General features: G+C 40.6%; 13 protein-coding genes, 6 long non-coding RNA genes, 2 other non-coding genes and 4 pseudogenes across 77 annotated transcripts; 15 read left to right on the forward strand and 10 right to left on the reverse strand.

The window, feature by feature from the left end:
* Positions 1-135,803: 135,803 nt before the first annotated feature.
* On the forward strand, positions 135,804-135,900 carry LOC116274296 (annotated as a pseudogene).
* Positions 135,901-154,920: 19,020 nt separating this feature from the next.
* On the forward strand, positions 154,921-175,751 carry EXOC1L (exocyst complex component 1 like). The gene is made up of 3 exons (XM_003898879.5): positions 154,921-158,036; positions 169,249-169,379; positions 175,033-175,751. The coding sequence occupies exons 1-3, from the start codon at positions 157,916-157,918 to the stop codon at positions 175,297-175,299; spliced, it is 519 nt and encodes a 172-aa protein (XP_003898928.1). The 5' UTR covers positions 154,921-157,915; the 3' UTR covers positions 175,300-175,751.
* An 18,971-nt stretch (positions 175,752-194,722) lies between these two features.
* On the forward strand, positions 194,723-247,083 carry EXOC1 (exocyst complex component 1). Of its 13 annotated transcripts, none has more exons than XM_009207061.2 (21): positions 194,723-195,055; positions 199,087-199,220; positions 201,181-201,311; positions 204,997-205,156; positions 207,649-207,669; positions 209,507-209,694; positions 211,856-212,083; positions 212,294-212,426; positions 213,059-213,168; positions 213,973-214,026; positions 219,169-219,318; positions 225,462-225,567; positions 230,605-230,649; positions 231,928-232,091; positions 233,024-233,131; positions 234,675-234,751; positions 235,642-235,870; positions 238,797-238,980; positions 241,768-241,967; positions 244,425-244,619; positions 246,402-247,083. In XM_009207061.2, exons 2-21 carry the CDS (start codon positions 199,097-199,099, stop codon positions 246,552-246,554), a joined length of 2,760 nt encoding a protein of 919 aa, XP_009205325.1. In that variant the 5' UTR covers positions 194,723-195,055; positions 199,087-199,096; the 3' UTR covers positions 246,555-247,083. The 13 variants fall into 13 exon arrangements, 12 of the variants coding, with proteins under 12 accessions (XP_009205325.1, XP_021794299.1, XP_009205327.1 ...); XM_009207060.2 differs by having other exon boundaries at positions 194,754-194,895; XR_002522112.1 differs by lacking the exon at positions 241,768-241,967.
* Positions 227,236-227,338, forward strand: LOC116274254. Its single transcript, XR_004182890.1, has one exon. It is a non-coding gene; the product is annotated as a U6 spliceosomal RNA (small nuclear RNA).
* Positions 247,084-269,710: 22,627 nt separating the features above from the next.
* CEP135 (centrosomal protein 135) lies at positions 269,711-378,886 on the forward strand. 3 transcript variants are annotated; one of them, XM_031664465.1, is made up of 26 exons: positions 269,711-269,788; positions 297,955-298,113; positions 298,892-299,082; positions 300,321-300,488; positions 303,338-303,479; positions 306,444-306,528; positions 310,472-310,600; positions 312,004-312,219; positions 315,447-315,512; positions 317,665-317,803; positions 321,214-321,437; positions 325,136-325,288; positions 326,260-326,412; positions 330,268-330,345; positions 336,907-337,058; positions 344,280-344,395; positions 344,468-344,622; positions 353,664-353,719; positions 354,738-354,906; positions 356,356-356,466; positions 356,751-356,936; positions 362,565-362,774; positions 364,253-364,455; positions 365,609-365,713; positions 369,337-369,450; positions 376,314-378,206. In XM_031664465.1, the coding sequence occupies exons 2-25, from the start codon at positions 298,001-298,003 to the stop codon at positions 369,437-369,439; spliced, it is 3,423 nt and encodes a 1,140-aa protein (XP_031520325.1). In that variant the 5' UTR covers positions 269,711-269,788; positions 297,955-298,000; the 3' UTR covers positions 369,440-369,450; positions 376,314-378,206. The 3 variants fall into 3 exon arrangements, with proteins under 3 accessions (XP_031520325.1, XP_031520324.1, XP_031520326.1); XM_031664464.1 differs by lacking the exon at positions 269,711-269,788 and adding an exon at positions 294,673-294,875 and having other exon boundaries at positions 376,314-378,886; XM_031664466.1 differs by lacking the exons at positions 269,711-269,788; positions 297,955-298,113; positions 298,892-299,082 and having other exon boundaries at positions 300,381-300,488; positions 303,321-303,479; positions 376,314-378,886.
* A 15,384-nt stretch (positions 378,887-394,270) lies between these two features.
* On the forward strand, positions 394,271-672,516 carry CRACD (capping protein inhibiting regulator of actin dynamics). 7 transcript variants are annotated; one of them, XM_021938599.2, is made up of 12 exons: positions 497,576-498,494; positions 517,149-517,314; positions 524,012-524,158; positions 616,058-616,229; positions 641,425-641,560; positions 650,885-651,049; positions 654,038-654,106; positions 656,587-656,769; positions 657,437-660,086; positions 666,421-666,611; positions 667,160-667,322; positions 670,706-672,516. In XM_021938599.2, the coding sequence occupies exons 5-12, from the start codon at positions 641,441-641,443 to the stop codon at positions 670,864-670,866; spliced, it is 3,702 nt and encodes a 1,233-aa protein (XP_021794291.2). In that variant the 5' UTR covers positions 497,576-498,494; positions 517,149-517,314; positions 524,012-524,158; positions 616,058-616,229; positions 641,425-641,440; the 3' UTR covers positions 670,867-672,516. The 7 variants fall into 7 exon arrangements, with proteins under 7 accessions (XP_009205319.2, XP_017814294.2, XP_021794291.2 ...); XM_009207055.4 differs by lacking the exons at positions 497,576-498,494; positions 517,149-517,314 and adding an exon at positions 394,271-394,450; XM_017958805.3 differs by lacking the exons at positions 497,576-498,494; positions 517,149-517,314; positions 641,425-641,560 and adding an exon at positions 394,272-394,450.
* LOC101015347 lies at positions 429,427-429,922 on the forward strand (annotated as a pseudogene). Its single transcript, XR_647051.3, has one exon. The product of XR_647051.3 is annotated as a 40S ribosomal protein S20 pseudogene (transcript).
* LOC103884451 lies at positions 574,434-575,516 on the reverse strand. Its single transcript, XR_004182763.1, has 3 exons — positions 575,430-575,516; positions 574,606-574,722; positions 574,434-574,517 (listed from the first exon to the last, which is right to left on the reverse strand). It is a non-coding gene; the product is annotated as an uncharacterized LOC103884451 (long non-coding RNA).
* On the reverse strand, positions 631,666-631,770 carry LOC116274301. Its single transcript, XR_004182931.1, has one exon. It is a non-coding gene; the product is annotated as a U6 spliceosomal RNA (small nuclear RNA).
* Positions 649,272-652,179, reverse strand: LOC116274171. Its single transcript, XR_004182762.1, has 3 exons — positions 652,136-652,179; positions 651,628-651,746; positions 649,272-649,336 (listed from the first exon to the last, which is right to left on the reverse strand). It is a non-coding gene; the product is annotated as an uncharacterized LOC116274171 (long non-coding RNA).
* Positions 672,517-672,651: 135 nt separating the features above from the next.
* AASDH (aminoadipate-semialdehyde dehydrogenase) lies at positions 672,652-720,183 on the reverse strand. 12 transcript variants are annotated; one of them, XM_009207045.4, is made up of 16 exons: positions 718,301-720,181; positions 717,570-717,734; positions 715,324-715,595; positions 713,691-713,811; positions 709,330-709,646; positions 701,945-702,137; positions 692,429-692,670; positions 691,965-692,071; positions 691,297-691,469; positions 690,662-690,854; positions 688,602-688,717; positions 686,519-687,314; positions 681,802-681,965; positions 680,228-680,350; positions 679,496-679,627; positions 672,652-675,537 (listed from the first exon to the last, which is right to left on the reverse strand). In XM_009207045.4, exons 3-16 carry the CDS (start codon positions 715,551-715,553, stop codon positions 675,148-675,150), a joined length of 3,297 nt encoding a protein of 1,098 aa, XP_009205309.2. In that variant the 5' UTR covers positions 715,554-715,595; positions 717,570-717,734; positions 718,301-720,181; the 3' UTR covers positions 672,652-675,147. The 12 variants fall into 12 exon arrangements, with proteins under 12 accessions (XP_009205309.2, XP_009205311.2, XP_009205312.2 ...); XM_009207047.4 differs by lacking the exon at positions 717,570-717,734 and having other exon boundaries at positions 718,340-720,181; XM_009207048.4 differs by lacking the exon at positions 717,570-717,734 and having other exon boundaries at positions 686,717-687,314.
* On the forward strand, positions 693,363-694,163 carry LOC108585989 (annotated as a pseudogene).
* A 4,193-nt stretch (positions 720,184-724,376) lies between the features above and the next one.
* Positions 724,377-767,152, reverse strand: PPAT (phosphoribosyl pyrophosphate amidotransferase). 2 transcript variants are annotated; one of them, XM_003898861.4, is made up of 11 exons: positions 766,871-767,152; positions 738,973-739,039; positions 737,812-738,018; positions 734,649-734,761; positions 734,405-734,550; positions 733,461-733,533; positions 732,678-732,829; positions 732,133-732,260; positions 730,216-730,437; positions 727,644-727,764; positions 724,377-726,550 (listed from the first exon to the last, which is right to left on the reverse strand). In XM_003898861.4, the coding sequence occupies exons 1-11, from the start codon at positions 766,996-766,998 to the stop codon at positions 726,354-726,356; spliced, it is 1,554 nt and encodes a 517-aa protein (XP_003898910.1). In that variant the 5' UTR covers positions 766,999-767,152; the 3' UTR covers positions 724,377-726,353. The 2 variants fall into 2 exon arrangements, with proteins under 2 accessions (XP_003898910.1, XP_021794289.1); XM_021938597.2 differs by lacking the exon at positions 730,216-730,437.
* On the forward strand, positions 741,766-763,978 carry LOC103884449. 2 transcript variants are annotated; one of them, XM_009207043.4, is made up of 5 exons: positions 741,766-742,149; positions 747,629-747,715; positions 751,136-751,570; positions 760,737-760,802; positions 763,224-763,978. In XM_009207043.4, the coding sequence occupies exons 1-5, from the start codon at positions 741,768-741,770 to the stop codon at positions 763,370-763,372; spliced, it is 1,119 nt and encodes a 372-aa protein (XP_009205307.3). In that variant the 5' UTR covers positions 741,766-741,767; the 3' UTR covers positions 763,373-763,978. The 2 variants fall into 2 exon arrangements, with proteins under 2 accessions (XP_009205307.3, XP_009205308.3); XM_009207044.4 differs by having other exon boundaries at positions 751,193-751,570.
* Positions 767,153-767,508: 356 nt separating the features above from the next.
* Positions 767,509-793,648, forward strand: PAICS (phosphoribosylaminoimidazole carboxylase and phosphoribosylaminoimidazolesuccinocarboxamide synthase). 2 transcript variants are annotated; one of them, XR_647044.1, is made up of 10 exons: positions 767,509-767,875; positions 773,575-773,772; positions 778,571-778,749; positions 780,284-780,463; positions 780,561-780,674; positions 782,464-782,547; positions 783,846-784,026; positions 785,604-785,762; positions 791,674-791,901; positions 793,475-793,648. XR_647044.1 is itself a non-coding variant. In XM_009207033.3 (9 exons), exons 1-9 carry the CDS (start codon positions 767,860-767,862, stop codon positions 791,835-791,837), a joined length of 1,275 nt encoding a protein of 424 aa, XP_009205297.1. In that variant the 5' UTR covers positions 767,509-767,859; the 3' UTR covers positions 791,838-793,648. The 2 variants fall into 2 exon arrangements, 1 of the variants encoding a protein (XP_009205297.1); XM_009207033.3 differs by having other exon boundaries at positions 791,674-793,648.
* On the reverse strand, positions 780,255-869,377 carry LOC116274173. Of its 2 annotated transcripts, none has more exons than XR_004182766.1 (6): positions 869,292-869,377; positions 851,604-851,661; positions 850,504-850,573; positions 841,632-841,710; positions 810,853-810,922; positions 780,255-780,715 (listed from the first exon to the last, which is right to left on the reverse strand). It is a non-coding gene; the product is annotated as an uncharacterized LOC116274173 (long non-coding RNA). The 2 variants fall into 2 exon arrangements; XR_004182765.1 differs by lacking the exon at positions 780,255-780,715 and adding an exon at positions 801,730-801,829.
* SRP72 (signal recognition particle 72) lies at positions 799,162-836,558 on the forward strand. Its single transcript, XM_003898860.5, has 19 exons — positions 799,162-800,012; positions 801,938-802,058; positions 804,008-804,131; positions 806,407-806,550; positions 806,633-806,744; positions 809,851-809,882; positions 811,520-811,644; positions 811,732-811,789; positions 815,335-815,466; positions 816,923-817,051; positions 818,839-818,911; positions 820,462-820,526; positions 821,898-821,993; positions 822,836-822,939; positions 823,071-823,148; positions 823,934-824,071; positions 827,973-828,010; positions 833,424-833,583; positions 834,620-836,558. The coding sequence occupies exons 1-19, from the start codon at positions 799,904-799,906 to the stop codon at positions 834,795-834,797; spliced, it is 2,016 nt and encodes a 671-aa protein (XP_003898909.1). The 5' UTR covers positions 799,162-799,903; the 3' UTR covers positions 834,798-836,558.
* On the forward strand, positions 838,071-858,516 carry ARL9 (ADP ribosylation factor like GTPase 9). Of its 5 annotated transcripts, none has more exons than XR_647050.4 (5): positions 838,604-839,034; positions 844,250-844,412; positions 851,563-851,738; positions 858,044-858,295; positions 858,501-858,516. XR_647050.4 is itself a non-coding variant. In XM_009207039.3 (5 exons), exons 3-5 carry the CDS (start codon positions 844,397-844,399, stop codon positions 858,221-858,223), a joined length of 372 nt encoding a protein of 123 aa, XP_009205303.1. In that variant the 5' UTR covers positions 839,116-839,574; positions 841,648-841,763; positions 844,250-844,396; the 3' UTR covers positions 858,224-858,331. The 5 variants fall into 5 exon arrangements, 4 of the variants coding, with proteins under 4 accessions (XP_009205300.1, XP_009205299.2, XP_009205303.1 ...); XM_009207039.3 differs by lacking the exons at positions 838,604-839,034; positions 858,501-858,516 and adding exons at positions 839,116-839,574; positions 841,648-841,763 and having other exon boundaries at positions 858,044-858,331; XM_009207036.4 differs by lacking the exons at positions 838,604-839,034; positions 858,501-858,516 and adding an exon at positions 838,071-838,573 and having other exon boundaries at positions 858,044-858,331.
* Positions 838,329-839,361, reverse strand: LOC116274174. Its single transcript, XR_004182767.1, has 3 exons — positions 839,258-839,361; positions 839,007-839,166; positions 838,329-838,411 (listed from the first exon to the last, which is right to left on the reverse strand). It is a non-coding gene; the product is annotated as an uncharacterized LOC116274174 (long non-coding RNA).
* On the forward strand, positions 865,213-948,357 carry THEGL (theg spermatid protein like). 3 transcript variants are annotated; one of them, XM_003898858.2, is made up of 9 exons: positions 865,213-865,805; positions 893,108-893,141; positions 897,784-897,849; positions 907,317-907,445; positions 926,830-926,967; positions 932,800-932,914; positions 941,296-941,427; positions 945,728-945,903; positions 948,010-948,357. In XM_003898858.2, exons 1-9 carry the CDS (start codon positions 865,313-865,315, stop codon positions 948,122-948,124), a joined length of 1,398 nt encoding a protein of 465 aa, XP_003898907.1. In that variant the 5' UTR covers positions 865,213-865,312; the 3' UTR covers positions 948,125-948,357. The 3 variants fall into 3 exon arrangements, with proteins under 3 accessions (XP_003898907.1, XP_009205305.1, XP_009205306.1); XM_009207041.1 differs by having other exon boundaries at positions 897,796-897,849; XM_009207042.1 differs by lacking the exon at positions 907,317-907,445.
* Positions 882,600-889,994, reverse strand: LOC116274172. Of its 2 annotated transcripts, XR_004182764.1 has the most exons (3): positions 889,927-889,994; positions 888,055-888,235; positions 882,600-883,023 (listed from the first exon to the last, which is right to left on the reverse strand). XR_004182764.1 is itself a non-coding variant. In XM_031664470.1 (2 exons), the coding sequence occupies exon 1, from the start codon at positions 888,944-888,946 to the stop codon at positions 888,338-888,340; it is 609 nt and encodes a 202-aa protein (XP_031520330.1). In that variant the 5' UTR covers positions 888,947-888,994; the 3' UTR covers positions 882,600-883,023; positions 888,055-888,337. The 2 variants fall into 2 exon arrangements, 1 of the variants encoding a protein (XP_031520330.1); XM_031664470.1 differs by lacking the exon at positions 889,927-889,994 and having other exon boundaries at positions 888,055-888,994.
* Positions 948,358-996,477: 48,120 nt separating the features above from the next.
* On the reverse strand, positions 996,478-1,030,389 carry HOPX (HOP homeobox). 11 transcript variants are annotated; one of them, XM_009207032.4, is made up of 4 exons: positions 1,029,949-1,030,058; positions 1,020,892-1,021,009; positions 1,003,862-1,004,017; positions 996,480-997,279 (listed from the first exon to the last, which is right to left on the reverse strand). In XM_009207032.4, the coding sequence occupies exons 3-4, from the start codon at positions 1,004,003-1,004,005 to the stop codon at positions 997,202-997,204; spliced, it is 222 nt and encodes a 73-aa protein (XP_009205296.1). In that variant the 5' UTR covers positions 1,004,006-1,004,017; positions 1,020,892-1,021,009; positions 1,029,949-1,030,058; the 3' UTR covers positions 996,480-997,201. The 11 variants fall into 11 exon arrangements, with proteins under 11 accessions (XP_003898901.1, XP_009205293.1, XP_003898905.1 ...); XM_003898854.5 differs by having other exon boundaries at positions 1,003,862-1,004,020; XM_003898852.3 differs by lacking the exon at positions 1,020,892-1,021,009 and having other exon boundaries at positions 996,478-997,279; positions 1,029,949-1,030,389.
* On the forward strand, positions 1,030,047-1,039,409 carry LOC103884444. 3 transcript variants are annotated; one of them, XR_001902622.3, is made up of 6 exons: positions 1,030,047-1,030,126; positions 1,032,029-1,032,102; positions 1,033,230-1,033,353; positions 1,033,437-1,034,458; positions 1,035,933-1,036,050; positions 1,036,817-1,039,409. It is a non-coding gene; the product is annotated as an uncharacterized LOC103884444 (long non-coding RNA). The 3 variants fall into 3 exon arrangements; XR_002522109.2 differs by having other exon boundaries at positions 1,033,230-1,034,458; XR_002522110.2 differs by having other exon boundaries at positions 1,033,230-1,033,551.
* A 9,191-nt stretch (positions 1,039,410-1,048,600) lies between these two features.
* On the reverse strand, positions 1,048,601-1,051,870 carry LOC103884443. 2 transcript variants are annotated; one of them, XR_647039.4, is made up of 3 exons: positions 1,051,246-1,051,870; positions 1,050,976-1,051,151; positions 1,048,601-1,049,478 (listed from the first exon to the last, which is right to left on the reverse strand). It is a non-coding gene; the product is annotated as an uncharacterized LOC103884443 (long non-coding RNA). The 2 variants fall into 2 exon arrangements; XR_004182768.1 differs by having other exon boundaries at positions 1,050,976-1,051,870.
* Positions 1,051,871-1,056,075: 4,205 nt separating this feature from the next.
* LOC108585985 lies at positions 1,056,076-1,058,011 on the forward strand (annotated as a pseudogene).
* Positions 1,058,012-1,153,433: the final 95,422 nt, after the last annotated feature.

Below are 1,153,433 nucleotides of genomic sequence, written 5' to 3' on the forward strand. Positions count from 1 at the left end.
CAGGTACTCTAAAGGACTTGGGAGTTGTGATCTCAGTCTTGGCCATTGTAGCTTTATCTCTATTAGAAGATACCCCAAGCCCCGTAATGATGTGGCTCTTGCAGACTTGTAGAGGTACTGCCTTGGTGGACTTGGATAATACCCAGAAGAATTCTCTGGATTATCAGGGAGAGACTCTTGTTCTCTTCCCTTACTTTTTCCCAAACAAATGGAGTCTCTGTCTGTGTGCTGAGCTTCCTGAAACTCGGGGAGGAGTGACACAATCACAGTTGTGGCCACCACCACTGGAACTGTGCTGGGTCTGACCTGAAGCGAACACAGCACTGGGTTTTGCTCAAGTCCCACAGTAACCACTGTCTGGCTACTGCCTGTATTTTCTCAAGGTCCTAGGGCTTTACAATCAGCAGGCAGCAAAGTCAGTCAGGCTTGTGTCCTTCCCTTCAGAGAGGCAAGTTCCTTCCCCGCCCCAGGGCCTGGGCAGATCTAGAGATGCCATTGGGGAGCCAGGACCTAGAGTCAGAAACTTTAGGAATCTACCTGGAGCTCTATTCTACTATGACTGAATTGGTACCCAAGCCAGAAGTCAGAGTTCTTCCCACTCTTCTCTCGCTTTTCCACTAGCAGTAAAGTCTCTCCCTACGGCCACTACCACCACAGGCCCACAGCCAGTACTGCAGGACTACTGCCGATGTTCACTCATGGCTCAAGGGCTCTTCAGGTAGCGTATGGTGAATGCTTCCACACCTGGGACTCTCCTTTCAGGGAAATTGGCCTCCCTGTGGCCCACGATAGGTCCATAAATGTCCAAGAGCCAAGGCTTAGAATCAGGGACCCCAAAGGCCCACTTGGTGCTTTATACCATTGTGGTTGAGCTGGCACCCAAGCTGCAAGGCAAAATCCTCTTTACTCTTCCGTCTTCTTTTGTCAAGCAGAAGGAGTCCCTCCCCATACCCACCATAGCTGGAAATGTTCTGAGTCACACCTGAAGCCAGCATATCTTTGAGTTTCACCCAAGACCCATGGCAAACACTGCCTGGGTACTACTACTAATTATTCGGGGCCCAAGGGCTCTTTAGTCAGCAGGTGATGAATACTACCATGACTGGGTTCCTCCCTTCAAGGCAACTGGTTCCCTTCTGGCCCAGAATGTGTCTAGAATTGTTGTCTGGGAGCTAGGGCCCGGAATGGGGACCTTAGGACTCTGCCTGGTGCCCTATCCTACTGTGGCCGAGCTGGTATCCAAGTTGCAAGACACAGTTTTTTTTAACTCTTCCCTCTCCCCTCCTCAAGTGAAAGGAAGGCATCTCTCCCAGAGCTGTGATCTGTGCTGCCTATGGTTGGGGGAGGGGTGGTACAAGCACTCCCTTGGCCATCCAAGCTGGTGCCTCATTGGGTCACATGCCCCTCAAGTCCACTGGTTTAGAGCCCATCACAGCACCAGGACTTGCCCTGGAACTGCAGTCCTTGTGGCCTAGACTGCCTTTAAAGTTTATTTAGGACACCAGAGCCCTTTAGCCCACAGTGGTAAGGCTTGCTGGAACTCAGGTTCCAACCAGTGGGATGGGTGACTCCCCTCTGGCTAGGGCTGGTCTAAATGCTCCCTCCATGGGCACTGGCTGAGTTCTGCCCAGTGCTGCTTTCTGTTGTAATAAGGCAGCACTGAGTTCCAATGAAAAGTCCCACAATCACTGTACTTTCCCTCCCCTAAGCACCTATCTCCTCCTTCACTGATATGAAGTTCAACCAAGTACTGTGATAGCTCACCTGGTTTCTGGTTCATATAAAAGTGCTTTTTTTGTATGAATAGTTGTTCAGTTTGGTGTTCCTGCAGGGAGGATGATCAGTGAAGGCTTCCATTTGGCCTCCTTGCTCCTATCTCTAGAATGGTCAAATGGAAGCCTTCACTGATCATCCTCCCTTGAGCAAGAGAAAATTCTCCAGCAGGTTGCCATTACACTTCATTTGTACCATCAACTCTAATAGGTCTCCAGCCTATCACCTACACTGCAGATTTTGGATTCTCCAGCCTCAGTAATTGCATGAGCCAATGCCAATCAATCAATATAAAAATAAATAAACTGAAGTGTTGATCTCCATTCTGGCTGTTCAGACCTAGTCCTAGTTCGGTATCTTAAAAGCAGTCACCCATATATACTCATTTTAAATAATGCATTGATTCAAATATGGCTAAAACTTGCAACGAACACCACTCTGATGAGAACAAAGAGAAGGCCATCTGTGAGATTGCTGCTACAGGCTCCAGGAGATAGCCAAAAAAACTGAGTGCTCAAAGTGTGAAAGTGTGAAAAGTGAATTGTCTGCCCCCGAACACACATCCTCACGGGGGAAGCTGAAAGTCCAGATCACAGGAGAAGGATTTGACCTTACCTGGAGGTGAGATGACTTTAGAGAGCTAAGTGAAATGCAAGGATAGAAGAAGCAGCAGGAAGAGCCCTGTGGGAACTCTCAATCCCCAGGGAAGCCATCTCTGACTTTGTCTTGCACAAGTGCTTGGGGAGAGCTGCCAGTGGAATTGGGCAAAGACCACAGGGAATAGGAAACTTCCAGCTGAACTTTGTAGTAATTTCAATGAAACACAAAGTTTCCTGGATAGGATCTGGGGGAGGGGGTGAACCAGGAGTGCAGACACCATCAGAAGCCATGGCAGGCAGGGAGGTGTGAAATCTGAAAGCCCTGCTTGCTTTCTCAGCAGGGAGGCTTGTAGCCTGGGGCAAGTTCTCAGCCATGCTCACCAGCTGCCTGGAAATAAACTCAGTGATGTTAGGGAGCACAGTGGGAGAGAGACTGGCCTTTAGGAGCTGGGTGAGGCCTGTCACGGGTTGCTTTCCCTCACTTCCTTGGTGACTTGTATGAAGTAGCAGAAGCAGCTATAATCCCCCTGGGAACATAACTCCATCAGTCTGAGAACCACAACCCCATCCCCCATAGCAGCTGCAGCAAGCCCTGTACAAGGAGAGTCTGAGCTCAGACATGCCTAATGCTGCTCCCACCTGATGGTCCTTCCTCTACCCAGCCTGGTAACTGAAGACAAAGGACATAATCTCTTGGGAGCTCTATGGTCCTGCCCACCACCTAATGAACCCAAATACGTATCCAGGCAACCTTAGGGCAAGCTTGTCTCCTCCCTATACTACTACAGCTGATGCTCTCTTGAAAGTCCCACCTCCTGACCAGAGGCCAACTAACCCAAAACCAGCACACTAAATGAAACTATAATCAAGGACCCTCACAGAATCCACTTCACTCCCCTGCTACCTTGACCACAGCAGGTACTGGTATCCGTAGCTGAGATACCTAAAGATGGATCACATCACAAGACTCTTTTGTAGACAACCCCCGGTACCATTCCAGAGCCCAGAAGCTCCACTGGGTGGCTAGACCGAGAAGCAAAATGACAATCACTGCAGTTCAGCTCTCAGGAATCCCCATCCCTAGGGAAGCAGGGAGAGCATTGCATCAAGGGAGCACCCTGTGGGACAAAAGAATCTGATCAGCAGCCCTTGAGCCACAGATCTTCCCTCTGACATAGTCTACCCAAAGGAACCAGAAAAACAATTCTGGTAATATGACAAAACAAGGTTCTTTATCACCCCCAAATGATCAAACTAGCTCACCAGCAATGGATCCAAACCAAGACAAAAATCTCTGAATTGCCAGAAAAAATTCAGAATGTTGATTATAAGCTAATCAAGGAGGCACCAGAGAAAGGTGAAGTCCAACTTAAAAAAAAAAAAAAGGGGCCAGGCGCAATGGCTCACGCCTATAATCCCAGCACTTTTGGAGGCCGAGGCAGACCAATCATGAGGTTAGGAGATGGAGACCATCCTGGCTAGCATGGTGAAACCCCGTCTCTACTAAAAATACAAAAAAATTAGCTGGGCATAGTGGCGGGCGCCTGTCGTCCCAGCTACTCAAGAGGCTGAGGCAGGAGAACAGTGTGAACCCAGGAAGTGGAGCTTGCAGTGAGCCGAGATCATGCACTCCAGCCTGGGCAACAGAGCAAAACTCTGTCTCAAAAAAAAAAAAAAAAAAAAGAAAAGAAAAGAAAAAAGAAATGATAGAGAATGTGAATGGGAAAATCTCCAGATAAATAGATATCATAAATAAAAAACAATCACAACTTCTGGAAATGAAGGACACACTTAGAGAAATGCAAAATGCACTGGAAAGTCTCAGCAATAAAACTGAACAATAGAAGAATGAACTTCAAAGCTTGAATACAAGGCTTTTGAGTTAACCTAATCCAACAAAGACAAAGAAAAAAGAGTTTTTAAAAAATTAACAAAGCTTCCAAGAAGTTTGGGATTATGTTAAATGTCCAAACCTAAGACTAATAGGAGTTCCCAAGGAAGAAGAGAAATCTAAAAGTTTGGAAAGGTTATTTGAGAGAATAATCAAGGAAAACTTCCCTGGCCTTGCTAGAGATCTAGACATCCAAATACAAGAAGCTTAAAGAACACCTGGGAAATTCACTGTAAAAAGTTCATTAGCCAGGCACGGTGGCTCATGCCTGTAATCCCAGTACTTTGGGAGGCTGAGGCGGGTGGATCACTTGAGATCAGGAGTTTGAGACCAGCCTGACCAAAATGGCGAAAACCCATCTCTACTAGAAATATAAAAAATAGCTGGGTGTGGTGGCATGTGCCTGTAATCCCAGCTACTCAGGAGATTGAGGCAGGAGAATCACTTGAACCTGGAGGCTGGAGGTTGCAGGGAGCTGAGATCTTACCATTGCTCTCCAGCCTCAGCAACAGAGCAAGACTCCATCTCGGGAAAAAAAAAAAAAAAAATCATTGCCGAGGCACATAGTCATCAGGTTATCTAAGGTCAAGATGAAGGAAAGAATCTTAAGAACTGTAAGGCAAAAGCATCAGGTAACCTATAAAGGAAAACCTATTAGATTAACAGCAGATTTCTCAGCAGAAACCCTACAAGCCTGAAGAGATTGGGGTCCTATCTTTAGCCTCCTTAAATAAAACAATTATCAGCCAAGAATTTTGTATCTAAACTAAAACTCAGCTTCATAAATGAACCAAAGATACACTTTTTTCCAGACAAACAAATGCTGAGAGAATTTGCCACTACCAAGCCAGCACTACAATAACTGCTAAAAGGAGCTCTAAATCTTGACATAAATCCTCAAAATACACACAATAGAACCTCCTTAAGGCATAAATCTCACAGGATCTATAAAACAATAACACAATGAAAAACAAGGTATTCAGGCAACAACTAACACAATGAGTAGAATAGTACCTCACATCTCAATATTAACATTGAATGTAAATGGCCTAAATGCACCACTTAAAAGATACAGAATGGCAGAATGGATAAGAATTCACCAATCAAAGGTCCACTCTCTTCTAGAGACTCAACTGACACATAAGAACTCACAGAAAGTTAAGGTAAAGGGGTGAAAAAGATATTCTATGCAAATGCACACCAAAAGCAAGCAGGAGTAGCTATTCTTATATCAGACAAAATAAACTATAAAGCAACAGCAGTTTAAAAAGACAAAGATGGACATTATATAATGATAAAAGGACTTGTCCAACAGGAAAATATCACAATCCTAAATATGCATGCACCTAACACTGGAGCTCCCAAATTTATAAAACAAATAATTGCTACTAGACCTAAGAAATGAGATAGCAACACAATAATAGTGGGGGGGACTTCAATATTCCACTGACAGCACTAGACAGGACATCAAGACAGTCAACAGAGAAGCAATGGGCTTAAACTATACCCTAGAAAAATGGACTTAACAGGTATTTACAGAACTTTCTAGCCAACAACTGCAGAATATACATTCTATTTATCATACATGGAACATTCTCCAAGACAGACCATATGATAGGCCACAAAACAAGTCTCAATAAATTTAAGAAAATCAAAATTATATCAAATACTCTCTCAGACCACAGTGGAATAAAATTGGAAATCAGCTCTGAAAGGATCCCTGAAAACCATGCAAACACATGGAAATTAAATAATCTGCTCCTGAATGATCATTGGGTCAAAAGGAAATCAAGATGGAAATTTTAAAATTCTTTGAACTGAACAATAGTAGTGACATAGTATCAAAACCTCTGGAATACAGCAAAGACAGTGCTAAGAGGAAAGTTCATAGCATTAAATGACTACATCAAAAAGCCTGAAAGAGCACAAATAGACAATCTAAGGTCTAAGGTCACATCTCAAGAAGCTAGAGAAACAAGAACAAACCAAACTCAAACCCAGCAGAAGAAAATAAATAGTGAAGATCAGAGCAGAACTAAATGAAATTGAAACAAATGAACAAAAATACAAAAGACAAATAAAACAAAAAGCTGGTTTGTTGAAAAGATAAATAAAACTGATGGACCATTAGTGAGATTAACTAAAAATAGAAGAGAGAAGATCCAAATAAACCCAATTAGAAGTGAAAAGGGAGATATTACATCCAATGCCTCAGAAATACAAAAGATCACTCAAAGCTACTATGAACACCTTTATCCAATTAACTAGAAAACCTAGAGGAGATAGATACATTCCTGGAAATATACAACCCTCCTAGATTAAGCCAGGAAGAAACAGAAACTGTGAAGAGACCAATAACAAGCAGCAAGATTAAAATAGTAATAATAATTTTAAAAATGCTGCCAACAACAAAAAAGTTCTGGACCAGATGGAGGATAACTGAATTCTATCATTCAAAGAAGAATTGATAGCAATCCTATTGACACTATTCCAAAAAATAGAGAAAGAGGGACTCCTCCCTAAGTCATTCTATGAAACCAGTATCACCCTAGTATCAAAACCAGGGAAGGACATAATAAAAAAAGAAAACTACAGACCAATATCCCTGATGAACATTGATGCAAAAATCCTCAATAAAATACTAGCTAATCAAATCCAACCCTACATCAAAAAGATAATCCACCATGATCAAATGGGATTCATTCCAGGGATGCAGGGATGGTTTAACATATGCAAGTCAATAAATGTGATACATCACATAAGCAGAATTAGAAACAAAAATTATATGATCATCTCAATAGATGCAGAAAAAGCATTTGACAATTTCCAGCATCCCTTTATGATTAAAACCTTCAGCAAAATTGGCAAAGAAGGAGCATATGTTAAGATAATAAAAGTCATTTATGACAAACCCACATCCAATATTACACTGAACAAGAAAAAATTGAAAGCATTCCCCCTGAGAACTGGAAAAAGACAAGGATGCCCACTTTCACCACTTCTATCCAACATAGTACTGGAAATTCTAGCCAGAGCAATCAGACAAGAGAAAGAAATAAAGGGCATCTAAATCAGTAAAAAGGACGTCAAACTGTCGCTGTTTGTTGATGATATGACTGTATACCTAGAAAACCCTAAAGACTCATCCAAAAAGCTCCTAGAACTGAGAAATGAATTCAGCAAAGTTTCAGAATACAAATTAATGTACACAAATCAGTAGCTCTCCTATACACAAACAGTGACCAAGCTGAGAATCAAATCAAGAACCAATCACTTTTACAACAGTTGCAAAAAAATAAAATCCTTAGGAATATACCTGATCAATGAGGTGAAAGGCCTCTACAAGGAAAACTACAAAACATTACTGAAAGAAATCATAGACAACATAAACAAATGGAAATACATCCCATGCTCATGGATGGGTAGGCTCAATATTGTGAAAATGACCCTACTGCCAAAAGCAAACTAAAATTCAATTTGTAGATTGAATTTTAGTCATCAAAACTGCATGGTACTGGTGTAAAAATAGGCACATAGACCAATGGAACAGAATAGAGAACCCAGAAATAAAGCCAAATACTTATCACCAACTGATCTTCAACAAAGCATACAAAAACATAAATTGGGGAAAGAACACCCTATGAAATAAATGGTGCTGGGGTAATTGGCAAGCCATGTGTAGAAGAATAAAACTGGATCCTCATCTCTCACCTTATATAAAAATCATCTCAAGATGAATCAAAGACTTAAATCTAAGACCAGAAACCATAAAAATTCTAGAAGATAACATCAGAAAAACCCTTCTAGACATTGGCTTAGGCAAAGACTTTATGACCAAGAATCCAAAAGCAAATGCATCAAAAACAAAGAGCTGGTTTGCTGAAAATATAAAATTGATAGACCATTAGTGAGATTAACTAAGAAAAGAAGAGAGAAGATCCAAATAAACTCAATTAGAAATGAAGAGGAAGATATTACAACTGATACCACAGAAATACAAAAGATCATTCAAAGCTACTATGAACACCTTTATACACATAAACTAGAAAACCTAGAGGAGATTGATACATTCCTGGAAATATAAAACCCTCCTAGATTAAGCCAGGAAGAAACAGAAACTGTGAAGAGACCAATAACAAGCAGCAAGATTGAAATAGTAATAATAATTACAAAATGCCAACAACAAAAAAGTTCTAGACCAGATGAAGGATAACTGAATTCTATCAGACATTCAAAGAAGAATGGGACTTCATTAAACTAAAAGCTTCTGTATAGCAAAGAAATAATCAGCAGAGTAAACAGACAACCCACAGAGTGGGAGAAAATCTTCACAATCTATACCTCCAACAAAGAACTAATATCCAGAATCTACAAGGACACCAAACAAATCAACAAGAATAAAATAAATAATCTCATTAAAAAGTTGGGCTAAGGACATGAACAGACAATCTCAAAAAAAGAAATTTAAATGGCCAAGAAACATTCGAAAAAATGATCAACATCACTAATGATCAGGGAAATGCCAGTCAAAACCACAATGCAATACCACCTTACTCCTGCAAGAATGGCCATGATAAAAAAATAAAAAATAATAGATATTGGCATGGATGTGGTGAAAAGGGAACACTTTTACACTGCTGGTGGGAATGTAAACTAGTATAACTGCTATGAAAAACAGTGTGGAGATTCCTTAAAGAGCTAAAAATAGAAATACCATTTGATCTAGCAATCCCATTACTGGGTATCTACCCAGAGGAAAATAAGTCATTATATAAAAAAGATATTGCACACACATGTTTATAGCAGCATAATTTGCAATTGCAAAAGTATAGAACCAGTCCAAATGCCTATTAATCAACAAGTGGATAAAGAAATTGTGGTGTATATACACACACACACACACACACACACACACACACACACACACACCATGGAATACTACTCAGCCATAAAAAGGAATGAAATAATGGCCTTCACAGCAACCTGGATGGGTTTGGAGACCATTATTCTCAGTGAAATAACTCAGGAATGGAAAACCAAATACTGTATGTTCTCACTCATAAGTGGGAGCTAAGCTATGAGTACACAAAGGCATAAGAATGATACAGTGAACCTGGGGGAAAGCATGGGAGGAAGGTGAGGGATAAAAGACTACACGCTGGGTACAGTGTACACTGCTGGGGTGATGGATGCACCAAACTTCAGAAATCACCATTAAATAACTTATTTTTGTAACTAAACACCACCTGTTCCCCAAAAACCTATTGAAATAAAATAAATAAAATGAAGCATGAAAAAATAATTAACAATTAATAATAAACAAACAGATTCATACATGTATCCCAGTGGTTCTGTCTCTCTGGAGAACCCTGACCAATACAAGGGGCATGATGTATGCAGCCTACTCTCAAATGTTTCTAAGAAAATTTTACATTAAAAATATGTGGCACAATGTTAAAAATGGTGACTCTGGGTAAAGGTATATGAAGTTCTCTATACTATTACTGTAACTCTTCTATGTGTTTTAAGTTATTTCAAAATAAAAAGTTGAACATTTAAAGTGGTAGGCCATTTATGTTTCAGCTAACAAAATTCTAGTCAGGGGAAGACCCTGACTAGCATTTTTCATAATAGGCCAGGATTTTTCTTGTTTTGGGTTCTGCTGAAATGAGAACCTAAATCAAGCTTAGGTTTAGGCAAGTTATTGGGAGTAGGAGGGTGTATCTCAGGAAGCAGAAATGAGAGAATGGAAGAGTCAAACAGGGAAGAAGCATTATCAGTTGAGCTCTCACTGTAGGTACCTGTGACTCAGTCCTGCTGGAGACCTGTGGTAGCCAGTGTCCAGGATGGCCCCAATGAACCCTGCCTCCATGTAGTCATACTTTTGTGTAATGCCTGTTCACACTGTACTAGGGTTGGTGTGTCTGACCAATGGCACACAGCAGAAGTGATGGTAGGTCACTTACAAGATTAGGTCATAAAAAAGACCATGGCTTTTATTTTGGGCACTGGCTGTCCCTCTGGGGGAAGCCATGTGGTGAGGAGCCTTATGAAGAGGTCCATGTGGCCAGGTGAAGCCTCCTGTCAACAGTCACGACTGAGCTTGGAAGTGGATCCTCCAGACCTAGTCAGGCCTCCAATGACTGTAGCCTTGGTTGACTCAAGGCTCATTGATTGTAGCCAATGAGAGCCACTGAGAGTCTCTGAGCCAAAGCCACCCTGCTAAGCTTCTCTCAGATTCCTGATGAACATGAATTGTGAAATAAAAAACGTTTGTTATTTTAAACCACTGTTTGAAGTAAGTTGTTACACAGAAATAGCTAACTAACACAGGACCCTCTGAGGAACTGTGTTGAATACATCTCAGAACTGCTCCTCCAAAGATGGGGAGGCTGAGGCATTTATCCACAAAATCCCATTCCCACCTTTGCTGAGGGTTAGGAACCCTCAGTGTGAACACTGGAGGTGAGATGGCATCAACATGCTGAAATTTCAACACTGTTGAAATTGAAACTGACCCAATTTTCCCATAGACCTGATGTTTATGGTTTCTTTGAACAGACATAGAAATTGATCCTCTCAGTCTTAAAACTTGAGAAAATTAACATTTGTCTTTCCTGAGTTCCTTTCTCAGGAAGCCAACCATCAGAACTTCCAGATAGTATCAAGGAGCAGAAACTCACTAGATTACTGCATTTGGACAGTGAGAGGTCAGACCCCCTCACCTGCCATGGCTGCCTAACTGACCATCCGCTTCCTGTTGACCAACTCTTCTTGCTTACCCTCCCTAATTCCTGTTTTCCCACACATGGTTACATTTCTTCCCTGCTATATAAACCCCTTATCTTAGTAGGTCAGGGAGATGGATTTGAGACTGATTTCCCATCTCTTCGACTGCAGTACCTGATTAAAGTCTTTTTTATTCTTTTTAGTTATACTTTAAGTTCTGGGATACATGCGCAGAATGTGCAGGTTTGTTACATAGGTATACATGTGCCATGGTGGTTTGCTGCACCCATCAACCCATCATCTACATTAGGTATTTCTCCTAATGCTATCCTTTCTCTAGCCCCATACCCCCGAACAGGCCCTGGTGTGTGATGTCCCCCTCCCTGTGTCCATGTGTTCTCATTGTTTAACTCCCACTTGTGAGTGAGAACATGCGGTGTTTGGTTTTCTGTTCCTGTGTTAGTTTGCTGAGAATGATGGTTTCCAGTTTCATCCGTGTCCCTGCAAAGGACATGAACACATCCTTTTTCATAGGCTGCATAGTATTCCATGGTGTATATGTGCCACATTTTCTTTATCCAGTCTATCATTGACGGGCATTTGGGTTGGTTCCAAGTCTTTGTTATTGTGAATATAGTGCAGCAGTAAACATACGTGTGCATGTGTCTTTACAGTGGAATAATTTATAATCCTTTGGGTATATACCCAGTAATGGGATTGCTGGGTCAAATGGTATTTCTGGTTCTAGATCCTTGAAGAATTGCCACACTGTCTTCCACAATGGTTGAACTAATTTACACTCCCACCAACAGTGTAAAAGCTTTCCTATTTCTCCACATCCTCTCCAGCATCTGTTGTTTCCTGACTTTTTAATGATCACCATTCTAATTGGTGTGAGATGATATCTCACTGTGGTTTTGATTTGCATTTCTCTAATGACCGATGATGATGAGATTTTTTTCATATGTTTGTTGGTTGCATAAATGCCTTCTTTTGAGAAGTGTCTGTTCATATCCTTCACCCACTTTTTGATGGGGTTGTTTATTTTTTTCCTGTAAAATTTTTTAAGTTCCTTGTAGATTCTGGATATTGGCCCTTTGTCAGATAGATAGATTGCAAAAATTTTCTTCCATTTTGTAGGTTGCCTGTTCACTCTGATGATAGTTTCTTTTGCTGTGCAGAAGCTCTTTAGTTTAATTAGATCCCATTTGTCAATTTTGGCTTTTGTTGCCATTGCTTTTGTGGTTTTAGTCATGAAGTCTTTGCTCATGCCTATGTCGTGAATGGTATTGCCTAGGTTTTCTTCTAGGGTTTTTATGGTTTTGGGTCTTACGTTTAAGTCCTTAATCCATCTTGAGTTAATTTTTGTATAAAGTGTAAGAAAGGGGTCCAGTTTCAGTCTTCTGCATGTGAAAGCCTTCTTCTTTAGCAGTATTCATCCCAGTGATTGGCTCTCTGTGTGACGAGCAGACTGAACCCCTGGTGTTCCGTAAGGAAATCAAAGGTGGGCAATGATTTCAGGAACATATGTGGAGAGGGGGCACAAAGGAGCATCTAATGATAGTATCATCTTTAACGTTATCAAAATGAGATACAGGTTTTAAACACTGTGAAGCTCTCTTGAGGATCTTTTCCCTCTTTATTTACTGTTAGTTTCTCAGTCTTCAAAGTTTATCTCATGGAAATATTAATCCAAGCAGAACTGGAACTGTTTTAAAAACTCCAAAAATGCGTAATTCACAGATTACCATTGTTAAAATTGTGTGCCATTTTGTATGCTACAAAAATACACACACGTTTTTATTGAAATCACATTAATCATAGTTTATAGCTTGCTTTTGTCACTAACAAATATATGGAAAACAATGTCCAATGTCAAGTGATGCCATTTTAATAACTAAATCCTGAACACATCATCCAATGAAAAACAACAATCTAATTTATCAGGCTTCATTGTGTTTTCCAGTGTGAGGAAGTTACCAGATGGAGCTTTGAGCAAATGAAGGGTATGATGTCATTTACTTAAGTGACACAGAATAAATCCTGTGCCCTGACCTCTGTAGAGGCACTTCTAAGAGTGTATTGAAATAACTTCACAATTACATTTTTCAATCTAAGTTTTCTTGTTAAAAATAAAAATGAGGCCAGGCACGGTGGCTCACACCTGTAATCCTAGCACTTTGGGAGGCCGAGGCAGGTGGACTGCCTGAGCTCAGGAGTTCAAGACCAGCCTGGGCAACACAGTGAAATTCCATCTCAACTAAAATACAAAAAATTAGCCAGCGTGGCAGCATGTACCTGTAATCCTAGCTACTTGGGAGGCTGAGGCAGGAGAACTGCTAGAGCCTGGGAGGCAGAGGTTGGAGCCTGGGAGGCAGAGGTTGCAGTGAGTGGAAATCATGCCACTGCACTCCAGCCTGGGTGACTGAGCAAGAATCCGTCTCTAAATAAATAAATAAATAAGAGCTGAGCCAATGGTTCTACTTCCCTTTGTCAGGTGGGGTGCCAAGAGCTTGGCCTGGTACTCATTCCACATTTGCTGCTTGACCAGGCGCTTACTAACGGCCTCCCGTGTGGGTAGGCACACACCAGCTCTAAAGCCCTTCTCCTGAATCCAGTGCTGGCTTCTGCTAGAAACAAGTTCTTGGGAATAAAAATGAATTTCGTTCCTTCACTAATATAGAAGAGAGAATAAACATTTTGATATTTATTTTGAGAGATTTTTAGTTGCTTAATGCATAAAGGTAATGCAGGTCAAACATAGTTTTGAAAGAGTTCATATGTCTCCACCTACCCAAGGGCCTAATGAATCAACATGGATGTGATGTATATAAGAGGAGTGGCTTACTGGTCTACCCAATCTAGGAACCAGGATGGCAACTGTGAAGTCATTTGGGTCCATTATGTCCTAACATCCCTCCTAACAAATAAGACATTCTGCATAAGGACTGTAAAAGGATTAGTCTAGAAAATATGAGCCCTAATGGGGACAAATGATACACAGGTAAACTATAAGATAGGTAGTTATTTAACAATTGGCAGGTAATCTGGAATATGGGTGTGATGTTAACTGTTAATTCTCCCTTGGTAGGCCATGGTGTTCTCTGTCTCTGTTCTAGTCCTTGTCTAGATCTTTCTCTTCTTCTATTGGGCCAGGTTTTATTCCTCTGACCTCTATTCTACATTTCTATGTGTAGATGGATCTGTATGAGCCAGGGACACATTTATGAACAAGAAATTGATCACTCTCTCATATTAGAATTCATTCTCTCTTCAACTCAAAATATCTGTCTCCCCCAAGGTTCAGCAAGGTTTTTTTTTTTTGTTTTTTTTTTTGGTTTTTCAATTTGTGTTTTTTTAAATTGCTATTTTCCAATGCCAATGTATCAGACGTTAGGATCCTGGTTCTTTAAAATACCTTCTATACCAGTGTGGGAGTAAATTAGAATCCTCTAAGATTTTAGAAGAGGAAGAGAACATATTCTTGGTTGGCTGGGATGCAGTCTCTATTGCTGTTTCTCTGTTCTAGTAACAATGCTTCCATTGTAACTGCCGGCTCTGGAGAACAGAGATTGGCCCCATAGTGGACTCTGTAGGCTAACTCTGCACAGGTCCTGTAGGCACAGGGAGGGCTCCGGCTATGTAAGTTTCAAAACTTCTTTGAATACTCAACTTTATATTGCTTGAAAACTTTTGTGAATCTCAAAAAGTGAGAAAAATTAGGAAAATCTGAAAAGTTTCAGTTAACACGGGATAAATTCTGAATATACATGACATGGAAAATGGCAGATGAAAACTGGTATTCACTCTTGAAAACAAAAAACAAAAAACAAAAAAACACCAATAGACCAAAATATTTCCAAGGTAGGCCGGGCGTGGTGGCTAACACCTATAATCCCAGCACTTTCAGAGGCCGAGGCAGGTGGATCACCTGAGGTCAGGAGTTTGAGACCAGCCTAGCCAATGTGGTGAGACTCTGTTTCTACTAAAAATACAAAAATTAGCTGGGCATGAAGGTGTGCACCTGTAGTCCTAGCTACTCAGGAAGCTGAGCCAGGAGAACCCAGGAGGCAGAGGCTGCAGTGAGCCAAGATCATGCCACTGCGCTCCAGCCTGGGTGACAGACCAAGACCCTGTCTCAAACAAACAAACAAACAAACAGACAAAATCCAAGGCAATTTAAACGTTTTAAATTCCATTTTAAAATGTTTCAATATTTCTGAACCCAAGTTTTTTGATTTCCATAAACCTCTTTGGATTTCTGCGTTGTAGGATGCTGCTAGGAACATTGTGCCCTTTCTGTGAGCTGCTGTGTGCTGAGCAAATGAACACAGCATGTGACTTTTCGAAGAATGATTCAAAGACCACTCTGGGAAAAAGATGTGCTTTTACCAGACACAAATGAAGATCACATGACTTGTCCAGTGTTTCCTCCAAGCCCTCAAATTGTAAGACCCAAGTCACTAAATATCAAAGGTAACTTTTTTATTGATTAAGCAAGAGACCAGAAAAATAAAATCAGCAGCAGATTTTTAATTAATCCTACTGTGGCAATGAGCCTACACATGATTCTTTAGGAGTCAAATAAAATAAGAACGTAAACTATGTACTCTAAAATCCATGTAAAGTTCAGGATCAGATATTCAGAAGGATTGAGCCATACTACCAATTAAAACATCTCTTAAAAATCCAAGGCAGATAATCCATTTTTGTTTTGAGTCTTAAAAGATTTATCATAATGGCAAAAATATATGATTATTACTTTTGGGGATAGCCAGACTTGAGCTAGGACTTGCAGGACAGAAAAGCTCTTGCTCAGGAGGGTAGATGATCTAAATTAATTTCCTTTTTTTTTTGAGACGGAGTGCTGCTCTGTCGTCCAGACTGGAGTGCAGTTGTGTGATCTTGGCTCACTGCAGCCTTCACCTCAGGGTTCAAGTGATTCTCCTGCCACAGCCTCCCAACTAACTGGGACTACAGGTGCCTGCCATCACATCTGGCCAACTTGTATTTTTAGTAGAGACAGCATTTTGCCATGTTGGTCAGGCTGGTCTCGAACTCCTGACCTCAGGTGATCCACCCGCCTCAGTCCCTCAAAGTGCTGGGATTACAGGCAGGAGTCATCGTGCCTGGCCTAATTTCCATTTTCTTAGTAACCAATATGCATGAGTCTTATTTTCTACCTCATACATGATTCTCAGTTCTTAACTCACGAGAAAAATCTTTATACATTTTTCTTAAGTTATAGAGCCCAGAACTAGACAGTTTATTGGTAAACATCTGTTCAGCATTGAGCTTTCATTTCTATACAGGAAGGCAAACACCTAAATTAAGCAGAAACCTACAAACCAGTTTGAGGAGATAGCACCCAGAAGCTAGGCGCCCCCATTATCTTTGAATCAAATGTTTGTGAAGGGAAAAATAGAATGCTTCAAAGTACGCCTGTATGTGATTGCATAACAAACAGTTTGGCTAGTCTAAATAAAACTGTTTTGGTCTTTTTCAACAACTTAAAACTTACTTAAGAATATTTTTCTATAATGGTTGAACTAGTTTACAGTCCCACCAACAGTGTAAAAGTGTTCCTATTTCTCCACATCCTCTCCAGCACCTGTTGTTTCCTGACTTTTTAATGATTGCCATTCTAACTGGTGTGAGATGGTATCTCATTGTGGTTTTGATTTGCATTTCTCTGATGGCCAGCGATGATGAGCATTTTTTCATGTGTCTGTTGGCTGTATGAATGTCTTCTTTTGAGAACTGTCTGTTCATATCCTTTGCCCACTTTTTGATGGGGTTGTTTGTTTTTTTCTTGTAAATTTGTTTGAGTTCTTTGTAGGTTCTGGATATTAGCCCTTTGTCAGATGAGTAGATTGCAAAAATTTTCTCCCATTCTGTAGGTTGCCTGTTCACTCTGATGGTAGTTTCTTTTGCTGTGCAGAAGCTCTTTAGTTTAATGAGATCCCATTTGTCAATTTTGGCTTTTGTTGCCGTTGCTTTTGGTGTTTTAGACATGAAGTCCTTGCCCATGCCTATGTCCTGAATGGTATTACCTAGGTTTTCTTCTAGGGTTTTTATGGTATTAGGTCTAACATTTAAGTCTCTAATCCATCTTGAATTAATTTTCGTATAAGGAGTAAGTTCAACCATTATGGAAAACAGTATGGCGATTCCTCAAGGATCTAGAACTAGAAGTACCATATGACCCAGCCATCCCATTACTGGGTATATACCCAAAGGATTATAAATCATGCTGCTATAAAGACACATGCACACGTATGTTTATTGCGGCACTATTCACAATAGCAAAGACTTGGAATCAACCCAAATGTCCATCAGTGACAGACTGGATGAAGAAAATGTGGCACATATACACCATGGAATACTATGCAGCCATAAAAAAGGATGAGTTCGTGTCCTTTGTAGGGACATGGATGCAGCTGGAAACCATCATTCTCAGCATACTATCTCAAGAACAGAAAACCAAACACCGCATGCTCTCACTCATAGGTGGGAACTGAACAATGAGATCACTTGAACTCAGGAAGGGGAACATCATACACCGGGGCCTATGATGAGGAGGGGGGAGGGGGGAGGGATTGCATTGGGAGTTATACCTGAGGCAAATGACGAGTTGATGGGTGCTGACGAGTTGATGGGTGCAGCACGCCAACATGATACAGGTATGCATATGTAACAAACCTGCACGTTATGCACATGTACCCTAGAACTTAAAGTATAATAATAAATAAATAAATAAACAGTAACATACAAAGCTGTAATTAAGATGAAGTAATGAAAGCCAAAACATTACAATTTTAAAACTTGAAAAAAAAAAGAGTATTTTTCTGAGCAAATGTAGGTTCTGCCGAGAACAAAATTTTATAATAATCATCCCCTTTGAACATAAAATATCCCAGTTTTCTAATAATTTTATTTTTGAGACAGTATCTTACTCTTGCCCAGGCTGGATTGCAGTGGTGTGACCTCAGCTCACTGCAGCCTCGACCTCCCTGGCTCAAGGGATCCTCCTACCTCAGCCTCCCGAGTAGCTGGTACTACAGGTGCACACCACCACATCCATCTGATTTTTATATTTTTTGTAGAGACGGGTTTTCACCATGTTGCCCAGGCTGGTCTCAAACTCTTGGCCTCATGTGATCCACCTACCTTGGCCTCCCAAAATGCTGGGATTACAGTCATGAGCCACTGCAACCAGCTAGAAATTTATAGATATATATCTGAGTTTGTTGTTTTATACTACCTGTGCCTATGTTGGACCTTGTTCTTACTTAAGTTTTTGCATATATTCCAGCTTGTTTTCATTTTCATACCTTTTGTCTCTATGAGAAAATGCTGATATTATTGTAAGAGTAGAAATTTTGGAATCAGATCCTGGTACTGAAACTTACTATGTAAGGGACACTAGACTCAATCCTTTATTTCAGGGTGCCCAGTTGGTTTTTTATTTTTTATTTTAATTTGTAAAATGAGGATTAAATCACTTATAGGTTCATTGTAAGGATCAAATGAGTGAACATACATAAAATCCGTAGTGTAGTTTCCCCATATTAACTACTCGATAAATGAGAGGCTCCTCCTTTTGTATGAGGTAGCTTCTTAGACATCCTCAGTCTAAAAATTAATAGTTGTCTAGGCTGTGAGAGCACATGCAAATATCCATTTTAAAATAATTATTTTTAAGGCAGGGCATGGTGTTTCACACCTGTAATCCCAGGACTTTGGGAGGCTGAGGCAGGTGAATCACTTGAGGTCAGGAGTTCGAAATCAGCCTGGCCAACATGGCAAAACGCTGTCTCTACTAAAAATACAAAAATTAGCCAGGCATGGTGGCAGGTGCCTGTGGTCTTCAGTCTGTAGAGGCTGAGGCAGGAGAATTGCTTGAGTCTGGGAAGCAGAGGTTTCAGTGAGCCAAGATCACGCCATTGCACTCCAGCCTGGGTGACAGGGCAAGACTCCCTGTCAAATAAATAAATAAATAAATAATAAAATAATTATTTTAATTACATATATGCAAACTAAGAATTAAATATAACATAGATTAGACTTCTAATAGCAGGCTCTGAGAAGACTGTAATGTAATTTTAAGCCTCATTTCTCCAGAGCTCATCAAGAATGGAGTCTAAAGGCCAGATCATATGAAACCAAATGAGTTTTGTTTCAGATTCTCTGCCTGAGCCCCATCCATAGCCTAGCAACACATGTAAAGCCCATAATCCATCTTTTTACTTCCTTGGTGACCACTTGAAGTTCTGGGAAAAGGAATTTCTTCAGTTGAGGTTTATAGTGAATAGTAACCCATAAAAGTGACTGAAAAGTAGTCTATAAATATATATGCCTGAAAAAAGTGATTAGCAATCAGGAAATATTTATTTATAATGTGTGAGACTATGGAAAAGACGAATGAGATGTGTTCTTTGCCTTCAAGAAACCTCAGTCTGCTTTAGAAGATTTGCTTTTTGCCTTGATCTACTTGCTTTCCAAAAAATGCAAGGACTTTTTAAAAAATGAGCTAAATTTATGTGAGGAAGAAATTGTTATGTTTTCCATACTTAATATGTACCAGGCACTGCACACATACTATCTCACTTAATGCTTTTGGCAATTCTGTGAAGTGGATATAATTATTCTCATTTTTAGGTGAGAAAACTGAGGGTCATGCAGGTTAGGTGACTTGGATAAGGTCCATAGGAGTGGCATTTCCAAGAAGGCAGTGCAGACCAATGTCTCTGGATCCAGTGTCCACACTATTTTCACTACCACTGATGGTAGCAGGGAGAATGGAAGGGAAGAAATAATTGTGAAATACACTTTGAAGAAACAATTTATAAATTTTTATAATTTCTTGGATATGGATGTATTAATATCAATACTTTATTAACAAAACCATATGAAGCCTTGGTTGAATTTTAATGAAATCTTTCATAAATGAAACAAGGTGGGAGCATCAGGAAATGAAATCCAATTAAGTGTGTTGAAGGAATCAGATTAGTTTTATCCTCCTATTTTAAAAGACTTAGCTTAATAATTTAAATAAGTATATTACTGTGCTTTTACGCAATGTATTTTTACTGTTGGCATTTTAAATTTAGAAGGCAACATTGTGAAAAGGAAAAAGCATTAGGTTAGAAGATCTGGGTTTGAGTTTTAGCCCCCAAGTTACTATGGTGTGTTTGATCGTGGGAAGCTCACATAATCTACTTTTAATCTTGTAGGAATATTATTATCTATCCTATCTGATCCAGCCATCTACCCCTCCACTTATTCAATTATTTATTCAATATACATTCACTGAGCATCTACTAAGTGCCAGTCACTTTCACTTGAGATATCTTACAGTTAAACTAGATTCAGACGCTGCCCTGGAGGAGACCAGTATAGAAAGAGAGACAGACATGAATACAAAACAAGGCAGTGTAAAACATCGTAGGTGACATAAAGAAAGCCTGTCCTGATCACAGGACAGAAAGAAGTGGCCACTTCTTCTTGGTGGGAGGCAGAATGGAAGGACATCTCACTTACACCATGGGAGAGAAGTACGACAGGCATCATGAAAAAGGTGACTCTTGAGCTTAGTCTTGGTAAAGTATAAGTAATTTTTTCCCAGTGAATCTGGGGTGTGATGTGGGGAAGGGTGTTATACCCAGAGGAAAACACATACATAAATACTCACAGGTATGATATGTTGTGGTAGTCAACAACATCAATTTGATTTGGCTAAAATGTAGGGTGGGAGGAAGATGCAACTAGAGATGAGGCTGGAGAGGATGATTTGCCATGCCGAGGAAGTTTAATTTTATTCTATGGGCATTGGGAAGTAATTAAAAATTTATAGTTAAATGATCATATTTGCATTTGAAAAAGACTGCTGGTTGTGGAAAATCAATGTGAGAATCAGGAGAGGCAACATATGAAGACCCATTGTAAACTGCAGATCACTATATAAATCATTATATAAATGGTTGCTTTTATTCTTAGTTTGATATGTTATCATTTGCTTTATTATAGTCCATGTGTGAGTGACAAAACATGAATTCTATATTTTTAACTGTATATGTTTATTTAAACCTATGAAACAATATACTTTTCTTCACTTAGAAATGAATTGAAATAATAAATGAAAGAAACTCACAAAAATTCCATCTTGTTCCAAAATTCTTGTATCAAAAAAAAATGTTGCTAGTGAAGATCCCCAAAAAGAATAAATAGAAATATTGGTAATCTTTGAAATTAACAAGGTGACAAGGATTTGGATAAATTGGAACATTGTGCACTGTTGGTAGTAATGTAAAATGATGCAGCTGCTATGGAAAACACTATAGTGGTTCCTTTAAAAATTACAAATAGAATTACCGTATGATCTAGCAGTTTTACTTTGGTGCATGTGTCCAAAGAATTGAAAGCAAGAACTCAAATGGGTACTTGTACACCCATGTTCAGAGTAGCATTATTCACAACAACCAGAAGCTGGAAGCAACCCAAGTGTGCGTGGCTGGATGAATAGATACACAAAAAGGTGTATACATATAATGAAATATTACTCAGCCTTAAAAGAGAAGGAACTTCTGACACATGCCACAACATGGATGACCCTGGAGGACATTATGCTCAGTGAAATAGGCAAGTCATAAAAAGACAAATATTGGATGATTCCACTTTTATGAAGTACCTAGATTAATTAACATTCATAGAAACAGAAAGCAGAAGAGTGGTTGCCAGGAGCTGGTGGGGAGGGAGAAATGGGGAGCTATTGTTAAATTGGTATAGAGTTTCAGTTTCCCAAGATGCAAATACTTCTAGAGATCGATTGCACAACAATATAAATATATTTTAAACTACTGAACTTAAAAATTGTTAAGATGGTAAACTTTCTGTTATATGTATTTTACCACAGCTTGAAAATATGTAGATGATCTTTAATAGATTAAAATATTCACTCAAGGGATGTATGAACAATGATCATCAAATAAGGCAGTTTTTGATTTTTTTTGTTAATTTTTTTAGAGACAGGGTCCTCCACATTAAAGTGCAATGGTGTGATCATAGTTCACTGTAACCTCAAACTCCTGGGGTGAAGCAATCTTCCTGCTTCAGCCTCTGGAGTAATCAGGATTACAGGTGTGCCAACACACCTGGCTAATTATTTTTTGGTAGAGATGGGGGTCTTGCTGTGTTGCCCAGGCTGGTCTCAAACTCTTGGCCTCAGAGATCCTCCTGCCTTAACTTCCCAAAGTGCCAGGATTACAGATGTAACCCACTGCACCTTGCCAAGAGTTAGTTTTTAAATCATTGACAGTGTGAAGGGTTTCTTTTCTTTTCTTTTGGTGGGGAGATAGTGGCTTACAGTAAAAAAAAAAAAAAAAAAAAAAAAATTATACACTATATCTCCATTAGAAACTAAATGAAACTAAACTAGTTATACTTTTGAGACATTAGGATGAAATCAAAAACTAATACCAATCATACTTCCAAACTCATTTTATGAGGCCAAAATTATCTTCATATCAAAGCCAGAGAAGGACACTATAAGAAAATTACAGGCCAATATCCCTAATAAACATAGATGCAAAAGTCCTCAACAAAATATTAGCAAGCCCAATTCAACAGCACATCAAAGGATAATTCATCAAAAGGATAATTCATCAGGATCAAGTAGGATTAACCCTCGGATGCAAGGAAGGTTCAACATAGGCTCAACATTAAATATATGTAATGCGTAATGTACCGAATTAAGAGAATGAAGGACAGGAATCACATAATCATCTCAAAAGATGCAGGAAAGGCATTTGACAAAATTCAACATCTCACCATGATAAATACTCTCAATACATTACGTACAGAAGGAATGTATCTTAACACAATAAAGTCTATATATGACAAGCCAATAACTAGCATTAGTGAAAAGTTAAAAATCAGAAAGGAAGAAGTTATTTCTGTTTGTGTTGACATGATCTTATATAAAGAAAATCCTAGGGTCCATTCCAAGATGGCCGAATAGGAACAGCTCTGGTCTGCAGCTCCCAGCGTGATTGACGCAGAAGACGGGTAATTTCTGCATTTCCAACTGAGCCTCCGCTGGTGATACCCCAGCAAACAGGGTCTGGAGTAGACCTCCAGCAAACTCCAACAGACCTGCAGCGGAGGGACCTGTTAGAAGGAAAACTAACAAACAGAAAGGAATAGCATCAACATCAACAAAAATGACATCCACACCAAAACCCCATCTGTAGGTCACCAATATCAAAGACCAAAGGTAGATAAAACCACAAAGATGGGGAGAAACCAGAGCAGAAAAACTGAAAATTCTAAAAACCAGAGTCCCTCTTCTCCTCTAAAGGATTGCAGCTCCTCGCCAGCAACAGAACAAAGCTGGACGGAGAATGAATTTGAGGCATTGACAGGGGTCGGCTTCAAAAGGTCAGTGATAACAAACTTCTCTGAGCTAAAGGAGGTTGTTCGAACCCATTGCAAGGAAGCTAAAAACCTTGAAAAAAAGACTAGATGAATGGCTAACTAGAATAAACAGTGTAAAGAAGACCTTAAATGACTGATACAGCTGAAAACCATGGCACGAGAACTACGTGACGTATGCCCAAGCTTCAGTAGCTGATTTGATCAAGTGTAAGAAAGGGTATCAGTGATTGAAGATCAAATTAATGTAATAAAGCAAGAAGAGAAATTTAGAGAAAAAAGAGTAAAAAGAAATGAACAAAGCCTCCAAGAAATACGGGACTATGTGAAAAGACCAAATCTACATTTGATTGGTGTACCTGAAAATGACAGGGAGAATACAATCAAGTTGGAAAACACTCTTCAGGATATTATCCAAGAGAACTTCCCCAACCTAGCAAGGCAGGCCAACATTCAAATTCAGGAAATACAGAGAACACCACAAAGATAGTCCTCGAGAAGAGCAACTCCAAGATACATAATTGTCAGATTCACCAAAATTGAACTGAAGGAAAAAATGTTAAGGGCAGCCAGAGAGAAAGGTCGGGTTACCCACAAAGGGAAGCCCATCAGACTAACAGCGGATCTCTTGGCAGAAACACTACAAGCCAGAAGAAAGTGAAGGCCAATGTTCAACATTCTTAAAAAGAATTTTCAACCAGAATTTCATATCCAGTCAAACTAAGCTTCATAAGCAAAGAAGAAATGAAATCCTTTACAGACAAGCAAATGCTGAGAGATTTTGTCACCACCAGGCCTGCCTTACAAGAGTTCCTGAAGGAAGCACTAAACATGGAAAGGAACAACCAGTACCAGTCACTGCAAAAACATGCCAAATTGTGAAGACCATCAATGCTGTGAAGAAACTGCATCAACTAACAGGCAAAATAACATCTAACAGCTAACATTGTAATGACAGGATCAAATTCACACATAACAATATTAACCTTAAATGTAAATGGGCTAAATGCCCCAGTTGAAAGACACAGACTGGCAAATTGGTAGAGTCAAGACCCATCAGTGTGCTGTATTCAGAGATCCATCTCATGTGCAGAGACACACATAGGCTCAAAATAAAGGGACGGAGGAAGATCTACCAAGCAAATGGAAAAAAAAAAAAAAAAGCAGTGGTTGCAATCCTAGTCTCTGACAAAACAGACTTTAAACCAACAAAGATCAAAAGAGGCAAAGAAGGCCATTATATAATGGTAAAGTGATGAATTCAACAAGAAGAGCTAACTGTCCTAAATATATATGCACCCAATATAGGAGCACCCAGATTCACAAAGCACAGGGAAAATGCTTCAGAACAATGATCTGGGAAAGATTTTTTGAATAAGACCTCAAAAGCACAGGCATCAATAGGAAAAATAAACAAATGGGATTATATCAAACTAAAAAACTCTGCACAGCAAAGGAAATATCAACAGTGAAAACACAACCTAGAGAATGGGAGAAAACATTCAAAAATTACTATCTGACAGGGGATTAGTATCCAGAATATACAAGGAATGGAACCATCTCAACAGTAAAACAAAAATCTGTTTTTAAAATGGGCAGATGATTTGCACAGACATTCCCCAAAAGAAGACATGCAAACAGCTAACAAATATATGAAAAAATGCTCAATATCATTAATCATCAGGGAAATGCAAATCAAAACCACAGTGAGGTATAATCTCACTCAATTTACGATGGCTATTATCAAAAAGACAAAAAATGATGCTGATGAGGATGCAGAAAAAAGGGAACTTTTATACACCATTGGTGGGAATGTAAACTAGTACAGCTACTATGGAGAACAGTATGGAGGTTTCTCAAAAAACTACAAGCAGACCAACCATATGATCCTGCAAGCCATGACTGGGAATTTATCCAAAGGAAAGGAAATCATTATATTGAAGAGAAATCTGTACCCCCATATTTATTGCAGCACTATTCTCAACAGCCAAGATATGGAATCAATATCACTATCCAGCAACAGATGAATGGATTTTTAAAAGTAGTATATATACTATTTAGCCATAAAACAGAATGAAATCCTGTTATTTGTGGCAACATGGATGGAACTGGAGGACACTATGTTAAGTTAAATAAGCAAAGAACAGAAAGTTAAACCCTGCAGGTTCTTACTTAGATGTGGAAACAAAAACATTAATCTCATAGAAGTAAAAAGTAGGACAGGATACTAGAGGCTCAAAAGGGTAGGGGAAAGGAGGGGATAATTGGGAGAGATATGTTAGAGGATCCAAAATTATAGAGGATCCAAAATTATATAGGAGAAATAGTGTTCTATGCCACTATAGGATGACTGCAGTTAACAATAATATGTTATATAGTTTTGAATAGCTAGAAGGAGGATACTAAATCTTTCCAACACAAATAAATGATAAATGTTTGAGATGATAGATGTGCTAATTACCCTAATTGGATACATTATCCTGAAACATCACTATGTACTCCATGAATACATATGATTATTATTTGTCAATTAAATAGAAATGAAACAATTTTAAAATGTCTACAATTTTTAAAAACTGCTAAAATGTTCATATTGCTCAAATTAATACACAGATTCAATCCAATTTCTATCAAAATTCCAATGACATTTTTACAGAAATAGAAAAAAAATCCTAAAATTCATATGAAACTACGAAAGACTGAACAGCCAAAGCAGTCTTGAGCAAAAAGAACAGAGGGAAGTATCACACTACCTGATTTGAAAATCTACTATGGTGGCTCAAGCCTGTAATCCCAGCACTTTGGGAGGCCGAGACGGGCAGATCACGAGGTCAGGAGATCGAGACCATCCTGGCTAACACGATGAAACCCCGTCTCTACTAAAAAATACAAAAAACTAGCCAGGTGAGGTGGTGGGCGCCTGTAGTCCCAGCTACTCGGGAGGCTGAGGCAGGAGAATGGCGGGAATCCAGGAGGCGGAGCTTGCAGTGAGCTGAGATCCAGCCACTGCACTCCAGTCTGGGCAACAGAGCGAGACTCCGTCTCAAAAAAAAAAAAAAAAAAAGAAAATCTACTACAAAATTACAATAACCAAAAAAGCATGGCACTGGCATAAAAACAGTCACATGCACCAATGGAATAGAATAAAGAGCCCAGAAATAAATCCACACATTTAAGGTCCATTGATTCTCAACAAGGATGTCATGAACACACGACGGGAAAAGAACACTCTTCAATAAATGGTGCTTGGAAAACTGGATATTCATATGCAGAATAATGGAATTAGATCATCACCTCACACCACATAAAACACTCAATGCAAAATGACTTAAAGATTTAAATGTAGGACTTGAAACTTCAAACCTCCTAGAAGAAAACATAGAGGGAAAGCTGCATAACATTGGTCTAGGCAAACACTTTTTGCATATGACTCCAAAAGCATGGCAACAAAAGCAAAAATAGACAAATGAGATTATATCAATCTAAAAAGCTTCCACACCACAAAGGAAACAATTAACAGAGTAAAAAGAGACAACCTATTGAATGGGAGAATATGTTTGCAAACCATATGTCTGATATGAGGTTAATATCTAAACATATATAAGGAACTCAAACAACTCAATAGTGAGAAAACAAATAGCCCAACTAAAAAATGGGCAAAGGACCTGAATCGACATTTCTCAAAAGAAGACAAACATATTGTACAACATGACGGCTATAGTTAACAAAATACTGTGTTCTTGAAAAATGCTAAGAGAGTGGATATAAAATGTTCTCACCACAGAAATAGGAATGCTTTTACACTGTTTGTGAGAGTGTAAGTTAGTTCAACCATTGTGGAAGACAGCGTGGCAATTCCTCAAGGATCTAGAACCAGAAATACCATTTGACCCAGCAATCCCATCCCTTGGTATATACCCAAAGGATTATAAATCATTCTACTATAAAGATGCATGCACACATGTTTATTGCAGCACTATTCACAATAGCAAAGACTTGGAACCAACCCAAATGGCCATCAATGATAGACTGGATAAAGAAAATGTGGCACATATACGCATGGAATACTATGCAGCCATAAAAAGAGTGAGTTCATGCCCTTTGCAGAGACATGGATGAAGCTGGAAGCCATCATTCTCAGCAGACTAACACAGGAACAGAAAACCAAACACTGCATGTTCTCACTAATAAATGGAAGTAGAACAATGAGGACACATGGACACATAGAAGGGAACATCACACACCGGGACCTGCCAGGGGTTGGGGGACAAGGGGAGGGAAAGCATTACAACAAATCCCTAATGTATGCAGGGCTTAAAACCTAGATGATGGGTTGATAGGTACAGCAAACCCATGGCACATGTATACCTATGTAACAAACCTGCACATTCTGCACATATATCCCAGAACTTGAAGTAAAATAAAAATAAAAAAGATTTACTTGTAAGAATGTCCTATGAATTTTTTTATTATGGAAAAATGTTATCACTACAAAAATGACAACCATGCGAGGTAATGCATATGTTATTTAGATATATTTAGTCATTCCACAATGTATATATACTTCAAAACATTATGTTGTACACAATACACACATACAATTTTATCTGTCAATTTAAAAATAAAAAGTAAATATTTACTTTGGGGTATGATAAAGCAAATATCTTCAGTTACATGCTGTTACTGAAATTTAAGAACTATTATTTTTCAAGAACAATTTTTAAATTAAAATTCTTTCTACTCAAAGAAGAGGACAAACAAATAGTTAATAGGTATATTTTTTAAATGTTCAACATCACTAATCATGAGAGAATGCAAATTAAAACCACAATGGGGTACCATCTCATACCTGTTAGAATGGCTATTATCAAAAACATGAAAAATAGCACATGTTGGCAAGGATGTGGAGAAAAGGGAACCCTTGCACACTTTTGGTGGGGATGGAAGTTAGTACAGCCTTTATGGCAAATAGTATGGAGGCGCCTCAAAAAATTAAAATAGAACTACTATGTGATTCAGCCATCCCATTTCTGCATATATATCCAAAGGAGATGAAATCGGTAAGTCAAAGAGATATGTGCACTCCCATGTTCACTGCAGCAATATTCACAATAGCTAAGACATGTAAACAACCCAAGTATCTATCAGCAGATGAATGGATAAAGAAAATGTAGTGTATATACAAAGTGGAATACTATTCAATCTTAAATAAAAAGGAAATCTCATTTAAGCCAACATGGATGAACCTGGAGAACATTAAGTGGAATTACCCAGACACAAAAAGATTTAAAAATTGTATGATCTTATTTATATGTGGAATCTAAAAAATTCAGACTCATAGAAACAGAGAGTAAAATGGTAGTTACCAGAGGCTAAGAGGTAGGGAGATTGGGGAAATGTTGGTCAAAGACACAAAGTTTCAGTCACACAGGAGTAAGTTCAAGAGATCTACTACATACCATGGTACTACAGTTAATAACAACATATTGTATACTTGAACATTGTGAAGAGATAGATTTTAAGTTTCTTACCACAAACAAAAAAAATGGTAAATATGTGAGGTGATGCATATGTTAAATAGCTTGATTTAGCCATTTTACAATGTATACATACATCAAAATATCATGCTGTGTGACACAAATAATACAATTTTTAGTCGTCAATTTAAAAAAAATAATAAATAATAAGCAGTTTTCTATATTAAGTATAGAAACTTTAAAAAGACAAAAATAAAATAATTTTATCTATTACTTTTAATTTAATGGCAGCTAAAAATAAGCAGAAATGCTACAAATCTAATAAATTCAAGAACAGAAATTTATGAGGAAGATATGCGAATGAAATCACTCATAGGATTATATGTTACAAGGCAAATCAAACTGTTGTATAGGTCAAGCTAATCTTTTTTTTCAGTATAATGAAGTAGGATTTGCCCATTAACTAAGTTATGTAGATCTACCTTGCTTTTTTGCCTATGTTCAACAAGATACTTAGAAGGGAATTATTTTATTTTTTATTTATTTATTTTTTTTTTGAGATGGAGTCTCGCTCTGTCACCCAGGCTGGAGCACAGTGGCAGGATCTCAGCTCACTGCAAGCTCCGCCTCCCGGGTTTACACCATTCTCCTGCCTCAGCCTCCCAAGTAGCTGGGACTACAGGCGCCCGCCACCTCGCCTGGCTAGTTTTTTGTATTTTTTAGTAGAGACGGGGTTTCACCGTGTTAGCCAGGATGGTCTCGATCTCCTGACCTCGTGATCTGCCCGTCTCGGCCTCCCAAAGTGCTGGGATTACAGGCTTGAGCCACCGCGCCCGGCCTCAAATGCTTTCTTTGCCTTGCTTCGGTGTGCACCTTATACAAGCTTTCCCCTTGGGCTCCAAACCACCCGCCGTCTGGCACTGCCTGATTCTTGAATCAAACTCCTAAAATTTTAAGTGCTTAGGTTTATCTTTTTTCTTTTTTTGAAATGGAATTTCGCTCTTTTCTCCCAGGCTGGAGTGCAATGGCGCGACCTTGGCTCACTGAAACCTTCGCCTCCTGGGTTTAAGCCATTCTCCTGCCTCAGCCTCCCAAGCAGCTGGGACTATAGGCGCCCGCCACCTCTCCCGGCTAGTTTTTTGTGTTTTTTAGTAGAGACGGGGTTTCACCGTGTTAGCCAGGATGGTCTCGATCTCCTGACCTCGTGATCTGCCCGTCTCGGCCTCCCAAAGTGCTGGGATTACAGGCTTGAGCCACCGCGCCCGGCCTAGAAGGGAATTATTTCCAACCCATTAGCATGGTGGTTTTTCACACCTGAGTGTAAGAATCACCTGGGGAATCTGTGAAAATTGCAGATCCCATGGCTCCATGTCCTTCTGCCAGATTCTATTTCAGTAGGTCTGGGGTGAAACCAAGGAATCTGCATTTTAGCACACATACAAGGGTATTTTAGTGCTTCAGTTTCACAGACCATATTTTGAGATAAACTATATTGTAGATGGTCAAATAAAAAAATAAAAACAATCTATCCCACATGTATCCTGAATTTATTTTTTTATTTATTTTATTTTATTTTATTTTTTTGAGACACAGTCTTGCTCTGTCACCCAGGCTGGAGTGCAGTGGCATGAAATCAGCTCACTGCAACCTCCGCCTCTTGGGTTCAAGCAATTCTCCTGCCTCAACCTCCCCAGTAGCTGGAATTACAGGCACATGCCACCAACCCCGCCTAATTTTTGTATTTTTAGTAGAGACAGGTTTCACCATGTTGGCCAGGCTGGTCTCAAACTCCTGACTTTGTGATCCACCCGCCTCAGTCTCCCAAAGTGCTGGGATTACAGGCATGAGCCACCGTGTCTGGCCATGTATCCTGAATTTTGAGATACAGTTGATAAATGATCAATTCTAATTGGAAGATTCCTTCAGCATCAAAAGATAAACTCATGTTATGTCATATTTATCCTTTGAACAAGATCTCCATGGATTTGACCATGATCCTCAAGTTAGACTTGAGGTCCAAGATGGCTGTGACTGTGACATGTACCTACAGCCTCCCAGTAAGGAAGAGTGTCACCCATCGCCTCTTCTGTTGGAAACTTCTCTGCTCTCCTGAAACCCATAGTGGATCATTTTAGGGAATTTAAATTAGTGTGAGTATGCCCATTGGTGTGCTTTGACATGTAACCACAGGAGATAGGGAAAAGTCAGGGTTGAATGAATCCTGGAATTTCAGAACTAGAAGATGATGCTTGAGGGTCTAATCCTCTAAATGTACAGATGAGTAAGCAGGCAGTCAAATAAATAAATAAAAATATAAGCAACTTACTAAAAACCACATTTGTGGAGTTTCCCTGTACTCTACGTCAGATGATAGCCCATTCCTCCATAATGATGGATTGCTTCATCCATCCTTCCATACACCAGGAAAAAACAAACTAATTAGATGCATCTTTTCTATCTACTGAATGGCAAAAGGGATTCTTGGAGGGGGGCCCCAGGCAATTTGGGCTCTTGCAATCTTCCTTATAATTATGTCATTTAAAATTTTTAATCTGTCCTCTATTGAGATATCTTCACTGGTAATGAATAATGACAGATGCAAACTTACTAACTAGAATTTCATATGTTATGGAAATACTGACTCTCAGAGATGAAGAAAACTCATTGGTGTTTTTGCTGATAAAGTACATAATTTGCTTTTAGTTGCTCCTAGATTTTTATGTTGTATATACCAGCACAAAAAGAAATAACTGACATAAGTAGTACCTGATTTAATAAATAACTAGCAATCATGGTAATAGTTTGATAACAGTATGACAGATAAGAAGAAAAGAAGCAGCTATTCTATATAGTCTGTGAGGACCAGAAAGTGAAATCTATGCCCTTCACTGTAGCTGAATGCATAGATCCCAATAAAAATGGCATAGGTATCAATAAAACGAGAAATGAATTGATTCTTAAATTCAAGGCCAAGTGCTTCTTGTAAGCCACCTCAAACCATTTTGTGAAACAGATTAAGGCATAGGTAAATGCATGCACACACAGCACATTCATATACACACATAAAACTATTTTTCTCTTTCACTTCACTCTCATTCATTCAATTTATTCAACAAATTTTTACTGCATGCCTACCAAGTCCCAGGCACTCATGTGAGTCACAGCAGCAAACAAGACATACCAAGCCTTCTGAAGCTCATAACCTAGAGGGAGGAAGACAGACCATAAGCAAAAAAGCAAACAGATATACAAAGTAATTTCAGAAAGTAATAAGAACTCGTGGTGGACCAAGACATGAGAGACACACTGGGTAAGAGGTCATTTTGATGGGAAGACCCCAAGGAAGAAGTGACTCTGAGATGGGAACAATGAGAAGGAGCCTGAGAGTGTAAAGCACTGTGTGAAGAGGGAGGAACATTCTGAGTAGGGCAAACAGCAAGGACAAGGTCTGTCAGGAGGCAGGAATGAGCTCAGCCCTAAGCATCGTGAGCAGGTGAAATGAGCAAGAAGGGGATGGTATGAGCTGAGGTTGGCCAGGTAGGCAGACGGCAAGTCATGCTGGACTTTAGGGGTTATTCCAGTGTTGCATAGCAATAAGGGTCAGAACTCTGATTTTCTGATTTATAGCTCAGGTCCTTATTCTCCCCTTTGCCACTTTCTTTGGTGGGAAACATGGAATGGAATATTTAGCTGCCCATTCAAACAAAACAGAGGCCTGCCAAGCTCTGGGAGGCATGGAAGAGGTGACTATGTCCCCACTCGCATTTCGCCTTCTTGGCTGTGGCTCCACCTGGTGTTCCCTTGCTTTGATTCCCATTACTCCTATCCTGCCCAAGTCCCTGAAGTAAGGTGGTCCATACATGGACAAAGAAATACTGCTGTCCTTGTTTCTCCTTGGCATGTCTGAGATAAGCAAATGTTTTTAAAGGAGAAATGTAGTAAATATAAAGGGAGAAGTAGATTTCCAAAATACAGGTTCCTGAACATAAGATTCGTTCATCCCTATGTTACCCAGCCTCCATAAATTGGTGCAGATCCTCAAATATCCTGACCAGCTTTTTTCCCACCCAAGTCCACCTGTTATTTGACATTAGATCTTGGGGACCCATCCTGTTTCCTAACTGTGGGAGGTGATCTTCCTGTCCAGTCTGTCATTCTGAGACAAGTTTGCAAAATAATCAAATTAAACTTTAATTCAAACTTGCTTTCCTTATGAATGAAAAAAAAAATTACTCTCCCAAGAAGCTCTTTCTTCATTCACTATCCAAACCTTAATGAATGAATTTTCATTCATTAAGATCCAGTTCACATTCTATCTGATCACTCTGGGTTATATTACTGTCCTTCTCTAGCTACCTACCTACCATGTATATAAGACAACAGAGCATTTATTTACATAGGGATTTATTCGCAAATTGTGGCAGCAAAGCCATAAACTTCTCAAGGGTAGAGACAATATCACAATCTTTTATTATTACTGTCTGTTATAACTTGAAATGTAAATTTTTTTTTTCTTTTTCTTTTCTTTTTTAAACAGAATCTCACTCTGTCGCCCAGGCTGGAGTGCAGTGGTGCCATCTCAGCTCACTGCAAGCTCCGCCTCCTGGGTTCATGCCACTCCCCTGCCTCAGCTTCCTGAGTAGCTAGGACTACAGGCGCCTGTCACCACACCCGGCTAATATATATTTTTTTTTTTTAGTAGCGATGAGGTTTCACTGAGTTAGCCAGGGTGGTCTCGATCTCCTGACCTCATGATCCGCCTGCCTCGGCCTCCCAAAGTGCTGGGATTACAGGCGTAAGCCACCACACCCAGCCCTGAAATGTAAATTATATTTGTTGGATTGTTATTCTTCAGTTACTTAAAAAAAAAAAAAGCGACCTACATTTATATCTTAAATAAATTAAACAAAAAGATATCTTTCTTAATTAGACAGTCTAGCATAACTTTGGGTACAAGATTATGTAACTAACATCCTTATTAAATTTAATTAGGAGGTAGGGGGTTGCAGTAATACACTAACATTTTTTCTTTGTGCCAGCCAATGTTCTTAGTGTTTTGCATAAATATTTTTATTTAATTAAGTGGAACAAAATCTGAGTCACATGTAAACATTATTGTACATTTAGGATGTTTAAATAAGATGAATTATTTTTATCAACTTGAAAATGTCAGTTAATCTAATTCAGCTACCCAAGAAATCATTCCTCAGAATCCCAAATTTCTGTCTTGACCCACCTCATCATGATGAAAATATCAAACTTAGAATATTCAATACACTATAACATTGCTAAGCATATTCTCTGATAATTTATAATAATCATGTTCTTAAGATATGATTGCAAAAACTATTTGAATTGTCCTAAAACTATTTTCATTTTATGCATTCGAATTATGCCATTAAGTCAATAAATTCCTCTAAAACAATTACTTTATCTCACTTTCCTTGGTATCTTCTCTTAGTACTCAAGAGTAGCTTCGTTTATATTAGATTTACATGACTGTCCAAATACGTAACTGTGGATACCAGAAATATTTTTCAGATTAGGGCAAATAGTTACTGGAATAAAATTATTATTTTTCTACTTACTAAAATAGTCACTGGAAATTTTTTTCTAAAAATACCCAATATAAAATGTGGTAGAATTATTTAATGTTGGAACCACAGTTTATAACTCAAATATCGTTGGCATTAGTGAGAGCCTGTGTCACTACATAAAGGAAAAAAACATAGCCATTATTATAAATGAAATATTAAAAATATTTCAGAAAGATATAAATTTAAAAGAGGTCGCTTATATTTAGTGATATATTTAGTGATACAACTTGAAATGTAAATGTATATTTGTTCGATTCAATGTTATTCTTCAGTTTTTAAAAAAAAAAATCATGGACTACATTTATATCTTAAATAAATTAAACCAAAAGTTATATTTTCTTAGACAGTCTAGCACATAGCATCACTCAATAAATGTAACCTTTCATATCACATGAAAGGTTACATGACTCTCAACATTTCCAATGGTGAGATTTAATGAGTGACAGGGATAATTTACTTATATGTTAGTCTTTCACAACAGTCTCAATCAACACTTATTTTAAATATTTACTCATGCAGATATTCTTTCCTAAAACATTTTTGTCTAATATGTGCCAAGGACTGAATAATTGCATGTTTTCTATAATACATACATGATGTGCATATGCATCAGTACCTAATCTATTATACGCTAAAATTTAAATATTATCTCATGCTTTCAGCAGGGAGTGATTATTTCATTATGTGTATATCATGCTTCTATTCACACCTCTAACCTTAAGTAATAAATAGAGGCGAATTTGCCAAGAAACTACGAATCTTAAACTTTCGAGTCCCTCACTTGCACAGGCCCCTTGCAAGGTCTAAGAGGAAAGAGTTCCAGCAACAGAGTCACAAGGACATATATTTTTTGTCAAATTTGAAAAAGTAAGATATTTTAACTACAGTTGTTTAAGAGCTTTCCCTTTCCACTACCGCTTTTCCTCTATCACATTTTTCATTTTGTTGGGTGGCCTTGGTGTGACCAGAGGTTTTTTTTTTTTTTTTAAATATTTTGCTGCTTTTATTTATTTATTTATTTTATTATACTTTAAGTTCTAGGGTACATGTGCACAATGTGCAGGTTTGTTATATATGTATACTTGTGCCATGTTGGTGTGCTGCACCCATCAACTCGTCAGAACCATTCAACTCATCATTTACATCAGGTATAACTCCCAATGCCATCCCTCCCCCCTCCCCCCTCCCCAAAATAGGCCCCAGTGTGTGATGTTCCCTTTCCCGAGTCCAAGTGATCTCATTGTTCAGTTCCCACCTATGAGTGAGAACATGCGGTGTTTGGTTTTCTGTTCTTGAGATAGTATGCTGAGAATGATGGTTTCCAGCTGCATCCATGTCCCTACAAAGGACACGAACTCATCCTTTTTTATGGCTGCATAGTATTCCATGGTGTATATGTGCCACATTTTCTTCATCCAGTCTGTCACTGATGGACATTTGGGTTGATTCCAAGTCTTTGCTATTGTGAATAGTGCCACAATGAACATACGTGTGCATGTGTCTTTATGGCAACATGATTTATAATCCTTTGGGTATATACCCAGTAACGGGATGGCTGGGTCATATGGTATTTCTGGTTCTAGATCCTTGAAGAATCGCCATACTGTTTTCCACAATGGTTGTACCAGTTTACAATCCCACCAACAGTGTAAAAGTGTTCCTATTTCTCCACATCCTCTCCAGCATCTGTTGTTTCCTGACTTTTTAATGATTGCCATTCTAACTGGTGTGAGATGGTATCTCATTGTGGTTTTGATTTGCATTTCTCTGATGGTCAGTGATGACGAGCATTTTTTGATGTATCTGTCGGCTGTACGCATGTCTTCTTTTGAGAAACGTCTGTTCATATCCTTTGCCCACGTTTTGATGGGGTTGTTTGTTTTTTTCTCTTAAATTTGTTTGAATTCTTGGTAGGTTGTGGATATTAGCCCTTTGTCAGATGAGTAGATTGCTAAATTTTTTTCACCATTCTGTAGGTTGCCTGTTCACTCTAATGGTAGTTTCTTTTGCTGTGCAGAAGCTCTTTAGTTTAATCAGATCCCATTTGTCAATTTTGGCTTTTGTTGCCATTGCTTTTGGTGTTTTAGACATGAAGTCCTTGCCCATGCCTATGTCCTGAATGGTATTACCTAGGTTTTATTCTAGGGTTTTTACGGTTTTAGGTCTAACAGGTAAGTCTCTAATCCATCTTGAATTAATTTTCATATAAGGAGTAAGGAAAGGATCCAGTTTCAGCTTTCTACTTATGGCTAGCCAATTTTCCCAGCACCATTTATTAAATAGGGAATCCTTTCCCCATTTCTTGTTTTTGTCAGAGATCAGATGACTGTAGATGTGTGGTATTATTTCTGAGGATTCTGTTCTGTTCCATTGGTCTATATCTTTGTTTTGGTACCAGTACTATGCTGTTTTGGTTACTGTAGCCTTGTAGTATAGTTTGAAGTCAAGTAGCATGATGCCTTCAGCTTCGTTCTTTTGACTTAGGATTATCTTGGCAATGCAGGCTCTTTCTTGGTTCCATATGAACTTTAAAGCAGTTTTTTCCAATTCTGTGAAGAAACTCATTGGTCGCTTGATGGAGATGGCATTGAATCTATAAATTACCTAGGGCAGTATGGCCATTTTCACGATATTGATTCTTCCTATCTGTGAGCATGGTATGTTCTTCCATTTGTTTGTGTCCTGTTTTATTTCACTGAGCAGTGGTTTGTAGTTCTCCTTGAAGAGGTCCTTTAAATCTCTTGTAAGTTGGATTCCAAGGTATTTTATTCTCTTTGAAGCTATTGTGAATGGAAGTTCATTCATGATTTGGCTCTCTGTTTGTCTGTTACTGGTGTATAAGAATGCTTGTGATTTTTGCACATTAATTTTGTATCCTGAGACTTTGCTGAAGTTGCTTATCAGCTTAAGGAGATTTGGGGCTGAGATGATGGGGTTTTCTAAATATACAATCATGTCATCTGCAGACAGGGACAATTTGACTTCTTGTTTTCCTAACTGAATACCCTTGATTTCTTTCTCTTGCCTGATTGCCCTAGCCAGAATTTCCAACACTATGTCGAATAGGAGTGGTGAGAGAGGGCATCCCTGTCTTGTGCCAGTTTTCAAAGGGAATTTTTCCAGTTTTTGCCCATTCAGTATGATATTGGCTGTGGGTTTGTCATAAATAGCTCTTATGATTTTGAGATACATTCCTTCAATACCGAATTTATTGTGAGTTTTTGGCATGAAGGGCTGTTGAATTTTGTCAAAGGCCTTTTCTGCATCTATTGAGATAATCATGTGGTTTTTGTCTTTGGTTCTGTTTATATGCTGGATTACATTTATTGATTTGCATATGTTGAACCAGCCTTGCATCCCAGGGATGAAGCCCGCTTGATCATGGTGGATAAGCTTTTTGATGTGCTGCTGGATTCGGTTTGCCAGTATTTTATTGAGGATTTTTGCATCGATGTTCATCAGGGATATTGGTCTAAAATTCTCTTTTTTTGTTGTGTTTCTGCCAGGTTTTGGTACCAGAATGATGTTGGCCTCATAAAATGAGTTAGGGAGGATTCCCTCTTTTTCTATTGATTGGAATAGTTTCAGAAGGAATGGTACCAGCTCCTCCTTGTACCTCTGGTAGAAATCGGCTGTGAATCCATCTGATCCTGGACTTTTTTTGGTTGGTAGGCTATTAATTATTGCCTCAATTTCAGAGCCTGCTATTGGTCTATTCAGGGATTCAACTTCTTCCTGGTTTAGTCTTGGGAGAGTGTAAATGTCCAGAAAATTATCCATTTCTTCTAGATTTTCTACTTTATTTGCGTACAAGTGTTTATAGTATTCTCTGAGAGTAGTTTGTATTTCTGTGGGGTCGGTGGTGATATCCCCTTTATCATTTTTTATTGTGTCTATTTGATTCTTCTCTCTTTTCTTCTTTGTTAGTCTTGCTAGCGGTCTATCAATTTTGCTGATCTTTTCCAAAAAAACCAGCTCCTGGATTCATTGATTTTTTGGAGGGTTTTTTGTGTCTCTATCTCCTTCAGTTCTGCTCTGATCTTAGTTATTTCTTGCCTTCTGCTAGCTTTTGAATGTGTTTGCTCTTGCTTCTCTAGGTCTTTTAATTGTGATGTTAGAATGTCAATTTTAGATCTTTCCAGCTTTCTCTTGTGGGCATTTAGTGCTATAAATTTCCCTCTACACCCTGCTTTAAATGTGTCCCAGAGATTCTGGTATGTTGTATGTTTGTTCTCATTGGTTTCAAAGAACATCTTTATTTCATTATGTACCCAGTAGTCATTCAGGAGCAGGTTGTTCAGTTTCCATGTAGTTGAGCAGTTTTGATTGAGTTTCTTAGTCCTGAGTTCTAGTTTGATTGCACTGTGGTCTGAGAGACTGTTTGTTATAATTTCTGTTCTTGTACATTTGCTGAGGAGTGCTTTACTTTCAACTATGTGGTCAATTTTGGAATAAGTGCGATGTGGTGCTGAGAAGAATGTATATTCTGTTGATTTGGGGTGTAGAGTTCTGTAGATGTCTATTAGGTCCGCTTGGTGCAGAGTTGAGTTCAATTCCTGGATATCCTTATAAACTTTCTGTCTCGTTGATCTGTCTAATGTTGACAGTGGGGTGTTGAAGTCTCCCATTATTATTGTATGGGAGTCTAAGTCTCTTTGTAAGTCTCTAAGGACTTGCTTTATGAATCTGGGTGCTCCTGTATTGGGTGCATATATATTTAGGATAGTTAGCGCTTCCTTTTGAATTGGTCCCTTTACCATTATGTAATGGCCTTCTTTGTCTCTTTTGATCTTTGATGGTTTAAAGTCTGTTTTATCAGAGACTAGGATTGCAATCCCTGCTTTTTTTTGTTTTCCATTTGCTTGGTAGATCTTCCTCCATCCCTTTATTTTGAGCCTATGTGTGTCTCTGCATGTGAGATGGGTCTCCTGAGTACAGCAAACTGATAGGTCTTGATTCTTTATCCCATTTGCCAGTCTGTGTCTTTTAATTGGACCATTTAGTCCATTTACATTTAAGGTAATATTGTTATGTGTGAACTTGATCCTGTCATTGTGATATTAGCTGGTTATTTTGCTCGTTAGTTGATGCAGTTTCTTCCTAGCATCGATGGTCTTTACACTTTGGCATGTTTTTGCAATGGCTGGTACCAGTTTTTCCTTTTCATGTTTAGTGCTTCCTTCATGATCTCTTGTACAGCAGGCCTGGTGGTGACAAAATCTCTAAGCGTTTGCTTGTCTGTAAAGGATTTTATTTCTCCTTCACTGATGAAACTTAGTTTGGCTGCATATGAAATTCTGGGTTTAAAATTCTTTCCTTTAAGAATGTTGAATATTGGCCCCCACTCTCTTCTAGCTTGTAGAGTTTCTGCCAAGAGATCTGCTGTTAGTCTGATGGGCTTCCCTTTGTGGGTAACCTGACCTTTCTCTCTGGCTGCCCTTAGCACTTTTTCCTTCATTTCAACTTTGGTGAATCTGACAATTATGTGTTTTGGAGTTGCTCTTCTCAAAGAGTATCTTTGTGGCATTCTTTGTATTTCCTGAACTTGAATGTTGGCCTGCCTTACTAGGTTGGGGATGTTCTCCTGGATGATATCCTGAAGAGTGTCTTCCAACTTGGTTCCATTTTCCCCCTCACTTTCAGACACCCCAATCAGGCATAGATTTGTCTTTTCACATAATCCCATGTTTCTTGGAGGCTTTGTTCATTTCTTTTTCCTTTCTTTTCTCTCAACTTCTCTTCTTGCTTCTTTTCATTCATTTGATCTTCAATCATTGATACTCTTTCTTCCAGTTGATCGAGTCGGTTACTGAAGCTTGTGCATTTGTCACATATTTCTCGTGTAATGGTTTTTATCTCTGTCAGTTCGTTTATGGCCTTCTCTGCATTGATTATTCTAGTTATCCATTCTTCCATTCTTTTTTCAAGGTTTTTAGTTTCTTTGCACTGGGTATGTAATTCCTCATTTAGCTCTAAGAAGTTTGATTGACTGAAGCCTTCTCCTCTCAACTCGTCAAAGTCATTCTCCATCCAGCTTTGATCTGTTGCTGCTGATGAGCTGCATTCCTTTGGAGGGTGAGATGCACTCTGATTTTTTGAATTTCCAGCTTTTCCGCCCTGCTTTTTCCCCATCTTTGTGGTTTTATCTGCCTTTGGTCTTTGATGCTGGTAATGTACTGATGGGGTTTTGGTGTGGGTGTCCTTTCTGTTTGTTAGTTTTCCTTCTAACAGTCAGGATCCTCAGCTGTAGGTCTGTTGGAGATTGCTTGAGGTCCACTTCAGACCCTGTTTGCCTGAGTGTCAACAGCAGAGGCTGCAGAAGATAGAATATTGCTGAACAGCGAGTGTTGCTGTCTGATTATTGCTCTGGAAGCTTCATCTCAGGGGTGTACCCCGCCGTGTGAGGTGTGAGGTGTCGGTCTCCACCTAGTGGGGGATGTCTCCCAGTTAGGCTACTCAGGGGTCAGGGACCCACTTGAGCAGGCAGTCTGTCCATTCTCAACCAGAGGTATTTTGAAGACCCAGCTTAGGAGAAGTTGAACTGGAGACACTTAGCCTGAATTTAGTGGGATCTATTGATTCAGTCATCAGTCAATTCTCTGTAGAGTTAGGTTACTACTGGCCTCCCAGGATAAAATTTCCTCAATGGATAGTCCAAGTGCCCACTCTGGGACTCATCTGGTATCATAATTCAAAGATTAAGAGCATGGGCTATATTGTGTAATGAATGTGGAGACAAACAGAGCTTTGAAATAAACAGAGCCAGATGCTAGTCTACGAAGAATTCTTTCAATTATCAGATAGGTAAAATCGTAAGTTGAAGATTTGATCTCATTTTCTACTATTCAAAATGGAATTTCTATTTTGTCAGAGACATGCTTGATATTGCAATGTATTAAAATGTAAACACATCGTATTTTTTTTAAGTAGGAATCCTAAAATAAAAATGTTCAGAATTCCTATGAATGGAGAGTACAAATTTACAGTGACACTACAAACAGTGTTTCTGTAAGCAAACTTGGATATCCATGATCTCAACATATCCGCTCATAGCTTGGCATATCTGACACATCTTGCGGTGTGACAATTGCATAGAAAATGGGTTCCAAAATTCTTTTTCTTAAAAAATCGTCTCTAAATTATATAAGGTTCATGTTCCACAAAACCTGAATCTGTCCCTAGATTATCCTGACCCAGTGAATCATAAAATCATAACATCTTAGAGATGGTATAGACTTTAAATACTATGTAGTCTGGTGGGATTTTTTTTCATATATTTTCTTTTAAGTTTCAAGATTTTTTTTTTTTTTTCAAATAAAGGCCTATGTTAGTTTCTATTACACTTCCCAGGAAGTGCAATAGAAAGTCTTAGTAGTTGATGTTATTTAAAAAAGTAGAAAATAATAAACTCTGGAGTTATATGTGTAAGATGTGTACTTGTTTCTATTTAATAAGAGAAGAACATATGCAGAGAACAGGTACACCAAATAGTTCTAGAAAAAAAAAAGAATTATACCAAAATAAAGAAAGGATTATCTAGAATGGGTAATCAAGAATCATAAGAAAAGGAATCCAACAATATGTGCCCTAATGATAAATTATCCAAATGTCCTAAAGACAAAAATTAAATATGTGTCTTCAAGCTCTCATAGCTAGGAGTTGAAACTTCTATACTACCAAACTAACTATAATAAAACTCTTGGCCAGGCACGGTGGCTCACGCCTGTAATCTTAGCACTTTGAGAGGCTGAGGTGGGTAGATCACTTGATCTTAGGAGTTCAAGACCAGCCTGGGCAACATGGCAAAACGCCATCTCTACAAAAAAATACAAAAATTAGCCAGGCATGGTGGTGTGTACCTGTAGTCCCATCTACTGGTGGGGCTGGGGCAGGGAGGATTGCTTGAGCCCAGGAGGTGGAGGTCGCAGTGAGCCAAGATTATGCCAGGGCACTCCAGCCTAGGTGACAGAGACCCTGTCTCATAAAAAAAAAAAAAAAAAAATTCTAATACAATATACACAGTTTTATATAATTTTACTCTTATTTAATTTTTTAAAAGATAATGTAGCCACATGGTTCAAATTTCAATTATAAAATATTAAAAGGTATAGATAATTTTAAATTTTATGTTTTTTTTTAAATCCCTCTTTTTCACTTGTCCCCCATTTGCTCAGTTATGAGTGTCTCAGAAGCCCTCCCAATCCAGGTAACCACTGATCAGTGTGTTATGTCTTCTTACAGAGTTTGTTCGTGCATAATAAAGAAAATAATGAATTATTAGTCCCTCTTTCTAAACAAATTTTATTATCTTCCCAGGTTTTAAAAATTGAAACATAATATACCTTAAAATTCACTCTTTTAAAGTGTACAATTAAGTGGTTTTTATTATATTCATAAAGATGTACAGCCATGACCACCATCCAATTAAAGAACATTTTCATCACTCCAAAAATAAATGCCCCTTAGCTATCACCCTCCTGCCCCCAGTTCCCCCATCTCACTATCCCTAAGCAATCATTAATCTACTCCTGTCTCTATAGATTTGTCTATTCTGGACATTTCATATAAATTGAATCATACAGTAGGTGGCCTTTGTGACTGACTTCTTTCACTTAGCACAATGTTTTCAAGATTCATCCATGTTGTAGCATGTATCAGTGCTTCATTCCTTTCTATGATTGAATATCCCCATTGTACAGACACATACCACATTTCATCTACTCATTAATTGATAGATATTTGTTGTTTCCAAGTTTTTGGCTATTATGAATAATACTGCTACGAACACGCATGTACACATTTTTGTGTGAATAGGTATTTTCAATTGTCTTGGGATGCATCTAGGAGTGGGATTGCTGGGTCATATGGTAAATCTACATGTAATTATTTTGCAAAACTGCCAGACTCTTTTCCAAAGTGGGTACATCATTCTACCTTCCCACCAGCAACGTATGTGTGTTTCAATTTCTCCACTTCCTCACCAACAGTTGTTATTGTCCATCTTTCTAAATTATTTCCCTTTTTAATAAAGAAAAGAAGGAAGCATACCATGCACACTGCTGTGAAACCTACTCTTTCACATAATATCTTAGGGAGATTTTCCTATCTGGAAAACAGAAAGGACCTGTTTCTGGGAAGCAGCCTCAGCTGGTACAGAGGAAGGGGATGTGAGGGGAACCCTGAATGCATGTGTGTGCATGCACACACACATTAATACAATATAGTATATATAATATATACGCGTGTATAATATATATACTATATAACACCATATAGTATATATACACTGTATATACATACTATTTCATTTGTTCCACAGTTTCTGTATCACAAACGTTTACACAGAGGCCCCTGAAAGGCTCCAAGAACACCATCAAAAACTACTTGTCTGCTGTAATCCCAGCACTTTGGGAGGCCAAGGCAGGCACATCACTTGAGGTCAAGAGTTCGGGACCAGCCTGGCCAAAATGATGAAACCCCATCTTTACTAAAAATATAAAAGTTAGCCGGGCATGGTGGCAGGGGCCTGTAGTCCCAGCTACTCAGGAGGCTGAGGCAGGAGAATCGCTTGAACCCGGGAGGTGAAAGTTGCAGTGAACAGAGGTCATGCAACTGCACTCTCCGGCCTGGGTGACAGAGCAAGACTCCGTCTCAAAAAACAAAAAAAAAAACAAAACAGCTACTTATCTGGTTCATTCCTCACTTGACTTGCAAGGAAACCAAGCCCAGAGAGGCCATGTGACCTTTCTAGGTAGACTGGTTTGCCGAAGCTGTTGTAATAAAGTATCGTAAACTGGATGGCTTAAACAACAGACATTTATCATCTCAGAGTTCTGGAGGTTAGATGTCCAAAATCCAGGTGTCAACAGGGTTGTGAGAGAAAATCTCTCTTCTGAATGCTGTGAGAGAAAAATCTGTTGCAGGCCTCTCCCCTGGCTTCTGGGAGTTGGCAAGCAATCTTTGGAGTTCCTTGGCTTCCAGAAGCATCACTCTGATCCCTGCCGTCAGGTTCACATGGCTCTCTCCCTGTGTGGGTCTCTGTGTCCAAATTTCCCCCTTTTATTAAGACACCCATCGTATTGGACTAGGATGCACCCGAATGCCCTCATCTTAACTTGATTCCCTCTATAAAGACCCAGTTTTTAAATATAGTCATGTTCTGAGGTACTGGGGGCTGGGACTGCAATGTATGAATTTTGGAGAAACACAATGTAACCCGTAACACCGAAATTACCGCCACTAGCAATGCTTTCTGGATTTCCCCAATGTCTTTGAATTTCATAAATGTCTTTTATACCAAGGATCTAAGCTTATAAAACATTTTCATTAGTAACACCTCTAATTAAAGACAAATCCCTTAATTCAACAAGAAAACAACTGAGATTTGATGTCAATTCAAAAAGTTAGTTATCAATCGATCGCAACCCATTTTGTGGGCATTAATGGAGGATAACTCTTCATGCACACTGTGGGCTGAGGGTCAGGAAATTCGGGGTCGAGCCCTGACTCTGCCATTCATTCACTATGGGATCATTTACCATCTGGATTGCCACTGCCTCTTCTTGTGGAGGAGTTGATAAGATTTCTAAATTCCAGATGATCCTCTGATTCCTATTCTATTTGGTGATGCTCTGTTTTGTGCTATTCTCTTCTATGCCCACACACAAATATGGGCAACAGAGAGACAGATGATATATATAAGCAAGCATACTTATAACACTTATTCACAGCCTCCCAGATTCTTAGCAATAGAAGGCTTTCACTGACTGTCCTCATTTGACAAAGAAATGGAAGCCTAGGGGGCTTAAGTGATTAGTCCTAAGACACACATCATTCCTTGCTTGAATACCTTCAAATACAGCAGTGGTCCTTAAATTAGATCCACAGACCCAAGGTCTTCATGGATGAATTTTAGGGGTCTGTATACCTCCTGAGAGTTAGTACACAGAAATCGGTATGAAGGTACATGAATACATTTTAATTTTTTTCTGTTGGAATGAGTCCCTAGCTTTCATCAAACTCTCGAAGGGATCTATTTTTGTTCTGATAAATCCTCAGCTCTCAGCACAATGCCTGGTATATAAGGCATACCTAAGAAACATCAGTTGACTTATGTGTGTCAAGTTCTCAACCACAGAAAAGTTAATAACTACTGAAGCAGAGTAAAAGAAAATACAGTCATTCTCTGGAAAATAATCCTCACTAGTTCCTATCACCAGAATGCTCTCCCTATACAGAGTCTTTCATCATCCTGCTGTTCCAAGTCCTGGATTACACCATGCTGCACTTGTCTATTAAACCAATAGAGAAAGATGTTTAAAATTACTATTTCATCTCCTTCAGGAAATCATCCATCTTTTAAACTTCACTTTACTATCCTATTTAATTAGTAAGGGTTTAAAGGTAGTTAATAAATTATAATTAATTTAGGAAATGACTGTTTTGTCCTTATTAAAGTAATTCAATTTTTAAATGCTTGTAATTTTCATTAGTTCAATCAAGTAAGACATCCCCATTCCAATTAAACCTAAGCTAACTTACTTTACTGTTAGTCCAGGGAAAATCTCTGATACATTGAGCACATGTGATAGAATGATTATTAAAACTGTGACTTTGATAACTTAATTATTTCTGTAAAGAAAAAAAAAAATGTAACTTTGAAAAAGGCAGAGAAATGCCTTGGGTCCAAGACAGGTGGTATCATAAGCAGAGAGCAGCGGCCCCATAGAGTAGGTGCTCAATATATGTGTGATGAAGCAATGAATTAAAAAGAAGTAGCTGGCCAGGCACGGTGGCTCACGCCTGTAATCCCAGCACTTTGGGAGGCTGAGGCAGGCAGAGCACCTGAGGTCAGGAGTTTGAGAGTAGCTTGGCCAACATGGCAAAACCCCATTGCTACTAAAAATACAAAAAATTAGCCAGGCATGGTGGTGCATGCCTGTAATCCCAGCTACTCAGGAGGCTGAGGCACGAGAATCACTTGAACCCAGGAGACAAAGGTTGCAGTGAGCCAAGATTGTGCCACTGCACTCCAGCCTGGGCGACAGAGCGAGACTGTGTCTCAAGAGAAAAAAAAAAAGAAGTAGCTGATGCTTCTAAGAGAACAGAAAACTCTCTTTGAGCAGGAAACTGTCCACCTTAAGAACAGCTGATAGGACATCCATCAGTGGAGGCTGATACGATGGTGAGATCCTTGACTAAAAGATCATGCGTTTTTGTGACCCATTAAGGAATGGTGCCATGCTGACAATTGTCAATATGGATATCAAATACAACTATCTGTCTGTAGTTATTAAACATTTCCTTCTGTCAATTTGTTACTAAGGACATGCCAATATGGAAGAAGCCCACAGGTCCAGGGACAGGGCCTCAAGACAGAAGAAGTGAGCCTTCTTACTACAAGAAGCAAGCCAGGCCATTTGTGCCATAGATATGTCAAATAATGAGTTATGTAAAAAAAAAATCAAATCTTATTTGGAAATAATGTATCTTGTTAAGAAGTATTTACAGATAATGATTAACTTTGCCAATGGAGATTAAAAGCTCTCTTCCTTACAGGATGGGGTCTTACTCATGTTTATGCCCCCAATCCCAGCAAAGAGTAGCTGCTTAATACATGATTGTGGATATAAATTAAGTTTAATCAAGAATATTATTAAGTATAATCAAGGAAGATCCTACAAAGTTTTGCCATTTGTCTTGTCTAGTTTGTTCAACTACCTTATATTACAGGGAAGCAGTGACTTCTGCATCCTACAAACTTCTTGGAAGAGTAATTATCAGTTAGACATCTAGGAACCATCCAAGACCTAAAGAAATGAACACAGGCATTTTGAGTGCCCACTTGGTGAGCATCAAGATAAAAAGAATCTTTCTATCTCATTACTCTGTACTCCTTAGAGCAACAGTCCTCAATATTTTAGATAGTGAAGAACCTAAGATCCAGATGTTCAATGAGACGTCAAATTTATTCCATTTATCTTACCTGGAGCTGAGGTTTCTTTGTGTTAAGTGTTGTTTTTATAGAAGCTGAGAATGATGTCTTGGGAGAAACTGTGGATGCTTTCAGAAGAGTACATATTTTGTTGTTACAGATTTTATTTTAAAATTATTCATATTATGATCCATTTATTAGATAAAATACTAGGCACCTCTTAAAATGGGGTTGTAGAAGGATATTTAATGAAAAGGGAAATACATATTTTAAGCTTTCTCCTGATTTTTATGATACATTGAAATTATTTTATGTAATTAATAAAAATAAATATGTGACAGATACAGGCCCACTATTCTATTGGTAGATTCCAACTCAGAAATCAGTTTCAATATTTGTATAACATCGTTTCACAGAAATGTTCTTACTTTCTAAACTTCTCCCAGGTATATCAACAGTTCCTCTTGGTGCACATGTGATGGAAATTTCCAGTGTGGAAATTTTTCAGGGTGAAAGAATCTGTCATTACCCAGGAATGCACAGATATTTTCTCATAATTCACCTGAGTAATTACCAGACAATGGCCCTGAAGAAAGACTGAATAACTGAGTACCAAAGAAATCTGGAGTTCTTTAATGCATCATCTTCTACGTTGACATGTAAAGATTATTTAATTTAAAATTCCAAAGAGGAGTTGAAATTACTACTGATTAGTTATACTATTGAATCATCTAATATGTCAATGGGTAATCTATGGTCAGGTTCAACTAGCTCCTATTCTAGAGATGATCATAAATATGGGGGCATTATAGAAGATATATAATCTTTGGTTGGAGCTCTCTACCAGAATTTTAACTGTAAAAGTTAATGCTTCTCTTACGTATTTACAGATGTGATAAATACAAGGAAATTGGAGTTTAAATTATCAGAGATAATGGTTTTTCCAGCCCTGAAAGAAAATGGGGGATTCAAGATACATTGAAAAAGTGTGTATTTATTCATACAAAACACTCATTGAGACTATTACGCACTAGGCCTTAGATAAAATGAGCAAGGTAGAGACAGTCCCTCACTGTGAAGTGTATGTATTTATCCACTCACAGGTACCTCTTGAGCATCTTCTATGTGCCAACAATGTAGTTTTGGGGTGGAGAGGGTCATAGCCCATAGTCTTGAAAAGGAACAATATATTCTATTTGTGCTCTACCTGAAGATATTGAGGAAACACACTGCTTAAAAAGTTGGGGGAGACCATTACATGATATCATTTAAGCAAACGTGCAGTGGTATAGGCAGAATAATTTGAGGTAGGATTGTGAAATAGATGACATTTGATTGCAGTGCTCCGCTTCTGTTTTTATAAGTATATTTCCTTTCTCTGAGTGCATCTAAAGTTCCCCAGCCCCTTCTTGAGGTCTTCCCCTAATATTCATCATCCATGTCCTCACAGTGAATTCAAGGCCAAATAACTAATCTGATAAACTAATCTCTACTAAATTGCCATGGAAAGTAATTTAGGGTTAGTCTCTTAAATAAAAGATAAGAATTTTAACTTCAGCCTTGTAGCGATACCTGGAATACAACCATCACACCTCATATACTAATTATGCTGTTAATTTATGTGCAAACATCAGTGCAAGGTACTATGTGTTAAGCACTAAGGCGATGTGTAAAGGAATAAGACGCTAGCTCTATCTATCAGCGGTCTCATGAGTTAGTAAGGGGGAGAGATTAATATAGAGACAACTTTGATCAAAGCAGTTAATAGCATGGGCGGAATAGCTACAGTGCCCAGAGAGGGCTGAGCGTTCACCTGTGCCAGCTGTTGTGCACACCTGAGATTCTGACGCTTGATGTTAATGGGTGTTTGTAGCTAAACCTGTTGTCACATTTCGCTAATGAAACCAAGCCCTAGGCAGGGAAGCGGAGAAATGAGGGGTGACCCCAGTATAACAGAGAAGCAGGGCAATTAGTGAGCTCCCCAAGGGAAAGATAACCTCTAGAAAGAGAAGGCAGGGCTCTGAGGTCCAACCATTCCCATCCACATGAAGAATCTCTCTTCTTTCATTAGCTTGGAGGGTCCAGGTCCAATTTTTCCAAAGAGTCAGCTTTTCTTAAATTCATACATAGCTTTTCAGAGATAGAAGGGGGGCTGATGAAAGGTTACTGTCCCAGCCCACCAGGTCCAAAGATTTTTAAAGGAGTTTTGTCTTTGTGGTTTAACCCAGCAATGATGAATACTGGTAATTCCAGGTCAAGTTGGGGGAAAGAGAGTGCTTTGGCAGGGCAACAAGGATACAACTGTGGGCAGCCAGTGCCTTAATTACCTCTCAAGTTACACTCAGCTTTGGAGGCTTATGCCAGGAAGATAGGTCATGAAACTTATCAACAGGTCCCGAGTGCATCCTCAGGTCTCCTGGATCCTTCCCCCTTTGTGTTTTCATTCCTGTGACATTAGATCAGATTTTTCATTCTCTCTAGATTACAACAACAATATTCCTTGTTTCCAATAAATCTGATGGCAATGCACCCTCTTTTTTTTTTTTTTTTTTTTGAGATGGAGTCTCGCTCTGTAGCCCAGGCTGGAGTGCAGTGGCACAATCTCAGCTCACTGCAACCTCTGCCTTCCGGGTTCAAGCAATTCTCCTGCCTCAGCCTCCTGAGTAGCTGGGATTACAGGTGTGCACCACCACACCCAGCTAATTTTTGTGTTTTTAGTAGAAACGGGGTTTCACCATGTTGGCCAGGCTGGTTTCGATCTCCTGACCTCATGATCCACCCGCCTCGGCCTCCCAAGGCAATGCATCCTTTCTTAGCAGTCACCAGAATAATCCTTAAGCACAAATACACTATGTTAATTATATAGATAAGGGTAGTTTTCTTCTAATGTCTTTTGGAGGCTGAGCCTAAAGTATTGAAAGCTTCCACCTGCCTCATTTCGTCTAAGTTAATTTTTTCAGCCCTCTATGTTACACACACTCTCCTCTTCAACCCAGAAACACAATTTAGGGTTATCCACTGAAGCATGTTGTTACACTATCTGTGCTATTTACTTCTCTGGATGCTTTATCCAGAGAAGTTACCCCAAAGCTGGCTTTACACCTATTATTCTCGGAAACCTCTAATCATTGACTCTAACTTAACCTTTCACATCTGGAGTCAACGCTTCTAGTATTAATATTAATTTGATTGTGAACCTGCTTGTTTTGATTTCTTTATTCCAAATGTGTTATTTTGTTGTTTCATGTCACATTCTAACTTCCTAAGGAGCTTTCAAAGCCTTGAAATTGGAAACCATGTCCTCCAGTTGTGTTTTGTTTGTTTTTGTACTCTATGCATCCCATCTCCCCAGTCTCCAAGACCGTTTATTTTGAGCTATGTATTTCTATCAATTAGCAGATCACGAAATCAGTTTAGTGAGTCTCCTACTAATATCTCTAAATGAAATAGAATTGAACCTAAGAGAATTGAAAACATGAGAGTGACAGATGCATGGTAAGGGCAAGTATCTTTCTGAAACTCTGACACAGGAGTGTGCATCAGGCTATGATATAAAATATATTTCATAACTATGAGTTGTGGTCAAAAAAGCTTGAGAAACACAGGTAAGGATGAAACATCTGCCTGAAGCAAGAGAGTTACCTTGTGCAAATTTATCTGGGTCCCCCTAGCATTTGCTCCCAGATTCCTGGGTTTAGTTTGGCTTTTGGTGTCACCCAGTTGGCTCCAAGCATTACCCAGGTGACCTCTCAGGTTGGATCCTGCTTGCCCCTTGGATTGCAGGCTGACCTTAGCATGCTACTGTTCACACTGACCCTATACACCTTGGTCTCGAAACTTTCTGCCCCATATTATTTTTTTATGTTTTAAGACAGAGTCTCGCTCTGTCACCCAGGCTGGAGTGAAGGGGCGCAATCACGACTCACTGCAACCTCCGCCTCCCGGGTTCAAGCGATTCTCCTGCCTCAGCCTCCCGAGTAGCTGGGACTACAGGTGTGCGCCACCATGCCCAGCTAATTTTTGCATTTTTAGTGGGGACAGGGTTTCGCCATGTTGGCCAGGCTGGTCTCTAACTCCTGACCTCAGGTGATCAGCCCGCCTCAGCTTCCTAAAATGCCGGGATTACAGGCATTAGCCACTGCACCCGGCCTCTGCCCCACGTTATACCGCATGCAACCTTGCTCCAAGCAAAAGCCCAGACATGATGAGAATACTCCTGATATACATAAATGCAGACACCTGGCTCTTTTTGGAGAGAGAGAGTCCAATATTCTCTTTCTGTATTAAAGTATTGGGTGCCTGGTACCTGATTTTATTATATAATGGGAAAAACAGACTCCAGGAAATTAACATTTCTTGGAGCTTCCTGAGAGTAAAACTCTAATTCATGGAGGAGTACTTAAACCCATGATCTTAAATTAGCAACTTAGGTGAATTTTGAAAATACGGCAGTAAAAATTCGGCATTCTTGAAGAAATAAGTCCTATGAGAAAATATTCTAATTACTAGTTACATCTGAGATGATATAATCTTTTTAACTTTCCTAGTGCAAATGATCTGCTTTAAAAATGGCCTAGAAGGGACTTCCCTCTACAATAATTTTGCTTAAAATATAGAAATTAGGTATTGATTTGGAGGAAATCTGTAGCTTTTCTTGTTGCTATGGTAACAATCTACATTTCCATGTATTTGTACAGTCATAATGGTCCATGCATAGTTTGCCCTGGAGCCGTAGATAACTATGTTGGTGCCATCAAGCGCTTTCACAACATCTGAAAAATGATAATCATGTCCTTATCTTATTTGCTGCCATTTAGCCAATGTAGAGGAAACAACATATAAATGAGGTTTCTTTTGCAGAAGCAGCTATAACTTAATGAAAAACCTGCCAGTGGTTCATTTTATTAGACATTAATATAATGTACGAAGTACACACAAGCTAGAATAGAAGTTCCTTGAAAAAAATTGAGGGATATCCAGTCTCCCCAGCATAATTATATGAATGGCTTTACAGTCTTGGCATTGAAGACTTGAGAACTTGAAAAAGACTCAGAGAAGAGCTAGCAAGATATCGATGGAGTGGGAAGGAAGGTCTTTGATGAAAAATACGAGCACCATCAAGATTACACTGTTGCCTGATTTCTAGAGACAGACAATAATAAGGAGTGGGTGATTTCATGATAATATGGGTAGGTCAGGACTGAATGATTAACACTAAAACTCTGGTGAAGGTTTGAAGCTGGTCTCTGAATGTTTCCTGGTCCATAAGCCACAGCTTTGCCGTGGGTCGGGTCTGTATTCCAGGAGAGCAGGCACTGTCTATCATGTGGGACATGACTAGTGTTCAATAAATATTTGTAACACTTGGCTTCATCTTATATTCCTATATTTATTTTTCTCTCATTTGCATTTTCTCATTTATATTATATTTTCTTCTATAGATTTCCTTTATGGAACAGGGAGGGTTATAAATTAAATGTTGTTGAAGAGCAAAAGGAAGAAAATAAAATGGGAGGGCCATAAAGAACTCACAAACAAAGGTGCAATGTGTGGGGTTTGAAGGATGGAGAAATCACCTATCGATGGAGGAGCCAGGAGAGGTTTCATGGAAGCGGTGATTTTTGACATGATTATAATCAGTAGGTAGTAGTGTGACTGGCAGAGAGGATTCTGAAAGGTGAAGACAGCCAGGTCTTCCAATTCATTAAAACAAATTTTTACTCAAATATTTTATTGATTCTAAAAAAGAAATTGAAAGTACAAAATATAGCAATATAACCTGTAGTATCGGCATAAGGAACAGTGAACCAGAAAGTCTATCTTTTCTTTGGGCCAAGAAGAAAACAATGGGAGATTCCTATTGAGAGAGGAAAACAAATTTATCAGAATTTAGAATCATTCTCCAGGCTCTTTTATTATTTTTAAAACATTTTTTGAATGTTTGTCAGTACAGAGTAGGCGTATATATTTATGGAGAACATGAGATATTTTGACACAGGCATGCAATGCATAATAATCACATCAGGGTAATGGGGTATCCATTAGCTCAAGCATTTGTCCCTTGTGTTACAAACAGTCCAACAATGCTCCTTTAATTATTTTTAAATGTACAATTAAATTATTTTTAACTATACTCACCCTTTTGTGCTAGCAAATACTAGATCTTATTCGTTCTTTGTAACTATTTTTTGTACATATTAACTGTCCCCACTTCCCCCTACCCCCATCTTTCCAAGCTTCTGGTAACCACGCTTCTATTCTCTATCTTTGTAAGTTCAATTGTTTGGATTTTTAGACCCCACAAATAAGTAAGAGCATGTGAACTTTGTACTTCTGTGTCTGACTTATTTCATTTAACATAATGACCTCCAGCTCCATCCATGTTGTTGCAAATGACTGGATCTCATTCTTTTTTTATGGCTGAATAGTATTCCATTGTGTATGTGTACCACATTTTCTTTATCCATTCATCTGTTGGTGGAAATTTAGGTTGCTTCCACATCTTAGCTATTGTGAATAGTGCTGCAGTAAACATGGGGGTGCAGATATCTCTTCAATATACAGATTTCCTTTCTTTGGGGTCCTAGCAGCGGGATTGCTGGACTATATGGTAGCTCTATTTTTAGTTTTCTGAGGAAGCTCCAAACTGTTCTCCATAGTGGTTGTACTAATTTACTTTTCCAGCAACAGTGTACAAGGATTCCCATTTCTCCACATCCTCACCAGCATTTGTTATTGTCCAGGCTATCATTTTCGTTCTTTAAAAGTGGCTGTAATTTCTCTTGTTCATTTGATGATCAAAGTCAAAATGCATTACTTCCTAATCTATCAATCCCTACTCTTGGTCAAACAGCACCCACTGATCATTCCCTTCCATCTCACATGCACCTCCACCGGCCTGCTGTAGCCTCACCTGAGAGTAATGAACATCACCAGGGCATCCTCCAAGACTTCAGGAGACTAAGGCTGCATTATGGGTTGGTCTCCTGGGCTTCCTAGCACAATCTGGCCCTCCAAGATTCTCCTTCATCTTAGGGAGATCTAGCACATGATCACCCCCACTATGACCCTGCTGGACTCAAGAGGGTGAAGCTTCAAGGACACCCAGATCCTTTTACATCTGAACCAAATGGACTGAAGCTTTGAAAGAAGCTGGAGTTTCTTCACGACCTATCCAGCCTCCTTGGTGAATACTGGTGTCCGGAAGACCTTTCATTAGCTCTAATGGCTGCCATCCAGTAACAACATCCTTCTCAATAGAGAGGCACCACTCAATTCTTACCCATAAGGGTACAGTCTAACCCCACAGCCCATCAAGACAGGGACACTACACAAGCCTAAATCTTCTGTTTGCACTGAGAGGGCTGGAGGCAGTTATCACCACTCCCATCTCTGTGGCTGAATGCTTGACGGATGCTATATTTCCCAGGATCTTCTCTGGTCTCCCACAAGCACTAGAGCCCTGGCTAAAATAGTTTCAGCTCACTGGAGCCCTAATTCCCACAACCAGAACATGATAGCCCTATTTCTCAAGGCTGTATCTTGCTTCCAGGATGCCTTCCAGATATACCATCTACACACCCTTCTGAATCCAAAAAGTTCTTGCTTCCCAGCCTTGCTCTACCCACTGAGTGAGAGAATTTGAATACTGATGCCAGATTGGGTTGGACTAAAGCAATGTTTTCCAAATTTCTCTAGTCATACAAACTCATCAGGAGCACTCATTAAAAATACAGAATCCTAAGCTCTCTCCTAAAGATCCTGCTGTTAGAGACATGGGGCAGGGCCTGGCCATGTGTTTTTAGCAAATGTCCAAGATGATTGCTAGGACTTTTTGATATTTAGAGAAACACTAGATTAAAGTTTGCTATACCTTCTTAGACCTGGTGATTTGGGTTTCTAGCCCTAGAAGGGCTCAACCCTTTGTCCCAACTAATTTCCCGTCACTCCAACCTCAACCACTTCAATCCTGCCTGTCTTTCTTCCGTTTCCCAGCATGGCTTATAGCCAACATCACCCTCACCATGACACTCCTTTTACACGGAAAGACTTTCCTAAGATTCTGTTACTAACCTTGCAGAGAACTAGCCTCACCTTCCTGCCCCTTGGATCTGTCCCCTTGGACAGTATGGCTGGCCCATATCAGAATGGAGTTTTCCACATTCCATGGACATGGTGATTTTAATCTCTGGGCTTTCCTGAGAGGGCACCAGCTTTTTATATTCATTAGTTTCTTTTGACCTTTGCTGGTAACTTCCTTCAAGCCTATGTATGGTAATTCTAACACTTCAAAACAATATAGAAATACAGTCTCTACCATAATGTTATGCATATACCTATATCCTCTAATAATTTTTCCCAGGGGTGTCGTGTTTACAAGATTTGTCTCTTCCATTTAACCACAGACCTAGTAGTTATTAAAACCACTTATTTAGCACCTTTATTTATGCAAACCATTTTATAAACATATATAATATAGTAAATATTTTAAATTATCATTGTATTTCTTTTCTCCTTGAGAATAGAGTCCAACCCCTCAACTTGTTTCTTATCCTTCCTTATTTCCCACAGAACTAAAATGCGAAGACACAAAGTAGGCAATCAATAACTGATTACAACTTTAGTTAATAAAATAAATGAGGCATGTAAGGTATACAACTGAGTGAGAGTGGGAACACATAATCAACCTCAAAGACTAGAATGCTTGAAAATCACTTATTAGATGGATGTAATATATCAGGCATGAAATGTCAAAAAGAGAAGAAAGGTCTGCATTTTTGGACCCCTAGGTCATTCTAGACATTAAAGGGGGCCACACCACCCTGGCAATGAAATGGGACAAAATGAAAGTTTGGCCATCAATACCGCCTCTGGGAAATCTCAGGCAAAAGGAAGAAAATGAGAAATAAAAATGAAATCCTAAGTGCACCAAGCAACAGAACAGACCTCCTCTTTGCCAAGAGATCCCAGAGAAACCTCAAAAACTGAGTTCCCAGCCATGACGGGATGGGAGGCTGGAGAAACCTCATTATAATCCCTCTGTCACTTTTTCCTAAGGATTAAACAGAAACCAGCCCTTTGGAAAGACTCACTCCACCCCTAGTATCAACCACCTGATGCTACCTCTCCCTTCTGTGGTTTCTACAAAATAACCGGCCAGCATTCCTTCCTCGTAGGAGACCATGGAGGATGCGCAGGAAGGGTTTTCATGTCCTCTGCTTCAACTTTTGACCTCAGAGGGCTGAAAACTCCTCCATGGCATCATGCCAACTCCACTATTTTTTGAACATGGTACCCATGAAGGGGCATGAAGTTTATTGGGGAATGTGCATATTTCTCCTTTCATAAATATTCATGACTTCTCCTATAGTTTATTGAATATGTATGTTTGGCCACCCCTTTCAGCAGAAATTCATGTTCCCTTTGCTCCTCCCTCAAAGAGTCTGTTTCTAGCTTCTCAGAATGGCCACCCTGTAAGATGCAACCTTATATGAGAAATAAAGCTCTCCTTTCCAAAAAGAAATAGAGCTACATATTAATCTTAATCTACTTGACAAGTGGAAAATAAAATAGAACAAATAAAAACACAACTCAACTCAACTTAACTCTTCTGCCTGAAAATGCTGAATGTTCAGGTTGACAGAAATCTAAAAAAATGGTGTTTTCCATGTTTATGTTGTTATAGATCCTATAGAGATGTGATTAGCTGAGTTAGGGTTTGTAAAGCTAAGAAATACAGGGAGAAGTTCATTCTGTTTCCAGGAAATTCTGATCCTAGAGACTCTTCTTAGAAATCATGATAACCTTCTATGAAAATGCTTCACTTTGAATCAGTTACATTCAGGAAAATAGATAATTCTAACAGAAAAAGGGTAGGATGGCTGTGAATTCATGAGGGAATGGTCACTGACTAAGCATCTGATACCTCCCAAGCTCCGTGCTCAGTCCTTTGTGCATACTCTCTCTGCTGAGGTCCAACAGCACCTGGTATATCAGAAAACTGAAGCTCTGGGAAGTGATATACTTTGTCCCAGGTCACTGAGTGACAGAGTCAGAACTCTGACCTAGGTCAGTCTGACTCCAGAGACAAAGTTATTTTCCCAACATCCAGTTACCAACCCAACTCAATCAAAGGCTATTGAGCACTTGTGCCAGACACTGTTCTAGCACTGGGATGGCAGTGATCACAGACAAAATCCCTGCCTTTGAGAAGTCTACATTCTAGGGGTTCCCAGATTATCATTTGGGATATTTAAAATATTTAAGATATCTTTGAGATATCTGGGGAGACACACCAAGAAAGGAATGATGAAGCTATTGGAATCCTAAATCAACAAGAAACCACATCCAGAGATTTTTTTTTACACTTATTTTTCTAAGGTTCACTAAAACCAAGGCAATTTTTTTCTTTATTTCAAAATGAATGAAAGGCAGAGAAGGCATGCAGGCATGGAATGACATTAGAAATGGCCTGATAAATGTCTCATAAATGTTAACTTTGTCATTCATCTGCTACTACTACTATTACTACTACTACTCCACAATACCAACATTGCATTAAATACCCGTAGATACCAGGGTGCACTTTGATATTTGTTTCTTGTGTTATATTTAATAAAAGAAGTTATGTTCTCTATTCCACACAGACACTCCGTGTAGCTGCAATTGCAGTTCTTATTCTGGTCTTCCCTTGACCTTAAAACTTCTAAAGGCTTTGGAGAAGAGTTTAGAGTGGCCCAAACTATAAAGAACATTGAATTTAGCAAGAAATTCCCCAGACTCTCCAAAGTTCTTTTATATAATTGCCAATGCAGAATCATTTTTAAATCTTGAACAGACACCTCCTTTTGCCTTCACATTTTTTTCCTAAGTATAGAATAAAAATCAATTAGGAATAATTGTCTTCAGCTTTGGTGTGGTACTGATCTAAAGCTTCAAAGAAGCATCAACCCTGAAACAGCTTTGGGAAAACCTACTTTGACCCTGTAGTGCCAGGAGATCTTGCATTGGAATGAGAAAATGAGCAATTTTGAGTGCCCCCTTATATTGTCCACATTTTGACCAAGGTGAGCGTTGCTGAAAACACTATCAACCTGGAGGTGCCTTTATTCATATGCAGTTATGTTTGTTGCTTTTAAAAATCTAGACACATTCTTGCCATGCAAAGGAATAATTCAGACATTTAAATGCTGAGACTCTTGCCCTCAGTTCTAAAGTATAAATAAAGGGAACTTCTCTGCTCTGCTCTCCCCACCTACCTCTGCCAGTCAGATTCTTCCAACACCCCATCCTCTCTTCAGAAATACATATGAGTGCACACAGAGCAGAGACCAGATTTATGACTATAAATGGAAGTTGCTGACCTGGATTTGGGTTTTGTGAGGATAAAAGAGAGAGATTACATTAGGCACAAGGAATAGAAGGCAGTGAAAAAGGGAGAGAGAAGCGGAGAGCTTTCATATATTAAAAAGGAGCAGAAGAGAATGATGGAAACTGGATCAACAGGAGGGAGAGAAGAAGCTAACACTGAAAGGGAATATTACTGAGGAAACTGTGACCAGAAAATTGTTATGGATTATTGTCAACCTTCCTTTTTTCCCAAAGCATTTGGCGTTACTGCCTTATACACCTACTCCAAGAACTCACATTCTGGCATTTAAAATTTTCTTTAAAACAAAACCCTTTCATATACCTAATTACTTCTTTCCACTGATTTGTTAAAATTTGACCTTTTTGTTTGAAATAGTTTCTGACAAGAACTTGGAAAAATAGCACAGAGAATTACCATGTACCCTTCACTTCCCCTAACAGTATTATTACATATCCCCAGAGCACATTGTCAAAACCAGGAAATTGATGTTGTTCAGTATTATTACCTCAGATACAGACCTTATTCATATTCCAGTGTTACTTACACTTTTTCTTCTTTCTTTTCTTGGTCTATAGTTTTATGAAGTTTTATCACACATACAGATTCGAACAACCAACACCACAGGACACAGAACTGTTCCAACACTACAAAGAAACCCCCAGTATTCTTCCTTGAGAGTCACACTCTTCTCCCAGTGCTAGCCCCAGGCAACCTCTGATCTGTTTTCCATGTTATAATTTTGTCACTTGGGGATTGTTATAGGATTGTTATATAATCAATCATGTGGTATAGTACACAACCCTTTGAGACTGGCTTCTTCTTCTTCTTCTTTTTTTTTTTTTTTTTTAAGAAAGACAGGGTCTTGCTACATTGTCCCAGCTGGATTCAAACTCCTGGGCTTAAGCAATCCTCCTGAGTAGCTGGGACTACAGGCATGTGCCACTGCACCCAGCTGTGACTGTCTTTTTAAGCTTGCCTTTAAGATCCACCCTTCACATTGATTTTTAAAGTTCCAATTAAGCAAAATTTAAACTAAGACCAACACCTTGTTATCTAAACATTTAATTGTTTTCCATGTGCACTATTCAAGAAAAAAAGTGTTCAGAATTTTTTTTTTGAAATTAAAAATAAAGAGAGAATGGTGACATGCAATTTGGAATGAATTGCAGAGTTAATAATTTTACTTTTTTGGAGGTGATTAAGAAGAAACAACTTTGGCAAGTTGAAGCATCATATTCTGACCTCCCTACAAACTATGACATTAGGACCATAAGCTTTTTAGTCCATGGCTCAAATGGCTATTGCTATTTTAGGAGAGCAGACTAAAGTTTTGGAGATAAAATTTGCATTAAGAATCAGTTTCACAGAACCCAGAACTTGATCAAATGCTGATTACCACAATAATTCTCTATCTGTAACTGGCACTACCTATGAAAAGCAGCAGATTTTCATAACCATTTCCATCACCAATAAAGTGACGCATTTGCAAAGTTTCTGTTAAGATATGTTTATTCTCTCAGAATTTTAAAACCTTGGATTTTAAGAATTTAGTGTAAAACCCACATGAAGTTAATGTTAACCAAACAGTCAATTCTTCATAACAGAAGAAGCATTTGTGGCTGTATAAGTTTGAAGAATAAAAAGTAATTCAGATAAATGGACTTTCTAAAGGACTCTTTTTGGCATAAAAACAGTTTCAGAAAGATGGTATAAAGTTATGTCCAGAAACTATAGAGTTGGTATTTAAATAAATGTTAATAGGAAAGTTCTGCTAAGCCACTGCAGGAACATGTATCCTAACGGGTGTGCCCAGCTGGCAGCTTTCCAGTTGCACAGCCTCATATGATTCACTCTGTTGGCGCCTTTGGCCTGGACTACCTGCTCCAAATGCACACAAATACAGAGCAGCTTACTCGGTCTGCCCCGGAACACCTCACCTCACCTTTCAGACTTCCTATGACAGCTGTGGTAATGCCGCCTTAGGTGGACTCCTGCCTGGAACGAAACAGGTTTTATGGCGGTGCAATGCCCCAGGTGGCATGCTTGCTGATCTTCAAGCTGTGCTAGCAGAGACCAGCAGTCTCTATCCAGACAGACAGACCACTTCCCAGATCCACTTTAAAAATCACAGCCTTTCTGCTTTTGTTCAAAAGTCAAAAAACTGACAGATGTTGGTAGGGCTGTGGAGAAAAGGGAACGCTTACACTCAACGTGAATATATTGGTGGAATGTAAATTAGTTTAGCCACTGTGGAAAGCAGTTTAGAGATTTCTCAAAGAACTAAGAGTTTAATGACCATTCAACCCAGTAATCCCATTACCAAGTATATACCTAAAGGAAAATAAATCATTCTACCAAAGAGATATGCACCTGTATATTCATTTCAGCGCTATTCACAATAGTGAGGCCAGGCACAGTGGTTCACACCTGTAATTCCAGTGTTTTTAGAGGTCAAGGCAGAAAGATCCCTTGAGGCCACGAGTCCAAGGACACTATATATATGGGAAATATAGTGAAACCCTGTCTTTACAAGAAATAACTTAAATAAAATTAACTGGGCATGGTCACATGTGCAGGTAGTCCCAGGTACTTAGGAAGCTGAGATGGAAGTATTGCTTGCGCCCAGGAGCTTGAGGTTGCAGCAAAGTATGGTCGCACCACTGAACTCCAGGCTGGGTAACTGAGCAAGATCCAGTCAATCACTCTTTTTAGATCATACTCTTTTTGAAAAATAAAGCAACAACAAATATAGAGACAATAGCAAAGACATGGAATCAACCTAAGTGCCCATCATTGGTGGATTTAATAAAGGAAATGTGGCACATGTATACCATGGAACATCATGCAGCCATAAAAAAGAATGAAATTTTGTAATTTGCAGCAACATAGACACAACTGGAGGCCATTATCCTAAATGAACTTATGCAGAAATGGAAAACCAAATACCATGTGTTCTCACATATAAGTGGGAGCTAAACATTGGGTATATATGAACATAAAGATAGGAACAATAGATACTGGGGACAACAAGAGTGGGGAGGGAGGAAGGCGGGCAATGGTTGAAAAACTACCTATTGGATACTCTGCTCACCACCTAGGTAACACGTTCAATCATACTCCAAACCTCAGCATCATGCCATACACCTTTGCAACAAACCTGCACATATACCCTCTGAATCTAAAATAAAAGCTGGAAAAAAATCACAGCCTTTCTGAACATGTGCAGGTGGCAAAGAGATCCTATGCACAGTGCAGCTGAACAGCTCTTTTCTGAAGCATCAGGCCCGGTGATTTGGAGGCAGGGCAACATTTGGGGGTTGGGGAGTGGCTAACCCTGCAGCAGGAATGGGGATTTTGTTAGGTCAAGGGGAGTGGTGGACATACCCAGTTGTCAGGGATAGCAACCATTCAAGAAGGTGGGCAGGCAACTGGCCCCAAAGAGGTACAAAAAAACACATCAGGCGGTTGTCCCAGCAGTGCATGGGCCAACAGGGAACTGAAAGTAACAAGATGGTGAGATCCAGCCAGTGGTCAGCGTCAGGAAGATTTGGAAGCAGATTACCAAGGTATGCGTAAGGTTCAGGGGAACGCAGCAGCATCCCTGTTACCGGCACTGGGGTACACACTTTGAGTTGGAGCACAGGAATAAGGTAAGAAAGGGAAAGGAAAAGGGACTGAAATTGATAGGCCGCCTACTAACCTACGTGCTTTAAGCATGTGATCTTATTTAATTCCCACAGCAACCATGCAAAGTAGGAATTAGCCTTATTATATAGGAGAGAAAAGTGAAGTTCAAAAAGAATATGAATTTTGTCAAAATAACACACTTAACAAGGGAAGCAGTGAGAATTTGAACTTAGGACAAGTTGACTCCAAAGATACCATTGCTGTATTCACATTGTCATTTGTCATCATTGTTATTTTTTAGTGCCAAATCTTTGAGAACACAGCCCCCAATGCATATTTCCCATTGTGTCATTTATTTTTTCCCCTTTAAATTACATTGTGTCATAAATTAGAGACTTTAAAAATTGGTCTAAATTCACTTCCAGTGCCTATGGGAGGGAAATAAGGACCAGACCTCTCTGCGAATGATGTGTGGAGGCAGTCAAGAGGAAATCAGTGTGTTGGATGAACAAGCTTCTGCAGGGTCCCCTGAGGGGGAAGGTGAACCAAAAGCAGCAACCAAAACTTGGAGAATAGGGCCAGAGTGTGTTTGGTGAGGCCAGGTTGGATGCAGAAAACTAGACTCCTCCCATGAGCTTTTCACAGCATTTCACAGACACACAGTTGGGGGGTCGATGGCTCCAATGGAGCCAGTGTCAGCCCTAAGGAACTTCCAGGAGGATATGTAAACATATAGATTTTTTCGTGCAAATATTTATTGCATTTCTCTTGATTTTTAAAATTGTATACTTTATGTCCAAGAAAATAAAAAATAATTTAAACAGCAATCTCCAGTTTTCCTCCTAAATGTCATCTTTCAAATACAAATGTTGTATGTTTTTATACAGTATAAATATTTTTGAATAAAGGGTGGTCAGCCATGTATCTTTTCCACCTTCAATAATAGGTGGAAGGTCTAGGAAATGTAATTTTTAAAATTAAAGACTGAAGTTTATTTGGTATTTCAGAGCACCACCTGGTGGATTAATTAACAATAACAGTCCAAAACAAAAATGAATCTTAAAACTGGCTCTGAAATAACAAGTATTGAGACCCTTATGAGGCTCACCCCTTCTATTCTTTTCCCTCTCCTTTAGTTCTCTTTTTCCCCCTTCTCTCTCTCTTTCTCTCACTCTTGTCATTTCCTACCTAGTCATTTCCTCCCTCCTATTTTGTTTATACCTTAGAGCTTGTCCATATCATCTACTGGTATTGATGAGTCCTCGGAGGGGGTAAGGAACTTACTTATTTATGCCTGCTTTAATAAAATCTACAGGGTCTCTAAATTTCAAGTAGAAAGGCAAATATAAAGTTGTGAAATTCAGTTGTCTTTCAGAGACTGAATCTTTCTACCTAGGAATCGGCCTGTATTTCCCCAAGGTGGAGTTTTTATTTGTTTGTTTGTATATCTGTCGTACACACAAACATTCATTCCAATAGAATCCCTCTTTCCTATTTTATTTGTAAATAATGCCTAAAGTTGACTAATTTTCGTGTTTTGGCCTGTTGTTCTGAGTAAGCTGCCCAATAGCTTTTGAAAGAGAGGCAAGTTGGTTTACTGCAACCTTCTTAAAGGTATCTGATCTCACATGACCCACAGGTAATATGAATGAATGGAACGGGAAAGATATAAGACACTAGGGAGTGGGGAGATTGAGGACCTGGAGACCTCAAGGCTTGTCAGTGGGGGTACACATTATTTTGATCCAGCTGTTTCTTTTAGTTTTTTAAAGAGAAGCCAAAGAGCTTGATTTTTATTTTTATGAAGATCCTTAAGTGTTTAAATGTTAGCAAATTTTCAAAACATACCTGCAGGCCAGAAATGGCCCATGGGCCAATCTCTGATTTAAAGTGGTGGGAAACAGCAAAAAAGTAATATACCATGATCAAGTGGGTTTCATCCCAGGGATGCAGGGATGGTTTGACATATGCAAGTCAATAAATGTGATACATCACATACACAGAATTAAAAACAAAAATCATATTATCATCTCAATAGATACGGAAAAAAACCCATAAAATCCAGCATCCCTTTATGAGAAAAACCCTCAACAAACTAGGCATAGAAGGGACTTAACTCAGAATAATAAAAGCTATATATGACAAACCCACAGCCAACATCATACCAAATGGGAAAAGTTGAAAGCATTCCACACTGAGAACTGGAACAAGACAAGATGCCCGTTTTCACCACTTCTATTTAACATAATACTAGAAGTCCTAGCCAGAGCAATCAGGCAAGAGAAAGAAATAAAGAATATCCAAATTGGAAAAGAGGAAGTCCAAATTGGAAAAGAGGAAATCCAGTTGTCACTGTTTGCCAATGATATACCTAAAAAACCCTAAAGACTGCTCAAAAACACTCTCAGATTTGAGCAACGAATTTGGTAAAGTCTCAGGTTACAAAATTAGTGTACACAAATCAGTAGCACTGCTATACATTAACAATGACCAAGCTGAGAATCAAATCAAACAAAACAAAACAAAAACAATAAACTCAATCCCTTTTACAACAGCTACAAGAAAAGTAAAATACCTAGGAATATACTTAGTCAAGGAGATAAACAATCTCTACAAGGGGAACTACAAAACACTGCTGAAAGAAATCACAGATGACACAAACACATGGAAAAATATCCCATGCTCATGGATTGGAGGACTCAATATTGTGAAAATCACCATACTGCCCAAAGCAATCTACAGATTTGATGCAATTCCCATCAAATTACCAACATTATTTTTTCACAGAATTAGAAAAGAAAATCCTAAAGTTGATATGGAACCAAAAAAGAGCCCACATAGCCAAAGAAATCCTAAATAAAAAGAACAAATCTGGAGGCATCACATTACCAGACTTCAAATTATACTCCAAGGCTATAGTTACCAAAACAACATAATAGTGGTATAAAAATAGGTACATAGGCCAGAATAGAATAGAGAACACAGAAATAAAGCCAAATACTTACAGCCAACTGATCTTCGACAAAGCAAACAAAAACATAAATTGGGGAAAGAACTCCCTATTCAACAAATGGTGCTGGGGTAATTGGCAAGCCACGTGTAGAAGAATGAAACTGGATCCCCATTTTTCACCTTAAATAAAAATCAACTCAAGATGGATGAAAGACTTAATCTAAACCTGAAACCATAAAAATTCTAGAAGATAACATTGGAAAAAGTCTTTGGGGCATTGGTCTAGGCAAACAACTCATGGCTAAAACCGCAAAAGCAAATGCAACAAAAACAAAAATAAATAAATGGGACCTAATTAAACTAAAAAGGTTCTGCACAGTAAATGAAATAATTATTAAAGTAAACAGATAACCCACAGAATGGGAGAAAATATTGCAAGCTATGCATCTGACAAAGGACTTGTATCCATAACCTACAAGGAACTCAAAGAAATTAGCAAGAAAAAAATAATCTATCAAAAAGTGGCAAATGAAATGAGTAGACATTTCTCAAAAGAAGATATACAAATGGCCAACAAACATATGAAAATGCACTTAACATCACTAATCATCGGGGAAATGCAAATTAAAACCACAATGAGATACCACCTTAATTCTGTAAGAATGGCCATTATTGACCCGGGAGCAAGATGGCCGAACAGGAACAGCTCCAGTCTCCAGCTCCCAGCGCGAGCAACACAGAAGACAGGTGATTTCTGCATTATCAACTGAGGAACGCAGCTCATCGCCAGCAACGGATCAAAGCTGGACGGAGAATGACTTTGACGAGATGAGAGAAGAAGGCTTCAGTCCATCAAACTTCTCAGAGCTAAAGGAGGAATTACGTACCCAGCGCAAAGAAACTAAAAAGCTTGAAAAAAGAGTGGAAGAATTGATAACCAGAATAACTAATGCAGAGAAGGCCATAAACAAACGGACAGAGATGAAAACCATGACATGAGAAATAAGTGACCAATGCACAAGCTTCAGTAACCGACTAAATCAACTGGAAGAAAGAGTATCAGCAATTGAGGATCAAATGAATGAAATGAAGCGAGAAGAGAAATCTAAAGAAAAAAGAAGAAAAAGAAATGAACAAAGCCTGCAAGAAGTATGGGATTATGTAAAAAGACCAAATCTACATCTGATTGGGGTGCCTGAAAGTGAGGGGGAAAATGGAACCAAGTTGGAAAACACTCTTCAGGATATCATCCAGGAGAACTTCCCCAACCTAGTAGGGCAGGCCAACATTCAAATTCAGGAAATACAGAGAATGCCACAAAGATACTCCTCGAGAAGAGCAACTCCAAGACACATAATTGCCAGATTCACCAAAGTAGAAATGAAGGAAAAAATCTTCAGGGCAGCCAGAGAGAAAGGTCAGGTTACCCACAAAGGGAAGCCCATCAGACTAACAGTAGATCTCTCTGCAGAAACTCTACAAGCCAGAAGAGAGTGGGGGCCAATATTCAACATTCTTAAAGAAAAGAATTTTAAACCCAGAATTTCATATCCAGCCAAACTAAGTTTCATAAGTGAAGGAGAAATAAAATCCTTTACAGATAAGCAAATGCTTAGAGATTTTGTCACCACCAGGCCTGCCTTACAAGAGACCCTGAAGGAAGCACTAAACATGGAAAGGAACAACCGGTACCAGCCATTGCAAAAACATGCCAAAATGTAAAGACCATCGAGGCTAGGAAGAAACTGCATCAACTAACGAGCAAAATAACCAGTTAATATCACAATGGCAGGATCAAGTTCACATATAACAATATTAACCTTAAATGTAAATGGACTAAATGCTCCAATTAAAAGACACAGACTGGCAAACTGGATAAAGAGTCAAGACCCATCAGTCTGCTGTATTCAGGAGACCCATCTCACATGCAGAGACACACATAGGCTCAAAATAAAGGGATGGAGGAAGATTTACCAAGCAAATGGAGAACAAAAAAAAGCAGGGGTTGCAATCCTAGTCTCTGATAAAACAGACTTTAAACCATCAAAGATCAAAAGAGACAAAGAAGGCCATTACATAATGGTAAAGGGATCAATTCACAGGAAGAGCTAACTATCCTAAATATATATGCACCCAATACAGGAGCACCCAGATTCATAAAGCAAGTCCCTAGAGACTTACAAAGAGACTTAGACTCCCATACAATAATAATGGGAGACTTCAACACCCCACTGTCAACATTAGACAGATCAACGAGACAGAAAGTTTACAAGGATATCCAGGAATTGAACTCATCTCTGCAGCAAGCAGACCTAATAGACATCTACAGAACTCTCCACCCCAAATCAACAGAATATACATTCTTCTCAGCACCACATCACACTTATTCCAAAATTGACCACATAATTGGAAGTAAAGCACGCCTCAGCAAATGTACAAGAACAGAAATTATAACAAACAGTCTCTCAGACCACAGTGCAATCAAACTAGAACTCAGGACTAAGAAACTCAATCAAAACCGCTCAACTACATGGAAACTGAATAACCTGCTCCTGAATGACTACTGGGTACACAACGAAATGAAGGCAGAAATAAAGATGTTCTTTGAAACCAATGAGAACAAAGATACAACATACCAGAATCTCTGGGACACATTTAAAGCAGTCTGTAGAGGGAAATTTATAGCACTAAATGCCCACAAGAGAAAGCTGGAAAGATCTAAAACTGACACTCTAACATCACAATTAAAAGAACTAGAGAAGCAAGAGCAAACACATTCAAAAGCTAGCAGAAGGCAAGAAATAACTAAGATCAGAGCAGAACTGAAGGAGATAGAGACACAAAAAACCCTCCAAAAAATCAGTGAATCCAGGGGTTGGTTTTTTGAAAAGATCAACAAAATTGAGAGACTGCTAGCAAGACTAATAAAGAAGAAAAGAGAGAAGAATCAAATAGACGCAATAAAAAATGATAAAGGGGATATCACCATCGACCCCACAGAAATACAAACTACCATCAGAGAATACTATAAACACCTCTATGCAAATAAACTAGAAAATCTAGAAGAAATGGATAATTTCCTGGACACTTACACTCTTCCAAGACTAAACCAGGAAGAAGCTGAATCCCTGAATAGACCAATAGCAGACTCTGAAATTGAGGCAATAATTAATAGCCTACTAACCAAAAAACGTCCAGGATCAGATGGATTCACAGCCGATTTCTACCAGAGGTACAAGGAGGAGCTGGTACCATTCCTTCTGAAACTATTCCAATCAATAGAAAAAGAGGGAATCCTCCCTAATTCATTTTATGAGGCCAACATCATCCTGATACCAAAGCCTGGCAGAGACACAACAAAAAAAGAGAATTTTAGACCAATATCCCTGATGAACATCGATGCAAAAATCCTCAATAAAATACTGGCAAACCAGATCCAGCAGCATATCAAAAAGCTTATCCACCATGATCAAGTTGGCTTCATCCCTGGGATGGCAAGGCTGGTTCAACATACACAAATCAATAAATGTAATCCAGCATATAAACAGAACCAAAGACAAAAACCACATAATTATCTCAATAGATACAGAAAAGGCCTTTGACAAAATTCAACAGCCCTTCATGCTAAAAACTCTCAACAAATTCGGTATTGATGGAACATATCTCAAAATCATAAGAGCTATTTATGACAAACCCACAGTCAATATCATACTGAATGGGCAAAAACTGGAAAAATTCCCTTTGAAAACTGGCACAAGACAGGGATGCCCTCTCTCACCACTCCTATTTGACATAGTGTTGGAAGTTCTGGCTAGGGCAATCAGGCAAGAGAAAGAAATAAAGGGTATTCAGTTAGGAAAACAAGAAGTCAAATTGTCCCTGTTTGCAGATGACATGATTGTATATTTAGAAAACCCCATCATCTCAGCCCCAAATCTCCTTAAGCTGATAAGCAACTTCAGCAAAGTCTCAGGATACAAAATTAATGTGCAAAAATCACAAGCATTCTTATACACCAGTAACAGACAAACAGAGAGCCAAATCATGAATGAACTTCCATTCACAATTGCTTCAAAGAGAATGAAATATCTAGGAATCCAACTTACAAGGGATGTAAAGGACCTCTTCAAGGAGAACTACAAACCACTGCTCAGTGAAATAAAAGAGGACACAAACAAATGGAAGAACATACCATGCTCATGGATAGGAAGAATCAATATCGTGAAAATGGCCATACTGTCCAAGGTAATTTATAGATTCAATGCCATCCCCATCAAGTTACCAATGAGTTTCTTCACAGAATTGGAAAAAACTGCTTTAAAGTTCATATGGAACCAAAAAAGAGCCCGCATCTCCAAGACAATCCTAAGTCAAAAGAACAAAGCTGGAGGCATCACGCTACCTGACTTCAAACTATACTACACGGCTACAGTAACCAAAACAGCATGGTACTGGTACCAAAACAGAGATATAGACCAATGGAACAGAACAGAATCCTCAGAAATAATACCACACATCTACAGCCATCTGATCTTTGATAAACCTGAGAAAAACCAGAAATGGGGAAAGGATTCCCTATTTAATAAATAGTGCTGGGATAATTGGCTAGCCATAAGTAGAAAGCTGAAACTGGATCCTTTCCTTACTCCTTATATGAAAATTAATTCAAGATGGATTAGAGACTTAAATGTTAGACCTAATACCATAAAAACTCTAGAAGAAAACCTAGGTAATACCATTCAGGACATAGGCATGGGCAAGGACTTCATGTCTAAAACACCAAAAGCAACGGCAACAAAAGCCAAAATTGACAAATGGGATCTGATTAAACTAAAGAGCTTCTGCACAGCAAAAGAAACTACCATCAGAGTGAACAGGCAACCTACAGAATGGGAGAAAATTTTTGCAATCTACTCATCAGACAAAGGGCTAATATCCAGAACCTACAAAGAACTCAAACAAATTTACAAGAAAAAAACAAACAACCCCATCAAAAAGTGGGCAAAGGATAGCATAGACATTTCTCAAAAGAGGACATTCATACAGCCAACAGACACATGAAAAAATGCTCATCATCACTGGCCATCAGAGAAATGCAAATCAAAACCACAATGAGATACCATCTCATACCAGTTAGAATGGCAATCATTAAAGAGTCAGGAAACAACAGGTGCTGGAGAGGATGTGGAGAAATAGGAACACTTTTACACTGTTGGTGGGATTGTAAACTAGTTCAACCATTATGGAAAACAGTATGGCAATTCCTCAAGGATCTAGAACTAGAAGTACCATATGACCCAGCCATCCCATTACTGGGTATATACCCAAAGGATTATAAATCATGCTGCTATAAAGACACATGCACACGTATGTTTATTGTGGCACTATTCACAATAGCAAAGACTTGGAATCAACCCAAATGTCCATCAGTGACAGACTGGATGAAGAAAATGTGGCACATATACACCGTGGAATACTATGCAGCCATAAAAAAGGATGAGTTTGTGTCCTTTGTAGGGACATGGATGCAGCTGGAAACCATCATTCTCAGCAAACTATTGCAAGAACAGAAAGCCAAACACCGCATGCTCTCACTCATAGATGGGAACTGAACAATGAGATCACTTGGACTCGGGAAGGGGAACATCACACACCGGGGCCTATCACGGGGAGGAGGGAGGGAGGAGGGATGGCATTGGGAGTTATACCTGATGTAAATGACGAGTTGATGGGTGCTGACAAGTTGATGGGTGCAGCACACCAACTTGGCACAAGTATACATATGTAACAAACCTGCACGTTATGCACATGTACCCTAGAACTTAAAGTATAAAAAAAAAAAAGTATGGCCATTATTAAAAAGTCAAAAAACAATAGACGTTGGCACGGATGTGGTGAAAAGGGAACACTTATACATAGCTGGTAGAAATGTAAATTACTACAATCTCTATGGAAAACAATGTGGAGATTCCTTAAAGAACTAAAAGTAAAGCTACCATTCAATCCAGCAATCCCACTAGTGAATATTTGCCCAAAGGACAAGAAGTCATTATATGAAAAAAGACACAGGCATACGTATATTTATTACAGCACAATTCACAATTGCAAAGATATGAAACCAACCTAAGTGTCCATTGACCAATGAGTGGATAAAGAAAATGTGGTATATATACACCTGCGGAATACTCCTCAGCCATAAAAAGGAAAAAAAAAAAAGTCTTTTGCAGCAACTAGTAATTGTGCGTGTAATCCCAGTTGGTAAGGGGCCATTTTTCTAAGTGAAGTAACTCAATAATAGAAAACTAAATACTGTATATTGTTGCTTATAAGTGGGAGATAAGCTGTGAGTATGCAAAGGCATACGCAGTGATGTAATGAACTTTGGATACTCAGTAGGAGTAGGGTGGGAGTGGAGTGAGGGATAAAAAAACTACACATGGGTACAATGTACACTACTTGGGTGGCAAGTGCACTAAAATCTCAGAATTCACTACTATATAATTCATCCATGTAGCCAAAAACCACTTGTACCCCAAAAGTTATTGAAACAAAACATATTTTTAAAATAATAAAGTGCTGAGAATATAGACTTAACTCACTGGATGATACAATATGAGTAAAGAATAAGTCTGAGGATAAAATTCACTCTGTTCTCTGAACAAACGACTTTTATTATTCCCAAGGATCTATATCACCTCTCACACTCTGAATCCACATTATCTACCCCCATTCTTGACATAATTACATCACAGGATCATATAAAATTGAGATATCCTGGCAGTGACCTTTTATCCATGGAAATGACATTTGTCTTGAAATAATCTGAGGTTCCGATTTTGGCTCCAATGAGAAGCTGCTGAGCAAAGCTAAGAAAAACAGTTATAGAGTTTATAGGCTTCAGATTAGTACTGTACTTCCTAACAGATTAATCCATATTTAAGTTTAAAATGTATAAGTTAAATATTTGGATACTAATTTTGACCATTTATAAAACCTACTCATTTATACACCCTAGTGGGGCAACCAGAAGCACTTTACTGCTAACTGATTTAGGAAAGATGTTGATTTAGGAAAGATATTTCAAAGAGAAATAAATTAATTTCCTTGCAGTTTTCTGGGAAACAGCACATGGGGTTTTGTTTGTTTCTACTTTTCGTTTGGCATGAAAAAAAACTCATAGAGTGTGATGTTTTAGTAACAAATTTCATGGCAAAAATGATTTGAAGGGGAAGAAGGAATTAGGAATATTTTGTTATTATAAAGTACTTGCACTACCCTTGAAATGGTATAGTGTTGAGAGAGTGGGCTTGGATTAGTTGTAAATGTACATTACAAACGCTAGGGCAACTACTAAAAATAAGTTTAAAAATATATAATTGACATGATAAGAAAGGAGAGAAAATGGAATCATGTAACACACTCAATTAAAAACCACAAAAGGCAGGAAAAGTTTGGAGAACAAAAATAGAAACTAAGATCAAGGGCAACAAATAGGAAACTATAACAAATATGGTAGATATTAATGTAACTCTATCAATAACCAACCTAAATGTCAATGGTCTAAATATAGCAATTAAAAGACAAAGATTGTCAGAATGGATCAAAGATCAAGACCCAACTATACATTATCTACAAGATACCCCCTTTAAATATAAAGACAGATATAGATTAAAAGTAAATAGGTAGGTGCTGGGATAATTGGCAGCCACAGGTAGAAGAATAGAACTATATCCTCATCTCTCACTTTATACAAAAATCAACTCAAGATGGATCAAAGGCTTAAATCTAAGATCTGAAACCATAAAAATTCTAAAAGACAACGTCAGAAAAACTCTTCTAGACATTGGCCTAGGCAAAGAGTTCATGACTAAGAACCCAAAAGCAAATGCCACATAAACAGAGATGAATGTGTGAGACTTAATTAAACCAAAAACCTTCTGCCCAGCAAAAGAAATAATCAGCAAACAGACAACCCACAGAGTGGGAGAAAATCTTTGCAAACTCTACATCCGACAAAGGACTAATATCCAGAATCTACAAAGAACTCAAACAAATCAGCAAGAAAAAAACAAATAATCCCATCAAAAAGCGGGCTAAGGACGTGAATAAACAATTCTCAAAAGAAGATATACAAATGGCCAACAAACATGAAAAAATGCTCAACATCACTAATGATCAGGGAAATGCCAATTAAAATCACAGTGTGATACCACCTTACTCCTGCAAGAATGGGCATAAGAAAAAAATTTTTTAAAAAAATAGATGTTAGCGTGGATGTGGTAAAAAGGGAACACTTTTACACTACTATTCTACTAAAAGTAGAACTACCCTTTGACCCAGCAATCTCACTACTGGGTATATACCCAGAGGAAAAGAAGTCATTATATGAAAAAGACACTTGTACATAAAAAGACACTTGTATAAAAAGACACTTGTTTATAGCAGCACAATTCACAATTGCAAAAATATGGAACTAGCCTAAATGTCCATCAACCAATAAGTGGATTTTAAAAATCTGACATATATCCCACACACCATGGAAAACTACTCAGCCAAAAAAGAACAAAATAATGGCATTTTCAGCAACCTGGATGGAGTTGGAGACCATTATTCTAAGTGAAGTAACTCAGGAATAGAAAACCAAACATTGTATGTCCTCTCTTATAAAGGTAGCTAAGCTATGAGGATGCAAAGGCATAAGAATGACATAATGGACTTTGGGGCCTTGGATGGGGAAGGGTGGGTGGGGGGGCAAGGGATAAAAAACTACACATTGGGTGCAGTGTATACTGTTTGGGTGATGGGTGCACCAAAATCTCTGAAATCACACCTAAAGAACTTATCTATGTAACCAAACACCACCTGTTCCCACCAAATTATTGAAATAATAATAACAAAAAAAGAGTTTCCCGTTAGCTCCTTAAAGCATTTATCTTTGTGTCTTATCTACTGGTACAGTATTCGGCACAGACTCAGCATTTGGTGAATGCTTATTGAATGAGTGGATGAATGAGTAGAAAAGCTACTTGTCTAATTCTGAGAGTTATCTGGTTCAGACCATAACATTTTGACACAAATTGCAATTCCTTCATTTTTCTCTTCACTTTGCCCATCCACCCTGTAAGGAATATGGCTGTGCTTTGGTCAAGCATAGGCCGAGGTAAACATCCAGAGTGACTCAGCAAGTTTAGAGCGCAGATGCATAACTCCACTTGTTATCACAGCCATGTAGCCATAACATGGGAAGGCTCATCATTTCGCTCTAAGCCAGTATTGTCTGTAAAAGGTATAATTGCTCTGCTGACACTGTACAGGCATTTGTGCCCAGAGAAAGACAGCCAAAGCTGTCCATTTTGCACACAGAGGGGAGCCAGGGCACAGCACAGCTTGGCTCATGCCCACAGAGAGAGAAAGAGTTAAGCTGCTGACCCTGAAGGCAGGGGAGAGCCGGCCACACAGCTATGTGTGGGAGCCAGCTGCCGAGAGGAGCCACAAGGCTGGAGCAGACAGTGGAGACAAGGCTCAGTGTGAGAGAACTGGTGCGAGTAAGCTGCTGCTGAGAGAGCTGCTGAATAAAACTACATTTCACCTGCTTATGGCCGCCTGAGTGTTCTTTCAGCTACATGCCCATCTTCCTACTCCCCTCGAACTTCAGCATGGGCTGGAACCTGAACCCAAGCAGGGCATTTGGCATAGTGATGAACCTGACACACCGCATCCCACGAGGCACAAAACTTTGCAACGTCTCTACCCTTTCTCACTCCAGGAAGCATTTACCTGGAATTTAGTCTAGAGCCACAAACTCTAGAGCCCACCAAAACAAAACACAACAAAAAGTAAATGGGTAAAGAAAGACATACCATGCTAAGGCTAATCAAAAGAAAACAGGAGTAGCTATGTTAACTTCAGACAAAGCAGGCTTCACAGCAAGGGAAATTATCAGGAATAGAAGGGGACATGATGATAAATCGGTCAATAATCAAAGAAGACATAACAATCCTTAATGTGTATATGCCTAAAAACAGTGTCAAAATGTGAAGCGAAAATGGATAGAACCTCAAGGAAAAATACTTGAATCCGCTTATAGCTGGAGACTTTAACACCCTTCTCTTAGAAATGAACAGATCCAGCAGGCAGAAGAGTCAGGTTAAACTCAACTGTACCATTAATCAACTGGGTACAATTGACATGTGCTTCACATTTTGAAATGTATTCACTAATTGGGTAATACATTTTTGTGGTGTGTCTCTCCTTTTAGATGTCTAACTTCTTACTGGCAAAAGTATTCTGCATTTCCCGTTCTTTCCTTTCTCTGGGCCTTTATTCCTCATATAAAAGTCTAGGCTGTAAAAGGGAGGCACGAGCGGAAATGAACTCTCAGAATACTGCTCTAACAAAACCAAACATAAAGGAAACAAAAAATAAATTGAGCTGCTTTTAAGCTCTATGGCTCTCAGCTGCTTGACTATTGTAGCACTGGACCCCTATTAACTCCAATAGGGATGGAATCAGGTTCAAGAGGCCAAAGAAAAGACCTGCAGCCAGTGAAGGAAACATAGGGCTTATTTGGGGGAACTTACAGGGTGGCCCAGTAGTGGTGGGCTGGACGAAAAGAACCACAACCGCTTATGAAACGCAAGCAATTTATATAGCATTTTCACTTAGCACTCTCCCCTTAGCATCCTCTTCATGGCAACTCTCATTCCTTAAGTGATTGCTGTCAGGTGTATCTGCCATACGGCATATGTTTAAGTTATGCCGTCAGGTGCGTCTACCATACAGTGATGATTATCCTTCTTGATTTTCAAAATGTTTCCATTACTTGTCTTATAGTCTAGTTAATTCATGCACTTATTCTTAGATAGTGTAATCTATGGCCAGTCTGATATCAGCTGTGGTAAATACATGACTCATATGTAAGTTAAACACATGACTCATATGTAAGTTAAACACATGACTCATATGTAAATTAAATACATGAAGATGTATTGACCACGTCCAATGCATTTGTGTCATGAAATTAACAGCATTCTGACAAGTGATTGCACTCCCTGATTCAGTGATGCTCCAGGAATAGACCAAGCAGTAGGAAAGAAGACCCAGAAACAGATGCAAACTCATAGGGTTTATAAAACAGTTTTAGTATTTTTAACCTGTGCTATTCATTCAATCATTTATTTATTCAACAACTATTTATTGAATATGTCAGGCACTGTTCTGGGTATCCTGAATAAGATAAAGATCAAAAAATATTTTTATTTTGTTTAATCCATGGCAGCTCAATGAGAAGTGTACTGTGAAGTCCATTTTATTGATGGACAGGCAGAGGAAAATTTACTTGACCAAATAAATATAACCAACAAGTGGTAATCATGGGGTTCAGATTCTAGTGTATATGTCTTCAAAGCCTATGGGCCTTCACCACACCCTGTTGCCCTCCACCATAGAAAACATTTAGAAATGATTAGCCTGACTTTCAAATAAAAAATTTCAAATGACTCTGTCAATGTCTTTCTTTTAAAACCATAAGAACTGTCCACAGTAAATGCATACCTTAGAAAGCTGCATGTTTCTTGATATTGTTCTTGTACTCTCTGTGCAAGAATACAGTAAAAATCCTAGAAGACAATGTAAAAATAATGAATCTCTCTCTTTCTCTCTCTCTGTCCACACATACACACACACACAAAGACTACAAACATACATAAAGACTACACACACACACATACATATATGAAGCAACCTTGCAAAATCATTCACCCTATTATTCCCTGGCCAAGTCACATGATTTCAAAAAACCCCATATACCTCCCTTGAAATAAAAATTTGCTAGAAAAATTGTTCATCATTTATTTTGTGAAATAATTTTAATGGTAGTAATATTTTACATTAATATTACAACATTAATAAATATTACTTAATAAATTAATTTCTTTTTACTTAAAAATAAACTAAATGCATGATAGTTTCAGGTAGCTTCAATTATTAAAAAATAGATCTTTAAAAATAAATAGGGCCAGGCATGGTGGCTCACGCTTCTAATCCCAGCACTTTGGGAGGCCGAGGCGGGCAGATCACAAGGTCAGGAGATCAAGACCATTCTGGCTAACATGGTGAAACCCCGTCTCTACTAAAAATACAAAAAATTAGGCAGGCGTGGTGGCGGGCGCCTGTAGTCCCAGCTAATCGGGAGGCTGAAGCAGGAGAATGGTGTGAACCAGGGAGACGGAGCTTGCAGTGAGCTAAGACCGTGCCACAGAACTCCAGCCTGGGCAACAGACAGAGACTCCGTCTCAAAAAAAATAGATAAATAAATTTAAAAATAGGTTATTTCTTAATTTCTAAATTGAATACTTTTCTTATAAAGTGGTGACATTAATGGCCCTTCAAACAAGCTATTCTATTTCCTATAGTGTATTTTTCAACAAGTGATACTACATGAAAAGATACTGGAGTACAAACGTATAAAATGATTTTTTAAAAGACAGTAGTCAGTTTTACCATATCCCCTAACACCAATATAAAACCAAATTTGTACAGTAAAGGTAAATACAATATAAAATAAATGCACTATATTGCATTAACTGCACACTAAGATGTCCATACGTCAGTTAAAGACCAAAATCCAGCAAAAGACCAAAATCCAGCAAAAGACCAAAGCATAATATGTGGAAAAAAAGAAAAGATACAACAATGGGTTAAAAAGGCAATTTTCTCCTCTATTCAAACAGAAACCAGGATTTTTTTTCCTTGCGTTTTCCTTGTTTCAACCCTGGTTATTGACATTAGCATTTACATTTTGCAACTGAACATTAATTTCCAAAAACATCCTTAGACTTCCGGGGCTTAGCTGTGTATCAGGCGGGATAGGCTAGGTTACTCTGCAGTATCGAACAACCTGAAAAGTCTCAGCAGCTTAAAACAACACTTATTTCTCCCCAGGTGCACATCTGTCATGGGTCAGCAATGAGCTTTGCTTGCTCATGGAAGTCACCAGGAAACTCAAGCCAGAGGCTCCATCCTGACAAACCCAGAGGCAGAACATAACTAACCACACTCTGGCTCTTCAAGCTTCTGCCCAGAAATGACACACATCACTTCCACTCACATGGGGTTTTGTATTTTTTGTTTTGTTCTTAAATTTTTATTTATTTATTTTAATAGACAAACATGTTTTGAAATATGTATGCATTTTGAAATGTGTACGCATTTAGAATTGTGAAATGGCCCTGCTTACGTACCATTGGCCAAAACAAGTCACATGACCATGCCTGCGATCAACAAGAGGGCGGATGAACAGCTCTTCCCCGGGAGAGGTACTGAAGGTTTATAAGTGATAGAGTCTTCCACAAGCTTTAAGATTACCTTACAGCTGGGACTACAGTTTACCAAATAGGCTCATCCACATCATCTCACTGGATCTTGATAACATCCATGTGATGCCAAGGGCAGGAAGGGTGCGGGTCGGTAGCAACAGCAGGTGCTGCAGAATATTTAAGCAGAACTAACTAATCAGTGTTACCTGCTTCTGCTATTCCTGGTCTTCCACATCAGCCGATTGGTCTGGGAGCAAAGAATAGGACAAAGCCAGACTAACAGTAGAAGGAAAATCACAACTGCTTTTAAATTGCCCTCGCGTCTGCCAATTTCATCCACCCCGGGTCCTGCCTTTGAAGTGCTCCCCATTCCTCCTGCTCTCTCACATCCACAGGAATGGAGAGGGAGGCGCCAGAGGGGAGATGACTGATAGGACAGGGCCACAGTGAGACATATTGAGACCCACCAGGGGTCATCTGCTCTGAGGTCATAGAGTTATGCTGCAGTGCAGCTGCATCCCTGGATAGTGATAGAAATACTATCACATGTCCTATCACAATGATAAGGACACAGGGCACCTGCTCCAGGTCCACCCTTGTTGAATAAATAATACCACTGTGTAACAGGTAATTGTGAGCATGTTCTTCTTCTTCTTCTTTTTTTTTTTTTTTTTTGAAGAGGAGTCTCACTCTGAAGCCCAGGCTGAAGCGCAGTGGTGCAATCTCGGCTTACTGAAACCTCCGCCTCCCAGGTTCAAGCGATTCTCTTGCCTGAACCTTCTGAGTAGCAGGTATTACAGGCGTGTGCCACCATGCCCAACTAATATTTTTTTGTATTTTTAGTAGAGGTGGGATTTCATCATGTTGGCCAGGCTGGTCTCGAACTCCTGACCTCAAGTGATCTGTCCACCTCGGCCTCCCAAAGTGCTGGGATTACAGGCGTGAGCCACTGTACCCAGCCAGAGCGTGTGCTCCTTAGTTGATAAAACTTAGCCAGGTTCAAGGGTGCTGGGCCTTTTGATCTCCAACAGGGTCCCAAGGTTACCATAGCTCACCTATTGTTTCCAACCCAGCTGTCAACCCAGCTCTCTGCTTCTACCACAGTGGTGGGTAAATTCCTCTCGCCATAGTCATCATAGTCATAGCACCCTTCCCTCCTAGAAGAGTCGAAATGCAGACAGTAGTAGTTTGTCAGCTGAGTCTCTCTGTTCCTTCCTGGATGACTGCTGCCATCCTGAAGCTCCAGGTGCTGTGCTGCACTCCCTAAGGGTGTGGTAAGAGGAGTCCACAGCACTAGAGTGGGTCCCAGAGCCTCTTGCTCAGACCCTCCACCTATCTGCTCTAGGCAGTGGAGCACAGTGGGTAAGCACACAGGTGCAGCCTCAGACAGACCTCAGCTCAAACTGGACTCCATCACTTGCCAAGTGCCTGTCTTTCAACAACTCTTTACTCTTACATTGACTCCTTTTTAAAGTGGAAATGATAATAATAGTAGTTACCGCCCAGGCTTATTGTAAGGTTTAGATGAGTTCTGGTGGTAAAGCATTTACCCGCCACTGTGGCAGAAACAGACAGCTGGGTTGACAGTTGGGTTGGGAACAATAGGTGAGCCATCTTAACTTTGGGCCTCTGTTGGAGACCAAAGGGCCCAATACCCTCGAAAGCCCTTTTATCATCTCTGCTTCCTTCCCGGGGGGAGTGAAAGCTAGCGTCTCACGATGCCTGACCTGCAGAAATCACCCAATTATGCTGACTGTCACTGTTAGTTGTCATGACAATTATAATGTGCTTCTCAGCTGCATAGAAGACCATACACCGCCCCTCCTGCCTTGGGCCTGGGTCTCCAGGACCCTACTGTAAAGCCCCCGTTTATTCCACCAGGAAACTGGCTCTTGCACTCTCCCGCTAACCCAGCAGAGCAAGGAAGCCACATGCCTTCCCTCCAAAGCCCCAGAACTCTCTTGTTTTGTTCTCTCAGAAGCAAAAAGTACAATGACTTGAATTCTCCCCACCAGTCCCTTCCATTCCCGATCTTGGGGCTGAAGTATCTCCTAAACCAAACCCCTGCCTGACACCTGCACTTTCTATTTGTCTTCCATCTTTGCAAACCTTGCTCCTCCAGGGTCACCAAACACCCCACAAGATGCCTGCCATGGACTACACAAATTAACACTCATTGATCACAGACTAGGTTGTAATGTGGATAAAGAAAAACAAAATTAGCTTTAAAATGCTTAGAAAATGACATCCATTAAATTTAGACTCTCACAAAATCCAAGGCATCTCAACTCCAAATTCTAAAGTCCCATTACATTGGTTTCTTCCTCACGCTGTTCTGCCTACTGCCCATGATTCCTATTGAGCAAACGTAGAGCAAATTAATTTGTTTTTCATCTTTTGGCAGGTTTCACGGTATTTAGAGGAAAATAAAAGTGTTTTATTGATTCGACAGTGAATCTGAAAGGCTTTCAGATCTATCCTCAAGTCAATGAGTGCTCTAAGGGTATAGATCATCAAAAATAAAACAAAATCAAGGGCTGAAAAAAATGAAGAAAGAAAAGGAATAGCTGTCATATCACTGGAGTCCTCTAGAAAGCAAACTTTAATGCTAAAACTGTCAATAAATTGATTGCATAGCATAAAGTTGTGCAAACAGCCTTGGGTGGGACGAAGGAAGGCCCCACACACCTAGAGCATGGTGGGTGAAGAGGTAACCGTTGTGTGATGTTAGAGAATGATGTGGTTCATTAAGTTATTAGCCTAATCTGCCTCTCTCTCTCTCTCTCTCTCTGTCTCTCTCTCTCTCATGTCCTTTGACATGTAACTTTGCAGTGCCTCCCATGAAAGACAGAGTATATTTCCCACCCCTGGACTTTGAGTATGCCATGAAATTTTCTTTGGTCAATGAGACATTAGCAGATGTGACACAAGAATTGTGCTCAAATACATAGGTATACCTCTTGTGCTCTGCCATTGCCTATTGGTGTCTGGTCCCAAGAGGTGAATGAGGGACAAATGGCAGAATGTCCCCATGTGACCCTGCCACATGGAGCTAAGCTGCCCAGTCCACAGAGCCTGCATCAGCCAGTCCCCACCCAACCTGCAGGCATGTGAGCAAGCCAGCTTCAATCGGCAGAACTGCCCTAGCTGCCTGGCAGCCCCATGAGAAAAAGAGCTGTTTTACACCAGAGTTTTCAGTGCATTTTGTTACCCAGTATTATTGTGCCAATATCTAACTAGTACCAATGGTGACACTTTAGATTTTTGACCTGCACAGGATTATGGTGCCACTTACTGAAATTAAGATGTTCCAGCAGAGAAACAGTTTGGGGACAAAACAAGAATTCTCTTTTGGCTGTGTTGACTATGAGGGGCTAATCTAACAAACAGTTGGGGGAAATATTCTCTTGTTGACTTGGAATTGCCAGCAAGGCTTATACTGAAAAGAAAAGGTCCTCAGGACTCCATATTCTAAAGATAGTCACCAATGAACCACGAGCATTGTGACCAGAGGTGATCCGCACAGGGCTCACTAAGAGAAGCCAGAACTCATCCACCACCTTCCAACTCCCTTCCTCCTATCTGAAGTCGTAAGAGAATGACTAGAGGGACTGGGAGGTTGGCCTTTTGGACAGAGCAGTGATGGTGGAGAGATGCTCATTCTGGGGAGGAGATGCTTTTCCTAGTTTAAGGCAAGTAAGTGATGGGAGGCTCCAAGAGAAGGTCACGATGGAGCAGCATCACTTTGAGCTGCCTTTGCAAGAAGGATACCAATCTTTTGTTCCCTGGCTGAGTGCTTGCTGCAGGCCCATTAGGAGATACTGGTGGAGCAGAGTATGGTGAATGATATCTGAGGACAGTTTGACATCTGCCCCTGAAGTCTTCAGTCTTCTAAAGACTGGTGCCCACTTGTGGTCTAGACTTTTCTTAAGCCAGGTGGTCTTCTGGTATAGCCTGTATCCAAAAGACATAAAGGGGCTCTGGCATCAAGTGCTGAGGGAAAAAATGGGCATCCCCCAACCCTTCCAAGTTCTCTGAGTGCTCAGAGGGTGTGGAGGAGGATCACAGAGGTTCTTTCAGCTCCTTGTGGAGAAGCAGGTAAGTGAACAGAAGGGTGCGAGCCATGGGTTGCCTACTCAGTGAGATACCCAACTCTCTGAGGGGTGTCAGTGACAGGGCAAAGATCTGTGCCACCAAAGGAAAGACTACATCAGGAGAAGAGGCCAAGGAAGGCTGCTCCCTTAATGAAACCTTTCACTCCTCTATGCCTCATCTCTGCCTCCTCCCAAGGGAGAGAGAGCTAGTGTCTCAAACCAGAACACAACCCCTCTGGACTCATAGCAGCCAGGACCACAGCTTCAGATTTCACTGGAAGGAAGAGAGAAGCCAAGAGGTAAGAAGCTATATTTAAGAATTGAAGATTTGGATTGGACTAGATTGTTTTAATAACTGAAAATGATTATGGAATTGGGCCAGGATAATGTTAAGGGAGCCACTAACCAGCAAAAGAGTAGGAGTCAAGCCAGCACAACGAAAATCAGGTAAATAAATTAAATAAAACCATTTTGTGTTTGTCTTGGTGACGTGAGACTGAACAAACTCCAGTTACACCTACTAGACATTCGTGTAGAAACACATTAATTTGGGTATATAAATCTAGAGCCCAGAAGGAAGATCAGGATTGGAAAGATAGACTTGGAAATGATGGTTATAGAGATGGACGCTGCTGATGGTTAAAACCATAGGACTAGGTAAGAACTGTAGAGACAGTGACAAGTCCTAGGACACTCCACATTGACACATCAAGCAAGAGTGGAGTCAGCAAATCACAGTGTTAAGCAGGCCTTGAGAGAAGCACTTGAGAGAAGTGAAATACAGGATGATGTGTCCCAGAAGCAAGAGAAGAAACTGTTTTCTGAGGAAGAGAATAGGTAACTGTGATGGTATGTGGAAATGGGGCCTTTGGAAGGTGATTTGGTCATCAGGGTGGAGCCGTCGTGATGGGACTAGTGCCCTTATCAAACGACACATGAGAGCTTGCCTCCTCTCTCTGGTCTCCACCTTGTGAGGACACAGTGAGAAGTCACCATCTGTAAGCTAGGAAGCAGGCCCTAGCCAGAAACCAATCAGCTGGTGCCTTGCTCTCAGACTTCCACTCTCCAGAACTGTGAGAAATAAGTTTTTGTTGTTTAAGCCATTCAGTCTATGGTACTATAGCAACCCAAACAGACTAAGACAACTGAAGCAAAGACATCGAGATGTCTAGAAATAAGAGAAGAATCTAGAAACTACCATGGTTTTTTGGTCACTCAGCAGTGACTTGACAGAGGCCACCTTACCAGAGCGGTGGGAGCAGAGGTACCGGTGGACCGAGCTGAGGAGAGACCAAGAGAGGAGGGTGTGGAGACCACCGATGACCCTTTCAGGAAGCTCTGTTGTCAAGAGGAGCAGAGCAATGGAGTGGTAGCTAATGGGTTGGGGAGTATGGAAGGTTTTGTTTGCGTCTGTTGAAAAAAATGAAATCTCTTGGGCATGTCTGCATGCCAAAGGGAAGGATCTAGGAGAGAGGGAGAGGCTGACCATGGGACAGAGTCGCCACAGCAGCAGGCCACACCCTGTTCTGAGCATTTCCCAGAAACTTACTCCTGTAACCTTCACAACAACTCTGTGAAGGAGACAGCATTAACTCCACACTTTACAGATGGGACAACTGAGGCACGGAGAAGTTACATAATTTTCCTAAACTCATCCACTTGCATTGGCTGCCAAGGCAAACTACTACGGGAGCTGTGTCCCCAGGAAGTGACAGAGGATGGGACCAGGGCATGTGAGGAGAGGCTGGCATTTGATGGGCTCAGGGACACCTCCTCCACAGACAGGAATGAGATGGAGACTATGGTTACAGATGGAGGGAAGTTATGTAATGGAGCCATGATGGAATGAAGAGGGGCTCCTGCTTTCTTATTTGTTTTTACTAAGCACTGTATAAGGCAAGACCATCAAGTGAAACCAAGGGGAGAAAATTTAGGAGAGAAGAAAAGAAGTGAAATCATCACTTCAGGGAATGAGAATACTAACATATTAAGGAAATAAAGTACGATGATGGTGCATGGCCATACACCATGCAGACAGACTAGCTAACACACTTGAGAGGTATTTCCTCCATATTATCAGCTGTTCAGATTCCCAGTTTATACACGTTTGAGAGAGAGGAGGGAGAGAGGAGGAGGATAAGGATATTTGTAGAAGTATGGTTATAGTGAAAAACCAAGGGATCTAAGTTGGATATGGAGAGAACCAACCACAGGAGTAGAAAGCATGACAGTAAAGAGACAGAGAGGGAGAGGTGGGTCCATGGGTGAGAGGTCCCAGTGGAGCTGAGGCACTGTTGGAATGGGAGAACCAGAGCACACAAGCTAGAGGCATAGAAGAGCCTGGCTGGGAGATGAATACTTCAGTAGAGATTTGGGGAATAGTCCAGTTATTATAAAGATCAACATTAGACCATGGGAGTGGTGGGTGAGGTGGAGAGAAGCAATCCAGGATCAGAGAGAGTTGGGTGCTGGGTGCAAATCACCAAGAATGAAGACAGAGAGTAACGACAGGAAGACAGTGAGGCAGTCTGTGGTCAGCAGCGAATGAGGAGGAACCAGGAGGTTGTAGTAACTGGAACAGGGAAAGGAGAAGGAGTGGGAAAGTCAGAGGCCATGAGATTCAAAGGAGCTGGATGTCTAAAGGAAGAAAGAGGAGATAAGGTTGGGAAGCAGCAGTAGGGTGATAGGAGGACACTTACCCCACCCCCAGGGCTGCAGTACTTGTAGTGTGAAAAATAACAACAACAATAATAATCAACTGCATCCATGGGAGAGGGCTGTGGAGGAGATGGTGTCTGTAGGAAGCGCCCCAGTTTCAATTAGGTCCAGGTGGTAAGGGTGTTCGGCACAGCAGTTGAGGAGACTTGAGGATGCAGGACAGTTTGCTGTGACTGATCCTAAGTTCCAAAGGGCATGTGGAAGAAGGTAGAGGTTGGGGAGGAACAGAAACCGGGTCAGATAAGCAGAAGCACATAACGGTAACAGAGGGTATGAACAATATGGAAACCCTTTCAGTGGACTGTGAGGCATGATGGGATTCATTCTCATAAGCCCCTGGTGTCCAGTCCAAGCTGAACAGTATGGTGCCACTGGGCAACGGTCCTCCCCTGCTGACCTCAGAGTGTGGTGCCCTAAGTAGGAACCCTGGGTGTGAGGGCCTCTTTTAGTTGTCTATAGTTCCAAGGGGCTGGCAATGCAGGCACAACAGCAGGGAGGAAGAATTAGAAAATTAATTAGTCACAGTTCTGTTTCTACTGTACAGCAAAAGACTAATCATTTACCAGCTTAAGTAGGACAGTGGTTAAAGGCAGTAGTTATTAGAAAGTATTGAATTGGTCTGGTTCTTGCTATGAATTCCAAGTATGATTTGAAAATGAACTTATGCCCTCAACTACACTCAAACGCTAGTCACTTGAATTAATTCAGAATTAAAACACACAAATGATTTACTTGGATAGAATAAGCAGAAGCAAGCTTCTTAAGGGTTCTTTCTTGCTGCAAACATTGATTAGAGTCCTCAGAACAGTAAGTATTCAGACTTGATTCTACTGAGAATTGCAATATGACATTGGTGGGCATTCAGTTGTTACTTATGACAGACCTTGTAATAAATTGCCCTGTTTATAAATTGAATATTTCATAATCCAAATGTCCGTGAATGGATGACTAGTTGATAAAATTATAATATATCCAGATAACATACCATACAATATACTTGTTTAAAATGAGGTATACAAAATGAGATATCATCTCACACTAGTCAGAATGGCTATTATTAAAAGTCAAAAATAATAGATGCTGGTGTGGTTGCAGAGGAAAGGGAATGCTTATACACTGCTGGTGAGAGGGTAAACTAGTTCAACCATTGTGGAAAGCAATGTAGTGATTCCTCAGAGAACTAAAAATAGCAGCATCATTTGACCCAGCAATCCCACTACTGGGTATATACCCAAAGGCATATAAATCATTCTACCATAAAGATACATGCACTCATATGTTCACTGCAGCACTATTCACAACAGCAAAGCCCTAAATGCCCATCAACGGTAGACTGGATAAAGAAAATGTGGCAAATATACACCATGGAATACTATACAGTCATAAAAAAGAATGAGATTATGTCCTCTGCAGAAACATGGATGGAGCTGAAGGTCACTATCCTTAGCAAACCAACACAGGAACAGAAAACCAAATACTGTATGTCATCACTTATAAGTAGGCGCTAAATAGTGAGAACTTATGGACACAGAAAGGGGAACATTGGGACCTTCTTGAGGGAGGAGGTTGGGAAGAGAGAGAGAGAGGATCAGAAAGAAAAAGAAACTGTCAGGTACTATGCTAGTGCCCAGGTGATAAAATAATCTGTACACCAAATCTCTGAGTCGTGAATTTAACTATATATCAAACCTGCACATGTACCCCTGAACCTAAAAGTTAAACTATTTAAAAAAATTTTTTAAATAAAAATGAGGTATATCTATATATACCAATGATGTATTACTAAGTGAAGAGAGGGACAGTATGGGAATACACACTGGGGGAGGGGGAGGGGAGAGAGAGAGAAAGAGAGAGAGATTAGATAGATAGATAGATAGATAGATAGATAGATAGATAGATAGATAGATAAAAGAGATCTTTTACTTTCAGGGATTACTTCTCCATGGCAAAAATATTGAATGTTCTATTTTTAAGTTTCTTCAGTCTTATATTTTTAACAGTGTCCAGTTGTAGCACAGAGGAATAGGAAACGAATAAATAAGGCTTGTATTTATCATGGCCAGCAGAGAATCTCAAAGCTTAACCAAAAGGTTGTATTGTTCCTTGGATGAATCCTGTTTGTTAACTTGTCTGAAAACTCAGTATTGCATGGATTTTTGTGCTTCCCTTGTGCCTAACGTTTCCTGTTTCTCAGTTAAAACTACATTTGTAGCAGAGTGTTCTGTGTCCAAACCAGACTGTGGTTTGCAGCACTGGTGACCAAGTAATCCCTGTAGAAATCAATCAGTGTGAGTTGATCATCAAGATGGCTCATGTCTGACTGAAGAAGGAGATGCATTTCTTCTCTGGGGTGAGCGGGGATGCTCAGAAGAGGGACGACAGGAGATGAATGGGATGGGATGGAGTTTGTGCCCTTCACAGTCCAAGGCTCTGGTTCTGAATCATAATGGAGAGAAGGTTTAACCATATAACTGAAGGGCATGGAGAAGAAGTCTACTGTATCCCACAACAGACCAAAAGACCACAGTGTAGAACTGACACTGTTCCTGGAGGCATTCTCCCAGCAGCCAAAGGAACTTAGAAGGAGAAAAGAGCAGAAATTTTGAGTGGACAAGTTTCTAAATACAAGCAAACACTACCTTAGGGATGCCTGAAATAAGAAGGGAGATTCTAGGGAGGGAATGGGGAGACAACAGCTACGATAGTTTGGTCATCAATGTCAATACAGCTGCGTCTGTAGTCAAGGCATGAGGGAGGCTATGTGGGGTTCACTATCAAACAAGGTTATCAGGAATTAGTTAGCCTGTCCAAGAGTGTGGGTCCATATTCCCTTTCTTGCTGGGAGATTCCATTACGTATTACTCATTTCCATATTTCTGGCCCTTTAAAAAACTGTCATTTACTATATGTATAGGACTACATTCCAATTTAGGTCAGAACTTCTTTAGCCAATCCTGAAGGCTGTCAAAATACTTGGTTTCTCTTTTTAAATTCAAATTACTCCATGCTAATATCAGAAAAACTCATGGGATCTTCCATTTATCTTTGAGTTTTGATCTAATCTTATGCGACAAATTTCCACTTGACAGTGCGATTTTTAAAAACTGTCCTCTTTGGGCATTTAATCAAACCCTGATCACATAATGGTTCATTTTTCAAAGAACAGACCCATGAACTGAGAATCCTTGAGAATGTATTTGATTTTAAGTGAAATGGCTGGCTATTCTGAAATAAGAACAGTAGGGTTTTTAAAAAACAGAGGTTTAATGACATTTGTCACACGTCTGCATTCAAGTACTAGGCTGTAACTTTTAGCAACACTAAGTCTTTAAGAATGTGCCATAAGCTCTACTGGAAAGAACATAAATAATGGAAGCCGGAGCCTGGAAAATGGCAAGCTGGCTCAGCCTCCTGTAGCATCATTCATTAGCTCCAACTCCAAAAGCTAGAAGTCATAAAAAATGCATGCAGGATTTCTTTTTAAGCATTAACACACCACTACTTTAAATGTTGTTTCTGACTGAGAAATTCCTCTCTGCAGGTACTTTTTACCCCTGTAACCTCAGCAAGCTGCCAGGGCCTCAGGAGACTAAACAAATTGCCAACTTAAAAATTCATTATAATATCTGCTCCCTTTCCAAACATAAAATGTACTCTGCAATATTTGCTCTTCTGAATCCTGAGACCTTAATCTTCAAGTCTTCCTGTGCTTGTATGACACCATCTCTTGTCCATTGTTTTTAAAAAGACATCCTATCTGAAAGTCCTAAAATGAGAAGTGAAAATGCCACTGGTCAGCATAATAATTTCCCTGAAATAAACAATATCAATAGTGATGACAAAAGTTATATCAATACATTAGATTCCTGGGAAGGAAGTGTGAAATGCTAAACTACATAGTTTGCAGTTACCAACCAATGGTAGCAAATGGATGATAAAATCCAGGGGCATGAACTCACTGTTAGTAGTCCATGAACAGAAGAAATTCAATTTCATACAGCTACGAAGATAACATAAAATTATCAAGTATATAACATAAAAGTGTGATGGTCAGGCACCATTTTGAAAACATAAAGACTAGCCATCTGGGCAAAGGCTCAGACTTAGTACAGATAAAGCAGGTGGCTGCTTACCTTATCACATCTGAAAGACTTCTAAAAAGGGCCCATCAACTCAAGATGGCTATAGCTCAAATAGGCATATTCCAAGACCTCTGCACACTGCAGAATGGGCACATAGAAAAAGAAGGAAATGAGCAACCAGAATGAAGGAAACTAACTCAGCCGAAGAGCAAAGAGGGATTCCTGAGAAAGTGATAAAAGAGTGAAAAATAGAGGTTATTGGCATTATTTTATTTTAAAATAATCCCTTAGGGTATAGATCATGATTAAGAACCAGATTTTCTTTCTCAGAAAACTTGGGGCTGAATTCCTAAGTGAATTCACTTCAAAGTACTTGTATAAGATTTAGTCTGTGGCAAATATAGTAGAAATGAGTTAAATGAATTAAGGAATTGAAAGGACTAATAAAAAATCATAGATTATTTATGGATAATGTTTCTGTTCTAAACAAATACAGTACTTTTTTGAATGTGGTAAGAGAACAAAGGCGAAGAGAACAATTTGGTTTGACAGAGTTACAAGAAAAGCCCCCAAAACTCTGAGAGTTTAGCCAATAATCATAACCCATTATGAATTAAATCAGAAATAAGCGAGGTCACTTCAAAGGGACGGAATGGCTAATTTAAGAGTATGATCTGACTACAACTTAACCTTGATGATATTCATATATGTCATGAGAAAATGTGTCACTCAGAAGAGCAATCGGTCTCAAAACACAGGACATGGGGACTTAGAAAGAGTTAGCAATCAGTACCCAGCTCTGGCGAGCCACTGAAGCTGGAAATACAGTTGCTTCACTCTCGAAGCGCTCTTAGCTACGGGGCTTAGATTTCTACCAGGTAGCCCCTTGGCCTGGATAAAAGATCCCTTAAAACCACTTACATAACTTTACTTCAATTCTGTCTTCACTTAGCAACCCTCCAACTGTTAATTCAGCCTCTCAGTCATCCTGATACTGGAATGGTTCATTAGATGATAAAAATGATTATTTTAGTAAAGAAGGAGATATTCTCCATAGAAATTAATAAATCAACAATCAGATTTATACACCATTTGCTCATAAGTTAATATGAAACTGTCTTCTCCTCTTGTCTCAGGAAGCATTCTGTGAGACACTGGCACAGAAACTTCCAGAATTGCAAATTTAATATCAGACCCAGATGATGGGAATTCCACCACCCCATGAGTCAGCTTGGCAGCCAGTTAGCTAACCCCCTTAAGTGGCTCTATCCCCTCATGTTATAAGAAAAGAAACATGTGGTAGAGCACAGTGGCTCGTATCTGTCATCCCAGCACTTTGGGAGGTGGAGGTGGGCAGATCGCTTGAGGTCAGGAGTTCAAGACCAGCCTGGCCAACATGGTGATACCCTGTCTGTACTAAAAATACAAAAAATTTAGGTGGGCATGGTGGTGCTCACCTGCAGTCATAGCTACTCCGGGAGCTGAGGTATAAGAATTGCTTGAACCTGGGAGGCAGGGGTTGCAGTGAGCTGAGATTGCGCCATTGCACTCCAGCCTGGGTGACAGAGCAATACTCTGCCTCAGAAAAAAAAGAAAAAAAAAGGAAAGAAAGATGTAAGAATACATGATTCATTTCATATCCTGTGAATTTAGTACTAGATGATTACATGAGTCAAAAGTCAACTATATACATCAATAACTAGTATTAAATTCATTAGGTTGTGCAAGGAGAGATACTGTATCTTTTTTTGTTGTGGGCCATCACACAGTGTCTGACATTTTAGGAATGCATGAAGTATTTTTCTAATAAAAATATTTTAAGAAAGGAAAGGAGATGAAGAAGAAATAATCCAGTTTCTTTCCAGAAGATTAAACTACTGATGAGACATGATGACTTTTCATATGACTTACATCAAGTGGTTTCCTTCCTCTTGAGGAGCTATTCATAAAACTTTTGGAGGATAGAGAGAACTATGAAAATAAATCAATCATGTAACTGGACTGTTCCTTATGGTACAAGGGTGTGAAGATGTAAGTTGTTCCTGCATTAATATAAATATAAATTAAGGTTATCTTAAAATCATTTCCTGTTTATATTTACTATGCTGCCTGAAGAAAAGAGACACCTGAAAGTCCACTGTGTTTATCTATTACATGACTCAGGCATACACAGTCTACAGAGCTAAGTTTCAACAAAAAAAATGTAATGTTGAAGAAAGACTAATAACCCATAAAAAGGTGATAAGCAGCTACACTGATGTTGTCCTTATGCTCTCCGAGGGAAGAGATGAGATAAGCCATAGTAGATCAATCAGGGCATTCAAACCCTTGTCATGGAGACTCAGCAAGCCTTTTGCACACACTATAGACACTGCTACGTCATCCTGAATTATGCAGTGTGGAAGTATTATGAGTTGCCTAACATCTAAGCTAGTCCTATGCTGTTATGAGGTCAGAGATTAGGGTCCAAAAAAGGGACTTATTAAAATTTAGTGAGGACATCATGCTAAGTGAAATAAGCCCATCACAAAAGGACAAACCCTATATGATTCCTCCTATATGATGTACTTAGAGTAGTCAAATTCATAGAGAAAGAAAGCAGAATAGAGGTTACCAGGGGTTTGGGGAAGGGAAAATGGGGGGTTAATGGGTACAGATGTCATTTGGAATGACAAGTTCTGGAGATGGATGGTGTTGATGGCTGCACAATATGAATGTACTTAATACCACTGAACTGTACACTTAAAATGGTTAAAACGGTCAATTTTATGTTGTGTATATTTTACCACAATAAAAAAACAAAATCTAGGCCAGGTGCGGTGGCTCACGCCTGTAATCCCAGCACTTTGGGGGGCTGAGGTGGGTGGATCACAAGGTCAGGAGTTCAAGACCAGCCTGGCCAACATGGTGAAACCCCGTCTCTATGAAAATACAAAAAAAAATTAGCCAGGCATGGTGGCAGGCACCTGTAATCCCAGCTACTCGGGAGGCTGAGGCAGAGAATTGCTTGAACCCAGGAGGCGCAGATTACAGTGAGCCAAAATCACACCACTGCACTCCAGCCTGGCAATAGAGCGAGACTCCATCTCAAAATAAATAAATAAGTAAGTAAATATCTAGTGAGTAAAAAAATATTGTGAAGGCACAATTTGAATGGGGTGAAATCAGCCTCCCAGATGCAGCAACCTCTTCTTCCCACTCAGATGCCTGGCATATTAAAATGCTCTGAGAATTAGTCTTCCATTATGACCCCTAAGCATAGTTAGAATGTCCCTCTCCTACCGGAAATAAATGATTCTAAGAACTCAAGCATCTGCTGCTAATAGCCATTGCCTTCATTTACTGAGGGCAAGCTTTGCGCTAGCACGGATCCTTTACATAAGCCATTTCTATGGAATGAGATTCCACACCCTTGTGTTCTTGCCCTGGCTTGACTCTTCAGCCTCACTTTTCTCCAGCTCTATGTCCAATTGCTGCATTTCCCTAGAATGTCCCACATTCTTTTGTCCCTCCAGCTCTACACACACACACACACACACACACACACAGAGAGCTTTTCCTGCATATGTGGTTCCTTCCTCCTCACATTTAGCCAACTCTGGTGCAACCGGCCAAGTTCAGTTCAAGACTTCAGCTTCCTTTGGTCAACATCCCTGATCAGTGCCGGAACCAGTGTTCCTCAGACCTGGCTCCGTGTTAGAATCACCTGGGGCAGCACTGGCTACACTTCCAGAAATTGATTTAACTGGTCTGTGACCAGGGCATTGTTCGTTTGTTTAAAAAAACAACAACAACAAAAAACGTCTCTATGGGATCTTATTCAACAGTGGAGGCAGAGAACCACTGGCCTAAACTGGGTTATTTTCCCCCTCACCACCTGATACCTCTCATGCTTCTCCCTATCTTAGCCCGCATCTTATTTTATTAAAATCACTTGTTAGTTTAGGCCTCCCCTTTGAACTCAAGTTTACCATCATATTCATAGGGCCTAGAACAGCGCCCAGCACAGTGTAAGGGCTCAACTACTGTGAACAAATGTGAACCAGAAAGAGTCAGCCCTTCAAGATGGATCCCAAATGGCTCACTGGGCCTGAATTTAACACAGAGCCAAGCAGCCACTTGTTGACTAAAGGTCACACACATACTTTGAGTACCCTGAAAACCCACACCTCTGCTCAACTTTGGAACTTTCAGAGCTCACCTGAACCAACCAAACATGGCTCAGCTGTATCAGCCAATCAGAACTAAGAGCATTTTAACCCTTAATTTGCATGAATGGATCTGATTGGGAACCTGAGCAGGAACTTTTGCTATAAAATCCAAACCCTCCCTTTGTTCTCTGGAACACACCTTTGTTTTGCACCGGGTTGTGTTACACTAGGCTGTGTCACCCCAGTTTGCACGGGAATAAAGTCTCTTCCCTCCAAATTCATTTTCAAATAACTCCTGTTTACATTACCTTGAGTTGCTTTCTTGAATTAATTTTGCACCCACTAAATGAGGATCAGAGAGGCTAAATCATTTACCCAAAGTCACACAGCAATTGAGCAGCAGAGTAAGGACTAGAATTTAGCTCTCTCTGACTACAAAACTCTGTTTACTACACCACACTGCTTTCTGGCTTCTTGAATAAGTTACTCATAATGAAATGAGTTATTCCTACTGAACAAGCTCAAAATAGAGACGAAACCAGAAGTGTACTGTGAATAACTGGATGACACACATCCAAAGATCACTCAATATCCTAAGTACTCAGGGACAAGCTTTTGTAAAATCTGGACCTCAGATGAACAATCAGCAACATACTCTAAACAGACTTAATCACCACTCTCAGAGGGACATTTATTTCTCAGTGCTTAGAACTCTTTTTTCTAGTACTCTAAATCCATTAAAACCTAAAATGGTTTTGATGTATCAAGTTTCTGAGCAAACAACAACAAACAAAACAAAACCAGGAAGAGAAAATTGTGAATTGTAACGGCCACTGTAACTTTCTTAGGCAACCACACCAGTATTGCTGATAGCCACTCACTCAGTTTTAGATAGGACCTGTAATGCATGTGTTCAAAATACAAAACTAGGACTTCAAGTTTCCCGTGGTCACTCAGTCTCTGCCACAGTATTTGTTTTCCCACAAAGGCAGACACTGCTGAAGCTGCCCCACTGCCTGGCTACAACGGAGCACACACCATGGTTCTAGATGCACCAGCATGAAGCTGCTTTCCAAAATACAGGCAGTTGTTGACATCTGAGGTTTGCTAATGTCCTAAGATGAACTTCCACCGCTGAGGTCTCCCTGACTGCTCAGGAGAGGAGCTTGGCTGCCAAGTGCCAGATGACATAGAAGTGCCAACTGCTTACTTCTCAGTACCCAACCCCAGCTTTCATTATGGAAAAATTTTAAGCATATACAATTGTAAGTAAATGCTTCTACCCACTATGGAACCAGATAGTAAGCACAGAGTGTACGAGTCTTTGATTAAGACAGTGAGTCAGGGCCAGGTGGCTCAGGCCTGTAATACCAGCACTTTGGGAGGCCAAAGTGGGCAAATCCCTTGAGCCCAGGGGTTCAAGACCAGCCTAGGTAACATGGTGAAACCCCATCTCTACAAAAAATACAAAAATTAGTCTATTGTAGTGGCATGTGCCTGTAGTCCCAGCTACTTGGGAGGCTGAGGTGGGAGGATGGCTTGAGTGTGGGAGATACAGCCTGCAGTGAACCATGACTATGCCACTGCACTTCAGCCTGGGTGTTAGAGTGAGACCTTGTCTCAGTTTAAATAATAATAATAATAATAATACGGTGAATCAGGCTACAATCCTAGGTTTGCACAGTGTCCTAGTGGCATATTTGTCCGACGGGCCACTTGGCACTTGGCACAAGTGAATAAAGACACGTTTTTTAAATTTTATTTTATTTATTTATTTTATTTTATTTTATTATCCTGGAAGTCTCACAACCATTTCTCCAAGCTTGCCAGTGTCATCTTTTGGAACTTTATGGGGTGGTCTATAGTTTTCATTGCATCGCTTGCTGGGAGTAACTTAACAGACAGGAAACCATAGTAGTTATGAGTAGAAGCTTTGGTCAGGTACTCTGGATGTACTCTGGGTGAGTCCCAGTTCCACCACTTATTAATCTTGTGAACCTTGTACAATTTGTTTTAACATCTCTTAGCTTCCTTTCCTTCATCTATGAAAGATAAAAAGAAAAGTAGCTAATAGGGTTACTGAGAGAATTAAATGAGATAATACAAGTAAAATACTTAGAACAACTCAGTTTGGTTTTTTTAAAATAAGAGTTCCATAAATGGCAGTGGTGGATACTATGAGTTACAGCTGTGTTCATTTCTACAATCTTTTCCTACTTGGTCTTGGTTTTATTAAAGGCCTCCACCCTAGCAGCCATTCCCTGGGGTCCCATGGTGTCTCATGACCATAGCCACTTCACTTACATTTCTCGCTGTAATATTCAAGAGCCTACAGATGACTGAGTGAGTTGTATAATCAAAGTAGCTCTGATGTCAGGGGATGGTGAAGTCACTCTGGCCTGAATATATGGAAGGCTTGATGCAGGAGATGAAACTTTTAAAGTTAATTTAATTTAATTGTATTTTACCCCAATCCCTAGTATTTGTTTGATTCATTAAAAATATACATAATACAATGGGGAAAATAAACAGTTTAGAGTGAGAGAGAGGGGAGAATACAGATAGGGAAATAGAAAGCTAGCTACAGTATTTCACTGAATTGTGTCCCAGGCAATCTTGGGCTTGATGTGCACAAATCAGGATATAAATGTCCTCTTACCAAAGCTAAGAAGGAAAATATAATCAGTTGCAAAACTCATATATGTCAATATATATCTCATACGCCAGGCTCTGTTGTAAACATTTCATCTGTATTAGCTCACTTAATGGTCACTGTTAACACTCTATCAATTGGTGGTGTTGTTGCTGTCTTTATGGATGGGAAACTGAGGCTCAGAAGGTGAAATAAGTGGCCCCGTGTTCACTGTGGCTGCACTGAAATTTGAACCCTGGTAGCCTGGATTCAAGGCCCATGCTTTTAAAGACTGGACTGTTGTGGGAAGTCAGGGACCCCGAACAGAGGGACCAGCTGAAGCCACAGCAGAAGAACATCACTTGTGAAGATTTCATGGACATTTATTAGTTCCCCAAATTAATACTTTTATAGTTTCTTACACCTGTCTTTACTGCAGTCTCTGAACATAAATTGTGAAGATTTCATGGACACTTATCACTTCCCCAATCAATACTCTTGTGATTTCCTATGCCTGTCTTTACTTTAATCTCTTAAACCTGTCATCTTTGTAAGCTGAGGATGAATGCCACCTCAGGACCCTGTGATGATTGCGTTAACTGCACAAATTGTTTGTAGAGAATGTGTGTTTGAATAATATGAAATCTGGGCACCTTAAGCAGAGGGTAACAGTGATTTTCAGGGAACAAGGGAGATAACCTTAAAGTCTGGCTGCCTGTGGGCAGGGCGGAACAGAGTCATATTTCTCTTCTTTCAAAAGTAAACAGGCAAAATATGGTTGAGTTCTTTTTCTTAGCAAGGAACATCCCTGAGAAAGAGAATGCATTCCTAAGGGGAGGCCTCTGAAATGGCCGCTTTGGGAACGTCTGTCTTTTATGGTTGTAGATAAGGGATGAAATAAGCCCCAGTCTCCGGTAGCACTCCCAGGCCTATTAGGATGAGGAAATTCCTGCCTAATAAATTTTGGTCAGACCAGTTGTCTGCTCTCAAACCCTGTCCCCTGATGAGATGTTATCAATGACAATGCATGCCTGAAACTTCATTAGCAATTTTAATTTCACCCCGGTCCTGTGATCTCGCCCTGCCTCCATTTGCCTTGCTATATTTTATTACCTTGTGAAGCATGTGATCTCTGAGACCCATACCCTATTTGTACACTCCCTCCTCTTTTGAAAATCACTCATAAAAACTTGCTGGTTTTGTGGCTTGTGGGGCATCACGGAACCTGACAACATGTGATGTCTCTCCCGGACACCCAGCTTTAAATTTTCTCTCTTTTGTACCCTTTCCCTTTATTTCTCAGACCAGCCGACACTTAGGAAATATAAAAAAGGACCCACACTGAATATTGGGGGTGGGTTTTCCCTGATACTGGACAATACTGTTCTGACAGACAGTGTGGCACAGATAATAGCAAACCAGCAGCATAGAGAAAGCATTTGTTGTCACTGAGATCTGAGTCCCCATAAAGACAAAACAGGTTAACAAAGTGTACCAGTTTCCAGATTTGAAGATTTCCCAGATCAATTAAATATTTTTTAAATGGTGGGCATTGAAGAATATTATGTACAATTGACAACCTCTTTTTTGTTTGTACGTGCCAAGTAACAGCATTAAAATAACTACCAGGGTTGGGAAAACTGGCTAGCCATATGCAGAAAACTGAACAGAAAACTAAACACCACATGTTCTCACTCAGAAGTGGGAGTTAAACAATGAGAACACATGGATACAGGGAGGGGAACATCACACACATGGGGCCTGTCAGGAGGTGGGGGGCTAGGGGAGGGAGAGCATTAGGACAAATGCCTAATGTAGATGACAGGTTGATGGGTGCAGCAAACCACCATGGCACGTGTATACCTATGTAACAAACCTGCACGTTCTGCATATGTATTCCAGAACTTAACGTATAAAAAAAAGAAGAAAGAAAGAGAGAAAGAGAGAGAGAGAGAAAAAGGAAGGAAGGCAGGAAGGCAAGAAAGAAAGAAAGAAAGAAAGAAAGAAAGAAAGAAAGAAAGAAAGAAAGAAAGAAAGAAAGAAAGAAAGAAAGAAAGAAAGAAAGAGAGAGAGAGAAAGAGAGAGAGAGAGAGAGAGAAAGAAAGAGAGAGAGAGAGAGAAAGAAAGAAAGAAAGAAAAGAAAAGCTACCAGGAGCATCAACACAGCTCCTCACAAAATAAATGACCTTGGCTGGGCTTGGTGGCTCACGCCTGTAATCCCAGCATTTTGGGAGGCCGAGATGGGTGGATCACCTGAGGTCAGGAGTTAGAGACCAGCCTGGCCAACATGGTGAAACCCGGTCTCTACTGAAAATACAAAAAAATCAGCTGGGCCTGGTGATGGGTGCCTGTAATCCCACCTACTTAGGAGGCTGAGGCAGGAGAATCACTTGAACACAGGAGGTGGAGGTTGCAGTGAGTCAAGATCATGCCATTGTACTCCAGCCTGGGTAACAGAGGGAGACTCTGTCTCATAAAACATAAATAAATAAATTTAAGCACTGAAATATATATACACACACACACACATACACACACACACACAAAGAGCATAATCTAAAAACTAAAGGACCTTGCTTTAAAAATGTGAATAAATTCAGTTTTGTGAAAAATATACACATACACTGTCCATATCGTTCTCATTTTACCTGTTTGGTGAAGACCAGTCAGGGAAACTCAGTGGCGCATTTGAGAATCACTGACAGTCTCCCCCTGGATTACCTCTGTGACCTCAGAACACCAAGGGCCTATGGCAGAACTGAGGGCTCCATCCTTCTGGTTGGTCTCAAAATTAGATTCTTAAGAACCAGATGACGTGATCAGATCAGAAAACACAGAAGTTCTGCGAAGAGCAGCCTGAGAGGGAGCCCTTGGTTCCGTGATTTTCACACAAGGTGTGTGACATGAAATGCAAAAAGAAAATATTAGATTAACACCAGGAACATTATTAGATTTTCCTGACGCTAACAGACTGGCAGCATTTTTTCCTATTTTGTTTGGTAAACAATTTGAGTTGCTTATAAATTTATTCTAAAACTCACTGGACACTTTCAGAGGCTGAAGCAAGCAGCCCAGGGTTTAGGGAGTTGTGTTTACAATACCTACTGTCCCTCTACTTCCATTAGAATGCAATTACCCTGCTTGGGGAAAAATAAAGGTCACTGGGTTAATGGAGCTCACCTTTCTTTTCTGTCCATAAATAATAAATCAAATATAATATTTAAAAAGAAAACCACATCCTATATATCACTGTATTTCTGATTTTTTTTCATAGGACATTTGAGTATATGACGCTTACTCTGGCCATAATAGTCGCAGTCCAGCAAGTTCTTATAGCACTGGTTCAGTAAAGAAGAACATAGGATGCATCTATTAAGTTGATATTCATAGATACTAAAATATTCCAGAAATTTCTCATGACATTTTCAAATCAGATTACTGTATATTCTGCTCTGAATTTGAGGAGCATGTCACAGAATGATTTACATACAGAAAATCTCATGAGCTTTATCTGGTAAGTATTGACAAAGGTATCCACTTGAAACATTCAAATCAAATATAGATTCAAGCACATTCCTGGGCTTTCACAATGGCCTATTGAGAGTAGAGAGTAGACAGTACTTATGACCACACTAATACTAATAAATATCTCTAGGCAAGATTCTGCTGCTACTAGGTTCCCTAATGAAAAACACAAAGACTTTCCTGCCAGTTAAATAGCTGAATAGGGCTCTCAGCCCAAAGGAGTCTAATCAATGCTTTCACTTCAGTTTCCCAAGGGATCAACTAAGCAATCACTCCAGTACCTGGCACATCAAGATTTATAAGGCAGAGGAGGAATGCATGGCCTAAATAGCTTCAGAAAGCCATTTGTCATGAGTAATAAAAAAACACCTTAGAGTAGGTGCTGTTAGATCACCATTACCCTCAAACTAAGGCTGCATGTCTCACGAAATTTATCTGATAAATTTTTTGAATAAAAAGGGAATTATAGTACACTCCTAAGCCTGCTATAAAAATTGTTAAACACTTGTAATTACTCCCCAAAAATAATAAAAGTGAAAAACTCTGCTTTCCACTTGACACAGGTTTGTGCAACAAAAACCATTGTGATTGTCAAACAACAGAGTCACACACAGCTCCTGCCTCATTAAGTGTTCCAGCAGCATCATAGCATGGCCCTGGGAAGAGGTATTTTAACTTCAAATTATAAACCCACCAATGAACCAGTCAACCATTTTCCTAAACAACACAGCACTTATAGTCACTTGACAATTTTTTTAATTTGACAAACATTTTTGCCATCAACAGCGTCATTATTCTTTATTATAATTAACAACAACAACTAATAGTAATATTACCATTTGTTCAGTTTTGTTCTGCCAGGTACTAATCAAACAGATTTACATGGATTATACTGAAAACATCTTATGGTCTGTGGCAATCTGTTTTCAAACTAAGATTACTGATCTACCAGCACAAAGCATCAAGATCTAACACCATTTTTGCCATAGACTAAATTTTTGTTAGTATTCATTCTCAATGTAACTATTTTGGGCTTTGACATTTATCAAGGTTTCCCAAAAAGGTTTTCTCAAAATATTAGATGTTTTTAGGAATATTATCAGATATTTACCTCTTTTCTTATTACCAGATGTTTTACATCTGTTTCTCATAAAATTGAAGTAAGTAGATTGGCATTAGTTGAAAGGCAGATTTCCTGAAAAATAAAAACAAATGCCTCTCTTCTAGAATTATTTCATCTCTCATTATTCTTACAATAAACTCTGGGAAACTGGAATTATAAGTATGCATTATTTTAAGCAAATAATTTTTAAAAAATAAATCTTGAGCTTACAGAATTGAGAAATATGAACTGTTTGGACTTTACTTTCAAATAATTCATCAGCCTTGGCAGAACTAGTTCGGGTAAACTATTGTACTAAAACAGAACATCAGGTTGAATGATTCTTTACTATGCAATGCCTCATGTGTTAAAACAGAAGCATGATCTGTAAGAATACATAATGCTATGTCCTACCTACATTCAGCACTCTGTTACTGAAGAAAGGGGGTGCTTTGTTCTGAAGATGACAGGTCTGAGGGAGAAGCTGACAGAGATCCATGATGCTCAGTGAGGGGGGATAGTGTTAGTGTGACCGTACACAAAATTATAACACTTTTTATGATTATAAGATTGTTGGGAGGCTGAGGCAGGAGGATTACTTTAGGCCAGGAGTTCGAGACCAGCCCAGGTGGCACACTGAAACCCCATCTCTATAAAACAATTTTTTGAAATAGCGAGCTTGGTGGCTCGCTCCTGTAATCCCAGCACTTTGGGAGGTAGAGGTGGGCTGATCACCTGAGGTCAGGAGTTCAAGACCAGCTTGGCCAACATGGTAAAACCCTGTCTCTACTAAAAATACAAAAAGTAGTGGTATGGTGGCACGTGCCTGTAATCCCAGCTACTTGGGAGGCTGAGGCTGAAGAATTCTTTGAACCCCTGAGGCAGAGGTTGCAGTGAGCCGAGATTGCACCGCTGCACTCCAGCCTGGGTGACACAGCAAGACTCTGTCTCACAAATTGAACAAACAAACAAACAAACAAAATCCAAGCATGGTAGCATGTGCCTGTAGTCAGCTACTTGGGAGGCTAAGGTGGAAGATTGCTTGATTCCAGGAGTGGAAGGCTGCAGTAAGCTATGATTGCACCACTGCACTCCAGCCTGGGAAACACAGCAAGACCCTGTCTCTAAAAAAATAATAATAATAAGTAAATAAATAAATAAAATTGAAAAAGACACAGCAATAAAGACTCACGGTAAGGGTATCTTAGAGAAAGGAGCGTGCTGTGACTTCAAAGTTAAAGTTGAGAAACACCAGTCTAGATGATCTCCAAGTTCCTTTCCTTTAGTTGAAAAACCAATAGCTTGATTTGCTCTCACACAATTGAAGCACCACAATGGAGTGAACAAGCAGTAAAATCAGTATTCTGCTCTTATTTCTGCCACTCATCAGCTGTGTAAACAGGAGTGATTTGGTTAACTGCTCTGGTTCTCCATTTTGAAGGAGTAAAGTCAAAAGGTGTGTTTAGCTAACTGCTGTGGCTCCATCTCATACTAACAATTGCTGATCCTGGGCAGGACCTTGGAGTCCACAGAGGATCAGAAAGTCCTAAGGGGGCCTCCTGAGTGCCTCCAGCACTATAATGTCTGCCCTGTCACAGGCTGGCCGGCTCTCTCGAGTAGCTGGGATTACAGACACATGCCACCACACCCGGCTAATTTTTGTATTTTTAGTGGAGATGGGATTTCATCATGTTGGCCAGGCTGGTCTCGAACTTCTGACCTCAGGTGATCCGCCCACCTCAGCCTCCCAAAGTGCTGGGATTACAGGCATGAGCCACTGCACCCAGCTAGGTTTGATTTTTTTTTTTAATTGCTAGAAATATGTGATTTGTTTTCTCCTTTTCCCTTCACATTGAATTTGTTACCAATAAAATATCTGTAATCCATTTCCTATTTGGTATCTCGATGGCTAGTGGCTTGGTTCAGGGTCCACTGATGAGTTTCCCAACTGCTCTCCAATTCCATTTTGTCTTCCCTTTGCTAATAGCACCCCCACATCACCACAGTCATTTATTTAGAAGTTAACTGATCCATTTCCTCCCTGCTCAAAAACCTTCAGTGAGCTCTACTGCCTGTAGTGTTAAGTCCAGACTCTTTAGCATTGTTTCTAATAGTGTGTCTCACCTTAATTGGCACTTTCAAAATCAACCCCAGCAAATGCTCCCATCTCTCAAGACCTTGTTACTTAGAGGTGTTTGGATTTGAGGATCACCAAATCCTATCTGACCGTGACTCAATATAGAAATGAAAGGTTTTATTATTTATATACAAACTGCTTTATTAGCCTAAATCTTGTCCTTTTTATGTAAAATCTTTTACAAGAATAGAATTTTTGTAAAGAATCAAAAAGAGCTCCTTGAATCAATAACTATTTGGGTATAATTATTTTATCTGTGAATGCCACCCTACCTCCAAGGCTACATGGTTTACAACTCATTCATTTAGCTGGTCAATCTTTCATATAATAATAATTTGTGACTCTTATTGTATGTCCTATATGTTGACAAACTACATATTAGGTTATATGTTGGCTCTACACTACTAAGTAAAAATGTGCTTTTATTCTAAGTATTTCAATTACTGAGACATTTGATACTTAAGGACAATACTATAGCACATTATGTTAATTATTTAATGCAATATCATACAGATTACATAATTTAATGATGATGAAAGACTGAGAAATTGAGATAATATTTATCCCTATGAAGTCACCTCTTCAAACTCACTTAAAATGTCAGAGTTGGAATTTTTGTTTGTGCTTGTATTGCTTGAGATGACCTTTAAACGTCCAGCAAGAATCCAGTAGCACTCAAGTGGTATGTGTCCTTGTTTTAGAACCAGACTTTCAGCTTCATACCTGGAGAGAAAGAATATCAAAAACATTTAGCATGCGAAATGGCTAAGATGAAGTCATTGGTGACAAACAAAACACAAAACCCTTTCATCTTCATCTGTAAAGAAACTTACATTTTGTTAAGAAGCAAGTTTCATCCTCTTCTGGTACAGACCTTGAAGGCAGGGATTTCAGCTACCTTATCCACTACTGCAGCACCGTACCTAGAATGGTGCTTGGCCCAGAAAGCAGGGACTCCATGTACATAAATTGAGTGCATTTATGAATAGGCAAAAGGAGGTGTTGCAAAACCACAGAATAGAAGGTCTCCACACACATTTCTTAGATGAGTCCTGCAATTTCACAAAATACAGGCACGTTTTTTTATTGCTACTGCTGAATTCATGATGTAAGGCAAGATTTTTTATTTTCTAGAGGATAAATTTGGTGTTGGTTTGCACACCTTTTATCAAGACTTTTTTTAAGTACTATATTCAGCAACAGTTTGTATATCTGCCAGTTCTCCTGTTTGTAGGTATTTAGCCAGAGGATGGTCATTTTCCCACCCTTGGTTTATAAGAATAACCTATCCCTGGCAGTAATGCATGCCCAACTACAATGGGCATTAAAAGTCACCTTGGCCATTTGAAAAAAAAAAAACACAGGATTCCTTTGCACCTTGGATATTCTGATTAGGTAGCTCTGGGGTGGAGCCCAGGAATCTGTATTCTTAAAAGGCTCTCCAGATTATTTTGATGAGGACCATACTGCGAGAAATGCTGTGTTTGAGGCTAAGAATGAACGTTATTGATATCATTTTATTTTTCTTGTATGAGTATTATTTTTGTGTGAAGACTGGAACAAATCATGTTGAAATATTGAAATACTGGGAACTCTGCATAATTTCAGATTTTCAGTTAGTAATAGCACTAGCCAGAATCCTTTCTTCCTAGAATAGCAATTATAATTTCTTTATTCCAAATTAAGCAAAGAGAAATGTTAGTGAGAAAAAAAGATGACAATATTATATAGTAAAGATACTACCATTCCTGTGTTTTCAGTGAGAAGGCCTAAAATCTAGCACTTGACCTGCTACAAATTAACTAAATGATTCTGAGAAGGTCAGGCATGGTGGCTCACACCTGTAATCCCAGCACTTTGGGAGGCTGAGGCAGGAGAATCGCTTTAGCTCAGGAGTTAGAGACCAGTCTGGGCACATAGTTGAGACCCTGTCTCTATAAAAAATATACAAATTAGCCGGGTGGGGTGGCAAATACCTGTAGTCCCAGTCACTCAGGAGGCTGAGGTGGGAAGACCACTTGAGCCTGGAAGGTCGAGGCTGCAAGGGTCCAAGATCACGCCACTGCCCTCCAGCCCGGGTGACAGAATGAGACTCTGTCTCAAAAAGAAAGAAAATAATCTTGAGAAAAATCACTTATCCTCCACTTCCAATTCTTCACTTATAAAATGGAAAAAAACCTGTATCTATATACTTCTCAAAAATATTTTAGGAGAAAACAGAACATATAACAATGACTTGAATTCTTTACACATAAAGTATTGGGATTTTGCCCTATTTCACTATGTTTGACGGTATGAAGGAAACTTAGAAGCAGGAAAACTCCCACCAAAATAAATACGAAAGCAAACAAGTTAGCCTGCCACACTTCCGTTAATGCTGACTGAAGGCACTAGACCCCTGAGCTAGAGACAAAGGACATTCTTAGCTGCAGCAGAACAGTAATGAGATTTACCAGCGTGTTTGCAACAGTTTCTCAAGTCCCAAATCCCGTAGGGCAATATGGAAGACCCAGTAAAGCTCGCAAATACAGTGGGGTGAGTCACAGGAGAGGAACCCGAGCTTAGGGAATGTGTTGTTGTTAAGCAAGCCTATTCTTTGTCTGGAAAAAGCCCAGGTGCAGTGTAAAAACTGCAATGCACCATCATCTCAGAATTACCAGGTACATAAGCAATCCTGAGAAGTGACCCAGGGACAACAGTCAAAGCCCTGGGATGTTGGCAAACGCAGCAAGTTGTGTAGGAGCCAAAGAGGCCTATGGTGGACTGTATCTCAGCATACAGGGCATAACAATGAAAATGAATACAATTGTTTTAAAAGGCTATACGGTTACTTAAAGAACTATGATTCTAGTTCCAAAGGAAAAAAATGCAAGGAGGAAATTTTACCTTGCTATTTTCACTGCCTTTGGAAAGAGGATCAAAAGATTAAAATGTGGAGACTACTGACTTTCCACTGTGTATGTTAACAGATTCCAATTTTTTAAAAACCACTACTTGAAGTCCATAGACTTGGAAAAATTATTAAAAATTGCTGAAGTAACTGCCACATCATGTAAATATCCTCAAAATAGTGATTGTTTTTTACGAACTAAGAAGAAAAGAATAGTCCTTTGGACCACTGTGCAATCATGAGAAGGAGGCCAATAAGATGTGATAGAAAAGGAAGGAGAAGAGGGCATGTAGAAAGGAAAGGTTACAGAGGGAAGAACTGATACGTGGATGATATTTTTTCCAACAGAAAAACCCTGGTTTTGAAGACTCAGTTGGGTTTAAAGCACCACAGAAAAAGTAGGAGGATTCCACATCCTGTTTCCTCTCCCTTGTATTGCAAAAGTATGGATGAGGGCCAGTCATTCTCAGCCAGGCTTTGAAGTGTGCCATTTGGCTGCCAGATACCCATTACACTAATTGGATCACCAGCCTCATCTAGATCTCATTGGCACAAGGATTCCAGGGCTGTCCATTTCTTCTGCAGCATTAAATTGACATACAATAAACCATAAAATATTCACATGGACCTGTACTCTCCTTTTGTATTATATGGTAACCCAAGAATGATTTTTCAACAGGCTACTTGAATGATTTGAAGAAATGTCAATACTAAATATGTTTGTCGGGCTCAAAACTCTTAATTTTACACTTTCAGAGGATTTGAAATATTTGCGAACGGAGTCACTGTCTGCCTTGAGAATTTTTTCTCATTAAGCCTATAGACACAACTGCTCCAACCTAACAAATACAGAAATCAGAATATGTTTAAGAATAGAAAAAGAAAGATTTAATATATTCACATTCAGAAAGAAAAATGTCTACATCAACATACATATGGCTATATATAGTCATGTGCTACATAATGACATGTCAATCAACGATGGACCACATACATATGCAATGGTGGTCCCATAAGATTATAATGGAGGTAAAAAAATTCCCATTGTTTAGTATTTACTATACTATACATTTTATTGCTATTTTAGAGTGCATTCCTTCTGCTTATATAAAAAAAAGTTAACTATAAAACGCCTCAGGCAGGTTCTTCAGGAGGTATTTCAGAAAAGGCATTGTTATTATAGAAAATGGTAGCTCCATACCTATTGTTCCTGAAGACCCTTCAGTGGGACAAGATGCAGAGGTGGAAGACAGTGATATTGATGATTCTGACCCCATGTACGCCTAAGCTAATGTGCATGTTTTTGTCTTCATTTTTAACAAAAAAGTTCAAAAAGTTTTAAAAAGATTAAATAGAAACAAAAAGCTTATACAAAGGAACAGAAAGAAAGAAAATAAGTTTGTACAGTTGTACAAGTATTTGTATTTTAAGTGTTATTACAAAAGAGTTTAAAAGTTTAAAAATTTAAAAGTGTATAAAGTAAAAACGTTACAGCAAGCTAAGGGTAATTTATTATTGAAGAAAGAGTCTGGCACAGTGGCTCATGCCTATCATCCCAGCTACTCAGCAGGCTGAGGTGGGAGGATTGCCAGAAGTTCTAGGGCAGCCTGGGCAACACAGCAAGACCTTGTCTCAAAAAAAGGAAGGAAGGAAATAAGGAAGGAAGGAAGGAAGGAAGGAAGGAAGGAAGGAAGGAAGGAAGGAAGGAAGGAAGCAAGGAAGGAAGGAAAGAAGGAAGGAAAAAAAAACTAGCTGAGTGTGGTGGGACATGCCTGAAGTCCTAGCTACTCAAGAGGCTGAGGTGGGAAGATGCCTTGGGTCCAGGAGTTTGAGGCTGAAGAAAGCTACTGCCACTGTGCTTCAGCCTGGGTAACACCACAATATCCCGTCTCTAAAAAATATAAAGAAGGAAAACAATTTAAATAAATATAATGTAGCCTAAGTTCACAGTGTTTATAAAGTCTAAAGCAGTGTACAGTAATGTCCTAGGCCTTCACATTCACTCACTACTCATTCAGTGACTCACCCAGAGCAACTTCCAGTTCTGTAAGCTCCATTCATAGTAAGTGCCCTATACAGGTGTGCCATTTCTAATCTTTTAAACTGTATTTTTACTGTAACTTGTCTATGTTTCCATATGTTTAGATACACAAATAATAACATTGTGTTATGATTGCCTACAGTATTCAGTACAGTAACATGCTATTCAGGTTTATAGCCCAGAAGCAATAAGCTATATCATATAGCCTAGGGATGTGGTAGGCTATATCATCTAGGTTTGTGTAAGTCCACCCCATGATGTTTGCACAATGACAAAATCACCTAATGACACATTTCTTAAAACATATCCCCATCGTTAAGCAACATGTGACTATATGTAAATTTTATACTGAAATCTAAGAAAAACCTGTGAACACTAACTACTTATAGATATATTGATTTATTTTTTGTTTTTATGCTCCATTTAAACCAGTAGATTTGAATGAATATTAATGTTAATTTTTATTGAAAGAACTAATGCTTAATAAAAGTAACTCTCCACTAAAACTTTTGGATATCCACAATTTTTTAAATGAGACTTCATGTTAATGCTACACTATTAAACTTTTTCCAAAGGAGTCACGTACTCAACAGATTTTTTGTTAGACATTTCTGAATTTCAGACAACAGAATTCACTTCAATTGGTTTAAGAACAAAAGGATTTACTGCAGGTAGCAGGTCGCTTACAGAATCTTTGGGAAGGTTTGTAAAATGGTTTCTAGTTCAAACTTCCAGCAACAACTCTGGTGAAGATGCTGGGCTGACCTCAGAATCACAATGTCTTCACCACAGTTAGGAAGGGGGTGGCGGGGGTAGGCACCATATCTGACCAAAGAATGGCGTGATTTTTGCCAATACCTGCACCAGAAAAAACTGATGTCCCATGTCCTTCCTTTTTCCCCACATATATTGATTTCAAATCAAAACATCATGAAGAGCTATCTAATTGTCAGAATCTAAATCATTATACTTTAAAAAGAAAAGATAGGCTCAGAAAGGTAGCTTTTAGTTTGTTTTCTCTTTTGTTTTGTTTGTATTCTACACTGAGATGATGGTGTTTACACTATGAAAAACTATAAAATCATTAGAATCTGTTTAAAATATTTGAGACGACCCAAAATTACACATGTTAACTGTATTTTATTTATCATAAAATACAAGGTCTTCACCTAACCCATTTTGCATATTTTTTCACATTCTAGATAAGTAAGTGGATTATTATAGCAGTCTAATAACTTTTTTATGTTTTGGTACTTTGCTTATATTAAGTTTGGTCATTATCCTTCCTTCCTTCCTTCCTTCCTTCCTTCCTTCCTTCCTTCCTCTTTCTCTCTTTCTTTCCTTCTTTCCTTCTTCTTTCTTTCCCTCTTTTAATTTTTTTATAGGGCCTCACTCCATCACTCAGGCTGGAGTGCAGTAATGCAATCTTGCTCACTGCAGCCTCAACCTCCCAGGCTCAAGTGATCCACCCCAGCATCCCAAGTAGCTAGAACTACATGGATGCACCACCACACCTGAATAATTTTTGTATTTTTTGTAGAGATAGAGTTTCACCATCTTACCCAGGCTGGTCTTGAACCCCTGCACAAAAGCAATCCTCCTGCCTCAGCATCCCAAATTGCTGGGATTAGAGGCATGAGCCAGTAGGCTCAGCCCATCATTCTAGTTTCAATTCTACTTTCCTTCAGGCTGGTTTGAAAACTCACCATTATATTATAGAGTTCAAATAACAAACTCCAAATTATTACATACTTTTTGGTCAATATTTATTTGTAATGTGTCTTTTGTCTCTGAAGTTTTGTTAAACTCTATTCAATACCTGCCACTGCCTTTTTTAGGGAACTGCCAAGACCTAAATGGAACATTTTTGTGTTACTTACTTTTGATAGATTGCAGTCTGGCAAAGTTGGAGCTGCACTGTACTTGGCAAACTGAAAAATGACCTATTCTTCCTTAGCCATAGTTGAATCTTCAAAAAAAAAAAAAAAAATAAGGAAAATAAATAAATAATAGCTTATAGAAAGGTTAAAGGAAAATTATTATAATGCTTTGCTATTATCACAAATTCCTTCAATGTTTCTGAAACCAAAACAAGAATAGTTTATATGTGTTCTCCAAGGTCTAGTCATTTTTTATGTGATGGATGCCAGGAAGTAAAATCTTCTATATACAGATTCATGAGAATTTGATATGAGCCTAATAAAGCAAAACTTCTCCTATGGAAGGGAAGGAGACATCGGATACAGTAAGGAGCACTCATGAACTTCTGTGATGCTAGGCCAACTACCTCCATGAAGAAATTGGTAAGGAATCTTTCAGAACCTAGCTTGCTCAGCAAAACAGGATAAACCAAGGACCAGAAAAATAAAATCTGATGGTGGTCAGGAGTGCTTCATTGGAAGACATTAGAGGTGAGATTTAAACATGCCTTTTTTCCTCTTCCAAAGTATTCGGTTTTGAAATGTATTACCATTGCATCTGCCTGCTATTTTTAAGAAAGAACAGTCTTACAAGAAATGCTTAAAGGAGTTCTTTAAGCAGAAATGAAGGATGACAACTACTTTCATGAATACATATGAAAGTATAACACTCACTGGTAGAGGTTAGTACATAGTCAAATCCAGAATACTGTAATGGTGGTATGTAAATCATACACATCTCTAGTATGAAGGTTAAAAGTAAATATGATTAAATAATAACTAAAGCAACTGGGCACGGTGGCTCACACCTATAATCCTAGCACTTTGGTAGGCCAAGGCAGGCAGATTGCCTGAGCTCAGAAGTTTGAGACCAGCCTGGCCAACATGGTGAAACCCCATCTCTACTAAAAAAGACAAAAACTAGCAGGGCATGGTGGCTGATGCCTGTAGTCCTGGCTACTTGGGAGACTGAGGCATAGGAATCACTTGAACATGAGAGGCAGAGGTTGCAGTGAGCCAAGATCACACCACTGCACTCCAGCCTGGGTGACAGAGCAAGACTCTGTCTCGAAAAAATATAAAAAATAAAAAAAATAAAGCTATAATAAGTTGTTAAGAAATATACAGTTTAAAAAGATATAAATTGTGACATCAAAAACACAAAATTGCAGGGGGGAGGGTAAAAAAGTCTAGATTTTTTTGTATGTGACAGAAGTTAGGTTGTTACCAGCTTAAAATAGTAGACTATAACTTTAAAAGTTTTTATGGAAGCCTCATGGAAACCCCAAAACAAAAATCTACAGTACATATTCAAATGATAAAGAAAAAGGAGCCAAAGTTTAGCATTAAAGAAAAATCATCAAATCACAAAGATGGACAACAAGAAAGAAAGAAGAAAGAAAGAAAGAAAGACAGACAGACAGACAGAAAGAAAGAAAGAAACAAACTACAAAACAACGAGAACACACATAACAAAATAGCAGTAGTAAGTCCTTACCAGTAAATAATGCTCTTGAATATAAATGGATTAAATTCTCCAATCAAAAGACAGAGTGCATGACTAGATTTAAAAAAAAAAAAAAAGAACCAACTCTATGCTCCCTACAAAAGACCCACTTAAGCTTTAAGGACACACATAGGTGAAGGTGAAAGGATAGAGGAGGATATTCCATGCAAACAGTAACCCAAAGACAGCAGTGGTAGCTATACTTATATCTGATAAAATAGACTTCAAGTCAAACACTGTTGCAAGAGACAATGAAGGTCATTATTTAATGATAAAGGAGTCAATTCATCAAGAGGACACAACCATTGTAAATACATATGTATTCGACATTGGAGCACCTAAATACATAAATCAAATATTAATGGACCTGAAGAGAGAAATAGATAGCAATACAATAACAGTTACAGACTTCAATACTGTACTTTCAACAATTGATAGATCAACCAGACAGCAAATTAAAATGGAAATACTGGACTTGAATGAACAGTTTTGACCAAATGGATCTAATAGACATACACAGAGTATTCCATCCAACAGCAGCAAAATACACATTTTTCTATAGTGCACATGGAACATTACACAGGATAGACTATAAGTTAGGCTACAAAACAAGTCTCAACGAATTATTGAAATTGTATCTAGGATCATTTCAGACCATAAGGATATCAAACTAAAACTGTGTAACAGGAGGAATCTTAGAAAAGTTACAAACACGTGGAAATTAAGCAACATACTCCTGAAAAACAAATGGGTCAAAGAAGGAATCAAAAGGAAAATGTAAAAATAGCTTGAGACAAATGACAATGGAAACACAATATACCAAGACCCATGGGATGCATCAAAGCCAGTTCTAAAAGGAAAGTTTATACTAGTAAATGCCAAACACCGCATGTTCTCACTCATAGGTGGGAACTGAACAATGAGATCACTTGGACTTGGGAAGGGGAACATCATACACTGGGGCCTATCACGGGGAGGGGGAAGGGAGGAGGGATTGTATTGGGAGTTATACCTGATGTAAATGATGAGTTGCTGGGTCCTGACGAGTTGATGGGTGCAGCACACCAACATGGCACAAGTATACATACGTAACAAACCTGCACGTTATGCACATGTACCCTAGAACTTAAAGTATAATAATAATAATAAAAAATAAAAAAAGAAGAAATCTCTTCAATAAATAGTTTAATATTATGTCTCAAGGAATAAGAAAAAGAGAAATAAACTAAACATAAAGTTAGCATGAGGAAAGAAAGAATACCAATCAGAACAGAAATAAACCAAATAGAGAACAGAAAAACTGTAGAAAGAACTGATAAAACTAAGAGTTGGTTTCTTGAAAAAATAAAATTGGCAAAACCTTGGCTAGTCTATCGAAGGAAATATTCAAATAAATCAAATCAAAAATTAAAGTGAAGAAATAACAACAGATACCTCCATGGGAAAAATGATTATAACGGACTATTATGAACATTTTTATGCCAACAAATTAGACAATCTAGAGGAAATGGAAAAAATCCTAGAAAAATATAACCTACCAAGATTGAAATAGAAAGCCCAAACAGACCAATAACAAATAATTAGATTGACGGAGTAATTTTAAAACCTCCCCCAAAAGAAAAGCCCAGAACCAGATGGCTTCACAGATGAATTCTTCCAAAAATTCAAAGAGTTAATACCAATACTTCTTAAGTTCTTTTGAAGAACAATGATAGAGGAAATACTTCCAAATACATTTTATGAGACCAGCATCACCCCGATGCCTAAGCCAGACAAATACATCATCATAAGAAAAGAAAACTACAGGCCAATTTCTCTGATTAACAATGATGTAAAAATCCTCAATAAAACATTAGTAAACCAAAACTAACAAACATCAAAAAGATTATACATCATAATCAAGTAGTATTTATCCCCGACATGCAAGACTGGTTTAACATATGCAAACCAATAAATGTGAGACATCACATTTACAGAATAAAAGATAACAACCACATGGTCATCTCAAATGACTCAGAAAAAGCACTCAACAAAGTCCAACATCCTTTCTTGATAAAAACTCTCAAAAGTTTATGTATAAAAGGAAAGTTTTTCAATGTAATAATGGCCGTTTTTTAAAAACCCACAGCTAACATTAAAATCAATGGGGGAGAACGAAAAGCTTTTTCACTAAGATCCAGTACAAGGCAAGGATAGCCACTCTCGCCACTTCTATTCAACATAGTGCTGAAAATACTAGCAAGAGCAATCAGACAAATAAAAGAAAAAAGAAAATGAAATGAAAGGCATCCGAATCAGAAAGGAAGAAGTCAAATTTTCTCCATCTGCAAATGACGTGATTGTATATATTTAAGAAGCCCACCAAAAAATTGTTACAACTAATAAACGAATTCAGTAAAGTTGCAGGACACAAAATCAACATGCAAAAATCAGTAGCATTTTTATACACAAATAACAACATAAATGAAAAAGAAATCAAGAAAGTTATCCAATTTATGATAGCATTAAAAAATTAAAACACTTAGGAATAAATTTAACCAAGAGGTGAAAGATCTGTACACTGAAAACTATAAAACATTGATGAAAGAAACTGAAGAAAACACAAATAAACGGAAAGATATCTTGTGCTTATGGACGGGAAGAATGACTGTTGTTTAAATGTCCATATTACCCAAAGCAATATACAGATTTAATGCAGTCCCTATCGAAATCCCAATGACATTCTTCACAGAAATTTTTTTTAAATCCTAAAATTTTTACTGAACTATAAAAGACCCCAAATAGCTGAAACAAGTTTGAGAAAGAAAAACAAAGTTGAAGGCATGACACTTCTGCTTCATAATTGTATTACAAAGTTATAGTAATCAAAACAGTATGGTACTGGCATAAAAACAGACACATAGACCAGCAGAATACAATAGACAGCCCAGAAAAAAATCCAAACATATTTATGGTCAACTAAATTTTGACAAGCACCCTAGGAGGACACAATAATAAAAGATTAGTCTTGTCAACGAATAGTGCTTGGAAATTTGCATTTCCACGTGCAAAATAATGAAATTGGACTCTAATACTATACACAAAAATCAACTCAAAATGGATAAAAGACCTGTATATAAGACCTTGCAATTATTTTTTGGATATCACACCAGAAGCTCAGGCCACAAAAGCAAAAATAAATTAATGCAATTAGTTCAAACTAAAAAGCTTCTGCACAGCAAAGGAAACAATCCACAAAATGAAACAGGTGCTTATAGATTAGGAAAAAGTATTTGTAAACCATATATCTAGGGGTTACTATCCAAAATTTAAAGAACTCATACAACTCAATAGTGAAGAAACACACAACCTGATTTTTTAAATGGGCAAAAGTTCTCAATAGCCATTTCTCCAAAGAAGACATAAAAATGGCCAACAGGTATATGAAAATGTGCTCAACATTATTAATCATCAGGGAAATACAAATCAAAACCACGATGAGATACCAACTCACACATGGCTATTATCAACAAGTCAAAAGATAGCAAATGTTGGTGAGTGTGTGGAGAAAAGGAAACTCTTGTACATTGTTGGTGGGGATGTGGACTGGTACAGCCATTGTGGAAAACAGTATGGAAGCACCTAAAGAAATTTAAAATAGAACTACTATATATATGACCCAGCAATCCCTCTTCTGGGTCTATACCCAAAGAAAGTGAAATCGCCACCCTCTAAAGATATCTGCACTCCCATGTTCATTGTAGCATTATTCACGGTAGCCAAGATATGGAAACAATCTAAGTATCCACTGATGAATGAATAAAGGAATTATGATATGACATGATATGATATGATATGATATGTTCATTGTAGCATTATCCACAATAGCCAAGATATGGAAACAACTTAAATGTCCCTTGACAGATGAATGAATAAAGAAACTGTGGGGTGTGTGTGTGTGTGTGTGTGTGTGTGTGTGTATAATGGAATATTATTCAGCTCTAAAAAAATAATGAAATCTTGCCATTTGCAACAACATGGATGAGGCTGGAGGACATTATGCTAAGTAAAATAAGCCAGACACAGAAAGAAAAATATTGCATGATCTCACTTATATGTAGAATCCTAAAAATATCAAAAATACAGAGACATAGAATAAAACAGTGGTTACCAGGGGTATGGAGGTCCAGGGGAGGAAATGTGGAGACGTAGGTCAGAGGACACAAAGTAGGAGGTGTGTAGGATGAACATATCTAGAGCTCTAATGTACTGCATGAAGACTATAGTTAATAAAATTGTACTATGTATGGGTTTCATGCTAAACGAGTAGGTTTTAGCTGCTCTTGCTACTAAAACAAAAAAAAAGGTAACTATGAGAGATGAGGAATATGTTAATTTGCTTCACTATAGTAACTTCTTTTTTTTTTTTTTTTTTTTTTAAGGCAGGGTTTCACTTTGTTATCCAGGCTGGAGTGCAATGGCGTGACCAGAGCACACTGTAGCCTTGAACTTCTGAGTTCAAGTGATCCTCCCACCTCAGCCTCCTGAGTAGCTGAGACTAGGGGTGTGTGCCATCACACCCAGCTACTTTTGGCTTTTTTTTACAGATGGGGTCTCACTATGTTACCTAGGCTAGTCTTTAATTCCTGGCCTCAAGCGATCTTCCTGCCTCGGCCTCCCGAAGTGCTGGTATTACAGGCGTGAGCTGCCAAGCCTGGCCTATAGTAACCTTTTTACTGTATATGGACCTTATAACATCGTGTGGCATACCTTAAATATACACAATAAATTTTATTTTAAAAAATAGACAAAAGATTAACTCAGAGTGGATCGATGATCTCAACAGAAGAGTTAAAACCATTAAAGAGGAAAACAAGTCTTTATGACCTTGAATTTCATAACAGATTCCTAGCTATGACACCAAGAGCACAAACATTAAAAGAAAAAATAAACTGCACTTCATGAAACTGCTTTTTGCATCAAAGGACTTCCTCAAGAAGGTGAAAAGACAATAAAATGGGAGAAAACATTTGCAAATCATATATCTGATCATATCCAGAATATGTAAGGAACACTTACAATTCAATAACAATAAGGCAAACAACCCAATTTAAAACTGGGCAAAGAACTTGAATAGATATTTCTCCAAAGATATACGAATGGCCAATAGGTATTAGAACAATTGCTCAACATCATTAGTCATTTAGGAAATGCAAATCAAAATCACAGTGAGATACCACTTCACACCTACTACAATGGCCATAATAAAAAGAAAAGAAAAATAACAAGTGTTAGCAAGAATGTAGGGAAATTGGTATCTGTGGGCATTGCTGGTGGGAATGTAATATGGTGTAGCTGCTGTGGAAAACAGTTTAGCAGTAACTCAAAAAAGTAATTGATTATATGACTCATCAATTCCACTCCTAAGTAAATACCCAAAATAACTGAAAACACGTACTCAAACAGACATTTGTACATCAATGTTCGCTGCAGCATTATTCACCATAGCCAAAAGGTGGAAACGATCCAATATCCATTGACAGATAAATGGATAAACAAAATGTACTATGCACATACTGTGGAATATTATGCAGCCATTAAAAAGAATGAAGTTATAACACATACTACAACATGGATGAACCCTGAAAACATCATGCTAAGTTAAATAAGCCAGCCACAAAAGAAAAACTATTGTAAGATTCCCCTTATATATCTAGAATAGGCAAATTCATAGAGACAGAAAGTCGATTAGGATCTATCAGGGGCTGGGGGAAGTGGGTAATGGAGAGTTATTACTTAATGGTCACAGAATTACTGCATGGGGTGACAGAAAAGATTTGGAAACAGATAGTGTTGATCACTGCACAATGGTGTTGTATGTGTAATTAATCCCACTGAATTGTACACTTAAAATGGTTGGAATGGCATATTTACATTATACATATTTTACCACAATAAAAAAAATCTTAAGATATGCTCATAACAGGTAGAAGCTATTAGTTAAGGTTTTAAGTACCCTAAAATTTCAAGTGTTTTTAAACCTAGTAGCCATTGCAGAAAATTGTTGCCTAGCAGGTCAGAAAATGAGGGCAGCACTACAAAGGAATTTGGGGGACAATGAAACAGTTCTGTACATAACCATTATGGTGAATACATGACTGTGTATTTCTCAAGACCTGTAGAACTACAGTTGAACAAAGAAAGAAATTATAGATAATGACAGCTAGGTTTGTATCTGTGGGAGAAATAAATTACAAACAAGCTAAAGGAAAATTCTAGAACAATCCCTGTGCTAATGGACTAGAGTTAGAGATATCATTATGAACTAATGTTTATTTAATATGTATACAGATGGATATACAGAAATAAATATAGACACAAGGATTGGTATACACACAATCATTTGCTAGCTCTATAAGCTGAGAGGGGCTATAAGCAATGACCACCTAGAGGCAATGGGGAATCCTAGGGGCCAGATTTTGGGTTCTAAACGCCATTCTCTGATAAAAGGAACCATGTTTCTTAAAGAAACGGGTGATTCTTAGGCTGGGACACGGGAAATAGAAGCAGTTCATCTTGGAGCAACAGAGGGTGACTTAGTGCTGCAAAGAAACATGCAAAAAGATGAGAGAGCTCCTAATAATTTGAGCAATACAATAAACAAGAACTGTAATTGATTGTAACCCAAAGAGTAAAATAACTATCCATAAATCAATAAATATTCGTGAGTCCATATACAACAGAAAGAAGGAAAGAGGAGGAGGGAGGAAGAGAGGAAGGGAAGGAGAGAGGAAGAAAAGAAGATAGGGAGGGAAGAGGGAGGAAAGAAAGAAGGAAGGGAAGGAAAGAAGGAAGGAAGGGAGGGAGGGAGGAAGGGATTTTCCCTGACAGAATAATTCCAATTAATACATGGTGAAGAAATGTGGAAAACAGAATGTCACCGTTAGGGTGCCACAGTTATAACTGCAGCAGGCAAGACCCACTGACAAATGCTAAAATTAGTGAGCAACACTTTAAAGAGAATCAGGGCATTCATGTTGCTTCAAAATATCTGCCATCAAATATTTATTAATAACTGTGGTAGTTTAACATGTCTACAAATCCTTAAACACTCTCCCTCCAGGAAGTGAAGCTTAATACCCCTGGATTGGACTTAATAACTCCAGGGTCTGGACTTCATAACTCACTTCCAAAGGACAAAGTATGGAAAGCGGAAATGGTAACTTTACAGTGCACAGACCTGGCAGATAGTACCTTAACCAAGTGATCAAGCCCAGCATCACCAGTAATAACACATAGTGACATTCAGCACCCAAAGTCAATAACCTCAGTCTAATCATGAACAAACATCAGACAAAACCAAACTGAAAGACGCTCTACAAAACATCTAACCACTGCTCTTCTAAAGTGTCAAGGTCATGAATGACAAAGAAAAACTGATGAACTGTCACAGACTGAAGGAGATTAAAGAGGCGTGACAACTAAAGGCAGTGCAGTATCCTAACCTGAATCCTGGAACAGGAGAAAGACATGTGTGGAAATACTGGGGAAATCTAAATAGTCTATAACTTAGTCAATAGTATTTTGTTGAGCTAATCTTAATTTCTTAATTTTGATTATTGTACCATGGCTATGTGAGATATTAACATTATGGGAAGCCAGGTAAAAGGTATATGGGGACTGTCTGTACTATCTTTGCAAGTCTTCTGTAAGCCTAAAATTATCAAAATAAAGAGTTTAAAATTTGTTTAGCCTCAGCTGAATATAAGGGTTATACTCAGCAACTTGAAGTAGAAGGGTTTCAAACCCTGGTGACTGAAGTTGAAAATTAAAACAACTCAGCAGTAACCACTTACTCCTTATTACTATTCACCAGGATAATTTGTGTCCAAGTTTCCCAAACTAAAATCTACCAGGAAATTGGCTAGGGGAGCATTCTCGGTTGTTGCTCTGCAGGCTGGCCCTATTTCAATCCACCCGGCTGCAGGCCCTGCAGTGGACTAGGGAGATCCAGCTTCCAGTTCAACCCCTTTCTCCTGCTATCCCTGCATCATGGATGTAGTTTAGCCCTGGTGGGTAATTTGGCTATTTGGGACGGCTGAGCTGAAACATGGAAATTGGTGATAATTGGTACTTTGTGGAAAGGTGAGAAAAGCATAAAGAATGTACAGGTGATCCCTAAACAACACAAGTTTGAATTGTGTGGGTACACTTATACATGGATTTTCTTCTGCCTCGGCCACTCCTGAGACAACAAGACCAACCCCTCCTCTTCCCCTCCTCCTCAGCCTACTCAACGTGATGACAACAAGGATGAAGACCTTTATGATGATCCACTTCCACTCAATGAATGGTAAACACATTTTCTCTTCCTTACGATTTTCTCAATAGCATTTTCTTTTCTCTAGCTTACTCTGTGCTAAGAATACACTGTAACATACGTATAAGAATACACATTACATACAACATATATGTACATATAAGAATACATATAACACACAAAATATGTGCTAATCAACTATGTTATTGGTAAGGCTTATGGTCGACAGTAGGCTATTAGTAGTTTTGGGGGAGTCAAAAGTTGTATGTGGATTTTCAACTGCACAGGGAGTTGACACCCCTAACCCGTACATTGTTAAAGGGTCAACTGCAGTAACGTTCAGCTCTGTCCTTTCTTCTTTTTTTAATTGATTTTTTTTTTTTTTTTTTTTGAGATAGAGTCTCACTGTGTCCGCCAGGCTGGAGTACAATGGCGCAATCTCGGCTCACTGCAATCTCCGCCGGGTTCACGCCATTCTCCTGCCTCAGCCTCCCAAGTAGCTGGGACTACAGGCACCCGCCACCACGCCCAGTTAATTTTTTATATTTTTAGTAGACACAGGGTTTCACCGTGTTAGCCAGGATGATCTCGATCTCCTGACATCTTCTTACTGAAAATGCATGCAGCATTGAGGTAAGCATCTACCTTAAGGGCAGTGCAGAGGAAACCCTCTGGCTGACAGAAATTTTATTCCCTGAACTGACAACTACTCTTACCTGATTAAATACAAACTTTCCATCCCTGCTATCACCTCTGGAGCTCCTTGAAGAAGTAAAAGGCGATTGGGGATAAGTGGGATTTTGAATTTTGAGTATTTCCAAATGTCTAATGAGATCATTTATTTACCTGTGATAAAGCCACCCAGAATAATATGTAAATTGTATTTGCTTCAGCTGGAATCACATCCACTCAGCATGGAAATATGGGTTATTTTTATTGTATTTTTATTTATAAAGAATAACTGATCAAAAGTGCTGATAGGAAGATATGTCTTAAATTTTCAAAAGTGGGAGATAAATGGACTATTAATGAATGACTTTTGTTCAGGAGGCAAAAACCTTTGAAAACATAGGGTTCATGGGGCAGCAATGATTAGGAACTAGTGCACTACTGTGTAAGATAGATACCCTGCCCTTGGCTCTTGACTCTGAAAGTCCCCACTCCTACCCCATCATCAGCATCCTCACCCCCAGCACTTTTTCCTACCCTGGAAAGCCTTTTCTGGTTATTTTTTCCTGTAAATTAGAAGTGTTTGGTAATTTAATGTCATCTTAATTGATTTATGCATATACAAGAAAGCTATAAAACATGCACGATTCATAAAGACTCGAGTAAATATAGTGTCTATTTTTACATCTTCAGGTTTACAATTTGTTATTTAAAATAGATGCTCTAAAAAAGATGAACTGAATTTAAATCATGTTTATTTATACTCCTTTTTCCAAGTTGCAAATTCACTGTTAAGTTGAAGTCTGCCTATGCCCACACATGAATTTCAGGTCATAGTAACAAGAATTTATATGGCTGTGATATTTACTAGTGTTAGATCCCTCCGGGCTAAAAGGATGTCAGTGAATTCAAGGTAATGTCATAAGCACAGAAAACACTGACTTTTAGAAATGTCTGGTGCCAAAAGATGATGAAAATACTTGTAATAGAGTACTTTATTCTTAGGATATTCTGAAATGCTTTATATCTTAAAATGTTTAAAAATCAATACTGCTTTTTACTTTATAGCTGGTTTACAAAACATAGTACACATCCTTTAGAAGCTAAAAAATAACTGTAAATTCAATTTACCCAAGCATACAAAAATTTTCACAGAAGCAGAAAAGATTCACCTAATCTTTTAGGGACAGAAATCTATATCTATGTAATGGATCACTGAAGTCTGCTAGTGAAGTGTACTAGTTCCTAATCTTGCTGCCCCTTGAACCGTATGTTTTCAAAGGCGTTTGCCTCCTGAACAAAAGTCATTCATTAATAGTCCATTTATCTCTCTCTTTTTAAAATTAAAGACATATCTTCTTATCAATCAGTACTTTTGATCAGTTATTAAATACATTAATTTATATTGAAAATTAATTATCTATCTCAAACATATTCCACAAAAAATACACATATTAGGAACTCAAGGATCAATATTCCTTTAACCAATGTACAAAATACATGAAAGGGAAGAACTGCTTCATTAGACCAAAGAAAATAGAAATATCCCAACCACCTTTATTTAATACCATTTTGTTTTCTAAAACACTAAAACTAAAGGAAGGATTAAGAGAGTTCACACGTGAGAAAAATAATTTGGCATGACTTTTTTATAGTGTGATATGGTTTGTCTCTGTTTCCTGACCCTCATCTCAAATTGTAATCCCCACATGTCAAGGGAGAGAGGCGACTGGATAATGGGGGCAGTTCCCCCATGCTGTTCTCATGAGAGGAGTGTGTTCTCACGAGATCTGATGGTTGTATAAGTGTCTGGCATTTCCCCTGCTTGCACTTCTCTCACCTGCTGCCTTGTGAAGAAGTGCCTGGTTCCCCTACACCTTCTGCCATGATTGTAAGTTCCTGAGACCTCCCTAGCCATGCAGAACTGTAAGCCAATTAAATCTCTTTCCTTTATAAATTACCTGGTCTCAGGTATTTCTTTATAGCAGTGTGAATATGCACTAATACAGAGTGCTAGCCTGTATTTGCTTAAAATAATAAAAGAAAAGCATAATTGGATAGTATTGGAATAATCATATATCAGAAAAACATCTTTTTTTTTTTTTTACCTCTCTGAGATTTTCTTGGCTTCTTACATTAGGTTGAATGAACAACAATGTCTTCAGCTTTTCAAAATCTTTGCTCTATAAAACAACGTGTATTTATATTGAATGCATCCCATTTGTCCCCATGGACACAATTTCTTCTAAAAACTTGGAAAGGATTTATCGCCTGTGTAACATGAGGTATTATGTTTAATTTTGCACATACATTTTGTTGACATGACTTTAAGAAACAGATTTACTTAAAATAATTGAAGCACCAAGCATGGAATTCACTGGTCATGTTATAGACAGACAAGTTTAATTATAACTAAGACAATAGGCCCATCATAATCAATTGAGAGTTGTTTGCATAATGAAATGCTATTTTTTGAGTTATGATTATGATTTACCCCATGAATACAGCTTAATCTCAGATCAACTAAGTCAAACAGGGTTCACATTCACCAAACAGATTTCATGTACCTATAAAAAAAGGGTCAATAGTAGTCATTTTCTTTTTATCTAGGGAATTCAGTTTGAAAACAGTGTTACCAACTAAGGGCTATGCCATAAGGTGAAACACAACTCAGTTCAGTTGTGTTTATTTATCCCAGTTATGCATTATCTTTAACTGTTTATTCCAGGTCTTCAGTATCAACATAAAACATTATTTCCATGCTATATCTTGCTATCACCTTGCTCTTCACATCACATATGTGATGATAAAAAATCTGAATACAGGCCAGGCATGGTGGTTCACGCCTGTAATCCCAGCACTTTGGGAGGCCAAGGTGGATGGATTACCTGAGGTCAGGAGTTCAAGACCAGCCTGGCCAACATGGTGAAACCCTGTCTCTACAAAAATACAAAACTTAGCCGGGCATGATGGTGGGTACCTGTAATCCCAGCTACTCAGGAGGCTGAAGCAGGAGAATCACTTGAACCCGGGAGATGGAGGTCGCAGTGAGTTGAGATTACACCAATGCACCCCAGTCTGGACAACAGATAGAGAATCCATCTCAAAAAAATAAAAATAAATTTTAAAAATCTGAATATAGATCTAAGATACTCCTAGACCTATTCTGATAACTGTTTGTTCTTACTGAGCATTTAGTATGTCAGACACTATTCCAAGCACTTTATATGTATTAATTAACTCATGAAAGCAGTTTCCATTTTTTGGTTTCCTGTATAAGAAAAACTCTCCTGGTTATTTAATATGCCTATGAATGACAGGCAATATTCTGACTTAATCCTTCTGGTTTTTTGTAGCTATTTGTAAAAAGGGAATGAAGGACAGCAGTACCATATAGCCTATCAAAGAAATATAGCAAAGATGACACAATACATAATCCTATACAGCTTGACTACACAGGGAATTATTAATATGTAATAAAGGGTGAAGCAAATTAACACTCCCATCATAGCTGGAATTGTTCTAATATCATTCACATGAGCTCATGAAAAATGAACTTTTACCCAGTCTAACCCTAATGAGTCCAATCTACTCAAATGTATGCCAGCAAGCAGCAGAAAATTATTATTGATGTAATAAATAACAATGTAACTATGCCAAATAAAAATAACAGAGGAAAGTAAATTGTTTAATTTGATGTCAATATATTCCCCAAATACATCTATCAAGGAATTTAACCCTATTAAGCATAATCAACTGTAATTTTCAGAATTAAGTTTTAATCTGTGATGGAATGCACATATGTAAGCTTGAATTATTTTAACATTAAATATGTTAAATTTCAAACTAGTCTACAAAAACACGTAACTATGAAAATAGTTAATACATTCATGTGCATAGAAAAAATGGAGGAAAATATAACAAAATGTTAAAATTAATTATCTGTCATTTAGGAAATGGAATTTTTTAGCCATTTTTATTTTCTTCTTGATAACCTTTCTATAATATCCAAGTTTCCTACACTAAACCTGTATTACTTTTATTTTAAAATTTTTAACATAGCTACAATATTTTCTGATTATAAAAATAATACATTTACATTTCAAAAGTGAAAATTTGTTGAAATTCTACCAACCATAATCACTGTTATATTTTGATGCATTCTAGATCTTTCTGATTCTCTGTGCCTTTGTGTGTGTCTATAGAGTGGGAGAGATGGAGACAGGGAGATGTTTACACATGTATATGTATGTTAGTATGAATATTTATTCACGCACACACATATATACATCTGTACAAATATAGAAACATAATTTTATAGAAATAAAGTTATACAATTCTGTTTTGTAGCCTGATTTTTTTCCTCAATGGTATATTTTTTCCCAAGTGTATATCATTATTTCTAATAGCTGCATCTCATTCCATTACATGATACATCAAAATATATTTAACCCAATCACTGCTCAGCATCCAGTTAAAATATCAGTTCATCTAGAAAGCCTTCGCTGCCTCTCCAAGTTAAGGTTCAACACCCATCTTATGTGCTCCAACCACAGTCTATACCACCAGCACCACACTCAATTAATGTTTAGTCGACTTTCTTCTTTCCTAAACTGTAAGGTATATGAGGACAGGGATCATCTATCTCTAGTTAACTTTTATAGCCCAGTACCTACTACAGTGCCCAGTAGGGGTAGGTACTCTATAAATCATTGCTGAAATATAAATTGTTTCCTTCTTAAAAACTATAAACAGTAAGATGAACATCCTTGAACATACAAATCTGTGAACCTATCCAATTGTCCTCATGAGGTAAATTTCTAAAATTGGAATTGCAGGAAAAAATGGTATGGGCTTTTTGAACTTTAATACATATTTTTAAATTGCCCTCCAAATCCCTGTAGGAATTTACATTCTCACCATCAGCCAATGAGTGTTTCCATTTTACCATGTCCTTAAAATACTGAGCCTTGTTATCCCTTTTAAAAACCTTTCCAAATGTGATATCTTGTTACTATTCAGCATTTTATCACTACAAAAGCATTTTTATATATTAGAGATTTTGCTTAAAACTAGATTGGGATGTAAATAAAAAATACTAACCAAGTTATATTTGGAAAAATTGTTCATGCTAAATAATGGTCCATTCACCAAATATTCTTCATATTCAAGTAAAAAAGTGCCGACCCTTCTGTGTGACTCTTTTCAATGTACCTAAAGGAAAGATGATATAAATTTAAAATATAAACACATAGAAAAATATATATATAAGTACCTACTTGATGGAGAAAATCTGCACAAAAACAAGCTAACATTGAGATAAATCTACTGTGGGACAACTCTGTGGTATGGATTCAAAAAACAAGGTGAAATTGTCAGTTTACTGCCGAGGAGGTGATGTGTTGCTCTGACAAAGGAAGTTGGAAGATGCTCTGTTGTGCTACTCTAGAACTGCATTCCAACGATCTATTGTCTCCATGCACAGGGATGCCAAACAATCCCCAAACTCACCGGGTCCGAAGCAAAACTCATGTTCTTCCTCTTTTCCCCAAGAACACTTAGTACATTGCAGATCCAAGGCTATCAAATTATGTCTAAGAGTTGTGCTGCCCATTATGGAATAGCAGTTAATATAAAGTGAGATGTGCTGTAAATGTAAAAACTACCCATTGCATTTTGAAGACTTAATATGAAAAAAGAATGTAAAATATCTCATCAATAATTTTTACGCAGATAACTTGTTGAAATGACCATTGTTACTGGTGGAAGGTATCTGAGTTACCAGTGCCAAATCCATACATGTCTGCAGCTATCTCAATTCTTGCCTCCTCAGAAGAAGGTATGCGACTGAGGGGCATAAGGCAGAAAAAGAGACCGAGGCAAGTTTCAGAGCAGGAATGGAAGTTTATTTAAAAGCCTTTAGAACAGGAAAGAAAGGAAAGAAAAGAATACTTGGAAGAGACCCAAGTGGGCGCTAAGGTCAAGGGCCCCGTTTAACCACGATCATAGGACTTTATAGGCTCACCTCTTTCCCATGATTCATTCTTCCCTTAGGGTGGGCTGCCAGCATGCTCAGTGCCCTCCTTACCCTTGGGAAGAGGGTATGTGCAATGTCTTTAAGAAGTTGTATACATGCCCATCTGAGCCTTTCTTCCCTTTTCCAGTAGAGTGTCCCTGAAAAGTCATAATTTGCCATTTTGTCTCTTAAGGAGCATGCCCGGGAAGTTCCTTCTCCCTGGCATCTGCATTCAATTAACACTTTAATATTAACAGCTGTGGATCATCAGAAGATTGTCTCTCCTTGGCACCCTGGTGCCCGGTTGCCAAATTATCATTTTTAGAGAGGCAGTGTGATAATTGTTGAACCATCACCTGACATCCCTAGTGGGTTGGGGAGAAGAGCCCTCTCTTGCCCCACTCATGCCTATCTAACTACTTGTAACAACTGTGTTTTTGAGATATTAGGTTGAAAACATATCATTCAAAATAACTTTACCTGTTTCTCTTTTCCCTTTTTTAAATTATATATGTGGCTCATGTTTATGATCTGCATTATATTTGTATTGGACAGCAATGGTCTAGACCAGTGAGATCAAGGGCTAGACTATGAAGCTAATCATCAGGTTGGATGTTATGCCCTAATAATCCTGCAGAAAGGAACAAGAAAGTGAGAATAAAAAGGAGAAAGGGAAATCCCGTGAATTGTGCGTGGCGTGGACTTTGGCAGTCGGTGAAGGGATCTTCCAGGCATGAGAGACAGAGTAGAAGCTGAGGAGAACTATAAACCTGAAGATAAGACACCTATGTTGTACATGCCAGATTATCTAAATCTATGACTCTCACTGTGTTATCTCTCTGATGTTGTTGCCAGAGACTTTAGCAGTGCCTCAACACATTCTAATGATGTCTGAGTTGGACTACTAGGTAGCAAACTTGAGCTAGAGTTAAGGTTAAAATGAGAAGGTGTGGAAGCTAAACAACTCCATTTTGGATGCTAATCCACCACGTTGACTTATTAGCCCCAGTTCTGGGAATGCCTCTAAGATTTCTATTTTATCTACCATTCCTTGTGCACGTAGATCCCCTTAGATCAAAACAACCTTGACCATAAATCCTGCCCTTAGGTAGACTCACATAGCATTCCTGCCTTTCCCTGAGGGGTCAACTGTAATTGTTCTACACATTCTTTCCCTAAGGTCTGGGGGGTAATGGGGTTAAGAGTGGGTAATCCACTATCTTGTCTTATGCCGCCTGAGGCACAGACATGGCTTCTGTTCATAAGTCCCTATTAAATGTTTCTTTCTAAGAAACTGGATTTATCAACCTCTTTCTTTGGCCTCCCTGCTTCCTTGGATTCTGGGGGTCATTTTGCATAGACCTACCCACCACAGAATGATCGTACGTCTCCCATTGCCAGAAGTGACCCATAAGAGAGCCAAGAGGATGATGAATTTGAAGGACAGAAATCAGCTGCCCCACCTACCAGGAAAGTCCTTTTCCACTGCCAACCTTGACGTTCTGGGTTTGGGTGGGGGTTTCTGTTTGTATGTTTTTATTTTGGTTGTGCAGTTCAAGGATGGCGTCATTCCCTAAAGACCTCCTTTAAAGGACCTGCAAAACCTCAGTCTACTCCAATCTTAAAGTTTACCTGAACCCAGTTGCCACTGGTTCTGAAGTTGCCACAGGCTTTGGAATCTGTGTCCAGTTATCACCTAGTTCCTCTTTGTATCGATCCCCTTTCCCAGTGAGCAGATAGCAGCCTAGCCCCAGTTACTTCAACTTCCCTCCTGGTCTTATTCTATGGAAATCTCTGAATGTTGAACTACTTGGTAACAAAGGCTAATGATCTCTAAGGTCTTTTTCAATCTATTGTTACCATAACGAAAAGCATATCAGTGGTTGCCTGGGGCCAGTATGGGAGTTATTACAATAACTTTTGGGAGTAATGGGTACCTTCATTATTTTGATTGTGTGATGGTTTATGGGTGTATATATATATATATATAAAAATATATCAAAATGTACACTTTACATATGTCAACTACACTTTCATAAAGCTGTTAAAAAACAGCATTAACATATTTAATTCTCATATTCAATTTCATCAAACAAGAAATCAACGAGGAAATGCTTATGTAAAACCCACTCTAGCTATCTGAGTTCCTGGTAGGAATAGGGACTCTCTTGGCCAAACAGCATCTCAAAGGGAAGTTATTCTATCATCTGCTTTACACACATAAAACAATATTTTAGCAGCATACCTTCCATAATGTATCTCAAGGTGCTCATCAGAAAAGTCATCTGATATACATTTGAAACCATTGAATTGGTTAGTTGTCTTTCCATATAAAGAAATATCTCTAGTGAATAAAGAATAAAACTCTGAAAACCTTCACCACCCAGTATAATAGAGTCGCTGTCTTAGGTCAGGTTTCATAGAAGCAGAGCCTGAGAGGAGAATTCTTGTGCAAGTGATTTGAGGCTCTTGAGTGAAAACTCTCAGAAAGTGCCACAAGCAGGACAGGAAATGAAAGCAGCCAGGCAAAGATGCAGGGCCAGCTGCAGTCCAGCCCCAGCCTGATCCCACAGGGAGCAGTGGAAAATGAATGACACCACAAAGGTGTTCCCTGTAAGGCAGCAAGGTTGGCTCTATGTAACCCCTGGTCAGTTATCCTTTAGCTATTGACCACACATGAAAGTCTTGAGGTGTAACCTCCTGGGCATCTCCCAGCAGGCAGCTTCCATCAGCAAGGACAATGCTTGAGACAGGGTGCAGCTGTGAGCTGTTGGCAACCTACGCTCATAGCACCTGGAGAATGGGGATATTACTTGTCCTCACTAAACTCGTGTTGAAATTTGATCCCCAGTGTGACAGTGTTGGGAGGTGAGGCCTAGCAGGAGGTGTTTGGATCATGAAGGTGGATCCCTAAGAATGGCTTGCTGCCCTTCTCATGGTGGTGAGGAAGTGCTCACTCTGCCAAGGCTGCATTAGTTCTTACAAGAATTGGTTAGTTCTTGACAGAGTGGGTTGATATAAAGCCAGGACATCCCTTGTGTTTTGTCTCTGTTGCATTTGTCCACTGCCCCTTTGACCTTTGTGCACAGGGTCAATCCACAGATGTGCACCAGCACCCCGGCGACCCATTGCAGCCTTCTCCTCGCTGTGAGGGGAAAGAACTGTGAGCAAAATAAACCTCTTTCTTTATAAATTACCCAGTCTCAGGTATTCTGTTATAGCAACATAAAATGGACTAAGACATCATATAATCTTAGAAAAGTTACTTAACTCTGTATTTCAGTTTCCTCATCTGTAAAATGAGGCGTATGAGAGGAGCTGCTTCACGTGCTTGCCAAAATGAAATAAAATAACAAAGCCCTCGGAATAGTACTTTATATTAAACTGTGTATGCAATTTACTTAAAGTCATGCATAGCACATAATGATCAATAACTTATAAATGTTGTTGTTGTTGCTGTTATCCTGTCCTCAGAGATGCCTGCACCAGGTGTCTCGTTGCTCAAGTGCTATCCAGGTGCTTTATACGTCTGTACACCCAGGAGTGAAATTTTTTGTCTCAATATTGACCTTAAGGGTAATCTAAAGATTCCACATCTAGGTGACTGCCTAAATAAATATATGCACGTATCCATTTAATCTGACATTTCTCCAAGCTCAAAATCAAACAAGTGTAGAGCCAGGCCAGGTGGCTCATGCCTGTGATTCCAGCAACATGAGAGAATTGCTTGAGCCCAGCAGTTAGAGGCTGCAGTGAGCTATGATTGCAACACTGCACTTGGCCCTCTTAAAAAAAAAAAAAAAAAAATTAAACAGAGGTAGCCTTTTGTGTGTTTCTCTTTTAAAGAGTGGGATGGGTGTTATTTCATCATTGGCTGCTTTTTACTTACGTGGAGACCCTCAATAGGCAGATTCTTCTAGTCTGTGGTAGGAAAAACAAAGAAAAATAAAACCCCTCTCTTTCCTAAGCCTCCAGACCCCAATCATGAAACCAGAGTTTCCCTCAGGCAACAATGTCCCCACAAAGTTGCATCCAAGTGTAATTTTGCACAAAGTTATACTTGAAGCAACACTTCAAATCAAAGTCCCAGCAGCCAGTTCTCTGATTCTTGCACCTTCCAGAGGCAAATATGAAAAACTTCAGACTCTTCCTCCAGTTCTGTCTTTCAGTTTGGGGAAACAAACTGGCATCTCTGACCCACACCTGACTAGAGAAGGTGGGATGGGTCAGTGGCGAGTGGGCACGGCTCTCGGGAGAGGGAAGGCAGCGATTCCAGGAGTAGGGGGCGCCTCGCTGCGACGGCAGGTTCAGCTTCGGTTCACTAATCGCAACCAGCCCCGCGGGAGACGGGGAGAGCCCTGGCGGCTGCAGGCCGGCACCTGGGCGGATGTTACCTTTTCCTGCACAGGGTCAGTCCACAGACGTGCACCAGCACCCCGGCGACCCGTTGCAGCGTTCCCCTCGCCCCGGGCGGGCGCGGCCTCCGGGAGCCCTCATGGCTTGGGGCCAGGACCATGGCCATCCATGTGCTTCGGCCTCGCAGTTCCCGGGGATGCTGTGGGCCCTCTCCATCCTGGGAGGCTGGGTCCGGGGAGGACACACCCCTGGCCCCGCCTGTCGGAACGACCTTTCGGATTTTTCTCTTCCACATCGGTTCATGCAGTGGAGCCCCCCACCTCACACCCCGCAGAAATCTGGGGATGAGGAAGAGGGACGGCCGCTAGCGGTGGCGCTGCAGCTGGAACCGACCATGCGTATGTGGAGGTGGGGGGATTTGAACTTTTATTTTCTATGAAATTAATAAGCATATAACATCTTCATTCATTCTTAAAAGAATGCATGGCTTTAAAATAAACGTAGCGGGACAAGAGAGACCCTCGGGGTAGCTTTGCCTTGGGTGCAAGTTTGAGAAGCGTTGTTAGGTACACAGGTGCTTCTTTCTAAATTCGAGTTCTTGACGCTGGGCCCCGCGGCGCGCTCTGGGTCCGGGTCCAGGACATGCCCTCCGGCTGCGATCCACGTTGACCCCCATCAAGCCGAGGTGCGAAGGAGGATAACAGACCTTCGCCCAGGTCCAACTCCTTTAGCGAGACAGCGTGTAACCTGCATCTGGGCCCTCCTGTAGAAAACAGAGAGGCCTGGGGCATAAAAAACCATTTGCAGAACGTTAGACAACTGGACGGTGAAAGCAGAGGTCTCTCCTTGCGCTCTAGGATAAACCGCACTGATGGCTTAAGGGGCCCTAGAACTGTTCCTTCTGCTAGGCTGATTCATAAGTCATTGCTGTGTTGGTGGGTCAACAGAATAGGCCCGGTTGCTTTAAATCTACCGGGAAGTGAAGCTAAATATACTTTAGTCATCTATAAGTACTTACAGTGCCATTAGCAACAGCCATGTAATGAACTGTTCATTAAGAAATTTAATGTTTTCTATAATTTTCATGCTTTTGTTCCATTAGAAAGGCCTCAGAATGGAATTATGCCAGAAATACAAGAAAATATACATGGTTTTATTAGACTTACCTAACGTATGTGGCTTATAAGGAAACTAATCTAAAACAGTAAATCTGTGAAAGTCATTGTTGCCTTTATAATTCAGCTTATTTTTTTTTTTTTTAAAAAAAGTCATAAACACCATCAAGATTTTTTTTTTTAAACTGGGGAATGATAGAAGGATGGTTGTAAGGATGCCCAAATCTCAAGATTTAAGCTGATTCTGAATCTGATATAAACAATGAACCTGAATTTAAGAACTATCTAGTCTTAAACTAGATTTTTCTTTTTTTCTTTCTTTTTCTTGAGATGGAATCTTGCTTTGTCTCCCACGCTGGAGTACAGTGGCATGATCTCAGCTCACTGCAAGCTCCACCTCCCGAGTTCAGGCCATTCTCCTGCCTCAGCCTCCAGAGTAGCTGGGATTACAGGTGTGCGCCACCACGCCTGGCTAATTTTTGTATTTTTAGTACAGACGGGGTTTCACCATGTTGGTTAGACTGGTCTTGAATTCCTGACCTGGTGCTCTGCCCACCTCGGCCTCCCAAAGTGCTGGGATTACAGGTGTGAGCCACCATGCCCGGCCAAACATACACTGATTTTTCTTATGCAAAATCTGCTCAGTAAAAATACATGAAATTTAAAAACTGTTGGAACCCCCCAAAACACTTTAAGCCTTTACAAAGATGTGGCTGATCTTAGTCACATATGGTTACAACTTCTGTTCTCAGATTATAGATTAACTCGTTTTCTTGTTTTTCTTGTTCTGTACAATGACTAATAAGAATTAAACAGCATCAGGGACAAAAACCTCCTGCCTTCTTAATTCATGACCCTTGTTATAGATTAACTTCCCTCTTGTTGTCCTGCTTTGCTTAGACCAGATGAGAGAAAACTCAGGACTGTTAGACCTTCTGTTTTAAAAAAAAGTGTTAAATGTACCCTTTCCAAAAAGGAACATTGCCTATAACCAGTCAAATTGCTGTAACTATTTGCCAACCTTGTATCAATAATGTTGCAATCCTTCTAAAAACGCCTCTGTCTCTGCCAATATAAATGAAACCTTAACTTCCCTACTTGTGAATGCTTACTCCATTCTTTTGGAGTTGGTGTTTCCAGGTGGTCCATTCTCACTTTGCACTTGAATAAACTATTTTTAAATTAGATTCTGACCTTTTTGATTATTTTAGATTGACAGCTCTGATCAATTGGATCACTCCCCTAGATTCTATAATAGACTTCCCCCACAACCAGAAGCTGTTCCCTGTCTCAGTGAATGGCACCAACTTGTCCATTTGTCCAAGACAGAGACCCAGGAATCATTTTTTTATTCCTCCCCCATTCTAGTGGCTCTCAAATTCATTCTCTCTGTGGCTACCCAAGGGATCTTTATAAAGTACAAATTTGTACACGTGTCATTCCTTTGCTAAAACCCCTTAAATGATTCCCTATTGACCAGAGAATAGTCCCAACTCCTCCCCCCCATTCGATTTTAAGGCTCCTTGCAGTTCACCTCCACCTCCCACCATCCGTCCTTCCCAATGGCACCTGCGGTCAAATTGCTATAATTTCTGAAAGGTACAGGAATGTCCCTTTGATCACTGCGTCTGAAACACCCTTCAGTCCTTTCTTCCCTGACAAGCTCTTACTGATCCATCAGGTCTCTGATTAGATTATTTCCTGCAAGTAGCTTCTCAGATTCCCTGCCAGGTTCTTACAACCCCACCAGCCCTTATCACACAGTAGTGTAATTACTTTTTCCTCCATTTCACCACTAAACTAAGCTGCTGACCTGTGCCCAAAAGGAAGCTGCATTTGGAAAGAGATCAAGCTTTCAACTCAGAGAGACCTGGGATCTAAATCCAGGTCTTGCATTTACAAGTTATGTGCACTTCAACAAGTTTCTTAACCTGACTGGCTGCATCTCAGTTTCCTATCTGTAAAGAAAGAGGATCATAATGAAAATTAATGAGACAATGTGTGTCAAGCATTTTGCAGGTAGCCAGGCACTTAGTAAATGCTCAGTAAATAGTAGTTACAAATGGTAACCCTCTGCCCTAAAGCTCCTCCCAGACTGGACTCCTCCCAAGAGAGTGGACAGCTCTTATCACACCAACTAGAGACAGATGAAGAAGAAAACTATAATTTTTCCTAACCCCAAAAAGTTTTATATTAGCTGTATATATTCACAGAGGTTATTTGACTGGTCTGCTTCATGCCTGTTTATCTGTTTGAACATGCTTCATGCCACCAATGTAATCAAAGAATAGCATGAAAGTATTTTGAACAACACATAGCATTTTGAAATGATGTGTTCCTTTCTTATTATTTGTTGAAAAAAATGTGATTTTAAAACATTAAAATATTTGAAACTATCTTAGGGCTAAGGGACCATAAATAACTGAAAACAGCAAACTCTCACTTGTAGACAAGATCCTTGACATTTTCCTTTAGCATCTTTTTACCAGAAAAGATAAGTTGTAAAACAAATCGTTAGGAATTTTACCACACTTTCTGCCACCATCTACTATAATAGTGATATAACTAAGCAAGTGAACAGCTAGTATAGTAAGACAGGCCCCAGGAATCAGGAAAATCTGTATCTTGTATAACATAGCCTTAGATAATTAAGATTAGGGTTTTGTTTGTTTGGTCGGTTGTTGTTGTTTACAATTTATCATACACATCTTTTTTACAGTTTATCATACACATCTTAGACTAACAGATTATTAGAACTAGAAAATATATAGCATTCTGGAGAAAAGGAGAAGATTGAACACATACACGCTTACTTTCACTACCTCCAAATTCCACAAAAAATGATAGTAAAAAAAGATGGTTGTAAAACACGTAAGATAAGTATGGGAGAGGAAACATCACAACAAACTGAAAGCTGGAAAACAGTGGATGAGAGGCAACTTACTCAGACAGCTGATTTAGACCTCAATCCTAAACCTGCAGGAGAAAGCTAAAAAGCAACCCAGTTTCACTACAGAATCCAGAAAGTCTCTGGAATAAGCAGCACCAGGTACCTCTGAAAGTAGGGACAAAACTAAGGCCATTGAAGGACTGGGTCGGTTAGTTTAAGAAGCAATGAGAATTTCTGATCACTCATTTTCACTCAGTGTAGCAAACCAAATGCCTCCCTAACACCCCATCCAAACACTGGAGGTTTACTCACTTCAGATAGAAAAAAGAGTTCCAGGACTACGAGTTGTTAGGCACAGTTGAGGGACTATTATGCTGAACCCAGTCATATTAACAGAACATTGACATGCCGAATGTTGAGAAGACAATACTTCCCTTCCAGTCTCTTCTTCAGCTCCAGAATGAAGAGAGCCAGCAGTGTATATTTTAAGCAGGAAATGTAAAAATACTTCTCTAGGAAACATGAGTAGTCTTAATTAATATATATTAAGGATACCCACAAAATGACCCTGGCAAATCACCCTCCAGGAATCCCATAGTCAACAAGCTTAGAGCTCTTAAATATGAGCAAGTGGCCAAAGATCACCAGATATCTGAGGGAAAGCTATGGCATGAAAGAAACTAAAACAAAGAAATAAACGGGAAAAGCAAATTAAAGAAATAGAGACTACTGTAGGAAGAATAAATCCTTAAACGACTATAATTAATGTATTCAGACAAATAGGAAAAGTTATTTTATTCATAAGACAATAATAAGATGTTCTCCTTAAAAAAGAAATATTCTGGAAATTAAAAGTTCTTGGAAATCGTATGTATAATAGTAGAAATAAAAACTCAGTAGAAGAGTTGGAAGATAAAGTTAAGAAAATCTTCCGAAAGTAGAAAGCAAAAATACATAGAGCTCTGCTTTGGCAGCATATATATTAAATTCGAGTGATACAGAGAAGATTAGCATAGCCCATTGCAAGGATGACACACAAATTCATAAAGTATGCCTTTAAAAAAAAAAAACACAGTGTTGGAAAATAACAAGTGTTGGAAAAATTGTGGGGAAGCTGGAACCCTTGTGCACTGTGGGTAGGGATGTAAAAGAGTGCAACCACTATAGAAAACAGTATGGCAGTTCCTCAGTAAATTAAACATAATTACTATATGATCTGGCAATTCCACTTTTGGGTATATTCTCAAAAGAATTGAAAGCAGAGACTCAAATAGATATTTGTACACCCATGTTCATAGTAGCTTTATTCACAATAGTCAAAAGGTAGAAGTAACCCAAATTTCCACTCATAGATGGATAAACAAAATGTGACATATACATAAAATGGAATTTATTCAGCCTTAAAAAGGAAATCCTCACACAGGCTACAACATGGATAAACCTCAAAGATATTATACCACGTGAAATAAGCCAGTCACAAAAAGACTAATGTATGATTCCACTTATATGAGGTACCTGGAGTAGTTAAATACATAGAGACAGAAAGTATAACAGTGGCTACCAGGGGCTGGGAGCAGGGTTTAGTGAGGAGTCATTGTTTAGTAGTTACAGAGTTTCAGTTTGGGCTGATGAAAACATTGAGATGGATAGTGGTGATGGTTGCATGACAATGTGAATGTGCTTAATTCCACAGAGTTATACACTTAAAATGGTAAATCTTATGTATATTTTACCACAATAAAAAATACTGGCACTAACTTAAGTGATATAGAGGCAAACATTAAAAGAAATAACTCAGAGTTGGAAGTGGTTTCTTCCAAGGATGGGAAAATGTCAGAGGAAGGGCTACTGTTTTTCAAAGAAGCTTTGTAAAACTATTTATCTCTTTAAATTATGTACATGTAAAACTGTGGTAACAATTTTCCAAATAACACTAATAATGAACTTGAAGACTGAGCGTAATGAACAAATAACACTGATAATGAACTTGAAGGCTGAGCGTGATGGCTCATGCCTATAATCCCAGCACTTTGGGAGGCCAAGGTGGGTGGATTGCTTGAGCCCAGGAGTTTGAGACCAGCCTGGGCAATGTAGCAAAATCCTGTCTCTACAAAAAACATAAAAATTAGCCGGGTGTGGTGGCATGCACCTATAGTCCCAACTACTAGGGAGGCTGAAGTGAGAGGATCACCTGAGCGTGAAGAGGTTGAGCCTGCAGTGAGCAGTGGTGGTGCCACTGCACTCCACACTGAGCAACACAGAGAGACCCTGTCTCAAAAATAAATAAATAAAATAAACTTGAGATATTTTTAATTCCTTCAATTTCATGGAGAGAGGAGGACCTTTGGCCAAAGTAATCTAAAACAGCAAGTGGCAGAATAAAGATTTGAACCAATATGTTCTAAATCAAAGTTCAGCATCTTACCATCACAATACATTGTAGTCTATGATAGCATCTTCCTTAGTACCCTAAAATAAACTTTTTTGGGTGTCCTGCCTTAAACCTTCTTAAATTACATTTCTTAATGTTTTATAAAATGCCTAATAATACTGCAGATTTTTCCATTTTTACCTAGCATTATTAATTAATGCCTAATGACATATTTTCTAATCCAAATACGCTTTTGAAATAATATACTTTTCCTGACTTTTTTCTCTATCTTTGTACTTAAAATTGAATAGGATTTTGGGGTCCTATGTTTAGTGTTGCTCCTTAAATAGTTGGAGAGACTTTGCTATTGCTGAATAAGATACTGTTCTTTATTTCTTTTCTTCTCTTCTTTTTTTTTTTTTTTTGAGACAGACTCTCGCTCTGTTGCCCAGGCTGGAATGCAATGGCATGGTCTCGGCTCACTGCGACCTCTGCCTCCCAGGTTCAAGCGATTCTCCTGCCTCAGCCTCCTGAGTAGCTGAGATTACAGGTGTGTACCATCACGCCTGGCTAATTTTTGTGTTTTTAGCAGAGATGAGGTTTCACCATGTTGGTCAGGCTGGTCTCAAACTCCTGACCTTGTGATCCACCTGCCTCGGCCTCCCAATGTCCTTTATTTCTTTTTTCTTTTCTTTTTCTTTCTCTTTTTTTTTTTTTTTTGGAGACAGAGTCTCCCTTTGTCACCCAGGCTGGAGTGCAGCGGCACCATCTTGGTTCACTGCAACATCCGCCTCCTGGGTTCAAGCAATTCTCCTGCCTCCCGAGTAGCTGGAATTACAGGCGTGCACCACCATGCCCAGCTAATTTTTGTATTTTTAGTGGAGACGGGGTTTCACCATGTTGGCCAGGCTGGTCTCAAACTCCTGACCTCAAATGATCTGCCTACCCTGGCCTCCCAAAGTGCTAGAATTGCAAGCATGAGCCACCACACCTGGCCAGGCCTTTATTTCTTGGGTGGGATATTTTATACTAAGTCCAAAGAGTTACCCATGGTCACCTTTAAGGCAACAAAAAGCATTGCCAGTTCAATTAAACTCAAGTCACTAGTCTAATATTAATTTTAATGTTAATTTTTTCCATTAGAAATATGATATCATTATAAAGAGCATTTAGACTAAGGAATGATATATAATTGACCATGCTTCAGACTTTACAATGAAGCCCTTATGTGCACATCGCTTCCAACAGTACTCCATTAGTTATCAGTTGAACATATACTAATGGACATCTATGAAATATTTTTTAAAGAACTGTGAGGACCTGTCATAAGCATATCCTCCAACACCGATGAAGTGCCTTTTCCCAGAATAATGTGCTTGATAAGTTATCAATGTGAAAACTCTAAATAAGATCTATTATGCTTTTAAGATATCATTCCTTATCAAAATAGTGTCGATTACTGTGTATGGTTTCTCGTCTTATGTGACTGTTTCAGCAAGGTTGTGTGCTTCTTGAGAGCAAGGTAGTACAGGACTACACACATAATAAGTGATCTTTAAGCAGTTGTAATAAGTAAAGAATCAGAGCAAGGAATCATGGAAAGTTACAGCTGAAATGGGGTTTAGGGATCCATGGCCTACCTACCTCTTTTCACAGTAAAGGAAATACTAATTGATATTTGAATATATATTTATGTGGGCTATTTCATATGCATTTACTCACAGCAGCCCCTCTAAATAAGTACTGTTATTACCCCCTATTAAAGATATTAAAAAGAAGATCAGAGAGGTCAAGTAACGTACTCAAGGTCGCATAGCTGGTCAGTGTTTACACTTGGACTGTAGCCAAGGTGATTGCAGTCCAGAGCCTGTGCTTTGCTAAAGTTTAGAGATAGATGTTAGCTCATTTACATGTGATCATATGGCTGGCTGCTAACAGAGGCAGGCCTAGAATTCAGATTGGTTGGTTGCCCAGAGCAAAAGCTTATCTTGGGAACCACTGATGCATATTTTAAGTTAAAAATAAGTTTCTGTCTAAGGATGCTCTTGGCTATAATTTCTCATTTTTATATAGCAAAATTTGAAAAGACTACATGTAAATTACTCCTGCAAAATTGTCTCTCTGAAACACATATCTCAGAGCTGAAAAAAGTTAGCATTGATTCGCTTCCATTTCTTAAAAAAGGAAACCGGCTCAGAGAGATGAAGAGACAAATCCGAGACCATCCCACAGCTAAGGGAAGGTGGGCAACTGGGACCAGGTCCCTTGCTTCCTGGGGCAGAGCTCCACATTCTGGTTCCACGTGTCAACAGAGTCTTCTATTCCCCGTGCTCTATAAATCCATATTCCAGATATATCCTTCTGGAACTTTCCATTTCCCTAATTACTTTCATCACATTTCCAATCTCTGATTTACTCCTTATCTATTACTGTCTATAATACCAGACTCGATTTATGCACATCCTCAGATTAGCTCTTGCCATCTGCCCCCTGCCATTTGCTCAGTAGAAAGCCCTGGCCACTGCCACCATTGCCTCTCTGCCCAACACTGCAGGATATCTGTTCATTCCATGGGGGGAGGCCAGAGGCTGCGTGGCCTCCCTTGGGCCCCACATGGGAGCAGCTGTAACTGCTCCAGCATCAAATTCAGCTTACTGACTCTCTGAGGCCCCGTGCTGTGCAGCATGGGATGTGGATTTCCCATCAGCTATCCCAAGCAGTCAAATCACATGACAAAAATGGGGCAAACTTTGACCAATGAGAGACATAACACATGAAGGAACCAACAGACAAGTTTATTTCATTTCATTTCTTTCCCATGACTTTTCCATGGACACCTTCAAGGCATAATGGTTTCATGTAGCCTATCGGGAGACATCCTTGTAATCAAAATATCAGCTGCATTTTCTTTTGAAGCTTTTTCCAGTGCAGTAATGTTCTACAACTCTCTCTGTATGGCCCCTCACTCTTGCTACCCTGGGGTTGCACTCCCCAGTAAAACACTGGCAAGAACACTTTACCCTATGCCTATCACAAAAGCTTCATAGCAATGAGCGAGTTTTGGAGGAATAAAACTCAAATTAAAAATATCTTTGGCTGGCCACAGTGGCTCATGACTATAATCCCAGCACTTTGGGAAGCCAAGGCAGGCGGATCACTTGAGGTCAGGAGTTCAAGACCAGCCTGGCCAATATGGTGAAACTCCGTCTCAACTAAAAATACAAAAATTAACTGGATGTGGTGGTGGGCACCTATAATCCCAGTTACTTGGGTGGCTTAGGCAACAAAATCGCTTGAACCCAGGAGGAGGAGGTTACAGTGAGCCAAGATCACACCACTGCACTCCAGCCTGGGTAACAGAGCAAGACTCTCTCTCTTAAAAAAAAAAAAAAAAATTCTTTCACAAACTCATTTGGCAATTGTGGTGGGTGAGCATTCTTTTCTGAGATCTCCTGAGTCCTGGCAAGGACGAGAAGGGACACACAGAGGTTGGCAAGGAAGAGGTCAAGGGAACTGTAATACTCATCATGGATCTTCATTTCTTTCCTCCACTTTCAAACACTTCAGCTCTCAGCAGATTATTTTTGAACCTAGGAGAGGAGGTCCTCAAGTGAGGAGAGGTCATGGATGTGTATATTCTTCTAGGATATCTAGAATATCTAGGCAATTAACTTAGAGTGTGGAATCTTTGGGTTGCTGTTAAATTCAATGCTGAGGGCCAGGTGCTCCCTCCCCTTTGAAAGTGAGGTGTTGCTACCCACTCTGATTCTGGAGGAGGGAAGAAGTTTCACTGATGGGAAGGAAGAAAGCCTTTGGAAAGGAGCTGGCAGCCCTGGAAGTTGAGCCAGCAGCACATGGCTCTGACTGGGCAGGACTCAGGCAACCAGGCATCTGGTATGGGCACCTCTGCTCAGGTTATAACTGCTACTACCTACTGAGCATTTTCTACGGTAAGCACTACTTTAAATGCTTTGCAAAAGTTAACTTATGTAGTCCTTGCCATAAACTGTAAGATAGGTCATATTATTATCTATACTTTATAACTAGGGAAGCTAAGACAAGGTAGCACAGGAAGGTTCAGTAACTTGCCCAAGCTCACTCAGCTTGAAAGGGGCAAAGCCAGGATTCAAATCCAGTCAAACTGACTCCAGAGTCTACTCTCTTAGCTATTGTGACACTGTAATACTGTCAGGGAAGCTGCAAAAACCCCCAGCCCATGGAGAGGACAGAGCAAAACCTTCTTCTGTGGTCCTTCCTAAGCTATTGTCTCTCGGCTTCAAACACATCCTATACTCGGCTTTGTGATGCTGTTGCTAGGGCTCTGCCAACCACATTTCAGCTTTGTCAACTGGCTTGTCTTTAGCCTTGCCAGTGGGGGCTCCATGGGAGACTTGCAAGGCTGGAAGAGGAAGAAGGGGCCTGTCTCCTTCCTGTGGGCTTCTTGTTCCTCTCTGTCTTCCTGCTCCAGTAAGCAATATTTCAGTAATTCTTCTCCACCCTGCAGGAGCCCTGCCTTCCTGCAGCAGCAGCTAAATCCAGTTTACAGTTTTTCCAGCATTTATAGAACCACCTTCATCACATTCTCTTCAGAAACGTCCAGCACTAACTGGCTGGAGGTCCCTCCTTAGAGGTTAGGGTCCCAGTCGCCAGGCCCCCTCCTCTGAACTCAGAAACGCCAGTTCAGCTGAACAGACCTCCTCCTCAGAGACCTGAGTTTCAACTCCATGGGGCCCTTATTCTAAATTTGTAAGTTTTCATCATTTCAACCTCTTTTCTTTGTTTCCTCCGTGCTAGGAGTGGTAGAGTCACTTTCTGCTGTTGCCACCTCCATGATACAGAGTTCTTCTTTTGTCTTTTACCTAGTCAACAATTATTCATATGAAATTTTCTAAGTCAAAATAACTGTTGTGTTTTCTCCTTCTTGACTAGACCCTAACAAATATACCATCCTATGGTTAATCCTGGCACTTGAATTTGCATCAGAGTTTAATAATTTATCAATAGCTCGTGACATATTGCCAAAGTTGGGGGAAGGTATATGTGGAATAAACCCAGCCAGTAAAAATTCTGGGAAAACAAACAGATTCAGATCAATTTACAATGTGACATCCTCAAGAAAATAATGCTAAATTCCTCACACCTGCCAATATTTCATCTTATGCAACAATGATATTCTGTCTTCACCTTTTATTAAATCAATACTGGAGACAGATTCAAGTATCTGTTGTCAATAAAGGTCACGATAGTCTTATGGAAATGGAGAGGATTTCAAAAACGTATATATAACAGAGAGCAAGATCTTGCCCTGTGACAGACTTCTCAATGACATCTTTATCTTCCTACCACATAGGAATCACTCAGCTAGGCTAGCTATTTTTGTAACAATGGGTAGTGGGAAATACTCTGGAGTGGTAGCAAAGTACTTGGGTTCTAATCCCAGCTATGCCATTTCATATTAACTTGGTGCTTGGCCCTTGGGAAAAGCACTAACTTCTCTGAACCTCAGTTTCTTTATTTCACATGGAGTTAATAATACTACTTACTCAGCCTCCTTTATAGGCTTACTCAATTCGCTAAATATTTATTCATCATCCATAGGCAAGATGTGTGGTAGGTATCCGAGGATTTAGATAGAAAAGTAAAATACGGGTCAGGCATGGTGGCTCATGCCAATAATAATCCTAGCACTTTGGAAGGCTGAGGAGGGCAAATCACTCTCAAGTGATCAAGCCAGGAGTTCGAGACTAGCCTAGACATGGCAAAACCCCTTCTCTACTAAAAATACAAAAAATTAGCCGAGCATGGTAGTGCGTGCCTGTAATCCCAGCTACTCAGGAGGCTGAGGCACAAGAATCGCTTGAACCCCAGAGGCAGAGGTTGCAGTGAGCCAAGAGGGTGCCACTGCATTCCAGCCTGGGCAACAGAGCAAGACTGTCTGAAACAAAAGAAAAAAAAAGAAAGAAAGAAAAGTAAAATACAGCCCCTGCCCTAAAGAAGTTTACAATTCAGTATTTCTTCATGCGTTCAACAGTTATGAAACACTATCTGTCAGGCACTGTGCTAGGAGCTGAGAATACAGTGATGTCTAAAGTATGATTCCTTTATTCAAAGAGATTACAGTCTGTACAGCGATAAGACAGCAGTGCAGATAACTAGGACAGGAGGCAGAGTGTACAATAGGGAGACGAAACTAATATGTTAAAGAAACAGAGGACGTGCACCGAGTTGAGAGGGTCAGGAGAGGCTTTGTAGATCTGGTGTCATTTGAACTGACTATGGACAAAAACTTAATGAAGGAAAGACAAAGGGAGTAATTTTTTAAAAAAACGAGCTTCCTGAAAGCTTAGAGGCCTGGCATGGTGGCTCATATGTGTAATCCTAGTGCTTTGCGAGGCTGAGGTGGGAGGATCACTTGAGGCCAGGAGTTCAAGATGAGCCTGGGCAATATTGCAAGACCCTTTCTCTATAATTTTTTTTTTAATTAGCCAGGCATGGTGGCATGCATCTTTGTAGTCCTAGCTATTCAGAAGGCTGAGGCAGGAGGATCACTTGAGCCCAGGAGTTTGAGGTTATGGTGGGCCAAGATTGTGCCACTGTATTCCAGCTTGGGCAACAGAGCAAGACTCTATCTAAAAAAAAAAAAAAAAAATCCTGAAGTGGAGTGGAGTTACTGGAAATTAGAAAGAGGAAATGAATATAAGTGATACTAGATGAACAGTGCTCAAAAATCCATATGGGGCAATTATAATAACAAATGAGTTACTGTTGAGGATATAGTAATGGGTAAGGCAGATGTGGTCGGTTTTCAACAAGCTTTTGATTAGTTGAGGCTACAAAAAAGTTTTAGTTTCCTTAGTATGGTCTGTTTTAAAATATAGTGTATTGATAGAAAATTTGAAGTTCCATAAGGCCAACAGATCGGGAGTCTATTGCCAGTGAAAAGATGGCTTCATTTTACTCACAAATCCCAGGAGGAAGGGGCACACCGTGTCACACAATGGAGTCAGGGGACACACAGGGAAGCACCAGGGTTGGTCAGGAGGTAGAGGGAGGGGGAAATTGTGAGCAACAGCTTTTATTATGGTTTCCACAGTTAGGAACAGATGACACAGGGTTACCAGGTTTAGGATTGGCTAGTTTGAATAATTTCAGGGGGCTCTGGAGCATAGAGACTGGCCTAATTGTCTAGCACTTGGCTCTGGGGTGATTGGGGCAGATGGCCAGGAGTATGAGATAAAGAAGGTAGAGGGGTATGGGATCTGGATTGGTTGGTTTGCAGCTGAAAGTTATACTCACAGGTGAGGTTTTTACTATCTCTAGAAATTAACTAACTCTGGGAGGGGACATCCCTTCAGGGTCAGCAAGGCCCCAGATATCAAAGCATCAGATTACAGAAAATAGATAGTTAACACAGCCTCCTTAAAATAGGGGAGCATATTCAACTTTGTATCCCTAGCATCCACCATAATACTTTGCACATGAGGAAAGTACACAGTGTTTGTTGGATGATCAGATTAATAACTCCCCTCCTTGACTCTTTAACTCTGTTAGAGCTTGACAACTCTGACACATCCTTCAGTTCTCAGCCAGGTGGTCACTTTTTTAGGGAGACCCTTTCTAATTCCTCAGACAAAGCAAGTTATCACTGTGGTGGACACGTCGATGCACCCCCTTCAGTGAAGGAGGGCTGACAGATAGCTTTCAGTAGGTTACGCATGAAAGCTAAGGAAGCAATCCTTTTAAAAATTAAAGGTACTTTTAAAACAGAAAATGAAAGGTGAATAAGTGGTTATTTCCTTTGTGGCAAGGCTACTTTATATCATAATTAGTATTCTTTCAACTTCAAGAGACAGAAATCCAACCTAAACTTACTTAAGAAAAAGAAAAAGAATGTATTGGTTTATATGACTGGAGAGCTATCTTCAGGCATGGCTGGATCCAAGGAGTCAAATGATGACATCAGAATTCTCTCTATCCTCATTTATCTCACATCTATTTCTCTCTCTGTGCATGACCTCATCTTTTTCTTTTTTTAACTGAAAATAGCCTCCCTCTCTGTCACTGGGGACAATAGTATCAAGCAGCTTCTGTTTACCTTATACTTACAGCTCCCAATCCAGTAAGAAGATAAAGATCATCATTTTTTTCACAGAACCTGTATAAAATTTCAGAGGACATTTATATCAGTCAGGATCCATTCTGGACACAGAAACCACACTGGTTATCTGAACAGGAAAAATTTAACAAAACAAGTTTTAACCAGAGCAGTAGAAGGTGGTTCAGTAAAAGTTAACATTCCCTGCAACTTTTTAAAATAAATGACCAAAACAGCACACACACACAACGATGCTATTGAGTCCAGAAATAGCAGGTACAAAAGAGCAGCTACTAATTGTAGGCTCAGGATGAATTAACAATAAAGGAACCGAGGACTAAAGGAGCCCTCTCCTGTTGAAGGATGAGGCTGAGACCTCTTTGAAAATGATGTGGCTAATGCAGGAACAAGAAGCCTGCTGGTGGTAAGTCAATTTGCCATAGGGCACAGACCACAGCCAGCCTAGAGAAGCAGCTTGCAATTGAAAGAGGGTGTGGATAGGCTGCAACTGGTCTGTTGAAGCAGCCCACTGCTGCCTGAGGGTGTGGCTGAGCTTAGCTACTGAAAAGTAGCTGCAGATGGGGAGCACATTGCCTAAGGATACAACCAGAGCTCCCTGGTGCCGCCCCTGGGCTCCCACCCTAATTAATAAGAACAATAATGATAAGTTATGTATTTAATATGCAGCATATTGTATACATATATATAATAATAATGTAGGACCAGGACCTGGAAGGGAAGATTCTTCTGCTGCTATTGCTTTGCAGGGACACTCCATTGTTCTCGATTGGTGCAGTTTAACATTCCACTAGCAAGCATACGAGAAATGTTTACAGGGCTCAGTTCCAAGATCCCAAAGCAAGGAAAAGAAGGATGGGTTTGAAGCTGGGAGACGGTAAGTTAGGCACAATCCTGCTTGGGTCATATGCACAGCCCTGAACCAAACACTGTGACTAGGGGAAGGAGGACTCTGAGTAACAAAATCCAGGCCAGATTCATGAGTAAGCAAGGGGCAGGAGGAACAGCTCCACCTCTACACGTGGAATGGCTTCTTCATTGAAAAGATGGATTCTTGGCCGGGCATGGCGGCTCATGCCTGTAATCCCAGCACTCTGGGGGGCCAAGGCGGGCAGATCATGAAGTCAGGAGATCGAGACCATCCTGGCTAACACGGTGAAGCCCCATCTCTACTAAAAATACAAAAAATTAGCCAGGTGTGGTGGTGGGCACCTGTAGCCCCTGTTACTCGGGAGGCTGAGGCAGGAGAATGGCGTGAACCTAGGAGACGGAGCTTGCAGTGAGCCAATATCACGCCACTGCACTCCAGCTTGGGAAACAGAGCGAGACTCCATCTCAATAAAAAAAAAGAAGAAAGAAAAGATGGATTCTTCTACCAGAAAAAAGAAAGAACACTAGGCAGAGGAAAACAATAGATGTCCTTTGCATATTATATGTTGATCTTAAAATGTCTGGTTCTATTTGAGGTTGTTGGTATAAGAAAGGTAAAATTAAAGCCTTTCTTTAAGACCAATGAAACTGTGTTCATTCTTTCATTTAAAAGATGGTTATTAAGCATCTGTTATGAGAGAAGTGCATCCATATCACTTCTGAACTCCTGGCACCTTTGTGCATGTAGGCAAAATTGAAAGGTCTGGCTGGGCACAGTAACTCATGCCTATAATCCTAGCACTTTGGGGGGCCAAGGCAGGAGGATCACTTGAGCCTAAGAGTTAAAGACCAGCCTGGGCAACAAATTAAAAACCCATCTCTACACAAAAACACAACAATTAGCCAGGCATGGTAGCATGTGACCATATTCCCAGCTACTCTGAAGGCTGAGGTGGGAGGATCACCTGATTCCAGGAAGGTCAAGCCTGCAGTGAGCCACAATCAGGCAACAGAGTGAAACCCTGTGAAAGAGAGAAAGAGAGAAAGGGGAGGGGAGAGAGAGAAAAATAAAAAGAAAGAAAAGGAAGGAAAGACGGAAGGAAGGAAGGAAGGAAGGAAAGAAAAGAAAAGAAAAAGAGGGAGAGAGAGGGAGGGAGGGAGGAAGGAAGGAAAGAAGGAAGGAAGGAAAGAAGGAAGGAAGGAAGGAAGGAAGGAAGGGAGGGAAGGAGGGAGGGAGTGAGGAAGGATCTAAATTGTACCTTTGGCCAGGCGTGATGGCTCACGCCTGTAATCCCAGCACTTTGGGAGACCGAGGAGGGCAGATCACGAGGTCAGGAGTTCAAGACCAGCCTGGCCAATATGGTGAAACCCTGTCTCTACTAAAAATACAAAAATTAGCCGGGCATGGTGACATGCACCAGTAGTCCCAGTTACTTGGGAGGTTGAGGCAGAAGAATCACTTGAACCCAGGAGGCAGAGGTTGCAGTGAGCCAAGATCACACCATTGCACTCCAGCCTGGGCAACAAAGCAAGACTCTATGTCAAAAAGGAAAAAAAAAAAAAGAAAAGAAAATTGTACCTTTATTTAATGATTAAAATGTCCAGAGAAATATGTGTACAGTTTTTTTGGCAACCTTTTTTCTTTTCTTCAATGTTTAAGTTCAAGGGTACATGTGCAGGTTGTACAGGTTTGTTACATAGGTAAACATGTGTCATGGTGGTCTGCTGCACAGATCATCCCATCACCTAGGTAATAAGCCAAGCACCTATTAGCTATTCTTCCTGATGCACCGCCCAATCCCCAACCTCCGAAAGGCCCCAGTGTGTGTTGTTTCCCTCCATGTGTCCATGTGTTCTCATCATTCTGCTCCCACTTATAAATGAGAACATGCGGTGTTTGATTTTCTGTTCCTGTGTTAGTTTGCTGAAGATAATGGCTTCCAGCTACATCCATGTCCCTGCAAAGAACATGATCTTTTTCCTTTTTATGGATGCATAGTATTCCATGGTGTATATGTACCATATTTTCTTTATCCAGTCTATCATTGATGGGCATTTAGGTTGATTCCATGTCTTTACTACTGTGAATAGTGCTGCAGTGAACATACACATGCATGTATCTTTATAATAGAATGATTTATATCCTTCTGGGTATATACCCAGTAATGGAATTGCTGGGTCTAATGGTATTTCTCCTTCTAGGTCTTTGAGGAATCACCACACTGTCTTCCACAATGGTTGAACTAATTTACACTCCAACAAACAGTGTAAAAGCATTCCTTTTTCTCCACAACCTCACCACCATCTGTTGTTTTTTAACTTTTTACTAATAGCCATTCTGACTGGTGTGAGGTGGTATCTAATTGTGGTTTTGATTTGCATTTCTCTAATGATCAGTGATATTGAACTTTTTCACATCTGTTGGCAGCATGTATGCCTTCTTTTGAGAAGTGTCTGCTCATGTCCTTTGCCCACTCTTTAATGGGGTTGTTTGTTTTTTTCTTGTAAATTTGTTTAAATTCCTTGTAGATTCTGCATATTTGACCTTATCAGATGAATAGATTACAAAAATTTTCTCCCATTCTGTAGGTTGTCTCTGATGACAGTTTCTTTTACTGTGCAGGAGCTCTTAAGTTTAATTAGATCCAGTCTGTCAGTTTTTGCTTATGTTGCAATTGCTCTTGGTGTTTTCATCATGAAATCTTTGCCCAATGTGTACAATTTTTTTGAGATGGAGTCTTGCTCTGTTTTAGGCTGGAATGCAGTGGCTCCACCTCTGCTCACTGCAAGCTCCACCTCCCGGGTTCATGCCATTCTTCTGCCTCAGCCTCCCCAGTAGCTGGGACTACAGATGCCTGCCACCACGCCCCGCTAATTTTTTATTTTTATTTTTCGTATTTTTAGTAGAGACGGGTTTCACCATGTTAGCCAGGATGGTCTCAATCTCCTGACCTCATGATCTACCCACCTCAGCCTCCCAAAGTCCTGGGATTACAGGTGTGAATCACTGCGCCCTGCCAATGTGTACAATTTTTTTAAGCAAAGTTTTTAACTACTACTTATGGTCAAATTGGAACAAACCAATAGATATAGTAGTTAAGAGCACAAACTATAGCACAACACTGCCTGCATTCAAATCAGCTCTACTAAAATGTGACATTGGACAAGATATAACTGGTAATTTTTGTCTAAGTTTCCTCATATGTAAAGTTTGAACAATAATACCTGTTTCATTGGACTGTTTAAAAGATTAAATAAAATAACATCTGTAAAGCTCTTAGAACAGTGTCTGGCAAGTAGTTAGCACTATATGACTGTAAGGATCATTATGAATTGGTTGTTATAGCTATTATTATATGAATTGGTTATTATTAGTTGGATATCAAGTAATATAATTTTCACTCCATTTGCTAATTTGAAATCCCCTTATCTCCAAAATTAGGAAAAAACTTATTTTAAAAACATCTAACTGCTATATATGTGCTGGCACCCACAAAACAGGACTTTTTTTATATATCCTATAGGAATAATTTTATTCTTTTCATTACCTTATGATATTGAAGTAGCCTCTTCATAAACATAAATCATATTTCACATAACCAAAAAACAAAAAACTTGTTACTGGTATTATCCTGTAGAATACCGAGGAAAATACAAGTCTTTTCTTTATAAGCTTTATTTAAATATTCATAGACTTGTATGAAAAGACCATCTTCCTGAAAATCTATTTGTGTATATATTTTGTCAGAAGAATGTGGTGTTTTTTTTCGTGAAGTACTTTTAGGATTTCTTTTATTTTTCTCACTTAAAAGGAAACTGCCTCTGTAAAACCAATGTTTTAAAATCACACCAGAACATTCTGAGCAAGAGATGTACTCCAGCTCTGGCTGAGTCAGAGAAACCCCTAATGAGGACTCTGGCACTGACTATGAACCTCTGAGGCCTTCCTACTGTGACACATTCTGCAATATTAGTGATAAACTGATGTCTGAGGTATCAGGCATCTCAGCAAGTCCTCACCAGTGAATGTTACAATGTCAGGGAAGAGTGGTCACAAAAAGAAGCAACTATATTTCTTTTCCTTTCAGAAATAGGATTGATTCTTTATTAACTCTTACAATAAAGTTGTGGGATTACAAACATCCATAACCAATGGAAACAAGAGAAAACACCTCACAAAGTATATCCACTTGAAACCCACCCTTGATCATCATAGTGTGCACAAACAGGCACACACATATACACACACTCACATGCATATACACACACTCACAAAACGTTCCTAAACTACAGTCACCAAAGAAGTATGGGATTAAGTAAAACTCAGATGATACAATAATAGAATTTTTGTATGTAATAGAATATTAAATATTTGGATAACAACACTATCCTGATTCCTACAAATAAATTTAAGCAATACAATATAGAACTGGTATTTTCCAATCTGGTATATAATCACACATAAAAAGATATCAAGTTCAAGACTCTATTAATGAAGAAATTTTAGTTACAGCAATTTTTATTACTAAATATTGATTTAATAATAGTTAGCTTTAATTCCTGAGCTTGTGATTTCAATGTTACTTAAGACATTATTACCAAGGGTGGAAGCAACAAATGTGGATCAGAGATGTATTATTTTCCTTGTCAGGCTTTAAGGAGGGCTACCATGTTGCCATAGAAAGCTCTGTTTCCTCAAGACAACCCACAGAGTAGGAGAAAATCTTCACAATCTATACATCTGACAAAGGACTAATATCCAGAATCTACAAGGAACTCAAACAAATCAGCAAGAAAAAAAACAAACAATCCCATCAAAAAGTGGGCTAAGGACATAATTGGACAATTCTGAAAAGAAGATATACAAATGACCAACAAATGTATGAAAAAATGCTCAACATCACTAATGATCAGAGAAATGCAAATCAAAACTGCAATGTGATATCACCTTACTCCTGCAAGAATGACCGTAAGCAAAAAATCAAAAAATAATAGATATTGGTGTGGATGTGGTGAAAGGGTAACACACTGTTGGTGTGAGTGTAAACTAGTACAACCACTATGGACAACAGTGTGAGATTTCTTAAAGAATTAAAAGTAGAACCGCCATTTCATCCAGCAATCTCACTCCTGGATTTCTACCCAGAGGGAAAGAAGTCATTATACGAAGAAGACTCTTGGCCATGCATGTTTACAGCAGCACAATTTGCAATTGCAAAAATATGGAACCAGCCTAAATGTTCATCAATCAATGAGTGGATAAAGAAATAATGGTATATATATATACCATGGAAGACTACTCAGCCATATAAAGGAATGAAATAATGTCATTCGCAGCAACCTAGATGGAATTGAAGACTGTTATTCTAAGTGAAGTGAATATTCTGAGTGAACTAAGGAATGAGAAACCAAACATCGTATGTTCTCCCTCATAAGTTGAAGCTAAGCTGTGATGATGCAAAGGCATAAAAATGAGACAATGGACTTCAGGGACTCAGGGAAATGGTGGGAGGGGAGTGAGGGATAAAAGACTACACATTGGGCACAGTACAGTGTATACTGCTCAGGTGATGGGTGCATCAAAATTTCAAACATCATCACCAAAGAACTTATTCATGTAACCAAACACCACCTGTTCCTCAAAAACCTACTGAAACAAAATAATAGTAATAATAATTTAAAAAGAAAACTCTGTTTTCTCATAGATAAAATGAGGATGATGATATTTACCTCTTAGCTTTGTTGGAACATTAAATGGAACAATGTATATTTCAGAGGCCAACACACACAGCCTGTCATCGATTAGTGCTGGTAAATAGTATTTCTCCTCCTGTCCTAGAGGTCACTCAAGGACTTAGTGATGTGAGGCCATACATAACCACCTAAGCCAAAAAGGCTTTAGAATGTGGGTCTAAAAGAAGACACGGAAGTTGGGGCCCAGCCCTTATTTGTATAGTATTTTCTATTACGTACTTATGCACCCGAAGAGCAGCGCTGGGAAGAACTTTGGTTTAGCAAACTCCCAACAAGGCCAACTCTGTAGTTCCAGAAGAGCAATTAACTACCTTAGCTATGAACTCTGTACGAACGTATCATTCGAGTACTTTGTGAATGTGCAAAGGGGATTCCTATTATCATTTGCTCACATGATGATCCTATTACTTATGTACAGGTATGGGACTTCCAGATTTCTTAAGCAAATAAATAATTCTACGGTTGCAAAAAATGTGAAAATTTTAAAGACTAGTTTGGGAAATGATTAATGCAAGATTCCAAAACTGAAAATTAAAAGAAAAATTATTCTTTATCTCTGAAAACAAAATTAAGGATAAAATAGGTCTGGACTAATTTTAGACTTAAAAATGATAGTTGACTCCTTTAATTGTGGATATTTTAGAACCCAGGCTTCAGTTTCTCAACTAACTCGAAGTTTAATCTATAGATCTTATATGCAAGGAGGTTTTTTCTTCTAAGTAACTAACCTTCCTCTATACTATCAGGGCTACATCCACATAAACTGAGGCCTCCCCAGCCATGCTTCATCACTTAATCAGATGGCGAACTAGCTGAGCCTCACTAGTGCAACAATAGGTATTAAAAGGTCCTTTCTTATAGGAAATACACTTGGGGGACATTGGGGTTCTTAAAATGAGTCTTTCCAGAAACATACCATTTTGCCACCATTTCCTCTTTATCACCACTGACAATTCTATGAATTTCAGAAAATAAATTTATAGACTAGAATAATCTTTAACTGTGAGGAAAAAATATTTTAATAGCTCTATTAAATATCTTACTGAACATTTTTTGGATATATTTGTCACTTTGCAATAACCTCTTGTTTTGAGGTTAGTTTTCAAAGATCTGATATTGTATTCCTCCTAATTAACAAAGAAATCAACGTCTCTAAAAATTTTCCTTATTTTCACTTTTGGTGAATTGTCTTTCGTACTCCTTTTAAAGTTGAATCCTTTGAATTATTTAACTTAGGTAATGTTTTGATAGATTGTAGAATTATTTAGAACCTTAAGAAAGACATTTATTAGCATTTTAACATGACTCTTTTACTTTTCCCTTTGACTCTTATGGTTTGGGTCTGTGCCTCCACCAAATCTCATGTAAAGTTGTAATCCCCATGTGTTGAAAGTGGGGCCTGGTGGGAGGTGATTGGATCATGGGGGTGGTTTCTAATGATTTAGCACTCTCTCCCTAGTGCTGTATCATGATAGAGTTCTCAAGATACCGGATTGTTTAAAAGTGTGTAGCACCTCCCACTTGTTGCGCTCTCTCTCTCTCTCTTTCTCTTACCATGTAAGATGTGCCTTGCTTCCCCTTTGGCTTTCACCGTGATTGTAAGTTTTGTGAGGCCTCCCCAGCCACACAGAACTGTGAGTCAATTAAACCTCTCTTCTTTGTAAATTACCCTGTCTCAGATAGTTCTTTATAGCACTGTGAAAATGTACTAATACAACTGTCAAACAAATCGATATAAGAATATTCAAACCAATGGCATATAGTTTCTGAACACACCTACTTGATGGCACACATTTCATTTTGGAACAACAAAGTCACTAGGTCAGTTCCTGAACTTCTGATTTCAATGTTACTTAAGACAATACTGGAATACATACACATTCTTTTCTTAAGAACTTAAAGAGAAAGTTGCAGTAGTTTCTCGAGAAGTGCATCTGAGACTCACAACTAAAGACCATTTTCCCTCCATCTGTAAGGATATAGCACTACAAAATCGGCTATGCAAAGAATTTCTAAAAATTCATTACAAGATTTTTTGATTTACTTATTTGTTCTTTAGTAAACATTTACAAATAAATTAATAAATGAACACAAGAATGCCCATTATATGTAAGACACTACAGCCCACCTATCTTGGATATGTAGTAAGAGAAAAAGCATGGTTTCTGCCCTCATAAAACTTGTAGTCTAGCAGGTAACAAAACATGATACAAAGAATCATGAAAATAATTATCTAATTACAATTTCAATAACAATATTGTTGATGAGTTGCTGAGTCATATGATTTTTTTTCTCCATATGAAGATGAAAACATATAAGACATACCTTTTTTGTTTGTTTCTCTGTCACCCACACTGGAGTGCAATGGTCCGATCTCAGCTCACTGCGACCTCCACCTCCCAAGTTCAAGCGATTCTCCTGCCTCAGCCTCCCAAGTAGCTGGGACTGCAGGCACATGCCACCACACCCGGCTAATTTTTTATATTTTTAGTAGAGACGAGGTTTCACTGTGTTAGCCAGGATGGCCTCGATCTCCTGACCTCATGATCTGCCCACCTCAGCCTCCCAAAGTGCTGGGATTACAGGCATTAGCCACTGTGCCAGGCTGGAAATACTTTTTTAAGTGTAAAATCTGAAAAATAATTTCTCCTCAAAAACCTATCTCCCATGACGGGAGGCCATTTACTCATTCCCTAGGTGGAAGTAGAAAGCAGTTGTGTCATATTGACTTCACTTTCCATCTTTCACATTCAACTTTGTGCTACTGCTTACTGATTTTATTATCAGATGTATCTCATATTCATCCTCCTTTCTCCATTTCCATATCCAAACATAGTACTAGTTGATATGGTTTAGATTTGTGTTCTGACCCAAATCACATGTTGAATTGTAATCCCTAATGAAGGAGGAGGGACCTGGTGGGAAGTGATTGGATCATGGGGGCGGATTTCACCCTTGCTGTTCTCACGATAGTGAGTTCTCATGAGATCTGGTTGTATAAAAGTGTGTTGTACTTCCTCCTTCTCTCTCTTCCTCCTGCTCCGGTCATGTAAGACTGTGGATCCTTCCTCTTCGCTTTCTGCTATGATTGTAAGTTTCCTGAGGCCTCTCCAACCAAGCTTCCTGTACAGCCTGTGTAACTGTGAATTGATTAAACCTCTTTTCTTTATAAATTACCCAGTCTCAGGTATTCCTTTACAGCAAGGTGAGAATGGACGGATACACTAGTCCTTTGATCATCTTGCTCAAATTGTTTTCATAGAGTCCCAGAATCACAGACAAAATAGGAGGATATTAAAGGTTGGAAAAGATCCTATAGAACATTCTTCAGATGAGGAAATTGAGGCTCAGAAAGGCAAATATCTCACCCAGTACTTCACAATTCAGCCTAGCTACAGGCATGTCATTTTTTTCTTTAGAGCAGCCATGGTAGACACTGTTGGTTATCTGCTCATAGCCATTCCCATCCCTTTCTTCTTTGTTAGAAAATCCCACCTCCCATAATAGCAGTCAAAAAAGACAAATACCATTATGCATCACTTAATGATGGGTTTATCTTCTGAGAAATGCACCATTAGGCAATTTTATCACTGTGCCCACATAATAAAGAGTACTACACAAACCTAGACAGCACAGTCTACTACACACCTAGGTGGGCTATATGGTATAGCCTATGGCTTATAGGCTGCTACAAACCTGTGCAGCATGTACCATAGTGAATAGTGTGGGCAGTTGTAACACATGCTTAGTATTTGTGTAGCTAAACATATCTAAACATAGAAAAGGTATTGAGTTGACATCGTGGGGTCTATGACGTCACTGGATCATAGGAATTTTTCGGCTTCATTTGAGATGATGGGATCACCATCCTGTATGCAGTCTATTGTTGACTCAAATCTTGTTATGCAGCATAGGACTATACTAGCTTTCCTAGGGATGCCATGCGATCCATTTATGGCCACTGAGATGTAAAGGAAAGTGTGCGTGATGGTTTTTGAAAAAGATTTTGCTTCCTCATGAAAAGAAACAAAAAAGAGCCACCTCTCCTACTTTCTGTCTTTGGATCTGAACCATGCAGCCTCAGGACAAAAAAGCCAACATCTGAGGAAGGTAGATCGGAAGAATGGGAAGCATTTGGGATCCTTATCTATGAGCCCTGAGCTAACTCTTGGGACTACCTACCTGCAGACCTTCTATTACATGAGATTATTTATATCTTTATGTCATATATTCTGTTACTTGCAGCTGAGTGCACCCTGGATGTACTACTGCTTTATTTCTTCGTTTTCTATCTACTGCATTGAGCTCCATAGAGCAAGGAATTGGCCTATTTTTTCATTGCCATATCACCAGTTCTTAGAACAGAGCCTGGTACATAGTCGATTCTTAATAAGTTTCTGTTGAATGAATAAATGAATGAAAGAATGCATGTCAATAACCTTAATTGGCCCTCTACTTCTATAGAATAAAGTCCAAAGGCTTAGCTGGTATTTAAGGCCCTTCATGATCTGGCCCCAATCTATCTTTGCAGGCTAATCTTTTACCTTCACATACCATACAACTCAGGAAAGCTGGGCTACTTCCTGTCCTCCCAAATATCCTGTCTTAGTCCTTCTGTGCCGCTTTTACAAAATACCACAGACTGGGTCATTTATAAGAAACAGAAATGTATTTCTTACAGTTCTCCAGGCTGGCAAGTTCAAGATCAATGCACTGGCAAGTTCAGCTGTCCGGTGAGGGCTGCCTCCTCCAGATGGGAAGAATGTTGTGTAGCAGAAGGCAGAAGCGCAAGCCAGCCAAACCCATGTGAAGACTCTTTTATAAGGGCCTTAGTCCCATTCAGGATGGAGTAGCCCTCATGGCCTACTCACTTTTTTTAAGGGCCCCACCTCTCAATACTGTCACATTGACAACACCTGAGTTTTAGAGGGGACCCATTCAAGCCATAGCACAGCCCTCATGCTTTTTTGATGCAGGACTTTGACTCCCTGGACTGACATATGCTCCTCCTCCTCCACCTCTCCACTTTTCTCTCATTCTTCAAGCTCCAGATCTTCTCCCATAGCCCTTTCTCCAATACCTGCCAGGTATAAATGTCTTTTCTATTCTGTGTTTCCTTCTTCTTTGTGCCTTTATCACTCTTACACATTTATGATAACTGTTTGGTGTACTCATTTCTATTAGATTAGAAGTTCCTTGAGGCTAAGAAATTCACCCTTCTAAGAAAAATACAATGTTTTACCCTAGTAGGTGGCTAACACATTTTTGTGAGTGGAGGCATAAATAGTATTAAAGTGAACACATGAAAAATTTCCATTTTAAAAATAATTTAGACCCAGGAATTGGTGCAGACTGTCATGGAAGCAAAGATCAGGAGGGGAAGGAAGGGAGGGAAAGAGACTTGTTGGAAGTGTTAGGAGCAAGCACAAATGTCTTTTCTCTTGCCGATGACAGCAAAGTTCTTAATGGAAGATGATCCCAATCAATAGAGCCAGACAGTTGATTTATATAATGGCATCAAGCTGAAATCGTGGTCTTCGCATAGTGTTGTGAAAGGGGAAAAGGCTACCAAGACTGGAACAGCCAGGGGACTCCACAAGTAGATCTGTGAGTATCAGTCGGTGGTCATAAATATGTTTCCCCACCAGCAAGCCACGGAAGAGTTCAGAGAGCAGCCTGCTGGAGGCTGGTCGCGGAAGACTGACGGTGGGGCTAGTGAGGCTGCTGTATTTTGGCTGCCGCCGCCGCTGCTGCCACTGGGCAGATACCGCAGTGAGGGGTCTGACCGCGCTGAGTGCTCTCGGGAATCTGGGCTCTGGCTAGGAATGAGAAGTTAAGAGAGGGAGGGCTGGAAGGTGGGCAGGGCTCACCAAGGAGCTGCAAACCCAAACGAGAAATCTAGGGAGCAAAAGGAGAGGAAAGAGTGAGCTTGAGCCAAGACATCAGGCCAAGTGGAACTGGAGGAAATGTCATCATTGGTAAAGGAGGACTTGGAGAAGAAACTGTTTAAGCCACTCTCGCAGAATCTGTACGAGTTTATTGAAATAGAGTTCTCCGTCCAGGACAGGTATTACCTCTGTGTGTCAGGTAATCTGTTCCTTCTGTTATCATTTCAAAAAGCAAGTCACCCAAAGATGCTTGGATGATAGAGGGAATTTTTTTTTTTGTATTTATTTTCCTATACAGCACTTGCACCTTCTTCTGATGAGAACTTAACTATGCCAGGTTTAAGAATTTGGGTTCTACAGAATTTTTTTAAAGTGTTAAAAATGAAAGAACAAAACATTGTATTAGAACATTTTGGTTAATCGTGGAGAAATGAAACTGATATGTACTTCTCCTGATTTGATTATTTTGTCTCCAATCGTTTGTTTAATTCATTTGCATGGCATGGAATTTTATCGTGTAAGAGCTCATTTTTAAAAATGCAACAGAGAGCTGTCCGTATACTTTTAAATACGTTGGAGAATAGAGTTATACAGCACCATTTGCAACCAGTCTGGACAACCGGCATTATCCCTTTTCATTCTAGGAAAAAAACAAAGCCTTAGATTTTCTTCTGAGGGTTTTAGACTTCCTGGTGGTTTATTTGAAGAGAGAAATTATATTTTAAAACTTCTTTATCTTATAAGAAGTGTGCTCACAAAAACAGTACCTTAATGGTGAAACTAGTTTATGAAAATGGAACTTTAAGGATTAGAGCATGTTCTCCAAACTATTTAACTAAAATAAAGATTTTACCCTCATGTTTCTAAAATTCATGAAAATTGTCCAAAGCTAGAAAAAGGATTTTACACTTAATTATGATTTGCCTAAACTGTGATTTCTGTGCTGAATTTAGACAGGAATGCTCATGCCACTATTGAACAGAATATACAGCACTCCCTTTTCTTGGTCCATGCCTTTTAATACTTTTCAGGGGCTTAGGAGAAAAGAGCTTAGAAGCTTCGTGTTCATTGTGGACTTGCCTATCTAAGGCACACACCCATTTTCAGAAAACAACTTCTTATAATTCCCTTTCTGATAATTGACTTAGAAGGCCTTTTCAAAGTTGCCAGGAGGGAGTGCTGTAAGGGAAATAGAATGTCTTTAAAGAAAGTGCCAAGAATTTTTTTAAATTCTGTCATTTCTAATAAATATAGTAATATTTACCCAATAATGGCATTAGAAATATTTATCTGACACTTTAGCATATTTTGCTATATAACTACAAAGTATAGAGGGTATTCTAGTGACATAAAAAAATTGATTGACCCAGGAAAAAGAAATTAAATATTTTTAAAAGTCAATTTAAAACAATTTAAGAAACTATACTGTATCCTAGCCATCACATCACTGTATCTTAAAATATTTTTACTGAATATATTAGAGAAAATGCTTATTCCAACATTAAAATGTAATAATTGTGTACTTGTTGTAACTTCCACTTTATAAAGTTGATTTCTCACTGGTAACATTAGTATACACATATTTTTAAAGAAAAACATGAAAAATTAAATAATCACAATAATTTATATATCTAACTTACCAAATACATCTTAGTTTCTCCCTCCAAATTATGTAATTAACTAGACTTGTTCTATCTGACATGAAAAAAAAGTCTCCTAGATTTAAATGTTTGGAAATAATTCAATAATTCTGTCATGTAAGAAGCAAGGAAAAAACAAGATCTTCTCAGAGATGAAGAAAAGAAGACCATATTGTGCTATTCTAGATACAAGTTAACTTTATAAGCCCTATCAGTTCACTAACTTCACGACTCTCTTCTACATCACATCCATCAATTTGAGAGTACTTTCTCTAAATGTAACACTTTTTTATGGCAATTAAAAATACATTTTGCTGGAACAGTAATTTAAAATAAGTCAGTGTGTTGCTTGAATAGTCTTGGCTTTGACCATGCTGGACTCAGACAATTTCCATTGGTAATGAATCAAACAGATCACATCACAATTGTTGAGACGCGGAACTCCGTACTTTGAATGATGCCACCTTCATGGAGTAGAGTCATATTATGATTTCCTCTTCATTCCCTACAATCTAGCACTTCTAAATTTGTGAGACTCACGAGTCCAGTGTAGTCAAATTCCATCATGTATTTTTTCAATTAATGAAAATATGTTTAAATATGGTTAAGCTTTCTATTTATCTGACCAGAGTCTCTTTTGCAAGGGTCTCGCAGTCAAAGGATTGTGACTTACCATTAAATCTTGATGTTTACCTGGTTGATGTTAAAACTAGATGTCAAAAACTCAAATTTCCCTTTCTGGTTTGCTAGGATGTACATGGGGGATTTCCTGGGACCTCAGCCCACTCCCACCTTAGGGTTTGCATAGTCATTTCTCCCTGGGACTAGCTTCCCCTACCTAGAACATTATCACTGGAAGTTAAAAGCAGCATCTTCTTATAAAGGAGGAAGGAGCTCTGTTATGTGCTGGCACTAGAAAGGGATAAGTCACATGTGCAATGAAGAGAGTGCACGTGAATTAAAGAAACGCTGAAGGACTTGACACAGCGTATTAAAGCATTAGCCAAACCTGGATGGAAAGTGGAACAGACCTTCACACACTTGGAATCAGGCAAACTTGGTGTGAAACCTGGTGCTGCTTTGCCACCCACCAGCTGTGAAATTTAGGGCAAGATAATTAGGCTCTCTGGCCTCAGTGGTGACATCTCTGAAACGGAAATAAAAACACTTATATCTGCCCACAGTGCTCCCCTGTTAAATTCTTACTAGGATAAAACCAAATGTGATACATTATATTCTAAATAAATAAAATTAAATTAAGGTTATAATTTTCAGATATACAGAAAAAATAATTTGCCATTAAAAATATGCTGAAATATATGTTTATATATGTATATATTATAAATACATATTTGTAGTAAAAACAAAATAGTAAACATGTGTGTATATTTAATATAAAATGAAAAATTAATATATTTTATATTATATTAATTTAAAATTGTATGTATATTCAGATGTTGATTATTTTTCAGTATTCTCATACCTCTAGAAAAATATCTTCCATTCATAGATATTAATCTGAAAATAAATGGCATTTTCTAGAATTATAAAAATAATATGCATAAATTCTCTATACATATTGTTTTTTAAGCCGTACCAGAACTTCTCTGTGAACCAAAAAATTTAATAATTTTGTCAAATCATTTACAATAAGAATGTTAATAAGATTGTTAAATAAGAACAAGTTAACGAGAAAAGGAGGTTGCTAAAAACAATTTTAAAGACTTCATTTGGTATCACTGCTGCTATATTTGCAAATTCCCAACATCTTAACAACAGAGCACAATCTAAAGAATTTCTTTCTTTAAGTTGTCATTTCAGGAGATAATAGTATTGTCTGGAAGAGGTTAGTTTAATTTTTCAACTGTGAATTGAGAACAAATTATCCTGATACATAGTGTTTTGAAGAATTAAACATGGACTAAGGCTTTAAAAAGTTTTCATATAATTAACGATGTTATTAGCAGTAGTAGAATAACAATTACACAGGCCAAAATATATCCAAACAGCTATACATATGTTCTGATTATAGAGCCAAACATAGTTTATGTGTATATTCTTTTTTATTTTTCAAGTTGCGGGTTTACTCAAGGCTGTTTTTTTGTTTTGTTTTGTCTTGTTTTGTTTTGTTTTTTGAGACAGAGTCTTGCTCTGTCGCCCAGGCTGGAGTGCAGTGGCGCGATCTCGGCTCACTGCTGTCTCCACCTCCTGGGTTCAAGCGATTCTCCTGTCAAGGTTGTTTTGCTACACAATAATTTAATATCTTCCCTTTCATGACCTATAATACCTCCTTTAATAAATATGAATAGATTTGGTTCTGTGACAAGACAGAAATCTTGTGCTCAAAAGGAGATCACACTTGAAGAAATTCTAATTTGACGGTGTTTATTATCCTCTATGTTAAAAAATTATGAAGAGAAGAAAGGTAGGATTGATTTCCAAGAGATACATTTTATTAAAAAATAAAATACATATATCATAAAATTCACAAAACTTACTAATTGTTACTCATTGTAACAATTAGTTACAATCAGAATTGTCAAATGGGGAACAGGCCTTGAATAAAAAGGTAGGTTTTATACTTTAAAATTCTTGCTCTTTGTCTTCTAAAGGTAGAAAAAAAACACTTTATTATTCTTGTTCGAGACTCTCTCTATATATATTTTGTTCAGGTCTCTCTCTTTCTCTCTCTCTCTCACACACACACATACACACACACACAAACACAAAATGCATTTGTGGAATATCACTAAATGTCTCTGTGGAGGAATTTATTTTAATTTAATTTAATTTATTTTGTTTTTTTGAGACAGGGTCTCACTTTGACACCCAGGCTGGAGTGCAGTGACCTGATCTTGGCTCACTGCAGCCTCAACCTCCAGGGCTTAGGTGATTCTCCCACCTCAGCCTGCTGAGTAGCTGGGACTATAGTCATGTGCTACTATGCCTGGCTAATTTATTAGTCTTTTGTGTAGAGACGGGGTCTCACTATATTGCCCAGGCTGGTCTCGAACTCCTGGCCTCAAGCCATCGTGCTTCAGCCTCCCAAAGTGCTGGGATTACAAGCATGAGCCATTGCACCCAGCCCTGTGGAGGAATTTAAATAAAATATTCTGACTCTCCAAATCAGGGTAATTGTGGGTGAAGGTTACAGTATGGAAATGATGAAGCTCCCATTTGAGTCCTCTTGTTACCTTGCATTTATTGTGAGTTAGTGTTTGGTTCTAAAAGGGCCAGTGGCTTGGATTTTAGAGTGGGGATATTATCATTATCTCTAAAATGAACAACCCACATCACCATTATCAGTTAGTAACTTATGAGACAGATTCTCCCAGTGGCTAATCTATTACCTTGGAGATCTAAACATGGAAAGATCTAAATGTGGCTAATCTATTACCTGGGAGATCTAAACTCCAAGCCATTTGCCTCATTTGTAGAGTGAATAGGAACTTGATTTCAGAGCTTTGAAGGGGAGAAATATTTAAAATATTTCATTATTAGTATGGCATTATTGATGATGCAATAAAAGGGATAGCCTATCATATAAAGGCATGCCTGCTGAGTGCCAGGCACACTTCCATTTAGTCCATTTAGTACCATTTATATTAATCTTCACAACCACCTTATGGGATAGACAAAATTCCTGTTTTACAGATGAGGAAACCATAGGTCACAAGAAGTTAAATACATAGTCCAAGGCCCACAGGTCATAAATCTAAATCTAAAACCCAAGTTTTTTTCCACTTTACCACATTGCTTCTAACCAGTAAGAGTAGATGCTTTTCTTAACACATTTGCCAGGCACTATGGTAAGTCCTTCACATATTTTATCCTATTTGCCACATCTATGCATGATAAAATTGAAGTACACAGTAGCTATATAACTTGCCCAAGATAATCAGCTCATAAGTGACTAATGGAGGCTTTAAATGCAGGTCCACTTGTGCCAAATTACTATGCAATATTACTTTTCGTGGGGGCACTGAGTAATGCTAGATTGGAGCTCATAAAGCCAAACCTTGCATATGCCTCGTTGGATGTCCCTTTTCTCTTGGTGCTTCTATTCCCACAAAATCACTTTCCTTCTCTTTCATTCTATCTCCCATTCTGTAAAAATATCAGCAACTCATGTCCTTACTTGCTTATAGCCCATCTTTTTCATTTTAAAGACACTCAGTGCAGCACAAAATTTGATTTTAAAAAATATTTCTAAAGAAAAATGTTACATGAAAACTACTCTTTTGGCCAGGCATGGTGGCTCACACTTCTAATCCCAGCACTTTGGGAGGCCAAGGTGGGCATCTGGATCACCTGAAGTCAGGAGTTTGAGACCAGCCTGGCCAACATGGTGAAACTCTGTCTCTACTAAAAATACAAAAATTAGCTGGGTGTGGTGGTGGGTGCCTGTAATCCCAGCTACTCAGGAGCCTGAGGCAGGAGAATCGCTTGAACCCAGGAGGTGGAGGTTGCCATGAGTCGAGATCGTGCTGTTTCACTCCAGCCTGGGCGACAAGTGTGAAACTCCATCTCAAAAAACAAAAAAGAAAGAAAGAAAGAAAATTACTCTTTTGATGAAAGCAATGATAGCCTTCTCAGTGAACCCAGACAGCACCATATGTAACATTTCACTATTGCTGCTTTTCTGCAATATCTCATAGTAATTTCTCTCCATCATTTAACTTAAATGATGAAAACAATTGTATAACAATACAACATAAAAGAAGAGTTGTTTCTTTAAAGCATTCTGTGCAACTTACTTGTGAGCTACTGTTTTCTTCTATTCTGCCAAATTATATTGGATCAATCGGGCAATGTTCCTTCCATTTAGCCTCATGAATAACAGTGACTATTTTATCATGGTAACAGAGGCATTTATTAATGACAAAGTTTATTTTAAAATTTAAAGTGAAAATAAAGTGATTGGCATGAAGTTAAAATTATAATTCTGAAAATGCTGATTAAAATTAAAACTAGAGCAGATTAACTCTGAAGTTCCCTTACTCTGTAGATAGTATTCACTAAATCATAATTCAATAACGGAAACTCTGATGTAACTGAAAACAACTCTCTAACATTTTGATTATATAAACACATTTCTGTTTTAAGACAATGTGATAGGTTTCCACTTTGCCACTGCATTAATGTGGATACGGCCATTTAATTTTAGCTGGCAGCAAAGCTCAAGTGTGGAAATTAGGGATTGGGTTGACTCCAGGCTGAGTAGACTTCTTTGGCTTGTGGCTAAAGACAATTCTTGGAGCCTCCTTAGCTACAAAGGAAGCTGTTTTGTCAAAAGGTTAACTTTTAAAGAATGCTTTTTTATTTTCTTAGTTTGGTGTTAATGGGACACTGACCATTAATATAAGAAAATGTGATGACTTGTAGGACTCACCTTCTTCACGTCTCTTCTCTCCATTCCCCACCTCCAACCTATCCTTTATGGAAGATCCCAAAAGAAATTTCTGAAATTTAAAAGCTCAGTCTGTCCATTCACTTTAAATCCTTCAGTGACAACTTCTCTCTCTTACACAGATAAATGCATGGCTTTCAGAATAACCTTTGATCTTCTCAGCCTGATATTCTAGACTCCTCAGGGACTAGTCTTGCCTAACTTGTTCCCTTCCACCTGTCCACCCTCAAACCTCATGCCAGCAGTACCAGATGCTTTTAATGACTTAAAAATGTCAGGTATTTCATGCCTTTGTGTGAATGCTTTTCTAGAACTACCTTTACCGCATCTTCATTCTGCTAACTTCTACTGCCCTTTACAACTCAGGTTACCTCTCTCAGGAAGCTCTCCCGGACCCCCACTTGGATGAAGACATCCTTCCTCCACATTCCTTAATTACTTTGTCTATTTCTTCTTTGCAGAACCGTGAGCACGGGTTTTCTTTCTGAAGACCCCACTCCCTACAATCTCAGCGACAGCAGGAATGATGCCTTATGAGAATTAATGTTTTCAATTCCTAACACAGTGCTTGGTATAAAAAGGGCACTCAAATATTTATCAATTTAATGAGATGAATGAGTGGCCTACAGATGACCATAACATGCTTATCATAACACGTAGATGAGGCAGTGGAATTTGCTCAGTGAAAATACATTTTCCATACCTCCCCAACCCCATTCTCTCCCACCCGCTAAGCAGCATGTGAGACAGCGAGCTGGAGCAAGAACATAGTCCTTTTGTTATGAGGTACAGCTTCTTTCTGGGCATACAACTGCCTCCTGGTGGAGGAGAATGTCTCCAAGATCTTGTCCTTAGTAAGCATGATAGATTCAAGTGTGCCTCCACTTCACCACCTCTGCCTAATAGCTTTACTTTTAATCCTTTCATCTTCCCAAGGCTAGCATCTGCATCAGTGGAGATAGAACCTTTTTAGTGCTGGAGAAGGATAGATGGACAGAAGCCCACCAACTTTGGCACACTGTCAGGGGGATCACAGACTCTAAACTAGCTCATTGACCCCAAGCTAAGATATTCTGCTTGAGATCCTCTCCAGAAGGTGTGCCTTAGTCACTTCCTCTGCCTCCAAAATGTACAATCCCTCCTTTTCCAAACTCCTGGAATATGTGATCTCAATCATAGCCTTTAGTCTTCATTCCTATTGTCTTTGTAAATCCTACCTAACCTTGAGGCTGGCACACAATGTGCACTCAAATAGTGTTGGTGCATGAAGGAGTCCTCTGCAGAAGGAGTCTTCTGCCCTCAGCATTCTAGAGAAACTGCCCTCATGGAGGAAATTCATGATCTTCTTCCAAGTCAGATTCAGTGCTAGGGCTGAACTCTGCCTTACCTAGTAAAGGGACTTCATGGGATAGTCTCCAAACCTTTAAACTTCACGATTCTCTTGATTCCCATAGCATTACACACCTGGGCCTGTCTCTCAGACGTCTTTCTTGGCATCTATTCTTCTTCTCACTTTCTCTCACCTCTTTCCTCTGCTCTTTTCTCTACAAATTTGGTTTGGGAGCCAGGCATGGTGATTCTCACCTATAATCCCAACACTTTGAGAGGCTGAGGCAGGAGCATAGCTTGAGGCCAGGAGTTTGAGACCACTATCACTATCACTATACAGTGAGACCCATCTCTACAAAAAAAGATAAAAAATTAGCCAGGCATAGTGGTGCATTCCTGTAGTCCCAGCTACTCAGGAGACTGAGGTGGAAGTATGCTTGAGCCCAGGAGGTTGAGGCTGCGGTGAGCCATTATCATGCCACTATACTCCAGCTTGGGTAACAGAGTGAGACCCTCTCTCAAAATGAAAAACAAACAAACAACAACAACAACAAAAAACTGCCCTTGGAAACTTTTCCACACACAAAAAAACCCAAGTCTGTATCTCCATTCGTAAACTACAAAACTTCCATCTCATTCTCTTTTGAGATAATTTGTGGCTACTTCATCTGTGTGTCAAAAACAAAACTCATTTTTCCACCCAACCAACTCACCCTCTCTACTTTCCTATTTGGGTTTGTGTCTAGTGTTTGGTTTTCATCCAGTGTTATTTCCATCCAGTGTTATTTAAAATCTTACTTGGATTTTCCACTTCTATATCCATGACCCACATCCCATGCCCAGGTTACTACAACAGCCTCTTAAACAAAACAAAACATTTTTAACAGTTACTGTAAACCAGGCACTATCTTAAGTTCTTTATATATTTTGTCTACTTTAATCTTTACACCCTATGAATTTGTATCATTCTGATGTCTGTTTTACAACATAAGAAAACTGAGGTTTAAACTCTTTAGAGATTAAATCATTTACTCAGACCATGCTGTTCAGAGGTGGTGTCGTGATTTAACTCCAGAATGTCTAGTGCCAGAACTCACTAAGCTGCACTGCATTTTCCAGGGTCCTCCAGTTCCTCTTTCATTTCTTCTCCCAGATATTCTGTACATCACTGCTGCCAGAAAAAATTCTTCTTTAATAGGGCACCATTTTATTAGCCTTTTGCTACAGAAGGAGGGAGACTTAACAAACAGGTATTGCTACATGAGTTTTCACTGACCACCCAACACAGTGCCTTCTTCTGAGATTTGTCAGACTGCTCCCACTCCTTCTCCTGAGGACTGAGCTCCATCATCAACTCTCAGCTCAACTGGCTGCCTTGATTTCAGTATCACTAGCACCTTCAGGCAATGGATGCTCCCTTTGCTAGACCCAATTCTAGAGCCCTTACTATAATAGGTCAGCCTCACATCACTCCATCCAGAAAAGAGAATTCAGACACAGGTCCAAAGTGGTTTCTGTTGCATTTCAAATCCAGAGTCTTTCAAAACATTTTCACAACCTTCTGTACCTAGTGAATCCTATTGCCCACAAATCTGAACATCAACCAACCCATGCAGTGCACTTTCTTTAATTCTACCTGGTGACGTTAACTTCTGTTGCTGATGCATTTCCACATGCTGTCCTTCACCTAGAAATGTCTGCAGTATGACCCTTGTCTTTTCAAAATTTAAGCCTTATCTCAAATTCTATTTCATTTGTAATTCCTGCCTTAACTACTCCAATCCTTTCCCTTCTCAGAACTCATTGAACATTTGGTCTGCTCCACATAACTTATCTTTCACTACGATTATACTGTGATGTATTGTTTCATGTCTACAGAGCTGGGAGCTGGGAGAGCATGTCAAAGTGATGCTTTCCAGAACCAAGAGAGAGTCTTCCCCGCCCCCCAAGAAAAAATTCCAGAGTCACTCTTAGAAGACAGAACCAGCTTCCAACTCTCTAAGTGACATTACTCATCTTGAAGGGAAATCCTAGGCATTCAATCCCCACCTGCCACCTCTTTATAATATGCTATTGTATGTGACATGTGTGTTAGCCTTGTCTCACCAATGAAACCATAAATTTTTAGAGGGCAGGGACCATGTCTTTTACTTGTATCCCCTGTGGCATCTATTACAGTTCTATCACGTGAGTAGCAAATACTCAGTAAACACTCCTTTATTATAATAACTCATTGATAATTTTCAACTTAAGATCTCTATGCTCAAATATTGATTCTTCTGATGTGTATATATAAGACCAAATAATTTTAAAACCAAAAAAAGCATTTCCCTCATTTTGTTCCCACAAAATAAGCAAAAATATTCCCATATCTTTCAAAGTATAGTACTAAAACCTTTTGTGCAAGTGGCACATTTTGAATACTAGAATTTGAGAGCCACACTTGAGAGGATTACAATCTCAAGCAATACCAAGCAGGTTAACAGTAGCTGTGATGCAAGCATTTCTACATTGTAAGTCTCAGAGCGAATTTAAAGGCAAGTGTCCATAGTTACTGTAGTATTTGCTTGGTCACTCACTCTTCAACACTGTATTGCTGTAAAGCAGTACTGTTTACTTCCATGACCTCACTTTCTTACATTGTCATAAATTAAAATTCCAACCTGTTCTGATAAACACTTGGCACTGAATGTATGCTAAGGCTAAGCCTCTTATTTCCTGCCCCAAGGTGAACACTATTCTCTACCACAATGCTCAGAGCTCAAAGCACACAGCTCATTGTTCTATTTAACAGACATTACTGTGGCAGTATGTAACCACAACTGTAGCAAAAATAAAGTTAATACGTTGAGCAAATTTGGGTGCATACTGTGAGGATTCAGATACATCAGGGCTCACAATTGAGGTGCAGCTGTAATACAGGTTCAAGGTCATTTTATTAAAAGGGGATACATAAATACCAAAAAGTATAACTTGAATAATTTATTAGCTTCTAAGAATTTATGTAAACTAAGTATTTTTCTGTCCTACAGTGACCAAAAAGGAAGAAGTAAAAATAATCATGGTGAAACACTACAGGATAGGTTTAGATGAAAAATATGAAGTAACAAAAAAGTGGTCTTTGAATGATCTGAAGATGATTGATGGAAAAGAAGCAGATACTGTAAGTGTTACATTTTATAAGGAGATGTGGAGTCAATATGCTGGAGATCTCTATGTTCAATATCCTGCTTCATATATTCGTGGCATGTACTAAGTGTTACGATGACATTATATTGTTCATAAGTGGAATGGTTTAATCTACTGGGATGATGTACCGGTTTTTTGGTTCTGTTTTTATGAGTTTCAAGTGGAATTTTGTCTATTAAATTTAAAAGCACCTTTCCCAAGGGCCTCTTAACAGGTTAAACACAATCTACCAGTCAATCCTGAAAATTTAAATGCCATTTTTCCAGATATATGATGCTTCTACCATCACTTTCTCCCCACCACAATTTCCTCTATAAATTTAGTGGATTTCTTCCCTCATCCTCACATTTTACCGTCAGCAAGCCCACTTCATCCTCTAGAAGGATGGAAATCCTATAATCTTAGAGTTGAAAGGCGAGAAAGACTAGATACTCCAATCTCTCCACTTGAGTTCTGGCAAGTGATTTTCACAGTGTGTTTTTGAACTCTGATGTTGACGGGGAACCCTTCCCCTTTGAACCTTCTACATCCACAGTGCTTACGTACTGACTCCTGAGGCTTCAAATGTCCAATTACCTTTAACTGCTACCCAGATTTCCCGTTGAGTAAAGTCCTATTGACTCTCCGCCCTCCACTCATTATGGCGTGGGTGGAAATGTATTATAACCGTAATCCTACAAACTGCAATTGTCGGGTTACTCTGTATTCCCTCTAGATGGAAAGCTCCTTAAAAATTAGGACCATGGTTTTCATCCTTTATCGTAGCCTGATAGATGATAGGCACTCACTAAGTCTTTGTGGTATTATTGTTGAATGAATTAGAACTTTAAGCTCATTTATTTTTAATCTTAATAAATGCCATATTCTTCACTTGGCCTGTTATTCCAACCTTTAAAATCTTCTAATATCGTTATTTTTTAGTATTACTATAGTATGATTCAGATTTAATGAACACAACATTTAGGACTTCATCCAAGTCAATAATAAAATTGATGAGGCAGGCAGGGCCAAGTATGTACCTCTAAATCATTGATGGTTACCGTTACTGCTGCTAGTAGTACTGTTACTTGCTACTACCAATATTCAGTAAACTTTTATGAGGTGCCAGGAGCCAAGCTAAGCTCCTTTCATGTATATTTTTACATAATCATCATAAAACCTCATGATTTAGATTCCATTATTCCATTTTACAGATGAAGAAAATGAGACTTAAAGAGATTGACTTGCCCAAGGTGACACAGCTATTAAGTGGTAGAGCTAGACTTTACCCAGAAATCTATTAATTTGCCTTCTTCAGATTGATTGCTGAAAGTCTATACAAATTTATATATTCATTTATTCCTTCATTAATTTATTGAGAATTTATTGTATACCAGGCATTGCTAGGCTCTGAGGATACAGTAGAGAATTAGCCAAAAGCACTTATTTCTGCCCTAATTATTCATCTAACCTGAATATCTAAAATTTGTCGTTTACTAAAATCAACATATACTATCTACTGTTACCTTGACTTACCACCTTACAAACCTTTTTTTAAAAATTGGTGTGTTTGACATGACTTCTTGGCAAAAGAATGCTGGATTTCATTGCTGTGTTTCCTAAATATTCGTGTAACACTTTTCTGACAATATGTTCTACCTAAGTGTTTGATGCTTAGGAAATGGTTAAATATATCATTACGTATTTATATGATAGAATGTTATACAACCGTTATAAAATAGGCTTCCAAAAGAATATCTCAGAACACAATTGTTCAGCCACTTAACAAGTTTTCTAAAAATCAGCTAAATATAAAACTTTTCTAAAATATTATCTCAATTTTGCATATTTAGTCATGTTATTGAAATATGAATCTTAATATTTTTACAAAAAATATATGTCAGTATATGTATATGTGTATATATGTATATGTAAAATAAACCAGTACTTTAATAAGTTATCTCAGTGATAAGATTACACATTTTTTAACTATGATTTTATTTTTTATATTTTTCTGTACTTGTCAAATTTCTATAATACTGCATTTAATTTGATCAGAAGTGCATGTCAAGTTCACTAAGCTGTAGTTTCAGGAACTATCCCCACAAATTAACTATCCCTACCAATCTTTGGCCCATTTTCCTGGTCTTTTTTCTCCAGCTCTCAAATATTACCGATGTTATCATTGGTTTTTACAAGTTTGTTCAATGCCCAAGATTGTATTCACCAGGACTGTCAATTTAGACTCATTTCAGATCAACTAACTGTGGTCTATTTTTTCCTCACTTTTGATGGCCTTTAATTCCATCCCAACATTGTTGATTCTTCCCTTTCCAATTTGAAGATCATTATCTTTCATAGTAAACAAGATACAAAAGATAAGCTGAGTATTTCTGGTTTTCTCATCACTTTAGGACTTAAAATATTAAATTGCCAGAAGAAAAACCATAATATCCAAAGAATAGTTCTTTGCCAGATTTATTTTCTATGGATGAAGTAAAAATATTCTGACTGTTCTAGGAATTTCTATTTCTCTTTTTTGGAATCAAATCCTTGGGGGTCAGCATTTATTACATTTTTTACACTTACATGATTGCATTTAATTTATAATAAATTTACATTATTTACATTATTACATTATTTACATTATTACATTATTTACATTATTACATTTACATATCAGTAGCAATGATACAGTTTTATAGAGAGCAATTTTGAGCCAAAAAGTTGTCAACTTTAAAATGGAATGGAATTGAAATTGAAGTCAATTTATAAAGCAGAAATCAAAATGACTGGGGATTTGGAGACTGACTGGTGCAGCAGTAGACAGGATGATGTAGCAAAAACTGAGCTTGTGCTGATTGAGAGCTTGGGTTTTGTCCTGGCTCTGCCAATAACTAAATGTGTGACCTGGACTTCATATCTCTGGAAACCACTGTGTAATCCCAGCTAAAAACAGGAGATCAATAAATGATTCCTGAGATCCCTTTTAGTTCTAGCATTCTATCAAAAGAGAGAGAGACAGAGACAGGCAGATTTGTATCCTATGTGCATGCATACTCAGGCTCCAATTATTAGGCTAAAGGAAAATATTACTCTTCTGCAAGTATCTCAAAGGCATGAGGGGTATTTTCTATCTGATGAGGAGCAAATGTTTGCAAGAGAAAACTCCCTAAGGAGCTTGATTGGTATCTGGTGATGCAATGGATGTGATTTCTCTTTATGGAGATTCTTGGCAGAATTGTCTTTCAAGCTGTAGTTATGAGCACCAGAAAAAAAAAATTTTTTTGAATGTGACTATAAAAGTGCTGCACTTAAAATCACACCACCTTTATACATGGTTTTTTAAGCATGATTATGATTTTTTAATTTTTATTTTATTTATTTCTTTTTATTTCAATAGGTTTTTGAGAAGCAGGTGGTATCTGGTTACATGAATAAGTTCTTTAGTGGTGATTTCTGAGATTTTGATGCACCCATCACCCAAGCAGTGTAACTATACCCAGTGTGTAGTCTTTTATCCCTCACCGCTCCTCCCACCCTTTTTCCCTGAGTCCCCAAAGTCCATTGTGTCATTCTTATGCTTTTGCATACTCATAACTTAGCTCTCACTTATGAGTGAGAATATACGATGTTTGGTTTTCCATTCCTGAGTTACTTCTCTTAGAATAATGGTCTCCAATTCCATCCAGGTTGCTGTAAATTACATTATTTCTTTCCTTTTATGGCTGAGTAGTATTCCACGGTATGTCTATATATATATATAATATTAATTATATATATATATATATAATTATTTCTTTATCCACTGGTTGATTGATGGGCATTTGGGCTGGTTCCATATTTTTGCAATTGCAAATTGTGCTGCTATAAACATTCATGTGTAAGTATCTTTTTCATATAACGACTTCTTTCCATCTGGGTAGAAACCCAGGAGTGGGACTGCTAGATCAAATGGTAGTTCTACTTTTAGTTCTTTAAGGAATCGCCCCCTTCTTTTCCATAGTGGTTGTACTAGTTTACATTCCCACCAGCAGTGTAAAAGTGTTCCCTTTTCACCACATCCATGCCAACATCTATTATTTTTTGATTTTTTGATTATGGTCATTCTAGCAGGAGTAAGGTGGTATCACATTGTGGTTTTTATTTGCATTCCTCTGATCATTAGTGATATTGAACATTTTTTCATGTTTATTGGCCATTTGTCTATCTTGTTTTGAGAATTGCCTATTTATATCCTTTGCCCACTTTTTGATAGAATTGTTTGTTTTTTTCTTGATGATTTGTTTGAGTTCGTTGTAGATTCTGGATATTAGTCCTTCGTGGGATGTATACATTGCAAAGATTTTCTCCCACTCTGTGGGTTGTCTGTTTGTTCTGCTGATTATTTCTTTTGCTATGCAGAAGTAAAAGCATGATTATGTTTTGTTTTTAACTTTTTTAAATGGTAATATCACAATCTTTAGGAACTATCATTTATTAAGCTCCGCACTTGTTTATATGATCATTCTCATGTAAATTTCACAACAGCACTATCTAAAATAAGGAGAAAAATGAGAGTCAGATCAAACAAGCATTTTGCCCATGGAACAGTCAAAATAGTTGTCTAACTTTAAAATTCATGCTCTATTTACTACCTCCTGCAAGAATTTTCCTATTTAAAAATCAAATTGCAAATATGTAAGTTGCTTGTATATGATGTTACATACTACATGACAGTGAATTATTAATACTCTGGTTTGGTTTAGTCCTTCTCTGCCTATTTGTTATTTGGGGCAATGTTTGCCTCCACTTCTCCTTTCTTAGGACTACTTCAGGTCAGTTCAACACATACTTGTTGAGAAATTAGTAGTCATCATGCATAAGTACTAAGAACATGATGATAAATAATGCAAAATCTCTGTCTTAAAGGAGAGTTAGGAATTAGGCAGATAATGAATGTGAAAGCATTTTGTAAACTTTATAAATGCAAGGCATCGTTGTTACTGCTATTAACAGTAGCAGTTATTATTTTAACATGTAGGACCTAGATCAGGTTTGGTTTCCACTTTTTCTTGAAATATTTCTGCTACAGATATAGCAAGAACCCAGAGGCAGTCTTTAGTAAATTTGTCAGTTTCAGTCGAATGATTCAATGGTCCTTACTATTACCTTCAAAAGTAATTCCTTGCTGTAAAACTTCAAAGACAGAAAATTGGTGATCTATAGCATGCCAATAGCTAGCTATTGTGTATTTCTTCCTTCTACCTTTGAAATAGCACAAGGAACCAACCTCCTACTAAAAAGGGAGAGAAACCTTTTCTATTTTCCAGAAGTCTGTGAGTTTATTCTCTGCTTTATTTATTCCCTACTCATCCTCTCCAATTCATTACATTGAGAAGACTTAATAACCACACAGTCTGAGGCACATTTTATTTGTATACTTGAAAAAACATAGATGCTTCAAAAATAACCTTTCTTATTGTTGATTTTTAGAAGCAATTACTTTGAAGTAAGTAGCTTTGGAAAGCCCATTTGTAGATTTTAGAAATATGTTTGATACTGATACTTCACAATCAATAAACATATCCAAGAGAATGTGAGAGAATCCAGGAAACCTAGCTACTTTCTTGGCTACAAACTAAATCATGTCTCTCATTCTCTTCCAGGACAATCCATTTTTTGATCTGCACTTCAAGAAAGTGTACAGTTTGGAAGCATATAGCTGTGCTTCTAAATATGCCTTTGCTCGAACGGTAAATAAGCTGAATCATGCATATCTTAAGAAGGACTTACAGATTGTGAACTTTGATTCTACATACATTAACGATGATTCCATTTGGTCTTCCAACAATAAGGATTGTTTGGTCCTTATGAGAATATGCTTTTATGCTTTCAATCTTGTGTGCTTGTCCCTATGTCCCTTGCCACTCTGAAGCTGTGTACCATGTTCCTTCATCAGTGACCTATGAAAATGGTTTCCCAAGTAAATACTGATTGTCATAATTTAGTTTTTCCCTTCATCAGTGATTACTATAATTTAAATAAAAATAAAGTAATGCTTGTGAATTGCAGTGAAATATATTTTAATGTAATCATTCAACATTCAAGGCTTCTTGCCAATGTGATCCTTGGTAACTTTGGAAGGAGCTGTGCGGTTTTGACTAAATTAGTATTCTCCTAAAGAGTGTGAAGAAAAACCCTAAAAGACCTAAGTATGTGGAAAAAGACCTTGTGTTCATGGATAAGAAGACTTAATATCATCAAGATGTCAATACTACTAAAAGTGATCTGCAGATTCAATGCAATTCCTATCAAATTTCCAATAGCCTTTGTTGCAGAAATGGAAAAGTTGATCCTCCAAATTCATATGGAATTTCATGAGGTCCCAAATAGATAAATAAAAAGTACAAGAAAAAAAAGTACAAAGTTGGAGAACTCACACTTCTTGATTTCAAAACTTATTATTAAAGCTATAGTAATCAAAACAGTATGGTACCTATATAAGGATAAACCTATAAACCAATGAAATAGAATTGAGAGTTCAGAAATAAACTCATACATTTATGGTCGAATGATTTTTGACAAGGGTGCCAAGTCCATTCAAAAGAGAAAGAATAATCTTTTCAACAAATTGTCCTGGGATGACTGTATGTCTACATATAAAAGAATTAAGCTGGACCCCTACTTCACACCATATACAAAAATTAACTAAAAATATAAAACAAGAACAAAACATAGAGGTAAATCTATAGGACCTTGCATTTGGCAATGGGATTTTGTGACATCAAAAGCATGAGCCAAAAAAAAAAAAAGATAAATTGGACTTTATTAAAATGAAAATCTTTTTGCATCAAAGGACGTTATCAAAAAAGTGAAAAACCTATAAAATGGGAGAAAATATTTACAAATCATGTATTTTATAAAGGTTTAATATCCAAACTATATAAATACATTCTACAACTCAATAACAAAAAGACAAGCAATGCAATTTAAAAATGGGCAAGAGCTTGAATAGACATTTCTACAAAGAAGATAGACAAATGGCCAATAAGCACAGGAAAAGATGTTTAATATCATTAGTCAAGAGAAAAATGCAAATCAGAACTGCAAAGAGATACCATATCACTGACAATACCACTTAGATACCACTAAGGATGACTGTTGTTTTAAAAATGGCAGGGGTGGGAGGGAATAAGTGTTGACAAGAGTGTGGAGAATTGGAACCATCATACATTTCTGATGGGAATGTAAAATGGTGCAGCCACTATGGAAAACAGTTTGGCAGTTTCTCAAAAAGCTAACAGAGAATTAATATATGACCCAGCAATTCCACTCCTAGGTATACATACACACAAAAAAATGGAAACAGGGACTTGAATAGATATCTGTACACCAGTGTACACTGTGGCATTATTTACAACAGCCAAAAGCTGGAAACGACTCAAGTGTCCATCGAAAGATGAATGAATAGACAAAAAGTGGTCCAACCAAACAATGGAATATTATTCTGCCTCAAAAAGAAACGAACTTCTGATACTTACTACAGTACGGATGAACCTTGAACATGTTATTCTAGGTGAAATAAGCCAGACACAACAGGATATATATTGTATGACTCTCCTTATGTGAAATATCTAGAATACACAAATTCAGAGACAGAAGTAGATTAAAGATTTACAGGAACTGGGAGAACAGAAGAATGGAGAGTTATTGCTTATCAGTTACAGAGTTATTGTTTATCAGTTTCTGTTTGGGGTGATGAAACAGTTTTGAAAATGGTGATGGTTATACAACCTTGTGAATGTAATTAATCCCACTGAATTGTGCATTTAAAATGGTAAAATAGCAAATTTAATGTTATATATAACCACGAGTTTAAAAAAAAAATGTAATAAGCCAAAAACCATTGAACTGTATACCTTACATGGGTAAATTTGTATGATATGTGAATTATATCGGTATCTACATAATTATATAACCTAGATCTATAATCTATAATTATATCTAAGCCTATTAAAAAGGGAAAAAGTGGTCTTTAAAAAGAAGAAAATCTTGTCATTTGTGACAATATGGATAACCCTGGGAGACGTTATATGAAGTGAAATAAGCCAGGTCCAGAAAGATAAATACCATATAATCTCATTTACATGTGGAATCCAAAAAATCAGATTTCATAGGTGAGTAGAGTAGTGGTTACCAGCAGCTAGAGGGTTGGGAGGGTTAGAGGGATTAGGGAGATACTGTTCAAAGGATATGAAATGTCAGTTAGACAGGTGAAACAAGTTCAAGAGATCTATTGTATTATATATTACGGTAACTACTGTTAATAATTACATATTGTTTACTTGAAATTTGCTTAAGAGAATAGATTTAGCTTGATTTACCCATTGTTCAATATATACATATTTCAAAATATCATGTTGTACACCATAAATATATACAATTTTGGCCAGTGCTTTGGAAAGCCGCAGTGGGAAGATTGCTTGAGACCCAGGAAATTCAAGACTAGCCTGGGCAATGTGGCAAGACACTGACTCTAGAAAAAAATTAAAAATTAGACAGGCACAGTGACATGCTCCTGTAATCCCCATTACTCAGGAGGCTGAGGCAGGAGCCCAGGAAGTCAAGGGTGCAGTGAGCTATGATCGCACCACTGCACTCCAGCCTGGGCAACAGAGTGAGACTCTGTCTCTAAAATAAATAAATAAATAAATAAACAAACATAGGAGTAATTGCTGCAGACATGACCAACAAATTAATGCTTAAATTAGTGGGTAAAAGTTTAGGTAGAGATGGGATATTTTAATAGCCTCAAAGTGTCCCCCCTAACATATTTGTTGACTAAAAATGAAAAAAAAATAGTAAGTTTGCAATGTAGACACCTGCTAGGCATCATCTTAACCAGGGATCAAGGATAGCATTCCAGTATGGGGACATATCTATATTGCATGCCACTGGATATGAGGCACTAAGAAAGGCACATCACCTCTGATATTCCTCTCAAATCCATAACCCTAGTTTAGCCATGAGACAATATCAGGCATACCCAAATTCAAGGACATTCTACAAGGTACCACTCTTCGAAAGTGTCAAGGTCAGGAAAGACAAAGAAGAACTGAGTGTATTTGTTTGCTAGGGCTGCCATAACCAACTATCACAAATCGAGTGACTTAAACAACAGAAATTTCTTGTCTCACAGTTCTGGAGTCCAGAAGCCCAAAATTAAGGGGCTGCAGGGCTCGTTCCTTGTGAGAACTGTGAGGGGAGGATCTGCTCCTGGCCTCTCTCCCTCGGGCTTGTAGATGGCCATCATCTCCTTGTCTTCACATCATCTTCATTCATGTCTTTGTACAAATTTCCCCTTTTTATGAGGATACCAGTCATATTGGATTAGTATTGGATTACCACTCTATTGATATCGTTTTAACTTGATTACCTGTATAAAGATAGTATCTCCGATTAAGGTCACATTCTGAGGCACTGGAGGGTAGGACTTCCACATATGAATTGGATGTAAGTAAACACAATTCAATCCATAACCCTGATGAACAGATTGGAGGGAAGTTTAAGGAGACATGAAAATGATGTACAATGTAGATTGCTAGAATGGATCCTGGAGCTGAAAAAAAATATTGGTGAAGAAGCTGGCGAAATCTGATAAGGTCTATAATTTAGTTAGTGGTATTATGCTGAGGTTAATTTCTTAGTTTTGATCATTGTACCATGGTTATGTGAGATGTGTTAGCTGTGGGGGAAGCTGGGTGATGAGTGTGTAGGAGTTCTCTGTACTATCTTTGCAATTGTTCTGTAAGGCGCTTTTTTTTTTTTCAAAATAAAAAAGTAAAGATCTATTCAAGTTTATTTCCTATGAAGGAGCTAAAATATAAAGGCCATCATTTTACAGACAGCATCAAAATGTGGAAAAATTAGTTAGTTTAATCTTATTCCCTGAAAACAAGCCATCTAGTATCTAGTTGTGTTGAGAATTGTCCATATTGTTGAGAGTTAACAAAGAGGGCAAGAGGTAAAAACAACTTTTGATCAAAGCAGAGAGTGAAAATGATGATGTGCTTAAAAAAACTCATATATCCTATGCCAAGTCTTGCATTGCCCTCTCCAATGAATAAAAACCCATCTATATAGTTCATGTGTTTGATTCTTGGGGGAAAAGTTCAGACTGTGGTTAACAAAAGTGACCACTTCCTATATTAGAGTGATGTCTTTCTAAAGCGAATAAAGATAGTATCTCATTCACCTTTGCATTATATACAGGAGGCACTCAAGAAATACGTATTTAATTTTTGACATATAATTTTTATAAAGGAAATATGACTTTTGAGGTATTTGTTGAAAACCTAATCACATTAGCACTACTTCCTCTTATGTTTCTTTTCTCTCCCCTTTGCATTCTCTGTCTTCTTTTCTCCCCTCACTCTTTCTGTTTAATTCCTCTGTAAGCCAAAATATCTTTATTTATCTACACTCTATCCTTATATATTTTTTCTTTTACTCCTTTTTTGCTGTAACCATTGCAAGCAGTTTGAAACCCCTAGAGCCTAGGCACCAAGAGTGACAGAGTCACCCATACTGGCATTCAGGTTGTACACCACACCTAAAGGAGAATCAGTCCTATCATAGATGTAAATTAACTCAGATGACAAAGTACAAGTGAGCTCTACAATTTTAGGCCACCCAGCTGAGTTCTGGAGCAGTGGAAAAGAGCTGCCTCCTTCATAAACCCTCATCAGCACACACAGAGAATACCCATAAACGTCCTCACTGGTGCACACTCCAGCAATTGTCTGCACTCTCTTTCTCTCTCTCTCTCTTTTTTTTTTTTTTTTTTTTTTTTAAGAAACAGAGCCTTGCTAATGCCCAGGCTGGAGTCCAGTGGTGCAATCATAGCTCACTGCAGCCTCAAACTCCTGAGCTCAAGTGATTCTCTCACCGGTAGCTGGCACTATAGGCACATTCCACCACACCTGGCAAATTTTTTTTTTATTAATTTTTTTTTAGATACTGGGTCTCACTACGTTGCCCAGGCTGATCCTGAATTCCTGGCCTCAAGCAATTATCCTGCCTTGGCCTGCTAAAGTGCTAAGGTTACAGGCATGAGCTATTGCACCTGGCCTGCATCCTCTCTCGGCCACATTCTGAGCATCTCTTTGTATTAGCTTGTAACTGAACCCAGGTTCAGCTGCTTGCCACTTGAAAGCCTAACACAAGAAGTGAGGTTTGGTGGGAGAAAAAGCAGATTTTCACTGGAAAGCCTGCAAACCGAGAAGATGGTGAACTAGCATTCTAAGGTACCGTCTGAAGTTTTAAAACTTACTATAGGATTTTTAAAGGGAAACTTGGTATGGGAGATATGGGAGTGGTGCAGGCTGCAGGGTCTGTATGTCTTGTTCCAATGGCTGTCTTGGGTAATTGCCCATCTGGAGGTCTGGTTGGTGTTATCTTGAGTTCAACCAGATGATGGTGGACTAATTGTTCACAACTCCCCCTAAGCAGGAGGATTCTGTAGGGGCTTCATGCCTGGGTTGTTTCAAAATTAGCCCCTGAAATTTTAAACAAGCATATAGTTAGAGAAGCATGCATGGTGCAAGGGAGAGAAACAGAGTTTCAAAGTACATTTCAAGGTCATATTTTAAGACCCAAGAAAAAAGTGTTAAAATGCATTCCAAAGCTGAGATGCTTGGTTACAATCTGGTTATTTTCCCAATAATGCTATGTGACAAACAGTCATAAACTGAGAGGCTTAAAAACAAGCAGTTAGCTCTTGTTCATGCATCTGTAGGTTAACTGCAATATGGTTGATCCAGGCTGGATTAGGCTGGACTGGACTGGACTGGGCTGGGCTCCAAGCTTCAGGTTAGGTTCAGGTTTGCTCGGCATCTCCTTTCCTCCTGCTACTGACAACTACCCGAAATTTTTTTTTTTTTTTTTTTGAGATGGAGTCTGCCACCCTGTCACCCAGGGTGGAGTGCAGTGGCGTGATCTCGGCTCACTGCAACTTCCGCCTCCCAGGTTCAAGTGATTCTTGTGTCTCAGCCTCCCAAGAAGCTGAGATTACAGGCGTGTGCCACCATGCCTGGCTATTTTTTTGTATTTTTAATAGAGACGGGGTTTCGCTGTTGGCCAGGCTGGTCTCAAACTCCTGATCTCAGATGATCCGCCCACCTCGGCCTCCCAAAGTCCTGGGATTACAAGTGAGAGCCACCATGCCCGGCCAATTTTTGCATTATTTTTGTAGAGAAAGGGCTTCACTATGTTGGCCAGGCTGGACTCAAACTCCTGACCTCACATGATCTGCCCCCCTCGGCCTCCCAAAGTGCTGGGATTACAGGTGTGAGCCACCATGCCCAGTGCAAAGCCTTTTTTTCTTATGGTCAAAGACAGAAACACAAAAGTCAAGTTCAAGTATACAAGCACAGTTCAAGCTTTTACTTACATTATGTCTGCTAGTAATCCATTGTTCAAAGCAAGTCACTAGGCCAAGTCCAAAGTTAAAGAACAGGGAACTAGGTCATATCAAGGATTTGAATGAATAGTAGGAACAAAGGGGGATAATAAGGACTAATAATTCAATCTACAGACCCCTCATGTTGCTTCTCTTGCTCACATGCTACTCTCAGAAGCCTGAGCCCTACCTGCTGTTGTCTCCTCACCTAGGTGGGGATTGGGAGGAAGGCTGGTTACACAGAAGGCATTCTGCCTGCCTAGGTTCTGGAAATCCCTTGCATAATTCAAGCTATTCAAGAACATACTGCTTACATTATTATTATTATTTTTACTTTTAAAAAGCATAACATATGCTTCACTAAATTCACACCAAGGTATTTCATGGGCAAGGAAGTGGTAGCCCTACAGAGTGAATATAGCCAAGGTCATCAGTTTTCCGTCCAAGATTCTTGAAGGCACATTGAAAACTGGTTCATCTTTGGGCTCTTTATGGCACATAATATACTGTCTGCCCCAATACATGTCTTATGTCTTCATTGCTTGAAATAAGTGAGATTTGGAAAATCTGAATTTTTTTTTTTTTTTGTAACAAGGAGACCTAAATTTTAAAGGTGTTTCGTTGATTGATATTTGCCATAGTTCCCATTTGCAACATATACATTTTTTTTTTTTTTTTTTTTTGAGACGGAGTCTCGCTCTGTCGCCCAAGCTGGAGTGCAGTGGCCGGATCTCAGCTCACTGCAAGCTCCGCCTCCCGGGTTTACGCCATTCTCCTGCCTCAGCCTCCCGTGTAGCTGGGACTACAGGCGCCGGCCACCGCGCCCGGCTAGTTTTTTTTGTATTTTTTAGTAGAGACGGGGTTTCACCGCGTTAGCCAGGATGGTCTCGATCTCCTGACCTCGTGATCCGCCCGTCTCGGCCTCCCAAAGTGCTGGGATTACAGGCTTGAGCCACCGCGCCCGGCCGCAACATATACATTTTTTATCCTTACTCAAGCAGCAAATGGGTCTATGATTCTGCAAATCCATTGACTATGTTTTTTTAATTACAAAAAAGTTCCCCTTGAAGTCTGGTTGTGGGAGAAGCTTGAAAACTTTCAGTTCTTGCCTAAAGTGAAGTCAAGCCCTGATAAAAGAGAACTGATGGATCTGTGACCATTTGCTTAGATAACCTCTAAGAATAGCTTATTCATGATGTGAGAACAGTCATTTGCCCCTTCGTGGGGAAGTTTCAGTCAAGAAATTATGAATTAACATAATTATTTCCCAGAGATTGTAGAAGTGCTTAAAGAGACAAATATTTGTTTATCTTACACAGTATTTTAAAATCATCTAATTCTCTACTAAAAAATTCTATTAAAAGAAAATAACACTAAATAGAACAGTGGTTAGCAGGGGTTGAGGGGAGGGGAAAGGGGACTTACTGCTTAATGGCTATAGAGTTTCAGTTTTCAAGATGAAAAGTGTTCTGGAAATGGTTGGTTGTAAAGGTTAGACATTATGAATGTACTTAACACCATTGAACTGTACACTTAAAATGATTAAAATGGTAAACTTTATGTTATGTGTTTTAACACAATGAAAATTTTAAAAAGAAAATATCACTGAAAATATTAAGAAAATAAACAATTTCCTGTGCTTTCAAAAAATTTTCCCACCCTTAGGGAGAGCATTAGGTCAAATGTGACCTAATGTATGAGGGGCTTAAAACCTAGATGACAGGTTGATAAGTGCAGCAAACTACCATACTACATGTATACCTATGTAACAGCCCTGCATGTTCTGCACATGTATCCCAGAATTTAAAGTAAAAAATAATAACAATAAAAATCCCACCCTTACACACACACAAAAAAAAAATAGAAAAAAAATACCCTCTCCTAAAAGTTACCACTGGGACTAATAATTCAATCTACAGACGCTTCATGTTGCTTCTCTTGCTTACACGCTATTCTCAGAAGCCTGAGCCCTGCCTGCTATTGTCTCCTCACCTAATAGGGATTGAAGGATGACTGGTCACACAGAAGGCATTCTGCCTGCCTAGGCTCTGGAAATCCCTCTCAGATGGGATAGTTTCAGTGCATAGTTTAAGTGCTACTTATCAGAAAGTTACTAACTACTGTTTAAACACTTACTACTTAATACATGTGAAAATATATCTTATTATTGAATTTAATCCATACAAATGCTGAGCAATTTAATAACTCTTTGGGATAAAGGAGGGGTATAAGTTTAAAGCAGAGTATTCAACATTAAATCTGATTTTTAATAAAAATGAATATGGTCAAGCCTGTGTAGTCAATTACGTTTATCTTGGTTTGCTTACACTTTTAGAGTGCAGGTCTAGGCTTGCTAGTGGCAAAGCTCCTGAAGTGCCCAAGTACAGAAAAGAGAAAATCCTGTGTCCAGTGCTTGACCTAAGTGTATTAACAAAGTCACACTGAAAATCATTAACTTCCACTTAAAGCCAAAATATGCATATGATATCTATGGTGACCAATTCCTAGAAGAGATGCAGAATGAATTAGGTAAGAGATGATCTCTGCACTTCTGAGAGAATCTCCTGGAATGTGTGTAAGGAGTTCAGCACTGTGCATTTGTAATGACTGCTCTTTATTGTAATATCACTCTACAATATGTATATTAAATAAGGCAGCTGCGTAAGAAAAGCATTGAGACACATTGTGATTCTGCAAGCCAATCTTTGCCTTCCTTATATTTATTTGTATGTCACATTATATTACTTTATCATAATGATGTCAAATGTGCATCCACTATATAACTAATATTTATTTATAATATTTACTTAATTAGTATTGATACAGATAATTACCATCCTCATTTAGTGACTCCCTGACTTCCTCCCATAAAGCTACGAAGAAATGGAAAGTACCTTCGTAAATGGGGATATTTACATCTATTTCTAACAAAACCTAAAACAAATACCAATTGCTTTATGTATTTAACAGTAGAGACATTTCTTCTTTGCTGCAATTGTTAAAGATATTTAGAAAATAAAGAATCTGGTGAAAGGCCGAGGTGGGCAGATCATTTGAGCTCAGGAGTTCGAGACCAGCCTGGGCAGCAAGGCAAAACCCCATCTCTACTAAACCCTGTCTCTACTAAAAATACAAAAGATCAGCTGGGCATAGTGGCATGTGCCTGTAGTCCTAGCTACGTAGGAGGCTGAGGCAGGAGAATCACTTGAACCTGGGAGACAAAGGTTGCAGTGAGCTAAAGCCGTTGCACTCCAGCCTGGGTGACAGAGTGAGACTCTGTCCAAAAAAAAAGAGTGAAAAAGAAAATAAAGAAATAAAGAATCTGGAGAGTGCAGCACTGTAATTCTCATTGTCCACCCCCCACCCCCACAAAGAGTTACTTGGTGTTCTTTGTGTTGATACTAATAGTCTTACATCTCTGAAGAAAATTTCTTTCTTTCTTAAACAGGAACATGCATTATTAATTAAATTATAAGAAAACAATGCTAAGAAATAGAGAAGAGAAAAATCAAAGTAAATGTCATAATAAATGTCAAATGTTTAAAATGTCAAATTTCAAAATGAAATTATATAAATCTACATTATTTTAAACATTTGAACATTTTAAACATTTGAAGATCCCTTAGCTTTATATCCAAATTAAAATTAATCAGACTGATATCAAAGGACAGTTTGGATGACAGTAAAAGAGGCATCCAAATATGAAATATGAAAGTCCACTTCCATAAAATCTATGAGTTTTCTCACTAAACAATGTCCTCAAAGCCAGTGGAGCTACCACCAATGGATGTGTCATCAGAGAGAGCCCTAGAGGGAGTGGGGCGCCTTTGCCCTTCCTCCTTCAGGGGTTCAAGCTGAGGAAAAGGATTGTCTCCTTCCCCCTTCAAAAGGTGCAAAATGGATTCAGGTCTTGAGAAGAACATGAAGTCTTTACAGTCTTCAAGCCTCTGCTTTACCGGTGCACAGTAACAATAGTGAGTTCTCTGAGGGAACAATTAACTTCTATAAATCATCAATATTTACTACTCTTCACCATTTAGAAGAGGCTTTTCCCTTGGAGCTTACTAACAATGGAAAAGTTATTTCATGCTATGTAAATATGAGATTCCCTCATATGTGATATATGGTAATATATGCATCCTTCTTTCTATGTAAAGGAAGCGGGACCTCCGAACCTCCTTGGGCAGAGAACTGGGTGACTATTATATGTTTTACAAGAAGGTAAATCTGCCCAATTTAGTCTACTAAACCAATCTGCATGTAATAACAGCCACCATTTATTGAATGCTTACACTTGTGCCACGCAATGTGACAAGTGCTTTACAAGAAACATCTTAGCAAATCTTCCCAAGATGGGATTACTGTTTTTTATTTACAGATGAGAAAATTGAGGCTATGAAGAGTTAAGTAACTTGCCCTGTGGTCATTGACTCAGTAAAGGGTAAAGACCAGATTTGAACCCCTGGTCCGTGTGATTCTGAAACAGGAAAAGTTCCCTCATCCCCCTCGCAGGGCATGCGATGGGGGTGTCACTCAATTCCTCAGTGCCCCACTGCTCAAACCTCTAGGGGGAGCATGCAGAAGGGCAGGTTGTGGGGCTCTGACCCCACAGCAGCATATAGGGGTGAATGTTTACAGCTCCTAAAGGCCCACTTGGCGTTGTTACAGGGTGCTCTTTTAGTTTATGTACGGCTTGTGTTAGCTAGCTCAATTAGACCTCCTGCCTTATTGCAAGGAGAGGGCTTTCTGTATCCTGAGGTTTCTTGCCTTGGTGTACCAGAAGAATCGGACCCCACGTGGGCTTGGAGAATGAGTGCAAGGTTTTATTGAGTGGAAGTAGCTCTCAGCAGACGGGGACGCCAGAAGGGAGATGGAGTGGCAAGGTGGTTTTTCCCTGGAGTCCAGCTGCTTAGCAGCCCAGATCTCCCCTGACCACCTGGGGCCAAAATCTGCATCATTCCACTGGTGGATGGCCTGCTGGTTGATAGCCTGCCTGCATCTGTTGGTGTGCTCTTCCCCTGGCATACTTCTATGCGCATCCAGTTGCTTGTGTATTCCTCTCAACACCCGCCAATGTGTTCCTCTCAATGTCCAGCTGCTTGTGTCTCTGCCTGGTCTCAGGGTTTTTATAGGCACAAGGCAGGGGTGTGGTGGGCCAGGGTGGTCTTGGAAAATGGAACATTTGGACCGGAAGGCAGGAGTGCCTATCCTCACCTAGGTCCGTGGGCACAGGCCCAGGGGTGGAGCACTAGCCAGGAACCACACCTTTCCCTTCCCAGCACTTCCCTGCCCCACTCCCATGTCAATTCCAGTAATGATATACTTTTCATTATTTCAGGTTGCTTCTTAAGTCTGCTTTATGCAGTGGGCTGTGGTGACATAAAGATATTCATTGAGAGACTACCATGGTATACCATGTGTCCTAGGACTAGACAATTTGTTCCTCAGTTTTCTGATTTTAAAATGAGGATATAAAGATTCCTTCCTCACAGGGTAGTTGTGATTATTAAATTAATTAATACATGAAAAATGCTTAGAATAGTACATAGCACATAATAAGTGCTATATAATTGTTAGATATTATTCTGAGTTCCAGGAATCAGAGATATATCAGTGAACAAAACAGATAAAAATCTTTGCTTTTATAAAACTTCATTCTAGAGAAACAGCAAATGAACAAACAAATAGCATATACAGTATGTCAAAATGTAGCAAGAACCATGAAGAACAAAAGCAAAAAAGGAAGATAAAAAATGCTGGGAGGAGGGTGGTTGGGGAACTGTTTTACACAGGGTTATCTTGGAAGGCCTCAGTGAGGTAATATTTGAGCAAAGACTTGGAAGCGAAATGGTAGTAAGCCACGCAGATATTTAATGGCAAATCATTCCAGGTCGAGGGAACAGCAAGTGCAAAAGTCCTGAGGCAGTTTGCCTGGACTTTTGAAGAACCAACAATGGGTACAGCAGGGGGGCGTGGGTCAAAGGAACTAGAGTAGACCAATCAAAAGGGGGTAGTAGAAAATCAAGTCCCGGTGGCTGGGGAAAGAGGACTTGTAGTTCTCACAGGTAACTGTAAGGATTTTTGCTTTTACTCTGAAGCTATTAGAGGGTTCTGAGCAAAGAGTAACCATGATTTGACTCATGCTTTTAAAAAGATCATGCTGACAGTTGTGTTCAGAATAATCTGTAGACAGATAAGCATGTGGTACTTTATAGGCTCATGCCTATAATCCCAGCATTTTGGGAGGCCGAGGTGGGAGGATTGCTTAAGCCTGGGAGTTCAAGACCAGCTTGGGCAACATGGGGAGACCTTGTCTACACACACACACACACAAACACACACACACGAATTTTTTAATTAGCTAGGTGTGGTAGTGTGCACCTTTAGTCCCAACTATTCTGGAGGAGAATTGCTTGAGCCAGCCTGGGCAACAGAGCAAAAGACAAAGAGAAAGAGAGTGTCCCTAAAAAGAGAAAGAGAGTGGGAGAGAGAGAGAGAGAGGGAGAGAGAGAGAGCACAAACAGTATAGGAGGCTTTGCAATAATTCAGGAGCGACATGATGTTGGCAATAATCCAGGAAAGAGAAGCAGTGAAGATAGTGAGAAGTGGTCTAGATATATTTTGAAGTCAGAATCTACAAGATTTTTTGAATGATTGGATATAAAGTATGAGACAAAAATAGTAGTCGAAGCCAGGCATGGTGGTGCACACCTACAGCCTCAAGTGCTTGGGTGGCTGAGGTGAGAGAACCCCTTGAGCCCAAGAATTTGAGGCCAGCCTGGGCAAGGCAGCAAGACACCATCTCTTAAAAAAAGCAGAGGTGTCAAAGACTGGTCTGAGTATCTGTAAAGATGGAGATGACATTAACTGAAACAGAGAAAACTGGGGCATGAGCAGTATTTGAACATCTCCCATTTAGCATTTTAAATCCTCCTAGCCTCACTCCTTATTCTAGGTGTTGCTGCAGTGATGAATGCTGTGCAGGCATTAACTGCCCTCTGTCAAAGGCCATGTAACAGCACCTTGCCTCTCTCACCCCCATCCATGACATAGGATACTGCATCTCATGCCATAGTATGGAATACCTGCAGAAGTCAACCCTACATGTATATATGCAACTAGAAGAAGTATGTGGTGAAAACTTTGACCAATGACAGACAGGAGCCAATGGATAAACGTTTTCCTCTTTCTTCACTCCGGTGCAGAGTTCTGAGACACATTTCATAAGGCACACATTTCAGTAGGCACTACAGGATTTATCAACTAATTGCCCTTGGTGGGAGTCAATTCAATAATGTACCCTTGACTTGGCTTTTCCTTCTTTTCTGTTTTATTTCCTCTGAATTCCAATCTAGTCAATGAATTCATATTCTCAAGCAAACTACCAGCACATTAGCCTGTGTCTTAGGCTCTGCTTTCAGGTGAATCCAGGCACCAAAACTGACTGTAATAAGCAAATCTTCAGTGTGGAATTTTGGAATCTGACCCTACAAAACTGATCACAAGACAATAAGGAACCCTGCTGGTGGTAAGTGGTGAGTGGTAAACTGTAAGTGATGGCAACCTCTGGCATGCAATAGAGTCACAATTACTCAGACACTCAACAGTAGTAGAATGGAATGAGATATAAGCAGAAGATGAGGCATTCGATTATATGGTGGATATGGTACTTGACCATTATGGAAGCAACTATAACTATGAAGCAAGCTGACTTCTGTGAACCGCTTTGGAGATCTTAACAAAAGAAAATGACAGGCTCAGTCCACCCAACTATCTAATCAGGAAACACTATGAAAGCCTTGAAGGCAATGTAGCCACTGAGCAGATTGTACTGAAAATCATCTCCAGGATCTAATCATAAGGGTTATGCTTATACTCCATTCCAACCATAGCTGCAAATGCACAGCCTGTAAACATCATTCATGCTAAATCAGGTCCCTAATAGAAAAATAATAGACCTTTGAGATCTGGAATGGGGGCATTTGTGTGGGCCTTTAATCTTAAATTCCCAGATTTTCTTTTTCCCACTATACCAAGTCTTCTTAGAAAAAACAAAACAAAACAAAACAAAACAACAACAACAACAACAAAAAACCAGCCTGCCTTCTGCCTTCTCTGGAAATGCTGCAATATGGCCTCATTTTCCACAATACCCCTTTTACCACCCCCTTGCCACATACACACATTGTCTCAAGCCTATAACTGGTGTCAGATTTCAACACAACCTATGTGGGGAATTGCAATCTCTGATCAGGGAGAGCTAGAAAAGGGTTTCCAAACCTTGGTACTAGAGACATTTGGGCCAAATAACTCTTTGTGGTGGAAGGATGTCTTATGTATTACAGATTGTTTTGAAGTATCTCTGGCATCTACCCACTAGATGATAGTAGAACTCTCTCAGTAATGACAACCAAAAATGTCTCCACACATTGCCAAACACCCCCTGGGGGTAAAAAATCATCCCCATTTGAAATTTGCTGAATTAGATGAACTCAAAAGGAACTTCAAAATGGGCTAGCATATATTAGTAGGAACAAGGGGGACATGAGTGAGAATTAATATTTAGAGTGTTAGAGCACAAGAATCAGATTGTAAGGCTGGACAAGGGACATTTTAGATGTGGTGCCATGCACCTATGATTATGGATTTAGTGTTTTAGTCCTAGTAGACAACTTTGGGGTCTCCTTAAATATTGGGCATAATGATGGCCTCTGCTAAATGAGGTTGAGATGCTAGAACAATCTTGAATGAGTATTGAGAAGGAATTCAGAAGACTCAAAGAATCAGGAATGTTAGAATGAATTTATTATGTGTGAGTGAAGAATCACCACTAGACAGTTTCCCAGGAGTAAAAATATTAGAATAAACTTAACTGTGAAACTAAAATACCCACCACTTGGATATATTGCCCAGAAAGGTTGAGATGCAAAGTTGTCCTAATGTTCAGGCCATTTGTTGCAGCAGATCTGATGGCGCTAGAAGGACCTGTTATGAATAAGTGTACTTTATGAAATTCCTGGAAAGCTCCAGCAAGAGCACTGCAGCACAGTTCCCTAGAGGTCTACAGGACCATGCCTTCCAAGGCAGAGAACTATTCTCCATTGGGAAAACTAGGGCTGGATATTAACAGTCAAACCAAATCATAAGTACAGAAACAGTCTACTGAAGTATGGAAATCATATAGATTCTAGTCTAAGTAGGTCCAGAAGACACAAGTAAATTACATGAATGTGTGACTCAGAATCCCCTGGCACGTACTTTTATAGCATTGACATCTCTTCCTCAATTCACTCCTATGGCCTCTCGGGAGTTCTTTATGAAAACCTCACACAGAATTAAACATTTGAGCCTGGTTCACAGACGGGTTGGCACATTATCTTGGTGGGTAGGTAAAAGTGAACTGCTATACTTTAGACCTACTCAGGAATGACTCTAAGAATGGTAGCCTGTGGCTAGGTGCAGTGGCTTAAGCCTGTAATCCCAGCACTTCGGGAGGCCAAGGTGGGTGGATCACGAGGTCAGGAGATTGAGACCATCCTGGCTAACATGGTGAAACCCTGACTCTACTAAAAATACAAAAAATTAGCCGGGCGTGATGGTGGGTGCCTGTAGTCCCAGCTACGCAGGAGGCTGAGGCAGGAGAATGGTGTGAACCCAGGAGGCGAAGCTTGCAGTGAGCTGAGATGGCGCCACTGCACTCCAGCCTGGGCGACAGAGCAAGACGCCATCTCAAAAAAAAGAAAAAAGAAAAAGAGGAATGGTAGCCTGTAGGAATAATTTTCCAGTTGGCAAAGCTTAGAGCAGCACACTTTGTTGTTCACTTTATATAGAAAGATAAGTGGCCTGAAGCAAAAATATTTACAGACTTCTAGATTTTCCTTTCTTGCCTACAGTGATTCTGCCAACATCTATAATCACCAGAGCTACTTCATTCTTCATCAACATTACCTCAACCAAGGAATCCACTTTATAGTCCCCCAAAAGTAACAATGTACACATTGAATATACCATAGAATCCACGGATATTCATGTATCTTGCCATATCCCTCATCACTCAGACTCAGCTAGCTTTATGAAATGGTGGAATGGCCTGTTACAGGCTCAGCTAGTATGTCTTCTTGGGATTGGGGTGTTGTCCTACAGGAGGTGGTAAATGCACTGAATTGACTAATAAAGTGTGCCCCTAACAGCTAAAGACATGGCTCCAGAAACGCAGGAATGGGAGAAGGATTAGTCCTTATTATCATTCCCAGTGACCCACTTACAGAATTTGTGTTTCTTGCCTCTCAAATTTAGGATTTGGGCTGGGCAAGGTGGCTCACGTCTGTAATCCCAGCACTTTGAGAGGCCAAGGAAGTGGGCGAATCACCTGATGTCGGGAGTTCGAGACCAACCTGGCCAACATGATGAAACCACGTCTCTACTAAAAAAATACAAAAGTTAGCCGGGTGTGGTGGCACACGCCTGTAATTCTAGCTACTTGGGAGACTGAGGCACGAGAATTGCTTAAACCCAGGAGGTAGGAGGTTGCAGTGAGCTGAGATCATGTAAGTGCACTTCAGCCTGGGTGACAGAGCGAGACTCTGACTCAAAAAAAAAAAAAAAAAAAAAAAATTAGAATTTGCTGGATTGCAATAATTGGTTCTTCAGGAGTTGAGTGGGGAATGCTGCCACCAGGATAAACACTATGGAATTCATTGCACTTAAAACTTTTACTTGATTACTTTGTGCTTCTTATGGAAGTGGACAAGCTGACAAAGAAAGGAATTACTATGCTTGTGGGAGTAATCAACTGTGATTAGCAAAAGGATCTGGGATTGTTGCTCCACGATAGCACTAGGGAGGAATTTGGAATCCAAAGAATTCGCTGGGGCTTATTTGGTGTTTCTGTACCCAGGGATAATTTGAACAGGCAATTACAGCAATCATGGCTTAACCAGAGAAAGGAAAATAAAGGCTGAAGTGGGGGTCATCTCACCGGAAAAACAACCTAGACCAGCTGATGTGCTGGCCAATGGTGAGGGAAAATTAGAATGGGTAGTGGAAGAGGGAGTTAATATAAGTATGGTCCTGACATCGGTGCAGCAGTAAAAACTGAAGCTTATTCTGTTAACTCTCTTATATTAAGGCTTTGCTGAGATTGTGGCTGGCCATCACCTTGAAGAGACCTCTGTGAAGGACTGAACATAACAGAGGGCACAAGCAGATCAGAGTGCTGCAAGGTATGGACACCTTCTACGTCCTTCTGTGCAACTTAGGCCACGACTTCAAATCCCTTCAGCCTATTATTCTAACCACTGCTGCAGCAACCTGCTCGGAGCAGGTTTGATGAGCTTTGAACAAATGCGAAATAACAGCACCTCTCCTCTCACTTCCTGCCCCAGCGTGTCTCTGATGTGGGAGTCAGCTTGGCATTCACAGCTGTGCGATTTGGAAGTGTGGAGTAGTTAATGCCCAAGGGCATTAACCTTCGATCAAAGAGGACAGGAGCCGACATAAAAATGCTTCCTCCATTCTTTCCTTTAATGAACAGTTCCGAGACTCATTTCATAAAGCTTCTTAGAAGGTCCTAAGGGACTGAGAAAACATTCAAATATGGTGATGACCAATTCAGTAACACATTCTTATACTGCATCTCCCTCTTCTTTGTTTTGTCTTCTTCCTCTTCCCTCATTTTGCTCCCTGGGATCAAATTTCCAAATAAACTATTGCACATAAGTGTCACTTTGCGGGGAATCCAAGAGGAGAGAGGATAATTTAATTTTTGGACACACAAGTTTGAGGTGTCTATAAGACATCCAAGTGGAAATGTCAGGCGATGGGCAGTATATACACAAATCTTGAGGTTCAAGAAAGAGATCTAGGCTTCTGAAAGGCTATAAACACACAGGTAAATAAAAGAAAGATAATAGGACTAAAAAACACATGCAATTGTCATAGAAAGAGTGTCCACAGTAAGCATTCTGGTGCCAAGCAGGAAAGGGTCTTTGTAAAGATATAACCAGATCCTGCTCATAGAAGGGAAGTCATGTGATGAAAGTGAAAAGTATTCTAACTACTGTTTGCTCCTTTACATTTCTAGCACATTTATCTGATCTGTGCCTTTCTTTGGTCACTTATTTTGTGTCCTATTTTATATATATCTGTATTTACACCTTGTCTAGTCCTACCACACTGTGAACTCCTTTAGGGTAAGATTCATGCCTGAATCACCTCTGTAGCTGGAATCAAAGTGCCTAGCATTAAAAAAAGGTGCCAGGATTATGGAATAAATAAAACACCTACCTCGCAAAAAGCAACATTGGCATCATTTATTGATGTTTGGCATGGCCAAACTTAAACATGCATAAGCATCATCTTGCTAAGATGCAGATTCAGTAGATCTGAAGTGAGCCAGAGAGACTGCATTTCCTAAAAAGCCCCCAGACGATGCCCAAGCAGCTGATCCACGGACCACACTTTGAGTATCAAGGTCATGAGGACAATGGTTCTTGACGTTAGCTGCATATGAGAATCATCTGGGAAGATATTAAAAGTACTGACGTCTGGGTCCCACCCGCAGAGATTCTGATTTAACTCATTTAAGCTCTCCAAAGTTTAAGTAGCTAGAGTTAATAGAGCTTTACATATGAAAAAAGAAAACATTTAATCAAATTTCTTCTTAAATGAATTGCTGCAAACATCTGAATAAATAACTATTTTGGAGAAAGTAAATACCACACAGCATCTAATCGCCAACTCGCAAATCAGCTTCTGTGCCACAAAGGCCCCGCCCCTTCCCTTCCCTGACACGCCCCTCCAGTGAGGCCTAGCTCCGCCCGGTAACGCCCGTCGGTTGGCGCTCCGTCCCCCGTGTCTATTGGCCACGCCCTTTTTCCCTTATAGCTTCGTCTTCCTTTTCTACGGGGTCAACTTCCGGCGCGGAGTTTATCACGTGCCCGGATATAGGAAGTGTTGGGGGAACGGTCACTTCCCGTTCAACGCTTTATTGAGGGGCGCATCCAACTGACCCCCATCCGGTCTCCGTTTTGGAAGACCCGCCTCGGCACAGCCGGGCCCAGTCCTTGCGGTAAGCCTTCGGCCGCGGCTGCCCGGTATTCCCGGCGGGGGCGGACAGAAGAGCTGACAGACAGGCACCAGGGTCTAAGGCGGCTCCTCAATCCGGCTGCTGTCTCCGCGCCTGGGGTCGGGCACCGCTCCCTCTGACCTTCCTTTCCCCGTTTGTCCTGGTAAGACCCAAAGGCTGGTCAGAGCATTCTCCAACCCCTCGTCCTCGGGTCTAAGAGAATGCGGAGCTGGGAGGGCAGTCCTCACGCGCCCCGTTACGGTTCCGCCCATCAGAACCAGATTTTATTTGTGCAAAATGATCGTAAGCTCTTTGGCGTGGACCAGGAGAGGAGAGCGTGACAGTGCCTTCCTTATTCTCCAAGTTCACATCCCGGCCCCCCACCCCCTGCCAAATCTCTTAAGTGTTTTTCTCTATTTCCGTGCGCAGTTTTATCTTCTGGATGACAATGCTTCATGCATTAATATGTCTCAGCAGCATACAGGGCCCATCGCACACGGGCACTCACACTGACCAGCTATTTGCCACACAGTGTAGTGGTCCAACTGAGCTTAAGGAAATTCAACCAGTACAGAGTAAGCAGTGGCTGGCTGCCTTTGGTCAGACATGGGTTCTCAGACCTGGAAAATAATTTAAGAAGACCTCTAGGGATTTATTTACTGACTTTCAGAAAAGTACCGTAAAGACTGAAGAGTTAATCACTCGACTCTCAGGATGTAAATGCCATGGAAGCACGCGGCTTCAGGTCTTCATAAACATATCTGTCATGTTGACTGCTATAACCTAGAATAACGTCTGGCAGCTAATAAGCATCAGTATTTGCTGAATGAGTGAAGAGTCACATAGTGCTTTTCATTATGCCTGACTCCTTTATGATGTATGCCCAATCCTGTCTTGTTTGCCAACAACACTCAGTTGTTGCTTGTAGCCAGAGAGGGAGTATGTGGTAAACGTTGGTCCCTATTATTCATTTGACCAGTTTTTACTATTCAGTTCTAATTACCTTAAGAGATATTTAAGTATCCACTAAACACAAAACTATGATGAATATCCCTCCCTTCTTTCTCTTTAAGAGAATTCTTGAGATACAGAAGCTTATGATTTAATGAGCCCATTAGACGGCAGATGCTTGATTTGTTTAGCTAATGCGGTGAGAGCTGTAGAAATTTAGAGGAGAGATCACTTTGGATTAAGATCTTCATTGAATCAACTTCATGTAAATCATGAAGTGTAATTAGGGTTTGGATAGGGCGGAGATGATCTTCCTTACATGGAAAGTACCAAAGTAAAGATTTGACGTCAAAAATGAACAAGAGTGCTTGGAGTGCAATGTTTTGAGACCATTAGGAAAACGTTGAGTAAGAGTGTGATGTGATACAAACTGTCTTTTAAAATTATCTTGTTGTTCAGGGTTGTGGGACCTTGCGAAGAGATAACCAGATTTTGTAGAGTTAAGTAAAGTTGATGTGAACCTGGGTTAGTATATTTGCAGTGGGAAAAGAAAGGAATAAATTACATGTGGATGGGGGGAAATCGCAGAATGTGGTAGCAGATTTCATGTTGACAAGGGAATAGGGAAGCAAATATGGTGGATTTTGAACCTGGATATTTGCTTATAGATATGAAAATTAGAAAAGGGGAATCTTGGAGGAGCTATACTGTCATGTTAGTTAATTTAGGCATTTATTAAATGCCTAGTTTGCCAAATTCTAGAAATACAAAGATGATTAAGACATGGTCCTACTTTTAATAGGAGATAAAATACAGCTAGCTAGAAAATACAGTTCATAAATGCCATATTATCAGAGTAGAAGGGAAATATTAGAGAGGTAGAAATTACTCTTTGCGCGGGGTGGCGGCAAGGAGGGGGCTGCTTTACAGAAGAGATGACATTTTTGCACAATCTTGAGGGATGAATTATAATTTCCTAGGGAGAAGAGAATTCTAGGAAAAGAAAATTGCTTAAACAAAAGCCCAGAGATGGAAAAGTAAACTGGCCAGTGCCAATGTGGCTTGGGTTTAGGAAGAAATATAACGTAGTGTCTGGGCCCTACAACATATTAAGGGATTAGCAGCATGGACACTCTATAATAGGCAAAAAGGAGGATAGGTTGCGTGAAGGTGTGGAGAAATGGAGAAGCGAGCAATTGGGGAAAATTGCATTTCATGGCTTTTATATTCTCTGCAAGGTAGGTTGTTAAGTCATTTGCAGAGAGGGAGGAGGCTAACCTCTAGAGCTGGGAACTGAAGGAGAGTAATAAGGATTTGCAACAATAGTCATGGGGAATGGGAAAAGGAATCATCAAATGAGGGATTAATTGCTGAGCAGCATTGAAAGTCTATCTTTCACTGGATGTAGATATTTGTAATGCATACAATGAGCATGGATATGAAAGCGGCATCTGGTAGTCCAAGAGAAGTGAAGAAAAGAATATAGTTTATGGAGATTGATAAAAACAACATCAACTGGTCTACAAACAGGGTGAAATAATTGTAGGGGATAGTTTAGGTATAGGGAAATGAGCACTGTCTCCAGGCTAGGTTGGAAAAGAAGTAAACTTGGAGAGGCCAGATTAAGAGAACAGAAAGGAGGGCAGTGTCAGAAGACTAGAGGCTGAGATGAAGTGGAAGTGGGAAGATGTGAATTTTATAAGAAAAGCAATTTTTGGAATTGGAGCAGAGAGAGGAGTTTTACAGATTGAGTAAAATATTGGAAAGACCTGGTTTACAAAGTAGTCATTGTGCTATAAAAATGCACTGTAAATCATTTATTTAAAAATCATAATTTCTTCATTTTCCAATAGAAAGAAATAGTGTTTTAGAAGTTAGTGTCCTAGGCAAGCTCACATGTATGAAATACTACACATTTGCATTGAAAAAATAGTAATATATATCCACACAAATATGTATATGAAAAATAAAATAGAGATTAAAAATTATTTTAACTTGATGTTTGAAAAGATGCTGAGTTAGGTAAGAAAAAGGAGATAAGTGGAAACCTATTTTTATAACAATTTTATTGAGATTACATATGATAAAATTCACCCTTTTCAGTTATATAATGTAGCGATTTTTGGCATATTCACAAGGTTGTACAACCATCATTACTATCTAGTTGAAAAGCATTGTCATCACCCCAAAAAAGAAACTCCATACCCATTAGCAGTCAATCCTCCTTTCTACCTTCCTCTCTAGCTCCTGAAAACCACTTATATTTATGTATCTATGGATTTTCCTATTCTGGATATTTCATATAAATGGAATCATACAATATGTGGTCTTTTGTTTGCTTAGCATAATCTTATCAAGATTCATCAATACTATAGCATGTTTCATTACTTCATTTCCTTTTCTTTTTTTTTTTTTGTAACCGAATAATCCATTGTGTGGCTCTTCCACATTTTACTTATATATCATTTGATGGACATTTCTGTTATTTCCATTTTTTGGCCATTGCAGATAGTGCTACCATGAACATTCATGTACAAATTTTTGTGTGGACTTATGTTTTCAGTTCTCCTGGGAGTGGAATTGTTGGATTGTAGGGTAGCCCATGTTTAACTTTATGAGGAGCCACTAAGCTGTTTTCCAAAGTGGCTGCACCATTTTACAATCCCTCCAGCAACGTACAAGAGTTCTGTTTCCTCTCATCTTCAGCAACACTTGTTATTTTCTATCATTTTTATTTTAACCACCCTTGTGGGTATAAAGTGGTTGACACCTCATTGTGGTTTTGATTTGCATTTCCTAGTGGCCAGTGATGTTAAGCATGTTTTCATGTGTTTATTGTCCATTTGTATATCTTTGGAAAAATGTCTATTCAGGTATTTTATTCAATTTTTAATTGGGTTATTTGTCTTTTTATTGTTGAGTTGTAAGGGTTCTTTACGTAGAAAACTGTATTTAAAGATTGAGCAGGGAGTTGAAGATTTTTTTCTTAAATCTTGTGTGTGTGGGGGGGTGTGTGTGTATACTTGGTGAGCATTTCCAAACATTTTAGAGTTTGATAACACTGGTTCTCTAATTTTATTTCCAAACTTCCAGCTTTATATTTTTGTGATATAGGTGTATTCATATAGTAAATAGTTTTTCCTAGGCTTGTTAACCAAAAATCATTTTCAAATCATAAATTCAGAAGTATAAGGTGGAATGATGTTGAGAGTGAGCTTAATATCTATACTCCAAATTTTTCAGCTGAGAAAAGATGACAGCGATCAAGCATGCGTTACAAAGAGACATTTTTACACCAAATGATGAACGTCTGCTGAGCATTGTGAATGTCTGCAAAGCAGGAAAAAAGAAAAAGAACTGTTTTTTATGTGCCACAGGTGGGTATTTAGTAAGAAAGAGTACTTGTTTTGTATCCTTTTGTTATTTAGGATATATTTCCTTTTGTTTTGAATATCCCAGTTGTCTCTATAATTGAACAAACTGTTGGGTCAACAAATTCCCACTTGGCTTTGACAGGCTGTTAATTGTTGCCAATCTGGTGGCAGTGAAATAGTATCTCATTGTGGTTTTAAATTGTATTTCCCTATAATGATGAGATTGAGCATCTTTTCATGAATTTCTTGGTCATTTCATTCTCTTGTCTATGAAATTTACCTGTTTAAGCCTTTTACTCACTTTTCTATTGTGTTGCTTGTCCTTTTACTGATTTGTACAAGTTCTTTCTATAATCTTTCTACAGTCTTTTGTTGGTTGTATGCATCCCAGGTAGTGGCTTGTCTTTTCACTTTTTATGATGCCTTTTAATGAAATTTATAATTTAAACTAAATGAAATTAATTAATCCTTTATGGCTTTCCCTTTTGGTGTCTTAAAGATCCTTCCCAGATATCTTTTGTACAGTCATAAAAATATTTTCCTAAATTCTAAAAGTTTTATAATTTTGCCTTTTACATTTTAGTCTTAGTTCACCTGTGCCGACATCTGTCGTGGTGTGTGTGAGCATTTCTGGTTGTCATCTTATATCTTATTTTTATTTTGTTTTTGTTCTTTATTCCACCTAAATTTTAGAAACAACTTGTCAAGTTTCAGACTTTGTTGGGATTTTGATTGGAATTGTTTTGAACCTATAGTTCAATTTGGAGAGAACTTACATTTTTATTGTATTGAATCTTTTGTGTCGATGAACATGGTACAGTTCTCTGTTTAGGTGTTTTATAACTTTTATGAGTTTCATCATTTTCTCTAAAGGTTTGGCATGTATATTGTTGGATTTATTCCTGGGTATTGATTTATTCTTAGATTTTATTTGATAGTCATGAAAGCTCTTTTTAACATTAATACATTTTAAAATCATATATTGTTAGAATTCTACAATGAATTGTTGGTGTTTTATATGGATATCTATCAATCTTGCCAAACTTTCTTATTAATTTCAATTATTTATAGACTCTTTGAAGGTAGTGATATTTTTCTTCCTTCCTTTATAGTTTTTATATCTTTTATTTATTTTTGTTGGTTTAGTTTCCTAGTTAGGACTATCCATCCAGGCTCCATCTCAAAGAGAATGACTTCATTTTTAAGCATGATATTTGGTAGAGGGTTTTTATAGCTGTCCTTTACAGTGTTAAGTAAGTTCCCTTCTATTCCTGATTTCTTCCAATTTTTTAAAAAAATCATGAATGGGTGTTGAATTTTATCAACTGCTTTTTATATCATTGATAGTATCATAAAATTTTCTCCCTTGTTAGTATAGTGTATAATTGTACTTGGTTTTTCAAATGATAAATTGACTTTTTAGAATGACCTCACTCAATCATAATGTATCTGTATTAGGCCATTCTTGCATTGCTATAAAGAAATTATTAGGCCAGGAGTAGTGGCTCATTCCTGTAATTCCAGCATTTAGGGAAGCTGAGGTGGGCAGATGGCTGGAGCCCAGGAGTTTAAGACCAGCCTGGGCAATATAGTAAGACCTTTATATGTCAATATATTGTTGCTCTTTGAAATGCTATTTTGCTCTTTCAAGCCTCGCAGACTTTACATATGTCAATCATTCTTTAGATTTTTACCTCATACTTTTCTTTAAAACTGGTCTGAATTAATGTGTTATTAATATATCATTCCTTTATTTCTCAAGGAGTCTACTCTGATCCTCTAGTCTGACTGAGATGCTTCTATTAGGATTCTGTGCTTTCCTCAGTCAAAGTCCTTGTTGCAAAGTATTACACCTCTTTTAGTATCAGCTACTAGGCACCTGAAAGCTGTACTTGCAAGGAGCAAATGAAGAATGAGTGAAAGGAGTAATATTTCTAATAAAAGTGTGTGTTTTACTCAACAGTAACAACTGAACGCCCTGTGCAGGTTAAGGTGGTCAAAGTCAAGAAATCCGATAAGGGAGATTTCTACAAAAGGCAGATTGCATGGGCCCTTCGAGACCTTGCTGTGGTAGATGCCAAAGATGCTATCAAAGTAGGTTTTTCTCAGTTCTTTGACCTGTGTTCAGAAAGCATCTTTCATTTTATAACATGGTATTATGTATTCTAAGATGATCTAAAAACAAATTAATGTATATGTTTGTTTTCTTATTTTTTTGCTTTTTTAAAGCTATAATTATGTTTGTGCACAAGCTACATAAACTAGAGCAAAATAACTTTGACTGTATACATTTCTGTGTTTAGATTAAGTATAATTTGTATAAAATCTATACATAGTATGGATTGTAAAGTGGTGTGTCGTGAGTCTTTTTGCTTGTTTGTTTTTTTAGTCAAAATCATGTAAGCAAAGTAATCCTTCCTTAGTCTTCATGAGTAAACATAGAATCACCAGCTGGGGCAGCCAGACTGGCCTTTCGAGGCCACCATGGCTTTGATGTTTGTGGATCAACAAAAAAACAGAAGTGATAGTGGGTTACATACCTTATTTTAAGGAATGTAAATAATAAGATCTATAAAGATGTAAATCTTACACTTTATACATAAACCACACTCAAACTCCAAGAAAGTTGAATAATGTGATAATCACATTAAAGGACCACCTATATTCCTGACAGTTCAAGGCTTTTCACAGCAATACCCTTTTTTCAAAGCAATCAAGTAGGCCTCCTTTGATTAAATTAGGTGCTTCCTCCCCCCTCACCCTCTCTCACTCTGCCCTTCATCTTTCTCTGCAGCCCTAACACACCTACAGAGCACCAGGGAATACTTCGTACCACAACTGCTTGTACTGTTGGTGGGACTAATATAATAGCAAAGCTTAACACTAGTGAAACTACAGGCGCTCTTTAGCTCTACAAATCTCATACATTTACTAAAAAGGCATAAAGTAAAAACAACAAAAACAAAAAAATTGCCTGTGTAAAGCAATCTGGTAAAATAAAATTCTGATTTTACCCTTACTTTGGTACAGACCTCCAAGGATCAAAACTCTGGACAAAATGACAGGTAGTTGAGTTGGGTGCAGAAAAATGAAGTAAGAACAATTTGAGGAGAGCCCTCTATATCTGTATAATTCAGATTTCTTCCAAATGTAAATCATGCCTTTTCTTTAAGTATTCTAGGCTTACTGGCCCTTTGCTTTATCCCTAAGGAGCACTCAATGCTTAGAAAAATGTGAAATGTATAAACAGGATTTGACAGAAATTTATAAAGATGGAGATTGGAAAGAAAATTATAATGGGATGTTTAAAAAACAATTTAGTCCAGGCGTGGTGGCTCGTGCCTGTAATCCTAACACTTTGGGAGGCTGAGGCTGGTGGATTGCCTGAGCTCAGGAGTTCAGGACCAGCCTGGGTAACACGGTGAAACCCTGTCTCTACTAAAATACAAAAAATTAGCCGGGCGTGGCAGCATGCGCCTGTAGTCCCAGCTACTTGGGAGGCTGAGGCAGGAGAATTGCTTGGACCTGGGAGGCAGAGGTTGCAGTGAGCCGAGATCATGCCGCTGCACTCCAGTCTGGGCAACAGAGCGAGACTCCGTCTCCACAAAAAAAAAAAAAAAAAAAAAAAAGCACACTTTAATAAGTAATTTTTATTACCATGGGGAGGGATCAAGAGTGGAAACTTTTCTGGTTGGTTTCTGTTTAAGACAAAACACCTTAAGGGCTTTTAAAAACTGCACCTTTATTAAGAACCATTTTTCCCTTCAGTAGTTTTGCACTTCATAACCCTGTTGACTTGCATAATTCAGTAACATTGCTGAATGCTTGTTTGAATGCATTCTCACAGCGGACGCCTCTTGCCAACTTGCTTAATGGATTTTTTTTTTTTTCATTTTATGTACGCACCTTGGTGTGTGTACACTATATATGGATATAAAACATAAAATTTTTATACATAACTTAACATTAGCCATTTTTTATCACACATTGATTTGTGTGAGTGTTGCCACTAGCGCACTCAGCTTCTTTTATGGTATTATGGGAAATATTCCCAAGGAAGAGATTATTTCCCATCAAGTTTCATATTAGTTGCCAATATTCCTATTGTATTTTTTTTAAGTAGTAATACAATTACCTTTTCATTGTAAATGCAGGTTTTAAATTTTTGACGCTTTAATTCAGTTTATTAAACTATACATTGAACTAATTAGTAGTTCCATGCTGCTGTAATATGATTGTTGTACCAAAGGTCAAATCCTGATTCCTAAGATATTCCAATTCTTCACAGTAAAAATCTGATTTAACTTCCCTTATTTTAATATATTTATATTTCCCCCAAATAACACTTTAAATGAATCAAATATATTATTCTTTTATCCTGTGGAACATTAAGAATATTTTAGCCTATTTTTTAATTCCTTGGATGTGAAGTATACATCCATAAGTTTGTTTGTTTGCTTGTTTGTTTTGAGACAGGGTCTCACTCTGCCACCCAGGCTGGAGTGCAGTGGCACAGTCTTGGCTCACTGCAGCTTCCACCTTCCAGGCTCAAGCCATCCTCCCACCTCAGCCTCCCAAGTAGCTGGGACTACAGGTACATGCCACTACACCTGGCTAATTTTTGTGTTTTTTGTAGAGAAGGGCTTTGCCGTGTTGCCCAGGCTGGTCTCAAATTCCTGGGTTCAAGCAATCTACCCACCTCGGCCTCCCAAAGTGCTAGGATTACAGGTGTGAGCCACCAAGCCCAACTTGGTTTTTTATATAATAGTCAAGTAGTTCTGTTCATTCAAGGGAGAAATATTAGCCTGGCGTGGATTATTGCTGTAATGTGGCTTAAGAGACTTGTAGAAAGTATAGTGTAATTCTCTCAGATTGGTTGAGCTTCTTTGTCACATGAAAGAACTTTCAGCCAGGAACTGGGCTCATGCCTGTAATGCCAGCACTTTGGGAGGCCGAAGCAGGAGGATCAACTGGGTAACATGGGGAGATCTTGTCTCTGCACAAAAATTTTAAAAATTAGGCATGCTGGTATGTGTCTATGGGCCCAGCTACTCAAGAGGCTGAGGTGGGAGGTTTGCCTGAGCCCAGGAGGTCAAGGCTGCAGTGAACCATGACTGCACCACTGCATTGTAGCCTTGGCAACAAAGTGAGACCCTGTCTCAAAAAAATAAACTTTAAGACCAGCAGCACTTTTAGCTTTTGAGATATCTTTGATCATTCCTTATTTTCTAAATAGTAAATAATTAGGAGCAATCTCTGCTTTTCACCTCACTTGTTCTTAGAAAGTACACCAGGATATACACTGCATTTTTCTCAAGTTTTATGCTTAGAAAATATAGTCCTTATTAGGGAGTTAATGTCCAATTACGGTTTTGAATAGTAGTACATTATTAAAGAAAATTTGTAACTAAAACTCAGTAGGCAATTTAAAAAGAAAAATTAGATCCATGTCAAAGCTAAAGACCATTGTAGTCTTACTGATGAGGAAGCTAAACCACAAAGCCATTAATACATCCTATACTTCTACTCATAGACCTAAAGGGCATAGGAAGAAAATGACCGCAACAGTATGTTGTTTTTTCATCCAGCTTCTATGGGGTGGTAAACTTTTTGCTATAAATTGAATTCTCCAAACCCTTTTCTTCCAGTTGCTTAGCTGATTTTTAATACCCTTTGTTTTCCAAAAACAGCAGAAATTCCTTTTTTTAATGTAGATTTTACATTAACAATGTAAAAGGATGTGATCAAAAATAATATCTTTTGTGTATTTTTATTTTAGGAAAATCCTGAATTTGATTTACACTTCGAAAAAATATATAAATGGGTTGCCAGCAGCACTGCTGAAAAGAATGCATTTATTTCATGCATTTGGAAATTGAATCAGCGATATCTCCGGAAGAAAATTGATTTTGTCAATGTTAGCTCACAGCTTTTGGAAGGTAAAGTTAAATAAAAATGTATATGTAAAAATCAATTATATCTTTAAGTGAATATATAATTTGACATCATTCAAGTTAATTAAAATACTGAATTATCTTATTGTAAAAGAACTTTAAAATAATTTCTCTTATTGCAGAAATTATGCTTTATTGTAGAATATTAATACATTATGATAAATAAATAAAAACCACTTATTCTTCAGCGATAACTACCATTAGCACTTTGTTAGATATTCGTCTAGTCTTTTTCCTGTGCATAAACACCTTTTTAAGATAAAGAAATTTACATTACATTTTTTAACGTACTTTTCCATGTATGCATCATGAACATTTTTCATGTTACTGAATACTTACCCCAACATTATTTTCAGTGGCACCACAGTATTTCATTATATGGATATACCATGTTATTTAACTAATCATTTATTTTTAATTTTCCAATCGTTGCTTCTTTTAAACAGCTCTGGGACAAATATCCTTGTAGCAGTATTTTTGTACAGAGGGTAGATGTAGTGGTTAAGAACATAGCTCTGGAGTCAGACTTCTTGGGTTCAAATCCTGGCTTTGCCATTAACTAGCTATATGACTTTGCATTGATATTTACTCTGTATGTTTCGGTTTCCCTTATCTCAGAACTAGAGATAATAATAGTATCTACCTCATAGGCTTGTTATGAGGATTAAATTACTTAATATATGAACATAGTAAGAACAGTGCCAGGTACATAGTAAGTGCTCAGTAAATATTAGCTGTTATTATGTTACCAGTATAAAATCCTTAGACATGAAGTTTATTAGAATATTTTTGATCAGTATATTTTCAGGAATGTTACTGTGCATCGTTTTGTGTTATAAGACAAAAACTCTGCCGTTAATTAGTGAAAATATACAATGAGATTTTCTCTACTTTTAAAATTTCTTTCCTAAAGATATAAACATTGTCAGATAGCACTTAGCAGTTAGTGAGCCTGCTGCTGATTTTAGGCTTGATGCTTGGCACTGGCAGAGACAAGTCACATCTGTCAGGCACCAGTAGTGCTGGTCTTATGTAGGAATCCCCAGGGTTGCCATCTCACCTGCACTAGTCCCCAACATCTTGATAATTGAGTGTGTTGAGGGAATGACCTTCAAGAAATTTATGGTAACTTTTCATGCCTTGAATTGTGGTTTAATTTGCTTTGAATGGCTTTTATTTTTTTTTACCATTTCAGGGTTGAACATTCTGATGAGTCAGTGATTCAGTGATTCACAAGCTTGCTGTTCTGTCTTCAAATATTATGCATTTCCAGATGTTATTTATTGTGTAAGATGATTTGAAACCAGTATATTTTAGGACAATCATATAGAAAAATAGATAACCTACCTGGATCTGTCTCATTAAGAAATATTACCAAAATCAGTGAGAAGAGTAGTACTGTTTTTGAAAATGAAATGTCTAACATAAAAAAAAAAAAGATATTTAATTTTTTAGGCCATAAAACAAGAGTATAGACATGTTCGTGTTTGCAAACATTAACCGTAATTGAGATTGATTTTAAGAATACTGAGAAGATCCTTAAGGATCTCATTTTGAAAATCACTTGCTATACATCAATAACTCTTGCTTTGGTTTAGTGGAGTTCAGGGAGTAGTTTTATTAATGTCTACAAACTTGTTTTATGAGCCTTGAAATCACAGCCTTTAATTCCCATTAAAAAAAAATGTCTCTAAGTTTTCGGTAATGTTAGAAAAGAAATAAAAAATTATTACCACCCCCATTTAAGAGCTCAGTAGTTAAGTAAGACTGTTTTGATTATAAATGCTAGCAGTGGCAACTTGGTAGTTTTTATTGTTGACAATTGAATATGGAAGTTAAATAATGGGGCTCCTCAGCAGAATAAGATTTGTAAAAGAGGACTTTTCAGCAGTTGAAGTAGAGTGAAGCTTTTATTTGGCTGCCTTTTTCATTCTTTTACTTGCAACCAGCTTTAAAAAAAAAAAAGTCTTTGACTTGAATCCTTAAATGCCGGCTTGAACTGTTATTTTGTGTGATTTTTTACTTGCCTCAATCTTGTCCTTTCTTACCGTGTTTTGTGACTAATCCTTTGTGAGGGAGTGTCTGGGTGAAGCTTTCAGGCCTTGAGTAATATAACTAGACTAAATGCATGAGTCACAACTGACCTAAATATAATCCCCAGGAAATGATTAGTTTCCCAGGTTTCTCCTCTAAGGATTAGTTAGTACTATTTCTTACAAGACTAAGAGAGAATAGAAAGATAAATATATTTGTAGTCACTATCAGAAAGTGAGTAAGAAGAATGAACACTGCAAATTTAGCTTCTTATGAATCTTTCCACTTTGTAGTTGATTTGGCTGTCTTTTGAACTTTAATTTAACATGAAGTTCAAATGATATATGGGTAGTATTTTAAAATTTAAGCCTGTTTACTTTTCTACCCAGCTAATATTCTTTGCTTACTTTCCTCTGCTTTTTTCATACCTTTTTACTCTCCAGAACTGCCTAAAGTTACAGAAGGTGCGTAACACCTTTTCTTTTTCTATTCCATATGTTTTTATTAGTTGCCATTGTTGTATACCGTTGGTTGTATATTTTATGAAATTGTGTACTGGGACAAATTTATTTTAAAAATCTACATAGTAATAAAATTAATGATAGTGTTTATTATTGGTTTTTAAAGGACATATCATTAGAAAATACTTCTGAAGCAGTTAATTATAATCATGTACAGTATTTGTTTAAGTCTACTTGTTTAAGGACCTGTACAGAATGATTTGGGCAGTCCCTGCCCCCTAGTGGCTAATAAGCGGTCACACATGACAGTGGAACTTTTTCCGCAGTGAACTAAATGGACTCATTGAAAGTACAAGGAGTTCGGTAATATCTCTCTAAGAAACTTATATACTGAAATCTGTAATTGCCTGTACCAAAAGTTTTAGTCTTCTTTTTTTTATGGGATGTTATCTAAATCTGCCTAATTTATTACCATTCTTAAGAGTAAATCTTGTGTTACTTCAAATTAGCTGGTTTTTGTTCTGGGACAAATTAACGTATTTCAGGTCATGCTGAATGTAAATATTCATTTTCCTATAAAATAATGAATACTAAAAGCATCCAGAGTTTGTAATTTAAATCATGCCCCATTAAGTCTGTGAAATTGCCAACTTTATTTAGAGTGGTAAAATAACATCTTAGGAGTTAAAAATTATTTCTTTCATTTTACCTCTCCTAACCTCAAGCTTTATATACAGGGTTCACATGCTAGTGTATTTCCTCCAAAAAAAAAATGAACTGAAACATCTAGAAAGCATTTCAAATTTGACCTCTTGGTCTTTTGTTATAAAGCTTGAAGCCTGTTTAACTTTTTATAATTTCAAACAGCCATGTTGTTGTTGCTCTTACATTAGAGTTATTGAGAAAGCTTCTGTAACTTATCTTTAGAAATGTTATCAATGCCTGTGAAATTTTTTTAAACAAAGAAATGGAAAATTCAGTTAATATTCTAGTGACCGCCGGGCGCGGTGGCTCAAGCCTGTAATCCCAGCACTTTGGGAGGCCGAGACGGGCGGATCACGAGGTCAGGAGATCGAGACCATCCTGGCTAACGCGGTGAAACCCCGTCTCTACTAAAAAATACAAAAAAACCTAGCCGGGCGCGGTGGCCGGCGCCTGTAGTCCCAGCTACACGGGAGGCTGAGGCAGGAGAATGGCGTAAACCCGGGAGGCGGAGCTTGCAGTGAGCTGAGATCCGGCCACTGCACTCCAGCCTGGGCGACAGAGCGAGACTCCGTCTCAAAAAAAAAAAAAAAAAATATTCTAGTGACCAAAATAAATTATGGATTATAGATGCATTTTTCATTTTAATTAAAAATTATTTGGCAAAAATATACATACCGAAGATGAAAGTAACAAAAGTAACAAAAGAAAAATTTCACCTGGAAATAAAAGGAAAGAAAATTGTTTTTGTGTGTACTGAATTCATAGTCATTGTTTTGTTAGAGCAACAGCCACATCAGGTACGAAAAAATGTTTAGGTTTGTTTCCACTGGTTTTTGTGTTTTGTTTTTACATTTTAGCTTAATTGTATTTTGGGAAATTGTGGTGAAAGCCTGTTTTAACACTTGTAAGTTAGTGCATTACACTGCATGCTTTTTATTTATTTTTTAAGACTTTATTTCATTAACATATGAAATTTATAAAAAGTTTGATTTTTTCATATGGTTTGAATCATTCTTTCCTCTTTTTCAGCTGCTAAATGTGACCTGTGTTTATAACTATACCTAGCTATATGTATTATGTTATAGTCTTTTCTACTTTTTTGACTATTTTACTTTGAATTTTTACGCTCTTTAAGAATCTGTTCCAAGTGGAGAAAATCAGAGTGTGACAGGAGGTGATGAAGAAGCAGTAGATGAATACCAAGAGTTAAATGCAAGAGAAGAACAGGATATTGAAATAATGATGGAAGGCTGTGAATATGCAATCTCGAATGCAGAAGCCTTTGCAGAAAAATTGTCCAGAGAGCTGCAGGTGCTAGATGGGGTAAGACTTTCTTGAAATCTATGAATAAGTGATGTATAGTGGATTGAGAAGGCTAATGATGTTCATACTGTGCTACCTCAGCATTTAAGCCTTTATAGTGTGTTATTGCCATCTTTATCTATAAGCACGTTACCAGCTACCATCAGTCTTTTCAAAAGATGAACTATTCCTATTAAGCCAATGAAGACAGTTGGCTGAGATGCTGGATTTGGAGAGGTTCTTGATATGAGGTGATGAAGTAAAACGTAAGCCAGAGAACATCTTGGGAGTTGATTCACTCAGCCTCTGAAACATGTCGGAATAGTTCAGTGCCAAAGAATAGCATTTGTGTGTGTGTGTGTGTGGTTTGAAAAAAATAGGGATGAAGTATGAAAAGAGAAACGTGGCTAAAATATGTGAATCATTTACCAAAGAAGAGTGGAGTGAGTGTGGTGAAAACAGGAGAGCCAGAGAAAGAGATCTGTGACTTCTCTGCTAAAATGTTTTAGAATAGAGCTTTTTGTTTTGTATGCAGTTTTTGAGTGTAATTCAAATGCACAGCACCTGCTGGGTGCAGTGATTCACAGCTGTAATCTCAACACTTTGGGAGTCTGAGGTGAGCAGATCACCTGAGGTCAGGAATTCGAGACGAGCCTGGCCAACATGGCAAAACCCCATCTCTACTTTAAAAAAAGAAAAAAATTAGCCAGACATGGTGGCATGCTGCTGTGGTCCCAGCTACTCGGGAGGCTGAGGCACAAGAATCGCTTGAACCTGGAAGACAGAGGTTGCCGTGAACTGAGATCGTGCCACTGCACTCCAGCCTGGGTGACAGAGTGACACTGTCTCAAAACAAAACAAAACAGAACAAAACAAAAAAATCAAATGCACAGCATCTCTTATGCTAGAATACTCTAAAATCATTTGGGTTTGTTCTGGTTTTAAGAAAAGGTAAGCATTTAAGAAATCCCTCAGAGGATAAGGAACATTTTAAAGACTTAAATTTTAGTGTTATATACATGAAAGGTACAGAAGTTATGGGGTCTGACTCAGGCCCAGAGAGATTATATAAATAGTCCAAGCTTACAAGTTTACAGAGCTCACTGAAAGCAAAGCCTAGAAATGATTTTAAGATGTTAAGGAAGAAATTATCCTGGGCAGATTCAAACGCCAGCTCTGTTACTTAAGAGATGTCAGTGTGTCAGTGGCTTCTGAGCCCTGCTGACTCTTAAAGTTGTATTGCACTTATATTTTATTTACTGTGAATAGTGTATAAATAACGTGTGAAACCACAGCATCAGCTGTACAATGATATTCTTTAAATTTCTGGTCCAGGTTTTTCATCATACCATGTTACTTGCCTTTTTAATATGGCTTAGTGATTTATATTTTTTGTTCTAATTAATATTGTATATATGTTCCAAGTCAGCATATTGCTTTGCAGTTTAATTTTGAATTTGGCAGTTTCCTTATTTCAGGGAATTCAGAATCAATAGTTAGAATCATTTAGAAAATAGTGATAAGGGGATGATGGTTTGTTACTGCTTTGCCTGGGGAAGAAGAAAAACAGAGTTGCAAATGAAAGAGAAAAGAAAAAAGATGATAGAAGGAGCTATCTATCAGCCATATGCTCTTCTACGTCCTGTTACTAGTTCCCTTCATACTACAGTTATAAATTAGTTTCATGTATCCTTCGGAGTCTGGTATACCACCGCTGCTTTCTCAACTAAGATATCACATAGGTGATTATGCTTTTATTTAGTGTTTCACATAGATGTTAAGAAAATTTCTAGCTGGTAGAATTGGAGGAAATGTTAGAGATAACATGGCCTAATGCCTCCTAAATGTATAGAAATGAGAATGTGCCATTACTGATGATACATTCTGGCACTGTACTTGTGCATTCTGGAACCTTACTTGTGCAGTCTGTGGAAATATAAAATCCTAAGGCATGTGTATCAATTTAACATTGATAAAGAGGCAAGTGTACCTGCATGAAATACTGTGTAAAACATGGAAGAACATAAAGTGATAAACTAAAGTAGATGTGTAGGTATATATCAATTTTTGTTACTCTACTTTAAAGGAAATTTAGCAACATTTCACCTTTATTCTTTTACACACTTAAGTAACATGAAATGTTGTGTTTTTTGTTTGCTTGTTTTGGTCTTTAACTTTGTAGGCTAACATCCAGTCAATCATGGCATCTGAAAAACAAGTCAACATCTTGATGAAATTGCTAGATGAGGCTCTAAAGGAAGTAGATCAGATTGAATTGAAACTGAGCAGTTATGAGGAAATGCTCCAAAGTGTAAAAGAACAAATGGATCAGATCTCTGAAAGCAACCACCTAATTCATCTTAGTAACACTAATAATGTAAAACTCCTATCTGAGATAGAGTTCCTTGTGGTAAGTATGATCATAAATTACCAACAACAACAACAACAACAACAAAAAACTAGTGATGATACATAAAACCCATTTGTAAACATTTTCTAATTTCCTTATGAGAACAGGATTTAAATTAATTCCAAAGACCTAATGATAGGATTGAGTAGCATCTTGCCTGTAAATTTCCCAGAATTACACATGCAAATGGTATGTTTGCATATATTCTAGAACCACATGGACTTGGCCAAAGGTCATATAAAGGCCCTTCAGGAAGGAGATCTTGCTTCTTCCAGAGGCATTGAGGCCTGCACCAATGCTGCTGATGCCCTTCTGCAGTGCATGAATGTAGCTCTTCGACCAGGTATGTTCATTAGAAATGACAAAAATGTGACCAAGAATCTGAGACTAAGCCTGTAACTTGTTATAAAGATTTTGACAAGAAATACATGAGACAAGTGGTTTAGGGTTACATTATTAGCTATTCAAGTTTCACTGATTTCCCACTTATTTCTATTGATACTATGAACTTTTTTACTTCAGTTCCTCCTTCTAGTTGACCTCAATGACTACAGTCAACACCAGGATCTTTATTTAGTACTATCCACAGAACCCAGCAGAAAGTAAGTGCTTTGCTTAGACCAGAGAGCGTAAGGTTTTTCTAGGCAGTAATTTCAAAACTTGAGTGTCCGTCAGAATCCCTAGATGTCTTGTTAAAAACATAGATTGCCTGGCCCCAGCCCCAGATTCAGCAGATCTGGGCTGAGGCTTTAGAATCCACATTTCTAACAGTTCCCAGGCGATGGTGAGGCAAGACCACACTTTGAGAACCACTGTGCAGTCCCATTTTTCTCCTGCTTAACTTTTATCAGGTAAATGAATACACTCAAACAACTTAGGGGTTATTCAAAACTTTAGGTATGTTTAATGTTCCATTAAACATCAAGGAAATCTTTTTACCCATTAAACTGGTCACAAAATGTCATTCTGTATCAGGCCATGACATGCTTCTGGCAGTCAAACAGCAACAGCAGCGATTCAGTGATTTGCGAGAGCTTTTTGCCCGGAGACTGGCGAGTCACCTCAACAATGTTTTTGTTCAACAGGTAATTTTATTTTATTATTAAGACGAGCATGTTCCTATAGCTTATTTATGTATTATCTTAACCTTACATTTCCACAAAAAGGTTAATATGTTTAATTGGGGTTGCAGTCAATTCCTTCGCATATTTGATTTTAATATTTTGAAATAGGTGCCTCTTTGCTCATAGATGTATTTTGGGCCTCAGCTGCCTCTTTCAGTAGACAGTCTAGTTCCCTTCAGCTGATGCTCTCTGATTCTAGAAATCAAATAACTGTGCATATTAATTGCATATACTACTTAGATATTTTTACTTATAAAAGTAAGTCCAAACTTGTTAGATGTTTACTATTGGACCTGTTTTATTTTTCAATATTTTGAGGTGAGACTTAGGACTTGATTCAGTGTCTTAAATGTTTTGTAAGTTCTATGTACTTAGAACATAGTATGCTTGTTAAGAAAATGAGTATAGCTCAACCATAAATTTCAGTTGATCTAATCTTCATATAAATGCTTTGCCTATATTTTTATATGGAGAAGGATGTTACAATTAAGAGTGTGGTAATAATATTGTTATTAATAATATTAAGAGTACCTTTGGGGGATTTGAATAAAAGCCATTTTAATATCTAATGTAATAAATTAGGTTTCTTATTTTTTCATCTCTTTTAAAAGTCCCTTTTATTTTATTAGAGTTACTGAATGAAAAAAAATTGGGGGGATATCTTGTTCATCAAGAAATACTGCCTGAAAACAGTGGATTTTTACTTTATTTTCACTTTGCAATATTCTAAAACAATTGTATTTACTATATTTTATTTCCAATTAGTTTACTCAGGCCCTCCTTCAACTCTATAACAGGTCCTACTTTCTTTCGGTTCCTGTGAGTACATCAAATTTGGCTCAAGCTTCTCTGATTCTGTTTTGTTTTTTTTTTTTTCTATAGAGTTTGCTAAACTTAACAGCAGCAGAATCTTTACAGATTATAACTTACTGATTTAAGCTACTTGTTAACCACATTTGTAGCCGGTTTTTAATGTCCCATAGTAGAGATTATTTGGGCCAAAAAGGCATTTAATCTCATTCTGCTTGCTTTTCTTTCTGTCATTTTTTCAACTCACTTCATTTATTTAGTAATAAATAGTAGTATTACTCTTCATTTAGTAATAATAGTAATATTACTCCTTCATTTATTTAGTATTGCCAGGTGGTTGAGGTACATACCAGACATTGACTTGGGATAAATGAGAGACCAGTCCTGTCCTCAGGTAGTTCACAGTCTAGGAAGGGAGACAAACAAATAATATACTCAAGAGGGATAAATGTTACGGTGGTGAGACTGTGGGAGCATAAAGGAAGACCACCTAACTAAAAGCACAGTAAGGGGAAATCAGAGAAATTCCCTTAACATTCCACTTGACCTGAAAAGTGTCAAGAAAAAAGTAAGCTTAGATGTCACATAGGAACTACTAATTCGTGTTTTTCTTAGGTAATTACTACAATAACATCTATTCCTATACAGTTCCTTAGTTTGTAAAAATGACGCTGTTGACAATTATGTTATCCACATTTGTAGAGAGTATTGAAAATATCAGCCAATAAACAATAGTCTTTTCTGTACCCTTAACTGTTTGTTGTAACCTGCAGTTATTTATGATTTTGCTTCTTGCCTTGTAAACTAATGGCTTCGTTTAAAATGAATGCTTCCCGTTTCTGAAAAGCTAATATGTGTTATTACATGTGAATGATGCATGTTAAATACCAGAATGCTGTGACAACCTAGGATGTGCCAAAAAAGGTGGAAGAAGATATCCCACGCATAAGAAAGAGATTTTCTTAGTGTTGCATTCAGTGCATCAGGTCACCTAGCAAAATTGTTGAGAAACATGGGTATGTCTATTCCTGGTAGGGGCACAAGCTGGGAAAGTTGATTAAAATAATATGGTACACCTCTTTGGCAATCACAAAATTTTCATTGTATGCTTATTATGTACTCACTGTCTACCATATGTGAGAATAAGAAATAGTTCGTACCCTCAAGATGCTTGTAAGAAGGAGTTAAAACTAATGTACTTACTCTTTGTAAGGAGTTAAGACTAATATACATTAGCAATGTGTGTAATATATTGCTAATTGTAGAACTGTGGACTGTAAGTGCTAAAAAGGTTTAATCAAAAGTGAGTTTATTGAGAATTTAAGGAGTCAGATATGGAAGGAATCGCAGATAAGGTAGGACTTGAACTGAGTCCATGCAATACAGTTTATAGCAAATGTATAGTTACAATATTTACAAATATTATACTGAAGAATCCAGTGAAAAAATCTGTTCACAATATAACAGTAATTTCAAAGCACTGATTCTCAGTCTTTTTAAAATTTACAAATTAGTAAAACTAAAAGAAATAAAATTTGGAGACTGACCAAATCACCAATTTTTTTATTTTACCAAATAAAGACCTTGAAAAAGAAATACTATTATCCACTTTCATTATCTTTTTGTTTTAAAATGACATTTTGGCACTAAAAGAATAAGAATTTCCTTTCAGATTTTAAAAATTAATACGTTTACCTTTATGAAGGACTCACTTCTTTCATTGTACTTTTTCTTATTGCTATAGGCCAGGAAAAACATCTTGCATTTGGGAATCACTGATTCAGAGCATGCTATCTGTGATGCAGCTTTCCTATTAATACTTCTGTGTTATCTATACTTTAGTGAAACTTGAAGTGTATTTTAATATAATACTCACTGTAATATAGTATGAGAGTAATGTTACATAAAGATTAGTTAGCTTCTTTTAGATCTTTCAGATCTTACACACTCAATTTCCATTGAAATTATAGGCTCTTGCCCATAATTTTTACATTTACTGGGAATTTGTGTATCTAGAAAGATCAGGTATGAAAATTTGGCCAGTTACACTAATTAGGATTATGATATTGAAAACAGACAGTCAAATTAAGGTTAATGAAATTCAGGAAATATTTGCATAAAGAATATGTCATTTAAAAAATGGTTTTGGTTGTTTCTTGAAAGATTTATTTTGATAACTACTCTCTTTGCCTTTTGTTTCCCCCTTTGGTTCTACAGAGACCTCATGATTTTATCTACTTTTGCCTTTAGCAACATGATGAGACTCATTATGCACATAAATTAGAGAAAATGAAAATGAACTGAAATGCACTGAACTAAAAGTACAACCAGGAAAAAAACCGAAGTTGTGGAACTTTTTACCATATGCTTAAGTTTAGAAATTTTTCTTTCAACATACATATACAGAAACAAGCTATAATAAAATAAAACTTGTATTGTAGACCACCAATATTCAATTTCTTTTACAAAATTGTTTCCTTAAGCGTCACATTTTTGTAAACATGGATTGATGATCTCTGGTTAAAAGCTTAGAAAGACTTGTGATTAAGATTCATTTTTGTGAGGTTTGTTCAAACTTTGCTCAGATTTTTAAGAAAACAAGAATAAGTATGTCATAACGGAAAGAAAGAATTCCAAATCTTGAAAATTTATTCAAACTTTGACCCCAATGTATCATTTCTTTTAAAAAGTCACTATAGCAAAGTGCTTAAGAGTGCAGACACTAGAGCCAAACTTCCTGGGTTCCAAATCCTGACTCTCCTACCTCCTCGCTGGGTTACCTTGAACAAGTTAATTGACATTTGTGCCTGAGTAAACAGCAGTAGAAGAACATAGACAAGAATTTTGAGTCTTGAATCATTGAGAAAAAATAATGAGGAAGATTGTTTTGGATAATGATACATTGTTACTAATAAAAACTATTTGCTAAACATTTGTATGATACAAGTCTGTCAAATATTCTTCCCTTTAATCAGCGTGACCAATTAAGGCACACAGTTTAGACCAGGCGCAGGGGCTCACACCTGGAATTCCAGCACTTCGGGAGGCTGAGGTGGGCGGATAACTTGAGCTCAAGAGTTTGAGGGCAACCTGGGCAACATAGTGAGACCCCATCTCTATTAATGAAAATAAAAATAAATTTTTAAAAAATAAAACAATTTGGAGACATTTGTAGACCTAAAACTATAATATCTATATCGCCTAGTATCTAATACATGTGATGCTGTAGAATCCTGATTATCCTTCTGACATGTTGGTTAAAAAACATTTCTGTAATAGAATGTTTATATTGACCTTTGGCAACATAGAAATAGATAATAGTCCAATGGTAATACCTGTGTATTTTACTTAATATTATTAATTTTGTTCATCTTTATTGTTAGCCTTTGCAGAAAAGATGTGGTGGCCCAGGCATTCTAAATATATAGAATTGTTCCATTCTTCAACACTTTAGCTCTTAGTCCTCCTTGATTCTTTTGAAAGATGTGATTGTTTTATATTCAGGTAGCCACCCATAAAAAAACATCCACACAGGTTCACGCTTTGTTATCCAGAATTCTTGGGGTTAGGTGGGTTTTTAGAATTTTTCAGATTTTAGAAAAGCAATACAGTATGTATACTGTATATTATATAATCACTCTAAGCACATGTTTTTGCAACAAAAAATATGAATAGTCACTCTAAACACTATAAATAGGCCCATGTCAGTTCAGGTCACGTTTTACCATGAAAATTGTTCTGGTGCCAAGCTTAGTCTGAGTTTTCAGAGCTTTTTGGATGTCAGAATTACAGAAAGGGATTATGGACCTATTAATACACCTCGTGTATAACATCTGTGGTAGCTGTGAACTTCTGTTGCCCCGTGTTTTAGTTCTTGTTATTTTGAACTGGTCAGTCTCGTTTTGTGATATTTTTCTGCCATCTCTAGTTCAGTTTCCCAAGTTAACCTAAGTAGATATCAGTAAGATGAATCTGAGAAGTATATTGGTGGTTTTCTACCATTTTATATGTAATTTCTGTATAATGGGTCCTTCCTTTTTTCTTTTTAATTTCCATTTTAAATTGGGGATGTATTCTCACATGAAGAAAATTTTCTAACAGACTGATTTGAAAATGTTTATGAAGAAGGAACATGGATAATGATGTGGGTTTTTGTACTTGGCATGTCTTACACTTCCGTCTTTCTTTCTCAGTTACCAGGGAACTGCTCATTCCTCTAGGCCAGAAATGATTCTTTCTGAATACTCTGTATTTAAAAGAAATTTTTAAAAAATTCATAACCACTAGGTTATTTTGTGTATATAGTAAAGTATATAAATTAGGTGAAAGAAATTCCTTTCAACTTAAAAGAATTTAAATTCTTTAAATTCAGGATGCTTATTAAGCTAATGTATACCAATGAGTATAATACACATTCATAATTTGCTTTAGGTAACCTTACCAGGAAATGAGTTAACTAGTTCCAAAACTCCAGCAGCCTGTGTAATTTTAATAAAATTTTCACAAAATGCTGACAAATAACTTCTGACCATTTAGGCAAATTAGGTTGAGTGAAAATTACATCAAATAAATCTGTCTTGTTTTGCCTTTTGCTTGTTGTAGGGAAATTGTATTTTCAATTTGAATCTGCTCCAAGACAGAAGTAAGACTCAGATGACCAAGGTTCCAATTCCAAGCTCTAAGACTTTATAGTCTACGTTTTTTTTATCTGTTGTTTTAAATATTATAAACTCTAATGGGAATACCATAAGTATAGACTGTTTTGAATGATTTTTCTATTTGTGTTTCTTAATTCAAGCTATATCAAGAAGGTCATTTGCTTGATAAATTGTGAAATATGGTATGAGAGAGAGAAGCTTCATTAAAACGTTCCATCTTCATTCCTTTAGAAGACGGAATGAGTAGTTGATTTATCAGAGTGCCATTCTTGTGTGTTTATGATTATCTTGTGGTAATGTTCATTTGATAGACACAGGATATAAAAGTTGTCTAAGTATTTGGTTTTTATTTTTCTGTATTCTTAATTATTTTTATTTTTCTATGTCTTATTGGTTTGGCTTGGCCACATTTTGGTCATTGTTTAGACTTTTTATTGTAACAATATGTCTTTGTACTGTCGATTATATTTATTTACTTATTTACTCACTTTAGGGTCATGATCAGAGTTCGACTCTTGCTCAACACTCTGTTGAACTGACTTTACCCAACCATCATCCATTTCATAGAGATTTGCTCCGATATGCCAAGCTGATGGAGTGGCTAAAGAGTACAGATTATGGAAAATATGAAGGACTAACAAAGGTATGGATTTGCCGTCATTTACTCACTGAGAATAGAGCATTATCTTTTAGAATCAAGAGGTCATGTGTTCAGTTCCCCAAATTTAAAATACTGCAGTACGTTCTTAGCAGAGCAGAAAATTAGTCAGTGCTGTCTACGAGTGATAACATTCATTTTAGTTACTTGGATAAAGGAGAGCTAAATTTTAAACTTCAGTATGGAAAAATATTAAGCCATACTGTAGCCTGAAGCATCAGTCGATTTAGTTAAATGTTATGCTTATTTCCTGAGTTTCTTTATGTACAGTATAGAAACAAGGAAGTATGAGGATTATAAGTGAGATATTTGCCCTCTGTGGATTTATAATCTGTTCTGTTAAGGAAATACAAAGTGTCTCTTTATTAAGCAAGCATTCCACTATTCCAGGCACCTGGGGCCTACCTAATAAGCATCTACCCTAATGAGCTTTAAATCTGACTGGGAAGAATCATGCATAAAACAATCAGCAAAAAATTAAACACTAAACTGGAAATGAATTTTCAGTGTGTGGCAGTATAGACAAGGAAAATCCCTGTCTTGAGGCCGTGGGGGAAACTTCATGGACGATATTGAACTTCAGTTGAGTTTAAATAATGAGTGCAATTAAATAAACCAGAAATAAGAGGAAGGGCATTCCAGGGATGGGGAGAGAGATGTGCAGACAAAGGTGGGAAAAATATACACTTGTCCTAGGACAATGAGGTTAAGTGTGACCGAAGCAGAAATTTCCTATTCTAGGGCAGTGAGAAATTACGTTGAAAAAGATGACCTATAGGGACCTCCAGCATTCCTCAAGCATGGGAAAAGATTAGATGAAGGAAATTTAATTAAGAACCTAAAGTAATAATTCAGATGAAATGAAGTGTTGAGCCAGGAAGATAGTGTTGGAAATAGAGAATATAAACCAAAAGAGAGACTCCAATAACAGAAGGAACAGACTGATGCCAAACTTGCTGGGCTTGGAGTTTAGAACAATACTACTGACTAAAATTCTGCACTTGGGGAAGAGCAAAGTCATTTATTCATATATTTGATCGGTAAATGAATTGAGCACGTATTACGTGCTAACACTTGTAAGCACTGAGAGATACAGCATTGAAGGAAACAGGCAAATACTTGCCTTCTCAGAGTACGTATTCTAGAGGAGACAGACAGACAAAAATGTTAATTATATAGTATGTTAAAAGGTACTGCTGAGTGCTCTAGAGAAAATAAAGCAGGGAATGCCAGGACTGGGAGAAGGGTATGGGATAAGGATTTCCAGAGGAGAGCTTTCCAGGCACAGTGCAAGTGCCCTAAGGCAGAGCATTCCTGGTGTGCTTGCAGAGCAGGGAGGCCAGTGTGGTAGGAGCACCGTGAGCCAGGAACAGACCCTGGTGGGGGCAGGGTGGATCTGGAAGGGGTTGTGGACCATGTAAGGATTTGTCTTCTACTGTGCGTGATATTGCACGGTAGGCAGGGGAGATGGTGGACTTTAAGCCATGGAATGACACGGCCTGACTTAGATTTAATAGCCATTGTAGCAGGAAGCCATAGGGACTGAGTCTTGCTCTGCCGCCCAGGCTGGAGTGCAGCGACCGCATCTCAGCTCACTGCAAGCTCCGCCTCCCGGGTTTAGGCCATTCTCCTGTCTCAGCCTCCCGAGTAGCTGGGACTACAGGCCCCGCCACCACGCCCGGGTAGTTTATTTTGTATTTTTTAGTAGAGACGGGGTTTCACTGTGTTAGCCAGGATGGTCTCGATCTGCTGACCTCGTGATCCGCCCGTCTCGGCCTCCCAAAGTGCTGGGATTACAGGCTTGAGCCACCGCGCCCGGCCCTTTTCTGGCATTTATGCTGTTGATCTTTAGTTTAGAAATTGGACATCATGTCCCTTTTTAAAAAAAAACAGAGTTAAAGAATTCCCACCTATCTAGTCAACTACATAAATAGCTAATAGTATTCTAGATAGTCCTGGCTGAAGATCCATTTTATTAAAATTCTGAAATACTCTGAGAAACATCTAAAATCTTTTATCTGTAAATTTTTGTGAATTTGAAGTTTAAAAATATTCTTATTTTTAATGCATAAACATATATCTAATGCATAAACTGTGTTAATAATTAATCATAATTATATGGACCATGTGGCCTTAAAAGATGTTCTAGAATTGGAAGGAATGATATGTTTTGTCTCTGTGGAATGAGAATATTGGAATTGCTAGTGTAAAAGCAACTTCTATGTGGTATCTTAGATTCATGCTTCAGAAGAAAGCAGAAGGGTTAGGTAGAGATTTATGAGAAGTGTGATAGTAAGAAGGAGGCAAATTATATATTCCTATCCATGCATTTGTGTTGACATATTTGACAGTAGGACGTTTTTATGTATCAGTTTTCATGTATTTTCTCTTGAAGTGCCTTTGCGCATTTAAAGTAAAGTCTGGCTCTTGCACTTCTAAACAGAGATCATAAGAAAAGGGATATAAACCTTAGTAAAATAAATAATATCTTTAAATTTTAATTTTTAAAATGCTTTTCAAAAAAAAAGAGTCTCCTGAGGTGCTTATATACTTATTATCTGGCTGGCTATTTTAAGTGAGATTATTTTAGTTCCTCAGAATTAGTATATTAAGCATTATACATCTCCACTGTTGTGTTATATTTTGTTTTGTCTTGTTTTCATTCAACAGAATTCTGATTTGGAGCTATCTTAAGGAAAAAATTTACATTACTGGAATTCTTTGCCTTTTGAAGTTTTAGGAGGATTAATATTCTGAATAATTAAACATAAATTATATTTCCTTAAGAGTTTTGTGCCAACAAGTGCTTTGTCCCCTAGTGAATATTCAAATAAGTAATCAATAAGCTTTTTGCCTAATTGTGTTCCCAGTGAGTATTATTGCCCTATCTTTATATATAATGCAGTATTCATGAATGTAATTTAAAGTGAAGAAACAAGATTATAGCCAACCTAGTAATGATTTGTGGAATCATTCTCTGCTCAGAGTTTATTTTTGATTGACAGTATTAGTGAGCTTTTTAAATGAAATTGACTTTTTCTCAGGAATGTTGTATCATCCTGTGATTTGAGCTTTTGACAGATTATGTATTTTTACCTCATCATCTAATTTGGTTGCTGAAGAGTTGTCAAAAACAGGAGTTTTACTTAAAAAGGAAGAAGGAAGGAAGGAATGAAAGAAAAAAGAAGGAAACAGACAAATCAGTGTTTCTTTAGTAAGAAATCATAATTAAATTCAGAAAGCTATTTGCACTTGGTTAGGTTTACACAGCTCACTTTTTGGCAGGAACAGAAAAAACTTGTACAAAATTCTTTGGGAATAAGAATCGTTAGCCACTGCCTCTAGCTGTACTGAGGCTGAATCTAAGCAAAGCCCCATTTTTTGGTATACAGAAAATAGATGTAGCTTGGACTGCCCAGATTTCTTCCTCCCGGGACTGCTACCCCTGTCTGCAACTCTGGGTCATACATGTAGGGCAGTTAGTAGAGATGGTCCATCCATGCTTGGGTAGGAAAGGAGTTTTCCTCTGCTAATAGCCTCCTGAGATTGGCAGTCGTACTTGAAGATGACTCACATGTCTTCTCTCCCCTTCAGTTTTACATTTGTAGAATTTGTCTTATTATTGCAAACCCCAGTCTGAGACAGATCTCAGTCAATTTAGGAAGTTTATTTTGCCAAAGTTAAGGACGCGCGCCCGTGACACAGCCTCAGGAAGTCCTGACGACATGTGCCCAAGGTGGTCCGAGCACAGCTTGGTTTTATACATTTTAGGGAGACATGAGACATCGATCAGTATATGTAAGATGAACATTGGTTTGGTCTGGAAAGGCCAAACAACTCAAAGCAAAAGTGGGACGACAAAGTGCGGAGGGGGCTTCTAGGTCATGGGTAGATAAGCAACAAATGGTTACATTCCTTTGAGTTTCTGATTAGCCTCTCCAAAGGAGCCAATCAGATATGCATTTATCTCAGTGAGCAGAAGAATGACTTTGAATAGAAAGGGAGGCAGGTTTGCCCAAGCAGTTCCCAGCTTGACTTTTCCCTTTAGCTTAGTGATTTTGGGGCCCCAAGATTTATTTTCCTTTCACATTGTATAAAGAAAAAGTAAACCATGGAGGTCTCTGAAAGACCCTACAGTGGGCCCAGGTTCCACTGCTTACTACTCAAAAGCCAAACACTAGAGGCAAGGGTTGCTGGGAGGAAAGGCAGATTTAATCAGACAGCTAGAGAAGCTGAGGCGAGTGAAAAGAAAAAAAAATCAGAGCCGGTAGAGAAGATGGCGAGCTAGCGTTCCAAAGTACCATCTTAAAATTTAAAACTTACTTTAGGATTTTGTTTTGTTTGTTGTGTTGTGTTTTGTTTTTGTTTTCGCTTTTGTTTTTTTAGACAGGGTCTCCCTCTGTCACCCAGGCTGGAATGCAGTGATGTCATCACAGCTCACTGCAGTCTCAACTTCCTAGGCTCAAGCAGTCCTCCTACCTCAGCCTCCTGAGTTGCTGGGACTACAGGCATGTGCCACCACTCCCGGCTAATTTTGTACTTTCTGTAGATACAGGGTTTCGCCATGTTGCCCAGGCTAACATCGTAGAGTTTTCGGGAGACACTGATATAGTAAAACCTTCCTGTGGTCTTTCCTGTCAGTGAGTTCTGTTGCGTGCCAGGAAAAAAGGTATCTAAGTCATTTGAGTCCCACTGAAAAAGTAATACATCCCAATGAAATAAGAATTCTAATTTATATTTGCTTTTAAAGTTATACAAAGATCATGGGAAAGAATTGCCCAATTGACTAAATGTTCTTACAGAGATTATATGAAAAATGTGTATGGCCTACAAATTGAAAAAGGACAGGATCTATATTATGTTTGGTCCAAATGCTATTTTATAAGGATACATCTATGAAATATTTTAAGACAATGAATGGTAAACTGTGAATCAATATACAAATATTTACACAACATGTACCTTTTGGAAGGTATACCTGATCTTTAAAGCAGGTAAACATGTTCTAAAAATGGACATATTAATTTGAAATAATATAGGAAGTTGAAGCTTAGATTTTATGATAAACTTAAAAGAATAGCTAGGTACAACTTTTCTGCTATGGCTTTATTTAAATTTAGTCAAATTCTATGTGTGGCATTTAACTTCATACTTGGAAAAATATACAGTCTCCCATTGTTGAGGAACTCTTCTTGAGAGTATATTTTTATGTGATAATAAGTAGAAATGATGAAGAAATGATTTTTGTATGTCAAAGGATAGATGTTTTTATTTAAGTGAGAATTAAATCTGTTCTAAGAAAATTGATTACTTAATTTTGAAAACTGTAAGATATACTAATTAAATTCTTATGGAAAATACCTATTTTGGAGTAATACCCCAAGCTGACAGAGGATCAGTGAAACTAAATATTCTTAAGTGCCATTGACACCATTTATTATTGGTCTGTTTTTAAAACAGCATGGCAATACGGAAGAAGAGCAATCAAGATTCCCATACTTTTTGACCCTGTAATTCCATCCTTAAGAAATTATTTCAAAGAAATAGTTCATTAGAGGTGAAAAGCTTATCATAACATTGTCTATCATAGCAAAACAAGGAAACCACTTCATTGTCCTGTGTTAGGGCAGTCACTGATGTGACAAGATTTTTGCCTTGAAGCTTGGTAGGGATAATGTCAGTTGACACATCCTTTTGCTGTTTTAAAGATATTTTTAAGTTTTAGTTTTATTTAATTGAAGTTTTAGTTTTACTTAATGGTGCTACGCCAACAAAACTGAATACTGTGCTGTCATTAAAATGTGAGACTGGAGAAACATGATTGTTCTTATTTAGATATTCTGTATAGTATGATTGTAGTGATATTTAAAATATGCAAAATGTAATATAGAAAAATGAAAATATAAATATAGTTATGTTTGACTTCATATTTTTGTAAATTGTTAATGTTATAATGCCTATTCAATTGTTTTTTAAGACAGAAAATAACCTATTTTTATATCCTGTGAAATACGTCAAAGTTTTGGACCATGAAATTTAAAACAAGCATGAAGGACTTGGGGAATTGAAAAACTGAAATTGTTATATGTGTTTTATTAATAAGAAGTACATATTACTTTTATTTTAAGAATTACATGGATTATTTATCCCGACTATATGAAAGAGAAATCAAAGATTTCTTTGAAGTTGCAAAGATCAAGATGACTGGCACAACTAAAGAAAGCAAGAAGTTTGGTAAGCTTAGGCATGTCAGTTCGTTATCTTCCTATTAAAAATGGTTTTATTTATAACAAATAATTCTAGGACTTCTTAAGTGAGGTGGAGGTAGATCCAGTAGAATTTATGAACAAAGAGATCTAAAACACTGGCTTGATTTATAGCTGTTTCATAGAACAAAAATGTATATCTGTAAATTTTCTTTACTAATTGAAATTCTGCAGTGTGTGACTCTGACAGCATTTGTGTATTCATGCTATAATCAAATATATATATTCATAGGAACATGGGTTGGTGAGAAAATGAAGTGCAGTCAAGTAGAGAAAGTACTAGACCGAGAGATAGATGTTGGGAGTTCAATTTAACTGATTCCCTAAAAGACTTTTTATAACAGTTGGGGGCAAGTCACTAATCTCTTAAGTCATTGCTCTCCACATAGAAATGAAACTGGTTCCTGGCTTCTTACTTCTCACTGGCTATTTTGAATCAAAAAGAAAGTTTAAATATTTTCTCCCCTGCCAAAGAGCTATAAAACTGTCACCAAACATTATCATGTTATTTTACCTTATTTTTCTAAAGAGATGCTTTGAAGCATGTTAATTTTTGTTGTTTCTAAGTATTTTAAATGGACAGAAACATTATTTGAAAGAATAGCCAGTGACAGTATCAAGTTATGAGGAAGGTGATTTGCCGAGGCCACATTCTGCTCTTGCATGTATCCATCTCTGGAGTTCCTTTTGGATGGAGTTTTGTGCCTATTCAAGTCAAAACCTGGCCTTAAATGGCCACATTGTGTACTCCTCAGTGTGTCTGCATAGCTCCCCTTTAGAATAATGAGTTTAGCATTTGCCTGTTGAAAGGAGCCTATGCCCTAAGCAACTTCAGTAATCAAGAAACAGGATTGAAAACTGATAGTACATGTTTCCATTCTTTACTGTAGGACAGAGAAGACTGTCATTAGTGGGTAATTATTCTGTAACTCACTGTTTTTAAAAAATGCAACACTAATATATTGATTATTACTAGTCCAGACATTTCAAATGGTTTGAATTTGTCTGTAAATATGCTACACTTTACAGATACTGATAAGAATCTTGGGACAGTAGGCTTTCGGAAACAGAAATGCTAACTCATCCTAAAGGTTAATTGTTCTTAAACAGCAGTGTGTTTATATCCTTGTTAATGTTTCACTGTGGATATGTTATGCTTTTTTTTTTTGAGTAAACAGCATATTATTAATGCAGTTACATGTTTAATGTTTTCATTAAGTATATTTGTCACCACTTGTTAGTGAACCATTTTATTTTGAGAGAACTCCTTCAGTATATGAAAACTGGAGTAAAAAAGAAATATTTCTAAAATTATCTCCTGAGTAGGTCATTAATCCCAGTATCGTAATAGTTTATCAAGTCTAAGATTCACATTAAGATAAATGAAATAATAAAAATATAACTTAAATCAAGTATAATAGTATCTTACTGTTATCATTGCATTAACCTGAAACCTAAATTGTTTCCTCCTTGAGAAATTCTTGTTAAAAACATTTTTAACTAACATAATACAGGTTAAAAGGTACTTTTGTAGTTTTATAAGTGTTAAAATCACATATCTTCTATTAAATGTGTCTATTAAATAGCAAGGAATAGGAGAGTTATTTGTGACAATTGAGGGCATAGAAAATAGCACTTACTTTAGCAGCACATGTACTAAAATTGGAACAATACAGAGAAGATGAGCATTGCCCCTGCGCAAGGATGACACACTAATTTGTGAAACGTTCTATAAAACAAATGAAAATCACAGTATCAGTTATTTTGATAACAGCTACAGGAGAAGAAAAACTAAATAAACAATTCGGAGAATAAAAATAGTTTGGTTCATGTTTGAAAATCCAACTTTTAGCCAGTATTTTAAAAATTAATTTCAAGTTAAATGCAAATGACTTGAGAAGTTCTAAATAAGGTATAGTGTACATTTTTTTCAAAGATGTCTTTTCAGTGATTCAAGTTGTGTTTAAATGAATTTTTAATACTATAGACTGTCCTGGCTTATAATTGTTCGACTTAGGATTTTTTTATTTTACAGTGGTTTGAAAGCACTCTGCAGTCAGTACAAACCATACTTCAAGTACCCATACAGCCATTCTGTTTTTTACTTTCAGTATGGTATTCAGTAAATTACATGAAATATTCAGTGCTTTATTATAAAATAGACATTGTGTTAGATGATTTTGCCCAACTCTAGGATAATGTGTTTTCACTCTGTTTAAGGTAGGCTAGGCCTCTGGTGTTCAGTAAGTTGGGTGTGTTAAATGCATTTTCTCTTTACAATATTTTCAACTTGTAATGGGTTTATCAAAATGTAACTCCAGCCTGGTGCAGTTTATAGGCTCGCACCTATAAACCCGGCACTTGGGGAGGCTGAACCCGGAGGATGACTTGAGCCCGGGAGTTCGAGACAAGCCTTGGTAACATGGCAAAACCCCATATATAGAAAAAAATAAAAAATTAGCCAGGCATGGTGGCGTGCACCTGTGGTCCCAGCTACTCAGGAGGCTGAGGGGCATGGATCGCTTGAGCCTTGAGAGGTCAAGGCTGCAGTGAGCCATGATTGTGCCACTGTACTCCAGCTTGGACAACAGAGCAAGACCCTGTCTCAAAAAAAAAAAAAAAAAAAAAAAAGAAGTGTAACCCCATTGTAAGTCGAGGAACATCTGTAATTATAATTAAAATAGAAATCTCACATTTTGGAAAGATGACTTTTCAGTGAATCAAAATTAAGTAATTATAAATGAAATTTAAATTAAGTTTGCTTTTTGCTTGCTTGTTTGCTCTGAAAATTCTGGGTCACAAATGCTAGTAAGAATACATGCTGGTAAGAATAGTCAGAATGAATGTGTCTTACAAAAAGAAACTGTATAGTCAATATAGTGATAGAGAATCAGGGAAATAGAGAATCCTTTCTTTTTCAGCCACTCTTGAGTCAAGTCTTTAACATCTACTTAACTGAAATAATTCAAAAATACATTAAAGTACCAGGGAAGTAGCTTTTCTTTGTGATAAGGCCTTTGTGTAAGTTTTTTTGATTAATAGATTTATTTTGATATTTTCAAAGGCATGGAATTTTTTCCCACAGGATTGATATTTCAGTGTATTTTTTTTTCTTTGTATGCTACAAATTTAATGAAATGACAGGGAAAGGAAATTTAGTAATTTTTTTTAGTCACCATTTTTACTTTCTGCAGTTGAGATGTATGTATATCACTTCTCATTTGTATGAAATTTTAGTCCCTTAATGCATACATTTACATAATTATTGCCCTCCTTCCAATTTAAGATTCCGAATCTTTAAAATAGCCAAAATTATTCTATTATTGTTTCTCCACTAAACTAAGAAATCTTGTTGATTCCAAAGAGTCTTGAATACAATGCTAAATTCAGGGATGGCTGGAAGATTAACTCAATAAATATTTATAAATTACCTATTATCTAAAACTCACTGTTATAAGTACTGGGAATACAGCAGTAAACAAAGACCCTACCTTTATGAAGTTTACATTCTAGTGGGGATTATTTAAAGATATTTAACATTTTACCTGAGTATTATCACTTGCTGATAACTGATATGTTTTATGAACCCCAAATTATAATTAATAGACACTATTAGTAAGTCTGTATTCCTTATTGACTACTAAAGAAAAAAAACTAGCCAGGCATGGTGGTCCACATCTATAATCTCAGCTATATGGGAGGCTGAGGTAGGAGGATCACCTGAGCCCAGGAGTTCAGGTCTAGCCTTGGCAGCCTAATGAGATCCTGTCTCAAAAAATAAAAAAAAGAGATAAACCATAAAAAAATTTAGATTTTGCTCTGGCACTGCTGAACATAGTATAGTGACACCTTAAGGCACCAGAAAGTACTGTTCAGATTGACTAGCTAGTAGCTCCAGCATGATCCCTGTTTGCCGCTTTAATGTCCAGCCTTGTTTTTTCATATTCCCTTGAGCTTCAGGTAGCCAGGGCTAGAAAGATATACCTGTCGTTGATGAAGATATACCAGTCACTGATAGAAAGATATACCGGTCACTGATAGAAAGATATACCTGTCACTGATAAAGATATACCAGTCACTGATGTGACAAGATTTTTGCCTTGAAGCTTGGTAGGGATAATGTCAGTTGACACATCTTTTTGCTGTTTTAAAGATATTTTAAGTTTTAGTTTTATTCTTTAATACTCTGTTTCATCCTATGATCTTTCTTCACTTTTCACATCAACTTCTAATTTGAGTGTAGACTGTTTCACAAAATTAGCTCTAATATTGATCTAATAGGTATTATAGAGAGAGAAGTTTTGGATAAAAGAAATGCCTAATGACCCTAAAAAGAGTTCAGATTCTTATATTACATCTATTCCCTAAACTTTATCCTTTTATTCATACATCTGATTGTTAGTATTATGATATATACCTTTCATTCTGGGCACTCACAAAGCCAGTGACTAAGTAATTCAGCTTGATAATTAGTTTTAACTTTTCAATGGTTTTAAAGCCCCACTCATATAATTTTTTGTTAGATATAGTATAAAATTATTTTAGTACAGTGGAGAATCCTTTCAGGAGCTTTCAGGGAACACAAGATTGTTGACATCTAAATCTACAGCTGCATTCTAATAAACTGCAACTTTATTTACTTGAATTATATTTTCTCAGGAAACCAAAACTTGCGAATTTAGTCTTTTAAATTTAAGTGTACCAGCTTCATAAACTTAAAAAAATAGAACGTTTTAAAGTGTAGGTGTGTTACGCATAGATACTTCTACCTGAATATTTGAGTAAAAACAATACATTAAAAGTAAAGTTTTTTTCTCTCATATAATTTCTCAAACAGTAGGTGACCAACTAAACATGTGTTTGCACTTCTTGTTACTTGATGCTCATGGTTCTTTGCATGTGTCTTTTAAACTAGAGCTTTTACTTCCTCTTGTGCATGGTTTGTGCAAATTGCAGTTTATTAACTTGTCTTTGTCTTTGATGCTTGCAACCTAATCCATCACAGCTACACTGCCTCGAAAAGAAAGTGCTGTCAAACAGGAAACAGAGAGTGAGTATGCCTAGTGTATTAGTAGGTATTCTCAATGCATGTTTGTTTAATGTCTAGAAATTAGTTGTCTGGGAAAAAGGTAACACCAAAAATTTTGATTGCTCTGAATTGCCAGGTATTAGTGAAAGAAAGCCCACATGATAGTAGTGATATCCAAGAAATTTATGATATAGTTGAAATTACTTGACGAGTAGTAGAACCTTGTGTCAGAAATTTATGAAAAGACTTAACCATTCTACTTCTGTTTTCAGGCTGTTTAGAAACTATAAAAATTCTTATATAGATATGGTCAGATTTTACATAATGAAGCCAGAGTTTATCTTTAATTATTCCTATTATGTCTTCCTTTGTCTTTTCTGACCATTAGCAAATAGTACAAGTTAAGTGAAAGATATTCAGGAAAGATGTTTTTAAAATATATTAGTTATTGTTTATGTTTAATTCTGAATAAAAATTTCACATTTTCTTCTAAAAATCAAATCCTTTCATTCCTTGGTATATGTGAGTTATTGCCAGCTGTATGTTCTCAGTTTTCCTCATGGCTATGACGGATACCAAAATTTTACCTAAACACAGATGTCCTATATTAATATGGTTAGTGATATATGTATTACATGTCAGTTGTATTTTAAATATAACAAGTTTTCAGAGTGTTTTTTCTGTTCATTTTATTTCATTTTTAAAGGACTATAATCAGTTCACTTACTGGAAAAGCAGTTTCAGAGTTTGGAATATACTCAGTTGCATCATATGCAGTTGACTTTTTTTGGTAGGGCAAAATGATCAAGTATGGGCAGTTTCATGTGGTTCAACCTAATATATTGATATATTGTGGAGGTAACATTGAGATGCAGCAATTTTCTTCTGAAGTATAACAAGGTCATACTGGCTAATATGCTAACATGGTCCTCAGTGACCTTCATCCTTATTCCTGTCTTTTTGAATGGAAAAGAAACCCTCATCTACTTTAGTCTAGTGATTTCACCAGGCAACTTTATGAAATGGGCAGGTTATAGACAATATGCTCTTTAAGGTCCCTTTCAGTCCTGTTCTATGGATCTGTGTAGTTTCACTTCTCTTTTCAATATGCTCAGGATTAGGACACAAATGTTAATGGAAGATAAGGAAACTATACCACCTATTCCGTATAGAAGCTTTGTGCACTAATACGAGCCCTGGAAGACCAAGCCAGTAGAAGATAGAAGATCTATCCCTGCTTTATACTTTGGATCATTTATTTGTGAAGGTCACAACTTTCAAAGTTTTATTATTTCTTAGGTCTTCATGGAAGTTCGGGAAAATTGACTGGATCTACTTCTAGTCTAAATAAGCTCAGTGTTCAGAGTTCAGGGAATCGCAGATCTCAGTCATCTTCCCTGCTGGATATGGGAAACATGTCTGCCTCTGATCTCGATGTTGCCGACAGGACCAAATTTGATAAGGTAAACTAAAATAACAACTACTTCTTAAACATTAACATTAGTTTTCTTTTCTAACAGCAGTTTGTGGTTGCTGTAAGTGTGTTCAAAGATTTGGGTTCTTCTGGCTGTCTTAAGCATTAACCATGTCTTACTTTCCAACTGAATCGAATCTGGAAAAAAAAAAAAAACTAGTCAAAGGACAAGTAAAATGTGAATTATCAATGAAATGACATAAAAGTTTTATTAAAATTTGTTATAAATCATAAAATGCTTGTACCTCAAATCTAAGTTGTTTGAGCACCTGGAAAGTAAGAGGAAATAAAAGCTTTTGTGATGCTAACCTTTCTCTGTACTACATTAAATAAGTTTTTTTGTTTGTTTGTTTTTGAGATGGAGTCTTGCTCTGTCACCCAGGCTGGAGTGCAGTGGCACAATCTCAGCTCACTGCATCCTCCACCTTCTGGGTTCAAGCAATTCTCCTGCCTCAGCCTCCCGAGTAGCTGGGATTACAGGTGCCTGCCACCACACCTGGCTAATTTTTGTATTTTTAGTGGAGAAGGGGTTTCATCATGTTGGCCAGGCTGGTTTCAAACTCCTGAGCTCAAGTGATCTGCCCGATTTGGCCTCCCAAAGTTCTGGGATTACAGGCGTGAGCCGTCATGCCTGGCCATAAATAAGTTTTAAAAGTTGATCTTTGTGCTCCTCTTTCCAGATGTGAAGTGAATAATTGTGAGTTTTATTTTAGGTATGTTGTGTGGCCTTGTTATACCTGCTAATACCATTGTCCTGTTGATCTTGGAAGAGTTTGTTTTTGGGATTCCATTGAGGTTATAAATTCCTAGAGATTAGTGAGATTATGGATCCATGGTCTGTGCAGAAAAGAAAATTAAATGTGGTGCGTTATTTTATTTGGTGTAGTTCTTTCATTATGGGATCACTTTGGTTTTCTTCAGATCTTTGAACAGGTACTAAGTGAACTGGAGCCTCTATGTCTGGCAGAACAGGACTTCATAAGTAAATTTTTCAAACTACAGCAACATCAAAGTATACCTGGAACTATGGTATGGCTCATAGTGTATTTTGGCTAGTATTTATGATCTGTAACATAATTAACTTAATTAATATGTGGTCACAATTTTATTATTGGAAGAGAAAAGGAAAGAATTTATGATGTAAGGATTTTTTTTATGATGTAAGAATTTAGGATGTAAGGAATTTTTGTAATACCACAAGGTAATAAAAACAGTGACAGATGAAGTTTGGTTATCTAATTTAACATTTCAGAATATCATAAGCCTAAATAGTCTCTAAATTAGTGGGGGGATGAATTTCTGAGTTTACTTTGCAAAGAACGTTATTTAAGAGGCTATTTTAACCTTTCAGTAGTCATCAAGACAAATATAATTTTTAAAAAATGATGTTTGAGTATATACACTATGGTACAACAAATAATAATAATGATAAATAGGCCGGGCACGGTGGCTCATGCCTGTAATCCCAGCACTTTGGGAGGCCGAGGTGGGTGGATCATGAGGTCAGGAGATCAAGACCCTCCTGGCTAACAGAGTGAAACCCCGTATCTACTAAAAATACAAAAAAAAAAAAAAAAAAAAAAAAATTTGCCGGGCATGGTGGCGGGCTCCTGTAGTCCCAGCTACTTGGGAGGCTGAGGCAGGAGAATGGCGTGAACCCGGGAGGCGGAGCTTTTAGTGAGCGGAGACTGCGCCACTGCACTCCAGCCTGGGCAACAGAGCGAGACTCCGTCTCAAAGAAAATGATAATAATAATGATGATAAATAAAAGAAAATGAGGCCTCAGATCTGTCTTCCTTGTGGCTTTGTTACTAACTAGCCATGAGACCTTAAGCCAGTTATTCGATCCCCAGCTTTCCCCTTCTGTAAAGTGGGTATCATAGTGCCTATTCAGCATGCCTTTCTGGTAGCATACATGTAAGAGAGTAAGATGAGAGAGTTTCTTGAATATTATGAAGAACTTAAAAATAGTGCAAATAAAGTGTTTTTTAAATTATCATCTCAAAATTGTATGCCTCAGACAACCAACTTATAAAAGCAGTCATAAAATAAACGAGAAATTATTATAAATGGTTTAGAGCGTTCATTGCTATGGTAGTAATGGTGGCAAATTTATTTGTTGGCTTCTGTGAGAATTTTTTCTAGCATTTTTTTAATGCTGAAGTTTTATTAGAATAATTGATGAGATTTCCTTAATTTTTTAAATTCTCTTTTGAAAGTTGTGTTTGGACATTTTCTATTTTTGTGGTTGTCGTTGTCGAGCTGCCCCCTTCCCACACCTTGCATTCAGCTTCCTGCACCTCCCCACTTCTCCTCAGGTGCACACACAAATACAACTTCTCACCCCACAAAAGTTCTTGGATAAAACCTAAGAACAGAGTATCTCATGAACATTCTTAAATAGCATACTAAATTATATAGCTAGCTTTAGCATAATGCTACCTTTAAAAGTCACTATTTTTCATAATGTATTCTTTCCTAGGAATTTTAAGACTGAGCAGGCTTTCGCTATATAAATACTAGTTAAATTGTTGGTCTTCTATTATGTAAAGTGCCTGAATAATTTTTGCAGGCTGAAGCAGAGGACCTGGATGGAGGAACATTATCACGGCAACATAATTGTGGCACACCACTGCCTGTTTCATCTGAGTATGTCTTTGTTACTATCATTTATTTTGGAAAAAATAAACTTTAAAACGTGGAACGCTGCTCATGGCGGGGTCTAGATGTTTCTCAGTAGCCTGACGGTACTCAGAGCACCAGCGTGTGTGTGCATTGTCTTATCAGACATTTTACTGATTTAAAATTCATCCTATTTTACGGCTCTTCAGCTCTTCCTTGCTCCAGGACTCACAGAAGATGAAGTCAATCTGTTGTTTGCTGGTATGGGGAAGCCTTTGAATTGTAGTGTATTTCTTAGAAATCACAAAGCACATTTCATGACCCAGCTTTACAAATTAAAGCTAATTCAAATGATAAAGCTCAACGTTAGTAAAATATTTTTGTATCAAAAACTGCTATAATCATATTTAGACATTTTTATTTGTTTTTTGTTGTTGTTGTTGTTATTGTTGTTGCTGTTTTCTGAGACCGAGTCTCCCTCTGTTGCCCAGGCTGGAATGCAATGGCACCATCTCAGCTCACTGCAACTTCCACCTCCCGGGTTCGAGTGATTCTCCTGACTCAGCCTCCCAAGTAGCTGGGATTACAGACATGCACCACCACGTCTGGCTAATTTTTGTAATTTTGGTAGAGACAGGGTTTCACCATGTTGGCCAGGCTAGTTTCGAACTCCTGACCTCAGGTGACCTGCGCACCTTGGCCTCCCAAAGTGCTGGGATTACAGGCATGAGCCACCGTGCCCGGCTATCTAGACATTTTTAATTGAAATTTAATTATGGTATTTTTGTCCTTTTGTGGATTACCCAGTGGATTAAAGTTTTTTTGTCCTTTTGTGGATTACCCAGTGGATTAAAGTTAAAGGTGAATTCACTTGAAGCTTGTTATAACTTTATATATCTTGTCTGTTTTCTGAACAGGAAAGATATGATCCGCCAAATGATGATTAAAATATTTCGCTGCATTGAGCCAGAGCTGAACAACCTAATTGCATTAGGAGACAAAATTGACAGCTTTAACTCTCTTTATATGCTAGTCAAAATGAGTCATCATGTGTGGACTGCACAAAATGTGGACCCTGCTTCTTTCCTAAGTACTACATTGGGAAATGTTTTGGTGACTGTCAAAAGGAACTTTGACAAATGCATTGTGAGTTTGCTTTTTTAAAAAAATACCTTAGCATCCTAGTCATTGCAAAATATAGGTAAATGTATTTAAATCGAGGGATTTCCAGCTTTCTGTTGGGGAATCTGTTGTTCATGTCCCTCAAAGCAGGGCATGGCAACAATCTGCATGAACAGAGTTAGTTGGGTGGCACTATGCCAGCTAGTTTCCCTTCCACACTGTGAATCTTGGCAAGTTCTGGAGGACGTGGCACAGCGGCAGCAGCTGCTTAAGAGATCCACTCGAGGCCAGACGTAGTGGCTCACATCTGTAATGCCAGCACTTTGGGAGGCTGAGGTGGGCAGATCACCTGAGGTCAGGAGTTCGAGACCAGCCTGGTCAACATGGCGAAACCCCGTCTCTACTAAAAATACAAAAATTAGCCAGGCACGGTAGCACACACCTATAATCCCAGCTACTCGGGAGGCTGAGGCAGGAGAATTGCTTGAACCTATGAGGCAGAAGTTGCAGTGAGCCAAGATTGCAACAGTGCTCTCCAGCCTGGGTGACAAGAGTGAAGACTGTCTCAAAAAAAAGAAAAATTCACTGAATAACTGACATCTCAGTTTATTAGTCAGTGACCATTGATTTAATGAAACAATTGAAACTATCACTTGGGTTTATTGTTATTGTTCTTTTAATACTTTCTCATAAGAAAACTAATTTGATTATTTTAATTGTTTAATTTATTTTAATTAATAGTTTAGTAGCTTTAATAATTGTATTTTATTTTAAGAATAAATTGTTATAACTGAGCAATTATCATTTTCTTCCTGATAGAAAAAAATTTAACAACTTTCTTACTATCTGTTACCTTTTTTTTTTTTTTTTTTTTTTTTTGAGATGGAGTCTCATTCTTATTGCCCAGGCTGGAGTGCAACAGTACAATCTCGGCTCACCTCAACCTCCGCCTCCTGGGTTCAAGCGATTCTCCAGCCTCAGCCTCCTGAGTAGCTGGGATTACAGGCATGAGCCACCATGCCCGGCTAGTTTTATATTTTTAGTAGAGATGGGGTTTCTCCATGTTGGTCAGGCTGGTCTCAAACTCCCAACCTCAGGTGATCCGCCCACCTTGGCCTCCCAAAGTGCTGGGATTACAGGCATGAGACACCGCACCCAGCTGTCTGTCTGTTGCATTTTTTACACTTGTATGTATGAATTGGGCTGGGCCAGGTTAAAAAATGCTTCATGAACACTTCTCAAGGTGTGGCACTAGAGAAAGTAATCGAGACAAAGATATAAATTCACATATTCTCATAAGTTGCATATATATATAAAGGACATAGGTTTGCCACTAAAGGGTGGTTTCTTCTACCTGTCATCCTTCTCTATATCTTATTTTAATTCTTATTTTAATAATATCTTATTTTTGATAAGATCTTATCTCTCATTTATGAATGCTGGTCAATAAGATCAATAGACCAGCATTTATAAATGAGTGCTTACTGTGTACCAGGCACAAGTCTGAGCACTTTGCACATACTATGTCATCTAATCTTAAACCCAGCCCCTCAATAGGGTAGATTGTTTGAAAGGTGAAGTTACTTTCCCCAGGTCCACAGTTTAAAAATACGGGTCTTGTATTCAAACCCAGACAGTCTGGTTCTAGTACCTGCGATCTTACCACTACCTTTTCTACTGCATCCATTTTTCACCTCACAGTTGCCAATACTGATGAAGTGGAACATGAGTACAGATAATATGAAATAATTGACTGTGCTCATAGGGTTTTTTTATACTGATGTCAGAAGCCTAGAGATAATTATTTTGCTAATCCATATGTCATATGGTTTTCGAGTTATACTCCCCAAATCTCAATACAATGAAATTTGAGGTAGAAACTGAAATAATACAAAAGTATTTGGCAGTGTAATCATTCCTACTGAGTAGATTTAGATCCCTTCAGAACCGTAGAACCATAATTGAATCCGTGGATCGTTTTGAACCTGGGATTCTGTCTGCATGAAACATGTCTTTCACATTTTGTCATATCATGGACAAGCAGTTTGTGGAACTAAGAATAAGTGACTAATAAATATATGGAAAACTAAATAATGCAAATCCATATGGAAATGCCTATCCTCCTTCTTTGTTTCTATACTCTGAAAATAGAGAATTTGTCTATCCAGACAGAAATTTTAGACTGATGAAAATTGGAAATGACTGTGGTTCTCAAACTTGACCACGCCACCAACCAGAAGTTACCTGGAGGGATCCTATAGGTGCTCTGGAATCTGCTCTCCTGTAACCTAAAATCAGTAATTGCCTTGTACTCATCTTTCATAAATGGTAGAAATGTGTGTTGACTGTTTTTACTTTGTACAGAGACTTGAAGTTCACAGCCTTGATTGTATCTTGTTTTGTTTCATTTTATTTTATTTTTTGAGACAGAGTCTTGCTCTATCGCCCAGGCTGGAGTGTAGTGGCGCAATCCTGGCTCACTTTAACCTCTGCCTCCCAGGTTCAAGAAATTCTCATTCCTCAGCCTCCCAAGTAGCTGGGATTACAGGCATGCGCCACCCCGCCCAGCTAATTTTTTTGTGTGTTTTTTGTAGAGACGAGGTTTCACTGTATTGGCCAGGCTGGTCTCTTGGCCTCAAGCGATCCACCCACCTTGGCCACCCAAAGTGCCGGGATTACAGGCATGAGCCACCGTCCCCAGCTTATAGTTGATTTTAAATAATCTGTATTACTTTGATTTTCTTAAACTTACTGTAAAATGGTTTTATTATCTATAGAATTAGTTTTTCTTAATTAGTAAGCATCCAAAGTGTTCTAGCTACCATGTGATATCCTGCCTCTATGATATCTGTGTATATATCTATATCTCCATCTATATATTTTGTTATGATTACATGTAGTTTTAAAGTTGCTTGGTTATTTATCTCCCTTGCTCTCTGCCTAACTATAGAGTAACCAAATAAGGCAAATGGAAGAAGTAAAGATCTCAAAGAAGAGTAAAGTCGGAATTCTTCCATTTGTTGCTGAATTTGAAGAATTTGCTGGACTTGCAGAATCAATCTTTAAAAATGCTGAGCGTCGTGGAGACCTAGATAAAGCATACACCAAACTTATCAGAGGAGTGTTTGTTAATGGTAAGCTTTTATTATGTTCTAAAGAATTGTTGTAGCTATTGTTTTTATTTCTGGTAACTAAGAAGTCGGAAACAGATAGGTTCATTATTTTGTGTATCTTATAGTCTTTTTTAGGTTTTCTAACATTAAAGATTTCTTGAATTTGAAAAATAAAACCTATTCATAATCATTAGGAACCACTTACATTTTAGGGTTCATATGGCCTTATGACTATGCAAAATTGAAAATCTTTTTTTTTTTTTTTTTTTAAGATGGGCCTCACTCTGTCACCCAGGCTGGAGTGCAGTGGCATTATATTGGCTCACTGCAACCTCCACCTCCCAGGCTCAAATGATCCTCCCACCTCACCCTCCCAAGTAGCTGGGACCACAGGTGCACCCCACCACACCCTGCTAATTTTTTGTAGAAAATCATTTTTTAAACACAAAAACATGACCTTCCAGATTACATTTGCATTTCAACAAGTGGTCTTCTAGAGATGATGGGCTGTGATGTGTGTGTGACCTTAAGCAAATCAATTCATTTATTTAGGCCTCAGTTTTTCATATCTATTATACAAGGAAATTAGTACTAAAATACAGGAGAAATTAGTGCTGAAATACTATAACTCGCTTTCTTCCTGTGTCAGATCCCACAATTAAGTTACAGAAAAGTCTGGGCATGTCATTTCATGTGAAATAAATGATCTGATTGCATATATTCAGGAATTGTAGAAGCTAAAGAATTGACAGGAAATGGAATCATTTCACCAATTATTGCCCAGGCTGGAGTACAGTGGCATAATCTCGGCTCACTGCAACCTTCACCTCCCGAGTTTGAGCAATTCTCCTGCCTCAGCCTCCTAAGTAGCTGGAATTATAGGCAGGTGTCATCACACCCAGCTAATTTTTGTATCTTTAGTAGAGACGGGGTTTCACCATGTTGGCCAGACTTGTCTCAAACTCTTGACCTCAAGTGATCTGCCTGCCTTGGCCTCCCAAAGTGCTGGGATTACAGGCATGAACCACTGTGCCCGCCCTTGATTTTTCCTTTTAAAATTCAAAGTAGCTTTGCTTTATCTGATTCTAAAGTAATGTGGCTAGGCACACTGGCCCACACCTGTAATCGCCGTACTTTGGAAGGACCAGTTTGGGGATTGCTTGAGCCCAGGAGTTGAAGACCAGCCTGGGCATCATAGTGAGGCCTTGTCTCTATAAAAAAAATCAAAAAAATTAGCCAGGTGTGGTGGTGTGTCCCTGAGTTTCAGCTACACAGGAGGCTGAGGCAGGAGAATCATTTGAGCTCAGGAGGTCAAGGCTGCAGTGAGCCTTGTTCATGCCACTGCACTCTAGCCTGGATGACAACGCCAGACCATGTGTTAAAAATAAATAATAAATGAATTAATTCATTCATTATTCTTTGTAAATGAATTAATTCATTTATAAAGAAACTAAAATGTATAAAACTTAAGAACAGACAGATATTCCTTTAATTGGATAAAAAATCTATCTCAGGCCTAAAGCTTACATGACACTTAACTGCAACAGTAGAGACATTCCCTCTGAAATCAATTTAAAGCAGAAATATTGTTAGATCCTTTATTATTTAGCATTGTTATTGAAGTGCTAGCCAGTACAAGACCTGAAACGTAACTATTTATCCCCAAAAATCAGCAAATAGAATTTTCAAATCAGGAAGAAAGATCATTTTTAATCTTATTGTACAGAGATAATGTTAAATTTTTATTCTTCCAAACTTTTCAATTCCCTGTCCCTCTCTTCTATATATGTGCATATTGTGTGTGTTTTCTTTAATATAAAAATGTTATCTCATCTGACACACTATTTTTGAAGCTGCTGGACTCTATGTAATCTTAGTACCTTTCCTTGTTAGTTAATATAGATAAACAAAATCATTTTTAACGATTACATAGTCATCCATATGTCATTATCCATTTACCAAATCTTCTATTAATAAACATTTAGGGTTTTTTTAGTTTATATATCTTTGTATACTTGTCAAATAATTTCTTTAGGGTAAATTACTAGAAATGGAATTACTGGGTCAAAGGGTTTATGTATCTCAAGTCTTTTCCCAAATTGTGATACAGAAAGCTTATGTCAGTTTAGTGCTATGAGCAGTTGCATTACAACTGTACAAATGCTGGATATTACTAGGTATTACCAATCTTTTTATTCTTTGTCAACCTCATAGGCTATAAATTATCTCACTATTTTATTTTGCATTTCATTGATTTTGTGTATGGTGTGTTTACATGAATTTTCAAATTTTATGTCCAATTTATTCATCTTTCCCCTTAATAGTCTTCTGAATTTTGGGCCATTCTCAGCAAGGTCACCCCATCACAAAATTATTATTTTTCAATTAGCTATATTTTCTTTAGTACTTATGATTATATTAATTTATTTGTTTGCTTTTTACATTTTAAATAATTTAGCAATTCAGAATTTGGCTGCAAGATGTAAAATAGGGACCTAAATTTCATATATTAAAATGGTCCAGCTGGTTGTCCTAACACATTTTGAATAATTCATCATTTCTCCATTGATTTGAAACGCTACTTTTATTATATACTGAATTTCCATGTACACATGGGACTGTTTTAGGATAACTTTTTATGATGATTAGGTAGATCTGAAAACTCCCATTACAATATATTTTATTAAGTCCAGAAATGTGCTTAATTCTTAAACTTACAAATGAAAAAATAATTAATCATATAAATGTTTGTGGCTAAATATGGTCATACTCAGAGATGTTATTTTATTTTTTCTGTTTTGGTTTTAGTGGAGAAAGTAGCAAATGAAAGCCAGAAGACCCCCAGGGATGTGGTTATGATGGAAAACTTTCACCATATTTTTGCAACTCTTTCTCGATTGAAAATCTCATGTCTAGAAGCAGAAAAAAAAGACGCCAAACAAAAATACACAGATCACCTTCAGTCTTATGTAATTTACTCTTTAGGACAGCCTCTTGAAAAACTAAATGTAAATATATTTTCATTCAGTATTTTTCCTACTTTTGAACCTATACACATAAGTTTGCATATGAATAACCTGCAGACATTTATCTTAAATTTTCTCATGTGTTGGTGCAAAGGGGAGTCAGTTATTGAAGCTGCCAGTGAGCCAGACACTGCTAGATGCTATATATTTTATTTCTTCTTTCTGTACATTATTTTTATACATTATTTATCTATTATATTTTAATGATAATTTTGCTAATATTATTCTATTATGCATTATTTCTTTTAATTCTTATAAACAATGATGTGTAAGCTAAGATAATATTATCCCCATTTCACAAATGAAGAAACTGAAAGTAAAAAAAACTTGCCCAACATTATAATAGCTTATAAATTACAAGCTGGGGGATGAACCTAGATTAGGCTTTGCCATTATTCTTTCCCATTTCTTACTTTATAAATGACCAAGTTAGCAATGTCTAGGTGGAAATTTCAGAAATATTATCAAGATAAAAGAAAAACCAAAAATTGCTTTCTACATTGCCTTTTACTTTTCTTTCCCTTCTTTTTCTTTCCTTACTTGAGTCATTTCCCAGAGCAAGTCTGTTAATTAAAGTTAAGAAATGATGATTTTAGGGAACTTTACGACATAGTGAAAGCTTAAATGAACCTTTTTAACTAACTTTGTCTACAATATAATTAGTTATCTTTTATAAGTTCTTAACTTGAAGTTAGAGTAAAATAGCACAGTGACTCACACCTGTAATCCCAGCACTTTGGGAGGCCAAGGCAGGTAGATCACGAGGTCAGAAGATCGAGACCATCCTGGCTAACACAGTGAAACCCCGTCTCTACTAAAAATATTTTTTAAAAAGTAACGGGGCGTGGTGGCGTGCGCCTGTAGTCCCAGCTACTCAGGAGGCTGAGGCAGGAAAATCACTTGAACCTGGGAGGCAGTGATTACAGTAAGCCGAGATCACGCCGCTGCACTCCAGCCTGGGCTACAGAGCAAGACTCAGTCTCAAAAAAAAAGAATATGTGTCTACTGTCAGCAATTCAGAGAAATACTTGAAAGGCATTTAATCAAATGCAGAACTAATTCCTTATAAAACTTAAGAACAGACAAATATTCCTTTAATTGGATAAAAGAGCTGTCTCAGGCCTAAAGCTTACATGATACTTAACTGCAACATTAGAGACATTCCCTCTGAAATCAATGTAAAGCAGAAATATTGTTAGATCATTTATTATTTAGCATTGTTGTTGAAGTGCTAGCCAGTTCAACAAGACCTGAAACATAAACAGGAGATATGGAGAAGAGAGACAAGATTATCACTGCCTGTATATGATATGTTGAAATTACTGGTGTTGATTAAGTGACAGGATTCAAGGCAAATATACTGAAAAACAATGTATTTCCTGTCTACCAATTAAGAGCTTATGTAACAACAAAAGTTTTAAAGCACTAAGAATAACTTGTCAAAGAATGATAATTTAATGAATAAATAATCACTAAGAAAATTTTAGAAAAAAGTAATGAGAGGAAATGGGGTTTGTCAGTATTAATTCTTTGTATCGTGCTCAAATACAGGCATGCCAGTCAATAAAAGTATATATATATAAAAAAGAAGACCTGGGAATAATATTTATAACAATATAACAGAGTCAGTATATTTAATATAAAAGATTTATTAAAATCAATAAGAAAAGCACTAAGACCTCAATTTATAAATGGGGCAAGGGGCCTGAATCACTACTAAATATATGAAAGCAGGTTAGCCTTATTTATAGGCAAAGAATTATAAAATAAAATGACAAACTTTTTTCACTCTGACAACCATTGTTTTAAATTGTCATAATGCTTATGGTAGTGTAGTGAAGTAGCAACCTCATACACTGTTGACAGAAATATAAATTGATTGAGCTTTCCTGGCAAGGAGTTTGTATATATACTGAAGAATCTTTCAAATACTTAAAGTTACGCTCTTCAATAGAGTAATTATAGTTCTGGAAATTTAATCAGTAAGGTGGGTAAATACTTATATACAAAAAAAATTTATGACAAATATAGTAAATTTTCTAAAGTCCCACTAGATCTGGCAAATCCAAAAAAAGACGGGGGAGTGGGATGTTAAATATCTAGTACTAGAGGAATGAATAATAATTGTGGTTTAGTCATAGTATGAAATATTATGCAGCCATTAAAATTTTTATTCAGCAAAAAACAATATTAAATGTAAAATATATGAAATATAATCTCATGTATGTATTCACACATCAAAAGATTAGAAGGAACTCTACAGTGTTACCAATGCTCGTCTCAGAAGTATGTGAATAAGGTGATTGTTATTTTATTGTTTATACTTTCACACACTGATTTTTGCATGGTGATTATACACTACTTTGTAAACAGATTTTTTAAAATGTAAGTAATAATAAAAGCAGGTCTTAGCCATTGTTTCTTTTCATTTCCTTGAAGCATTTCTTCGAAGGTGTTGAAGCTCGTGTGGCACAGGGCATAAGGGAGGAGGAAGTAAGTTACCAACTTGCATTTAACAAACAAGAACTTCGTAAAGTCATTAAGGAGTACCCTGGAAAGGAAGTAAAAAAAGGTCTAGATAACCTCTACAAGAAGGTTGATAAACATTTATGTGAAGAAGAGAACTTACTTCAGGTATGCTGAGTTCTTTTGACCGTCTGGCTTGAGGATCCTTATATATATTGCTTTTCTTTAAATATTTTTCTAGAAATGCTATAGATCTAGAGCAGGACGTGAGGTCCATTAAAGTACAGACCAGATTAATGAATTGTGAGGAAGAAAGGAATACTACTTATATAAGAATATATGGCTATTTCTGCTTATTTCGTATTTCTACTTTATTATGGTGAAGCATTAAGTTTGTTTTTCTTTGGTTGGTTGGTTGGTTGGTTGGTTGAGTGCTTGGAATTAGAAATGGGTTCATAATCTGGCTCCAGATTAAGCTGTGTGACTTTGGGAAGTTACTTAACCTCTGTGAGCCTTAGTTCCCTTATTTCGAAAAGTGGAAATGATACCTCTCTTGTATAGTAGCCACTGTATTGGGCAACATAGCAAGACCTTGTCTCTACTAAAAATTAAAAAAATTAGCTGGGCATGGTGTCCTGTGCCTGTAGTCCCAACTACTTGGGAAGCTGAGGCAGGAGGATCACTTGAACCCAGGAGATTGAGGCTCCAGTGAACTATGATCATATCACTGCACTCCAGCCTAGGCAACAGAGTGAGGCCATGTCTCAAAAAAAAAAAAAAAAAAAAAAACAAGAAAGAAAGAAAATGAGCTTAGAGGCTTAGAGAGTTGGAGTAATAGGACCAAGCTCCCATAACTAATGGGTAGTAGAGCTAAATTTAAAGACCAAATTAGGCCATTATTCTTTGTAAACCATATTGAAAGGCCCAGATATGAGTGAGAGTAATTCTGATTTCACTATCATGGAAGACTTCCTAAGGGATATTGCATTGTTTGTTTTAACCTCTGAAAGTCAGATGTATTTTAACAGGCAAAATGGGGATACAGGGAGTAGCATTCTAGAAAGAAATAATATGAGCTAAACGACGAAAAATAAAAAGCATAATACTGCTTAGGGAATAGTGATTGGTCTCAAGTTGACAGGAATTTAGGATTTATGAGATTTAGGGTTTACATGAAAAATCCTTGGAAGAATACATTCCCTCAGCTGTCAAATAGGGAAGATGATCATAATACCCACCCTCACCAGGTCATCGTGAGACTTAGTACTCTAATATATTCATAAAGTGCTTTGTACTGTGCTGATAAAGAGTGAGCTTCAATTAATGTAATCTATTTAAGCCATTATGTCAATATGTGTATCACATTGTGTCTTGATAGTTGTCTACATATTAGTCTCCACTGTTACACTGTAAATCACATGATTGCAGATAATGGGTCTGACTCATTTTGCTGTCCTCCAAGGCATCAAGCAATGTTTTGCATCAACAATTTTAGATAAAGAAAATTTTAAAGTTTATAGGAAATGAAATTAAAGCATTATATTTTATATAATCACTAGTCTTAGTTCTATACATAATTGTGCATATCCATATCTGTGTTGCATATTGGAGTGTATGAGATAATAGCTAAAATGTCATGAGTGCTTGCTTGTGTCAAACACAGTTCTAAGCACTTTATGTACATTTCTTATTTAATTCTCACAGCATTATGAGGAAGGTCTTATTATTATCTTGGTTTATAGATGAGGAACTTGAGGCGTAGAGCAGTGATGTCATATACTGAAGGTCACAAATCTTGTTGGTAAAAGTAACTAGGATTCTGGTTCCAGAATGCATGTTCTTAGCTACTATACTACCCAGATTCTTAGAATATGCCTTGGCATTATTTCTGCATACTAGATTACATATTATTTCCATTCATAGCCTAATGAATTTTTTTTTTAATAATAGGTTGTGTGGCACTCCATGCAAGATGAATTTATACGCCAGTATAAGCACTTTGAAGGTTTGATAGCTCGCTGTTATCCTGGATCTGGTGTTACAATGGAATTCACTATTCAGGACATTCTGGATTATTGTTCCAGCATTGCACAGTCCCACTAAACCTTGGGAAAGAAGAAAAGATAAATGAATGAAGCATTTGAGTATACCAGACACTATACCAAAATACCAAGCAACTGTTTTGAGAACCCAGACTTAAAATTTTATGTATTATTAAATGTTAGATAAATGGGTAGTACCATACTACAAATGTTTAAATGTAAAATTACCAACCTATATAGCAGTTTTATTTGCCCTATAGGTTGCATACTGACTTAAGCATTTATGTCATCATAAAATGCCTTTAGCATTTCTCAATGACTGGATGGGAAATTTTCCTTTATTGCCTAGCTGCTTGTGTTTCAGTGGTTGTCCTGTGAGCAGCGCATTTGGAGTTCTTCAGCTTTCACTGCTTCTCTGTTGCTTGCTAATCATGTAACTACTAAAATACTGTACAAAATTGTTTTTTTCACACTAACAAATGTGTATATGGAGAAGAGGGCTCATGTGATCATTTGTAAAGTTAGATTTTTGAGGATTATGTGACTCTGTAGTAATAAATGTGAAATAAATTTTCATAATTGACATTTGATAATATTTTTAGGTCTATTATATGCTATCTTCTGTATTAAAGCAAGTTCTTACAAAATCCACATACAAAAATTAATTGCAAGTTTATATACCACAAAACACTTAAAAGTTTAATAATAAGTAAAGTAAGCTGGGTGCAGTGGCTCATGCCTGTAATTCCAGCACTCTAGGAGGCCAAGGAGGGAGGACTGATTGAAGCCAGGAATTTGAGACTAGCCTGGGCAACACAGTGAGACCCTGACTCCATAGAAAAACAATTTTTTGTGGTGGCACATGTGTATAATCTAAGCCACTTGAGAAGCTGAGGCAGGAGGATTGCTGCAGCCCAAGAGTTTGAGTGAGTTGTGATTGTGCCACTGTACTCCATCCTGGGCAACGTAGCAAGAGACTGTCACTTAAAAAAATAAGAAGAAGAAAAATAATAATATTGAACCTGTTTAGTATTTGGGACTATAACAAAAGATGTGCTATGTCCTGAATTGTGTCCCCACTAAAATTTTATATTGATGCCCTAACCCCCCATGTGGCTATATTGGAGATAGGGTCTTTAAGGAGACCATTAAGTTCAAATGAGGTCAGAAGGGTAGAAACCTTGATCCAATAGACTCAAAGACCTTGTAAGAAGAGGAAGAGACACCAGACCTCACTCTCCCTCTGCCATGGGAGGGCACAATGAGAAGGCAACTGTCTGCAAACCAGGAAGAGAGCCCTCACCAGAACCTGACCATGCTGGCACTGTGATCTCAGACTTCTAGCCTCCAAAACAGAAAATAAATTGTTTGGCAGCCCAAGCTAATACAAGATGTATAAGACCTTTACAGAGAAATTGTAACTACTGAAAGATATTAAAGAAGACCAAAATAAGTGAAGTATTTAATGTTTCCAGATGAGGACACACACACTGAAGTAGAAATGGCAGTTCTTTTTGTGTTTTTTTTTGTTTTTGCTTTATACTGAGTCTCAGCTCTGTCGCCCAGGCTGGCTTGCAGTGGCTGTGATCTCAGCTCACTGCAGCCCGGCCTCCGGTTTACCATTCTCCTGCCCAGCCTCCCGAGTAGCTGGGACTAAGGGTCACTCACCACCGGGCATTTTAGAGACGGGGTTTCACCGCAGTTAGCCAGGGATGGTCTCTGATTCTGACTCCTGATCCGCCTGCCTCTGCCTCCCAAAGTGCCAGCCCTCCGCCCGTCCTTCTGTTTTTTTTAATTGGAGAACTGCAGCTCAGTCATCCAGGCTGGAGTGCAGTGGTGTGATGATAGCGTACGGCAGCCTCTATCTTCTGGGCTCAAGTGATTCTCCCACCTCAGCCTCCCAAGTAGTTTTTCGAGACTGTTGACACAACTGTTCACCCTATTAATTTTTGTAGAAAATGGCGCCCTACCATGTTGCTCAGGCTGGGATCCTTCCTGGGTTCAAGTGATCCTTCCACTTCAGCCTCCCAAGTAGCTGAGACTACAGACACCACATCTCGGGCTTTAATTTTATTTTTAGTGCAGAATGGGGCCCACCTGTGTTGCTCAGGCTGATCTCAAACTCCTGCGTTAAAGTGATCCTTCTGCCTCAGCCTCCCAAAGCTCTAGTATTACAGGTGTGAGACACTGTGCCAGCTGGCAGTTATTTTCAAGTTTAAAGATTCAGCACAGTTCCGGTCAAAATCACAACTGTCTTGGTTTGGTTTTGTTTCTGTAGGACTTGACAAGCTAATTCTAACATTTATATGAAAGATCAAAAGACCAATATCCAATACTCCCCTTGGAAGGTGGAAGGAGTTTCCTTATCAAGAATTATAATTAAAGCAGCATTTTATTGGTACGAAGATAAATAAATAGACCAGTGGAACAAAACTGAGAGCCCAGAAACAGAACCATAAAAATATGGACTCTCTATTACCCATGTGGCGTGGCAAGTCAGTGAGGAAATGATAGACTTGGAATAAATGGTACTGAGACATTTGGTAGTCCATAAGAGAAAAGGTGAAAATGGAACACCTTTCTCACACCACACACAAAATGAACTCCACGTGGACTGCATGTCTTGTGTGTCTGTGTGAAGAGACCACTAAACAGGCTTTGTGTGAGCAACAAGGTTGTTTATTTCACCTGGGTGCAGGTGGGCTGAGTCTGAAAAGAAAGGGTCAGCAAAGGGTAGTGGGATTATCATTAGTTCTTATAGGTTTGGGGATAGGCAGTGGAGTTAAGAGCAGTATTTTGGGGGCAGGGGGTGGATCTCACAAAGTACATTCTCAAGGGTGGGGAGAATTACAAAGAACCTTCTTAAGGGTAGGGGAGATTATAAAGTATCTTCTGAAGGGTGGGGGAGATTACAAAGTACATTGATCAGTTAGGGTGGGGGAGAAACAAATCACAATGGTGGAATGTCATCAGTTAAGGCTATTTTCACTTCTTCTGTGGATCTTCAGTTGCTTCAGGCCATCTGGATGTATATGTGCAGGTCACAAGGGGATATGATGGCTTAGCTTGGGCTCAGAGGCCTGACACTGAATACCTAAATGTGAAAGGCAAAAACTGTAGAACTTTTCAAAGACAGTGTAAGAAAATATCTTTTTTGCCTCAGGACAGAGAAGGATTTTGTTTAAAAAGACACAAAATCGCAAATTGGAAAAAAATTAATAGATTTGACTATATTAAAAATAAGAACTTACACTATTTTGATGAAAGTGAAATAACAATCCACAAATTGAGAGAATAGAACTGCAACACATCACAAAACAATCAGCATCCAAAGCCTATTTTTAAGCTCCCAAAAATCAGTTTAAAAAAAAAACCGTAGAACAAAAAAAACCCAAAAAACTTACAAAGGCATTTCACAGAAGAAGGAAGCAGAATGGCTAACAAGCGTATGAAGTGTTCACCTTTATTTGTTATCAAGGAAATGTGAATTCAGAAGGATGTGAAGCCATCAAAACACAAATGCTTCTACAATCACTTAAACCATTTGACATTATCTAGTAAAGATGTGTGTCACCTATGACTCAGTAATTCCAGTTTTAGGTGTGTGCCCCAAAGGACAGATCTTGAAATCCCTTATGTCCCTGCCAGATATGTCCCTTACTTTCCTGCTTTACACATTAGAATAACCTATGTGCTTACAAATACAGGTGCCTGGGCCCCACCTCCAGACATTACATTTCAATTGTTCCAGAGTGGGGCCCAAGCATCCATGGTTTTTAAAAGCTTCCCATTAATTCTGTTACTCTAAGGATTGAGAACCACTGCCACAAAGAAACTCATGTATTATGAATTAATAATACATAGGTTGGTCCAAAAGTCATTGCTATTAAAAGTAATGGCAAAAACTGTGATAACTTTTGCACCAAACTAATACAAAGTCTAATGAAAGTTCCCATCAGTACTTTTGTTTGTAATAACAAAAAACTGCAAACAACCCATATGTCTATAATAGTAGAGTGGATAGATTGAGGTATATAGTCATTCAATAGAATACCAATACAGTAACAAAAATGAGAGTACATTTTTGCTATACAAAGAATGTAGATTAATGACAGGAAAATAATGTCAGACGAAAAAAGTAAATCACAAAAGAATACATGCAGTATGATCCTATTAATATAAAAGTTCAAAAACCTTTAAGATTAAATAATATGTGGCTTGGGATTACAAATGTAAAACCAAAGAAAAGAGAATGATAAAATTCTGGAGTGATTGGAGGAGCAGGAAAGGAAGGGGATGGTGTCTGGCAGGGACATACAGGATTTTAAAGGGATATTAGAATATTCTTAAACTGGACAGTGCATATACAGATTTTATTGTATCCTGATACTTTATATCCTACATATACTTTATTTTATTTTATTTTATTTTTTTTGAGACAGGGTCTTGCTCTGTCACCCAAGCTGGAGTACAGGGGCACGATCACAGCTTGCTGCAGCCTCAACCTCCTGGGCCCAAACAATGCTCCCACCTCAGCCTCCCAAGTAGCTGTGACTACAGATGCATGCCACCATGCCCTGCTAATTTTTTTTTTTTTTTTTATAAAGAAGGGGTTTTGCTATGTTGCCCAAGTTGGTCTCAGACTCCTGGCCTCAAGCTATCTGCCCACTTCAGCCTCCCAAAGTGCTGGGATTACAGGCGTGAGCCATCATGCCCAGTCATAAATCTTATTTTATATCAATTCAATACTTGATTTAAATATTTAAAATCAAATTCATATGTGTGGATATGCGTATATCTTTACTGATAGATAATAAAACCTAGACATTTATAGATAAGATCTGGGGCCAAAGGAGATTTTAGTGTCTTGATCAAGGTCCAAGCCAGGCATTAACAGAGCTGATATTCCACACAACGCCATACTCCCTCTCAAAGTGCCAAACACTTCCTTTTCTCTGCTGATATCAGGGATGGCACAGATATAAATATATATCACCTCTAAGGACAAAACACTGGTATCCTCGTTAGCAGGCAATAGTTAATTTTAATGAGGTGATATGGCTCTTACTTAAAAGCTGGTGAATAACTCCCATCAGTTATAGTTTTATAAACCTTAAAGATCTATATTATTATTTGCTAGAAGTGATAACGAGAGGAGCATAGAACTTTTAAACAAACTATTGAAAATCATAACTTAGAGAATACTTGTAGATGAGAAAGCACTAAGTAAAAATAGCTGTGCCAGGAAAGTTAAATGTGTAATATCAATGGTGTCAAAGAAAGATTATTAATTCTCATGGCTATCTGCTTTGGGATCCTCTACTTCAATGTTTCTCATTGTATTTATTAAACAACTGGGGATCTTGTTGAAATGCATATTCTGATTCAATAGGTTTTGTGTGGCCCAAGATTCTACATTTCTCACAAGCTCCCAAGTAGCATCAATGCTGCTGTTCCATAGCCCCTGCAGTTTGAGTTGCAAAGCTTTAAAGTGTAAAGTTACATCATTTGTGCCTCTGAACAGGTAAGGATTATTAGTTTTTTCTCCCTTGAGAGACAGTTGATAAGCTTGTGTTTTAAAAAGGGGTTCCCGGTTGTTACATTTGGTGGTACTGTGTTATAATGCTCACTTATCTAAATACCTGAGTGAATACACTCCTAAGCACATTAAGGAGTTATTCCTATTATCAAGAGAGGATGGGGAGAACTAAAAGTAGAACTACCATTTGATCCAGCAATCCCACTACTGGTATCTGCACAGAGGAAAACAAGTCATTATTCAAAAAAGATACTTGCATACGCATGTGCATAGCAGTACAATTCACAACTGCAAAATTGTGGAAGCAACCTAAATCAATGACTGGATAAAGAAACTGTGATATATGTATATATGAAGGAATATTAGTCAACCATAAGAAGGAATGAATTAACAGCATCTGCAGTGACCTAGATAAGATTGGAGACTATTATTCTAAGTGAAGTAACTCAGGAATGGAAAACAAAACATTGTATGTTCTCACTGACATGTGGGAGCTAAGCTATGAGGATGCAAAGGCATAAGACTTTGGGGACTTGGGGGGAAGAGTGGAAGGGGGTTGAGGGATAAAAGACTACAAATACAGTGCAGTGTATACTGCTCGGGTGATGGGTGCACCAAAATCTCACAAATCACCACTAAAGAACTTACTCATGTAATCAGACACCACCTCTACCCCAATAACTTATGGAAAATTTTTTAAAAAGAGAAAGAGGGTGGGGGAAGAAAGTCAAAAGGCAGTGGGATAGATGGAACAGGGAAGAGGAATATATTAATACAGATGGAGAAAGTGTTATAGGATCAATAGGCTCATATGCCTGCTGCAGTAACAGACCAATTACACAGAGATAGCAGAGATGCCACACACAGTGTCTGGGCACAGCGGCTCATGCCTATAATTTCCACATTTTGGGAGGGCAAGGTGGGAGGATTCCTTGAGCCCAGGAATTTGAGACCAGTTTGGACACCATGGTGAGGCTCCATCTCTACAAATTTTTTTTTAAATAAGCTGTGCATGGTGGTAGGCACCTATAGTCCCAGCTACTAGGGAGGCTGAGACAGGAGGATCACTTGAGCCCAGGAGTTTGAGGCTGCAGTGAACTGTGATTGCACCACTGCATTCCAGCCTGGGTGACAGAGCAAGAAAGACCCTGTCTCTATTTTTTTTTAATTAATTAATTATTGCAGGTGCCGAGCAAGAAGATGTGAGGAGACCCTCAAATCCATCTCTCAGAGAAGTTCCAGACTGGAATTTTTAAGGGGATCATGGAGAGCGAGGGGTTGGAAAATTGGGGTCAGACAAGGGGACTGGATCCATCAGGACGTGAAAACTACATTCTTTGGTGAGTCAACTCCTCATGGGGGGCCTTCAGACCAGCTGAGTCAGTAGTGTGATCCGTGTGCAGGACCTGAAGGACTATTTCCAAGGGAAAACTAACATTTCACAATGTGTAAGTTGTTATCTATAGAGCAATTAAGGAAAACGGTAATCTAGGGTCTACGTGATTCTAGGACACTAGGCACCAAACAACCATGAAGAAGCAGGCCAGAGAGCAAGCTGACCTCATGGTTAATGCTGAATATGCTGCAAGCTTGGTTTATTTTCCTTTCTCCCCTCTCTCCTTCCCCGGTTAATTTTATAAAGTTTACAGGGCAGTTTCAAAAGTGAGTTCTAGGAGGCAATGGAGAACACAATAAGCAAGACAAAGCAACGGCAGCCTGTGAGCATATTGCTTGCCCACTGGTCTTGTGAGAATGGCGTCTCCACGTTCAGCATCTCAGTCAAAACCTCACTTGCATATCTGGATCTCACATACAAGATGATGGGTCTTTCTACAAGTTACATATTTTGTTTAATTGGCTAGAAGAGAGGGTAGTGAAGAAGTTAAATTGAAGAATCTGTTCTGATCTGAATTTTATACTTGTCTCCATTGAATTTTAAACAGCTTTTCCTGTCATCCTTTAATTTAAATTATGTTGCCCCGTAATTCCCACATAAGAGCCTATTCTTTTCCTTCGTAGCACTTACCAGAATTTGAAATATATTTATTTGTCTCTTTATTTCTTCAGTATCTTGCCTCCCACACTTAGACTACAAGGTTTATAATTTGGATCAAGACTCTTCTGTTCACTAGTATCTATCTAGCACATGTAAGTACTTAATAAATGTTACACTTTGGGGACTTGGGGGATTTTGTTTTGAAGGAAGTTCTCGCTGTGTTTCCCAGGCTGGAGTGCAGTAGCACAATCATGGCTCACTGCAGCCTCAACTTCCTGGTCTCAAGCGATCCTCCCACCTCAGCCTCCTGAGTAGCTAGGACTACAGATGCACCACCACCACACGTGGCAATTTTTAACAATTTTTTGTAGAGACGAGGTCTCACCATGTTGCCCAGGCTAGTCTTGAACTCCTGGTCACAAGAGATCCTTCCACCTCAGCCTCCCAAAGTGCTGGGATGACAGGCAAAAGCCACAGAACCCAGCATACTCACAGGCATAAGCTACAGCACCTAGCCTAAATATTAAGCTTAAAAAGACAAAAAGTGAGCTGGGTGCCGTGGCTCATGCCTGTAAGCCCAACACTTTGGGAGGCTGAGGCAGGTGGATCACTTTGAGCTCAGGAGTTTAAGACCAACCCGGGCAACATGGCAAAACCCCGTATCTACAAAAAATACAAAAATTATGGCTCACGCCTGTAGTCACAACTACTCAGGAGGCTGAGGTGATAGGATCACTTGAGCTTGGGAGGTGGAGGTTGCAGTGAGCTGAGATGGCACCACTGCACTCCAGCCTGGGCGACAGAGCAGGACCCTGTCTCAGGAAAAAAAAAAAAAAAAGACAAAAAGTGAACAGGTCATTGTTAATTCACGGAAAGATGAAACGGTAAGTCCTATTTCTTTATACTGCCTTCAGTGTCTAAAGCACAGCCATACTCTCCGATGTCAGTTCCAGTTGTGTGGAGGCTCTGCTCACTTTGTTCCCTGCTTGAGCCCAGTACCTTGCTTCAAGAGCTCAGTAACTAGATGTTGAAGACATACTCACGCTAGGGTCTGAGTGAATGAGTTGTTACCAGGAAGTTGGCCCACAAAGTAAAGAAAATTGTGCTCTGCCTCTAATTCTTACTTCATACAGCATTTAATACAGGATCCTGCACACACTGTAGTATCAATTCAAGCTATGCCTGTGGACTGAATTAAGTTCATGAAGGGAACTAAGAGAACGTTATCTCCAATAGAATTTAGACATGCTCTTTTTGGGAAGAGGATTTTCTAGATCTACTTCTGTAAGGCCCTCTGCTAGACACTGTGGGCTGTGGGGACTGCCTGCTCTTCCTTGCTAATAGAACGCTGCTTTTTTTTCACTCTTGCTCTGTCACCCAGGCTGGAGTGCAGTGGCGCTATCTCGGCTCACTGCAAACTCCGCCTTCTGGAGAACTCTGCTTTTTATAAGGTAGGAACATGCCCAGACTAAGGTGAAGAATCAAAATTAGCACAAAGCATTGGATTCCAATCTGCTGCATATTAAAAACCACTGGGGAAATGTTAAAAAATACTGATATCTGCAACCCACTTCAGCCAAATAAGAATCTCTGGTTGAGAGCAGTGGCTCGCCCTGTAATCCCAACACTTTAGGAGGCTAAGACAGGAAGATATTTGAGCCCAAGAGTTCAAGACCAGCCTAGGCAATATACTGGAAACTTGTCTCTACAAAAAATAAAAAAGAATTAGCCGGGTGTGGTGGTGCACACCTATAATCCCAGCTACTCAAGAGGCTGAGGTGGAGGATCGCTTGAGCCCAGGACGTGGAGGCTGCAGTGAGCTGTGATCACGCCACTGCACTCCAGCCTGGGTGACAGAGTGAGACCCTGTCTCAATCCATACAAACATACATACAAACATACATACTACCTCAGGATTTTCCTAAGCATAGTAATCATACTTTAAAGTCTTGTTATTCAAAAATTACACTTTAGAATCTCCACATACAACTCAAAGTATGAGACCTATAACTGCATAGTGATTTGGTTTTTTGGGTTTTTTTTCCCTAGAGGCATTCTATGAAATGCAAAAGAATATTCAACAGTAGCCTCGCCGTAGCCATTTGCAATTAAAATGAGAAGGTGAAATGTGGTATCAGACACTATTGTAGATTAGAACAGTATTTTGTTTCATTAATGGTTTTATAAGCCTGATTTTACTACTCATGAGTAGTAATGAGTTGTTTCTGTGTTGAATGGACCAGCACATTATTTTAAAGTGATGTGCCATTCGTGCTTTAGGGCTAATAGAGAACAGAAGCTATGTCCTTGTTTGGGAAGAAAAGATGAACTAAAACCTTACTGGATGAACGTACAAATCCTCTGGTGAGCATTTTGAAATGCGAGGTATTAGTTTGGTTTCTTGTGCCAATGAGGGGAAGGGTAGGAGGTTTTATACTGAGGGATCAAAGAAAAATGTAGACCGCTGAATGATATGTGTGCATTCACAGCAAATATGTAAAAATAGTGTGTATATAAATAGTAGAGTATGGGCGCTGTCATTTAAAATTTTAGAACACCGGGCTAAAATTTCTTTAAGCATTATCTAGATGTTGCTTTCAAGCATTAGGGGGTTCTATATAAGTTTCATTGAGTAATGGATTATATATGATAAGTAAATTCTTGCCCAAACTTTTACACTCATTTATTGGGTGACATTAGGCAAGTTATTTAACATCTTTTGGTCTTGAGAAGCACAATCACGATACCTTTGTGTCTTGTACATGACACATTGTTATAGGTGCAGAAAAGTTTGAGGGTCATTTGGGAGAAATTTTATGTTGTTTCATTCGAATTTAACATACCTGGCATTTGCTATATTTTAAGAGAGACATTTAGCCCTTGGATAGTTTGTGTGGGCCAACAGTTCTTTTTAGTTTATCCCCCAGGCTTTGCCAAGTAGCAACCAAACCAATATCTATTGCTCTTCAACATCTTCAAGGTCAGCATTGACCAGTCAATATTATAGCACGTAGGCCAGGAGAACTTACTAAAAGGATTTTAAAGTGCTGGAAGAATACATTTAATCCAAAGTACCACATGCTTTCCTAAGAGAGCTTGGAAGCCTTAAATTTAATATGAATAAAACTAATCTTAAAATAGTATTAAAATTTACTTATAATAACTTTCCTTGAAATTTATAAACCAAATTTTCTTTAAATTAATGATAGCTATAAATGTACTACATCTACCCTGTGCTCATAAAAATTCATGTCCATATTTATTTATTCAGGAGGAGTAATCTGCTGTAAGATTGATCAAACCATGAAATGTATCACAGTGAACAGGACTCCAAGTAGAAGAGAGGAGGAGGCTCTGACTTTTATTGATGAAGCCTGAACGATGTGCCTTTCCCTAGGGCACCATTCTAAGCATTCTGATTTTTCTGCTTCTTCTCAGAATTCCTTGTCTTTTAAATAATTTCTTGCTGTCTAGTCTTTGGACATATACACATAGTTTATTTTTCTGTCTGAAAAATTATATTGATTTTCAACAGAGAGTAAAAATTCTATCAATTTATTCTATAAATAAATCAAACTGTCTCTCATTCTATATCACAGTAGAATCATGCTGGATCCTGGTGGGAATATCCACCACCGTTCCACTCGCAACAAGGATTGGGCATATGACTAAACTAACTGGACCAGGCGGACACTCTGCTTCTCTGCCAGGAATCGGGATCTTGAGCAGTGTGACACTGGGTGGAATGAAAGTAGTTGGAGTTAAATCCTTCCTGTGGTCATACTAAAAGAGACTGCCCATAAGTTTATTCTATAAAGACCCCCAAGAGTTCTCCTGGTTTCTATCCCACCTCAAGGTCAGGTGGTTCTGTTTTCCTTTATTCTGTGAATTACCCAAAGTTCTTCCATGCTAGGGTGCACGAGTGGTAGGAAGCACTTAAGTTAGCTGAAGCCAATTTCTGTAGCTTGCAACCAAAGATCTCCAGTTGATACAAGCATAAAGCATGTATGTACACAAAATAAATAAACTATGTAAGACAATACAGTAAATCACAGATGCCAAACAAACGGCACAGATAGCAGGTGTTGCAATAGCTCAAAGGAGCTAGATATATCTATGGTCTGATAAAGTCAAGGAAGATTTTATAAAGGAAAAGGGTTACGTGTCTTTGAGTTACTGTTGCCCATCCACTGGGCAGCATCTATGAAAGATCAATAGCAGTATAGCATCGAGTTAAGAAGGGCTCAGGCTCTAAGTCAGAGAGAACTTGGGCTTAAATCCTGGCTCTGTCTGGTTATATATTCAGGTAAGTTAACCGTTAACCTCTTTGTGCCTCTGTCTCTTTATTTGTAAAACTTAAGGATGAATACTCATATGATAGGTTCACTGTAAGCATTAAATCAGATGATGCTTGTAAATGCTTAGCACGTACTAATATGTACTCAATTTTAAAAAGAAATGAGCCAGGCACTGTGGCTCATGCCTGTAATCCCAGCACTTTGGGAAGCCAAGGCAGGAGGATTACTTGAGCCCAGGAGTTTGAGACCAGCCTAGGCAACATAGTGAGACCCCTGTCTCTACAAAAAAATTTAAAAATTAGCTGGGCATTGTGGTGCATGCCTGTAGCCCCAGCTACTTGGGAGACTGAGGTGGGAGGATCACTTGAGCCCAAGAGGCTGAAGCTGCAGTAAGCCATGTCTGTGCCACTGCACTCCAGCCGGGGCAACACAGCAAGACCCTGTCTCAAAAATAAATAAGTAAATAATTTAAATTTTAAAAATGAAAATAAATGAATCAATGGTGTGTTTCTTGGCAATGATCGGGAACTCAAGCTCAAATATCCAGGGTGAATGGATGAAACTGTACAACATCCTTGGTCCAAGAAAAGGATAACACTAGAAAGGAATCCATTTCTCCTGCTGCCTCCTATTCAACCTCCAACCCACCCCTACACCGTCACACACACAAACATTTTCTGAGGATAGAGGGAATCTCATCAAGGTCTTTGTGAAGCTTTAATTATTCACAAAGTCTTTAACAGTGTGCCAAAGTTATTTCATTAGCCTTGTAATAACCCGTTTGGTAAGCCTTCTTAGCACTTTTACACACAGAGGGTACAATGTCTTCACCCAGGCCACAGTATCACCTGACAATTAAGAAATGGATTTTTATTAGTTTGCTGCCTTTCTGAAATCATAAAGCCTCTGTTCCTTTTATATTTGGCCAAACATGACTAAGAAGGCAACTATTTTAACAACTTTTTTTGTTTTTGTTTTTTGGAGACAGAGTTTTGCTCGTATTGCCCAGGCTGGACTGCAATGGCGTGACCTTGGCTCACTGCAACCGCTGCCTCCTGGGTTCAAGCAATTCTCCTGCTTCAGCCTCCGGAGTAGCTGGGATTACAGTCGCCCGCCACCAAGCCCAGCTAATTTTTTTATTTTTAGTAGAGACAGGGTTTCACCATGTTGGTCATCTGGTCTCGAACTCCTGACCTCAAGTGATCGGCCCCCGCCTCAGCCTCCCAAAGTACTGGGATTACAGGCATGAGCCACCGCGCCCAGCCAATTTCTTTTCATAAGGAAGCCTTTCAGGATTTTTCAAACAAGATCTACTTTAGCTTTCCTAGAGAGAAAAAAATATCCTCTAAAGTTTAAGATTCTGAGAGAAGTGTAGGCCCATAAGTATAATCCATTTAAAGGTGATATTCTAGAAGTATGCACAATAAGTTGGAGGAATGGATTCTAGCTGGGAGATTTTAGGGAGCCTTGATACTTTTTTTTCTGCTACTCCATATAATCCATTCTTCTCATAGGAGTCAAAATGGCATTTTAAAATATTAACAGATCATACCAATTTCCTTGTTTATACCCTTTTGTTCCAGTTATTATAGCTGTGTAACAAATTACCCCAAACTGCAATGGGGGGAAACAGCCATTTTGTTTTGCTCGTGGATTCTGTGGACGAGGATTCAGGCCCAGCAGAGATGGCTTGGTCTTTGCTCCATGATGTCTGAAAGCTCAGTTGATGCAACTCAGGTTGGGACTGAAATCATCTGAACACTCCTCTTGCAGGACTGGCTGTTGGCTGGAAGCTTCAGGCCCCTCCAGATGGTTTCTCTATGAAGACTTTGTGCTTTCTTACAGCATGGTGGCTAGGTTCCAAGGGAAGGTGTTAGAGGAGAGAGAAACACACACACACACTCACACACACACATACACACACAGAGATTATGACCTACCTGCAAAAGTCACATCGCCTCACTTCTGCCATATTTGATTGGTCAGAGAAGTGATATGCCACTTGCCTACCCTCGAATTCAGGGAACACAGACTCTACCTCTCAATGAAGAGTGTCAGTCACTTTGTAAAAAGAGCATGTGGATGGGATATACAGTGCAGCAGCTAGCTTTGGAAAATTCCACCTACCACACCTTTCAATAGTTTCCTAGAACAACGAGGCCTGGCTCAGAGTAGGTGTGCAGCACATATTTGCTCAGGGAGAAACTGAGTCAACAAGAAGGGATGGTGTTTATTCTGAGCCTTAAAAGACAAGCTACTGAGTTGTTTTTTTCTTTTTTTTTTGAGAGGGTCTCCCTCTGTTGCCAAAGCTGAGTATAGTGGCATGATCTTGGCTTACTGCAGCTTCAACCTCCTGGGCTTAAGTGATCCTCCTGCCTCAGTCTCCTGAGCAGCTGGGACTACAGATGCACACCACCATGCCTGGCTTTTTTTTCCTTTTTTTTTTTTTCTAGAGATGGGCTGGTCTCAAACTTCTGGGCTCAAGTGATTGTCTCATTTCAGCTTCCCAAAGTATTGGGATTACAGGCATGAGCCACTGTACCCAGCTGAGATTTTTTAAAAACAACTTTGCTGAGCTATATAATTCACATATCATACAACTTAAATACCAAATGTAACCTTTACAATCAATGGCTTTTAATGTATTTGCAGAGTTGTGCAACCATCACTACTAATTCTAGAACATATTTTATCACCCCAGAAAGAAACCCCATACCCACTAGCAGTCACCCTCCATTTCCCTCCAACCCCTAGCAACCACAAACCTACTTTCTTTGTAAATAGATTCACCTATTTTAGATATTTTGTATGAACAACTGGAATCATACAATAGGTAGTCTTTTCTGATTGACTTCTTTCACTTAACATTATATTTTCAAGGTTCATCCATGTTGTGGCATGTATCAAGAGCTTCACTCCATTTTATTGCCAAGTAATATTTCGTTTGATGGACATATACTTTATTCATCCCACCAGTTGATAGAAATTTGGATTGGTTTTGCCTTTTAGCTATTGTGAATTATGCTGCTGTAAACATTTGAGTACATTTTTGTGTGGAAGCACTCTTTTATTTCTCCTGAGTATATATCTGGGAGAAGAATTGGTGGGTCATATGGTAAGTCTATGTTTAACTTTTTGTGAAACTGTCAAACTGTTTTCCAAAGTGGCTATACTATTTTACATTCCCAGCAGCCATGTGTGAGAGTTTTGATTTCTCCACATCCTTGCCAATACTTGTTATTACCTGTCTTTTGGATTATAGCCATTTTAGTAGGTGTGAAGTAGCTTTTCATTATGATTTATCCATATGGATGATTTATCCATTTCTGATGAATAATGATGATGAGTATCTTTTGATGTGCTTTTTGGCCATTTGTATATCTTCTTTAGAGAAATGTGTATTTAAATCGTTTGCCCATTTTAAAATTGGATTATTTCTTTATTATCAAGTTGTCAGCATTCTTCTTCAGCATATCCTGAATTTAAGTCCCTCTTCAGATATATAATTTGCAGAAAATTTTTCCTATTCTGCAGAAAAGGTTTTCACTTTTTTGATGTTACTGTTTGTAGCATAAAATATTTTAGTTTTGACGGAGCCCAATTCATCTATTTTTTCTTTTGTCAGCTTATGTTCTTGGCATTGTATCTAAGAAAACACTGTCTAACAAGCAAGTGTTTTTATAGTTAAGGAAAATTTGGGTGTGAGGGAGAAATAACAAGGGAGAAAGAGCCATGTAAGTTAAGGCATGGGAGAATGAAAGCACCTGGCAAGACGTTTTCAAAATTCAACATATTTGGAGGCAGAGGGGTAGAGAGGAGAGAGTCTACAGTGCCCAGAGCATGAAGGATTTGTATACAGCAGAGTGGTAGAGATTTGAGAGTCATTACCATAGCGACAGTAGCAGAATTCACAGAAGTCTATTGGATTGCTCAGCGTATTATACTCAGAAGAGAAGAGCTCTGAAGCTGGAACTCTGGGGAGTGCCAAAATTTAGAGAGGATAAGGAGCTCACAATGGAGGTTGACCAAGAGTGACCAAAGATGTAAGAGGTAGTCGGGAGAGATTGTGTTACAGGGACCAAGAGAAGAGCATGTTCCAGAAAGAAAGGTGTGATCCACAGTGTCTAATAGTGGTTAAATAAGACAAGGATGGAAAGAATCCACTAAAATTGGCATTTGGTTGGTCATGGCTGACCTTGGTCAAGGCATATCAGTGCTTCAGTAGCAGAGAGAAAGCCTGATTGTGGTAGAATTAAGTGCAAAGGTGCATAGGAAGCTTTAGGTATTAAGGAACCACTCTTCCCAGAAGCTCGATCATGAAGAAAAGAACAGTTTTGCCAGCACTTTGGGAGGCTGAGGTGGGTGGCTCATGAGGTCAGGAGATGGAGACCATCCTGGCCAACATGGTGAACCCCGTGGCTACTAAAAATACAAAAATTAGCTGGGCGTGGTGGCACATGCCTGTAATCCCAGCTACTCAGGAGGCTGAGGCAAGAGAATCGCTTGAACCGGGGAGTCAGAGGTTGCAGTGAGCCGAGATCACACCACTTCTCTCCAGCCTGGTGACATAGTAAGACTCTGTCTCAAAAAAAAAAAAAAAAGAAACAAAAAACAAAGAAAAGAACAGTAGTAACCCAGATTGGTACCCAGGGTCAAAGCCAGGATTTTATTTAAATGACCTTAAGCACGTGTATCTGTCAGAGTTCAGTGAAGAAAATCAAAAGCATTCTAGGTATTTGAAGAATTTATGCTGGGCAAGGTGGCTCACACCTGTAATCCCAGCACTTTGGGAGGCTGAGGCAGGCAGATTGCTTAAGCACAGGAGTTTGAGACCAGCCTGGGCAACATGGCAAAACTCCATCTCTACTAAAAGTACAAAAAAAAAAAAAAAAAAATGACGGGCGTGGTGGTGCCCGTCTGTAATACCAGCTACTCAGGAGGCTGAGATGGGAGGATTGCTTGAGCCCAGGAGGTCAGGGTTGCAGTGAGCTGTGATCATGCTGCTCCACTCCAGCCTGGCTGACAGAGAAAGACTCTGTCTCAATAATAATAATAAAAATAATAATAATAATAATAAATTCATGAAATTATGTGCTTACAAAATCAGTGGAAGTGCTGGAGGGCCAGAAGTCAAAGGGCCTTCACTGAACTTTTGGCTTCAAGATGACATCACTACTGCTGCAATCCATGGCTTCCACCACTGCTACCACTGTAGCTGCCACACCATAGCCTCCCTGCTCCACCTCCGAGATAGCGAAGGGGAAAAGGACGACAGTTGGTTTAGATTTTTTGAGCTGGTTTAGATGACCGTGGATGTGGAAGCAGGAAGTGAAGATTTGCTCCTTCCCATATGTAGCAACCCAAACATATACTGGTTAGAAACAGAGCCTTGTTTCCAAATGGATAGTCATTTGTGATTATCCCAGAGCACCGTGTACCAAGCACTGCAGTCAGAATGTATTGTCTGGTTTAATTTTCACAACAAGCACACTAAGGGAGGTCAGCTGCCCATGTAAGCAGTTTTCCAAGTCACATGGCTAACAAGCAATGCAGCCACAATTCCAACCCTGGCTTGTCTGACTTGAGCTGTGCTTCCCTGGCCCGGTCACCAAGCAAAGTCATTTGCTACCTGCCCGCTTGGGACACAGCAGAGAAGAAGGGCTTTTATCTTCAACCAACCCTCCAAGAAATTGGTTTAGAACACTCCAAAACGACCTTGGAAAGAGCCCTGCTCACCAATCCTGGAAACTAGACATAAACTGGGTCCTGTTTCTTATGTCTATGCCAACAATCGGTTCACTGGATTGGCCTGTCTCATCACCATTTTAATCAGCTTGTCAATCAGTTATGTCTTCTTTAATTTAAAAAAGAATCATATTACTACTCTTTAAGACACTGACAAATCCAATTGATCAATCACCACTGCATTCCATGTTACTCTATCACATTAGAGAGCAGAGCTGTATTGGCTATGCTTTATGACACATCAAAAATAAAATAAGACATGAAAGCTTTGAACATTCCTGCTATGGTATCAGTCACATGAAAACAGGAAAGTCATGATAAAATGCCTTGTCATCATCTATCTTCATTCTATTACTCAGTGTAAGGTCACTTATATATGAAGCACTTTTATAGGAAGCAATTAAAAGAAACCTGTAAATAAAGCCTCATAGACCAGGCACAGTGGCTCACACCTGTAATCCCAGCACTTTAGGAGGCTGAGGTGGGAGGATTGCTTGAGCCCAGGAGTTCAAGATCAGCCTGGGCAGCACATAAGACCTCATTTCCACCAAAAAAAAAAATTGTTTAATTAGCCGGGCTTGGCGGCAGGCGCCTGTGGTCCCAGCTACTCAAGAAGCTGAGGTGGGAGGAACACTTGAGCTGGAGAAATCAAGGCTGCAATGAGCTGTGATTGTGCCACTGCATGCCAGCCTGGGTGACAGAGCAAGACCCTATCCCCAAAAATAAATAAATAAATAAAATTAAAAATAAACCCTCACAATTTAATCTCTGTTCTATTTAAACAATTTTAATCAGATATAATCCTATCAAGAAAGCTAAAAAAATAACTAGGCATCCCAGCAAGCTTATATAATAGCATTTTTCTAAAAAGATACTTAATTTACTCTGTATTACTTGATAATTGTGTCCAGTAACTATTCAATAATTTATTCATTCATCAAACATTTATTGATGGCTTATGGAACTACCTCTTTAGGTTACTTACTTCAAAAACTCATAGTGTAATGGAGGAGACGGATGAGTGAAAAAATTCAACCAAAATATTTAGTCTTCATCTTTAAGGAAAAGAGTAAAATAGGGGCCAGAACAGGGAAAATGTTCAAAGTTAAGTGAGGGGCCAAGCATGGTGGCTCACACCTGTAATCCTAGCACTTTGGGAGGCTGAGGCAAGCTGATTACTTGAGGTCAGGAGTTTAAGACCAGACTGGCCAACATGGCAAAACCCCATCTCTACTAACAATGCAAAAATTAGTGAGGTGTGGTGGTGCATGCCTGTAATCCCAGCTACTCGGGAGGCTGAGGCATGAGAATCGCTTGAGCCTAGGAGGCAGAGGCTGCAGCTAGCCGAGATCCCACCACTGCACTTCAGCCTGGGCAACAGAGCGAGACTCTATCTCAAAAAATAAAAAACACAAAGTTAAGCAAGGACTTTTACTTTGCAATCGCGACACTTGTATATTGTTTGAATTCTCTCCTAGCATATATGAGTTGATAATTTTGAAATATGGTAAAATGTAAATATTAATGAGGTTGATATCTTAGAAATTATTAATATGATTTTTCTCTTTTGCTTTTGCTGGAACATATTTTTCTTAGTGGGCCCAAGACACTAACCAGCCTCAGAAGGAGATTAACTAATTTGTTATGCAATAACAACATTTGTCACTTACTGTGTCCCTGTCACTCTTTTAAGCAATTTACATGCAATGCAAAGAGACAGAATTAATATTCAATTTCTGACCTTCAAAATAAAATTGTGCAACCAAACAGTAGCCTTAAAAACCAGGCTACTATAATTTTTTTTTTTTTTTTTTAGACAGCGTCTCACTCTGTCACCCAGGCTGGAGTGAAATGACAGAATAATGGCTCACTGAAGCTTCAACCTCCTGGGCTCAATGGATCCTCAGCCTCCTGACTAGTGGGAACTACAGGTATGTGCCACCATGCCCAGCTAATTTTTTTTTTTTTTTTTTTTTTTGAGGAGGGGTAGATATGAGGTCTCACTAAGTTGCCTAGGTTTGTCTTGAAATTCTGGGCTCAAGTGATCCTTCCACCTTGACCTTCCAAAGTGCTGGAATTACAGGGGTGAGCCACCGCACCTGGCCTCAAGCTATTGTATTAGGAGAGGACTTTTCAAATTATTTTATTAACCTTCATCCCCTATCTATTAGAAACCAAGTGTATTAATCAAGGTTCTCCAGAGGAATGGAACCAATAGGATACACACACACACACACACACACACACACCTCTCATATGTATACTTACATTAATATATTTCCCACATATATTGTACACACTATAGATACATATAAGAATTGGCTCATGTAATTATGGAGGCCCAGAAGTCCCACCATCTGCCATCTGCAAGCTAGAAAACCAGGAAAGCTGGTGGTGTGATTCAGTCTGAGTCTGAAGGCCCCAGAACTGGGCACTTCAATGTGAAGGGCAGAAGAAGATGAATGTCCCAGCTCAAGGAGAGAGAGGATTTGCCCTTCCTCAACCTTTTCATTCTATTCAGGCCCTCAATGGATTGGGTGATGACACCCATATTAGTGAGGGTAGATCTTCTCTACCTATTCAGATGTTACTCTCTTCCAGAAACACCCTCACAGACACACCCGGAAATAATGTTTCACCAGCTATCCGGGCATTCTCAGCCCAGTCAAGTCAATACATAAAATTAACCATTGCACTGAGCCTGGAGACTTAGCTCAGAGCATTCTCTCATACTGCAGAGAAGACACCCTCCTGTTATAGGGAGAACAGCAGGGCCATGGGTTTAACTCCTCTAAGTAGAAGGGTGACGGGTTACAGAAGAAGAGAAGGAAGGAAGTCTTTCCTCTTCTGTCCCAGAATTGGGGGAAGGAAAAGGAGAGACAGACAGAGCCAGGGACAGAGACAAAGAAGCAACGCAGTCAGATGTGTGTGCTGACTGTGCAAGAGGTGACTGGGGGAAACACCAAGGACAAAAGGGCATCGTTCTCCCCAGCTCCCCATCTGAGACACTGAGAAGAGACTTTACTGCAGGCTACCTCATCTCAACTCTAGTGGGGCCAGCATGGCCAAGCAGGGGGAGGTTATGAGGTTTAACTTTAGAGTCTTCTAAAGTTTCCACAGGGGGCCCTGTGACCCAGAAGTCTATGAGAATCTGGCTGGGATCCATAGTGCAGGTGAGGCGGGTGAAGGACTACCAGGTGGGCCAGGACTAAACGGGAGTCACAGTCAGAAGTCAGAGGTGTCCTGCAGGGAGGCCCCAGGGGAAGCCGAGGGAGTCAGAGAGGATCATCAGAGAGAGTTGATAAGGAATTGCTCCAGCCCCAGACATCAGCTGCATTGCCAGCCATGCTGAGAGCTACCAAGGGGATAACAGTCGACAAGGTGGAGGACACTGTTCCCAAGACCTCCGGGTCAGGCAACCCCATTCCTCCCCACATACAAAATACCTAGTCATCATCTTGGGACTGAAAAGGTGAGAAATCTGACAGCTGAACTTTTCTTTTCCTACACAGACTAACTTCACTTAAGGGATTTCTAAGTGAGTAGATCAGATTAAGTTTAAACAAGTAAGGATTTAAAAGTTAATTGTTTTTACTCCTCACCAGCAGGTGGGATTCAAGGAAGAAGGCTGGACTCATTAACAAAGGGACTATACAATGTCTCTATACTCCTGAGATGCGATGTGAGTTGAATTCACAATCCTGCTAAATACATTTAAAAATCAATGACAATACAGATTGTTAAATGCTATGAAAAGAAGCACAGGGTGCTATGGGACCTCTAGGCTGCAAAAGTAATTGCTGTATTGGATCGGACCCATGAAGTACCCAGCCTGGGATCTGGTCTTCCAGTGAAACCTCTGCACATTTGCCGAGGGTTGGAGCAAGGGAGCATGGTTGATCCCATTTTGTCAAGTGGAAAATTAAGAGCATTCCTTGAAGTATGACCAGATTCTCTGAAAATCCCATTCTCTATTTGGCATCCATTGATTTATCCAACTCTTCTTGAATATTTTAATACATCTGTACTACCTCTTGGATGCTTCAGGCATCTGTAGAGAATATTTCTGAAAGTTCTGTTTGTTAGCATCCAATTTTGGAGTATTAGAAAGAGAGGTGAAACAGGCCCTGTCTGTGTATCAGAATATTCCTCTTCCGATGCATTTTTCCCTTAAGAAGAAAAATAAATATACTCTATTTATGTGCAAGGTTTAGATAGCATGTTACTGGAAAGGGGTCCCAATCCAGACCCAAGAAAGGGTTCTTGGATCTCATGCAAGAAAGAATTTGAGGCAAATCCATAGAGAAAAGCAAAAGCAAGTTTACTAAGAAAGTAAAGGAATAAAGAATGGCTACTCCATAGGCAGAGCAGCACCATGGACTGCTCAGCTGCTTGTACTTATTGTTAGTTCCTTCTTGATCATATGGTAAACAAGGGGTGGATTATTCATCAGTTTTCCAGGAAAAGGGTAGGCAATTCCTGGAACCAAGGGTTCCTCCCCTTTTCAGACCATATGGGATGACTTCCTAATATTGCCATGGCGTTTGTAAACTGTCATGATGCTGGTGAGAATGTCTTTTAGCATGCTAATGTATTCTAATTAGCGTATGATGAGCAGTAAAGATCATCAGAGGTCATTCTCATTGCTATCTTGGTTTTGGTGGGATTCAGTGGGCTTCTTTACTGCAAACTATTGTGTCAGCAGGGTCTTTGTGACCTGTATCTTGTGCCAACCTCCCATCTCACCCTGGGACGTAGAATACCCAGCCTCCTGTGAATGCAGCCCAGTAGGTCTCAGCCTTATTTTACTCAATCCCTGTTCAAGATGGGGTTGCTCTGCTTCGAACGCCTTTGACAAGTATTGTTTCACTCAGAATGGCTCAAAACATAAATTTTATATCCTCACATCCAATTCTTCCCCTTGCTCCTGGATAATAACTCAGGCAAAATCCATGACTTTTCTGGTCTCTCTGTTGTAAAGCAAGTCCTTTATCAGTAATTAAAATATCTAGTTCCATTTTATAACCAAATCTTTAAACACAGCTTATAATCAATATTTTCATCCTTCTCCAGCTCGGGACTGCTGCCAGCAGAGAAGAAAAGGGAGGTGGTCACGGTCACGTTCTTCACTCTCATCATGTCCACTTCCATTCTTCCCCTCCCTGAACTACTGATGGAGGGAAAGAGAGAAGGAGAGCTCTCACTTGACCAGTATTGCTATGATCCAGCCTCTGCCCTCTGGCCCTACCAGGTGTTTAAACCTGACTCTGTCTTTTTTGCTGTGGGTTCTCTGGGGATCCCCCTCCCTTGAGAGAGAGAGTGAGAGAGAGAGAGAGAGAGAGAAAGAGAGAGAGAGTGAGATGAAAGAGAGAGACAGGAAACAAGTGGGCAAGTCACTCTGGACCTAGGAAATAGACCAGTATCAAGCCCAAGTCAACAAGTGAGTATTTTCATGTTTCCGCACAGTTAGGACTTTCTGAGCAAGTTTTTCTGGAGTCCAGATTAAAGAACAAGGCTTAGAAGTTAAATTATGACTATGACTGAATAGGTAATGAGATAACTCTAGAGAGATTTGTCTCCCCAGAGGTCTGTGTTTACACTTCAGAGGAGCAGGGTGCGAGGGGGTAAAACCTGCAACCAAGAAAATATCCCAAGAGTTGTAAACCAGGAGAAACTTCTCTTATCTTCCCACAAGACACTTACTTGCATTCCAAAAGGTAAGAAGCCCAGACCTTTCCCTTTTCTTCCCCAGGAAAATTGGTGTACACTAGAAAGCAAAGGTTTCTCTCCCTTTCTCAGAAGGGGAAAAGAGAAAGCTGACCCTCTCAAATATAAGCTCTCAGATTCATAATTTTGAGGGGGCGCTTTCTCTCCTGCAGTATAGAACCTAGTACATATAAGATGACATCTGGCTTTCATCATATCACTCTAGGGGGTTGGGGCAAGGGAATGGATAGTTTTTGACATGAATTATAATAACTTTGATCCAGAAACTTTATATTTGCATTCAGGATAACATAAATAAATACAGGTCTTAAAAACGTATCAGCCATTGAAAGAGGACTGTGCATGGTTCTGTCAGAGGTTTGTGAACCAGAGCAACTCCATCTTAAATAGGAACTGGGTAAAATGAGGCTGAAACCTACTGGCCTGCATTCCCAGATGGTTCAGGCATGTAAGTCACAGGATGAGACAGGAGGTCAGCAGAAGATACAGGTCATTAAGACCTTGCTGATAAAACAGGTTGCAGTAAAGAAGCCAGCCAAAAACCACCAAAACCAAAATGACCACAAGAGTGACCTCTGGTCGTCGTCCTCACTGCTACACTCCCACCAGTGTCATGACAGTTTACAAATGCCACAGCAACATCAGGAAGTTATCTTACATGATTTAAAAAGGGGAGGCATGAATAATCCACCCCTTGTTTAGCATATAATCAAGAAATAACCAGAAAAATGGGCAACCAGCAGCCCTTGGGCCTGCCTGTCTATGGAGTAGCCATTCTTTTATTCCTCTACTTTCTTAATAAACTTGACTTCGCTTTACTCTATGGACTCACCCTGAATTCTTTCTTGCATGAGACCCAAGAACCCTCTCTTGGGGTTTTGATCGGGACCCCTTTCCAGTAACAGTTCTTCACTGGAACACATGTGATTCTTATGCTAAAAAGGTTAATGTAATACTGAAACTGCCCTTACAATGACTATGACAGCAAGAGAAATTTAGCATGGCTGACTCTATCTTGCTTCCAGACTTATGGGCTAGCTGTACTCACTCACTCCTGGGCATAGGTGAGGCTAACCATGTGATGAATTTAGTTTACAGCTTAACTATGAAACAAGGATGATAATAGTCCCCTCTAAAACTGATTCCCTCCTTGTTGGGGGGCTGAAACTGCCTTTATAAGACTAATGAAAGGCCACAAGATTAGAATTTTGGGAAGGGCCTACATTCTGCTAAAGTATAGACATAGTTTCTATAATCCCTTACTGCTCAGGAGTCATGTGGCCAGAGGTCAGAAGGTTTGTCACTTCCCCATTTGCTCCTATAGATAACATCACTATTATAGAGCCTAAGATTGGTCTTTTGAGATATTTCTCAGACTTTTGCATTCTGCAAACCAAATGACCCCACTCAGACCCATGAATTATTACTCAGCTGGTCTTGTGGTCCCCAATCAGAGGCAGAATCAGCACATGAGGACTGTTTCCACACCCCTATGACTTTGTCCCCAACCAATCAGCAGCACCAATTCCCTAGGCCCTTGCCCATGAAATTTTCCATAAAAATCCTAGCCTCTGAGTTCTCTCAGAGAGAGACTGATTTGAATGATAACTGCAGTCCTTCACTCAGCTGCCTTGCATTACGTAAACTCTTTCTTTACTGCAATACCCTGGTCTCAGTGAATTGGTTTTGCCTGTGCAGTGAACAGGACGAACCCATTGGGCGATTACAGTAATAGACTGATATACATTGAGTGTGCTGTGCAGGCATATTAAAAGAAATAAGTATATCTCAATACTCAGCCATAATCTAACACAATCATTTCTGAGAATACATTTTAATAAGAAAACTGAGAAACTAGAGTGTTTCTACTCCAGAGGAGTTAGCCAGATAAGGGATGGGCTTGGAGACCATGTCAAGTGAGCAAAAATGGAAGGATCTGGGTTTATTCTGAAGAATTATCACATGCATAAGAGAAAAAATTCATTTTCTTTTGATTGCTTGGAACAAATTGCTCATACTTATGGAGAGACAGATTTTGGCTTCATATAAAGAAGAATTTTTCCAACAAAGATGTTCAGCAATGCAATGAGCTGCTCTAACAAGTAGAGAGCTCTCTTTTGTCATTGGATGTGTTTAGGTGGCAGCTGGGATGGCCATCTGTTGGACAGGTTGCAGAGGAGGTCTGGGTTCTATGTTGGAGGTTGGTCTAATTGAACTTTTAGGACTCTGGCAACTCTATGTCTCCACAAAGTTTAATTGATATTTGTCTGAACATTTTCATTTTTGGTCATTGTCCTATGGAGCTCTGTTTCTTGGCAGTCTGCTATATTCTCAGAGTTGTTTTAACTTCCAGAGTTCAAGTCAAGGCTCTATGATTTACTTTGTGATTTTTGGTAAATTACTTAATCCCATCTGTAACCTTGTGAAACCAATACTTCCTACTTTTAGGCTTATTATGGAGATTAAATGAAATGGTACTTGTAAAACATGAATTGTGTAAAGCAGCACTCACTAGAACCCAGTAATACACAATGGTTATGATTAGTTTATTAGTCTCTTAGCTTCTTGTCTGTCTCCATCCTTCTTTCACTTGGCTACCTACTCACCCTTCACATCTCACTTAGTTTTCATTTATATGCCTCTTATGTCCAGTGAGTTTGAGTCTCTTCTTATGGTAAAGAACCATTTGGCAAATTATATTTTCATACTTGTGCCTACTGTTAAATTATTTTTCTAATTTGTTCTACTATTTGTTAGTCATTTTACTGTCAATTTATAGGATCTCTTTCTATATTAGGTTTATGATATTAGTTGTAAATATTTTCCTGGTTTATTCTTTGTCTTTTGATCATAGACCTTTTGACGTGAAGCAGATTTGTTGTTCTAATTTTATTATTGATTTTATTTTTTTTTACATAGGGTCACACTCTATTGCCCAGGCCGAAGCACAGTGGCACAATCCTGGCTCACTGTAGCCTCAACCTCCCCAGGGTCAGGTTATCCTCCCACCTCAGCCTCCCAAGAAGCTGCACACAGCTCTTAGATTGGTGCAAAAGTAATTGCGATTTTTGCCATTAAAATAGCAAAACAGCAATTACTTTTGCACCAACCTAATTAATTTTTGTATTTAATGTAGGGATGGAATCTCTCTATGTTGCCCAGGCTTGTCTTGGGGCTCAAGCAATCTACCTGTCTCGGCCTCCCAAAATGCTGATATTACACGTCTGAGACACCATGCCCAGTCTGCTGTTTTTAATATAGCAGTGTTTATCAAGTCTTTCATTCATACAGAGGCCGTGAATCTCTATCTCTATTTCTTACTAACACCAAAAAGTGATTAAAAGGTATAATTCCTTGTGCTATCATTATGAAATGAAAATGTCTGATGTCATTGTAGACACACAAACTGCTACATCATCAAGATGCTTCAGCACTCTGCTTTTAAAAGGGACCCTTTCTTAATACAATTTTCCAGTGTCTCTGCTACTAAAGAATAGCTTCTCATAACATCTGATCATTTACACAGCTTGAATTTCTTTTGTAGCCAAGGTACTACAGAGGCTCCACTACAAGGCTCCAGACAGGCTGGAACTATTGTAACCATTATCTTTACCTGACAAGTAATCAAGTTGCCAGTCAAACCATACACCTGTGGAATAGGGAAATTGAGTCCCTGCTGCTTAAATAAAAGACCCTGAATTAGCTGGCAGTAACATTGACATTTTAGATCCATCTCTGGCCTAGTCAGTACAGGGAAGCAACTGTGTTATACTGGAGAGAATACTGGGCTTGGTGTCAGAAGGCTTGATTCATTCACTTCAGTGCAGCACGATTCAATTCAATTCACATTTCCTGATCTCCTATTAAGAACAAGATAGTCTGCTTGGGTTATGGGTACAAAGAAGCTGTTTCACCCCTTAAAGAGCTCACAGTCTAGTGGGAGAAGCAGGATCATCGGTGACTACATCCAAATACATAGACTCTATCTTAAAAATACAAAGAAGAAACCTAAAAAAAAGGAACTTCAATTTCTCTCTGTTAAGTTTCTCTTACATATTATGTGCACACACCCAACTATATCCCAGACATTGCTGTTATATTACTTTCAGCCCCTTATATCACAAACCAAACTTACTATTGGTCCCCTGTCCCTATCCAGTCCCTCCGCCACACCAAGATGGCTTCCTGATTATGCCATCTCAGGGTCTTCGGTCTCTGAAACTCAAAACCTTGATGTTTATCTGGATTCCTTCCCCTCCACTCACAGAGGCCCTTCCCTCACTAAGCCCTGTCCATTCTTCCTTTGTAATATTTCACACATTTCCTTCAGACCTTTATCATGTTATTAAAACAATCTTCTGACTCTTGTCCTAGATCACATTGTTTTCTGCACCAGTCACCATTCACCATTCCATCCTTCTACTACCCAGATCTATTTCCCGCAAACTAATTTCATCATGTGATTTTCCAGCTTTAAAAGGTCAATAATTCTCCATTACATATTGGATAAAATTCAAGCTCTGAAATCTAATATTTGGTGGGTCCTTTAGTCATCTGACTTCACTTTTTATTTCCAGTCTTGTCATTATCTATGCCATTCTTCTTGTCCCTGGCCCCATCAGATGGCTGTATTTATTATTGAGAAAAACATTCTTCCCCATCAATTTTCCCATCCTGTTATCTCCTCTCCTCCCTTTCTTCCATCCCCACATCTCTTGCTTCTTCTTCTTTATGCATCCAAGTTCTAGTCATTTCAAGGTCCAACTCCAAGTCTTATCTACTCCATAAAATTGAGAAGTAGCTCAGTTTTATGCTGAGGTCTTCATATCAGACCTTCCTCTGAAGGTCTTCAGAGCATTTTTTTCTTTTCTGAATTCCTAAGATATTTATTCTGTGGCCTTAACTGGTACTTAAACATATATGTGTCAGATTGCCAGGGCGGCTTAACCAACAGAAATGTATTGTTTCACAATACATTTGTTTCACAATACATTTCTGGAGGCTTGAGGTTATCAGGGTTGATTCTTTCTGAGAGCTGTGAGGGAGAATCTGTTCCATGCCTTTCTCTTGGCTTCTGGTGGTTTGCTGGCAATGTTGGCATTCCTAGTAGATGACATTCTCCCTGTGTTTGTATGCTCTTCTCTCTATCTCTTCACATGGTGTTCTTTTTGTAAGGATACCAGTCATATTGGATTAGGAGCCCACTCTACTCCAGTATGACCTCATCTTAACAAATAAATCTGCAATGACCTTATTTCCAAATGAGGTGATATTTTGAGATATTTAGAGATAGAACATTAACCTATTAATTTTGGGGCAGACACAAGTCAATCCATCACAATATATAATGGAGTTCTATCACATAAGCATTTACTTACACAAGTTCAACAAAATGCTCCCAGCTGAGAAACATAAAAATGAGAAGTCAGGAAAAACATAATTTGAATAATTTGGGAATCTTTGTCTTCTTTTTTTTTTTTTTTGTCAGTGTCTTGCTCTGTTGCCCAGGTTGAAGGGCAGTGGCGCAATCTCGGTTCACTGCAACTTTCACCTTCTGTTCCAACAATCCTCCCACCTCAGCTTCCCTTCCCAGGTAGCTGGGTTTACAGGCATGCACCACCATGCCCAGCTAATTATTTTGTATTTTTATTAGAGATGGGGTTTCACCATGTTAGCCAGGTTGGTCTTGAACTCCTGACCTCAAGTGATCTGCCTGCCTCGGCTTCCCAAAGTACTGGGATTACAGGTGTGAGCCACTGAACCCTGTCCTTTGCCTACTTTTTAACTTTATGCCCACCAGTGAAATTGTGGCAGAAGATGTGATTCTGCTATTTAATCAGTTGCAATTTCTTTGTGCCTCTTGGAAGTGGGCATCTAGTCACTCAGAATGTGACTTGTGTATAAAAATATGTATTTGATAATATGTGATATTTGTCTTACTGGCCAGTCTTGTGATTTCACTTCGAATAAGACAATATTTCATATTTTGTCACAGTACTCTATTTCAATGCACAGCGGTAGCAAAGTAATGCTTTTACACCTCATTGAATTCTTTCCCTTGTACTTGGACAGCCTTTCCATCCTTTCTCCAATCCTAGCCACAAACTAAACAGATAAACAAAGATGGGAAATTCTTAGCTTTTAAGTGAAATGAAAAAGCAAGAGAGGAGGGAGGGAAAAATGAAGAACAGGAAGGAAGAAGGAAGGAAGGAAGGAAGGAAGGAAGGAAGGAAGGAAGGAAGGGAGGGAGGGAGGGAAAGGAGAGAAGAAGAGAGGTGCAGAAAGAAGGGAAGAAGAAAACAAAAGATGAAAAACCTTTATGCAAGTGTAAGGGTTTTGTCTTCCTGCTCCCCCTGACTAAATAAGAATATCAAGACCTAGGCAAGTGTGCTGAGTTGAACAATGGTCCCCCAAGAGATATGTCCACGTCCTAATCTCTGGAACCTACAAATGTCACTTTACCTGGAAAAAGGATCTCTGCAGATACAATTAAGGGTCTTGTTACAAGGATAATCCAGATGATCTGGATTATCCCTGTGGGCCCTAAATCCACTGACGAGTGCCCTTACCAGAGACATATAGAGGAGATTTGGCATACAGACAAGAAGGCAACATGGAGACAAAGGCAGAGATCAGAGTGATGGGGTCACATGCCAAGCAAGCTGAGGATTGCTAATAGCCGCCAGAAGCTGGAAGAGGCAAGGAAGTCTCCTCCCCCAGAGCCTGGAAGGGAGTGCAGCCCTGATGACACTTTGATTATGGAATCTGGCCTCCAGAACTGTGACAAGACGCTTTTCTGTTGCATTAAGATGCCTAGTTTGTGATTTTTTTTTTTTCTTTTTTCTGAGACAAGGTCTTACTCTGTCACTCAGGGTGGGGTGCAGTGGCTTGATCACAGCTCACTGCAGCCTCAACCTCCTGGGCTCAAGCTCTCCTCCTGCCTAAGCCTCTTGAGTAGCTGGGACTACAGGCATGTGCCACCATGCCTGGCTAATTCTTTTTTATTTGGTAGAGACAGGTTCCTATTTTATTGCCCAGGCTGGTCTCGAACTCTTGGGCTTAAGCAGTCCTCCCACCTCAGCCTCCCAAACTGCTGGGATTCCAGGCGTGAACCAGTGTGCTTGGCCCATTTGTGATCATTGTTAACAGCAGCTTGAGGAAACTAATACAAGGAGGAAAAGTAGGGAAGGGACCAGATACACTGATGGAATCAGTGTAAGTCAGGATGGAATCAGCTGGGCCATGCACTGATGGAATCAGCTCTGGCCCAGGAAATTCCTGCCTTTCACACCCCACACCCTGAGCAAGCAAATGCCAAGGAGCTGCTGGAAGACAGGTTAGTCTGGGGAGACAAGTTAGCCTATGCATTTCTATCACAGTGTCTAGGGGCGTTGTCATCTGTCTTTCTTATTGCTCCCTAGAGAAGACCACATCAATAGTGGCCAGAAGAGAGCTTGTTGATGTCCGGCATGAATAATGCCTGTCTGTGCCCAGAGAGTTTGCTCAGCCTGCCATGGATCCTTCCTGCTGGGGCACCTGCAGAAATCATGAAGGTGGGGAAGGAAAGCATCCACCCCTGCCTAAGGTGAAACTGCATGGAACCAGCTCATGACTCTCTACAGCAAAAGACGGTGGGAAACACTCCACCGAAGACAATCCTGCTGCTTTTAGCCCCACTTCATTTCCACTTCCAGAGTTACCTGGTGTCGCCTGGGCCTTTTGAGGTTTCTACAGAGTAGTTAGGTTGCTCCTGAGCTTTTCCCACTGCTGGATGAGATTCAAAATTTTCAGAGCTAAGTCAATTTCCAGCTGTCCTTCTGCTATTCAATCCCCACATTGTATTGATATTGTCTCCTCTACCATCTCTTTGTCCTAATGGTTTTTAAAGAGCACCTTAAAAATTCCTTTATTGGCTGGGTGTGGTGTCTCATGCCTGTAATCCCAGCACTTTTGGAGGCTGAGGCAGGAGAATCACTGGATCCCAGGAGGTGGAGACTAGCTTGGGCAACATGGTGAAACCCCATCTCTACAAAAAATACAAAAATGAGCCAGGCATGTTGGCGCATGCCTGTGGTCCCAGCCACTCGGGAGGCTGAGGCAGGAGAGTCACTTGAGCCCAGGAGCAGGCAAGTTGCAAAGATTGTGCCACTGCACTGCAGCCTGAGCGACAGAGCAAGACTCTGTCAAATAAATAAATAAGCCCTTTATTGTAATTTTAGGGGAGCGAAAGAGGGAGAGAGCTGAAATAACTGCGTATGTCTAACCTGCTTTCCTTAGTTAGATGGTGCAAACTTTTTTATCTGAATATTTGTGCCTTGATTCAGTTCTGGATAATTTTTACCTGTTATCTCTTCACGCCTGACTTCTCAGCTATATTTGTTTTTCTGTTGCTACAAAAAAAAAAAAAAAATTCACCCCAACCTTAGCAGTTTAGAACAACTCACAGGTATTATCTCATAGTTCTGCAGGTCAGAACTCTGTAGGTGGGCTCTGCTCCCCAAATCAAAGTGCCTGGGCTCTTATCTAGAGATAAGAGAATCTGGGGTAGGGTCCACTCATTCAGATTGGTGTAAGGAATTCCGTTTCCTACAGCTGTAGGGCTAAGGTTCAGTTAACAGTTGCTGGCTGTGAACAGGCTCTCTCTCAGCCCTTCTAGGATGCTTGCATTCCTCTCAGCCTGCCCCTTCCATTTTTGAGCCAGTATGTCAGCTTGTTATGTCTTTTCCCATGAAGTCCTTCTTATACTTCACTGCTTTTTTTTTCTTTCTTTCTTTTTTGGAGACGGAGTCTTGCTCTGTCGCCCAGGCTGGAGTGCAGTGGCATGATCTCAGCTCACTGCAGCCTCCACCTCCTGGGCTCAAGTGATCCTCTGGCCTCAGCCTCCCAAGTAGCTGGGATTATAGGTGTGTGACACCATGCTGAGGTAATTTTTTTATTTTTAGTAGAGACAGGGTTTTGCCATATTGGCCAGGCTGGTCTCCAACTCCTGGCTTCAAGTGATCCACCCGCCTCAGCCTCCCAAAAGTGCTGGGATTACAGGCTTGAGCCACCACGCCCAGCCCACGTCACTGTTTTTAAGGCCTCGTGTGAGTATATTGGGCCCACCTGTAGAATTGAAGACAATGCTCCCTATTTTAAGGCCTTTAATCGTAATTACATCTGCCAACTCCCTCCTGCCATGTAGTACACTAGTCCCAGGTTCCAGAGATGAGAGTGTAGACACCGTTAGGAGGCCATTCAACCTACGATAGCTGCTATCCCTCTAGGGCCTTCTTGGAGTCTCTCAAGTTATTATTTATATTTCTTAATTACTTTTTCATATAGTTGATTGTTTTGTCTGCACTGGGGTCCAGGTAAATATGTCTAATTCTTTTAGCTGTGTGTTTTCTTTTAGCTGTGTGTTTATGCCATTTAACAAATTTTTTAAAATGTTGATGACTATATTTTTAATTTCAAAGTTTTCTGGTTAGTTCTCATTCATACCCACCTGTTCCTTTTGAAAGTTTTTATTTTCATGGGTACATGGTAGGTGTATGTATTTGTGGAGTACATGAGAGATTCTGATACAGGCATAGAATATGTAATAATCACATCTGGTAAATGAGGCATCCATCTCCTCAAGCATTTATCCTTTATGTTACAAACAATCTAATTATACCCTTTCACTTTAAAAAAATGTACAGTTAAATTATTTTTGACTATAGTCACCACATTATGCTAGCAAATGCTAGATCTTATTCATTCTAATTATTTTTTTAGTATCCATTAACCATCCTCGCTTCACCCCCCACAACACACTATTTGTTTCAGCTTCTGGTAACCATCTTTCTACTCTGTCTCCATGAGTTCAGTGGTTTTAAGTTTTAGCTCCCACAAATAAGTGAGAACATACAAAGTCTGTCTTTCTCTGTCTGGCTTATCTTAACACAGTGGCCTCCAGTTCCATCCATGTTGTTGCAAATGACAGACTCTCATTCTTTTTTATGGCTGAATAGTATTCCATTGTGTATATGTACCACATTTTCTTTATCCATTCATCTGCTGATGAACATTTAGGTTACTTTCAAATCTTGGCTACTATGAATAGTGCTGCAATAAGCATAGGAGTGCAGATATCTCTTTGATATACTGATTTCCTTTCTTTTAGGAATATACCTGGCAGTGGGGTTGCTAGATCATATGGTCGCTCTATTTTTAGTTTTTGGAGGCATCTCCAAACTTTTCTCCATAGTGGTTGTACTGATTTACATTCCCGACAATTGTGTACAAGGGTCCCTTTTCTCCATATCCTATCCAGCATTTATTATTGTCTCATTTTTGGATATAAACCATTTTAATTGGAGTGAGATGATATCTCATTGTAGCTTTGATTTGCATTTCTCTGATGATCAATGATGTTGAGCACCTTTTCATATACCTGTCTGCCATTCATACGTCATCTTTGGAGAAGTGTCTATTCAGATCTTTTGCTCATTTTTTAAATTGGATTATTATATTTTTTCCTTTAGAGTTGTTTGAGCTCCTTATAGTTTCTGTTATTAATCCCTTGTCAGATGGTAGTTTGCAAATATTTTCTCCCATTCTGCAGGTTGCCTCTTTGTCGATTGTTTCTTTTGCTGTGCATAAGTTTTTTAACTTGATGTGAACCTATTTTACATTTTTGCTTTGGTTGCCTGTGTTTTTGGAGTATTACTCAAGAAATCTTTGCCTAGTTCAATGTCCTGGAGAGTTTCCCCAATGTTTTCTTATAGCAGTTTCATAGTTTGAGGAGTTAGATATGTCTTTAATCCATTTTGATTTGATTTTTGTATATGAGGAGAGATAGTGGTCTAGTTTCATTCTGCATATGGATATCCAGTTTTCCCAGCACCATTTACTGAAGAGACTGTCGTTTCCCCAGTGCATGTTATGGGCACCTTTGTCAAAAATGAGTTCACTCTGGATGTATGGATTTATTTCTGCATTCTCTATTCTGTTCCATTGGTCTATTTTTATGCCAGGACCATGCCATTTTGGTTACTATACCTCTGTAGTATTATCTGAAATCAAGTAATGTGATTCCTCCAGTTTTGTTCTTTTTGCTCAGGATAGCTTTGGCTACTCTGGGTCTTTTGTGGTTCCATATAAATTTTAGGATTTTTAAAAATTTCTGTGCAGAATGTTATTGATATTTTGACAGGGATTGTATTGAATCTGTAGATTACTTTAAGTATTATGGACATTTTAACAATATTTATTCTTCTAATTCATGAACATGGAATATCTTTCCATTTTTGTGTGTCCTCTTCAATTTCTTTCATAATATGTTCTAAGTTTTAATTGTAGAGATCTTTCACTTCTTTGGTTAAGGTAATTCCTAGGTATCTAATTTTATCTGTAGCTATTGTAAGTGGGATAACTTTTAAAATTCTTTTTTAGATTGTTCACTGTTGGCATATGAAAATGCTACTGATTTTCATAAGTTGATTTTTATTGCACAACTTTACTGAATTTATCAGTTCTAATAATGTTTTGGTGGAGTCTTTAGGTTTTTCCAAATATAAGATCGTATTATCTGCAAACAAGGATAATTTGACCTCTTCATTTCCAATTTGAATGCTCTTTATTTTGTTCTCTTCTCTGAAATTCTCTAGCTAAGACTTCCAGCACTATGTTGAACAACAGTGGTGAAAGTTGGCATCCCTGTCATGTTCTAGATCTTACAGGAAAGGTTTTCGGTTTTCTCTCTTTTAGTATGATGCAAGCTGTGGCTTTTATTACATAGAGGTAGTTCCTTCTATACCCAGTTTTTTGAGATTCTTTTTTGAGAAAGGGTCTTACTTCATTGCCCAGGCTGGAATGCAGTGGTGTAATCTCCTCACTGAAGCCTCGACCTCCCAGGCTGAGGCAATCCTCCAACCTCAGTTTCCTAAGTAGCTGGGACTACAAGTGTGTACCACCACGCCTGGCTAACTTTTGTATTTTTTTGTAGAGATGGGATTTCACCTTGTTGTCCAGGCTGGTCTCCAACTCTTGGGCTCAAGCAATCTGCCCACCTCAGCCTCCCAAAGTGCTGGGATTACAGGTGTGAGCCACTGTGCCTGGCCCTTTGAGGGATATTGAATTTTATCATGAAGGGATTTTGAATTTTATCAAATGCTTTTTCATCATCAAGTGAAATAATCATATGGTTTTTGTCCTTCATTCTGTTAATGTGATGTACCACATTGATTTGCATATGTTGAACCATCCTTGCATCCCTGGGGTAAATGCCATTTTGTCATAATCATCTTTTAAATGTATCGTTGAATTCGGTTTGCTAATAAGTCAATTAAACCTCTTTTCTTTATAAATTACCCAGTCTCAGGTATTTCTTTATAGCAATGTGAGAACTGCCTAAAACATTCAGGGACCCTGACCTCAGGCCTTTAAGTTCAGCAGTGACCCTGACTCTGGTCTTCCATGTCACTTGGAGCAAAGCTCACTAATGCCTTTTGTCCTACTCACCTTTTTTTCTTTTTTGGGTTTCATTTTTACATTTTCTAATTGGTATGTGTTTGGGGCAAAGGGAAGCTAAAGAGTAATCTTGACTGGATGGCGGTTGCACAGCCATTTTGCTATGATATTAATCTATTTATGACTACCTCTTTTCCTTTTGTATTTATTTATTTATTATACTTTAAGTTCTAGGGTACATGTGCACAATGTGCAGGTTTGTTACATACATATACATGTGCCATGTTGGTGTGCTGCACCCATTAACTCGTCATTTACATTAGGTATATCTCCTAATGCTATCCTTCCCATGCATGGTGTATTCCCCTTTCATTGTCCAACTGATCTCATTGTTCAATTCCCACCTATGAGGTGAAGGAACATGTGGTGTTTGGTTTCTGTTCTTGCGATAGTTTGCTTGAGAATGATGGTTTCCAGCTGCATCCATGTCCTAGGACCACGAACTCATCCCTTTTATGTGGCTGCATAGTATTCCATGGTGTATATTTGCCACATTTTCTTAATCCAGTCTATCACTGATGGACATTTGGGTTGATTCCAAGTCTTTTATACTTTGAATAGCGGCAAACATGTGCATGTCTTTATAGTAGCATGATTTATAATAATCCTTTGGGTATATCACAGTAATGGATGGCTGGGTCAAATGGTATTTCTAGTTCCTAGATCCTTGAGAATTGCCACACTGTTTTCCACAATGGTTGAACTAGTTTACGAATCCCACCAACAGTGTAAAGGGAATGTTCCTGAAAGCTGCCCGATGCTCCCAGCACCTGTTGTTTTCCTGACTTTTTAATGATTGCCATTCTAACTGGTGTGAGATGGTATCTCATTGTGGTTTTGGTTGCATTTCTCTGATGGTGAGTGATGATGAGCATTTTTCACATGTCTGTTATTTAATGTAAATGTGAGAAATCTGTTCATATCCTTTGCCCACTTACGATGTTTTTTTTTTCTTGTAAATTTGTTTGAGTTCTTGGGGTTCTGGATGACCAATAACTGTCAGATGAGTAGATTGCAAAAATTTACTACTCTCCCATTCTGTAGGTTGCCTGATCAGTCTGATGGTAGTTTCTTTTGCTTTGTGCAAAATAACTAGTTTAATTACACATCCCATTTGTCAATTTTGGCTTTTGTTGCCATTGCTTTTTGGTGTTTTAGACATGAAGTCTTTGCCCATGCCTATGCCCTGAATGGTATTACCTAGGTTTCTTCTAGGGTTTTATGGTTTTTTAGGTCTAACATTTAAGTCTCTATCCATCTTGAATTAATTTTAGAGTATGTAAGGGTAAAGGAAGGATACAGTTTCAGTTTTTTTCTACTTATGGCTAGCCAATTTTCCCAGCACCATTTATTAAATAGGGAATCCTTTCCCCATTTCTTGTTTTGTCAGGTTGTCAAGAGATTAGATGGCTGTAGATGTGTGGTATTATTTCTGAGGGCTCTGTTCTGTTCCATTGGTCTATATCTCTGTTTTGGTACCAGTACCATGATGTTTTGGTTACTGTAGCCTTGTAGTATAGTTTGAAGTCAGGTAGCATGATGCCTCCAGCTTTGCTCTTTTGGCTTAGGATTGTCTTGGCAAGACTACCTCTTTTCAAAAAAGATATCTGTTGTTCACAAAAAAGTGTTAAATTGTACATGTGCAAGATGTACAAAAGTCTATAGAACTCAACTCATTGCCTCATAGAAATTCCATAAAACAACTCATTAAGGCATGGGAAAAACAGGGGAGGCATAAAAAGTGGAAACATTAATATATGCATGGGTACAACCAATAGAGCAGTTACATGATATACAAAGAATAAGCACATTTTTAGAGTGAAAGTGTTACCAGATTGGAAGTTGGAGTTCCAGGTTCTTGGTGTTGCAAACAAAGAATTGGAGGAGACACACAAATAATGACACCACAAGATTTATTCAGCAAAGAATGTTCCAGAGAGAGGAACAGGCTGATCTGCGAGTGGTATTAGCCCTGGGTTAACACAGCCTTTGTTCTTTTATACCCCCTTACTACTCTTGCTTAACTTTTAGGGAGGAGGTTGCCTATAATTGACGTATCAGTTTTCTTGTTGTTTTTCTCTCTCAGTGTGCCTGTGTGTGCTTGCCATTCCATAATTTTAAGCATATGTATGATATGCATTCCATATGTATGGGCTTTAAGTAACTTATTATAATAAAAGGTTATCCTGAGGACACATTTTGCCCCTAATGCGCATGCTCTTCTTTCAGTGACTCTCCTGTTCCAGTTCATACCAGATTTGTTTACTGCAGAAAGCACTGGTTCATTGCTTCAGCTTCCTTATCAGATGGTGCCTTATGCTTGTTTTGCTGAGAACGGGCTGCTGGTTGATTTTCTGACTTCCTTCCCTATTCTCCTGCCTCAGTTCCCTCTGAGAGATGTGATCCCCATAAATCTCTATAGCTTGCTGAGGGTCGAAGTTCTTTCTTCTATAGCTGCTTCCGGCTGAGTAGGACTGTTGACCCTACCTAACGGGGGACCACAGAACTCTCACCCTGCTCTATCCAGGGGGAAATTATGAAGTCTGGACTTATTTCTTGTATGATGATATATGGGGCTTCAGGCAATACAGCCATTTGTAGCTTGGTAGACTCTAAACAGGAAGAAATAAATCTGGTTAGCAAATTTACAGTGTAAGGGCCAAAAATGAACAACAGAAGAATTACAGTTAAGGTCCTGTAAAAGGGGCTATCCAACTTTTTGCAGTTATTTAAACAGAATTTAGGGTGTTGTGTGCAGGTCTTAAATTGGTTACATTAATTGCCTTAGTCAGATGTCCCAGTACCTTGCCTGAGGAGTTAATATAGAAACAACATTCTTCTTTTCAAAAAAACGCATCCCTTCCGATTAGCTGCGAGGAGATCTAGCCCCCTCCTGTTTTGTAAGACAATGCCTGCCAGGGAATCTATATGTCGTTGTTCTTGGATAGCTGCTATAATTTCTGCCAAAGCCTGTGTTTGTTGTGAAGACAAGTGAAGAGAAATGGGCCCAAGTGTGGTTCCTAAAAGTCCTGTTATTGCAGTTGCTAAAGGATGTAATACCACTGGAGCTGCCCTTTTTACAAATGCATGGCTGTGTCTTATATGTACTAGCATTTGCATAAAACAGTCTTGGAAGTAAAGCAGCGATGCCGCAAGTCCCTTTCCATTGACTCGGAAGACTCATGTACCCTGAATTTCCACATATGAAATACAACCCTTGCCCAGGGTCCAAAGATACTTCATAATCCCATGATGCTAGTTCCAAAGGTGTGTCTGAGCCACTAGAGGAAGTTCCAGTGAGTTGTTCCCATAAAAGTATTCCAGCCACAGCAAGTTGTTCATTAAGCCTAGAGTGGAAAAATAAACTGGGGTGGAATTTTACGAATGATCTTTGGACCCCCCAAGCCAAAGCTTGAGCTAGAGGCAAAGATGAATTGTTGATTAACACTGTGGTCCAACCAGTGGAAATACTGGAAGTATTGGTATTACTTGTATATTGAGGTCACCTTGGATCAGGATACTTAAGGAGGAGGAATTGGTTTTGTTTTCCTAGTTTGCGATATGAATTGATTTTTGTTTCTGAGGAATTATAATGTTTGTCTTGATTTGTCCAACTGAGGACAACCTCATATAAACAATTGTTTAGGGATCCCAGAAAGGTCCCATTCATTCGGTGGGAAGTGAAACAAATTGGGAATTGGCTCTCTGAGGTCAGGTTGTGAAAAACCCTTACAGGATTTGGGGCATTTGTAAAATTTAAATTTGGCTTGTTTCTTATGATCTTATGTTAGGAATAAGCTTTCCACAGCTGGACTGGGATATGTAGCTTCTGACTGGGTGGCAACAGTGACTCTTGCATTGACCTTGACTATATCTTCTAACACTAAAGGTAAAACTTCAGCTGATAGTGAGCCTGAGGTACAAATGTAACAGGAAGTTAAGTTAGCGTGGCTAACCGTTGAATCTGTTTAAACACTTGGTATTGAGGCTGGACCCCCAATATTGGTGAAAATAGGATTATGGACATAAAAAGTGGTTCCCTTGTGGGGGAAGCAAGCAGTTAAATGACAAATATATATAAATAACTAGGATTACTTATCCCACAGTAACTATAAACACAGACACCAGCAAAGTCAGTAGGAATTTACTTACCTTTTGGATGCCCTTTAAACAGGTACTTCAGATCCTCCACAGGTTCCCAGGGTAGCAATTGATGGGAGCTTCAGGTTCTAGGTCTGGAGCTTTAGGTATTGCAGGTTTGAAAGCCTGGAAAGATGTATCCAACTATTTAATCCTAACACATTAATTGCAGAGGGTGTGGTTATTATAACTGAAAAAGGTCCCTTCCATTGGGTTGTAGCTGTTGAGTGGGTGACCCCTCTTTAAGTATTCTATCTCCTGACCTAATCTTGGGTTGCTGGTTAGTTCCTGGTATGGGAAGCCTTTCAGTCCAGAACCTTTGTAATGCTTGTTGAAATTATCCCAGATTAATTAGGTATTTTATTAGCCCAGCTGTTTCTGGATTAGTTATTAGATCATTACTTAAGAAGGGTCTCCCATACAGCATTTCCTATTGGCTCATCTTTACTTTTGCCCTTGGGGAGTTACGGAATCTCAAAAGGGGTATAGGTAGTAAACTGACCAAAGTTTCTGACATTTCCTGGCATAGCTTAGCTAGTGCCCATTTTAAAGTTTGATGGGCACTATCAAACTCCAGGAAACCTCCAGGAAAGTAGAAACCTCCAGGAAAACTTTCTACTTTCCTGGAGGATTGAGGTCTCCATGCTGAACGCAAATAGTATTTAATTCTGAACACCTTAACCACCCCTTGAGTTATCTGGGAGGCAAAGGATGGGCCGTTATCACTTTGGAGGCTTCGGGATAACTCAAACTGTGGAATTATTTATTTTAAAAGGACTTTTACAATTTCATTAGCCTTTTCTGTTCTAGTAGGTTAAGCTTCAACCTAGCCTGTAAAGGTATCTATCAGTATTAGCAAAAAACTTGTATCATCTGCAAGCAGGCTCATGAGTAAAGTCCAGATGCCAGTCTTCCCCAGGGTAAGTTCCCCTTCTTTGGACTGGTTCCATTAGTAGAGGCATTTTGTTTCCTGGGTTGTTAAATGCACACAGTAAGCAGTCTTGACAGACCTGCTTAACTACTGAGGCTAAGTTAGACCCAATAAAGACCCTGTTTGCCATGGCCAGCATGGCATCTCTCCCCATCTGGAAAGAGTTGTGCAGGGTTTCTAATAACCTTCCATTGGGCTGTTTGAGGGATATGTATTTTTGATCCCATATACCACCAAGGTCCTTGTTTCTGTCCTCCTTGCTCCCTTATAACCCATTCCTCCTATGATGTGTATTCAGGTTCTACTCAGGAATCACAGAAGGGAAGCAATGCTAAGATTTTTTGAGATTGCACGTTGAGGTCCGCTGCTTTTGCTTGCCTGTCCACCTTTTGTTCCCTTGTGCTGTAGGAGCTAAGGCCTTTTGATATCCTCTACAAGGGATTATAGCCATGGCTTTTGGCAAATGTATTGCCTCCAACAACTGGAGAATTTCAGGCCCATGCTCTGTGGGTGAGTGGTTCCTAGTTAGTAGTCCTTTTTCTTTCCAAATCGCAGCATGAGCCTTAACCACAAGAAATGCGTATTTGGAGTCTGTATAGATATTCTGCTTTTTTCCTTTCCCCAATATCAGGACTCAGATAAGAGCAATTATTTCAGCTTTTTGTGCTGACATGCCCTGGGGACAGCAGTTGGACTTCAGTGATGGTGTTGTCATTTACTATTGTATATCCAGCCTGGCATTTCCCATTTGACACAAAACTGCTGCCATCTGTGAACCAGTCATCCTCTGAGTCTGGGAGTGGCCAATCTTTTAAATCAGGTCGGCTTAAATATGTATGTGTGATGACCTGCTCACATGAATGACCAATTATTGGGCCTGTGGGCAGCAATGGAGCTGGATTCAGAGTATTACAGGTTTTAAGAATTACTTCTGGATTGTCTAGGAGTATAGCCTGGTACTTGGTTAACCTTTTCCTCATTATCCAAATATACCCTTTTATTTCCAAGACTGAGTTCACCTGATGTGATGTTAAAACTTCCAGTGGTTGACCTAGGGTGATTTTAGTGTCTTCTTCCACTAAAATAGCAGTAACTGTTATTGCTTACAGGCAGCTTGGCCACCCAAAGGTCACATGTTCAATTTCTTGGAAAAATAGGCAGTTGGTCTGGTTTTGAACCCAATTTTTGGGTTAGCACACCTATAGCTGTGCCCTTCTTTTCTGCCCTTCTTTTCTGCTACATACAAGGAAAAGGGCTTAGTGAGGTTTGGGATGCCAAGAATGGGGGCTTGACCAAATGCCTGTTTTAACTTGACAAAGGCTTTCCTCACTTCTGAAGTCCATCCATTCTACTAACTCATTTTATGACCCCCTTGTTGCTTCATAAAGGGGTTTTGCTATGAGCCCAAAAATTGATACCCATATCCTGCAGAATCCCACTATTCCTAAAAGGGAACAGAGCTGTTGTTTGGTATAAGGGGGTCCAGACTGCATATGACTTATAGCTGTTCTGGGGATATCCGCTGGGCCCAAGGGTTTAGCATATAACCCATATACTGGACTTGTTGGAGGGTGATTTCAACTTTTTTCTTTGACATTTTGTATCCCCTGTCTGCCAGGAAATTCAAAACTTTTACAGTATTTTAGTCAGATGCTTCCTGGGTTGGGCTACACACAAGAAGGTCATCTATATATTGAAGTATGTTTCCATTTTCCAATAATAAATCTCTTAGATCCCTTTACAGGGTTTGAGCAAAGAAATGGGTGCTATCCCAAAAGCCCTGAGGGAGCACTGTCCAAGTGTATTGTTTTTCTTTGGTATCTGGATTTTGCCATTCAAAGGCAAAAAGATGTTGAGACTCTGGGGCCAGAGGAATGGAAAAGAAAGCATCTTTCAGTTTTAGGACCAAGAACCATTTTGCATCCCATGGCACCTGAGCCGAGACCGTGTATGGATCTGCCACCAATGGATGGATAGGGATAACAGCTTCATTGATTAGAATCTGAGATCTTGTACTAGCTGATATTCCCCTGAAGTTTTTTTTTTTTTTTTTTTGAGACGGAGTCTTGCTCTGTGCCCCAGGCTGGACTGCAGTGGCGCGATCTCGGCTCACTGCAAGCTCCGCCCCCCCGGGTTCACCCCATTCTCCTGCCTCAGCCTCCCAAGTAGCTGGGACTACAGGCGCCCACCACCTCGCCTGGCTAATTTTCTTGTATTTTTAGTAGAGACGGGGTTTCACCGTGTTAGCCAGGATGGTCTCGATCTCCTGACCTCGTGATCCGCCCGTCTCGGCCTCCCAAAGTGCTGGGATTACAGGCTTGAGCCACCGCGCCCGGCCTCCCCTGAAGTTTTTAAGATGGATAAAATGGGAGTATTACAAGGTGAATTTGCAAGGCTTTAAAAGTTCATGAGTTAGCAATTCCCGAATTATGGGCCTCCAGCTTGATTGGATATGACTTTTGGTTGGGAAAATAGCTGGAGTCTTATAAAGCTGTATTTTGACTGGCTTTGCCATTTTGGTGTTCCCTGGTTTCCCAGTACACCAAGCTAGTAGGTTGACCTGTTTGTTAATGGGGTCTAGGACACTGTTTATTTCCCCAACCGTCATCAGTCCTGCTGGGCAGTGTTTATATTGTAGTAATTCACCTGTTTTAACCATGATATCTGCCCCCAACAAGAGGGCTGGGCAGCTTGATATTACTAGAAACTCCTACTGGAAAATTTGCTTCTCAAATTGACAAGTTAAAGGAGGAGCAAAGCATCTCATTTTTGGCTTCCCCTCCATTCCCATAACATTCATGGACTGGGAGGAAAGTTTTCCTGCATAAGCAGTAAGGACAGAGTAATTTGCCTCTGTATCAAAAAGAAACTAAATTTGGGTGCCCATGATGTCCAGAGTTACCCAGGGCTCCTCAATAGTAATGATGATGTTCCCGGACAGGGACAGTGAGAAAGACCCCAGGCCACTTCAGTCTTCATCTAACTCCTCCTTTTACACTGCCAGAGTTTTGACTGACCGAGCCCCTCAGTGGGAGCAGGGGCAGTCAATTGGCCAGTGCCAAGGGTCATGACTGGTGCCTTCACATTGATGGCAGGGGCCCAGTGGGGGCTTAGTATGGTCCTTTGCCCAGTGCCCATCTTTTTTTGCACTTGAAGGAAGACCCTTTGCTAGCATTATCTTTTTAGCCCTTTGTGTTTCCCTTGGATGCTCTTTGGGCATTCAGGGCATCACTAATGATGGCTGCCATAATTCTGGCTTGCGGGGTTTTTTAAATTCTGTTCCCCTTTCCCTTCCTCCAGTTCATGATTGCTGTACACCATAAAGGTGGAGTCAAGGAACTGGTTTTGTCTGTGGCCCCATTTGCAGCTTCTGGAGCTTATGTCTAATGTCTGGGGTAGACTGACTAATGAAATGTTGTGCCATTAATATCTTGCCTTCAGGAGAAGCAGGATCTAAGTTTGTATATATTTTAAAGGCTTCTTCTAGTCTACTATAAAACATGGCTGGATTCTCTTCTTTCCCCTGAGTGATCTCCCTAAACTTATCATAGTTTACTGTCTTTGTTACCCCTTTTTTCATTCCCCTCAGTGGTGCCTCAAGAAATTTAGTTTGATTATTCATTCTCATGGGGGTATTATATTTCCAGTTGGGTTCAGTAGTACGGACTGTATCTGCTCCTGGTCTGTCTTGCCCTGCAGGCTACATGCAAAATGTTCATCAGTGTCCTGGCGAGCAGCCTCAAAAATTCATTCCTTTTCCAGAGGTATGTAACAGGTGGCCAAAATGAATTGCATGTTTCTCCAAGAAAGGTTGAAAGCCAAAGTCAAAGTCTGGAACCCATCAACAAATTTCTGAGTAACTGCCCAGTTTTTCCTTACATTGTTGGATACCAGTAATTAAGAAGGGGACCTGTACCCTGATGGGACCCTCAGTTCCTGCCACCTCTCTGAGACGTAGCAGGGCAGGTGGTGTCATTGAATATGGTGTTCCTAAGCTAGTATGGGGAGGGCTCGCTAGGACCCATGACTCTTGTCCTTCTTTTGAAGCTTTGAGTGGACTTGGACCTGGATTATAGGAAGGTGGCTGTTGTTCACCCTGATACATATGTACTCCTTGCAAGAGGGAGTTATCTACAGTATCCAGCTTAGTTTTAGGAGTTTCTTTCTGTGGAGAAGTGTTGGGGGCTTTGAAAATGGTAGGCTTTTAGTATAGGGCCATGAAGGCTTGCACATATGGTATTTCTGACCATTTGCCTTGTCTCTTACAAAATAGATCTAATTGGAGGATGGTGTCATAATTGAGACTCCATTGACTGGCCATTGCTCTTGACTCCCTAGCTGAAATTGAGGCCAAAAGGTGTTACAATAAAATATTAGGCATTTCTTTCACAGGTTTTCAGGGTCAAACTGATTGCAATGATTGAAGATGCAGCCAAGAGGGGAGTCAGACAGGACTGACGGAGTGTTTCCCATGACTAATCTGTGGAAAAGAAGAAGGGAGTCTCATAGGTCATGAGTTTACATCTAGAGTCTCCCTTAAGGGTGTCCCCTACTGAAGGATCTGGACTGTAATTTTGGTCCATTGGGGCATCCCCCAAATGGACCTGTCCTCTGAGTGCCAAATGTGTCTAGCCATAGGTGGGCACCAGTGCCATTTGAAGAAGGATCCTGCCATAATTGGTCACCTATGATAAATTTCCCTTTAGTTCCTGGGTGTAACCTTTGGCTTCTAATATCCCGGTAGCTGGCCAAAAGGGTTTCTTCCCAAATGGTTTCCTTAACTATTTCGTAGTAACTCTACTTTGAAGGGCAAGGAATTGCAGACTGCCTAGTTTAAATTTGTTATTAGAGACTGGCCTCTCAATAACGTAGTAGAGTGTGCTCTAGCTATATGAGATAAACCAGGCACAGCAATTTCCCCATGGATCCACTGCACAATTTATGCAACGATCCAAGAATCTCCACCAGGAGTTTTCTTTTAGCACCAAATGTACTAAACTAAACCAATCTAGATCTGATCCCTCACAGAAGAAGCAGGGTACTCTCATTATCCAGGTGGTTGGCCCTAATCTTCGGGCTGATGCTAACCCTTGGGCTTCCCACAGACAGTTACCTATTGCCCTGGCCCTTTGGGTTTGGGGGATATCTCTAATTGGTCTAAACATGATATCCCAACACAAATGAAGAAAAGAAAAAAAATTAAAACAGACAGCAAGGCCGGGCATGGTGGCTGACCGGGCATGGTAGCTCATACCTGTAAATACCAGCACTTTGGGAGGCCGAGGTGGGCGGATCACCTGAGGTCAGGAGTTCGAGACTAGCCTGGCCAACATGGTGAAACCCTGTCTCTACTAAAAATACAAAAATTAGCCAGGCTTGGTGGCGGGCGCCTGTAATCCCAGCTACTCAGGAGGCTAAGGCAAGAGAATTGCTTGATCCCAGGAGGCAAAGTTTGCAGTGAGCCGAGATCACACCACTGCACTCCAGCCTGGGCGACAGAGTGAGACGCCATCTCAAAAACAAACAAATAAACAAAAAACAAAAAAAAACAAGCAGCAAATAATGTAATAATTATAGCCGCACAAACATGCATCTCACTGTTGCAGGGATTGATCTTGTACCTGGTGGGACTTATCTGTTCCATTCCCCAATCAGGTTATCCTGTCACGTTGAGGCAGGAATTTAAAGAAAGAAGTAAGTTTTGTACTGCATTTACTCATTCTAAGAATAGTAACAAGCAAGGCTATAGGAAAGTCATGGTGACCTAGTCTAAGAAGCCAGGAATGAGCTCCAAACACCCCCGAGCAATGGTTAAGAAAAACAAATTCCTTTACTGTTTCTCTTTCTTTAGACCATTAATTATGACTATTTTTGCCTGTGTTTAGCAAGATTTGTAGGTTCCTGTTTTTCTTTTGACACAGCTGCAAGGCCACGAGCTAAACAAAGCCACAAGTTATGCGAAGTCAGCAGTTATGCTATACATTACTAAACCTGTCACTGTATGATTTACTGCCTTGGTTCTGCTTCTGTAGTTTAGCCTATATAAGCCAAGCTCTGTCTTTGTTCAGGGCTCAGCTTTTTGGATGCAAATCCACTGAGCCAGTGCACACCTTAATAAAGTCTTCCTGCTCCACCCATTGGTCTCTCTGATCCTCTGCTTTCCCACAACAATGGGAGTCTTCAAGTGGCCGGTGCCTTTTTGGCTCTTAACTGCCCAATCTGTGCCAGCAAAAGGCAGCTTTAAATCAAAGTGAAAGAGCTGAAGCAAAAAGGAAAGAAAATAAAAAGTCCCAGTTCTTTTGGGCTTACCTACTGGCTGGCTCACCAAAATATGTTACCAGATTGGAAGTTGGGAGTTCCAGGTTCTTGGTGCTGTGAACAAAGAATTGGATGAGACTCACAAATAACCACTCCACAAAATTTATTAAGCCAAGAATGTTCCAGAGAGAGGAACGGGCTGATTTTCAAGTGGTATCAGCCCTGGATTAAAATAGCCTTTGTTCTTTTATGCCCACTTCCTACTCTTCCTTAACTCTAGGGAGGGGATTTCCTATAATTGTCATATCCGTTTTCTTGTTGTTTTTCTCTCTTAGTGCGCCTGCGTGAGTTTGCCATGATTTTAAGTGTATGTACGATATGCATTCCATATGTATGAGCTGGTCAGTCTTCTGACTTCCTTCCCTATTCTGCTCCCTCAGAAGGCCTATTTGGGAGAAAAGTAAACAGTAAAGAATGAAACTCCCTCTGATCGTCTGGGAAATTTTCAGGGGAGAAATGGAATTCTAGGATTTTACTATGTGTTTTCCATCTGGGAGTGGACTGTAACAGTTTATTTCAATTTAATTCCACTCACTCACAAATGTTTTGCTGAGTAAAATAGTCTCCGACTCAAGGAATTCACAGTTGGTGGCGGCAGGGAGAGACAGATCAACAAATGATTGTATTTTGATGGATGAATTCCATGGATCTACACAGCGCCTCAGGGAGATACTATTGTGGGACAATTAATTGCATTGGGTGGTTGTCAGGAAAAATTGCAGAGACAACGTGTTATCTGCGTTTGGGGATTACGTGGTGAGCAGGCGTTCACCTTGCAAGTGAAGACTACTCCGCTGCAGGGTCCGGTACTGGGGCGGCGTTTTTGCCGCATACGCAGTAGGTGATCCAAACCTCCCGCCGACAGGAGGAAGAGGATGCCAGCTCAGGCACTAGCTGAGGTTTGGCATTTGACGGCCGCGGGCGCCGACCTCCAGGGGGCGCCGTGGCCTCGCGCTGTTCGGGCCGTTGCATTTCCGGGCACTGGGGCGCCGCCATCTCCAAGCGCGTCCCCGCCGCGAGCCGCGCACCGTCCGCCGCTCCCGTTACCGGGGCAACCGCGGCGCCTCCTCCGTGTCGGCCCGGATAGTCCCTCCGCGCCATTTTCAAACTGCCCTAGCACCGGAGCCCGTGCTTGGGGGGAAGGAGCTAGTGGGGGAAATCGAGGCCCGAGGGCAATGCGGCTGAAGCTGCCGGTGAGTCCGGCCGTGGGAGCGAGGGGTCCAGCTGCGGCGGTGGTGGTGCCTTCGCCTTCTGGGCGGTACCCGGGGGCCGGGCTCGGGAGCTGTCGGGAGGTCGCGCGGCCGCGGGAGGAAGTGAGGCCGGGCCGGGTCGGACCGGGTGGGACCGGGTGGGGAGGGGTGCGGGGACTCTTCCCACCCACCCCGCCCCCACACCTCCTTCCTGTCAACACCCGACGGTAAAGTTGCAAACTGGAGATTGGCCGGAGGAGAGCTTGGGCCGACTTGTCACGGAGCGTCAGTGTAGGCCGTGCAGACAGGCTTGCTGTTGACCAATGGTTCGATTTAAACATTAAAATGCCGTCTCAGTGTCACAATCATCCATGCTCTTTGTAACAAAAATGTCCCAAAGCGTAGGACGACAGCCTTTAATTAACCTTCACCCAGCTCCTTTGAAGCCTCTCCACTGCTTTCCAGCCTTTACTACTTTGAGTTCAATACGAAGGGACTCCGAGATAACCACAGCTAACGGGTTTCTTTGTTGTTTGCGGTTTTGTTTTTTTAACCCCTGTGCACATGTACATAGAGCATTAAATGTACTGGTTTTCAAACGCCAACCCCCAGATACTTCTACACATATATGTATGGGTGACTCCCAAACCGAACCTTTTATGTTGCTTTGCTAGAAACTTAGAGTATAGCCGCCATATTTGGATGGGGGTTACGGGGGAAGGCGGGGAAGGCAACAGTTCATGGGTGGGGATGGCCTAACATGTTTCTGTCTGGGAGGATTTTAATCTGTCCTGTGTATTGAGGCCCTGCCCATGATTTATTGATTCGTATTCATTCTCATTCCCTCCCCTCCAAAGCAGGATGTGAGGAGGTATTATCTCTGGGTAACTGGAGTTGGTAGCAAAGAGGGGAAATGTTTTGAGTGGTGCACCCCTTTAAGTTTACACCTTGCTAGCAATACACCTGGATTTGTCAGGTCTATTTCTGATGTCTGCAGGAATTTCCCTAAAAACCCTGCATCACTTAGGTGTCTCTTGTGGAAGGAACCTAGGAAATCCATTAGGAAGCGATTCAAGAAAAGTTAACAAGAGCAAAGAGAAAGATATACAGAAAGGAGTCACCAAGGAGAGTGACTGATTTAGAAATGATTTGGTAAGTTGAGGAAGCATGGTACAGAAACCAGAGTGCTGGACCAGGACTCGGGAGACCTGGTCTCTGATGACTGCCCACCTACTTTGTGGCCCCGTGGTTTTGGAAGAGTTACTTTCTTGAGGCAGCCTTTCCTCATGTTTAAGTAGGGATGTTATCATTGGTCTTTCTCCCTCACAGGGTGGTTGTGAGGATCGGCTTTTACATGTATGCTCATGCATGTAATGCATTTTTAATACATTGTGAAGAACAACAGATGTAAAACAGAATTTTTATTTGGCTTAGAAATGTGAGTACCATGACTGCAGTTAGTTAGCAAAGGTTAGAAAAGAGCAAAGTTTCTAAAGAAATGATCTTTGGGCTGAGCATATTGGCTCACACCTGTAAACCTAGCACTTTGGGAGGTAGAGGTGGGAGAATACCTTGAGCTCAGGAGTTGGAGACCAGCCTGGGCAACATAGCAAGACCCTCTCTCTAAAAAAGGTAAAAATTAAAATTGAAAAAAAGAAATGATCTTTGGATAACTCCATTTTAGGACAGATTGATAGGAGTATATTTATAAATATTTAAAAAGACAGATAAGAACTTGAACAGAGGTACTTATGTGTGTCTTTTTTTTTAACTGAAGTGAAATTTACATGGTGAAATGCACAGAGCTTAAGTGTACTATTTGAAAAGTACATTCTCTAAATGTATACACTTGTGTAACCACTACCCCAATCAATGTAATATTTTCATTACCCTAAAAAGTTGTCTCTTAACTCTAACAGGCAATCTGCAGCCCGCCTCACCTCCCCAGACATCTGTTTTGATTTCTGACCCCATAGTTTAATTTTACTTGTTCATCAACTGGGTATAAATGGAGTCATACAGTGTATGTCTGGTTTCTTTTGCTCAAATAATGTTTCTGAGATTCATCCATGCTGTTGATGTATATCAGTAGTTTCTTTAATCCCTTAATATTGCATTGTATAAATATATCATAGTTTATGCCTTCTGCTGTTGATGGGGGTTTAGGTTGTTTCCAATTTGGGACTACTATGAGTAAAGCTCCTGTGAACGTTCTTGTAGAGTCTTTTTGTGGATATTTTTTATTTCTGTAAATACCTGGGAATAGAATCACAGGGTTATAGTCTAGAAATATGTTTAACTTTATAAAAAGCTGCCAGACTTTTTCCAAAGTGATTTTACACTCCTGTCAGCAGTGTGTGAAGATTCTAGTTGCTCCAGATCTTTGTCGACATTTGCTATTGTCGGTCCTTGTAATTTTAGTCATTCTAGTTTGGGATAAATTGTACCTTGTTGTTTTAATTTGTATTTCCATGTTGACTACTGTTGAGCACCATTTCATATCATTATTCCCATTCAGACACCTATGCGAGGTGTCTGTCTGAGTCTTTAGCGCAACTAAATTTTAGTTTTAGCCCAAATTAATGTTCTTATTGAGATGTTTGTCTTACTATTGAGCTGTAAGCGTTCCTTTTATATTCCCTATACAAATCCTTTGTCAGATATTGTGAATATTTTCTCCCACTCTTTGGTTTGCCTTCTCTATTTTCTTGAGTATTTTGATGAGGAGACATTTTAAATTTTGATGAAGTCCAGTTTATCAAATTTATCTTTTATGTTTAGTGCTTTTAAAAGAGGCCTCTCTAAGAAGTCTCTGCCTACTTCAGGCTTAGGAAAAATCTTTGTTTTCTCCTAGAAGCTTTAGTATTTTAACTTTTGCATTTAGTTGTATGAAGAAGTATTTATTTTAATGCAGAAACAGGAATATCATAAGCATTGACTTTAAATCTGAATTTTCCAGAAGGCTACCTACCTGAAGAAAAACAAAAAATAATTGCTTCATATTAAAATAATTTTTTCTTCTTATTGTGAAACAACGGTCATAGCTATAAGAAGATAACGATGTTTCATTCTTTTCTCTCAGGACTTTAATTTTTGGAAGTGAATAAAACTTGTTTTGGAAGTACAAGATGACTACAGCTGTAGAAAGAAAGTATATTAATATTAGGAAAAGACTGGATCAGCTGGGATACCGCCAGACTCTGACAGTGGAGTGTTTACCTTTGGTAGAAAAACTTTTCAGGTAAAGACAAAAATACAGTTTTAAACCTAATCCACTTAACTCATTTCTGATTAAACTTTATGCTTCGGTAAAGAAAAGGGTAGCTTTTCGGAAAGTCTTTCAATCATGAAGCTCATCTGTTTTTTCCCTGCTGTACTGTTCAAAGTCAACATTTCTGAGGGTTTTCTCTGTGAACAGAATTACAGTTTTTTGGGTATATGATATAATTGAGAAACACTTCTCCCTTAAGCTCTTTTTTTCCCCCCTGAAGTTCTTTGTCTGCTTCACTGGTCTTCAAATACAGTCATGGATAGTTTCATGACAGTGACACGTTCTGAGAAACATGTCATTCATTAGGTGATTTTGTCGTTGTACCGACATCATAGGGTGTGCTTACACAAATCTAGATGGTATAGCCTACCACAAACCTAGGCTATATGATCTATATCCTATGGCTCTTAGGCTACAAACCTGGACAGCATGTTACTATACTGAATACTATAGGCAGTTGTAACACAATGGTGCCTATTTGTATATCTGAACATATGTAAACATAGAAAAGGTATTGTATTGTGCTACAGTGTTACAGTGACCAGGATCTCATGAGACAATAGGAATTTTTCAGCTCCCCCCATTATAAATCTTACAGAACTACTCTCCTTTCTATATGTGGTCTGTCATTGACCAAAATGTCATTATGTGGTGCATGACTGTATTTTAAGCCTCTTTAGAAATATGTTTTTAGTTATTAGAAAGTTAATGAAATATTTCCTGGTATTTAAATTTTCTGTTCTTTTAGCGACTTAGTTCATACAACAGAGAGCCTTCGGCAATCAAAATTATCTACTGTGAAAGCTGAAAAAGAAAGTGCCAATTTTGATTTTGTTTTGGAACCCTATAAACTTGAAAATGCAAGATTGAGTAGAGAAAATAATGAATTATACCTAGAGTTAATGAAACTGAGAGAACATTCGGACCAACATGTTAAAGGTAAGCGAAAATTTGAAAATTTTTAAAATGCAATGTCTTTGTCCTTTTTGTTTTAGAAGGAAAGGCTAATGTCAAATTTTAAAACTATCGATTAGAAAATATAGTAGTCCTGGCCGGGCGCGGTGGCTCAAGCCTGTAATCCCAGCACTTTGGGAGGCCGAGGCGGGTGGATCACGAGGTCAGGAGATCAAGACTATCCTGGCTAACATGGTGAAACCCCGTCTCTACTAAAAATACAAAAAACTAGCCGGGCGTGGTGGCGGGCGCCTGTAGTCTCAGCTACTTGGGAGGCTGAGGCGGGAGAATGGCATGAACCCAGGAGGCGGAGCTTGCAGTGAGCCGAGATCACGCCACTGCACTCCAGCCTGGGAGCACAGCGAGACTCCGTCTCAAAAAAAAAAAAAAAAAAAAGAAAATATAGTAGTCCTACAGCTGGATGGTGTGTGCCTATAATCCCAGCTACTCGGGAGTCTAAAGTGGGAGGATTGTTTGAGTCCAGAAGTTTGAGACCAGCCTAGGCAACATAGTGAGAACTTGTTTCAAAAAAAGAAAAGAAAATATGGTAGTCCTTCTGCTGATAGCCCCTCAAAGACTATAAGGTATGTTGAAGAGTTCCTGAGAAGGAAAATAAATGTGCATTATATAGCTATGGTAATCACTATATGTGGATTACATTTTTAGAATTAAAATTTTAGAATTAAAATTGCCATAGGAAATATTAAATGCTGGATTTGAAGAAATGTTCTTGAAACAACTTTTGTTTTTCCCTTACTGAAAATAAAAGTAGTAAATAAGGTGAAAGCCATGTATCATGCTGACTGTTTTATAGTCAGTCTTTGAGCTGTGGAGTAGAATAGGATGATTTCAAAAGTACTAGGGAAAAGATGATTATATGGTTATCTTAGTATGAATTATTCTTATATTAAGTGGAAAACTTTATCTAATCCATGGTATGAATTGGTAATCCTTTAGCTTCAGACCCAATTTACTGGATCAGAAGCTACGATGTACATTAGGCTCATGCAATAGCTGCAAAATGAAGATTCCCTTTTGTGCTTAGTGAGTTATTTGCAGTTTTGTTAATAATAGTAGAAGAAGGAATACGTTTCTACTAAAGCATGCGTAAGAAGCAGGTGGAAACTTTTAAATTGATACGACTTTTTGTATTTTGTGAAATGGAAAACCTTCATTGGATTTCTTGATCTTTAAAATGGTCTTTGAATCTTTTTCATTTTAAGAGTTGAAAACTTCATTGAAGAAGTGTGCACGTGAAACAGATGATCTGAAATTTCTAAATAACCAATATGTTCATAAACTCAAGCTGTTGGAGAAAGAGAGCAAAGCTAAGAATGAAAGAATTCAACAACTTCAAGAAAAGAATTTGCATGCTGTAGTACAAACTCCAGGTAAATCGATTCCTTCTCAAGACAAATTGGACATATTTAATCTTTTAACGATGTTAACATCATTGACTAAAATAGGACTTTGGATTGTATTTTCATGCTTAGACTTTAGTGTTTGAAAATATATGTTGAATAGACCATAAACTTCTTATTTATTTCTAATGATCTGGGTAGTAATTTATATGTGTGCTTAGAAATGTATGTAGTGTTAGTTACTGACATATAAGTAGTCTAACTTTAATGCTGAGAGCTTTCTCTAATCAATATTTTAAATTCTTTTTTCTATTATTATTATCATTATTATTTTAGTTGTAAAAGTAACCCATACTCATTAAAGAATTCGGAAATTATGTACTTTCTTAGTTTATTTTACTATTTTTAGCATTATGCTCAGCAGTTATAGAGCAAGAAAAAGAAATGATGGGTCCAGGTGCGGTGGCTCACACCTGTAATCCCAACACTTTGGGAGGCTGAAGTGGGCAGATCATTTGAGCCCAGTTCGAGACCAGTGTAGGAACATGGTGAAACCCCATCTCTACCAAAAATACAAAAATTAGCTGGGCATGGTGGCGCAAGCCTATAGTTGCAGCTACTTGGGAGACTGACGTGGGAGGATTGCTTGAGCCTGGGAGGCGGAGGTTGCAGTGAGCTGAGAGTGTACCACTGCACTCCAGCTTGGGTGATAGAGTGAGACCCTGTCTCAAAAAAACGAAACAATGGGCCACATCCAGAGTTGGTGATTGTTCAGCAGGTATGGGTTGGTGGAAGAATCTACAATATTAGTGACAAAATCATTAAGATAGCTGAACCATGGGATCAAGATTATGAAATTAAGTGAGTAACAGGTGGCTGCTGGTTTATGGGACTAGGTCAAGACAGATTAAAGAGCATGGTGAGTACCAAAAGTGATTTGTTTGCTATGAAGATTACAGTCAGAATGGAATTTTGGAGTTGAAGAACTAGAAGCCAGCAGAGTTCTGAGTGATGACAAAGGCCAAAGTGTAGTCATTTTATTGTGTGCCTGAGGTTGAGGGGAGAGGAAACTCCTGAGAGTGGACAGATTAGAACTGTGAAGGCAGGGTGGGGGAAGACTCAGTGGACCGTGAGATAGTTTAGTAAATGAGATAGATGGACACGGGGACTGTGAGCCAAAGGCAGAAGAGATGGAGAAAAGTGGAAGTCAACCTTGAAAGTAACTAGAAGATTAAGCCTAAAAAGAGGATAATCAGGTTACCTGAGGAAAGAATGGGATAGACTCCAGAGAGATTCAAGATGTGTAGTCAATATAGTGACTAAGTGTAGATTTGGGAAGCAGAGGAATTCTCAGACTTCTCTTTCGAGTGAATGAGTAGGTGGAGGGTGATACTATTTCTTAAGTTAGAGAATGTGGGAAGCAGAGCAGGAGTCCACTTTTGGATGTGTGGAGTGTGCTATACCCAGAAAACATGCATGTCTAAATTTTTGGCAAACAATGGGATATGTAGATCTGTTCTCAAAAGTGTGGGCCCTGGTGGAGATGCAAATTTGAGAGTCATTGGAGTCTCACGGTAATTGAAGCTATGGGTGTAGTAAGAATTATCTAGTGAAATTATGTAGACTGGAAAGAGAGGAGACCCAGAGTCAGATGCTAGGGAAGTTGGTATTTAAGGGACAGGTGGAAGAAGACAGCTTCTGAAAGGAACTGAGGAGCCACCAAGGAGGAAAACCAGGAGGTAAAGAAAGAAGGAATGGTTAGCTTTGTTCAGGTGTGTGAACAAGCAGGTCATTTAAATACTCTTGGCCCAGTTTTCTTATCCTTAAAACTCCTTTTGTATACTCCTACTTTTGTAGGAGTATACAAAATTTGTTAGAATTCTAATGAGACAAAATTGTGAATTATGTTTCTTCTTCACGAGGATCTTCTAGTTTTTCAAATACACTTCTAATCTTGGCAAAATCCTTAAAAAGATAAATTGTCTATGTATTTTTGACCAAGACAAGATATATCTAGCTGTAAGAAAATTTAGTCCTACTACTTGTAAAGATTAAGAAAACATTCCCTCCTAATTCAGGTTATAGCTTGGCTTTATATTACAGATGACATTCCGTTCATTCTAAGTTTGCTACTTACAATTTCAGTTATCTGCTATGTTGATATTACTTAATAAGCATGCATATTTTAGTTCTCACTGCCAGTTTTCTGCTAGTGATAATTTCTTGAGCTCATAATAGTGAACACCACAGGCACATTCAGCTTTTTTTTTTTTTTTTTTTTTTTTGAGATGGAGTTTCATTCTTGTTGCCCAGGCTGGAGTGCAGTGGCATGATCTTGGCTCACCGCAACTCTGCCTCCCGGGTTCAAGCGATTCTCCTGCCTCAGCCTCCCAAGTAGCTGGGATTACAGGTGCCCGCCACCACGCCCAGCTAATTTTTTTGTATTTTTAGTAGAGAGGGGGTTTCACCATGTTGGCCAGGCTTGGTCTCGAACTCCCAATCTCAGGTGATCCACCAGCCTCTGCCTTCCAAAGTGTTGGGATTACAGGCATGAGCCACCGTACCCGGCCATATTCAGCTTTTAAACTTGCCAAAGTCTTATCCCCATCTAGTGGACAAACATATTAAACCTAGGCATATATGCCAAGCATGCAAGCATATAAAACTTGTTTGATAACCATGTCTTGTTGAGGTTTTTAGGAATGCATTGTTTAGTTAAAGATCAGGGTGGATATTTACATATTGATGGAGAAAATATTTTATCAATATGTATTATGAACTGCAGCACACTTTATAACCAAAAGGCTAACCTGGAATATTTAATTCTAAGACATGGTTTTGTTTCTTCTTAATTTTTTTAAGACACTCATTCTTTTTAGGTGGCAAGAAAAGAAGTATTGCTTTCAGGCGCCAGCGTATGCAAATTGATGAACCGGTTCCTCCCTCTGAAGTCAGTTCATATCCGGTTCCTCAACCAGATGACCCTTACATTGCAGACCTCCTACAAGTGGCTGATAACAGGTGCATTAAATAATTCTTTCTTGGCTTGAGTTAATTGAGCACTCAGTTAGCTCTAAGTTTCTTGATAGGAGGGCTTTTTGTCTTGTTAACTGTTGTCTCTCCAGTGTCTAGCACAGAACTTTGCACAGGCACTCGGTAAATACTTTCAGATTGATATAAAATGTTTTTACTTGTTTTGAAACTTTGATCAAGTAGATTGTATGTCTAAGGTTTCTATTCACACTGGTTTAAAAATAGTTTAGTGCCATCAAGAACCTGTTTAAGTAGAGCTGCTTTGACATTTTGTGTCATCTCCAAGTAAGAGGTATCCTTTTTGCAGGAATCTTTATTACTTCAGATTTATGTCAACTGCCAGTTAAATATGAAGAGATTTGTAACTGGATTTGAAATTCCTTTTTAATGTTTCTCTAGCTCTGTGTTTATATTTCCTTACATTTGAATTATATATAAATTCCATTTGATTGAAACGTTATTAAACTTCCTGGGCAAGGCACTGTGTAAGTGTTCTGAGGATATAAAGATGAAGAAGATGGTGTTTCTGCTTTTGAGAAGTTTGTAGTCCAGTACTAGAGATGAGACGAGAAATTCACAAAGCATCATTAAGAAAATTCTAAGAGGCTCAAATTATAAATTCACAAAACACCATTAAGAAAATTATAAGAGACTCAGCCGGGCGCGGTGGCTGAAGCCTATAATCCCAGCACTTTGGGAGGCCGAGACGGGCGGATCACAAGGTCAGGAGATGGAGACCATCCTGGCTAACACGGTGAAACCCCGTCTCTACTAAAAAATACAAAAAACTAGCCGGGCATGGTGGCGGGCGCCTGTAGTCCAAGCTACTCAGGAGGCTGAGGCAGGAGAATGGCGTGAACCCAGGAGGCAGAGCTTGCAGTGAGCCGAGGTCGTGCCACTGCACTCCAGCCTGGGCGACAGAGCGAGACTCCATCGGGAAAAAAAAAATTATAAGAGACTCAAAGGATGAGCGCTAGTCTCCATGATAACAGCTGGAGAAGCATTTCAAAGTATAGAATACACTAATGGAAATAGTTCATGCAGGTAGCTTTTTATTTTGTAGATTATGCAGAGAATGTGGGGGATTTTATTAATCTCAGTTGATCAATCTAAAAGAGATCACTGGGACCAGGTGCAGTGGCTCACACCTGTTAATCCCAGCACTTTGGGAGGCCGAGGCAGGAGGATTGCTTGAACCCATGAATTCGAGACCAGCCTGGGCAATATAGTGAGACCTTGTCTCTACAAAAAAAAATAAAAATTAACCAAGCATGGTGGCATGCACCTGTAGTCCCAGCTACTGAGGAGGCTGAGGTAGGCAGATTGCTTGAACCTAGGAGGCAGAGGTTGCAATGAGCTGAGATTGAACCACTGCACTCCAGCCTGGGACACAGAGCAAGACCCTTTGAGCTACTGATTAGGATCTCTTCACTCAATTGTCACACAATATTTTTATATAGTTATTTGACCTTAACTGGGAATTGTTTTGTTTTTATAATGTAGGACTTTTCAGACAATGTGTTAGTATTATTTAGGGAATTATTTGGGCTGCATAAGTGACATTCGTCTCTTTTAATTGTCCTATTTAATTTATATGTGCACATTTTGTTTGTATTCAGAGTCATTCATGCATTTATATGAGTGCAGCTGCATGCATACTCTTCTCCTAAACCTAGATTGGTAGAAAATGTTGGTTCCAGTTAACATCAAGTACAAGCCGTATCCAGCCTCATTTACTCCACCCCATGGAAAATCTCTTTTAAAAACAGACCTGGGGCTGGAAGCACTGTGGCTCACGCCTGTAATCCCAACATTTCGGTAGGCCGAGGCAGGAGGATTGCTTAAGCCCAGGAGTTCAAGACCGGCTTCGGCAATGTGGAAAAACTCTCTTTCTACAAAAAATTTTAAGATTACCCAAGTGTGGTGGCATGTGCCTGTGGTCCCAGGTACTTGGGAGGCTGAGGTGGGAGGATTGATGGAGCTGTGGAGGTTGAGGCTACAGTGAGCTGTGATCGGGCCACTGGATTCTAGCCTGGGTAACAAAGGAAGGCCCTGACTCAAAAAAGAGAAAAAAGCAGACCTGGCTTCAGGCTTTGTCTTTCCAATATGAAAATAGATTATGTCATAATGTACCTGAACAATTCAGGTAATTTGGACAAAATCTTGATTCTGTTAGAATTAACAAGTTCCAGAAGGAATAGGTTTTTTGCTGTAGTTACATATGATCTTTCTCTCCAGAGTTTCAAAGCAGTATTTAGACAATACAGGGTTAGGGGCAGAAAACACATTTTAGTTTCTTATTTCACTTACTAAGCCTGTGAATTTTGGAGTAAACCTGAGTTTTCTAAACCTAAGAATTGGCAGCAGTACCTCAAAGAATTTTCCTGGGGATCAAAATGCAGTAGTGAGGTGTTTCTTGCACAGTGTATCTGAGTTACAAATTATTTTCTACTCAGTTTTAAATCTATTCTTACAAACCAACTCTCCATGATATACTATATTTTTTGTTGATTTGGGGACCCTTTGGCACAGTACATCCTACCTCTTTGAGAAGCTGAAAGTATAGAATTTATGAAATAACACATCTAGCTTCGTTTCTTATTTTGTATTTCTTTTTTTTTTTTTTTTTTTTGAGACGGAGTCTTGCTCTGTCGCCCAGGCTGGAGTGCAGTGGCGCAATCTCGGCTCACTGCAAGCTCCGCCTCCCGGGTTCACGCCATTCTCCTGTCTCAGCCTCCCGAGTAGCTGGGACTACAGGTGCCCGCCACTGCGCCCGGCTAATTTTTTCTATTTTTAGTAGAGACGGGGTTTCACCATGGTCTCGATCTCCTGACCTTGTGATCCACCAGCCTCGGCCTCCCAAAGTGCTGGGATTACAGGCGTGAGCCACCGCGCCCGGCCTTTGTATTTCTTAACAAAAGTATATTGGCATTAATTTAAAGTGCTTTTCAGGATTCAAGAACTTCAACAGGAAGTCCACCAGCTACAAGAAAAGTTAGCAGTGATGGAAAGTGGGGTGAGCGATTATAGCAAGCAGGTAGGATTTTTATTTACTTGCATAGTAGAGATTGAGATAGGTATGCTGTGATTGTAAATAGAATTGGGTTATATTTGAAATTACTGATACTGAGTTTTTATATAGCTTTTATCTTTTTCATCAGGTTTGTTAATAGAGTTAATAGCTGGAATAGCTTAGGTGGCTTTACTTACTTAGTCTGTCTCTTCAAAAAATTTAAAAATTAGCCAAGTGTGGTGGCATGTGCCTATGGTCCAGGTACTTGGGAGGCTGAGGTCGGAGGATTGATGCATTGAAGAGCACTTATTTACTCCATTCCCTTCACTATTCATTGAGGTGAATAGTAGTTTTTGTTTGGTTTTTCTTTTAGCTGAATCATTTATCTCCCCAAATATAATTTTATAACCATATTACTGTTTTCATTGAAGTGTGTTATGTTTTACAATTGTACTTTTGTGATTTTTCTACTCTTTTTATAGATTTTGTCATATTGAACACCAGTCTCTTAGAAAGTTACTCTTGTGTTGCCATGTTTTTTTTTTTGTTTGTTTTCTCTACAAGCACTAGTCCTCATACAACAGTTTTCTGAAGAATCAGGAGAATTAGTAGATGCAGAGTTGTATTATAACCATAGCAAGCTTTGTCTTTTCATAATTTCTATTGATGTCTTGGCTAAATTCTGATTTGGGTAATTACTGGCTTGTTTTCTTAATATGCGTCTTGAGGTTAAATTGGGTAACACGTTTTTCATTTTCTGCATTGACTGCATTTTTTTTTTTTTTTTTTTTTTTTTTTTTTGAGACGGACTGCTGTGTCGCCCAGGCTGGAGTGCAGTGGCCGGATCTCGGCTCACTGCAAGCTCCACCTCCCGGGTTTACGCCATTCTCCTGCCTCAGACTCTCGAGTAGCTGGGACTACAGGCGCCCGCCACTTCGCCCGGCTAGTTTTTTGTATTTTTTAGTAGAGACGGGGTTTCACTGTGTTAGCCACGATGGTCTCGATCTCCTGACCTCGTGATCCGCCCATCTCGGCCTCCCAAAGTGCTGGGATTACAGGCTTGAGCCACCGTGCCTGGCCTGCATTTTTTTTTTTGAGTGATCTGCACACACAAATATAGATGTAACTTAGGTGTTGGTATGACTACGTCTTTAAAGTGTTTTGAAGATTAGTTGGATAAAAATGGAGTTAAAGAAAATCGACTAGGCGTGGTGGCTCATGCCTGTAATCCTAGAACTCTGAGAGGCCGAGGTGAGTGGATCACTTGAGGTCGGGAGTTGGCGGCCAGCCTGATCAACATGGAGAAACCCCATCTCTACTAAAAATACAAAATTAGCTGGGCGTGGTGGCGCATGCCTGTAATCCCAACTACTCGGGAGGCTGAGGAAGGAGAATCGCTTGACCCTGGGAGGCAGAGGTTGTGGTGAGCTGAGATCATGCCATTGCACTCCAGCCTGGGCAACAAGAGCGAAAACTTGGTCTAAAAAAAAAAAAAAAAAATTCCATCTTCTGAGAATGTCACCTTGTCTCAACTTTCTATCTCTACCTTTAAAATTAGCCATATTTGCACTCAGGCTGTCTTAAGATTTAGGGGGCAGGGTATTGTTCATCCTATTTAAGGCTGAGTTGCCTGTGCTCTTGACCCCATTTCCTCTTTTTTCCTTAGGACCTTACTTTAATCAATTATTCTTTTTTCTTTAATAAGTACTTGCATAACCACTTTACAACGATTAATTTAATCTTCATAACAATCCTGTGAAGACGTACTTCTATTGTCATAGCTAACATCCCTTTTCAAAAACTCTTTTTTTTTTAAATGAAGTCTCGCTCTGTCGCCCAGTCTGGAGTGCAGTGGCATGATCTCGGCTCATTGCAAGCTCTGCCTCGTGGGTTCATGCCATTCTCCTGCCTCAGCCTCCTGAGTAGCTGGGGCTACAGGCACCCACTACCGCGCCTGGCTAATTTTTTGTTATTTTTTAGTAGAGACGGGGTTTCACCGTGTTAGCCAGAATGGTATCGATCTCCTGACCTCATGATCCTCCCACCTCGGCCTCCCAAAGTGCTGGGATTACAGGTGTGAGCCACCGCGCCCAGCCAAAAAACTCTTTTAACTACCTCTTCCTCTTGAGGATTCCTTCTCCCTCTCTATGCATACTTCTCCAAAGACTGTCTTACTTGATAGCTCCATTTCTGTCTCTGCTTCTCCACCTCCTGCTCACTCCTTAACCTATTGTAGTCTGTCTTCTGCACTCACTACGTGAACTAGTCTAGTTAATTATATCAGTAACATTAATTGCTAGATCCAAAAGGATACTTAAGAGTCTATTTTCTTGACCTACTCTGTGGTAGTTGGTAGTATTGATAATTGCTCTTTGAAACTTTTCCATGACTTCATTTTTTTCCAGTTTTCTTTTTTTTAAGCCTATTATAATTTTTTTTTTTTTGCTTTGTTTCACCTGTCCACTCCCTGAAATATTACTGTTTTCCTGAATTCTGTCTTTGACCCTTCTTCTCTTCCGTATCTTTTCTCAAGTGTCCTCATCGCTCTCTTGGTTTAAAATATTGCCTGTGTGTTGATGACTCCTCCATCTCTCTCTGGCTCAAACTTCTCTGCTGAACTCCACACCCATATACCCACCTTCACACTGGGCATTTCCACTTGAATGTAGTCTTTTTGTACTCATATGCCTTGTACTGGACTTGTTCTCTTCTGGTTTCAACTCCTATATTCTCTACTTTGGTTGGTAGCATCAACGTTTGCCCAACTGCACATTCTGTAGTCTTTCTAGATCTCTTTCTTTTGCCTTCACGTACCACTCACCAAGTTCTGTCATTTCTACTGGCTAAGTGCTTCTTAAACTTATTTCTTCTGTTCTATCCTCTACCACTGTTTTATTTTAGTCATTAATTGTTTCTTATGCATTCCTGCATTAGGTTTCCTTGCCTCTGTTTTTATTCCTGTCAATTTCATCCTTTAGTGCAGGATAATCATAATTAGTTTCATCCTAATTCTTCAGACATCCCCAACTACTAGATCCCATGCACATTACATCCAGTCATACCAAGCTATTTCTGCTGTCTCAAACATTCCATATTGTTGTTACTTTTTGGTATGTTTGGAGTGTTTGGTTATTTATTTATTTTAAGAAGACCAAAGCTTGGGCAAGGAGCAGTGGCTCACGCCTACAATCCCAGCACTTTAGGAGGCTGATTTGGGCAGATCACCCAAGGTCAGGAGTTCAACACCAGCCTGGCCAACATGGTAAAACCCCATCTCTACTAAAAATACAAAAATTAGCTAGGCATGGTGGCACATGCCTGTAGTCCCAGCTACTCAGGAGGCTGAGGCAGGAGAATCGCTCGAACCCGGGAGGCAGAGGTTGCAGTGACCCGAGATCATGCCACTGCACTCCAGACTGGGTGACAGAGTGAAACTCCGTCTCAAGAAGAAAAAAAAAAGAAAGCCAAAGCTTGAAAGTGTGAGCTTTTCCAAATTCTTACATAAATAACAGATAATTAAATTCACCCCAGTTTCCTATTCTTTCTAATATTGAGGTTCAGTAGCAACTTACTTTTCTTAGTGTGTTACACTCATTTATTTATTCTACTAGGGACTGAAGTAGTTTTGATTCAGTTCTAGTACTTGAGCATGTGTGTAATCTGCTAACAAGTTTGTTTTTATATAAACATTGTTAAATCTTAAAAGAGGGAAAAAATACAAAAATTAAATAAGGAAGAATCTGTAGTAAAAATACATATGAAAGATATATTGACAGTATGTCTGTTGACATTTTCTATATAATTTATTTTTGTTCTGCATTTATGCATATATCACACAAATATAAGTGTTAATCTCTTGTATACATTGGGACGAAAGAAAATATGTCCAAATAAATGTTTGTTCAGTGTTAATCATTTGGCTGAAAACCAGATTTTTTAAAATGACAGCATGTCTTTGTATCTTCAGATTGAGCTAAGAGAACGAGAGATAGAACGACTGTCAGTTGCTTTGGATGGTGGTAGGTCCCCTGATGTCCTCTCTCTGGAGTCTAGAAATAAAACCAATGAAAAGCTTATTGCTCATTTAAATATTCAGGTAATGGCTTTTATAATTATTTCACTGAGTGTATATAATGGTGTTTATAATAAACACTATATGTTTATAATGGTCTACGGGTTTGTAAAAGTGGCAGGAGTTGTTCACTGAGGTATTATTTGCAATGGGAAAAATTTGATAGAATCATAGTATCCAGGAATAGGGTGGAGTTATTGAAAAATCATGTTTCTAAAGACTATTGAATGAGGAGTAATTAACATACACCATAACATTAACAATTTAAAGGAAGAGAATAAACTCTGGGCACATGATTGTCAATTTGCTTTTAAGAAAATGTATATATGGACTTGGAAAGAGAAAACAAAGAGAATGTACCAAAGTATACTAACAAAGCTTATCTTTGTGTGGTGGAATATTCTCCTTTATGGTTTCCTCTTTTAAAAAAAAAAAAATTCGTGAGTATATCTTTTATAACCTAAAAAATTAAAAATGTATATAAAAATTAAATATCTAGCTTTTAGCTACTTACGTAGTGGATTCCTTTGGCATGCATTTGACCTAAGGCTGAAAGAGCAGGAGAGTTCCATATAGCATGACACATGAACTTTAGAAATTTTGGTATGACAGAGCTGCTTGGGCTACAAACAGAATGTAGTAGGTAAAAAATATCAACAGTAGCTCTAGAGGAGTGCTGTCCCATACAAATATGATATGAGCCATAAATGTAATTTAAATTTTTCTAGTAGCAGCTCGATTTAAAAAAATAGAGGTGAAATTAATTGTAATAATGTGTTTACCCCAATATGTCCAAAATATTGTCATTTCAACCAGTAATGTTTTTACATACCTATTTTTTTCTTTGTATTATCTTTGAAATCCTGTGTATATTTTATAGTTATAGCACATCTCAGTTTACACTAGCCACATTTCAGATGTTCAGTAGCCACATGCAGTTGCTAGTGGCTACTATATTAAACAACACATTCTATTATCATCATGATATTCTTGTCATATAGAACTCTGTACTGGGAAAAAGTTCACACAAATTTCTTTTTTTTTTTTTTTTTTTTTTTGAGACGGAGTCTCGCTCTGCCGCCCAGGCTGGAGTGCAGTGGCCGGATCTCAGCTCACTGCAAGCTCCGCCTCCCGGGTTCACGCCATTCTCCTGCCTCAGCCTTCCGAGTAGCTGGGACTACAGGCGCCCGTCACACAAATTTCTTGTCCTTTCTGTGCTTGAAAATCAAAGCCAATGGATATGTACTTTCATTACACTTCACATGGTCAGTTTTGTAAATAACAATATAAATTTGCAAATATAGAATAGCTGTAGTTTTAATCTTCAAGAAGTTTTAAAATACAGTTTTTTGAAATATTATTTGGAAAGTCAGTGTTTAGGATAATTTTCCAATTCATATACCTCATAAATTACAACTCCAATTCAGGTTGACTTTCTTCAGCAAGCTAATAAAGACCTGGAGAAGCGTATACGAGAGCTTATGGAAACCAAGGAAACGGTGACATCTGAAGTTGTTAATTTAAGTAACAAAAATGAAAAACTCTGCCAAGAATTAACTGAAATAGATCAGTTAGCACAGCAGTTGGAAAGACATAAAGAAGAAGTGCTTGAGACTGCTGATAAAGAACTTGGGGAAGCAAAGGTAATGAATGATATGTGTGGGTTGTGAGAGTGTTCATTAATTCTCCAACACACAGTGAGCTTGAGCCCTTTTGATATCTGCAATTCAGGTTTTTGGTTTGTGTGTCTGTTTTTGTTTTTTTGCTTTGGTAATGCAGGGTTTTCTGAAGTGTTGTTTACACCTGTAAATGATTGTATTTGTTTTAGTTGTTTGAATGTCTCTCTGAAGCACACCTATTCTTAGGATGGATCTCCAAGGACTTGTTTTCCTTCAAGATTTTTATCTCTGCCTCTTTGTGCATTGTGAGAGAGCTTTTGAAGTTTCCCCTCTATGTCATTTTTGCTCTATAATCCTTTTTTTTTTTTTTTTTTGAGACAGAATCTCTGTCTCCCAGGCTGGAGTGCAGTGGTGTGATCTCGGCTCACTGCAACCTCCGTCTCCCAGGTTCAAGCAGTTCTCCTGCCTCAGCCTCCAAATAGCTGGAATTAAGGTGCTCGCCATGCCCAGCTAATTTTTGTACTTTTTTTTGTACTTTTAGTACAGATGGGGTTTCACCATGTGGGCCAGCCTGGTTGAACTCCTGACCTCAGGTGATCCATCCACCTCAGCCTCCCAAAATTCTGGGATTACAGGCGTGAGCCACTGCACTCAGCTTGTGGTTTTTGAGACATGGTCTTGCTCCGTTGCCCAGGCTGGAGTGTGGTGGGACAATCATAGCTTGCTGCAGCCTCAACCTCCTCAGGCTCAAGCAATCCTCCCATCTCAGCCTCCTGAGTAGCTGGGACTGCAGGTGCATGCCACAAGGCCCAGCTAATTTTTTAATTTTTTGCAGAGACGGGATCTCACTCTGTTGCCCAGGTTCGTCTCAAACTCCTGGGTTAAGCAATCCTCCTGCCTCAGCCTCCCTAAGTGCTCAGATTACAGGCATGAGCAGCCATGCCTGGCCACCAAGAATTCTTTAAAAGTGTTTTTAAAACTATGTATGTCCTTGCACATTTTTAAGTTGGTAATTATAATAACGTTTTTCATCTTTTAAGTTTAAATGGAAAGGGTGATATTTCCAGTCTATTTTAAATACAATGTCTTAAAATAAAACTGTTTCATTGTTCTTTTAATTATAGCCAGTAAAATCTGAATGATCCTTTCTCTTTGAAATTTCCACAGAATTTTATCCTATTTCAACCAGTTTTATGCTTGAAAACCTTTTCGTGATCACACTATCATACATCTGTACAATAAAAAGAACAAATTTAAAAAGAATGATTTTTTTTTATTTAAAAAATTTCTGACAGCCTATCTGATGGGAAAACAAAAGTTTTTTATTTTTAAAAATTTCCTGTAACTGTTAAGGTTCAATGTGTTAACATTTTTATCTGAAATAGTGTTATCGTTACAATTTTTAATTATCAGTGGGTTAAAGTGACAAATACACCACAAATGTTGATATTTATGAAATAAAAAAGTAAAATTGTATTGGAAATACATCTCTTAATGGGAGATAATAGGAGAAAATAGTGTCTTATTTAAAGCCTTTGGCCAGCCCCAACATTTCAGATTATCTTTTGATCTGGTACTCTAAAAGTTTTTTATATCTTGAGACAGTGCACTATTGGGGTATGAATGAGATACATGCCCTTCTTTGAACATTGAGAGAAAGGCAGCTATAAAAGGGAGGGTAGGAATGCAGAACTCACATGGTAGCCGGGCCACAAACAAGTTATTAGGTAGATCATTTTTAAGAAGCACTGAATATGCAAATTAAGGATTCAGATGCTGATTCCTTAGAACTATATGCATACCATAGTTTTATATAATACTTGGAAAGTGTTCATTTTATCCCAGGAGTAAGTATAATTCAGTTTGAAGACCACTGCTCTACATCACCGAATTGATTTTATACAGTGCCACCTCTACTAATTAGTGGAATAAAAGGAAATTACCTCAGTATTTTAAAAACCATGTATGAAAGGCCCACAGCAGACAATCATACTCAGTGGTAAAAAACTGGAAGCTTTTCCTCTAAGATGAAGAACAGGAAAGGATTCCCACTCTTGTCACTACTACTCAACATAGTACTAGAAGTCCTAGCCAGAGCAGTTAGGCAAGGAAAGGCATACAAATTGCAAAGAAAGAGTAAAATTATCTCTGTTTACAGATAACATAATTTTACATGTAGAAAGCCTTCAACATTCCACAAAAATCAGACCTAATAAACTAATTCAGCAGAATTGCAGAGTAGAAAATCAGCACACAAAAATCAGATGTTTTTCTATACACTAAGAATAAACTATCCAAAAAGGAAATTAAGAAAGTAATCCCATCTGCAATAGCATCAAAAGGAATAAAATACTTAGAAATAAACTTAACCAATGAGATGAAAAACCGTTACACTTGAAAAACTATACAGCATTGCTAAAGAAGTTAAAGAAGACACAAATAAATAGAAAGACATTCCGTGTCCATGGATTGGAAGACTCAGTATTGTTAAAGTGTCCATGCAACTCAAAATCAGTGCAATCCCTATCAAAATCCCAGTGGTGGTTTTTTTTTTGTTTTTGTTTGTTTGTTTGTTTGTTTTTGCAAAAATAGAAAAAACTTTCTAAAATGTGTATGGAATCTCAAAGGACCCCAGGCCACCAACACAATCTTGAAAAAGGATATAATGAGCACAGTTTTAATTCTGTTTTTGTGGTTTTAGTTTCATTGCAACACTCCTGTATCTCATCCCTGTCTTTTTCCACCACCTTTTGCATCTTCTATCCTTGTGCACACAGCATGCTAAACACAGCTTTCCATGTCACATTGCAAATGCTCAGAAATGACAAGTTGGCTCAACAAAATATTCCTATTGGATCATAATATTTTGATCTTGGCATTCGGCTCTCTATAGAGAGGATCCAGGTTGGTAAAAGCAGGTGTGGAGAAAGCCAATAGGATAGGAAGATCAGGAAATGACAATGCCATAGGATTGCCCCCAAATTTAAGGCCCAAGGAAGATCCTACAAGACGTTCAAGTTGCCTTCTTCAGATGTTACTAGTAGGCTCCTGTAAACATTTCGGGATACCAAAAGGTTAAAGAGAAGCTCAATTTTGCCTCTTCATTGAAATGGATGGAGATGAAGCCTCAGATCTCAGTGGTAAGAGGGAATGTGAAGTACTTGCAAAATTACTTCATCTATTTGCATGTGACTTAGTGATAAGTATTCTTAGACTTTTAAGTATATACCTAATAGGCTTTTTATTCCTAGAAAGAGATTAAAAGAAAGCTGTCTGAAATGCAGGATCTTGAAGAAACAATGGCAAAACTTCAACTGGTAAGTTGACGTCACATTGAATTGCCAGCATTTTCAGTAAGAAAATTTTTATGGGAGGCTGGGAGGCTGAGATGTGTGGATCACCCAAGGTCAGGAGTTCGAGGCCATCCAGCCTGATCAACATGGTGAACCCCGTCTCTACTAAAAATGCAAAACTTAGCTGGGTGTGGTGGCGCATGCCTGTAATCCCAGCTACTTGGGAGGCTGAGGCAGGAGAATTGCTTGAACCTGGGAGGCAGAAGTTGCAGTGAGTCAAGGTTGCGCTATTGCACTCCAGCCTGGGCAACAAGAGCGAAACTCCATCTTTTAAAAAAAAAAAAGAAAGGAAAAGAAAATATGTATGGTTTATTTTATTGCTTAGCTCCTGACAACCACTGATCTACTTTCTGTTTCTGTAGATTTGTCTATTCTGGCCATTCCATATAAAGGGAATCATATATTTTGTGTCTGGATTCTTTTCCTAAGCAAAATGTTTACCAGGTTCATGCATGTGGTAGCATTTATGAGTACTTCATTTCTTCTTATGTCTGAGTAATATTCCACTGCATGGACATGCAAGTTTATATTTTTATAATTCCTTAATCTTATGTATAGTAGGTAGCTGTTAGAAATTTTACCTTCTTTTAACTACCTTATGACTTGTGAGTTGACTAATATTAAAACCAGAAGTTAATTACTTGAAATATTTGTTGATTAACTTAAAATATTTGTTGATTATTACAAAAGGTACTCCATCCTCTTTTATTTATTTATTTATTAGAGACAGGGTCTTCCCTTGTCACCTAGGCTGGAGTGCAATGGCATGATCATAGCTCACTGCAGCCTTGACCCCCTGTGCTCAAGTGATCCTCCCACCTCAGCCTTTTGTGTAGTTTAAGACTACAGGCATGTGCCACCATGCCTAGCATTTTTTTTTTCTTTTTTTGTAGTAGAAATGAGGTCTTGCTATGTTGCCCAGGATGGTCTCAAACTCCTGAACTCCAATGATTCTCCCGCCCCAGTCTCCTAAAGTGCTAGGACTACAGGCATGAGCCACTGCACCCAGCCCAGTCCTCTTTTAATAGCTTTGTTTGGTAATACAAACCATTTTCCTGGTCACATTTCTTGTTCTGGTAGTCTTCAAATAACAAAGGAAGTAATCATCCCAACAGAAACCTAAATATAGCATACAGAAAAGCATATGGTCCTATAGTCTGGAACTAGCAGAAGGAGTGTCTTGCTTATAAGGTAGAAACCGGGTAGTCACCCAAATGATTGAGGATTTAAAAAAATAACCTGTTGAATTAGAAGAGTTTTCTCTAAGATTGGAAACAAAGGTAAATACTAATTTCCAAGTTCTTTCATTATGTATACTTTTTATACAGTCTAGCTGCAGTGTCCTGGTGGCATAGGTCAATTAAAAAGGAAGCGTGAGAGCAAGAGATTTTTGCCGTTTGTTCACTGCTAGTTGTATGTGCACTAAATGTTGGATGTGATTAATAATACTTGTCTCAGAACTGTGACCAAGTTTTAGTAGTGTTGGCTGACAGTAAGATGTTGCCGTAGTTACTTTCTTACCATTAATATTTTTTCCAGTAATGCAAGATTCTATGTATTTTTAAGATAAGAATGATAATATTGATAGCTAACATTTTTTAAGTACTTACCGTGGTGGACATGCTGGATACCATGTAAAGTACTTCGTAACCATAGATTCATCCTCGCCAGTGAATCCTTAGTGTCCTGGTCTTGTTATCCTTGTTGTGCATATGAGGCTGAGAGAATAACCAGTATAGTTATAGATACACTGTATGTGGTGGTCTTAGAAGACTTTGTCTTACTACTGCTTTCTTAAACATGAAAAAGTTTTATATTTTTTAATCATATAAATACATATTCATTTAGAAAAAAATAAGAATATGCTAAACTAAGTAGAAAATAATTCTCCCACCCACAAAGAAACTTTGTTGATACATGTTTTATGGTACTTTCAGCCACAAATGATAATTAAGTTTAATTGAAACCTTATATTTGACTAATTAAGTGTATGTACACACACATATATGTAAATTGCTGTTATATAAATATGCTTATAAAAATCTATTTTCCTTTTAAGTGCGATAGTATTTTATAAAGTTGTTAGAAGTCTTAATTATAGTATTAAAATTTGCAGGAGTTGAACTTATGCCATAAAGAAAAGGAGAGACTGAGTGATGAACTCCTTGTAAAATCAGACCTTGAAACTGTTGTTCATCAGCTTGAACAAGAAAAGCAAAGACTTAGCAAAAAAGTTGAAAGTTTTGTAGTTACAGGTAAGATGTCAAATTTTGATAGCTTGAAAAATGATTGTGATTTCCTCTTGATGTATTGTTTTTCTTAGTAGATAATCATTCATTCATTCATTCAATAAATATTTGTTGAGTGCTTACCATTAGTCAGAAACCATAGTAGGTACTGTAGATACAGTAGAAATCTCTCCCTCAAGGACCTTAGAATTTTTATGTTTGACTAGTTTATACAGGGAACCCTGCTTGAATATTTTGCAATAGAAATGTGTCCTCCTTTGAGACACACTAATAACAGAATTAAGTAAGACTAAAGGGAAGGCTATTTTGATAGTGGAAAATTGAAGTACAGAATCTTTTCAAGGAAATGCAGTTATATTATCTTAAAATACATACACATACACACACACACAAATAGAAATAGGCTAACTTTCTGCAGGTACCAGTTCTAAATGACTTGGCATAAAGAACATAAGAATTCATTTGGCCGGGCGCGGTGGCTCACACCTGTAATGCCAGCACTTTGGGAGGCTGAGGCAGGTGGATCACCTGAGGTCGGGAGTTCAAGATCAGCCTGGCTAACATGGTGAAACCCCGTCTCTACTAAAAATACAAAATTAACTGGGCATGGTGGCACGTGCCTGTAATCCCAGCTACTCGGGAGGCTGAGGCAAGAGAATCGTTTTAACCCCGGAAGCGGAGGTTGCAGTGAGACTGTATCGTGCCACTGCACTCCAGCCTGGGTGACAGAATAAGACTCCATCTCCAAAAAAAATAAAGAATTTATTCATTCATTAATTTGACCAATGTTTATGAATCATCTGCTGTGTGGGTGCCAGGCCCTGTTTTTGAGTGCTGGGGTATATAGTGGCAAACAAAATACATAAGGGCCCTGCTCTTGCAGAGCCTTTTTTCTTGTTACGGAAACAAACTAGTGGCAGATAAGTGAAGAAGTTAATTTTAGTTGATAAGAGATATTAAATTAGATTGGGAGGATGTGCTAGAGATTGAATGAAGTGCTCAATGACAAGACACCAGCAATATGAAGATCTGGGGTCTAGTTTTCTATGCAGAGGAAATGGCAAGTGCAGTAGCTTGGTGCCATCAAACTGTGTGTCTTAGGAAGTGAAAGGAAGCCAGTGTACTGTATTAAGAAGAGTCTTTATCCTAGGCCCATGTGGATAATCTATTTAACCTCCTTTCTACTTATTAGCTGTGTAACTTGAGCATGTTATTTAAGCTGTCTGTGTCTCAGTTTCCCTATCTATGGGGCTAATGATGACACCTACCCTGAAAGGTTGTTGTGATAATTAAATGAGTTATGTTATAACTGCTTATGTTAAAGTGCTTAGTTATGTTAACTGCTTATGTTAAAGTGCTTAGTTATGTTAAAGTGCTTAGAACCATGTATAAAAATTTAAAATAGGCTGGGTGCGGTGGCTCATGCCTGTAATCTCAGCACTTTGGGAGGCTGAGGCGGGCAGATCACCTGAGGTCAGGAGTTCAAGACCAGCCTGACCCATGTGGAGAAACCCCATCTCTACTAAAAATAAAAAAATTAGCTGGGCCTGGTGGTGGGTGCCTGTAATCCCAGCTACTCAGGAGGCTGAGGCAGGAGAATCACTTGAACCTGGAGGCGGAGGTTGCAGTGAGCCAGGATCGCACCATTGTATTCCAGCCTGGGGAAAAATAGTGAAATTCCATCTCAAAAAATTTTTTAAAAAAAGTTTATATTTCTTTTGATAGCTATGTGTGGCCCATCATTTCAGCGTAATCTTTCAGCTGTCTCAAACTCTCTTGTTTCCCTGTGTTTTGGGTGCATCCCCCTGCCAGATACCCAGCCATGGATGAGCCAAACAATTTGCCTTCTACACTTTTACACATGGTCAGCTGTTTGAGTGTGCACCAGGCACATTGAGAGTGCGGCAAATTAGATGGTCCTGAACCTCAGCAGGCTGCTCAGCTCTGTATGGAAATCTTACCCTTTTTCTCTTAGAGTTTGATCTTCCATTCTCCACGGGGGATATTTAAAATGTTTTGCACTGTCAATAAACCCGTGAGTCCCATTTCCCACCTTCATCCTGAGTGGATGATCCTACCTCCGGTTTTCCTAGAGAAGGGAAGCCATGGCAGGGATTCACTCAGTCTTCTGGCCTCAGATTAAAAACCTGTGCATCTTGTTCCTTCCTGTTCAATGCAAGAATGTCCCTCTTATGAAGGACCAGTGGCTCCATCTATTCTGTGGGCCCTAACTTCTCTAATTTTAAAAGCCTTGCAAATTAGTGATCTCCTCTCCATAATTTTAATCTTTGTACTATTTTTTCGCATTGGCATTCAAACATGCTTACTCTTCACCCATTCCAATACAAAAACTTTGACCCATTCCTATGCAGCCATTCATTTCTTCTCTTCATAGCATCAGCATCTTGAAAGGTCATCCATACTTGCTGTTCTGCTTGATCATCCACTACCCCTTAGCTCCTCAGTCCACTCCAGTTGGCTTCTGTTGCCACCCCTTCAACAAAACTGCTCTTGTTAAAGTCATTCACCTCTGTTGTGCTAAATGCAGTGGCTGCTTTTCATCCATTTGCTTATTTGACTGCATTTAACCCAGTTGCCCATTCTTTCCCACTCTCCTACTTTCTTCTTACTTCTCTGGTCATTCCTTCTTGGGGCAAATTTGCCAATTCATCCTCTAGTTTGCATTGTACACTATCCTTTTGTAACTTTTATCCTACTACAATTAGAATAGTTGTTCAGCCTTGGCTATGTTTTTTTATACTGTATCCTTAGCTGGTGCTGGGTATACAGTAAATGCTTAATACATATCTGTTGAACGAATGAAAGAAGAGATGAGAGTAAATCAAAATACATCAGGAAAATCATTGCATGCCTCAAGAGTTGTAATGAACATAAATTAAATTAGGTTCAACTATATGAAATTGCCAGTATTTGGTTACTTTTGACTCATGAAGAGGCAATTTCTATGGTAACAGCTAATAATTATATTTATTTGAGTTATTTTGCTCTCTTTGTATATGTGTATACTGTATTAAATTCAAGCTTAATGTTAAGTTTGTGCATGTTATGGTTGTTTATAGATATATTTTCTTTTAGTGCATTTTCAGGTCCTGGGAAAGTACTATGTGGTAATTTATTGCTTTATTTTGTAGTACTGAATAGTACCCATCTTATAATAAGACAAAAGCAGGGGACTTGGACCTATTGGACTTTATTTAAACTTTTAATTTTTGCTTTTTTTTCCTTTTTTCCTCTCAATATTTACCTCTTCAATAGATTTGGTACTTACAGGTGTTATTTAGAACAGTTCATGATTTCTAGTGGCTTTCTTTCTAAAAGTTATTAATATAATTTACTTGACTAATCAACATTACGTATGCAACATTATTTTAAGAGTTAACCACTTTAATTTGCAGAAAGAGAACTTACTCTGGAAGTTGAGAGGATGAGACTAGAACATGGAATAAAACGTCGAGACAGGTCACCTTCTCGTTTAGATACATTTCTGAAAGGTATAGAAGAAGAACGAGATTATTATAAGAAAGAGCTAGAGAGACTCCAACATATAATACAGCGAAGATCTTGCTCTACAAATTATGGTGCACGTGAAAAAAATTCAATGTTTAGAACACCAGAAAAGGTAATGTCCCTTTATAAGAGTAAGTGATAAGGCCAGAAAAGTATCTTTATGAATAAATTGTTCTGGTTTATTATTATATTAAATATAACTTTATTCATACGTGCTTTGAAAAAATCCTGATTTTGATTTTTGTTTTATTTTATGGCCTGTACTATAGGAACACTGCATTAATTAGGAAAATTACTTAAGAACAAACTATAACATATAGATGACTGGAAATTAGCGGGAAGGTTGAATAGCTGAGTTATAGAAGTGTAATGGCACCTGGGCTTCCAGGACTCCTATTAGACATTCCCTCTCTTTTTAGAATTTACTTTCTGTATCAGCTGCATTTTCTCTTTCATGGCAGAGTTAGCTTTGTATGCATGGCAGACAGCATGGTTTCATGTCATTTCTAGCCTTGGACCAGTTAGGAAAGTCTGTCACATTCTACTGACCAAGCATCTTCTCTATTAACCATGCTATGGGAGATAGATAGAAATGGCAAGTGATTGCTGGGCAAGTTGTTTTGTTTGTCCACCACAACCATATTTGTAAGCTGATGATCCAAAGATGTTCACTTTATGTCATTTTCTAATTGCATCTCCCATTGTATGTATTTAAAGTTGACCATGATTCATGAGAGATTAAAATCATGTGTCTCTATTTTAGGTCTCAATTATTTTTAGTGTTTTATGAGTATCATTTGAGTTCTTCAGATTTTTCTTCTTTTAAGCTTTGGAGTTCAGGAGTCTTGAAGGCTTATGTGACTTTACACTAGGTAAAATTAGGGGAAGTCTGGGAGTGGGGAGTACTCATTAAAACTCAAAACATTTTATTTCAGACTTGACCAAATTTACTAATTTTGTCATGTTTTTCCTGAAGATCTTGTGTCCATTGTCAAACAGTTTTGTCTTCTGATTAGACTTCATTTTTTAACCTCATAGGCTAATGGCTGAATTTTGATTTACAGTTGTCAGTATAAACACTATACTATGTTATCTATTATAAGAATAAGGCCAGGTGGGGTGGCTCACACCTGTAATTCCAGCACTTTGGGAAGCCAAGGTGGGAAGATCACTTGAGGCCAGGAGTTCGAGACCAGTCTGGTCAACACAACGAGACTACAGTTTCTCATGAAGATTAATTGAGCTAATTTGTTGGTCTTATTTTTAATTGACAAATAGTATGCATATTTATAGAGTATAGTTGGATGTTTTGATCTATGTATACATTATAGAAAGATTCAGTCAAAGCAGTTAACATGTCTGTTTCCTCACCAACTTACTACTTTTTTGTGCTGAGAATGTTAATCTATTCTTTTAGCAATTTTGAAGTATACAATACATTATTATTAACTGGTCACCATTCAACACAATAGCTCGTTAATTGATCATGCAATAATTTGTATAAGGACCCAGCATAACACCTAGTTACCGGTGAATGGTTTATTTCCTTATTATTTGCTGGTTCAAAGCAAATCAGTTCTGGTAGAAAGTTAGGGTCACTTCAGAAGATAAATACTGAGTGCCTGCTCTGAATGAGGCATAGAATACAGAGATGAAGAAGACAGTTCCTGCCCTTACAGCCTTCAGCATTGTGCATATGTGTGCATGTGCATGTGTGTGTTTAGGGGACAATGGAGTAGTGAAAGGGCGTTATTCACAATTATACATTAACACTAACAAATATGTACACCAGATATATTTAAAGAAGAGGAGAGTTTCTGCTTAGGAAAGTCAGTCAGTAAATGTTCAGGGAACTCATGTTTTACTGGGTACCATACTAGACACTGAAGACATAATTAAAAAGACCAGGTTCCTACTGTGGCCCTCATAGAGCTTAAATTTTAGTAGTACAGATAGATACACATTAAACGCACAATCGTGTAAATAACCTTATAACCTCATTTATAATGTGTTTATGAAGAAAGTACAGAAAAAGTTCAAAATATTTTAAGAATATATAGAGGAGATCCAAATTAGATTGAAGAATCTGAAGGAATTCCTTGGAGAAAGTGACATTTAAGCTGACACCTAAATAGTAATAAAAATAGATTGTCAAATCTTTATTTATTGAGCTCTCCTTTTCTAGACTCTGTACAGACTGCCTCTTTCTGGAAGATTATTTTGTTTTTGTTTGAGAGAAAGTCTCACTCTGTCCCTCAGGCTGGAGTGCAGTAGTGCAATCGTAGCTCACTGTAACCTTGAACTCCTGGGCTGAAGTAATCCTCTTCCCTCAGCCTCCCAAGTAGCTAGGACTACAAGGGTGCGGCACTATGCCTGGCTAATTTTTTAATGTTTTGCAGAGGCAGGGTCTTGCTCTTTTGTCCGGGCTAGTCATGAACTCCTGGCCTCAAGCAGTCCTCCTGCCTTGGCCTCCCAGAGTGCTAGGATTACAAATGTGAACCACTACACCTGGTCCAGACTTCTTAAATTTAGATATGGTTAGGTTACATAGCTTCTTTTATAGTTACATTGGTTAAGTCCCAAAACATCTGCTTTTGTACTATAAAACATCTTACCCTTTAAAGTGTTCAGATAACTAATCCCATCCATCATGCCTTGGTTTTGCTTATTTAACCAAGAGATTAATTATTTCCAAGTACAGGTGAGAAGTACCTCACAAATATCTATCATTTACCAAATCTACATTGTATGTGGTATTGGCACAACAGATGTTGAATAATATAGGCCAGGACTCTTTTCAGTGTATCATATTGTCAAATTACCCCTTCTTGGCACTTCTGCATTTAGTACTGGTAACGTTAAGATACCAGAGATCCCAAGTCTACATTTATTATGTTTCTTTTTTTTTTCAATAGGAAAAGGGCATACAAATTCATTTACATGTGCAGGGGGAGAATCAGAGTGCTCTCATCTTTATTTTCTACCATAGTGATGAAGACAGTGAATCTTTTGAATTGTACTGAATTGTAGGCATCTTTTAAATTGTACTAAATTGTAGAAATGTTGGTAGTAGTTGCTTATTCAGTGAATATTCTTAATATATATTGCCTGGTAGAAATATTTGCATTCATTCGACTGTATAAAAAGACCTCCTGTAGGTCTGAAGCTGAGACAGTTGGGGGTTTGTATGCCTGGCATATTGATCTTAGATTCAATCATAGAAAACACTGAGGAACGTGCTAGGCTGTTACAGTTACCTGTACTGGGTGAGCAGGCACACAAATGCCCTGCTGGCCCCTTCTCTGGAGAAGATAAACTAGTGGCTCTAAAAAATTACCAGGCATCAGAATCACTTAGAGGGCTTGATAAAATACTGTTACTTGGCCCTACCCCGAAGTTTCTTGACTAAGTAGGTCTGGGTTGGGCTTCAAACTCCAAAATTTGCATATCTAACAAGCTTTTAGATACTGCTAATGCTTCTGGTCTGGGGATTATACTTTAAGTACCACTAGTATAAACAACTTTGGGAGAATAAAAGTTGAAGCATCTCATGGGGTCCGATCAAGTCCCATCATTGGCATCTAAGTCTCTTCTGTGAACTTGAAGGCCAGGAAATTTGCCCAGTACTGCCAGTGCTCTCATCTGCTCTCATCATAGATTTTTAAAACTGTGTTCCTTAATTACATTAAAGGCACTTGTGTTCTTTTTGTCTGGTAGCATCTTTCAGTTAATCTCATCGTCAGTATTCTTGTGACAACCATGTGGTGATGATTATAACATGATAACTTTTGTTTTTTAATTATGTTTCAGGGTGATTACAATTCAGAAATTCATCAGATCACAAGAGAAAGAGATGAACTTCAGCGTATGCTGGAAAGATTTGAAAAATATATGGAGGATATACAGTCAAATGTTAAATTACTGACAGCAGAAAGAGATAAACTAAGTGTCTTATATAATGAAGTAAGAAATTTATTATAATTAAGCCAACAGATTGTATAGAACCAGTTAACTATAATGGAGCCCGTATATATCCTTCACATTACTATAATATATGGACCTGTGATATTTCTTCATAATTAAAATTAGCAGTAGTAGTTTCTGCTATCATTCTATTTCTAAAACACAGATTTCTCTTATTTTTTCATATTTATCCTTTCCCTTTTCTAGCCTATCAATGTGTCAGATCAGTTAGAGATAGTCTCCTTTTTCTAAAACTACCTGGAACAGGTCTCAGCCTGACTCTGAGCCAAATTTATGCTTGGAATTCAGACATGTGGGGAAATGTCTGTCAAAACAGTAGGTAGCACCCACTATTTGGATATATTGGCTATTTAGGACTTAGTCTCTAAATACTGTTCTCTAGGAAGAGGGAATTGGTATTCAGCTTGGCCGCATTAACAAAGCCTCAGTTGTTAGAGGGCAAGGTAAGTCTGAGCAGAGCATGGTGTCTGTTACCTAAATTTGTTCACATACCCATCTCCCATGAAATCCTACTGCTATTTTGAGAAGGGGAGGAGGCATGCAAGTTAAAGGTCAAGTTGAAAGAGTCACTTACTGAGTTTTTTGGGGGGGATTCTGCAGTGTAAATTGATCCACTTCTGAGTTTTCCCCATCGCTAGCAGCTTTCTTGGGTCTGCCTAGTTAATTCCTGCTTGTCTGCTGTCTAGCTTCCACATTTTGTGGCTGGTGCCTCCCTCAATCCCCTTGTCTTTTTTGTTTTATTATTCTTACTATTATCCTTCTACTCTCATTATCCTTCTACTCTCATTCTTACTATTATCCTTCTACTCTCATTTTGTTGGGATTTGGGAAGAGAGTAAAGGTAGCATTTGTTCAGTATGCCTTTTTTAACTGAAAACATATCCAAAGTATTTTTTATTTATATCTTTTACCAAAGTGCCTTTTTAATTTATATCTTTTCATTCTTTAAGGCTCAAGAAGAATTATCTGCCCTAAGAAAGGAATCCACCCAAACCACAGCACCCCATAATATTGTTAGTCTTATGGAAAAGGAAAAAGAACTTGCGTTATCTGACTTAAGAAGAATTATGGCAGAAAAGGAAGCTTTAAGAGAAAAATTAGAGGTAAGAAGATTGACACGTTTTTGAAAAGTAATTTGTTGAGAAAAAGAGGTCTTTGTATGGATTTTCCTGTGAAGTTACTATTGGCCAAATCCAGACCACTTTGTTTATGTATGGCCTGTGAGCTAAGAATGGATTAAGAAGAAGATTTTCTTGTTGAGAAAACGTTATTGGATTACCTTGCTCATTTGTTTCTGTATTGTCTGTAGCTTCTTTTGTAGTATGGCCCACGAAACCTAACATATTTACTGTTTTTTACAGAGAAAGTTCACCAATCCCTGAACTTAATTGGAAGTTTCTTATATGGGAAGACATTATCTTTGTTTGTTTGTTTTTGTAACAGCTTTACGGAGATATTCACACACTATACAATTCACCCACTTAAAGTATACCAATTCATTCATTTTAGCATAGATGCTTTTTGACTTACAATGGGATTACATTCCAATAAACCCATCGTAAGTAAAAAATGTAACTTGGAAAAAATGCATTTATTACCCCAGTAAACACATTGTAAAGTCTTACATTGAAAAATCTTAAGCCATTGTTAAGTCCACATGCTCCTCAACTTATACTGGGGTTACATCCCGATAAACCCACAGCAAAGTCAAAAATGTAAACCAGGGACTGTCTGTATATTCATAGACTTGTGTAACCATCACCACAGTCAATTTTAGAGCATTTTCATCACCACAAAAAGAAACTCTGAAGAACATTAGCGTCACTCCCCATTTCTCCCATCCCCTCTTAGCCACAGGCAGCCACCTGTGTCTCTATGGATCTGCCTACTCTGGATATTTCATATAAATTGAATCATTTGATATGTGATTTTAAAATGTCTTCTCTCATTAGCATAATGTTTTCAAGATTCATCCATAGTGTTGCTAGGAACTTGTATACAACTTTTTGTCTGGATATATATTTTCATTTCTCTTGGGTATATTCCTGGTCATATGGTAAGTCTGTCTTTAACCATTGAAGCCAAACTGTTTTTATACCCACCAGTAGTGAATAAAAGTTCTAATTTCTGTCACCATTACTATCTGCCTTTTGTATTATAGTCATTCTGGTGGGTGTGAAGTAGTCTCCATTGTGACTTTGATTTGCATTGCCTTGGAGCTAATGAGGTTGAGCAACTTTTCATATTCTTATTGGCCATTTTTAAATCCTTTTTTAGAGAAATGTCTGTTCAGATTCTTTGCCAATTTTTAAATTGGGTTATCTCATTATTATTGAGTTGTAAGAGTTCTTTATATATTCTAAATACAGTCCCTTATTAGATATGTGATTTACTTTCCCCCATTCCGTGGGTCATTTTTTCACTTTCTCAGTGATGTCTTTGAAAAACAAAATTTTTAAATTTGGATGAAGTCCAATTTATTTTTTTCTTTGTTGCTTGTACATTTGGTGCCATATCTAGGGTCAGTACTTTATAGTTTCTTTTATAATCTCCAAAAATATAAGTTTATTAATACATATAAAGCACTTAACAATGATTAGCACATAAGTACTAAATCCTAATATTATGGAGTCCATAGTTTAATTGCAGTCAATATTACTGAATTAATGCTTTGAAAGTAGCACCTAAAATTAGAAATAAAAACATTTAAGCATTATAAGCAAGTCTTTATGTCACAATGTTCAGTTAAAGTTTCACCCTAAATATAACAGTTTAAGAATACTTTTAATTGGAATCTTTTGGAATACTGCCTTCCAGAAAGTGTTTTCTTATAAAAATAAGTGTTAAAATTGCCAAATGGGAAACTTCTGTGCAGTATGGCAGCTTTTAGCGCAAGCTACTGACTTACCCTTTTCCATATCTTTTGAAATCACCAAAGAATGTAAAAATAGGATTTTTTAAATACAGTAGTACTGAAAACTTGGAAAAAGCAACATTCGTATTACCAGAATCCTTCTGGGTTGTAGGAGGCAGGATTTTGTGAGTTTACAACAGATCTTTTACTTAAAAAAGTAACTTATCTCAATCCTTAAACCTTTTCCAGTGTTTCCCATTATTCCACTATCTAACCAGTTGTCGAATCCAAGCATCATCCATCACTAAGATCTCCCTGAAAGCTCATATCTCTCAATCACCAAGTCCTATCAGTGCTATCTCTTGAAAAATATTTAACATGTATTAAGCCCTTCCCATGTGAGAGGTCGTGTTCTATTAAGTGCTTTTTACATGGGTTGTCTCAGTAAATCTTCACAATAGCCTCTTTTTTTTTTTTTTGAGGGGGAGTCTCGCTCACTGCAACCTCTGCCTCCCAGGTTCAAGCGATTTAGTAGAGACAGGGTTTCATCATATTGGCCAGCTGGTCTCAAACCCCTGACCTCAGGTGGGGTCCACCTTGGCCTCCCAAAGTGCTGGAATTATAGGAATGAGCCACCACACCTGACCTATAATAATAGCCTTTTTAAATAGGTACTGCTTACAGATGAGGTCTCCGAGTTACAGTGAGTTTAAATAACTTGCCCAAGGTCATCCAGCTATGAGTTACAAGGAATCTGGCTTCTGAGCTCATGTTACTTTCTCTTGAATTTGTTTACTTCTTTCTGTTCCCCTGCTACCATCCTGTTCTGGTCATTGTTCTCCCTCACCTGCATTATTGTATTATTGGCCCCTGTACTAGTCTTTCCTCTTTTAAATCGATATTTCACATTGAAGTCAGAGTTATCTTTCAAAGATATAAATCTGATCATATCACTTCCTATTTAAAATCCATTAACTTTTTGAGGACTTCAGTGATTGGCCTTCGCCTACCTCAAGGTCTAGCCTTTTTCCCCTAAACTCATCTCCCCTGTTCACAAGACTCCATGCTTAATGGACTTTTTCTTGCCGCCAGCCTTCTACATAGACTATTGAAAGATTCCGTCACATCTTCCGCTCTTCTTGTCTAGCTAATTCCTATTTATCCTTTAAGTCCAGGTCAAACATCATGTCATTTAATGGGAAATGAACCCTAGAATCTAGATTCCCTTTTGATATTTTGGCATAAAGTTCCTTTTCCTAGCAGAATATTCATGGATTTTATTTTGAGCTCTTATTTAGGTTTTGTCTTTTCTACTAAGCTACAGTATCTATGATGTCAGAGACTTTATCTGCTGTACTCACTACTATATTCCTGATACGTTGCTTGGTGCTTGGTATAGAGTATGTATTCAATACTAGTTGAGTGATTCAATAAATACATACAATACAGTGACTCAACCAAATATATAATCCGAACATCAGATGTGTCTGTTTCTTTTTTAATGAATAACATGGATGGAAATATGAATCCATGCTAGAAAAACTCTCAGTGAACATTAAGTTATATTGCTTATCCTAGACTTAGCAGCAGTAAGTTGGATAAAGTAATGTAACCAGAAAAATAGTCCCTGTGTTTATACTGTTGACCATCCCCTTATTGAAACTTGCATCTCTTGCATGGCCTTGTAGTATTCTGTTTCCTGTGTCTTCCTGATCTTGTCTTCCTTTGCATTTTCTCTTACATCACCTCTTGTGAGGGCATACTCCTGAGCTTTTTATTTAACCTGCTAGTTTTGTCCTTTTATAGTTGTCCTATTATGGATTAATCTATATAAATCTTTATAAATGAATAGTTACTAATCTGTGTCTTCCACTACAATCACATATGGAGGTAGAGAGTGTAAAGGATGAGAACCTATTGTACCTTTTTTAAACCACAAACCATCATTTTTGTAAAATGTCTAGTGATTTTCTTTCTAAATTATTTCTGTGTTTTATGAAAGCACAAATACAATATAATAGAACTGTAGACTTACATTGCTTACTGTTGTGATTTTGTTTTGTTATCTGATATAAATGAACATTTCTTTAACATTCTTTTTCAGCATATTGAAGAAATGAGTCTTTTTGGAAAATCAGAATTAGAGAAAACTATTGAACATTTGACATGTGTTAATCATCAGGTAATGTATCAAACTGGATTTGGGGGTATCTTGTGTTATATGAATAGTTATGTCAATTATAGTTTTAATACACTATTTTTTTAATTTAATTTTTTTTTATTTATTTTTTGAGATGGAGTCTCTCTCTGTTGCCCCAGTTGGAGTGCAGTGGTGCAATCCAGCTCACTGCAACCTCCACCTCCCGGCTTCAAGCAATTTTCCTGCCTCAGCCTCCCGAGTAGCTGGGACTACAGTTGCGTGCTACCATGCCTGGCTCATTTTTTTTTGTATTTTTAGTAGAGATGGGGTTTCACCATGTTGGCGAGGCTGGTCTCGAACTCCTGACCTGACATTGTGATCTGCCCACCTTGGCCTCCCAAAGTGCTGGGATTACAGCGTGAGCCACCACGCCCGGCCTAATACACTGTTTTACACAATACAATAGCTGGGCATGGTGGTGCGCACCTGTAGTCCCAGCTACTTGGGTGGCTGAGGTGGGAGGATCACTGGACCCCAAGAGTTAGAGGCTGCAGTGAGCCATGATGACGACACTGCACTCCAGCCTGGGCGACAGAGCAAGACTACAACTCCTTAAAAAAAATCACACAATAGTATACTAGAAAAGCTGTATAACAGCAGTTATGAGTGTTTACTCTGAAGGCTGATTACTTGGGTTCAGATCCATCTTTGCCTCCTATTACCTGCAGGCAAGTTGCTTGACCTTTCTGTTCCCTGATTTCTTTATTTGTAAAATAAGAATAGTGCTAGTACTTACTCATTAGGGTTTTTGTGAAAATTAAATGAGTTAATGCATATAAAGAACTTAGAAGCATGCCCGGCATATTGTAAGCTCTTAGTAGGTATTAGCTATAATTATTGCTATTTTGCTGTTATAAAAAAAATCATATAGGCCAGGCATAGTGGCTCATGCCTATAATCCCAGCACTTTGGGAGGCCAAGGTGAAGCAGGTGGATCAGTTGAGCCCAGGATTTTGAGACCAGCCTGGGTAAGATAGTGATACCCCATCTCTACAAAAAATTTACAAATTGGCCAGGCATGGTGGCAGGCACCTGTGGTCCCAGCTACTTGGGAGGCTGAAGTAAGAGGATCACTGGAACCTAGGAGTTCAAGGCTGCAGTGAGCTGTGATCACACCACTGCACTCCAGTCTGGGTGACAGAGCAAGACCCTGTTTCCAAAATAAGAAAAAAAAAAATTATATAATACCAACGTAGAGTAAAAAGAGAAATTCACTTCCATTCCTTATTACTCTCTCTAGAGATAGGATTTTTAACAATTTGGTATGTTTTTGTTTTTATAATTTCAACTTTTATTTTAGATTCAGGGGTACATGTACAGTTTGTTATATGGGTATACTGTGTGATGCTGAGATTTGGGGTACAGTTGATCCCATCACCCAGGTAGTGAGCATAGTACCCAATAGTTTGTCAACCTTTGATGTGTTTTGTTTTGGCTAGCTTCTATTACTATGCCTTCACTGTCTTAATTTATTTGCCTTCTAATTCTGTCATCTGAGTTGGTTGAAGTGTCACCTCATCATGGTTTATATTTTCCTGTATCTTTGTGTGCCTGGTAATTTAATTTTAGATTGGATGGCAGACATTGTGACTCTTACCTTCTTGGTTGCTAGATAGTTTGTATTACTATGAAATACTCTTGAGGTTTTTTCTGGGATGCAGTTAAACTATATGGAAGTAGCCTGATCTTTTTCAGTCTTGCCTTTAAGCTTTGTTAGGTGGGATCAAAGTAGGGTTTAGTCTTGGAATAATTTTGTTTCACTACTGAGATAAAACCCTTTTGAGTACACTGCCTGTTATCCTATGAATTATGAGGTTTCCAAATGACTGATGGGCACAGGAACTTTTCCTGGCCCTGCATGAGCTCTGAGTATTGTTCTCTCTAGTTTGTTCCTGGTTCTTTCCCTGGCCTTGGGTAGTCTTCTCTATGCTGAGCTCTACTCAGCCAAAAACTTAAAGGGTACTCTTTATAGATCTGTGTAGCTCTCACTCTTTGCACTTCTCCTCTAATACCTGTCCTGCAAACTTTAGCTGCTTTGGCCTTCTTTGACCCTCATGCCTGTCTTCTGAACTTAGGGCAGACCACTGGGTTCCATGTTGGTTCCTTTCCCTGTGTCACAGTCTGGAAATTTTTCAGGCAATAAGCTGGAGCAAATGTAAAGATCATCACATTTGTTTCCTGTCTCTCAGGGGTCACTGGTCATCATTACCTGATGCCTAGTGCCCTGAAAACCATTGTTTCATATATCTCATCCAACTTTTTAGTTATTTCAGGCAGAAGAGTAAATCTGGTCCCTATCACTCCAGCTTGACCAGAAGCTAAAAACAGTAATATTAATTACTGGAAAATGTATCTGAAGAAATTACTAGAAGTCATTGGAAAGGAACAAATAAGAAAATATTTTAAAAGTTAAAATGTTGGAGAATAGCCTGAGATGATCTAATATTCAGACTAATATTTAGTTAGAACTCAAGGAGGATATAATAGAATGTAGGAGAGAGAGTATTTGAAGAGATAATGATTGATGATTTTGTAGATATGAAAACACAGGAACCCTCTGATTCAAAATGAATTCCAAAAGCATGACACATCCCAAGCAAGATAAATAAAAGGAAAATGCATACAATTTTAGTAGTCATGAATAATACAATTTATCTATGGATAAATTTACAGAATCTTTATAGGAAACATTATGCAACCATATTGAAAGTCATTGAATAAAACCTAAGTAAGTGGAGGATTATATCAGGTTTATAAAAAAGGTTATAAAAATAACATAAATTTTCCCCAACTTGATCTATAGAGTTGAGGTAGCTCTAGTTGAAATCCCAGTAAGATTGTGTGGGAGGTGAGGGGGAAGAATTGACAATAGATCTTAAAATTTACTTGGAAGCAAAAAGCCAAGAATCACAGAAATTTTAAAGAACATGGTGCTAGACTTGCCCTCCCAGATGTGAAGCCTTTAGAGTCATAGTAATATATAATAGGCTGGGTGCGATGGCTCACACTTGTAATCCTAGCTCTTTGGGAGCCTGAGGCGGGAGGATCACTTGAGGTTAGGAGTTCAAGATCAGCCTGGCCAACATGGTGAAACTCCATCTCTACTAAAAATATGAAAATTAGCCAGGTGAGGTGGCACACGCCTGTAGTCCCAGCTACTTGGGAGGCAGAGGCAGGAGAATCACTTGAACCCAGGAGGTAGAGGTTGCAGTGAGCTGAGATCATGCCACTGCACTTCAGCCTGGGTGACAGAGCAAGACCATGCCTCAGGAAAAAAAAAAAAAAAAAAAAAAGGCCGGGCGCCGTGGCTCACGCCTGAAATCCCAGCACTTTGGGAGGCTGAGGCTGGCGGATCACGAGGTCAGGAGATCAAGACCATTCTGGCTAACACGGTGAAACCGCATCTCTACTAAAAATAATACAAAAATTAGCCAGGCATGATGGCGGGCGCCTGTAGTCCCAGCTACTCGGGAGGCTGAGGCAGGAGAATGGCGGGAACCCGGGAGGCGGAGCTTGCTGTGAGCCAAGATGGCGCCACTGCACTCCAGCCTACAGAGCGAGACTCCATGTCAAAAAAAAAAAAAAAGAAGAAATAATAAAACAACAGGGATTGAGAGAAACTGATCAAACCCAGTAGAGAGCAAACCCACAAATTTAAGAATTTGATCTGTGAAGTAACTCAGATCAATGGGAAAAGGAATGATTATTCACTGATTCTCAAACTGTTGGCTATTCATATTTTAGAAGGAAAAAATTGGATCCTAACTCAAATGTGCCATACCCAAAAATCAGTTAAAGGTTACTTGCAGCCTTGAATGTTCAAGATATTACTACATTTTTAAAAGAAGTACAGGAGATCTTTTTGACCTTGGAGAAATAATAATATCAGTCATTTATATAGCATTCACTATGTTTCAGATACTTTTCTCAACATTTTATACCCAATTATTTTAATTTTCACAACAGTCATAAAGTAAATGCTAATATTGTCGTCATTTCACAAATAAGGAAACTGAGGCAGGGGGAACCTTGCCTAAGATCACACAGCTAGCAGGTGTCTGGTGCCAGCATGTGTGCCCCTAAACAAGACACAAACACGAATAAGTTTATTCCTTAAAGGAAAACACTGATAAGTGGGACCACATTGACAAAAACATCTTTGTTTCTCTACTTAACTATAAATCGAAAAGACAAGCCACTGATAGAACAATTTGTTACACATTGAATCCCCCTCCCCTGAAAAAGCCTCAACAGAAGGTGTGAATGAATAAACTCTTCACGGAGGAAGAAATACAAATGGCTAATAAAAGATAATTCTACCTCAATAATGGGGGAAATGTAAATTAAAACAGTAAAATCATTTTACATCAAGGCATGAGAAATTAACAAGTTGTAACATGTATTAGCAAATATGTGTAGCTCCTGGGAGTGCAAACTTCATATCTGTTCCAAAAAAATTGGTATTATCTAGCAAAGGCATACCCTATGAGCCAGCAATTCCCTTTCTAGATATGTGCTGGATATGATGGAGCTCAGCAAAATACGATCCCCAGGGCAAATGCAGCCTCAAGTCTCTTTGCAGCACGGTTTTGCTTATTTATTTATATATTGTCTGTGGCTGCTTTCGTGCTAAGATGGTGTAGTGGGGACTGATCATAAGGCCGGCAAAACTGCCTTTTTTCTTGTAAATTTTTTTCCTTTAGTTAGTAATTGACTTTGTTTTGGTTTGCTTTGCTTTTTGTTACCGATTTTCTTTGACCCTATTGCTAATTTTTGTCAAGAGCTCCAGTGTCTCTGGCTTACGCCTTTAAATATGTTTTGAATATACAAACATCAGTTTCAGTTTTTTTCTTCTAAAAACCTCGCTTCTAGAGCTGTGTATTCTTATTCCTTTACTGTCATTTTAGCAGTGGTTACAGAGGGAGGTGAGATAAAATATGTGTGATCAGTCCACAGTTTTAACTGGGAGACTTACATTTATTACTAATATTTACTGGTTTTAATATTTAAATATAGATCATTTTCCCATCTAGAATTTATTTTTGTATGTAAAATAAAGAAGAAATCCAGCTAAGTTTTTTTTCCAATGAGTATTTGTCCCTACACTTATTTATTTTAAAGAGACAGAGTCTTGCTCTGTTGCTCAGGCTGGAGTGCTGTTGTATGATCACAGCTCACTGCCTCCTCCAACTCCTGGGCTCAAGCGATCCTCCCACCTCAGCCTCCCTAGTAGCTAGGACTACAGGTATACCATCATGCCCGGCTAATTTTTAAAAAAATCTTATTGTAGAGACAGGGTCTCACTATGTTTCCCAGGCTGGTCTCGAGCTCCTGGTCTCAAGCAGTATTCTTGGCCTCAAGTGATCCTCATGCATTGGCCTCCCAAAGTACTAGGATTAAAGGTGTGAGCCACCATGCCCAGCCCACTACTCTTATTTTTAAAGTATATCCTTTTCCTACTTCACAAAAATGCTATCTTTTCTAAATTTACATCTGTACATTTTTTTTTTTACTGTTTGCACTTTCATAAATTTACTTGTGCATTTGTATGTTAAATCGTCACTGATCTAATTATAATAACTTTTTTTTTTTTTTTGGAGAAAGAGTCTCGCTCTGTCGCCCAGGCAGGAGTGCAGTGGCGCGGTCTCGGCTCATTGCAACCTCTGCCACCCGGGTTCAAGCGATTCTCCTGCCTCGGCCTCCCGAGTAGCTAGGACTATAGGCATGTACCACCATGCCCAGCTAATTTTTTGTATTTTTTCATAGAGATGGGGTTTCACCGTGCTAGCCAGGGTGGTCACCATCTCCTGACCTCGTGATCCGCCCACCTCAGCCTCCCATATAGTAACTTTATAGTTTGTTTTGATATCTCAAAAAGCAAGTGTACTTGTATTTTTTCCAAAAAATTTTCCGGTTTTTTTCTTTCTTTTTTTTTTTTTTGGTAAATGAATTTGGAATCAAATCTAAGCCATCCCTGTTTTTAAAAAGGATGTGTTAGAATTTGTATTGGAATTCCATTGAATTTACAATTATTTGAGGACATTTTATTATATTTACAATATTGTGCTCCCATCAAGAAACATTGTGTGCCTTTACATTATGTCAGGTTATGTTCTGTGCTCTTCAGGAAAATTATACTGTTTCTTCACATAAATCTTGCCCACTTTGTGTTTGGGTTACAATGTTTTGTGCTGTGTTTTTTTCCCCTCAATTCAGTCCTATTTACTTATTGTGTTTTAGAAATGCCCCAAAATTTTCACGCTACCAGTGGTTTCCCTTCCTGTTTCATTGCTGTTATAGATACATTCTTTTCTCTTCATGCTTTTTATATTTTGTTTGTATCTTTAGTGATAGTGAGGAGAGAGAAAGTTTACACCCATTCTGACTCCTAGAACCTAAACTGTACATGTGACTTCTAAAATTTTTTTAAAACTAAATCTATGTTCTTAGTTTTCTTCCAGAAATATTATTAAAGAGTGCCTAAGAAAAATATAATTAACATATTAAGATGTATACCTATTATTTTTTTAATTTAAATTATAGCTTGAAAGCGAAAAATATGAATTAAAGTCTAAAGTGTTAATAATGAAAGAAACAATAGAGTCGTTAGAGAACAAATTAAAAGTCCAAGCTCAAAAATTTAGCCATATGGCTGGTGACTCATCTCATCAGAAAACAGAGGTGAACTCACTTAGGTAAGTTTATTCAAAATTTTCTAATTTCATTTTTGGGAACGTGTTTGTGGTTATGTAAAGTTTATAACCATAGCATTTTGGACTGGGCCTTTGAGCAGTAGTTATAGAAGTTGGCTTTGCAGCAGACTCACCTGGGAGCTTTTGAAAAGTATGAATTTAAGGGGCTGATTTTGGGAGGTTCTAATTCACTGAGAATCTACTTGGGTAGGTTTTGGGTATCTGTGTTTTTTAAAAGAGATTTCACAGATTATTATGATTGCAGGCAAAGTTTTTCAACCTCCTTCCTTTTGAAATCCTATTAAATACTTCAGATCATTTGTATTCCATAGTGTAAGATTACTAGAAATTACAGAATTGTTTACTACCTATGCCATTTTCTTTCTCTTTCTTGCCTGTTTCAGTGAAATGTAAAGTCAGAGAATTTATCTCCTATTTTTAGCCTTTTCTGACTTAGAAACAGAAATTTTTAAGTAGGGAGGTAAGACATATGAATAGTATTCCTTTTAGGAAGCTAACTCTGGTGGAAATATGGAACATGGATTTCAAGTCTTAGAGATTGATGGCAAAAAAAGGAGACCAAGGATCTGGACTGAAGCAGTGGTAATGAACTCAGAGAACAGAGACCAAATTTAAGAAACACTTTTTACATAAAATCAAAAAGTTTAGATGACTAATATGGGGCTGAGAAATACAATAAGTATTACCTTAGCATACTAGGTTGTTTGTTAGTCATTAATTAATTTAGAATACAGAAGACTCAAGGAAACAAAAGGCAAACAAAGCTTTTTTTCTGGTCAGGGTAGCTGCAATAACTAAAAAGATACTGAAGGTCGGAAAAAGGGGACCACTCTGAAGAATCTGAGGAAACACTTCTCTCTAAATTACATTTGCAGTCAGAATCAGGAAAAGATTTTCACATGTCAGCAAGACTTTACATCTGTGAAACACTTAGTCATGAAACAGTGACAACTTGAGATCAGAAAGGATATAGTAATGACACTTTTAAAAAAAGATTTAACAAATTAAAACTGAAAAGTTAGTGAATGGCATTGGATATTGCAGAAAACTGAGTTGGTGAAATAGAAAAAAACAAACTCGTGAAAGTCACCCAGAACTCTAAAGAACAAAAATAAATGATGAGAAAAAAGACGCAGATCCAATACACAAAAAACTAGGAATCACAGAAGTATATAGTAAACAGAGCAAATATGAGAATCAAAGGAATTAGGAAAAGTCTGTGACTGTAGTTCGTAAGGGTTCTCTGATTATCTAATGACTTAATGAAATAAGACCAAGAATTGGGTGTGTCTAGTTAATTAAGGAATACTATATTAGTGACTCATACAGAACATCTCCAGTTTTGCTCTTTTGCTTCTCTGACGATAGTTTTGATAGGTTAGACCTCAGGAAGAACTAAAGTAGATACTGCTTTTTTCTTTGCTTTTTTCTGTAAGAGGAGAGCTGAATGGACCAGTATGCCCTCTGGCTCATGTCTGGATTCAGCTCCAAAGTACAGATAACATGGTATATTCTTGTCATCCAGAATTTTACTTTTCACTTTTGTGTCCAGCTGACTGGATCTAGCATTTAATCCATTTTGTTTTTCCTTGAGGTTATAGCTGAAACACCTCTTTTCCTCATAGGAGGCTTTTTCCAGTCTTAGAAGGCAGAGCTCTCAGTGCCGTCTCTTGGATAACCTAGCCTATAGCTCCTTTGGAGTTTTACTTCTTGTACTAATACTAATATCCTTTTCTCTTATGAGCTCAATCTGCCTCTTCCCTCACCTAGGAGTAATTCAGTCCCTGGCCCATAGTGAGAATTTTTGTCTACCTTTCTACCAGGTTACCTTGTATAACCTGGGGATATGACATTATTTCATAACTTCGTTTTGCTGTAACAGAAAAATATAACTTATCTTGTCTCTTAGGAAAGTGTATCAATCGTATTCTCCATATCAGTGAGTATTGGTAGAACCATGAGTTGAAACCATTGAATCCAAGTCCAAAGCAAAACCAAATACAAACCATCATACCCAGCACTCTTGGGAAGTAAAACCACGTTATCCAAACCTTTTGCCACTTTCAATATGATTAATAGAGCTCTTGCTACTCCTTTGATCACATTATGTTCTCTTTTCCTTGACATGAAGACATTGTAGAAGCTGAGAGTCAGGGCCAGGCATGGTGGCTCGTGCCTGTAATTTCAACACTTTGGGATTATAGTTTCAACACTTGAGAGGCCAAGGTGGGAGGATCACTTGAGCCCAGGAATTCAAGAGCAGCCTGGGAAATGTGGTAAAACCTTATCTCTGCAAAAAATACAAAAGTCAGCCAGGCATGGTAGCATGTGCCTATATTCCCAGCTACCCGAGAGGCTGAGGTAGGAGGATTGCTTGAGCCTAGGAGTTCAAGGCTACAGTGAGCTGTGCTCATGCCACTGTATTCTAGCCTGGGTGACAGAGTGAGACTGTCTCAGATAGATAAGGCATATGTTCCTTTCCATCCTCCTGAGATACCCATCTTCTTTTTCCCTTCCTGTGTCAGGCCTTTTCCACCAAATTTTATTACCAACAAACAGGCTTTTCTATATCAAGCATAATCGTGTTTTTTTTTTTTTTTTTTTGAGACAAAGTCTTGCTCTGTCACCCAGGCTGGAGCGCAGTGGCACGATCTTGGCTCACTGCAACCTCCACCTCCTGGGTTCAAGCAATTCTCCTGCCTCAGCCTTCCGAGTAGCTGGGATTACAGGTGCCTGCCACCATGCCCGGCTAATTTTTGTATTTTTAGTAGAGACAGGGTTTCACCATGTTGGCCAGGCTGGTCTCAAACACCTGACCTCAGGTGATCCACCTGCCTCAGCCTCCCGAAGTGCTGGGATTATAGGTGTGAGCCACCACGTCCGGCCTAAGCACAGTTTAGTTGTCCAAATGGAGAATCTTTTGTCTAGTTTCTTTGTCTATTTTCAGAGCGCATAATATAAAATCTCACTTTTTAACCACATTTTAAAGTTAAATTACTGTCATCTCCCTTTAATTGCAGCATTTAATAGATCTGGCATTTTATACCCTAGATCAAAGCTACAGAATGCTGTAAAGGAACTTTTGTCTACCCAGGAAGGATAGTCTCCCAGAGCATGCTAGCCAGTCTTTAGAGCTGAGGTCAACAGTCTTTTTTTTTTTTTTTTTTTGTAAATAGACAAGAGTCAGTATTTTAGACCAAGCTTATCCAACCCACCATATTTTGTTGTTGTCTCTTTTGTTTTGTTTTAGGCTTTCAGCAGCCTGAAGCCATGGTTTTTAGTCTGTCTCTAGTAATAAGCAAAACAGGGATGAGGAAGAGACTTTACTGGCCCAACCAGAAACAGAACCTAAGAACCCGTGACTGTTATTATCTCGCTTGGACACCCTGTTAGACTGTGTGGGCTATATAGTTTATGTCACACCTGCTTAACACTGCCCTTGTAGCTTGAAAGTAGCCCTAGACAATATATAAAACAAAGTAGTGTGGTTGTATTTGGATACTTTATTATGGACACTGAAATTTGGATTTCATATAATTTTCATATGTCGCTAAATAATAATTTTCTGTTGAAAAATTTTTTTAGTCATTTAAACATGTAAAAACCATGAATACCACTCAGGCCTTGCAGAAATTGGCATCCGGCTGTAGTCTGTCGACCCCTGCTCAAGGAAAAATTGTTTCCAGCCCAGTTAGACAACTCACTTTTCTCAGTCAACCCCCTAGTAAACATCCTTAAGCCTCACAACTGCCAGCTATGAGGCTCTACACAATGAGAATCCTGCAGCTGAAAATACTGTCAGACTGTTCTCAGTTCACCTTAGTCTTTATCTGCATTTGTTCAAAACCAGAGGGTATACTCTTATCTAGTATCAAATAGATGCTGTAGCAGATTTTCCTGGAAATGACCCATAAACTCTAGCCCATATATATTAGTTGTTTTATTAGGATTTCTTTAGCTGTATTCAGAAAACCAAATGTAACTAGTCTCCCATGAGAAGTATTTATTTGTTAAGGTAATTTATAACCATTTTATTTTATTTTACTTATTTTGAGACAGGGTCTCACTCTGTCAGGCTGGAGTGTAGTGGCACAATCATGGTTCACTGAAACCTTGACCTCCTGGCTCAAGTAATCCTCCCATCTCAGCCTCCTGAGTAGCTGGGACTATAGGCATGCACCACCACACTCAGCTAAGTTTTAAAAATTTCTGTGGAGACAGGATCTCACAATGTTGCCCAGGCTGTTCTTGAACTCTTGGGCTCAAGAGAACCATTTTAGATAAGGGAAAGAAGACTCATAAGTCACATGGGATGCTTAAGAACTGTCTTCTGGGCATTCCTAACATTTTTTTTCTACCAGGAAAGAAAGAGGAACCAGAACCCTGAGTGAGGATAGCTGAGTTTGTGGATCTAGAATTGAAAGGGTCAAGGGATCTAGGGCCACCAGTTACAACCATCATCCCCATGAAGAAATCTAAAAGAAAATCCATGCCTAATTTCTTTTCCCTCTCTGACTGATCAAGAGATGATACTTACTCATCTTTCTTAGTGGTGGGCTATAACTATAGACTACTGGGAGAAATCTAAAATAAAAACAGGGGTACCACATCAGTCTCTCTCTCTCTCTTTTTTTTTTTTTTCTAATAGGTTGTTAAAATTCCAAACCTACCTTAGATGGTGCTTTAGCTCCATTTTAGAACTTGAACACTTCTTAGGAACAGAGGATCCTTTAAGATGCTGTCTTTGTTTAAAATTTACTGCATCATGATGGAAATAATTACTTTTGTCCCCTAAAATGAGATCATGCATAGCTCCGTGTAATGTAATATAACTGAGGAATTTGAAGCTCAAAGAGATGGACCTCTACCCAGTCACATCTGCTAAGTGGAGAGCCAGAACTTAAGTTCATTTTTATTGCTTCACTCTCTGGTGAAAAGTTGTTACTTCCCTTTGCTACGTTTATAGCATTTTCGAAGCTAAGAAACTGGCTCATTTTTCCTAACTTGATTCTCAAAATTTCCTTTCCAAACACCTTTATGAACAACTAATAACGGCAGTCACTCAACTCTTCTTTCCTGTGACTTTTACACCTCAACTGTTTCGTTGAGAGAACCTTTATCTTTGCAAAACTTTGGTCAGAAAAGTTAAATTCAAGGTCTGGTATCGAGTCTCGTCTTCTTTTCTTTCTACGCTAGAATATAAAAAAACAAAGCTATTTTTAGGACTCACCCAAGGGCTTCCTTTATATGTATGTATATCAAGATGTGATCCTGCCTTTGTCAACCCCACTTTCATTAGGAAGTCACCCCGCTTTATGAAGTTAGATATAAAGCAGTCTTTACATTTCTACCTGGAATTTCAAGCACTGCCAACTGCTCAGTGTCCTTCATTAGGGATTCTGCGGGCCATTCTATTTTTGAAAGGACTCTGTATAGCTTCCTGGCAGGCGTTTTCTCTTTCACATAGAGGATGTTGGCCTTCCTATATTCTGCAAATAAGGCATTACGATGTAGTAGAAGAACATCGTTATAGTGTTAGAGTAGCCTTAAGTTGCATCTTTTCTTTGCCCTTACTTGCTTGGTGACCTTGGACAAGTTTTTTGTTGTTTGTATTAAATTGGGATAATAGTTCTAATTATGGAACCGTCCTAATTATGGTACTGTTCTAGGAATAAATGAGCTAATGTGTACAAAGTACCACTCTCTGTTGTTATATCCCATGGAACAGCAGTTCTAGCTTTTAGGAATAGCTTGAATACAGTGCAGTCACCTGAACCCGAACCTCACACATAATTTTAGGAAGATTGCTTGAACCTAGTGTCTTTCTAATTTGGTTTGGTTTAGTTTTGCAAGTCTAAATAAATCAGTCCCAACTTGACTCTCCTCCCTACCTCTTGATCATCATTCACTTGCTATTAGAACAGTCAGGTCATGTGTTTTGTCTTTCAGAATACCTCAATACTGCCAAGTAAAACTTCATTTCTATAAAGATATCCCATCTTATTAGTGGTTTTGGAATTCAAACCTCCTTTCCTTTAGGCGATTCTAAGCTAAGCTCTCCTCAGTATCTTTTTCCATGTCTTATTCCTCAAAGGAAACCTAAAAGGAATCCATGGAAATTCCTGATAAATACTCTGAGATGAGAGCCATGTCTTTTCAGCAAGGCAGGATTGTGAACTCCCAGATCAGGGCTAAAAGTGTTCTGAAGACTGCATGACATGAAAGCGATTTTTTACTGTTAAACCTTCCAGGAACAGTACTTCTGAAAAATAATCCTACTGATCAGTAACAGATTTCTCTGAAACCGTCTTTATTGTTAACCACATAGGCCTCTGTACATCCTTTCTTTTGCTCCCTGAACGAAGTCTTTAATCTTAAATCCCCATTGTACTGCGGGAAATGCCTACTTTCCCTGCTTTCTGTGACTCCATTTGACTACTCAGCCAAAAAGTCAGAATAAGAAGCAATATTAAAAGCTGACAGGTCAGGGCTGGGAATGGTGGCTTATGCCTGTAATCCCAGCACTTTGGGAGACTGAGGCAGATGGATTGCTTGAGCTCAGGAGTTTGAGACCAGCCTGGGCAACATGGTAAAACCCCATCTCTACTAAAAATAGAAAAATTAGATAGGTCTGGTGGTCTACGTCTGTAGTCCCAGCCTCTAGGGATGCTGAGGTAGGAGGATCACCTGAGCCCAGGAGGCAGAGGTTGCAGTGAGCTGAGATCTTACCACTGTACTCCAGCCTGTGTGTCAGAGGGAGACCCTGTCTCAAACAAACAAAAAAAAAAACTCACTGGTTGGGATGGTTAGAATTTATGGATAGTGCTTTGAAATGCCAGGTCATACTGTAAGAACAGGATTTTTCCTTTGCCTCCACTATTAGAAAAAGATTTAAAGGAAAAGGGGTTAACATTAGGAAACTAAGAAGAGCTTTAAAACTACCAAGAAGCTTCTAGAAAAGAACACACAATTAATTTGATTTTTATACTATATTATTTTTAGGAAGATGGAACCGTTTTAGAGAATAGTGGACAGCTAGAAATAATATATAATGCCATAGATTATACTGGAAGAGCTTTAAAATAAAAAATAACAAAAACTTTAAAAATAAGACATCAAAATATTTTTAAGAAATCTCATTTTTTAAAAGTATTTCTATGAGAGAGAAAGAATACCATGTGTTTTTGTCTGTTGATTCTTTAGGATAGTAATTGAGCAGCTACAGCGGTCAGTTGATGACTATCAGCACCGACTTTCCATTAAAAGAGGTGAACTTGAATCAGCCCAAGCACAAATTAAAATACTGGAGGAAAAAATAGGTAAATGTTTTAAATTTTGTTTCTGCTAATCCTAATAGACTTTGTCTAACAAACGTTTCTTTTCATTTGCAGATGAATTAAACCTTAAGATGACTTCACAGGATGAGGAGGCTCATGTAATGAAAAAGACCATTGGTGTTATTGATAAAGAAAAAGACTTTCTCCAGGAGACTGTAGATGAGAAGACAGAAAAGATTGCAAATTTGCAAGAAAACCTAGCTAATAAAGTATGTGATCATTTAATATAATTCTCCAGCATCCAAACAGAACAGATTTTTTTTTTTGTTTTTGAGATGGGATCTCACTCCGTTGCCCAGGCTGCAGCGCAGTGGCATGATCACAGCTCACTGCAGCCTCTACCTCTTGGGCTCAAGGAATCCTCCCACCTCAGCAATTGGAGTTACAGGCATGGGCCACTACCCTTAGCCCGAAAAGATTATTGTATTTTCACGTATGCATTTCTTTTTTTAAAGGTTTATTTACTTGTGGCAGGATATGGTGGCTCATACCTGTAATCTCAGCACTTTGGGAGGCTGAGGCGGGAGGATTGCTTGAGCTCAGGAGTTCAAGACAAGCCTGTGCCACATGGTGAGACCCCATCTTTGCCAAAAATAAAAAAAAATAGCTAGGCGTGATAGTGTGCACCTGTGGTCCCAGTTGCTCAGGAAGCTGAGGTGGGAGGATCACTTGAGCCCAAGGGCGGAGATTGCACCGAGCTGAGATCATGCCACTGCACTCCAGCCTGGGTGACAGAGCAAGACTCTGCCTCTAAATGAATGAATGAGTAAATGAATGAATGAATGAATGAATGAATAAAAAGTTTATGTGCTTTTATTGGTACATATGAGATGTACATATTTTTGGGTTACATGTGATAATTTGAGACATTCATATAATCAAGTCAGGGTAATTGGGATATTTATCACTTTATTTTTTTCTTTATGCTAGGAATGTGTGAATTATTCTCTTTTAGCTGTTTTGAAATGTGTGCTGGATTAGTGTTAACTAGAATCACCCTACTGATACCTCTCGAACACCAGGTCTTACTTCTAAGTGTATATTTGTGCTCATTAATCAACCTCTCTTCACGCCTCCTCCCTCATCCTTTTACTGGCCTTTAGTAACCACCAGTCTACTCTCTGCCTTCATGAGATCCACTTTTTATCACCCACATATGGGTGAGAACAAACAATATTTGTGTTTCTGTGCTTGACATGGTTCACTTAACATCATGACCTCCAGGTCCTTCCGTGTTGCTGCAAATGACAGCATTTCATTCATTTTCATGGCTGAATAATATTTCCTGTGTATATATACCGGGGGCAGATATTTCTTCGATATATTGATTTCCTCTCTTTCAGATATTTACTCAATAATGGAATTGCAGGATCATATGGTAGTTCTATTTTTAGTTTTTTGAGGAACCTTCATACACTGTTTTCCATAGTGGCTGTACTAATTTACATTCCCACCAACAGTGTACAAGAGTTCCTGTTTCTCCACATCCTTGCCAGCATCTGTTATTCCCCATCTTTTTGATAAAAGGCATTCTAACTGGGGTGAGATGATATCTCATTGTAGTTTTAATTTGCATTTCTCTGATAATTAGTCATGTTGAGCATTTTTTCACATGCTTTTTGGCCATCTGTATATTTTCTTTTGAGAACTGTCTATGAAAATCTTTGCCCATTTTAAAATTGGATTATTTGGGTTTTTTTGCTGTTGAGTTGTTTGAGCTCCTTGTATGTTCTGTTTATTAATCCCTTGTCAGATGGATAGTTTGCAGATATTTTCTCCCATTCTGTAGGTTGTCTCTTCACTTTGTTAATTGTTTCCATTGCTATGCAGAAGCTTTTTGGCTTAATGTAATCCCATTTGTCTGTTTTTACTTTTGTTGCCTGTGCTTTTAAAGTCTTACACAAACAATATTTGTCCACACCAATGTCCCAGAGCATTTCCCCAACATTTTCTTCTAGTAGTTCCATAGTTTCAGGTCATACATTCTAGTCTTTAATCCACTTTGATTTGAGTGTTGTATGTGGTGAGAGATAGGGGTCCAGTTTCATTATTCTGTATGTGGTTATCCAGTTTTCCCAGCACCACATATTGAAAAGACTGCCCTTTTCCCATTGTATGTTCTTGGCATCTTGTTGAAAATGAGTTGGCTTTAAATGTGTGGATTTATATCTGGGTCCTCTAGTATGTTCTGTTGGTCTGTGTGTCTTGTTTTTATGCCAGTGCCATGCTGATTGGCTAGCTATATAGTATATTTTGAAGTCAGTTAGTGTGATCTCCAGCTTTGGTTTTTTGCTCAGGATTGCTTTGGCTATTTGGGGTCTTTCCAATTTATTTGAGGATTTTTTTTTTTTTCTGTATCTGTGAAGAATGTTGATTGTGTTCCAATAGGGATTACATTGAATCTGTAAATTGCTTTGCGTGTTATTATCATTTTAGCAACATTAATTCCATCAATCCATGAGTATGGAATATCCTTCCATTTTTTTATGGTCTCTTCTATTTCTTTCATCAGTGTTTTGTAGTTTTCCATGTATAGCTCTTTCATGTATTTGGTTAAATTGATTTCTAGGTGTTTTCTATTCTTTGCAGCTATTGTAAATGGAATTTTTTTCTTGATTTCTTTTTCAGATTGCTGTTGGAGTATAAAAATGCTGTTGATTTTTGTAATCTTGATTTTGTATTGTGCAGCTTTACTGAATTTTCTTATCATCAGTTCCAGCAGTTTTTTAGTGGAGTGTTAAAGTTTTTCTAAATACAAGATCATGTAGTCTGCATACAAGGCTAATTTGACTTCTTCTTTTCAATTTGGATGCCCTTTATTTCTTTCTCTTGACTATTTGCCCTGGCCAGGATTTCTAGGATTATGTTGAATACAAGTGTGAAAGTGAGCATCTTTGGCTTGTTCCAGATCTTATAGGAGAGGCTTTCAAGTTTTCCCCATTCAATATTATGTTGACTCTAGGGTTTGTCATATATGGCCTTTGTTATTTTGAGGTATTTTTTTTGTACCCTTTGTTGAGGGTTTTTACAATAAAGGGATGTTGCAACTTATTGAATGCTTTTTCAGCATCTATTGAAATGATTTATATGGCTTCTGTTCTTCTGTTAATGTATCACATTTATTGATTGTGCATGTCAAACCATCCTTGCATCCTTGGGATGAATCCCACTTGATCACGGTGAATGATCTTTTTGATTTATTTAAAAAGTATTGTTGAATTTAGTTTGCTAGTATTTTTTTGAGGATTTTTGCACCTATGTGCATCAGTGATATTGGCCTGTAGTTTTCTTTTTTTGTTGTGTCTTTGTCTGGTTTTGGTATCAGGATAATGCTGGCCTTGTAGAATGAATTTGGAAGTATTCCACCCTCTTCAATTTTCTTGAAGAGTTTGAGCAGGAATTGGTATTAGTTCTTCTTTAGATGTTCGGTAGAGCTCAGCAGTACAGCCATTAGGTCCTGGACTTTTCTTTTGTGGAAGACTTCTTATTACAGCTTCTATCTTATTACTTGTTATTGGTTTGTTGAAGTTTTCTGTTTCTTCATGGTTCAAACTTGGTAGCTTATAAGTGTCCAGGAATTTATCCATTTCTTCTAGGTTTTCCAGTTTTTTGGCATGTGATTGTAATTGTCTTTCATGATTCCTTGTATTTCTATGGTCACAGTTATGTCCCCTTTTTTGTTTCTGATTTTATTTATTGGGTCTTGTCTCTTTTTTTCTTAGCCTTAAAGGTTTGTTGATTTTTGTTTATCTTTTTAAAAACCCAACTTTTCATTTCATTGATCTTTTGTATTTTCTTTTTCTTTTTTTCTGAGATGGAGTCTCGCTCTGTCACCCAGGCTGGAGTGCAGTGGCGCAATCTCGGCTCACTGCATGCTCCACCTCCCGGGTTCATGCCGTTCTCCTGCCTCAGCCTCCCGAGTAACTGGGACTACAGGCGACCGCCACCACGCCTGGCTAATTTCTTTTTGTATTTTTAGTAGAGATGGAGTTTCACCATGTTAGCCAGGATGGTCTCGATCTCCTGACCTCGTGATCCGTCCACCTCGGCCTCCCAAAGTGCTGGGATTACAGGCGTGAGCCACTGTGCCCAGCAGATCTTTTATATTTTCATCTCAGTTTCATTTATTTTTGCTCTGATCTTTATTCTTTCTGACCTTCTACTAATTTGGAGTTTGGTTTGTTCCTGCTTTTCTAGTTCCTTTCTAGTTTCTGGTTGACGTACATCATCACTAGTTTGTTTATTTGAAGTCTTTCTAGTTGAGGTACATCATCACTAGGTTGTTTATTTGAAGTCTTGATTTTTCTTGTTGGTTTTTCTGTTTTGTTTTTTTTTTTGAGACAGGGTCTCACTCTATTGCCCGGGCAAGTGCAATAGCAAGATCATGGCTCATTGCAGCCTTGACCTTTCAGACACAAGCAATCCTCCTACTTCAGCCTCCCAATTAGCTTGTGCTACAGACATGTGCCGCCATGCCCAGCTAATTTTTAATTTTTTTGTAGAGACGGTGTCTTACCATGTTTCCGAGGCTGGTCTCCAACTCCTAGGCTCAAGCAGTCCTCTGGCTAAGCCTCCCCAAGTGCTGGGATTACAGGCATGAGCCACCATGCTCAGCCTCAGCTTTTTTGATACAGACATTTATTGCTATAAACTTCCCTCTTAGCTCTGTTTTTGCAGTATTTCATAGATTTTGGTACATTATATTTCCCTTTTCATTTGTTTCAATACTTTTTTTATTGCCTTTTTCATTTCTTCATTGACCCATTGGTCATTCGAGAGCAACTGTTGTTTAATTTTGATGTGTTTGTGTAGTTTCCAGTGTTTCTCTTACTGATTTCTAGTTTTATTCCGTTTTGTTCAGAAAAGATACTTGATATGCTTTCTACTTTCTTGAATTTGTTGAAACTTGTTTTATGGTGTGAACTATGGTCTATTCTGTAGAACGTTCCATGTGCTGATAAAAAGAATTTATTCTGTAGCATTTGGGTGAAATGTTCTGCAAATGTCAGTTGGGCATATTTGTCTAGTGTACAGATTAACTCCAATGTTTCTTTGTTGATTTTATGTCAACATGATCTGTCCATTACTGATAGTGGGGTGCTGAAGTCCCCTACCATTGTCGTATTGCAGTGTGTCTCTCTTTTTAGATCTATTTATGTTTGCTTTATATACTTGGGAACTCTGGTGTTGGATGCATAAATATGTATAATTATTATACCGTCTTTCTGTATTGACCCCTTTATAATTCTATGTAGTGATCTTTGTGGTCTCTTTTTATAGCCTTTGACTTCTAGTTTACTTTGTCTGATGTGAGTAAAGCTACTCCTTCTGTTTTTGTTTGCATGACATATCTTTTTCCATCCATTCACTTTCAGTCTTATTTGTGTCTTTATAGGTGAGATGGGCTTCCTATAGGCAGTATATAGTTGGGTCTTATTTTTAACCATTCAAACACTCAGTCTTTTAATTGGAGAATGGAGTCAGTTTCCATTCAGTGTTGTAAATGATATGTAAGGACTTAACGCCGCCTTTTTTTTTTTTTTTTTTTTTTTTGCTTTTTTTCTAGTTGTTTTATAACTCTTCTCTTTCTTCACTTCTTATTGTCATCCTTCGTGGTTAAGTGATTTTCTCTGGTGGTATGTTTTAATTAATTGCTTTTTATAGCTTTTTACACTGTGGTTACCATGAAGCTTACAAAACATATCTTATAACAAGTTATTTTAAAGAACTGACAACTTATCTTAGATTACACACACAGAATTAAAACAAAGAAGGCCAGGCATGTTGGCTCACACCTTAATCCGGACACTTTGGGAGACCAAGATGGGAAGATTGCTTGAGGCCACAAGTTTAACACTAGCCTGGGCAACATAATGAGACCCCATCTCTACCAAAATAAAAAAATTAGCTGGGCATGGTGGTACCTGTAGTCCCAGATATTCAGGAGCCTGAGGCAGGAGGATCACTTGAGCCCAGGAGTTTAAGGCTGTAGTGATCTATGATCACACCATTGCACTTCAAGTCTGGGTGACAGAACAAGACCCAGTCTCTAAAAAACAAACAACGAACAAAAAGACAAAACAAAAAACCCACAAAGAAATAACAAAAAAAAATTCTACACTTTATCTCCCTTGCATTTTGACCTATGGTTGTCTTAATTTGCAGATTTGTGTATTGCCTGTCTCTTAACAGGTTGCTGTAGCTATCGTTTTTGATAGATTAGTTTTTTAGGCTTCAGACTAGAATTATAAGTGGATTGTATACCACAACTACAGTATTAGAGTGTTCTGGGATTGTCTCTGTATTTAATTTTACCAGTGGGTTTTATACCTTTAAATGTTTTCTTTTTGCACATTAGTTTTTTTCTTTCTAATTGAAGAACTCCCTTAGCATTTCTTTTAAGATGTGCCTGTTCGTGGTGAATTCTCTTAGCTTTTGTTTATCTGGGAAGGACTTTATTGAAGGGCACTTTTGCTGGATAACATATTCTTGTATGGCAGTTTTTTTCTTTTAGCACTTTGAAAATGATAGTCTACTTCCTCTTGGCCTGTATGGTTTCTTTTGAGAAGTCTGTTTCTAGATGAATTGGAGTTCCTTTATATATTATTTGCTTTTCTCTTCCTGCTTTTAGGATCCTATCTTTGTCCTTGACCTTGGAGAGTTTATTACATGTTTGGGGCAGTCTTTTTTTTTTTGAGACGGAGTCTTGCTCTGTCGCCCGGGCTGGAGTGCAGTGGCCGGATCTCAGCTCACTGCAAGCTCCGCCTCCCGGGTTTACGCCATTCTCCTGCCTCAGCCTCCCGAGTAGCTGGGACTACAGGCGCCCGCCACCACGCCCAGCTAGTTTTTTGTATTTTTTAGTAGAGACAGGGTTTCACCGTGTTAGCCAGGATGGTCTCGATCTCCTGACCTCGTGATCCGCCCGTCTCCCAAAAGTGCTGGGATTACAGGCTTGAGCCACCACGCCCGGCCTGGGGCAGTCTTTTTTGGGTTGAATCTCTTTCGTGTTCTCTGACCTTCCTACACCAGGAAATTTGTCTTTCTCAAGTTTTGGAAAGTGTTCTGTTATTTCTTTGAGTAAGCTTTCTACCCCTTGATCTTGCTAAACTCCCTCTTGAACACCAGTAATCCTTCGGTTTTGTATTTTTCTCTATCTTGTAGGCAATTTTTGTTCCTTTTTATTCTTTTGTTGTTGTTGTTCTCCTTTCACTGTGTAATTTCAAATAGCTTGTCTTCAAGCTCACTGATTCTTGCCTTTGCTTGATCCATTCTCCTGTTGAGATCCTCCAATGAATTTTTCAGTTCAGGAAATGTATTTCTCAATTCTAAGATTTGTTTGCCATTTTTTATTATTTCAATCTCTTGGTTAAATTTCTCTGATATGAGCCAAGTATAGTGGTGTGCACCTGTGGTTCCAACTGCATGAGAGGCTGAGGCAGGAGGATCCCTTGAGCCTAGGTGGTTGAGTCTGCAGTGAGTCGTGATTACACCACTGCACTCCAAACACTCCAGCCTGGTCAACAGAATGAGACCTGTCTCAAAAAAAATATGTTAAAAATTTTTTTCTGATAAATTTCTGAATTTTCTGTGTTATCCTAGAGATCACTGAATTTCCTTGATACCTCAATTTTGAATTCTTGGCCAGAGAGCTCAGGTGTCATTGTCTTGTCAGGATCAATCACTGGTTCCTTGCTTTGTCCATTTGAAGAGTTCATGGTTCCCTGTTTGCTGTTGTTTCTTGTGGATGTATGTCTGTGTCTTCGAAGGATTAGTTATTTACTCCAGTCTTCTCTGTCTGGCTTGTTTTTTTGTTGTTGTTTTTGTTTGTGTTTTTTGAGACAGAGTCTTGCTCTGTCACCTAGACTGGGGTGCAGTGGCATGATCTCAACTCACTGTAACCTCTGTCTCCCGAGTTCAAGCGATTCTCCTGCCTCAGCCTCCCAAGTAGCTGGAATTACAGGCATGCAACACCACACCCAGCTAATTTTTGTATTTTTAGTAGAGATGGCATTTCACCATGTTGGCCAGGCTGGTCTCGAACTCCTGATCTCGGGTGATCCACCTGCCTCAGCCTCCCAAAGTACTGGGATTACAGGCCTGAACCACCACACCCAGCCTGGCTTGTTTTGGTTTTCATTGGTTATGTTTGCTTAGAGATTCTTCAAACTTTATTGAATTTCTTATACTTTTTTTCATAGGTTACTGCCTCCTTTTTGTCACTAGATGGTGGCTAAAGCCCAAGTTTGCCTTGGCTTTAGTGAATGCTCAGACCCCTACCTATCTGGGATGGGGGAGGTCCCAAAGGGGATGTCCCAGCAGTGTCGAAGGGCTGGCTAAGGGTTTGTGCCCAGGGGACCTGTGGAATGTACCTCCTACAGCATGGTGTTACTGAACTACCACTCTGATTTGCTGTCTTTGGCCGAGTAACAGAGAAGAGTTTCCAGGGATGAGGAGGTAGTCCTACCTCACCACTTTGTCTCTGGGTGTCCTCAGGGACAGGTCTCCCTTCAGGTATCCATGATGTTTCCTGTGTGTTGAGGCATGGAACAGGTCTCCTGCCAAATTACGCAAAATAGTAGAAAAGCTGGTTGTCCACCTCAATCTCACTTTTTCCAGTGTAGAAACCATGAATTAGAGGAGATTTTCCTTTGTACTTGGTGCCAGGCAGATTGAGGGAACGGACATCACAGATGTGCAAATTCGATTCTGTCATTGTGTGCTCAGAGGTTTTTTACGTCTCTGTGGCCCAGGAACTGACTTGTCCTCGTATTTGAGTCCTGGGATAGTGCTGATGATAATGTTAACATTGTATATTTATTTTTGATTTTTTTTGTGAGGAATGAAGTCAGCTTGTGACTACACCACCATCTTAGAACCAGAAGTTTCCCAAATATGCAATTATTATTGGCCATGTAGAAGTTTCTAAGACCCAGGACCATGTTTTCTAATGTTTAAATATCATTTTTTTCAAATAATGTTAATCTTCAAAATGTAATTTTATCTATTTCTAGAATGTGATTTTATCAGATCTCATTAAAGCAAACTCAAGAAAACTATTCAAGGGTAGGTCAAAACACGCCAGTATGTGAAGTACGATTGGGACATGGAGATATGTTCACTTGGAGCTTTGTTTTAGGCATACTTTATATAATTGAGCTGCATATTTGAACTATATGAGTATGACAAGTTATATAAATTTAGCTAAAGACATTTTGGTTTAAAATCTTACACATTTTTGTAATTTCTATAGGAGAAAACTGTTGCTCAAATGAAGCTAATGATCTCAGAGTGTGAATCAGCTGTGAAGTAAGTCATTAATGAAATTACATCCAGCTTTTTAGGAGATTTTCAGTGAATACAGCTTTATCTATTCAGTAGCAATGTAGCAATAGAAGAATTTCTCTTTCAATTTCCCCATTTTTGTCAATGGTAGCATCATTTTCTCAGTCTCCAGCTTGAAAATATGTTATCCTCTTTAACCTCTCCTTTTCTGTCATCCACATATAAACACTTACGTCTTATTAACTATTCTCCTATATACCTACTTGTTCCTTATTTTTACTGTAATTATGCCACTTGAAGCCTAATCATTAAAACTTAAATTACTTAGTAGCCAATCTTGAATTTATTCTCCATCTAAACCTATCTTGAGCGCTGTCACAAAATTTTACGTTTTATGTCTAGTCTCTCCAGGCAGATTGTAAGCCACTTCAAGAAAAAAGTTGCTTATTTATTTTACATACCCTTAACATTTTATATAATAGTGGGGATATAGACATTTAATAAGTATTTGCCAATTCAATCTATGCTTTACTTTTTGTTTGTTTTTGAAACAAGGTCTCGCTCTGTTGCCCAGGCTGGAGTGTAGTGGTATGATCTCCACTCACGGCAACCTTGGCCTCCCCAGGCTCAGGTGACCCTCCCACCTCAGCCTTCTGAGTAGTTGAGACTACAGGCATGTGCCACCACGCTCAGCTAATTTAAAAAAATTTTTTTGTAGAAGCGGGGTCTCCCTATATTGCCCAGTCTGGTCTCGAACTCTTGGGCTCAAGCTATTCAACTTTTAACACTTGAAAGTGTTCTGTGTTTACTTGATTGTTGGATTAATACATTTATTTTTTTTTACTTCATTTGCAGGTAATTATTGGTAGAGCTCTAAAATATCTGTTCTACCTAATTAATAGGTATCTTAATGCAGCAGTTATAATTTCTTATAATCACAGTATATTTGTATTCTAAGTATACTTAGACTATAAGTTTTCTTTTAAATGAACTACAGTTTTTATAAGTTTTCTTTATTATTTTCACATCACTCATTTAACAGCCAGCTGAAAGAAACATTAGTTAATCGAGATCGTGAGATAAACAGCCTCCGGCGCCAGCTTGATGCAGCTCACAAAGAACTCGATGAAGTAGGAAGATCTAGAGAAATTGCTTTTAAGGAAAACAGAAGATTGCAAGATGACCTGGCTACAATAGCAAGAGAAAACCAAGTACGAACACAATGCATAAATTTTGATAGTTTTATACTATCCATTGTTTGCTAAACATTAAAGCTCTAAATTTTTTTTCTAAAATTTAATTACATAAAAATAAGTGATATAAATAATTCATTAAGGACAATGGTGTTTATCAGGGTATTAAAAAATGTAGCTTAGGCTGGGCGCAGTGGCTCACACCTGTAATCTTAGCACTTTTGGAGGCTGAGGTGGGTGGATCACTTGAGATCAGGAGTTTGAGACCAGCCTGGCCAACATGGTGAAACCCCATCTCTACTAAAAATACAAAAATTAGCCAGGCGTGGTGGTACGCGCCTGTAATCCAAGCTGCTCGGAAGGCTGAGGCAGGAGAATCACCTGAACCTGGAGGTGGAGGTTGCAGTGACCCGAGATCGCGCCACTGCACTCCAGCCTGAGCAACAGAGTGAGACTCCATCTAAAAAAATAAAGTTGCTTGGAATGCTGCTATATATCACAGGGTGTCTAATGGGTGCAACTGATCTTCTCACCATTTTGGTCTTTGTTGCAAGGAAACCTAAAGCTGAGAGCATGAAATTCTGTATGTCAGAAATCATTGTCACCCAATGGGTGAGGACATCAGCATCACTCCCAGAGCAAAGTTTCTGTGTTTTAAAGACTCAGGATAGGTTTTAATTATTTGTGCTTACTTCTGTCTGCTCTGAAATATACCTGTAGTTAAATGAATGAGTGTTTTAGAATGACAAATACTGAAAGGTATTAGTTTTGTTTGTGCTGGTTTCCTAACAGATTATAGTGAGAAGACCAGTGATTTTCCTGTTTTAAATATTTTATGTTTTTAAAAAATTGTTTTCAGTATTATTCAGCATAAAGCATATTGATGAAATATGAATTTTTTTAATGTCAGCCCCTGACCATAGCTAGCCCTTAGTGTAAATACCAGATACATGATCAGGACTATTATGGGAAATGTGTGATAAAGTTTGGTTAAAAAATCAAGATCAGACCAGGCGTGGTAGCTCACGCCTATAATCCCAGCACTTTCGGAGACCAAAGTAGGAGGATTGTTTGAGCCCAGGAGTTTGAGACCAGGCTGGACATCATAGTGAGATCTCATCTCAGAAAATTAAAAGAAAATTAGCTGGCATGGTGACATTTGCCTGGGGTCTCAGCTACTCGGAGGACTGAAGTGGAAGGATTGCTTGAGCCCAGAAGGTCAAGGCTGCAGTGAGCTGTGATCACGCCATTGCACTCCAGCCTGAGTGATAGAATGAGACTCTGTCTGAAAAGTTTTAAAAAGATGAGATCTGCCAGGAAAAATATGTGAAAATAACACTTAGGAACCGTTTTCCTTTTGTCCTACTCTATCTTATTCTCCAATTCCAAAGGAATTATTTGAATATAAATAAAATTTATTTGGTGGTGTGTTCATTTTAGATTGTCTTTAATTTTTTTTATTTGTAGGAAATCTCATTGGAATTGGAAGCAGCAGTGCAAGAAAAAGAAGAAATGAAGAGCAGAGTTCATAAATACATAACAGAGGTGTCACGATGGGAGAGCTTAATGGCTGCCAAGGTGAAAAATGCTATTTAGGTTGGATTTAAGACTGAGGGTTTTTCTTTTTTTAACTTTTTCATGTTGGTTTATTCTGCCTCTACAATTAGATATTAAACATTTTAAAGTAGAGATCCTGCCTACTGCCTTTATTTTTCCCATAGATTTTAGTGTGGTACCTGCACAGATAACTAATGCTCCCTAAATTAGAACAGAATGCTCTGTGTGTGTATGTGTTTATGACATGGGTGTTCCAGTAAGTGACAGTTACTAATTTAGAAACAATTTTATTATGATTAAACCAGGAAAAAGAAAATCAAGATTTGTTAGATAGATTTCAGATGCTTCATAACCGTGCTGAAGACTGGGAGGTCAAAGCCCATCAAGCGGAGGGAGAAAGCAGCTCAGTTCGACTGGAACTTCTTTCTATTGACACTGAGAGGAGACATCTTCGAGAAAGAGTGGAGCTATTAGAAAAAGAAATTCAAGAGGTAATATATTTATTTGTTTTGTAAAGATGTTATTTGGTGAAACAGAAAACATTCAAAGATACTTTATTTTTATTTTTATTTTTATTTTTTAATTTTTTTTTTTGAGACAGAGTCCCACTCTGTCACCCAGGCTGGAGTGCAATGGCACAATCTCGGTTCACTGCAACCTCCACCTCCTGGGTTCAAGTGATTCTTCTGTCTCAGCCTCCTGAGTAGCTGGGATTACAGGCACGCGCCACCACGCCTGGCCAATTTTTTGTATTTTTAGTAGAGATGGGGTTTCACCATGTTGGCCAGGCTGGTCTCAAACTCCTGACCTTGAATGGTCCACCCACCTCAGCCTCCCAAAGTGCTAGGATTACAGGCATGAGCCACCGCGCCCGGCCTCAAAGATACTTTATTGACCTGAGGTTGTAAACATTGATAAAATCAAGTTCAGTGGTAAATTTCTGTCATTCTCTTAATTTTCATACAAGCCCCATTACTTTTTTTGTAGTAAAAGATACATACATCAAATTTCACATTTTAACCATTTTTAAGTAGACAGTTCTATGGCATTAGTACATTCACAATGTTATGTAACTGTCACCATTATTTGTCACCCTGCTTTCTATCTCTGTGAATTTGATTACTCTAGGTACCTCATATAGTGGAATCACACAATATTTGTCCTTTTGTGACTGATTTCACTTAGCCTTATGGTTTACTTTACCTCAGGGTTCATCCGTATTGTGTAGCATGTATCAGAATTTCATCCTTTTTTAAGGCTGAGTAACATTTCATTGTATGTATGTACCACGTTTTTGTTTAGCCATTCGTCTGTCAATAGACATTTGATTTGGTTCCACCTTTTGGCTGTTGTGAATAATGCTGCTGTGAACATGGGTATACAAATATATCCGTTCAGGTGCTTGCTTTTAGTTCTTTTGGGTGTATACCCAGAAGTGGAATTACTGAATCATATGATAATTCTGTATTTAATTTTTTTAAGAATAGCCATGTGGTTTTTCCATGGTGCTACACCATTTTATATTTCTACCAGCAACGCATGAGGGTTCCAGTTGCTCCACATCCTCGCCAATACTTGTAATTTTTTAATTTTTTGTTTTATAAGAGCCATCGTAATGGGAGTGGAGCAGTATCTCGTGCTTCTGGTTTGCATTTCCGTAATGGTTAGTGATGTTGAGCATCTTTTCATTTATTTATTAACGATTTTTGTATCTTCTTTGGAGAAATGCTTATTCAAATCCTTTGTTCATTTTTTATAATCAGATTGTTTTAAATTGTTGTAGAAGTTCTTTATATATTCTGGATATTAATACCTTAGTGTATATGTGGTTTGCAAATACTTTCTCCCATTGTGTGGGTTGCCTTTTGAACAGTTTTTGATGTACAGAAGTTTTCAATTTAAATGAAGTCCAATTTATTTTTTTCTTTTGATGCCTATACTTGTGGTGTCATATCCAAGAAATCATTGCTAACTCCAGTGTCATAAAGCTTTTCCCCTATGTTTTCTAAAAAGAGTTTTATAGTTTTAGCTCATATACTCAGGTCTTTGATCCATTTTGAGTTAAGTTTTACAAATGATATAAGGTAAGAGCCCACCATTTTTTTTTTGCATGTAGATTTAAATAAGATTTTGTCATAAAGACAGTCTATAAAAATCTCATAATAAAAAATGTGAGTTCAGTTAAAGTATAGGGACCCAGGGTTAGATTGATATACAATAGTTGGCCATTATTATCATTTTTGTTTTATTTGTGTAGTCTTATAATTTTTATCTTTCAGGAGAAAGTATTGACTATCTGTAGCGGATAGAATTATAGTCTCCAAAAAGATATATTGAGGTACCAACCCCCAGTCTCTTATTTGGAAAAAGTGTTTCTGCAGATGGAGTCAAGTTAAAATGAGGTCATAGTGGATAGGACAATGGATGTTTGGACATAGGAGAGAACACCACGTGAAGATGGAGGCAAAGATTAGAGTGATATGTGTAAAAGTCAAGGAATGTCAAGGACTGCCAGTAGCCATCAGAAACTAGGAGAGAAGCAAAGAACAGATTCTGCCTCAGAATCTCCAGAAGGAACCATACCTGCCAACACCTGAATTTTGGACTTCTAGCTTCCAGAATTATGAGAGAATAATTTCTATTTTTCTAGGCCACACAATTTGTGGCAGTTTGTTATAGCTGCCCTAGGAAACTAATACAGATTATGGCACCAGAAAGTGGGTTGCTGCTGCAACAAACACCTGAAAATATTAAAGTGGCTTTAGAACTGGGTAATGAGTAGAGACTGAAAGAGTTTTGAAGTGCTTGACAGAAAAAGCCCAGATTGCCTTGAAGAGATCATTGGTAGAAATATGGACATTAAAGGCAATTGTGATGAAGACTCAGAAGAAGTGAGAGCTGTAAAGAAAACTTCTGTTATTTACAGAATACATATGTTGTCATGGATGAATTTTGCCAGAAATATGAATGTTTCCTCTGGTGATGTCTCAGAAAGAGTTGAGAAAAGATGTTACTTGTTATAAAGTGACAGAGAACTTGGCTAAGTTATGGTCTACTGTTGGGAGAAAAGTAGAATTTATAAGGGATGAACTCAGATATTTAGCTGAGAAGATTTCCAAGCAAAGTGCAGAAGAGACAGCCTGGTTTCTCCTTGTTACTTGTAGTAAAATGTGAGAGGAAAGAGAGAAATGGAGGAAGGAACTAAAAAGCAAAAAGGAAACCAAGACATGAAGCCGGGCGTGGTAGCTGACACCTGTAATCCTACTACTTTAGAAGGTCAGGGCAGGCAGATCGCTCAAGCAATCCACCTGTTTCCACCAAAAAACTACACTCAGGAGTTCGAGACCAGCCTGGACAACATGGCAGAACCCCGTCTCTACAAAAAATACAAAAAAATTAGCTGAACCTGGTGGCACGTGACTGTAGTCCCAGCTACTTGGGGGACCGAGCCCAGGAGGTCAAGGCTGCAGTGAGCCGAGATTGTGGCACTGCACTCTAGCCTCGGTGACAAAGTGAGACCCTGTCTCAATAAAACAAAAAGGAAAGAAACCAGAACTTGATGATTTTGAAAATTCTTAGCCTATCCAGACAGTATGCTGTAGAGTGTGACTAGAAAACCTCTTGGTGAAGAGATTAGATATGTGACTCATGAATCCAATCAGTCATCTCAGCAGAATCACTGCCAGCTTTGACTGAAAGAAGCAGAAATGGGATGAAATGAAGGAAGGCTATTGGACTTCTGGGATCCTACTAGCAGAAAACAGACCAACAGAGCTAGTTGGCTGCTAGTTCACCTTCAAGAAAAGGACAGAATGACTCTAAGGGTAGCTCAGAGACCAGCAAGGCCACCAAGGGCAGCTCAGAGGCTGGTGGGGCTGTGGCTACCACCACAAGCCCAGACAGGTCCAGATGATGGAGCTACTGTCTGTCTCCTTGGTTTCAGAGGGCAAGGCCACTACCCCTGTGGGACACAGGGTGGGGCCACCCTGGCTGGCTCAGAGGACAGAGCACCAGATAAACAAGGCACAAACGATTATTATTGGGTTTTGAAATCTAATGGATTCGGCCTGCTTGGTTGCAGACTGACTTTGGACTAGTAACTCCTTTATTCCTTTTATTTTCTCCCTTTTACAGTGGGACTGTCTATTGTATGCCTATCCCGCCATTTTATTTTGGAAGCAGTTTACTTGTTTTCCAGTGTGATAGGTCTGTACATGGAGGAGAATTTTGTCCCAATGTGGTCCATATTCAGAGTCTCACCCATATGTGATTCAGATGGTGCTTAGATGAGATTTTGGGTTTAGAGGTGATGCTAGAATGTTGGGATGGAGTGAATGTATTTTGTATATGGAAAGGACATGAATTTTGGGGGACCAGAGGGTAGGAGAATTGTGTTCACCAGAAAGATACGTTGAAATCCTAACCCCCTGTATCTGTCAACATGACCTTATTTGGAAACTGGGTTTTTGCAAATATGAACAAGTTAAGATGAGGTTGTGCTGGGTTAAGGCAGGCCTTAACCCAGAGAATGATGGGTGTCCTTCAAAGATGAGGGAAATTTAGATACGTATATACAGAGAAGGCTGTGTGAAGATTGAGGCGGAGATTGGAGTGATATGTCTACAAGTCAGTGAACCCCAAGCCCTGGCAGTATCCACCAGTTGCTAGGAGAGAGGCATGGGACAGATTCCCCCACGGAAGCTCTGGAAGGAGCCAGCCCTGCCAACACCCACATTTTGGACTTCCAGCCTCCAGAACTGTGAAAGGATAAATTTCTGTTTTTTTTTTTAAACACCTCATTTGTGGTAGTTTGTTACAGCAGCCCTAGGGAACTAATACACTGTCTCTCAAAGTTTTTCTGTTAAGAAGAGTATAATAACTAGTTAAAGGAATCCTTTTCAACCTTCAGAAGAGTTTTTCAGCAACTATTCTCAACTAATCTTCAATTATTTTGTTTTTTATTATTGTTCGTGTTCTTATGTAGTATATGAAATTAGCTTTTACTAAAGTATAAGCCAATTTCACAATAAAGTATTTGTTTAGGGGAGCTTTTAGTAATGCATTAAAAAATCTAAATACTTTTCTGCGATTGTTGAAGTTGATTGAATCTTCACAGCACAATATTAGATTTTCAATGTGGATTCGTGGAGTTTTTTTTTAAGAGACAGAGTCTTGCACCGTCGGCCAGGCTGGAGTGGAATGGCTTGACCATAGCTCACTGCAGCCTTGAACTCCTGGGCTCAGGTGATCTCCCGCCTCAGACTCCCACGTAGCAAGGACTGTAGGCATGTGCCACCACACAGCTAATTTTTGTATTTTTTTGTAGACAGGTTCTCACTATGTTGGCCGGGCTGGTTTCAGATTCCTGGGTTCAAGTGATCCTCCCGCCTCAGCCTCCCAGAGTGTTGGGGTTGCAGACGTGAGCCACTGTACCCGGCCATTTTAATAGCCTGTTGCAATAATTTTATTTTTCAAATGCAGAATTCTTCCCAAAACCCAGAAGTAGAGTTTATATCAGTTTGTATTTATTACTCATAATTCAAATTGTGAGAAATTTCAACTGTGGATTCTTCTTAAAAAAATGTATCAGTATTTGAAATTTTTTTCATTATTTCAGTTATTAAAATATTAAAAAGTTACTTACTATTATTTAAGTTAAATTTAAATTTCTTCGGGTATTTAGTTTTGAAATAAACCCCATTTTTGGAATTTAGAATTTAACTGAAGACAGTTGAGGAGTGATATGTATATATGTTACTTTTTCTTGAAATGGCATTATTATAACAAAGATAATTTATAAAGGAAAAATTTAATGCAATTTCAAAAATTCCTCATATCCACAACCCCCTGACACAATAACTTTCTTTTTTACATCTTCCAAATATATAAATATACACATGAGGTACACAGTTACCATGATTAATAATTATACACAATTCCTTTTGTTAAGCATTAAATAGGTCATCTTTAAATAGTAGGCAGCTTCCTGAGAGTATTTTAAAATAAGCAAAAATTGACTGTCATATTTTTCTAAAGTGAGATTGTTGGCTGTACACATTCAGGTTCTTAAAATGTTTGGGTTATTTTAACTTTTTACTTGTTTCTTTTTCTTTTTTCAGCACATAAATGCCCATCATGCTTATGAATCTCAGATCTCATCAATGGCAAAAGCCATGTCTCGATTAGAAGAAGAGCTGAGACATCAAGAAGATGAGAAAGCAACAGTATTAAATGACTTGTCATCTCTTAGAGAACTTTGCATTAAACTTGATTCAGGCAAAGATATTATGACCCAGCAACTGAATTCCAAAAACCTTGAGTTTGAGAGGGTAAGAAAGAGAAATTGTCTTGGCAAATTGTTTTATTGAACCCTACTCTAATTGTTTTACTTTAGCATTCACCACACCATGCATATATTTGTTTCCTTTTAGAGTAGTTACTTTTTTTTTTGAGATGGAGTTTTGCTCTGTCGTTCAGGGTGGAGTGCAGTGGCGCGATCTCGACTCACCACAACCTCCGCCTCCTGGGTTCAACCAGTTCTTCTGCCTCAGCATCCTGAGTAGCAGGGATTACAGGCATCTGCTGACACATCTGGCTAATTTTTGTATTTTTAGTAGAGATGGGGTTTCACTATGTTGGCCAGGCTGGTCTCAAACTCCCAACCTCGAGTGATCTGCTGGCCTCGGCCTCCCAAAGTTTTGGGATTATAGGCGTGAGCCACTGTGCCCGGCCTACAGTAGTTACTTTTGACTACAGGATTTTGACAACCAGATTTGACTGCTTGATTCTTTGCAAGATTTCTCAGGCAAACGTAGTGATGAAAGTGGGTGCTGTTTTGGAATAGATGGCTATTTAGGAAATTATGAATTTTCTGATTATAAATTAGGAGCATATCCTACTACATTCTTTCTCTGTTTAAAAGTAAGACTTGAGGCCAGGTACGAAGGCTTATACCTGTAATCCCAACACTTTGGGAAGCCAAGTCAGGCAGATTGCTTGAGCTCCGGAGTTTGAAACCAGCCTGGGTAGCATGGCAGAATCCCATCTCTACAAAAAATACAAAGAATTAGTCAGGAATGTGGCATGTGCCTGTAGTCCCAGCTACTTGGGAGGCTGAGGCGGGGAAGGTTCACTTGAGCCCAGGATGTTGAGCCTGCAGTAAGCAGAGATTGTGCCACTGCGCTCCAGCTTGGGCAACAGAGTGAGACCCTGTCTCAAAAAAAAAAAAAAAAGTAAGACTTGAATGAAGGATTGAACGGTTCAGTGCTTCCAAAATAGAATATTTTTCTCGATAAAAATCTCAAGGTGTTTAAATCTTAATTAAACAAGTCTATTTAGCTAGAATTTGCCATTCCCAAACAGAGGCATTACTTTAAATAACCTAGTGTTTGTTTTCAAACATGGTTGTTTTCAATTTTCACTCATCTAGTAGTATCCTTATTTTCAAGTACTGAGAAGCTGCAATACTGACTTGATCATGTAGTCAGAGTAAGCATATTCAACCAGAAGGATCTCATTGCCCTTATGATTTTATCTTAATAACCCTCTCTTGACAAGGTACCATGACTGAAAACTATTTGAGGATTGGAGTAGATCCTATAGCCAAATAAGCCCATAGTAACAAAGATTATTTTGAAAATAAAGTGTCTTTCTTATACTTAAAGAAATGGTTCATAATCTTTAACTAATACCCAAAATGAAACAAGTGATGGATGACTAGTTCCACAGAGCTATATTGTCATATACGTAATTTTTTCAGAGTAAATTTAAATTGTACTGAAGTAATCTCACTTTGTTTTTCATGTAGGTTGTAGTGGAATTAGAAAATGTAAAGTCAGAGTCAGACCTATTGAAAAAACAACTGTCAAATGAGAGACATACAGTTAAAAACCTCGAATCATTGTTGGCTACAAACAGAGATAAAGAATTTCATTCTCACTTAACCTCCCATGAGAAGGATACAGAAATCCAGCTACTTAAGGAGAAGTTAACCCTTTCTGAAAGCAAATTGTAAGTGTCTCAAGTCAATTTATGCAAAGACAATTGCTTGTGAAGGATAATTTTTTAATTTTTTTGAAGTGGAGGAAAGGTTAAGAGTATGAAGGATAGGCCGGGTGCAGTGGCTCACACCTGTAATCCCAGCACTTTGGGAGGCCAAGGCTGGTGGATTGCCTGGGCTCAGGAGTTTGAGACCAGCCTGGGCAACATGGTGAAACCCCATCTCTACTAAAAATACAAAAAAAAAAAAAAAAATTAGCCAGGTGTGGTGGTGCACACCTGTAGTCCCAGCTACTCAGGAGGCTGAGGCGCGAGAATCACTCGAACCCAGGAGGTGGAGGTTGCAGTGAGCCGAGATTACACCACTACACTCCAGCCTGAGCGACAGAGCGAGACTCTGTCTCAAACAAACAAAAAGCATATGAAGGGTGTACAAAACCAAAATATTTGGCTTATATGTCTGCTGCTTTTGGAAATTTAGGAGACTGGCTCAGGAGAAACATCATGTTGGGAGGTGCAGACCTGTATATCTTCACTACAGAGGTGGTACTGTGGCAGAGTAATGAGAAGAGAAAACATTAGGAAAACACCTACATTTGAGGAATGGACAGAGGAGTCAGTGAAGAGAGCGTTCTCAGGAGAAGAAGAGGTGGCTGTGTTTTATGCTGTAGATTAGGAAAAAGGACTCTAAAAAGGCTATGAGATTTGACCCACATTACGTGTATTGATTACTTTGGGAGAGATTGATGATGTCATACTTTTACAATAGAAGGATTTAGACATATTTGTAGGAAGAGGGAAGGAAACCCAGAGTAGAGTACGCATGGAAGAATGAGCTTTTGAAAGGTATTAAAAATATTAATATTTCTCTTTCCAAGGCAAGCGTCAAGAAAGAGCCATTGACGACACTTTACATCTTGATATTACAGTTTATGTCCCATTCAAATTTGTATCCCTAGCATTGCTTTAGTGCTTAGTATGTAATAGATGTTCAGTAAATGTTTCATAAATAAATGAATGAAAAAGAAAATGTGATAAAAGCTCTACAAGTTTAGAGAATTCTTGTTGAAAGGTCTTGATCTTCTCTTTATTAATTTAAAAAACCACAGCACTTGACTTTACAAAACAGAACATTCATTTCTGGATTTTTAAATTTGTTTTTAAGAACTAGTCAAAGCCGGGAAAACACCATGCTTCGAGCTAAAGTGGCACAGTTACAAACAGATTATGATGCCCTGAAAAGGCAGATCTCAACTGAAAGATATGAACGGTAAGACAAATTTTTTAAACATTTGACAGTGTTTTTATGTGTTCTCTATCGTACTTCAGAAAGTATTTAATATGGCTTACAAATAGCAAACTTACTAATACATAAAGTACATTTCTTTGGCAATTCTTCCTTTTAAAAAAGGCAACAAGTACTGGGGACGATAACAGCTCTACAGTAACTAAAATAGCAAGTATTACATAGCAGATGCTTTATAAATATTTATTGAATAAAATTGTTTAATCTGAAAAATAAGGTAAAATAGCAAGTGTTGTATAAATATTTCCGGTAGCATTCTGTAGGGAAAAATTAGAGCCCACAGTTATTTCAGAGAGTGTAGAGTAGGAACAACAATCCGTACAAGAGCTCCGAAATGTATGGTTCAAGTAGGATGTTCCACATACAAATCATAATAAAGGTAATGATATTGAAGATAGTAACAGCAGTTAACAGATGTGGGCCAGACACTATATAAGTGTCTGATTAATCCCTCCAACAATCTATTATTATGCCTACATAAAGGAAACTGAGATCACATAAATAGTAAATGGTAGGACCAAGAGTAAAACCAAACAGGTTTTAATTCTAAAACCTGTACCCTTAACCTCTCCAATGTATTCCCTACAGCTTAGTAATCTTCATATTCACTCATAATTTGGTTCATTTGCTTTATGTTGAAAAATTTAATCCCCAAGTGTTACAAACCCTGAAAGAGACCTGCTTTAAATCAAAGTCTAACTTGCAAATCAATTGCCACGTTACTTTTCTTCCATTACTCTTTCCAACTATGTTAACACCATAGACGTCTGCATTCCTGAGATTTCATTCTCAAATAGTGGCCAAGTTGCTTGTTAGATCAGTTTTTGAGTTATTCTTACCTATTTACATCAAAACTTTATGGTGATTTGCTATTTGAAGTGTGTGCTATGAAATCAATATTTACAATTTCATAAAGGACTTGTGCAATCCCAGCACTTTGGGAGGCCAAGGCAGGTGGATTTACTTGAGCCCACGAATTTGAAATCAGCGTGAGCAACATGGCAAAACACCATCTCTACAAAAAAATTTTTGAAAATTAGCTGGGGCATGATGATGGGTGCCTGTAGTCCCAGCTACTCAGGAAGCTGAAGTGGAAAGGTTGATTGAGCTCAGGAGGTTGAGGCTACAATGAGCTGTGATCGTGCCACTGCCCTCCAGCTTGGGTAACAGTGAGACCCTGTCTCAGAAAACAAACCAGCCAACAAAAAATTAGGCCTTAGGTAGCAGCGGAGACAGGAAAGCAGGATTGATAATTTCTTGTAATTTAGAAGATCTAGTTTCTGAATGTACTAAACTATACATATATAATGATTTCCATTTCTTAGTGATAACTTAAATTCTCTGCAAATCAGAAGTCCTAAATCAAGCTCTCTATTGTCCAGGGTTATAGACCTCCCCACAGTTCCTCCCCTTTTTCTTTGCCTCTAGGCCTCAATGAAACCTTGAGCCTCATGACCATGTCTTTCTTGCTCTTTACTATCCACCTACATCATACATTCTCATGGGTGCAATATTACCTCCCGTCCTCCAAAGGAAGAAATTGTTTCTTGGGGGTAGGGGATAGAGGTAGCAAAAAAATTTTAGGTAGTATAAGTTAGTAGAATGGTTTATGTCCCTCCAAAGGGCCAGGACATAAGCAGTGTATTAAAATTTCATGGGGTGGAGGGATAATCTGGGGAGGAAAAAGTCTAGAAAAGTTCCTTTGGGAGAGTAATAATGAAGAAATCTTGAGAAGCACCGAACTAATTAGAAATCTGAGACACTGAAGAGCTCAAGGCAGAAAGAGTCTAGTCCAGAGACTATAAATAGCCCACAAAGGAGATGGCAACATAATCCCCATTCTTGGTGGGGACAGACCCAGACACAGGGAAGGCAAGCATAATAGAGACAATAGATTCTTTCCAATCTGACTTTTGGGAATTTTGAGGCAGGAAGATGGGAGAAGGCTAGCTATATGTGCAAGATGATATGGTAGGCCTGGCATGGTGGTTCGTGCCTGTAATCCCAGCACTTTGGGAGGCTGAGGCAGGAGGATCACTTGTGGCCAGGAGTTCAAGACCAGCCTGAGCAACATAGTGTGACCCCTATCTCTAAAAACATTTAAAAAATTAGCTGGGCATGAAGGTGCACACCTGTAGTCCCAGCTCCTCAGGAGGCTGAGGCAGGAGGATCGCTTGAGGCCAGGAGTTCAAGCCCAGCCTGGGCAACATAGTGTGACCCCTATCTTTATAAACATTTTTTAAATTAGCTGGGCATGAAGGTGTGCACCTGTAGTCCCAGCTCCTCAGGAGGATGAGGTGGGAGGATCACTTGAGCCTAGGAGTTTGAGGTATAATTGTACCACTGTGCTTGAGTCTGGGCAACAGAGCAAGTGACTGTCACACACACACACAAAAAAAAAACAAAAGAAGAACGAGTAAACCTAGTTATGGGGAACATCAAAGTATAGGCAGGAGAAAAGGATCCAGTAACACAGCTAAGGAAAGATCATCTAGGTAGAAAGAGAACCAGGAAATGTAGTGTCATGAAAGCCAAGGGTGGTTACCAGAACCAAATCCCACAGAAGGGCCTAGCATGTAGGCATTTAATTTTTAAGAACACATTAAACAGGTTTGTTATAATTTTTTTAAGTATAAAGAAGAAAATTTATCTGTAAATTTTTGCCCTCCATACTCACCATTAGCCTTTTTGAGTTTAACATCTCGTCATCTAGTGTTTGTGTGTGTCTGTGTGTTCAGTTGGTATCCTATTTATTTTCACTATATATAATATGTATTATAATTAAAATATAATATACTAATCTATATTATAATATATATGAGATACATATTATAATACATAACATGTATAATATACTAATATATATTACATAATACATAAATATATAGAATATATCTCATATAATATATAAATAGTAGATAAAAAATTTCAATTAAAATATGTACTGTGAGATTGTTCAAAGCAATTATATAATATATATTTATAAAATATATATTGCATATTATATATTTTATAATATATTATATATTGTATTATAGATTTTATAATATATATTGTATTATATATTTTATAATGTATTTACATATATGATTATATATTATATATTATCTTATATATTATATGTAATTAGTATATTAGTGTTATAGTATATGGTATAGTATATAGAATAAGTATATTAGTATATATATAATTAGTGTAACTAGTATATTAGCATTACTATTAAATTTAAATCCTATGTCTTTGTATGATTTTTAAGTAGTGGATAAAAGATTTCAATTTAAAGAATATGTACTATAAGAGATTGTTCAAAGCAATTATGTTATAACCATGTCAGAATAGCAGGCTGTCATTAAAATAATACCTTAGAAGCAAAATGCTCCTCACTGTACATATAATATTTAATTTTTTAATTGAAATCTTTTATCCACTACTTAAAAATTGTACAAAAACATAGGATTTAAATTTAATAGTAATACTAATTAAATAATTTATTACAAATTTGCTAATAACTATTATATTTGTATACTACTATTTTATTTTTCCTCGTGCTTGCGTTTATCTCTCTCTTGTTTGATCTTTACTAATAGAGAACGAGCAATCCAAGAGATGCGTCGACATGGTCTTCCTACACCACCCCTTAGTTCCACTCTGAGGTCTCCTTCACATTCTCCTGAACATATAAATGCGTAATTATCAGAAAGGTATGTATGTAACACCAAGGACAGGCAAAACTAATCTGCGGTTGTAAAAATTCAGAAAGTTGTTTTCTTCATCGGGAGAGGGGAGATTGCCTGGAAAGGCGTCCAGGAGAACTTCCTGGAGTAATGGAAAAGTTCTGTATCTTGGTCATAGTAGTTATGTGGGGATATACAATTGTAAAAATTCATAAAACTGACCATTTACAGTGTGTGCTTTTTTTTTTTTTTTTTTTTTTTGAAGAGATGGGGTCTCGGCCAGACACAGTGGCCCACACCTGTTATCCCAGCACTTTGGGGAGGCTGAGGCTGGAGGATCACCTGAGGCTAGGAGTTTGAGACAAGCCTGGGTAACATAGTGAGATCCCCATCTCTACAAAAAATACGAAACTTAGCCAGGCATGGTGACACACGCCTGTAGTCCCAGCTACCAGCTGCTAGGGGGTGGGGGAGGATACTGAGGCAGGAGGATGGCTTGAACTCAGAAGGCTGAGGCTGCAGTGAACTACCATTGCACCATTACAGTCCAGTCTGCATGACAAAGCAAGCCGCTATCTCCAAAAAAAAAAAAAAAAAAAAAAAGGGTTCTCACTATCTTGCCTGGGCTGGCCTCAAACTCCCAGGCTCAAGCAGTCCTCGCACCTCAGCCTCTTAAGTAGCTGGGACTACAGGCTGGCCCATGCATTTTATCGTATGTAAATTATACCCGAATTTAAAAAGAGAAGACATCTACAGCATAACGTTAAATGACAATATGAGCTATCACAGGATATTCTTTGATGAAGGGCTAAATTCAAGCTACAAATAATAGGTAGTAAAAATGTAGACAAAGCATAGAAACAGGAGTACACATGGCACAGTAGTCCCAACCTGGCAGGAAGGGCAGGCTGTGGGGCAATAATGAGGGAGAAAGGTTTGGAACTTAGAGTGGAATATATAGAGTATTATATTGAATGTGAAGCTAAATTAGAGATTATAGACTTTATTCTGTAAGTCAAGGGAAACAATGAAGGTCAGTCCTTCTACGTATAGGATGGGTACAAGGGAAGGGTCAAGATGAAAGAGCTGTTTCTGGTAGATTAATTTCACACCTGTCTTTCAACCATATTGGAAAGGATAGGAACTAGAGGTAGAGAGTCCAGTAAGTGGTATGAAATAAGCAGTATAATAGTTCAGGATTAGTATCATAATATTGAAAACTAGGACTGAATTTTTAAAGTAAACTATGATATATATACAGAAAGGTACCGTATCATAGATACATAGTTCAGTGAAGTTTTTCAATGAACAAATTGAACACATCCAGGTAACCTGCATGAAAATCGAAAAAACAACAAGCCAGGCGTGGTAGCTCACACCTCTGTAATCCCAGCACTTTGGAGGCTGAGGTGGGTGGATCACTTGAGGTCAGGAGTTCAAGACCAGCCTGGCCAACATGGTGAAACCCTGTCTCTACTAAAAATAGAAAAATTAGCTGGGCATGGTGGCGCACGCCTGTAGTCCCAGCTACTCGGGATGCTGAGGCAGGAAAATTGCTTGAACCCAGGAGGCAGAGGTGGCAGTGAGCCCAGATCGCGCCACTGCACTCCAGTTTGGATGACAAAGTGAGACTCCATTCAAAAAAATAAAATAAAATATAAAGCCTGGCACAGGAGACTGAGGTCGGAGGACTACTTGAGCCCAGTTCAAATCTAGCCTGGACAACAAAGAAAAACCCCATCTCAAAAAAAACAAAATAAAACAAAACAAACTAACCTCTCTTGGGTGTCAGTCATAAGCCCTGGTCTAAAAGTAACTGTCCTGACTGTTAAAAGTGTAGATTTCTCTTTGCTTACTTTTAGACATTTTGTAAATGAAATCATGTTCCTGGCTTCTTTTTCTCAGCAGTACGTATTGTTGTGTGTACTTGTAGATTGTTCAGTCTTGTTGCTGTGTATGGAATGCCATTATGGAAACTTACTACAATTCAATTACTCCTCCTTCTCTTGATAATCATTTGGTAGTTTCCAGTTTGGACTATTACAAATAGTGCTATGGTTATACTTAGAAGTGAAATTGATGGATCATTGGATATATGTATGTTCAAGCTCTAGTAGATATGGCAAAACTGTTTTCCAGAGTAGTTGTAAAGTGCTAGGACGCATTTGACTGAGGAAGGATCAAAGGGACGTGCTGATTCACTGGAGATGGGAATGAATGGGAAAGAAACGTGAGTCAGACCCAGGCTTTGACAGGTAGTGACTGTGAAAATGCATACTCATTGACAGAAATAGTTATCCCAGTCTTGTTTAAATTGATACATTTCTTTGCCTCTTTTGATAGAAATATATAGAAGATAATTAAACATTTCCTCTGACTCAGAATCCTCATTGTGAACATTAGTTATGTGCTGTTCTTTAACATACTGATGCCCTCATGTTTGTAGAACCTAGGTTTAAATGATTCCTGATTGCTCTGCTTTTGCTTTTGTGTTTGATTAAGGCATTTATTTTTCTCTTTCACCTTGAGGACCACTTCTCAGTGTTCACTGTAGTCACTGTGTCCTTCTTGAATTGCTGTGTTATTTTCATGTGATCCAGTGTTGGTTCACCTTCTTGTTACAAAGCCTTGTAAGAGTGTGACACAGACATTTTCTCATGTTTGATTCATAGCTGCAGTTTAGATCAGGGGTTGGTTGGTAAACTAGGATCTGCAAGCCAAATCCATACCACTGCCTATTTGTGTAAATTAAGCTTTATTGGAGCACAACCACACCCATTTGTTAACAGATTGTCTAAGACTGCTTTACTGCAGTGGCTGAGTTGAGTACTTTTGACAGACCCTGTGGCCCACAAATCTAAAATATTTACTTCTGTCTCTTCACGTCATGTAGCTCTGGAAAAACTCAACTGTAGACCTGTAAGAAAATAAGAGTGAAAGGCAAATAATTCCTTGGTTTTTGAAAATAAGCTTGACTTTGTAGAGTCCCTGAAAGAGTATTGGGGACTCTCAGGGATCCCCAGACTGCACTTTAAGAACTACTGATGTGGAACGTAGATTCCTGCAATCCCTAAAACTGTGATGAATTAGACATTGCATTTTTGTTTTGTTTTGTTTTTTGAGCCAGGGTCTCACTCTGCCACTGGAAGGATGTGGCATGATCATAGCTCACCGAAACCTCAAACTTCTGGGCTCAAGTAATCCTCCTGCCTCAGCCTCGGGAGTGGCTGGGACTAGAGGCACCACACCCATCACCACTATCTAATTCTAAGATTTTTTTATCTCCCCAAACAGAAATTCTGTACCCATTAAACAATCACTCTCCAATCCCCAGACCTCACCTTCCCAGCTCCTAGTAACTTCAAATCTACTTTTCTGGTCTCTATGAATTTGCCTATTTTACATTTTCATATAAGTGAAATCATACATTTGTTCTTTTGTGTCTGGCTTATTTCACTTAGAATAATATTTTCCAGGTTCATCCAGATGTAGGATATACCACATTTTAAAAATCCTTTCATCAGTTAAAGACACCTGGGTTGTTTCTACCATATGGTTATTGTGAATAATGCTACTGTGAGCATTGGTGTATAAGTATCTGTTTTAGTCCTTGTTTTCAAATCTTTTGGTATATACCTAAGACTAGAATTGCTGGGTCATGTGGCAATTCTGTTAAACTTTCTGAGGGACTGCCAAACTGTTTTCCACATGCTGCACCATTTTATATTTCCACCAACAACGCATGAGGGTTCCTGTTCTCCACATCGTCACCAACACTTGTTATTTTCCATTTTTTAAAATTTCAATGATTCTAGTACATGCAGATTAGAAAACTTCTATAACCATTAACAAACTCGTAATTTATAACTTTGTAATAATTTGCAATTAATTTTTGAGGTATGTTGAGATTGTTATTTACTAATCCATTTCCACTCATATTTTCTAAATATTGTCACCAAAACTAATTTTAAGGGATTTCCCCAAGCACTCAGAAATGAATTGCTCAAGGAAAAAAAAAATGAATTGCTCAACTATAAAATGGCATCTCAGATTAGTGTCTCTTAATACTTAAAATATATAATCCAACTTTTATTCTTTCTTTTTTGACTATCATATCTAATGCATGCTATTTGAGTAGGAAAAACCAACAAAACTGTTTTTCCAATTCTCGTACACCACTCAGCACACCACTTCAGGCACCGTATTCTCCAGCAGACACCAACTGATCTCAGTTTCAACATTTAACTCAATTCTGACATTATCTGCCTGGAGATAGTGTCAGATCCCACAGATTAAGAGCTCAGTCCCACAAATCCCTTCCCCTTGACTTCAGATGCCAATCGCAAGTCCCAGGTTGTGATCTGTGCTTCTGACTGATGAAGTTTCCACAACCCCCTCATCACATTCTATTAATTTGCTAGAGCAGCTCACAGAACTCAGGGAAACATTTTACATTTACCTGCTCATTGAAAAGGCTATTACAAAGGATACAAATTAACAGGCAAATGGAAGGGATGCATAGGGCAAATTATTAGGAAACCAGCTCAAAGCTTCTGTGCCTTCTCATGGCGCACCACCCTCTAAGCATCACCAAGTGTTCAGCTATCTGAAAGATTCCTGAACCCAGTTTTTGGAGGTTTTATGCAGGTATCACTAAGTAGGCATGATCGATTAAATCATTAGCCATTGGTGATAAACTCAACCTTCAGCCCTTCTCCTCTTTTTGGAGGTTGAGGTGTGGGGTCAGTGGCCCAATTCTCTAATCATGCTTTGGACTTTGTGGTGATCAGCTCCTGTCCTGAAGCTGTCTAGGGGCCCCTAGCCACCAGTCATCTGATTTGCTTGCAAAAGACACAGTTATCACTGTGGAGATTACAAGGAGCTGTGGACCAAGAACCAGGGGCAGAGACCCAATATATACAGTCACGCATTGCTTAACAACAAGGGATATGTTCTGAGAAATTTGTTTTAGGTGTTTTCATTGCGCAAATGTCATAGAATGTATGTACTTACACAAACCTAGACGGTATATAGCCAACTGCATACCCAGGCTGTATCGTATAGCCTCTTGCTCCTACGCGATAAATCTGTACAGCATGTTACTGTACTGAATACTGTAGGCAGTTGTAACACGGTGGTATTTGTGCATCTAAACATAGAAAACGTACAGTAAAAATACAGTTTAAAAGATAACCAATGGTACACCTATATGGGGACTTACCACAGATGGAGCTTGCAGGACTGGAAGTTGCTCTGGGTCAGTCAGTGAGTGAGTGGTGAGTGAATGTGAAGGCCTAGGACATTCCTGTTCACTGCTATAGACTTTATAAACACTGTATACTTAGCTATACTAAATTTATTGTTTTAATTTTCTCCAATAATAAATTAAACTTGGCTTACTATAACTTTTTTCCTTTATAAACTTTTTAATTTTTTTTAACTTTTTGACCCTTTTATAGTGACACTTAGCTTAAAACACAAACAGATTTCATAGCTGTACAGAAATGTTTTTTTCTTTATATTCTTATTATATAAGCTTTTTTTCTATTTATGAAATTAATCTTTTGTTTTACTTTTTAAAGTTTTTTGCTAAAAGCAATGACACAAACACACACATTATCTTAGGCCCACAAAGAGTCAGGATCATCAATATCACTGTCTCCTTCCTCTACATGGTGCCCCACTGAAAGGTATTCAAGGGACATAATGTTTACGGAGCTGTCCTCCCCTGTGATAACAGTGCCTTCTTCTGCAATACTTCCTGAAGGACCTGCCTGAGGCTGTTTTATAGTTCACTTTTATTTTTTAATGAGTAAGAGTACACTCTAAAATAATGATTAAAAGCATAGCATACTAAATACTAAGCAATAGGAAATTTTTGGTTCTGTTATAATCTTTTGGGACCACAGTCTTTTATGCAGTCTGTCATTGACCAGAATATCATTATGGAACATATGACCATATTTCTGTGTGTGTTTTTTTTTGTTTTAAGAGACAAGGTCTCGCGGTCTCGCTCTGTTGCCCAGACTGGAGTGGTGCAGTGTGCCATCAGAGCTCACTGTAGCCTTGAACTCCTGGGCTCAAGCAGTTTCCCACCTTGGCCTCCTGAGTAGCTGGGACTACAGGTGTGTGCCACCACACCCAGCTAATTTTTGTATTTTTTTAAATAGATATTGGGTCTCACTATGTTGTCCAGACTGGTCCTGAACTCTTGGGTTCAAGCGATCCTCCTGCCTCAGCCTCCCAAAGTGCTGGGATTACAGGCATGAGCCACTGCACCCAGTTTGTATTTCTTATTATAATGCAGTATCACACAGATTCATGGAGGAAACATAAAATACAGAGACATATAAATAAACAAAAATCACTTTTTTAAACAAAAGTATAAGCCAGGCAGAGTAGCTCACACCTGTAATCCCAGCATTTTGGTAGGCCAAAGTGAGAGGATCACTTGAGCTCAGGAGTTTGAGACTAGCCTAAACAACATAGTAAGACCTTGTCTCTACTAAATACCAAAAAAAGAAGCCAGGTATGGTGATGTGCACCTGTTGTTCGCGCTACTCTGGAGGCTGAGGCAGAAGGATCACTTGAGCACAGAAGATCAAGACTGCAGTGAGCTATGATCATGCCACTGCACTCCAGCCTGGGTAACACAGCAAGAACCTGTCTCTAAATAAATAAATAAATAAATAAGTGAATAAAGTACAATGAATAAAACAGTACTTGAATTTTAAGAAGTAGAACAGTACTTCTTAAATGTAACTGGTCACAGAGTTTTATTAGATTCTATAATTTCATTTAAAACATTACTGAATTTCAGTTTTTTATGAATATGTTGAATAACTTCATCATTTTTCTCTTAACCCACTTTTCAATTTCCCGCCTTTCAGAATAATGGTTTTCAATGAGTTCCTATGTGGATTTTTAGAAGAACAGAACAGTAATGAAATATTTGAAGTACTTGTTGCTGAAAATCATGAACATGGACACAAATTCTACCTCTGTCAACTTTTATTTAAATCAGTGAATATGTTAAAAAGTTTGGTTTAAAAGAACTATATCTGTATGTATATTTTCATATATATGACAGAACAAGAATATGTATTAATAGTGCCTAATGTTATATCTATGTTTTTTTATTCATGAATTAAATTACTAAAAGTATGTTTATACTGTGAATTAATATAATGTATTCACATTATTCTTTAATAATCTGTTTCTTAATAACCCATGATATATGTATGTAAATATTCTTACAGTACTTGTTTTTAGTTTTCATGCCTATGTTTAGCCCATATCTTAATGTATTCACAAAGAATGATCAACTTTGATGCTATGCTGTCATGCTTAACTTTTTCTTAAAATTATTTCATAGATATACTGTCTGTTGTCAAGGGGAATATATTCAGGTCTGGTCTTATAATAGCAGAGATCTTGGTAAAATAATGATTACCATATATAATGTGTTATTGCCATCTAGAAGAACTATGATGAGAAAGAAACATTTATATATTATGTAAAATATTATTTTAACTATCATCACATGGACTCTCTGTGTAACACAGATTCTATCAAAAGCAAACTAAAAGCTATATGCAGAATTTTGTATAAAACAATAGAACGGAAATTTGGGGCATTTTTCTAGGAAATAAAATTCCTCAGTGTATTAATCTAAGGTTTCAAAGTATAAAAGTATATGGGTAGGCCGGGTGCGGTGGCTCACACCTGTAATCCCAGCACTTTGGGAGGCCAAGGCGGGTAGATTACCTGAGGTCAGGAGTTTGAGACCAGCCTGGGCAACATGGTGAAACTCGTCTCTACTAAAAATACAAAAATTAGCCAGGCTTTATGGCGGGCACCTGTAATCCCAGCTTCTTGGGAGACTGAGGCAGGAGAATTGCTTGAACCCGGGAGGTGGAGGTTGCAGTGAGCCAAGATTGCACCATTGCACTCCAGCCTGGGTGACAGAGTAAGACTCTGTCTCAGAAAAAAAAAAAAAAAAAAGTGTATGAGGCAAATACAGTAAAACATTTTGTTAAATTCCAATATACATTCAGTGATACCACTCTTTTTCTTCTAAACCTGTGTGTTATAATTTACCAGTTCCCCAAAATGGCGTTTTAACGCCAAACTGTGGCATATACATGGAAAATAGCTTTTTATAATTAATTTTCAAAGTTGTAATTTTAAAGAATTTGGGTGTATACCTATGTTAATGAAACAACAGAAGTACAGAAAAGAATGTCAGATACAAAAATCAATCGTGAAGAAAATCTGTTCTTAATATATTTCATTATGATCGAAAAACATAAAAACTAACATAGGAAAGTGAAAGATCAGTTACTTATATTTTGTTTCCTCTTGTGGTTTAATAAAGTGAAGTGTGTGTGTGTGTGTGTGTACCTGGGGGTGGGCAGTGCTCTTTTTCTAAAACTAATATGCCGTATATATCTGAAGTATGACCTTTTTAGTGTGTATTAGGATGTGGGCTGGTTTGCTTTTCTACCGCCTTTGTAATTTTATGTATCCCATCTCCTTTGTGTGAATTCATATATGTGAATTCATATATTATAGCAAAATACAAGAGACGTGGGACTGTTTGCAATACCATATGGACATCTTTTAAAAAATATATGTAAATAAAATAAAAAATATTTGTCCCCACCTTTTCCCCCAAAACAACAGCAAGACATTTTTGTTAGATATTTTATTTTTAATGTTTTCTATAATTTAAAAATGTATAGTCTGCCAAATTGTTGTTTTCATAACCATGATTTTTTTTTGAAAAACAGTTTTATCTTAAAATACTGAATGTTCTGACTTTTTATAGATGTTTTTAATTTTGTTTTAAATAATTTTAAATTATGGAGCTTGACCTAGATTTGCCAATAAACTTTCTAGTCAATTTATTTTCTCTTTCTTACAAGTAAGGTTTTTATAATTTTATATTAGCAATATTCTTAATTCTAAAATTAAATTTATTCAAATCAAACTTTATCATGGTGAGATATAGGCAAATCCCTGAACGTAGGTGCCAGGCACCTTTCTTAACTGACTTTTATTTCCATTTAGTTCAAAATAGTAAGAAATGTAGTCAAAGTTTATTTTCGTTATCCGTCCACAAAATGGTTAAACGTGTGTGTGTATGAAATACTCTCTTCTCACTTGCAAATGCTCTTTGTTGAGCACATTGACTCCCATTAGACTATGACACCTGTTACCCTACCTTATTGTAATTCATCATACAAGTGATCTCATACTTCTCTCCCTAATTCTTAGAAGATTTTAGCAAGTGGCTTACTATCTTTCTACCATTAGTTCTGTCATCAACCTTTTTATGTCATTATCTTCTTGGGCCAATGGTTATTGACCATACCTGCACATTGTAGTTATCTGGAGAATTTTAACAAAAAACTGATGTCTGAACCCCTACATCAGACCAAATACATCAGAAAATCTGCAATTAAAGTGTGGTCTTTAAAAATTTTTTTAACTTAAAAAATTGACATACAATGTACATATTTATGAGGTACATAGTGATATTTCAATACATGTATTGTGATCTGATCATTGTAATTAGTATATCCATCATCTTAAACATTTATCATTTTGTGTTGGGAACATTCAGTATCCTCTTCCTAGACATTTGAAGCCATATATTAACTACAGTCACCCTGCAGTGGTAGAGAATACTAGGAACTTCTTCCTCCTATCTAGCTATAATTTTGTATCCTTTAGCAAAGCTCTCCCTATTGCTCCCTTCCCCCTACACTTCCTAGCCTCTTGTATCCTCTCTTCTACTTTTTCCTTTTTTTTAGCTTATACATATGAGTGAGAACATGCAGTGTTTAACTTTCTGTTTCTCACTTATTTCACTTAATTAACAATGTCCTCCACCTTCCATGTGACTGAGAATGACAGGATGGTGGTTTTGTTTGTTTTGTGTGTGTGTTTTCAAGGTCCTCTAGAAGACTGTAATGTTCAGCAGGGTTAATAATGTTAATTTAAGAGACTGATCCATCAAACTGATTTCATGACCCACTAATGGTACTTAACATATAGTTTTGAAGAACACTGCTTTAGATCTTGTCATCACCTCCAAAGTCTCAATTTCTAGCATCTTAACTCATCCCTCTTTCTAGGTTACTGTTTTGATTATGCCTATACCAACAATTCTTTGACTCCACTAGGTTCTTTAGACAATTGATTCTATCATCTGTCCCTCATCTATAATTTCATCACCTTCACTTTCTTTTTTAATGTTTGTCTATTTATTTATTTAGAGACGGGGTCTCACTCTGTTGCCAGGCTGGAGTGCAGTGGCATGATCTTGGCTCACTGCAGCCTCCACCTCCTGAGTTCAAGCCATTCTCCTGCCTCAGCCTCCCAAGGAGCTGGGACTACAGATGCGCACCACCACAACCAGCTAATTTTTGTATTTTTAATAGAGATGGGGTTTCATCATGTTGGCCAGGATGGTCTCAATCTCTTGACCTCATGATCCACCCGCCTCAGCCTCCCAAAGTGCTGGGATTACAAGCATGAACCACCACTCCTGGCCCATCACCCTCACTTTCTACTTTAGCGTAGACATCATTGTCCTTGCACATCCCCTAAATTCTTGTCCTTCTGATCTGAAAAATACTGTTTATCTCCAGTTACTCCAGCTGCTTGCATCTATACTCACTGACTCTTTTTACTTTAAATTTATGGCCCAGAAAATCAAAGGTCCACAGCACTGTGTGGCAATCCTTACACATTGTCCTGGTCAGTTCACACTTAACCTCTCCCCAACAAGTATTCTTCTCTTTATTCAGATCTTCTGTTCTCTCACTTTGTTTCTTTTTTTACTATGAGAAAATGGAAACAATAGAAAAGAACTTTCTCACTCTCCAAATCTATCAGTGTGTTCTCTATCCAACTAATTTTCTTTATTCTTATTAAGACATGAACCATCTCCACCCTTTAGCCATTCTAGCTGTGATCACTAGCTGTGATCAGTAGCCATCTCTTCTACTAAAAAGACTTCTGCCAGGTATGGTGGGTTAGCCTATAATTCCAGCACTTTGGGAGGCTGAGGCAGGAGGATCACTTGAGCTCAGGAGTTCGAGACCAGGGCAATATAGGGAGACCTAATCCAGAAAATTTTTTGAAAATTAGCTGGGCATGGTGGCGTGTGCCTGTAGTCCCAGCTATTTGGGAGGCTGACGTGGGAGGACCACTTGAGCCTAGGAAGTTGAGGCTGCAGTGAGCCGCGATTGTTCCACTGCACTTCAGCCTGAACACAGAGTGAGATACCGTCTCAAATTAAAAAAAAAAAAAAAAAATTCCTGAGTCATTTTTGCTCTATTGGCTTGTTCTCACTTGCATATATACCTCCCATTTTTAATCTCCCATTTTAAAACCTTCCAAGGCCCTACCATTCCATTTTTGTACGCTTTATAGCAAAAATTCCCAGAAAAGAGTTATCTAACTCATGTCATCTCCCCCTTAACACCCACCTTTCTTTCTTGAACTACTCCAATCATGCTTACATTCCCATTACTCCAGTGAAACAGTTCTTATCAAGACACCATCCCCATGTTGTCAAATCCGATGGATCATCATCAGTCTTCTATTTACTCCATTTCTCAGCAGCATTTGACACACTGATTTTTCCATTTTTTTTTAAAAAAAAATTTCTTTAGCCAGGCGTGGTGGCTCACACTTGTAATACCAACACTTTGGGAGGCCAAGGCAGGTGGATCACCTGAAGTAAGGCATTCTAGACCAGCCTAGCCAACAGAGTGAAACCCCATCTCTACTAAGAATACAAAAAGTAGCCAGGTGTGGTGGCAGGTGTCTGTAATCCCAGCTACTCAGGAGGCTGAGGGCAGGAGAATTGCTTGAACCTGGGAGGTGGAGGTTGCAGTGAGCCGAGATCGCACCATTGCACTCCAGCCTGCACACCAAGAACAAAACCCTGTCTCAAAAAAACAAAAACAAACAAAAATAATGACCAGATGTGGTGGCTCACACCTGTAATCTCAGCACTTTGGGAGTCCGAGGCAGGTGGATCACTTGAGGTCAGGAGTTTGAGACCAGCCTGGCCAGCATGGTGAAACCCCATCTCTACTAAAAATACAAAATTAGCTGGGTGCAGTGGCACACGCTTGTAGTCTCAGCTATTCGGGAGGCTAAGACAGAAGAATTGCTTGAACCCTGGAGGCAGAGGCCGTAGTGAGCCGAGATGGCGCCACTGCACTCCAGCCTGGGCAAGACAGAGCAAGATTCCATCTCAATAAAACAAAACAAAACAAACCATATTCTTCATTTTGCCTCCCCAATACCAAACCATCCGGGGTCTTCTTACTGGTTTTTCAGTTTCTTTTATTATATTCACTAACATTTCCTGACTTTTTTTTTTTTTTCATTTGATGAGGTTTTTTTTTGTGTGGTAAATACCATACAGAGTATCATTTTACCCATTTTTAAGTCTACAGTTCGGTAGTGTTAGGTTTATTCACATGGTTGTGAAATATCTTCTCAACTTTTAAATGTAGGAGTATCCTAGGGTCTTAGTTCATCTCTACTTACTCTCTTGTTAACTTCAGAATTTATCTCTTCGGTTTCTGCCTTTTCTTCTGAATTCTAGACACATATATCTAAGTATTTGCATTAGTTCTTTCTTACATTGCTCTAAAGATACTACCTGAGACTGGAAAGTTTATAAAGAAAGGATATTTAATTGATTCACAGTTCCACATGGGTGGGGAGGCCTCAGGAAACTTACAATCATGGCGGAAGGCGAAGGGGAAGCAAGGCACATCTCACATGGTGGCAGCAGAGACAGAGAGAGAGAGCACGAGCACAAAGAGGGCAGTACCACACACTCTTAAACCATCAGCTTGTGAGAACTCACTATCATGAGAACAGCATGGGGAAAATCTGCCCCCATGAACCAATCACCTCCACCAGGTCTCTCCCTCCATACATGGGGATTACAATCTGAGATGAGATTTGGGTGGGGGACACAGCAAAACCATATAAGTACCTATTCAATATCTCCACTTAAATAACCCAAAGTCACACTACACAGCTAAGTGAATTGTACCGCCATTGTATTAGTCTGTTCTCGCACTGCTATAAAGAAATACCTGAGACGGGGTAATTTATAAACAAAAGAGGTTTGATTGGCCACAGTTCTGCCAGATGCAGGAAGCATAGCACTGGCATCTGCTTCTGAGGAGGCTTCAGGGAGCTTGTACTCATGGTGGAAGGCAAAGCGAGAGCAGGCCTCTTACATGGCAGGAGCAGGACTGAGAGAGAGCAGAGAGGTGATACACACTTTTAAACAGCCAGACCTCATGAGAACTCACTCACTATACAGAACCAAGGGGTAAATAGTGCTAGACCATTCATGAGAACTTTGACCCCATGAACCAATCACCTCCCACCCAGCTGCACCTCCAGCATCAAGGATAAGACTTCAACACCTGCTTAATCCAAACAACAGGCTAGAACCAAACCTGTTCAATCAGTCTCATACAGCATTTAATTAAGGTGAATATCAATAGGATTCCAAGCAGCAAGAAGAGGCCAGTTAGCAAGATTAGCTTCATTCATGCCTCCCAGGAGCCTAGACATAGCCAACTGTGAACACCCACCATTGCGAGAGCAGAGGGTGTTATTTTATTCATCCAGAATGTAGTCTAAAGCCAATCTGTTACCCATCATAACACATGCAGTTTAGGCTGACCTGAGAATCTCGGATGCCATTGACAAGCAGACAATAGATGAGCTAGAAAGCAACACTCGTCCACAATTGAGAGTCCATGGCTCTGTATCCCCTATGTACAAACATATAACCCAAAAGGTCACCAGTCACTCCAGTTTGGGTTTTGTGGATCATGGGCTGGTTAAGACACATGGACTATCTGGGTGTGGTGGCTCACACCTGTAATCCCAGCACTTTAGGAGGCCAAGGTGGGTGGATCACCTGAGGTCAGGGGTTCGAGACCGGCCTGACCAATGTGGTGAAACCCCGACTCTACTAAAAATACAAATATTAGCCAGGAATGATGGTGCACACCTGTCGTTCCAGTTGCTCAGGAGTCTGAGGCAGGAGAATTGCTTGAACCAGGAGGCAGAGGTTGCAGTGAGCCAAGATTACACCACTGCACTCCAGCTTGGATGACAAGAATGAAACTCCATCTCCAAAAAAAAAAAAAAAAAGACAAAGACACATGGACTATGTCACTGAGTAGTTGCAGCCTTGATAGTCACACATGGCACCACCCAAAGCTGCTCCGCAGAGAGGAGATGCATATGAATTTGTATCCATCAGATTGAAAAAACACTGTGCTAGTCTGTGTGTCTGTATGTGCACAAGGTGGAGTCCATGTTTGGGGGCTGCCATTAACAGCAATAGGTACAGCAAAATGGTTCAAGAGCAGCCACACCCACATGAGTTTGTTTTCATAGCACGTGGACAGGGATGACAGATACGGCAGCAGGTCAGATTGCCTGCCACTGCAGTTTCTTGCCTCAGGCAGACCATATGATTTGTCGCCAGACTGCAATGTAGGATCTAGGGGACAAAGAGAGCATTCATTGCTACCGGTTTGTGCCCTGCTCAAAAAATGCTGATTTGTGGGTTAGCTGATATAAAGGACCAAATAGAATGCCCAAGTGAGACACATACTGTCTCCAAAAACATCCAACAGAGAGATGAGCCTTCTTTTTGATGTTGGGGGCCCAGAGATAAGGGTCTCCCCAATACTGTTCCCTGGGTGTCAGAAGCATCATGAATCTGCCTACATTATCCCAGGAAACTTGACTAGGCAAGCAACCCTCTGAATATTGTTGGGGACTACCAGCCACCTCTGCTGGTGTAGGTATGGCAACACCCCAGCCAGGGGCACTGAGATAGGCTTATTTTATTTTATTTTATTTTATTTGATAAGAGACAGGGTCTTAGCTGGGCATAGTGGCTCACACCTGTAATCCCAGCACTTTGGGAGGCCAGGGTGGGCAGATCACTTGAGGTCAAGAGTTCAAGACCAGCCTGACCAAAATGGTGAAACCCTGTCTCTACTAAAAATGCAAAAATTAGCCAGGCATGGTGGTGTGTGCCTGTGGTCCCAGTTGTTGGGGAGACTGAGGCACAAGAATTGCTTAAACCTAGGAGGTGGAGGTTGCAGTGAGCTGAGATTGTACCATTGCACTCCAGTCTGGGCAACAGAGCAAGACTCTGTCAAAAAACAAAAGAGGGTCTCACTCTGTTGCCCACGCTGGAGCCCAATCATAGCTCAGTGCGGCCTCGTACTCCTGGGCTTAAGCAATCCTCCCGCCTCAGCCTCCTGAGTAGCTAAGACTACAGGCTCATATCACCATGCCTGGCAAATTTTTAAATTTCTTTTTATTGAGATGAGATCTCGTTATGTTACCCAGGCTGGTCTCAAACTCCTGGCCTCAAGTGATTCTCCCGCCTCAGGCTCCCAAAGTGCTGGGATTACAGGTGTGAGCTGTGCCTGGCCTGAGACTGAGGCTTCTGACTTACCAACTAACAGGACATCAACTATATGGTAAAAACTTTTAAATCAGAGGGTAGAGGCACTCATGATCACGTGCTGGCGACAAACGGCAGGGAGTTTGTCTCAGTAGCACATCTCTGCTTTATCTCTTCCCTGCTTGGGATAACCCTCTTGGGCACTTATGGGATGTGAAGTATAAATATATAACACATCAATTCCTATTATATGTTCAGATGTACAAGCAACAAAAGTAGAATGAATGAATTCGAGAGGTCCTCCCCATAAGGTCACATTAGCTCCCTTACCTCACCTCAAACCCTACCCACGTCCCATGAATTAAATCTGAGTACCACTGGACCCGGTAGGATGGCGATTCAGTTGCCTGAATCCAGAAGAGCCAGAGAAATGAGAGTCTCTCCCCTCCCTGAAGTACCTCAGTATATTCATATAGTGTATGTCCTCTTTGGGGACAGGGAGACCTAGACCCAATCATTTGGTTCCTTAAAGTAGCAGGACTTTCCTAAACTCAGGAAAGAGAAGGAGGGAGAGATTTTCTGGTGCAGTGGGAGAAGGTATCTCCTTCCTGGTAAGCAAAGCTTTTTGTTTACTTTTTTTTTGAGACAAGGTCTCACACTGTCCCCCAGGCTGGAATGCAGTGAGTGGTGTGATCTTGGCTCATTACAACCCCAACCTCCCAGGTTCAAGTGATCTTCCCATCCCAGGTTCCCAAGTAGTTGGGACTACAGGTACGTGCTACCATGCCTGGCTAATTTGTGTGTGTGTGTGTGTGTGTGTGTGTGTGTGTGTGTTGTTTTGTTTTTTTTGTAGAGATAGGGTTTTGCCATGTTGCCCAGGATGGTCTCGAACTCCTGGGCTCAAGGGATCCACTCACCTCTGCCTCCCAAAGTGTTTGGATTACAGTTGTGAGCCACCATGTCCAGCCTGTGTTTACTTTTAATTTCAAGTGGCTGGCAATGGTTAACGGTCCAGACTCAACCAAACAAACCCAAAATTTCATATCCTTACTGTTGGCACCATTTATTTCCACTTTGGAAACCCCTTGACACAGCCATATTGTCTTTTGACTGGAGCCACAGGGCTTGCTGCCCATTGTGGTGATAAAATCCCCTCCTTACCCTGTCTGAGGAGGAGAGCACCATGAGGCAGCTTGTTTCAATGCTTCCTCTCATTGCTCATTCTCTAAACATTCATTAACAGGTAGGACAGTCGGGGATTCCTATTTCTTCCCCCTCACCCAACACTTGGGCAACAGCACTCACTACCAGATCCTGCGCAATCTTCCCACATCCTCTGACCTTATCCTTTCTCTTCTCAGTAGCAAGTACTCTGTCAGCAGCCTATCCTTGTTGCCCAAATGGTAAAGAACTATCTGAGATTCTACCCTGCTTGCAAACTAGCAAGGTAGCCTGCCACAGTTTCCTGGATGCTAGCAGAAGACCCAAGATTTCTGGGTCAGAGACAAAGTTCCTTGCTACTGCATAGCGGGTAGCATGAGTTTTGCACCAGTTCCTCATGTCACCAAATCCCAAAGGGACAATGCAAGTCAGCCTAGATGGATACTGCCCATGTAGTGAGTATACATCACAGGCTAAAGAACTGGAACTCAGGAGAACTCAGCCTTCTTTCTACAAGGGGCTGCAGGCAAACCTGCCCCAACTTTACCCTGGGAGGAGACAGCTGCTTGGGGATGACATTATCTCTTTCTCCTAAAACTGTTTGCTATACAAATATTCTGGAAAAGACAGTCTAGGAAAAACTGCCAGAGCCTTTGCTCAAAAGATATGCAGAAACAAGAGGATTAGTAGAAAAATTTCCCCCCAAAATGTTACATTTTTTATTTTGGTAAAATATACATGAAATTTACCATTTTAACAATTTTTAAGTGTACTATTCTGTGGCATTGACTGCATTCACAATGTTGTACAACTATCACCACTATCCATTGCCCGAACTATAATATTATTTTTAATGCACCACTGGTTTTTATTTTCTAGTACTTTACTGAGATTTAAAAATCTATGCTCAGAAGTGGGGCTGACCTACAGTTTCCTGTCGAGTGCAAGCAGCACGGTCTGGCTTTGATGTCATAGTAGCCTAGCTTCCAAGAACAAATGGTAAAACCTCTCTCTTCCCATGTTCTGGAATTCTTTGCATTACATGGGACTGACTCAGAAAATCACCTGGGTGGGTGTCTTTTTTAGAGGAAACTATCTGACTACCTTTTCAATTTCTTCTACAAATTAGATTTTCTCCCCCTTCTTAAGTCAGCTTGGTAATTAAATTTTTTCTGGAAAATTTTCTAATGTACATTTTAAAAGGTCATCCATACTTTAGTTATCTTTTTCTTGTGAGATGTTTATTTCTTGTATCTCTTGACTGATAGATCAGAAATAAGTCAACCTTTCTTTCTTTTCTTTCTTTCTTTTCCTTCCTCCCTCCCTCCCTCCCTCCTTCCTTTCTCTTTCTTTCCCTCCCTCCCTCCCTTCCTCCTCCCTCCCTCCCTTCCTCCTCCTCCTCCCCTCCCTCCCTCCCTTCCTTCCCTTTCTCTTTCTCTCTCTCTGTCTCTCCACCCCCCACTCCTCCCTCCCTCCCTTCCTCCCCCTTTCCCTCTTCTTCCTTTTTTGGTCTTGCTGTTGCCCAGATTGGAGTGCAGTGGTGTGGTTATGGCTCCTGCAGCCTTGAACTTCGGGACTCAAGTGATCCTCCCACCTCAGCCTCCTCAGTAGCTGGGACTACAGGTATGTGCCACCACACCTGGTTTTTAAAAAAAAAATTTGGTAGGGACAGGGTCTCTCTATGTTGCCCAGACTGGCCTCAAACTCCTGGGCTCAAGCAATCCTCCTGCCTCAATCTCCCAAAGTGTTGAGATTACAGGCATGAGCCACTGCACCCGGCTGTGTTTTTTGTTTTGTTTTGTTTTCCTAAGAATCAACTTTTAATTTTGTTGGTAAAATCTACTGTTCGATTTGTTTTCTATTTCATTAACTCCTGCTTTCATTCCTTCCTTCCTTCTGCTTTCTTTTTCTTTTGTTCACATTCTTGAGTTATATGTTCAGTTTATTTTTAATCTCCATTATTTTCTAATTAATGCATTAAAGGCTACAAAATTTCCTCTGAGAACCTCTTGGACTGTACCCCCACAGGATTTTTTTGGTCATTAGCTTTTGGCATTACTTTCTAAGTAGATTCCAACTTCAGTTCTGGATTATTCTTTATTGGGGTCACCATGTAACTTATCATCCAAATTGGGACACTTTGGAGAGCAAAATACAGTTATGCATCACTTAACTACAGGAAATTTGTTGTTCTGAGAAATTTGCCATTAGGAGATTTCATCATGTGTGAACATCATGGAGTGTACTTACACAAACCTAGGTGGTGCCTACTACACACCTAGGGTAGGTACATGATATAGCCTATTGCTCCTAAGTTACAAACCTGTACAGCATATTACTGTACAGAATATTGTAGGCAATTATAATATAATGGTATTTGTGTATCTAAACATAGAAAAGGCACAGTAAAAATATAGTATTGTAATCTTATGGGACCACTGTTGTATATACAGTTCTTCATTGGCTAAAATACCATTTTGCAGTGCATGACAGTATATGTGTTATGTGAGGAAAATAAGTGTTAACTGAGGCTCTCCTGGGTGAACTGGAAAGTATGTTCACCCTATTTTTAATAAAAAAGTTATTTATTTAAAAGGAAGTTTTAAAGTTTTTAAGTAGATAGGATTTTGTCACAACCTTCTAACTTATTGAATTTTGATTAAGGAATGTGGCCTGTATGGATTTTGCTTTTTGAAATTTGTTATGTTTTGGTTTAACACTTGCTTAACTTTTGTGATCATTCCAAAAATTTTTGTGCAAAATGCATATTTTTCGTTTGTTGGGTATGCACTTCTTATCTTTTTGTTGTTGTTGTTGTTGTTTTTTGAGACAGGGTCCTGCTTGGTTGCCCAGGTTGAAGTGTGATTAGAGTTCACTGCAGCCTCAAACTCCTGGGCTCATGGGATCCTCCCTGCTCCGTGTCTGGAGCAGCTGGGACTAAAGAGCTAGAAGATACCAAGTTTGTGAATTCTCCCTATAATTATCTTTGTCTACTTGATAAGTTAATTCCAAGAAAAAATATCTCTCACTGTGAGAGTAGAGTTCTTTCCTTTTCCTTTTATTTCAGCTTTTGCCTTAAATATAGTATGTTCCTTGACTTATGATGGGATTATGTCCTGATACACCCATTGTAAGATGAAAATATCCCTAAGTTGAAAATGCATTTAATACCTCTAGCCTACTAAACATTATAACTTAGTGTAGCCTACCTTAAATATCCTCAGAACACTCACATTAGTTGGACAAAACCATCTACCACAAATCTATTTTATAATAAAGTGTTGGCTATCTCACGAAGTTTATTGAATACTGTAGTGAAAGTGAAAAACAGAATGGTTTCATAGCATCATAAAGTTGAAACAACATAAATCAAATCATCCTAAGTTGGGAACTATCTGTAGTTTATTAAAGCAATAATTTTATTAACTTTTTTTACTATTTAAGGAATTTTAATTAAAGCAAGAATTTTATTTTACTGTTCACTGTTTAAGGAATTTTAATTAAAGCAAGAATTTTATTTTTATTAATTTACTTTTCACTCTGCCAGTAATTTAAAAGCTCTGTTGTTAGATACATACATTTTAGGACTGCTACATATTTTTTGTTGGCTTGCAACTTTTAGCACTTATACTTTTTACCCTGAAATCTCTTTTATCGGCCGGGCGCGGTGGCTCAAGCCTGTAATCCCAGCACTTTGGGAGGCCGAGGCGGGTGGATCACGAGGTCAGGAGATCGAGACTATCCTGGCTAACATGGTGAAACCCTGTCTCTACTGAAAATACAAAAAACTAGCCGGGCGTGGTGGCGGGCGCCTGTAGTCTCAGCTACTTGGGAGGCTGAGGCGGGAGAATGGCGTGAACCCGGGAGGCAGAGCTTGCAGTGAGCCGAGATCAGGCCACTGCACTCCAGCCTGGGAGCACAGCGAGACTCCGTCTCAAAAAAAAAAAAAAAAAAAGAAATCTCTTTTATCAGACACTAATATTGCAACTTATGCTGTCTTCTATTTTGTAACAACTTTATTGAGATGTAAGTTACATGCCATAAAATTCACCCACTTAAATTACATGATTTGATGACTTTTAGTATATTTACAGAATTGTGCAGCTGTTATTGCAATTTTAGAACATTTTCATCATCACCAAAAGAAGTCCCACACTGGCAGGGCACAGTGGCTCATGCCTATAGTCCCCGCACTTTGGGAGGTTGAGGCAGGTGGATCACTTGAGCCCAGGATTTCAAGACAAGCTTGGACAACACAGAGAAACCCCACGTCTACAAAAAAAAAAAAAAAAAAAAAATTAGCTGGGTGTGGTGGCATGTGCCTATAGTCCCAGCTACTTGGAGGCGGAGGTGGGAGGATCACTTGAGCCCAGGAGGCAGAGGTTCTAATAAGCCACACCACCATACCCATTAACAGTCACTCTCCATTTACCCCAACTCCTCCTCCCCACAATCATAATCTACTACTATCTCTATAAATTCGACTGTCTGGACATTGATGCAAATGAAGTCATATCACATGTGGTCTTTAGAGTCTGGTTTCTTTCACTTAGCATAATGTTTTCAAGGTTCACCCATGTTGCATGCAAGGTTCATGCAGGTAGTGTGTATCTATCAGTCAGTACTTCCTTCCTTTCTATTGCCAAATAATATTCCACTGCATGGATATCCACATTTTGTTTAATACAGTCATTAGTTGATGGACATTTGAGTTGTTTCCACTTTTTGGCCATTCTAAATAATGCTGTTATAAACACTCATGTACACGTTTTTGTGTGGATATGTTTTCATTTCTCTTGGGTATGTATCTAGGAGTAGAATTGCTGGGTCATTGGTTATTCTACCATCAGAATATATGAAGTTTCCAGTTTCTCTATGTCCTCACCGACACTTGTGATTATTTGTCTTTTTTTATTATGACCACCCTAGGTGTGAAGTGGTGTTTCATTGTGATTTGGATTTGCAGTTCCCTGACGGTTAATGATGTTAAGCATCTTTTCATTTGCTTATTGGTCATTTGTGTATTTTCATTGGAGAAACGGCCATTCAAATCCATTGACCATCATAAAATTGGGTTATTTGTGTTTTTATTATTGAGTGTTATGAGTTCTTTATGTATTCTCTATACAAGTCCCTTGTTAGATACAATATATGATTTGTAAATGTATTGTCCAATTCCGAGCATCATAGTTTCACTCACTTGATGATACCATGTGCAACATAAAGTTATAAATTTTGATATTGTTTATTTTTCTCTTGCGTTGCTTGTGTTTTTGATGTCACATCTTAGAAACCATTGTCTAACTTAAGGACATGATTTATGCCTGTATTTTCTTCTAGGCGTTTTATAGTTTTAGCTCTTACCTTTAGATCTATGATCCATTTGAGTTAATTTTTTATATAGTGAGATAGGGGCCCAAATTGATTATTTTGCATAAAGATTTGCAGTTGTCTCCATGTTTTCTTCTGTTAGTATTTGCCTATTATATTTTTCCATTACTTAATTTTCAGACACAATAATAATGATAATTTAAAATATATGTGAAATTGAAATGTTATTCCCATTTTACTAATTTGAGGAAATATCTGAAGTTAATTGAATTATCCAGTGGACTCATGCTGAGGGACAGAAAGTCATGGAAAGGGATGATACACACACATGGTGGATTACAGAAAGGAGAGGCTTTTGAAGTCCTTGGTCTAACTCAGCGTTTCTTAACCTTAGCACTATTGTCAATTGGGGCTGGATAATTCTTGGTTGTGGGGGCTGTTATGGGCATTGTAAGATTCTTAGCAGCATCTCTGGTAGTAGCACCTGCCATCCCCAGTGTAGACTACCAAAAATGTGTCCAAGACACTGCCAAATGTCTCCTACAGTGCAAGTATCCCTAGAGCTGAAACTACTGGTCTAACTATGAAATTTATTTCCCACGTATTTTCTATAACCCGTCACACAGCAGTTAAATGGTTAAGTGTTAAAAAAAAAAATTCTAGATGTTCTGCATCTTTGTGTGTGTGTGTGTGTGTGTGTGTGTTATGGCCTCTGAAAAATGTTTCCACTGGTGGGCAGTTAGCTATCGAAAAAGTGGACTGATACTTGCGGTTAGGGTGCCACGCAATCTTGTTATAGCTCTGGATATAGTTGCTATGAACCAATGTATTTGAAAAGTGAGGGAGAAAAGCACCTGTCAAAAGTGGTGCCTGATTGATTCCAATTTCTGAGGCCCATGAGACGCTAAGTCTAGTTGTTAGAATGCTCTAATATGAGCATCATTTCTCCAGAACTCCGGCAATATATTTTGGGTGTATATCAATTGGGGTGCCTTGTCCTACAAAATGAAAAGATAGACCTACATTTGACTTATGAACATTTGAATTTTTATATGAACATTTGTGTGTGTTTTCATGTAGATGGCAAGACCATAATATATACCAAGAACATGATCCCAGCTATATGTTCTGCGTAGATTTGATTTTTGGCTTCTGGGAACTTCTTTTTTTTTTTTTTTTTTTTCTTTTTATTTTGAGACGGAGTTTCTCTCTTGTCCAGGCTGGAGTGCAGTGGCGCGATCTCAGCTCACTGCAACCTCTGTGGCCCGGGTTCAAGCGATTCTCCTGCTCCTGAGTAACTGGGATTACAGGGATGCGCCACTACACCCAGCTAAGTTTTGTATTTTCAGTAGAGACGGGGTTTCGCCAAGTTGTCCAGGCTGGTCTTGAACTCCCGACCTCAGGTGATCCGCCCGCCTTGGCCTCCCAAAGTGCTGGGATTACAGGTATGAGCCACCGCGCCCGGTCAGCTTCTGGGAACTTCTATCGCTACTAGAATCAAATCAAAAGAAATCTGTTCAACCCTTTCTAAAACTCTACATTATTCTAATTTGGAATAAAGCAGACATAGTTTAGGATATGTACACACTGAACTAAATAGCTATAGTCACCAAAATACAACTTCATATATTATACTGATATTTGATTTAAATGTTTATCTAGAATAAACCAGTTGGATAAGGTAACATGCCCTAGATTCTCCCAGTCGGAACGTTGCTCCTTTAAGTCATGCAGTAAAATTACTAGTGCTTGGCCAACAAGGTGAAACCCCGTCTCTACTAAAAATACAAAAATTAGCTGGGTGTGGTGGCGGGCGCCTGTAATCCCAGCTACTCAGAAGGCTGTGGCAAGAAAATCGCTTGAACCCGAGAGTCGCAGGTTGCAGTGAGCCGAGATCGCGCCACTGCACTCCAGCCTGCGCAATAAGAGAAACTCCATCTCAAAAAAGAAAAGAAAAAAGAAATCACTAGTGCTGTTTTTGGCATTTGGGACATCTGGCTCAAAACTGGGTATATTTTAGGGCTATATTTCGTATTTTGCATCTTTGGTAGTTTTGCTTTAAAATTTCCTGTTTAATAATGATACTCAATTATTTTTAGCATCCTTGCATATATAGTAAACTAAAGAGATCTCCAGAGACTGATTTCCAGTAGTTGCACTGGCATAGTGATAGCAAAAAGTATGAAGGAAAAGTATTGTTCTCTTCGTTAGCCCACAAAAGGAGAAGATAAGAAATTATTTTGTTTAAAGCATAAATAATCAATATTTAATTTCATTATGGCTGGGGACAATAATGCCCAATGTCAATGTCACTCCGTTAAGATGTACAGCGACTCAGCAAAGCAATTTCTAGCCTTTCTATTTCTAGGTGGCATTTTCCAACTTACTCAACTCTCAGGAGTCCCAGTGCCATTTATTATGGTTGGGACTCCGCAGGGCGAAACTTCCCCTGGGTTCCCGGTATCTCTTATTAGTGTGGCTACTGCGCGTAACAGGGGCCGAATTCGCATCGTCCAATGTTCTTGCCCCACGCAGGATGAGCCTCGCTGTGAGCCCACCACTGTAACCTCAGACCCCACGCGTTCAGCCCTCCCTCGAGTCAGGCTTTGCAGAAGCCGGGGGGCACTGGTCAACCCCACGCCCCTCCTTTGGGCCCGCTCCGGGTTTCTGGGCACCCCTGGGGAGGGGAGCCATCCGGTGCGCGCCACTCCCGGAGGGCGCGAGAAGGAAGCAGGCGCCTCGCGCTCAGCGGTCCTTGGGCTAAGCCGGGCGGGGCGGCGGCGCGGGTCCGAGCGCCCGGGGCGCCGGCGGAGCATGTGACCACGCCTCGCGGGGCCGGGCGCGCAGTGCCGCGCGGTGGCGGCAGTGGGGAGAGCAATGGAGGCCACTGCCGACTGAGAGGCGGGTGCGCTGCTGGTGCTGCTGCCGCGGCGGCTGCTGATGCGGAGGCTGCAGCGCGCAGTGCCGCCGAGTCCGACGCCCGCCCGGGACCGCCGGTCGCCGGCCAGCCTCTCTGCCAGCCGGAGCGCCAGTCAGGGACCTCAGGTGAGCGCCTGCTCGGCCCGCGGCCGGAACCAGACAATGGGGACAGGGGCGGGCTTTTGCCCTCCACTCGCGCCCCTCTGGGCCGGGCCCCCGCGGCGCCCCGGGACTCCAGGGGACCTGGCCCCGGGGGCGTGGGCTCGGCGGGGCGGGCGGTGGACTTCAGGGCGGCGTCCCAGCGTGGGAGGTGCGGACCCTCCCCGAGGAACCTGCGCGCGGCTTGCGCGCCTTGGAACCTGCCGCCAGGCTGCGCCCCGGGAACTTGCGGAGAACATGGGACCTCGCCTGCCTTCTCCCCTTACCGCGCCTCGGCATCCTGTCCCCGGGTCCCTGGCTCGGTCCCGACCGCGGCGGGGGCCAGAGCCAGACCTCGCCGTCCGGGATCGCGGACGCTGTCCGGGCTGAGCCCTCTCCCCACCGCCCCCAGAGCTGCATTGCTTTGTTTAACCTCTGCCAGACCGTTTCGCACAAACTCTTGTTGCCCCAATTCTGATGAGCCGCCAGTTTGATGGCTGAGGCAAGACAAAGGTTTCCCCTGTTTACCAAGGGCCGGGGCCAGGAGACTGCGCGCTGCCCGTGGTGTAAAATGTGTTTTCCTTATCTTCGGCCAGGGCTTGTTGCGATGGTTTTCCTGGAGCTATAATCGTCCTTTCTTGCAGAGCTCTGTAGTGGCGAGATTGGACCTCCTAACCCTACGGATACGGTGGGTGGGGTATGGCTTTTCTTTTTTTTTTTTTTTCATGATTATCAGTAAACAGAAGCCGACTTTGAATTTTATAATATGTGTTCTTGAGTTAGAGACATCGTAATCATTTTCTGAATTCTGAATTTTAAGAGAGGATATATATTTCAAGACAGATTCAGTGGAGGGGGATGGGGAAGAAAACCTAGTAAGTACGACCATGTGTTTTGAAATTTTAATACGGTTTTAGGAATAATGGCTGGGAAACTGATCTGGTGTAGGTGAGGGAGGGAGGGAGTGTGTGTGTGTGCGTGTGTGTGTATGTGTGTGTATTGGGGGTGGTAAGTGGTGGTGGTGGCGAGGGAGTGGTTAGAATACAAAGGATAAGGCAGTTTTAGAAAAAGATTCTTAGTAAATATCCTGTGGCAAATTTTTGATTCATTAAGTGGTGAGTTAAATCAATGTTTCCTTTTAAAATCACCTATAGTAATTGTGAAATTGTATAAAAAATGGTTTACAGTTCTTTGGCATTGTTTGTGACTCAGGAATCTGAATAAAACAGTCAATTTTAAGTAATTTTTAGAAAGTAAACAAATAAAAGAGTCCTTCACTACTATCACCTTTATCCTTTGGGAAAAGGGAATCCTTGTTCAGTATATTCAAGAGAAAATTGCCTATATGAAAAAAATTTCAAAGGCAGCTTTGAAAAAGAAACATTTTGAAAAATGTAATATGGTTGCATTACAGATCACTTCACCTCAGAAGTGGGCAGGGAAAAAATCATGCTACTGGATCGCCCTTTCCACTGTTGATTATTTAAAATGCATTTTATTCAAAAGCTTAATTTTGCAGTCATCTCTAACACATTGAGAAACTTTCACTCTAAAGACTTAGCAGTACTTACCGACCACTGAATCTGGAGGAGGAAGCTAACACCAACTTGACAATAGGCAATTGGTGTGAGAAACAAAAGCTAGCTCTTCATAATAGTTCATAGTTCTTCATAAACTACAAAGCACTATAATAAATGGAAGTTATTATTATCACTAGATGAGGAAGCTGTGTCTTACAGTTTTTCTCTTACCCAATTTCAGACCAATTAGTTGACATTAATTTGAAATTCTCCAGGGCAAGAGACAATCTTTTAGTCTTTTTTTGTGGTCCATATTTCTGATCTGGCACACAGTAGGTGTTCAGTATGTAGTCGTGGAAAGAAAGAATGAATAGGTGAAAAAAATACAAGTGGTTAAAATGTGTACAGATGGAATTTGTTTATTTCTTTTTATTCAATGAACATTTACAGAAGGCCTACTGTGTGCCGAGAACTGTGCAGAGGTTTTCCACATATAGTTTATGAAAGCTTGGGGACCTTCCTTTTTCAGTCATAGTTGATGTGTGTTTCTTCCAAGAATGGGGCCTCTTGGGTGGTTTTTTTCATCGTTTTTAATCATCTCCGGTAACTGAGTAGCACAATAGAGCATTTCACTTGTTGTATGTGCATGTAGTTTCTCACAATGGCCTGTGGGGAGGCAGGGCAGATATTATCATTCCCGTTTTGTAGGTGAGGAAATCCAGACATGGCGAGATTAAATGACTTGCCAGCTCCTTGCCACTAAAGCAACAATGCCAGGGACAGAAGCTGGATCTCACGCCCAGAGCTTTCTCCCATGAATCACACAACCTTCTCCAGGAGACACTGTACCCCCAGAAAATCACACTGGAATTAGACCTCATGAGAAAGTCTACCTTTTGGGTAACTTTTACCTAAAGAAAAGGTACATTTTGCAACCTAGTACTTACGGGAGTGGTTAAATACACAAGTTCTCGAGGTAGGTGATTGAATTTGAGCATTGACTTTACTAGCTACTAGCTCTGCATCCTTGACAAATGATTTAATCTAAGCCTCAGTTTCCTCATCTGTAAAATGGAGGAAGTAATCCTACTTAGAACATTTTTGTGAGGATCAAATAAAATAATGTGGGCATAGCACAATGTTTAGTACAAACTAAGCACTCAGTGTCAGCTAATTTTTATTTTCATTATTTTAATGGCTTTTAAACTTTTTTTGTTTTTGTTTTTGTTTTTTAAGAGATGAGTTCTCACTGTGTTGCCCAGGCTGGTCTCAAGCAATCTTCCTGCCTTGGTCTCCCAAAATACTAGGATTACAGGTGTGAACCACTGCGCCCAGCCTAAACTTTTATTTTTGCACAGTAAGAGATGCATTTTACTTTGCCACCCAGTATACGATACGTTGTAAATATCTGTAATTTAAAAATTCATGAAGTAATGCTTAGACTTGGAATGTGCAGTGCATTCTTACATTTTTTATTCTATTTTATTTAAAAAATGCTGGTTGAGATCGCTAAATGATTTCACATCCCATTAATGGGTCAGGAACTACACTTTGAAAAGCACTTATGAAGGATAATCAGGTTAAGTGCATTTAAGAAAACTCTGTTGTTGAATCTTTATATTTTTTTCTTCGAATGGTTTACAACATCAGTTGGAATTTGAATACTAAATTACACTTAAAAATAGGTTCTTAAACATTTCTTGGGAATTACGATCATGTACTGAGTATTTATCATGGTCATGTTACTGTGTGCTAAGCAGTCTATTTATATATGTTATCTAATTTAGTTCTCACAACAGCCCTATAAGTAGGCCTTGTGTTTACATTTGATAATTGAAATTAAGACGCAGAGAGTTTTTTATTAACTTGCCCAAGGTCCTAAATTTAGAGAGGGATGAAGCAAAGATTCAAACTGAGTTCTCTCTGATCCTAAAACCTGTCTGCCCTCTTAACCCCCACAGCTTTCTGATGTTCCCTTATAGTGATTTCTGAAGATGTTTCCTTCCTTCCTTAACATAAATTTGAATGTCGATATTGAGAATTTACATTGTGGTACATCTTTTATAGTTTCCTTTGAAATGACTCATTTCAAGTCAGTTTTCAACTTGGGGAAGTTAAGGAAGCATAATGTAATTCTTTCTGGCTTTAGCTGGTCTTTGATGTAAATATTTTGTAATAGCTTCTCAGGTTTTTGTGATAGAGTCAATTAATTGGTCATTTTTATTGAGCACCCAAAGGTTTAATATATCTTCCTTAGAGACATGAAATAGCTGTGTAACTATAAAAAGACTTCATTACGAATGAATGTCAGCTTTTGTTAAGGCACAAAATGAAGCCTTACGAGCTACAAAAGAGTACTTTATAGTGTATTGATTGGTCTTAAAATCACAAGGCAGTAAAAGTATTTACTTTGTAAAGTACTTTAAGAAACCACCACCAACTATCCTATTATCATTTATTTTTTGTTTGGTTTTTCAGTTCTTTACACATTTCCTATGTGTATTTCTAGCAGTATTTTAATTTTAATATTTTGATATTTCTAGGACTTCCCTCTTTGAAACATATTATCAAGAAGAATTAAGGTATTTTTAAGGAAATATATTTTATAAATAATACTTAGAATACACAAATAGATGCTTTTATATAATAAAGGCAAATTTCACTTTTTTTTGCATTTACACTCTTACGGTGTCTGGTTTGCATTATTGCTATTATATGTAGGAGTGTAACTCATAAATAACGTGATTACCAGGCGCCTAAAAATGTATAAATATGTCACTGCTCTTGCATTATAGCTTGGGATACTCCTATGTGCATGGGGCTTTAAACTTTTAACCATATATTTAAACAGTTTATTTGTTGAATTAAGGTTAGTGTTTTCAAAGCTGACAATTTAAAAATCTGAATTTGTGTAGATCATGATGATATGTTAGACAAAGAACAGCAGTTTCATGGTTTATGTGGTTTGAATAGCCATATGTTTCTGTTCATCAGTCATTTTTTATTAAGATGTGATGTAAACAAATATAGATATAGTTGCATTTATTTTTGAACATCAGATTTCATCCTTAGGCTGGCCCTCAAAATATTACTTTGCAGCTAATGATATTGTGGACAGTTGCAGCAAGCCTGTGTTTTATGCTTATTTTATTAATTCTGTCTACCACTTGACCCTTAGTGGATTGTTACAGTTTTTGTGAGCATCAGGACATGGCCCACCTATTGAATGGTCATTGTCATTTGTATGTTCAGGCAGATACAAAACTTGGCTACCTTTACATTTTGTGTCCTGTTTATTCTTTTATTCATTTGTGTTTTTTTAAAATTTATTTATTAGGGTCTTGCTCTGTCACCCAGACTGGAGTGCAGTGATGTAACCATGGCTCACTGCAGCCTCTACCTCCTGGGCTCAAGTGATCCTCCTAGCTCAGCCTCCTGAATAGCTGGGACCACAGGCACATGCCACCACATCTGGTTATTATTTTTTATAGAGATGTGGTCTCTCTCTGTTTCCTAGGCTGGTCATGAACTCTTGGGTTCAAGTGATCTACCTACCTTGCCTCAGCCTCCCAAAGTGCTGGGATTGCAAGCATGAGCTGCCACTCAGGGGCTCCTTTTTATCCTGATGTGAAAATTCATAGAAATAAGAACAAAATCAATGTAGATATTAATTTGTTCTGGTGGCTTTAAGGCAGATGCATATGCATATTTTAGGTTTACATAGATGTATAATTTTCACATATATATGAGAAGTGCCAGATTATAAACTCTTCTCTAAAGTAAAAAAATACATTTTAAGTAACTTTGTGGAAAAGAAAAACTGAGTAACAACCCTGAAGAGATGTTTTTATAGTCCCACGTTATCAGACATATTTAAGAAGCCAAATAGAACAACCATATGTAAAAGCTTTTATATGTGAAAAAGTGATACCATTTAAAATGTCAAAAATGGAAACATAAATATTTCAGTCAGATTTTAACATCTTCACCAAGTCTTTCAGGTGTTTTTAGTGTTTTTCAAGTGGCGTACTTTGGGGATTAAGATGAAATGTCAAAAAACTTGCTTTTGAAACTGGTACTGTATTCAATATGAAGTGAGGAAAAGACAGAAACTGCATCCCTGAAACACTGTAAAAAATATTTCAATCAGAAGTAAATACTTAGTCCACTAGAAACGGTTGTTAGAATGGAATTTAAGAGCAGGTAGCAACTGCTAAGAGGAATTCAAAAAAGGAAGGACAACTTGCTAAAAAGGCATTTTGGTTTGTACCAGGGAAGGTAAGAACGACCTTATCTGGAGGCCCAGTGGCCTCACCCCACTCACCTGGGGAGGGATTGGCTGGCAAGAAGGAAGATAAGGAGACAGGGAGGGGGAAACAGGTTACCTGAAAACTTTATTATTTAAATCTAGGATAAGCCGGATTCAAGGAATAATCTGTGAAAATTCTAGTATATAATTGTTAACCCTTTGTTAACAATGGGCTGTTTCCTCACTTGGGAGAAATTAAAAGGAGAGGCCATAGTCCCAAGATCACCATTTTTGAAAGAGGAAGCATCATTACTCCAAACGCCATTGCCAATACCATTTATGGTCTCAGGTGGGGGCCACAGCTAATGTTCTTAGGGAAGACTGTGACAGATCAGCAGGGCTGTTAAGACACTGCTGAATTCCAGGCTGCCCTAAATGATTGCAGTCAGGATTTTTCTTCATTTTGAAAAGTTTTTAGTACATTTAGAATGACTTTTTCTCCACCAGAGTGTCATTGTGACAGAGGCAGTGGTCTTTCCTGGCTTTATTTATGATGCAGCTGGCCATGCAAGTTTGTGATGGGTTAACTGTCTTCTAGAGTTAATGAGGTCAGGGTCACAGGTTCAATTCTTGGGAAGGCCAGTTAGCTTTGCTTTGTTCTGTGAGCGCAAATTGTACTCTTAACCCAGGCCAGCCATCTGGTGAAGGCAGATCATTGATCACAAAGGCATTAATAAGCAAGACAGTGTGGGAGCAGCAGCCTGAACCTTTCTCATAGATGTTGAGTAATTAGAGAAACAATTCCAAAAGCATGTGCACGTTTGTATTATTTTTATAGCATGATCTTAATAGATAGAAGATAACATGGTTATCAAATATTTTTCTTTGCCATTTCTGTTGAACTTTCATCTGAACAGTTGTCTTTTCAAGTTATGATTTTTGAGCTGTCTCATTCATTCAGTAGTTACACTTATGTTCTGAGTATTCTTAATCTCCCTGGAGGTTTGTAGGACAGTGACTGTGGCAGTGAGAACAGTCATGCTAAAAGCAGTACATCAGACCACTTGGTTGTTTACAAATCCAATTCCACTGAATTTAAAAAGTTTTAAAAAAGTAAAACACCATTTTGAATGGGGATGAACAGACTAGGAATTTTAAGAAAATGCTTTATACTTGTTCTAAGTAGACCTCCATCTGAAAATCTGTCATTCCTTTTATTAAAATAACTTCTAGTGTTAAGAGAGATATCAGAGATCACCTAGGCCTGTGCTGCCCTATGCAGTCCTGCTGGTCCCGTGTGGCTAGTCCGAATGGAGATGTGCTGTCAATTTAAATACATACTAGGGCCAGCGCTGTGGCTCACACCTGTAATCTCAGCCTTTGGGAGGCCAAGGCCAGGAATTCTAGACTAGCTGGGCAACATGGCAAAACCCTGTCTCTATCAAAAAAAAAACAAAAAACCCTCCCCCTGAAAAACCGAAGTTAACTGGATATGGCGATGCGTGTCTGTGGTCCCAGTTACTTGGGGCTGAGGTGGGAGGATTGCTTGAGCTTAGGAGGTTGAGGCTACAGTGAGCCTGTCTCCAAAATAAAATAAAATAATAAAATAAAATAAATAAAATAAAATAAAATAAAATAAATAAAATAAAATAAAATAAAATAAATAAAATAAAATAAAATAAAATAAAATAAAATAAAAAATAGTGCTGGGCCCCGTAGCTCATGCCTATAATCCCAACACTTTAGGAGGCTGAGGCAGGTGGATCCCTTGAGCCCAGGAATTGGAGACCAGCCTGGGCAACAAGGTAAAGCTTCGTCTCTATTTTCTTTTTTAAAAAAACAATGTACTGGATTTGAAACATTTGGTGTGAAAAGAGAATGCAAAATATGGCATTAATAGTTTTTTAATGTTGATCCCATGTTGAAGTAATAGCTTTGACTATGTTGGATTGAATAAAATATTGTTAAAATTAATTTTACCATTTTTTACTTTTAAAATATTATCTACTGAGAAATTTAAAATTACATATTTGGCTGACATTTGTGGCTTGCATTATGTTTCTGTTGGGCAGTGCTGGTCTAGTCCCACCCTCATTTTACTGATGAGAAGGCTAAGGCTCAGAGGTGAAGTAACTGAGCTGAATTCTTTCCATTGCCTGTAGTCTCTCCCTGCTAATAGGTTAGGGGCTCAGGAAGAATGGAACTCTAAACCACAAGAGGACCATTTAGTGCATGGCAGTTGTATGTTGCAAGATATGTGCCTAAGCCATTGCCTGTTAGTTGTGTGTGTGTATGTGTATATTCCCTGTGCCAGTTGTGTGTGTACACACATACACAGGGTGGAGGGCTTTGTTTATTTATAATGTTGATGTTTAGGCTTAGTTTTACCTTCCTCTGTAGGTCAGAGGTCTTGCATTAAAATATTAGACATTAACAGTTGTGACAGGGGTAAATAAGATATGGTGCTCATATAAGTCAGCACTTTCATGTACTTCTTATTACCAAGAGCATTTCAGATAGGTTTTTTTTTTTTTTTTTTTTTTTTTTTGAGATGGAGTCTCACTCTGTCACTCTGGCTAGAATGCAGTGGCACAGTCTCAGCTCACTGCAACCTCTGTCCCCTAGGTTCAAGTGATTCTCCTGCCTCAGCCTCCCAAGTAGGTGGAATTACAGGTGTGCGCCACCACACCCGGCTCATTTTTTGTATTTTTAATAGAGATGGGGTTTCACCATGTTTGCCAAGCTGGTCTTGAACTCCTGACATCAAGTGATCCACCCACCTGAGCCTCCCAAAGTGCTAGGATTACAGGCATGAGCCACAGTGCCGGGGTGCAGTGGCACCATCTTGGCTCACTGCAGCCTCCACCTCTCAGGTTCAAGCGATTCTTCTGCCTCACCCTCCTGAGTACCTGGGATTACACGCCTGGCTAATTTTTGTATTTTCAGTAGAGATGAGGTTTCATCATGTTGGCCAGGCTGGTCTCGAACTCTTGTGCTCAAGCCATCCCCCTCCTTGGCCTCCCAGAGTGCTGGGATTACAGGTGTGAGCCACCGCACCTGGCCTCAGATAGTTTTGAGATAGCCTTGATGGACAAAGCAGCAATGCTTTCAGGCTGAATCATTTCTGAAAGGAGGAGAGCTGAGATGAAGGGAGGTTGTTTGTGTGTGTTCTGAAGAAAGCATATGAACCATGAGTGACTTGTTTTTTAACCACAGATGCTCCTGACATTCCAATCTGGAAAGAATAACCAGGGTTGGCTGGTGCAAAAGCCATGACCTCAGAATGTAGGCTTCCTGTCAGTTTTGTGAGCATAATGGTCTTTAACTAGCAAGATAAAGAGGAGGAGAACTTCATGATCAAAATATTTTGTCTGCTATTTTTAGTTGAGATTTTTATTTCCTAATCAACATAGGCAGCTCACATATGACTGTAGTGATTAGCATCTTAAAGATGCAGCTTCTGCTCTAGACTTTCTTTTTGGCCCATGCAGAGTCCCAAGTCACTTAATTTGTTATCAGTGGCCCAGTGACAACTAGTGAACAACAGTTTTGTCAGAGAACCTCTGACACTTCAATTAATTTCATAATCCATACTAGATATTAACCTTTATGAATTTGTCCATTTAGAAGGGCCACTGTACATTGTGAAGGTTGGTGGAATGTTGGTTTATAAAAATATTTACAGATTATCATCTTTCTTTTTTTTGTCTGTTACAAACAACCCCGGTTGATCTTGGATATACACAAATAAAGCAAGACAGCAATCTCTGAATTGTTACCTTCAAGCAGGCAAAATAAGTAACTGTGTCCTTTGTTTTGAAGTTTAATGAAGATTTCCAGTGAGGCTTGGTGGTGCCTGTCCGTAGTCCCAGCTACTCAGGAGGCTGAGGTGGGTGGATCACTTGAGCCTGGGAGTTTGAGACCAGCCTAGGCAACAAGACCAAACCCTACCTCTATAAAACGGACAAACAAACCAACCAACAAACAAAAAACAAACACCCCCCCCCCCCCCCCCCCCCCCACACACAAATTGGCTGGGCATGGTGGTGTGCATCTGTGGTCCCAGCTACTCTGGAAGGTTGAGGCTACAGTGAGCCGAGATTATGCCACTGAACTCCAGCCTGGGTGACAGAATGATACCTTGTCTCAAAAAAAGAAAAGAAAATTTCCATGTCCATCCACATCCCACTCAGCCAGGCATGATAAACCCATTTTCTCTCATGTCAACAAACCTGTACTGAACATATACCATGTATTGGGTGCCATGGTCGTAGTATGACAAGAACAGGAGTTGGAGAAGTACAGATTGCTTGAATGTGACAATGGTAGGTCTCAGCCCAAAGTATTTTGCTGTGCTTTCTTTTTTTTCTTTTTTGAGACAGGGTCTCACTCTGTCGCCCAGGCTTGAATGCAGTGGCATGATCTCAGTTTACTGCAACCTCCACCTCCCAGGTTCAAGCGATTCTTGTGCCTCAGCTTCTCGAGTAGCTGGGATTATAGGCATGCGCCACCACGCCTGGCTAATTTTTGTATTTTTAGTAGAGAAGGAATTTTGCCATGTTGGCCAGGCTGGTCTCGAACTCTTGGCCTCAAGTGATCCGCCTGCCTCGGCCTCCCAAAGTGCTGGGGTTACAGGTGTGAGCCACTGCACCTGGCCTGTAACTTCTAACTTGGAAAAAGAAAATACGGCATTCTTGCATAGTTGCCGAACAAATACATTATGAAGTGTGCTTTTTCAGAATTTGCTAGCTGATTTCATGGGCTGCCATGTTTAATGACATATCCCTTTTCTAACAGTATCAGATTTCGTTCCTTTGGGTTACTGGGGCAGTCAGTTAGGACGTTGGGAGTCGTACTGAACGTGGAGGAGTGGCGCGTGTCCTGTTTCCTTCTCGCCTCCCTACTCCAGCTGTTGATGCCAGGTACTGTGGAGTTGCTAGAGAATGTAAAAATAAAGAACTCATAGTCCATCTAGTAAAGAAGAAAGGGCTGAATTTCAAGTGGACTGCAGTGAACAAAGTGCTGTGAGAGCACAGGGAGGCAGTGAGTACTGGTGATAGGGTAGAATAGGGGAAGATCAGGAGGAAGCTCACAGGGGAAGTGATATTTGAGCTGGGCCTTGGAGAAGGAGTAGAAATGTACAGATGGAGACGGGGTGGAGAGGTATGCCAAAGGTAGGGGCAGAGCGAGCAAAAATTTGGGAAGCATGGTAGCTCTGGTGTAGTGAGGTGGCAGGAACGTCAGGCATGGAGGGGAGGGGCAGGAGACAAGACTAGAAAAGTGGGCCAGGAACAATTTGGAGAGATTGAAAAGACAGAAGAGTGCTGCAATGGACGGAATGTTTTTGTCTCCCCAAAATTCATATGTTGAGATCCTAAGCCCCAAGGTGATGGTATTAGGAAGTGGGGCATTTGGGAGGTGATTATAATGGTTGTGAGGGTGGAATCCTGATGAACAGGATAAGTGCCCTTATAAAAGAGACCAGAGAGAGCTCCCTCACCTGTTCAACCATGTGGGACACAGCAAGACTATACCATCTATAAGCCAGGAAATGGACCTTCACCGGATGTCAAATCTGCCAGCTCCTTGGTCTTGGACTTCCCAGCCTCCAGAACTGTGAGAAGTAGATTTCTGTTGTTTATAAGCCACCCAGTCAATGATATTTTGTTACAGCAGCCTGTATAAACTAAGACCAGTACTGACACTTGGGTAATGGAGAGCTGTCAGAGCAGGGAGCAGCATAATCACATTGACTTTGAAGGGTGATTAGGAGTTAAGAGACCTGGCTCTAAGGCCCGGCTTTTTCTTCACTTTTCTGAGCATCAAATCTCTCTCTCTCTCTCTCTCTCTCTCTCTCTCTCTCTCTTTTGAGGCAAGGTCTTGCTCTGTCACCCAGGCTGGAGTACAGTGGCGCAATCATGGCGCACAGCAGCCTCGACCTCCTGGGCTCAAGGGATCCTCCTACCTCAGCCTCCCAAGTAGCTGGGACTATAGGCACTCACCACCATGCCCGCTAGTTTTTGTAATTTTTTTGTAGACATGGGGTCTTGCCATGTTGCCTAAGATAGTCTTGAACTCCTGGCGTCAAGTGATCCACCTGCCTTGGCCTCCCAAACTGCTGGGATTATAGACATGAGCGCTACTATGCCTGGCCCAAATATCTCATGTATTAGGTGAAAGAGTGGGGCAAGTATTATCTAGTTGGCTAGTAAACAGATAACAGTAATTTCCACGTTACTCTGTGTAAGTCACTGTTGTGGGTATTGGGATACAGACAGGATCCCTGCACCGTGGGGATGACATTCTGGTGGGAGGGAGAGATAATAAACAGTGGCAAATTGTGTATGTATACATAAGTATATAATATACCATCAGGTTGTGGTAAGTGCTATAAAGAAAGTAAAGCCAGGTGAATGGAGTAAAAAGTAGTGCTGTTTCTAGATTGAGTAGCCCAGAGTGCTTTGAATAGAATAGATGCCACAAGAATATTTGGAATCTCTTCCAGATCCAGCATTGTAGGTCTAATTAAGTGAAAAGTTATGGGAATTCAGTCTCTTCAACATTGATTAAAATCAGTTTTCAAATAGATGTAGTTGTTAGAGTTTGGATTAGTTCCACCAACATGGTTGCTGACGGGCAGAATGTTTTTTGCACTTCCATCTTTCAAATAGCTTAAGTACAGCATCATCTCATTTTAAAAAACAGTTTCTTCAATGTCATGAAAAAAATACCACTTGTGTTGGTAATTTGGATCCTACTTCTTTTTTCTCAGCACATTATTCATCCCAAATTTTGAGGCTTGTGGAAGGAGGAAGATGCTGACATTTAAGCAACCAGATTTAAGGCAGTTGTTCAATATATTAAGTAGCTCTTCTAAGTTATTTTAATATAAATTAAAATTAAATGGGAGCTCTGGGACAGCCCTGTTTTAATTACAATTGGAATGCATCTTAGGAGACCATTCTGCCTCTTATAATCATAACAGTGTCATTATGATTTTTTTAAGAAGAATCACTAATTAGCCGGGTCTATCCTGAGGTCTTAGAGTTTGGTTTATAGATGATTCTTGTTGAATCAAGTGGAAGGCTGAGCCATGTGAACATTCATCCTTGGCCCTAAACCTTTTTCTTGGTGATACAAAATGGTTCAGCAGTAATCAGCAGTAGAAAGGTATGCTTAAAACCGGCTTTTTCTTTATGTGAGATACCAGGTTGAGCAAACTGGATTTACCTTTCATTGAGGATTATTCACGTGGAATTTTAAATGGATTTCCTACAAATTCTGTTCACAGTGTTGGGAAGCTATAGTGGTAGACTGTAGTTTCTGAGCTAACGTAAGATGTGATCTCTGACCTTCTGCTGACATGGAATCCAGGTTATGTTGCTTTGTTTCCTTGGATGGGAGTTCACAGTGAAACTAGCCGTGCCTGAATTATTTAATTCATCTTCTCCTTGAAGACGGTTGCAAGGAATTTTTATAGAACCGAATGCCTTACAAATTTGGGGCTTGCAAATGTATTTCTGTTCTTTCTTCATTTTCCCTTTTGCTGAAGATAGAAACACCTCCTGGGTCTTTGGTTCAGCCTGCTGTTGTTTACAGTCCCTGCTGTAGATTACCTCACTCTGCCAGTCCCTGTCGTCATGTGATTTATCTTTTTAAAATTAAATTCTCATCATAATTCCCTCAGGCATCTGTCTTCCTCAGAAAGTTTGGTTATTTTATATAGAACTTAAGCAAAGAAGGGAGGAAGAAAGGAAAGGAAGGAAGGAAGGGAAGAAGGAAAGATGAAAAGAAGTTCTGTTTGGATACTGTGCTAACAAGTCATATTGGGCTTGTTTATTTCTACATTTATTTACTACATTTCTAGTATTCTTGTTTTTTTCCTTCAAATGTTAATTTTTTTTTTTTTTTTTTTTTTTTTTTGAGACAAGGTCATACTCTGTTGCCCAGGCTGGTGTGCAGTGGTGCGATCATGGCTCACTACAGCCTGGACCTCCTGGGCTCAAGTGATTCTTCTGCCTCAGCCTCTCAAGTAGCTGGGATCACAGGTGTGAACCACTGTGCCCAGCCAAAAAATTTTGTTATTGTGATAAAATATATATAACAGAAATTACCACCTTAAACATTTTTAAGTGGACAGTTCATTGGCATTAAGTATATTCACAGTGTCAAGCAGGCATCACCACTGTCCATTTCCAGAACTTTTTCATCATCTCAAATAGAAATTCTGAGGCCGGGCGCGGTGGCTCAAGCCTGTAATCCCAGCACTTTGGGAGGCCGAGACGGGCGGATCACAAGGTCAGGAGATCGAGACCATCCTGGCTAACCCAGTGAAACCCCGTCTCTACTAAAAAATACAAAAAACTAGCCGGGCGAGGTGGCGGGCGCCTGTAGTCCCAGCTACTTGGGAGGCTGAGGCAGGAGAATGGCGTGAACCTGGGAGGCGGAGCTTGCAGTGAGCTGAGATCCGGCCACTGCACTCCAGCCTGGGTGACAGAGCAAGACTCCGTCTAAAAAAAAAAAAAAAAAAAAAAAAAAAAGAAATTCTGAACCCATTAAACAACAACTCCTCATTGCTTACCAGGGGCAGCCCCTGGTAACCTCTGTTCTGTTTTCTGTCTCTATGGATTTGCCTGTTACATAACTGGGATCTCACATAAGTGGGATCATAGAATGTGTGTCTCATTTCAGGTCACATGTTTTTAAGGTTCATCCATGTTGCAGCATCAGATTCCATTGTATGACTTTCTTAAAAAAATGAAATTTTCTGTTGATAAATATTTGGGTTGTTTCCACCTTTGGGCTACTCTGAGTAATGCTGCTGTGAACGTTGGCGTACAGATATCTGAGTTCTGCTTTCTCTCCTTTTGGATATATATGAAGGAATGGAATTGCTGGATCAAATTGTAATTTTATTTGTAATCAAATTGTAATCAAATTGTAATTGTAATTGTAATTTTTACATTTTGAGGATCCATTAAATGTCCTCAAATGGTGCAGCAACTGCACCATTTTACCTTCCCAACAGCAATGTACACACAGCATTTCAATTTCTCTATATCCTCACCAATTCTTGTTTCCTGCCTTTTGATAATAGCCATCCTAATGGATGTGAAGTGGTGTCTCAGTTTGGTTTTGATTTGCAACTCCCTGATGGCTAATGATGTGTGCTTATTGGCGATAAGTATAGCTTCTTAGGAGAAACGTCTGTTCAAGTCCTTCGCCCATTTTTGAATGGGGTTGTTTATTTGTCGTCGAGTTGTAGGAATTCTTTATGTATTCTGGGCATCAATCAGTCTTTTTTTTTTTTTTTGAAATGGAGTCTTGCTCTGTCACCCAGGCTGGAGTGCAGCGACATGATCTCAGCTCACTGCAACCTCTGCCTCCCAGGTTCAAGCAATTCTCCTGTCTCAGCCTCCGAAGTAGCTGGGACTATAGGCTCATGCTACCATGCCTGGCTAATTTTTGTATTTTTAGTAGAGATGGGGTTTCACCATATTGGTCAGGCTGGTCTCAAAATCCTCACCTCAGGTGATCCACCTCCCTCAGCCTCCCAAAGTGCTGAGAGTACAGGCATGAGCCACTGCGCCCAGCACCATGAGTCTTTATGATCACACAGGGACTGTTACTTTCCAAGATTCACCACCTGCCCTCTGTAGTTACTTGTTTGTGGGGCGAGGCTTCTGGGAAAAGTACCTCAGCCTTTTCCTTGTGTCATGCAGGAACTGACTCCTTGCCCTGACTCCTTGGTAGTATCTGCAACCTCCAGTGAGGTACAGTGTAGAGCAGTTCAGCTTCAGCTAAGTGTGCACTCACTGTCTTGGTTCACTTGCTGGACTCATGGCCCACTGTTTTTTTTGTTGTTGTTGTTGCTATTGTTATTTTTAATTGTGGTACAATACACGTGCCACAAACTACTATTTTACCCATTTTTAAGTGTACTATTCAGTGGGATTAAGTATATTCAGTGTTGTCTAACCATCATCACTGCCCATCCCTTGAACTTGTTCATTATCCCGAACTGAAACTCTATACCTGTTAAACAATGGGAACAGTGGGTTTACCTATCATCCCCTCCCCTCAGCCCCTGGCAGTCTCTATTCTACTTTCTGTGTCTGTGAATTTGCCTATTCTTGGTTCCGTCATGTAGATGGGGTCATTCAATATGTGTCCTTTTGTATCTGACTGGTTTCATACAGCATCATCTTTTCAGGGTTCATTCACGTGGTAGCATGTATCAGAACTTTATTCCTTTTTCATGGCTAAATAATATTCTATTGTATGGATACCTCACATTTTATTTATCCATATTCATCTGATGATGGACATTTGAGTTGTTTCTGCCTTTTATCAGTTATGAACAGTGCTTCAGTCAGCTAGTTCTGAGGATGCTCCCAGGATGCTCTACATTGCAGAGCAGAGGCTGTGGCTCTCCGTAACACCCCAAGGCAGCCACTGCAGTTGGTTAGTTTTGAATACCCCAGCAAGAGATAAGAAGTCTCACAACTGTATTATTACTTCTCTCTTTAAGGGTTTTTTGGAGCTTTCCTAAGTACATCAAAACTTAGCATTCTACACGAGGAGTTTTTCATCATAGCTTGTGGTCAGAAGCTTATCTAAAATCACAGGTGTGGTGGCTCATGGCTGTAATCCAAGCGCTTTGAGAGGCTGCGGTTGGAGGATCACTTGAGTCCAGGAGTTGGAGGCTACTGTGAGCTATGTTCGTGCCACTGCACTCCAGCTTGGGCAACAGAGCAAGCCCCTGTCTCAGAAATAACTAAAGAAACAAATACAAGAATTAAATAAATAAATAAAATTGTAATTGCAGTCCTCATTCTGTCATATGGGGAAGAGAGGCAGGTGGCAGGTGGAGAATAGTGGTGGTGACACTCTGTAGTAAACAGGATTGTTCTGCTCTGGCCCTATATGTCTGCCTGGAACCCTTTAGCTCTCCCCACCACACCACACAGGCAGCACACAAAGTACAGGGAAGGCCTGTCTCAGTGCTATGCACATGGAAAAGGCCATATAAATAGCATGCTGAATCCTGCAGGAAATAATGAATGAATGAATGCATGCGCACAGGGTAGGTGGGTATTATATGTGACTGAAAAACAGCCTAGAAGAGGAAGGAAGATGGTGATAGGAGAAAACAGGGAAAAGTAAATGGCTTAAGATAATGGAGAGTAAAGATCAGAGCCAGATGCATTTAAGTTAATTAATTAATTCTTAATTTAAAGAATTAGCCAAGATGGTTCAGAGGGAAAGTTGTAAAATAGAACAGGGCTTGCCTAGGTCCCAAGATTATACAAGAGCCTTTTGCATTTTCAGAAAAGAATTGAAGTCTTCATCTAGGAGCCTCTGTTTCTTATAGAATATTAGGAATAGAAAATGGGAATCCAGAAGACAAAAAAAAATTAAGACAAAACTAAGATATATGATTCTTCTCCATAGAAAATCTGGAAGAAGGAGAAGAGGATTTATTAGAGATGGGGAAGGTGAGAAAGGCTGAGTATCACAGATAAGGAGCTCTTGGGGGCAGCTAGTGTGACTTTGTGCTGAAGAATTTGGCCTGCCCCAAAACATGCCGCATAATATTTAAATTTCCATCATTTGATTCACTTCTTTGGATCTGGATACCTGTCTGTAAAGGGTTCCTCTTAAAAATCTAATTCTTTGCCTGGGAGGAATAGCCTGTTATTAGCGTGGATCCATGTATTTAATTAGCATTCATCAGCTAACAAAAAAACAGGTCTTGGTTCTGCGCTTCATTTGCATGACAAGTTTAGTTTTCTCCACTTCATTTTTTTTTTTTTTTTTTTGCTCTGTCACCCAGGCTGGAGTGCAATGGCATGGTCTTGGCTTACTGCAACCTCCACCTCCCGGGTTCAAGCGATTCTCCTGCCTTAGCCTCCTGGGTAGCTGGGATTACAGGAGCGCAACACCATGTCCAGCTAATTTTTGTATTTTTAGTGGAGATGGGGTTTCACCGTGTTGGCCAGGCTGGTTTCGAACTCCTTACCTCAGGTGATCCACCTACCTCGGCCTCCCAAAGTGCTGGGATTACTGGTGTGAGCCACCATGCCCGGCCGTCTACTTCATTTTTCAGACCAAATGGTTGCATTGCATTCTCTCATTCATTCAAAAATATTTAGTGAGTGTTTACTCTGTGGCCAGAGGTCATTTTAGATCCTGGAGATGTCCTTGCCCTCATGGACCTCACATTCCAGTGTGTATGTGAGGTTGCAGGCAGCAAATGGATAAGAGAGATCATATTTTAGGTCATGGCCCAGAGTTGGGGAAAGAAAGGCAGGGAAGAAGGATCAGGCATAGGAGGTTGGGAAGATGGTGGTGGTGGTGGCTTTGGATAGGATGGTCAGGAACAGCGTCTCTGAGAAGCTGACATTCGAACAAAGCGCTGCAGGCAGTAGAAGAGCGAGAAGTCCTGTGGTGATCTGGGGAAAAGGCATTTCAGAGGGAAGGAACAGCAAGTGTAACGGGCCAAGGCCAAGCCTACCTGCCAGATCTAAGCAACAACAGGGAGCCGCTGTGGCCTGAGGGGAGGGAATGGTGGGGACAGTGGGAGACGAGGTCTGAGGAAACCAGGATCAGACTCTATAGGGCCTGGAGGGCCATCAGAAGGACTTTGGCTTTTACTCCAGATGAGACAGGCAGACTTTGGAGGATTTTAAGCACAGAGTGACATGATCTGACATACTTTCCAAGGATCTGTCTAGTATTGAAAATGGACTTTAGGGGAAGGAGCATAAGAGCAGGGAGACCGTTTACTTAGAAGGATACTAGCAGCTTGGACCAGAGCAATAGTGATGGAGAAGGGTCAGATTCTGAACATATTTTGGAGTTAGAACCAATAGGATTTACTTGCAGTTTGGACGTGGGGTGTGAGAGAATCAAAGATGATGCTAAGGTTTTTGCCCTGACTGTGGTGGTAGGACTACAGTGGGGTATGGATTTTGTGCATAAAGATCTGGAGTTTGATTTTGGACAGTTTAAGTGCCATGGTGGGCTGAATAGTGACTCTCCCCTGCTCCCTGAGACTCATGTCCACTTGGAACTTTAGAATATGGCCATATTTGGAGGTAAGGTCTTTGCAGATATAATTGGTTAAAATCTTGGGATAGAATCATCCTGGATTTATGGTGAGTCCTAAATCCAGTGACTGGTGTCCCTGTAAAAGGAGAATAGGACACAGAGACAGAGAAGGGAGAAGGCTGTGTGGAGACAGAGGCAGGGATTGGAGTGATGCTGCATAAGCCAAGGAATGCCAGGAGCCACGGGATGTGGAAGAGGCAAGGAAGGGTCCTCCCCTAGAGCCTTTGGAGGAAGCGTGGCCCCATTGACATCTTGATTTCAGACTTTTGGCCTCCAGAACTGTGAGAGAATAAGCTTGTGTTGTTTAAACCACCCAGTTTGTGGTCACGTGTTATTGCAGCCCTAGGACACTAATACAGATACCTGTTAGACATTGGCGTGTCGATGTTGAAATGACAAGTGGGCTTGGATTTCATGGAAAAGATCTCGGCCGGGGATACAAAGTTGAGAGTCTTTAGTTTAGAGATGGTGTTTAAAGCAGTGAGAACAGCTGAAATCCTCAGGGACAGTGTCTAGAGAAGAGAATAAATTTATGGAGCCAGTCCTGGGACTCTCCTGTCTGCAGAGATTGGGCCAGTGATAAGGGAAGACCAGCTCATGAACTCATCCTGGCAGATGTCTGGCAGAGAGCACTGAATCTTTCTCCCTTTCTGAGTATCAAGGAGAAAAATTAGGTGTGGGTTTAGAGAGCTCCTACTTTTAAGGCACTCAGTTAGCTTTTGTTCTAAACTAGCCTCAGATGACTTCCCCCCAGGGAACATTATATATCAGGGAAAGAAGAAAGCATAGGGAGGACCCTTTGTCCTGTTCAAGAATGAGCAATAGAAAGCTGCCAGAATAGTCCTGGAGCAGCAAAGAAGCTGTCTCAGTCTTTCTCTTTCCGTGCTCCAAAAAAGAGACTATACCAGATCAAAGGAGGAATGAGAATCAATTAGAGAGATGGACTCTTTCAAACAGTCATAGCAGGTCGGAACTAGAAGGGGCTTAATTAAATGTGATAATGTTTCTACAAGCTTAGCCTACAGCTCTGCATATAATGAGTGAGCAACTTCTGTAATTATTATTGGTTAACAGCTATTTTCTAATCCTAAATTTTCATTGTGCAGATAAGGAAAAGGAGAGTCAGATGTTTTGGAGCCAATGGTGATTCCCTTCAGCTACACAAAAAGAAAGAAAAATCAGCAAAGTCCTTAGCTTGGCACTTAAGGCCTTCTTTACTTGGTTCACAGTGCATTTCTGGTCCGTGCTTTTCACCCAGCACTCTCAGGTGTGACCTCTGCTCAGGGTGGCCAGCTTTGCCTACACTCCTTCCACTTCCTCTCTCCCTATCTGAGTCCTTGCCCATTTTAACAGCTCTAGCACCACCTGAGAATTCCTTCCTGACTTGTCTACACAGCTCTCTTCCTCTTTGAAATTCTCTAGCATGATTCCCAGGACACTGGGTGCTACAGCTACTCTGCTTGGGGTTGTGATGGGGGGTCAAATACTTTGAGCTTCCAGCCCCCCTGCCGTTTCTGCGACTTTTCCTTGTGTAGAAAGAGTCTGCTGGATAAATACTGTAGGAATGCCAGGGGTTATGCTGTGTGTGTGTGTGTGTGTGTCCCCCACAGGCAGATATACCTTTTTAGGTTCTCAGGAGGAGAGGCAGAGAACTGTCTTTTTTGCCTAGCAGCTGCCCTGGTAAAACCCTGATGACAGAGATTGTGTGTGTGTCTGGCATGGCCTCTTTGACATTTTGTTATCATTGACTACCTTGCCGTAAAAAGAAGCCTTTTAAAGTTGGATCCTCCTCATGTTATCTGAAATAAAATAGATGACATAATAGCCCCATTTGTACTGACAACTTCTAAGAATCAAATAACTTACTTTTGGTAAGACTTATTCTCCTAAAATTTTTGCACTAGGATAAACTTAAGATGACCCAGGAAAAGAGCAAATTGATCTCTTGCAAAAAAGACACTGGTGACAGTGAAGTGTACCTGCGGTAACCAGTATCTTTTCAGATAGACACTTTCTTACTTCATGGGCAGAAAAGCATCAGTTTCCTGTGGTGAAAGTAATGGATGATCATTCTTCTTGTTTTTATCTTGGCTCTATCTGTCTAAAATTGTATTTGCCTTGTCAATGGGAGACCTGGGGTATGTATCCTCTACCTTAATATGTTGTGATGTTAGCAATTACTGTGAGCACAGGTTGTATTTCTTTCTTTCTTTTTTTTTTTTTTGGAGATGGAGTCTCACTCTGATGCCCAGGCTGGAGTGCAGTGGTGCGATCTCAGCTCACTGCGACCTTTGCTTCCCAGGTTCAAGCAATTCTCCTGCATCAGCCTCCTAAGTAGCTGGTATTACACATGTGTGCCACCACGTCCGGCTAATTTTTGGTATTTTTAGTAGAGACAGGGTTTCACCATGCTGGCCAGGCTGGTCTCAAATTCCCAACCTCAGGTTATCTGCCCACCTCGGCCTCCCAAAGTACTGGGATTACAGGCGTGAGCCACTGTGCCTGGTCAATCTCTTTTATACCTATAAAAGTTTCAGAATTGGGACATTTGGGCCCAGATAAAATGTGAACTCTAGCTAAGGTTCATAATATAAGAAACATAAATTATGCTTCCGTTTATCCTTATACTCTCATAAATTCTTTTTACCTAAGGCTTTCTACCTTGTGTGCTGTAAAGGTGTTCATTAAAACTGAGTGAATGCACTAGTAAAAGATGGTTTATGGCAAAGAGGACTGATTCGCTTTGTCAGGATTGCTTCATGTCTGGTAATGAACAAGAACAGAGACAAAAATTTGCTTTAATTCCGTCATGTATCTTCTACTTTAATTCTTTCAAAAACGCAGCCTTGTTGAGATACAATTCATACACCATAAAATTCACCCTGTACTGTGCACAATGCAGTGGTTTTTAGTATATTCACAGAGTTGTGCAGCCATCACCACTCTCTAATTCTAGACCATTTTCTTTCTTTCTTTTTTTTTTTTTTAAATTATACTTTAAGTTCTGAGATACATGTGCAGAGCATCTAGGTTTGTTACATAGGTATACATGCGCCATGGTGGTTTGCTGCACCCATCAACCTGTCATCTATATTACGTATTTCTCCTAATGCTCTTCCTCCCCTTGTTTCCCCACCCCCTGACAGGCCCCAGTGTGTGATGTTCACCTCCCTGTACGCATATGTTCTCATTGTTCAATTCCCGTTTATGAGTGAGAACATGCGGTGTTTGGTTTTTTGTTCTTGTGTTAGTTTGCTGAGAATGATGGTTTCCATATTCATCCATGTCCCTGCAAAGGACATGAACTCATTCTTTTTTATGGCTGCATAGTATTCCATGGTGTATGTGTGCCACATTTTCTTTATTCAGTCTATCATTGATGGGCATTTGGGTTGGTTCCAAGTCTTTGCTATTGTGAATAGTGCTGTAATAAACATATGTTTGCATGTGTCTTTATAGTATAATTATTTATAATCCTTTGGGTATATACCCAGCAATGGGATTGCTGGGTGAAATGGTATTTTTAGTTCTAAATCCTTGAGGAATTGCCACACTGTCTTCCACAATGGTTGAACTAGTTTACACTCCCACCAACAGTGTAAAAGCGTTTCCATTTCTCCACACATTCCTCTCCAGCATCTGTTGTTTCCTGTCTTTTTAATGGTCACCATTCTAACTGGTGTGAAATAGTATCTCGTTTTGGTTTTTGATTTGCGTTTCTCTAATGACCAATGATGATGAGCTTTTTGTCATAAGTTTGTTGGCTGCATAAATGTCTTCTTTTGAAACATGTCTATTCATATAATGGGTGAGCAACTTCTGTAATTATTACCAGTTAATAGCTACTTTCTAGTCCTAAATTTTCATTGTGCAGATAAGGAAATGGAGAATCCTTATTCATATCCTTTGCCCACTTTTTGATGGGGTTGTTTTTTTCTTGTAAATTTGTTTACGTTCCTTGTAGATTCTGGATATTAGCCTTTTGTCAGATGGATAGATTGCAAAAATTTTCTCCCATCCTGTACATTGCCTGTTCACTCTGATTATAGTTTCTTTTGTTGTGCAGAAGCTCTTTAGTTTAATTAGATCCCATTTATCTATTTTGGCTTTTGTTGCCATTGCTTGGTGTTTTAATCATGAAGCCTTTGCCCATGCCTATGTCCTGAATGGTATTGTCTATTTCCTTCTAGGGTTTTTATGATTTTAGATCTTACATTTAAGTCTTTAATCCATCTTAAGTTAATTTTTGTATAAGGTGTAATGAAGGGGTCCAATTTCAGTTTTCTGCATATGGCTAGCCAGTTTTCCCAACATCATGTATTAAATAGGGAATCCTTTCCCCATTGCTTGTTTTTGTCAGGTTTGCCAAAGATCAGATGGTTGTAGATGTTTGCTGTTATTTCTGAGGCCTCTGCTCTGTTCCATTCGTCTGTATATCTGTTTTGGTACCAGTACCTTGCTGTTTTGGTTACTGTAGCCTTGTAGTATAGTTTGAAGTCAGATAGCATGATGCCTCCAACTTTATTCTTTTTGCCTAGGATTGTCTTGGCTATACTAGCTCTTTTTGGGTTCCATATGAAATTTAAAGTCATTTTTTCTAATTATGTGAAGAAAGTCAATGGTAGCTTGATGACAATAGCATTGAATCTATAAATTACTTTGGGCAGTATGACCATTTTCACAGTATTGATTCTTCCTATCCATGAGCATCGAATGCTTTTCCATTTGTTTGGGGCCCCTTATTTCCTTGAACGGTGATTTGTAGTTCTCCTTGAAGAGGTCCTTCATGTCCCTTGTAAGTTGTATTCCTAGGTATTTTATTCTCTTTGTAGCAGTTGTGAATGGGAGTTCACTCATAATTTGGCTCTTTGTTTATCTATTATTGGTGTATAGGAATGCTTGTGATTTTTTTTCATTGATTTTGTATCCCGATACTTTGCTGAAGTTGCTTGTGAGCTTAAGGAGTTTTGGGACTGAGACAATAGTGTTTTCTAAATACACAATCATGTCATCTGCAAACAGAGAAAATTTGACTTTCTCTCTTCCTATTTGAATACCCATTATTTCTTTCTCTTGCCTGATTTCCCTGGCCAGAACTTCCAATACTATGTTGAATAGGAGTGGTGAGAGAGGGCATCCTTGTCTTGTGCCAGTTTTCAAAGGGAATGGTTCCAGTTTTCGGCTATTCAGTATGATATTGGTTGTGGGTTTGTCATAAATAACTCTTACTATTTTGAGATACGTTCCATCAATACCTAGTTTATTGAGAGTTTTTAGCATGAAGGGGTGTTGAATTTTATCGAAGGCCTTTTCTGCATCTATTGAGATAATCATGTGGTTTTTGTCATAGGTTCTGCTTATGTAATGGATTACATTTATTGATTTGCATCCCAGGGATGAAGCCGACTTGATTGTGGTGGATAAGCTTTTTGATGTGCTGCTGGATTTGGTTTGCCAGTATTTTATTGAGGATTTTCGCATCTATGTTCATCAGGGATATTGGCCTGAAATTTTCTTTTTTTGTTGTGTCTCTGCCAGGTTTTGGTATCAGGATGATGCTGGCCTCATAAAATGAGTTAAGGAGGATTCCCTCTTTTTCTATTGTTTGGAATAGTTTTAGAAGAAATGGTACCAGCTCCTCTTTGTACCTCTGGTAGAATTCGGCTGTGAATCCGTCTGGTCCTGGGCTGTTTTTTTGTTGGTAGGCTATTAATTACTGACGCAATTTCAGAACTTGTTATTGATCTATTTAGGGATTCGACTTCTTCCTGGTTTAGACTTGGGAGGGTGTATGTGTCCAGGAATTTATCCATTTCTTCTAGATTTTCTAGTTTATTTGCGTAGAGGTGTTTATAGTATTCTCTGATGGTAGTTTGTATTTCTGTGGGATCAGTGGTAATATCCCTTTTATCATTTTTTATTTTTTATTGTGAATTCTAGACCATTTTCATCACCCTAAAAAGAAACCATTAGCAGTCACTCCCAGTTACTCCCTCCCCCAAGCCCCTGGCAACCAAGTCTCCTAGCAACCACTGATCTGCTTCCTATCTCTATGGAATTTGCCTATTCTGGACATTTTATATAAATGGAATTGTATAATATCTAAATATGAGGTCTTTTGTGTCCACGGGTTCCTTTCCCTTAGCGTGTTTCCAAGTGTCACCTACATTGTAGCATTTATTAGTGCTTTATTCCTTTTAATGGCTGAATAATATTCCATCATATGGGTAAACCCGCTGTAGTTATCCATTCACATTTTGCTGAGTTTCTGTATGTTCATGTGGCTGTGATCAGACTTACTATAACCCCAAAGAGAGATTTAAACTTCATGGGGAAGGGAGCTAATTAGGAAAAAAAAAAGTCTAAAAAGCTTCCTTTGGCTGGGAGAATGTTTCCCTTCAAATTTGTATGTTGAAATCCTAACCCCAAATACCTCAGAATGCGACTGTATTTGGAGATAGGGCCTTTAAAGAAATCATTAAAATAAAATGTGGTCATATGGGCAGACCCTAATCAATATAACTTGTTTCCTTATAAGAGGAAATTTGGGCACAGACACATACAGAGGGAAAGACCACATGAAGGTAAAGGGAGCCACGCCTAGCAGAAGGAACCCTGCTGGCACCTCGATCTCAGACTGTGGCCTCCAGAACTCAGAAAATACATTTCTCTTGTTGAAGCTACCCATTCTGTGGCACTTTGTTATGGCAGCCCTTGTAAATGGATACAGGGACAATATGGAAAAAAGGCTGAGAAGCACTGAAGTAGAGTAACTACCTTATTATTTTTTTTTACTTCAGCTCTACTTTCTGATTCTCTGAATTATTGAAGAATTGCAAAACTGGTTTTTAATGTTAAAGTATTATGAATAAGTACCATTTGCAAAGGAATATACCCTTCTACATCAACCTACAATTTGAACCTCAGAATTGCTGTGTAAGGTGATTAGACAGGATTCCTATTCTATATATGCCACTGGGCCTTTATGCATGTCATTCCCTCTGCCTGGAAAGACAGGTCCCTACCCCTGCATGTTGCCTTTTTTTCTTTGCTAAATTCTTTCAGGACCTCACTTCCTTCAGGAGGCTTCTCTGGCCCTCCAGTGTGCTTTCTTAGTGCCAGCCATACTGCACTATGATTGCCTGTTGTTGTCTGTTTCTTCTGTCAGACTGGCAGTTTTGTGAGGGGGACCCTATCTTTCATCGCTGAATGTCCAGCATCCAGCGGAGTGTAAAAATATTTTGTTGATGGACAAATAATATCATATAGCTAATAACTTGAACATAGGTTTTTTTTTTTTTAAACACCTAAATCAGTCATTTCTCAACTCTACATACTGCTTCTTAATTCATCCGAATTACTTGTCCTAGTGGACATGGTTTTATCTCTGAGTGTAAGAGCATGCTGGTGGGATCTGCACCCTGCACCGTGCTGTAGGCCCCTTCACATTTGGACAGTGTGATATTAGTGCATTCTCACGCTGCTATAAATGTGCTACCCGAGACTGGATAATTTATAAAGAAAAGAGGTTTAATTGACTCACAGTTCTGCATGGCTGGAGAGGCCTCAGGAAACTTACAATCATGGCTGGAAGGCACCTCTTTACAGGGTGGCAGGAGAGAGAATTAATGCCAGCAGGGGAAGTGCCAGACGCTTATAAAACCATCAGATCTCCTGAGAACTCTCTCACTATCACAAGAACAGCATGGGGGAAACCACCCCAATGATTCAGTTCCCTCCCATTGGTCCCTCCCATGACATTTGGGCATTATGGGGATTACAGTTCAAGATGAGATTTGGGTGGGGCACAGCCAAACCATATCATTATGTATATGTGCACGTGTGTGTGTAATTAACTGACACCTTGACTGGTTACCAAAGGATTTAATGCTGCCTACTAAAAGCCTCACGTAAGTCCAAGTCTTCTGTATTTTCCTAGTAACCTCTTATGGGAGACTGTGATGCAAACAAATTTCTTCTTCCTTCTAGCAGTCTGTGGAGATGGGTAATAGATAATGTTTTTGATATAACATGAACTTAAAGCTGAATCCAGATTTTATGTTCACCATGATCATAATTGTTTCATTCCAACTTTGCACATAGACTCAGCAGCTAATATGTCAGGTCCTGGGGATATAAAGGTAAATAAAGAAAGGTTTTTACTCTAATGGAGTGTACAGTTTGTCAGAGAATAGTCGTGAACACAGATAAATTCTACCACAGCAGAGTTACTGCTGCAATAGAGTTATGAACAGACTGCTGTGAGACCTTAAGAGCTCAGCAACTGCTCTGCCTGCAGGTATTTGGGGAAGGCATCATATTTGAGCTGGGTTTTGAAAGGAGTGCAGGAATTTGTGTGATGAAAAGTGGGAAAGAAGTACATAAAGGCACCAAATTATGAAAAGATCTTGTCTCACAATGAATACGTATGTGATAAAAGACTGAAAAGGAATATCCCCAAATCAATAGTTGATGTTTTAAAAAATAGTTATATAGTTTTAATTGACAGATAATAATTGTACTTATTCATGTAGTACATTGGTGTTTTATGGTTGTAGAACTGTGGATGCTTATTTTTTCTTTTTAAAAATTTCCTTTAATATTGTTGTTTTATTAGTTGCATAACTCAGTAACATGAAACCAGAGCCTTTAACTATTGAATCAGGAAATTAATGTGAGTTAATTTATTTTTATTGCTTATGTTTGTACTGAATTTGACATCTAGATTAAAACACGAGTATTGACTGATTTACTAAATTGTTACTAGGTTTTTAGGAAAAGGTACAGAACAGGATACCATTTGGTCCAGTTTTTCCTTTCTTTTTGAGACAGAGTCTCACTCCATCACCCAGGCTAGAGTGCAGTGGTGTGATCATAGCTCACTGCAGCCTCAATCTCTTAGGCTCAAGCAATCCTCCTGCCTCAGCATCCTAAATAGGCGGCACTACAGGCATGCGCCACCATGCCTGGCTAATTTTTTTTTAATTTTTTATTTTTAGTAGAGATGGGGTCTCACTCTGTTGCCCAGGCTGGTCTTGAACTCCTGAGCTCAAGCAATCCTCCCACCTTGGTCTCTCAAAGTACTAGAAGTACAGGTGTGAGCCTCTGCACCTGGCCCCCTTATTCATAAACAGACTCCAAGTTTCCCTTTTCCCTTGAGTCTCCATTGACCAGTTCTCATCTGGGAGATCAGGATATGCCTGGTCAGTTTTACCCTTGGCTGAAATATATAAATGGTGTCTCTCAGACTGGTTGAGCAGAGAGAGTTCACCCTGGAGGCAATTAGTGGAGTGTGTTCAACCAAGAAGGCTATACAAAAGGGTGGCTTGGAGGAATCTGGGAGAGACTGGATTATTTATCAGGCCAAAGTTATAAGCGAATAATCCACAAATGGAGCTCTCAGAGAGCACCGCAGGTCCACAGAAGAGAGCAAGGAATGCTGAGCAAGGGATGTTCAGGAAACGAAGTCTGCAGACACTTGGCTGCCGGTTGAAGGTGTCTTTTATGTGGAGTCCAGTGTGTCCTGCCAGGGAAGAGGAGGCCATTTAAAGGCACCGTGCTGTCCCAGACACCAGGCTCTGGAGGTTTTCCCAAAGCAACTTTAGAATGAGGTCAAATAGGCTTTTCATTTCACTGTGTATAGCAAAGGTTATGACTGACTCTAAAGGTATATATGAAAAGATGTCTCCTTTCTGATTTTATTTCTGGAGGGAAGATTTCAAAAAAATTTTTAATTGCTTCACGTTTGAATCATCATTTCCTTCAAAGGATGTTTATTTTATCAGGGTCAAAACCAAACTTATTTCTAACATCCTCCTAGTAATTTTTTCTTCTTTTCTTTTTTTTTGAGATGGAGTTTTGTTCTGGCATGCAGGCTGAAGTGCAGTGGCATGATCTTGGCTCACTGTAACTTCTGCCCCCCAGGTTCAAACCATTCTCGTGCCTCAGCTTCCCGAGTAGCTGGGACAACAGTTGTGTGCTATCATGCCTGGCTAATTTTTATATTTTAGTAGAGATGGGGTTTCACCATGTTGACCAAGCTGTTCTTGAACTTCTGACCTCGAATGATCCACCCACACATCCTCAGCCTCCCAAAGTGCCAAAGTGCAGGGATTACAGGCATGAGCCACTGTGCCTGGCATAGTCGTTTTTTCTTTTAATCTTCTTTTTTTGTCTTTAAAATTGTAAAAAACTTCGATGAAAACCATGCAGTAGCAGATTTGTCTTTTCTCCGACAACAGAAGGCAAGTATAGGTTTACCATTGAACCGGTTTAATAATTTGATTGATCAGAACGTGAGTATTAGAAGAATGGCTTGAGGGGGGATATATGTGACAGGATAAGGAACATTGCAACATAGAAATACTGCTTTCTAATGGCTTACAGTATGTGTTATTAGCTGAGCATTTCATGTATTATAATACATTTCAGAACAATGTTAAAAGAAATGGCGGTGGCATTTGTGATGGCTCATGTCCATAATCCCAACTACTTGGGAGACTGAAGTGGAAGGATCGCTTGAGGTCAGGAGTTCAAGTCCAGCCTGGGTAACATAGTGAGATCCTGTCTCTAAAAATAAATAAATGAAAATAAATAAATAAATAAATAAATAAACTTTTTAAAAAAAGAAATAGTGGTTAAAAAAAACTGAACTATAAGGGATTATCTCAAAATAGTAGTGTTTGCTTACCTCTGGAAAGATGATCATGTGTTCTGGCCCATAAAATAGTATTTTTTTTTTCCAGAGATGATTTAAACAATTCTAAATTTGATGTCCATAAACCATTTTACATTATTTATAGGCAACCAAGTACACACGATCAGATATTAAACTGCACCAGATTTCTACTTGTTTTAAGGGTGTTTTATGGTGCAAATCCAAAGATCAGATGTCACATCTGCCAGGAAGTGCTACATAATTTTTACTTTTTCTGCAGTGCTGTTACAGCATGCGCGCATGCTACTGCATGGGCAATGAAGAATTCTTGTTTTGTTTATCAGATAGGCTCTGATTATAAACTGAAGAGTGGCTCCCACTTTTATGGAACCTACTTTGAACTTGAGTATTGTATGTGCTGTGGTAAATGGTGATAGCTGGCCAACTCATTAGGAAGGTCAGCTTTCTAGAAGATAGAGTTACAAAATAAAGGCCCCTCTCCCTTCAGCAGATTGTTTCAGTGGCAAAGCAAGGTGATGATACCTAAAATATTCATTGCTTTTAAAGACACCCTCCCTTTAGTGACCAGCAACTAGGACACCAGACCCTAATTATTAACAAAGGCAACTGATAACGTTTAGAGAAGCAATGCCTTTCTCCCTAAAAACAAAATTCTAAATGGTTTCTCAAGCTACATCAGATCTATCACTTTCTCTTTTACTCCAGTTGTATCTTAGATTAAGTGAAATACCTGCATGACTGTCTTTTGTTTATTTATTACTGATTTTTTTTGTGTGGAGATGGGGGTCTCATTGTGTTGCTCAGGCTGGTCTTGAACTCCTGGCCTCAAGCAGTCCTCCTACCTTGGCCACCCAAAGTGTTGGGATTATAGGCATGAGCCCCTGCTCCTGGCCCTGTCTTTTGTTCAAATTATTTCATTTCAACAACAACTTGCACGTAATACTACTTTGCCTAGGACCCACCTGGATGTTCTGTGGAGAATGTATCACAAATAGTTTATTTTTAATCATCTGGGCAGCTATACAATATGACACCCAGAAATGCAAGGATCCCATTGAGGTAGAGCACTCAGGTAAATGGGCTAATTAATTTTCTGATAAAAGCATTTTTGTGTGTGTGTTGTCTGCCCTTATTCATTCAACTCTAGGAGATATGTATTTAGTATTTGTGGTTGGTGGCGACGTCATGCAATGTTAAATAATATTTAAAGCAGCTATGAGCTATATAAGAGATGTTGCAAGACATTAAAATTAATGCTGCACATTGGTAAAGGAAAATTATCTTTGTAGGGTAGATTGGTAAGGGAAGACTGTGGGATTTTCATTCATCCATTCATTTATCAAATGTTTACTGAGAGCTTATTAAGTTCCTAGAACCTCTCTGGTTATTGGGCATGGGGTAGTGCATAAGATAGGAAGGTCGGCGGGCGTGGTGGTTCATTCCTGTCATCTCAGCACTTTGGGAGGCTGAGGCTGGTGGATTGCTTGAGGTCAGGAGTTCAAGACCAGCTTGACCAACATGGCGAAACCCCATCTCTACTAAAAATACAAAAATTTGCCAGATGTAGTGGTGCGCGCCTGTAATCCCAGCTACTTGGGAGGCTGAGGCAGGAGAATTGCTTGGACCTGGGAGGCGAAGGTTGCAGTGAGCTGAGATTGCGACATTGCATTCTAGCCTGAGTGACAGAGCCAGACTCCGTCTCAAAGGTGCTAAGGTACTTACATTCTTTTGGGAGAGCAAGGCAATAAACAAAAAGTTTATTTAACAAGAAATATTTGGTAGTGGCTCTGTAGAACCTTAGTATAGGGCGGTATGATAGAGTTGCCTCCAGAGACTACTTTAGATTGTAAGTCAACATAGGCTGCTATGAAGAGGTGATATTTAAGTAGAAGCCTGAATGACAATAAGGAACCAACCATGCAGCGATCTGGGCATTCCAGACAGAGGGGTGGACCATGCCCAGGGCCAAAAGCAGGAAGGAGCTTGACATGTTTGTGGAACAAAAATATGAGATCTGAAAGATGAATGAGGACCAGATTGTATAGCAGTTTGGATTAGATGCTAATTGCAGTGGTAAGCCACAGGAGGCCTTTAAGCAAAGGAGGGCCATAAGTTTATGTTTTCAAATTTCATTCTGGCCACTGTGGAAGGAAGGCAAGAGCAGAAGCAGTGATACTAAGGTGACTGCAGAAGAGATTCTGGTGCCTTTTATGAGGGGGATGGTAAGGTAGAGGAGTGAAGTAGATAGTTTCGGGTTGATAGCCTTTAGATCTGCCAGTGAATTTGAAATGGACGTAAGGGAAACAGAACTCAAAGATGACTTCTAGGTTTCTGGCTCAAGCAGCTGAGTAAATGATGGTGAACTTTGAAGAAAGGATGGGATTTGGAGAAAAGGAGCCAAGAATTTCAATTATAGAGCTGGGACTAGATGTGGCTTATGGAGAAAGTGCTAAAGATTTGGCTAAAACAAAAAGCTTTTACTCAGTGCCCCCAAGAACAGAGGACATCAGATTCTGTCTAGTAAATTTTTTAAAAAAGTATTATAAATGTATAGTTGTTTCCATAAGAAGGGCCCATCAGGAGAAAAAGTGCAGTAGAAAGGATGGGGAATTGAAGGAGTGGAAAATAGAAACAGGATAAATAAACAAGTCAGAGAAAGACACACAGATAAAGAGATAAAAAGAGAAAATACAGACAAAAGAGACAGATGTGCAGAATTAGAGAGAGAAGGGGCAAGCACGCTCACACAGACTCTTCACTCTCCTCCATTCTACACCTGGAGCCAGAGAGACACTAGAGGCAGTTGTGAGATCAAAACTTTTTTCTTTATTGTAATTAACTATGGAGTGATAACAAGACACAGACCAAAAGCAAATAGGACCAAATCTTTATCTGAAACAGGAAAGTTGTCTTTATTCTGTTGTTCGTTATTAGAGTGGATCTTCTGCCCTGAAATATTGCCAGGATGAAAATGGTTTTTACAATTTATTAGCTAAGCAGAGAGTTGAATAATGGCCAGAAAAATATATTACTGACTGTGCACAGTTACTCACTTTGGTAAAGATAAAAGGCTCTCAAAAGGGATGGTTTCTCCTCAATGAAAACAGTGAGAAATTAACTGTCAATTAACTGGTTAAATTGAACTTTAGGAATAAACCCACAAACCAATGCACAATTCATCCATCCATCCATCCATCTCATACCATACCACACAATACCCTACTCTACTCTACCCTACCTTACCCTACCCTAAACTTACCTAAATTTATTGATGTCATAAATAGGCTCTATTTAGAATAGAAAAACACTTTACTTTTTTTTTATTTGTTAGGTTTTGTAAATAATATCTATAGCCACCCTAGACTAATTGTTAATTTTCTTAGAATTGGTTATTGGTTAAAAATATGTTTCCTAGGCTGGGTCATGCCTGTAATCCCAACACTTTGGGAGGGTTGAGGCAGGTGGATTACTTGAGCCCAGAAGTTCGAGACCAGCCTGGGCAACATAGCGAAACCCCATCTCTACAAAAAAACAGAAAAAATTAGCTGGGCGTGGTGGTGCACATCTGTAGTCCCAGCTACTCTGGAGGCTGAGGCGGAAGGATCACCTGAGGCCAGAAGGTCTAGGCTGCGGTGAGCCATGATTGTGCCACTGCACTCCCGCCTGGGCGAGAGTGAGACCTTATCTCAAAAAATATATGTATGTATTTACTAGAAATCCACAAGAACCTACAAATGAATTGATTCAACAGTGAGGTATGAGGAACAAAGTGCATTATTAGAAGACCAAGAAACATGGCAGGTGTCCTATAAGAGGCAGTGTTATTGGGACCTCCACTGTGCATCATCCCAAAAGACCAGTGAAACTCTGTAACAAATAACAAAAATAATACTATATAGTTTAAAAGCTATGGAACAACAATGGAATGAAAAGTCATGAATTGCATTTGGCTGAGGGTTTTTCTTATTATTTCACCCTTTCCTTCTTCCCTCCCACCTTCTCTTCATTTTCTAAAAAAATTCTTATATGAGTTTTCCTTAGGAGGACATAGAAGGAACACTCAATAAAGACATTGTACCTGGGTTCTGTTATTTAAGATTATGTCTTAGTAGTTCTATGAAAACAACTAAACTAGATTTCTAAAATCTATTTTAATATAACATTCTAAAATAATATTTAATATGACATTTGTATTTATCTTCTTATTTTGACTTCTCGCCTTTTAGGATATTATTGATGTTGTTAATAATATTGTTACAGTTGGGGTCAGCACCAGCCAGCTCCAAGACAGAACAAGGCCGTAGACACTGAGATATGTCTGATGAGATGATGGGGAATGTGTTATGATTTATAAAGACAGATGAATTATCACTGCCCTTTCCTAGTAAATAATACTCAGTATTTGCCACAAGAGGAGTTTTTTTTTTTTTTTTTTTTTTTAAATGAATGATCATTCAAAGTAGAGAGCTAGCATGGAGAATAGTCTGGTTAGTATGGGAAGTTCTGTGCTGGGGCTATTACCATTTGGATTTTCCTTGGAAGTTTCGAGGTGAGTTTTGATTAGAACATTTAACTTCATCAAAGGTTACGTGATTGGATTGCATATAAAGCTGCTTTAAGTATTAAAATAGAGACATTTTGACTTGGATTACCAGTTAAACCATTTTGGGCACAGCCTTAACTGCAGGTGGTGTGATTGAGATGTCTGTGGGTTGCCACATAACTCCACAGTTTGCTTTTATATGTGTGATTGTGAGTGGGAAGGGTGGAGTACCGGCACTTGGCATGAACAGATCATGCTTCCTGACATCTCTTCTCCACAAGCATTCTTTTCCAGGTGACAGAGACTTGAACCGATTTCGGGAGACACTTTAAGAGTGAAAGGTGAGAGGAGGAACGGACAGTGGAGAGGTGTGTGCTGCACATGACTAAATATTTCCTTCCCGTTTGACATTACTCTCCCGGGAGTCCTTAAAAAAATATTAGTAGAATCTTTATGTTAAAGTTTATTTATGTGGGTCTTATGGAAGCCCTAAAGGCTCCCTTTATTTTTTTTTACTTCAAGTGGAAATTATTTCACATCTATGTTTGATGTGGTGGTGGGGAAAGTACCCTGGACTTAGAGCCAAGAGAAACAGATTCTTGTCTGAGCTCTGCTGCTGAATAGCTGTGTAGGCTCTCTGCCTTACTGGGCAGCAGAGTCTTCATCTGTCTTAGAGATTGGCAAAGTTTTCCTGTGATGGGCCAGATAGCAAATTAATTTAGGTTTCCCAGGTTACATGCAGTCTCTGTTGAGTATTTTACTTCGGTTTTGTTTATTTGTTATAATCCTTTAAAAATGTAAAAACCGTTCTTAGCTCCTGGGCAGGTCATGGGCTGCATCTGCCCTCTTGCCTTCATTGGCTGAGCCCTGATCTGTATGAAAGAAAAGGAGGGGGCTGTTCGCTCTCGCCGAGGAACAAGTCGATCAGGAAGCCGCGCAGCAGCCATGGCTTTTAAGGATACGGGAAAAACACCCGTGGAGCCGGAGGTGGCAATTCACCGAATTCGAATCACCCTAACGAGCCGCAACGTTAAATCCCTGGAAAAGGTGTGTGCTGACTTGATCAGAGGCGCGAAGGAAAAGAACCTGAAAGTGAAAGGACCAGTTCGAATGCCTGCCAAGACTTTGAGAATCACTACAAGAAAAACTCCTTGTGGTGAAGGTTCTAAGACATGGGATCGTTTCCAGATGAGAATCCACAAGCGACTCATTGACTTGCACAGTCCTTCTGAGATTGTTAAGCAGATTGCTTCCATCAGTATTGAGCCAGGAGTTGAGGTGGAAGTCACCATTGCAGATGCTTAAGTCAACTATTTTAATAAATTGATTACCAGTTGTTAAAAAAAAAAAAAAAAAAGAAAAGAAAAGGAGGGGAAGAAATGTGAAAAGAAGGAGTTTGAACTAACAATTTTTAGATATAGGACTCTGATATGTTCTGAGGAGCACCAAGCTAAAGAATAGATTCTGGAAGCAAGAGTTAGTTATTTATCTTTTTCCCTTAGATTTTTAATATTATGTATTTATTCATGGTATAGTTTCTCTTTTCTAATTTCCTCAGTTTAAATTAGATTTCACTCCTATTTCCTATTCTTCAGTTCTCCCTGCATATTACTATTTACCGTTTGCACACTCCCCAGATTTCTTATTGCATACACATTCCTAGGGAAGCAAACAGATGAGAGGAGTGGCTTTCTTTGCAGATGGAGACGTGGCCTTTCACTTAGGGAAAGGGAAGCAGCCATTTGATTGCCCCTGGAGACCTAAGCAGGGTTGTGAGTGCTAAGCAGGCAGAGCCCAGCAACTCTGAATCCTGGGAGGGCGCCAGGAATGGCAGCCAGGAATGGGTCAGGGAGTGCACGCTGATAAAGACCTGTGTCCTTCCCTTCTGATAGTGTTTGTTTGTTTGTTGAGACAGGGTCTCACTGTGTCACCCAGGCTGGGTTGTAGTGTTGCAATCATGGCTTATTGCAGCCTTGACCTCCTGGCCTCAAGCGATCCTCCTACCTCAGGCTCCTTAAAGTGTTGGGATTACAGGTGGTGAGCCACTGAGCCCAGCCCTTGCTGATAGTGTTGAATCCTATTACTCACACTGAACCAACAGTCTGAAGTTCTATCTGAAGTGTCCCCTTAGCTCATGTTGGAATATGCTGACATTTTTGTTTCCTGGAGGACCCCGGACACCTCCTTCACTTTCCCTTCACCTCTTCCCCTATCTAATCCATGCAAATCCAGTGCCCCATTCTGTTTGGATCCTCTTCCCTACCCCTCCTATCTGATTTCCATGGCAATCAGGAAGTGTCCAGCTGCATCACTTTCCCGGCACCGCCCAGTGAGTTTCCTCTCACCGTTTCTCCACTGAGGCTGTTGGCTGGTGCAGTTGGTGAATCAGCCTGGCCCCCATCAGTGCCATGTGGTCTTATGGCTGACTTTGGGGCTTTGATCCTGGAACCACTTTGAACATGTTTCCTCTATTCTCAGGCAGGCACTTATGAGAAAGAAACTGTCACCGCTCCCCTCTTTCACCTTTCATTCACTTCTCTACCACAGTTACTGGGTACCAGCCCTGCCACGCCACACAAATGGTCTCTCTCCCTCTTCTTCCTTTTTGAAGGAGTACTAGTGATTTTGTCTTTTTTTTTTTTGTAAACAGAGTCTCCCTCTGTCACCCAGGCCGGAGTGTGGTGGCGCGATCTCAGTTCACTGCAACCTCTGCCTCCCGGGTTCAGGCAACTCTCCCTACCTCAGCCTCCGAAGTAGCTGGGATTACAGGCACCCATCACTATGTCCGGCTAATTTTTGTATTTTTAGTAGAGATGGGGTTTCGCCATGTTGGCCAGGTTGATCTTGCCCTCCTGACCTCAGGTGATCCACCCACCTGGGCCTCCCAAAGCACTGGGATTATAGGCGTGAGCCACTGCACCCAGCCTGAAAGGAGTACTAGTGATTTGGGCACTGAGAAATGGGATGGATGCATTTTTAGTCCTTTCCTAGCTGAATGACTTTGTTGCAGAGACACTGTTGGCCATTGACGTGTGGAAATATTTCATCCCCAGATTTCTTGGATCTTCCTCTTGCTTCTCTCTGCTCCTTGCGGAGTCTCCTCCCTGGGCTGGTTCACCCCTTTAATGTTACAGTTTACCTGATTCTTTCTGAAACCTTCTTCTTCCTTATGCCTTCTTTAGCTGGTTTCATTCATTCCTGTGGCTCTGTCGCCTCTATGCTTATTGTTGCCAAATGTGCATCACCATGCCATCCGAATATTTTTTCCTACACATCACACTCTTTTATCCAGATGCCTACTGGACATAACTGGTTCAATGCCCACAGAAATCACAAAATTCAGTGTATACAAAACTGACCTCAGTCCCTTCTCCCTAAAACCTGAAGCACCTCTTTTGTTCCTTACTTATTTCAGTTACCCAAGTCACTGAAGCCATAAACATGAACATCTTCCTAAGGAGTGTGTCACCACTCTTTCTTCTCCTGTATCCCTCCTTTGCCTGTCTGCTACCATGTCACTAATTCAGGCCCTCATTACCCCTCTCCACTATCTCTTTCTCTTTTGTTTCCCCTTAAACCCATCTCTCCTCTGTTGCCATGTCTAAAATTTAAACCCATTATCATTTCACACTCTTGAAAATTCTTTCAAGAATTTCCTAACACAGAATAAAGCCCCAAATCTCCAGTGTGACTAATGACTCTATGATCAGGCTCCTCCACCTCTCTAGATTTTTTTTTTTTTCTTTTCAGCTTTTATTTTAGGTTCAAGGGGTACATGTGCAGGTTTGTTACATGGGTAAATTACATGTCATGGGGTTTGGTGTACAGATAATTTTGTCACCCTAGTAAATAGCATAATACCTGATAGGTAGTTTTTCAGTCCTCACTGGGGCCACTCTCAAGTAGGCCCTGGTGTCTGTTGTTCCCAGCTTATTTATTTATTTTTGAGACAGAGTCTTGCTCTGTCGCCCAGGCTGGAGTACAGTGACGTGATCTCGGCTCCTGCATCCTCTGCCTCCTGGGTTCAAGCAGTTCTCCTGCCTCAGCCTCCCAAGTAGCTGGGACTGCAGGTGTGCACCATGATGCCCGGCATTATAAATTTAAGAAATACTTTTACCAAAATTATCTGGTTTCTGAAGCAGTAGGAAGAATAATGGATTTAGTATTAACGACTTCAGTTGAAGTATTCTTTTAGGCATTTCTAGCTAAACTGATTTGTGCCAAGTTACTTACTGCCTCTGAGGCTCCCATCTTTAAAATGGGCACATTACTACTAACAATTGAATAATTGAACAAATTATATACTGTACTTTTTTTTTTCCTTTTTTTTGACGGAATCTTGCTCTGTTGCCCAGGTTGGAGTGTAGGAGTGCAGTGGCGTGAGCTTGGCTCACTGCATCTTCCGCCTCCCAGGTTCAAGCAATTCTCCTGCCTCAGCCTCCTGAGTACCTGGGATTACAGGTGGCCGCCACCATGCCCAGGTGATTTTTGTATTTTTGATAGAGACAGGTTTCGCTATGTTGGCCAGGCTGGTCTTGAACTCCTGACCTCAGGTGATCCACCTGCCTTGGCCTCCCAAAGTGCTGGGATTACAGGTGTGAGCAACCATGCCCAGCCTAGTTTTTCTATAGTATTGTACCTCAACTTTTTCACTAACAAATTAGAGATATTTTACTTTGGGTTTGAGTACATGAATTAATATTTAATATCACCAGTAAAGTGCAACATTTAGAATGTCCCCAAAAAGTCTGGCACCACAAATTTACATGCCCTGTAGAGATCCTACCTTAACCGGAATTTGAATTTCCTGTGCCAGCTAAATTGGGTCACTTTGTTAGTGAAAGCTTGTGTTGCTGCAGTCCCGGGGCGTCTTGCCCTTTGTTAGGCTGTAAACATGATGCTGTCCTCTTCCCTCCTACTCCTTTGCTGCTTTTGTTACTTGAGGGTTCACTTTGCAGATTTGTTTTTCTGAGCCCTATCACTTTTCTTGATAGAGTGTCTACTGTTAAGTTGCCGCCTATGGCATTGCTTCCTGTGGGGAACCTAGCTAGTGTGTGTGCAGGAACTATTTAGACAAAGTAGTTTCAGTCAAGGTATTATCGGAATTTTTTTTTTTTTTTTGAGACAGAGTTTCAGTCTTGTTGCCCAGACTGGAGTGCAATGGCACGACCCCAGCTCACCGCAACCTCCGTCTCCCGGGTTCAAGCAATTCTCCTGCCTCAGCCTCCTGAGCAGCTGGGATTACAGGCATGCACCATCACGCCTAGCTAATTTTGTATTTTTTAGTAGAGATGGGGTTTCTTCATTTTGGTCAGGCTGGTCTCAAACTCCTGACCTCAGGGGATCCACCCACTTTGGCCTCCCAAAGTGCTGGGATTACAGGCGTGAGCCACCGTGACCAGCTATAGGATTTTATGGTCTGTGACACTAGGTTCCCCACTGAATTGTTCTGGGTGCTTACCTGTGAATGGGAGGAGGTTTTTTCTGCCATTAAGAGTTTTAATCCATCATTAGTCTGTATAAAAAGTTCTTAATGAGGAGTATTACATTGACTGTATAGCTTCACCTTAAAATTTCATTTTAAAATAGTTGCATTTGCTTAACCAAAATATTCTGAGGGGCATCTAGGGGCCAGAAACTGCTCCTCATGAGGGCATAACAGTGGAGACCAAGAGAATACATATTCTGCCTTCTTTAATCATATGCCTTAATATGAAAGGTAAACTTTATTTTCCTTTTTTTTTTTTGAGATGGAGTCTCGCTCTGTTGCCCAGGCTGGAGTGCAGTGGCGCAATCTCGGCTCACTGCAAGCTCTGCCTCCCGGGTTCACGCCATTCTCCTGCCTCAGCCTCCTGTGTAGCTGGGACTACAGGTGCCCGCCACCACACCTGGCTAATTTTTTTGTATTTTTAGTAGACACGGGGTTTCACTGTGTTCGCCAGGATGGTCTCGATCTCCTGACCTCATGATCTGCCCGTCTCGGCCTCCCAAAGTGCTGGGATTACAGGCGTGCGCCACCACGCCCAGCCCTATTTTCCTTTTTTTTTTAAACTGGCAGGATCAACTAGTTAAGAAAGGTAAACTTTACACAGGTAGTTTCATGTGTGATGAGATAATGAACGTGAAGTGCAGTGTTTAAGGGGAGCTGTAAAGGACTACATTGGGGTCGTCTGCCTGGCACCCCTTTTCTAGGAATCACCTCTTATACCCAGGTGCTCCTGTCGTTATTGTTAGTGCAGCCTGACCTGATGCTGAGTCCGAGGATGAGCACCTGCCAAACTGGGCCAGGGAATTTTTTGAGCTAGGATCTCGTTCTGTCACCCAGGCTAGAGTGCAGTGGCACTGTCTTGGCTCACTACAGCCTTGACCTCCCAGGCTCGAGAAATTCTGCCTCAGCCTCCTGAGTAGCTGGAACTACAGGCGTGTACGACCACGCCCAGGTAATTTTTGTATTTTTTTGTAGAGATGAGGTTTTGCCATGTTGCCCAGGCTGGTCTTAAACAAGTGATCTGCCCGCCTTGGTCTCCCGAAGTGCTGGGATTATATGTGTGAGCATTGCGCCCAGCTAGGGCCAGGCATCTTTGAAATGGGTCAGAGGCTAGAAGACCAAGGAATTCCTGGGTGTTTAAATAGCAGTATGAAAGTGTTGGTCCTGTTAGGGGCCATAGTTCTAATCATAAGTCCTGAAGGAGTGGGGGAAGCCACAGTTAGGGGATGGGAGGATGTGACTCTTACCCAGAGGGTTGGATCCTGGAGATGGAGTGAAAGTTCTGGCGGCGTTTGGGTTTCTGGTTAGAGTTCTGAGATCCAACTGGGGTCCTCAAAATCTTTACAATAAATTTCCCTTATTTATTTAAGCTAGTTTGGGTTGAATTTCTGTTGCTTCACACAATAGTAGTTTTTTCTTTTCTTTTTTCTTTTTTTTTTTTGAGATGGGGTCTGTCTCTGTTACCGAGGGTGGGGTACATTAGTACAATCTGGGCTCACTGCAGCCTTGAACTCCTGGGCTCAAGCAATATTTTTGCTTGGCATACGTCACCATGCCAAGCTAATTTTTTATTTTTTGTAGAGACGAGTTCTCACTATCTTTTCCATGCAGGTCTCAATGTCCTGAGCTTAAGTGATCCTCCTATTTCAGACACCCAGAGTGCTGGGTCCTGGGATTTCAGACCTAAGCCACTGTGACTGGCCAGAGTAGTTCTTTTTTTAAAAAAAAAAACAAAAAAAAACCAAAAAAAAACCCAAACAGACATATATAACAGGGGGACCTCACCTAAATTAGGGAACACCACTTGCAACATCTTTTACAGCAGTGCTGTAATTGTTGTTTGGATTCCCAGGATAGCCCATAAATGATCATTTAACCCATCGTGTAGCTGTAATTTCTCTTTAGAATCAACTGATTTGTTCATATTGAAAGCCTGCTATGTTTCAGGGGCTGTGGGAAGGTGAAAGTGATGATCATGCCCTGGGCATTTGAGGAGGTTTTGCTTTACTAAATCTCTTGCTGCCATTATCATGTGCCCTGTTGTTTCCTCCTAGGTTTTGTTACATTATGGGTTAAGTAGACTTTGGTGCGCGAGTCTGGGAAACGAATTTCCATATGACATTGTTCTATGGGAAATGCATTTCCTAGTTTGTGGGGGAGGAAATTTATACCCTTTTTGCTATAGCAATTCATTAATGCAACCAGTATTTATTGAATACCTTCTGTGTGCCAAACACTGTTCCAGGTGTTGGAAAGAGTAATGAAAGATACAGAAAAGGATCTGCTATCATGGAGCTTAAATTTTAAACTCTTGAGAGGCTGACACGGGAGAATAGCTTGAGGCCAGGCGTTTGAGACCAGCCAAGGCAACATAGTAAGACCTTGTCTCTATAAAAAGAAAGAAAAATACTTTAGTGGGCCACAGCGTTGGTGAAGACGGTCAATGAACAGTGAACAAATAAACGAACCAAATAGTTTACTGATAAATGTCAGGAGGAAAATAGAAGAGGACCCGTGGAGGAGGGTGACAGGTGGAGGTGATGAGTGACTTTGTGCCAGGGAAGGCATCACCAAGGAGGAAACTTTTCAGCTGACATGCGCTCGACTCAAGGAAAGAAGGTGCATGGTGCTTCCAGGAATGTGCTTCTCTTTTCTACCAGCTCTGAGGCAGAGAATATCTATCCATCTTGGGCCCCGAGGGATAGTCCTTTTGCTTATGGGAGTCAGTGTGATAGAGACCTGTGCTGTCGCAGTACCAGTGGCTGTTAGCCACAAGTGCCTATTGAGCACTAAATGTGGCTAGTCCAAATTGAAGGATTCTGTAAGTGTAAATTTCTAAGATTTAGTATGAGAAAAAGAATGGAAAACTTTTTAGTTGTTTGATATTGATGGCACAATGAATTGATAGTATTTTGGGTACATTGGTTATGTAAAATATATTATCAAAATACGTTTCACTGCTTATTTTTATTTAATTTTTAAAATTTTTTTGAGACAAGGTCTCACTCTGTCGCCCAGGCTGGAGTGCAGGGTGTGATCATACGTCAGTGTAGCCTTAAACTCTTGGGCTCAGGTGATCCTCCCACTTTAGTCTTCCCAGTAGCTGAGACTACAGGATGGCACCACCACACCTGGCTAATTTTTAAATTTTATTTTATGTAGAGTCAGAGTCTTGTTATGTTTCCTAGGCTTGTCTCGAACTCCTGCCTCAAGCAATCCTCCTGCCTTAGCCTCTCAAAGTGCTGGGATTATAGGCATGAGCCACCATGCTCAGCCTCTTTTTTACTTCTTTAATGTGACTACTAGAAAATTTAAAATGACATATGTTGCTCATACTGTGTTTCTTTTGGACATCACTAAACATATGGATGAATTGGTGCGGGTGCTTTGGAATCAGACTGAAGTGGGTTTAAGTGCTAGGTCCACTACTTACTGGAGGTTTTCCATAGTTTCTGTACTTGTTTGTTTTTCTTTGGCAGTTTATTTGGTTCTCCTTAGTCCTTTCTTATCTATTAAGTGGGACTCATAATACTGCCTAGTAGGGTTGTTTTGAGGATTAAATCAGATTTGGTTGAGTCCCTTACTGTGTTCTAGGCACTCAGGAGTCATGCTATCCTGTAATTCACAAATGTTAGTTTCCTTTCCCCACTTGCTGATGCGACCTAAGTCCTTCCTCCTGTGGGTACTTGGGGAAATGTCTGGAACTCAGAGAGCCGGGTTGTGAAATTGTTGTGCAGGTTCATGACATTCATTTGCATTTTTGCTTCTTTTCTCTTAAGGTTTTGGAGGTCTTTATTAGATGATGAATATAATTATTTCTGTTTTATAAATAAAGAGATGTCATTATAGCCAAAGGGGCACTGTAGAGTTCCCTGGGCACATGGAACCTGGCCTTTTGTTTCCTGCACCCAGCTATCTTCCCTTCTTTTTTTTTTTTTTTTGAGACGGAGTCTTGCTCTGCCGCCCAGGCTGGAGTGCAGTGGCCAGATCTCAGCTCACTGCAAGCTCCGCCTCCCAGGTTCACGCCGTTCTCCTGCCTCAGCCTCCCGAGTAGCTGGGACTACAGGTGCCCGCCACGTTGCCCGGCTATTTTTTTTTTTTTTTTTTTGTATTTTTAGTAGAGACGGGGTTTCACCGTGTTAGCCAGGATGGTCTCGATCTCCTGACCTTGTGATCCGTCCGTCTCGGCCTCCCAAAGTGCTGGAATTACAGGCTTGAGCCACCGCGCCCGGCCAATCTTCCCTTCTTTTAAAGGCTGTCATCTTTCTCCACGAGGTAGGCGAGTCCTGCCACTGAAAGTCCTGAATAGGAATTCTGATGCCAGGTTCCATTTGAGATCTTCAGGGCCAATGTGATGCCTTATCTTCTGAATGTTTTCATTGCTCTTGTTCTACAAAAGTGACAGTATCAGAATCCTGAAGACTTTGCTTATGCTTTAAGAGATTAGGTAAGCACAGGCCCTTCTGGCCTAGGACAATTTTAGATAGTGATTCATTGGAAGAAAACTCTAATGCCTTTTATTTTGGCAGAAACACAAAGGCCTTTCCTTCTCAGGTGGTCTCTGTTTCCCTGTCAGTAATGTACGCACCTGGTCTGGCAGTTTCTGGGCCTGAAATTGGGACGCAGTTTTGGTAATTGGCTTGAATAAGGAAAGTTTAAATTGGTATCGCTTGGATGACTGCATTTGGCTCCTTGTTAGATAGTCACTAGAAGTCAGATGCATTGGATGGAAAGGTTCGCTTAAATTTTAATTCGTCATGTTGATTGAGTCTGATGTTAGAAAAAATGTTTTACTGTTTTATTAAATATCTGAGGGATTTAAAAATTGCATTTGAAAGAAAACTATTCAAGATGCATTGAAAACTACGTTGGTTGATATGTATATTTTCTTGCAATAATTACTTGTTTCTTTTGAATCCTTGCTGTCTCAAGGAGCTTATGTGCTTTAAGCAGTCATTGTTTTAATGTTTATGATGTCTGCTCCATTGGCTACTGCAGTCTTTCAGTTGGAATTGTAGACATAGGAAAAACTAGAAATAATTTATAAAATGATTTGTATATATTTACTTACCTATTCCATAGTTTCTTGTAGATTCTTTTTTTTTTTTTGGAATGGATTCTCACTCACTTTGTCACCCAGGCTGGAGTGTGCAGTGGCGAGATCTCGGCTCCATCTCTTGGGTTCACTGAAACCTCCATCTCCCAGGTTCAGGCAATTCTCTCACTTTAGCCTCCCGAGTAGCTGGGACTACAGGCATGCACCACCACGCTCAGCTAATTTTTGTATTTTTAGTAGAAACCGGGTTTCGCCATGTTGGCTAGTCTGGTCTTGAACTCCTGGCCTCAAGTGATCTGCCTGCCTCGGCCTCCCAAAGTGCTGGGATTTCATGTACATTCATTTTTATATGTTTAACAGAGTTATCTGACAAATCTTATAAACTACATTTCTGGTAATAAAAGCAAAGAAATGTTGATTTTCTCAATTCTAGTTTTTAAAAAACTGTAAAATATTTTCACATTTATTGATACATTGTCATCCATGCACTTACCACCTAGCTTTAACAATTGTTAATTTTTGCAATATTTACTTCAGCTATTTCATCTTAAGATATAGATTATTTAAAATTCCTTTTGTATTCCTCAGCAATACATTTACATCCCTTCCTCCCTACTGGTAAACACTATTTTAAGGCTATATCCTTTTCATTCATTTAAAAAATGCTTTAGGCTGGGTGCAGTGGCTCACGCCTGTAATCCTAGCACTTTGGGAGGCTGAGGTAAGAGGATCACCTGAGCCCAGGAGTTTGAGACCAGCTGGAGCAACATAGTGAGACCTTGTTTCTACTAAAAATAAAAAAATTAGCCAGGCATGGTGGCACCTGCCAGTAGTCCCAGCTACTTGGGAGGCTGAGGTGGAAGACTTGCTTGAGCCTGGGTGGTTGGGGCTCTCCTGAACTTACATTTTAGTTGGGGAAGACAGATAATAAACTAGAAATCAAGAGCATACAGTTTATCATACTATTGTTATCGCAGTGGAGAAATATCAGTGATGGCAGTAGAGACAAAGTGGGGGAAAGGGAGTAGGGAATACGGCAATTATAAACAGAGTCACTAGGGAGGCCTCATTCAGAAGGTAACATCTGAGCAAAGGCTTGAAGAAATCGAGGTGGTAGCACGCGGCTATCAGCAGGAAGAGTAAACCAAGCTGAGGACACTGTGGAGAGGCTCCGAGGTGGGCTGCGTCCATCTTTTCAAGAAGCAGCAAGACCAGTGTGGCCAGGGTGGAGTAAGCTGGGGAAGGAGTGGTAGAAGGTGAGGTAACCTGGTCCCTCATGCAAGGCTTTATGCAAAGACTGGCTTTTGCCTCAGAGAGATGGAAAGTCACTGGAGGATTCTGAGGAGTGATATAATCCAACTTATTGAGGTCACTCTGATGTCTGTTGAGAGTGACAATGCGAGGTGGAGAGACCAGATAGGAAGCTCTTGCTCATCCAGCTGAGATAGGATAGTGTTAGTTGTGGAGCAGTGAGATGTGGTTTTTATATATTTCATATTTTCAAATATAGAACCAACAGGATTTGATGATAGATTGGATCTGGGAGATGAGAGAAAAGAGGAGAGTCAAAGATGATGCCAGAGTTTTCTGTCTGAGCTGTTAGAAGGGTGGAGTTGGCTTGGTGTACACTGAAATGAGGAGGATTGTAGAAGGAGCAAGTTTGCAGGGGAGGATCAGAGGTTCAGTTTTGGACATAGTAGGTATTTAAGTAGAGATGTAGAAAAGGCAAAGGAATATATAAAGCTGGACTTTTAGGGAGAGATCTGGGTTGGAAACATACATTGGAGAAGCATCAGTATATAGTTGATATCTAAAGCCATGACACTGGATGAAGTTACCCAGAGAGCAAGAATCAATTGCAAAGAGGTTCAAGGACCAAGCTGTGGAGCACTTCAGTGTTTACAGGCTTGGGATTTGAAGAGGGCTCAGCCTAGACTGAGCAAAAGCCTGTGATGTAGTGATGACGTTCTGGAGTCTAAAGATGAAAGTGTTTCAAGAGTAGAGGATATGGGTTAGGCGTGGTGGCTCACACCTGTATTCACAGCATTTGGGGAGGCCAAGGCAGGTGGATTGCTTGAGCCCAGGAGTTTGAGGCCCGTCTGGACAACATAGTGAAACCCCATCTCTACCAAAAAATGCAAAAATTAGCTGCATGTGGTGGAGTGCACCTGTAGTAGATCCAGCCTGGTCAAAAGAGTGAGACCTTGTCTAAAAAAAAAAAAAAAGAATAGAGGAAATGACCCTCTGTCTCAGATGCTGTTGAGAGGTCGAGGGTGATGAGGACTGAGAACTGACCATTGGATTTAGTGGTATGAAGGTCACTGGTGACAGTGAGAAGAGCAGTTTGAAGGAACAGTGGTGGTGACAGATGGACTGGAATTAGCTTAAGGGATAATAAAAGAAGTTAAATTGGAGATAAGTAGAGACAACTTTTTTGAGTTTTACTGTAATGTGGAACAGAGAAGTGGAATAGAAGCCACAGAAGGGAAATAAGGGTCAAAGTTTATTTTTTTAAAGATGGAAAACAACGTATTTATTTGTTCCCATTTGCTAGTGGTTGCTTAAGTGGAGAAAGGAAATGAATGATACAGAAGAAGTGGGTAGAATTTCTGGAGCCATGCCCTTGAATGGTTAATAATGGCTGAGGCCTAGTGCACAAAGTTGGGAGGTTGGCCTTAGACAAGGAAACAGACATACCATCCATAGGAATAGGAGGGCAGGCAGAATACTGTCCATGGGCCCAGCTACAGGCAGGTTAGTATATGCAGTGGTGAGAGCTTTTGGCTCTATCATCAGCTGAGAGTGAGGATGGAAGAGGCCCTGTTGGAAATTTGAAATAAGAAGGTGAGGTACGAAATAGTTTTCTGGGAGAGTGGAAGATGGATGGTGTGGAGTGTGTTAGGATTGCCTGACTGCAGTAAGAGCTCTGCTGTTTGAAGTTAGTGACCGTGACTTGAAAAGGTGACCTGTCAGTCTAGTTGAGTTTGTTTTTCTAGCCATATTCAAAAGCACTTGTATAGTTGTGGAGGAGGTAAGTTTTGGGTTTGGCTAGGTTTAGTGTTTAGACAGGTGAGCCAAATGGAATGAAAAGAGAAGCTAGGGAGGTGAAGGTGTGTGCAGGGACATGATTATGATGATAGACTATGGATCTAAGCTGGCTAAGAAATTTGAGGACAAGAAAATAGTAAACAATGGTGAAAGGGTCAATGGCGTGTAGGTCCAATGGGATTGAGGAATTGTTAGATGGAGAGAGTGAGAGGGAAAAAGGTAGGGATAGTCAGAGAACAGGATGGAATGATTGCTGTCATTAATAATTTCAGAGAAGTAGCATTTTCATTTTTGATCTGGTTTTTAGTTGGCAACTGTTTTAAAGAATTATCTCTTTGTCTGGTGTATCCCTGTCCTGCAATTGTTAATATTCTGCAAATCAACACTTAAATTTATCTAAAGGAACCCCAGAATGAAAAAAAAAATTGGTATGTATTTTTAGTTTTCCAAAAAGTTTTTTAAAACTATAAATACTTGGCTTATAGGTTTGATTTTTGCTGTTTCTGTAAAATATTTTTCTGAATGCTCTTTGGGAAATCCAGTGAACTTAGATGTTCCAATTTGAAATTCTGATGCTTTAAGCACATTGACTTGACAAATGTGTTACTGTAGACAGTTGAGGGAACTCAGTAAATTTACTTTGAAATTGAAGTCAAATTAGCTGGTACCTACAGCGTAATGGGAAAAACAGGAAGGACTTAAGGTTTTCTGGTACAGTAGAGTGATAGATTCTGATATGGACAGTTTGAAAATTCTGCTTTGATTTTTTGTGTTTTCATATATGAAATTTTGAAATTGAAGGTTTTATTTTCATATATGATAGATAAGTCTAATGTTAACTATATATACATTTATACTACTTGGGAAAAATGTAATTCTACAAAGTGTGATAACTTTAGAAAAGCAAATTAATTACTGAAGGTTTTTCTGACGTACTCTATAAGAGTAATTTTAGTTGTCACAGATTTGAAGCATTATTCCTTTTTAAAAATGGATATAATCACTACTACTTCCACTTACAAATAACAAGAACTTAAAGTGCCAACAAGATAATTCACAGGGGTTAACACCTTGTTTCCCAGGAGACCTCCACATTTAAACTTGGTGCAATCTATTCTTTTTTTCTGAGACAGAGTCTCGCTCTGTCACCCAGGCTGGAGTGCACTGGCATGATCTTGGCTCAGTGCAACCTGTGCCTCCTGGGTTCAAGCATTTCTTGTGTCTCAGCCTCCAAGTGTGCACCACCAAGCCCGGCTAATTTTTGTATTTTTGGTAGAGATGTAGTTTCACCATACTGGCCAGGCTGGTCTTGAACTCCTGACCTCAGGTGATCTTCCCACCTCGGCCTCCTAAAGTTTGACTTGGGATTACAGGTGTGAGCCACAGTGCCCAGCCCAGGATCTATTCTTTACCAAGGTAAACAGCATGAACTCTCTGCTGAATTCCTGTTAATTACATTAGAAACAGCATTTGTGTAGATTCAGGGACCATTCATTGAGGAAGAGGTGACAGTTTAGATTTCACTTGAAGAGTGGGTGATTGTGGACCTCTGAATAATCAAAGTCTATTTTGAAAACTTTGTCTTTCAAGAGTATTGTAACTACCTTTAGAGTCACATGGAAGATGTTGGTAGGCTGGACTTGTATTTGTCTACTAGTGACTACCTTATTCAAGTACAATTTTGGGGGGTCAGGATCTGACATGAGTATTTGATGTTCTCTGTTTCCTCTGACTCCTTTATTTTTGCAAATGAAGTTGGACCTAATAAATACCTGTTCTTTTGGGACATGCTTTGATGATGTGCTCACTTGCCTTTGTTGTAAGGTATGACTTGGCCAAAACCACAATTTCCCCAAGCTAAAAATAGACATGTCTGTGGCTTGGAGGAACAGTATCCTTCAGCCGCTCACACTGGGGCATTTTAGGCTTTTGGCATATTGACTGTTCTGAAATGGCCGGTTTCCATGATTCCCAGTGTCCTTTGATGGCTTTGCCCTAATGAGACCTGGCTCCCATTCCCATGACTTACAGGCTCAAGAAAGGAGGCTCTGTGTGGGTTAGCAGACATTGAGACTTTCGTGGGCCAAGCCAGCAGAGTTCAATTTGTCACTCACTGGGCTAAATTAAGTGAGCACCATGCTGGAAGTGGGACAGGCTGGCCAACTGTGCATCATACAATGCCGCATGTGTTGCTATGGACTAACTCTGAAACTGCGACACCTCTGCATTAGCAGACACCATTGAAAAAACATCGTGGAGAAATCATATGTGTGTCATTTTTGGCACCAGATGTTGGTCCTTGAAACCAGTTGTGTGTTGTTTTTCCAACAGGATTATTTCTAGAAAATGAATGAATTTCTGTTAAAATAAAGACAACTAGCCAGGCACGGTGGCTCATGCCTGTAATCCCAGCACTTTGGGAGGCCGAGACGGGCAGATCACGAGGTCAGGAGTTTGAGACCAGCCTGGCTACCATGGTGAGACCCTGTCTCTAGTGACAATACAAAAAAATTAGCCGGGCATGGTGGCGGTCATCTGTAATCCCAGCTACTTGGGAGGCTGAGGCAGGAGAATTGTTTGAACCCGGGAAGCGGAGGTTGCAGTGAGCTGAGAGCATGCCACTGCACTCCAGCCTGGGCAACAGAGCAAGACTCCATCTTGGGGGAGGGGTGGGAAGAGGCGGAAAGACAACTATTTAATTTCAACATCAGAAAGAATTAATCTCACTTGAATAGCATACATAGCTAAACTTAATAAATTACTTCATTTTAAGCAGCTCTATATACTAATTGTGCCTATGTTAATTACAAAAAAGGTTAACATTTTAGTGACAAGAAGCAAATAGTTACAGAATTAGAATAACTTTACTACCTCTCTTCACAAACCTTCACAAAACTGTCAATAGGAAGATTTTAGGACCACCCTATTATTAGGGGGTGAATCTTCGTCCCTACCAAAATTGGTATGTTGAAGTTTTAACCACCAGTACCTTAAAATGTGACCATATTTGGAGATAAGGTGTTTACAGAGGTAATGAAGTGAAAGTGGGATTATAAGGGTAGGCCCTAATCCAGTATGAGTGGTATCCTCATAAGAGGAGGGAATTTGGATATAGCACACACAGAGAGGAGAAGATGGCCTTCTGTAAGCCAAGGAGAGAGGCCTCAGAAGGAACCAACTCTGCTGGCACCTTGGTCTTGGACTTCTGGCCTCCACAATTCTGAGAGTACATTTCTGTTGTTCAAGCCACCCAATCTATGGTGGTTGGTTATGGCAGCCCCAGCTAATGAATATATATATCAAGTGTGAGCGAGAGAATGAAAACAAGATTTTAGAGGGAAGTAAGTAAATGCAAGTTTTAAAACCTCAACTTGAATTAAATGTGGTCTCTGTGGGGAAAGCCGTGTCTTAGCCCCTCTGTTGCCAGTGCCCGACCCCCAGTTGAGGAAGCAGGTAGAATAGGGAAGTGAAATGTTCTATCTGGAAAGGACCTTAGGCATCATCTGTTGCAATCTCCTTATTTACAGAGAAGCCTCTTGCTTTCTAGTTCAAGGTCGGGTCCAATGCCTTTTCTTCCCAAGTATATATTTATATATAATTAGGCTCTGTTGTTTTGGCAAAATTAACTTATGAAAAAACTTGATTTTCTCCCCTTCCTCCTGTCCTTGTTGCTGTTATATTTTCCAGATAGAAACAGCCATAAAAAATAACATAATTAATTATCTGTGTATCCCCCACCTACTTTAAGCTATTAAAATATTATAAATTGAGTTAAGCCCTTTCCCTAGTCACATTTACCTCCCTTCCCCTAGAGGTGACTGCTGTGTTGGATTTGGCACTTGACATCCATGCATATCTTTGTACTTTTATTAAAAATGAATGTGTTGGCCAGGTGCAGTGGCTCATGCCTATAATCCCAGCACTTTGGGAAGCTGAAGCAGGTGGATCACCTGAGGTCAGGAGTTCGACACCAGCCTGGCCAACATGGTGAAACCCCATCTCTACTAAAAATACAAAAATTAGCCGGGTATGGTGATGGGCATCTATAATCCCAGCTACTTGGGAGGCTGAGGCAGGAGAATTACTTGACCCCAGCAGGTAGAGTTTGTAATGAGCTGAGATTGCGCCACTGCACTTCAGCCTGGGCAACAGAGCGAGACTATCTCAAAAAAAGAAAAAAAAAGAATGTGTTATTAAACAATGTACGTATTAATGTGCATATATTAATATATTAAACATTTTATAAAAGCTAGTTACATGTATCCTTCTCAACTTGTTTTTATTCCACTCAGATTTGTTTAGGGATTTGTCCTTGTTGCTAAATATATTGCACCATTTCATTCATTTCAATTGCTATATAGTTTTTCATTTTATGAATATACTACATTTCTTTAATCTCTTGCTGGTATTTAGGCTGTTTCTAGCTTGCTTCTACTAAAAATGATGCTACTGTGAATATTTCTATGTATGTTTCCTTGTGTATATGTGTTATTTAGGGCATGCATTTGTGGGTGGAATTGCTAAGTTGGAGCGTGTACATTTTCAGTCTTTCCAGACACTGCCAAATTGTTCTCCTGCAAAGTGATTGTACTCATTTACACTCCCACTTAATAGTATGAGTTCCTGGTGTTCTATATCCTTGCCAGCAATGATTTTTTGCCCATCTTAATGCATTTACATTTTTCTGATTATGAAATTTCTTTTCATGTTTATTAGCCACTTGCATTTTTAAAAGTGTACGTTTTTTCCCTTCTAATCAGAGCCACCATGGATGAGTGGTCCTAGCATTCACCTTCTTCATTTTACAAATGAGGAAATGGGGGTAGAGAAGTGTATGACTAGATCAGTGTTTCCAAACAGATAAAAACCCAGGAGCCTTGACTCCCAATCCTCTAGTCTTCCTGTTATACCAAACAGTCAAATCATCCATTTGAATGAATTACCTTTTTGGTGCTGTTAAGAATAGGGTCCAGGCCTAGACTGACAGACCAGAAGAGTTTAACTAGAGAGTGTGTGCCAATTACATACGTGATCTTGTATCTGAACTTTCTGAAAACCCAAATCATCACCTTCTTGTTTAAAACCCTTCTGGGTTTCCCGTCGCCTGTAAGTGAAAGCCGTGTAACATGGTCTGCTGGATTCGACCCCTCCTGCTCTTCAGACTCTGCTGATCCCTGTCTGTCAGCCACACTGGCTTTTGGGGCTTCATAATTGCAGAGCTCCTTTCTCAACAGACACTGATGTTCTCTCTGCCTGAGCTCTCCCTCTTTGTCTCATTCTTGAGTGCTCAGCTCCAGCTGTCTTTCTCAGTGAAGACTTTTTGGACTCCCCTACTTTGTGCTCATAAAGCCTTGGCACTCATCACAGTTGCAAGTTTACATTGTGTACCATTATTTATTAGAGTCTCTCTTCTGTACTAGCTCTTGAGTCTGAGAAAGTCAGAAACTGAGTCTGCTTTTGCTTACCATCCTATCCCTCGCCTTTTGTAGTGTGCCTGACCTCAGTAAGTATTTGTGGAATGAGTGAATGAATAAGTGGTCAGAGTTTTTAAAAAGCCCATAAGGGAATTGGCAGAGTTCACACAGTGAGAGTCTCTGTCTTTTGTAATTCCAGCGTTACCTAGAATGGGAGAAAAGAAGAGATATCTTTACCTTTTTGTGTGCATAGCTATGATTCTTAAAACACAAAATAGCCACAATTCGTTGATGTTATTTATTTATTTTTTTGAGACGGAGTTTTGCTCCTGTTGCTTAGGCTGGAGTCCAATGGCACAATCTTGGCTTACTGCAACCTCCGCCTCCTGAGTTCAAGCGATTCTCCTGCCTCAGCCTTCCAAGTATCTGGGATTACAGGCATGTGCCACCAAGCCTGGCTAATTTTTTGTACTTTGTAGAGATGGGGTTTCACCATGTTCGTGAGGATGATCTCGAACTCCTGACCTCAGGTGATCCACCCTCCTTGGCCTCCCAAAGTGCTGAGCTTATAGGCGTGAGCCACTGTGCCTGGCCGTTGTTACTATTCTTAATTCACTATCGAAAAAAATAAATTGTCTGGGCGCAGTAGTTCATGCCTGTAATCCCAGAGCTTTGGGAGGCCAAGGTGGGAGAATCGCTTGGGCTCAGGAGTTTGAGACCAGCCTGAGCAACATAGGTAGACCTCACATCTACAAAAAATAAAAAAATTAACTGGACATGGCATGCGCCTGCAGTCCCAGCTATTTGGGGGGTAGAGGTGGGAGGATTGCTTGAGCCCGGGAGTTCAAGGCTTCAGTGAGCCATGATTGCACCACTGCACTTTAGCCTGGGCGACAGAGAGAGACCCTGTCTCAAAAAAGAAACACAAAAAACAAAAATAAACAAAACCAAAAAGAGTCAAATTATCTCTGGATTGTTCATTTAGCAACAGGCAACAAATATGCGTTTTTAAGATGGATGATAATGAGTTGTCACATTTTCTGTTTAGCTTTGACATTTATTTCTTAGGCAAGGAGTTCAGAACTTAGAGGTCTTCCCTTTGCTTACCACCTTGGGAACTGCAGGTTCCCAGTGGGTTGTGCTCCATGAGCTCTGTGCTTTCCTTGAAAGCAGGGATGCTGGACAGAAGCTTTAAAACTAATTAAATAAAACTACCTGCCCCCAAGTAAGTAAAACTATTCTGCTATAAAATTAAAATAGAAGATACTTGCTTATAGAATATTATTGATCTTTCAAATGACTCTTTACAGTAATTAAAAGCATCCAGTTATTTACAATTCTGAGTAAAAATAACAGATTCAATGAGGCTAAGTTGTTTAATCTGCAAAGTATAAATTCAAATCTGTTCTAATTTTTAATGAAATAATGTTTACTGGCAGGGCAAAGTGGCTTACGCTTGTAATCCCAGCACTGTGGGAGGCCAAGGCGGGTGGATCACTTGAGGCCAGGAGTTTGAGACCAGCCTGGGCAGCGTGGTGAAACCCCGCCTCTACAGAAAATGCAAAAATTAGCCGAGCGCGGTAGCATACCTTTGTAGACCCAGCTCCTTGGGAGGTTGAAGTGGAAGGATTGCTTAAGGCCAAGAGGTTGAGGCTACAGTAAGCCCTGATCATGCCACTGTGCTCCAGCATGGGCAACAGAATGAGACATATATATAGGTACGCTAATGTGTAGTTTAGAGATGTATCTTATGTTTGTATGAGGGTTAATAAGGTTTCATAAGTGAGTTTATAGGTTTAGAGTTTGTTGTCTCCTATAGTATATGTTCCAGGTTAACTGTTGGCTATTATTATTTATGTTGTTATTATTATTATCTGATGCCTTTCAGTGTAGCAAACCTAAGTTGTCTTTTTCAGGTGGAGACAGCATCCTTTCTGACCTTTAATAGCTTTGTTTTCCATCAAAATTTATTGAGTTCACAGATTAGCTGGAATATGATTCTAACTGGAATATCTATGATGTTTGTTGAGTATTTATTACACTTTTTTCCTGCTCTTGCTGTTTTGCAAATTCATTCCTGTAAAATGTAATTGCTTCTTTTTGAGCTTTGGGTTGGAGCTGGCCTTTGGCAAAGTTGAGAAATAGATTTTTTTTTTTTTTTTTTAGTTTCTCTTAAGTAATCCCTTTTGTGACCTTCTTCCATCCCCAAGCTCTGTCTCCCTTAAAACCTGCTTTTTGCAAAGTGGCTGGGTGTGTATCAGAGTTACTAAGCTGTAGCTTAGTCTCCTGTTGAAGGAATTCCAGGCCCAGGTGAAAGGGTGCATAAAGCATTTTTCTGGGCAGTGTCCTTCCTTGGTTCCCAGTCAGGGACCCGGATGAGGCAGACTGTACTTGCAAGTGCAGACTTCTTGTCTTTTAAAAATTTTGTATAATCTGATTTGTCCCCAGGCCACACTTCTTCAAGCTAAATCCTCTCCTTTAGACTTCCCCTGCATGAAGCAGAAATGGCCCTAGGGAGACCCTGAATTACAAACCGTAAACAACTGAAAGAGCATAGTAAGAGCAGACACAGAGTTCAAGTCTCAAGTGTCGATCCTACTCTAAAGAGTTATAAAAATAAACTCTGGAGACTGCTAGTGTTTAAAAGCACTCATCCTTATTGAAGGAGACTTTTACTTCTTTTGGCCTTCTGTCACTGTCAATCTAAATAGTATATGTGGAAAGTTCCAAGGCTGGCAAGATTGATTTATTCCAATCTGCAATCCCTTTCAGTGTTAGCTATGTGGAGATTTTCTCATCAGCCATAAGAAAGCTGTTTTATAGTCAGAGCAGGTCACATAGTTCCCTAAAGCAAATAGCAGGCCGGCTTATCTGAACACTGTGAGGGAAATCATTATTCTTTTTACTTGGTTCCTCTGTAATAGTTTGGTCTTTAATAATCAGATCTCATTTGGGTTGTACAAGAACGTGAGGCTATTTAATGAACACCATTGAGCTGTGATAATTGTCGTGGTGGAAAAGCACAAATATATTTACTAGAAAAGCACAAGGCATATTGAAAGCCAAACTCTGTTTTCATGCTAAGGCTCTACAACTTCTGATAATAGTGCCGTAGGTGGCACCAAGGATAATTGATGAAACTTGTCAGCTGTGCACATGAGCATCTATTGGAGGCAGTGGACATAGTATTTATTTATTTATTTATTTTTAAGAGATGGACTCTTGCTTGGTCACCCATGCTGGAGTGCAGTGACGTGGTCATAGCTCACTGCAGCCTCAAACTCCTTGACTCAGGCAATCCTCCCCGCTTAGCCTACTGAGTAGCTGGGACTACTACGGGCATGTACCACCACATTCAGCTAACTTAAAAACGTTTTTTTTTTTGTAGTGATGGAGTCTTGCAGTGTTATCCAGGGTACTCTTTAACTCTTGGCCTTAAATGATCCTCCTGCCTCTGCCTCCCAAAGATTTGGGATTACAGGTGTGAGCCACTGGCTCCCAGCCTGGATTGGCCATTTTCTATGTGACCTTGAACAGGTTATCTGCAATCTTAGTGCCTTCATGTTCCCCTTCTGTGTAATGGGGGCAGTGATAGTACCTACTTTAAAGGAATATTAAGTTTATAATGCACTTAGAACAGTATCTGCCACATATGTATGTTAGTATGTAAATTTTAGCTACTATTAATCCTTTTTTTCTCTTGTTTCTAACCTGACACTCTTGATCTCTTCTTTACTTCTATTTAGTTTTCTATCTTGTCATTTCTTTGGCCTTTGGACTTTCCAGGGCCGGCCAGCACTGGCAGTCCCATTGGTCTTTTCAGGGCTACCCCATAGAGTCGCAATGAGCTGTCCTTCTTCTCAAGTTTCCAAGGTAGAGCTTCTTCTTCAGATCATCCAACCCAGATCTTCATTTTACCTTAGAGAAGGAGAATGCACTTGGTTGTCCTGGCTAAGATGGGCTGGGGCACAAGATGGAATGTGCTGATTCAGATGGAGAAAATGCTACAGGTTGTGGAGCTGACACATTCGTGTATCAATCCCTTAATCTACAGAAATGTACCTGCATTTCCGTCTAAGTTGGGATTCCCACATTAGGCCATTGCTAGTTGCTTACAACATTTTCATTTCCTCTTTAACATAAGGAGCCATGCACATCAACACTGTGTACTCAGATCCCAGACTATGTTAGATTTAAGCCTGTGGGGCATCCTATTGCCCTGGAGAACTACTCATTTTTGCAGCTTTCAGAGAGAAAAGAGCCCTTTTTGAAATGTTGTTTTAGATGGGATACATGAAAACCAGTAACTGGTTAATCCAGAGCAGTTACTTTTGGTCAGAGTAGCTAGTTAGTTGCCTGCCTGCTGCCTCTTTTCAATTACAAAGGGAGAAAATATGGAAAATATTATTTTTATAGTTGAGAAACATGGCAGATACCACTTTAAACAAATTATTAAGATTAACACCACCACCGGTGTAATCCTGTATTGTTAATACCCCTGATATGATACACTGTGAAGGACACAACATCACTTCTCTGGTATTTTCCCTAAAATGCACAAACCTCAGTCTGTGCATGAGAAAACACCAGACAAATTCAAATTGGGAGAATATAAAATACAATGATTGACTGGTACTCATCCAAAGTGTCAAGGTCATAAAGATAAGGAGGACCTGTCACGTAGGGACCAGCCCTGCGGGGCTTAGCGGGTGTTCTGTGTGCGGAGACAAGAGAGTGTAAGAAATAAAGACACAAGACAAAGAGATAAAGAGAAAACAGCTGGACCCGGGGGACCACTACCACCAAGATGCGGAGACCAGTAGGGGCCCCGAATGGCTGGGCGCACTGATATTTATTGCATACAAGACAAGGGGGCAGGGTAAGGAGGGTGAGTCGTGCAAGTGATTGATAAGATCAAGCAAGTCACGTGATCATGGGACAGGTGGCCCTTCCCTTTTAGGTAACCGAAGCAGAGAGGGAAATCAGCATATGTCAGCGTTTTCTTCTATGCACTGATAAAAAAGATCAAAGACTTTAAGACTTTACTATTTCTTCTACCGCTCTCTACTACGAACTTCAAAGAGGAACCAGGAGTACGGGAGGAACATGAAAGTGGACACGGAGTGTGATCATTGAAGCACAGCACCACAGGGAGGGGTTTAGGCCTCCGGATGACTGCGGGCAGACCTGGATAATATCCAGCCTTCCACAAGAAGCTGGTGGAGCAGAGTGTTCCCTGACTCCTCCAAGGAAAGGAGACTCCCTTTCGTGGTCTGCTAAGTAACGAGTGCCTTCCCAGACACTGGCATTACTGCTTGACCAAGGAACCCTCAAGCAGCCCTTATGCAGGTGGGACAGAGGGCTCACCTCTTGCCTTCCAGGTCACTTCTCACAATGTCCCTTCAGCACTTGACCCTATACCCACCGGTTATTCCTAGGTTCTATTAGTAATGCAACAAAGAGTAATATTAAAAGCTAATGATTAGTAATGTTTATAATAATGATTGATGATTGTCCATGATCATCTCTATATCTCATTTGTATTATGACTGTTTTTATTGTAATTATTTTCTTTATTATACTGAAACAAGTTGTGCCTTCAGTCTCTTGCCTTGGCACCTAGGTAATCCTTCACCCACACTGCCACAGGTTGGAGGAGACGCCATAGCAGCTAAAAGCAATGTGGGATACTGGCTTGGATTCTCAAGCAGAAAAGGGTTATAGGGGAAAAACTGGTGAAATCTGAATAGGTCTATAGTTCATAGCTAATAGTATTGTAACAATGTTAATTTATTGGTTTTGATAATTGTATTATGGTTATATAGGTTAACATTAGGGAAGGCTGAGTGAAGGAATACATGAACTCTAAAATTTCTGCAAACTTTTTGTAAATTTAAAATTATTTAAAAATTAAATATAAAAACATTAAAATTCCATAGGTAAATGAAAAAAAAGTAATCAATAGTTTGGAAGATACAGTGAGGAAACCTCTTACCAAGTACAGAAAAAAAAGACACGAGATAGAAAATAAAAGGGAAAATTTAAGAAAATTAGAGTGTCAGTCTACGAGGCCTGATATTCAAATAATGGAAAATCCACAAAGAGGAACAAATGGGAGAGAGTAAGTCATCAAAGAAATAATTCAAGAAAATTTCAGAAAACTACAAGGACATGCATTTTATATTGAAAGGCCCATTGAACACTCAGCATAATAGATGCAGAAGGATCTGTCCATCCTAAAGCTTCCTGGTGTGACATTGCAAAATCTTTGTGATAAAGATAAGATTCTTAAAGCTTTCAGAAAAAAAGGGGGCAAATCAAGTTACATACCGAAAGTTAAGAATCCAAGGCATCAAACTTCCTGACAACACTGTTGAAACACATAGATATAAGAAGGCAGTAGAAAAATATAATAAGAAAATGGAGCAGTGCCTTCAAAATTCTGAGAGAAGTATTTTCAACCAAAATTTCTGTCTTTAGGCAAATGTATGTGAGGGTGGAAGAAATATGTTTTCACATATTCAGGGCCTCAAAATTTTTGCTTCCTAGGAACTTACTGGAAGATATGCCTTATCAAAATAGGGATGTCAAAAGGAAGAGGAAAACATGGAAACCAGGAAATAGTGCATTTACCATGAAAGTGAGATGAAGGGCATCCCCAGAATGATGGTGAAGGAGAATCTCAAGATGATAGCTTTGCAGTAGGCTTAGACTAGAGCAGGATAGTCCAAATTTGAGCATATTAGGAGTCTTCTTGACATTTCATGTCACCAAGAAGATGAAATTGACAGAATTATTGATTTAACTCAGTACAGGATTTTTTTTTTTTTTTTTTGACAGGGTCTCATTCTGTAGCCCAGGCTGAAGTACAATAGTGCAATCTTGGCTCACTGGAATCTCCGTCTCCCACGTTCAAATGATTCTTGTGCCTCAGCCTCCCGAGCAGCTGGGATTACAGGCACCCACCACCAAACCTTGCTAATTTTTGTATTTTTAGTAGAGAGAGGGTTTCACCATGTTGGCCAGGCTGGTCTTAAACTCCTGAACTCAAGTGATCCACCTGCCTTGGCCTCCCCAAGTGCTGGGTTTACAAGCGTGAGCCGCTGCGTCCAGCCTAATTCAGTAGAAGATTTAAACAATTGTGGAGAATGTTGAAGATAATTGGTGTTGCGTGCATAAAAAACAAAACTGAAACAGTCACTCAGGCTGCACTTTGGGTGGAAAGATGAGTTGTTCAAGAAAAGAAAAAGATGCTTCTCAGAGTAGGGGATTAAAAGAAAAAATAAAAAAGGAAAAGGAAAATAGTATACCCCATGGCTCAGTGGTAAGCAGCATTTTTGTAGTAATGATGTAAACACTGAATTTAGAACTGTACAAAATGATGGAACAGCTAGCGGGAGGGCAGGAGGTGTGGGTGTGGATGGGGGTGGGGGTAGGTTCCATAGTAAAAAGTTAATAAACCTTTATTATTCAAAAATCGAGAGTTGCAATACAACATTGCGTTCGAAGATATGGAGGTCAGTGTTGGAAGAAATGACTAAAAGATGTGAACGTGGTTGCCTCTAGGAAGCAGGAAAAATGGGAATGAGGAGGGCACAGCTGTTTTGTGTAATGAGCCATATAGAACTACTTGATTCTTTAAACTGTGTGTTTATATGACTTTGGTGTTAAGGAAACATACATATAAAAAGTAAAGTAAGTAAATAAAAGTAAAAATGAACCCCCCAAATGTAAGTCATTTGAAAAGTTTAAAATATATATATATGTGTGTGTGTGTGTATATATATATATATATGAGACAAAGTCTTGCTCTGTCACCCAGACTGGAGTGCAGTGGCGCAATCTTGGCTCACTGCAGCCTCTGCCCCCTGGGTTCAAGTGATTCTCCTGTCTCAGCCTCCCGAGTAGCCCAGCTACTTTTTTTTTGTATTTTTATTAGAGACAGGGTTTCGCCATGTTGGCCAGGCGGGTCTCGAACTGACCTCCAAGTGATCTGCCCGCCTCAGCCTTCCAAAGTGCTGGGATTACAGGCGTGAGCCAATGCGCCCAGCCTGAAAAGTTTGAAATATTAAATTCACCCCAAGATGTGAATTATTTTTGGTTCTTACGTAGTAACTCTAAGAGGGGAGAAAAAGGGTATAAAAGTGACAGAAGGATGTATAGTAGAGGAAGTGCAACCATGCATACATTACAGTTTGCCAACTGTCCTGGTTATCAGACCTTTTCAAAAACCTTTTTTCTTTGAGATAATGCACTCATGAGCTGAAGTAGAAATTGCAGCTAAACAATAGTGCTTGAAATCTTTGATTCAGTTCTTTACTCTTTCTCACCTGTTTCTTCTTGCTAGGTGGGGGTCAGGCATGGTGGTTGTTGGTATTGGGTTATTATTTGTTGAATCAAACTGAATTCTGCTTGCTCCGTGCAACAAGGCTGAACGCTGACATCTGGATAGCAGCGAGAGAAAGTGAGGCATTTATAGCAGGGCACCAAGTGAGGAGAATCGGGCAGCTCATGCTTAAGACCCCAACTCCCAGATGGCTTTCAGATAAGGATTTTTAAAGGTGGGGAGGCAGCAGTTACAGGCAAAGTCGTAAATCAGGTTGTTTTGACCCAGAAAGGTGGGACATCTCTAAGCAGTGGGAGAGAGGTGGAAGCCTCCAGATCACAGATGGATTCAAAGATTTTTGGATTTGCAGTTGATTGAGGAGGCTTTGTCTAAAGATTTGGGATCAGCAGAAAAGAATGCTAGCTGTGGCTGGTGGTGGGACCTCTTCTAGGCCCCTCAGGAAGGAATTTAGAACAAAGAACAGCATTCAGTTCATCCCTCAGCTCTCCCTACCTGAGGTCCACTGCCAGCACACCTGGGTTTCTGAAAATTGACTCAAGGACATATGTTATAATAAGATGTTATCTTTAGTTTCTATGGGGTAGAAAACATCCCCTGACTCTCCTTGGCTATTGCTTTAAGTTACTGTTACCTTTTTGCTTATCAGGTTGCCCATTTACTTTTCAAGGCTAGCTAGGTGCCTGGCATTTCTCTTCCGGGAATTCAATGTTTTCCTGTATTTCTATGCTTGGAGGGGCCCATGGGCCGCTAAGGGGTCCTACTCCATTACATTATTGGATTTTAGGTTAGTTTCAATTTCAACGATTAGACTCCATTCATTTTTGGTTTGAAAATATAACCACTGTAACTGAAGGCGTTTTAAGACAAAAAAAAAAAAAAAAAATCCCACATAGACTTAAGTAGGTCTATCTGTCTATCTGTTCCAAAAGTCTGGTTGTAATGTTAAACCACTGTATTGAGGTCAGTGTGATCTTAATATGGACTTTGCTCTAATAGCTTGATTCAATTAACTTAGTCACTGTATGAATAAAAATTCTTGTTTCTGGTTTGTGTTCTTTTGAATTTCTGTCTTTATCTTTTAAAAATTTGACACAGTTACTGTCTTATTGTTGCAGTCTACTGTTTATTGTTCTATTGTGCGTTGCTGACTAAAAATATCAGTTATATTTGTTTGTGGATCTTTTCAAAGTGCTAAAATAGAAGTCAGTTAACACCCACAATTGCACCAGTTTAACTGACAAATGCAAAATAAATGTGATGTCTAATGATAGGCAGTAAGTCTTTTTCCTAGTTTGCAAAAAGCTGTTTGGAAATTTAATTGAAAAAAATGAACTTCTTTTCTATAGGACATTTTTAGCAATTATAAAAGGATTCCATTGGAGGCCATGGGAAGATATTTCTCCACATTGTTCCACTTGAAAAATAATATTTTAAATGTATTTTTAGGGTTGGAAATGAGGAGCTAAGACGACTGGGCAAAATCTGCTAGTTTTTGTTGCCTATGACACTCTATGTCATCTTGGTGGCCGCATAGCACTTTATCATAGCATTTGTCTCACCAATTGGACAAATCTGATATGTTTTTGCTTCTTCCACCAGACTGTCAAACCTCTTAGAGATAGGAGTTGGGTTCTATATTTAGTGGTGTCATCAGTGACTAGCACTATGCCCAGGGATGAAATTAAATGAATACATGATTAAAATTTGCACAAAAAGAATTCTTTTCCCCGGATTGATCACTAAAAGCATTTTTTAAAACTGGAGATCTCCGAAGCTTTTTTGTATAAATAAAAGCATTTGAGGCCCTACAGTTAATCTCAGAAAAGGCACTCTTCTTTTTTAAAAAATTTACTTCCTGTGAAGGATAATTGACTTAAACATATTAATTATATATAGAATTAATTTGGAGTATGTTCATCATAAGTAACCAAAAACTTAACGGTGACTTGAACAAGTAAGGACTTTATTTGTCTCACATGTAAAGTGTCTGGGGTAGGCAACCCATGGCTGATTGGCGGCTCAATGATGTTGCCATGGATTTAGGCTCTTTCTGTTCCTTCATTGCTCCTTGTAGGCCTGGTTCTTGTGCTTGTCAATAGGTGCCATATACGTACCTATTGTAACATAGGTACCTATTGGCAAGCATAAGAACTGGGTCTGCAAGGAGGAATGGCATCACCCCCACTTTTCATGCAAGAAGAAGGGAAAGAAAGACACGGGGGTTGAAGGGCATGCCAGAAGAATATGGCCCCTTTAAGAAAAACTTTACTAGAAGACACTCCAATGACTTCTGCTTACATTTCATTGGCCAGAAATAGGTCATGGCTGTGTGTAGCTGTGGGGGAGTCTGGGAAAATAAATATTTAGCTTTTCAACATCTCTAGGAAGACATGGACAAAGTAGATTGTGAGTGACTTTGGACAGATTATCTATAAAATAAATTTCAGAAAACAGACCTATTCTTAATTTTTTTTCTTTTAAAATAACTTTCCTGGGGCACTATTTCAAACTGTAGGGCAGGACTCATTAGAGGTGCATAATCAATATAGTCAGTTGCTATCATTATTAAAAGAATGAAATAAAGTAAAATAGAAAAGACTAGAGTATATCAGAGTGCATCTCATTTGGTTAGGACAAGTATTTTGTGCAACACTTGTTGCATTTACATATTTATATTTATGTAGTATATATATGACATAGTAGTTTACTGTGTCACAATATAAAATATTTCTTGCCTGTGCATTACAGTAAAAAATCTGAAAGCCATTGTTCTGGAGAATCATTGATTTCATCAGTATTTATCATTCCAAGCAATTTGGGGGATATGTAGGAAATATGTAATAGAGGAGGTAAAATGTATGTAAATATTTATAATAAGGAAGAAAGCTGTATATGCTATAAAAGACATCAATAAAGTGTTGTTGGAGGTCGTTGGAATTGACTTATAGTAATTCCAATGGGAGTGGGAACTGGGGTGAGCAGTGACATTTGAACTGAGAGTCAAAGGATCAGAGATTCTTCCTTTTTTGTCCTGCCCCTATAAACGGACTGGGAATTGTTCACATTTGTGTTGAAGCTTTCAAATCCATATCATAACCCTAAGTTACCTCACAACCAAATTGTTGTAGAACTATACAATTTTAAGAGTACCTTTATTTCACTATGGACCTATTAATGTTGCCTCTTTTAAAAATGACTGCATTTTCTAAATCCCAGAATATCAAAGTGGCTTTTGGACAAATCTTTACCTCTGGGTTTCAGTTTCCTTCTTTGTAGATGGAAATAATTGCTGCCCTTGTCTTATTAGAAAAATGTAATGATGTAGGTGCTCCTAAAAGCAAAGCTATTATATTAATAGAAATATGAGATTGGCATTGCTGATAAAATGAAATTCATTTAAAAATCAAAATTCTCCTAGACTCAGAGTTTTAGTGTTGGAAGATCTTTCAGAGATCATGTGGTTCAATGTCACCTAATCATGTGGAGGAAATGGAGATTCAAAGAGGTTACAGTAATGAAGCATATGCCAGAAACCCAACTTGGGTCATCAACTTCCCAGCCCATTGCTGTTATTTACTACCCTAGTTAGTAATTTTAAGAATGAGGAAGTGAAAACCCAGGAGAATGCTATTTTAGAAACTTCCATTCTTACTAGAAACAAAATTATTTCAGCCCTTTGTCATAAATGTAACTAGAACCACCAGTGTTAATTGTTTTCATCCCTACTGCTCTGTTAGTCTGGTCAGCATTATCTGGTTTATAAACTGGATTTTGCAGTCATTAGAATTCTGAGGTTACTGCTGAGGATACAGTGACCCATTTTCAGGATCAAAAAGATCAGCTCATCTGTCTTCTTGCCAGTTAGTGTTAAGTGTTTGCAGCTCCTTGTTTTTCTCTGCCTGTACTCTTAAATAATTGCTTTAACTAACAAGCCTAGTCATCTTCTCTGTGTAGTGCAGAAAGTGGTAATAAATTGCACCAGGCTTAGGCTGTAAGAGATTGTAAGTCTTCTTTCTCATGTGGATATGAGATATGTCTATTTATTTAATCCAGTTTTGTGAGTGACATGACTCCTGCTCTGACTCAGAAAGGGTGGCACTGATGTTCTGGTCTCCTAATGGCATAAGGGAAAGGGAACTTTCCTGAGGAAAAAAAATAAATGGAAGAATTTTATCTAGAGCCTAGATACAGCAGGATAGACTCTTTACACAATCACTGTAGGCATGATTGTCTTCATTTCTTTGGGGTAGATATTATTCTGTTCATTTTACAAGGTCGGAGTAAGTAATGGAGATGCAATTCAATGCTACATCCTTCTCCTTTAACTCTGTACTGCACCGTAGTGATTATATAGAACATTATAGAGGGATCTGTGCTTCATAGTAGATTTCTTAAAAGGGCTGGATGTTCACAGGCCCTGGTGCATCAATTTCAACCCTCATCAAGTTTGTCAAATCTGTGCCCTATCTATCTTTTTTAAGCCTCCTTCTTGTATGTAAACTTACGCATTTTAAATGTAAGTGACATAGTGCGTCTTCTTTTTGTTTTTTTCCAAGTGACAGAATTTTTTATTTTTTCATTTACTTATTTTTTTTTAGATAGAGTCTCACTCTGTCTCTCAGGCTGGAGTGCAGTGGTGCGATCTCGGCTCAGTGCAGCCTCCGCCTCCTGGGTTCAAGCGATTCTCCTACCTCAGCCTACCCAGTAGCTGGGATTACAGGCGCACGGCACCACGCCTGACTAATTTTTGTATTTTTAGTAGAGACAGCGTTTTGCCATGTTGGCCAGGCTGGTCTCGAACTCTTGACCTCAGGTGATCCGCCCACCTCTGCTTCCCAAAGTGCTGGGATTACAGACGTGAGCCACCACACCTGACCGAATTTTTAATTTAAAATTTTTTTTTTTTTTTGAGACAGAGTCTCGCTCTGTCACCCAGGCTGGAGTGCTGTGGCGTGATCTCTGCTCACTGCAAGCTCCACCTCCTGGGTTCACGTCATTCTCCCGCCTTAGCCTCCTGAGTAGCTGGGACTACAGGCGCCTGCCACCATGCCCGGCTAATTTTTTTGTATTTTTAGTAGAGACGGGGTTTCACCATGTTAGCCAGGATGGTCTTGATCTCCTGACCTTGTGATCTGCCCTCCTCAGCCTCCCAAAGTGCTGGGATTACAGGCTTGAGCCACTGCGCCTGGCCCGAATTTTTTATTTTTAAAATTACTTTTCCATAATGAACCTTGAGGATATTATGCTAAGTGATATAAGCCAGTCACAAAAAGACAAATACTGTGTGATTCCACTTATGAGGTACTTAGAGTGGTCAAAATCAGAGAGACAGAAAGTCTCTATGATTGCCAGAGGCTGGAAGGAGGTTGGGAAATGGCGATTGCCAGAGGAGGGGGTGGGGGGAGGGAAATGGGGAGTTATTGTTTAATGGATACAGAGTTTCTGTTTTGCAAGATGAAAAGAGTTACGGAGATGGATGATGGTGATGGTCATACAACATCACGGACGTGTTTAATACCAGTGAATTGTGCACTTGAAAATGATTAGATGGTAACTTTTATTTTAAGGGTATTTTAACATAATACAAAAATTGGGCAAAATTATTTTCCATAAAAGTCACAATACTTTATGAATTTTTGTTTGTTTGTTTTTGAGACAGAGTCTGGCTCTGCTACCCAGGCTGGAGTGCAGTGGTGCGATCTTGGCTCGCTGCAACCTCCACCTTCCAAATTCCAGCAATTCTCCTGCCTCGGCTTCCCAAGTTACCTGGGATTACAGGCGCCTGCCACCATGCCCAGCTAATTTTTGTATTTTTAGTAGAGAGGGGATTTCACCATGTTATCCAGGCTGGTCTCGAACTCCTGACCTCAGGTGATCCGCCCACCTCTGCCTCCCAACATACTGGGATTACAGGCATGAGCCACTGCGTCTGGCCACTTTATGAATATTAAAACTACTAAAACAAAGCCTGTCTTCTGTATCATATGTTTCTTTTTTTTTTTTTTTTTTTTTTGAGACGGAGTCTCGCTCTGTCCCCCAGGCTGGAGTGCAGTGGCCGGATCTCAGCTCACTGCAAGCTCCACCTCCCGGGTTCACGCCATTCTCCTGCCTCAGCCTCCCGAGTAGCTGGGACTACAGGCGCCCGCCACCGCTCCCGGCTAATTTTTGTATTTTTTTAGTAGAGACGGGGTTTCACGTGTTGTATCATATGTTTCTACTCAACTGATGAACTTTATCACTAATGATAGAGGAATCGAATGTAATGCATTAAGATAATACGCATCAGCCCTAGGCTAATCACTTACTGAACCAGAAGGGACCTCAGAGATCACGTGGCCCATTCTCCTCATTTTGTATAATCCAAAGGCTCCATTTCCCCACCTACATGCTTCTCAGCGCTTTCGTTCGTTTGTTCAGTCACTTAGGAACACTTACTGGTACTATACTTACTGCATCTTAAATGCTGGGTTGGATCCTGAGGACACATTCTTTGATTTCAAGAATCCTACAAATCTGTGAGAAGGAACAGATTGACCTACTGCAAACTATAATACAATTGAATAAGTGGGGCAATCGAGCCATAAACTACAGGAGCTTTGAGGACACATTGTTAATTCTGCCTAAACATTTTCATCTTTCATTGCGGTGGATGATTAGGAAATGAAGAGTTTCACTTTGGTTTTGTTCATGGATATTTAGAAAGTTTAAGTAGGAAAAGAAGCCAGATGCAGTGGTTTCTGCCTATAGTCCCCTAGGGAGGCCTTAGCCTCCACCTTAGTGAAGGAATTACTTGAGCCCAGGAGTTTACTTAGCCTGAACAACAGAGTAAGATCCTATGTCTAAAATATATGTAAAATAAAATAAAAATAAGGTAGGAAAAGTATCAGAAGCAGCAGTTTTCTTAATGGGGGGAAGAATACAAGAGTAGAGTTTTCTTTCAGTGCAGTAATTTCTCCAAGTTCTTTTATATAGTGGCAATTCTGTGTACATATAATCAGAGAAAGTGCTCCATCTATATTACACAGTGGATTATTTTTTACTTACATCAATAAAATACTCTTTATATGGGCCATCCGTTGAGACATGAAAACATATAGAACAATAAAGCCAGTATTTATTAAGTTTCTGCCATATGGTCAGAACTGTAGTAAACTTTGTGGAGGATTCATCATCATCAGCATAGTAGCTAGCATTTACTGAGTGCTTTCCTTGTGCCAGACATTGTACTAAGCATTTTCTATGCATCATCTCACATAATTCTCTGAAAAACACGGCGGAGTTAGAACTATCTCCAGAGCCCATGCTCTTAACCACTACTCTGGACAAAAGAAGTAAAAGATAGGAATCTATAATTTAGAAAGTTTTAGACTTTTTACAATGGGGTAAATTTTTAAGGAATAATACAGAATGATATGTAATTGAGTTCTATTCTCAGTCTTTTCTTTCTTTCTTTTTCTTTCTTTCTTTTTCTTTCTTTCTTTTTCTTTCTTTCTTTCTCTTTCTCTCTTTCTCTCTCTCTCTTTCCCTTCCTTCCTTCCTTCCTTCCTTCCTTCCTTCCCTCCCTCCCTCCCTCCCTCCCTGAGATGGAGTCTTCCTATGTTGCCCGTGCTGGAGTACAATAGCACCATCATGGCTTACTGTAGCCTCCACCTGCTGGGCTCAAGTGATCCTCTCACCTCAGCGTCCCAAGTAGCTGGGACTACAGGTGCATGCCACCACACCCAGCTAATTTTTATATTTTTTTTTTGTAGAGATGATGTCTCGCCATGTTTTCCAGGCTGATCTTGAACTCCTGGGCTCAAGTGATCTCCCTTCCTTGGCCTCCCAAAGTACTGGGATTACAGGTGTGAGCCACTGCACCCAGCCCTATTCTCAGTCTTTTCCACTTATATATCTCATCTAGTTCTACAGTTTTAATCTTCATCTCTCAGTTGATGACTTCTGGATAGATATCCGCAAGCCACACCTCTCTTATGACTCCACACCTGCTTTTCTAGCTTTAATTGGACACTTGCAGATAGTTGTCCCACAGGCATTTCATACATAATATGTCTAAGGAGAAATATCTGAGAGTCTCATCCATATCTGCTCATTCTCCCTGCTCCATACTTTGTTGATGACATTGCTGTCTGTGCTCTTCTCCAAAACACAAGCATTGTTGCCCCTCCTTTTTTTCCACCATCCCATAGCTGACTCCACTTTAATCTACTGTTTGCACTACCCCTTGTTGTTTATCTAAACCATTCTGACCTCAGGATTTTGTGATGAAATTAATTAAATAAGTTGTGTGAAGGTGAAACTAGTCAAAATGATCAGACTGCTTGGATGTGAAGAAAAAGTGGATGCTAAATCAGTGTTCACTGGTTACATATTTAATTCTGACATGCATGCCAGCACTCTCTTGATTTCAAGGTAAGGAGGTTGGGAGCTTACTTTGAACTGCTCCTTTTTACCCCTGTAGCCTTTTTGTATACGTATCTCTGATCTCACTGGTCATGTTTTCATAATTATTTGTTTGTGCTTGTCATTCCTGTGAATAGCAGAGACTCTGATCCTATACATCTTTGAAGCCCACCCAACAATGACAAGCACACTGCCAGGCACAGAGCAAAGATTTATTAATGTTTGTTGGTTAAAGGAATGATTCACTTAGTTTTAAAATAAAAAAAAATTTAACTGCAAATATGCTGAGAAAGCATGGTTTAATTTTCTAAGAAATTACCAAATTATTATCTGTTATGATGCAGCCAACCAAATAATTTCAGAAAATCTTAGCCTTCTTCACATCAATTCACACAAGTTGTTAAATCTCAGAATATACTATTTCCCTGCTTAAGTATCTTCACCAACTTCTCATTACCTAATAATCAAGTGTCCTTTCAACTCAGATTATAAAGCTTAGGTCTACGATTTCTTACCTGAAAAATTTTAAATCTAATATGAAAATAAGATAAATAGTATCCCCTAATAACTAGCAGAATGGTTATAAATATCCGTATCATATGAACCGTGATTCAATAACATTAATGCCAACAGCAGTTTGGGTCTTGTTTCATATTTCTTTTGTGAAAGATAATTATCTATTTGATTTGGGTTGTTCTGCCCTTTTAAAAACTTTGGTTTAAGCATGTGATAGCACAGAATAACAGAGGTTTGTCAGTTCTTGCGTTTCACATATAGAACACAGCATCAGTCAGAGCTACCAGTTCTGATACTTATCAAGGTCTTGAATTTTTTTTTTAAACTACTACTGATTAATCTCAGAACAGAAGGGTATCAAAGACAGTGGTATACCTAGAATGTATAACCTGAAATGGATCATTCTTTAGCACTCCCTCTTCGTATAACATTACTATTTTTGCAAATAGTCATTTAATATCAGTACTAATCATTATTGTCTTGACACTTTAGTTTTAGTTTTAATTTAATTAAAACAATAATAAATTTCAATCGTAAAGATATTCATATTCAGTAAAATATTTCCTGTGCAAAATAAAATTTGCACTTCCCAAGCAAAAATACTGTGCCTTACATTTTGCGGTATTTCACTGTTTTAAATGCAAATAAAAATGTCAATGGTCACATAAATGGCAGGAATGAAGTAACTGAAATTTCATTTCTTCCTATCACAATACTGAGCTATCATTGTTTATTTGTATGTGCCGTTTACGAGGTCAGGAGTTTGAGACCAGCCTGGCCAACATGGTGAAACCCCATCTCTACTAAAAATTCAAAAATTAGCTGGGAGTGATGGTGTGCACCTGTAATCCCAGGTACTCTAGGGGCTGAGGCAGGGGAATTGCTCGAACCTGGGAGGTGGAGATTGTAGTGAGCCAATATTGCACCACTGCACTCCAGCCTGGGCGACAGAGCGAGACTCTGTCTTGGAAAAAAAAGTGAATATGCTGCTTAAGTGCAGGACTATGTAGCATGATGGGTTACATGAACAGAGGTCTAAAACTGGATTCAGATGAATCCATGTAGCTGAATTCACTTCCACAGATGTATCAGTGGGCATTCTGCAAACTAACTTATCTGTAGAGTAAATGTTTATTGGAGATATAAAATTAAAACATGCTCATTTGAAGCTTACATGTATATGATTAACACTTGACAGTGATTGCATCAATTGTTTAGAACCTAGACCAACAAAAGGTTTTTTGAGGAGGAATATTTTATCACAGACATTGTTTTCTATTGCCAGTGCATGACGGTAATTAAAAGCAGACTGGGTTTTAGTCAACTTTTCATGTTTTAAAATTCTCTATAGGCAGGCACAGTGGTGTGCACCCGTAGTCCCAGCCACGGGGGAGACTGAGGTGGAAGGTTTGCTTGAGCCCAGGAGTTTCAGGCTGCAATGAGTTATGATCACTTCCGTGAATATCTGCTGTACTCTAGTCTGGCAACTTAGTGAGACCCCATCTTTAAAAAAAAAAAAGGCATTGTATTGTGCAAGAGGAGATTGGCGATACTGGATTTATTAAACAAGTTAAAATGTAAGTACAGCCACTAAGAGAAGAAATAAAGCATATAACCTCCAAATTGTAGACCAGCAAACAAACAAAAAAAAGAATTTTTAAATTAAAAAAAAAAATGCAGGAAAAGCAGGGAAGGGGAAAAAGAAGCAAAAAAAAAAAAAAAATTGCAAAAATTAAAACCTCCAAATTCTTTATAGACATTATATCCCCTTACTGCCTGTACCTGGGCAGCATACTTCCACTGCCCTGGGCTTGATATACCACTGATTTGAGTCTTGTTTTTTGATTTCTGCTTCATGGTTTCATTTATGTTAACTGACACTGATAAACATGCATTATGCACTGTTCTTAGGTGGATCCTGACTTGTTTCATGGATGCACTTATCTCCTCCTGCCTCCAACATCTACCATTGTCTTCATTTCCAGTCCTCAATAACATCAGCAATTTTTCCAAACCCTCACTTTTAGACAGGCAGGAGAGCCTCCTTGTTTGTTGTGCTTTAGCTTTATTATATTTCAAAAATTCAATAGTAGAAAGAGTGATTTGCATTTTTCCAGCCCTGCTCATGGTAGTGTGACCTTACATCCATAGATGAATATCAGTGCAATATTGCTTGAGGACAAAATGCATTTCCAAATAAATTGGTTCACTGAAGGGCAGCTGGGGTGACTTCTTGCTATTCTGCATCTTGGTATCTTTTTTGTCAATTAATATGAAGGAACATAATGTTTCCTCAAACTGTTATGAGCATAGATGTGTCACAGCCAAATGCCACATCCGTTAAATTTTAGGAAATCTGGAATGGCATTAAAATGTTTAATAGTTATCAAAGTAAGATAGTGTTTTTAATGAAATTTTAAATGGTAGTAGAGTGTAAATTACAGATTTCCCTTTAATACAATCAACTGATAAATGTTAATAGGAGCTGACATTTGCTGAGAGCTTACTGTGTGTGAGGCACTGTTCTAAGGACTTCACATGAATCTGCTGAGGGAGTGGATTAGTTGGCTTAGCTGCTATAACAAAATACCATAGTCTGGGAGATTTAAACAACAGACATTTCTTTCTTATAGTTCCAGAGGCTGGGAAGTCTGAGATCAAGGTGCTGACCTATTTAGTTCGTAGTGAGTGATCTCTTCCTGGCTTGCAGAAGGCTGCCTTCTCTCTGTATCCTTATAAGGCAGGGAGAGAATTATCTTCTACTTCTTGTAAAGCCCACCAATTCCATCATGAAACCCCCCTCTCTTCGACCATAATCTTATCTAATCCCAATTGCCTTCCAAAGCCCCATCTCTAAATACAGTCACGCTGAGGTTTAGGGACTTCAGCAAATCAATTTCGGAGGAGACACAATTTAGTACATAGAAGGTAGGCGGTCTTATTAATCCTGTTTTATAGATGAGGAAACGGAAGCATAGAGAGGTCAAACAATTTGCCCCAAATTACTCAGCTAGTAGGTGAAAGGCCTGGGATTCCAGTCTGAGCATCCATCTTCAGAGACCACAGTATCACCCACTACACTGTCCATGGTGCTTAAAGGGACCCTTGGATATTCCTAAGCTCTAGAGATGCTGAAACCTAGACTGTATTCAGTAAATGGTTTCTGAAATAAAACACTTATTTATAAATCCAGAATCTGAACAACCATGTTTCCTGACTAACCACACGCTGTCCATATCTGTAACTAATAGGACTTCCTTACTTTAAAATCATTTTTTTTTTGTTTTTTGTTTTGTTTTGAAATGGAGTCTTGCTCTGTTGCCCAGGCTGGAGTGCAATGGTGTGATCTTGGCTCACTGCAACCTCTGCCTCACAGGTTCAAGTGATTCTCCTGCCTCAGCCTCCCAAGTAGCTGGGATTACAGGTGCCCACTACCACACCCAGCTAATTTTTGAATTTTTAGTAGAAATGGGGTTTCACCATGTTGACCAGGCTAGTCTCAAACTCCTGACCTCAGGTAATCCACCTGCCTCAGCCTCTCAAAGTGCTGAGATTACAGGCACGAGCCACTGTGCCTGGCCAAAATAATTTTTTAATGATGGAAATTTCCATACATACACAAAGGCAGAGAGAGATAGTATAATCAACCCCTGTGAATCCATCACTCAGATTTGACAGTTATCAGCACGTGACCAGTCTTGTTTCATGTATATCCCAACCCTGCTGCAGTATTTTAAAGCAAATTCTAGACATTATATCATTTTATCTGTAAATTCTCCATTTTGTGTCTTATCAGAACAGGACTCTTTTAAAATATAATCACAGTCCTGGTATCACACCTAAAAATAATAGTAATTCCTTAATATCTAATATCTAGTCAGTGTTCGGATTTTCCTATTTCACAAATGTCTTTTTACAGTCCAATTTTTCTATTTTATAAATGTCTTTTTATAGTTGCTTTGTTTAAATCATGGTCCAAATAAGGTTCTTACGTTGCATTTGGTTGAGATATTTATTAATTCTCTTTTAATCCATAAACATTGCCTCTCTTTTTTTTCTTAACATTTATTGAAGAAACCTGATTATTTATCCTGTAGAATTTCCTGTGTTGTCTTTCCCTACTTTTGGTTGAGGAAGTGTTGCTTTCATTCCTGTAAAGTCTAGAAGAGGATAGTAGAACAATTATGGGCTCTAATGTCCCTAAGTGGAACCGCTGGCCACTGGGAAGCAGAGAGACAAAAGGCAGCTTGACAATCCCAGTGCACTATGTGAGGACCTTTTTCTGTGATGCTGAGTATATAATGATATGCTTTAAGTTTTTGAAAACATAAGTTTACAGGTGTTCAATAAAATTAATCTCCTTTAACCAGAATATCATTTAATTAGAAATATTCAATGTTATGTTCATTCTAAAAAGCTAGGTTTAGGGAATGGATACTTTGGTAGTAAGGAAGATGTTGTGTGATACTTTGGGACCATGTGACTATCTTTGTCCCCATGTAAAAATCACTTTCACCCAGTGACTTTTGCATCCACTGATGATTCTTGCCTAAATGGGTTATGACCTGAGAGTTGCAAAATGGTGATTTTGTTAAATTATATTGTTTCGCCGGGCGCGGTGGCTCAAGCCTGTAATACCAGCACTTTGGGAGGCCGAGACGGGCGGATCACGAGGTCAGGAGATCGAGACCATCCTGGCTAACACGGTGAAACCCCGTCTCTACTAAAAATACAAAAAACTAGCCGGGTGAGGTGGCGGGCACCTGTAGTCCCAGCTACTCGGGAGGCTGAGGCAGGAGAATGGCGTGAACCCGGGAGGCGGAGCTTGCAGTGAGCCGAGATCCAGCCACTGCACTCCAGCCTGGGCGACAGAGCGAGACTCCATCTCAAAAAAAAAAAAAAAAAAATTATATTGTTTCTTCTACATTTATTAGCTAGTATTCTCCTGTAAAGAAGTCTTTCGTATTTTTCTCCTCTTGGTTTTATTTGCCCTCTGATTACCCTGCCTCTTTTTCTTTCATCGTTTTATACTCATGGATTTTAAATTTTTTTATTAATTTTCTTTTTTGAGACAGGGTCTTTCTCTGTCACCCAGGCTGCAATGGTGCAGATGGTGCAAATGGTGCATGGCTCACTGTATCCTCAACCTCCTGGTCTCTAGCAATCCGCCCACCTCAGCTTCCTGAGTAGTTAGGACTACAGGCATGTGCCACTATGCCTGGCTTATTTTATTTTTTGTAGAGATGGGATCTCACTGTGTTGTCCAGGTTGGTCTTGAATTCTTAGCCTCAAGTGATCCTCCTGCCTTGGCCTCCCAAAGTGTTGGGATTACAGGTGTGAGCCACTGCGCCTGCCCAGATTTTAAATTTTTAATATTTATAATCTATTACTGTCATTCTTCTTCTTTTTTTTGTTTTTGTTTTTGGTTTTGGTTTTGAGATGGAGTTTCGCTCTTGTCACCTGGGCTGGAGTGCAATGGCATGATCTCGCTCACTGCAACCTCTGCTTCCTGGGTTCAAGCGATTTTCCTGCCTCAGCCTCCCAAGTAGCTGGGATTACAGGTGTGTGCCATCACACCTGGATGATTTTTGTATTTTTAGTAGAGACAGGGTTTCACCATGTTGGCCAGGCTGATCTCGAACTCCTGACCTCAGGTGATCCGCTCACCTCGGCCTCCCAAAGTGCTGGGATTACAGGCGTGAGCCACTGCACCCAGCCTCATTATTCTTTTTGATGCTTGTATTGTCCCAAATTTGGCCAGTAGGAACCCCTTCAAGCCAATTCTTGTCCATTTTTAACATGATTTCATTTTGTCTTTGAGCACTTCCTTACTTTTTAGCCTAATAACATATGCCAGGCTACCTCGTATCTTTCCTGCCCCAAACCAAAACTCAGCCATATCTTTAAGAATTTACACCTTTTAGTGAGGAACAGTATTTAGTAAGCGAGATCTGGGCATTAGGTGTACTCTTTGCTTACTTCTATGACTGTTTAGTTGTAGTCCTAAGTCTCCAGCTGAGAGTGGAAGGGACATGTCAGGCCCTTCAACTTTGCTTAGACAACCCCTTAATCTCTTACAGATCATTTAGACTTGTTGAAGGTTGAATGAACTGTACTTTTAGGTTCTCCATTCTCTAAGGATAACAATTTGTAGGCTTTTTCCTCTTCTACTTGACTTAGAATTTCACCTGCACTGTTGTTATCTAAAAAATCTTAGAACTGTAGACTCTCCAGTTTACATCTTTGTATGTTGAAATTGTCTTAACCAGTAGTTCTTTACTAATTTTGAGTCTTAGCCCATTTTGAAAATCTGATGAAAGTAGATTGTAGCCCTAGAAAAATGCTTGTACACCAAAAATTTTTACATACAATTTTATTGGGTTCCTGGGACTTCTAAAGCCCAGTTATCTCTATGAAATAAAAATATTATGATCCCACTTGTGTTCTAACCCTATTATTTTATATATAAGGAAGCTTGGGATCCATGAGAGTTGGGGTGACTAGCAGAAATAAGACTAGCACCTAGGGCTGTTTGGGTTTGTTTTTTGTTACTGTTTGTTTTCTATTCTCATGAAAAAGAATTGGTTTGCCCTCCTGTTATGCTTTGAATGTTTGTGTCCCTTCCAAAATTTATAGGTTAAAACTTAATCCCCAATGTGACCATGTTGGGAGATGGGGCCTTTTTGGGAGATGTTTATGGAACTTGAGAGGTGGAGCTCTCATGAGTAGGTTAGGTGCTCTTATGAAAGGGCTTGATGGAGGGAATTAGCTCTCTTTTGCCCTTCTGCCTCCTGCGGTAAGGACATGGTGTTTCTCCCCTCTGGAGGACACAGCAGGAGGGCCCTTGCCAGATGCTGGTGCCTTGATCTTGAACTTCCCAACCTCCAGATCTGTGAGAAAAATAAATTTTTGGTTTTTTTTATATTACCTCCTCTCAGATATTCTGTTAAAACAGCACAAACAGACTAAGACACCCTCATTTATATCTCTCCATAAGCTTTGGAATTTAGGGAGGAAAAGAACATCAGTAGAAAGAATAGCCCGTAGAGGAAAGAGAGGAGTGTTTTTTTGTTTTCTTTTGTTTTGTTTTGTGTGTGTGTGTGTTTTTTTTTTTTTTTTTAAGAACAAGGGTTCATAGAAGCAGGGTACCTGGGTTTTCCAGTTTAAAAAGGATAAATTTTTTTGTTACTGAAATTATGTTTTCTAGAATTCCTTTTTCTCTCTTCTTCTACCTTAGTATTTAACTTCAAAGGTGGCTGATACTTTTGGAGGCAGAGGCCAAAGATAATGTTTTGGGAAGGTAATAGATTATAGAACTTTTCTACCTGTGAATAAGAGCATCCTCTGTTGTATAGCACCTATTTCCCTAGGATCTAATGAGATAGATGTCTGGGTGTGCATGGCTGGCATTGTGAAATGCTGTTCAGAGGTCATTCTCAGTTGTCACTGAGCCATATGCAGTTCTTTAGGATTGATGTGTGGTTTCCAGCAGAAACCCTGTTATTCAGCACACCATTGTGACCTTCAATATGGAAAAGCCTCATTAAATCTCGGCCTTGCTCCAGAGAGCCAGAGCCAGCTCCAAGGCAGCACATATGGAAGCTGTCTGTAGGCTTTGCTTGCACAAAGGGACACTCCTATTACATTGTCCTTAGTATCACAATGGGTGGAAGGGGAAAATATGACTGTCTTCTCTCTGAAGTTTTCTTTTAGTGGAATAAATTGATTCAAGTACAGGCAGGCACTAGAATTTGAGCGAAATAAAATGGGAGTTGTCACCATGTCCCATTTTATCAATATTTCCTGATGTGTGCTTGAATGAATGTGTGTGCGGGTATGGTCTAGGGAGGGGGCTGAAAGTTTTAAAAAGCTGGGAAAATGTAGTTCTATTAAATGTGAGTGAACCTGGAAATGATTTTAACCCAAACTGCCTAGATTGAGAGAGTCTATAAAATAATACATGTCTTTAATTTACTGCTTTCCATAGAGCATGAAGTGTCTGCAAAGCATGACTTAAAGACTTCTGAGAACACGATTGAGAGCTTATGAGGATGAAATGGAGTTCCTCTCTCCCTCTTTGTATGAACAGTAATCCTTAGTCACTGCTAATTCTGAATTTTTTTGGCCTGGGGCCTTGTGTTATAGTTAATTTGTTGCTGGGCAGAGCTTTCATTCCATTGTTGTAAATCCTTCTTGACAAGGGTGACTGGATCATTTTCTGTTGTTTTGAGACACAATCAAAGTGGAAACACAATTAGGAAAGTGCCTCAATTTTTATTTTTATGAAATGGATGGATAAATGAAGTTCAAATAAGATATAAATGAAAATATTCCTTAAGAAGTTTCTGTATGTAGGAGTCTGAGGAGAGAGGATGCTTTGAGCCCAGGAATTTGATGCCAACCTGGGTAAGATAGGGAGACCCCCACCTCAGAAACAACAACAAAAAGAATTTTCTGAACCTCTCACATAAAGTGTTGTTTTCTACATTAAAAAAAAAAAAAAAAGACCATATTCTGTGATAACTGGAAAAGCCCTAAAGATAGTTTAAAATCAATAATAAAACTTAGCTATATTCACTAATATTATTTGGGTCAGTAAGAAAAAATATTTCTGAGGTAAAATTTCTTCAGCAAGTATTTATTCTTTAATAGCCAAGAAGATATATAAACAGTTATTTTTGGAACCTATTTTTAAAAAAACTAATGATACTGTGAAATTGTTTTACCTATTTCTGAAACTTTTTTGTTTCTTAATTTAATTTTCATATTATTTAATTTTAAAAATTTCTTTGAGACAAGGCCTCACTCTGTCACCCAGGCTGGAGTGTGATAGCATAATCATGGCTCGCTGCAGCCTCAACCTCCTGGGCTCAAGCAATCCTCCCCCTCAGCCTCCTGAGTAACTGGGACTACAGGCAAATGCCTGGCTAATTTTTTAATTATTTGTAGAGATGGAGGCTCCCTGTGTTGCCCAGGCTGGTCCTGAATTTCTGGGCTCAAGTGATCCTCTTGTCTCAGCCTCCCAAAGTGCTGGGATTACAGGTGTGAGCCCCCGCACCCAGCCAAAACTTTTTTCTTGTAATTTTCGTCAGTGATTGATTCTGAGAACACAAAGACAAAAGCCTTAGGGCCTGATGTGAACTGGCTACTTTGCTGTGTGGATTTAGATATTCAGTACACAGATTTGCTATGACTTTACAGATTCAGGCTTTTAAGACCAACTCCCTGGAAACTGTTAACTTCCTCCTTGATATGCTGCACTGTGGGGCTGCTGCCACCGGGTGGATGCTGGTGCCTAGGTGATGGCCAGCTGTCCACACTGGAGGGCACTCAGTAATGCAGCAGTTTAGCAAGCTTTTATGGAACTGACCATGCATCAGGCACTGTGCCCGGCACTAGGGATACAAAGACGGATAAGACAGAATCCTGGCCCAGAAAGAGCTTACGGTAGAGAGTAGGAGGCAGATACAAAACCCAGGGAAGCGATAGGATTATGCATACAGTGCTACAGAAGCACAAAGAAAAAATGTGACCACGGAACGTGTCCTGAAGGGAACTTCTGTCTGAGCTGTACCATGAGGGATGACTGTGAGTTTGATTCAAGTGAGAATAGTCTTGAGGATAATGGATTTCAGCAGAACATAACTTACTTATGCTATATAGGTACATTTTTCTGTAAAGCGGTAACCAGGCCAGGCACAGTGGCTCATACCTGTAATCACAGCACTTTGGAAGGCTGAGGTGGACAGATCACTTGAGCTTAGTTCGCGACCAGCTAGGGCAACATGGTGAGACTCCATCTCTACAGAAAATACAACAATTAACTGGGTATGGTGGCACGCACCTGTAGTCCCAGCTACTTGGGAGGTTGAGGTGGGAGGATTGCTTGAGCCCAGGAGGTTGAGGATGTAGCGAGCCGTAAACCGCACTCCAGCCTGGGTGACAGGGCAAAACTCCATCTCAAAAAAAAAAAAAAAAACAAACCTAAAAACTGTAACCATAAACTCAACAAATCTAAAAATCCTAAATCTGCAATTACTAACAATAACAATTAATATAATATATATAGGAAAATTATTTGGAGCAAGATTTAGAAGAATATAAATATTTAATATATTTAATTATCTTCTGATTAATCCTCAGTTTTTATCAAACAATTCTTACTCTAATATTGGCTTAAAACCCTCTTAAAATTACCCTAAATCTTTTCAGATCAAAACTCAGTGTAACCTTCCTTCCTTATCACTCCATGTCTTTCTATTTTATTTATCTGTTTATCAAAACTCTATAATTATCATCTATAATTTCTCTTATTTATCAGAATTAAGGACTTCCAGCTAAGTTGAAATTAAAAAAAAAAAGTATTTGCATTCCAGCTTATCTACCTTATTTGATTTTCTCATCTACTAGTTTGTTAGTACACAATGCTTAGTAATTTCATAGTTGTTATTTTTTTCCTGTTTCTTTGCCTGGGACAAAATTGGCTTTTTTGCCAACCTTACTTACATTTTCCTTCTATTCCACCCCATGAAGCTGCCTTTTCCTGACTCTATCTCCTTCTTTCTCCCCGTCTTCTCCTCTTCCCACTTCCCCTCTCCACCTCGCCATCTCCCTCTCCCTCTCTCCTTTTTCCTCTGCTTTCAGAAAAGGGTTAGAGATTAGTCACTTGCCACTTCCTGTGGTTCTTTTCCTTATGTGTAAAATGGAGGCAGTATGCTTGTCATAAGCTTGCTTGTTGTGAGGAGAAAATAAAACATAACTGGATGAAAAATGCTTTGTGAATCATAAAGCAGAACATATGTTAAATGCATTATTATTATAGCCTTTTGTCTGTACATTAGTGTGAATTTAAATCAATGTACTACTATTAATTTAAATTCTTAGATTCTTAACTCCCAGTTGAGCTACAACATAGTATAACCTAGGCTTTGGAGTCTGGTAGATTGGTCCAAGTCACTTAATGTCTCTAAGCCTGTTTCCTCATCTCAATTAAGTGCTGTGGTATCCATTTTGCAAAGTTGTAGAGTTCAAGTAAGTTGACCTAATGTGCCACAGAATGCCACATTACAGATGATTAAGAGATTATCTTCTCCTTCTTTCCTTCCTTTTTCCAGTGAGGGCCAGAGATTGCTTTTTGGTCAGGTCATCTAAAGATGCTGCTGAAATCATATATACGCAGGCACAAGTGGTATCTTCTTTTGCCCATGAAGGTGGAACAATAAAGCTTTAAACGCAGTTTGATGAGCTCAGGTTTGTACTTGTGTATCATGGAGCTTTCTTTAGGGCCTGCTGTTGTGAACAGCAATCCCAGGGGATTCTGAACATAATGGATCTGGGGAGACACTGTTCCAAACCTTCCTTTGTGGTCTCCTTATTTTATTGAGTAATGCTTTCTTTAAGAATATTTAATTTTTTTCCAGTTGTAGAAGTAATACATTCTCATCATAAATGCAGAAACATAATATGGACACTGAAAACATTCCTGTAAAGCCTTCCCCCGAAGTGAATACTATTAATACAGTTTATAGATTTCTAGATTTTAAATGAACATGTCATAATGCATTTATATATGTTAAAATAGTATATGTAACAAATACATCATGTATTTTACAAAATTTGGGTTATATTATAAATATTGATACTTTGCTTTTCTGATGTAACTGTATTTTTGGATCTTTTTCCATGTAAATACACAGAAAACTTCTGTAACATTCAGCAACTTCAAGGGAGTCCTACATGGTAATAGTGAAGAATATGGCTATACATTCAATTATATTTTATTGTTATTATTTTTAGACAGGATCTTGCTCTGCCTTGGCTAGAGTGTACTGGTACAACCACAGCTCACTGTAACCTTTACCTTCCAGGCTCAAGCAATCCTCCTACCTCAGCCTCTCGAGTAGCTGGTACCACAGGCATGTGCCCGGCTAATTTTTGTTGGTATTTTTAGTAGAGACGGGGTTTCAACATGTTGCCCAGGCTGGTCTCGAACTTCTGGGGTCAAGCGACCCACCCACCTTGGCCTCTCAAAGTGCTGGGATTACAAGCATGAGCCACCTTGCCCAGCCAGTAATTTTGTTTTCTTCTAAGACGGGGTCTCGCTCTATTGCCCAGTCTGGAGTGCGGCTCACTGCAGCCTCAACCTTCCAGACTCAAGCAATTCTCCCAACTCTCAGCCTTGCCAGTAGCTGGGACTACAGGGGTGCACCACCACATTTGGTTAATGTTTTTTGTATTTTTTGTGGGGTTTCACCATATTGCCCAGGCTGGTCTCAAACTCTTGGGCTCAAGCGATCTGCCTGCCTTGACCTCCCAGAGTGTTATCTGTCTTCTCTCTTCTGATTGGCTATATCACAAACTCCACACTTCCTCATATTTCACTTCATATTGCTTGGTAATGGTTTCTGTATAAATTGACCATACTCTAAGCTTCTAGAGGGCAGACACATCCTTCCCAAAGGACGCAGCATAAGACAGAATGATTAGTAGTCGTGGTCACTTACTAGACATGTATTTATCAGGTGCTCTCCTGAGATTTCTTTTTCTCCACTCCCCTTCTCATCAATTAGCTAATAGACCTAAATTTGAGCATCTAAAATAAAAATATATCATATAGTACTACTTAGCTATTGGACGTAATTCAAAGGACCTCTGTGAGGCCAAGAGACACCAGTTGCTGTTGTGCTGGACAGCAGAGCACTCCAATATCTGACCTATTTTTTGCAGTAGCAGACAACACAGCAGAAGCTGTTAGAGGTCTGATTGCCCTTGTAGTTTGCACCCTTGCTGAGTCACTGTTTCAGAACTCTTTTAGATTGGTTGGATTCTGTCACCCAGATTTTCTTACGTCTGCAATGTGAAAAACCTATTTATAATTAGAAATGTATTATTTTAAAACAAGCGCAGTTAGTGATGATGCAAATTGTGTTTTATTTTATTCTTTCTCCTGAACACACTAAATAGAGTAGTAATATATAGATATGAAAACTCCAAAGGACAATGTGTAGTGTGGGTAAGGCAATAATTTTTATCGTTTTAACATTATCTTCAAAGGAAGCACAAACTTGCTGCTGTTGTTTTGATTGTGGTTATTTTGCAATAAATAAGATGGCACTTTGGTTTTGGAGTTACCTTCTGCATATCACTGTCTCCCATCAATCAATCAATCAATCATCACCCAACAAATATTTAATAAACATGGATTTAAATGTGTAAGAGAAAGTATAACTCAATTCAACAAAGATTTACTGAGCATTTGTTCTGTGTCAAGCCCCATGCTAGTGGAAGAGATACAGTAGTTAACAAGAAGCGACTGTCTGTTGAACCTACAATCTGCATGAAAACAAACCATAAGCATGAAATTACAAGGACAATTCAGATTAAATGTACATAAAAATTAAGCTGAATTGGTTGAAACAAGGGTATGATATAGTTCTTTCCTGTAAGGAAAGTGTCAATAGTATATATATACTATTTACTCAACTCACAAGTAGAATAAATACCATGGAAGGGGTACAAAAATACTTCGGGGCAAAGACTAGAAAATGATTAATCAGGGCCTCAGGAATTGTGAAAGATTCATGAATAAGAAATCAACTTGGCAGGGCGGGATGACTCATACCTGTAATCCCAGAACTTTGGGAGGCTGAGGTGGGTGATTGCACGAGCCCCAGCGTTTGAGACCAGCTTGGGCAATACAGCGAAACCGCGTCTTCACAAAAAAATAAAAAAATTAGCTGGGCTTGGTAGTCCACACCTATAGTCCCAGCTTCTCGGGAGGCTGAGGTGGGAGGATCACCTGAGCCCAGGAGGTGGAGGTTGTAGTGACCCGAGATTCCCACCACTGTACTCTAGCCTGGGTGGCAGGTGAGACCCTGTCTCAAAAAGAAAAAAAAAAAAAAAAAAGAAATCAACTTAGAAGGGTAGACATTTTGGACAGTCAAATAAAGGAATGAAAAGCATTTTGGATGTTGGTGGCAGTAATTATTCATACCCCCAATTCATTCCTATCGATGGGAGATTAAAATTCTTATTAGCGGTATTGTTGACCAAGCTGGTTGAGGAATGTGGCTTGGACCCAAGACTTTTAAAATGGGGCCTGTAACATTACTGCCATCCCCTGCAATTTCATGTGTCTACCCCATTGGAGGCAGAACAGCTGGAGAACTGCATGCTGAGCCCCAGAAGGGATGTGCTCTGCTTTTGGGCAAGCAGCTCTGTCTGAGAGAAGGAACTAGCCAGGAGCTGGGCATGCACCAGCACCAATCTTCTCCCCAAGTGTTGTTTATGTCTCTTAAAGGGACAAGAGGAGATAGGAATAATGATTAGCATGAAAGCTTCTTCCTCAGTATTTCCCTAAGAGAGTGGACTCTGGGCAGAGGTTCTTACAGGCAAAGCCAGAAACTTGGGGAGAAGGATAGAAGAAATCCCACTATAGTTGGTAAGAAAATGAACAATTATAACGAGAAATTGTGTGATACTAACTAAGAATTCTATATAGATCAGATGTCAGGGAAGAAGGGAGATGAGTAGGTCCTAGAGGGGTCAAGGAAGGCTGAGAGAGTAGAACTTGACCTGTATCTGTGATTCAGATGGAAAGAATAGATTCATACTGGCTTCCCTCCCCCTCCAATAGCAAGTAGTGCCTCAATAGAAAATAAGCTGAGTTATATGCTTTTGGGCCGGGCATCGTGACTCACATCTGTAATCCCAGCTCTTTAGGAGCCCGAGACGGGTAGATTACAAGGTCAGGAGTTCAAGACCATCCTGGCCAACATGGTGAAACCCCATCTGTACTAAAAATACAAACAAAAATTAACCAGGCCTGGTGGTATGCACCTGTAATCCCAGCTACTCGGGAGGCTGAGGCAGAGAATTGCTTAAACCCGGGAAGTGGAGGTTGCAGTGAGCTGAAATTGGGCCACTGCACTCAGCATGGGTGACAGAGCAAGATTCCATCTCAAGAAAAGTAAACCAAAAGACAACCTGAGTTATATGCTTTTGCTAAAAGCCGTGTGACAACTCAAGCAATTTCTTGGAACAGTGCATTATTTGATGAAGATAGGTTGACTTTGGGATTTCCAAAGCAATTCTAGGTAAGGGGCTAGGCCAGGTGGCATGACAAAGAACAAGGAAATGTCAAATGTTAAGGAAATGTCAAATGTCCATTTTCACTGCTCCCTGCACCCTCCAATTAGCATTATCAAATACCTGCTTTGTTGTTCCCTGACCCCTTCACATCCATCTGTGTTTTCTGTTTGAAGAAAATGAGTATCTTTATTTGATGGATGCATGCCAGACTACGAAGACAGACTTCTTGTCTTTTAAAACGATGTTGTTGAATGGGTTGTGAATGAGGAAATGTGGTTGAAGGGATAGTGAACAGTTCCACACTCAGGTAACTTGAAGTTTCCTTGAGGTAAAATTGACACAGAATGAACTGCACATGTTTAAAAAGTACAATTTAATGAGATATGACATAGGAATAGACCTAAGCTATACTCTTTGCTCTTTTGGAAGTAATAAGGAAACCATTACCACAATTAATATAAAGACTGTTTCACTCTCCAAAGTATGTTCATGCTCATTTGAAACTCATCCCTCCTACCCACACCCTAGAAAACAACTGACATGCTGTCACCATAAATTACTTTGCATTTTATAGAATTCTATGTAAGTGGAGTTATACAGTATGTACTTTTTTTTTTGTAGAGCTTTTTTTCACTCACCATGGTGATTCTGAGATTAATCCCTGTTGTTTTGTATATCAATAGTTTGTTCCTTTTAATTAGAGTAATATTCTATTGTATAGCTATACCATTTTGTTTATTCTCCTGTTGATAGAAATTTAGAATATTTCCAGTTTTGCTATTAAAATAAAGTTGCCATAAACATTCATGTACCAGTCTTTGTCTGGAGATAAGCTTTCATTTCTCTTGGATAAATACATAGGAGTGAAATGGATGTGTGTGTGGTAGGTATATGTTTAAGGTTTTAAAAAACGGGTAAACTGTTTTCCATAGTGTCTGTGCCATTACACATTCTCACTAGCAGTATATGGAAGTCCAGTTGCTCCACATCCTCACCAATAATTGCTATTGTCAGTCTTTTAAATTTGAGCCCTTCTAGTGGGTGTGTCATGGTATCTTTTGTGATTCTAATTTGCATTTGCCTAATGACTAATGATGTTAAATGGCTTTTCATGTACTTGTGTGTTGTATATCTTCTTTGATAGTGTCAAGTCTTTTGCCCATTTTCTTACTGGGTGCTTTGATTTTTTATTATTGAATTTTAAGAGTTCTTTACATAATCTAGATACAAGCATTTATTGGAAAGATGTTTTACAAATATTAATATTTTCTCCCACCTTCTGGCTTGGCCTTTTCATGTTCTTAACTGTATCTTTTGAAGATAAAAAGCTTTTAATTTTGAAGTCTACTGTACTGATTGTTTCTTTAAAGTTTGTGCTTTTTAAGTCCTATTAAGATATATTTGCCTAATTCAAGATAACAAAGACTTTCTTCTACATTTTTTCCTAGAAGTTTTAGTTTTAGTTCTTTCATTTAGATCTGAGATCCATTGCATATTAACTTTTGTGTGCTGTGTGATGTAAGGATTGAGCACGGTTTATTTATTTTCTTATACATATCCTCCATGAATTGCCCTAACACCACTGTCAAAAATCAATTGCCATACGTGTATGGGTCTATTTTTGGATTTTCTATTCTGTTTCATTCATCTATAGGTCTGTCTTTACAGCAACACCTGTTACAATGACTATGATATCAGCAGGCAATAGAAATTTTTCAGCTCATATCAGGCGTGGTAGTGCGTGCCTGTAATCTCGAAGACTTGAGCCCCAGGAGGTCAAGGCTGCAGTGAACAGCCTTATTATCTTATGGGACCACCATTGTATATGCAGTCTGTTGTTGACCAAAACGTTGTTATGCGGCTCATGAGTATAAATGTATAAAGCAAAAATAGTAACAATAAATTATAGGATTTATAACCAAAAATCTTGTAGAAGTAAAATGTATGATAACAGTGGACAAGGGGCATTCCCAGGGCTCACCTCCTTTATCTCCCTTCTCTCAGGGGTCACTGCCCTACACACTGTCATCTAGTGCCTAAAAACATTGCTTCGGATATTTTGTCCAGTTTTTAAGTTTAAGTTGAGAAGACAAATCTGATATCTCTCTTACTTCCCTATGGCCAGAACTCAGGTAACTTTTTAAAGAATGAAAAACATTGAAACAAGATTGTAGATTTAAAGCATGTTGTTATTTCACCAGCGTGGTGGTGCATGCCTGTAGTCCCAGCTACTCGGAAGGCTGAGGCAGGAGGATCACGTGAGTCCAGGAGTTCGAGGTTGCAGTGAGCTATGACAGCACCACTGTGCTCCAGCTCAGGCCATAGAGCAAGACCCTGTCTCCAAACAAGCAAACTAAAGAGAATGTTGTTGTTATATTTCAGATATTCTGATTTTCTAGATTTAAGGGTGGGGATAAGGAAGTGGGTAAGGCCCTTATCTTCACTTCATTGGATAGCTTTTGCATTCGTACACCTTAGCTCCTGAAAGCCTTTTCTTTGTTTATACCTTTTAGAGGTTTAGACATGCTAGTCTAAAAGTGACATTTACCACCCCCTACCCCTACTCTCCTACCTTGGTGACTTTCTCTGAGATTGTGATTCAAAGATGTAAATGATTGAAACAGGAGATAGATGAGATGATAAAAGGAATAATATTAAATCTGGCTGGCTGTGGTGCCTCACACCTGTAATCCCAGCACTTTGGGAGGCTGAGGTGGATGGATTGCTTGAGGCCAGGAGTTCAAGACCAGCCTGGCCAACATGGTGAAACCCTGTCTCTACTAAAAATACAAAAATTAGCTAGGTGTAATGGTGTGTGCCTGCAATCTCAGCTTCTTGGGAGGCAAAAGCACGAGAATTGCTTGAACCTGAGAGCTGGAAATTGCAGTGAGCCAAGATTGCGTCACTGCAACTCCAGCCTCCAGCAAGACTCTGTCTCAAAAGGAAAAATAAAATAAAATAAAAAATAAATCACTAACACAGCAGCAGAAAGAGACCTAATCTTGGGAGCAATGGGAAAAATGCACTATTGAATGTTTCCGTTAACATTGTTTATATAACTTACCAAAAAAATCACTGACACTTCAGTTCTCTGATTCTAAATTCAGACTTTGTCTATTAACTATCCTGTACCATGAGACTGTACTTGAACTCCTGTTTGTAAAAGGACAGGTTATCATCCTGCATCAGGAGAGGATGAAACGTGAGATTTGTGAAAAGGTTTTATGACCCTACCTAAGTCTAGAAGAAATGCCTCTTCTAGTTTCAAACTTTTTGACCTAGAAAACTGAAAATAACCTGTCCCTCTTTTAATCCACAAAGAAAACACATTTGATGATTCAAGGTTTCCATCTTTTCCAGAAGATATCTTCTATTTTCTCAGCAGATTTTAAAGAGCTCTGATTGTTAGAGCCTCCAATAAGTATAACTTTAGTAGGTTTCATAATTAGGGCCAGTGTGTATCATAATTCTTCTTATGAAAGGCCTACTGATGACATGAAGAAAAATGCTAATGAAGTTGTCAAAGGTGTCTATATATGGTTCAAATTCAACCAGAAAAGTTATTTTTAAGTTTGTTTTCATCAAAAGGTGCTTCCATATACTCAATTCCAAATATCTTTAAGCAATAAAGTCTTATGCTACTTGATTTGTGAGATTGCTTCAATATTTAATGACTATACTATGTCCTAATATTACTGTCATACCTCTAAAGCTTAGGAGCAAGAAAAAACCTTGGTTTACCTCTTTCTCTTTTCTGAGTCTGGAAATAGTTCTCTCTCCCTCCCTCCCTTCCTCTGTCTTACTCTCTCTCTCTTTCTTCCCCCTCTCTCTTCACCTCACTTTCCCAATCTTCTGTCTTTTTCATCGCTTCTTGGGAAACAGCCTTATTCTTTCGTTTCTGCTGCATCCCCAGAGGCAAGGATATAGAGGAGAAAAGGTTATTAAACCTTGCAACTAGCAAGCTTAGAGTGGTTCCTCTGTTTTTGAATAGATAGTGAAAGAAAGAGGAGGTTCTGAAGGGAATGTTGGGCAATGTCTGCTCGGTTTCATTTGTATCGTGGCCTCTGAATCTGTAGCCTGCTTCAGAAGGCGTGCTTGCAGATGAAGCAATGACAGTGTGAGAGGAAGAGAAATGCTTCCATATGCTGAGATGATTAACATCTACCACGATGGGAGAAGATGGGTTTATGTCCCTGGGAATACAATGAATATGAAAATTCTTACGTAAGAGAAAAGAAAAATGCTTTTTTTTTTGCATTTTTTCGTTTTTGCACAAATATAATTACATTTATATAAATAAAAAGGAAAAAAATCCGTAACCATTCTCCACATATTTAAACTTTGCATTTTTTCCTTTCCCTTTCAGTACTTGCCTACCTGCACAATGATTTGGAAGTTAAAATCGTGACATAAATACAGTGTGGTATTTGGATTTTTCAAAAGACAGCCTCACAGATATTTTGTATGTTTTCAGAAAATTCTTTCCTGGATTACTGTAAATTTGTTTAGTTTTGTCTTACTATATGTATTTATAAAAGTGTAGTCACCAGAGGACACAATCAATTTTCTTCTCTCTTTTTGGAAATGCATGTTTTAACTTATTTTAACATTTCATGACTCAGCTGTCTTCCCTTTTATCCCTGTATCCACAGTAACTCTCCACGGTTCACTTCAACCGAGATGTTGAAGACCTGGCCGTCTCTCAGGCATGGTCACTGTGCAGGAATGTCACCTTCCTGTTCTCTAGTCTTTACTCTGGATTGTAGCAGAGGCTGGAAATGATTCTGAATGGGTTTGGGAAAGGCACATTGGCTGATACATACTACTTGGTTATTAACAAGCTCTTTTTCGTGTCCCATGCACCTTCTATTGGAGTTGTCCTTTGCTAGTTGCATTTGTATTGCTATTTTAGTAACTTCTTTCTCTCATTCTCTGAAGCATGCATACACACATCAATAAAGAGAAAACATCTTTCCTTAAAAAGTATGATTGAAATTCCTTCTACTATTGAATTTTTATATTTCTTATTCCTGATAGAATGACGTAAATATTCCAGTATTATATAAGTACTTGTGCACACAGACTTGCCTATTCTCTGCAAATGTGTATTCATAGTCTCAGATCATGAAAGGCAACAAAAAACAATCCTGAACAGCCTCGTCAGCATTGCACAGGGCCAGTTCTTTGAAACATCCACTTTTGCCCTGTCCATCAGCTCTCTCATCCTCACTTTTATCGCACCTGTGTTAAAGTCCATAATCTCTTTTAACAGCCACTCTTTTGGCAACATCCTGAGCTTTCTTGTCCTTCCATAATGCAGTCCCAGCAAAAACTAAACCCTGGGTCTATCCCAACTCTTGGCTTTCTCCATGCTTGTTTCCAGGCTGCTGAGCTCATTTAGAAAAAGTGACCTAACCAGGATGAAGAATGAGAGAATAAGAGAAAAATACTGTTCTCCAGTTTATGAACAAATGAAAAATTATGGAGGCCCAGAATAACTTCTCGAGTCAGTGAAAGAGGAGGGCTTGTGGATTGGAATAGCTAGAGGAGCCACAAGGCTTAGCTTCTCTCCAGTGTTCTGCCATTACTTCTGGTTACTGCCACCAAGTGGCATTTTATGAAGAGACAAACCCAGACATTTAACAACAAAACTAAAATTGCTTAACCCTACCTACCAGAGATACACACCAGACAGACCTTCTGTGTTTCCCACTAAAGAAACAGAGACTGACTGGAAGATGCAGCGGGGCAAGCTGATGGGAGGGATTGAAATGCAAAACAGGACTGATTGATTGTGAAACCCATTGGAAGAGGGTGTTCTTGCAGTTACCTGCCATCTAGGAGCGATTTACCTGTCACCAGTGCTTTCAAGATATACTCCAGAACTTGAAATATTTACCTGTCACCAGTGCTTTCAAGATATACTCCAGAACTTGAAATAAAGGTTCCTTAAAGATTATCTTTCTTGGCTGGGTGTGGTGGCTCACACTTATTAGCCCAATGCTTTGGGAAGCTAAAGTGGGAGAATCACTTGAGCCCAGGAGGTCGAGCCTGCAGTGAGCTGTGATTGTGCCACTACATTTCAGCCTGGAGGACAGAGTGAGACCCTGTCTCAAAACTTCACAAAAAAAGCAAACTCAAAACAAGAGATGCTGAATGTCTCATAAGTAAAAGTAAGTATCTAAACTGAAGAAGTACGGCCTTTTTTTTCTTTCTTTTTTTTTAAGAAACAGAGTCTTACTCTATCACCTAGCCTGGGGTGCAGTGCCATGATCACAGCTCACTGCAGCCTTGACCTCCTGGGCTCAAGCGATCCTCCCTCCTCAGCCTCCCAAATAGCTGGGACGGCAGACACGTGCCACCATTTTGGCTAGTTTAAAAAAAAAAAAATTATAGAGATGGGAGTCTCACTGTGTTACCCAGGCTGGTCTCCATCTCTTGGCCTCAAGTGATCCTCCTGCCTTGGCCTCCCAAAGTGCTGGGATTATAGCCATGAGCCACTGCGCCCAACCAAATTTGCTTTTACTACCTTCTCCAAATTATGAAAGTAATAGGTGTTCATTGAAGAAAAATTTAAGAAGTTTTAAAAAAGAAAATTAAAAAACCACAGTTTCTTATACCCAGAAATACTCATTGTTAACATTTTATTGTCTTTCTATTTTTATATGTTTGTAAAGTTTTAACACCAATGGGATTATCCTACATCGATTATTTTTTAAACCCTTTGCTTTTTAATATATCATGGGTGTTCTTTCACATCAAGGAATCTATATGATGTTACCAAATGACCAGATAGTATTTCATGGTTATGCCATAATTTAATTAGCCACTTCTGTAATGGTGGCATTTAGGTTGATTTACTTATTTCTCTTTATTTGTTTGTGGAAATGTTGGCAGAGTGCCCTTCTGAAAGTTTGTGCCTTTTTGTACTGTCAGCCTTGTCAGAAAATACCTGCTTCCCTATATACTTGAGAAATCTGGGAATTATGATTTATCTTTTCCAGATTTATCCTTTTTTCTTTTTACTTTTATGCTAAGTGTTATAGGCTATGTGAAATTTGAAATGTTTATGTAATTCTACCTACTGGTCTTTTCTTTCATGTTCTTGGCTCTGTTTTCATGCGATTATAAAAGCCACTTCTTTCAGCTATTTATAACTTTTTCTTTTAGTACTCTGATGAGTTTAAAAAATACTTCCTCTTTTAATCTGCATGGGATATATTTAGGTGTGAATTAAAAGTAGTGATCTGTTTTTCCCAAATGTTTAGTTGATTGTCACAACAACAATTATTAAATAACATAATTTATTCTATGCTCATTTAAAAGTCCAAAAATTCCTACACTAAATCTCAATAATTTTTAGATCTATTTATGTATTTCCTAACATACCTCTATGATTAGTTTGGATATTATTGTTCTGGTACCACATTATTTAAATTTCAGTGTTATATTCCATTTTACCATACGGTAAGGCAAGCTCCTTTTCATTAATTTTTCTCTTTCAATTTTTTTTTTTAACCTCTTATCAGTCACTTACCTTACTAGAAAAAATTTTAGAACTGTAATATCTAACTCCAGACATACAAATTGTTTGGCTTGATTGGACTTGAGTTAAATCAGAGATTCATTTGAAAAATTTTTCCTCATGTAAGTTCTGTATTTTTTGTTAGCTTTATTCTTGGGAATTTTATATTTTTATTGTTGTCATGAATAGTCTTCCCCCACCCTTTTCTAACTTGGTAAAGTGGGAAAGTTGTTTTCTTGAAAAACTTAATGAAAACTTATTCTTATTACTCCTAGTAGTTTAAGGGTAGATAATCATAAGCTGAAATAATGATAATTTTTGTCTTTTTCCCCAATAATTTTACTGTGTCTTTTTTGTCTTACTGCATCTCCGCTAAAATATGTAAAACAATAATAGCATTTTTCACAGGTCTTCTGTCTTATTCCTTGTTTTGCTTCTATTGATTCACCAAGGAGGGTATTTTCTGTTCTCTTGCAATAAATGCTTCATATGCAGTTAAATATTAATATCTCTCTATTTTACATTTTTGATGATTATGATGAATTTTGAGGTCGTGAAATGTTCATGATCATTTATCAAAATTATGTATTTTTTCTTCTTCGGTTTCCTAATTTTGTGTCATCCTTGCAGTCTTAAAGTAAACCCATATTGGCCATGATTCTTTTATTAGGCTGCTGATTTTGACTTCCAATATTTTATTTCAGATTTTACATCTATAGTCATAGATGGGATTGGCCTACAGTTTTATTGTGGGTGCCATGTTTTTCATCTTTAGTGTCAATGTTATACTTCATTCGTTATTTTAGTAAGCATATAGAATTTCTATTATGTGCTGGAATGCTGTTAAGTATTAGGGATTAAATGGTGAACAAGATTATGAAATATCTGGTCTCTTGGAGTGTGTAGTCTACAGAGGGATGGAGTTAAGAAAAGAGAAAATTAAAGCACAGCGTTGTAAATGCTACAATGAGGGAAATACGTGGCATGTGGGAAAAAATAAGAGGAGTCTCTGTTACAGAGTGGGAGAAACCAGAAAATGCTTTCCGTAGGAAGTCACCTTAAACTGCCATTTAAGTAGGAATGTCCATTTGAGAGTCAGGCAGGAGTGGAAAGGAGAGGGAGGGAGACGGAAGAACTTGTGGGAAGACCTGCAGGTGAGGGAGCACATGGTGCTTCTGAGCAAAGGAAAAATGCTAAGTAGAACTAGAGCAAAAGTGGAGAGGTGGGAAGAGTTGAGAGATGAGGCTCCAGTGCTTCCCAGAGACCAGAACTTCCAGCACCTTGTAGAACATGTCGTGGAGTCCGGATTCTCTTCCAAATTTTATGAGGAGCCATGGAAAGATTTTAAACAGAAATGATATGATCAGATTTCTCTTAGTGGAATCTCACTCATTGGATAGGAAGGGAGGCAAGACTGGAGCTAGGAGACTAGTTGAAAATTTGTGGAAATCTTTGCAGAGGGATGACAGTGGTGAGAACAAGGATAACTGGAAGCTGTTGTGTTCCAAGAAAGAATAATAGATTTTGACTATACTTGGGCCAGGGGTTCTAACTGCAATGTTGAATCATAAATTTTTGCATTTTTCCTGGTTTTTATTTTCCTACCTCTTTCTGAAAACATTTTGGTAAGGCATATTTTTCTTAAAAATTACCCATTTTGTGTGTGTATGTGTGTGTTTGTGTGTATGTGTGTGTGTGTATACATATATATATATATTTTTTTTGAGATGGAGTCTCACTTTGTTGCCCAGGCTGGAGTGCAGTGGTGCAATCTCAGCTCACTGCAGTCTCCGCCTCCCAGGTTCAGGTGATTCTCCTCTCTCAGCCCCCCAGTAGCTGGGATTAGAGGCACTGGCCACCATGCCGGCTAGTTTTTGTATTTTTAGTAGAAATGGTGTTTCGCTATATTGGCCAGGCTGGTCTTGAACTCCTGAGCTCAAGTGATCCACCTGCCTCAGCCTCCCATAGTGTTGGGATTACAGGCGTGCACCACCACGCCCAGCTAATTTTGTTTTTTTAGTAGAGATGGGGTTTTGCCATGTTGGCCAGGCTGGTCTTGAACTCTTGACCTCAAGTTATCCACCCACCCCGGCCTCCCAAAGTGCTGGGATTACAAGTGTGAGCCACCACACCTGGCCACCATTTTTCGTATATTTTCAAAAATTTTAAGTATAGAGCTTACAGGCAATTTTCTTATTTTAACCTCATCCATATCTGTCCAATCCTATTTTTAATTCCAAGTGCTCCATATTCATATTTTCGTATTGATTATTGATTTTACACACCGGAGATTTACTCATGTCAACATTGCCCAAACGAGTATTTCATGGAATGCTATTCCAAAGAATGCTGATAAATAAGTGTTCATGCACAAATAAGTTTGTGAGACTGAATCACACAATTTAAAACAGTTATATCTTTTAGGACTTTTTAGAATCTTTAATAAGCTAATATGCATTATGAGTTCTTAAATAAAAGGTTTAGTGTATAGTTTTCAAAACCTTTTTCTCCCCATAGACCATCTATTAATGTCTCCTGAAATGAGTATTCAGTGGAACACAGTTTGAGGGTTTCAAAGAATCAGCTCTTAGTTTTATTAATTCTCTCTTTATTTTCTAATTCATTAATTTCTGCTTTTATTTTCATATATTATTTTTTCTTTTCATTTTTTTCTTTGAAACAGGGTCTCACTTTGTCACCCAGGCTGGAGTGTGGTGGTGTGATCTCGGCTCACTGCAACCTACCTCCAACTCCCAGGTTCAGGCGATCCTCCTGCCTCACTCAGCCCCATAAAGTAGCTGGGACTAGAAGTTTGTGCCTAATTTTTTTTTGTATTTTTTGTGTTTGAGATGGAATTTTGCCATGTTGCCCAGGCTAGTCTTGAACTCCTGAGCTCAAGTGATCTGCCTGCCTTGGCCTCCCAAAGTGCTGGGATTATGGGCGTGAGCCACTGCACCTGGTCTATTTTTTCTTACTTTTTTTTTGTTTATTTTGTCGTTCTTTTTCTAGTTTCCAAGAGTTAAATACATAGTTTATTCATCAGCAGCTTTCAAGGTTGTTTTAAGGAATGTTTTAAAGCTATTAATATTCCTCTGCATATAGCATTGGCTTCATCCTATAGATTTTATTATTATGGACCATTTGTTGTTAATTTCTGAACAAGCTGTTATTTCAGTTTTGATTTCTATTTTGATCCAATAATTACTCAAAAGAGTATCTTTTAATATCCAGCAATTCATTAGAGTTTGCTTAACATTTTCATTTATAGTTGATTAGATATCACTGCATTCAGCTTATTCTTTTGTTATAAACATGATCAGCTATTTTATTTATTAGTAATATTGACAGTCTTTTTTAACTTTTCCTTTTTGCGTTTGTCTGATATGTATTTGTGCCCAGTATTTTCTTTTCAAGTTTTCTTTGCCATGTATCTCTTTAATTAATATGTAAGATTTTTTAAAATCTCACACTGACGGCCCTGCTCTTTTCATATAGGAATTTAATTCATTTACATATATTTGACAATGGTATATTTGTTCTTTTATAACAGCATTATTGAGATGGAATTTATACACTACACATTTGCCTTATTTAAAGTGTGTAATTCAATGATTTTTAATGTATTCAGGCTTTTGCAACTATCATTGTAACTGGCTCAGTTGTGCCGCTCACTGTTCAAAAGTCAAAACATGAGAAGCAAGGTGCAGTAAAAGAAAAGCAGCTTTTATTGGTCAAATGCTAGCAGATGGGAGAATGACTGGGCTTGAGACTCAAAGGAACCATCTCCTTCTTCTGGGCTGAACGAAGGGGTTTAAGAAAGAAAAGGTGTGGGAAATACGTGGGAGTGGTGGCAAGGTGGGCACCTCTTGTTCCAATGGTTATCTTAAGTAATTGCCCAACCGGAGGTCTGATTTGCATCATCCTGACTTTGACCAGTAGCGGTGGGCTAACTGTTCCCAACTCCCCTTGAGTAAGAGGATTCTGCAGCTGGCCCTCTCTGCCTGGTTTGTTTCAAAATTGACCCCTGGAATTTCTAAGCAAGCATAGAATTAGATAAGCCAGCACTGTTCATGGAAGGGCCTGATGGGAAAAAGAGAAACAAAGAGTTTCAAAGTATGTTTCAAGGCTGAAAGCAAGAAAGGAACAAAAAGAGTTTTAAAATGCATTTTGAGGCTGGGATACTTGGTTATATCATCACAATCAGTTTTAGAACATTTTCATCATCTGGAAAGAAACCCTGTACCTATTAGCAGTCACTTGCATTTTTTTTCCAACCTCCTTCCACACCTAGCCCTAGGCAACCACTGACCTACATTCTGTCTGTATGGATTTGCCTATTCTGGACATTTTAGATAAATGGGATCATATAATATGTGACCTTTGGTGTCTGGCTTCTTTCACTTAGCATAATGTTTTCAAGGTTTATTGGGGTTGTAGCATGAGCATTTGTGTGCAAGTTTTTTGGTGGACATATGTTTTCATTTCTTTGGAGTGTATGTGTAGGAGTAGAATTGCTGAGTCATGTGGTAGCTCTGTGTTTAACCTTTTGAGAAATTGGCAGACTGTTTTCCAAAGTTTGTTGCACCATTTTACAGTCCCACCAGCAATGTATGAGGGTTATAATTTTTTCACATTCTCACCAACTCTTGTTATTGCCTGTTGTTTTCGTTATAGCCATCTGTTATGTGCTTGTGTTCCCCAAAATTCATGTGATAAAGCCCTAATTGCTAACGCGGCTATTATTTTGAGATGGGGCCATAATGGAAGTAATTAGAGTTGAACGAGGTAGTAGGGTTGGGCCCTAACCCAATATGACTTGTGTCCTTATAATAAGAAAAGTCAGAGACACAGGGATGCACAGGCACAGAGAAAAGGCCATGTGAAGAAGCAGCAAGAAGGTGGCTATCTGCAAGCCAAGGAGAGAGGCCTCAGGAAAAACCAAACCTGCCAACACCTTGATCATGAACTTCCATCTCCAAAACTGTGAGAAAATAAATTCCTGTTGTTTAAGATATCTAGTCTGTCTAAGGTTAGCATCCAGTACTAAGGTTGTTATGGCAGCCTTAGCAAGTGTACTATCCTAGTACACTGGCAGCCTTAGCTAGCGTACTATCCTAGTGGATATGAAGTGGTATCTCATTGTAGTTTTTAAAAAAATTATTTATTTTTTCAGAGACAGGGTCTCCCTGTGTTGCGCAGGCTGGAGTGCAGTGGTTTGATCATTACTCACTGCAGCCTCAAACTTGTAGGGCTCAAGGGATCCTCCCGCCTCAGCCTCCTGAGGAGCTGGGACTACAGGTGTGTACCACCATGCCTGGCTAATTTTATTTTTAATTTTTGTGGAGATGGGGTCTCACTATGTTGCCCAGGCTGGTCTTGAACTCCTGGCCTTAAGTAGTCCCCTGCCTTGACCTCCCAATGTGCTGAGATTACAGGCATGAGCCACTGCGCCTGGAGCTCATTGTGCTTTTGGTATGTGTTTCCCCAATGGCTAATGATGTTGAACAACTTTTTATATTTGTTATTGTTTCTTGCATCATTTATGTTTTTCATTTATAAGGATTTCATATTGTTTCTTTATTGTTCGGTTTATTTTCTTTCCTACCTTCTGCTGAATTGATCAGATTCTTAAGTTAAATTTCCTATTTCAACTGTAGTGATATTTATCCTTAGATTTTTTTTGTGGGGCCGGGTGAGGAGTTTCGCTCTTATTGCCCAGGCTGGAGTGCAATGGTGTGATCTCAGCTCACTGCAACCACCGCCTCCCAGGTTCAAGCAATTCTCCTGCCTCAACCTCCTGAGTAGCTGGGATTATAGGCTTGCACCACCACAACCAGCTAATTTTTGTATTTTTAGTAGAGATGGGGTTTCACCATGTTGGCCAGGCTGGTCTTGAACTCCTGACCTCAGGTGATCTGCGTGCCTTGGCCTTCCAAACTGCTGGGATTACAGGCGTGAGCCACCATGCCCAGCCTATCCTTAGAATTTAATAAGTGTATGTAAACATATATTTTCTGTCTATGGCAAGAATGAAACAGTGAGATCCCTTTCTTTTTCCTCTTTTCTCTAGCACCACTACTGCCCCTCTCCCCTTCCCCATCCTCTTGCTAGGCCAGTGCTGCCAATTGATCTCAACTCTGTTTCTATGCCATCATAAAACTGATTAGAGTTAAATAGCAGATGAAGTCTATTGCTGTATTATACTACAAATCACTACAGAGATCCAGCCCTTCACGAAGAAAGATAAAATTCTCAAACTCTTCAAATTCTAGTTTGAGATTAGTGATAGAAATTGAAAGAAAAGAAGATTTCTTTTGTGGCGTTTCCTTATTCAGTTCCTTTTAAATTTCCTGCATGTGCTTATCTGTAGATCTGCACATAAAACTCCTGAAAAACGGGAAATAAATGAAACACTGTTTGAGCCAAACAAAATGTAGAGGTTTGGGGGGAGAAGCACATTGTATAATTTCAAAGCCAATAAATTAAAAGCAGTGATTTTTGTTCAAAGTATAGTGCAGTGAAATAGTCTCAATAGAACTTTGTCAAGTGCAAAAGCCTGATTTTCAGAGCTGGTTTGAATGTTTATGGCTACACATAATTCTTTCAGATGAGCTGTTCTTGGGTTGCTATCTCAAGTCCATTGGTCTCCTGGAGATTGCTGTAACGTACTTGTGTGTATTCTTGATGTCAAAGTCATGTAAATCTCTTAACTTTGGTTTCAGCATGAGTGTTTTCCTAGTTTTGATGACTTCTTAAAGACTTCTGCCTTACAATTGAAAACTCAGTCTCTCCATATTGATTGGAGGACTGAAAAATATTACCCAAGAGTCTATGGTTCTGTTATAGAAATGACAAATTGTTCAGGTAGTCAACAATATTCATCAAGCCTCACTTATAAAGCACTATGTTAAATGCTATGAGAACTTGCAGAGAAAACCCTCAAGAAACCCAAATTCTAAAGCACGCATTGAAACATAGAGATCAATCAAAGTAATAATTGAAAACCACTTAGTGGTTACATTCGGAAGCTCTGAAGTCAGGCTAAAATAGATTCATGTCCCCATTTGTTAGTGCCATGATGTTAGATGTCATGAAGCTTCACTTTGTACATATGTAAAGGGGAGAAAATAGTAATAGTACTGCCTCATAGGTTTGAGAACTTTAAATAGGATAAAACATGTACATGTGCTTAGTGTAGTAGCTGGCACACAATAAGCATCTGGGAAATAGAAGCAATCATTTTTAGTAGCTTTACAATTATGAAATATTACGTCCAGAAAGCACACAGATCATATATTTACTCTCTAACAAACAGTGGTAAAATGAGCCCTCACAGAGCCACTGGGTGGCAAGAAATGAAACATTGCCAGCATCCAGAAACCACACCTACCTGCTGTGCATCTTCCCCATCATCATTTCTTCCCTTCCCACCTACTGTCTTGACTTTTGTGATAATAATTACCTTAAAGTATTACCAGCTAAACAATATAGTTTTGAACTTTATTAAATGGTTGTATCTTGCTTCTTTCATTCAACATTGCATTTAACATCCATCCTTGTTGGTGAATGTTGCTGTAATTCATTCATTTGCATGACTGTATGGTAGTCCACTACATAAACAATTGACCTAGTCTGCTATTGATAGATATTTAAGTTATTTTCAGTTTTTGATTCTTACAAACAGGGCTGCTATGAACATCCTGGTGCTCATATTCAAGAGATTCTCCAGGAGTGCAGTTGTTGAGTCATGGGGGATGTGTGTCTTCAATTCTGTTAGATAGTGCCAAACAGTTGTCTAAAATGGTTCTTCCAGTTTTCACTCTCAACAGCTCTGTATGAAGGTTTTCTTTTTTTTATATGTATATATATTTTTAGAGACAAAGTGTCACTCTGTCGCCCAGGCTGGACTGCAATGACATGATCTCAGCTCACTGCAACCTCCGCCTCCGGGGTTCCAGCAGTTCTCCTGCCTCAGCCTCCCAAGTAGGTGGGACAACAGGCACACGCCACCAAGCCCAGCTAATTTTTGTAATTTTTATAGAGACAGGGTTTTGCCATGATGGCCAGGCTGCTGGTCTCGAACTCCTGACCTCAGGCGATCCACCCGCCTCCACCTCCCAAAGTGCTTGGATTGCGTGCGTGAGTCACCTCACCTGGCCGGTATGAGGGTTTTCATTACTTCATATCCTCACAAATAGTTGGTATTGGTCAGGCCTCTAATGTTTACCAGTCTGATGCATAGGCATATTATTATCACTCATTGCCTTTTTTTAAACAGTCTCAGATTTACAGAAAAGTTGCAAATACAATACAAATAATGTTTTCTCTTGAGCCATTTAAGAGCAAGTTGCCAACTAGATACTTTAATATCTTAGAATATTTTGTGTTTTCTATGAATGAGGATATTCTCCTAGATATTCATAATCCAGCCAACAAAAAGCAGGGAATTAACATTATTACTTTGCTACCATTTAATCTACAAACCTCTTACAAGTTTTGCTACTTGTCTGAATCATGACCTTTATAACAAAAAGATTCAGTGCAGGTTGCATGTTGTGTTTAGTTGCCATGTCTCTGTGGTCTCTAATCTGGAACCATTCCTCAGCCCTTCTTTGACTGTGATGACCTTCACACTTTTGCAGATTATGCGCCACTTATTTTGTTGCATATCTCTCAGTTTACGATTGGTTGTTGTTTTCTCTCATGATTAGATGCAAGTTAGTTATTTTCCCAGGAATCTTACAGGAGAGGATCTGTGTTCTCATTGCACCCTATCAGGTGGCTGATGATTTTAAGTCATCCCATCATTGACGATGTTAACTTTGAACACTTGATTAAGGGGGTGACTGCTGAGCTTTGGCACTGAGCAAATAGTTTTTTCTTTTTCTTTTTTTTTTTTGAGATCGAGTCTCGCTCTGTCACCTAGCCTGGAGTACAGTGACGTGGTCTCGGCTCACTGCCAGCTCCACCTCCTGGATTCACGCCATTCTCCTGCCTCAGCCTCCTGAGTAGCTGAGACTGCAGGCGCCTGCCACCATGCCCAGCTAATTTTTTGTATTTTTCTTTAGTAGAGATGGGGTTTCATCTCTATTAGCCAGAATGGTCTCGATCTCCTGACCTCATGATCCGCCCGTCTCGGCTTCCCAAAGTGCTGGGATTACAGGCGTGAGCCACCGCGCCCGGCCGCAAATAGTTTTTTCTTTTTGTAATAAATATTTTTTGCCAGGTGTGGTGGCTCACTCCTGAAATCCTAGCATTTTGAGAGGCCGAGTCATGAGGAGTACTTGAGACCAGGAATTTAAGACCAGCCTGGATAACATACCAAGGCCTTGTCTCTACAAAAAAAGAAAGAAAGAAACAAACAAACAAAAACATTAGCTGGGCATGATGGTACACACCCGTAGTTCCATCTACTGCAGAGGCTGAGGTGGGAGAATCTCTCTTTCTTTCTTTAAAAAAAAAAAAAAATTAATTCAGTATCTGTCCAAAGAAAGGCTCTCTTGCACCCAGGAGTTCAAGGGTGCAGTGAGCTGTGACTGCACCACTGCAACTCCAGCCTGGGCGACAGAGTGAGACCCTGTCTCTGAAGAGATAAAATAAAATGAAGTATTTTTGGCCAGTGAGAGGCACTTCAAGCTGGCTCTGTGTTTTTGATATGTCACCCTTTTTCATGTATAATGTCTTTACTTTCTGGCGCTGACATGCTGTGCTAAGTCATCTTCCCATGGGAATGCCCTCTTCACCTGTAGGAGGGAAGATTTATTGCTTGCTCAGATCTCTCATCTGAATTCCTTCCCTGTCTTTTCTGTTGCCCACCTGATTACTTCCAGTTGGATATCTTATAGGAATCTTAAATTTTATTTGTTCAAAATACAATTCCTGGCCAGGCACAGTGGCTCACGCCTGTAATCCCAGCACTTTGGGAGGCCGAGGCATGTGGATCACCTGAGGTCAGGAGTTTGAGACCAGCCTGGGCAGTATGATGAAATCCCCATCTCTGCTAAAAGTACAAAATTAGCTGGGCATGGTGGTGCATGCCTGTAATCCCAGCTATTTAGGAGGCTGAGGCAGGAGAATCACCTCAGCCTGGGAGGCGAAGGCTGCAGTGAGCTGAGATCACGCCACTGCACTCCAGCCTGGGTGTCAGAGTGAGACTTGATCTTGGGGGAAAAAAATGCAATTTCTGACTTCATTTATTAACAAGATTCCTTCTCTAGTCATCTCCATCTCAGTAAACTACATCATCACCCTCATCCTTCAGGCCAGAAACCTTCATGTCAGCCCTTATTCTTTGCGGTCTTCTCCACCACCCCCAGCTTCACTCTGTCAGCAAATTTTCTATATTTTACCTCCAAGATGCAGTGTATGTCTTCACGCTTCTCTCCAAATCCTCTTAGCTGAGTCCTCCTTCCTCCTGGTGCTCCCACTAGCCTCTTCATGGCTTTCACCACTCTCGCTTCATCTAGTCCATGTCCACGCATCTTTTAGCCATGAAAATCAGAGCATGTCATGTCCTTGCTTAAAATTCTCTGCAATGCCTTGTAATTCCTCTCCGAATGAAATGTAAAGTACCCCATGATCTGACTTGAATTTCATTCTTCAGCCACATCTCATGTTCCTCTTTCTCTTGCTGAAAGGTAGACAGCAAGAGAAACATCACTTCTTTTGGTTCCTTAGACATTCTGAGCCCTTTTCTCCCTCAGGGCTTCACCTGAACAGGTGTCCTTTTGCCCTTTACATAGCTACACTCATCTGAATTGCCCCCTACTCAGATGGGTCTTCCCCGATTATGCAAGTTACGTTTATCTCAGCCCATACCTCATTATTCATTATCAAAATCCTGTCTTTTTTCTTCCTAGTACTTAACTAGGCACTTGGTTATTTACTTGCTTATTTTTCTTTCTATTAGAATAGCAGCTTGGACTAACTTGTGCCAGAGGGCAAACAGACTATTAGAAGAGAGTCACGGTGGTTCAGTGCTTAATACCACCAGGAATGAACATGGTGCAATTTCCTAAGGGAGGATCTGCAGCCTTTCTGAGGTATGGAGAAGAAAATTTAAGTATGATTGTTGGCCGGGCATGGTGGCTCATTCCTGTAATCTCAGCACTTTGGGAGGCTGCGGTGGGTGGATCTCTTGAGCCCCAGGAGTTTGAGACTAGCCTGGGTAACATGGGGAAACCCTGTGTCTACCAAAAATACAAAAATTAGCGGGGCTCAGTGATATGCACCTGTAGTCCCAGCTACTTGGGAGGCTAACGCAGGAGGATAGCTTAAGCCCAGGAGGCAGAGGCTGCATTGAGCCAAGATCACCCCATTGCACTCCAGCCTGGGCAACAGGAGTGAAATCCTGTTGTAAATAAATAAATAAATACGATTGTTGGTGTAAGAGAATCAAATGATTTTTATAAGCTAATTTTCTCTGAAACTACAAAGGGGTGAGACAGGAAAACAGAATCTGAGAATCTATTAATAAACTATGAAGAAATCTGCATTATGAATTTCCTTATCTTTAAAATAAAAAATAGCTTGTTTTTACAAGGATATTTAGGTCACAAGAGACCTTTGAAAGCCAGTCTCCTGACTTCCATTTTCCATCTTGTAAATCATGGCTCCCAAGGAGGATAAATATGTAGAGTGGGAAAATGAGTCAGCAGAGATGCTCATCATTGTCTTTTAGAAGGTTTTGTTAGGGGACACAGTTGCTAGATGGAGGAAAAAAGAAGCAGCAATAAAGAATAGGAATCCAGTTACTCACTTTTCTATGAGGTATTTGACCAAATACCTAAAAGATATTTTAGACCAGTTCTTATGACATCTGTCATAAGAAGTCTGTTGTGAAAACTTGGGATTTTTTTTACCTATTGATTTTTTAAAAGTTTTTCAAAACTAAATGTTTTGTGTTAAAATTGCAGTTCAGTTCAATCATCATCAGCATAACAACAGCAGCCCTTTTAGTCAGTTATTTTGTGGCAATAAATAGCCCCCAAATCTTAGTGGCTTGCAAGAACAGAGGTTTGTTTCTTGCCCACATTGTATGTCTGTGGCAGATTGGCATTGGATCTGCTACTGTTCCTTAGGTCTTTTCATGCCAGGATCCAAGCTGAAGGAAGGGCCTCTCTTTGGTACATACTATGCTCATGTCTAAGGGAAAAGAGAGAGTCAGTGGACACATGCAGTGGCTCCTAAAACTTCTGCTTTGACATTGCGTATTTCATGTTTTCTCACATGCTGTTGGCCGAGGCAAGTGACATGGCCAACCCCGTTGTCAATGGGTTGACATAAATAATCCTCTCATAGGATCCTGAAAATGACATGGAACCCGTGGGTATATCAGGTGATATTCTGGGGATACATGAGGAACCAGGAAGGAGACTGAGTATTTGGAAAAAAATAATACAAGACATTGCATTGGCAGACATTTACTAAATGCACCTATTTGCCAGGTACTGTTTTAAGCCTTCTACATCGATTGAATCCCCGTAACTATCCTATCAGGATTATAGTTGCTCCCATTTTACAGATGAGCAAACTGAGGCCCAAGCCAGATTTCAAACCTACACTGTCTAGCTCCTGGGCCCTCACTCAAGGAAATGCAAGAATGAGCAGAAGTTTTCGGTTGAAACATTTATGTGCATGCTTTTTGAGGACAGCAGTGCTGCATACGAATTAGTAATAAACTGTATGGAATACAGTTTGTGTAGGAATAGCATATTTGCAAATAACTAAAATTTTAAAGGGATACTAATTGTGATAACTAAATGGACCTATCCATTGATATCTAAGGACCTGAGAATGTCTTTTCATTCAAATTTGCCTTTGGTATCAGCATTCTGATTTGTGAACCTATGGGAAGAAATGTATTTCAAATATTTGTTGAGTTAATACTACTTGCCTAGCACTTTGGTTTTCTTGATTTGCTTAGTCTTCTGGAATGTCGTGACTTTTTTTTTTTTTTGAGACAGAGTTTTGCTCTCTTGCCCAGGCTGGAGTGCAGTGGTGTGATCCTGGCTTACTGCAACCTTCACCTTCTGGGTTCAAGCGATTCTCATGCCTCAGCCTCCCAGTAGCTGGGATTACGTGTGGCCTACCATGCCCAGCTAATTTTTGTATTTTTAGTAGAGATGGGGTTTTTGCTATGTTGGCCAGGCTGGTCTTGAACTCCTGACTTCAAGTAATCCACTTGCCTTGGCCTCCCAAAGTGCTGGGATTACAGGCATGAGCCACCGCACCCGGCCGAACGTTGTGACTTTAAAATCCCAGTCATTGTCTTCAAGGTGCAGTTCAGTGGCCCTTCCTCTGAGGGCCTTTGCTGGGCACCTACAGCAGAGTTGGCTGTTGCTGCTTCTCAGGTGTGTTAGAAAGAGCATAGAAGATCTGACTTTACCACCCACAGACCCTGTGACCAGGACAGGCTCTGGGCTCAGTTTTCTTCTCTGAATAATGAGAATCAGAATACATGCTGCAGAGAGTGGTAATGAAGCTTCAGTAACATTTCGTTTGAAATTACTTTGTGACCATTTGAGTTTTCTGCAAAATGTAAGGATTTGATTAATCTTTACAACATTTTTCCTGACTTCTTCTCTAGCCTTTCTTCCTCCTCTCTTCATTCATTCAACCAGGTATTTCCTGAGCTGTTAGGGACAGTCACTGCAGGGCTTAGGTACATGGACTCTAGGACCAAACTGCCTGAGTTTAAATATCTGTTCTACACTTAATAGTCATATTACTTTGGTATTTAAGCTTACTTTGCCTCAGCTTTCTGATCTGTAAAATCGAAACAGTAATAGCACCTTATCCTTTGGATTATTATGAGGGTTACATGAATTACTATAAGCAATTATTTTAGAACTCTGCCTGGTACATATTGCCACTAGAATGTATGTTCTGTATAAGGGCAGGGATTTTTTGTTGCTGTTTTTCATGGCTGTAACTCAGTGCCAAGAACAGTGCCTGGAAATAATGGGCACTTAATAAATATTTGTCAAATAAACTAGTTAATATGATAAACCTTGTAGAGAAAAAAGTTAAAAAGACAAGAATGATATTATGTAATAAATGCTTTTATTAAAGTATGGTAAATATTGTATCATCCTTTTCAAGTTGCCACGAAGAGTTGTAGTAAAAATTTATGGCGATAAGATTCCTGATGGAAAAAAGTATCTTTGAAAATCAAAGGACCTGTAATCCCAGCACTTTGAGAGGCCAAGGTGAGAGGATCACTTGAGGCCAGGAGTTCTAGACCAACCTGAGCAACCTAGCAAAATCCCATCTCTACAAAAAATTTAAAACTAAAAAGAAAATCAAAGTTTACTAAATGATGAGGTTGTTAACAATTGGGATTATGTCTTCATATGCTTTTGGATCCATAGCACCTAACTTGATTCCTAATATCTGGGAGAAGATGAAGAAATGAAGAAACAAATGAGTGAATGAATGGATGAGTGTCTACACTCTGGAAGATTGACTGGAGGAAATGTCATCCATCCACTGTTTTTTGAATTTCTTATCAGTCAGCTAGCAAATAACATCGCTGAGCAAAATCATCTTAGTGGGTTGCCTAAAGAATCACCTTCATGGAGTTGGTGTTTTATGTTTTACACTATGCTGTTTTTTTTTTTAAGTCAAGGATGATACTATGAAAGAAAACCGTATGGAGTCAGTTATTGCATTTATTACAGAGGTTTTCAGGGGAGTCCCACTTCAGTGTTGTTTGAAGAATGCTCTGTTTGAGAACTTCCTTTTAAAATTCAGGGCCAGGATAACTTTGTCTTCCTAAGGCACTGTATGCCTCTTCCTTTTTGCTGATAAGAAGGATGGGACTAATTGGGCCTCTCTTTTCATTGTGAGTACCTGGGGACCCAGAGTCAAACTTCAGTGAGGGCATGCATGTGTGTGTCTTTCATGTTAGTCGTCTTGAATTTCTACTCTCATTTATATTTTCCCTGTCTGGATTTTTAAATTTCTACCAATGTTTTACTGTTATTTGGTTACATATGTACCTGCTGAAAGCTATGTCAAATCCATAAAGAATGAGGCAAATTATAAATAAATACATATGCATGGATGCATTCTTGCAATCCTAAAACAACTATTCATACTGAGGCCTCCAGATTTGGTTGCTGACACCAGTGGGAAGAATCCCTTTTCCACAGATCAAGTAGAAATACCAAATGTTCTGTATCTCTGTGTTGTGCCCATGGTTCTGACGTATATATGTTCTTTTCAATGTTCAGATCATGCAAGGGTAGCTTTCTGGAAATGAAAGACTGGTTTACGTTCAGTTTTGCTGAAATAGTGCTTTTGCTTGAAAATCTCTTGACCCTTACAGAAAATGCTGTAAATAAATTAATGTTTTATATACATATATATAATTCCTCTAAAGGAAAGAACAAATATCATCCAGCAGGTTCTTACCTTCTTCCGTCAAGGTAGACCTTGTTTGTGCTCTCCCCTTAAGCTCAAAATAGCATATTTCTGAGGAGTTGTAATTATTGCACCTCAATTGGCAATCGTTTTATGAGTATTTTGTAGACGGTGCTAAATCTCAGCATAAGACTGCCAGCCTGATATTTGTTTTAGGGCAAAATAATGCCTTACCTTTATGGCTGGCTGTCGTGTTGGCGATGATATATCAACACAGAGAGGAGACTGTGTGTCAGAAGGTGACAGCAAACAGCCATGTCTGTCAGGGTGATGTCACAGAGCTGACGCAGACATCAATCAGCTCTTTAAGGATCCTGGCTGAATTCTGAATTTGCCTATGGATGAAAGGTAGAGAACTATTTCAGCACAGATTTTAGAGCACAACATTTTCAGCATTGTCCTGTGAACTCCAGAGAAATACAAGCCTGCATGCTTTCTCCCCTGAGCCTTTAAATGCTCTTTTCTCCTTTTGCACTTTCCCATGTGGCAAGAATTGGACTCTTTCTTCATCTCCAACTTCAAATCATTTTCCCTGTGGAGCATTTCCCGGTTGTCCCATGCCAGAGTGGTTGCATGTTGTATGTTATGTGATGGCAGTTATTACTTTATAGTGTTGTGACGATGTCTCACCCCTCTGGGGAGGAATCACTCCTCAAGTCCTGTTATAAAGTTATAAAAGGGAAGAAAAAGTTAGTTGAAGGAAAAGTATTCACAGGGGAAAACATTCTAGCACTGACTACTGTATCTCTAGTACATTTTTACCGTTTCTTGGGAGCGGGTCTCTTTTATCGATTGATAAATAAAAATTTATACATTTGTGGAGTGAGTCTCTGTAGTACAGCTATATACAGCCTTTCTGTGCATAATTGCGCTGTCCAAATGCTGTGGTCGTCAGTGCTAAACCAATAGTCACGGCTGGGTGCGGTGGCTCACGCCTGTAATCCTAGCACTTTGGGAGGCCGAGGCGGGCGGATCGCGAGGCCAGGAGATCGAGACCATCCTGGCTAACACGGTGAAACCCTGTCTGCTAAAAATACAAAACAAAATTAGCCGGGTGTGGTGGTGGGCGCCCGTAGTCCCAGCTACTTGGGAGGCTGAGGTGGGAGAATGGCGTGAACCCGGGAGGCAGAGCTTGCAGTGAGCCGAGATCGCGCCACTGCACTCCAGCCTAGGCGACTGAGCAAAACTCCTTCTCAAAACAAAACAAAAAACAAAAAACAATAGTCTCTTCTGACCCCCTGTAATCTGCTGGGCATGGTCCTACATAGTACCTACAGTCTCATCTCCTTGGGTTTAAAAATATTAAAATATTAAAAATGACTTTATTATATTATTATTTTTTGAAACGAAGTTTCACTCTTGTTGTCCAGGCTGGAGTGCAATGGCGTGATGTAGGCTCACTGAAACCTCCGCCTCCCTGGTTCAAACGATTCTCCTGCCTCAGCCTCCTGAATAACTGGTACAGGCATGTGCCACCACACCCGGCTAATTTTGTATTTTTAGTAGAGAAGGGGTTTCTCCCTGTTGGTCAGGCTGGTCTTGAACTCCTGGCCGCAGGTGATTTGCCCACCTTGGCCTCCCAAAGTGCTGGGATTACAGCCGTGAGCCACTGCGCCCGGCCAAAAATGACTTTCATTGGAATTTTTTTTTCTAAAACTCAATGCATATTTGTCTAGTGTAAGCAATTATACCAGAAAAATCCTAGCTAAGTCACTCCCGTATTTTGATTTTTTTTTTTTTTTTTTTTGAGACAAAGTCTCACTCTGTCGCCCAGGCTGGAGTGCAATGGCGCGATCTCCACTCACCGCAACCTCCACTTCCTGGGTTCAAGCAATTCTCCTGCCTCAGCCTCCTGAGTAGCTTGAATTACAGGCATGTGCCACCACGTCTCGCTAATTTTTTTATATTTTTGTAGAGACAGGGTCTTGCCATGTTGCCCAGGCTGGTCTCAAACTCCTGAGTTCAAACAGTCTGCCCGCCTCAGCCTCCCAAAATGATGGGATTACAGATGTGAGCCACCGTGCCTGGCCACTACCTGGTTTTTAAATCAGGCTATTTATAAAGTTTATATTAATATGAACAGACCCTCGTCTCCTGTCTGCAGAAGACAGATGCTGCATGATGGATCATTAAGGGCACTAAATAAAGAGATGCACTGAATGCAGGTTTGACTTGGGCTTTTGCCCCATCAGCTATGTGTCTTTGGGCAAGCTGCTTAAACCTTGGGAGTCCCAGTTTCTTAATCAGTAAAGTGAGGACAGTCATGCCTACCTTTCCCAGGTGTTAAACAAATAAATGATTTGACGTGCACATGCACACCTGTTACGTGATAAACTCTGAGTCGGTTCACCTTTGCCTCTGGTCCAGCTTCCTGCTCAGTGCTCCTTGTTCCCTGGACCCCTGCCATTTGAACCTCCTGCACTTCGTTAATAGGCTGGAATACCTTGTGCGTGTTTCCTCAGTGCCTTTTATCTTGAACCTGTTCACCAGTGCAGGAGGAAGATGCAGAAGATGATAAAGCATTCCACACAAAGGGTTTATCTGGGCATTCTGGATATAGTAAGAAAACTACAGAAATATTCCTCATCCTAAATAAGATTTGTAGTTTTTTTTTTTTTTAAACTCATTAATGTCTTTAAAGAAAGTAATTAACTGAAAAGTGTTCATTATTCTTGGTAATGGTAATAACTAGTTCTCAGTCTATGGATTTGTAGGGGTAACTCAGCGTGAGATATTTGTTTTGATAGGAAGATCACTTAATGAAATTGATTCTATCAGAAAGAACTAAAATAACATTTTGCTTTTGTATAAATTTATATGTTTAGGCAATGTGTAAAATTAGGAGGGCTTATGGAAAGAAAGAACTGTTTCATTCTGGTGTTTGAGGTTAAGGAAAAAAGAAAAGCAACCCAGATTGATGTAATTTGGGGCTTGAGAATGATTACATGCCCACCAGACTATTCACATTACTAGCAAATTAAATATCTTCATTTTTAAACTGTTAATTTTTTTTTTCCCTGAGATGGAGTCTCACTGTGTCACCCAGGCTGGAGTGCAGTGGCACAATTTCAGCTCACTGTAGCCTCCGCCTCCTGGGCTCAAGAGATTCTGCTGCCTCAGCCTCCTGAGTAGCTGGGATTAAAGGCACCCAACACCACTACCCCACGCCCTGCTGATTTTTGTGTTTTTAGTGGAGACAGAGTTTCACCATGTTGGCCAGGTTGGTCTTGAACTCCTGACCTCAGGTGATCCACCTGCCTCAGCCTCCCAGAGTGCTGAGATTACAGCCGTGAGCCACCGCACCTTGCCAAAGGGCTTTTTTTTTTTTTTTTTTTGGAGATGAAGTCTTGCTCTGTTGAGCAGGCTGGAGTGCAGTGGCATGATCTCGGCTCACTGCAACCTCTGCCTCCTGGTTTCAAGTGATTCTCCTGTCTCAGCCTCCCGATTAGCTGGGATTACAGGTGCGTGCCACCATGCCCAGCTAATTTTTATATTTTTAGTAGAGATGGGGTTTCACCATATTGGCTAGGCTGGTCACGACCTCCTGACCTCAGGTGATCCACCTGCCTTGGCCTCCCAAAGTGAATTGTGCTTTGGCACCATTTTGCTTGTGCATTCTTTTAGCTAATGTTAACCACAGCCTAACCAGGGCAGGTGAGACTACAAGTACCACTTCGGTGAATAGCACAATTTTGGATCAGAGATGGGTAGATTTTTATTATAAGCCTCAAATTTTTATTTTTTAAAATTATTATTATTATTATTATTTTTAGAAACAGGGTCTCACTTTGTTGCCCAGGCTGGAGTGCAGGAGTACAATCATAGCTCCCTGTAACCTCAAACTCCTGGACTCAAGGGATTCTCTTGCCTCACCCTCCCAAGTAGCTAGGACTGTAGATGTTCACCACCGTGCCCCTGCTAATTCTTGTTTGTTGTTGTTGTTTGTTTGTTTGTTTGTTTGTTTTAATTTATTTAAGAAATGGGGGTCTGGCTATGTTGCCCGGGCTGGTCTTGAACTCTTGGTCTCAAGCGATCCTTCCACCTTGGCCTTCCAAAGCGCTGGGATTATAAGCATGAGCCACCATGCCTGGATGGGCTTGAATTTTTAAATTGAATCATTTGGATTTAACCTTCACAATTCTTTCTTTTTCATAATATCCTTTGAAACAAGTAAGTAGTTAAGAGCCAAGGCTAATACAGATAAATGATTCACTTGGAGTCCACCTGGTACAACTTCACTTTCCACTGTAGCATATAATTATTGAAGCCTGCCTTGTCCAAGGTTTTGTACTGTGCTTTTCACAGTGGGGGACAGCAAAGATGAAGCATTCAACATCCCACCTGTCAAGGAGTTTAAATTCTAGCAACAGTTTACAATTTAGAAATAATCAGCCAAGGCCGGGCGCGGTGGCTCAAGCCTGTAATCCCAGCACTTTGGGAGGCCGAGACGGGCGGATCACGAGGTCAGGAGATCGAGACCATCCTGGCTAATACGGTGAAACCCCGTCTCTACTAAAAAATACAAAAAACTAGCCGGGCGAAGTGGCGGGTGCCTGTAGTCCCAGCTACTTGGGAGGCTGAGGCAGGAGAATGGCGTGAACCCGAGAGGAGGAGCTTGCAGTGAGCTGAGATCCAGCCACTGCACTCCAGCCTGGGTGACAGAGCAAGACTCCATCTCAAAAAAAAAAAAAAAAAAAAAAGAAATAATCAGCCAAAATGTTGTTTAATGTGTTGGTCGGGGTAGAGTGCTCTGCCTTAGAGATAGGAATTGGCAAACTTCTGTAAAGGGCCAGATGGTAAATGTTTTAGGCTTTTGGGCCAAGTGGTCTCTGATACAAGTACTCAGTTCTGCTGTTGCAGAGGAAAAGCAGTGTAGACTTTACTTTAATGAATGGGCATGGCTGTCATCAGTAAAATCTTGCTTGCAAAAATAGGCTGTGGGCAAGATGTGATCAATGGGCTGTGATCTGCCGACTCTGCTCTGGGGCATGGCCTCTTCACCCCCATGCTATTCTGCGACCTCTTTCAGCCTTAGGAGATGCCTCATGAGCATCTTCTCTGTGCCAGGTAGATGAGGAAAATGAGTCTCTGCCTTCAAGACGTTCCAAGGAGAGAAAAATATAGAGTAAGACATTTAACCTCTGACAATGACTCAATTTTAAAGCTATAAATATTCAGCCTGGGCAACATAGTGAGACCCTGTCTTTTAAAAAAAAGCTAAAAATATCAATACATAATATTTTTCCTCATACAGCATAGATGTGCAGATTGCTGAGACGGTTTGTGTAAAACATTTTGATTTACTCAACTGAGTATCATTTGTAATGTGAAATTGATGCTTGTCCTTTAACAATCTCAAAGGAGATGAGTAAATAAACCAATCTATTCTTTGTTCATATAGAGTCCCCTTATGTTAAAAAAAAGTAACAATTTTTATCTAGTTTGATTGCTTCATTTTATTTTTATGAAGCACTTTTAGAAGTTTTGTTTTATGACATTTCCTAATGGGACCAAATTGCTTTTACATTTTTATTTCTTAATACAATGAGAAAAGATATCTGTATAATTCAGGAACGCTGCAACATACACTCAGCAAGTTACAAATCCATGATATCTTTCTGTTATTTTCTAAGTTATGCAGGTTCTTTGTGTGTATCTTTTTTTTTTTTTTTTTGAGACAGAGTCTCACTCTGTCACCCAAACTGGAGTGCCATGGCACAATCTCGGCTCACTGCAACCTCCACCTCCTGTGTTCAAATGATTATCATGCCTCAGCTTCCCGAGTAGCTGAGATTGCAGGCCCATGCCACCACGCCCAGATAATTTTTTTGTATTTTTAGTAGAGGCGGGGTTTCACCATGTTGCCCAGGCTGGTCTCGAACTCCTAGCCACAAGTGATCCATCCACCTTAACCTCCCAAAGTGCTGGGATTACAGGTGTGAGCCACTGCCTGGCCTTTGTATCTAGTGGGCATTCTGACACTCATAGAGCTTCTATAAAAATAGGAAGCTTCAGACATATACTTTTGCTGGTACAGGAGATAATTTTTAATTGCTCAAAGCACTGTACACTCAGAAATAAAAAGGAGTGAGCTGCTGATATGTGCAACAACATGGAAGAATCTCCGTAGCATTAGGTGGAGTCCAAGAAGCTGGGCACAAAAGGCAGCCATACTATATGATTTCATGTGTGTGACATTTGGGAGAGAGCAAAACTATAAGGACAGAAATCAGATCAGCGGGTACCAGAGGTTGGGGATGGAGGATGGGATTGACTACAGAAGGAGTATGAGGGAACTTTTTGGAGTGATGGAAATGGTTTATACCTTGATTGCAGTGTGGTGACATTATTGTGCATGTATGTGAACTGTATACATAAAAAGCGTGGTAAGTTATACTTCAGTAAGCCTGATCAAAACTGTTATAGAGTTTCTCAGGCAAAGATAAATGGAGAGTTGACCTAAAAGGTTCTAATAAATTGCTCTTCAGGTTAAATTCTGAATGCAATTTGGTTCAGAGTCCTCCATTTGTTTCCTTTCAAAGACAAACCTAGTGAGAACATCTGGGCAGGACTGATCTCTGAAATCAGGTGGGAGGAAAGAGAAACAACTTGGGCCATTGGAATGTCCTGACCCAGATGGCAGTTTCTGGCTATTCTTTGCAGACTCCAGAGCAGCTCTTGTTTCACTGTGTTAAGAAAGTTCAGGTGAATTTTATCACTTTCTGCCATTGTCAGTCTGACCCACCCGCATCTTTACCTCCAACTGCCTAGGAAAATGAAAGGTGCAGACTGCAGGCACTTTAGCAGACACATTACTGCCTTCAATAATGTTTCTTGGCCTAGTCATTTAAAGAACATCCACAGAGAGTCTGTTCTCAGCTGGGCACTGGTGTAGCAGCAACAAACAGCAATCCCTGCTCCTCTGGAGCTCACATCTACAGGATGGCTAACAGCTCTCATTTATTAAGTGCTTAAGCTTACTGTGTGCCAGGTGCTATGTGTACTGACTCATTCAATCCAAGCAACCATTGATTATTAATCATGATTATCACCATTGCCATTTAAAGGTGAGGAAGCTGAAGCACTAAGAGTTAAGTAACTTACCCAAGGACACACAGTTAGTATGCAGCAGATTACTGCTAAGTCCATGCTTTTAGCTACATTGGCTCTCTGAGCAGTGTGCCAGTCAGCCAGAAGGCTGTACCTTGAAGGGACCCAGAATCTCAGTACTTCATGCCTTAGGGAATAACTTTAAGGTTAAATAAAGCTATCCTATTTATGTAGAAACAGTTACTTCATGGGAAAAAAAGTCAAATAACATTAATAATTTACCAGAAAAGAAATGCTGATTAACATACATATAGAAAAATGTTTACCTTACAATCAAAGAAATTAAAAAATAATATTTTGCTGATTAAATTAGCAAGCAAAGAGTTCACATGGAGAGAGCAAAAACTAATTCATTGCTAGTGGAAATTGAATTTGTTTTATAAGAGACAGGGTCTCAATCTCTTATACATGCAGCCCAGGCTGCAGTGTAGTAGCACAATTATAGCTTACTGTAGCCTGGAACTCTTGGGCTTAAGCAGTGCTCCTTTCTCAACCTCCAGAGTAGATAGGACTATAGGCACACAACACCACACCTAACTAACAAAACGATTTTTTTGTTGTAAAGATGGTTTTTTTCTGTTTCCCTGGCTGATCTTGAACTCCCAGCCTCAAGCGATCCTCCCTTCTTAGCTCTCAGATTACAGGTGTGGGCCACTGTACGCAGCTGGAAATATAAATTAATATAGTTTGGAAGGCAGTTTGCATTCTGAGCCTTAACTATATTTATTTATTTTAACCTAGTCTTTTCACTTATATGATTTTATCTTTTGGAAGTAGTTCAAAATATGGAAAAAGTTATGTGCAGCAAAGGTATTTGTTACAGTGGTATTTTAAAAAATGAATACAATGGAAAGATCCTAAATGAACAGGTAAGTAAATTAAGAAATACTCATTTGGCTGGGTATGGTGGCTTAAGCCTATAATCCCAGCATTTTGGGACGCCGAGGTGGGTGAATCACCTGAGGTCAGGAGTTTGAGACCAGCCTGCCCAACATGGTGAAACCCCATGTCTACTAAAAATACAAAATTAGCCGGGTGTGGTGGCGCATGCCTGTAATTCCAGCAACTCGGGAGGCTGAGACAGAAGAATCACTTAAACCTAGGAGGCGGAGGTTGCAGTGAGCCGCACCACTGCACTCCAGCCTGTGTGACACAGAGAGAGACCCCCCTGCCAAAAAAAAGAGAAACATTTAGTGGAGTATTACACAGGCAATTAAAATGATAGTAGCAAGGACAATTTAGTAGCATGGAGAAATACAAAACATTAGCTGTAAAAAGTTTTTTTTAAAGGAAGAATGCAGCATTGCATGTAAAATATAATGAAAACTTTTTTTTAAAATTATTATTATACTTTAAGTTCTAGGGTACATGTGCATAACGTGCAGGTTTGTTACATATGTATACTTGTGCCATGATGGTGTGCTGCACCCATCAACTCGTCAGCACCCATCAACTCGTCATTTACGTCAGGTATAACTCCTAATGCAATCCCTCCCCGCTCCCCATAATAGGCTCCGGTGTGTGATATTCCCCTTCCTGAGTCCAAGTGATCTCATTGTTCAGTTCCCACCTATGAGTGAGAACATGCGGTGTTTGGTTTTCTGTTCTTGTGATAGTTTGCTGAGAATGATGGTTTCCAGCTGCATCCATGTCCCTACAAAGGACCCAAACTCATCCTTTTTTGTGACTGCATAGTATTCCATGGTGTATATGTGCCACGTTTTCTTAATCCAGTCTGTCACTGATGGACATTTGGGTTGATTCCAAGTCTTTGCTGTTGTGAATAGTGCCACAATGAACATACATGTGCATGTGTCTTTATAGCAGCATGATTTATAATCCTTTGGGTATATCCCCAGTAATGGGATGGCTGGGTCATATGGTACTTCTAGTTCTAGATCCTTGAGGAATCGCCATACTGTTTTCCATAATGGTTGAACTAGTTTACAATCCCACCAACAGTGTAAAAGTGTTCCTATTTCTCCACATCCTCTCCAGCATCTGTTGTTTCCTGACTTTTTAATGATTGCCATTCTGACTTAAGTGTTAGACCTAATACCGTAAAAGCCCTAAAAGAAAACCTAGGTAATACCATTCAGAACATAGGCATGGGCAACGACTTCATGTCTAATACACCAAAAGCAATGGCAACAAAAGCCAAAATTGACAAATGGTATCTAATTCAACTAAAGAGCTTCTGCACAGCAAAAGAAACAACCATCAGAGTGAACAGGCAACCTACAGAATGGGAGAAAATTTTTGCAATCTACTCATATGACAAAGGGCTAATATCCAGAACCTACAAAGAATTCAAACAAATTTACAAGAAAAAAACAAACAACCCCATCAAAAAGTGGGCAAAGGATATGAACAGACATTTCTCAGAAGAAGACATGCATACAGCCAAAAGACACATGAAAAAATGCTCATCATCACTGGCCATCAGAGAAATGCAAATCAAAACCACAATGAGATACCATCTCACACCAGTTAGAATGAAAACTTTTTAAGGCAGAAAAAAGGGTCTTCATCTACAGTTTTCAGACTTCATTTGTGAATCTTACAATACTGAATAACGCACCATACTCAGAAATTCTGACAATAAGTATGGGACAGTGCTCTGAAATCTGCTCATCTGTCAGGCACCTGAGGTGATTCTGGTGTGAATGTCCATCCATCAGACTCCAAGAACACTGTCTTGAAAAAACTATACTGACAAAGTTTTAGTGGGATTGTGGGTAATATTTTTCACTTCTTGATTTTTCTTTTGTGATTGTTATTTACTACTTTTATAATGAGAAAAGGAAATTTTAAATTTACCTTTATTATACAATTTATAAAATTGTCAATAGAGTTATAAGTATTTTTTTCAAAAAAGCTGTGTTATATCTATAGAGCTATTAAAAAGCACGTGACAGATCCACATTGTGCTGATATGCAACAGATCTCCAAGTTGTTTTAAGAGAAAACAGAAATGTGTAGGACAATGTGTATCTAACTTCTTAAACTGGATATTGACAAATTATAATTGTATATGTGTATGGGCTATAAAGTGTTGCTATGATATATGTATACAATGTGGCATGATTGAATCAAGCTAATTAACATATCATCATCTCAAATACCATTTGTTCTTCCTGTCTAACTGAAATTTTGTGCCCTTTGACCAGCATCTCCCTGTTAGCTCCTCTCCCTAGCCTCTGGTAACCACCATTGTGCTCGCTGCTTCTATGATTTGGATCATGTTAGATTCCACATGTAAGCAATAATAGGTGGTATTTGTCTTTCTGTGCCTACTTTCTTTCATTTAACATAATGTCCTCTAATTTCATTCAAGTTGTCAAAAATGATAGGATTTCCCTCTTTTCGAAGTCTGAATAGACTATACACAAAGCCAATATGTGGAAACAACCTAAGTATTCACCAACAGATGAATGGACTTAAAAAATGTGACATATGTATACACAGTAATATTATTCAGCCTTAAAAGAGAAGGAAATCCTACAACACGCAACATGGATGAACCTTGAGGAAATTATGCTAAATGAAATAAGTCAGTTGATTTTATTTATTGATCTGGTATCCTAAAACCTTGGGAAACTCACATATTACTTCTCGTTACCTTTGATAGATTCTTCAGGATTTTCTACATAGATTATCATGTTGTCCGTGTATAAAGATGGTTTTACTTTTTCTTTTCCAATCTGTATGACTTTTATTTCTCTTTCTTGTCTGTTTCACTGACTATGACCTCTACCACAATGTTAAAGAGAAGTAGTGAGTGTAGACATTTTTGCTGTGTTGCCAATCTTGAGAGGAGATCATTCAGCCTTTTATCAAGTAGGATGTTAGCTGTAAGTTTTTCATAGATGCTCTTTATCAGGTTGAGGAAACTGTCTTGTATTCCCAGTTTTTAAATCATTTTTATTAGAAAAGGATGTTGATTTTTGTTAAATGTTTTTTCTGCATCTCTTTAAGATTTTTTTTCTTCTTTTTGTCTTTAATATTGTAAATTACTCTGATTGTGAACCGACCTTGCATTTCTGGGATAAGCACCACTTGGACATAATGTATTATCCTTTTACCATATTACAGAATTCAAATTACTAATTTTTAACTTAATGCTTGCATTTATGTCCATAAGGAATATTGCTCTCTAGCTTTCTTACAATGTCTTTGTTTTTGATATTAGGATTATGCTGGTCTCATAAAATGAGTCTCATTAAAAGAAGTAAAAATAAAGGCTTAACAGTATTCACATATAGATCATTTTATTTATCTTTTTATTCATTGATTGATATATATAATATTCTTTGCATATTCAACTATATATAATTATGTATAACTATGTAACTACATATATAATATAAATTTATATATATAAAACTATAGTTGTATATGCAAAGGATCCCTGGAAAGACACAAAGACACAAAGAAATTGGAACCATTCATTCCCTTCCTACCTTTAGGTCAAGGGGATTCAAGAATGCAGAAAGATTTTCCCCCTTCATACTACTGCTTTGGTACTATGGATGAATAGATGAATGGGCATGAGAGCTAGCCTGAGAACCTAACGACCATTTATCACATAGCTTTCATAGAAAAAAGTTGTCAGCAATTCAGCAACAAACTTCACAAACCGATATATTAAACGAGTCACATTACTTAAGGTTACGGAATACCTGTGTTGATGGGGCTCACTACAAAGGCATTCCTGAAATGGGTAAGATTCATTAGGGGCTGAGTTGTGGAGGGATCAGTGGAAATCTTTTCCCACTGCTAGAGAACAAACAAATAGCAAGTAAGTTGTTTCTTTGAGCTAAATCAGGGAAGAATCTCTACTGTATTCTGAAATCCCAACAAAGGAGACTAGAGATGAGCTGATTTAGAGGACATGAAAATATGAGAATGGAAATTCAAGAAAGTTCCATATAGAAGGCCATATGGTTACAGTTTTGGGAACAAGCATCATATCTAAAGTATAAATAATTTTTATCATCTAATCAGGAGCCTTGAGTTTCTAGCATTAGCTCGGGGAATAGTACTCTCAAAAGGAAAGGCTCCTTGGTGGTCTGTTTACCTCCCATGCCCGGTGAACAGGTTCGTGAACCCATGCCAGGCCTATCTTTTCGTGCCTGAACTTTAGATTTTCCTTTAAGAGTATTGGTTTTGTTTTGAGACAGGGTCTGGCTCTGTTACCCAGGCTGGAGTGCAGTGGTGCTATCTTGGCTGATGGTGCCTCCACCTCCTAGGCTCAAGCAGTCTTCCCACCACAGCCTCCTAAGTAGCTGGGACTACAGGTGCACACCACCACACTCAGCTAATTTTTGTATTTTTTTGTAAAGATGGGGTTTTGCCATGTTGCTCAGGCTGGTCTTGAACTCCTGAGCTCAAGCCATCCACCTGCCTTGGCCTCCCAAAGTGCTGGGATTACAGGCACTGGTGACTGACTCATTAAGAGTATTGTTAATCATTAGCAATTTATTCTGCAGCCAAGAGTCACGGAGATGAGTTTGTTTCCTAAGATGTGCTTGTGAACAACTGCCTTTGAGAAGTTGAAAATAAAGAAGCAGATCAGTTTACTCATCTCTAATTCAAGCAACCACCAGGGGTATTTTATCTGGTGAGCTACTTTACTGAAAAGAACGGAATGAGTTCAGTTTGTTAGGTTCTGTTTGTACTTTCACTGAGCAGCAGAACAACAATAACAACAATAACAACAACAACAAATCCTCCTTTTTCCTTCCTCCTCTTCCTCCTCCATCCCCTGTAATGGAATAACATTCGAATGCCAACATCACAAACACAGAGGACCCTTCATTTCTTGGCTTGCCAATACCTACCTGTCACATGCCTTCTGGTTTGAGTGGAGTAATCCTGGTAGAATCCACGTAGCTCTGAGGAGTGGGTACTCTGAAGAGCGCAGGTTCATTGAAGGGATGATACATGTTCAGTTGCTCTGTTGGGATTGGGAACCATGAACCGCAGTGGTATTGGCAATGTTAAGTGGAAGGTCTAGGGAAAACCAAGGGTTCTCTGTGCTGCTCATTGATAATAGGGAGGCTTAGATATCTGGGTATCATTTTGGATACTTTTGGTATAGTCATTTTATATACTTTTGGTATTGGGTATAGAAAATCTCGGCTAGGTAAAGAGGGGCTAGACTGTAGGGGAACTTGAATGGCAGACTCAGACATTTATTCTGTGAATAGACTGGGCACAGTGGTTTGCACCTATAATCTCAGCACTTCGGGGAGGGGGAGAAGGGAGGGTTGCATGAGGCCAGGAGTTTGAGACTAGCCTTGACAGCATAGCGAGACCCTGTCTCTACAAAAAATTAAAAATTAGCCCGATGTGGTGGTGTGTGCCTGTAGTAGTCCCAGCTTGAGGCTGAGGTGGGAGGATCGCTTGAGCTCAGGAGCTCGAGGTTACAGTGATCTGTGATTGGGCCACTGCACTCCAGACTGGGCAACAGAATGAGACCCTATCTCTCAAGAAACTATTATGTGAATAATGGGGAGTCATCGTGGGTTTTGTAAATAGTAATTTAACACAAGAAGAATTTGCCGAATTAATCTGGCAGTAATATTTAGGGTTCAACAGAGGCAGAAAAACTAAATAATAGGATGTTGCGGCAAGTCAGACATGAGTAGGTGAGATTCTGGGTCACGGTGGTGACAGATTAAAGGGACATTCAAAGAAAGAAACAAGATTTTTAAAAAACTAATTAGGCAGGAAAAATGACAGAGAATGAAAAAGCAGAATGACAGATAGTCTTACAAAGATCATGGTCATTATATGATGAGTTAATGGGTGCAGCACACCAACATGGCACATGTATACATATGTAACAAACCTGCAGGTTGTACTCATGTACCCTAGAACTTAAAGTATAATTAAAAAAAAGAAAAGAAAGACTATGGTCATTATAGCTGATGAGGAACAGATACTTGCTCTGAATATTTATCAGTGGAGGAGCAAAAGAGAATGTAGAGTGTTAAAAGCAACCAGGAAGACACAGTATCAAAGAAACTAAAGCAACAGTTTCAAGTAGTGTTGTCCAGTTAGCAGCGTGATAGATTAGGGGGGTGTAGATCAGAGATTGGTGGGTGTCAAGACAAATGCAAATTGAGCAACCGTTTTTATTTTGGGATTCACAGGTTATTGGTGGCTTTGAAAAAGTGCAATTTGAAGAGAATGATCAGATCAAGAGTGAGGTGGGGGGTAAAGGAGTGAACAATGCTGAGATGGTGGAGATAACAAGTATGGGCAATTTGCCTCTGAAGTTTACAACGAAGGGAAGAAGATAAATAATAATGAATAATGGTAAGCTTACAGACTACCAACACTTGTAGCTTAGCTAAGAAATGTTCCCTGCACAGACAAACAGTAGAAAATTATAAGATCTAGTGGTGGTGGTGGGGAATTTCAACCATATGCCTGCCTCTGTCCTATGGGTAAGGCACCTGTGAAGATGTTTCCACATGCTCATGGTTTCAAATTTTCCACCTTTATAGCTCCAACCATACCGCTTTAAGGAGGTCTGTTGCACCTGCATGTTCCCAGAAGTTCTGTTGGGGAAGAGGCTGGGGAAGGCAGGAGATGGAGGAACAGAATTTCTGTACTCCTGCTAGTGCATGGAGGTATCTTTTGAGGGTTTGTTTTTTTTTTCAACTTTACAATATAACTTTAAATCTAGCCAAGACTGCAAATGGGTCTCCTGTCCCAAAGTTCAGATCATTCCTGCAGTACCCTTCTGTTAGGTGGGGAGTCTTAGAGGAATAAAAGGAAGATAGTATCAATATTTAGGTCCACTAAAACCACTTCTTTTGCCAATTGCTATTGAGAATGGGCTGAGAAGACACTGCTCAAAGTGACCACGTTGTATTTGCCTGAAAAACTGAAACCATCTCTATAGGAACCTAATTCTGCCTGGTGGGAAACAGCAAGCAGCACAGTTACCACTGCTGGGCAGAAACCTTTTTAGTAATTCAGCTGTATTTTATCTGTTACAATCTGTTCTCAAGTGCCAGGTCACAGACATCATGACTTGCAGAAGTAAATGAATCTTGGAGATGTGGTTCTAATACCCAGCCTTTCTTTTTTTTGAGACGGAGTTTCGCTCTTGTTGCCCAGGCTGGTGTGCAATGGCGTGATCTCGGCTCATCACAACCCCTGCCTCCTGGGTTCGAGCAATTCTCCTGCCTCAGCCTCCTGAGTAGCTGGGATTACAGGCATGTGCCACCACGCCCAGCTAATTTTTTTTTTTTTTTTTTGAGATGGAGTCTCGCTCTGTCACCAGGCTGGAGTGCAGTGGCATGATCTCGGCTCACTGCAACCTCCGCCTCCTGGGTTCAAACAATTCTCTTGCCTCAGCCTCCTGAGCAGCTGAGACTACAGGTATGTGCCACCACGCCCAGGTCATTTTTCTATTTTTAGTAGAGACAGGGTTTTACCACGTTGGCCAGGATGGTGTGGATCTCCTGACCTCATGATCTGCCCTTCTCAGCCTCCCAAAGTGCTGGGATTGCAGGCATGAGCCACTGTGCCCAGCCTAATTTTATATTTTTAGTAGAGACAGGGTTTCTCCATGTTGGTCAGGCTGGTCTCGAACTCTCGACCTCAGGTGATCTGCCCGCCTCGGCCTCCCAAAGTGTTGGGATTACAGGCGTGAGCCACCACACCCGGCCAACACCCAGCCTTTCTGACTGCTGGACCGAAAATTTGAAATGCAGGCGACTTTCTCTTAGCACTTGTTTTTTGGGTGACCCTGCAGACAGCAGGAGCTGTGAAACATCCTAAACACAGCCATAGCAAATGGAAAAAGTCAAAGAAGTTTACCTTTGAGTATACATGCTCTGAGTTCACTGGGGATCACGTTGCTCTTCCTTCTCCTTCAGAACATACATCGCCTCATTCTTGCTGATTTTTTTCTTGTATTTGAAAAAGTGCCCAGATATATTCATTCTTGAATTACAAATTGTTAACATTTCAGACCTTTATCAGTTCTTTGAAGCTACTTCGAAGAACTGGAACTTTGTCTTCCAGCTATTTTCATATATACAATAAATTATTGTTAACTAAGTTGCCCTATTATGCTATTGAACACTTACTCTTTCTATCTAACTATATTTTTGTATCCATTAATCATACTCCTCTTCATCCCCCTCTCCCTGCTTCCCTTCTTAGCCTTTGGTAACTATCATTCTACTCTCTATGAACATGAGATCAATTTTTTAAATTCCACATGTAAGTGAGAATGTGGTATTTGCCTCTCTGTGTCTGGCATATTTCACTTAACCTAATGCCTAGTTCCATCCATGTTGCTGCAAATGACAGGATTTCATTTTTTATGGCTAACTAATATTCCATTGTGTGTATATATAACACATATTGTTTATCCATTCATCTGTTGATGGGCACTTAGGTTGATTCTGTATCTTGGCTATTGTGTGAATAGTGCTGCAATAAACATGGGAGTACAGTGTATTATTCTGTTTTCACACTGATATAAAGAACTACCTGAGACGAGGTAATTTATGAAGAAAAGAGGTTTAATAGACTCACAGTTCCACAGGCTTAACAAGAAGCATGATTGGGAGGCCTCAGGAAATTTACAATCATGACAGAAGGTGAAGGGGAAGCAAGGCATGTCTTACATGGTGGCAGGAGAGAAAGAACGAGGTGGGAAAGTGCCACACTTTTAAACCATCAGATCTTGTGAGAATTCACTCACTCTCATGAGAACAGCATGGGGGAAATCCATCCCCATGATCCAGTCACCTCCCACCAGGCCCCTCCCCTGACAAGTGGGGATTATAATTTAACATGAGATTTGGGTGGGGACACAGAGCCAAACCATAACATACAAATATCTGTTTGACACACTGATGTATTTTTGGATATATTAACATATGCAGCAGTGAGATTGCTGGATCCTGTGGTAGTTCTCTTCTTAGTTTTTTGAGGAACCTCCATACTGTTCTCCATAGTGGTTGTACTAATTTACATTCCCACCAACAGTATACAAACATTCTCCTTTCTCTGCATCATTGCCAGCATGTTATTTCCTATCTTTTTGTTAATAGCAGTTTTAACTGGTGTGAGATAATATCTCATTGTGGTTTTTGATTTGCATTTCCCAGATGATTAATGATATTGAGCATTTTTTCATATACCTACTTGCCACTTGGATGTCTTTTGCCATTTTAATTTAATTCAGTTTTTTTTAGCAGTTCTGTTTTTTATTTTTAAAAAATTTTAAAAATTTTTGTTGGTATGTAGTTATGAGTCACATGAGATGTTTTAATTCAGGCATGCAGTACATAATAATCACATCAGGGTACCCAAACAGGGTATCCTCATTTGCCATTTTTAAATCAAATTATTTGTTTTTTGCTGTTGAGTTGTTTGAGTTCTTTATATATTCTGGTTATTAATCCCTCATCAGATGGATACTTTGCAAATGTTTTCTCATGGGTTGTCTCTTCATTTGTTGTTTTCATCTCTATGCAGAAGCTTTTTAGCTCAGTGTAATCCCAATTGTTAATTTTTGCTTTGGTTGCCTGTGCCTTTGAGGTCTTACTCAATAAATCTTTGTCCAGGCCAATGTCCTGAAGCATTTCCCCAATGTTTTCTTGTAGTAGTTTCATCGATTCAGATCTTACGTTTAATCTTTAATTCATTTTTATTTAATGTTTGTATATGGTGAAATATAGAGGTCTGGCTTTATTATTCTGTATATGGATATCCAGTTTTCCCAGCATCATTTATTGAAGAGACTGTTTTCTCCCCAGTGTATGTTCTTGGTGCCTTTGTTGAAAATCATTTGGTTATAAAAGTGTGAATTCATTTCTGGATTCTCTATTCTGTTCCATTGGTCTGTGTCTGTTTTTAAACCTGTACCATACTATTTTAGATATTATAGCTTTGTAGTATATTTTGAAATAAGGTAGTATGATGACTCCAGCTTTGTTCCTTTTGCTTAGTTTTCTTTGGCTATTCGGGATCTTTTGTGGTTCCATACGAATTTTAGCATTGCATTTTTTATTTCTCTGAAGAATGTCATTGGCATTTTGATAGGGATTTCATTGAATCTATAGATCACGTTACGTAGTATGGGCACTTAACAATATTAATGATTTCAAACTATGAGCATGGAATATGCTTCCAATTTTTTTTTTTTTTTTTTTTTTTTGAGGTGGAGTCTCGCTCTCTCGCCCAGGCTGAAATGCAGTGGCTCGATCTCGATTGACTGCAAGCTCCACCTCCCAGGTTCGCACCATTCTCCCACCTCAGCCTCCCGAGTAGCTGGGACTACAGGCACCCACTACCACACCAGGCTAATTTTTTTGTTTTTGTATTTTTAGTAGAGATGGAGTTTCACCATGTGAGCCAGGATGGTCTTGATCTCCTGACCTCGTGATCCGCCTGCCTCGGCTTCCCAAAGTGCTGGGATTACAGGTGTGAGCCACCGCGCCCAGCCCAATTTCTTTCATTAGTGTTTTATAGTTTTCATTGTAGAGATCTTTTAATTCTTTGGTTAAATTTATTCCTAGGTATTCTTTTTGTAGGTTTTGTAAATGAGATTACTTTCTAGATTTCTTTTGCAGATTGTTGGCTGTTGGCATATAGAAATACTACTGATTTTTGTATGTTAATTTTGTATTCTGCAACCTTACTGAATTTATCAGTTCTAAGAGTTTGGTTTTTTTTAGAGCCTCTAGGTTTTTCTAAATATAAGATAATGTCATCTGCAAACAAGTACAATTTGACTTCTTTCTTTTCAATTTGGATGCCCTTTATTTCCTTCTCTTGTCTAATTGCTCTATCTAGGATTTCCAGTACTATGCTGAATAAAAGTGGTGAAACTGGGCATCCTTGTCTTGTTCCAGAGCTTAAAGGAAAGGCTTTCAATTTCCCCTTTTCAGTGTGATGCTATCTTTTGGTTTGGGTTTGTCATACATACATGGCTTTTATTGAGGGATGTTCCTTTTATACCCAGTTTCTTGAGGATTTTTATCATAAAGGGATGTTGAATTTCATTGAATGCTTTTCGGGAGGCATCTGTTGAAATCGTCATACGGTTTTTGTCTTTTATTCTATTAAGGTGATGTATTGATTTGCATATGTTGAACCATTTTTGCATCCCTGGGGTGAATCCCACCTGATCATGGTAAATGATCATTTCAATGTGATGTTGACTGCAGTTTGATGGTATTTTGTTGAGGATTTTTGCATCTCTGTTTGTCTTTGGTTTTGGTATGAGGGTAATGAGGACCTTGTAGAATAAGTGTGGAAGTATTTCCTTCTTTCCAATTTGTTGGAACAGTTTGAGTAGGATTAGTATTAGTTTTTCTTTAAATGCTTGGTAGAATTCAGTGAAGTCATCAGGTTCTAGGCTTTCTCTAATGAGAGACTTTTTATTGCTACTTCAATTGTGTTACTTTTTATTTGTCTGTTCATGTTCTCTATTTGTTCAATCTTGGTAGGTTGCATGGATGTAGGAGAGCAACCATTTCATCTAGGTTTTCCAATTTATTGTTGTACAGTTGTTCATAATAGTCTCTAATGAGCCTTTTTATTCCATGGTACCGGTTGTAATGCCTTCTTTTCTGTCCCTGATTTTATTTATTTGAGTCTTCTCTCTTTGTTTCTTAGCTTGGGTAAAGGTTTGTCAATTTTGTTTATCTTTTTAAAAAGCCAACTTTTAATTTCGTTAATCTTTGATGGTTTATTGTCTCAATCTTATTTATACTCTGTTCTTTATTATTTGTCTCCATCTACTAATTTTGGGTTTGGTTTGTCCTTGCTTTTCTAGTTCTGTAAGAAAATGTTGATGAGATTGTGTAAACTAGAACTCTCATATATTACTGATGGGAGTGCAAAATGATACAACCACTTCTGAAAAATGTTTCATAGTTCTTACAGAGTTTAACAGAGGCAGAATATTGAGCTCATTTATTTGCATTTCCCTTCTGTCTGAGATCTCCTCAGCCTGTAAGTTGGGCAAAAGGTCCACTCACTTTATGTTCCTCTAAATATCCACTTTCTGCTAGGTTTCTCAGTAGTTTCGCCCTGCGCTTCCTAAAAAACCAGTAGGTGTCTCAAAAGGAAAAGTGGTACAAAATGTCGAACTTGCTTCAATTTTATTTCTCTTCTCCCTTAAGATCATGGCCTCTCATGTCCTGGCTGCGTTGGTAGTCCTCTAAAGCCTTTAAACAAGTTTTAAAAATAACTTTTGTCCAACTGTTCTAGTTGTACTCAATGAGAAATTGGTCTGCTGGAAGCTAGTCCCTCAGAGCCAGAACTGAGAATTCTTCTTTAAACCCATACAAGCCAACCCCCATCAGGCCCTGACACTCATGTCCATCCTGAGATTTGGAGTGACTTCTTCCTGTATTGTTGCCCCAGAATGTTGTCTTGTTTCACAGGGCTTTGCAAAGGGCCTGTGTTAATCTGAGGTTGTTTCTTGGACATTTTCTACCTCCGTTCCAGCTGAAATCTACATTCATTACATCCTGGTTTTCATTCAGGCAGCTTTAGAAGGTATTGTTTCACTGTCTACCCACAGGGAGTTCATTAACCTAGTTAACTCTGTGATTTGTATTAGAGTAAAAAGGTGCCTTCACTAGGAAACAACTTAATGATTACTGCCTTCACTTGTCTACTAAATTGGATTTGTGTCTTCTTGCTTCTTGAATTTTAGCTAAACTAGCTGAATAATAAATGTGAGAACCCTATATGTAAGCATATGGAAGTCTCAGTATTCAGGGATGTGATTCTTTTAGTCCTCTCAAAAGGGGGAACAGTTAATAATAAATGCTTTTAAAGCTCAATAGTAAATTTTGGCTAAACAGTGCAAATCGAGTATTACTAAACCTAATTGGAAGCCTCCTGGAGGGGGAAGAAACCTCTTTTGTACAAACTTCTGCCAAGGATTGGAAAAGAGATTCGTTTTAAAGGCTTCCCAAGAGAGGATTGAAGACATAAAGTTCTTGACGTTTTGTTTTTTTCTCAACAGCTTACAAAAGCAGTGATTCCCAGGCTTTCTCAGCAATGTACCCCATTTCCTGACATTTACGGCTGAAGGTGAATTTTTCCTTTTGCAAGGAGAAAATTTTGGTGGAGAATCATCCAACAAGAAAAGGACCTGTGGCTATTAAGACAGGTAAGTCTTTTACATAGAGTATGGAGAGGGAAGTAACTTATGGAAAAAATGTTAAGGAATGTTTCATTTGTTGTAAGTGGTATTCTAGAAATAGTATGTATTTTACTGAATATCAGGACGAGTGATCCTTGTCATCAGTGATCTTCTAATCCTAAATTGCATTCCCAACTCTTCTACTTACCAGCTGAGTCAACTTGGACAAGTGACTTAAATTCTCTGAACCCCAGTTATTTCATCTATAAAATAAAATTTCATGGGAAAAGGTTTTGTAAATGGGAGAGGACATGTAATACAAAAATGTGGTTATCAACCAGGTACAGTGGCTCAGACCTGTAATCCCAGCACTTTGGGAGGCCGAGGCAGGCGGATCACTTGAGGTCAGGAGTTCAAGACCAGCCTGGCTGACATGCTAAAACCCATCTCTACTAAAAATACAAAAGTCAATCAGGCGTGATAGTGGGCACCTGTAGTCCCAGCTACTCAGGAGGCTGAGGCAGGAGAATCGCTCGAACTTAGGAGGCAGAAGTTGCAGTGAGCCAAGTTTCTGCCACTGCACTCCAGCCTGGGCAATAGAGCGAGACTCCATCTCAAAAAAAAAAAAAAAAAAAAAGGGTTATCATCGTTCATTGTTTTGTTGCTATTAGAAAATTCTATGGTAATGGCCTTGCGTCTCATATTGCTTTTGAGCCACAGAGCTTGGTCCTGTGAGTTTGGGGAACTTTGTCTTCTGAGTGCTGGGAGTGGGAGGCATTCCTCATCTGCCTCCCGTGTAAAAATAACATCATATCAGCCGGGCGTGTTGGCTCACGTCTGTAATCTCAGCACTTTGGGAGGCCAAGGTGAGCAAATCACAAGGTCAGGAGTTCAAGACCAGGCTGGCCAACATGGTGAAACCCCATCTCTACTAAAAATACAAAAACTTAGCCAGGTGTGGTAGCAGGTGCCTGTAATCCCAGCTACTCGGGAAGCTGAGGCAGGAGAATCGCTTGAACCTGGGAGGCGGAGGTTGCAGTGAGCCGAGATCTCGCCACTGTACTCCAGCCTGGGTGACAGTGCAAAACTCTGTCTCTAAATAAATAAATAAATAAATAAATGGCATCATATCATTCTTTTGGCTGCAGATATCTGCCACTTAATTTTTGTAAGTTGTGGCAAGGGATGGAAGTTAAATATAAGATCAAAGGAAATAAAATAACAACTACCTATCAACAATGACCTATTATGATAACTACCTGTTAATAAAAACTACTCATTAGTTGTCTTAGTTGCTATGATAAGCATTGTATTGAGTATTTGGTTACTTTATTTCATTAAATTCACATACCAAGCTTTGTAAGATGAGTGTTACCTCTACCGTGAGATTTCTCTTGGATTGACAGCACCCTTTAGGGAGTAACTTAAAGAAGATAAAAGTCAGTCTGATTTCTTGTAATTTGAGAGGTTTTATTAGATGGTGGGAGTTTGAAGCTTTTAATTTTTTTCTAATGTTTTACAGTGAACACATACAGCTTCTGTAATAATTAAAGTGGTCATTTGAAAATGCATGATGGATTTTTAGAAAATTTTTTCTTAAGCACCTACAGTGAACTAGGTACTATTTTGGAAGTTTGTTCACATCAGTGCATGGAGCTTCATGTTCTAGCATGAGTAAAGATGATAAATAATACACATAATAAACACGTTACTAGGATATTAGAATCCACTGAGAACATGGAGAAAAGAAAAAGTAAAGTAGAGCAAGGGAGGTTTCTTAGTGGGCTGGGAGTGCAAATTGCAGAATGGGCCTTATTGAGGAAAGGCAGGAAGTCAAGAGTTGGCCCTGGGCCTGTTCCAAGTAGAGGAAGCAGTGGGTGCAAAGGCCCTAAGGAGGGAATGCAGCTGGGGTGTTCTAGCCACAGCCAAGAGCCAGTGCTGGAGCAGAGTGACTGGGAAGGTCAGATCCACAGGAAATGACGACACTTTTGGTTTAGATGCATAAGATAGGTTGCTTTGTTTTCTTCCTATCTACTTGATTTGTTCTGTTTCCTCCACAGTTAAAGTACACTTACACCCTCCACCCAACACACACAAAAAATACATACATTAGGCCTCTAGCACCATATTAATTTACTAGGAGTGCCATAAGAAATTAGGCAAACAGAGCTTAAAACAACAGAAGTGTATTGTTTCACAGGTCTGTAGGCTAGAAGTTCAAAATCAAGTTAGGGCCATGCTCCCTGTGAGACACGTCAGAGGGACCTTCCTTGGCTCTTCCTGGCTTCTGGTGGTTGTCGGCAATCTTCGGCGTTCCTGGGCCGCAGCGGCATCCCTTCAGTCTCTGCCTTTGTCGTCACCTGGCATTCTCACTGTGTGTCTGTGTCTTCACATGGCTGTCTTCCCTCTTCTTATAAGGACACTAGCTATATTGGACCAAGGACCCACCCTACTTCAATGTGACCTCATCTTAAACTAATTACATCTGCAACAACCCTACTTCCAAATAAGGTCAAAGTCAGTGGTACTGCGGGGTCAGGACTTCAGCTTACTTTTTGGGGGATACAATTCAAACCATCACAACTACCTTAAATAATAAGTAATAGATACTACTATTCCCATCTCACAAGTGGAGAAACAGGCTCAGAAAACTCAGATAACTTGCTCAAGATCAGAGTCAGTAATCAAAACAGCCAGGTCGGCTCGACGCGATGGCTCACACCTGTAATCCCAGCACTTTGGGAGGCTGAGGCAGGCGAATCACTTGAGCTGAAGAGTTTGAAACCAGCCTGGGCCACATGGCAAAATCCTGTCTCTACAAAAATCACAAAAAATTAGCTGGGCATGGTGGTGTGTGCCTGTGATGCCAGCTACCCGAGAGGCTGAGGTGGGAGGGTCACTGAAGCCGGGGAGGTTGAAGCTGCAGTGAGCTGAGATTTTACCACTGTACCTCTCACTCTGCCTGGGTGACAGAGTGAGACCCAGTTTGTCTCAAAAACGAACAAACAAAAAAAGCAGAACAGCAACAAAACACACAGCAACAACAAAGAAACAAAAAACCCAGCCAGGTCTAGGCCAGGCATGGTGGTGGTACCTGCAGTCCCAGCGACTCAGGAGGCTGAGGTGGGAGGATCATCAGTGTGATTTCTCCATGCTGCTTATATGCTACTAGGGCCATGATATCAGGCTGGAGCTGACAAGGCACTGCCCTGATCCAGGGTAGGGATTGCACATATACGATGTTGCAGTCCCTGTCCAAATTGCTTAACTCCAAAAGAGCTCACAATTGATATTCTACCTTAGCTTTCCTATCAGAAGCCACTCCTCCTTCTAGCATGACAGACATAGGAAATAGATGCTTTTTTCCTCTTTTAGGAAGTTTTCCAGGGAAGTAATACTGTAATTTTAAAAACATATGTAGAATATTTTGTGACAGAATTAAATGATTTTTTCTCATACAACATAGAAAAAAAAAGTGTGTGTGTGTGTGTGTGTGTGTGTGTGTGTGTGTGTATGATTCCCTGAGTCTGTTGGTTTCTTGCAATAGAATTGGGGATTTTGGCCGGGCACGGTGGCTCACACCTGTAATCTCAGCACTTTGGGAGGCCAAGGAGGGCGGATCACCTGAGGTCAGGAGTTCGAGACCAGCCTGATCAACATGCAGAAACCCCGTCTGTACTAAACATATAAAAATTAGTTGGGCGTGGTGGCACATGCCTGTATTCCCAGCTACTTGGGAGGCTGAGGCAGGAGAATCGCTTGAACCCAGGAGGCGGAGGTTGCGGTGAGCCAAGATTGCGCTGTTGCACTCCAGTCTGGGCGACAAGAACAAAACTCCGTCTCAAAAAATAAAATGAAAAGAATTAGGGGATTTTGAAAGCCTTGAATATATTTTGGCTTTTCATTACATTTAAAGATTCCCTCCTAACATGCAGCCATCTAGCCATTTGTGTTCCTTGGCCTGCAGCCGCATCACTGCAGTCAACTCCAGAGCCTTATTTTAGGCATGGTCTTGAGGGCTGCACCCGAGGGAAGGAAAGCTACACCAAAACAGAGCTGAGCACGTTTCCATGCCTGCACAGGCACATGGTGTAGACGGACATCCTGGGTTAGGCTGAAGGTAGAAGAAGCGACCACTGTCGGTCATGCTAGAGAAATGTCTAAATCCTGGTCAAAGAAAGCAAGTGCTCAAAGCTAAGTGTTGTGTTAAGTCTGGGAGGTGAGACAAAGCCATAGTAGGAAAACCATGCCTGACCTCAAACTGGGAAGATTCAAGGTTTATCATGAAGTAGAGCATGAGGCAAGGTGAGTGGTTCGGAGGTTGATTGTGAGGGCTTCGGGGGCCTGTTTGTCCATGACTCTGACTGTGCCATGTTGGGGTGAAAGGGGAAGTTGTCAGGTGAGACTGGGCAGCCCCCATCTGCTTTTCCTCAGTTTGCATTCAGCCATGTTTTTGTTTACATGGGCTTGTAGTTTCCTTTCAAGCTCCTTTTTTTAAACCTCTGTTCTAAATGTGTTTTTATTCCCTCTAAGCTTTTGGGCTTTTCTTTGCACTTAACAGCAGATTGCTTTGGATCTTCATCTTAGTAAAAAGAAGGGGGAAAAAAGCTGCCTCTCCTCTAAAGATCCTCCTGCTCCCTGTTAACATTTCTTTCTTTTTTCTTTTTCCCCCAAGACAGAGTCCTCTCTGTCGCCCAGGCTGGAGTGTAATGGCGCGATCTCAGCTCACTGCAACCTCTGCCTCCCAGGTTCAAGTGATTCTCGTGCCTCAGCCTCCTGAGTAGCTGGGACTACAGGCATGTGCCACCATGCCCAGTTAATTTTTGTATTTTTAGTAGAGATGGGGTTTCATCATGTTGGCCACATTGGTCTCAAATTCCTGGCCTCAGGTGATCCACTTACCTCAGCCTCCCAAAGTGCTGGGTTTATAGGCGTGAGCCACACCTGGCCAACATTTATTTTCTTTGTCCTGGAAGTGTGTGGAAATGGCAAGGTCATCATATTCTTCTAGTGAATTAAAACAACCCTTAGTCTTTGTCTGATGTCACCGCCACCAAATGCCACTCCTGGGACATACCTCCGTCACACAGGTCTGGTTGGGCTTCTAGAGTCCAGTTAACACAGGTCTCCTCGATTGCCTTTTGGTTATCTAGCTGGCACTTTGTAGCTGCAGATAAATAGTTGCTGCTCTTGCTACTACTGCAGCTGTTGATTGTGAAGTTAGACTACATGGGCCAGGCAAATCTGGGATCATTGGTTTGAATTACTTCTCTGCTACCAACATTCCGGTAAGTACTCGGCTTTTCACAGGAAAGTCCTGAAGATGACTGATACTAGAATTTAAAGACTTATTTAATCCCTCTTATCACTATGGAATGGAAACAGGATCCTCCTTTTTCCCCAATAGTGGTAGATTGTTGAGCAATGAGAAATAATTAGTCCTTTAATTATAACACTTTTAAAAATATTCAGGTGAAATTCACATTGCATGAAATTAAATATTTTAAAGTGAACAATTCAGTGGCATTTAGTATATTCACACTGTTTTGCAACCATCACCTCCATCTCTTTCCAAAACATTTTCATCACCCCAGAATAAAACACTATACCCATTAAGCAGTTACTCCCCATTTCCCCCTCCCATCAGCCACTGGCAACCACCAATCTTTCTGTCTCTATGAATTTATCTTTTCTAGATATTTTATATAAATGAAATTGTACAATCCGTGATGTTTTGTGACTGGTAAAATGCTTCATTGTTATTACCAATCATTTATTTTTTTCAATCTTCTCCTGTCATTATGCTGGGAGAGCTGGGGTGCTATGGGAATATTAATATCTTTCTAATTAGGACCTCCAAAAAGAAAACCCCTTCAGAACACCTGCTTCACTTTAGTTGCTGGTGGGCTTCTCTTCATGAGACGGGTAGCAGTTTAGAATTCAGCTATTTAATCTGCAAGGATATGGAAAATTTGACTTTACCTTATTTCACTTCCATCATGGGGCTCAATCCCCCGGGCACCCTCTCTCCCCACCCCTGACTTATGTCATTGTTCTAGTGGTCTGAACTCCAGTTTATCCCATCATCCAGATGAACCTGTAATTGATATTTTGGCATTGGGATAGCTAGAGATTATATTGCTAGCCTAGGCAACAAAGCAGTCTCTCCCAAGGGAGTTAAACGATACTAGCCGTTGAAGATGAAAATTTGAGGAATACTTTACACTGTCATCTCTTGGGAAGGCTGATCACACCCATCCCTCCTTTCTTCTGTCCTTGGTGAAATAAAGGCTGCTCCGGGAGGGCTCTGGGATGCAGACAGCAGAGGCTTGAAATAAGATTCCTCTCTCCATCTGCCAGACGTAACCCAAGATGAGTTGCACAGATGAAGCTGGCAGAGAAATGGGAAACTGGATGGCAAACGAGGTTCTGAGGGGACCGAAATTCTAGTTAAATCCTTTTGTGATGGTAGAAGAGCTCTTGGTCTAATAATACAGAACTTAAGAATTAGGTGGGTGTAGTGCTAGTGGTTCAGCAAATGCAACCTCTCTGCAAGTCTCTTTTCTGTAGACTTCCTGGGAGTGTAGTGTTATGAACAGGTGCCATGGAACCACAGTTAAACACAGGACAAACGATGACTTGTCTCCATCAAATATGATTATTGTATACTGTACTATATGCTAGGGAAGACTGAATCATCAACTCTGTGCTCTAAGATATCTGTTCCAGGAGCTTGAAAACAGCAACTTTAGAGTAACTAGTTTGACAAGCAATAGCAGAGAGATGAGGATGGGGTAGGGGCGTTTTGTTGATTCCTTTCCTCTTCACTCCCTCCATTAACATGCATGGAACTTTTTACATGCCAGACATTGTGCTGAGAGGTGAGGATATGAAGTAATCATACTGTTCAGGAGTTCATGGTCACTTCCTCCTTCCTGTCACATCTCCGTTGCCTCAGGTTCTCCTGCTCTTAACAGAGAACTGTAAGTAGTTGTATCTTGTCTGTCCTCCATGATAGGAAGTAGCTTCTAAAAGCCAGGGTGCCAGGCACAGTGGCCCATGCTTGTAATCCCAGCACTTTGGGAGGCCATCATGGGAAGATTGCATGAGCCCAGGAGTTCAAGACTAGCCTGAGCAACATAGTGAGACCTCATCTCTAACCACAAATTTTTAGAAAATTAGCCAGGCATGATGGTGCACCCCTACGGTCCCAGCTACTCACAGGGAGACTGGAGTGGGAGGATGGCTTGAGCTTAGAGGGTTGAGCCTGCAGTGAGCCATGATCATGCCACTGCATTCCAGCCTGGGCAACAACAAGACCCTGTCAAGAAAACAAAAACAAAAATAAACAAACAAATAAAAACCAGAGCCTCTGAATTTGCCATTGAACCTTTGAATCTAGCATTGCCCTAGCAAATAGTTAGTGCATTGCAATAGGAATTGAACTTTATCAAATTGAATTCAGATATGTAAACAGATAACTGGGTAAAGTGTGATTAGTGATATTTGAGAGAGTTTTGTACAGAGTGCTAGGGAACACAAAGGGCAGCGTAAACAACGGCCACAGGGGCCTCCCAGAGGTGTCATTTGAGCTGTCTTGAAAGATGAGAAGGTGTTTGCCAGACACACACAATCTCCACAGGTCACACTTACATGAACATGTTTCTTAGGAGAGGCCCTTGGATCCTCTAAATCCTGTCCTTTCTTTCGTTTATGTAACTTTAGAAAAATGAATGTTTGATTCACCACAGCTTTGGATCAAGCCTACAGACAGTACAGGCTTTTCTTCTAGCAAACAATCATGTTAGTAAATTTCGGGGATAAAGTCAAAAAATACCCCCAACCAAACAAACAAACAAACAAACAAAAGCTATTGAATTTATTACCCCTATTTATGATGCCCATTTTAATCTTTTTCCTTATTAAAATAAATAATTTTTTTTTCTTCTAAATTGGCCCAAGTGAAGCCAAGATTTCATTCCCATGATCCTTTCATCATTTCATGGATAAGTCACTGCTCCGGACTCTAGGCTCACAAAGAACAAACAGCAAGACAATTTCTGCTCCCACGGAGACCAAAAATTGACACCAAACAGAAAGCTAAAGTCAGCATGGAAAGTGTGCTCCACTAGTGTTTACTGTTAAAGCATAATCTATTGTTTACATACATGCACACAGAATAAGTATTAAGCTTCTTGAAATAAATGACTAATTCTGAACTGCAGTTCAGAGGCCAAGGAACAATGAAGAAGGCTATCCTATGACCGGAAGATTTACCAGGAAAAGGAAAAAGCACCCTTAGTCTAAACTTCACTGGGGACATATTTTAAGAAGCCTCAGAAAGTTCATTCCATGCAGAAAAACATCCCCCAAAAGGAGCATTTAAAAGAGAACTTAAATTTTATATTAAGGACTTGGATATGTTTATGTATTTTTTAAAATCTGTATCATTTTATTTCATTTCTTTATGGTAAATTTTGGTGTTTTATAGAACTGGAACCCCAATTTCTAATAATTCTTATTATTGGTCTAATAATACACAAATTAAGAATTAGGAGACAAGGACGTGGTTTACCAAGGCTTGACATGCTTGGCCCATCTAGGAACTACTTAGTGCTTGAGTTGGGGAGGGCCTGTGATAGATGAGATTGCTCACCCTGATGCTGCCAATTCCAAATGCCCATCTTCTCTTCTCCATCTCTTCTGGTCAATAGCTTAGCTGTCCTTAAAGGATAAATTCAACACCAGCCCAGTTTATTCTCTGACACCTCCCCTTCCCGGAAGTGAGTGTTTTATTTTTTCCCTCCAGACTCCTACAGCAGCTCATTTATATCTGTCTAACCTCTCTCTCTGTCTGTCTCTCTCTCCCCCCACCTTCTCCTCTCTCTCTCTCTCTCTCACACACACACAGACACACACACACACACACACACAGAGGTTAACATTTTCCACTTGGCTTATAATTTTTGGTAAATATGTCATATCCTCTACTAAGTGACCATCTCCTTGGAGTCAGTGCTGTTTTCCTTCATTTCTTTATATCTCATTTCCTCCACCCTCATCTGAATACCTATCTCAATATTAAACCATAATGGGCTAGGTGTGGTGGGTCACGCCTGTAATCCCAGTACTTCAGGAGGCCGAGGCGGGTGGATCACCTAAGGATGTGCATCATTTAAAGAGTTCAAGACCAGCCTTACCAACATGGTGAAACCCCATGTCTACTAAAAATACAAAAATTAGCCAGGTGTGGTGGCATGCACCTGTAGTCCCAGTTACTCAGGAGGCTGAGGCATGAGAATTGCTTGAACCTGGGAGGCAGAGGTTGCAGTGAGCCAAGATAATGCCATTACACTCTAGCCTAGGCAATGGGGGTAAGACACTGTCAAAAAAAAAAAACAAAAAAACAAAAAAAAACAAAACCATAATGGACACTCAGCTGTAACTCAGTGACTTCAGTGATTGGGATTTCAGCCTAGATAAATGTATGCAAGAATGTCTGCCTCTCTTCCCACTGGCATTATCCATAGCATAATTCCTTAAACATTATTTCCCAGAGTAGGTTCCATAGAACAGTAATTCTAAGGAATATTTAAAAAGTATTTCATACTTTGGGAGATTCTGAATTAAACAAAGTTAAATAGGATTTTTTATTGCAGGATGTATTAGTCTGTTCTCACATTTAGGTCATGCTGATGTAAGAGGTGGGTTTCTATGGCCTTGGTCAGCTCTGTCCCTGTGACTTTGCAGGGTACAACCCCTTTCTAGCTGCTTTCACGGGCTGGCATTGAGCGTCTGCAGCTTTTCCAGGCACATGGTGCAAGCTGTCTGTGAATCTACCATTCTGGGATCCGGAGGACAGTGGACCTCTCCTCACAGCTCCACTAGGCAGTGCCCCAGTGGGGATTCTGTGTGGAGGGAGTCCAACCCTACATTTCCCTTCCACATTGCTCTAGCAGAGGTGCTCTGTGAGGGCTATAAAAAATAAATAAGCGCACTATCCTGAGAATAGCATGGGGGAACCACCCCCATGATCCAATCACCTACCAGATCTCTCACTAGATACATGGATTACAATTCAAGATGAGGTTTTCATGGGGACACAGCCAAACTGTATCACAGGACTTCTCAAATTTTAGACATTGAGGAGATTAAGTGAATAATGTATCCCACAGTCATTTGACCAGAGAAACCTTGATAATTTTCCTAGAATGTGTATTCATTTTCTTTTTTTTTTTTTTTTTTTTTTTTTTGAGACGGAGTCTCGCTCTGGCGCCCAGGCTGGAGTGCAGTGGCCGGATCTCAGCTCACTGCAAGCTCCGCCTCCCGGGTTCCCGCCATTCTCCTGCCTCAGCCTCCCGAGTAGCTGGGACTACAGGCGCCCGCCACCTCGCCCGGCTAGTTTTTTGTATTTTTTAGTAGAGACGGGGTTTCACCGTGTTAGCCAGGATGGTCTCGATCTCCTGACCTCGTGATCCGCCCGTCTCGGCCTCCCAAAGTGCTGGGATTACAGGCTTGAGCCACCGCGCCCGGCCGTGTATTCATTTTCTATTGGCACTGTAACAAAGTACCATAAACGCAGTGGCTTAAAACAACACAAATTGTAGTTCTAGAGATCAGAAGTCTCAAATGAGTCAGCAGGCCTGGCTCCTTCTGGAGACTGTAGGGGAGAATCCCTTTCCTTGTGTTTTTCAGCTTCTAGAGGTCACCTGCCTTCCTTGGCTTGTGGCCCCTTCCTCATTCTTCAAAAACAGCTGCAAAGCATCTTCCAGTCTTCCTCTCTCCCTCCCTTCCTTTGTTCCTCCCTCTCTCCTTCCCTCTCTCTCTGTGACCTCTGCTTCTACCATCACATCCTCTCCTGTGATTCTGACATTTCTGTCTCCCTCTTATAAAGACCCTTGTGAATACACTGGGCCCACCCAGATAATCCAGGCTTATCTTCCCACTGCAACATCCTGAACTTCAGCACATCTGATCCCCTGTTCACAGTTCTGCGAATTGGAAAGTGGACGTCTTTGGAGAGTCATTATTCTACCCGCCCCAGGACATGTGTTCTGCAGCAGCACTGCCTGAAATCAGGGCGTTTGCCTCCAATCTGAAACCTGTGTGGAACGCCCAACCACCATGTAGAACATTATTTCTAAGGGAAAGTGAATTCTGAGTTGTGGAACAAAACAAATGAACATCTGTGATACACAGCCGTGGATAAACTGTGAACTCTTTTTATAGTAACCTTGGCAGTGATAACAAAATAAAGACTAGTAAAGGCTTTCTTGTACATAAATCTGCTAAAACTCCCTTCTCTCAGTCCCAGATGTAGAGCTCATTTTCACAATACATCAGACAAATTGTGTGCTAGAACTGCCCAGAAGAAGTATTTTCTGTCAAAGTCAAGACCTTTTAAACTGTATATAAATATGAACCTACTGTACATTGAACTAATAACAAACTCATCATTTTGTGATAAGTTTACTCTTTATTCAAGAAGGTATACTGGCCAGGCGCAGTGGCTCATGCCTGTAATCCCAGCACTTTGGGAGGGCGAGGTGGGCGGATCACTGTGGTCAGGAGTTTGAGACCAGCCTGGCCAACGTGGCAAGACCCCGTCTTTCCTAAAAATACAAAAATTAGCTAGGCGTGGTGGCGCATGCCTGTAATCCCACCTGCTAGGGAGGCTGAGGTGGAAGAGTTGTTTGGACCTGGGAGGCAGAGGTTGTAGTGAGCCGAGATCACGCCACTGCACTCCAGCCTGAGTGGCATCAGAGCAAGACTCCATCTCAAAAAAAAAAAAAAAAAGAAGGTATACTGTGCTGGGAATTTTAACTTTTAACTATGTCATGCCCAGTGCCCATTAGATTTCAGCAACATATATCTAATCCTATAGTCACTAAGTAGGGCATGTGATACAAATGTGAAATCTGATGTGAAGACTTGTGGGAAGAGGTTCATGATGAGAAACAGTAGAGAAATGAAATGAGAGTTGAAAAGAACTCAGACCAAGAGTTAGAGAAAGGATTAAAGTCTAACATGTATCATATCATGAAAATTTTGTTTTAAAATAAGCTTTGGGAAAAACAAAAACAAAACAAAAAAACACAAGCATTGTCCCATGCAGAAGAAACAAAATACTCAAAGGAAGATCCTGGATTTTAAGTAGAATGAGTAGAATGAGAAGACCTTTTCCTGATCTGAAAAAAAGTGAACTTTTCCTTGCAAAACACAGGCATGAAAGAGCTTTGAAATTCCACATAGATTCACGATATCTGAAATTAAATGGAATGGGATAAGATTGATTAATATTAGCTTCTCTTCACCCCACACAGACAACACTTAACACAAGACTATGAGTTCCTCCATGGCAGGGGCAGTGTCTGATTCATCTTTGAGTGCCCAGCCGATTAGTCCATTCTCATGCTCCTAATAAAGACATACCCAAAACTGGGTAATTTATAAAGAAAAAGTGGTGTAATGGATTTACAGTTCCACTTGAATGGGGAGGCCTCACAATCATGGTGGAAGACAAAGGAAGAGCAAAGGGATGTTTCACATGGCAACAGCCAAGAGAGAGTGTGCAGGGTCACTCCCCTGTATAAAACCATCAGTGAGACTTATTCATTGTCAATGAGAACAGCATGGGAAAAACCTGGCCCCATGATTCAGTTACCTCCCACCGGGTCCGTGGCATGACACGTGGGGATTATTACAATTCAAGGTGAGATTTGTGATGGGGGGCACAGAGCCAGACCATATCACCAGCCCCAGGATACACCATGTAAAATGATCAAAGTTTGTTATCATAGCATTGATTCATTTGGGGGAGACTATTTAAAAGAAATTGGCAAAAGAAAGGATGTATGAGAAAAGAAAAATAAAAAGTATGGTATACAGCAGACTGTTGAGATTTTCAGAGGACATGTCTAGAGATTTTCTTCCTTCCCAAATTGTTCATTTCACTCCAGCATATAATTTTCCCCAAAAAAACATATGCAGTATGAGTAGAGAATAACAAAAGTATATTGAGATTCAGATGTTGATATTAAGTTATGAGAATCATTCTTCAACAAAATTGCAAATTGCTACTTGTTGTATACCCAGTGTCACACACATAATCAATCTCAGAGACTCACAAATAGCCAAATTGGTGTATACTCAGTCAAAGAATGCTGATAGGCTACTATGTTTTATTTAGAAGATCAGGAAGAAGAGTTTCTGTTTTTTTATATTCCAATGCTGGATCATCCTCCATCCTGCTTTTGTTGAGGTTGTAAAATCACTGAGTACAGACTATGACTTCTTTTTCTATCCTCTGTTTGTCTAGTTTGATATTGTGGGCTTTGTGGGCACTCAGTGAGTAGATGATGACTTGGATTAAATGGAAAAATACAATAAGAGCACTATAAAAGTCAGCATAGGTAGGCATAAAATGATTAGGAATACATTCTTTTACATAGTGAACTATATTGATATATTTTCCTATCTCTTTACTAATATTCCATTATTAGATGGGTCCATTGTAAAGGACAGTCACAGGCAAGGCTTTGCGGTATACAGTGGCAAAAGATTCTATAAAAGAAAACGTGTAACTGATTTCAGACCAATCCAACAGAGGGCATTTGTAAGCCAGGCCCAGGAAATTTCATTCAAAAGCAATAATGTGCCATTCACAGCAATATGACAGTGGTAAAAACAAAAGTAGTGAAGCTTCAAAATACCCAATTATCTAGGGTGATGGGATTTAAAGTGAGCAACAAGGAGCAATTAAGCCAAGGAAGTAGCTAAGAGATACATAAAAGGAATCAAAATTGAATAAGGAATATGATCTGAATGTTTGCATCACCCCCTAAAATTCATATGTTAAGATGCTAACCCTCAAGGTGATAGGATGTACAGCCTTTTGGGGGTGATTAGGTCATGAGGCAGAGACCTTATAGATGGGATTAATGTTTTTATGAAGGAGACCCAAGAGAGTTCCCTCATACCTTCTGCCACATGAAGACACAGCGAGAAGGCACCATCTAAGAACTAGAAATTGGACCTTACCAGACACCGAATCTTCTGGAGCCTTGGAATTTCCAGCCTCCAGAACAGTGAGAAATACATGCATTTCTGTTGTTTATAAGCTACCCAATTTGTGGCATTTTGTAATAGCAGCCCAAATGGATGGAGGTACATGGGAGATATAGTTCTCTGGAAGCGGATTGACCCTCTCCAGTAGTTTGAACCTCTGGGATAGATCTGGCCAACTCCAAATGGAGACATTACATTTATGCGGAGACTGTGTCGTCGCAGCAATAAATTCAGTAATATTAAGAGAGGGATAGAAGTAATACATTTAGGACTTTTAAAAGTGAGACACTTTTGTAATGTTAATAGAAAGTATTGAGTTAGATCTTTTCTACTTGAGATTCTTCATGGATAATGTGAGTCCTTTAAAAGATTAAGACTTTGGGATGGAAGAGGTCAATAAAATGATATTTTGAGTTTGAGGAAATACTTCATACTGTGATGTGCAAGTAGGAGGACACATGGCTTGCTTAATACAAACAACCAGCGTTCCAGACTATGGGAGTTTCCAGGCTTAGAGGGGAGGGCAATCAGAACATGGCTATAAATAAATATGCAGGGAAAAGATGCATCAACGCTTCATGGCAAGATATTGTAAGAAATAGCTGTAAAAGCTACACAAATTCCAAAAGTCAGAAGTTTAAAGTTTATGGAAATGCAGAGAAATGAATGCTTCAAAAATGTGGTTAGTCCTAGAAAAAGTATAAGAAAGGCTAAAAAAAAAAAATGACATGAAGGTATTAAAACAATTTAGGTGATTACTCATATCAAGTAGGAAGGTGGGTCTTAAAGAAACCTATGGGCATATGCTAGAAAAGCACATGGAATTTAATTTTTCTAAGGAAACAAAACTTAAAAATGGAAATGTTTCATAACTGAAAATACAAGAGGACAAAAATTGACCTTATATAAATGTAAATGTTTCAGAAATTATTTTTGCCTTTGGTCGTGAATCCAGGATATATTTTCCTAATAAACATCTTCTATAAGAATAAGTGTCTGTCAAAACTTTTGAGTTATTGGGAAAATAATGAAGGAAAAATAGAAAACATTATTATTATTATCCTGTTTTATCAACCTGTTCTCTTATCCGAAGAATATGATGAGAAATTATACTGTAATAACAGAATACAAATATTTGAGTATTAGAGATCATTTTGAAATAGAATAGATGCAATGTGAGAGGGTTGTAAATTTGGCAAGATATATTTTTCTTACGCATAGTTTAGGGATTAAGTAGTTTCATTCAGTATAAACATTGCCTCTGTTAATACTAAAAAGGAAAGTGTCCCTGAAATAACCCTACCTTTCTTTTTCAGGTAGGAGGAATACAATAAATTTCTCCATCAGGATAAGGGTCAGGAATTTGATGGAGACTGTAATTCAGTGAATGTACAGTTTTTAGAGAGTGTGAAAAGCAATAATAACGTCAGTGTTTTATTACAGGTATCACTGTCTTTCCTCCATCTCTTCCATTTTTTTTGCATATTATGTGATGAACATGATGAAAGGTAATGTACTTTCTTTCACAGAAATGGAGGACACAGGACAGAATTCCCCCTGCCAATTTCATAAGCTCTGTGCTCATAGATTTGCATGCTGTACTTTTTATTTCAGTGACGTTTAACAAAGTCATGGCCATGGAGGAAATTAAACTTACAAAGAATGTCCATAATGAGGCTGTGAGTGCTGATATTTCAGGTATGGTACAAAGCAGTGACTCTGAGTTGCAAATTAATGAGACAGAAGCCCTCTATTCTATATTCTTTTTAGTGTACAAAAATACCTGGATTTACCAATAGATAAATTGTACAATAACCTCATCTGTCTAGGACACATCAAAGCTCCCAGATATAAGCAAAAACAGAAGCTAAGCAACTTAAACAGATGCCATCCGTCCTCTGCACTGAACTCCTTTTAGGCTCTTGTTCAGCATCTAGTGACTCTGTCTTTACATATAATTCTACCATGCTTGATTATCTAATTTTCTATCTCATAAGCACAAGAAGCAATAAATTAGAAAGGAGAAGCAATTACGAAAATCAGACTCACCAAAATAAGACACTTGAAATGTGAAAGGAAGAGGCAGAAAACTTACTTTAAAATAGGCACCAAAATACTTTAAAATAGAGGGCCATTGAGAGGGACAGACTTGTATATTTATTTCAGTTTCTCCTCAAGACATCATTTTATTGCATCAAAGCTTAATAGCAATGGCCCTGAAACATCCAGTATTCCATTCAGTATATTATCTACTATAGAAAAATTTCCATCCAAAATGCTTTAATTTTCAAAAATGTTGATACTGATAGGGATAGGGGATTTAGTTAGCATCATCCTTCAATAATACCAGATAAATAAGTATTATCAGAATATATTACATTGAAAGAGTCCTAAAATATATCTGTTTTTTTAGTAGTGATCAGAACATTTTGATTTTATATTCCCATTTTATTTTTTTCTTGCAAAATTCCTTCCAATAACTTACAGGGAAACTGTCGATGATTGGATTTATCACACTTTCTTGGCAGACACAAAAAAAATAAATGTAGCTAAATCATTCTTGCCAGTTAATTTCCTCTGTGGGGTATTTTTTGCCTTGTTTTAGTTAATTTAGAGCAGAGTGTCTCTCCCTTTAAAAAAATAGTAGGCTGAAAATAGCTTACTTAGATGTTACACACTTTTCTCTTTAGTAAAGTAGAAATCAAAGTTAGGAACAGGAGAGCTAGACATTCTGCAACATGCCAACACTAAACTTCTCTTTCTTCCCTCCCTCTTTCCCCCACATCACCAACACACTTCCTCTGGCCAATATATGACTTTACAGTGTGTTTGTGAAAGCCTGGTCCAGCATAATTTTCTGTGACTCAGACAATGAGGCTTTTACCACATCTCTAGGGAGGCTACAACGTCTATTAGACCTGTCTATTTCCTTGTTGTGTAGGGTGATTTCTTTTTGTGTGTGTGTGTGTTTGAGACGGAGTCTCGCTCTGTCGCCCAGGCTGGAGTGCAGGGGTGCGATCTGCGCTCACTGTAAGCTCCGCCTTCCGGGTTTACGCCATTCTCCTGCCTCAGCCTCCCGAGCAGCTGGGAGTACAGGCGCCCGCTACCTCGCCCGGCTAGTTTTTTGTATTTTTAGTAGAGATGAGGTTTCACCGTGTTAGCCAGAATGGTCTTGATCTCCTGACCTTGTGATCCGCCTGCAGCGGCCTCGCAAAGTGCTGGGAGTACAGGCGTGAGCCACCGCGCCCGGCTGGGTGATTTTTTTTTTTAAATTTAAGAAATGTATTTTATTTTTCTTGATTCTATGACTTCTTCGACTATATTATTTCTTATCTTTCCTCATTAGAAATCACTAATTTACTTTGCTGTGTGATTCATCTGCACAGTTCCACAGTTACTTGTTGGTATTTAGGAGCGTAAAGGAGTTGATCTCTTATTTACATCCCAAATAAACCAGATTCCATTTTTGGGAATCAAAAACATACATATAAAATGGCGGTACATCCACTATACATCTTAAGCTATCATTTCTTTGAAATATAAGAAAATGTGCAGCCCATTGACCATGAACTTCAAAAAGAAGAGAGGGAGGGACACTTTGTCCTGAGGGAACTTGTGTTATCATAGGTCTTTGACATTAGAAGTTGGCTCTAGCATTAATCAGTGAAGAAGCAGACCCGTAATAGTCTCATTCCTACTCTTGTATAATACAGCAAGATATTCTACCCATCTGGTCCTGGAGTAGGGCGGAGGCTCGTGTTTAGTGTGGAAATATTAATAGGAGGAAACAAAACAATTAGAAAGTATGCACTGGACTACTTAGTACCTGTGAAGAAGTGGAAGCATAAAACCTTCCAGAGAAGAGCTCTTATTCTCTATACATGAGAGTTTGATTATCTACTGTGTGCCAGGTACTTTGCTCTATGTTATTTCACAAGTACCGTTTTTCTTAGAGTCATGGCTGTGTCCCTTTATTGTCTGTAAAATGAAAAGAGAAAATGTGTCCCTTCTCATGCCGACTGAAAGTAAAAAAAAAGACAATAAAAATTTGTGCTCTTAAAGTTGAAGGGGAAAATAAATGGTGTAGAAGAAATAATATATTTTAAAATAAGACCAAAGTATTAACGTTAGGGGACTCGTTTTTGTTTTGGTGACTCATGATTCAGATTTCATAAAATCTGAGGAGCCATAGATTATTTAGTGTTCAGTAGTCAGTTTCCTGTTTTTCATTCATTATTTACTTCCTTACTTTTTTTTAACCAGCTACTGGGTTTTTGTTTATGTTTTGGTGGGCTCCTTTTCACCTCCTCTGGAATGGAGTGTCATTTTGGGTGCAGTCAACCCTGACAGCTTGATGCATATATAGTAGGCAAGCCCACGAGTTCTTTAGGAGTGGGCTTGCCTGATACATGTGTGTCACAGGTGTTCCTCCTGAGTTACACTGCTGTGGAAGGATGATCAGGGAAAAAAAAGCCACTTAAATGAGATGTTGCCCACAAAAATACTATCAGAGTAGCAAACTGAAAGTAGAAGTGCTGAAATGTTGCGGCAAATATTCTATAAAGCCCGCCACTAGCTTTTTTTTTTTTTTTTCCCAAATGTTTGGTTATATAGATATTTTCACTCTAATAGCATCTTTCTCATGCTTTTATCGGCAAGTTAATTTGGGGGTGAGTAACAGGCTTAAAGAGAACCTGCCCAGGCGCAGTGGCTCACGCCTGTAATCCCAGCACTTTGGGAGGCCGAGGCGGGTGAATCACAAAGTCAGGAGTTTGAGACCAGCCTGACCAACATGGTGAAACCCCATCTCTACTAAAAATACAAAAATTAGCTGGATGTTATGGCACGCGCCTGTAATCCCAGCTACTCGAGAGGCTGAGGCAGGAGAATTGCTTGAACCTGGCAGTCAGAGGCTGCAGTGAGCCAAGATCGTGCCACTGCACTCCAGCCTGGGCAACAGAGCGAAACTCCATCTCAAAAAAAAAAGAGAGAGAACCTAATATTTCTTTATGCCTTTAGTTTGAAATCTAACCAATATTGGTGTGCTTTATATCTCACTCCCTAAGAACTTGTCAAGTTCCCTTCCAGAAAGACATTTTCTCTTCTTTGAGCTTCCAACGGCAGATTTCACATCACTGCAAGTTAAACTTCTGACTTTTTAGGATCCCAAGCTTGGAATAGTGTCTCTATCCATAGACTAGACCATAACATAGAAATATTCTTTTGTTCCCATTTATTTTGGGAATAAAAATGGATTTCGTTTTTATATTTCTTTTCGAAAAGTAGAAACTTCAAACATTCAGAAGTCTTATTATTTTTTACCAAATTCATTATAGCAAAACAGTTTCACCTTTATGTTGGTGATCACACTGGCTTCTCTTTGAGCATCCCAGATACAATATTTGTTGTAAGTTCTCCCTTTCTTTGTGACTTAGCATTCAAATAGAAAGTTCTAATAGAATAGCCAGTCCCCAGAGAGCTCTCATTCATTACACTATGCTGTTGATAAATGGAATTAATTTATCCTCTGAGGCTAATTAAACTAGAACCTCATTTTTTTATATGAAACAGTTCAACACAATGAAATCTTCACTAATCATCATTTGGGAACCCAGAACCTGAGTCAGATTAGAAAGAAAAAGAATGAACATCTGTAACTATACTTTCTCTCTCAATATTAATAGTTAGTTCTAATAAGCATAATGCGAGCACTGATCACTCTACACAGAGGCTCTATAAGTTGCCATAGGATATGAGTCACCCAGAAGTTTTTAAATATGCAACACTCATTTCACTGATGCTTTAAGAAGCCACTTTCAACTGTATGCTCATCAGATATTGCCAAGAACAAGAAATTGGAAAGAGGCTTGTCCTGCTATAGCTTTTATATATTCTACTACCTTCCAGAAGTTTTAATATAAAACTACTGAGAAATTAACAAAGAATACACTGTAGTATTTTTTAATAGACTTTATTTTTTAGAGCAGTTTTAGGCTAACAGCAAAATTAAGTAGAAAGCATAGAGAGTTCCCCTACACCCTCTGCCTGCACAGTGTAGTATTTTATATTTTAAAATTCACTTTCAAAAGTGAAACGGCTTTATTGAAACATAATGCACATACCGTAAAATTCATCTTTTAAAAGTATGCAATTCCATGTGTTCCAGTATATTCACACAGTTGTGCGATCATCACCCCTAATTTCAGAATTAAAATTTACTTTAAAAAAATGAAATTAAAATATCATTTAGGGAGTTTAAAGAAAAAGACAAAAAAATACTCATTTCTAAAACTCACCATTCAAACCAAACTCTTGTTATTTTTTGGTGCATTTTATTTCAGCTTTTCTTAACATCCAGGTATTTTTATATGGACTAATGAGAGAATTAATTACTTTTAAAATTTCTTATGAGCGTCTTTGGCTCTGTCTCTTTAAGGCTCCTCAGAGTGTGCTGAGGTGTGCTGTGATTTTACTGCTGTGTGTACACATGAAAATATTCAAGTGAAGAAAATAACTTAATGGCTCCATATGCGGTGATGTGATGCTTTCTAAAATAAACCGTCTCTCTTTATAATTGAACTTTGCGGAGCACTGTTAGAGCTTTAGACTTGCTGATAGATGTCTTTTGTTCCTGCATTCTAGGGCATGAAAACAGTAAAAGCTTAAATTAATTGATAAAACTGGCATGTCTTTAGATGTTGCTCTCCCCTTAAACTAAGGGCAAACTTGGCACTGGGCATTGTGGAGTGATTTCCACTCGCATTGATGGGAGGACTGAGCAGTGAGCATGTAAGAGGGAACAACAAGAGAGAGACAGTCAATGGAAAAATAGATGGTGGGTATGAAATGCATTTACAGAAGTTTCACAGATAGCCAAAGAAATACATGAAAAGATGCTCGGGGCCTGTAAATGAAAACAGTTTTTCAAGTCCATGGAAACGGTTTTGAAAACTGTTTTTCAAGTTCATAGAAACAATTTTGAAAATTGATATTGTTAAGTGCAATGAAGGATTTGGGTAAGTGGATACTCATGCACTATGAGAGTGTAATTCATTGACCCTATTAAGAGGCTGATTCAATAGCATGTATTAAGATTCAACATTTCTAGTCTCGTAATTGAGGAATACCACTCTTAAGAACTTTGCAGAAGTAAGAGCATATATTAAAACACATGTACAAGGTTGTTTATTGAAGCCATATTTGCAATAGTAGGAAGTTGGAGACAAGTTATTGTTCAGCATTAGGAAAACTCACTAAATAAATCAAGATACAGATGGCCATTAAAAAGTATGTGGTACCTGTGTATGTACTGCTTAGTACACATGTGCATGATACATTTTTATGTGATTAAGTGGAAATTACAATTCTCTTTTTATTTACAAAAAGTGCCTTTGTAGCTAAAGCTGTTTATGTGTAGGAAAACTGGGGTGGAAGATATTTCACTTTTTATTTTATATGTTTTTAAAAAATTGACTATGAATGATTTTTACTTGTTTCCTTTTTCCTGTTTTTCAAGTGACATCCTTCTCTTTTAGACAGAGTCTCGCTCTGTCACCCAGGCTGGAGTACAGTGGCACAATCTTGGCTCACTGGCAACCTCCACCTCCCAGGTTCAAGCGATTCTCCTGCCTCAGCCTCCCAAGTAGCTGGGACTACAGGAGCCTGCCATCACACCCGACTAATTTTTCTATTTTTAATACAGATGGAATTTTGTCATGTTGGCCAGGCTGGTCTCGAACTCCTCACCTCAGGTGATCTGCCTACCTAGGCCTCCCAAAGTGCTGGGATTACAGGTGTAAGCCACCACACCCAGCCTCAGCAACATTCTTAAGCTTTCCAAAGATAAAAGATAACAACAATTTGAGCTAGGCTAACAAAGTATTGTCGAGTAGAAGTCTTTGAGGGACAAACTTTAATGAATAGGTTTTTAAAAATTCTAATTAGTGTATCAGCAGCTTACATAGAAAAAGATGTTTCTAAAGTATATGGAAATAGTTTTTACTCAGATTAAACCTTCTGAAATAACTTTTATTTTTTCTAATAAAAGCATTTTATGATCAAACTATAAAACATTTTGAAAAGAAATAGGGATATAAACATTATAATAAAAATCACCTGATTCTATCACCTAGCAATAATAGTAGGCTAAATCTTAAGACTAACTTATGATATCAATTTGAAATTTAAGGAGATTTTATTTTCACCATGAGAGTTTGCTTCACCCTAATCAGTTTGTCTAATTGCTGAAGTAGTTGGGGGGATATGTACAATATTAATGAAATTTGCTGAATGATTCCTAGAGAAAAATCAGCTTTGGTAAGGCATATTGCAATAAGAATTAGGACAGAAATACTGCAAAGTAAAAAGAGGGAAAGAAGAAGGCAGTCAAGTATGTCAACCAAATTCTAAAACTTCACATTATTAAAGAAGACGGTAGACATGTCTGTGATCCAGCCAGCAAGTAAAGAAATTTCTCTTTGTTTCTTTCTCCTGCTCTTTTGCACTGGCAGCCAGCTATAATCAGCAAGGGGCTGGCCAGGTATGAACAGGACCAGCACCAACCACCTGGAGCACTTGTGCCATTTTGTATCTGGAAAGTAATTGTCTGAGTGACTCCTCACAATATACTCATACTTGTAAGAGGACCAATAGGATTACAGAATTAACCATCAGAACCAAAGCTTCTGACCCTGGCAGTATGACTTCAGTGTTCCTTCTTTTCATGATGGACCCTGGGTACTCTGCTATCATCAGTCCATAGTTTACAGGCAGGTCTGGGCAGTAGCTTCTTGAGGTTCCTTTCTTCCTTCATTCCGCTGTCCAGAATTGCATATTGAACTGTGCTCCCAGAGGCTACAGCATTGAGTAGTTTCTAACTCCTCAGCACTTTACTCTGGCATCCTCACCTTCAGGAGAGGCTACATAATTTGCAGGGTCCAGTGTAAAATGAAAATGTGGAGCCATTTGTTCAAAAACTAAGAACTTAATGAAAGCACAGCATGAAAACAAGCACTTTGGGACTGCATAGATTGCATGCCCATGAAGCTGGCTCTGCCCACCTTAACCTTACCTCCTGACCAGAAGTAACCTATCACCAAGAACAGGCACATAGCTAGTACCTCCAATCCTCCTTTTCTTTGCTGAATTCATCTAGTACCTGCCTCCATACGAGGCCACTGGCCTTCTAATCCCTGGGACAAAACTGCTCTTTGAGAATGAGAGAAATGTGTCCTCTGTAGACAGATGCAGCCCCCTGGGCCCATGACTTGAAGCCTTGTGCATATTCAAAAAAGACTGCCCTTCTTTCAGATGGACACAGCCCTGTGCTGGGGCCTGTAGCTGGCACTTGGTGAGTGGCGGGCAAGCCGGATTCTACCTGCCTCCAGCATTCTTGGCTGGCATCCTCATGCAGGGAACAGCCTACATGATCCCACACAATCTCCTTGAGCAAGGAACAGCCTGGTTGGTCCATTGCCACAGAGTGGCCAAATTGCTGAGCTAGTATGTCCTTTCTCCTTAAGAGTTCCCACATGACAATCAAATCCTTGGATTTGGGGTCCTTGACTACCTGGGCTTCTCTGGTTTTTACTCTAGGCTGTAGCTCTTTGCCCTTTTTGTCGGTTGCTTTGTTCACTTATTTTAAAAATTCCTTTTCTTGTGATTAAAAATTATCTCTTACTGGGATATGATGTTTCGTCTGCCTACCTTTGCTGAATGAGTTTCTTTAGTAGCAGACACAGAGATCCATTAGACTGTCCTGTTTTTCCATTCCAAGTTGGTGGGTGTCTCAGTCCATCTTGTGCTGCCATGACAGAATACCCACGGACTGGATACCTTGAAAAGAAAAGAAATTTATTTCTTACAGTTCTGGTGGCTGGGAAGTTCAAGGTCAAGGGGCCTGCATCTGATGAGGGCCTTCTGCTGCGTCATCCCATGGTAGAAGGCAGGTGGGCAAGAAAGCACATTGAGCAACACAGACGGGGCGGAACTCATCCTTTTGATCAGGAACTCTCTCGATAATGGCATTAGCCCACTCACGAGGGCTCAGCCCTTTTGACCTGATCACTTCTTAAAGATCCCACCCCTTAATGCCATCACAATGGCAATTTAAACATGCGTTTTGGAAGGAACATTCAAATCATACCTGTGGGATATTAGGTTTCACTCTGAAGATGATATACTTTTCAAGAAGGAGATGAACTTAAAGAAATAAAAAAGAGCAAAATAGATCATTATAATCTTTCTAGTATTTTGTAATTCCTGGCTGGCTTTACTTGAGAGTAAGTGGGGAAAGGTAAGGATTGAGGTAAGAGAAGAAAATAAGTAAAGTCAGGTCTTGAGAGGCTTTTAAAACTGGATTCTGACATTAAAAATTAAAAAGACACCCAGGTACAGTGGCTCATGCCTGTAGTCTCAGCACTTTGGTAGGCCGAGGCGGGAGGATCACTTGCACTGAGTTCGAGACCAGCCTGGACAACATAGCAAGACCTCATTTCTACACAAAATAAAAACTTAACTGGGTATGGTGGCATGTGCCTGTAGTCCCAGCTACTTGTGAGCCTGAGGTAGGAGGACTGCTTGAGCCTGGGAGTTTGAAGCTGCAATGAGCTATGATCACACCACTGCACTCTAGCCTTGGCAACAGAGTAAGACCCTATCTCAAAAATAAAGAAATAAATAATAAAAAGACATCAGATTCCCTTGCTTTCCCATGCCCCCCCCCAAAAAAAATAAGTGATACACACACCCAGAAAGAGTTATAACAGCTAGAATGCTGTCCATATGGGTCCTTTAAAACCCTGTATATGTTCCTACTGTGAAATTTTATTAGGGTAGCAGGAGGGTCTTGCTGAGTTGCTACTTGACCATCTGGCCTGATATTCAGACTGCAGTAAAGCCAAAGAATGGATCCAGGTGGTACAGGGACCACTGGGATATACCCTAAAAGAGCCACAGTTGTCTAAAACAGAATACCAAGCCCTGATAGACTGTTCTAAGCAATTTTACAATCTGTTTAAATATTTTTTTTTATATGTGTGTGTTTAAGTGCACACATGCGTGTGTGTGTGTGTGTGTGTTGGGGAGAAGGCTGAGAGTTGAATCCAGTACTCCATTTTAGAAAAAAGTACTTATTTATTTTTTAAAAAGTATTTATTTGTTTATTTAGAGAGACAGTCTCACTATGTTGCCCAGGCTGTTCTTGAACTTCTGGGTTCAAGTGATCCTCTCGCATCAGCCTCCCAAAGTGCTGAGATTACAGCCACGATCTACCATGTCTAGCTGAAAAAAGTACTTTATTTTATTTACTTGTTTAGGTCCTCAGATTTGTTTGTCATTTTTAATGGTAACAATTCAGAATCTATGATTTTGAAACAGATTTTGGTAATCCCATAGCTCAGTATTCTACCCATGGACTTAGAGATACTGTGTGTGAACAGATTGATATAAAAAGATGTATGTGTGTATGTGTGCTTGCTTCCCTTTTCTCTAGATCAATCTGGAATTTATAGAAATATGGAACTTTCACCATGAAAAGTATTTAAAGCCAACTAGAAAGATACTTTCTTTGATTTTTATTTGGAAGCATCCTGTTCCTCTTCCATATTGCTTTGTTCCTGATAAAATAACCAGTTCTCTAGGTTAGAATGAATTAATATGTGCCTGTTTTCCCTGTTAGGCTGTAAGTTTGACCATGAAGAGACTGGAAATAACAGTAGCATAAATAACATAATTTATTTTTCTCTCTTATAACAGCTCAGGGACAATCTGGTGGCTTCACTCTGTAAGGACATCTGGGACCCAGGTTCCTCACTCATGTGGTCCAAAATAGCTTGCCACTACATGCATGCCCTGAGAAGCAGGATGAAACAAGGAAGGAAAAACAGTATATGTCTTCCCTTTAAGCACACATCCTGGGAATTGCCTGTATCCCAGTAATTGGAACTTAGCCATAAACATAATGGCAGACAGCCAGGTGCCCAGCTACAAATAATGGGTGTTTAACATTATTGACAGCCATCCATCTCTGTTACACTTATCTTTGACAATATGTTCTGCTCATCACATCACTTTTTATAGGAGATAAACAAAACCTGATCTGTTTTGGACCTACTTGCTTCCTTAAAGTTCCAGTTAGATTATGTTGCATTTAGCATGAGTCCATTTTGGTTTGGTTTTGTCTACTGGGGCCTAGTGCACAAGCTCAGTCCAAAACAATGGCCTTCCATCTTTTGTTTAAAGATTCTCCCCTGTTGCTCACATTGTCCCTTAGGTGAGAGTATAACCAAAACTGAAGGCTTTAGTGCCACTCTCATTTATCATCATTTTGGGTTTGCGGTCTCAGCACATCATTCATAAGTTACAGTGTCCTCATGGTCGCACATTTCTTTGTTTTTCTTTTTCCAGTTGAAGAGACACCATTTAACATTCTAGAGATGGCTACATGCAAACATTTAAAACTTGTAAGAGAATACAGTGCACCGGGGGACTACTATTATGACTGTCTGGAGGATAATACCACGAGTTTGGAGTATGCTTCTTAGCCAGGGTCCCCGTGAACCAAACCAACTAAAATAAAATAGGTCAAAGAATGAGCTAGATAAGGAGTTTGCTCATTAATAAACAAACAAAAAGCAGCCTGTTCAATTCCTTACAACTGAATCTCTATAATACCCAACATATTCCTCCATGTGCAACTAGAAGTATCAGCAATTGTACAGACACCTCTGTTTAGCCAGTAAGTAGTCTAGGATAATTCTGTTATTTAGCACAACTTTAGCAAGAGAATGTAAAACTATAGACTTTACAGTAGAATCTGTTAAAGAGACTATGATGAGAGGTAAATTTCAAATCATTGCTTCATTTACTCCAAACCATGAAGAAAGAGACCTAACATGTGATGCCTCTCCAGGAGAGTGAAGGCCTCCTGGCAGTGTTCTCTTTAATCTGTGATGTGGTTTAAGGGGAGTGGACCAGTGTTCTGACTGATTTTGAAGCAACAAAGGTACCATTAAAGTTTCTTGGCCACAGTGGCCCTTCATCTCCCATCTATCAAGGCATAAGATTGTCCATGTATACGACTGGCTGCGAAATCCTCCACAAATAAAAGTATAATCCACGAGTACACACACGAGACCCCTTTTTCAGGTCTATTCATAGAGGCTAAGCAAGGAAAAAATTGAGAGATAAGAATTCTCATGATAGCAGAGAAGTCTTTTGTTCTTACATTTTTAAAACCTTTTTTCTCATGTATGTATATGTGCTTCTTTTATTTTTTCTTTTCTTTTCTTTTCTTTTTTTTTTTTTTTGAGATAGGGTCTTGCTCTGTCACCCAGACTGGAGTGCAATGACACTGTCTTGGCTCACTGCTGCCTTGACCTCCTGGGCTCAAGTGATCCTCCTGCCTCAGTCTTCCAAGTCACTGGGACTGCAGGCACACCACGCCTGGTTAATTATTATTATTATTATTTGTAGAGATGAGGGTCTCATTATGTTACCCAGGCTGGTCTCTTGGCCTCAAACAGTACTCCTGCGTCGGCCTCCCAAAGTGCTGGAATTATAGACGTGATCTCTCATGCTGGCTCTAGAGAAGTTTTGATTCATGACCTTCAGAAGAAGCTGTTCATGTCTGGGATGCCGTCTGCTTCTGGGGAGAAGCTTCCCTGGTTAGCTTCACCTTAAGGTCTCCAACGGACATACAATTCCAAGAGTCTGGATGGGCCCTTCTGAGCTGTGAGATTACAAACCCAAGGTTCAAGGTCCTGAAGTTTTGCTACAGTGTGAGTAGCAAGGGCAGTCTTTCTCTGATGACATTCTCAGAAGACCCAATCTCCAGGTTCTAGATTGTGAAGGGATTGATTGTTCTCAGTCAGTGCACCATGAAAAGCTTTCTTTACCTGGTGAAAATACATTTTGACATATGCATTAAAGCATTCCAGCATTTAGTTTTATCAGAGTTTAGCAGCAGAAGGTACAGGAGGTTCTATTATTAGGTACACAGGCCTTCCACACATATCAGAATTTTAGGAATCTCATATAGTTTTACAACATATGTTAACAACATATTCACTAAAATACACCTTAAAGAAAGTTAAACATCATTTATTATTTGGCAGTGCTTCCCATATGATTTAACATATCAATCCCGTTAGCTCTCTTATGGAGGCTTCAGGGGCTGTCTGTAGTATTCCAAAATTCGAGGTCAAAAGAGACTTGATTTTGGGAAACCTGTCAAATATAAAAGGTTTAAAACACTTGATCAAAATAGGGTCACAGGTCATCATAAAATAGTAGTCATTTATTTAGGTAAAGTGATAATGAAAAGATTTTAAGAAGCAAAAACATTTACTCTGTGATAGGGGAGACTCAGTTTTCCAAACAATCTAAAGACCTGAGAAAGACAGCTTGAGGCAGAATCTGTCTCTCTCCTCTTTTTTATTTTTTGCCGTTTACTCAAAAGGTAAACAAAAATATCTTGCTATCACTAATAACACTATAAGAAATTTTTGTTCAAAAGAGAAAACCAAATTTTACTTTTGTATTAGTGTATTATCAATAAAGCTAATTTTAATAGAACCTTATAAACAGACTCATTCAATCTCAGTCAGCTTTTGACTGCACCAGAATCCTATAACCCTTTTATAATGTCATACAATTAAAATTTTTTTCAATCTTTTATATTTTAATTTTATCTACATTCCTTTTATTCCTTCAGTTTGAAACAACCTTTAAGTAATTTAAGTAACCTTTAACTAACTTCAAACTGGACAGACTTCAAACTAGACAACTCTAGTAACTTCATCTAGACAAAAATTTTCTAACAAACATACATTTTATGCCTTTATAACTTCCATCATCAAAAGCATATCTTGCTTTTATATACTATACACAATTGTTTTTCTTACATCTAGTCTTTTTAATTACATATATTAACTACATGAACTCTTTAACCCTAGTTTTTAGTGAAATCCCTAGGAAGTAATTTTGAACTGTTTTGTATCAGTATTTGTAGATAAAAATTATTAAATTACTCTATAATTTTTTAGAAAGATGTGTCTTCCCATATTTTATTAACAGATGTAAATATATTTAGCTTCTCTGTACCATACAAAAATAAGATGCCAAACTATATAAACTTAAACTTAGGTTTAATAATTAATGTTTTAATATTTTAACTTACAAATGACTCCAATTTTATGATTATGATTTAACATAACATCACTTAAAGATTTAAAATTACTGAAAACCATTTTGAAAGTAGGACACAGATACCCTCCCTAATGTTTTTTCCAAGTCCTCCTGAGTCACAGGTAACCACCCAGCATCCAAAATGGCCATGAAGGGCAGGGCTTCTCTGAGTCCTGAATTTATATAACAGGAGGAGAGCTCAGGACAGAAGACAGAGCTGTGAGGCTGATGCCCTGGAGGATCCAACCTCTCTCAGAATACCTGGGGCCAAAGGTCAGGCAGGAAGAAGGGGCCACAAAGGGCTTGACTCTGACTTATAGCTGCTGGGTGAGGCATGAGAACATGTTTCCAGACTTCACCATGGCTACCTATGCAGAACCCTCAATTCAGAGGCTCAAAACTAGAAACGCAAGATTGCAGTCAAATCAAACAAGTATAAAATTACGTTTAACTGATAATTTTGAAACCATTCCTATTTTTAAAAATACCTTAACCTTTATTTTAGGTTCAGGGATATATGTGCAGGTTTGTTATATAGGTAAACTCATGACTTGGGGGACTGGTGTACACATCCATTCCTGTTTTAGCAACAATTTAAAAACTAGCTACATTTACCACATATAATCACATGTGCCTAACACATATAGACATAACAGAAACATAGGCAGAAGCAGATCTTACAGATTTGTAAGATTCTTCATTTGCCACTTTTCAAAATTTCTTCCCACTATCAATCTTTTGATTACCTCTATTATGCTTAAAACAATTGTTAGGGAGGCAACTCTAAATTTGCAGTTTTAAAGAGAAGACACAGGCAAAACAAGGTAAAAGTTTACATCTCAAAGCACAGAACTTAGATTTAAACAAAGGCAAAGTTTGTTAGGTAAACATTAATCCATTGTCTTTCCCATAATTAAAGTTCCTAGTAGTTTAGGTTCAGAGACAGAGATACCCTTACAAATGAAGATTTCCTTTATAGATGTAAATGTATTTTACAAAAGGATTTGAAGATTGCCAGTTAGAAGAGATAAAAGTGTATTTGAGTTCTAAAGGTGGTCTCTTTAACTTAGCTGTAATTACTGAGTTTAGGGTGGTGCCCGTTCAGGAATAGGGCAAAGGAAGAATTCTCCATGCCTGGTCTCTGCATGTATAGATCTGAAAAAGAAGCAAGCTCACTTTACTCTAAGGCCTACCTTTTATAAATACTTTATCTAGGATAAAGCGTTTTATTTGCCTTTTTAAAAGAGTCTTTAAAACGTTAAAAATATTGAAATCTTTTTAGATGTGTCTGCATATCAATAGGCATCCCTAGATGAGACTAATTTGGAAGCCCTCATTTTCAAATGCATTTCTTCGAGTTCAGTGTTGTACATTTGTAACATTCCATTGTAATTTTAAATGACTTTTAGTAAGATTTTGCCATTTCTAAAGCAATTACTGTTTCCAGGGCCTACTATAATACTTATGTCAGAGGCATTTGAACCAGAGCAACTCCATCTTGAATAGGGGCTGATTAAAATGAGGCTGAGACTGAAAGAGGATTTTTCCCAGTCACTTTGCAAGTCGGGGACCTCTGGCCAGCAATGCCCCTTCCCGGGCCTAGCTTGGCCATACTGCCTCCTGCAGGAGGAGGCCTGCCCACTCAGCCTGCCCAGGTCGTGCCTGGCTTGCGTACCAGCTCAGCCCATGGCTGTTCCAGGTGTGCCTGAGCCCACCTTTGTTATAGCCTGTACCCACCTTTGGCAGTTCCTGAGTTCTTGTCCCACGTCCAAGAAGAACGAGTATATGCTGACAATTGAAGAGTGAGGAAGGCAGAAAAGAATTTTATTGAGCAAGGAAACAGCTCTCAGTGGAGAGGGGATGTGCTGGGGTCAGCCACCCACGGTTGGGTGGTTTCTCCCCCAGTGCGGCTGAGTCTGGGGCTTTTATGGGCTCAGAGTTGGCGAGTGTGTGCCGATTGGTTTGTGAGTATGCAAAAAAGGTTAAAACAAAGGCACAACTAAACATGGGCATGACAGTATAAAACACCAATTAGGGAATGATAGGTATATGTAAAACAGGGGAAGGATGGGGATTAATTAGAGGAAAGTGTGCCAAATGGGAAGACAGGCTGTCAGTCTGGTCCCTGGATGTGACTTGTAGCTTGGCTTTCAGGCTTTAAACTGTTTTGGCCTGGAGGTGGGGTATCACTGGGGACCTGCCCCAATCTGCCTAGGTATTTGAATGCCTCCTGCCACTATCAAGACCTGCTGAGCTGTATCCCCAGGAAGCTAGGCATTTTTAGTTGCAGGCTGAGCTAGGAGGTTTGGCACAAGATACAGGTCACAAAGACCCTGCTGATGAAACGGGATGCAGTAAAGAAGCCAGACAAAACCTGCCAGAACCAAGATGACGATGAGAATGACTTCTGGTCACCCTCACTGCTCATTATATGCTAATTATAATACATTAGTATGCTAAAAGACACTCCCACTGGCACCATTATAGTTTACAAATGCAGTAACAACATCTAGAAGTTACCTTATATAGTCTAAAACAGGGAGGAGCCTGCAGCTCCAGAAATGTCCCACCCCTTTCTTGGAAAACACGTGAATACCCATTGGTTAGCATATAATCAAGAAAAAACCATAAAAATAGCCAACCAGCAGCCGTTGGGGCTGTTCTGTCTATGAAGTAGCCATTCAGTTACTCCTTTACTTTCTTAATAAACTTACTTTCACTTTACTCTGTGGACATGCCCTGAGTTCGTTCTTGTGCAAGAGGCAAGCACCCTTTCTTGGGGTCTGTATCAGGACCCCTTTCCAGTAACACTTCCACATGTAAATGTTGGCATAGCTGGACAGTGGAGTAGTTAATTCTTTTGAAACTCATTTTTACCTCGAATCTTGGCTTGGGCTCTCATATCCCCTTGATCAACTTAGCCAATGATTTTTCCCTACCAAAGTACGCACAAAAAAAGAAACAAAGCAGGGAGAACACAAAAATACCTGCAAATTTCCAAAGCCTAAGTTTGCCACCCCTGCAATATTGCCATTTACTACCAGTTTCTGACCCAGTCAGATATCTAAGGCCTCTAAATGGATCCAAGCCAGTTAGTTATTGTATCCATTCTGATCCTGGACCCAGCCCAGTTTCTGTCATCACTTCCAAACCCAGTTTGCATCAGAAATTTGCTCAAACAAACTCAGAGAACTCACAACACAAATCTGTGGAGCTTTGGAATCCAAGAGAGAACTTACCATGGCCCTCAGTTGCTGAACGAAAGCAGTGGACACAATGGGCCTAGCAGGTAACATCTCTTGGTCATTCAGTGCTCCTGGAGGTCTCTGTAAGCTCTACTTTGGATCTCACTTCAGATACCATCTGTTAAAAGACAAACCTTAGACAAAGTAAAGAGTTTAATTCAGACCAGGTGCAGTGGGTCACACCTATAATCCCAGCACTTTGGGAGGCCAAAGCAGGTGGATCACCTGAGGTTAGGGGTTTGAGACCAGCCTGACCAACATGGAGAAACCCCGTCTTTACTAAAAATACAAAATTAGCCAGGCATGGTGGCGTATGCCTGTAATCCCAGCTATTCAGGAGGCTGAGGCAGGAGAATCACTTGAACCCAGGAGGCAGAGGTTGCAGTGAGCCAAGATCGCGCCATTGCACTCCAGCCTGGGCAACAAGAGTGAAACTCCATCTCAAAAATAAAATGAAATAAAATAAAATAAGTTTAATTGAGCAAAGAATGAGTCATGAATCAGGGATCACCTCTACTTCACCAGCCCCTATACCCCCAATCCCCAGGCCAGAGTACATGCAGAGAGACTCCAGTACAGCCACATTTTGGAAGATTTATGGACAGAAAAAGGAAAGTGACATCAGTAAATGGAAGTGAGGTACGGAAACAGCTGGATTGGTTACACAGTTCGGTGTTTGCCTTATTTCTGGATTGGTTACAGTTTGGCATTTGCCTTATTTGAACACAGTTTGAACAGTTGGTCACCTTTGATTGGCCAATGCTTGGTGATTAGCACAAGAGTAGGTTATGCTCTGTTTACATATACAGTTGGGTTACAGTTTACTATGGGGAAACCTTTTGGCTGAACTTAAAATATGTAAAGATAGCTTTAGGCTAAACCTAGTTTAACAGCTGAATGACCAACTGAAGTAAATTTTTAGGAAAATATCCAGTAAACCTGAAGATAATAAGAAAGCTGAATAGTCACATTCAGGGTAGAAAGTAAGAGAAACAGATTGGTAAGACTCAGGTAATTTTCTCCTTGCTGTGAATTTCTTGTCTTAGTCCATTCAGCTGTTTTAACAAAATACCACCCTGGATGGTTTATAAACAACAGAAACTGATTTCTCACAGTTCTAAAGGCTGGAAAATCCAAGATCGAGGCACTGTCCGATTTGGTGTCTGGTGAGGGCCTGCTTCCTTGTAGACGGCTGACTTCTCACTGTCAGTCCACGTCATGAAAGGGGTGAGGGGTTTCTCTCAGATTTTTTTTGTAATTAAAAAAAAAAAATAGCAAACCTGCACATGTATTTTTTTATTTTAAAAATATAGGCCAGGCATGGTGGCTCACACCTGTAATCCCAGCACTTTGGGAGGCGAGGTGGGCAGATCATGAGGTCAGGAGATCAACACCATCCTGGCCAACACGATGAAAACCCATCTCCACTAAAAATGCAAAAATTAGCTGGGCATGGCAGCACTTGCCTGTAGTCCCAGCCACTCGGGAGACTGAGGCAGGAGAATTGCTGGAACCCGGGAGGCAGAGGTTGCAGTGAGCCGATATCGTGCCACTGCACTCCAGCCTGGAGACAGAGATAAACTCTCTCTCTCTCTCTCTCTCTCTCTCTCTCTCTTTCTCCCTCTCTCTCTCTCTATTTCTCCCTCTCTCTATATATATGTGTGTGTGTGTGTGTGTGTGTGTGTGTGTGTATAAAACAGTTTTTTTTTTAAGCACAGTGGCTCATGCCTATAATCCCAGCACTTTGGGAGGCCGAGGTAGGCAAATCATAAGGTCAGGAGTTCAAGACCAGTCTGACCAACTTAGTGAAACCCTGTCTCTACTAAAAACATGAAAAATTAGTTGGGTGTGGTGGCATGCACCTATAATCCTGGCTGCTCGGGAGGCTGAGGCAGGAGAATCATGTGAAGCCGCGAGGCAGAGGTTGCAGTGAGCTGAGATTGCACCATTGCGCTCCAGCCTGGGCAACAGTGCGAGACTCCGTCTCAAAGAGAAAAAAAAAAAAGAGACAGTGTACTGCTCTTTCACCCAGGCTGGAGTGCAGTGGCACAGTCATAGCTTACTCTAACTTCAAACTCCTGGGCTCAAGCATTCTTCCCACCTCAGCCTCCCAAGTAGCTAGGACCACGAGCACATACCACCACACTCAGCTAATTTTTTTAATTTTTAAAATTTTTTGTAGAGATGGGGCCTTACTATGTTGCCCAGGCTGGTCTTGAACTCCTGAGCTCAAGTGATCCTCTCACCTCAGCCTTCCAAAGCACTGGAGTCACCGTGCCTGGCTCATATGTCTTTATAAGGACACTAATCCCATTCATGAGAGCACTGCCCTAATGACCTAGTCATTTCCTGGAGGCCCCACCTCCTAATACTATCACCTTGGCAGTTAGAATTTCAGCATATTGGCCGGGTGCGGTGTCTCACACCTGTAATCCCAGCACTTTGGGAGGCCAAGGCGGGCAGATCACGAGGTCAGGAGATCGAGACCATCCTGGCTAACATGGTGAAACCCTGTCTCTACTAAAAATACAAAAAAATTAGCTGGGCGTGGTGGTGGGTGCCTGCAGTCCCAGCTACTCAGGAGGCTGAGGCAGGAGAATGGCGTGAACCTGGGAGGTGGAGCTTGCAGTGAGCGGAGATCACGCCACTGTACTCCAGCCTGGGTGACAGAGCGAGACTCCCTCTCAAAAAAAAAAGAAAAAAAAAAAAAAGAATTTCAGTATATTAATGCTGGGGCAACATAAATATTTAGTCCATTGCACTTGTGCATATGATCGAATTGGCATATGATGATTGAATTGGCAGTTTATCAGAATGCATATTTACTGCCTTGTTTTACTTTATTTGTATCTTGTCTCTTCAACTGGACTATGAGCTCTTGAGAAACGAATCTAAGTCTGTCACCTGTTTATGCCCTTGACAGTCTCTAGCACAATGTCACACATAGAGACAGCACAATAGATATTTGTTGATTGCCTGATTGAAACCGTGGATGGTGATCTAGTTAGTTTTTTTTTTTTTTTTTTTTTTTTTTTTTAAATTCAAAGTGTTTGCTCACTGAATAGTATTACTATCCTCAATTTATCTTTTGGATGCTGAGGTTGAAGGTGACTAAGAGAATTATGCCATTCTTCCGGTTGTTCTAAATGCATTATTGATTAGTAACATAATTGACTAGCATAAATGGCAGTTGGGGATTTTCTTCCTCTCTTTTATCTTGTGTCATTTTAGCAGAAACTGAAGGATGATTTCCAAGCCTCCTAAAAGAACTACATGATAAATAACTGCAGGATAAATTAATATGCTCTTAATAGATGAGAGCAAAACAAGGGGCCAGGTCTAGCTGTCCTGATTTTGCTTTTCTTGTTCAGCCCACTGGTGGGAGTAGCCCTTGCTCTTGGTTCAGGTCCCAGCTCCTCCCTTGCTTGTCTGTAGCTGTGGGTGAGTCATGGCAACCTTGTTGGCCCTCCCTTTTCCAATTGTAAAAGAGAAATGCATTGCCACCAGATGATGTCTTAAAGCGCCTCCAACTTCTGGAATGGGAGACCCTCTGGAAACACAAAGCTGTGTGGTTGCAGGAAATGGGCTCTTTGCATGGTAACTAACTCGTCTTCCTCTCTCCCCCAACCAGATTTCCTGCTGAGGTAAGTAATGTGGAGTAGGTTTTTTGTTCTTTTTCTTCAGCCTTCTGTTCCTTTTGTGTATGTCTGGCCTTGTAAATGCGGTGAATAAATGCTATAATTATAACCCTTTTTGACAGCTCTGTAATTTAATTGTAATTCATTCTGAGCATCTATTTAAGACAATGTTGTGTATTGAAGATACAGCTGTTCCAGTCTCATCTGCTAAACTGACAGGCATCGGTTGGAATCATAGTCCCAGTAACTGTAGGAACTTCCGATCTATTCAAGACCAAATAGAGGCTTACACTCTCTGTGTGTGGGGGTGTGTGTGTGTGTATCTGTGTGTGAGTGTGAAAGACTATGTTCCATATCCTAGTTTGGCAAAAGTGGTAATGTAGTATTTGGAGAGAAGCGGCATTTAAAATTGGCCTTTGCAGAAATATGAAAATTATTCTGAAGTAGAAAATCTCTCAGGTTTACTTTTTACAGAAAGCTAAGCTGTATATTTTTATTAACATTCAGAGGGGTCCCTCTGTAAACCTGGAATTGATTCCTGGTAGCACTGGCTGGGGGTCATTCTCATCAGATGTCTGAGTTTCCTAGGGACGCCACCCTAACAAAATACCACAAACTAGGTGGCTTGAACAACAGACTTATTGATTGCGTAAACCAAGAAGTATCTGAGACAAGTCTCAATCAATTTAGAAGTTTATTTTGCCAAGGTTAAGGACATACTCATGACACAGCCTCAGAAGGTCCTAATAACATTTGCCCAAGGTGGTTGGGCTTCAGCTTGGTTTTATACATTTTAGAGAGACATAAGATATCAATTAATACATGTAAGATGTACATTGGTTCAGTCCAGAAAGGGGGAGGTAGGGTGGGAGAGGGGAGGGCTTCCAGGTCCTAGGTGGATTGAAAGATTTTCTGGTTGGCAGTTGGTTGAAAGAGTTTATTTAAAGACCTGGAATCAATAGAAGGGAGTGTCTGGGTTAAGATAAGAGGTTGTGGAGACCAAAGTTCTTATTATGCAGATGGAGCCTCCAGGTAGCAGGCTTCAGAGAGAATAGATTGTGAATGTTTCTTATCAGACTTAAAGAGTCCCTTCTGTCAGTATTAAAGTCTCTGTTTTAATGTTAATGCTGGTAAGCTGTGCCTGAATTGCAAAGGGAGGAAGGTATAAATAATGAGGCATATTTGACCACCACTTCCTATAGCGGCCTGAATTGGTTTTTCAGATTAACTTTGGAATGCCCTCGGCCAAGAGGAAGGGTTCATTCAGTTGGTTGTGGGAGCTTAGCATTTTGTTTCTGTTTTACAATCGTGTCACAGTTATGGAGGCTAGAAATCCAAAACCAAAGTGTTGGCAGGGTTGGCTCCTTCTGAGGGCTGTGAGGGAGAATCTTCTTCCTGCCTCTGTCCTGGCTTCTGGTAGCCTCTGGTGTTCCTCAGCTTGTACATGATGTTGCCCCTGTGTCTTTATGTTATCTTTCTCTAGGTGTGTCTTTGTCTCTAAATTTCCCCTTTCTGCAAGGACATCAGCCTTATTGGATTAGGGCCACCCTAATGACCCCATTTTAACTTGATTACTTCTGTAAAGATACTGTCTCCAAATAATGTTACATTCTGAGATAACAGGGGTGAGGACTTCAAGATATCTTTTTGGGGGGGGGACACAATTTAATCCCTAACAAATGTCTGCTTGAATATGCAGGAATTTTCTTCTTTTCTTTTTTTTTCCTTTCTTTTTTTTCAAGTAGAGACAGGGTCTCACTTGTTATCCAGGCTGGTCTCAAACTCCTGGGCTCAAGCAGTCCTCCTGCTTTGGCCTCCCCAAATATTGGCCTGCTTTCTTTCCCTCCCTTCCCCTTCCTTCCCTTCCCCTCCCTTCTCTTCCCCTCCCCTCCCTCCTTTCCTTCCCTTCTCCCCACTTCCCCTTCCCTTCTCTTTACTTCTCCCCTCCTTCCCCTCCCCTCCCCCCTTCCCTTCCCTTCCCATCCCTCTTTTCTTTCAGCAGGCTCTCTGTCACCCAGGCTGGAGTGCAGTGGTATGATCATAGCTCACTGTAACCTCAAACTCCTGGCCTCAAGCAATTCTCTTGCTTCAGCCCCACAAAGTGTTAGAATTACAGTCATGAGCCACCATGCCCAGCCTAGAAATTTTCTTCCTATGACTGCAAATAATTTCAGTCCCAAAGGCTTTTAGATAATTTCAGGAAGAATCTCACAAGAATTCTGTATTTCATAATGATATTGTTCTTCTCATTAATTTTGGGCTATAAAATAGAGAAATAAATTTACTATCTTTCTTGATATTTTGCCAAGTAGTTGCAGAGTAATGTGTTGTGCCTTTTAACCTTCATTGCCCTGAATATAGCTTCTGGAATGTGAGATGTTATGAAAGAATCTATAATGGGGCACCTCAGAACTTTCTTACTGGTAAATGAATTGAAAATGGACTCATCTAATTGAAGATGAATAACTTGCCTCTCCCCCATCCCCTAGTTCTCTTCTTACCTTACTTTTACTCCCTGTTGCAAGAGGAAGTTTGAATATAATTCAAGAAGGTGCTCCTAGTAACAGGAAAGTCCTTCATTTGAGGATTCTGGTGGGCGAGACCGCAGTAGGTTATGAAACAAATTTGAGAACAATAAGATTAAGGAAATGGAATGGAGATAACTCAATGTAATAGAAATAACAGTAAAATGAATATTAGGTTATTTTTTTTTTTTTTTTTTTTTGAGACAGAGTCTTGCTCTGTTGCCCAGGCTGGAGTGCAGTGGTGTGATCTCAGCTCATTGCAACCTCTGCCTCCTGGAAAGTGATTCTCATGCCTCAGCCTCCCGAGTATCTGGAGATTACAGGTGTGTGCCACCACTCCTGACTAATTTTTATATTTTTAGTAGAGATGGGATTTTGCCATGTTGGCCGGGCTGGTCTTGAACTCCTGGCCTCAAGAGAGAACAATAAGATTGTTATTTCAGCCTCCCAAAGTGCTGTGATTACAGACGTGAGCTCCCAGCCTCCGCTGAAATCAATATTAGGAAAACATCCTGGTCAAGGTTATGGAGTCAACTCATGTGATCTTGGAGAAGTATGTTCACCTTTTGTTTAGTAAGTGTTCATTGTGGGGATTGGATCACTAGGTGATTTCTCAGATACTTTCTAGCTTAAAGTTCCATGATTCCAGGGACAGTTAGATAGTCATGATTTAGGTCAGTGCTTAAATGTGTGTGTTTAGTAGGAAGTTGTAAAAGGTATTGGGTAAGAGATTTGTTATAATCTGTGAAAGCATAAATGACCATTTGGTGCATTCAGGCATTTAGGCTTACAGTATAATACTGCAGGCAGATAATATGAAGAAACTAATTGGGAGTATTTGGTTGAAAGAAATACAAGAAAGGAAATAAGATTATATTTGATTGAAAGAGGAAAAAAAGGAATAAAATCACTCAGAAACTTACCTTTGGTACCGTAGGCAGGGCACTGGTCTGGAGGGCCAATTACACTAGCTCCTTCACTGCAGCTTTGATCAGCAACCATACCTGTATTCTTGTTACTGATCAAGTGTTTTTCTGCAGCCAAATTCTTACTTTCATCATAAACTAAAATACTCCTAAACATACAAGAAAAAAAAAATTGGACTGAAGTCCTTTGTTTTCTGGGAGATTAGCACAGGGATCTAATTAGGGGAACTTGTGATTTCCAGTCTCTGCTCTTGTAACCAACTGTTGGCTGTCCATAAATAAGCTTGTGGAACTTCACTCTGCTCACTAGGATATGAGACAGTGGGGTTTTCGTTGGTGTATGCCCACGGGTAAGTTGGTGTTCTTTGAAGGAGTCAGATGGCCTGCTGGGGCCTGCCGGAAGAAGGGTACAAGCCTCCCTGCAGCTGTTGGTGTGCTGTGTGAATAATACAAGATGTTGATTTCAAGGACCATCTGGAATGAAGGCAAACCAATAAATTCATTTTAGTAGACTGGTAAAATTGTTTGCAAGCCTGGCTTTTGATATTCTTTTTGGAATTCCATTCTTTGAAGTTAGGATTCTTTGGGGAAGGGGTTGGTTGACCATAAGGCATGATCTTTTATTTATTCACTACTGACTAGTACAAATAATAATATGGTACACCGTGACATGTAGTGTATTATAGGCTTAAACAAAGGACTCTGTGGGCATAGTGGATGGCAAAATTGATTAGTCCTAATAGGGGAGCACAGTCCCTGGTAGTTCTTCTTGGGACAAGTGAGGGCAGGCTTCCAAAAGGATGTATCATTTAGCTGGATCTTGAGAGATAGATAGAAAGTAGAAACTCACCAGATAGAGAAGTGAAAAGAAGTTCCAGGTAGAGGGATAATCATGGACAACGAAAGCATTTGGTGTATTCAGAATCCAGTGTCCTTGGGGTTTGTGATTTGTAGTGAGGAGTGGTAAGGCAAACCACTGGAAAGAGGGTAGGTTAGGGCTAGATTATGAAAGGTGTTGAATATTGTGCCATGCGAGGGAGTTGAACTTGATCCTGTAGTTAAGAGGGAGATACTGTAAGTTTTTAATCATGATCAGATCTGCATTTTAGAATGATCAACCCAACAGCCACATGAAGAATGGATTGGAAAGTACAAGACTGCAGTCAAGAAAATGAATTTGGAAGCTGTTGAAATACTTCACTGAAGAAAAGCAAGAACAGTATCTTTGGCGTACATATTTGTTATTAAGGGGACAAAAGAGTATCGGTTAAGATTTTCTTGTAAATGTATAAAAATATATTGAGAAGTTCACATAAAACAGCAATATTTTGAGGAAAAGGAAATTAGCTTGAGGAATGGGGTGGGAAGAAGAATTCATGACTAAAACCCCAAAAGCAAATGCAACAAAAACCAAAATAAATAAATGGGACCTAATTAAACTAAAAAGTTTCTGCACAGCGAAAGAAATAATCATCAGAGTAAACAGACAACCCACAGAATGGGAGAAAATGCTTGCAAACTATGCATCTAAGAAAAGACTAATATTCAGAATCTGCAAGGAACTCAAACGAATCAGCAAAAAAACAAAAAACAAAAATCAAAAAACAAAACAAAACAACTCCAAAACCCAAATAATCCCATGAAAAAGTGGGCAAATGACATGAACAGACATTTCTCAAAAGAAGATGTACAAATGGCCAAGAAATGGCCAACAAACATGTGAAAAAATGCCCAACATTACTAATTATTAGGAAAATTCAAATTAAAACCACAGTGCACCACCTATCACCTTACCCGAGCCAGAATGGCTATTATTAAAAAGTCAAAAAACAGTAGATGTTGGCATGGATGTGGTGAATACAGAACACTTTTACACTGCTGGTGGGAATGTAAATTAGTACAAACTCTATGGAAAATAGTATGGAGATTTTTTTAAAGACCTGAAAGTAGATATACCATTCAACCCAGCAATTCCACTACTGGCTACTGGCTATCTACCCAAAGGAAAAGAAGTCATTATATCAAAATGATGCCTGCACGCATCTGTTTATTGCAGCACAGGTCACAACTGCAAAGATACGGAGCCAATCTGAGTTCCCATCAACCAATGAGTGGATAAAGAAAATGTGGTATACACATATCATAGAATACTACTCAGCCATAAAAAGGAATGAAATAAGGTCTTTTGCAGTGACTTGGATGAAACTGGAGGCTGTTATTTTAATTGAAATAACACAGGAATGGGAAGTCAAATACTGTATGTTCTCACAAGTGGGAACTAAGCTATGGATATGCAAAGACATACAGAGTGGTATAATGCACTTTGGAGACTCTGAAGTGGGGAGGGTGGGTGGGAAGTGAAGATTAAATACTACGTCTTGGGTACAGTGTACACTCCTTGGGTAAGGGGTGCACTAAAATCTCAGAATTCACCACTATATAATTCATCCATGTAACCAGAAACCACTTGTACCCCAACAACAATTGAAATAAATATATATAGACATATAAGATAAATAAAAATAAATTTAAAAGAATTCACTTTATGCCTTTTTTAACTTTGAATTTTTTCACCTCTGGGAATGTCTTACCTGTTTAAAAATTAAATTAAAGGGCCAGGCGTGGTGGCTCATCCCTGTAATCCCAGCAGTTTGGGAGGCCAAAGCTGGTGGATTACTTGAGGTTAGGAGTTCGACCTGGCCAACATGGTGAAACCCCATCTCGACTGAAAACACACACACACACACACACACACACACACACACACACACACACAGATTAGCCGGGTATGTTGGTGGTGTGCGCCTGTAATCCTGGCTACTTGGGAGGCTGAGGCAGGAGAATCACTTGAACCTAGAAGGCTGAGGTTGTAGTGAGCCGAGATCACACCATCACACTCCAGCCTGGGCAACAGAACAAGACTCCGTCTCAAACAACAACAACAACAACAAATTAATTACAGAAAGAAATAAAAATTAAGAAACCAGTAAACTTAAAAAAAAAAAAAAAAAAAAAGCTAGTCTTCACGTTATAATGACCATGGTAAAATCTCCTGAGTAGAAGTTCCTGAAGAAGCTGACAGCAGACAAGAGATAATGAGCTCCGGAACTAAGGCAGTGTGGCTTTAATCTCTTTTTAATCCAGAGGTTCATCTCTTTTTCTTTTTTCTTGGTTCTTTTCTTTTCTTCCCTCCCCACCCCCCAATAATACCTTGAGTTTGTTCTCTTGAGTCTCCCACAGTCTGGGTTTTGCTAGTTGTATCCCTGTGGCGTACTTTATAAATGTTCCTCTGTCCTCTTTATTTTCTATAAATTGGTGGGGATTGAGGTGCTTTCAGATTTAGATTAATTTTTCCCTTTCAAGACTATTTCATATGTGGTGTGTTCTTCCATCAGGGACAGATCATGCCTCATTTTTGTGGGTCTTCTAGTACTTTTATGGTTTCATTTTTAATATTTTAGTCTTTGTTCTATTTGAAGTCTATCCTGATGTCCGGTGTGAGTGGTTCCAACTTTTTCTTTTCCAGTTGGCTGTCCAGCTGTCCCAGCAACACTTATTGAATGGTCTGTCTTTCTCCACTGACTTAAGATGCCATTGTTATCATATAGTAAATTCTTAAATGTATTTGGTCTGTTTTCTGAGCCTTCGGTTCTATTCCATTGATTTATCTATTAATACAACAGTTTCACACTGTTTTGTTACTATTCTTATTATTTTTATTTGTTTCGACAGAGTCTCACTCTGTGCCCAGGCTGAAGTAGAGTGATGCAATCTCAGCTTACTGCATCCTCGAACTTACGGGCTCAAGTGATTCTGCCACCTCAGCCTTCCAAGTAGCTGGGACTACAGGCACTTGCCACCAGGCCTGGCTAATGTTTTAATTTTTTGTGGAGACAGGGTCTTGCTCTGTTGCCCAAGCTGGTTTTGAATTCCTGGCCTCAAGCAGTCCTCTGTCCTTGGTTTCCTAGTGTTGGGATTATAGATGTGAGCCACCATGCCTGGCCTGTTTCAATTGTTGAAGTCTGTAAAATATCTTAATATTTGACAGAGCTAGTTTCTTTTTATTACTCTCTTTTTTTTCAGAGCTTTCCTCACTATTCTTTTTTATAGGAATTGCATTTGACTTCTAGGTTAAGAAGAATGACATCTTTGTGATGTCAGTTTTTCCTATCTGAGGCCACACTATGCTTTTCCATTTGGTCACTTGTCTGTTCTTTAAAAATGACTTGAAATTTTGTTCATGTATCTCCTTCACATTTCTATTAAGTTTAGGTCTAGGTCTTTTATTGTGTTGGCTCCTATACTTGAGGTCTTTTCGTCTGTTATGTCTTCTGTTTGTTATTTATGGAAGCCATTGCTTCACATTCATCAGACTTTCTAAATTTTCCTGTGTTTTAATAGTTTTTCAGGTACTTTTCTTGAGTTTTTCATCATATCATCTGTACATAGTGATGGTTTAATCGAGTTATTTAGGAAAATGCAAATCAAAGCCACAGGGAGATACCTACCACCTTACCCCAGCCAGAATGGCTATTATTAAAAAGTAAAAAAAAAAAATAGATGTTGGCATGGATGTGGTGAAAAGGGAATGCTTATACACGACTGGTGGGAATGTAAATTAGTACAACCTCTATGTTATATAGTCTTATACTGACCTAATTTCTTTCTGTTACTTTGCTTAACCATATATGTACTTAATCCTGCTTCAAACATGTTTTTTCTTCAGTTCCTAGTTCTAGTTTACCACATAGTGTCTTTTGGCTTAAAGCCAGCTCTTCCAGTGTGAGACTGCTCCTGGAAGCAGGTGACCTCACTGTCTCCTTTACCCTGAAGCTGGGAGCCAACTGTCCTCAATTGGTAAAAGATCTGGAGAGGGTTGAGTGTCAGAGGATAAAGCCTTAGGCCATGTGCCCTTCATTGTCTACCTTAAGTCTTCACTCTTTGGTCTCCACACACTTATTCTTGCAAGGAGATTAGCTCTTCATTTGTGATCTTCTCTCAACATGGTTATTTATTTATTATTATTATTAATTTGAGATGGTGTCTTGCTCTCTCGCCCAGGCTAGAGTACAGTGGCACGATCTTGGCTTACTGCAACAACCTCTGCCTCCCGGGTTCAAGCGATTCTCCTGCCTCACCCTCCCAGAGTAGCTGGGATTACAGCACATACCACCACACCTGGCTAATTTTTTTGTAGTTTTAGTAGAGACAGGGTTTCACCATGTTGGCCAGGCTCGTCTCAAACTCCTGACCTCAGATGATCAACCCACCTAGGCCTCCCAAAGTGCTGGGATTACAGGCGTGAGCCACCATGCCAGCCTCAACATGGTTATTTTTGAATAAAGACATTTTGATTGAATATTCTTCTTCTATGTCTTTCTCATCTTGATCTTTATCTTTTCTCTTTCCTTCATCTCTTCTGCCTCCCTGAACCTGTTTCTTCTTATCTGCCTTCCATTTATTTCTCTCATCTTCTATTTCTCTTCCATATTTCTCTTTCCCCAAGTACCCCTTATTCTTTGTATTATATTTGATTTTGAGTCTTAGGGGTGCCTAAAGTCTTACTATAAAGGGACAAAATCATACACCTTGATTTACAATACTTGATTAGGTAGAAATATTTAGGACTTCCCTTTCGTTCATCATTGTGAAAGTGAGACAGGAATGACCAGTTAGTGAAGCAGGATTATCATGCCCAGTCTATCTAATGTCTTCCTGGGCCTTTAGGAAGTAATTCAAGATCATAACATTAACTGTGAAATAATTTTTGAGATATTACTGTATAATACAAGGAAGTCTCCATTTTTAGGTAGAACCCATTCTTGGAAGTCACATCTTCAAGCTGTTGCTGTAAGGCAGAATCCTGAATTTGCTTTCCATCCTGCTCTTCAACTTTCTCCTTGTCCATTTAGATATTATTCAGTGTCACCGGAAAATACAATGAATGTGTGAATGGAACCCTGAAAGTGAAATATTGGGCCTGAATGAGCATAACAGCAAAATGTGAAGCTGTAAGAAGTGGGGCCTTCTTATCCACATATGGTCACATCGGATTTTCTACCAAGGTTGGAGTCATGTTCCTTAAGGGCAGAAATCATGCCTTAATCATCATTGAATATAGGACTCTGACTATCCCAGAGGAGGCACATTATAAATATTTGACGATTTGGTGAACTAAACTAGACCAAACCATCCCATTAGATGGGCACATTGTTTGAGATCTAGGAATTGTGTTGTGAGATTGGTGGTTGATATAGATCACCTTTCAGTCCTGGTATATTCCATTGCAGATCAGCTGCTGAGAATGAGAGAGGAGAAACGCAGATACAAGAGCGATGAAATGAGTTTTCTTGGCCCTTTTGTGTTGGCTCAATTAACCTCCATTCCTTAGGGACTCCAGAGGTCTATAGTGCAGTAAATTTCATTATGATGATTCTGAGTTAACAAAAAAGGGTAAAATTTTGTTCTGTATGCTCTGTTGCTAAGAGAAAATTTGAGAAATCCATTTAAGATAGTGGTGTAGTTTTGATGTTTGTCCCCCAAACCTCATGTTGAAATTTGATCTCCAGTGTTGGACGTGGGGCCTAATGGGAGGTGTTTGGGACATGGTAGGGGATGAATCCCTCATGAATAGGTGAATGCCCTCCCTGTGGGGCAAGGAAAGGTGAGTGAGTTCTCTATTTGTTCCCAGGAGCCGGTTGTTAAAAAGAGCCTGGCACCTGCCTTCCTTCCCTCTTTCTTTTCCTCTCCTTCACACCTCTCTCTCTGTGTGTCTCTTTCTGTGTGTGTGTGTCTTTCTCTCTCTCTTTCTTTCTCTCGTTCTCTCTCTCTCTCCCTTCCTTCCTCCCTCTGGCTTCTTCTCGTTTGCCATGTGATCACTACACTTACCAGCGTCCCTTTGCCTTACACCCTAAGTGGAAGTAGCCCGACCCCTCACCGGAAGCCAAGCAGATACTGGCACCATACTTCTTATACAGCCTGCAGATGTGGGAGCCAAATAAAGCGCCTTTCTTTATCAATTACTCAACCTTGGATGTTCCTTGATAGCAACACAAATGGACTAAAACAGGATTCCAATAAAAGTGGTCATTGTAATGTGAGAGATATACTTTTGTTAACTCAAAATCTGCTACTTCCTGTGGTCAGATAAGCAAATTGTTGCTGTAAATAGTGTGACTATTATATAAAGAACTCATTTTCTTTTTCTGCTTGTAACATTTCTTCTGAACGTGAGCATTAGGGAATAATCATAGCCAGACACAGTACAAAAGTGCTAGAAAATTTCAGGCCTGAGACGCAAGAGTGGGTAAAAGAATCTCAACTTCACTGGTAGATACACTAAGTTAGAGTGGTTAAGTGATAAAGTCATACAACAACACATCATTAATAACAGAAGGAAACTTCCTGGTCTTTCTGAATCTACTGACAGCTTCTGGGTCTCCGTTGCTAAAAATTGCTTTATGATCCCCTTATAAAAGGCAGAACTAGATTTTAGAGCAGAGATCGGCCAACTTTTGCAAAGGGCCAGATAGTAAATATTTTAGGCTTTGCGGGCCACGTAGACTGGCTGCAACTGTTCAACTCCATCTTAACAGTGCACAAATAGCCACAGGCAGGGCTTAAACAAATGGGTATTCCAATAAAACTTTATTTAAAACAACAAATATGGGCCACACTTTGATTTAGAGAATCACCTGGGTTTTTTAAATGAGTGCTGTTTCTCATGATCAGCAAGAAGTGTGTTATATCTCGCAATACAAACTGCCTTACAGGATGTAACTGTGTCCTAGGACACAATCCACCAGTGGTCTGCCTGGTCGTATTCTCCTTTTTTTTTTCTTTCCCTCTCCCTGCCTTTTAGGAACCACTTACCCTCTACCTGTAGTTTAGACCTGGCTCAGTATTGAAGCTAATTCTTTACAAAGCGGGATATATGTAAGGAGCATCAGGTCAGCCATGCTGCGTGTTCTCCTTTTGGTGTATACCCAATTTCAGGTCCTAGGCCCCTACCCTGTCCCTACCTTGGAGCCTTCCTGGTACCCCTGTTACTCCAAGACTGAAATTCTACCTCTCCCCCTAACCCCAGTCATTTCAGGGACCGTGTCCTCCTATGATGCTAGGCAATGTACAGAAACAAAAATTTCCCTGACTTTTGTTACTGTGTACTTAATCTGTACTGGACAATGGTATATGTTCATGGATAAAAGTATATTATAACACTCTCTACAAAAAAAACCATTGGTCTTCTAACAGAAACAAGACTTCAGTACATTAAACTTAACAACTGTGATTTACTGTAAATTATATTGAGTATAATTAAATGTTAAAATGTATAATTCAGGCATTAATTGCCTAGGTAGAAGATTATATCTACCAGACACATGTGCTAAGCCTTGAAGGCTATACAGAATTTGCCTAGGTAGGCCAGGATGGTAGCTCATGCCTGTAATCCCATAATCTCAGTAGTTTGGGAGGCCAAGGTGGGAGGATCGCTGGAGCCCAGGAGTTCAAGACCAGCCTGGTTAACATAACGAGACCCCATCTCTACCAAAAAAAAAAAAAAAAAAGAATTTGGTTATGTAGAAACCAAGAATGGAAGGCATTCCAGGTGAGGGTGTTACTGTTGTTATGAGAGAAGCAGCTAGTGTGGGTTGCAGAGAAATGGGAGAGAAGGTCAGACAGGTGAAGGCACCAGATTGAGAAGGACCTGAAAAGCCACACTGAGGTTGTGGACTTTTATCAAGAGGACAGCAGAGAACATCTCATGGTACTTTATGTAGGTTAGTGAAAAGTATGTTGTGATAGAAGAACGATGGACTAAAACCCAGAAGTTAAAGGTTCCTGTTTCAATCCTGCCATTTATTGACTATGAGACCTCAGAGTCATCATATAAAATCCTCAAGCCTATGTATTTGACAATGACAAGTACATAGCGCAGAGATGTGATGAGGATAAAGTGAGAAAATAGTTGTGAAAAATGTTTTGAAAGTCATACATAAGGTTCTCCACAAATGTAAGAAATTGCAGTGATACTATAACAGTGGTGATGCAGGAAAATTATGCTCGCAGGCATAAGCAAAATGAATTGTAATGGGCAAAGCTAAACAGCAGAGACAGCTTGTTTCAGTAGCACAGTGAGGTGGTTTGAATGTATGTGTTTCTCCAAAATTCATTATGTTGGAACCTAATCCCCACGGTGATGATATTAGAAGGTGGGGCCTTTGGGAGGTGGGTCTGCCCTTATGAATGAGATTTATGCCCTTTTGGCCTAGAGCTCCTTTGCCCTTCCATCTCTTCCGCTCTGTGAGGACACCACATTTGTCCCTTCTTTGCCCTTTTGCCATATGAGAAGGCAGCAAGAAGGCGTCATTTGTGAGGAACAGGGCTCTCGCCAGACACTGAATATTCTGGCACCTTGGTCTTAGACTTCCCAGCCTCTATGACCATAAGAAATAAATGTTTATTGTTTATAAATTACACAGTCTAAGGTATTTTGTTTTAGCAGCCTGAATGGACTAAGATACATGTGAATGAATGGAAAAGGGCCTCTACCATGCCATGTATGGATTACCAACTGAGGAATAACTCAAACACAATAAGAAATCCACAATAAAACTGTATTGAACATATATCCTGATGCTTCTTATCTGATACAAATAGCACCTCATGATCATCATTGTAAACATCCTTTCTAAATGTACTGTATGGTACCTTCTGAATAAAGGAAAGCTTGCCTTTTTGCAAACTCAGCCAGGGGTAAGGTGTATAGCAGAATGCAGGAGCTCATTTTCATCTTCATTGCTTCCATCGCTGCCCCTGCACAACTCTGTGGTTTATCACTGGATGTCTTATTACAGCTCTCCAGGACTCAGTTCCTTTATAATGATGGACAAACAACTAATGGGGTAAAACTCTGAGCAAGTATGACTGCTTAGCAATTAAAACTTTTGTTTGGAAAAAGAAAAGCATGTCTTTATGTTTGCCCCTGCACTATGGATTTTCTGCTTCTTATTTCCTTGTGTCTTTTATCTTCCCATTAAAGCATGAAAATAGCTCATGTCTCTCCCCATCTGTTCACCACATTAATTGCCCCAGGCAGGAAGAACTTTCTTCAGTATAGGTCTTCTTCCTCTTTGTGGTTTTAAGTCCATTACATACACCAGCTGCTTTACTGTTTGACATCTTAATCTTCTTATTGATTTTGGGGTACGTCCTTGGTGCCAGCTAAGCAGGTTAGGTATGGTGACTGAGGTGACCCTTAGCTCCTTTGATAAAAAGCATGCAGGGCTTTTTCTGCATGTAATGAACCATGGGTGGTGATTTGGCCCTTTCAAGTTGAAAAGCAGGTATGTATCAATTTTTCTATTAAACAGCATGTACTGAGCACTGCTGTCTGTCTGTGGTGGCCCCGGTGGGGGACACAAAGACACAGGTCATTGTCATTGTTCCTACTCAAAAAGTAGTGGTGTGTTAGAAAAGATGAAATGGAGTCAGAAGGTCTAGTTATGCAGCTAACTTGCCTCATAGCCTTGCTTTAGCTTCTTTTTCTAGAAAATGAAGGGATTGAACCTGAACAATGGTTTTCAAGCAGTGTTTCTGAAAGATTCTTGGCACTTAGGACCTGTCACCGAGGGCTGAGCTTAGGCTCCGAAGGTCTTCAGAGTGCTGCAAGTCTCTCTCTTGTATATATTAGGTTTCTGCATAAAATTTCAAATAAAGGTCTTCAGAGCTGAAAGTATTTGCAAGCAGGTGGACTAAATGGGTTCCAGCATTTCTTTCAATTCTCATTTTCTGTGAGCCTACAATACAACAAAATATAACAACATGAATAAGTTCATGCAAGATTTTGTGACAGAATTCAGTATCAGTTGTTCAACAAGTACTGACTAAATTGCTTGTCGATTGGAGAATGTCATCGCTTCTGAACATCATAGCTGTCTTCAGGTAGGTACCTTGTGGACTTGGACCACCATATATATGTGGAATTTAATACGGTTGGTTGTCCTGGAAAATATAGAAAAGTAAAAAACAAAACAAAAAAAATGAAAAAGAAAAAGAAAAAATTGTTAACAAACACTTTACCTAAAGGGAATCACTCTTACACTTCTTCTGATTTATTTTCCTTCTAGGCTACGTTCTTGAACATCATGATATTTTAACATAGTTTTGAAATACACACACACACACAGACACACACGCACACACACTGAGTTTATCCTGACTTTCTGTTTAACCCTAGAATATAGATTTTTTTCTAAGTGCCCCAAGAGAAGAGGCAGTATCTATTGTCCAGCAATACATATCCAACACATTGCTCAATGCCTGGACAATGATAGGTGCTCAATAAGTATTCACTAATGAAATTACTTGTTAAATAAATATCATGCAAATATTAATAATGTATGTTTCTGCCTGTTCTCTAATATTAAAAGCTTCTGTTGCTTATCTTCTAAAGCTGACTGTAGGCATGTGTAACCCAGCAGCTCCACTCCTGTGAATACCCAGCAGAAATGCATGCATTTATTCACTGAAAGACATGCTGTGGAGTGTTATAAGACCAACACTAATAATAGAAAGAACGAGAAACTACCCAAATGCCTATCAACCTAAGTTGAGATAAATATGTGGATTCTCACAAAGAATGTAAAGCAGCAATGGTAATGAGCAATCCACAACCATACACAAGCCAGATACAAAAGAGTGCATGCTACCTGATTCCATTTCCATTTTCATAAAGTACAGGAAAAGCCAAGTCAGGATAGGGAGCATGAGAAGACTTCTAGATGCTGCTGTTGGATTTCTTGATCTGGATGCTGGTGTCCATTTTTCAAAAACTCATCAAGTGTTAAAATGTGGCTGTTCTTTGACCTAGCAATTTACGTATTCAGACTTTATATTCGAGCAGCTATAAAATGGACCTTCCAATGATTAAGTCACTGAAGAACGTGTGTTGTGTATATACTATGCACCATGAAGAAATACCTAAGGATGTACAAAAAATATTAGTGAATAATAGTGTTTATTGCAGTTATAATAAGTTACAAACACGGAGAAAAATGAAAGCCAACTCAAGTCTCCCATGGTAGGAGCATATGTACAGTAATTCCGCCTTCCTGCTCCTTACCCCTTTGTGTTTCTGCTCTCCTACTCATCCCCAGACAACCACTAATCTGCTTCCTGTCACCATAGATTAGTTTACATTTTCTAGAATTTTATATAATGGAATCATACAGTATGTTCTCTTTTTTATCTACCTTTTTAAACTCAACATAATTATTCTGATTAACTCAGATTCCTCTATGTTATAGCATGTACAAATGCTCTAACATTCCTTTTTATTGCCAAGTTAATTCCTTTTTATCACCAAGTAGTATTCCATTGTTTGGTTATACCACAATTTGTTTATCCCCTCTTGATGGACATTTGGATTGTTTCCTATTTGGGGCTTCTGTGAATATTCTAGATGTCTTTCATCTTGGTTGGGCATGTTTTCATTTCTCTTGGGTAAATACCTAGGAGTGAAATGGCTGGATCCTAAGGCAGATGTATGCTTAACTTTTTAAGCAGTTACCCAAGTGTTTTCCAAAGTTGCATTCCCATCACAGTATATGAGGTCCCTTTTGCCACATCCTGGCCAACAGTTAGCACACAGTGTCTTTGTAGTTTTAGCTAATGTAATAGGTGCTTAGCACTATAGTTTAAAACATGTATCTTTCTTTTTTTTTTGAGATGGAGTCTCACTCTGTCACCCAGGCTGGAGTGCAGTGGCGCAATCTCAGCTCACTGCAAACTCTGCCTCCTGGTTTCAAGAGATTCTCCTGCCTCAGCCTCCCAAGTAGTTGGGATTACAGGTGCCCACCACCAGGCCCAGCTAATTTTTTTTTTTTTTTTTTTTGTATTTTTAGTAGAGACAGGGTTTCACCATATCGACCAGGCTGGTCTTGAACTCCTGACCTCAAGTGACCCACCCGCCTCAGCATCCCTAAGTGCTTAAAACATGCATCTTTCTTAATAACTAGTTTTACATAACATTTTTTTCATGTGCTTATTTACCATTTGTATATCTACTTTGTGAAATGTTCATATCTTTTCTCAGTTTTTAATTAGATGATTTGTTTACTTATATTAACTTGGGTGAGTTTTAAAATATATTTTGGATTCAAATGCTGTGTTAGGTATAGAATTTATCAATATCTTCTCCAAGTCTATAACTTATAATTTCAGTCTCTTAAAAGTATCTTTGGAAGGGCAGGTTTTGAAATTTTTATTTTATTTTATTTTTAGAGACAGGGCCTTGCTATATTGCCCAGGCTGAACTCCTGGGCTCAAGAGATCCACCTGCCTCAGTCTCCTGAGTAGCTGGAGCTATAGACATGCATCGCTGTGCATAGGAATATACAGTTGTTTTTTTAACCATCATTTGTTGAAAAGTCTAACATTTCTTCACTAAATTGCCTTTACATCTTTGGTCAAAAATCAGTTGTCAGTATATACATGAGCTGGACTCTGTATTGTTTATCTTTCTTGTCTTCTGGTTTGTCTTTTATCTAGTTATGTTTATGCCAATACCACACTGTATTACTTGATTACTGCGCCTTTATAAGACTTAAAGTCAGATAGTGTTATTTCCCCAGTTTTGTTCATCTTTTAAAAACCTGTTTTGGCAAGTTTAGATACTTTGCAGTTTCATATGAATTTGAGAATCAGTCAGCTTCAACAAAACTGCCTGATGAGAATTTGATTGGAATTGTGTTGAATCTATAAGTCAATTTGGGGAGAATTAATAACAATATTGAGTCTTCCAACCCATGTATATGGTATATCTCTCCAATTATTTAGGTTATTTTTTACTTCTCTTATAATTGTTTTGTAGTTTTCAGCATACAGATCTTTCATATCTTTTGTCAGATTTATCCCTAACTATGTTCTATTTTACAAATGGTGTCATTTTTGTAATTTCAATTTTCAGTTGTTTATTATGTAGAAAGACAGTTGATGTCTATATATTGATGTATCCTGCAATCTCTCTGGACTCACTAGATCTAGTAGACTCCATCATTTTTAATAATAGCTTTATTGAGATATAATTCACACACCAAAAAATTCACCCTTTTAAAGTATACAACTCAGTGTTTTTTACTATATTCACAGTGTCATGCAACCATCACCACTATCCAATTTTAGAGTTTTCATCACCCTTGAAACAAATTGATACTCAGTATCACCCTTGAAACAAATTGATACTCAGTAGCAATCACTCCGTGTTCCTCCTCTCTGATAGACCCTGGCAATCACTGACCTCTTTTCTGTCCCCTGGTTTTGCCTTATCAGACTATCAGAATAAATGGAATTACTCTGGCTTCTTTCACATAGCGTAATGTGAAGGTTCATCCATATTGTAGCATGAATAAGTACTTCATTCCTCTTATGACTAAATAATATTTTCCATTGTGTGGATCTGTATAACATCTTGTTAATTTATCAGTTGATGGATATTTATTTAGGTTCTTCCCACTTATCAACAGTGATAGATAACGCTGCTGTGAACATTGTGTGGTGATTCCATAAATTTTTAAACTCTGTTTGTTGTAATAAAACTATTATTTTTGTAAAAAGGGAAAATAATGAAACAAAGCTTAGAGAAAAATGATTAAAGAGTCAACCAAGAATGGTTAAAGAGCCAGGATTTGATAGGGTAAAGGAAAAGCATGGAGTAGGACAAAGGTAACCACCAGGTTTAAAGCCTTAGTGGTACTAGAAACTGGGAAACGGTGGGGGTATTGATTAATTCATTTTCATATGACAATTATATATGATGTGGCTTCAAGTGAAAATGTTTCAGTAGACAACTGGAACATAAGTAGAAGACTAAAGCTGAACATATAGGCTTAGAAATTAGTATAGTGGTGCTATTAAAGCCAAGGGAATGATTTTCTGCTAAGCACAATCAGGAATTTAAGCAAGATACACCCTCTGTTCCACCTCCAATTTAATTCATAGAGTAGAGTCCTGTTGTGTTTAAGGGCATGTTTTCAACAATTCATTGCATTTGTATGTATACTGTGATATAGTAGACTTTAATGTGTCTACAAACTATGGATTTTAAAAGAAATAAAATGCCTTACCCTATATTCATATAATTGTATCCTTGAAGATACAGTGGGAGTACGGGAAAAAATTGTAAAAGCTCCCGTTAAGTCTTATCTGACCAAATGCCATAAAACAATACATCTTGGGGGTATTTGTCAAGTCAGAGCTTTCATCAAAAACAGATAAGACATCTAAAGCTGGAGCCACCTGGATTTGCATAAACCATTTAAGGATTCTGTTTAGGAACAATGAAATATTACAGAACTTAGAAGCTTTCATTTTGTGAGATGTCTATGGGAAGATAATTTTAGAGGTTATTTTTATTTCCTTGGGGAAACAAGAGAGAGATTAGCATGCTCTGTAGTGCTACAGACTCATTAAATACCAGCTCACATCTCTATCAGTAAAAGCTAAGTTTTTTGAGTAGTGGAATTGCTCTCTTTGAACAAAAGTATCAGACAAACCATTTGTCTAGAACTCACAGTTGCACAAGTATACAGTCTCTCAGGACAGTGGCAGCAAAGTACTAATTGAAGGTCACACACCACATGCTTACAGTAGAAAGTACAACCATGTCCAGATTAGTCTGTTAACTGCTCCCACATCCACAAATGCTCATTGTTGATAGTAGATTCAGCTTTTGAAACAACAGTCTAAGCAGCCGTACAGGGAAAAATGGATTGGTTTGGCTATAGAAAATTTAAAACTTTTATGATCTCATTCACACAGGAAAAGACAAACTACATGCATCTATATCTGTGTAGATGCACCTACAAGACAAGGGTTGGGAAGAAGGAGTTCAAGAGGGCATGCTTTCTCTGGCCAGAGTTCTAAGACAAGAACATATTTTCCAACTGTGGGTTTGCCCTGCCCACCATCTGTGCATGAATCTAGGCCTCCACCACAGCCTGAGTTATCTGGGCTGGGTAGCTGGTGGCTGTTAAGAACTGAATTGTGTCCTTGAAAAATGCTATGTTGGAATCTTAATCCCCAGGACCTCAGAATGTGACCTTACTTAACAAAAACAGGGTCTTTACAAAGGTGATGCAGTTACAGTAAGGTCATTAGGGTGGGCCCTAATCCAGCATGACTGATGTCCTTAAAAGGGGGACTTTGGAGAGAAAAACATGCTCAAGGAAGAGGATGTGAAGGCTATGTGAAGAGACTGGAGTGATGTGTCTACAAGCCAAAGAACACCAAAGATCGTCAGCCACCACCTGAAGCTGGAAGAGGAAAGGAAAGCTCTTCCCCTAGGGCCTTCAGAGGGAACATAGCCCTTGATCTCAGACTTCCCCTCTAAGAACTGAGGGAGAATCAATGTCTTTTGTTTAAGCCTCCCATGTTGTGGTACTTTATTGTGGCAGCCTGAGCAAACACGGTGGCTAAGGAAACTAATTTCAGTCAGAGACGACATTCAAAATTCAGCATTGAATATTGGCAGGACTAGGCACTAACCAGTCAGAAGAGATGTCAGCCTTGAACTACTCACACAGGTGGGCCACTGTGGGGCAGAGATGACATATGGGAACCAGGAGTCACATAGGACGATGGCTCAATGACATGAGAAAACAGGGTGGAGGGAAGGAAACTGAAGAATGCTCAATACCTTGAAAATGGGCAGCAAAAGAAAGATTAATTTAGATGCAACCAATAAAAATATTTTCAAAGACTGAAAAAAAAAAAAACTTTTGTGCTGCAAAATATGCCATGAGAAAATTAAAAAGCAAACAGAAAAAAAAATATTTGCAATGTATTATAAATGTTTATATTTTAAATATGTTAAAAATGCATAACTTCAGACCATTTCCCACCAATCAGATGGGGAGGGATGTGTTGTTGGTGAAGATTCAGGGAAATCTCATGCATCACTTTTTGGAGTATGAATTGCTATAACCCCGTTGAAATGTAATTTAGCAATGTATATTAACATTTCAATTCACACTGACCCAGCAATCTCATAATTTAGAATTTATGCTATAGAAATAAAAGCATCAGTGCCTAAGATGTATGAATATCTTTATTTATTTTAACATTGCTTATAGTGATATAAAAGAAAAAACCTGGAATAGCTGAAATGTCTATTAATAGGGGGAAAGGTTGAAAGAATGAGTTAAATTTAAATATGTGGCCTGGAGGGATATCTATGAAATATATAATAAAATGAAGAAAACAAATTATAGAATCAGTTATAGATTATAATTCCTTTTTATAAAATGAAACCAATATGCATTAATATCTTTGTGTAAATAAATACATAGTTTAAAGAGACCCAGGCATGAGCCATGATGAGTATGATTAATCTAGTTTTTTATAGATTAAATTCACTTGTATGCATTTAAGTCCTATAAAAGATTAGTAAGAAAGATGGACCTTGGGTGCAAAGAATTGGGTTGATTTTGATTTGATTTTAATCAAAATTTTGATTCATTACTCACTAGCTTGTCATTAAATGCAGCTTCACATTATCACTTTTTTTAACTATCTATTATTGATTGTATTCATATAAAATGTTTAATCATTTGCCTGTTGCTGAACATTTTAAATGGTTTCACAGTATTTAGTTTTAGAAAGAATGCCATGTAACCATATTTTTGTATACTTTCTAGGTATTTTCCTAGCAGAAATTCTTAGAACTGAAATATCTAGGTTAAAAATATTACATATGGCCGGGCGCGGTGGCTCAAGCCTGTAATCCCAGCACTTTGGGAGGCCGAGACGGGCGGATCACGAGGTCAGGAGATCGAGACCATCCTGGTTAACATGGTGAAACCCCGTCTCTACTAAAAAATACAAAAAACTAGCCGGGCGAGGTGGCGGACGCCTGTAGTCCCAGCTACTCGGGAGGCTGAGGCAGGAGAATGGCGTGAACCCGGGAGGCGGAGCTTGCAGTGAGCTGAGATCCGGCCACTGCACTCCAGCCTGGGTGACAGAGCGAGACTCCGTCTCAAGAAAAAAAAAAAAAAAAAAAATATTACATATACATACACACACACACACACACACACACACACACGTAGATAGAGCGATGGATGAATCAGTCAGTAGATATAAATATGGGCATATATGTGTAGTATGTATAAATATAGGAGATATGTATAGATATCTTATAACCTAGCAATGTGTACTTTCATATATTATAAATGTTATATCTATAACATGAAGATATATGTTATATGTATTGTATAATCTAGTTATCTAGTGCTATGTAACAACTACCTCTGAACTAATTATTTATCCATCCAGATATATAAATGTCTTTTAACCCAGCAGTCTACATAATTTTCTAGTTATCCAGTGCTACATAACAAACTGCCCCAAAACTGAGTACTTAAAACAACAACCACATTTAATTTACTCACGAATCTGCAGTCTGGATATGACTCAGTCATGACAACTTATGTCTACTCTAATTGACATTGGCTGGGGAGGCTTGAAGACTGCAGGCTGGAATCTTCTGAAGGCTCTTTCACTCACATGTGTGTTGCCAGTGCTGGGAAGAGTCAAAGATCAGGGGGCTAGAACAGCTAGGACAGCTGGCATCCCTCTGGCATCTTTCTCTATATGTGGTCTCTCTACATGTTGGCTTCAGGGTAGCTGGACTTCTTACATAGCCACTTAGGGCTTCAGAGCCTTGTGTCCCAGTAGAGCTGCAGGTGAAAGCATTGTCCTCTTTTCTAACTTAGCCTTGGAAACCATGCAGCATCCCTTCCACTACAGTCACAGGCCCACCCAGGTGGAGCAGGTCACATAGACTCCCACCTGTCAATGGAGCAGCATCAACAACTCATTGTAAGAACATGGAGAGGATGGATATAGCGGTGCAGCCATTTCTGGAAAATACAATCTGCCACGTTATTTTAGGACTTTTGATACATATTGCCAAATAGCCACTCCAGATATTGTACAGTGATGAAAGTGATTCTTCCTGACACTGCTAAAGAAGGATATTATTCTGTCTTTGCCAATCTGATTTTTTTTAAAGACGGTATTTCATTTTGTAAATTTACTTTTTTGGTTGCTACTGATATTGAAAATATCTGTACCTGTGGCCAGGCATGGTGGCTCATGCCTGTAATCCCAACACTTTGGGAGGCCAAGGCGGGTGGATCATGAGGTCAGGAGATCGAGACCATCCTGGCTAACACAGTGAAACCCCATCTCTACTAAAAATACAGAAAATTAGCTGGGCATGGTGGCGGGCACCTGTAATCCCAGCTACCCAGGAGACTGAGGCAGGAGAATGGCGTGAACCCGGGAGGCGGAACTTGCAGTGAGCCAAGATCGCGCCACTGCACTCCAGCCTGGGCAACAGAGCAAGACTCTGTCTCAAAAAAAAAAAAAAAAAGAAAGAAAATATCTGTACCTGTGTACTGGCCATTTTTATTTCTTTTGTGAGCTGCCCATTTACGTCCTTCCTGAAATTTGTAGTTAGGGTTTTAAAGATCAGTTAGTTCAAAGTCCCTCCTTTCACTGATTAGGAAACAGAGTCACCAAAAGCACCAAGTTCAGAGTTTTTTAAACTTATGTAAAAATTACATCAGCACTTCAGGTGGGGTGTAGTGGCTCGTGCCTGTAATCCCAGCACTTTGGGAGGCCGAAGAGGGCAGGTCACTTGAGGTCAGGAATTGGAGACCTGCCTGGCCAACATGGTGAAACTACGTCTCTACTAAAAATACAAAAATTAGCTGGGTATGGTGGTACGTGCCTGTAATCTCAGCTACTCAGGAGGCTGAGGCAGGAGAATCACTTGAACCCGGGAGGCAGAGGTTGCAGTGAGCCAAGATGGTGCCACTGCACTCCCGCCTGCACGACAGGCTCAAAAAATGATAATAATAAATATTATTTAATAATAATATTATAGAACTTAGAAACTTTCATTTTGTGAGATGTCTATGGGAAGATAATTTGAGAGGTTATTTTTATTTCCTTGGGGAAACAAGAAAGAGATTAGCATGGCCTTATGAAGTGGGTGTCATCATGCTCCATTCGCAGACGTGGAGACTGGCCTTTAATGTCAGAGTACATGTTGACATGTTTCATCTAAGAATGTTTTCATCCAAGAATGATACAGAGAGCCATCAAAACTTCCCTCTCCCCTAAGTTTAGCTGAATTGAGATGACCTAGATGTCATCTCATTGCATTTAATAAGCAGGACTGAACCTGGATTCAGGTTGTCTTTGCACCTTAAAAACAAGTGTCTAAATCTAGAAATAGGATAGATATTGTCAAGTTAAATCAACCTTTGTGATAACAAAGTTAGCCATCTTCAGAGTCAGTGAGCGTTCAGCGTCCCCATGTCCTGGGACCCCCGCTCCCACCCCCTGCCCCAGACTCTTACGTGTTAACAACACCAGACTAACACAAAAAGCTTTATCTTATAATTACCTCAAAATTATAGACTTGTAGAATATGCACACTTTAGATAGTACCGATGAACATCTGTTCTGCTGTTTGGGTGTGAAATGAATGAGATGAAAGTCAGGAGGAATGATTAAACCTATGACAGGTTTTTTTAACAGGACTTTTAAAAGGCCATTAAATTCCAGATATTTCAATTTCAATTATTCTTTTTCTTATTCATCCATCTGATATGCTCCAGACACATACTAGACACTGATAATACAGAGCTGTAAGACATAGTATTCATTTATTAGATGTGTATACTTTTTCTTGTCCCAAAAGGCATATGAAATGGGTTATAAGAAATGGCATTATTCCCCACCTCAGGAAGTGGGGAAGATCAGGGAGGACGTGGACAAAAAACACTGTTGATAGAGATATGCCAAAGGATTGCACTGTAGCATGTGGAGGTTAGGTAGGGGGATTCCTAACATAGACTGGGGAGGAGGAGTGGGGTACCACAGAGAAATTCCTTGGAGGAACAAATTACACAAAACTCATCAACACTGTTTTGTGTATTGTACATTTTTTCCTGGTTTGCCTTTTTTTCTGGCATTAGGAGGCCAATTGAAGCAGAGCTCAGACACAGTTGCTTTTCTATTTAGCCAACTGCATGCCTGATCGTTTTCTTTTTCTTAAATACAGGGTCTCACTTTGTCATGCAGGCTGGAGTGCAGTAGTGTGATCGTGACTCACTGCAGCCTCCAACTCCTGAGTTCAAGCGATCCTCCTGCCTCAGCCTCCCTAGTAGCTGGGACTACAAGCATGAGCCATCACACTTGGCTAATTTTTTTTGTGGAAACAGGATCTTGCTGTATTGCCCAGGCTTGTCTCAAACTCTACCTTAAGCAGTCCTCCCAAAGCACTAGGATTATAGGCATAAGCCACCACACCCATTTTGATCTTCAAAAAGAGGATTCTTAGGTTTGTCTTCTGTGACTTCAGGCCATTCCTTAAACTTATTTCAGAAACTTATTCTTATGTGTCTGGTGAGCTGTGCTGCCCCGCCCCCCCAAGAGTTCCACTGTGCAGCTGTGATTAAGTCCATTCACACACCCACCAGGTTTGCAGATGCCCTGCCACGCTGTCAGCATGATGGATGGGCCTGCATTACGGTGGCTACAGTGGGGGAAAGCAGGAAAGGAGCTCAGAGCGTTATCAGCTGTTCAGCCTACAAAGTCCATGTTATAATAATTGCCATTTTCTTTTGTGTTTCTGGTTGACGTATGGAAAAGGGCAGACTATAAAGTGCTTATGAAATTTTCCTTAGCTCTTCACTCCAGTGTGGTTACTCATTACAGGGCTTGTGTGCTTTCTGGATCCATTAGTCCTCATTTCTAACTTGAGTGGATTTCTGTTTATTGCAACCAAAGGGCCTTGAGTAAAAGAAATTCTGAAAGCACACGTTTATACATCTTTTTATCTGACCATCAATCAATGGTTCAGTTCTCCAAGATAAACTTTAATTTCTGAAATTCTGTTTCATTGAGTCTTATAGAAGTTTTCTGTGCTTGCTCAATTAATAAAAGTCACCGAGAGAATGAGTGAATAAAAGCAACTAAGGTGAATTACCGCTCCCAATTCCTCTGCCTCTAATTTTATCAAGGGACTTTTGTTTCTCTTTGGAAACCGGCATTTCTCTTATTCATTTAATAAGTGAATACATAACTAGAGACTGCTATGTTCCAGGCATGGTTAATAGATGCTAGGAATGTAAAGATAAGGAGGACATGGACCTTGCCCTCCAGGAGCTCATGGTTTAGTGGGGGAGACTGACAAATAAACCAGAGATTACAGTACAGGAAATGCAGTTTAAGGGTAACATTGGGTGCTGTGGAAACACACAGGTGCAATACCTGATCAGCCTTTGGAAGAGCTCTTGGAGGTGATCAGGTGATCAGGCGATCAAAGAAGGCTCCCTGTAGGAGACAGCACCTGAAATGAGTTTGGAAGGATGAGTAGGAGTGAGCCAGAGGGAGACACTGAAGGGCGTATTCTATGTACATGGCCTCACATGAGCAAAAATAGGAAGGTATAAGAAAGTCTGGTTCTTTCATGCCAAAATATAAAGTAAGTTTTGTTCCCCAAAAATATCTCAGAATAAAGAGAGTTGCCTTATATTTAGATTTTCAAAAATATTTTGTATTACAGGCTACTCTCTGATTTACTTTATTTTGAACGACAAAGTAAGAAACAATAGCCTGAAACTACCTCTGTCACTGCTAGTTTGTATGCCTATGAAGGTCATCATAAAAGGAAGCAAAGAAATTCAGTACAGATTTAGTGGAGTATTGGGGTGGGGGATGACTTCACAATTGCAAATCTTGAATATCATTGCCAATAAACCTTCTAAAAATCACTTGAAAATGAAATAGAATTAGTGGTTACTTTGTGGATATCATGAGTATACAGCCACAGGATGAACGGAAAAATAAAACTGTCCTTATTTTAAGCAAATGGATATTTGTGGCTTGAGATAAAATTTCCAGTTATAGCATCGTATACAGATGAAAAAAATGTTTCCAGTTTCACGTAGAGTAAAGCTATTTTCACTTCCTTCTCCTAAATAATAAAGCTATTTTCCTTCCAAATCCCCTAAATAATAAAGAGAATAAGATATAGACATGCAAGCTTTGGTGACACTAGGAGATGTGTAGCCCTGAACTAGGATCTATGAAGACTTAACAGTGGTGCAGGAATGGCGAGAAAGTGGTAAGGAACCTACGTTCCTGCAAGGATGAGCACCCAAAGAACCCCTGAAAAGCTCAGAAAAAGACGTCGGGGGTCACAGGAGGCACAGGCGATGGGAAGTCAAGGATAGGGATTTTAGGAGAAAAAATCTGTCCATGGAGCACTTGAACCCCATTTTCCTACTCCCATTCCAGATTGATAGGGAAAAAGCCTCCTCTGCCACCACATAAAACCAGAAGTTCATCCTCTGGAAAAAGAAAATCAGAAGACCACCAGGCTCCAAGATAGCAGGCAAGGGAGGGTAGGAGCGAGGACCCTATGTGAAAACAAGAGTACATGGAAGTTTGTACACTTCATGGTGACTACAGGCAGCCTGGTGCACCAGGTAAAGGGTAGAAGGATGCACCCCTAAAGCGCATGAACCACCCCAGAGAAAATCCTATAGATACTGTCATTTGAGAGTCCCAAGTTTGGAGAGGCTCCTGATGTCCCCCACTATTTTCCCTTTATCCTTTTCACTAATAGAACTTCCCCATGTTTTGACAAAGAATATGGATGGCTGGGTAGAGTCTACCTCCCAGATTCCCCTACAGTGGGCTGTGTCCACCAGCTAAATTCTTAACAGTGGTGTGAGCAGTTTCTGCCTCACTCTCTTAAAAGAAATCAGCTTGTCCTTGCCTTTCTCTCGCTCCCTTCAAGAGTAGGCTGTGGATGTGGTGCCCATGAGGGAGCCTCAAACATAGATCAAGATCAAGGCCTTAGGAGATGGTGATCAACCAAAGATCAAGGCCTTAGGGGATGGTGGAACAACAAAATAGGAAGAATAGAAAGAGTGGCAGCATCTACTTGTCCTGTGCCGCTCATCAACATAAGGAATGTTAGAAGAGACAGAAATGAACTCCTAACTTGTTTAAGTCACTGTATTTTGGAGCCTCTTGTTTGTAGCAACTTAGTCTATAAACAAATACACTATATTAAAAAACAAAACACCTGGCTTTTTGCTCAAATATGTATTATAATTTTCTCCAAAATAGCACATTATCCAGTGTAAAATAGCATTGGATTTTTTTTAATGGCTTTCTTTTTTTTTTAATTTTTGTGGATACATAGCAGGTATATATATTTATGGGGTACATAAGATGTTTTGACATGGGTGTGTAATGTGAAATAAGCATCATGGAGAATGAGGTACCTATCCCCTCAAGCATTTATCCTTTGAGTTACAAACAATCCAATTACACTCTTTAAGTTATTTAAGAATGTACAATTAAGTTATTGATTGTGGTCACCATATTGGACTTTCAAATAGTAGGTCTTATTCATTCTTTCTTTTTTTTTTGTATCAATTAACCATCCCCCCTCCCCCAAAGCCCCTTACTACCCTTCCTGGCCTCTGGAACCATGCTTCTGCTCTCTATGTCCGTGAGTTCAAAGATAGTATATATTTAAATTGATCAAAAAGTCTTCCAAAGACACTTCTTTTTCTCTTTTGCTGGGAGACAGGAGGATTGTCTTACTGGGAAAATGGGAGCCTACCTGAGATTCAGGACCACTGTGTTTTGGTTTCTAGTCTAACATTCCAGGAACTTGAGAAGATTCTGAAGGCAGAAGTACAGAGTGTGAAATATGGAGTATAGAGTGTGAAATAGGGAGTAGTCCTGGCTCCCATTAAAATTTACATAATGGAGGTTCCCTAAAACCAGGAGGGGGGTCCATATGCTGGCAATGATCTTATGGGCCTGATAATGATCCCCAGAGTTTTGATGTGAGCACCTGGATGACTTATGCTCCCATTTTGTGAAGTAATCATAAGGTGTTACACATTTAGGAAAGAACATGATGGGTTTGGTTTTAGACATACGGAGGTACCTGCGGACATCCAACTAGAGGTCCAGGCTACAGATCCACAGCTTAGATTGGCTTTGATGTAGATGTGTTTTTTATTCTGTTGCTAAAATTCAGCTAGTATATATGTCAGGGTGGCTGTATCAGGTGGTAAAATTCTGAAATACTCTGTACTCATTGGTAAATAGTCATTTCCTTCAGACTCCCAAATGCCTCCCATTTCCCACACACTAGCTGTTCTAACCCTTCTTGGGATACCCCCATACCACCCTACAGTCCGTGACGAAAGGGTTAATACCTGGCCCACAAGTGGCCCTCCAGGACCCTGCCCAGCCCTGTGGCTGTCCTGTCTGCTCTGTTTGTTAAAGTTTTAAATAAAACTCCTGCTCACAAATCGTGAAGGTGGAACACGTTTCCCACATAGCCATGCCCTTGGTCTGTTTCACAATCTCCCACAAATCCCATCCTAAGCTGCCCTTCCAGTCTAGCTGATCTCTCTCCTAAGTGTCCTCTGCTGCAGGCAGCATTAATCACCCTCTGCTCCCTGACTCCCTGCATTTTCTCACCTTCATTTGTTTGTGCTCATTACTCAAAATTTTCTCTGATTTCCAAACGTTCTGTGTTTTATTCATCCTTCAAAGCCAACTCATTTTCCCTTCTACAAGAAAGCTGCCTTCATTTAGAAATGATCATTCCATCCTTGAAATAACCACCCTCTTCTCATGGAGTATATCACTTCCTATCTTATTTAATACATTAGGAACATATTATGTTATCTTAGTATTTTCTCTAAAGTCTTTCTCGTAGTGGATAAGTAATAAATAATTGTTGAATGAATCCAAGTATGAAATCTAAATCAAAAGACTCTACCAGTTACCATTGGTCTATGGTTGCTAGCAATTTTATCACTTCTTTAGAATGTCTAATCTCAGAATCCCTGAAAATCTCCCTGGCTCTGATACCTATACTATCTTTTGTCACATGCCAAAAAAAAAAAACAAAACTAAACTAAACAACAGTAACCAAAAGCAAACAAATGCAGAAATATTTACTGGCTTTCTGAACTAAAGCCTTTGGTACTTTCAGTTGTGTTTTGGTCATCTCTCTTTAATGTAAAATGGTAAAAGTGATTTTCCATTTCCTGCACTGACTTTAATTAATCTTCCAGAAACGCTGGAGCAGAGCTTTTCTAAGGAGTGTTGCGCTGTTTGCTCTACTGCAGCAAATCAAGCTCCTATTGTAACACTGGTGGCATAGGATGAGTCATTGCTTTGGCTGGGACAAAGTGTTTCCTGAAGTCAGATACAAGAGCAGAATACCTAATGGTGCCTTAGTACCTATATTCTGTCTCAAACACTCAGTCCCCTATTGCCCTTCATTGAAGTAAAGGAAAAATCAAACTTCCAATGTTTGGTTGAGGTAGCAGATAATTTGCACTCAAGGTCACTGGCATGTAAACAGATTTTATTTTCCTTGCAAACATTGAATTGCGTTTTCTCTCTCTTCTTTTACATAAGATTCAAGCAAAATGTAGACTATGTTATGTACCATGCCTAGTCTGTTTTATAAAGAAGCAATGTCTGGCATTTGCCCTAGGTAGATACTGATGGAGAGGAGGATGGGCAGGAGGCATTGGCTACAGCCTGAAGGGTACCTAAAGCTGTGATTTCGAGCCCCAACCTACTGGCCTGCGCTCTCAGCCAGCTCTCTTGATATGCAGTGCGGTTCTCAGCGAATCTTTGTCAGATGTGAGGGAAGAGACACTTCTTGAGTTGCCATTTTTCTGTCCTCTGAAAGTAAAAAGTGCTGAATGGGACTAAAGCGTCTCATCTCTGCCCTCTCATCTCCCTCCTTTTTCGTTGATATCTTTTAATGAAAAGATTATATATCTTCACATGGGGCCTTAGGTGGAAGGTGATTGCAAGTGAGGTTACTTGATGTGTCTGTAACTGCAGGGTTGGGAGGGATGCATGCAATGCACAGTCACGGGGCGGGCAGTTGAGCTGCTTCACACAAGGGTTCTCAGAGCAACTGTCAGGGCAGAATCCTGGACTGGATCCCCCATTGGCTGTTTTCTCCTTACTGGAATTAGACCTATGTCCAAAGCCAATCCAACAGTAACTGCACTCACCTGACTCATACTGTAGGAGCTTTTGGTCATAACATACCAAGTGCCCTACTGAGCTTCTGCATGGGGCATGCACACTCCCATGGCGTGATGTCTGTGATGGAGGATAATTTGCCAGATGGAAGAATCTCATGTTTAATCAGGAAACTGTAGGCTTCAGGCAGCCCAGAAGGTAAGTGTACAGAATGTAAAGAAAAGGCCCTGTACTTGCCCTCTGAAATTGGGAAATGGGGGAAGAAACAGGCATCTGTTGTCACTCTAATGACATCAGAGTATGGCTTCCAGCTTCCTGCATTCATGGCAGCAGTTTTCTAAGACAGTGAATTCCCCAACATTGTTATTATTAGTTGTACTTAGGTACTGGTATTAGTGCTAGTACTGGTATGGCTAGTACTAAGAATCAGTGCTTGGGTACTGGCATTAGTACTTAGATACTCAAAAAAGTTCGAATATATTCATAGTTGGCCCTTTGCAAGTCATTCTCTCCTGCACTTTTATAAGCTTTGTTGAATGTGAGAGAAAGAGTTGTGATATTGCTAGGACAAGGGAGTTGCAAATAAGCTTTGAGCTCTGTGATCATCCTCTGTCATGGGGTTGTGGGAGAAGCAAGGCTAAAACCCACTGTGACATGAGACCCTTTTGCACACTACAACCTCTCCTTCTGCCATATAAGCTAAGAGTTGGGGCCCAGGCGTGGACTGTATGTTTTGAAGCTCTTGAGTCTGTCTTACTAGATCACTCCTACATGGTGAAGCAGTATTCTCATGATAGTCTTTTCTTGCCCTGGCTTTATTTCTTCTGTTAGGAGTAATTGATGATATATTAGCTACTTTTCCAGCTGTGATTTGGCAGTGGTTGAGTGGCAGCTGATAGTAACTCAGGAATCTAAAGAAAAGACCATTTTGGCTTTCAGAGTTACATAAAGGATCTCTGCCTTCCTCTCCTCCAGTAGTTGGCAGCCTTCCAATTGATAAGTAGGAAAGAAAAACTCACCTAGAGAATCCTGTTGTGAACTGGGCACGGTGGCTTAGGCCCATAATCCCAGCGCTTTGGGAGGCTGAGGCAGGTGGATCACCTGAGGTCAGGAGTTCAAGACCAGCCTGGCCAGCAGGGCAAAACCCCGTCTCTATTAAAAATACAAAAATTAGCCAGGCGTGTTGGTGTGTGCCTGTAATCTCAGCTACTCAGGAGGCTGAGGCAGGAGAATCACATGAATCCGGGAGGGGGAGGTTGCAGTGAGCCAGGATTGCACCACTGTACTCTAGCTTGGGCAACAGAGTGAGACTCCATCTTAAAGGAAAAAAGAGAGAGAGAGAGAGAATCCTATTGTGAAGCCTGGGAGTGGACTTTGCATGGGATGCCTCATACTTACAGTACTCCACAGTATTTTATCAAGATAAATAACATGGGAGAGTGAATTCTACGAGGCTGAGGATTCTGTATGGTATACCCAAGGAAATGAACAAAACATCACAGCAGCACCAGAATGTGGAATGAATCTTTCCAGTGGGGGGCTGTGGGATCCCCCTAGAGAATACTCAGCTTATCGTTCCAATACAGGCTCTTCTTACAAACTAGCAGCATTATTTGTTTCCCACTGAAGAATCAGGAGCATCGCGGAGAACAGCACAGTGCGATTTGTTTTCAGAGAGCTTCCTTCATTCAAGTGGTTAGAAACTATTTCTCAAAATAATTTGTCCTGTGTCAGAGCTGACATCTTACTATGGAAAAATGCACATTTGAGGAACCTGGTGTTGCTCATACCTGGAAGACTCTGTGTTTTAAAGGTTTTAGTAATTAATCTGCTCACTTTTGATGAGCTAGAACTAAAACTCAGCCAGCTAGGTATTTATTAAGTGCCTACTTTGCTCCCATCATAATGAGGCAGGTCATAGGCATCGATTTTTAAAAATTAAGATGCCATCAAGGCTCAATGCATTATTTACAGGCAGTAAATCTTACCAGAATACCAAACACCTGCCTTGGCAGTTATCTTTCAGAGACTATGAAAGCCTCCATCTCCGCAGAGACCCCTTGGAGTATTTTGGAGAAAGGGAGATGCCTCCCTGAGCCTATTTGCTCTTTACCCCAGAGCCTTGCACCCATCTGCTGAGATCTGTGCCATTATTAGGAAATAGTTTGGTTTCTGGCCATCTTAGAAAAAAGGAAAATTCCTTGTCTCCTGGTTCTTTGAACTGTAATTTAAAATTGTATGCGTGCCCGTTACTGCCTTTGCATCTGATTTATTACAAACATTACTAGTTTATGTGTTTGTCCAGAATTGTAGGCAACTTGCAGGAGAGTTAACATTGTTTTCTTACTATCCAGAATACCGCCATGTGCCAGTGAGATCTAATATGTCCTGGGATTTGGGTAAAACAAGATAAAGAAACCTTATTCCATCTTCAAAATAAATCTGAATTGCCCTGTAAAATATCTAAAGCTCTTTAACGTTCCTTCTCATTATGTACTTCCTAGTATTCTTTTACCTCTTTACCTTTTTCTTTCTCACATTTTGATTCTCTATATCCCACTATTCTCCTTTCCCTTCTTTTCCTCTTCCTAATTCCTTTTCTCTGTTTTGATAATAAGTAAGAAATGCCATATAATGGTCAAAACATACCCATTCATTAATTTTAAAAATGTCTTTTTTTCTCTTGTTCCATCATTGGTATCTAATAAAACATTTCTTAATACTAGCTAGCAATATAATAGCTAATGTTTTTGCTGGACATTCTGCTAGGTGCTTTGTATACCATATCTAATTTATTCCTTACAAGTCAATAAGCTGGGCATTATTATCACTCCTATTTTACAAACAAGAGAGCAGAAACTTAACAGATTATGGAACTTGCCCAAAGTCTCCTAGCTGGTAAGAAAATTGAGACTCAGAACCAATGTCTACCTCCAGAACTCAAACACCTTGCAAAGAATGAGCTCTCAATCTAGTAGTATCCCCAAGACACACTTTTGAAATGCAGCAAAATGATTAAGAGCGTGGTACTTGGAATTAGACAGACTTGGTCTGAGTCTTAGCACTGCCAGGGATTAACTGTGTAACAATGGGCAAATCACTTCACCTCTCTGAGCTTTCATTTTCTATCTATAAAACATGGAAAATAATACCTCACAGAGTGGTTGTGAGGTGTTACATGTGAAACCTTAAGCCTGGCACATGGCCAAAGTTTAATACAGTTCACTAATGTTACTATCTATGGAAAAAATAGTATTCGTTCCCCTTGCAACCAACTTCATTTAATTAAAGCATATTTCAAAATAGCGCTAACTGTCCTCAGTAACCACTGGGATTTTTTCCTTGATGCACGTGTCTAAAGATTCCTTGAATCCATTCATGTCTTCATCCTGCACAGCTGCCTGCAGTTAGTAACAAGTTCTGGAATTTCCCACGTGATGTATGAAGGAGCATAATATAGTGCTTCCATTTAATGGTTCCAGAATAGTCTTCTTCCATCTTTTACTTAATGCCCTGGTGGCATATAAATACTTTGGATATTTGGTCTGGGAAGGGAAGCCCTGAAAAACTGATAGAGAGGAATACAGTGTGCCTTGACCGCCTGAGTCTTCTGGTCTCAGCGCCTGCCTGGTCAAGTGTCTAGACATCAGGCTCAGAGTCGAGAGGCCTGGTTTCTTCACTCATTTAGCATCTAACCTTGTTCAGTTAGCTTAACTTCTCTGATCTCACGTAGAAATCAAATAGTGACTTCACTGTCACTTCCAGCTCCTTGAAATTGATATTTGAAAGGCATTCGAAAAATATCAGGTGATGCGATTCAGCAGAGATGTGTCCGGTGTGTGCAGATTTTATTTCCTTTAGCCCAGGCCGGAATTTTATGTTGAAAGTGAAGCATATATGAAAAATAAAGCGTAATACTTTCTTAAAGTTCCACCCCAAATTATGAGTATTTAGGTTATGCTCAAAACCAAGTTCAGTGACCACTAAGGCTCATGTTTAATAAGGCGTTCTTTTTTCCTTAATTGAGAAGTGGAAGATTTTGTGAAACTCTGGTAGAGTTTTGGTACTTGAGAAGCAAAATGATCAAAGCCAAAGTTGAGATCTCAGCAGTGTGAACATCAGCTCTGGCTTTGGCAATGTCAGAGAGCTTATTTAATCGCTCTGGCAGCTCTCAGCTTGTTTTTGCACACAATGCTTTTGCTTCATTTAGGCAGAGTGACTGCCACATATGCAATGGAGTGTAGATAAATAGTTGTTGACTCTTGCATCTAAATGCCTAACTTACTGGGAAATGTGGCCATTTTTCTTGATCAGTATTTCTGAAATGTTTTTTACTTGATCCAGAGCAAGAAATATGTTTTATATCAGAACATGTGTATGTATAAAGTTTTGTATACATATGCGTATAAACTGCAAACAGAATTATCAAGAAGTAGTACCAACATTATGTTGTATTTTACTCTATTCTCTTCTTTTCTATTATACTTAGTGTTATTAAGCAATTTTGGTCATGACCCACTAAATTGATTGCAAGGTTCACTAAATGGGCTATCTATCACCCACTATTTGAAGAACACTGGCCTTAAGATTCCTCTTAGTCCAAAAAACTACCTTACTTATCTGGGCTTTACATACCCTCAAGGAAAAACTTTACACACTCTTTCAGTTCACTCCCAATACACACACACACCACCGGCACAACCATCTCTAACACCACCCAACTATTTGAACGCCTAGGTAGAGATAACTCCATCAGGTGCTACCAGGCATTTTTTTTCCCCCTAACAGGCTTCAACTTCCCACAGGAGGCCAGAATTAGGAAAACTGTGAATTGTGAAAAGCAGCATACTCTCCTAACTTTCTGTGGGTTCACTGGCATCAGGAACTCAAGAATTTCTGTGCTGTGCCAGTGCCAGCTCAAGGCTATAGTATTGACTGTAGGACTGCAGTCAATACGCATTGGCTAGCCATAGTCCCAGATCTGCACCGAATAGAGTGGAAACAGGGATCTTGTGAAGGTAGCGTTGAATAGCACTGGTGATCCATAGATAGGCTGAGTTTAGCATGCAGGATATAAAGTTACAGGATTATTGGAGCAGGAGTCCAGGCAGAGTGCATATTCCTCAATACACACGACACCAAGAAAAGCAAACAGACAAACACAGGTTAGCACAGTCTGGATATACTGGGGCAGAATTGGTTGGTGACTGAAGCTGTCTCTTCGTATCATTGGCTCATAATTCCAAGGCTGTCTGAGGCGCGACTTTGCCCCTAAGAGTAGAACCTCAGGACTTAAAAGGAACCCTGAGTGGTTCATGTAATTTCCTGATGTCTTAGAAGTGTGTCTGAAGGCAGGTTCACATATTCTGTGCAGATTTGAGATTCACATGTTAGTCACTCTTCTCAGAAAACCTCACTGGGCCTGACCCCAGGGTAGCAGTGGGATGACGGGGCCTGGGGATTCGTATTATAGGACTGTGACCTATTTGTTCTCCATGAGCATGTTCTTCCCTAGGAGTAGAGACCTGCATCCTGACATAAAGAGGAGACATGAAACAACTTGGCTGTCTTTTAGCAACTTACAGACCATACTCTGGCCTCTCCCAGGCCCTGAAGGTCATTTATTTTGCAAAATAAGCCACAGCAATAACACCACTAGCAAAAGTTGGCGAACAAACCAGGAATGGAAAAAACATAATGCATGTAATTAATAGGTAATTGATAAAGTTATAAGTTTTATGAGCCAGATATGTTCTAAACTTTCTTAGTTTTTTAAAGAAACAGTTCATAGAATTTATATCTAGGAGGGACCCTCGATAGTTCAGTCACCTCATTTTGCAGATGTAGGAACTGAGGTCCTAAGAAGCTAGAAAATGGCCCAGGTGGCCAAGCCAAGATCTTTTTAAGACTCCAGGGCTTGTTTCCCCACTCCTCACGGTCCCTTCAAGTAAAAAGGATTTCTCCTCATTGCTAAGAAATAGTACACAAAAATGTCATCATTTGAGCCACTGTTCATGGACTCAGTGATGTTAAAAGCAAAAAGCAAAACAACAAAGCAAAACCAAAAACACAGCAATAGTTGCCCAAAGGGGCTGCTGCATTTAGGTCATAGAAATTTGAACCATAATGTGTGTGCTTCAGGAGATTTCATGAGATTTCCTGATGCCAGCTGTGGGGCTCCTGTGACTGTCTTTGAGGACTTCGGACAGTGAAGGGTTGCGTAGCTAACACATGCATTCCTAAGTCACCTGTCACCATAGGGCCCAGATTATATCACAAAAGCAGTTCCCAACCATAAAAGGACAAAAGACAGCTCTGGATTGTTTTCCTTTACTCCTACGTCACATGAGTTAGTGGTCACTATTCAAAGAGGCAACACATCCAAGATATGGGTGGAAACTTCAATCATTGACCCTTTGAATCTCAGAATTGGAAGGTCATCTGTTCCACCAGTATCTGGTGCATGAGTTAATTGAAAGATTCTGCAGAACATGTACCAATTGCATCTCTTTTGTCTCCCCAGAATAGGACCATGCCAGCGGGAATCTATTACTGGTCTGAGCTGTTGTCTAAGATTTAGTCCGGGAAAGAGGAATGTGGTCAGAGGACAGTGATTGTCACAGGGCTGTTTCATCCGCACGTAGTGCTCTCCAATGAGAGCAGAATAAGAAGCCAAAAGACATAAACTGTGTCAGTGCAACGGAGTAAGTCTAGGATCAAGGAAGAATAGCCAGACAGGACTGTCCCACCCAGTCTGGAATCCTGAGACAGACTATAGAATTTCATTACAAATCCTTTAAAGCAGAGTTTTGTGGGGTTTTTTTTTTTTTTTTTTTTTTTTTTTTCTGTTCTCAGGAATCACATCAGTGTAGCACTATTCACAGATCGGCACGGAGGACAAGGCGACTTCTTATTCTTTTCCTCAACCATCTGAACACTAAAGTTTTCATTCTGCTACCTCTTGGGTTTGTACTTAATGGATCTCATCTATTCAATAAGCAATCAAGCACTTTGCAGTGGGTCCAGGGAAGGTTAGTATCACTTTGACCCTGGCGCAGTTCCCACTGACACCATCTAGAACCTCTGCTAAACTTATCAAGAACTGATACTCACATAGTAGAACTAGTGACTTCTGCCCTACATCTCTAAGAGCTTTTACATACTCCAGCATGGTTTGAGAATTTGACTTCAAACTCACCTTTTATCCAGCAGGAACTATTACTGAACCTGCCCCTAGCTTTAAAAAAAAAAAAAAAAAAGATCAACTGGCCGCAGTGGCTCACGCCTATAATCCCAGCACTTTGGGAGGCTGAGGTGGGTGGATCATGAGATCAGGAGTTTGAGATGAGCCTGGCCAACATGGTGAAACCCCATCTCTACTAAAAATAAAAATAAAAAAAAAAAATTAGCTGGGAGTAGTGGCAGGCACCTGTAGTCCCAGCTACTCGGGAGCCTGGGGCAAGCGAATCACTTGAACCCAGGAGGTGGAGGTTGCAGTGAGCCAAGATTATGCCACTGCACTCCAGCCTAAGTGACAGAGCAAGACTCCATCTCAAAAAAAAAATTAAAAATTGGCCAATCAAATCATTTTGAAATCTATGACTAAATAGTTATTTAATTAACCTGTATTGACTCTCTGTATTATCAATAATTACTACAATTTTTCTCATGATTTCTAGCTGTCTAACTGATTAGCCCATTTGCAGTTAAACCAGTGATAGCCACAACAGTTACTAAATGTCCTTTTCTCAGCAATCCTCAATAAACACTCTTTTCTTCAGGGCTCATTTCTGGTTTATCAGCACCATTCTGCTCTCAATTTAATGAAGGCACTAATGTAAAGACACAGAAACCTTGAAATTTTTAACAGTTCATGGTTGAAAGAGTACCAAATGGAGACACTGACTCTTTTAAAAAAAAAAATCAGTTAGCTTGTTTTTAAAAGAAATCAGTAACACTGCAATAACATCACAGAGGCCACAAACTTGCAAACATGATGCCTGGACCTGCTGAGCCGAAAGTAGCAATTACGTATTGGTAAGACCTGTACTGGCCAAAAGATGAGAAAGAAATCCCGCTAAATTTTATGGGCTATCCATGTCAGTGAAATTTCTAGGGGTCTAGGGCTGTGAGGCATGTTGAGATATCCCTTCTAAGGTGAAAGATAAGTTGTTGCATATGACCTCTCCTTTTAATCAGAAAAAAAGCATTGTGTCTGGTGGCTTTTCTTTGGATTTTGGAGGCAACATATTTCTGATTTGTGTTTGTTACTTTGGCCCATTTACCTTGTAACCCAAAAACTGCTTATTTTGAATAGGGACCAGGACAAGAGAATGTTCTGCAGCAGGTCCAGACTCCTGTTCAAGTTGCTCTGCCATTTGGGCCGTATGACCCAGCAAATCCAATGTTGCTTGAAGGGTCCTGGCTCATAGGGATGCTGTTTGGAGTACTTGGCTGGCCCCCACAGGATTCACAGCTCACACACTTAGAATTTTGGAGCAAAACTCTGCCATTCTCTCTAGATAACTACTGATAGAGTTTGACTGTGTCCGTACCCAAATCTCATCTTGAATTGTAGCACCCATATTTCCGACATGTTGTGGGAGGGACCCATTGGAAGATAATTGAATCACGGGGGCGGGTGTTTCCCGTGCTGTTCTTGTGATAGTAAATAAGTCTCAAGAGATCAGATGGTTTTATAAAGGGGAGTTTCCCTGCACAAGCTCTCTTCTCTTGTCTGCCACCATGTGAGATGTGCCTTTCACCTTTTGCCATGATTGTGAGGCCTCCCCAGCCCCATGGAACTGTGAGTCCATTAAACCTCTTTCTTTTGTAAATTGCCCAGTCTCGGGTATGTCTTTATCAGCAACATGAAAATGAACTAATACAACTACTCTCCTTTTAAGGAACAACTTTGGCCCAGTTATGAATATTAATAGAGACTGAATGCTTAACCATGGGCCACGAAGTGTCCATGAAGCCTGAGCTGCCTACTCTGAACTGGGCATTGTCTGACCCACTACACCATAAAGTTAGGAATGCACAGCAGTACTCCATCATCAAATGGGAGTGGTGTCTACGTGAGATCTGGCTTGAGCAGGCCCTGAGGGCACATTTAAGCTGAACAGGAAGTGGCCCAAATGTCCATGGTCCTCATTCTTGCTACATTACCTTCTTTCTCTCAACCCATATCTGTGGAATGTAGACCAAAAATAAAATTCTAAGTCCCCCAACAGATTGAATGGACCCCTTCTTGGCCAAGGGCATTCCAAAGTAAAACTGAAAAACTAGTTCAGATCATTATGGGAAGGGAGGGGGGTGCAGTCATACCTCATTATACCCTTCTCCCTTTGGAATTCAGGCACAACTGACCAGCGTTAACGTTAAAACAGAGATCTTAAGACTAATGGAACAGACTCTTTGAGGCAATAAGATACATTACAAAATAACAGATAGCGGGCTTTGAAAGAAATGGAAGTGTTTTACCCTGTAGTATATTTTGATGTTCTTTTTTTTTTTTTTTTTGAGATGGAGTCTTACTCTGTCATCCAGTCTGGAGTGCAGTGGTGTGATCTCAGCTCACTGCAACCTCCACCTCCTGGGTTCAAGCAGTTCTCAGGTTTCAGCCCCCCAAGTAGCTGGGATTATAGGTACCCACCACCACACCTGGCTAATTTTTGTATTTTTAGTAGAAATGAGGTTTTACCATACCGGCCAGGCTGATCTCAAACTCCTGAACTCAGGTGATCCACCTGCCTTGGCCTCCCAAAGTGCTGGGATTACAGGCATGAGCCACCGTGCCCAGCCTTGATGGATTTTTTAATGGCCCTGCAGACTGGGTGCAGTGGCTAACACCTGTAGTCCTAGCACTTTGTGAGGCTGAGGCAGGAGGATTGCTTGCACCCAAGAGTTTGAGACCAGCCTGGGCAGCATAATGAGACCTTGTCTCTACAAAAAAAAAAAAAAAAAAATTAGCTGGGCTTGGTGGCACACACCTGTCGTCCCAGCTACTCCAGAGGATGAGGTGGGAGGATTGCTTGAGCTCGGGAGGTCAAGGCTGCAGTAAGCTGTGATTGTGCTACCACATTCATAAAGTGCAAAGTCCTGCAAAACTGTCTCTTGTGGGGGAAATCTACATTCTGTAGAGGTTCTCCTTCACCTTCCAGGTCTTTTTCTGATTCAGGAGAGATTAACTGAGAGTCTGGTGCCTTTTTAAGTCTGATAAGAAACATTGGCCAGGCATGGTGGCTCATGCCTGTAATCCCAGCACTTTGGGAGGCCAGCGCAGGCGGATCATGAGATCAAGAGATCGAGACCATCCTGGCCAACATGGTGAAACTCTGTCTCTACTTAAAATACAAAAATTAGCCGGGCATGGTAGCATGCACCTGTAGTCCCAGCTACTTGGGAGGCTGAGGCATGAGAATTGCTTGAACCTAGGAGGCGGAGGTTGCAGTGAGCCTAGATCGCACCATTGATCTGCCTGGCGACAGAGTGAGACTCTGTCTCAAAAAAAAGAAAGGAAAAGAAAAGAAACATTTACCATCTAGTCTACGAGGAGGCTTCATCTGCATAAGAAGAAACTTAGCCTCTACAACTCCTTATCTTAACCCAGCCATTCCTTTCTGTTGATTCCAAGACTTTAGATGATAACTTAACTCTTTCAACCAATTGCCAGTCAGAAAATCTTTGAATCCACCTATGACCTGAAGGTGCCTCCCCACTTTGAGTTGTCTGCCTTTCCAGACCAAACCAATGTGCACTTTTACTGTATTGATTGATGTCTGCTTGTAGCTTCTAAAGTGTCTAAAATCAAGCTATAACCCAACCAGCTTGGGCACATGTTCTCAGCACCTCCTGAGGCTTTGTCATGAGCATGTTCTTAACCTTGGCAAAATAAACTTCTAAATTGATTGAGACTTGTCTCAGATACGTTTTGGTTTGCAGGCCTTGTGGGAGTTCCCTGTGTCTAGTTGACTGAGGGAGAGAAAACTCAGGCCTGTTTAAAGTTGGTTCTGCACAATAATGCAGGCACCACCCAAAAGTGATAATGCTGTAGCCCCATTCTGGGACAGCCCTGCAGGACAGTGGTGAAGGGAAATCCCCCCAGTGGGTAGAGCTTTGAGCAGTGCATCTGATTGTTCATCTTGCTTGGAAGGTAAAATGGCCAGAGGTACAGGTCCATACCAATTCATAGACTGGGCAGTCAGAGATTTGGAAGGAATACAATTGGAAAATTGTGACAGAAAGGTCTTTGGGAAGAGGTATGTGGATACATCTCTCTGAATGGGCAAAGATTTTAAGATATTTGTGTCCCATGTAATGTTCACCAAAATATTACCCAACCATATATGCTCTAAGTCTGAATCCAGTATATGGCACTCTTTCTCTCATAGTCAGGATTCATGGGTCTGCAACTAAAATACAGATTCAGTCACTCACCACTTGCAGAGTTCAATTAACAAGAGCGAGTCTGGTATGAAGAAAGTGAATTTATTCCAAAGCTTAGCTTACAGGAAGAGGTACAAGCTCCTGCCTTAAAGGGTACTGCTTCCCTTTTGGGGCAAAGAGCAGGGGCTTTTAAAGTGGGACTTGACATGAATGGCATGCAGGGGAGGGAGCAAGCTGATGTGGGGTCTGCATGACTCACTTCATCTACCGGATGGTCGAGCTGGCACCGTTGTGGGCAGAACTAGGTTGTAAGGAGGCTGTTGCCTTGAGATCCTCTCTAGGTGGGAGAGAATTCCGTTGAGGGCACACTTCAGGTTGTAAATTGACTGTTGTCTCTTGAGGCCATCTCCTGGTGGGAGAGCTCAAATTCTAGAGCTTCTAAGCAAGCACATAGATAAGCTTGCCCTGTAGGGAGTGCCTAGTGAGGGGAAGGTAAAGGTTATAACTGCATTTCTAAAGCAAAAAGTAGGAGGTGGGGAACAGGGGGAAAGGAGGAAAAAGAAAAGAAGTTATTTAAAAACATAACTCATTCTCTTTCTCTTAGAAAAATGGAGTACTTGGTTACAGGTCCGGGAATCAAGGGGTAGAAACAAGAATGGCTCCCTTTACTATCACTCCAGTGATCCACTATGAAAATTGTTGTTTTCCATCCTTAGAGACTTGGTTCCAAAGGGAGGGACAGTGATTCCATTGAACTGGAAGCTGAGACTGTCATCCGACCCCTTTGGCTCCTGCCTCTCAGTCAACAGGCAAAGCAGGGGGTTGCTGGATAGGCTGGGGTGATTGGTCCTGATTTCTAAGTGTAAGCTGCTGCTGTGCAATGGAGGTGAGGTAGAGCTTGTCTAAAATACAGGAGATCCCTTAGGGCCTTTTAGCACTCCCAAGTCCTGTGATAAAAGGCAATGGAAAACAATAACAATCAGAACCCAATTGAGGATGGCTAATGGCCCAGATTCCTCAGGGATGCAGGTTTCAGGCTTCCCACCAAGCAAAGAATCACAAGCAACTGAGGTTTTTGCTGAGGGATAAGGAATATAGAATGGTTAGCAGAGGAAAATAGCTATAAGGATCTGCCATGACCACATGCCTGGTTGCAGAAGCAAGGACTCTGAGTTATGAGTGTTTCTTCCTTATTTTGTTATGAATGTGTTTGCATATATATTAACCAAACATTTTTGTTTTCTTCCCTCTCTTATCCACTTATCTAACATAAGATATGGTAATGATAGTTAACTTTCTCTCGCAGTGTTTAAGTTGCAGAATATCAGAGAAGTGTGAACGCCACCCAAGGACTTTGCATCCTCTTCTGGGGGAATGGGTTAGTGTGATTTCAGATGTAGGTGGGATACTTGTATCATGTTGGTGAAAGGATAACTTTCTTATTGACTTTATTAAAAACTTGGAGATTAAGTATTGTTTAAGGACATGTGTATGGATGCCAAGTTGACAAAGGGTGGAGTGTGATGATCTTTTCGATATGTCAACTTGGCTGGGATATAGTCCCCAGTTATTTAATGAAACTGTAATGTTGTTTAATTGAGCTCTTGTGAATGTATTTTATAGGTGTAATGAAAGTCCACAATCAGTTGACTTTAAGTAAGGGAGATTACTTGAGATCATCTGGGTGGGCCTGATTCAATACATTGAAAGGTTTTAAAAGCAGAGCAGAAGCTTTCCTGAGAAAATACATTCTGCCTTCGGACAGCAGCTTCAGTTCATGGCTGTGAATCCAGCCTATTCTTCCTGATAATTTTGCCCTATGGATTTCAGACTTGCTTAGCCAGGCCTTAGTATGAGCCAGCTCCTTGCAGTTTATCATCTGTCTGTCTGTCTTTCTGTCTATCTGTCTATCTATCCATCCATCCATCCATGCATCCATCCATCCATCCCTCTCTCCCTCTCTACCTCCTGCTGGTTCTGTTTCTCTGAAATCCCTCAGATGTCCTTGAAAGTTTTGTTTTGTCCATCACCATAGCCAGCAGGGCCCAGCAGTGATCCTACAGCTGTTGGGTGTTCAATACTCTGTGTAGAACTGACATGATTTTAATGTGTTCGGCCTTCGTGTAAAGGTATCCTTTGCTGAGGTAGTTTGTTACCACACTGATTCTGCAAGGCGAGATAGCAGGCAGCTCCCCTGCCAGTATTTTCCACCCAAAGTCAGTCATTGATTCATCGCACCCTCTGAAACTCAAGCGGTGGCGGAAACCGGCAGTGGAAGGAAACACAACCCACACATCTTCTAGCATGTGGGAGAAATGTCGCCAAACACTGAGGCTTCACATTAAAAATATCTCCGCTTCTGTTACTGCTTCTTTTTTTTTATTTTTATTTTTGAGACGGAGTCACACTCTGTCACCCAGGCTGGAGTGCAATAGTGCAATCTCGGCAACCTCTGCCTCCTGGGTTCAAGTGACTCTCCTGCCTCAGCCTCCCGAGTAGCTTGGATTACAGGTGCCCACCACCACATCCAGCTAATTTTTGTATTTTTATAGAAATGGGGTTTTACCATATTGGCGAGGCTGGTCTCAAACTCCTGACCTCAAGTGATCTGCCCACTTCAGCCTCCCAAAGTGCTAGGATTACAAACATGAGCCACCACACCTGGCCCCCTGTTACTGTTTCTAAACGTTATTTTATTTCTCCTGTGAATTATGAAACATATGTAAAAGGAGGTTCTAACAGAGTGGAATAAAACTAGAAAAATTAAAAATTGATATGGTTTTGAGAGATGGGGAAGGAGAGGATAATAAACAGCCAAAGAGTTGTTATTTTTATTGATAAGTCCTTGCCTAGACCTAGGTAAGTACAAACCTATTTCAGGAGATTCTATTTAGGCGCATATAGTCAGCTCTGCTATAAAGCCATATATGCATTGCTAAAAATCCACATACTTTGCAAAATCATGAAATGAAAACTACAGGGCTTATGGGGAAATGGGGAATGTAGCATTATACCCAAAAGAGTCACCGTACTAAAAAAAGTCACATACTAAAAAGGATAGGAACCTAATGAAAAATGTAGCTCAGTTTTGTACATGTCAGATGGTTAAGAAATATGTCAGTACAATAAATATGACACTTTGCCTTGAAAAAGTCCTGAAATTTGCCTGTGGACTTGGATGTTGGAAGGGTTGCAATTTGTGCGGTGATGGAAGAAGAGTCATCTGAAATCGGACAGAAACCTGTAACACTGCATGTTGATGGGCATAGGCATATTTCATAATCACTGGATACCTTAGTGATCTGAAGTATCCAGAAGATATTTGGGGTTATGTATGTATGTGTTTTGTCTTATTTCTACACACTTCAGTTCAGCTGGGTGCAGTTTTCTACATTCTCCTAGTGTAAACTTGTCCAACCTGTGGCCTGGAGGCCACATGCAGCCCAGAATGACTTTGAATGCAGCCAGCCCCACATAAAGTCATAAACTTTCTTAAAACATTATAAGATTTTTTTGTGATTTATTTTTATAGCTATCGTTAGTGTTAGTGTATTTTATGTGTGGCCCAAGACAGTTCTTCTTCCAGTGTGGCCCAGGGAAAACAAAAGACTGGACACTCCTGACCTACTGTTTCTCACAGGGTGAGATAACATATGCCAATCACGTTGAAACAAATTTGCACTTTCAGAACAAGGGTGATTGCAGGACTGACTCTAGAGCATTAAGAGATCACTGTCCTTTATCTGTACTTTCAAAATCCCAAAAGTCCTTTGTAAGTTTAACACAAATTTATTTGTTAGCAAAGCTTAATGTGAATACTGCTGTTTTCCTAAAATGTTGCACTTTGATTATTAAAGTGCTGTCATAGACCCCATGAGTTTCTGAATATACCTGTATAGAGTTGGAAAAATTCTGATTTCCAAAACACATCTGGCCCTAAGGGAAGAGGGAATGGGTCTATGTTGTTGAGCGTCTGTTGTTGAGTGTCTGGTTTGTGTCAGGCATTATCATGGGTGCTGCAGATGCAGAGACACACAAGGCACAGTCCCTGGAAGACCCAGGGAACTCGAAGTCTAGGAGGGACTACTACACTCTTTGTGCTGTTGTGGTAGATGTCTGTACTATGCACAAGCAGAGGACAGAAGAAAGAGTCATTCTTTCTAGCCAAAGTGTTCAAGGCAGGCTTTCTAGAGAATGTGACACCTGGATTGTGTTTGCGGGGAGTGGCTAGGAGTTCTCTAGGCAAAGGAGAAAGTCATTCCAGGTAGAAGAAAATGTGTAAAGGTGCAAAGGCACAGTTACAAAACAGCAGGTCCAAAGTCATCTCTTAAATGTCACACATCTATAACATGGTGTATTAGTTTGTGAGGGCTGCCATAAGAAAGTACCACAGACTAGGCAGCTTAAACAACACAAATTTATATATTTGTAGTTCTGGAGGCAAAAGTTCAAGATCAAGGTGTTGGCAGCAATGATTCCTTCTGAGGCCTCTTTCCTTGGTTTGTAGATGGCCATCTTATCCTATGTCTTTATATTGCCTTCCCTCAGTATGTGTCTGTCTCCTAATCTCCTCTTATGAGAGCACCTGTCGTATTGGATTAGGGCCCACCCTACCTAGCTTATTTAACTTAATTACCTTTTAAAGACCCTATCTCCAAATATTTGCATTTGGAGGTGCTGGGAGTTAGGACTTTAAAATATGAAATTTGGAAGGAATATTTTAAAAATATTTTTTAAAGATGAATTCACACATGGGCTGGCACAAGAGAAGCATGAGCAAAGCACAAAGAAGCTGGAGGACGGTGTGATGAATTATCACTGGAGTTGAGGGCTTGGGAAAACTTTAAGGACATAGGTCTTGAAGAATGAGTAGAATTTCATCACGTTGAGTTGTCCCCGATCTCTCTCTATGTGTTAGTCTGTTCTCACACTGCTATAAAGACATACCTGAGACTGGGTAATTTATGGAGAAAAGAGGTTTAATTGACTCACAGTTTTACAGGATGTACAGAAGGCATGGCTGGGGAGGCCTCAGGAAACTTACAATCATGGCAGAAGGCAAAGGGGAAACAGGCACATCTTCACATGCTGACAGGAGAGAGAGAGCGAAGGGAAAAATGATACACACTTTTAAACCACCAGATCTTATGAGAACTCACTCACTATCAAAAGAACAGCAAGGGAGAAATCTGCCCCTATGGTTCAGCCATCTCCCACCAGGCCCCACCTCCAACACTCGGGATCACAGTTCAACATGAGATTTGAATGGGGACAGAGCTAAATCATATCACTCCCCTACTACAAAACCCCATTATAGTAGTCTCCCTGAATAAAGTCTACCTTATGCTTAAAAAAAAAGAAGAGAGAGAATTTCATCACATTGAAAAGGAAGCAAATCCACGTTTTAGTCCTGTGTTAGAAGCCTAACCACATATACCACATAACACCACGTATGCCATAGCCTATGCACCTAAATGTCCAGGACCTGGTATTCCCTGAAAGGGGCTGGTCCCCATGTTCTCTGCCTCTGACCCCTGACTTGTGCAAGCCACAGTCTCTGCTGCCCCTGGGCCTCTCACCATCTGTTTAGGGACCTCCTACACCTTCTAAAAGAATAGTGATCTTGTCTCTTCATTTTCTGAATCAGCACACCAGTGAATATCTATCGGGGGAACCAGCCCCCAGTATTTCAACGTAGGTTCTTTTCTATTTTCCCTAAGTGTTGGCCAGTCTGAGAAATAAAGGGAAAGAGTACAAAAGAGAGAAATTTTAAAGCTGGGTGTCCAGGGGAGACATCACATGTCAACAGGTTCTGTGATGTCCTCTGAGCCGTAAAACCAGCAAGATTTATTAGTAATTTTCAAAGGAGAGGGAGTGTACGAATAGAGTGTGGGTCACAGAGATCACATGCTTCGGGGGCAACAAAAGATCACAAGGCAGTAGGTCAGGGTAAGATCACAAGGTCGGGGCAAAACTAGAATCTCTAATGAACTTCCATGTCCTGCTGTGCATGCATTGTCATTGATAAACATCTTAACAGGGTTCAAGAGAGAGAACTGGTCTGACTAGAATTCGCCAGGCTGGAATTTCCTAATCCCAGCAAGCCTGGGGGCGCTGCAGGAGACCAGGACGTGTTTCATCCCTTATCTGCAACTGCATAAGGCACACACACCCCCAGAGCGGCTATTTTAGAGGCTCCCCCCCCCATGCATTCTTTTCCCAGGGCTGTTAATTATTAATATTCCTTACTGGGGAAAGAATTCAGCAATATTTCTCTTACCCATTTTCAGTAATAAGAGAAATATGGCTCTGTCCTGCCTGGCTCCCAGGCAGTCAGGCCCAGTGGTTATCTCCCTTGTTCCCTGAACATCACTGTTATCCTGTTCCTTTTTCAAGGTGCCGAGATTTCATATTGTTCAAACACACATGCTTTACGAACAATTTGTGCAGTTAATGCAATCATCACAGGGTCCTGAGGCGACATACATCCTCAGTTTATGAAGATGACGGGATTAAGAGATTAAAGTAATGACAGGCATAGGAGATTATAAGAGTATTGATTGGGGAAGTGATAAATGTCCATGAAATCTTCACAATTTATGTTCAGAGATTGCAGTAAAGACAAGTGTAAGAAATTATAAAAGTATTAACTTGGAGAACTAACAAATGTCCATGAAATCTTCACAATTTATGTTCTTCTGTCATGGCTTCAGCAGGTCCCTCTGTTCAGAGTCCATGACTTCCCATAACAATTTCCTCCACACTTCCCCCAGAAAAAGAGAAAACCGTTTCTTCTTTCCTCTTGTCACTGGAAAAGCTGCCATGCTCACCTTCCCTCATGTTTCCTGGAAGTAGAGTCTCAGTCCTCAGTCTTGCCATAGCATGGCCCTGGGGAGCACAGCCTATCTGACATGTGGCCAGCTCCTCCGTCATAACAGAAATGTGCTGGGATTATGGGGCCCAGCAAAACTCTGCCAGCCACAGAGGACTTGTGCGTGCCAGTGTATGTCTAGTCATTTTTCTTAGCAGTTTCTTCTCAGAAGTATTCAGATATTCCAGAGCTAAGAAAAGGATCACAAAATTCTCCTTAGTAAAATTATAGGATTCAGGCCATTGTTGTATACATGTTTGAAATCAGAAGTTGAAATAAACATTATTTAACCAAAGTAGTCCAAAATGCTTGTCAACTCATTCATCTTTACTGAGCAGTGTGCTCAGGGGTATAGAGGAGAGGGGTGTGTGTGTGTATGTGAAAAGAAAAGAAAAGATGTTTGAAAGAAATAATGAAGGCTGTTTCCCAAAGTGTGTTCACAGGAACCCTAGTCTCACTGGTTGTTGAGAAAGTCAAGTTTCCACAGCCAAACAAGGCTTCTGAGGCTGAAATTCCAAACAAGTTTAGGAAGCCTCGCATATCCTCCGCTCTTCTGGAGAGCAAATGTGATAATGGCATATTAAAGACTCCGAAAGGTCCCATAGAAAACAAACAGATTTAACTTTATTTTTCCTGGATTCTCAAAAATGTACTGGTACCAACCCATAGGGCACATTCTGATAAATCCCAGAGTAAGACATTTATGATGCTTAAAAGGGACTCTCATAGCACATTTCTGTTCCTCACTCGGAAGCATATCCTAGAAATCCAGTGCAGAGGAATTGGATGCTTTCATTATTTTAGGTTTAGAAACTAAAATGTAGGAATTGCATCTTTATGACAAATGGAAAATGAATCAGATTTGCTTGACTTGCCTAGTGATTTTTAATTTTTAGAATCTTCTATATAAACTAGTAATTACGATGATGCAGCCATCAAATGGTATGTAATTATACCCTTGAAATAATGGATAATGATCACTTTTTTAAGTGAAAAAAAAAAGAACTGAAGTAATTATTGGATGATGAAAATAAATTAATTCAATTCAGTACTTAAAAAATGAAAATTACTGTGATCCCTGAAGCAGTATAGATGCATATATAAGTACTTTCATATGGAAAATTACAACAGAAAAATGCTGAAAGATTAAGAAAATGTGGCAAACACTGCCTTTTTTCCTATAAATTCTATCTTACAGCTTAAGATGGCAAATTTCTAGAGAGGCTGGTAAGCAGATGTTTCATAGCTAGTAAAAGATGGGATCAGGATTTAAGACAAGTCCTCTTGTCTCTGGGACCCACATACTTAACCCTTAACTAGAGCTGCAGTGAGAACAAATAAATTGATAGTGACATTTCTTCCCTCCTGTCCCCTTCTTCCCACTGCCCAACCACCTAACAAAAGTAAATTTTATGTTGTTAAAGTCAAAAATGCCATCTTAAATACTACAATGTTGGAGAACACTTTGCTAAACTATACTTCTGTATGGCAGTTGTTCTGGAATATTTCCCATTAGCATTGCAGAAGTGCTGTGTTTCACTACATTGTTAAAATTGCTTCCATCTTTTAGGCCCCATCTGTGTACCACAAAAACATTCACATCAGCAGTTGTTATTTATCAAGAAAATAGCTGCTACTGATGACCATGCACTTAAACCAGTTGATTCTGTGAAGACAAACTGCTAATACTCCCCCAGCGTCATAAACTGATCATAAAATAGTTTATCTAGTGGTTGCTAATAGACACATGCTTAGGTTTTCATAATGGTCATGCAACATAGGATTGTAGAGCTTTGAGAACTTGCTTTTTTGACCTGAGAGGTCTTATATTCGAGAATATCAATTGGGAAATCAAATAAGAGTATAACTCCTTCCCTAGTTTATAAAATTTTATTTCCTATTAATGTCACTTAAGTTTTGCTGCCTGAATGTAGGATGGGCTGAAATGTAATTTCTGAGTTTTTTTGTGAGGTCAATGCTAGAAAATTCATCAAGTGCCACAGTCAATAATAAAATAACCATTAAATACACTTTTAAATTTATTTAAGAGTTAAAGATATTTCTGGTGGAAAGTGTATTACTAATTTTGGAAATGAGGAAGGGGAAATTATTTTTCATAAATGAGATGTCACCAAACACTAATAAGACTTTGGAGCAGAGTTTTAACAATAGCATCTATGTTCTGAGTCCTCCTTTGAAGGGAAATTGGTGTTTGTAGTACTTAGAACCTCTTTTTTTCTTATGGTAAGAAGGATTGGTTGTTGGGTGGAGAATCCAGTTAGGTTTTACTGTTCATTTACCTTCCTGATAATAACTAAGGCATTGCTGAAACAGCGTTCCCATGTGATTATAAGTGCACTGTCTGACACTTGGACTTTGTTCCATTTTCCAGGGTGATGCGTGTGTACTTGTGTCAAGTTATTTCCCATATTAAGTGTGACACAGAATGATAGGGAGCCTTTTTGTTAAACAGTCTTCAAGTAGGCTAGCTCTATAAATGGGCCACCTGAAGGAGGCCATTCTTTGCTGCCAAAACCCTCCCAGTTCTCAGAACTAAGGCTTCCAAATGATGGCACCCTCTCCCAGCCTTTTTCTCATCCTTGTGTGTGTATTCAGCTCCTTCCGGAGCCTGTTCACTTTCTGTTTCCCCCGACAATATGACCAGCGCAGCAAATAGTTTATATAGTAGATGCCACCATTCACAACAGTGAGGTGACACAGAGGACCTCATCAACCCTCTTAGCTGACATGCAGAGATTACCTGTTGGTTAAATAGATGAGTAAACTGTTTAGAAAACTATAATTTAATATCTTTGTTTAGAGTTAACTCAAATTAAAGCTTAACTGAACATTATCAAATTCCCCTGACTTTATGGCAGTGATGAACTTTTTTTCTAGTCAATAAATTCTAACATAATCTACAATTCTCTGCTTATCTCAAAAGCTGAATCTGCAGATCCAGGCTGGGATAATAATGTCATAATTGATATTCTTATAATGTTGCTGTTGTGTTTTAGAATATTTCTGATGAGAAATTTTGGGGTTATAGTCAAGGAGCAGTGTTGGGTAAAAAAAGAAGCAATTGTAAAAAAAATTATTTTTAAAAAGATAGAAATTTGGGAGTTTGATATTTAGTGGTGAAAAGGCAACTGATAGAAAAGGAAAAATAATTTTACCTTGGAAATAAGTGGAATATAATATAAATAGCCATTTGACCACTTACCGTGATGCTGCCAAACTAGAAAGCAGGCATTGTTTACATGTTTTCAGCCTCGGACAGTCGTAGAGAAAGTTTTCAATTAATACATCAGTCATTGCCAAAGATCAGTTATAGAATAGTGCAATAATGATACCTGTGGTGCCTTACAGAATGTTTTTAAATTTAAATTTTAAAAAATCAACCTTTGGAAGGACATTCTTTTGACACATGCCTAATGCTCTTGGATGATCTTCAGAAACTACTGATTATAGTTCTTAAATATTATTCATTGAAGATTTTACGGATAACAACCTAAAGTAGCTGTTGTCATGAAAGTCACTGGCCTATATTTACTCCTGAATAAATAACCAATGAAAAGATACAAACATTCTGAAATCAAACCCTCCATTTTTTTAAACCATTTTTAAATGATATCTCAATTGTATTAGATGATGTGTTAGGCCGTTCTTGCATTGTTATAAAGAAATTCCTGAAACTGGGTAATTTATAAAGAAAAGAGGTGGCCAGGCACGGTGGCTCATGCCTGTAATCCCAGCACTTTGAGAGGCCGAAGTGGGCAGATTAATTGAGGTCAGGAGTTGGAGATCGGCCTGGTCAACACAATGATACCCCGTCTCTACTAAAAATATAAAAATTAACCGGGGGATGGCCTATGCCTGTAATCCCAGCTACTCAGGAAGCTGAGGCACGAGAATTGCTTGAACCCAGAAGGCTCACGGGAGATTACAGTGAGCCAAGATAGTGCCACTGCACTCCAACCAGGGCGACAGAGTGAGACCCTGTCGCAAAGTTTAAAAAAAAAAAAAAAAAAATTAATTGGCCTACAGTTCTACAGACTGTACAGGAAGCATGGCGCCAACATCTGTTTGCCTTCTGTGGAGGCTCCAGGGAGCTCTACAGGGCGAAAGGCAAAGCAGGAACAGGCAAGACACATGGCAAAAGCAGGAGCAAGGTTAGAGGGAGGTGCCACTTTTTTTTTTTTTTTTTTTTTGAGACAGAGTCTCGCTGTGTCACCCAGGCTGGAGTACAGTGGCATGATCTCTGCTCACTACAACCTTTCAGGTTTGAGTGATTCTCCTGCCTCAGTCTCCTAAGTAGCTGGGACTACAGGCACACGCCACCACACCTGGCTAATTTTGTAAGTGCCACACTTTTAAGCAACCAGATCTCACAATAACTCACTCAATATCACGAGGACAGCACCAGGCCATGAGGGATCCACCCCCATGATCTAGTCACCTCCCACCAAGCCCCACTTCCAACATTGGGGATTACAATTCAACATGAGATCTAGAGGGAACAACATCCAAACTATATCACACACTTTCCTGTCTTCCAAATAATACACAGTAAAAAAAATTTAACTCTTTTTTTGTATGCACCTAGCACAATGCCTATGTATAGCAGGCATCTCATATGTTTTAAATATCCTTTCCTTTAAATGTGATCTGACACAACATCGTTTTTGGGGACCACTGATGTTGGAGGCTCTGTTTGCATCTGTACTAATGCTCCCAGATGATTTGTCTTTTTGTAATTGGTTATTATTCTGTCTGCATCCTCAGCACCTTATGCCACTGCTTAGGATACAATAGTTTGAACCACTTCTTCTCTTCAAATTTTCTTTTTCTTTTTTTTATTTTTTAGAGATGGGGTCTCATATTGCCCAGGGTGGTCTTGAACTCTCGGGCTCAAATGATCCTCCCACTTCAGCCTCCCGAGTAACTGAGATTACAGGCGTGAGCCACCACATCTGGCAGCACTTCAAATTTTCTGTGACATCTCAGTAAGGCCAGAATTGAAGATCACAGAGGAAATGAGATGTCTGGCTTGTTTCCTCACTGACCTCATTTGTGTGCCTGGATTCCTCTATGGATCTGGCCAGCAAAGCTCTGGGGCCTCTGATAGTCAGCTGAGTGGAAGGTGAGGGGAGTTGTGTCTGTGCATTTTGTGCAGGTGTTTTTCAGTTCTCATTGTGAGCTTCTATCTTTACTTCTCTCTCAAAACTTCAGACTCCCTCTTCAAAGATATGTTTCCTGTGATATAGGCATGCTATTTTATCTTTTCATGTCTCAGGTTCCTCATCTGTAAAATGAGCATGTTATTAATAGTGTCAACGTAATAGGATTGTTGTGAGGATTAAGTGAGTTAGTATTTATAAAGTTCTTAGAGCCGTGATACATAGTAAGGGTTAAAACATGTTTTTAGGCCAGGCCCAGTGGTTCACGCCTGTAATCCCAGCACTTTGGGAGGCCGAGGCGGGCAGATCATTTGAGGTCAGGAGTTCAAAACCAGCCTGGCCAACATGGTGAAACACCATCTCTACTAAAAACACACACACACACAAAGTTAGCCAGGCATGGTGGCAGGCACCTGTGATCCCAGCTACTCGGGAGGCTGAGACAGAAGAATCACTTGAACCCGGGAGGCAGAGGTTGCAGGGAGCCAAGATCGTGCCATTGCACTCTAGCTTGGGGGACAAGAGTGAAACTGCCATCTCAAAAAAAAAAAAAAAAAAAAGTTTCTTAAAATAGTTGTCAGACCACTAGAAAAGTGGCTCTTTAAGTTTCTTTAAAAAAAAAGGAAGAATCCAGGAAGATGCTGCTTCTGGTAGAGGGTGACTTACACTTTCTTTTCCAAGGAGAGAGTGGAATAATGTGAAGGAACTTGTATCCAAAGGCGGAGGACTGAAAGGTATTACCTAAAATGCCCCTAACAAATGTTGGCAGCAATCCTAGGTCCTGACTAATGAAGTAATATATGGAAAGGTGTTCATAGCAACTCCTTTGGGGCTCTTCATAGTAGATTTTAAAAAGAGACAGGGGAAATAAACTGGAAATATATGGGGATAGAGGGAATTAGGGGGCAAAACTTACGCCAAGAGTTGGCAGTTATATTCTGTATCTAATAAAGGCCAAAACAGAATGATCCTCAAACTGGAGATATGTAAGATAAAGATAAAAATATTTTTAAAAACCCACCTATCTGACTTAAGTGTTTTTCTCAGCATCTCCCATGGAGAAGGGCATTTGGCTATCTGCTTTGTTAAAGAAAGCAGGCACTGCCTTATTGCATGTGCAAAGAGGTGCTGTGCTGGCCACCATCAAGCTTGAAATCTTTTCTTTTTCTTTTTTATTTTATTTATTTATTTATTCATTTATTTATTTATTGAGACAGGGTCTCACTCTGTTGCTCAGACTGGAGTGCAGTGGTGTGATCACAGCTCACTGCAGCCTCAACTTCCCGGGCTCAATCAATCCTCCAGCCTCAGCTTCCTAAGTAGCCGAGACTAAAGGCGTGCACCACCAACCCGACTAATTTTCTTATATTTTGTAGAGATGGGATCTCACTATGTTGCCCAGGCTGGTCGCAAACTCCTGGGCTGAAATGCTTCTCCCACCTCAGCCTCCCAAAGTGTTGGGATTACAGGTATGAGCCACCATGCCCTGGCCACTTGGAACCTCTTGTTGTTCTCCCCAGATGTTTCTTGGGAGCCTGGAGGACAGAAGATTCACCATGCCTTTGGCTCATGCTCTGCCTCACCGTGCATGGATTGCACTGGGGCTGGCTCTGACATTCCTGGCACAGGGCTTGGTTGCTCATTCAGGCTGATGGCCGCCCTTTGCCCTGTCTCCTTTGGCTGGAGGCAGCTGGGTTATAATTTGCTCCTTAGGCTTGGAAATGCAGCCCTGCCACACTGCAGCGTGTGTTTATTTTATAATCCACAGACAAGAAGAAGGGAGGCAAATTCCAGCCCTTTAAGAAGTTGTTTGGCAAAAGGAAAAAGAAAGACCCTTCGTTGTTCCGGGCACAGTTGGTGGGGAAGAGGAGTTACTCTCACCAGAGTGTCAGCAATGGGACCTTCTCTTCGGATGAGGAGACCCTGGAAGACAACCTAAGGTAATGACTTGCACTTTATTTTCAGATCTTTGGTGGAGTCCCGGGGTGGGGAATGGGATCCCAAAGGAGATAGGTGCTGTTTTTGGTTCCAGGAGACAAGAACAGAATCACAAACGGGGCAGGGCGTTGGGATCACTCCTGTAATCCCAACACTTTGGGAGGTCGAAATGGGCAGATCACTTGAAGTCAGGTGTTCGAGGCCAGCCTAGGCAACATGGGAAAACCCCGTTTCTACTAAGAAAATACAAAAAAAATTAGCCAGGTGTAGTGGTGTGCATCTGTAATCCCAGCTACTGAGGAGGATGAGGCACAAGAATCACTTGTGGAGGGAGGTGGAGGTTGCAGTGAGCTGAGATCATGCCACTGTACTCCAGCCTGGGTGACAGAGTGAGACTCTGCCTCAAAAAAAAAAAAAAAAAAAAGAGGATCACAAATTGGTTCCATCTCTGGGAACGTGGAAGACTTGGTGTATTCTGCATGGAGAAGTCAGTCACCTTGGGGAGTTAGCAAATGAGTCTGACCTCATTTTCTGGGAGTGCACAGGAATTGGCCATTCATTTCACTGCTCTTGTTTGTGGAAGGAGGCAACATTTCACTGGCTTGGCTCACCAGGGTTCCTCAGATTGAAGAAGACTGTATTTCCTTATGCCATTGCTTTACAAAGAGAAAGGGTGTCATAGGCTAGACTTTATACTCTTGTTGAGGATGCAGGTTGCTCAGGCACAAGTGGTCACCCTTCATACCCCTGACCATCTCTAGCAACTTCTGGAGCCTGTCTATGATGGAGCTTTTGCCTGCCTCCCTCCCTCCCTCCCTTCCTTCCTTCTTTCCTTCCTTCCTTCCTTCCTTCTTTCCAGCCTTCCTCCCTCTCTCCCTCCCTCCCTCATTTCCTCCTTCTCTCCCTCCCCCACTTCTCCCTTTCTTCCCTTCCTTCCTTCTTTCTTTCCCCGCCTCTTAGAACACAGGTACTAAATCTGGGTGTGACAGTGTCAGGAACTCAGAAAAGTAGGGTCAAGAAGTACTTTCTCACCTGAGTGCTTGGAATTGAAGTCAGAGTCAGAGCTGGTTAAACTCCGAGACTGACAGCTTAGAAACCAGCTCCTCTGAGAAACCTTTTCCGACAACCCCATCTGATTTATTTGCCCTTGCCTGTGTTCTTCTAGCATCGTGTGCCTGGTTTCAGCAGAGAACTTGTCACTTTCTATGGAAATTTGATTTGCTTATCTGTCTTTCTCACTCGACTGTCAGTTTCACGAAGTCAGGGACTAGGTTTCATTCAGCCTCGTATTACGTGCTCAAAAAAAAGTTTTCCGTGAATGCCTGACACTGTATAAGCTAAGCGGAAGGAATAGATGGTATCATCTGTGGTATCCTCACCGTGCTTCAAGGACAGAGACAAAAATATCCTCTGTGGTGTGTGTCAGTAAGTAAATTCCAATGAACACTGCTGTTGTGTCCAAATTACAAAACCCTCAGACCAGAGGTGCACATTAAGTTTTACAGCAAATATTCAGCAACATCATTTGTTAATCCTGATACTGACTCTTTTCCTTGACACTTTGTGTTTATTTTCTATTGTCTTTACTCTGTAGGGTAAGAAAATCATTTAATTTGACGCAGGGAAAGATGTAACTGAAAGGAGAGCACAGCTAGTGCCAACTCACTCAGCTGTTGGGATGCTGTCGCAGTGAATAGTCAAGGAGTGTGCAGTTTGAATACATTTTGATTTTACTTCAGGTTTTCAGTTGTAAAATAAGAGTGTGAACTTTTTGGCCTCACGGTATCAGGATGAGGAACAGATAGTAAAATGAGAGTAAGAGGCAGTTTAATACAAAATGAGGTCAAGTCTGGAAAGTTCTCCCTTAGAGGGACTGTTCTATGGAAACACAACCCACCCTTTTTATAGTGTAGTAGGTATAGCATAGTTTTGCCAAGTCTGATTTCATATTGAGCTGTGTTGGACTCTTACAGGAACCTGGACCCTGGAGGTTCTCTTCCCATTTAAGTCTTATATTCTGTTAACTTCTTGGGGTTTTCCTTAAGGTTTTAGGTTTTACAAAGCCTTGGGAAATTCCACATTGGATCAAATAGCTACATTTCTAATAATGTCACCTGTCCTCATTATTGACGCTTGTCTACAATCCTGCATTTATGAGATGTGTACTATATTCTTATTAAACACTTCTTTTTACAATAAATTCATCTCATAAGTAAGGATATAAAAGGATAACTTTGGACTATTAATTTTTTAAATGTCAATTTAAATATTTAAAAAATTAGTGGGTATATACCCAGAGGAGTATAAATCATTTTACCATAAAGCCACACGCATGCAAATGTTCACTGCAGCACTGTTCACAATGGCAAAGACACAGAGTCAACCTAAATACCCATCAGTGACAGACTGGATAAAGAAATGTAGTGCATATGCACCATGGAATACTTTGCAGCCACAAAAAAGAACAAGATCATGTCTTTTGCAGGAACATGGATGGAGCTGGAGGCTATTGTTCTTAGCAAACTAATGCAGGAACAGAAAGCCAAATACCACATGTTCTCACTTATAAGTGGGAGCTAAATGATGAGAACTCATGAACACAAAGAGGGGAACAACAGACACTGGAATCTACTTGAGTGTGGAGGGTGAGGGGAGGGAGAGGAGCAGGAAAGATAATTTACTGGGCTTAATACCTGGGTGATGAAATAATCTGTACAGCAAACCCCCGTGGCGTGAGTTTACCTATGTAACAAACCTTTGTATGTACCCCTGAACCTAAAATAAAAGTTAAAAAAAAATTAGGATAGAAACACAAGAAGGTGTGGCGGCAAGTGCCTTTAATCCCAGCTGCTTGGGAGGCTGAGGCGGGAAGATCATTTGAGCCAGGAGTTCAAGGTTGTAATGTGCTATGATCATGGCTATGAATGGCTACTGCACTCTAGCCTGGACAACATAGAAAAAAAAAAAAAGGATAGAAACACAGAAAAATAGAAGTAATTTTAAAATATGTATTTATCTTTTCTAGGGAATTGACAATTGCAAAGTAATTTCACCTATAAAGTAAATACTACATATGTCGATTATGGTATACCAGAGCTTCTAATTACATGCCTTATTTACAGATGGAGAAAATGAAAAATGTTGTTTTCAGAAATTCTTATTTTTAGTTCATGGTTCAAGTAACAGACTATTACTTTATGTTGTGTAATGATTCAAAAAATTTTCTGTGCGTTTTATTTGCTACCTCCAAAATGGACAGTTCTTACAAAAGCACAAAACTCAAAGCTCCATTAACATGATTTTGGGTAGAGGTTGCAAGAAGGTAGATTTCAGCCCAACGTGAGGGAGAATTTCCTAATTAGAACTGCCTAAAAATGGGAGACTTGGCATGTCCCCAAAAAGATTGAGACCAGTGAAGGTGGGATTTCTGCACTGGGTGGGAATTTAAGGGAGCTGAACTTTAACATCCCGTCAAACTCCCAAGAATCTGTAATTCTAGAAATGTTCCCATGACCAAGAATAGCTCCTTATTGATCTGCTCCTTCTGCCTGAAAATTCCCATTTCCTTTGGGTTTCAAAAGCATTCTTTTCTTTCTCTAGGTTAGAAGCCTTTATCTCTCCTAGGCTGCTGCTTTTAAATTATACATTCCTTGGGAAAAGCAAAGCAATAAAACATGATCCGTTTTTAAGAATCTAATGTTATTTCTTTTCTTAATTAAACACAACTAATATTACATTTCCAAAGGTGTCTTAAAATAGTTGTTAAATTTTAAAAGAGGGAGAGGGTCATCTTGGTAAATAGGTTTGGGGAATTCTGAGCAAAAACAAATTAAATAGGATTCTTTATGTGGGACTCCACAGAACTTTTACTATGGAATGTGTCCTGTGAATCCCTAGGAAGAAGGATGTAGTATGCGGTATTTCAATATTCCTTTGACCATAGACCCTTTTTTCACTGAGAATATCCAATGGCATGTATTAAAGCTACCACTAATTGAAGTTAATACAATGTATTAACTTTTACATAGGTGAACTAATATAATATTTACCACAACTATTTAAGATTTATATTATTATCAACAGTTCAAAGATGAGAAAACTAAGGCTAGCAAGTAATTTGCCTAAGGTCATACAGCTTATAAATCCCTGAGCCACTATTCAAGCAATAAAAAGTGCATTCTTAAGCATCCACTACTGTGCCTCTCAAGGAGGCTGCAGCCTCACTAGGGAGTTACTCATATGGCCCTGCATCATCATACTGGTCCTGAGTCACTAGGCTCAGATGTCTGCCTACCTCCAGCTGCCTGATTGAGGCTCTGTTACTTACTGGGATTCTACGTGTCCTACTTTCAGTTTCTACTGAACACCCAGTGTTTGTTACATCATGCATAACAACAACACTTTATATTAAGTGCCCGATGTAAGCACAGCGAGATGTGAAGGGGTTCTGGAGAGGATGAGCTCACTTGGACTGGAACAGTCGGGAAAAGGTTCAGGATTAAGGAGGCCTTGAGCCGGCTCCAAATGATGGGCAGGATGTGGAGTAGCTGAGAGGGAAGGCATGAACCTGTCAGATAATGGCATAAGCAGAAATTTTCATGGAAGGAGGAATATGACAAATAGAATAGGAGGGAACTTTCCAACTCTGTGAGGCCAGTGTTATCCTGATACTAAAATCAGGCAAAGATATCACAAGAAAAAAACTCCACAGACCTATATCCTTTATGACAATAGACACAAAAATGCTTAAGAAAAAGCCAGTAGCCTGAATCCAACAACATGTAAGAATGATTAAGTAGCATGACCAAATGGAATTTATCCCAGGAGTGCAAGGTTGGTTTAACATACAAAAGCCAATCAATGTAATATACCATATTAATAAAATAAAGGATAAAAACCACATGATCATCTCAATAAATGCAGAAAAACTATTTGACAAGATCCAACATCCTTTCACGATTTATTAAAAAAAAAAAAAAAAAGACAACACTGGAAATAGAAGGAAACTCCTTCAACTTGATAAACAGCATCTGAAAAATCCACAGCTAATATCATATTTAATGATGAAAAATGAATGTGATCCCCTTAAGATCAGGAACAAAACAAGGGTTTCTTATCTCATTCCTTCTATTCGACACTGTATTCTACAGTACTATATTGTTGGCTATAGCTGGGACAATTAGAAAAGAAAAAGAAATAAGAGGCATTAATCTTAGAAATGAAGAAGTAAAACTGTATTTGTAGATGCCATGATTGTATATATAGAAAGTCCTAAGGAATACACACACAGAAAGCTATTAGACTAATAAACAAGATTGTGCAAGGTTATAGGATGCAAGATTGGAGTTTTTGGAATATCAATTGTATTTCCGTACTCTAGCAATTTATAATCTAAAAATGACCTTAGGAAAACAATTCCATTTACATAGCATCAAAAAGAATAAACTACTTAGGAATAAGTTTAACCAAGGAAGTGAAAGACTTGTACACTAAAAATGACAAAATATCATTGAAAGAAATTAAGGAAGACTGAAATGATGGAAAGACATCCCATGTTCGTGGACTGGAAAACATAATATTGTTAAGATGACAGTACTCCCCAAATTGAGCTACAGAGTCCTTGTGGTCCCCATCAAAATCCCAGCTGTCTTTTTTTCCCCCAGAAATTAGCAAGTGGATCCTAAAATTCATATGGAATTGCAGGGGACCCAGAATAGCCAAAACATTATTGAAAAAGGAGAACAAAGATGGAAGACTCACACTTTCTATTTAAAACACTTACTACAAAGCTACAGTAATCTAAACTGTGCGGTACTGGTATAAGGATAGATATATAGATAATGGAATTGAATTGAGAGTCCAGAAATAAACTCTTACATTTGTGGTCAATCGATTTTCAGTAAGTGCTAAGACAATTCAATGGGCAAAGAAGAGTTTTTCAACAAATATTTCCGAGACAATTGGGTAGCCACATGGAAAAGAATGAAATTGGACCCCTTTTTACATCATATACAAAAATTAACTCAAAATGGATCACAGACCTATATGTAAGAATTAAAATTATAGCCGGGCGCAGTGGCTCAAGCCTGTATTCCCAGCACTTTGGGAGGCTGAGATGGGCGGATCACGAGGTCAGGAGATCGAGACTATCCTGGCTAACACGGTGAAACCCCGTCTCTACTAAAAAATACAAAAAAACTAGCTGGGTGAGGTGGCGGGTGCCTGTAGTCCCAGCTACTCGGGAGGCTGAGGCAGGAGAATGGCGTGAACCCGGGAGGCGGAGCTTGCAGTGAGCTGAGATCTGGCCACTGCACTCCAGCCTGGGCGACAGAGCGAGACTCCGACTCAAAAAAAAAAAAAAAAAAAAAGAATTAAAATTATAAAACTCTTTAAAGAAAAAGTAAATTTCTACGACCTTGAATTAGGCAGTGGTTTTTTAGGTACCAAAAGCACAAGCGACAAATGGAAAAACAGAAAAGTTGGATTACATCAAAATTAAATTTTGTGTTACAAATGATACAATCAAGAAAGTTATAAAACAATCCACAGAATGGATGGAAATATTTGTAAATCATATTCAGAATAGGTAAAAATAAAAAACGAAACTCCCACAACTCAATAATAAAATGACCTTCTCTCCCAGTTTTTTTAATGAGCAAAGGATTCGAATAGACATCACTCCACAAAAGTTATAAAAATATCAATTAACACATTAACCATGCTTGCTCAACATCATTAGCCACCAGGGAAGTGCAAATCAAAACCACAAACAAGATACTATTTCGCACCCATTAGGAAGGCTACAACCAAAAAAGACAGACAATAACAAGTGTTGATGAAGATATGTAGGGATTGGAACCCTCACACATTGCTGGTGGGAATATAAAATATTAAAGGTTTAGGGTAATTTTTAGTCCTGATCCCATACCTTCACTTTATAAATGGGGAAAACAGGCTCAAAGAGGTGACAGTGCTATTAATGTTAGAAATGTGACTACAATCCAAGCCTGCCCATTTTGCACATGGTAGTGCTTTTTTCTTGAATAGCCCCATTCCCCATGTCCACCTCCTTCCTTTGTCTAATTCCTCTCCATCCTTGAGTTTTCTGCACAAATGTGCCTTCTTTAGGAGAGCAAGCTTTCTCTGATTCCCTCAGCCTAGATCAGGCCCCTCCTCCTGACATTGTTCTCACAGCTTCCTTGACCTTTCCCTAAAAGTAAGCCTTGTGACTTGCCATTGATTGTATTTCCAGCCTCTAACGCTGGGCTTGGCACATAGCAGCTATTCAGTAAGCATTTATTCAGTGAATGAATGCATGATTATTGTTCTTCGCCATACTGACTTTTCCCACTGGACAAGTCAGTGTTCATCTAATTTGGCCTCCAGTTTCCCACCTTGGTAAAGAGTATCACAGTCCCTCTGACCTGCTGGAAAAGGAAGAATCCACAGTTGGTGTCATGAGACATCATGTCACCAGTGAAATTATAGTGAAGTGCAGGTTCCCTGCTTATCCTTGTGTGCATTGATTCACCTGATCTTGCTGCTTTTCAGAGGATGAAGTCAGAAAGGACCTGTTATACTTGATTGTTTATCCTCTATCCTTAGGAACATGGAATGTGCTGAAATTGAATAGGGAATGGTGAAAAGGTGCAAAACCCATTAAATAAAAATTAGGGACTAAGCAGGAAAATCAACAGAGCTGAGCTGAAGAAGTCTAGAGAAAAAGAAGGTTGACGAATCAGTTATAGCAGGGGTCCCCAACCCCCAGGTGGTGAACCAGTACTGGTCTGTGGCCTGTTAGGAACCAGGCCGTACAGCAGGAGGTAAGTGGCAGGCAAGGGGGCGTTACTGCCTGAGCTCCACCTCCTATCAGCTCAGCAGCGGCATTAGATTCTCATGGGAGCATGAACCCTATTGTGAACTGTGCATGCGAGGGATCTAGGTGGCGTGCTTTTTATAAGAGTTTAATGCCTGATAATCTGAGGTGGAAGAGTTTCATCCTGAAACCATCCTCCCACCCCCTGTCCATGAAAAAATTGTCTTCCACAAAACCGGTTCCTGGTGCTGAAAAGGTTGGGGACTGCTGAGGTATGGCGATTCTTAGAGATACAATATGTTGTAAATGCAGCAGAACAGGAGCTAGGGACCTCTCGGGAAGCCAGGTGTTTCACTCGAGAGCTGTGTGACCCTAACCTAGCCAGCCCCTTCATCTCCCAGGATTACTAGAAGGACAAAAATGCACATGACATTGTGCTATCTGCAATAAAGCACTTTAAAAAGCAGGTTAGGCCGGGCGCGGTGGCTCAAGCCTGTAATCCCAGCACTTTGGGAGGCCGAGACGGGCGGATCACGAGGTCAGGAGATCGAGACCATCCTGGCTAACAAGGTGAAACCCCGTCTCTACTAAAAAATACAAAAAACTAGCCGGGCGAAGTGGCGGGCGCCTGTGGTCCCAGCTACTCGGGAGGCTGAGGCAGGAGAATGGCGTGAACCCGGGAGGCGGAGCTTGCAGTGAGCTGAGATCCGGCCACCGCACTCCAGCCTGGGCGACAGAGCCAGACTCAGTCTCAAAAAAAAAAAAAAAAAAAAAGCAGGTTAATATTAGTATTGAGATAAAGAGAATATTGATGACTACTATTTCCAGAGCATTAACCAGAGGAAAATTGATTCAAATGACAGCTACAGAGGTTTATGAAAAGATCTTTCTCCACATGGGGAAACGGAGTGGAATAAATAGCATGGAAGCCTGTGAAGTGGACTTTAGAGGCAAGTTAGAGGATCACTTGTCCTAGGTGCTATAGACACAGGACTGAACTTACAGACTGCAGTAGATGACCCTCTGGCTTCCAATTCTAAGATTCTCCCTTTGAGATTCCAAACTTTCCTCCTCTTCCTTGAATTTGTATGACATACCCGGTTTCTTTTGTAATTAACAGATAATTTGGTACACTATAGCCTATCAAGTACCATATATTTTGATAGAATACCCGAGTTCTGGATGAGCCTCTAAGTCAGATAATCTGACTCCAGTCGCTTCCAGCAATTCTAGTTTGTTTGATGAGGGTATTTAATTGCTCTTTAACATTTCATTTGAATGAGACTCACGAATCTATTTAGGAAGAAAACTGCTGATCAATTGCAAGTGCCCCTGTTGTCATGGAAACAAGCTGAAATGGGACTATAATTATATTTCCTTATTCCTGAAGTGAATCCCTAATCATTGCCATAGTAATTACCCAATATCTATGGTCCCAAATTACATGATTCTTGTCCAAAAAAGACAAAGGATAAGGAATAGGAGGGCTGGCCTGAGGCATGCATTCACTGTGCAGCTGCAGAAAGCCTTCTCCTTTTTTGGATGGGAAGAATTTCCCTCTGTAGGCTCGCACTCCACAGTTGGATGATGTCAGCAGGTCTTAGATTGTGCCCAGTGCTTAGAAGAGTGGCTCGAAAGCTGTATCAGGTAGGACGATTTCAGTTGTAACAGAAATCAGAACTACTAGCATCTTCAACAGGAATCAAGTGTATTGTCTGATGGACCAGAAAGTCTGGAAGACTTTCCAGGTTCCAAGGTTGGTTGATGAAATGGCCCAGCACCATCCCCAGGATCCAATCTGAGTCCCTTTTTCTCTGGCATCCTCGGGGAGTGGCCTCTTGTCCTCAGGTTTGTTCCCTCATGGTCACAAGATAACTGTCACAGTTCCAGGTGTCACAGGAGGATGACAAAGACCACGGACAGAAAGAAGGCAGTTCCTGTCTTGTATTATGGTGAATGCGGAGAACTTTCTCAGAAATGCCTCTGCCTACCAAACGTCCCCTTGCTTTTCATTGGTCCTTTCGCATAGTCGCTATCTTTAGCAGATAGTGGCACCAGACAACAGAGCTTAAAATGGAGATTGCTCTTCCTGAGGCCTCTCTGCTCTCCTTAGCACTAAGTGCCTAGTGGGTGGGAGACGGAGTAGCATGGCTGCAGGGCTAACTGAGTTTGTTTTACTTTCCTTTGCAACCTCTCTCTCTGCTCTGACCTTCCAATGTGCTGAGCTCCAGGCCGCAGACCCAGCATACACCTCTGTCTCTTCTCTCCCCTTCCTCCAGATAGGTATGAGCATAGAGCACTGGGCCTGGGTTTCAGCATCCCAGGACCATGGGGTGTGACATCCTTTGCTCTCAGGCAGCAGCACATGCCACCAAGAAAGAATGGCAGCCTCCTGGGGAGAAGTAGAATCACAATACAGGGAGCTGTGCACGTGAGTCATCCATCCAGGTGAGCTAGACTAGAAGAGAGAATCCGACACAGACCTAGAAGCATAGTGTGGTAGCTGTTTTTTGGTCACTTAGCCATTAGCATCCAGTTCCCCTTCTCGAGTCAAGGTGACCCCCTGAAAGCTCCTTCCCTTTTAGGGAGTCATCTTTACCTTGCTGTGTATAGCTCTGATAGGACATAGTGCCTGCCTCCTAGGACAGAAATCAAAAGGATCAGATCTTCCACTGCAGCCTGGCATGAGCCTGCAACCCAGCCTGGCCAATCACATGTTCTCCCTTAGGACTTTGACTTGGCCGGTGAGTCAAAGATGTAAGGAACACAACTTCTAGGAAGAGTAGTTACTGGCTCACTCTGGCCTAATGGCGGCTGTGGCTCCTGATGCCTAGGCTCTAGAACTCTCCTACCTAACTCCAGTGTTTTTCCAAGCCTGCAGTCTGGCTTCTTTTGTTCTGTGAGCCTCCACTATACTTCTAGTACATTTTCTTTAGGTTGAGTAAGACAAAGTTTCTGTTGCCTACAGCTCAGAATGGTAACTGACACATGTAGACACCAGGAAACTAGATGTGAGAGAGAAGGTTTGCAATAGAAAGTGGGAAGCAAAGCCTGGAGCAGTTACCTGGTTTAAGTTGAAAAGAAGGCTCAAAAAGCCTTGAGAGAGGCTGAACAGCCTCCTGACTTGCCCACCCATTGGCTTCTTGGAGCTTTGTGAAGTGACCTCATGGAAAACAGCCATGATCTGAACATACTCTGCATTTTCCCATAACACATCTGCATCACACTTTCCATTACCTCGGTGACCTCTCTACAGAAAACCCACCTAGTAAACCAACTCACCCTACAGTAGTTATCATTTTCTCATCCATTGAAAGTGTTTGGTGGGGCACAGCGGCTCACACCTGTGATACTAGCACTTTGGGAGGCTAAGGTGGGAGGATTCCTTGAGCCCAGGAGTTTCAGACCAGCCTGGTCAACATAGTAAGAACCCATCCTAAAGTGGAAAAAAAAAAAAAAAAAAAAAAAAAAAGCTGACAAATTTGATAATGAAAGCACTATGGGAAAAACAGATAATAGATGTGATCCCTGACCTCATGCCACACATAGTACTGGGGTGGAGATAAGATGGTATCACTATTGTCAGTAAAATCACATTGGCCAGGCACGGTGTCTCACGCCTCTAATCCCAGCACTTTGGGATGCCGAGGCAGGTGGATCGCCTGAGGTTAGGAGTTCAAGACCAGCCTAACCAACATGGTGAAACCCCATCTGTACTAAAAATGTAAAAATTAGCCAGATGTGGTAGTGGGCACCTATAATCCCAGCTACTTGGGAGGCTGAAGCAGGAGAATTGCTTGAACCCAGAAGACGGAGGGTTGCAGTGAGCCGACACGGTGCCACTGCACTCCAGCCTGGGCTACAGAGTGAGACTCTGTCTCAAAAAAAAAAAAAAAAAAAAATCACATCTGTGTTTTGCTTTACAACATGCAAAGTACTTTTATGTTCTCACTTGTTAAAGTCTTGGTTACAGTAACCGTAACATCAAACAGTATGAAATTCATGCAAAGGGATTCCTGAGGGACAAAAGGGAGCAAGAAAAGGTGTATGGGGTTGATAAGGTTTGAGCTGGACCTCGAAATACGGTGTATTAGTCTGTTTTCACATTGATATAAAGAGACTGTGTGATTTATAAAAGGAAAAGAGGTTTAATGGACTCACAGTTCCACAAGCTTAACAGGAAGCATGGCTGGGAGGCCTCAGGAAGCTTACAGTCATGCTGAAAGGTGAAGGGGTAGCACACACATCTTACCATGGTGGAGCAGGAGAGACAAAGAGAGAAGGGGGGAGTGCCACACACTTTTCAACCATCATATCTTGTGAGAATGCACTCACTATCACAAGAACAGCATGACGGAATCTACCCCCATGATCCAATCACCTCCCACCAGGCCGCCCCTCCAATTCAACATGAGATTTGGGCAGGCACACAAATCCAAACCACATCAGTGGATAAGGACTGAATTGTGAGACTGGCACTGGGCAGTCCGTGCAGCAGAAGAGCCGATGCGGTAATAGAACCCAGTGATGGTATTTGAGGAACTGACAGGTCAGGTTTGCCTCTTGGGTGCTTGAAGTAGGGTGACATTAGATAATAACTTTTTTTTTAGGAGACAGTGTCTTGCTCTGTCACAAAGGCTGGAGTGCAGTGGTGAGATCACAGCTCACTGCAGCCTCAAACTCCTGAATTCAAGCAGTCCTCCCACCTCAGCCTCCTGAGTAGCTGGGATGACAGGCACGGGCCACCACGCCCCATGATTTTTTTTATTTTTTATTTTTAGAGACAGGGTCTTGTAGTGTTGTTGCCCAGGCTGGTCTCAGACTCCTGGCCTCAAGCCATCCTCCTGCCTTGGTCTCCCAAAGCACTAGGATGATAGGTGTGAGCCACCATGCCCAGCACTGCTTACACCATTCTTCGTGTCTTACATATCATACATTTAATTCTAGTGAAAGCTCTGTGAGGTAGGGCCTATTATTATCCCCATTTAACAGTTAAGGAAACTTCAACATAAAAAGCAATAATAAAAATAAAAGCTTCACCTGAGCAAAGGTTACAGTATGTGAGCCCTAACCATTGCTGCTGGAGGTTTAGAGACTTGCTGAAAGCCACACAGCTGCCAAATGGTAAAACTAGGTTTCAGAGGTAAGAACTAATCCCTAAGAGGTAAGAGGTAATCCCTACGCTACACAACCTCTGTTTCATAGAGCCAGAGTAGTTTGGACCTCTGGCATGAACAGCGTTAAATGCCAGGCAACCATTGCAGCTTTATTTGGGAGGATTTTGGCACGAGGGAAACACCAGTGGTTTCTGAGCTGGCAAATTAACTCCTTTAAGATTAATGGTAGGGGACTAGGTGCAGTGGCTCATGACAGTAATCCCAGCACTTTGGGAGGCTGAGGCGGGCAGATCACCTGAGGCCAGGAGTTTGAAACCATCCTGGCCAACATGATAAAATTCCATCTCTACTAAAAATACCAAAATTAGACGAGTGTGGTGACATGTGCCTGTAATCCCAGCTACTTGGGAGGCTGAGGCAGGAGAATCTCTGGAACTCCAGAGGTGGGAGTTGCAGTGAACTGAGATTGTGCCACTGTATTCCAGCCTGGGTGACAGAGTGAGAGTCTGTCTAAAAAAAAAAAAAAAAAAAATTACTATAGGGTTTCAGAGAAAGCTGAATTGGAAAAGATGTAACTTGGAGATCATTTACAGATGTCAATTATATTGCAATAGGGTGGAGGTAAAAACAGGGCAACAGTGACAATTATACACTCATTGATTTTTGACTGCTCTCAGGGTTCCTGCATTTATTTCCGCAGATTCCCACGAACATCTTATTGTGTGTTCAAGAGCAAGTCCTCTGGCTCCCACTGCCTTCCCTAGTCAGGGTGATGAGCATCATGCCAGTGACTTCCTTTCAAATGGTCCAGGAAAACAAAGTCTGCAACGGCTTCAACATAAAAAGTAATAATAAAAATAAAAGCTTCACCTGAGCAAAGGTTACAGTATGTGAGCCCTAACCATTGCTGCTGGCATGCTTATGAGCATAATCATCCTATCCATATACTATTCCAGCAAATTGCGATGACCCATCCAGGCCTCCACTGAGTTTGCTAAGCTCTTGACAACTTTAAGCACAGAAATAGGCCCTTCAAAAGGCCCTGTATTTTGATGTATTTGCTACCAAAGTGAGCCTGACAGTGCTGTGTTATTTGTTCTATAACAGCCTTTTATTTTCTTTTATTTTTAGAGGCAGGGCCTTTGTCACCTAGGCTGGAGTGCAGTGACGTGATCATAACTCACTGCAGCCTCGGATTCCTGGGCTCAAGCAATCTGCCCGCTTCAGCCTCCTGAGTAGCAGGGACTGCAGATGTGCAGCACTATGCCTGGCTGAATTTTTTTTTTCTTTTTTTCTTTTTTTTTAGATACAGAGTCTCACTCTGTTACCCAGGCTGGAGTGAAGTGGCACAATTTTGGCTCAGTGCAACCTCTGTCTCCCAGGTTCAAGGGATTCTTCTGTCTCAGCCTCCCAAGTAGCTGGGTTTACAGGCATGAACCACCACGCCCAGCTAATTTTTATTTTTTTAGTAGAGGGGGTTTCACCATCTTGGCCATGGTGGTGTTGAACTCCTGACCTCAGGCGATCTGCCTACCTCGGCCTCCCACAGTGCTGGGATTATAGGCAAGAGTCACTGTGCCCAGTCAACCTGGCTAATTTTTAAAATTATTTTTTGTAGAGATGGGCTCTTGCCATGGTTCCCAGGCTGATCTTGAATTCCTGGGTTCAAACTATTCTCCCTGCTCAAAGCGTTGGGATTATAGCCATTATCCAGCATGCCTGGCCCTAAAGTAGTCGTTTGGAGCCTCTAGGTAGAATCTTGGAGTTAATTCATCTAACTCTGGGTAAATGAAAGGAAAGAGGAGGTGGAGTAAAGGAGAAACACCAATGTGTGTTTCCTGCTGTCTTTCTAAACCCATAATGAGTTAGATCAGAGGGCTTAAATGTTTTAAGATGTAGGTAGAACAGGACCCTGTAAACCTCTGTGAGTTTTTCTTAGTGCTAAATGCATCTTCCCTTAGAATTGACTCAACCTATTCAAAGCCTCTAGTCTGTAGCTAATAGTTCCTGGAGTGGGTTCATGATATTTGAACCTTCTTGGGTAGGAGTTGCATGGATGACACCCTAGGGGCTATTGTTCTGTGCATCAGGTACCAGGATCAGGTTTTCAAGAACTGACTTCAAAATTTCCCATGATTTTAGGCAAATGTCAAGGATTTTTCCTCTTTTCCTTTTTTCTCCTTTTCTTAATTTCCTCCTCTTCTTCCTACCTTCCTTCTCCTACTCTTGTTTTTTTAAAAAAATCCATTTTTATTTCAGATTCAGAGAGTACATGTATAGGTTTGTTACAAGGGTGTATTACATGATGCTGAGGTTTAAGCTTCATTTAATCCTGTCACTCAGATAGTGAACAAAGTACCCAATAGGCAATGTATCAGCTCTTGCACCCCGCTCCCTCCCTCTCTCCTATTAGAGTCCCCAATGTCTATTGTTCCCATCTTTATGTCTGTGTGTTCCCAAGACTTGGCTCCCACTTATAAGTGAGAACATGCGATATTTAATTTTCTGGTTCTGCATTAATTCACCTAATTGCATGTCATCCTTGGACAGGGACCATGATAATCTTCTCCATATCCAGTTCCAGTTTTAGTGTATGTGCTGCTGAAGTGCTCTACTCTTTCTCTTCCTCTTCCTCCTCCTCTTTTGTTTACTTCTTTGGTCTTATGAGGTCACTACTGATCTTTACAGATATTGACTGTTTAATTTGGGTGGAGGATATCAAGATGATGTAGATCTTCTATGTGGAATGGGTACTTATGGCACACCTATTTACTCTTTCAGCCGTGTCTACATGTAGATATGAGTCACAAGGCTGCATTCCTGTGTTTTTAAAATCTTCATCAGCACACTCATGTTCATTGCAGTCCTACTTACAATAGCCAAAAAGGAGAAACAACCCAAATGCCCACTGACGGATGAATGTATAAACATGATATATACGTACAATGGAATTATTCATTCTTAAAAAGGAAGAAAATTCTGACACATGCTACAATGTGGATGAACTTTCAAAACATTATGCTAAGTGAAATAAGCCAGGCACAAAAGGACAGATATCCTATGATTCCATGTAAAGGAAGTACCTGAAATAGTAAAATTCATAGAGACAGAATGTACAATAGTAGTTGCCAGGCACTGGGGAGAGGGGAGAATGGGAATTTATTGTTGCATGGATATGAAGTTTCAATTTGGGATGAGGATAAAGTTCTAGAAGTTGATAGTGGTGATGCTTTCCTTATAATATGAGTGTATTTAATGCCACTGAACTGTGTACTTAAAAAATGTTAAAATGCTAAATTTTATGTTATATGCATTTTATCGTAATAAAATTTTGATCAGTATTACATAAATATGAAAAAAATTATGGATGCTGGGATCCCACTTGGTATTGACAGATTTTGTGTTTAAGAATTAAAATTAGGCTGGGCATGGTGGTTCTCGCCTGTAATCCCAGCACTTTGGGAGGCCAAAGCAGGAGGATTGCTTGAGCCCAGGAGTTCAAGACCAACCTGGGCAACATGGCAAGATTTCATCTCTATGAAAAATGTAAAAACTTAGCCAGGCACAGTGGTGCATGCCTGTATTTCCAGCTACTTGGGAGGCTGAGGTGGGAGGAGCCCTTGAGCCTGGAGGGTTCCAGGCTGCAGTGAGCAGAGAGACCACTGCAACAGAATGCCTGGGCAGCAGAATGCCTAAGCAACAGAATGGGACTCTGTCTCAAAAACAAAACAAAGTAAAACTGGTATATCCTCTTTTATATAAGATTTGCAATTGTAGGTGAACTAGAACCCTCTTAATTAATGCTCCTTTCTTGTCGTGATCCAGCAGCCACCATTCATATAATGTCTTTGTTCTCTAAGAAATCCAAACATCTGTAAACACTGTATTAAGCCCTGTCAACAGTGAGCCAGGAGCCTGAGTTCTGGTTTCTGTTTTGGTTGAGTCTGTCTCTTCACTTTGCTGGGCCTCAGCTTCTCCATCCATAAAGACTTGGGTCTTGGACTCCATGAGCACAGAGGGGCCCTTTCTTCAGTGGCTGTTGGCTGTGTGAGGGCTGTCCCTGTCATCACTGATACAGTACACTGCCTTTTGCTGCTGCCAGTTTACTCGTAGAGACTCACTAGAGATGTGAAGAGCAGCGCTCCAGGCCTCCAGACACAGGTGCAGAGAACTATTGGCAGGCAGAGTGGAATGTAGGCTCAGAATGGGTCTGTGAGCTCAGGATTTCCAGTCTTCTGCATGAATTTTTACATTGTCTTTGAAGGATTTCTGAAAGTGAAAGCACAGACAATGTTATCGGTTAAGGTTTTTGCAGTTTATCTTCTTCCTAATCTGAACTCTACCTCACTTATAAAATAATATAGCACAGAGTCCTGGGGATGAGAGTAACAAAGAAATAGAAAAGACAGGAGTTCTGTGGGAAAATGGATGAATTCGTGTTGAGTTTGCAGAGACAGTGGGAGAGTCATTCCACTGTAGCTGGAGACACATGAGAAGAGCGTATTGGAGTGAGGCAGTTATTAAAGGTAAAGCCAGAAGAGCAACCTCAGGCTGTTCTCTCATCAATGTCTTTGGCAAGATAACTGCAGGAGGCAGTGAAGAGTAGAGGGCAAGTCCAAAAGCTGGTATCTTTGGGCTGATTAGAAACCCCTGATGAAATGTTTCGAAGCCCAACCTCTCTGTCAATACAAATAATATCAATGACAACAGCAAATCAGAACAGAAATGTAGAAATGACAGTTACAACGTCTCAGCCATGCTCCTTTCTGTACATAGGAGAGCTGACTGCCTTCTAGAGCCCCAGGAACTTCTGCTGTTTGGACCTCCAATCCAAAAGGACTATTTTTCTGACCTCTGTAAGCCAGGGCTGTGATTCTTCTCTAGGCTTATGAAAACTGTTCCTCAGAGACCAGTGCTGTTCTGAACTTCCCAAGTGGGCCTTTCTTTCTCTCTTTGTAGAGTTGGCTTTTACCATGTGTGCTTTGCATTTGACTTCAAATCTTGTTTAAATTAAAATGATTGTTAAATGACTGTATTGACAATCCTCCAGTTCAAGGTTTAAAATCTGTGGGATTTTAGAGGTCTTTATAAGCAAGAGGCTGCTCTGTGTTCTCAGTAGCAGAAGAGAAGGTTCCCACCTGCAAGTCCATTTCCTATCATTTTAGCAGAGAGAGAGGGAGGGCAAGTTGCAGCATTGAGGCTGAAAGGCCCCTCTCTCGGTTCCCTCAAAAGGAAGCAGGGAGAGGTGGAGTTGGCCTGCTTCACAATCAACTGTGAAAGATCTTTAAATGTCAAGAGTGAAGAAGTACGATGAACTCTGCTAAGGTACAATTTGTGGTAAATTGCCCCTCCACCTCCCGATCATGTAATTTGCAGTTCCCAGCTGGTTAAGGACCATGGTTCCATCAAGCTCTGTGTTCATTAGAACATGGTTTCAAGCTGAGATCTCCAGGCGTAGGCTGTTCAGTTTCAATTCCAACCCTGCCTCAAATTTTGGAACTTCGGGCAATAGTTTTACCCACTTGTTGCCTCAGCGTCCCCTTCAGAGAACAGGAAATAATCTACATTGTAGAGTTGTTTGGAGCTGGAACTGGTAACCATGCTTACCAAAGATTTAGCATTAGATTTAATATTACACAAACTGCTGCCCTCTTTCTGCTGCTCTAACCATATGACTGACGTACCTGCCCCCATTTTGCCTTCTACCATGATTGTAAACTTCTTGAGGCCCTTACCAGAAGCCAGGCAGATAATTAGTGCCATGCTTATACAGCCTGCAGAACCTCTTTTCTTTATAAATTACCCAGCCTCAGGTATTTCTCTGCAGTAACACAAAAATGACCTAATATAGAAAACTGGTACCAAAGAATGGGGCATTGCTATAAAGATACCTGAAAATGTCAAAACAGCCTTAGAACTGGGTAACAGGCAAAGGTTAGAAGAGTTTGGAGGGCTCAGGAGAAGACAAGAAGATGAGGGAAAGTTTGGAATTTCTTAGAGACTGGTTAAATACTTGTGACTAAAAATGCTGATAGTGATATGGACAGTGAAGGCCAGGCTAATGAGGTCTCAGATGGAAATAAGGAACTTACTGAGAACTGGAGCCAAGGTCTCCTTTGTTGTACTGTAGCAAATAACTTGGCTGCATTGTGTTCATTCCTTAGGGATCTGTGGTAGTTTGAACTCAAGAGTGGTGACTTAGGGTATCTGTTGAAAGAAATTTTTAAGCAGCAAAGCATTTAAGATGTGACCTGGCTGCTTCTAACAGTTTACATTCAGATATGCCAAGGAGGAGGACCTTAGGAAACAACCCAGGCTCTCAGTTGAGGCTGTGGGAGGACTACACCCTAGAAGTGTAGGCAAAACAGAAGTAGTCTGAGCCTTACAAAGATGGCTAACCAGCATGAATTAGCTCAGTCTTTGATTGGATTGAAGTGAAGTGCTTCTTTGCTGTTTGCAGCCTTCAAGAAGATCGGGTGAGTCCTCTCTGGAAGAAGAGAACCCAGCCTCTAACATTTTTGAGGCATGATCTGTGAAGTTTAATTAAAAATTACCAGGCATCTAAGAAACAGACTACAAGAAAAATAAGATAATAGAAATAGACCTAAAGGTGACCTAGATGTTGGAGTCTCAGATAGACTTTCAAATAATTGTGATTAACATATTCAAGAATATAGTTTACAAGATGGAGAATTTCAGCAGATAACTTAAATTTATTAAACAATTAAATGGAAATTTGAGATCCAAAATATACTTCTGAAATTAAGAACTCAACAGATGGGTTTTAACAGCAGATTGGACTTAAAGAGAAAATTAGTGAGCTGGAAGCAGGTCCATAGAAATAATCCAGTCTGAATCATATTGAGTATAGAGATGGTAGTTACAATAATGAGAATAAAAGTTATGTGGCTTGTACTTAAAAGCATCTAACATGGGAGGATCAGAGAGAGATGAGAGGAAAAATGGGGCAGAAGCAATATTTAAGGGATAAAGGCTGAGAATTTTCCAAAGCTGATGAAAGACATCAAGCTACAGATTTAAGAAGCATTGTGTAACCCAAGCTGAATAAATTAAAAGAAGCTCACACCCTGCTACACCCACTGCTAAAAACCAAAGATAAAGAGGCTAATTTTAAAATCGGCTAGAAATGAAAGATAGCTGTATTAGTCTGCTCTTGCACTGCTGTAAAGAAATACCTGAGACTGGGTAATTTATAAAGAAAAGAGGTTTAATTGGCCATGATCCTGCAGGCTGTACAGAAAACATAGTGGATGGCCGGGCGCAGTGGCTCAAGCCTGTAATCCCAGCACTTTGTGGTGGCCGAGGCGCCTGTAGTCCCGAGCTACTCGGAGGTCTGAGGCAGGAGAATGGCGTGAACCTGGGAGGCGGAGCTTGCAGTGAGCCGAGATCGCGCCACTGCACTCCAGCCTGGGTGACACAGCACGAGACTCCGTCTCAAAAAAAAAAAAAAAGAAAAAAAAAGAAAACATAGTGGTTTCTACTTCTAAGGAGGCCTCAAGAAGCTTCCAATCATGGCAGAAGGCAAAGAGGGAGTGAGGTGTTTCACACGGCAGGAGCAGGAGCAGGAGCAAGAGAGAGCAAGGCAGGAGGTGCTGCATGCTTTTTAACGACAAGATCTTGCAAGAACTCACTCACTACCATGAAAATAGCACCAAGGGGATTATGCTGAACCATTCATAAGAAATCCATCCCCATGATCCAGCCACCTCCCACCATTGGAGACTACAATTTGACATGAGATTTGTCAGGGCACAGATCCAAACCATATCAGTGGATCATGTGTCTTTTCAAAGACGTGGTAATACAAGCATATCTACAAAAATTCTATGCATCAGGTGTGGTGACTCATGCCTGTAATTCCAGCACTTTGGGAGGCCAAGGTGGGAGGATTGCTTAAGGTAGGAGTTCCAGACCAGCCTGGGAAAGATGGCAAGAACTTATCTCTACAAAAAATTTTAAAAGTAGCCAGGTATGCTGGCATGAGCCTGTAGTCCCAGCTACTTGGAAGACTGAGGCAGGAGGATCCCCTGAACCCAGGAGTTCAAGGTTGCCCAGGAGCTATGATTCAGCCACTGCACTCCAGCCTTGGTGACTGAGACCCTATCGTACAAAAAAAAAAAAAAAAAAAATCAGCAGTCATGTTATTATAATTAATAAATAAATTTAGCAAAGTCTCTGGTTATAAGATCAGTGTACAAAAATAAGTTACATTTTATATCCACTAATTAAAAAATTAGAAAATAGAAATTTTAGTCTATACCATTTACAATAAATTCAGAAACACCAAATATATAAGAATAAACCTATCAAAATATGTGCAAGACCTCTATACAGAAAACTTCAACACATTTGTTAAGAGAAATTAAAGATGATATAAATACATGAGGAGTTAGCCATGTTCATGGATTACAAGATTCAATATTATAAAAACATCAGTTTAAAAATGTATAGATTTAATGCCATCTAAAAGCAATCTCAATATTATATTCATGTATGTGTATATGTATAAATTTATGTAGAGGCCAGGTGTATATGTATAAATTTATGTAGAGGCCAGGTATAGCGGCTCATGCTTGTAATCCCAGTACTTTGGGAGGCCAAGGTGGACAGATCACTTGAGACCAGGAGTTCGATACCAGCCTGGCCAACATGGCAAAACCCCATCTCTACCAAAAATACAAAATTTAACCAGGTGTGGTGATGGGCACCTGTAATCCCAGCTACTCAGGAGCTTGAGGCAGGAGAATTGCTTGAACTCAGAAGGTAGAGGTTACAGTAAGCTGAGATTGCGCCACTGCACTCCAGCGTGGGTCACAGAGTGAGATCTTGTCTCAAAAGTAAATAATAAAACCCAGAAAACGAAAGCTGAAAAACTTAAACTACTAGATATCAAGACTCCTTAAAAAGCTACAGCAATTAAGATAGTGTGTTATTGGTGTAAAAACAGATAAGTAAAAAAAAGTAAAAACAAAACAACAACAAAAAACAGACAAGTAGACCAATGGAACAGAGGCCAGACAAATTTACAATATAGACAGTTACTTAATTTATAGCAAATTGCTCATTGTCTTCAAACCTTAGTTTCCATGTCCAAAAAATACCCTTACTAACAGTGCCTACCACATAAGTTTTAAATATTACATATCAAAAAGATTCTGATATTATGTTAAAGAGGTTAGCATATATGCAAGGTACATTGCAAGTGTTCAATAAAATTTAGCTAGGATAAATATTACCACTGTGACCACCACTATTATAATTACTACTACTGCTATTATTACTCTTCATTTTCTCGATTTTTCAATATGATCATCTGGAAATGAGTAATGGATGGATATCAGATCTTTGCTGGCAACAGGAATGTTTGGAGTTCAACACCAAAGAGCAGGAGAGTGCCAATTCTTAGCCTATGTAGAAAAAATAATGGGATCAGTGGGATAAACTTCATGACTCAGTCAAGGTTGACTTAGAAACTGGAATGGAACTTAGCCTAGCACTGCTGTATTCTGTACACAAAACTGCGAGAAATTAGTAAATATATATATATGCTCTTTGCAAAAATACAGTGTAGAAATGAAGTCATTTACCCCTTCTCTCAAGTGAGTCATAACCAGCAGTCTGAAAAAGAAGTTTAAACGGAGAATATTCAGAAGTTCAATTCCACAACTTTGAATGAAAAGCATATTTCCTAACATTTTTAGGTGAACTTGGAAGCTCAGTTTGTGACATAGGGACAGGGAGATCATAACATATTAATCTCCCGGCATGTTTCCTAAAAGAGTGCCTCATATTTCATAAAGGGAATTGCTGCTATATGGTGCCCTGGGTTATTTAGCTGAAGACTTATGCCTTATTCTAGTTATTTAGTATCTTCAACCCTCTCATAGTCCAGCCTCCATGGCATCTGCACCATGTTCCTCACCCATGTGTCACTCATGGGTGGCAATACTATAAGACCGTGTACCACTTTAAAATATGGCAGCTGGCTGGCATGGGATTATTCTCAGCAGATCTGAGTTCAGTTTCTCACTCTATTCCTTCAATTTGCATGTCTTTATATAAGTTATTTACTTGCTGAGTTTCATCTGTCACAAGATGGTGATGATGGGGATTAAATGAGATAATGAAAGTAAAACTCCACACAGTTTTTTTTGTTTTTTTTTTTGAGATGGAGTCTCGCTCTGTCACCCGGGCTGGAGTGCAGTGGCCAGATCTCAGCTCACTGCAAGCTCCGCCTCCCGGGTTCAGGCCATTCTCCTGCCTCAGCCTCCCGAGTAGCTGGGATTACAGGCGCCCGCCACCTCGCCCGGCTAGTTTTTTTTTTGTATTTTTTAGTAGAGACGGGGTTTCACTGTGTTAGCCAGGATGCTCTCGATCTCCTGACCTCGTGATCCGCCCGTCTCGGCCTCCCAAAGTGCTGGGATTACAGGCACACAGTTTTTTTTTTTTAATCAAAGTAAGGGTTGATGTTTATAATAATTATTATTATTGCATAAGATCACATAGCCGGGAGGCTCACATCCAAGTCTTTTGTTTGTAAACCTCGCACACTTTTCCACCATGCTGCCTGTAATTTAGCAAACTAGATTATAAAATTTGGTAATTAGTGTTCCCAACTGGGTCTAGACTTGGGCAGATAACAAGTACGGCTGCCCCAGGACCTTGCCCACTGCAATCTGTAATTCAGTTCATAGGCACTGCTGGGAACACCTGCCCCCAGTGCTGACTGTTCTCTCATGCACTTGGTCACTGAGAAAACCCCAGTAGGGGCCCCTTTCTGGGGAGGGGAAGGAGGAGGATGTGCTCTCTCTCCCTTCCAAGTGCTGCCTGTATTGCCTGGCATTGTGCCTGCCTTGGTGCTCTTCCTGCCCCTGTGAGGAGCTGGCAGCCTCAGTGTGTACTCTTTCCCAGAGATAAGTTAGGTTCCAAGATCAAGTAAGGAACAGTTTGCTTCTGCTGCTTCCTCTTTGTGCATTTCTTTTTTTTTTTTGAGACGGAGTCTCGCTCTGTCTCGTCTAGGCTGGAGTGCAGTGGCGCGATGTTGGCTCACTGCAATCTTCACCTCCCGGGTTCAAGCAGTTCTCCCATCTGAGTCTCCCAAGTAGCTGGGATTACAGGTGCCCACCACCACACCTGGCTAATTTTTTTTTTTTTAGTAGAGATGGGGTTTCACCATATTGGCCAGGCTGGTCTCGAACTCCGGACCTCAGGTGATCTGCCTGCCTCTGCCTCCCAAAGTGCTGGGCTTGGCATGAGCCACTGTGCCTGGCCGTCTTTGTGCATTTCACACGGCTTATACCTCATTGTCAGGTAGAAGTCCAGACTTCCTCTAAGTCCAGCCCTTCAACTAAAAAGTGTTTTAGCTGGGCTTAGTGTCTCATGCCTATAATCCCAATGCTTTGTGAGGAAGCCAAGAGTTCAAAACCAACCTGGGCAACATAGCAAGACCCCATCCCTACAAAAAATAATATAAATTAGCTGGATGTGGGAGCAGATGCCTGTATTCCTAGCTACTCTGCAGGATCCCCTGAGCCCAGGAGTTTGAGGCTACATTGAGCCATGATCACATCACTGCACTCCAGTCTGGGCAACAGAACACAATCTCGTCTCTAAAAATATAAATAAATAAAAATAAAAATATAAAAAGTTTTTGTTGGATACCAGCCACCTATAGGTGTTCCATATATGCAAAGCCTATCAGAATGGCCCTAACACAAATGTCTCCCATTTTCTCGAAATTTCTAAAGCATTTATTGTCTCTATCAACAATTCTCTAGTCCTCTTCCAAAGTCTTTGTTTGGGATGTGTACATCTTTCTTCCAGTTTGGTTGTCATCTGAAAGTAAGAAATCCTTGCCTCTTACTTCTAGACTTGCTTGTTACTTAATAAATTCTGGTTGGCAAGACTTACTGGGACAAAACTGATAGTGACAGCTCAGTTGGAGAAAGGCTCTTCCAATTAAAAGTTCTGCAGTGCCTTCTGTCTTGGATCCTATACAAATAAGTAACTGTCTTTGTGTTCTCATGGTGAATGGCTCTGAACCAGGGCTGTGTAAGAGATGGGGACCCTTTCATCTACCCAGCTCCTTGGCCGACCCCCAGCTGAAAGGGACACAATGCTGGAAGTGCTTGCCGAATGAGACTGAGAATGTGGGTGGAGTCCCTCCAATCAGGAATAATGGAAAACTGAATTGCCAAAAGAAATTGTATCCTAATAAAATGAAGCACATGATTTACATTCCAGGTCCTTCAACTATTCTATGGGAACCCGGGCATTTTCCCATGACAGTATTTTTATCCCTGATGGGGGAGCAGAAAGTGAGCAGACAGTTCAAGCAATGTCACAGGACAACATCTTGGGCAAAGTCAAAACTCTTCAGGTAAGACAGCTTGAGAGTGGAAGGTACGAGCCATAGGAGGGGCCCAGCTATGGAGGGAAGTGGGAAAAGTCCCGAGCTTGGCCTTAAGTAATGGATTGGGAGGTCCAGAGGTCACTCCTGGTGAGAATTACTGCTTTCTTGAATTCAACTCTATTCCCTGGAAACCTTCTGCCCAACTGCGAGACCTACGCTATCGCCATTGCAGCCACGTGCATGACACACCCTCTCCTTTTCTTTCAAAGTGTTCCCTCCATTTTACTGGACATGAAAATAAGTAGCCAAGAGAAGCTGCAGGACTTGGGGCCAGGCACGGTGGCTGAGGCCTGTAATCCCAGCACTTTGGGAGGCCGAGGCGGATGGATCACTTGAGGCCAGGAGTTCAAGAGCAGCCTGGGCAACATGGCGAAACACTGTGTCTACTAAAACTGCAAATATTAGCTGGATGTGGTGGCACACACCTGTAATCCCAGCTACAAGGGAGGCTGAGGCAGGAGAATCACTTGAATCCGGGAGGCAAAGGTGGTAGTGAGCCGAGATCATGCCACTGCACTCCAACCTGGGTGACAGAGCAAGACTCTCTCCCCCAGAACAACAACAACAACAACAAAGCTACAGGACTTGGATGACAGGAAGAGTTCCTAACCATTAAGCATTGCCCATAATCCCTGGATCAGGGCTGACTATCGACTGATAGTATGCACAACACATATCCACTTTCCGAGTCTCTATAATTGGACAGTGAATGACATGACTATTTTTCTGCTGTGTTTGTAAATCTCACCACCCTGAGCCACCTTGTCTCAGAAGAAAATCACAAAGCTCTTAAGCCACCTTTCACTTCACTCTGCAGAGTGGGGCAGTTTTCCTACCTAAAATCAACTCTGGTGGTACCTCCGTAACCATGAAAATATAATAAATAATTCTTCACTAAATGTAATTGAAATGGCAGGTCATACGGGAAAAGCAAGACGAGCAATGCCCTTAGAGCCTGACTGTGAGGTCCGCCTAGTGGCTTGGCAGATAGAATTCTCTCACCTGGCCAGGCACGGTGGCTCACTCCAGTAATTCCAGCACTTTGGGAGGCCGAGGTGGGTAGACTGCTTGAGCTCAGGAGTTCGAGACCAGCCTGGGCAACATGGTGAAACCACATCTCTACTGAAAATACAAAAGTTAGCCAGGCATGGTGGTGCATGCCTGTAGTCCCAGTTTCTCAGGAGGCTGAGGTGGGAGGATGGCTTGAGCCTGGGAGGCAGAGGTTGCAGTAAACTGAGATCATACCACTGCATGCCAGCCTGGGTGATAGAGTGAAAGCTTGTCCAAAAAAAAAAAAATTCTCTTACCCAAGATAGATGCCCAAGCAAGCACTTCTCTGAGGTTCTCCAGCTAGCTGTTTGGAGGCTCTCCAGGTTATGAGCAGAGGGCTCTGGGCTGCTGGTTTCCACCTGTCTGTAAGTCTACAACACTGAGTTAATAAATGAATCAATGAACGAGAAAAAAAAAAAAAAGGAAAAGAGAACAGCTGCCCTCAGTAGCTACTGATATGCTGACGCACTTTACTCAGTAGAGATCAGCAGAAGATTGAGACTATCCTGGCTAACACAGTGAAACCCTGTCTCTACTAAAAATGCAAAAAAGTAGGTGGGTCTGGTGGCACGCACCTGTAGTCCTGGGAGGCTGAGGCAGGAGAATCGCTTGAACCCGGGAGGCGGAGGTTGCAGTGAGCCAAGATCGCGACACTGCACTCCAGCCTGGAGACGGAGAGACTTCGTCTCAAACAAACAAACAAAAATTTATTTCTGAGGTGTTCTTGTTTCTATGGAGCATGAGCTGTGTATTTTGTGATATTTTGTGGAAATTGTGTCTGGTCACATATTCCACATAACACCCAGCTAAATGTGTAGCCTGTGGCAGATGGGGAAGTAGCTAAGAGACCCTGGAATGACACCCAACTTGCCTAGATCTTGATGCCTGCTGCCATAATCCTGCCCTCAGGGCCAACCCCAGGCATGTCCTTCAAATCTTAGGATTCCTAACCGGCTTCCATTCTTGGTTCTAACTGGCTGTGCTCTTACACTTTTTATAGAAAAAGCACTTCTTATAGGTCAAAGATGCCCTTAGAGCCTGACTATGAGGTCTGCCTAGTGGCTTGGCAGATAGAATTCTCTCACCTGGCCAGGCACGGTGGCGCACTCCTGTAATCCCAGCACTTTGGGAGACTTCTTATAGGTCGAAGAAGAGGGAAGGATGATGATGGCCAAAGAAAACCTTGACCCCCCTCCTCCTTACCTTTCCTTCTTCAAGTCTTTTGATTCTTGCAATATTATTCCTAAGAAGTTGTGAACCTCTGTTTCATCGTATCCCCTTTCTAAGAGGAATGACTTACAGATTTCAGTTCACAAAACGGCTGTATTTTACGAGAGCTTTTTAGGAGTTGTTAAAAAATCAGATTAAAATCTCTTGTCTTCAGTGATATCTGATCTGTCACATCACACCACATGCCACTGCCATGCCAAGAAGTGGATTTAGTGTTGTGAAAAAGTGTACTATATAATTCTGCAGTGTTGGAAAGATAGAAACTCAATAAAAATACGTGAGTGCCTGGTATTTCTGTTAACAGTAAGGCATGATTTTAAATAATCTGATGTCATAATTAATAAAATGTAAAATGACTAACTTCCCCAAAGTGACACTTGTGTAAACACAGGAAGAAAAATGTGAGTAAAGCAGAATAACTATTTAATTCGTGTGCGCTCATTTTGACAATATCTATTCATATGAGGTCTGCCTAGTTTTGCTTCTGCCGCATGGATTCACAAGCTTCCTTTCATCTCTGTAGTTATATTTTTGAAAACATAAAAGGCTTTGTTTGCTCTTTGAGGAGGGAAATGGGGATCATAGGAAATGTGATTTTTTTTGGCATGACCTGAGATATAACTGTATCATCCCCAAAAAGATTGTGCTTTATTTTTCAGTCGACTAAGCAGTGTGTTCCTGGTAAGTCGTAGAAATGGTAGTAACTTTATGAACTTGCATGAATGCTTTGCATTTTTCCATGACAACATGATGCTGGTATTGATGCTTAGTAAGCAGCCTAAGAGACTGCCCCCTTCTAGATGCCAGCATGGAATGAGAGAATTGAGTTGTGTCTGAGGCATGTATATTTTTATATCTGGAATTGTCTTTGTGTATGTGTATATGTTTATTTTTAAAAAGAGAGAAATAATGGAAAACACCTATTTGACAGTATATGTCCTGGCAAGCTGATTAGCCACCATTATTAAGACATTCTTCTGAGATGAGATGTCTACTGGAATGCCTTTTTTCTCTGTGGCTTAAGAAACTTCCCAGCCCTTGCAGCCCCTAGAGACCCACGGAAGGGTGTCTGTAATGCCTGCATTTGGAAAGGTTGCCCTCTAGTGCCTGCACATTGTTGGCTCACCGAGAACTGTCTTAGGTTGCAGGTTGGTATCTCTCCACGAAATACAAAATACAGTATAAACCAGCCTCCCCTTTCCTGAGTAACGTGAATCTACCATCTGCCACAATTTCTGTGGCAGATTTAAAAGAAAAATCACTATTTAAAAGAAAAATCACCATTTGTTTCTAAATATAAAAATAATGCACGTGCATAGTGAAAACAAATTTTTTATATATAGGGCAGTTGTAGGGACAAAACCAACAATGGTGTCCTTTGTGAGGACTCTGTACATAAAAGAGTTGCTCTGTGGCCAGTAGTATGAGTACCATCTGAATGAGTGACAGAATGCGGTGAAATACGAAGCCAGCCCCACCTGGCTTTGGGTGAACTCATTCAACCTCTCTGGCACTTTCTCCTCCTGAAAACTAAGGGGCATGCACACAAGGGCTGATCTGAGGGCCCCTCCTGCTTTTAAGATCTGCTATCTCTATAAAATCACCATTGACCTGCTGTAGCACAGAGCGGCTTCAGAAGCTTTGCACTTCGTTGCATTTCAGCTACAATGACCTTGACATTCCCTACAGCTGCCCACCAGCACGGATCAGGGAGGGTGCCTGTTTGTGTAAGATCAGACCAGGCTGTGAGGTATGTACCAACTGGTGATAAAACTCAGGGGTACCACAGTCTAAGGCTGCAGGTAATTGTTAGGATTATACCACACCTTTGGCAGGAAATGCTTAGTCTGTTTGTACCATGGATTATCTGGTGTGGGAGGGAACACCTGCATCCTGAGTAGCTTGTATCTCCCACCGAGCCAGATTTCACTTACAAATAGCAAAGTCATACATTCGGGGATTTTGACACCTTACTGCAGCTGTCAAGGACACAAAGAATAAACATCCACTCTTGGCCACTTCTTCCTAGAGCAGGATGTCTGTAACTCCGTATGCTTTTTCTTTTTCTTTTTTTTATTATTCACTTTAACAATGGAGATACCTGTAGTTTGTTCAAAAAGACAGCAAATTTATTTTTTTTTTCTGCTTTGCTCTTTAGACATAGTCTGAAGGATAGGAAAATCTAGACGCTGGCAGAGAGCTGCAGAATATGATGTGCTCGGCATTTCCACATTGTAGGAATAAGCCTTATAAATATGGATGTGCATTCCTGTAACGTCATTCTGCAGCATTCCACATTACAACAAAATGGTCCAATTTGAATGAATAAAATATAGTTCTTGTAGCTCACATTCCAGTCTCAACAGTAACTCCATTCATAGCCACCAGCAACATGGAGCATCAGTTGAGGCACAAGTGTCCACTCTCCCTTCTGCTTATACTTCCTGTGTGTATAAAGGAGCCTGGGGGCTGGGCACGATGGCTCATGCCTGTAATCCCAGCACTCTGGGAGGTCGAAGTGAGTGGATCGCTTGAGGCCAGGAGTTCAAGACCAGCCTGGCCAGCATGGTGAAACCCCATCTCTACTAAAAATACAAAAATTAGCCGGGTGTGGTGGCACGTGCCTGTAATCCCAGCTACTCGGGGAGACTGAGGCAGGAGAATTGCTTGAACCCCGGAAGTGGAGGTTGCAGCGAGCCGAGATCGTGTGGGTGACAGAGCGAGACTCCATCGCAAGAAGAAAAAAAAAAAAAAAAAAGAAGAAGGAACCTGGGGATATATGTATATTTAAAGATGGGAGGAGTGGTAGTTTATCTCTCTGCAAACTTAAAGGCCAGCTTATCTTAACAGCCTGGTTTTCAGTGATTATTTCATAGTTCCTCTCATGACAATGCCTGAGTAGTGGGCAGAATTAAAGTAACAAAAAAGACACATTTATCCACATAGTCAACTCACATGACACCTGAGATTGCCAAATAGGTGTGAGCAGTAAACTTCATTGTTGATATAATAAATCACACAAAGTGTCCTAACAGCCAGTCTCCTCTGAGTTGGCTGAAGGAAGCATTCAGAGGAGGTACCACAGGGAGAGCCTGTAGGGGTGAGGCCTTGGCCTTGAGTACCTGAGGATTGCACACCATGCCTCAGATCCTGAGTCCTGCCCTGGCCTGGGTCCACTGTCTCATCCCAGATGACTGTAGGGCAGTCCTTCGTCTGGACATAGAAACTGTAGCCCTCCTCTTCATCACGGCCACCATTCCCCTCTTTCATCTCAGTTTCTCTTCCTAAGTTCCCCAGCCATCAGCCTGAGTTTGTTTTCTCTGGGGGGATTTCAAGTCAGCTTCTTTACTAAGATGCACACTTTCATTCTGAAAGGCAACAGCATGATGCTGATTTTGCCAGGATGAACATATCTGTGACATACATGATAGATACACATTCTGCTTCCCTCCCTCCCTCTGTCTTTTCTCCCTCTGCCCTCCCCTGCCAACGTCCCCCAGCTGTTGTAACTGCAGCTGGTCTGCTCTTCCTGGGCCCTGCTCCCTCTTCTTCCCTATGCATTTTCTCTGTTCCCTGTCCCTTCTTCTCGATTTGCCGCTTTAATTCTCAACTTCACTTCCTAACATTACTCTTTTCATTTCTCTGCTTTGTACCAGGCACCTTCTTTTTCCTGCTCTTATTCCATTTTTTTTTTTTCTTACCATGTTCTCTTTTCTATTTGTAGATATAATAGTTACTCCATCTTTGGACATTATTTCAATTCAGACTGAACTGAAATACATTTTGCCTTATTCTTTTTTTGTCTCTTAAGCATTAGGATGGACCAACAGGAGTATTATAAAAAGGGCCCTAATGAAGTAAAACAGGCCAGGTGCAATGGCTCATGCCTGTAATGCCAGCACTTTGGGAGGCTGAGGCAGGAGGATTGCTTGAGTCCAGGAGCTCCAGACCAGCCTGAGCAACATAGCAAGACCCCACCCAACTCTACAAAAATTTAAAAAATTAGTCGGGCATGGTGGTATGCACCTGTAGTCCTACCTATTTAGGAGGCTGAGGTGGGAGGATTCCTTGAGCCCAGGAGTTTGAGGCTGCAGTGAGCTATGATGGCACTACTGCACTTTAGCCTGGGCAACAGAAGGAGACCCCAACTCTAAAAAATTAAAATTTAATTTAAAAATTTTAAAATGAAGTAAAGTTTAAGTGTGTGTGTGTGTGTGTGTGTGTGTGTGTGTGTGTGTGTGTGTGTATAGTGATGATGGCAAAAATCCTAACTAAATGGTATTAGAGTGTTAGGCCAGGTCCTTCTTGGAAGTTCATTATCCTTTCCAGCTGGGTGCAGTGGCTCATACCTGTAATCCCAGCACTTTAGGAGCCTAATGCAGGAGCATCACTTGAGCGCAGGAGTTTGAGACAAGCCTGGGCATCATGGTGAGACCCCGTCTCTACAAAAAAATCTGAAAATTAGCTGGAGAGAAACAGAAGAAAGACATTCTGAAGCAGTGAAGCAGTTCACAATCACCACAAGCAGGTTCTCCAGCATTAGGTATGGTGGTCGATGTGTGTGGTCCTAGCTACTTGGGAGGCTAAGGCAGGAGGATCACTTGAGCCCAGGAGATCGAGGCTGCAGTGAGCTGTGATCATGCCACTGCACTCTAGCCTGTGTGTCAGAATGAGACCCTGTCTCACACACACACACACACACACAAAATATCCTTTCCACTCTAAGCACAAGAAATGTCCTCATCTCAGCATTGGTAAAAAGCAGACCCCCCCCCCCCCAACAGGAGATGTCTCAGTCTAAGGGGATTTAGAACAGTTTCTAGTTTTTGGCCAACACTCCTAGAGAAGGCTGGACTGGGCAGACACAGGAACCATTCCCACCTCTTCTGCACAGGTCCCCACCCCCTTTCCCAAGGCTGCAGGGTGAGACAGGCCTGTTACCTTGTTACTCCATGTCCTCTTGTCTAACTCCATCCATCGGCTGTTCTAACCGTGCCTGCTTATTGATTTGTTTAGAATAGATACTACTTGCTGCTTTCTGTTGGACTTGTTTTTAGAAGATACCCTTTTCAGCCTTTTCCTCCCCACAACCCTTCCAGGCTGCTGACGCTGTACTTCCCTTGCTGAACTTGGCTTTTCATGTGTGCTCCTTTCCTGTGAGGCTGGGAGAGCCAGGCTCAGGCTGAAATACCAGCAGACCCAATATAAGCCCTTGCCTGGCTGTGCTCCTGACTTGGCATGCTGGGGTCCCCAGGAGGCATGTGGAGGGGACCCTTGGGCTCATCTCTGTTATATCTCTGCAGTCTCACTGCCCACTGTGCAAGGCTGAGGGGGAGCTGGGCAAAGGTGGGTGGATTTGGTACCACTGAGTTCAAAGGGAGAGAAGACATTTCCTTCAAGGGATTCTTCCACCAGGGAACATCAGTGAAGTATTGGAAATACTCTGTCTCTTTATTTCTGCCCCTGGAAGAAAGAAGTGCAGTGTCAAATTTATGAGCACCAGTGGAGTGCAATGAAAACAACACTGAATGTTATTTTTAAAAGACCTGAGTTCAGATTCCTTTTGAGCCACTCATTCTTTCCATAAGCTTGGGCCAGTCACCTCTCTCCACTGGGCCTCAGACCTTTTTGCAAAGTGAGGGGTTTGGAGTAGGTGATTGCTATGACTTTTTGCAGCTCTGTGGGATTAAATATTAGCCAGATTAGAGATAAATATCAGGCTACGCACGGTGGCTCATGCCTGTAATCCCAGCACTTTGGGAGGCCAAGGTGTGCGGATTGCTTGAGACCAGGAGTTTGAGACGAGCCTGGGCAACTTGTTGAAACCCTATCTCTACAAAAAATACAAAAGTTAGCTGGCCGTGGTGGTGCATGCCTGTAGTCCCAGCTACTTGGAAGGCTGAGGTAGGAGGATCACCTGAGCATGGGAGAATCATCTGAGCCTGGGAATTCAAGGTTGCAATGAGCCGAAATTTGGCCACTGCACTCCAGCCTGGGCAACAGAGCGAGACCCTGTCTCAAACAAACAGAGAAAGATGAACATTTCAGAAAATATATTTTTTGAGGAATATAATGACTATGAAACCTAAGGACCTAGGTCTTAGAGCAGTGGTTCTCAGCTGGGGGCAATTTTACGCCCCAGGGGACTTTGGGCAACTTCTGGAGACATTTTTGCTTTTCTAATCTGGCCTTCCTCTACTTGCAAATACTATTTAATCCTTTCTACCCTATTTTCCCCTCCCTTCTCCCTGTCCTTTTAGCCACCACTCACCAGTAATCAGTCCCTCTCTGGCTTTTCCCCACTTGGTTCCTCTATCCCCTTTGTCACGATTAGGTGGCCACAGCAAGGCAAAGAGGACGTCCAGATTGTTCCTATCCTTTACAGGGTTTTAGTATTGATCATGGAAAGACTTGCTGGCTCTGGGGCCTTCTTTGCCTTGGCAGTGACCCATTGTGGCAGAATGCAATGTTCTGGTTTGGGGTCTCAAGCTAAGGGCTGGCGAGGAAGGCTGCAGAAGTATAAATCTTCAAAGTGAATATGTCCCAAAGGGGCTGGAGAGTTGCACCAACCTTTAGGGTCTTGATTTCCCTCACTGGTTCTTACATTTCATGTAACTATTTTCTATACATTTTTTTTTGCACTTTTAAAAGACTTTTTATATAAATGAATTTATAGGCTAATCAAAAATGTTTGTCATAACGTATATCCCAACTTTTGGTTCAGAAAATGTGGCCACCATGCCCACTGGGAAATGTTGGGATCTCCATGAAAGAGGTGGCTGGATGAGAAATCATGGCTTGAAGGTGGGAAAGAAAAAAAAAGAAAAGAAAGTGGAAAACAAACTAACTTATTACAGGATGGCATCGTGGTTTCCTGGCATGGAGTTGAGTCTAGAAATCAGTCGTGCACAAGGTATGCCTCAGCGCTCACTAGATATGCTGGAGAACCTGGTTGTGGTGATTGTGAACTGCTTCACTGCTTCAGAATGTCTGTCTTCTGTTTCTCTCCAGCAACAGTTGAGCAAGAATATCAAGTTTGGGCAGCGGCCACCCAATGCCATTCCCATGAAGAAGGCAAACAGTGGAGAGGCTAGCTTAGAAGAGGATCTGTTCCTGACCAGTCCCATGGAAATTGTGACTCAGCAGGACATCATCCTCTCAGACCCCGAGAACAAGGTAAGTCTCCTCCAGGGAGTTACTTGATTGATTGCTCATAAACCAGGGCAGGATATTGGGCCTCCAGTAACCCTGGGGTCTGCGGTGGGGGAATTAGAGGGAGGATCTTTTCTGATGAGTGGCTCAGGGCTCAAGGGCACTTCCTGGTAGGGGTCCTGACCTGTAGCCAGCAATGAGGATGGGGAGAAAGAGGAGACATGCCCTTTGCAGGCGGTCTTCCCAGTATCTTTCACTTACGCTTCAAGGCTTATGCCTACCTCTTCTGGGAAGCTGTACCTGGCCTCACCACAAGCTGTACTATCTTCTCATGCCTTCACTGTGTGTCTTCACCATTTTTTACATGTCTGTACTCCCTATCTATGTCCATGTAACTGTTCTCTCTCCATCTCTAAACATGGGATTCCTTGAGAACAAACTGGGTCTGACATATCTATGTCTCCCTAGGACTGAGCCACTGCCTGCTTTGCAGCACTGCATAATTATTTGTCCAACTGGACTAATTTAAAGGGAAATGAAAAAAGAAATGCGTAGGGGCTCCATGAGACAGAAGACATCAAACAGGCCAACTTGAAGAGTACCTGGCCTGGAAAGAAAGTCACACTGCAGCGCCATCCTGTCTAAATTTGATCCTTGACACTTTGAGCATATCCTGAAATGAGAGTTCTTCCAAAGCAGCAGCAAAGATGCCCTTAGACCTCTTAGGGAAAAAGAAGCAAAGTCCAACCAGTAGTGAGTCAGGAATTCTCTAGGTGAGGCACTGGGGTTTCACTTTAAATAAATAAATAAACAAATAAATAAATAAAGCATTCTCTAGGCTTTGCCCATCAGGACCCCTGGGATTTTGCTGGGCGTTATTAAAATGGGCATGCCTCAGAAGAAATCATGCATTATCAACTCATGCGTCATAAGAGTAGTGAGAAAGATGAGTGATTTGCAGAGGCGAGTGAGGAGGGTATGTGAAAAAGGACATTCTTCCCCTGTTGCCCATTGTGACACCTGGCACCCATGCATTGACACCCTTTGTGTGGTAGGTCAAGCAGGGATGGGCCCATCTCTCCCAGCAGGTCTAAAATTGCTCTTCCCAACCTCTCCAGTGCTAGGCAGCAGCAACAGCCATCGCCTTGGTGCAGGGGTATCCTGAGGTCTGAAGCAAATGTCCTCACAGTTATTGATGAGCTCATAAGTGCTAGGCACTGTGGCCTAGGGGATTGTTTGTTCAGCAGGCACTGTCTCAGATATGGGTGTTACAGAGGTGAACAAGATTCTACAAGGGGCTCCCCACCTCTGTAGTTTACACCCTAATGAGAGGGTGTAACAAACAACAAATAAGTCAACAAATATATAAATATAATCATTTCAGATCAAGAAAAATGCTGGGTGCACAGAAAATAAAACAGGGTAATGGAAAAGTGAGTAACTTGGTGGTGGAGAGGTCTCTTATTTGGATGAGGAGTGTAGCAGGACCCTGGTGGGGGCAAGGAGGGAGGGTAGAGGGAGGTGCCAAGCCGGACTGTATAGACCATGGGAAAAGGGTAAATTCTATTTTGAAGATAATATGAAGCCTTTGAGTCATTTTAAGCAGAGCAGAGACATCATCTGATTTGTATTTTCTGAAGATCCTTCTAAGTGTGGTGTGGAGAATGGATGGAGGTAGGGCAAGCTGACGTTGCTCTGGAAGGGAAGAAAAGACGCTTCTGTAAGAAATGGCAATATAGGATAGATGGTATCACAGGGGCCAGGCACTGTGGCTCACACCTATAATGCCAGCACTTTGTGAGGCTGAGGTGGGAGGATCACTTGATGCCAGGAGTTGGAGAACGACCTGGGCAATATTTTGTAGAGACCTCATCTCTACAAAAAGTATAAAATAGGCTGGGCGCAGTGGCTCACGCCTGTAATCCCAGCACTTTGGGAGGCCGAGGTGGACGGATCACCTGAGGTCAGGAGTTCGAGATCAGCCTGGCCAACATGGTGAAACCCCATCTCTACTTAAAATACAAAAATTAGCCAGACACAGTGGTGCATGCCTGTAATCCCAGCTACTCAGGAGGTTGAGGCTGGAGAAGAGCTTGAACCCAGGAGGCAGAGGTTGCAGTGAGCTGAGATCATGCCATTGTACTCCAGACCAGGCGACAGAGCGAGACTCTGTCTCAAAAAAAAAAAAAAAAAAAAATATATATATATATATATATATATATATATATATATAAAAATTAGCCAGACGTGGCCCATGCCTCTAGTCCCAGCTACCTGAGTGGCTGAGGCTTCAGCCCCGCAGTTCTAGGCTGCAGTGAGCTGTGATTGTACAACTGTACTCCAGCCTGGGTGACAAAGTAGAGACCCTGTCTCAAAAAAAAAAAAAAAGAAGATACCACTATAAGAGGCATAGTGAGCCATATGAAAGGTACAGATGACCTCTGGGGGTCTCTTGGGCATGCCTAGGACATGGGGGTATGAATCTTTAGCCTTCTTCTTCTTCCTTTCTGCTGTTTTCTTGGCCCCTCCCTGGTCTTTCACCTTCTCAGCCCAGCTCTGCATGTGGAGTTGGTAGGCCTTCTTTCTTCTCACTCATTGCTTAGATGGGGGAGATGTGGCTGGAGAAGGGGCAGAATCAGCCAGCAAGGCCAAAGCATTGAGGTTGGAGGCCATGTATGAGACACAGCCCTGCACCCCAGGGAAAGTGGCCGTTGAGCTACTCACATTCTCTCAGGCAGTGGAGAAAAACACAAAGGACCGAGACTGGGGACTACCCAGGTGGGAAACACATTGAACTCGGGGAGAGGCTGGTGCACCCTCTGTGTCTCAGGCAGTGCTGTTGGAGTTTGGATATTAGCATAGTCCCCACTGGGACTCCTGCTGGCTCTCTGAGGCCAGCTGCCCCCCTGTGTAGAGGAGGGGGCGGCCCTACCCAGGCACAGACAGTGTCTGGTTATTTGCCCAGAACTTCCTGTTCAGGCCTTTGACTTGAATGCTCTCTTACTGTTCCAGTCCAGTGATACGCCAAGTTCTCTAAGTCCTCTGAATCTCCCTGGAGCTGGAAGTGAGATGGAAGAGAAGGTAATATGATTTGAACTTATTTATTTAACTTCTTTCCTTAGTTAACTTTCATCTTCTCCCCCCTCCCTTTTTTTTTTTTTTTTTTTTTTTTGTGACCTGCTGCCTCATTTTCCATTCATAAATGTTGCCTACATATATTTAAATTCCTTCAGAATGCCACTAGTGACAGATGTTGGAGCGTCTGTTTCCATAGCAAGGCAACTGCTGGAACTGAACTCTGCTCTGAAAACTAGCCATACTCCCAGCATGCCTATGTTTGGGGTCCTAGAAATTGGTAGCTTTCCTCAAAGGATCATGTACTTCAAGACCCTGTTAACTGAAGGAAGAGGGCATTCCAGAATAGCTGAACTCCAGTCTGTAAGGAAATTAGTCCTCTTATATTTAGAGAAGTGAAACAAAAACAAAACAAAAAAGCACTTTAGCATTTCTCTACTTTTATTTTATTTTTTTTAACCTGGGACTTTACCGGCAGGAGTGTAAGAACGCTGTGGACTCTCCTCTCCGGGCACCTCTTCTGTAGGAGCAGATCTGCCCCACTGAGAACCTTTCATCTGCACAAGGGGACAGACATCCTCCCAAGGCCTGGCAGACAGTATAGGAAGCAGGATCTGCTCCTGAACAAGGGGATGGCTCAAGACAGTGCTGCCACCCAGACAATAAGGAAGCCAGCTGGGATAACTAGAAACAAAGCACAGCACTTAAATCTCAGCGTCAAGTGCTTATCTACGTCTTCAGTCTGTCACATTTGGCTCCGACTCCTTTTTCTCATGCATCTATTAGGGGATGGAAACAAATGTTTAATTCAGCAACAGCTTAGAATCTGATGCCTATCATGAAGATAACCATAAATAAATGAAAGCTAGAAGGCCAAAGGCTGATTTTTCTGTGCTGCTTGTCATAAATTAATATGTACTGAGCATCCATTTTGCTGTTAGAGCTAGCTGCTTCGTCTTTCATCTTTTGTGCATAAATATAGAAGATAATTGCAAAATGCAAGCCCTTCCGCTAAACCTCACCACTCCATGCTTACAGCAGGAACAAACAGATAAACCCTGGCCACATTGGAGCTGCTGGCATAGTGCTACGCCCCCTGCAATACTCTGGCATTGTGTGGCCAGGAGCCCTTTGCTTGCTGCCAGCCTGTGAATTCTCTGTAGGTACAGGCATGGCATTCTACCTTCTGATTCAGTGTGGCCTCTGGGTTCTGGCTGTGTCACGCACTCTCTGATCTTTTCAAATCTACACTTCATCTGAGGTTGTGATTTTTTAGTGATTGCATCTGTATTCTAGAGCTGCAGGCTATTCCACAATTCATCCTTTGAAGGACCGCACTTGTCCCCATGGCAGATTTTTGCCGCTCATTTTTCTCATCAGGTCCCTCTTGCTTTTATCTTCTCAGTGCAGTCAGTACCCTGAGACTTCTTTGGAGTGATTGTACCAAAACTTTTTTTTTTTTTTTTTGAGACAGAGTCTTGCTCTGTAGGCTAGGCTGTAGTGCAGCCTAGCCATCTCACTTCACCCTCTGCATCCTGGGTTCAGGGAATTCTCATGCGTCAGCCTCCCCAGCTGGGATTACAGGTGTGCACCACCACACCCGGCTAATTTATTTTTATTTTTAAAATTTTTGGTAGAGATGGGGTTTTGACATGTTGGCCAGACTGGTCTCGAACTCCTGGCCTCAAGTGATCTGCCCGCCTCAGCCTCCCAAAGTGCTGGGATTACAGGTGTGAGCCATCGCGCCCAGCCATACCAAAACATTTTTGCTGATCAGGAATTTCGTGTTCCAGGTATAGATGTTTTGCTTTATTTTCCTTCATTCCTTCAACAAATATTTACTGAGCACTGACCAAATGAGGTTTGCTATGTGGGTGTAAAGGGGACCCACACAAAGATGAAAAAAGACACATTCCCAGCCTCAAAGGGACTAAGTGCTGTGTAGGAGCTGAGGCATATATGCAGTGTCTAAGAGTTTAACGGTTCTTAGCACAGAGGTGATCTAGTCCAGGGATCAGCAAACTACTCATTATTTTAGGATTTGTGACATGAAGCTACAAGTACTCTCCTTTGTGCCACTCTTCCTTCATAGCACAAAAAGCAACCAAAGACAATGGGTGTGGCTGTGGCCCGGTAAAACTCTGATTTTCCAAAACAGGCTGTGGGCAGGATTCGGCGTCCTGGCTATGTTTTGCTAATCTCAGAGCTACTCTGAACCTCGTATTAGTCAAAGTAGGACAATTAGTTCCTAAAAGATACATGACCTTTAAAAGTTAATACCAGTGGACGCTGGCGGAACAAATAGTCAGTGTCCTTTGGTTTCAAAACGGGTGTTCATTTCATTTTCCAAGGAGTCCCCTCTGCTCACCTGCATTCCCTGGGTCAGGCTGGGCAAGGCACGCACTGGAAGGAGTGCTACCATTCTGCGATTTCCTGCAGGTTGTCTTCTGATCCCAACTGACTTTCTATTTTAATCTCTCCTATAGGTTGCTCCCGTTAAACCGTCTCGGCCAAAAAGGCACTTCTCTTCTGCTGGCACCATCGAAAGTGTCAACTTAGATGCCATTCCCCTGGCCATTGCTCGCCTGGACAACAGTGCCGCCAAGCACAAGCTGGCTGTTAAGCCAAAAAAACAGAGGGTGTCAAAGAAGCACAGGCACCTTGCCCAGGTGTGTAGAGCCTGCCCGGGCTGACCAGACAGGTGCCCTTGCCTACTGGGCACTAATTCTACAAGTGGGTTGGCATTGGGGTCGAGCCATGGAAAGACCTGAGTGTGTCCCCATCGGGAACTTGAGTGTGTGACGGTGTTGGGGAATACTCAAGCCTGTTTACTTTCTTCACCCTTTCTGCCATGAGGCTGGTGGACCTCAGAGGGAGAGGGTGCTTCTGAGGGACTTCAGACCCATTGTGTTTGCTTTGCAGTGGAAAAGTGGTTTAGCCAATGCTCCCTCAGTTTGACTAGGATAGACTTCCAAGTCACAAGCTTCAGGGGACATTGATGAAGTCCAAGTCTCTTTTTGCTCATCTATCTAATGCTGGAATATTGGTTTCCCCCTTGTTTGTTCATATTAAGAAAAGGAATTAGGGAACAACAAATAAAGGAGCTGTGGGGGGTGGGGGGGCACGGAAACAGAATACACCTCCTTTCCTCCATTCCCACGACAGAGTCTTGCGTGGGGTGATGAATGCCTGAGTTTAGCTATCCCTGAACTTGAGAATACCTGCTTCCAAGTGTTCTTGAGAAATTAAGAGGGACGCTGGCACTGTGAATAGGAAAAGGAACGACTGTGGGTGGAGAAAGCAAAAAGCTAATTGTGTTTCCCTTCCCAATGTTAGGATCCACAACATGAGCAAGGCGGCCTTGAGAGTCGGCCCTCCCAGGACCAGAATGGACACCCAGGCGAGGAGAAGCCAACGTGGCAGGAAGAGGAACCCAATCCGCTGGATTCCGAGGAAGAGAGAAGACGCCAAGAAGACTACTGGCGAGAATTGGAGGCCAAGTGCAAGCGGCAAAAGGAGGAAGCAGCCGAGAAGAAACGCCTAGAGGAGCAGAGGCAGCAGGAACTGGAGAGGAGGCTTTGGGAAGAGAACAGAAGGCAGGAGCTCTTGGAGGAGGAGGGCGAGGGGCAAGAGCCGCCTCCAGAGGCCGAAAGGGCGCCGCGGAAAGAGCAGCGGCGGAGCGTGGAAGCGCCAGGCTGGGAGGACGCCAAGCGGAAGGAGTGGGAGGAGCGCGAGCGCCTGGAGGCCGAGGAGGAGCGGAGGCGTCTGCAGGCCAAGGCCCAGGCCCAGGCGGAGGAGAGGCGGCGGCTGGAGGAGGACGCCAGGCTGGAGGAGCGGAGGCGGCAGGAGGAGGAGGAAGGAAGACGCGCGGAGGAGCTCAGAAGGCAGGAGGAAGAGGAGCCCGAGGGATGGGAAGAGCTGGAACAGCAGGAGGAGCCGGAGGCGCAGGGGCCGCACGATGCGGCGGAGGAGGTTGGGGAGTCCCTGCGGGGCCCGGAGGAGGAGGATCTGGAGGGAGAGGAGGAGGATCTGGAGGGAGAGGAGGAGGAGGGCCAGGCGCACTTGGAGGACGCGAGGGTCCAGCTGAGCGAGCTTCTGAACGACTTTGAGGAGAGGCCAGAGGAACAGGAACGCCTGAAAGCCGAAGTTTGCAAGGAGCAGAACTCAGAGGCCGAGCGGGGAAAAGAGCAGCAGGGAAGGAGCGGGGATTTCCAGGGGGCCGATCGTCCTGGGACCGAGGAAAACAGAGAAGAAGGGGACACGGAGCCTCTCCGGAAACAAGAGGGGCCTGTGGAAGCCGCGCAGCCTCCGGTGGAGAGGAAAGAAGCTGCCGCCCCTGAACAAGGCCGCAAGGTGGAGGAGCTGCGGTGGCAGGAGGTGGACGAGAGGCAGACCATGCCCCGGCCCTACACGTTCCAGGTGTCCTCCGGGGGGAAGCAGATTCTCTTTCCCAAAGTCAACCTGAGCCCCGTGACGCCCGCAAAGGACAAGGGGCTCACGGCTGCCCCCCAGGAACCAAAGGCCCCCAAAGTCAGCCCAGCCCAGCATGCGCTACCCTCGTCCCTGAGCGTTCCCCATACCGCCATTCTGGTAACGGGCGCGCAGCTCTGCGGCCCGGCAGTCAACCTGAGCCAGATCAAGGACACCGCGTGCAAGTCCCTCCTGGGCTTGGAGGAGAAGAAGCACGCGGACATCCCCGCTGGGGAGAACCCTCCCCGAGGCCCCGGCGACGCGCGGGCGGGCAGCGGGAAGGCTAAGCCCCCCCAGGAGTCTCCCAGCAGCGCGTCCGCACTTGCAGAGTGGGCTTCCATTCGGTCCAGAATCCTGAAGAATGCCGAGAGTGACCCGCGCAGCAGCGAGAGGGACCAGTCGAGGCCCGGCGATGAGTCTACTCCCAGGGGCCGGTGTGATTCCCGCGGGAACCTCCGGAAGACTCCGCCAGTCAATGCAAAGTTCTCTATTATGCCTGCCTGGCAGAAATTCTCCGATGGTGGCACGGAGACCTCCAAACAGAATGCGGAAGCTGAAAGCATACGAAAAAGACCCATGCTGGTACCCAGCGAAGAGACAGCCCCCCAGCCTCCTCCTGTTGGTGTTCGCGAGCTCGGGAAGGGTCCGGAGAAGTCGGAGATGCACCGGGAGCCCGCAGACACCACCGAGGGATGTAAATTTGCCAAAGACCTCCCGTCTTTCCTTGTCCCAAGCCTTCCTTATCCTCCGCAGAAAGTGGTGGCCCACACAGAGTCCACGACCTCTTCGGACAGTGAGACTGCAAACGGGATAGCAAAGCCAGACCCTGTGATGCCAGGTGGGGAGGAAAAAACCTCACCGTTTGGAATAAAATTGAGAAGGACCAACTATTCCTTGCGCTTCACCTGTGACCAACAGGCAGAACAGAAGAAGAAGAAGAGGCACAGCAGCACCGGAGACAGCGCAGATGCCGGGCCGCCTGCAGTGGGGAGTGCTCGTGGAGAGAAAGAGATGGAGGGTGTGGCCCTCAAGCATGGTCCATCCCTCCCCCAAGAACGGAAGCAAACCCCCTCCACCCGGAGGGACTCGGCTGAACCTTCCAGCAGCCGCTCTCTTCCTGTGGCCCACCCTGGGCCCCCACCGGCCAACAGCCAGGCCCCGGCTCCACAGCACGACAAGGCAGCAAACAAAATGCCATTGGCACAGAAGCCAGCACTGGCTCCCAAGCCCACCAGTCAGACCCCACCGGCATCCCCGCTTTCCAAACTGAGCAGGCCCTACTTGGTAGAGCTGCTGTCTCGCCGAGCGGGGAGGCCGGACCCAGAGCCAAGTGAGCCGTCCAAGGAGGGCCAGGAGAGCAGTGACCGCCAGCCACCCTCGCCCCCAGGCCCCGAGGAAAGGAAGGGACAGAAGAGGGACGAGGAGGAAGAGGCAACAGAGAGGAAACCCGCTTCCCCACCTCTGCCTGCGGCTCAGCGAGAGAAACCATCCCAAACACCCGAGGCCGGGAGGAAAGGTAAGTAGCTGCAGGGGGGGAAGCTGCTTCCAGCCGAGGTGTCAGAGCCAGCGCATCAAGGAGAGGTCCACACGCAGGTTCGTGAGAATAATTTACCGACAATACAGATTTGAAAAAGGAAAGTTTTGTTAGAACGCTGCAGAACAAAACAATGGGGCGCCTCAGTGAGAGAACTGAGTGCCCTGGTGGATTTCCCTTAGGAGCATTTATGGACCTTAGATCAGGAGCTTAAGGGTAATTGGAAGGGTAATTTGGGCCACATTAGCCACGTAGGTCATGATAAATGATTACATTTGTGGACATTTTGGCGCCTTAGTGTCAGCAAGGGTTGCAAAATGAGTGTTGCCATGACATTCCAGAGATGTCTAGAAATTCTAGTTATAAAAGTTGAAAAGCCTGGAACCAGATGCCTACATTAGATACTAGGGAATTTTAATTCTGAATTCCCCAGATAAGGAGTTCTGCCTCTGGATGGTCTGTTGGATGGTCACCAGGTGGTCTGCGCTCCTTGTCTGCCTCTGTCCAGCTCGTTGACTATGTCACTGCTGGAATCAGAAGTGCCCACTGCCAAAAGTAGCCAGTGGAGCTGGTGTTGGCCACACCTTCATTAGACACTCGTGAGCCATAGTAAGGCTCTTTACTTCTCATTCTTTCAAATCTGGGAAATGCTGACTGACTCTGCAGTGTGTCTGCAGTTCACTCTTGATAATGATACTTATTTACACAAGCAATAAAAGGTGCCAACACTTAGATGAATGCGTTTTCGGTTGGCAATAGAAATTGAAATAATAATCCCGGGGACTGAAGATGTCATTAACCATTTTGAGGGGGCCTCACAGTGATGATAAAACTGGTCGAGTGAGTGTCCCCGACCAGTGTCTTCACTGTATCTCTGGGCAGTAGTGGCACCATGATGGCAGGTTAGGGGACTTTAGGTGTCTCCATCAGGCCTATGGATCCTCTCTATAGGATAATTGACTATCCCCATTTTATGTAAAATGCTTTGCAAATGCAGCTTGGGTCCCTCCACCCCCCCACCCCCCCCCCCCCCCCCCACCCCCCCACCGCCCAGCTCACCACTGCAGAGCCCTCCTACAAAGAAATTCTGGAGCAAGCCTTACCTCTGGCTGACCCTGATGTTTCTTCAGATTCAATGTTTGGGCCAGCAAAGCTGTCAGTTGGATTAGCTTTTGTGCCCCTTCAAAAGAGAACCTTCATCTGATACTTTTTCTTTTCTATTATGCAGAGTATAGGAGGTAAAATATGGGTCAAAGCCAGAAGTTACTCACATTTCCCAGAGAAATTGTCCCCTGAGGTTTTCTTGGGAGGGATGTTTTCTCCTTTGTTCAAATGTTTAGATTTGGGGCAATTTTTGCAGAGAAATGATTTGTTTCCTGAGGAGTGTTGGTCTGGTTACTTGCCTTTACAGAAGACCCCATATATCCTTATTTTATTTTATTATTTATTTATTATTATTAATATCTAGAGACAGGGTCTTGCTATTTTGCCCAGGCTGGTCTCGAACTCCTGGGAATCATGCATCCCTCCTGCTTCAGCCTCCTGGTAAGTGGGACTACAGGTGTGAACCACCACACCCAGCTTGTCCTTTTTGAATGGTTCACTTGCTTGGCCTGGTTTCCTGGACAGACATGTTGATCAGCAGTTTGTAGACCATTTCTCCCTAATGATTTCTATTTGTCCTGCTGGATTAGGGGCCCAATTTTGGTTTTGCCACTAGCGTTTGTGGCACTGGCTTTCATGGTATCTGCAAAGTCTCTTTCACAGCCTTGTCTGCTATGTTACTTGCCTTTTCCAAAGAAGTCATGCTTCTGCTCACTTCCTTCTCTGAGGGCTGTCCCCTTGACTATTACAATTTTCTTCCCAAATCTCTTACTGTCCCTGTTTTCCTTCCCAGTGGAGCCAGTGAGGACGGATTCTGGGCTGTCACACTCTGCTATTTGAATTTTTCCTGATTCCATACAGAAATAGCCTGAAAGCAAGAATCAGTCTCCATTCATTGGGGTTTTGTTACGCAGCTTGCTGCTGTAGGCCAGGACTGGCCAAATTTGTTTGACTGAACACCCCATCAGGATAAAAATGTTAGGCAAGGACCTCCAATTTATTGGTTGATTGTATACATGTAGTACCATTGTCAGCTAAAACCCCTGGAGCACCAGCTACATTTACACTTAACAACAGTGGATCTAAATCTGCAATTGCAAATCATGGTGCTATTTTTTATTCCCTTTGGCCAACTTCTTGTTGGATCTGATTTCTTTGGAAATAGCAGGCAAAGAGCTCATCAGCTCTGCTATTTTCTCATACTTGTATTATTAGTAGTATATTTTCTGCGGGACTTTCTTTGTGCCATATCCCATTTGTCCATTGTGGAAGGGATCATTTAGTTAAAAGGAGACATAAACTCGCCAAGCTGCAGAACCTCCCACATGCTACCTTCAAGAACCATTGAGAACAAAAAGTGCCCACCGCATGCAGCCCCACATAGCCTTCCCAGCTTCCCTGGAGATTCTTTAAACATACCATTTGTTATAGATAGCCTTTGAATATATGGGCGATGGGGTCACTGCCAGTCAGGGTACTAAGTATTTAAAAAGCTTGATTTTGGCCAGGCGTGATGGCTCACGCCTATAATCCCAGCACTTTGGGAGGCTGAGGTGGGCAGATTGCTTTAGCCTACCAGGAGTTGAGGACCAGCTTGGCAATGTGGTGAAACCCCGTCTCTACAAAAAATACAAAAATTAGCTGGGCATGACGCACACCTGTGGTCCCAGCTACTTGGGAGGCTGAGGTGGGAGGATTGCTTGAGCCTAGTAGATCGAGGCTGCAGTGAGCTGCGATCTCACCACTGCTCTCCAACCTGGGTGACAGAGTGAGACCCTGTCTCAAAAAAAACAAACAAACGAACTTGATTTTGTTTTTATCCTTACATTTAAAAACAGAGAAATAGAAATTCTAATCTTTCTTTCTTAACTCCAGTAAATTGCCTTTCACATTTCCTGTGACATAGGCAACTTTTTGGAGACCAGTGCTTTATAAAGAGGTCTGCATTCCCAAGTCTGGGGCCAGTAAGGACAAATATGTAGGTTTGTAGGATGTTGACTCTGAATCTACCTGATGAGATTAAAACAGCAATGATAATCCCCGTGTGCTTGTACTATAAATGCTTTCAGGCTAGGCACGGTGGCTCACACTATAATCCTACAGTTTGGGAGGCCAAGGCAGGCAGATCACTTGAGGCAAGGAGTTCAAGATCAGCCTGGCCAACATGGTGAAACCCTGTCTCTACTAAAAATGCAAAAAATTAGCCAGGTGTGGTGGTGGGCACCTGTAATCCCAGCTACTCGGAGGCTGAGGCAGATTATGCAATTGACTATCTTTCAAAACCTTGACTGTAATAAGAGATTTTACTGTGTTTGGATGATTTCAACACTAGTCATCCTTTGTGCTTCATCATTTACAAAGTTATTACATCATCTCTTTCGGTGCTCACAGCACACAGATAGGTAGGTAATCTTGGCTGCATTTTATAGACATGGACAGCAGTATCTGAAAAGTTGAGTGACTACTTGCCTGCTCCCCACAGTGGTAATGATGACACATGGAGGAGTTCTTTCCTAGGCTAAGTGATATTCCGTTATCACAGCCCCACCATAGTGATGGTCCAGTGTTGAAGCTTCTGAATGTATACTCTATGGTATGGGTGACTTCGCCATCTTTGGTGCCTCACATGGAGGTGGGAGGCCCTTCCATCAACTTCATAAAATAATAGCAGTAAACCTTCATGATCCCAAAGCAACCTCTACTTTGGTAGCAAAGACCTGTCAGGCACTGGCCTCCCCCTAAGGTGGACTCAGTTGTATATAAACTGGATCTGAATTCCACATTGTGGTCTTTCACTGCCATGTCTTGTGCTTCTAAGAGAACCTCTGTAATGATCTGGGTCCCTTTTTGTCACTGAATCCCAGTTGAGCTAAGCCTGGTCAGTGGACATTTCTCCTACCAATTTTGCCAAATGCAACATCTTGTCTTTGCTGTCTTTTCATTTTCTTTGGTGTTGGTAGATTTCTGCTGGTCTCTGAGGTTCTGCATAGCGGTTGTGGAGGATAAACAGTTTTATTCTTCTTCTCCCATTTTTGAGAAGTGTCAAGAGAAGCACTTGTGGGACCTGGCATTGGGGTGAAACACTGAGATGAAGGAGACCCCCCAAGGCCCCCTCAGCTTCTGCATCCACATTGCACCTAGCTGTTCCAGTACTGCAACCACCATCTTCCCTCCTCCTCCTACCCAGAGATTTCTTTTTTCAAATTAGTCAATTATACATTTCATTCCTAATACTTTAAAGGCATTTTGACCCTTGCAGTAAACAATAGTCTAAGTTGTTGGCAGCAAACTGGCTGGTTGTTTTAGTGACCTTCCCAAACAAGTTCAGATTCAATATTTAGCCAGCATCAGAATTCCCTTTGGTATAATAGCTTTCTGTAGAAATCATTTAGATCTTGGCAACTTGGCTTTTAGAAGTTTTCTAAAGAAGTGTTACAGGGACCTGAAGTAAAAAAACAGAAATCATTAAGTTTCACTGTAAAGCAGAATGTTTGAGGTGATGAATTGTTTTTGATTTTCTGGTTAACTAAAGATGAATCAAAAACTCTTTGAATTTCAGTTTTGTTTTAAAATATTTCTAAGAGGTGTCAGTTTTATTTTCTGTGCTAGATCATAACTTAATTGTTATTTGATGATTTAGGGATATTGCAGTGCCCTAGGCTCATTATAAATATGAATTATCTTTGTACAGCATTATAGATCTAAAGAATATAGAAAAATAAGCAGAATCTGCCCCCTGTTCCTTTTTGCTTGAATTTCTAATTTGAATTTATTTTCTCATCATTGCTGTTTCTTTTCATCCTGGAGTACAATATAAAATCCAGTTGACTGAGAGCCTTGGAAGTAAGTTTCTGGACTACCAAAGGGTAAATTTCTATTGGATTTCAAAAACAATACTATAGTGAGCCCCTTTCCTTTGAGATTTCGATTCAACAACTGATTATCTCTGAACATGCGTAATTTTTACTTGAAGGAGAAGGAGATTCTTGTCTCTTAGGCGTATAAGAACAGCTCACTTTTGTAGTGACCAGGATTTGCCAGGAACTGTTGTAAATGTTCTGGTTCCCAGGATCTCTTTTAATTTTCATGGCAACCCAATAAGGCATGCGCCATTTTCATCTCCACTTTCTAGATTAGAAAACTAAAGCTTAGAGAAGTTAAGTAGTTTTTGTAAGATCATCAAAGATCAAATCCAGGTCTGCTCAATTTCAGAGCCTAGTGCTCAACCTGTCACACCAATCCCCTGTGAGGTATTCACCCCCAATTACATAGGTGAGACAGTCAACCATAAGAAAAACAGAGACTGAAGTCAGAAGTCCTATGTTCTAGCTTCAGAAGCCTGTGTACTAACTGCTGAGTGACCATGAGCATGGCACTTGGTGGCTGGAGTACTCACATCTATTAAATGAGGGTACTGGACCAAAATCATGGGCTTCCCACAGTGTTCCTCAGCTGCTCCATTAGGCAGAGTGGTGCCCCTTTTTCATCTTTCCAACTTTGGAGTTCCACGTAGTATGTTCTTTGAGGGGAAAACCATGGTTCCATGGCTAAAAATAAATTTCATTTAAAGCAGTTAATTAGGGCCGGGTGCAATGGCTCACGCTTGTAATCGTAGCACCTTGGGAGGCCAAGGCAGGTGGATCACTTAAGCTCAGGAGTTCAAGACCAGCCTGGCCAACATGGTGAAACCACGTCTCTACTAAAAATACAACAATTTGCCAGGTGTGGTTGCGGGCACCTGTAATCCCAGCTACTCGGGAGGTTGAGGCAGGAGAATTGCCTGAACCCAGGAGGCAGAGGTTGCAGTGTGCCAAGATTGTACCACTGCTACAGCCTAGGTGACAGTTCAAAACTCTGTCTCAAAAAAAAAAAAAAAGGAATGAATCAAAAAAAGAACAATGAACCAAATACCTATCTGGATCCCCTGGAGGCCTGAGATTTTATGACCCTGGAGATTTATTTTAGTTTTTTCTAACGGAGTAATTTCTTCCATTTCGAGGGAAGACAAATGCCCTTGTTTTTCTGGTGATCAAACATGTTACCTTCCCACCCAGTGGAGCCACTCAGGCATCAGCACAGAGTTTGTGCTAGGAAGGGGCCAGCTGAATATGCCATAGGGTTATTAATATGTCACAAGTTTTAGGGGGTGAGGAACTGAGATAAGTCAGCAGTTAAGTTCACTGTAAACCGGCCTTTGTCTTGTTCCCTACAGAGAAGCCAATGCTTCAGAGCAGGCACTCCTTAGATGGCTCCAAACTTACAGAGAAAGTGGAAACTGCTCAGCCGCTTTGGATAACATTAGCACTGCAAAAGCAAAAGGGGTTTCGGGAGCAGCAGGCGACACGGGAGGAGAGGAAGCAAGCCAGAGAGGCCAAACAGGCAGAAAAGCTCTCCAAAGAAAATGTGAGTAGCCTGGGCTTTAGCTGTGATTTTGCCTTCCTGAGCTTAGCTCTCTTTTCAGTCACAAGGATACAAAACAAAAGGCTAGCTGGGCTGGTGGAAAGTACTTAGAGAGGGCTGAGCAGTAAATAAACTGACCACCATTAAACCAGGGAAGCATTTTCAGTGTGAAATTGGATTTGATTTCTTTATACTCTTAGGTTAACCTGATTTGCCATAATCCATGATGTGCTTACAGCAGTGATATACAAGTTACATGAGAAACAAACTTTTTGCAAGGAAACCAGGAGTCTTATTCCGTGGCCTGATGTTACGGTCAGTTTGGTGGGACTTTTCTGGGAAAGTAACTTTCCCTATTAGGCACACTGGCTCTGAGCTGCTCCCTCACCGGGAGCCGTGGGTGAGCATACATGGCGCATACATGTAATCCAGCCCACCGTTGGAAGCAGAGGTCAGGGGCTGGCAGGCAGAAGCCCAGAAGGCCTGCAGGGTCAGTCTTTCCATGTCTTAGGTTGAAAACATGCTTCCCATGACTGTCTCTGCCCACGCAGGTCAGTGTCAGCCCGCAGCCTGGAAGCAGCAGTGTCAGCAGAGCAGGTTCCCTGCACAAGTCCACTGCTCTGCCGGAAGAGAAGAGGCCCGAGACTGCAGTGTCCAGGCTTGAGCGCAGAGAACAGCTGAAAAAGGCCAACACTCTTCCTACGTCTGTGACAGGTAGAGAGCAGGTCCATTGTTTTGTAACTGTAGTTCCAGGTTTCTCTTTGTAGAGCGTGCTTTATATCCTACAGTGTAATGACTAGCAGAGCACCTCAAGCATTTCAAAGCACAGGCTGTCTGATAACCTCATTCATAAATGTTGACACTGATTAAGCTCTTGATAAAGACCACCAGGAACTCACCCACTATCAGTGGTGTGTTGGTGAATACTTAACAGTTAGCTCTTGAGGGGGTGGAGAGACCTTTGTTTGGAGCATCTTCAATTTCTCTGTGTAAATAGAGAACCCTGGCCAGTTCAAAGCTGTTATACCAATATGATGTCAGCTGGCTCTCTACATTTGTGAACGTTTAGCACGGCAGTATGAGCCATCTCCAGCACCCTGTGCCTATATTCTGACAAAGTTGGGTTTATTAACTTACAGAAGAACCTTCTAAACAAGGGAAGAGACAAAATTATAATAGGACTTGGGGTAAAGGGTGAAGTTTAGGTAAAATTTAAATGGAGTAGCGTTTTAATAAGTCAGATCAAAGCCATGGTGTACATAAAGGAGATAATATGAAGACTGAGCTGAAAAGTGTGTTCAGGCTTCTGTTTCCTTTAAAACTACAAAGTTAAGATAAATGTTTGAAATGTTTGAGGTCATGGATATCCAACTTACCCTGATTGATCATTACACATTATTTACATGTATTAAAATGCCACATGTACCCCCAAAATATATACAAGTATGGTGTGTGTGTGTGTGTGTGTGTGTATATATATACCAATTTTAAAAATACAGAAAAGAAAGATAAATGTGGGCCAGGTATGGTGGCTCATGCCTGTAATCCCATCACTTTGGGAAGCCAAGGCAGGCAGATTGCTTGAGCCCAGAAGTTGGAGATTAGCCTGGGCAACATGGCAAAACCCTGTCTCTACTAAAAATACAAAAATTAGCCAGGTGTGGTGGTGCATACCTGTAGTCCCACCTATTTGGGAGGCTGAGGTGGGAAGATTGCTTGAACCCAGGAAGTGGAGGTTGCAGTGAGCCAAGATTGTGCCACTGCACTCCAGCCCGAGCGACAGTGTGTCTCAAAAACAACAAAAACAGAAAAGATAAATGTGTAAAATGTTGTATCTGAAAACTGCTACCCGGAGCTCTGCACCTGGGTTGGAAATGGAAACTACATCTCTATGTCATGGTGACACTTGGCTGAGATGCTCCAGGCAAAAGTGAAATGGTCTGTTCTCACTGATGTGATTTCACGCAGCAGGTTTCTGATAGTCTGTGACTTTACAGAGTAAGGTTTCTCAGCACAGTGTCCTTGATGTTAATTAACAACAGCAGTTTTTATATGTTCATGACGTGTAAGAGATGTACACATTTAGAAAATATTCTTTATTTGGTTAAAAGGTAAAATGATGTAATATATCCAACTATCTTCTTATTACCAATCACTTGGAGGATGGATGACTCTGAACAGGCTCCCTCCCAGGGGTTAATAGGGCATCCGTTTTCCCCACTAGGCTCCACTATTCCCCAAAGGGCGTCTAATCTCTAGACCCAGGCTTTTCTATGCCGTGGCTCCCTCAGGTCAGGAGATATTAAGAGGTCTCACTATTAAAGATATATTTACTACTGGTGACGGAAGGAAGCTTTCTATTTGTTTTTTTAGTTTTGTTTGGCATTTTGGGTGGGGGACAGAATCTTGCTCTGTTGCCCATGCTGGAGTATGATGGCGCCATCTCGGCTCACTGCAGCCTCCGCCTCCTGGGTTCAAGCAATTCTTCTGCCTCATCCTCCCAAGTAGCTGGGAGTATAGGCACACGCCACCACACCCAGCTAATTTTTGTATTTTTAGCAGAGACAGGGTTTCACCATGTTGGCCAGGCTAGTCTCGAACTCTTGACCTCAAGTGATCCGCCCACCTCGGCCTCCCAAAGTGCTGAGATTACAGACATGAGCCACCATGCCTGGCTTAAAGCTTTATATTTGAAAACCACTTTAGATTGCTGTGTAATTTCTTAAGAACCTCATAGGCATTATATCATTTGATTTTACTTATAGGAATTAAGGGTTCTACCTGTTAGAACTAGAAAGAGAAAGAGTGAGAAAAAGAGAGAGAATGAGTTTCTTTCAAAATAAAGTGAAAGCCCCAAAGTCAAAGAGATCAAATCTTTCTCTGCCTGATTTCTCAGAAGTACTAAAGGATTAATGCAACTCGGAGTGGCTCTAGCTTAATAAAGCAAGTCTTTATTCTGAAGTATTTCGTCTTCTCAGTCAGTATTTCCTGAGTTCTAGAAACATATGTGTAAGCCATTGCCATAGGCACTAAATATGACTCAAAGATAAAACAAGCACTCTCTCACATTAAGAAGCCTGTACACTCTAATAAAGAAAGTGATACGGTGCAAAGGAACTGTGAGACAAGGATGAAAGTCATGGGAGCTGGCAGGATCTGTGAGACTCAGAGATAGAGGCACCCAGTGGATGCTTTTGTGGGGACAGTAGCTTTTTTTTTTTGAAGCGGAGTGTCACTCTGTCATCCATGCTGGAGCATGCAGTGGTGTGATCTTGGTTCACTGCAACCTCTGCCTCCAGAGTTCAAGTGATTCTCCTGCCTCAGCCTCCCGAGTTGCTGGGATTACAGGCACCTGCCAACAAGCCTGGCTACTTTTTGTATTTTTAGTAAAGACAGGGTTTCACCATGTTGGCCAGGCTGGTCTCAAACTCCTGACCTCAAGTGATCCTCCTACCTTGACCTCCCAAAGTGCTGGGATTACAGGCGTGAGCCACCATGCCCGGCCAGGAAGGTAGCTTTTAACCTCACCAGCTTAATAGATCCAGTCTGCTGAGTTGATCTTTTTCTTCATGGGATTGACTGGGTATCATGCAGGCATAGCTTCTTTATACAGATTAGGCTTCTGGAAATTCTTTGAAATTAAAACTGACTGCTTTGGTTGTTGTAATTCTGTGTGCAAGAGTTATAAACACACAGCTTGCTTTCCTTCATTCTCCTCACTGAGGGAGTCCAGGAATTTGCCTGTCTGTGTTTCACTGGGTTTTCTTTTTTCTGTCTCACACTTCTGATAAATCAAAATATGGCTGGGGTGGGGGATGTTGGAGAGATGTTCATCACAGGATACAAAATTTCAGTTAGATAAGAGGAATATGTTCAAGAGACGTAAGAGAGTAGATTTTAAATGCTGTCACCACAAAAATGATAACTGTGAGGTTTTGTATATTTTAATTAGCTAGATTTAGCTATTTTGCAATGTATATATATTTCAAAACAATGTTGTACATGACAGATACATACAGTTTATCTGTTAATTAAAAAGAAAATTTATAATGTGACTCTGAACTTACTTTTTCCTTTTCCTTCAAAACAAAACCCAGTGGAGATCTCCGATTCGGCTCCCCCAGCGCCGCTAGTGAAAGAAGTCACCAAGAGGTTTTCCACCCCGGATGCTGCCCCCGTGTCAACAGAACCAGCCTGGCTGGCTTTGGCCAAAAGGAAAGCAAAGGCTTGGAGCGACTGTCCACAGATTATTAAGTAAAGAGTGACTCTCACCAATCCCTACTGCCGGTTATTGGCTCCTCTCTTGCCCTTTTTATTTATTTATTTTTTATATGGGGTAAAGAAATCAAGCTAGGGAAAAGAAGCATGTTTTATAGACTGTAAAATAATGTTTAGAAACTGAACTGGTGGTGTTCATTGTAAAGAGTGGATTTGCACAACCCTAGGTCCTGGTGCCTTGAGCTCCTCCTAGTTCTCAAGAGAAAATTCCGTCCACAGGACCACATGAAGCAAAATATCTAAGCTAAGAACTCCTCATGAGAGCCTGCCCATGCCCATTCCATGGCCTTGCACACACACCCACCCACACACCATTCAGAATATGTACTTTTGCCAACCTTTTGTAATGGTTTTTTGATTCTATGCACTAATTTTCTTTGTCCAAAACATTTACTCTACCATATGTGTGGGAATGTTTATCCTTTCTGCGGTAATGGTGAAAGGATCATATCTAGCTAAAAGCGAGAACACCCATTCTCCTGAATGCAGTGAGTAACTGGGAATCACAAGGAACATTCTGGCTCCCAACTGTGCCCATGTTAGTTTTCATGAGTTTTCCCCACTCTGAAGCTGTAACACAGAAGGCACATCCATTCACATTTTTACCACACTGTGGATTCATAGTGTGAGGCCCCGTTATTCCAATACCCTCCTTAAGGACATGTGAAGCATTTGGCCCAGCTGGCTCCCAGGGAACATTTTAATTTAATGTAGTGAAGAAAGGCAGTTCTAGATCAGAGCTACAAGTTTGCTTTCTGTCTCGAGAATCTCCATCTAGGGCAGTGGTTGTTACGATGTGTAGGCTCCCACCCAGGCCTACTCAATCAGAGCCTGTGCGGACTGGGCCAGGAATATGTATTCTGGCAAAAACTCTTCAGATCAATTCTGATAGATCCCAAAGATTAAGAACTTTGAGACAAACACTGATCCTAATGTAATCTAGTTTTTCAGACTTTGAAAGGGAGGCTCACTCACTCAAAAAGCAACAGTGAGACAGGAAAAATAATAAAACAACCCCCCAAGCCAGCCATTTATTACAAGAAACAACAGGTATTGACATTACATGTTTGAAAATTCCCTTTGGTCTTTAGGGAAAATTAACAGGAAGCCAAGATTTGGAGCCTTTGTAATAAAGACTTCCTGCAGAAAGTCTTTTCTTTACTATAATGAGTAATTCATATTTAGAGTCAAATGTCCAGTAGCATTTCTAATTTTGAGCATTCACCTTGCTACCTTTAAAAAACATCTGAGTTTTAAGTGGCCTTTTTATTATCATACACATGTGCATACAAAGAAGGGACTTGGCAGTTTAAAAGCTACATATATTCACTTTTATTTCCCTAAATTTACTTTACGTGAAACATAGACATACCAGCAAACTCACATATTGCTGGTGCTAACCTTATATTTCATAGTGTTGGCATATTCCCCTTTTCTTAGATTCTTACTCCAAAATATAGGTACACAGGTACACATCCTTTGCTCTGTGCAGAGGGAATTACATCCTTTTTCCTCTCCTACAAAAACATGCTTTATTAAGTATCCATCATTACTTTCCTTTATGCTCGCTCAATATGCAATGTGCTGTTATTCTACCATGTACCTTAAATAAAGGATGATGGCAAAGTTATTTACCATGTAGAAACCATTTTCTTTCTAGAAACAATGGCTCAGCCTCACTGTAGCAGCTGGCATGTGTGGTCAAGTGGATAGTTGTACTCTTGCAAGTTGGATTTAATATTATATATACTGGACCTTCAGACTGTTAAAAATCAATGTAACTTTTTTTTATTGCTGTGGCAAGCAATTAGTATTTCACTGCACGTCTTCCATACTCATGTTCATGTCTAAATCTTGTATGTAGGCATTTGTTAGTTCCAATGATTTCCTCACTAATATAACACTTTTCAATGGAAATGTTTCCACCTACAGCCCTGGAATGATAATGCTACAGTAATTCTTCTGAATTGACTTTTTCTTTCATCCTGTCAGCTTTGGACAATATCCCAATTATGGCAAGGAACAGGTGGGGAAATAAGATCAGTTACAAAAAATGGTAGATGTGTCAACTTTGTATTGGCTGGGATATCACTGTGCCCAAACAAAGTAGGCGAAATACCTCAGTTAAAATTTTTCCATCAAAGTCTTTAAAAGAAGAGTATACTGAAGAAAGGGCAGTCACAGTACTTACTTCTAACAGCTTCTACAGGGTACATGTTTAACATTTCATTTCAAAATCACCCCGAATTTGCACTAAATACCAATGAAGTGTTATTTTGCTTTAGTTGTGTTGCAGTCTTCAGAGCAACAAACTATGGGGAAATTCTGTAAAAACATATAAAAAGTTCAAGACTTTTTTTTAAATGAATGATTACTATGTTAAATGCAAGCTTTTTTTTTTTTTTTTTTTATTTAAACAAACACTTCTCCTGGCAAGGTTATAGATGATTAACCTCTGTTCATAGACTTATATATAAAACTAGAGGGTTTTTTGTTTACTTTTTTAATTTTTCAAGTGCAATTGTTTCTTACACAAACATTATTAATTACTATTAAATTATCATTTAGCCAGTTATCTGCAAATGTATAGTATGTATTGTCTCTTCTTGTGACATTTAGTTTAATTGCTTATTTTAAAGCAGAAACATTAGTTACAAGTGTCTTAATATTTTTACCAACAGTAAAGTTAGAGACAATGAAAATACCTTAGTGTGATTTTAATATAATTTGGATATTTGGTTGTATAAAGTTTTAATGTAAAATGTCCATTATTGAAGGGAAAAGATCTTTCAATAAAAAATACCCACGAGACCTTTGGCACTGATGGAATTTGATTTCGATGACTGTCTACAAAACAATCTCATTATATTTGCATAGCTTTTGTTGAACAAGAACAACTTCAAGGTGTTTTATTATATTTTTTACTAGGTATTTTTAGAGAAAAATAATGAACAGGGGCAAATAAAATGTTTGTCTCAATCCTAAATTGGAATTGAATGGTCTGGGTCTCAGACAAAAGGATTGTGCAGCCTCCTCACAGCATGGGCTACTCAGCAGAAGCAGCAGCTGAGAGCACGTGAGAATTTGCAGCTTATGGCCACACATCAGATATACTGACTTACAGGGCCAGACCCTGGTGAAATGAAAAGTGAGTTAGGCATGTGAGCACTTGCCTTGGCTGCCAGAAAACTTAGTAATCAAGAGAAATACTGTTTTAATGCAGTATTTTTAAAAAATCAAAATTAATGGAAAAAAAAAAAAACCAAACCCATTCCATGATGAGCAAAAGATCAAAATTTTAAGGAAAGGGCATTGCTAGGAACAATGAACGCCTGAAATCACCACGTATAAACATGAAATTGCACTGTGTGTGGGGCAGGGTGTGTGTGTATATTTTAGTCTACATTAGTATTTCATTAAAATAACTAAGGAACGTAATTCGATAACTAAATCCTGCCTTTGAAAACCTTTTGCCATGAATGGCAAATTCATGTAATAAATACCGTTTTTAATCCACCAAGTATATTCTGATCCTCCCCCGGCCCCCGCCGGGATCTTTTTTAAAGAAAAAAACATAAAATTAGCCTAATGTATTAGGGTTCTCCATAGAAACCTAGCGATTAGGAGAGATGTATTATGAAAACTGGCTTAAGTGATTATGGAGGCTGAGAAGTGCCACCATCTGCCATTTGCACACTGGAGACCCAGGAGAGTGGTCCAAAGGCTTCAGAACCAGGAGCTTTGATGTCCAAAGGAAGGAGCAGATGGATACATCTCAGCAAGAACAGAGCATTTGCCCCTCCTCTACCTTTTCGTTCCATTCAGGCCCTCATCAGCTTGAACGATGCCACCCACATTGGCACACTGGTGAGGGAGGACCTTCTTTACTCAGTCTACTGATTCAAATTCAAATGCTAATCTTTTCCAGAAACAGCCTCACAGACATACCCAGAAATAATGTTTTACCAGCTATCCGAGCATCCCTTAGCCAGTCAAGCTGACATATAAAGTTAACCATCACACCTAATTAAACAAAAGTGCTACTAAATATATTGATGTGTTTTGTTCTCTCTTTGTAAAAGCTTCTGTTGTTCCTATGGGAAGTAAAATATAGTTGTTCTCCAACCAGGTGTAGTAGACAAGTGTCCGTTTCTTAGCCAAAATATAATCTTTAATTTAAATAAGACTATCCAAATGCTCTATAATGGTAAAATATTTTCAAACATCTCACATTTGTTATATAAATAAGGACTGTATTTGATTATTTTTTATTGCCACCTAATAAATCCAGACAATAAACATAATTATCTCTACACCCAATAATGAGCATTGATTCCAGGACCACAGGAGAAGAGAAGACTTCTCCAGGAAGTTCATAAACACTTTGCAGTTGTCCACTCTGAGATTCCAAGATCCACAGTTTCCCATCAGTAGATGCTGCTGCCAGCAACATTTCATTGCTGCTGTTGCAGTTATGGAAAGCAAACGGTGTTGCATAGACCCTTGAAGTAGTTTCAAATTTCCACTGCAGGTGACCTTTCATGTTACAACAGTAGACAAAGCAATCATGGGAACCAAAAAATATTTTTTGCTCTGATGATGAGGTACACGGGGATGAAAAGATTGGTCCACTGGTACAGAACTGCCAAACCTATAACAAGTAATAAAAATAAATATAATTCATTCATCTAATTGCTCCAATTCTCCCTTAAAGCTCTATGAGGTTCTTAATGCAAATCTAAGAGATATAGGCTATTTGAATGGTAACTATACACAGACAAAATGGCTTTTTCTGAAAAGTAGCACTCTCACACTAGATCTCTGTCCCAGTGGTAAAATCTAAAATCTAAAACAAAATATACTGAAATGTTGTTACCATGTGATTCATTGCCGTGCATAAGTAAAATTAATTTTGAGCTCCAAGAGTTAGTATTATTCAGAGACACTGAGTTCAAAGGTAAAACTACATTGAGTTTTCAATATATCTTTTTTTTTTTTTTTTTTTTGAGATGGAGTCTTGCTCCATTGCCCAGGCTAGAGTGCAGTGGCACGATCTCGGCTCACTGCAACCTCTGCCTACCGGGTTCAAGTGATTCTCCCACCTCAGCCTCCTGAGTAGCTAGGACTACCAGCGCGTGCCACCATACCCAGCTAATTTTTTGTGTTTTTAGCAGAGTTGAGGTTTCACCATGTTAGCCAGGATGGTCTCGATCTCCTGACCTCGTGATCCGCCCACCTCGGCCTCCCAAAGTGTAGGGATTACAGGCATGAGCCACCACACCCAGCCTTAAATGTATCTTATTTGAAACTGGGTCAGGTGAGGTGTTTCATGCCTGTAATCCCAGCATTTTGGGAGGCCAAGGCAGGTGGATCACCTGCAGTCAGGAGTTCAAGACCAGCCCGGCCAACATGGTGAATCCCCGTCTCTATTAAAAATACAATAATTAGCCGGGTGTGGTGGCAGGCACCTCTAGTCCCAGCTACTGGGAGGGTGAGGTGGAAGAACCACTTGAACCTGGGAGGCGGAGGTTGCAGTGAGCCAAGATCATGCTACTGCACTCCACCCTGGGCGATACAGTGAGACATTTTTCTCCAAAAAAAAAAAAAATGTGAGACCAGTTTTCAATGTATCTTATTACAAACTATATATTCTTTTTTCCAAATGTAGGAAAAAAGAATTAATTGTGCTGAAAGGAAGAGTTTATGGGCAATGATAAAAAGTTGTAAGTTGTGGCCGGGCACGGTGGCTCACACCTGTAATCCCAACACTTTGAGAGGCCAAGGTGGGTGGATCACCTGAGGTCAGGAGTTTGAGACCAGCCTGGCCAACATGGTGAAACCTCGTCTCTACTAAAAATACAAAAATTAGCTAGGCGTGGTGGTACACACCTGTAATCCTAGCTACACAGGAGGCTGAGGCAGGAGAATGGCTCTAACCCAGGAGGCAGAGGTTTCAGTGAGCCAAAATCGTGCCAGTGCACTCTAGCCTGGGCAACAGAGCGAGACTCCATCTCAAAAAATAAAATAAAAAAAAATAAAATTCATATGAAACCAAAAAAGACCCAGAATAGCCAAAGCAATATTGGGTAAAAAGAACAAAGCTGGAGGCATCACAGTGACTGACTTCAAAATAAGGCTAAATTAGCCAAAATGGCACTGTATTGGTATAAAAAATAGATAGCTCAATGTAATAGAATAGAGAACCTAGAAATAAATCCAAGTAGTTACAGCCAACTGAGATTTGAGAAAGGTGTCAAAAATACGCAATGGGGAATGGCCACCCTCTTCAATAAATGGTGCTGGGAAAATTGGATCTCTACATGCAGAAGAATAAACCAGACTCCTCGCTCTCACTGTATATACAAATAAACTCGAGATGGATTAAAGACTTAAATATAAGACCCAAAACTAGTTAAAACTCCTAGAAGAAAACATAAGGGAATCACTTCAGGACACTGGTCTAAGCAAAGCTTTCATGGCTAAGGCCTAAAACAAAAACAAAAATAGTTAAGTGGGACTATATTAAGCTAAAAAGCTTCTGCACAGTACAGGAAACAACAGAGTGAAGAGACAGCCTGTTGAATGGGAGAAAATATTTGCAAACTATTCATCCAACAAGGGACTAATATCTAGAATATGAGGAACTCGACACAACAGTAAACAAACAAGTCCTATTAAAAAGTGGGCAAGGGAGATGAACAGACATATCTCAAAAGAAAACATACAAATGGCTAACAGGTATATGAAAAAAACACTCAACATCACTAATGATCAGGGAAATGCAAATCAAAACCACAATGAGGTATCATCTTACCCAGTTAAAATGGCTGTTACAAAAAGAACATAACAAATGCTGGCAAGGATGTGGAGAAAAAGGAACTTACACTGCTAGTGGGTATGTAAATTAGTGTAGTCATCATGGAAAACAGTATGGAGATTTCTCAAAAAACTAAGGAGAGAACTATCATATCCAACAGTCCTACTACTATTTACCCAAAGACAAGAAATCAGTATATCAAAGAGACAACCTGCACTCCCATCTCCCATGTTTACTGCAGCACTATTCACAAGAGCAAAGATACGGAATAAACTTAAGTGGATAAAGAAAATGTATACATAGATGAAGTGAAATACTATTAGGCCATAAAAAACAAGGAAATCATGTCATTTGCAGCAACATGGATGGAACCGGAGACTTTTATCTTTTTTTTTTTTTTTCTTTTTTTGAGACAGAGTCTTGCTCTGTCGCCAGGCTGGAGTGCAGTGGCGCGATCTTGGCTCACTGCAACCTCTACCTCCCGGGTTCAAGCGATTCCCCTGCCTCAGTCTCCCAAGTAGCTGGGACTACAGGCGCACGCCACCATGCCCAGCTAATTTTTTTTTGTTTGTTTGTATTTTAGTAGAGACAGGATTTCACCATGTTGGCCAGGATGGTCTCGATCTCCTGACTTCGTGATCCTCCTGCCTCGGCCTCCCATAGTGCTGGGATTACAGGCGTGAGCCACCATGCCTGGCTATTGAAGATTTTTATCTTAAGTGAAATTAAGCCAGGCCCAGAAAGACAAATATTGCATGTTCTCACTCATGTGTGAGAGCTAAAAAAGTTGATCTCATGGAGGAAGAAAATGGAATATTAGAAGTTGGGGGCCGGGCATGGTAGCTCATGCCTGTAATCTCAGTACTTTGGGAGGCTGAGGCAGGTGGATCACTTGAGGTCAGGAGTTCGAGACCAGACTGGGCAACATGGTGAAACCCCATCTCTACTAAAAATACAAAAATTAGTCAGGCATGGCAGCATGCGCCTGTAGTCCCAGCTACTTGGGAGGCTGAGGCAGGAGAATTGCTTGAACCCAGGCCAGCCTGGTGACAGAGCAAGATTCTGTCTCAAAAAAAAGAAGAAGTTGCGGTGGGTTGGCTAATAAAAAAATAAAAACAGATTAATGAGTAAAAACATATAGTAAGAAAAAATAAGTTCCAATGTTCAATAGCAGAGTAGGATGACTATAGCCAACAACAATATGTTGTATATTTCAGAATAACTAAAAGAGAAGATGTGAAATGATCCCAACACATAGAAATGATAAGTACTCAAGGTGATGGACACCACAAACACACTGACTTAATCATTATACAGTCTATGCATGTAACAAAATATCACATATGTACCCCATAAATAGGTACAAATGTCTGTATCAATTAAAAGAAACCAGAGGTTTTATTTAAATTTTCATAATCTCAGTAGAAGTTATAATAAAACACGCTAAAAACTGGTAATATTTTTAAAAATTGGGGGAGAGAGATGACAAAAGAAGTGTAACAATGTTTGGGTAGAAATCTTTTAAATCTCCTATGTCTTCTTTAAAAAATTAAGAAATCCATGGCTTCACAATTAAAATAGAACTACTTCTCAACATCTCAACACCATGAGTTGAATAATGATGTTTAAAATGTTACTTCAGTTGTCACCATCTGCTTTGCCTTTGAGAAAAATAAATTTTTAAAAATACATAAATAGAACTATAGATATATAAAATTTCTTGTCCATTTTTATATATAAATTTATATAGATATATAAAATTTTATATATAAAAAATTTCTAGTTCTATTACCTGTTCTCCAAAGTGAGTAAAGCAGAGCAAATTCCCATCTACACAGCCAATACAAACATACTGTGAGCAACATCGTGGGGAAGAGAAGAGTGGTTTTCCACAGGAATGTTTCCAAATAATGTTCCCAGTAGCCTGTCACAGGAAAAAGCAATTCACAGCATTTTACATCATCCTACTAATCAGTTACCCTTTAAAAAACAAACTCATAATCTCCTAGGGGTAGAACTAAAATAGCAGAAAACGCTATAGGGGTAAGCAGACATAAATGAAGCTGGTATACATATATTAAATCAATCAGTGCTATTTATGAGAACTAGGAAAAAGGCTTGCAATAAAACCAGCAAAGAAAAACACTAGCACCTAAGAGCTATCCCTATGATGGACATAAAGTTCTTAATATGATGAAAAAAATTCTGTCAATTTTGAACCCAGGAGGCGGAGGCTGCAGTGAGCCGAGATCGCACCACTGCACTCCAGCCTGGGCAACACAGCAAGACTCTGTCAAAAAAAAAAAAATATATATATATATATATATACACACACACACATACAGGAATTTAAATTTTCTTATCTTTCTAGATCTCGTATCAATCATTTTTAATGAATTCTAGTTTGGTGTATGTGGACTACTATAACTGAAAACTACTCAAACTTTCAGAGCTCAAAGCAAAAATTTCAAAAATTTAAAGAAAAGATAGGTAATAAAATCAATATGTATTATTTTATGCCTACAGGATTTACAGCCAGTAAAAGTCCTCCCAATGTAGCAAAATACAAATGATGTGGAATCGGGTTCAAACACGGAGAGGAAAAGACAGTTCCTCCACATTTTGACTTCCAAACACACTTCTTTCTCTGCAAATAAGAAAACAAATTAATTTGTTTTTGCTGATGGTTAACAAATCCATATATCCTACCCTTCATGATATTATGTCTGTTTAGTTAACATACGTTCTTATCTTTAGTATAAAATACATGCCTATTGTGGAGAATCAGATTAATATAAAGACAAAGGACACCACCCAGAGACAACCAGTGTTAACAGTTTAGCATTTTCTCATTTCTTTTTGGGGTATGGGTGTATGTGTTATGTCTGTGCGCACACATCTGAGAATGTGTGTATATACACACACATGACTTAATATAGTTGAGATCATTCTGAATATACAACTTGGCATCACGTTTTGCTCACTGATTTTGTAATATTATTTAAATATAATTTTAATGCATAATATCCCATATGAACATAAATAATTTCTCTACCTTATCATTGAATGTTTTTTGGAATTTCTAGGTATTATAAACAACTTAGAAATAGGCATCTTAATGCGTATATTTGACTATGTTTCTGATTATTTTGCCAGTATTTCTAAAAAAATAATTTTATTGGACCAAGGATATGATATTGTTACCTATGGTCAAATCAAATCATTTTCATTAGAGGCCTCACTAGTTACAACCTCTTACCACTCTCATCAGCATTTAATGTTATGACGAATATGTTTCCTAATCTAATACCATTTGTTTCTCTATCTCAGAGTTTTTAATTTTCATTCCTTTGATTATTAAATTTATGAACTATTTATATACATTTACTAGTCATCTCTTCTTTGGGGTCCTGTGTATTTATGTCCCTTGTTTATTTTTCTATCTATCTGGATCTTTATATTTTATTAATTTGTATTTGATCTTCATTTTCATTAATATTAATAAACATAAATGAATTTCCACCTTTTTCACATTTATTTCAAAAATTTTCCCAGCTTAATTTCATAATTCTTATATAACATTTTAATTTTTATGTAATCAGGTCTTAAAATATCTTATTGATATCTTCCTTTGTCATTTTTTTCTACTGTCACGATGATAATCCTAAATTCTTTACATTCCAAAACTCTGAGTAGCACACTTATTTGTGGTAAATTTGGTAATGAAGTTAAAAAGGTCTTAAGATATTAAGACTTAATTAATGCTTTATTCTTCCCAGACCACAGTGATAAGCTTGGGAAATAGTTAATATCTGTTCCAAGGCTCAACTGCACCTGACAGTTACTTCTTCTAAGTATTAGAAATTTAATGCTTCTATGCTTATGATATTAGACTAATGAGGTGAATTTTTTTTTTTTTTTTTTTTTTTTTGAGATACAGTCTCACTCTGTCACCCAGGCTGGAATACATTGTCACAATCTTGGCTCACTGCAACCTCCACCTCCCAGGTTCACGCAATCCTCCCACCTCAGCCTCTGGAGTAGCTACCATTACAGGCATGTGCCACCATGCCCAGCTAATTTGAGGTGAATTCTTACATAAATATCTAAAGCATATGCATGCTGGTCATGAGATCCAATGTAAATGAGTCCTGTGGTTGGATCCATGGCTGCTGAGCTTTTGACAGCATCTCCAGTAGTAAACATCCAGTATTTTTCTCCACTATTACTTTTCAGAACATAAACTAATCCATTATAACAGCCTGCCAAGAAACAAAGCACAAAAGATTTGATATAGATATATTACTGGAAAATAATTCTTTAGCCTATATCATGCTATTTATATTCAGTCCTCCTCTTATACATAGGCTCTATGATCAGCTCATCTGGCTTACATTTTAGCAATGTAAAGCAGAAACTGAATTAGTAATCACTTGCATAAAATATCTATTTAGTAGATATATCTTATGTTTTAAAAGTTTCACTAATTTTTTTACATACTTTTTTTTTTTTTTGAGACGGAGTCTCGCTCTGTCGCCCGGGCTGGAGTGCAGTGGCCAGATCTCAGCTCACTGCAAGCTCCGCCTCCCGGGTTCACGCCATTCTCCGGCCTCAGCCTCCCGAGTAGCTGGGACTACAGACGCCCGCCACCTCGCCCAGCTAGTTTTTTGTATTTCTTAATAGAGACGGGGTTTCACCATGTTAGCCAGGATGGTCTCGATCTCCTGACCTCGTGATCCGCCCGTCTCGGCCTCCCAAAGTGCTGGGATTACAGGCTTGAGCCACCGCGCCCGGCCTACATACTTATTTTTAAAAAGTGCTTCACTACTGAAAAAATAATAAAGCACACTGTGATGGAGAGAGATTTTTGACGCATCTGGATTCAGATTTCATCACAACTAACATTGGGCATTTAAATCACCCAGTGTTGCTAAGCCCCAAATTATTCATCTGCAGAATGTGGAGTCATCTACTTCCAGGGTTATTGTGACAATTCAGATAATGTGAATAAATGCCCAGTGCATAGAAAGTGTTTAAGAAGTGCTAACGTTAACAGTCAACGTTCATTGAGCATTTACTATGTGTCAAGTGCTATTCTAAGTATGTTACATCTATTAATTCATTTAATCTTCACAGTGAAGTAAGTACTATTATAACCACATTTTATAGATGACAAAATTGAAGCACCGAGAGACTAAATTACTGGGGAAAAATTACACAGCTCATATGTGGCAGAACCAAGATTTGAATCTAAAAAGTCAAGCTCTAGAGCCTATGCTCTTAACAACTAAACTACTTTTCCCAAATTGCTGCTATGGATGAGAAGACAGGGCAGGAGTCCTTGACCTTGGTGTAGTCAAAATAACCTAGCCGGAAGTAGAGATTGTTCAAATCTACAAAGTGAAGGTCACTGAAATTCCCTGGAGACCATGAAAATCAGGAGAAGTAGAATTTGGGGACAGCTATTTAGGGCAATTTCATTGACGCCCACTCTCTAGATGGCTCTGCCTATGGCCACTGCCACTCATTGGAGACCCAATTCCCCATGTACTTTTTATGCTTGTTTTTCCCCTGGCAGTTATTAGTTAGTAGCAAGAGAGTAGTGACCAGCTCAGAGATGACAAAGAGAAATGTCCTACATAGTAGAGCACCCCAGAACTCACCTGGGTAAAGATTTCTATCAATTCAGTTTAATTCCAAAAGACAATAGAGACGAAAATTTTTTGAACTTGGGTTAGGCAAAGATCGCTAAGATGACACTGAAAGCATGACCCATTAAAAAAATTAAAGTGGACTTCATAAAAACAAAGGACTCCTCTTCAAAAGACACTATGTCACTATGCTAAGAGAATAAAACACAAGCCCCAGACTGAGAGAAAACATGCAAAACATATATCTGATAAATTATTTGTATTCAGAATACATAAAACAATTCTTAAAACTCAATTTAAAAAACTAGGCCGGGCGCGGTGGCTCAAGCCTGTAATCCCAGCACTTTGGGAGGCCGAGACGGGCGGATCACGAGGTCAGGAGATCGAGACCATCCTGGCTAACACGGTGAAACCCCGTCTCTACTAAAATATACAAAAAACTAGCCGGGCGCAGTGGCGGGCGCCTGTAGTCCCAGCTACTCGGGAGGCTGAGGCAGGAGAATGGCGTGAACCCGGGAGGCGGAGCTTGCAGTGAGCTGAGATCCGGCCACTGCACTCCAGCCTGGGCGGCAGAGCGAGACTCCGTCTCAAAAAAAAAAAAAAAAAAAAAAAAACTTAAAAATGGGAAAAAGATTTCAATAGACACTTCATAAAAGATATACAGATAGCAAAAGAGCTTATGAAAAGGTGCTCACCAGACACGGTGGCTCATGTCTGTAATCCCAGCACTTTGGGAGGCTGAGGTGGGCAGATCACTTGAGCCCAGGAGGTTGAAACCAGCCTGGGCAACCTGCAGAAGCTCTGTCTCTACAAAAGTTACAAACATTAACCAGGTGTGGTGGTGCATGTCTGTAGTCCCAGCTACTCCAGAGGCTGAGGTGGGAGGATCACCTGAGCCCAGGAGTTCGAGGGTGTAGTGAGCCATGATCATGCCACTGTACTCCAGCCTGGGTGACAGAGCAAGCCCCTGTCTCAAGAAAAGGAAAAAAAAAAGATGTTCAACATCACTAGTCACTAGGGAAAGGCAAATTAAAACCACAATAAAACACCACTCATGATTATTTCAATGGCTATAACAAAAAAAAATTAAAGCTGACAATACTAAGTACTAGCAAGCATGTGGTGCAACTGGACCTTCACACATCGATGGTGCAAATGCAAAACAGTTTAGTCACTTTGGGAAACAATTCAGCAGTTTCTTATCATTCAGCTGTATTACTAAAAGTGTCCCGTAGTATAATTTTCAAAATGCTGTTGTTTAAAGGGGAAGAAGGAAGAATCAAATTCAGATTCAAGTAGATTGCTGCTAGGATAGCACAAGTAGGGAAAGTTATTCCTAAGCCTTTAGTCTGAAAAGTTTTGATGAAGATTCCATGAGCATACAAAATGAAACCTAACATATCTGGGAGAGTAAAAAGAGAGTTGTAGTCAGGCGGAGATATTATACCCAGGACCCCCATATTCCTAATAAAGTAAAAGTCACCTATACCTTAATGAAACTGAGCAGCAGGTAGTAGCTAACACTTAACGAGCACTTTTGAAAAAATGCTCGCCAGACATGGTGGCTCACGCCTGTAGGGAGGCTTAGGTAGGTGGATCGCTTGAGCCCAGGAGTTTGAGATCAGCCTGGGCAACCTGCAGAAACTCTAACTACAAAAATTTCAAACATTAGCCAGGTGTGGTGGCACATCCCTAGCAAGGAACCAATGGATTCATAAACAATTATCTCATTTAATCCTCCCAAAAGCTTGATAAAGATTCTGGTGGTTTTAAAATATGTCCAGGAGGCCGGGCAAAGTGGCTCACACCTGTAATTCCAGAACTTTGGGATGCCAAGGCAGGTGGATCACAAGGTCAGGAGTTTAATACCAGCCTGACGAACATGGTGAAACCCCATCTCTACTAAAAATACAAAAATTAGCTGGCTGTGGTGGCGTGTACCTGTAGTCCCAGCTACCCAAGAGGCTGAGGCAGAAGAATCACTTGAATCCGGGAGGCGGAGGTTGCAGTGAACCGAGATTGCGCCACTGCACTCCAGCCTGAGCGACAGAGCCAGACAACGTCTCAAAAAAAAAAAAAGTCCATGAATTCTTTGATGCACTTCCTTTCAAGAGGTGGAGCCTAATTCTCTTCCCCTTGAGTGTGGCTTGAACTGAGTTATGCACTTTTCATTTATTTATTTATTTTGAAACAGAGTCCTGCTCTGTTTGCTCAGACCAGAGTGCAGTGGCACAATCACCACTCACAGCAGCCTCAACCTACTGGGCTCCAGTGATCCTCCCACCTCAGCCATTCAAGTAGCTGGGACTACAGGCATGTACTACCATAGCTAGCTAACGTTTGTATTTTTTGTAGAGACAGAGTTTCTGCATGTTACCCGGGCTGGTCTTGAACTCCTGGGCACAAGTGATCCGTCTGCCTTGGTCTATCAAAGTGCTGATATTACAGGTGTGAGCCACCGCGCCTGGCTGAGTTACGCACTTCTACTTAACAGAAGAAAACAAAAAATGATGGTATGGAATTTGGAACACTGGGTCATAAAAGGTACTCTGTTCCTCCTTACCTGCTGTCTCCTGGATCACTCACTCTGAGGAATGTTAGCTGCCATGTTGTAAGGGCAGTCAAGCAGCCTAGAGAGAGGCGCATGTGGCAAGAATTGAAGCTTCCTGTCAGAACCAGCAAAGAACTGAGGCTTTCTGCTAATAGTGATGCAAATGAGCTATCTTGGCAGATTTTCCAACCCAAGTCAAGCTTTCAGATGGCTATAGCCAGAACTGCCAGCTAAGCTGCTCCTGAATTGCTAACTCATAAAAACTATGAGACAATAAATCTGTGTTGTTCTAGGTTGTTGAGTTTTGGGGTATTTGCGATGCAGGAACACATTTTATTATTATTCCCATTTTACCCACAAGGAAAGTGACATTCTAAGAGGTTCAGTAACCTGCCAAAGGTCACAGAGCTCATAATAGCTATAGAGGTAGGTTCAAATCCAGGGACTCTTGACCCCAAGGCCCACATTGTTAAACAGCACAGGGTTGACTATTATTTTTTGACAGCAATCAAACCCATCATACATAGATTTTTTAAAAATTTAACTTGGGCCTATGAAGATTATTGTATGGTAATTCAATTTAACTCCACAAACTTCAAATTTAAACACTTACCCACCACAATAAAGTTTCCACACTTAGATACACATGCTGAGGATTCAATTCGATCTCCCAAAAGCTGTTCCCATTTTACCTTCCCAGAGTAAAAGTCAACTGCCTTCATTCTATGAGAATGGGAACCAATGTACACAGTTGTAGATGACTTATCGAAAGCGGGTATTACAACCAGCGGTGAAGCATCTACGCACTTGCCTGTGTCTGACCTCCACCTCACATGTAACTCCATTTTCTGAGTCCCTATCGCAGGTTTCCCCTCTTCAGAAACTTTCACAACACAGGATGGATCTTTTGACTTCCCAATAAGAACTGGAGAATTTAAGTCTTTCACATTTTGAATGTTGGTCTGTGAAACTGAATCAGAAGGATAGGCTGAAGAGCAATGTCCTAACTTTGTTGAAAACCTAGTGGTATTCAGAGACAAAATTTGACTCCCTCTGCTCAGTGCAACAAAAGCATTAATCTCATTGTGGCAACTTAAAGTCATGATAGCTTTCTGATGTAAAGATGTTCCACTAGCTTCCTCTTGATTAATGTCGCTGAGTTTCCTTTTTGTGGCACAACTCTTCCTGAATGTCACATCTTCATCTGGAAACACTGTTTGAAGAATGTGGTTGTAAATCTCTAAAATGGAACTGCTGAGAATAATTTCCAGAAGCCCAGGCACTGATGTACCAACAAGTTTTTCAATTTCACTGAGGAGCCGGATGGACTTTAAGGAATCTCCACCACTATTTAAGAACAGTGACTCATCAGGAACCTTCAAAAGATCTTCTGGGAGATTCAGAGTAGACTACAGATGAGAGAATAGAGAAATATGTGACGTAAAGGTCTAAAATCAAAAGACTTCAACATTTACAGGTAATATAGAGAGATGAGAGTACCTACATTAATAATTAGAAATATAGGCTGGGCACAGTGGCTCACGCCTGTAATCTCAGTACTTTGGGAGGCTGAGGCGGGCGGATCATATGAGGTCAGGAGTTCGAGACCATCCTGGCCAACACAGTGAAACCCCATCTCCACTAAAACATGAAAATTAGCTGGGCGTGGTGGTACCCACCTATAATCTCAGGTACTCAGAAGGCTTGAGGCAGGACAAACACTTGAACCCGGGGGTGGAGGTTGCAGTGAGCCAAGATTGTGCCACTGCCCTCCCACCTGGGCAACACAGTAAATCTCTGTCTCAAAAAAAAAAAAATAATAATAATAATAATAATTATAAATATAAAATAAATACTTTTAATAATAAAATAAAGTTTTAAATTATTTTATTTATGTTAAAGGAGATCACTGTGCTACCAATTTTGTCACAAAGTCACTCTAAAAGTACAAAATATACTTCCCTTTAGAGCTGTTTTCTTACCCATAAAATTGGGACAAAAACATCTGATTTATGAATTATAAAGCCCACAAGATACCAATAGCCAGTATTTCTGTAATACGGGAATAATCTGTCTTTGGTTGCTTCATATAAATCAAAATTACTTTCCAAGAATCTAAAAATGAAGTAGATGAGACTTTTATCTTAGATACCCTCTATTTTTAGACAAGGCTACACAATTACATCCTCTTTTCAGAACCCTTTAGAAGCGAAAAATCTATATTTTATTTAACAAAAATTATTAATTTATTGAGATATATTTTAAAAATTCTCTCAAGTAGAAATACATATTGTTACTGAAAGTTCTTTTGGAATAATGATGTAAGCCTTAAGCCTAACAGACAACACATTGTGCTATAGCAAGATTTGGCTATTTTATCAGCTCTGACAAGAGTGTTACTACATTCCACTGATCCTCTTAGAGAAAAGTTATGTCAAAACAGGTTTTGTCTACTTGTGCCTTTTATTACTACTTCACTTTCAATAAATTTCTTTGTGGGGAACTTAATCTAGTCTTACAGTAGAGAACCTAACCTTCATTTTAACACAAATTGGATAAATGAAGCCATAATACCTAACATCTGGGTAGCAATAACATTCTCAGAAAATTGTATCCAACTTGTTAGGATGACAGCATTCCCTAAAGATATAAAATGACCTCCTTATAATAATAATTTTGTAACTTAAAAATTGTACCTTCCACAAATACTGTAATTTTTCCCAAAGGTCCTCTTTCCCACTGAGTTTATTCTCAGACTTCAAGTTTATGTAGTTTAAATATATCTTGTTTAACTCAGAAACATCAATTTTGCCTTAATATAAAAGAGAAATAACAAATGTTTTAAAACATTTTAAAATTTCACTCAAAGCCTTTATATATTCATTAGCCATACACATTTTTTTTTGTACAACACAGAAATTGTATAAAGAGTTTGTTGTCAACAATGAACTCTAAAAAGTTGTCTGATGCTACCAAGAATGTAGAGAGAAATAGATGAGAAACAGGCCAGGCATAGTGGCTCACTCCTGTAACCCCAACACTTTGGGAGGCTGAGGTGAGAGGATTGCTTGAGGCTAGGTGTTCAAGACTAGCCTGGGTAACACAGCAAGACCCTGTCTCTACAAAAAAAATTAAAAATTGGCCTGTAGTTCTAGTCACTCAGGAGGCTTAGATGGGAGGATCACTTGAACCCAGGAAGTTGAGACTGCAGCAGTGAGCCCTGATTGCCCACTGCATTCCAGCTTGGGTGAAGAAGTGAGACCTTGTCTCCAAAAAAAAAAAAAGAAAGAAAAAGAAAAAAAGGAGCTAATATTTATCCAATTTATCTCAATTTCAAGAGTTAAAGAAATAGGTTCCATTAACTGAGCAATTACTGCATTTTGAAGTATATGTTAAATAAAAATGAAATTGGGAAGGCAATATAATATGGTGATTAAGATTATATATTTTGAAGTCAAACAGTGCTAGACAGACAAAACAAACAATAATAAAAATAAAATTAAAATAAAAACAGTCCTAGACAGAATATCAATTCTATCACTGTGATAAGTTAATTGTATGTGTCAATGTGGGTGGGCCACAGGGTGCCCAGATTAAACATTTTTCTGACTGGGTCTGTGAGGGTGCTTCTGGATGAGATTAGTATATGAATCTAATTAAGGACTCAGAAAAGTAGATTGAGCATCATCCAAACTGTTGAGGGCCAAAATAGAAAAAAAGGCAGAGAAAGGAAGAATTTGCACCCTTTTTCTTTCTCTTTTTTGAGATGGAGTCTCACTCTGTTGCCCAGGCTGGAGTGCAGTGGTGCATCCGTGGCTTACTGTAACCTCCTCCTCCTGGGTTCAAGCGATCCTCCCACCTCAGCCTCCCAAGTAGCTGGGACTACAGGCGTGCACCACTGCACTTGGCTAATGTTTTTTGTATTTTTAGTAGAGACAGGGTTTCACCATTTTGGCCAGGCTGGTCTCAAACTCCCAACCTCAAGCGATCCATCTGCCTTGGCATCCCAAAGTGCTAGGATTACAGGCGTGAGTCACCGCACCTGGCATGCACCCTCTTTGTGTCACTGCTTAAGCTAGGACATCTCATTTCCTCCTGTCCTCAAACAGGGATTTACATCATCAGCTTCCCTGATTCTCAGGCCTTAGGACACAGACTGAATACAGCACTGATTTTCCTGAGTCTCCAGTTTGCCAAAGGGAGATTAGACCTCTTAGCTTCCATAAATGCACAGGCCAATTCCTGACAATAAATCTTTTATATATCTATATATTGGTTCTGTTTCTGGAGAACCTTGACTACTATACTAATATAACCACTAACTAGCAAAATGAGTTTTGGAAAATTACTTAACCTCTTTTTTGATGTTGCCAAGTCTGGAGTACAGTAGTTATTTACAGGCACAAACATAGCATACTGTACCCTCAAACTCCTGGCCTCAAGTCATCCTCCACTTTAGCTTCCCTGAATGGCTGAAACTACAGGCGCTCACCACTATGCCCCACTGAATTACTTAACCTCTTTAAGCCTTATTTTCCTCATCTGTAAATAAGAATAATACCACCTATCCACAGGATTTTCTGAAGATAAAATGAATTAATTATACAAAGTGTTCAAAAGAGGGTCTATCACAATAAATGCTAGTACCATTTACAAAAATAATAAAGATTTATGTGATCATTAAGCTAGTTATGAATACAATTAGTATTATTTGGCACTGAATTACTAAATTATATTTGGCACTAAATTACTTTACCGTGGGATGTAAATGGTAGAGAATCAATCAATACAAGCTCATCTGGGATTGCATGACTTGGAAGATATTTGTGCAGTTCTTTAAAGATGTATTCTTTTACTGAAGCATCTTTAGACACCATGAAGAGAATTAATTTTTCCTGATTATACCATGTAACTGCACAAGACTCCACTTGCTGAAGCTCTTCAGCAACCTATAAGAGAGATTATCCCAATTTGCCAATGAGGATATTTACAAACAAGCTCCCTAAAAGCTTACTTTTTAATGTCTGAAATCAAAACAGTTGAATTAAATTTTGGAATATACTGGAGATTTTTTTAAAAATTGCTTTGCTACTGTTACTATTACTTGCACATAGGGTTCATAATATTTTTCAAAATAATAGGTCCTAAAGCAAAAGAAGCCAGTTTAATTTCACAAATATTAAAATCCAATTTGTCACTTATTTAAAGAATAATCATCTCTTCATGCTGGGGATAAGGGGCACCCTGAATTATTCATATCTTTTATTGTAATTCATCACTAACACAAAAATGTCAGGTGTAAATAATAGAGACCCCAGCACAGAAAATTGGTGGTGGCTGCTTCTAATACTTACATATATTAATAGATAGTCAATATTTAAATAGTTCTACCTGTTGCACAAGTTCAATGTTAAGACGTTTGCCATGACGTTTGATCTGACTGTCTTTTCGTCCCAAAAAAAAAATCTCTCCATCTTTCACAGTCACAAAGTCTCCTGTAGCTCGCATTGTGCCAAGTGGTACTGTCACTTCATCATCAAGAAAACACACTCTGTTTCTGCCACCTTCCCAAGATATAAACACCAATGTCATAAAAATTCAAGGGAAATATATTAAAAACCGTAAAATCAACAACATCTCCAAAAGTTTGGTGACTAAGTTTCAAAATTTAAATACTAAAAGAGGGGCTCATTTTAAAATGTTATCTGATAAAACTAGACACAATAAGTTCAGTAAATAAGCAAAGAGATAAAATGAAATTTATTTCTTAAAATTTATAGATTTAAAAATTCTTAGACTACTGATTAAATATAATTTTGGCTATAAATATAAATATGAAGGTCCAAGTTACAGTTTCTAAATTACTTTTATTAATGTATTAGATATTATTATCTGAAATAATTATTGTAACATTTGGTATTTCATGACTATATGAATGAGATTAAAAATTATCACTGAAAAGCATGAGATAGACAAAAGAAAAAGAGGAAAGGAATAAAATTAACACATCAGATCATTTTTCTTGAAAAAAAATTCTCAATCAACAAATATAAAACAACCTAAAAATACTTGGCCACTGCCTTCCTGAATTGTGAAGCCATTAGTATCTCTGACTTCAACTACTGTTCCAAGAAGTGGAAATCCCAGTTGTACAGGCAATTCACATCTATGAAAATAAGATCCAGAACAGATTTAAAATTTTTCATTTGAATAGAATATTTTCCAATATATTTAAATCATACTGTACCAAATAAAGAAAAAAAGTTTGTTATGCTATAATTCAAAGACTGACAAGAGGAAAAGGTTAGGTGGAGAGGTAATCATATATGTTATTCATTACTATTTAGTACGAAAATTTGTAGCAGTATCTTGGCACCAGCTATAGTAAGGAAGGTTCTGGATTCCCGACTTAAAATATCAGATACAATCATATTTCTAAAATTATTACCCCAGCGCCTATCAAAACCAAAAACACTATCAATGTTAAGATCCTAGAAATACATAGTATAATGAAGACCCTTACTTTAAAGTAGAGTTAAGAATCTTCTCTGGAATCCTATAAATGGTTGCCCAACTTGATACCTCTGTGATACCATAAACATTAAATATTTGTGTTTTATTGCCTTCTCCTCTCCAGCTTCTGAGAACTGTCAATGATGGAAACGCTTCACCACCAAGGGCTAATACTCGAAGAGAAGTAGTGGCTGACAAAACATTTGACTTGATAAGCTTGGATCCAAATCTTCTAAGCAATGTTGGTGTTGCCTGTAGATACATTAAAAATAATTTATTTATTTCCCTTCACTTCTTTAAAAAGGTAAGCACTGTAGTTATTATTTCAAAGTTAACATTTAGAGCCCACATGGAAATTAAGGCTGTGTTTATCAAATGGGAAATCCCATTTGGAAAACTACTGGTGCAACATTATCTTCTTGTTTTTGTTTTTGTTTGTTTGTTTGTTTGAGACAGGGTCTCACTCTGTTGACCAGGCTGGAGTGCAGTAGCATGATCACAGCTCACTGCAGCCTCAACCTCCCAGGCCCAAGTCATCATCCCACCTCAGCCTCCTGAACAGCTGGGACTACAGGCACATACCACCACAACTAGCTGATTTTTAAAATTTTTTGTACAAATAGAGCCTGTGTTGCCTAAGCTGGTCTTGGACTCCTGGGCTCAAGCAATCCTCCCACCTTGGCCTCCCAAAGCACTAGGATTACAGGCGTGAGAGCCAACTGGCCCAACATTATCTTCCTAATGTGGATATCACTTATGCTGTAGAAAAAAACTCAAGCAAAAATATTACTTATATTTCATCATACAGTTCATACAAAAAGGTTTAAGGATAAAAAGGACAAAAACTATAAAATCAATTTACCTTTCCTTTCTTGCTCTGTATAAAAAGTATACAAAAGGGTTTAAGAACGTGCCTAAGTAGCTCTCTCCTCCCGCCATCCAAGATGCCGAAAGAAAAGAAGGCCAAGGTAAAGAAGGTGGCTCCGGCCCCTGCTGTCGTGAAGCAGCAGGAGGCCAAGAAAGTGGTGAATCCCCTGTTTGAGAACAGGCCTAAGAATTTCGGCACTGGACAGGACATCCAGCCCAAAAGAGACCTCACCCACTTTGTGAAATGGCCCCGCTCTATCAGGTTGCAGCGGCAGACAGCCATCCTCTATAAGCAGCTGAAAGTGCCGCCTGTGATTAACCAGTTCACCCAGGCCCTGGACCACCAAACAGCCACTCAGCTGCTTAAACTGGCCCACAAGTACAGACCAGAGACATAGCAAGAAAAGAAGCAGAGGCTGTTGGCCTGGGCCAAGAAGAAAGCTGCTGGCAAAGCGGACGTCCCCACTAAGAGACCACCTGTCCTTCCAGCAGGAGTTAACACCATCACCACCTTGGTGGAGAACGAGAAAGTTCAGCGGGTGGTGACTGCACACGACGTGGATCCCATCGAGTTAGTTGTCTTCTTGCCGGCCCTGTGTCATAAAATGGGGGTCCCTTAGTGCATTATCAAGGGGAAGGCAAGACTGGGATGTCTAGTCCACAGGAAGACCTGTACCACTGTCGCCTTCACACAGGTTAACTTGGAAGACAAAGGCGTTTTGGCTAAGCTAGTGGAAGCTATCAGGACCAATTACAACGACAGACACGATGAGATCCGCCGTCAGTGGTGTGACAATGTCCTGGCTCCCAAGTCTGTGGCTCACATCGCCAAGCTCGAAAAGGCAAACGCTAAAGAACTTGCCACTAAACTGGGTTAAATGTACACTGCTGAGTTTTCTGTACATAAAAATAATTAATACAAATTTTCCTTTAAAAATGTGCCTAAGTAAAACAATAATGAATAAAGATTGATAACAAAAGCTTTATTGAGGTATAACTGACATATAATAAACTATTTTAAGTATACAATTTAATATATTTTGATAGACATATATACTAGCAAAACCATCACCACAATCAAAATAATGAACATAACTGTCTTAGTTGATTCGGATTACTATAACAAAAATACTGTATACTAGGTAAGAAATGTAGTGCTCACAGTTCTGAAGATAGGGAAGTCCAAGATCAAGGTATGGGCAGACTTACTGTCTGGTGAATACTCTACTTCACAGATGGTACCTTCTTGTGTTCTCGCATGGTAGAAGGAACCAACAAGCAACCTCAGGCATCTTTTATAAGAGCACTAATCTCATTCATGAGGTTCCCACCCTCGTGACATAGTCATCTCCTGAAGGCCCCACATCTTAACAACAGATTGGGGATTAGATTTCAACATATGAATTCTGGAGAGACACAAACATTCAGATGACAGCAATATTCATCACTCCCAAAATTACCTGTGTACCACTATAAGTCTCCTCTCCAACTGGATCCCTTATCCAGACAACCACTGATCTATTTTCTGTCACTATAGATCAGAATAATCTTGTATAATTCCATTAATATAAATTATATATAAAATTATGAATAGAAATTATATATTCCATTTATATAAATGGAATCATAAAATACGTAGCCTGTTTTGGCCTGGCTTCTTTCACTCAACATAATAGATACAATTCATCTCTGCTGCTGAGTGTATCAACAGTTTTATTCCTTTTTATTGCTAAGTAGTATTCTATAGTACGGATCAGGACTGGGTTTCACTGTTCCATATAAAATTTAGGATCAACTTACTCATTTCTAACAAAAAAGCCTATTGGATTTTGCTAGAAAGTGTGTTTAATTTACAGATCAATTTGGGAAGAAATGCAATCTCAACAATATTAAAACTTCTAATCTATAAAGACAAAATATTATTTAGGTCTCTAATTTCTATCAATAATGTTTTATAGTTTTCAGTGTACTAATCTTGCTCTTTAGCTTTATTCCTACTTTATTGTTTTTGATGCTAGTGTAAATATTAATTTCATTTTTAGATTTTTCTTTAATACATATACATATAAATATATATGTACAAATATATACATAGAAATACAATTGATTTTTGTATATTGATCTTCAATCCCCCAACCTGACTAAACTTTATTATTTCTAGCAGTCCTCCTTACCACCGCCACCCTCCTACAAGATTTTCTATATACAGGATCACACCAACTGCATATAGAGAGAGTTGTACTTCCTCCTGTCCAACGTTAAGTACCTTTAATTTTTTTCCTTCTTGCCTTATTGTACTGGCAAAAACCACCAGAATGTTGAAGTGGCAAAGGCAAACTTGCTTGCCTTGTTCCCAATCTTAGGGTCAAAGCATTCAGTCTTCTATCAAGTATGGTGTCATATCACCTGTAGTTCTATTGTAGGTGCCCTTCTTCATATTGGGAAAGTTCCCTTCTATCTCTAGTTTGTTAGGAGCTTTCAAAAAAATTATAAATGGGTGTTAGATTTTGTCAAATCCTTTCTCTGCATCTATTAAGATGGGTATGTGCTTTTTGTTCATTATTCTTTACATAGTGTATATCACCAATAGATTTTTGGATGTTAAACCAAACATGCATTCCTGGGATAAATCCCAAATGGTCACCTTTAAATTTACTAAGACTTGTTTTGTGGCTTAGCATATGACTTATCCTATGAAATGTGCTTAAAAAGAATTCTGCAATCATTGGATAGAGTGCTCTATATATGGCATTTAGTTGATAATGCTGTTCAAGTCTTTGATACTAGCTGATTTCTGTCTAGTTTTTCAATCAATTATTGAAAGTGGGATGTTAAAATCTCCAACCATTGAGTTGTCTATTTATGTTTTCAATTTTATCCATTTTTGTTTCATGTATTTGGAAGCTAGTTTTAGGTGGATATACATGTATAATTGTTAAATCTTATTGATATAACAATGTATTTACTGATGTACTGACAATCTTATCCTTATAAAATTGTCATTGTTGCTTGGTTTTGTTTTTGTTTTTGTTTTCTTTGCTAGTACATTTCTTTGCTAGTAACCTGCCTGGACTAAATCCATGAAGTCTGTCTCCCCTCATATATGTGGCCACTGATGTTGCTGCTTAGTTGTTTATTAAAAAATATATGTTCTTCTTTTTATTTTTTGTGAGATGGAGTTTCGCTCTTGTTACCCAGGCTGAAGTGCAGTGGCGCAATCTCAGCTCACCACAACATCCACCTCCAGCCTCCCAGGTTCAAGTGATTCTCCTGCCTCAGCCTCCTGAGTAGCTGGGATTATAGCCACCCGCCACTATGCGTGGCTAATTTTTTTGTATTTTTTTAGTAGAGACGGGGTTTCACCATGTTGGACAGGCTTGTCTCAAACTCCTAACTTCAGATGATACTCCCACCTGGGCCTCCTAGATTGCTGGGATTATAGGCGTGAACCACTGTACCCGGCCTTATGTTATTTATTTATTTATTTATTTATTTATTTATTTATTTATTTTTGAGACAGAGTCTTACTCTGTCTCCCAGGCTGGAGTGCAGTGGCACTATCTTGGCTAACTGCAATCTCGACCACCTGGGTCCAAGCGATTCTCCTGCCTCAGCCTCCTGAGTAGCTCCAAGTAGCATAACCTCAGCCAGGAACATGCTTATCCCACCACCACTGCAATCTCAGGCTAGAAGAGCTGTTGACCTCTCAGGCTAAGGAGCTGTAGGCCTCCCTACTGGCCTACTTCAAGATCATCATTTCCACAGATGCTGCAGCTGGTCATGGGCATTAGTGACTATTATGAATTAAGTGAGCCCCTTCAAACAGACAGAATCTGTGTGTTGACTGAATTGGGGTGGGGAGGATAGGAGCAGACCCATACCAGAATGCCACAAAGTTCCACTATTTTTACACAAAATTCAGCAGTTTTCAAAAACAAACATTTCTAAGATTGCTATATGTCTTTGGTTGATTTCCAAATGTTGAAGTATTTGTTTGTTTTTTTTTCCATTTTGTCCAGCTTTATAGTTGCTTTTTTTGGGGAAGATAATCTGCTAATCTCTTCACTTGGCCAGAGCCAAAAGTCACATGGGAATAAAGATTTTTAAATTGTTTCTCTCAATAAAATCCATATGGAGTTGTAACAGATAACTTGAATTTTAATTCAGAAAAATGATTTAAGGTCATGGCTTGTCAAAACATATACATAGTAGAATGACTCTACACCCTTATAGGTACTTATGTCCCAGTTAAGATTCTGGTTTTTAGTAATAAATTATGATGGCAACACTATAAGGCATCCTAAATCATGCTCTTAACTGTTATGCCAAGAGGTTTATCATAATGAAAATCTCTTGTCAAAATAAGGGCTAAAATGGTCCTGGCTCTTCATTTTCACTAAGCCAGATTTCAATGTTGTGGCCTAATTTCTGGTGTTAAGGATAATATCAACTTTGAAATCAACAAATAAATGCACATCTATGAATACTCAGCAAAATAAAAAAATGGAGGCCGGATGCGGTGACTCACGCCTATAATCCCAACACTCTGGAAGGCCAAGGAGGGCAGATCACTTGAGGTCAGGAGTTCGAGACCAGCCTAGCCATGCTGAAACCCTGTCTCTACTAAAAATACAAAAATTAGCAGGGTGTGGTGGCACTCACCAGTATTCCTAGCTACTCAGGAGGCTGAGGCAGGAGAATCACTTGAACCCAGGAGGTAGAGGCTGCAGTGAGCCAAGATCACACCACTGCATTCCAGCCTGCATGACAGAGGAAGATTCCATCTCAAAAAAATAAAAAATGAAAAATAAAAAAATGGAAATACTTTTCAGATACTCATAAACTGAAATGATAAATTGAGGGGCAGAATATAAGTCAACATCCTTTGCTAGTAAATCATTCTAGACATACAAAAATGAGACTTAGCAGATAATAGAAAAAATAGGGAATGTTAAAGTTTCTTCCAAGTTTATTAAGGAAAAACTCAGGAAAAATGGAAAACATTATTATGCTGACATGTTCCTAGGTATCAACCTAATATTTTACTCTAAAATGTTTTACTTTTAGACCATGCCTGGTGGCTCATGCCTGTAATCCTAGCACTTTAGGAGGCTGAGGCAGGAGGATTGCTTGAACCCAGGAGTTCAAGACCAGCCTGGGCAACACAGGGAGACCCCGTCTCTACAAAAGATTTAAAAAATTAGCCAGGCATGATGATATGCACCTGTGGTCCCAGCTACTCAGGAGGCTGAGGTGGGAGGATCACTTGAGCCCCAGATGTCAAGGCTGCAGTGAGCCGTAAGCGTGCCACTGTGTTCCAGCCTGGGTTGACAAAGCAAGACCCTGTCTCAAAAAAAAAAAGTTTTAAAGGGCATCAAGTTTAAATAATACAACTTTGTTACCCAGAGTATGTAAATAAAAAATGTCCAAATATATTTCAGGTTTGTGATAAACCAAAAATCAATCCTTTCTTTCCCAAGAAACTCCTTAATTCCTGAAACAAATAAAAGAGGTCTTTAATTTCCTCCAAAACTTAGTCCATTTCACTTTGGGGACCTTCTTCTCCCACAGTTACTCAAGATATTCTATTCTTTTCAATTTTCAAAGCTTTAGTAGCATGTGTTTGACAGCTTTTTTTGTTTGTTTGTTGGTTTATTTTAGACTGAGTCTCGCTCTGTTGTCCAGGCTGGAATACAGTGGTGTGATCTTGGCTCACTGCAACCTCCACCTCCTGGATTCAAGAGATTCTCCTGCCTCAGCCTCCTGAGTAGCTGGGATTACAGGTGTGCACCACCATGCCCGGCTACTTTTTGTATTTTTAGTAGAGATGGGGTTTTGCCATGTTGGCCAGGCTGGTCTTGAACTCCTGACCTCAGGTGATCCTTGGCCTTTCAAAGTGTTGGGATTACAGGCGTGAGCCACGCCTGGCCTTGACAGCTTTTAAGAGCCCTGCTTCATGTCCAATTAGGTCTGGGTAAGGTTTTTATTTGTAAATACAATATATATAAGGACCACTTTAGTAAATAAAAAAGTGTACATTATATTAAAGCAAAAATCCTTGATGACTTATATATCATTTGAAAGAAACTGGACTTAGGAAAGAAAAGATGAACCTGACAACACAGCTAAAATTCAGAATAAGAAAAGGCATGTACCTTACACAAAAGAAAGGACAGCCTGTCAGTTTCTATACCGCTGCTCCTTACTCAAACCAAGTCAAATGTGATCCACTGATATTTCCAATAACTATTGTGAGATAAATAAAATCACCATGAAACTATATGCAAAATTTGTCACGTTCTTGGAAAAGAGTAAGTTTCTATCAGTTTCTCAGAAAAATTTGATCCCAAAAAGGTTAAAAACAACTGCTAAAGTAAATTTATCTGAGATAGTGCTAAAACATCAAACAAGGGGATGAGATTTAAAGAGGTAGAATTCACTGACCTGACATAGAAGCAAAGTCTCCTTCCCTTTTAGTAACTATCAGTTAAATCTGTCAAGGAACTTTGCAAACATCCCCTGAAAAATATGCTCTTTGAATTTTACAGGTAAATAAAACAGTTATAGTAAAATCTTACCCAGATCCACAGAATTCATGGAATGACTCACTAACAGATGAGAATTTATATCCCTTCACACCCAACAAGCCACACTGCTATACTCAGTTCATATCTATACACGAATTAGGATGAAAAACACATTGCCTTAAAAAAGTTCAAAGTATCAAATTTTGTTTTTGTAGCAGAAATTTAATATCCTCTCAATTATTGTTACCCTGGATAAAAACCTGATAATTTTAGTTTATCAAAATAGAAAGTGGAAGCTGGGCGTGGTGGCTCACATCTGTAATCCCAGGACTTTGGGAGTCCAAGGCGGGCAGATTAAGGAGTTTGAGGCCAGGAGTTCAAGACCAGCCTGGCCATCATCGCAAAATGCTGTCTCTATTACAAATACAAAAATTAGCCGGGCATGGTGGTACATGCCTGTAATCCCAGCTACTCGGGAGGCCAAGGCATGAGAATCTCTTGAGCCTGGGAGACAGAGATTGCAGTGAGCTGAGGTCGCACCAGTATACTCCAGGCTGGGCGACAAGAGTGAGACTCTGTCTCAATTAAAAAAAAAAAAGACAATGGAAACTAATAATTAAGATGCACATATGCACATAGGTACATGAATATAACACACCATATTCTGAATGTTTGTGTCTCCCCCTCAAATTCGTATGTTGAAATCCTAACTCTCAGGCCAGGTGCAGTGGCTCATGCCTGTAATCCCAGAACTTTGGAGGCAGAGGCAGAAGGATCACTCGAGGCCAGGAGTGAGATCAGTGTGGCCAACATGGTGAAACCCTGTCTCTACCAAAAATACAAAAATTAGCCTGGTGTGGTGGCGGTCACCTGTAATCCCAGCTACTCGGGGAGACTGAGGCACAAGAATCACCTGAACTCAGGAGGTAGAGTGAGCCAAGATCACGCCACTTCACTCCAGTCTGGGCAACACAGCAAGACTCTGTTGAAAGAAACAGAGAGAGAAAGAGACAAAGAAGGGAGGGAGGGAGGGAGGGAGGGAGGGAGGGAGGAAGGAAGGAAGGAAGGAAGGAAGGAAGGAAGGAAGGAAGGAAGGGAGGGAGGGAGGAAAGGAAGGAAGGAATGAATTCTAAATTTCAGGGCAATGGTATTAGGAGGTAGGGCCTTTATGAAGTGATTAGGTCATGTAGGCAGAGACCTCATGAATGAGATTAGTGCCCTTATAAAACCCTTTCCATCATGTGAGGACCCAGTGAAAAGACTGCAGTCTAATGAATCAGTGAGTGGGCCCCTCGTGAGAGATCAAATCTCCTGATGACTTAATCTTGGACTTCCCACCTCCAGAACTGTAAGAAGCAAATGTCTGTTGTTTATAATCTACTCAGTTTATGGTATTTTGTTACAGCAGCCTGAATGGACTCACACACACAATCAGGAACTATGCTACACTGTCTCATTTAATTGTATTTGAGATGGTTATTATTTCCATTTATAGATAAAACCTAAGGCTCACGGCAGTTAAACACTTAACAAAGATATTTACATATTATGATATGCATATAATATTGCTAATTCTCTAGTACCTTTAGCTACTTACACTGTAGTAACTTAAGGCTTGTGTACCAGTCATATACTTGTGTACCTGCATGACCTAATCACCAGTCAGATACACATTTAAATAACATTTTAAAGGGCCAAATTTCAAAAACACTTGTTTCTGTAGGTTAATGTAAAGTATACTGATATAAAAATAAGAAAATCTATATTCCTAACTCGATTATAATTTAATGTACTTATACTAGTTTTTCATGAGAAACAACATACATAGATTTTAAGACAGAAGAGGCAGCCTATCCTTCTCAAATCCAACAAATCTGAGTCAAAGTCAAGGTCCTCTAGTTATTATAGTATGCACAAAATACATAATAAAATAATTTTCTAGGCAGAATTCACTTATCTTTTTTCATTTTCAAATAAACAAAAAAAAGTCACATCATGAGGAGATAACCCTTGATAACCTAACCAGATTATATTAATCCATTGTAAAGAACTACAGGAATACAAAATATTCTTTAAAACACTTGAAATATTGAAAAATGATAAACAAAACATTCACTGCTACTAAAATGTACCTGCAAAACAGTCACTCTATGATGGGAAAAGAGAACACTGGCTAATTTTGATGGGAGCAACTTGATGGAAGTTGGTATAATAAGCAGAGAGGCACCACTTGATAGAGCAAGAAATATTTCCACAACAGAAGGATCAAAGGTCAGAGGTGAAGCCAGAAACAAAACATCTTCTTGTGTGATGTCAAAAAGTACCCTAAGGCAAAAACAGAATGCAGTTATAAGAAACGTCAAACATTTAGTAAGCACATATCCTAAAAAAGTGTTCACGTGTTTATGATTATCAAGTTTCTGAATGTTGGCCAGATTTTATTCTTCTCTCTTAAATTAGGCAAAATAGTGCTATCAAAATTCAAGAAATCTTCTTCATAAAAGAAAGAATTAACAGCCATTTAAAGCAATATCCATGTTTTACCAGACATATTTTATCATCTGTGATGACTTTTGATGTGTCAATTTGGTTTGATTGAACTACTGCCCCCAGAATTCCCTCTCTAGTATGTTTCCCGTTAGGGAAGGAGACAAGGGATATTCTCTTGAGAGCTGAGGAACAGAAGGGAGGCTGCTGCTTAGCAGCACACACGCCTTCTTCAAGCAGTTATTCAATCAAACCCTATAGTCCCTAATCAGCTGATTTACTTAATCAAAAGCGAGATTATCCAGGGTTGGCTGAATTTACTTGGAAGGCCTTTAGAAGAGGTTTTAGGCCTTCTCTGAAGAAGAGATCCAAACAGCAGCTGGGTCTGCAATTAATCTCCCTTCCCTCCAATCTGATTTCACCTGGGACAGTCTCATGGCCACGGGATTCCAGCCTGCTTGTGATCACCCCTTCCTAACTGATCCCTATGGACTTTAGACTTGCTTAGCCAGCCCCCACAACTGTGTAAACCAATTTCTTATAATGAATCCCTGATCTAACTCCTGGTTCTGCTCCTCTGGCAGAATCCTTATTCTGTCATACTTATTCAATGATGCTTAATAGAGACTTCCGACTCCCCTTTCTATTTGGCATTTTCTTTCAGTATCTGAACAAAAAGCAGAATAAGAATATATGTGGTTAGGATCTTATAGAGCATGGATAGTCACTGTTGAGCCTATGACACTATTTCAATTTGAACACACAAACACCAATACATCTAAAAGCATCTTAATTTTAAAAGAGCATCAAATATGGTATAAACATTTTAAAAATTATAACCATGTATATGGTGTCTCAGGTAAAATAAAAACTCACTGTATGTTAAAGGTGTAAGTGCCGAAAGGCTGTGATACCTTTCCTCCCCATCATAAGGCTCACAGCCAACACTCTTATAAACAAAAGACAGTTTCACAACAGAAAAGCATGACAAATTAATTTAATAAAGGTTTTATGAAACATGGGAGGCTTCAGAATGAAGACCCAAAGACCCAAGGGAAAAGCGTCCATTTTAATGCTTAGATTCAATAGAGTGGACAGCTGTGTAGAAATGTGATTAGACAAAAAGGGAATGAGTAATAAACTGAGTGGGAAAATCCAGCAAGGCCTGTCCTTTTAAATTCCTGGCTTCTCTGCGTGGCATTTCTTCCTCCCATGTATAGGGCAGGACCCTTTCTGGAATGAGTCTTATGTTCTACTTTCAGACAAGGTAAGTAAGAGCAATTTCTTTACAGCCAGCTCTTACATGTAAAGGTTAGATTAATATTTCTATATTTCTAGATTTTTTTTTTTTTTTTTTTTTTTGAGAAAAGTCTCGCTCTGTCACCTAAGCTGGAGTACAGTGGCGCGATCTCGGCTCACTGCAATCTCTGCCTCCTGGGTTCGAGCGATTCTCCTGCCTCAGCTTCCCGAGTAGCTGGGACTACAGGCATGTGCCACCATACCTGGCTAATTTTTTTGAATGTTTAGTAGAGACTAGGTTTCAACCATGTTGATCAGGCTGGTCTCAAACTCCTGACCTCAAACGATCCACCCACCTCAGCCTCCCAAAGTGCTGGGATTACAGGCGTGAGCCACCATGCCCGGCCTCTAGGTTTTAAGACTATCTTTGAGGGAGAGGGTTCGGTTACTACGGCCTGCCTTGGGGAGAAAGGGAAGCAAGAGAAAGAAGGGCAGAAGGTCAGAAAGAGACTTTACTTCTGAAGTCCTTCCAATGTCCCAGTTCAAAGTACTCAGCATGACAAAGTGCCATACGTTGGGGTATCATTTTCTGAGCCCAACAAAGGCTACCCTCAAACTTCAAGTTTTAGAGGAATTATTCTTCACATACATTGTCTAGCTTCCTAATTAGGTATTCAGGGAAGAGCAAACTTTCTAACAGGCTTCCAACAAAGCTTAAATTCTGAGAATATTTTTAGTTTTTCAATTCTATGAACAAAAATGGGCAAGGTTACGCATGCATAGAGGATGAATGCTCCATGTAGTTCATTTCAAGAAAGCAGCTTAAGATGCATTCAATATAAGAAAAGTTGAAAAAAAAGAAGAGACAGATTTTAAAGGAAGAAAAAAAGTGGAACGCAACAAACATTTAAACATATTACTTGTGAAGCTTAGGTTGGGTATCTAATATATTGTTCCTCATTTTCCCAACCACCATATGAGGCAGGTGTGATTATGTGAGAACCTAACTCAGAACCCAAGTTGGTATGAAGATTATTTTAAGGAAAAGACATTTGAGGCTAGGCGCGGTGGCTCATGCTTGTAATCCCAGCACTTTGGGAGGCCAAGGCGGGCAGATACCTGAGGTCAGGAGTTCGAGACCAGCCTGGCCAAGATAGTGAAACCCTGTCTCTACTAAAACTACAAAAATTAGCCAGGTATGGTGGCGTGTGTGGGGAAAAGAAAGAGAGATCAGACTGTTACTGTGTCTATGTAGAAAGGAGTAGACATAAGAGACTCCATTTGGTTCTGTAATAAGAAAAATTCTTCTGCCATTGAGATGCTGTTAATCTGTAACCCTACCCCCAACCCTGTCCTTGCAGGAGACATGTGCTGTGATGACTCAAGGTTTAATGGATTTGGAGCTGTGCAGGATGTGCTCTGTTACACAAGTGCCTGAAGGCAGTATGTTTGTTAAAAGTCATCACCATTCTCTTAATCTCAAGTACCCAAGGACACAAACACTGCAGAAAGCTGCAGGGACCTCTGCCTAGGGAAGCTAGGTATTGTCCAAGGTTTCTCCCCATGTGATAGTCTGAAATATGGCCTCGTGGGAAGGGAAAGACCTGATCGCTCCCCAGCCTGACACCGGTGAAGGGTCTGTGCTGAGGAGGATTAGTAAAAGAGGAAAGAAGGCCTCTTGGCAGTTGAGATAGAGAAAGGCATCTGTCTCCTGCCCGTCCCTGGGTAATGGAACGTCTCGGTGTAAAACCCCGATTGTGTGTTCCATTTACTGAGATAGGAGAAAACCGCCTTAGGGCTGGAGGTGGGACGTGCTAGCGGCAATGCTGCTCTTTATGCACTGAAAAGGTTTATGGAGATGCTTGCATATGCACATCAAGGCACAGCACTTTTCCTTAAACTTATTCATGTCAGAGATCATTATTCATATGTCTTTCTGCTGACCTTCTCCCTACTATGACCCTATTGTCCTGCTACTTCCCCTTTTTCTAAAAGATGGTAAAGATAATTATCAATAAATACTGAGGGAGTGGGTCCTCTGTATGCTGAGCACCGGTCCCCTGGGCCCACTTTCCTTTCTCTATACTTTGTCTCTGTGTCTCTTTCTTTTCTCAAGTCTCTCGTTCCACCTGACAAGAAAAGCCCACAGGTGTGGAGGGGCAGGCCACCCCTTCAGTGCGCCTGTAGTGGGAGGCTGAGGCAGAAGAATAGCTTGAACCTGGGAGGCAGAGGTTGCAGTGAGCCGAGACTGCATTGCTGCATTCCAGCCTGGGCGACAGTGAGTCTCTGTCTCAAAAAAAAAAAAAAAAAAAAAAAAAGAGGACATTTGAGACTCAACAAATGCAGAAGAAACCTTCTTGGAGCTTCCCTTATCTGACTAAAAACAGAAACTTCTGGCAAATGAGGCTGCCATAAACTTCTTCTTCAGAGTAGTTTTTACTCCCAGGAAGACCAAGAGTAAACCTACCATAAATCCCCTCTCTGAAGACAGTGTTATGGCTGTGAAGAAGACAGAAAGACCACTGCACCTGCATACCCAAGTATTATCACAAACTTTCTTATCTCCTGTTTATTTTCCTGAAAACCCATTTGTCTTTCCAAAACAATTTATTTGTTCTTCCTATGAACAAACAAATTTTATGAACAAATAAATTTACAAATACATTTAAATGAACTTAATAAAATGCAATTCCATTTCTTTTGTAAAATGCTATATGCATAGGAATAAACTTTTTTTCTTAATCTGTCTTTTGTCAGTTTAATTCTCAGTCAGATACTGCATCACAGATAGTAGAGGAAAAGTTCTCCACCCCCATTTTAAAATGGAGAAAACTGAAGTTCATGAAGATTACGTAACTTATGCAAAGTCAAAAAAACAACTAATTTTTAAATGTTTAAAAAATAGTTATCCTTATCCAAGCCTTAAAATTAATCCCCTGATTTGAAAGATCTATCTAAATTAGACTTCAAAATTTCAATAAATGAAACCTAGTCCTTCCCTTTCTGCAGCTATCATACTCTGTGGAGGTAGTGCTGCCTCTTACCAACATCCACAAGAAAACTCAGCGTTGTCTTTTTTTTTTTAAGACAGAGTCTTGCTCTGTCACCCAAGCTGGAGTGCAGGGTCTTGCAGTTGCCCAAGTTCAATCACAGTTCACTGCAGCCTCAAACTCCTAGGCTCAGCAATCTTCCTGCTTTGGCCACTGGAGTAGCTAAGACTACAGACTTGTGCCACCACGCCCAGCTAGCACTGTCTTATTAATAGGTTATTCTGGTAATATTTGGGGAGCTAGCAACGGAGATAAGATTGTTCTAATATGTGTCTGAAATTTAGTACTCCCTAGTTTAGTGATCTAAGTCTAAAACAGAAAATTTAACATTACTGTTTTAATTTTTAAATTGAATATTTTAACATTTCATCTCTCTAGAATCAAATTATTTGCCACCTCACTTAAGAACATAAAAGCAAACCAAAAAAGGATTTCTAACAGGCAAATCAATTGAATTAAGTTGAAGTACCAAACAAGTATCAAGAAATTTGTATAATTTAGTCATAAATCAACCCTTCAACCCTCATTAAGTAAATGTTTGCTCCCATTTCACAGATCATTCTTACCACTGCCGGGCCAGTGCCTGGTGGCCAACTGTCTCTCCACCTCCCCCAGATTCCTTATCTGCTTCATTTTCTTCAAGTTCCCTACATCCCCATCCCCACCTCACCTCCCACACTCTTAGGTATGACTTGGCCTTCTGCCTCATACAAAAGTTAAAACCTACTGGCTTCCTCTAACACCAAGAAATGTATGTACTTTAGTATCCTAATCTTTTTGAGGGTATCAAAAAAAGAGGTATTCCACTCAGTATTTTAAATAATGCCATTCCCTCCCATCTAAATGTATCTTACTCCTTTGTTAATATTCCTATTACTACTCCATTATTCAAACCAACCCTTTCTACCAACTCCCTACCCTCAGCCTATAAACTGCTCATCTTTTTTTTTTTTTTTTTTTTTTAAGATAGGGTCTCCCTCTGTTACCCAGACTGGAGTGCAGTGGTGCGACAACGGATCACTGTAGACTTGACCTCCTGGGCTAAATCAATCCCTCCCCCTCAGCCTCCTGAGTTGCTAGGATTATAGACACAGATCACCATGCCCAGCTAATTTTTTGTGTGTTTCTTAAAGAGGGAGTACCACTATGTTACCCAGGCTGGTTTCGAACTCCTGGGTTCAAACGATCCTCCTGCCGTAGCCTCCCAAAGTGTGGGATTACAGGCGTAAGCCACTGCACCCAGCCAACCTCTCCAACCTTAAAGACAAAACACCTATGTCCATCCCAGAATTCCCTCTTTTCCATTAAAACCAGTTTCTAGAAAATAACATTTGACTATTATGACCTCTATTTCGTTATCTCCTATCCTCTTATCCCAGCCTAATGTAATCTATCTGCAACCTTGGGGACTTAAGAAGTCACTAAAGACTATATTGTCAATTACAACAGACATCTTTCTCTACCAGCATTTAACCATTTCTTCTTTCCAGGCCTGCATGTGCCATCCAATACCACAGGTCCACTGAGCACTAAGAATGTGGCTAGTCCAAATTGAGATGTATAAGTATAAAATGTATGCCAGATTTTGAAGATGATTAGCATAAAAAATGCAAAATACCTTACTAGTAATGTTTATATTGATTACTTATTGAAGTAATGTTTTGGAGTATACTGAATTAAATAAAATATACTGTTAAAATTAACTTCACTTGATTCTTTTTTCTTCCCTTTTCATTCAATTTTACTTTTGAATATTACTTAAACATTTAACATTACATAAAACTTAAAATCACATAAAATTACATACGTGTCTCATGAGGTTTCTATTTCTGTATCCTCCTTTGATATTCTAGGACTACACCCCTAAGGTTCACTTCCTTCTCTCTCTCTCGGCAAATTAAGAATGTCAACTTTGGTGATTTCTAATCTCTTAACCACATCAGCAAGTCAAACACCACAATACTACTACAAGAGGGAACTTAATAAAATGAGAATCTTTTAATGGTTCCCCATCATCTACTGGATTAAGTTCAGCCTTCAACTGGGCATACCAGGCTCCTGATCTTTCACTGTTTCCTCAGCCCTGCTCTGACATTCTAGCAGGACAAACTCCTTCATTCTCATATAACTCTGCTAGTACCTCTGCTAGGAAAACCCTTTCTCCCTTTTTATTAATAATTAAGATGCAAAGCTTCTAATCACATCATTTGTTTGTTCCGTGTCTGGCCCTAGGCTTGGATGAAACAGGTGAAGGGCCTAGTCTGTAGAGAACTAAAGTTCAGATACAGCTGAAACAAAAAAGACTTAATTACTTCTTAGGATTATTAATTTAGGAACAAGAGTTATAAAACCAAAAGTTTTAAAATTATTTTTTCCCTTTAAAATACAAGGTTTTTTTGTTTTATTTTGTTTTGTTTTTGAGACAGTCTCACTCTGTCACTCAGGCTGGAGTGTAGTGGCATATTCTCAGCTCACTGCAACCTCCACCTCCTGGGTTCAAGCAATTCTCCTGCCTCAGCCTCTCCAGTAGCTGGTATTACAGGCACCCACCACCACGCCCGGCTAATTTTTGTATTTTTTTAGTAGAGACAGCTTTCACCATGTTGGCCAGGCTAGTCTTGAACTCCTGACCTCAAGTGATCTGCCGCCTTAGTCTCCCAAAGTGCTGGGATTACAGGTATGAGCCACCACACCTGGCCTAAAATATAGGTTCTAAGAAAGAGTCAAAGAATAGAACTTACTGAAAATGCTGGATATTTGGTACTATACACTCATGAGGCACTCGGACAATCTTCGGTATCCCTGTAGTCCCTGATGTATGTAGTACATACGCTAAGCAATGCTTTAGCCTCAGATCTACGTGTTCTGCTTTTTCTTCATTCACATGCTCAGAACTTATGCTGATTTTTATTTTTTCTTTTTCATATTTCTCTTTTCCATCACTTAGCATCAAGTTCACCTCAGTATTTTTCCAGTGAAGTCTGAAGAGCACTAGGTCATTATGTTCTACTGTAAATGTATCGTAGCTCAATAACGTTTCATGAAAAGATTTAAATTTCTGTGTGAAATGGGGGACAAAGTTTACAATATTAGTATGTTAAAAGATATTCTTCTTTATATAGTAGTAATATGAAATACAGTCATCCCTCAGTATCCATGGGGGAATTGGTTCTAGGATCATCTCAGATGCCAAAATCTGAACATACTCAAGTCCCTTATATAAAATGGTGCTGTACTTGCATATAACCCATGCACATCCTCCCATGTACTTTAAATCATCTCTAGATTACTTATAACTAACATAAAACTATGCTAATTAATGCTATGTAAATAGTTGCTATATTTTAAAATTTGTATTAGTTTTTACTGTTGCACTGGGGTTTTTTTTTTTTCTGAATATTTTCTTCTTTTTTCTTGAGACAGGGTCTCTCTCTGTTGCCCAGGCTGGAGTGCAGCGGTGTAATCTTTATTGTTTTACTTTATTTATTTATTTTTTTTGAGATAAGAGTCTCGCTCTTTCGCCCAGGCTGGAGTGCAGTGGTGCAATCTCGGCTCACTGCAAATTCTGCCTCCCAGGTTCACATCATTCTCCTTCCTCAGCCTCTCCAGTAGCTGGGACTACAGGCACCTGCCACCATGCCCGGCTCATTTTTTTGTATTCTTTTTAGTAGAAACAGGGTTTCACCGTGTTAACCAGGATGGTCTCGATCACCTGACCTCGTGATCTGCCCGCCTCAGCCTCCCAAAGTGTTGGGATTACAGGCGTGAGCCACCCCACCCAGCCGCAGCAGTGAAATCTTAACTGACTGCAACCTCGAACAGCTGGGCTCAAGTGAGTTTCCCACTTCAGCCTCTTGAGTAGCTGGAACTACAGGTGTGCACCACCACATCCAGACAGTTTTTTTATTTTCAGCAGAGACGAGGTCTCACTATGTTACCCAACCTGGTCTCAAACTCCTGGACTCAAATGATCTCCTGCGTCAGTCCCCTAAAGGGCTGGGATTATAGGCGTAGGCCCCAAATATTTTCAGTCTGCAGTTGGTTGACTCCTCGGATGGGAAACCTCTGGATACAGAGGGCCAACTGTATTCATTTACTCATTCAACATGACTTTTTTGGGGAGTTGGGGGGAGTACTTGCTATATACCCAGGGGTAAAAAGATAAATAAATCTCCAAGAGCAAAGTGCTGTCCTTACTTTCAAACCTATTTTCCAAAACACCAGACATATAAAAGCAATTATAATGCAGTGTGGTATGATAATAAAGCAGGCTTGAAATGTTAATGGGAACAGAGAATGCTGAACTTAACTCTGCCTAGAAGGTCAGAGATTGCTTCATGGGTAATATTTGTTATAAGGAGCTATTCTCCAAATAATAAAAATTGGCACTTCAGGCAAACAACCAACATTGAGGATCTGACCTGGGAAAGCTGATATGTGAACATTAAGCATTCCAATTAAGGTAAAGAATGGGGAGGGGGAAAGGGAAAAGGTGAGGTGCGTAGCTGATAGGAGATGAGATGCAAATCCTTAATAATTTTGTACAGTCAGCACAAAGGAGTTTAGATCTTAACCTGTAAGTGACAGCATCCAATTGAAGGTGGCAATAGCATAGATTAGACTCTATCAAGGACAGAATAATAAATGAGATTCTGCTAAGTGAGAATCATTTAATGAGTCTTTTGCAGTAATTCAGATATACTATATGGTCCTGAACTACTATTCTGTTGCAAGAGGAGTGGTTAGAAAGGGTCTATGAGCAAAGAATAAATAAGACATGGTGACTTTCTGGATGTGGACTGAGTCTAAGAAAATTGTTGGGTTTCTGGCCCAGGTGATTTGGTGGATGGAGATAAATTAATGCAGAAGTGAGTTTGGATGAAGAGATGCTAAGCTAAATGTGTACAAGTTGAAAGTAAGGTTTCTTTGAATATATCTTTTTAGGTTGACAACAACAGCATAATGAAATATAACCTAAGTTTTCACATTAAATAAATCAACATAAATAATGAGAAAAAGGTCACAACCCAGAAGCCTACAGTGTTTTCTTAGTGTGTTTGGTGTATGTGTATGCATTGGGTAGGGAATGTGGTGTGGCCTGTAATATTTACAAAATTAAAGACCTACATACTCTTCAGATCGAGCTCAAAATCATCCCTCCTCATTAAAATTCTACTATATCTACTAGGTTATGTTTACTTCACTTAGGACAATTATCACACTATGTAGATGTTATGGGTTCAGGAGTAATAACTTTTCTCTCCAACTACATTATAAAAAACTGGAAGGCTTATATACCAATGCCCTCCCAATCATTCTGTCCCTAGTGCAAGGTTTCTCAGTTTCAACACTACTGATATTTTGGACCAGATAATTCTTTGTGGAGTGCTGTCTTATACATTGTAGGATTTTTAGCAGTATCCCTGGCCTCCATCCACCAGATGCCAGTAGCACCCCACTTCCATCATTACAATAAAAAATATGTCTAGACATTGCCAACTGTCCCCAGTTGAGAACTATTGCTTTAATGGATACGTACAGTAGATGCTTAAAAATACTGATTGTTCCTGTGTTAAATGAAGGAAGAACACTTACACCATCATCAAAATCATGGGATAGGAAGCAAGGTTTTGCTATGCTCAACTCATTCGTTCTTGGGTTTTGCTATGCCCAACTCCTACTGGTCATAAAGAATGCCTTGATATTGACAATTAATACTGATACTAAGTTACCCTTTATAAAATTTTCACTAAGGTTGCTAAGAAAAATAAACATCACATCCCCATTTCAGTTTTGCTTACTTACGAACAATGGAATAACCAATTTGAGGAGTAGAGGGAACTTCGGCTACACACTAACAAATATTTATTTTTAAAACATTTATTAACCAGATCAGGTGTGGTGGCTCATGCCTGTAATCTCAGCACTTTGGGAGGTCGGGGCGGGCAGATCACTTGAGGTCAGGGGTTCAAGACCAGCCTGGCCAACATGGCGAAACCTTGTCTCTACTTAAAAAAATATATACAAAAATTAGCCGGGTGTGGTGGCATGCAGCTGTAATTCCAGCTACTTGGGAGGCTGAGGCACAAGAACCGCTTGAACCTGGGAGGCAGAGGTTGCAGTGAGCTGAGATCGCACCACTGCCCACTGCACTTCAGCCTGGGTAACAAAGTGAGACTCTGGCTCAAAAAAAAAAAAAAAAAAAAAAAACCCTTTTGAGTCTCTAGAAAGTAACCCATATATCTCAAGTTCTTGATATTTCTTATATACATACAGACAGACGCGCGCATGCACACACACACACACACAGAGTGTGGGGGGGCAGGAGGGAATAACGCATTTAAGTTACCCCATTACAAACTGGCTCATATAGAAAATGGCAAAAACAGGCTAAATTGAATATATTTTTATAATGTTCTTCCCCTTTAGTAAAACAGTATTTTATAAATAATAAATAAATAATGAAGCATGGGCTGCGTCTTGCTGAAGACGCAAAGCAGTGTTTCTTGGTTATATCTTTGGTTGGCAATCATTTAAAAATAAAAAACAATAAACAATAAATTTAGTTTTCTGGAAAGATCTCTTCTAAGTACCAGTCTCTTTTTCAAAATGCAAGCTTTGTTATAATTCTTCAGTGTTGCTGACCAATGTAATTGCTATAAATATGAAAGTTTCAAGTATTATAAAATTTTGCAGTATAGGAAATACTTTGGAAAGAGAAAGGAAATTCAAAACAATGCATAATATATTATTATAAGGCTAGCAGATCTGTTCATACCACAGAACAGTGGTTCACAATGCAGTATGAGGGGTGGAGAGCCCCTCCAGGGGACAAATGGCAATGTCTGGAGATTTTTGGTTGTTACGACTGGGAAGTGCTACTGAAGTCTAGTGAGTGCGGTCAAAGATATTGCTAAATATCCTATAATGTATGGAACACTCCTCACAACAATTACTCAACCCTAAAAATGTCATAGTGCAAAGACTGAGAAACCTTGCCACATTTAGCAGACTTAGGAATCCAGATGGGAGAAGGAAGGAATGCTTCAATTGAAAGATAAATGTAATACAGGCAGAAAGCAATTGAAACACCTAGACTTACATTAATTTGTTTTTTTTCAACAAGGATATACTTTAGATTACATTTTTTCATAAAATGAGTTGATAATGATGGTGGTGAATCTGTATCGATAGGTACATAAGCAGCTGGGACTTGGAGAATTCTAGAGAAAAAAGTACACAGTCAGCACAGAATGTCTGTTGATTTAGTATTTGTTTAAGCATTTCTATTTCTCTATGCCCTTTATTTTTTGTAGCAGCATAAAAATGGTTTCTGGAGCGCTTTATTGCTGATCAGAAATTTCCAATGTTTTCATTGACACTTAGTTGGTAATAAACACCGTCATTTTAGCCGGGCACAGTGGCTCAAGTGGCTGTAATCCCAGCACTTTGGTAGGTTGAGGCAGGTGAATCACCCGAGTCAGGAGTTCGAGACCAGCCTGACCAACATGGAGAAACCCTGTCTCTACTAAAAATACAAAATTAGCCGGGTGATGGTGGGCGCCTGTAATCCCAGCTACTTGGGAGGCTGAGGCAGGAGAATTGCTTGAACCCGGGAGGCGGAGGTTGCGGTGAGCCAAGATCACACCATTGTACTCCAACCTGGGCAATAAGAGTAAAACTTCATCTCAAAAATAAATAAATAAATAAACACTGTCATTTTATCTTTTCTTCATGAAAACCCTAAGTATTTACTATGTTAAATTCTCATCACTTAATATAGAGAAATACAAGATTTTTAAAAGTTAAGCATTTTAAGTAGTTTCAGGTATACTTTAAGGACACCAGATCTTTGCACATAGTAAGTTCTCAATAAATTTTGTCAATAATTGAGTGAAAGTAAATGTTTGTTGTTGTTGTTTTTGTTTATTGTTTTATAGAGATGGGGTCTTGTTAAGTCACCAGGGTGGTCTCGAACTCCTGGCCTTAAATAATACTCTAGACTCAGCCTCCCAAAGTGCTGGGATTTACAGGTGTGAGCCACTGTGCCTGGCCAAAAGTAAATTTTTGAATATCTTTTGCTTTATACTTATATAATTAATTTACCAAGACACATATAGAATGAATAAACTCTTTCTTTGGCAGTTTATATTTATTGCAGAGTTCTAGAATATAAATCACTGTATGAGGATAACATTCTAGAACAATTTAAATAATTAAATATTTTGCAAATATCTGTTGGAATCATTGCAAAATGATTAAACATTTTGCAAATATCTGTCTTCCAATAGGTTCATATTTCAATCTATATCAACTATTATCCAAAACTCTAATTTACTGATTTATTGAATACCTTAGTGCTTAAATTTTCAGTTGTGGACAAAAAACATAGTCATGTTATCTGTGAAATCCTGTTTTCTTTTATCTAACAACAAAGTGTTATAAATTATCATAATTGCTTTCCTTTAACAGATTAATGAAGCCCTTATATTTTGGAGATACTTAAATGTTCTATTAGTAAAAGCTTCTAGTCTCTCCAAAATAAGCTCAGAATAATTAATTTAAATAATTAAAAATAATACTAGGGGAAATGCAAACTTCTTTAGCCTCTCTACAATTGACCAAACAATACAGAAAAATTCAATAGTAAATAGAACAGTAACTTGCAATATACTCTATTAAAAAATTACATTAGCTTGGAGTAACATCAAATTTACAGTTCTAAAAAATATTACCCTAAAATCCAAGAGGGTAAGTCTATTCCAGGTTGGCAGTAGAGACCAATTTCCCGAATTCCTTGAAAGTCACAGTGTAACAGCAGAAAATTTGATAATTCAGAAGCAGCATTAACCACAGTCTTGTAGGTGTAGTAAACTGGAAGCTGGTTGTTGCATTCATCAAAACATACAGCTACTTTGTCCATATAACAGGAGGCAGCCTTACGCACCAATTCCTGAAGAGTCATTTCACTGAAGTTTATCTAAACATCAATTTGTAGCAGAGAACCCTGTGTATATACAGAAGTGTTAGGGGGAGATGGAGTTTTAGTAAGCTCAGTGGAGGGACAGGGAGAAACTTCTCTATAATCATGTCTCACGAAAATAATTATATCAAAGATATATAAATGAAGAATCTCTGAACTTATGAAATGTCTATGGTGACTTTACTGAGGACAATGAGGTTGAAAATTAACTTGATACATCAACCTATGCTGGGTCAGAGCATCAAAAAAATTTGGGAGGGGAGTGGTATACAGAGATGAAAATGAAGCAGGTAAAAATGGAGACTTCTCTCTCAACGGACCACAATGTAAATATGAAATATATAAAAAATTAATCAATAAAATCAAATTTAAAGGACCCCACACTTAATTTTTTTCACTTTCCTTCAGTAACTGTTACAGATTTGTTAAGATAAATTAGTCAAAATATTGCATGGTGACTTTCAAATTACTCATGTGGCCAGGTGCGGTGGCTCACGCCTGTAATCTCAGCACTTTGGGAGGCCAAAGGGGGCGGATCACTTGAGATCAGGAGTTCAAGATCAGCCTGGCCAACATGGTGAAACCCTGTCTGTACTAAAAATACAAAAATTAGCCACGCAAGGTGGCGTGCACCTGTAATCCCAGCTACTCTGGAGGGTGAGGCAGGCGAATCACTTGAACCCAGGAGGCAGAGGTTGCAATGAGCCAAGATGGCGCCACTGCACTCCAGCCTGGGTGACAGGGCAAGACTCCATCTCAAAATAAATAAATAAGTAAATGAAATAAAAATAAAACAAAATGATTAATGTAAATAAACTTTGTTTTTAAATTCCAGTAGGAACTCAGATGAAAGCAAAATCAATCTTTGACAGAAGAAAAGTAAAAAACTCTATTCCTATTCATTCAGTTCTAGACAACTATATATAAAAACAGTGCTTATTACTACTATAATATTAGTATTTTACAAAAGTCATACTTGTATAATTGTCAAGAAGTAAACTCTTCATACTGTATATTTTATTTTTAAATTGCCAATAAGTTCATTTAGACTGAAAATATAATATTACAACTCAATAAAGCAGTATATCAATGCAATGTTCTCTGGGTTTCTTAATGCAGATTATACTAAAAGAAGATTTGAAACAGTATTTCAAGAAAGAAACACTCGGGATCAATGGTAAAAGAAAAACTCACAGTGTTTCCTTGAAGGTAAAGGTTATTTTTTTCCCTCTGTGAACTCTATTTTCCATATTTTAAAGCAGGTAAGATTTACCAAGTAGCCTATTTCAGTAAAGTTTTTGTTTGTTTTTTGAGACAGAGTCTCGCTCTGTTCCCCAGGCTGGAGTGCAGCAGCGCGATCTCGGCTCACTGCAATCTCTGCCTCCCAGGTTCAAGGGATTCTCCCACCTCAAGTTCCCGAGTAGCTGGGATTACAAGTGCGCGCTACCACGTCCGGCTAATTTTTGTTTTTATTTTTTTTTTAAGTAGAGACGGGGTTTCTCCATGTTAGCCAGGTTGGTTTTCAACTCCTGACCTCAAGTGATCCACCTACTTTGGCCTACCAAAACGTTAGGATGACAGGCGGAGCCACCGCGCCCGGCCAAGTCTTTTTTTCTTTTTTTAAAAATTTGTTCACATTTATTTGAACTGATTTCCTGACTGACTCAATTTTCATTTATATCAACTAATTAACATGAATTAGAAAAAAAATCTTAAAGAGAGTAAAATGAACCAATAACTGCCAAGACCTGTAAGTTTGACAATGCTGTGATTTCTAAATATAAAGTTTAAACATGTAAGGCAACTTTGGTACTTACATTAATTTTAGTAAGCATTTCTATACATATTAGCTCTTTTTTATGCACAAGATACAATTTTAAGCTTTCCTCAGACATACAATGATTATGTAAATATAAGGAAGGCTTTCTACAGCACGCGCTCAAATGATGAGGAATGAGTTTATTTCGCAACATATAGGTAGTGCGGAAGGATACCTACACATCTATACGATAATTAAGATGCTTCCTTCCATTTTCCCAAAAGATGCTACAGAGATTTAAGGTAAAATCCATTCTTGTTGTTTCAGGTTTTCATTTTCATTCATGAATCACAAATAACATTCTCTGCAGTAGAGAATACTTAATAATGCCCAAATGTTTGAGACTTTAAAAAGGAAAAAAAAAAAGCAAACTCTGGTAAGCAGATTTTATATGTAAAAGGAATAAATTTAAGATATTTGCTACTTTACAACCGTCGAAGCTGCTATTTAGTCAATAGAGATCTTAAGAGTGTCAACAAATTCTACTGGTATGGGGCCTCTCTCTAGGTCACTGGTTGTTTTAAAAATGGATAAATAATCTAGAAACTTTATTTTCCCAATCCACCTGCTTCTTAATTTACGGTATGCAGCGAGTAGCAATGCACTTTATAGCTTCCTAAACATTTCTTCACTGCTCTTCGAAACCACTCTAGGGGGTAGCGGAGCGCAGAGCACATTATTTCCATTTGAATGGAGGGACGGAGGGACGGAGGCTAGTAACGCAGGAGTGTACACACAGGTCAGGGTTAGTCTGCACCACACCAGCACGCCAGACCCCAATGTATCAAATCCGAGGCCAGGCAGTGGTCCTGAAGCTGAGCAAATGTGTGTGGAAGCAGGCTTAGGCCTCGCGGCACTTCGCCTCCCTCACACCGACCCCCGCCGGACACCGCGCCCTGCGGCGACTCACTTAGCAAGTCTCGCGGATTAGGTTTGTTCGCATTCGGACCTTTCCCGGACGGCTCCTCGCAGATACTTCTCACCGCGAAGCTGCAGCTCCCAGAAGCCGTAAAGCTATCCCAGAGCGAGGCCCCATACGCAAATCTTCCGCGTCGCCATGTGACGTCAGTGCGAGCGACCCCAGGGAGGCTGTGTCGAGCTGACTCGGCCTCTCCTGAAGCCGAAGCGCCAACTTGAGAGAAGAGTTCTGTAGGCTTTTTCACTTTTGGTTATCTGCTCAGGCGCTCCTTGGGGTCGCGCATGGTCTCGGACAGGGTTTGCAAGGACTTTGGAGCTGACCAGTTTGTAGCCATAACCCTTTCGTACTTGCCAAGAAACTCTGGGCAAGACTTGAATTTTGAGCTGCAGTATTCTCGTTCATAAGGTGAGAATAAAAACATCACCTAGGGTTGATGTGAAGAGAAATGAAATCATTGTGAAATAGGAGAGTTATTGGCCTTCAACCAAGGACATTTTCTGCAAACGTGCTGGAGATAGGGCTGCAGCAGTGACGCCTGCAAACGACGTTCCTGTCGTCATGATGCTGACCTTTTAATTGGGAAGCAGATTGAAACGATAAGGAATTTGACAGGAGCATTTATTAGGACCTGTAAAGAAATTAAAGCAGGTCCGTGGTGGAGTTTTGTAAACTATATGCCTGAATACAAGTTTCTGTTTCCAAGGGAATTGTTACAGTTGGAGATATGTCAATTATCACAGTAAGCGTCAAGGGTAGTAACAGTGGTGTTTTAAAGCTACTGTCTGGTGGCAGAGTAATCGGGATTTTTTTGTTTGGGGGGTTTTAGCCGTGGGAGGGACTGCGAATTCAGCTCTGCATCAAAACAGTACGTGAAAAAAAAAGGACTCTCGCAGCCGTAGTTGTTGGTGACAAGGAAACTGTGGTACGAATCTAAGCAAAAAATATCTCCACATGCCAGCTATACTTTTCCAAGATGTCCCATGGGCTACTCAAACTGACACAGCCTTATTTATGTATTTAGGTTGGAAGTGGGCAAAAGTGTATCTTGTCTATATTTCTATGTTGGGATGACACCATCATCCACCCAGCCAGCCAGTTAACCTTCCCACTTACCCTCTTACATCCGATTAGACCCTGTGTCCTCTAATTCTGTCTTAAGACCAGCACCCGGCTGGCTACATCAGAATTGCAAGGAGTGGTATTTTAGAAGATTTCCAAATTCCTGGACTCCATCCCCAGAGGTTCATCCCCTAGTTTTCTAGGAGGGGCCTAGAGCCTGCGTTTTTTAGATGTTCATCGCCATTACTGCTACTTTAGTTCAGGTGTTCTTGGTCAGCTTTTTCCTAAAACGTTTTCAGTTTTGTTTGCCTTTGATTGACTCTAAATTGCTGCCAAAATGATCTGTTTTATTATTCCAGTATCATCTTCCAACTCTCTGATATTAATAATCTTTTTAAGTTTTTCTTCCCTTGCAGTATGTTTCCCTCAAGTTTCCTTTTTCTTTCTCCTGTTGGTTTTGTGCTCTTTCATAATAAGAGGCTTTCCTAGGATGTCTAGTGGTGCTTATCTGCTCATATGTGAGTGGGGAGATATTTAAACGTTGATTGGAAGATCTTGAGCCCATAGGACGTTTGTTGAAAATCAAGTGGGAGAGGAGGGGTATGGAGGCTGGGGTATGTCTCAGAATTTAGTACAATTTTCATTTAATTCTCTTATTTTAGGTGCCTGGTGTCTTCCATTACAGAGACCCCGTTTTACTACTGAACAATAAAAAAAAGCCTTCAGGTCCGCATCCCGCAGGGTCTCCACTCTCAGCTTTGGAGCCCCCACCTCCCTCTTTCTCTGTAGAAGGGAGCTTCTTCCTTTCTTCTCCCTTCTTTCTTGGCTATTAAACTTTCTGCTCCTTAAAACCAAAAAAAAAAAAAAAAAAAAAAACCAAAAAAACAAAAAAAAAAAGCCTTCAGAGTAAGGCTGGGGGGGCGGGTGGCATAAAGGATGTAACTCTCCTAAATGAACTTCCAGTCCTTTTAGTTACCCTCTTCACTTCTACTTCCTGAAGACAGTTTCTGAGCTTTTTAGGGGTTTCTGTGATACAAATAGAATTGCTTGTTGGTTTTGCTCACTGGGGGTTTACACTTCCGCTTTTTCGAGTCAACTGAGCCCTTTGCTCTTGATTCCAGAATTTTATTTCCATTATTCCTTTTCCTTAACCCTCAAGAGTTTATGACTTTAAAAATCCTGTTACTGTCATTTTCAGGGACTCTTAGGGAGCAAATGTACAACACTATGTTTAAGACAGCGTTTTTACCTGATAATCCAGGGTTATCATTCTAAAACATATACCAGATCAGTCATAGCATTCTTCTGCTATGAGAATAAGAAGCTTCAATGATCCCTTGTTGCCTGCATAACATTCGGACTGTTCAGCAAGGTAAACAAGAGTTTATTTTCTTTCTAACTCGATCTCTCACAGCAGGCCACAGCTCCCCCACCCATCTTCCACATTCCCCATACCTGATACTGTAAACTCTAGTCATAATGAGAGGCTAGTAAGAGTTCTGAGCATACAAAAGTCCTTATCATGTTTCCACACCTGTGTTTTGGCTGGGCTCAGGCTGAAATACCCTTCTTTCTCCATGCCTGCTTGATGAAAATATAGCTTAAACATCACTTCTTCAGCGATGCCTTTCTTCAAGCCCTGAAGAGTAATTTATCCAGACTCCTCCAAACTCCATCCCATGAACCCACCATACTCTTGGGAGGGGTCATTTGTCATGGGACCTGCAAATTCTGGGTTTGCCAAGAACGTAAGGTCCTAACTGCTCTTTACCTAGGTCATTTTTCAGGGTGGTTTGGGATGATCCGTTTCATAGCTCAAGTATTCTTCCCAAAGAGTAGGCTTGCTTCCACTTAACTACAAAAGTAGTGAATCCCCCAAACTCAGTGTTCCTCTCCTATAATGTAACCCACTGACTGCATGTGCAGACATCCATGGAGGCCCATCTTCACCATCCCGGTGGGACTTGGGGGACATGGAAAACTGGCATAAACATAAGTTCTGACTTCTGCTTTTGCCATAAATTACAAAGTTCTTTGTCACTGACCCAGGAATCTAAGTTTACTGCCATAAAACAAGATAACAGGCTATCTTATTAACTTTGAAATAGGTTTCAATTCCAGACCCTTCCCAGACAGCGACATATATTTCTTACAGCATCAGTTGTTATTGTTGCTGCATTATTTCCAAATCTGACCTCCTATACTAAATAGCACCCTTATAGCAGGGATTCATGTCTTATGTGCTTGTTTCCCAAACTTTTTTTTTTTTTTTTAACTCTACTCCATCCACTTACATTGTTCCAGTTGCAGGGAAATATCAAATGCCTACCCTGTACCCTGCTGATACTTTGTACTTTGACTGGCACTACTCATTTTAGGGCTCATCTCTCAGTTGTCAATGTCATTGTTTCCTTTAAAAAAAGTTCAAAAATAATTTGGAAAATCATTGACCCTACTTGAAAACAAGGTTAGGTCCTCCTGTTATGTGCTCTTGTAGCACATATCACAGTTGGGATAATGAGGCATTGTGTGATTTACTCTAACAGTGTTCAGCTGCTCAGGAGAAAGCAGAGAGCCAATTAGTGGGTTTTTCAGGCTTGGTGTTTTGACAGGTATTAGTCTGTTCTCACATTGCTTCAAATAAATATCTGAGACTGGCTAATTTATAAAGAAAAAAGGTTTAATTGACTCAGTTCCACATGGCTGGGGAGCCCTCAGGAAACTTAAAATCATGGTGGAAGGCACCTCTTCACAGAGCACGAGGAAAGAACAGCTAACTATGAAAGTAGAATGGAGGGCCAGGAGTGGTGGCTCACGCCTGTAATCCCAGCACTTTGGGAGGCCGAGGTGGGCGGATCATGAGGTCAAGAGATCAAGACCATCCTGGCCAAAACGGTGAAACTGTCTCTATGAAAAATATAAAAATTAACTGGGCATGGTGGCACATGCCTGTAGTCCCAGCTACTCGGGAGGCTGAGGCAGGACAATCACTTGAACCCAGGAGGCGGAGGTTGCGGTGAGCCGAGACTGTGCCACTGCACTCCAGCCTGGCGACGTAGTGAGACTCCATCTCAAAAAAACAAAACAAAACAAAACAAAAACCCTCACTCTTTGCTTTAACAATAACAAGCGTGGTAAGGGTGGTGTCGGTCCATAAGTTAGATAGGCAGTTGCTAGGCAGATGTCCTTGCAGTAGTATGTGTGTATGTGTGTGTTGTGTTTAAGATTGTGGTGGCCTTTGTGCAGGTTGTAAATTTTGGTAGTCTTTTGATAGTTCTTGTTATCAACCATATGTATATGAGAACCCTTCCCCTTCATGGCCTTTCCTGGCTCTGTTTATCAGGGTTTTAATACAAGTGACTCCATTTTCAATTTGACAACTTCCACATTTCCTCTTTTGATCAAGGTCTTTCTCAAAAGCATCACTGATCAATCATCCTGTATGTAGGTTTTGATGTCTCTTGGTGCCAGTCTGCCCCCATGTTGAAAGGAGTCATTGGTAACTAGGAATTACCATCAAAATCCTTTAGCCACATTTGAGCAACAAAAGAGGTTTGGAGGGAGTGGATCTCAGGCTAAGTATACCTGGAGTCCATTGTTAAGTTCAATTTTGTCTTTTCCACTGGCACTGGCTATCATCTCAAAGTGCTGGGAGAGCATTTTTCTGTTAGGAGTTGCATTTCTATGCAAATTTGACAAGAAACAGGTATAAAGTTCTTTAAAAAAATACAAAGTAACTATCTCAGCATAATAGTTTTGAGCCATGAACCTGGGCTTAAAGGCAACCAACTGAATAAATCAAATGATCATGAGGAATTAGGTGAGACCTGTTATACCATGTGGCCTATTTTCTTATTTTGTGTAAATTCTCCAAAGGAATGTATCCAGGTACAGCATGTAGTATGAGCAAAAGCACAGACATCTCTTTGTTTAGCTGGTACACAGCAATCCTATTATTTAGCATTCCATGACTGGCTTGAATTAAAGCAGAGAGAGCTAACTCTGTTTTAAAAAAGACCATTAGTACAATTTGAACAAAAAGTTTACTGAGGATGTTGCCAGTATTACCCCCTGGGTGGACTAAAGGATTTGGTCACTCACACTATCTACTGATTGTGAAATTTCAATTACACCATTATCCTGCCAAATGAAAGAGGCAGGCATAAACAAGGAAGAATAAAGAGGGGCAAAAGTGTCATTAGGATGGGGAGTTATGTTCCATCCATCATCTTGGAAAAAGCTGCCCACAGTATGAAGATGTTAACTTTTCATTCCGGTTTACAGGTTATAGCATTGCGCAGTTTTGGGAACCTTTGGGCATGAGATTTCTCCCTTAAAATTCAGTTAGTTTGAGCTTGGGCTTTAAGAACATAGCAAGTCTCATTTTTAGTAATTCTATGGAAGAATGTTGGAATGGAGGAACCTAGAAGAATTAAAGATCCAGTCCAGCGACCAAGGTTTACCTAGTTGCACAGAAATTTTCTTAACACTGGCAGGTGCCCTACTAGTTATCTTTCCTGTCTGTGACCAGTTTATCCTTAACATGGGAGACTTTTTCTTTGGATACCTTCAATATTAAGTATGTAGTATTTTCAGAGTGGTGCCTTTCATTTAGTTAATATGCATTTATGTTCCCTCTGTCATTTGATGGCTTGATTGCTCATTTCTTTTAAGCACTGAATAATATTCTATTGTCTGAATGTACTACAGTTTATCTATTCATGTACCTACCCACCCCAACACTTTGAATCTAATCCTGCTCGTCCATGACACTCCCTCTTTCCCCATAGTGCTTCCAAGGAACTTGCCACGATGTAGTGCTTACTTAGTATTGCATTTCTAATTACTTTATTTGTCCCTCATAGTCAACCAGACGTTTTGCCTGTTTCATAAGAGATGGCCTATTTATTGAAATGCCTGGATCAGAGAAATAAGATATGACTAGGTGGTGCCAAGAATGGAGCCTAGAAGTTGTTTTCATGCTAAAAAAAAAAAAAAAAAGCACACACATATTTAAACATACTTATTACACATATTTATCAACAAGGCATCACAAATAAGTCACAAAAAGTAGGCTTAGTTTAGTTCACAATATAAATCCCGTGAAAACACATTTTTCATCTCTGCAGTTTCTAATACTCTACGTATATAAATTTAAAGCAGTTAAACAACATTTGAGATTAAATTAGTAAAAAAAAAAAAAAAATTGTAATTGAATTCAGACTTCAGAAAATTGTGAAGTAAAAGGCCATGATGGAGAAATATTAAGAAATCTGTAGAATTACCAAACTGTCACAGTATTATTTTTCCTTTACAAAAGCATCTCAGTAAAACAAAAACTACAGAAAACGTAAAAGTAAAGTAAAATCAGAGATTTTGGTTTAGTACTTTCCCTGAGTCTCTTGTGTTTTAAAAATCAAAGTAAGGCCAGTTCAAAATTGACCCACAGGTCTTGCCTCCTCCATGCTGCCATGGGGAATACATTTAAGACAAGAGGCTGCACATGTTGAGGTGGTCCCAGGGCTTTATTCAAATGCCAATTTGCCCGTGTCACTGCCACAGGGTTATCTGACCCACTGCTGCATGTGGGCTTAAAGAGCTGTCAAAATGTTATCTTGGCCTGCTATAATATAATATGTGAGACTATATACCAAAGGAAGACAAACAGTTTCAGTTATTAATAAATATTAAATTTCTAAATGGATCTGGACACTATATACATCAAATTATGGTAACATAACAGAAGCAAACACTTTTATGTTTAAAAATTCTTACATAAACAAAGGTTTGGGATCATCTTAAACTTCTAAATCTCAGATGTTAACAAGAAAAAACTTCAAAAAAGAAATCAAACTCATTAGATCTTAATAAAGTAGAAAAAAGTGATTATAAGATGATACTAATTCCCCAAAGTGGTTGTCTCTTTGATCCTTAAACAAAACTGGCCCCTATTGTGTCTGTACTTGATCACTTAATTGCAATAATGTTTGTGTGTACATGTATATGTACATCTACATGTATATATGCTTGCAAGTGATCAAGCACTTCATTAAAAAAGCATATGATAATTAAGGATAAAGGGATTGTTTGAATCTAAAAATCTAGTTTGTATTTCAAATGTACCAGGTTACTTGCTGAGCTTATAGTATCAGGGCACTATGGATCACATTTTCTAGTCAAATGTAAGAAAAACTTTTTCACAGATTTTTACAACCCTTTTTAGGACATCTCAAAGAGAGATGGCAAAGATCTGCCAATGATGTCTCCTTCCATCATAATGAAATCTTAATTGTAAACTCATTTCAAAAAGTTAATAATCATTAGCTTTTCGAAAGCTAACAGTCATAAGCTGTCTTAAAATCAGAGGTGAAATGATGGTTCAAATCACAAAAGTATGACACTTATTCACATTCTTATTAATTATTTAATCTAATATAAGTATCCCATTGCACATGTGGGGTAACTGAGGCACCACAGATTATATTTTGTTTGTTGGTTGGTTTTTGAAGATTTGTCTACAGTTAGGGAAACCAAGGTCATAACTACAGCCAGAACTGTAGAGGCTAGACACCTATGAGGTATGATGTATTCTATTCAAACTTTGTGTGAAATGTTATATTTAACTCACCTGTCTTGTTGGCGTCACCTCTCCTTAACTCTAACTTCTTGCAGACCCTTTAAAGCATGGACTTGGCATATGTCAGTGACCACCTGCCTTCTCTGACCAGGTTAAAAAGGCTAGCCGATGCTTGTGTAAAAAAAAGAACACCACATGTTGTTGTATTATATGCAATTAGAGATGTTCAGTTATCGCACTTTGGTATCCTTTTCAGAAAAAAAAAAAAATCTCCAAACTTATAAAGGTAAACATAAGCATGGCATTTTACATTGTACCAACTGAGTAACAGTAAATAGATGAGGTGTGACCACTATAACTTCTTGACCAACTTTCTATCTTGAAACTACACACATCCAACCCTACCAGCTACCATTCCAATTCTACAGGATATTTTCCAGTGAGACAAGCTGTACAATGACCACTCTTTTCAAAACATTCCAGGCCATTTCCATTTTCTTGGATCATAATATCATGCTTTTTCTCTTTCTGTTTTTTAAACTTTATCCCTTCTTGTACAGATGAAACCAGTCCTTCTACTGACAGATACACAACACTGTTTGCTCCTAAAGGGAGAAAGAAGGAAAAGTAAAAATGTAATGAGAATTCCTTTAGAAAGGAAGAAATGCTTCAACAGAGAATAGTTACACACAGAATAATTTAACCTAGGATAAAAATTTCTCCTTTAGCCTTTCTTTAAAAAAAAGGAAAAAATAAGTCAATAAAACTCAGTTCCTTTATTTTTAAAATTTTAAATTGGAATCTAGGGGATAACATAATTTAAAACAGTAGAGGAGGCTTCAAGTCTAGAATGGAATTAGAGGGCTTTGGGAGTAATTTTCTTAATTGAGAAAGTGGAATTTAAAGTCAGGAAGATCTAGGCTCAAATTTAAGCTCAAGTTCACTCAGTTTTCCGAAGTCTATTCTTTCATCTATATAAGATGGTGGAAACATTGCCTAAATGTAGAGTTTTTATGATGTTATGATAATACAAATAATATAGGCAGTATAGTTTCTGGCAAAGTGTGAGTGCTCATAACATGTATGATACCCATCAGGGTGATATTTAAAAATATTTAACCAGTGAGGCACGTGCATGACAGGTTAAAAGAAACACCAGCCACAAACAAGTCATTGTGCCTTGCCTTGTGTAGAGGTAGCAAGGCACAATGACTAAATATCATGTGTTATTTCCACAGTTTATACATCACCTGATTTTGAAAGGAAGATGTCTTACCCAGGAAAACTTAGATCTCGAAGTCTCCTTATCTCATTATTGAATATGAACCTACACAAACTTTTTACTTTGTGATTTGTATCCACATCCAAATTACTCTGTTAGAATCTGATTAAATTATTTTTGTTTTTCTTGGGATCTGACTTTTGGGAGGTTTTAAGTGATATGCTTGTACTTCCCTCCACCTGGAAACCACCTCTCCCTTCTCTGATCTCACCTTGGCTTAGCTCTCCAACACAAGACTCTATGGCGTCTGCCCCATGCCAACTACTCTCACTGTTGAGAATAGTATTCAATATCTGCTTAACTTTATAAAACTTTTAACAAACACTGAATACTCCTTTTTACTAAAGGTGTAAAGACTGTCAAGCTTTGGGTTTTCTCTGTTAATAATCAAAGTTTATAGAAATTTTAATACTTACCTAGATATTCTGCAAGGTGATCAAATTCTGGTTTATTGGCAATGAGCTCTTCTTTTGTAGGAATGTTTATTCCCATGAAGCATGGATATTTAATTGGTGGTGAAGCTACCCGAATGTGTACCTTGGAAAGAAATCATTGTACACAAGGTTTGTAGCACTATGCAAAATTCTCTTTCATTGTGCAAATACAATATAAAATTGTTTTGCAGAATATTCAGTAACAACATACGGGTAATAAACTATTCTTTCTACAAAGCTGCTTCTTGTTTTTTTTCTGTCACCTAATCATGAGGAATTTTCTTTCTCTAGATATCCTACTTCTCATTTGATGTCTTTACATTCCTAGAGCCACTTAGATTTTCTCTTGTAATACTGGGTACTTCTGCTTATCTCTTATCTTACCATTTTAAAAAGAAAAATACAATTTACCAGGTTATAACAAAACCTTACTACTACAACAGAGTTGCTTTTGTCTGTTATTATTTTTTTTTTTTTTGCCTTTCATCAGGTACATTTAAATGGCTATACTCAGTGTCCACATTTCCTTTTTAAACTTTATTAGAATAGATTTTCCCATTTTTGCTATGTAGTCTTCTTATTTAATGGCTGCATCATATTTAATCACTGATATATCAATTTACTAAATTATATTCTCCAACCAGGAGATATTTAAGCCATTTCCAGGTTCTTTGACTTTATTCTTTTTCACTGTTGCAATAAATGATGCAATTATGTTAAACTCTTATATCTATTACATAATTTCCACAGAATTCCAGAGTGAGATGATCATAATCCTAAACACAAGTATAAAAAAGGCTGGAAAATCATAATCCCAATTATCTTGGAAACTTTCTAAATAAACTGGCATACTGCTTTTCATCCCACTTTCTTCTACAGTGAGATTTTGTTTTTGATTTTTCAGAGATGGGGTCTTACTATACGTTGCCCAGGCTGAGACTTTGTTTTTAAATTTACTCAACTATTAGTTGTAAATGGCATCTCACTTCTGTAGTATTAGCTATGAAATAGAATAAGCTTTGAAATCTTAAAATAACTTAGTATATCTATATAAAAACATGTTGTACACAATGAATATATACATTTATCAATTTAAAAAATAAAAATTAAAAAAAAATTTTTTCAAGACATAAAGTGAGGCCAGGTGTGGTGGCTCACACCTGTAATCCAAGCACCTTGGGAGGCTGAGACAGGCGGATGGCCTGAGCTCAGGAGTTTGAGATCAGCATGGGCAACGTGGCAAAACCCTGCCTCTACTGAAAATACAAAAAATTAGCCGGGCATGGTGGTGTGTGCCTATGGTCCCAGCTATCTGGGAGGCTGAAGTGGGAGGATTGCTTGAGCCCAGGAGGTAGAGGTTGCAGTGAGGTGAGATCGAACCACTGCATTCCAACCAGGTGACACATTGAGTCCCAGTATCAAGGAAAAAACAAAAGACGTAAAGTGATATTAAAAAATAACTTGGCTGGGCACGGTGGCTCATGCCTGTAATCCTAACACCTTGGGAAGCCAAGGCAGGTGGATTACTTGAGCCCAGGAGCTCAAGACCAGCCTGGGAAACATGGTGAAACCCCGTCTCTACTAAAAATACAAAAATTAGCCTGACTGCAATGACGCATGCCTATAGTCCCAGAAACTGAGAAGGCTAAGGTGGGAGGATTGCTTGAGCCCCAGAAGCAGAGGTTGCAGTGAGTTGAGATGGTGCCATAGCACTCCAGACTAGGCAACAGAGCCAGACACTGTCTTTAACAAAGAAATTTAAAAAAATATTAAGTCAAAGGTATTACACTGGAATTGGCTGCATGTCTTCAAGTAGAGAAAGCAATCAATACTCCACTGATTTTAAAGAGCATTCTATTTTGTGCTTTTAGACTTTTTTTTTTGAGATTGGTTTGGCTCACTGCAATCTCCACCTCCCAGGCTCAAACCATCCTCCCACCTCAGCCTCCTAAGTAGCTGGAATTTTAGGTGTGTGCCACCACGCCCTACCCATTTTTTGTAATTTTAGGAGAGGTGAGTTTCACTATGTTGCCCAGGCTGGTCTTGAACTCCTAGACTCAAGCAATCTGCCCACCTCAGCCTCCCAAAGTGCTGGAATTATAGGCATAAGTCGCTGTGCCCAGCCTATTTTGTATAGTCTTTTTGTTAAAATTTTAGGTTTTTTAAAATTTAATTTAATTTTTTTTAATTTAATTTTACTATTATCTTTTATTTTTGTAGAGACAGGGTCTCACTATATTGCCCAGGCTGTCCTCGAACTCCTGGGCCCAAGCAACCCTCCTGCCTCAGGCTCCTGGGATTACAGGCATGAGCTACCTCACCCAGCCTTAAGCTTTTATATTGAGCTTTTTAATCTATTAAGGATTACATTTAATGTAAGTGTGGCTGTTACATGTTCTCCAAGTTGCTACACAGTTAATCCTAAATCAAACTGATATAAAAAAGTTAATTTATTATATTGAACATCCATTTTGATTCACTACCCTGAATTGCAATTTTATGCCAGTATCTTATTGTTAACTGATGCTTTGGGATATGTTTTAATATTACTCACCTCTTTTGCACCAGATTCTTTGAGCAGTTTTATTATAGGTGAGATGGTATTGCCTCTCACAATTGAATCATCTACAAGAACAATTCTTTTGCCTTTAAAGTTGTCTGACAATACTCCAAATTTTTTTGCAACACCAAGTTGTCTTAACCTCATGTTTGGCTGAATGAAGGTTCTCCCTACATATCGGTTTTTACACAGCACCTCCACATATGGAAGTCCACACTGATAGAGAAGAAATGAAAGGACAATGAGGAGCAATATACAGAATAGGCAAATATTAGTTCTCTAGATTGTGTTGCTACCAGAATATTCAAGTGAAATTTCAAAATTATTTTCCTTTATTATTTGGAGAAAAGGCAAAAAGAAAAACCACTAAACAAAATATACTTGGTGGAAAAACCAATTCATTTTGCGAGGACTCATAATGTTTTTGTCTTAAACATTATTCCTGTTTTGAAAGATAACACTAAGCATATGAAGACATGACAAAGATTAAATCACTGTTAGAAAAATTCATTATTCAAAATGATAATTTTTATTTTTATTTTTATTTTTTTGAGACGGACTTGCTCTGTCGCCCAGGCTGGAGCGCAGTGGCCGCGATCTCAGCTCACTGCAAGCTCCGCCTCCCGGGTTCACGCCATTCTCCTGCCTCAGCCTCCAAGTAGCTGGGACTACAGGCGCCTGCCACTACGCCCGGCTAGTTTTTTGTATTTTTAGTAGAGACGGGGTTTCACCGTGTTAGCCAGGATGGTCTCGATCTCCTGACCTCGTGATCCACCCGCCTCGGCCTCCCAAAGCGCTGGGATTACAGGCTTGAGCCACCGCGCCCGGCCCAAAATAATTTTTAAAGAAATGAATTAAATAAATTAAAACCAGTAGACTAATGAGATACTTTTTAGGGATAGGAGGTAATTAACCCATTTATCAAGGTAATCTTTTATAAAATATATGCATATTAATTATTTTAGAAGCTAATGAAGTATCCAAGGTAGTGAATATTGGATGTTATACCCCAGGATTACTATAGTTACACAATCTACCTGGTTATGAAAATAAAGCATAACACTGACAACATTATGCTAAATGAACATAAACAGCTTTATTATTACCCATACTTAGTAGCAAGCAAATATTCCAGTGACTTGCGAAGATGATTCAAGATGTTTATTTTAATATTAAGTAAATTTTTCCACTGAAGTCAATATACAGTTGATGAACAGCATGGGTTTGAAGTGCATGAGTCTACTTATAGGTGGATTTCCTTCCATCTCTGCCACCCCTGAGACAGCAAGACCAGCCCCTTCTTTTCCTCTTCCCTCCTCAGCCTACTCAACGTGAAGACAACAATGAGGATGAAGACCTTTATGAAGATCCATTTTTACTTAAGGAATAGTAAATATATTTTCTACTCCTTATGATTTTCTTCAAAGCATTTACTTTTCTCTAGCTTAAGTTATTGCAAGAATACAGTATATAATATATACACAAAATATGTTAATCAACTGTTTATGTTATTGGTCAGGCTTCCAGTCAACAGTAGGTTATCAGTTAAGTTTGGGGGCATTAAAATGTATACACAGATTTGACTGTGCAGAGGGCTGGCACCTTTAACCCCCAAATTGTTCAAGGGTCAACTGTATATTCATGATGTTATCTTTTTAAAAAGAGGGGGGCAAATTTCTGAACCCTTTAGTGAACGTTTTTTCTTTTCAGTGAACCTTTTAGTGGTTTTCACTAAAATAGTGCCATTGGGTAAAAAGCCTGGAAAATAAATAACGCTTGTAAACAAACCAACATTAACCACCAAACCTTCCTTTCTCCTTAGAAATGTTGATGAGTTTCTCTTTATAGGCAAGTATTTCTTATTCCACAGCTAGGAGAGCAATTCACTGCATGTTAATTAAGAGAAAATACCTTTCCTGCATAAGCAAGAGCAGCAGGTGTAGCAGATTCTGGAACAGTGCTGACCAAATCTGCATCCACAGGTGCTTCAATCGCTAGCTGCTGGCCACAACGGTATCTTACTGTATAAACCATTTGGTCTGGTGTGTTTGGAAAAGGAGAGAGAGTATTTTACTTAGCATAATGTAACAGTGTTCTTCTAAAAAACTAGTGCTAGAATTCTACAGATTGAGTATAAAAAGAAATGCAATATATACAAAAATATGAATGTGGAAATACACAAACTAGGGAATTCAACTGTGTGGTTTAAAAAAAAATTTGACCCTTCATATAGATCTAAAAATCATAATCCTTACTCCTAACAAAAAACAAAATCCAAGAGTCAAAAGGAAGTAAAAAATTGTGATCTTATGACTTGTGGGCTCAGTCCTATATCCACAACATATAACTATGTGCCTTCGAAGAGCCAGGTAAGCCTTTGAGGCAAGAATTGCCATATTTCAAGGAGACAGCTAAAACATTTATATGAATATTCAAAGAAAAAAAATCTACTTTACCTTCAAACATACTGTCTGGTCTTGCAAAATAAACATATTCAAAGATACAAAAAGCCATTGGGTTTCCTTCAGACCTTGATATAATATCAAGAGTTTGGACATTATGTCTGGATATTTCCACAATTTCTCCAGGCAAGACTTCACGGTAATATCTTGGGAAACAATGTTAAAGAAAGAAGACTTTTAATAAACTAGTCCTTAAGGCTGATGAAAACATTAATTATAAAGCACATAGAGTACCTTCCCTTAGAGAAACAATTGATTCATTCAATATAAAATCTAGAAGTGGCTTTTTAAAAAGTGGTATGTCTCCTGCAATGATTTCTGTATAATCTCTCTGTAAACTCTAAGTTCTAGTATAGAATTGAAAAATTAAGAGCCCTAAGTTGTATTGAATTTTAAAAGAATAAAGTATAAAGAAAACATTTTCTCCTGGCTTACATTTGTCTATCATAGCTATATCTCAATGAGGAAGTTCTTCCTTTCTAAAATAAGTCTCTATGATCATATTGTACTGTAAAAAGAGAAAAATATACAAAATAATTAAAATAAGTTTCATAGTATCTTGAAAGAATGCCAGCATCAGAATTAGAAGCTATTACTAGAACATTAAACTCAGTGCAACTGCTGAACATAACATGCATAAGAAAATCCCTTTATAAATATTTTCTATTAGATATCAGAAGGAAAACTTTCAAACTTTCACTTAAATAAGAAACTGTGTCAAAAAAAAATTCTTTTCAACATGGGGAAAGATAATATGCCAAATAAGGTAAAACTTACCTTGCACCAATAGATAAGAAGCTACAAGATTCTGAAGACACCACCCACCCTTCTGTTTCTGATGTTTTTTTCTCTGTAAATCACAAATCAATTCAGTTAATGGATTCAAGAAATTTTAAGAGGCTATTTCAACAGAACAGCTAACACTAAATAAGTAAGTAAAAAAAATTCATAGAATAGCCATTTCTGTGGCTTTAAGAGCACATGGATCCTCATTTGACTTGAGCCAAAGATAAAATAAATGATCTTCTAAGGTTCCTTCTAACATTATGATTTCATGGCTAGAAAAACATCTTGATAAAAGTCAAAAGAAACCACTAAAATCATACTGCAGAAATGAAAAAGCTAGGCAAAGGACATGAATAGGCAATCGAGACAGGAAAAAATAGGAATCTCCATTAAAAACATTAAAAGGGACTCATCCATCCAGGTGTGGTGGCTCTCACCTGTAATCCCAAGACTTTGGGAGGCTGAGGTGGGCAGATCACCTGAGGTCAGGAGTTTGACACCAGCCTGACCAACACGGAGAAACCCTGTCTCTACTAAAAATACAAAATTAGCTGGGTATGGTGGCGCATGCCTGTAATCCCGGCTACTCAGGAGGCTGAGGTAGGAGAATCACTTGAACCCAGGAGGCAGAGGTTGCAGTGAGCTGAGATCGCCCCATTGCACTCCAGCAGCCTGGGCAACAAGAGCGAAACTCTGTCTCAAAAACAAAACAAAACAAAACGAAACAAACAACAACAAAAAAAAACAAACGGGACTCATCCTCAGAAGTACTCAAAGAAACATACTTCAAAAAGGAAGAATACATTTACCATTATTTCATTACTTAGCTCCCTCCCACCGATCAACTCTCTATACCTAAAGATTTCAGGGCTTGATAGCAGTACGACAATAACTGAAAAACATTATGAAATGATATTCCTTCTGAAGTTTATTACCTTTGTCATTTATATCAGACACTGGAATAAGACGACCAATGCATAAGGGACGATTTCCATAAGGATCTCGTACTGCATAAATAACATCTCTGTGCATTATAAGCAGGGAGTATGCTGTGGGTGCTTCCTTCATCAAATTTTTAATCCTGGAATTAATTAAATAATGAATAACTTCAGTTATAAACATATGCAAGGCAAAACTGTCCTTACTAGAGCTCCAAGTTTAATCCAGTTCTCTGCTTACCTGGCTACCCAGTCTGGGGTGTCATCTTGTTCCTGAGGAGGGGTATACGCCAGTAACTGGGTAATCATTTCACTATCAGAACTTGTGGACAGACCAATACCATGACGCAGAAGCTATACAGAAAAAAGGAGAAGTTTAATCATCAGAGGGGAAGCTCCACCCCACCCCAAACCCAGTAACCAACCATAATGGAAAGAAATAAGGCATTCTGTGGATGTCCAGCTATGAAAATCCTGCATCCCACTAATGCAGCAGTCCCCAATATTTTTGGTACCTGGGACCAGTTTGGTGGAAGACAATTTTTCCATGGACCAGGGACAGGGGATGGTTTGGGGATGATTCAAGCGAATTACATTTATTGTGCACTTTGTTTCTATTATTACTATACTGTAATATATAATGAAATAATTATACAACTCACCATAATCAGTGGGAGCCCTGAGCTTGTTTTCCTGCAACTAGACAGTCCCATCTGGTGGTGATGGGAGACAGTAACAGATCATCAGGCATTATACATTAGCTTCTCCTAAGGAGAGCACAACCTGGATCCCTTGCATGTACAGCTCACAACAGGGTTCATGCTCCTATGAGAATCTAATGCTGCTGATGATCTGGACAGGAGACAGAGCTCAGGTGGTAATAGTGAGCAATGGGGAACACCTATAAATACAGATGAAGCTTCACTTGCCGCTCACCTCCTGCTGTGTGGCCTTGTTCCTAACAAGTCACAGACTGGTACCAGTCCCTGGCACAGGGGTTGGGGACTCCTACATTAATGGTATGTGTATACTAATAACGGATGACCATGGCTGGAGGCAATATAAGAAATCTAGAAGGTTTTCAAGCAGAAAAAAAAAAGTGCTTTATGAGATGTATAGAAAAGCTTTTGAATACTAAATTTGAAGGCATGCAGACCTGAAAGTGGGTAGGGGATCTTGAAAATTTGGTTAGTGGGTCTGACCTTTTCTACCCTCAACACTCTTGATGAACTGGGTATATTCCTATAAAAGTAGTACACTACAGTGTTAACTTTCAAGCTGGGTTTGTTAGTGATCATAATGGTGGCTACCCATCCTCATTAATTATTACTGATAGAAGAAAGGAATCAACTGTATTGAACAACGAAATGTAGCAGATGCAATAAATATCGCTTGAGTGTACTCTATGATAATTACAAAGTTCTGAGCAAGACTGACCAGGACAAGGGCAGCCCCACGGACATGCACAGATTGAGTCTGAATGGGCACTACAGAACATTTTCAGTAGGGAGCTAAAAGTAGAGATGAAGTTTAGCATCTGGGTAAGGGGTAATGTCAGGAAACAGTGAGTTAGTGGTTATCTCTAAGTGGTGAATTTTTAAGAAATTTTTACTCCATATTTACACGTTCATGATTGTCTGAATTTTTAAATGAACTCTACATTTTTTCATTTGGGGACAGAAAAGCACAATAAGGTCATTATAATGCCTACAAACAGGGCTGGACAAAGCTCTAGGAAATGTCTAAAGACAGAACTGAAAATAGAATGACCATGAATGGTACAAAAGCCTGGTTTCTAGATATTTTTGACCCGGCAATTCATTATTATTCAGCTTCTGTAACTGTTCATCATATGTGAATTGCCCAGCTCTAGAATGCTTATAGGATGATGGAGCATGTGGGTAACCATCTATTACTAAATATCACCAGGTTCTGAGGTTACCAAGTCAAGATTATTGGGAGCTAATAAACTGAAGAAACTCAACATTAATTAATGAATGCCTGAATGGATAAAAGGAAGCTACTAGGAATGAATATAAAGACAGGCAGTTTAAAAAAAAAAAAAAAAGATAAAATGATGAATGAAAGCATAGGCACAAATTTGACATCATTAGCACAGAAAGCTCCAAACAACATGCTGTGAACCAAGAGTTTAAACACTCTCTCCCTTTTCCCATACTCTAGTTTTCTGTCACTGTTTCCAATTCATTTTTTTCATGTCATCTCCAAGTTTATACTCCATTTTATTTTTATGATTTTGTGACATATAAGAAGAAATATATATGTTGATTTTTATCCTGGTCTTTCCTGACACACAGCTCCTAAAACCCTTAGAATTGCCAAAATGATAAGTGTCCTTTTGTATGCTGTTGAGATGACCGGTAGCTAGGGGTTCCTACATAGCATCAGTATGAGGGCTGGTTGCCAGGGGAATCAACCAGAGGGTTGGAGCTTCCAGCTTCGGGGAGAAAGGCTAAAGGTTGAGCTGATCACCAGTGGCTGATGATTTAATCATTCATGCCTACTTCATGAAGCCTCTATAGAAATTCACAATGACTAGGTTCAGAGAACTTCTGGATAGCTGAACACTTGGAGATGCCTGGAAGGTGGTGCCCCTGGAACGGGCATGGAAGCTCCATGCTCGTTCCCACATACCCTGCCCTTTCCATCTTTTCACCAGACCGCTCTTCTGTAGCCTTTGTAACATCCTTCATAATAAACTGGTAAATGTATACAAAGTACTTTCTTGAGTTTTGTGATGTTTGAAACCAAAGGCAGTGCCAGGGCTGTTGCAGGAACTCCCAATTTATAACTGGTTGTCAGATGTACCAGAGGCCTGGACTTGCAACTAGCATCTGAAGTGGGGGACAATCTTGTGGGATTGAGCCCTTAACTTCTGGAACCTGACTTTACCTCCAGGTACTATCAGAATACAACTGAATTATAGGATACCCATTTCGTATCCTCTGGAAAATTGGCTGGTATAAGAAACCCCCCTATTTGGCCACAGAAGTGTGCTGAGTCTGAGAATAGGAAAAACAGCTTGGTTTTTCTTATTTCATACGAGCTTTGTACACAGCAACAGAGGTAAAGAGATAGCAAGTCCATAAACTCTAATTTATCTATGCTTCCAACCATAAATCAACTCTCCCAAATCTCTAAAGCAGTGCATTCAAAAAGTGAGTCTAAAATGCATATTCTCACCCTTGTCTCCAACTCTAGGGGATATCTTACAATCTAGAATTGTAACAAGTACTCCAGATCATTCTGATGCAATTGTTGTTGCAGTTAGGTAACAGGTAGCAAAAATTAGAAAATGCCTTTTACAAAGATCCTTCACTTTTATTCATTGAGCCATGCTAATCATTTAAAAAGGCTTAGGGAAAACAAACAAACAAATGTACCTTTTTCCTTAATCGAGCAGCATTTACCAATTCGCCATTATGTGCCACAGCTATCTTCCCATGAAGTGTTTCAACAACAAAGGGCTGACAATTTTCTAATTCACATTTTCCTGTAGTGGCATATCTTGTGTGTCCAATTCCAAGATTTGAAACATACAATTTTTTCAAATTGTCTTCAGTAAAGACGTGATTTACAAGACCCATTCCCTTGAGAAATCAAAAAGTGCAACTTAGAAAAAAACAGACTAGTACTGCTAGTAATAAACGCCTCTCTTCTCTGCTCAGCCAATCCAAATAAGACAAAGAAGTACATTTAATTTCTCTGTGTTTCAGAATTCTAATCTAAAAAAAAGGCCAAAAACAAATAACCTAACTATAAGAACTGTGAAGCACTTACTTAAAAAAATTTATTGAGGCAAAAGTCACATAACATAAAATTAATCATTCTACAGAGAAAAATTTAGTGGCATTTAATACCTTCACAATGTTGAAGCACTTGTGTTTCATAAGATACTATTCACTAAAACATTTAAGAACAGATGTACTAAGCAATAAAATTTGTCAAGCATAAAAACTAAGATTTGCATTAAACAAATCAAAGCATCTTAAAGCATTTAAATAAATGACTCCCTATTTGAGTTGGTCTTAGGCAAAAAATTGTCACTGGGGAAGAAATACATCCTAATTTGATAAATGTTAGGATATAAAGTTGAAAGTGGCTGATCCAAAGAATATCACTTTTGACTGCAAATTATTTATTCACCCCCCCCATATTAATGATCACCTGTGTTTTGTTATCTTTGTCATCCCATTTCTTTCACTTATTTATTTATTTATTTATTTTTTTGAGATGTAGTTTTAGTCTTGTTGCCCAGGCTGGAGTGCAATGGTGTGACATTGGCTCACCGCAATCTCCGCCTCCCAGGTTCAAATAATTCTCCTACCTCAGCCTCCCAAGTAGCTGGGATTACAGGCGTGCGCCACCACACCTGGCTAATTTTGTATTTTGAGTAGAGACAGGGTTTCTCCATGTTGGTCAGGCTGGTCTCGAACTCCCGACCTCAGGTGATCCTCCTGCCTTGGCCTCCCAAAGTCCTGGGATTACAGGCATGAAGCACCACACCCAGCCTGTCATCAAGATTTCTTAAAGTTCAAATTTACCTTGTGTGATTTGAATGTTGGCACTGAACTCCCGTCACTAGTCACAATACCAGCACTCTCCTGACCCCTGTGAATATAAAAAGATATTAGCTGTTAAATCTGCCAATTGATGAGCTTCTTGAAGAACTTTATCAAGCATACTTTCTCGACAAGCATCCATGAACTTAGTGTGACAACACATTAAATGCTACTTGTACTAGTACTACTCCTATTGATGATGCTGATGCTGATGATTAGCAATCACAGCAGATGACAATGTAACAACTAGATATCTAATTCTAACTAACATGTCCTAAGCATTTTATGCTGTAAAAATAAATAATTTAAAACCTACTGGAACCCCAAATATACTTTAGGCCTTGAGAGAGATATGACTGTGATCCAAGTCACATATGGTTACAACTTCTGTTTCTCAGACTCACTTTCTTATTTTTCTTGTTCTATACAATGACTAGAGAGAATTAAAAGACATCAGAGACGGCCGGGCGCGGTGGCTCACGCCTGTAATCCCAGCACTTTGGGAGGCCGACACGGGCAGATCACGAGGTCAAGAGTTGGAGACCATCCTGGCCAACATGGTGAAACCCCGTCTCGACTAAAAATACAAAAATTAGCTGGCCACGGTGGCACACGCTTGTAGTCCCAGCTACTGAGGAGGCTGAGGCAGGAGAAACGCTTGAATCTGGGAGGCGGAGGTTGCAGTGAACCAAGAAGAAGAAGAAGAAAAAAAAAAGACAACAGAGGTGATAGATAACATCCTGCCTTCTCAAGTGATGACCTTTGTTAAAGATTAACTTCTAGGCAGAGGCGGGTGGATCACAAGGCCAGGAGACCGAGACCATCCTGGCTGACACGGTGAAACCCCATCTCTATTAAAAATACAAAAAATTAGCCGGGTGTGGTGGCGTGCGCCTGTAGTCCCAGCTACTCAGGAGGCTGAGGCAGGAGAATGGTGTGAACCCAGGAGGCAGAGCTTGCAGTGAGCCGAGATCGCATCACTACACTCCAGCCCGGGTGACACAGCGAGAATCCGTCTCAAAAAAAAAAAAAAGGATAACTTCTGCTTTGCTGTGCTGCATAGACCAAATGAAAGAAAACCCATTAACAATTACATCCTCTGTAAAAAATGTTAAAGGTACCCTTCCCCAAAAGAACCACCACCTATAACCAATCAAACTGCTGTAACTGGGCGCTAACCTTGTATAAAAAATGTTGTGATTCTGCTAAAAACTCCTCTGTCTGCCTATAGAAATGAAACCTTAACTTTCCTACTTCTCAATGCTGACTCCATTCCTTGGAGTTGGTGTTTCCAGGTGAGTCATCCTCAAACTTGCGCTTGAATAAACTCTCTTTAAACTAGATTCTGATCCTTTTAATTATTTAAGTTGATAGCATGAGTGATCTAATTTGGCTTTCACAACAATCCTATGAAGTAGGTACTATGATTACCATGCCCATTTTACAGATAAACACACTAAAGCAATAGAAAGGAAGTTACTTTCCCATTGCCAAACAGACAGCAAGTGGTACAGGCAGGATTCGAATACAGACAACCCAACTGCAGAATTTATGCTTCTAACCTCTACACTTTATAACCTCTAAATAGGGTTTCAACAGGATGAGTATGTAGATATAAATTAAAACCTCCAAATATAATAGAGGCAAAATGTGTAGCTGGTACTGAAACTATAACCATTTTTTGTGCCTTTCTGCATTTTCCAAATGTTTTCCAATAAATAGCACTTTTATTATTAGAAAAAAAAAATGTTTTTGAAAACCCTCTGCTGACCAGGCACCCTTTCCCATGTCTGTGTCTCATTTCCTGCATTAGTGTTTTTAAGTGGTGATACAGAGAAAACAGCCAAAATCTAAAGACATAGTAAAAACTAAGAGCATCCATACCGCTGTGCAGTATAAACTCTCATAAAGGTTCCAACTGCTTTACAATTTTTAATAGTTCTGAACAAGTGCTATAAATAGTAGATGTTTATTGACCAATTTTTGTTCCAGAGAACATATATATCAGGATAGAAACAAAAAGTAAACCTCTTCCATATGTGCCTGTAGACTTTAGTGGCTGTTAATACATTGATTTATTTGGTAAAAAGGAACCTTTTTCAAAATTATATATTGCAATTGTTGCAGCATTTTATTAACGAGAAAAACTATAACATTAAATACGTTGCCAAGTAAAACTCTAAAAAACACTTGGCATGATCACAGCTCAGAGCAGCCTCAAGAACTGATTTTATTAAATGCATTAAATACTGAAAATAGATATGCATAATACTATATACCATATGGGACTAAATAAATTATGACTTATGATTTCTTTTATTTAGTGAAATGCTATGGGGTCTGTATGTTAACCAATGTTAGAGGACTAGGTGATTCATGTCAGTGGAAATATATTATTAACAATGGTTATAAACCTCTGGGAAAAAACCTCTGCCAACCATTTTCAAAACAATTTTTAAAAATCAACAATCATTTGGTAAAACAGTAAATTATGAAAGAAAAGAAATACACAAAAAACGGTTTTCTTTCCCTTTTGTCTCAAGGGTAGTTCTTCCTTCAAGCTGAAATGAATATGGTTAAAAATCATTTAGGTCCAGGCTTCTTTAATCACAAAGCCTGCTTATTTGGCAGTTTCTCAAGTTACTCCCTCAGGCAGCTTGAACCAGTTAAACTAGATCCTTTCAGCTCTTCAGAGCTTATTGACAACCAGCCGTCTGGTTTCCTAGGAAACAAAACCTTGGCTAGAAATAGTGAATCATTTCCAGGTCACTTTCAACATGGAGAGTGGAGCAGGAAAGCACTGGACTGAGGAGGAGGTTAAAGCTTTGCTAAGTGTCTGGGCAGAAAAAAATATACGAAAACAACTTTATGGAACACTAAGAAATAAAGGAATATTTATTTACATTGCTAAAAGGCTGCAATCATTAGGAGTATACAGAGACTGGAAACAGTGCCGGGCTAAGTACAAAAATCTCAAATATGAATACAGAACAGTTAAATATGCCCATAACTCTGGAGACAGCTCTAAAACTATGAAGTTCTTCCACGATTTGGATGTAATCCTGCAGTATGAACCTGCCACACAATTTACAGAGGAAGATGCAAATGGCAGGTACCTGGAAACGCTCAGCCCAAGTACAGCCCCAGAGACCACTGAAGGTAAAAAAAAAAAAAAAAAAAAAAAGGTACTCTTTTGTTTTTGTTTTGTTTTACAGTTTTACAAACTGTAAAAGTTCAAGACTTCTGAGGCCATATGATAAATATAGACTGAAATGTCAAGACTGAGGAAAAATAACCAATTTATTATGCTATTTTGCACAAGGTTAAGAATTAATTTTTTAAAAAAGAGGTTAAATATTACCACTTTAAAAAAATCTGTAAAATACAGAAAAAGCACATTACAATGGCAGCGACTGCTAGTGCCAACTGCATGTGATGTTTCTGAAATATGGATTGGGTTCTAAAAATTGTTTAAGTTTTAATTTTATAAGAGTGGCAAAAAGGGGGAAAAATATCAAAAACATTAATTAACTGATGTTTTTCCACAGCTCCAAACAAGAACTTTCTCCTTTATTTTGTTTCCATTTTCCTAAATTGATAAATAAAAGCACATTTAAAATAACTGTTCAACACTATTTCATTACTTGTTTCGAAGAACAGCTCCATTTTAACAATGAAGAAGAACAGCTCCATTTTAACAATAAAGTATCACGAAGATGTAATAGATTAAATGATCTGAGACTAAGTGATTTAGAGGAGTTTCTTGATGCACTGTGTTGTTAAACCCAATACTACTTACATAGAATCTGCTCACTGTCTGTGGAAACATTAGTAGGCAAAGGGAGGGAAATCAATGACAGTAATAAGATTTCTACCATAGTCTAAATCTTACAGATGCTATTTTTAAGAGCAGAATTATTCAAAAATCTGTAACACCCACTATCTGTGTGTACCATGGGCAAAGCACTAAGCTATATACATTTAGTAATGTGAAACCTCAAAAAGGACAGAACTGCAAATAAATCTAACACCTGAGAGAAAATAGTAAATAGTATAATAAAAGTACCAAATGTGAATTGGGTTAAGAGGACAAAGATTACAACTGGTTAACTTAAGTTAGCTAATTTTCATGTTTACAGCTCAGTAACAAATCATTTCATTAAAAGAAGAATCCACCCTGCCTACATTCTTTCCATTTCTGAGATGACACCAAATTCTGAGAAAGCTTTGCGGTTATTACCATATTAAACAGCAATTACATTATTTTATTCAATTAAACACATTCGACTCTTCATTATTTAAGTGCTTTAAATATTGATTAATAAATAAGTAAATCACTTAGCTTCTGAAAGTCCCCGATTTTAACCAGGAGTTGGTCTGATGAAGATGTGGGTGCCAATATCTCCACTTCTTAAAGGGATCTTCAGCCCTTTCAGGTATTCCCTTGGCTCCAAACTCCTTCATTTTCACTCATAAACAGAGGGACTATACTTACAACTTAACTATGCACGTTTAGGTACCTCAAACCCCCAATTCCAAAATCAAACTCTCTCTTCTCCCATCAACTTTTTTTTTTTTTTTTTTTTTTTAAGAGAGAGGGTTTCATTCCTGTAACCCAAGCTGGAATGCAGTGGAGTGATCTTGGCTCACTGCTCCAGGACTCAAATGATCCTCCCAACTCAGCCTCCTGAATAGCTGAGACTATGGGGCGTGACCCACCATGCCTGGCTAATTTTTTGTATTTTTGGTAGAGATGGGTTTCACCATGTTGCCCTGGCTGGTCTCAAACTCCTGGGCTCAAGAGATTCTCCTGCTTCGGCCTCCCAAAGTGAGGCATGATCCACCACATCTAGCCCGAATTTGATCCTCCTACAAATTGCTTCCACCTTAGCATCACTATATTTCCAATCACTTATACAGAAACATTTGAGATATCCTTGATTTTTGGCCAGTCACTAAGTCTTTAAAAAATCTGCTGACATACTGCATAAAATTTTCTCTCTGCTCTATTCTCATTATGACTAACCAGAACTTCATCGTCTCTCATATACAATATTAATGTAACCTCTTTACTGGGCTCCCTGGTTTTCAGCCTCTTCCCATATACTTTCCACAATACCACTAGTTGTTTTTTACATTTTTAAATTATAAAATTATAAGCACATTAACATTTTGGTTGCATTAAAATAATCTTTATACCCAAGATTAATCATGATCTAAAATTAAATATTACAATTAATGGTTCCATAATATTTAACTGAGTGTGGGTCTTCACCCCCCTCAGGCAAATGATACTGCAATTAATAACTTTTGTCCATTTTTAGTATTATTACTTTAGGACAGAAGTCCTAATACTGATTCAGAAGGATATAATTACTTTGGTTTTTTTGTTGTTTTGTTTTGGGTTTTTCGTTTTGTTTTGTTGTGTTTGAGATGGAGTCTCACTCTGTCAAAAAGGCTGGAGTGCAGTGGTGTGATCTCAGCTCACCACAACCTCTGCTTCCCAGGTTCAAGCGATTCTCCTGCCTCAGCCTCCCAAGCTGGGATTAGAGGCGCACGCCACCATGCCCAGCTAGTTTTTGTATTTTCAGTAGAGACAGGGTTTCACCATGTTGACTAGGCTGGTCTCGAAGTCCTGTCCTCAAGTGATCTGCCCACCGTGGCCTCCCAAAGTGCTGGCATTACAGGCCTTAGGCATCCCGCCTGGCCATTACTTTGAAACATTATTTCTAAAATAACTGCTTTCCAAAATAACTGTACTTCACTAGGCATGAATGTCCCTTATGTAGAACCATTGTCATGCAAAATTATGGAGTATTGATGGGAAGAACGGACTTTCCAAATTTAATAAGTAAATAGTGATTTAGGCCAGGCGTGGTGGCTCATGCCTATAATCCCAGCACTTTGGGAAGTTGAGGAGGGTGGATCACCTGAGGTCAGGAGTTCAAGACCAGCCTGACCAACATGGTGAAACCCTGTCTCTACTAAAAATACAAAAAATTAGCTGGGTGTGGTGGTGGGCACCTGTAATCCCAGCTACTCGGGAGGCTGAGACAGGAGAATCGCTTGAATCCAGGAGGCAGAGGTTGTAGTGAGCCGAGATCATGCCTCTGTACTCCAGCCTGGGTGACAAGAGTAAAACTCCATTTCAAAATAAATAAATAAAATAAATAAATAACGATTTAGGCTAATTTAAGAAACAATGGCCTATAATGATATACAAATTGGTAACTTTTAATTTGCATTTGTTTAATTACCAGTAAGGTGGAACACTTTTCTATACATTTATTCACTTTTACAAATTGACCATTCATGTCAACTGAGGTCTTAGAAATTTGCATGATTTTCTTGCCTTACGATTTATTTGATCTGCAGAATCCAAAACTTTTTAAGGTAATCAAAGTTTTTTCCCTAAGGCTTAAGAAGCCCTCCTTGCACCAGGTTTGATTCATTATATAATGTTTTCTGGTTTTTCCTATAGCCGAACCAGCAGAATTTTTATTGGTGTGTGATAAATGGAAGAAGGGAAGGAAATGGAAGTGCCTTTTCCACTGCTGGGATCAACCTCATGCAAGTGGTAGGGATAGGCTGCTTGTTAGGCAGCAAGTAGCCAGGACCAGAGCCATGGCAAAGGACCCAAATACACTTTTGACCAACTCTACGAGGCTTCATGTTCTGCTAAATCTGATCATCCTCAGCCTCAGAATTCCTTTGGCCTACAGCTGCCAAACCACATTCCTTCAGTGGTCAAGTTTTCCCTCTATTTCACTCCTTTTATTTTATATAAATGCATCTCAGGTAATGATTTAAGAGTTTCAGTTTAAAATCCCCAGAGCCTCTGCCTACAGTTTTAGGATTCATGCTGTGGAATGAGGAGCAACTTAGGAAAAAATTATCTGAAGAGGTCGGAGAGAGAGCTTTTCTGTTTCACTATCATTTGTATATTTGGTCCAGACTCTTTTCTATGGCGGTAAATCTAGACTCTAAACCAGGTAATAGAATAGAAACCCTGCCTTTCTTTACTGCTCTCATATTCAAGCTCAGGTGTTAAATAACCTGGGCCCCGTTTCTCTAAAGATAATTCTTACATAACTCCAGATTTTTATTTTTCCTATTTTCAAACAAATCTAAAACATTTCTCAACAACATTTTAGCCTAAAGCAATTATAAAACCTGATTTAAATTTTTCAACAATTTTTACCTTGAGAGTTAAATACAACTGTGCCATCTGAAAGCAGTGATGTGCTTTTGTACTTATGTTTATTTTTCATTTGTTTTCCTTTTTTAACATAGAAACCCTAATAGAGTTTTTAAGATGATAAAGAGCATACCTTTTCTTTTTCTTCAACGGGAAAGTCTGTAAACGTAATGGTGAATCATGATTTTAAAAGAATGTTGATGCCGCTAAAATCACACCTAACAGTTGATCTATTAATGTAAAATACAACGCTACTTTTGTTACTCAATAAAATAGAACTGGAAAAACATTTGGAAATGAAATGATTAATGAGATGAGTAAATTTTTAATTTAAACATTACAAAGATCAAACGATACTTATCCACCTCCCGATTAGTCTGCAATTTCATTGTAATTATAATTCATCTTCATGTGTCAATTTGAGTTAAAAATCATATAAGTTGGATTCCTTTCTAAGATGTACTTCATCCTCCTCATTTGATCACTTTAAAAAGTAGCCTATGCCTCATTTTATGAAAGCCTATATAAAAGCATCCAAACCATAAAATAAGGAAATCAAAGGAGGACTTCAGTTTTTATGGTTGGCATGGTTCTTTTAAATGACATATTCCTTAATCCATTTAAACATAATTTAGATTAACTTCTGGAAACTTTAGTATGTATCAATCAATAAATTATATAAGATACTTAAAAACTCTAAGCTATCTGATCATATATGCCAAAAAACAGCATTTTCTAATTATCTATCTCATTGCAGGACCCACTCTTTTACATTACTGGTATTATTTAGCAAGTGCTTACTCTGTTAGAGCACCCAAGATACAATTATAAATAAAACACCACATTTTAAAAATGTAAGGCTGGGCACGGTGGCTCACGCCTGTAATCCCAGCACTTCGGGAGGCCGAGGATCACCTGAGGTTAGGAGTTCGAGACTAGCCTGGCCAACATGGTGAAACCTCGTCTCTACTAAAAATACAAAAATTAGCCAGGTGTGGTGGCAGATGCCTGTAATCCCAGCTACTCATAAGGCTGAGGCAGGAGAATTGTTTGAACCCAGGAGGCAGAAGTTACGGTGGGCCAAGATCACACCACTGCACTCCACTCCAGCCTGGGCAACAGAGTGAGAGACTGTCTCCAAAAAAAAAAAAAAAAAAGAGTAATTTAACTTGAAAACTAACTACAACTGTTTCTAAAAACTTACAAAATTACCAAACAATTCTAGCAGAAATTCAAAATACACCATGTCTATATTGGATGGAAAAAATTGGATTTTTCTTTAAATACATAAATATTTAAACTATATTATACAACTTTATTACAAAATGTCTATCACAAATCTATTTTGAAGAATATTTTGAAGAATATGATCACATTTAGCTAAAGCTATTAGGATTATCAGTTATGTTATTTCTAAAAGGAATTCTGTTGTATTTCCAGGTAAAATGTCAATTGCATCAGAAGATAAGGAAGATGTCTCAGGAAATCCTTTACTTCTGGTTTCTCGTGTCAGACCAATGGAACTAGGTATAGTATAATGGGTGGGACAGAATGAAACTGATCTAATTTCAAACTAGAAGATAAGACTGGTTTCTAATCTGAGAAAACTGACAATTTTTCCTGGAAGAAACACTTAGAATTAATTTATGTTTTCCTCCCTTTTTGCCAACCCATACTGAAAAAAATTATTTCTAAAGCAAATGATTTCTTTACCAAATTTAAGTTTCCTAGAAATACAGGTTCTCTAATTTCCAAACTTTACTCTTTAAATGTAAGAAATCTGATGGCTAGACTTACACATAGTAATGCACATGATCACTTTAGTGGCAAGGGATTAAGACAAACAGAATTTTACGTTTGAAAGTAAACATCAGAGCCACAACCAGGTCAAGGATTCAGTGTAAATCCTTCTTTGCTTCTATTTTTCTTTCCTTTTTTCTTTTTTTTGGAGACCAAGTCTCACTCTGTTGCCCAGGCTGGAATGCACTGTCATGATCCCAGCTCACTGCAACCTCTGCCTCTGGTTCAGGCGATTCTCCTACCTTAGCCTCCCGAGTAGTTGGGATTACAGGCGCGTACCACCACGCCCAGCTAATTTTGTATATTTAGTAGAGACGGGGTTTCACGATGTTAGCCAGGCTGACCTAGAATTCCCAACCTTTGGTGATCCACTCGCCTAGGTCTCCCAAAGTGCTGGGATTACAGGCATGAGCCACCACACCCGGCCGCTTCTAATTTCTTATTGAAGCTAGAAGCAAAAACCTTACTTCTAACTTAAATGATAGAAAAACCTATTTGTAACCCAAATAAGAAAAAAAATTCTGAAAAGCATTTCAAAGCAAAGACATTAAATATACCACAAAATATCTCAAATAAATGCTATAAAGTTTTTTTCAATGACTTAAAACTCGTGAATCTGATAAAAGTTGTTAATTGTAATATCATTTGTATGATAGGGGCCAAAACCTAATCTCAATTAAATATTACTGAACCATTAATTTAATATTTAATTTTAAATTATGGCCAGGCACAGTGATTCACACCTGTAACCCCAGTACTTTGGAAGGCCAAGGTGGGGGATCACTTGAGACCAGGAGTTCAAGACTAGCCTGGGCAACAGAGAGAGACCCCCCGCCCATGCCTAATAAATTATTAAAAATAGGCCAGGTGCAGTCAGTGGTTCATGCCTGTAGTCCCAGCTACTTGTGAGGCTGAGGCAGGAAGGCTCACTTGAATCCAGGAGTTCAAGGCTGCAGTGAGTCATGACTGTGTTACTGCACTCGAGCCTGTGCAGCAGAGTCTAGGGAAGAAAAAATGAAAGAAATAAAATAAATTATGATTAATCTTGGGTATAATTTGAAGATATTTATTTATTTAGTTATGTTGAGACAGAGTCTCGCTCTGTCGCCAGGCTAGAGTGCAACGGTGAGATCTCAGCTCACTGCTATCTCTGCCTCCCAGGTCCAAGCGATTCTCCTGCCTCAGCCCCACAGGCACGCACCACCACACCCAGCTAGTTTTTGTATTTTCAGTAAAGACAGGGTTTCACCACGTTGGCCAGGATGGTCTTGACTTCCTGACCTCGTGATCCACCTGCCTTGGCTGCCCAAAGTGCTGGGATTACAGGTGTGAGACACCGCGCCCGGCTGAAGATTATTTTCAATGCAAACAAAATGTTAATGTCATGCACGGTAGCTTGTGCCTGTGATCCCAGCTACTCTGGAGGCTCACTTGAGCCTGGGAGGTTCAGACTGCAATGAGCGGTGATCTCTCCACTACACTCTAACCTTGGTGAAAGAAAATTGCTTTCTTTTTAAAAAATTTTATTTTATTTTATCTTATTTTGAGACGGTGTCTCACTCTTTCGCCCAGGCTGGAGTGCAGTGGTGTATTCTCAGCCTATTGCAACCTCCACCTCCTGGACTCAAGTAATCCTCCCACCTCAGCCTCCCAAGCACCTGGTACCACAGGCACATGCCACCAAGCCTGGCTAATTTTTGCATTTTTTTTGTAGAGACGGGTTTTGCCCTGTTGCCCAGGCTGGTCCCCAACTCCTGAGCTCAGGCAATCCACCTGCCTTGGTACCCCAAAGTGCTGGGATTACAGGCCTGAGCCACCATGCCCAGCCAAAAATTCCTTTCTTTAATAATATTACATCCAATTTGAAACCCTGTCTCAAAAAAAAAAAAAAAAACCCACAAAAACCAAAGTTAATGTGCTTGTAATTTTATAATTCAAAAAATGAACCTACTTCTTTTATGAAAATGAAATCTGAGAAAAGCACAAGATAATATGGTTGTCAAAATAACCAATATAAAGTCAGGTACCTGTCAGTAATGTAAATGAAGTATAAAACTGCTCTAGAGACCTCATACGCACCATGGCATATTAAAGGATTTATAACTAAGTGGAGACATACTGCCTAGGAACAAGGCATTATGAAATTTCTGACACACTTCCCTACCGTTGAAAGAAAATGCTTCATTTAAAATGGCTTTAGGCCGGGCGCGGTGGCTCAAGCCTGTAATCCCAGCACTTTGGGAGGCCGAGGCGGGTGGATCACGAGGTCAGGAGATCGAGACTATCCTGGCTAACACGGTGAAACCCCGTCTCTACTAAAAAATACAAAAAATTAGCCGGGCGTGGTAGCGGGCGCCTGTAGTCCCAGCTACTTGGGAGGCTGAGGCGGGAGAATGGCGTGAACCCAGGGGGCGGAGCTTGCAGTAAGCCGAGATCGCGCCACTGCACTCCAGCCTGGGAGACACAGCGAGACTCCGTCTCAAAAAAAAAATAAATAAATAAATAAAATGGCTTTAGTCTTTCTGTAATTTTCACAAGGCATAAACACTGATTTTTCCGTGTGACTCTTCCAAGCCCTCAGCTCATGAGTAGCCTCAGTTCTCAACTCTGACTACACATTAGATCACAATCTGGGGATGAAGGATGAGGCAGGTACCAGAGTGGTGGTTTTTAAATGCTTCCCAGTAGACTGATACATAGCCAAAGAAAATCACAAGATAAAGAAAGGAGTTAAATTCTTTGTACCTATCCTATTTCAAAACAAATTATCTACAATGAGTCATTTTTTTATATAATTACTGTTTTCTACAGTAAATGCTACACATTTAAATATTGAACTTCCACTATGTACTGATATACACCCTACATACTAAAGGAGTGATATGGAAGAGAAAAAAATGATACAGAGGAAAGATGATCAAAATATGACTAAAAAGCCACAACTTTATTAAAGCCAGTAACTGGCATAATAATGGACAGCTTTAGGTTCTGAATTTGTTTCCCCACTGTTTAAGAGAAAAGCTAAGCTATGATTTGTTACTCCATCTCCTATGGAGGAAACTGCTTTCTTTAATAATGTTGCATCCAATTATTTACCTTGTCTGATGTATATAATGCATATGTCTTTTACCTCTCTACCTAATGCAGGTATCTCTACGTCAGTATTGGAACCCTCTAATAATACAACTTTTATCCCAACTGTAGCAAATGAAGGAGGAAAGCACTGGACTGTGACAGAAGTCAGGGCTCTAATAGACATCTGGTCTGATAAAAGCATACAACGACAACTAGAGGGAACAGTGAGAAATAAGAGGATATTTGAACAAATTGCGGCCAAGCTTCAGAAATTTGGAATAGAAAGAGACTGGAAACAGTGCAGAACAAAGTACAAAAACCTAAAACATGAATACAAGATCGTAAGAACAGCTCAAGATCTAGGCATGACTAAGAGTATGAAATTTTTTACTGAGTTGGATGCTATTCTGGGACCCAATAAAACAGAAAAATCACGAGACCAGGAGTCCCAAGATGGAGAACATGTCACAGAATGTGCCAACGTAAAAATGGGAGAGGACCAGACAGGTAGGAAGGTGAAGAAAAATAATCTTAACATCATGTTACATCATACAGGTTCAAGGATCCCTTTTCCAAAATGCCTGGGATCAGAAGTGTTTTAGATTTAGACATTTTTTCAGATTTTAGAGTATTTGTATATACATCGTGAGGTATCTTAGAAAGGGGAGCCAAGTCCAAATGTGAAATTCACATGTGTTTCATACATATAGCTTAAAGCTAATTTTATGCAGTATTTTTAATAATTTTGTGCATGAAACAAAGTTTTGACTGTACCCATCACATGAGGTCAACTGTATAATTTTCCACAGGTAGCATCATGTTGGTGCTCAAAAAGTTTCAGATTTTGTAGCATTTCAGATTTCATATGAGGGATGCTCAACCTGTATTGAAAATGTTCAGTACCATAAGAGGAATGTTATATACGTAAGTTAAATAGGTTTCATTACATGCTATTTGACAAACTAGCTGAATTTATTATGAAACAGATTTAGTATACATTTGATCTTCCCCAGAATAGAAACAGTACAGTTATACAAAAAGGAGGAAATAAAACTGGATTCCCAGAATAAAGTTTAAAATAGATCAATTTTAATAAAGCAAATATGCAACCCCAGACGGCAGAAGTTAAAGTAAATTTTCATACTAATTGTGGTAAAACTGAGTAGAATAGAAAAAGGGCATTGAAGAACTTAGAAAAATATAAAATACATGAGACTTTCTTAGAAGTAGTACATTTCTCTGGGACCCATCATAAATGTCTTTAAAGTATATTTAAACCAAAGGATTGAGATGCAGTACATACACACAAAGACATGATAGCATGAAATAAACTGAATGAGTTCTAGACCAGGATTCAGGAAGTCAAAGTTCTAAGGCTCTGTGGAACCTTGAAGTAACCAAGTGTCTCCTCTAGACCAGGGGTCCCCAACACCTGGACCCTTACTGGTCCGTGGCCTGTTACGAACTGGGTTGCACAGCAGGAGATGAGTGGTGGGTGAGTCAAGTTTCTTCTGTATTTACAGACACTCCCCATCATGCACATTACGACCTGAGCTCCACCTCCTGTCAGATCAATGGCAACATTAGACTCTCACATTAGATTAGAATACTGGTGCAAGAAGACTGTTGTGAACTGTGCAGGCAAGGGATCTAGGTTGTGTGCTCTTCATGAGAATCTAATGCCTGATGATCTGTCACTGTCTCCCATCACTCCCAGACGGGACCATCTAGTTGCAGGAAAACAAGCTCAGGGCTCCCACTGATTCTAGATTATGGTGAGTTGTTTAATTATTTCATTATATATTACAGTGTAATAATAATAGAAATAGAGTGCACAATAAATGTAATGCACTTGAATCATCCCAAAACCACGGCCCCCTCACCCTCAGTCCATGGAAAAATTGTCTCCCATGAAACCAGTCCCTGGTGCCAAAAGGTTGGAGACTGCTGCTCTAGACCTAACTCCAGAATTGGGGGGTGTGGACAAGATGGTCTTAAAGACCTCTACTAACCACAATGTCTCCAGATTTTATTATCTGGCTTAAATGATGAGTCCCAATTCTAAGATAGTCTGTGTCTAGGGAAGAGAGGGGAACAATAGACAGTTAAGACTGGAAATGCTGGTGAGAAATCTCAAAATATTTCACTGGTGGACAAGAAAGAAACTGGTATGCTAGAGAACTATACATATCCCCCAGTTAGATGACTACAGATAAAGCAGCCCAATAGCAGTGGCATCATATCTTCATACAGTCAATGCTGGAGATGCAGCTAAAGATGATTCCATTAGTTACGTCAGAAGATCTAGTTAGAGACTCAGATCCATACCCAATATCTATAATGACAAAAAGGGTAGGGAATCTAACCTTTGGAAAAGCAAATAATCATATTTACTACTAGGGTCCCTTTAAAAAGGAAAATACTATATTAAAGTTTAAAACACAATTCTGGGCCAAGCGTTGTGGCTCATGCCTATAATCACAGCACTTTGGGAAGCCAGGGTAGGTGGATCACTTGAAGCCAGGAGTTTGAGACCAGCCTCACCAACATGGCGAAACCCCATCTCTACAAAAAAAATACACAAAAAATTAGCTAGGCCTGGTGGCACATGCCTGTAATCCCAGCTACTTAGGAGGCTGAGGCATGAGAATCCTTGGAACCTGGGAGGCAGAGGTTGCAGTAAGCCGAGATCGCACCACTGAACTACAGCCTGGGCAACAGAGTGAGACTCTGTCTCAAAAACAAACAAATAATCTAAATAAATAAAACACGATTCTGAAGTGAACTTAAAAAGTCAATATATATCCCCTTATGTTCATACAGTCATTGCTGGATATGTAGCTGAAGGTGATTTGGTCAGTAATAAGTCAGAAGGCATAGGAGATACAGATATAAAACAAGGTCTTGACACAGGTAAAAAAAAAATTCAGGTGTTTTTGTTTTGTTTTGTTTTTGGTGTGTGACAAAGTATATACATAAAATGCTATTATAAGACACTGTTATGGCCTGAACTGTGTTCCTCCCACCAATGTTCATATATTGAAGCCTTAAACCCCAATGTGATGTATTTGGAGACAGGGCCTTTGAATGATAACTAGCTGGTGCCCTCATAATGGGTTTTAGATTTTCTATCAATATATTAATAGATGCTACCATACCTAAGAAATTATGTTATAACATTGTATGAGGTACTGTTGGATCATAACTCAAAACACATAAATGGAAGGTGGAAATAATATTCCCCATGGCTGTTTTTCTCCAAGTATAGCAGCATCAGCATTAACTGAGAACTTACTCAAAATGCAAATTATTGGGTCCCATCCAGAATCAGAAACTCTAGTATTGGGGCCTAGCAATCTGTTTTAACAAGTCTTCCAGGTGATAATGATGCAAGCAAGTTTGAGAATCATTACCCTCTAGTATAGGGCACTAAGGGTGTGGAGGTGAAATTTCGTGCTTGCTACCTGATAGTTTGCTGCTTCTACACAAACCAAAATTGGGGAGGAGGAGATCACCAAGCCCCCAAGCTGAAGCTTATCTGTTAAAAAGACCTTGTACCTAGTCTTTCAGTCCAAAGCTTCATATAACCTTACAAAGTATAAAGCCCAATGTTAATTTAACAAACTAGTTAATCAAATTTCCTATACTCCTGGCCAACTTATTTATCTGGTTTATCAGATAGGACAGCGTCTTAGGTTTCCATTGGCATCACAGCAATGGCCTTTGTCATTAAGAGTTAAAAATCAAATTACGCCAGGTGCAGTGGCACATGCCTATAATCCCGGCTTCTTGGGATGCTAAGATTGAAGCATCACTTGAGCCCAGGAGTTTGAATCCAGCCTGGGCAACACAGCAAGAACCCATCTCTAAAAATAAAAAATAAAAATTTAAAAAAGAAGAAAATCAGACTACTGCATTGTTTAATAAGGAAAAAAGATTTCCATCTAAAAAGTTAAGAGCTTTAGTATTCAGAAGATTTTAGCTTGTTAGTCCTTTGGAAAACTTACTTAAGCACAACCTCAAGATACTTTTTTACATGTAAAAGGAAAAGATTAAGTCAGAAATATGAGTTTTTTTGTTGTTGCTGTTTGGCATGTTTGCATGCCAAATATGAAATATTTGGAATATATTTAGAAAATATGAAACAGGACAAATGCATAGTCATTCTAGAAATTATATTAAACTGTTACATGAAAATACAAAGCAAAGATATAAACCTACAAGGATCTCAGCAGCTAAATACATAAGAAAAAAACTTAAACAGGCAAGGATTTTAGGTACACCTGCAATACATACCAACTGATTCACAAATTGCCACTCTGTTCTTAGGAAGAATGTAGTAGAATGTAGTATTGAGGTATAAAAATATGGATTATTTATCTTCAGGGAAAAAATTCACATGAAGTAGTCTTTCTTTAAAAAAACAACAAAGTGATGGACATTTACATGTAAAAACAGAGGTCACCTCATTTTTATTTTTTATGTTTCACTGATGAATTTCTGAAATCAGAATTGTTATTATTAATAATAACTCCATATTGTTAACTTTGATATCTGGCCAAAAAACCGGTTCCCCAAAAGTGTTCTCTTTCCTATCTTAAATGTATGCTATAAGCCATAAGCTTTTCCTTACTTCAAATGAAAATCTAGCTAGAGCTGTAGACCCCTTGGATTCTGAGTATCTAGATCAGTTCCCTATTTGGAACTTCTGAAGATTTTGATCTAGTAGGTTGGAGTCAGTTCAGGCACCCGTATTTTTAGATGATTCTCAAGCATAGCCAGCACTGGAAACCATAGCTAGGTTATCATGCTCAGACCAGCAGAGGACTGATTCACACAGAAGTTTCAATTTGATTCCATTCAGGGAAGAAAAATCCGCTAATGCCAATAGATTATCACTTAAAAATTAATGACTAATGGAATACGAAGGAAATTAATCACAGGGAAGAATCATAGACTACTCAGGCTATCCCTATTACATTAAGTAAAAAGAAGTGGTCCGTGAAAATTGAATTAACTAGATCTCTGGATCTAAAACATATTTTATTTTTCTCCCTGGTCTGAAGCATAAGCGAGAGAGGATAAAAGGAATCAAGATGTTATCAAAGGAGAAAGGACTCTGCCAAAAGAGAAAATGTGTGTTTGACAATCTTATCACCTACCTGTCTCCTCTGAGTAGGACAAAATTGACTTAATTCAGGTCCAATATCAGCTGCCATTTATATGAGGTGGAATGCCTTACTATCTATGTATTCCTGAAAGCCACTGCTTTCTCGTATAGGACAGTCACAGTTAAACCTATTTTAGGTCAGAGGGGGTGGAGTCAGGCATACTTAAATAAGCATAGAAATTCCATGGTAGTAAAATATATCCTATTAGATAAGGTCACGCTGATCTTCAGCCTAAAAATCACAAGTGAAATACCTCAATGTTCATCTAAGAATAACCCTAGAAATGCCCATTTTTCTTTTGGTTGTAGCAAAACATATTTCCAAAATTCAAAAAAATTCACAAGGAGATGGCCAGCAGAGGGCATTAAGGAATCTATTGTTACCATCTCAAAGGGTTTGCTAAGAATTATGTTTTCTTCTAATTCATTTCTCTCTCCCAAAAGAAAGAAATTGGAAGTAATTTTCCTTAAACCTGGAATATTTAAACACTTTTGTATATTTTACATGCATTATAATTTGTATAATCTTAGCAGTAACATTATTACATAAATTAATGCACTTTAGTCAGATGAGACACGATATTACTGAGAACTTTTCATTTTAATCCAATAGTACATCCAGATAGAGAAGAACTGATTACTAAAAGTTCAGAAAACCCAAGACTTATAAATGTGAAAAAAGAAAGTTCAGACATAGGTATGCTGCTAATCTTAAATACAGGCAACTTGTTAATTATGAAGGTATTATTTTTCTAATTTGTACTGTTGGTAATATTTTAATAAACTTTTAAGAAGCTGTGGCATAATAAAAAATATATCTAGTTTTGGTCTCCCGTTCCTGGCACAAAGCATCAACAGCCTTTGGAATTTCCAGAAATAGAAGCATCTATGTTATGTTAATGAGGCTACTCTAGGTGGGTTCCCAGATAGCTTCAGGATGGCAGGTAGTCACCGAAAAAGACAATCATATGATGAGGGTTGGAGCTTTGTGCCAGTGTGACTTCCAGGGAGGAGAGTGGGGCTGGAGGTTGAGTTCAATCTTGTAGCCAATGACTTAATCAATCACATCATAAAAACTCGGGCTCAGAAGATTTGGAAGCTCAGTACAATGCAGTTCATGTTTCCTTAGTTCCTCTATAACTTCCCACAGACATCACTGCATTAACCTCTACACTTGACCTGTCTTTACTTTTCTATTTTCAAACCTCAGCAACTTTTCTTTTTTGAGATGTAATTTACATACAATCAAATTCACCCAATTAAAGCACATAACGGTGGTTTTTAGTATATCCACAGTTATACAATAATCACCAGTATCCCATTTTAGAACATTTTGATCACCCCACAAAGAAACCCCGTATCTGTGGGGCGCAGTGGCTCATGCTTGTAATCCCAGCACTTTGGGAGGCCAAGGCGGGCAAATCACGAGGTCAAGAGATCAAGACCATCCTCGCCAACATGGTGAAACCCCATCTCTACTAAAAATACAAAAATTAGCTGGGCGTGGTGGCGCACGCCTATAGTCTCAGCTACTCAGGAGGCTGAGGCAGGAGAATCGCTTGAACCCGGGAGGCGGAGGTTGCAGTGAGCCGAGGTCACGCCACTGCACTACAGCCTGGGTGACGGAGCAAGACTCTATCTCGGAAAAAAAAAAAAAAAAAAAAGAAATCCCATATCCATTAGTAGTTTAACTGCTTGACCACACCTCTGTAACCCCTGGCAACCACTAACCTACTTTCTGTTTCTATGGATTTGCCTGTTCTGGACATCAGTGGTACCCTCCAATATACATTTTTGTGTCTGGTTTCTTTTGTTTCATGGTTCATCCATGTTGTAGCATATATCAGTATTTCATTCCTTTTAATGGCTGAATAATATTCCAATTTACGGATATACCATATTTTGTTTTCCCATCCATCACTTGACAGATATTTGGGTCACTGCCATTTTCTGGCTCCTATGAACACTGTTGCTATGAATATCCTGGTACAATTTTTTTCCCATTTTGGTAAAGTATACATAAAATTTCCCATTATACCCATAAGTACATTCACGTTGTTGCACAAACATCACCATTCTCCATCTCCTGAACTTTTTCATCATTCAAAACTGAAACTTCTGTAGCCATTAAACAATAACTCCTCCATCCCAACTCTTCTTAGCCTGTGGTGACCACTATTCTCCTTTCCATCTTTGTGAATTTGACTATTCTAGGTACCTCATATAAGTGGAATCATACAATATTTGTCCATTTGTGCCTGGCTTATTTCACTTATAATATCTTCAGGGCTCCTCCATGTTGTAGCATTTATCAGAATTTCCTTCATTTTAATATTGCATTGTATGGATACACCATTTTGTTTATTAATCCATTGATGGTCATCTGGGTTGTTTCTGCCTTTTGGCTATTATCAATAACACTGCTATGAATGTGGATGCATAAATATCTGCTTGAGTCCCTGCTTCCAATTCTTTTGGGTATATACCCAGAAGTGAAATTGCTGATCATATGGTAATTTATGCTTAATTTTTTTAGGACCTGCCATACTGTTTTTCCGCAGTAGATACATGTTTTTATGTGAACATGTTTTCAATTCTTCTGGGTTTATACGTAGGAGTGGAATTGCTTGGTCATATGGCATATGCTGAAAGTTTCTGAGGAACTACCTGTTTCCCACCATGACTTCATCATTTTACATTTCTATCACCATCTTTTAAAAATTATATCCAACAAGAGTGATTTAAACACATTTTCAAATTTCCATGAGGCACGAGGCATGGTGGTGTGCACCTGTAGTCCCAGCTAATTGGGAGGCTGAGGCAGGAGGATCACTTGAGCCCAGGAGGTCCACAGCAGCCTCAGCAACATAGTGAGAGCCTGTCTCTTTAAAAAAAAAAAAAAAAATTCATAAGGCTGAAAAAGTATTCAGGATTAAAACCTAAGAGAATTGAAGATGAGAGGAACTCACTCTTGGAAAGTACCGTGGAGTATGCCCTTCCCCTGCCACCCCCCGCTGCACATCATTACCCCAAAATAACACTGGGTCCACTGCAGGGTCTAAATTGGTAAATTTTAAATGTCATTTTGATATATGAAGTCCAATAGAGAATATCTCTATTGTGTATTACCTAAAATGCTTCCACATACTTGAGTTGGTAGAGAACATGGTAGAGAAAGAAGGAAAATGTCAATGCCCACTTCTCACTAAAAGAAATTAAGTAAACATTGGGAATTTCCATATTCATAAATATCCAATGAAGATCACCTATGATGAAAAGCAGCTAAATTATCCCCACTAATAATGGAGAACAGTCTGTCTTATAATTTTTAGAATATACTGTTTGAATATGGACACAAAATTTCTTTTGTTTCATATTGAAGTTATTATTGTATTCTTGGTGCTTTATGCCATCACAGTTGGTTTAAATGAATGATAATCAAATACAAGACTTATCTATGTTTGAATAATTAGAAATCATGTTGATTTGTAGGTAATCCTTTAGAAGATGCTAAAAGTCATTTACAGATTGTAACAGTGAGTGACACAGAGGCTGGGAAATACTGGTGTGACAGTGAAGTCAGAGCATTGATACAAATATGGTCTGAGGAAAAAATTAAGCGAATGCTTGAAGGGGTCACAAGAAACAAGAAAATATTTGAGGAAATTGTCAGAAGATTAATGCAATTTGGGATAGACAGAGACTGGAAACAATGTAGTACCAAATATAAAAAGTTAAAATATGAATATAGCATTTTACAAAGAAAAAAGGGCAACCCTCCAAGAAAAATGAGATTTTTTTTTTTTTTTTTTTGAGACGGAGTCTTGCTCTGTCGCCCAGGCTGGAGTTCAGTGGCGCAATCTCGGCTCACTGCAAGCTCCGCCCTCGGGTTCATGCCATTCTCCTGCCTCAGCCTCCCAAGTAGCTGGGACTACAGGCGCCCGCCACCACGCCCGGCTAATTTTTTTGTATTTTTAGTAGAGACAGGGTTTCACCGTGTTAGCCAGGATGGTCTTGATCTCCTGACCTCGTGATCCACCCGTCTGGGCCTCCCAAAGTGCTGGGGGATTACAGGCGTGAGCCACCGCGCCCGGCCAGAAAAATGAGATTTTATGAAGAGGTTGACTGCATCCTAAGAAAACCAACTCTCAGAACTGCCAAATGGAAACATGGTAACCTTCGAATTGACATTAACCAAAAAAAAAAAAAAAAATTCTAGACATTCTTCTTTGCACTTTCATTCAGCAAGAAAAAAACTCTAAAAATAAAATCCTAACACTATCGTATACTCAAATGACCCTTTAAAATCATTAGAAATAGGTACCTAATTTAAGCCAAGAGTTTCAACTTTTTTCTAAACCTTATACCAAAATATTCCTAATTCTTAACTCATTATTTGTCCAACTGCTTAAGCGTTCTTATTTTAGTATACTTGAATACTTGAAAACTAATGTGTTTCAAATGATGTCATATAATGATTTTTTTCCTGTGTTTTTATTTAAGAATTATTTGAAGGTCATAACAAAAGCCAAGGAACTTTGAGCTTCAAGAGAAAAGCACATGAAGATGGTAAGAGCCAGAGAAATGCCAAATTCTTCCACACAGTGAAAAAACTTGTTGCTTTTTCCTGATAACAGAGATATTTATTCCTGTCCTTGATAAATTAGACTAAACATATTGTTTATGAACTGTATTAGAGCAGAGAATGCTGAGAAATAATTTCTTTCATAGCTCATTGAGTGAAAGTTTCTGCAGGAGCTAGATTTTATATTTTAAAAGAAGAAGAAAGAAAAAAGAGTGAGAGTAACACCATAAGTAAACAAAAACTTGCCGGGAGTTAGATAACTATTTGGTTATCATGTTCCTTTAAATTGTACTTTACAGTGATTGTTACAATTATTGTTATCAGATGTAAAAAGAAAAAAATCCACAGTTCTTCAAAGGTAGTCAATAATCAATACAACATTTTAATAAGCCTGAAAGTAAGTCAAACTCAGAAGCCAACCTAATAATGGGAGCTGTAATTCCAAAATGACCCACCACAGATATCAGAAAAGAAAATATAATGCAATATAGCATGTAGAAGAAAATGCACACAGGACTAATAAGAAAACCTGAGTTCCAGTCTCTCTTTGACCCTAATTCCTCAACACAGAGCAAATCACTGCATCTCTCTGTATCTCTAAAATAATCCAGCTTTAATGTCTTATAGATTTATGATTTATGAAATTGTTTTTTAGTTAACACAAAAAATTGAAGAGTAAAACAAAATTTTACAAAGTAAACACACCAAACCCACCATTCAGGACATAAAACTAACTAGCACCTTAAAAGCCTCCCAGTCATTAATCATCCTCCAGCCCCCATAAACATTATCATTATTCTCACTTCTATCACCATAGATTAGTTTGGGATTTATACTATATGTACTTTTCTTTCATTCAACATTGTTTGTGAGATTCACCCATGATTTTACTCATAACAGTAATCTGTTATTTTTTATTGCTGTAGAACAGTCCATTATAAAAATATACAAGCCAGCCAGGTGCAGTGGCTCAGGTCTATAATCCCAGCACTTTGGGAGGCCAAGGCAAGAGGATCACTTGAACCCAAGAGTTCAAGACCAGTCTGGGCAACATAGTGAAACCCCCATCTCGATATTTAATAAATAAATAAACGTACATCCCATTACTTTTTCAAATCTATTTCACTGTTGGACATTTCAGTTGTTTCCAGATTGGGGCTTTTATGAAAAATTGCACGTCTCTCAAAGGACATATGTATGCATTTCTGTTGAGTATATACCCAGAAGAGAAAGGCAGGGTCATAGGGCGTAGGTCATAGGGCATGCATATATCCAAGCAGTGTTCTAGGCACTTTACATATATTTAACATATTTAGTCCCAATCACAATCCTATAAGGTAGATACTATCATTATACCCAATTTATAGATGAGGAAATGGAGGCATAGAGAAGTCTAAGCTCTTGAACCAATGAGGTCTCTCTGCCAGGGCAGGGACCACATCTGCCCTGTATGGTAAAGTATTCCCAGTTTCTACCACAGTGCCTTAGTAATGTACTTAGATGTACATTATTCCTATTTGTTGAGCTCCTGCTCAACAAATACATTTTGAATAAAGTATTAGCAAATAGCAAGAATTCCTCTTCCCCTTATAACCTTTTATCTCAAGTGAACTGAAAAGTGTACTTTTCCAAGTCTGGATATAAATGCAAGTCAGATAAAATGCTTGTGTCGTTAACCCTTAGCACTTTCTCCTTTCAGGTTAAACGGCTAAGGGTTAACCGCACAAGAGTATCATTCTGAACCCACTGAATTTGAGCATTAGACCTTACAGTATGTAAGTCTAAGCCAACAGATGAGGAAACAGACTCAGAAGTTAGGAGACTTGCCCAAGATTAAACTGGTGTTACTGGAAAACCTGGAGCTAGATTTCAGATTGTATGTTAAGGAGCTCTTCCCAATATTGACCAGAATGACCAAGCAGTGGTACTTGGAGACTTTTGGGGGCAGGTAAATTCTGCTTCAGACTAATGCAAAAAGCTAAGTTTTAAAAAAACAATAGTTATAAATGGAAGAATTGAAAACACTTATTTTAAATCAAGAATCACTGAATTATAAAATAATTAAAATCAAAGACTGGAACCATTTGCAAGGACACTTAAGTCACTTCCTCAAACCAAAATTTACTTGACTTAGATAAAGGTTATAGATTAAGGGAGTATAAAAGTTAAACACTATAGAAATGTTACATATTTGGTCATTTTCAGTCAAATATGAAAATCAAAATTAAGATATTCCCTGCCTTAATTTGGCAGCCCAAAGTAAGTTCTCTGACAAGCAAATCCTGTGTTCTCCACAAAACTAAATGAAGATTAACTGGGAACTAGATCCATAGAAGTTTGACTGAGTGCATCTCTCATTCTCACAAGTGCCTGTCTAGTGGTAATGTTCTGTACTCTGTTTGCAGAACCAGTGTCTAAATCTCTTAAGAAAAGTGCTCCTGAGATCATTACAAATCAGTTTCCTCAAAGCATAATAACAGAACCAAAAGATTCTACAGAATGTTTCTGCAGACAGGAAACCCAACTTCATCAGGTAAATCTTATAAATTTTTAGAAGTAGTATGAAAATGTTTGTCATTGTAAGGTTCAATTCCTAACCTGGAGAATTGATAATTCACTGAAGGGAAGGGCATGGTTATCTCCTAACTAATCAAGGAAAGGCTAACTAGCTGATTCATGGCATAAATCTACAGATGTTTACTAATTCCTTTTATGAAATCTTCAAATATGTCCAGGCCATTCTAGTCTCCATAAAATGTGACTGTGTTTTAAAGATGAAAATGTTTATTCTAAGAAGGGGTGTCTGGTTTGTTCAGAACTCCGTAAGCTACTGAAATGATGTTTTCAGGACCAAACCAGCATTTGGTGATTATATGAATCAGGCATGAACATACGCAAACACATGCATGCACAGTTTACAGCTCAGAGGACATTTGAAAATTCCCCTACAGAAAGCAGAGATACGGAATAAGTCTGAAGATAGCGAGCACTACTAAAAAGGGGGGGAGTACATCTGGATGAACCCATCTGGGTTAAATATCCAGTGCATGACTGACTTAACTAATTGATACTCTATTTATTTTTATATGAAATGGGTAATATACTTTCCAGGTATTCTGTTAACCCCAGGACTAAATGTTTCCGATTAGATTATGCACAAGACAAAAAACTGAACCAAATACAAAGCAAAAGTTACAGAAATCTCACCTTCTAGATTCCATCTTCTTAAAGATGAGGTTGGTCAGGCATGGTGGCTCACACCTGTAATCTCAGCACTTTGGGAGGCCGAGGCGGGTGGATCACTTGAGGCCAGGAGTTCGAGACCAGCCTGGTCAATATGGTGAAACCCCATCTCTGATAAAAATAGAAAAATTAGCTGAGTGTGGTGGCGGGCACCTGTAATCCCAGCTACTTGGGAGGCTGAGGTACGAGAATCGCTTGAACTTGAGAAATGGAGGTTGCAGTGAGCCCAGAACATACCACTGCACTCCAGCCTAGGTAACAGAGTGAGACTCTGTCTCAAAAAAAAAAACAAACAAACAAAAAAAAAGAAGATAATGTATAAGAAATAAATTACTTCATCAAAAAGGAAAAAAACCCAATCAAACCTTTTTGCAAGTGTTTTAAAACCAGTGAGTGAATGAGGGTGAGAAAGTGAAAACAGAGCTTTCTGCAACAGACCACCACCTCTCAGGGTACAGTATATAGATACAAAAAACTAACTAAACTAAAAAAAAAAAGTTAGGTCTTAGTTTTATTCTGGCCCTTATCTATCAGTTTAGAGCAGCAGATAATTGTATTTCCAAGACATAAGGCAGTGTCACTGTTCTTCCAGTCAGAATCAGTCCTCCCAAAGGATGAGCACTATAGCTCATGCAAAATTTTAAATTGATTATGGGTGAGAACCAGCCCTCTTTGTGCACCTTAATGATTCTATGCCTACACAAGAGAAATTTTAAATTGTTTTTCAGTAATACACTTGTTCCTCAAAACCACATAATCACATAATTATTGCCCTTATCTGGTATTATTTAATCTTATAATTCTTTTACAGAAAAGCAACTATAGAAAACAGATATATGTAACCAGGAATCAAATTGTATTCATTAAAAAAACAAACAAACAAACAAACAAAAAACCCACAAAAACCCATAACCATGAATACCAAGTATTTTCCTAAAATAGGTACTAAAACTCCAACTAGTGCTAATATGTAAGTTTTTTTAAAAAGTCTCTTTTTCTTCAGGCACACACTTAAAGGGTAGGAGAAAGGGGAATGAAAATTTCTTGGATAACTTTGGCAAAAAAGTAAATATAGTGAAGAACAGTTCATATATATTTTCTACAGACCACCAGGCAACCCTAAAGACCTCTAGATTCTCCCCCACCCCCATGACAGAGTATCCAAAATAACTTCTTTTTTTTTTGAGACGGAGTCTCGCTCTGTCGCCCAGGCTGGAGTGCAGTGGTGTGATCTTGGCTCTCTGGAACCTCCATCTCCCGGGTTCAAGCGATTCTCCTGCCTCAGCCTCCCGAGTAGCTAGGACTACAGACGTGAGCCACCACGCCCAGCTAATTTTTGTATTTTTAGTAGAGACGGGGTTTCACCACGTTGGCCAGGATGGTCTTGATCTCTTGACCTCGTGATCTGCTCACCTCGGCCTCCCAAAGTGCTGGGATTACAGGCTTGAGCCACCCCGCCTGGCCATAACTTCTAAGAATGTTACAAACTAATGTGGCTCACAACTACCACATAATCAAGAGTTTACTTTCTCCTTGGATTATATAACTAATTTTCTCAATAATTTTTTTTTTAAACAAGAAATCTATTATGGTCAACCCACAATTATCCAAGATTGGAGTTATGCAAGTTAAAAATATTCTTTTTGATGCTTCCCACATTCTCAGCTCTTTAGTAAACAAGGAATACACAAAATGTGAAACTGAAATTCAAGTATTTGGGACAATGAAAATAGCAAAAAGTACTTCTAGTTTAAGTTTGGTTGAGGGAAAGCTAATTATTTAGAATGCGTTTATACATGGTGCACCCATTTTGCTGTTAAGTGTTATTGCCAAGTTCCTTAACTGTAGTAGAAGTTGTTACTACTGTATTGCCTTATGGAAACTGTAATACTTTCAGTGAGAATATCAAACCTAGGTTTTTCTTATCCTAGTGTAATAATTTATATCAACTTCCAGTTAAGTCAGGTAGTAAGAAAAGGAAAGATCACCGAAATAATTTTTTTTTTAACTCGAAAGGATCTCTCAATTTTTCAAAATCAAGTGTATGGATCTTGGCATAGAGACAATACTCCCCTGTCCCCCTTTTGAAGAAGGGAGTTAATTTTTGTCATATTACCAAGGTTTTCATTCATTACAAGACGTCTACCAACGAATCTTTTCCAGATGCATTATTCCCTATGGTTGGTTTATTTTCACTTAATTTATATGAGATCTACTACCGGTAGTTATTCTCAACATCAACTAGTCATCTTTCCCTGGGTCTGAAGTCTAGGATCCTCAAATTCCCAGAGCGATAACTACTTTCAAATCCATAATCTGCTCAATAGCTCTGCCCTTGCAAACAAAAGCTTGTGGTGGTTGGAGGCCCCGCGCGAAAACCTTTAGGTGTTCAAGGACCTGGACTGGCCGCCACGCCACACTAGCCTATTTACAGGAGCAACCACAGGCTCGGGGATACTAGAACCCGCATGCAGTCGGGGAGGAGCCCTGACCCAGCTAGACCAAGCAAACCGGCGCTTTACAAGCTGGCCAGCCTCTGGAGGGGTGCACAGACCGGGGGCGGAGAAGCAGAAAGCCCCTAAAGGGCATGAGTGGCTGGGAGGGTGGGCAGGACAGGCTAAAGTTCATGGAAGCGAGGTGCCCCTCGTGCACGCCTAGGCAACCCGGTCGATGCCACAGGCAGGTACCGGTTCAGGTCGGAGAGGTCGGTCCTCCCAGCCCTCGGGCGCTCATGAGAACGCCTACTGAAGCGGCTCCGAGAGATGGAAACGCACGACTCCGCCACCGCCACCCCCACCCTGTTGCTTACCGGTGCTGCAGCCCCACGAGTCCCAGAGTGATCACATGCGGCACATCCAGCTGCGTGGGCCACTCTCCTGAGGCGATGCACCCGAACACGCCACATTCCTCTCGGACCCCCAACTCCTCCAGCTCCATGTCGCCGCCGAAAGCACGTGGAGGGACCTGCCGCTGCGGCCAAGGTGTAAGCACCAACCAGCCGCAAGCTCAGCCCGTGGAGCTCAGCAGCTCGCGCTCGCCTCAGGCGCTTCCTTCCCGAGGCTGGCCCCAACTACTGCGGCGGCGCGCGCTGTCCCTAGGTGGCGTGGCCAGCTCGGCCCTGCTCCGCCCCCTCCGAGCCCACCAACAAGCGAGGGCGGAGGGGCGGTCTCGCGGCTGAGGGGAGGGGTCACGAATGCTGTAGGGTGGAGCTAGTCTTCCCCTAAGAGCTCTCTGGAAAGCTGTATTTGCTGCACGTGGAAATCTCCGTTATTTGCCAGTACCCAACACTAGCGTAATGGGAATAACGGACTTAACGTCATTTCTCTTTCAGAGCATTTAGCCTTCATATTCCCTTCCCTACATGCTTCCCCCCAGGCCGTCACGACTTGGTATGCTCCAATCTCTGAGCCGCTCCCGCAGCGGAGAAGGGGCCTGGGTATGCGAGCTTCCGCAGAGTAGGGAGGGGCTGCCAGTGCGCGCCACTTTTCGCCTATCCCGGCACTGCGCCAGCGCGGGGCGGCCCAGAGGCGGGGTCGCGTCGCTGCGCCTGCGCGGCGGGAAGCCAACGGGAAGATGTTTTGTCCCAGATCCACGTTTCGGTCTCCGCCAATACCCCTCCGGGTTAGGCCGGGGTCTGGGAGCTTGAAAAGAGTGGCTCTGGGTCGCGCGGCCCCGCCAGGGGGCGTGTCTGTGGGCGGCGCCTCCTTCCCCGCCCAGCGAAGCTCTCTGACCACCCCTCTTTTCTAGAGTTCTGCCTTGCTTCCCGGCGCGGTAGCAGTCCTCAGCCCACTCAGGATAATGGCGACAGCTGAGGGTGAGTAACAGGGTTCTGGGTCCTTAGCGGTCTTCCTGACCCCCAGGCCGTGAGCTCGCTGTGAGCTCGCGGCCACGGGCGGGCTGCGAAGCTCTGCCCGGCCTCCCTGCAGCCGCGCCTCTAGGCCGCCGTGCGGGCGCACACGTGGCCCAGGCGCTCCCGGGCCTCCCCGAACTTTACTGCCTCCGGGATGGGGAGAAGGAGCAAAGTAGAGGAGAACGAGAAATGACCAAGGGGTGGAAAGGCGCCTGGAAGCATTATTTATAATCAATAGCTGTTGCAAAATACAAGCAAATCAGTGTTGATTCGTCAAAACCTGAGTCTTGCTTTGTCCGTTAGGTTAATGACCTTTCTAAGATTAATAATCGAAACTTTTGAAAAACCTGTCTAGAGGCCAGACCCGGTGGCTCACGCCTGGAATCCCAGCACTTTGGGAGTCCGAGGCGGGCGGATCACCTGAGGTCAGGAGTACCAGACCAGCCTGGCCAACATGGCGAGACCCCGTCTCTTACTAAAAATACAAAAAAGTAGCCGGACGTGGTGGCGCGCGCCTGTAATCCCAGCTACTCTGGAGGCTGAGGTAGGAGAATCGCTAGAACCCGGAGGCGGAGGTTGCAGTGAGCCGAGATCGCGCTACTGCACTCCAGCCTGGGCGACAAAGCGAGACTCCGTCTCAAAAAAAAAGAACCTGTCTAGGGTGTGTGTGTGTAAGTAGTCTTTGATGCAATGGTGTGTGTGTTTAGTCTTTGATGCCATGGATGTGTGTGTGTGTGTGTGCACGCGCGCGTGTTGAAGTAGTCTTTGATGCCACGGCAGCTTGGGTGTGTGTGTGTGTGCGCGCGCGTGTTCAAGCAGTCTGTGATGTCATGGGTGTGTATGTGTGTGCGCGCGCGCGCGCATGTTGAAGTTGTCTGAGTCCATGATGGCTGGGGAGGGGGGTGTTTTTAAGTCGTCTTTGATGCCATGATGGCGTGCGTCCGTGTGTGTGTGTTCGTTCAAGTAGTCTTTGATGCCATGATGGCTTTGAAGAACTCCAAAACCTTTAGGCAAAAAAGTTACACTATCAGGAAAGATTGTTCTTGCTATTTATGCTGGAAAAAAACGTTGGTTTATTCCACACATCCAGTTGCTATATGTATAATGAGCCAAATTGCTTTTCTTGGCTGCTGGGTACATTCTTTTCCACATAGAAAGTAACTGTATTTAGATTTTAAAAAGATGTAGACTCAGGCCAGGCGCTGTGGCTCACGCCGGTAATCCCAGCATTTTGGGAGGCCGAGGCGGGCAGATCACGAGGTCAGGAGATCGAGACCATCCTGGCCAACATGGTGAAGCCTCGGCTCTACTAAAAATACAAAAATTAGCTGGACGTGGTGGCGTATGCCTGTAATCCTAGCTACTCGGGAGGCTGAGGCAGGAGAATCACTTACTTGAACAGGGGAGTCAGAGGTTGCAGTGAGCCAGGATCTCCCCGCTGCACTCCAGCCTGGCGACAGAAAGAGACTCCATCTCAAAACAAAACAAAACAAAAAAAACAACTGTAGACTCAGCAAAAAAGATTCAGATGATATGGAGTATCAACTCCCTAAACTCAAGGCAAGGACCAGAATTTTTCTTGAAATCATGGTACCTCTAAACTGGCAAATCTCTAAAATCTTTGCTCTTCCACTTCTTTCCATTTGTGTACCGTTGGCAGGTTGATTTTTCTTAAATGTCACTTTTATGATCTCTAAAATGTCACTTTTATGATCTCTAAAAGGCAAAGTGTTACAATGACATCTCTAGAGATGTTAAATCCAGTCCGTCCAGTCTGAAATTCCTTTTCATTCAAATCCTGAATACTGCTATCCTTTCTACCTCTTCAGCCTTAACTTTGACTTTTCTCTCCTGTGAATCCTTAGCTATGTTCCAGTCAGGTTAAATCACCAAAGTTTGTTTTTCATTATATACATTTTATTTATATTATTTTTCCCAGAACATTGCTGGCTAACGGAAATATAGTGTAAATTTGTCTTCTATGAGCCACATTTTAAAAACTTAAATAATAAAAAAACTGATGCAATGTTTATATATATATATATATATTTTTTTTTTTTTTTTTTTTTTTTTTTTTGAGACAGAGTCTGGCTCTGTCGCCCAGGCTGGAGTGCAGTGGCCGGATCTCAGCTCACTGCAAGCTCCGCCTCCCGGGTCTACGCCATTCTCCTGCCTCAGCCTCCCGAGTAGCTGGGACTACAGGCGCCCGCCACCTCACCCGGCTAGTTTTTTGTATTTTTTTTTTTTTTTTAGTAGAGACGGGGTTTCACCGTATTAGCCAGGCTGGTCTCGATCTCCTGACCTTGTGATCCGCCCGTCTCGGCCTCCCAAAGTGCTGGGATTACAGGCTTGAGCCACCGCGCCCGGCCATATATATATATTTTTATATATATATATATATATTTTTTTTTTTTTTGAGATGGAGTCTCGCTCTGTGTGGCCCAGGCTGGAGTACAGTGGCAAGATCTCAGCTCACTGCACCCTCCACTTCCCAGGTTCAAGTGATTCTCCTGCCTTGGCCCCCCAAGTAGCTGGAATTACAGGCACGCTCCACCACACCTGGCCAATTTTTTTTTTTTAATTTATTTTTTAGTAGAGACAGGGTTTTGCCATGTTGGCTAGGCTGGTCTCAAACTCCTGACCTCAAGTGATCCGCCTTTCTTGGCCTCCCAAAGTGCTGGGATTACAGGTGTGAGCCCATTTTAATATATTTTATTTAGCTCTATATACACAAAATACATTTCAACATGGAGGCAAGATGAAAAATTGTTTAGATATTTTGCAATTTTTTATAACAAATGCAGTGTATATTTTAACAAATCACATCTCAACTTGTATAGCCACATTTCTAGTGGCTGCCTTATTGGACAGCAGAGTCCTAGAATTTTCTTATCCTTTGTGTAAATTCTGTGCTTTCCCAGACTCTTAAATTTCAATTCCATGAATCATTTTTCAGTCCTCATCAATCTTTTCTGAATTCATCTGCAGATTTATAGCAATCATTTTGGCACTTGTGTATGTCACGTATCGTTGTTTCTTGTGTTGTTTCTACCTATTAATTGAAATTCCTTCCCTATTTAATGGCTAAGTAATACAGATTCAACTAAATTAAGGCGAGGGGCATTAGATACAAACTTTGCCCGGGCTTACTGCATATTAATACACATAAATGTTAATTTCTTTATCTGATCTGGGCATTGTGTTTTTTGTTTTGTTTTTTGTTTTTTTTTTTCTTGAGACAGTCTCCCTCTGTTGCCTAGGCTGGAGTGCAGTGGCGCCATCTCAGCTCACTGCAACCTCCACCTCTCAGGTTCAAGGATTCTCCTGCCTCAGCCTCCCGAGAAGCAAGGATTACAGGTGCACACCACCACATCCAGCTAATTTTTGTATTTTTAGTAGAGATGGGGTTTTACCATGTTGGTCAGCCTAGTCTTGAACTCCTGACCTCAAGTGATCCGCCCACCTCGGCCTCCCGAAGTGCTGGGATTACAGGCATGAGCCACTGTGTCCAGCCCACTGTTCTTTACTCTTCCCTCTCTTATCCTCCATGCTGAATTCTCAAAGCTACTATCTTAAATATCTTGCATCTTTGCCCACTACTCTTTCCTTAGACCAAGACATTTCTTCCCCCCACCTTTTTTTTTTTTTTTTTTTTTTTTTGGAGACAGGGTCTCACTCTATCACCCAGGCTTGAGTGAAATAGCACAAATCTTGGCCCACTGCAGCCTCGACCTCCCCAAGTAGCTGGGACTACAGGCACATACCACCATGCTGGGCTAATTTTTGTTTTTTTGGTAGAGATGGGGTTTTGCCATGTTGCCCGGGCTGGTCTTGAACTCCTGAGCTAAAGCAATCTGCCTGCCTGGGCTTTCTAAAGTGCTGAGATTACAGATGTGAACCACTGCACCTGGCCAGACGTTTCTTGTTCGAGTTACTGCAACAGCATCCTAACTGGTCTCCCAAGCTCTAGTTTTTGTTCACTCACCCCTTCCTCCCTTCATTATCCATACAGAAGCCATAATGATCTTTCCAAATACCGTTTTGCTTCATCACTTAAAATCCTTATAGCTCTTCTTGGGTTAAAGTCTAAACTCAATCAGTATGGCTTGTGAAACCAGAAGGATGTGTAACAAAATGGAAGGGAAATTTTCCAGGCCTAGGAGAGAAGAGATTGTCAGAAGCCCTAGGAGGAAGGTTGTGTAAGAATTAAAGATGTTGGAGTTCTAGAGAGGAAATAGACAAATAAGAATTTGGAGCAGTAAGCCAGGACTGTATCTTAAAGGGACTTTTAAACCATGTTAATGAGTCTAGACGTTACCTTAGGGAGAATAGGGATTCATCCTCTAGATTAGGTGCCCTACAATGGCAACTGTTAACTAAATTATACCTACTTTGTTTAATGGTTATCTCCACTAGCTGGTGATGTGGCCCCTGTCCAACTCTTAAGTCTTGTCTCCTGCCATTCTTTTCTACAACTTAGCTGCAGCCCCCACCCCGTCCCCTGCCCAACAGCAATGTACATATACCCAGACCTCCAGCTCCAACCAGACTGAAGTTCTGCAATCCACTTTGACCACCTTGTATTTATTCATCAACACTACCTACCCCTTTCTCTCCTTTGGCTAAATTTTGATCATTCTTCAGATCTCAACCTGTCACTTTCTTGTAGACTTCCTTTTCTAATGTTTAGACTAGTCCCATAGTCTGTATTTATTACATTCTGTTATTATGATGTCTTACTTAATATCAGCTCCCCTCAGACTCAGGTCTCTTGAGAGCAGGAATTATTATTTACTGGTATATCCCTTGGCACATGGATACATTAGGAAAATGTTGATACTGAGAGTGTTCTGGGAGCATGAGGGCTGATTTCTCTCTTTGGAAATTTTAAGTTCCTAAACATCTATTATCTTTACTCTTTCTCTAAATCATCCTTTTGTGTCTTGTGACCAGCATCAAAATTGGATTCCTTTGTGCTCACTTCCTCACAATTTCTTACAACTGTTAGTGAAGAGAAAGGATTAATGGGGACAGGGACAGGATTAAGAAATAGAGAGGGATGCTTCCAAATGTGCTAACTTCAGTGGGATGTCATGCCTCCTCTTGAATATTAACTTGAAATCAAGAAACCCATCTGGCTGAATGTTCCCATTTTGCCTGCAAAAAAGCAAATATCAGCAAAAATCGCATGTTTTTTCCTGCAAGCTAGTTTAGATACTATATTGTGAGTGTGTCTGTGAAAATACTAGTATAGTTACATTACTTGAAATGTGTCTTAATTAATTTTAATTCTAGTTCAGTTCCTAGAAGGTTAATAACGGCAGGTTAATAATGGAAAGAGCACAGGATTTGATGTCAGAGGAGTTAGGATTTTATCTACCTCTTATATTTCCTAACTGCATGACCCTCAACCCTTTTGATTTCTGCTTTACTAATTTCTACAATTATTTATGTAATTAAAATTCTTCACAAAATTGTGTGTATCAAATGTGATGATACAAGAAATACATTGTAGAGTATATGGTTTTATACAGATGATTTAATTTTTATTAATATTCCTTAATCACTGTATATTTACAGATTCATTGTTCTAGGTGATTTAGTCTTCAGCATTCAGGAAATTTCTTTCTGAATTTTGATCTATTTCCATTTTATTTCCACAGTACTGAACATTGGTAAAAAATTGTATGAAGGTAAAACAAAAGAAGTCTACGAATTGTTAGACAGCCCAGGAAAAGTCCTCCTGCAGTCCAAGGACCAGATTACAGCAGGAAATGCAGCTAGAAAGAATCACCTGGAAGGAAAAGCTGCAATCTCAAATAAAATCACGAGTTGTATTTTTCAGTTGTTACAGGAAGCAGGTAAGCAGCTCTCTTAAAGCTCTCTCTCACCTCTGGTAAGCATGTTGATGTCTTTCAAGTGAAGTTGGCATTAAGATGAACAACTTGTTTGCAGATGTTTCAAAAGCTAAGTGAATTTAAATCAAACCAAGAACTCTTAAACTTCACTCTTAACACCTTATTTGGTTTGGGATTATTAGTGTCATTGAATTAAAAGGAATCTTAACAAGTTTGCTGTAATCTTATATCTGGCACATGCACTCTCTATGCAGCTTACCTCTCCAAGGCCATCTTCACTTTAAGGAATTTGACTATGAAGGAAACCCATTTTAATGTTAAGCAGTTCTAACAGATGAACTGAAATTTACTCCCTGTAATTCTATACAAATGGTCTTTGTTCTGCCTCTGGGAGATAATACAGAATTTCAAATTCCTCTTCCACTTGAAAGCCCTGAAAAGTAGTTGAAGACAGCAACCAAACCTTCTCCTCCTGCCATTCCCCAAGTGAGAGATTTGAACTAAAACCCCAGAGCACTCTCCTGTTCAAAAACTGATTGAAGGCTCTATTTTCAATAGAGAAATAGATTCAAAAGACCACAGGAAGATCAGAACATTGTGTGGTGGGTATTTGAAGCAAAGGGAAGGAAATTAGGATAAAGGGGTTTTCTGGAGGGATTCAGTCAGTTGCTGGTTGGTCTGTAGTATATGAAATTTCAGCTAGGAAAAGATTTGAACTCTTTCCGCACAATGTAAATAGCCTCATTGCTTTGGATCATTCAACCTTTGAAGCCTTACCTATGAAATAAAAGCTTTTTCTTTCTCATGCTTGCCAGTTCTAATTTTATAATTTAATAACTTTCCTTTTAATTCCAATATTCCCAGTTGCCCTTTCATTTCTTAGAGTTTCTAGTAGCACTAATCTTTCTTAAATTCAAAAGGGAATTTAATGCTTTTGTTTTCAGTTAAGTTAGATGTAACTGCCTTACACAAAATAACAAGGTAATGTAATTTAAATACATTGTCAGTGCATTTCTGGAGTAGTTTTGTCTCTTCCAAAGTATCCTATTTCACAATTTTGGCTAATGTGAAAAAGATTTAATTGCAAACCTGGATTGTCATCTACATCATAAATCCCTCTATGCTGTGAAAGTAAGTATATTGCTATAAATTTAAAGGATCTTCCAGAGTTTCTAAGTCACAGAATCTAAGATTTTTATTTCAAGGTTTCTTGATTGGTAGCTTCCCAATGACTGAGGTAATTTCTAAAGAGAGCATCAAATTAATTTTAGGTTCCTTTTGCAATACAGATAAGTGTTCCATCTATTTATTTATTTTATTTATTTATTTATTTTGAATCAGAATCTTGCCTTGTTGCCCAGGCTAGAGTGCAGTGGCACAATCTTGGCTTACTGCAACCACTGTCTCCTGGGTTCAAGCGATTCTCATGCCTCAGCCTCCCAGGTAGCTGGGATTACAGTTATAGGTGCACGCCATCATATCCAGCTAATTTTTGTATTTTTAGTAGAGACAGGGTTTTGCCATGTTGGCCAGGCTGGTCTTGAACTGCTGGCCTTAGGTGATCCACCCGCCTTGGCCTCCCAAAGTGCTGGGATTACAGGTGTGAGCCACTGTACTCGGCCTGTTCCATCGATTTTTTTTTTGCTTCCCAAGTTTTAACTCTCTCCATTCACTTAAACATTTTTTAAAGTGCTTAACTCTTTAAAATGTTAGCAGTCAGAAGATTATTTTCTGTGTACCCTTGGTAGTTTCACATAGCTACAGGATTATATTAAGTAATGGAAGATAAAGCCTGACTTTTTATTTGCTTATTTAGTGTATTTTCTGAGTGTATTTACACTCATCCCATTATCCATTTCCAGAACTTTATAACAAGTAAATTAGAGTGACTCAGTTGTGTTATGTTTGTCCAGGACTTTCTCTGTTTTAACTCTGAGAGTCTTGTGCTCAGGGGAACAGGGAAGGCTACCTAAATGAAATACTCCAATAATTATCTTTAAACTACTTTATTTGGCACTTAACATAGCTAAAACTTAATTGGTTCACAGAAAATGTTGAAAGATATTTTCCAGGTTTTATGTCTAGTACTGTGAAACTAAGTAAACCTGAATTTTTTAAAATTTCTAAACAGACTAGTTTTAGGGTACATATTAGGAATTCCATTAAACCTTATGTAATTTTTACTTGCTTAGTCATATAAATGCCTCATCTAGTTGGCCATCAGTGGTCTATTTAAAACTGTTGTTTACAACCAGAGTTATGTTCCAAATTAAGGTAGAAAGTAGAGGGGAAAGAGCATTGGGATGAGAATCAGAAAATCAGGATTCTACTTTTCTCATTGTCACTCAGGAACAAACAGTAAAGGACTATATGAATAAGAAGTAATCTTTTTCCATGGAAATAGTATAACTGTGCCATAACTATGTTATACAATTTGTGGATTTGGTTTTATTACTTAAAAATTAAAATCTGGCCTTCTCAGTGATGATGAAATCTCAATTTCCTCGCAGAAATTCACTGTAATTACATAAAGTGTGATAATAGTATATGAAGAACCATACTACAGTTGCTAAACCGCAGATGGGAATCTGGACCGATCTAAAAGAGGGACGGCCACAGGGACATATGTATTAGCTAGAATTAGTATTCTAGCTTATATATGTTCATTGTCATTCAGAGTGTGTAAGTGACATAAACATTTTTTAGTAACTTGAATGAGAGTTTTGAGTTTTGTAGACAACTAAGATAAACAATGGGAATTTTTTCTCACCATGCACAGTCATGGAATTTGCTTTCATATTTAGCAGTATTAGAAGCCATCATTGTGTCATCTAAACTGAGTCTCTTTTAGAAACTTTTAGGGTTTTTTTGTGCAGAGGTGATTACCGTAGCTTCATTATGTGCTTTTGGTTCTCTTTGGTATCTTTATGGTAACAATAGAATTGGATACTACTATGTCCAGCTTGGTAGACAAATGAGCAAATATATGACTAATGATTAACAGACCTAAGAGAGAAGAGCTCTTGAAGCCAACGATGTAGTTACTACCCCAAGTTGAGAATTGATTAAAGTCACCTGTCTATCCATGAGCCTGATCATTCGTTAAAAGTTAAACAACAGCTTACATCTAATTTTTTTTTAAAAAAAAAAGGTTAAAATGACAATTTTACTTACCCCTTTTCATTTTTTCCTTAGAGTTTCTGTTCATGCAACATACCACAATTCTTTCCCTTTTTCATTTGAATCTTATGAGTCAGATTTAAAGGGAAGGCAGAGGAAATAGTGTAGGGTTTGGACAGTGTGTTTCAAGTCCAGGCTCCATTACCAAATGGCTACATGACCTAGTGTGTGAAATTACTTCTTTGAACCTCTGTTTTTTTCACTGTAAAATGTATAAATAATAATACCTACCTCAAGGCTGGGCGTGGTGGCTCACACCTGTAATCCCAGCACTTTGAGAGGCTGAGGTGGGTGGATCACGAGATCAGGAGTTCGAGACCAGCCTGACCAACATGATGAAACCCTGTCTCTACTAAAAATACAGAAATTAGCCAGGCGTGGTGGTGCATGCCTGTAATCCCAGCTACTCAGGAGGCTGAAGCAGGAGAATCTCTTGAACCCAGGAGCAGAGGTTGCAGTAAGCTGAGATCACACTGCTACACTCCAGCCTCGGTGACACTTTGTCTCAAAAAAAAAAAAAAAAAAACCTACCTCAAAATTTTATGCACAGTTAAATGAAACAACATATACAAAACACTTAGCACAGTGGAGGGTTTCCATAAATAGAAGCTCCCTTCATGTATGGATACACATATAACAGCAAAGATCCCCAATTATTTCCTGATAATAAAAGTTAGACTAGAGGATTAAGTTAGGATTGGAAATAGTAATGCAGGCTGAAAATGAGCATTATCTCAAACCCATGTAGGTTTCCAGGAGTTATTTTAATTCATGTTAATGCTGTAGCATTACTTTGTACTGTGATGTAATAACACTTCCCAGAGAGGCAATATGGCAAAGTGGTTAAGTGGGTGGCTCCTAGAGACAGGGTAGGTTGGAAATCCTGCTTTACCTAATACTAGCTGACATTACTGCTGTGTGTTAGTGTCCTTACCTGTTTTGTTGGATTGATCTTAATAGTATCTTATCAAATGTTTGGAGAATTAAACAAAAAAGATGTATTTAAAATGATTAGAACAATATCTGCCATCAAATAGGCTCCTGATTTTTTTTTTAAAGAAAATTGTTATAAATACATAAAATTTACCAGTTTGACCATTTTTAAGTGTCCAATTCAGTGGCATTATGTGCATTCACAATGTTGTACACTCATCCCATTATCCACTTCCAGAACTTTTTCATCATCCCAAACAAACTGTGTAGCATTAAACAATAACTATTCCTTCCACTCCTCAGCCCTTGGTAACTTCCATTCTCTTTCTGTCTGAATTTCCCTATTCTAGTTACCTCATGTAAGTCAAATCACAAGTATTTGTCCTTTTGCATTTTGTGTTTTTCATTTAGCCTAGTGTTTTTAAGCTTCATCTGTATTATATAGCATGGATGTATCACGAATTTTCATTCCTTTTTATGGCTGAACAATACATTGTATGTATAGTCATGTGCTGCTTACTGTTTGAGTCAACAACTGACTGCATCTACATTAAATAAAAAAAAAATTACACTTATTTTTGATAGAGGTTCTTTGTTTCTTGTAAAGGGTAGAGTTTTATTGTGCCTCAGATCTACCTTTTTACATATTATTTCAATACCTTTTTTAACTTTGGTTATCAATATGTAGGTATTAAAACTGCCTTCACCAGAAAATGTGGGGAGACAGCTTTCATTGCACCCCAGTGTGAAATGATTCCAATTGAATGGGTTTGCAGAAGAATAGCAACTGGTTCTTTTCTCAAAAGAAATCCTGGTGTCAAGGAAGGATATAAGTTTTACCCACCTAAAGTGGAGTTGTTTTTCAAGGTAATTATCTTATGCCTCTATTTTATGTCTTACTGTAACACGGCAATAAATTTATAATTAGAAACTCTAAAGGTTTAAATATTCAAGCAAAGTTTTTGATATTTTGATATTGCAAGTGTCATCCCAAAATTTGTCTTATCTAGTTGCCAATATCAATAATGTACACTTCCATTAGCAATGATAGATCAAATTTTATAAAGAAAGCATCTGAAAATCTTACCTTTGAACCAAGATGACTAATAGGAGGACAAGAAAACTAACAGTTAATTTTTTAAAAATTTAGTTGAAATCTTTTTATATTCTAATACAGGAAAACTATACTAACAATGTCTCTTGTAAGTAAAAATATATAAATAAAGGTTGTAAGAATCAGTGGTTATGAATTTTTATAGGCTTTACTGCTTTAACCATCTTCATTTATGCTGTTAAGCATAGATCTGCTTGGGAAGCAATATCAGTGTTGCTTTTTAATCAGTAAGTTATATAACTTGTGCATTATGATTATATAGATGAAGAATTTATAAAGATATTGTCATATAAAGTTGGGACACAGCTTAGAATAAAATGAAATTATTTCATTTTTTTCACTTACCTCTTTGAGGTCTCTTGAATTATCAAATAATGTCCCTAAAAAATTATAGTCCTGTATAAATTCTAATAAAAAGTGAGGTCAGGAAGTTACGAGAACTGTAGTTTTAGAAAGATTTGATTGATTAAAATGTGCTTTGACCTTCCTGTCATGTCTGATGACTGTTACTAAGGAAAAGCAAAAATCACAAACTTAAATTCTGTTTATAGAGGTTAAATTCTTTGAAATACTTTGTGACCTAGAATAAGTTACTCACCTAAATACTTTGAATTTTAAAGTGCTATTGAGAGTAGACAAATTAAGAGTAATAGTTTTTTCTGCTTGCAGGAGCTAACTAGGAAAAAAAGAACAAAGGAGTAATAATTGCTTTGAATTAAGGAGTATCGTAAATAAAAAATTTCTTTAGATGTCTCATTTTGTTGCCTAGGCTGCTCTTGAACTCCTAGGCTCAAGCAATCCTTCTGCCTCAGCCTCCTAAATTACTAGGACTACAGTGTGAGCCACTGCACCTGGCTCAAAATTTCTTTCTTTTCTTTTCTTTTTTTTTTTTTTTTGAGACAGAATCTCCCTCTGTGCCTAGGCTAGAGTGCAGTGGCGCCCTCTCAGCTCACTGCAACCTCTGCCTCCCGGGTTTAAATGATTCTCCTGCCTTAGCCTCCTGAGTAGCTGGGATTACGGTGTGCACCACCACACCCAGCTAATTTTTTGTATTTTTAGTAGACAGGGTTTCACCATGTTGGCCGGCCTGGTCTCGAACTCCTGACCTTGTGATCCGCCCACCTCAGCCCCCGCAAAGCACTGGGATTACAGGCGTGAGCTACCATGCCCAGCCGTGGCTGAAAATTTCTAAGGAGTTCATGCTCAAGGTGAAAAGGATGTTGGTTTTTCTGAAAAGTTTAAAAATTTTAGATTTAAGTTAATTGTACTACTATACTTTATTCACAGGATGATGCCAATAATGACCCACAGTGGTCTGAGGAACAGCTGATTGCTGCAAAACTTTGCTTCGCTGGACTTGTTATAGGCCAAACTGAAGTGGATATCATGAGTCATGCTACACAGGCTATATTTGAAATACTGGAGAAATCCTGGTTGCCCCAGAATTGTACACTGGTTGATATGAAGGTACAGATAAAACAATGGGATTTGAAAGTAAAGGTTAGAGTTGAGAGATGCTTTCATAGAATAGTTTTTGAAAACTTTGTTGACATGCTGTTTCCAGATTGAATTCGGTGTTGATGTAACCACCAAAGAAATTGTTCTTGCTGATGTTATTGACAATGATTCCTGGAGACTCTGGCCATCAGGAGATCGAAGCCAACAGAAAGACAAACAGGTAGATAATGCGTCAGGTTTTTTATCCTTTTTGAGGTCAAGCTGAGATAGAGGAGAAAGGAGAGATGAGGGGAAAAAGCAAATTATTGTTCCTAATGATAGGAACCTGTTTTGTTGATTGCTGTTTATTTTTAAAGAAAAATATCTCCAGTATCTTAATATAAGAATAATAGGAATAATACTTTACATTTATAAAGCAAATTTCTCATCTGTTACCTTAATAACCTTCTCACAACAATAACAGCAAGTACTATCTTTGGCTAAATGAAAACTAAGGGTCTTAAGAGAATGGGTATCTTCACAATTACTAGAGTCGGGCAGATCACTCTATCCCAAGTCTCCTGGATATTACCAGGCACCATTTCTGCTCCTATAAAAAACAGTAGACACTTCGCAAAAGAAGACATCTATGTAGCCAACAAACATGAAAAAAAGCTCATCATTAGTGATCATTAGAGAAATGCAAACCTAAACCTCAATGAGATACCATCTCACACAAGTCAGAATGGCTGCTATTAAAAAGTCAGGAAACAACAGATGCTGGAGAGGCTGTGAAGAAATAGGAACACTTCTACACTGTTGGTGGGAATGCAAATTAGTTCAGCCATTGTGGAAGACAGTGCGGTGATTCCTCAAGGATCTAGAATCAGAAATACCATTTGACCCAGCAATCCCATTACTGGGTATACACCCAAAGGAATATAACTCATTCTACTGTAAAGACACGTGCACAGGAGCAGCACTATTTATAATAGCAAAGACATGGAACCAACCTAAATGCCCATCAGTGATAGACTGGATAAAGAAAATGTGGTACATGCACACCATGCAATACTATGCAGCCATAAAAAAGAATGAGATTGGCCAGGCGCGGTGGCTCACCCCGGTAATCCCAGCACTCTGGGAGGCCAAGGTGGGTGGATCACAGGGTCAGGAGTTCAAGACCATCCTGCCTGGCCAAGATGGTGAAACCTTGTCTCTAAAAATAAAATAAAATAAAATAAGCCGGGCATGGTGGTGGGCGCCTGTAATCCCAGCTACTCGGAAGGCTGAGGCAGAGAATTGTTTCAACCCAGGGGGCAGAGGTTGCAGTGAGCCAAGATCGTGCCACTGCGCTCCAGCCTGGTTGATAGAGTGAACCTCTGTCTCAAAAAAAAAAAAAAAAAGAAAAAGAAAAGAATGAGATCATGTCCTTTGCAGGGAAATGGATGAAGCTAGAAGCCATCATCCTCAGCAAACTAACACAGGAACGGAAAACGAAACACCACATATTCACGCTCATAAGTGGGAGTTGAACACTGAAAACACATGGACACAGGGAGGGGAACAACACACACCGGAGCCTCTTGCAGGATGGGGAACAACGGGAGGGAGAGCATTAGGACAAATACCTAACAGATATGGGGCTTAAAACCTAGATGACAGCTTGATGGTGCAGCAAACTATCATGGCACATGTATACCTATGTAACAAACCTGCACATTCTGCACATGTATTTAAAATAAAAAATAACCAAATTAGAGCAAGACCCTTTCTATACCTAATATATAAAAATTCTCAAGGCAGTTAATTGTAGTTGCTACTACAGAAAACACTTAACCTTAAGAGAAAATAAAAGTATACTTTACTATGGAACTTTCTGTAGTTTAATTCAGGAAGTGAAAAGATGCATTTTCAGAAGTATCCCTTGCTATACAAGCTCTTCATAATCCCTCCCCAAAACTCAGAAACCAGATAGTTTCAGGTAGCAAGACATACTTGTTTTCTAAACTTTCTATCTTATTTTCTAGTCTTATCGGGACCTCAAAGAAGTAACTCCTGAAGGGCTCCAAATGGTAAAGAAAAACTTTGAGTGGGTTGCAGAGAGAGTAGAGGTAAACCTTCTATAGTGAAACTGTACTGTATTATGTATTATGTGTTTTTCTTCTAAGAAAATCTTGTTTCAAAAGAAAAAAATGGGAGAGTATAGTGCTTTTCTCTTCAGTGACTTTGTTTTATTTAGTTTTTTTTGGAGACACAGTCTCGCCCTGTCACCCAGGCTGGAGTGCAGTGGCATGATCTCGGCTCACTGCAAGCTCCGCCTCCCAGGTTCATGCCATTCTCCTGGCTCAGCCTCCTGAGTAGCTGGGACTACAGGCGCCCGCCACCACGCCCAGCTAATTTTTTGTATTTTTAGTAGAGATGGGGTTTCACCATGTTAGCCAGGATGGTCTTGATCTCCTGACCTCGTGATTCGCCCGCCTCAGCCTCCGAAAGTGCTGGGATTACAGGCGTGAGCCACCGCGCCCGGCTTTGCAGTGACTTTGAAAGTGAGGAACACTTTTAGGAAATGTATCAGCTGGACAATCCTTACTAGTATACTGGAACTCCCTGCTGTTAAGCTGGCCAATACACACCTCCCAGATCCTGTTGGGGAAATCTGAAATCTGTCTCCTCCCTACCCCGCAGGAGAAACCTTATATTTCCTACTCACCTCCACAGCTACTCAGAGTTCTATTAGCATGGGATGGATGGAACTCTGTGTGGCTTTAAATGTTACTTTAAGTTTTATGGTATTACTCTAATTCTGGGAGTTGAATGGGGTTTGTGATTATGCAAGGGTCACAATCACATTTGAGAACATTATTCTCATAGGAATATACATATTTTGAGTTCCAAGCAATTAACTTACAAAGACTTAAAACATGACTTCTGATTTGGCTAATCAGAAGTATGCCTTGGCCTCCCAAAATGCTGGGATTACAGGCGTGAGCCATCACTGCTGGCCACTAGGCTTTCTTAATACTCACCTCCAAAGAGCTTAAGGTACTCTAGGAGCTTAGAAAAGAAAAGCATCCCTTAAACAAAGTGCACTGAAGGTCTTAGGATGAAATATTTTGTATTATAATTTCCTGAATATTAATTAAAAGATTTTGAGTATCTTTACTGTTAAATATAATTTGTCTCATAAAAATTGAATTTTTTAAGTCTTAATGATGAAGACCACTTTCCTTTATATATTGAGATTATTTTAAAAAATAAATGCTGTCTTTTTGTTCTGTTTGTCTCTGTCTTAAATTTGATCTGTTAAGAAAGAAAATATTGTGCCCAGATGTAATTTCACTACAAACTCTAGCTCATTTATTCATTTTTGTTTTTATGTTCTTTTCATATCCATGTATTTTTTCTTCAGTTGCTTTTGAAATCAGAAAGTCAGTGCAGGGTTGTAGTGTTGATGGGCTCTACTTCTGATCTTGGTCACTGTGAAAAAATCAAGAAGGCCTGTGGAAATTTTGGCATTCCATGTGAACTTCGAGTAACATCTGCGCATAAAGGACCAGATGAAACCCTGAGGATTAAAGCTGAGTATGAAGGTAAACCACAAGTAATATGGACATTTCAGGTATTTCTGATTTTGCTAAAAGAAATTACACACTTAGACTAATAATGCTGAAAAAGAGCTTTGTCACTTTTCTAAGGGAAAAACACATGATATACTAGGCTTTCTTTTTTTCTTTTTTTTTTTTGAGACGGCATCTCGCTTTGTCGCCCAAGCTGGAGTTGCAGTGGCGCCATCTCAGCTCACTGCAAGCTCCACCTCCCAGGTTCACGCCATTCTCCTGCCTCAGCCTCCTGAGTAGCTGGGACTACACCTCCTGAGTAGCTGGTCCGCCACCACGCCCGGCTAATTTTTTGTATTTTTAATAGAGACGGGGTTTCAAGGCCAGGATGGTCTTGATCTCCTGACCTCATGATCCACCCACCTTGGCCTCCCTAAGTGCTGGGATTACAGGCATGAGCCATCACGGCCGGCTACTAGGCTTTCTTTCTTAATGCTCACCTCCAAAGAGCTTAAGGTACTCTAGGAGCTTAGAAAAGAAAGGAGCAGGGAGAAAGAATTAAAAATGCAAGTATGAAAAGAAAACAAAGACTAGAATAATGAGAACCTCTGCCATCCTTACCTGGTAAGAAGGCCCTGGAGCATTGCTTCTAATAACGCTCCAATAGAAAATAGGCCCCCACAGTTACAGGAGGTGGGAGGTTGAAACAGCAGGTTCTCCTGCGAATCTTTAATTGCCACCCTTTCCTGGGAGGCAGTCAGATAGGAAATTAAGGAACAGTTTCAGAATACAGTACATAAAAAATAATGGTATAGCAGTGATCTAAAATAGTGGAGTCCTGGGTTTACAACCAAATGTTTCTCAACGGGAAAAAAAAGTTGATTATTTCATCTACAGGTCGTTGCTATGGAAGTGTAGTTACTAATTTGGGAAGAGTGGGAGGTTGGGGGAACTCAGACTCCTTTGACAGCTAATGAATTCTAGAACTCTTTTCAGAAAATTGCAAATACATATAATTTTGGATTCTAGGTTAGAAATCTCTGCTTTAGGAAACAAGCAAGGATAATTTATAAATTTATCAAAGAATGAATTGCTTAAGAGATTATGTTAAAAAATATATCAAAGGGCCTTAAAAATTTGGGGACACTATATTAATTAAACTTTCCTTCAACTCTTGCTTCAGGACGTGTCCCTAAACCCCTGGTCTATATTAACTGGTCTCCCTGCACCGGTTGACGGACCACCCAGTCAGGAAAGACACCTGTTCAGATGGTGTCATTCTTCACTTTGGCCAGCCTACGCAGCAATAGAAGAGGCCTGTGAGCTATTCCCTAACACCCTGCTATCCCTTTTATAATGTAGATCTCAAAAACAGCCAAACCTATTCCAGCTACTTTATTACTTGACTTATAGTAAGTGGCAGAGTAACCTTATATCTTGAATATATGTGTAATAATAGTGTCTTTTATGTTTTTTCAGAGAAGACTATTCAAGGACCTCAAGTCATTAAAACATATAGGCCTTAAACCCCCCCCCCCCCCAAAAAAAAAACCCTGTCTTTAAATCTCTTTTGAATGTTTAGCATAACTATAAACTTGTTATTTCCCTAGGGGATGGCATTCCTACTGTATTTGTGGCAGTGGCAGGCAGAAGTAATGGTTTGGGACCAGTGATGTCTGGGAACACTGCATATCCAGTTATCAGCTGTCCTCCCCTCACACCGGACTGGGGAGCTCAGGATGTGTGGTCTTCTCTTCGACTGCCCAGTGGTAAGATACATTGAATTTTTAAAAACTGTTCATTACAAGCATTTAACAGATACACAACAGTAGACAGAATAGCATAATAAAATCTCATGTACCCATGACGTAGCTTCAGCAATTAACATCTTGTGTCTACAGCCATCTCCTGCTGGATTATTTTAAAGCAGAACTTAGACGTTATAGTAATTTATACTTAATTATACATTTAAGTAATACGGGCTCTAGTTTTTAAATCATAATCATGATGTTGTTACAGAACAAAAGGGGCCCACTTCTGATGCATTAGAAACCGGTACTATCTAAGCCACCAGGTTTTTGAGAAAGAAAGGCTTCCTCTTTCAAGTTGACCAATAAGGACACATGAGTCCAGCTCAAATCTGTCCCCCTGTGCTGGCTTTATGGCAGTAATCTTACTAGAAAAGGTTTAGGGGATAGATTCTGGGATTAGTAGGTGATTGGTGGAAGGAAAGGGGAGGTCTAGAAAGTCCTTGGGCATGTGCAGTTATCTCTTCGTGTTATTTCATGGATCGTGTGTGTAAATTTGGGGGAGTTAGAATGAAATGTGGTGGACATTGGGCCTGTGACATCAGTCAGCTGGTTCTGTGCAGACTCTAGTTGGCCATATTGTTTAATCTACCATTCTGCAAACTCAAGAATTTCTGTTAGTTGTTGGTGTCTTTTAATTCCTGGGGACACAGTTTCAATACCATATTCACACCACAGAAAGAGTAGTGGTAATTTCTTAAGATACAATTTTTAGTTGGTGTCCAAGTTTTCTAATTGTCTCATCTGTTTGTTCAGATCCACCGCAGTCCTTATATTGCATTTAGTTGATAACCTCTTAATTTTTTTAATACATAACAATTCATCCTCCCTTCTTCCCTTTCATTTTTTCGATAGAATTTTCTACGTTTTGGATTTGGCTTCTTACATTTCTAGGTGGTGGTAAACATGCTCTTCCATTCCCTATATTTTCTATAAACTGATGGTGAGATCTGTAATAAAATCAAGTTTGGATATTTTTTTCCCAAGAATTCATGGTATTGAGTTTTTTTTAAAGTAAATGTGATCATGTTACTTCTGTAGAGAGAATAAAATTTTATTCTTAAATATTGGGGATAAGGCTGGGTGCAGTGGCTCATGCCTGTCATCCCAGCACTTTGGGAGGCTGGGTCTCTTGAGGTCAGGAGTTCAACACTTGCCTGGCCAATATGGTGAAACCCCATCTCTACTAAAAATACAAAAATTACCTGGGCATGGTGGTGAGCACCTGTAATCCCAGCTACTCAGAGGTTGAGGTAGGAGAATCACTTGAACCTGGGAGGCGGAGGTGAGTCAAGATTGCACCACTGGACTCCAAACTGGGCAACAGAGTGAGACTCCGTCTCAAAATAAAAAATTGGGGATAAAAGATAATAACATAAGGAAGTCCCCTTTTGGCTGATGGAACTGGATCACGTGTTGTGGTTTGTTCATCATAGACCAAGATATGATCTGACATTCTGCAGTTTATGAGGGTCAATATTATTTCAGTAGGAGCAGATTTGCTTTATTACTGAAATCCCTAACTTTTGTCATAGATGTATATATCCAGTCTTGATACATGTCAAGTATACTAAGTCCTTGAGCCCTCCAACCTGGTCCAGTGGACTGGCTTTTCTCTAGGCATCCTGTATTGCTGTTGTCTTAGGATCCCCCTTTACCATCATTTTAGAGACCCATTTTGCCTTTCTCTAGGCTTGGATCTCCCATGTTTTCACCTTACTTGGTTTATTTTTATTTTGTTGGAGTACGTTCTTGAACTTAAGGGCAAAAGAATACAAAAGGTAAATTTTGATACCTTGTATATCTGAAATGTTTATATTGAAGCCCTATACTTATTATCAAATTTGAATCCTATGCTGATAATCATTTTGCCTTGGAATTTTGGGAGCATTATTATTCCACTGTCTCCAAGCATCCATAGTTGAGGACTCCATTGCTTTTCCACCAGTCTGATTCTAGGTTTCTCAGGAATTTTCTCTCTGGAAACTTTCAGGATCTTTTGTCTGTTTTCATTGTTCTTAAATTTTACACAGATGTGACGTGCTGAGTCTGTTTGCATTATGGACTTTCGGTGGGCTCTTTTAATCTGAAATTCTAATTTCTCAGTCCCCATTTTCCTTGAATTATTTAATTTTCTTACCCCTCCATATTCTCTCTTCTCTCATTTTTGAATTTATTCAAATTTGGGCTTCCCTTGATTTCTATTGTACTTGTTTGTCTTGTTGCTATACTCTCTGGAATATTTCCTCAATTTTACATTCCAGCCCTTGCGTTGAGTTTTTCTTTCTTTTTTCCTCCTTGAGATGGAGTCAGGCTCTGTTGCCCAGGCTGGAGTGCAATGGCACAATCTCGGCTTTACTGCAGCCTCTGTCTCCCAGGTTCAAGCAGTTCTGGTGCCTCAACCTCCCAAGTACCTGGGATTATAGGTGTGCACCACCACGCCCGGCTGATTTTTGTATTTTTAGCGGAGACATGGTTTCACCATGTTGGCCAGGCTGGTCTTGAACTCTTAACCTCAGGTGATCTGCCTGCCCTGGCCTCCCAAAGTGCTGAAGTTACAGGCGTGAGCCACTGTACCCGGCCTTCATTTTGGATACAGGTGTTTTTGTTTTTGTTTTTTGACACAGGATCTTGCTCTGTTGCCCAGGTGGGAGCGCAGTGGCATGATCATATCTCACTGGACCCTTAAATTCCTAGGCTCGTGTGATCCGCCCACCTCAGCCTCCCAAGTAGCTACGACTACAGGCCCACACCATCACACCTGGCTAATTTTTTTACTTTTTGTAGAGATGGGCACTTCGTATGTTGCCCAGGCTTGTCCTGAACTCCTGGGCTCAAGCAATCTTCCCACCTCAGCCTCCCAAAGTATTGGAATTGGATAGGAACCACTGTCTCTGGTTTTTTTTACACGAAGTTTTCGTATTTCTTTTGGTTTTTGTTTTCTGGGCTTTTGTTGTTGTTGTCGTTTGTGTTTGTGTGTTTTTAAATTTCCAAGAGCTCTTTTTTGTTATCTGGAGAAGATGATTATAGTCTGTTGCATATAGTTACTTTCTTCAGCTGTCTGGTAATCCTTGGCTGTTTGCTTTTTTAAGAGTGGAGTACTGGCCGGGCGCGGTGGCTCAAGCCTGTAATCCCAGCACTTTGGGAGGCCGAGACGGGCGGATCACGAGGTCAGGAGATCGAGACCATCCTGGCTAACAGAGTGTAACCCCGTCTCTACTAAAAATACAAAAACTTAGCCGGGCGAGGTGGCAGGCGCCTGTAGTCCCAGCTACTCGGGAGGCTGAGGCAGGAGAATGGCGTGAACCCGGGAGGCGGAGCTTGCAGTGAGCTGAGATCCGGCCACTGCACTCCAGCCTGGGTGACAGAGCGAGACTCCGTCTCAAAAAAAAAAAAAAAAAAAAAAGAGTGGAGTACTATAAAAAACCAATTGGAAACTTCAAACGGGTGGTGTGTGTCAAAATTGGGCTTCACTGTGGGGTGTATCTGGTAGTGATTGTTCTTCAAATAACTCCTCACATTAATGTCTAGGTATTTTCTTAAGCGTTGACCAGAATTACTCAGAGAACAAAAGTGTCTGGTGTCCCCTGGTTCAAAGACACCTAGACTGTGAAGTCTGTTTTACCTTCAGAAAAATTAAAGGTCTGGCATGGTGGCTCATGCCTATAATCCCAACACTTTGGGAGGCAGAGATTGGTGGATTGCCTGAGCTCAGCCTAGGCAACCTGGCAACACCCCGTCTCTACCATAAATACAAAAATTAGTTAGGCATGGTAGCACACTCCTGTCGTCCCAGCTACTTGGGAAGCCAAGGTGGGAGGATCACTGGGGCCTGGGGAGTTGAGGCAGTAGTGAGCCGTGATGGCACCACTACACTCCGGATGACAGAGCGAGACCCTGTCTCAGAAAAAAATAATGTTTAAAAAGAAAAAAAATTGCTACAGTGCTTTAAAGAGGCAGTTACTCGGGTAGATGGAGTGGAGAAGGAGATATGAGGGCCTAGCTGCTTCTTAGACTTCGAATCAGTCATCTTATTAGTCCCTATTCCCTTCCAAAGGTATCTAGTGCCACTAATTTAGTCAGTCAACCTTTCGGGAAGTTCTGTAATGTCAATCATGTTGCTTCTTATCTTTCCCTCCTTTCAGTTTAGGATTAAGTTTTCTTTCTTTTTCTTTTTTCTTTTCTTTTTTTTTTTTTTTAAGACGGAGTTTTGCTCTTGTTGCCCAGGCTGGAGTGCAATGGCGCAATCTCAGCTCACTGCAACCTCTGCCTCCCAGGTTCAAGCGATTCTCCTGCCTCAGCCTCCCAAGTAGCTGAGATCACAGGCATGCACCACCACGCCCAGCTAATTTTGATTACATTTTCTTGGTCTGCTAAGTTAGCTACTACTCTATTTGCCTTTCAATTGCCAAAATGTTACTGCTGTTATCTGGCCTTGTGTGTTCATGCCTATTTCCTTTATTCCCTTTGCTGTTTTTATAGGCTCTGAGAATTAAATTTTGTGCCTAAGCTATCTTTAACAAGATGTGACTATACAAATGTCTCAAGCTAAAAATCGGCAGCTACAAATAAAGCTGTAACCAAATTTATGCCAGAATTGTATAGATATCCATGGAGCTTACAAAAGGGGAGCATGATGAGCAAAAAATTGGCAATTTTTATAGTAGTGCCGTTTCAGGAGTGACAGATAATCTGTACATAATGATCACTAGAATCTTTTGAGGAGTAGTTTTACAGTAACCTGTGTAAAATCCTGAAGACTGCCCATATTTCTCATCTCTGATGTCATGCTCACTAGATAACTTTTTTTTTTTTATTTTACAATTTAAGCTATTCTTTTACCAGAAAGGGTGTCCTAGGCAGGAGACACAGGTTATTTCAACTATTAGAGTGGAGCACTCTACCCAGTGTGCTAACAATAATAGTTGACATTCTTGGAGCACATATTGTGTACCAGGCAATGCTCTAAGCACTTTATATTATTAACTCATTGAAGTGTCACATCAGGTAGCTACTAGTTACAATTCCCTTCTCACAGAAGAGGAGAATAAATTAACATGAAGTAACTTGACCAATACCACACAGTAATGGGTGGAGCTCCATAAAATAATGTGTTAATACAAATTAGTAAATTGGCCTTGTGATTTGTATTTGACTCTGTTCTTGTTGTGGAAAATGGTAGTCAAAGAGCCTGATGAATTCCAAGAATACTGGGAAAATGGAGCTTTTGGATACAGTCCCTGCTAGCAAACACTAGACATAATAGTACCACCTCAAGACACTCTGCCTGAGCAGACATGTGGCCCCTAGGATGTTACTTTCTTATTCTGCTGTCTTGGATCTTATTACTATTTATTTATAACTTGACATTTCCTAAAATTATTCTGTGGATTTGATTTTTTTTACTGCTTAAAAATGTTAAAATAGTTCAAATGTAGACAGAAAGATTGGTTAGAAAATTATCAAAACAACATAGCTCAAGTTTGTCTAAGAACAGGTACTTCTGGCCACTTACCTTGACCCTTATTTTACTTCAGTTGCTCTTCGCCAGGGATTGAAAGGGATAGTGTATGTGAACAGAACTTTCAAAAAGGTAAGTTTCTTTGTAAGTGAATTCTGTAAGAAGGGTGATAGATGATATATATAAAATGTCTCTTCATGGCAGGTAATACTGACTGCTTTTCCTCTTATAATCACTTTACCACTCCGGTATTAAAGACAGTTCTTCTAGAGATTCTACTTTAGATTAGAATAATGCAGTAGCTTTTTATTTTCTGTGGCAGGACTGCTCTGAGTATAAAATTTTTTGTGAGGTTGTATTTTCATTATTTATTGAGCTCAATTTTCTGTCTTTTCATTTCTGAACCAATAGGTCTTGGCTGTTCAACCATACTTTCTCCAGAAGGATCAGCTCAATTTGCTGCTCAGATATTTGGATTAAACAACCATTTGGTATGGAGCAAACTGCGAGCAAGCATTTTGAACACATGGATTTCCTTGAAGCAGGCTGACAAGAAAATCAGAGAATGCCATTGAATTTTTTAGGGGAAAAACTACAAAGTTCTAATTTAGCTGAAGGAAAATCAAGCAAAATGAAAAGGTAATTTTAAATTAGAGAACACAAAATGTATTAGTGAATAAATGCTTTTCTAGATCCATATTAATAAATATGAACACCTAACCTCTCCTTTCTTAGGTTAGACACCAAGATATTTCAGCCAGCCTTTATCATTCCTCTTATTTTATCCTTTTTTCCTTAAGTATTGGTGGTCACTACTATTGAGTTTCTTCCTTAACACTGATTGAATAATCTTAACTCCCTCAGCTAAAACTGGCATTACTGACTCCCAGCTATGTTTTTCCAGACTTGTATTTTCTTTTTTTTTCTCGAGACAGGTTCTTACTGTTGCCCAGGCTGGAGTGCAGTGGCGTGATCTCAGTTCACTGCTGCCTTCCCTCCTGGGCTCAAGCAGTTCTCCCACCTCAGCCTCTCGAGTAACAGAGATTATAATCTTGCAGCTCCATGCCGAGCTAATTCTATTTTTTGTAGAGATGGGGTCTCACTATGTCACCCAGGTTGGTCTCAAACTCCTGGACCCAAGTAATTCTCCTACCTCAGCCTCCCAAAATGCTAGGGTTACAGGCATGAGCCACTGTGCCTGGCTAGACTTATACTTTCAACTGTCCATTTCTCCCTGTACCTCCCATGGGCACTCATAAAAAACAGAATGCTCCCAACTTTATTCATCTTCCAAGCCTGAAACTCTTGGTATGCTCACTGCTGCCAAGTCAGAAGCTTGATTTCATCATTGATGTTTTTTTCACATTTCACATCTCACTCATCAAGTCATGATGGTGTTAATTTCTAATTAACCCTTGAAATTGCCGTCTTCTCATCCTCCGTACAAAAGCCTCAAGTGAGGGTCAAATTCAACATTATCCTGATCTAGACAGTCCCCATTCTCAATCCACCCTTTTCCAAGTTGATTGCCCAAGGACTTCTAACATAATAAACTCTTTAACTCTTTTGCACCACAGACTTCTTTGGAAATATATATGCTGTTGACCCTCTCTGTAGAAAACTGCACACATAAAACTTACCAACAGATGTCATTGGTTCTTGGGTTCTCCTGAAGCCTATCCATGGTTTATAGATTAAGAATTGACGAGGTAGCTGGGCGCAGTGGCTCACACCTATGATCACAGCACTTTGGGAGGCTGAAGCAAGCAGATCACTTGAGGTCAGGAGTTTGAGACCAGCCTGGCCAACATGGTGAAACCCTGTCTCTATTAAAAATACAAAAATTAGCCAGCCGTGATGGCGGGCACCTGTAATCTCAGCTACTCGGGAAGCTGAAGCATGAGAATTGCTTGAACCCGGGAGGCGGAGGTTGCAGTGAGCCTAGATCACGCCACTGCACTCCAACCTGGGCAACAGAGCGAGACTCCGTCTCAAAAGGGAAAAAAAAAATTGCTGATGTGACCCATGAAGGGAAGTCATTTTCTTCGTAATTTCTGGACTGCCACACATAGGTATCTTTAGTTCTTCGAAGGCCCACATTTTTATCATTTAAGACCTATTTGTTACTAAGTAGAGCTTTATCTTCAATGTCTCCATGAAACCTTCTGTAACCACAGTGACTACAAGTAGTTCTTTCTCTATTGAATTGTAGGTCCAGAATAGAAGATGTCATTGTATACTTTACTTCCCTCACACTGTGTTACACTCTGATGTGCTATGCTTAGCTATCTGCCAGAGATTAGTAAATTATAAAACTCATGTGTACTACTTAAGTTTGTATCTTATGCTAGTTTATAAGAACAATTAAAAGGACTTAGAAGATTAACTTTGGTTTCATGGTCTCTGAAGTCACTGGCTGCTATTTCAGCTTGTTTACCCTTACCTAGCATTAAGACTGCATCTACTTCTGTGCAGTATATGAAAATTTTTAAACATTCATTTAGACTGGTAGATAGGACAGACCATTATAAATTGTCATTATCAATTTTTTTCCCTTTTTTTTTTTTTTTTTTAAGAGCCAAGTTCTCACTGTCTCCCAGGCTGGAGTACAGTGGCATGATTATAGCTCCCTGCAGCCTTGAACTCCTGGACTCAAGCTGCAGCCTCTTGAGTAGCTGGGTGCATGTGCCACCATGCCCAATTATGAATTTCATCATTAGTTTCTTAGTGGAGTCGACATGTCCTCAGTTGTAAGTTCATCAGTGCTAAATAGTTGAAGGTATTTCTACTGTTTTGTAAAAGTAACTTAAGCCTACCTGGTCTGCTATCTTTTGAGTATACTTTCCACGGACTTGTAGGTAAACATAAATAAAAAGAGAAAAATTATCCCAATAATACAGTTTTTAACCTTTTATCATAAAGACATGCTTAGAATTGCTGTTAAGCTTTCTGAGATTTAACCACTGAAACTAACTAAAAGACAAAACACTTAGGTAAAGCTTCATTCAGTATCCACTCACCCAATAATGGTTTGATTCTAGGGCCTAGGAAAGTAGGACTGAACAAAGCCCTCACCCACATGGAATTTATGTTTTAGAGGGGAAAACAAACCATAAAAAGATAAACAGTATAAAATCAGGAAAGGATAAATGCATATGAAGAATCAAAATGAGGACAGTGATGGGGATAAGAGGGTAAAGTTTTTGAGGAAAGCAGAGCAATGATGTAAAAGCAAGACACACAGAGATAGGGAAATAGCTTTCCATACTAAGGGAACGGGAAATAAAGTTGAGTTTTGCCTTGCGGACCTCCAAACATGAGAATTGCTGGAGCTCTGTGAACAAGGATGAGAGTGGAAGACAATATAAGAAAAGGCTAGATCACTTAGGGCCTATAGGCCACACTGAAGTGTGACAGGAAAACTACTCAGTTTGAGCACAGGCCTGACATACTTTTGTGCCTCAATTTCATGAAGTGTGAAAATCGGACTAATACCACCTCATAAAGTTGTGAGAATTACATGAGTCAATATATGTAAGGCCCATCATGGCATACAAATGTGTTATGTAATATCTGTTGGGCAGACTGAAGAACAGTATGAGTGGAATTCATTCACCATAAAAATTGGAATTCTCTGGGCATGGTAGCTCATGCCTGTAATCCCAGCACTTTGAGAGGCCGAGGCAGGCGGATCACCTGAGAGATCAGGAGGTCGAGACCAGCCTGACCAACATGGGGAAACCCATCTCTACTAAAAAATAACAAAAACTAGCCGGGCATGGTGGCGCATTCGTGTAATCCCAGCTACTCAGGAGGCTGAGGCAGGAGAATCATTTGAACCTGGGAGGCAGAGGTTGTGGTGAGCAGAGATTGTGCCATTGCACTTCAGCCTGGGCAACAAGAGCAAAACTCTGTTTCAAAAAAAAAAAAGAAAAGAAAAGAAAGAAAATTACCTGGAATTCAATATTGCCATCAGCTGATTTAATTTCTAAAAATATGAAGAAAGGGGCAGTGTAATGTGCCACGGAGCATCCAGAAACTGCCATTTCAGCCCAGCCAACCTTAGGAAGCCATTGAAAAGAGTTGTTTTTAATGGTGTTTTTACATCCAGCTTCCCACACCTCAAAATACTTGGGGTGGAATTGTTAATCTCACATTGCAGTACAGTGAAAATAGTGGAATGGAAATCAAGTTATAAAATGGAGCTAAATATTTCTTCTGCTTGCCTCTGAGTGGACAAGATACCGTAAGATACTGTACATGAGGTCGGGTGCGGTGGCTCATGCCTGTAATCCCAGCACTTTGGGAGGGTGAGGCGGGAAGATCACCTGAGGTCAGGAGTTCAAGACCAGCCTGACTGACATGGAGAAACCCCCTCTCTACTCAACACAAAATTAGCCAGGCATGGTGGTGCATGCCTGTAATCCCAGCTACTCGGGAGGCTGAGGCAGGAGAATTGCTTGAACCCGGAGGAAGGCAGAGGTGATGAGCTGAGATCAAGCCATTGCACTCCAGCCTGGGAAACAAGAGTGAAACTCCGTTGCCAAAAAAAAAAGATACTGTACACAGAAGCTTCTCAAATCATAAATGGCTAAATCCATTAATATAAAAATACATTATGGATACTGATGAGATGGCTAATTCTGTCAACTTGACTGGGCTAGGGATGCCTTGATAGCTGGTCAAACATTTCTAGGTGCGTCTGTGATGGTGTTTCTGGAAGAGACTAGCACTTGAATCAGTAGACTTGAGTAAAGAAGACTGCCTTCACCCATGTGGGTGGGCGTCATCTAATCCATTGAGGACCTAAATAGAACAAAAAGGGGGAGGAAGGGTGAACTGCTGGGACATCCATTTCGTGCCCCCAGACGTTGGTGCTCCTGGTCCTCAGGCCTTCAGACTAGGACTTACATTATTGCCTCCCCTGATTCTCAAGCCTTTGGGTTTGGAACTACACTGGCTTTCCTGGGCCTTCAGTCTGCAGAAGGCAGACTGTGGGACTTCACCTCCATTTTGCAGAGCCAATTTCTCATAATTTCCACATATCCTATTGGTTCTGTGTTTTTTAGAGAACGAATACAGCCTACTATGTATATGTGAGACTCTCGGAATACAAAGATGAACAAAATTAACCTTCTGCCCTCAATTAATGTTGGAGTCTCCAGAGGCAGACAATTTCAAAACACCATATTAACTGTTAACATGGAATTAACAATACGGTATTGTGAATACACAGAAATAGGAAGGGCTGTCTGATCTCTAGAAAACAATTGTATACTGTGAATGAAATAATTCTCCACAGTCTATACTCAATCTCTCTTAGCTTTCCATAATTCTCTTCAGCAAACTTACTGCTACCATAGTACATATTTATTACCCATCTCTCCCAACTAGAAAATAAATTTTGTATTACACTGGGTTGTCTTCTTTGTTGTCAGTTGTATCCCAGCAACTGGTGTAATACATGGCACTGGCATATACAAGACATTCAAACACTTGTCAAATGAATAAAAGTGCAGATTCCAGGAGGTAGGGGGACACATAACCACACAGAAGTTAGAGATGACTAGCATGCAAGGGGGCTAGGAAATGAGTAAGGAGACCTATTTGAGTTGGGGAGGTGGCAAGCAGAGGCCAGATCACAAAAGCCCTTACTGCTAGTCTTTGTAGTTCGGATTTTATCAGGAGGTTAGGAAAGTGGCATCAGATGCATGCTTTAAGAGATCAGTCTGGTGTTTTTCCCACCATCTGAAAACAGAAGATGCCATCTATGAGTGGGACCTCACCAGACAATCTTTCCATCCTTCACAATGTGAGATGTAAATTTGTTGTTTATTTAAAAAAACAAAACAAAACAAAAAAAATGCCACTCTGGTTTGGAAGATTCCTGTTTCAAAAATGGCAGGTTAAGCCCCAAATTTATAGGCTGTTTGCCACAAAACTCCACTGAAATGACATAAGACATAGAAACAAGTCCACAGCAGCAGAATTCTGAGCATTTCTAAAAGCTACAAAATATATGGGATCAGAATGATATAGAAACCAAAATTACCAATTCTTATATAAAGTCAATGTTCTAAAAAGCAATACTAGTGCAGTGGCTCTTAACTTGGAGGGGATAGTGGATATAGACACCTTTGGAGAATACAGTGGAATCTACATTTTCTCAGAATAACAAAATACAACAAAATGTTGGTTGGGTATACCCAATTTTCTCACACAGCATTGTCATCTGGAGCTCCCATCCCCTGAAATCTAAACATAACTGGCTTGAAACCTTTGACAATTCTAGTCAGTAAAAGTCTAAAACTCTTCTCATGATTTTTACTAATTGACAAGAATTACACCCTCCAGCACCTACAGTTCAAGCCACCTTTCATGCTGTTTGCATTGTATATACTGCAAGGACCAGACAAAAATATGGCAGGACACCATATGCCATATCAGGAGCTGGGCAGTTTCTGCCCTCAAGGAACTCACAGATTAGGTAAGGAATGTGAAGCAAAAAATGCCAACTGTGTGCCAGGCAGTATGCTAGATCCTAGGGATACTGCAGTGAGCAAGGTAAATATGGTTCCTTGGCCTCAGAATTACAGTCCATACAGAGTGAGATAACCCTTAATTGATTATCAGTGCTCAGAAGTAGACAGAATCTCCTATGAGTGGTCTCCCAACCTTTTTGGCACCAGGGACCGGCTTCAGGGAAGACAATCTTTCCACAGGAGGTGGACAGTTGGTTTCAGTATGATTCAAGCTCATTACATTCATCATTGGATTCTCATAAGGAGTGAGCAACCTAGATCCTTCACATTCCCAGTTCACAATAGGGTTTGAGCTTCTGTGAGAAGCTAATGCCACAGCTGATCTGACAAGAGCTCAGGCCGTACTGCCCACTGGCCCACCAGTCACCTGGCTGTGCCGCCCGGTTCCTAACAGGCCACAGACCGGTACCAGGGTTGGGGACCCCGTTCTAAGAGGATGCAATCAATTAAGGGTTATCTCACTCTATATGGACTATAATTCTGAGGCCAAGGAACCATATTTACCTTGCTCACTGCAGTATCCCTAGGATCTAGCATATTGCCTGGCACATAGTTGGCATTTTTTGCTTCACAAGGTTGCCCAGTCTGCAAGATCAAATGTTTCCTCAAAGTAACTTTAAACGTAGAACCAGAAAGACTGAAAGACAAAAAAGTTAGCAAGGTCAGGCACAGTGGCTTAGGCCTGTAAATCCTGTACTTTGGGAGGCTGAGGAGGGCGGATCACTTGAGGTCAGGAATTTGAGACTAGCTTGGTTAGTCTCAAACCAACCCAAGCATAGTGACCCTAACCCAAGCATAGTGAAACCCCATCTCTACTAAAAATACAAAACTTAACCAGGCACGGTGGCTCATGCCTATAGTCCCAGCTCCTTGGGAGGCTGAGGCAAAAGAATCGCTTGAATCCAGGAGGTTGAGATGGCAGTGAGGTTCAGCCTGGGTCACAGAGCTAGACTACGTCTCAAAAAAAAAAAAAAAAAAAAAAAGAAGTTAGCTAGGTTCCTGAGGGACAGACAGAGTAGCAGAAGTTGTAAAAGTCATGACAAGATATGAGTCTGAAAAGCAGGCCATTCAATAAAATACAACATTCACATCAAGTGTATCTCTCACATCGTCTGGGTGTGGTGGCTCATGCCTGTAATCCCAGCACTTGGAGAGGCTGTGGTGGGAGGATTGCTTGAGCCCAGGAGTTCCAGACCAGCTTGGGCAACACAGCAAGATTCCCGTCTCTTAAAAAAAAAAAAAAAAATACTCACACCAAGTGTACCCAATAGATACCATTCCGTTCGTACACCTGAACACATCTTGATACTAAGGTCGTAAGCAAACCCTAATATTTTATATCTCTAGAACAAATATAGTATCCCTATTTCACAGTCGGGAAAAAAGACTCCCAGAAGCTAAGTAACTTGTTTATTGTCAGGCATCTAGTGAGTCGCAGAGCCAGGAACTGACCCCGGGCATTTTCACCCCATTACCCTTTCAGCTTATTGCCGACTGCTCCCGAACGGAGCGAAAATGACAGGCAGAGGGTTTCACCAAACCCTTTGTAATGGGAGATTCTTGCCTTCTTACCTTTCCTCACGTTTGCTTCTCTGCCAGAATGTCCTCCCCTACTTTCCCCAGAACCCAAGTTCTCCTAATCATCTTTCAAGATTCCTTTCCCTCAACCACCGACAAGCCGTGCCTATTTCTCCTTCAAATGACTCCCTACGGCTTCTAGTTGGTAGTCTTTCATTTACCACCTCATAGTCTTTTTATTTATATCCCACAAATGATCGTCTGGGCCCGCACCGTGGGACCGGGACGCTGCCTCGACCATGGCGGTCTCCTGGAAACACGCTGCTTTGAGCCCAAACTGGGCTCAACCCCGTCCGGGAGTCCGACGCCTCTTTCTCCAGGCCAACTTCAAGTGAGGTGCATCAACTCTATCCGTGCAAATTTCTTGCCACGAGAGCAGAAGATTACGGTCTCTGATGCTGCCTCAGGGTTGAAGACGCTCCCTACGCTTAGCAATCATCAACTTCCTCCTCCTCTTGGCAGCCTTAGAGATCCTCTTCCGGGGCAGAGGTCGCCCCGCCCCGCCCCTCGTCTCCTCCAAGATGGCGAGTGGCGGCAGTGGGGGGGTGTCAGTGCCTGCGCTGTGGAGTGAAGTGAACCGGTATGGCCAGAACGGCGACTTCACGCGCGCTCTCAAGACCGTCAATAAGAGTAAGTGTCGGGGTGGGCACTGGGGCGGGCCCAGGCCGGCGGGAGGATGCGGCCTGTTTCCGGCGCGCGAGACCACCTCGCGCGGGAGGCACGGGAAGGGGAGACCCCCGAAACCCCCCCGACCATTCTCCCGCCGGCTCGGGCCCGAACGTCCGGGAGACGCAGGTCTCACCCCTCGGCTTCACCAGGTCAGCCTGGGGTCCCTGGTTGCTTAGAGCCACGTGTACTTCCCTCTTTAACCCCCGCGGGAAGCGAGGGCAGGTTTTAAAGAGACCGCAGCTCTCGGAGCCCATTTCAAACTGTTTTCTTATTTGACTCCCTCTTTGCTGTTTTATTTCACAAATATTCCAAAGTGCCTCCTTTTCTTCTTCATCTTGAGCGCAGTGATCAGCACTGTATTACTGAGGGAGCTTGTTCTCTTTGGCCGCTAAAGGGGGAGGAACCTGCTTGGGACACGTAGTTTAGAAGCTGGTGCTGACCGGGTGGAAGCTGTACGTATTCTACTGAGCGAGAGGAAAGGGCTGGATCTGGATGTCAGGCCTGTCATTCCCACAGATGGGATCTCTTCAGTGTTATTAAGTTAGGAAATATGTGTGTGGAAGCACCAACACTGGATAAATATCGGAAGAAAAGTTAACCTGTTTTTTTTTTTTTTTTTTTTGCCTTGTAAGGGATAGTTTAGGGTTTTACTGCCTTTGTTGTGAGGTTTCATTCATCATATCCTTTTGTTCTTTACTACATACCTGGAATGTGGCATGGCCATGCTACTTAATGTTCTCGGTGGTGCGCAGTTCTTCTCTAGTGAAGACACAGCCTGTGCATGTTATATTTGGAAATGTAATTACCAAGGCACGGCTTAGCTGTTCAGAGTAGTATTAACCTAAAAGGTGTGTCAGTGACATAGAAAGCTGTCTAAATAATTTTAAACACTCTAGTACTGGGTTAACGTGAAAAGTAGTGATTGTGCCCACAGTGCACTTTTGGTGATTTCAGACATTGAGGAGAATAGCTACGAATTAGAATTTATCCCTAAATTTGTTTGAATTAACTCTAGCCTTCCAAACAGTACTATGTACTTAGTAGCAGTGTAGTATTTTGCAGGAATTCTTTTAATCAGCAAAGGTTGTCAACTTGTTCACCAGTATGTTTTCTTAATTGGTAGAAATTCTTGTGATTCTTTGAGAATTGGACTTCTGTAGTTGCACAGGAACAAGAGTAACGATGATCCTGGTCATTTTAATACCGAACAGTTGTTAACATTGAAACTTGCCACCTGAGTTCTTCCTTATACTTTGGTCATCTTAGGTGAAAAGGGAAAATTTTAATGATTTTTGGAAACGTTGCCAGCAAGATAAATTGCCTTTGCATTATACTTTATAAAATTTTTCCGAAATATTCTCATTTCGTATTTTCAGTAACCTTATTAAATAGGTAATGCTTTTCTAATCATTTTGTAGCTCAGAAAACTAAGATTTGGCTGTTAAGTGATATACCCAAGACCTCAAGGCATTTAGTGGCAAGCTTGCACCAAACCTAGGTCATCTGCTTCCAAATTCTACCTGAACTGTTTCCCTGTGAAGTAATGAACTATACAAAATGTAGCATGCATTTCAAGATGAAATATCTGGAGAAATTGCTTCTTTCTTCTTTATTTCACTGCACTTTTTTGGTACATGCATACCGGGCATCTTTATCTCATTGAAAATTTAAAACTCTCCTTACTGTCACTTCTTAAGTTAAAAGTGAAGATTAGTTATTTTCTGGGTTTGTTTTGCTTTGTTGCTGTTTCTTCTAGTTGTTCTGACCAATTATTTCTGCTGCAATAAAATTAGAAATTTAGCTTTCAGAGAGACAGGATGGGAAAATTTAGTAAAAATGTGAAAAGGAATGGATTTAAAAATGACTTTCCAAAAATTGTTCTCTAGTACTACAGATCAACAAAGATGATGTAACTGCCCTGCATTGTAAAGTGGTATGCCTTATCCAGAATGGAAGTTTCAAGGAAGCTTTGAATGTCATCAATACTCACACCAAAGTGTTAGCCAAGTAAGTGATTCAGTTAGTTGCTTGTACAGTTATTAGAAACACTTAGTATAGCTATAATCTCTTCCATGTTTTTTTCCCCAACTATTTGCTGATTTTTTTTATCTTTCCTTCCTTTTTTTCCCCCTTTTGCTTGTCAATAATGTTTCTGAAACTGGGAGGAATACTAGTAACTTCGGTTTCTTTTAGCCTTAGAGGGTATATTTTTTGTTTGTTTTAACCATTGTGTTTCCTTTGAACCACTAAAGAGGTGAACCATAGAGAGTTGTGGGGCATAATTATGAGTCCTTGGAGGATGTAGGGAGAATAACTCAGTCAAAGTTTCTTTACTGTTACACCTAGGCTCCAAAAAAAAAAGTATTGAAATTAAATTTGAAGCATATTAATGGGATACTGGTTTATAAGGTGCAGAACAATATACAATATATTTCCTTTTGCAAGAGGAGGAGGATGTAAAAATTTATATATCCATTTACCTGTATTTGCAAAACAAACAATATAAAGAGAAACAATGAGTAAATAGTCATTTGTGGGAGGCCAAAAGAGGGCAGATCACAGGGTCAGGGCTTTGAGACCAGACCGGCCAATATGGTGAAACCCCATCTCTACTGAAGATACAAAAAATTAGCTGGGTATGGTGACAAGCATCTGTATTCCCAGCTACTCAGGAGGCTGAGGGAGGAGAATCGCTTGAACCCAGGAGACGGAGGCTGCAGTGAGCTGAGATTGCACCATTGCACTCCAGCATGGGTAACGGGGAGACTCCGTCTCAAAAAAAAAAAAAGTCATTTGTAGGAGGTAATAGGAACGGGTTAGATTTGGGTAGCAGTGGGAATAAAGCCTCTTACTGTACATCTTTTTCTTTTTATATTTGAGCCGTATAAATGTGTTACAGAGATTAAAAATTAATTTTAAACTTTATTAAAAATAAAAGGGAAATGGAGGCAATGCTGCTTTTCTCCTATTAAATATGTTTGTGCTAAAATTCAGTGTCTTGATTTTGGGCTATTTTTGTGAGAGACATTTTCAAAAACATTTTGTCAATGAGTCTTGGATAAAAGTATTTATAAATTTTTTTTTTTTTTTTTTTTGAGACGGAGTCTTGCTCTGTCACCCAGGCTGGTGGAACCTCCACCTTCCAGGTTCAAGCGATTCTCCTGCCTCAGCCTCCCAAGTAGCTGTGATTACAGATGTGCACCACCACACAGGGCTAATTTTTATAATTTTAGTAGAGACAGGGTTTTGCCAATGTTGGCCAGGCTGGTCTTGAACTCGTGACCTCAAGTGATCCGCCCACTTCGGCCTCCCAAAGTGCTGGGATTACGGGCATGAGCCACCGCACCTGGCCCAAAAATAAATTTTTTTGTTAGGTAAGTAAATAAAGGATATTGGCCTTTGCTTTAATAAATATTTTTCCTCATGGATTATGGTTGAAACATCATCAATGAGGTATCACATTAATGTAGATGAATTTTTAAGTGTGTGTATGTTAGTAGTGTTTACCGGTTGTTTGATTACAGGTACTTCTTTTAAGATTTATAGTTATTTTTTCTTTGCTAATCATTTGTTTCTTAAACAAGTTTAAAGAAGCATTATATGGCTTATTGTTTTGTTAATGAATTTAAGAAACTTCCAAAACAACCCATTTAAAGCAGCCTTCAAATTATCTTTGTATCTAAGACAATTACTTATTTAGCAGATTAATGATTTCCTTCTTAAATGTTTATTTTAATAAGAATATCCATGAAAGAAAGGCTAGGGAAACTGATATATGCTTAATTATATGTTTGATAGACATTTACAAGCTATCTGATATTTAGATAAGTCTCTAACCTTTGTCAGTTTTCTCATCTGTTATCAGGACTAAATCCAGTGCTTAGAGCGATGTTCTATATATTGGGTGCATTGCATTGTTAGATAATAATCAGATACTGGTTTTTTTCCTTCTTCAGTAACTCTCTCTCCTTTGAAAAGGCATATTGCGAGTACAGGCTGAACAGAATTGAGAATGCCTTGAAGACAATAGAAAGTGCTAACCAGCAGACGGACAAACTGAAGGAGCTTTATGGACAAGTGGTAATTACTGCTTTTAAATACATGTTGACAGTGATCCTGAGTGAGCATGACTACCTCTAGCAAGGAGCAGGGTTGAGGAAACCCAGCCCATCCTGATGCTCCACAACACTAGCCACCAAACCAGTCCTTGAGGTTTGAACATAATCCCTCTTCTTGATCTTCATACAAATAGTTGCATATATAACATGCTATGAACAAATGACTTCCTCAGGTAATTAGGAAATCAAAGAAAATAAAAGAACTAATCTGTTTAATTTTGACTTTTGAGTTAGAAAGATAAAGCACATTGAGCTTGTATACTTCAACAGGTTTGAAATAGTATTTCACTAATATTGTATTCTAAATTTAAAATAAAGGATATCATGATAGATAAGAATTTAGATTATTCTAGCCCATGAAATCATGAAAATATTTTAAAGTATTTTGAGACATAAAATTAAACCTAATGTAAAATGGGGCTGTTAATGACAAGAGGACAGAAATGTGTATATTATAGTTAACAAAACCCTCTTAACTTAAAGTTTTTCTTTTCTTTTTTTTTTTTTTAATGGAGTCTCGCTCTGTTGCCCAGGCTGGAGTGCAGTGGCACTATCTTGGCTCACTGCAGCTTCCAACTCTCAGGTTCAAGCGATTCTCCTGCCTCAGACTCCCGAGTAGCTGGGATTACAGGCATGCGCCAACTCACCCAGCTAATTTTTGTATTTTTTAGTAGAGACGGGGTTATGCCATGTTGCCTAGGCTCGTCTCAAACTCCTGGCCTCAAGTGATTTGCCTGCCTTGACCTCCCAAAGTAGTGGGATTACAGGCATAAGCCACCACGCCTGGCCTCCTCTTAAAGACTGTTAAATGTCAATTTAGGGCAAATAATGTTGTATTGAATGTATTGTTCTCAGGAGGTAGTATGGATTTAATAATACAAATGAGTTGAAGAAAGATTTGGACAAATTCATGGATTGTAGGTCTATAAAAAACTTTTAAGGTAAACTGGATAACTTTAGGGTAAATTCTAGCATTTTGAGGTTAAAGACATCAACCTGTGTCATACATAATGGACTAATTGACCTAGAGTGGCAGTTATTATTTTTTCAGCACAACTTGAATGAAATCGGTAGGAATTCTGTTGTGTCTACTTGAGACTCACCTGTGTGATAGCTGGTTTCTAAGAAAGATAAAATGAAGATTATAGCGAACTCTAGGAAACATTGTCTTTTTCTTAACATTTAATTTTGTTCCTGTTTTAGTAATCATTTTGTGTTGTGGAAAAATATTTTTGTTGTAACTTTAGATCTAGATAACAGGGTTGAATTCTATAAAGGTGTTTTTCACAACCTATTTAGGCACTTTACTTTTTTTTTTTTTTTGAGACGGAGTCTGGCTGTGTCGCCCAGGCTGGAGTGCAGTGGCCGGATCTCAGCTCACTGCAAGCTCCACCTCCCGGGTTTGCGCCATTCTCCTGCCTCAGCCTCCCGAGTAGCTGGGACTACAGGCGCCCGCCACCTCGCCCGGCTATTTTTTTGTATTTTTTAGTAGAGACGGGGTTTCACTGTGTTAGCCAGGATGGTCTCGATCTCCTGACCTCGTGATCCGCCCGTCTCGGCCTCCCAAAGTGCTGGGATTACAGGCTTGAGCCACCGTGCCCCGCCTTAGGCACTTTACTACAAGAAGAAAGGTAAAGAAAATGACTTTTCTTGGCCGGGTGTGGTGGCTCACACCTGTAATCCCAGCACTCTGGGAGGCTGAGGCAGTCAAATCACTTGAGGTCGGGAGTTAGAGGCCAGCCTGACCATGGAGAAACCCTGTCTCTACTAAAAATACAAAATTATCCAGGCATGGTGGTGCATGCCTGTAATCCCAGCTACCTCAGGAGGCTGAGGCAGGAGAATCTCTTGAACCCAGGAGGTGGAAGTTGTGGTGAGCCGAGATCACACCATTGCGCTCCAGCCTGGGCAACAAGAGTGAAACTCCGTCTCAAAAAAAAAAAAAAAAGAAAAGAAAAGAAAAAAAAAGAAAGAAAATGACTTTTCTCAACCGAATCCTGCCTACAGATCCACAATATATTGAACATTCATTTTAAAAGTATTTTCAAAAAATAATTTATTTGGAAGTATGACTAGTACGTGGAACTCATTTAAAAATTATAAAACATAAACAGTTGATTGTTCCCGTTATGCTGAACTAGGATTCCTACTTAGTGGTTCCAAAAAACATTTGCATGGTATTAAAGACGTAACACCATATTTGTCTCTAATTTTTTTACTTGCTATTTATTATTCAGTTATACCGTTTGGAACGCTATGATGAATGCTTAGCGGTATATAGAGATCTTGTCCGAAACTCTCAAGATGATTATGATGAGGAGAGGAAAACAAACCTTTCAGCAGTTGTTGCAGCTCAAAGCAATTGGGAAAAAGTGGTTCCAGTGAGTATCCTTGTGGTATACCCATACAGTCGTGAAGTATTATTCATGTTTAGTATTTAACTGGTGTTTTGTCCCCTGACAGGAGAACTTGGGCCTCCAAGAAGGCACACATGAGCTGTGCTACAACACTGCGTGTGCACTAATAGGCCAAGGCCAGCTGAACCAGGCCATGAAAATCCTGCAAAAGGCTGAAGGTTGGAAGTTTGTTAAACTTACCTGTAAATATAATGTGCATATAACTTTGTAGAGTATCTTCTAAAATTGCACTGGACTTCTGTGAAATTATTAAATGGAAGTTATCGATGCAGTGACAATTTCTCAAAGTTCATGTAGTCTTTCTCTTTTTTTTTTGGCGGGGGATGCAGACAGAATCTTACTGTGTCACCCAGGCTGGAGTACAGTGGCACGATCTCGGCTCACTGCAACCTCTGTCTCCCAAGTTCAAGCAATTCTGCCTCAGCCTCCTGAGTAGCTGGGATTATAGGTGCGTGCCACCACGCCTGGCTAATTTTTGTATGTTTAGTAGAGAAACGGGGTTTCATCATGTTGGCCAGGCTGACCTCAAACTCCTGGCCTCAAGTGATCCACCCTCCACGGCCTTTCAAAGTGCTGGGATTACTGGCACTTTCTCTTTTTGACCATATCTCACCTATATTTCTAATCCCTAAGCCAGTCTATTAGTCTGTTTCCAACCATACCAGACCTTACGTTTGAATTTTGAGGAGCAGGTTTTGAACAAGTTACTATGAATGTTATGTGTAGGTTAAGTGAGTTAATGAATGTCAACCATTCACAATAATACATGGCATGATGGCATATAGTATAAGCATTCAGTAAATATTTTGTTACTATTATTATTGTTGTTTAACAGGTATTCAAGTAATAACATGGTGTGCCTATGTGTATACACACACATACACTACATTTATGTATTGATAGCACCATTCAAGCACTTTTTTTTTTTTTGGAGACAGAGTCTCGCCCTGGTGCCCAGGCTGGAGTGCAATGGCGTGATGTCAGCTCACTGCAACCTCCACCTCCCAGGTTCAAACAATTCTCCTGCCTCAGCCTCCCAAGTAGCTGGGATTACAGGCGTCCGCCACCACACCCAGCTAATTTTTGTATTTTTAGTAGACACGGGTTTCACCATGTTGGCCAGGCTGGTCTCGAACTCCTGACCTCGTGATCCACCTGCCTCGGCCTCCCAAAGTGCTGGGATTACAGGCGTGAGCCACCACACTTGGCCTCAAGCATGTTTTAGCTCCATTTGGTATGTTTCTTTATATAATATTTGCATGCTTTGAAGCTTTTTTGGTGGGGTTGTGGGCAGGGGAGGAACAGAGTCTTGCTCTGTCGCCCAGGCTGGAGTGCAGTGGCAAGAACTTGGCTCACTTCACCCTCCGCCTCTCAGGTTCAAGCATTTCTCATGCCTCAGCCTCCCAAGTAGCTGAGATCACAGGTGCGTGCCACCATGCCCAACTAATTTCTGTATTTTCCGTAGAGACGGTTTTCGCCATGTTGGCCAGGCTGATCTCAAATTCCTGTTGTCAAGTGATCTGCCTACCTTGGCCTCCTAAAGTGCTGGGATTACAGCCGTGAGCTACCGTGCCCAGCTGAAGCTTTTAGTTAAGAAAAAAATTAATTGATTAGAAAACTATGTCTGGTATTAACACATGGAACATTTTGACTTTGCTTGTGCATACATTTTTCCCTGGAAGCTATAAAAGTAATGTAGGTACTGCAGTGATCATTGGGGTGGAAAAAAAGGTGAAACAAAGTCTGTTTTACTATTAAATATTAGGGTTAAAATGAGAGCAAAATTTTCCTGTTAAATGTTGAAAGTTAAAATAAGAACAAAGGTTAGAGCATCATGTGGAAAATCTGTTTCAGAATTATAATTTTTTGGCTGAGTGCAGTGGCTCATGCCTCTAATCCCAGCACTTTTGGGAGGCCAAGGCAGGAGGATTGCTTCAGCCTAGCAGTTCAAGACCAGCCTAAGTAACATAGTAAGCCTTCGTTTTTACAAAAATATATATATATATTTAGCTGAGTGTGGTGGTGCACACCTGTATTCCCAGCTACTTGGGTGACTGAGGCAGCAGGGCCTAGGAGGGCCTAAGAGATTGAGGCTCCAGTGAGCTGAGATCATACCACTGTATTTCCAGCCTGGGTGACAGAGTGAGACCCTGTCTCAAAAAAAAAAAAGATAATTATAATTTCCTGACCTCAAGTGACCCACCCACCTCGACCTCCCAAAGTGCTGAGATTACAGGTATGAGCCACTGCACCCAGCAGAATTATAATTTCTTGATCATACCCAATGAAGAACGTTCTCATACATTGTGGGTTTGAGTGTAAGAATAATACAGACTTTTCAGTGAGCAATTTGGTGATGTGTAGCAGATTTTAAAATTTACCACCCTTTGATCCAATAATTTCATTTCTAGAAACTTAAGGAAATGATTAGATAAATTTACACATGTATCTGTATGAATGTTCATTGAAGGGATATTCATAAGAACAGAAATTTAGAAACAGCATGAAGTTCTGTACTATTAAAGGATTGGCTAAGTTTTACCATAATCACAAAGTAATTACAGTCATTACAACCAATAATATTAAAAAAGATACAGTAATGTAAATCTATGTTTATTGTAACAGAGAGATATCCACAGGATATTGAATGGGGAAGGGAGGTTTCAAAATAGCATGCACAGTGTCTCACTTTCATTTTAAAATGCAGCTATGCATTTACATAAAACTAAGCCAGGTATGGTGGCTCACAGCTGTAGTCCCAGCTACTTGGGAGGCGGATGTGGGAGGATCAATTGAGCCCAGGATTTCAAGGCTGTAGTGAGCTGTGATGAAGCCTCTGCACTCCAGCGTGAGCAACAGAGTGAGACCCCCCAACTTTAAAAACAAAAAAAAAAATATTAAAAACTAAATAACTGAAATGCTAATAGTGTTTATCTCTGGGTGGTAGGATTATTTATTTTTATACTTTTCTATAATTGGTTTTTTGCAATTAATATTTACCACATTTGTATTTTTTGATGCACTTTACAAATATTTTTAGCATAGACACAACAAATGAAAGAAAAGTGCCAAAGAGCTAGGAAAGTCAAGGGACTGATAATATATATGTAGTATATTTGATGCTAACGTAAATTTCACAGTTGCTTGTTACTATGATTATCTTGGAATCTTCTGCCTAGAAATTTAGATCTTGCTCTTTGGAATAGTGAAAGAAATGGTATTTACCCAGCAATACTACTTTTAAAACAATTTTTTCTCCTATAGATCTTTGTCGCCGTTCTTTATCAGAAGACACTGTAAGTATTCCATCATTGTTAAACCAAAATTTTACACTTCTGACTATTAACATTACTGAGGCTTCATTGTACTATTTATTGACTTTCTTTGGAAGATGGTGATTAAGTAGGAATCACACTAGAAACCACCCTTTTGTATCAGTTATTTGATGAAGTCTATTAGAGTGAGAAATCAATACAAAAAATTTTGGCATACCTTAAGCACTTGATTATATATTTATATAATGTAAATTTATTCCTCTCTTTTAGGATATAGGACTAAGGTCTTTGAGGATTGGTCTGCTCATAGAAGTTCCCTGTGTATTTCTTATGTAGTGACATAATTCAACACTCCCAATTTACACTTTTGGTTTTTCTTTTTAAGTATAACAATATCTTACATACAATAGGTAAGCACTTTCATTATAGAGTCCTTAAAGTTTTTTTTTTTTTTTAACCAATCTCTTAACACAGCCAATCTTTTTGGCTCACAACTAATTAGACAATAATTTTCTTTAGGAATTTACCTTTACTGTATCTTTCTGAGTATTCAACATGATTTATGTTGAAATATGTCTCTTTTCACATTCAGAGTTAACTCTCTCCTGTTTTTTTTTGAGATGGGATCTTGCTGTTTCACCCAGGCTGAATTGCAGTGGTGTGATCATAGGTCACTGTAACCTCAAACTCCTGGGCTCAAGCAGTCCTCTCACCACAGCCTCCTGAGTAGCACCACCATGCCCAGCTAATTCTTTTCTTCTTTGTAGAGATGGGGGTCTCACTGTGTTGCCCAGGCTTGTCTCAACTCCAGGCCTCAAACAACCCTCCCACCTCAGCCTCCTAAAGCGCTGAGATTACAGGCGTGAGCCACCATGCCCAGCCCATAGTTTTTCTCTTTAATATTTTTAGGTTTTATCATTTCCTCATCAAACACAACTGCATAATGGGTTTGGAAACAAACATACCTGACTCCTGGTCAGCAGATACTCACCAGGTGAGAGCAGGAGTGTTGGGTCATTAAAGGAGTGTTGTCTCCTAGTCTTGAGTATTCATTGTACAGCCTTTTCAGAAGGAGAGGAGAAATGTGGATTAATCTGGAGCATCAGTTAAGAGAGCTACTACTTTAATTACATAATTTGTTCAATCATAGGATTAAAGTACAGAATTAGTTCCAGCTTTTGAAGTTTTTTTGTATAGTGTTAATTGGAATTTTCTAGTTTTTATAGTAGAGTTATAGTAGAGTAGAGAGAAAAGCATTTTTAAATGTGATTTTTATGAGAAAATTATGTTTTCAGAATTTAGGGGTATCATTATAAAAAGATATACTTGCATGCTGGTTTTTTACTTAGGTTTTTTAATTATTGGGCTTTAGATGATGATAATGATCAATAAATGGTATTCCTAAACTTATTACCATGTTCTTCTAGGATCTTTTTGCCTTTTTTTTTTTCTTTAGATACTTCTTAGAAGTTGAAGTCTTTTTGCTATTTTCACTTAAACTTCTCTCTTGCTGGCAATTTCTAAAGAATTGACTCTAAAGGAAAATTTCTGAAATTATGTCTTCTTTAGGATTGTATCTCTTTTGAATTTTTGGGTTATTTGGTAAATATGTAGATCAGTTTGGAAAATTTATATGGGAAAATATTTCTTTCTCTTAGGATGGGACTGAGGAAGACCCACAGGCAGAACTGGCCATCATTCATGGTCAGATGGCCTATATTCTGCAGCTTCAGGGTCGAACAGAGGAGGCTTTGCAACTTTACAATCAAATAATAAAACTAAAGTGAGTTATTAAAAGGAAGTATCTTTTATAGGGATAGGGTTCTTTGTAAAGGTTTGTTTGGTTTTGACTGTTGCTTGTTGTTCACAGACCAACAGATGTGGGATTACTAGCTGTAATTGCAAATAACATCATTACCATTAACAAGGTATGGAATATTTGTGGCTTTCCTTACAGATATATTTTACCCTGAAAGCTCATCACCTTAGTTTTAGTTTTGTTCTAGGAGTTCTTTTTAACATGATGAAAAAAGTCCAGTTGTAGCAAAATCGCAATGGAGAGTATTACTTAACTCTCCTAACGATAATGATGCTGCCAGGTATATTTGAGTAATAAAACTTTTTGTAGTAGATCCTAGAGTTTTTAAGATCCTCCCCTTTTCCCAGTGTATAATAATATAGAGACTCTCTCTTTGTAAAAGATATAAATTATTGGGGCTTTTAAACTTTAAGTATATGCATGTTTTATATGATTTCTTCATCTGTGGAATCTGAATGTGAAAGTGTTCTTTATATAATTTTTTCTTGGGTTTTCTTTTTTTAGGGGGTATAGACAGGTGCTCTTTCTCCTCCCCCACACCCCATCCAATGTAAAATATTACAAATATATATATAAGCACTCTAACTTAGAGTACTGTACTAATGTCTTTAGCCACCATTTTTTTTTTTTTTTTTTTGAGACGGAGTCTCGCTCTGTCGCCCGGGCTGGAGTGCAGTGGCCGGATCTCAGCTCACTGCAAGCTCCGCCTCCCAGGTTTACGCCATTCTCCTGCCTCAGCCTCCCGAGTAGCTGGGACTACAGGCGCCCGCCACCTCGCCCAGCTAGTTTTTTGTATTTTTAGTAGAGACGGGGTTTCACCGTATTAGCCAGGATGGTCTTGATCTCCTGACCTCGTGATCCGCCCGTCTCGGCCTCCCAAAGTGCTGGGATTACAGGCCTGAGCTACCGCGCCCGGCCTTTTTTTTTTTTTTTGAAACAGAGTCTTGCTCTGTCGCCCAGGCTGGAGTGCAGTGGCACAATCTCGGCTCACTGCAACCTCTGCCTCCCGGATTCACGCCATTCTCCTGCCTTAGCCTCCCGAGTAGCTGAGACTACAGGCGCCCCCCACCAACCCCGGCTAATTTTTTTTTTTTTTTAGTAGAGACAGAGTTTCACCACCGTGTTAGCCAGGATGTTCTCGATCTCCTAACCTCATGATCTGCCCACCTCAGCCTCCTAAAGTGCTGGGATTACAGGCGTGAGCCATCATGCCCGGCCAGGAACAGTCTTAATGGAAAATGTTGTATTTTCTTTTCTTTTTTTTTTTTTTTTTTTTTTAAGACTGTCACCCAGGCTGGAGTGCAGTGGTTCTGATATTACTGACTGTAGCCTCAGGCAATCCTTCCAAGTAGTTGAGACCACAGGCACACACCACCATGCCTAGCTAATTAAAAAAAAAAAAAAATTGTAGAGACAGAGTCTTGCCATGTTGCCCAGACTGGTCTTTTAACTCCTGGGCTCAAGCAGTCCTCCTGCCTCAGCCTCCCAAATTGCTGGGATTCTAGGGGAAACAGAAGAGAGTATGTATTTGCTGGATAGTTTAAAAAGTAGATTAGATTGAATTATATCAGAGCCTTGGAAATCAAGTTTAAGAAAAGTCTGGCAGTGATGTGCACAATTAATTGAAGTATTAAAATAGTGATGTGAGAGAACCAGCTAGAAAATACGGTTTCTTTAGGATTGATTTATATGAGAGGCAGTTTCTTGCTGCACATTAAAATAGTTTCAAATTGGTTTGGAGCTCAACACTAAGAAAAAGTAGAATTTATTTTAGATTTCTTTACTTCCTTTTAGTCTTTAAACTGGTAGAAGACCTGTTTTAAAAAAGCACAGTGGTATCATGTATTTGCAGGTAAATACATTGTTTTACAAAGCTGGAGTATTGTGCACATAGTAGATACTCAGATGCTCAGTTTGTGCTTCTCAGGATGCAATCAGTGTGACTTCGTTTTCTCCCTTTTTTTGGAGATGTATGTGACTTTCAGTAATTCTTAAAAGGTCTTTCTTTGGGAAGATAACACTGTGCCCCTACATGGGAATTTTAGAAATTGAGCTTCTTTATACTTTTGCTTGGTTAAGAAGAAGGGACTTTAGGAAAGGAAAAACAGTAGATATGTTACATGAGTATTTTCTACTAAAAAAAAATGGGTTCAAAAGTGGTTACAGATGTGTTTCTGAGGTTTCATGATTTGCTTACAGTGACTACAGGCATACTTCGTTTTATTGTGCTTTACTTTATTACACTTTGTAAGTTTTTCACATACTTAAGGTTTGTGGCAATCCTGTGTTGAGCATGTCTGTTGGCTCTATTTTTTTTTTTTTTTTTTTTTGAGATGGAGTCTCGCTCTGTTGCCCAGGCTGAAGTACAGTGGTGGGATCTTGGCTGTCTGCAACCTCCAGGTTCAAGCAATTCACCTGCCTCAGCCTCCCGAGTAGCTGGGAGTACAGGCGTGTGCCACCACACACAGCTAATTTTTGTATTTTTAGTAGAGATGGGGTTTCACCATGTTGGCCTGGATGGTCTTGATCTCTTGGCCTCAGGTGATCCACACACCTCTGCCTCCCAAAGTGCTGGGATTACAGGCATGAGCCACTTTGCCTGGCGATGTTGGTATCTTTTTTTTTAGCAGCATGTGTCCATTTCATATCTCTGTATCAGTATTTTTTAGCATTGTAGTGTTTTTAAATAAAGGTATGTACTGGGCCGGGCACGGTGGCTCACGCCTGTAATCCCAGCACTTTGGGAGGCCAAGGTGGGTGGATCACGAGGTCAGGAGATCAAGACCATCCTGGCTAACAGGTGAAACCCCGTCTCTACTAAAAATACAACAAATTAGCCAGGTGTGGTGACGGGCGCCTGTAGTCCCAGCTGCTTGGGAGGCTGAGGCAGGAGAGTGGCGTGAACCCGGGAGGCAGAACTGGCAGTGAACTGAGACCACACCACTGCACTCCAACCTGGGTGACAGAGTGAGACTCCGTCTCAAAAAAAAAGAAAGGTATGTACTTGTTTTCAGACATAATGCTGTTGCACACTTAATAGACTACAATATAGTGTAAACATAACTTTTATATGCACTGGGAAACCAAAAAATTTGTGACTCCTTCTATTGTAATATTTGCTTTATCGCGGTGGTCTGGAACCAAACCCGAAATATCTCCAAGATATGCCTGTATTTTGAAGAGAAGTGAGTTACTTTTTATTTATCATCTAAATTCTAGAGGGCATAGCTTGTAGGAATTGTCAAATTAGGTATTTTTGTAGTCCTAATACACTGCAATTTGTGCTGTCCCTTTTTTCCTTCAGAAAGCTCAAAACAAGCAATTAATAGTGGAAAAATAAAACAAATCTTGTTCTCCATTTCTTTAAAGCAGTGCACTTGTTAAACCTTTTTATACCTAGGAAGCCTCCTTTGAGAAGGCTCTAAAAGGAGTGGGCGTAGATTCTGGGATAACTGTGTATACAAGTAGATTTGAACTGCAGAGATTTTGTTTACTTCTGTGAACCAAGATAACTTTATATACATCTTATTAGCTTAGGCACCCCAGTCAGGTAGATAGATTCAAGCTCTCCTGCTGTATTTGTATAAAGTTAATTAAAAAAGGAATAAGTTGAAATCTGAGATTCTGTTAATGGTGGATAAATTTTTTTGTTAGGACCAAAATGTCTTTGACTCCAAGAAGAAAGTGAAATTAACCAATGCGGAAGGAGTAGAGTTTAAACTTTCCAAGAAACAACTACAAGCTATAGAATTTAACAAAGCTTTACTTGCTATGTACACAAACCAGGTGGGTAATTACCTTTGGTGTCATGGCTAAACCTTTTGTAATATGGTGTATGAGGAGTAATAGAGATATTAGTCTAATCTGTTTATAGTTTTTGTTTGTATTTTGTCATCGACTCATAAATATATTTTTTTCCTTCCTCAAAATATTATATATATTATTGGCCGGGCACAATGGCTCACGCCTGTAATCCTAGCACTTTGGGAGGCTGAAGTGGGCGGATTGCTTGAGCTCAAGAGTTCAAGACCAGCCTAAGCAACATGGCGAAACCCTGTCTCTACATGGTGGTGCATGCCTGTAGTCCCAGCTACTCTGGAGACTGAGGCAGAAGAATTGTTTACAGTGAGCTGAGATTGTGCCATTTCACTCCAGCCTGGGCGACAGAGAGAGACTGTCTCTAATAAAAAGAAAGAATGTTATATGTCATAGATTTTATTTATTAAGCAAGTAATTTGCCCAATTTCTTATAAGGGTGTAGGGTTGACACCTTTTAAGGGGAAGAAAACAGTATTCACACCTTTAAATGAGATAACTTTCTCGTTACCTTATTTCTAATCTGAATTAAGATAAAATCATCAAAGATGCTGGCCATGATTATAGATTTAAGACCCATCTTTCATTTTTGCTGTGTATAATAACATCAAGTTATAAATGTTAAGGAGGTCAAGTCTAACTCCAGTAAGCATTCTAATTCTAATTTTATACTCTTTTAGAGCAGAAGTTTTAGTGGGAGAGAGAGGCAGTAATTTTTTTTTTGTTTTTTGTTTTTTGTTTTTTGTGGAGACTGAGTTTCGCTCTGTTGCCCAGGCTGGAGGGCAGTGGCACAATCTCGGTTCATTGCAAGCTCCGCCTCCTGGGTGCACGCCATTCTCCTGCCTCAGCCTCCCTAGTAGCTGGGACTACAGGTGCCCATGACCACGTCCAGCTAATTTTCTTGTATTTTTAGTAGAGACAGGTTTTCACCATGTTAGCCAGGATAGTCTTGGTATCCTGACCTCGTGATCTGCCTGCCTCAGCCTCCCAAAGTCCTGGGATTATAGGTGTGAGCCACCGTGCCCAGCCGAGACGCAGTAATGTTTCTATTATTTAGAACTGAGTCAAGTTATTCTTAATAATTTAACAAACAATACATATGCATTTTGTTTTTGAAGCAAATGCTTATACTTGATGTGTTTGATTTTTTAAAACAGTTCTAGAATTTAGGCATCCAAGTGAATGTTTAGAATTTCTCCTTTACTAAAGGCTTTTAGAGTTCATAGATTAAATTCAATAAATAGAAATCATTTTCTTACAAGAAAAAATTGAGAATAGATATAGTAAACTGATTCTCTTATCCTAGGCAGTTCTTTGGTTAATATTTGTTTCAACTAATTTTCCCATGTTTCTTTTCTTTCTGGTCATTTAGTGTTTAATTTCATTAACCAGTTTATTTTTGTTGTGGGGTTTGGGTATCTTCTAGGCTGAACAATGCCGCAAAATATCTGCCAGTTTACAGTCCCAAAGTCCCGAGCATCTCTTACCTGTGTTAATCCAAGCTGCCCAGCTCTGCCGTGAAAAGCAGCACACAAAAGCAATAGAGCTGCTTCAGGTAAAATAATTACTTGAATGAGGTGTCAGGCATTTGCAGCCTTGTTTCATTTTCATTGTGTTGTAATAACCTACAAGCATGTAAAGTTAATGGGAAATCTAATCAGAAATGTACCACTACACAAATTTCAGTGCCATTTTAGTCAACAGCTTTGTTTTATATAAATTTCTATAATGTAAATATTTGTTATAAATGCTAAAGAATGCTGTTTTGTTTGGAGATCTATTTAACCTGAGTTAGGGGATTGTTTCAGGGGCAATAACCTGAGTTAGAGGATTGTTTAGGCATGTATAATTCTAGAACATGCTTAACCTCTTTTGCAATTATCTGATCTCCACTGAGTTCCACTCCAGAACCTCAATTATGGAGATACTGACTTTGTTTTTATCAGCCTAAACCAGCTATTATATTGCATATTTAAATTTCTTGAATATAAACTACATTGGAAAGTTGGACAGGTACGATTAGGATCATCCGGACAGACACAATTGCCTAGCAGGCACACTCAGTGAAGAGATACTGCCCCTTCTCTCCCCCCAACAAAAAAAAAAATCTATTTAGTAATCTTTATTACAGTTGACACTTTGTTTTTTGTTTTTTGTTTTTTTTTTTTTTTTTTGAGACGGAGTCTCGCTGTGCTCCCAGGCTGGAGTGCAGTGGCGTGATCTCAGCTCACTGCAAGCTCCGCCTCCCAGGTTCACGCCATTCTCCTGCCTCAGCCTCCTGAGTAGCTGAGACTACAGGCGCCCGCCACCACGCCCGGCTAGTTTTTTGTATTTTTAGTAGAGACGGGGTTTCACCATGTTAGCCAGGATGGTCTCGATCTCCTGACCTCGTGATCCGCCCGCCTCGGCCTCCCAAAGTGCTGGGATTACAGGCTTGAGCCACCGCGCCCGGCCTACAGTTGACACTTTGTATCCTTGAGTTTTGCATCCAAGAATTCAACCGGCCATGGATTAAAAACTTTGTGGGGGTCGCCTGGCGTAGTGGCTCACGTCTGTAATCCCACCACTTTGGGAGGCCCAGTCAGGCGATCGTCTGAGGTCAGGAGTTCAAGAGCAGCCTTGCCAACATGGTGAAACCCCATCTCTACTAAAAATACAAAAAATTAGCTGGGCATGGTGGCACATTCCTGTAATCCCAGCTACTTGGGAGGCTGAGGCAGGAGAATCACTTGAACCTGGCAGGCGGAGGTTGCAGTGAGCCGAGATCACGCCACTACACTCCAACCTGGGTGACAGAGCAAGATTCCGCCTCAGAAAAATAAAAAAGCACATTTTGGGGTTGGAAATGTATGATTGCCTCTGTACTCAACATATACAAACTTTAAAAATCATTATCCCCTAGATAATATAACAACTATATACATAGCATTTACATTATATTAGGTATTATAAGTAATCTAACAATGATTTAAAATGTATAGGAGTACGTGTGTAGGTTATACGCAAATACTGTACTTTTATATAAGGGACTTGAGCATCCTTGGGTTTTGGAATGCGGGATGGTTCTGGAAGCAATACCCCGTGGCCGAGGGATGATGGATTTCTCTGTTAGTGACTTACAGAAAACTTGACATTATTACACTTACTTTTAGAGCATACTTTTAAGAAAAAAAGTGGGCGTTGAATAAAAATTTTCCCAAGTTAAGATTTTGACCAGCAGCCAGAAGTTTAATATTTTAAAACAATTTAAAATCTTATGTAGCTGAGTTAAATAACTGTAATGTATACAATTAGATGTGTAAATTAAATGTGATTTTTTTTTCCCAAACTAAAAAAATTTAGGAATTTTCAGATCAGCATCCAGAAAATGCGGCTGAAATTAAGCTGACCATGGCACAGTTGAAAATTTCTCAAGGTATTATGGTTTTCATCGTGGTTAAAATATTTTAATGAAAACATGGTTGAAATGATTCTACAGTTGTGAACTATGTGATTTTAAGTTTTTTGTGTAATGGTAAAGCATAATAATTACTGTTTCAAACATGCAGCTAGATTGTATGATCTCCAACAGATTTAGTAGTGAGGTAATTGCCCCTTTTCACAGATTATTCCTAAATTATTAGAATGATTCTCAATCTGTGCCTTGAAAGTTCTGAAGCAAAGAATTCCTCTGTTCCAAAAGACCATACATACTACTCAAATTGCCTGAGTATGTCACATGCAGAAATGCTTATGTCTGTCACTTGGTAATATTTGTATGACTACTTTGCATCATAGTTTTCAGAATTTCTTTGCTTGGCCCTTCATTCTTACTTTGTTTTACACTTTGCCACCTATGTCTTTGGGCTTGGGGAAAGGTAATAGAATTTAACAAGAACTGATGTGTTTGAATCTTAAAACTGCCAGTGTTTTTGTCTGTGGTTTTGATCTAACTTTGAATATCTAGAGGTGTGTTGCTCGGTTTGGTAGTCACTAGCCACATGTAGCTATTTTAAGTTTAAATTAGTTAAATTAAATTTAAAATTCAGTTCTTTGATTATGCTAGCCACATCTTAGAAGTTTAGTAGCTATGTGCAACTAGTGGCTGCAATATTGGACAGCACAGATATAGGACATTTACATCATCACAAAAGGTTCTGTCAAACAGCTCTGGTATAGAGTGTGGATTTTCGATGGGGGTGACAATTCGTCACAAAAATCTTAAATATTACAATGGCTGAAATGAAAATTTTATGAGTTGAAGGAGAGGAGTTGGCAGTTAGGGAAAAAATGTTTAAAATGTCCTTAGTAGGGCAATAATGAAAACAAGGTTGAGACACACTGCAGATCTCCCTCTTATCCAATTCTCACATTTCTTTACTTTCCTTGTCTCTTTTTCCTTATTCTTAGCCTTGTCTTCTCTTCTTTGCCCTTTCCTTGATCTTTCCTCCTCGTGTGTTTAGTTTGTTTTTTCAAGGATGATTTATTATCTTGAAATTCCTGACAGTCTGTCATGGTTTTTTGTTTCTATTTAAAGACTAGAAATTTTGAGTTATTGAGGTTTGCAGTGAGTACAAAATCAGAATTTAACACCGTAGGAAATTTTCCATTACTCTCATATCTACAGTAACATATTTCAAGGCCTTTAGGGAAGGACCCCACTTTCAAGTTACAGCCCAAAAAAGAAGAAATAGAACTCAACAGACTGGGAGTTAAGAGACTTCTTTTCTGGTAGCAGCTCTGCCATTAACTTTCTTTGTGAACTTAAGCAAGGTATATTATTTCTTTAGAGCTCAATTTCCTTGTCTCTAAATGAATAGAGTTCACCATCCCCAGGCCCAAAACTTACATGTTTAGAGATGTTATAAAATATGACTTATGGTTGCTTTCCTAAGGAAAAGTAGTGGGAGGAAATAAAATTTCTTGTATTTTTTTTTCATAATATGTGTTCTTCTATGTAATGCTGGTTTTGTTTATTCTTCTAAGGTAATATTTCTAAAGCATGTCTAATATTAAGAAGCATAGAGGAGTTAAAGCATAAACCAGGCATGGTGAGTTTAGAACATTACAAAATTGAAAAGTAGTTGAATTGATTATTTATTTATATGTCTAATGTGTATTCACTTTATTTTTATGTGTAATGTGTGTTCACTTTAAGGTAGGAGTAGTAATTATAATAGTAATGATTGTCTGGTGTAAATTTAATTTCATTCTCTGCTCTGGTATTGGTTTCTTATTCAGTTAAATGTGCCAGGCACTATTTAGGCCTTACAGTATCACTGAAAGCCAACCTCAAATAATCTCAGATCTGTATAGGGAATTTCTTAGCCTAAACCATTTTCATCGGTGTGATTTCTTTAAATTAGAACAATTTTGTAATAGTGGCCAACAAATTTAGTTTTTAGTTTTCTGATTATTCAAATATTGCAGGTTTCAATCATTAATATAGCTGTGAAAGCATCTTTTCCATAGTATTAACTAATTCCGTAGTGCATCTTTTGGACAGGGGCTGTTTTATTCATGTTTGCATTCTCTAACATGGCCTCTGTGCAGTTGGCACTCAGTAAATGTAAAAATATGGTAGTGCTTTCCCTTGAAGATTCATATTTTAAGGATTGTGGTATAATTACTTTACCTTAAAGTCAAATACAGTATATGACTGAAATTAAAATGTTTCTGATATTTGATATATGGCCTTATTTTACCTTTCAAGGAATGTATCCATTTCATTTAAGTTGCTGACTTTATTGGCATAAAAGTTCTTCATTGTATTTCTTTATTATCCTTTTAATATCTATAGAACCTCTCTCGTTCCTGATACTGGTTATTCATGTCTTTTTTTCTTTTTCCCTCTGATTAGCCTGACCAGAGATTTGTCAGTTTTACTGATTGTTCTTAAAGATCCAGCTGTTTGTTTCCTTTCTATCCTCATCTCCTACTGCTCATCATCCCCCTCCCCCTCCACTCCAGCTGTGTAGGCCTCCTTCCTGTCCCTAAGCGACACTAGGCACTCTTTTGACTGGCTTGAAGCAGCTCATGCCACGTGGGATTCATCATGAGAGTTCAGCCACTCTATGTATGCCTCACTGATCGTACACTTAAATGTCCAGCAGTGTCTTATTGTATAAACATTTCTAAGGGCTTATTCTCAACCTCTGTAGTTACCAAACCATTTGTGAACTGGCACTGCTTTAAAGGAAAGGTTTATTTTACAGATAACTACCTTCATATTTGGAAAACACAGTTGTTCATGGTATTTCTAGAAGTAAAGTTACTATGTTCTCTAAAGGGAGTAGCTTTCATGATAAATCAGGTACTAACAGAGAGCCTTTATTCGCTATTTTTTCAGTGTTTTTTATTTTCAAAAATGGTATTCTGGGAGTGAAGGGAGGATTCACTAATTTATACCTTTGGCTGTGTAGGTGTCTGCATTAGTTACCATGTACAGCCATGAAGAAGATATTGATAGTGCCATTGAGGTCTTCGCACTAGCTATCCAGTGGTATCAAAACCATCAGGTAAACAAATGGAGTAAAATGTTATGAGGGCATGTTTTTACATAAAAATAAAGAGGTAGTAGTGAAAAAATTCGGGCAAACTGAAGTATTACACGTCACTATTTTAAAAGTGAAATACTATTTAGATTATCAAATTCATTTTTTTCAGTATACCGGATCCCAATTAAGTTATTAGAAATAAGCAATGGCTGCAAAATAGAAAAATAGCTCATTTATATTTATTCAAGCTCCTTGCTGTATGTGTACATGTATTTGTTTATGTAATCTCAAGAAATAATAATAGTACATGATTGCATATTTAAGAGATCATCTTTAATAGCTAGAGAACCCATGGGTGGTAGCAATTAGTACAACAGTAATACATGGAATAGTTGTTTATCTAGTAGGAATATCATTATTTCCAGTATGGATCTCTGCATAAGCAGTATCCAACTTAAAATTATACATAACGCTGTGCCGGTGGCATTTTCTACTGTTAGTACTGTTAGCAGTGGAAGGGTATCAGTGCTCTGGGAAAGTATTATATTAAATTAATGTTTGAGAACTATGGTGGCATATCTTTAAGATTTGATTATTATAGGGGAATGTTTCCAATTGTAGACACCAAATAGATATAGGTTGTTTTCCAAATTTATCTGTTGGTGATTGTACAGTTAATAATTTGTCCACCTGCTTTCCTCTACATATGTGGATGATTTTGTTGTTTCAGGCATTCAGTGAAACTTAAGATGAGGGATCTAATGCATCGGTGTATTTCTTAAAGGTCTAATGAATATAACTGCATTTACTTGCTAGATATTTAGCTTGAAACTTTTTTTTTTTTCGTTTTATTGAAACTGTAGCCCAAATCTCCTGCTCATTTGTCCTTGATAAGAGAAGCTGCAAACTTCAAACTCAAATATGGGCGGAAGAAGGAGGCAATTAGTGACCTACAACAGCTATGGAAGTAAGCTCTGAAACATGGAGTTGTAGAAATAACACATTTATTGCTGCTACTTGATATGAGAGAGTTACTTGTTTATATTACTTTCTCCAGTTTTATAAACAGTTCAGTAATTTTCTTATTTCTTCTTTTAGACAAAATCCGAAAGATATTCACACCCTGGCACAGCTAATTTCTGCTTACTCACTTGTAGATCCAGAGAAAGCCAAAGCGTATCCTTTTGATTGTTGTTCCTTACAGCTCCTCAGTAGCACAATAGATCTCTTCTAATATCTGTGTTTTGACTGGAGCTTTTTCCATTGTAAATTGCAACTAACAAATCCTCCTTTTAACTAGTAAAACCAAAAAATGACAATTTGTTGATCACTGTGATGAAAAATGCGGCAATAGATCCAACTTAGGGTTCAGTTTCATCCAGAAGCAAAAATGAAGTCAAAAGGGTATAGCGTCTTTTCCTTCAGGTTCAAGTTCAGCAGCAAGGAAAAGAAAAAGCGTATTTTATGTGGGTAGTTTTGCATGATTCTGAAATCTTATTTTCGGATTCAACTACTTAGGTCACTTGCTTATCTCAAGTAGTTACTTGATACGCAAATTCGATGCCCTTATTGAGCTTGGATCATATGTGCTACTCTCATCAGAGTGTGTTCCTAAAACTGAGGTGGGTTGGTGGATGCTAAGCAGTCTCAAGATATAAACTTGATAGTTGTTTTGGAATGGAGTTTGTATTAAGCCACCACCTTGCTCCACATCACTGAGTTAAGGAATAGAGGATTAGATTATGACTCCTCATGTTCTCCTTTCAGAATACTGTGTGTACTATATAATTGATACGACTTGTAATTGTTATTGTATAGAAGATTTAGGAACATTTTTTGCTTTTGTTGAAGGTCATCAAGAAAAGACAGTCTTCCAGTGTCAATAGATGTATTGGCAAACGTATATATATAAATGTGTGTGTTTGTGTATATTATGTTCCTGAACTCCTGTTCTATCACAGTCTTAGTAAACACTTGCCATCGTCAGATAGTATGTCTCTAAAAGTAGATGTTGAGGCTCTTGAAAATTCTCCTGGTGCTACGTACATTCGGAAGAAGGGTGGAAAAGTTACTGGAGATAGTCAACCAAAGGAACAAGGGTAATATTTTTCGTTGTAACATTCTCTAATGCTGATTTTAAATTAGACAAAGAATAAAAAATATATTCTTATAGAAATTTTGTATGAATAAAGTTCTAGTTCTCTTCGTTTCTTTTCCATTTCTTTCACTGTGCCCAGCTCTTTGTCCTTATTTCCTTCCCTTTTCCCTCAGCCCAAAATTAACCTCTGGTATTAATTTAATCTATTATTCCAGAAATTTTTCTTTGTGTTTACACACACAGGTGGTTTACGAATATTTTCTTTAGATTAGTTTATTTTTTGTTATTTAGTTTCTTATTTGTTTGTTTGTTGAGACAGAATCTTGCTGTCTCCCAGGCTGGAGTACAGTGGCACAATCTTGGCTCGCTGCAGCCTCTGCCTCCCAGGTTCAAGCAATTCTGCCTCAGCCTCCTGAGTAGCTGGGACTACAGGCTAATTTTTGTATATTTAGTAGAGACAAGGTTTTACCCTGTTGGCCAGGTTGGTCTTGAACTCCTCACCTCAAGTGTTCCACCCACCTCGGCCTCCCAAAGTGCTGAGCACTATAGCCAGTTGTTTTTTATAGAAGGAAAATTGTACTGTACTTAGTGTTTTCCAACTTGCTTTTATTTAATGAGTTTTAGAGATCTTTCCACATACTAAAATGTGGACATATTTCATCCTTTTTAAACACTCCATAGGCTGGATGTGCCTTTTTTTACCTATAAGTTATTGTTGTATATTTAGTACATCATTTAGTATATGATTTATTTTGCTGATTTGAAGAAAAGGTTAGTCGGTTTCATTTACTTACAAGAAGTCAGATTTTGACTCTTGTTTGTTCCCTTGTCATCTTAAAAATATAGTTAGAGACCTACAGTAAAATGTTTTAAGATTTTACTTTTGACTCAGAATGACTAGAGCATGGAAAAGATAAAACATTTCCTTAGCTTTGTGACTTTCATAAGTTTTTATTACTTTCTCCTTTTTTGAATGCCTTTTGAAATCTAAATTTTTCCCTAACTTAAAAAAAACTCAGCAACAGTGACTGATTTCTTCCTAACAAACTCTGCATTTCATAAAAAGCATTGTCGTTCTCATAATAACTTCCAAAACTTTTAATAAGGAATTGGAGTCTCAAAGAGGTTACATTGTTCCAAATTCCATTTCATCTTACAATTATAAATTCAGTTGGAGTTCTTAAATGGATTTTCAGTTAAGTATGTTTACTATTTTTTTTTTTCTTCACCAAACAGGGTTGGGTAACAACTAAGAACACACAGTTCCTTCTTTAGCCTGGCATAGTGGCATTTGACTCTAGTTCCCATTACTAGGAGGCTGAGGCGGGATGATCGCCTGAGCCCAGGAGTTTGAGGCTCCAGTGAGTAGTGATTGCATCACTGCACCCCAGCCTGAGTGACAGAGAAAGACCCCCATCTTTAAAAGTTTTTTTTTTAATAATCTTTCTTTTTGTTGTTGTTGTTTGTTTGTTTGTTTTCTTTTTTGAGACAGTCTTGCCCAGGCTGGAGTGCAATGGTACGATCTCAGCTCACTGCAACCTCTGCCTCCTGGGTTCAAGCGATTCTCCTGCCTCAGCCTCCTGAGTAGCTGGGATTACAGGCACCCGCCACCACGCCTGGCTAATTTTTGTATTTTTAGTAGAGACAGGGTTTCACCATGTCGGTCAGGCTGGTCTTGAACTCCTGACCTCAGGTGATCCACCCGCCTCAGCCTCCCAGAGTGCTGGGATTACAGGCGTGAGCCACCGCACCTGACTTCTTTCTCTTTTTTCTTAGACAATCATTAAGATATACATTGAATTTTTAAGCTTTTAAGTTTAAAAATAGTATTTTCATTAGGCATTATTAGTGCTCTTTATCTTACTAAAAGTTAGTATTTTGTTATACTAACTTTTGGATGTAAAGGTTTAGTTTCTTTTAACAATACACTATGTGATAGGTTTACACTAGGTGTTGACCAGAAAATAAATCATGGTACTTGCTCTCAAAAGAACTTGAGCCCTGACGTGGTGGCTCATGCCTGTAATCCCAGCACTTTGGGAGGCCGAGGCAGGTGGATTACTTGAGGTCAGGAGTTCGAAACCAGCCTGGACAACATGGTGAAACCCCATCTCTACTAAAAATACAAAAATTAGCCAGGCGTAGTGACACATGCCTGTACTCCCAGCTGCTTGGGAGGCTGAGGCAGGAGAATCACTTGAACCCAGGAGGTGGAGGTTGCAGTGAGCCAAGATCGCACCACTGCACTCAGCCTGGGTGACAGAGTGAGACTCTGTCTTAAAAAAAAAAAAGGGAACATGAGTCTAGCAGAAGGAAATATATTTAAACAATAATTGCAATAAAGATTGCACCTGCTGTGATTGTACAGGGCATAGAGGAGTACACCGGAGGGAATAGTCACTTCTTCCTGAGGACAGTGGGAAGTTAGGAAAGGCTTCATGGAGAAGATGATTGTGTTGACTCTGAGGAAGATGAGGACGAGGTAGGCAAAGGGTGAGCTAAGGCAGAGAAATAAGAAAGAGCAGAGAACCGTTGGGAAATTTTAGTATGGCTGTGGAGTATAATTTGTAGGGAGACAATTTAGAATACTGTTGCACACTCTGGGTAAGAGATGAAACACTCAAGTAAGATAACAGTATGTTACATTTCTTGTTTGGGGTATCCTGAGGGAACTTTCACAATTGAATGACTTGTAGAATGAATTGTTGCTGTCTCATCTTTAGTTCACTGTTTCATATTTCTTGAGTTATATCACATAAGAATATATAGAGAGATGTATTTTTATGTTTTTCCCTGTTCACTAGAGCTTTCAGAATGCTTTTTTTTTGAGATAAGAGTCTTGCTCCGTCACCCAGGCTGGAGTGCAGTGGTGCAGTCTCGCTCACTACAACCTCTGCCTCCTTGGTTCAAGTAATTCTCCTGCCTCAGCCTCCCGAGTAGCTGAGATAACAGGCACGCACTGCCACATCCAGCTAATTTTTGTATTTTTAGTAGAGACGGGGAACTCCTGACGTCAGGTGATACCTGCCTTGGCCTCCCAAAGTGCTGGGATTACAGATGTGAGCCACTGTTCCCAGCCACTTTCAGAATGCTTGACAATTATTGTTATTATTATTTTTTTATTATACTTTTAAGTTCTAGGGTATGTGTGCACAACATGCAGGTTTGTTACATATGTATACATGAGCCATGTTGGTGTGCTGCACCCATTAACTCGTCATTTACATTAGGTATATCTCCTAATGCTATCCCTCCCCCCGCCCTTGACAGTTATTTTGAAGTGTTAATTTGTATGCCCTTTTTAGTGCCTTTTTTGGTCAATGTACTTAATACATATTTTACTTACATTAAAAAATTAATAAACTCACAGGTTTAAAATATGAAAGATAAAAAAGTATAAGAGTAAGTTAAAAGTCTTCCATCCGTGTCTACCCACCTCCCTCCCAGGGCCATAACCAATGTAACCTGTTTTGCATCTCCTTCCAGAGATAATTCTTTGCATGTATCTGACCTACACGTGTTCTTCTGGCAAAAAATTTATTCTCTAAAGTCTTGCCAAACATAGAGTAACTTACCAAGGGATTGTAGATATTCATGCTTGTGCAAATTACTTTTTACATAGACTTAATGTGTGCCACTGAAAAAAATTTTTCAATGTAAACAATCTGTTTTCGAATTGTCACCTCTGTTTTCTAAAGTACCTTCCAAAAATTATAGTATCTGAAGCTTAATGGACTTTAACCTGAATCAAATCTTAACTAGTTTGTTAGCTTTGGTGAGCTGATACCAAGTCTTAAACCATGTTTATGATAAGTGCCCAACTAACTCTTACAGAGCACTTACTTAATGCTTTATAAATATTTTATCACAAAGATGGTAATGATTTTTTTTTCTCTTTGTAGACAGGGAGATTTGAAAAAGAAGAAAAAGAAAAAGAAGGGTAAGGCATTAAAAAATCTTTATAAATTTTCTACAAGATAAATGTTTGATTTTAGCCCCATATAGAAATATTTGGACATAAATATACTGCCCTCTCTTATATCTTTGAAAACTTTTTATCTTGACTATAGCTAACATTTAATTTTATTCTATTACTTTAAAGATTGCAATTTACTAGTTTGCCTAGATTCAAATTGTTGTTCCCTCTTTTACTCTGTGACTGTGGACAGGCTATTTAATATGCCTGCCAGAGTTTTTCATATGTGGAATGGAATATGATAGTATGTATCTTGTAGTATTAAATCAGATACTACATGTAAAGTTCTTAGAGTGGTGCCTGGCACAAAAGTAAGCCCTTACACATTATGATGTTTCTGCTACACATAACTACAAAATTCCATCAAACTAGCTTAAGAAAATTTACTGTTTATAAAGTTGGCAGTCTAGAGGAATGTTAGCATCAAGATTGGTTGACTCAGTATTTCTATCTCTTTGTTCTGCTGTCCACAAAACAGAATCCCATTAGAGTCATACAATGTATACTGGAAACAGTCAGGGCCACATACTTGTCATTTATATTCATCACAACAAAGAAGCCCTTTCCAGATTTGGCAAGTATTTCTCATTAATCTGATTTGGCCAAGTAGGTCAGTGTCCAGCCTTGAATTATTAACCAGGGAAATAACGTGCATTGATTGGCTTGGGGTGTGGCTTTAATCTCTGGAAAACTTGGGTGACATTACCGTGCTTTGTTTTACCTGGTCAGATGTTATCCTTGGAGCCACCCAAGTTCCTGAGGTTTTGAGGAATCTATTATATAAATCAGGTTATTTCTTGATTTTGCTCTCTGCCATCTTAAGATACGGGTTTCCCAAGACTTAGCTAAGTTTATTATTACTCCTCCATCTGTTTTCCAGCTACCAAAATTTTTTTGACAATATCTTTTCTTCTGTTCTTCCTTTAATGTGTTTTATTACCATTTTAGTGGAGTTTGAGGAAGGTACACAAGCTAATGTTTGTATCCATTTCACTGTCTTTAAGTGGAAGTCTTGTTGGTTTGTCACAGTACTTGAAAATTGGCAAACATTTAATATTTGTTTTGTGTATTAGTAATACTGAAAGGAAACAGCTGATAGCTGTAGGTGGTAATAACCTAAAATTTTACTTTCTTTTCTATTTTTGTAGTTTCCAGATGAATATTTTTTAAAATTTACAAGTGACATATGCTTATTCTAAAAACAAAGGTAGTTGATACCTATCATTATAGAATGGCATAAAGAGTGTAAAATTCCCTGCCCAGAATTCATGCTTGCGGCTGGGCATGGTGGCTTACGCCTGTAATCCCAGCACTTTGGGAGGCCAAGGCGGGTGGATCGTTTGAGGTCAGGAGTTCCAGACCAACCTGGCCAACATGGTGAAACCCCATCTCTACTAAAAATACAAACATTAGCTGAGCATTACTCATGCGTGCCTGTAATCCCAGCTACTCAGGAGGCAGAGGTAGGAGAATTGCCTGAACCCGGGAGGCCGAGGTTGCAATGAGTCGAGATCACGCCACTGCACTCCAGCCTGGCAACAGAGTGAGACCCTGTCCCCATCTCCCAAAAAAAACATGCTCCCAAAGACAATTACTTAACATTTTTGTGTGTGTATATATGTATATATAGAATCAAACATATATCATTAGGTACTGAAAGTTGAACATAATATAATTTGTTTTAATCTTCACTTTAGACTGAATTGTGAAGAACATTTTTCCAGATTAATAGATGCACTTCACTTTATTTATTTATTTATTTTGAGACGGCTTCTCGCTCTGTCGCCCAGGCTGGAGTGCAGTGGCGCGATCTCAGCTCACTGCAAGCTCCACCTCCCAGGTTCACGCGATTCTCCTGCATCAGCCTCCTGAGTAGCTGGGACTTCAGGCGCCCACCTCCACGCCCAGCTAATTTTTTGTATTTTTAGTAGAGGCGGGGTTTCACTGTGTTAGCCAGGATGGTCTCGATCTCCTAACCTTGTGATCTGCCCGCCTTGGCCTCCCAAAGCACTGGGATTACAGGCGTGAGCCACTGCGCCTGGCCTGCACTTCACTTTTTAACCCAATTGAATAGGTTGCTATACTGTGGGCATATTATAATGTAATCATCTTCATTGCTAGACATTTAAGTTATTTTACTGTCTTCAAGAATATCAGCCCACCCATACCTTGCCCTATCCATCTTTAAAAAAAAAAAAAAAAGAAAAAGAGCGTCACAGAGAATATTCTCTTCTTAACTTTGTATCTCTTGGGTTTCTGCACGATAAATTTCTAGAAGTCTATAAATTTCTAATGGTGCTGTCAGATTAAATTGCTCTCCACAAAGGCTATACCACTATACACTTCTCCTAATATAGTGTTGGTGAGTGCTTCTTACCATTTCACCAACACTAGGTATTACTGCTTTTAATATTTACGAGTCTGATAGAGTTTTTTACCCTTCTCATTTTTAGTTAGTGAGGGTGAACATCTGTTCAGAAGATGAATTACTTTCCTTTCTCCTGACCTACCTTAATTATAACTGAGTCCATTTTTCTTTGAGTGATTTACATATTGATCGGCAAGAATTCTTTTATATTAAGGATTTTTTCCACTCTTCTATTATATACTTTGTATTTTAAATTTTTTCTTAGAAATATATTTTTTACTAAATAAAGATTTTAAAATTTTTTTTTTTTTTTTTTTTTTTTGAGACTGAGTCTGGCTCTGTCGCCCAGGCTGGAGTGCAGTGGCCGGATCTCAGCTCACTGCAAGCTCCGCCTCCCGGGTTTACGCCATTCTCCTGCCTCAGCCTCCCGAGATGCTGGGACCACAGGCGCCCGCCACTTCGCCCGGCTAGTTTTTTGTATTTTTTAGTAGAGATGGGGTTTCACCGTGTTAGCCAGGATAGTCTCGATCTCCTGACCTCATGATCCGCCCGTCTCGGCCTCCCAAAGTGCTGGGATTACAGGCTTGAGCCACCGCGCCCGGCCTTAAAATTTTTATATAGATGTATCTGTGAAGTCTTTTTCTTTATGGCCTCTGAATTTTTTTGTCACGCTGAGAAATAAGGCCTTTTCCCCCTTCGATAAAATTCAACACCCCTTCATGCTAAAAACTCTCAATAAACTAGGTATTGATGGAATGTATCTCAAAATAATAAGAACTATTTATGACAAGCCCACAGCCAATATCATACTGAATGAGCAAAAGCTGGAAGCATTCCCTTTGAAAACCGGCACAAGACAAGGATGCCCTCTCCCACCACTCCTATTCAACATAATATTGGAAGTTCTGGCCAGGGCCATCAGGCAAGAGAAAGAAAAAAAGGATATTCAAATAAAAAGGAAGTAAAATTGTCTTTGTTTGCAGATGACATGATTGTTTATTTAGAAAACCCCATCATCTCAGCCGAAAATCTCCGTAAGCTGATAAGCAACTTCAGCAAAGTCTCAGGACACAAAATCAATGTGCAAAAATCACAAGCATTCCTGTACACGAATAATAGACAAGCAGAGAGCCAAATCATGAGTGAACTCCCATTCACAATTGCTACAAAAGAATAAAATACCTAGGAATACAACTAACAAGGGATGTGAAGGACCTCTTCAAGGAGAACTACAAACCACTGCTTAAGGAAATAAGAGGGGACACAGACAAATGGAAGAATATTGCATGCTTATGGATAGAAAGAATCAATATCGTGAAAATGGCCATACTGCCCAAAGTAATTTATAGATTCAGTGCTATCCCCATCAAGCTGCCATTGACTTTCTTCACAGAATTAGAAAAAACTACTTTAAATTTCATATGGAACCAAAAAAGAACCTGTATGGCCAAGAGAGTCCTAAGCAAAGAGAACAAAGCTGGAGGCATCATGCTACCTGACTTCAAACTATTACTACAAGGCTACAGTAACCAAAACAGCATGACACTGGTACCAAAACAGATATGTAGACAAATGGAACAGAATAGAGGCCTCAGAAATAATGCCACCTATCTACAACCATCTGATCTTTGACAAACTTGACAAAAGCAATGGGGAAAGGATTCTAGCCATATGCGGAAAACAAACTGGACCCCTTCTTTACACCTTATACAAAAATTAACTCAAGATGGATTAAAGACTTAAACCTAAGACCTAAAACCATAAAAGCCCTAGAAGAAAACCTAGGCAATACCATTCAGGACATAGGCACAGGCAAGGACTTCATGACTAAAACCGCAAAAGCAATGGCAACAAAAGCCAGAATTGACAAATGGGATCTAATTAAACTAAAGAGCTTCTGCACAGCAAAAGAAGCTATCATCAGAGTGAACAGGCAACCTACAGAATGGGAGAAAATTTTTGCACTCATCTGACAAAAGGCTAATATCCGGAACCTACAAAGAACTCAAACAAATTTACAAGAATAAAACAAATAACCCCATCAAAAAGTGGGCGAAGGATATGAACAGACACTTATCAAAATAAGACATTTGTGTGGCCAAGAAACATGAAGAAAAGCTCATCACTGGTGATTAGAGAAATGCAAATCAAAACCACAATGAAATACCATCTCACATCAGTTAGAATGGCAGTCATTAAAAAGTGAGGAAACAACAGATGCTGGAGAGGATGTGGAGAAATAGGAACACTTTTACACTGTTGGTGGGAGTATAAATTAGTTTAGCCATTGTGGAAGGCAGTGTGGCAATTCCTCAAGGACCTAGAACCAGAAATACCGTTTAACCCAGCAATCCCATTACTGGGTATATACCCAAAGGATTATAAATCATTCTGTTATAAAGACACATGTTTATTGCAACACTGTTCACATTAGCAGGGACTTGGAACCAACCCAAATGCCCATCAATGATACAGTGGGTAGAGAAAATGTGGTACATATATACCATGGAATACTATGCAGCCATAAAAAACGATGAGTTCATGTCCATTGCAGGGACATGGATGAAGCTGGAAACCATCATTCTCAGCAAACTAACACAGGAACAGAAAACCAAACACTGCATGTTCTCACTCAAGTGGGAGTTGAACAATGAGAACACGTGGACACAGGGAGGGGAATATCACATACCGGGCCTGTGGCGGGGCGGGGGTAGGAGGCTAGGGGAGGGATAGCATTAGGAGAAATACCTAATGTAGATGACAGTTGATGGGTGCAGCAAACCACCATGGCACGTGTATACCTATGTAACAAACCTGCACGTTGTGCGCATGTATCCCAGTATAATAACAAAAAAAAGTAAGGCCATTTTGCCTGCTAGATTATACAAATTAAACTTTCTCAAATTCATTTCCATTTTAATGTTATTTATTCCCAGGCTTAGAGACATTGTTTAAATCAAACTATCTCGAAAATATTATGATACATCTCTCTTTATAATTGTTATGCAGGAAAATTGCCTAAGAATTATGACCCAAAAGTTACCCCAGATCCAGAAAGATGGCTGCCAATGCGAGAACGTTCTTACTACCGGGGAAGAAAGAAGGGTAAAAAGAAGGATCAGATTGGAAAAGGGACCCAGGGAGCAACTGCAGGAGCTTCATCTGAACTGTAAGTTATTGCTCCACAATTGAGGGCACTTAGAACATACATTGTTTCTGAGATTGACTCAAGGCTACTAGTGAGAATTTAATATATATTAAGTATGAGAAATGTAGTGATGTATCTTTGATAAATGTTTATACTACACTTATGTAAATGAAAGAAAATATATTGCCTTTTTAGACTAGTTTTTCCTTTAGTTTTTACAATAGTCAAATAGTTTTAAGTATTTACAATATAATCAAATATATATTGTGAAATATATATAGTAAAAACTATTTGTATTATAAAAACTAAAGTCTCAAAAGGCAACTAAATACACTGAGTCATTCAACTAAATAAATGCCTAGATAAACAGATGTAAATAAATAATATGACTAGAAAGAAGTGTTAGAAATGTTAATACGTTCTGTATGGTAGATGAGAGGTTATTTTAAAAATATTTTTTCTGGCCGGGTGCGGTGGCTCACCCCTGTAATCCCAGCACTTTGGGAGGCCAAGGCAGGCAGATCACCTGAGGTTACGAGTTCAAGACCAGCCTGGCCAACATGGTGAAACCCTGTCTCTATGAAAAATACAAAAATTAGCTTGGTGTGGTAGTGCGCACCTGTAATTCCAGCTACTCGGGAGGCTGAGGCAGGAGAATCACATGAACCCAGAAGGATCACGTGAACCCAGGAGGCAGAGGTTGCAGTGAGCTGAGATGGCGCCACTCCTCTCCAGCCTGGGCACCACTGCACTCCAGCCTGAGGGACAGAGCAAGACTCTTGTCTCAGAAAAATAAAATTTTTTATTTTCTACGCTTTCTAAAAATTGGCATGTGTATCATGTTTTACTTTTCTTCAATAAAAACAGTAAAAATGTTATTCAAAAGAAAAGTCAATAGGGAGTTGGGGAGCTTACCTTAAAAGAAGTAGAAAATATGTTAAGTGTGATAAGTAAAATGGGTTAAGTGTGATAAGTAAAACCCATATACATACATTTTTATACTCTCCCTTTGTTGAATATATGAGTGACCAAAAATGATCTGATCTAATGATTTCAGGGATGCCAGTAAAACTGTGAGCAGCCCACCCACCTCCCCAAGACCTGGCAGTGCTGCAACAGTATCTGCCTCTACAAGTAACATCATACCCCCAAGACACCAGAAACCTGCAGGGGCTCCAGCAACAAAAAAGAAACAGCAACAGAAAAAGAAGAAAGGTGGAAAAGGTGGCTGGTGATGAGAATATTCTTGTTGCAGGCTGTTTTTAAACTAGTCTCAGTGACACTAGGAATATAATAAAGGTAACACAGCAAGAAGCACAGAACTGCTCCCTCTTCATCTCCATATTTTCATAATTTCTTGTGTTTCAAATAGGGAAACATCTTCCTCAAAGTCTGCCTAGTGAGATATGGCCTACTGGTTGCCTCATAGCTTTGTACAGATTATGAGGACTGAAAATAATTGGGCATTTACCCATCTTGGTATCTGTTGAATCCTTTATCTGTGTGTGCTGATTCAATCTTTTTTCAGTTTCACATACCTTATCTAAGGTTTCCCAGGATTTAAACAGAAACTATTTCTACGATTTCAGCTGGAGTCTGAAGATACTTGTTTCTGTTCAAGTCCCACTTTAAATTACGTCTTAGGAGGCCTTAGGAGACTGAAAGTGGAATCTTCTGAGCATTCCTAAATATCTGCTTAGAAATATCATGTGATAAAGAGGGACCTTCTTAATACTTAACTGATGTTCTTCACTTAATTAAATGGATGGCCACAAGAAAAATAAAGTAAATGTCTTAAATAATTTAACCATAAATTTTCTGTCATGTGATACTGGAATATGGGATTATTTTCATATTTTTATATATATATGACTCCTTTGTGCCCCATGTCATTTTCAGATTATGTAACATGCTGATACAGCACCAGGAAAGAACTCAAGGAAAATATATCAGTGTAAGAAGTTGACTCTTAGACCTAGTGTTCTGAGGTCAGATGGGTTTGGACTGTCTCAATCAGAAAGATTAATGACTATTATCAAGAACATGAACATTGGTTTCCTACATAAAGAGGAAATCAGTATCTGAGTTTGCATACCAGGCAGTATTAAAATCTGACAGATCTGTTTGGCCCATTGATAGATACTCAAATGGTGTCTCCTTCTGGTTATGGATTTTGACCATTAATTACCTTTCTCAATGTAATGAAATATTTTACAGTCAATTTGTGGTGTAAATGTTGCTCTTGTCTTTCCTTGCTTACAAACTACTTTCACATTGAACAGCTGTGAGACAGACACATTGAGATGCCTGCCCTTGTTAGTATTCATTTTATGCTGCCCAACATATCATTTAATTTAGACTTAGAAGTATTTCCTTGTGATTATATTACTCTGTCCTTGTTAATAAAGTGCTGCTGTGTTTGACTCTGAACGTAACTACCAAAACTTCTTCAAAGAGTTTTTTATAAAAGACTTTCCTCCTTTACAAGAAAGAAATGGGGTGCTGCCTTTCTGTTCAGTAAAAGCAGAATCTGCAGTGGCATCTAAACAAGAGATCCTTTTTAAATACAAATGATGTATTGTGGCATAATACTTTTTTGAGCTCTACAGAGAACAGTCTTTTGGTAATAGTGACAGATATTTATTACTTCTGAATATATACCCCATTATAGGAATAACTTACTTATTTAGGATTCCATCATTGAAAATTTTAACCCAAGGCACAGCAGTGAAATTTACAGTTCTCAATTTAGTTGTCATTATTGATAGCATTAGTCATTGCTGAGCAACTGAAACTTCTGTTCAAATAAAGTTTTGTCAAATGAAGTATAAATACATGAACCTTCTAGAAATATTTCCTCTTTTGGATAGGTCTTTAACCAGTACATATATATACTTTGTCAAATATATGGATGTGTATGTGTACATTTATAAAAACCAGTATGGATACATCCATTCACTGTGGTACATTTTAAAATAAAATATTTTAGCAGTGAATATGGATTAAGGTGTTTTGGGTGTTGGCATTTTATGGAGGACTTCCTGGTTAGTATAACCAAGAATTTTCTTTTAAGCTGAGTATCAAAATTGTGTGTACTGTCCCTCTTAGTAAACTCACAAAACTAATCTAATGGGATTGAGAGATTCGGTAAGTTTCAGTGTAAACTTTACTGAAAATTCATCTTGGTGTGTGTATAAACAGAAGTAAACCTTTGAAAAAGTGATTAAGCATAGCAATTCCAATGCTATTGGGAACAGCCAACCTTAAAAATCATTGCATCACTCAAACCTTCTGGAACCTGCAATTCATTGTTCCTTACAAGTCTATTTGAAACAGATACAATGAAGGAAAATAAGTTTATTGCATTAAAAAATAATTGTGGCCGGGCACGGTGGTTCGCACCTGTAATCCCAGCAGTTTGGGAGGCCGAGACGGGCAGATCACCTGAGGTCGGAAGTTCGAGACCAACCTGACCAACATGAAGAAACCCCGTCTCTACTAAAAATACAAAATTAGCCGGGCATGGTGGCTCATGCCTGTAATCCCAGCTACTCGGGAGCCTGAGGCAGGAGACTCGCTTGAACCTGGGAGGCAGAGGTTGCAGTGAGCCGAGATCGTGCCATTGTACTCCAGCCTGGGCACAAGAGTGACACTCTGTCTCAAAAAATAATAATTGTGCTGGACAGGTGCGGTGGCTCACGCCTGTAATCCCAGCACTTTGGGAGGCCGAGGTGGGCAGATTACCCGAAGTCAGGAGTTCGAGACCAGCCTGGCCAACATGGTGAAACCCCATCTCTACTAAATACAAAAATTAGCTGGGCGTGATGGCACACGCCTGTAATCCTACCTCCTCGGGAGGCTGAGGCAGGAGAATTGCTTGAACCTGGGAGGTGGAAGTTGCAGTGAGCCGAGATCGTGCCACTGCACTCCAGCCTGGCGGACAGAGTGAGACTGTCTCAAAAAATAAATAATTGTGCTAAACTGAAATATACTGAAGAGTTCAGTTTAGCAAGATAAAAGGAACCCTCCAGATATTTCTTAGTCAGTTTGAGAAACAATACCTCCTTTGAAAACCACCTCGTGTGCCTTATTTACCATTTATTAGATAATTAGGAGTGACTAGACCATTAGGTTTTGGTTTTAATACTGAGCATTACTAGCAGCTGTGATTCTGGCAGGCTATCTCTGAATAATTTTTTAAAAAGCGAAATACAAGCGGGGCACGCAGACTCATGCCTGTAATCCCAGCACTTTGGGAGGCGGAGGCGGGTGGATCACTTGAGGTCAGGAGTTCGAAACCAGTCTGGCCAACGTGGTGAAACCCCGTCTCTACTAAAAATACAAAAATTAGCCGGGCGTAGTGGCTCACGCCTGTAATCCCAGTTATTTGGGAGGCTGAAGCAGGAGAATCGCTTAAATCCGGGAGGCGGGAGGTTGCAGCGAGCTGAGATCGCACTACTACGCTCCAGCCTTAGTGACAGAGACTGTCAAAAAAAAAAAAAAAAAAAAAAGAACTTAAAACAATGGAACCCATTCACGTTCTTCTATCTGTCTTTAATAATCCTGGGTAGTAGTCTGGAGACACTCCTAGTGGAGTTTACTCGGGAGAGGGCGGAGAAATACACGACATGAGCAGTACAGGCTCGTGGTTGACAGCTGGCGGAAGGCTGAGAATCCTCCCCGGAACCTTTGGACTCTGGCGCCCCAGGGGTTCTTCGCGTAGGCTGGCCGGGCTCGGGATTGAAGCCGGAGACGTCAGACGCTAAGGTTGCTTAGGTTGCGGCCCGCGTGGAAGGCTCTCCTCAGCCACCCTGTCCGGCCCGAGGGAATCGCGCAAGTGACGCTTTTTCTGCAGCAATGATATATACCCCGCCGAGCTGTCCGTGTCCTGGTTGGGACCTCTTGGTTTCGCTTGGCTGGGCTCAACCCATCCCGTACGCCTCCGCCCTTCCCTCTTTGCGTGCCCCTGCGAGTTCAGCGAATCCGCTGCAAGAAGCCCTGCATGCGCCAGGTGAGCGGCTGTTGGCGGTGGGCGCTGCCGGGGTTGGCGGCTCCCGCGGGTTGCCTACGCCGCGGGGCCTACGTCTCCGTCGGGCGTGCACCTTGGGAGCCACACCTGGGGCCCAGAGCCACCGCTCAGCAAGCGGGCACGCGGCGGGAGGGAAGGAAACCGCGGCGCTGGGGATGGAGAGGGGGAAAGTGAAGAAGAAAGAGAAGGAAAAGGAGACGGAGGAGAAAATCAGAGAAAAGGGAAAGGAAGAGAAAGTGAAAAGAAAGGAGGTGGAGCAGAAAATTAAAGAAAAAGAAAAGGAGAAGCAAGAGAAGCAGGAGAGGAGAAAGAGAAAAGAGAAAGAGGAAAAAAGGACAAAGCAAGGGAAGGAGACAAAGAAAGAGAAGGAACAATTTAAGGGACAGGAAGAGGAAGGGGAGAACAAGGACAGCACCTTGACAAGGACCCCGCTCGAGCCGCTGGTAAGAGATCCAGTGTCCAGGACCCCTTGCCCCAAGGCCATTGTCGGCTTTCAGACCCCGGCGCTGTCTCTGTTACGTTGGAGGCCCCCGACCCGCGCGGGAGGGAATGGATCTCAACTGAGGGCTATTTACCTATGGATGAAAGCGATGTGCCAAACTTTGAACGACCCATCGCCAGCCCCTTTCTCCCGGACCCCCTGCCCACCTTCGCCCGTATCGTTACCCCTGTGTCTTAACCTTCGTCGGGTCTAGTGTTGAGGGACAAGTGATCTCGGTCTTAATGGGGACATGGCGAACGGCCCCTCTACTGCCCTTGGATCTGTCCAGCGCGCAACACTAGCGCACAGACCACCTGACCACATTTAGAAACCAGTCCCGAACCCTCCCCGCACGCAGGCCCTCTTTGCAGTGAATGCGTTCTTTGTCAGAAGGGGCAGGGTTCCAGAATGCAGGAGGTGTTGGGGACGCTGCAGTTGATGCCTTCATTGTTTTCAGACCACCAGTACCCTGAATGCATGGCGGAAAAGTTTTAACTGACAGGTCTTAAAAACTTGGCATTGTTTGGGTCAGCTGGATGGTCTCTGTGCTCCTAGAGTTCCTGAACTGGCTCCTTGGCTTAGAGCTACGATCTGGTTCTAAACAATTTGAATGATTAACACAGTTGTTGGTTTTTTGTTTTGTTGTTTTTTTTTTTTTTTTTCCTTTTTTCTTTTTTGTGACTGGGTCTCACTCTGCCGCTCAGGCTGGAGGGATCCTCCCACCTCAGCCTGGCACCGCCCCCATCTCCCAACCTCAGTGACTGGCACTACAGGCGCACGCCACCATGTCCAGCTAATTTTTGTATTTTTGTGTAGAGATGGAGTTTCGCCATGTAGCCCAGGCTGATCTCAAACTCCTGGGCTCCAGCAATCCGCCTGCCTTGGCCTCCCAAAGTGCTGGGATTACAGGCGTGAGCCACCACGGATTAACAGATATTTGATCTCTGGTAAAACACATACTACATAGACCCATATTTGGCTAAAGGAATAACTTCTGACAAAAAAAAAAATGGTGTTCAGCATCACATTTTGTGTCTGAACTCTGTTTTACAAATTCAGCTTTCCTTAGTCTCAAGAAGATAAATGTGAGGAAGCCTGAATGCAGAATTTCTAGGTAGGATGGGCGTAGGGACAGCCATGTGGTTGGAAAGGGAACTGGTGTTTTTGTTTTTGTTTTGAGACAGTCTGGCTTTGTCGCCCAGGCTTGAGTACTGTGGCGTGATCTCGGCTCACTGCAACCTCCAACTCCCAGGCTCAAGTCATCCTCCCACCGCAGCCTACCAAGTAGCTGGGAATACAGGTGCACACCACCGTGCCTAGCTAATTTTTGTATTTTTGGTAGAGATGGGGTTTCGCCATGTTGCCCAGGCTGGTCTTCAACTCCTGAACTCAAGCGATCCACCCACCTTGGCCTCCTGCCGAGACCAGCTCGGTTGGGGAGACCCTACCCAGTGTCCCTAGAGGAATTAAAGACGCACACAGAAATAGAGGTGCGAAGTAGGAAATCAGGGGTCTCACAGCCTTCAGAGCTGAAATCTCCGAATAAAGATTTACCCACATATTTATTAACAGCAAACCAGTCATTAGCATTGTCTCTATAGATACTAAATTAACCAGAAGTATCTCTTAAGGGAAACAAAGGGATGGGCCGAATTAATTGCAGCTGGAACATGCACTTAAGACACAGATCACTCAGGCTTTTGTTTGTGGCTTAAGAATGCCTTTAAGCAGTTTTCCGCCCTGGGCGGAAACTGTTTCTTGCCCTCATTCCTGTAAACCCACAACCTTCCAGTTTGGGCGTTATGGCCATTATGGACATTTTACATTGCTGCAGAGATTTTGTTTATGGCCAGATTTTGGGGAGCTTGATCCCAACAGCCTCCCAAAGTGCTGGGATTACAGGCAAGAGCCACTGTGCCTGGCCTGGGAACTGCTTTTTATTCACACTATTTTATAGGACCTAAGATGTCGTTAGTCTAGGTACCACTAAGAAAGAAAAAAAAAGCCGGCACGGTGGCTCACGCCTGTAATCCCGGCACTTTGGGAGGCTAAGGCGGGCAGATCACCTGAGGTCAGGAGTTCCAGAACAGACTGGCCAACATGGCAAAACCCCATCTCTACTAAAAATACAAAAAAATTAGCTGGGCATGGTGGCATGTGCCTGTAATCACAGCTACTCGGGAGGCTGAGGCAGGAAAATCACATGAACCTGGGAGGCGGAGGTTGTAGTGAGCCAAGATCGTGCCACTGCACTCCACCCTAGGCCACAGAGCGAGATTCTGTCTCAAAAATAAATAAATAAAAAAATTCTGCCAATCAAAATATATACTCTCAATTGTCAAAGACATCCTAATTTCAGAGATGTTAAAATGTGGAATGTGGGGGGCGGAATGTGTATCTTAGAATGAATGAAGTGTGTCGGGGTAGGCTGAATGGGGCCTCTGGTGAAGACTGACAGGACATAATCCACTCTTGGCTGCCATTTCTTGGTGCTGGTATTGCTTAAAAACATGCAATTGTAAGCCATCCAATGAAGTCTCCCTTGCCCTTCTTCCTTACCTTGACACACTCTCAGAATGACATCATAACATTTAGATGCAACTGAAGGGAATGGAGAAGAGCCAGGGATGGAAGACACCTATGAAAATACAATTTACTTTAAGAACCATCAAAGATTTGCTCTAAGAACAAGTAAGTACATTTTTTTTTTTTTTGAGACGGAGTTTCACTCATGTTGCCCAGGCTGGAGTGCAATGGCACGATCTCGGCTCACTGCCACCGCCACCTCCCAGGTTCAAGTGATTCTCCTGCCTTAGCCTCCTCAATAGCTGGGATTACTAGTATGCGCCACCATGCCCGGCTAATTTTGTATTTTTACTAGAGATGGGATTTCACCATGTTGGTCAGGCTGATCTCAAACTCCTGACCTCAGGTAATCCACCCTCCTCGGCCTCCCAAAGTGCTGGGATTACAGGTGTGAGCCACCGCACCGGCCTACTTTTTTTCAAATTCTGTTATTCACTGTATGGCCTTCATAGATCATGCTCTCTGTACAACTCTTTATGTTAAAGTTTACACCCTGGAAACCACATTTCGGAGCACTCTGAACGATCTTCACACCAGCCTGCTCTTCTGTCCCTCAGTCATTTGCCATAAAAATTCTAAGGCTAATACATTGATAGAATGCTTCTTTCTTTTTTTTTCTTTTCTTTTTTTTTGGGGGGTCGGGGGGAATGGAGTCTCTGTCACCCAGGCTGGAGTGCAGTGGTGTCATCTCAGCTCCTGCAATCTCCACCTCCCAGGTTCAAGCAATTCTCATGCCTCAGCCTCCCGAGTAGCTGGGATTACAGGCATGTGCCACCATGCCCGTCTGATTTTTGTATTTTTGGTAGAGACAGGGTTATGCCGTGATGGCCAGGCTGGTTCCAAAGTCCTGGCCTCAAGTGATCCACCTGCATTAGCTTCCTAAAATGCTGGATGAGAGCCACGACGCCCAGACTAGAATGCTTCTGTCTAAGTTTACTTCAAGTTCATCAGTTTGTTTTTTTGTTTGTTTGTTTGAGATGTTGTCTTGCTGTGTTGCCCAGGCTGGAGTGCAATGGCGCCATCTCGGCTCACTGCAACCTCCGCCTCTGAGGTTCAAGTGATTCTCCTGCCTCAGCCTCCCGAGTAGCTGGGATTACAGGTGCCCACCATTGCACTTGGCTAATTTTTTTTTTTTAGACGGAGTCTTGCTCTCTTGCCCAGACTGGAGTGCAGTGGTGCGATCTCAGCTTACTGCAAGCTCCGCCTCCCAGGTTCACACCATGCTCCTTCTTCAGCCTCTGGAGTAGCTGGGACTACAGGCACCCACCACCATGCCCGGCTAATTTTTTGTATTTTAAGTAGAGACAGGGTTCCACCGTATTGGCCGGGCTCGTTTCGAACTTGCGACCTCAGGTGATCTGCCTGCCTTGGCCTCCCAAGTTCGTCTGTTTTTAAAACAAATATTAATTTGTGATTGAAACTGGCTTAATAATTTCTATAACCTTTTCATTTAATTGTGATACTTATATTAAAAAGTATAAGAGGGAGGCCTGGTGTGGTGGCTCATGCCTGTAATGCCAGCACTTTGGGAGGCCAAGGTGGGCAGATCACGAGGTCAGGAGTTCGAGACCAGCCTGACCAACATGGTGAAACCCCGTTTGTAGTAAAAATACAAATTGTGGGACCTGGTGGCGTGCTCCTGTAATCTCAGCTACTCGAGAGGCTGAGGCAGGAGAATCGCTTGAACCCAGGAGGCGGAGATTGCAGTCAGCCCAGATCATGCCACTGCACTCCACCCTGGGTGACAGAGCAAGACTCCATCTCAAAAAAAAAATGTATAAGAGGGAAACCTTGTTCTGAGATCTTACAATCTAGTTATTCAATTGTGAAGACAGGCGAAATTAATAATTGAGACCTTAGATGCTTATGCACTGAGTGGCACAGTCAATACGTGCACCACGGAGGTCCCAAGACCCCAAACAAAATGAACTCAGGTGCAGTCTCCAATTCATAGACACGAATTCAAGAAGCAAAATGAAGTCTGAAAATTGGTCCTGTAATCTATAGCACTACTCATAAATGTTGGTAGTGTTTATTTGATAGACTGATCAGGAGTTAGGGGATGGAGGAGGGATGTGAAATTAGTATCACATAATGAAAATGCTAATTAGAAAATGTTCACTGGTTGGTATAGTTTGTTCTAGACCTATAAAATATTCGTGAAGTTTTATCCTTTTTTTTTTTGGAGACAGGGTCTCGCTCTGTTCCTCAGGCTGGAGTTCAGTGTGCAGTCTCAGCTCACTGCAACCTCTGCCTCCTGGGTTCAAGTGATTCTTGTGCCTCAGCCTACCAAGTAGCTGGACTTACAGGTGCACGCTACCACACCTGGCTAATTTTTTGTGTTTTTAGTAGAGATGGGGTTTCACTATGTTGGCCAGGCTGGTCTGGAACTTCTGACCTCAAGAGATCCTCCTGCCTCAGCCTCCCAAAGTGCTGGGATTACAGGTGTGAGCCACCTGGCCCGTGAAGTTTTATTCTGGTTACAATTCCAAGAATATTATTGGATTCTACCACAGGCAGGCCCACTGCCAAGACCCAGAAAAATGAGCCCCTGATAGCATGGGCTTATTGATTTATCTTTTGTTTCACAGGAGAAAAACAAGCAAATCCTAGTGCTGGGCCTGGATGGAGCAGGAAAAACCAGTGTCCTCCACTCTCTAGCTTCAAACAGAGTCCAGCATAGTGTGGCACCCACCCAAGGTTTCAATGCAGTTTGCATCAACACTGAAGATGGCCAAATGGAGTTCCTGGAGAGTAAGCTCTCTGTTCCTTAGTTACAAGATAGCCACATTTTATTCTCTCTTAAGCCAGACATGATGTTAGCAACATTGAGTCTTTGTGAAAACTAACACTGAATCAAATTTTCCTAGACTTTTAGAATGGATGTGTACTTTAATACCCAGGTACAGTGTGGGGGGAATCACTTTTTGCTTTTTTGATGTTCTCCTTTTTACAGTAGTGGTGATAAAGGGGGAGTTTAGAGGAAGGCTTTAGCACTCCCTCCTATAATCTCCTGTAATCAGCCTTCTTCCCACACTGCTGCAAATGAGCATACAATCTAAGTTTAAGTACAGTGTGCTTGCTTCTCTGCAAATAAAATTATAGACAAGCTCCAAACCTCTTCTTCTAAATAGATGGTAGTCCACAGGCCCCTACTGGATAGTAATTCTGGAGTCACCACCTCTAAATATTACTCTCTCCTGAAGTTGGGTCAAGTCCTCTTGTCTTCTCTTTACACATTCATCCATCCTCATGGCATTAAATACCATCTATATGCTAATGGCTCCCAAATTTATCTATCTAGCCCAAACATATCCAAGTCCTCAAACCTAACAAGGGAAAAACAAAATGCTTGATTTTTCCCATATCTGTTCCTTTCCCTGTAATCTTCTGGTCAGTAAATGGCTCCATACCCATCAGGTTGCTCTAGCCAGAAACCTGAGAGTCACCCTTGACTCCTCCTTTTGCATCCCCACCTCCAGTCCACAAGTAAAACACTATGAATTTTGCCAGCTCCAACGCATCTCTCAAATGCATTGGTTACATCCTTTCTACTGCCTCTATGCAAGTCGGAACCTGAATCATCTATTACTTAGATTATTATAGTCACCTTTTTACTTTGGCTTTTATCTGTTTATGAAGAGCAGTATTTTAACACATACTTATCATTTGCTAACTTAAAACTCTTCAGTGGAGATCTCATCCTTGTAATAAAATCAAAAGTCTTTATTATGGCCCATGAGGCTCTTCATAAACTGCCTCCTTCCTAACCTTACCTCACCTCAGGCTTATTGTACTCCTTTCTTTCTCTCCTTTTACAAGAGCTTTCTTGGGTGTGCCTTTTGTCAGACATACTACTACCCCTGCTCTTCCCGTTATGGCTTGCTCCTCAACCTTCAGGTATTAGCTTACATGGCCCCATAAAATCAATCATTCTTTTTTTTTTTTTTTTTTTTTTTTTTTTTTTTTTTTTTTTTTGAGACAGAGTCCTGCTCTGTCACCCAGGCTGGAGTGCAGTGGTGCAATCTGAGCTCACTGCAACCTGTGCCTCCTGGGTTCAAGCAATTCTGTCGCCTCAGTCTCGTGAGTAGCTGGGATTACAGGCACACACCATCATGCCCGGCTAATTATTTTGTATTTTTAGTAGAGACGGGGTTTCACCATGTTGGCCAGGCTGGTCTCGAATTCCTGACCTCAGGTTATCCACCCACCTTGGCCTCCCAAAGTGCTCGGATTACAGGCGTGAACCACTGCACCCAGCCCATAAAATCATTCTTTCTAAGTATGTTCCCCAATGCTGTTTGCTTCCTCCATAGGTTTTTAATAACATTCACTATTTATTTTTATTTGTTTTTGATCTGTCCACCCAACTAGATGGTAACTTTTGCTATACTTGTTTTGTTCAACAGTATATACCCAATGTCTGGCAAATAGTACATATTCAACAAAAATGCATTAAGTGCTAACTGTGTTCCCAATTTTTATCATAATCATCAATATCCTGAAGAGGAATAGCAGTTTATACTTGCAACCTTTAAGTTTTAAAATGTGTATCTTCACAGTGGCTATATTAAGCCATCAATTTAGGTAAGTTTTCATAATGCCACAGGCATAGCTTCTAAGGAGGCTTTTTTTAGGATGCAGCATCCAGTGGTATTCAGTGATATAAACCTGTATGGGCTGCTATGCTATCGTGTAACACTTGGAGTATGTTGGGGATTGGTGGGAGGTGAAGTTTTATTGTATAAGCCTATTTGTAGAAATGATATATTCACATATAATTTTGCCTATATCTCTTCATCAACATTCTACAGATCATCTTAATCTTTAAAAAAAATTCTTTTAGTTTATGCACTAAAAAGTCATGGCAAAAATAAATGGAGAGATTTCAGTTCCTATTATAGTTTTTGAAGGGCCTTTCTGTGACAAAACCACAAATCCTGGTAAAAATTTATTTTTTAAAGCATTGATGAACTTGCAACAAGTAAGACAAATTTGCAAGGCTACCTGCTTTACTCTTCCTGCCCTTTCCCTCCTTCCAAAGAAAGAAAAATAAAACAACTCATGAGTTGAAACTGGAGTGACAGCCACAGTAGATAAGCAAATGAAAAAGTGGTGTTATCTAGAGGCACATACCAGTATTTAATCTGCAGTGGGCCTGAGACAAAATAGGAAAGCACTAAGATGCCTGCATGACATGAGGGCCCCTGGAAGAGTGCTAACATGCTCCCAGTCAGTAGCTCCCCCAGTTTCTAATTCTGGAGCAAAGACCCCCAGTATTCTCATAAATTAAGATTAATCAAATATGAGTTCAGGCTAGGCATAGTGGCTCACAACTGTAATCCCAGCACTTTGAGAGGCCAGGGCAGGTGGATTGCTTGAGTCCAGGAGTTTGAGAACAACCTGGGCAACATGGCAAAATCCTACCTCTACAAAAAATACAAAAAATGAGCTGAGCATGGTGGTGCATGCCTATAGTCCCAGCTACTCTGGAGGCTGAGGCAGGAGGATCGTTTGTGCCCAGAAGGCAGAAGTTGCAGTGAGCCGTGATCATGCCTCTGTATTCCAGCCTGGGCAACAGAGTGAAACCATGTCTCAAAAAAGAAGATAACAAAATCTACTGATCAAAACTAGCATTTAAAGCATTTATAATCTTAAATGCTTATAGCTGAAAGGAAAATAGCTGAAAACGTATAGGTTAAATATGCAATGTAAATTAGGTAACAACAGAATAAAACCAAAGAGGTTGAGGGAGAGATGATAAAGACACGAAGTGAATGAAATTGATAAAGACACAGTAGCAAAGATCAGCAAAGTCAAAAGTTAGTTCCTTGAATAGATAAACAAAATAGACAAATTTCTGGTGAAATTCATTAAGGAAAATCTGGAAGCCACAAATAAGTAATGTCATGAAGGAAAAAGAGCATATCATTCATTAAGATGACAAGAGTATAATACCTGTGTTAACAAATTTGTACCAATAGATATAAAGTCCTGGATAAGTGGAAAAAATCCTCCAAATATGTGTCTTAGGAAAATGGACTCAAGAAGAAATAGGAATATTGAATAATTTAAAGCTTCTAAAGAAATCAATAGCAAAAAATCATCCTATAATGAAAAACACCCGATCAGTTGGTTTATAGGTGGGCTCTTATCAATCTTAATCTTACATAAATTCTTTCAGAGAATAGGGGAAAAAAAGAAATGCTCTCCAACTCACGGTATGAGGTCACTGTATATCCAAACCAGCAAAGAGTATGAGAAATGGAAATGCAGAAATCTGAACAAAATTGTAGTAAACTAAATTCAGTTAATATATTAGAGAGATAGTATATCACCAGATGAGTTTCTCCAAGAATGAAAGGTTGGTTTAACATTTGAAAAATAGCCAGGTGTGGTGACTTATGCCTGTAACTCCAGCACTTTGGGAGGCCAAGGGGGGCGGATCACTCACTTAAAGTCAGGAGTTCAAGACCAGCTTGGCCTAACATGGTGAAACCCTGTCTCTATTACAAAGACAAAAATTAGCCGGGCATGGTGGCAGGTGCCTGTAATCCCAGACACTCAGGAGTAGCTGAAGCAGGAGAATTGCTTCAACCCGGGAGGTGGAGGTTGCAGTGAGCCAAGATCGTGCCACTGCTTTCCATCCAGCCTGGATGACAAGAGCAAAACTCCATCTCAAAAAAAAAAAAAAAAAAAAAATTTCATTCAACATTATACAAGAGGTTCTAGTCAGTTTGAGAAAAAGAAATAAAAGGCATAAGAATTAGAAAGGAAGAAATAAAACAATACTTATTTACAAGTTATATGATTGTCTTCAAAGAAAGCCTAAAACACCCTTCAAATTATTAGAAATGATAAGAGCTTGGCAAGACAACTGTATATAACAATATAAAATTAATTGTATTTCTATTACCCAGCAGCATGCAGCCATTTTCAATAGCAACAAAAGATAGGAATAAACCAACCAAAAAAATGTGTCTATCTATACAGAGAAAATCTGTAGATGTCATTGAATAACACTGAAAGACCTAAATAGATAGAGACATAATACAGTTTTCATGAATAGGTAGACATTATATCAAAAAAATATTAATTCTCCCCAAATTGACGTTTAGATACAATTCAATTCCAATCAATAGCTCAACAAGATTTTTTAAAAAGAGTTTGACAAGCTGAGGCTAAAATTGACATGGGTGAGCAAAGGAGTAAAGAAAGTCAAGACACTCGAAGAAATTAGTAAGAAAGATGGACTTGTCCTGTCAAGTATCAAATCTTATTATAAAGCTATGAAATTAAAATGTGTGGTGTTGGCACAAGAATGAACAGAATGACCAAAGGAACAGACTAGAGAGTCCACTGGGGAAACTATTCAATAAATGGTGCAGGGACAACATGGAATAAAAATGAAATTAGTTTCCTGTCTCCTATGCATACAAATGTATACATCAATTTCCGATGGATAAAAGCCAAATGTAAAAAGCTTTGTGGAGAAAATATAGACTATCCTTATGACTTCAGGATAGAGAAAGATTTTTTAAACAGGATACAAAAAATAATAACCATAAGAAAGATGGATAAATGTAACTACATTAAAATGGAAAACATCTGTTCATTAAAAAGATGCCACAAAACAGGAGAAGATACATGCAACACATCCAAGCAAATGCCTAGTATCCAGAATATATAAAGAACTCCTACAAATAAAAACAACATAAAAACATTGGCAAAAGACATGAATAACATTTCACATAAAACAAATTAGAAGTGAACATATGAAAAATACTCAACTTGATCAGTAAGTAGAATTCAAATTAGGCAAAAAAAAAAAAAAAAGAAATCTGATAATATCAAGTTTTGAAGAGGATGTGGCCGGGTGCAGTGGCTCACGCCTGTAATTCCAACACTTTGGGAAGCCAAGGTGGGTGGATCACTGGAGTTCAAGGGTTCAAGACCAGCCTGGGCAACATGGCGAAACCCCAGCTCTACAGAAAATACAAAATTAGCCAGGCTCAGTGGCTCGTGCTTGTAGTCCCAGCTACTGGTGAGACTGAGAAAGGAGGATCGCTTGAGCCCAGAAGGTGGAGGTTGCAGTGAGTGGAGATTGCACCACTGCCCTCCAGCCTGGATGACAGAGCACAACCTTGTCTCAAGGAAAAATAAAATAAAAATAAAAAGAGGATGTGGATATAGAGGAAACTTATTGGCTATTAGCTGTTGGCAGTGTGTGTATTGGTACCAACTTCTTTGGAAAATAATTTGGCATATTTGGCATTAGTTCCATGCTTAGATAACTGGAGAAACTCTTGCTTGTACGGACCTCAGGAGACAAATACAAAAATGTTTATAGCAGCATTGTTTATTGCAGCAAGAAATGAGGAACAACCCAAACGTCCACTGATGTTTTAACTTAGTGTGTTAAAACCATATGAGTTACTTAGAAGGTCACACAGCACTATTTTAACAAATTAAAAACACAAAATACTTCAAAGAATGAGTAGCCTACCTCTGTACAAAGGAAGCCAAAGGGAAGGCAAAGATCCTTTCTTGTTAGCATTTAAAATACTTTTGTTAAGTTCTTGAAACAGAGGTCCAAAAAGTTTTTCTGTCAAGGACTACATAGGAACTAATTTATGCTTTGCAGGCCACCTGCTCTCTATTGCAGTCACTCAACTCTGTCTTGAGAAAGCAGTCATAGACAATATGTTCTATATGTTCAATGTTACTATAAAACTTTATTTCTGGGCACCAAAATCTAAATTTGATATAATAGTCCTGTGTTAGAAAATGTTATTCTACCTTTTTTTTTTCCTCCAGTATTTAGACATGTAAAAGCTATTTTTACCTAGTGAGCTGTACAAAAATAGGCAGTTGGTCAGATTTGAACTGTGGGCCATGGTTTGCCAATACTCCTCCTAGGACAAAAATGAAAACAAAATCCATTGTATATATGTTATTATCATTAACCAAAAAGTTTATTCTGGGAAGAATCAGCAGGATGAAGTAATCAAAAGGCATTTTTTTTTTCTGAAGCAAATATTCCTGAATACCCACAGGATCATGTTAACTCTGTGCAATATTAAGAGGAGAAGTTATTTCTAGGATTTTGACAAAGGAAAAAAATTGTGCAAGTGAGACTAGCCAATGAATTCAGTTCATTTAAAATTTATTTTAATGTGTATTTTATCCTACCATCCTTTTCCAGTCTTAATTATTTTAGTAGCATACTCCCATTTTCTTTTTCTTTTTCTTTCCTTTTTTTTTTTTTTTTTAAGATAGGTGGGGTCTCGCTCTGGAGTGTGGTGGCGCAAATACAGCTCACTGTAGCCATGTTCACGCCACTGCACTTCCTGGGCTCAAGTGATCCTCCTGCTTCAACCTCCCTAGTCGTTAGCACCACAGGCATACACCACCACACTGGCCCATTTTTTAGTTTTTATTTTTGTAGAGACAGAGCCTCACCCTGTCGCCCAGGCTGGTCTTGAACTACTGGGCTCAAGCAGTCCTCCTGCCTCAGGCTCCCAAAATGTTGAGATTACAGGTGTGAGCAACTGTACCTGGCCTTACTCCCATTTTCTGAGCTATAACTGATAAAGATGCAGTGGCTGACATGGCTGCTGTGGACAATGGGATCAGGAGACATCCCCTGTAGTATTTCGCATCTCTCTGCTGATCCTTTGTGATACAGTAATGAATGAACCACTTGTGATGGTTCTTCTCATCAACCAGTTCCCCACTAACATGCCTCTGGTCCCTCTGAGGACTGGGTACACTCTAACACGGTGATATTTTATCAAAACACCTGTCCTGTGTTCAGAAATCTGGATGTGCCCTCCCTGCTCCCAGGGTGGGTGCTTCTGTAATTTTGTGTGTGTGTGTCTTCTTCCTCTACTATTCTCTGTAGTTGGTGGCAGTGAACCTTTTCGGTCCTACTCGGAAACATACCTGTCCAAGGGATTGCTGCTTATCTTTGTGGTGGATTCAGCAGATCACAGCCGATTACCTGAAGCCAAGAAATACCTTCATCAGCTAATTGCGGCAAACCCAGTACTTCCTCTGGTTGTGTTTGCAAACAAACAGGTAAAAATCTGTGCAAATATAAATTGTACTCAGTAGTTTTGTATTTAATACAAAAAATGTATATGTGTAATAGCTAGTCAACAATAAGCTATATATTTAATTCAGTTTATGTTTATTAGAGCTCTTGGATTATAAACACCTTGAAGGTGGAGACTATTATTCATCTTTGTGTTCCTTGTAATACCTAGTATACTGTCTTGTGGATGCTAGGAATTCAACAGATGTGTGTTGAACTTACTTCAATAAATACATGTTAATTGTTAAATTCGATTCAACAAAATATGAGTGGCTACCATGTATAAAGAAATCGTTTTGCTTTAGATCAATCAGACTGAGCCGAATTTACTCTACACATGCATTAAAAATATTAAATATATGTGGAGAATTTGGAACCCTTGTATACTGTCAGTGAGAATGTAAAATTGCAGAGCTGCTATGGAAAACAGTAACATGGTTCCTCAAAAGAATCAAAAATAGAGGCTAGGCGCGGTGGCTCACACCCATAATCCCAGCACTTTGGGAGGCCAAGGGTGGGGGATCACAAGGTCAGGAGATTTTGACCATCCTGGCTAACACGGTGAAACCCCGTCTCTACTAAAAATGCAAAAGATTAGCCAGGAGTGGTGGCGGGGGCGCCTGTAGTCCCAGCTACTCGGGAGACTGAGGCAGGAGAATGGCGTGAACCCGGGAGGCGGAGGTTGCAGTGAGCCAAGATAGCGCCACTACACTCCAGCCTGGGTGACAGAGTAAGACTCCGTCTCAAAAAAAAATCAAAAATAGAATTCCCTTATGATGCAGCAATTCCACTTCTGGGCATACAGTGAAAAGAATTAAAAGCAGGGACTCAAACTGATATTTGTATGTTTGGCTGTTTTATGTTTCTTTATGTTTTATATTGTTTTGTTTTATATATTTTATGTTTTTTGTGATATGTTCATAGCAGCATTACTCATAACAGCCAAAAATGGAAGCTACCCAAAATAAATGGATATATAAAATACGGTATACACATGCAAAGGGATTTTTTTTTTTTTTTTTTTTTTTTTTTTTGAAACGGAGTCTTGCTCTGTCGCCCAGGCTGGAGTGCAGTGGCCGGATCGCAGCTCACTGCAAGCTCCGCCTCCCGGCTTCACGCCATTCTCCTGCCTCAGCCTCCCGAGTAGCTGGGACTACAGGCACCGCCACCTCGCCCAGCTAGTTTTTTTGTATGTTTTAGTAGAGACGGGGTTTCACCGTGTTAGCCAGGATGGTCTCGATCTCCTGACCTCGTGATCCGCCCGTCTCGGCCTCCCAAAGTGCTGGGATTACAGGCTTGAGCCACCGCGCCCGGCCAATATTTTTTTTTTTTTTAAGACAGCATTCTGCTCTAGCACCCAGGCTAGAGTGTAAGTGGTGTGATCTCAGCTCATTACCTCCTGGGTTCAAGTGAGTTGCTTGCCTCAGCCTCCCAAGTAGCCAGGATTACAGGCATGCACCACCACTCCCGATTCTTTATTTATTTATTTATTTATTTTTTTGAGACAGCGTCTTGCTCTGTCTCCCAGGCTGGAGTGCAATGGCGCAATTTTGGCTCACCACAACCTCCACCTCCCGGATTCAAGTGATTCTCTGCCTCAACCTCCTGAGTAGCTGGGACTACAGGCACATGCCACCACGCCCGGCTAATTTTTGTATTTTTAGTAGAGACAGAGTTTCTCCATGTTGGCCATGCTGATCTCGAACTTTTGGCCTCAAGTGATCCACCCACCTGGGCCTCCCAAAGTGCTGGGATTACAGGCGTGAACCACCGCACCCAGCCACAATGGGATATTGTTCAGCCTTAAAAGGGAAGGAAATTCAGACACATGTCCCGACATGGATGAACCTTGAGAACATTATGCTAAGTGAATAAGTCAGTCACAAAAGGGTAAATACTATCTGATTCCATTTATATCAGGTACCTAGAGTTGTCAGATTCATAAAAATAGAAAGTGGAGTGGTGATTTCCATGAGTTGGGGGAGGGAGGAATATGCAGTTATCATTTAATGGATACAGAGTTTCAGTTTTGCAGATAAAAGTTTTGGAGATGGATGGCGGTGATAGTTGCATAACATTGTGAATATACTTAATGCCACTGAACTGTACACTTAAAAATGGTTAAGGAGAAAAATTTTGTGATATGTATTTAACACAATAAAAATTGAAAAACAATTTAAACATCTATAATATTATAATGCTAAAGTCCCTTTCTCAATTGTTAGGTTTGCCAATCATAGAAGAGCTCAATTCCTGACTTTTCTCCTACTACTTCTATGGGTGAATGTATATGGAAGTAAACTAAGTAATTAAAAATGATGACCTCAAATAGGAGCCTATGTTAAAGTCCAGTACAGAAGCTAGTCCAGCAGACTCTGTCTCAAAAGAAAATTTAAAAAAAGAGAGAGGGATACTTTTATTGTTTTGTTTTTAAGTGGAGCATCTTAAGTACCATAAACTACAAAGATTTAGATCATGGTACATGTAAGTGAGCTTTATAGTATTCCATAGCATTAATATGCCAAAATGTTATCGTTTTCTTACTGCTGGGAATTTGAATTATTTCCAATTTTTTATTGTTCTTAATGGTGCTGCCAGTGAGCCTTCATGTATGTGTCTGTTTGAGGATGTGTATGAACATTTTGCTGGTGGATATGCCTAAAATAATTGCTGGGATTTTGGATTTGTACATATTCTGTTTTATTAGATATCACCAAGTTACTTTCCAAAGATGTTGCGCCAATTTATTCTTCCACCAGCAGAATATGACAGTTTTTGCAGCTCTACATCCTTGTCAATACTTGGTATTGTCAGACTTTTTCATTTTTGCCAGTCTGATGGGTGAACTTGTTTTTTATTATTCTAATGTTCATTTCCTTAACTACTTGTGAGTTTGAACATTTTTTCAGAAGTTTATTAGTTATTGGTCTCCACATCTGTAAATTGCCTATGAATATGTTTTCCCAAATTGCTACTAGGGTGTTTATCTTTCTTATTTTAGTTGTAGGAGTCTTTCATATCATTTGGAAAAATAATCCTTTGTTAGTTATGTGCATTACAATTATCTTTCCCAGCATCCTGGTGGCTTATCATTTTACTTTGCTTACTTTTATACAGAATATTTTCTTCCCTCCCCTCCCCTCCTCTCCCCTCTTTTCTTTTCTTTTTTTTCCTTTTTTCTTTTCTTTTTTTTTTTTTTGACAGAGTCTCACTCCATCACCCAAGCTGGAGCTCACTGCAAACTCTACCTCCCAGGCTTAAGCGATTCTCCCACCTCAGCCTCCCAAGTAGCTGGGACTACAGACAGGAGCTACCACACCCGGCTAATTTGCATTTTTTGTAGAGATAGGTTTTCGTCATGTTGCCCAGGCTGGTCTCAAACTACGAGGCTCAAGCAGTCTACCTGCCTCGGCCTCCCAAAGTGCTGGAATTACAGGCGTGAGTCACTGCGCTCGGACTTTTTTTTTTTTTAAACAGGGTCTCACTTTGTTGCCCAGGCTGGAGTGCAGGCATGATCATAGCTCAATGCAGCCTCAACCTCCCCAGGCTCAGGTGATCCTCCTCCCTCAACCTCCCTAGTAGCTGGGATTACAGGTGTGCACCACCATGCCCAGTTAATTTTTTTTTGGCATTTTTTGTGGAGATGGGATTTCACCACGTTTCCCAGGCTGGTCTTGAACTCCTGGGCTCAAACAGTCTGCCCACCTCAGCCTCCCAAAGTGTTGGGATTACAGATGTGAGCCACTGCATCCGAGTGATTTTCATTTTTAATATTCAAATTTATCAATACTGTGCCTTATGGTTTGTATCCATTATCTTCATCAAATTGAATAAACAGAGCCATTTGTTATCACATTTATAGCTTTTATTGGGCCTTAATGATAAAAGATTTGAATATTCTAGTTTAAGATTAATGCATCTTTGTTTATATTCCTTGGCCAAAATATTTGGTCCAAGCTTTTAGGTGACTCACTGGTTCAAGTTATTACATAAGGGTTTTCAAAAAGTCATCTTACCATCTTTACTCTTTGGGTTATGACCTCTATTAAGGCACATACAGGAAAGTGTGGAATAAACCAGATATTTTTCCTGATGTGCTTTATCATTACAGAGAGCTCCTTCTCCCATCCATCACCCTCCCTCCCTCCCTCTCCTATTTCTTCCTCTTCAACTCCACCAGTGAATTTATTAACCCGAGACATCATTCACATGTTAATGGATCCATTAACACTGTTCAAAAAGTTAGCATAGGCTCTAAACAAATTCAGGTTTCAAACAGGCAACTACCAATATCTGGAGAGGTAATCAACTCCAGCTAAGTACCGTGGACAGCACATCAGGAAAAGCCCCACAGGCTCCAAGTGATAGAATTTGATAGGTTCGGGACATGCACAGCGGCCCATGCCTATAATCCCAGTACTTTGGAAGGCCGAGGCAGGTGGAACACCTGAGGTCAGGAGTTGGAGACCAGCGTGGCCAACATGGTGAAAACCCGTCTCTACTAAAAATAGAAAAATTAGCTGGGTGTGGTGGCATGCACCTGTAATCCCAGCTACTTGGGAGGCTGAGGCAGGGGAATCGCTTGAACCTAGGAGGCAGAGGTTGCAGTGAGGCAATGAGCCGAGATTGTGCCACTGCACTACAGTCTGGGTGACAGGGTGAGACTCCGTCTCAAAAAAAAAAAAAAAAAAAAAGATAGGTTCATATTGATACAGGAAAAAAAAAAAGGCACAATATTAGGTTATTTCCAAAGATTTAAAAATGATCTTCTAAAACTTAGGCGGAATGCTATGAAATAACAAAAAGCCATTTACAAACGCAATTTTAGAAGTGAAAAAACTTTCACAAAATACTGGAAAACTATAGCTGAATCTGTGTATTTATGAAAGGGAATGTCACAGGTCATTTGCTTAAATAATTCTTGGCGTATGAGAGTTAAAGATGTATGTTTTGACCTTGCCATTTCCATCATAAGGAGGTTTTGGCCCTGGCATGCGGCCTAAGCACAGGCTTCCTGTCTTCCCCTCTCTGCCTCTTGCTGTGGCTTTCCCTCTTCCAAGACTCCCCCATCTCTTTCCCTGTCTCTCCTCTGAGCCTCCTTTTCCCACTGCACCTTGTCTGAATCTGTTCTCTCTCCATTCCCTTCTCTGTCTTCCTCTACTCCCCAAAATTGGTCGAGGATTTTTTTGTTCAATAGAAATAATGAGCACAAAAGAAAACTCACGGCCGGGCGCGGTGGCTCAAGCCTGTAATCCCAGCACTTTGGGAGGCCGAGACGGGCGGATCACGAGGTCAGGAGATCAAGACCATCCTGGCGAACACGGGAAACCCCGTCTCTACTAAAAAATACAAAAAAACTTAGCCGGCCAAGGGGCCGGCCCCCGGAAGCCCAACCTACTCGGAAGCCGAAGGAAGAAGAATGGCGTAAACCGGGGAGGCCGAGCTTGAGGGAGCTGAGAACCGGCCACAGCACCCCAGCCCGGGGGAAAGAGCGAAACTTAGTCCCAAAAAAAAAAAAAAAAAAAAAAGAAAAAAAAAAGAAAACTCACAGTGGCAAGAACTATAATTGGTAAAGTATGATATAGACCTAAAACAATAGATGAATCAAATTTCTGTTATTAAATATAAATAAAAAGAATTGCTCCTGTTGAAATAATCTTAGAAGATTAAAAGGAAAATGGAAAAACAAAATTAGACTGGGTGCAGTGGCTCATGCCTGTAATCCCAGCAGTTAGGGAGGCCTAGGTGGAAGGATTGCTTGAGGCCAGGAGTTCGACACCAGCCTGGGCAACATAGCAAGATGCTCCTCTTTACAAAATATTTTTAAAAATGAGTGGGGAATGGTGGTACAAACCTGTAGTCCCAGCTACTCAGGAGGGTGAGGCAGGAGAATTGCTTGAACATGGGAGGCGGAGGTTGCAGTGAACCAAGATTCTGCCACTGTACTCCAGCCTGGGCGACAAAGCAAGACCCTGTCTTTAAACAAACAACAAACAAACAAAATTAGAAACAGATTGACTGCACTGTTTAGAAAACGAAGGTATTATATTGGCTTAGCTTCATTCCAGAATATACTTTTTTTTTTGGATAACTCATAAATGCTGGCATAATTCTTATGAAAACATTTGTATTCAGACAACCTCTGGGCTCATAATAATGGAGTCACAATATCCTTTATATGAAAATGGGGTGGTCACTGAGAACAATAAATAAGAGTAATAAATGTGTTTATCTGAAAGGATTGCAAAATAACCAACTTTGTCTTATTCTTATTCCACTCCGGATGAAGGATCTTGAAGCAGCCTATCACATTACAGATATCCACGAAGCTTTGGCATTATCTGAAGTGGGAAATGACAGGAAGATGTTCTTGTTTGGAACCCACGTGACTAAGAATGGCTCAGAGATACCATCCACCATGCAAGATGCCAAAGACTTGATTGCACAGCTGGCTGCAGATGTGCAGTGACCAGGACTCAGCCCACTGTGCGGCTCACGACTGAAATGTCATCAGTGTTGAATGGCAGGCTTGAAGCCAAAGGTTTCCACTTTCAAATAAAAATTAAGCCATTTCCTATTTTCTCAATGCATGGGATGTATATAGTCAGCCCTCCATATCCATGGGTTCCACATCTGCGGATTCAAGAACTGTGGATCAAAAACATTCAAAAAGTAAACCCACTAAAGAATAATAACACAACAATGAAAATAATACATATATAATTTTTTTTTTTTTTTTGAGACAGAGTCTCGCTGTGTTGCCCAGGCTGGAGTGCAGTGGCCAGATCTCAGCTCACTGCAAGCTCCGCCTCCCGGGTTGATGCCATTCTCCTGCCTCAGCCTCCCGAGTAGCTGGGACTACAGGCTCCTACCACCTTGCCCAGGTATTTTTTTTGTATTTTTTAGTAGAGACGGGGTTTCACCATGTTAGCCAGGATGGTCTCGATCTCCTGACCTCGTGATCCGCCCGTCTCGGCCTCCCAAAGTGCTGGGATTACAGGCTTGAGCCACCGCGCCCGGGCTAATAATACACATTTTAAAACACAATATAACAACTATTTACATAGCATTTACATTGTATTAGGTATTATAAGTAATCTAAAGATGATTTAAAGTACACGAGTAGATGTGTGTATGTTATATGTAAATACTATGCCATTTTCTATCAGGAGCTTGAGCATACACATTTGCCTGTGCGGAGCTTGGAATGAATATCCCTGAGATTACCAATGGACAGCTGCACAAAGATAGTGCTAACATATTAACAGCATCTCGATTGGATTTTGAATGTTAAAAATATTTGTAAAACAGCGTATTGGGGGGATTGCAATTTTTAATCAACAAAGGTAAAATGAACATTAGCAAGCATTTGTCCCATTTATTGTATTGCAATGGCATGAAATTTATATGAAATTTTTTTTGGGTGGGTGGATAGGGTCTCACTCTGTTGCCCAGGCTGGAGTGTAGTGGCGTGATCTCAGCTCAGATGATCCTCCCTCGTCAGTCTCCCAAGTAGCTGGGACTAGAGGTGCATGCCACCACGCCCGGCTAATTTTTCCATTTTTAGCAGAGACAAGGTTTCACCATGTGGCCCAGGCTGGTCTTGAATTCCTGAGCTCAAGCGATGTGCCCGCCTTGGTCTCCTAAAGTGCTGGGATTACAGGAATGAGCCACTGCACCTCGCCTTGAATATATTTTAGTATGTTTTCTCTTTTCAAGTAAAAAACCAGGTGTCTTTCTGTTAAGTTGATCTGTTTTTAACACTATAGGAAAGAAATATCGGGACAGGACAATGAGGAACGTGAACTTTGTCAAACCCCCAGAGAAATAAACATTAACAGTATTCAGAAAGAGTTAGGAAGGGTTTCTTTTCCAGGAGTTTGTTAGAGTAGATGAGGAACATTGTGGGGATTTGTTTTTAAAATTCTTAACATTTTGCTTTTACATAGATAAACTTTCTTCACTAGAAAGAGTGATAAATATATTTGCAGACACTCTGTAAATCCAACTTGTAACTATAGTGGCTTGCTTTGGTTTTAAAGCAAATTGGCAAGAGAGTTTGCTCTATAAATCCTTCCTTTTAAAATTTGGAATCTGTGGTGAAATAATGCAAATATGGGATCAGGTGTGGTGGCTCACACCTGTAATCCCAGCACTTTGGGAGGCCGAGACGGGCAGATCATGAGGTCAGGAGTTCAAGAGCAGCCTGGCCAACATGGTGAAACCCTGTCTCTACTAAAAATACAAAAAATTAGCCAGGGGTGGTGGTAGGCACCTGTAATCTCAACTACTCGGGAGGCTGAGGCAGGAGAATCGCTTGAACCCAGGAGGTGGAGGTTGCAGTGAGCCAAGACCACACCACTGCACTCTAGCCTGGGCAACAGAGAGAGACTCCATCTCAAGACAAATAAAATAAAATTTGGAATCTATGGTGAAATAATACAAATATGGGGTCAGGCGTGGTGGCTCACACCTGTAATTCCAATACTTTGGGAGTCTGAGGCAGGAGGATCATTTGAACCTAGGAGTCTGAGACCAGCCTGGGAAACATAGTGAGACCCCGTCTCAAAAAAAAAAAAATCCAAATTTGGTGAAGACAACCCCTCTCAATATTAGCACATAACTGTCTCTAGTTTTAGGTTAAAATAGAACACAATTTAATTTATGCATGTATGCGCAAAATGATGATTGCCTTCTGAGAGATGAGACATCGGAGAGTGAGCCTTTAAGATCATTACCTTTCTCACATCACCGCTGCGCTGTCATGTTTAATGGTGTCTTATTACAGCAGCCACTCAGGTGTCTAATGTTAAACCTTCTTCTTGTCTGGCCTATGGAGGGTGGATCACACAATGATTCGGAATTGTCAGAAATGTTGGATTTTAACCTCTGCCCCAAGGATTACCGTGAATGGACCCCTGGACAAATTCCTTGACTGTCTTGGTCTTGTCCTTGTAAAAAGATCAAGTGAGATGCAGACCACTTCTAGCCCTAAACTCTGATTCTATGTGTTTGTCCCTTCCCTAGGTTTTCTAAGGTGATCAGGGACATAGACAAGTTTCTGGATGCTTATTTCAAAGAAAAGGCCAAAAGCTTTCAGGATGGGGAACAATATCTCTGTTCTTCCCTCTTTGGTCTTTTTATTCTCAGATTCTGATTTTAGATTCTGCATTTTGGCAACAAGTATTGTGGCTGGAGTTTTTCTTTCAGTGGACAGTTACGGAGTGCCAACATTGCAGTCATTGCTTGACACCAGGGTGAACAAAGCAGGGATTCTGCACTTGAGATGCTCTCAGGCAGGGACTCTGTACTTGAGGTGCTCTCAGGCTAACGATGAGGGTTTGTGTCATGGGGCTTTCTAACAGAAATGGCACTAGACAACAAGACAGATCGGTGTATTGTCAGAGAGGCTGCCTGGCTGGTAGCCTGCACAATGGGCCTAATAGGGTGGCATACAACCTTGGAGAATTTACCAGAATCTGGTGTCTGTTGCCAGCCTTCCAGGCTTGAGAAGCTGAGTCATGTTAGAAAGTAGGTTTACTTAGCACATGAAGAGTGGATCTGCCTTTTCATTCAGTAAACATTTTGGGAGCACCATGTGCCAGAACTCTTTCAGTTAAAAATAAATTCAGTTAAAAGGAAATTCAGGCTGGGTGCAGTGAATCACGCCTGTAATCCCAGCACTCTGGGAGACCAAAGTAGCCAGATCATTTGAGCCCAGGAGTTTGAGACCAGCCTGGGCAACTTGGTGAAACCCCATCTCTTCAAAAAATACACACCAGAAACAAACAAAAAACTAGCCAGATGTGATGGCACATGCCTGTAGTCCCAGCTACTCGGGAGGCTAAGATGGGACGATCACTTGAGCCTGGGGAAGTCAAGGCTGCAGTGAGCAGTGATTGCACCACTGCACTTCAGCTTGGATAATGGAGTGAGACCTTGTTAAAAAAAAAAAAAATGGCTGGGCACAGTGGCTCAGGCCCATAATCCCAGCACTTTGGAAGGCAGAAGCAGGAGGACTGCTGGAGGCCAGGAGTTAGAGAGCAACCTGGGCAACATAGAAAGACGCTGTCTCTACAAAAAAAATTTTAAATAAAATTCAACTCGAATTTGTGCGTGCCCCCACAAAAAAGAATTTTTTTTCCCTCATCATCCTGGAAAATCTGGGCATGGGTGGATTCAGGAGTTCAGAAGTTCAAAGATAAGACCGTCTCTCCGTATCCTGGCCCTGCCAACTTCTGCTTGGTTTGATTCTCAGATTCTCTCCTTAGAGTAGCAAGATGACTGCTGTCAACACAAGCCATTCTTATAGCTCATGATCTCAGAGTAAGATGGACCCTCCCTTTCTCAGCAGACTTCCATTAAATCTCATGGAGGGATACCAATTGGCTCTTCTGGGGTTGCATATTCATCCCTGAATCAATTACTGTGGCTGGATTGGTCAGACCTGGGTTAGAAGGAAGGATCAGCCCCTTAAACTATATTGAATGAGTTCCTTGCAGAAAGGAGGGGTTCTGCCTTCCAAAGAAGAGGGAAGGGATTCTAGGCAGGAAAACAAAATGATGACAGCTATTCACAGTCGTTCACTGTGCTTGGCACAGGGAATATACCAGTGACCAGGACAGAGAATGCCACTGTCTTTAAGGAGGTTACATTCTAACTGGGGAAGTACACAAAAATAAAAAAGCAGATGAAATAATTATAAATTATGTTGAAGCAAGGAACTGAAATAGAAAATAATGGTGGGAACATTTTTAAAATTAATATGGGCTAGAAAGACCTCTTTGAATGGGTAATTTAAACTGAGCCCTAGAGGCTAGAAAAAAGCCAGTATGTAAAGAGTGGGAAGAAATGGGCTCCAGGCAGTGGGAACAGGTGTGAGAAGAGACTGAAATGGGGAAGAGCTTGACACTTTAGGGAAGAGCAGGGAGGCCGGAATGTAGTGGAGTGGCTCAAAGTAGACTAGAGAGAGAAAAAAAGACCAGAGTATGGAACACCTTATAATGCAAAGCTTGAGGATTTTAAAAAATGGTTTGGAGTGTCACGATTGGAGGTGATCAAAAGTAAAAGTCAGAAGTTCCACCAGTTCAGAGATCATTGTAGAATCCAGAGAGATGATGATAGGCCTGGGTGGCCTGCCATGACATGGTGGGAGTGGTTGTTATAAAGTGAGTCCAGCCCCTGGTGCCTCTCTGTCTTTCATGTTCATTTGCCCTTCCACCATGTTATGATGCATCAAGAAAGCCTCACCAGATGCCAGAACCATGCACTTGGATGCTCCAGTCTCCAGAACTAAGAGAAATAAGTTCTTTATAAATGACTCAGTCTCAGGTATTCTATTACAGCAACATGAAATGAACAGACTTGGAAAAGAATTCATTCTGTGTGATCATTACTAATCTTTCCCAATAAGCAGACTCCTTGAGAAGCGAGTCATGTCAGAAAGCTGCCTGTGCCGGGTGCAGTGGCTCATGCCTGTAATCCCAGCACTCTGGGAGGCCAAGGTGGGTGGATCGCTTGAGCTCAGGAGTTTGAGACCATCCTGGGCAACATAGCAAAACCCTGTCTCTACAAAAAATACAAAAAATTAGCCAGGTGTGGTGGCCTCTGCCTGTAGTCCCAGCTACTCAAGAGGCTGAGGTGGGAGAATGGTGTGAGCTCAAGAGGCAGAAGTTGCAGTGAGTCAAGATCGCTCCATTGCACTCCAGCCTGGACAACAGAGCCAGACCCTGTCCCAAATAAAAAAGAACGAGAGAAAGCTGAGCATGAATATTTTGATGTATAGTGGTACAACATTCATAGCAAGTGGACCTAAAAGATAGGCTGTAACAATTGCAGTCTGTTGGCTTAGATCCCCTTCTTTCTGCAGTTTTTGAAAAGGCACACCCTCTATGATGCTCCTTCTGTACATTCACAGTGGGCTGAATCCCCCTCTTTCAATTGATGCGTTCTTTGGACTTTTGAAGACATTTCATGTAGCCAGGGACTACTTTTACTGATTTAAGGGCCATCCTGCCTCTTTAAGGTGGATTTACATAACTCCTACCTGATTGGTTTACAGGTTGAGTTAAAACTCTCTGAGAGTAGCTTTATTTCTCCTTGCAAGTTTTGGGGGATATTTCTTGAATTTCCATACAATATTACACACATCTATATCAAAGCAAGGTTGAAGGAGATTCCCTGATTCATATATGCATATGCTAGAATGAATCTCCTAGTTCCATTCCAGATAACATTCACAATGCAAAATATTTCTCTTCTAACTTTTCTTAGCATCTATGAGATTAAGTACATACAAGGAATACCCAGTAACGAGCAAAAGGGGTACTTGGGTTTACTATATATTTTGACAGACAACTTATTCCTTAACACCTCTAGTCCCTTCCCTTGGAAATAAACACATCAGTAAAACTCCACCACTTCTATTCCCCTCTACCAAACTGTCACCACCATGAAAATTAGCTGAAAGCACTCCTCAAGGATTGAGAGAGGGCCAGGCCACCTACGTTTTTAAAGTCTCTTGGTATTATAAGCGATTAAAAAAAAAAAAAAGAGGATGCCAAAAACAGGATTACAAGAATTGTGGTATATTTAAAAAATACCACAGTTACCAAATTAATGGACGCACCCACAAAACACGGCACACAGTTGTATTCTTCACAAGATAATTACAGCCCTTTATAAAAAGTAGCTTATAGCATACTTCAGTAGATAGTGAGCCTTGTAATGAGACACAAGTTGTAGATGAATATATTTTTCTTTTAATCCGGTCAGTGTTTCTTTGTGACTGTGTGAAGAACTTCATGTGGAGATAAAGTAAAGCATTCAAGTTTGAGACTCTTCTTGAATGTAAGCTTATGTCAAATGTTGCACTGGTGGATCCACCTCCCCCGCACCCCCCGCACCCCGCACCCACTCCATTCTGATTGTCGTGTGTTTAACTAGAAATTGATGGAAATCAGTGTTAGCAACCGAGGGCCTTAGAATATTGTCAGTCTCGGCATCCTCTCCCAGTATGATTAGGGGACAAAAGTCTGTATAGAGATTGTGTCCAGGAACCTCTGGCCACAAGCTCTATACAGATTGGCTCTGGGGTCTGAGGGGCGCCCTAACTAGATTAGAAACTGACATGTTCTACCCCAGGGCCTCCCCGAACGACAGCAGGCGAAAATCCTCGCGCCGGACACCGGCAACAGGGTCAGTATCTCGTCTCCTATCTCCACCGACGTGTCTCTGGCTTTTCCGCGCCCCGGGATGCGTCCAGAAGGTCCTGGAGAGCTGTGCGTCCCCTTGGCAACCATACAATGCGCAGGAAGGCGACGTGAGATGGGCTGAGTCCGGCCGGGGCTGGGCTGTGCGGGACTAGGGCGGGACTCGGGGGCGAGACCGGGGCGGGGCTCGGGGGCGAGACCGGGGCGGGGCTCGGGGCGGGGCTCGGGGCGGGGCTCGGGGCGGGGCTGGGAGCGAGCGGCCCTGTAGTATCGCGCAGAGAGCAAACTGCGCCTAGGCAACCAGCCGGGAGGGTGAGTGCGGCGCGCCGCAGAAGCTTCTGGCGCGAATGGAGAACCAAGAGTTTCTAGATTCGTCTGAGCCGTCCGAAGTGACCGATGGGCAGGTCTCAACAGAAATATCCACTTGCTCCGAAGTCTTCCAGAAGCCCATTATGCTCAGGATTCTCGACACTCACAGCGAGCTTGGAGAGTCGGAGGATCCCGAGAAACACGAGAATCCCGAGGAGCCAGAGGAGGTCAGGGAGCAAGACGAGTCCGAGGAATGTGATGAGCCCCACGAGTCCTATGAGCCCCACGCGCCCTATGCGCCCCATGAGTCCCGGGACTCCTATGCACCCTACGAACTCCATGAGCACCATGCAGCCCCCAAACTTCGCAAGGCCAGTGAGCCCCGACAGCTCCGCCAAGCCCGTGAGCCCCGCAAGCCCCGCAAGCCCCGCGAGGCCAAGGAAACCGAATTACTTCCCAGTGCCGCAGTAATGATCTCCCCATCTCTGATCACCAGAGCCCCGCCACGGCCTCAGCTGTCTTTCCTGGGAGGTAGGTGTTCCCCTTCCCTCATCCCCTCTCCTGCTCCTCCCTTTCCCTTATTCCCCACGCGCTGAGCAACCACGCCCCATCTAGAACCGGGGGTCCTAAGTTGGAGGTTTGCATGCAAGAGCTTGCCATATTGAAAGGAACTCGTGTCATTTACCTGTTGCTTCGCAGTCATCAGCCCTTGCGTTTCAAGGGACTCAGATGGGAAATTGACACCTAATAATGAGAGAAACTGAATCTCTTCTCTTCCACTGCCACCTAATGAGCTATTGTTACCTCCTTTTGAAGCCCTTTTTCATTCGCCTCTACAGTTAGTCATTGCATTCCTCTGGGTTACACTTTGAATGTTACCCTTGTTAGAGCACTTAAGATCTTGTATTTCACCATTCCTCTTTCTCCTTCACTAAATTTTCGTCAGTGTTTGGCATATGGTCACATGTGGAAACAAAGCATTCATTGAGCAAGTATTCAGAGTGTGCATCTACAAAGTGCTCACGATATGCTCAGTCCCCACCACCTTCACAAGGTAACAGGGCAGATGGGACTTGGGTATAAACATCCTTCGTCTGACCCCACCAGCTCATTTATGACCCCTCACTAATGACCCAATCCAAAGCAATTATTTGTCCTCATTGGACCGCCAATCTTTTGGGAAACCAATTTTTATCTCATGTTCTCACTGACTCCTCCTTACCCAGCCTGGATTCCATGATCTGCCATTGCAATTACTCTCTTACCTCTTCCAACATTCCATTGGCTCTCTGGTTATCCACGATACTTCTGACAAAACCCCAACTCTGATTGAACCCAGCCATCGATCTTCCTACACCTCAGCAGTTGACTCTTGCTGTGCAAAATTGCGCAGTCATACTGTCTGGTTTATTTCAATTTCATCTCAATTGGTCACTTGGCACTGCCTGGCAAGCTCACTTTATTCCCTTAGTAAGTTAGTTTTCCCAGTCTCTGAAGATGACTAACTGCCTTACTCTCCTCTAAAGTTCACACCTTTGACCCCCCACCCAGCTGAAGACTTTGCCTCATTCTTTATTGAGAAAATAGAAGTGATCAATCACGAAATCCCTTATTTTCTTACAATGGACCTATTGCTTTACCTGCATCTGTACCCATGAATTCTGCCTTTTCTCATATTTCAGGGAAGAATTGTGCCTTTTTTTTTTTTTAATGAAAAGCAAAATCCTTCACTTATGCTTTAGATAGCACTCTCATTTCCTGAAGAACTTTCTTCCTGCAGTTATCCTCTCTCTCCTACAGCATCAGTTTCTCCCTAATTAATCAGTTCCATGAGTATACTCATACTCTAGAATCTTCCATCTTGAAATAACTCTTGACCCCATGTCATTTTTCAAACTCTCCCCTTCCACCAGCATCACCACCATTTCTCTGTTGTTCTTCATTGCAGAACTTGTCAAAAGAGTTGTCTATACTCACTGACTCAATTTCTTCACCTCTCATTCGCAACACATTTGGTTAGGCTTCTTTTCTCTACTCTCCCAAAACTGCTCTGGTTTACTGCTTTTCTCTCTGCCACCACTACTATCGTCATGCATGGAGATTTCATATCCACTTGGATGATCCATTTGGCTTCTCAGTTCTTTGACCTCCTCACTTGGAAAGATCTTGTCCTTCACCCCATTGTAGGCACCCACTATCAAAGCCTTTTTTTTTTTGAGACGGAGTCTCGCTCTGTCACCCAGGCTGCAGTGCAGTGGCGCGATCTCGGCTCACTGCAAGCTCCACCTCCCGGGTTCACGCCGTTCTCCCGCCTCAGCCTCCGAGTAGCTGGGACTACAGGCGCCCGCCACCACGCCCGGCTAGTTTTTTGTATTTTTAGTAGAGACGGGGTTTCACCATGTTAGCCAGGATGGTCTCGATCTCCTGACCTCGTGATCCACCCGCCTCGGCCTCCCAAAGTGCTGGGATTACAGGCTTGAGCCACCGCGCCCGGCCTCAAAGCCATTGTTAACTGCTGTACCATTTCCAGACTATTTCAAGCACTCTGATCTCTAACCATGTCTTAGCTTTCCAGTTCACTCCTCCATGAACCCTCTATCAGATTTTCAGCTTAAGGGACTTCTAATACATTGATCCTACTAACTTTTCATTATATATCACTATCTTATGTCCTGCCGTCTCTCCTCACCTTATATTCCATGGACCAACAATGGAATCACTCCCTTGATTCTCTCTCCCTCTGTCATTCTTGCCTTGTTAAATCCAACTCTTGCTTGCACTTGGAATAACAGATAATGGCAAGAGAAAGGCAAACAACTATGCCAACTATGCTAACTGACCTTTAAATCCGTGGTCTTGAACTTCAAGTGGGCTCTCAGTGCTGCTTGCCAGTCATACTGTATTTCCCCAGTCAATTTATTTTCCAACTGTCCCAGAAATTATGGTGAGTGCTCTCATTCCTCAACCTTCTGCATCCTTTCCTCCTCGCTCTTAGCTGATGATTTCACTTTTTTTCTTCACTGAGAATAGAAGAAATTCTGAAAGATCTTCATATCTTTCCACCATGAAATCTACCAAAATGCCAGCATCTATATGTATGTACTCTACTTTTTTTCCTGTTAATAATGGATGAACTGTCCTTGCTCCTATTAAAGGCCATTCCATCAATCTATATGTTGGATTTCAATCCCATCTTTCAATTCATCTAACTTCTTTAAGCTTTTTGTTCCTAAAATTAGCCTCTCTCTCCTGCATCATTGTATTCCTCCTCTACTGGATCATTCCCATCAGCATACAAACATGTGCAATGCACTGGGTACGGTGGTTCACACCTGTAATCCCAGCACTTTGAGAGGCTGAGGTGGAAGGATCACTTGAGGCTGGAATTCAAAATCAGCCTGAGCAACATAGTGAAACCTCGTTTCTACAAAAAAAAAAAAAAAAAAAAATTATTAACCATGCATTGTGACACATAACTGTAGTCCCAGTTACTGGGAGACTGAGGCAGGAGTATCACAGATCACCTCAGTCTCAGCAGTTCGAGGATACAGTGAGATATGATCATGCCGCTGCACTCCAGCCTGGACAACAGAACAAGACCCTGTCTCAAGAACAAAAACAAAAACCAACTAACCAAACAACAACGACAACAGCAAAATGCACAATAACTCTTGTCTTTAAAAAAACCCCAAACCTTCCCTGAACCCCATGTGCCCATCCAGGTATCATGATTTCCTTGCTCTGCTTTAGAGGAAAAATTTTGCAACTGAATTACCTGCAAGTCGTTATCTACATGTCCTCTTTCCCCCTTTTTCCCCTTCTCTTGAGACCCACTTACATTTTCATCCCCTCCACTTAGCTGTGGTGGCTTTTGCTGAGGTCACAATGATCTCTGTCTTGTCAAATTCAATGGCTAATTCTTCATCTTCATTTTACTCATCTGACACATTAACCTCCTATTTTCTTAGAAGTCTTCTTTACTTGACTTCTGGGATGCCTCTACCTCTGTGGTCCTACCTCATTGATTGTTCTTTAGTCAGTTTCCTTTGCTGAATCCTCCTCTTCCCAGCCTTTAGGTTGAAGTGACCAATGGCTTAGTCCTCTCAGATTCATTCTTCTAGAACTTTCCTTATTCCTTGGGTGAGGTCATCAGTTCCATGGCCTTAACTATATTCTGGTAACTTCCCAAATTATCTCTAGCCTCAGTTTTTCCCCTAAACTCGAGTTTTATAACCAGTCGTTGACTTATCATCCCTGCTTGAATATCAGTTTGGCATGTAAAACATAATGTGGGCCAGGCATGGTGGCTCATGCCTGTAATCCCAGCACTTTGGGAGGCTGAGGCGGGTGGATCACCTGAGGTCAGGAGTTCGAGACCAGCCTCACCAACATGGTGAAACCCCATCTCTACTAAAAATACAAAAACAATAGCCAGGCATGGTGGCACATGCCTGTAATCCCAGCTACTTGGGAGGCTAAGGCAGGAGAATTGCTTGAACCCGGGAGGTAGAGGTTGCAGTGAGTCGAGATTGCACCATTGCAGTCTAGCCTGGGCAACGAGTGAAACTCCATCTCAAAAACAACAACAAACAACAACCAAAAAAACCATAATGTGCTCACCACTGAAGTCTTCCTGCGACACCCATATGTGCTCTTCCCTTGTTGTTTCCCATTTCAGCAAATGGCACCACCGTTCATTTATCCAGGTGCCCAAAAACCTTGGCATCATTCTTGATGCCTGTTTTTCTCTTACACTCAGACTTTAAACCATTAGCAAATTGTAACTTTGAGCTATATCCTGACTATGGCTGTTTCTTAACATTTAAAATGTCATCATCTTTGTAAGCCACTATCATCTCTTGCCTGGTCTAAGGGAGGAGACCACCCCTCATAGTGTCTTATGCCCAATTTCTGCCTCCACAGAAAGAAGTAAAAACTAAAAGGCAGAAATGAAATCCACAGACAGACAGCCCGGCGCCACACCCCGGGCCTGGCAGTTAAATATCGACCCCTGACCTAATCGGTTATGTTATCTATAGATTACAGACATTGTATGAAAAAGCACTATGAAAATCCCTGTCCTGTTCTGTTCCATTCTAATTACTGGTGCTTACAGTCCCCAGTCACGTACCCCCTGCTTGCTCAACCGATGACAACCCTCTCACGTGGACCCCGTTAGAGTTGTAAGCCCTTAAGAGGGGCAGGAATTGCTCACTCGGAGAGCTTGGCTTTTGAGACATGAGTCTTGCCAATGCTCCTGGCCGAAAGCTGTTCCTTCTTTAACTTGGTGTCTGACGGGTTTTGTCTGCGGCTAGTCCTGCTACAGGTCCACTGCAGTAGCCTCCAGCTGGGTTCTTGTCTTGCCCCATCCCTGGTTCATTGTACCTACAGTGGTCACAGAAGTCCCTTAGAACATAAATTATATGCAGTTCTCTTGCTCTCCAGAATGGGTTCTCACCTCAGGTAGTATGTCCTCTGAGGCAGGGATCCCCAACTTTTTTGGCACCAGGGATGGGTTTTGTAGAAGGCAATTTTTTCACTGGGTCGGGGTAACTGTTCCACTTCAGATCAATCTATCAGGTGTTAGATTCTCATAAGGACCACGCAAGCTAGATCCCTTACATTCGCATGCGCAGTTCACCATAGGGTTTGTGTTTCTATGAGAATGTAATGCCACCACTGATCTGACAGGAGGCGGAGTTCAGGCTGTAACGCCTGCTCGCCTACCACTCACCTCCTGCTATGCAGCCTGGCTCCTAACAGGCCACAGACCAAACCAGTCCACAGCCCGGGGGTTGGAAACCCCTGCTCTAAAGTCTTTAGCAGGCCTCCAAGGCCCCACTTGATCTGAGCCTGTCACTAACCTCACCTTGAACTTGACCTGATATGTCCATGACATCATGTTCTACTACTCCCCTGTCAGTTTTTGCTCTGCAGGCACATGGGCATCCTTGCTCTGAGCTCAGGATCATTTCACTTGCTTTTTCCTCTGCCAGGGCACTCTTCTTTCAAATACTTGTCATCTCCTTTTCATGGAGTACCAAAAAGAGCATTATTTGGCTTGCTCTTTTTCTTTGAGACACTTATCTGACTGTATATCTATTTGTTTACTTGTTTACTTTAAGCTCTTATGGAGGCAGGACCTTTGTCTTTCATCCTCAGTGCCTCAAGCTTGCCTGGAACAAGTCAGGAATTAATTGTTGTTGAATGAAAGATCTCTTCATTTGACCTCTGTGTTACCAAATCCAGTGGTTTCTTCTCTATCCTTAGCATTGTCAAAGAAAGTCAAAGAGTTAATACCCATAAAGGTCTTAGAACAGATGTGGTACATTTTAAGTGCTCAGTAGATGTTAGCTAGTAGTAGTAGTAGTAGTGTTGTAGTGTTATTATTATTATTGTTACTATTTTGAGATGGAGTCTTGCTGTGTTGCGCAGGCTGGAGTGCAGTGGTGCAATCTTGGCTCACTGCAACGTCCGCCTCCTGGGTTCAAGTGATTCTCCTGTCTCAGCCTCCAGTGTAGCTGGGATTACAGGTGTGCGCCACCATGCCTGGCTGATTTTTGTATTTTTAGTAGAGACAGGTTTCACCATGTTGGCCAGGCTGGTCTTGAACTCCTGACCTTAGGTGATCCGCTCACCTCAGCCTCACAAAATGTTAGGATTACAGGCATGAGCCACCACGCCCCGCCAATGTGTTAGTATTATTATCTCATTAAACCTCTTGGCAGCATCTAACACAACTGGCTACTCCCTTCTTGTGGCCTCTGTGACACCATAGTCTCCTAGTTTAGCATCCACCTGACTGGTTGCTCCTTCTCAGGCTCCTTTGCTGAACCCTCTCTGAATTCTCGAATTCTAACAGGCTCTATCCTGACCCCTTTAAAAAATATTTACACTTTTACCCCTAGGTGGTCATAACACGCAAGAGTTTAGCATTTCTATGCTGCTGCCTTCTAAATTTTTATATTCTCTCTTCTCTGAGTCTGACACTTATATATTCAACTCCCTCCTGGACATCTCCATTTGAATATTGATATATTGCTTGATATATGCTTCTCAAATTGACTATACTTTCAAACGGAAGTCTTGATTTCCCTTCCAGCCTTGTTCTTCCTTCAGTTTCCCCCATCTGAGAAAATATCGTGAAGTTGCTCAAGCTAAAGAAAATCTACTCTTCTTCGATTTTTCTTGCCTCACCTTCAAGTACAATGCACCCAGTGAAAGTTCTGTGTTTTATCTCAAGAATATTTCCTGAATTTATTCATTTCTGCTGCTAACACACTCACTCCAGTTGTCTAGTTGTGGTCACTTCTTACCTGGATTTCTTTTTTTTTTTTTTTTTTTTTTGAGACGGAGTCTTGCTCTGTCGCCCAGGCTGGAGTGCAGTGGCACAATCTCGGCTCACTGCAAGCTGCGCCTCCTGGGTTCATGCCATTCTCCTGCCTCAGCCTCCCCAGCAGCTGGAACTACAGGCACATGCTGCTGCAACTGGCTAATTTTTTGTATTTTTGGTAGAGACGGGGTTTCACCATGTTAGCCAGGATGATCTCAATCTCCAGGCAGGCAGATCACCTGAGGTTGCAGTTCAAGACCAGCCTGGCCAACATAGTGAAACCTCAGCTCTACTAAAAATACAAAAATGAGCCATGCATGGTGGTGCAGGCCTGTAATCCCAGCTACTCTGGAGGCTGAGGCAGGAGAATCGCTTGAACCCGGGAGGTGGAGGTTGCAGTGAGCCAAGATCATGCCACTGCACTCCAGCCTGAGAAACAGAGCGAGACTCCATCTCAAAAAAACAAAACATAAGAAAAGACTACTTTAAAGCCTTCTACCTTCTCAATTTGTCTTCTAGATTTTCCTTGTCAATTCCAATAAGTCTTCACGTTAATTCCTATAGTAAAGCTCAACAAACACTAAGTATTTTATATAATATTTACAAAACGTAGTGTAAACTTTGGGCGACAATTAGCACATCCCTGTGCCTCTACTCACTCAATAAGATTTTTTTTCACCCAACATTTATTGAGTGACTACTAAGTCACTCTTCTGTGTCCTATGGAGTGCAAAGATGAGTAAGACATGGCATTTTGGTTGTGTGCCAAATTTTTTTTTTTTTTTTTGAGACGGAGTCTCGCTCTGCCGCCCAGGCTGGAGTGCAATGGCCGGATCTCAGCTCACTGCAAGCTCCGCCTCCCGGGTTCACGCCATTCTCCTGCCTCAGCCTCCCAAGTAGCTGGGACTACAGGCACCCGCCACCACGCCCGGCTAGTTTTTTGTATTTTTTAGTAGAGACGGGGTTTCACCGTGTTAGCCAGGATGGTCTCGATCTCCTGACCTCGTGATCCACCCGTCTCGGCCTCCCAAAGTGCTGGGATTACAGGCTTGAGCCACCGCGCCCGGCCGTGTGTGCCAAATTTTTAAAATTTATAGAATCAGTTCTATTATTCTGTCACCTAACAATAGTATCATCTAATCATCACTGTTATTGCTGAACTTTATTCAGCACATGCTATGTTCATGGTGTAGGTACTGAGCTGTAGATGAATAAGACATGGATTCCTTCCTTGAAGAACTATTTATGTGGTTGGGAGGCTGAACACATCCACAACAATAACATATCCATAGCATACACAGTAAAATGTACTGGAGTATCCTACAGGACAAGCACTTCATTTTTCTGAGTTAAGTGGCAACAATAACCTCTTTTTATTTTTTACTTATTTATTTTTTGGAGATGGAGTTTTGATCTTGTTGCCCAAGCTGGAGTGCAATGGTGCAATCTCAGCTCACTGCAACCTCTGCCTCCCAGGTTCAAGGGATTCTCCTGCCTCAGCCTCCCGAGTAGCCGGGATTACAGGCCTGTACCACCACACCTGGCAAATTTTTATATTTTTAGTAGAGACGGGGTTTCACCATGTTGGCCAGGCTGGTCTCAAACTCCTGACCTCAAGTGATCTGCCTGCCTCAGCCTCCCAAAGTGCTGATGTTACAGGTGTGAGCCACCGTGCCTGCCTTAAAGTAGTGTTTTCTAAAGCAGAGTCTGAATACATTTTAGAGAGAGTCTTGTGACCATGCTACTTCAGGAAGGCCCTGACTTATCTCCCTGAAGTAGGCACCCCCTCCTTCTGCCTTACCAGCCACATCACACTGATTTATTTCCTTCTCAGCGCTTACCACTATCTAAGTTAGTTACTTGCTTGTTGTCTGTCTTTCCACCTGAAAGGTAAGCTGCGTGACCTTGGACAGGGATTTAAGTTTCTTTATCCTTCTCTATTCCAAAGCTTAAAATGAATGGGTAAACTCAGCATAAAAGTCATTCATGGCCGGACGCGGTGGCTCATGCCTGTAATCCCAGCACTTTGGGAGGCCGAGGCGGGCGGATCACGAGCTCAGGAGATCGAGACCATCCTGGCGAACACGGTGAAACCCCGTCTCTACTAAAAATACAAAAAAATTAGTCGGGCGTGGTGGTGAGTGCCTGTAGTCCCAGCTACTTGGGAGGCTGAGGCAGGAGAATGGCGTGAACCCGGGAGGCGGAGCTTGCAGTGAGCCGAGATCGCGCCACTGCACTCCAGCCTGGGGGACAGAGCGAGACTCTGTCTCAAAAAAAAAAAAAAAAAGTCATTCATATGGCCATTCCTGAACACTCTCTAGATTCACTCAAGAGTTACTGAGCTCATATTAATAGTAGTTTATGTTCATTGAGTGTTTTAAATATTTAATATAATCTCATTTTATCCTTAAGACAACCCTTTGAAGTAAGTACTATTTGCGTCCGCATTTTACAGATGAGGAATGTGAGACTTGGTATTTTGTCTCCATGCATATAATGGAGGACCGGCATTCAAAGCCGTATCATGGGCCAGGCATGGTGGCTCACGCCTGTAATCCCAGCACTTTGGGAGGCTGAGGCAGTTGGGTCACCTGAGGTGGGGAGCTCAAGACCAGCCAGGGCAACCCATGCCAAAACCCCGCCTCTGCTAAAAATACAAAAATTAGCCGAGCGTGGTGGCGTGCGCCTCTAATCCCAGCTACTGGGGAGGCTGAGGCAGGAGAATCGCTTGAACCTGGTGGGCAGAGGTTGCAGTGAGCTGAGATCGCACCACTACACTCCAGCCTGGGCGACAGCGAGACTCTGTCTCAAAAAAAAAAAAACCAATAAAACAATATAATACCTCCTGATCAGTGGTGAATGAAAAAGAGAGAGAGAGCGAGAGAGAAAGAAAGAGAAAGCGAGAAAGAGAGAGAGAAAGAAAGAGAAAGAGAAAGAAGGAAGGAGGGAAGGAGGGAAGGAAGGAAAGAAGGAAGGGAGGGAGGGAGGGAGGGAGGGAGGAAAAGGGAAAGAGAAACAAAGAAAAGAAAGAAAGACAGACAAAAGCCATATCGGTTCATCCAAAGACTGTGAACTAGTGATGAGATAGGTCAGGCCCCTTAAATGGGAGAAAAGAAGCACGTTTGCTATTTTCTCTGGAAGAGCGGGCTGGGAAACATTTTGGGGACAGAGAGTGATACTGGAATTGTATTACAGGAAAATCAGCCAATGAGGATGGATTGGAGGTGTCAACTCCTCCCTACTGCCCCCAAAGAAATGTCAGTGTTTGAACACTGCTGTACCCAGGAGTCATGGCTCCAGTTGCACCCTGGGGATTTCAATGTATGTTGCATTTCAATGTATGTTTCAAATGTATGTTGCAGCATACATTCAGTAGAGAGGAAACTTGATTCTGTTGTGAAGAACACTGGACTAGGAGTTAGGAAACTTGGGATTGACTTTTGGTTATGTCATAGCTGTGTGTCTGTTTCCTTTCTAGTGAAATGAGGTGGCTAGACTGGCCAATCACTATGAACGAATGTTGAGAGTCTATGTTTTAATACAACTGCTTAATCTGATGTAACAAGATATTGCCAAAGTACAATTACTATATATTCTTGAATATAAGGACATTTAAATGCTTTTGCCAATTTGAATATGTAAACTTTAAAAAGTAGAGCTAAAATAGACAAATGTTTATAATTGTATTACAAAAATTTAAATTAAAAAATAAAAGTAACATATTAACATAAATGGTATAATTTAGAAATATTTATCCCTAATGTCATATTTCATGGAAAACAGTTTTATTAATTTTTTCACATGCGTATTTGACATCACTAGAGTCATGTTTTGAGTAATTTAACACACTTTTGAGGGCACATTATTTTTATTTCTAAGTTATTTGAGATAGAAAACATAAAATTTTTTTTATTATGGAAATTTCTTAACATACACAAAATAGAGAATATTATTATAAACCCCTATGTACCCATTACGTAGTTTCAATTATTAACACTGTTTTTGCATCTTGTTTAATCTAGGCACCCTCCAACCCTAAATTTTGGGCATCCTATAGGACAAATTTGTTTTAAAGAAACTGCCAGATACCATGTCATTTTACCCATAAATACCTCAGTATGCATCTCTAATTGCTAAGGATTTTTAAAAAGCCACATAATTATCATGTCATAATTACACCAAACAAAATTTACAATTATTCTTTCTTTTTTTTTCTATAGAGATGGAGTCTTCCTAGGTTGCCCAGGCTAGTCTTGAACTCCTGATCTCAAACAATCCTCCCACCTCAGCCTCCCAAAGCGCTAAGATTACAGGCATGAGCCATCATGCCCTGCCACAATTATTCTTTAATGCCCACTAAATACATGTTTCCCTAATTGTCTCAAAAATGTATTTTTACAGTTGATTTGTTCAAATTAGGACTTAAACAAGAGCCTCACATTGCATTTGGGAGTTTTGTCTTGAAGGAAACCAAAATACTAATGAATGTTAAGTAAAAGACAAAGAAAACAGAGAGGAATGCTCTGCCTCAGGCTCCATTTGCCTGGCGGCGGGGACATCAACCCTTCCTTAGAGAAGGCACCAGCAGGCAACAGAGAAATCTGGGAACAGATTTTACTATCTTCCCTCATTTTCCCGACTTTAAAAAGACCAAAACTGCTTTCTCCTTTCTCTGGTCACTGTATAGCGTGTATGGCTCTTTGTTAAAATAGATTTAAGCAAAGCCCCTAAGCCACTGCCTTGAGAGAGAAATACTTTTGAACTGAGACCTCTCCCGCCCGATGGGTACAGCTCATGTTCATAAACTTCTGCTTGTTTTTCTTTTGTAAATTAAACTTTTTTTTTTTTTTGGAGAGTGTCTCAACTAAGATCCCAAAAAGGGGAAGAAAATAACTTAGGTTTTCTCCCCTACAGTCTCTATGTCTCTGTTATTCTTCATCAATAGACCTTGTCCTCTCTCCCTTTTTGAAACACCATCTATTTGTTAGGAAAATTCGGTAAAATAGCCCATATTCTGAATTTGATGCTTCTTTGTGATGTTTTTAACTTGTTTCTCTAGCTCCCCTACTTCTTGCGAATCACAGTTACAGATTATGAGGCTCTCCTCAACTCAGAATAAATTATTTTTGGCAAGGCTCTTTGATAGGTGGTTCTGAACGTGCTTTTCCTCTAACATCACACTTTGAGTAAGGTGGATGCTTCTGGCTTTCCCACTTGTGGGGAATGTAAGATTGATGAGTGGGTTCAGGTGAGGTCAGCCCTGATCCCTCAACATTAGTTCTCATCCACCTTTCACCTAATGGTTTTAACAACCAGTTTTGTTCATTGCCTAGATACCATTATTTTATTAGATTCCATTATTTTATTAGGAGTAAGACACGGTCCCTTTGAACCTGTGTTTGATGCTGTCACTGGAAATTATCACAGGCCATCAGAACTCATTCATGTCATGTAAAAGTAGGAACTATAAAAAAAAAAATTCATCCTGTAGGTGTACTTTTACCTTTACAATACAATCACTATGTGGTTTATTGTGTGTGGTTTATTGTGTTTTGTGTTTATGTTTTGCTTTATTTTTTTTGAGATGGAGTCTCACACTGTCACCTAGGCTGGAGTGCAGTGGCGCCATCTCAGCTAACTACAAGCTCCGCCTCCCCAGTTCACACCATTCTCCTGCCTCAGCCTCCCGAGTAGCTGGGACTACAGGCGCCTGCCACCATGCCTGGCTCATTTTTTGTACTTTTAGTAGAGACGGGGTTTCACTGTGTTAGCCAATATGGTCTCAATCTGCTGACCTCATGATCCGCCTGCCTTGGCCTCCCAAAGTGCTGAGATTACAGGCGTGAGCCACTGCGCCCAGCCATGTTTTGCTTTTTAAGGTTTAGGGCTGGGCATGGTGGTTCACGCCTGTAATCCCAGCACTTTGAGAGGCAGAGGCTGGTGGTCACTTGGGGCCAGGAGTTCAAGACCAGCCTGGCCAACATGGCGAAACCCCTTCTATACTAAAAATACAAAGATTAGCCAGGTGTGGTGGTGTGCACCTGTAGTCCCAGCTACTTGGGAGGCTGAGGTATGAGAACCACTTGAACCTGGGGAGCCAATCGCACCACTGCACTCCAGTCTGGGTCACAGAGTGAGATTCTGTCTCGAAAAAAATAAATAAAATAATGTTTAAAGCTTTAGAGCAATACCCAGCATTTAGGATTATGAGATTATATGTGGGGAAAAGAAAGAGATCAGACTGTTACTGTGTCTATATGGAAAGAAGTAGACATAAGAGACTCCATTTTGTTCTGTTTTTGAGATGCTGTTAATCTGTGACCCTACCCCCAACCCTGTCCTTGCAGGAGACGTGTGCTGTGGTGACTCAAGGTTTAATGGATTTGGGGCTGTGCAGGGTGTGCTTTGTTAAACAAGTGCCTGAAGGCAGTATGCTTGTTAAAAGTCATCACCATTCTCTTAATCTCAAGTACCAAGGGACACATACACTGTGGAAAGTCGCAGGGACCTCTGCCTAGGAAAGCTAGGTATTGTCCAAGGTTTCTCCCCATGTGATAGTCTGAAATATGGCCTCGTGGGAAGGGAAAGACCTGATCGTTCCCCAGCCTGACACCCGTGAAGGGTGAAGGGTCTGTGCTGAGGAGGATTAGTAAAAGAGGAAAGAAGGCCTCTTGGCAGTTGAGATAGAGAAAGGCATCTGTCTCCTGCCCGTCCCTGGGTAATGGAACGTCTCGGTGTAAAACCCGATTGTGTGTTCCATTTACTGAGATAGGAGAAAACCGCCTTAGGGCTCGAGGTGGGACGTGCTAGCCCAATGCTGCTCTTTATGCACTAAAAAGGTTTATGGAGATGTTTGCATATGCACATCAAGGCACAGCACTTTTCCTTAAACTTATTCATGTTACAGAGATCTTTATTCATATGTCTTTCTGCCGACCTTCTCCCTACTATTATCCTATTGTCCTGCTACTTCCCCTTTTCTGAGATGGTAAAGATAATGATCAATAAATACCGAGGGAACTCAGAGACCGGTGCCGGCGTGGGTCCTCTGTATGCTGAGCGCCAGTCCCCTGGGCCCACTTTTTCTTTCTCTATACTTTGTCTCTGTGTCTCATTTCTTTTCTCAAGTCTCTCATTCCACATAACGAGAAACGCCCACAGGCATGGAGGGTAGGCCACCCCTTCAATTATATTCCCAAGAATGATTACTAAATCTGTTTTGAATTTCTTATTCCTTTCCCCCGCTTAACCTACTAATTTTGGTAGGGAGAACTCTGTATTTTTCCCATTCTAGCATATATTGAGTGTGTGTGTGTGCGTGTGAGAGAGAGAGAGAGAGAGAGAGAGGGATGGAGTCTCGCTCTGTCGCCCAGGCTGGAGTGCTATGGCCCTACCTAGGCTCACTGCAACCTCTGCTTCCTGGGCTTAAGTGATTCTCGTGCCTCAGCCTCCAGAGTAGCTGGGATTACAGGTGCCTGGCACCACGCCCAGCTAATAGTTGTATTTTTTGTAGAGATGGGGTTTCACCATGTTGGCCAGGCTGGTCTCGAATTCCTGAGCTCAAGTGATCCGCCCGCCTTGGCCTCCCAAAGTGCTGGGATTACAGGTGTGAGCCACCGTGCCCAGACCCAATACATTTTCCTTGCCCAGTTCTTTGTTGAGGAAAAAAAAGCAATTGAGAAAGTACCTCTTAAGATGGGTTCTTTTAAGAGCTTGCATATAAGGTAGACTTTACTGAAGAATAAATTTTGGGGGAAAATCATGCCTTATATTCAGTCATTTATAGTACTTCACTGGAAACTTTCTTTTTTTTTTTTTTTGAGATGAGTCTTGCTCTGTCGCCCAGGTTGGAGTGCAGTGGCACCATCTTGGCTCACTGCAGGCACCACTCCCGAGTTCATGCCATTCTCCTGCCTCAGCTACTCAGTAGCTGAGACTACAGGCGCCTGCCACCACGCCCAGCTAATTTTTTGTATTTTTCGTAGAGACAGGGTTTCACCGTGTTAACCAAGGTGGTCTCGATCTCCTGACCTCGTGATCCGCCCGCCTCGGCCTCCCAAAGTGCTGGGATTACAGGCGTCAGCCACCGCGCCCAGCTACTTTCTTATGTTTTTAACTTGTTTTCATGCAATACAAATCAGGAGTAAACTTCGAAGGGGGAAAAAACGTAAAAAAAAATCGGGTTCTATTTGGCTTTCCACCGTCATCTTGTAATTTATGTTGCTCCCTGTATAACACCGGTTAAGACCTCATCCGAAAGATTTTTTTAAAAGATTTCAACATGTGTCGCAGTTCCAGTTGCTGGGCGCTGCTAGGCCAAGCCCTGCTGCCCTCCAGCCGCTGCCAACCTGCGCCCCCTGGTGACCTGGACGCCGGTGGCCTGCGCTCTGGCTCCGCAGTCTGGTGCGCCACGAGGGTGGGAGGGAGACTGTGGAGCAGTTCCAGCGCGGCTTGTGGATCTGCACAACTACCCCATCCCCTACAACACTGACCAGCAGGCTCAGCAAGGGCAGCATTCTCAACAGGAAAGCCCATCGCCGGCCTACCTTCTGTGTCCCCGAGACGATTGTCTGCAAGGTGGTGGCCAGCACGCCCGGGTCCATCAAGCCCAACCTGTGCCACTGAGGAGGGCACTGTACATGCAGACCCGCCCAGTGCAGCCGTGTCAGTGTAAATCCTACATTCTGCTGCCGGGCTACAAATGTCTGTTGACATTTGCCTGTGATTGACTAATCTATGAGAAAGAAAACAAACACAAGAAAGCCCCTCCTCCACCCTCCTCCTGAAAGATTCCAATGTTAGGAACAGCTGGTGTCTTTCTTACCTTGGTAGAATGCTCAGATACGACTATTCTAGGCATTATTATATATGCTTCCCTTATTTTTCTTTCTCTTCTCCTGACACTATTTTTCTCTTTCCTTGAGTTTTTCTTCTAAAAACAGACATATCCTATTGTAGTCTGTTTATGTAAGCAACCTCGAATCCTTCTAGAAATGGAGGGTAGAAACACATAAACCAATGAAAATACATGTGAGTACGTTTACAAAGTAGGTTAAACATTTTAACAATTTTCGTGGCTAGGCGTGGTGACTCATGCCTAGCACTTTGGGAGGCCAAGGTAGCAGGATTGCTGGAGCCCAGGAGTTCAAGACCAGCCTGGGCACCATAGTGAGACCGTCTACAAAAAATAAAATTAGCCTGGCATGGTGGCACATACCTGTAGTCCCACCTACTTGGGAGACTGAGGCATGAGAATCGCTTGAACTGGGGAGGTGGAGGTTGCAGTGAGTGATGATTGCGCTACTGCACTCTAGCCTGGGTGACAGAGAGACCCTGTCTCAAAAAAAAAAAAAAAAGCAATTGGAACCCTTAATAGTAAACACTTCCTTAACAATTACTTAAACATTTTTGTTTATGTTTGTTTGTTTGAGACGGAGTTTTGCTCTTGTTCCCCAGGTTGGAGTGCAATGGCACGATCTCGGCTCACTGCAACCTCCGTCTCTTGGGTTCAAGCGATTCTCCTCCCTCAGCCTCTTGAGTCGCTGGGATTACAGGCGCCTGCCACTAGGCCCAGCTAATTTTTGTTATTTTTAGTAGAGATGGGGTTTCACCATGTTGGCCAGGCTGGTCTTGAACTCCGGACCTCAGGTGATCCACCCGCCTCGGCCGCCCAAAGTGTTGGGATTACAGGTGTAAGCCACTGCACCCGGCCACATTTTTTAATTCTCAGAAATTTAAGCAGAATCTTAATTCCTAAATTCTTAGAATTAATAATGTAAAGGTAAACTGAAGCTGGAGCCAAACCGGGAACAAAGACACAAGGCAAATGGCAGTGAGAATAGCCTTTATTAGGACTCGCGGGCGAGGTTCCTCGGTCCAAAGGTGCGGGCCGAGGAAGTCGAGCTGAGGGAGGAGGGTAGGGGCTTTTTTATAGCCCGAGAGGTAGGGAAGCTGGTTGTACAAACAGGGCCTGGGGGGTCTTGAAACTACTAGGGCAGGAGTCGAGTAAGGGTCATGAGGAAGGGGTCTTTGGAAACTGTTAACTGAAACTGCTGTTTACGAACTTGTGGAATGCAGGTGAGCTGCAGGTCATGGAGGAGTGTGGTTGACCAGCCGGAACCTCTGACATATGCAAGTCTGCAGGTGTGTTCAAAGAGGAAGGGAAGTCTCGAACAAAGGGCCTGCTATGCCAGGTGGCGCCGCCATGTCGGGTCTAGATCCCTGCCTAACATTCTGACCTCTTTCTAATAAGAAAAAAGCGGCGACGTGTTCATCTGGCTGCTTCCTGCTGGTATGGGTCGTCGTGGGGTTCTTCGGAGGTCAGAACTCGGGTATAGGGGTGGAGCAGCATCTGATTGAAAGTGACCCAGGAGACTTCTTTCATGCGGTCCTGGATGAAGCGGAGGATACAGGGAGCTATGAGTAGTAAGAAGCCAGTGATTAGTAAGGGGCTTAGGAAGGGTAGGACCTACCCAGCCATGGACGACTGCCACCACCCGAGTGGGGACTCTAATCCCGAGGTTTTTTTGTGGAGTCCTTCTTGGACTTTTTCTAGAGTGAGGAGGTTGGTTTCTACTAGTCCTGACTCATTGATGTAGTAGCAGCATTCTTCATTAAGGAACATACAGGTCCCGCCTTTGTCAGCCATAAGGAGGTCGAGTGCCCTGTGATTCTGGGCTGCCCCCTGGGCAACTGAGGTGATCTGTTGTTGGAGGGAAGCCAGGGATTCTGCCGAAGCTTCAATTGCTACCTGTAATCGGGCCGTAAGGTCTTGAGAGGATCAGACAGAATGAGTTAAGGCTCTAGTTCCAAGGCCAGAGGCCACGAGGGATGCAGCTAAAGAGACTCCAATCATTAGCGGAAGGAATACTGCCCTTGCCTGGAGGGGGCGGGCAAGGGACAGAAGAGAGGATAGCTCGGCTTCACTGTACAGGGTGAGGCTGGGGACTAGGGAGATGGGAACGCATAGGGTAGTGTTGGAAGCCTTGAGAGTTTTTGACAGGGTGGAGTTGCACCAAAAATACCCGCCTGGGGTGGGCAGTGAGATTTGGAAGCGCCGATCCTGTCCGGTTGCACCAGGAAGCATTAGGGGTGGAGTAGCAAAAGGGGAGTTGTTGTTTAAGCAGGTCTTGGAACAGAGGAACTTCCCCCAGGGTTCGGCTGGGAAGGGGAAAGGAGGGGGCTAGGTTAGAGGAGTAAAAAGGGCTAGGTAAAAGTACCGCAACCAGTGGGGGCTTATTCAATGCTGCACGCAAGAAACAATGGGAGATGTTGTACACCCCGGCCATATGTACTACCTGGGCCCCTTCTCTGACTAGGGTTAGCCAAGAAAAAGGGTTACCGCTGCCCTGAGGCTCGTTGGCTGTGTTGTCTGGGTTGGCTAGAGCTGAGATAACCTCTTCTTGTTGTTTGATATCAGAGGCCAGGCTGACGAGGCTGCTTGTGACCCTGACGTAGGCTCTATAAATCTTGAGTTGGGCTACGGGATAAGACTTGTAGCCGTGCCGGTAAAGGCGAGCCTCTATACCTGATGCCCACTGAGGGTCCCATGGGTCAGGAATGGTAAGGAAGAATGTAGGCACTTCTCCTCGTCCGTATGATCTGACTAACTGAACTGTTGATGCCGGTTGCTGCCACTTGGTGATGACATGTTGAGGTAAGTAAAATGCATGTTACAATAATGATATGGACACCCGCCATTGGTTTCTACCCAGTAATTGAGACAGTTATATTCTACCTGATCATAGAGAAAGCATATGACCGAGTTCCACCAGTCAGGGCAACTGTTAAAGGTGAAGAAGTTAAAGGTAACTTGACTCTGGCACCCTTGGGGCCGGCAGTCAACTGTGGCTAAGATGTGGGAACTTATGTGATTGTTTTGGGTCCAGGGCTCTGACAGATAGAATCTCCAGTGGAATGGGTTGACGGGGGGAGTTCGGGCAGGAGTCTTACCTAGGCTCAGGAGAACTGGATAGCTGAGGAAGGTTAGGCAGAGGGTCGTTACTGGCATGCGTAAGTCATAGTTTAGTAGGGGCAACGGCCTGAGCCGTCCATCTAGAATCATGCTGGGTGGGTGCCTTTTTCAGCTGGGACAGATGATACCAGGAGGGAAGGCCAAGGAGCTTGGCAGCAGTGGGCATGGTAAGGATTACAGTATATGGTCCTTCCCACCGGGGAGATAAGGCTCGGGGCTGCAGCTGCTTGACCAGTACCAGGTCTCCTGGTGCTACAATGGCGGGATTTTTAGGGTTTAGGGAAGCGGGTGTGGGAAGACACCTGTCCGCGTGTTTTCTTAGAAGCTCCCGAAGGAGGGTTAAGTAAGGGAGGTAGGAGCCTAAGGGAGGGGAGAGGGCTGGCAGCTCCTGGAAGAGGAACGGGCGTCCGTACAGCAGCTTAAGAGGGCTGAGCCCTGTGGGGGCCCGTGGAGCTGCCCTGAGACAAATAAGAACCAAGGGAAGGAGAGTTATCCATGACAGGCGGGTTTCTAGAGTGAGTTTGGTTAGATGCAGTTTAAGGAGGCCGTTTGCAAGTTCTACCTTACCAGACGACTGCGGGTGGTAGGGAATGTGGAGCTTCCAGGTAATCTGGAGTGCGGCTGCCACCTGGGGATGAGTTTGGAAAGGAAAGCTGGACCATTGTCTGATTGGATGGTTTCTGGGAGACCGAACCTGGGGACGATGTGCTCTAGGAGAGTAGTTGCCGCGACTTCTGCAGTCTCTCGAGTGGTGGGGAAAGCCTCAATCCATCCTGAGAAGGTGTCAACTAAGGTCAGCAGGTAGCGAAATTTTTTATATCGGGGCATGTGGGTAAAATCAAGTTGCCAATCTTCTCCTGGCTGGTGGCCTCTTAGCTGATGAGTAGGCCCTGGGTGTCTGAGCCTACCTTGGGGGTTAGTGGCCGAACAGGTGGCACATTGCTGATGTACTTTCTTAATTTGGGCCTGTAGTGAGGGAAGGTGAAAGATGGGTTCTAGGAAATTATATATAGCCTTGAGTCCTATGTAGAGTTGTATGTTGGTCAGTGTATGTACTGCCTGAGTCTGAGGGAGCGCTATTCGGCTGTCAATGAACACCCACCCATCCTTGTTTCAGGTAACACTGGGGTGGGCCATCAGGGTTTGAAGTTCCTGGGAAGAGTAGTTGGGGGAATATGCGGGGGAAAGAAAGAGTAAAGATGCTCGGGGAGGAGAGGAAGTGAGGGCAGTGGCCCATGCAGTGGAGTCAGCTAGGCTGTTACCTTGTGACACAGGTCCTTAGAATGCCAGTGGCTTTTGCAGTGGATGATCGCTACCTCTTTGGGGGCCTGGAGAGCATCAAGCAACCTCTTTATATGTGGTCCATTGACTACTGGCGTCCCTTTGGTGGTAAGGAACCTGCGCTCTTGCCAGAGAATAGAGTGAGCATGTGCAATAAGGTAAGCATATTTAGAGTCTGTATAGATATTAACCCTCTGCCCTTCGGAGAGAAGTAAGGCACGAGTAAGGGCAGTGAGTTCAGCCTTCTGAGAGGTGGTGCCTAAAGGCAAGGGCCTGGTTTCAACCGTTTGGGTTGCTGTTACGACAGCGTATGCTGCCTGTCGGCGTCTATTGGGGATTAAGACAGAACTCCCGTCTACGAACAGGGTATGGTCTGGGTGTTCTAACGGCTGTTCGGAAAGACCAAGGCAGACGGGTGGCAGGGTGGTGAGAACTTCTGGGCAGGAATGTGTGGGGGCGGAATCGTATCCTAGAGTGGGCAAGAGGGTAGTAGGATTTACAGCGGGTGAGGTGGTGAGAGTGATGTGAGGGTTTTCAATGAATAGCAGGTGGAACTGTTGAAGCTGGGACAGGATGAGATGGCTGAGACACTTATGTGTGATGAGATCTGACAGTCAGTGAGAAGAGTAGACTGTGAGAGGATGCCCTAGGGTAAGCTTGAGGGCCTCTTGGGTAAGTTCTGTGGCAGCCGCCAGGGCTCACAGACAAGGTTGCTAGCCCTGGACTGTGGGATCTAACTGCTTGGAGAGATAGGCCACAGCCTGGTATGTGGATCCAACCAGCTGGGCTAGGAGGCCAGTAGCTACCTTCTGGCGCTCCTCGGTGAACAGATGAAAGGGCCGAAGGAGGTTGGGGAGAGAGAGAGCAGGGGCAGAAAGGAGACAGTCCTGAAGCTTCTTGAAAGAGTTGGCAACCAAAGAAGGGTCGGACAGTGGTCCGGTGGGTGTCTCCTTGGCAGCCTGGTAGAGGGGCTTGGCTAAGACCTCGAAGTTGGGAATCCAATGCCTGAAATACCCTACCAGTCCTAGGAAGGACAAGATGTATTCCACATCCTGAGAAGGCTGGAGAGTTTTGATGAGGCTCATTCTATCTGCCGTGAGGCTTTTTGTGGTAGGTGTGAGGAGTATACCTAGGTAGGTGACAGTAGGGGTGCAAAGTTGAGCCTTAGCCGGGGTAACCCAATAACCTCGGTCGCCTAGAAAATTTGAAAGTGTAGCAGTGTCTGCAAGGGAGCACTCTCAGGAAGTACTACACAGTAATAGATCATCTACATATTGTAGAAGGGTGCTATGGGTTGGGGGCAGAGGAGGATGTCCCATGCCAGTGCCTGTCCGAAAAAATGGGAGCTGTCTCGGAACCTTTGAGGCAAGACAGTCCAGGTCAGCTGGGAAGAAACATGAGTGTCTGGGTCCTCCCATGTGAAGGCAAACAGAAAGTGGCAGTCTGGGTGTAGAGGGATGGTAAAGAAGGCATCCTTCAGGTTAAGGACAGTGAAATGAGTGGTGTCAGGGGGAATGCGCGAGAGGAGTGTATAGGGATTAGGAACAACTGGAAAGGTAGGGACTAGTGCCTCATTGATGAGGCGTAGGTCCTGTACGAGGTGATAGGCCCCAGAGCTTTTCCATACAGGCAGGATAGGAGTATTACATGGTGAGTTGGCAGGAACTAGAATGTGCTGCCGGAGCAGGTGTGTAATGATGGGTTTTAGTCCTTGTCGGTGTTCAAGGGAGATAGGGAACTGGGGTCTAGAGGGGAACTTGGAAGGGTCTTTAGCCGGATGCGGACCGGAGTATGGTGCTGGGCAGTGATCGGGGTGGAGGTGTCCCACACCTTAGGGTTAATGGGGACTGGAAACAGGAGTGGGGGGTCAGCCTGGCAGGGTTTGTCAGGTGAGAGAAGGTGGAAGAGGAACGTGAGGTGTGAGGAGGGGTTGGGTCGGAAGTGAACTGAGGCCCTTAGCTTGGAGAGGAGATCTCGTCCTAACAAGGGGACTGGGCACGAAGGAATGATAAGAAATGAGTGCAAGAAGAGGGAGCCATCCAGGCGGCAAGATAGAGGAGGAGTCTGGTGGTAGGTGGAGGGAGTGCCGTCAATTCCCATGACTGTGACAGTGGAGGGGTGGCTGGGGCCACTGAAGGAAGGCAAAACAGAGTAGGTAGCCCTCGTGTCCATAAGGAAGGATATGGACTTACCCGTTACCTGGAGCATAACCCTGGGCTCGGTGAGAATGAGATGGGTCCCCGAGTCTGGGCCTCTTCAATCTTCGTCGGTGTCGAGGAGCTGGAAGTTGCCTCCAATACCTAGAGGAGGGTCGTCACGTGGAGGCGCAGCGACCGTCCTTAGGTTGGGGCAGTCTGACTTCCAGTGGCCCATCTGCCGACAGTTTGGACAGGGGCGAGTTGGCTCCTTTGGGTTATGGCACTGCCTGGCCCAGTGGCCGTCGTTGCTGCACTTGAAGCAGGCACCAGGTGGCGCTCAGGTAGTACCTCTTTTCTGGGAGCTCCTGGAGCCAGCCGGCCTCAGCGCTGCTACCAAGGCCTGGGTTTGGAGTTGTACCTTCTGTTTTAGCCTGGCCTGTCGTTGGGCCTCAGCTGCTTCCTCCCTGGAGTTGTAGACCTTGAAGGCCAGTTTGACTAAATCCTGGATGGGAGTTTGAGGGCCTTCCTCCACCTTTTTAAATTTTTTTTGGATATCAGGGGCCGACTGAGAAATGAAATATGAGGCCAAGACGGTTCCTCCTGCGGGGGAGGCAGGGTCAAGGCAGGTGTACTGAATAAGTGCCTCAGTCAGCCGGTTAAGAAAAACAGCTGGATTTTCATCTGCGCCTTGGACAACCTCTTTTAGTTTGTTAAAGTTGACTGATTTGTTAGAGGCTGCCTGCATGCCGGCAGGAATGCACTGAACCATTATGTCACAGTGGCAGTGACCTGCCTGCCCTACCTGGTAGTCCCAGTCGGGCTCAGCCGAAGGCACTGCCTCGATGCCGACTGGCATGGCGGGGTCAGTTAAATGAACCTGGTTAGCGTGCTGCCTGGCTGCCGCTAGGATGCGCTCCTGCTCCTCAGGAGACAGGGTTGAGGTCATAACGACATGGAGGTCATGCCAGGTGAGATCATATGCCTGGCATAGATACCTGAACTCTTTGATATAACGAGTAGGATTGGCCAAAAAGGAGCCTGCACGCTCCTCAACCTTAGACAAATCTGCCAATGAAAATGGCACATGGACCTGGACTACTCCTTCGGCGCCTGCCACCTCTCGCAAGGGACACAGGAAGTCGGTCCTGGACCGAGTATGGGCTGAGACAGGTGAGGAAGGGGAGGAGGTGGAGGTAGGGGAGACAGAATCTGTCGGGTTTGGTAAGGACACATGGGGGGTGGAAGGGAGGGGAGGCATTGATGAGGACGGGGATAATGGCGGGTCAGGGTAAGGAGGAGGTTGGGCGGGAGACTGGAGGGGTGGCCAGAATAGGGTGTCAGGAGGCACAGAAAAAGAGGAGGAATCATCCCTCTCCTTGCTCGAGGGAAGAGACTTTGCGAGTAGGACCTGAGCTAACGAGCATTGGGCGCAGAGATCTGGGCGAGAACGCAAGTCCCAAAAGGCTTGAACATAGGGTATCTCGTGCCATTTGCCTAGTCTTTTGCAGAAGTTGGTCAGATCCGTGAGGATGTTAAAGTCTAGAGTGCCTTCTGCAGGCCACTGAGACTGATTATCCAATTTATGCTGCGGCCATGCTACTGTGCAGAAGAAAATGAGCCGCTTTTGTTTTATGTCTTGGCTGAGACTTAAAGTCTGGAGATTCGCCACGAGGCACCCCAGAGGGGATTTTCGGTCTGGTTTGGACTGGGTAGTTCCCATGGTCCTAAGACGGGGGCAGTCCGGAGGCAATGGGAGCGTCCTCCTACTGCCACACGGAGTGCAGGGTACGGCGGCTTCCAGGGAGGTTGGACGTCTTCTTGTCCCCGGTGCCAAGGTCACAGTTGACTGGAGGGAGCCCCTGACGTGGCCACGCCTTTCGGACAGGGACTTCCCGGAGGGGGCCTACAGGACAGGGGAAAACTTACCCAGCAGTGATCAAATTGAGTCTTGGATTTGGTGAAACGGCTCCCGGCTTGGAAAGAAGGTCCTGGCTTGGGGAGAGGGGAGCCTGCCCGACCCAGCAGGAGTCTGGGGAAGGGGGTCTCCTCCCAGTTTTTGGCACCAAATGTAAAGGTAAACTGAGGCTGGAGCTGAACCGGGAACAAAGACACAAGGCAAATGGCAGTGAGATTAGCCTTTATTAGGACTCCCGGGCGAGGTTCCTCGGTCCAAAGGTGTGGGCCGAGGAAGTCGCGCTGAGGGAGGAGGGTAGGGGCTTTTTTATAGCCTGAGAGTTAGGGAAGCTGGTTGTACAAACAGGGCCTGGGGGGTCTTGAAACTACTAGGGCAGGAGTCGAGTAAGGGTCATGAGGAAGGGGTCTTTGGAAACTGTTAACTGAAACTGCTGTTTACGAACTTGTGGAATGCAGGTGAGCTGCAGGTCATGGGGGAGTGTGGTTGCCCAGCCGGAACCTCTGACGTATGCAAGTCTGCGGGTGTGTTCAAAGAGGAAGAGAAGTCTCGAACAAAGGGCCTGCTACGCCAGGTGGCGCCGCCATGTCGGGTCTAGATCCCTGCCTAACAAATAATGCCATTTATTGTGTATTTACTGTGTTTTTGGACACTATGCAGAGTTCATTCTTCGCATTATTTAACTTTCCTCTAACAACTTTTTGAAGCAAGAACTCAGTGGTGAAAATACTGAGTTGCAGAGAGCTTAAATAAACTTGCCCTAGATCATAGGTTAGAGCCAAAATTTGGTTCTAGGAACTCTGATTCCAGAGCCAGTGGTCTCAGCCATTAAATGCAGTTCCCAAACTTGTCTGCTTCAAAAAATGCTGATGCCTGTGTCCCTTCCCCAGAGATTGTGACTAAATTGGTCTGAGATGTGGCCTGGGACTTGTAGTTTGTAAGAGATCTCCAAATTTGCGGACAGATTTGGAAACCACTGTAACACTGCTTTGCTTGGGACATTAGCTAACAACAGCCACCTGAGAGCTATTTCATCCTGCCAATTAATGAGATAACATCAAAACTGTGTTTTCTAAAATAGAGGAAAAGCTTTACCTATGGGAGAAATTATAGCACAAAAGAACAATAGCAAGTTATTCATTCACATTATCAGTACTTATAGATGGTCTTTTAGGACTGATTCAGTTTTTTACTGACTTCAACCTGTGTCAGGTCATAAAGCTGAAAGGCAAGGTTGGTAATACATAAAAAGCCTATAGAATAAGTGCTGCAACTTTCATGGGTGACAGCACGGCTGGCCACGAGGGGCATTTTTGTAGACTACTCTCCCTTTTCCCTTAGGTCTGGAACAACAGAAAATATCTGAATTTAAAAGTTCCATTAACTGTTTTTGTTGAAATTCATAGCCTGCCTCCCACTGGAGCGTAAACTTTTTGAGAAGAGAGACCTTCCTCATTTGTGTTCTGTCCATACTGGCACCATGCTTGCCTATGGGAGCCAAATCACAAGTTGGCTGAATAGTTAATTGTGTTTCCTACAGTGCTCTATTTAAGCCATTGATACACTGAAGTTGTAACCAATAATTGTAACTACCATTCATCTACTATATGCAAGATTCTTTACATATATATGTAAGTGATATACATATATACACTAATCTTGTTTTGTTTATCACTAATCTTGTTTTTTTTTTTTGAGATGGAGTTGTTTCGCTCTTGTCACCCAGGCTGGAGTGCAGTGGCGTGATCTCAGCTCACTGCAACATCTGCCTCCCAGGTTCAAGCGATTCTCCTGCCTCAGCCTCCCGAGTAGCTGGGATTACAGGTGTGCACCACTATGAGCGACTAATTTTTGTATTTTCAGTAGAGATGGGATTTCACCATGTTGGCTAGGCTGATCTCGAACTCCTGACCTCAGGTGATCTGCCTGCCTCGGCCTCCCAAAGTGCTGGGATAACAGGCCTGAGCCACTGTGCCCGGCTGTTTATCACTAATCTTTACACAGACCTATTAATCCTCCTATCTGAGAAGGGGGAACTAAATCCCTGAGAAATTACCCAAGATTGTACAGTGGAGTAAGCAACAAAACTGAGGTTTGAGCCATGTCTGTCTGATGCTGTAGCACACCCACTTTTCTTTACCAAAAACATTCTAGACTCTTAGATGGGATTAAAAACTCCTAAGAAAAGACTCTGGAGTAATCCTTCATTATAAAGCCTATGGGATCACCTACATTTTTCCACATTAAAATAAAAAACAAAACAGCTTCTAAACAAGGTTTTTCATTAGCTTAACCATTTCTTGTGTTTTGGACATTTCAGGATTACCTAATTTCCCACTGTTAAAGATACCACAATGAAGATTTTTCTGCATAAATCTTTGCCCACACTTGGAATTATTTCTTTAGGGTCCATTTCTGTAAATAGAATTGGACTAAGGCATGTAAACATTACTGACTTACACTATCAAATTATTTTTCATAAAATATACTAATTTAGACTTTTACCAGCAGTGCACAAGAGGACTCATTTCATCCCTGCCAATATCTTTATACTTTGCAAAAAATTTTTGCCAATTTGCTAGTTTAAAGAAAAATCTCATTTTTTGCGTTGTTTTGATTACAAGCAAGTTTGAGCGTTCTCTCTCTTTTTTTTTTTTTCCTTTCCTGTAGTGCTGATGAACTTTTACTTAACGTTTATTAGCCCTTTATATATCTTCATAATTCTGTTCTCATCCTTTGTCTATTTAATTTTGACACTTACCTTAGTGTTTTCTTATAATCTGTACATTTTTACTCTTCAAATGTTAAGACTATTAACCCTTTATCGTATTTATTGCCAAATATTCCTCCAAAGTTTTCTATCATCTTTAAGTTTTAATTTGTGACACAGAAATTTTAAGTATTTTAATCTATTTATATTGTCCTTTATATGTTTTGCCACCTTTAACTCTAGAAGATTAAAATCCAGGGATCAAGTAAATATTCTCTTATTTCCTCTAATTCAGTTTTTAAAATATTTAACTCCTTGATTTACCTGTGGTTTATTTTGGTACATAATATGATATATGTCAGTTGGCCATTTCCTCAAATATTTCTTTTTCTAACTCCTTTCTCTTTTAATTTGTGATGCTATCTTGATCATATTTTTGATTCCTGTTGAATCTAATTTTTGCTTTTACTTTTGTTTTCTTTTAGCAAATCCTGTTTCCTGTGACTTTGTAAGGAAATGGTAAGATGTAGTTATAGTACTATTTTCACAGACCTAAACTAATAGGCCAGCCAATCTGGATGGGGCAGATTCATTTGATGTGGGTCTACCTTGGGGTTTTCAAAAAGGACATTCCTAGGCTTTCTCTTTGTCATAAGGCCCTTTTCTTTTCTTTCTTTCTTTCTTTCTTTTTTTTTTTTTTTTTTTTGAGACAGAGTTTCACTCTGTTCCCCAGACTGGAGTGCAGTGGCGTCATCTCGGCTCACTGCAAACTCTGCCTCCTGGATTCAAGTGATTCTCCTTCCTCAGCCTCCCGAGTAGCTGGGATTACAGGCATGCACCATCACGCCCAGCTAATTTTTGTATTTTTAGTAGAGATGGGGTTTCACCATGTTGGTCAGGCTGGTCTCAAACTCCTGACCTCGTGATCCATCTGCCTCAGCCTCCCAAAGTGTTGTGATTACAGGTGTGAGCCACCACGCCTGGCCCATAAGGCCCTTTTCTAATCACAGTTCCTATGGGAAGAGGAATGAAGGAAGACAGAATTACTAAGAAGTTACACTTCTGGTCCCAAGCATCTTGGATAAGAGATATTCATCCTATAGAATCATTAGGGAGAAATACGAAGGGTTCATATAGGTGAAAAGTAAATAATACCAGATTTTATTTTTATCCACTTTTTAAAGAAATGGGTAAAAACCATTCATATTTATTGTTACTGATTAGCTCATTTATATGTATGGCTATTATTTAGACTTATTAAACAGTGGGACAGAAGATTGAGATGTAGGAGAACACTTCCTTTTTCTTTTCTTTTTTTTTTTTTTTTTTTTTGAGACAGTCTCACTCTGTTGCCAGGCTGGAGTGCAGTGGCACGATCTCGGCCCACTGCAACCTCCGACTCCCTGGTTCAAATGATTCTCCTGCCTCAGCCTCCTGAGTAGCTGGGATTACGGGCATGCACCACAACACCTGGCTAATTTTTGTATTTTTAGTAGAGATGGGGTTTCACTATGTTGGCCAGGATGGTCTCGATCTCCTGACCTTGTGATCCGCCCACCTCGGCCTCCCAAAGTGCTGGGATTACAGGGGTGAGCCACCGTGCCTGGCTGGAGAACACTTCTATTCTCTGAGTTTTTCACTTGTTTGCTAGGTACTTGATTCATTACTTAGTAGATCTGAACTTTTAAGCGATTTGGGATTCTGCATTGACAATCTCGAATCACAGATTTTGTGAAGTTCCAGTTCAATGTATCCCAATCTTCCTTGCCTCTAATTCAAATACGGTAGCTAATGACTTTTCAAGAAAGTGCCCTTTATGAAAAAAAGAAAAGAAAAATGTATATGTGTATATGTGCATATAATGCACAACAATAAATGCCTCCTGAAAACCGATGCTTACCCTTTGTTAGGCTAAGATACAGTTAGAAGAGGAGACAGAATATAGGTTGAGCATCCCTAATCTGAAAATCTAAAATCCCAAATGCTCCAAAATCTGAAACTTTTTGAGCATGGACGTGACACCACAAGTGGAAAATTTCACACATAAGTACTTACCACAAACTTTGTTTCACACACAAAATTATTTAAAATATTATATATATAATTACCTTCAGGCATGTGTGTAAGTTGTATGTAAAACATAAATGAATATTGTGTTTAGACTTGGGTCTCATCCCCAAGATACCTCATTATGTATATACAGATATTTCAAAATCTGAAAATATCCAAAATTCCGAATACTTCTAGTCCCAAGCATTTTGGATAAGAGATACTCATCCTATAAAATCATTAGGGAGAAACACCAAGGGTTCATATCAATGGTTCATGTAGGTGAAAAGTAAATAATACCAGATATTATTTTCATCCACTTTTTAAAGAAGTGGGTCAAAACCATTCATATTTATTGTTCATTTACATGTGTGGTTATTATTTAGACTTATTTTGTATTTTATGTTTTAACATTTAGTTTTAAAATTTTATTGTGGAGATAGATCTCACTTTGTTGCCCAGGCTGGTCCCAATTTCCTGACCTCAGGTGATCCTTCTAACTCAGCTTCGTGAAGTGCTGGCATTATAGGCGTGAACCACCACACCTGGCTGTATTTACCATGCTTTCCAGTTTTTTCCCCCCTTCCTTATTCAGGCAGCAAATACTACTACCTTATTTTTGTTTAATGGTTTTCAGTTAAAAAATAGGTTTTCTCACCAGAATTCTGAAAAGTAGATAGGACAGATATATCAACTAGATTTTACTGAGAGAAAATGAAAGTCAGCAAAGTTAAGTCACTTTCCCAAGGTTGTCAGGTGGCTGAGGAGTAGAGCAGGTAGAATTAACATCTACTGAATAGTACCAAGTATCCACTCAAAATACCACAGTACTTAAAATAAATAATGTATGCTGAGTGAACAAGCTTTCCTGTGACTGGATAGTTTGTGTCTGGTAAAGTTTTATACTTAAAAAGGCTGTGAGGAGTGTGGTTCCAAAAAAGTTTTTCATTATTGTTATTTCTTTTTTTTTTTTTTTGAGACGGAGTCTTGCTCTGCCGCCCAGGCTGGAGTACAGTGGCCGGATCTCAGCTCACTGCAAGCTCCGCCTCCCGGGTTCACGCCATTCTCCTGCCTCAGCCTCCCGAGTAGCTGGGACTACAGGCGCCTGCCACCTCGCCCGGCTAGTTTTTTGTATTTTTAGTAGAGACGGGGTTTCACGGTGTTAGCCAGGATGGTCTCGATCTCCTGACCTCGTGATCCACCCATCTCGGCCTCCCAAAGTGCTGGGATTACAGGCTTGAGCCACCGCGCCCGGCCCCATTATTGTTATTTCTTACTGCTTCTTGTTTCTCTCTGCTCTGTTAATTTGGAGTCATGTGAGGAAATTGTGCCATTTCTATCTGCATTATCTACCCCTGTATCCTTCAAAAAGTTTGCTTTTATGCAAATATGCTGTGCCTAATTAGCCCGGTATGGTTAGTAGTCCCAGCTACTCAGGAGGCTGAGTTTGGGTAGTAGTCCAAGTCTGCAGGGAGCTGTGATCATGCCATTGCACTCCAGCCTGGGTAACATAGACCCTATCTCTAACAAAACAAACAAACCAACCAAACAAATGCTGAGAGGTTATACAAGTGTGCACCCTTGGGAGCTGCTGACTATTGAGCCCACTCTCCCCTGCTGCCTCCTCCCACGGTGCATCAGTCACCACTTAATTAGGAAGGCCATTTCTTCACATAATGCCTTGTATGTGCTGTGTCAGTGACTGAATCCTACCTGACACCAGGGCTAGGGCTTATTCTAAAAGAGTTTGGAGCCTATTAAAGAGCTCAGTCAAGTGTTAGGGGGATGCTTTTCCTTATCACCTCCCTCATTATACATTGAAGCATTTCCGTTGAGGAATTCTCCTGGCCTCTTGCCTCATTCTTTAGTTAGACTTTCCATGGAGTAGGAGTGACATCTGTTTGATAGGTTTGGGAAAGAGCATTGGTCCCTTCTGGGACCCTTTTTCTTTGGGGCCTGCCTGTCCACAATGATCTGTAAGATGGTGCATCAATCTGTACAAGGATCTTTGTGATCTACTTTCTATCACATAGCAAGTTTAGCCCCTACAGGAGGAGGCCTGCAGCTTTGGGATGTCAGTTCAATTTGGGGGTGTCAGGGATCCAAACTACTCATTTCAATATGGTTTTTGTCTGACTCCTCTGCCTATTTTTCAGTTGGTTTCTAAAGATGGTAGATCCAAAGAGTTGTTATATATTGGGCCCTTCAGACTCCAACCAAGGCCATTACACAGTTGTAATATGAGTCCCCACAACATAGGTGGTGTATTAGTCTGCATAGAATAGACAATGCTACATTAACAAACAAGATACAGAACTCTCAATGACCTAACACAATAAAAGTTTATTTCTCCCTCCTGCCAGAGTCTAGTGTGAATTGATTGGCCCTTCTCAACCTTGTAGCTCTGCTATCTAGGATATGTGACTTCTAGGTCCCTGCAACAGGGAAAGAGAAAAGTGGAAGAGACACACTAGCCCATATGTGATACCCAGTACTCTTGCTGAAATTAGACATGACAGTTATGTCACTCCAAACACTGCAAAGGAGGCTGGGAAACGTAGGGGAACACATAGACGCTTGGAGGGCACAAACTCTCTCTGCTACAAGTGGATTAAGAAAAATGAGGGAAGGTTCAAGGGAGCAGAGTGAGGCACAGAGGGGGTTGAGTGGTACCAAAAGTGTATTTTGCCTATTTCATAGTTTTCCAAAGCCAGATATTCTGTCTGAAATTTGTCTGTACAATCTCTTCAGAATCCAGTGCTACAAAGCCATCTACAAATGACCTTAATAGGCTGATTGAGGTTTTTCCTGTTAAAAAGTGTGCATTTTACCTCGGGTCTTCTGGAGACAATATGTTCATTGTTTGGTTGCATAATTTATTGTCTTAATTTTATTATGTGTTATATTAGTAATTCTAGAAGTGAGAATGTTGGGTCCAAAGAATGTTTGGGTACTTTGAGCCTTTCAGTACTCTTCAAATCACATCAAATATAGCATTGGTTTTAGTTCTTCTTTTTTTCCCCCTCATATGGGATTTGTTTGAGTAGGAGTCATCTAATGTAACCATATTTCTTAAGCATTCTCTTTGAATTAATCAGCTGATATTTGTTAGTTTTTCTTCTAGGAAGAGAACCCCAAATCTTTCAAAGCCTAAAAAGCAATGGGGAACTCCAGACAGGTAAGGCAATATTATATGGTCTTGTTTGTGATGATTGTGTTCATTACATCAAATAGGTAAGTATTATTTATCCATCCACCTCTACAGATCCTCTGAACCAATATTATCACCTCATTGTAGTCAGCATGTAAAAAGCTAACCCTTGGTCAGTGGTTCTTAAATTTGGCTGTACATTGGTATCACCTGGGGAACTTTAGTAATGGCTGAGTGCTTTCCCCAAAAATCCTGATTTAGTCGATATGGGGTGTGCCATAGACTTTGGGAGTTAAAAGCTCCCCAGATGATTCTATAGGCAGACAGACTTGAGAACCACTGCTCAAGGGTGTGACTCCACACCGCTTTGAAACTTTTTGTGCATTTTCCAAGTCCAGCTTTGCTGCCTGTATCTCTAAGGCTGCTATCACTAATCTTGATACCGCTAAACCTCTTATTAGAGCACACCTGTCCTCTGGGTCTTCAGCAAGCTAGACCCTCAGTCCTTTCATACTTGGCCAAGGGACTCTTCTTTTTCTTCTTTGGCTCCTGAGTCAAGCTTGAATATTTTTTGGATCTCCTACTGCTTTTTTTTTGAGGCAGGGTCTCACTGTGTTGCTCAGGCTGGAGCGCAGTGGTGCAATCATGGCTCACTGCAGCCTTGACCTCCCAGGCTCAAGTGATTCTTCCACCTCAGCCTCCTGAGTATCTGGGACCACATGTGCCCAGCTAATTTTTAATTTTTTTTGTGGAGACAGGGGTCTCCCTATGTTTCCCAGGCTGGCCTCAAACTCCTGTGCTCAAGTGATCCTCCCATCTTGGCCTCCCAGAGTGTTGGGATTACAGACGTGAGCCACCATGCCTGTCCTATTGCTTTTTAAACAAAATTAATAGACTTTAATTTTTAGAGCAGTTTTGGGTTTACAGAAAAATTAAGCAGAAAGTACAGAGTTCCCATGTTTACTACCGTTCCCCCTAGTTTTCCCTACTACTAACATCTTGCATTATTTTGGTACAATTGTTAAAATTGATGAGCCAATATTGATACATTGCTACTGATTAAAGTCTGTAGTTTACATTAAGGTTCACTTTTTGTGTTGTGCGGCTTTATGGGTTTGATAAATGCATAATGTATCCACCATTATAGTATCATACAGGATAGTTTCACGGCCCTAAAAATTATCTGTGTTCCAACTATTCGTTTCATCTTTCCTCCCTTTCCAAACCCTTGGCCACTGCTAATCTATTTACTGTCTCTATAGTTTTGTCTTTTCTAGAAAGTCATATAGTTGGAAGTGTACAGTATGAAATCGTTCAGATTGGCTTCTTTTACTTAGTAATATGCATTTAAGATTCCTCCATTTTTTTTGGCTTGATAGCTCATTTCTTTTTAAGATTATATTCTATTGATGTGGTACTATTTAGTTGTATAGGTGTATCATATCCATATATACCATGGATATAGGTATATCCATTCATCTATTTAAGGGCATCATGGTTGCTTCATAATTTGGCAATTATGAATAAAGCTGCTATAAACAATCATGTGCAAGGTTTTTGGTACATATAAGTTTTTAGTAATTTGGGTAAATTGCTGAGTAATATGGTAAGAGTATATTTAACTCTGTAAGAAACTGCTAAGCTCTTGTAAGATGACTGTACCATTTTGCATTTTCACAAGCAATGAAGGAGAATTCCTGTTGTTCCACATCTTTGTCAGCATTTGGTGTTGTCAGTGTTTGGATTTTAGCCATTCTAATAGGTGTGTAGTGGTATCTCATTGTTTTAATTTGCAATTCTCTAATGAACTGATGTTGAGCATATTTGCTTATCTGTGTAAGGTATTTGTTCATCTCTGCCCATTTTTGCTATTTGTTATTGTTGAGTTTTAAGTGTTCTTTGTATGTTTTGGATGCCAATCCTTTATCAGATATTAGTTTTGCAAATATTGTCTCTCAGTCTATGGTTCAGCTTTTCATTCTCTTAGTGGTGTGTTTCACAAAATAGAAATTTCAATTCTTATGAAGTTCAACTTACTGGTTTTTTCTTTTGTGAATCATGCTTTTGGTGTTGTTTCTAAACTCATTGCTAAACCCAAAGTTACCTGGATTTTCTCCTGTGTGTTTTTCTATAAAACTCCTGAAAGTTTTATATTTTTGTATTTTATGTTTACATCTAGACACATTTTGAGTTAATGTGTATGAAAGGTGCAAGGTCTGTGTCTAGATTATTTATTTTTGCATGTAGATGTCCAGTTGTTCCAGCACCATTTGTTGAAAAGACTATCATTTCCTTTTTTTTTGGAGATGGGATTTCACTCTTGTTGTTCAGGCTGGAGTGCAATGGCGCAATCTCGGCTCACTGCAACCTCCGCCTCCCGGGTTCAAGCGATTCTCCTGCCTTAGCCTCCCGAGTAGCTGGGATTACAGTCAGGCACCACCACGCCTGGATAATTTTGTATTTTTAGTAGAGATGGGGTTTCTCCATGTTGGTTAGGGCTGGTCTCGAACTCCCGACCTCAGGTGATCTGCCCACCTCAGCCTCCCAGAGTGCTGGGATTACAGGTGTGAGCCACCGCACCTGGCTGAGACTATCCTTTCTTGATTGGATTGCCTTCAGTCCTTTAGCTATATTTGTGTGGATCTACTTACAGGATCTGTATTTTATCTCACTCATCTGTCTCTTCTTTCACCAATACCACACTGCCTTGATTACTGTAGCTTTATAAGTCTTGAAGTAAGATAGTGTTAGTCCTCTGACTTTGTTCTTGAATATTATGTTGACTATTCTGGGTCTTTTGTCTTTCTATATAAACTATAGAATCAGTTTGTCAATATCCATGAAGTAACTTGCTGGGATTTTTACTGGAATTGCATTGAATGTATAAACCAAGTTGGGAATAATTGATATCTTAATATTGATTCTTCCTATCCATGAATATTGAATACCTATCAATATTTATAACTCTTTTTTGATTCTTTCATCAGAGTTTTGTAGCTTTCCTCATGTAGATCTTATATGTATTTTGTTAGAATTATGCTTATGTATTCCATTTTTTTCGCAATGCTAATGTAAATAGCATTCTGTTTTTTATTTCAAATTCCAATTGTTCCTTGTTAGCATATTAAAAAATCAGTAGACTTTTGTATATTAATGCTGCATCTTGCAACTTTGCTATACTCTGAAGACTAAGTTTTAAGAGGCTTAAAACTAAAAATATAGTATGCATTAAATTCTCTCTTACTCGTGGATAGGAACACACACATATATATTGAGTAGAGGTATACACTGATAAGAGATACGTTAATGAATATTACTAGAACTGTCAAAATCTTGGAACACTCAACCCACCCTATTTGCAACCAATAGAAAAATTGGAGACATTATTTGATTAGGGAATAAAGTTTAGAAACGTTAAGTAAGTTACCCGATTCAACTTGGATTTGAATCTATATCCGTTGCCCACAAAGCCCATTTCTTTCCATTATATCATCCTGTCTATTTTAGAAAGGCACAGTTCCTTTGATGGCATGGAATACCAGAGGCAAGAAGATAATTTGGGGTTATTGAAATAATGCAGGTGAGAAATAATGATAGCCTATCCTAAAACATTGGCCTTAAAGGTTGAGACAAAGGTTAGAGTCAAAACATAGATGGACAGGACCTAGTGACAAATGAATTGTAGAAGTCTGAGGAAGGAGTAAAATATGATTTCTAGTTTTGTGTCTTTAGAAATAAGGCAGAGAATACTATTATAACTGCGAGGGAAAATACAAGAAGGAGATAGGTTTGGGAGGAAGATACATTAGATCATGCAGATGATTTTCAGACATTCAATAAGTATCTGGAAATACGGATTTAGCACTCAGGAGACTACTTGAGAATAACTGGAGAGACTTATTCGGGAATTGCGTTTAGTAATAATAAAATAATATTGAGGATGGGCGCAGTGGCTCACGCTTGTAATCCCAGCACTTTGGGAGGCTGGGATGGGTGGATCACTTGAGGTCAAGAGTTTGAGAAAGCCTGGTTAACATGGCGAAACCCCATCTCTACTAAAAATACAAAAATTAGCCAGGCGTGGTGGCACACACCTGTAATTCCAGCTACTTGAGATAGGTTGCGGCAGGAGAATTGTTTGAACCTGGGAGGTGGCAGTTGCAGTGAGCCGAGATTGCGCCACTGCAATCCAGCCTGGGTAACTGAGAGACTCCATCTCTAAATAATAATAATAATAATAATAATAATAATAATATTGAAGAGATTGGAAGCCCGGAGCACGTGCCATTGTTTGAGTTGTAAAAGAAATGCTACCTAAAGAAACAGAGAGAGGCCGGGCGTGGTGGCTCATGCCTGTAATTCCAGCACTTTGAGAGGCCAAGGCGGGTGGATCACTTGAGGTCAGAAGTTTGAGACCAGCCTGGCCAACGTGATGAAACCCTGTCTCTAACAAAAATACAAAAATTAGCCGGGCATGGTGGCACGTACCTGTAGTCCCAGCTATTTGAGAGGCTGAAGCAGAATCGCTTAAGCCTGGGAGGCTGAGGTTACAGTGAGCTGAGATCATGCAACTGCACTCCAGCACTGGTGACAGAGGTGACAGAGGGAAACTGTCTCAAAAAAAAAAAAAAAAAAAAACAGAAACAAACAAACAAAAAAGAAACAGAGGAAGCTGCTAGAAGAGAACCAAGAAAGAGAGAGTCTCAAAGGCCAATGAAGAAAATTATTAAAAGAAAGATGGCTCCTATGAGGAAACATTACAAGAATTTGTGGTTGGCTAGACTAGACTGGCAAAGAAAGTTTGAAGACTGATTTCTAAATTCAAAAAGTCCATAAAGCATTTTAAAGAGATAAAAGCTAAATAAGTATTTGTTATGATGGGAGAGATTATAAGAATTTCAGAACAATACAACTCTGGAAATGGACTGATGAGAGCTGTTTGGTGTTTTCTAAATCTGGAAATCTGAAACAGACTAGAGTTTTAACTGTGCAGAATGGGGTGATTGAACACTGAACCCCCCAGAATCCTTCTAGTTCCATTATTCTAGAATTCTGTGGGTAATTGTGATGGTGTCAGACTTGGTTCTGTTTCATGGATACATCAGACAGGTGTGGTATGGATAAAGATCCTATACTCTGTGGTCAAGTTCTGGATATGGACCATAGAAGATTACATTTTTATTTTCTTGATATTACTAGCCATGTAACTGCTAAACAGGTAATTTCTAAAATGCTGGCAGTACAGTGGTACATTATCTGTATATAATACGCTACTTTAGCCTGTTGGTTAGCCTCCCCGCTTCCTGATGAAGTTTACCTCCAAATTTTTCTTTTTTTTTTTTCTTTTTGAGATGGAGTTTCTTCCCGTCGCCCAGGCTGGAGTGCAGTAGTGCGTTTTTGGCTCACTGCAACCTCCACCTCCTAGTTTCAAGTGATTCTTCCGCCTCAGCCTCCTGAGTAGCTGGGATTACAGGCATCCACCATCATGCCCAGCTAATTTTTGTACTTTTGTAGAGACAGGGTTTCACCACATTGGCCAGGCTGGTCTCGAACTCCTGACCTCAGCAGGTCCACCTGCCTCGGCCTCCCAAAGTGTTGGGATTACAGGCGTGAGCCACCACGCCCAGCCACTAAATTTTTCTTGACTGTGGAGTCTCTGCTCTTTCTCATCCCACTGGTCTTTTCCTTCTAACTTTAAGCCAAATATCCTGCTTTATATATTATCCTCAATGCCTTTTGTTCATACTCTGTTTTCTAGTTCTTGTGGCCAAAATTTTTGTTTTATTTTTTTAAAAAATATATTGTGGGTACATAGTAAGTTTATATATTTACTTGTGGCCAAAATTTTTAAGCAGCTATAATCTCATGAGGGTTCAGTTCTTGGAGGGCATCATTCGGACCATATTTTATGCACTTAATTTCATTGTTGTTTCTAAGGTAATTTTTGCTCTGAATTTGAAACTGGGTGCAAACCCAGTATATATATACACATCACCTCAGCTTCCTAATCCCTGACTCTTCTAGCCTCTCTCCATCTGAGCTGTTATATTTACCCCTATCCAAAGATATATTTTTCACTCTGTTATTACCACTGATAATGGCCTGGCCAAATCCTATTGTCTTTTGATTTTTTTCAGAGCTCATCCTTTTATGATATCTAAGTTATATTTGATGCTTTTTGATATATTTTATTGTTTATCAAAATATACTTGGTTTGATATATTTTATGCATCCTTCTTTCAAACTCTTCCCCTCTTTGTCTTCTATTACGTGGTTCTCTCACCTCTACCCACTACTTCTTTCTTTTTTTTGAGATGGAGTCTCGCTCTGTCACCCAGGCTTGAGTGGAGTGGCGTGATCTTGGCTCACTGCAGCCTCCACCTCCTGGGTTCAAGGGATTCTCCTGCTTCAGCCTCCCAAGTAGCTGGGATTATAGGCATGTGCCACCATGCCTGGCTAATTTTTGTATTTTTAGTAGAGAAGAGGTTTCACCATGTTGGCCAAGCTGGTCTCAAACTCCTGACCTCAGGTGATCTGCCCGCCTTGGCCTCCCAAAGTCCTGGGATTACAGGTGTGAGTCACTGCACCCAGCCTGCCCACTACTTCTCTCTTTGGGAGCCTAGTTACTGTCTTCCCCATGTGGATCTCCCTCCTGTGGCCCTCTTCACTTGAGGTCTAAACATCGGCATTTGCTTTTTATTCTGCCTGTGGTTATTCTTTCCTCTCTAATATGTACTGCATGTCACCATCAGGTGGGTCCCCAGTTTTCACCATTCATTCATTCATTGAACCACTATGTGATTTTTCTTATAGTTTTTTTTTTTTTGACGGTCTCACTCTGCCACCCAGGCTGGAGTGCAGTGGTGCTATCTTGGCTCACTGTAACCTCCACCTCCCAGATTCAAGCAATTCTCCTGCCTCAGCCTCCCGAGTAACTGGGATTACAGGTGCATGCCACCATGCCTGGCTAATTTTTGTATTTTTAGTAGAGACGGGGTTTCACCATGTTGGCCAGGTTGGTCTTGAACTCTTGATCTCAAATAATCCACCTCCCTTGGCTTCCCAAAGTGCTGGGATTACAGGAGTGAGCCACCGCACCCAGCCTTTCTTGTGGCTTTTAAAAAAATTTATCTCATGTACAAGGAACTAGCATGGTTTCTTTCACTGGGTAGATGCCTCACATAATCCATTCAAGGAAGATCACTTAGTCAATTTAACAAAACCGATATCCTTCGCATACTGACGGAAACACTGACAGTATGTATGGAGGCCATATTTCCACATCAGGCCGTGCTGGCTTGAACAGACTCGATGAGAGCAAGATCCCTGCCCAAATTTTTGCAGGTGGCTCCAGTAGAGTTTGATGAGACAAAAGGGCATCAAACAATATTGAGTACCACTTCTGTACAACACTAAACTATGCAAGGAAAAATCCCCGAAAGACTAAGACATGATCTGAAAGAATAGATAGGCTGGAGTGGCAGACACTCTTGACTTGATCAAGTTTGCTTTTAGAAAGATCACTCAGGCAGTGGCGTAGAGAAAGGCGTGGACATAATGGGAGTATGGACAAAAGAAGGAACAGTGGGAATGAGGAGAGATGGACAGATTTGAGCCGTATTTAGAAAATGGATTGGGAGGCCGAGGCGGGAAGATCACGAGGTCAGGAGATCAAGACCATCCTGGCTAACACAGTGAAACCCCGTGTCTATTAAAAATACGAAAAAAATTAGCCGGGCATGGTGGCAGGCACCTGTAGTCCCAGCTACTCGGGAGGCTGAGGCAGGAGAATGGCATGAACCCGGGAAGCGGAACTTGCAATAAGCCGAAATCGTGCCACTGCACTCCAGCCTGGGAGACAGAGGGAGACTCCATCTCAAAAACAAAACAAAACAAAACAAAAAAGAGAAACAAAAAGAAAATGGAATCAGCAGAAGGTAGGGAGCAAGGATATTAATTCTTGTTTCTAATAATAATTCTGACTGATGTTTACAGAGCAGAGGAAGAAAGATTATATCTAAAAATATAAGCAAAGCTGAAAAAAGAAAACCAGGGGTCTTTTTAAAGGGTTGACTCAATTAGTTGGGCAAATTTAATTATGTGTGAAGTCATAACAAGTGTACGGAGGTTTTTGTTTGTTTGTTTGTTTTTTGAGACAGGGTCTTGCTCTGTCACACTGACTGGAGTGCAGTGGTCTGATTGATCTTGGCTTATTGCAGCCTCGACCTCTCAGGCTCAAGCAATCTTCCCACCTCAGCCTCCAAAGTAGTTGGCACTACAGATGCTGCCACCATTGCTGGCTAGTTTTTTGATATTTTTTTGTAGAGACTAGGTTTCACCATGTAGCCCAGGCTGGTCTCTAACTCCTGGGCTCAAGTGATCCTCCTTCCTCCTGCCTCAGCCTCTCAAAGTGCTGGGATTACAGGCGTGAGCTACCACGCCTGGCCTGTATCTTTTTCTTACTCCTCCATCTCAAGGCCTTCTCCTGCCCTCCTTACCCATTTCAGCAATGTTGCTTCATTACCTCCCAATGTGACATTCTACTTCCCCCTAAATATTCGTGGTTCAAGCCTTGGTCATTTCCATTTCCCATTGTTATCCCAACGTGGAATGTACCTCATTTCTGGCAATCTGTGCTTTTTACTTTCTTCCATGAAGCCTTTTCAGGTTAATTCCTTAATGATTTCTCCTTTTCTGTTCATCCCATGTTCAGTAATCCTCCCAATTTCACAGGGCTGTTGAGACTAAATGAACTGATATCTGTAAAGTACTTAGCACAATGCCTGGCAAAGGTTAAGTATTCCACAAATTATAGCTATTAATACTATTCTGTTACTATTGTATTTTCTAACCACCCGGTACAGGACTTCACCCAAAACAGGAGGCTAGTGTAGATAGTTAGAATGCTCATTTTATGCCAACCTGAGTGTAAACCACAGGGTTTACTTGATGGCAGAAACAGAACTATCTCTAGTGGGTTCATTTTTGGTCACCTCATTTTAAGACAATAGGTTAAACAGTAATAGTTTAACTTCCATAAATATTATATTCATTTCAGATCCTTGTAAATAATAAAATTCTGTGATATAGTTCTTAAAATGAAGTAAAGTCAGTATAAAAGCCATCAAGAGCCATTTCTGGCCAGGCGCGGTGGCTCACGCCTGTAATCCCAGCACTTCGGGAGGTCAAGGCAGGTGGATCACTTGAGGTCAGGAGTTTGAGACCAGCCTGGCTAACATGGTGAAACCCTGTCTACTAAAAAATTAGCCAGGTGTGGTGGTGCGTGCCTGTAATCCCAGCTACTCGGGAGGCTGAGGCATGAGAATCACTTGAATCCGGGAGGCAGAGGTTGCAGTGAGCCGAGATTGAGCCGCTGCACTCCACTCCAGCCTGGGCAACAGAGCGAGACTCTGTCTCAGAAAAAAAAGAGTCAATTTTTAGATTTTCATTAGCAATCAATTTTTTTACCATTTTATTTGTATGTTTCTTAACAGAAAACTGTTTTGGGGAAATCAAGATCCTATTCGCCCTGTTTCCCAGGGTGCTTTGAAGGCTCAACTGACCAAAAGACTTGAGAACCTTGCCCAGCCCAAGCAAGTTTCCTGCCTCTATGTACCTAACAGGTTAGTGTCTGTGTGTTATCATGTTACTTTATCAGGAGGTTTTTTTGTCGTTGTTTTTTGTTTTTGAGATGGAATCTCAGACTGTCACCCAGGCTGGAGTGCAACGGCGTGATCTTGGCTCACTGCAACCTCCACCTCCCAGGTTCATGTGATTCTCCTGCCTCAGCCTCCCAAGTAGCTGGGATTACAGTCACACACCACACCAGGCTAATTTTTTGTATTTTTAGTAGAGACAGGGTTTCACTATGTTGGCCAGACTGGTCTCGAACTCCTGACATTGTGATCTCTCTGCCCTGGCCTCCGAAAGTGCTGGGATTACAGGCGTGAGGCACTGCGCCCGGCCTTTATCCTAAGTTCTTAGGGAAAATGGACATAGAACTTTTATCTAAAAGCCACAAATTGTTCAACGTGCAGTCAAAATTCACTGAGAATTAGGGATTCTATATCTGTTTCCAATCTGATGCTACAAGTAAGCTTTTCCAGAGCAAAATCTAGTATTTAAGTATTGCAGACTTGTAATCTATTATAATGCTTTGATTTATGAGGATTAAAAAAATAATAAAGTGAAGGTGTTATACAAGGATACTTCCAGAGTTAGGAAGACATCTCTTCAAGATATCTTTGAAGAATTCTACAGAAGCCATTATTTTTTCAAGTTAGGGTCTCCAATTTTAGAATGAAAGACACTGTAGAAGTTCAGGGGATACTGAAATCACCTGTTGCGACTCTTGCCGAGGACTGGCCACTTCCTTCTCTAAGTTCTCCTCCTCTTGGCTTCAGTGATACTCTCCGCCCTGGCTTCCCTCCCATCTTCTTCACCTTGCCCTCTCAATATCCTTTGTGGGTTTCTGTTTCTTTGCCATTGTTGCCCACTGTCTTGTCCCTGGATGCTTTCTCTTCCTGCTCTAAACTCTTCCCAAAGGTGGAGTTGTCCTCATAGGAATTTTGCTTCCATTCTTGTGGTGGTGACCTCCAACTCCTGTTCCCAGCCTAAACCTCTCTCCTGTCTCAGAATTATTGACTTCCCCTGTAAGAAGGTGCTACAGGAATCTCCAACTCAACATGTTTGTATCATTTTTTTTTTTTTTAATTGAGATGTTGTCTTGCTATGTTGCCCAGGCTGGTCTTGAACTCCTGGGCTTAAGCAGTCCTTCTTCCTTAGCCTTCCAAAGTGCTGGAATTACAGATGTGAGCCACTGTACCTGGCCAGCATATATGAAACTGAATTACTTTTTATTTTTTTGGAGACAGAGTCTTGCTCTGTTACCCAGGCTGGAGTGCAGTGGCCTGATCTCAGCTTACTGCAACCTCCACCTCCTGGGTTCAAGTAATTCTCTTGCCTCAGCCTCCCCAGTAGCTGGGATTACAGGTGTGAGCCACCATGCCCAGCTACTTTTTGTATTTTTAGTAGAGAGGGAGTCTTGCTATGTTGGCCAGGCTAGACTCAAACTCCTGGTTTCAAGTGAGCCCCCCACCTGGGCCTCTCAAAGTACTGGGATTACACACATGAGCCATGGCGCCTCGCCAGACCTGCTTTTTAATCTAATGTTGAGGTGGATACTTGCTTCAGAATGATATTTACAGGCTACAATCATTGGTGTATTTGTTTACTTGTAAAAGTTTGTTCAAGAAGATGAATTCAATAATATTTTCAAATTTCTTAGTGAAGATCACTTCATTTTTTTTAACACAAGAATACCAGTTGTACATGATTAATTTTATCTTCTTTCTAGAAAATACAGAAATGATCTTTGCATGTTTGGTGACATTTTATCATTATGTTTGGTGGCATGTTACTGTTAAATTTAATTCAGCAAATATTTTGCTACAACAGAATACCTGAGGCTGGGTAATTTACAAAGAGAACAGGTTTATTTAGCTCACGGTTCTATAAACAGAGAAGTATAAGAAGCATGGTGCTGGCATCTGCTGGGCTTCTGGTGAGGGCTTTTCATGCTACTTCATAACATGAAGAAGAAAGTCAAAGGGAAAGCAGACATGTGCAAAGAGGGAAAACTGAGGGGCATCTGGTTTCATAACAACCCATTCTCATGGGCACATTCCTGTCAAAACTAATCCCGGCTCAAGAGAGTGAGAACTCACTCACTACCGAGAATGGCACCAAACCATTCATGAAGCATCCGTCCCCATGACCCAACACCTCCCATTAGGCCTCAACTTCCAACACCACCACACTGGGAATCAAATGTCTTTTTCTTTTTTTTTTTTTTTTTTTGAGATGGAGTCTTGCTCTGTCGCCCAGGCTGGAGTGCAGTGGCGCAATCTTGGCTCACTGCAACCTCCGCCTCTGGGTTCAAGCGATTCTCCTGCTTCAGCCTCCCGGGTAGCTGCGATTACAGGTGCCCACCACCTCGCCCAGCTAATTTTTGTATTTTTAGTAGAGATGCGGTTTCATCATGTTGGCCAGGCTGGTCTCGAACTCCTGACCTCAGGTAATCTGCTTGCCTCGGCCTCCCAAAGTGCTGGGATTACAGGCATGAGCCACCGCACCCGGCCTGGGAATTAAATTTCAGCATGAGCTTTGGTGGAGGCAAACAAACATATCCAAATTATAGCACAGGGGCAAAGGCAAGTAAGACACTATTACTGCTTTTAAGGAGTTTATCATCTATTATGGGGGATATACAAGGTCGATTAAAGTAATAACTAAGAAGCCTTTGGAGTTCAATAAAGAAGAGATTATATTTAGTTGGGAGGGATCAAGGAGGAGAAAAAAGCTGAATTTTTCCTTTCCCTAGTCTATCTTCCTAAAAGTAGCCTAAATTTTCTCATGATTTCTTCCAGAAAAAATAAATAAAATTATGCATATATGTATCTTTTGCCCTTTAAAAAAAAAAAAAAGCAAAAGGAATCTTTTGTGTGTGTGTATGTTTATATGTGGTTTCTTTCTGGTAAAATCCTTGATCTTCTCTCCTTTAAAATGTGTTCCCCAGACTTAAGCCATCAATATATTATCTTCACAAGCTGCCGTATTTGTGTACCATTAAATTATTTATTCAGTATTTGTATTTAAATGACATGTGTCTAGTACAAGTCTTAAAATACCACTCATTCCCTCTAAATTCACTCAAGTGCTACCTAACACCATTTGCAATACCATTTGCGGTATGTGTGCATCACATTTGCTTCATATTATTTTAGACTTTTCCCTTATATCTTTATTTTACTTAATTCTGTACTGTATAATAAGAATATATTTTAAAAGGCAACAAAAATCCACTGTAGGCTTACAACTCAGAGAACTAATTTTGTCATATTCTAGTCTGTTTTTTTTTTTACTATGGGTGTATTTACATATATAGCCTACTTAAAGAGTTAGAGATAATAAATATATAATTTATATAGTGCTTTTTGCGCTTAAAAATCTTTCTAAACTTTTAAGGAAGAGTAGATAATTTATTAAGCAGGTAATTCTTCTATTGTTAGAGATACAGTATATTTCCAATTTTTATAGCATATGTAGCATTGTTGTGAATGAACTTGTTCGTGCATGAAATTTTCATGAATTTTTAATTATATACATGGACTTGATTGCATGAGTTAATTACTGCATCTAAAGCTAAGAATGTTGTTAAGGCTTTTTTTTTTTTTCTTTTGGAGGCTGGAGTGCAGTGGTGTGATCTTGGCTCACTGCAACCTCTGCCTCCCGGGTTCAAGAGATTCTCCTGCCTCAGCCTCCTGAGAACTAGGACTACAGGCACACGCCACCATGCCTGGCTAATTTTTTTCTTTTTTTTTTTTTTTTTGTATTTTTAGTAGAGATGGGGTTTCACCATGTTGGCCAGGCTGGTCTCAAACTTCTGACCTCATGGGATCTGCCTGCCTCGGCCTCCCAAAGTGCTGGGATTACAGGTGCGAGCCACCACGCCTGGCCTGCTGTTAAGGCTTTTGATGCTCGAATTTGCTTTTGGTGCTTGCTGGTTGGATGATTAAAGCTTTCTGCTAAGTTAGCTCTCTGAGGAAAGACTGTTGGAGGAGGGGAAGGAGACGGGTACAGGCAGTGAGGGAGTTTAAAGTAACAAGAAAAGGATGAAGATACTATTATTTACCTGAAGTCTGGTTTTAGATAAAATACTAGTTTAAGGTGGCCATTTCTCTATCTCTTTCAATATATAACTTTAACAAAAAGTTAACGAACTTTTTCTGGAAAGGGCCAGATAGTAAAGTTAGCCACACAGTCTTTGTTGCAACTACCCAGCTCTACCATTATAGCACCAGAGCATCCATAGACATTATGTACATTGAACATATACACATTGTATGTGATGCAATACAGCTTTAGAATTCTTGCATCTATGTCCATGAGGGATATCGGTTTGTAGTTTTCTTGTATTGTCCTTGTCTGGTTTTGGCGTTATGGTAATGGTGTCCTCATAGAATCACTTGGAGAGTATATAGACTTGGTATTTATTGGTATTTATATAGTGGAATTCTCCAATGAAGTCATCTGGGCCTGGAGTATTTTGGTGAGGTGGTTTTTAAACTATAAATTTATTTTATAGATACAGGGCTATTCAGATGACCTATTTCTTTCTGAGTCAGCATTGGCAGTGTGTGTCTTTCAGATAATTTATTAATTTTGTTGAAGCCGCAATCTGTGGAATTTTTTTTTTTTTTTTTTTTTTTGAGACATAGTCTTGCTCTGTCACCCAGACTGGAGTGCAGTGGCATGATGTCTGCTCACTGCAATCTCCACCTCCCAGTCTCAGGCGAACCTCCCACCTCAGCCTCCGAAGTAGCTGGGACTACAGGCATGGCACGCACCACCATGACCAGGCTAATTCTTCGTATTTTTAGTAGAGAGGGAGTTTCACCACGTTGATCTGGTTGGTCTTGAACTCCTGACCTCAAGTGATCCACCCACCTCAGCCTCCCAAAATGCTGGGATTACAAGCATGAGCCACTGCACCCAGCTCATTTATTAATTTCATCTGTTTTAAAATTTATTGGCATAAAGTTGTTCATACATTTTCTTACTTTTGATAGCTATGCAACCTCCTGTGATGATCCCCCCAACCCCTCGTTTCTGGTATTAGTAGGTTGTGCCTTCTCTCTTTTTTTGCTGACATTCTGGCTAGAGATCTATCAGTTTTTGGTTCCATTGATTTTCTCCATTATTTTACTGCTTTTTATTCATTGATTTCTCCTCTGATCTTTATTACTTCCTTTTTTCTGCTTACTTTTTATTTTATATGCTTTTCTTTTTCTAGTTTCTTATGATGGAAACTGAGATTGTTGACTTGAGACCTTTCTTATTTTTTCTAATATAGTCATTAGTGGGGTACATTTTCCTCTAAGTGTTGTTTTAGATGCATTCCACAAATGTTGATATATTGTGCCTTAATTTTCATTTAGTTGAAAATACTTTCTAATACCCTTTTTGATATCATGTTTCAGCCATGGATATCAGATGTATATTATTTAGTTTTCAAAACATATGGGGGATTTTCCAGATGTCTTCCTATTGATTTCAAATTTAATACCACTATGGCTAAAGAACATATTTTGCATTATTCTAGTCCTTTTGAAACTTCTTTTATGTCCCAGAATATGATCTATCTTGATAAATGTTCGATGTGCACTTGCAAAGAATGTGTATTTTGCTCTAATGGGTAAAGTGTTCTATAAATGTCACTTAGGCCAAGTTGGTTGGTAGTCTTGTCCAAGTTTTCTACACCCTTACTGATATTCTGTTTACTTACTTGTTCTATCAGTTATCATGATGGAATATTGAAATTTCTGACCATAATTGTGGATTTGTCTATTTCTCCTTGCAATTCTATTGGTTTTTACTTTATGTACTCTAAGCTCTGTTATTAAATGCATAAAACTTCAGAATTACAGTTGAGCATCCCTAATAAAAAAAAAATCTGAAATCCAAAATGCTCCAAATCCAAAACATTTTCCATGTTGACATGACTGGAAAGTTACACACCTGACCTCGTGTGATGGGTCATGGTCAAAACACAAGCACACAACCCATAGTTTATTCATCATCCATAAGGGAAAGTAGACGCATTCCTCTTTCTGCACTCCCATGCAAGGACATCCATGAAAGTTAATCAAATGGTTCAGTGTATACAAAGTTTGTTTCAGGTAGAAAATTATTTAAAATATTCTATAAAATTACCCTCAGGCTATATGTATTAGGTAGATTTGAAACATAAATGAATTTTGTGTTTAGACTTGGGACTCTTTCCAAGATATCTCATTATGCATATACATATTTATTCCTCAATCCAAAAAATTAAAAATCCGAAACACTTCTAGTCCCAAGCATTTTGAATAAGGGATACAGTTAACCCCTTTATTATTACAAATTGACCCTTTTTATCATTGGTAACATATGTTTTACTCTGGAATCTACTTTGTCTGTTGTTAATACATCTATGCCAGCTTTCTTTTCATTATTGTTAGCATGACATATATTTTTTATCCATTTACTTTTAACCTATTTGTGTCTTTACATTACAAGTACATTTGTTATAGGCAAATGTTGTTTTTTTATCCAATCTGATAATCTCTGTTTTTAAATTGAGGTATTTAGATCATTTACATTTACTGTGATTACTAATATGTTCAGATTTAAAGCTACCAACTTGCTGTTGTTTTCTGTTTAGTCCATTTTTCTTTCGTTCCCCTTTCCCCTCTTTGTTGCCTTCTTATGTATGTATGTATGTATGTATGTATGTATGTATGTATATATTCGAGATGGAGTTTTGCTTTTGTTGCTCAGGCTGGACTGTGGCACAGTCTCGGCTCACTGCAACCTTTGCCTTCCGGGTTTAAGCAATTCTCCTGCCTCGCCTCCTGAGTAGCTGGGATTACAGGTGCCCACAGGTGCCTGGCTGAATGTTGTATTTTTAGTAGAAACAGGGTTTCACCGTGTTGGCCAAGCTAGTCTTGAACTCCTGACCTCATGATCCACCTGCCTTGGCCTCCCAAGGTGCTGGGATTACAGGCATTAGCCACTGTGCCCGGCCTGTTGCCTTCTTTTAAATTAATTGATTTTTTATTATTCCAACTTATCTTCTTTGTTGGTTTATTCACTATAAATTTTTTTGTTCGTTTTTTAGTAGTTACTTTAGAACTTATAATGTACATCTTCAACTTATCACAGTCTATCTTTCTATCTTTAATTAATTAATTAATTAATTTTTTATTATGCTTTAAGATCTAGGGTACATGTGCACAATGTGCAGGTTTGTTACACATGTATATATGTACCATGTTGGTGTGCTGCACCCATTAACTCATCATTTACATTAGGTATATCTCCTAATGCTATCTCTCCCCTCTCCCCCGACCCCACGACAGGCCCCGGTGTGTGATGTCCCTTTCCTGTGTCCAAGTGTTCTCATTGTTCAATTGCCACCTATGAGTGAGAACATGTGGTGTTTGGTTTTCTGTTCTTGCGATAGTTTGCTGAGAATGATGGTTTCCAGCTGCATCCATGTCCCTACAAAGGACATGAACTCATCCTTTTTTATGGCTACATAGTATTCCATGGTGTATATGTGCCACAATTTCTTAATCCAGTCTGTCACTGATGGACATTTGGGTTGATTCCAAGTCTTTGCTATTGTGAATAGTGCTGCAGTAAACATACGTGTGCATGTGTCTTTATAGCAGCATGACTTATAATCCTTTGAGTATATACCCAGTAGTGGGATGGCTGGGTCAAATGGTATTTCTAGTTCTAGATCCTTGAGGAATCACCATACTGTCTTCCACAATGGTTGAACTAGTTTACAGTCCCACCAACAGTGTAAAAGTGTTCCTATTTCTCCACATCCTCTCCAGCACCTGTTGTTTCCTGACATTTTAATGATCGCCATTCCAACTGGTGTGAGATGGTATCTCATTGTGGTTTTGATTTGCATTTCTCTGATGGTGAGTGATGATGAGCATTTTTTCATGTGTCTGTTGGCTGCATAAATGTCTTCTTTTGAGAAGTGACTGTTCATATCCTTTGCCCACTTTTTGATGGGGTTGTTTGTTTTTTTCTTGTAAATTTATTTGAGTTCTTTGTAGGTTCCAGATACTAGCCTTTTGTCAGATGAGTAGATTGCAAAAATTTTCTCCCATTCTGTGGGTTGCCTGTTCACTCTGATGGTAGTTTCCTTTGCTGTGCAGAAGCTCTTTAGTTTAATTAGATCCCATTTGTTAATTTTGGCTTTTGTTGCCATTGCTTTTGGTGTTTTAGACGTGAAGTCCTTACCCATGCCTATGTCCTGAATGGTATTGCCTAGGTTTTCTTCTAGGGTTTTTATGGTTTTAGGTCTAACATTTAAGTCTCTAATCCATCTTGAATTAATTTTTGTATAAGGTGTAAGGAAGGGATCAGTTTCAGCTTTCTACATATGGCTAGCCAGTTTTCCCGGCACCATTTATTAAATAGGGAATCCTTTCCCCATTTCTTGCTTTTGTCAGGTTTGTCAAAGATCAGATGGTTGTAGATGTGTTGTATTATTTCTGAGGGCTCTGTTCTGTTCCATTGGTCTGTATCTCTGTTTTGGTACCAGTACCATGCTGTTTTGGTTACTGTAGCCTTGTAGTATAGTTTGAAGTCAGGTAGCGTGATGCCTCCAGCTTTGTTCTTTTGGCTTAGGATTTTCTTGGCAATGTGGGCTCCTTTTTGGTTCCATATGAACTTGAAAGTAGTTTTTTCCAGTTCTGTGAAGAAAGTCATTGGTAGCTTAATGGGGATGGCATTGAATCTATAGATTACCTTGGGCAGTATGGCCATTTTCACGATATTGATTCTTCCTATCCATGAGCATGGAATGTTCTTCCATTTTTTTGTGTCCTCTTTTATTTTATTGAACAGTGGTTTGTAGTTCTCCTTGAAGAGGTCCTTTACATCCCTTGTAAGTTGGATTCCTAGGTTTTTTTTTTTTGAGTCAGAGTCTTGCTCTGTAGCCCAAGCTGGAGTGCAGTGGCGTGATCTTGGCTCACTGCAAACTCTGCCTCCTAGGTTCACGCCATTCTCCTGTCGCAGCCTCTCAAGTAGCTGGGACTACAGGAGCCCACCACCACGCCCGGCTAATTTTTTTTTTGTATTTTTTTAGTAGAGAGGGATTTTCACCATGTTAGCCAGGATGATCTGACCTCGCGATCCGCCCACCTCGGTCTCCCAAAGTGCTGGGATTACAGGCGTGAGCCACCGCGCCTGGCCAGGTATTTTGTTCTCTTTGAAGCAATTGTGAATGGGAGTTCACTCATGATTTGGCTCTCTGTTTGTCTGTTATTGGTGTATAAGAATGCCTGTGATTTCTGCACATTGATTTTGTATCCTGAGACTTTGCTGAAGTTGCTTATCAGCTTAAGGAGATTTTGGGCTGAGACGATGGGGTTTTCTAAATATACAACTATGTCATCTGCAAACAGGGACAATTTGACTTCCTCTTTTCCTAACTGAATACCCTTTATTTCTTTCTCCTGCCTGATTGCCCTAGCCAGAACTTCCAACACCATGTTGAATAGGAGTGGTGAGAGAGGGCATCCCTGTCTTGTGCCGGCTTTCAAAGGGAATGCTTCCAGTTTTTGCCCATTCAGTATGATATTGGGTATGGGTTTGTCATAAATAGCTCTTATTATTTTGAGATATGTTCCATCAATACCGAATTTATTGAGTGTTTTTAGCATGAAGGGCTGTTGAATTTTGTCAAAGGCCTTTTCTGCATCTATTGAGATAATCATGTGGTTTTCGTCTTTGGTTCTGTTTATATGCTGGATTATGTTTATTGATTTGTGTATGTTGAACCAGCCTTGCATCCCAGGGATGAAGCCCACTTGATCATGGTGGATAAGCTTTTTGATGTGCTGCTGGATTCAGTTTGCCAGTATTTTATTGAGAATTTTTGCATTGATGTTCATCAGGGATATTGGTCTAAAATTCTCTTTTTTTGTTGTGTCTCTGCCAGGCTTTGGTATCAGGATGATGTTGGCCTCATCAAATGAGTTAGGGAGTATTCCCTCTTTTTCTATTGATTGTAATAGTTTCAGAAGGAATGGTACCAGCTCCTCCTTGTACCTCTGGTAGAATTCGGCTGTGAATCTGTGTGGTCCTGGACTTCTTTTGGTTGGTAGGCTATTGATTACTGCCTCAATCTCAGAGCCTGTTATTGGTCTATTCAGGGATTCAACTTCTTGTTGTTCTTTGTTTTTTAGTAGTTACTGTAGAACTTACAATGTACTTCTTCAACTTATCACAGTCTTTCTATCTTTAATTTATAATACTTAATGTATCGTGTAAGAGTTTTTTTTTGTTTTGTTTTGTTTTGAGGTGGAGTTTTGCTCTGTCATCCAGGCTGGAGTGCAATGGCGCAATCTCAGCTCACTGTAACCTCCGTCTCCCGGGTTCAAGCGACTCTCCTGCCTCAGCCTCCCAAGTAGCTGGGATTACAGGCATGCGCAATCACACCCAGCTAATTTTTGTATTTTTAATAGAGTTGGGATTTCAGCATGTTGGTCAGGCTGGTCTCGGACTCCTGACCTTGTGATCCACCTGCTTTGGCCTCCCAAAGTTCTAGGATTACAGGCACGAGTTATCGTGTCCGGCCTAGTGTAAGATTCTTATAATGGTATATTACCATTTCCTTACTTCTGCCCTTTGTGCCACTGTGATCATACATTTTACTTCTATAAATCTTACAATATATTATTGTTATTTTTGCTTTAAACAGTCAAATCTTTTAAGGAGATTTTTAAAATAAGAAACAGTGTTTTATATTTACCTGCATTCTTACCATTTCCCATACTCTGCATTCCTTTGTGTAGATCTATTAAATCTATACATTTCATTTTGTATTTTTCTTCTTCCTCGAGGGCTTTCTTTAATAATAATTTTTTTTTTTTAATTGAGATGAAGCGTCGCTCTGTCACCCAGGCTGGAGTGCAGTGGTATATTGGCTCACAGCAACTTCTACCTCATGGTTTCAAGTGATTCTCCTGTCTCAGGCTCCCAAGTAGCTGAGATTACAGGTGTGCACCACCATGCCTGGCTAATTTTGGTGTTTTTTATTGTATTTATTTATTTATTTATTTTAGTAGAGACAGGGTTTCACCATGTTGGCCAGGCTGGTCTCGAACTCTTGACCTCAAGTGATCCGCCTGCCTCGGCCTCCCAAAGTGCCGGGATTACAGATGTGAGCCACCATGCCCAGCTTATACTTTTAGTTCAGGCCTGCTGCTGCTGAATTCTTTCAGCTTTGCATATCTTAAAATTCTTTATTTCACTTTCATTTTGAACTGTATTTTTGGTGGGCATAGAACTCCAGATGGACAAATACTGCCTCACTATCTCCATTATTTCTGATGAGACTTCGACTGTTATTTTGCTTTAATTATTTTTCTCTGTCTCTGTTTTTTAAAAATTTGATTATAATATATCTTAATGGGCCGGGCGCGGTGGCTCACGCCTGTAATCCCAGCACTTTGGAAGGCTGAGGCGGGCGGATCACAAGGTCAGGAGATGGAGACCACGGTGAAACCCCGTCTCTACTAAAAAAATACAAAAATTAGACGGGCGTGGTGGCGGGCGCCTGTAGTCCCAGCTACTGAGGAGGCTGAGGCAGGAGAATGGCATGAACCCGGGAGGCGGAGCTTGCAGTGAGCCGAGATCGCGCCACTGCACTCCAGCCTGGGCGACAGAGCAAGACTCCGTCTCAATTAAAAAAAAAATAAAATAAATAATAATAATAATAATAATATATCTTAATTTTTTTTTCTTAACGTTTCTTCTGTTCAGGGTTCATTAACATTGGATCTTTAAATTTATGATTTTCATCTAGAAAACTTTCAGTTATTATTATTTTAGATGTTTTTTTCTGGGCTCTTTCCAGGCTCTAGTTAGACGTATTAGACTGCTTGAAGTTTTCCCACAGCACATTGAATGTGTTTCCTCACCTCTGTGTTTTATTTCTCTCTCTGTCTTCATTAATCTTTTCTTCTACAGTGTAATATTTGTCTCACCCAGAGTATTTTTCATCTCACCCACTATAGTTTTTAATCTTTAGAGGTTCATTTGGGTATTTCTATATTTTGTCTCTACTTAACATGCTCAATCTTTTCTTTGCCTTCTTGAAAACATGCAATACAGTTACAATAGCTGTTTTAATGTTTTTGCCTACTAATTTTATAATATATCATTTCTGGGTCTGTTTCTAATAATTGATTTTTCTCGTTATGGGTCATAATTTACTGCTTCTTTGCATACCTGATAGTTTTTGATTGGGTACCAAATATTGCGAATTTTACCTTACTGGCTCCTGGATGTTTTTGTATTCCTATAAATATTCTTGAGCTTTGTTTTGGGATGTAGTTACCTTATTTCTAAACAGTTTGATCTTCTGAGGTTTTCTTTTTTTAAAAAAATTAGCTTTATTGTGATTAATCCACTTACCAAATAATTTGCTCATTTAAGGTATATAATTTAATATAAAAGTATAGTGGCTTATGCCTATAATCCTACATTGGGGGGCTGAAGTGGGAGAATCGCCTGTGCTCAGGAGTTAAGACCAGCCTGGGCAACATAGTGAGACCCCATCTCTGTACTGAAAAAAATTAAAAATGAAAAAGTGTATAAATCAGAGTTTGGTAGTATATTCACAGGACTGTGTAACTATCATCAAAATCTAATTTTAGAACATTTTGTCTTCCCTAAAAGAAACATTAAACTCATTAGCAGTCAATTCTTATTCCAACGTCTCCAAGCCCTAAGCAACCACTAATCTATTTTCTGTTCCTATAAATTTACCTATTCTGGCAATTTTATATGAATGGAATCTTACAATATGTTGTTCTTTGTGACTGTCTTTTTTGCTTAGCACAATATTTTCAAGATTCATCTGTGTTGTAGCATGTATAAGTACATTTGTTTTTATGGCTAAGTAATCTTTAATTGTATGGCTTTGCCACATTTTATTTATCAATTCATCAGTTGTTAGACATTGACCTCTTTTTACATTTTGGCAAAAGTAATGCTGCTATGATCATTTGTGTACAAGCTTTTGTGTGAATTTATGTTTCATTCCTCTTGAATATATAGCAGCAGTTGAATTGCTGTTTCACATGATAACCCTATATTTAACTTTTTGATGAACTGCTAGACTGTTTTCCAAAGTGACTGTGTCATTTTATAATCCCACCAGTAATGAATGAGAGTTCCAATATCTCCACATCCTTACCAACACTTGTTGTTATCTTTTTGATACAGCCATCCTCCTATGTGTGAAGCAGTACTCATTGTGGTTTTGATTTGCATTTCCTTAATGATTTTTGATGTTGAACATTTTTTCATTTGTTTATTGGCATTTGAATACCTTCTTTGGAGAAATGTTCATCCAAATCCTTTGTCCATTTTTGAGGCTTGCTTTTAAGTTGTTTTTTTTTTTTTTTTTTTAAAAACGGGACTGGTGGCTGGGTGTGGTGGCTCATGCTTGTAATCCCAGCACTTTTGGGAGGCCCAGGTGGGTGGATCACTTGAGGTCAGGAGTTTGAGACCAGCCTGGCCAACATGGTGAAACCCCATCTCTACTAAAAATACAAACAATTAGCTGGGTATGGTGGTGAGCACTTGTGGTCTCGGCTACTTAGGAAGCTAAGGTGGGAGGATCACTTGAACCTGGGGGGTCGAGGCCATGATTGCCTTGCTGCACTCCAGCCTGGGTGATAGAGTGAGACCCTGTCTCAAAAAAAAAGTTACTGGAGATATCTTTATTCTAGGGATAAACCCAGTCCCTATTATTCTATTATGCCTGGAAGTGGAAGTCTCTTGTAAGCATTTTAATTTACCAAAGTATTTACTTTAAAAATACTATCATTTGTATTTCATGACCCAAGGATTTATGCTGTAATACTAAGTGAAAAATTTGAACATAAAACTGTATATATACTGTGATCCTACTTTTATTTTAAAATGTTTATTCCTTAAGCATACCAAGATATTTCCCATCTCAAGGCCTTTTTCACATTTTCTCCTCTGCCTAGAAGGCTTTCCCCATTTTTAAGTCACTAAGATGTTTTGATCCTTTAAGTCTCAGCCTAGGTCTCAGCTTTTCACAGAGACCATCCCTGACTATTCTCTTCAGCACAACTTTCAACATTCTCACAAACCTACCCAGGAAGCCTCTATCTCTGCTGAATAGTTGATGCCTTCACAGTATTCACCACAACTATTTACAGTTATGTGTTGCTTAATGACAGGGATATGTTCTAAGAAATGCATTGTAGGAGATTTAGTTGTTGTACAAACATCATAAAGTGCACTCACACAAACCTAGATGGTATAGCCTACTACACACCTGAGCTATGTGGTGTAGCCTGGTGCTCTTGGGCTACAAAGCTGTGCAGCATGTTACAGAATACCATAGGCAATTATAACACAATGGTAAGTATTTGTGTATCTAAACATATTTATACATAGAAAAGGCACAGAAAACTATGGTATAAAAGATAAGAAATGGTACACCTGAATAGGACATTCACTAAGAATGGAGCTTGCAGGACTGGAAGTTGTTCTGGGTGGGTCAGTGAGTGTGTGGTGAGTGAACGTGAAGGTCCTGGACATCACTGCATGTAGACTTTATAAACACTGTACACTGAAGTTATACTGTTTATGAAAAATTTTTTTCTTTAATAATATATTCACTTTAGCTCACAATAAGCTTTTTTAAAAAAAATTTTATTTATTTATTTATTTCTGAGACAGGCTCTTGCTCTGTCACCCAGGCTGGAGTGCAGTGGTGCAATCTTGGCTCACTGCAACCTCCTCCTCCCGGGTTCAAGTGATTCTCCTGCCTCAGCCCCTCAAGTAGCTGGGACTATAGGCATGTGCCACCACACCCGGTTAACTTTTGTATTTTTAGTAGAGTCAGGGTTTCACCATGTTGGCCAGGCTGGTCTGGAACTCCTGAGCTAAGGTGATCCCCCACCTCAGCCTCCCAAAGTGCTGGGATTACAGGTATGAGCTACTGTGCCTGGCCGTTATAAGCTTTTTAACTTAAAAAACAAACAAACAAACAAAACTTTTTGACTTTTATAATAACGCTTAGCTTAAAACACAAACACATTATACAGCTATCCAAAAATATTTTTTCTTTATATCCTTATTATTATTTTTTAATCCAATGGACTCTACTTGATATGTTTCCTTATAATATAAGCTTTTTTTTTTCTATTTTAAAATGTTTTAAACTTTAAAAATTTTTCTTTTTTTTTTTCAGAGAAGGTCTTGCTCTGTTGCCCTTACTGGAGCGCAGTCATACTGCTCACCGTAACCTCAGCCTCCTGGGCTCACGCGATCCTCCCACCTCAGCCTCCCAAGTAGCTGAGACTACAGGTGTGCGCCACCACACCTGGTTAATTGCTTTGGATTTTTTTTGGTAGAGACAGGGCTTTGCCATGTTGCCCAGGCTGATCTCAAACTCCTGGGCTGAAGCAATCCACCCGCCTGGGCATGGTGGCTAGCACCAGTAATCCCAATGCTTTGGGAGGCCAAAATGGGAGAATAATTTGAGGCCAAGAGTTCAAGACCAACCTGGGCAACACAGTAAGACCCCCATCTCTAAAAAAATTTAAAAAATTATCTGGGCATAGTGGCACATGCCTGTAGTCCTAGCTACTCAGGAGGCTGAGATAGGAGGATTGCTTAAGCCCAGGAGTTTGAGGCTGCAGTGAGCTATGATCACACTGCTCTCCAACCTGGGTGACAGAAAAAGAAGGTACAAATAAAGATTAGCCTAGGCCTACAGAGGGTCAGGATCATTCATATCACTATCTTCCACCTCCACATCTTGTCTCACTGGAAGGTCTTTAGGAGCAAAACATGCATGGAGCTGTCATCTCCTATGATAAAATGCCTTTTTCTGAAATACCTCCTGAAGGGCCTGTCTGAGGCTGTTTTTTTAATAAGTAGAAAGAGTACACTCTAAAATAACAATAAAAATACATAAACCTGTAACATATAGTAAATACATAAACCAGTAACATAGTTGTTTATCATCACTATCAAGTATTATGTACTGTTTAAAACTGGATTTTACAGGGAAGTAAAAAAAAAGTATTATGTACTGTACAGAATTGTATGTGCTGATGGGTTTGTTTACAGCAGCATAACCATAAACATGTGAGTCATACATTGTGCTATGATGTTATGATGGCTACAACATCACAAAGCAATAGGAATTTTTCAGCTCCAGTACAATCCAGTATAATTGTCGTATAGGTGGTTCATTGTTGACTGAAAGGTCATTACACAGTGCTTGACTGTATTTTACATTTGGTATTCTCCGCTTGACATAGGGAACGAGCTGCAAGAAAGCAGTGATTATCCTATTCTCCACTCTCTTCTAGTGAGTGCTCCTAACACAGCACCTGGTGCTCCATAAGTATTTTTTGAGTGTATAAATAGAGGGAAAAAAGACTCAAATTATTCCAAGATATTACCCGTTACTATCTCTGAATAGTGGACTACTGTATGCTTTTTGTTTCTCTCTCTTAAACTTTATTTTACAAGTTTTCTATACTGAATATTTGTCCCTTTTACAATGAGAAAAATGCAGCATACTCTATATTAAAATAATATTTGAAGCTGGGAGTGGTGACTCACACCTGTAATCCCAGCACTTTGGAGGCTGAGATGGGCAGATCACCTGAGGTCAGGAGTTCGAGACCAGGCTAGTCAACATGGCAAAACCCTGTCTATACTAAAAATACAAAAATTAGCTGGGGGTGGTGGTGTACACCTATAATTCTAGCTACTTGGGAGGCTGAGGCAGGAGAATTGCTTGAACCCAGGAGGCAGAGGTTGCAGTGAGCCGAGATTGCACCATTGTACTCCAGCCTGGGTGATGGAACAAGACTCTATCTCCAAAAAAAAAAAAAAAAAAAAATTGAGTACCTGCTCCGTTGACAGCACTGTGAAACTTGGATGCGTGGATGACTCTGGGAGGAGGAGAGGTACACAAGGGCAGCAACAGTACATTCTGTTAATATGCAGCATCTATAAGGAAAAGATATGCAAATATGAAATTAAAAATCAATATAAAAGTTGATTAATAGAATCATTTGAATAGTGCTTTGTGAATTATAAAATAACACACACTTCTCTTGTTTAGCCTTCATAAAACCATACATTGTTTATTTTCTCCATTTTATAGAACACCTATGTACTTTTAGGTGTTGGCAGCATAAGGCATAAGTATTACGGTCAGTACAGATTTTCCTGGCATTTGTTGGTTGCCATTCCCACCTGAGAGTATGTTGTGTAGCAGATTTGTCTTTGGTGTCTTCTCTTTTTTTTTTGTATTTCTCACTCACTGCTTGGGCCTCTCCCCTCAGGTCTACTCTCCAAGCACATCTTGCCTTTGTGCCGCTCATTGGCTGCATAATCACCTTCTTCCCAACCACTGTGGCCCCCCTTGCCTGAGTCTAAGGTCTCCGCAGTGTGCCCCATTGTTCAAAATCACACTTCCTTCTGTATCTCTAATTCCCAAACTGAACTGCCATTTCCTGCAAAAGTCTAATCCCAGGTAAGGGCTGGAGATTTCCTGCCTGTTTAAGCTGGGCTCTGTGTGTGTGTGTGTGTGTGTGTGTGTGTGTGTGTGTGTGTATTGGTGAGTCAGTGCAGTCAGGCAGTGGAGTCAGGGTTGGGCAGCCTCCAGCCCCCTCAAAAGATGTGTGTGATGGTGTAGACAGGCCTCAAGACTGGGGGGATAAAGACTTACATGCAGATTAAGGCTTACAAGTCACCATTTCAGCCTAGATGTAAAGGATATTTACAGCTGCAACCAGCAGACAGAGGCTTGGGCAGAGGGATGCAGATCTGTATCTGTGAACGTCCTAAAGAAACAGAGGTCCTTATAATACAAGCAAAAGTGGGACTGCAATTTGAGTTAACATCAGGTCTGGGGTTAGTCATGTCACTTCCTTTTCCACTGATGATATATTTTGTTAAGGAAAGATTGAAGGGTACGGTGGATAAGAAGAACAATGGTGGCTGGGTGTGGTGGCTCATGCCTGTAATCCCAGCATTCTGGGAGGCTGAGACGGGAGCATCACTTGAGCACAGGCATTCAAGGCTAGCCTAGATAATATAGCAAGCCTCCATCACTACAAATATAAAAAGAAAGCTCAGCATGGTGATGCAAACTTGTAGTCCCACCTACCCAGGAGGCTGAGGCAGGAGCATTGCTTGAGCCCAGGAGTTTGAGGCTGCCATGAGCTGTGATTGTGCCACTGCACTTCAACCTGGGCAACAGAGCAAGATCCTGCTTCTAAAAATAATAAATAGACAAAAGAAGAACAATATTATTACTTATCCTAAAAAATCATAGTTAACAAGCCCCAGTAATGATTATTCTGTGCACATCATCAAGTAGAATGTATTCCTAAACTCAGTTATCTAAAAAAGTATCAATACAATTCATCCTATAAAATAGAAATGTAAAAATTTTTATTTATATATAGATGCTAAAGGAAGTATTTGGTTTTAAAAGCAAATTTTCTCTTCATCTGTGTATCTTTTGGTCTATTTGGAAAATGTAATTGCCAGGCATGGTGGCTCATGCCTTTAATTCTAGCACTTTGGGAGGCTGAGACAGGAGTATTGCTTGAGCCCAGAAGTTCAAGACCAGCCTGGAGAACATAGTGAAACTCCATCTCTACAAAAGAATTTAAAAAAGTTGCTAGGCATAGAGGCATATGCCTGTGATCCCAGCTACTTGGGAGGCTGAGGTGGGAGGATCACTTGAGCCCAGGAGGTTGAGGCTGCAGTGAGCCGAGTATGACCCTGTCTCAACGAAAAAAAAGAAGATGTCGGCCAGGCGTGGTGGCTCCCGCCAGTAATCCCAGCACTTTGGGAGGCGGAGGCGGGTGGATCACGAGGTCAGGAGATCGAGACCATCCTGGCTAACACGGTAAAACCCTGTCTCTACTAAAAATACAAAAAACTAGCCGGACGTGGTGGCGGGCGCCTGTGGTCCCAGCTACTCAGGAGGCTGAGGCAGGAGAATGGCGGGAACCCGGGAGGCGGAGCTTGCAGTGAGCCGAGATTGAGCCACTGCACTCCAGCCTGGGTGACAGAGCAAGACTCCGTCTCAAAAAAAAAAAGAAAGAAAGAAAGAAAAAAAATACGTCATTTATTTCAGAAAACTATCTGTTTTGAGTATAATAGAGGCCAATTGAAAACTTGATGGGTGTAACTATTTCTAAAGTAATTTCTCCTCACGTGGAAAACAACTCATCAATAATAAACCGTCATACCTGCTCCCCTAGGCCTGGGGATCAATGTTGTAAACTACTATGATAATTTGAAATCATGCTTGTTTCATTTACTTCTTTTCTCTTCTACGACTTGCAGGGCTCAATATTACTACAGCTGTGGAAGAGAGTCTGTAATTTGGGAGATCACTCCTCCTGCGTTGTTTAGACAACCCTCCAAAAGGATCCAGAGGCTGTCACAGCCCAGTGGATTCAAAAGACAGTGTCTACTAAATAGGTAGAGTATCTTGAGAATCTCTGTAAATCCTAATCTAATTTGGCCAGATGTCTCAGTATTTTTTTTCTAGTTTTAGTGTGTGCAATTTCATGAGCTAAAAGTCCACTTGTGTTCCAAAGCATCAGGTAAAAAAAATCAAACATTTGCAGCAATTGTAGGTAATGAGAAGATCATCTTCAGTAATTACATTTGGCTCAAATTGTGGTGAAACTAAAATTTATACTCAACCTTACCATTGTTAGCCAGTTGAAAGGAAATATGCAGCTAAAACACCACAGGTTTTTGCAGTTTGTGGAATTTGTTCTCCTATATCTCTCTGACTTCGAGGATACTTTTTCTTCCTTTTACTTTGAAGGCTGAATTTCTTCTTGTCTTTATAAGACCACTAGGTGGTACATTTTCCATGGGAGCTAAGATTGTGATATGGTTGTTGGAAAAGCTAATTCAATGTTAGGTTGCATTAGTGGAAGATATACAGTGCACAGTTATGGAGAGCTGATAGTGCTACTGTGTGCTACTTTAGTCAGAACACACTGGGCATGTATGTGCAGTTGTGGATGTTATACCTTAAGAAATGATAATACACTTGAGACTATTCAGAAGGTGGGAAATGAGATATTGGGCTTCTGGAAACTATGTTGTGTGAAAAATAGTTAAGAGAAATGACATGTTTAGTTTAAAAAAGAGAATAAGAAAGTGGCGACAGCTGTGTTAAAATATTTAAAAGGGTTGGCAACTGGAGGAGGAAGAAGAGGTGAACGTGAAATTACTTTATATTAATCCTAGAACTAGAAGTAGAACATTGACAGGGCAGCAGACGTCAGCTTAGGGTAGGAAAATCTTTCTGACTAGCTATCAGGTAATGGAAACTGTCCAGTAACGGAGGGTGAACAGGCATTCCACCCTAATCCCGGAAAGTTTTCAAGCCACACTGGAATTGTGACTTTACATGGATTTTAGAAAAGGTTCCTGCATTCAGAGAAAGGTTGAACTAGACAGCTTGGGTCTTTTCCATCATAGAATACTGTTAAAGAAGGCCCAATTCTTCCCACAAAGTTTCCTCAATTACTTATTTATCAATTCGTTCAATAAAATCTGCTGTATACCAAATACATAAAATTTGGTAGTTATGTATACACATAAATTTGGTAATGTGTCTATTGTTATAAACAAAGGAATACTTTATTGCCACTTCTTGAGAGACCTCAGTTTGATGTTACATGTAAATAAAATGCCCTTTAGTGTTAAAACATTTTGTATTTTTTTAAGTTTATATTTCTCTGCTTTTCTAAGTAGACTTTTCTGCTGCTTGAACATACATGTAACCGTTGTTCATTGGCTTAAGCTCTTTATTATGAACATCAACTATTTTATAATACTTTAATATAGAAAACTTCTCAGGAGCTGTTTAAGTATAAAGCCAAGATTTTCCTTAGGCTAAATGGTCTGACTTCCGTGCTTTCAAATTATGAGATGTTTGCTTCTCATAATTGTTTCTGTCATTTTTCTTTTTGTCAAGGGAATAGTCTCTAACCAACCACTTTTTAAGTCTTCTGTGAATTGGAAACAGATCACCAAGTTTGTTATAATTATGTGAAGGAAAAAAGCAAGTGCTTAGTGAAGACACGCAGGGCTGTCCAATAGATGACAGATATGAGCCTGGGCTTTGTGACATATATTTTAGTTGATTAACTAAAGGAGCTCAACTGCATATTTGAGCAAGTAGAAAAAGTAATCAGCAAACTTGAACACAGGTCAGTTGAGATTATCAAGTCTGAGAAACAGAAAAGAAAAAGAATGAAGTAAAATGAACACATCTTCCGAGACTTGTGTGACACTTTGAAGAGTATCAATGTAGCTGTAATGGAAATTCCATAGCAGAGGAGAGAGATCAAGCAGTGGGAGAAATATTTGAAGAAATAATGGGCCAAAATCTCCTAAATTTGATGAAAAATATTACACATCCATGAAACTCAACACACTCCAAATAGGATAAACTCAAAGAGATTCAGAACTTGACACATCGTGATCAAACTGTTGACAGCCAAAGACAAAATCTTGAAAGCAGCAAGAGAAAAACAACTCATTTTATACAAATTATTTGCAATAAAGTTAAAAAGTAATTTCTTATCAGAAACCATGAAGGCCAGAAGGCAGTGGTATGCCATATTTAAAGCACTGAAGGATTGACCAGGTGTAGTGGCTCACGCCTGTAATCCCAGCACTTTGGGAGGCAAAGGTGGGTGGATCATCTGAAGTCAGGAGTTTGAGACCAGCCTAGCCAACATGGTAAAACCTCATCTCTACAAAAAATACAAAAATTAGCCAGAAGTGGTAGCTCATGCCTGTAATCCCAGCTACTCAGGAGGCTGAGGCACAAGAATAGACTGAAAGTAAAAAAATAGACACAAATAGACTGAAAGTAAAAAAATGGAAAAAGATATACCATGCACACCAACCAAAAAAGACCTGGATTGGCCAAACTGATATCAGACAATATAGACTTTATGACAAACATTGTTACTAGAGACAGAGAAAGGTCATTTTATATCATAAAAGAGTTAGTCCATTAAAAAGGGAGGTGGAGGTTGCAGTGAGCAGAGATTGCACCACTACGCTCCAGCCTGAGCTAGAGAGTGAGACTCTGTCTCAAAATAAATACATAAATAAAATAAAGCACTGAAGGAAAAAGACTGTAAGCTAATAATACTCTTTTTAGCAAAATTATCCTTCATAACTGAAGGGGAAATTACAGTATTCCCAGATAAGCAAATATTGAGAGAATTCATTGCTGGCAGACCTGCTTTATGAGAAATAATAAAGAAAGTCCTTCAGGCTAAAGTGAAAGGACAGTTAGCCTGGGCAGTATAGTGAGATCTCATCTCTACTGAAAATAAAAAATTTAGTGGGGTGTAGAGGTGAATGCCTGTGGTCCCAGCTACTCGGGAGGCTGAGGCAGGAGAAATTGCTTGAGCCTGGGAGGTTGAAGCTGCATTGACTGTGTTACTACATTCCAGCCTGGGTGACAGAGTGAGACCGTGTCTCAAAAAAAAAACCAAAAAAAGACATTTGACAATAACTCAAATCCAAATAAAGGGCACAAAAAGAGTTAACTACATAGGTAAATATAGAATGTAGCACATTTTATATAGTACATTATAATTATATTAAAATGTAAATATGTATATATTTTTGTTTGTAACTCTTTTTCTTCAGCCTGACATAAAAGACAACTGCCTAAAGCAGTAACTTTTTTTTTTTTTTTTTTCTGAGACAGAGTCTTGCTCTGTCACCCAGGCTGGAGTGCAGTGGTGCGATCTTGGCTCACTGCAAGCTCCCCTCCCGGGTTCACACCATTCTCTTGCCTCAGTCTCCCAAGTAGCTGGGACTACAGGCGCCTGCCACCATGCCCGGCTAATTTTTTTTTTTTTTTTTTTTTTTTTTTTTTGCATTTTCAGTAGAGACGGGGTTTCACCATGGTAGCCAGGATGGTCTTGATCTCCTGACCTTGTGATTTGCCTGCCTCGGTCTCCCAAAGTGTTGGGATTACAGGCGTGAGCCACGGCGCCCAGCCAAAAGTAACTTTTATGCATTAAAGGACACTACCAAGAGAGTGAAAAGACAACCCACAAAATAGGAGAAAATTTTTGAAAACTATATACCTGATCAGGGACTAATATTCAAAATATATAAAAATAATCCTGAAAACTGTACCATAAAAGACAACCCAATTTTTTAAATGGGCAAAGGATTTAAATAGACATTTACCCAAAAAAGATATACAAATAGACAAGAAGCATATGAAAAGATGCTGAGCATCATTTGCCTTCCTGGAAATGCAAATTAAAATCACAATGAGACACCAGTTCACACTTACAAGAATGGTAAGGATGATGATAAGAAATAATAAATCAACAAAACAATAACATATCATTGAGGATGTGGAAAAATTGAAACCCTTATACATTTCTGGTGGGAATGTAGAATACTGCAACTGATAAAGAAAACAGTTTTTCAGTGCCTCAAAATGTTAAATATGGAGTTATTATATGAGCCAGCAATTAGACTCCTAGACATGTACTCAAGATAATTAAAAACATACGTTCACACAAAACTGGTACACAAATATTCCTAGCAGCATTATTCATAATAGCCAAAAACTGGCAGCAATTCAAATGTTTGTCAATGGATGATGAATAGATAAACAAAATGTGGCAATTATACAATGGAATATTATTCAGCCATAAAAAAGAAAGAAGTGTTGATATATGAAACTTCTAAACATGCTAAGTGAAGGAAGGCAGACACAAAAGGCTACATATTTGTATGAGTCTATTTATTTGAAATTCCTGGCCTGGTGCGGTGGCTCACACCTGTAATCCCAGCACTTTGGGAGGCTGAGGTGGGCAGATCACTTGAGGTCAGGAGTTCGAGAACAGCCTGGCCAACATGGTGAAACCCCATCTCTACTAAAAAATACAAAAATTAGCCAGGCATGGTGGCGTGTGCCTGTAATCCGAGCTACTTGGGAGGCTGAGGCAGAAGAATCGCTCGAACCCAGGAGGCGGAGGTTGCAGTGAGCCCAGATAGTGCTACTGCACTCCAGCCTGGGCGACAGAACAAGACTCCATCTGAAAAAAAAAAAAAAAGAAATTCCAGAATAGGCCAATCCATAGATCCAAATCCATAGAGACTGAAAGTAGATTATTGGTTCCCAGGATTCTGAAATTAGATAGTGGTGATGGTTGCATATCTTTGTGAATATTTTAGAAACCACTGAATTGTATACTTTAAAAGGGTAAATTTTATGGTATGTTGATTGTATCTCAGCAAAAAAACAAATCCCAAACTAATAGCCTACCCCTGGAGAGTAATCATGTTTTTATTTGAGAAAAAAACATTTTCCATATTAGGCTCGTAAGTTTGTCATTTAATTGGTAGGTTTTTGATTAGGAAAAGAAATATGTGGGGAACAGCCTATGAAAATTGGCCAAGTGGCTGGCAGTTATGACCAGCACTATCTCAAATCATACTGCAGAGGAGACTGACCATTGCAGAGGGTGTGGCTGGAATTTTTATTTCAGAGATTTAAGAGGAGGAATTGTTATAAAATGAAGTGTTTTTCATAATGCAGGTCACAACTCATTCATAACAGATCATAAAATCAGTTCCAGTTTTTTTCATAATGAAATTAAATTAAAATTTAAAAACTGGAATGCATTGTATAGGGTATTATTTCATAATAATTTTCATTTCAGATACACAAACACACATTTGCATGTACTGTATCACAATATAAAATATACTGTTTTTTTTTTTTGAGACTGGGGTCTCTCTTTGTCACCCAGGCTGGAGTGCAGCGGTGCAATCTTGGCTCACTGCAGCCTTGACCTCTTGGGCTCAAGTGATCCTCCCGCCTCAGCCTTGCAAGTAGCTGGGACTACAGGTACATGCCACCACACCTGGCTAATTTTTTAATTTTTGTAGAGACAGGATCTCACCATATTTGCCTGACTGGTCTCAAACTCTAGGCCTCAAGCAATCCTCCCACCTCCACCTCTCAAGGCAGAGGGATTACAAACATGTTGGGATGTCTGTTGGGATTACAGACATGAGCCACTGTGCTGGCAAAAATGTACTTCTTACTGTTGATCAGAGTAAAAAAATTTTAAGAAACAACAATCTGATAGAAAGAGCATGACTGTGGGATAGATGTTCCTAAGATAGAAGCAGTGTATATAATTGATTAGAAGTTGATCTTAGCAATGGAAAATCCAATTGTTGTTTCTCCATCCAACAGTTGTAATATTTCATGTTTCCATTTGCATATAGACCCTTCAGTGATAACTCAGCAAGAGATTCTCTTCGAATCTCTGATCCTTCTCCCCGGATATTACAACTCTCAGTAGCCAAAGGCACAGACCCAAACTATCATCCTTCAAAAAAAGTAAGTGTGCCCATGTGGAAGAAACAGTTCCTGATTGACTTGTAACATGCTACCTACCCTCTTTTTCTAGATATGTTTTCCTTTCTTCTTGCTTATTTTTCCCTCTTATCAAATGAACTTTTCTGACTCTTTCCTCCATGCCTAAGGTATCAGTCAGGATTGCATCAGAGAAGCAGAACCACTATGGGTGATGTAGAATACAGGATTTATTATAGGAATTAGCCCTTCAGCAATTGTGGGAACTGGTGGAGAAGCCTGTGGAAGCCTGTTATGGCAGCTGGGACTTGAGTCTGGTTATACATCTAGAAGCAATGAGATATAATAGGGGCAAGTTGGCAGTTCCCTGGAATATGTCTATGATAGGGGAAGCCTCTATGGGTTCTTTAGGCAAGGAGGGTCTAACCTCTTCAGATGGAGGAAAGATTGATTCTAATAGCAAGGGAGGCTCAGCAGTATTTTGGTGTTTAAAGTCCCCAGCTTCATTGGAATCTGCCCATATATCCTCATTCCAATGTTCAAGGCCCCACTCTTTTCCAATCATTGCCCTAACTTTAGCATAAAAGACTGTTCAAATTTGGAAATTCAATTTTCACTGTAATTCACCCACTCACAAAATTAGATTCTGGGTCTGGTTTTCAGAATGTTCAGCCCTATGCAGTTAGAAGATAAGGCTTTCAAAATTTTAGGGAAGTCATAGAAGCTTTCTGATTCTATATGTGGACATTACTGTGGAATTTTATTTTTTTAATTTTTTTTTTTTTTTTTGAGACGGAGTCTCGTTCTGTCACCCAGGCTGGAGTGCAGTGGCTGGATCTCAGCTCACTGCAAGCTCCGCCTCCCGGGTTTACGCCATTCTCCTGCCTCAGCCTCCCGAGTAGCTGGGACTACAGGCGCCCGCCACCTTGCCTGGCTAGTTTTTTGTATTTTTTTTTAGTAGAGACGGGGTTTCACCGTGTTAGCCAGGATGGTCTTGATCTCCTGACCTCGTGATCCGCCCGTCTCGGCCTCCCAAAGTGCTGGGATTACAGGCTTGAGCCACTGCGCCTGGCCTATTTTTTAATTTTTTTAAGACAAGGTCCCACTCTGTCACCCAGGCTGGAATGCAGTCATGTGATCACAGCTCACTGCAGGTTTGACCTTCCAGGCTCAAGTGATCCTCCTACTCCGGCCTGAATAGTTGGGACCACAAGTGCATGCCACCACAATCAGCTGATTTTTACATTTTTTGTAGAGACAAAGTTTCCTTATGTTGTTTAGGCTGGTCTTGAACTCCTAGGCTCAAGCGATTCTCCCACCTTGACCTCCCAAAATGCTGGGATTACAAGTGTGAGCCACTGTGCCTGTCCTACAGTTGTATTTTAAAGGCCTGAGATTACCATTTTCTTTTCTCAAAGCTCTTCAGTTCACTTAGAAGCAACCAAGCAATCCTACTGTACTTATTTATTTCACTAAAATGTTTGCTTGCAGCAACTGCTTCATCACCCAAAGCCTTTCTTTCTGTTTTGCCACTGCATGCCATGGACTATGGTGTATTTTTTTTCACCACTAGCAATAGGATCATTAATGCCTTTAAATCTAATCAGTTTGGAAAACAAACTCCAGATAATCCAAAACCAATATAGAGAACCCAGCCTTAAAGTTCTCATCTAGGTGTCTGTTGCTTTATGCCAAACCATCCCCAAACTTAGTGGCATAAAACAACAATTATTTTATTATGCTCAAGGATTTTATGACTGAGAAATTCTGGCTGGGCAAGCAGGTATGGCTGTTCTCTGCTCCATGATGTCTAGGGCCTCAGCTGGGAAATCTGTAATGCCTTGGGTGTCTGAAATGGTGGGGGACTGGAATCATCTGGAGGCTCCGTTACACTTGTCTTAGTCAGCTTGGGCTGCTGTAACCTAAAACCATCGTCTGAGTAAATTAAACAAAAGACATTTATTACTCACAGTTCTGGAGCCTGGGAAGTTCAAGATTAAGATACTGGCATATTCTCTTCTTGGTGAGGGCCTACTCCCTGACTTGCAGACAACCACGATTTTGCTGTATACTCACATGACCTCTTCTTTGTAGGTTCTCAGAGAGAAAGAGAGAAAGATCTCTGGTCTCTCTTCCTTTTCTTATAATGACACTAATCCTATTATGGGGGCTCCAGTCTCATGACTTCATCCAAATCTAATTACTACCCAAAGCACCCCACCTCCTAATTCAATCACTGGGGATTTGGGCTTCAACATGTGAATTTCGGAGGGACGCAAACAGTCAGTCCACAATAATACCTGTGTGTGGTGCCCAGGCTGGGATAACCTAAAAGCTAGATAGACTCAGTTGAGAATATCTATAGGAGTTCCTTCATATGGTCTCTCCATGTGGCTTAGACCTTTCTTGTCATGAGAGCTGTTCTGAGAAGGAATATACTAATATGGAGTGTCTCAAGGGTGAATATTTCAAGAGAACAAGTGGAAGCTGCATGGTTTTTATGGCTTGACCTTAGAAGTCACATAACGTTACAGTAGACATGTTCTGTTTATTGATGTAGTTACAAGTCTGGCCAGATTCAAGGGGGCAGGGACACAAACCCCACCTCTCAATTGAGAGAAATGTCAAAGAATTTATAGGCACTTAAAAAAACCTGCCACACCCAATGATGTAAGCTTTTTAGGTATCCTTGAGCATGGATTTTATATGCAGAAAAGACTGTTTAGAGGTATGCTATCAATAATCAATAGTCTCATTTTAAAATTTTCAAATTTAAAAGTTGATTTTTCTTAGGCTTTTAAGTTTGGCTTGCAAGTTTATTATTTTATTTATAATTCCAGCAGTTTTTAACAATTAATTTTAAGAGCCCTAAATATTCTTTTTTACATAGCTGCCCCTAAAATGTTTATTTTATAAATTTACCTTTTACACTTTATTTTCATTCAACTTACTCATTTTACAGTGCATAAAACAATTGTACTTTATCCATTCTTCCTTGGTCCATTGATTGATTGATTGATTGATTTCTTCATTCAACATTTTTCTTTTTTTGTGATTTTTCCATAAGTTATTGAGGTACAGGTAGTATTTGGTTACATGAGTAAGTTCTTTAGTGGTGATTTGTGAGATTTTGGTGCACCCATCACCCGAGCAGTATACACTGCACCATATTTGTAGTCTTTTATCCATCACCACCCCCCCACTCTTCCCCCCAAGTCCCCAAAGTCCATTGTATCATTCTTATGCCTTTGTGTCCTCATAGCTTAGCTCCCACATGTCAGTGAGAACATACAATGTTTGGTTTTTCATTCTTGAGTTACTTTACTTAGAATAATAGTCTCCAGTTTCATCCAGGTCACTGCAAATGCTGTTAATTAATTCCTTTTTATGGCTGAGTAGTATTCCATCCTATACATATACCACAATTTCTTCATCCACTCGTTGATTGATGGGCATTTGGGTTGGTTCCATGATTTTTCAATTCTGAATTGTGCTGCTGAAAACATGCATGTGCAAGTATCTTTTTCAAATAAGGAATTCTTTTCCTCTGGGTAAATACCCAGCAGTGAGATTGCTGGATCAAATGGTAGTTCTACTTTTAGTTCTTTAAGGAATGTCCACACTGTTTTCCACAGTGGCTATACTAGTTTACATTCCCACCAGTAGTGTAAAAGTGTTCCCTGATCACCGCATCCACACCAACATCTGCTGTTTTTTGATTTTTTGATTATGGCCATTTTTGCAGGAGTAAGCTGGTATTGCATTGTAGTTTTGATTTGCATTTCCTTGGTCATTAGCAATGTTGAGCATTTTTTCATATGTTTGTTGGTCATTTGTATATCTTCTTTTGAGAATTGTCTGTTCATGTCCTTAGCCCACTTTTTAATGGGATTGTTTGTTTAATTCTTACTGATTTGAGTTCGCTGTAGATTCTGGATATTAGTCCTTTGTCAGATGTATAGATTGTGAAGATTTTCTCCCACTCTGTGGGTTGTCTCTTTACTCTGCTGACTGCTCTTTTGCTGTGCAAAAGCTCTTTAGTTTAATTAAGTCCCAGCTATTTATCTTTGTTTTTATTGCATTTGCTTTTGAGTTCTTGGTCATGAAATCCCTGCCTAAGCCAATGTGTAGACGGGTTTTTCCAGTGTCATCTTCTAGAATTTTTTTTTTTTTTTTTTGAGACAGAGTTTCGCTCTTGTTGCCCAGACTGGAGTGCAATGGTGCGATCTCGGCTCACTGCAACCTCTGCCTTTCAGGTTCAAGCGATTCTCCTTCCTCAGCCTCCCAAGTAACTGGGATTATAGGCATGCACCACCACACCGGGCTAATTTTGTATTTTTAGTAGAGATGGGGTTTCTTCATATGGGTTAGGCTGGTCTCGAACTCCCAGCCTCAGGTGATCCGCCCACTACAGCATCCCAAAGTGCTAGGATTACAGGGGTGAGCTACCGTGTCCGGCCATCTTCTAGAATTTTTATAGTTTCAGGTCTTAGGTTTAAGTCCTTAATCCATCTTGAGTTGATTTTTGTATAAGGTGAGAGATGAGGATCCAGTTTCATTCTCCTACTTTTGGCTAGCCAATTATCCCAGCACCATTTGTTGAATAGGGTGTCCTTTCCCCACTTTATGCTTTTGTTTGCTTTGTCGAAGATCAGTTGGCTGCAAGTATTTGGGCTTATTTCTGGGTTCTTTACTCTTTTCCATTGGTCTACGTGCCTATTTTTTTTTTTTTTCTTTTCTTTTTTTTCTTTTTTGAAATGGAGTCTTGCTCTGTTGCCCAGGCTGGAGTGCAGTGACACAATCTCAGCTCACTGCAATCTCTGCCTCCCAGGTTCAAGTGATTCTCCTGCTTCAGCCTCCTGAGTAGTTGGGATTACAGGCGCCCACCACCACACCTGGCTAATTTTTGTATTTTTAGTTGAGACAGAGTTTCACCATGTTGGCCAGGCTGGTCTCGAACTCCTGACCTCAAGTGATCCGCCCACCTCGGCCTTCCAAAGTGCTGGGATTACAGGTGTGAGCCACTGTGCCCAGCCCGTGTGCCTATTTTTATACCAGCACCATACTGTTTTGGTGACTATGGCCTTATAGTATAGTTTGAAATCAGGTAGTGTGAGGTCTCCAGATTTGTTCTTTTTGCTTAGTCTTGCTTTGGCTATTCAGGCTCTTTTTGGTTCCATATGAATTTTAGAATTGTTTTTTCTAATTTTGTGAATAATGCTGGTGTTATTTTGATGGGGATTGCGTTGAATTTGTAGATTGCTTTTGGTGGTATGGTCGTTTTCACAATATTGATTCTACCCATCCATGAGCATGGGATGTGTTTCCATTTGTTTGTGTCATCTATGATTTCTTTCAGTAGTGTTTTGTAGTTTTCTTTGTAGACGTCTTTTGACTCCTTGGTTAGGTATGTTTCTAAGGGTTTATTGTTGTTGTTGTTGGGGTTTTTTTGTTGTTTTTGTTTGTGTGTGTGTGTGTGTGTGTTTTTATTTTTTATTTTATTTACTTTTGTTTTTTGCAGCTATTGTAAAAGTGGTGGAGTTTTTGATTTGTTTCTCTGCTTGGTCACTGTTGGTGCATAGAAGAGCTACTACTGATCGGTATACATTAATCTTATATCTGGAAACTTTGCCAAATTCTTTTAGTAGCTCTAGGAGCTTTCTGGAGGAGTCTTTAGGGTTTTCAAGGTAAATGATCATGTTGTGCAAACAGTAACAGTTTGACTTCCTCTTTACTGATTTGGATACCCTTTATTTCTTTCTCTTGCCTGATTGCTTTGGCTAGGACTTCCAGTACTATGTTGAAGAGGAGTGGTGAGAGTGGGCCTCCTTGTCTTGTTTCAGTTCTCAGAGAGCTTTCAACTTTTCCCCATTGAGTATTATGTTGGCTGTGGGTTTGTCATAGAGGGCTCTTATTACATTAAGTTATGTCCCTTGTTTGCCGATTTTGCTGAGAGTTCGCTGGATTTTGGAGAGTTTTGGAGAGTTTGTCAAATGCTTTTTCTGCATCTATTGAGATGATCATGTGATTTTTGTTTTTAATTCTCTTTGTGTGATGTATCACATTTATTGACTTGCATGTGTTAAACCATTCCTGCATCCCTGGTGTGAAAACTAGATATTAAGTTCAAAATTATGCATGGCTAAAAGGTTCATTCAATGTGCAAGGTAAGCAAATAGATTTTAAGGTAATGGAGTATAAAAAGTTCATTCACATAGTTTCAAATGGTACTTTTTGCAGCTACCATTTAAGAAACTAGCATTTTTCAAGTCGTAGTATCAAGGAAGAATATCCACAGTTATTTGAAAAGACCCTTGGGCTCAATCCATCCTCCTTACCTCAGCCTCCCAAACTGCTGATGTCATAGGCATGATCCACCACACCCAGTCTTATGGTTCTTTCTAAGTTGAAAATTACATTAAGGAAAGGAACTGTATCTTATTATTCCTTGTTGTGTCTTACATACTATAATTGCCTAAGAAATGTTTGTTTAATAAATTGAATATGTAAATGATTAAGTCTTTTTAGATCATAAGCTTTAATTGAAAGCAATGGTTGTCATATATTTCTTTCATTTTCCCAGAGCCTGAGAGGAAAGAAAGCTTTATTCATGCTTAAAAATGCTTAAAATGCTTAATTAGTACTTTGTTGTGTTGTACAAAGAGGTAGGCTCTTCAGTTTGAATGTTCTCTACCTCTTACTATGTAAACTTAAATAAATTAATGAATCTCATAATACCTTGGTTTCTGTCTTAGAGAATTAGAAATAAAAATGATGCCCGAGGTGAGGAATAAATGATTCAATATGTTATGGTTTGATTTGTGTCCCCAGCCAAATCTCATGTAGAATTATAATCCCCAGTGTTGGAGGCGGGGCCTAGTGGGAGGTAATTGGATCATGAGGGTGGATTTCCCCCTTGATGTTCTTGTGATAATGAGTGAGTTCTCAGGAGACTTGGTTGTTAAAAGTGTGTTACACCTTCCCCTTTGCTCTCTCCTGTTCCCACCATGTAAGATGTGCTTCCCCTTTGCCCTTCCACCATGATTGTAAATTTCCTGAGGCCTCCCAGCCATGCCACCTGTACATCCTGCAGAACCATGAGCCAACAAGCCCTCTTTTCTTTACAAATTACTCCATCTCAGGTAGGTCTTTATAGCAATACAAGGATAGACTAATACAGAAAACATGTGTATTATCATCATCATAATCTTCATCATCAATTAAATAGCACAAGAAGGAATTTGACTAATACACCAAACATGTAAAATTTGACTAATACACAAGACTAATACATGAAACATGTGAAACACCATCACTGTTAGTATAATCATAATCATCATCATAATCATCATCAATTAAACAGCACAGGAAGGAATTTTAACCCACAGTTAAAGCCCCATTTTATTTCCAGTTATTGATTATATTTTCCTTCAAAGTTTTATGGTAAGCTTTGATTTTGAATACAAGTAATTTAAATAGAAGACCATATAATTTGGACAAATTTCCACAATTCAGATAGTGAAGAATAACTTGGGAGTCTAGTGGGGAGATGTGTGGTTCTGCTTTTCTTCTTATTGGCTTTGGCTTCTTTTTCTTATCTAGTCCAATTAGAAGGGAGACACTTAAATTCACTTTAAGCATGGTGATTTGTGATAATATAAGCCCCAATTCCCAAAGGGCAAAAATAATTAAGAACAAAGCTAAGTCACCCTTTATAGCAGGGATCCCCAGTCCCCAGGCTGTGGACCAATACCAGTCCATGGCCTGTTAGGAATCAGGCAGCACAGCAGGAGGTGATTTACTCATTACTACCTGAGTTCCACCTCCTGTCAGATCAGCAGTGGCATTAGATTCTCATAGGAGCATGAACCCTATTGTTAACTGTGCATGCAAAGGATCTAGGTTGTGCTCTCCTTATGATAATGTAATGGCTGATTATCCAAGTTGGAACAGTTTCATCCCCAAACCATCCTTTTTCCAACACTGTCCATGGAAAAATTGTCTTCCATGAAACTGGTCCCTGGTGTCCAAAAGGTTGGGGACCACTGCTTTATAGTATTCTCATTTGGTGGGGCTGAGCCTGGCGTCCTGGCTGAGTTTATCAGCCCACAAATCAGCATTACCATTTATCTCTGAATCAGTATGTAACATTATTTGCTATTGCCTCAATGTCTTTAGTTAAACAGTTAAGTTCTTGAAAAGCCACGTTGGAATCCATGCAATCTAGTTTGAGAAAGATAGAAATTGATCCTTTCAACTGTGATTATAGGTTACTGCAAGATTCCCACCCTTTCTACTGGAGTGTTGAGAAGTCTGGCCCCGAGGTCAAATCATACTTCGTAATCTTGAACTAGATAGTGTTTCTTATTTGATGCTTACAAGTACTGTTCTATTTTTTCCCCTAGATGCAAACCCCGATTTCACTTTCTACCCTGAGTGCGATTGCAACTCCAAGAATTGTAGACCTCGCCCACCCAAGGATCAAGTTAGAGGGTCTGTGCTATGAAAGACAAAGAAGTGAACTGCCCATCCGTCCTGTAAGCCATCACTACCTTGGTATCCTTCAGCTCACTTTCTGGCTGCTCCTAGGGTGCTATTTTGCCTCTACAGGACATAGCCCAAAGTCACTGGAAAAGAGAATCTGGGAAGAGTGGTCTGTGGCAGGAAGAGAGACCTAGCTACATGATAGGGAGAAGGGGAAAAGAGTAGAGCACCAAGAGCATGGGCTTTGGAGTTCAGTTTTAGAGCTGGATTCAAATCGCAGCCTCGTCACTCCAAGCTCTATGATGTTGGGACAACTTTCCTGAGCCTTATTCATTCAACAAATATTTGGATGCCTACTGTGAGCAAGGCAGTGATCCCAGTGAATAACTTGGAGCTCTATGCTAATCAGGGGAGACAAACAATAAATTAGTCAATAGATAATGTCAGATCATGCTAAATGCTATGAAGAAAATAACATAGAAAATGAATGACTATGGGTTGGGGTAGTAAGATACTTTGCCTGTGGTAGTCAGTGAAGGTCTCTCTAAGGAAGGAACATTTGAGCTGAAACCTGACTGATAAGGAGTTAACCAAGTGAAGATCTAGAAGAATATTCCAGTAAAGGGAAGATTACATGCCAAAGTACTAAAGTTGGGATGCACTTGAAGTTGGGTAGAGCAAGGTGAGCTAGGGAATTCTGGAGATAGCCATCCTCACTGATACGTCTGCTGGGTTGAGCAGTAACAGGTAAGTCATGGCACTCAGCACAGAGCCTGGAACCTTCGATGGCTTCCCTCCTTCTTCATCCTTGACATTCCCCACCATCAACTGCAGTGCCAACTTGATGCCCTATTCCAGTTGTGTTTTCAAAAAATATCTAATGATCCTGTTGCCAAAAGAGGTGGGACTAGTTTCACCCTGTTTCAAGGAAACTGAGGATTTGATATGGAATTCTGTTAGGAAAGAAAACCATTCTGGGAATCAGAAACCCTTGGAAGAGTCTCTTAAGTTTACTGAAGTGACTCTCAGGCAAATGACTTTATTCTCAGTTTTTTGGTATGTAAAAATGGAAGTAAGGCAGATCTTTCTGTAATTGCTAGGATTGTTTGGGTTTGTTTTATTTTTTAAGATCTTTAGAAAAAAGGAATACCACTGCAGAAAATCATAGTCTTAGAACCTGAAACAAATCTGCACCAGTGCAATGCAGAACACTTTCGAGACTACTGAGAGTGGTGTTAGCTGGCCACCCTAATTGTTTTCTTGTGTGTGTGTGTGTTTTTTTTTTTTTTTTTTTTTTTTAAAGACAGTGCTTTGCTCTGTCATCCAGCCTGGAGCGCAGCGGCATGATCATGGCTCACTGCAGCTTCAACCTGCTGGGCTTAAGTGATCCTCTCACCTCAGCCACCTGAGCAGCTATGACTACAGGCATGTGCCACCACACCCAAGTTTTTAAAATTTTTTGTAGAGACAGGGGTCTCACTATGTTGCCCAGGCTGGTCTGGAACCCCTGAGCTCAATTGATCCTTGTGTCTCAACCTCCCAAAATGCTAGGATTATAGGTGTGAGCCATTATGCCTAGCCCCACTCTAATTCTTTTGAGTGAGCATTTAAAAGAGAATAGTAGATGTCGTCCTAGATATTTTACCAATAAAGCAACATAACAGAAAGGCAATCTGGTAGATGTGGTTTTCAAAGTAAGACCAAAAGGAGTCAGTCAATATATGTTTATTCAGCACCAACTATGTGCCAGAGCCAATTTTAGCTTTCAGCAAACAAGTAATTCCCCTTGAGCAGCTTATATTCTAATGGGGAGAAATACAGACAAAGTGAAATAACAAAGTGATAAATGCGCTGACGTGGGTGTTGACATGTGCTATGAAGAAGATTAAGTAAGTCCTGCAGAAGAGGGTAATTAGGCTGACTTGTCTTGGCTGGTCAGGGAAGACCTCCTTGAAAAATGTGATGTATGAGTCTAGAGACTTGAGTGAGGGAGAGGCAGCCAAGCCAAGGCTGAGGGAAGTTTTTTTAAGGAGAACTAGCAAGTGCAAAGGTCCTGAGAGGGAAGGAGCTGGTCCGGGGGGCTGTGTGGCTGGAATCACAGGGATCAAGGGGAGGAGGGGAGGAAGATGAGGTCAGAGGGCAGATCATGTAGGGCCTTGTAGGTCACAGAAGGAGCCTAAGTGATATGGTCTGGCTCTGTGTCCCCACTCAAACCTCACCTTGAATTGTAATAATCCCACATGTCAAGGGAAAGACCAGGTGGAGATAATTGAATCATGGGGTTGGTTTCCCCCATGCTGTTTTCCTGATAGAGAGTGAGTTCTCATGAGATCTGATGGTTTTATAAGGGGCTTCCCGCTTCACTGGGCTCTCATGCTCTCTTGCCCGCCACCATATAAGACGCGCCTTTGCTCTTCCTTTGCTTTCCGCCATGATGGTGAGGCCTCCTCCCAGCCACTCCCCAATGGAACTATGATTCCATTAAACCTCTTTTTCTTAAGAAATTACCCCATTTCAGATATTTCTTCGTAGCAGTATGAAAATAGAATATACTAAGTGGGTATATGTATGTATGTATATATATATATGCGTGTGTGTATATGTGTGTGTGTGTCTATATATATATATATATATATATTTTTTTTTTTTTTTTTTTTGAGATCGGATCTGACTCTCACCCAGGCTGGAGAGCAGTGGTGCTATCACAGCTTGTTGTAGCCTTAACCTCGCTGGGCTCAAGTGATCTCCCACCTCAGCCTCCTGAGTAGCTGTGACCACAGACATGAACCACTATGCCCAGCTAATTTTTTTTGCTCACAATTATTATTTTTTCTTATTTTAAAATTTTTTTCACTTTAAGTTCCAGGATACATGTGCGGAATGTGCAGATTTGTTATATAGTATACATGTGCCATGGTGGTTCGCTGCACCTATCAACCTGTCACCTAGGTTTTAAGCCCCACATGCATTAGCTATTTGTCCTAATGCTCTCCCTCCCCTTACACACCCCCTGCCCCTAACAGGCCCTGGTGTGTGATGTTCCCCTCTCTGTTTCCATGTGTTCTCATTGTTCAACTCCTACTTATGAGTGAGAACATGCAGTGTTTGGTTTTCTGTTCCTGTGTTAGTTTGCTGAGGATGATGCCTTCTAGCTCCATCCATATCCTTGCAAAAGATATGATGTCATTCTTTTTTATGGCTTCATAGTATTCCATGGTGTGTATGTACCACATTCTCTTTATCCAGTCTATCATTGATGAGCATTTGGATTGGTTCCAGGTATTTGCTATTGTGAATAGTGCTGCAGACACTTCTCAAAAGAAGACATTTATGTGACCAACAAACATATGAAAAAAAACTCAACATCACTGATCACTAGAGAGATGCAAATCAAAACCGCAATCTCACAGCAGTCAGAATGGTGATTATTAAAAAGTCAAGAAACAATAGATGCTGGCAAGGCTGTGGAGAAATAGGAATGCTTTTACACTGTTGGTGGGAATGTAAACCAGCTAATTTTTGTTTTTCTTTCTTCTTTTTTTTTTTAGAGATGGGGTTTTGCCATTTTGCCCAGGCTAGTCTTGAACTCCTGGGCTCAAATGATCTGCTCACCTCAGTCTCCCAAAGTTCTGGGATTGATTATAGGCACAAGTCATTGTGCTTGGCTCAGCCTAAGTATTATTTTTAGCAAAATGGGAAACAATAGGATGGGTTTATTTATTTATGTATTTGAGACAAGAGTCTCACTCTGTTGCCAGGCTGGAGTGCAGTGGTACGATCTTGGCTCACTGCAACCTCCGACTCCCTGGTTCAAGCGATTCTCCTGCCTCAGCCTCCTGAGTAGCTGAGATTACAGGCACATGCCACCACGCCCAGCTAATTTTTGAATTTTTAGTACAGACGGGGTTTCACCATGTTGGTCAGGCTGGTCTCGGACTCCTGACCTCATGATCCACCAGCCCTGGCCTCCCAAAGTGCTAGGATTACAGGCATCAGCCAATGCACCCGGCCCAGGATGGGTTTAAAGCCTGGTAGTGACATGATCTGATTTGGGCTTTAGGAAGTACTTAGCTCATGAAGTTGTTGTGATGATTGAGTGGGAATGATTTAGGTAAAGCTTACAACACTGTCTGGCTCACAGAACATACTCATTACATGTTCATTCTCTCCCTCAGTAACTGTCATGGAAGGCCCCATTGTATAGGAGCAAGGATAGAAGCAGAGAGACCAGTTAGGAGTCTGTTGCAGTAATCCAGAAGAGAAATGATTGTGACTTAAGTAGGGATACAGCTGTAGACATAGAGAAATGTAAAATTTTGGATATATTTTTGTGTCTCTTTGTTTCCACTATAGGTAACTCCTGCTGCCATGCTAGCTAAACCTAGCCCCCGAACAATAGCTCTAGCGAAGTCCAAGTCTGTTCATCAAGATTACCTACCTGACCGCGATGCCCACTGGCCAGTATCTTACGCTGCTACTCATTCGAAAGCATCACCCAGGATTCAGGAACTAGCTAATCCAAATAAGAGGTATGTCAATTTCAGGCTAAAGTGAGACAGGAAAGGCTGGGGTTCTGGTGAGAGGGAGAAAGTTGACCTAATAAGGCAAATGGAAAGAGTTGCAGAAATACAAAAAAAATATTCAAAAACATCTTACTTAACAAATTACATTTATTATTGACACATCTATGGTCTTCTTACCCTAAACATAGGCTACAGTTAAAAGGTTAGTGGACTAGGTATTGCAACTTAGATCTAGGATGGGGCAGGTGGATCACACCTGTAATCCCAATGCTTTGGGAGACCAAGGTGGGAGGTTAGCTTGAGGCTTGGAGTTGGAGACCACCCTGGGGAACATAGTGAGACCCCGTCTCTACAAAAAATTCTTTAAAAAATTGTCCAGGCATGGTGGCTCATACCTGTAATCCCAACACTTTGGGATTCAGAGGTGGGAAGATCGCTTGAGCCCAGGAGTTTGACACCAGCCTAGGCAACAAAGTGAGACCCCATCTCTTCAAAAAATACAAAAAATTAGCCAGGTGTGGTGGGATGTGCCTGTAGTTCTAGCAACTTGGGAGGCTGAGGCAGGAAGTCATTGCTTGAACCCAGGAGTTTGAAGCTACAGTGAGCTATGATCTATAACACTGCACTCCAGCCCAGGCAACAGAGTAAGACCCTGGCTCTAAGAAAGAGAAAGGAAAAAAGAAAAAGAAATTTAAGATCTAGGAGACAGTCCAATCAGTATGTGTATGGAATTATTTATCTAACATATATTATTAAGTGAAACAAGTTCTAGAGCACAGCATGTAATATGTTGCAATTTGTGTAAGAAAAAAAGACATGGGCCATATATTTGTTTGCATATGCCTATAGTATCTCAGAGGGTATACAAGAAGCTAGTAACAATGGTTGCCTTTGGGGTCCTAGGGAACTGGGATAGGAGGAAGACTTATTTTTCAGTAAATAGGCTTTTGTATTTTTCCAGTGTTTTGCATCATGTACTTGTATGGCCTAATTCAAATAGATAAGAATATATAGTTAACAAAGAAAAACATTGCCTCTCATTTCTGTTTATTTTTTGGAGGACCTCTTAACTTGCCTGAGCCTCAATTAATTTTGTTACCTTGACGGATAACATCTGATCCCTCTTTTAAACCATCATTAGCAAAACCCAGGAGAGGCAGAAAAAGTTGTGGAAGTCTTGAGCTCAGGGAAAAGGAAATATGCTAGTCATATATAATGACATTTTTTAAATGCTATAATGTGTTTATCCTTTAAAAAAATAAATTTGCCATCAGATGAAATGAAGCTCATTCTCTGTTCATTAAAGAGAAGAGGCTGGGTGCATTGGCTCACACCTGTAATCCCAGCACTTTGGGAGGCCAAAGCAGGCGGATCACTTGAGTACAGGAGTTTGAGACCAGACTGGGCAACATGGTGAAACCCCGTCTCTACTAAAAATACAAAAAAATTAGCTGGAGTTGTGGTGCACATCTGTAGTCCCAGCTACTCGGGAGGCCGAGGTAGGAAAATCACTTGAGCCCGGGAGGAGGAAGTTGCAGTGAGCAGACATCGCACCACTGCACTCTAACCTGGGTGACAGAGTGAGACCCTGTCTCAAAAAAATAATACAATACAAAAAAATAAAAAATAAAGAAAAGAGAAGAATATGATCAAGTGCATTATCAAAGTTTTATCCTGGTGACAAAATTATTATTTTGTGGTAAGGTGCTGAGAGTGGCCAACTTCAAAAATTTTATTTTCTTAAGTCTACCAGAGAACGATCTGGCTTGTTTTAACATTGCCAAATTATGTTATGGTAAATGATACACAGGGGATACAAACTCAGGCTTGTTTGATTCCAAAACTCAAGTTCAAGACTGAGCAACTTCCTGAATTTACTTTCTGGGGAAAGAGAAAAGGTTTTGGAATCTGAGAGACATGCAAATCTGGTGTTGTCCATAGATCATTCATTTAACTTCTCTGAGTCTTGATTTCCTCATCTGTATAGTGGAGGTCATGAAAATAAAAATGGGATAATATCATAGTACATAACATACAGTGGATGCTTGAGAAACATTAGTTGCCTTCTCTGTTCATCTTATTTCAGGTTGATTTCTTTTTCCCCTATTTCAGGGCTCCTGTGCATATTGTGTATTATGATCCAGATGTCTTTAAAACCAAGCCAGCTGCTTTGAAAGCACGGTGTTCTCAAAGGATCCGGGAGTTGTCACAACCTCTTACACGTTAAATACAGAAAGCCACAACAGTCAGACCCTGGTTATGTATCTAGAACACATATTAGATGACTTAGTTCCCTGCTGTGGTACTGTCAGTTTACATTCACCCCTTGCTTCCCCTCCCACAAAATGAGACCTTTAGGGAAAACCACCATGATCATTAAATAGCAGTTGTTGCTGTTACCTGTCACTGAATCTTTAGCAGATTTGAAGACTCCAGCATGCAATAAATGAGAAAATGAGAGACTGCCTTATTATCCTTACTGTTGCCTCACAAGCATCTTGGCTGCCTCATTGCTGTAGCTGACCTGAAGAAACACTCTTCCTTATATTTGTGGGTTTTGCTTTTCCTTTCCCAGTGAGTTCCATGTTCCCCAATAGCTGATCCTGCCGCAGTCCCTTCTCCAGTAAGTCCTGGGAAATGAAGTCATTCTTTGTGTCATTTCAGCATCCCCTTATTACTCAGAAAAAACACTGAAAAAGTGAAGCTCTTTTGGAAAAATTGAAATACTTTTTATAATCTATAAATACAATTTATAATTGAAATTTAGGGAACAGGTTACCTTAAATGATGATGTCACCAATCTCTTCCTTTACTCATGCCAGAGTCACGTACCATAAATGAGACAAAAAGCAAGATGTTTGGTAAGCATTAAAATTCTCTGTAAAATTGCATCTGCCCAGAGTTTTATTCTCTCCATAGATCAGTATTTTACAAATTAAACTAACTTTTACGGGGCATATCTAGATTTGCATGAAAATGAACTTACTTGAAAGCCAATTTTACAGATGAATGAGCTCTGCCTTTAAGGTCTTTGTGTTACAGAGGGGTAGTACCACTTAGTAGTTTTGAACTTGAGTTTTGGAATCAGATAGAACCTGAGTTTGTCTCTGTCATGGATTATTTACCAGGTATGTGATCTTAAACAAACTTCCTAGCTCCCTGTGCTGCAGTTTCTTTATGTAGAAAATGTGTTCCTGAATATTCTTGTAAAGATTAGATGATAAAATGTATATAATAAAGTATGAATTTGAAACAGAAATTTTTATTTAGAAATTTAGCTGTGACTGGGCACAGTGGCTTATGCCTGTAATCCTAGCACTTTGGGAGGCCAAGGCGGGTGGATCACGAGGTCAGGAGTTCAGGACCAGCCTGACCAACATGGTGAAACCTGTCTCTACTAAAAATACAAAAATTAGCCTGGTGTGGTGGTACACACCTGTAATCCCAGCTACTCGGGAGGCTGAGACAGGAGAATCGCTTGAACCCGGGAGGCAGAGGTTGCAGTGAGCCGAGATTGCACCACTGCACTCCAGCCTGGGCGATACAGCGAGACTCCATCAAAAACAGACAAGACAAGAAAAGAAATTTAGCTGTGTTTCACATGTTTAAAGCAGCACAATTCACAATTGCAAAAATATGGAACCAACCTAAATGCCCATCAGCCAACAAGTGGATAAAGAGAATGTGGTATGTATACACCATGGAATACTACTCAGCCATAAAACAAAACAATGGCATTTGCAGCAAGTTGGATGGAGTTGGAGGCCATTATTCTAAGTGAAGTAACTCAGGAATGGAAAAACGAAACATTGTATGTTCTCACTTATAAGTGGGAGCTAAGCTATGAGGATGCAAAGGTATAAAAATGATACAATGGACTTTGGGGACTCAGAGGGAAGGCTGGTAGGGGGGTGAGGAATAAAAGATTACATAACAGGTACAGTGTACGCTGCTCAGGTGATAAGTGCACCAAAATCTCAGAAATCACCACTACATAACTTATCTATGTAACCAAAAACGACCTGTACCCCCAAAACTGTTGAAATTAAAAATAAGAAATTTACCTGTGTTAGCCTTCTAAGGGTACAGTGGCATAGTTCATATCAGTGGGGAAAATATGCCTTGATTCTTACATTAAATGAATTCTGTTGAGTGTCTTTGCTTTACCAGGCCCTGTGCTAGGCACTGGAGACAACATAGTGAACCAAACAGATACAGGTTCTGCTCTCATGGACTCTCTAGCTTATTGGGAGAGATGATTTCATTAGAATATTCACCAATAAATGTAAAATTACAACACTAGCAAGTGCTATGAAATAGTGTTATGAAATAACAAAATAGAGAACTTTGATCCCACAGGAAGGTGAGAGAAGGCTTCTCTAATGAAGGAACAACTGGGTTGGATGCTGAAAATCAAGTAGGATTAACTAACCAAAGAGGATACAGGAAGGCATTCCAGGTAGTGGGAACACATGTTAAGTGGACATTTGTTGATTTTTGGATCACTCTGAATTCATTCTTCCTCCATCTAATAAGAACTGCCCATTTTCTCTTGGAGAATTACTTTCTCCTCATTGTTTAAAGCTTTATGGGGATTTTTATTCGAGGTTTCCTAGCCAAGGTATGGACATGTAACCTAAGTCAGCCACACCCATTGAACTGTCTTCTGGGACTGTGGATCTTAAGCATAGTGAGGCAAGGGTGATGGCGGAGGAGGGTAATTGGAGCTGATATTTCCCATTATAGGTGCCCTGACAAGACTTTATTTTTCTTCTACTACCTGTGTCCCTGGCGCTGTTCTTTTTTTTTTTTTTTTTTTTTTTAATTTATTTATTATTATTATACTTTAAGTTGTAGGGTACATGTGCATAACGTGCAGGTTTGTTACATATGTATACTTGTGCCATGTTGGTCTGCTGCACCCATCAACTTGTCATTTACATCAGGTATAACTCCCAATGCAATCCTTCCCCCCTCCCCCCCCCCCCCTCCCCATGATAGGCCCCGGTGTGTGATGTTCCCCTTCCTGAGTCCAAGTGATCTCATTGTTCAGTTCCCACCTATGAGTGAGAACATGCGGTGTTTGGTTTTCTGTTCTTGTGATAGTTTGCTAAGAATGATGGTTTCCAGCTGCATCCATGTCCCTACAAAGGACGCAAACTCATCCTTTTTTATGGCTGCATAGTATTCCATGGTGTATATGTGCCACATTTTCTTAATCCAATCTGTCACTGATGGACATTTGGGTTGATTCCAAGTCTTTGCTATTGTGAATAGTGCTGCAATAAACATACGTGTGCATGTGTCTTTAGAGCAGCATAATTTATAATCCTTTGGGTATATCCCCAGTAATGGGATGGCTGGGTCATATGGTACATCTAGTTCTAGATCCTTGAGGAATCGCCATACTGTTTTCCATAATGGTTGAACTAGTTTACAATCCCACCAACAGTGTAAAAGTGTTCCTATTTCTCCACATCCCCTCCAGCACCTGTTGTTTCCTGACTTTTTAATGATCGCCATTCTAACTGGTGTGAGATGGTATCTCATTGTGGTTTTGATTTGCATTTCTCTGATGGCCAGTGATGATGAGCATTTTTTCATATGTCTGTTGGCTGTATGAATGTCTTCTTTTGAGAAATGTCTGTTCATATCCTTTGCCCACTTTTTGATGGGGTTGTTTGTTTTTTTCTTGTAAATTTGTTTGAGTTCTTTGTAGATTCTGGATATTAGCCCTTTGTCAGATGAGTAGATTGCAAAAATTTTCTCCCATTCTGTAGGTTGCCTGTTCACTCTGATGGTAGTTTCTTTTGCTGTGCAGAAGCTCTTTAGTTTAATTAGATCCCATTTGTCAATTTTAGCTTTTGCTGCCGTTGCTTTTGGTGTTTTAGACATGAAGTCTTTGCCCATGCCTATGTCCTGAATGGTACTACCTAGGTTTTCCTCTAGGATTTTTATGGTATTAGGTCTAACATTTAAGTCTCTAATCCATCTTGAATTAATTTTCGTATAAGGAGTAAGGAAAGGATCCAGTTTCAGCTTTCTACTTATGGCTAGCCAATTTTCCCAGCACCATTTATTAAATAGGGAATCCTTTCCCCATTTCTTGTTTCTCTCAGGTTTGTCAAAGATCAGATGGCTGTAGATGTGTGGTATTATTTCTGAGGACTCTGTTCTGTTCCATTGGTCTATATCTCTGTTTTGGTACCAGTACCATGCTGTTTTGGTTACTGTAGCCTTGTAGTATAGTTTGAAGTCAGGTAGCGTGATGCCTCCAGCTTTGTTCTTTTGACTTAGGATTGTCTTGGAGATGCGGGCTCTTTTTTGGTTCCATATGAACTTTAAAGCAGTTTTTTCCAATTCTGTGAAGAAACTCATTGGTAGCTTGATGGGGATGGCATTGAATCTATAAATTACCTTGGGCAGTATGGCCATTTTCACGATATTGATTCTTCCTATCCATGAGCATGGTATGTTCTTCCATTTCTGACTCCTACCCTGGTGCTTCAGCTATTCCTTTGACGCCGGAGCTGCCTTCCAGTAAATCCCCTGAGGCGGATGGAAGGATGCATCAGGGACTGAAAGATTGCCAGTGTGGCCCAAACAGCAAGAAATCCGAGGTTGTGTGAAGCAAGAGGAGGCTGAAGGATGGGAACCAGACCAGAGCACGTAGGGCACTGGAGGATGGGTTAAGGATTTTAGTCTTCATCCTAAAACCAAAGGGAAGCTATTGAAGTAATTTAAGCATAGGGATGATGTGATCAGGGTTGGCTTTTGAAGAATTGGTTACGACAAATAAATTGGGAAGGGGCAGTGGAGCTGGGTAGGCCAAGTTAGGTTATCTAGTAGGTCATTTGAAAGGTGAAAATAGTTTGGTGGTACCATGGTGGAGACGGTAAGAAGTGACAGGCTCAAGAGAGATTTGAGAAGGTAGATTTATGGGATTTGATGATGGGTTATACATGGGGGGTGGGAGAGGAAAGAATTCAAGATAACTTCTGGATTCCTAGCTTATGAAACAGGATAGAGAGTGCTCTGGTTTGAATGTGTCCTTTCAAAATTCATGTTGAAACTTAATCCTGGGTGCAGTAGTATTAAGAGGTGGGGCTTTCAGGAGGTGATTGGGTCAGGAGGACTCTGCCCTAATAAATTGGATTAGTGCCCTTGTAAAAGGCTTGAGGGAGTGAGTTCATCCCTTTTTCTCTTTTTGCCATGTGAGGATGCGGTAAGAAGGTGCCGTCTTGGAAGCAAAGAACAAGCCCTTACCAGATACCAAATCTATTGGCACCTTGATCTTGGACTTCCCAGCCTCAACTGTGAGAAATACATTTCTGTTCTTTATAAATTAGCCAGTCTTTGGTGTTTTGTTATAGTAGCCCAAGAAAATTGAGGCAGAAAATTAGTACCAGGAGAGTACTGTGTAACAAATATCTAAAAATGTAAAAACAGCTTTGAAACTGGTAATGGACAGAGACTGGAACAGTTTGAAGGAGCGGGCTAGAAAAAGCCTGTATTGACATCAGTGGAGCATTAAGGGCAATTTCTAGTGAGAACTTGGAAGAGTTGCAGAGAAACCCTCAATCTTCTTTTTTTTTTTTTTTTTGAGAGGGAGTCTCGCTCTGTCGCCCAGGCTGGAGTGCAGTGGCGCGATCTCAGCTCACTGCAAGCTCTGCCTGCTGGGTTCACACCATTCTCCTGCCTCAGCCTCCCAAGTAGCTGGGATTACAGGTGCGTACCACCATGCCTGGCTAATTTTTTGTATTTTTAGTAGAGATAGGGTTTCACCGTGCTAGCAAGGATGGTCTTGATCTGCTGACCTCGTGATCCACTGGCCTTGGCCTCTCAAAGTGCTGGGATTACAGGCGTGAGCCACCACGCCTGGCCGAAAACCTCAGTCTTCTTAGAGATTACTTAAGTGGTCATGAACCAGAAAGTTGGCAGAAATATGGACAGTAACCTGAGCATGGTGGCTCCCGGCTGTAATCCCAGCACTTTGAGGGGCTGAGGTGGGAGGATAGCTTGAGCCCAGGAGTCCAAGATAGATGTATTTTTAAAAAATGTTTTATAAAAAACTAGCCAAGCATGGTGGTGCATGCCTGTAGTCCCAGCTACTCAGAGGCTAAGGTAGGAGAATTACTTGAGCCTGGGAAGTTGAGGTTGCAGTGAGCCATGATTGTGCCACTGCATTCTAACCTAAGCAACAGAGTGAGACCCTGTCTCAAGAAAAAAAAAAAAAAAGGAAACATGGACAGTAAAGGCCATTCTAGTGAAGTGTCAGATGGAAATGAGGAATAAGGCAGTGGAAACTAAAGAAGTAAGTAATAAGTGGCAAAAAGAGAGAGAGAGAAAAAAAGAAAACCTTGGTTACATTGTATTCATGTCCTGGTTTCTCTTATATATGATATTTGCAGGAGAAATCTCTAAGCAAAGTGTTGAAGGAGCTGCTTGGCTTCTCTTTACTGCTTGTAATAAAATGTGAGAAGTGAGAATTGAATTAAAGATGAAATTTATAATTAAAAGAGAGGCAGAACTTAAAGATTTGGAAAATTCTCAGCCTTGTCCAGTTGTAAAGAATGAGAAGCATGGTGGGGAGAGAACACCAAGAGTGTGACCAAGAGAATGTTTGGTAAGGAGATTAGTATGGCTAGAAGAAAGTCAGATGCTATTAATCAAGACAATGGAAGAATGACCCTAAAGGTGTTTTGGAGATCTTCAAGGCTGCCACTCCCATCACAAGCCCAGAGTGCCAGGCCCTTGAGGACAGAATGATTCCAAAGCAGGAGCCCAGGGCATCTGTGGGCTTCCTAGTATTGCCTCACATTTCTGCTCCACAAATTCTGGTGCAGTGCCCCTCAGCCACCCCAGGTATGGCTCCAGTGGGCCCAGGTACAATATAGTTGGCAGAGAGTCTGCATTAGGACAATGTCTAATAGAGCCATGAGAATAGGGCCACCCTTGTGACCCCAGATTGGTAGAGCCACCAGCATGCAACATCAACCTGGGAGAGCCACCGTCACATGACTCCAAACCCTGCTGACCATGGGTTGTGCCCAGGAAACCTATGGGGGTGAGCCCACCTGGGTGAACCCTAGTGTGTTCAGCAGATGGGACATGGAGTCAAAGAAGGTCATTCTCAAGCCTTAATAGTTAATGTTTGCCTTGTTGGGTTTTGGACTTACTTGAGACCTGTTACTCCCGCTTCCTACTTCTCCCTTTTAGAATGAGAATGTATATCCTATGCTGATACCACTATTGTCTGTCAGTCTTTCTTTCTTTCTTTCTTTCTTTCTTTCTTTCTTTCTTTCTTTCTTTCTTTCTTTCTCTTTCTTACTTCCTTTCTTCCTTTCTTCCTTTTTTTTTTTGAGACAGAGTCTTGCTCTGTCGCCCGGACTGGAGTGCAGTGGCGTGATCTCAGCTCACTGAAACCTCTACCTCCTGGGTTCAAGTGTTTCTCTGTCCCCTGAGTAGCTGGGATTACAGGCACCCACCACCACGCCAGACTAATTTTTGTATTTTTAGTAGAGGTGGGGTTTCACCATGTTGGCCAGGTTGGTCTCGAACTCCTGACCTTGTGATCCGCCTGCCTCGGCCTCCCAAAGTGCTGGGATTACAGGCATGAGTCTCCGTGCCTGGCCACTATTGTAATTTGAAAGCACATAACTTGTTCAATATCACAGGTTCACAGCTGGAGGGGCAGTTTGCCTCAGACTAATGGTTCATTTATATGTGATTTACATGATACTTAGGTGAGACTTTGGATTTAAACTTTAAAGTTGATGCTGGATTCAGTTAAGACTTTTGGGGCTACTGGAATGAAATGAATGCATTTTGTAAGTGAGAAAAACATGAATTTGGGGGAACTGGGGGCAGAATTCTGTAATTTGAATGTTTGTATCCTTCCAAAATTCATGTTGAAACTTAATTTCCAATGCAAAAGTATTAAGAGGTAGGGTCATTAGGAGGTGATTAGGTCATGAGGGCTATGCCCTCATCAACAGGATTAGTGTCCTTAATACAGGGCTTGAGGGAGTTCATCCCTTTTTCCATTTTTAGCCATATGAAGATGCAGCAAGAAGGTGCCATCTTGGAAGCAAGCAGCCATCAATTGATGTTAAATCTTCCAGTGCCTTGATTTTGAACTTCCCAGGCTGTAGAACTGTGGGAAATAAATTTCTATCATTTGTGAATTATTCAGTTCATTGTATTTTGTTATAGCAGCCTGAATAGGCTGAGAGAGATAGTGAGAGTCAAACAAATGGAAACACATCCCATGCTTATGGATGGGTAGAATCAATATTGTGAAAATGACCATACTGCCAAAAGAAATTTACAAATTCAATACTGTTCTCATTAAAATACCACCATCATTCTTCACAGAATTAGAAAAAGCAGTCCTAAAGTTCACATGGAACCAAAAAAGAGCCTGCATACCCAAAGCAGGACTAAGCAAAAAGAGCAAATCTGGAGGCATTGCATTATCTGATTTCAAACTATACTAAAAGGCCATAGTCACCAAACAGCATGGTACTGCTATAAAAATAGGCACATAGACCAATGGAACAGATAGAGAACCCAGAAATAAACCCAAATACTTACAGCCAACTGATATTTGGCAAAGCAAACAAAAACATGAAGTGGGAAAAGGACACCCTATTCAACAAGTGATCCTGGGATAATTGGCAAGCCACACGTAGAAGAATGAAACTGGATCCTCATCTCTCACCTTATACAAAGATCAACTCAAGATGAATCAAGGACTTAAATCTAAGACCTGACACTATAAAAATTCTAGAAGGTAACATCAGAAAAACCCTTCTAGACATTGGCAAAGATTTCATGACCAAGAACCCAGAAGAAAAGCAAATGCAACAAATACAAAGATAAATAGCTGGGACTTAATTAAACTAAAGAGCTTTTGCACAGCAAAAGGAACAGTCAGCAGAGTAAACAACAACCCACAGAGTGGGAGAAAATCTTCACAATCTATACATCTGACACAGGACTGATATCCAGAATCTACAACCAACTCAAATCAGTAAGAAAAAAAAAAAAAAATCCCATTAAAAGGTGGGCTAAGGATATGAATAGACAATTCTCAAAGGAAGATATACCAATGGCCAATAAACATATGAAAAAATGCTCAGCATCACTAATGATCAGGGTAATGCAAATCAAAACCACAATGCGATACCACCTTACTCCTGCAAGAATGGCTATAATAAAAAAATAACGGATGTTTGTGTGGATGCAGTGGAAAGGGAATACTTCTACACTGCTCATGGGAATGCAAACTAGCATAACCACTCTGGAAAACAGTGTGGAGATCCCTTTAAAAACTAAAAGTAGAACTATCATTTGATCCAGCAATCCCACTACTGGTTATCTACCCAGAGGAAGAGAAGTTGTTATACAAAAAAAGATGCTTGGACACACATATTTATAGCAGCACAATTCGCAATTTCAAAAATGTGGAACCAACCCAAATGCCCATCAATCAATGAGTGGATAAAGAAACTGTGGTATATGTATACGATGGATTAACACTCAGTCATAAAAAGGGATAAAGTAATGGCATTTGCAGCAACCTGGATGGGATTGGAAACTATTATTCTAAGAAGTAACTCAGAAATGGGGTGTATGTTCTCATAAGTGGGAGCTAAGCTATGAGGATGCAAAGGCATAAGAATGATACAATGGACTTTGGGAACTCAGGGGGAAAGTGTGGGAAGTGGGTGAGGGATAAAAGTATACTGCTTGGGAGATGGGTCCACCAAAATCTCACAAATCACCGCTAAAGTACTTATTCATGTAACCAAATACCACCTGTTCCCCAAAAACCTATGGAATTAAAACATTTTTTAAAAAAGGAGAAAGAGTCAGAATATACAAATGAACAACAGCCAGGCCACATATGGCAACAGAATTCTGCCTCACAACCTCTGCAGCAACCATGCCAGGAAGCTAAACCACAGCCTCTGCAACAATAATGCCAGAGTGGTCAGAATTGGCTCAATGGTCCTTTATTGGTGCCTGTGTTTTTGCCCCCACTTCTACCTCAGGACCAACCAGAGAAAGCCAAATATGCTCCCTAAGCCAATCACGTAAGACCCCCTAGTTCTAGTTAACCCCCTTCAACTTCCCCATGCAAGCAACCTCCAGTCAGAGCATATCCAAAGCCTCCCCACACCCCTGCTGCTGTAAAGCTTCCCCTCTCCCCTAACTGCCTTTGAGTCTCTGTCAAATGCAAGTGACTGTGGCTGACTACCTCGCTTTCGCCAGCTCTAAATAAGTAGGCTGTGCATGCTCCTATTTGGTGGTCTTTGTTTATTTTCACAACAATGAGCCCTTCACTGATGTAGGGGACACTGGGTGAGGACCAGAAGAGGAGCGTGGAGAAGCATGTGTTCAATTCTGGACACATAGATTAGAAGATGCCTTTGAGACACCGAAAAAGAGATGTCAGGTACAAACTGCACTGTGACTTTAATGGACCCAAGGCACTTTTGCTTTCTTGGATAATTAACTTCTTCCTTAAAATAATATTAAAACTTACATTTTATGACTTTGTTGGTATAAAGATGGACATGTTAATATATACTAAAACATTTTTTACCCAAACATTTCTTTTTTCCTTTTTTTTTTTTTTTTTTTTTTTTGAGACTGAGTCTCACTCTGTTGCCCAGACTGGAGTGCAGTGGTACGATCTCGGCTCACTGCAAGCTCTGCCTCCCAGGTTCAAGCGATTCTCGTGCCTTAGTGACTATAGGCGTGAGCCATCACGCCTGGCTAATTTTTGTATATTTAGTAGAGACAGGGTTTCACCCTGGTGGCCAGGTTGGTTATTATTATCTTCTTGCTTACTGAATTGTTTACTTTTTTTTTTTGAGACAGAGTCTCACTCTGTCGCCCAGGCTGGAGCGCAGTGGCGTGATCTCAGCTCACTGCAGTCTCCACCGCCCAGGTTCAAGCAATTCTTCTACCTCAGCCTCCCGAGTAGCTGGTCTACAGGTACGTGCCACCATGCCCAGCTAATTTTTGTATTTTTAGTAGAGATGGGGTTTCAGCATGTTGGCCAGGCTGGTCTCGAACTCCTGACCTCAAGTGATCTGCCCACATTGGCCTCCCAAAGCGCTGGGATTACAGGAGTGAGCCCCCACGCCTGGCCTGTTAACCTTTTTAATTGCTGGTTGCAGAGCCTAGCTAGGTGCCTGGAATGTCCCAGGCATTTTGAAGGGACTCAAAATCTTTCCTTTATTTCCATGCTTGGGGTGCCCAGCAAGCCCCTAAGCAGAGTCCCTGCTGCATCTCATCACAGTCAGGCCCATAAGGATCCCAAGCTGTCTTCAGTGGTTAGCCTTTCTTCTCCCTTATGTAACTCTTCCCCTTCTTCCCAGAGGGTTTTACTTCCTAAGGGCCTGTCTGAGGAGGTGCTGGCCCACGGCCACCCTTGGTAGCAGAGACACGTTACAGGCAGTAAGGGGAGGGAGCCTGAAGACACATATTCTGTTATAGTTTGCATTGCTTTTACTTTTCCATCTGCAAGGGGTTGCCAGGTGCCTTCCCCACCCACCAGCTGCATGCATCTGCCTGCCTGCCTGCTCTCTATTGCCAAGGTGTGGTCTGCTAGAACTTCCAGAATGCTGGGCACCCTTGGCAGGATTGCAAGACAGGGCAGGCATCGGGCTGGGTATGGAGAAAGGTGGCTTGGTATGTGGGGGAGCAGAAAGAAGCTGTAGACTTCAGTGTTCCCCCCTGCAGATACCAGGGACATAATGGTGGTGGGTGGGCAGCTGCTCTGCGGAAAGGCAAGGGTGGCTGTGACTCAGGCAGGTGGACATCAAAGAAAAGCAATAACAGACCTCAGCTAGCACACCTCTTTTTGTATAATGATCTCAGCAGGCAGGAATGTCCCGGAGCTTGGATCATTGGAAAACACCACACTCCTGGCTTCAGGAAACTTAAAACATGGCCTAGGTCAGGCAGCCATTTCAAATTCCAGCTTCTCTGGGATTATAACCCCATGGTTGACTATAGGTGGGGAAAGAAGAAGCGACTCTGCATCTTCTTTCAGATGGTCAGGGAAGGCAGTGTAGACATGTGACTAGAATTGTACATTCTGGAATGAGAAAGGATTTGAACGCAGGACCTACCACTTACTTGATTTGTGTATTTGGATAAATTAACTAACCTCTCTAAGCTTCAATTTTCTCACCTGTAAAACGGAAAGAAGAATAACCCTGTCAGTGCTGGCTCCTCAAGGCACCACCACATAGCCTGTGGATGAAGCAAAGCTGAGTTTGTAGCTTACTGAGATAAGAGGGCTCTCGCTGTCTCAGTGGAGTCCTGGTAGCATTTAGTCAAGGGGAGGGCCATGTAGGATATTTATGAGATTTCGAGGGGTCCGGTCTAGGACTGGTCTTTCATTGGGAGAGCTTGAATAGGACTGGGCAAGGGATTGATAGACTCTATAAGGAAACGATTTCCAACAGAGCCTTGGAAAGTTGATGAGACTGGTGGAATACTTTCAGGATAGTAACAATAAAGGTTATTTGCAACTTCATCATCCTGGAGAAGAGTTTTCTAAAGTAGTGAAGGCTGTGGAAAAATGTTAAGTCATGTTCATGTACATAGTACAGTGTGAGGTGGATGTGGTAGGTTCACGTTCTCTGATCTTGGCTAGGCATGGTGGCTCACACCTGTAATCCCAGCACTTTGAGAGACTGAGCCGGGTGGATCACTTGAGGTCAGTTCAAGACCAGCCTGGCCAACATGGGGAAACCTCGTCTCTACTAAAATACAAAAATTAACCAGGAGTGGGTAATCCCAGCTGCCCCAGAGGCTGAGGCAGAACAGCTTGAACCCAGGAGGCAGAGGTTGCAGTGAGCCGAGATCATGCCACTGAACTCTAGCCTGGGCAACAGAGCGAGATCCATCTTTAAAAAAAAAAAAGTTTTCTCTGATCTTGCCTCCAGCATGCTTGTGAACATTAAGGGAGACAATGGGTGAAATGCTTCTGAGTACAGGCATTTCTGGCACAGGGTGTACACTCAATGATTGTTATCATTGCTATTTTTATTTTTCTGTCAAAACCCTCTCTCTCTTGCTAGTTTGCTAACTCATAAAAATTCCACCTCCAGAGTTGTTTCCCCACCACCTAAGGGTTTATCTCTTTTTTAAATGCCTCTACTAAAATACAAAAATTAACCAGAAATGGTGGCACACAACTGTAATCTCAGCTTCCCCAGAGGCTGAGGCAGAACAGCTTGAACCCAGGAGGCAGAGGTTGCAGTGAGCCGAGATCATGCCACTGAACTCCAGCCTGGGCAACAGAGCGAGATCCATCTTAAAAAAAAAGGTTTTCTCTGATCTTGCCTCCAGCATGTTTGTGAAGATTAAGTGAGACAATGGATGAAACGCCTCTGAGTACAGGCATTTCTGGCACAGTGTATATACTCAATGATTGTTATCATTGCTATTTTTATTTTTCTGTCAAAACCCTATCTCTCTTGCCAGTTTGCTAACTCATAAAAATTCCACCTCCAGAGTTGTTTCCCCACTACCTAAAGGTTTATCTCTTTTTTAAATGCAAACACAGCAGAAAAGGTACCTTATTAATCCCTATCAGGCATTTACACCTCAGCATGGATGTTTATAAAATCCTAAATGAGGAGCCCCAGAAGCTTAGAATATAAGCTTTACTAACCCCTTAGGAGAAATAGCACAATACATCCTTATGCTATGCGGGAGGGGCATTGCATTTGCCCAGTTCCACATGAGGCAAAAGGACAGCAGTGCCAGATCCAGAATTCCTAAATTCCTCTCCCAATCTGATGAGTCAGGCTGCTCTGATATGTGACAATGCCTTTACCTCCTCAGCGTTGGTGCTTCCCAAGTCACAGAAGGAAGCTGAGGATTTGCAGGTGGAGGAAGAATGCTTCATTACCTCTAGAGAAAAATATCCAGTTTGTTCTTGAAGGCACACATTACTAAAGAAGCTCCTTAGGCTAGGGAGGTAGTAAACTGCCTCAGTTTACCCCAAAGTACCTGCAATCAGTCATCTCTTCTGTAGGTTTCTACACTATGCCAGCAGGCACTAAATCAGGGTATGGCAACCCTGCCTGCAACTTAGAGTCAACAGAAGAGCTTTAAAAAATACTTAAGCTGGCTGGGCGTGGTGACTCACATCTGTAATCCCGGCACTTTGGGAGACTGAGGCAGGTGGATCACCTGAGGTCAGGAGTTCAAGACCGGCCTGGCCAACATGGTGAAACCCCGTCTCTACTAAAAAGTACATAAATTAGCTGGACATGGTGGCGAGCGCCCATAATCCCAGCTACTGGGGAGACTGAGGCAAGAGAATCACTTGAACCTGGGAGGCAGAGGTTGCAGTGAGCTGAGATTACGCCACTGCACTCCAGACTAGGCTAAAGAGTGAGACTCTATCTCAAAACAAACACACAAATAAACAAAATACTTAAGTCTAGTCCACCCTTGCAACCCCTGACCAGGCAACCCTTGACCAAGTGAATCAATCTCAAGGTGAGGCTTATTTCAAAAGTTGCCCAGGTGACCCTAATGTGCAGCCAAGAACCACCACTCAGATGAGTGCTGCTCAAAATTTACCTGCACAAGAATCACTCAAAGGATTTACTAAAACACAAGTTCTGGGGTTTCATCTCCTGGAGATTTAGTAGATCTGAATTGGGGCTTGAGAGTGAGCATTTCTAAGGAGCTCCCAGGTGATGCTAGAGCCATGGATTAATTTGCTAGGGCTGCCATCATAAAGTGCCATAGTCTGGGTGGCTTAAACAACAGACATTTATGATCTCACAGCTCTGGAGGCTGCAAGTCTGAGATCAAGATGTTGGTGGGGCTGTTTCCTTCTGAGATCTCTGTCCTTGGCAATCTCTGTGTCTTTATTTAGTCTTCCTTTTGCTAGTGCATCTGTGTTCAAATTTCCTCTTCTTTAAAGGACATCAATCATATTGAATTAGGGCTCACTTAATGACCTCATTTTAACTCAATTATTTCTTTAAAAGCCCTGTCTCCAAATACAGTCACATTCTAAGGTACTGGGGGTTAAGACTTCAACACATGAATTTTGTGGAGACACAAGTCAGCTCCTAACAGGCTGCCTGCTGGGCGTGTGGACCCCACCACCTTGAGTAGCAAATATCAAAGAACCAGTGTGGGTTCACCAGGTAAGTAATTTATAAGAAGTATGATCTTGTATGGCTTCTTTTATTTGTCCCTTTAATATTGACGAAATCCTTGAGTTCTCTTTCCTTTTCCCTCTGGAGCAAAGTGAGCTAGTGGACAGTGACAGATGGCAGTCAGAGAAATAGCCAGGAGCCAGGGCTGTAGACCGTGGTGAGGACTTTTCACACAAGAGGCCCATGGGGGCTCTCTAACTTCAGACTCTCTGCTGAATAATTCCAAGGTGCGGGAGTCATTCCTTTTTTAAGACCTTCCTTTATTAGCCTTCATCTGCCAACTTAGGTGTTCAATGCAAGGTGTCTGTATTTTCCTGTGTTCATGTTCCTGTGTTAATCTACATAATTATTTTATTTTATTTATTGTGGTTAGAACAGTAAACAAGAGATCTACCCCCTTAACAGATTTTGTAAGTATACAATACATTATTGCTAATTTTAGTAGTCCCTCCTTGTCCGCAGGGGATACCTTCCAAGACCCCGAGGGGAGCCTGAAACCTTGAATAGTACAGAACCCTATGTATACATCATGTGTCACTTGGTGATAGGGATATGCTGTGAGAAATGTGTCACTAGGTGATTTTGTCATTCTTGAACATCATAGAGTGTGCTTGCACAAACCTAGGTGGTACAGCCTATTGCTCGTCAACTACAAGCCTGTATAGTTACTGTACTGAATTTTGTTACTATACTGAATATTGTAGGCAATTTTAACACCATGTTAAGTATTTGTGGAGCTAAACATAGAAAAGGCAGTGTAGAAATACAACGGGACCACTGTCGTATATGTAGTCTGTTATTGACCAAAATGTTGTTGTGCAGCACATGACTGTACTATGTTTCTTCCTACTACCTACCTACCTACTGTTGTGGGGTGGCAATGACTGCCTGAGCCAGTGGTAGTGAAACAGGAAAGGGCCTCTTGTCCCCCTTGCAGGGCATGCAATGGGGGTGTGGCTCGCTTCTTCAGTGCCCCACTGCTCAAACCTTTAGGGGAGCATACAGATGGGCAGGCTGTTGGGCTCTGACCCCATGGCAGTGTCTAGGGGTGATGTTTACAGCTGAAGCCCCAGTGGGCATGTGTTACAGGGTGCTCTTTTTGTTTAGCTGTCCATAGACGGCTTGTGTTAACCAGCTCAATCAGACCCCCTTCCTTATCACAAGGACAGAGGGATTTCTGTATCCCTGGGTTCTTGCCTTGGTGTACCAGAAGAATCGATCACATGTGGGCTTGAGAATGAACGCAAGGTTTTATTGAGTGGAAGTAGCTCTCAGCAAATGGGGCAGCCAGAAGGGAGATGGTTTTTCCCTGGATTCGGGCCGCCTCTGACTGCTGCGGCCAAATTCCGTGTCCTTCTGCTGGTCAATGGCTTGCCAGTGCCTGTCGGCATGCTCTTCCACCAGTATGTTCTCGACAACCAGATGCTTGTGTCTTCTTCTGCCTTGTTCCTCACGACATCCAGCTGCTTGTGTATCTGCCTTGCTAGGGTCTCAGGCTTTTATAGGGCCAGGGCGGACTTGGAAAATGTAACATCTGGATGGAAAGGCAGAAGTGCCTGTCCTCACTGAGGTCCCTGAGGGTAGAGCCCTAGCCAGGGATCACGCCCTGCTCTGCCTGGCATTTCCCTTCTCCACTTTCATATCATTTAAAGGGACCATGCTCTTCCCTTCCCAGCACTCCTATATCAGTAGGGGATAAAAAAATTTACCAAGACAGTTGTAGATACGGCGGATTTATTAAGAAAAGTATGAAAATACATTGCCAGGAGGCAGCAGGCAGAACCAGCACAAGAAGAGCAGACTGCAAGGAAACAAAGGTGTATTAGTCCGTTCTCACGCTGCTAATGAAGACATACCCAAGATTGGGTAATTTATGAAGGAAAGAGGTTTAATTGACTCAGTTATTCAGGGCTGGGGATGCCTCAGGAAACTTACAATCAGGGCAGAAGGGGAAGCAAACATGTGCTTCTTCACAGTGTGGCAGAACCCAAAAGTGCCAAGCAAAAAAGAAAAAGCCCCTTATAAAACCATCAGATCTCGTGAGAACTCACTCACTATTGCAAGATCAGCATGAGGGTACCGCCCCCATGATTCAATTACCTCCCACTGGGTCCCTCCCACCACACATGGGGATTATGGGAACTACAGTTCAAGATGAGATTTGGGTGGGAACATAGCCAAACCATGTCAAAAGGCTTGCTGAGGATTTTATAGAATGGAACTGGGGCTGATCGATAACACCAAGGCAATAGGGAGCTTAACTTGCATTCTTCTGCCAATTGGGGTGTTTGATAAATTGAAGCATTTGATGGTAAGCAGGAAGTTTGAGAGTTCTGTATGCTCTCTGTGCAGGAGGGCCATATGTCCTGGGATATAAAGAAAAGCAGCCCTGTAGCTTATCTGCTTCCTGTTTTTGTTTATATGTTCTGGACCACGAAGAAAGGCAGACATATAGCTTATTTGCTATATCTCTTAGCTTTCCCCTGGTCCTACAAGCCTGACTCCTTTTCCCTAATTAGGACGCCATGCCCATGATAAACTTTAATTTATAAATAAGGCACTGTAAGAGATGAACAATGATAGCTAATAGTAAAATAGAACAATTGTGATAATATACTGTAATAAAAGTTATGTGAACGTGGTTTCTCTCTCTCTCTGTGTCAAAATATTGCATTGTACGCTACTCACTTATTTTCAGACTGTGATTGACCTTGGGTAACTGAAACCTCTAAAAGCAAAACTGCAGTTAAGGGGGAACTATTGTACAGGTATAATGTGGCAGATTTCTAGAGTTTATTCATCTGGATTCACTGAAACTTGATGCCTGTTGTTAGTAACTTCCCATTTTCTTCTCCCCCCAGTGGCTGGCAACTACCGTTCCACTCTTTGATTCTATGAATTTGACTGTTTTAGATACCTCATGTAAGTGGAATAATACAGTATTTGTCTTTCTGTGACTGGTTTATTTCACTCATCACGATGTCCTTAAGCTTCGTCCATATTGTCGCATGTGGCGGGATTTCCTTCTTTGTTAAGGCTGAAGAATATTCTGTTGTATATATATATATACACCACATTTTATTTATTTGTTCATCTGCAGATGAACATTTAGGGTACTTCCACATCTTCACAATATAACATCAAAAGCATAGGCAACAAAACTAAAAAAATAAGTAAGTGAAACTACAATGAACTAAAAAGCTTCTGCGCAGCAAAGAAAATCAGCAGAGTGAAAAGGCAACCCATGAAGTGGGAGAAAATATTTGCAAACTATTTGATAAAGGGTTAATCTCCAACATGTATAAGGAACTCCTACAACTCAACAGTGAAGAAAAAAAAAAAAAAGAAAAGAAAAAAACTAGCTTATATAGCTTTAATCTCCATGGAGCAGCTGTTGTAGGATGGTCTGCAGGTCTGACCTGAGGAAGGTCTACCAGTGCAGCTCTATCAGGCACTGCAGAGTCACAGCTAAGGCTGGCTAACTGGGACGCGGCAGCATCTACATTTACCTAAACAGGCTGTTTCAAAGCCTCTCACTGGGCATCCCTTCAGCAGCGAGGCTGTAAATCCTGCGTGGGAAATGCTAGACCAGGGCCACAGCCTTGCCTACAATCTGCAGTCACTTCACAAGGAAAGGAAAGTCAGGACCCAAGAATCAGACTGTGGCTTGCACAGCCAGAATGAAACCTCTCTAAATGAGTTACTGTTGTCCAGCTCTTTGGAAGTTTTTTATGTTGAAAGGAAAGAAGACCCCAAACTTATGTTCCAAAAGAGATTTTTGGTTTATTTGGATGATAAGGAAACTTCTAGTTTTTTTTTTTTTTTTTTTGAGACAGAGTTTTGTTCTTGTTGCCCAGGCTGGAGTGCAACAGCACGAACTCAGCTCACCGTAACCTCTGCCTCCTGGATTCAAGTGATTCTCCTGCCTCGGCTGGCCGAGTAGCTGGGATTCAGACATGCGCCACCATGTCCAGCTAATTTTGTGTATTTAGTAGAGATGGGGTTTCTCCATGTTGGTCAGGCTGACCTCGAACTCCTGACCTCAGGTGATCTGCCTGCCTCCTAAAGTGCTGAGATTACAAGCGTGAGCCACCTTGCCTGGCCTTCTTCTAGTTGTTTTTAAGGTGCATGCAGTTCAGCGGGGCCAGCTGAAGGCTGCATGCATTCTGCTGTGGAAATACTTTAAATACTCTATTTAAAGTAATGTAATGCAGCATGATATAAAAATATTAAGTCTCACTGTAAGGAAGTGACTTGTAAACTGTTCTCTTTTGCTGCCTAGCATGTGAGAGTGCCCCTTCAGTTAGCAGACTGTAATCCTCTTGATTCTCCATGTCAGGAGAACCATGGTTATTCAAAGACATCTGAAATTCTATGAGTGAGGTTAGTATTTATTATATTGTTATTCTAATAGCGACTGTTACTATAATTTGAAAGATTTCACAAATCTTATAAAAATGTCATTCAAGTGATGAGGTCGCTAAAACTGGACTGAAAAAATACAACCCTAAATCAGAAAGTCCAGCATGAAATTTAGATATGAGAAAATGGTATGAATAATGCTAATTATTACTATACTATGAATTTAGGAGACTGTCCTATAGGAAAAATTAAAAATAGTGCTAAAAAATGAAAAACAGCATTAAAACAAAAATGTGCTCCGATAGTTATAGATTTTTGTGCCCCCAGAATGCATCTCTCATACTCTCTATTTATTCCTATGGAAAAATGAATCTTGAATTATGAGAGATCTCCATAAACTTGTTCTTTGAAGAAAAATGACCCTCTCTGTATGACACCATTTAGTTCACAAGAATCAAATTGTATGGCAGTGTCAGTTGTTTATGTTGAAGAGCTAGAACTTGAGCAAACATCTCATAACTGTAGGTGATTTATCCTGAAATCACCAATGTATGCTGAAAAATCATAGCAAGTATAAGGTAATTCATCCTCAGACATTATGCAAGATAAAAGATGATATGTGTGTGGACTCTGCTTGTACATAGGAATAGATCTATGAAGTGATGTTGATTGAACACAATTAGAATTGAAAATAATATGCACAGTTATAGCTATGGAAAAATATAAACTTGCCTACTGATAGAGACAATGTAAACTGGTGTAAAAGGTTAGATATACAATGTAAATGTGTATTCATTGGATTCTCATTTCATTTGCTGTATTAATAAAAGCAAATAGGAGTGGCTGCCAGGGCTGGAGCGGGCAAAAGGAGAGAGGAACGAATAGGTGGATCACAGAGGATTTTTTTTTTTTTTTTTTTTTTAGCATGAAGATTGTTTTTTATTTTTCTTTTTTCTCTTTTTTTATTTTTTTATTTTATTTTTTATTATACTTTAAGTTCTAGGGTACATGTGGATAACGTGCAGGTTTGTTACATATGTATACCTGTGCCATGTTGGCGTGCTGCACCCATCAACTCGTCAGCACCCATCAACTCGTCATTTACATCAGGTATAACTCCCAATGCAATCCCTCCCCCCTCCCCCCTCCCCGTGATAGGCCCCGGTGTGTGATGTTCCCCTTCCCGAGTCCAAGTGATCTCATTGTTCAGTTTCCACCTATGAGTGAGAACATGCGGTACTTGGTTTTCTGTTCTTGCGATAGTTTGCTGAGAATGATGGTTTCCAGCTGCATCCATGTCCCTACAAAGGACACAAACTCATCCTTTTTTATGGCTGCATAGTATTCCATGGTGTATATGTGCCACATTTTCTTAATCCAGTCTGTCACTGATGGACATTTAGGTTGATTCCAAGTCTTTGCTATTGTGAATAGTGCCGCAATAAGCATATGGAGCACAGAGGATTTTTAGGGTGGTGAAATTACTCTGTGCGATACTGTAATGGTAGAAACATGCCATCATACATTTATTCAAACCCATAGAATATACATCACAAAGAGTGGACCCTAATGTAAACTATGGACTTTAGTTAATAATAATGATCAGTATTGGCTCATCAATTTTTTAAGAGAAATTGGGGGGCAAGGTAGGGAGCAAAGGTATATATGGGAACTCTGTATTTTTTGCTAAATTTTTCTGTAAACCTAAACTGCTAAAAAAGAAAAGAAAGTCTATTAATTTTTTTACAAAAATAAATTAGTGGAAGAAGGGACTGGTGCAGGATAGCTTCTTGGGGAAATCTTGACTCATCCACACAAATCAGGTTAAAGCATGCTTGAAGTTTATTTTGCATGAGGCAGCATTATTTATTTTGCAAAGGCAATAAGGAATAAGAACCAAAGGAGAGCAATAAAAATACCTTGCACCCATTGCCAAAATAAGCTTTCTCATTTGGTTGACTATCATGAACATTAAATCTATCCAGATGAATGTATTTCACCCTTTATAGGCAAAGTTCCAAATCTCCCTTGGCTTATTTATTAAGTAAACACTGTATCTTAGCAATTCTCACTACAGGATTCACCATATCAACAAACATATATGAAGGTGTTTAACAGAGTGCTTTATTGTTAGTATCTTGTTGATCAGCAATAACACATTTCTTTTTTTTCTGAGAACATACAGGTTTTGCTTAGGCAGAGAACCAAGTCTTCAACTTCCTCCCTGTGGTGGGAGTTTGGCTAATCCAGGAGAACTCAAACTGACTCTCCACAATCAGACTCCAACCTCCTCCAGCCCAAGAGCCACCTACATCCTTCTCCCCCGTGCCACACACTGCCTTCTCTGCCTTGAATCATGGCTGTAAACTCAGGTCTATGAAAAGCATGACTTCATTCTCCATAACTCAGCTTGCTTTCTGACTTTGAGCCTTTTTCCCCCCGCACTCAGCTGGTGGAAAAACAGTCTCATACCTTTCTGAATTTTCAGGAGCCTCCCAAGTGCTAAGATGTTGAGTGGTGGGGCTGGAGGGCTGGGGTTAGGGGATTATGGGAGGGAAGGTGGATCGGGATGATCCTCTAGGCTCTGGTCCACATGGGTTACTGCTAGGATGTGTTCTTCTCTTGCGTATGTTCCGTTTGGGTCCTCCAACTTCCTGCTGCCTTTCTAGCCTGCCCAGGATGTGGGAGCCTTTGACGAGGCTCCTTTAATTCTTTCTGCTTAGACACAGCCATTTTCTCTCTAGGGTTTTCTTTTCTAAGTAGTGATCATGTTGCAAAGCCAGGCACAATCCTTTCCACTCCTAGAACCCACGGCCTCTCCTTTTTTCTTCTTTACCCCTACCCATGGAAAACTCTTTCCAGTCTGGGGATGACACAGGTTCTTTTTCTTTAATTTCCTTCACAGTGCCCCACCCCTTGGATTCCCTATGGGTGTAAGCTTTTGGAACAAGGAGCAAAAAACCACTTTCAAGCTTTATCTGTGTTCTCCTTTGCTACATTCCTTCCCCAAGGCAATGAGGCCAAGAGCCTTCTTGGAGGAAGGGAGAGGAGCCCTACAGAGAGTAAAAGAAAGAAATCCACATTTCAAAGTATTATTTGGTCATGATATGGTTTGGCTGTGTCCCCGCTCAAATCTTGAATTGTATCTCCTGGAATTCCCATGTGTTTTGTGAGGGACTCAGGAGGAGGTAACAGAATCATGGGGGCTGATCTTTCCTGTGCTATTATCGTAATAGTCTGTAAGTCTCATGAGATCTGATGGGTTTATTAGGGGTCTCCACTTTTGCTTCCTCCTCATTTTTTCTCTTGCCGCTGCCACGTAAGAAGTGCCTTTCACCTCCTACCATGATTCTGAGGCCTCCCCACTCATGTGGAACTGTAAGTCCAATTAAACCTCTTTTTCATCCCAGTTTCATGTATGTTTTTATCAGCAGCATGAAAATGGACTAATACAGTAAATTGGTACCAGTAGAGTGCAGCATTGCTGAAAAGATACCCAAAAATGTGGAAGAAACTTTGGAACTGGGTAACAGGCAGAGGCTGGAACAGTTTGGAGGGCTCAGAAGCAACCAGGAAAATGTGGGAAAGTTTGGACTTCCTAGAGACATGTTGAATGGCTTTGACAAAAATACCGATAATGATATGGACAATGAAATCCAGGCTGAGGTTGTCGCAGATGGAGATGAGGAACTTGTTGGGAACTGGAGCAAAGGTGAGTCTTGTTATGTTTTAGCAAAGCAACTGGCAGCATTTTGCTCCTGCCTTAGAGATTTGTGGAACTTTGAACTTTAGAGAGATAATTTAGAGTATCTGGCAGAAGAAATTTCTAAGCAGCAAAGCGTTCAAAGGTGACTTGGGTGCTGTTAAAAGCATTTTGTTTTAGAAGGGAAAAAAGAGCATAAAAGTTTCAAAAAGTTGCAGCCTGATGATGCAGTAGAAAAGAAAAACCCATTTTTTGAGGAGAAATTCAAGCCAGCTGCAGAAATTTGCATAACTAGCAAGGATCCTAATGTTAATCCCCAAGACCATGGGGAAAATGTCTCCAGGCCATTTCAGGGACCTTAATGGCAGCCCCTCCCATCACAGGCCTGGAGGCCCAGGAGGAAAAAGTGGTTTCATGGGCTGGGCCCAGGGTCCCCGTGCTATGTGCAGCCTAGGGACTTGGTGCTCTGTGTCCCAGCCTCTCTAGCCTTGGCTGAAAAGGGCCAACACAGAGCTCGGGCTGTGACTTTAGAAGGTGGAAGCCTCAAGCCTTGGCAGCTTCCACATGGTGTTGAGCCTGCGAGTGCACAGAAGTCAAGAATTGAGGTTTGGGAATCTCCACCTAGATTTCAGATGTATGGAAATGCCTGGGTGCCCAGGCAAAAGTTTGCTGCAGGGCAGGGCTCTCATAGAGAACCTCTTCTAGGGTAGTGTGGAAGGGAAATGTGGGGTTGGTGCCCCCACACACAGAGTCCCTACTGGGGCACTGCCTAGTGAAGCTGTGAGGAGAGTGTCACTGTCCTCCAGACCCAGAATGGTAGATCCACCAACAGCTTTCACTGTGCACCCTGCAAAAGCTGCAGACACTCAATGCAAGCCTGTGAAAGCAGCCAAGAGGGAGGCTGTACCTTGCAAAGCCACAGGGGTGCAGCTGCCCAAGACCGTGGGAACCCATCTATTGTGGGTGACCTGGATGTGAGACCTAGAGTCAAAGGAGATCATTTAGGAGCTTTAAAATTTGACTGCCCTGCTGGGTTTCAGACTTACATGGGGCCTGTTACCCCTTTGGTTTGGCCAATTTCTGCCATTTAGTATGACTGCGTTTCTAAAATATGTGTACTCCCATTATATCTAGGAAGTAACTAGCTTGCTTTTGATTTTACAGGCTCATAGGAGGAAGGGACTTGCCTTGTTTCAGATGAGACTTTGGACTGTGGACTTTGGATTAATGCTGAAATGAGTTAAGACTTTGGGGGACTGTTGGGAAGGCATGATTGGTTTTGAAATGTGAGCACATGAGATTTGGAGGGGCCAAGGGTGGAATGATATGGTTTGGCTGTGTTCCCACCCAAATCTCAACTTGAATTGTATCTCCCAGAATTCCCACAGGTTGTGGGAGGACCTAGGGGAGGTACTTGAATCATGGGGGCCAGTCTTTCCCGTGCTATTCTCATGATAGTGAATAAGTGTCACAAGATCTGACAGGTTTATCAGGGGTTTCCACTTTCGCTTTTTCCTCAACTTCCTCTTGCTGCTGCCGTGTAAGAAGTGCCTTTCGCTGGGTGCAGTGGCTCACACCTGTAATCCCAGCACTTTGGGAGGCCGAGGCAGGCGGATCACGAGGTCAGGAGATGGAGACCATCCTGGCTAACATGGTGAAACCCCGTCTCTATAAAAATACAAAAAATTAGCCAGGCATGGTGGTGGGCTCCTGTAGTCCCAACTACTCGGGAGGCTGAGGCAGGAGAATGGCATGAACCCGAGAGACGGAGCTTGCAGTGAGCCGAGATTGCGCCACTGCACTCCAGCCTGGGAGACAGAGCAAGACTCCGTCTCAAAAAAAAAAAAAAAAAAAAAAAGAAGTGCCTTTCACCTCCTGCCATGATTCTGAGGCCTCCCCAGCCATGTGGAACTGTAAGTCAAATTAAACCTCGTTTTCTTCCCAGTTTCAGGTGTGTCTTTATCAGCAGCATGAAAACAGACTAATACAGGCCATATATTTTATTTGTATGTAGGTCTTATCTCCCCTAGTAAAATTTCAGCTTCCAGATAGCAGGATTTATTTCTCAACAGAGTGAAGTCAGAAGGTGTGCTTCCCTGACAATCTCTGGGGTTTCTCCAAGAAGCTTTCAAGAAAGCCCTGTGGCTACCCTGTGGGTTGGCCACAGTGGTCCCTGCTGCTAAGTCATAAGACTTTCCTTCCCAGCCGATACCAACCATTACATGTGTGGTCACCTTTGGAGACATTGGATACCCCTCAACACAGTTCAGCAGAGAGGAAACTGAAAGAATGAGACATAGGACAGATAAGTTTTGATGGAAGAAGATGAAGATAAGGAAAAGGCCATAATCTCCCATGGGTGACTGGGATGAGAAATAAAATATGAAAGTGAAACTGCCTTTGTAAAAATTATAACAGAAAAATATGACAGTAAAAGAGATCTGACCTAACCAAGTCCATCTTGACCTTAACCTCCAAATTGTCCTTGGTCATTCCTGGGCATGGGCCAAGCTAATTTTGGGAGAAATTTAGTTTATCGTGTAACCTTAAAGCAAGGATAATAATAGCCCTCCCCCAAACTAAACTTTCTTTGTAAAACTAAAGTCTGCAAAGTTAAGATTACAAGACGGGCTTGAATTCTGCTAAGATGTATGTATAGTTAAATGATAACCTGCCATTGTTCCAGAGGTCAGATTTGTAACTTCCCCAATTACCCCTGTAAATGACGTCAGTATTGTAGAACCTAAGATTTGCCTTTTGAAGTGTCTTTTCTGACTTTTGCATTTCTGACAACCTGATGAATCCACTCATGACTCAACTAGTCCTGTGGCCCCTCCGCAAAAGCAGACTCAGGGCAGGAGGACTATTTCCACACCCTATGAGTGCATCCCCAACCAATCAGCAGCACCCATTCTCTAGCCCTCCACCCACCAAACTATCTTTAAAAAATCCTAGCCTCCAAATTTTCAGGGAGGTTGGTTTGAGTAATAATAAAGCTCCAGTCTTCTGTTTAGCTGGCTCTACGTGTATTAAACTCTTTCTCTATGCAATTTCTATCCTAATAAATTGGCTCTGTCTGGGCAGCCAGCAAGATGAACCCATTGGGTGGTTACAAAAGGACCTCGGAAACCAGTCCAAAATTTATAATTTTGTCCAAGATAGGCCCTGTTTCTGTGGAAAGGGGATTGTGTGAGCCCATTGACTTTCTTTTTTGTGAGTTGTCTGATGAAACCTTTATTCAATCTCTACTCAACTAAGCAGGGGGGCCACAGTAGCAGTATTCGGCTCCAGGGTTTCCCATGTGGGCTGGAGCCCCAGGGCCCAGCTGGGTGGCCCATTGCTGGGAGGTGCCATGCCCATGGAGAAGAAGGACAATGACAACAAGCTCTTTGTTCCAGTGTCCATTCTGTTCACCACTCCCCTCTTGCTTCCACTGCTCAGGACTCAAATGTTCTCCATAGTTCCTTGCAGCTCTAAATCTTTTCAAAGTCATTAACAGTCTTATTGTCAGCCTTTCTAGTCCTCTAGCATTTCCTATATAAAGAGAGGACAATATGTCATCTTAGCCTCACAGCTGGGCCCAGATAAGCTGTTTGGGTGCCCAGCATTCTGTTACCCACTGGAATGGAAAGTGCAGCAATTGGCAGGGGGAGGTAGGCTTTCCCTCTCCACCTCCTGAGTAAGTGACTCTAAGATGTGTCCTGATCTCAAAATGTTGTGAAAATCAATTAAGGAGGCTCTGCAGGGATGTCTCATCACAGGGTGAGCTTATACGCGTCAGGTTTTACACCTTTAAGCATGGAAGGCCAACACCCTTTTTCAAACCACATCTGAGCTTCTGCTTGATCCTTAACCTGAGTTCAGTTCTGAAGGTACATGCAAACTTGGAGAGCAATTGTACTGTATAAGACAGACATACATGGCCCCTGGGAAATCTGCTTAATTCTGGAGCTGGATGCTAAGTAAACCCATCTAGTGAGAGCAGGGTCAAGGCCTCATTCATCTCTGGACCCCAGTGCCCAGCCCTTTGTCTGCCACCTTGTAGCCACTCTGGCAATGTTTACTGTACTGAAATGAAACGCATTTAGTCCATATTTGTGGAATTTGGATCAACTTTATCAGACTTTTTAATATCCCCAAGTAAGTCCCAGGCTCTAAAATAAACAAATAAATAAACTAGCTTCATTAAACGACCCGGGGATTCTAATTCTTTGGCTTTGCTTTTCTTATTGCTCTCCACATCCCCCAAGCATTAAGGAGTGCAGAGCACAAAAGAGGAGAGATTGAAGGGAAAGTCCCTTCTGATTGTCAGGCTAGAGACTCATGTGCTTTTATGGAATAAGTATTTTGTACCAGGACTGGACAACATAGTATATTCCTCATGAGAGAAGATGAAAGGAATGACAATGTTGGCCAGAGCAGGGAAAAAATACCAAAGGTTCGCTCTCCTTCTGGCTAGCTGTTCAGCTTCTTAAAGCAAAACAATCCTTCTCTCTGGCATACTTGTTAAATCTAGCCCTACTGTGGCTTTTTCCCCCAACAGTGTAAAGCAAGTTCCCTGATTATTATCCTTGTTTAGGCTCAGCTAACCCTATAAACAGGACCTGTTAAGTTGCTGCTATTGTTTTGAAGCTTCCTTGGCTTTGGAGATGGTCTACAACTTATTTGCTAATTGCAGAATCTAAAACTATTGGTGGGGTTTTCACTCACAATTCTCAATTGTTGGTACAAATAGGGCAACTTATGTCAAAAGATAAAATTATGACACATTTAGTTTAAAAATCTAAGTGAATTTTATTTGCTATTCTATAATTGGGCAACACTTCAATCTATAGAAGAATGAGTGTTCTCCTGGGCATGACAGAATAGATTTTGTAAGTGGGAACAAGGAAACAATAATGTTTAAAAAGTTTTTTCAGAATGCATCACTGGAACAGAGGAAACAATAATTTTAAAAAGTAGATTGGTTAACACAAGCTTACTACAGTTCATTTCTTATAAGGGTTAAAGCAGAGGGGACTTCCTTATTATGCTGACTCAAGCAAACTCAGCTTTTTCTGGTTGCTGTGAATCTCCTGCTTTCAGGAAAACACTGGTCCATGTGGGGATGTACCTGTTTCAGTTAACATAAGCTTCAGACTCCATTTTGGTTTGGTCTGGTCTGCTGGAGCCTAGTGCAGGAGACTAGTCCAAAACAATGCCTTCCTATAAACTTTGTTTAACACCTAATTGAAAAGGAATTGAATTATCTAAACCTCCAAAAGATTCCAAATGGTTGCCACTTGACCTTGCGATGTACAACATGGATGGGTCTTGAAAATATCCTGACATGAGACAATGTATCATATGATTCTATGTATATAAAATATCCAGAATAGGAAACTTCACAAAGACAGAAAATAGATAAGTGGTCGGGGGTTCAGGGGAGGAGAGAATGGAGACTGCTAATAGGTATAGAGTTTCTCTTTGGAGTTGTCTTAGTTTGGGCTGTGTATTAGTCCATTCTCACACTGCTATAAAGAACTGCCCAGCAGTAATTATAATTTATTAGGAAAGAAGTTCAATTGACTCACAGTTCCACAGGGCTGGAGAGGCCTTAGGACACTTACAATCATGGCGGAAAGGGAAGCGAACACATCCTTCTTCACATAGTGGCAATGCTGAGCAAAGGGGGAGAAGCCTCTTATAAAACCATCATATCTCATGAGAACTCACTCACTATCATGAGAACAGCATGGGGTAGCTGCCCCCGTGATTCAGTTACCTCCCACCCGGTCATTCCCCCGACACATGGGAATTATGGGAACTGCAATTCAAGATGAGATTTGGGTGAGGACACAACCAAACCATACTGGGCTGTGATATGGTTTAGATGTTGTGCCTAAATCTCATGTTGAATTGTAGTCCCCAGTGTTGGAGGTGGGGCCTGGTGGGAGGTGTTTGGATCATAAGGGTGGATCCCTCATGAATGGCTTGCGACCATCCCCTTGGTGCTAAGTGAGCTCTCTCTCTGAGTTCACATGAGATCTAGTCATTTAAAAATGTGTGCCACCTGCCCCCTGAACTCTCTCTTGCTTGCTCCTGCTTTTGTCATGTGATGTGCCTGTTCCCCCTTTGCCTTCTGTCATAACTCTAAGCTTCCTGGGGAAGCTTACAATTACCTGGAAGCCAGGTAGATGCCAGCACCATGCTTCCTGTAAAGCTTGCAGAACCATGAGCCAATTAAACCTCTTTTCTTTAAAAATTACCCAGTCTCAGGTACTTCTTTGTAGCAATGCAAGAATGGCCTAATATAGGCCTGCTATAACAAATTAACATATACTGGGTGCCTTAAACAACAAACATTTATTTCTCACAGTTCTAGAGGCTGGGAAGTCCAAGATCAAGGAGCTGGTGGATCTTGTGTCTGGTGAGAGCCCACCTGCTGGTTTGTAGATGCTGTCTTCTCATTGTATCCTCATCTACTAGAGAGCAGAGGGCTCTTCTGTCTCTTCCTTGTAAGAGCACTAATCTCATTCATGAGGCCTCCACCCTTGTGACTTAGTCACCTCCCAAAGGCACCTCCTAATACTATCACATCGGGGATTGGGATTTCAACATATGAATTTTGGAGGGACACAAATGTTTAGTCTACAGCAGGGGTGATGGGAATGTTCTGGAATTATATAGGAGTGATGGTTATATGACATGATAAGTGGACAAAAAAATCAGTAAATCAAATTTTAAAATGGTGGATTTTGTTATGTGGATTATATCTCAACTTAAAACATTTAAAATTGCTATTACCGGCCGGGCGCGGTGGCTCAAGCCTGTAATCCCAGCACTTTGGGAGGCCGAGACGGGCGGATCATGAGGTCAGGAGATCGAGACTATCCTGGCTAACACGGTGAAACCCCATCTCTACTAAAAAATACAAAAAACTAGCCGGGCGAAGTGGCGGGCGCCTGTGGTCCCAGCATCTCGGGAGGCTGAGGCAGGAGAATGGCGTAAACCCGGGAGGCGGAGCTTGCAGTGAGCTGAGATCCGGCCACTGCACTCCAGCCTGGGCGACAGAGCCAGACTCAGTCTCAAAAAAAAAAAAAAAAAAAAAAAAAAATTACTATTACCAGTACAACACATATTTATTGAATGTTTAGTAGCCTGTGAGGTGCCCTGCTGGGTCCAGGTTCTAGAATCTAGAGTAGTGGTTCTCAACTTTGGCTGCACATTAAAATCACATGGGAGTTTTTAAGAATCCTGATGCCCAGGCTACACCCAGACATTTAAATCAGAATCTCTGGGGTGGGATCCAGGCCACAGTGGTTTTTAAAGCTCCCCAGGTAATTCCAGGATGCAACCAAGGTTGAGCACCACCAGCCTAGAGCATCATGCCTTCTTAACAGGTTGGGGTTACTTGAGAAGTGACTGCTCTTTTTCCCTGTCTACTTTTACCCAAGAACAGCTATCAGCAAAGACAACATGCCCTCAAGAACAGACTCCCCTTCCAAGTCAAAATGGCTCCTTAATTTCTCCTGTTTAACTGATACTTTCATTTTTGTGAGTGACTCAGAAATGTTCAGTAGTTTAGCTTTACAGTTTTTTTTCTCCTTTTGGATTAGGTTGATTCAACCGTGGGCAGAGATTCATTCATTCCACTTTGGAACAAAAATCAGATTCTGTCCAAATACGTTGGCATCTCTGCTCTGAAAAACCTGAATTTTATCATTTGTAAATTTCTGAGTGAAAAATTAAGATACAACATACATGTGAGGGCTTTTACACACGTCTGTGCTCTCTCTTCTGTATTGATCATCCAACTTTAGCAGTTCATTTAACTGTCTTTAATCTTGGCCTCCCAGCTTTGGTGTTCTAAATCCTCCATTGTTAGCAGCTCACCACATTGCTTTGCTGCCACATTGACTCTGTTTGATAAATCTATGTGGGATTGTGTCCAAAACCACAGCAGTCCTAATTAAATCTACCAACCAAAGTGGAACATGTTTTCATTCATCCCCAGAAGCTGGAGCCAATTTATGAAAAAGATGGAAATGGGCAAATAAATAGAAATGGAAGATTTTAAAGAGTCATAAAGAGTAGCAACAGCAGATGGGCACAGTGGTTCATGCCTGTAATCCCAGCACTTTGGGAGGCCATGGTGGGTGGATCACCTGAGATCAGGAGTTCAAGACCAGCACGACCAACATGGTTAAACCCCATCTCTACTAAATACAAAACATTAGCCAGGCATGGTGGCATATGCCTTTAATCCCAGCTACTCAGGAGGCTGAGACAGGAGAATCACTTTAACCCAAGAACTGGAGGTTGCAGTGAGCCAAGATCACACCACTGCACTCCAGCCTGGGCAACACAGAGAGATGCCATCTCAAAAAAAAAAAAAAAAAAAAAAAAGAAAGAAAGAAAGAAAGAAAAAGAAAAAAGTGGCAACAGCTACTTCAGGTTATAAAAGGGCCAAGCATGCAGAGTTCTAGCTAGTTAGTGACCCAACCTTGCTCCCTTGGTTGGAGGCAAAGGGGGTGGATACAGAGGATCGGTTTGGGTGCTGCTCACGGCAACTGCAAGGAGAGGAAACTCTAGAAGAAAACAGAAGAGACTGGCAGCCACAAGAAATGTCTGGCAAGTACGTAAGAACACAAAAAAACTATAGAGGCCTGTGGAGTGGAAGAAATTCAGACAAGAAAGGGTGGGGAAGTAACAAGCATGTGTTTTTAGATCTGTCTTTTGATAGCAATGGAATCCAGCCATCTCTCTGGAATTACAGTACAATGCACAAATCTTAAGAGTACAGTTCAATGAATTTTTACACAAATACACCTCTGAGGCCACCAGCCAAATCAAGATTTATCAATAGAACATTTCCATCTTCCCAGAAAATTATCTCATACCCTGTCCAGTTCAAATGCCCCCTCCCCTCACCTATAAGTAGCTCTTATTCTTATTTCTCACCACGGGTTAACTTTGCCTGTTCTTGAAGTGCATATGAATGGAATAATACAGCATATACTCTTTTGCAGATGGCTCTTCTTGCATAACATGTTTTTGAGATCCATCTATATTGCTACATGTATCAATTGTTTTCTAAATGATTGCTATATAGTGTTGTATAAATATGTCATAAATTTATCCATTCTTCTGTTACTGGACAAACCCAGAAGGGTTGTTCTGAGTTGCTGCTATTATGAATGAGCTGCTATGAACATTAGTGTCCATGCCTTCCTGTGGATGTACACATTCAACTTTTCTTGGGTATATAGCTAGATGTGGAATTGCCGAGTCATGGAGTGGGTACATATTTAACTTTAGTAGATATTGCTGAACAGTTTTCCCAAAGAAATTGTATCATTTTACACTTTCATCAACAATGAGAATTCTAGTGGTCATTTTTGAGATGAAAAGAAAGTCAATGGCTACCTTAACCTAGGCCAAGTCCTGGCAGCACGAAATTTGCAAGGACCTGTGAGATATGGAGCCAGTAATGCTTTGCAGCTGACTGATGAAAGACAAACAATAAAAACAGAGGTGAGAGGGGAAGCCTGTAACTGTCTTACCCCCACCAGTGCCAGCAGGAAGGAAACCCTAAGCTATTTTTAGGCAGTTTCCTAGCATGGACATTAGCTAGTTAAAAGGGAAAGGGATCTGATGGAATGGGAGATGCTAAAATTGTTTTCAATTAACTTACTGAAAAACACAGGAGCATAGGCAAGGTAGGCAGCAATATTTCTCATATTTCACTGGACATCAGAATGTTTGGGGAGCTGGTTAAAAATATAGATTCCCAAGCCCTACCTGGAGAGGTTCTAATTTAATAATTCTAGTAGTAGGGGAAAAAATTTGTATTTTTAACTTTTTTTTTTTTTTTTTTTTGAGACAGAGTCTCACTCTGTCACCCAGGCTGGAGTGCAGTGGCGTGATCCATAGCTCACTGTAACCTTGAACTCCTGGGCTCAAGCGATCCTCCCACCTCAGCCTCCTAAGTAGCTGGGACTACAGGTGCATGCCACCATGCCTGGTTAATTTAAAAAAAATTATTTTGTAGAGACAGGGTCTTGCTGTGTTACCCAGGCTGATCTTAAACTCTTGGCCTCAAGAGATCCTCCCACCTGGGCCTCCCAAAGTGCTGGGATGACAGATGTGAGGCACTGCATCTGGACTACCCGACTCATATTTAGATGGTTCTGGATGTCCTGGAAGAGGGTGTGGCCGCCAAACTGGTTTTGCAGTTTCAAGAGACACTGGGCACCCTAGTGCTGCTTCTCTGCCAATTTGTGGAAGAAGTAGGCCAGGTGCTGTGGCTCATGACTATAACCCCAGCACTTTGGGAGGGTGTGGCAGGAAGATCACTTGAGCCCCGGGGGGTTTGAGAGCAGCCTGAGCAAGACTCACTCTCTACAAAAATAAAACAAAAAGTTATCCGGGTGTGGTGGTGCACACCTGTTGTCCAAGGTACTCGAGAGGCTGAATCGGGAGGATCACTTAAGCCCAGGAGGTCAAAGCTGCAGTGAGCCATGATTGTACCACTGCCACTGCACTCCAGCTTGGGTGACTGAGGGAGACCTTGTCCCCCCCCCCCGAAAAAAAAGTGACCCACACCTTCCAGAGCCACATCATCAAGGTTGAAATAGAAGCCCAGAGGGAAGTAATTGTAGGAAGACCATAGATGGAGTTGATGGCTGCCTCCACATATTCCACATATGTGGAATAATTCTGATAAATCTGGGAGCTCATGGTTGGTTGGTCAGCAACAAGGAGCTAACCACAAAAATGGTGTGGCTGGTCCTAACACAGTCAGGTGGGAAGGGTTGCCAGAAAAACTCCAACTAGCCCGTGCACTACGGTGGAGCCTTGAGGAGTTCACACAGTTTGTAGCAGGGAAGAGTCTGGCCCCTCCTCTTCCTGTGTGGAACCTGAGATTCAAACTGGGAGGGGGGAAGCGCACCAAGAGGAACTCTGGCCTTTCAGAGAGTCCCTGTTCCCCCCTTTTTTCCTTTTCACCCAATAAAGCTCTGCTTTACTCACCCTTCAAACCGTCTTCGAACCTAAACTTTCGTGGCTGTGGGACAAGGACTCCCATCTTTAGCTGAACTACGGAAAAGTCCTGCAACAGCCCCAGAAGCAGGAGATGGTGGAGAAGGTGATTCTGGAGGTTGCAGGTGGAGAGGAGATGGGAGGGCAGTCAGAGGCTGGAAGAGAGGGAGTCCCGGGTCTGTTTTATCCACACATGGTTGAAACTAGAGACAGATCCACAGACCAACAAACGCGCTAACAAGTGTCCTTTTAAACACATGAAAATTGAGGGAAAGTTTCCACCATCCACTTTGTCCCCTGGAGTTCTTAGTCCCACTCACAGGTTAAAAAGCGAGATGCAGGCCGGGCATGGTGGCTCATGCCTGTAATCCCAGCACTTTGGGAGGCTGAGGCGGGCAGATCAGCTGAGGTCGGGAGTTCAAGACCAGCCTGGCCAACATGGTGAAACCCCATCTCTACTAAAAAATACAAAAATTAGCCCGCGTGGTGGTGGGCGCCTGTAATCCCAGCTACCCGGGAAGCTCAGGCAGGAGAATCACTTGAACCCAGGAGGCGAAGGTTGCTGTGAGCCAAGATCTCACCATTGCACTCCAGCCTGGGCAACAAGAGTGAAACTCCGTCTCAAAAAAAAAAAAAAAAGTGAGATGCAGTGTTTGTCCTACCTTCCTTTTTGCCAAAAAGGTCAATCACAATACATAATTCTCAGCCCTTCTTTTTAAGGGATTTATTGTCAATGAGAAAAATAAAATCACAAGCCTCCAAAATGACTGAACGGACTATTTCTTGGCCAACGGGACTCCAGTGAAGCCTTGGAAGCTGCGTTCTAGGCCAAGACTGGCTGGGGAGGTCGGACAGGCCTCCTTAGAGCATAGATTGGTTCTGTCCAGTCTATGGAGAATGCGCAGTGAGGATTTCTATGATCTTTCCTCCACCTTTTGACCTCAGAGGGTTGAAAACTCCATTCTTGGGCCTGGTGCGGTGGCTCACGCCTGTAATCCCAGCACTTTGGGAGCCCCAGGCGGGTGAATGGCTTGAGGTCAGGAGTTCAAGACCAGCCTGGCCAACATGGCGAAACCCCATCTCTACTAAAAATACAAAAAGTGGCCAGGCATGGTGGTGCATGCCTGTAATCTCTGCTACTCGGGAGGCTGAGGCAGAAGAATCGCTTGAACCTGGGAGGCGGAGGTTGCAGTGAACTGAGATTGCACCATTGCAATATAGCCAGGGTGACAAAACCAGACTCCGTCTCAAACAAATAAACAAACACCCCATTCTTGTATCAATGCTAACACCACCATTTTGGGAATGTGGGTCCCATGGAGAGGCATGAAGCTCAGTTGCACATGCGCATGTTCCTCCTTTCATAAATATTCATCACTCCTCCTATACCTCATTGAATATATATATTTGGCCACCCTGCTGAGCATAAATTTCAGTCTTATTCTTTCCACCGTTGAAGTGTCTGTTTCCGGGCCCTGGCTGGATGCTATGCCTCCCGACTCATAAGAATGGCCACCCTGCAGGATGCAAACTTTTAAGAGAAATAAAACTCTCCTTTCTGAATTATGAACTTCACCATTCTTCTATTGACATTTGTTTCTATGTTGAGCTATGAAGTGATATCAAAAAATTACTAATATAGTGTAGGGGAGAAAACACAATTTCTTTTTTTTTTTCTCCATTTTTAGGTTCTTAGTTGAGACACTCTCCTGAAAACAAAAATCAGATTAAAAAGAGGAACACAAGCAGAAGCTCATTAGTGGATGCTGCACCCACCATGCAAGACAGGCCTCAGTTTAAAAGTATTTCTCAAGCCAGCTTGGAGCCTAGATTAAATAGCATATTAACAAAGAGCCATAAATCCTACACAGTGACAAGACAAAGGAAAGAGCGGCTCCAGTCTTTTAAAAGACAGGACAATGTGGGAAGATCGTAAAATCCGTTCCCTGAGTCTTCTGCTGCCCGCTGATGCCCTCTTTGGACCCATAAGCAAGTGCTGTCCCCAGTAAGGAAGGAAGGGGTTGCCACCAGGCAAATGGAGGCTGGGGCAGAGCGTTCCTCTGTGTTTTCAGTGTCCTCAACACTTTGTTTCAGTGTCTTTGACTCCTCAAAATTTGGGAAAGAAATATTTTAGGTTTTTTCAATGGCATTACAAAGTTCAAGCTATTTTGACATTTAGTAGGTACTCAATACATGTTGGCAGACTTATGTTTATTTCAGTTTTTAAAAGTGTCTTAAGTGCCTATTATGTTACAGACACTGTGCTAGGTCAAGAAACAGCATGGTGAACAAGACAGAGGAGATTTCTACTTTCAATAAGTTTTTATTCTAATGAGGAACTGTATTCATTAGAGTTGGACAACGACCATAACAAAAACACAAATACTCAATTCTCAGTGGCTTAGCACAATAAAAGATGCATTCTTCACCAATGTCATCTTAGAATAGCGTGGATTGCTGAGAAGACAGGTATTCTGTTCCACGCAGTCGTTCATGATCCCAGTCTCCTTCCACATTTTTTTATGTCCACAAAGTCTTCTCCATTAAGCCAGCAAATTAAGAAAGAGAAACCCAGGAGACTGCACGGGTAGTTTTTATGGCCAAGCTTGGAAGTGGTATACACTACTTTACTCACATTCCATTGACCAGACTGAGTCACACGGCCACACCTAACTGCAAAGGGATTGAGAAAGGTAGCACAGAAGAAAAGCAAACAGGATTTGGTGAACAGCCTGTACTGCAGGAGAGAATAAGTGGATATAATCCAGTGTAGTAACTGCTGTAACGTGGGGAGGTAGAGTGCATGATAACACAGAGGAAGGATACCCAACCCAGATGGGGTTTAGGCAGGGGGAATATCTACACTCTGATGTCTAAACCGGAGCAGGAAAAAAAATGTTCATTTCTCTTTAGAATAGTGTAACTTGTTCGCTAATGAGATACCCCTTGCATAAACAATTTGTTTAAATCCCAAAACATTTTTTTTTTTACAAAGTAACCATTAGAAAACAATAAGCCCTTTTAATGGGTTGCTCTGGTTTCCTGCTTTAAGAAATAGCATAATATGGCATACACTATTGACTGCCCAATAGCCATTCCTTCCTTCTTCCTTAATAAGAAAATGCCAGTTTTCTTCAGCCATTAAGCAACAACGTGTTCTAGGAAAATGAGCTCTAGGAAATCGTCTAAGCCAACCATGGTAATCCAATTCACCTTTCACTCATTCAACAAAAATGTAATAAGCTCCTGCTACGTGCCAGTCTGTTCCAAGTGCTGATTGTGTTCACCAATTATAGGCATGGAGTGGGCATGTGGTCCAACTCCAGAAGGGAAGACTCCTAAGGAGCTTCTTGGAAAAGGCTTTTCCTCTGTGATAAAAATAAAATGAGAGGTGCCTGATAATTTAAGCCAGGACCTTTCCTGTGTTTGGATGATGTCATGTGGAATGCGATGCTTGGAACTGGAGCAATCATCTTGGGACCATGAGGAGAAAGAGAAGAAAATTCCAGAAGGGATGACAGAGCTCTGGCCTACTTGGGCTGTTGGATTAACGGAACCTGGAATGGCCTACAGAAAAACAGAAAACCTGATATGCCACTTTCACTTGACTATTCAGTCACTTGTAGCAAAAAGCATCCTAACAAGTACGCATGATTTTGGATCATCCTAACAAGTATCCATGATTTTGGATTTTGTTTTCATTGCTTGTTGTGAATTAGAATGGGCGAAGTTTTCTTTTTTCTTTTCTCTATTTGAGATGGGGTCTCACTTGGTCACCCCGGTCAGAGTACAATGGCATGAGCTCGACTCACTGCAACATCTGCCTCCTGGGCTCAAGTGATCCTCCCACCTCAGCCTCCCCAGCAGCTGGGACTGTGTCTGGAATTCGTGGGTTCTTGGTCTCACTGACTTCAAGAATGAAGCCGCGGACCCTTGCGGTGACTGTTACAGTTCTTAAAGACCGTGTGTAGGAAGTTTGTTCCTTCAAATGTTCAGATGTGTCTGGAGTGTCTTCCTTCCGGTGGGTTTGCGATCACACTATGAGGAATGAAGCTACTGACCTTCTTGAGAAGTGTTACAGTTCATAAAAGCAGCATGGACCCAACAACTGACCATCAGCAGGATTCACTGCAAAGAGAGAAAGAACAACCCTTCCACAGCATAGAAAACGACTTAAGTGAGCTGCTGCTGGCTAGCTGCCGCAGTCTGCTTTTATTCCCTTTCCTGACCCCACCCACATCCTACTGATTGGTTCATTTTGCAGAGAGCTGATTGGTCTATTTTACAGAGCGCTGATTGGTCCGCTTTACAGAGAGCTGATTGGACCACTTTGACAGAGTGCTGACTTGTGCCTTTACAATCCTTGAGCTAGACACAGAGTGCTAGACAGACAAGTTCTCCAAGTCCCCACTAGGTTAGCTAGATACTAACTAATCAGAGTACTGATTGGTGTATTTACAAAGCTTGAGCTAGACACAGAGTACTGATTGGTGTATTTACAAACCCTGAGTTAATACACAAATACAAATTGGTGTATTTACGATTCTCTAGCTAGACATAAAAGTTCTCCAACTCCCCCTCAGACTCAGGAGCTCAGCCGGCTTCACCCAGTGGACCCCGCCCTGGGGCTCCTGGCGGAGCTGCCCAGCAGTCCCGAACTGTGCACCCGCACTCCTCAGCCCCTGAGCGGTCGATGGGACCGGGTGCCACGGAGCAGTAGGCTGCGCCCCTGGGGGAGGCTCAGGCCGCGTGGGACCCCACTGCAGGGGGGAGCTCAGACATGGCGGGCTGCAGGTCCCAAACCCTGCTCCGCGGGGAGGCAGCTAAACCTGGCGAGAATTTGAGTGCAGTGCCGGCGGGCCGGCGCTGCTGGGGGACCCGGCACAACCTCCGCAGCCGCTGGCCTGGGTGCTAAGTCCCTCACTGCCGTGGGCCGCCAGGCGCTGGCCCGCCGCTCCGTGTGCTGGGGCCGCGGAGCCGCGCCCCCGCTTTCCGGAACTCGCGCTGGCCTGGATGCGCACAGCACCGGTTTCCGCCTGCGCCTCTCCCTCCACACCTCCCCGCAAGTAGAGGGAGGCAGCTCCGGCCTCAGCCAGCCCAGAGAGGGGCTCCCACGGTGCCGTGGCAGGCTGAAGGTCTCCTCAAGCGCTGCCAGAGTGGATGCCGAGGCCGAGGAGGTGCTGAGAGTGAGGGCTGCTAGCACAGTCACCTCTCAGGACCACAGGTGTGCACCACCACACCTAGCCAACTGTTTTTTTTTTCTTTTGCATTTTTTGCAGAGATGGGGTTTCTCCGTGTTTCCCAAGCTGGTCTCCAACTCCTGAGCTCTGGAGATCCACCTGCCTCAGCCTCCCAAAGTGCTGGGATTATAGGCATGAGCCACCATGCCCAGCCTTGGTGAATATTTCAATAAATGGATGAAGAATCTGACTTCTTCATTTTCTTCCTAGCTGTGTTGTTGATCCTACAGGAATGTCTGTCCTAGGCATCTTTGTGATAAACAATCATATTCCATTATCTTGTTGGCTGCCCCTTTGGCCACTTCAGATTCCCTGTTGGGAGCTGGTGTGTTTGGAGCAAAATCACACTCTCTATTCTGGATGAGGTTATCCTTCTCTAGGTCCCCTACCTGTGGCCCCTCAGGGAGGACTTCCAAATGAGGCTTTTTGTCTGTTTGCTTTTAATGTAGAAGAGGCGTCTCCTCATTTGAAGAGTTATCTTTCTTTCTGTGAACCTCATAAGCATCCCTCTCTCTTCTCTCTCCTCTTCTTTCTTTCGTTCTTTTATTTATTTTTTTTTCCATGCAATGAGTTGGGCTGTGAGCTACACTTTGTGGTCAGTGAGGAGGTTTTTGGAAGCCTCCCTGAACCTTGTGTCCCCTCTCAAGTCTCATCTTGAATTGTAATCCCCAGGTGTTGAGGGAGGAACCAGGTGGGAGGTGATTGGATCATGGAAGTGGTTTCCCCCATGCTGTTCTCATGATAGTGAGTGAGTTCTCATGAGATCTGATGGTTTGGTAAGGCAGTTGTCCCTGTTCTTGCTAGCTCTCTCTTATCTGCCCCAGATAAAAAAAGGTCGTCTCTTCCTCTTTGCCTTCCACCATGATTGTAAGTTTCCTGAGGTGGCCTCAGTCATGTGGAATTGTGAGTCAATTAAACTTGTTTTCTTTGTAAATTGCCCAGTCTCAGCTAGTACCTTTGTAGCGGTGTGAGAATGGACTAATACACTTGTTCAAAACAGAAACCTGACAAACTTCATGCCGTAATTTAGAACTTTCTGCCTGAACTCAGTGGAAGCCCAGCTGAGGAATTAAGTTGGTATGTCAATGATACTTTATTTTGGAATAAGCTTTAATTTTGGAATAAGTAGGTCAAATAGCTTTTTACTGGAATGATTTGGCCTAGATTCACAAATATTTTAGATGCCACTCCTTCTCACTATGTTGATGATGACAACAAAGGGGATATCTTATCTATGCACTGTGAGACTTGGGTGCTAGTGCATGTTCACTCTGCTTATAATCTAAAAGATCATCATTTAGGACTTACATGTCTTTCCATTTCTTATGTCATTGGCTGTTTTTACTGGTAGCTATCATTTGTGGAAGATGGATTGGATTGGTCAGGATATTCACAGAAGATAGATGGCAGAGGTAATTGAAGGCAGTTTAATGAAGGAACTCTACAAAGATATGAAGAATATTAAGGGAAATCAACAAGGGATAGTGAAGCATTGGGACTAACAACAGTTACCACCTCTAGGCTTGGGTCAAAGGGAGGGTCAAGGGGAGGAAGATGTTACTGAAAGCTGGAGAGACCTGTAGCTGTGTAGAGAGCCCTCCTGATAGAAGCCGTTGTCTTGGGAAGAAGAACGTAGTCACTGTCAAACTGCAACTCTAGAAGCCCAGAGCTGCTGCAGATTTGAGGGAGTTGGAAATAAACCGCTGCTTTGAAGACACTAAGACTGGAGATTGTTTGTTAGTGCAGCTAAACCTAGTATTTCCTGAATACAGAGACTCAGGCTCTTTCTGCATGGCTGTCCTCCAACCCTAAGGTGTTGTTGGCACCCATGTGGCTTTGATGGTAAGACGGCTCATTACTATGCTTGCATTCTAGGAAGTGGGAAGGAGAAACAAGAGAGCATACTTACTCCTTTTAGAGGCATGATCCTGAAGTGGCACATATTACTTCCTTGGCCACATGTAATGTTCTAGTTATCTATTGCTGCATAAGGAATTATCCCAAAGCTTAGCAGATTAAAACAACAAACATTTATGATATCAAATAATTTCAAGAGCAGCTTAGCTGAGTGGTTGTGGCTAAAGGACTGCAGTTATCTGAAGGCTCAACAGGGGCTGGAGGATGTACTTCTAAGCTCACTTACATGGTTGTTGGCAGAGCTCATCTCCTCACTGGCTTTTGTCAGGAGTCCTCTGTTCTTTGCCACATGAGCTTCTCAACATGTAGGGGTGCTCAACATGGCAGCTGGCTTCTCCCAGAGCAAGTAATCCCAGGGGGAAGAGAGAGAGAGAGAGAGAGAGAGAGAGAGAGAGAGAGAAAGCTTAGTGTCCTTTAGAACCTAATCTCAGAAGTGACCTAGAATTATTTCTGCTTAATTGTGTTAGTCACACAGACCAACTCTGTGGCACAGTGTGGGCAGGGACTATGCAAAGGTGTGAACACCAGGAGGCAGAGATTGTTGGAGGCATCTTGGGGACTAGCTAAAAACCTAACTATAAAATAGGCAAGAAAACTTAGCCTTTAGACAGGCATCCATCTCCCAGATAAAACTACCGAAAGAAGGGAAGAAGGGTTAGGGGACAACCAGAATTCTCTCCCTGAACCTGCTCTTCTAGCTACATAAATACACATGTGTGGTCTCCTTTTCATACATGAATACATGAAATGAAACTATGCCTCTGGATTACAGTTCCTATGCCCCCGAGGATTCTTCCTCTTAGGGTCACTATCCCAGGACACTTGCCTTCTTCACTCCCAGAGAATGCCAAGTTTCTATATAAAGAGTGGTTTTTTTTGTTTTTTGTTTATTTTTGTTTTTTTAAACAGGAGTGGGAAGAGGGACCTTCTGTCTGGAAGAAGAACGAAAGAAGAAAGAAACGCCTTCTGCATTACTAATCTGGAACGCTAGGGATGATTCATATGAACCATGAGTCAGTTTGTCATTGCATTTAGTAGTTGGATGAGTTACATAAGATGAGATTCAAATCAGTGTTTCTTATGTTTTTCTAAGTTTAGTTGGCAGACTCTTCTAAGAAGCCACACTGAAATTTGTTTACAGGAGCGCATTCCTCATGCAGCAGTACTCGCTATCTGTAATGATACAGTTGTCTTGGTGAAGGTAAAGGAGAGGGTCTCTAGGAACCTTTGCTCCTCTGTTTCCTGTTTCTATAGAGCTCACCAGGCTCATAATGCCAGACTTCATAAAACCAAAAAATCTTATCTCCTGCCTCGCCAATATAAGCAGTGGCTGATGTCCCAGATTCTTGCCTGACTTATATCCTCTTCACTACCTCTTAGCACGTCCATCATAGGAAAAGAATGTGAAGTTTCAAATTATTTGTATTATTACCGCTATTGTTGCTAGTCACTCTGGCATTGAGTTGAGACAAGGATACATTTGAACAGTTGATATGAGGTTTATAAAGGACTTTTCAGTGGACAATAGAAGATATGGAACAAGGTTTACACATGAGGGCAAGAGTTGAGAGAGAGTAGCAAAAAGTCTCCAAGAAGGTAACAGGCCAGGTGCAGTGGCTCACACCTGTAATCCCAACACCTTGGGAGATGAGGCAGGAGGATTGCTTGAGCCCAGAAGTTTGTGGCCAGCTTGGGTAACATAAAGAAAATCCATGTCAAGAAAAAAAAGTAGCCATGTGTGGTGGCAGGTGCCTGTGGTACCAGCTACTCTGAAGGCTAAGGCAGGAGGATCCCTTGAGCCAGGGAGATCAAGGCTGCAGTGAGCTATGATTGCACCACCATATTCTATGTAGCCTGGGTGACAAAACAAGATTCTGTCTCTATTTGTTTTTTAATTTTAAATTTTGAAATAGAGATGAGGTCTCACTGTTGTCCAGGCTGGTCTCAAACTCCTGGGCTGAAGTGATATGCCCACCCTCAGCCTCCCAAAGTTCTGGGATTACAGGCGTGAACCACCATGCCCAGCTGAGACCTTGTCTCTTAAAAGAAAAAAAAAAGAGGGTAACATATCTGCCGTACATTTGTATATAGTTTTAAAAATTATGTAACCCCTTGAAGTCCATATATTATCCACTTGTCAGGGGTTCTTTTTTCTTTTAGTATGTAAAAATAATTTTTCTCAAGTCCCCATTGGCTGGGAAAAATCTAGTGCTATTTCTGGTTACCTCTTACTATGAATCTCTAGTTCCCCGATATTCTTAATTACCCTAGGGGCTGAGATTCCTCCCTCCATGCACTTCTCTCTTCATTTACTCTACCATTAGGATTTTTTTTTTTTTTTTTTTTACAAATGACAGGTACACCGAGAAAGGGATTCACTAGTTCACAGAGCCAGGAAGGCTGGGGTAGCCCAGGGAAGAGTGGGAACCAAGGCCTCAAGACTTTCTCATTCCCATCTGCCCGGCTTCCTTCCCTCCCTTTACAGAACGGCTTTCTCCATGAGGCTGAGTCAAAGGCTACCTGCAACCCCAGCCCTCCACTTTCACAACTCTCCATGAAGGGTGACAACATAGAACCATCCCTCTAAGTCCAATTGCAACAATTCTGGCAAAGGACTTTGGCCCAGCCTAGGCAACATAGTGGGATCCCGTCTCAAGAAAAAAAAAAATGAGCCAGGTATGGTGGTGCATGCCTATAGCCCAAGCGACTACAGAAGTAAAGGCAGTAGGATTCCTTGAACCTGGGAGGTCAAGAGCCCATACTTGGTTCAGTTCATGTATGCCAAGGAATATGACACTGTCATTGGCCAGCCTGGGTCTAACTGTCATGGGGGAGGAATCTGGGGCACTGTGATTAATGACTCTACCAGGACCACATGAAGTAGAAGTAATTCCCAAAATGTAAAGGTGCTATTACCAGAAAAGAGGCAGACAGAAGCAAGCACTTTCACTGTTTACTGCCTGCTGCAAGCTTGGCTCAAGCAGGTCCTTCCCCACTCCCTAAAGCGTCACCAGTACAAGGCCATTTTGTGAGACAGAGCTGTCAGGAAGGTTGAGGACAGCAAAAAACAGTTACAGCACAGCGACAGCAAGCACAGCACTGTATAGATAGTCATTGAAAACAGAACATTTGATATTTCAAAGTTCCTAAGCCCAGTCCACCAGCCTCTCACTGGTGCTCTTCTGGGTCAGCTGACATTGTGCCTGCCCTCCCTTACCAAATCGTTCTGCTCCACCTCTCCTTTCTCCAAGTGCCCAAGGATCCTAAACGTCATCTTACCTGAATCTCCATGGGACAAATGCTATTTTATTGTGCATAGCCACTGAGTTCTTTTTTCCTCTTCTTCTTGACCTGTATTTCACAGCCCCCAAAACTATTAAGATGTTTTCCTAGGCTGGGCGTGGTGGCTCATGCCTATAATCCCAGCACTTTGGGAGGCTGAGATGGACAGGTCACCTGAGGTCAGAAGCTCAAGATCAGCCTGGCCAACACTGTGAAACCCCTTCTCTACTAAAAATACAAAAATTAGCCGGGTGTGGTGGCATGCGCCTATGATCCCAGCTACTGGGGAGGCTGAGGCAGGAGAATTGCATAAACCCGGGAGGTGGAGGTTGCAGTGAGCCGAGATTGAGCCATTACACTCCAGTCTGGGCAACAAGAGCAAAACTTCATCTCAAAAAAAAAAAGGATGTTTTCCTGAACAAGACAACCAATTTTTTCCTTAGCAAGCATCCTTCCATCCTCTCAGAACAATAGTTCAGTCTGCTGCTAGCTTCTGAATTAAGTTTCTTCTCCCTGTTGCATGTGTATTTATGCATAGAAAACATGACTTCCCCCAATACAATATAGCATAATATTAAGATTAGTAAGATGTTACCTCTATGTAGTGGGATCATGGGTAATTTTTTACAGTGTTTTAAACATTTATTAATTTCATTAGGCAGGGGTTTCTCTCTCCCTAATTTTTGGAGCCCTATCATGTGTAATTTTTATGAGTTTTGTTGGTTTTATCATTTCTTTCTTTTCTTTTTTTGCTTATTTCTGTTTCTACAATGAACAAGTGAAAATGGTACAAGGCAAGAAAGGAGTAAAGAACAGAACCTGCTGCTTAAGTCCCTTTTATCAAGAAATGCAAAAGCCTTCCCCAAAGGCTTTTTGACCGCCAGCCTTCAGCCTGATCCTCATTGGATAGACTGTGTCACATGACCACACAGCCTCAAGGGAGAATGGAAAAGAGAGGATTTAGTGTTTCCAGCCCTTACAGTCTCATGAAAGAAACGTGACTACAGAGAAGGGGCTTGGGTATGATGATGGGTCCAGCTAACCAACAGTGTCTGCAACTGCACAGCTAAGATACAAGGTGGAGAGAGAGGGCACTGTGCAGTTTTTCTCAGTCTAGGGTGGTCATTATTGTTTTGGTGTATGACCCTAGGTATCCAAAAGAGACTCCTGACAATAAAACTTAGAGCTCTGCGTTCTTGTGAAGGCTTATCTCAGGCATCAAAGTAAACCTTACCCTGTCTGTTAGTACTTGGTAGCAGTAGCAATTATTACGATTATTTACAAAGTACTTTTTAAAAATTTAGTAGAATATTGCTATCCCTGTTTCACAGTTGAAAAAGCAAACTCAAGGAGATTATACTGGTAACATATTTGCATTTAAAAGTACACTGAACCCTCATTCCCTCCCATCACATGCCATTCAAGGACTCTAGACTACTGGGCAGAGGAACTGACCCTTTTACCATAAATGGGGCTTCTGGGTCCAAGCTAAAGGCACACTCTCTGCCCAGCTGGTTTTGTCCTGGCTTGTTCTTTTTTTTCTTTTTTTTTTTTTTACAGGGTCTCAATCTGTCATCCAGGCTGGAGTGCAGCAACATGATCTCAGCTCGCTGCAGCCTCTGCCTCCCAGGCTCAAGCAATCCTCCCACCTCAGCCTCACGTGTAATTGGACTACAGGCGCATGCCGCCACTCTCCACTAATTTTTGTATTTTTAATGGAGATGGGGTTTCACCATGTTGTCCAGGCTGGCCTTGAACTCCTGGGCTCAAGTGATCTGCTTGCCTCAGCCTCCCAAAGTGCTAGGATTACAAGCGTGAGCCACCACACCTGGCTGTTGCTCTGGATTGTTCTTGAATCATGTCTCTGGTGTGTTGGAAAGACTTCTGACCTGGAACTTAGACCTGGTTTAGTATTCCTCTCATTGCCTGACATGGACTAATCACCATACTCAGTCTGCTTTGTCCACAATTCAGTTCACCACTACTTAGGTTAGGAGAGGTTGCTAGATATGAGGCTGTTTTGCTCAGACCCTGGTGCACTATGTATTTGTTTTCAGAAGAAATGTTTTAAGATACAGGAAGAGGAAGCTCACCCAGGGATGTTTAATAGGATCTTGTAAACATCTGTATTCTAAATAAATAATTGTTAGTGTTTCCACTTTAGGGTTCTTAATTTTAGAGAACCGGAAAGACTGTTCCTGAACTGGAGGTGAGTTCAGAAGTGTATACCAGTGTCACTCCAGGCTGGATTAGCAGATGTAGTTAGCAGCCTTTCCAATATCCATCTTTCCCTCTTCCTTACCAACAGAACCCTAATTTTGCTCAAGGCAGTACTATGCTCATTTACAAATGCCCCAATTCCCAGACTCCCTTGCAACTAGGAGTGGCCATGTGACCCACTTTGACCAATGTGATGTAGGTGGAAGTTGCTAGGTGGAGGCTTCCAGGAAATCTTCTTAGAGAGGAAAGTCTTAGCTGGCATTTGCCCTATGCTTTCCCTCCCTCTTTCTTTTCATTTTGTTTGAAATGCAGATGCAGTGTACAGGTATCCATGAATACAAAAGCTGTGTACTAAAGATAGTAAAATGGGAAGATGGAATGACCCCAGCTCCTTGACAACATTAGGGAGCTACTCTAACAGCCCTGGATTACCTACCTGGTAATGTCTTACGTAAAAACAATCAAGAAAACAAAGAAACGGCTGGGTGTAGTGGCTCACACCTGTAATTCCAGCACTTTGAGAGGCTGAGGCGGGTGGATCACTTGAGGCCAGGAGTTTGAGACCAGCCTGGCCAACATGGCGAAAGCCCATCTGTACTAAAAATACAAAAATTAACTGGGTGTGGTGGTGCATACCTGTAAGCCCAGCTACTTAGCAGACTAAGTCAGGAGAATCGCTTGAACCTGAGAGGCAGAGGTTGCAGTGAGCCAAGATCATACCACTGTACTCTAGCCTGGGCAACACAGTGAGACTCTGTCTCAAAAAAAAAAAAAAAGAAAGAAAAGAAAAGAAAAGAGAACAAAGAAACAAGCCTATTTGCTTAATCCATTGTAATCAAGTTACTCTTCCATGCAATCAAACACAATCTTAACTGATAGACTGTTAAAATGGTGTCTTAGTCTGTTTGGCTGCTATAACAAAATATCTTAGACTGGGCAATTTGTAAACAACATACATTTACTGCTCGCAGTTCTGGAGGCTGGGAACTCCAAGATCAAGACACCAGCAGACCATGGTGAACCCTCAATCCGGTGAGGGTCCATTCCTCCCAGGTGCCTTCTATGTATCCTCACATGACAGAATGGCAAACAAGCTTGCTCAGGCCTCTTTTATAAGGCAGTAATCCCATTCATGAGGGTGGGGCCCTCATAACCTAGTCAGCTCCCAAAAGCCTCACCTCCTAATATCATCACCTTAGGGATTAAGTTTCAACATATGAATTTTGTCAGGGGTGGGGGATGGGGGTGGGCGGGGGGACAGGACACATTCAGGCCATAGCAGACATCTAGTGTGCTATGATAGTAAATGGATGCAAATTGACTGTAGAGTTTGTTAGAACAGTGCTGCTCCAACTTCCATGTGCATATAAACCACTTGAGAGCCTTGTTAAAAATGAAGGTTCTGATTCACTGGGTCTGGAATGGGGTTTGAGATTCTGCATTTTTCACCAGCTTAAAGCTAATGCTGATGAGGCTGGTCTTGGACCACACTTTGAGTAGCAAGAATTTAGAAAATGGCAGCTCTTCTGGTCAGTCAGCCCATACCATATAGGAGCCACTTTGTTTCTCTTTGATATGTTTCTTATTTGGTTGAAAACCTGCAGAGAACTCACTCAGTGCATCTTCAACAAAAAGTTAAGGTTTTATTTAGAATATCATTTTAGAGACAAAAAGTAGTTCACTTTATTTAGCAAAATAAACTTAACCAATGCATTTAAATACAGTGAATTCAAGACCTTTGGTGGTTTTTTTCCTTAGATCCTTGCTTTTTTGCCAGTTGGAGTTTCTGTCTTCTAGCCTAACAGGCTTCTTTCCAAGTTAATGCAGCTATATTCCAAGGAAGTGTTTTATGAAATCTGAATACTCAAACACCCCTTCTGTATTTTAACTCAACCATTATTGTATTAGATGAAACATAAGGAAAGTGACTTAGGGAAGTAAGTGCAGAAGGAAATGTGTTCCCTTCTCCCTCATATTATCTTTTCAACAGAGGCCTGGATTGCCAAATGGATTACGAAAGCAAATTGTTACTGGGAGGTGATGGTCAAAAGCAAACTTAGATGGTTTTCACACCATCTGTCATCATGACTCAAAGGGAAATGCAAACCACACCATTTTTCCAGTGAAGCCACTGCTTTACACAGAAGATACATGTAGCTTCCTATTGTTATTTTCTTTTCTAACTATGTACATTTAGAAAAAAATACAACACTGTGTTAAATAGCAGGACAGCTAGCAACGGAACATACAACACTATGCTGAAAAACCACAATAGCTTGGTTAAGCAGAGGAGAGAAACAGCAGATGGCCTTCATGGAGTGAAGCTGTCAGTGCCTGCCATCTCCTTAGTCCGTGACGGATCTGCACTCTGAGGGCAGGCCTTCTGAGCGCCGCCACTTTGCCAGGCGCTGCTTAAACCATTTCTGGAAGAGAGAAATGAGCAAAAATATTTGTCACACACAGAAAAACTGAAATGCCTGTTCCCTTTCTAAAAGGTAGCCTCTGTGGCACAAGTGGAAAGGAGAGAATCACGGGACGTGTCCATAGGGATGGCTCTCACGGTGACACCTTTCCTGCCTCAGGACCTCTGCACATGCTATATTATGTTTAGAATGTTCTCTCTTTATTCTTTATCTGATGATCTCCCTGTCATCCTCACATCTCAGCTTAAACAGGACCTTCTCAATGAAGTCTTCCCTGATCACTCTGTCTAAAGTGGGTTTCCCACGCATCTCCTCACTTCCCAATTTAGTATTTTGTTACTTTCACAGAACTTTTAGCATCTGTCATGATTTACTTGTGTATTCACTTATTTTTAATCTACATTCCCTTCTAGAATGTAAGCTCCATGAAAGCAGAGACTGTATTCATCCTATCACCACTGCATCCTTAGCCCCTAGTACAAAGGTTTAAGAGTTAGAAATTAATCAATATTTGCTGAATAAATAAAAGAAGTTAAAGCATATCCTTAATGCCCCAGATAGATCTCTATGGCTGCTATATTTCATCAATGTATGCTCAGCTCGCCAAAGGCCTTCCTCATTGGTAGAAGTTAGTAAGAATTTGTTGAATAAGATTAATAGTTAACTGAGCACTGCACAACCTCAGAGCACTCCTTGCGGATGCCTGGAGTAGGCCAGCCCAATCTGTCCTGCTCCAGTGCCACCGAGCAGTGAGAGAAGCTGAAGTGGGTCTACCACTTTGCTCAGAATCTCTCAGCTCCGTATGACCCAAATATTCACACCTTACGGAAGTGACCATGGATATACAGAAGGCCCCAGATAGGATGTTTCTAGACATGGCATCATATGAGGCCTAGAACATGCCTATATGTTGTAAGGCAGTGTGGTATACTCTTGAGAAGTCAGTGGCTGCCTTTATCTTGCTAACTGGGGTGGTACAGAGTTCCCCAAAGAGGAGAACAGGAGAACCATGCTGGGGATAGGGCCAGGGTCTGGACCAGATTGGTCAAGAGGAAACTGGGAATTAAAAAAAGAAAGCAAAACAACTTTGAAGAGAGACTAGTGAGGAAACAGATGAGCAAGCATTGACCTACATTGGAAAGGATGAGGAGAGAGCTCTATGGGAAGTCAGCACCTCCCCCAAGCTCTGTTCTCCTGTGCTTCCCAACCATTCACATGTCATGGAGTACATTGAGAAGGATGATATTTGTGTGTCAGTGGTGTGTAGGCAGGCTGTGTGGTAGGTGACCCCCCAGGGCTCTGCAGTCCTGGGCTCTGCCAACAGGAAGCTCTAGAGTAACTAATTGGCTATGAGAACTTGAGGAAGTCCCTAAATAGAGCACCAGTCATCTGTAAATTAAAAGGTAAGCTTAGGGTGTTTCTACTGTCCCTTCTGGTATTTCTATAATTCACCTGTTCTAGGGGTAAGGGGACGAGAAACAGGAAGAAAGCAGAAAGAGCACAGCTGTGAGATGCCAGATCTGGGATGTGCTGATGGAGATATCAGGATGGTGGGAAAGCTCTAGAGGGCTCCCCACATAGCATGGGCTGATGCCTATCCAGATACTCAGAATGAACAGGATAGGCTCTAGGAAGCTGAAAGGGAATTCAGTATAAGCCCAAGATCAGAAGAAAATGTGAGAACCATTTCTTCTGGTTCTCCAGGGGGAGAAGGAGCAAGGCCTAGAGGAGAGGCTGTTGAACTTGAATGGGGATAAGGCTCTGCAGGACTGTTTTGGGCTCCACATCAATGCTAAGCTGGCTGAACAGCATGGGAATACACCTACACCTCACCCACCTGTACAGCAGAGTTTACACACTGAAATGCCTCACACAGTTGTCAAGATCTTACATACCTTTACACTGGGGTGGCAGTAGAGAAAAGTAATCTAAAGACAAGGACAGCAGAGTTTACACACTGAAATGCCTCACACAGTTGTCAAGATCTTACATACCTTTACACTGGGGTGGCAGTAGAGAAAAGTAATCTAAAGACAAGGACAGCAGACTATCATGGGGAAAGACTTCTCTTTGGGGGCTACTTTCTGGGTGCCATATTTTGCTCCTAGGGATCACTACCCTTCATGAGAAGAGAGAACTCATGCAACTTTGACAGCTTCAATTGAAATTATACTGCTAAGAGTGGGCCCATTTTCTTCTGTAACCTGTGTGCATGTGTTTAGTTAACTCTGGATTCTGGTATGAGAGCAGCAAGGTTCCAGTTTCATTAATGAGGTAGCACTGTGGGGGGTTTCAAGGATACAAGGTCTGATTAAATAGGATTTCCAGTTACTAGAGCTGAATAAATGGCAGCATTGTAAAGACTGACTAATTAAAATCTGGAGGAGGAAAATCTCACTTTCTATCAGATTTCATTTAAGACAAAATGGTTGAGCTGGTCTCATTTAAAAGAGCCACCCACATCTTTACACTATGTAATGAAGCAGAATATTGATGGACCGTTACTGAAAATAACTTCAGCAGGGACATTTGTGGTTTTGTGAGTTGGTACCCAAATGCTTAACAAATTGAGCCCTAACATTGGGGGATGGGAGGAGGTTCAAGAAAAGCTCAATGATTTTTTGAAGATGCATATTTTAAATCAAGTATATATAAAATAATTTGGCAAAACCAGTTGCAATCCAACAGAAATCATTAAATACCTTGCTTGCTTTTTTCCCTTTAGAGTTGTGTCTTATCAATCTCACTCACATCAGTGCTAATTTTCCACCTGGCTTTATCCTTCTCTTCTTTGTTTCAGTCATCCACTGGGAAAGACATTCATCCCTTGCTTGCTTATAAATGAATGCCCTCATTACCCTTGCCTATTGATGGAGATTTATTTACTCTGAGTAAACAGATGATAATTAGACACTGTGATGGGAAGGGGCTGGGGCAAAGAAACATTGTTCCTGTCCTTTTCTCTAGCAACTAACATTTCATTCTTTTCAGAAAGAGACCTTTAGAGGTCTTCATTCCACTGATAAAACATCCAGTGACTAAAACCACTGGGTTCTGGGAACAAGCTCAGGACATCTAGAGGAGATAAAAATACTTGGAGACCTCCCTAAGAACCAATTCCAGTTACATTGTGCTTGAATTGAAGAGAGAGAGAGAGAGAGAAAGAGAGAGAGAGAGAGAGTGTGTGTGATAATAGAAAACACCAGATCATCCCAACCTCCCAGGGGGCTAAGGAAGGAGCTTTCCCAGCCTCTTCTAACACTGACTTCAAAATAAAAGACATAAGGCTGGGATTCTGTAAGTTTTCATGTAATGTAAATCTAGGAGATATTTAGATTACCGTTATAAGAAAAACCCATTCTAACATCCCAGTAAATGCAACTTAGAAAGTTATTTCAATTACAGCGCCCTTCACTTTACTTTGAGTTCTTAGGGGTGCCACCTCCACCCCCACAGAGAATTTTGTCCTGAAATGAGAAAGTTATAAGAGAGAAATAAAGAAAATCACCCAAGACAGGGGAATGTATCAACTATCTTAGACACTACTTATATGTAGACCCAGCAGGCCCTGGCCTCCATGGAGTTATTTAAAGGGTCCTTACGAGACCTGCTATAAACAAAAATAATTTTAATGACTGAAAGTTCGTCATTGGGCATACGTCTCCAGAAGACGATTTCCTTTTCTGTAAGTATGTGGTGTTAAAGTATGTTAATGATTTTTATTTTTATTTAACTTATGTTATTTTGAGACATTGGTTACTCCTTTCCCATGTCACCCAGGAACACTAGGTAAGTACAGTGGCGGGGAGACTGGGTGCGATGGCTCACGCTTGCAGTCCTTGAACTCCTGGGAGACTAAGGCAAGAGGATTCTCTTGCCTTAGCCTCCAGAGTAACTGGGATTACAGGCACACACCAGCACACCTGGCTGATTTTTTAATTTTCTATTTATTTTATTTTTTTGGTGGAGATGGGCAGCATCTTGTCATGTTGCCCAGGCTGGTCTGAAACTCCTAGCCTCAAGCAATCTTCCTGCCTCAGCCTCTCAAAGTGCTGGGATTATAGGTGTGAGCTACTGTGCCCAGCCAGACACTTCCTTTTTCATAGAAGATACTCTTTAAAAATATAAATGTTGTTTGAGAAGATGAAAGAAGAAATCATTCTCATTCACCAGTGCCCATGGGGGTAGTGGGGTGAGAGGGGAAAGAATGGGAAATTGAAAGATGAGACCCAATCCAGTAAAGGCAAGCAGGCAGCCTGTGGTTCCTAGGAAATCTCTTTCTCTGAGCTTGCTAAGTGCTGCCTGTCTCTAAGCTCTGGGGTTCCAGATGCTTCCCTGCAGGTCAAGGCAGGAAGACAGAGGGGCAAGCCAAGCTGTGGTCACCGTAGGGAGGAAGAAGGTGTCGGTCCTGTGGCAGGAAGAGGAAGCCAGGGGCCCTGCTAAGAGGCTGACTCACCCCACATCTACTCATTTTGGGGCTGGGTCTACCACTTGTTTATTTGAGAATGGCAGAAGGGGGGAAATGGGAGGACTGCCTGCGAGGTGCAGAAGAACCTGCTATGCAGAGGTCTGAATTGGCTGACCTCAGTCACAGAAAAAAAGCAGGTTCCCTTTTCTTCTTCCTACCCCTAACCAGATTTTATTTCAATTTTCTAATATCATGTGAATCTTGAGGAAAGGCTGAATATAGCCTGGGAGGACTGTTGCCTAATGCAGGGGAAAGATAACACCAAGTGAGTTGTCAGTTCTTTCTTCCTGCTCGTCTAGTGATTTCCATGCCTCCTCTGTGGAGACAGCATAGCATGGTAGTTAAGAGTCTGGGCTTCCAGGGTTCAAATCCTGGTCCTGCTGCCTTCTAGCTGCTGTCTTGGGCAAGTATATTTAATCTTTCTGTGCCTCAGTTGCCTTATCCGGACAAGTGGGCTAATAGTATCTACCCTCACAGTATTGTTGTGACAAATAAATGATTTACTACTTGGACAGTGCCTGGAAAAATGCCTGGCAAGTATTAGCCATTACAAAGGTCAATGTAATTATGCTGCTTTATAGGTAAGGTGACTGATGGCAACTCGCCAGGGACAATCAGAGGCCGAGAAGGGGTTGGACCTCTTGTTGGTGCTGTGCCCACAATATTTCACAGCCTTGTTTTTAAAAGATAAGTTGTCCCCATGATCACTCCTCTTTTCTAAGCATAGCGTGGGATTTCAAATGATAAAATTTCAGCAGGCTGCCTTCTCAGGAGATACCAAGAAACATGAGCTGTTAGACTTGGGTTACAGTAAATCACCTTCCATTAAGTTCTGGTTTTCATTGGTCAGACAGCTGTTCCATTTGCTAAAAATAAATATGTTTGCCTTTCTATTTGACCTGTAAATGAAAGGATCGTCTATGGACAAGCTCTCCAAAGAGTGCCTCTGGCTTAATTAGTAAAAATAATTTTGGACTTGAGGTCCAGGGTCTTGGTCCTAGGATCTACTGGATCCATTACAAGCTTCTAAACCTCAACTGAGCATGGCTCATGGTGACAGGACAAGTGCCTGATGCTCTGGTATATAAAATAGGAAAAATAAGAACGTCTCTGCTTTAGAGTTGAGGTTAGAAGTGTGAAGTGCTTTGGGGACCCACAGGAGAGATGCTAGATCGGTTCCAAGTAGTCTATCATGCTTAAAGGATTGTCTTTCCATGACCAAAGGGAAAAGAGAAGTTGGAGTTTAGACAGGATTTTAAAAGTCAGCTAAAGGCTCCAACATTACACCTGTGGTGAACAACCACAGGTAGTGTTGCATTCTTTACCTGGCATTTTTCGGGATGATATAGGAGCATTTAAAAAATAGATAAGTCAATGAATGCACTTGGGGGGACTGCCGCTCCTGTCAGCTGAAAGATCAGCTATCTACCGTCTTATAAAACGCCCCGAAAATCCTCTAAACCTTAGAGCTGGGGAATTTTTTTAAAAATCGGAACCACTTCTCCCTGGCTCCGTGCAGTGTGAGTTCTGCAGCTCGGGGGACGCTGCAGTGTGATGTGGTGGAGAGAGCAAGCTTCACGGCTCCTGCCATCCTGACAGCGCCCTCCCTCCCGGCCTCAGCCTCCTGGTTCGCCAAACGGAGGACTGAATTTATGGCTAGCTGGTCTCTGGGGAGCCTTCCAGCTCTGACATTCCCGCCTAGAATAGATCTTCCCGAAGGTTTCGCAGACAGACCAGAGGGGACAGAGCCGGGAAGGCGAAACAGGGACAGGCGAGAGACGCTGCTCCCAACTCGCAGAGGGAGAAAGCGTGTATCCCGGGCTGCCGGGGAGAGTGGAAAGGCAAGGACTGGTGACCACGGGGTTTCTACGCAGCTCCCGGGGAACCACGGCTGGATGGGGGTGGCGGGGAGACTGGGCGCCCATGGGAACGTGGAAGCGGGGAGGTGGCGGCGGGAGCCATGCAGGGTCTGGGCCCCCGGATGCGGGCAGAAGCGATGGGAGATCGTGGGGAGGGCAGCCCAGCGGGAGGCACGGACGACCAGGACAGCCCAGCCGCAAGACGGCTCAGCTCGGGCAGGGGTCGGGGCGCGCTGGGCGCGTGTGGGGACGCACCTGGGTCTCCTCCTCGGAAAGGCCGGCCTCGGCCGCGATGAGGCACAGCGTGGTGGAATCCGGGTGCTTGTCGACCTTGTTGAAGTTGTACTCCAGGATCTCCACCTGGTCCTCCGTGGGGCCGCTCGCGGTCTCCGCCGACATAGTCCTTGCGCGCTGCTGGGCGGGGAGAAGCGGCAGCGGTGAGCGAGGCTGGGGGCCGGCGGGACGCAGCAAAGGAAGGCGGTCGCGGCGCCGCCTGGCAGCCCCAGCCCCTGGCCGCCCCCTCCCGCGGTGCCACGGCAGCGCAAGTCCCCGGCGGCAGCAGGCTGAGCGGGGGCTTACGGCTGCCCCCGACCCGGGCCTCCCTCCCCGGACGGAGCGCTGTTGCGGGCTGACAGCAGACCCTGGCGTCCGGCGCCTCCCGCGCCCCGGGGGACCCCTTGCAGCAACGCCCCCTGGATCCCTGCCTGCGACGGGGGCAAGATAGATGACTCCGCGGGTCCTCACCGCCCTCCGGCTCTAAGGAAGGAGTGAAGGAAGCGCTAGGGTGATTTTGATAATCCCCTTAAAAGCTTCCTCCCGAAAGGGGGACCTCCCCTGGGGACAGACTTGACAGATCGCAAGGGTGGGTTCGCCCGAGTCCGCTGCTAGCCGGCCTCCTTGGTACGCGGCCTTCTGTCTCTGCAGTGGATTGGCGCTTTGGGGCCCTCTCCAGGCAGGGCTGCACACCCCACCCTTCCTCCAGAAAAGTTCCCCGCAAGACAAGTTACTTCTCAAAGTTGGGGAGGTGGAGGCGGTGCTTTTAATGTCTTTCCATCTTACAGAGATGGAGATAGGTCGCAGAGAAGTGAATTAAGGCGGGGGATTGAGTCACGGGAGAAATTTCCACCTGTGGGCTTGCACGTGCCACTCTGCCGCTCTGCAACCTCCTCCTTCAACTCTCTGTCCCCGCTCTTTCTAAGTATGCTTTAGTGAGTCCCCGGCCTGCAGTCGCCAGGCCGCTATTCCACAATTTACGGCAAAGAACCTGCCTCACTGTGTGCTACCCGAGGGGAGGACTTGCAAGATGCAGCCAAAATCCAACTGAGGAGGATCCAGTCAGCTTTCTTTTAAAATTTCAGATTTCCCTGTGATTGTACTAAAATTTACTATAAAGTCAGGAAAATGGACCCATCACAAGCTTCACGATCTCTTGCATTCTCCTTACTTTAAAGCTAACCATTACCCTAGCAAATCTGAAGCAACATGACTTCCTGCTGGGTTATCTCCATACCTACAAAGTCTCTGAATTGGGACCAAAAACTTAAAAATTTTAAAAATTGGCAGATGTAACCCCATCCACCTCCTCCTCCTACTTTAAGATGCATGAAGGTATAGGAAGTTGGAGTCTTCAAGATATCCTTGGCTGTGGGTTTGGCACACCTGTCAGGACTAGACTGTTGCTAACAGTAAAAGACAAGGGCAAGTGTGGGAATCACGTTGGTTTGTTGTTTTAACAAACAATTGCAAAATCATCCAGCACAATCCTGAGTAGGTTGTGATGTGGTTTGTGCCTGGGATGAGCCACACTTCACTGATGCGCTGGCAGAATGTACCCAATGCTGTTACAACCTTCTCCACTGTGACTTGCATCTTCTACTTCCTAAATAAATGTCTTTACCTCTCCTTTGGGTCACTTTGAAGGGGCTTTCAGGCACAACGGGAAGTCATTCTACTGTGAGAGTCTGGCTCAAGTCACTTGCCAAGCCACCATGGAATCCCATGTTTTTAGGGGATTCTGTGCTTTCCCACCTAAAAATCATAGCACTGATTCCTGTCACGATGCTGGGCAGGAGAGGGTCATACCAGGTCAGAAACACTTCCTCTTCTGTGTGCATCCATCGTCCCTCCCTTTGACACACAACTTCAGAGCTGGGAAGAACCTTGGAAATTACCTCTTCCAGTCTTCTTCTGTAACAGCCCAGGAAAATGAGCATAGGGAGACTAACTTTCTGAATGTTACCCAGCTGGTGACCTCTGCTCCACTAGACCCTTCTCAGTGGGGCAGTCTGTCATTAGTCTGGTAGGAAAAATCAGGAGGGCAGTAGTCATAACGCAGGCAGGAGCTCATTGCCATTTTGAATAGGCATGGACTCTCCTAGTAGGACACTAATTCTAGCCAAAGTTGCCCACGGGAACAACCTATCACTGCTTGCTTTGCTTGAAAGAAAACAAGGGCTGGGAAACCGCTGCCTCTGATTTTACTTCTTGCCTTAGAAAGGTTCCAGCTGATTTTATGTAACATAGTTGTGCCGCCTCTTCCATGAAAATTTTGGCTTTGTCTTTGTAGAATCCTCAGTCCTTCAGAAATACTAATTTCTAAACTCACTGTTCTGCATATACTTTCCCCTCTTTTTTGGTTATTTAATTCCTGTTATAAAACTCAAGGGCTCGGCCGGGCGCGGTGGCTCAAGCCTGTAATCCCAGCACTTTGGGAGGCCGAGACGGGCGGATCATGAGGTCAGGAGATTGAGACCATCCTGGCTAACACGGTGAAACCCCGTCTCTACTAAAAATACAAGAAAATTAGCCAGGCGAGGTGGCGGGCGCCTGTAGTCCCACCTACTCGGGAGGCAGAGCTTGCAGTGAGCCGAGATCGCGCCACTGCACTCCAGCCTGGGGCACAGAGCAAGACTCCGTCTCAAAAAAAAAAAAAACAAAAAAACAAAAAAACAAAAAAACTCAAGGGCTGCTATTGGTCTTACATTTAATTTAGTGCATTTTATTTTATTAGATTTCTGTGGCTTATTGTTACAGGACTTTGTATGAGATTTTGTGGAGACGTCCTGGTTAACTTTAAAGAACTCCTTGGGTTAGTTGACTGAGAATCATTGGCCTTGGTTAGCTGCTAAGACTTGTGGGAGGACCATTTGAAAGCACCTACTTCTCCAAGGTACACCAAGCAAACCTGATTTCTAGAAATGAAGGTGGACAATCTCTATAGTCAGATGTATCTGTTATTTCTCTGCAAAGCTCTCAGCCCTTTGCTTGACAAATGTTTGCTGTTACTTCGTTTCTTCTCTCACTCTGTCTCTCTCAAAGAAGATATAAATCAAACTGGCTGGGTAACCTTGGCCTTATAAAGCTTTTCAACTATTTCCAGTAAGAAAACAGTTGAGAAGTTTCTCTGAAGATAGTCTAAACAATTTCAGATTAAAAGAACTAAAAATACTTTAAAGCTACTCAAACGTTAATCTTAGCACAAGTGTTATTGTTGTGGCTACTCATATATCATCAAATATTCAAAGAGTAATTTGTCCTGTGGTTATATTTTTCCTTTGTGGTTGGGGGAAGACATTGCATAAGCGTTTTCAAGATGTTAAATGCAAGCTGCTGGCTTTTTTCTAAATTAATTCCAATGCCTGGCATAGACAGTTGTATCAACCCAATGGCTCTACTTTTGTCCCCTGATCCTGTAATCATTTATTTTAAAAGTATCTACCTATATAAACTAGCTCACAAAAAGCGCTATCAACTGGGAATCTTTGGTTACCTTTGTAGTAACCAAAAAATTGCTTTGGGCTCACATTTGCCATCTTATCCTCCCTCTCCCAGCCATTCTGACCTCTTTGTAATAGCACTAATATCAAACCAAGAGAAAAAGATTATCAATGGCAGATTCTCCAGATTAACCCAGAGTCCTGTGGTGAGTTGGCCAAAAGGGAAACAAGCCAGTGGATTTTTCTTTAGTCTATATTTCTTTTATGTTCACTGTGAACTTCCTGGAAGCAATGGGCTCTTGAAACATTTTGTATTTTCCTAAGTGAGAAAAATGATGTGTGGCCACTTCCGCAAAAGAAGTGGTAGGTCTTTGGAAGGGGATGGGGTCTTCCCTTTCGTCACTTATTCAGTTACTCTGAAGAGGGTAGGAGAGGGCATCGCCCAAACTGTCAAGGCCCCCCCCAGAAATTGAAAAACAGAAGTCAACTATTCATCTGCCTCTCCAGGCTAACACAAGAGCTGGAAAGAGAGAGAGAGAGAGAGAGAGAGAGAATTGTTCTTTTAAGTATAAACTTGGCGATTGGTATCCTTAAGCTAACAGCAGTGCTTCTCAAGCCTGGATGGGCTTCAGAATTACCTATGGAAACGTCTAAGCCCACCATAGACCTCTTGGACCAGAACTGCATTTTAGAAACCTAGCATGGGAGAGACACAAAAGGTATTTCAGCTCTTGAAAAGATTTGCAATTGAACCATTAAAATCAATTCTAAATATTCTTATGCCTTATATCTGCTTTAATGCTGTATATCATTTTAACATTTAAGTAGATGGTAGGTTGAAGTCATTTTAAAGGAATAAGCTTTTAGAAGTAGATATTAGAATGATTAATTTAAACCTAATGCTATTAATCTTTTGTATATGTGGTCAGAAATGGGGAAAATGCCTTTAAAATTACAAATTAGCAAAAGAAAACAGATATTCTCCTATGCTTTCAAAAGTTCAGGAATGAAATAAAACCCTTTTAAAACCCTTTCAGAAAAATGCATTCTTGTGTTGAGATCAGAGTTTAAGATAGCAAATCATCGAAAGGAAAACTCCTTCCAGTTCATCACACACATTTTAATAAATGACTTAGATGCCAGAAATCACAATGGAAGAGATTTGGCAATCTTAAGTATGACTGTTCTCCTCTAATTCCTTAAATTTCCCAGTGAGGGAAATGCTAAAATTTAAGTTATTATTTATGTACAAAACATATTCAATACAACTTGGAACCAAAGATTACTCTGAATACATCCCAAATACATAGCATCATTCCTACCTTTATGGGAACAAGATCCCAAATCTAAATAGGAAAATGCATTTTAAAATGTTATATTGATTTCAACTTTACATATTTAAAAAAACCTGAAAGAAATCCCACAAAATGTTAACATTATATCTAGATTGTGCAACTATGGATTTGCACAATCTAAAACATTTTCTTCTTTATATTTTCCTGCTTTTTCAAATTTTCTATAATAAGCATTTATGACTTTGGGATTTGAAAAAAAATTTTTTTCCCCTATATAACAATGTCCTCAATCAGACCAGTTGTCCACCTTGCTCAAAGTTTTATTTGATTATTGTTACCAAATAAAATTTTTGGAAAAGTATAAGAGTTGTTTTCCAAGACTATTTAGAAGATTAGGGAAGTAAATATTTTCATTTTTCATGCAAATATTATTAGGTGTCAAATGGATATATGTCATGTACAAGTAACTTATGAAGCATAAAATAAACACTAGTGAACCCCACTCAATTTAAGAATTAAAGCATTACCAAGACTATGGGAGCTATCTGTTTTTCGCCCCGAGTCCCATTCCCTTGCTGACCTGCCCCCAGAAAAAAAACACAATTCTGAATTTTGCATTAATCATTCCTTTGCTTTTCATTTTATTTCAATTTTTTAGAGGCAGGGTCTTGCTGTCACCCTCAGGTTGGAGTGCAGTGATGCCATCATAGCTCACTGTAACTGGGCTTAAGTGATCTTCAGGCCTCAGTCTCCTGAGTAGCTGGGATTGCAGGCATGAGCCACTGCGTCCAGTCACTGCCTTTTAAATTAGTTCTATCACATATGTATGGATCCCTAAAAGAACATTTTTTTTTAGTTTTGCTCTTGAGTTGTATAAAAATGGTGTCATACCATATATAATTTTTCTGTAAGTTGCTTTTTTCACTCAACAGTGTTTCCAAAACAAATCCACATTCTGCATATAGAGAAGTTCGTTCATATTCAATGCTGTTTTTATTTTGTGAATATACAATTTATGTCGTAGATGTCTTTTCCTACTGGTGGATATCTAGGTTGTTTTCAGATTTTTTTCTATTTGAACATTGCCTCTCTGAACATTCTTGTATATGCCTTCTGCAGCCTCTCTATGAGGATTTCTCTAGGGTATACAGTAGGGGTAGAACTCCTGGTTTACAGAGTGTGTGCTGTTTAGCTTTACAATATAATGTCAACTTGTATTTGAAAGTTGTTGAACAAAACTACCCCCCTCACCACCAGTGTGTGGAATTTCCATTGGTCCAAATCCTCATCAACACTTGTACGGTCAAATTTAGTTTTTGCCAAAGTTATTGAGTGTTCTTTTTAGCCATGAATAGTATCTAAGCCTTCTTGAAGCTATTTATGTTTTCAGCCTGCATGACATCTTGGGGCTAAAAGTTTCCACATGTTTACTGTTTACTGTGTAAAAATATTTCCTGTTGCAGCCCAAAAGGGGAGTTGAGGTATTTTGTGAGAGTTATGGACTCTGTTTCCAGGCTAGCCCAGTTATTTCCATTGGTCACCAAGAACAAAACAAATAAAATGTATAGAAAACTAATTACTAGACCCTTTGTCTGTATCATGCTAAAAATGTTCCCATTTTCCCTTCTACAGAACTCCTGGGAGTCAGGATTTGATTTTGTGCTTTAAAATGTGTTAGCCATATTAATTATTAGTCCCTCCCACAAAAGTAAATATCAAAGTCTCCAGATGAAAACCACAGAGATAGATTGAAAATGACCAATTACAGAAGAAGAAATAAGGGAGAGATGGCAAGTGTAAAAGAAAAATGAAAATAAAGCGTAAAAGAAAGATGGACAGAAAACTGTTAGGCTGTGGGTTTAAAATAGGATATACATGTAAATTCAAATAATGAGCTTAAATGTTTAAACAGCTAAGTGCCAGTTCAAAAGCAGTTTGATATTAGTTATTTTCATTTCTCTCACAATTCTCTCTTAGAAATCAGAATGGAATTAGTTCTATTTTGAGTTTTTTTTTTAAGAGTTAAATTGTCTACAGCATCAGAGGAAGACTCAGAATTCTACCTTTTATTCTGGCTATAGCAGTAAAGGCTCTTGATTTAATGAGCATCAGAACTGATTCATTCGTCCAAATGTCTTTCTGCCTTCCTTCCTTCCCTCCCTCCTTCCTTCCTTCCTTCCTTCCTTCCTTCCTTCCTTCCTTCCTTCCTTCCTTCCTTCCTTCCTTCCTTCCTTCCTTCCTTCCTTCCTTCCTCTCTCTCTCTTTCTCTCTTTCTCTCTTTCTCTCTCTCTCTTTCTCTCTTTCTTTCTTTCTTCTTTCTTGACGGATTCTCACTCTGTTGCCCAGGCTGGAGTGCGGTGGTGTGATCTTGGCTCACTGCAGCCTCCGCCTCCTGGATTCAAACGATTCTCCTACTTCAGCCTCCTGAGTAGCTGGGATTACAGGTGCACACCACCACACCCTTCCTTATTTTTGTATTTTTAGTAGAGACGGGGTTTTGCCATCCTGGCCAGGCTGGTCTGGAACTCTTAACCTCAAGTGACCTGCCCGCCTCCGCCTCCCAAAGTGCTGGGATTACAGGCATGAGCCACTGTGCCCGGCCCCCAGATATATTTTTCTTATGCTCTATTGATGTCAGAGGTTCTAAGGTATCACCAAATCACCTATTTGAATCTTTAAGCTCTAACTTAATCATCGTGTGTCCCTTTAGTGAAGAGTTGGGGCTGGAGGCAGCCCGTCTTTTCTTTCCCACTGTGGGATATAGGCCATTGTCAACCTTCTCCTGCTTCATTACTTGGCTACTGGGGTGACATTCTTTGAGACTTTCATGTATCTCCTTAAAAAGCCCTAACATCTACTTGATATTAGGCAATAAAAGAATAAAAAATGGAATCTCTCCTTTCAAGTTTTGTTCTGATTCCATTTTTCACAAGAGTAAATTGAAATACAGATGATCTGGGCATGTCGTTCCTTTGTTCTGCAAAGTCTGAGCTCTTAACTTTTGACCACATGTAACAATTACAGGTACATGCCGAACCACTTGCTAATTCAGGACAAGCAAGCCTGCTGTTCTCCTAGAACACGCTGCCCTTGACTTGATGAGGCAGGAAGATCGAGATGACAACTATACTTGAATCCATGCCATTCCCACTGATCACCAGTGACCACACCCTCCTAGGTACCTCTTATTCCTGCAATTTTTGTCAGATTAAGGTGTCATCAGGTTTGGTTTTTGATGTTTCAGCCCTGCTACGGGATGGTATATATCTCAGTAATTAATCCATCTCTTAAAAACACTAAGTGCTGTCTTTTGAAAATTTTCAGTTCTGCATATACGATGTGTGCTTTTTTGTTTTTTTTTTTTTTTTTTGAGATGGAATCTGGCACTGTCTCACGGGCTGGTGTGCAGTGGCACAATCTCGGTTCGCTGCAATGTCCGCTTCCTGGGTTCAAGCGATTCTCCTTCCTGATTAGCTAGGATTACAGGCACCCGCCACCACACCTGGCTAAATTTTTGTATTTTGAGTAGAGATGGAGTTTTACCATGTTGAAACTCGTGATCCGCCCGCTTCGGCCTCCCAAAGTGCTGGGATTATAGGTGTGAGCCACCGCGCCCGGCCTGATGTGTGCCTTTATAGGTACTCTGTGTAGTTGCTAAACCAGTTTGCTATTTCCCAGGTCCTCCTTTCTAGGTTGGCTTTCCTCTTGCCTTAGGAACCACTCTGTTTTAGAAACACGGCAGAATTAAGAACAAAATGAAATTGGAATTAATGTAGAAAAAAGGTCAAATAATCAGAAGTCTTCTGTACCAATTACCTGAAATGTCACTTTGCTGAACCTCCATTTCATTTATGTAAAGAAGGAATATAATAATGTCTGCCTTTGCCTAGTTCACAGCTTTATGGTAAAGTTCTTATGATATTATTATAGGGAACATGTCTCTCAACGGTAAAGTGCTTGCTTGGAAGATATTATTATTTTTTTTTGAGATGGAGTCTCACTCTATCACCCAGGTTGGAGTGCAGTGGTGTGATCTCAGCTCACCACAACTTCCACCTCCCGGGTTCAAGCGATTCTCCTGCCTCAGCCTCCCTAGTAGCTGGGATTACAGATGTGTGCTACCATGCCCAGCTAATTTTTTATTATGATTATGATTATTATTTTTTTTTAGTAGAGACGGTGTTTTGCCATGTTGGGCAGGCTGGTCTCAAATTCCTAGCCTCAAGTGATCCACCCACCTCAGTCTCCCAAAGTGCTGTCATTACAGGTGTGAGCCACCATGCCCAGTCTGCTATTACTATTCTTTAAATAGCTATGAGTTAGACTTTCAGTAAAGTATCCCCTGGAAGGCAAACCAGTAAGAAGAGCTTATAAATTTCATTTCTTCTGGGTTACAATCTCTTATCTTTCTGGAATGGTAAAGCACAATGGTTGAAATTAGACCCCTTTAAAAAAAAAAAAAAAAAAAAAGCACATCCAATGCTGTATATGTTGCCTTATCGTAACATGTATCCCTGCATGGAACTTCTCAAGAATGGCATGGCAGGGAGGAGTGTGATATCATAGGCATGCTTTCTCATTATATACTTGTACATTGTGCATCGGGTTATACTTAGTTGTTAGCATTTTCACTAAAATAATAATTTCTCTGCTCCTTCCTCACCACCACTCCCCAGTTCCCCCTCTCCTTTCATCTATTAATGAGGAAGCATAAGGGACAGAAGATGAATAATGAGGAAATTGATAACAAGGAGGAACAAATATTTTATGAATTGGTGAGTCAATTTTTTGAGATTGTCATGGCCTATAAGGGTAATGACCAAATGGAAATTCTTTGTTTTGTTTTGTTGGAGACAGGGTCTTGCTCTGTCACCCAGGCTGGAGTGCAATGGCCCAATCATGGCTCACTGCAGCCTCAACTGCAGGGCTCAAGCAATCTTCCCACCTCAGCCTCCTGAGTAGGCGGGACTACATGTGAGCACCCAGACGTCCAGCTGGTTTTCTTTATTTTTAGTAGAGATGGGATCTCACTATGTTACTCAGACTGGTCTCAAACTCCTGAGCTCAGCACAGTCCTCATGCCTTGGACTCCCAAAGTGCTGGGATTATAGGCATCAGCCACCATGCCTGGCTGAAATTGTTTTGAAATAATTTGTTCATGAGCCTGTCTTCCCCACTAAATTATATGCACTTCTATGGGGGATATGTCATTTCTTATACATTTAAATCTCCCCAGTAGTCATTAGGAGAGTCTGGGACTTAATATGTGCTCACTGGATGGCTGTTGAACAGAACCTAGCCAATGGCATTTGACATGACTTGATTTAGGACATAACTTCAGAAAAAACTGCTCTGTGTTCAACAAGGTCTAGGCAAAATGTAAAATTGGAAAATACACTCTAGCCTTTTGATATCATCCTCAGTGCCCCCAAACAACATAGATTTGATTCCTATTGCTGAATCACCTACCGAAACCTTACCTCTGTTATTATAACAATAGTGACAACATATTTATGGAATAATTACTATGTGGCAGGTCCTGTCTAAGTGCCTTAGATGCATTCATTCACTTTATCATCAGAGGAGCAGCAACACTATGTGTTCTTATTTTCATTTTATATATGTAGAAACTTATATAGATGGAAACTTATATACCCTTCCCAAGAAGATGGATATAACTTTCTCCAAATCACAAATCTAGTATGTGACAGAGAAGAGACCCAACTCAGAAAATCTAACTTCTGCATCCATGTCCTTAATCACTACACCATCTTCCCTCTTTGCCACTGAACAGTTCTGCCGACAGCAGATCCTTGATGGGAAGTTGTGGTAAAAGGGGAAGTAGAGCCAGGTGGGCTCGAGGAACAGAAGGAAGGCCGTGCCTTGTGTCTGCCCTGGCTCCCTGTGGGTGCGGCCAGTCTGAGTACTTCCCTCCCTACGGCATGTTGGTGACCAGACATGGCTCTGCCCTAGCTCAATGGATTAGCCAGTGATTTCAGTTAAAACCACCGGCACCACCAGCCAGGCTGGCTTTCCTTCCCCACACGCTCTTCTTCAATTGATGCAGACATCATTGAAAGATGGCATTATGTGAATAATACAAAATACAAACAAGAAACATTACAGCATCTGATAGAATAGAAAGGCTGGCTTCAACCAGACCAGCTGGAGCTCAGTGATGATTGCTGCCACTTTATCCCTAGAGGTACAGAGTTTTGTTTAATTAAGGATCCTCCTGAAACTGTTGTTGAAACAAGTCTCTCAGTAGTCCAGACTTTCTGTAGCCACCTACTGAAAACAGGAAGATATTATGAAAAGCCATTGGAGGAAAGGGTGTCTGTGAATGACTTCCAGCAGTGAATGAATCATTAGTCAACTCTGGACATAAAACTCTGCATATGCACTGAGTTCTTTTCATTGATAGCCCAATTCGTGTTCTAATCTTGTATGTGGAAACTTGGGGAAATAGTGAAAGATGCTCATAAAACCCTAGGCTTCTTCTTTGAATGTGCTATGAAATAAGTGGAGTATTTAGTCTACTTTCATAGAAATAAACGGGCAAACAAAAGAAAGCAATTCCATTTCCATCATCTCCTTATAGGCGATCTCCATTTTGTAAACAGGTTGCTTTTCTAAAGATCTAATCTAGCTCTATGATGATTGTTATGAATTCAGGAAAAGTTTTCTCGAGAAAGAGTATTCCAAATGTGTAGGTAAGATCCCAGGCTAACCCACTAGAGGTTATATAGGTACTAAAATGCTACACATCTGTAATGGAAAAAAGTATAAAATAATCCTATTGAAATATCCTGGTGCAATTTAATAAGAAGTTATTTAAAAGAAAATACTTAAGAAAATTCAATTTTAATTAAAATCTTGCTTAGGGAAATGAGGTTTTGGTACAGATATTGATGAGAGTTTCAAGGAACTGTTGAGGACTGTACAGATTTATAGCACAGCTTCGATGTGTCCAGGTATCCAGAATTGTCGCTGACACATTGGTAGGTACTCAGTGAATATCTATTAAATGCATGTTGATTGAATTTCATCTTCCCATCAAGAAGTATGACTTTCCTTTATCTTGATATAAAAGCATAAGGTTCTCTTTAGAAAACACTGATATGTTCTCCTCATATCAAAAATCTATTTGCCTCATTTATTGGAGGCAAATAGATTATTAGGACATTAGACATTTTCAAAGAGATTTGATAATTCAATTTGTTTGACAAATCAGACCCCTTCTCTATTATCTGGTTTGAAAAGCCCTGAGTGCTTGGCTGTGCCCCATAGAAATCTCTAGGACAAACCATTTTTGCTTCTCTGTTTATATTTGATCACAGGACTGACTCTGTTGGAGATGTAATGGATATTCACACTTACTAAGCATTAGCACAACCATATTGACAATAACCAAAGCAGGCAGAGGCCCAAGCATAACTCAGTCTACCAGACAGATTCCTATCCTACATATTCAAGTTGCAATAAAAATGAAAGATCAGGAAATTTGAAGCTAAACTGTTTCCTCTTACCTTTAACCACAGAGTTGCAACACTATGCATTTTTAAGAGGGAAAAACAACCTCCTGTCCATCACTGTGGGTAAGCATATGTTGTTCTGTCCTCCAGCATCCTAACATACCTGCATTTTGCTAATTCCTAACAGCAGTATGATACCTAGGTACAAGAGTAGCATTTTTGCTATTCTATACCTAAGTGGGAAATTTAACATTTTATGTATAATAAGAGGACCAGATATCCAGGTTTGCCTGGGACGCTTCTGATGTATGCCTGTTGTACTGGTGTAATTATTATTATTTCGAGATGGAGTCTCACTCTGTCACCCAGGCTGGAGTGCAGTGGTGCGATCTCAGCTCACTGCAACCTCCGCCTCCTGGGTTCAAGCAATTCTTGTGCCTCAGCCTCCTGAGTAACTGGGACTGAAGGCGCCTACCACCATGCTGGGCTGATTTTTGTATTTTTAGTAGAGACGGGGTTTTGCCATGTTGACCAGACTGGTCTCGAACTCCTGACCTCAGGTGATCCACCTGCCTCGGCCTCCCAAAGTGCTGGGATTAACAGGAGCGAGCCACCGCACCCGGCCAAACTGATTATATTTATATACTTGTGTCATAGATGAAATAAAGAAAGCGAACAAAGGAGAATGGAAATATCAATATGAGAAATAGGTTGTTTGAGATATGATTCATGCTGTTAACTGTGAACAATAAAGAAAAAGCAGGAGTTACTTTGCATTTTCTTCTCCTCCTCATCCTTCTACCCAAGGCACCAGAAAGAAGGAGACAGAAAGATTTTGGCCTCTCATTTCCCTACCCAACCGCCAAGTGGTGCTGTCAGGCAGGAACAGTTCAGTTGCTGGCCAGAGCTCTTGGCATGTAGGAAGATAGAGAAGCAGAACTAAAGTGCCTGTTCTTTTTTTAGGTTTTTTAGAGATGGGACCTTGCTGTGTTGCCCAGGCTGGTCTTGAACTCCTGGCCTTAAGCAATCCTCCCAAGTCATTGAAATTGCAGGTCTAAGCCATTTTGCCTGGCTCTGAAAGAAGATACTTTTGAGTATATAGCATTAGTTGCAGAGGGAATGTTTACGTATCTGTAATGGATAAAATATATGTAGGAAATACGCTTTAAATCCTCACGAATGAAAATATTAAACTGGTATGGAGACATGGGAAGGGCACTGGGTATGGAGTCAGGGCTGGATTTCAGTTCTAATGCCTCCACTTCATACTCGCATATCCTTGGCTGCATTATTTAACTTATTTAAAACCTAGTTCTCTTCTCTGTAAAATGTGACTAAGAATGTCCTTCCTTGCCTCTTTACTCCAGCTGTGATCCAGTGAGATTATGCTCATGAAACAACCTTGAACTTTTCTAGTGTAAAATGGCATGTGCATTTCCAGAAGTGTTATACTTATTTCTTAATCTAGAAAAGTGAAGGTATGGGCCAGATGACTTCTGAGGAAGTTTCTCTTCTCAAATTCTGACAGTCAGAGTGGCCTAGGTTTTAAGTGATAGGGTTCTTCCTCATCAACAGTTTGCTGATGTTGCTGACTCAAGAAAGAAGAGGACGGAGCCCTATTCTAGGCTCTATTCCTGATTTGCTGAACGACTTTGTGCCTAGTTTCTACTTCAAGGGACAACGGAGGAGCCCATGAAACATTCGGAACGCAGGTGCTTGTTAGTATTCAACCTGGCTGTTAAGTTAATGTGATCATATAATTTGTCACCTAACCTAGAACAGTGAAGAATAAAAAGAGTGCTATTAATAATTAGACCAGGGGAGGCTAAGACGCGTGGATCACCTGAGGTCAGGAGTTCGAGACCAGCCTGGCCAACATGGCAAAACCCCATCTCTACTAAAAATACAAAAATTAGCCAGACGAGGTAGCAGGGGCCTGTAGTCCCAGCTACTCAGGAGACTGAGGCAGGAGAATTGCTTGAACCCGGGAGGCAGAGGTTGCAGTGAGTCGAGATCACACCACTACACTCCAACCCAGCAATAGAGAGAGACTCTGTTTCTAAATAATAATAATAATAATAACACCAGTACAACAGGCATACATCAGAAGTGTCCCAGGCAAACCTGGATATCTGGTGCCCTTATCATACATAAAATGTTAAATTTCTCACTTAGGTATAGAATAGCAAAAATGCTACTCTTGTACCTAGGTACCCTAACTTCTGTTAGGGATTAGCAAGATGCAGGTATGTTAGGATGCTGGAGGACAGAACAACATATATTTAACCACAGTGATGAACAGGAGGCTGTTTTTCCCTCTTAAAAATGCATAGTGTTGCAACTCTGTGGTTAAAGGTAAGAGGAAACAGTTTAGCTTCAAATTTCCTGATCTTTCATTTTTATTGCAACTTGAATATGTAGGATAGGAATCTGTCTGGTAGACTGAGTTATGCTTGGGCCTCTGCCTGCTTTGGTTATTGTCAATATGGTTGTGCTAATGCTTAGTAAGTGTGAATATCCATTACATCTCCAACAGAGTCAGTCCTGTGATCAAATATAAACAGAGAAGCAAAAATGGTTTGTCCTAGAGATTTCTATGGGGCACAGCCAAGCACTCAGGGCTTTTCAAACCAGATAATAGAGAAGGGTTCTGATTTGTCAAACAAATTGAATTATCAAATCTCTTTGAAAATGTCTAATGTCCTAATAATCTATTTGCCTCTAATAAATGAGGCAAATAGATTTCTGATATGGGGAAAATGTCTCAATATTTTCTAAAAAGAACCTTTAAACCAGAAGAGAAATGTGTACTACTAAGCTTGAAAGCAAATAACAAAAGGATCAACTTTCTAAATAGTTTGTAGAGAGGAAAAATGGCTCAAATAAGTTTAAATGACAGCTAATAAATATTCCTTTTGTGTTTTGGAGTATGTTATTAATTTTTGATTGCCCATTTAACGTCTTATGTTTTGTTTATAATTAGATTAATTAGGTCAATATGCCGAAGGATAGAGAGATATATTTGTTGCATGGAGGACGAAGGGTGCTCAAGAACTTAAATGATGATATAAATCAGCTTGGTAGTTTTAAAAAATCTAATACAGGCCAGGCGTGGTGGGTCATGCCTGTAATCCCATTACTTTGGGAGGCTGAGGCGAGCAGATTACTTGAGATCAGGAGTTTGAGACCAGCTTGACTAACATGGTGAAACTCCATCTCTACTAAAAATACAAAAATCAGCCAGGCATGGTGGTGGGCGCCTGTAATCTCAGCTACTCAGGAGGTTGAGGCAGGAGAATCACTTGAACCTGGGAGGCAGAGGTTACAGTGAGCCGAGATCGTGCCATTGCACCCCAGCCTGGGTGAAAAAAAAAAAAATCTAATACACATAAGCTACACATACAATGGAGAATCAAGTAGATAAAATTGTCATATTGCTCTGTAGACATCCAATCACTTTAAAACATTAAAATGTTCTTTCTAAAAATGTTCTCATTCCCAGTGCCTGACTCTGAAAAGAGTTGTTCATTTGTAATTCTGGGGATGTGACATCATGATTGGTTTTTTTGAAAATATATGCTGGGTAATACAGTATTTTTGCCTGAGCTCAAATTACATAGTAAGATACATTAGAGACCTGTGTGGTGTTGCACATGCGCTATGAGTATATTTTCAGGCTGCCCAATCACATGGCTTTCCTTAGGCCATTAGACCGTCTACTGCAAGCAGACAGAACTTCCTCAGGTTAGTTGAGTATTTTGAAAAGTCCAGAAAAGAGTCTTTGACAGAATGGAATTATCTCTTTGCATAAATATATTTTAATAGATTATTATTTTTGTGGTCCAACTACCATTCTTATTTTATGATTATAATTAGGTCATGGATAAAATGACCCACAGCTGGTGCCTTGCAGAGCTCCTAATTATGCCAAAGTCCAACCACCCATGCTGCTTGTTGCCATGCTACTCAGTGATATGGACCAGATATTTTCCCCAATTGAGTGGTTTTTATGAGCAGGTGTTCAGCTAACAGGAAAAACAGAGGGTGTGCAGCTTTAGCCAGCTCATTAACATCACGAAATAATTGAAAAGGACAGATATACCAGAATGTCCAGCTCAGAGGATAGCTTTGAACCGACAATAGGTCACTTTTCTGAGCATCAGCCATGATACTGCAGAAAGAGATTGAGTGAAGCTTCAGAAGACCCGGAGTCTCCTTCCAGCTCTATCACATAGTCTCCAGGTAACTCTGGACAACTCTGTTAGTTGCTTTAGACCTCCATTTCATCATCTACTACTGAAGCTATTAACCTGCCCCACCTGTCACACAGTGTTATAGGATTCAATGAGATGGATTATGTTTATGAATGGCACTATAAATTATCAACGCTACATAAATACAAGGTACCATTATTAAGGTCTAATCCAGCTTTCCCAGTGACTCAGGATATAATTGGGCAACTAAATGACATCAGGTTTTGCAATCATTAAAATGGCAAAACGTTTTAGAAACTTCACTCAACCTCATGACTAATAATATTTCTTAGAACATGTTATTTGCTTTTTCTGGGTAATCAATAACCAATATCCAGAAATAAAATGCTTCTAGAATTGATAAAGCCAAGTTTAAGAAAATGATATTTGACTGGGCACAGTGGCTCATGCCTGTAATCCCAGCACTTTGGGAGGTTGAGGTGGGAGGATCACTTGAGGCCAGGAGTTTGAGACCAGCCTGGGCAACATGGAGAAACCCCATCTCTACTAAAAACACAAAAATTAGCCAGCCATGGTGGCACACACCTGTAATCCCAGCTGCTCTGGATGCTGAGGGATGAGAATTGCTTGAACCCGAGAAGTGGAGGTTGCAGCCGAGATGGTGCCACTGCACTCCAGCCTGGGTGACAGAGCAAAACTTTGTCTAAAAAAAAAAAGAAAGAAAGAAAAGAAGATGACATTGAATGCAATCCCCCACTGCTAAATTTGATTGGCTAAAAAAGTATTATTATTATTATTATTATTTGAGACAGAGTCTTGCTCTGTCACCCAGGCTGCAGTTCAGTGGCACTGATCTTGGCTCACTGCAACCTCTGCCTCTCCCCCAGGTTCAAGTGATTCTACTGCCTCAGCCTCCCGAGTAGCTGGGACAACAGGCGCCCACCACCACACCTTTTTGTATTTTTAGTAGAGACAAGTTTTCGCCATGTTGGCCAGGCTGATCTCGAACTCCTGAGCTCAGGTGGTCTGCCTGCCTCAGCCTCCCAAAGTGCTGGGATTACAGGTGTAAGCCACCACACCCAGCCTGACTGGCTAAAAAAAATTTTTTTAATAAAAAAAAGGAAAATTATATTGAGAAGGGGAGATCACTAAAGACTGTGCTCTCTTAGTTCTAGAAAATTATGTGTCACTCAATCTCTTATTAAAGTACAAGGGAACCTGGAGAAGCTTCTAAATATTTGAAATACTAACTTGTTACATTATGTTTCCATTTCTCACAGACAGTTCAATATTCCATGCTGTGTAAAGAAAGCATAAGCCTTCTAGCCCACTCCTTTCCCTTCCTGTTTCCCACGAACCAGATCTAAAGGGTGGTAGAACATATGTATAAGAATATTCATTACAGCATCATTTCAGAGAATTGGAGGCAAGAAAGATGTCCATTACTGGAGGAGTCAAAAGTAAAAGATACATATAATTAACAGACTATTGATAATAATGCATTGGAAATATCATCAACAACACAGATACCTCTTAAAATTTTAGTGTTCAGTGAAAAGAAAGAGAGAAAAGAGGGAGAGTGGGAGAGCAGGAGAAATGGAATGAGATATAAAACCTAAGAGGGGGTTTATATCTTAGGTTTTATAAACCTATAAAATACACACAAGACAATTTGTGTATGCCATGAATGAAGGACTATGTTAACTCATTACAGGCCTAAAGACAAACAAAAAAAAGGGGCTTTAAAAATTAAAAGATTGGTGGACTGCCTCATCTTTCCGAGTTTGCCCGTATAATTAATTCTTTCCACTATGTTTTTTGTATAATGAGGGAATACCTCATAGCTTACTTAATGTCCTTTGTACTGCAGCCCCACCAACCCTTGGTCTTGGATTTTTTCCTCAAAAGCCAAGGTGAAGAGCTGGGTATTGACCTCCACGACCTCCTTCCATGCTTTTCAACACCATCATTCTGTGGCTTTATAGCCTTCTCTTGTCCAAGCTAAATAACATCAGGCCTTTTTGTGTTCCTTATACATCTGATCTCTGTGTGTGTGTGTGTGTGTGTGTGTGTGTAGTCTTGCTCTGTCACCCAGGCTGGTGTGCAGTGCTGTGATCTTGGCTCCCTGCAGCCTTCGCCTCCTGGGTTCAAGCGATTCTCCTGCCTCAGCCTCCCGAGTAGCTGGGATTACAGGCATGCACCACCAACGTGCCCAACTAATTTTGGGATTTTTAGTAGAGACGGGGTTTCACCACATTGGCCAGGCTGGTCTTGAACTCCTGGCTTCAGGTGATCCGCCCACCTCATCCTCCTAAAGTGCTGGGATTACAGGCATGAGCCACTGCACCCGGCCCTAATTTTACTATTGTTTAGTCAACTATTGTTTAACTCTTGAGTTAGTTCCAAGGACTCTCCTCCCTTTTCAACTATGGAACCCTGAGCCAGCTACAGTGTGTTAATGAAAGTAGGGGTGGCCTCCTGCTTTCTTCACTCCTGCTTCATAAATCCCAGTTCCAGCCATCTCCAAAGATGCTAGTCTATGTCCCAGGAAGAGGGTAAGGCATATATAATAAAGTGATAGATATTTCCAACATTAGTTATTGAATTAAATATTAGCACTGAATTAAAGTTTTTTGTAAAACAGATTTCACTCCTGGCACCAGCAAACTGAAAATTTGGAAAGGGTTGATGAGGATATTAGGAGTAAGGAAGATTATTTATGTACATTTCCTTAGGGAGAAGCCACACAGGAAGAAAATGAAAATACCTCAACAACGACTAGACTATCTAAGCAGATCTGTCACGACCTTAAGAATCCTAGGAAATTTTCCTCATGGTCCTAGATAGAATGACTAGATCTAACAGCCAAAATGACTGCCACTTTTTTCCTGCCCAGTATACACTAAGAGATTAGAACTGATCAATGTCTGCCTCAGGTTTTTGCTTCATTTCGTTCTGAACGTACAAGGACAGAGTGGATCATTTGTGAAAGATCTCGCAGCATTTTCATGTTCGGTCACATTTCATCAGAACTACCAGAAGCAAATTACAAGAAATTATGTGGATATGGGTAAAATTAACTTCTCTACTTTTTATTTATTAGTTTGTTTTAGAGATGGAGTCTTGCTCTGTTGCCCAAACTGGAGTACAGTGGCATCGTGATCATAGCTTACTACAGTCTCGAACTTCTAGGCTCAAGCAACCTTCCCACCTCAGTCTCCCAAGTAGCTAAAACTACAAGTGTGTGCCACCACATCTGGCTAACTAAAAAAAAAAAAAAAGAAAGATAGAGATCAGGCTCAAACAATCCTCCCACCTCTGCCTCCCAAAGGGCTGGGATTATAGGCACAAACCACCATGCCCAGCCAACTTCTGTACATTTAAAAGAGCTTCTATTACTACCTAAGTATGGCCAAATAAGAGGCTGAAGCAAAGATCAGAGTAGCCTGACCTTGTGATGAGCAATTCCTTGAATGCCCAACACTTATACTGAACTTCTTTTTGGTTTAGCCAACATAAATATACCAGTTCTCGGCCTGGGCGGGAGGTATACAATGCTTCCCACAGGAACCCTGAGTCACAGCGAGAGTAAATGACTTGGCACAGAGGTCAGAATGAGGCCTGGGGCTGCCTGGATTCAAGAGCCAGCTCAGATACCAGCTCATCCTAAGATTCCAAGCAAGTCACTTTATGCTCTTGCATAAAGTGGATTGTACGCACAGGTGACCATATAGTTTATTGCTCAGGCCAGGTATTGTTTAGAGTAAAAGGGGGTGCTATTAGTAATACCACTAGGACAACAAATCTGTCAGGCTCACAGCTGCTTTAAAATTCCATTACAGCTGAGAAAATGGGACCCAGGTTCCTGCTCACCAGACCTGTCCTCTGCTCCCCTGGCAGGAGATAGCTCAGCCTAGAGTCCTGGGGAAGATTGTTCAGCATACTGTAAAAGATATATGTAGGCACTTTCCCAGCAAATAAAAAGGACAGCCTAACCTGCACCTGCTTGGTTGCACTGTGTGTTCAAAATCAACAGCACTGGAAGGCCACAAACACATCAGGGCCCTTGCCCAGGATGACAGCAGATGCACGCACCTCCTGCACCAGGAGACATGAGCCTTCCATTTGCAGCATCAGGCTTATTGCCCCTCTATCAAACCTGTTCCCCACTGGCAGGCGATGCCCCAAGTGAGTAGGCAGGATGGCTATGGTCCAGGACAGAGCAGGGGCTGCTTCAGGATCCCCAGGTGTTGGTTTTTAAAAGGGCAGGTTACTGCTTTATAAACCACTCCAAGCCACAGGTTATCCTTCTACCAACAATTTCATCTTTCTATAGCACTGTCCACTGTCCCTAGTCACTTGATGTTTTAAAAGTCAAAGGAAGCCAGCCGGGTGTGGTGGCTTATGCCTGGTAATGCCAGCATTTTGGGAGGCCAAGGTGGAAGGATCATTTGAGCTCAGGAGTTCGAGACCAGCCTTGACAACATGGTGAAACCCTGTCTCTACCAAAACTACAAAAAATTAGCCACGGGTGATGGTGTGTGTCTGTGGTCCCAGCTACTCTAGAGGCTGAGGTGGGAGGATTGCTTGAGCCTGGGAGGTGGAGGTTGCAGTGAGCCGAGATCGTGCCACTGCACTCCAGCCTGGGTGACAGTGAGACTCTGTCTTAACAGCAACAAAAAGTCTAAGGAAGCCATCAACAACATCCAGAAATTAAGCTGAGTTAGGTCATAACACAGCCCTTAAAAATGTCCAAGTGACCTCTTGTCACTGTGTAATGAGAGAATTTGGAAATGAAGGTGAAGGAGAAATATTCAAAGAAAAGTCATCCAAGGAAGGAAGAAATTCTATTGGTCATACAAACCTGTTTTATCAGTTTTGCAAGCTTGTCATTTATTTTTCTTTTCTTTTCTTTTTTTAAATTTTGGAGAAGCTCTGAATAACAGGAAAAAGCATTTGGCTTCCAAATAGGGCCATTAAACTGGTGTTGCTGCTGCCCTGATGCCAACGGCCTAATCCTTTCCCCAGAGCTAGAGTGCCAGGGCTCCCAGGGGCTCAAGATGGAGCTTGCCTTCACCCTCTCCTCCCCACTGCTGCTGTCACAGTGTGTCCTCTGGCTGCAGGGCTGCTCTGGGCCCTGACTGCCTGCAGACTGCTTCCCCAGAAGAGATGTTAATTACACACCCAGCCACGCCCCTCTTCAGAGGCAGGACTAGCCACATGCAGCTGCCACTTGTTTTCAAGAGCTGCAGCAATCTGGTTTTCGAACTGGGCAAAAGTGCCGGAATGGTCCCATGGCCACATTCACTGGGGGGGCCCTGCCCCAGCTGCAAAACTGGGTCCAAAGAATGAGGCTCCTGGCCACTAAGGCCACTAAGACTAGGCAAGCTACTCTGCTGGTGCCAGCCTTCTGCTCCTGAGAAAGAAGCAGGTAATATTTTAAAATCCCTATGAGCAGAATTTCTTGACATTTTGTCTTCATTATAGTAACCTTAAGGTGGCTCTCCATTTTTCAGAAAGACACAGGAAATGCAGCTACTTCTGATGAGTTCGACTGCATTGACAAAGAATGGACTCATTCAGAAAAAACAATCTAACAGGGCCCACAACCTATAGATGGTTGCCTACTGGATAGGGTTTGAAAAATTATACTGAAAACCCACAGTCTTGGTATGTTTTTGCCCAGCAAGATGCTTGGAATTCTGACCAATAAGGAGGACATATTTTGCATAAAACTTTGATTCTCTTGATTGCCCCCTTTTAAAATTCAAATGGTAACTATATATAACATTTCAAGGAACTCCTAGATATGTTATCTTGCTGGAACCTACTTAATATACCAGGGAGGGACATAATTCATTAAACGATTATTGTCTATTAACATCCTAATTTTAATTAGTTTTCCACAGATGAGAAAAACAAGCCCTGAGAGAATGAGACCTGGAAAGTGGCACATTTGGACTGAAGGGGAGGTGAGAACCCACTGGAAACACAACCAGGGTGGAGCCAGTGAGGCTCTGTGGTCCCACAGACACCTCTGAACTGACACCTGCACCCATACAGGTGCTGAGGGAGAGCTAAGGAGCCACAGACAGGAAGGACAGAAGTCACAAAGACAAACTTCACCCACTCATGCTTTTACCTGGGCCTGACCTGGAAGTCCTAATTAAAAGACCCCGGACTTCCAGATAGACTCATCCCAACGCTGGGAACGCACACATGCTATTTCTTGAAAGAACAACTTGGCTGTCCCCCAGAGCAGAGTGCCTGGTGTGTACACTGGGATTCCTTTCAATAATTAGAATCCTCTGCTTATGCCAGATATTAATTGGGAACAAAACGAAGCTTTAGTTTTGAAACATCCCTTCTCACTCATTAGCACAATCCTTTAATAATGCACCTTGGAGGCCCTGAGTAATTCTTCTAGTTTGCTGCCCCACAGCATGTCTGGGTTCCAAGGATTTGCTTGGAAGGTGCTGGATACCCTATCCTAGCTGGAGCTGGGAGTGTCCAGAAGCAGCCTCTTTCTTTACCTCTGAACTTCTGTTGCTGTGTTCCCTTAGCCTCCCAGCCTCATCCTGCCCTTGGACTTGGTGGCCAGGTGGCACCCTCTCTTTGGCCCTTACTATCCTTATCTGTCAAGTGAATGGTTTCAATTTCACTGGTTTTCATGCCTAGCTGCACATTAGACTCACCTGGGGAACTTTGAAACCCAATGCCAGGGCTGCACACCCAGGTATTCTGATTTAATTGGTCCAGGGTGGGGCCAGTCACTGATTTTTTTTTTTTTTTTTTGGAGACGGAGTCTTGCTCTGTCATCCAGGTGGGAGTGCAGTGGCATGATCTCTGCTCACTACAACCTCCGCCTCCCAGGTTCAAACGATTTTCCTGCCTCAGCCTCCCAAGAAGCTGGGATTACAGGCACTCACCACAATGCCCAGGCTAATTTTTGTGTTTTAGTAAAGATGGGGTTTTACCATGTTGGTCAAGCTGGTCTCGAACTCCTGACCTCAGGTGATCCACCCTCCTCAGCCTCCCAAAGTGCTGGGGTTACAGGCATGAGCCACTGTGCCCTGCCCCAGTGACTGACTTTTTTTTGTTTTTAAGTTCTCCATGCCCCACAACCACTAGGTTAAATTATCTCCAGGGACCCTCCCAGTTCTAATAAAGTCTATGATCCTTACTCTCTGGTCTCTGTGCTTTATTGAATTTATCTTTTCTCCATAAATACTCATCTTTTATGTTCAGCATGTTACATAGGCTGATTTTTAGAAATGCTTTTACTCATTTAAAAATCATATCGTTGGTTAGGCGCAGTGGCTCACACCTGTAATCCCAGCACTTTGGGAGGCCGAGACAGGCAGATTGCTTGAGCTCAGGAGTTTGGGACCAGCCTGGGCAACATGGCGAAACCCCATCTCTACAGCGGGGCGTGGTGGCACAAGTCTGTGGTCCCAGCTACTCAAGAGGCTGAGGTGGGAGGATTGCTTGAGCCTGGGAGGCAGAGGCTGCAGTGAGCCGAGATCGTGTTACTGCACTCCAGTCTGGGTGACAGAGTGAGATCCTATCTCAAAAAAATAAAAATAATGTTGTTAAAGTATTGTTTGTTGGGGGTAATCAGCTATAATACTGAACGTTTGAAGTATACAATTTGATAAATCTTCCCATATAAGAAATGGTCACAGTCATAATAATGAACATATCCATCACCCTCAAAAGTTTCCTGTGTCCCTTGGGAATCCCCCCAAACATTTTTTCTCCTGCCCCTACCTTCCCAAGTAACCATGGATCTTTCTTCCTTCCTTCCTTCCTTCCTTCCTTCCTTCCTTCCTTCCTTTCTTTTCTTTCTTTTTTGACAGAGTCTTGCTCTGTCACTCAGGCTGGAGTGCAGTGGTGCAATCTCAGCTCACTGCAACCTCTGCCTCCCGGGTTCAAGCAATTGTCCTGTCTCAGCCTCCCGAGTAGCTGAGATTACGGGTGCCCATCACCACGCCCGGCTAATTATTGTATTTTTAGTAGAGATGGGGTTTCACCATGTTGGCCAGGCTGGTCTCAAACTCCTGACCTCAAGTGATCCACTTGCTCGGCCTCCCAAAGTGCTGGGATTACAGGCATGGGCCACCACGCCCAGCCACTTTCTTTTGCTGTAGATTAGTTTGCATTTTCTATCATTTTATACAAATGTAATCACTCAACATATCCTATTTTGTGCCTGGACATAACTTCTAATTATCTCCCTGGACTTTAGATTTCAAGCTCTTTGAAAACAAGATCACTTTTTCTTTTCTCTTCCTCTTGGCCCTCAACTTATCTTTGCTAAGATACAGCCCTTAATCATTATTTGCTTGATTGACATAAGACCTTCATGAACTTAAAACCAAGTTTCAGTTTGGTGGCCAAGAAGTGCCTGCCGCGTTGAAGGTTTTTAACTCACCACCACTTCTGGAGAGGTTCCTCAGTTGGCAGCTTCAGCCCAGTAAATAAATAAATAAATAAATAAATAAATAAATAAATAAGCACATGAGCTTAATTTAGGGTCCGTGGACTTCCAGGAGTCCAGAAAGTGAGAGTCAAGGTGTGGGTTGGGGAGTGGGGTGGAGGGGGAGGCTCAGGATGCGGGGAATGAATACCTGAGAAAGGTCCTTGGCTTTCACCAGATTCTTGACACAAAGGGATAGACTATGGAATTAATGCCCTGCTCTATTCCTTATAATTTCCTATCTGCTTTTTATGAATCTGATGTCTAATTATAAATCCTTTACTCCTCCCTTCTCCCTTCCCACCTCCCCAGCACCTTTGTTTTGTTCTCTGCCTGCCCTGGTTATACTTAACCCTACTTAACTAAACACACTACAGGGCCCTGTCCAGTGGCAGTGCCACTTCATGGGAACTGTTTACATTCCTCTTCTCTTTAAGAGCTTCTCATCTGAACTATGTGACAGATTGTACCTTTTTATTCAATGATTCTTATTCCACTTTACTTAACAGTTTACCCTGAATACTTGGATGCCACTCACATATCACAAATCTATATTTTCTCTAGACCCCAGAGCCTGGGATTCCTTTTCATCTCACAAAAAAATAAAAAATAAAAAAAAAAATCAATGCTTTTGTTGTTATAAATAAGTATTATGAGAACCAGAAGTAACAATAAACTGCAAATTCAAAATCAAGCCACTTCTCCATCCAGAGACACCTCCCTCACTTCCCCTCGTCAAACAGAAAACGTATTTAAAATGATACTATGTCTGATTTTTGATAAAAGTCTGGGATGTAGAATAACAATAATCTGCTCCTAAATGAGAAAATCATAGGCATCGGACAAGTGCTGGTTTCAGAGTTATCTTTCCAAAATAGAAGCGAGCAAGAAAAACATCTCACCTGCTGGCCAAAAGACCAACACCAACTCCCCTTCCTCCAAATTCTCCTTGACCCCGTGCAGTTTTGTTTGTAAGGGACTGATGTCTTACACTCAGCAGCATTTCCTGGCTTCTGCTCGGGGCAAGTTTTTCATTCCTATTCTCCCTTTCACCTCTACCGTTTTCCAACAGAAGAGCAAATACAGTAACGATAGCATTTTGGTCTAGTTCCTACACAAACTCATTCCTCTGCATAAAAGGCAGACCTTTGAAAGGTACTTACGTGGAAGAGGCAAAGGCAAGCCCTGGGTTTGGAAGCAGTGTTTGCTGATGCCAGCCTGCTTAAATAGCTGGGCTGGCTGACGCAGGCTGCTGATAGCACGTTTATTTATGCCTGTGAGCGCACACTCCAGCAAGGACCTGAAAAACCTGCAGCGTGGGCAGGAGGAAAACCACTGAAAGTATGCTGAAGTTACGTCTCTCCTGGTTATTCAGGTTTGATGTTCAGGCTGGGACTTCTGAGAGTTTCATGGAACTTTCTCGTCACTATCTTCTCGTCCCTGACCTTTCTCCTAGCCAAGCAAACTTCTTCACCAAGATCGGATAAGAGAGATGTGGCTGAGAGAAGACTGGGAAGAGAAAAGAGACCCTGAGTCTTTTCACCCACTTCCTTACTTTGAGCGGGTTTCCAGTTGGATGTTGCCTCATTTCAAAGTGTAGATCTGGTGCGGTTGATTTCACAGCTCTGTGGGCTGGATGCCAGGCTAAGAGCCTGGACAATTGCCCAATTAATGAAAGGTTGTTTTCTTTTGGGCACAGAATGTACAAATAAAGAACAGTTAAAAGGGAGAGATTCGGGACTAGGATGATACAATTTTAGGTCTCCCTCAAAAACTATTCTCATTTATTTCCCCTGCATCTGTACTTTCCTCTTACCATCCCCTCCCCTTCATTAATGAAATTCCTGTCTAAGAGGTGAAAGATTCCCCATGGGCTTGCAAATAAAAAGCCAGTGTGTGAGCAATCTGTGGGAAGATGCATGCAGAGTGTGATGGAGAGTTCAGGGGCTCGTGTGACAATCCGTGCAAATGTTTCTAAAGGCGAGGGTATGTGTGTGGGTGTGAGGACCCGGCCGTTGGATGTTTATGTATTTTATTAGCTAGATACGGGAGCTAATACTCAATTGCAGTGCACTAAACACATTATTAGGTGGGTATGATTTTGAGGGAATGAGGGAAGGGAGACAAGGTCTGGTGAGATCATCTGTGGGTGTATCTGTGTGTATTTGCTGGTTCATAGCACAAACCAGTAAGTGCCATCCGGAGAGCCACACCCTGTATTTTTCACTTCACGGGAGAAAGAGAAAGCCCACTGGAGTCTCTTGGGAACAGTAGCCATAAGTGAAAGAAGAGCAGCGCTCATTCAGAGTATCTCTCTCTCTCGGAAAAGGGGGTGACGGGAAACATGTGTGGGAAAGAGTAGAGACAGGGGGTCCAGGTTAACCCAACCTTGGTTACCAGAGGAATTCTTTTGTCTCCTGCCTAATTCATTGCCTAAATTCTGACCGTTCTGTGGCCAAACCTGGATTCTTGCTGCCACAATTTTTTGAATGGGCAGGGTCTATGTCTTGTTTATCATTTGATATCCACAGCATTATTATTGTTATTATTATTGTTGTTGTTGTTGTTGCACAAATTATTATTATGACAGCACAAATTATGATGATGATGACAATGGTCATGATCCATAATCTAGTAAGACTGATTGTGTGTCAGGCTCCATCTAAGGCACTGTACAGAGAGTTTGTTTGCTTATTTAATGTGCAATCCTCACAACAACCCTATGAGGTTTTTTTTGTTTTTTGTTTTTCACCCAGGTTGGAGTGCAGTGACACGGTCTTGACTCACTGCAGCCTTGACCTCCCGGACTGAGGTGATTCTCCCACCTCAGCCTCCCGAGTAGCTGGGACCACAGGCACACACCACCACACGTGGCTAATATTTTGTATTTTTTGTAAAGATAGTGTTACCCCATATTGCCCAGGCTGGTGTCAAACTCCTGGGCTCAAGAGATCCTCCTGCCTCAGCCTCCCAAAGTGCTGGGATTACAGCCTTGAGCCACCAGGCCTGGCTGAGTTAGTTTTTTATTATCGTTATTTTACAGATGAGGAAACAGATAGTCAGAAAAACTAAATGACTTTCCCAAGGTCACAGTGAATGGTGGAGGTGGAATTTGAATCCAGTTCTATCTGATTCCAAAGTCAGGGTTTCACTCAGGACTGGCTTGAACCAATACTTAGAAAGTTGCCTAAGAGTGTTTTCACTTATCTTTAATTGTGTTTTTGTTTATCATCTGTCTTCCAGAATGTGATTTCCATGACAACAATGACCTTTCTGCATTGTCTACTCCTGTGATCCAGCACAGTGCCTGGCTCTTGGTAGGTGCTCAATAAATATGTGCCATTTGTTCAGTTTCTAAATTCCTGTGGAGGCAGTACAGCCCAACAGATAGAGGTCCTGGCATCAACAGAGTCTCATCCTGGTTCAGATGAGACATTTCTTTTTCTCTTGCATCATGTGTCAGCTTCAAGCTACTTCTCTTTATCCAGTGTATCATGGAGATTAAACCAAAAGTGGTTGAAACCATGAAGCAGTTTTTACATCACTTAACTCTGCAGGTGTATGGTTCCAGTTGTTTGGGGGTGCAGTGATGAAACCAAGACCTCCAGCTTTTTCTGTCTTTCATTTTGTAGCTCTCAGTGTGACAGCATTGTCTCTCCTCAGGGTGGTAAGATGGCTGCAGTAGCTCCTTTCATCATATCTTTAAACAAAATATCCAAAGATGGGTAAAAAGTGGCCCAGGATTTCTTTCTCCTAAGTGTCTTTCTTCGTTGGAGAGGAAAATCTTTTCAGAAGTCACTAGGAGTCTTTCGCTTATGTCTCCTTGCTGAGCACTGGGTTATGTTAGCCAACACATTGGCTAAATCCATCATGTGCAAAGAGGAAAGGGATCAGGCTGATCATGGCTCCTCTCTTGGGCCTAAAGGAAGAATCCACCTTCTCTAGACAAATTGCTCTGATAATCTGAACAAAATCAAGATTCATTTATTAGTGAAGAAGCAGAAAAGTGCTACCCACAGTTTTGCCAATCTAAGAGATCCTTTAAAATACAATAACCTGAACTGCTTTCATGCTTGGGCACCAGTCCAGCCATGGCAATTGGGTTTTACTATATCAGTTCTCTCTTTCTATGCTTTTTTTTTTTTTCCCCCCCAGTGAGATAAGGTTGCTTTGGATCTAGGTAAAATTATGAGTATTTCAACAGCCTGCAAATAAGGGAGGTAGCTGGCCACTAATTTTTTTCCTGCAGGTTTAGATCCTAGGTCTTTATATCACCACTGATTTCCAGGGACTACGACACAATCTGTCAGCCTCTTGTCTTCTCCTGTGACAGATGGGATTGGATGGTGCTGTTGATTTCTTAGAGAAGTTGGGTCCAATACCACAACTAATTATAAAAACATGACTCATTTTCCTGTTCCTCCTGTTGTCTATTATATTTCAGTGGAATTCCAGAATCCCACATGTTTGCCTCTGCCTCTGCCTGAGAGCTCCAGCTACTGCCTGGGTTATGTAAACTAAAGACATATGGCTGAGATGGTAATTCTCACATAGTTCTTTTTCTCCTGGTGAGTAACAAACTTCAAATTACCACCCACAGTAAGTGTTATTTTTCTTCTATTTGCTGTTCTAAACCTTTTCCTTGCCACAGGTTTTGGGAACTCTTTTCTTCATTGTCTCAAATCAAGAGAATTAGGAGGAAGAATGGGGTCATGAGATGTTCCTTCACAAGACAGGAACAATGCCTGGGGGAGGAAAGTGGCTCAGTAAGTGTTTACTGTGACTGGACAAATGGTGGAAAGGAAAGAGTGTGGGCTTCTCAATCCTGCAGACTTGCATGAAGTCCCACTACTTCTGCTTACCACCAATTTGATCAAGGGTAACATATAACTTCTCTCTGTTTCCTCATCTGTAATATGGGACCGATGAGAATTATCTCACAAGTTCATTGTCAAGACTAGAGATAAGATATGTAAAGCACTTAGCATAATACCCAGAACATAGTAGGTGCTCCACAAATGGGTAGCTACTGCTAATAGTTACAAGAAGAAGCTGGATTTTCCTATCCTTGGTCATCTTTGTGGAACCCATGCAAAATAGTTAAACCCAAAACCTCCAGGTGCCACAGCAAACAGGGCATTGGTAGAGCCACATATAATGCAGGGATGTCTGGATAGTGGGGCAGCTATTCTCTTCCTTCCAAAAGCTAGAGGTTGTTGAAGTGCAGGAAGTTGATTTATGGATAGGGAGTATGTGGGCCTGAGAAATGATGCAAAGAGAGAAAAGCCATTCCTTGGGGAACATAAAACTACCACGGACATTTCAGTCAATTCACAGTGAAGACTCTAGGCCTCCCAAGGGCCCAAATCTGACCTGTACAGAAACAAATGAGGAAGAGGGGGTAGCCAGAGGATAGAGGTGAGCTTGCTGAGAATTCTGCCCCCAAGGTTGGAACTTGCAAACAGAGAGGCCGAGAATTCTGCAGATGCTGTGGCAGTTTGAACTCCTGGAGAGCCCTTCCTGGCCCAGCCTAGCTGGGACGTAGAACACTGTGGGAAGCAGAAGAGGATCAGCCGAGGGCAGAGAACCTGGACAAAGAAAAGGATGCCAACCAACTGAGGATAGAGACGTTTCCCTTGGCTCCTCCCGGCAAAGGATTTTTCAGGTTTCCTGGTGAGGAGGGAGTGGAAGTTATGACATAATCACACTCTATATTCTTTGTAGTTTGTTGTAGGCATGGTAATGATTAAGTCATCCTTTCGGTGAACTGTATATACTAGATTCTTTTCTTGAGACGGAGTCTCACTCTATCACCCAGGCTGGAGTGCAGTGGTGCGGTCTGGGCTCACTGCAACCTCCACCACCATATCCAGCTGAAATAGCTATGTGTGTGTGTGTGTGTGTGTGTGTGTGTGTGTATATATATATAGTATTTTTAATGGGAACAAAGTTTCACTGTGTTGGTCATGCTGGCCTTGAACCCCTGGCCTCAAGTGATCCACCCCCTTGGCCTCCCAAAGTGCTGGGATTACAGGTATGAGCCACCGCACCTGGCCTACTGCATATACTAGATTCTAAGTGTGGATTCTACCATCTTTCTAATTCATTTGTGGTCCTATGGAGTGCTAGTGAGTTGATGGCCGGGAGTTAAATGTTGCGTCCCATCGACAGCACCTGTGCCTGGGTAGGGTTGTCGCATCTGGTGTGGCCCCTATTGTGTTTGTTCTTCTACTTAAGAAAAACAGTTTCTTCTCATTCCATTTAGATTCACCCAGGGTTTAATGAATGAGGAGGCCTACAAGTATTATTTTCCTTCCTGATCCCCTTCCTGTGATTGGCTAGAGAAGGGGATGGCCCTTGGCAATGGTTGGGAGGGGAGGGGCGGCCGGCGGGCATCACTCATCTGTGGAAGGAGTTGGGGAGGAGGCCTTTCTTCACTCATGAATGAATGCTTCCCTTTACTGCTGTCAGCCGGGGCTGCCTGAGAAGCAGCGTGGCGACATTCTCAGAAGGGATAGGGGTGGTGCCTCACCAGTCATGGTGGCCTCATCCATGACTGATGGAAAGATGTTGCAGACTGGGGCCACCTGTCCTGATTGTAATCCCCCAACACATAGGGTGAGGACAGAGTCCCCACACCCTGAAATTTCAGGGATGGGCCCTGTGCTAGTAGAAAGCAGGGGGTGGGGATCTGGGGACAAGAAAAGCAAAATCATTTGGTTAAAAAGCTTGCTTAACTGGGCACCAAACCCAGGCACTCTGGTTTCACAGTCTATGGTCTAATCACTGCACTGCACGGCCTTTGCAGCTACTTCTGACAGTGTCACAGGAGCCTCAGGTAGGAGGGAAGAGCAGTTACCACCTCCTCTGTACGGGGTGCCCCAACCCCAAGTTTTGTCTATTTAAGACATTGACTTCTGTGAGTGATTTTACTTGGATACAGAGAGGAGAAGAAAAGAAGGACTGAGCTAACAAAAATATAGTTTGAAGACAAAATGAAAGAAAACAAAAAATTGTGTGCCTGACATGACACACAGAAAGAAAGGGCTGAAAGTTATTTGGGATAACATCATGGAGTAACTGAAGGAAAAGAAAGAGTTTTGATTCAAATCTACAGACTCTTTTCTTCCTCCCTCCTCTACCCCAGAGCACCAAGGAAGATTCACAAGGCTCATGGATGACCTAGAAAAATCTCACCTGTCCTCTCCATGTCTCAGCTCCTCATCTGTATAAGGAAAAAAGTTGAGCCAGTTGATGAACCAGAGGTGATGTCTCTGATATCCATTCAGTTTTAAGCTCTTGTCCTTCAAGGGGAGAGGGTCAGGGGCAGGTGAATGTGGAGGAGGGCCTCAGAGCAGCCACACAAGCAGGACAGCTGCTCCCATTCGGGGCTGAGGAAGCCTAATGCACGGGTGCAGCTTTCCCAACTGTTTGTTCCAACATTAAAACACTACTTCCACCCCCATGCCTCCCTCCCAGTTCTCTCCCCGACCACCTGGCCTTCTCCAGACCTTTTAGCGTCCAGAAACTAGAGGACAATACCTGGCACAATGTGGTACAGGGAAGTGGGCAACCAGGATCTGCTCCAGCCACAACCCTCTCAACAGTGTATTTGCTCAGTGCCTGCCTTTTCACTGCAGACCAGGGGGACATCCTGAAAGAGAAAACTAGAGTGGGCTAGTAAAGAAGGAAGGAAGGAGGGAAGGAAGGAAGGAAGGAAGGAAGGAAGGAAGGAAGGAAGGAAGGAAGGAAAGAAGGAAGGAAAGAAGGAAGGAACGAAGGAAGGAAGGAAGGGAGGGAAGGAGGGAGGGAGGGAAGGAGGGAGGAAGGGAGAGAGGGAGGAAGGGAGAGAGGGAGGGAAGGAAGGAGGGAGAGAGGGAGGGAGGAAAGGAGGGAGAGAGGGAGGGAGAGAAGGAACTATAAATCATCCTTGAAAAATGTCTAAAGATTTTGATTTCTGCTTTTGGCAAAAATATGCTGTGGTCAGCTTTTGTTAAGTAATTCAGTGAAATTCTTCTTTGTGTATTTCAGGAAAACCCTGTCTCCTTCATGGCCATCTCTGAGGTTTCTGCAACCAGGCAAGCCGTGGCAATTCTGTGGGTGATAATTTAGGGTCCCTTGTAGAATGTCTTCTGATGTGGCACATTATATAAATGGTGGTGCACACTCTTGCATCTGGCTTTCACCTCTCTAGAGAGTCAGCTCCCAAACTAATCTTTCTAGTGGGCTCTGAATAACCTGCAAGAGGGTCCTGGGTTGATCCTGTGAGGCTGACACCCCTGACTTTGTCCTCTGAAGGAGGGAAATGGACTCTTCATGGTGTAGCCATTTAATGCCCCCATCTGTGCTAGAGCCAAATCTCAGACTGAAGACAACTTAGTATGGTGTCAGGGTTCAGAAAAAAGGCTTTGGGGACAAGCTGGACCTTATTCAAACCTAGGGTGATCAACTTTCTTAGTTTTGCCATAATTGTCCTGTTTTTAGCACTGCAAGTCCTAAATCCCAGAAAATCCCTAAGTCCTGGGCAAACCCGGAAGCTTGATCACCCTATTCTAGCTCTTTCAGGCCTTAGCCAGTCATTTTCCTTCTTCGAGCCTTAGTTTCCTCATATGTGAAATGAGGGGAATAATAACAACATCAAATGGTATGCATTTGAAGGTTAATATGCATTCAAAGATTGTTCACCAAGAAAGTTAGAAGTTTACATGACAAAATGGTCTTTCTGTTTCTGTTCTGAGAAGGAGTAGATGTCTCCTCTCCCCAGTGTGTTTTGACTGTTTCAAGTGGAGGTGTGAGGACAGCACTTGAGGATTCTGGAATACTCTTCAGGAAGCCTTGCAGGCCCTGGCAAATGCAGAGCACAAATTAAGGGTTCTCCCAGCTCTATGATTATGTGGTTAAGTGTAAATGGCAGAAGCAGCTACCTGCTTGCAGAAGTCACTTTTAGCAGCTACCACTTGCAAGTCACAAATAAGAGATTATGAAATCTTTTCTTTTAGGCTTCTTTATTGCCCCTTGGCTATTGTCTGCAGAGATTCTTAACTAATAGCCATGTTCGGAATGACTGTTTTCCAGAAACCACTGTTTCATGGCTGAAAAATGAAAAGAAGTCAATGTTTTCTAAGGACTCCATTGCAAGGCAGTTGCAGGACAAGAGTGGATTTCACAGGCATCTTAATTCCTGGCAGTAATGGCTGAGGGCTGTCTTGGAGACCAGAAGTGGCAGGCAAGAACTCCCTTAACAAAAGAGAGGCAGGGGGATTATTTATTCAAATGCCCTGATAGAAGAAGGCCTAATCAAAGACACCACAGAAAACAAGCCACAGGCAGATAGGGAATATTTGGAACATGAGAGTGTCAAAAGGATCCAGGCTTTTGCTAAAGGAAAGGAAATGACTAGGGGAAATGGCCTTTTATAATTGAGCGGAGCTATGTCAGAGCTATGCGCCAAGGGTTGGGGATTATTCAAAGTGCAAACACCTTTATTATCCTGGTCCTCCCACCCCCATCACGAATGAAGTAAGAATCATTAGAATCAGTGCCAGATTCTGACTGAAAATAGAGGTCTTCAGAAGTTGGCAAATTCAACATGCAAGACTGGCACAAGTGATAATGAACTTGTTCTTGGCCACGGCAGTTGATGACACAATTTTGCATAATTAGAACACCTTTGGAAGTAAGGAGTAAAAAAGGACCCTCCAATCTGGAATTGACTGATTTACATAAACATTAGTGTGATTAGTGGTTTCAACTCTTAAGGTACTTCCTTGTCATTTACATTCTAATTGATGATAGGGTAGAATGCCAAGGGGAGCAACACTGATGGTGTTTAGTGCCATACAAAATGGCCCACGAGGCTGTGGGGAAGTCTGCAAAGTAGGTGTTTCTAGGTTACCAAAGTCATCTTCTTTTCTTGTGCTTTCCACCCTTTCCTAGAGAAAATTAAATTCTAAAACAGCTAATTTAGAAGTCAAGAAATTTCATTATCAGAATAATGCATTAAGGCGTATCTGCTATCTCTTGCTGAGTAATAAATCACCCAAAAACATAGTGACTTAACAACAGTCGTTTTTAACCTCTCCCAGTTTCTGTGGGTCCGGCATTCAGAGAGGGCTCAGTGGGGAGATTCTGGTTTGGAGTCCCCCAAGTGGTTGTCAGAAGAAAGGCTGGAGCCAGAACAGCAGAGGGGCTGAAGAAGCTGCAGTCTTGCTAGGCACCTCTGTCTTCACAGATGGTCTCTCCATGGGGTCTCTCTATAAGAGCTAGTTTGAGCCTCTTCACAACATGGCAGCCTTAGAGTAGTGAAATGCTCCAGTGCAAGTATTTCAGCTCCCAACACAGCAGCTGCATCAACCTTCGTGACCTGGCCTCAGAAGTTTCTGTTGGTTACAAGTGAGTTACAAGCCCCCTTAGGTCCAAGAGAAGGAGAATTTGATGTGACTTCTTAATAGAGAATGGTGATATTCTTGAGGGACAATGTGGGGTAAGAGATAGCACTGTGGCCATCTCTTGAAAATACAATATGGGCGGGGCACGGTGGCTCATGCCTTTAATCCCAGCACTCTGGGAGGCCAAGATGGGCAGATCACCTGAGGTCAGGAGTTCGAGACCAGCCTGACCAACATAGAGAAAGCCCGTCTCTACTAAAAATACAAAATTAGCTGGGTGTGGTGGCACATGCCTGTAATCCCAGCTACTAGGGAGGCTCAGGCAGGAGAAGTGCTTGAACCTGAGCAGTGGAGCTTGCAGTGAGCCGAGATCATGCCATTGCACTCCAGCCTGGGCAACAAGAGCAAAACTCCGTCTCAAAAAAAAAAAAGAAAATACAATATGCCATCAGGTGTAAATAATTGATGATCATAATCTTTTAAGGAAATATTTATATTTTAAGAAAATAACATATTAGGTCAAGCAAATCTTTAAACTAGTAGAATAGGTATAGAGGAACCTGTGGCAACTGCCTCCAGTCCCTTCTTCTCATTACCTCTGATTCTTTTTTTTTTTTTGAGATGGAGTTTCACCCTTGTTGCCCAGGTGCCCAGGCTGGAGTGCAATGGCATGATCTTGGCTCACCACAACCTCCGCCTCCCAGGTTCAAGAGATTGTCCTGTCTCAGCCTCCCGAGTAGCTGGGATTATAGGCATGTGCCACCACGCCTGGATAATTTCGTATTTTTAGTGGACACAGGGCTTCTCCATGTTGCTCAGGCTGGTCTCGAACTCCCGACCTCAAATGATCTGCCTGCCTCAGCCTCTCAAGGTGCTGGGATTACAGGTGTGAGCCACTGTGCTCGGCCACCTCTGATTCTTTAGAACAATTGTATGTAATATAAGTCTCCTAGGGCTGCCATAACAAAGCACCACAGACTGAGTGACTTAAGCAATAGAAATTTATTGTCCCACAGCCCTGGAGGCTTGAAGTCTGAGATCAAGGTGCTGTCAGGGTTGCTTCTTTCTAGGGCTGTGAGAGAAGCCATGTCTCTCCCTTATCTTCTGTGGTTTACTTGTATCTTTGGCATTCCTTGTTCTGTAAAATCATCTCCCTGATCTCTGCCTTCATCTTCACAGGGTGTACTCCCGGAATGTGTACATCTGTGTCCAAACTTTCCCTTTTTATAAAGACACCAGTCATATCAGACAAGGGGCCCGGCCTAGTTCAGTATAATCTAAACTCGACTAATTACATCTGCAGTGGCCATATTTACAAGTAAGGTCACATTCTGAGGTACCAGTGTTTTAGGACTTCAACATAATGATTTTGAAGGGGACCCAATGTGACCCATAACATACCTCTTATTTTCTGAAGGAAGAAGCTTCTTTTGATATGGTTTCTGGGAGCATGAATTGAAATAGGTAAAATTTTCCAATTTTGTATCTGTCTTTTCCTTTTCATGACACTGGACATTCCCTCTAGCCTCCTAAATACCTTCTTTACATTTTAAGTAAAGGTTTTCATTAAGGTGATTAATGTCTTTAGAGTAGTTTAGGATTAAATGTTCCATTAATTAAAATGTAATTATCAAATATTGGTTATGGGGCCTCATCCCTTCCCAAACTTTCCATAGTCCTAGTGCCCCTAGTTATATAACTTCGGGTTGCATGGGATTTTTTTTATGAGTATCCCCTCATAACCTGGGATTCACCTATGCTGCAACCTAGTTTAGTAAAGAGGCTTAAAGAGCAATTTATTGACTTTAGGGATTTGAGATTGTTCTCTCTCAATTTATTTCCTTTGAATGTTTATAGAAAAAAAAAAAAAAAAAGCACAACCAACTGCTCACTGGGGAAGCCACAAATACTTGGCTTTCCTGCCCTGGCACTTATCTTGCACTTGATGTTTTCAAAATACAACTAATCATTAAATAGCCAGTTCCCGCTACATCTTTGTGAGATGTGAGAATTCTTGCCACTTTCAGTAAAGGAAATTGAAGTAGAAAGCACCAAGGTGACCTGTGCAAAGTGACAGAACAAATCAGAAGCAGACCCAGGTGGCTGCCATTTTATGAACTAAAAGTTTGTCCTGTGTAAACCCAGAGACAGGCTGTCACGGCCTTCTCCCTTTCCTTGGAGGAGCAGCACACAGGCAGGAGTGAGCAGACGCCAAGCACACAAGGACCATGGCCAGCAGATACCCACTGGGAGCAGCCATGTTGTTAGTGCTTGTAAAGCTCCCTGGAGATCTCAGAAACCTTAAGGTGAACTTTTGGGACATGATACCCTGAGTCAGATGGGACTCCAAAGCAATCTCTTTGGTACTGCAGGGTGGTAAGATCTGGGAAATCTGGGTCACATGAACAATAATGAAAAAGATGTGGAAGGTATTCCTTCCGTCCTAAACTGTAATCCTTTTGATCGTAGGCTCTATTAGAAACAAGCTCCCTGAAATCCTTTGGTCTACTCTTAAGCCAGTAGGCATTAATAGCAAACTTTAAGGACTTCCCTTAACTCTAGGAAGACACTACAAGAAAGAATCACAGGCTTTAATGTGGCTGCCTCCCCAGAAATGCTGGGAGGCACCAGATCACCTTTCATATTTGCAAAGTTCTCATTTTTTTCCTCTGGTGAAAAAAAATTGCATAGAATTGGCTGGTCCTATACTTAAGTGTGGGGAGTTCAAGGGGATGGAAATTATCTTATTTAAGGTGCTCACCCAGACCAGCATTTTACACTTAGGCAGGTAATTGAAGCAAAATACATCCTCAAAATCACATTCTCCTCTCCTGATACCAAGCTTCTCTTTCCCTAATTTTTTCTTTTCTCATTTACTTTTTTATTTATTTGTTTTTTTTTTTTTTTTCAGATGCAGTCTTGCTCTGTCGCCCAGGCGGGAGTGCAGTGGTGCAATCTTGACTCACTGCAAACTCTGCCTCCCGAATTCAAGTGATTCTCCTGCCTCAGCCTCCCGAGTAGCTGGAATTACAGGCGTGCCACCATGCCCGGTTAATTTTTATGTTTAGTAGAGACAGGGTTTCACCATGTTGGCCAGGCTGGTCTCGAACTCCTGACCTCAAGTGATCTGCCCACCTCGGCCTCCCAAAGTCCTGGGACTACAGGCGTGAGGCACCGCGCCCGGCCTACTCATTTGCTTTAAAGCTGGATTGGTCTCTCACTCAGCAGAGGCATAGCTGGTGAGGTGTGTTTTGCTTTGGTAATATGATTCTCATGTGGAGTAAAAGACAAAGTGGACCTCTTTTGGGGCAAGAATATAGTAAGTTGAAGTTTGTCTTTTTCACATCAAAATGCCATCTTGGTCCTGCATCCCTAAATCCTAGGCATGAAGATTGAAGCATTTAGGTTTATTTGCATAGTCAAAACTAAGAAACTCATCCTATTTCTCATTTAGTCTTGGCCATTGGGAATCTCAGAGTCAAATTTAGTGCTCAGTTTCACTATGCATTCTTAGTTTAAGTTTTCAAGCATAAAACTGTCTTAGTTCAGGCTGCAATGACAGAATGCCACCAACTGAGTGGCATAAGCAATAAACATTTATTTCTCAGTTCTGGAAGCTAGAAAGTGTAAGATCAAATTATTAGGATATTTAGTGTGTGGCGAGGCCCATTTCCTGGCTCCTAGAGAGCTGTCCTCTTATTGTGTCTTCATATGGCAGAATGAGGGCTAGAGAACTCCCCAGGTCTCTTTTATAAGGATGCTAATCCTATTCATAGCATTCCAACCTTGTGACTGACTTACCTCCCTAATGCCCCATCTCCCACTTCTGTCACTTTGGGGGGTTAGAATCTCAACCTGTGAATTTTGTGGGACACAAACATTTAGCCCATAACAAAAACTTTTACATACACAACTTTTATTATGATCCATATCTTATTTGTATTTGTAAGGGTTTTTTTAAACTACAAGCTGCCTTAAGTCTTTTTAAAAACCAATTTAAGCATGGTATTAATAATAAAATATATTTAAAAAATCAATATAACATTCAACAATGAGAACGTTCTTAAAAATCAGTTTGTTTTGTCCACAGGTTGATCAGGGAACACTGAAAAATGACAACCAGTTCTGGTATTCACCCAGGGCACACCCATCCTGCCACACTGGAAGTTAAGATATTGAACTTTCTGTATGAGTTGTTCAAAGCTGCTGCCCTAAAGGACATGAACAGACACTTCTCAAAAGAAAACATTCATGCAGCCAACAAACATGAAAAAAAACTCAGGCTGGGCGCGGTGGCTCACACCTGTAATCCCAGCACTTTGGAAGGCCAAGGTGGGTGGATCACGAGGTCAGGAGTTCAAGGCCAGCCTGGCCAAGATGGTGAAACCCTGTTTCTACTAAAAATACAAAAATTAGCTGGGCATGGTGGCAAGCACCTGTAATCCCAGTTACTCGAGAGGCTAAAGCAGGAGAATCGCTTGAACCCGAGGGAGTGGGGGCGCAGAGGTTGCAGTGAGCAGAGATTGTGCCGCTGCACTCCAGCCTGGGTGACAGAGCAAGACTCCGTCTCAAAAGAAAAAAAAAAAGCTCAACATCACTGATCATCAGAGAAATGCAAATCAAAACCAAAATGAGATACCATCTTACACCAGTCAGAATGGCAATTATTAAAAAGTCAAGAAACTGCAGATGTTGGCAAAGTTGTGGAGAAAAAGGAATGCTTTTACACTGTTGGTGGGAATGTAAAACAGTGCGGCGATTCCTCAAAGATCTAGAAGCGGAAATATCGTTTGACCCAGCAATCTTATTACTGGGTATATACCAAAAGGAATATAAATCATTCTATTATAAAGTACATATATTTTCATATATAAAGATGTATGTTCATTGCAACACTACAATAGCAAAGGCATGGAATCAACCCAAATGTGCATCAACAATAGAATGGATAAAGAAAATGTGGTACATGTACACCATAGAATACTATGCAGCCATAACAAGGAATGAAATCATGTCCTTTGCAGGGACATGGTTGGAGCTGGAAGCTGTAATCCTCAGCAAACTAATGCAGGAACAGAAAACCAAACACCACATGTTCTCACTTATAAGTGGGAGCTGAACAATGAGAACAGAGGGAGGGGAACAACACACACTGGGGCCTGTCGGGTGGGGGTTGGGGAGAGGGAAAGCATCAAGAAGAATAGCTAATGGGTGCTGGGCTTAATAATACTTAAGTGATGGTTTGTTCTGTGCAGTAAACCACCATGGCACACGTTTACCTATGTAAACTGCACATCCTGCACATGTACCCCAGGACTTAAAATAAAAGTTTAAGGGGAAAAAAAGCTGCTGCCTGAGCCTGCTAAGTACCTTCCACAGCCACTTAACTCCACCCCCTGCCTGAGACCACTTCCTCATCCATCCTCCCAGGATCCAGTAACCAAAGAGGACCTAAAGGACCAGCTCCGGGCTATGACCAGTTGCCACTCTCACAGATCAGTGCTTTAGCCATTCTGATGGTTAAGTATATTATAACACTCCCCCTCAGAGGGAACTTTTTGCTATTTTTGCTTCCTGTTATTGTAAATAATAGCTTTGCTTATTGATATAAGTTCTGGGTAGTGGCAAAGAATACAGACCCTGAAGCTGGGCTGCTTGGATGCAGCGTGGCTCATCCTCACCTAGTCCCTGTGACCTTGGTGAGTTCTGTGTCTTCTGTATACCTCCTTTCTTTGTAAGTTGAAGGTTAAGAGTGGTATCCACCTTGCAGGACTGTTGAGAGGAGTAGCCGAGTGAATCGATGTAAAGCAGTTAGAGCAGTGCCTGTTTCAAGCATGGTGTGTTAGCCGTTATGATTGAGCATCTACTACGTGCCAGACACAATACTAAATGCTTTGTGTTATATAACTCGCAAGTACTCTATCAAGTAGGTATTGTCATCCCTACTTTAAAGAGACTAAATCTCAGGGCAGTTGAGATGTGCTCAAGGTTACAGTGCCAGCGATGGACAGAGCAGAGGTAAATTCCTATCTATTTGACCCAAAGGCCAGGCTTCCTCGCTGCCCTAGGTTCTTCTCTGATGGAAGTGGCACCTTACGGCAAAGAAGAAAGGAGATGGCTGGCTGCTCACAGGTATCTGGTGACGGCTGAGTAAGTGAAGATGCTCAGTGGAGACAGAGACCTCATGGAGGTGGGGTGGCAGATGGAGCTCCCCTCTGCCTCTTCTGCTTCTGTTTAGAACAAAATTCTCCCATCACCCAGGCTGAAAGCCTGGCAGTCATCCTGCCCCTCCCCGTCTTCACTCCCAGACGAAGTCACCAAGTGCCCCGATTCTGCTCATGTGATGTCTCCTACCTTCCTGCCATTCCATCCATGCCTGTGCTAACACTCCACTTCAAGTTCTCATTACATCATGTCTAGATCATTTCAAAAGCCTCTCAACTAGTCTCCCAGCCCCCGGACTTCAGTCATCACTTCCAAAACCACCATGTTATTCCTAAAGACACTGCTGCCATCACGTGATTTCACCATTCAAAACCTTCCAATGACTACTCAGTGTCTACCGAATACAGGGAAGCTTTTTAGACAGACATTCAAGCTGACATTCATTTAATTCTAATCTTCATTTCCAAATTGCTCTCTCGGGACTCCCAGTAAGAATCCTGTGATTTAGCCAGGATTATTTACTTGTTATTCCTTAATGGTGCTATTTCTTTCCCACCTCCAAGCCTTACCCACTCCACTCCCCATGGCTGCACAGCGTCTTCCTGTCTTCTAAATCCTGTAGGTCCATCATGACCCAATTTGGCTCCATCCCTGCTGTGACACCTCCCCTAAGCGCTCTGCAGGACTAGAACCTCTCCATATCTGAGTGATACTGTTCACTTGGGACTTCACCTCCACTGCCTTATGTTATGAATTTGCTTTTTATTTGAATATGCTCTGCTTTCTCAGTTACACTATGAATGTCTTACAGCCAGAGGGGAAGGAGATGATGGCAGGAGGGCTCTGACATGGGAAGGCTATGAGACACATTGGTGGGTAGAGCTCTTGGGTTCAGAAATCAGGCAAGCAGGGTTTGAATCACAGCTCTGCTCCAACTAGGCACTCTTTGCCAAGATACCTCATCTCTCAATGTTCTCATTCATACAATGGGGATAATGATTGTTCCTACCTCGGAGAGCTGTTGTGAGGATTAAATGAGTTAATACATGAAGAACCCTTGCCCAGAGCCCGGCACACAGATAAAGCTTAATTACTATTAGTTATCATTGTTTTCACTATCAGACAAGAAGAAAGGGTTTATGATAATGACCTTATTTAATTTATATAGCAACCTGATGAGGTAATAGGATCATGATCATTTTAGAGATGAGAAAACTGAAGTTTTGAGAAGTTTGATCACATGGCTAATAATTCAGCCTCAACTCAGCCAAAGACCATTGCTTTCCACAAAGTTAATCCACTAAGTTCCTGAGATTGGGGGAAATGGCTTGTATTTCTTTATAATTCCTTCAGTATCTCATAGATTGCACAAAAAAATTTTTTACTGAATGGCTGGGAGATTTCTTAGAAGATCTCAGCAGCAAGTCCTTTATGCTGCTGTGGGTCAAGATTGCTATCTGCCTACCACAATTTCCTTTCTCTTTCTCTAAACAATCCCAGTATTTAGCTGGGCGCATAACTGCCTAAAACAGGGATCAGCTAGTCTGTACAGAGTCAAATACAGTACATAATTTTGGTTTTGTAGGCCATATGGTCTCATTAGAAGACTCAGCTTTGGCATGGTAATACAAAAGCAGCCATGGACAATACGCACATGAATGAGTGTGGCTGAGTTCCCAAAACCTTTATTTACAAAAACAGATTTGTCCTGTGGACTGTAGTTTGCCGACCCTTCCCCTAGAGTGCAGACACCACGGGCTGCCTCAAATGAAGATGCCCATGATGGTTAATTTTATGTGTCATCTTGGATGAACCACAGTGTGCCCAGATATTTGGTTAGACATTATTATGGGTGTTTTCTGTGAGAGTACTTTTAGATGACATTAACATTTAAATTGATGGACTTTGAGTAAAGCAGACTATATAATGTAGAGGAACCTCATCCAACCAGTTGAAAACCTGAATAGACCAAAAAGAAAAGAATAGACCACAAAGCCTGAATAAAATAGAATATGTTATCTTCCTCCTCTGAGGAGAGAATTCTCCAGCAGCCTGCCTTCAGACTTCAGACTTCATCTACAGCACTGGCTCTTTCCTATTCTACAGTGGACTAGAACTAGGACACCAGCCTTTCCTGGATCTCCAGCCTGCCTGTTTACCCTGATGCAGATTTTGGATTTCCTAACTTCTGTAATAATGTGAGCCAATTCCTTATCATAAATCTTTTTCTATATATATACACATCCATTGGTTCTGCTTCTCTGGGGGAACCCTAACTAATAGAATGCTATTTCCTAGCTACACTTGTGGCAAGATGTGTCCATGTGACTATGTTCTGGCCAACAGAATGTAAGTGGCAGCGCTGTGTGATAACTTCCAAGAAATTTCCATAAATTATAGGAGGCATATGCTCTTTGGCTTGTCATCCCCTCTTCACCCATCCTGCTGTTTGGAAGGCAGATGTGATGACTGAAGGGCTTCTGTGGACTGTAATACAGCCACAAAAGCAGAAGCCCAGAGCAGCCTGGGGTCAGTTGACTGTGGAGCACTCTAACTAGCCTGAGTTGCTTACACTGTCAGAGGCGTTGGAACCAAAGTGACTCCATTACTTGAACAGGGGCTGGGTAAAATGAAGATGAAACCTACTGGGCTGCATTCCCAGGAGGTTAGGCATTCTTAGTCACAGGATGAAATAGGAGCTCAGCAGGGCTGGTGTCACAAGATATAGGTCACAAGGACCCTTCTGATAAAACAGAGTGTGGTAAAGAAGCCAGCCAAAACCCACTAAAACCAAGATGGCAGCAAAAGTGACCTCTGATGGTCCCCACTGCTCATTATATGCTAATTATAATGCATTAGCATGCTAAAAGACTCTCCCACCAGTGCCATGACAGTTTACAAATGCCAGGGCAACTTCCAGAAGTTATCCTATATAGTCTAAAAAGGGGAAGAACCCTCAGTTCTGGAAATTGCCTGCCCCTTTTTTCGGAAACTCATGATGAATTCACCTCTTGTTTAGTATGTGATCAAGAAATAACCATAAAAGTAGCCAACTGGCAGCCCTCTGGGCAGCTCTGTCTATGGAGTAGCCATTATTTTGTTTCTTTACTTCTTTAATAAACTTGCTTTCACTTTACTTGGTGGACTCGCCCTGAATTCGTTCTTGTGCAAGATCCAAGAACCCACTCTTGGGGTCTGCATCAGGACCCCGTTCTGGTGACAATACCAGGACTTTTATATGAGCAAGAAATACAGCCCAGTCTTGTTTAAGCCATATTTAATGTCCCCATTGCAGCTGAACTTAATCCTAACAGGCACCATTCCTGTCAGTCTGGTGCTAGAAATAGTAGTACTTCTCTCTGGCGGCCAGGAAGAAATTCATTTATAGTATTTTACAAAAATTATATTAAGAGAGAATAACCCAATTTAAATCTTTCCCACATTGGTCAGCTGTCTCTTTAGAGTCAGCAGGAAGACATGAGATTGAAGCAGGAGAGAGAGAGAGAGAAAGAAACAGAAATAGATTGTTTCTAAATGGATGGGGGAGGGGCAGAGCCAGACCAAACTCAGAGACTCTAGGCTGACACAACTGATAATACCCTGGGACGCAAAGGTGGGGGTTGGGTGGGGGGAGTGATGAGGGGTTCACTGCTGACACTGTTCTCATCAGGGAATAATGTAGCTGGCATCAGAAATGGATGTTTCCAGCTGTGTAGACCTTAAGCCCAGCCTCAGGTCAGAAATATGGCTGGAGCTGACTACGGGAGTTTTGTGTTTTTTTTTTTTTTTTTTGATCATAATTCAACCATCTGCATTAAATCATGACCTTGATCTATCCTTTGTGTATCTTCACCTTAGAAGTAAATAAAAGGGAAAAAGAAATGTAGTAAGTAAATGGTCAAATCAGTAGCCCAACACCTCTCACCCTACCTTCTTCTTACTTGCTAGAGTTGTTTATTCTTTCTATAGAGTTGAGAATTCTAGCTATTCACATTTTGAGCTCCCCTGAGGCCAGGACATAGATATGAGACCTGATTTTGTCCAATTTACCTGCAAAGTCTGCTGACTGTCTTATGAGAAATTCCTTCTTCACTGGATGTAATCTTGTTACCATGTGATGCCTGGAACTGTCGCAACCACCTTGTAAGTGTGAGGGAGACATGGCAGACACACTGAGGAATACAGAATCAAGAAATGGAAAATATCTGGATTCTTGATGACATCCCTGACCTTAAAAGGTTGGACTGCATCCAGGCTTATGGCTATGTGAAATCACAAATGTCCTTATTGTTTAACCGTTTTTGGTTAGTTATTCTGTTATTCTGTTACTTGCAGCCAAAAGCATCCTTACTGATGCAGTAGCCAAAAGCATTTTAGCATTCTAAGTTGTAACATCCTGTCTTTACAGGCCACCTTAGTCCAAACAAATATTCACCCTTGTTAGCATGTTACTGTTTCATTTTCTGATTGGAAAGTATGCTCTATCCATTTACTGGAAGATGATGCAGCTAGGCAGTCTGAGTTTGAAACCTGGCTTTACCTGTATGACCTGGGGAAATTACTTAACTACTGTGTGCCTCAGCTTCCTTATCCATTAAAAGGGAAAAACAGTCATCCTACTTCATAGGATTGTACTGAGGATCAAATGGATTGACACACATAAAATGCTTAGAACAGTGCCTAGCCCACATCATAATAATCAATAAGTACACACTAGCTTTATTATCATCCTCCCTAGGAGTACACCCTTCTGCAGGCTTCCAAGGCAATTTGCTGTCAAACTGTTCACCCGCATTTTCCTTTGCCAAGCACTCCTGGGAATAGCTGAAATGTGAGACAGACATGGCCAATTCAGGTCTCTTGCTAGTCTGCAGACCACCAGTTTATCAGAAAAGAAGTTTGGCCAGGCCGGGCGCGGTGGCTCAAGCCTGTAATCCCAGCACTTTGGGAGGCCGAGATGGGCGGATCACGAGGTCAGGAGATCGAGACCATCCTGGCTAACACGGTGAAACCCCGTCTCTACTAAAATACAAAAAAAAAAACTAGCCGGTCGAGGTGGCAGGCGCCTGTAGTCCCAGCTACTCGGGAGGCTGAGGCAGGAGAATGGCGTGAACCCGGGAGGCGGAGCTTGCAGTGAGCTGAGATCCGGCCACTGTACTCCAGCCTGGGCGGCAGAGCAAGACTCCGTCTAAAAAAAAAAAAAAAAAAAAAAAAGAAGTTTGGCCAATGGAATGTCTGGAAATACATCTAGAAACCAAATTCCCTGTACTCCCCAAATCCCCTACTTCTGCATGTCTGTCACTCCATGCATGCTCTGAGATGCAGGTAACAAGGACCCTTCTGAGCTGGTTCCCCACAGGCCTCTGGGATGTGTCCTCCAATGAGACCTTAACCCTGAATGTGTCTCTCATACATCTACGGTCCTAGTGAACAGAAAGGGGAAACCTCACAGATCTTACATCACTATTACTTTTGGCTTTGCTACCTAAAATTTCTCCCCCTCTTTAGCATTTTTGCTGGGCCAAGAATCTCTTCTAGTCTCCTCTTGAGACACTGGTTTTCCCATCATCCCAGCATGGTACATGCCTTGTGTGGCTGCCATCCCCCCGGGACTGCAGAGGCTGTTCAGCTCCTTACGTTTGCATTGTGCTTGTCAATCCAGGCCAGTTTTCAGCAAATGCCTCTGTATAGCTCATCTGTAGAGCCCTTGGCAGCTTCCAAAATATTTTAGCCCAGGTTACTTAATCCTCATAAAAATCTTGTATGGTGCATGTTTTTATTCCAAGTCAGGCTCTTCAGGGCTTTTTGCCTTCCTGTAGAGATCAGCAGCAAAAAGAGGTGAGACAAACATTTTTCATTTTCTTTCCTATACCGATACAAGGTGCTAAGGACCTTCTCTGCTGTTACCTCAGCAGTGAGTATTCTGGCGGAGAGAAAGCAAAGACCTCGCAGAAATCAACTGAAGTCGACCTGAAACTCGAGGACTTGGCTTCGGAAGGAAAAACAACTAATTGGTACTTGTCTGCATAAAAAGGTCTGGTTCTGACGTCTAACTGGTGATCCAATCTAGAAGCAAGTAACAGGGAGGAAGAAGGCTCTAGAAATTAGCTGACTTAAGTGCTTCCTGATGTTAAATCTTTCGCCATTTCCATGAGTCCAAAGAAGCACAATATTTGGATCCCTTCAGATTAAATCTGCTCTGTTGATTTGTTCATCAGTGAGCCTCTCAAACATCTGCATTGGCAACATCCTTCTCAGGACACGGCCCGTCTGAGAAGCTCTAGTGGGTGCGGGCTGGAAGGAGGAGCTGCAGGCCTCTGCATGTGGGCTGGGACCAGACAGCTCTGCCACCTCAGTGTCTGTCTGCGCTGCCAGACTCATGGAAAAGTTCCTTTCACTTCTCACATTTTATTCAGTGCCAGCTTGGGAGGCCTGCAGAGGGTTCAGGGGCCCAGCTACTGTGCTAACCAGAGCACTGTAAGTGACAAATGCTGTTTTTTCCTTTTTATCTCTTTCTTTCTGCCTTCCAGGAAGATTTAAACAACAATAACAACAACAACAAAACAAAAGAACTCACTTTTTACTTTCAAGCACACCCTGTTCCTTCACAAGAAGAAAAGCCCACAGAGCAACTGCATAAAGTCTCTATTCAGCACTCCTTGTTGGTTTTTGGCTCAGGGTTCAGCTAACTCGTTCCCAGAGCACACAGCAGCAGGGGAGGTGGGGTTCACAGCAGAGAACAGTAAAAAGATCTGCTCTAGATTTCCTGAGGATTCCAGAATGCAGTGGAAAACCACAGTGTTTCTGGATGAGTGGCATGGAGCACAGCAGTGAGTTTATTCCCTATTTCACCCCCTTAAATTGGAGCTTGCCCACATCAGAGCTGGCCAAGCACTCCAACCCGTTCCTGCCTATACACATCCCCACTCTGAAACGGCTTCCTTAGGGGAAACTGGGCCTCTTCCTTCACCAACCCTTGAACAGGTTTTTGCAGGTGGCTTTTGCGTTCGTGATTCCTACCTTAGAAGGAGATACCTAAGCCATCCTTCTGGCTGCTCCGGGCAAAAGACTTTGGAAACATCCTGGACTTCCCTTTCTCACATCCCACTTCCAACACACTAGCTTAGCCGGTCAGCTCCACATTCAAACTTATTCAGGATGTATCAGTCAGGATTCAGCCAGAGAATCTGAACCAGTAGGAGAGTCATATTAAGAGATCTATTGCAAGGAATTGTCCTACATATGTTATCAGTTGGGGGTGTCCAGGTTCTTGGCATCTTGAACTAAGAATTAGACAAAACATATAAACAAACCAAGGAAAGAATGAAGCAACAAAAGCAAAGATTTATTGAAAACGAAAGTACACTCTACGGGGTTGGAGTGGCCGAGCATAGGGGCTTAAGAGCCCCATTACAGAATTTTCTGGGGTTTAAATGCCATCTAGAGGTTTCCATTGGTTACTTGGTGTATGCCCTATGTAAATGAAGAGGCTAAAGTGAGGTTACAAAGTTATTTATTTGGTGTAGATTCTATGTAAATGACGAGTATAGTTCCTGTCACAGCTGCAGTGTTTCCATTTGATTTAGTTCTAGGAAGCCGTGAGGTTCCCTGCCTCCAGGCCCGATTCTCCTGCCTCACATAATCATGGGACTGGTTAGGCGAGTGGGAAATCCACAGGGCAGGCTGTCAGAAAGGGCAGGTTGGAACTCCTGGGCATGAGCGGAGTTACCATCCAGAGGCAGAATTTCTTCATCAGGGAACCCTCAGTTCCTCTAGGGCCTTTCAACGGATTCAATCAGGCCCACCTTCAATCTAGGATTATCTCCCTCGCTGAAAGTCAGTTGATTAAGGACTTTAATCATGTCCATAAAATACCTTCAGAGCAACACCCAGATTAGTGTTTGATTGAATAACTGAGGACAGTAGCTTAGCCAACTTGACATCTGAAACTTATTGTCACCTTATCTAGCCTTGACTCCTCCAGAGTTACCCCCTACCTTGGTCCAAACTACCATTATTTCTCCCCTGAATTATTGTGTCAGCCTCTATACCAGCTTCCTGCCTCTTGCCCTATCCTCCCTGGGCTTCCTCCTCTCACCCCCAGCTATTTTCAACAGAGCAACTAGACTGACACATTCTCAGTTGCAAAGTGAGCAGTTGCTCCATTGCTCAACGCCCTTGTGGTGGACAGAATGATGGTTCCTCAAAGACGTTCACATCCTAATCCTTGGAACCTGTGAATATGTTACCTTACATAGCAAAGGGGACTTTGTACATGTGCTTAGAGTATGGACTTTGAGATGAGGAGAGTATCCTGGATTATCCAGGGGAGCCCAGTCTAATCACATGAGTCTTCAACAGTAGGAGAGGAAGACAGAAGAATGGATCAGAGAAATGTGACATGAAAAGAGCCTGACCCTCCCTTGCTGGCTTTGAAAATGGAGGAAGGGAGCCACAAGCCAACTACAAGGGAAAGGGGACCTCAGTTCTACAACTGCATGGCCCTAAAGTCTGTGAACAAACCTAACGAGCAGGAAACAGATTCCCACCCAAAGCTCCCAGTGAGGAAGCAGCCCTGTTAACAACTTGATTTTAGCCTGGTGAGACCTGTGTTGGACTTCTGGTCTATAGAACTGTAAGATAACGTATTTGTGGGTTGTTTTGTTTTGTTTTTTTGAGACAGAGTCTTGCTCTGTCACCCAGGCTGGAGTGCAGTGGCTCAATCTCGGCTCACTGCAACCTCTGCCTCCCGGGTTCAAGTGATTATTCTGCCTCAGCCTCCTGAGTAGCTGAGATTACAGATGCATGCCACCAAACCCGACTAATTTTTGTATTTTTAGTAGAGACAAGATTTCACCATGTTGGTCAGGCTGGTCTCAAACTCCTAACCTCATGATCCACCCCGCTCGGCCTCCCAAAGTGCTGGGATTACAGGTATGAGCCACTGCGCCCAGTCTTGTGTTGTTTAAACCAATAAATTCATGGTAGTTTGTTATGGCAGAAAATGAATACAGCCCTTCAATGACTTCCCATCCTATTCAGAGTAAAAGCCAAGCTCCTTAGCATCTTCCCCTGCTCCTTTCTTTCTGACTTCATTTTCTATCACTCTCCCTAACTCACACCCTCACCCCTACTCCACTCCCCTACATTGGCTCCTGGGCCTGGACTAGAGTGAAGCTAGTGAGTACTCGCTTCAAGATGCCAAAACCTCAGTAGTCAAGATCAGTAATATTTTAATGCAATATCAAAATGAATGTGAAAAAAATTAATGATATACAAATCATAAAAATTTGAAAGAAAGACAAGATCCACTCCTGCACTTGCTCAACTCACCTCCTCTGCCTTCCTCTAATTCCAGGCCTGATCCTTGCTGCTCTCAAACTTCCAGCCACACTCCAGTGGCAGCACTTTTCCTACTGGTTTTGCCCCAGATAGCTGCAAAGCTTCCTCCCTCACCTGCTTGGGTTTATGCTCAAGTGTTGCCTTCTTAATGAGTCCTCCCTGGCCATTTATTTAAAATCTCAGAGTGCCCTCGTGTATTAGTCCATTTTCACGCTGCTATAAAGAAATACCTGAGACTGTGTAGTTAAGAAGAAATTATCAAGTTTAATTGATTCACAGTTCAGCATGTCTAGGGAGGCTTCAGGAAACTTACAATCATGGTGGAAGGGGGAGCAAACACGTCCTTCTTCACATGGTGACAGCAGGAGAAGTGCTGAGCAAAAGAGGAAAAGCCCCTTATAAAACCATCAGATCTCATGAGAACTCATTCGCTATCATGAGAACAGAATGGAGGTAACTGCCCCCATGATTCAATTACCTCCCACTGGGTCCCTCCCATGACACTTGAGGATTATGGAAACTACAATTCAAGATGAGATTTGGGTGGGGACATGGCCAAGCCATATCACCCCACCAGCACTCCCTGACCCTTTCTTGCGTCATATTTCCCCAAAGTACTTAACATATCTAACATATTTATTTACTACTTTTTGTTCACTGCTGTACACTAGGATATAACAATATGTGCCATGTAGTAGGTGTTCAATAAGTATTTGTTGTAGGAATGAAGGAAGGGAGGAAGGGAAGAAGGAAAGGAGAAGCAAGAGAGGAAGAAGGGAAAGTAAGGGAGGGAGGCCTCTGCCAATGGGGCAACAGAGCATATGTATGCAAGCAAGGAAGAACTTTCCCACTGGTTTATTGAAGCTGAAAATCCCTGAAGAGCTGCAGTAAATTTCAGTCTGTCTGTTTAAGAAAACACTAATTTATAAGCAGAGTTATTTTTTCCTCTCCCAAAGGGGAAAATGCCATCAAGAGCCAGTGTGTTCTCTTAGATTAATTAGCAGACTTGGATTAACTATGTGCTTTCTTTTCTAGGAAATTAGCTAAATTATGTTTCCACTGAAACTGGAAATGTTTGACCTCCTGGCAGTTTGTCCAAAATCCTTTGAAGCAGAGTATCTGCAACTCTGTGTTTAATAACGCCTGGAGATTTTATTCTCTTCTCGTTCTCCCTCAACAATTAAAAATTCCATTCTGATGATCCCATCCCTTTAATTTTTCTTTTTTCTTTCTTTTTTTTTTTTTAGATGGAGTCTCGCTCTGTCACCCAGGCTGGAGTGCAGTGGCGCGATCTTGGCTCACTGCAACCTCCACCTCCTGGGTTCAAGCGATTCTCCTGCCTCAGCCTCCTGAGTAGTGTTTTACCATGTTGGCCAGGCTGGTCTTGAACTCTTGACCTCAGGTGATCCGCCCACCTCGGCCTCCCAAAGTGCTAGGATTACAGGGATGAGTCTCTATGCCTGGCCACCTCCCTTTAATTTTTTATGAGTGGATTCCAACAAAGCTATTGTTAAAAATCTGTGGAAATTTATATCATAGATAAATAGAATTTTCTGTGGTAATAACAAGAAACAGTGTAATAGATATATTTTAGTATTGATTAGGATGGAAAATAGGCCCAAGTGTTACCGGAATCTATTGACTAACACCCATGTGATGCAGGGGTTGACTTGAATACATGAGTTGGAATGTAAGCAGAGTGAAGTTCAGGTGCATACCAAATTATGTGGATTGTGAGCCAGAGTGGCCATTGTGGGCATGTGCAGGGCAATGAAGCAGTGGAGCCAGGTTAGGAGAGAGACAGGAGAGGTGCAGAGGGAGGAGGAGTAGGGGGAGAGAGAAAAACTCAGAGAAGAATGTGAGAGAATAGCTTTCTGTTCTTAGATGGAGGAGGAAGAAATAAGATTAAATGAAACAGCAACACAGTAGGAAGTAGAAAAACTGGGCCAAACCTGGAAAATCTTTGGGTTAAATCCATGCTTGGCTGCTTCCTCACTGTCCCACCTTGTCCAAGACACTTCACCTCTCTGATCCTCGATTGCCTCAAAAATTTGTGGTACTGTTTGGGGAGGCTATCAGTGACACTGACAATGATGCTGTGGCATGATGAGCCCAGGGTGGTGATGTAGGAAGGAGGAAAGCTAATCCAGCCTGGCCATCTGAACTGTGTATAAATGAGCTCAACTCTCGGCTCATGGCTGGTGCCTACTTTTGCAATTTGACAAATAAATAAAAGGTTGCCATCATAAGGATGAGGATGATTATAGTCCTTTTGCAGATGCATATTATGTATGGAACAATCACAAATCACAGTGCACACACATTTTGTGGGTCACTTTTTCAGATAATATTTTATCGTTGGCATTTTTATTGTTTGTAATTGCCCTTGTAAAGATTTTAACTGCACTCTGTGGGTGTGAGTGTGTGTGTGTGTGTGTGTGTGTGTGTGTGAGAACCCCCATAATATAGTGACTATTGAGTCAGGATCTGGGTTTGAAATTTAACTCCACCACTTACTGTCTTGCTATCTGACACTCAACTTCACCTATGCCTTATATTCCTCACAGAAAATAACAGAACTTCCTCCAAAGGACAATTGAGATAACTAAAGGCAGTAATGCATGCAAAGAACAGAGGATAGTGTTTGGTAGCAAACCCTCAATGAAATATTGGCTCTTATTATTACAAAGTTTTACAGTTTGTAATAATTTGAACACGTTCTCTTTCCCTAAGTGGCCTGAGGTAATCTGCGAAAATGGTTTGCTATTCATGTGACCTGGAGAACCCCAAAAAATCATGCAAATCAAGAAGTTCCAATCTTCGTGTTCACTTTAAGAACACTCGTGAAACTACCTAGGCCATCAAGGGTATGCATATATGAAAAGCCATGAAGTATCTGAAAGATGGCACTTTACAGAAACAGTGCGTACCATCCCGATGTTACAATGGTGGAGTTGGCAGGTGTGCCCAGGCCAAGCAGTGGGGCTGGACACAAGGTCGGTGGCCCAAAAAGAGTGCTGAATTTTTGGTGCACATGCTTAAAAATGCAGAGAGTAATGCTGAACTTATGTTTTTAGATGTAGATTCTCCAGTCATTGAGCATATCCAAGTGAACAAAGCACCTAAGATGCGCCGCTGGACCTACAGAGCTCATGGTCGGATTAACCCATACACGAGCTCTCCCTGCCACACAGAGAAGATCCTTACTGAAAAGGAACAGATTGTTCCTAAACCTGAAGAGGAGGTTTTCCCAGAAGAAAAAGATATCCCAGAAGAAACTGAATAAACAAAAACTTATGGCACAGGAGTAAATTCAGCATTAAAATAAATGCAGTCAAAAGGAATAATAATAATAATAATTTGACTACTATAGAAATGGGAAAATTCTCTATAATTTCATCCACACCACTCAAGATCCTCACTATAACTGTTTGGTGTGTACTTCTCCTCTTCTCCCACCTCCCCACTTTTATTTTTATACATTTACTATCACATTATTATTCTATTTTCTTTTTTAACCACAAACCAAACAACAACAAAAGGATATTATACATACCACTTCTTTATTGTTATTTTCATGGCAATGTTTATAGATTTAAACCTTTCTTTTCAGTGACTGCATGAAATTTCATTCCACTTATTGATGATGGCAGCAGCCCATCTGGAGCAGCTGCTGCAAAGACACTGGTTGCAGCTGGGGAGGTGCGGCTGGGGCTGTTCACTCCGCAGAGGTAGTGGGAGCTGGAAACAGGCAGGAGCCCCACCCCCTTCTGAGTTGGTGGGGTGGGAGCCCCGCACTCCCAGGCACAACTGCAGCCGCCCAGCTGCGGCTGTGGACCAGGACATCCCTGTGCTCTTGGGGGCCTGCGAAGCCGCCCTTCCCCCACAGACTCAGAAGTGCCTGCTCCCACTGCCTGGCCTCTCCCTGCTCCTGGGACTCACTCCAATTTTGGAGCAAAGTTGTGGCCAAGCCCAGGTGCTGTCCAGATCCAGCTAGGTGCATGTATGCTTGGGGCAGTACTAATGCACCAGCCCTCTGCCACTTCAGTCCCCTCTGGGCTTTGGGCATCGAAGAGCATGGGAGGGAGGCCAAGGTGGGGGCTGAAGGTGGCTCAGTGCAGGTCTGCAGGCACCCCTTGGCATGAACAGCCTGAGTGCCATAAGCAGCAGTGGGAGGCAGACAGGCTCCTGGGCAGAAAAGGGTGGGTCCCCAGCGAAACCCCACCTTCAAGGCAGGGATGGCCAGAAGTCTGGGGGCTGGGCTGCCAGTTCCACAGACCCAAGTGAAAACTTATGGTGTTTTTTCTGGGCCCACCCATGGCCACCCATGGACCAATAAGCATGTACTTCCTCCCTTCTGAAGCCCTTGAAACCCCAGGACTCAGTCGACCTCAGAGAGACAACTGGACAACCTGTCTATAAAGAGGAGCTAACCACTCTGGGTCTCCTCTCTCCTGAGGGCTGCAGAAACAACGGGAGACCTGCCTTCGGGAAAGAGCTACCCACTTCGGGTCTCCTGAGAGCTGTACTGTCACTCAATAAAGCACCTCTTCACCTTGCTCATCCTCTAGTTGTCCATGTACCTCATTCTTCCTGGATGTGGGACAAGAACTCAAGACCCGCCAAATGGCAGAACTGAAAGAGCTGTAACACAAACAGGGCTGAAACACACACCCCCACTCACCCACGCTGCAGGCAATGAAAATAAGAGAAGAGGTGTAGCCTTTCAGGGAGCCCAGACTGAGGGGCTCCCTGGGCCAGGGCTGTGTCACCCTCTTTGGGGTTTTGTGGTTCCTGGTGTCTCCAAGCTTCTGAGCACCACGATGTTCTCCGGCACCTGCAGTGGAAACTACTTGTGGTATGCCTGGTCCAGCCACAGCCCAGCACAGAGCCAGTGCCTGTGCCAATGCCTGGAGCTGCCTGCCCTGCCAGAGCTGGCATGCCTAGCTATGGACATGGTCAGACCCCATGCTTGCTCACACACCCCTTGGTGCTCTGCACCTGGCTTGCCCTTGGCAGGCATGGGACCCAGGCTGGTAGCACAAACCAAAAGCAGCCTTCTGGGCCACGTGAGTGGAACAAGCCCAGTGGGCCTCAGCAAAACTTGGGCAAAGGTGCCACCAGCCACAGAGGTTTCCAGCTGACAAGGTGACACCCCAAGGATCCTGTGAAAATATGGAGGTAGTTTATTTAACCACTCCTATATTGAAGGACATTGGTTTATTTTTAATTTGTTTCACTAGTAGAAACAGTACTGTAAAGAATATAAATTGTGTATATTGCTATCAATTTACAAAAGTGTTTCTATAGAAGTGGACATGATAGAGCAAAGGACATAAACACTTAAAATTTTAATAGATGCTGTTAGATTTTCCTCTGAGAAAAAAACCACAAAATTTTTAAACTTTCATCAACCCTGGATATTATCCAATTAAAAACTTTTACTTTTGCCAGTGTAATGGACAAAATATATTTTGTTTCTTTTAATTTCATTTATTTAATTACAGGCAAAACTGATCACCTTTTTGCATTTCTTTTCCTAATTATTTATTCTCATGTAACAATTTTTTGTTGGGTTATTTTTGTTTTCGTCATTTTTGTTTTGTTTTGGTTTTTTGAGATGGATTATCATTCTGTTGCCAGGCTGGAATGCAGCGGCACAATCTCGGCTCACTGCAACCTTCGCCTCCCAGGTCCAAGCGATTCTCCTGCCTCAGCCTCCTGAGTAGCTGGTACTACAGGTGCTCACCACCACACCCGGCTAATTTTTGTATTTTTAGTAGAGACAGGATTTCACCATGTTGGCCAAGATGGTCTCAAACTCCTGACCTCGTGATCCACCTGCCTTGGCCTCCCAAAGTGCTGGGATTACAGGCGTGAGCCACTGTGCCTGGCCTTTTGTCATTGATTTTTAAGTACTCTGTGTGTGTATGTGTATACATATATATAATTATATCTATATTTATATATATGTATGCATATATGTATACATATATGTGTATATAATTATTTATGTTTATCTATGTATATTTATATATGTATATATTTATTTATGTATATATAATTATATATATTTATATATGTATACACACACACACCTTATACTGTGTATATATACTATATATACACACACACACACTATGGATATAAACCTTTTGTTATTTATTTTTTAAAGATATTTCATCCCAACTTGTAAGTTTTTTCTGTAACTTATTTATGCCTTTGAAATGAATCATCATTTTTTAAAAAATTACATTTATATGTGGTTACAGTCATATATCCTTTCCTTTATGAGTTCTTAGTTTTGCAGTTTAGTTTAAAAAGTCTTCTCACTTAAATATGATTTCAAAGAATTTTGCTATCTTTTCTTTCAGGGTTTTACATTTTTGGAGTTTAAATATTTAGTCTATCTGAAATTACTTTCATACATAATATAAAATTAGAATATAAGGTTTTTTCCCCCCATGGGCTAAACATAATCTTTAATGACTACATAAAATCCCTTAACTAGCCAGGAACAGTGGCTCATGCCTTGTAATCCCAGCATTTTGGGGGGCCAAGGGAGGTAGATAGCCTGAGCTCAGGAGTTCAAGATGAGCCTGGGCAACATAGTGAGCCCTCGTCTCTCAAAAAAAAAAAAAATGAAAAAATTAGCTTGGCATGGTGATGCGCACCTGTAGTCCTAGCTACCTGGGAGGCTGAGGTGGGAGGATTGCTTGAGCCCAGCAGGTGGAGGCTGCAGTGAGCTGGGATCATGCCACTACGCTCCAGCCTGGGCAACAGAGCAAGACCCTGTCAAAAAAAGAAAGAAAGGAGGAAGGAAAGAAAGAAAAGAAGAAAAAAGAAAAGAAAAGAAGTCGTCAATTCCTTGCAAGCTGCTGGCCACTGGCTGGCCTTAGCTCCTAACCATATGAACCTCTCCAGCATGGCAGTTTGCCTCATCAAAGCTAGCAAGAGACTGGACTTAGTGGCTCATACCTGTAATCCCAGCACTTTGGGAGACTGAGGTAGGAGGATCACTTGAACTCAGGAGTTCGAGACCAATCTGGGCAAAATAGAGACCTTGTCACTACAAAAAATGAAAACATTAGCTGGCCATGGTAGCGTGCACCTGTCCAGCTACTCAGGAAGCTGAGGTGGGAGGTTCCCTGGAAGATCAAGACTGCAGTAAGCCGTGACCATGTCTGGCCTGGGAGACAGAGCAAGGCTCAATCTCAAAAAAAAAAAAGAAAAAAAAAATCCCTAACCTTCAGTTTGTGGCTCATCACAGAGCCCCTTCCCACATTGTTGATGGACTTCTTGTTGTGACAGGTGCTATCTGAACATCCACTAGGTGGGACACCAGGTGATGCCTAAATTTATGTTTATCTAGGATTTAAGTTCTTTTTAGTGTCTGAGTTTCGGCTTCTTATCTGAGAATGGGCTTCTCTGTATGACTGACATTGGGGTCTTCATCTCCTTGAGGTGAGGTCACTCCAAACAGGAAGGTGATTATACCCTAATCACGTCTACTTGATCATCAATATCTCAATTTGACACAGTAAGTGCTAAGTTATACAAGAGACACAGTCATACAAAGGTGGGGGTTGGGGAGACTTTCTGATCAAGATAATATGAATATTTTAATGATCTCTTGAAACATATTGCCAAATTACCTTTCCAGAGAGCAAAGTTACAATTTATAAAGCCACTGACTAAGTGAGAATGCTAATTTCTTCAAGTCCTTCCAGTGTTAATATCATCTTTTAAAAATGTTTGCCCACTTATTAGGTGTGATATTATGATTTTATATATATTTATATATATATATATTTGTGTGTGTGTGTATGTATGTATATGTTGGGTTTTGTCCATGGTTGCTAGCTAATAATCCCATAACCATTGTTATAGCTATTTGTTATAATGTTGGGGCACTTCAGGCCTCAGAAGCAGGGCTCAGGAAACAAATCTTCCTCTCTGATCTTCTGTCCTCTCTTTTGCTTGGGAAAATAGAGAAGTAAGGACTGAACAGAACCCCTGAGGCCTTAACTTGTAATTCCACAACAGGTTCTCCCATCTCTAAACTTTTCCTTCCTTTAAGTTGACAGGTAAAACCCTGCAGTCTGCTGTCTGAGAACAGTTGGTGCTCACTAGACTTTCCACGAGCTCTTGCCTTAGTTTGAGTTACCTCAAATGCAGAGTCTGATAGAGGTACTTGTCGCAGGTGGCTCACTGAGGAGGGATCACCTGCAGCAGGAGTGAGGGAGCAGAGAGTGTGATGTTGAGAGGGAGGATGTGTTAGAAGGTGAGAAAGGTACAGAATGCCTCCTAGAGCTATTCACCTAAATGAAAGAATTCACCCCCTAGCTTTCATCCCTAGGGGTTACAAATTGCTGAGAGAGACATTAACTTCCCTGCACTTAGTGGGGTTGTGCTATGGTTTGAATATGTCCTCCAAAGTTCATGTGCTGGAAACTTTACACCCAATGCAACATTGTTGAGAGATGGGACTTTTAAGAGGTGATTAGGTCCATTATCAAGGGAGTGGGTTTATTATCTCAGTAGTGGTGTCCCTATAAAGGGTGAGCTCAGACTTCTTTTCTCTCTCTCTTGCATACCTTCTGCCACCATGTGATACCTTCTGCCATGTTACAATGCAGTAAGAAGGCCCTTACCAGATGTGGTATTTTGATCTTGGACTTCCCAGTCTCCAGAACCATGAGCCCCCCAAAACTTCCATTGCTTGCCAATCTGCAGCATTCTGTAATAGCAGCACAAAACAGATTTAGACAGACTTGTGTGCTCCAGGGTGCTGGAGAAGAGCCTGGGGCAGAAAGCTGAAGAACAGGCTACCTTGCGCAGAGAGGATACTGTCAGTGGGAGCAGCATCTGAGCTCAGATAAGGCAACTGTCCACTGTAGCCATGGCTGAGATCAGAGGTGGCCAAGGAGATGTGATGTGTTTGTTACAGTGCTCCTACATTGTCCTGCCTCTCTTGCAGCTAGGTTGTGGTCATGTAATTCTTCAGTCTGCATGGAGGACTCTGCCCTGGAGAGTACATCAATTCATATCAGACCTGTGTGAGTAAAGAATAAAACTTGGTTGTGCTAAGCGACTTGTATGTTGGGATTTATTTGTACTGTGGCATATCCTGGCATCAATTTACTTTCACTAAATCAAAAGTCATGCCTCAAAACATCCAGGAGTGGGAGAGGAATAGACATTTCCCCTATACGTTTGCACTCTATAAATGGACCAAGCACAAGAGTAGGCAAGAGAGAATCCACAAACTGAGGAAAGACATCTTAATCTCCTGGGATAAGTTTTCTATTGAAATTGATAGGGCAAACCTCAACACATTTTGTTATATACAAATACTCATTCCTTACGTTCTGTTTTCATTAACTTTCACTTTATATTTTTATCGCAGCTCCTGAAACCAGCATACATCCTGAAGGAGCAGAAGACTTCCCTGCCCACTTGACATAACTCTGGTGGACAGAGTTGGTGATGAGGCCTATAAATATCAGATACAACTGGTCAGGGGTACAGTTCACCTGATGGCACATGTGGAACCATAGTTCTTGTTCTCTCCTCCTTATTGGACAACTTATAGACAATGAGAAGATTCCCCCTTGGAGCTATCACAATATAGATTGCCAGAGAAGACTTTTTTTTTTTTTTTTTCCAGCCAGCAATTAGTAGTCTGGAGTTAGAGTTCTCTTGGTAGGTTAAAGGATCCAGTAAACTGTCCCTCTTCCCTGGAATCTGCCGGCTCTCCTCACTTTGCTAAGGCTGGCCTTAGACCCTACTTATCTAGAAGCTTGATTTGAGCTGAGCACTGTGGGTAGCCCTGAGCCAGCAGTAACTTGGATAAGACCTCTACTCCCAAGCTCCTGGTCTGCAAACTAGTAAATGTGAACCCAGTCCACAAGACTTGCACTTAGCAAGTCTTGCACCTAGCTGAGATCAGCATGCTGGAGGACTGGGGCCTTTATGGGGTGCATTTGTCTGTTCTCCTGTGCTATAAAGAACTACCTGAGACTAAGTGATTTATGAAGAAACTGACTCACAGTTCCACAGGCTGTACAGGAAACATGGCTGGGATGGCTCAGAAAACTTACAATCATGGCAGAAGGCGAAGGGGAAGGATGTACATCTTACCATGGTAGAGCAGGAGACAGCAACCAAAGGGGGAAGTGCCACACACTTTCAAACAACCAGATCTTACAAGAACTCACTCACTATTACAAGAACAGCAAGGGGAAACTGTCCCCATAAACCAATCACCTCCCACCAGGTCCCTCCCTCAACATTGAGGATTACAATTCGATATGAGATTTGGGTGGGGACACAGAGCCAAACCATATCGTGGGGGAATGAGAAGTGGATAGAAAGAAAAGCAGCCAAGGAAAGGCTTTGGTGGAACTTGGGTGCGTCTCTGGATGTCTGTGGAATGATCGTTCATCCCAGCGTGTCAAGTCCTTTCATGTTATGCGTTTTCATGCACATTATTTCTTTTATCCTCTCAACAACATCCAAGAGGCAGTTATTATTATCTCCTTTTAAAGATGACTTAATTAGGCCGGGCACGGTGGCTCGCGCCTGTAATCCCAGCACTTTGGGAGGCCGAGGCGGGCGGATCACAAGGTCAGGAGATCGAGACCATGGTGAAACCCCGTCTCTACTAAAAATAGAAAAAATTAGCCGGGCGCAGTGGCGGGCGCCTGTAGTCCCAGCTACTAGGGAGGCTGAGGCAGGAGAATGGCGTGAACCCGGGAGGCGGAGCTTGCAGTGAGCCGAGATTGCGCCACTGCACTCCAGCCTGGGCGACAGAGCAAGACTCCGTCTCAAAAAAAAAAAAAAAAAAAAAAAGATGACTTAATTATTCTAGGATTGAACAAATAAATAAATATGTTGTGGATAATGGAAGCAAGGTATGACTTAGAGGCAGTGATGTGTACAGGTCAAATCTTAAGTATACAGCTTGATAACTTTTTACATGTACACTTGGGTAATCACTACCCAATCAATATTTTTAAATTTTCAGGTCGAGTGTGGTGGTTCATGCCTGTAATCCCAGTACTTTGGGAGGCTATAGTTTTTTTTAGCACACTCAAAGCTCCCTTGTGTCCCCTCCCAGTCATAAATTCCCAAACATAACCATTATTCTGACCTCTAACACCATAATTATTCATTTTGCGTGTTCTTGAACTTCATATAAATTGAATCATGCAGTACATGTTCTTTTGTGTTTGGTTTCTTTCACTCATTGTATCTGTGAGACTCATCCATGTTACCTGTGTAGTGACAGTTTGTTCGTTTCCATTGATGTGAAATTTTTCATTGTATAGAATATTATCTAACCTACTACTGATGGACATTTGAATTGTTTCCAAGTTTTTACTTTATGACAGAAACTATATGGACATGTTTGTGCATGTCTGTTGGTGGATATAAACACTCACTTCTCTTGGGTGTATATCTGTGGCTAAAACTGCTAGATCATAGGATATATAAATATTTAATTATTAATTATTATTATTTTTTTGAGATGGAGTCTCACTGTGTCACCCAAGCTGGAGTGCAGTGGCGTAATCTTGGCTCTCTGCAACCTCCACCTCCTGGGTTCAAGCGATTCTCCTGCCTCAGCCTCCTGAGTAGGTGGGACTACAGACATGCACCACCACGCCTGGGTAATTTTTAGTAGAGACGGGGTTTCAACCCTGTTGGCCAGGCTGTTCTGGAACTCCTAGCCTCAAGTGATCTGCTCACCTCAGCCTCCCAAAGTGCTGGGATTACAGGTGTGAGCCCCCACATCCAGTTGACATATGAATATTTAGCTTTAATAGGTATTGCTGATATATGAATATTTAGCTTTAGTAGGTACTGCCAAATAGTTTTCTCTCTCATCACAAGTGTATGAGAGAGGTGCGGTGGCTCATGCCTGCAATCCTAGGACTTTGGGAGGCTGAGGTGGGCAAATCACTTGAGCCCAGGAGTTCAAGACCAGCCTGGGCAACATGCTGAAACCCTGTCTCTACTAAAAATACAAAAATTATCTGGGTGTGGTGGTGTGCACCTGTAGTCCCAGCTAGTTGGGAGGCTGAGGTGGGAGGATCATATGAGCTCGGAAAGTCAAGGATGCAATGAGCATACAGCACCCCACTTGCCCTTCAGCCTGAGCAACCACCGAAGTGACACCATGTCTCAAAAAAAAAAAAAAAAGTGTACAAGCAATTCAGTTGCTACATAGTTACATAGTCTGCCTACACGGTATTTTCTTTCTAATTACTGATTTGTCTTGATTTGTCAATTACCCTTCTACAAAGAGATACAGATATTTGTTAGTGAACTACAAAACTCTCTGGGATGGAAAATTCTTCACAAAGAGTTAAATGTTTAACTTAAATGTTTGATTCTGACCCTAAAGGTAAAAAGAATTGAAAAATAAGAGAGATCAACATAGACATGGAGAGAATTGAACCATTGGAAAGGTTGAAACATGCTAGGGTTTGACCTGTTGGTGGTATTTGAATAGAGGGAGAGGAAAAGGGAAGAAGAGCTTAGGCAAAGAGAAGTGGGAAAGAGTTGGGACTAGAGCAGGAAGAAAGCTGACCTAACTTGGCAGTGGTGACCCTGGGGAGGAGCAGGGCATGCGGTTGGATTGGAGGATGAGCCAGCCTTGGGGACTTTGAAGTCAAGGAGTGGGCTTGGGATTTGGGTGATTGGGATGGAAGAGGGAAATGGGGTGTTACCAAGTGCATACAGCCCTGAGTGGGAGTGAGATATATTAGATGAGAGTCCACTGGTCTCTCACCCAGTCTGCTTCTTCCTATTTCTCACAGTGAGGATTATCTCACTGTGATGACTGTGATAGGTATTTTTCTTTCATAGGACCACTGAATGCAAGCCAGCTACTTCATGTGTTTCTCAGCTGAAGAAATAGATCTGTTCCTGTGCTGAAGAGAAAACCAGATGTGCCAGATTAACTGATAAATTGAATACCTGCATACTGTCCTGTGGAGGCATTTTAAGGACTTTTCAGGGGGCTAATCTTGACTTTATGTGATTTATACCACAGGAGATGACTTCACTAAACTAGAAGGTTTTGTGGCAGGTGTGTGTGTACAAAGAGATAGGCATAAGTCTGGGCTGCAGGCTCTGAGAACGGAGAGAAATAGCTTCACTTCTCCTGGTCTCCTTCTAGAGCTGCCCATGTCAGGGCCCATTTGTCTCTCTACCTGCAGACTCAGCCCTGCATTATTTATTTGCCCATTCACTTATTCATCTAGCAAACTTTCTTTTTTAAATTTAATTTTGTCTTATTATTTTGAGTTCTGGGGTACATGTGCAGGGTGTGCAGGTTTGTTACATAGGTAAATGTTTGCCATGGTGGTTTGCTGCACCTATCAACCCATCACCTACGTAGTAAGCCCCACATGCATTAGCTATTTATCCTGATGCTAAATAGCTCACCACCCTCCCCCTGCTGCCGACAGACCCCAATGTGTGTTGTTCCCCTCCCTGTGTCCATGTGTTCTCATTGTTCAGCTCCCATTTATAAGTGAGAACGTGTGGTGTTTGGTTTTCTGCTCTTGTGTTAGTTTGCTGAGGATAATGGCTTCCAGCTCCATCCATGTCCCTGCAAAGGACATTATTGCATTCCTTTTTATGGCTGCATAGTATTCCATGGTATATATGTACCACATTTTCTTCATCCACTGTCACTGATGGGCATTTGAGTTGATTCCATGTCTTTTGCTATTGTGAACAGTGCTCATTTAGCAAACTTTCGCTGGATGCCTAGTGAAGGGCCAATCATTGAAATTTAAGATAAAAACTCAGGGCTTCTGCCTTCAAGGAGCTGACAGACAAGTAGAGAACACTAATTTGGAAGAGTTGGATGCAAAGAAGGTGTAAAAAGTGCTATAATAAAGGTAATGCATGGAACAGTAGGGCACATCAATTCTATCTGAGAATGTTCAGGAAATGTGTGAGCTGAGTCTTGAAGGATTACTTTGGAGTCCACCTGGTAGACAAGGTCGAGCAAGGGCCTTACAAGCAAAAGGGAGCAAGCCACAGTATGGCAGGAAGACTCCAAATCCTGTAGGCAGAGCATAGAGTTTGTGTGCAGAAGTAGCCAGAGATGAGGCTGAGAAGTAGCTGGGGTCAGATCACGAAGCGTTGCAAACACCAAGTGAATGAATATGGACTTTACTGGGTGGACAGTGGGAGGCAGCACTACAGGGTTTGAGCCAGAATGTTACAGTTCAGCAGTGAGAAACACTGCACCGGCACCGGTGTGAAGGACAAAGCACAGGGAATGAGCCTAGAGACAGGAAGATCAGTTTGAAGGTTATTACATTAGACCTGGCAAAAGAAGATGTAAGCTTAAAATGAGCCCAGGACAGCGAGAATGGAGAAAAGGAAATGAGTATTTAGGAGGTAAATTCTACAGGACTTAATGAGATTGGAGGAGGTCAGGGAAAGCCGGGGGGAAGAATTTGGATGACTCCATATATTGTCTGGGTGGATGATGGTACTGTTATTTAGGAGACGAAAGATTGGAAAAAAGGAAGGTTTGGGCAGGACAAGAGAAGGAAAAGATGGAGGAAATGAGTTTAATTTTGGTCATTTGAGCTTCTAATTTAGTGAAACCATCCCATATGGTATAAATCATAAAAAGTTAAAATTAGCCCCCTGAAAATTCCTTAAAATGCCTATATAGGACAGTGTGCAGATATTCAATTTCTTAATTAATCTGGCACATTTGGTTTTCAGCACAGGACCAGATCTTACTTACTGTTCAATACTTACTTACTTACTTATTGTCCAATGTTCTTCCCAGATCTAAGTGTCTGCGGAATATGTAAGTAGCCCTACGGTGTGACACTCGGAAAGAGTTTCGAGCTAGAGATGTAGATTTCAGATCATTAGAAGTGATTAAGAAATCATGAATTCTGGAACAACCGGGGACAACTGTGTGGGTGAGAAGAAATTAGAGATGAGAACAATGCCATGGAGAACCCCAGCCTTTAAGGGGTGTGTGATGAAATGACACCCCAGTGAAGGAGGTAGAAGAGCAATTTCAAAGATGGGAACTCGGCTGGGCGTGGTGGCCTACACATATAATCCCAGCACTTTGAGAGGCTGAGGCAGGTGGGTCACCTGAGGTCAGGAGTTCAAGACCAGCCTGTACAATCTGGCAAAACCCTGTCTCTACTAAAACAGCAAAATTAGCCTGGCGTGGTGCGGATGCCTGTAATCCCAGCTACTCAGGAGACGGAGACAGGAGAATCACTTGAACCCAGGAGGCAGAGGTTACAATGAGCCAAGATCAGGCCATTGCACACCTGCCTGGGCAAAAAGAGTGAAACGCTATCTAAAAAAAAAAAAAAAAAAAGGAACTCTTAAGCCAGAGGAAGCTCTTAACTGTGTTGTGTGAGGGTGATTTCTTATCATGGTGGACCCACTTTATATAGAAAAGTGTCTAGCTCATAGTTGCTGCATGAATGAATAAACAAACGAAGAGACTAGTGTCATAAAGATAAGCAGGCATTTCCAGAAGGTACATACTCCAGTGCTGGAGGGAGGCCAAGGACCCAAGATGAGAACAAAATGTTCCCAGACTGATGTGCAGTTGAAATAGGAAGCACTAAAACAGCCTCAGCTGCCAGCCATCTTGAAGGGCGCAGCCTGAGTCGCTCTCCTCCTCATTAGGAACTGGGGTGGGACCAGGGGATGCTCTTTCTCTTTTTTTTTTTTTTTTTTTTTGAGTCTCACTCTGTCACCAGGCTGGAGTGCAATGGCACGATCTCGGCTCACTGCAACCTCCACCTCCCAGGTTCAAGCGATTCTCCTGCCTCAGCCTCCTGAGTAGCTGGGATTACAGGCGCGTACCACCACGCCCGGCTAATTTTTGTATTTTTAGTAGAGATGGGGTTTCACCATGTTGGTCTGGCTGGTCTCAAACTCCTGACCTCATGATCCACCTGCCCAGCCTCCCAAAGTGCTGGGATTACAGGCATGAGCCACCGCACCTGGCCGAGATGCTCTTTCTATAGGGGCTCTCACCCACAAGCCCTCCCCTACTTCCACCTGGATGTCCTGGAGCTGAACCTCTGCCCTTAATCCAGCTCCCAAGTTCCTACTTTGGTACATGGTTATATTAGTTATCTATTGCTGTATAAAAAATTACTTCTAAACATAATGGTTTAAAACAACACATATTTATTATTGCACAGTTTCTGGGGTCAGGAATCTGGACAGAATCCCTTAGCTGGGATCTCTGTTTCAGGATGTCTCACAAGGCTGCCATCAAATTTTCATCGGAATCAGGATCCATTTGCAACTCACTCAGCGGTTCCTCAGGGGCTACTGAACCGAGGGCCTCAATTCCTTGTAAGCTGTTGGCCGCAGGCTGGCCTCAGTTCCTAACCATAGGGGCTTCTCCAGCATGGCAGCTTGCTTCATCAAAGCTAGCAAGAGGCCAGGCACGGCAGCTCACACCTGTAATGTCAGCACTTTGCAGGGCCGAGACAGGAGGATCACTTGAGCCAAGGAATTCAAGAACAACCTGGATAACATAGTGAGCCCTCATCTCTACAAAATTTAAAAATTTTAGCTGGGCATGATGGTACATGTGCAAGTGGTCCCAGCTACTTGGGAGGCTGAGGTGGGAGGACCACTTGAGCCCAGAAGGATGAGGCTGCAGTGAGCCATGATGGCACCAGTGCACTCCAGCCTGGGCAACAGAGCAAGACACTGTCAAAAAAAAAAAAAACAAAACAAAACCACTAGCAAGAGACTGGAAGACAGTTTGCTAGCAAGAGCGAAGTCACAACCTTTTGTAACCAAATCAAGAAAGTGAGGCCAGGCACAGTAGCTCACGTCTATAATCCTAGCATTTTGGGAGGCCCAGGCAGGTGGATTGCCTGAGCTCAGGAGATCGAGACCAGCGTGGGCAACATGGTGAAAACCCATCTCTACTAAAACACAAAAATTAGCAGGGCATGGCGGCGTGTGCCTGTAGTCCTAGCTACTCAGAGGCAGGAGAATTGCTTGAACCCAGGAGGCAGAGGTTGCAGTGAGCTGAGATCATGCCACTGCACTCCAGCCTGGGTGATCCCCAATGAGTCCTGCCTCCAAGCACTCACCCCTGTGTGATTTGCTCCCCGTGAATGTGGGCTGGACATGGTGACTTATCTGTAACTCATAGAATATGACAATGATGACCAGATATCACTTTTTTTTTTTTTGAGAGAGAGAGTCTCACTCTGCCACCCAGGCTGGAGTGCAGTGGAGCAATCTCGGCTCACTGCAACCTCCGCCTCCTGGGTTCAAGTGATGCTAATGCCTCAGCCTCCTCCCAAGTAGCTGGGGTTACACGCATGGGCCACCACAGCCAGCTAATTTTTGTATTTTTAGTAAAGACAGGGCTTTACTATATTGGCCAGGTTGGTCTCGAACTCCTGGCCTCAAGTGATCTGCCCGCCTCAGCCTCTCAAAGTGCTGGTATTACAGGCATGAGCCACCTTGCCCAGCTCAAACTTTCTCTAAACTTAAGATCTGCTCTGCTGAAGATAATTCTTCTGACAGTTGTCTTCACCATCTTGGTTGAACCAAGGCGGAAAAATCTCATAACCTTAGATGTCCCTGTACTAATAATAGCTAATGCTTCTGTAGCGCCAATTACATGCCAGGATTTGAATGAGCTTTCTATGAACTTTACAAATAGTAACTCATTTAATCCTCATAACACTCTTCCGAAGTAGAGACTCTCGTTAACTTATTTTACACACAAAGCAACTGAGCCACAGAGAAGCAAGTACTACATCTTGCCAAAGGTAACACAGCTATTGAGTGGTGGAAGTGGGATTTGGGAGCTAGGAGTTTGGTTCCAGAATTCCTGATGTGAACCACTATGCTATTCTATAACTCATATATAGGTTGGAATACAATACTGTCCAGTCTGGCATAGTGTGACATTAAAATAAAACATTAAAAACATAGGCCGAGCGGGGTGGCTCATGCCTGTAATCCCAGCACTTTGGGAGGTCGAGGAGGGCGGATCATGAGGTCGGGAGATCGAGACCATCTTGGCTAACACAGTGAAACCCTGTCTCTATTAAAAGTACAAAAAATTAGCCGAGCGTGGTGGCGGGCACCTGTAGTCCCATCTGCTCAGGAGGCTGAGGCAGGAGAATGGCGTGAACCCAGGAGGTGGAGCTTGCAGTGAGTCGAGATCGTGCCATAGCACTCCAGCCTGGGCAACAGAGTGAGACTCTGTCTAAAAAAAACAAAAAACAAAAAAAAAACATAGCTAAGCAACCAAAACAAAATTCCAACATTTAATTGGCATTAAAAAAGATTTAACCTATAACCTACAGCAGCACATTTTGGGTCTCAGAGGCTTTCATTTGCTAGCTTTCCTCTACGAATGTTCCCTGAAACCCAGCCCAGATTATTTTTCATTTTCTTTTTTCTGTACTTCTCTCTTAGCTCCTTATGATATAGGTTGACGTTGTCTTCTGGCTTCATTCTTTGGTACCCTGTCCACATAACCGCTTTTTTATACACAAAAGGGTGATCCTAGAATTGACCCAAGCCACCAGCAATTTTACCCCTTATCCTCCTAACTCTCAAGTCTGCCTTCTCTATCCCTATTTCTGTATCATAAGAAAAACAGAGAACCAGCAAAGGCAGAGTTCTCTTTGGAGAGGAGGGAAGAGGGAGAAGCTGAACAAATTAAGAGAACTTCTCTTTAGCAGCTGGGGATGGAGGAGAGAAAAGACAGTCAACTGGGAATAGATAGCTAATTATCCTTGTCTTTGTCACATTCCCAGAGATGCATGACTGAGGTGCTATATCCTTATCATCGCAGACAGGGGCCAGGCAGAGTGGGGCTGACCCAATAGCACAGAGGGCCTTGGGCGTGGCAGGGAAGCTTACTTCTGCAGTCCAGCTCAGCCTGGTGCTTCCTCTGAAGCAGCGAATGGGGGAAAGCTCACGGAGGGCTGCAGATGCCTCCAGCTCTCCAAGCCCCGCCGCCAGCCCTCAGACCCAGGATCCACACTTTGCTTCCAAGCTGGGGTCTGTTCACAGAAAGGCTGTGAGAGCCACTCCAGGAAAGATTAAAGAGCCACACTTCACTTTCTCTCAAGGTAAAACAAGGGAACAGACTTTTAAATCCTGGATATGATGGCCACCTCAGCAAAGTGTCTCCATAGGCCCTCTATCCATTCCTGCTGCCCACAAGTCATTCGTAATTTCGGCCCAGACTCACTTCAACTGTCCATGAAGTCACCCCCCACTTCCCACCTCTCTCCAATCTCAGTCAAGGTCACATGCCACTGCCAGTCTAATCTTCCCAAACACCAGTCTGATCACACCATTTCCCCACTCAAAATTCCTCAGTTTATTCCCCTTTCCCTGTAAGTTCCTTGCCTAGACCTCAAGACCCTCAAAACTATCTTTCTACACGTTTTTCTTTTCTTCTTCTTCTTCTCCTTTTTTTTTTTTTTTTTCTTTTGAGACAGTCCCTGTCACCCAGGCTGGAGTGCAATGGCCTGATCTCAGCTCACTGAAACCTCTGCCTCCAGGTTCAAGCAATTCTCCTGCCTCAGCCTTCTGAGGAGCTGGTACTACAGGTATATCTACAGGTATATGCCACCACACCTGGCTAATTTTTGTGTTTTCAGTAGAGACAGGGTTTCATCATGTTGGTCAGGCTGGTCTTGGACTCCTGACCTCAAGTGATCTGCCTGCCTCAGTCTCCCAAAGTGTTGGGATTACAGGGGTCAGCCATGACGCCAAGCCTAGACACATTTTTACATGCTTCCTGTGATCCATCTAAAATCAATGATGTCAATTGCCAGGCATGCTACACTCTTTTGTTTCCATGTCCCTGTCATGCCTCCTGTGTCTGAAACCTTCAGATTCTCTGGGCTCCCCTCTCCTTCACCTACCAAATTCAAAGACCATCTAAAAAGCCACCTCCCCTGAGAAAGATCTGCAGATAACTGCAGCTGAGTGTGAATTCTCCCCTTTCATTTTCCATATCATTCATTGATCCTCTTGGTCTGGCATTTTTCTTATACTACCATATATCCATATATCCCCCCCAATTACTGGAAAATATGTTGAGAGGAAAGGTGTTTCCTTGCTCAACTCTGAATTTCCTGCAGTGCCCAGTAAAGAGCCTTAATCATGTGCATGCTTAACATTTAATAAATAGTAGTTGATTTGAAAAAGTCTGCGGGACTGATGTATGTACTGTTCTAGTTTATCATTTCACATCTTTTCCTGGAACAGGTGGGAGTGGTGCAAGACACACTCCTTTGAAGAGGGAGGGCATGAGGGATAGCATGAGACAGGCCTGACCTGGGCGGTCATGGCCACATGCATTCCACAGCTTGATTTCATCAAAGCCCATGAACATCTAGTCTTGGGTGTTACCTGGTGAGCAATGCCTTTAACCAGCCTGACCTCATGCTTTTCAGCTCTGTCACCCACCACCGTCAGAGGGGGTGTGGCACACGGCATGTCCAAAAGGAGAGACAGTTACATCAATTTAAGTCTACAAATATCCATTCAGTACCTACTTTGAGCCAGGCACTCTGCTAAGTGCCGAGGACAGAAGGGTGAACAAAACAAATATGGTATGGGGACCTTCGAAACATAATTTTTGGTAAGAGTAGCTGCCAATACTGATAATGAGTACAGCAGGCCCTGGACTAAGTGTCTTACATGCATTCTCTATCCTAATCCTCACAACAATTTCTATCATCACCCTTCTGTAGATGGGAAGACGGAGGCTAAAAGAGATTAAGTCTTTTGCCCTGGATTAGCAGGTGGTAGAGATAGGATTTCAGCCTAAGGTTGTATGACCTGAGTGCATTCTTAGAAGCACCAACTTTGCCTCCTCAACGTGCTATTTTTTTTTCTGCTCCCTTTACTCTTTGAGTCTTGCAGTGTGTCTTTGGGTGAGACGGATATAAAATTGATATAAACAATTTTGTCTTCCTTTGCCTCTGGAGATTCCGCATGTGTATAATCTCTACCCAGATTTCTCCAACATTCCTTTGCCTACAATATGTACAGACAAGATAGCCTGTGGGCAGAGGCAGTGGCTGTTTGCTCATATATCACCAAGGCATTTCTCCCACCTTCCTCTGTCCTGATACTCTCCACTGTGTGTTTTATCCTTTTCTATTGTGTGAGTTTTTCAAGTCTTCTCAAACTTTTTGTGCACAAGTAATGCACAGGTAAAGAAAATATGCCTTGTGACAAGGTATGGTGGCTCATACTTGTAATTCCAGCACTTTGGGATGCTGAGGCGGGTGGATCACCTGAGGTCAGGAGTTTGAGACCAGCCTGGCCAACACGGCAAAACCCCGTCTCTACTAAAAACACAAAAATTAGCTGGGCGTGGTGGCACATACCTGTAGTCGCAGCTACTTGGGAGGCTGAGGCAAGAGAATCGCTTGAACCTGGGAGGCAGAGGTTGCCGTGAGCCAAGATCGCACCACTGCACTCCAGCCTGGATGACAGAGCAAGACTCCATTTCTCAAAAACAAACAAACAAACAAACAAAAAGCCTTGAACCTGTTGGCTGCTCAACATGTCACATGAATGTAGAATAATCAATACTTAATGTGTGGAGGAGACTTAGAGGATTTCTCATCCAGGATTCACTTTGCTTCTTAGAGATGTTTGTAGGGTGTGTTGGGGTCCCCGCCCCCACTACTTCTGGATCTTCTACATTAATGTCCTTTGTGTGTGGAGCTTCCTAGAATATTTACTCTGGCTAATAGAAATATTATCTGGCTAATAGAAGATGAATTCTCTGACTAATAGAAGTTCAGTTTCTCATTGGAACGTCTGTTCAATGCTATTGGAATGTAAACAGGCACAGCCACTGTGAAAAACAGTATGGTAGCTCCTCAAGAAACAAAATCATATGAATTGCCATGACCATAGAAATAAACCATAGAATTGCCATATGATCCAGCACTTCCGCTTCTGGGTATATATCCAAAAGAACTGAAAGCAGGGACTAAGATGGAGTCACACCTCCACATTCACAGCAGCATTATCCACAATAGCCCAAATGTGGAAGCAACCCATGTGTCCAGCAGCAGATGAATGGATGAACAAAAGGTGGTAACTACAAACAATGGAATATTATGTAGCCTTTAAGAAGAAATAAATCCTGCTATAAGCTACAACATGAATGAATTTTGCAGACATTGTTCTAAGTGAAATAAGTCAGTCACAAAAGGATAATATTGTATGCTCGCATTTATATAAGGTACCTATAGTAGTCAAATTCATAGAGATAGAAAGTAGAATGCTGGCTTGGGTGCAGTGGCTCATGCCTGTAATCCCAACTTGGGGAGGCCGAGGAGGGAGGATCATCTGAGCCCAGAAGTTTGAAACCAGCCTGAGCAACATAGTGAGACCCCAACTCTACAAAAAATTTTTTTTTAAAATTAGCCAGTCATGATGGTGCATGCCTGTAGTCTTCGCTACTTGGCAGGCTCAAGTGGGAGAATTGCTTGAGCCTAGGTGGTCAAGGCTGCAGACAGCTGAGATCATACCACTGCACTCCAGCCTGGGTAACGGAGTGAAAGCCTGTCTCAAAAAAAAAAAGAAGGAAAGAAAAGAAAATAGAATGCTGGTTGCCAGGGTCTGAGGGCAGTGAGAAAGTAGTTATAATTTAATGGGTATATGTATTAGTCTGTTTTCAGGCTGCTGATAAAGACATACCTGAGACTGGGCAATCTACAAAAGAAAGAGGTTTAATTGGACTTAGGGTTCCATGTGGCTGGGAAAGCCTCACTGTTGCAGGAAGTCAGGGACCCCGAACAGAGGGACCGGCTGAAGCCATGGCAGAAGAACATAAATTGTGAAGATTTCATGGACATTTATTAGTTCCCCAAATTAATACTTTTATAATTTCTTACACCTGTCTTTACTGCAATCTCTGAACATAAATTGTGAAGATTTTAGGGACATTTATCACTTTCCCCATAGGAAATCATAGTTGTGATTTCCTATGCCTGTCTTTACTTTAATCTCTTAATCCCATCATCTTCATAAGCTGAGGAGGATGTATGTCACCTCAGGACCCTGTGATGATTGCATTAACTGCACAAATTGTTTGTAGAGCATGTGTGTTTGAACAATATGAAATATGGGCACCTTGAAAAAAGAACAGGATAACAGCAATGTTCAGAGAACAAGGCAGATAACCTTAAATTCTGACTGAGAGCTGGACAGAACAGAGCCATATTTCTCTTCTTTCAAAAACAAATAGGAGAAATATTGCTGAATTCTTTTTCTCAGCAAGGAACATCCCTGAGAAAGAGAATGCGCCCCTGAGGGTAGGCCTCTAAAATGGCCGCTTTGGGGGTGGCTGTCTTTTACAGTCATAGACAAAGGGATGAAATAAGCCCCAGTCTCCCGTAGTGCTCTCAGGCTTATTAGGACAAAGAAATTCCCACCTAATAAATTTTGGTCAGACCGCTTGTCTGCTCTCAATCCCTGTCTCCTGATAAGATGTTATCAATGACAATGTGTGCCTGAAACTTTATTAGCAATTTTAATTTTACCCCATCCTGTGGTCCTGTGATCTCACCCTGCCTCCATTTGCTTTGTGTTATTTTATTACCTTGTGAAGCATGTGATCTCTGTGACCCACACCCTATTTGTACACTCCCTCCCCTTCTGAAAATCGCTAATAAAAACTTGCTGGTTTTATAGCTGAGGAGCATCACGGAACCTGCCAACATGTGATGTCTCTCCTGGACACCCAACTTTAAAATTTCTCTCTTTTGTACGTTTTCCCTTTATTTCTCAGACCAGCCGACGCTTAGGAAAATAGAAAAGAACACACATTGAATATCGGGGATGGGGTTCTCCCAATACCTCACAATCATGGAGCAAGGGAAGGAGAAGCAAGTCACATCTTACAAGGATGGCAGCAGGCAAAGAGAGAGAGTTTGTGAAGGGAAACTCTGGTTTTTAAAACCATCAGATCTCCTGAGACTTATTCACTCATGAGAACAGCACAGGAAAGACCTGCCTCCATGATTTAATTATATCCCACTAGGTCCCTCCCACAACATGTGGGAATTATAGGATCTGCAAGATGAAATTTGGGTGGGGACACAAAGCCAAAGCGTATCAGTATGGAATTTTAATTTAGGAAGATGGAAAAAGTTGTGGAGATGGATGGTTGTGATCATCGCACAATGATTTGAATGTACTTAATGGTCACAAAACTGTACACTTAAAAATGGGTAAAATGGCAAATTTTATGCTATGAATATTTTACCATATTTTTTTAAAATTTAGGCTGGCCAAGTGGCTCACGCCTGTAGTCCCAGTACTTTGGGTGGTTGAGGTGGGAGGATCACTTGAGTGCAGGAGTTTGAGATCAGCCTGGGCAACATAGCAAGTCCTTGTCTCTACTACAAATTCCTCAGGCATGGTGGCATGCACCTGTAGTCCCAGCTACTCAGAAGGCTGAGATAGGAGGATGGCTTGAGCCCAGGAGTTTGAGACTGCAGTGATCTCTGATCACACCACTGCTCTCCAGACTGGGGACAGAGCGAGAGACCCTTGTCTCTAAATAAATAAATAAATAAACAAATAAATTTAATTTTTTATTTTATGAAAAAGGAATCTGAGTTTCCAGGCAAAGTGGCTTGTCCAAAGTTACTCAGCAAAGTGAGTAACACAGTTGGGACTAGACCCCAGGGCTGCTGGCCATCAGGCTGCAACATCCTCATTAAAAGATAGTCTTGCTGGGCGTGGGGGTTCATGCCTGCAATCCCAGCACTTTGGGAGGCCAAGGTGGGCAGATCACAAGGTCAGGAGTTCGAGACTAGCGTGGTGAACATGGTGAAACCCTGTCTCTACTAAAAATACAAAAATTACCCAGGTGTGGTGGCATGTGCCTGTAATCCCAGCTACTCCGGAGATTGAGGCAGGAGAATTGCTTGAACCCAGGAGGTGGAGTTCAAGTGAGCCGAGATCACGCCACTACACTCCAGCCTGGGTGACAGACCAAGACTCCATCTCAAAAAAAACAAACAAAGATAGTCTCTCCCCTCTAGGATGAGGGGTCTAGCAGAGACGCCAGGGGAACTCCTGAGATCATCACCCTCTAGAGTCGGGAAGCGTTTCCACAGTAGCCCTTCTTCCTTGTCCGTGGCCTTGCTGTCTTCATTCCACTTTTGCCTCCTTTTTCTCCCTGAACTGATGCTCTTGATTGCCAAGGCAGGTAACATCTTCATGGCAAGGCCCTGGCAAAGCAAATGTAGGTGGAATGGGCGCCAGTGGAAAATGTATGTGTGGATGGGAGTTTTTCTGTTTTTACTAACTCTCTTGGCTCTCAGCTATTGGGATTTCATTCAAAGTGGCATTTCCAGCACTGAGTTGGCTCCTGTTGCAAAAGTTTTGTTTTTCTATGTGCACGTCTCCTGGACTCGAGGGTCGCCTCCCATGGACGTTGCCAGGTGCCGAACCTCCCGGGGTTCTGCCCATGTAGCCTGAACGGTACCTCCATTATTGATGGAGGGTGCCCTGGCAAGCTCTCAGGGCATGTCCTGTCTGGCCTGAGAGAGCGCACGCACTTGGGAAACAGGTTGTTTCATCAGCTGCAAAAACATCTGCTCCCCTAGTCTAATCATTGGACCAGAGGAGAGTCCTAAGAGAGACCCAAGACAAGCATTTTTTTTTTTCATTTGGTCTTCAAATCCTGATGGACAGAAGGCTTAACCTAAGGTAGGACAGCAAACACTGGGGTTGAGAGTTTGAAAAACCCCTCTGACTGCCGAGATGAACCTTCCACAAGTAGTTCAGGTAGTGCCATACAGGGAAACTATTTTTTTCAATATTTATTAGGCATCAACCATGGGGCAGACACAGTGCTAAGAGCTGGGGTTATGCTGAGGGAATGAGAGAATCAAGTCCTCTGCCCTCATGGAGTTTACAGTCTAGTAAGTTAGGAGGCCAATAATAAGTAAGGAAACAACTGAATAGACAAGAACATTATAGACTGAAGTGCTAGGGAGATGATGGCAGGTAAGTGTGGCTGGAAGAGTGGGGTGAGGCTGCTGCCTTGGATAAGGTGGTGAGAGAAGGCCACACAGAGAAAGTGAATCTAAGCTGAGACCTGAAAGATTATTAGAAGCCAAATATATGAAGAACTGGGAAAGCAACATATGCAAAGGCTGCAGGACAGAGGGGACCAGGAGGGCCACCAGGCTGGAGCACAGGAAGCGAGGGACAAAGAGGTCACAGCCAGGAAATCTGGGGCCTGGTGGGCTACACTAAGGACTTTGGCTTTTATTCTGAGGGCAACAGGAAGCCACTAAAGGTTTAAACATAAACGGAAACAATTCTGAACGGACTTCACCTCCCTGACTGAGACCTCTCTACTCATTTATCTGATCATTCAACTCTCCAAATTACTGGGTCCTAGTTTTAAATAAGCCCTTGTCTTCACTCCTGCTGAAGGGGTAGAAATTGGGCTGTCACTGGCCAGGCACGGTGGCTCATACCTGTAATCCCAGCACTTTGGGAGGCCAAGGTGGGAGGATCACTTGAGTCCAGGAGTTTGAGACCAGGCTAGGAAACACAGAGAGACCCCATCTCTATCAAAAAAGAAGGAAGAAGAAAGAAGAAGGAAGAAGGAAGAAAGAAGAAAGAAGAAGAAGAAAGAAGAAAGAAGAAGAAGAAAGAAGAAATTTAAAAACAGAAAGAAATGTGGTTGTCAGAAATTCCAGAGGCCGGCAAGATTCCTGAATGCAGTGGTCCCCTAGTTAAATAAACTTTCATAAGTTTCCGTCGCCTCGTCTGCTTTTAGGTGTTGGAACTCAGTGTGAAAAGCCACCTCCTGTCTGAGGTCTGACAAAGCAGAAGAGAAACTTGAGAGCCTATCACTGATCTCACCACATCTGGAATGAAGATCTGGGCCTCAGGTATTTAAATGAAAAGTCCAGATTTTCTTCCCAGCCTCCTCCCACCACACAACTCAAGTTAAGCAACAGGCATGCAACGGGTGGATGACACATTCATCATTTTCTTCATTTACCAAAGCCACAATTAACTTTAATTAAAACTCACCCATCTGCTCTCCATTACCCCACCTCCACATACAAAGGAAAACCTAGCTCACTCTCTACCTGTAACCCAGAAAAATAAAAACTGTTTTATGGGAGCACATGGACCCAGAGCCTGTTTATGGAGTAATCATCTGTGTTCTGATCCCTCATTACACTGGACTGAGCCACTGGGCAAGAAAAACAGGTTGACATCTGGAAGAGATGCTGGGAAGACTGGGATTCTGGTCTGTTTTACTTCTCACTAAAGGATTGTCTTTCCTAGGTCCTTAAAGGATTCCTGGTTCCTGCTCTACTTCTTTCTTTCATTGGTTCCACAAATATTTATTGAGCTGTTAATATATGTCAAGTTCTTGTACAAATCTTTTCTGGTGTGGTGCAATGAAAGAGCATGAATTGTGAAGTTGGAAAGCCTCAGTTTGGGTCCAAAAAGTTTCACTCTTCTGGAGCAAGTTATTTTACTTCTCAAAATGTTGGTATCTGCTTTGGCTGCTTTGAGCATCGACTATGACAATGAATATGAATACTTTGTAAATTATAAAGTGCTTCTAAATGATGGCTGTTTTTTGAGGCTATTGCATTGGTTTGTACATGGATCTGCCTGTGGTCGCTCATAACCTATGTATTGCCAAGGGAAGCTATTGGAGATCAAGTTTTACATTCATGTGCCCCATGCAACATGTCTTGAGCAGCCATAACAACGTGTTCCTAGAGCCATGTGATTTTATACAATTTGGAAAATAAAAATATTTTAACAGCAATTGTTTAAGATCACTATGTCTTTCCTCTGTAATCTTCTCACCATCAATCTTCTATTGAGTAGTGCTGAGCTGGTGGTCGGCATTTTTGGCATCTGGCTAAGGACAATTTGAGTTGGGGATACATGAAGTTTGGATTGAGTGGCATATATTTATGTGGTTTGTAGTCGCTTTTATGTTTAGTTAGGCTATTACCAGCCCTCTTGGTGTAGGAATGGCTTCCAGAAATATTCCTAAACCCATTGAGCCAACTCATCTAGTGTCATAACATCAAAATGCAGAGCCAAGGGCCACATTGTAGTATGAATGTGTCCCACGGTGTCCACCACCAGAAATATATGTAAGTAACGGAGGGAAAACACAGTTTGAAATGTCTAGAGCCAAAAGCTAGACTTCAGAAAATGCTTCCAATCATCAGATGTATACAGTTGTTAATGGAAGATTCAGTTCTCATTGATACCTGATTAAAACAAAAGTTTGCTACTATCAGAAATATACTTGATAGTAGAGTGTACACAATTATTAACAGATAATATGCATATATATTTTGATGGAAATGTCACAAATAGGATTGGTCACAATTCCTGGATTTGTAGGGCATAAACTGTAGCAGTATCACCAACAGCAAGCCCATCTGTGTGGGAAGTCCCACATTTTATGCATCCGATCAGATCACATCACCTCTTAGCACATCTGATGCTCTTGGGCTGACAAGATCTGTTCATTGACGAAAAGGCACACAACATTGACACAGAAATGGCAAAATAGCCTGAGGAGTTTCCTTATGTCAAAACGCCTATACATATTCATTAATAAATCAATGTAAGTAATAGGAAAGTAATTTGATTATATAATTATAATTAGATTATAATTATAATATAGTTCAACACAATTGCAATTTAAAATTGCTCTTCTGAGGCTGGGCCCATTGGCTCACACCTCTAATCCCAGCACTTTGGGAGGTTGAGGTGGGTGGATCACTTGAGGTCACGAGTTCAAGACCAGCCTGGCCAACAGAGTGAAACCCCAACTCTACTAAAAATACAAAAATTAGCCGAGGAGGCCAAGGTGGACAGATCACTTGAAGTCAGGAGTTCAAGACCAGGCTGGCCAACACGGTGAAACTCCGTTTCTAGTAAAAATACACAAATTGGCCAGACGTGGTGGTGGGTGCCTATAATCCCAGCTACTCAGGAGGCTGAGGCAGGAGAATTGACTGAACCCAGGAGGCGGAGGTTGCAGTGAGCCAAGATCACACCATTGCACTCCAGCCTGGGCAACAACAACAAAACTCCGTCTCAAAAAAAAAAAAAAACTTTTGCTCTTCTGTATATTTTAATTTCAGATTAGTTTTATATATTTTTAAGAATTATTAATCATATAAAAATTACCAAAAAATGTATAGAGGTGTGTTGGACAGATAATGAATAAAAAATTAGTTTTTAAAAATGTGGTGATGTTTGTAATATCTGCCAGTATTTCTACATTTGAAAATTACTATTATTTCTTCACTTATTCCAAATGAATATTTATTTTGAATAAATAATAAATATTTGTGTATTAATATTTATTGATAGTAAATATTTATTATTTATACATACTTACTTTGTATCTTTTTTTTCTTAAAGAGGATCCCCAAATTGTTTAAGCATCAGACCCCTTAAAGCCTGGATTCGCTCCTGCCCATATTTGGTGCTATATGTGATTGCTCTGCCCCACTTTGCTGTAGACATGAGTCCAGGATCCATGCCCTACTCACTGCTCCACCCTCCACCATGAGCTCTAAAATCCGAGAATACACATCGCAGGTCCCAGCACCTGCCACCCAAGAGAAGAGACTGGGCATCCCAGAATCTGCCTAGGCAAATGTATTAGTCTGTTCTCACATTGCTAATAAAGACATACCTGAGACTGGGTGATTTATACGGAAAAAGAGGTTTAATGGACTCACAGTTCCACATGGCTGGGGAGGCCTCACAATCACAGCAGAAGGCAAAGGAGGAGCAAAGGCAGTTGTTACATGGCAGCAGGCAAGACAGCATGTGCGGGGGAACTGCCCTTTATCAAACCATCAGATCTCATGAGACTTACTCACTATCATGAGAAAAGCACGGGAAAATCTGCTCCCGTTATTCGATTACCTCCCACCGGGTCTCTTCCAGGACACGTGGGGATTATGGGAGCTACAATTCAAGATGAGATTTGGGTAGGGACACAGCCAAACCATATCAGCAGAGATTCTCATTAATGGGTTCTGAGCATTAGGGCTAGTATAGGAAGCCAAAAGAGGGTAAGGAAGCAAGAAAACTACAGAGATTACCGAACACATGCCTGTCAGATAAAAACCACACAGCGCCAGCTCACAGTGAAGATATTAAAAGACTATTTACACATCTCCACCTAGAGTATTAGTTCAAGCAGCAATAAGTAACAGAGAAATATCTCGTTGTGGAGAATGTTAGTTGTCCACCAAAATCTATCTCCTTTTCTTCCAGCAATGTAGAGTTTAAGCCAGGCACATGGACACTTAACTAGAGATTCCACTTCCCAGCCTCCTTAGTAGCTGGCTGTGGACATATAACTAAGTTCACCAATGGAATGTGAGCCAGAAATGTGTGTGACTTGTGTCTGGCTTGCTTTTAAAAAGAAATCGCTTCCTTTGTCTTTTTCCCTTTTCCTTCTCTGCCAGTTGGAAAGTGATGACTTCCCAGTCATCTTCAAACACACAGATAAGGCTGGGCGCAGTGGCTCACGCCTGTAATCCCAGCACTTTGGGAGGCCAAGGCAGGTGGATCACCTGAGGTCAGGAGTTCAAGATCAGCTTGAACAACATGGTGAAAACCCATCTCTACTAAAAATACAAAAATTAGCTGGGTATGGTAGTGCATGTCTGTAATCCCACCTACACGGGAGGCTGAACCACAAGAATCACTTGAACCCGGGAGGCAGAGGTTGCAGTGAGCCAAGATCACACCACTGCACTCTAGCCTGGGTGACAGTGTGAGACTCTGTCTCAAAAACAAAGAAACAAACAAACAAACAAGCAAAACAAAAAAAACTACACATACACGGAGATGAGAACAATACACAGAAATGCACAGAGCCAGAAATTTCCAAACTTCGCAGTTCACAGCACACTTAGTGTCTCAGTAATTTTATCACAATGCTCCCAGGCCAAAAGTGTTTTAATTTAAATTAATTTGGCACTAACTGTTTTGATTTAATTTAATGTAACTTAATTTAGGAGAGCTAAGTAATTAAACATGAGGCCAAAGTACATAAGAAAGTGGCAGTCTTTTATTGCAAATATGCATACACTCTCGGACGAGGTTCTCTGGTCCACAAATGCGGGGGGCCAGAAGAAGTCACGCTGGTTCGCTGCTCAGTGGCAGACTTTTATGCATTGGTACTGGAAGGGGGAGGGCAGTGGGCAGGATAAGGGCGTGATAGGGGCGTCTCCATAGGCGTGGCCGGGTAAGTTTTGATCTCTTCGGATTGACATCACCTGGAGCATGCTCGGTTGATCTGCATCTTCCCGCGCACGGGAAAGTTGGTGAGGAAGAACCCGGAAGCAACATGGATTATGCCTTCTTGTTCACCTTCCTCCATCTTGTCCTTTCTCCTTCACCCAAACAGTCCAACCTCTTATTGATTATAAGAATTTAGGGCGCCGTGGTCTGTCTGGCTGCTTCCTGCTGTTAAGGGGCGTAGTTAGGGTCTGAGGTTGGCAGTTGGGTGTAGGGATGAAGGAGCATTTGGTTGAAGGTGACTCAGGTGATCTCTTGAACCTTGGCTCGGAGAAATTTTATTAGAATGGGAGCAAGACATAACATAAGGCAGAGGATTAGTATGGGAATTAGGAATGGAAGCATCTGCTGTACTACAGGCGGTAGCCATACCGGTGGTCCGGGGGTTAAGGGGGCATTAAATTGTTGAAGCTAGGGAAACCCCGATAATTAAGGGAAGAAAAACAGCCCGCTTTTGGATGTTATTGCTGGAGCTGAGCTGGGAAGCTAGTTCAGACAATTCTCCTTTGCTATATAGGGTTAAGCTAGGCACTAAAGATACCGGAACGCAAAGGGACTGGGTGATGGAGGTATGGTTAAGAGTTTTAGATAGAGTTTGGTTACACCAAAAGTAGCCTCCAACAGGGGCCGTCTGGGTCCTGCTGGGAGCTTATGTGCAATTACACCATGAAGAGTTTGGCGTAGAGTAGCAAAAAGGAATCTCTGTCTCACTCTGTCTCTCTTCATCTCTCTCTGTCTCTCTTCATCTCTGTCTCTCTCCATCTCTGTTATCTGTCTCTCCTCATCTCTGTCTTTGTCTCTCTCCACCTCTGTCTCTCTGTCTCTCTCCATCTCTGTCTCTCTCCACCTCTGTCTCTCTCTGTCTGTATCTCTTTGTCTCCATCTCCATCTCCGTTTCTGTCTCTCCACCTCCCGCTCACCAAGGCTGCTCCCCTCACCAACTCCCCTACCTCCTGGCTTCTCCCTATCTCTGACTCAACAGGGACTGAGTGCAGCAGAGGCCCTTGGGGAGGTCTGGGCTCTCTACTGCCTTCTGGTTACAGCCTCTCCTTCCCTGTATCTGTCCTTCATCCTGGCCTAATGAGTCCACATTTTATTTAGGGAGAGGGCAGAGTGACAACCCTGGGTGGGGGTGGGGGGGGGACAATCTGCAGTGCCGTGCATGACTGAGTGTATCTGGTTGTCTGTAGACCAGGTTTAGAATCTCCATACAAAGTTAGGATTAGTAGGAGTAACTAGGGGAATTAGAGTGAACCATAATAATGATGACAAAGGTGTAGAGGGTAAGTTCAACATTGCCGAAATCACAAAGGGCACCCTGCCAAGCTAGGTCTTCTATGAGAGTAAAAAGTTGGGAAACCTACTGGTTGGGAGATGGGTCGGGAAGGAGGGTATCTATGGGGTTTATGAAGGAAAAGTCAGTTAAGTTAAGATGAAGAATGGTGAGGAAGCGAGAAAATTTGAGGAGGGTGTTGATCCTTGAGTAGAACCTGGCCACCTGGAGAAAGGGAAGGGGAATAGATGTTTTGAGTTAGGTTAAGATGTTTCATCCCAAGAGGGGGGTGGGACAAGAGGGCATGATGAGGAAAGAGTGGGCAAAGCATGCATAGTCCAGGCAGTAATTTAACACTGGGGTCTGGCGAGGGTTAGACGGTTTACCGTCTACCCCAACTACTGAGATAGTGGATGGCTGGCTAGGACCTCCATAGGTTGGCAAAACAGAATAGGTAGCCTCCGTATTGATGAGAAAAGAAATTGGCTTACCCGCTATCTGTAGAGTTACCCTAGGCTCGGCGAGGGTGACCAGGGTCTCCGAGTGTGGGCACCGTCAGTCGTCGTCCAGGTGTAGGAGCTGGAAGGAGCCTTCCGGCCTTTGAGGAGAGGCACCACGTTGAGGCGCAATGCCTGCCCTGCTGGCGGGGCAATCAGACTTCCAGTGTCCTTCCTGTTGGCAGGTTGGGCATGGTGTGGTAGGCAGGCGAGGATTTGGACACCTTTTTTCCCAATGCCCAGTTGTGCCACACTTAAAGCATGGACGAGACAGAGTGGCCGGCTTGGCCTGGGGACACTGGTTTGCCCAGTGTCCTGGGTCTCCGCATTTATAGCAGGAGCCCCTGGGAGACTTGCCCTGTGTCTTCCCTGCCGGCAGAGTGGGCAACGCTGGTTGGAGGGCAGCCACTAGAGCTTGCGCCTGAAGCACAGCCCTTCTTTTTTCCTTGTCTAGCTCTGCGGCCTCAGCTGCTGCTTCTCTGGAGTTAAAAACTTTAAAGGCCAATTTTACTAAGTCCTGTATGGGGGTTTGAGGCCCATCTTCAACCTTTTTTAGCTTTTTTCGAATATCTGAGGCTGACTGGGAGATAAAATAGGAGGCTAGGACAGCTGCTCCGGCTGGGGAGGTGGGGTCTAGCCGAGTAAATTGGGCTAGTGCCTCTGTAAGGCGATTTAGGAAGGAAGCCGGGTTCTCATCTGGGTGCTGGATGATTTCCTTTAGTTTATCAAAATTGACCACTTTGTTAGAGGCTGCCTGCATACCGGCCAAGAGACATTGAACCATAATGTCCTTCCTACGGCGGCCAGGCTGCTGTGGTTGGTAATCTCAATCTGGTTCTATGGACGGGACAGCCATCTCTCCTAACAGGACGGTGGCGTCGATTAAATGCCATTGATTTGCATGTTGCCTGGTGGCTGCGAGAATGCACTCTTTCCTCTGGGTTAAGAGTGGAAGTAAGAATGACATGTAAGTCATGCCAGGTAAGGTTATATGCTCTGGCCTAGGTATCGAAACTCTTTGGAATATTAGGTGGGGTTGGCTGAGAAGTCGCCAAGTCGTTCTTCAGTTTTGGAAAGGTCAGCCAAGGAAAAGGGGACGTGGACTCTAACCACGCCTTTGGCTCCAGCAACTTCTTGGGGTGGGGGAGGGGGCAACAAACTAGCAGGGGAAGTTGGAACAGACTGAGCAGTAGGGTAGGTTAAGACAGGCTGACTGGTAGAGGGGGTTGAGGCAGGCTGACTGATAGAGGGCTGACTAATGGGGGCCACTACCGCGGTCTTGGAGCGAGTGTGGATGGAAATGGGAGAGTAAGAGGAGTGGCTGAAGGAGGAGTGTCGGGCGGGGCAGTGGGAGCTCCATAGGGAGGGGTGAGAGGAGTGGCTGAAGGAGGAGCGTCGGGAGGGGTGGTAGGAAGTCCATAGGAAGGGGGGTTGGAAAGTCGGGAGGGAGGTCGCCTGCCGTCGGCCCCATCTGAAATGGAGGTGGAGTCCTCCTCAGTTGCTGAGGTGGGGGCCAAGGGCCGGGTTTAGGGGTTTAGGCTAACAAGACCTGGGCCATTTAACACTGGGCGCACAGGTCTGGGCGAGAGCGCAAGTCCTAAAAGCCTTGGACATAGATAATTTCTGACCACTTTCTGAGCCTCTGGCAGAAATTAGAGCGATCTAATTAAAATGTTACGGTCTAAAGTGCCTTCAGGCGGCCGTTGAGACTGGTTGTCAGTCTCAATGTTGAGACTGGCCACGCCACAGTGGAGAGTAAAATCAGTCGCTTTCATTTAAGATCTTGCTGTAATTGTAAAGTTTTGAGATTAGTTAGAAGACACCCTAAAGGGGTGTCTCTAGGTATTTTGGATTGGGGATTTCCCATTGCCTTTCTCTCACCCATACGCGGAAACCGAACTCTACCTGGCTACAAAGCGTCCTTTGGAGCCACTAGAGACCGGGAGGCTCCTGGAGCCGGAATGGAGATTACCTCCAGGCGGACGTCTCCGTCCTGGACGGGTCTCACATGGACTGGAATGGAGTTCCTTTGGGCAGACGTCTCTACCTTTGGGAACTCTCCTGTGGGTCACCTGGTGACCAAAAAACCTTGGGCCTGCGCAGGACTTCTGGCCAAGGAGTATGAGAGGGAGGCAAGAGATACTCACCCCTAGGAGACTTGGAGGTGTGGAAAGCGATGTCTAGGTCCTGGTCTGTCCGCGGCGTGAAGGAGGAGGCTCCTCGGACCTTAGGGGGCCCTGAGGAGGGGTCTCCTCCCGGGTTTTTGGCATGCCACAGTGGAGAGGAAAATTAGCCGCTTTCGTTTTAAATCTTGAGCTAGATGTAAGGCTTCCAAGTTTTGGAGGAGACACCCTAAAGGGGTGTTCGTAGGGATTTTCAGTTGTGAGGTTCCCATTGTTTAACCACCAGAAATGGAAACCGACCTCATGCAGTGGCAAAGCGTCCTTTGCCGCTGCTGGGGACCGGGGGCTCCTGGAGCCACTAACGGAGAATTGAGGAACTTCAAGACGGACGTCTCCGGGTTGAAGGCCTCACTGCGCCACAGGGTGGCTACGTCCTTGGGCGTACGCACGACTCTAGGCCAAGGACACGGAAACGGACGGAGATGGTTAACAAAGGGGAGTACTCACCGAAGAAGAAATTCTCAGAGCGGCACCAGTGGAAAGCTGGAACACTTGTTTGGTGTTCGTGGCTGGTTGGGTTGGGAGCCGGTTCGCTGTGGAGGAGGTTCGTTAGACCCTTAGGGGATGTTGAGGAAGGGTCTCCTCCTGGGTCGGGTTTCGGCACCAACTGTTTTAATTTAAATTAATTTGGCACTAACTGCTTTGATTTAATTTAATGTAACTTAATTTGGGAGAGCTAAGTAATTAAACACGAGGCCAAAGTACATAAGAAAGTGGCAGTCTTTTATTGCAAATATGCATACACTCTCGGACGAGGTTCTCTGGTCCTCAGGTGTGGGGGGCCAGGGAAGTCACACCGGCGCTCTCGGGTGATGTTCTCCAGTCCACAAATGCGGGGGCCGAAGAAGTCACGCTGGTTCCTGCCAGTGGCAGACTTTTATGCATTGGTACTGGAAGGGGGAGGGCAGTGGGCAGGATAAGGGCGTGATAGGGGCGTCTCCATAGGCGTGGCCGGGTAAGTTTTGATCTCTTCGGATTGACATCACCTGGAGCATGCTCGGTTGATCTGCATCTTCCCGCGCGCGGGAAAGTTGGTGAGGAAGAACCCGGAAGCAACATGGATTATGCCTTCTTGTTCACCTTCCTCCATCTTGTCCTTTCTCCTTCACCCAAACAAAAAGAAGTACCCAACAGTTCTGTTTATTGAGTAGTTGTATCCAAACAACCTAATAAGTTCGTGTATCCTAACAACTTAATGTCAAAAACTGTGAGGGGTCTGAGAGTTCGTCCTACTTGTAAACTAGCAAGTTAGCCTGCCACAGTTTTATGGATGCTGGCAGAAGACACAAGACTCCTGGGTCAGAAACTAAGGAATTTATTACTCTTGGCAGTAGCAATAGCCAGAGTGTCCTCATTAGCTCTGGTTTTCTGAGCCCTGATTCCTACAGTGCTATATGAAGAAGGCCATATGGCACCTACAGACACAGTGGGTTGTATTATAGGAGAGGTAGCCTGAATCTCAGGTTACAAAGCTTTGGTAATATGAATCTTTTATAATCAGCAGTAAGCCTGCTTGATCTTTGCCCTGGAGGGAGACATTATCTTTATTAATAGACAGTAAACAGACCTGCTCTTTACTCCAGAGGAAGTTACTATCTCTGCCTCCCGAGGCTATTAGCTACAAAAACATCTTGAAAAGATAGTCTGGATCAAAGGCAGCTAAGGCCTTTGCTTATAACATGTGCAAGCCCATGAGAAATCCGTGGAGAATTGTCTCCCAACACTTAGTAGTCATTTGCAAAAATAATTTACATAAATTGAAATAAAAACAACATTTTATTTTACTTTTAAACAACTGCAATTACTTGGTGATGGGAATGTGCATCTGTTGGACACTGTACAAGTCCTCAGACCTTGGATTCACATTGGACACTGCCACCTTTATTCACTGTTTCACACTGAGTTTCTCATAATATTTACTTTTTATCATAGCAACCACCAAAGACCTAGCTTTACACAAACACGGTGTCATCAAAAGGAAAGTAGTGCTATCTAAAGTTGATACTGTGAACTAACTACCTAGTAGCCAGTAGTTTTCACGGCATGTCAGATGTTGAGGATCACTATGTCTTTGTTAAAAATTTGAAACATTCCATGGTGCCCCCAGCAGTTCACTGAAGCTCCCTGGGACAAGTTGGTACACAGTTTAGGAACTGCAGCTCTAAGCAATGGTGGAAGAAGCAATTGATCATGAATGGCCTCGTAAGTAGAGCTGTCTTGATAGCCTCAAACTGTTGTATCAAAGAGAAACACATTTTTATCCTTTTTAAATCTCTGAATTTTTGAGTCTCTTCTTTGTGGTAGCATAGCTTTTATCCTAACCAATGTAATCTCGTACATAATTTTGGCTGAGCCATACAGTGTAGTTTTTGGTGATATATGTTCTCACATTGTGGGAAAAAAATGTTTCCTATGTATTTCTTTTGTCTCTTCAACCTCAGTTATCACCCGAATCAACATTTACTGAGTCCCTGCTATGCTCTGGCACTGGGCTAAGCATCCTTGCAAGATGTAAATCCACTTCTATGCCACTGAGAACTAAAAACAAAATCCTAAGCCCTCAACCAACTGAACAGACCCCCTCTTGGCCAAGGGGATCCCAGAGAAACCTTAAAAACTGAGTTCCCAGCCATGATGGGACAGGAGGCCAGATGGGCCTCATTGTGCTCCCCGCTTTGTGTAGTTTAGACACCACAGCTGACCATCATTAATGTTAAATTCGAGATCATAACACTCACAGAATAGACTCTTTGTGGCAATAAGACACCAAAATATAAACAGGACCTAAGGCCATGCCAGAGAAAGATTAAGTCACACACACCCTACACTTAAAGAATAAACTATGATTTGACTGTCACCGGGCTTTTCTTTTTCTCTATCGCTAAGCAAGTACTGTCCTTGAGATAAGTCATATTAAAACAATTCAACTCCCTCATTGCCAGATGCTAACTAACCACACCCCATCCCCGTTTTACAAGCCACAACTACAGCTTTGATTGGACAATACACTAATTTCAGTAACTTTCTCCCTGATAAGAGACCACTGACTGTGGACTGGTTTTAGCTGGTTTACATAAACTGGGCACTGAATGTCTTCATGTCCCTGCTTCACCTTTTGATTCAGAGGGTCTAATTGTAATGCATTTAAATGTTGTCTTCACAATTGTTAAAAGTGAACATGGATCATATGTAACATATATGTTTATTTGGTACACATGCATTATGATCTCCTCCATGAATATTCATAGCTCCTCCTGTAACCTGGTGAATATGTACACCTGGTCAACACATTCAGCATAAATTCCTGTTCCACCCTCCCCTTCCTTGAAGTGCTTGCTAACGATTTCTGCCAGAGGCTACACTTTGCAGCCTGTGAGGACAGCTACCTTACAGGCTGTAACCCTTTATAAGAAAGTCTTTTTTCTGACCAGGTGCAGTGGCTCACACCTATAATCCTAGTACTTTGGGAGGCCGAGGTGGGTAAATCACTTGAAGCCAGGAGTTCAAGACCAGCCCAGCCAACATGGTGAAACCCCATCTCTACTAAAAATACAAAAATTAGCCAGACGTGGTGGTGGGTGCCTGTAATCCCAGCCACTCGGGAGGCTGAGGCACAAGAATCACTTGAACCTGGGAGGTGGAGGTTGCAGTGAGCCACGATCGCACCACTGCACACCAGCCTGAGTGACACAGTAAGACTCTATCTCTGGGGGAAAAAAAAGAAATTTTTCTAAATGTATAAATTATGTGATTCTTTAGTTGACATTACTCAGTCTCTTCAGCTGCAGGCTCAGTCACTCTTGACCCTTAAGCCAATTCTAAGTAAGCCCCTTCCCCATTTACCTAGTGGGGTCTGGAAGTAACATTGGTGCCTTACTCCCAAGAGTGGCTGGTGTGCCCAGAGATGAGTTCCTGGGCATGCAAGTCAAATGAAGCCTCTGCCCTCCACTTATCCCCTCAATCCCCTCCACATCGCTAGTTTCCCAAGTTCCTATGCAAAGCTTCTGTTTCTATGGCCTAGACATAGTCCCTTCTAGGACTGAAGCTCCAGCCCACTGAGCTGGGACTAGGCATGTGACATCCTCTTGCCGTTTCCCTCTCCCTAGGGTCTGGTACTTTTCCTCCTTAGCCCCAGAAGCAGTCAGAATACTTGGAATCTGAACACCAGCACCCATTGAAGGTCAAGTGTTTCCAGTGCTCAGTGGCTTCAGTTGCCCACATCACTTATTGCATCAGATTCCCACGATTCAAATACAAACTTGCCATATGACTTTGGAAACAATTGTCCAAACTGCTGTCTGGAGGACAGCCCTTCCGCTGGATGAGTTTGCCAGCCCCGTCCCAGCATTTCTCATGAGGTTATGAGTGTTTAGTTCAAGCCTGCCTTGCCCTGAAGCCTCTTCATTCCTTCTGGCATCTGCTGCCCTCTGGACAACTCCAGCACCAAAACCTGGATCACAAACTTTAGCGCCTACTCTCGTATCTGCTGATTATTTCTATGATATTCCTAACTTCCCAGAGAAAATGCATGGCAGTGAATTGTTTTTTACTTACTAATTTTAAAATTGTATTATACAAAGATCTCTGACATGCAAATAAAGACCCTAAACATTTTAGCATCCAATATGTCAAAGTAAGATGTAATCACGTTATGTGACACGAAGATGGTATTATAGTCAGAGGATCTTGCACTGGACTTCCCTGTCAAGCTCATTGAAGGAGAATATGCACAAGGGACAAAGCAAAGCATTCAGTAGTCAAATCCTCACCTAATGTCATTAATACGTTCTTGGAAACTGCAACTTTAAGTGAACAATATATAACAGAAACCAATTTTACCATGTATATTTTTGTATTTTTTTTTAGTAGAGACAGGGTTTTACCATGTTGGCCAGGCTGGTCTCAAACTCCTGACCTCAAGTGATCTGCCCACCTTATCCTCCTACGTGCTGGGATTACAGGCATGGTCTGTTTCATTACAATGTTGATAAGAAAAAAAAAAAAATCGCACTGTCCTTTAGGTTGATCTTTGATCCCCATGCTCTTCCTTCCCCACTTTAGTGGTGCTCTGGAAGCTGGAACCCATGATCTCCAAATGCTTAGGATAAAGATACTGGATGCCTTCCTTTCACAGGAGTTAAGAGTGACAGCATGAGATCATTAGGTATTTCAGTAGAAACCTAAAAAATAGAAACAAACAAGGAGCAAAGGAAGAAAGGGGGCTAAAGTTTATTGAACACCTTCTGAAATCAGCGGAATCCAATCTCATGTGGAAGTGACATTCCAAAGCAAATATCTAGGGCAAAAGTTGCCTATTGCCAAAATGAGTCTTGAAAATTTCCTAAATAATTCAGAAAATACTGCACACATAGAGATATGCATATATTATTTTATGCCAACATATATATGTAAATGTAAAACACACTTCTTACATATATAACTAAAATTACATATAAAAAGGGTATTTCAGGGCCAGGCACAATGGCTTGCACCTATAATTCCAGCACTTTGGAAGGCCAGAATGAGAGGGCCACATGAGCCCAGGAATTCGGACAACATAGTAAGACCCCATATCTACCAAAAAAAATACAACAATTAGCCAAGTGTGTTGGTATGTCCCTGTAGTCCTACCTTCTTGTGAGGCTGGGAAAGGAGGGTTGTTTGAGCCCAGGAGTTCAGGCTACAGGGAGCCAAGATCATGCCACTGCACGTGACAGAGCAAGACTTCATTTAGAAACTAAAGAGTATTTCAGGATGTTTAATTACATAAAAGAGGAAAAAGTGGAAGAAACGCAAGCATTGTTGAATTCATGTAAGTTAATTGTATGTATGATATAACTCCTAAACTACTTTACATAATACTCTCAACAACACTGAAGGGTGATCACTACTCTCCTTATTTTGTAGAAAAGTAACTGGGGTTCAGAAAAATTAGCTGATTTTACCAAAGTCACACAGCTAGTAAATGCCAGAGACAGGACCCGAACCCAGGCTTGCCTGACTCCAAAGTACATTTTTTCCACTTCACCACAGGGCCACTCTTCTTGACATCTGCTCCAGCAAGGGTTGGGAGGTCCCTGAACTTACTAACTTAATGATTTTGCCCCAAATTGGCTCTGGCCTTGTCCACATGAATATTTAAAATACATATTCTATTTATTTTATTTTTTGAGAAAGGTCTCCCTCTGTCAGCCAGGCTGGAGTGCAGTGGCACAATCTGAGCTCCCTGCAGCCTTGACCAGGCTCAAATGATCCTCCCACCTCTGCTTCCAGAGTAGCTGGGACTGCAGGCATGTGCAATCATGACCAACTAATTTTTCTATTTTTCGTAGAGACGGGTTTCTCCAAGTTGCCCAGGCTGATCTCAAACTTCTGGGCTCAAGTGTCCACCTGCCTCAGCCTCCCAAAGTACTAGAATTATAGCTGTGAGCCACTGTGCCTGGCCTTAATATGTATTTTAAATTATATTTAACAAATAACGTACAGGGAGATAGAGTGAGAAACAGCCTTTCCAACAAACCCAAGTTCAAATATCATCTCAAATTTAGTATTTACAAAGTAAAACCCTTTTTAGTCTCATTCTATCTCCCAGGCTGGAGTGCTATGGCGCGATCTCAGCTCACTGCAACCGCCACCTCCCAGGTTCAAGCAGTTCTCCTTCCTCAGCCTCCTAAGTAGCTGGGATTGCAGGCACACGTCACCACATCTAGCTAATTTTTGTATTTTTAGTAAAGACAGGGTTTTGCCATATTGTCCAGGCTGGTCTCGAACTTCTGACCTCAGGTGATCTGACTACCTCGGCCTCCCAAAGTACTGGGATTACAGACTTGAGCCACTGCACCCAGCCTTCCTTTTATATTTCTTTATTTTTTTTCTAATAGAGATCGCGTATTGCTACATTGCCTAGGCTGGTCTCGAACTCATGAGCTCAAGCAATCCTCTCACCTCAGTCTCCCAAGTAATGGGATTACAGGCACACTCCACTGCACTTGGCTTAATATTCCTTTGATTTCACTATTTATTGCTTGCTTTCCATCCAAAAATTTTCTGGATGGATTTTAGGCTCAACTGTGAGCCCTAGAGATTGGGCTAGGGACAGAAATATGATGACTTGTGTCCATGTGGAATAGGAGAGCTGGAATTTGGACTCTAAATAAATCTTGAAACATTAAAGAACTACTCTGTCCAGAAAGCATGGCCTAGTAAAACTCTTCCCACTGTCCTGGGGAAGTAGATCCCACAGTATGCCAACTGTCTGAGACCTTGGGTGTTAAGAAAATATCACTTGTTGGTCGGGCATGGTGGCTCATGTCTATAATTCCAACACTTTGGGACAAGGCAGACAGATCACCTGAGGTCAGGAGTTTGAGACCAGCCTGGGCAACTACTAAAAATTATAAAAATTAGCTAGGTGTAGTGGCGCATGCCTATAGTCCCAGCTACTTGGGAGGCTGAGGCATGAGAATCACTTGAACCCGGGAGGGAGAGGTTGCAGTGAGCCAAGATTGCACCACTGCACTCCAGCCTGGGAGACACAGTGAGACTTTGTCTCAAAAAAAAAAAAAAAAGAAAGAAAGAAAAGAAAATATCACTTGTGAGAAAACAAAGCCTAAGACCCGATCTTTACACTCCCCTTGTGCTGCAGAAACTCTAAGCATATAAGGTAACAAATTAACACAAAACTGGTCAGGACTGTTGAAACCTTCAATGATCTGGTAGAACTAAACAGGAAACTGCTCAATAGAGACACTTTCACTGTCAGAGCCCCATGAGAAATTCATAGCAAAAACATGTTTCACTGAAGACGAGTTTACAATCTAAAAATCAAATCACACAATTCAATTCGCATCCCCCTTAGGAAGAGTTAGCAGTCACAGTGAACAGGGAACTTACAACTACAGAACTGGAAACAGTAAAACAATCTGAAGGATGGTGAGAATTTGATTGTTGCTTTCACCTAACACATTACATAGCCTCATTAAGGGACTAATGTACTAGCTACTGAGGATTCTGTTGTTGGTGGAGACACATTGAGTTTGTCAAAGTGGGGAAAGAGGCCGGGCACAGTGGCTCACACCTGTAATCCCAGCACTTTGGTAGGCTAAGGCAGGTGAATAACGAGGTCAAGAGATCAAGACCATCCTGGCGAACATGGTAAAACCCTCTCTACTAAAAATACAAAAATTAGCCAGGCGTGGTGGTGGGTACCTGTAGTCCCAGCTACTCGGGAGGCTGAGGCAGGAGAATCACTTGAACATGGGAGGCGGAGGTTGCAGAGAGCCGAGATCGTGCCACTGCACTCCAGCCTGGCGACAGAGCGAGACTCTGTCTCAAAAAAAATAAATAAATAAAAGTGAGGAAAGAAAAATCATAGCCTATCTTGCAAAACAGGAGCATGGCAGTCATAAACCTGACTGAATCATGACAATTTGATTCCCATAATTTGGAGATGTTGGGGTTCAGAAACAAATACCCCAAAATATGGTGCTTTGATGTGCTGAACTAAAGAAGAAGGCTCAAGGTCTCTCTAATCTTCTCCCTCCACCCTCCTCTCGATCCCCTGTCTCTCCCAAAGCATGAGATGAAGTTGTTCTCTGAAGTTCCCTTATCTGCCCAAAGTTCAGACCTTCCAAAGAGGAAAACAAGGATCTCTGGTCCCTTCCCTGAATCTTAATTAACTGAAAACTCCTATCACAGGAAGAAGGACTAAAGCCTGTCAACACACCTGGATAGACTTTTGTCAGAAACCATTGTCTGCTTTGCAGGCCCAACACACTTGTCCAACCCATTTTATGTTCTTCAAGCCCATTGAATTCCTCTAAAAATTATTTACTACCCCGCTAAAATTATCTACACTTCTCCATCTCCCTTTCCCCTAAGAAGAAAGGTATATGAGCATCTGTACCCCACTGGGTTGAGGGATAATCACTCAGTGATTTTTCACTCCGTGCAAGTTAATACAAATTTGTATGCATTTTCTCTTATTAATCTACCTTTTGTAAAGTTAATTAGTTGATTTTCAATGAACTCTGAAAGGTGAAGGGGAACAAGAATTCTTCTACACCCAGGAATTCCCTTGGAGTTGGAAGCATGAGGCTCAGCCGTTTGCAACATCACATCTTGTGCCAAACAAATGCAAAGATTATGACTAGGAAGAAGCAATGATAAGGCAGGAATGGAAGACTCTTTTCTCTATGTTTCCACATTCTATCAAAAGGAGAATGGAGGCTGGGCATGGTGGCTCACGCCTATAATCCCAGCACTTTGGGAGGTTGAGGCGGGTGGATCACGAGGTCAGGAGATTGAGACCATCTTGGCTAACATGGTGAAACCCCGTCTCCACTAAAAAAATACAAAAAATTAGCTGGGTGTGGTGGTGGGCGCCTGTAGTCCCAGCTATTTGGGAGGCTGAGGCAGGAGAATGGCCTGAACCTGGGAGGCGGAGTTTGCAGTGAGCCATAATGGTGCCACTGCACTCCAACCTGGGTGACAAAGTGAGACTCTGTCTCAAAAAAAAAAAAAAAAAAAAGAGGGAGAATGGAAAGGGTATTTTCTTTCCTTTTTTTTTTTTTTTTTTTTTTTGAGACAGAGTTTTGCTCTTGTTGCGTAAGCTAGAGTACAATGGCGCAATCTGCACTCACTGCAACCTCCGCCTCCCGGGTTCAAGTGATTCTCCTGCCCTGGCCTCCTGAGGAGCTGGGATTACAGGTGTGACCACACCCAGCTAATTTTTTGTATTTTTTTTAGTAGAGGCGGGGTTTTACCATGTTGGCCAGGCTGGTCTTGAACTCCTGACCTCATGATCCACCTGCCTCGGCCTCCCAAAGTGTTGGGATTACAGGCATGAGCCACCGCGTCTGGCCAGGAAAGGATATTTTTAAATTCATTCTTTATTTGATAAAATAAAACAAATTATAGATCATTTTTCTGTGAACTGGAAAGAGAATCAAGGTATCTAAACTAATGGCTCATTTTTATGTGTAAAATATATAGTCGATAAGAAGCATTTGGTTCATTTTCACCATGCTGTTTATACGTCGCCTAAAGATAAAATTTTTAAACACATGATTGTTAATGAACTTGAGGAGAAACTGCTTTGAGAGCAACTGAGAGCAAAATTCAGATATGAACATTTTTCTTCTACAATAATTGTGCTTAAAGCATAAGCTTACTAATAAATTACTCAGCTGTTTCCTACACCGACATCAAAGAATTAGGATATTTTATCAACGTTATCTAAGACAATTGTATTTCCTCCTCTTGGCAAAATATTTATGACCCAACTTCAAAAGAACTTCAATATTTCTTCATTAACTGGAGGTAACTTAAGTAAGTTTCTCTATTCCTACTTGTTCAACAACAGAAACTTGAAAACCATTAAGCCTGACAAGCAAAGCAGATGGCCTTGGAATTGGTCCAGGATAATGGGGCAGCCCCGGGATCAGGACTAACCTGCTTTTCAGGCTCTGCACCACCCCCTCTACGCAATCCTTCCCCAAGTCTTGTGGGCGATTCACATGGCTTCCCTGCCCTCGTGGCCCCATCTGACGGGGCACTTGAAGGTTTACTAAATCTGGTTGCTCTGTAAAACATATAGATTTATTACAAGTAAATATATATATGTGTGTGTATATATATTGCTAAATGTCCATCATAGGGGACAAGTTTTTAAAAAACTATGTTACGTCTACACGATGGAATAATACTGACACAAAGAAAGGTCAAGGACACTCAATATATAGATATAAAAACCTCTCTGAGATACATTATAAAATAAAAACACATATATGTATGTGTTTTAAAATAAGATAGTATTAAAAATAATTTTTTCATTGCAAAATACTAACATACTGAGAGCACTGTGAAATGTGTTCCTTTTTTTAGAAGTACTAATTTTTTAATTTTTTAAATGTAATTAATTTATTTATTTTAAGACAGAGTCTCACTCTATCGCCCAGGCTGGAGTGCAATGGTACGATCTCAGCTCACTGCAACCTCCATTTCCTGGGTTCAAGCAATTCTTCTGCCTCAGCCTCCTGAGTAGCTGGGATTACAGGCATATGCCACCATGCCTGGCTAACTTTTGTATCTTTGGTAGAGGCAGGGTTTCACCATGTTGGCCAGGCTGGTCTCAGACTCCTGACCTCGAGTGATCCACCAGCCTTGGCCTCCCAAAGTGCTGGGATTACAGGCATGAGCCACCAAGCCAGCCTGTTTTTCATTTTTTGAGACAGGGTTGCATTCTGTCACCCAGGCTGGAGTGCAGTGATGCTATCTTGGCTCACTTCAACCTCTGCCTCCCAGACTCAAGCGATCCTCCCACCTCAGTCTCCCGAGTAGCTGGGAATTTAAGCACATGCCATGACGCTCGGCCAATTTTTTGTATTCTTAGTAGAGATGGGATTCTGCCATGTTGCCCAGGCTGGTCTTGAACTCCTGGGCTCAAGTAATCCACCCACTTCAGCTTCCCAAAGTGCTGGGATTACAGGTATGAGCCTCTGCACCCAGCCTAATTTTAAATTTAGTTTGTTGCTAAATGTCCATCATAGGGGATAAGTTTTTTAAAAAACTTGTTACAGTCGGGTACGGGGGTTCACGCCTGTAATCCCAGCACTTTGGGAGGCCAAAGTGGGTAGATCACAAGGTCAGGAGTTCAAGACCAGCCTGGCCAATGTTATGAAACCCCATCTGTACTAAAAATACAAAAATTAGCCAGGGACATGGTGGTGCATGCCTGTAGTCCCAGCTACTCAGGAGGCTGAAACAGAAGAATTGCTTGAACTCTGGAGGCGGAGGTTGCAGTGAGTCGAGATCACGCCACTGCACTCCAGCCTGGGTGACAGAGTGAGACTCTGTCTAAAAACAAAAACAAACAAACAAAAACCTGATGTTATATCTACACAATGGAATAATACTGACACAAAGAAAGGTCAAGGACACTCAATATATGGATATAAAAGCCTCTCTGAGATATATTATAAAATTTAAAAAAGAAAGTTTGTTTTTTTTTTTTTTTTTTTTTTTAAAGAGACAAAATCTTGCTCTGTCACTCAGGCTGGAGCGCAGTGGCATGATCATAGCTCACTGTACCCTCAAACTCCCAGGCTCAAGTGATCCTCCCTCCTCAGTCTCCTGAGTAGCTAGGACTACAGAAGCGCAACACCATGCCCAGCTAATTTTTAAATTTTTTGTAGAGATGAGGTCTTGCTGTGTTGCTCAGGCGGGTCTTAAACACCTAGTCTCAAGTGATCCTCCCCACTCGGCCTCCCAAAGTGCTGAGATTACAGGCAGGAGCCACTGCACCTGGCCAATAGCTTTTTTTTTTAGAAAGTAAGTTTCCATTGGGCATGCTGCCCAGTACAACAACAACATTTTGTTTAGGAATTTTCTACAGCACCCAGAAGACGATAATCATAAATGGTGACTTGGGGTATCTTTATTTAAAATTGCAGTCCTCTGAGGTAACTGGTTCTCCAGATGAAGAATATGCTATGGTACAAATTGGTAACATAAAAAAGGGGTTTTCACAGTAGAGTCTTCAGCACCTTGTTGAAGTTGAGGAAGACAGTATTTTAGGCAATGAAGGCCATTCAAGAAAGCTGGCAGGAGGCTGGGCATGGTGGCTCACACCTGTAATCCCAGCACTTTGGGAGGCCAAGGCAGGCAGATCACTTGAGGTCAGGAGTTCGAGATCACCTGGCCAACACGGCAAAACCCCGTCTCTGCTAAACATACAAAAAAAAAAAAAAAAAAAAAAAATTAGCTGGGCGTGGTGGCGGGTGCTGTAATTTCAGCTACTCGGGAGGCTGAGACAGAAGGTTTGCTTGAACCCAGGGGTGGAGGGAGGTTGCAGTGAGCCGAGATTGCGCCACTGCACTCCAGCCTGGACGACAGAGCAGGACTCTGTCTCAGGGAAAAAAAAAAAAAAAGAAGCTAGTGGGTAATTTGAATGCAATTTGTAATGGAATTTTATCTTATGCCAGCTACAAAGAAACCTCATCCTGCTCTTCAAATGCATTTGAGTCTGTTGGGAACCCAGGCAGCCAAGTTTTGTACATTGCGTTTACACATGCCTGTGTATCGTGTTATTTCTGAGGTGAGTCCAATCTCCCTCCGTCATTAAGATCTTCACGTAAGTTTTTCGGGGTGGCCCATCTGAAGTCTACTCCGTGAGGGCCTGTGGAACCCCTTGGACCGAACTCTCCTAAAGGAAGAGGGAACTAGACAGAATGAATTTGCGCAGAGGGGAGACCGGATATCTAGTAGTTTGGTGACTGCCACTTGCCCGAGCCCAGGTTCACCATCTCTTCATGTCTGAGTCCTATGGGAGCAATAACCAAAAGAGCTCCTTCAATTGAGAACACTCACCCAATTAGACAACAAATACCTAAAAGAAACCCCTGCAGGGCATTGGGAGAATAGAAACAGCGTGGCTCGTCTTCCCTTCCTGAGACTGCAGTAACAAATTACCACAAACTAAATTTCACACAACAGAAATTTATTGTCTCACAGTTCTGGAGGTCAGAAGTCTGAAATTAAGGTGTCAGCAGCACCACACTCTCTCCAGGACCCTGGGGGACAATCCGTTCCTACCCTCGTCCAGCTTCCGATGGCTGTCCCAGCATCATTCCACATCTCAGTTTTCCATTGCCTTCTCCTCTGTATGGCTGTGTCTTCTCTGTGTGTCTATCTTTTTTTTTTTTTTTTTTTTTTGAGACAGAGTTTCGCTCTTGTCGCCCAGGCTGGAGTGCAATGGCACGATCTCAGCTCACCACAATCTCTACCCACTGGGTTCAAGCAATTCTTCTGCTTCAGCCTCTGGAGTAGCTGGGATTACAGGGTCCCCGCTACCACGCCTGGCTAATTTTGTGTTTTTAGTAGAGACGGGGTTTTTCCATGTTGGTCAGGCTGGACTTGAATTCCCAACCTCAGGTGATCTGCCCACCTCAGTCTCCCAAAGTACTGGGATTACAGGCGTGAGCCACTGTGCCCACCTCCCCTGTGTGTCTATCCTATAAGGATGCATGTGATTGCATTTGGGGCCCACCTGGATAATGCCGAATAAGCACCTCCTGTCAAGATCCTTAATTTCATCACATCGGCAAAGACCTTTTCTCCCCAACAAGGTAGCATTCACAGATTTAGGGGTTTTATGTGGATATCTTTTGGGGAGTCATTTTTTGGCCTACTGCACTACTCTTATATCCTAACAACAGAGTGAAACCTATAAAAACGGAGACATGGTGCCATCTCCCTACTTTGCCCTGCACTTTAGCAGCACAGGATAGCAGTGCCAGACACTGGCAGCAGAGTCCAGGACATAACATAGAAATTGAACTGACTTAATCATAAGGATGCAACATAAACTCCTGTGAGCATTCAGAAATATCTAAGATGAGAAGCAGAGAGGGCTAGAATCCTGCATTATTAACAAGAGGGGACAAGGAATACCCTTCACCCTTACTATTCGACCGTTTTGTACATGAAAAAACTAATACACAAAGTCCATGGTTGGCTTGAAGGAGGTAAGGAAGACACTCTGTATCCTCTGGTTGTGACTGTTCAACCCATGCCAAGGGATGCAACTCCCAGTGCAGTGTGCTCTGACTCACAGGGAGCAGTCAGCTTAGTGCCTGTCAAGGTTTCCCTCTCAAACCCCAGGCAGCTGGATCCCGCAGGCTGGTTCTGGATCTGGATGATACGTTCCAGCCCCAGCCTGGCACCAGTTTTAAAGGCCACCTCTGGGTATTTACGGGCTCTGGGAGACGCAGGATGGAAATGACCAACGGCCTGGGATATACACCAGGCCAGAGCCAGAATGCAGGCAGTTCAGGCAGCATGTGCAGTAAATACACACTAAGATGTAGTCAAGCAGGCCCCGCTGTACCAATGCCCTGCAGGCGGCACCAGCATATAAAACAACCTGACAGCAACGGACTGTAGAAGAGACACAGGCTGGCCTGGGTGGGGTGTAGACGTTAAACACTCTGTTGAGTATCTGTGGGCAAGTCTTGAGATCTCTAAGTAGAACCTGAGCTTTGTTTCTTTGTTTTTTGTTTTTGTTTTTTTTAAAGAAAGTACAAATACAAATTATGTGATTCCCTTTTCTCCTCTCAGCCTGCCTTGCTAATCCGCTGCTTGATCGAAGCCGTTTGCTCCTCCCCACACGCTTTGCTCATGAAGCAACCGGAGCGTGTCTGCCACCTGAGTCATTCTGTCCTGTGCTGCTCTGTCACCTGTGTGTGAAGCCCCTGCGCCCGCCCTCCAGGAGGAAGGAGGCAGAGTGAAGCCAGGCATCTCTGGAGCCAGGCGTTTGGCTTTGAAGTAGGAGGGACTCTTAGGATGGAAAGTCTAGGGTAGGAGGGCAGGGGCTTGACTTTCAGCAATAAGGTAGGGAGGTAGGTGGTTTTACTGCAGAGGACCGAGTTTTACTTGCTGTGAGCCTGTTTCGCTCTTTAAGAGCTGAACCTAAGTGTGGTGTTTTTTTTTTTTTTTTTTTTTTAAACATAGTTATTTACTTTGGGCTCCAGCTTCCTGCAGTTGCAGTTTCTGTCAGACTAGTTTGTTAAAAAAGCACTTTGAACAAATACCAGAGGAGAGGAAGAAAGCAAAATACTGGCACTTTTGAAAAGTGTTGTTTTTACATGACTTGAATTTTAGTTCCTACTCAGGGTTAAAGAAAGTTCTCTTCAGAATAAAGAGTGCCTGTTGGGTGAGAGAGGATTTGCAACTGAAGTTGGAGATTCTGTGTCATTGGAGGCATTTGTTCATATGCATGGGCTTTAAAACACCAAGAAAAAATATACAGGAGAGTCCTTCCTTTTGTTATATACTAGCTGTGTTCCTGAAAAGGTATATGAAAACATTAAAAAACGGATCCCTATTCAGAATGCAACAGGTGAGCTCACTGAAGGGCTCTTACCAGAAAGTCTTACAAATTGAGGCACTTGAAGGGCTGGGACTAGGGTGAGGTAAGCAAGGGGATGCCTAGACTCTCGGTAATTCAGATAAATGGTATTTTAATACAGTATTTTAGCAAATCAAAATTAATGCAAAAAAATTGATCATGAACAAATAACCAAGATGTTAAGTAAAGATAGGATTCACCCCTGCCCCATTCTTTTTGGAGGCTTCAAATATTTGCAATTACTTTATTTTTTGTTTTGAGACAGGGTCTCACTCTGTCATCCAGGTGGGAGTGCAGTGGCATGATCATGGCTCACTGCAGCCTTGACCTGCTGGGCTGAAGCAATTTTTCCATCTCAGCATCCCAACTAGCTGGGACTACAAGCAGGTGCCACCACTCCCGGCTAATTTTGTTTATGTTTTGTACTGACAAGGTCTCACTATGTTACCCAATCTGGTCTTGAACTCCCGAGCTCAAGCGATCCTCCTGCCTCAGCCTCCTATAGTGCTAGTGTCAGAGTCATTTGAACCAGAACAACTCCATTTTGAATAGAGACTAGGTAAAATAAGGCTGAGACCTACTGGGCTGCATTCCCAGAAGGTTAGGCACTCAAGTCACAGGATGAAATAGGAGATTGGTACAAGATACAGGTCACAAAGACCTTGCTGATAAAGCAGTTTGTGATAAAGAAGCCAGCAAAAACCCACCAAATCCACGATGGTGATGAAAGTGACCTCTGGTCATCCTCACTGCTCATTATATTGCTAATTATAATGTATTAGTACGCTAAAAGACTCTCCCACCAGTGCCCTGACAGTTTACAAATGCCATGGCAACGTCAGCAAGTACCCCATATGGTCTAAAAAGGGGAGGAAACCTCAGTTAAGGGGAAAGCTCATGAATAATCTACCCCTTGTTTAGCATATCATCAAGAAGTAACAATAAGTGTAAGCAGCTGAGCAGCCCACGGCGCTGCTCTGCCTATGAAGTAGTCATTCTTTATTCCTTTACTTTCTTCTGTTTTTTTTTTTTTTTTTTTTTTGAGACAGAGTCTCACTCTGTCACCCAGGTTAGAGTGCAGTGACCCGATCTTGGCTCACTGCAAGCTCCGCCTCCCGGGTTCACACCATTCTCCTGCCTCAGCCTCCCGAGTAGCTGGGACTACAGGCGCCCGCCACCATGCCTAGCTAATTTTTTGTATTTTTTAGTAGAGATGGGGTTTCACTGTGTTAGCCAGGATGGTCTGGATCTCCTGACCTCGGATCCGCCTGCCTCAGCCTCCCAAAGTGCTGGGATTACAGGCGTAAGGCACTGCGCCCGGCCTATTCCCTTACTTTCTTAACAAACTTGCTTTCATATTACTCTATGGATTTGCCTCGAATTCTTTCTTGCAAGAGATCCAAGAACCTTCTCTTGGGGTCTGGATCAGGACCCCTTTCCAGTAACACTAGGATTACAGGCATGAACCACTACATCTGGCCTAGATCTGTTTTCATCAAACCAGAATGTAGGACCACTGTGTGAAGAAGCAGTGGAGGATCCAGTAGGTCCACTAGTGGAAAGGAAAATGGGAGTTTAAATCTACTGTGACCATATGTGGGAGCCTGGACTGACGTTCTCAAGGAGTACTGCTGACACATTTACTTTTTTCTTTTGTTTCTTTATGCCTGGTGGGAAGGAAGTCCTCCTGCCCGTAGAACTGCCTTTGCAAAAATTTTAACAGTGAGACAATTATGGCAGTGAAGGAGAGCTGATCTGGCCAACCTCCGTCTTGCCTTTGGGCTTCAAGCTGCCCTTAATTATTCCTAGGCTTAGGCCAAGCTAACTTTGGGAGACACCTAGTTTCTAGTTTAACTGATAGTACCTTCCCAAAAATTCAACCGCCTTTGTAAAGCTAATGACAGACACAAGACTAGGATGATAGAGAAGCCTGAATTCTGCTAAAGTGTAGACATAAATGATTGCCAGCCATTATTCTGGGGATCACAAGATATCCAACTTCCCCAATTACTCCTCCAGATAACATCACTATTGTATAACCTACGATTGGCCTTTGGAGATATCTTTTCAGGTTTTTTGCATGCCACAGTTCCTGTGGCCCCAGCCAGAAGGGGCTCAGCGAGGATGAAGACCATTTGCCACACCCCTGTGATTGCGCCCCCAACCAATCAGCAGCAAGCACAATTGCCTAGCTACCGCTTCCCCTAAACTATCTTTGAGAAACCCTAGCCTTTGAATCTCTTTGATTTGAGTAATAACTCTGTCTGCCACGTGACATGGCCAGCCTTGTGTCTATTAAACTCTTTCTTTATTGCAATGCTGTCATCTCGTGAATTGGTTTTTGTCTGCGCAGCAGGCGGGAAGAACCCACTGGGTTGTTACACCTGGGCAGGCGCTGCTTTCCTGAAGGACCAACTAGGCTGTGATGAGGAAAGGGTAGTGTGAGTACTTTTCGTTCTGTCCCACCAGATCCACTTTGCTCCCTGCTCTGTGCTTTAGTGAGTTGATCTTCATGAACTCTATCAACAGCGATCCCTGGGGCCCTGTGTTCGAATTGGGTTAGGAAAATGGGAGGTAACAGCAGTAGATCAGAGGTTGGGAGAAGAGAGAGGTCACAGTATTGAGTCCCTGGCTCCTTTCCAGCTGGGCTTCAGGTCGGCTGTTTACCTAACTGGTCAGTTTCTTTTCTCAGCTCTTCTCTCTGAGCTTTGTAACCACCCTCAATCCCTTTTGACCTAGAGATGATATTCTAGCACTGGCATGCCTCAGTATCCCTTATGGGTTTCCCTCAACCCCTTTATAAATAGCCTTTTAGTCATCCCTCCTCCGCTGCCCTCTGTAGGTGTAGGGTCTGTCTCTTGCGGAAGACTCTAACACAAGTCGTGAGTACCTATCACCAAGGAAAGGCAGGGGCAGTCCAGGCATCAGGCCCCTTGGCTCTCACAGTTACCTTTCCACTCGGAGAATAACGCAGCCTACCCTGCTTTTCTGGCTTTAGATGCTGTGCACAGTCAAGCGCACCTGTGAATGAGCTGCAGGAAGTTTAAAGAATGGATAATTCCCATTAGTATCATCTCTACCTCTTTGGATTTAAAATATTTATTCAAGAATGAGACGCTTGATCTCCTTCCTGAGAACATCCAATCACATGCCACTGAGAGGGAAAAGCCCCTAGACAGCAGAAATAAATACAACTGAGTAATTGTATCACCACTAAGCCTTCTGACGTGTTCCAAAACATCGAAAAGAGCAGGGATTTCCGGCCCCAGACAAGATGCTCTGTGCCTCTGCGGCTGAGAGGATGACAGGTGAAGCCAAGAAACCAAGAGGCTTTGCTGTGCACACCTTTAAGTTTGTGTCTCATACCATATGGCTCCCCAGAGTCTGCGACTCCTCTAATGACCGCATTTTTCTGGTTGAGGAAGCTATACGATGAGCTTTTTGTACTGCTACATTAAAAAATAGTAATAATAATAAGTGGAGCCAGAAGTTCGATGTGGCACAGGGATTGTGAGCACAGGCCAGCGTTGAAAAACAGTGGAATCAAGGATTGCATGTGAAAGCCGTGAGTGTGGGGCCTGGGCCTCAGAGCTGCTTCTTCCCCATCAGCACAACCTGATGGAAGGCTGGTCTTTGTAGCAGGAAGCAAGGGGCTCCTAACCTTTTAGAAAAGTGCCACTTCCTAGGTTGTTTCTACCCTTCCTCCGTCCCTCTCCTCCTTTCTTCCTTCCTTCCTCTCTCTTAACCAGAGTTCTCACAAGCAGCAATATCAATAGATTTATTTTCTTTTCCTTTTCCAGCCTAGCACTGAAGGTACCAATAAATATAAACAAAAACGGGCCGGATGCAATAGCTCATGCCTGTAATCCCAGCACTTTGGGAGGCCAAGGCGGGTGGATCACCTGAGGTCATAAGTTTGAGACCAGCCTGGCCAGCATGGTGAAACCCTGTCTCTACTAAAAATACAACAAAAATTAGCCAGACATGGTGGCGGGTGCCTGTAATCCCAGCCACTCAGGAGGCTGAGGCAGGAGAATCGCTTGAACCCAGGAGGTGGAGGTTGCAGTGAGCCGACATCACATCACTGCACTCCAGCCTGGGTGACAAGAGCAAGACTCCGTCTCAAAAAAATAGTAAATAAATAAGAGCCATTCAATAAAATTAATCTATGTGATAGTCAAAATAATGGGCGCCTTCAGGTGGTAAAGAGAGAGATGGGGAGTGTGTGTGTGCTTGCATGCATGTGTGTAAAATTGCCAAGCTTCACACCAGATTTTTGCACTCTGCTGTATGTAGATTATACCCCAGTTTCTTTTTTAGAATGGTGAGACAAGCTACCTGATAGTGATACTGTGAATTAAAAAGTGTCTGCTTCTACTCCTAACTCTACCACGGAGCTCCCTTACACATTGCTGATCACTGCCTGAAACTCCAGTGTGTAATCTACTTGATAGAATGAAAAAAATAATAATTATAGAGCCACAGGAAGTTGCAAAATAAACATACAGGGAAGTCCTATGCTCACTTCTCCTCCCCTAATAGTAGCATCTTTCGTAACTATAGTACAATATCAAAACCATGAAACTGACATTGGTACAGCCATGGACCTTACTCAGATTTCATCAATTACACTTTCACTCTTTTGTGTGTGTGTGTTTATGGTTCTATGCAATTTTATCACATGCGCATATTCATGTAGCCACCACCACACTCAAGATACAAAACTATTCCATCATCACAACATTTGATAAAATTTTAATAGGAGAAAAAGTTATATTTGCAGTCCTCTCCCAACCCCCCTAAAAGATAAAAGTCCCCTGCTGTATTTACTGTTCTTTTTTTCTGAGGCAGAGTCTCACTCTGTCCCCCAAGCTGGAGTGCTGTGGCGCGACCTCAGCTCACTGCAACCTTCACCTCCCAGGTTCAAGTGATTCTCCTGCCTCGGCCTCCTGTGTAGCTGGGACTACGGGCTTGCACCACAAAGCCTGGGTAATGTTTTTGTATTTTTAGTGGAGATGGGGTTTTGCCATGTTGGACAGGCTGGTCTCAAACTCCTGACCTCAAGTGATCCGCCTGCCTTAGCCTCCTAAAGTGCTGGGATTTCAGGCATGAGTCACTGCGCCTGGCCACCTGTTCTTTATTATACTGAATGGAGTGATGATTAGAAGAATAGGAGACATCTTGCTTCCCTGATTATTGTTATTGACCCAGGGACAACTGTGTAAACTGACTGGGCATTTGGCCCACACAGACTGAGCAGAAGATAAAGAATCTGTGGTTGAGAGGACATTTTCCCTCCCTTTCTCCCTGCCTCACTCTTACATCCCTCTGTTTCTCCAGGTAAACCTCAGTAAGGAAGCATTATAGTCTCTGATGATTTTGGCAGATATCTTATAGTCTAAGGAAAACCAACCTTAGGATGAAGCTAAGGACACCTCAGTGAAGGGGTGGAAGAAGCCTGAGATCTTAATGGCATCTTGAAAAGCTGATTCACGCAGTTACTGGAGCCCATCCTTACTCGGACTTACAGTGAGACAGTGAAATCTCTCATGGTTTTAGTCTATTTAAGTTAGGGTTTTCTGTATGTTTCAGCCAAAAGCAAGATAAATGAAGCGTATCTACAAAAAACCTACAGCTAACATCATACATAATGGTGAAAGACTGAATGCTTTTCCCCCTAAGATCAGGAACAAGGCAAGAATCCACTCTCACTACCTCTATTCAATATCATACTAGAGGGTCTAGCCCAGGTAATTTGTTAACAAAAAGAAATAGAAGTCACCCTAATTGGAAAAAAAGAAGTAAAACTATCTCTATTCAAAGATGACATGGGCTGGGAGTGGTGGGTCATGCCTGTAATCCCAGCTTGAGGTCAGGAGTTCGAGACCAGCCTGGCCAACATGGTGAAACCCTAGCTCCACTAAAAATACAAAAATTAGCTGGGCAGGTGGTGGACATCTATAATCCCATTTACTCAGGAGGCTGAGGCAGGAGAATCGCTTGAACTCAGGGAGCAGAAGTTGCAGTGAGCCAAGATTGCGCCACTGCACTGCAGCCTGAGCAACAAAGCAAGATTCTGTCTCAAAAAAAGACCATAAAGATGACATGACATGGTCTCTCATACATAAAAAATTCTAATAAAAACAAATACACAACACACACAAAAACACTAATAAGTTCAACAAGGTTGGAGGATACAAGATTAGTATACAAAAATCAGTTGTATTTTTGTACACTAGCATAAACAATCCACAAATGAAATTAAGAAAACAATTCAATTTACATTAGCACCAAACAGGATAAACTACCTAGGAATAAATCTAACAAAGGAAGTGCAAGATTTGTGCACTAACAACTGCAAAATGCTCTTGAAAAAAATTAAAGAAGACCTCAATAAATAGAAAGACATTTATGGTTATGGATCAGAACACTTAATATTGTTAAGATGGGCCAGGCACTGTGGCACACGCCTATAATCCCAGCACTTTGGGAAGCCAAGGCGGATGGATCACTTGAGCTCAGGAGTTCAAACCCAACCTGGGCAACATAGCAAAACCCCACCCCTACCAAAAATACAAAACTTAGCTGAGCATGGTGGCATACATCTGTGGTTCCAGCTACCAAGGAGGCTGAGGCAGAAGGATTGCTTGAGCCTGGGAGGCAGAGGTTGCAGTGAGCTGAGATCGCGCCACTGCACTCTAGCCTGGGTGACAGAGTGAGACTCCCTCTCAAAAAAAAAAAAAAAAAAAAAAAAAAAAAAATATATATATATATATATATATATATATAGTTAAGATGACAATAATCCCCAAATTGACCTACAGATTCAATGCTTCGCAATCAGAATCCCAGCTCCCATATGCAGAAATTGACAAGCTGATCCTAAAACTTATATGGAAATTCAAGAATAGCCAAAACACCCTTGAAAAAAAGAGCAAAGTTGAAAGATTCATATTTTCTGATTTTAAAACTTACTGAAAAATTATAGTAATCTAGACAATGCAATACTGGCATAAAGACAGACATATAAATCAATGAAATTGAATTGAGAGTCCAGAAATAAAACCTTATGTTTATGGTCAGCTGGTTTTCAACAAGTGCTAAGACAATTCAATGGGTAAAGAATAGTCATTTCAACAGATGGTGCCATGACAAATGGATATTCACATGCAAAAGAATTAAGTTGGACCCCAACATCACACCATATAAAAATATTAACACAAAATTGATCAAAGACCTAAATAGAAGAGCTAAAACTATAAAACGCTAAAAAAGAAAGCAGGTGTACATCTTCATGACCTTGGATTTGGCAATGATTTCTTAGCTATAACATCAAAAACACAACTAACAAAAGAAAAAAAATAGATAAATTAGACTCATCAAAATGTAAAACTTTTGCGAGTCAAAGGATACTATCAAAAAAGTGAAAAGAAAACCCACAGAATGAGAGATAATATTTACAAATTGTATCTCCGATAAGGGACTTGTATCTAGAATATATAAAAATTTCTTATAATACAGCAACAAAAAGACAACCCAATCAAAAGATGGGCAAATGAGTCGAACAGATACTTCCGTTCAACAGGCTCACAAGTGGCCAGGAAGCAGATGAAAAGATGCCCCCAGCTTCATTAGTCATTAGGGAAATGGACAATGTAATGGAAACCACAATAAGATACTTCACATCCATTAAGCTGACCATTATCTAAAAGATGGACAATAACAAGTATTGACAAGAATGCACCTTCCTCAAAACTCTCTACCAGGCCAGAGGGTCACATCTGTAACCTCAGCACTTTGGGAGGCTGAGGTGGAAGGATCGCTTGAAGCCAGGAGTTTGGGACTGGCCTGGGCAACAAAGTGAGACCCCTGTCTCTACAAAAGAAAACACAATTTAAAAATTAGCCAGGCTTGGTGGCGCACCACCTGTAGTCCCAGCTACTCAGGCGGCTGAGGAGGGAGGATCCCTTGAGCCCAGGAGTTTGAGGCTGCACTGAGCTATGATGACATCACTGCACTCCATCCTGGGTAACAGCAAGACCACATCTCTTAAAACAAAAACAAAACACAACAAAAACTCCCTATCAAAAACTCTAAAATTTCTGTTCCTCCTTAGGAAAACTCGGGCTTAACCTACAAGGAGACAGCTCAATTCCTGGAGTGGGTCACTTGTCCACAGTCAATGCATAAAACTTCTAGTTTGGAAATGCATCTTGTGGTGTGGGAGCTGCAATGTGCACCTCAGTGCCCCCTGGAATGAAGGACTTAGCCTCCCAGCTGCTAGAAGTGTGACCAGAAGACAGCTCTCATAGGTCAGCTCTCTTTGGGGATTGCCTCTGATTATAAAAAACTGCCTTGCCCAAAGTGAAACCTGTTGCCAGGGATGGACCACATTCAGTGACTAATCAACACAAAGTATAAAGGCCCGACCCCCTCACTCCTACTTAGAGCAACTTTGCAGGACTTCTGTTCCAGATCTCCCCATGGGGTTGACCGAAGCCTTCTGTTGGGTCTGCACCATAACTCATCTTCTCTGTTTGTCCAGTCCTGCTTCCTTTCCTTCCCTTCCACAGGTGGGGAATACGTCCCTCATTCTTTGTAAAAAATTTTTTCCTTCTCTGTAAAAGGGAGTAATTTCTTCAAACCGTTGTGGATTCAATGTGTTAGTGTACATGGAGGCACCGAGGACAGTTTCCAGCATGTGGGGTAAGAGCAGTGCTTCCCAGAACAACAAAGAGAGTATTCCTGAATAGCGACTTCCTTTGTTATACCAGAAGGAACTCCCAGACTCTGAATGGCTAAAGTTCTGCAGTTTCTCTCTGTGGGAGGAGAGTTGTTAATTCTTTCATCCTCGTTTGAAACATTGGCCTGCCTGTGTGGGTGGGGCTATCCCCTGTAAATGCGTCAGAATATTCTCTGTGCTCTGTGATAATGCACATTACATTACTCCACGACAGAACCTGTTGCAACACCACCATGCAAGTATGTGCCTTATGAATCTTGAAAAGGGTAGATTGTGATTCATGATGTTTCCTAGGTTTAAATCCATTCCCCTGCCTTTGTTGTTTTGTTTTGTTTTGAGACAGAGTCTCACTCTGTGGCCCAGGCTTGCATGTGATGGCGCGATCTCAGCTCGTTGCAACCTCTGCCTCCTGGGTTCAAGCTATTCTCTTGCCTCAGCCTCCCAACTAGCTGGGATTACAGGCGTGTGCCACCATGTCCGGCATTTTTTTTGTATTTTTCGTACTCGGGGGAGTTCACCATGTTGGCCAGGCTGGTCACCAACTCCTGACCTCAAGTGATCCACCTGCCTTGGCCTCCCAAAGTGCTGGGATTACAAGTGTGAGCCACCATGCCCTGCCTTAGTTTTTCAATCAAATCTAGGAACTATCTCTTGAATGTTGTCTTCCTGAACACGTTTTTGGAAACTCTGATCTCTTCAACATAATTATGTTAATTTAGGAGGATATTTTCCCGAAAGTAACAGCAGACTAGGAGTTAAATAGAGCGTGCTGGTCAGTAGTTTGTGGCCATGACACTAATAGTCACAACTACTCTTCATCGAGCACCTACTAGGTGCCGATGTGCTGAGAGCTTTGTAAGTATCACCTCATTAAACTCTGAAGGCCAAGCATGGTAGCTCACGCCTGTAATCCCAGCATTTTGAGAGGCTGAGGTGGGTGGATCTCTTGGGTCCAGGAATTCGAGACCAGCCTGGGCAACATAGTGAAACCCTGTCTCTACAAAAGAAATAGGCAGGCATGGTGGCACACACCTCTAGTCCCAGCTACTTGATGGGCTGAGGTAGGAGGATCTCTTGAGTCCAGGAGGTTGATGCTGTAGTGAGCCAAGATCATGCCACTGCACTCCAACCTGGGCAACAAAGTGATATCCCGTCTCAAAAAAAAAAAAAAAAAAAAAAAAAAAGGCTGGGTGCAGTGGCTCATGCCTGTAATCCTAACACTTTGGGAGGCCAAGGTGAGATTGCTTGAGGCCAAGAGTTGAAGACCAACCTGGCCAACATAGACCCTGTATCTTTTTTTTTTAATAAATTAAAATAAAAAACTTTTAAAAATATCTCTTAATCCTTTTAAGGTCCCACTTAGAGATAAGGAAATAGAGGAGCAGAAAGTTGAAATAATTTGCCCAAGTTTACACACGTCAACAAGTAGTGGAGTCAAGATTCAAATCCAGGCTGGGCACAGTGGCTCACGCCTGTAATCCCAGCTCTTTGGGAGGCCGAGGTGGGTGGATCACCTGAGTTCAAGAATTCGAGATCAGCCTGGCCAACATGTTGAAACCCTGTCTCTACTAAAAATACAAATATTAGCCAGGCACGGTGGTGCACGCCTGTAGTCCCAGTTACTCGGGAGGCTGAGGCAGGAAAATTGCTTGAACCCAAGAGGCGGAGGTTGCAGTGAGCCGAGATCGCACCACTGCACTCATCTGGGCAATAGAGTGAGACTCCGTCTCAAAAAAAAAAAAAAAAAAAAAAAATCAAATCTAGGTCTGTCCAAGTTCATGAATGTGAATTTCTGGTTTGAACAAGATGGGATAAAGGTAGTATTTATCATCTTCTCTTCCTGGAAATTAGCCAAAAAACAAAAAGAGATGCAAAGACAAAATTCTCTTTCCTAGAAAGTAGATATGATAGTCTATTCCCCCAAAATTAATATATTTAAATCCTAACCTCCAAGGTGATGATATTAGGAAGTGGGGCCTTTGGGGGTGATTAGATCATGAGGGCAGAGCCCTTGTAAATGGGATTAGTACCCTCATAAAGCAGGCCCACGGGAACTCATTTCTTCCTACCACCATGTGAGAACATGGTAAGAAGACAGCATCTATGAACCAGAAAGTGGGGCCTCGCCAGACATCAAATCCGATGGCATCTTGATCTCAGACTTCCTAACTCCAGAACTATGAGAAATTTCTGTGATTTATAAGCTACCCAGTTTATAGCCTTTTGCTATAGGAGCCCAAATGGACTCAGACAGTAGGAAATAGATAAAACCCAGGTCCCCAATTACTTGGAAGGGCTGCCGAAAGCAGTAAAGATCAAGCAAGGGGGCATGTGGGAGGAAGCAGAGAAGCAGAGAAAAGAGCCTACAGCCAGAAGACACAATGGCTCTGTGTGTGTGTGTGTGTGTGTGTGTGTGTGTGTGTGTGTGTGTGTAAAGGGACTTAAGAATTCCTGGCTGAGCACAGTGGCTTACGCCTGTAATCTCAGCATTTTGAGAGGCCGAGATGGGAGGATCACTGGAGCCCAGGAGTTCAAGACCAACCTGGGCAACAGAGCGAGACCTCATCTCTACAAAAACTTTAAAAAATTAGCTGGGTATGGCGGCGTGCACTTGTAGTCCCAGCTACTAGGGAGACTGAGTGGGGAGGATTGCTTCATCTCAGGAGCTCAGGGCTGCAGTGAGCAATGATGGCGCCACTGCACTCCAGCCTGGGCAACAGAGTGAGACACAGTCTCTTAAAAAAAAGAGAGAGAGAGAGAGAGAGAGAGAATTCCTGTAATATTTACCTACAGCAATCATTCTTTTGCAGGATGTTTATCTTGTATATACTGTAAACCAAAGGCACAGGCCTAGGCCTTTCCCACCAAAGATGACAAATAACGCTACATTTCCCTCTCATTGCCTAATTCTATTAGCTTAAGCCCTCAGTTAGCTTGCCTTGTCACTGGAAATCCCTGGAATACAAGTGCTAACTTGTATCTGAAATCCATCCCATTGTCAGCAATGATCAATCCATCTTAAGCCACCCTGGACCACCATGTGCTCTGCCATAGCCCTGCCCTGGAGGTTTCTTTTTGTTTTGTTTTGTTTTTTGTTTTGAGGCAGAATCTCACTCTGTCACCCAGGCTGGAGTGTGGTGGTGCAATCTCAGCTCGCTGCAACCTCCACTTCCTGGGTTCAAGCAATTCTCCTGCCTCAGCCTCCCTAGTAGCTGGGATTATAGGCACCCACCACCATGCCTGGCTAATTTTTGTATTTTTAGTAGACACAGGGGTTTCACTATGTTTGCCAGGCTGGTCTTGAACTAGAGACCTCAAATGATCCGCCCACCTCAGCCTCCCAAAGGGCTGGGATTATAGGCATGAGCCACCATGCCTGGCCTCCCCTGGAGATTTCTATTATAAAATACCCTCTCTCTGGGGGCTGCTGCTCTCCCCTGTACTGCTTCACCCCAACCAGACACAGACCTTGCCCTTATTTCCACAGAGTACTAACTAAAACTAGGCTATGATGTTTCACAGAGATTCTTTAGAAGCTTCTAGTTAACATAAGGGAATTGTAACACAGGCCTAGAAACTTCACAGGTCTAGGACTTCCCACAGCAATCCCTTGGGGAACACAGTTTTGCTTAAACCTCAGCCTGCAAGCATGTAGTAAAGGCACTGAACATCACTTCTTCCCTGACCTCATGGGTGAGTCTTTGGGTACGTCTCCTCTTCTAAGGGTCCAGGCCCAAGGAGAGGAAGGATTTGCCGACTCATGCCAGTATAAGGCCTCCTTCCAACAGCTTCATTTCACATTTCAGGACCTAGCCTATCCCAGAATGACTGACAGCAGAAATGGCCCATCCCTGACCAGCAGAGCTAACCTTGCCCCAACTGGGATGAGTAGTTTTTCAAGAGGTCCAGGTACCTCAGAATTTTATAGGATCATAGTCTAACACGGGTTAAACATAGAAAAACCAATCCAGGTTATTTTTTAAAATCTCCTTTAATTGAAAGGGACAACCCTCCAACTATTTTCGGATCTTGTTTCTTGATCTCTTGTAAGTAACTGTTTGCACGGTAATATGTCTGTGTACTTTTACCAAAAATAAGAAATAATATATTTTCTATACCTTTACATAATTTAGCTCCTTAGACCATGTGTATCAAACCCATTCACTCTAGAAGATGTGGTAGCCAGTCTCTGAAGACAGCCCAAAATGAGCCACATCTCCTGGTATTAAATCTTTATGTGGTCTTCTAACACAGAATCTGGGCTAACCTCATGGTTCATTTATCCAATAGAACATGGCAGAAATGACACTGTACTAGTTCTAGGACTAAGCCTAAAGAAAGCTTCTGTTTTTGTACTTTTAAAAACCCTGAAGTGGCCAGGAGCAGCGGCTCACGCTTGTAATCCCAGTACTTTGGAAGGCCGAGGTGGGTGAATCACCTGAGGTCAGGAGGTCAAGACCAGCTTGGCCAACATGGTGAAATGCTGTCTCTTCTACAAATACAAAAATTAGCTGGGTATGGTGACATGCACCTGTACTCCCAGCTACCTGGGAGGCTGAGGTGGGAGGATCTCTTGAACCTGGGAGGTGGAGGTTGTAGTGAGCCAAGATCGCACCATTGCACTTCACCCTGGGCAACAGAGTAAGATTCCATCTCAAAACAAAACAAAACAAAACAAAACAAAAATTAGCTGGGCATGGTGGCATGCACCTGTAGTCCCAGCAACCTGGGAGGATAAGGCAAGAGAGTCGCCTGAACCCAGGAGGTGGAGGTTGCAGTGAGCCAAGATCGTGCCACTGCACTCCAGCCTGGGCAACAGACGGAGACTCCGTTTACAAATATATATATATATGAGAAGAACATGTGTATCTATTCATTCAATCATCCATTTGTTCAACAAATATTCAATGAGTACCAGTTATAGGACAGACACTCTTCAAAACACTCAGAACTCAACTCTAGCTGTCCTGTCACTGCTGCAACTATTATAGAGCATTTTTTAGTCTACAAAGTTATTTCTCCTGATGTATTAAATTGGTCACCAAACCCTTAAAACTCCCAAAGATAAGGCTATTTTCCACCATCCATAAAGATTGGTAAGATTTGTTTTCATAACTTCAGCACTGTGTAATGATGGTTATTGTGGCCCCGAATTATTTCAAATGTAAAGAATGATGGTGACATCTCTGCAAAGAGAAAAGCCTAATAGAAGTTTCTCATCAATAAGTGGTCATAAATGTAGGTGATGATGCCATTACAAAAACACCACTTATGAATAATACAATGCGCTTGAAATCTAAGTACGCTTCTCAATAACAGAAACGACACAAGCTGACATAAATAAGTGGCCAGTGCGTTGTGATAGCAAGTGTTTTATAAATACCTACTTACCTCATATTAAACTTAGGTGGGAAATGGTGGTGGGGCAGCTACACTCACATATGGTCCTTTCTAGTTCCTGAGTACTTCTCAGAATGTTTTTCACAAGGTGGTCAGTTTCTTGCTCCACGCCTCATGTCAATGTGCAGATTTCCTTAGGTGGACCTGCTAAATTATTGAATAGACCCAGGCAAATGATATACTAAATATTTGATTAGTACCAAGAAAAACATTTGAACACACAGTGATATTTTCTAAAAATAGATAAATTCTAGAAGCTGCAGGGTTGAAAAACAAAGGATAGTGTGCATTTCTTACATTTAAAATGTAGGCATTAACAATGTATTTGCCAAAATGTGGTTGTCTATTTTCATATATGAAAAACAACGGCCGGGCGCGGTGGCTCAAGCCTGTAATCCCAGCACTTTGGGAGGTTGAGGTTGGCGGATCACGAGGTCAGGAGATCGAGACCATCCTGGCTAACACGGTAAAACCCCATCTCTACTAAACATACAAAAAATTAGCCGGGCATGGTGGTGGGCACCTGTAATCCCAGCTACTTAGGAGGCTGAGGCAGGAGAATGGCGTGAACCCGGGAGGTGGAGCTTGCGGTGAGCCGAGATAGTGCCACTGCACTCCAGCCTGGGCAACAATCTCAAAAAAAAAAAAAAAAGAAAAAAGAAAAGAAAAACAACGTGAACACATTTGATATGAGTAGCTGCATGATAGCAGTCATTTGAAATGTGTCCCTCAGAGGCTATATCTAGGAGTCAAGAAATTTAAGATCTACTTTTGTTTTTCAGTCTGGAGTGAAGTTAGCAAGTGTTGAAAGCTGTTAATTTTAGAGATGATGGAAAGTGATGAAAAAGAGAATAAGAATGCCCTGTTTTCCTATGACTTCAAAGAATCCTATAGACATAACTCCATTCATCTAAGAGAATAACTCTGCTAATTATGTTATACATATTATACATAATTATATTGTTATATATAATAAACTAATTTCTTAGTTGCTTGTTTTATAGAAAGAGAGTTCAGGTCTTGGGAAAAGAATTGAGCAAAAGTGGAAAAACTAGAAAGAAACTTTTAGATCTTCTAACTCTTTGGCTTAGATCATAGCTTTTTTGTAACTTGAGACACCTTTTCCTCCTGTTCTAGCTGGTTCAGTGGATTGTGAGCGCCTAGAGAGTGAGAATGTATCTTTTTTTTTTCTCCACCTAGTTTCCATGTCACTACTCACTCTTGATTGTCTTCCCATCTCTCTGCTCACTTTCCAATCTTTTTCCAGTAAGCTTCTCTTCTATTAGATACTTCTTAAGTCTTGCAGTTATTGGTCCCTCCTTGAACCACTTCCTTCCTTTTTTTAAATTGAGACTGCATCTCACTGTGTTGCCCAGGGTGGTCTCTAACCCCTAGGCTTAAGCGATCCTCCTGCCTCAGTCTCTCCAGTAGCTGGAATTACAGGCACGCACCACTGCACCGAGCTCCTTTTTTTTTTTTTTTTTGAAACAGAGTCTCACTCTGTCTCCCAGGCTAGTCTCACTCTGTCTCCCAGGCTAGAGTGCAGTGGCACAATCTCAGCTCACTGTAACTTCCACCTTCCAAGTTCAAGCAATTCTCATGCCTCAGCCTCCCGAGTAGTTGGGATTACAGGCGTGTGCCACCATACCTGGCCAATTTTTGTATTTTTAGTAGAGATGGGGTTTCGCCATGTTGGCCAGGCTGGTCTCAAACTCCTGACCTCAGGTGATCCACCCACGTTGGCCTCCCAAAGTGCTGGGATTACAGGAGTGAGCCACATGCCCAGCCTAAATTTTAGCTCGTGTAGTGGAGGTGTTAGCGCATCTCAATGAGACTATCGGACACTCTGTTTTGGTATCTGCTGCCACCTCTCTGCTAGCTACTCCTATCAGAGCAGTAGTGATGATGGTCTGTGTTCACTGCCCTCAGCATAGGGTTGGTAATGAAAAAATGTAGACAGGAAAGGATAGTTTTCTTAGTTTTTCCATTTAAAAGTAGACTGTGAGGCTGGGCACGGCATGGTGGTTTATGCCTGTAATCCTAGCCCTTTGGGAGGCCAAGGCAGGCAGATCACCTGAGGTTAGGAGTTCAAGGCCAGCCTGGCCAATATGGCAAAACCCATCTGTATTAAAAAATATCAAAAAATAGCCAGGCGTGATGGCAGGTGCCTGTAATTCCAGCTACTCGGGAGGCTGAGGCAGGAGAATCACTTGAACCTGGGAGGCAGAAGTTACAGTGAGCCGAGATCCTGCCATCACACTCCAGCTTGGGTGACAAGAGGGACACTCCGTCCCAAAAAAAAAAAAAAAAAGAAAAAAGAAAAAATAGACTGTGAGGCTCATTCCAGAAGCAGTAGCCTGAAGGAAAATATATTTAGTCTAAAAATCCTTTCTTTTGATCATCAGAATCTGGCTTTTGAACATCAGAAGCTAAAATCCCAAAAAATGTAGAGTGGTAAAGTATTTATATCATCAATGAGTTTGGAAGAAGACATGCTCATGTATGAGTTTTGGGGCATGGTGGCTCACACCTGTAATCCAAGCACTTTGGGAGGCCGAGGTGGGTGAATCACTTGAGGTCAGGAGTTCCAGACCAGCCTGGCCAACATGGTGAAACCCCATCTCTACCAAAAATACAAAAATTAGCCAAGCTTGATTTCAGGTGCCTGTAATCCCACCTACTCAGTAGGCTGAGGCAGGAGAATCACTTGAACCCAGGAGACGGAGGTTGCAGTGAACTGAGATCACACCACTGCACTCCAGCCAGGATGACAGAGCAAGATTCTATCTCAAAAAAAAAAAAGTTTGCCCCACTCTAGAGGATATAAAGATCCCCGACAGGGTGGAGGCACAGAAATAATTCCGATAGGTATGCTATCTTGCACCATTCCAAGTCTAGAGAGGAGCAAGGGGAAATAAAAGAAATTCCAGATTGGCTGGGGTCTCCAAAGTGGAGGGAATCTGCTGCTAAACATCAGTCTCCACCAGGTATGTGGCTCATACCTGCAGTCCCAGTGTTTTGGGAGGCCGAGATGGGAGGATTGCTTGAAGCTAGGAGTTTGAGACCAGCCTGGGCGACATAGTGGGATCCCACTTCTACAAAAAATAAAACAATTAGCCAGGTCAGGTGGCACGTGCCTATAGTCTCAGCTAATCTCAGGAGGCTGAGAAAGGAGGATGGTTTGAGCCCAGGAGGTCAAAGCTGCAGTGAGACATAATCTGCCACTGCACTCCAGCCTGGGCAATAGAGCAAGACCCTGTCTCAAAAAGATAAAATAAAACAAAAGTCAGTCTCATATAGTCTTCTTGCATCCAGCATAGGCTGGGCATAGATCATAAATGTTGAAGCCAAGAGCACATGAAACCGCCCCACTACCCTACCTATAGCCTTCTAGTCAGGTGAACAAGCAGCCAAATTTCTCCCATTCCCTGGGAGAGGTGTGAAGGCAACTGACAGAGCAGATGATTTAGGATTAGGAAGAAGGAACATGGCAACAGATAATCCCCTGGATGTTCTGACCAGAGATCTGATGACAAAATAAACATCTCAAGAGATTCCACTGAGAAAGATGAAGAACAACCAAAGGCCAGATAAAATGTGACCATTGAGGCCGAGCACGGTGGCTCAGGCATGTAATCCCAGCACTTTGGGAGGCTAGGCAGGAGGATCATTTGAGCCTAGAAGTTCAAGACCAGCCTAGACAACATATCAAGACCCCCATCTTTAATTTTAAAATCAAAATTTATCAAAATAAATACATAAATAAGAATGTGGCCACTGAGCCCTAGACACCACCTAGTCTCTCCCTAACCTCACCAGAATGCACCAACATAGCGCTCAGAATTGAGATGCAACCCTGCGGTGAAGAGGAGAGAGGCAAGAGTTTGATTGGCTGAGAAAGTCCTATTGGCTAAAGATTAAATTTCTGCCGTTAGGCAGAATGGGGACTCAAGTTGAAAATCAAGTTTATTGAGCGAGGCACACAGTAGTGTGCACCTTTAATCCCAACTACCTGGGGAGGCTGAGGTGGAAGGATTGCTGGAGCCCAGGGGTTAGACACTAGCCTGATAACACAGTGAGATCCCATCTCAAAAAATAATAGTAATAATAATCAAGTTCACTTAGAACAAAAATTAGAAAAGCTTTGTTTCTTGCAAACCCAACTATGTATGTTGAAATTTGTTCAAGATGCACTAGTTTTTATCTGTTCACATGACTGTCTACCCAGTGGGCTATAAACTCATCAATGGTAGGGACTGTGTCTTTTCATCTCTGAATCCCCAGAACATATCATAAAGACTGAAACAGAGGCTGAATATATGTTCAGTGGATTCAGCCACTTGATCCCCATCCAAGCATGACATATCCAATGTTGCCAAACACCCTGGGTGGGGAAGCTAATCCATGAGCGCAATCTATTTAGCCAGAGCTCCATATGCGTTTTGGACAGAGAAGAGGAGATAGTGGGGGCGGTAGGGAGGCAACCTGTGGGTAATACCAGGAGATGCCTTTGTGTAATCATCACTAGAAATTATAAGCTTATAAAACCAGGGAGAATTTTTTCAGGGCTGGAAGAATCTCTGTAAGATCTAACCCAAATCAAAGTCAGGCATTTTTGCTCCAAAGCCTGTAGACAGGGCTGGTTTTAGAGCAGGTGGATTTTACCTTTGCCTCCAAGTGTGATTTTAAAGACCCAAGCAGCTCCCTGCAAATCTTCCCCATCTGCTGTTGCTGGGTGATATCTGGTATTCCACTTTCAATACTCCTTCCAATTCTTTAACCTGAAATCTTATTCCTTGCTAAAATGGAGACAGATTTGAGAAAAGAAATATTTTTAGTTACTATCAGCCTTTTATCCTTTGAGCTGACCAAAAGAGCGGAATAATTTTTTCTTTTTTTTTTAAGACAGAGTCTCACTCTGTTGCCCAGGGTAGAGTGCAATGACGCAGTCTCAGCTCACTGCAACCTCCGCCTCCCAGGTTCAAGTGATTCTCCTGCTTCAGCTTCCTGAGTAGCTGGGATTACAGGTGCCCTCCGCCACACCTGGCTAATTTTTGTATTTTTAGTAGAGACGGAGTTTCACCATGTTGGCCAGGCTAGTCTCAAACTGCTGACCTCATGATCCGCCCGCTTCGGCCTCCCAAAGTGCTGGGATTACAGGAGTAAGCCACCACACCCAGCCCGAGTGGAGGAATTTTTAAAACAAGAGATAGGTTGGATGGAGAGGTAGAGAGTAACAGGTACGTGGAAGTTGGGAAGGAGGCTCCCTGAGTGGAGAAAAGACAGAACAGAGAATCCCAGGGTGCAGATCCTCTGTAGGCTTTGCAGTTCTGCAGCATAGGGCCTCCTATACCTATGCAAGAACAGGATGTGGATCTTGATGTGGGAGGACTGGAGAAAGAAAATAGAGGTGCTCCCCATCCCCCACTGCCTCACATTAGTCATTGGCACCTTGAGAATTGTCCTGGCCTGCTTAGCAGCTGTTTTCTGTCTTGGATGAATTGGTGCTTTTCTAAGAAGAAAGAGAGCTGTGATGGACTGCAGCAGAAGTAAACCCTGGGGCATGCACCAACTCACCAAATTGATTCCTGGGCTTGGGATACAGAGAACTTTGTAATTATGAGACTATAATGCTTGTAAATTGGCTTGAGGAAATTAGACACAGAAACCCGATTGCCAGGAGCGATGAGATAAGATAGATTTGTTGGGCCAAATGGATTTTGTGGATGCGAGCTTCTTGGAGGCTTGGGTTTTCTGTTAAGAAGACATCACTGAGCTAAATCTAATGACTGCAAGAGGCAGCTCTCACTTTCCAAGGCAAAGAAACAGCGGTAGTGCTGGTGAAGACACGACAGGCACAGTCTGAAGGTCTGTCTGAGAATTTTTTGGAAAGATTGACTGCCAAGCAGCCCACGTTTCTCCTCATTTAACTAGGTCTTCTCAAGCAGGATGAAAAGAATCTAAGTTCATCTCTGCTGTGCTTGTGTTCAAGTGACTGATTAAGTCATGGACACACTGGTATGGCTTAGAAACAAATACATAGCCATTGTTTTAGTCTGTTGAAGCTGCTGTAACAAAATCCCATAAATTGAGATAAACAACAGAAGTTTATTTTTCACAGTTCTGGAGGCTGGGAAGTCTAAGATTAAGGCACCAGCAGATTTGATACGTGGTAAGGGCCTGCCCTCTAGTCCATAGCCAGTGATAGCTGGCTACCTTCTTACTGTGTCCTCACGTGGTGAATGGGCCAGCTAGCTCTCTGGAATCTCATTTGTGAGGGCTCTGTCCTCCTGTTCTAATCACGTGCCAAATGCCCCACCTCCTGCTAACCATCACCTCTGGGGTTAGAATTTCAACATATGAATTTTGGAAGGAAACAAACATTCAGACCACAGCAATCATTGATTGTACCTTAGGTGTATTTGGAAACTTAGCACCTCCAAATGGAATGGAGTCAGGAAGACTTAAGTGATGTAATTTCTTTTTTTTTTTTTTTTTGGTGGGAGGGGACAGAGTCTTGCTCTGTTGCCCAGGCTGGGGTGCAGTGGCCCAATCTCAGTTCACTGCAGCCTTCCAGGTTCAAGCAATTCTAGTACCTCAGTCACCCGAGTAGCTGGGATTATGGGCGTGCACTACCATGCCTGGCTAATTTTTGTATTTTTAGTAGAGATGGGATCTCACCATGTTGGCTAGGCTGCTCTTGAACTCCTGAAGTCAGGTGATCCACCCATCTCGACCTCCCAAAAGTGCTGGGATTACAGGAGTGAGCCACTGTGCCCGGCCAACTGATGTCACTTCTACTTCTCTTTTCTCTTTGATCTTTACCCTCCCTGACAATGGCTCTGCCAACTTCTCAGCCTCTCAGCTGGCATGGTGAAGTGAGCTCTGTGCTAAGAGCCAAGGATATTCTTGTTGATTCTACATCGGGGAAAAGAATCACTAGCACATCTCAATATAGGTTAACAGGACTTTAGTGCTTGAGTTTGAAAAGTGATGGGTAAATAATAATAATAATATGTCTCCGGGTTCCCCTTACAGTTTTCACAGAGGATGAAACTAGACTGCAGTGAAATGTCCCTTCACTACACTGAAGAGGCAACTGCAGATACAAGAATAAATAGGAGTATAAGAATAAATTGCCGGGCGTGGTGGCTCACGCCTGTAATCCCAGCACTTTGGGAGGCTGAGGCGGACGGATCACGAGGTCAGGAGATTGAGACCATTCTGGCTAACACAGTGAAACCCCGTCTCTACTAAAACTACAAAAAAATTAGCTGGGCATGGTGGCGGGCACCTGTAGTCACAGCTACTCGGGAGGCTGAGGCAGGAGAATGGCGTGAACCCGGGAGGCGGAGGTGGCAGTGAGCCAAGATCGTGCCACTGCACTCCAGCCTGGGTGACAGAGTGAGACTCCATCTCAGGAAAAAATAATAATAATAATAAATCCACACTGATGTCTAGACTGAAAAAACACTGAAAGCAAATCAAGTCATTTGCAATGCTGGGATTGGTGCCTTAAAATCAAAATAACTAAAAAAATTGGCAATTCACCTAGAATTACAATCTTTAAATGTGTCATGTCAATATTTATGCATATGTACATGTTTAATAAGTGAGGGTTTTTCTTGGGTGGTTGTTGTTGTTGTTTAGTGTCTTGAAATGTGTTTAGCTGTTTCCTACTTCTCTTGAGATTAAGTGGTGACTTTTACAAAGTAGTCACTTGTTGGGAGCAGGCCCCCCAAAATCTGGCCATAAACTGGCCCCAAAACTGGCCATAAACAAAATCTCTGCAGCACTGTAACATGTTCATAATGGTCCTAACACCCAAGCTGGAATGTTGTGGGTTTACGGGAATGAGGGCAAGGAACACCTGACCCGCCCAGGGCGGAAAACCACTCAAAGGCATTCTTAAGCCACAAACAATAGCCTGAGCGATCTGTGCCTTAAGGACATGCTCCTGCTGCAGTTAACTAACCCAACCTATTCCTTTAATTTGGCCCATCCCTTCATTTCCCATAAGGGATACTTTTATACCTACGTTTGAGGCTTTTCCTTTTCCTTTTAGTTAATTTAATATCTATGGAAACAATGCTAATGACTGGTTTGCTGTTAATAAATACGTGGGTAAATCTCTGTTCGGGGCTCTCAGCTCTGAAGGCTGTGAGACCCCTGATTTCCCACTTCACACCTCTATATTTCTGTGTGTGTGCCTTTAATTCCTCTAGTGCCTCTGGGCCTGACCAAGCTGGTCTCGGTGGTCACCACAGTTGTCTTTATTATCTTTACATTTGCATTTAATTTATAAACATTTTTCATTTGAACTATATGCTGGACATATCCCTTAAGTGAAATAAGGCAAATTGCCCTAGTGAGGAAATTGGAAAGGAGAGGCAATGAGAGGGGGGTAAGCCCCACGTTCCCACTCTCACTTGCAATTCACATTCACAAGTTGTTCATCCCATGCGTGCCACTTCCCTGCTCCTCTCTTGCTTCTAAAATTACCCCAAGATCCTCTGGCCAATTTTCCTCCAGGATGAAAGCACATTTGTGGTGAAGGAACTTTCCCGGTGGTCACTCCTTATGGTTGCTTCTCCTGAGGAAGTGGACACAGATGGGATGGAGAGGAACTGGCCCCCTTTCTCCTGCCCCACTGTTTCCTTGCCTCTGCTCTTCCATGGTGACCCCTGGAGACCAGGAAATCTCTGACAGTCCCTTCCTCATTCCTACAGGTGACAGAGACAGCTAGATGTCTACCCACCGCCATTTCCCTGCTACAGACTGAATGTTTGTCTTCCCAAAATTCATATATTGAAATGCTAACCCTCGATGTGATGGCATTTGGAGATTGGCCCTTTGGGGGGTGATTAGGATTATTTGAGGTCATGAGGGTGAAGCCCTTGTGATAGGATCAATGCCCTTATAAAAAGAAGAGGAGAGGGCCGGGTGCAGTGGCTTACGCCTGAAATCCCAGCACTTTGGGAGGCCAAGGCAGGTGGAACACGAGGTCAGGAGTTCGAGACCAGCCTGGCCAATATGGTGAAACACCGTCTCTACTAAAAATACAAAAATTGGCCAGGCGTGGTGGCAGGCACCTGTAGTCCCAGCTACATGGGAGGCTGAGGCAGAAGAATCGCTTGAACCCAGGAGGCAGAGGTTGCAGTGAGCCGAGATCACGCCACTGCACTCCAGCCTGGGCGACAAAGCAAGACTCTGTCTCAAAAAAAAAAAAAAAGAGGAGGAGACAGGGAATCTTCCTCTCTACTCACCAACATTTGAGGATATAAGACAGCCATCTACAAACCAAGAAGTGGGACCTCATCAGACACTGGATCTGCCAGCACCTTGATCTGAGACTTCCTAGCCTCCGGAGCTGTTAGATGTAAATTTCTATCGTTTAAACCATTCAGTCTATGTTATTCTATTATAGTAGCCCATACTAAGACTTCTCCTTTCTTCCTTGCCAATGAAACCTTTACTTTATTGCAAATGTCAGTATGACCAGTTTAAGAAAACTACTTTTCCCAGTCTCCCAAGTGAACAGGCATGAGTAAGTGGCAAAATATTGGCTGGCAATATGGAAATAGAAACCGTTGAGTAGGACATCTATAAAGCTTCTTAAAGGGGGGAAATGGCTCATCTGTGGGCCCCTTAAAATTTTTCCCTTCTTCTTTATTACTTATGCATACTAAGCACAAACACGGCACCACTACATATATTACAAGGATATATGCATATTCAAGAGCACATCTCAATCACACCAGAGCAGGATGCCTGCAGGAGGCACATACACAAACACGCACACACACACAACTTTAGGTTTGGGGGTACATGTGAAGGTCCGTTACATTTGTTGTACAGATTATTTTATCACTCAGGTATTAAGCCCAGTACCCAATAGTTATCTCTTTGTGGTTTTGATTTGCATTTCTCTAATGATCAGTGATATTGAGCTTTCTTTCATATGCTTGTTGGCCGGATGTATGTCTTCTTTTGAAACGTGTCTGTTCATTTCTTTTGCCCACTTTGTAATGGGGCTGTTTGCTTTTCTCTTGTAAATTTAAGTTTCTTATAGATGCTAAATATTAGACTTTTCTCAGATGCATAGTTTGCAAATATTTTCTCCCATTCTGTAGATTGTCTGTTTACCCTGTTGATAGTTTATTTTGCTGCGCAGAAGCTCTTAAGTTTACTTAGATTCTACTTGTCAAATTTTGCTTCTCTTACAATTGCTTTTGGTATCTTTGTCATGAAATCTTTGCCCATTTTTTTGTCCAGGATGGTATTGCCTAGGTTGTCTTCCAGGGTTTTTATAGTTTTGGATTTCACATGTAAGTCTTTAATTCATCTTGAGTTGATTTTTGTATATGGTGTAAGGAAGGGGTCCAGCTTCAATCTTCCGCATATGGCTAGCCAGTTATCCCAGCACCATTTATTGAATAGGGAGTCTTTTCCCCATTGGAAAAACAAATTTTGTAAAAGAGAGAGGAGGTCAAGAAGGAGGATCAGGCTGGGCACGGTGGCTCACACCTGTAATCCCAGCACTTTGGGAGGCCAAGGCAGGTGGATCACCTGAGGTCAGGAGTTCGAGACCAGCCTGGGCAACATGATAAAACCCCATCTCTACCAAAAATACAAAAATTAGCTGGGCATGATGGTGGGCACCTGTAGTCCCAGCTACTCGGGAGGCTGAGGCAGGAGAATTGCTTGAACCCGGGAGTTGGAGGCTGCAGTGAGCCAAGACTGCGCCGCTGCGCTCCAGCCTGGATGACAGAGCAAGACTGTGTCTCAAAAAAAAAAAAGAGGAGGACCACTCACACCTGTAATCCCAGTAATCCCAGCACTTTGGGAGGCCAAGGTGGAGGCTTGCTTGAGGCTAGATGTTTGAGACCAGCCTAGGCAACATGGTAAGACTCCATCTCCACACACACAAATTTTTTTTTTTAATTTAGCTGAGCATGGTGGTGCCTGCCTTGTAGTCCTGGACATAGTGACACACTCCTGTAGTCCCAGCTTCTCAGGAGGCTGAGGAGGGAGGATCACTTTAGCTCAGGAGTTTGAAGCGGCAGTGAGCCCTGATAGTGCCACTGTACTCCAGCCTAGGTGACAAGGCAAGACCTTGTTTCAGAAAAACAAAAACAAAAACAAACAAAGAACAGAAAAAAGGGCTCTGTACAGGCTGTTGATAAGAATGTTTTCTAGGGCCGGGCGCGGTGGCTCACGCCTGTAATCCCAGCACTTTGGGAGGCTGAAAGCGGGCGGATCACGAGGTCAGGATATCAAGACCATCCTGGCTAACATGGTGAAACCCCGTCGCTACTAAAAATGCAAAAAATTAGCCAGGCGTGGCGGCGGGCGCCTGTAGTCCCAGCTACTCGGGAGGCTGAGGCAGGAGAATGGCGGGAACCCGGGAGGCGGAGCTTGCAGTGAGCCGAGATTGCGCCACTGCACTCCAGCCTGGGCAACTGAGCAAGACTCTGTCTCAAAAAAAAAAAAAAAAAAAAAAAATAATGTTTTCTGAAATAGGTGTTATGGGTGTTTTTATTTAACTCAGTTGTCTGCACCTTATGTCCTGGAAGGGAGGGAAACAGGGAGAGGAGAGATGAAGAATCAGAGCCAAAAGCTATGGTCAATAATCATATGAAACCCTGCAGTGGTGCAGCATCCTCTGCTCTGTGGGTAATTAAGAGACAAGCTCTCCACTTCCAGTACTATTCCTTGAAGATGTGAGCAGCAACCCATGCTGTCCTGCAGGAAAGATGTGGGCTGCTGGCCAGGTCTTATATCTCAAATCCAAACTTGCATTCCCTTTCCAGATCCTCTGTCCTAGGTGGTGGGCAGGGGCGGCGGGGGGTGGGCGCCTAGCTTCAGATCCTTGATCCATCTTATCTTTGCACAACTGTCCCTTTTAGGACTCAATAGACTTAACTTCCTGTTTAGGTTCTCTTTTCCATCAGGAGAGACTGCTGGCTGTCTTCTTCCTCTAAGCAGAGGTGCAAAAAATTAAATGTTACCTAAAGTCTCTGTGTTGTGGGAGAGGTTAAAGGAGGACTGTGGTAGGCTGTCACATTGGTGACCCCCGCTAAGCCATGCCTCCTTGTATGGAATTACAGGCCAGGAGACCTGGCCCTGTGACCTGCTTTAATCAGTAGAAGCAGGCAGAAGGGGTGCTGTTTGGGACTTAAGGCCTGGAAGCTTCCGCTTTGGCCCTCTGAGGGAAGCCAGCTGCCCTGTAGGAAGATGACTGCCCTAAGCCCAGCAAGCTGTGAAAAAGCCCTCATTAAGTTTTACAGCGGTTTGTTATGAACACTAGATAACCAAAACAAAGAGGCACCGTACTGCACTGCGTTATATTTAGGGCTTGTATTTCCAACTTAGGGGAACAACAGCTTAGGGGAGAAGGTAGTGTTGCTTCTCACAGGGAAAGAGAGTGGTTGCTTAACAGACGTCTTCCATGCATAAGAGGATGCATAACACTGCAAAGCATCATCAAATGCTGACTTCCTCTCACTCATTTCTCTCCTCTGGCTCCTTTTCTCCCTCTACCCACCCACCCCAGCATTTTTTTGAGACAAGGTCTCACTCCGGTTGCCCAGGCTGGAGTGCAATGGCATGATCTCAGCTCACTGCAGCCTCAACCTCCTGGGCTCAGTGATTCTCCCAACTCAGCCTCCTGAGTAGCTGGGAATACAGGTGCACACTATCACGCCTGGCTAATTTTTTTGTATTTTTAGTAGAGAAAGGATTTCATCATGTTGCCCAGGCTAGTCTCAAACTCCTGGACTCCAGCAGTCTGCCCACCTCAGCCTCCCAAAATGCTGGGATTATAGGCATGAGCCACCATGCCCGACCTCCTCCCCCTTTTAATGAGCTGATCCCCCATGCACCCCGGATTTGCATTCTGCTTCTTCCCACTCCTGTTGCTTTGCCTGTGCTGTGCCATCCACCTGCAATGCTCCTCCTTCATCTCTGTGTGTCAAAATCACTCCAGTTTTTCTGAACCATTGTAAAGTATAACTTTTTTTTTTTTTTTTTTTTTTTGAGATAGGGTCTCACTGTGTTGCACAGGCTGGTCTTGAATTTCTGGGCTCAAGTGATCTTCCTGCCTGTGCCTCCCAAAGAGCTGGGGTTGCAGATGTGAGCCACTACATCTGGCCTAAGTATAACTGTTTTAATAGTTTTCCATGAATACCTCAGCCCCAGTAAAAGTTGTTCCTTTCCTCTGAAATCCATTCTCAAAGCAATTCTAAGTGGAAAATTGATTTGGCCATTATTCAATTTGTAACATCATTTCTCTTATTGTCTTGAACTAATATGTAAATGTACCTTGATTTAACTTTACAGTAGTTTGTTTCTTGTTCACTGAATCAGATCGTAGTTCATTAAGAACAAGAATATTGGGCCGGGTGCAGTGGCTCATGCCTGTAAGCCCAACACTTTGAGAGGCCGAGGTGGGTGGATCACGAGGTCAAGAGATCGAGACCATCCTGGCCAACATGGTGAAACGCTGTCTGTACTAAAAATTCAAAAATGAGCTGGGTGTGGTGGCGCTCACCTGTAGTCCCAGCTACTCGGGAGGCTGAGGCAGGAGAATCATTTGAACTTGGGAGGCAAAGGTTGCAGTGAGCCGAGACTGTGCCACTGCACTCCAGCCTGGCAACAGAGTGAGACTCTGTCTCAAAAAACAAACAAACAAAACAAAACAAACAGGAGTATTGGCTGGGCGTGGTGGCTTACGCCTGTAATCCTATCACTTTAGGAGGCAGAGATGGGGGATCACTTGAAGTCAGGAGTTTCAGACCAGCCTGGCCAACATGGTGAAACCCTGTCTCTACTAAAACTGCAAAAATTAGCTGGGCATGGTGGCGCCTGCCTGTAGTTCCAGGTACTCGGGAGGCTGAGGCAGAAGAATTGCTTGAACCTGGGAGCCAGGGTTGCCATGAGCAGAGATCATACCATTGCACTACAGCCTGGGGGACAACAGCGAAACTCTGTCTCAAAAAAAACACAGGAGTATGTGTTGTCATCCACTCATTAGAAAGTAAGTTAGTAAATATCTATTGATTTCAACTGTATTTACCAGTTCTATCCAGACCAAGCAGTGTAATAGCTTTCTTTTTAAAGTTCTCATATCCTATCAAAATGATTGCAACAATTTTAAACTTTTGCCCAAGACTGAGGGGATTTCTGGGAATGAGAACCTTCAGTTTTAAAACTGAAAAATTAGCCAAGTGTGGTGGTGTGCACCTGTAGTCCCAGCTACTCTGCAGGCTGAGGCAGGAGAATTGCTTGAACCTGGGAGGCAGAGGTTGCAGTGAGCTGAGATTGCGCCATCGCACTCCAGCCTGGGTAACAGAGCAAGACTCTGTCTCAAAAATAAATAAATAAATTAATTAATTAATTAATTAATTAAATAAAATAAAATAAAATAAAACTGAGAGCGTCCCATGCAAACCAGGACAAGTTGGCTACCCTACTTACAAGTTTACTGCCCCATCCAATTCACATGGTGCCCCACCCAGGGTTTCAAACAGCAGAACAGTTGCCCAATCCTATTTTCACATGAACTACTCTCATAAGTTCTATTAGTTCAAACAGGTGGTCTCCTAAACAAGTTTCACTGTCATTTAAATTTGATAGGCTTTTGAGAATCATTTGTGATAATTATACGTTACCATAATGGAGGTTGTTTTCATAGTTAAGCTATAAAAAGGAAGGATAAAAACTTGCGGGATTTTCTCCAGCTTGGTTCTTGGAGGGAAGGTGTATGTGGCAAGCACATGTCATTCAGCCCCAGACAGTCTTACTATATTCCATCCTGCTGCAGAGGAAGTTCAGGGCTTCACTAAGACCTTAGTTAGACCTTTTGCTACATTGTATTGAAACATTTACCCCTCACTCTTTACCTCCCAATACTGTGAGCTGCTTTTTTGTTTTCTTTTTTTTAGATGGTGTCTTGCTCTGCTGCCAAGCTGGAGTACAGTGGTGCGATCTCTGCTCACTGCAATCTCTGCCTCCCGGGTTCAAGCGATTCCCCTGCCTCAGCCTCCTGAGTAGCTGGAACTACAGGCATGCGCCACCATGCCCAGCTAGATTTTTTGTATTTTAGTAGAGAGGGGGTTTCACCATGTTGGCCAGGATGGGCTTGATCTCCTGACCTCGTGATCCACCCGTCTTGGCCTACCAAAGTGCTGGGATTACAGGCGTGAGCCACCCTGCCCGGCCTACTGTGAGCTTCTTAAAGCCAAGGGCTGGTGTATTTATACGACAACATTTATAAAACACATGCAATGTGCCAGATAATGTTCTTTGCTTTTTACACATTTTGTGTGTGTGTGTTTTTAAAAAACATATTGTAATGACATGTTCTCAAAGTTTGCGTCCAAAGATGTTTCTCTGTCAAACACTTATATTCACTGACTGAAAACAGTTTTTGATGCATCTTTAAGAAATCATGCTTACATTTGCCTTTTTTTGGTATAAATGTATGGGGTACACATGTAATTTTGTTTCATGCATACATTGTTTAGTTTTGAAGTCAGGGCTTTTAGAGTATCTATCACCCAAATAATGTACATTTTACCCATTAAGTGATTTCTCATTATCCATGCCCCTCCCACTCCCTCCCTCTTCTGAGTCTCTATTGTCTATCATTCTGCACTTTAATCCATGTGTCCACATTATTTAGCTCCTACTAGTAAGTGAGAACATGCAGTATTTGTCTTTCTGTTTCTGAGCTGTTTCACTTAATGGCTTCCAGTTCCAACCATGTTGTTGCAAAAGACATGACTTCATTCTTTTTATGGCTGAATGGTATCCCAATGTGTGTGTGTGTGTGTATGTGTGTGTGTGTGTGTGTGTATGTATGTATGTGTGTGTGTATATATATATATATATCACGTTTTCTTCATCCAACCATCCATTTGATGGATAGTTAGGTTGATTCCGTATCTTTGCTATTGTGAACAGCAGTGTGATAAACACATGAGAGCAGATGTCTTTTTGCTGTAATGATTTCTTTTCCTTTGGGTGGAAACCCAGTAGTGGGATTGCTGGATTGGTTGGTAGTTCTATTTTTAGTTTTTTGAGAAATCCCCATACTATTTTTCATAGAGAACACACTAATTTATATTACACCAACAGTGTATTAGAGTTCCCTTTTCTCCACATCCTCACCAACATGTTATTTTCTGTCTTTTTAATAATGGCCATTCTGACTGATATAAGATGATCTCTCATTATGGTTTTAATTTGCATTTCTCTGATGATTAGTGATGTTGAGCATTTTCTCATATGTTCGTTGGTTATTTGTATGTCTCCTTTTGAAAAATATCTGGGAGGTCGAGGTGGGCAAACTGCCTGAGTTCAGGAGTTCGAGACCACCCTGGGCAACATGGTGAAACTCCATCTCTACTAAAATACAAAAAATTATCTGGCTATAGTGGTGCATGCCTATAGTCCCAGCTATTCAGGAGGCTGAGATGGGAGAATCACTTGAGCCCAGTAGGTGGAGGTTGTAGTGAGCCAAGATCATGCCACTGCACTCCAGCTTGGGCAACAGAGTGAGACTCTCTCTCTCAAAAAAAAAAAAAAAAAAAGTCTATTCATGTCTTTTGCCCACCTTTTAATTTTTATTAGAGACAGAGTCTTGCTCTGTCACCCAGGTTAGAATGCAATTGCATAATCATAGTTCACTGTAACCTTGAACTCCTGCTTTGCCCACTTTTGTTTTGTTTTGTTTTTTGTTGTTGTTGTTTGAGATGGAGTTTCGCTCTTGTTGCCAGGCTGGAGTGCAATGGTGCGAACTCAGCTCACTGCAACCTCCGCCTACCAGGTTCAAGCAATTCTCCTGCCTCAGCTTCCAGAGTAGCTGGGACTACAGGCATGTGCCACCACACCTGGTTAATTTTGTATTTTTAATAGAGACAGGGTTTCTCCATGTTGGTCAGGCTGGTTTCAAACTCCTGACCTCAGGTGATCTGCTCACCTTGGCTTCCCACAGTGCTGGGATTACAGGCCTGAGCCACCGCACCCGGCCTTTGCCCACTTTTTCAATGGGGTTATATGTTTTTCATCGTTGAGTCGTTTGAGCTCCTTGTAGATTCTGGCTATTAGTCCCCTGTCGGATGCATAGTTTGCAAAAATTTTTTCCCATCTGGCAGGTTGTCTGTTTACTCTGTTGATTATCTGATTATTTCTTTTGTTGTGCATAAGCTTATTAGTTTAATTAAGTCCCATTTGCCTATTTTAGTTTTGTGGCCTGTACTTTTGAGGTCTTAGTCATAAATTCTTTGCCTAGACCAACGTTCAGAAGAGTTTTACCTAGGTTTTCTTTTAGTATTTTTATAGTTTCAGGTACATATAAGTCTTGTAATTCATCTTGAATTGATTCATCTTATATGGTGAGAAATAGGGGTCCAGTTTCATTCTTCTGCATACGGCAATCCAATTTTCCCAGCACCATCTATTGAAAAGGGTGTCCTTTCCTTAATGTATGTTCTTGTCAGTTTTGTTAAATATCAGTTGGCTGGCCGGGCGCGGTGGCTCAAGCCTGTAATCCCAGCACTTTGGGAGGCCGAGGCGGGCGGATCACGAGGTCAGGAGATCGAGACCATCCTGGCTAACATGGTGAAACCCCGTCTCTACTAAAAATACAAAAAACTAGCCGGGCGTGGTGGCGGGCGCCTGTAGTCCCAGCTACTCGGAGGCTGAGGCAGGAGAATGGCCTGAACCTGGGAGGCGGAGCTTGCAGTGAGCCGAGATCGCGCCACTGCACTCCAGCCTGGGTGACACAGCGCGAGACTCCGTCTCAAAAAAAAAAAAAAAAAAAAAAAAAAATCAGTTGGCTGTGCTTTCTTATAAATGTTGACTCATTTAATTCTCATATGACCTTTATCAGAAAGGTGCAATTATTATTCCCATTTTACAGATGAGGAAACTGGGGCACAAAGTGGTTAAGCAACTGTCAAGCTAGTAAATAGTAGAGTTGGAATTTGAATTCAGGCAATTTGTCTCCAGAATGTGTTTTGTCTTTTTTTTCTTCTTTTCAATGTTTAAAAAATTTCAATAGAGGGCCGGGTGCAGTGGCTCATGCCTGTAATCCTAGCACTTTGGGAGACCAAGCTGGGCAGATCACCAGAGGTCAGGAGTTCAAGACAAGCCTGACCAACATGGTGAAACCCTATCTCTAGTAAAATACAAAAAAAAAAAAAAAATTACCCGGGCATGATGACAGGTGCCTGTAATCCCAGCTACTTGGAGGCTGAGATGGGACAATTGCTTGAACCCGGGAAACAGTGATTGCAGTGAGCCGAGATCGTGCCACTGCACTCCAGCCTGGGCGGCTGAGCGAGACTCCATCTTAAAAAAAAAAAAAAAAAACATCAATAGGGATGGGGTCTCACTATGTTGCCCAGGCTTGTCTCAAACTCCTGGCCTCCAGTGGTCCTCGCCGCTCAGCCTCCCAAAATGTTGATATTACAGATATGAGACATCAAGCCCGACCCTCAGAATGTATTTTAATCACTACATAATCCTGCCTAGTCCTTATTTATTGAACCACAGCACCTAGCTCCATCTCTGGCATTAAGTAGATGTTCAATAAAATATTTATTAAAGAAGAAACAAGTGGCTGGGCACGGTGGCTAATGCCTGCAATCCCAGCACTTTGGGAGGCCAAGGCGGGCAGATCACCTGAGGTTGGGAGTTCGAGACCAGCCTGACCAACATGGAGAAACTCCGTCTCTACTAAAAATACAAAATTAGCCGGGAGTGGCAGCGCACGTCTGTAATCCCAGCTATTCGGCAGGCTGAGACAGGAGAATCACTTGACCCTGGGAGGCAGAGGTTGCAGTGAGCTGAGATTCTGCCATTGCACTCCAGCCTGGGCAACAAGAGCGAAACTCCATCTGGAAGGAAGGGAGCGAGGGAGGGAGGGAGGGAGGGAGGTAAATGATTCACTTTTGTACAACAATCACATTCCAGGATATTCTTGGGGAGTTCTAATTTAAAACATTCTGCCATGTTTTCAAAACATGTTAAATTAGGCATGAGATGATACATTTGGATTTAGGGATCAGAAACCGTGGCAGTTTCCATAAGATTATTAATTCCATTTACTCTGATTCTATGTTCAACACATCATCTTCAAATTGATAATTCTTTTTTTTTTTTTTTTTTTTTTTGAGACGGAGTCTCGCTCTGTCACCCAGGCTGGAGTGAAGTGGCGCTATCTCGGCTCACTGAAAGCTCCGCCTCCCGGGTTTACGCCATTCTCCCGCCTCAGCCCCCGAGTAGCTGGGACTAGAGGCGCCCGCCACCGCGCCCGGCTAATTTTTTGTATTTTTAGTAGAGACGGGGTTTCACCGTGTTAGCCAGGATGGTCTCGATTTCCTGACCTCATGATCCGCCCGTCTCGGCCTCCCAAAGTGCTGGGATTACAGGCTTGAGCCACCGCGCCCGGCCCAAATTGATAATTCTTAGTCTACCATCTTAATACCAGGAATGAGGTGCCCTGGGATAATGGTTGTCAAATGCCAAGCACTGGAAATATATCAAGTGTTGACCAGGTGTGGTATCTCATGCCTGTAATCCCAGCACTTTGGGAGGCTGAGGTGAGAGGGTCACTTGAGACCAGGAGTTCACGGCCAGCCTGAGCAACATAACGAGACCCCATCTCTAGAAATATTTTTTTTTTAATTTTTTATTTGAAAAGGATAGAACTTTTTGTTTTAGAGACGGGGTCTTGCTATATTGCCCAGGCTGGAGTGCAGTAGCTATTCACAGGCACAATCCCACTTCTAATCAGCACAGGAGTTTTGACCTGCTCTGTTTTCGACCTGGGCTAGTTCACCCCAGGTGAACCTGGTGGTCCCCTGCTCCCAAGAAGTCACCATATTGATGTCAAACTTAGTGTGGATGCCTGATCGACATAGCACAGTACAGCCCAAAACTCCTGGGCTGCAGTGATCCTCCCAGCTCTGTCTCCTGAGTAGCTGGGACTACAGGCATGCGCCACTGTGCCTGGCCCCTAGAAAGAATTTAAAATTCACTGAGTGTGGTGTGGCAGTGTGAGCCTATAGTTCCAGCTACATGGCAGGACAGCTTGAGCTCAGGAGTTCAAGGCTGCTGTGAGCCATGACTGTGCCACTGCACTTCAGCCTGGGCGACAAAATGATATGTTGTCTCAAAAAAAAAAAAAAAGAGAGAGAGAGAGAAGAGGAAATTTGGACACGGAGAAGTACAGAGGGAAGACCATGTGCAGACTCAGGGAGAAGTTGGCCATTTTCAGAGCCAAGATAGACCTCAGAAGAAGCCAGCCCCGGAACACTTTGATCTTGAATATCTAGACTCCAGAACTGTGAGAAAATTAATTTCTGTTGCTTAAGCCATCCAGTCTGTGGTACTTTGTTACAACAGCCCTAGCAAACTACCCCAGGGGCCTAGCCAAGAATGTACCTTGTTAGGATACTATTTTATGGCAGGGACTGCTTATCTTGTATTATAATCTGGTCTACAGAATCTTTCAGCTAAGGATTCCATGGTCCAGAAAACTTTCTATGCTAGTGGTTTTTATGTGTTCCCTGACCAGCAGCATCAGCAGCTCCAAGGAACCCATTAAAAATACAAATTTTCGAGCCCATTCTATAACTACGAAATCAGAAACTCGGAGTGGAGCTTAGCTATGTGTGTGCCCTCCAGATGATTCGGCTGCAGGCTAGCGTTTAAAAGTCACTGATCGGCTGGGAGAGGTGGCTTATGCCTGTAATCCCAGCACTTTGGGAGGCTGAGGCAAGCAGATCACTTGAGGTCAGGAGTTCAAGACCAGCCTGGCCAATATGGTGAAACCTCATCTCTACTGATAAAAAATACAAAAATTAGCCGGGCGTGGTGGCAGACGCCTGTAGTCCCAGCTATTCAGGAGGCTGAGGCAAGAGAATCGCCTGTACCCGGAAGGCAGAGGTTGCAGTGATCTGAGATCGTGCCACTGCACTCCAGCCTGGGTTACAGAGCAAGACTCTATCTCAAAAAAAAAGAAAATAAAATTTAAAAAGCTACTGTTTTACAATAATAACTAAATTTGGTTTGTTTTTTAACTCAACTTTATTAAAAGAGAAAGAAAAAGAGATGGCAGGTACATCCCAAGTTCCAAGAATCCCCATGAGGTTAAAGCGGTGTTTGTTTCATGTATAATCAATCAGAGGCTGCCCCTCCTCTACCAGTGGTGACTTGGTGCCCTGTCTGCTCTAGCTGTGCTTTCAAGACTAATTCTGGCACACCTTGCCAGAGTGCTCCCTAAATGCCTTTTTCTCCTTAAAGAAGCCTGCAGGGAAAGGGGCTTTGGGCCCTGCTCCACACTGCTGGGGAACCCTAGGTGTTCTCATGAGCACACCCAGGCCAAGGCTGGACCCTTCTTCAAGGGGCCAACCACTGCCGCCTCCCCATTTCCCCCTCCTGACCATTCCATACAGGCGCTGCTGCCTATTATAGTGCCTTCTTTCAGGGTGGGGGCTCTCAGCCGTGTCTCTCTCTGTCCTCACTGCTCTGGGGGTTGTCTCCCACCTTGAGATGCCCTCTCCCCTTGGCAAGGAAGGAGCCATAGAATCCTAAGAAGATGAATGTTCCCTAACTTGCCCTTATGTGACCAGGGCTTATGCAACTACTGACTGCCTCAACCTCCCTGCTCCTGGGGGCCTTTCCTGTCCCCCATAAGCATCAGTAAAGTCTTCTGACTCCGGGGGGTGGGAGGTGATAAGGCTGATTATACTTTCACAGCCATAACTACTGCTATTATCTATCAGAGCTGTGTTCACTTTCAAGATGCTTCCTGTAACCTGCCAGCTGTAGCTCCCACTCCCTTAGGCGGACTTCTTTCTTTCTGTATGATTTTTGCTCTGCTTTTATTTCAGAGAGGTCATGTACACTGACTTTGGGGCAGGAAGAGAACAAATTCTAATAGTTCATCCAAAGTACCTGGAAAGTCTACCACAATGTGCAGGAGATATTGACTTCATTGTTATTTTTTAGGTGGCACTATCTAACTCCCCTTGGCAATAGCTCCTCAACACTTCCCCATTTAACAATTCATGTCCACTATGTGTGGGCTTCACTTATCCTAGGGATCGAAGACTATCTGTGTGTGAGTCTTGATGAATGAGCTATTTGAAGACAGCTAATTACCCTTAGGGAGGCCTGAAAATGTTCCACTATTTTAAAGTAAATATTCCTAAAGTATTCTTTTGTAGTTCTGCCAACCTTGTTTCTTATTTCTGCCATTAAAATATAGTGGCCAGGCACGGTGGCCCATGCCTGTAATCCCAGCACCTTGGGAGGCCAAGGCGGGCAGATCACAAGGGCAGAAGATCAAGACCATCCTGGCTAACACGGTGAAACCTGTCTCCACTAAAAATTCAAAAAATTAGCCAGGCGTGGTGGTGGGCACCTGTAATCCCAGCAACTTGGGAGGCTGAGGCAGGAGAATCACTTGAACCCAGGAGGCGGAGGTTGCAGTGAGCTGAGATTGCACCACTGCACTCCAGCCTGGGTGACAGAGCAAGACTCTGTCTCAAAAAAAATATAAATATATATATATATATATATATATATATATATAGAGAGAGAGAGAGAGAGAGAGAGAGACAGAGAGAGAGATAGAAAGAGAGAGAGACAGAGAGAGAGAGAGTTAGGCAAAGAGCTTAGGATGCAATTGTGATGTAGAACAAGATTGACCTTAATATTTATCCTCCTTATGCCCTTATCATCCAGTTTGCTGGTTTCTGGAACCCTGACCAAGAAGATAATATATTAGCAACTCATCCAGATTATGCTGCTAAGGTAGGGAGGGATGCCATATAGGCCTCTACTCATATGCCAACGTTGACTAGCCTACATAGGCTGCCAGCAGCACTGTGTTGAGGATTCTTTTTTTTTTCTGAGATAGAGTCTCTCTCTGTCACCCAGGCTAGAGTACAGTGGCGCAATCTCAGTTCACTGGAACCTCCACCTCCCGGGTTCAAGCGATTCTCCTGCCTCAGCCTCCTGAGTAGCTGGGATTTACAGGTGCTGGCCACCATGGCCAGCTAACTTTTGTATTTTTTTTTTTTTTAGTAGAGGTGGGGTTTTACTGTGTTGGTCAGGCTGGTCTCGAACTCCTGACCTCAGGTGATCCACCTGCCTCGGCCTCCCAAATTTCTGGGAGCCTCCACACCCAGCCTTTTTTTTTTTTTTTTTTTTTTTTGAGACAGAGTTTTGCTCTTGTTGCCCTGGCTGGAGTGCAATGGCATGATCTTGGCTCACTGCAACCTCCGCCTCCCAGGTTCAAGTGATTCTCCTGCCTCAGCCTCCTGAGTAGCTGGCACCCACCACCGTGCCCAGCTAATTTTTGTGTTTTTAGTAGAGACGGGGTTTCACCATGTTGACTGGGCTGGTCTCAAACTCCTGATCTCTGATGATCCACCTGCCTTGGCTTCCCAAAGTGCAGGGATTACAGGCATGAGCCACCACGCCTGGCTGCCTTGAGGATTCTAAGGCTAATTCCAGACTCTGTGAGAAAGCACGCGATGATAGATTAGTGACACCTGCAGTCAATTGGCAGCGTGCCTGGGAACTTGCCTAGAATTTGCATCCCTGTGTTAAAAACTTAATATATTACCTTTCTATAGGATATTTGCATGTTAAAAGAAGAATGTGAAGGAGACAACCATTTATTAAAAGACCGATGAAATGTGGAGGCTCAGACATTGGTAAAGGTCAGTGGGATATATTAAATACATTTTGCAGGAGCCATGGAGAGAGTTGAAGAAGGTGGAAGCAACATCTGTTCCAAAAGAAAGAATCAGCTTGAAAGGGTGCAGAGAGAAATTGCTTATCCTAGCCTTACTAACTACCATTTTATAGACCTAATATTAACTCAAAATTCTGGTTAAATGTATAAAATATGTCCAAGGTGCTGTGATTTATTTTGCCAATAATGTGGTTTCTATTTAAAAAACAACTTTCCAGGCTTCACATCGTGCCCTGGCTCAGTTGTTTATTTTATTTTCCTTTGTCTGATGTGAGCCAAAAAGCCTGAGAACGTGGCCTTATAGAAGGCATGGAAGGTACTGTATGTGATTTTCCTACTGGTCTGAGCACATCTTTGGTGCTCAACAAATAATAAACCACCTAAGTGCTGCCACCTACTTGGGAACCAGCTTTTTCCCCAACAGAGTCTAAATGAGAAGCTCCTGTCTCAGCAGCACTGAGAACTACATCCCTTCAGCACCTTAGTTGTTTATGTAATCCCAGCACTTTGGGAGGCCGAGGCAGGGAGATCACTTGAGCTCAGCAGTTCAAGACCAGCCTGGCCAACATGGTGAAATCCTGTCTCTACTAAAAATACAAAAATTAGCTGGGTATGGTGGCGCATTCCTGTGATCCCAGATACTCAGGAGGCTGAGGCAGGAGAATTGCTTGAACCCCGGAGGTAGAGGTTGCAATGAGCTGAGATTGCCCCACTGCACTCCAGCCTGGGTGACAGGGTGAGACTCAGTCTCAAAAAAAAAGAAAAGAAAAAAAAGAAAACAGTTACAGTAGCCACTAAATCCACTGCAAAGAGAGGAAACAAAGGTACTGTTGATCACGACAAGTCCCAAATATATTTACAAGCATTTATTTAGTGTGTAAAACCACACTACCCTAAAATCTCTACAGCAAATGCTCCTTTTGAAAGATTTTTCTGCATGAGTAAGACTTGTTGCAACTTTCGAAAATATATGGTTTAGAAAGACAACTTTCCCTAATAAATCACCTGTGGCAAACAAAGGAATTCTTCACTCTTCCAAAGACCTCCAAACAACATTGAAAATGAGGGTCATCTGTCTCACATATATATTCATTGCTGATTTGATGTGCACAGATGCCTGTGAAAGTCTTTGAATAGAAAATGCTTCCACAGTGTTGCCTTGCTCTTCCTTTTCAGAAAGAAATTCACTGCCAAGCTCCATATTTGAGATCCTGGACTTTCCACTCTGCCCACATCAGGAGCTTTAGCCAGCAGGCTGGTCAGTGGTCTCAGGCCAATGCGATGTCATTAGGGCATGGTCCAATAATCCAGTGGTTTCCAACATCAGCTTTAGTCACTTGGGGTGTACTCATTTCCAATATAGTGAAGGTCTTTAACGTGGGAGTCAAAAGCCCAAACCATTTCAAATCATGGGTGGAAAACATGCGTGAAAATAGTTTATAAAGTATGAACAACTTTGTAAACAGTATAGCCAAGCAAAGATAGAATGTTATATGCATTGCCTGAAGTAATGCATAAAGGCAGAAATTTTAGCCAGAATGAGAGATTGTGAACTGGGGGTGGGACAGGGGACCACAGTATTGAGGCAGAAAAGCTGGAGAAGAAAAGTGGGAACTTCCTCCTCAACCCGCCACCCACAGAGAAGCACGCCCCTCTTTCTGATGGCTGCGGGAGCTAGGTTAACCTGGACGGCTAAGTTTGAACCCTACCGTGGCAGCTTGTCAAATCCCTTTCCCTGACCCCTACTCCAGAAGGCAAAATGGTTTCAGTTTGTCTTTATTTCCCATCTTTTCACCCAGGTCCTCAACTACATGCTAACCTCCGCCGGACCATTGTTCAGTTTTATTCACAGAAACAGTGTCTTCAAGAAATTAAAGCATAAGAGCCTTTGGAAGCAGCATTTAAGTGCAACGTAACTTTCCCAAGGTTGGTGACGATGAATCGATGAATCGTAGACCACAGGCTGAGCTGCTTGAGCTAGGAGCAGCAGCAGTTCTCAGGGAGGCACTCACTGCCCCCTGGTGTCTCCACACTGGCCAGGAAGCATTTTTGGTCATGATCTGTAAGAGATTATTGCTGGGCTCTTTCTGACTCGTGCATTTGTTGGTTCAAACAAGACTTCCTTCATCTCATGGCTTTTAAAATCAGACCTTGCTTCCTCCTCCCCCCACTCTGATTTTTAATAAGACCCATTTTATTATAATTAGCAAAATAGTGTATACTGCTTGAAGAAAATTTGAGTATGATTATTTAATTTCATTAATGTTTTAATGTATTTCCTCCCCCAATTTTTTTTCTTTCTACGGATAAGGAAATCTAATTTTACTTGAGGACAGAAAGAAAAGCCACAAAAACTATGAAATCTAATTTTATCATAAATGTCATATAAACACAATCCTCTGCACAGTAATAAAACCAGTTTTTGAATCTGCTAGAGTACTAAGAAACAGAGTTGATGTTTCTCTCTTAATCAATATAAAACATAAAGGATAGCACTTTAGATCATAGGCCTGCATAAAATGTGCCTGAAGTTCCAATACTATGGATTAAGAATACTGGAGTGGGTTTTGGCCAGGCTCAGTGGCTCACACCTGCAATCCCAGTACTTTGGGAGGCCAAGGCAGGCAAATCACGAGGTCAGGAGTTCGAGACCAGCCTGGCCAATATGGTGAAACTCCGTCTCTACTAAAATACAAAAAGTAGCCGAGCATGGCGGTGCGCACCTGTAGTCCCAGCTACTCGGGAGGCCGAGGCAGGAGAATCTCTTGAGCCAGGAAGGCAGAGGTTGCAGTGAGCCGAGATTGCACCACTGCACTCCAGCCTGGGTGACAGAGCGAGACTCCATCTAAAAAAAAAAAAAGAAGAAGAAGAAGACTGTAGTGGGCTGGGCATGGTGGCTCATGCCTGTAATCCTAGCACTTTGGGAGGCTGAGGAGGGCAGATCACTTGAGGTCAGGAGTTCAAGATCAGCCTGGCCAACATAGTGAAACCCTGTCTCTACTAAAAATACAAAAATTAGCCAGAAATCACTTGAACCCAGGAGGCAGAGGGTGCAGTGAGCCAAGACTGTGCATTCCAGCCTGGGCAACAGAGCGTCTCGGAAAAAAAAAAAAAATACTGTAGTGAATGCAACTATAGACAACCATTAAATTAAATATTATCTGATTTTCAACACAGAAAAATAAAACTCCCTGCTCTAAAGAGAGAATGTGCCAATTATTCAATTTGGCAGTCTAAATGATTCTGTTATTGGCAACTGCTTTCACATGTGATTGCTCATATTGCTAAATATTGTGTAGGTATGTTGCTTCCTGTCACCATGGAGAATACAGAAACAGAGGCTTAGATCTGGGTGTTACAGAAGGAGGTGAGAATGATGTCTTTTCTTCCCCAAGTTCCTTTTCTTCTGTATTTTATTCGTTGTGTGTACCAGTTAAATGCATATACAATATAACATAAACATAGTTGTATGATGTCAGAGAGCAACTGTGGATGAGAACTGGAATGAGGTAGAAGGAAGTTTAATGCTTTCAATATTTTGTCTGATGCTTTAGTTTCTTTGAAGACCCTGTGACTAAGAGAGGACATTTCAGTATGAGCAGAATTTGATCTCAATTAGGAGTTTGGAGAGGGACAGGTGAAAGAAGCCCTGGAATGTGGGTTCTCAATTTTTTTTTATCCTAAGATCACTTTAATTCTACAGGAAGAAAACTCCATGGTTGGCTGTGCTGGCTCACTTCTATAACCCCAGCATGTAGGGAAGCCAAGGTGGAAACCTCATTTGAGCCCAGGAGTTTGAGACCAGCCTGGGCAACATAGTGAGACTCCTATGTCTATTATTTAAAAATAAAAATTAAAAAGGCCAGGTGCAGTGGCTCACACCTGTAATCCCAACACTTTGGGAGGCCGAGGCAGGCGGATCACTTGAGGTAAAGGAGTTCGAGACCAGCCTGGCCAATGTGGTGAAACCCCGTCTCTACTAAAAATACAAAAAAATTAGCCATATGTGGTGGCGGGTGCTGTAGTCCCAGCTACCCGGGAGGCTGAGGCAGGAGAATCACTTGAACCCGGGAGATGGAGGTTGCAGTGAGCCAAGATTGCGCCATTGCACTCCAGCCTGGGCAACAAGAGCAAACCTCTGTCTCAAAATAAACAAATAATAAAGACAAATAAAAAAAAATTTTTTTAAATTATACTTTAAGTTCTGGGGTACGTGTGCAGAGCATGCAGTTTTGTTACATAGGTATACATGTGCCATGGTGGTTTGCTGCAAATAAATAAATAATAATAAAATAATTAATAATAAATAAATAATAGAGACAAATAAAACAAAGTGCTTTTTTGTTGTTGTTGTTGTTTTTATTATACTTTAAGTTCTGGGATGCATGTGCAGAGCATGTAGTTTTGTTACATAGGTATACACGTGCCATGGTGGTTTGCTGCACCCATCAACCTGTCACTTACATTAGATATTTCTCCTAATGCTATCCCTCCGCTAGCCTCGCACCCCCTGACAGGCCCTGGTGTGTGATTTTCCCTCCCTGTGTCCATGTGTTCTCCTTGTTCAACTCCCACTTATGAGAACATGTGGTGTTTGGTTTTCTGTTCTTGTGATAGTTTGCTGAGAATGGTTTCCAGCTTCATCCACGTCCCTGCAAAGGACATGAACTCATCCTTTTTTATGGCTCCATAGTATTCCATGGTGTATATGTGCCACATTTTCTTTATCCAGTCTATCATTGATGGATATTTGGGTTCCAAGTCTTTGCTATTATGAATAGTGCCACAATAAACATATGTGTGCATGTGTCTTTATAATAGAATGACTTATAATCCTTTGGGTATATACCCAGTAATGGGATTGCTGGGTCAAATGGTATTTCTAGTTTTAGATCCTTGAGGAATCGCCACACTGTCTTCCGCAATGGCTGAATTAATTTACACTCCCACCAACAGTGTAAAAGTGTTACTATTTCTTCATATCCACAAAGTGCTTTCTTAAAAACAAATAGTGTTGACCAGGTACAGCATCTCACACCTGTAATCCCAGCACTTTGGGAGGATGAGATGGAAGGATCGCTTGAACTCCGCAGGAGTTCAAGACCAGCCTGGGCAATATAGTGAGACCCAGACTCTGTCTCTACAAAAAAAAAAAAAAAAGAAAAGTTAAAAAGGGTTAGCTGGGCATGGTGGTGCATGCCTGTAGTTCAAGCTACTTGGAAAGCTGAGGCAGGAGGATTGCTTGAGCCCGGAAGGTCAAGGCTGCAGTGAGCTGTAATCTTTACTCCAGCCTGGGTGACAAAGTGAGACCATGTCTGAAAAAAAAAAAAAAAAAATATATATATATATATATATATATATATATATATATGTGTGTGTGTGTGTGTGTATATATATATACACACACACAAGCATACACATATAGTGTTCAGCAAATAAATGTTCAATAAACTAGGACATAGGGCCCCTTATTTTGAGGTTTATGGCCTGGGTGAGCTCACCTCCAAGACATGGTGAGGAAGTAGCTCCCCTGAAGGTTGAATGAAAGTGATTTATGTCTAACTGTTGCCACTTGCTTTGCTGCCTGAAGTTCAGCTTCTCCTTTTGTCCAAAATACTCTTGCCATTGTAATGCAGAAGCCATCAGAATGAAACTGACTTCAGTAAGCCCGCTCAGAGCATTTATTAAGCACGTACTGTATGACAGGCACTATGCCAAGTGCTGGGAATTCAGTAGGGAACACAACAAATATTGGTTTTAACCTCACGGAACTTACAAGTCTACAGCAGACATCAGATTCTTAGTTTTCAGGAGTGAGAGTTCTTCTGCTTTTCAGAGAAAAAGAATGATCCTATAAGTTCTGCATGTATAGGAGCTAAGGGTCATTTGTCATTGTATACCCCATGCTCATCACATAGTAGATATCTACAAGTGTGTACTACATAAATGAGTGAATGATCAGATGTAAAGACTTTTTGTCATTAAAAAAATCTAAGCCAGGGCCGGGTGCCGTGGCACATGCCTGTAATCCCAGCACTTTGGGAGGCCAAGGCAGGCGGATCGCTTGAACTCAGGAGTTCAAGACCAGCCTGGGCAACATGGCGAAGACCCATCTCTACAAAAATAAGAATAATTTTCAAAATTAAAAAAAGGGCCGGGCATGGTGGCTCACACCTGTAATCCCAGCACTTTGGGAGGCTGAGGGGGCTGGATCACAAGGTCAGAAATCCAAGACCAGCCTGGCCTATATGGTGAAATGCCGTCTCTATTGAAAAATACAAAAAGTTAGCAGGGTTTGGTGGCGGGCTCCTGTAATCCCAGCTACTTAGGAGGCTGAGGCAAGAGAATCGCTTGAACCTGGGAGGCAGAGGTTGCAGTGAGCCAAGATCACACCACTGCACTCCAGCCTGGGCAACGTAGCAAGATTCCATCTCAGATAAATAAATTAATTAAATAATAAAGAAAGAATCTAAACCAGTTTAACGTATGCTCCTGGAACTGTTCATGATCATCTGGGCATGCAGCATTGTTTTTTCAGAGTAACATAGGAAAAAATGAAATTCACTCTTGGGCAAGTCAAAATCTTGTTTTCTTTGTGGTGTGTGGATTTCTGGTTTGAGTTATCCTGCCTGTTCTTGCAGGAAGGAAATTCGTGGAGGTTGGTGGTTTTGTTGTCATTATTTTGTGAGCCTCCTAAGCCGTATTTTCATGTCCTCAACCAACAAATATGCACTGTGCTAGGTGCTGTTCTGAAATACTGAAAATACCATGATGAGCAAGACTTGGAGGATCTCCATCCTTGGCAGCTTCTATTCTAGAACTGTCCATAGACTGTTGCACTTTCTTCTCACCATTTACTTGAGACAACTATAATTACTATGCCACCTTTAAAGAAGAACATTAGACCAGCCTGGCCAACAAGGTGAAACCTCATCTCCACTAAAAATATAAAAACTAGCTGGGCACAGTGGTGTGCACCTGTAATCCCAGCTATTCCAGAGGCTGAGGCAAGAGAATCACTTGAACCCAGGAGGCAGATGTTGCAGTGAGCCAAGATCACGCCACTGCACTCCAGCCTGGAGCGAGACTCCGTCTCAAAAAAAAAAAAAAAAAAAAAAGTAAGAAGAAGAAGAACATTAAGGGGGAAAAAATAATTCTTCAATAAAGAATGAATGCTGGCCAGGTGCAGTCGCTCACACCTGTAATCCCACTACTTTGGGAGGCTGATGCGGGTGGATCACCTGAGGTCAGCAGTTCGAGACGAACCTGGCCAACATGGTGAAACCCCGTCTCTACTAAAAATTCAAAAATTAGCCAGGCATGGTGCCACATACCTGTAATCCCATCTACTCCAGAGGCTGAGGCAGGACAATTGCTTAAGCCTGGGTGACGGAGGTTGCACTGAGCCAAGATGGCACCACTGCACTCCAGCCTGGCCGACACAGAGAGATTCTGTCTTGAAAAAAAAAAAAAAAAAAAGAATGGATGCAAACTGAGTTTGCAGAACAAGTCTGAGTAGATTCGGGACAGCACTACTTCTCTAACTCAATGGTAGTAGAAAGAAGAACCAGGCACTCATTTGTCACAGAGGATGTAGATAGGTACACCCTTTTCAAAAATGTTTTGCAATTTCTTTCAATATTTTAAATTTGTGTATCTTCTGACCAAGTAATGCCAATCTTATGAATTTGTCCTACAGAACGTGCACAAATAAGGAAGGGCATGAGTACAAAGACATAAGTTTAGCCAGGCGTGGTGTCACATGTCTGTAGTCCCAGCTTCTCACGAGGCTGAGGTGGGAGGATCATTTTGGGTCCAGGAGTTCTGGGCTGTAATGCGCTATGCCTATGGGTGTCCACACTAAGTTTGGCATCAATATGGTGACCTCCTGGGAGCAGGGGACCACCAGGTTGCCTAAGAAGGGGTGAACCGGCCTAGGTCAGAAACAGGGCAGGTCAAAATCCCAGTGCTGATGAGTAGCAGGATCTCGCCTGTGAACAGCTACTGCACTCCAGCCTGGGCAACAGTGAGACCCATCTCTACTAAAAGAAAATTTTTCACTTTTTAAAAAATAAATAGGCCAGGCGCAGTGGCTCACACCTGTAATCACTACACTTTGGGAGGCCGAGGCGGGTGAATCATCTGAGGTCAGGAGTTCAAGACCAGCGTGGCCAACATGATGAAACCCCATCTCTACTAAAAACACAAAGCATTAGCTGGGCACCATGGTGCACGCCTGTAATCCTAGCTACTCAGGAGGCTGAGGCAGGAGAATCACTTGAACCCAGGAGCCGGAGGTTGCAGTGAGCTTTGATCGCGCCACTGCACTCCAGCCTGGGCAACACGAGCAAAACTTCACCTCAAAAAATAAACAGAAATTTATAAATAAATAAATAAAAATGAAAGACATAATTTTAGCATTATTTGTGATACTGATAAACGAGAAATAACGTAAGTGTCCATCAGGATGAGATTGAATAAACAAATTATGGTATGTCTATATAACGGAATACTATGCAAGTGTTTTCAGTGATGTAGATCTACATGTATAGATTTGGAAAAATATCAGTGAAATACTAAGTCAAAAAAGCAAGCCGTTTTTGAAAAAAAGGTATAGTTTTCTATAATACAGCCAACATTTCAAGTGTCCTGAACACCTTACATGCATTATCTTAAGTGATACTATTATCTTCCTCACTTTATAAATGAGGAAACTGAGTTAAGCAGTAACTTGGTCAGTGAATGCAGACATCTGGCTTTGAACCAATGTGCTTAGTCACTTCACTACACCAAGGCGGTAATTAAGTCCCCTTTTAGCTTAGGCTAGTTCGAGTTGGGATTTCCCACTTTCAATCAAGAGAATCCTAATAAATAATCCAGATATAGGTCAACAGAGACTGCATAAATTATGGCACAATAACAGGATACTGTGTAGCTGTTTTAAAGAAGAAACAGGCTGGGCATGGTGGCTCACGCCTGAAATCCCAGCACTTTGGGAGGCCAATGAGGCAGATCCCTTGAGGTCAGGAGTTCCAGACCAGCCTGGCCAACATGGTGAAACCTTACCTCTACTAAAAATACAAAAATTAGCCAGGTGTAGTGGTGGCATGCCTATAAGCCCAGCTACTCCAGAGGCTGAGGCAGGAGAATCGCTTGAACCCGGGAGGCAGAGGTTGCAGTGAGCAGAGATTGTGCCACTGCACTGCAGCTTGGGCAACAGAGCAAAACTCCGTCTCAAAAAAAATAATTTTTTTAAAAAGAAGAAACAATATATATCGATATGAAAACAAACCCAATATTTAAGAGTAAAAGCAAGTTTACAGGACAGTTTGTGTGTGCACATGTGTAATTTTGTATACATGTGTACTTAGAGAGAAAAGACATTTCAAAACAGTTTTGGGTGCCTCTGGAGGCTAGGATGGGCAAGACTCTCACTCTATTTTTATATAATTCTGCATCTTTTTTTTTCCATTTATTTATTTATTTAATAGAGATGGGGTCTTCTATGTTGTCCAGGCTGGTCTTGAACTTCTGGCCTCAAGTGATCCTCTTGCCTCAGTCTCCCAAAGT

This window comes from Papio anubis, chromosome 3 (assembly GCF_008728515.1).
Source record: "Papio anubis isolate 15944 chromosome 3, Panubis1.0, whole genome shotgun sequence".
Classification (NCBI taxonomy): Eukaryota; Metazoa; Chordata; class Mammalia; order Primates; family Cercopithecidae; genus Papio; species Papio anubis.

Coding starts and splice junctions, on each gene's coding strand:
- EXOC1L (XM_003898879.5), top strand. CDS start 157,916: ATGTCATCATTGGTAAAGGAGGACTTGGAGAAGAAACTGTTTAAGCCA. Junction 158,037..169,248: donor GTATTACCTCTGTGTGTCAG/GTAATCTGTTCC, acceptor TCTGTCCTACAG/TGACCAAAAAGGAAGAAGTA. Junction 169,380..175,032: donor ATGGAAAAGAAGCAGATACT/GTAAGTGTTACA, acceptor ATTCTCTTCCAG/GACAATCCATTTTTTGATCT.
- EXOC1 (XM_009207061.2), top strand. CDS start 199,097: ATGACAGCGATCAAGCATGCGTTACAAAGAGACATTTTTACACCAAAT. Junction 219,319..225,461: donor AATATGAAGGACTAACAAAG/GTATGGATTTGC, acceptor TTTTATTTTAAG/AATTACATGGATTATTTATC. Junction 238,981..241,767: donor CAGAGGAGTGTTTGTTAATG/GTAAGCTTTTAT, acceptor TTTTGGTTTTAG/TGGAGAAAGTAGCAAATGAA.
- CEP135 (XM_031664465.1), top strand. CDS start 298,001: ATGACTACAGCTGTAGAAAGAAAGTATATTAATATTAGGAAAAGACTG. Junction 312,220..315,446: donor AAGAACTTGGGGAAGCAAAG/GTAATGAATGAT, acceptor TTTTATTCCTAG/AAAGAGATTAAAAGAAAGCT. Junction 362,775..364,252: donor AAAACCTTGAGTTTGAGAGG/GTAAGAAAGAGA, acceptor TTTTTCATGTAG/GTTGTAGTGGAATTAGAAAA.
- CRACD (XM_009207055.4), top strand. CDS start 641,441: ATGGGAACCCGGGCATTTTCCCATGACAGTATTTTTATCCCTGATGGG. Junction 641,561..650,884: donor GCAAAGTCAAAACTCTTCAG/GTAAGACAGCTT, acceptor GTTTCTCTCCAG/CAACAGTTGAGCAAGAATAT. Junction 654,107..656,586: donor GAAGTGAGATGGAAGAGAAG/GTAATATGATTT, acceptor TCTCTCCTATAG/GTTGCTCCCGTTAAACCGTC.
- AASDH (XM_009207047.4), bottom strand. CDS start 715,553: ATGACTCTTCAGGAATTGGTGCGTAAGGCTGCCTCCTGTTATATGGAC. Junction 692,671..701,944: donor ATAGAGTGACTGTTTTGCAG/GTACATTTTAGT, acceptor ATGTATCTACAG/GCAACACCAACATTGCTTAG. Junction 680,351..681,801: donor CATATGCTTTAGATATTTAT/GTAAGAATTCAC, acceptor TCTTATTTGCAG/AGAAAGAAGTGTGTTTGGAA.
- LOC103884449 (XM_009207043.4), top strand. CDS start 741,768: ATGGAGAGTGGAGCAGGAAAGCACTGGACTGAGGAGGAGGTTAAAGCT. Junction 742,150..747,628: donor AGCCCCAGAGACCACTGAAG/GTAAAAAAAAAA, acceptor TTGTATTTCCAG/GTAAAATGTCAATTGCATCA. Junction 747,716..751,135: donor TGTCAGACCAATGGAACTAG/GTATAGTATAAT, acceptor TACCTAATGCAG/GTATCTCTACGTCAGTATTG.
- PPAT (XM_003898861.4), bottom strand. CDS start 766,998: ATGGAGCTGGAGGAGTTGGGGGTCCGAGAGGAATGTGGCGTGTTCGGG. Junction 734,551..734,648: donor ACCCCAGACTGGGTAGCCAG/GTAAGCAGAGAA, acceptor AATTAATTCCAG/GATTAAAAATTTGATGAAGG. Junction 733,534..734,404: donor GTCTGATATAAATGACAAAG/GTAATAAACTTC, acceptor TGTGATTTACAG/AGAAAAAAACATCAGAAACA.
- PAICS (XM_009207033.3), top strand. Junction 773,773..778,570: donor TCAGTTGTTACAGGAAGCAG/GTAAGCAGCTCT, acceptor ATCAATATGTAG/GTATTAAAACTGCCTTCACC. Junction 784,027..785,603: donor GATTAAAGCTGAGTATGAAG/GTAAACCACAAG, acceptor TTATTTCCCTAG/GGGATGGCATTCCTACTGTA.
- SRP72 (XM_003898860.5), top strand. CDS start 799,904: ATGGCGAGTGGCGGCAGTGGGGGGGTGTCAGTGCCTGCGCTGTGGAGT. Junction 802,059..804,007: donor CACACCAAAGTGTTAGCCAA/GTAAGTGATTCA, acceptor TTCCTTCTTCAG/TAACTCTCTCTCCTTTGAAA. Junction 821,994..822,835: donor AGTGGTATCAAAACCATCAG/GTAAACAAATGG, acceptor TTGAAACTGTAG/CCCAAATCTCCTGCTCATTT.
- ARL9 (XM_009207035.4), top strand. CDS start 838,747: ATGGAGAGGGGGAAAGTGAAGAAGAAAGAGAAGGAAAAGGAGACGGAG. Junction 839,035..844,249: donor GGACCCCGCTCGAGCCGCTG/GTAAGAGATCCA, acceptor TTTGTTTCACAG/GAGAAAAACAAGCAAATCCT. Junction 851,739..858,043: donor TTGTGTTTGCAAACAAACAG/GTAAAAATCTGT, acceptor CTCCGGATGAAG/GATCTTGAAGCAGCCTATCA.
- THEGL (XM_003898858.2), top strand. CDS start 865,313: ATGGAGAACCAAGAGTTTCTAGATTCGTCTGAGCCGTCCGAAGTGACC. Junction 893,142..897,783: donor TGTGACTTTGTAAGGAAATG/GTAAGATGTAGT, acceptor GATATTTGTTAG/TTTTTCTTCTAGGAAGAGAA. Junction 926,968..932,799: donor AGACAGTGTCTACTAAATAG/GTAGAGTATCTT, acceptor ATTTGCATATAG/ACCCTTCAGTGATAACTCAG.
- LOC116274172 (XM_031664470.1), bottom strand. CDS start 888,946: ATGACCTCAACCCTGTCTCCTGAGGAGCAGGAGCGCATCCTAGCGGCA.
- HOPX (XM_003898852.3), bottom strand. CDS start 1,004,005: ATGTCGGCGGAGACCGCGAGCGGCCCCACGGAGGACCAGGTGGAGATC. Junction 997,280..1,003,861: donor TTTCCGAGGAGGAGACCCAG/GTGCGTCCCCAC, acceptor TCTCTCTTCCAG/AAATGGTTTAAGCAGCGCCT.